General features: G+C 36.8%; 1 protein-coding gene, 1 long non-coding RNA gene and 1 pseudogene across 3 annotated transcripts; all 3 read right to left on the reverse strand.

Annotated features, from left to right (window-relative positions):
• Window positions 1-276225: 276225 nt before the first annotated feature.
• NCAM2 (neural cell adhesion molecule 2) lies at window positions 276226-806390 on the reverse strand. Of its 2 annotated transcripts, XM_043892666.1 has the most exons (18): window positions 806074-806390; window positions 492949-493023; window positions 489160-489366; window positions 486837-486980; window positions 478563-478700; window positions 445534-445651; window positions 439839-439999; window positions 437215-437360; window positions 411519-411669; window positions 375891-376078; window positions 371562-371658; window positions 357693-357866; window positions 337109-337228; window positions 333012-333133; window positions 317944-318124; window positions 285294-285498; window positions 281568-281687; window positions 276226-277171 (listed from the first exon to the last, which is right to left on the reverse strand). In XM_043892666.1, the coding sequence occupies exons 1-18, from the start codon at window positions 806126-806128 to the stop codon at window positions 277060-277062; spliced, it is 2514 nt and encodes an 837-aa protein (XP_043748601.1). In that variant the 5' UTR covers window positions 806129-806390; the 3' UTR covers window positions 276226-277059. The 2 variants fall into 2 exon arrangements, with proteins under 2 accessions (XP_043748601.1, XP_043748602.1); XM_043892667.1 differs by lacking the exons at window positions 276226-277171; window positions 281568-281687; window positions 285294-285498 and adding an exon at window positions 305618-311733.
• Window positions 454920-462932, reverse strand: LOC122687317. The gene is made up of 3 exons (XR_006339094.1): window positions 462895-462932; window positions 455627-455629; window positions 454920-455223 (listed from the first exon to the last, which is right to left on the reverse strand). It is a non-coding gene; the product is annotated as an uncharacterized LOC122687317 (long non-coding RNA).
• A 239582-nt stretch (window positions 806391-1045972) lies between the features above and the next one.
• Window positions 1045973-1047507, reverse strand: LOC122687523 (annotated as a pseudogene).
• Window positions 1047508-1153433: the final 105926 nt, after the last annotated feature.

A 1153433-nucleotide genomic window follows, 5' to 3' on the forward strand; every position in this document is an offset into this window, starting at 1 on the left:
AATTCTTAAAATTTTATTATTAATATTATATTAGCACAGTAAACTAGCGGATATGATCAGACCATTAATTACTGTAACAGAAAAAACTCTGAGGTATCATTTTTACCTGGATTCCTGTTTTGATGAAGCATGCAAACAGCATGAATCAGAACAAAGTTCTTTTAAAAATCAATAGTGATAAGTGATGGATGAAAAATGCAAATCTATCTTTGTGAGCAATAGAGTTTTTAATTGAAGTAATCTATATGGTCAAGAGAATAGTATGTGTCCCAGGAAGGGTTCACGCAAGGTGAAAGATGGGGAATTAGCTTTGTAAAAAGTGTAAAGGAAAAAAAAGTTAGACTTTTTTTGTTTTAAATACCATAGAGTATTCTGTTCATTAGCCTTTGAAGTTTCCTGTTTTTCCATTGATTATTCACTGTAATTATAACCATGCATTAAACAAGGTCACCTAGGACATAACTGAATATAGTAAGCTTGAATTTTAGTTTTGGAGCCTCACTCCAAAATGGAAATGAGTGTGGTTACTTAGAAAAATAATTCTCATACCAATTAACATATTCCCATTGTTTCTTTTATGATGCAAATTGCCATTAAAGCACTGTGCAAAATTTTGCTACACATCACATAATGGAAGAGAAAAGTTCTTGCCGTCTAACTTTAATAAGTAAAAGGATTACCATTATAAGCATTTTCAGCATTCTGAATTATACCTTAAATATTTCTCACCAAGTGAAACACATAAACCAGTTATAGCTGCCAAGGCACCCTATTATATCTAATATGTTAATTCCAAGAGGTGAAATGGTAGCCTGATTACTCAAAAACATACACACAGCACATCAGCTTTTTGATTCTACTTCTTCATTCACTGAGAACTCAGACGCTTACTTGAAAGACTTTTTCACTTTAATTGTCCTTGTTCTGGGATACCCAACTCCACGTGCACATGGGCTTCCTGTGCAATATCGGGACTTTAATTTTATGTCAATGACCAAAGTCTATTTCAGTCTTTAAATCTGATTATCAAGTGAAATGTTTCAGCCTTAAAAATTTTACTTCACTTTACCCACAGCCTAAATCATAGTGTTAAATAGCTTAAAGTGAAAGGAAAGTCACTCAGTCATCTCTGACTCTTTGCAACTATATAGTCCATGGAATTCTCTAGGAGTGAAAAGCCTTTCCCTTCTCCAGGGGATCTTTCCAAAACAGGGATTGTCTCCCGCACTGCAGACAGATTCTTTACCAGCTGAGCCACAAGGGAAGCCCAAGAATACCGGAGTGGGTAGCCTATCCCTTCTCCAGGGGATCTTCCTGACCCAGGAATTGAACTGGGGTCTCCTGCATTGCAGACAGATTCTTTACCAACTGAGCTATCAGGGAATTACTGCCAATACAGTCATTCATTTCAGGATTGTTTTCTTTCCACTATCTACTCCCTGACAACCACCATGTCTTTGAAGTCACTGCCCTCCTCCTACATTTCCTTATCCTGCACAGAGTACTGAATTTTGCTGTTAAAAAAAAAAATAATTCTATACAATAACATGTTGTTGCCATTTCAAATACACTCTTGCCAAAAACTAAAAAAAATAATGGATCCATGTCATTTATTATTTTACGTAATCTCTTAGCTATACTCCCTATACTTGACCAATCTTTCTTGAAACATTTTCTCTTATCTCCATGACAAACACTACCTTGGTTGTTTACCTATAACACTGGCTTCTCCTTCTCAATCATGTTTTCTAGCTTTTCTGTACTTCTCTGAAAGCAAAGTGAAAGCAAAGTCACTCAGGCGTGTCCAACTCTTTGTGACCCCATGGACTGTAGCCTACCACACTTCTCTGTCCATGGGATTTTCCAGGCAAGAGTGCTGGAGTAGGTTGCCATTTCCTTCTCCAGGGGATCTTTCCAACCCAGGGATCGAAGCCGGGTCTCCCACATTGTACTCAGATGGTTTACCATTTGAGCCACCAGGGAAGATACTTCTCTATCTTCAACTATTGAAGGACTCTTTGGTCTTTTAGGGTTTTCCTTCTACGTTTAGACTCCATTCTCTTCAAGTTATTTCATTTATTCCCATAACTTTGAATCCAATTTGCTAGTTTTACCTGTGGCAGAGGAAATACTGTCATTGGTTACTCACTGACTTTTCCTATGGAGGGTTATGTCCTTCAGCAAACACCTGGGATTATTGTGACTTGCTTTGACCAATGAAAGGTGAGCAGAAGTGACATGCCATGTCTGGGATCAGGGTAGAAATATTAAGAGCTGTTGCATATTATTGCACTTTACTTTTCAATGTTAACTTTCTTTTTTTACCTCCTTTGCTGTGAGACTGTCTTCTACCAGACAGAAATCTTGATTTCACTTGGATTCAGAACTGAAGACAGATGACAGGATTATAGAGAGCTTCAACTGGCATCTAACCGAGCAAGAAGTTAAAATTTGTATTTGCAAGCCAACATCTGCTTAGAATTATTTGTATATATGTCTGTGTGTACTAAATTGCTACAGTCATGTCCGACTCTGAGACCACATGAACTGCAGCCCACCAGGCTCCACTGTCCATGGAATTCTCCAAGCAAGAATACTTGAGTGGTTTACCAGGCTTTCCTCCAGGGGATCTTCCCGACCCAGGTTTCGAACCCATCTCTTATGTGTCCTACATTGGCAGATTGGTTCTTTACCACTAGTGCCTCCTGGGAAGCCCCATTTATATTCTTGCCTGGAGAATCCCAGGGACGGTGGAGCCTGGTAGGCTGCCATCTATGGGGTCGCACAGAGTCGGACACGACTGAAGCGACTTAGCAGCAGCAGCAGCAGAGCAAAAAACATTGAAATATTCCCTAATGGCTCAGTGAGTAAAGAATCCCCTGCAATGCAGGAGATACAGGAGATGCAGTTTCAATCCCTCTATCTGGAAGATCCCCTGGAGGAGGAAAGGGCAACCCACTCCAATATTCTTGCCTGAAGAGTCCCATGGACAGAGGAATCTGGTGGACTACAGTCCAAAGGGTCGAAAAGAGTCACATATGACTGAGTACATTCCAAAAAATATTATATATGTGCCACATAATCTTTTATTCTTTATCCATTAATTTATTGATAGACAGGGTGTATTTCTAACTCAGCTATTATGAGTAATGTTGCATGGAGTGTGGGAGTGCTATCTCTTCAAGATAATTATTTCATTTTTTCAAACATATACCCAGAACTGGAGATGTTGAATTATACACTGTGATATTTTTCAATTTTTTGAGGAACCTCCATACTGTTTCCAATAAAGGCTGTACCACTTTATATTCCCAGCAACAGTGCACAAGGGTACCCTCTTCTCCACACCCTTGCCAACACTTGTTATTTCTTGTCTTTTTGATAAAAGACATACTAATAAGTGGGAAGTGACTTCTCATTGTGGCTATGATTTGTGTTTTCCTGATAGTTATTAATGTTGAACATCTTTTCATAAACCCATTGGCCGTATATATGTCTGCTGTGGAAGTAAAAAATATTTATTCATGTTGTTTCCCATTTTTAAATTGATTTTATTGTTGTTATTGCTCTGTCGTTTTGCTATTAAGTTGTGTGAATTCCTGATATATTTGGTATGTTTAACCCTTATTGGATATATTGTTTGCACACATTTTCTCCAATTCCATAGGTTGACTTTTTTTTTTTTCATCCAGGATAGCTGCTTTTGCTGTGCAGAAGATTTTTAATTTTCTGTAAACCACTTATTTATTATTGCAATTGTTTCCTTTGCTTTTGATGCCAAATCCAAAAATGTCATTTCTAAACTACTGTTAGAAAACTATCCCCATGTATTCTTATAAGAGTTTTAGAGTTTCATATCTTATGCCCAGGTTTTTAATTCACATTGAGTTAATTTTGTGTACAATGTAAGATAGGGTTCTGATTTCTTCTCTTGTATGTGGATATCCAGTTTTATGACCAGCATTTATTGAAGAGATTATTATTTCCCCTTTGTGTATTTCAGGAGCATTGTAAAAAATTAATTAACCATATGTGTGTGGGCTTACTTCTAGGTTCTCAATTCTGATCCATTAATCTATCTGCCTGTCTATATTTCAATAGCACACCCTTGTTTACTATAGCTTTTTTATGTAATTTGAATTCAGGAAGTGTGATGTTTCCAGCACTTCTTATTCAAGAATTTTTTAGCTATTTGAGGTCTTTTGTGGTTCCATACAAATTTTAGAATATTTTTTCTTATCCTTGAAAAAGGCCTTTGGAATTTTGATAGGGATTGCACTGAATCTGTAGATCACTTTGGGTGACATGAGCATTTTAATAATCTTAATTTTTTAAATCCATAAATACAGAATATCTTTCCATTTGTTGTGCTTCTTTCAATTTCTTTGATGAATATTTTATAGTTTCTTCTAAGTTATCCAATTTATTGGTGTACAATTGTTTGTACTCAATTTCTTATGATTCTTAGTATCTCCGTGGTATCAAGTGTTAAACGTCTTATCTTTCATTTCTGATATTATTTATTTGGCTCTTCCCCCTTTTGTTCTTTGTCAGTCTAGTTAAAGTCTCATTAATTGTGTTTACCTTTTAAAAAACTAGCTGTTAGTTTCACTGGTTTCCACTGATTTCCTCATTCTTATTTCATTTATATTTTCTCTGATCTCTGTCATTTCCTTCCTTCTGTATACTATGTACTTAGTTTGATATACTTCTCATAGTTCCTTGAAATGTAAGTTTAATTGTTCACTTGAGACCTTTCTGAGAATGTTTCTCTCTGTAAATTTCCCTCTTACAATGATTTGGCTGTGGTCTATATGCTAGATCCCATATGCTTGTGTTTCCATTTTTGTTTCTGTAAAGATATTTTTTGTTATCCCCTTTGATTCATCTTTGACCCACTAGTTGTTCACAAACATGTTGTGCAAATTGTCCATTTTTCCTATTACTGATTTCTAGTTTCATTGGAAAAGATACTTAATATTTCAACCTTCCTTAATTTTCTAGTAATAATTTTGTAACCTAACATTTGCTCTATTTTGGAGAACATTCTGTGAGTACTTGAGAATATGTATTTGGCTGCTGGTTGGATGGAGTGTTCCATGTATGTCTGTAGGACATATTTGTATAGCTAGTTACAAGAAGTGCATGCACACCCATTTAAAAACTGCCTCTTTGTTAACCATTAAGACTCTTGAATGCTAAGCTTCACTGTCTCTCAGATTCAATATATTGGCTCTCAATTCAATAAATATTCCTTGAAATAATGAAGAAAGAAAACCTCTATGACCCACCTCCCAGAATATTGGAAATAAAAGCAAAACTAAACAAATGGGATCTAATGAAACTTAAAAGCTTTTGCACTACAAAGGAAACTATAAGTAAGGTGAAAAGACAGCCATCAGATTGGGAGAAAATAATAGCAAATGAAGAAACAGACAAAGGATTAATCTCAAAAATATACAAGCAACTCCTGAAGCTCAATTCCAGAAAAATAAATGACCCAATCAAAAAATGGGCCAAAGAACTAAACAGACATTTCTCCAAAGAAGACATACAGATGGCTAACAAACACATGAAAAGGTGCTCAACATCACTCATTATTAGAGAAATGCAAATCAAAACCACAATGAGGTACCATTACACGCCAGTCAGGATGGCTGCTATCCAAAAGACTACAAGCAATAAATGCTGGAGAGGGTGTGGAGAAAAGGGAACCCTCTTACACTGTTGGTGGGAATGCAAACTAGTACAGCCACTATGGAAAACAGTGTGGAGATTCCTTAAAAAACTGGAAATAGAACTGCCATATGACCCAGCAATCCCACTTCTGGGCATACACACTGAGGAAACCAGATCTGAAAGAGACACGTGCACCCCAATGTTCATTGCAGCACTGTTTATAATAGCCAGGACATGGAAGCAACCTAGATGCCCATCAGCAGATGAATGGATAAGGAAGCTGTGGTACATATACACCATGGAATATTACTCAGCTGTCAAAAAGAATTCATTTGAATCAGTCCTAATGAGATGGATGAAACTGGAGCCCATTATACAGAGTGAAGTAAGCCAGAAAGATAAAGAACATTACAGCATACTAACACATATATATGGAATTTAGAAAGATGGTAATGATAACCCTATATGCAAAACAGAAAAAGAGACACAGAAATACAGAACAGACTTTTGAACTCTGTGGGAGAATGTGAGGGTGGGATGTTTCAAAAGAACAGCATGTATACTATCTATGGTGAAACAGATCACCAGCCCAGGTGGGATGCATGAGACAAATGCTCGGGCCTGGTGCACTGGGAAGACCCAGAGGAGTCGGGTGAAGAGGGAGGTGGGAGGGGGGATCGGGATGGGGAATAAGTGTAAATCTATGGCTGATTCATATCAATGTATGACAAAACCCACTGAAATGTTGTGAAGTAATTAGCCTCCAACTAATAAAAAAATTAAAAAAAATAAAAAAATAAAAAAATTAAAAAAAAAAAAAAAGAAAAGTGAAAATATAATCACAGCACACTGTCAATACCAACTTTAATACATTTGCTCATTCTTTATGAATTTCCCAGAAATAATTTTGAATCTTTACCAGACATAACCTAAGGTGTTTGATAAATACTATTATCTTTATTTTTCTATAGATGGTTTCATTTTTATTGAATCCCAACTCTACACAATAGTGAACACTACATTTCTTTTAATATATGCCATCTTAAGCCCTTGCACTTTGAATAAGACTAAAGGAGAATAAGTGAAATTTGGCAGTACAAAATATTGAAAAGATGTACTTACTGCCCATTCTTTATCTTCCACTGTTCAAGCATCATCTGAGAAGTTCCTTTTTCTATCTGATCTTTGGATATAAATCAATGCCTGTCCCAGAAGCATATTTCAATTTCTAACATTAAACACACTCACAGACTTAGAAAATAGGCTTATAGTTATCAAAGGGGAAGGTGGGGGAGGGATAAATTCAGAGGTTGAGATTAACATATACGCACTACTACTATAGAGAAGAAAGATAATCAACAAGGACCTACTGTAGAAGCACAAGGAACTCTACTTGATAGTCTGCAATAACCAATATGGGAAAATAACCTTAAAAAGAATAGACACATGTATATGTACAACTAAATCACTTTGCTTTACATCTGAAACTAATACAACATTGTAAATTGACTATACTCCAATTTAAACAAATATTTCCTTTTTTGTTTTTTAATTCTCTCTCTTTCTCCCTCTTTCCTGTCTCTCCTAGTTGTGAAGTACTGCAGGAGTGCAGGAAATTCACCAGAGTGGTCTTTGATTTTACACTCTTCTCAGTTTTACTTCGGTTTACATAGAAAATTATTCTGTTCCATATGTTGTCATGTTGCTGAGATATGCAGAAAATCCATGGAGTTATCTAAGAACCCACTTCATGGAAAATCAGTAACAATATCTACCCTCTTCACTTGAGTTATAATTAGGTAAACAAGACCTCTAGCTTTATACCATCATTTGGGGCATAAGTCTGTCCTGTGGTTCAGTTTCCTGTAAGTTTCCTAGTTTCATTTACTCAATTCCAGGCTCAGTCTCATGAATAAATCTCCGCTTAGGGACAGGTTTCCTTGCAAAACTCTTTTGTTTTTCCTATGTGTGTGTTCAGTAGCTAAGTCATGTCTTACTATCTGTGACACAAATGGACTGCAGCACACCAGGTTCCCCTGTCCTCTATTTCCTGGAGTTTGCTCAAATTCATGTCCATTGACTTGATGATGCTATTTCATTCTCTGCTGTCCCCTTCTCCTTTTGCCTTCAGTCTTTCACAGCATCAGGTTCTTTTCCAATGAGTTGGCTCTTTGCATCAAGTAGTCAAAGTATTCAAGCTGCAGGTTCAGTATCAGACATTCCAATGAATGGTCAGGATTGGTTTCCTTTAGTATTGACTGGTTTGATCTCCTTGCAGTCCAAAGGACTCTCAAGAGTCTTCTGCAACACCATAATTCCAAAGCATCAATTCTTTAGCACTCAGCTTTCTTTATGGTCCAACTCTCACATCTGTACATGACTACTGGAAAAGCCATAACTTTGACTATACAGACCTTCATTGACAAAGTGACGTCTTTACCTTTTAATACACTGTCTAGTGTTGTCATGTTTCCTTCCAAGAAGCAAGCATCTTTTAATTTTGTCTCTGCAGTCACTGTCTGCAGTGATTTTGGAGCCCAAAAGTCAGTTTCCACTTTTCCCCCTTCCTTTTACCATGAAGAGATGGGACCAGATGCCATGATCTTAGTTCTTTGAATGTTGAGTTTTAAGCCAGCTTTTTCACTCTCCTCTTTCACCTTCATCAAGAGGCTCTTTAGTTCCTCTTCACTTTCTGCCGTTGGAGTGACATATCATCTGCATATCTGAGGTTGTTAATATTTCTCCCAGCAATCACAGCAGTCTTGATTCCGGCTTGGGATTCACTGATCCCAGCTTTCCACATGATGTTCTCTACATATAAGTTAAATTCGCTGGGTAACAATATATGACCTTGTCATACTTCTTTCACAATTTTAAATCAGTCTGTTCCATATGCGGTTCTAACTGTTGCTTCTTGACTTGCATTCAGGTTTCTTAGGAAGCAAGTAAGGTGGTCTGGTTTTCCCATCTCTTTAAGAATTTTCCACAGTTTGTTGCAATCCACATGGTAAAAGGCTTTTGTGTAGTCAATAAAGCAGAAGTAGGTGTTTTTCTGGAGTTCCCTTGCTTTATTATCCAATGAATGCTGGCAATTTGATCTCTGGTTCCTCTGCCTTTTCAGTTTGTACATTTGGAAGTTCTTGGTTCACATACTGGTGAAGCCTAGCTCAAAGCATTTTGAGCATAACCTTGATAACATGTGCAATGAGCACAGTTGTACGGTAGTCTGAGTATTCTTTGGTGTTACCCTTCTTTGAGGTTGGAAAAGAAACTGACATTTCCCAGTCTTGTGGCCACTGTGAGCTTTTTCAAATTTGCTGACATATTGAGTGCATCACTTTAACAGCATCATTTTTGAGGACTTTAAATAGCTCAGCTGAAATTCCATCACCTCCACTAGATTTCTTTTGTAGTAGTGCTTCTTAAGTTCCACTTGACACCAAACTTTCCTTTCTTCACTTAGTCCAGGAGCAAGGCAGATTCTCTCTTTGTATCATTCCAGTCTGAATGCAAAGTAATTAGACCCAAATCAACAAATATTCTTATTTTTAATGCATATGTACTTATCAAAATGAAAATCAAGTCAAGAAACTTTCCTTAACAGACTACTAACTCTTCAATAAATTCAATTCAGCAATTCCAAATATCAACGTAGGCTTTACTTAGCAATTTATCCAATCAAAATAATGACATTAAATACAAAGCATCCCAGAAACATATATTTACCGTTATGTGTGTTGGAAGTCACAGACATTATCAGTGTTTCTCAGAGCACAGTTCCTGATTCATCTTTAATTACCTGGATGTGATTTAAGAATTCAAACTTCCTGATTAACACCCCAGAAATACTTGGTGAGAATCACAGGGACAAAGGAAAATGAATCTGAGTTTTATGCACTTTAAAAATGAATGTACTAAAAATATAAATGTACATAAGAGCAAGATGATGCAATTAGGCCAATGACAATGACACATGTACTTGATTTATTTACATGCTATATAAATAATTTAATTCTATCCTCTCTTACAAGGTAGAACAACTTGCCCTAACAAAAATACTAATTATTAAGAATGCAGTAACCACAGAGTGTAGAGATGCAGTGAAGCCTTCCAGATATTTGGACAAAATATCAAATTGCGGTTTTTCTGAGGAATTTGGAATTTCAGACACTATTGATTTATATATGAATAATTTAGTTAATATGGAAATTATTATTATTAGTGTACTTAGTTAACTTCAAGATCATGAATTTGGCTTCCTTACCTGGACTTTATATTTTAGAAACATTTAATTTGTAAAGCCACTCTAAACAAATTTGTGTTTGAAGTAACTCCTAAAACAGCCAAACAACTAATTATTGAAGTAATTAGGCTAATTAATCAGTTGAGACTACCAAATGTTCAGTATTTTTCAGTGTATTTTGAAATAATTTCAGAGAAGAATGGACTTTTTAAAGCACCTTACACACTAAAGGTTTTTCTTGTTTTTATTTTTATTTTTTGATTAATTCATTTGCAATATTTTATGACTGAGTAGTAAAAAATTGTTAGTCAAGACATCACTGAAGAATGATACTAACCAGAATACACTACTAATATAAATATTTATGCATTTTGTTCCAGTTAACTAGGTACATACATGCAATAACTCCCTGGATAATTGATGTTAAGCATTGATTTTACTTCTCAAATTGTCTTAAACACATCTGAAACTCAGACAAGTCTTTGAATAAAGTGGACATTAGAGTAATTATGAAAATGCTTATTGAGCTGTAATATTAACTACTTAACCTTTATTATAGTTTTTGACGTTTTAGCTGTATGCAAGCAGCTGACTCATTGCATAAGTCCCTGATGCTGGGAAGGATTGAGGACAGAAGGAGAAGAGGGTGTCAGAGGATGAGACGGCTGGATGGCATCACCGATGCAATGAACATGAACTTGAGCAAACTTCGGGAGATGGTGAGGGACAGAGGCGCCTGGTGTGCTGCAGTCCATGGAGTCTCAAAGGGTCAGACACAGCTGGGTGACTGAATAGCAACAACATGGTTTCTAATCTAAAGCCAGTCAACACAAGTCATTAGGAAATGGAACTTCAGCCATGTCACGGTATTAAACTTCTCTAATTCTCAATTCCTAATCCAGATGGCTTGTGGACAAAGTGAGTTATTGATGAAACTCTTAGCTGATGCTCACTCAATGAGAGCTATTATTAGACCTTGAGATACTGTCCTAGTTATATTCTTTACATATTCCAAAGTAGCTAAGTTTTTTAAAAAATAAGGATGCTTCTATCTTTGACATTGTGCATGTGTCTCACACACACACCTGAGCTTCATTGACTGTGTTCCCTCATTTGAAGTAATAAGAAACCATAATAATGAAACTGTAAAGATATTTTGAAGGACAGAAGAGAATCTCAGGTCAGCCTGTGACACCTATTTATTAAGGACACAATGATTATCTATTTTTGGAAGTATCATTTATAATTATTTAGGTACTATAAAATATCTCAAAAAGCCAACCTCTGTTTGCTTTGATTTACATATTACAAATATATGATATCAAATAATCAGCATCTTCTATAAGCATGTAGAGACTCTGATCATCACAGTTGTGGCTACAGAGTCAACAGGCACAGTGGGATACTCTATCACCATACGATGTGCGTATTCAGGTGAAAAAATGGAATTCATCTCACTTCCACTCTGAAGTGATGATGTCTTATAATAAAGAAGAACATGAGAAAGAACTATAGAATCTCAACTACTTTTTAGCTATATTAAAGGGAGAGAATAATAATATCAGGTAACAAGAAGGAAAAATGTGATAATGTGCAGTGAATTTGTATAAAATGTAGTAGGGTGTATTATCATGTGAATGAGATGGGATTTTTTAGCAAAGAACAATGTAGACTTCTAATTTTGTAACCTGTGACTTACTGTAAAAGAAATCTTATTTTTCATTTTCCTCAGGCTATTCCCACTAACTTCTTCATCTAATTTACCAGCCAAATTGGTTTCCCAAATTCAAATGTCTGCCTATGCTAATAGAATCTATAGAGAAATGTAATTACTTAATCCATTCATTATATAGGATAAAGATAGTACAGTTAAAATGTCAAATAGAATCAAGGCTATCTGAATGAGAAATATTTTCAATTGTAATTTTTCCTTTCCCAAAAGAGACATGAAAGTATAATTTCCTGTATGCATGAAATGTTTTATATTAGCTCCTGAAATGAATAGTCTCAGAAACTATTTAAAAGTAGGAAGGATTCATATTACTGATTTTGGACCAGTTTTGCAATCTTTCAGGGCCTCAGTTTCCTCATCTCCAAACTAAGAATTATGAGCCAAATGTCCCTCATTAAATTGTTAACCAAAAGTTTTATGAGTCTAGAAAACAATCCACTTTTTAAATAAGGAAAGAATGCAGTGGGATTTGTCAATTTAATGGGATTGAAGAAATTACAGTATTAAATTGATTGACATTGAAAGCTGAAATTGTATTAAAAGTGTTTTAGAGAAAAATGCTTAAAAATAAAAAACTCCAGCTCATAAATTTAATTTTTGCCCACATATACTTGGAGAACTTCTGTTTTTGTCTCCTGCAGAAACCATGCATTTCTCAGAAAGGGTGTGACTCAGATGCAAGGAGGTGTCAAAAGGGATGTAACCTGTCTAGAGTCTGTTGTAATTATTCTGTGACAGTTTTCAATAGCAATATATCCATTCAGGATGGAGACTGGAAATTATAAAGAAAAGTGAATTCACATTTTATCTGCAAAACACGTATAAGCATACACACACACTCACATACACACACACACACACACACATACACAAGCTCGATGTGATTTTAGTAATCTCAGTGGGTCTAAAGTAAACAGTTTTCTGTAAAATCCATATAATATGGAGAATTTGAAGTTGAGAACTTAAATTTTGAAGGATATGAATACTACATATTCTTTATTTCATATCCATTCTTTCAATGGATATTGAATGTTTAATACATTAGACACTTGGCATATATCTGTGAATAAAACATCGGAGATCCCATCATGGTAAGGATGTACATTCTAGGAAAGAATGTAGCTAAAATAAATAATAACCACACAGTATATAATTAAATGTAACATTAAAAGTGAGTAAGTTCTTGAAAATAAAGAGAGAGAGAGAAGAAAATGAGACAGGTTTAGAATGGGTAGATTGAGGGGATTGAAAATATTCTTTTCAACTACATCAACCACATGCAATATAGGCATGTAGTAGTCAAGGAGATAAACTTAAGGAGGTTTTGCGAAATGGGTATGTGGAATCAGAAACTTAAAGTTCTCTGGAGATGTAGGCAAAGGATGGTTATCATGAATGACTATAGGGTGAAACCTCTGTGTGTGTGTGTGTGTGTGTGCGCGCGCACACCTCAGAGGTGTCCCACTCTTTGTGACTACTTGATGTGTAGCCCACCAGGCTCCTTTTTCCATGGGATTTTCCAAGCAATAATACTGGAGTTGCCATATCCTGCTCCTGGGGTTCTCTCTGACCCAGAGATCGGACCCTTGTCTCCTGCATTGGTAGGCAGATTCTTTTTTTTTTTTTTTTCGTTTATTTTTATTAGTTGGAGGCTAATTACTTTACAATATTGTAGTGGGTTTTGTCATACACTGACATGAATCAGCCATGGATTTACATGTATTCCCCATCCGGATCCACCAGGGAAGTCCAAGTAATACACAGAAATCATTGAAGTGAAGAAGAGTTGATAAAAAGTTTGCATAGGGTCCACGAGATGTCTATTTAATAAAACAAAGATTGACTTAAATGGAATAAGTGGAACTATATTTGTTCTAAACCTGTATCCCTAATATATAATGAAGGTTGCAGTTATTGGTAATGTAAAACATATTAAAGATTCTTGTCTAAAAAGTAAAAATGTATTTCTATGAAAACAATAAAATAATAAATCACAGTACATTATTGACTATCTTTACTAGGAAAAATAAAATTATTGAAATCATGTCAAATCAAACCCAACACATGATGTAAACATTTTAGTAGTTTTTTTTTTTTTTTTGAGTTTGATATCTGTCAGTGAGATGACTTTGGAAGTTTGCATTTGTTTCTCTTACTTATATTGACTGGCATTTTACAGATACGGAAACAAAGGCACAGATAAAGAAAAGGCTTGCTGATAGAGAGTTTCCAGGACTTAGACTCAGAGGTTGACACTTGCTAGTGCTTTCCAGAAAAAAAAAATACCAGTCCTTCCACATAGACATGTTCAGTCTCTTCTCTTTGCACCCCTGCATGGCAAGAGCAATAGCTATAAGAAAAGTTAATTGTAGTGCCTAATGAGAGGACTTCTCCTATGCAGATGACTTGAGCTATTATACATGTTATTGTACATGTAGTATTATAGCTATATGTAACAGTCACAGATGCACCAAAAATGAATAATACTTATAAAATTAACAACTTGAGGGAATACAATTCTGAATATGTTATTATTTATTATTTTTAATTAAGAAAGAAGAGCATTCAATTACCTTGACACTGACTTTTGATTAATTGCATTTTTACTAATCCCCATAAGAAAAAATGCAATTTTTCTTAAAGATGTCAGTGATTGTTTTCCTAACTGATGCAATGGTGTCCAACTTCCGACAATCCTGACACCCTCTCTGAATACAACACAATGTATCATTTTTCAATTTGACTCTAATGGGAAATCTTCAGTGTCATCTTTTTCTCTTTGGAATGTGCTAAATAGAGGTGAAAGTTTTTTATTTCCTAATCTACATTGAACTCACATTTAAAAGAGTAAAGATTAATATTAGACTTTCTGATTGAAGTGCAGTTTAACCTTTGCATCATGTTTTGAAACATACTATGGTCTTCAGGTAGAACTGATGCAACTACATATTTTTATTCAATCTAATAATTTTAAAAAGTAAAAATAGTCTTTTTTAGTGCATTTCAAGAAAATTCTAAAATCATCAATGACAAGGTTAACATTTCAGGGCATTCAATCTGTCTTTTGAATATGCATTGCCAGACAAGCCCTAGATACCACCAAAATATGTTTCCCCAACAGTAAATCATCATCATGATTGCTATTATTGATCTGTAGAGTCAGTTACTGAATCTATCCATGGGATTCAACACCATCTATCTTGATATTATATAGCCCCATCCTGCTGCCTAAACCCATTAAACTGTCATCTGTGGGTTTACATCATTTTTATTTGAGGGGCCTAGTGAAACTTTGCACTTTACTTGTTTTCTAAAACACTTCTAAGACCAAACTATCTCATCAGGAAAATTTCATTGTTTCCTGTTAATATCTGTTACCAAGATTGGAGGTCATAATAACTTTTAGTGGGAGTATAACTATTATCACTGAACATAGCATGACATATGTAGTATGCATGCTTATTATCATGTCTATACATGCATGCATGTGTATATATATGTATAGGCTTCCCAGGTGGCTCAGTCACAGAGAATCAACCTGCCAATGCAGGAGACGTGGGTTGGATCTTGGGTCCTGAAGACCCTCTGGAGAAGGAAATGGCAACCCTCTCCAGTGCTCTGAGCACAGAAGCATTCACACACACACACACACGTACACATCATGTATGTTGTTGTGTTAGTCACGAAGTCATGTCTGACTCTTTGCCACCCCATGGACTATAGCCCGCCATTCTCCTCTGTCCATGAGATTAACCAGGCAAGAACACTGGAGTGGGTTGCCATTTCCTTCTCCAGGGGATCTTCCTGACCCAGGGATCGAACCCGCCTCTCCTTCAAGTTTCTCCTGCGCTGCAGACAGATTCTTTACCACTGAGCCACACAATGATGATGATAATTTAAAGTTATTGGAACATGGGAAATATTATGTAACAGTATATGTCATGGGGCACACAGAGAGACTCAGTGAATGCTATTTTACTACTGTTAGCTAGCTCTCAAAAATAATTGAATAGTAATAAAGGAAAGATGGGCTTCCATCATAGCTCAGTTGGTAAAGAATTTGCCTGCAATGTAGGAGACCCGGCTTCGATTCCTGGGTTGGGAAGATTCCCCTGGAGAAGGGAAAGGCAACCCACTCCAGTATTCTTGCCTGGAGAATCCCATGGACAGAGGAGCCCAGCAGGCTATAGTCCATGGGGTCACAAAGAGTAGGACACGACTTAGCGATTAAACCAAACCAAAGGAAAGATATTACATATATAAATCAAGCACTTAATACCTTTTCCTAGAGTTAAATGGAAGATATATGGAGTATGAAATCAGGAGTTTTCCCTACCTTCATTTCCAAACACTTTCAGGGATTCATTAATGTATTTCAATGTGTGCATGGATAGCTTGCATGTAGGAGACCCGGGTTCAATTCCTGGCTCGGGAAGATACCCTGGTGAAGGAAAGGGCAACCAATTCCCACATTCTTGCCTGAAGAATCCCATGGACAGAGGAATCTGGCAGGCTACAGTTCATGGGGTCACAACAGTTGGACATGACTTACTGACTAAACAACCAATGGATATCTTGACAATGCAAGTGGAAGATTTTATCTATGCATCTCTGCTAATTGATGAGGAAAAGATCAATAGTTTTCAAGATCTCAGGAGATGTCATAATCTATAAATTATTAACAAATACAGGATAAACAGTAAACATATTTTTAATTTAAAAGATAATTAAGAAAATCAGTTTGCTGAAAATTAAAGGGTGACATACTTTACTTAGTTTACACTCAAAATTTTGAAAGTAAACTTTGGCTATTAGCTCAATATCAAAATGAAACACTAAACACTGCACATCTGTAGCCTAAAGCTCATTGCATGAAGTGTGTTAGATATATTCAGTGTAAAGCAAGTACATATTGCATGTAAAGAAGAAATGCACTCGTATAGTTATTTCATCTTTCTGTCTTTCAACCTATTTATCTAAAAGTTAGCATAACATATACCCTTTTGCTATGAGTAACTTTGTTATGGTTTTGCCTATATTTTCTCCATTTTGTGATTGCAAATTGCTTTTTATACTTATAAAATTATAAAAAATTACTGCTTCAATATAATGTTTTGTCGATTATATTTCATAGGTGATGAAGCTGAATTTTTAAATCATAGTAGTTATGTGCAATTGAACACGCTCTATAACAGCTATTTTAATTGTGAGGTAAGAAAATAAACTACAGTTAACTGCAAATAATTACTCCCATTTTTGTTCAATATTTTTCCCACATCAATGCCTCTGGAAACAATTTGAAGGACAGATAAATAATTTCCTTTAACTTGATAGAATTGGCAACATTCAGTCATAGGGAAAATAAATTCTTTCTTTCCTATGGTCACAAAGCTTCATTGTTTTTCTCAAGTGCCTGAGCACCAAAGAGTGAAGTTTTAACTAATCGTTTTTTTTTTTTTAACTTTATTTTATAAAATATGATCTTTACAGTATGGCAACATTTCCAGAAATTATGAAAGCACTAACAAAAGCAATGCTTAAAGAAATTTAAATATACACACACTGCATTTTCTCTAAGAAAATTCATGTGATATACAGAGCTTATCATATATTTATAAATGTATTAGACAATCATATTCTGCATATACAGTGCACTGGATTCCTAGCATCAGAGAGGGAAAATGATGAATCCATTTTTTATGCCTGTCTTTAAGGAACTTACACTTTGGTTGATTACATAATGATAATATAGTACAGGAAGTTCACTGCTGTGATGGAGATATTCCCTAGGCTGCATAAGATGAGCACATCAATTGATACTTTTCCTTAGGACTAGGGGGATGCTAGGAAGATTTTCCAGAGACAGTGACAGCAACATGACAATGCTGGTAGTTGTATACCGTTCTGTACAATCACAGTCACATTGTCCCAAATGACTGAATTTAACGGGTGGTAAATACATCACACAGTGTATATCATATGGCATCTATCAGTTGGCAGAGTACATTGTACACACTGGGTTCTTTATGAATAGTTGACAGTGAATGTAGTTAAGATATATACTTATCCATATTTTATTATTTTTCACCCTAGTGAGGCCTAATTTGTTTTGTTTTGTTTTTAAACTGGGTTGCATTTAAGCATGTTTTGAAGGCAGGAATCAAACATTAATAAAACATATCCATCTCAGTATTTTTCAGATTTCTAAGGTACTGGGCATCGAAAACAGTTCCAGCCATGATGAAATGTGCAGCTATAGGCCCTGTCTCTGTCTCTTTGTATCTCTCTCAACCCCATTATCTCTCATTATTCACTTTTAAATACATACATATATATTAATAATATATTATAAGTATGTATATATTAACCAAAACCTTTACTGAACTTATAAATGGTGGGCACATTCTTCACATCAGAGATTTCAAGAGGAATAAGACTGGCCCTAAAGCGGTGGACCTAGAAAAGGTCACTCAGTGTGATAGATGTCAGGAATATGTTGAGATGAACATATATTTTTTCTGGGCCTTAAATTTTCAAAATTTTATCCTAACTACCACACTAAAATTGCTGAGTTTTTTAGTTTAAAAAAAAAAAGGAGTGACATGTGAAGGGCTCAGGGTGTGAGCAAACCCGGGACACAGCGGATGGGGAGAGATGGTGAGGATGAGTGAATGGGGATTTGGGGTGGGGAAAACAGACCTGAAAGATTTTGTGCCAGGTTAGGGAATTCAAGACACTATTCTACAGGCAAAAGGAAATAAGCGGAAGGTGCGTGCACAGCTTTGTTTCATGAATCTAGGTTCAGTATAAGTGTTGGATTCAGCACACAAGAGGCCAGTGACAATAACAACGATTTTTGCTAGGGCTAAGGAGAGAGAGGCTAGCTGCCCGGATTCAGAGTTTCCAAATTCCCAAAGTGAAAATAAGAGAAGGCTTGGGTAGCCTCATTCAATTGTATGTCTACAGTGGGACAGTGAGAACAGTCTACTTTGCGTCTGTTTTGGGGGGATAGCTGCTTTACAATGTTGTGTTCATCTCTGCTGTACAATGAAGTGAGTCAGTTGTATGTAATCATATATCCCCTCCTTCTTGGACCTCCCCTCACCCACTTAGGTCACCAGAAAGCACCAGACTCAGCTCCCTGAGCTGTAATAGCAGGTTCCCTCTGTTTGTTTGACATGTGGCAATCAATGCACATACATCAATCCCAATCTCCCAATTCATTCTTACCCCTGCCCATGTCCACGTATCTGTCTCTATGTCTGTGTCTCTATTCCTGCCCTACAAATAGCTTCATCTGTGCCATTTTTCTAGATTCCACATCCATGCATTAATATACGATATTTTTCTCTTTCTGGAGAACAGTGTACTTTGTGTAGAGGCAACAAAAAATGCTTTTTGTACTTTGCAGAGAAATTGAAAGCATAAATACACTAACTGAAAGTTTGTTGGCTTTGTTCTATCATTGTGATTGACTGAACAATGCTAAATAAGGCTTCCCCGGTGGCTTAGACAGTAAAGCATCTGCCTGCATTGCAAGAGACCCAGGTTTGATCCCTGGGTCAGGAAGATGCCCTGGAGAAGGGAATGGCTACCCACTAGAGTGTTCTTGCCTGGAGAATTCCATGGACAGAGGATACTGGTGGGATACAGTCCATGGGTTTGCAAAGAGTTGGACATGATTAAGCAACTAACACACTCCCAACTCAATATATCTGTAAGCTTCAACTTATTGCATTGTATTATTTATCCTTTATCAAACATTAATACAAAGAATTTCTATGTGAAAATTAATGTGGAGAGTTTCTAGTCACAGAGACATCCTCCAATGCTTAGCTACGCCAGTTCAACTTGACAGTAAGTTCGTAAGGATTCACATTTGTTTTACCTTTTTCAGTGCATCTTTTTTGACTCCAGCCTCAAAAATATTATATAATTTTTTTTGCAAGAGCCGTATGCAATTTTTATTTTATCAGCTTTCATTCCTCCCCATGTGAAACTTTAAATGAGTTTAATCAGAAGCAAAATATATTCACAAACAGCCATAATTAGCCTTGAAAAATGTACAGTGAAACACTAAACTTTGAAATCATCCTTTGAAAGTCTGTGCATGGAAATTGTGGAGTAGGCCATTCATTATGAAACCACAAAATAAAGAAATGAAACCTTCCAAAGAAAAGTAGATTCAAATTTCAAAAGAGAATTCTTGGAGAACTGACAAAAGATGCTCATCTTATACTGCCAAAGACTTCAAAAGAGAAATGCTTTATTTCCTTGATTATTTCCGTCAAGAACTGGATACTCATTCTGAATTAATGAATCAATAACATCAACCTTTACTACCATTTAGCCATTTTAAGTGCTTTTTGTAGAAGAAAAATAGCTTCAGAAGTTTTTAATAAATATAATTGAACTGATGATATATTTTTGTATGTTAAGATATTTCATGGAAAATTTGTGAGAAAACACAAAATAATACTATAATAGATTTCTTAGATTGTTATGAATCTTCACACAACTTATATTTAAGACTTTTCTTAACCATTTGTACAAGCTAATTCATGTAAAATAATAATTCGAAAATTAAAATGCTTTTCAAAATGAATAAGAAAGACGCTTGAACAATAAGGAGAGAAAATAGTTGACAAATCTGCTGTAACAGCTAATGAATATGACAAAGAATAATTTTAAAGAAGTCACTGACAAATTTGGGTAAATTCAGCCTCAAAAACAAAAACTGTAATGTTATCTATTAATGCAAGAGATTGATATACAGGCATTTTTTTCTTCTTCCTAAAAATTATACTGAACACAATTCAAAGTAGTAAAAATCCATTATTTTTTCTTTATATATATTTCTATTTTTCTGTGATAATTTAATACATATGAAGTTTGACAAAATACTATCCATCATTTTTCTGGCCATATTTGACACTTGTTTTATCTTATTATTATTCTTGAAAACAATTGGGTCATATAGATAAGGGAGAAGTTAAAAAATGATTCACTCTGACTATCAAATAAGCCAGGCACACACTGCCTTCATTAGACCTCCAAAGATCTCATTTTAAGTCTAACCTTGTGTCAAACTCTGGGAGACTTTAAATAAATTCTATGAAGAATTCATTGTATAAATCAAATACTAAGGATACTAAGGGGTTTTGTTAGATATGGTAATGGCATTGAGATCATTTAAGAAAATGGTCATACTTTTTATAGTCAAACAATGAGTGAAAAGCTATCAAGGACTGAAGTTTGCTTAAAAGTACTTCATCATTGAAAAAGAGGAAAGAAAAGGGATGAAATAGGGAGAAATTTTAAAAAGAGGAAAGTTTAGAAAAATGTTAATCATTTTCAACCTGAATGATATTTGTTTATTATTCTAGTCTCTCTGCCTATAAAATTAATGTTATTTTTCATAATAAAAATAGTCAAAGAAAGGGTTTATCTTGATATTTGGACTTGAATTGACACATTAAGTCACTATATTTTCTGAAAGAAGCTGACCTCCAATATGACCGAGTAAAAGAAAGAAGTTTAACTTTCTGTCACTTGCTTTAAAGACTAGAAGTACTAGTAGTGTTCATCACTCAGCCAGTCATCTTTGTGACCCCATGAACTGTAGCCCACCAGGCTCCTCTGTCTATGGAATTCTCCAGGCAAGAATACAGGAGTGGGTTGCCATTTCTTGCTCCAGGGGATCCTCTCAACTCAGGGATGGAACCTCTATCTCCTGCATCTCTTGTACTGGCAGGCAGATTCTTTACTGCTGAGACACCAGGCAAGTTCTTTTGCTTGTATTACTCTTAGATAAAAGAGATATTAACAAAAATGAATCTACACTCCACATAGTGATAATCTATAAAGGGAAGGGAGATTCTAGAATTTCATGTATCTGTAGAATCTATGTCTGAAATTATTTATTAGAATCTCTAGAGAATATCCATGAATAAATTGCAGGTTGCTATTGTATTACTGAAATTAAAAGCCCAAACCACTTTCCAGGGAGAGGAATTTTGACTCAAAAGATCAAAAATCACCATTAGAGCCCAGCTGTATCCTTTTTCAAGTGAGGCATTTGAAATTCAGACCAGTGAAATATCTTATACAAAATCATAGAGGTATTAACTATAAAATTAACACCAGAAAAAAATTTCCCTCATCTCTAGTCCAGTAGTCATGTAGGGATGTGAGAGTTGGACAATAAAGGAAGATGAGCACCAAAGAATCAATGCTTTTGAACTGTGGTGTTGGAGAAGACTCTTGAGAGTCCCTTGGACTGCAAGGAGATCCAACCAGTTCATCCTGAAGGAAATCAGTCCTGAATATTCATTGGAAGGATTGATGCTGAAGCTGAAACTCCAATACTTTGGTCACCTGATGCAAAGAACTGACTCGTTAGAAAAGACCCTGATGCTGGGAAAGATTGAAGGCAGGAGGAAACAGGGATGGCAGAGGATGAAATGGCTGGATGGCATCGCCAACTCAATGGACTTGAGTTTGGATAAACTCCAGGAGTTGGTGATGAACAGGGAGGCCTGGTGTGCTGCAGTTCATGGGGTCGCAAAGAGTCAGACACGACTGAGCAACTGAACTGAGCTGAATTGAACTGAACTGATAGCCCTTTATTCTTTTCCATGTATTATTTTTAATGTCTTTACTATTCTTGAAGATTTCTAGAAACTGGAAAAAACTTTAATGATTGAGTTATACCCAGAGGCAAGGAATGTTGCATCCTTTTCAAAAGGTTTTACAGCTGTGATTTTCTGTTGCTTCCATTGTAAAGATGTTTGGAAACCATTCTCATAAGCATAACCTTTTATATGTTTGAGTATAGTTATTAAATCTGTCTAGGCCTTTCAGGCAAGATAATGCAAATTCTTCTACTCTCTCTGTACATACCATATTTTCTGCCATTCTTGTAATATTTGCTCTCTGAAAAATACAAGTCTTTTCCATGCATTTTTATATTGGATAACCACAAATAGAAGATATAGTATAAAAAAAATAAAAGCTCTAGTAAAATATGCAATTCATGAAACATTTTCTATTACATATTCTCTATCTCTGTAAATATTCCACTTCTGCAGTTCTTTGATCTCTCTAAATTTGAGAAACCATAAAAGTATTCATCTAACTGAATGCAATACTTCACAATGCCTTAATGAAAGTTTTTGAGATTTTTATGACATTTCATAGCAGCGTGATGTAAAGAGAATATCCAATAGATTATTTTTTAAACTGCTTTGAAATCCTCTTTCCAACAATTAAATGTGTGACATTATCTTATTTTGAAAAATAAGAAAAGACCCTTTTCCTCATTGGAAAAGACCCTGATGCTGGGAAAGATTGAAGGCAGCAGGAGAAGGGGACGACAGAGGATGAGATGGTTGGATGGCATCACTAATCTGATGGACATGGGTTTGAGTAAGCTCCAGGAGTTGGTGATAGACTGGGAAGCCTGGTGTGCTGCGGTCCATGGGGTCACAAAGAGTTGGACACAACTGAGCGACTGAATTGACTGATACAGATCTTATTTTAGTTTTGTAGGTCAACAAATTATTCTTAAAATTAATGTACTAATACAGAGGTTGAAGATATTTCTTTAAAAAAGCCAAATATATTAATGAATTAGATATAATGGGTTTCAATTTGCTTGAAAACTATACTTCCTCAGTAAAACTTACTTAGCTGTAAAACTCCTGGTTCACAGGGAATCCTTGATGACCAAAAGGTAAAATCAATAGAATCAAAGTTGCTATCATGTAATCATAGGTCGATAGTTCAGTGTTTTATCCTCTCATTTAACTTCTCATTCCACTACTATAAAATTCCAGAGAATTTATTTTAAAAAGGAGTATACCTATTTATAGGAGGATTATGTTTGAACTCTTTTTCCTAAGTAAAGAATGTATTTTCTACAATGAACATAATATGTTAAAGGTATAAAATGTGTTTTTATTGAGTGTGTGTGTGTGTATGTGGTTGATGGTGGTGATACTATATGTCGACATTGAACCTTAGCAAACAGGAACGATAATATTGGTTCCTTCTAAAAAAATATTTTTAGTTCCCACAACTCCTAATTATCCTATTTCCTTTGCCTAATAATTTATTTCTAAGGGATAAGCTTTTTAAAAGTTTGGAAAAGAGAAAGCAAAATGGTTTCCCATGCTTATGCTATTGTGAAACTCTTCTCCCCAACCCTAAGGAATACAGGATGATAAAGAACTAGAACACTACTATATAGTCAATGCTTTATTACAATAACATATTCACATGTTCCAGAATCTCATTAACTTGCAACTCTGTACTTATTTTATTTATGTATTTGCCTGTTTTCACAGGTTAATTTAAAATATGCTTACTAGTAAATTATGAAGAATCCCAATAAATAATTCAAATTACTACTGCAGAAATAGATAAATTTGTAGTCTGAAATATGAATATTACATCTTTTTGCAGGAAATGAGAATACTATCTTTTCTGGATAAAGAATAGCAGTCATATAAGTTAATGTCTGAATTACAGCATGATATAGCACAAAGTAGCATAATATATCACAGTAACAACACTGAGTACAATGCACCACTGTGCTGTAAACTTTGAATTGTTTTATTGAGAGCTTGGCACTGCAAGCGTGAGTATCTAGTATTATAATTTAACATGACCAATGTTTGTGCAGGCATTTTAACAATGAAAATTCTTATTGTTAGTCAAATCTCAGCTTATGCAAGGCACATAAACATAACAACAAAGACATATTACTTCATCTTTTAGAGGCCAATATATTGAATACAAAATTTCCCAGTACAAACAACTTCTATATTTGTTAACCCAAGGAGATATAAATATTTGTCAGTATTGAATTTAATGAATAATGTTTTACATGTGATTTTTCATTGTTGCATAAGTACATTGATTTTAAGAGATTTAACTCTTCATGCTTATACATACACGCAGACACACACACACATACACACACATATCTATCTATCTATCTATATATATATATATATGTATGTATGTATAATTCCATGGACTGTGTAGTCCATGGGTTCCCAAAGAGTCAGACATGACTGAGTGACTTTCACTTTCACTTGTTAAAGTGTATATATATATATACTAAATATATAAAAATATATATACTATATATATAAAACCCTAAATCTTCACTGTAAGGTCTGATGCTATAGATGAAGCTCCAATACTTTGCCACTTGATGCATACAGCCAACTCATTGGAAAAGACCCTGATACTGAGAACGATGGGAGGCAAAAGGAAAAGGAGTAGAAGAGGATGAGATGGTTAGATAGCATCACTGACTCAATGGACATGAATATGAGCAAATTCCAGGAGACACTTGAGGACAGGGGAGCCTGGTATGCTGCATCATAAAGAGTCAGACATGACTTAGTGCTTGAAAAACAACTGTATATATATACATATATATATATGCATAAGCACATATACATATATACAGTATTTTATTGAAATAATTCAAAATTAATAATGAAAATATGATATTTCTTGGCTCTTGGAGCCATGCATTTATGAGTTTAAAAATACTAGTACCTAGCAAGTGTCTGATACTCAGTAGAAACTTATTTTTTTAAAAAAAAAAAGAAAAACAAAAACTACCTCTTACATTAATTTCAAGTTTATAAATTTACTTTCTATAATCTTCAAAAACAGTACTTTTATTTACTGTCAACCTATACAAATTGCCAGTGCAGGTCAAAACTACCCCCTTATCTTCAAACAAAGCCAGGAATGGCAGTACAAGATCTTCATCTATAGAACAAAATTGATATCCATAAGTCTGAACTGATGCGGTTAAATTACTGAATAAATGCGGAGGAGGGGGGCAGCTCTTCTTCAGAAGAATTCCAACGAGTAAATGTAGCAGGCAGTAGGAAGCGACTGTCTCCCAGGGAGCTCAGCTCGGGGCTCTGTGGTCACCTAGACCGCCTGTGTCACCTCTGTCGCCTAGAGGTTGGGATGGGGATGAGGTCGGAAGGAGGTCTAAGGGGGAGGGGACATATGTGTACACAAAGCTGATTCACTTTGCTGTACAGCAAAAGCTAACAACATTGGAAAGCAATTACCTTCCAATTAAAAGATAAATAAATAAATGTAGCAGGCATGAGGAAAACATAAACTTCCCATTAGAAAACCGTAGTAATAATTGCTACAGGCAAGGTTCACTGATGGATGTTAGTGGGTAAAAGTTTAAAGAGAAAAAACAAAAACAAAACAAAACAAAAAAAACAAAGTGAAAACAATTCCTTATTATTGGACAGTCTAATTCACATGTCATCTCTAAGCAAATATCTCACAAATTTTAAATGATATCTAATTTTTCTTTCACTTGCCAATCTAGTCATAAACATGTGTTGTGTACATATATCAGCCTAAGTATTATGGTGGGTATGGAAAACACAATGTCAACAAGAAAAATACATTTCCTCTCCTCATGGGTCTTATACGCTAATGGAAGAATACAGTATGCAAACAAATACAGAAATAATAATTTCAGAGATTGCTATGTGCTTTGAAAAATCACAGCAGAATTAGTGGTCAACTAGCAAGAGGAAAATCTACTCAGGTAGGATGCTGAAAGAATTCCTCAGATGGGTGGACGTCCTGATATCTTATTGATAAACTATGAAAATCTGGGGCAAATGCCATCGAGGTAAAGAAACAACAGGTTAATGCCTTGAGACTGGAAATACGTTCGACTTAGCAAAGGAAAAGAAATTCAATCATCTATGTTTACATTGCAGGAATAATTTCCTATTTCTATCTTTGCCACCCTATATTCAGTTCTCCAAACAGCAGTGTTTGTTTAAAAATTTCATCATATGCTCCACTTGTCTAGATAAAGAACTCCAGTAGCTTCTTTTCAAATGCAAAATAAATTGTATTCCAAATGACTTAACTTGCCTGTATAGCCTTGTCAGTCTGAATTCTGGTTATCTGCCTGACATCATCCATCAGTCCTCTCACTCAGCTACAAGTTCCAGCCGTAATGACTTGATGGTAAAGGGTAGTAGGTTAACGCATACATCAATGTACTAATTTGCAAGTAGATGTTTTTGACCACTAAGATATGCTAGTGAAGGTGACAAGAAATGGCTAGATTTGAGATCGTTATATATGCTACTCTGTAGAGTTGTTTTAATAGAGAAAGAAAAACCAAGGATGTGCCCAAGATTTTTGGTCTGAAAAACTTAATAAGGGACTAAATGTAACCAAATGCAGCATGGCAAAGTTGAATCTATTATTGGCTCCCAATCTGAACCTTTTTGTTCATTACATGGCAAGTAATACATCTGGGGTCTTTATAGCCTCTTATTATGTACATTTTCATAATGCATCAATAATTAGATTCAGTTGATTAGAGCTCTTGATATTTTTTCTGTCTGCTTTTCCTACCAAAATCAGGTATTACCTAAGTTAATATTAATATCTATGTACACATTAACCTTACAGCTTTTAAACTTCCTCCTCTTGAAATTATATTTGCAAAATTCAAGTTCTGTCATGCCATGTCCTGCACTAAATCGTTTGTAACTTTCTAAAATCACCTTCAATATCAAATCTGAACTTCATATTGGGATATACATGAACCTCCACCTTAATATTTTGGCTTTAACCCCTGACTTCTATTTCACTATGCCCTTTCTAGGACTCCTGTTTCAGTTAGTCTAAATGAGTTGTGGACCTTTAAATCTGAACGTTTCAATTTTTTTCTACGCTAATTTTTTTTCCCTGTAATATCCTCTTCCATCATTGGAAACCTATTCATCTTTGAAGGCTCATTTTGAGAGTGTTGTCATAATGAGATTCACCTTCTCCTCATTTATAGCTTACAGTCTCCTTTGTGAACCCATTTGCCGTAGGCAATTCTTATTTCTCTTTAGCTTTTTGATATCAAGTGATTTTGGTTAATGGTGATGGTGATGAATATTGTAACAATGTAGAAGGTACAGAAGGATAGAAAGTACAAAAGGAAGAGGCAGTTTTCATGGAGATTTAAATAGATGATTCAGAGAGAGCCAGTCTTAACAGAGATTATCTCTATAGCAAGTTCTGGCTTCAAGGTCCTGCGACAAACTTAACATGAATTTTTCTGCTTATTCTCCTTTGCTCTGTATGGCTCATTCGCATTCTTAAACTCTCTTACTATCTTTCAAAAGGAGAAGGGTACAAAAAAGGAGAAGATGGTTGAGTGGCATTACTGACTCAATGGACATGAGTTTGAGCAATCTCCAGGAGATGGTGAAGGACAGGGAAGCCTGGAGTGCTGCAGCCCATGGGATCCCTGCCTAATGACTGAACAACAACAACAATCTTTCAATTTGCTCAAAATTTCTCTTTCTTTTCTTGGTAAAGCCCCTATAAATTTAACATGCATAAAACTCAATATGTTCTGCTCCAGTTCCAATGCTTTTTCTGTAACCAGAAAATCGTATTTTTAGTTCAAATTTTAGAAAGCTAATCTGAATAATCCAGCTCATTTGGGTATGAACCATATCACAAAAGCTATACGCGTCTCAAAGAAACTCCTGTATTTCTTGTTCTTCATTATTTCTTGTGGGTCTATAAGCACATTGAATAAACCAAAGCTGACTAAGTGAAATGGACCATGAATTTTTTAAAAAATTCCATGATAAGGAAGAATGGATCAAATGAACATCAATCTAAAATGTGTCATCCTCTAATTATTATGCAAGTTTCTATTTACTTGACACACAGCATCATTTATAAAGATGTTTGCTAAATGTGATCGAACCATCTTACCTAAACATTAAAATCATTCTCATAACCACCTCACAGAAAGTCTGATCAGACATATAACCTGTTATAAATCCAGCGGTAAGAGAGAAGAAAAAGTCCTCTTTAAAAATATTTTCCAGTTTTAAAATCTAGGATTTCCAAGCTGTGTTCATTAATTTCCTAGTTGACTCATAATCCCATTGTGATGCTATTTCCTATGAATCAAATAGAATAAATAGTTAATACAACTACAAATGACAAAGCTTAAGTATAATATTGAGATAAAGGCAGAAAAACTGTAATAGCATGTCCCATCTCTAATGGGAATTAAAGAAAAAAAGATCAAGGGTAACACAACGTATTAGTCACTGGTTACATGCACTGCTTCATAAAACATCACAAAGCTTTGTGGACTAAAAGAACAAAAGTCATTTATTTTGTACATGTATTCGCAGTTTAGGAAGGGTTTGGAAAAGATTCAGCAGGGAGCTTATCTTTAAGAGATTCAGCAGAAGGAGTTCAACTAGAGCTGGGGGATCTACTTTCAAAATGGGAAATTCACACAGATGGCAATTTAACACTAGCTGTCAGCTGGGATGGCATCTATACTGTCAGCAAATACTCATTCACAGAGCCTTTTCTTGGAGTCTCTCTGCTCTTTCAAGAGCAAGTATCACAGATGACCATGGTGGATGTACATGGTATGTTTATACAACATGCTAAGATAATTGTAAGGAGTCATTCAGTTTTGAAGAGAGAATAGATTCTATTAGTCACACTGTAGAAAAAACCTGTGGAATGGAGATACTGCTGCGCTCATCGTTGGAAAACTCAGTCCCTAGCAATGGCTTTGACTATATCCCTCACACTCCAAAATACATTACTGAGATTTATGGCTCTCGTTCTAAAGTAACCAACAATTTGTTAGTTATTGTGGATATATCAATGACTTAATCTAATGGTAAATATTATTTTACCCCATTTTTTCCCCTCATTTGTAGATGGTATGCTTTCTACTCATACCCAGAAATGACATGGTGGGAAGAAGCTCAGTTTACCCCTCGTATGAATCACATACAGAATAATGATCATCAAGCTTGGATTATTTGGTAATTCATCTTCTTCCCAAAGTAATACCATTAAGATTATAGGAATTCCCTGGGAGTCCGGTGATTAGGACTTGGTGCTATCACTGCAAGGGACCAGATTCAATCCTTGGTCAGGGAACTAAAATCCTACAAGCTGCATGGTGCAGTCAAAATAATAATAATAAATAGATTATAACATCTTTCTATCCCTGTTTACTTTAATAATGCTCTGGAAGTTGGTGATGAACAGGGAAGCCAGGCATGCTGCAGTCCATGGGATTGCAAAGAGTCAGACGTGACTGAGCAACTGAACTGAACTGAACTGATCCTTGTTTACTTGAAAAATGGCATCAGGAGGATTATCTTGCTTAACAGATTCCAAGTGTAACTAACCTCAAATCACCTGCACAGTCCTCAAAATATCCAACATACCTCAGAGAGTAATAAGAAATTGTTCTCTTCCAATGCAGAGAAATATGGCCTATGATACCTTTTCTAGCCTAATTCAATCTTATTACTTTCAAAAATTTCACCACTCAAAGCCTTAGTCTTAGTTCAGATTTCTATGAAAGAAATTGTTCTTAGGTAGTATCGTCTTTAGGCTTCCCAGGTGGTGCTAGTTGTAAAGACTCTATCTACAATACAAGAGATGTAGAGAGATGTGGGTTTGACCCCTGGGTCAAGAAGATCCTCTGGAGAAAGGCATAGCAGCCCACTCCAGTATTCTTGCCTGGAGAATTGCTTGGATAGAGGAGCCTGGTGTCTGTATAAGCCCATTTTGCATAGACTGTAAGTGGTGTAAACTGAATGCTTTGGTGATGCAGCAACTTCCTGGTGGAGTCTCTGACCCTAAAGTGGAATCTCTTGGTCATTTATAATGAAGCCTGACCAATGAGGCAGATGTAGCTGGAAGGATGCAAGGTGAGGATGAGGCAGAAGTAAGCATCTTCCACTGCAAAGTATATGGATGGTAGGCATAAAGATTAACCTATCCAGAAAGACATAATGGAACTTGCATTTGGTTTATTATATTGCATCCCTTGCATTCACAGTACAGGTCTGACTCACACTCTATACACTATGGCTGACACACAGTAATACTTTAATGTTATATACATTAATAAAATAACAGAACAAAGGAACCAATAGGTTATATTCTCTATTATCACCACGATGACACTAGGAGACTATAAATAGAATTCATGTCAGCTCTTATTGACAATAATATGAAACCATGCTGTAAACAGTGAAAAGTCAGACAATTTTCAGGCATTGAAGTCAGACATATTTCTATACAATGGAAAAGAAATGATCTATGAAACAATTTGCTCTTATGTTTAGTTAATCAATTATTTAAATCTACCCTACTATACATGTTATCAGGAGATATGTATGCTCTAACCTGCCTACTAAGGGGAAATATTTCAAGCTTAATACCTAGTTGCAAGCCAGGCACAATACTTTTAAGTGCTTGCTTATGAATGGATAACATGAATTCTTCTGTATAAACACTGAAAGACTAAAGTAGGAAACCAGAAAATTGGTTACAAATTTTACAGATATTCTGTTTAACCCAGGTACAGTAAACATCTTAAAGCATATTACCTGGTTATCTTAGTTATATATGAAAATGGGGGCACAGAAGAGTGAGAAAAACATGGTAGAAGAAGCTGATGGAGATAAAATGATATGGAGAAGTTGGGAGTATTTATTTTATATAATTAGGACCTGAAAGGACAAATGAATAAGATTAGAATCCAAAGACACAAAATAATTATTTTCTGACAATATGGTGCACAAAATACCACTCTTATTTTTCATTATATAGGATACTGTAAGTGGAACAAAAGAGGGCCATTGAATACAAATTATAAAAAAGACATAATTTGCATTAATGCTTCCTACAAAGATTGGAATTCTATTCAAAATTAGGATTTACACAATTGTATGGTGGACTTGAGATGGAAATCCTGACCCATAGCATTCTAATTATAGAGACAATATAGAAGCTGTGCCTTTAGCTTGCTGGTTATAATTTTGCAGATATTGACCCTCCAATGAAAGTTCACTTTAGCAACACAGTGTTTCCTCTGATGCAAAACCCTCATAGATTCCAGAATCATCTGATTCTGGTTTTAACTATCATCCATCCTGAAGTCTTGAGAGAGTGCTTCTCACCTCCACTGAGCGTTTCTGATTGTGAGGTGGCACGTGGTGCTATAGGGGCTACAGCCAATGAGCTGCCAGATGTGCCTGTGAAGGGGTTCATTCCACTGGATTTAAGTCTTGCCTGGAAAGACTTGGAGAGATGGAAACAGTTGACCTCCTACGGAGAATTTGAGATTGATCCATTAAACTTGCTATAGCAAAAATGTGATGTATGAGATTGCCTTGCTTTGAATTTTCATATGTTTCAAGCAAATCTGTGATAGCCAACAACTCAACATAGAAATACCTGTTTATCTACAAATCAGAGTTTCATCTCAGTGCTTCCAAGCACTGAAAATACGTATATAAATATTTACACACATGTGTATATGTGTGCATATATTTTTGATACAGAAAATCCAGTTTATCTGAGGCAAGATTTCTCATTTACAGAAACTGAGACACTAGATGTTTTAAGGTACTAAATTTGCTATAATTTTTATGCAGTATAGCGACAAATACACTCATACATTCATGTGCCTGCAGTTTCAGTAGACTACAATCTGAACTGCATGAAATTAGCCGTGATTTATTTTTAAAAATGTCCATATTTAATAACTATTTAACATTTTGAGGAAAATATTTAACAAGGAAATTATTTTATCTCTATATTTTGTGCTGTGGGATCCATTAAAATGAGCATCAATGTAGATAGGAGAAAAAGAGATTCTCTCCCCTGACTAACAGCCCTTAAATTCTATGGTTCTAAAGCAACATTGTGATTCAGAATCATTCATGAAAGTTATTAAAATGCTATAAGAATAATTAAAGTCAATTCTCAACTCCTTAATATTTGGGCTGACTGACTAAGTATCTTCATGTTCTCTCTCTTTAGACACATCGGCAAGGGAACAAGTAAGAACTGCTATCCTCCCTTAAAGGAAAGTAACCTTTTTAAGGACTAGAAAGGCAAATCTGATGAACACACCTAATAACAGATACTACTTTAATGGTCTTTTGGTTCCCCCAAGACAGATACAGTCTGACACTCAAGGCCGTTCACAGTAGGAATCCAATTACCTTCCCAACATTCTGCCCTGCATTCCGGATAAACGAAAATGTTCAGTTCTCCAAACAGGTCTGGAAATCTGATTTTATTGGTCTATGAGCTACCTGTAATGCCTTTTCGTATTTTGTCCTCTAGCCAGTTTCCTCCTTTCATTCAGGCATGAGTTCCTAGTCCTGCGTCAGTGGACACACTGCCCAGCTTTCACGTTGCATCATGCTTCAGAACGCATGCTTCTTTTCAGTTCAGTTCAGTTCAGTCGCTCCGTCATGTCTGACCCTTTGTGACCCCATGAACTGCAGCATGCCTGGCTTCCCTGTCCATCACCAACTCCTGAAGCTTGCTCAAACTCATGCCCATCCAGTCAGTGATGCCATCCAACCATCTCATCCCCTGTGGTCCCCTTCTCCTCCTGCCTTCAATCTTTCACAGCATCAGGGTTAGATACTTCTTTTAGCACCAAGAATTCTATGCTGTGATGTTTTGCACATGTATTTATCTTTTTCACTAGACAGCAATTGTTCAAGCTCGGAGTCGGTGTCTCAGTCATCCTTATATGGCCAATGCTTTAAATATAGATGCATAAACATATATGTGCATATATATGTGTGTATATATATATTTATATGTATAGTGCTATATAATAAATATGTAGTAAGGACTCTACTGAATCTGATTTAATTTTAAAATATCTTTACAAAAATAGTAAGTCCTTTAAATGAAGCTTTTATCCTATAATAATTTCCATAAATGGAATAGTTATCTTTACCTGTCAATATGGATAAGCTATAGGACCCAGTTCTTTAATGATACACTAGTCTAGGTTTTTTAAATATATAAAATTAATTGAGGATGCTATTAACATTTACAATCAGTTGACATAAAGTGAAACAGACTACCCTCCATAATGTGGGTGGGTCTCTTCCAATAATCTGAGGAACTTAAAAGAAGAGTTTCTTAAAAAGGAAGCAATTCTTCCTAAACACTGCAACATATAAACCTTACCTGAGTTTCCAGACTGCTGGTCCTCCCCACAGATTTTGGATTTAAGACCACAACATCAACTGTTAGCTGAATTTCCATTCTGCTAGCTAATACTGCAAATTTCAGACATAGCAGATCCCACAAGTGCTTGAGCCAATTGCTTAAAATGAATATTTCTTTAGATAGATATATAGAAAATAGATCGATGGATAGATAGATATATAGATATACATAGAGACATTTTTCTTTGCAATTCCGTTTCTCTGGAGAATTCTAACAGTAAATTTATTTTTATTGATGATGGTCTAATATTTAAAAATGGTCAACCCAACAGGAAATGTAAAGCAGTCTTCTCAATCACTTTATTTTGAAACTTAAACAAGATTTTTAAACATAAATAGGATTTATCCTTTGAAATATTAAAAAAAAGTAGGTGAAAGTAAAGTAAAAATGTCATATTTATAAAATATGTCATGATTAAAGAGGAAAAAATATAAGCCAATGTAAATCTTACTTCTTAAGTTTCCTTATGTATCCATGTTAATGTTTAAATCTAAGCATTGATTTAGATAGAGAATTAAATGACTTAAAGATGTCATAATGAAATAGACTGCTTTTAATATGGTTTTTATTGATAAATGGGCATAGAGTTTTTCTTTTTATGCCTTCACAATGTATTCTTTGGTGGGATACCTTTATGAAATGAAAAGAAAATAAATATTTCTTTTAACAGATATATGTCCTCTGGAAATGCTCAGAGCAATAGAAATATGCAGAATATGCAGAGTATGCAGAATAATGCCCACCCCCAGCCTCCTCCAAACATATGCTCACATGCTAATCACCAGAATTTGTCATTATATTACTCTGTATGAGACAAAGGATGTTGCAAATGTTATTAAGTTCCTCAAGATGCTTAGGTTAGGCCGGGTCCAGTTTAGTCACATGAATCTTTAAAAATGGAGAACCTTTTCCAACATGATCAGAGGGAGACTTGACTAGGGAAGATGATCAGACAAATGCAAAGGCACTGGCTTTGAAGATGAAGAAAGTTGGCCATGAGCCCAGGAATGTGGGTGGCCTCAAAAAGCTTTGCTGTTCAGTCGCTAAGTCGTATCTGACTCTTTGTGAATCCATGGACTGTTGCAGCCCACCAGGTTTCCCTATCTGCCACTATCTCCCAGAGTTTGCTTAAATCTATGTCCACTGAATAGGTGATGCTACCTAACCATCTCATCCTCTGCCACCTTCTACTTTTGCCATCAATCTTTCCCACCATCGGGGTCTTTTGCAATGAGTAAGTTCTTTGCATTAGGTGGCCAAATTATTGGAGCTTCAGCTTCAGCATCAGTCCTTTCAGTGAATATTCTGGGTTGATTTCCTTTAGGATTGACTGGTTTTTTCTCCTTGTAATCCAAGGGACTTTCAAGAGGCTTCTTCAGCACTGCAATTTGAAAACATCAATTCTTTAGTGCTCAGACTTCTTTATAGTCAGACTCTTATATCCATACATGACTACTGGAAAAACCATAGCTTTGACTATACAGACCTTTATTGGCAAAGTGATGTCTTTGCTTTTCAAAATGCTGTCTAGGTTTGTCAGAGCTTCTTCCAAAGAGCAAGCCTCCTTTAATTTCATGGCTGCAGTCACCATCTGCAGTGATTTTGGGGCCAAAGAAAATAAAATCTGCCTCTGCTTCTAATGTTCCCTCTTCTGTTTGCCATGAAGTGATGGGACTGGATGCCATAGTGTTAGTTTTTTTTTTTTTAAATATTGAGTTCTAAGCCAGCTTTTTCACTCTCCTCTTTCACCTTCATCAAGAGGTTTTTTAATTCCCCGTTGTGTTCTGCCATTAGGGTGGTGTCATCTGCATATCTGAGGTTGTTGATATTTCTCCCAGCAATCTTGATTCCAGTTTGTGATTCATCCATCCTGGCATATTGCATGATATACTCTGCATATCAGTTAAATAAACCAGATGGCAATATACAGCCTTGACGAACTCCTTTTCTAATTTTGAACCAGCTAGTTCCTTTTTTTTTAATTTAATTTTTGTTGAACCAGTCAACTGTTTCATGTAAGCTTCTAACTGTTGCTTTGACCACATATAGGTTTCTCTGGGGACAGGTAAAGTAGTCTGGTATTCCTATCTCTAAGAATTTTCCACTCTTTGCTCTGATCCACACAGTCAAAGGCTTTCACACAGTCAATGAAGCAGAATTTTTTCCAGAATTTCCTTGCTTTCTCTGTAATCCAACACATGTTGGCAGTTTGATCTCTAAAAGCTGGATAATAGGAAATAGATTCTCCCCAGAGCCTCCAGAACAAAATGTTGTAGGTGCTGACACCTTATTTTAGGACAATGAAGCCCATGTCAGACTCCTAAAGAAACGGCAAATAATAAATGTGCATTGTTTTAAGCCAAAAAGACTGTGATAATTTATCACAGAACCATTAGAAAACTACATACAGGCTTTCATAATAATTATGATAAAGAGACATATCCATAAAACTTAAATACAAAAGAAAGAAACACAAGGTTAATTTTGAAAGTGTCGTTCCATATTCTGCAACATTGGGATCCCAAAGTAAGCCATCTTGAACTTCCCTTTCTCTGCACAGTTTAAATAAGGCCCTGAGCACTTGAGAACATATTTGGTCACACCCCTGACAGTTTACCACCAGCAGGCAGTGTGAGCACACCTCAAGTAGTTTAGCTGGTGACTGCACAGCTGCAGCTTCATGAAATTATTGTTTCCGTGAAGTAGACCTCAGTTCAGGACTGTAGCCAATTTATTTGCACTATGGGACATTATTTGAAGGAAAATACAAATATTGGACTTCATGATGCTACCTTCCTTCCTAAATGATCACAGGCTGAAATTCTTTTTTTTTCTAATTTTATTAAGTATAGGTGCTTTACAATGTTATGTTAGTTTCTGTGGTAGAGCAAAGCGAAGCACCTATACGTTCACATATGCTCCCTCTCTTTTGGATTTCCTTCCCATTTAGATCACCACAAAGCATTGAGTAGATTTCCCTGTGCTATATAGCAAGTTTTCACCAGGTATCTATTTTACACGCAGTGTTGTATATATGTCAATCCGATCTCCCGATTCCTTCCACTCCCTTTGCTTCTCGTGGTGTCCATACATTTGTTCTGTATGTCTGTGTCTCTGTTTCTGCTTTGAAATAGATTCATCTACCATTTTTCCAGATTCTGCATATATGTGTTAACATATGATATTTGCTTGTCTCTTTCTGACTGACTTCACTCTCTATGACAGTTTCTCAGTCCATACATGTCTCTGCAAATGGCACAATTTTGTGTTTTTTTAATGGATGAGTAATATTGCATTGTGGTGTGTGTGTGTGTATTTATATATGTGTATATATATATACTAAAGCTTCTCTATCCATTCCTCTGTTGATGGACAGTTAGGTTGCCTCCATGTCCTGGCTATTATAAATAATGATGCAATGAATTTGGGGGTGTATAATTATTTTGGAATTATAGTTTTCTCTGGGCATATTTCCAGGAGTTAGATTGCTGGGTCATATGTTAGTTTTATTTTTAGTTTTTTAAGAAACCATTCTCCATCGTGGCTGTATCAATTTACACTCCCACCAACAGTGTAAGAGGGTTCCTTTTTCTGCAAATCTTCTCCAGCATTTATTGCTAGTAGTTTTTATTTTTGATGATGGCCATTCTGACCAGTGTAAGAGGTAGATCTGCAGTGGCATTGGTCACAGGTGTAATACCCAAAGTGAAACGCTAGCTTGAGGAAGCACAGTGAATTTATCTACATGGATAAGTAGCATGTGGCACTCCAAAAGAATGATATTGAAGATAGCTTTTTCAAAAGTATTAGTTTTGTAAAAATAAGGTAAAAATAATCTGTGACTAAGTATTGAATGAATAACTAAACTGTAAATTATTCACTGAAGAAGTGTTGTAAGCTATTCTGTTCCCTAGAGGCAAATGAGTCAAAGATTTCCTTGATAAAGGGGAGATAAAGTTTATCTTACCACACAGAGTTATTTTGAGATAAAATTCAATAAAGATAAAATGTTTGATATAATATACATGTGGAAAAGCATACTTTAGCAAAAATAGCAAGGCTGCTGAAGGAAAGAAGAAATAAAAGAAAAATCTTATGTCATTTATAATGGTAATTTATAAAATCTTTGAAAGGACTCAATAATAAAAATAGCTTGAAAGCATTTTCTTCTTAAACAAACAAAAAAACTCCTTGGTCAATCTTTCAAACATTGAGAGTTCAAGAAAAATTCATTGCCATCATGGTCTATGTTCTCTGAGAGTTTTGCACTTGCACTGTCCACCAAAGCAAAATGAGAGACCATTCAATTTTTAATTTCAAGTATCTGCATTAAAAATGTTCAAAAAGGTGCAAATAATATATTTCAATTAATCCACTATACCCAAAATAGTATTTCGACATGAAATCAATGCTTAAATTACTATCAATGTATTTTACCTTTTCCTTTCCTTTGTCTATAAAATATGGCGGGTAGATAGTATTGGACCACATTTCATGTACCTAATAACCACATGTGGTTAGTGGTTACTATATTTGAAAGAATAGTTCTAAATGCAATGCTTTTACCATCTTTGGTTAAACAAAAAAAGCTGGCCATCCAGTGCAAAAGTTTATCCATTTTATTTCTAAGAAAGCAACTTGATATATTCTCATCCAGGGATCATCAATCTGTGGGGGAGATATGGACAGTTCTGAGCGCTGACCTCCCTTCACAGTTTCACAGCTTCAACTAGTCATTCCAATTTATTCTAGTTTGTTTTGTTTCTATATCATTCTTTTTGAATAGGCTTTCCTTGATAATATATATATACATATATAGGTATATATATTATATATTTTTTAGATTATATATATAAATCTCAAAAAACAATGCTTTAAGGCAGTGATTGCAAAACAGAACCCAGACTCAGAAAGAAGCACATGGATATCACATACTTCGGGCCTGTATAATACTTTATGATTATCTTTTCACATCAACAGACACATCTGTAGCTTCTTTAAAAAATGACACATTCTTTGCCTGCCTGCTTCTGTCATCCAAAGGCTCCTCTGTCCCTAGTACTATCTTATACTAACCCTCAATATTCATGCATCACATATCAAGTTCCTGCAGAAAATGAATTCTTTACTCTGTGCTCTAATTAATGTAATTATAGGTAGCTCCCAAGATCAGATGCCCAGAATATCTGCTCATGTAAAGAGAAAGTCCACAATTATTTTTTATCCAGGTACTTGAACAACAGTTAATAGTACAACTGGTCAGGAAATCTCAAATTTTATCACAACCAAGCACAGATCTCCTTATTGAATAATTCTGATGGATGTATCAAAGATAGTAATCCAGCTGTATGTACCCGATTATAAATGAACACTAAATAAAACAATGCTATCTAGTTCTACTTTACAAACTGAATTGCTAAAATCCAAGGAAAATAATCATTATACTAATATAACTTCAAGGTAAAAAGCCCCTATGTAACTGAGAATTTCATTAGTAAGGAGAACTTTCAAATCTGGTCAAGGGAGAGTAACAAAGAAAGGATTTGCTTTCATCTGAAAAACCTAAAAAGCAGAAAAAAGCAAAATATAGTTTTAAGGCCACCAGACATTGGACAATGATGGATAGCAAACTATGAGATATAGAAACAGCTAGAAGAGTGCTACTGTCATCTTTAATCAATGCCTTGAGTAGGTTGGCTTCATAGCCATGAAACAGAGTCCAATATTTAATGCAATGCCCACTGTCACTTTCTTTAAATTCTTAATAATGTTTGAATAAGGGCTCTTGTACCTTCCTTTTAGCAAAGGGCCTGCAAATTATGTAACTAGTTCAGTCTAAGACTTTCTGTATCACAGTACAAAATGAGGGATCTCAGGTAGGGTTTAATAGGATTCTCGGGATTTAATAGGATACTCAGGTTTAATAGGATTCCCCATTTTTAAAAGATGGAGCAGAAGGGCAGGGAGACAGAAGCAGCTAGAATTGACAATGTAGGATACCAGAGAGATGAAGTACACACAGATAGAGAATTCCAGAAAATCACAGATGGCCCCATTTGAGTATTTTAGCAGACACATGAAAAAACTGCAGGAAGCTCAGGAAGAAAAACCCGAGAGAATCATTGGAAATACTGATTTGATCTCATACCTGTCTGAGAATGGTGACAATTTTCACCACTCAGAGTTGAAACCAACACAGTTCATGAGGCACTGGACTTAAACTTCAGATAAAGTTTTCTCTGATCCAAGCTAACAAAATTGAAAAGCAAGCCCAAATAGACTGTTTTCAAGTAACTTTAATGAATCTCAGAACAAAGCACAAAATTATTTGAAGGAGTACAAAATAAAAATTCAGCTTCTTGTAAAGTGACAGTCACAGTGTCTGGTATTTAGTTAAAAATTACCAGGTGCTCAAAGAGGTAGGGAAATTCTCTCCCCAATGAAAAGAATAATCTGTCAGTCAAAGCATATGCAGAATGGACACATATTCTATATTAGTAGATAAGGACATTAAAAGCAATTATTATAACTGTATTACCAATTATTATAACTGTATTTCAGATATCCAAGCAACTAGAGGAGGGAATGAACAGTTTTAGAGAGAGACATAGAAGGTATAAAAATGGAGCAAATAAAACTTTAAGCATAGAAAACCACAAAATTCAAGATGAAAAATATAGTGGTTAGGGATGAGGATTTCATCAAGTTAGACACTGCAGAAGAAAACATTATTGAATTTAAAGACAGAAAAAGAAATATTCTGAAACAAAACACTGAGATAAATATAAATAGTAATATAAGAATCAGAGAGGTTTTACAGTTGCAAAGAAGTAGCTATATATGTAAGTAGAGTTATAAAAGGAAAGGAGGAATGAGGAAAAAAGTTCAATTTTGTTTCACAGTATAAATTAAAGGTCTTACAGGGAAATGATTTATGTAAATTCTGCTAATAACTTGACCAGAACTGATCATTTGGTCCTACAAGGGGAGCATTAAGAATATTATGTTTCAAAAAAAAAAAAATCTGTTAATGTTTAACAAATAAAATAATGACTATCACGCTGAGGTTCTTCTTTATGATATAGTTAAATCCAAATTTTCTTTTAATATCTTGATGCATTATTTAGAGAGATAGAGTAACACTAGTTGCCATAACAAATACTTTCTACAGTTTCAGTAACAACAAGATCAGGGCTGTATTTTTATTCTACAAATACCTATGGCAGCTGTTGCTTTCATTTAACTGCTTTCTTACACTTGAAAGTTCAAGGATTTAGACTATTTCCTTTTTGTATTTCTGAATTTCCCTAGGGCTTCAGAAGATTCTTCATCCAGGTTTAAAAAAAAAAAAAACAAAAAACAAAAAAACAGGTAGAAAAGGCATCCATGCTTCTTAGTTCACTTGGCCAGAAAATAATCCACATAATTTCCATTTATATTATAGTGGATATGGCTCCAACTTATTGCAGGGGATTAAGAAGTGTAGTTTTCATTACAGTTTTGTAAGGTTTACCCATTTTTTATAAATGTCTTTTTGAAAATCAGAAACAAAAGGAATTATTTCGCGACATACACTAGGGTACAACAGAATAATTCCAATTTAAGATTGGACATCCACAGTATAGGAGGTTCAGGAATGGAGCTGGAACACGTAAGTGATTGTCCTTTCTATCTCATTTTATTTTGTGTGCTTTTCTTTTTTCAGTATTTCTTCTGCTCTGACTTCACACTATCCATCCTACGTGGTGAACAAAGCAGTCTCACAGAGTCCAATTCTCACCTTTTTTTTTTTTTTTTGTACACTTTTTTTAGGTATACACTTAGTTTTTTTGTTTTTTTATTTATTTATTTTTCATTTATTTTTATTAGTTGGAAGCTAATTACTTTACAATATTGTAGTGGTTTTTGCCATACATTGACATGAATCAGCCATGGATTTACATGTGTTCCCCATCCCGATCCTCCCTCCCGCCTCCCTCCCCATCCGAGAATCCCACACCAGAGGAAGAATGATTCCTGGTTATTCTCATTCCAAACTGTAAAAAGTCTTGGTGAAGGACTCTATTTAGTCCAATGGAGTCAGGTAGTTACTATTGGACATACAATTGACCAAAAAAACACACGGCATATAAGAACAGGAGTGCACTCTTATTAACTATACTTTTTAGTGTAGTGCTTAAAAAGACAGGAGTGTTTCCAGAAGCAAGAAAAGAATTCATGATTAGGACAAACAACAGCAAAAAGACACCTTTATCTTCTAGTGATCTTTTCTCTCCTTTTGAAATTATTTCTCCCACTTCAAAATCCTGATACCTACCCAAAACCCAATTACCAATTATGGCCAATTATGCAATTCAACAACTGAGAATGTTTTCCTGAAGTTCTTTACCCTAATTTTCCTCATTCTTCTCTGTCATTGAAGGCAACACAACCACTCTTTAACAGAGTGAATTTCAGCTTCCTGCTATTTTAGTGATACTGTGCGTACTTGTTCAGTCATGTCTGACTCTTTGAGATTCTGTGGACTGTAGCCTGCCAGGCTCCTCAAACGATGGGATTTTCCAGGCAAGATATTGGAGTGCATTGCCACGCCCTCCTCCAGGGGATCTTCCTAACCCAGGATTCAAAACTACCTCTCCTGAGTGTTCTGCATTGCAGGTGGATTCTTTACTATGCAGAGCCACTGGGGAAGCCGCTAGTGAGATTTTATTCATATCTACATCTTTCATTACCTCCTCCTTTCCTTTAGTTTAAGGAACTATTTTTTTTTTTAATTTGAATTTATTATCCCTATCTCATCTTTGCATGAGATGTTCCTTTGGAATTTCTTATTTTCTTGAAGAGATCTCTAGTCTTTCCCATTTTGTTGTGTTCCTCTATATCTTTGCACAGATCACTGAGAAAGGCTTTCTTATCTCTCTTTGTTATTCTTTGGAACTCTGCATTCAGATGGGTATATCTTTTCTTTTCTCCTTTGCTTTTTGCTTCTCGTATTTTCAAAGCTATTTATAAGGCTTCTCAGACAGCCATTTTGCTTTTCTGCATCTCCTTTTCTTGGGAATGGTCATGATCCTCGTCTCCTGTATAATGTCATGAACCTCCATCCATAGTTCATCAGGCACTCTGTCTATCAGATCTAGTCCCTTGAATCTATTTCCCACTTCCACTGTATAATCATAAGTGATTGATTTAGGTCATAAACTGAACGGTCTAGGGGTTTTCCCCACTTTCTTCAATTTAAGTACGAATTTAGCAATACGGAGTTCATGATCTGAGCCACAGTCAGCTCCTAGTCTTGTTCTTGCTGACTCTATAGAGCTTCTCCATCTTTGGCTGCAAAGAATATAATCAATCTGATTTCAGTGTTGACCACCTGGTGATGTCCATGTGTATAGTCTTCTCTTGTGTTGTTGGAAGAGGGTGTTTGCTATGACCAGTGTATTCTCTTGGCAAAACTCTACTAGCCTTTGCCCTGCTTCATTCTGTACTCCAAGGCCAAATTTGCCTGTAAGTCCAGGTATTTCTTCACTTCCTGCTTTTGCATTCCAGTTCCCTATAATGAAAAGGACATCTTTCTTGAGTGTTGGTTCTAGAAGGTCTTGTAGATCTTCATAGAACCGTTCAACTTCAGCTTCCTCAGTGCTACTGGTCGGTCATAGACCTGGATTACTGTGATATTGAATGGTTTGCCTTGGAAATGAACAGAGATCATTCTGTCATTTTTGAGCTTGCATCCAAGTACTGCATTTCTGACTCTTTTGTTGGCTCTGATGGTTACTCCATTTCTTCTAAGGGATTCCTGCCCACAGTAGTAGATATAATGGTCATCTGAGTTAAATTCACCCATTCCAGTACATTTTATTTCGCTGATTCCTAAAATGTCAATGTTCACTCTTGCCATTTCCTGTAGGACCATTTCTAATTTGCCTTGTTTAATGTACCTAACTTTCCAGGATGCTATGCAATATTGTTGTTTACAGCACTGGACTTTGCTTCTATCATCAGTCACATCCACAACTGGGTGTTGTTTTTGCTTTGACTCTGTCTCTTCACTATTTCTGGAGTTATTTCTCCACTGATCTCCAGTAGCATATTGGGCACCTACCGAGCTGGGGAGTTCATCTTACAGTGTCCTATCTTTGTGCCCTTTCATACTGTTCATGGTGTTCTCAAGGCAAGCATGTTGAAGTGATCAACATTTCATGCATTTCAGAACATTTCATGCAAAGATGGATTATTTCATGCAAAGATGGGCTCAATAAAGGACAGGAATGGTATGGACCTAACAGAAGCGGAAGATATTAAAAAGAGATGGCAAGGATATACAGAAGAACTGTAGATAAAAAGATCTTGATGACCCAGATAATCACAATGGCATGATCACTCACCTAGAGCCAGACATCCTGGAATGTGAAGTCAAGTGGGCCTCAGAAAGCATCGCTACGAACAAACCTAGTGGAGGTGATGGAATTCCAGTTGAGCTATTTCAAATCCAAAAGATGATGCTGTGAAAGTGTTGGGCTCAATATGCCAGCAAATTTGAAAAACTTAGCAGTGGCCACAGGACTGGAAAATGTCTGTTTTCATTCCAATCTGAAAGAAAGGCAATGCCAAAGAATGCTCCAACTACTGCACAATTTCACTCATCTCACACTTTAGTAAAGCAATGCTCAAAATTCTCCAAGGCATGTTTCAGTAATACATGAACCATGAACTTCCAGATGTTCAAGCTGGATTTAGAACAGGCAGAGGAACCAGAGTACACATTGCCAATATCCTCTAGAACATTGAAAAAGCAAGAGAGTTCCAGAAAAAAAATCTATTTTTGCTTTATTGACTATGCCAAAACCTTTGACTGTGTGGATCACAATAAACTGGATAAGTCTGAAAGAGACGAGATTACCAGACCACCTGATCTGCCTTTTGAGAAATCTGTATGCAGTTCAGGAAGCAAAAGTTAGAACTGGACATGGAACAAGAAACTGGTTCCAAATAGGAAAAGGAGTATGTCAAGGCTGTATATTGTCACCCTGATTATTTAACTTATATGCAGTTTACATCATGAGAAATGCTGGACTGAATGAAGCACAAGCTGGAATCAAGATTGCCGGGAGAAATATCAATAACCTCAGCTATGTAGATGACAGCACCCTTATGGCACAAAGTAAAGAAGAACTAAAGAGCCCCTTGATGAAAGTGAAAGAGGAGAGTGAACTAGTTGGCTTAAAGCTCAACAATTAGAAAACTAAGATCATGGCATCCGGTCCCTCACTTTTTGGCAAATAAATGGGGAAACAGTGACTGATTTTATTTTTGGGGGCTCCAAAATCACTGCAGATGTTGACTGCAGCCCTGGAATAAAAAGACACTTAGCCCTTGGAAGGAAATCTATGACCAACATAAACAGTATATTAAAAAGCAGAGACATTACTTTGCCGACAAAGGTCTGTCTAGTCAAGGCTATGGGGTTTTCCGGTAGTCATGTATGGATGTGAGATTTGGACTATAAAGAAAGCTGAGTGCCGAAGAATTGATGCTTTTGAACTGTGATGTTGGAGAAGCCTCTTGAGAGTCCCTTGGTTTGCAAGGAGATCCAACCCATTCAGTCTAAAGGAGATCAGTCTTGAGCGTTCATTTGAAGGACTGATGTTGAACCTGAAACTCCAATACTTTAGCCACCTAATGCAAAGAGCTGACTCATTTGAAAAGACCCTTATGCTGGGAAAGATTGAAGGCAGGAGGAGAAGGGGATGACAGAGGATGAGATGGTTGGTTGGCATCACCAACTCAATGAACTTGAGTTTGAGTTAATTCCGGGAGCTGGTGATGGACAGGGAGGCCTGGCGTGCTGTGGTTCATGGGGTCGCAAAGAGTCAGACACTACTGAGCAACTGAACTGAACTGATTTCTATCCCATATTTTCATCCCCAAATCTCTCGTAGCCTTCAGGCTATTCATTGTATTTTAATCTCATTTCTTTTCTTACATTTTCAATTTCTTTTTCCCTTTTCATCCTTTTTTAGCAGTTTTATCCAGAATACATATCTGTTTCCCTAACTAAGAAATGGCACAGTTCAGTTCAGTCGTTCAGCCATGTCCAACTCTGCGACCCCATGAATCGCAGCACACCAGGCCTCCCTGTCCATCACCAGCTCCCAGAGTTTACTCAAACTCATGCCCATCGAGTTGGTGATGCCATCCAGCCATCTCATCCTCTGTCGTCCCCTTCTCCTCCTGACCACAATCCCTCCCACCATCAGGGTCTTTTCCGCTGAGTCAACTCTCACATGAAGTGACCAAAGTATTGCAGTTTCAGCTTTAGCATCAGTCCTACCAATGAACACCCAGGGCTGATCTCCTTTAGGATGGACTGGATGGATCTCTTTGCAGTCCAAGGGACTCTCAAGAGTTTTCTCCAACACCACAGTTCAAAAACATCAATTCTTTGGCACTCAGCTTTCTTCACAGTCCCACTCTCACATACATACATGACCATTGGAAAAACCATGGTCTTGACTAGATGGACCTTTGTTGGCAAAATTATTTCTCTGCTTTTTAATATGCTATCTAGGTTGGTCACAACTTTCCTTCCAAGGAGTAAGCATCTTTTAATTTCATGGCTGCAATCACCATCTGCAGTGATTTTGGAGACCAAAAAAATAAAGTCTGACACTGTTTCTCCTGTTTCCCCATCTATTTCCCATGAAGTTATGGGAACGGATGCCATGATCTTAGTTTTCTGAATGTTGAGCTTTAAGCCAACTTTTTCAGTCTCCTCTTTCACTTTCATCAAGAGGCTCTTTACTTCTTCTTCTCCTTCTGCCATAAGGGTGGTGTCATCTGTATATCTGAGGTTATTAATATTTCTCCTGGCAATCTTGACTCCAGCTTGTGCTTCTTCCAGCCCAGCATTTCTCATGATTTCTTATTTAACTACATATAAGTTAAATAAGCAGGGTGACAATATACAGCCTTAACGTACTCCGTTTCTTATTTGGAACCATTCTGTGGTTCCATGTCCAGTTCTAACTATTGCTTTGTGACCTGAATATAGGTTTCTCAAGAGGCAGGTCAGGTGGTCTGGTATTTCCATCTCTTTCAGAATTTTCTACTGTTTATTGTGATCCACACAGTCAAAGGCTCTGGCATAGTCAATAAAGCAGAAATAGATGTTTTTCTGGAACTCTCTTGCTCTTTGGGTGATCCAGCAGATGTTGTCAATTTGATCTCTAGTTCCTCTGCCTTTTCTAAAACCAGCTTGAACATCTGGAAGTTCATGGTTCACGTATTGCTGAAGCCTGGCTTGGAGAATTTTGAGCATTACTTTACTAGCGTGGGAGATGAGTGCAATTGTGCGGTAGTTTGAGCATTTGTTGGGACTGCCTTTCTATGGGATTGGAATAAAAACTGACCTTTTCTAGTCTTGTGGCCACTGCTGAGTATAATAATGGTGAATATCCAACTGGGCTGGACATTGGACTCACCTGGGGATTATAGCTGCTACTAAAGACTCTGAATTAATTCTAAGATGTTGACTGTGTACCAAAAGTCTTTAAAGTTGTTCCCAGAGGACTCCAAGAAGCAGAAGTTTGAGAACCACTGATCTATATAATTTCTTAGCCCAAGTCTGATTCATCCTTGATTTAGTCTCTGACTATACTAGTCACATACCATTAAAAAACTGAAAACACAGAAGTCCTATTAATCTCATTCGTTGACTGTCAAATTTATTCCCTCTGTACATGCACATTGCTACCACTTTTTTGAAGAAATTCCTCATTTCTCAGGATTACTTTATATTAAAATTAATATTGCTTAACTTGATCTGCTTCCTGGTCAGAAAGGCCTGAAAACTGTCATCAGACTATTCTTTTAAAATCACAGAGCAAATATTTCACATTTGATTTAAAAATTTTAGAAATTTACTCTTGTGTTCAGCATGAAGTCCAAATGCTTTAGTTGGATATATAGAACTACACTTAATCTGGTACCTGCCTAGCTATTCAGTCATCTACTATAGCATGCTCCCTCCATCCCATGCTGTACCAACTTGCTGTTTATGCTGAGTACCGGAATTTCTTAGATTTCAATATTTAAATTAAATCATCAATTTTACACTGCATACTCCAACTCAAGTGGAGTTATTCTCCTCTGCTTTGATGCCATGTATGCTTGTCTTTTTGTATAAGATCTTTAAGTTTCATTGCCTTATTCAGTTATAGGTTTAGCTTCATTCTCTAGAATTTAAGACCCTTAAAGCCAGGGCTCATATATTATTCATCTATGTATTACACTTGTGCCCCCTGAAGTGATGAATAGATACTACACCTTCCAAACTATTAATTCCAAATAAAAAGAGAAAATATAATAGTGGAAAGTCATGATTTTTAAGGATGAAATTTCAAACATCCGGAATTATTTTGTTAATGATATCCTCAGATTAGATAATGGTCTGCATTTATCCACATATAAGTAAACACTCACATTTCATTCAGTTAGGCCACATTATAACTTTCATGGGTCCCTTTACAAATCTGATCTAAAATAGCTATTCTCAAGGCATGATCCCTAAACCAGCAGGGTCACTGCCATCATACAGTCCTTCAGATATTTCTGATGTCCCAGAGTTTGAGAACTACTGTAAAGGTTAGGAAAAGAGCTCGTGTTTGTTGCCTGACTTGCTTGTTTTCCTTTATATCTTGTGCAGTGATTGGGAAACCAAGCTCTAAATGTGAATTATAGACAACATGCATCATTTGGGTAGTGTGAGGTCCTGGCTTAATCTTTTGAACCTACATTCTTTAATTTATATGATGGGGTAAAGTATCCCCTACCTCTAGAGTTGCTATGAATATTAAATAAGCTAATCCATAGGAAATGTCTACCACAATTTATGGAGAAAATGCTTAGCATGATGCTTGCTCAGATATTCTGTTTTTTTTTTTTTCTTTCTTTCTTTTCATTTGATACTATTGCTGCTATTTCCATTACTCCTATCACTGCTATGGTACTATTTTTAATACCATTACTACCACTACAATTAGTTTTACAGTTCTTAAAAAAAATAGTTGTGAAATGTTATATTTAGTCTCATTTTAGAGAGGCGGGAACAGACTGGAAGAGGCAGATTAATAAGATCACACAATTATGAAGTGACACCAGATTAAACGAGTCATTATGGTGAAATCAGATAACACAATTTTCATAGCAAATATTACTACATAAATAATTTGTATTTCAAGTGAGGATGAAATACTTTAAGAAATGTTTAGTACACAAGTGAGAAGGAAGTTTGATTATGTGATTTTAAAAATCCAGATACTGTTAAATAATGCCAGGTTAGTGTCTTCTTAAAGAGTAGTAACTCAACAGGTCAAAGTGGAAATGCAGTTAAAATATGAAAAGAAATATGCAATCCTTAAAGCCCTATTGATTTTTTTTCTTTCAACATTTGTAGTTATGAATGTCAACACAAATTCAAGTATATGAAAGGAATAACATATTTTCCCCAATGATTCAGTTAACTTCTAATTTGAATGCCCATAGCACTGTGGTTTAAGATTTTAACTCACTCAATCCAGAGTTTTTACCCAGTCCTGAGATTTTTATCAGATTCACTTAATCCTTGATGTAATATCTCAATAGGAAAATCTTGAGATTTTCTTCATCCCATCTGGTCTTCATTCAGGTCATCATTGAAATATTCCCCTTTCCTATGTGCTGACTTTATTCAAATCCTATTATTTTTGCTGCTATTTTCACACCAATCCTAAAGCCATAAACACTTTCTCAGGCTTCTTGGTCACCCTAGGGATGGAAATCCTTGGAACACTATTTATGTTCCTATAAATCCAAAAGATTATTCAGTGCTTAACACTGAAAATTTCCATCCTCAGTTTTGGTGGACACAGAATAGGCTAAATGCTTTGGTATGACAGAGAGTGAACTACAGAAAGAACAAGGACAAGAAAATCAATATTCATCACATGAAAAAAAAATTCAGCCATATATTTTGCACATTGCACATTTTCTGTACTATTGCAAGGCTTAAATCATGTCCTCAAATTCACTCTCAGTCTGAGGTCACCTAAGCCCTTCAGCTTTCCTTCACAAAACAAATGAATAGTAACCATTCAGCTGATAAGCTAATTCACTTTAACATGAACTACACACAATTTTAATATCTATAATGTGTTTGGCAGCAATGGGAAAAATTTGTATCACTAGAACAGATGTTAACATTTTTACCCTGTAGAAAGATGAGAAGTATGCTGTTCACAACGTGAGTGATTAAATCTTAAGAAGTTTAGAAAAGAAATATTAAACACTCATGCAAAATGGAATTAAATAACAGTTCATAGAATCAAGAGGAATTACTTGGAATGAAGAGATAACAAAAAATGTGAGTTGAAACTGACAAACTTATCTCTAGTGTCAGAAATAAGTTTGAAATGCCATCAAGTCCAAGTCTCAACTGTTCAGAAGAATTGATAATTTAATAATTGGTTTTGAGACCCTACATACTCACCAAACACACCCACACATAAACACAACTTTGCATACATGATGATTTTTTTTTGATAGAAGATTGTAATAAACTTTAGGTCATAGTTTTAATTATATAGGTTTATTCATTGCACCAAATAATTCATTCATTTATTTCAAATTTGTCTTAATTATTAAATTGATATTTTCATCCTTTAAATGAAACAGTATTTTATCAGATTGAACAAGCTGACTCTATGATCTGAAACTCAAGTATCTAATTCTAGTGGTAAGCTAGCTCATAGAACAATTACCTACCCAGAAAGAAAACAAACTTTCACAGAATAGATACTTAGTATTTAATTTTTTAATGAATACATTTTAAAACAATGAGGAAAGGATAAAGGGAGAGAACAAGGAACAGCAAAAATGAAGGTAGGGAGAGGAGGGAAGGGAAGTCAGGAAGGAAATTTGGAAAGGAGGGAGGAAAGGAAATAGAGAAAGAAGTAATGGAAAAGAATTTTCAGAAAACCCAGTGATAAATACACGAAACTACTCCTGATACTGTCCTCACTATTACCATTAGTAAACTATTTCTTCAACATAAACATAACTTTGTACTATAGTATCAGCCATCTTTTCATAATAGAGATGGAGAATCCTGTTTCTTTCAATATTACCTTATTATTTCATGTATTTTGATCCCAGAAGCTAATTTTAAAAATTCACTTTCCTTTGACACAAATTTCAGTAGCTCTTATGAAGTATTGAAGACACTTTCTTCTACAGTGCCTATGATTCTTTTAAATTTCTACTTCTACCACCATATTTAGATTTTTATCTTATGTCTTTAATGACATTCCAGGTATAATGACCTCCAGGTTTCTCTGTAGACCAACCAAAAAGGCTTTTAAAAGCTATCTTGGACTGGTTCTGATATACTATAATGCAAGTCTTGTGGAGAAATAGTAGGTTGACTTCCTGGACTGGAAGTCATACTGTTGATAAAGATTTGGTTTCCTGTGCTGGTTGCTGCAGATTGTGGGTAAAAGCTCTATTTTTATAGATGGTCTGTGGACTGAAAAAAAAAAACACCATGTGAGACCTGTGAGTTTAGTTTTATTTGTAGCTACTGAGGTCTATTGCCCCAGAGATGGCCTCTTAGATAGCTCAGAGGGACTGTTTGAAAGAGGTGGTGCAGAGGAATGCTTCCTTATATGTATGGACTTGGTGCAGAGAGTACTTGCTATCAGTCATACTTCTCAGCAGAAGACTGATGCTAACCATGAGGAGCAGATATCTCTGTTAGTGATTATACTGCTTCCCAGTTATGAGAAGGGGAAAGAAATCACACTCATAAAATTTTCTCCTGAAAATATTTAATTTCCTGAGGGCCTGTTCTGCCAGCTTTATGCAGAGCATAGGGCCTCATTCCTGATCTCAGCCCTGAGTTTTCAATGCATTAAAGTCAGTGACCGCAGTGTTTAGTGACTTCATCCTTGTAGAAACAAAGGGTCAAGTGGCACTCTTTAACTTGCAGGTCTAACCATTGTCCACCTGTGTAATCAGCCTCTAATATGAACTATCACACTATCTGGATATGTGTGCTTCTTCCTCATGATGATAACTAGATGAAGCTTCACTGTAAAAAGCACTACAGAGGGGATGTGTGTTTTCATTTACTTTGTGTATGTAGGTACAGAAAGCCATTGTATCTCGCTGTTTGTGTGCCAAGTTGAATCACTTGGATGTGGTATTGTCCACCAGATTCCTTTTTTGTAGGAAATCTTAAAATTTTGGCCATCAGTGATTTATAAGGCGATACTTTAAGAGGCTGCAAATATATTATAAGTAATCTATTCTCCAACAACGTTTTACCCATTTAGCTTTATTGATAATTATGGCACCGAGGGGCTTCCCTAACAGCTCAGTTGGTAAAGAATCCGCCTGCAATGCAGGAGGCCCCGGTTTGATTCCTGGTCAGGAAGATTCCCTGGAGAAGGGATAGGCTATCCACTGCAGTGTTCTTGGGATTCCTTTGTGGCTCAGCTGGTAAAGAATCCCCAGACAATGCGGGAGACCTGGGTTCGATCCCCTGGTTGGGAAGATCCCCTGGAGAACGGAAAGGCTACCCACTCCAGCATTCTGGCCTGGAGAATTCTATGGACTGTAAAGTCCATGGGGTCGCAAAGAGTTGGACACGACTGAGCCACTTTCACCTTCACAGGGCATCGAGGGTGGCAAGATAGCGATCTTTTGAATTATCTCTTTCTTTCTCTGTATATAGTAAAGAAGAGCTTTTTCTTTACCTCCTCCTTTCTTTGTTAAAGCATCATTGTGGAAACTTTTGTTATTCAAGTTTTTATAATACTTTTCATCAATCATTTTCTTATTTCTGTGTTTTTTTTTAAATACACAATCTATATTAAATTCGGCCCATGGGGATAAAAGTTCTTGTCCTTTTCATACATTCACAGAAGAATTTGAGCACAAACTTGCTTCCTAGAACAACATATTACATGCTTATCTTCTACATTCTCCCCATTATAAAACCAGCCATTTCTCCAAAGAACATTGATACCTTTTATTGGGATCAAATTATTGCTTTACTTTCGATGAAGAGAAAACTGGAATCATATTTTCTACTTTGCTGAAGATATTTATTAATAAAAAGCTATGTTAAAATTATTATTAATCTTAATACTAAAAATTCTGTGATGACTATATAGTGATTATCAATATAATCGTTGTGTTAGTCACTAAGATGTGTCTGACTTTTCTGTGACCCTGCGGACTGCAGTCCACCAGGCTCCTCTGTCCATGGGGTTTCTCAGGCAAGAATACTGGAGTGGGTTATCATTTCCTTCTCCAGGGCATCTTGCAGACCCAAGGGCTGAACCCATGTCTCCCGCATTGGCAGGAATATTCTTAACCACTGAGCCACCAGAGAAGCCCATTGGCATAACGTATACCTCCAAATTACTCAGTAATTTTCTAAACAGTTACTGCTTTATTAATTCACTTTGATCTCTGTATACATAAATACATGTGAGTATTATTGGAATACATTGGATAAATTAAAAAAGTAAGAATGTCAAGGGACAAACTTTGTTCAGTCAGATGTTTCCTTACCAGGGACTCTCCTTTTGTAATATGTTAGAAAACCAAAATAAAAATACCAAATTTTCTTTCAAATTTTTGGGTATGTGGGAAAACAAATGCAAATAAGAGGAAAAAGTAAAGTGTGTGCAAATTTTGAACTACTCCAAGAAGAGAAAATACTTGCTGGTAGTAATACTGGGAATAATTTGGATTTAATAAGATGAAATAACTATAGAATTATAATAGGAAACAAAGATTAGAAAATAATTACACTAATTTAATTCTCTCATTATTTCTGTGTGAGAATGATGTAGGATGACCAAAACAATAAGGTTTTGTGTGTTCAAACTGATACATGATAAATGAGATAAAATTTAAATAATCTACATCATGTAATATGGTTTTAAATAAGAGAAAAATGACTTGGAAGTTTAGAAATCAATTAAAAATTGAACAATTTATTAAAATAATTGTGTTGTTTAAATATGACCTTTTTTATCTTTTATGTCAAACAGATCATATATTTCAAAATGATTAACTATCAATAACTCATGCAATATTCTTCCTAAACCTGCAAAAATTTGGCTATAATAATAAATTATTGAGTTGCTGTGAAATTATAATAATTTCAGTTGGCTTGAAAGAATTGACTGTATTAAAAACCACTATATATTGTGAGAGTTTTATATATATTTCTAAGTTGTATGTTCCCTTTTAAAAGAAGGTCCCTTGAAAAAGACTAAAAACGTTGAGGGCAGTCAAAATGGAATCGCCTCAAAAAATTAGTTCAGTTGCTCAGTCATGACTGACTCTTTGCGATACCATGGACTGCAGCACACCAGGCTTCCCTATTCATCACCAACTGCCAGAGCTTACTCGAACTCATGTCCATTGAGATGGTGATGCCATCAAACCATCTCATCCTCTGTTGACCCTTTCTCCTCCCAAATTCAATATTTCCCAGCATCAGGATCTTTTCAAATGAGTCAGTTCTTCACATCACGAGGCCAAAGTATTGGAGTTTCAGCTTCACCATCAGTCCTTCCAACGAATATTCAGGACTGATTTCCTTTAGGATGGACTGGTTGGATCTCCAAAGGGACTCTCAAGAGGCTTCTCCAACACCACAGTTCAAAAGCATCAATTCTTCAGCACTCAGCTTTCTTTATAGTCCAACTCTCACATCCATACATGACTACTGGAAAAACCATAGCCTTGATTAGACAGACCTTTGTTGGCAAAGTAATGTCTCTGCTCTTTAATATGTTGAATAGGTTGGTCACAGCTTTTCCTCTAGAAGCAAGCATCTTTTAATTTTCATGGTTGCACTCACCATCTGCAGTGATTTTGAAGCCCCCCAAAATAAAATCTCTCACTGTTTCCATTGTTTCCCCATCTAATTGCCATGAAGTGATGGGACTAGATGCCATGATCTTAGTTTTCTGAATGCTGAGTTTTAAGCCAACTTTCCCACTCTGGTCTTTCACTGTAATCAAGAAGCTCTTTAGTTCTTTTTTGCTTCCTGCCATAAGGGTGGTGTCATCTGCATATCTGAGGTTATTGATATTTCTCCCAGCAATCTTGATTCCAGTTTATGCTTCATCCAGCCCTGCATTTCACACGATGTACTCTGCATATAAGCTAAACAATCAGGGTAATAATATATAGCTTTAACATCGTCTTTCCTGGTTTGGAACTAGTCTGTTGTTCCATGTCAAGTTCTAACCATTGCTTCTTGACCTGCTACAGATTTCTCAAGAGGCATTTCAGGTGGTCCTGTATTCCCATCTGTTTTAGAATTTTCCACAGTTTGTTGTGATCCACACAGTCAAAGGCTTTGGCATAGTCAATAAAGCAGAAATAGATGTTTTTCTGGAACTCTCTTGTTTTTTTGATGATCCAGCAGATGTTGGCAAATTGATCTCTGGCTCCTCTGCCTTTTCTAAATCAACTTGAACATCTGTAAGTTCACAGTTTACATCCTGTTGAAGCCTGGCATGAAGAATTTTGAGCATTACTTTGCTAGCATATGAGATGAGTGCAATTGTGTGGTAGTGTGAGCATTCTTTGGCATTGCCTTTCTTTGGGATTGGAATGAAAACTGACCTTTTCCAGTCCTGTGGCCACTGCTGAATTTTCCAAGTTTACTGACATATTGAGTGCAGCAGTTTACCAGCATCATCTTTTAGGATTAGAACTAGCTCAACTGGAATTCCATCACCTTCACTAGCTTTGTTCATAGTGATGCTAATTAGGCCCACTTGCCTTAGCATTCCAGGATGTCTGGCTCTAGGTGAGTGATCACACCATCATGGTTATCTGGGTCATGAAGATCTTTTTTGTACAGTTCTTCTGTGTATTATGGCCACCTCTTCTTAATATCTTCTGCTTCTGTTAGGTCCATACCATTTCTGTCCTTTATTGTGCCTGTCTTTGCATGAAATGTTCCCTTGGTATCTCTAATTTCTTGAAGAGATCTCTAATCTTTCCCATTCTATTGTTTTCCTCTATTTCTTTGCATTGATCACTGAGGAAGGCTTTCTTATCTCTCTTTGCTCCTCTTTGAAACTCTGCATTCAAATGGGCATATCTTTCCTTTTCTTCGTTGCCTTTAGTTTCTCTTCTTTTCTCAGATATTTGTAAGGCCTCCTCAGACAACCATTTTGCCATTTTGCATTTCTTTTATTTGGGGATGGGCTTGATCACTGCCTCCTCAACAATGTCACAAACCTCCGTCCGTATTTCTTCAAGCACTCTGTCTATCAGATCTAAAGTATTGAATCTATTTGTCACCTCCACTGTATAATTGTAAGGGATTTGATTTAGGTCATACCTGAATGGTCTAGTGGTTTTCCCTACTTGCTTCAATTTAAGCTCTGGATCAACCTAGAGGGGTGGGATGGGGAGAGAGATGGAAGTCTCAAAAGGGAGGGGATATATGCATACCTATAGCTGATTCATGTTTAGGTTTGACAGAAAATAGCAAAATTTTGTGTAGCAATTATTCTTTGGTAAAAAAATTAATAAACTTCTAAAAAAAGAAAAAACAAACAAAAATAAAGTCTAAATTTTGTAATAAGGAGTTCAAGATCTTAGTCACAGTCAACTCCTAGTCTTGTTTTGGCTGACTGTACAGAGCTTCTCCATCTTTGACCACAAATATAATCAGTCTGATTTTGGTATTGACCATTTGGTGATGTCCATTAGTAGTGTCTTGTGTTGTTGGTAGAGGGTGTTTGCTATGACCAGTGCATTCTCTTGGCAAAATTCTATTAGCCTTTGACCTGCTTTGTTTTGTACTCCAAGGCCAAATTTCCTGTTATTCCAGGTATCTCTTGATTTCTTACTTTTGCATTCCAGTCCTCTATAATGAAAAGGACATCTTTTTTGGGTGTTAGTTCTAGAAGGTCTTGTAGGTCTTCATAGAACTGTTCAACTTCAGCTTCTTCAGCATAACTGGTTGGGGCATAGAATTAGCCTACTCTGATATTGCATGCTTTGCCTTGGAAATGAACAGAGATCATTCTGTCGTTTTTGAGATTGCATCCAAGTACTGCACTTCGGACTCTTGTGAACTATGACAGCTACTCCATCTCTTCCAAGGGATTCTTGCCCACAGTAGTAGATATAATGGTTTTCTGAGTTAAATCCACCCATTCCAGTCCATTTTAGTTCTCTGATTCTTAAAATGTCAATGTTCACTCTTGCCATCTCCTGTCTGACCACTTCTAATTTGCCTTGATTCATGGACCTAACATTCCAGGTTCCTGTGCAATAATGTTCTTTACAGCACCAGACTTTACTTCCATCACGAGTCACATCCACAACTGTGTGTTGTTTTTGCTTTGGCTTTAAAAATTAATGGCACCTATTTGCTTTATTTTTTAAAGTTGAACCTAATATTACTGGAAAAGTCACTGAGTCTGTTATATATATTAGAATATAAAATTAAGTGATATAGATGATGTTCAAGTGATATAGATGATGTTGAAGAATAAAGAAAATTTAAAATAGGAATTTCACCTTAGCTTATTTTCATTTCTGTCTGGCACATTTATTGAGTTTAGAAATCTCTATGACCCACCTCCCAGAGTAATGGAAGTAAAAGCAAAAATAAACAAATGGGACCTAATTAAACGTAAAAGCTTTTGCCCAACAAAGGAAACTATTAACAAGGTGAAAAGACAGCCTTCAGAATGGGAGAAAATAATAGGAAATGAAGCAATTGACAAAGAATTAATCTCAAAAATATACAAGCAACTCCTGCAGCTCAATTTCAGAAAAATAAATAACCGAATCAAAAAAATGAGCCAAAGAACTAAACAGACACTTCTCCAAAGAAGACATACCAATGGCTAACAAACACATGAAAAGATGCTTAGCATCACTCATTATCAGAGAAATGCAAATCAAAACCACAACGAGGTACCATCTCACGCCACTCAGAATGTCTGCTGTCAAAAAGTCTACAAAAAATAAATGCTGGAACGGGTGTGGAGAAAAAGGAACCCTCTTACATTGTTGGTGGGAATGCAAACTAGTACAGCCACTATGGAGAACAGCGTGGAGATTCCTTAAAAAACTGGAAATAGAACTGCCAGCAATCCCGCTGCTGGGCATACACACCGAGGAAACCAGAATTGAAAGAGACACGTGCACCCCAATGTTTATCGCAGCACTGTTTACAATAGCCAGGACATGGAAGCAACCTAGATGTCCGTTGGCAGACAAATGGGTAAGAAAGCGGTGGTACATATGCACAATGGAATATTACCCAGCTATAAAAAAAAGAATGCATTTGAGTCAGTTCTAATGAGATGGAGGAAACTGGAACCTATTATACAGAGTGAAGTAAGTCAGAAAGAAAAACACCAATACAGTATATTAACACATATATATGGAATTTAGAAAGATGGCAACAATGGCCCTATATGTGAGACAGCAAAAGAGACACAGATGTAAAGAACAGACTGTTGGACTCTGTGGGAGAAGGAAAGGGTGGGATGATTTGAGAGAATAGCATTGAAACATATACATTATCGTATGTGAAGTAGATTGCCAGTCCAGGTTCAATGCTTGAGGCAGGGTGCTCAGGGCTGGTGCACTGGGGTGACCCAGAGGGATGGGATGGGGAGCGAGGCGGGAGGGGGGTTCAGGATGGAGAACACATGTACACCCCTGGCTGATTCATGTCAGTGTATGGCAAAAATCACCACAATATTGTAAAGCAATTAGCTTCCAATTTAAAAAAAAAACTCTATTTCTACCATATACCGAAAATGGATTAGAAGAAGGAACATGGAATTTAGTTAAAATAATAATTATTGCATTGTGCATTTAATATGTACCTGACACTATTGTGCTTGACTAACTCATTGATCCTTCTAACAACCCTACAGGAGAGTATTACTAGCACCATTGTGTAGCAGGGATAAATGAGCTCAGGTTAATAAAATAATCCTCCTTCTGTCTTGTAATCTTAGGTATGGAGTTGAGGCCCCAAACTAGGCAGCATTAATCCACAGTATCTTGTTCTATGTCATGAAGTAATAAGCCTTAAAAATAGATTCATAATAATTTATGTAAAAAGGAGAATGCAAGTTATAATGTTGAAATGTCTACACATTGTAACTTAAAATATTTCATTTGAAACTTACACAGAATAAAACTAACTTTCTTTCCATTTAAATGATTTGCCAAAGAATTGAGAAATAGTTGAAACTGGGATAAGATATAGATTTTCTAAAATTAAATTCATTTTACTTTTGTAAGAACTTAAAATCTAGTAATAAAATATTAGAATTATGTTGGATGAAATTAATGGGGAAAAGGTACACTAATAATAAGCTCAAATAATGCTTACTGTGTGCTATCCATGTTCCTAAATATTGCTATTCATTGCTGTTGTTCGGTTGCTCAGTAGTGTCTGACTCTTTGCAATCACATGGACTGCAGCACTCCAGGCTCCATTGTCTTTCACTATCTCTCAGAGTTTGCACATGCCGTGACCACTGTTTCAATGATGCCATCCAGCTAGCTCATCCTCTGTTGCCCCCTTCTGCATTTGCCTTTATTTTTCCAAGCATTAGTCTGTTTTCCAATGAGTTGGATTTTCACATCAGGTGGCCAAAGTATTGGAGCTTCAGCATTTAATCCTTCCAATGAATCTTCAGGGTTTATTTCCTTTAGGATTGACAGGTTTGATCTCTTTGTAGTCCAAGGGACTCTCAAGAGTCTTCTGCAGCACCACAGTTCGAAAGCATCAATTTTTCAGTGCCCGACCTTCTTCATGGTCCAACTCTCACATCAGTATGTGACTACTGGAAAAACCATAGCTTTGATGATACAGACCTTTGTTGGCTAAGTGATGTCTTTGCTTTTTAATACTCTGTCTAGTTTTGTCATAGTTTTCCTTCCAAGGAGCAAGCATATTTTAATTTTGGCTGCAGTCACTGTCTGCAGTGATTTTGGAGTTCAAGAAAATAAAGTCTGCCACCATTTCTACCTTTTCCCACCTATTTGACATGAAAACCAGTGTGTTGTTCTATGTCTGGTTCTCATTATTGCTTCTTGGCCTACATACAGGTTTCCCAGGAGACAGGTATGGTGATCTCTTATTTCTATCTCTGTAAGAATATTCCAGTTTGTTGTGATGCATACTGTCAAAGGCTTTAACATAGTCAATGAAGCAGGGCTTCCCTGGTGGCTCAGTGGTAAGGAAACTGCCTACCAATGCAGAAGATATGGGTTCGATCAGGAAGACACCCTGGAAAAGGAAATGGCGACCCACTCCAGTATTCTCGCCTGAGAAATCTCACAGACAGTGGAGTTTGGCGTGTTGCAGTCCACAGGGTCACAAAAGAGTCCAACACGACTTTGCAACTAAATAATGACAATGACATAGTCAAAGGTTTAACATAGTCAGTGAAGCAGAAGTAGGTGTTTTTCTGGAATTCCCTTGCTTTTTATATGATCCAGCAGATATTGGCAACTTGATTTCTGCTTCCTCTGATTTTTTTCTAAATTCAACTTGTACATCTGGAAGTTCTCAGCTCATGTACTGCTGAAGCCTAGTAGGAAGGATTTTGAGCATTAACTTGGTAGCATGTGAAATAGAGGCAACAGTACCGTGGTTTGTACATTCTTTGGTATTGTCCTTCTTTGGGATTGGAAAGAAAACTGACCTTTTCCAGTCTTGTGGCCACTGCTGAATTTTCCAAATTTGCTGACGTATTGAATGCAGCTCTTTAACAGCATCATCTTTTAGAATTTTAAATAGCCCAGCTGGAATTCCATTATCTCCACTAGCTTTGTTCATAACAATGCTCCCTAAGGCCCACTTGAATTCACCCTGCAGGAATGTCTGGCTCTAGGAGAGTAAACACACCATCCTGGTTATCTGGGTCATTAAGAACCTTTTTGTAGAGTTCTGTATATTTTTGCCACCTCTTCTTAATCTCTTCTGCTTTTGTTAGGTCCTTGCTATTTCTGTCTTTTATGGTGCTCATCCTTACATGAAATGTTCTCTTTTTCTTGATCTCTAATTTTCTTGAAGGATCTCTAATCTTTCCATTCTATTGTTTTCCTCTATTTCTTTGCATTGTTTATTTAAGAAGGCTCTCTTACCCCTCCTTGCTATTCTCTAGAATTCCACATTCATTTTTTCCTTTGCCTTTCACTTCTCTTCTTTTCTCAGCTATTTGTAAGGACTCCTAAGACAACCCTTTTTTTTCTTGCATTTCTTTTTTCTTGGGGATCATTTTGATCACAGCCTCCTGTACAAGGCTGCAACCCTCTGTTCATAGTTCTTTAGGCACTCTGTCTTCCAGATCTAATCCCTTGAATGTATTTTTCACCTCCATTGTATAATCATAAGGGATTTAATTTAGGTCGTGCCTCAACGGCCTAGTGGTTTTCCCTACTTTCCTCAATTTAAACCTGAATTTTGCAATAAGGAGTTCATGATCTGAGCCACAGTCAGCTCCAGGTCTTGTTTTTTTACTGACTATATAAAGCTTCTCCTAAATATTATATATTTTAGTACACTTAATCCACAGAATAACCATATGAGATAAGTTATTATCATTCCTACTTTTTAGATGCAGAAACTAAGGTACAAAAAAAAGTAAAAACACATCTCAAGGTCACCGAACTGATAGCTAGGAAAACCAGGATTCAAACACAAAACAAAGTTTGCATGTGCAGTTTTTGGTTTTAAGTCCAAAGAAATGGTTACATTTCAGTTTTTTAGTCTCGGAGGATTTCTATTAGTAGAAATGAGAAAGGCAGAGAAAGAAAATGCTGTTTCATATTTTTTCCCCAAGAAATGTGGAATATGAGTGAAAGTTTTACATTGCTATGTTTTAGTTGTCAAAGGTGTGCTATACAGAAGGAAATACATCTGCAATAAAAAATAATATAGGGGACTAAATCCTAGACCAGAAATCTGAATAGAAATTTGTAATTCATCTACCATAGGAGTTATTTAAGCAAAGAGAGTAGAAATAACATTATTAATAATAAAAATGTTATTGCAATTATAATATACACTGTAATAATTCATCTGTATATTTAGGTTGTAATTTATAGCAAGAGTTCTTCTCATGTGTAAATGAAAGTGTTAGTCACTCAGTTGTGTCTGACTCTTTGCAACCCCGTGGACTGGAGCCCACCAGGCTCCTCTGTCCATGAGATTCTCCAGAGAATACTGGAGTGATTTGCCATTCCCTTCTCCAAGGGATCTTCCCGACCTAGGTCTCAAATCCTGGTCTCCCACCTTGCAGGCAGATTCTTTACCATCTGAGCCACCAGGGAAGCTTATATTTTTTTAAACTTAAAATATATAGGTATAAATATATTACCTTATTTAAACTTGTATATTGTTTAATTTAATGTCAGGGATAATGCCCTATATAGAACAGAGAAGAATTTCAGGACAACTCAGGAAAAATAGTCAGTTAACTAGTAAGTGGCTGTGGAGATGAGAACTGATCCAAATATAAACCAAATTTCAAGAGTTTCAGGGGTAGGTGAATGATAAGCCAGTGAAACTGAAAAGATATTTTATACTTTCAAGAGATTTTCAGTGAAAGAAAGGAGAGTTTAAAGAGTTGGTTAGAAAAAAACAATAAAAAGAGTTGGTTAGAACTAAAGAAAACAAAATAACTGTTAGGATAGGACAAAATAGAACACATTTAGAGATGGGGAAGAGAACTGATGGAGAAAAATAAAACACAGAATTGGGGATGGGGTGGTGAATGGATTGTGTTCCTTGTGACTTGAGTGAATAAAATCAAAAACCTTCTTTTTTTTTTCATTAGAGATCAAGGACACTCTAGTCAGTAAGGGAAGTTTTAGTAGAAATTATGGGATAAGAAAGTAAAACATTTGAACTGGATGGCTTCAGGAACATAGTCACTAAATTAATACATTGAGAATAATAAATGGGAGTATAGTATTCTTACTCCAAGAAAAAAATGGCATAGGCATATGAGGAAGTATATTAAGGGATCAGGAAGGGAAATATTTTCAATTAAGTTTATGGCATCTACTGCTCAGCATTCTGTCTCATGTACTTTTACTAAGAATAATCACTTCAGTCTTTTAAAATTGAAGAATAAGGCTCATATTTCACTATCATAATACAACTATTTGACATTCATTTCACTGTTGTGTTAAGTAGATAGACAATGGTAAAAATCTAAGTCTGAATGTATTCCCAAATGGGTCAATAAAGGATTTCTGTCATCATAAAATGTTAATGAAAAAAATATTTTAATGATAATTACCACAATCTACACTGGAGCACAGAGAAGGCAATAAAGTCAATCACTAAATGATTTATTATCAATTAGTATTTCAGTGTCCATAAGAATCTTATGGTTATTTCATCAAGTACTGAGAGTTGTATGTATAACAAATTAACTTTTAAAAATCTCATTTAATTTCTCTATTTTAACTATCTTCATTTTAATCTTCAGTTCATGAAGCTATATTTTTTTTACCTGCTTGAATGTCCAAAATATGCCACACACAGCTCTTGAAGGAAAACAAAATAACAAAATCATTTGAAAAATAAATAAATAAATAAAACTGCAAGTGAATGTTGTCCTTTGTAACATTAAATGTCCTTATGAATTGTGGATTCCATGAAAAGTGCCATAAAAGTGTGAATCCATGATTTTTTAAATTTCTATAGAATCTAGACTTACTGTAAAGTTTTATCAGAACACATGTTTCTAGAATCTCCTAAAAAGTTCCAGAAACATCTAGATACAAATCATGAACAAGAATGAAAGAAATAAGATGCAAGGAAATATCAATTAAATTTTTTGTGTTAGAATCATAGATGTATTGTCCTTGTGCAATAACAATTGTTTTGGGTATTGCTTCAATATAGAATTATTCTATATACTCTATAGTTATCTGTAGCATGGATGAGAATTCTTTACCAAAGTTTTACATGATTATTGTCTGAAAAACTAAGGTAACAAATAATCAGAACCATTTAAAATCAAAATAAAAATTAATTCTTTAAATATAATATGTGCTTCAAGGACAGAGTTCACAGTGGTCAGCTATGATACAACGTGCAGTTTTAAACGAAATCTTAAGTCTGCTATAACAAATTGCCACAAATTCTATGGCTTAATGCAATACAAATTTAATCTTATACAGTCCTGGAGACTAGAAGTTCAAAATCAGTTTCACTGGACTGAAACCAAGATGTCCACCTGGCCAAGCTCCCTTTGGAGGAACAAAGGAAGAATTTGTTTCCTCTCCTTTTCCAGCTTTTAGAGTTGTATGTCTTTACTCATGGACTCTTCTTCCATTGTCAAAGTCAATGCCTTTCTCTCTGAATCCTGGTAGCTCAACTGGTAAAGAATCCACCTGCAATTTAGGAGACTCCAGTTCAATTCCTGGGTCAGGATGATCCACTGGAGAAGGGATAGGCTATCCACTCCAATATTCTTGGGCTTCACTGATGGCCCAGCTGGTAAAGATACCTCCTGCAATGTGGGAGACCTGGGTTTGATCCCTGGGTTGGGAAGATCCCCTGGAGAAGGCAAAGGTTACCCACTCCAGTATTCTAGCCTGGAGGATTCCATGGACTGTATAGTCCATGGCGTCACAAAGAGTCAGACACAACTGAGAGACTTTCACTTTCACTGCTTCTCTCTACTACCTTCACACAGCTTTCTTTTTCTGTTCAGTTCAGTTTCAGTTCAGTGGTTCAGTCATGTCTGACTCTGCGACCCCATGAATTGCAGCACACCAGTCCTCCCTGTCCATCACCAACTCCTGGAGTTTACTCAAACTCATGTCCATCTAGTTGGTGATGCCATCCAGCCATCTCATCCTCTGTCGTCCCCTTCTCCTCCTGCCCCCAATCAGCATCAGGGTCTTTTCCAATGAGTCAACTTTTCACATGAGGTGGCCCAAGTACTGGAGTTTCAGCTTTAGCATCAGTCCTTCCAAGGAACACACAAGACTGATCTCCTTTAGGATGGACTGGTTGGATCTCCTTGCAGCCCAAGGGACTCTCAAGAGTCTTCTCCAACACCACAGTTCAAAAGCATCAATTTTTCAGTGCTCAGCTTTCTTCACAGTCCAACTCTCACATCCATACAAGACCAGTGGAAAAACCATAGCCTTGATTAGATGGACCTTTGTCGGCAATGTAATGTCTCTGCTTTTTAATATGCTATCTAGGTTGATCATAGCTTTCCTTCCAAGGAGTAAGTGTCTTTTAATTTCATGGCTGCAATCACCATCTGCAGTGATTTTGGAGCCCAAAAAAATAAAGTCTGACACTGGTCTGGGTCAATTAACTCTTACATATGGAAACATATAATGGCATTTAAAGTCCACCTGAAAAATTGAAATTGATCATTCTATCTCAGTATCCTTAACTTAATAATATATGCAAATTATTTTTGTCATACTTGGTAACCTTCACAGTTTCTGTGATTAAGATATGGATATCTTTGGGGGATCCATTATTTAACCTACTACAGTACACAAAGCATACAATAGCCCATAACATGTTATCTAATGTGTTTTCCCTTTATCTAAGACTTTCAGGAAAACCCCTAATAATTGAGAACTTGCATACTGAAAGAAGCATATGGTGTCAGAAATCATGCTTCTACAAATACTTGGAAAACAGAAGCTGAGCTTCAACTCCAAGAGCTGTCACTTTCTTCTGCCACAAATCCCCAAGAAGTGATGGCTGTGAAGACATATTTCAGCAATATCACTTTTCTGTCAAAAACACTACCTAGCAGTATTTGCCCATGGAGGAAAGAGTAGAAATGTAGCAATGAAAGCAGAATGTCATGAAATCAAATGAAAGTCAAGAACCAAGGTTATTCAAAATGCAGTGAGGATAATATAAGAATAATATCTCTGTACCAATTGTCTAAGATTGCTTATATTTCTGTATAAATATATATGTATATCTGTTAATTCTATATATATGCAACTATATACATAAACTAGATATAGATATACATATGATTTGATGGTTGAGCATATTATAAGTATGTATGACATGACGGTCTGTCTCTCCTCTACAATTGGTAGAGACAACAATGGCAGAAATGTAAATATAGGTTAAAATATTTTGTTAAAATCACAGATTAGTAACAGCAGGTGATATACACTTGCGTTAATTTCAAGTGAGATAGAACGATTGTGCCTTGGAAAACTGAGTCCTGGACAAATTTTAACATGGCTTATTCTGGCATGACAAGGGTGCAAATTCAGATCTTCACAAATTCCTAATCAAGACATGTGGCTCAGTGTCTATGTGCCACTAATTGGGATATTATTTGTGGTCATATTTGTTAGTTAACTTTTCATATATTTCTATCTCTTCATATATATGTGTATATATATATATATATATGTATATATGATTTATATATAATATCTCTTCAAACAGAACTTCCACCCTCTATGGGATAGATCATAGATCAGGCATAAGATATATGCATGCATAGCAATACATATTCTTAGAAAAATTTTGTTTCCTTTCTGACAATGGAAAACCCAGGAGTTCAAAGTTAATTGTGAAGTCACTCAAGCAAAACTCTCTCATTTATTATAACACCTATGAGACCACCTCACACATAGCATGTAATCAGTAAAAGAATATCAAATACAACTCATTAATGTAATGTGTAAAATAAAATAATCTATACTCAGCTAAATAATTCATTTTCAAAATGAGCAAAAAAAAAAAAAAGTAGTGTGTTCAACATCAGCAAATTCTTAGCCAAATAAAATGTTGTCATGTTTTTCTGTGGAAAAACAGTAAGACTCAACCATGAGAATTTGAAGAATATGCTCTTCTTATTTTTCATCTGTTTTTTAGATCTGTGATTTGAATACATAGATATTTCTCAGATGATTTACCTGGGTTTAAGATAGCTTCTAATAATAAAGAAAGTAAGGTAGATTTTAGATAGACATCTGTATCTGGGCACATTGCCAACCAAAGTAAAAATCACATTTCTAAGTCTAGTTTTTGGATAGCTATAACTTTGAAAGTAAGTTCAGGACACTGGGAAATAAGCATTTATTACCTTAGCAACTATTGAAATGGATAGGGAGTGAGTTAAGCCCATCTCCTGTTTTTTTTTTTTTTTTTTTTTTTGGCCCCCCCTCTTCTCTTTTGCTGGTTGGAATATGTACATAGTTATTATAACTGGAGATGTCATCATGGACCAAGATAAACCCTTGTGAATAGGGTGTCTCATAAGTTGAGTCACTGAAGCAGACACTGAAATGGAGATAGGCATGAAAGATATATATTTTTTAGTGCCTTTTGGCTCATCCACAGTCAAAGTTAGGAAAAGGAAACAGGATTAGGCAGAAGGAGAAGCTGAACTGAGATGTAGTTACCACAGTAACCACCAGAAATTTTATAAGATTTCCGGAGCTAGACTTGCCCTTCACAATAGTCCCGTGGCGTTTCTATTATTGATCAATCACTGTTGACACCTGTGTGCTCAAAGCTCACAAAGAACTGGGAAAACAGTCCTTCAGTGGTGGATCTAAAGGTGCATTGCATGGGTCAACACAATGGCCATGTCCAATGGTAATAAAAGAGAGACATATTATGAGTCCTGGAACCCTAACAGAACTTTACAGTCTTGGAATGCCAATCTCTGGACTTTGACCTCAGAGAAAAAATTCAAACACATTCACTGTGACATCTCTGCCACTAGCATGATTTTATTACCATCATTATGATCTTGTGTCCCCAAATTTACCTCTAATCTAGATTAAATGCCATCATTATGCAGTATAGTGAAAGTGAGGTCGCTCAGTCGTGTCCGACTCTTTGCGACCCCATGGACTGTAGCCTACCAGGCTCCTCCGTCCTTGGGATTTTCCAGGCAAGAATACTGAAGTGGGTTGCCATTTCCTTCTCCAGGACATATAGTAAGTACTTGGTATTTCCATTTCAAACAATGACTGCATCTTTACTTCAACATGATCAAACTAAAACAAACATCATCTTTCCACCAGACAAATTTTCTTTTTGTACTAACAATCTGAGCATATGATAAAAAAATCCATGTAGATGTTCTTATTTCATAGTCAAAGTTCTTAGCTCAGGGAGCATTTTATGAGCTGACCTTTTTATACCATCTCATGACATCCCCATCATCCATTCAAAATTCCCTTTAGTTCTACAAAGGGGCTGTGTGCTTGCTAAGTCACTTCAGTCATGTCCAACTCTTTGAAACCCTATGGATCATAACCTGCCAGGTTGCTCTGTCCATAGGATTCCCCAGGCAAGAATACTTGAGTTGCCATGTCCTCTTCCAGTGGATCTTCCCAACCGAGAGATCGAACCTGCATCTCGCTGCATTGGCTGATAGGTTCTTTACCACTAGCACCACCTGGGAAGCCATTCCCTTATCCAGGGAATTCTCCTGACCCAGGGATCAAACCTGGGTCTCCTGTACTGCAGGCAGATTCTTTGTCTACCAGGAAAGGGCTACCAGGGAAGTCACAAAGGGGCTATTTTCTCTTAATTCTGTAATCCTTTGTCCACATCATTTTCTCTTTCAATATTCTTATACTCATCTTGCCTCGAATTACCTTTTGTTAATTTAATTGCTTTTGTAACCATTTATCTCCAAACAAAGCATAATAATCTCAATCTATTATTGTGTCTCCAGCACTTACAAAATGCCTGGTTCACAGTAGGTGTGTATTCATACTGAGTAGAATGTATGCTTGAATGAAAGAAACCTTTGGTTCCATCTACCCAAGTTCTGCCTCCTTTCCACAGAAGCATGCCACTGTCAAGTCTTCACATGTTCTAAAAGTTGTGAACTATAAACCTGAAAAATATATTAGGATCAAATAACAAAGCCAAATCTAAGAAAAAGTAAATTAGATTTAATTTGCTTAACAGTATGGAGCCACTGACAATTTTTCAGAAGTCTTCAGGCAAAACCATGACTTTTTAAATTCCAGGCTTTAGTCAATTAAAGATAACCAGAATGATCATTTCATTAACTGGAATTCTTATGAGAAGTATATGATCAGTGTTAAGCTGTGAATCACTTAACAAAAGGAACTCTGAAATCAAGAAGATGGAATATTGACTGTGTGCATTAACTCTTCAGATAACATTAAATAGCAAGAGGGGGAAAGGCAGTGACTTAAAACTAAGAAGATATGATAATGATTTAAAGTGACCTCCAGAAGTGTAAAGACAGAACAAAATGCATTGAAGATGAGATAAGGGAAATATAACTGGAGGGTAAAATAATTTTTAAAAATGCAAAAATATAAGGTGTGCAAGTTTGGCAGATACATAAGTAACTGTCATAGTAGATAACAAACTAGCTATGATCAGCGAAGCAACTCTGGGGAAAGCAAATACAGTGGTGAATTCTAAGTAGAAACAGTTCACCCGGAGATGATGCAAGTTCTCAAATTACATTGTGTGTTTAGCCTGTCTTTTTTTTTTTTTTTTTTTTTAACACTGCAATCAAGGAGCTTTGTGGAAAATGTGGGGCAGATTTGCAGAAAGGAAATGTACTTTGTTAAATGGTTAATGAATAAGTTCAATAAAGGAAGAGTAAATAAGAAGTGACCGTACTGAAGGTAACTAGGAGTTATATTCTGCAAAGGGTGACATACAGGCTATTTCCACAGAGCTTTACAGTTTGGGAGGTATTGAGAGCTCAAAGTAATGTGACAGACTACATATGATTTCCTAATACTTGAAAAAAATGCCAACATAAGTTGCTATAAAGACAAAGATAAAAATTGATTACAACTTTGAATGATTAAAGTAAAATTCTACTGAACAGGAAATGATGCACAAATATATTTTTAAGTTACCCTTATCTATTGTAAACATTTTGCTACTACCAATCTTAATATTTTGAGGGAAAACTGATTAACAATACATTCTCAGGGTATAAATTTATACTTAAAGAAAATGACAATAGAGAGGCTAACACTGAAACAAACTTGACACAGTGAAATGATTGCCAGCCTTGCAAGTGATCTTGAAAATGGCAGTGATGAGTGTTACCAGTGATTCATGGTTTCTCTGCTGGGAGCCATGCTGATCACATTTTGTGCTTGGTCACATTGAAATCTTCTGATGATTCTATGGATAGACATGATCATCAATCTCAATTTTAAAAGTGAAAATAGGCTTAATAAGATTAAGCACACTCATACCCTGGAAATATGTACACTTGTTTTATGTTTCTTGGACACCAAACGACATGTTCCTAACCATAAATAATACTGGAGTATCAGTCTCAAGAGAACAGGAGAGTCAGGTTGTTTGTTTGTTTTTTTCCAGCATCCCTAGGATTAAGAACATGGTATTATATTTACTTAGGTACTTGTTAAAATAATCCTATAAATGGAAAAATTTAGAAAATAAGTTGAGATAGCATGAAGATGTTAAACAATCTATTAAAGAGTATAACACATCCCTTAAATGAATGTGCATTGTGTAAATGGATGGTATACGAACTAAAATGTTGTTGTTGCTTTTCAGTCACTCAATTGTGTTCAGTTTGTTGAGACCCCATGGACTACAGCATGCCAGGCTTCCCTGTCCTTCACCATCACCCAGAGCTTGCTAAAACTCAGGTCCATCGAATCAGTGATACCATCCAATGATCTCATCCTCTGTCCACCCCGTCTCCTGCCCTCAATCTTTCCCAGCATCACGATCTTTTCTAATGAGTCAGTTCTTCACATCAGGTGGCCAAAGTATTGGAGTTTCAGCTTCAGCATCAGTCCTTCCAATGAACACCCAGGACTGATCTCCTTTAGGATTGGCTGATTGGATCTCCTTGCAGTCCAAGGGACTCTCAAGAGTCTTCTCCAACACCACAGTTCAAAAGCATCAATTCTTCGGTGCTGAGATTTCTCTACAGTCCAACTCTCACATCCATACATGACTTCTGGAAAAACCACAGCCTTGACTAGATGGATCTTTGTTGGCAAAGTAATCTCTCTGCTTTCTAATATGCTGTCAGCTTTGGTCATACCTTTTCTTCCAAGGAGTGTCTTTTTATTTCATGGCTGCAGTCACCATCTGCAGTGATTTTGGAGCCACCCAAAATAAAGTCTGTCACTGTTTCCCCATCTATTTCCCATGAAGTGATGGGACCAGATACCATGATCTTAGTTTTCTGAATGTTGAGCTTTAAGCCAACTTTTTCACTCTCCTCCTTCACTTTCAAGAGGCTCTTAAGTTCTTCTTTGCTTTCTGCCATAAGGGTGGTGTCATCTGCAAATCTGAGGTTATTGATATTTTCCCCGGCAATCTTGATTCGAGCTTGTGCTTCATCCAGGCCAGCATGTTGCATGATGTACTTTGCATATAAGGTAAATAAGCAGGGTGATGATATACAGCCTTGGCATACTCCTATCCGAATTTGGAACCAGTCTGTTGTTCCGTGTCCTGTTCTAACCATTGCTTCTTGACCTGCATACAGGTTTCTCAGGAGGCAGATAAGGTGGTCTGGTATTCTCATCTCTTGAAGAATTTTCCATAGTTTTTGTCATCCACACAGTGGGTTTTCAGTTCAATTCAGTTCAGCCACTCAGTTGTATCCGACTCTTTGCGACACCATGGACTCCAGCACACCAGGCCTCCACCATCACCAACTATTGGAGTTTGCTCAAACCCATGTCCATGGAGTCAGTGATGCCATCCAATCATCTCATCCTCCGTCAACCCCTTCTCCTCCTGCCTTCAATCTTTCCCAGCATCAGGGTCTTTGCCAATGAGTTAGTTCTTCACATGAGGTGGCCAAAATATTGGAGTTCCAGCTTCAGCATCAGTCCTTCCAGTGTATATTCAGGATTGATTTGCTTTCGGTTTGGCTGGTTTGATCTCCTTGCAGTCCAAGGGACTCTCAAGGGTCTTTTCCAACACCACAGTTCAAAAGCATCAATTCTTCAGTGTTCAGCTTTCTTTACAGTCCAGTTCTCACATCCTAGTCAATAAAGCAGAAGTAGATGTTTTTCTGGAACTCTTGATTTTTCGATGATCCTATGGATGCTGGCAATTTGATCTCTGGTTCCTCTGTCTTTTCTAAATCCAGCTTGAACATCTGGAAGTTCATGCTTCATGTACTCTTGAAGCCTAGCTTAGAGAATTTTGAGCATTACTTTGCTAGCGTGTGAAATGAGTGCAATGTTGCAGTAGTTTGAACATTCTTTGATATTACCTTTCTTTAGGTTTGAATGAAAATTGATCTTTACCAGTCCTGTGGCCACTGCTGAGTTTTCCAAATTTGCTGGCATATTGAGTGAACTGTGCATCCCCAAAATTCATATGTTGATTCCAAACCCTCAGTGTGATTGTTTTGAAGACAGGCCCTTTAAGAGACAATTTAATGTAAATGAGGTCATAAGGTCGGGGCCTTAATCCAGTAGAACCAGTGCCTTTATAAGAAGAGGAAGAGATATCAGAGATCATAGTCCAGAAACACACAGAGAAAAGGTTACAATTGGACACAGCTAGAGACAGTCATTTGAAAGCTAGAAAGAAAGTTTTCACCAGAACCTGGGTCTTGTTGATTTTGAACTTGCAAGCCTCTACAACTGTGAGGAAATTAATCACTGTTACTGGAATCAAACAGTCAGTGTGATCTTATTATGGCAATCTAAACAGACTAAGATGATAGCTTTAAATTAAAAGAATTCTGCTAAAACTATATAGTTTATAATGCCAGGTTAATAGGCTGAAAGCTCCCATATAGACCTTGGTCCCATAAAGGATAAAGTCAGAGAACAGCTGATGAAGATACCAGCTATTTGTAAGAGTATGATAAAGACATTGGGCACTTTGGTATTCATCTAGTAAGGAACAGAAAAGGAGATTTGTTGTTGTTGCCATTATTAGTGCTGCTGTTTCTTTGTTTAAATCTAGGATAGACACAATTTGAATTGTATTTGTGTTTTTATTTTTGATATATATGTTTCTTCCAATATTAAACAGGTCAAACTTTTCAATACTTTGTACTATTCACAATAGTTGCACATTTTAGGGGGGAAAAAAAACATAGAAGCAGGACCATCGAATATCTATTAAGGTGGGAAAACAAAGAAAATCCCCATATAAAAGTGTTTTCAGTGTCTTGTTTTAATATTCTCTTATTTCGTTTCTAATATCACTTCAATCAACGACCTTAGCTGAGAACTAAGCTCTTAGCTTTAAGAGACTAACCTGACATCTACTTTTTCTTTAATCTAATGCTCAAATAGGAATTTGAGTAACAAAAATTTTTAGAAAGATGCATTCGTTTGTGTTTACTTTAAATTAAATAATGACCTGAAAATGTGAAGAAACAAATACACCATAATATCACCTCCTTGATTAGCCTTTGAATTACTCACTTTCAATTGCAAAAGGCTTAAATGAGAAAACTAAATGAACAAATCACATTGATATTTTTTACAAAAGGCACTAAAAGATTAGGGGTGAATATACATTAAAAAATGTGGTAATGGAGTACACAGAGAAAGATTTCTCCAAAATGATTCTGATATTTAGTTTTTTTTTTTTTTTTTAATTTTTTTATTAGTTGGAGGCTAATTACTTCACAACATTTCAGTGGGTCTTGTCATACATTGATATGAATCAGCCATAGATTTACACTTATTCCCCATCCCGATCCCCCCTCCCATCTCCCTCTCCACCCGATTCCTCTGGGTCTTCCCAGTGCACCAGGCCCAAGCACTTGTCTCATGCATCCCACCTGGGCTGGTGATCTGTTTCACCATAGATAGTATACATGCTGTTCTTTTGAAACATCCCACCCTCACCTTCTCCCACAGAGTTCAAAAGTCTGTTCTGTATTTCTGTGTCTCTTTTTCTGTTTTGCATATAGGGTTATCGTTACCATCTTTCTAAATTCCATATATATGTGTTAGTATGCTGTAATGTAATGATATTTAGTTTTATATTCTAAACTGTGATTTGGTCTTCTATGTTCATCATGCATGATTTATTTTCTGAGGAGAAAAACTTTCTATAGGATGTGATATCTGATCCAATATTTTAAAAATTTTTCTTCACCATTTCCCGCAGAAATAGGGTGAGAAAACACTGTTAAATAATCACATTTTCATCAGGAATAGGCTTTACTAATTATAACGACAGCTTCCCTGGTGGCTCAGTGGTAAACAACCTGACTATCACATTAGAGATGCGTTTGATCCCAGGGGAAGATCCCCTGGAGGAGGAAATGGAACCCATTCCAGTATTCTTACCTGGAACATCCCCATGGACAGAGAAGCCTGGTGGACTGAAGTATATGGGTCACAAAAAGAATAGGACACGACTTAGTGACTAAATAATAATTTTAACTACATTAAAGAATACTTGATTATGACTTTCAAAATGTAACCGCTACACAATATACCATTTTAGTTTTGGGGTTTTTTAATAAAGAACAAAGTTGGAGAATTTTCACTTCCTGATTTCAAATGTACCAGAAATTTTTTTAGTTGATTAATTTATTATTTACTTTTTTTGTTGTTGTTGTGCTGAGTTTATTTTGCTGCCTGCAGGCTTATTCTAGTTATGAGGAACAGGGCCTACTCTGCAGGGTTGGGCTTCTTTATTTAAATAATAAAAACAATTGAAATGATTTGGCATTCACCAAATTAAATTAATGAATAAAAAGTGATAGAATAAATATTTTATCACACCATGTTTTACTAGTCTACCTTTCAAATATTTAAATGTAATAGCAATATAGCCCAAAACATTAAAAAAAATGAGAGTAGTAATATAGGTCAGAACATACAAAATTCTCGTTGCAGTAGCTTCTCTTGTAGCAGAGCACAGTCTCTAGGCACATGGGCTTCAGTAGTTTTGGCATATAAGCTCAGTAGTTGCAGTGATCAGGTTTAGTTGCTCTGTGATATGTGGAATCTTTCGGGCCAGGGATTGAACCCACATTCTTTGCATTGCCAGGCAGCTTCCTATCCGCTGTACCACCAGGGAAGTAAGTCTTAATTATTTAGCAATATGGGAAATAATATTCCCGTACTGTTTTCTGCCTTTAAGCAGTAAGCTTCCCTGAATCTACTTCCTTATCTATATTTTGAAAAGACAATATACAGCAGTATTGAAGACAAGTCTGATATGTGAAGTGCCTCTTCTATTCACACACATAAAAATATATAAATCTTTTTATATATTTATAAAATATAAAAAATTTTATGTTTGTGAGATAAATATATATGTGTATATATGTATTTGTGTGTGTGTGAAGTAAAATATTCACATACATAAAATATATTTTTAAAGAATATGTTTTAATTAATAATAGTTTTTGACACAAAGCAACATGATATTCATAATTTCACTCTAGAATAATAAAATGCATTATTTAATCTTCTATGTAACATTAATTATTGTTTCAACTCATTTGGCTTAAAATATCTTTGTGTATTCAAAAAGTGAGTAGTGAACATGTAAAAACCGAAAGAAATAAAAGTATATTCACAAAAAAATAAAGTAATAATAGTAAAATACATATTCTCAATAAATGGAGATTAAAATTTAGCAATTTCATTTTAGAATGGATTATACAGAGATTCCATAGTTCATTAAAAACATGTTTAGGGACATATAGAACCTGAAATATTATTTATATAGACCAAGTGAAATATCTCAGTGTAAAATAATTTTAAATAGCAAGCTAAGCAAGGGCTTGCTCATGGGTTAAGCAAGATGATTTTAATTTTTTATTAAGAATTAATAATATTTTTTATTAGCTATGTAGCCTATGTAGATTGAGGGCTATTTTGAAAATGTCATTTTCAAAGAGAAAATCACTTTTACTTATTTAAAATCGCAACAGCTAAAATGTTACTTGGAAACTAATCATATTTGTAGTAAATTCCGTTTTTGAAATGTGCATCTGCCAGAACCCCTCCATTTGAATTTCACTGAAGTTTTTAAACTCTTGCGTTGGTTTATTTGCATCTCTGAATCTTAATAAGCTTTTACAGACACATTTTTTGCTGTTTGAGTAGCACTCTCCATCAACGTTAATGAATATTTTTACAACATAACTTGCAAAGAACCATTCTGTCCATTAAATTAGATGGGACTTTTAGCATCATCTTGGAAAAAAAAAAAAAAAGACGCATCAGCTCTTTCCAAGTGCTTTAAAATACCAAATATGCAACTTCTTGACTACAAAATGAAGTTAGCAGAGCTCATATAAAAATGCTCTTGATAGTCAAATGCACGCTTTTCTAAGACCAGTGTCAGTGTAGAGGGCAAAGGTTAAATAAAAAAGGAAATGTTCAAACATTTGACGAAAAATAAGAAGTAACACTTAGTAAATATGTTACAGCCAGAATGTACAGAAAGCATATTGAGCACATCTGTTTAAAGAATAAAGACAGGTTTAGCACAAAAGCAACAACCTTGAGCAAGTACAGGCAAAAACAGATTTAAAATATGTGCTAAATAAATAGCTTTGGTAAAGTTTTGTACTGCCCTTTCTTTCCAGGAAGTTGAGGAATACTAAGAAGTATTTTAAACATCACTAAATTTGAGAATTTTTCCAGCTGAATTGAGAGTGATTTAGGAAATAGGGTTATATAACTGGAAGAAACAAAATCTGATAATATTCCTGTTGTGTAAGAAAATGTCATTTTTATCTATTTTTTATAAAAAGAAAGATTTTGTTAGCTATTTTTGCTGATATAATACCAATAAAAATAGTGTATTTAAAAAACAACTGAAATTATTCAACATTTATCAAATTAAACTGATGAATAAAATTAATAGAATAAATATTCTATTTCTCATGTATCATAAGCCTACCTTCCAAATATTTAACTGTAATAGCAATATAGCCCAGAACATAAAAAATTGAACACATGTAATAGGCAGCTTCTTTCCCTTAATAAATCTAACGGCAAGTGAGTTATGTTTTTGTGAAAGCAACTGAAGTTTCTCTATTTTAGAAGCTTTGGAATAATACATCAGAAAAGTGATGGAAAACAAGTGTCTCCCATACCATAAAATTATGGCAACATAAAATACATTGTGAAGTCATCCTCTGGACATCAATAAAAAATATATATCAAAATGTCTGTATGTGTTTTATGTTCCTAATTCTTCCAGAAACACATTCTACTATAAACCATCCAAATGTGAACAAGTTTCAATTAAGCGTGTCTTATATTTTATGTACATTTCATTATTGAACTGGTCCTCAGATGCAAATTAGGCAGAGTCAATATATTCTTCCCAATTCTGTTGATATTAAAAGTTAGGTCAGATAAAAATCTGAGAACTTAAGTTTTTGTATATGGTTGGTCTCATTTCAGACTTGACAACTAAATCTCCAGTATTCTCAAAGTATTTTGATTCTAAAAACTAAATTGCCTTCTAATTCATCACAGCAGCCTGGTTTGACCAAATATCATGACAGCATATGATACTGGGCAGTAATTTAAGGCCTTATTCCACATACACATTTTAATTCTTTTACTAAGCTGTTTTTAGATTAAGTGAACTATATACTGGCAGAAATAAGAAATAAAATAGATGATAAAGTAAAGATTCATAACCATTCATCTGTGATTATAAAATCCAAAACATCTGAAAGCTGAAAATATTTTTATAACTCAGTGGGCAAAACTATTTGATCTTTTTTGTATTCACTTAGTGGGGCATCCCTGGTGGCTTAGCATTAGAGAATCCTCCTGCCAATGCAGAAGATGCAGGAGATGTGGGTTCCATCCCTGGGTTGGGAAGATCCCCTGGAGCAAAAAATGGCAACCCACTCCAGCATTCTTGCCTGGAAAATCCACTAGACAGAGGGATTTGGCAGGCTACAGTCCGTGGGGTTGCAGAAAGTTGGGAATGACTTAGTGACTAAACACAGCAACAAATAGTTATTCTCTCTCACTTAGTAGCATATTGATATGTTTCTGTGAACATAAAATTATACTTGACTATATACCCTCCTAGGAGTGTTATATATACAGTATATGTGCATATTGCTCTCAAAAAATCTCCAAATTTTTAGATTTTAAAACATATCTGGATTTATGATTTTCAAAAAGAAGACTATGGATATGTATATATATACAAGGATATTGATTGATTTCTATATGTCAAAATAGTCTTGCATCCCAGGAATAAATTCTACTTGGTCATGGTGTATGATCCTTTTAATATGCTGTCGAATTCAGAGTGCAAGTATCTCATTGAAGATTTTTGCACCTATGAACATCAGGAATACTGACGGTCTTAACTGTAGTGTCTTTATCCAGTTTTGGTATCAGGGTGATGTCAACCTCATAAAATGAGTTTGGGGGTTTCTGTCTTCCTCTACTTGTGAAGATTTTAAGGATTGGCATTAATTCTCCTTTGAATGTTGGGTAAAATTCACTAGTGAAGTCATATGCTCATGGGCTTTTCTTTTGGGGGGAGCTTTTGACTGCTGACTTAACCTCTTATTTGTTATTAACCTCTTCGAGTTTTCTATTTCTTCTTGATTCAGAAAGAAGATACACACACACACACACACACCATGCTGAAATATTATACAGCTTTACAAAAGAAGAAAGTCTTACCATTTGTAACAACATGAATAAACCTGGAAGACATTGCCTATGTGTGCTAAGTTGTGGCCAACTCTTTGTAACCTTTGGGACTGTAGCCTACCAGGCTCCTCTGTCCATTGGATTCTCCAGGCAGGAATGCCCGAGTGGGTTTCCATTTCCTCCTCCAGGGGATCTTTGTAACCCAGGGATCAAACCTGAATCTCCTGTGTCTCCTGCATTGCAGGCAGATTCTTTACCTGCTGAGCATCAGGGAAGCTCTGGAAGACCTTATGCTAAGTGAAATAAACCAGAACAGACAGACAGTGGCTCAGACATAAAGAATCTATGCAGTGCAGAGGTGGGTTCGATCCCTGGGTCAGGAAGGTACCCTGGAGAAGGAAATGGCAACCCACTCCAATGTTCTTGTCTGGAGAACCCCACAGACAGAGAGTCTGGCAGGCTATAGTACATGGGGTGGCAAAGAGTCAGACATGACTGAGCAACTTCACTTCACTTCACAGAAAGACAAATACTGCATAGTTTCCTTATATGTGGAATCTAAAATAGTCAAATATATAGAAGAAAAGAGTAGAACAGTAGTTTCTAGGTAACGGGGGAAAGGAAATACTTGTCATGTCATACAAAATTTAAGTTATGCAAATAAATAAGTTCTAGAGATCAACATTGTGAGTATAGTTAACAAAACTCTGTTGTATACTTGAAATTTGCTGAGAGGGTAGAGTTTAAGTTTTCTTATTACAAAAAAGAAAAAAGAAAAGAATAAATACATGATGTGATATTATGTTAACTAGCTTGATTGTGATGATCACCAAGTCACCAAGTTGTACACTTTAAATATATACAACTTTTACTTGTCAATTATACCTCAGAAAGAGAAAAAAAAATGAGGACTCTATTCTAGAGCAAATAAAAGAAGCCTAAATTTTTCCTCATAGTCCTGCATTCTGAGCTCTTTGAACCAAGATCAGAGCTATAAAGAAGCTCTCTGACCTTGGACCTACAGCTCCTACTGTCTTCCCAGAAAGTCATCTGTTTGGATGCCATTGTATCCATACTTCCTTTTTTGGCAGTCTCATTATCTATATTTGAAACCTGGGATGCCACCAGTGCCCTCTTGTTTGTAGTGGTAAAAATGAGCTCTTGTACCATAATTTGTTGGAAGAAAGTGTTGCTTTGCACCTATAGACAGAACTCTTTATAAAACACAGCACTTGATCTGACTATCCTCTCCTGAGCTTGGGATACTGCAGAAACTCCCAGATCAGCCAACTTTTTTTTTTTCCTTTTTATTTTTTATTTATTTATTTATTTTTTTTTCCAGTGGGTTTTGTCATACATTGATATGAATCAGCCATGGATTTACATGTATTCCCAATCCCGATCCCCCCTCCCACCTCCCTCTCCACCCGATTCCTCTGGGTCTTCCCAGTGCACCAGGCCGGAGCATTTGTCTCATGCATCCCACCTGGGCTGGTGATCTGTTTCACCATAGATAGTATACATGCTGTTCTTTTGAAATATCCCACCCTCACATTCTCCCACAGAGTTCAAAAGTCTGTTCTGTATTTCTGTGTCTCTTTTTCTGTTTTGCATATAGGGTTATCGTTATCACCTTTCTAAATTCCATATATATGTGTTAGTATGCTGTAATGTTCTTTATCTTTCTGGCTTACTTCACTCTGTATAATGGGCTCCAGCTTCATCCATCTCATTAGGACTGGTTCAAATGAATTCTTTTTAATGGCTGAGTAATATTCCATGGTGTATATGTACCACAGCTTCCTTATCCATTCATCTGCTGATGGGCATCTAGGTTGCTTCCATGTCCCAGCCAACTTTTTTAAACTGGTGTGTTTTTATGTTCTCTTCTTATTAAAGCAATTTATGTAAATCATGCCATTCTTTTGCTTAAAATCTTGCAATGGTTCTCATTTCTACCTAAAGTAAAAAAAAAAAAAAAAAAAAAAGAAAATCTTTCTGATAACCCTAAGGCAATTTCTGTCCTGAGTCACTGATTTCTTCTCAGACTTCCTGCCCTAAGACTCACTCCCTCGTCTTCTCAGTACCAGTTACATTGTCCTCTGCTGGGCAGTTTTTCTCAGACAGTTTAAGGATTTTGCTCTGACTACTTCTGCCTGCAGTATTGTTCTCCAAAACGTCCACCTGGTAAGCTTTCTCACCTCCTTCAATTCCTTTCTAAAATATCGCCTTTTAAATTAAAGCTCTTGACTGGACTTTCCAAATTTCAGCATTCGCCAAGTCATTCTCTGCAATGCAATTCCCCCTTAATCTTTTCCATTTCTTTTTCCATAGTACATATAATCATTTGACATATCATATGGTTTATTTCATCGTCACAATGGCAGTGGAAATTTTTTTCTGTATCCCAAGTTCATATAATGATTTTATTATACAACAGGCATCCACTAGATATTTATTTTATGAGTGAATGAATGATTAAAATATGATATTGACACTAGTTTAAATCAGCTCTATGTTTGAAAAGTGTTGGATTAATAAAAAAAATTGGATGAAGAATAGGAGATCTAGGGTTCTGTACATTGCTTGGTTTGCTAATTGACTAGCTTCGGATGTTGTTTAATATGGGCTTCAGTGATGTAATCTGTTACCACAATAATAAAGAAAAGAGAATTGGACTACTCAGTTTCTCATTTTCCCTCCTTCCCATTTTTTATCCTCTCACTCTATGAGTGTTCCATAATTTCCCAAAGGAAAAAGTAAGAAAATGTTCCCAACATTCAATCAGCTTACAAATATTTGCAAATCATGGATTATAGCAGAGACAATAAATATCTTAAATAAATGAATGTGTATATGGATAAAATTATTTTCTCTATCATTTTAGATATTCAGTTTTTAAGCTCATGATTGTGAAAAGTGATTCTAGACCTACCTGAAGATTGGTGATGCGCTGCCAACTCTTTGATTGTTCAAGCACAGAAAAGGAAGCAACAATATAGAAGATACTGATGGATCACATTTTGTTACTGACCAGGGTTCTGGCCTTCCTTAACTGAAATTGATAAGAGGCCAGACAAGAAATTCAAGCAAGGCTTTATGGGGGCCAGCACAGGGGAGCAAAAGCAAATAACAGGAACTCTTGCTTGCTCCCCAAGGTAGGATGAGCTGGTTCCTTATATGGAGTAAGGGTAGGGGTGGGTCTAGGGGTCAGACCAGAAAGGTGACTAAGATGGTGTTGTGTTGCGAGGCATGTGTAGTATCCTGCTTTTACTCCCAACCCCCTGCTTTGCTCCAGGCTCTTCGGAAGTGGCAGTTGAGTTTTTTTATCTTTTTGTGTCTTGGTGTCCATAATTTGCCAAAACTGCACATGCACACAATTATTTTTAGTCCCTGATAGCTTCTTTGTATTTTTTCGCTCAAGGAGACATTTGTCCAGATACAGCAAAGGGTCCCAGGTCCCAGATCTCAACCTGTCTCAACTCTATTCAGTACAGTGAGCAGTGATCCTTGTGGGACTGTAGATAGGACACTTACAGAAGTGTGCCACACCTGGAAAACTCTTTCTTAGTCTTGTTAGTCTGAAGTTGGAAATAGATAATAACCTTCAAGAAATAGAAGATGACCTAAACTTTAACAATCTTATTTTGATGAAAGTAAGATACTAGTCTAAGCAGATATGTTGCCAAAGCTTACTCTTTGTACTGTATTTCTAAAAGTGTTGCAATTTATGCCTTTAAAATAGATGATGATGTAATGGTACATTAATTTGTACTTTCACTACCAAGCTGAAAAATAATTGACTTCCACATGCCAACAATTCATAACACCCTTGGAAAGTGAGGCAGATATTAATTTAATTGTATTAATAAATACTTAAAAATTAACTGGTCTCATCTAAGTATTATAATCAGAAATATCTTGATTCAGAATTAGTGGTTTTGTGCTAATAGTAATATCCTTGCTATAGGTAAAAGCAATCACTAAAGGTAAATTCATTGAAATGTATTGTCTATTCACTTGGGTGACATATGTTACCTTGAGGAAACTCAAAAAGAAAGCTGATTTTTGGTCTCAAAATGGGTAATAAAGTATATCTGGTGTGTAGTGATGTGTGCGTGCTCAGTCACGTCTGACTCTTTGCAACCTCATGGATTGCAGTCCACCAGGCTCCTCTGTGCATGGAATTTTCAGGTAAGAATACTGGAGTGGGTTGCCATTCCCTCCTCAAAGGGATCTTCCTAACCCAGGGATTCAACCCACTTCTCCTGCATCTCCTGAATTGGCAGGTGGATTCTTTACCACTGAGCCACCTAGAAGATCAAATTATATCTGAGTATTGTCCAAATGCACAGGGTAAACCAGGAAAGAGCATAATCTATAGCACACAAGGTAGACAGACTCAGATTAAGACAGTCCTGTGAACTTTGCCAGGCTGGGAAGAAGAGGGGACTATCCAAGGTAGTTTGAGGCAATACAAATTCAGTAGAAATTTGAAACAAAGTTTGAGGAAAGCCAAGACCATAATTTATGACTCAAAGTGCTTATTATATCAATGGGATAGAAAGTAGTAGGGGATAGAACAAAGAATAAAGCCAAAATATCTTGATTTTAGAGATTCAGAAAGAGCTGCAAGGCAAACAATACAGAAAAAGACATGAGCCTCCTGAGGACAAGTTACAGGTGAAGTGGGCAGCCCTTTAATGATTCTTTCATTTTCTGTCATACACAGCAACGTGAAGGACACGTATAGAGCTGCTCACATCCTCCCACCACACAATGGTACTGAAACCGTCTGAATAAAACATCTATCTTCCTTAAGATGATAACACTGGAAGTAAAATGCATGCAAAGTCAGGAAATCTGTATTCTAGATTTCAATATGTCTCATATGAAAATATATCATTAAACAAGTAACAAGAACTCAATCTCTTTTCTAAACTACGAAGAAATGAAAAATGGATTCTAAATTTCAAAGCTCTTGTAAGCATAAACAGCATTTTTATGCATAAATAATAATGAATCTGGCTCCTATGTGTTCCAAAACACAATAAACACATATAGGAATTTTTGAATATTTTCTGTTAAAATAAGCGGTCAGTGAATGATAATTAACTTGCTATGATATTTTCCCATCCTTCCGCACTTCCCAGCATCTCTGCTAAAAACTTCTTTCATTCTGTTGGCCTTGTCAAATTTTTTAAATAGATTGTTTATTCCTTCCACACCTAGAACAGTGCCAGACACCTGGTAGATTCTCAATAAATATGTATAGAACTAAGCTAAACCTTGACTACATTCCGAATGTCCAACAATATCAAAGTTAAAACTGCTTCTGCAAAATATCCAGGCACTCCTTTTATAATTTAAAAATAGAAATCCTTTAACAAGTCTTCTCAAGTTTCTTGAGAAACTTGTATATGGGTCAAGAAACAACAGTTAGAACCAGATGTGGAACAACTGATTGGTCCAAAATTGGGAAAAGAATATGACAAGGCTGTATATTGTCACCCTGTTTATTTAACTTATATGCAGAGTACACCATGCAAAATGATGGGCTGGATGAATCCCAAGCTGGAATCAAGATTGTGGGAGAAAGAAATATCAACAACCTCAAATATGCAGATGATACCACTCTAATGGCAGAAAGTCAAAAGGATCTTAAAAGCCTTTTAACGAAGATAAAAATGGAGAGTGAAAAAGCTGGCATGAAACTCAACATTCAAAACACTAAAATCATAGCATCTGGACCCATCACTTCATAGCAAATAGAAAGGGAAAAAATGGAAGCAGTGACAGATTCTATCCCTTTGAGCTCAAAAATCACTGTGGATGGTGATTGCAGCCAGGAAATTAAAAGACACTTACTCCTTGGAAGGAAAACTATGACAAACCTATGTGAATGCAGTTCACAGTTGGACAGTCATGTCCAACTGTTTGCGACCCTATGGACTGTAGCCCACCAGGCTCCTCTGTCCTCCTCAAACCTGGGGATTCTCCAGGTTTGAATAGAATCCTGGAGTGGGCTGGGTTGCCATGCCCTCCTCCATGGGATCTTGCTCACCTAGGGACTGTACCCATGCCTCCCGCAGCTCCTGCATTCTAGGCAGATTCTTTAACGCTGAGCTACCAGGAAAGCTCCTAGATAGCATATTAAAAAGTGGAGACATCACTTTGCTGACAAAGGTCTGTGTAGTCAAAGCTATGGGTTTTTCAGTAGTCGTGTATGGAAGTGAGAGTTGGTCTATAAAGAAGGCTTAGCACTGAAAAATTGGTGCTTTCAAACTGTGGTATTGGAAAAGCCACTTGAGAGTCCCTTGGACTGCGAGGATATTAAAGAAATCAATTCTAAAGGAAATCAACCCCCAATATTCTTTGGAATGACTGATCCTGAATAGTCTGGCTACTTGATGGGAAGAGTAGTCCACTTATTGGAAAAAAGACCTTGATGCTGGGAAAGGCAAAAGGAGAAGAGGGCCACAGAAGACGAGACTGTTAGATAGCATCACAAACTCAATGGACATAAAATGGAGCAAATCCTGGGACATAGTGGAGGACAGAGCCACCTGGTGTGCTGGAGGTGTCACAAAGTCAGGTGTTGCTTCTGAGCTACTGAACAACAAGTGCACATGAATGTTTTTAACTGTGTTTCTTAATTTGGGTTCCCAAGAATAATGCTTGAAATAATGACGAGTGCAAGTAGGTATTAGGATAACACTAGAGCAGTTATGGAGGGCAAGCAGATCGAGACAGGAAAGGAGGAAAATGACAGCAAAGGATGAGCAATCTATTGTTATTGCTCTAAGGAACGGTTACTAGAACCCCCTAGAGACCCTCTGTTAATATTCCCTGGTGGCTCAGACCATAAAGAATTTGACTACAGTGCAGCAGACCTGGATTCGATCCCTGGGTTAAGCATATCCCCTGGTGAAGGAAATGACTACCCACTTCAGTATTCTTGCCTGGAGAACTCCATGGACAGAGGAGCCTGGAGGGCTATAGTCCATGGGGTCACAACTGAGAGGCTGACACTTTCACTTTCCCACTTTCAGAGACCCTCTGAAGAACTGTGTAGAACAGACTTTGGAATTGTCCTGCAAACTATAGGAATTGACTCTCATCCATAGTGGCATAGTCATTCCCAGTAGTCAATATCCTTGGACTTCTGTGAGATGTATTCAGGGAACTGAGGGGTCCAGTTCAGCTATAGAAAAAGGCAGCAGAGAAAGATCACACAGCATTTTTCAGATGGAGCAGTCAGTGTATAAGACATTTCCACCAGGACTGTGATGGAAACAGAGGTGTGCAGAGGGGCATAAAGACCATGTTTTACAGTAGGATAGTTCATAATATATTTTAAAAATATCCTATACCATGTTAAAGCAAACATAATCTTAGAAAATTAAGTGCTCAATAATATATTATAAAAGGTAAATTAACCATTTCTATAAATGATAGACTTTCAAGAGTGCTTCCTATGTTCTTTTACATAAAGTGCGTTTCATTAGATATGCGATACATTTGTCATTAATTTATTCATTCATTCAATCTATGTGTAGAGAGATGACTATAATCAGGCACAGTTCCAGGAAAAAAATAAAATGTTAGAAACAAGATAGATAAGAAATTATCTTCCTTAGCTAAGCTTTTATTTGATGGGAAGGGAATCCCAGGTCTTATATTGTGTAGGAGCTATGAAAAGTTGGGTTCTAACCATTAGTATAATCTAGCAAACATTCACAGATTAACAAGGCTATGTGAAATCTTATTTTCCTAAATAAAATTTAATATATCTCATGTTACATTCTGTGTATTCACCTATAAATAAAGCACAGTGTGTGGCCAGGTCATGAAATTATATTTGATAGGCCAACCAGTCGATCCTAAAGGAGATCAGTCCTGGGTGTTCATTGGAAGGACTGATGCTGAAGCTGAAACTCCAATACCTTGGCCACCTCATGTGAAGAGTTGACTCATTGGAAAAGACCCTGATGCTGGGAGGGATTGGGGGCAGGAGGAGAAGGGGGCAACAGAGGATGAGATGGCTGGATGGCATCACCGACTCGATGGACATGAGTTTGAGTAAACTCCGGGAGTTGGTGATGGTCAGGGAGGCCTGGCGTACTGTGCTTCATGGGGTCGCAAAGAGTCGGACACAACTGAGCGACTGAACTGAACTGAACTGAGTTCCATTTTATTTTTAGTTCTCCTGTATAGAATATCAAATTAAATACTTATATCTAACACATCTTATGCCATTAGTTTGAAGGCAATTGAATGAGTTAAGTGTAAAGGTAATTGAATGAGCTCCTTGAGTTACGTTTGAATATAAGTTGTACTGGAAATAATGGCATCACCAACTGACTGACTCTTGTTTAACAGACAGCTAGGATAACGGAATTTATATATTCAGAAATTTGAAAGAGATTAGATGAAAGGAGAGTAGGAAAAAAGTTCAAGTTAATAATGAGATTTGAAAAATGATTTGTAAAGCTTAACTCCTTACTTAGACTGACATGTTATATGTCAGTCTCCCTATAGAAGGTCAAGTATGTTATTGTCCAGGAATAATTTTATGTGTAAGGAACTTGGTGTGGAAATTAGACAATGGAATCTGGGATGTAAGGTGTCTCTGTCTCTCCAGATATGGTGATTATAGGTAAGTCATTTGCTATGTCTCAGCTGCTTCATTAAGCTAACACATCTTAACTTCTCAAAACAATCTTGAAATTTCAGTTAAAATTTTCTTCATAAATTCCCCATCTCCATCAATAATTCTTGAAAAAAAATACTGATAAAATCATAGTTTACATTGGTAGGATTTTGTTGGCTTCTATTTAAGCTAGAAAATCAATTTGAGAAACATATATATATATATACATATATATATATATATGTATTTATAATGCTAAAAATGTCACTTTATCCTTTTCCTACTTATTTGCACAATGCATATGGGTCAAAATTTACAAAGTGAGGAAATTAAAAATCCTCCTGCTTAAATTAAAAGTTAAAAATTCAGATGAAATTAAATTAAAAGTTAAATGAAAAAATGAAATTAAAAATCCAGAACTGCTCAATTGGTGTGACACCTGCTAAATATACATCATTTCAGGATGAGCAACCATATATCATAACTTAGAAGAGTTGGCAAATAAGGAAATGATAAAGCACAATTTTAAAATATTTCTAATGTCTTTTCATTATGGCTGTGAATGGAGAAAAACCAAAACCTGTTTTGAAAAATTTAAAGAACACTTTTGTATGTTCTGAGGCTTTAATAATTCTTCAGCTTGAAAGAAGTATTTTTACCTTTAATCTCAATGATGGAGTTTTATGGTTCCATGTTTGAGTCACCAACAGATGGTGCCATTTTTTCAACTACTGTCTTTTAGCTCAAATGTGGGACATTCTTCTACTTTTGTTCTGTGATATCGAAACTGCCTGTCAGCAAGTCTTTTCCTTTCTTTCTGACTGTCTAATAATTCTCTTAATAGAGGAACCAGGTGGAGATGGGTAGACAGGAGGGTCAAGAAAGGACATAATCTGTATTATTGGGCTGCTGATTCAAACAGCTTCTCCTCAAAAATTAACATTCTACTGGCAACATCGGAGCAACTGTTGGCCCTAGTTCCAGCTTCTTTCACTCATTCCAGGGCTGACTTTATATCCCTCCCTCCCAGGGGTACCAGCAACAGCCAGGCAACACCCCATCTGGAGAGGTCTCAACCCCATGGTCAAAAGGTTTCTCTCCAATTGTACAGTTTTCCCTAAACCCAGGTTCCTCTAATCTGATATGTATGGTATCTGAGTCTTCTTCTTTGCTTTTCCAACCACTCAGCATCCATAAAAAAAAAAAAAAAATCCCTTCATTAAATTAGAGATATCAAGAAAATAAGAGATACCAAGGGAACATTTCATTCAAAGATGGGCACAATAAGGACAGAAATGGTATGGTCCTAACAGACACAGGTGATATTAAGAAAAAGTGGCAAAAATACATAGAAGAACTATACAAAAAAATTTTAATGACCAAGATAACCACGATGGTGTCATCACCTACCAATAGCCAGACATTCTGAAATCCGAAGTCAAGTGGGCCTCGGGAAGCATCACCACGAACAAAGCTAGTGGAGGTGATAAAATTCTAGTTGAGCTATTTCAAATCCTAAAAGATGATGCTGTGAAAGTGCTGCACTCAATATACCAGCAAATTTGCAAAATTCAGCAGTGGTCACAGGACTGGAAAAGGTCAATTTTCATTCCAATCCCAAAGAAAGGCAATGCCAAAAAATGTTCAAACTACTGCAAGATTGCACCCATTTCACATGCTATCTAAGTAATGCTCAAAATTCTCCAAGCCAGGCTTCAACAAATGTGAACCATGAACTTCCAGATGTTCAAGCTGGATTTAGAAAAGGCAGAGGAACCAGAGATCAAATTGCCAATATCTGCTGGATCATCGAAAAAACAAGAGTTCTGGAAAAACATCTATTTCTGCTTTATTGACTACACCAAAACTTTTGACTGTGTGGATCACAACAAACTGTGGAAAAGTCTTAAAGAGATGGGAATACCAGACCTCCTGACCTGCTTCCTGAGAAACCTATATTCAAGTCAAGAAGGAACAGTTAGAATCAGAAATGGAACAATGGACTGGTTCCAAATCAGGAAAGGAATACGTCAAGGTGGTATATTGTCACCCAGCATATTTAACTTATATGCAGAGTACACCATGCAAAATGCCAGACTGGATGAAGAACAAGCTGGAAGCAAGATTGCCAGGAGAAATATCAATAACCTCAGATATGCAGATGATACCACTCTTATGGCAGAAAACCAAGAGGAACTGAAGAGCCTCTTGATGAAAGAGAAAGAGGAGAGTGAAAAAGCTGGTTAAAAACTCAATATTCAAAAAAATAAGGTCGTGGTATCTGGTCCCATCACTTTATGGCAAATAGATGGGGAAAAAAGAAAACAATGAGAGACTTTATTTTCATGGGCTCCAAAATAACTGCAGATAGTGACTGTAGCCATGAAATTAAAAATTATGACAAACATAGGCAGCATATTAAGAAGAAGGCACATCACTTTGCCAGCAAAGGTCTGTATAGTCAAAGCTATGGTTTTTCCAGTAGTCATATATGGATGGGAGAGTTGGACCATAAAGAAGGCTGAGACTGAAGAATTGATGACTTTGAACTGTGGTGCTGGAGAAGACTCTTGAGAGTCCCTTGGACTGCAAGGAGATCAAATCAGCCAATCCTAAAGTAAATCAGTCCTGAATATTCATTGAAAGGACTGATGCTGAAGCTGAAGCTTAGATCCTTTGGCCACCTGATGTGGAAATCCAACTCACTGGAAAAGTCCCTGATGCTGGAAAGATTGAGGGCAAGAGGAAGAGGGGGCAGGTGAGGATGAGATGGTTGGATGAGATAATTGACTCAGTGGACATTAGTTTGAGCAAACTCTGTGAGATAGTGAAGGGCAGGGAAGCCTGATGTTCTTCAGTTGACATGACTGAACAACTGAACAGCAATTGATATGCAGATTATTTGTGAACAAGTATACACAGACACACACAGAAAGACAAGCTTAAATATACATAGAGTAAGGTGATTTTTCTATTGATTCAAAAATTAATTTGGTTATAATAATCACATGGAAACTTACATTACCATATGTAAAATAGATAACCAATGGGAATTTGCTGTATGTCTCAGGTAACTCAAACAGAGGCTCTGTATCAACCTAGAAGGGTGGGATGGGGAGGGATGGAGAGAGGTTCAAAAGGGAGGAGATATATGTATACCTCTGACTGATTCACGTTGAGGTTTGGCAGAAAACAACAAAATTCTGTAAAGCAATTATCCTTCAATTCAAAAATAAATAAATTTTAAAATCACAAGTATTAGTTTGTAAGACTGTTGAATAAAAATAATCTATCCTGTTGCAAGCATTTTATCATTTACTTTTAGTGTTTTAATAGAAACAAAATACTAGTTACTTAATTTTCAGAAGAGTATAGATTTCCAGCTTCAGAGTAATATGGAAAGTACTATTACAACACAGGAGGCATTTTTGTTTAATGCAAACTTAACTCTCTCTTAAGTAGGGCAAAATCATTTTGAATTCCCAGGTGAAATCTGCAGAACAGTTCATGTTTTTTTAACAACTGTTAATAAGATATTTTATGGAGGAAATGAGAAATGTATGAATCTAGATTTTACCCTTTACCTTCTAAAATAGTAGAAATTATTAGCATGTCTGCTAATGGGTAGGGAAGGGGAAGAACTAAAATCAGAGGCCATTTCACATATTAATATTTTAACAGGACAAAAAATGAGCTATTTTAAAATTTTTTGTGAAAACCAAACCAAACAGATAAACTACTACATGTTAATGTCATTGGACAATCTTCTATCAAACACTGCAGGCAAAGAATTGCAACTAAGATGATTTGACTATCCTATAAGTGATTCTTTTTTTTTTTCCTATACGTGATTCTTATGGGAATTTCCCTAATGATAAATGGAAATTGTGTTGAAATTTTAACACACTTGAAATCAAACAACTAGAAATAAATGTTATGGGAAGCTACACATGGCATGGAAGAATCTTAAAAAACTATGTTTTCCAAAAGTACTAATGTAATGTAAGGCATGTGCTATAGGGAAGAACTCTCTCCAATATTTCTTTAAATGAGTAGAATTTTATTGCAAATATTAATACATGTGTGTATGTACTATAGAATGGGCAGTGGACACTGAAAGCTGCAGTCAATGGGCAGAGAATGCTATGAATAGAACGCAGTTGATAATATAAGGTATATTTGGGCTTCATTGGTGGCTCAGATGGTAAAAAATCTGCATTAAGAGAGAATAAGTTATTCAGTTCAGTGTCTTCTTAAGTTTTCTGACTTCCTATTTCAAAATAGAATTTTGTCCATAATGATTTTTCCATACATTTTTAGCTTTTTTGGGGTTTGCAGAAGAATGTATATGCACTAGCAACCTAATTCTAAGAACTCCAAATATGCTTTTTGAGCAATACATTCATAACTAAAGTTTAACTTAGATCAGCCATGCCTTTTCCTTAAAAAATGTGTTACAGGTAGAATACTCAGATCATGGCATCCAGACTCATCACTTCAATGCAAATAGACTGGTAAACAATAAAAGCAGTTACAAATTTGATTTCCTTAGGTTCCAAAATCATTACTGACTGCAGCAATGAAATTAAAAGAGACTTGCTCCCTGGGAGGAAATTTATGACAAACCTAGACAGTGTATTTAAAAGCAGAGACATCACTTTGCCAACAAATGTACATATTGTCAAAGTTGTGGTTTGTCCAGTAGTCATGTATGTTGGACCATTAAGAAGGCTTAGTGCCAAATAACTGATGCTATGAACAATTGAAGGTTAAAGGAAAAGGGAATGACAGAGAATGAGATGGTTAGATAGCATCACCGACTCAATGAAGAAGAATCTGAACAGTCTCCAGGAGATAGTGGACAGGGAAGCCTAGCATGCTGCACTCCATGGGGTCACAAAGAGTCAGACATGACTTACAGACTGAATAACAATAAAATACTCATTGAAACACATTTACTGCAACATGTCTACAGAATAGTCAGACACTGGGATTTTAAGAAGTGTAATTCATGAAAAAGTGTCAATGAAAACTTTTCACTGTATCTTACTGATGACATTTTCAGTTCAGTTAATTAGATTTCATTGAATGTCATATTACAAGTGCTTAAAAATAAATGACCTAAACTAAAAATCTCCCAACTAATACCCTTATACTGTAAAAAACAAAGAAGTATATTGGAGATGTTACCATAATTTTTCAACCAGATCTCATAGGATTTTTTTCTTCCAATATAGAAAGTAAGGAAATCTGGGAGATACAGGAGGAACAGGACAACAAACAGAAGGAAAACAGGATGAGGAGGACAGCAGCAGGAAGGGGGAGAGAAGAGAGGGAAGAAGCAGAGGGAGAAGGGGAGGAAGAAAAAGAGAAACTTGAACATCACTGCACCATTTTGCTAAGCAGCATTGAAAACAGTCTCTTCCTTCCTACACTAGATGTTTTGAAAGTTGCAATACTGCTTTAATTTTTTTTTTTTAATTTTTTATTAGTTGGAGGCTAATTACTTCACAACATTTCAGTGGGTTTTGTCATACATTGATATGAATCAGCCATAGATTTACACGTATTCCCCATCCCGATCCCCCCTCCCACCTCCCTCTCCACCCGATTCCTCTGTGTCTTCCCAGTGCACCAGGCCCGAGCACTTGTCTCATGCATCCCACCTGGGCTGGGGATCTGTTTCACCATAGATAGTATACACACTGTTCATTGTTGCAATACTGCTTTAATTTAATATTTGCATACTCTTTAAAAATGTTATATGACAGTATGAAAAGTATTTCAATTTTCTTACAACACTTCAGTCATAAATCTAGACTTTTAGATTTATATCTTTGAGACATTCATATTGAGAGCAATGACTATTCCCAATGTGAATCAAAGGTGGGATTTGCATGTGCATTAGGAAAATTAGAAAAATGATAATGGTCATGATTTTAGTATTCATAGCACATTTCCAAGGCAATTTATGAAGACTGAGGATTTTGGGTTTGTTTTATCCCCACATTAATGTTCCTGGGTAAATCAGATCTACAACATCTTTAGTAAAGTGTATCCGTCTCAATCTAATTCATTCCACCTCTTTTTTCAGTAGAATTACTTACATGGGGAATAAGGGCAACACAAGTTTAAAATAATATGAACTTATATATGATATAAGAAAATTTTTGATTGCTTGAAGTACTATTGAACTGTGGATTTATGTATTCTGTTAATAAATATTTGCTGAATACCTGTAACATACAAAATACTTTAATAGGTGCTATGAGGGAGGAACTATTAAAAAAGCTTGTATATCTCAATGCCAAATAGTTTCACATAAATAAAGCCTTTAAATATGTACTGTTTTCCTTTTTCACTAAGTTTTCTTTTCCTTCCTTTCTTTCTTTCCTTCCTCTAACCTCATTTCTTCCTTTCATTCTTTCGTTCGTTCTTTTCTTCTTTCTTTATCACTTTCTTCCCTCATTCCTTCCTTCTCTCCCTACCTCTTTCTTTCTTCATGACTGTTTCAATGGCTACATAATCTACATCGGCACCTGGAAAGTAAATGGTGAAAGCAGCAGATCTAACATTTTGTCCCAGTTTTGAAAAGACATGACCATCTCCTGGAAAGAGAAAGTCAGGTGAACTGACTGATCTACATCTTGTAAACATGGTAATTGCAGGATTCCAGGCAGATACATTAACAGCCTTTACCAAACATGGCTCTGTGGGCAATGGTGTGTGAGCTTGTGACAACCTGAGGACAATAGGGATGAACTATGATTGAGCTTCTGTGTGTGTGTGTGTGTGTGTGTGTGTGTGTGTGTGTGTGTGCAGGCTTCCCTGGGGACTCAGCAGTAAAGAATCTACCTGCAATGCAATAGGGATGAATTATGATTGAGCTTCTGTGTGTGTGTGTGTGTGTGTGTGTGTGTGCAGGCTTCCCTGGGGACTCAGCAGTAAAGAATCTACCTGCAATGCAGGAGCCAAAGGAAATGAGGGTTTGATCCCTGGGTCAGAAAATTCTTTGGAGAAGGGCATGATATAGCAACCGACTCAAGCATTCTTGCCTGGAGAAGCCCATAGACTGATGGGCTACAGTCCATAGGAGTGCAAAGAGTCAGACACAACTGAAATAACTAAGCATGCAGGTGTGTGTATATATATATATATATATATATATATATATAATACATATCCTTAGAGAGATCTATTTTAAGAAATTGGTTCACATGATTATAGAGGCTGAGAAGCCACATAGCCTGCCTTCCGCAAGCTACAGACCAGGAAGTCAGGCGATCTAATTTTGAAAGCCTGGAAGCCAGAGAGCTGATGGTACACATTCCAGCTGAGGTGTGAAGTCCTGAGAACCAACAGCAGGGAGGGCAAAGGACCAATGTCCCAGCTCACTCTATCAGGAAGAGAGAAAATTCAACGGCTTCCACCTTTTTCTCTGTCTAGGCCCTCAGTGGATTGGACGATGCCCACTCACACTGGGAAGAGCAAAATGCTAAATTCTCCCAGACACCCTCTCGTAGACACACCCAGAAGTGTTTAACCAGATATGGGGGCATCCTGCAGCCCTGTCAACTTGATCCCAAATTTTATCATCACAGTTCCCGTCAACATTCTTCATCAGCCCAGTATCATTCAGCGAAGATGTTAACTTATTAGCATTCTAGATCATAATCAGAACTGTAAATATTTGATCTCCCAGTTATTTCTGGGGGGTTTCCCTGGTGGCTCAGCCTGCAAAGAATCTGCCCTCAATGCGAGAGTCCTGACCTCATTTCCTGGGTTGGGAAGATCACTTGGAGAAGGATTTCTGGATAGCCAGCCAGCCAGGCCCCTGATTTGTCAGTTTTTTTCCTCTCTTCCTTTTGTTTGCTACATTCTATAAAATAACTTATAATCATAGTCTATATCTGAGAACAAAAGGTACCAAATTTCTTTTTTTATTTCTACTTCCACCTGCTAAAATTGCAGCAAAGCGCTGAATCAGAGTTGATAGAGGTCACAGAGATTCAGTATAACACAGTTAACTTTCACTTAATTTTACAAGAAAAGAATGGTTTGATCCACTTTTGTGTTTCAATCCATTATAAGCATAGTTACAGAATTTTTAAAGGGCTCATGTATTTATTACCTTAGCTAAAGTTTAAACTCACAGAAAAGAAATCATATTATTGATATATTTTTATCCCATTCAATGCTAAGACATTTAGCATTACTTTTTATTGTCCTTTACTAGGCCAAATACATTTGTTAAAAAGGCACTGTTTCTATTCTAAGAAACTGAAATTGTGTTGATATTTATTAGGATAACCATATTGCTTCTACTTTTCAATACATTTTTATAAAAGGAATATTTTTTATCCCCTAGTATGTTACTGGTACAAGCTTAGCCTGAACTGTGATTCAAAACTGTCTGATGGACAGGGAAGGATGAAAAATTAGAATTCTGTTAAGACAATGAGGTAAATCCTGGGACAAAGTCATCTCCAAGGATAAAAAAGCTGGATATAATGAACCAGCCCTAACTCATAGCTTCTGTCCTCATATTCTTCTGTAAGCCCTGGAGCAAATTTAACTAAATTCAGAAAGAACCATTTCTCTAAAACTATTCTAAGATATTGAGGCTGAAACAGCAATACGTCAGTGTATTTTAAGCCTGAATAAATGGTCTAGTCTGTCAAAGGCAGCTGAGATTTCTAGTTTGATAAAGACTAAAAAAGTACTTTTTGAATTTAGAGAAAAGAGTTTATTTTTGACCCTAGCACAAACCCCTTTAGAATAGAGTGAGTATATAGAGGAAGTGAATGGTGACAACTCTTTCCAAAAATTTTGTGAAAAATACAGGATACTTAAGTAGGATTGTATCTTCATGGGTATTGAATGGGTACACTGAATATGGAGAAAGTTCTTTGTTTTGTTGAATGTATGCCTGCTTTTTATAACAATGGGCAGAAATTAAGTCATGTTAAATGAACAGAGAGCTAAATAGTAGAAAGAGGGAAGGCAAAGATTTTAGAAGAGAAGTGGCTAAGTGGCATGGAGACATACCAATAAGAAATATAGGGGAAAAAATCCATATCAGGTGTGGAAGGTTTAGATTTTGTCAAAAAGAGATCCCTATCCATATAACAGGGGGAAAAAAAAGAAAAAAGAAATTTATAGAATGGGTGGTCAAAATTTGCAGTTACATCTACCTTATGCCTTCAATGTTCTCTGCAAAGTAAGAAGTGAGAACATTTAGAAGAATTACAGCATAGAGATGAAGAAGGAAGCTCTGGGTAAGACATAAATTTGAAAAAATAGGCACTAGATGGCAGATATTTTAAGCAAGGGCACACCAGTTATCTCCTATGTCACCTGCACTTCCACACTGTGACCTTATCACTCATCAAGAGTTGAAGTCCATGTCTCAACCTTCCTGAATCTAATGACCGCTTTCTTCAATAAAATGCAGCCTAAATGATTCTATGCCAATGCCAGTGTTAGCCTTTAACTTCTGATTCTTCCTGGAAGCCAGCTCTCTAAAAGAATTACAGCTGTCCTGAATCCATCATGTTATGAGAAGGCAGAGCTATGAGGAGAGGCCACGGGGAATACCATGAAGAGAGAAATAAGGAAAAAAACCTGAGTAAGACACCCACTTTGGATGTCCAGCACATTTAAGAATTCAGACTGCTGTATCCTGAACTATTATGTGTCTACAACCAAAAGAGACTACTTACAATGCACAGCATTATGAGATATATTAATGATAAATTATTGATACAAACACTAAGTTCTGGGGAGATTTGTCATATAGGAATAGACAACAGGAAAATAATGTGGACTATGTGGATTTGGCATGTGCTAAAGTGAAATAGCCAGAGAAATATGGTAGGATGTATATAAAGCAGTGTTGAATGCCTAAGTGTTAGTCACTCAGCCGTGTCCAGCTCTTTGTGACCCCATGGATGGCAGCCTACCAAGCTCATCTATCCATGGAATTCGATAGGCAAGAATACTGGTGTGCATAGCCATTCCCTTCTCCAGAGGACCTTCATGACCCTGGGATCGAATCCAGGTCTCCCACATTGCAGGCAATTTCTTTATCTTTAACTTATTTTGATAAACTCTAAATGCAGTTAAGTAACCATCCAGCAATAGTCATGAGGTAAGAATGAGCTCATGTGGTTGATCTAAGGTGAATGTTCGGCTAGCACAAGTATGTGAAGATGAAAATCAGTCAAGAGAGTAGAAGATCATGATTTAAATTAATATTTCAACCTAAAACAAGTATTTCATCTTCTTTGATTGCTTTCACTGTTTTTCCCCAAACTGTTCTGGCATGCCCAGAGTCTCCATCATTATGATCCTATCATCCCCAAATCTGCTCTTTCATTGAATCTGAGCACTGTCTCCCTCCATAAGAATAGTGGATGGAAATCACTAGACTTTTCCTTTGGGCTGCTGTGTATAGCTTCTAATCTTTCTCAAATGATTGACATTAATTGTAGATCATTATTCTGGGGAGGATATGTGCCTTTCAATGGGAAAACTTGGCACTGGAGTCTCTCTTTATTCCTTCTCAAGTCTAGATTTTATAATTTAAAGTCTAGAAAGTTGCATTGAATCTTGAAATGGCAGCCAGGCGCTCATAAGCAAAATTTTTCCCCTAAATAAATTTATTCTTTAATGTTGTTTTATTTTTTAAGAAACCCATCTTGTATTGTCTTATTTAGAATTATACCTGAAGACTTTAACCAGAGATGAGAGAAGCAATTTGGAACAAAAAATAGCATTCCTCTAAGTTTTATTTTTTTGTTCTTGAACAGTCTTGAGTGCATAAAACTGTTGATGGTCTTAAGCAAACAACTCTACAATGGTATATCACACCTACATTTTCACCACACTTCTGAACTGTGAGTCACAGTTATAACTGCCAAGAAAAAAGAACACTTTGAATTTTAATAACTGATTTTCCCTGTTTTCTGTTTTGTTGGCTGCCAGAGTCCTCTTTTATGCCGAAACCAAAATAGAATGAGATTCCTTTATAATAACTTGCCAGAGGGGAGAAGCTGATATAAATGTAGCTGAAATGTTCTTTCTAGTTGTATTCTTAAAAAAGGGATTTTCCTAAAAAAAAAAAAAAAATATATATATATATATATATATATATATATACACAAAGAAAAATACATAAGAGTAAACATTTTGTATTAACTTTTTAAAATGAATTAAAAATTGTATTGAACATAAATTCATTCTTTGTGTTCCTCAGCAAGACACAGGAATAAATATTTTATTTAAAATGTTAATATAGCCATTCTAAGAAGTATGTAGAACCATAGGCTTTTTGCACATCAGATAAAAAAAATTGTGATCCCACTTCTATTCAGTCATGCAGCCGATGCATAATTTTTTAGTTCAGCAATTCTATTAAGTAGTGCAGGTGTGCCTGAGAAAGAATAAAATGTAAGGGAGACAATTCAGCTTCTGAGGTAGCTTAGTGACTAGAATTCATCCCTTTTCATTTTATAACACAGTCCCCATAGATATTCAGCTTTACTCTTGTTTATGTAACAGGGGATTAAACAAGTCTACATTTATATTCTCTTTCCATTTACAAATGCACTATTTGGTCATCCGGTATTGTGTAACTTTTTTTTTTTTTTCCAGAAAGCAAAGACCCCACACATCATTTTTGTTTTTGATGTGGACCATCTTTAAAGATTTTATTCAATTTGTTGCAATATTGCTTCTGTTTTATGTTTTCATCTTTTTGGCCATGAAGCTTGCGGGATCTTAGTTTCCAGACCAAGAATCAAACCCGCACCCCCTTGCCAAATCTCAACCACTGAACCATCATGGAAGCCCTATTACTTTGTGATTTCAATATACTGTATTGAATTCAATTCATCCTGTTACCTGTAAAGACTTTCATTCATAGATGGAAGACAAGAGGGCCACAGTATTTGTGTTGTAGTAAACCAGAAATGCCTGATACTCATTCCTTTCTGTCTTAGTAGACCAGCTTTGAAAAATTATATATATATATGTATATATAAAATTATATAAAATATATATAAAATTATATATATATGTGTATATATATATATATATATACACACACACACACACACAGATGGGCATACACACTGATACTGATTATCTTCATTTTTAAGTCCAACATCACCCTGGCCATGGTTAATTCATTAAGATTCAGGGTTTTGTCCATTGAATGTGATTGAGCTTCTCTTCAAATAATAAACTCTGTCTCCTAGGTTTGGGACATTTCTCAAATAGAGATTCTTGGCCTCTGATGGTTGGGTATGAGAGTCACCTGCCTCGTGTAATTGTCCTCCCTTCCATAATCCAGACAAAGAGCAGGGCTGATGTAGGCTGTCACTGTGATCCCTAAAGAGTTTTATTCTTGCTGTTCAAAATGATTTCACCATCACCTGATAAAAAAAAAAAAATGCCTATTTGAGGTTTCTGCTCCCTTCCATTCTTCACACAAAATGATCTCCACCTTATTGGTTAAGCACAGTTCACATCCAGACAGAATTTTGTTACAGGTCAGAGTTTTTGGTGTGACCTTTGCCTGCCACTGAAGTGCCAGACCCAGAGGTAATTCTCCTGACACTTTGGGAGGAGTCAAGGTCTTAAAGTCTGAAAATTGGTTCCAGGGTAGCACTGTCTTAAAGATCTCAATTTTGTATGAAGATGGATGTCACATTGGTAAAATAGTCTTTCAAATTCACATATTTGCAACAAATCATGATAGATAACACAATCCCTGTGTTTTACAACTGCTCAGAACCTGGATCCAGAGGGTCAGAGAACTTGCATAGTAAATACCAGAATTGGGATTCAGGCTCAGTCAAGACCTTATCTATGCACCTCCAGGCACACAGAAGTGGCAAGGGATGAAAAAATAGCAAAAAAGTAAAATGAATGTTATCTGTTCCAAGAGAAAGAAGATACAATAAATTTTTCAGTTAGGTAGATACATGTAATAAATGATATATGCTTGAGCATGAAGGGCTCTGTTTAATCAATTCAAGAATTTTCTTTCATATACATTATTATTTGTAGTAACAGTTTTAAAAGTTCCTTTCTTTGAATAATAAAAGTAATTGGCATGACCAAGGCATTTTTCTTTCTAAACCTGTTTGCCTTATTTTCAAATTAAATTTGACTTTTTATGAGAATAAAATTTACTGATTAAAAAAAAATCTCATCTTAAATGATGCAATACTTCTCTGAGATGGAGCTTAGGAGGAAATATGAAACATGGAATATTTTTAAATGAGTCGATATTAAATATTTAAGTATAATGCTGTAGCATGAGGATATTATAATTGTCACAGTGATTGTCTAGAATATAATAAAGCACTACCAGCTAAAATTTTGATTATGCATAATAACCATCAATCTTTCTGTAAATAACATTTAACAAAAGTATCTTTTATTGTTCTAAACCTAATCAATCAAATGACAGCATTTAGGAAATTATGTTCAGAGAGTTTTCTATTTTGGATTTTTAAAATTTATTTATTGTTTTCATTTCTCTGTAGTACATCCTGCTAGCTGAATAACTAATTCATTGTTTGTTATTATTGATTTTCTTGGTAGCTTAGATTCCTTAACCAGTGATCATCAATTGCATACTTAAAATCAACCATATTTTTACACTGAAGCTTAATTTAATGAGCTATTCAGTTGCTCAGTCATGTCCAACTCTCTGTGGCTCCGCGGACTACAGCACACTAGGCTTCCCTGTCCTTCATTACCTCTCCGAGTTTATTCAAACTCATGTCCATTGAATCTGTGGTGCCATCCAACCATCTCATCCTCTGTCGCCCCCTTCTCCTCTTGCCCTCAATCTTTCCCAGCATCATGGTCTTTTCCAATGAGTCAGCTCTTCACATCTGGTGATCAAAGTATTGCATCTTCGGCATCAGTACTTCCAATGAATATTCAGGATTGATTTCCTTTAGTATTGATTCATCTGATCTCCTTGCTGTCCAAGGGATTCTCAAAAGTCTTCTCCAGTACCATGGTTCAAAAACATCAATTCTTTGGCACTCGGCTTTCTTTATGGTCCAACTCACATCTCCATACATAACTACTGGAAAAAGCATAGCTTTGACTATATGGACTTTTGTTGGCAAAGTGATATCTCTGATTTTTAATATACTGTCTAGTTTTATCACAGCTTTTCTTCCAAGGAGCAAGTGTCTTTTAATTTAATTTAATTCCATGGCTGCAGTCACTATCCACAGTGATTTTGGGTCCCAAGAAAATAAAGTCTGTCACTGTTCCTATTTCTTTCCCATCTATTTGCCATGAAATGATGGGACCATATGCCATGATCCTAGTTTTTTGAATGTTGAGTTTCAGGCCAGCTTTTTCACTCTCCTTTTTCACTTTCATCAAGAAGCTCCATAGTTTCTCTTCTCTTTCTGTGAAAGGTAGTGTCATGAACATCTGAGGTTATTGATATCTCTCCCAGAAATATCAGGGTGGTGGTGTCATACATATCTGAGGTTACTGATATTTCTCCCAGAAATCCTGATTTCAGTTTGTGTTTCATTCAGCCTGGCATTATGCATGATGTACTCTGCATATAATAAATAAGTCAAATAAGAAGGGTGTCATAGATATTTTACATAACACAATATAGTCAAAATACTATTGTTTCAACATAAAATCAATACAAAAATCATAAATTAGCTATTTTACGTTATACTATATATAAAATTCATTGTATGTTTGCATCTCAATATGACTTAGCCACATTTCAAGTGCTTAATATTCACATTTGGCTAGTGAATGCCACATTGAACAGGCAAATCTAGAAAGCAAAGCAGTGTCTTTAGATTGCTTCAAAAAATGCATAAAAATAGTTCCTTAACAATAAACTAAGTGATCAAGCACTCTCACTTTCGCTAAATGTTAACATTGTTTTTAATTTTTATAGTGGAAAATCTTCCAACCAATTGAAAAGTAGACTCAGTTATATAATGGACCCCTTGTGTGTATTACTGAGCTTCCATATTTATCCACTGATGGTGGTATTTAATCTCAATTCATGTCTCATCTTCATTTCCACCCACTCTCACCCTCTATTTTTATTTATGAAATGAATTAGACATCAACATTTCATTCATATCATTAAGTATTTATCTCTAAAAGATAAGTGGTTTAAAAATATGACCATAGTATCATTAATTCATCTAAACAATGTGTCCATGTTTTCACACTATTCAGTACTGAGTGTCAGTGTTCAAATTCCAAACATTTCATGTGTCACATCTTTTAACAATGCTTTAAAATATTTAAACTGATTTTTCTTTTTTTTTTTCCTCTTCAGACTCTCAATCATTCTCTCTCTTATCTTTCCCCATGTCTCCTTTTCATTCATTTGTGAAATAAACTGTAAAAATTGTTTTTAGTATTTCCGTTTTATTTTTACAAATTTTCTTTCTGTAGTGTCTCCCACATTCTGAAATTGGTTGATAGTCCGGCTGTAGAGTAATGAAGTAGCTTCCTCTGTTCACTGTTTTCCCTACATATTGGCCGATAGATCTAGATTCAGTTTCAATTTTTTCAGAGATTATTTTATAGCACATCTGTATGCTAATCAGTCTTTCAACAGGAGATGTATGTTTTCCATTAGGCAACACATATCATCTGCTTGTCTTTTTTATATGATATTAGCAGCTATTTGTGATTAATGCATAGCTCTGTTGCGTCATTGAGGATTACAAAAAAAATCTAGTTCAATTGTTCATTGTTCATATATTACCCAGGAAATTTCTATAAAAAGAAATTCTCCATCATTTCCTGCTTGAATACCCAGTAATATGTACAATCCCTAAGGGAAAGACTTAAGTACTTCTTTGACTTTATCAGCTTTCAACATAATTTCTCCTCAGACTCATAAAATGAATGTTTTAAAATTTTAGTTAGTTTATGGATATAAAACAAAAGATTTGTTTTTTGTGATGTCAAAGATGTGCCATCTTTGGCGAGTGAAAGCTCTTTCTAATAGGTTCCTGTGTCTTTTTAACCTGATTCTTGCCCTGTCCAGAGCTCCCTTGCCATCTGATATTAGGATATTGCAGACTCATCTTGTGTATTATCTAGCCCAGAGCTAGAATGAGACATTTCTTTTCCGTATTCTGGGTTATCTTAGTGGAAGATCTATTTGGACACTAACTAGAGTTGCTATTGGCCTTCCCTCATGGTTCAGCAGGTGAAGAATCCTCCCGCAGTGTGGAAGACCTGAGTTCGATCCCTGGTTGGGAAGATCCACTGGAGAAGGGAACTGGCTAGCCAAACCAGTATTGTGGCCTGGAGAATTTCATGGACTGTCTAGTCCATGGGATCACAAAGAGTCAGACACGACATGACAGGACTGAGGGACTTTCACTTTCAGAGATGCTATTGCTAGGGGATAACGCATTATTTTGAAGTCTTTTTCAGTAGAAAGTGCTAGAAAAAAATTTACCCTGCTTGCTGGTTTCAAAGTAAAGCACATAATGAGTTCACAATAATATATCTCATTTAAAATGCAGATTATGGGATGTTTACTTAACCTGTTTTATCGTATATTTGCATCTCTTTTACCTATGCTGAGTGGCTCTTTATGTAGAACACTGGGGGTGAGAAAATTAAATCTTGATACAATTTCTCAATTTTTAAAGCGTTTAACAAATACAGGACTCTCCAAAATTAAAATATCAAATCACTGAAGGCGGCAGTTTCAGGACAGGTCCAGGTGTAGTGGAGAAGACTGCCTAGGCAGAAGCGGCAGCCTGGGGGCGGGGAATTTAAAAAAAAAAAGAAAAATCGAACCACTTAAAACAATATAATTGTTTTAAAATTAATACTTTTGAAATACTTACTTTTGTTCCACTATAAATTTGTCGTCAAATTACTATGCTTTAAATTCATTTGGCACAATTTTACCGGTGTGGATATGACTAACTGTGTGTATTTATATTCTTTGGCTACATTTTACTTTTGATTTTATTATTTTCCCTTTTTTAGTGTAACTTTAATAATTTTATGAAATATTTGCATGGCTGTAAACTAAAATTTGCAAGTGAAATCTAAAATAAAATTGACAAAAAAGGACTATTTAAAGAAGCCTCGTTTTTAAGATAAGATAGTCCCCTATGTCTTTTTTCTTTCCTTATATGTAACCTTTATCTTTATTTCATTGACTCTTCTTTCATGATTCTTTTATTATAAGCAAATATTTTTTTGCTTATAATAATAATATTCATCTTTCTCAGATAAACTCAAGCATACCATAAATCATATAATAATGTATAGATATAAGAAGTATGATTTTTTAAATCAGAAATATTTTAAAAAATAATGTTTTTGTGTGAAATGAAGTAGTAAGAGACTGTCTTTCATATTTTGCCTTGCCTGTTGTAAACTCTAACAAATAAGGACCTCATAGATAACCAAAATTTTTAAATTTTATTGTCTCCTTATGATGGGAAGGCTACACACTTTTTAATAAATTGTAAGCTTTTTATTGGGATATATATATAATATATTTGAACTCAGAGCAATCTTTCAGAGAAAGGGACAGATATGTGACATTTGGTTGTCATCTAGAGGTGGAAAAATAATGGCCATTGGGTTTGCTACATTTTGGAAATTGAAGTATGGCTTCTAAAATCTTATTTCCTCTGCGTTTGAGAATACACCTTTGCCAGTAGGCAGTAGATATTAAATTCAGCAAGAAACAGTTATCTTATATACATATATTATACTCAGTTAAGCTCTGCTTTTTAAAATACTATTTATTAAGATGCTTCATTGTATGGATGATAGAGCCAAGTGACAACATTTTGCTTTAAGTAATGTAAACCAGCTCAGAAGTGCTATTAAGTTGTGTCTCTGAGTTGCTCCAGTCATAGCTGATTATCAAAGAATTAGTTTCAAATTATATCTATTTGTTTTCTCTCAAATTTAAAAGAGAGAAAGTATGTTGATCACTGAGTTAGTGTGTGATTTGCTTCAATCAGAGAATTTTGTCGGGTATTTGTACCTACTCTCTGCAATGAAAATTCGGATATCCCAAATGCCTGGAAACAATTTTCATGTTGCCTTTTATTTGTTGTTGTTGTTTTTCAACCACAAAGTCATGTCTGACTCTTTGAGACCCCATGGACTGGAACATGCCAGACTCCTCTGTCCTCCACCGTTTCCTGGAGTTTGCTCAAATTCATGTCCATTGAGTCAGTGATGCCATCTAATCCTCTTATCTAGTGGGCACAGTATTTGACTTTGAAACTTGTATATGTTGCATACATGTAAAAGATTAATCTATTCCTGTCCTCAAATGAGGTATTACATGAAGTCTAGCAGATTTTTTATAAATGTGTTAGCTTTAGCCAAAATGAATATTATTTTAAAAATCTGTTACATTTAATAACTCATTTGAGGTCAGGAATAGATTGATATTTTGCATATATGTAATATACATAAGTTTCAAGGTCAAATACCCTGCCAACTAGACTATGCATTTTTAAAGTAAACACCTAGAAAATCAATTCTCTCTCAGTTTTCTACTCTTTATATTATAGTACTCAAAAATGTGAACAAGGACTCTTTTGTTAAAAATAAAGGAAAACTCTCAGCAACAGCCTGGAGTGTTGGGTACTTGTACAGGGTACTTTAATGTGGGAGAGAAAACTGTTCTGAAAGAGAAATTCAGGCCATACAAAATGCAACTTTTCTTTTAATCCAGATATTGATCTCTGCTGAGTCTTATATTTTCCCACTACAGAGATATACATTTCATTCAGGAAACCATCTTTGTAAAACATCAGCATATTCAGACAGAGACCAAAAGATGGCACAAATGATGGTGATGAATCATGTTTTTGAAAATCCCATGAATTTATAAACTGCTTCTCCAACCAATTGATTTTGGGGAATCCAATTAAAGGAGTGAAGTTAAAAGCAATTGGGAGTCAGGTCCAAAATCAAAGCAGTGTTTAGCTGAAAGTGCATGCATAGTATATAGGCAACTAAACATTAGACAGAGTCACTGTATCAGACTTTACTGTAAAGAAAATATTTATTCATTTCCTCCATATTGTAATTTTTAAATTATATGTGATTATTTTCTTCCATTAATATAGATAATTCAGAGCTGAATCTAATCTAACTTTTTTAGATGCACAAAAAAATAATTAATTAAAGATTTTATGATATGCAGGAAAAAAATACCCCAAGGCTTAAAGATAATCATAACAAAAGAGATCCATTAAAATTGGGGGAAAATGCATGAGTTGAATATTCTATTTTTCCCCATTACCTCTTATACATTGCCCTTCTAACAATTAAGCTCCTTTCCATTCAGCTCTTGCAGTTATTGAATTCTAAATATTGAAGAAACTGCATTTCATTGAAAAAGGCAACACTTTCATTTTGGCATAAAAGGTTTAGTTTATAAGAGATGAAACTTTAATCTGAATTTCTCTTTAAAGGATATTGCATTTCATTATCTGGAAGACTTATATATAAATGGGAAAGATAGATTATTTTTTCCAAACTCAGAATGTTTAGAGATCCCTTCAAAAAATGTTAATTTATTTTTTAGATGTGGAGATTTGGTTTTTGAATTGATAGACTGTTATTTTAGGACTAAAAGTTGGGTATCCATCAGCCTAATGTTTCATTCCACATCTTCGAATGAGTCATCTCCTTTTTTCTCCGCTATTGTTTCCAGATGTATGATAGGTGACCAAATTTTTTTATAGTAATTTTACAATGCCTCATCTAAGGAATGACTTCCCAGGTGGCTCTAGTGGTAAAGAACCTGCCTGCCAATACAGGAAACATTAAGAGATGTGGGTTCCATACCTGGGTTTGAAAGAGCCCCTGGAGGAGGACATTGCAACCCACTCCAGTACTCTTGCCTGGAGAATCCCATGGACAAAGGAGCCTGGTGGGCTACAGTTGCAAAAGAGTCAGACACAACTGAAGCAATTTAGCATGCACAGAGGAACATTGACAACTATTTTCACTGTTTCAGCTCCTAGTCCGTCTATTAAAGTAAGAAATAAATGGAATTCATTAGAGACCTTAACTCAGTTCAACCCATCTTATCTACACTGTGTTAAAGTTCCAAGATGACTGTCAGAGCTGACTACCGTTTCTGCATGCAGCCCCTTCCTTCCATCTCTGCATGCAGACCCTTCCTTCCATCTATAAAAGCTCCTGCCCACTGATTGTCGGTGGGGGAGAGTCAGCCTTTGGACAGACACCTGCCCTCCTCCACCAAGGCTGCCAGCATCCAAAATAAAGCAAACTTTCCTTTCCACCAACCTGACCTCTTTATTGGCTTTTGAATGGTGAGCAGCTGGACCCCCACTTTTCAGGAACACTAACACCTTTTGTAAAAGGGGCAGAGAATATATGTGTACCTATGGCTGATTTATGTTGATGTATGGCAGAAAAAAGCAAAATATTATAAAGCAATTATTCTTTCATTAAAATAAATAAATTTTTTAAAAAGCTACTCTTTAAAAAAATCTGATCATGGAAAAAGGAGTTTCAGTAACATAACTCATTTCTAGCATCTTCACAATTTTCATGTCTCATTTTGTGGATTTTACTGTTTTAATCAAAATCATTTCTTATCACCATCATCAGTTGGACCTGTTAAGAGATGACCAATTCTGACACTAAAAGGGTATCACAGTGCATATTAAATTTTTGCTCCATTTTAACTTTTAGATAATTTTTGTTAACATTATATTCTTTTGACAAACGATATTGTGTTTCCATCTTCAATCAATATTCTTTGTCTTTTGAACACATTATGTAAGAAGAAAAAAAAAAAAGAAGACAGAAAGAGAAGTAAGAAAGTTCATCATCTCTAGCCATGTAGCATTACTAAGACATCAGTCTAGCAGTTCAAGAGGAATCTCTTCCCCACTCTTAAACAGGAAAATAACACTAGTTCAATTTCTACTGAAACATTATACCCAGTTTAAAGGAACATGCAAGAATCTAATAAATGGAGGAGGGGAATCATATCATCAATTTGATCTGACTTTTATGTGGTCTGTCTACAAAAATCTGTGGACTAGAAAAAAAGAAAGATACAGCTCCAAGGACAATGAAGATGAAGAAATACCCTGCTCAAACTGATCTTCCAAAGTCTGTAACAGTAGTATCTGAATAATTGGATTCACTACCACACAAAGTCCCAGAAAATCTGGAGTGGAGAATAAATTACCTTGTACATCCTCTTTTGTACAATGGGTAAGCCTTATATTATTCATCATCATTAAGGAAGTGTAGTGATAACCATAAGTGAGCCCTTAGAAGCCAATACTCAGAGGTAGGACATTGGGTAATGTAGCACCTTGGGTAGTGATGTAGATAGCTTTAAAAGAATGGTGTCAAGGAACAGGGAGGAAAGAAGTTTTATATAGTTTTAATGCAAACACATTCCAAAGAGCCATGAACCCGTACTGTCTTTTTTCAATGGAGATGATATGAAGTTACATAACAACTACATTTCTGACAATAAAATGCGCACACACACACATGTGCACACACATACACACAGATAGTCCCTCTACCAGCATAGGAAAAGACACTTCGTGGACACTGGAAAAGTCTTCACAGGCACTGATTGAATGACAAACATGTCAGTGCCTCTTATCTAGTCTTTATTTTAAATCTTCATTGATAAATCACCCTAACTTACATTGGTCATGCATTTTGTAATAGATTTTATAGTCAAGTTGTTTACCCAGCAAGCATTGTCCTTGCCCTGACCATCCTGTATGTGGCCCTGACCTAGTCACAGGTCTGGTCTTCTATTATACATGAGCACACGCTCAGTCACTCAGTCATGTCCAACTCTTGTGACCGCATGGACAGTAGCCCACCAGGCTCTTCCATCCATGGACTTTCCAGGCAAGAATACTAGAGTGGTAACCCTTTCCTACTCCATCTATTACACATAGTTTGGCTCCATAAGGAAAAATACCAAGATAGCAGGTTCAAACTAAAACCATCTCCACCCAAAAGCTCACTGTTAACACTAAACTAATTAGAAGTCTATGTCAAAAAAAAAAAAAAAAAATCTATGTCAAATTAATTTCACTATTCCAGGAAATGTTTCACCCAGGGACGTGAAATTACAAATTATGCTGTTTATTTTCGGAATTTCCCAAATATCTTTCTATTCAAACACTAGCCTAACCACATTGTCAGGTTAATAGACCTCTCTCAGAGCAATTGTCATACTGTTTTAAATTCATTTCATAACTCTCAACTCATTCAGAGCACTATAACTTAACAATTTTTTCACAAATTCTGATTAGGAGTCTAATTTGAAAAACCCACCTTAAACCAATCCAAAACTCTTATAAATATTCTGTCTTTGACTTCTCTTCCATATGCTATCCAAACTCTACAACAGCAGAATAATAGTGTTTCTTACTGTGGTAAGCAATTAACCTTGGGTGATTTTAGTGGTGTCTATGGAAAACTGGGTATTTACATACACTCAAATGCTTGAATAAAAAAGTGAATCAATGGATGCAAAAATATGTATCCTCTTTGAAAGAAGACAACTTTGAAACACATAATAATATTTTAAATTACATTTTACAATTTTTATTAGAGGCTGACTACTATAAATGGGCCAATGAAGGATCTTTGTATTTTCAGGATAGCATTTGCAAGAGAGAGGTGTCTTATGTGAATTCTATCTCCATAACCTCTATGTAAAAATAATACTATTACAAGGAAAGAACTCTAAAAAATTTACTGCCAAATAACCATAGAAAAGTTATTTCCAGGCAAACTATGGATAGTAATTTTAAAAAATTTATTACACAATAAGAAAAATTAGGCTTCTTCTAATGCATATGAAATCATTTCAAACACTGATCCCTCTTCTTTGAAGCTATTTTAAGAATTGATTTCTAAAGTTCATCTTTCCAGTTTAATATCATGTTAATTAACATCTTAAAATATAGAGCTTGCAAAATATCACTACTTCAATATTAATTTTCCTTCCTGGAGACCTTCTAACTTAAAAAAATATTCTAATATTCATATCTCATTGATTTACATGATTTAGTCTGTCAAAGGTATGTGAAATAGCTGGTCTCACTTTTGCCCACAGAAAACTGTGTAGTATCCATAAATTTTAGCTTCCGGTTTTGGCTGCCAATATGGTTGTAAGGGGGGATGAGACTCATTCTGTGCCCTAAAAAAAAAAAAACAAAACAGAACTTTATAATACAATTTGCTAAGTGTAACAATTAAAATTGATATTTGGAACTAGAAGAGTAACACTTATCCAAGCCCTAGAGATGTACAGTAGAATCCTCCTGAAAAATTTCTAGAAAATGAGATACTGCTTGACCATATTCTATCATATTGGATTTTATGTAGTCAAAAACTCCAATGTTTTCTGGCTGCCTAGTAATGAAAAGCATCCCATCCATAATCAACAGGACCTCATGATGATGTTGTTCAGCTGCTCTTTGTGACACTATGAACTACAGCGCCAGGCTCCCCTGTCCTTATGATATCTGTAACTAAATCATCAAAATATACATTTAATAGTTTTACTTCTTCATTGGCATATTTCATTTGTTTCTTCTTAAAAATCATTGTGACTTGCTTAGTTTTTAAACATGTATTTAAATCTCTCAGCTATATACTTTACTTTCATTGAGCTTTTATTTTTTTAAAAATAAATATGTAAGTTTTTTTCCGACATAGGTTTACCGTGTTGCTTCCTTCTCTCTCTCTTTCCAAAATGTGTGGTTAAATCACTTTCCAAGTACATCGTGTGTGTGCTTTTACTCAGGCAAGTCCAACTCTCCACGACCCCGTGGACTATACCTGCCAGGCTCCTCTGTCCATGGGATTCTCCAGCAAGAATACTGGAGTGGGTTATCATTTTCTTTGCCAGGGGATCTCCCCCACCCAGGGATTGAACCCCCATCTCCAGCAATTCCTGCATTGGCCCGGGGAGTCTTTATCACTGAGCTATCTGGGAAGACAAGTATATACCATTATACATTGGAATTTCCTTTGCTTTTGTGTGCAAGGGCTTTTAATCACCCTTCAAATCTCAAAAAAATAATTGGAAAACGCAGATGATTTTGAATTGCGTGCATAACATTGATGGGTTGTAACTGGTATGATTACCTCTTGCTTCTGGCTGGTGGCCAATATCTCTTAATTCTTCTCATAGCAGATTTCCATTAAACAACAAACCACATGCTTCAGAACATGTGCTCGAATTTCTTTAAAGTGAAAGTGAAAGTCACTCAGTTGTGCCCATCTCTTTGCAAGTTGTCCATGGAATTATGGGCATTGAATTCTCCAGGCCAGAACACTAGAGTGGGTAGCCTTTCCTTTCTCCAGGGGATCTTCCCAACCCAGGGGTTGAACCCAGGTCTCCTGCATTGCAGGCAGATTCCTTACCAGCTGAGCCACAAGGGAAGCCCAAGAACACTGGACTGGGTAGCCTATCCCTTCCCCAGTGGATCTTCCCAACCCAGGAATTGAACTGGGGTTTCCTGCCTTGCAGGCGGATTCTTTACCAACTGAGCTATGAGGGAAGCCCTCAGATTTCTTTAAAGCTTCAGGTTTATTTCTCTAAGTTCTGATTTTTTTTTTTAATATATACCGAAATTTACAGCTTCCTAAATTCCATCAACTCAAGATGGAGCAAAAAAAAAAAAAAAAAAACCTAAAAATATCTGCCTCTGTCAAGATTTAGATGGACAACTTTGGTTGGCCAATCAGAGGAATTCACAAGAGACTTCAATTTGGAAAAAAAGAAGCACATGTTTAGCTTTGAATAGTGGTAGTGATTTTAAGATTGATTCCTATTGTATATTAGACTCTGTGACTATAGAAGCTTCCTCTAGAGCTTAGCAGAGGCAGAGGGAGATGGAATGGTTTCCTTAGCAGGCTGTTCTGTATTTAAGGAAGTTTCGTTTCATATCTGGTTTTTCAGTCCTTTCAGCAGCTCCACAGACACAAATCAGAGAGTGTGTGTGTGTGTGTGTGTGTTCGTGCACGCCCGTGCATGCTCAGTTGTATCCAACTCTGTGTGACCCTAAGGGCTGTAGCCCACCAGGCTCCTCTGCCCATGGTATTCTCCAGGCAAGAGTACTGGAGTGGGCTGCCACTTCCTCCTCCAGGGGATCTTTCATACCCGGGGATCGAACCCACGTCTCCTGCGCTCCTGGTGGATTCCTTAGTGCTGCACCACCAGGGAAGCCCTGAGGTGGTATGGTCTCATCAAAATTCTCACTTCAGGAAGAAATCATTTACAAGCTTATCAGTGAACATTCAGTTCCTTATATGATGTTGTTCTAAGGGCCTCAATTCTTTGTTGGCTCTTGGCCTGAGGAGGCTTGAATCCTTGTCCTCTCATGGCAGCTGTCTTCATCAGTGCACGCAAGGTGAGAAAGTAATTCAGAGAGTGTGGTAGCCCTTTGGAAGTCATGTGCTCAGTTGCTCATGTCCAACTCTTTACAACCCTATGGACTGTAGCCCTCCAGGTTCCTCTGTCCATGGGATTCTCCAGGCACGATTTCTGGAGTGGGTTGTTACTTCCTCCTCTAGGGGATCTTCCGAACCCAAGGGACTGAACCCACGTTTCCTAGTGTTTCCTGCATTGGCAGGCATATTTTTACCACTGCGCCCCCTGGGAAACCTGTAGAAGCCACAGTCTTTTGTAAATCAATCTGAAAGGGGACATCTAAATTTTATTGTGTTCTGTAGGTTAGAAGCAAGTATCACAAGAGAAGGGTATTACTTGAGGCCTGGATATCAGGAAGAAGGATCACTGGGACTCCTGAAGTCTACCTACTACAATTAGACTTTAATCAGCCTACAGGTTATCTTATGCTTAGCCAAAACTATAGCTGAAAAACAAGTCCTTAAACAGAAAGCCATGAAAGGTAATAACAGAAAGGTAAAGCAACTCCACTTGTTAAGGCATTATCACAGCATTCACGTGGGGGAAAATTTAAACTTCACTCTTTTTGTGGATTGTACAATTAGAAATTAACAACCTAAGATATATAAAATGAAATTTAAGAACAAAAATCTATGTTATAGGAGAGGGCAATACTTTATGAAATGAAACTTTGAAATTTCAGAAAATACCACAAATTCTTTAATTACTGAGTAAAGATATATGCTCAGCTGTATATGACTCTGTGCAACCCATGGACTATAAAATGCCAGGATCCTCCGACAATGGAATTTTACAGGCAAGAATGCTGGAATGGGTTGCCATTTTCTCCTCCAGGAAATCTTAATGTCCCAGGGATCGATCCCTCTTATCTTATGTCTTCTGCATTGACAGGTGGATTCTTTACCCCTGGGATACCTGAGAACTCTGATGAAAGATTCAGTTCAGTTCAGATCAGTCACATAATTGTGTCCGACTCTTTGCAACCCCATGGACTGCAGCATGCCAGGCCTCCCTGTCCATCACAAACTCCCAGAGTTTACCCAAACTCATGTCCACTGAGTTGGTGATGCCATCCAACCATCTCATCTTCTGCAGTCCCATTCTCCTCTTGCCTTCAATCTTTCCCAGCATCAGGGGCTTTTTAAATGAGTCAGCTCTTCGCATCAGGTGATCAGAGTATTTGAGTTTCCGCTTCAACATAAGTCCTTCCAATGAACATTCAGGAGTGGTTCCCTTGAGAATGTACTGGTTGGATCTCCTTGAAGTCCAAGCGACTCTCGAGAGTCTTTTCCAACACCACAGTTCAAAAGCAGCAATTCTTCGGCACTCAGCTTTCTTTATAGTCCAACTCTCACATCCATACATGACCACTGGAAAAACCGTACCCTTGACTAGATGGAATTGTTGACAAAGCATAATGTCTATGCTTTTTAATATGCTGTCTAGGTTGCTAATAGCTTTTCATCCATGGAGTAAGCATCCTATTTCATGGCTGCAGTCACCATCTGCAGTGATTTTGGAGACTCCAAAAATAAAGCAAGCCACCATTTCCACAGTTTTTCCATCTATTTGCCATGAAGTGATGGGACCAGATGCCATGATTTTTTGAATGTAGAGCTTTAAGCCAACTTTTTCACTCTCCTCTCACTTTAATCAAGAGGTTCTTTAGTTCCTCTTCACTTTCTGCCATAAAGGTGGTATCATCTGAAGTAATTGGTATTTCTACCAGCAAACTTGATTCCAGCTTGTGCTTCTTCCAGCCCAGCGTTTCTCATGATGTACTCTGCCTATAAGTTAAATAAGCAGGGTGACAATATTCAGCCTTGGCATATTCCTTTTCCTATTGGAATTGGTCTTTTGTTCCATGTCCAGTTCTAAATGTTGCTTCCTGACCTGCATACAGATTACTCAAGAGGCAGGTCAGGTGGTCTGGTTTACTCATCTCTTTCAGAATGTTACAGTTTATTGTGATCCACACAGTCAAAGCCTTTGGCATAATCAATAAAGCACAAATAGATATTTTTTCTGGGATTCTCTTGCTTTTTCGATGATCCAGCGGATGTTGGCAATTTGATCTCTGGTTCCTCTTCCTTTTCTAAAACGAGCATGAACATCTGGAAGTTCACTGTTCACAGTTTGCTGAAGCTTGGCTTAGAGAATTTTGAGCATTACTTTACTAGCGTGTGAGATGAGTGTGATTGTCTGGTAGTTTGAACATTCTTTGGCATTGCCTTTCCTTGGGATTGGAATGAAAATTGACCTTTTCCAGTCCTGTGGCCACTGCTGAGTTTTCCAAATTTGCTGGCATATTGAGTGCAGCACTTTCACAGCATCATCTTTTAGGATTTGAAATAACTCAACTGGAATTCCATCACCTCCACTAGCTTTGTTTGTAGTGATGCTCTCTAAGGCCCACTTGACTTCACATTCCAAGGTGTCTGGCACTAGGTGAGTGATCACACCATTGTGATTATCTAGGTCATGAAGATTGTTTTTGTACAGTTCTTCTGTGTATTCTTGCCACCATTTCTTAATATCTTCTGCTTCTGTTAGGTCCATACCATTTCTGTCCTTTATGGAGCCCATCTTTGCATGACATGCTCCCTTGGTATCTCTAATTTTCCTGAAGAGATCTCTAATCTTTCCCATTCTATTGTTTTCCTCTATTTCTTTGCACTGATCACTGGAGAAGGCTTTCTTATCTCTCCTGGCTATTCTTTGGAACTCTGCATCAAATGGGAATATCTTTCCTTTTCTCCTTTGCTTTGGCTTCTCTTCTTCTCACAGCTATCTGGAAGGCCTCCTCAGGCAGCCATTTTGCTTTTTGACAGTTCCTTTTCTTGGGGATGGTCTTGATACCTGTCTCCTGTACAATGTCTGAACCTCCATCCATAGTTCATCAGGCACTCTGTCTATCATATCTAGTCCCTTAAATCCTTTTCTCACTTCCACTGTATAATCATAAGTGATTTGATTTAGGTCATACCTGAATGGTCTAGTGGTTTTCCCCACTTTCTTCAATTTCAGTCTGAATTTTGCAATAAGATGCTCATGATCTGAGCCAGTTCCCAGTTTTGTTATTGCTAACTGTATAGAGCTTCTCCATCTTTGGCTCAAAGAATATAGTCAACTTGATTTCAGTGTTGACCATCTGGTGATGTCCATGTGAGTCTTCTCTTGCATTGTTGAAAGAGGGTGTTTGCTATGACCAATGAATTCTCTTGGCAAAACTCTATTACACTTTGTCCTGCTTCATTCTGTACTCCAAGGCCAAATTTGCCTGTTACTCCAGGTGTTTCTTGACCTCCTACTTTTGCATTCCAGTCCCCTATAATGAAAAGAACATCTCTTTTGGGGGTTAATTCTAAAAGGCTTTGTAGGTCTTCATAGATCTGTTCAATTTCAGCTTCTTCAGCCTTACTGGTTGGGGCATAGGCTTGGATTACCGTGATATTGTATGATTTGCCTTGGAATCGAACAGAGATCATTCTGTCATTTCTGAGACTGCATCCAAGTACTACTGCCTTTCGGACCCTTTCATTGACTTTGATGGCTACTCCATTTTTTCTAAGGATTCCTGCCCACAGTAGTAGATATAATGGTCATCTGAGTTAAATTGACTTCAGTGAATTTAGTTCACTATTCCAATCCATTTTAGTTCGCTGATTCCCAAAATGTCGATGTTCACGCTTGCCATCTCCTGTTTGATCACTTCCAATTTGCCTTGATTCCAGGTTCCTATGCAATATTGCTCTTTACAGCATTGGACTTTGCTTCCCTCACCAGTCACACCCATAACTGGGTTTTGTTTTTGCTTTGGCTCCACCTCTTCATTCTTTCTGAAGTTATTTCTCCACTGATTTCAAGTATCATATTGGGCACCTACTGACCTGCGGAGTTCATCTTTCAGTGTCCTACCTTTTTGCCTTTTCATATCAGTCATTGGGTTCTCAAGGCAGGAATACTGAAGTGGTTTGCCATTCCCTTCTCCAGTGGAACACATTTTGCCAGAACTCTCCACCATGGCCCGTCTATCTTGGGTGGCCCTACACAGCATGGCTCATAGTTTCATTAAGTTAGACAAGGTTGTGGTCCATGTGATGAAAGATACAAAGATATTTTATTGTGGGTTATCTTGAATAACACTTGGCTAAAAATAATTTGCATTATAAAAATGAGTCAAAAAAAGGTACCCTAGAAAATAAAAGAGAAAGCACTGCAATCTGATGAAGTATTTGATCACAACCAGGGAAAAATTTAAGATTGTATGTTATTCGACTTACAAAGATTTTTTGTTGGCATTTATAGTAAGTCTATGAAAGAAAATACAGATTTTTGGACTTCCCCAAAGATGGTCAGAATAGCCTTTGATCAACCAAAGCTGAGTTTTTACATGCTGTATTAAGGAAAAGTGTCATTTTAACAGAGATATAGCCTTGCCTGGGAAAAGGGAAAGTAGGAATAAATACTAGTGTCATCAGTAGTAACAGCAAAAAAAAAAAAAAAATGGTACAAATCTTACTACATAATCAAAGGATTGCTTGAAAAAGCTTCTCATTCTTAGAAGAAACTAAACTTAGAATTTGAGAAATAGAAGAGAAGAAATTAGAATTCAACTCATTCAAAGTCTTAAATCACCTTTATATTTAGTGAAGTGAAGCATCAAGGGATCCCAGAGGAGAAAGGTATTTCTGAAAAAAAAAAAAAATATATATATATATATATATATATATATATATATATATTAAACAGAAATAGAAAGATATCTCCATTCTTTCATACTAGGACTGCTCAGACTGCTGGCTACAAATCTTCAAAAGATCACCAGAGTTGTTAGTACAAAATTGAGTTTATCGTCCACTACTATAAGACATTCATTTGATATAGTCTTAGTGGTGTGTCTATGGGGTAAATAACAAAGGGTTTTCAGTGTTTAGGGTGGGGATTTTAAGATGGGTCCTTTAATGGGGAGATATGATTGGAATGAGCAAATTACATGAAATAATACTTTCAGGATTAGGACACAGTGAGAGTCTTGAAAATTAGTGTGAATGAATACAAAGTTTTTCAAAATTGAGTGGTTTGTCAATTTAAATAAGGGAGGTTTGTCCTGAAATGGCGGTTTTGGCTCAGATGAGTTATCTACTGTCCTGAGAAGGAAGTTACTTGAGCATTTTAGTCTTCAGATAAGTTGGTTTCCTGAAAGTTCCAGAGGTAAATAAAGACATTATTTACTGATTTACAGACTTGTCTTCTGGGGGAAAGAGTTTCCTGGAACAAATAGTAAAAATATAGGCAGTTTTAATTCTCAGTTCTAATAGTCATCTACACGTCTGCAGGCAGTATTAGTTCTCAGTATTGTTATTCCCATACTTTCAAACAAGAGAGTTTTAGTAAGTTACTATCACTTATTCTAGAATAAAACCGAAGGCAAACAGATAAGAAAAAAAAAAAAAAGAAAAGAAAGAAAAGAAATCACTGCTAGCAGAAGGGTTATTCTGAATGCAAGATAGCATCTGTCTTCTGGTCCAGTGTAGACATTTTATATATATAACACCCATTTAAGTTGATCATGAGAAAGGGGACAGAAAAGTGAGGTCTGAGTTGATAGGGGATGGTAGTAAGGCAAAATGAAAGAACAATTCTCAGTTCTCAGAAGTACATGTATTAGGGGAAAATAAATGGGAAATGAGTACTATCTGAGGATTGGGTTTAATAGTAAAGTTCCCCCAATTAAAAATTAATGAATTTTTAAAAAAGAATATTAAAAGTATTTTTTAAAAAATGGGTGATTTAGTTTCATGTTTGCAACTTTTGCAATATAACCTTTGAAGAAAACAGTCTAATTATTTACATCAACCAAAGTCACACAATGAAAAAGTGGCAGAATCTATATTAGAATCTAACAGAATCTTACTTAAAAATCTATATTGTTAAGTGAGGATCATATTGTCTTATAAATGGTTATATCAAACAAACATGCATAATGGATGCTTGATTTGTTGTTGTTCAGTCAACAAGTCATGTCTACCTCTTTACGACCCTATAGACTGCAGCACACCAGGCTTCCAAGTCCTTTATCATGCTAGATATGTATATTTAGCAGATGCTTGGTAAGTAAATACATATTTTTTTATTTTTTGACTTCTCATCAGAATAGCCTGTTGATCAAGCAAAGTTAGGTTTATTACCTGCTGTATTAAGGAAAAGTGTCATTCTGACAGAGATAATACTTCTGTCATCTATGAAGCTATAAAGTATCTGACTTCATACATTGATGACTTCAATGTATGAAGTCTGACTTCAATGTATGACTTCTGTCTATTAGGTATATGTGCATGCATGTGTGAAAGAAGTTAGTATTAACAGCTCATGTAATGACAGCTTATTTTGCATTTTGTGACATTAGAAGACAATGTGCTCATGGATACATATTCCGATGATACATTCTGATGTTATAGAATTATTTCCAATTCTATTTCCTAATGAGAAATGAGATGCTTTATCATTTTCCTTATAAAAAAAGTGTACATCTGTTCAAATTCCTTATTCACCTTTCTTTAAATGCTACTCAGTTCAGTTCAGTCACTCTATTGTGTCCAACGCTTTGTGACCCCATAAACCACAGCACGCCAAGCCTCTCTGTCCATCACCAACTCCCGGAGTTTACCCAAACTCATGTCCATTGAGACTGTGATGCCATCCAACCATCTCATCCTCTGTCGTCCCTTCTCCTCCTGCCTTCAATCTTTCCCAACATCAGGGTCTTTCCAAAAGAGTCAGCTCTCCGCATCGCGTGATGAGAGTATTGTAGTTTCAGCTTAAACATCAGTCCTTCCAATGAACACCCAGAACTGATTTCCTTCAGGATGGACTGGATGGATCTCCTTGCAGTCCAAGGGACTCTCAAGAGTCTTCTCCAACACCACAGTTCAAAAGCATCGATTCTTCAGTGCTCAGCTTTCTATGTAGTCCAACTCTCACATCCATACATGACTACTAGAAAAAAAACATAGCCTTGACTAGATGGAACTTTGTTGACAAAACAATGTTTCTGCTTTATAATATGCTGTCTAGGTTGGTCATAACTTCCCTTCCAAGGAGTGGCCATATTTTAATTCCATGGCTGAAGTCACCATCTGCAGTGATTTGGGAGCCCAATAAAATAAAGTCAGCCACTGTTTCCACTATTTCCCAATTTATTTGCTATGATGTAATAGGATCAGATGCCATGATTTTAGTTTTCTGAATGTTGAGTTTAAGCCAACTTTTTCACTCTCCTCTTTCACTTTCATTAGCAGGTTTTTTAGTTCCTCTTCACTTTCTTCCATAAGAGTGGTGTCATCTGCGTATCTGAGGTTATTGATATTTCTCCCAGCAATCTTGATTCCAGCTTGTGCTTCTTCCAGCCCAGCATTTCTCATGATGTACTCTGCATATAACTCAAATAAGCAGGGTGACAATATACAGCCTTGATGTACTCCTTTTCCTATTTGGAACTACTCTGTTGGTCCATGTCCAGTTCTAACTGTTGCTTCCTGACCTGCATACAGGTTTCTCAAGAGGCAGGTCAGGTGGCCTGGTATTCCCATCTCTTTCAGAATTTTCCACAGTTTACTATGATCCACACAGTCAAAGGCTTTGGCATAATCAATAAAGCAGAAATAGATGTTTTTCTGGAACTCTCTTGCTTTTTCAATGATCCAGCGGATGTTGGCAATTTGATCTCTAGCTCCTCTGCCTTTTCTAAAACCAGCTTGGCCATCTGGAAGTTCACTGTTCACATATTGCTGAAGCCTGACTTGGAGAATTGTGAGCATTACTTTACTAGTGTGTGAGATGAGTGCAATTGTGTGGTAGTTTGAGCATTCTTTGGGATTGGAATGAAAACTGACCTTTTCCAGTCCTGTGGCCACTGCTGAGTTTTCCAAATTTGCTGGCATATTGAGTGCAGCACTTTCACAGTATCATCTTTTAGGATTTGAAATAGCTCAACTGGAATTCCATCACCTCCACTAGCTTTGTTCATAGTGATGCTCCCTAAGGCCCACTTGAGTTCACATTCCAGGGTGTCTGGCTCTAGGTGAGTGATCACACCATTGTGATTATCTAGGTCATGAAGATCTTCTTTGTACAGTTCTTCTGTGTATTCTTGCCACCACTTCTTAATATCTTCTGCTTCTGTGAGGTCCATACCATTTCTGTCCTTTATGGAGCCCATCTTTGCATGACATGCTCCCTTGGTATCTCTAATTTTCCTGAAGAGATCTCTAATCTTTCCCATTCTATTGTTTTCCTCTATTTCTTTGCACTGATCACTGGAGAAGGTTTTCTTATCTCTCCTGGCTATTCTTTGGAGCTCTGCATTCAAATGGGAATATCTTTCCTTTTCTCCTTTGCTTTTTTCTTCTCTTCTTTTCATAGCTATCTATAAGCCCTCCTCAGGCAGCCATTTTGCTTTTTACATTTCCTTTTCTTGGGGATGGTCTTGATACCTGTCTCCTGTACAATGTTGTGAACCTCCATCCATAGTTCATCAGGCACTCTGTCTATCATATCTAGTCCCTTGAATCTATTTCTCACTTCCACTGTATAATCATAAGTGATTTGATTTAGGTCATACCTGAATGGTCTAGTGGTTTCCCCCACTTTCTTCAATTTAATTCTGAATTTGGCAATAAAAGAGTTCATGATCTGAGCCACAGTCAGCTCCTGGTCTTTTTATTGCTGACTGTATAGAGCTTCTCCAAGCTTCTCCAACTTGATTTCAGTGTTGACCATCTGCTGATGTCCATGTGTAGAGCCTTCTCTCGTGTTGTTGGAAGAGGGTGTTTGCTATGACCAGTGCATTCTCTTGGCAAAACTCTGATAATAGCAAATCACGTGAAAGATAAGGAAAAGAGACAATATCTCAGGTGAGAAATCCAAAGTAAATTCTCATAGTTTTTCTTAAACTGGGATTTTTGGAAAACTAGAAATAGAATAAATAATGGGAGCTTATTAAACATACAGATCCCTGGGCTGCACCCAAGATCCATTGAATTAAAAACTTGTGGTCAATCCCAATAATTGTCATTTTTTGACAATTGTCAATTGCTCCAGTTATTCTTATAACTGATAACATCTTGGGTTCCAAAATCACTGTAGGTGGTGACCGCAGCCATGAAATTAAATGATGCTTGTTCCTTGGAAGAAAAGCTATGATCAACCTAGACAGCATATTAAGAAGCAGAGACATTACTTTGCCAACAAAGATCCGCCTAGTTAAAGGTATGGTTTTTCCAGTAGTCTGTGAGAGCTGGACCATAAAGAATGCTGAGTGCCAAAGAGCTGATGCTTTTGAACCGTGGTGTTGGAGAAGACTCTTGAGAGTCCCTTGGAACCACAAGGAGATCAAGCCAGTCCATCCTAAAGAAAATCAGTCCTGGGTAGTCATTGGAAGGACTGATGCTGAAGCTGAAGCTCCAATCCTTTGGTCACCTGATGTGAAGAACTGACTCACTGGAAAAGACCCTGATGCTGGGAAAGATTGAAAGCAGAGGAGAAAAGGACAACAAAGGATGTGATGGTTAGAAGGCATCACTGACTCTATAGACAAGAGTTTGAGTAAGCTCCGGGAGTTGGCGATGCACAGGGAAGTCTGGTGTGCTGCAGTCCATGGGGTCACATAGAGTCAGACACGGACTGAGTGACTGAACTGAACTGATAACATCTGAGAACCACGTAGAATTAGGAAAAATGGTAGCTAGTAATAAGTACAGCTGAAGCTCCAATATTTTGGCCATGTGAAGAGCTGATGACTTACTGGAAAAGACCCTGGTGCTGGGAAAGATTGAAGGCAAAAGGAGAAAGGAGTGGCAGAGGATGAGATTGTTAGATAGCATCAGGGACTCAATGGACATGAATTTGGGGAAACTGCAGGAAATAGTTGCGGACAAGGGAGCCAGGCATGCTACAGTCCATGATGTCGCAAAGAGTCAGACATGACTTTGCGACTGAACAACAGTAGTAAGTACAAAAGTGAAGTAATGGGTTAATTACAGAGTTCATCACATCTGAATTAATTTGCTTTTAATGAACCTGCTTCCCTGGTGGCTCAGAGGTTAAAGCATCTGCCCTCCATGCGGGAGACCCGGGTTTGATCCCTGGGTCAGGAAGATCCCCTGGAAAAGGAAATGGCAACCCACTCCAGTATTCTTGCCTGGGAAATCCCGTGGATGGAGGAGCCTGGTGGGCTACAGTCCACGGGTCGCAAAGAGTCTGACACGACTGAGCGACTTCACTTTCACTTTCACTTTAATGAACCTGCTGTGAGTCCTCTATTCTGAATCTGGATACCACTGGTTACAAGTTACAGGAATTTGAATTGATAACAGAAAGAATGCAGTGGTAGTGTGATTAGAGCAAAATTAATCAGAGATTTCCAGAGTAGTAGAGAGCTAGTTTTAGGCAGTGTTAGCACATCAGTGGCAGAACAGCATGTTTAAGTAATTGAAAGGGACCACAAGGAAACTTCACAAGTTACAACCATTTCCATGGCAACAACTGATTCAAAGCTCTCAAGAACAGTGAAATTGTACTGATTTTCTGCCTAGTAGCTCTGAGGGGAAGCATGGTTGCCCCACCATATTTCGAGAAAAGGTGTTAAAGGCACAGTGGGTATTTCCAAATGCTCCACAGTGCACAATGAAAAGATCGCTTCCTATCCCCTTAAAGAGAAATGACACAAGCATAAATGCAAAATGCAATACTTAAAACAACTTGCTCAGCCACCATTAAAGCAAACTATTCCAGAGATTTCATATCAATAAACATAGCAGTTTGAAGACATACAAATGAGTTAGCTAATGGTATTTGCAGGGGGTGGAATTGAGGAGAATATTCCTATTAGATTCTTTCAATGGAGTAATACATTTACAATATGTTTTAGGTAGAGTCACTTATTTGTTTCACAAATGCTTCAAAGGCCATTTGAAATAGTGATTGCAACTTTAGCAAGGCCCAAAACTCCAAAATATGATAAATATTTTGGACTTTTCACCAGCAAAGTGCCTATTTACAGAAAATTTCCATGACTTCCTGAATCTCTTGGAATCACATTCACTGAATTTTTACTTTGGAGAATGTTTCTGTTAAAAAAAAAAAAAAAGGAAAGTATAATAAATTAACAAATATAAATTGATCTTATTAAAAATTAACTTTTCAAAGTTGGAAAAGTAAAAGGGGCCTTATGATTTTTTTAGCTGTCAATCACATCACAGCATTGGTAGCTTGTTCTATATATTAGTCATTTAATTGTATCTGTCAAAATGGAAAATATGTGGGTAGTCACTTGAAAGTTCAAGCAAATTTAAATGAATTAAAGGTTCAAATAAGTAATTACTGTCATTGGATAAAAGGTTACTTAGGACTAAACCTGACTACTCCATCTATTTTACAGTCTCCAGTCAAAGTTAGCTGCCATATATCATTGCCACTCTTTGAAAAAAGCTGACACAGCCATTAGTATGCTGACATTGAAACTAATTTTACAAGATATTTTGAATGAAACTAATCATAAGACCTGAGGTCTAAAGATATTCTATTTCTCTTTAATTCTAAGGATGAATCTCTGATGGGTTAAGTGCTATAAATCTCTCATAGACACTGTCATGAGTACCTTCAAATGCCACTCAATGTCCCCCGAATGACATCAAGAGAAGAAGATCAATTGTAGGTAAACATAAAAGGAAAGCAGCAAGAAAATCAAATTTTTCAAAGAATTGTTAGGGTGATTTGAATTTTGTAAATTACCAGTATTGCTCAAAATCCTCAGACAGAACTAGTGATAGTTGAGAAGGTCAGTTACAAACTCCAAACTTTTGAGGACAAAATATTAAAAATAAAAATAATAATATAAATTTTAGGAAAATTTTTTAAAAGTTATATTAAACCTACATAATATGTAATGAATAAATGTAGTACTAGCTTCTTGAGCATTATGTGCTAAATATATTTTATTTGTCAAGTTTAATTATCCCCCAAATTGGACAAAATTGTATTCCCATGTTTTGTTATGGTCAAACTAAGGAGCAGCAAATTTAAGTAAGACTGAGGGTCGAATAAGCAGAATGTGTCATGCTCCAGATTCAAAGCCAGGTCTTCTCCCCTGGTGGTTCAGATGGGAAAAGCATCTGCCTGCAATGCAGGATACCCAGCTTAGATCCCTGGGTCAGGAAGATCCCCTGGAGAAGGAAATGGCAACCCACTCCAGTACTCTTGCCTGGAAAATTCCATGAACGGAGGAGCCTGGTAGGCTACAGTCCATGTTTCGCAAAGTCAGACACGACTGAGCTACTTCACTTTCTTTCCTTTCCCCCTCATTTCAAAACTTGTCTTTTCTAATTAAATGGAGATCTAATAATTGTTCAGATTATGTTATCAGTGTTGATACTAAATTAACCTGAATGGCATTTATAGAAGTTAGCCTTTGCTACCTCACAATGTGTTAGTTCCTAAGTCGTGTCCAACTCTGTGACCCCATGGACTGTAGCTTGCCAGGCTCCTCAGTCCATGAGATTCTCCAGGCAAGAATACTGGAGTGGGTAGCCATTCCCTTCTCCAGGGGATCTTCTCAACCCAGGGATTGAACCCAAGTCTCTTGTGTTGCAGGCAGATTCTTTACCATCTGAGCTGCCTGTGCAGCCTCTCAAATAATTAGTGACTTGAAGCACTTATTCCCTTGATTCTGTTGTTTGGCCAGGTGATTTGTTTGGTCCAGAGTGGGTGGTCTAGATTGGCTTAATTCTCATGTCTGGACATTATCTCAGACTGGGTCACTCAGGCTGTCTCTGTGCTCTAAAATGCTACCCTGGGCTTTCTCACACAGTGATCAAAGGGTTCCCATGGGGAAGAGTGGGTAAGCACTCATTAAGCCTTGGGTTACTTTTTCATTGTTTCTGCTAACCAAAGCAAGTTACATAACCAAGCCCTGGTCCAAAAGGTGAAGAAATAGACTACATCTCTTGAGAGCTTCTTTGGAGGTTCTAACTGGGGAGCACAGCCACTTGTATACCCTTGAGCAAAAAACAAGCAAAAAAAAAAGTCTTCTTCTATTAGGGAAGGCTGTCCTCTTCAACCAAGCATGCATCTTTGGGAAGGATGTGCATGGAGCCATGAAGCAGTAAAGGGACCCCCGCCTAGCTAGTCAGATCAGCTGAATCAACCCTGCAATCAATGAAGAGCAGATGTTGGAGTCACATCTCCTTCACATTCAGAAACAGATTTCATCTCTTGATGAGCAGTGGTACATGTTATTGTACCCTTTAAAAAAATTAGTCCACACAAGACTTATCTTTTTAATAATTTAATTTTTGCTTGCTTTTATAATGAGTTAGAAGGCAAGTTAACCACAAATCATCATCTCTGCCTCAATCAAGATTCAAAAATTTGGTTTGTTTGAAATAGAGTAAATCACATATTTAACATCAAGAATATCATATTTAGTATATTTTTTGGTTTAATGGTACTTAACTTGCATTTTAATATTATTTGATACTCATAATAATCATGTAAAAAGCAGGAATGGTAGAAAATTACTTTCCTCATTGAATAAAAGATAATCTAGTAATATTGAGTTTTAATTAATTACTTAAGGTCACAGCAATTTGGTAGTCATTGAGGGACTGAAATTGGTGGTTGGTTTTCCTTCCAGTTCTGTGGCCAGTACAATACACTGGAAGAAGATGAATTAATCTTATAACCATTTTTTAAAATTCTTTAAAAAGATCTGCTCAAAAGCAAAGCAAAACAATTATGCATAACTGCATATAAAATTCTTCCTACTCAACACTTAATCTATCTTATAATCAAAATGTTAAAAAAAGAATGCTACACTAAAATGCATTACATGCTCAAATTCACATTTGTTATTAGAAATGCTTTTTCATTTACCTGTGTTCTGTAATGGTTAATGTGAAAGAGTAACTAAAATTATGGCAATATTTCTGAGTCAGCAATGATGTCAACAGTTATTTACAAAAAAAGGTATGTAAAATCCAGAGAAATTTGTTCTTGATATTTTTTGTTATTGTTGCTCACAAACATTCCAGTTATTTTATTTCATTTATATGTGTAGTGTGTATATATTCTCTCTCCTGAGGAACTTGTTAAAAGTTTTATCAGTAGGCTGATTGAAAGATCAGTTAAGTAATATTCCTCAGATTTGACTCAAAATCCACCATCAGTCTTTTTAAGTAGCCTTACCTCAGTGCTCCCTGATGCTTTCTTCTGGATTGTGAGGTAGGAGGAGGTGGAGGGGTTCGTTCCAAATTCGATATACTGCCAGGGTATTAAGAGAAGGCCCTTGTCCGTGTCTTCCTAGGGTTCTAGTCTTTAAGCATTCACTGTCAGTTTCAACATGTAAAGTCAATATGTTTCCCATGAGTTTCATCTGCACCTCAAGCAAACTGATGATTTTAATTGACCAAGAAATATTCCCTGATGGCTCAGTTGGTAAAGAATCTGCCTGCAATGCAGGAGACCTGGGTTTGATCCCTGAGTTGGGAAGATCTCCAGGAGAGGGGCATGCAACCCACTCCAGTGTTCTTGCCTGTAGAATCCTATAGTCTCAAATAGTCAGACATGACTGAACAGCAGGTACTTATGTAGAAATAGCTGAAATTACAAAATTTCTGTAAACTGGCCTTCTTCTGAGGCTCTTATTGTGCAAGCTATCTGTAGAAAATGTACTTTGAGCTATTTACTTGAAGATTTTATTTAAAGACATAGGTAATTTACATTTATTTATATAGTACATCTTATGAAAAAAATCTAAAATGCCTTTTGAAGACATGTTCTTGCTAAAGGCCAAAGGTGAGCATTTGAATTATGATATGCTTATAGATTTTAAATAACATTAACAGAATAGCTAGTTAATTAAGTAAGTGACACCCTGGCACTATTGCAACTAAGTTCATGTGTCCAATTCTCATATGGGTCAATTAGCATCATTCTGTTCTGTCCTCTGACTGCAGCACTAATACTGCCCAGATATTTTATGAATCTGTGTTCCTTGTTCCTTGAGAACTGGGTCAGATAATATCAGTGATTTCACACCAACCATCCATCCTACAGGTAAAAGAACTTCAAAGCATGTGATCTACCAACAGAGGGTATTCTGCCACATTTTTACATGTGACATTCATGCTAAGGATGTCAGCTTATGGATACTGTTGTGTTGTTGCTATTGTTGCTTTTGTTTGGTCACTTAGTTATGTCTGACTCATTGTGATCCCATAAGTAGCCTGCCAAGCTCCTCTGTTCTTGAGTTTTTCCAGGCGAGAATAATGGAGTGGGCTGCCATTCCCTTCTCCAGGAGATCTTCCCCAGCCAGGTATTGAACCCATGTCTCCTGCATTGGTGGGTGGGTATTTCACCACTGAGCCACCAGAGAAGCTCCATAGATACTGTAGCTACCACATTTACAAAGAAACATAGGTGGTGTTCCACCAATTAGTGGGTATCGAAAGAAAGGAAATATTTATATGACAAAACAATTTTGTAAAAATGTATCTTGTAATCTGAAATTTATGTCAAATTTTATATTGAACTTGGGTGAACACACACTCACACAAATGAAGTTTATTAAACCTAGTTAGGAGGAGTTCAGTATTTTGTAAGTTAGATGGATGGCCAAAATTGATCTCTACTTTAGCAGTGGAAGTAAATAACATTCTATATTACCTGATTTAATCAGTATTTAATATGAGAATGGGGAGAAAATTGTACATTTGAAAGGTATATCTCCTACCATTTGAACAAACTTTCAACATAAATTAAGCGTGATGACTGTATTAAAATTTGTATGTATGTCAATACTATTACACCCTCACTGGACCTTGGAAAATATGTTCACTATTCACATCGCTGAGGAATGAACATCAGGCATTCATTGGAAAATTAAAATGAATCTTAATCTGTTACATTTCCAAGGATAAAGTGGTTTTCTCTAACTACAGAAATGCCAAAAGTTAATCAATTTTGCAAAGCTGAAAATGGCAACACTATTGCAATATTATATAGCCATTTGTTCACACATTATATGATGGAAGCTTCATTTTCAAACATGTATAGCATGTATGAGTGTAAATCTTCCATATCAGATTTGCAAGGAAACGAACAATGCCATTGAATGAACAAGGACTGCAGAGAAGAAAATAGTAAATGTGTGAAACAATACTGGTGAATACCTCAGAATACTATCTCTTAACACATGGTGTCTCTTGAGAAGTAAAATACACTATGAATCATACTTTATAAAATAGATTAACAGATTCCACTAGTGATATAAACCAAAACATAATACTTCACATTTAAGATGCCTGAAAATTAATACCTAGAAGATGTATTCAACACAAGTTTAAAAAGTTTAAGTGATATGGTTCTGTACAAGGAAGAAAAGAAAGGGAGAAATGTATCACATTAGCATAGCTACTTAAGGGGTTGTGATTTAGAATTTTTTAACAGTGTGCTCACAAACATTCATATTCTAGAGCTACAAGAACGCTGTATGTGTCCCAGGGTTGTGGAATGTTTAAATTAATTATGTGACCATGCAAAACAGGTCAGTCACACCTAAAGTCAGGTAAATAAACCTGAGATTCATGAAATGAAGATGAATGATATGAATGATATGATAATCATATGATGAATGATAAGAATGAATGATATTATGATATTCTGGATGTACATGTGTGTGTCTGTGTGTATTTCCCCATCGTTAGATGGCATCACTGACTCAATGGGCATGAATTTGAGCAAACTTGGAGATAGTGAAGGACAGGGAAGTCTGACGTGCTGCAGCCCGTGGAGTCGCAAAGAGTTGGACACGGCTGAGCGACTGAACCACAAACAATAACAGCAAAAGTTGAGCATGGAAAAGGAATCAATACAGTGCGTGTGTTCAAGTTCATTCAAGGCAGAGTGGACAGCATGTGCAAAGATCCTGAGGTAGGAACAAGGTTGGCCTGTTTGCAGAAAAGCAGAGAGCAGTGAAAAAGCAGAGGTGAGAGTGGGTAATGGAAAGAGTCCGAAGAGGTGGGGCAGGCTAATATCTGATCTCATGCAACCGTGAACAAGAATACAAGTGCACCTCAGGATTTCACATCTGGCTCAGGATGTTATATCTAAATATGTAGACGTAAATATCAGTCTGCTTGCACGCCTCTGTGCTAAGTCACTTCAGTCGTGTCTGACTCTTTGCAACCCTATGAACTCAAGGCCACCAGGCTCCTCTGGCCATGGGATTCTCCAGGCAAAAATACTGCAGTGTTTTGACGTGTCACACATGCTATGAGCAGTGTTTTGTCCTGCCATACATGACATGAAGGATTGTCATGTCTTCCTCCAGGGGACCTTCCTGACCGAGCGATCGAATCCGTGTCTCCTGAATTGCAGGCGAGCCACTGGGGAAGCCCATCAGCCTGCCAACTCCTAAATAAAGTAAATTCTAACTACCTATGTTGACAAATGCACTTTCCCAACAACGAAGAAGGTCATATGAATTTGGAATTCCTGGATTCTTTAGTGTTATCATAGAAATGATCATGATAACCAGTGATGACCCAGAGAGATGGGACGGGAGTGTGGGAGGGAGACTCAAGGGGAAGGGGACACATGTTTACATATAACTGATTCACTTTGTACAGCAGAAAGTAACACGGCATTGTAAGACGAGTATATTCTAGAAAAGAAAAGAAAGAAAGAAAGACAGTAGCGCAGAGACTGGAGAGCAGTCCGATCTACAGCAATAATCCACTTGTGATAATGGTGTTCAGCTCAGTTCAGTTGCTCAGTTGTGTCTGACTCTTTGCGACCCCATGGACTGCAGCACGCCAGGCCTCCCTGTCCATCACCAACTCCCAAAGCTTACTCAAACTCACGTCCATCGAGTCGGTGATGCCATCCAGCCATCTCATCCTTTGTATTGATGAACAGTAAGATGTGAAGACTTCTCTGGTGACTCAGTGATAAAGAATCCACCTGCCAGTGAAGGAGACATGGGCTCGATCCCTGGGTTGGGAAGATCCCTTGGAGAAGGAAATGACAACCCACTCCAGCATTCTTACCTGGAAAATCCCATGAACAGAGGAGCCCAGCAGGCTACGGTCCAGAGGGCTGCAGTTGGACAGGACAGAAGCAAATAAAGAAAGATGTGATAAGGTTCTGGATGTGTTTCAAAGGTAGATTAGATAGGATTTGCTGATGGACAGACAGGTGATGAGATAAAAATAAAAAGAAGAAGAAGAAGAAAAAGAAGGGTGCAAGATTTGTAACATAAGGAATTAGAAGAATAAAATGCCCTACCTTTTTTTTTTTCTTTAGCATGAGTGTTAGAAGTTTTTTTTTGGACACACTAATTTTAGATGTCTCTTAGCTGTCCAAGTATAGTGGATATTTGCAAGTAGTCTTCCTAATATACTAATACAGGATTAGAGAGAGATTCAGGTTAGGGTTAAACACTTGGGAGTGCTCAGCGAATAGGTGGTATTTAAAGCTGGTATACTCACCCTGTGGGCAGGTGGGTGACCTTGGTGGTCAGAGAGTATAGAGGCTCTCTTCCCATCACTCAGTTAACACAGTGAAATAGGAAGCAAGTTCATTTTCTGTGAATAAGAATGATGGAGAAGTTTAGGGAATTTTGAGAAGAGGGTTGCTGTCGTTTATTGGTTTCCAAGTCATATATGACTGCGACCCCACGAACTGCAGCACCAAGGCTTCCCTGGAGTTTGCTCAAACTCAGGTCCATTAAGTCAGGGATGCCATCCAACCATCTCATTCTCTGTCTCCCACATCGTTCTCCATGTCTGTGTCTCTGTTTCTGCTTTGCAAATAAGATCTACAGATACATTATTGATACTATGTATAAAAACTTTAACTAATGAGAACATACCATACACCACAGAGAACTCTACTTAATTCACCTGACCTGAATTGGATGAAGTCCAGAATGGAGGGGATATACATAGAAGTATTAACTGATTTCAATCTGCTGACCAGTAGAAACTAACATGACACTGTAAAGCAACTGTATTCCAATAAAAATTAATTTAAAATAAAGTAAGATATGCTTTCTCTCCAAATTTCCTTGAAAATTGAAATATCCCTCTTTTGTAGATTGTTTCAGTTGAGAGACAGAGAAAATAATAAAGAGAGACACCAGCCTTTCTGTCTCCTTTTTGTCAGCTCCTCCCTCATTTCACATCAAGGGCTCCTTTTATGAGACCAGAAACCTAAAAGCAGCTTGCCTAGGGGTCAGGGTATAATAATTATCCTTTATTTGTACCCCTGGCTTTTTTTCTGAGCACCCTTACTGATGCTGCTTCATGATCATTGAATCAAATTGAACTGTAATTTTAAATGTCACACTGAATCTAATTTAATGTAGTAATTAAAATGACATATAGCTTCATCATTTTTCACTGTTCAATTTAGATACCCTCCCTCATTCTCACTTTTACTGAATGCCTTACACATGGAACTATGCTTAGCAGACAGGAGGACACTATTGAGAAGTTATCATGTGAGATTCTTTTCCTCAGGACATTTACAATGTTAATGGGGAGACAAGAAATGTATGCTTAAGATTTTTTAAACCACTGTCAAATTTCTGTATAATAGTAAAGTCTAGAGAATTACATTTTTTGGTGTAGATGAGTTTAGTTTAAACAGTGTCAGTTAAATGATATCAGATGATGGAAAGGCATTCAAATGGAAAAGCCCTGCAGGCAGTTGAAAATGCCGGAATGATACTAAGAGAATGATGAAAATGAGAGATACCGATGAAAACAATACAATACAATACCTACTGCATACAAGCGGGTGGATTTTAAAGAAGCTCATCTATATAGAGAAATGAAAAATGAGTAGGGGTGAAAATGACTGAACAAATTTCAGAACTTTGAGTCAAACCATGGATGAGACCATTACTCTACACTATTTACATATGGGCTATGCTACAAATCACTTGCCTTCACTGAGAGTCTGTTTCTTCTTTAAATAGTAAAATAAATACACATTGACAGGGTATAAAATAGCTGAAAGTTGTCAAGCCACAAAACAAGTATTGACTACTGACACCATTAAAAGAGTGACAGAATATTCTGTTAATCAAATAAACATAAGTTTACTGGTCCTACTGCAATGAGAGAGTCTGTGCATTGTCTCAGAAGGGTATATTCAGAGAAGGATATTCATAGGATTTGGAGGTCCAATATAAAGCAGATTATTTCAGGTCTTTCAAAGAGGGACAGTAATTTAATTTGGTCAAAGATCGTGACATAATAATTTAGAATTAATGGACACAGTGAGATGTGGTTCTTGATAAGCACAAATGTTTTTCAATAATCAGGTATTTGGCCAGGTGAGCAATTTATTGTCTGTTGGGAGATCCGGTTGCCCAAAGGTGGTACTGTTTGCTTCGGGGAAAATAGCTTGTAAGAACTTCCTGACTAAAAGCAAACTTGTTGACTGCTTGTTTTCCCAGGTAAAAATTTCTGGACCGAACAGATAAGTCATGCACCTTGCTTTTAACTCAGTGAGACTGAGTTTGAAATTCTGACCTCCAGAAAAGGAAGAAAACGCATTAATTGTGTTCTTGGAACACGCTATGTTCCTGCAAACTTGTTATAGCAGTTGTAGGAATGTAAACAGCTTTCAAGCTCTTCATGCATCAGAGCAGAAACCAGATGTCCCAAAGAGAGCTTTATTTCTCTTCATGTTAGGTATACTTTTCCAATGAGTCACTTCTTTGCACCAGGTGGCCAAAGTATTGGAGCTTCAGCTTCAGCTGGGAAAGATTGAAGGTAGGAAGAGAAGGGGATGGCAGAGGATGAGATGCTTGGATGGCATCACTGACTTAGTGGACATGAGTTTGAGCAAGCTCTGGGAGTTGGTGATGTTGGTGATGGACAGGGAAGCCTGGCGTGCTGCAGTCCCTGGGGTCACAAAGAGTCAGACACGACTGAGCGACTGAACTGAGCTAAGTATACTTGGCTCTTGTAGAGGGAGGGAAGCATTTGGAACCTGGTAGGAGCATAGGAGGAGAAGGCAGTGGCATCCCACTCCAGTACTCTTGCCTGGAAAATCCCATGGACGAGGAGCCTGGTGGGCTGCAGTCCATGGGGTCGCTAAGAGTCAGACAGGACTGAGCGACTTCACTTTCACTTTTCACTTTCATGCATTGGAGAAGGAAATGGCCACCCACTCCAGTGTTCTTGCCTGGAGAATCCCAGGGACAGAGGAGCCTGGTGGGCTGCCTCTATGGGGTCACACAGAGTCGGACATGACTGAAGCAACTTAGCAGCAGCAGCAGCATCAGGAGCATAGGAGGCATGCATTTACTTATTTATTTATTGGCTGCGCTGGGTCTTTGTTGTCACGCAGGCTTTACTGTAGTTGCTGCGAGCAGGGGCTCCTCTCTTGTTGAGGGGCGTGGGATTCTCACTCTGGTAGCTTTTCTTGGGTCTAAGCATGGGCTCTAGGGTTCACAGACTCAGTATTTTTGACACAAAACCTCAGTACTTGCAGTTCCCGGGCTCTGAGCACTGGCGCAGTAGTTGTGGGGCGCAGGTTTAGTCACTCCAAGGCATGTGGGATCTTCCCAGACCAGGGATCAAACCCATATGGCCTTCTTTGCCAAGTGGAACCTTTCCCGCTGAGCAATCAGGGAAGTCCAATGGGAAGCATTTCTACAAGGTTTTTCAACTTTCACTGCATGCATAGAATTACTCAGAGAAGCAAAACAAAATGCAATAAGCAGACAGAATGCCAAAAATACCCCCCACAAAATTTCAATCCCTTGGTTAGCCTATCAGGTACTAATCTAGGTACTTCTGTAAAAGGAGGTGAACAGAAGAAGTAAAGTTATGAGTTAGCTCACCTTAAAATAAAAAGATGACCTTGGATTGTCTACTTGGGTCCAGTATACTTACTTGGGCCTCCTGATTGGAAAAGCAAAGAGGAGAGTCAGATGGGTGTCAAGGTGGAGGCAAGAGAGGTGAGAAAGAGGGAAAGTCAGAGAGCTCTGAGCATGGGAAAGATGCAGGTCAGTCTTATGAGCTTTGACAATGGAGTAAATGCATCACAAAGCAGGGAATATGGGTGGACTCTAAAATCTGGGGACAGTCCACAGTTTCTAGCCTGCAAGGACACAAGTACCTCAGTTCACATCTGCAGGGAATTGAATTCTGCCACAACTTTCATGAGCAAGGAATTTGTCCACAGAACTTCCACATGTGAACACATACTTGCTGGCAAATTGCTTTGGCCTTGTGAGCTCTGCCAGAAGGACCAGCCTAGTCACACTCTACCTGCACTTCTGATGCACAGAACCGTGAGATAATAGCTATGCATTGTTTTTTTGTTTTTTTTTTCTTTTATTTGTATCATTTTTTTTCCATTTATTTTTATTACTTGGAGGTTAATTACTTTACAATATTGTAGTGGTTTTTGCCATACATGGACATGAATCAGCCATGGATAAGGGCTACATATTGTTTTAAACTGCTAAGCCTGCAGGCATCTGTTTCAGCCACAATAGAAAAGTGATACAGAAGCAAACATAACAAGCCCGACTCCCATCCCAGATCAATTCAAGTAGAATCTGTTGGTAGAAGCTTGGATATTTTTCTTTTTTTTTTTTTTTTGCAAAAACTCCTAGTTAGTTTGCTTAAATAGTGAGAACTGTGGCTAAGGTAAGCAAAGAGTCCTGCCTTGGCCATGAACTTTTCTGGTTTGGACACTCTAAGTCCCTTGTCCTGACAAAGCTCTTAATGTTGGACAGAAGGCATTTGGTCAACCCAAAAACCTTCCTAAGTAAAGCCAAACCCATATAAATAATGTGAAAAAGATACTTTGAGAATGTTGCCTTTTAAATTTCCTGAAAATTTCTTTTCAAATAGTTTATTTCAGAATGATTCATATAAATTTTTCTTCTCTTTTCCTGGACAACAGTCATTTCCATGCTGAACTTCTGCCTTCTTAAGCATTTCACGTGGGTGCCTGAAGCCTAACTAAACCTTTCACCAAATACGTTTTGTGTTCTTTCAGAACAGAGAGACACAGAATAGTACAGACTTTTGGACTCTGTGGGAGAAGGTGAGGGTGGGATGTTTCGAGAGAACAGCATCGAAACATGTATATTATCTAGGGTGAAACAGATCACCAGCCCAGGTTGGATGCATGGGACAAGTGCTCGGGCCTGGTGCACTGGGGGGACCCAGAGGGATCGGATAGAGGGGGAGGTGGGAGTGGGGATCGGGATGGGGAACACATGTAAATCCATGGCTGATTCATGTCAATGTATGACAAAAACCACTACAATATTGTAAAGTATTTAGCCTCCAACTAATAAAAATAAATTTAAAAAAAAGAAAGTTCAGCATTGTCGCATTGGCACTTGCACACTTCTATCAGCCATTATGGGTTGGAAGCATTTCTACCATGCTGGGCATTTCTACATATAATATCTAAAGTAAACTAAAAGCATAGGCCCCTTCACATGGCCTTGAATCCTGGTTCATAGATTTGTGAATTGTTCTTACATGATCTGAAAGAAAATCAAAACTCAGTGTTAGTAGATATGTATGGACTATTTGTACAGTGTAATGTGAATGCGTCCACCTTCTTCATTTTGAAGAGACTGAACACATTGTACTTTATCTTAAATATAAGTAGTCACTCATTTCTACTCAATTTGTCCTCAAGAATCATTTTCTAAGAAGAGCAGCATGTCATAAAAGCACCTATTTCCAGCTATCCATATCATGTGCCCCCCCAATAATATCAATTTTTATGTTTTTTATTAAAATTCTCTTCTTAGTCATAGTCAAAGAAACAAAGCATTTACTTAGCTTCACTTTAGATTTTTCAGGGGAAACACACACACAGATTGTAATGCAAAATTATTTGATATTACTAAATATATCCTTAGCATGCAAATGACAAATATATTGATTTAAAAGTTTACATGTATACCTACTTAAATAAAATTAGTAGAAAAGAATCACAAATTGGAGTAATTACTAGGTCAAATTGCTGACAAACTGTATAATCTAAATAAAATAAATACTAAAAAGTCAGCTCTGTGAGAATGTACTGTTAGAATTTTTTCATTGAAGAAATGATAACTAAGGAAATATGAGAAAGCCAAGTTGTTTTTGCTAGAGTTATCATATAAAGCTTTGATTAGAAGAATTATAGGCACCAAAGTTAATATATCAGCTTCCTTTTTCTTTGAATATACCTTAATTTATCTTTGATTTATCACATGTTGGTTAGATTTCAGCAATCAATACTATTTCACATACAAGTCTTTAAGGCAGAATATATGCATCAAAAATTGTTATACCTCTTATTAAATAGTAACTTTTTTTCAAATTTCTGTTCTATTTTTATGTTTATGTTTATGTAAATTTATATTCTAGTTTGTGCTTACTCTTTGGAAAAGTGAAACAGGAGGCTAGGACTTATATTTGTCTTGATGTCGCAGACTTCTTCATGTATAAATAAATGATCATTTTGGCTAAATTGATTTTTAGCTCAGGGAAATATAAATATAGGGTGGATATGAATATCCTGTATTATTTTTACCAAAATCTCCCCTCTAGCCTCAATTTAGATTGATTAAATCTTGTCTTTCTAAAAACTACTTCCAAAAATACCTCCTTTTTTTTTTTCCTTGAAGGACATTTTTTATTTCACACTTAAATAGTTTCTGAACACTTCGAGCATTTTTTTTCTACCTTAGGGAGAATCATATAAAGTTAATATCATCTTATCAAGATTATTCACACTTCTAACCACTCTCTAAATTTAGTATTTTAGATTAAGTTGGATTTCCCATGCGTGTTTCTACAATGACATGTTCAAATGACCTGAAAATATTTGATTTGTTCATTGTAATCAGCTTGGTCAAATTGCCAGACTGAATCTAATATGAATAAATTGGACTTTGTTAACCCCATCCAGCTTCCTAGGTGGTGCAGTGGTCAAGAACCCATCTGTCAATGCAAGAGATGCAGGAGACTCGGGTTCCATCCTTGGGTCCCGAAGATCCTTTGGAGGAGGGCATTTCCTCTATTCTTGCCTGGAAAATTACATGGACAGAGGAGCCTAGTGGGCTACAGTCCATGAGATGGTAGAGTCAGACATGACTGAGTGATTGAGCATACAGGTATGCACGCGTGCACACACACACACACACACACACACACACACACATCCTTATCCATAAATTTGGTTATCTCAAAAGCAGGGCTTGTGGGATTTGAAACTATGAAATTTTTGAGTCACCCATTGTGGTAGACATTTACATAGGGACCCCTAGGTGTTATGTCCTTGAGAAAACCTCTCACCTTAAGTGTGGTGGAACCTCTGAGTTGATTCTGCCAATAGAATGAAGGGATGGTCACTCCTATGACTGGGTAATGTTAGATAAGACCCCACCCTCCTTAGCATAGTAAACCCAGACTATCTTAGTCTTGAAGCAGTAAACTGTCATGATGTCTGAGGTTTGTGAGATGCCATGTGACAGGAAATCACGTGGGTGTTCTCTGGGCACAAAAAGCAGCTTCCAGCTGACAACCAGTGTGGGAAGCAGGAACTTATTTACACAGAGAGGAGGTGAACTCTACCAATAATCACATAAGCCTGGAACAGCACCCCAAGCTCCCTCTTAGAAGAGGGATCCCTATCTTTAGAGAGGAATTTAGCCTTACTGAAACCTTGATTACAGGAGTGACCCTCACAGAGGGCACGCACACACATGAAAAACATATGTGGGTGCATGCTCAGTCGAGTCCAACTCTTTAAAAGCCTATGGACCTGGGTCTCCTGCACTGGCAAAAGGATTCCTTACCATCTGAGCTGCTTGGGAAATATGTGTGAGTGTGTGTGTGTGTGTGTGTGTGTGTGTGCACGTACATGTATTGACCCACGTTGGATTCATGGGTCAGGAAGATCCCTTGGAGAAGGGAATGGAAATGCACTACAGTATTCTTGCCTGGAGAATCCCATGAACAGAGGAGCCTGGCAGGCTACAGTCCATGGGGTCGCAAAGAATCAGATAGGACTGAGTAACTCACACTTCCACTTATATATATATATATATATAATTACACCAAGTTCTCTAGTTACAAAACACAGAAACCAAAGTTGGGTGCATTAAGCAAGCAAACAAACTTTAAGTGTATGTACTGATGCATAGAAGTCACAGAGAAATTAAAGAACTGTGTCGTATTATGAAAAGAAACTGGATGAAGTCAAAGGACAGACACCTAACAGAGACCAAGGGACAGTCAATGTTCAGTGCCCCTCTTAGGATTAATCAGCTCTAACTTAACAGTGTCCATATGCTCGACTCAAAATCCAGAGGAGTATAGGGTGTCTTGACACTTCCCATCAGGGCACTGTTCATTATGTGTGTAGTGGTGAAGAGGGTGGTAGTTCACAAAGGTTAATTAGTATGAATACTCAGGGGAAAAAAAAGTCAAACTGAAGTGGTTCCAGCAGCTACAACAGATGTCTGCTACATGTGTGAAAGTGAAAGAAAGTGAAAGTGAAGTCACTCAGTCATGTCCAACTCTTTGAGACCCCATGGACTGTAGCCCACCAGGCTCCTCCGTCCACAGGATTCTCCAGGCAAGAATACTGGAATGGGTTGCCATTTCCTTCTCCAGGGGATCTTCCCAACCTAGGAATCAGATGTCTGCTACATGTGTAATATTATATTAATGGCTTATGAGTATTCCACTTAAGAGATTACATATCAGTCACTTTGTTCTGGACATTAACTGCTTTCTTATTTCTGTCATTTCATAAAGTATTGTGGTTATTATACTAGTAGCTAAAGTTTTTTAAGACATCTCCAATGTGCTAGTTCAATAGAATGTAAACTTATTTGACTCCAAGATGACGGAGTAGAAGGACATGCACTCATCTTCTCCTGAAAGACCTCCAAAAATTACAGCTCACTGCTGAACAACCATCGAAAGGAGAATATTGGATCCTACCAAAAAACTTACCCCACATCCAAGGGAAAAGGAAAGGCAAGATGGTAGGAAGGGCGAAATCACATTTAGAATCAAACCCCAGTCCTGCCAGAGATGGTCAGAGGCATCAAACAAAACTTTGTGTGCACCAGGAACCAGAGATCCCACAGAGACTGAGCCAGACCTGTGTTGGAGTCTTCTGCAGACGTACGGGTCAGCTGTTGCCTGCCGCAGACAGGAGCTCTGGATGCAGTAGGCCTGTGGCATAAACCCTCTAGGAGGCGGTCACCATTAACCCCACCATAGAGCCGCCAGGACTTACACAGGACTGGGGAAACGGACTCTTGGAGGGCACAAACAAAATCTTGTGCACACCAGGACCCAGGAGAAAGGAGCAGTGACCCCACAAGAGACTGACCCAGACCTGCCCGGGAGTGTCCAGGAGTCTCTGGAGGAGGCGTGGGTCGGCGGTGGTCTGCTGCAGGGTCGGGGGCACTGAGGGCAGCAGTGTGTGCATGGGACATTTTGAAGGAGGTCGCCATTGTCTTCATTGCCTCCACCATAGTTTGGTCTCAGGTCAAACAACACGGAGGGAACACAGCCCTGCCCAACAACAGAAAATTGGATTGAAATGAAGATTTACTGAGCATGGCCCTTCCCATCAGAACAGGACCCAGTTTCCCCTCAATCAGTCTCTCCCAACAGGAAGCTTCTATAAGCCTCTTATCACCTCCAGCAGAAGGCAGACAAAATGAAAACCACAATCACAGAAAATTAACCAATCTTATCACATGGGCCAGAGCCTTGTCTCACTCAATGAAACTATGAGCCATGCTGTGTAGGGCCACCAAGACAGACGGGTCATGGTGGAGAGTTCTGACAGAACAAGGTCCACTGGAGAAGGCAATGGCAATCCACTTCAGGTTTCTTGCCTTGAGACCCCATGAACAGTATGAAAAGGCAAAAAGATAGGACACTGAAAGATGAACTCCACAGGTTGGTAGGTGCCCAATATGTTATTTGAATTCAGTGGAGAAATAACTCCAGAAAGAATGAAGAGATGGAGCCAAAGCAAAAACAACACCCAGTTGTGGATGTGACACGTGATGGAAGAAAAGTCCAATGAATAAAGAGCAATATTGCATAGGAACCCGGAATGTTAGGTCCATGAATCAAGGCAAATTGAAAGTGGTCAAACAGGAGATGGCAAGAGTGAACATCGACGTTTTAGTAATTAGCAATTTAAAAATGGACTGGAATGAGTGAATTTAAATTCACCCATTTAAATTCACTCAGATGACCATTATAGCTACTACTGTGGGCAAGAATCCCTTAGAAGAAATGGACCAGCAATCATAGTCAATAAAAGAGTCCGAAATGCAGTACTTGCATGCTATTTCAAAAATGACAGAATGATCTCTGTTCATATCGAAGGCAAACCACTCAATGTCACAGTAATCCAAGTCTATACCCTGACCAGTAATGCTGAAGAAGATGAAGCTGAATGATTCTATAGAGACCTACAAGCTGTCTACAACTACCACACAAAGATGAAGTATTTTTCATTATAGGAGACTGAAATGCAAAAGTAGGAAGTTAAGAAACACCCGGAGTAACAGGCAAATTTGACCTTGGAGTGCAAAATGAAGCAGGTCAAAGGCTAACAGAGTTGCCCAAGATAACACATTGGTCATAGCAAACACCCTCTTCCAACAATGCAAGAGAAGACTCTACACATGGACATCACCAGATGACAATACCAAAATCAGAGTGATTATATGCTTTGCAGCCAAATATGGAGAAACTTTATATAGTCAGCAAAAGCATTACTGGGAACTCACTGTGACTCAGGTTATGAGCTCCTTATTGCCAAATTCAGAATTAAATTGAAGAAAGTAGGGAAAACCACTAGACCATTCAGGTATGACCGAAATAAAATCCCTTACAACTATACAGTGGAAGTGACAAATAGATTCAAGATTTAGATGAGATAGACAGAGTGCCCAAAGAATGATGGACAGAGGTTTGTAACATTGCACAGGAGACAGTGATCAAGACCATCCCCCCCAAAAATAAATGCAAAAAGGTAAAGTGGTTGCCTGAGTAGGGCTTACAGATAGCTGAGAAAAGAAGAGACTCAAAAGGCAAAGGAGAGAAGGAAAGATATACCAATTTGAATGCAGAGTTCTAAACAATAGCAAGGAGAGAAAAGAAAGCCTTTCTCAGTGATCAATGCAAAAAAAAAAAAAAAAAAACAGAGGGAAAAAATAGAATGGGAAAGAATAGAAATTTCTTCAAGAAAATTAGAGAAACAAATGGAATATTTCATATGAAGATAGGCACAATAAAGTACAGAAAAGGTATGGATCAAAGAGAAGCAGAAGATATTAAGAAGAGGTAGCAAGAATACCCACAGTTCAGTTCAGTTCAGTCGCTCAGTCGTGTCCGACTCTTTGCCACCCCATGAATCGCAGCACGCCAGGCCTCCCTGTCCATCACCAACTACCAGGGTTTACTCAAACTCATGTCCATCGAGTCAGTGATGCCATCCAGCCATCTCATCCTCTGTCGCCCTCTTCTCCTCCTGCCTCCAATCCCTCCCAGCATCAGGGTCTTTTCCAATGAGTCAACTCTTCGCATGAGGTGGCCAAAGTATTGGAATTTCATCTTCAGCATCAGTCCTTCCAATGAACACCCAGGACTGATCTCCTTTAGGATGGACTGGTTGGATCTCCTTGCTTTCCAAGGGACTCTCAAGAGTCTTCTCCAACACCACAGTTCAAAAGCATCAGTTTTTCAGCACTCAGCTTTCTTCACAGTCCAACTCTCACATCCATACATGACTACTGGAAAAACCATAGCCTGAGGAGACGGACTTTGTTGGCAAAGTAATGTCTCTGCTTTTTAATATGCTATCTAGGTTGGTCATAACTTTCCTTCCAAGGAGTAAGCGTCTTTTAATTTCATGGCTGCAATCACCATCTGCAGTGATTTTGGAGCCCCAAAAAATAAAGTCTGACACTGTTTCCACTGTTTCCCATCTACTTCCCATGAAGTGATGGGACCAGATGCCGTGATCTTAGTTTTCTGAATGTTGAGCTTTATGCGAACTTTCTCACTCTCCTCTTTCACTTTCATCAAGAGGCTTTTTAGTTCCTCTTCACTTTCTGCCATAAGGGTGGTGTCATCTGCATATCTGAGGTTATTGATATTTCTCCCGGCAATCTTGATTCCAGCTTGTGCTTCTTCCAGCCTAGCGTTTCTCATGAAGTACACAAGAACTATACAAAAAATATCTTCATGACCCACTGAAATGGAGCCACACATCCTGGGGTGGGAAGTCAAGTGGGCCTTAGGAAGCATCACTACAAACAAAGCTAGTGGAAGTGATAGAATTCCAGCTGAGCTACTTCAAATCCTCAAAGATGATGCTGTGAAAGTGCTGCACTCAATATGCCAGCAAATTTGGAAACCTCAGCAGTGGCCACAGGACCAGAAAAGGCCTATTTTCATTCCAGTCCAAAAGAAAGGCAATGCCAAAGAATGCTCAAACTACTGCAGAGTTGCTCTCATCTCACTCACTAGCAAAGTAATGCTCAAAATTCTCCAAGTCAGGCTTCAACAGTATGTGAACCATGCACCTCCAGATGTTCAAGCTGGATTTAGAAAAGGCAGAGGAACCCAAGATCAAATTGCCAACAGCCATTGGTTCATCAAAAGTGCTAGAGAGTTCCAGAAAAACATCTACTTCTGCTTTACTGACTATGACAAAGCCTTTGAATGTGTGGATCACAATAAAATGTGGAAAATTCTGAAAGAGATGGGATACCAGACCACCTGACCTGCCTCTTGAGAAACCTGTATGCAGGTCAGGAAGCAACAGTTAGAACTGGACATGGAACAACAGACTGGTTCCCAATAGGAAAAGGAGTATGTCAAGGCTGTATATTGTCACCCTGCTTGTTTAACTTATATGCAGAGTACATCATGAGAAACACTGGGCTGGATGAAGCATAAGCAGGAATCAAGATTGCCGGGAGAAATGTCAGTTACCTCAGATATGCAGATGGCACCACCCTTATGGCAAAAATCGAAGAAGAACTAAAGAGTCTCCTATTAAAAAATGAAAGAGGAGAGTGAAAAAGTTGCCTTAAAACTCAACATTCAGAAAACTAAGACCATGGCATCCAGTCACATCACTTCAGGCAAATAGTGGGGAAAGAGTGGCAGACTATTTTGGGGGGCTACAAAATCACTGCAGATGGTGACTGCAGCCATGAAATTAAAACATGCTTACTCCTAGGAAGAAAAGTTATGACCAACCTAGACAGCATATTAAAAAGCAGAGACATTGCTTTGCCAAAAAAGGTCCATCTAGTCAAAGCTATGCTTTTTCCAGTGGTCATGTATGGATATGAGAGTTGGAATATAAAGAAAGCTGAGATCCGAAGAATTGATGCTTTTGAACTGTGGTGTTGGAGAAGACTCTTGGGAGTCCCTTGGACTTCTAGGAGACCCAACCAGTTCATCCTAAAGGAAATCAGTCCTGAATATTTGAAGGACTGATGCTGAAGATGAAACTCCAATGCTTTGGCTACCTGGCCCAAGAACTGACTCATTCGAAAAGATCCTAATGCTGTGAAAGATTGAAGGCAGAAGAAGAAGGGGACAACAGAGGATGGCATCACTGGCTCTATGGACCTGTGTTTGAATAAGCTCCAGGAGTTGGTAATGGACAGGGAAGCCTGACGAGCTGCATTCCACGGGGTTGCAAAGAGTCAGACACGACTGAGTGACTCAGTTGTATTGAACTGAAACTTTTTTCATCTATATGCTCATCAGAAGGTTTATATCAATTTAAACTTCAACCATTAGTTCGAAGTGCTATGTATTTTCTAAACTTTTGAGACATTTCTTGTTTTACTTCATTGCTATTGCATTTGCAGTTCTTAGACCACCAAATAGATTAAAAACTTGGATGGCTAGTCATAATGAGTTTTTTTAATATGCATTATCTGGCCTACTCATAGCTCAATTTTTCCACTAGAAAGTTATCTTTTATTTATGTATTTTAAGAGGTCTTTAAATATTTTGGTTAACTCTTTGTGTCTCAGATATTAACATATTGAAATTATTTTTTAAGAATTTATTGTTTCCTGTGTACCATTTCTTATAGTAAATTGCATCATACAGAGGCTTTGCAAGTATATGTAATTACACTGTTAAGCTTTGCTTTCATAATTTCTGCCTTTTATTATTACTGTTTAGTTTGATTTCTGTATGGAATCAAGTTAGTCTGTTATGTTTTCAGTGATTAACTGGTTGCACCTGTGTGATCAGTCCACTTTAATATTATTCATTTGAGATATTATATTTATCATGTCTCATTTCATTTATGTATATACTGGGTTAGACAGTGACAATTATCAGATAGCTGAACACATATAGGATCCAGAATATTCACCTTTGAACTCCTTCCACTTCCAGAATTGTCAAAAAGAAGGTGTTTCCCCAGGTATGTCTTTATGTTCCATTTCTCTCCACTGCCATGCTTGCCACTCCTTTCTGCCACCATGTTGAGATGGAGTGGAAGCTGGTTCTTTATATCCTTCTTATCTTCTTGTGGACTTCCCTGGAGGCTTAAACATTAAGGAGTCTGCCTGAAAGGTAAAAGACCTGGGTTCGAGGCCTGGGTTGGGAAGATATCCTGGAGAAAGAAATGGTAGCCCACTCCAGTATTTTTGCCTGGAAAATCCCATGGATGGAAGAGCCTGGCAGGCTATAGTCCATGGTGTTGCAAAGAGTCGGACATGACTGAGCAACTTCACTTTCTTGCCTGAAATATACAGACATTGTCACATAGTGATGTCATTGGTATTTCAAACTCAAGTGTTCCAAAATTAACTCTTGGTTCCTGAAATGCTATTTCCAATCACCTGAAAGGCATTTTTATTTTCCTACAGTGATATTTTCATTTTCCAGACTTCCTATTCAAATTGGATCTCAACATTAGATAACATGTAATAATAATCAATTAATCTCATATCCAATCCAAATTCAGTCTAACTTATGTAACACCAAAGCTCTTAGTGTAGCTTTATTTTAAAATCCACTTCTCAATATTTAACAGTATACATAAAATTGAATTTTTGTATGCTGAACATTAAGTGATCAAAATTTGTTTTCTCTTGAATTTTATTGTATATTTAAAGGTAAGTAGATAATAAATTTTAAATGACCAGAGTAGATAGCATTTTATAATGATTTATTATGATAGAATTGACTATATTTCAGCACTTCATTCCCTTAAATTCTTATCTGAATATAGATATGCTGCAAGGAAATCTTGTAAAATAGCATATCTCTTATCTGCAGCTAAGATACTGACAGAGTGCTTTTAGCAAAGTAAGCTGCATTTTAGATCTGGTTTGTAAAGATCTGAAAACACTTTAGGTGCAGCAGTCACAGTCAAACACACATATAAATTTCTTTGAATGACATTTATTTTTAAAAATATGGATGTAATCATTTTCATTGTCCAAAAGTTATAGAAATTTGGACATTTAATCATTAATGAAGAGCTCAAATACAGGTTAGACACCATGTTATCCCAGGTATCACAAAATAAACAACTCAGTTTTTAAGTTTTTCTTGATATTATAATGGAGAAATAGGGGATATATTTTTAGAAATTTACTCTTAAAAGATAATTATAAAATAGCAAAATTGGAAATTATTCAAGTCATTTCAATACAGTTTTACAAATAAGAAAAAGTATCAGGTTACCAAAATTAATAAAAAATATAAAATTTTCATACAGTTTTTTTGTGTAAACACAAAGCTATAATGTTTTACTCATAAATCCACATTAATGCCAGATACATTTTTTTAAAGGAAATGCCATCTAATTTCTTTCTCTGACCCAATATCTGTCTTGTCCTACAGTTTGGGAGATTCATTGTGTAAGTCAGGTTTTTCTGGTAGCTAACAGTTGGCTGTGTCTTTGTGATTTCCCATAGTTATAACAGCAGTGATATTTTTTCAGACTACACTTCAGAGTCTTGCTAACAAGAATGGACTTTTTTTTAAATCCTTGTGCAGTCTTTTCTTCTTTTACTCTCACACAACAGCCCTTGATTTACAGTGAGAACTGTGAAAGAGCAAGTGAGCCAGTTTTGGAATCAGAAGGTCTTGATTTATGCCCTGGCACTTTTTACCTAAGAAGTGATCTCTGGTGGCAGGAGCATGGTACAGTGAATTGAACCTGGGCCTTGGAGGCAGCATGAATACGTTCAAACCCCGGTCATGTCTGTTTATAGCTGCATATACTTGGCAGGTTACTTAATCTCCTTGAACTTTGGTTATTTTTCTACAAAACAGTGATTGATGTTTTATGCACATCACTGCTCGGCATTTTACCCAGGAAAACTTTCTGTTACAAAAGACCAGACAGCCCCTCAAAAAGTTCTCAGAAAATGTTAGGTGTTAGTCACTTCCCTCACTCTTGCACTTCAATTGCTCATTTACACCTAGACTTTTTCTGTATGTATGTCACCATGCCCAGTTGCCCACTGACATCATCTCAGGATTGTAACTGCAGTCTTGTCCCCTCTAGCACAGATGATGCCTCTTGAATTCTCATTTTCTAAAAAGGAAACAGTTGCGTTTCTATTTGCTACATCCCCCATAACCTTCCCCCAATTACAGCTCATACTTAGTTGGTTGTGCTCTCATTTCTATCCTATCAAGTTTTGTAAAGTTTTTGTTCCATACTAAAGCCATAGCTATGTTTATGAGACCATGTCTATGACACGATTCTGCTTTCCTGGTAGCTTAGCTGGTAAAGAATCTGCCTGCTATGCAGGAGACCCCGATTTGATTCCTGGGTCGAGAAGATCCTCTGGAGAATAGATAGGCTACCGCTCCAGTATTCCTGAGCTTTCCTGGTGGCTCAGACGGTAAAGAAACCACTCACAATGTGGGAGAACTAGGTTCAATCCCTAGGTTGGGAAGATCCTCTGGAGGAAGGCATGGCAACCCACTCCAGTATTCTTGCCTGAAGAATCCCCACAGACAGAGGAGCCTGGAGGGCTACAGTTCTGCCAATGGAGAACTCTCACTTGTTCTAGGACTATGAGTTGATTTGATGGTGAGCAAGAATTTTTCTGGTTACATATTTTGTATCCAGTGTCATAACGCCTGTGTCATCATGGAGAATGTTTATGACACCAAGTTTAGGTTATATCTCAACTTTGTTTAGCCCCCACACTTCTCTGGGCTTCTCCCGGTGGCTCAGAGGTGAAGAATCTGCCTGCAATGCAGGAGTTGCAGGAGACACCGTTTCCATCTCTGGGTTGGAAAAATCCCCTGGAGGAGAGCACAGTCACTCACAATATTCTTGCCTGGAGAATCCCATGGACAGCGGAGTCTGGCGGGCTACAGCTCATGAGTGTCACAAAGAGTCCGATGGGACTGAAATAACTTAGCAAGCATGCAAGCACACACATTTCTTTAATCAATGCCCAAGATTTCCAGAATACTCAGCCATGTATCATCTACCATTAATACCCCATTTTTACCAAGAAACCTCAATTTACACAAATTGAAACACCTGGGGATTTTATGCTCTACTTTCCTGATTGTGTCCCTTTTCCTGTATTGCCATTTTCATTATAAAATGTTCATTCTTTTTCTATCCTCACACTGGATCAGTTGTTTGGAGGGATATAGAAATATAGGTCAAGTAATTTCTCCAGGGATCTTGAGAGGCTTCGCTCTGCTGTCTTCTGGACTCTGGTGTTACTGATAAAACACCTGACACCAAAATGATTGTTACTGCTTAGAAGTCTTTGGTTTTCTCTCTGGTTTGTGTAAATCTGTTGGTCACTAAATTGTTGGAAATTTCTCAGTGCTATGTATTGACTCTTTTGTTATTGTTATTTGTTACTGTTATTGCCTTTTGTTATTGTTTCAGTAACTATTTTGAACAATCAATAGGTCATTTCCATCAGAAGCATATACCCTTATTCAGCATTGGAGGCGGGGGATCTTCCATTAATGCTTGATATTCTTTTCTCCTCTACTTTCTAAGTCTCTGCTTTAATAAATATCTTGTCTGATATTGAATTCTTTATTTGATCCCTCATGTCTCTGATCTTTTACTGTCTGTATTTCTCATCCCTTTCTCTCTCTCTTTTTCCCGCTAAATCTAGGAGTTTTTATTGGCTTCCTTTTCCAACTCTTTGTTTATTGTTTATTGGTCATTTTTGTGAACTGAAAGAAAAACTTATTGTTTGTTGCTATTGTTCTTTACTTCATGTTGAACAGTGCTGTCTTTGTTTCATGCAGTATCTTCAATCATTCTCAAGATAGAATTAAGCTTTTCTTCCCCTAGTTACATACTCTTACTCAATTTTTTATAATAACACTAAAGTGAAATTTCCCATTCATTCTTTCAAGTTTTTCTTTTCCATATTCTAAAATATTTATGTCTTTTGTTTACTACCTTACATTTTCGAATAAGGTTATAGAATAAGGTTGTTGTGGTTAGGTTCAATGGATAGAGAGGTTAGGTAAGTGGATAGAGAGCTAGACATTTTTCTGAGGGGCTTTTATATTTCTGGAATATTCAAGTAAGAAATAAAATGGTGATAAATACTCCATTTACAAGTTTTTCATTAACCCCTATGATTTTGGCCTCACTTTTCAGAAGTGAGGTGGTTGGATGGCACCACCAACTCAATGGACATGATTTTGAGCAAACTCCAGGAGATGGTGATGGACAGGGATGCTGGGTGTGCTGCAGTCCATGGGGTCACAAAGAGTCAGACACGACCGAGCGACTGAGCAGCAACTCACAACCGCAACACGGGGCATTTGCTTCTGCTTCATCCAGAAGTTCCCTCAGTTTTTTTTTTTTTTTTTTTTTCAGAAGTTCCCTCAGTTTTATTGGCAGTATTATTTCCCTCTTCTGAACAGACTTCCCATATCTGAACATATTCAAACTATGGCTTTCTTTTCTCTTTTGTCTTCATTTTCAGTCAATATTCTTTGACCTTCTTTTAATTTAATGTATCTGTTTAAAATCTCTATATTATTTGCTGAGCCATACACTGATTTCACAACTCTGTTTTACTTATTCCTTTACAGTTATTTTAATCAATTTTAGAAAATGAAGATAAATGCAAGTTTTCAATGAAGCATTCAGACTTAGTTTCTGAGGATTTAGAAATGTTAAGTATGAAGTTAGGCATGAGCAATGAGGGGTGGCCTTGCATAAAAGTATGCAAGCTGATCTCTAAATTACATCCCAAATAGCCCAAAAGGGCTCACAGATAGGCTACAAAATAACCACAGAGACTTCTCCAACTCTTTCACATGCTTCCTATGCACACAGTGGATACAAACTAACCACAGGGGCTTCCTCAAGTAAACTTAGGCAGCAAGGAGCCCTTTAAGGGTTCATAAATAGTCTATACATCTGATTGTAACAGACTGAATTATGGGAAGTCATGCACTACAAAGCCTGTTGTTTTACAACTTGCCAACTGTCAATTGGCCTTGAGTGTATGCTTATTTGCATTCTGTTTCTTGACTGGTGGTCAGTACAAGCCTTATTTTGCACAGGGCACAATCAAAAAGAGCAGACTGGAAGCCAAGACAGATCCTTACATCAACTACGCCTTTGGGGTTGGCCTGCTCCCAGGTCTTGGGAGTGTCTATTTAACAAAAGATATGTCTGCTTGAGCTGTAACTGAGCTGTAACTCCTCTTGTTTTAAACCCTTTGGTCGATTGTTACAATTCTTCGTTGTGATGAGACAAGAACCAAGGGAGAGGAATAAACCAACTTGATAGAAATAAAACAGAAAAGGGGGGCAGCATATTTTATTTGGGTACAGAATTTTACATTTTCATGCTCTACAGTGATACTCCCTTAAAGGTGATTCCTGCTGTAACTGCCTAGAAATCTTATACAGCAGATACACGCCTGGCTCCTCCTGACTTTTGCTATGTCTCCTGAGAGAAGGCAGACCCCAATTTCCAGAGAGAGAACTCTGAGCACCATTGACTTAAAGCAAAATACATCTTGTCCTGGGGCCTCAACTAACAGTTAAACTTGAAAATCTCTGAACACAAAGATTTTTTTTTTTTTTCTGTTCAGCCAATTCTTATCTAAATGCATTTGTGTCCCCCACTGCTTTCTCCAATATTTAGCTGGTTGGCACATTTTCAGAGTTCTAAATATCAAACCAAATGGAAGGAGCAATGTTGAAAGAGGGATGTTAAATATTTCTTCTACCTCCATTCCAGTGGGCCCAGAGACTTGCTGAAGTAAGCCTACTCGCTATTTCCAGTTAAGAGCCTTTTTATTTAAGCTATCACGTGCCCTGCTTCCTTTGCCTCTGTTTGAAAATCTGTAGCGTTTCTTATTTGAGATTGTCTTACTACAAGAAGGCAGGAAACCCTTTCAGAATAAGCTTTAATTATTGACATGTTGTTTGTTGTTTTTGTTGTTTGGTTGCTAAGTAGTGTCCAATTCTTTGCAACCCCATGGACTGTAGCCTGCCAGTTTCCTCTGTCCATTGGATTTCCCAAGCAAGAATACTGGAGTGGTTTTCCATTTTCTTCACCAGGGAATCTTATCAACCTAGGGACTGAACTTGCATCTCTTGCATTGGCAGGGGGATTCTTTACCACTGTCCCATGTGGGAAGCCCGTAATTACTGATATAACCAACTATTTAAAATGGACTCTTCCTGTAGTTTGAGTTGATTTTGCTAATAAGAAGAAAGTCTACAAATCACTCTTTTATTCCATAAATACTCTATGAAACCTCTAACCTAGCTATCTGATATCAAAACTGTTTTCAAAGACCACCCCTCTTCATATTTGTGGATGTTCTCAAAAGATCAAGCTGGCAGTAAGCTGCCGGGTAAACACTTTAGCAACACTAAACCAAAATTGCTTACAAACTTGGAAACAACAAAGTGGTGATTCTGAAATATGGTCCCATGGTAAGCTGAAACACTAAAACTGTATGAGGCATAAGATGGGAGGTCAAAGGTAGAAGAGGAGTCTCAGTGTGGACAGGTGTGAACATGGAACGTGGCTGTTGGGCAGCAGCCTCATTCTTCCTCTCTCGTAATTTAATTGATTAGTATTTGGCACCTTGCTCCAATCACAAGATTATACTGAACTCTGAAGCAATTTTTTGATGCTTCCTGTGCTCACCTCGCCAAAGCAAAAACAACACCTAATTGTGGATGTGACAGGTGGTGGAAGCAAAGTCTGATGCTCTAAAGAGCAATATTGCACAGGAACCTGGAATGTTAGGTCCATGAATCAAGGCAAATTGGAAGTGGTCAAGCAGGAGATGGCAAGAGTGAACATCGACATTTTAGGAATCAGATAATTAAATGAACTATAATGAGTGATTTTAACTCAGATGACCATTATATCTACTACTATGGGAAGAATCCCTTAGAAGAAATGGAGTAGCCATCATGGTCAACAAAAGAGTCCAAAATGCAGTATTGGATGCAATCTCAAACACGACAGAATGATCTCTGTTCGTTTCCAAGGCAAGCCATTCAATATCACAGCAATCCAGGTCTATGCCCTTACCAGTAATACTGAAGAAGCTGAAGTTGAATGCTTCTGTGAAGATCTATAGAAAACCTTTTAGAACTATGACCAAAAAAGATGTCCTTTTCATTAAAGGGGACTGGAATGCAAAAGTAGGGAATCAAGAGATACCTGGAGTAACATGCAGATTTGGCCGTGGAGTGCAAAATGAAGCAAGGCAAAGGCTAACAGAGCTTTCCGAGAGAACAAACTGGTCATAGCAAATGCCTTCTTCCAAAAACACAAGAGAAGACTCTACACATGGACATCACCAGATGGTCAATACCAAAATCAGATTGATTATATTCTTTGAAGCCTAAGATGGAGAAGCTCTATACAGTCGGCAAAAACTAGACTGGGAGCTGATTATGGCCCAGATCATGAACACCTTATTGCTAAATTCAGACATAAATTGAAGTAGGGAAAACCACCAGACCATTACCGTATGGCCTAAGTCAAATCTCTTATGATTATACAGTGGAAGTCAGAAATAGATTCAAGGTATTAGATCTGAGAGACAGAGTGCTTTAAGAATTATGTATGGAGGTTTGTGACACGTACAGGAAGCAGTGATCAAGACCATCCTCAAGAAAAATAAATGCAAAAAGGCAAAATGGTTGTCTGAGGGGGCCTTACAAATAGCTGAGAAAATAAGAGAAGCTAAAGGGAAAGTAGAAAAGGAAAGATACACCATTTGTATGTAGAGTTTCAAAGAATAGCAAGGAGAGATAAGAAAACCTTTCTCAGACCAGTGCAAAGAAATAGAGGAAAACAATCAAATAGGAAAGAGAAGAAATTCCTCAAGAAAATTAGAGATAACAAGGGTACATTTCATGCAAAGACGGGCACAGTAAAGGACAGAAATTGTATGGACCTAACAGAAGCAGAAGATCTTTATCACTCAGGTAACCATGATGGTGTGATCACTCACCTAGAGTGAAACATCCTGGAATGGGAAGTCAAGTGGGCCTTAGGAAGCATCACTATGAACAAAGCTAGTGGAGGAGATGAAATTCCAGTTGAGCTATTTCAAATCCTAAAAGATGATGTTGTGAAAGTGCTGCACTCAATATGCCAGTAAATTTGGAAACTTCAGCAGTGGCCACAGGACTGGAAAAGGTCTGTTTTCATTCCAATCCCAAAGAAAGGCAATGCCAAAGAATGCTCAAACTACCTCACAACTGTGCTCATCTCACATGCTACCAAAATAATGCTCAAAATTCTCCAAGCAAGGCTTCAACAGTATGTGAAACGTATATACATTCGTTATACACATTATAACATACGTTATATACATTCCATATATACAGGCTGGATTTAGAAAAGGCAGAAGAACCATAGATCAAATTGCCAACATCCATTGGGTCATCAAAAAAGCTAAAGAGTTCCAGAAAAACATTTACTTTTGCTTTATTGACTATGCCAAAGCCTTTGACCATGTGGGTCACAACAAACTGTGGAAAATTCTTCAAGAGATGGGAATACCAGACCACCTGACCTGCTTCCTGAGAAATCTGTATGCAGGTCAAGAAACAACAGCTAGAACTGGACATGGAACAATCTCTGGCTCCAAATTGGGAAAGGGGTACTTAGAGGTTGCATACTGTCATCCTGCTTATTTAACTTATATGCAGAGTGCATCATTTGAAACCCCATGCTGGATGGAGCACAAGCAGGAATCAAGATTGCCGGGAGAAATATCAATAACCTCAGATATGCAGATGACACCACTCTTATGGCAGAAAGCCAAGAAGAACTAAAGAGCCTCTTGATGAAAGTGAAAGAGGAGAGTGAAAATGTTGGCTTAAAGCTCAACATTCAGAAAACAGATCATGGCAGCTGGTTCCATCACTTCATGGCAAATACATGGGGCAACAGTGCAACTAGCATCAGACTTTATTTTTTTGGGCTCCCCAATCACTGCAGATGGTAATTATAGCCATGAAATTAAAAGACGCTTGCTCTTTGGAAGAAAAGCTATGACCAACCTAGACAGCATATTAAAAAGCAGAGACATTACTTTGCCAACAAAAGGTCCATCTCATCAAAGCTATGATTTTTCCAGTAGTCTTGTATGGATATGAGAGTTGGACTATAAAGAAAGCTGAGCACAGAAGAATTGATGCTTTTGGACTATTTATCGGAGAAGCCTCTTGAAAGTCCCTTGGACTGCAAGGAGATCCTACCAGTCCATCCTAAAGGAAATCAGTCCTGAATATTCACTAGAAGGACTGATGCTGAAGCTGAAACTACAGTACTTTGGCCACCTGATGTGATGAACTGGTTCACTAGAAAGACTCTGATGCTGGGAAAAATTGAAGACAGGAGGAGAAGGGGATGACAGAGGATGAGATGGTTGGATAGGATCACTGACTCTATGGACATGAATTCAGTAAGCTCTAGGAGTTGGTGATGGACAGGGAAGCCTGGCATGCTGCAGTCCATGGGGTTGCAAGGAGTCAGAAACGACAGAGCAACTGAACTTTACTGCTCACCTCTATCATAATCTCTTTAAAACACCTTATTTTTGAAGGTCCACTTAATTTTTTCTATAGAGCCTCTTTCAATGATTTTAATATGCAAACACCTGTCCTCTGAAGTCCTATGCATGTGTACATGCTAAGTCATGTCTAATTTTTGGCAACTCTGTGGACTGTAGTCTTGCAGGCTCCTCTGTCCATGGGATTCTCTAGGCAAGAATACTGGAGTGCGTTGCCATGCCCTTTTCCACAGAATCTTCCCAATCCAGGGATAGAACCCTCTTACATCTCCTGCATTGGCAGGTGGATTCTTCACCTGCTTTAATTGCTCCACGTGGAAGCCCCCTGAAATCCTGTAATTCATATTAAACCCTGAGTTTAACTTACCCCTTTTTTATATGTGTCATATTTTTAGAATCATATATACTTACTCTTCCAAATAGAAAGATAGCTTCACTAAGATGATGTCCTTTTCCATGTTTGTTTGTATTAATATGTGTAACATGGAATGCCAAATACTGAAGATTTATGGATTCATCAAATCCAAGACCTGCTTCTCTTCATATCCACCATAACAGCATGTACTTGATAAGCTGTAGTTATTATAAATAGGATTCAGCCTTAAAGATTTTCCATGTGTCCTTCTGTAAACCTTTTCAATGTTCTGGTTATGTTTATGCTTAGTGCTTTATTTCACAGAAAGTCAAAAGCTCTGAGTATACAGCCAATTGAGACTAAATTAGTATAAAAGAGAATGTTGGCTTTGGAAACTTGTACAGAGCAGGGACAAGGTATGGTGGGGCCCAAGTGCAGGTGGAGCCTTGGCTTTCTGTTTCCCCCCATGCCCATTGCAGGAGAGGATGCAGGATCTTCCGGTCTTCAAGTCTAAATTCTTGGCCATTTACACCCATTTCCGTATCTGCATCAATATTTCCTCCAAACCAATTCTCTATTCCCAGTTGCTTCAAGTTGTTGTATATATCGTTTCAGTGTCATATAAATGCAAAATAAAATTCACTACCTCACATATTAATTTCCTAACTTTTTTCTTTCTTTTCATTTATTTGAAGCAAAACCCTAGAATTAAAATCAAAGATATAAAACTTGAATACGATTTTTAGTCTTTTATTTTGTTTTTATCAAATAATATTCTCCACATACTCTTTTGTGAAATATTTAAGCATACACCTAAACAGAAAAAAACATCCTTAATTAATAGCACTAGAAACTCTCATTTTTGTCAATTTTGATTTTTTACCTTCCCTCTCCTCCTGGCCTATGGACTGCATGGTAACATGGTTTATGATCCTTCAGTTCTAACTCTGCCTATCACTTATCCAAGGGAGAGCTGTCATACCCTTCAGCATTTATAACTTATGTTTGCTTAATTTACCTGCTAATGAAAGCCTACAGAGATTATTATCATAGCAGGCCCAGCTTTCCACTTTCCATACCCCAGGCTGACAAAAGGGCTTGGTAATTTGCATATAACCAATCAAAACAAGGGAGAAAACAGACGTCCCCTAAAGCAAACCAATGAAAACTGAGCATGAGAGTAGAGTGTTTTTTACCTGCTTTAAAACAGGCTACTAATTTTCATCACTAGTCTCTCTGATTGCTCCATTGGTAAAGCAGCCACCTGCAATGCAGGAGACCCTGGTTCAATCCCTGAGTTGGGAAGATCCCCTGGAGAAGGGAAAGGCTACCCACTCCAGTATTCTGGCCTAGAGAATTCCATGGGCTGTAGAGTCCATGGATTGCAAAGGGTTGGACATGACTAAGTGACTTTCTCTTTCACTTCAGTCTCCCTGAACACTATTTTCAGGATTATCCATTCTTGCCTATTCCACATATTCACTGACAACATATCTCTATATGGATATAAATGTTTGGGGATTCCAGTTCCTATTTTATTATATTAACACTTTTACTACCCTCCAGTAATCTTTAGTCAGGATAGAACTTTTCCCAGGTGTATAAATACAGGAAATAGCAAGTAGTTGGAGTGCTGGCTTTAGATGTTTCTTAAGTTCCTTAGGAAGGTCTTGACATTATTTGAAAATTATACAAAGTATGTTTATGTTTTTAGGCATTATTTTATAGGAGTCTAAAATCACTGAAGATGATGACTGTGGCCGTGAAATTAAAAGACGCTTGCACCTTGAAAGAAAAGCTATGGCAAACCTAGACAGCGTGTTAGAAATCAGAGACATCAATTTGCAATGAAAGTCCATATAGTCAAGCTATGGTTTTTCCAGTAGTTGTGTATGGAGGTGAGAGTTGGACCACAAAAAAGGCTGAGTGTCTAAGAATTGATGCTTTTGAACTGTGGTGTTGGAGAAGATTCTTGAGAGTCCCTTGGACTGCAAGGAGATCAAACCAGTCAGTCCTAAAGGAAGTCAGTCCTGAATATTCATTGGAAGGACTGATGCTGAAACTGAAGCTCCAGTACTTTGACTACCTGATGTGTAGAGCCGACTCATTAGAAAAGGCCCTGATACTGGGAAAGATTGAAGGCAGGAGGAGAAGGGGATGACAGAGGATGAGATGGCTAGATGGCATCACTGACTCTATGGACAGGAATTTGAGCAAGCTCCAGGAGATGGTGAAGGACAGGGAAGCCTTGCATGCTGCAGTCCACGGGGTCACAAGGAGTCAGACACAACTTAGTGACCAGAAAACAGCAACAACGATGGGTAAGTAAAGTCATCAACAAGATTTGAATTTCAGCTTTATTGGACACTGAAAACAAATATGTGCTCTAGAAAGCAGATAGTTTTAGGATTATCCTTAACTGCCCATAAAAAGATTATTTTTGCACAATTCCATATAATTTTCTTTTATTTTTATGTTCTTCTTGACCAAAAAATGTTTATCTGAGTGTGCCAACACCTTGTTTCACCTCATTTCTTTTGCAAATCCAGCTGTTTTGGCTACATCAGTAGCTACTACTACATCAGAAGTAGTAACATCAATTGGACAAAAATGGTAATTTTATAAATATGTTGATACTACGGAAAACCCTATACTGTAACACATCATCAGTAAGTACATGCTTAAATTTCTTAGACAGTTAGTAAATGCTAATAATTCATGTATGTTTAGATCTTTTTTTCAAAGAAAACAGTCATGCCATCATTACTCTTAATTATGTAAAGATTTAAGCACATCAATTAAAAACATTCAAGTCTTTTTAAATTATAATTATAAACTCACAGCATTTCTCTCTTGCTAGAATGATCTGTAATTTCATAGCAACCAAGTTCTGCTTTCTAATGTTTCTCCTTTGAATCACTCAAAGCAAAATTGGTACAGCAGAAAGAATTTTGTTTATCTTTTTAACACTGTTCTCTCCTGCTTTGGGTCATGTTTAATTTCTTCACACCACTGTTTGAAAAAGCAGCTTCCCATTTCAAGGGTAAAAGAAAAACCCTGAAGGATTGTGTTTGTTTTCCAGCTATGTGAGACATGTTTAATCTTCAGGTTTCTACAAGTTCAAGATGACAAGGGAATATAAAACACAAGGATTTCAGGTCTTCATAAGAATGTTGATTTCACAATTTTTTTTGTTTTCCTTAATGACATAAAATATTTATTAAAATCAGAGTTTAATTTTTGTATTAGCCATGTGTTCCAACAAGATAGAGTTTCCAGACCAAGTTTATCTTTTTGTTTATTCCCTTTTCCCAGAAGTAGCTCCTGAAAAACTACTGTGCCCTTAGAAGTCAGCCTACATAATTGAAGACAAGTAGTGTAAATAATTTTCCCTGCAAAAGTGAAACTAAAAGATAGCATGTTAAATCTTTTTAGTTCCAATTACTAGCTAACACTGATATTAAATTACAGAGCTCAAGGTTTCTGAAATAAATGTAGAAGTATACTTGGAATGCAATGCCATGTGTGAAATGTGAAATCTAAATCATTATTCTGTCAAGATGTAGATTTAGTGATCGAACATGTATATGATCAATTTTTTGCCCTGGTTGAACTTCAACCTTATGAGAACTATGGTATTGGCTCAGATTTCTCCAAGAAATACAGTGTGAATATTTAGGCCAGAATTAATAATCACCTTAATTTTTAACTTTCTCTAAAAAGGCATCCATCTCATTTATGCATGAAACACCTTTTAACTTCAACAGGTATTCAAAGATCAGAAAAGATACATAGGTGTACAAAAGAGGATTACAGGGGATGCAATGGCATGCTGGGTTAATGCAGTGTTCTGAATTAAAATAACTTTTCTTTATTTTTCCTTTTCAGTATTACCTTGACATATTCATGGTTATTTAAAAAATAATAGAAAGGTAAGATAGATGAATGAATGTAGATTTTATATAATGGTTGCATGGTGAAATTATTGAGCATAAGATTCAGGTATAAAGAAACCTATATGGATAGATGTTGCTATTTATCATATACAGAGAGAATATTTATATAAAAACATTTCCAGTATTCTACTTCTCTATTAGAGATGAATTAATAAAATAGTAAACTATGGATGAGTGAAAGAGAATGGGTTCTGAAGTCAAACATGGTTGTGATTCACGCTGCAATTACTTGATTCATCACATTAGCATTTTATATAACTTCTTAAGGATCTCTGAACTAAAATGTCAAAGGTATAGTTAAAATGTAATCCACATACATCCTGGCCAACAGTGTACGTTTTCAACATAATTTAGGTGTCTTTCCTGATTAACCTTCCTTTGAGGAATAACAATTGTCAGTTACCATTAAAGCAGCTTGGCTAATGATTCATTCCAAACTCAGGTGCCGGGATTTCCCTGGTGGTCCAGTGGTTAAGACTGCCTTCCAATGCAGGGTGTGTGGGTCTGATCCCTGGTCAGGAAGCTAAGATCCCACATGCCTTACAGCCAAAATGCCTGTATATAAAACAGAAGTAGTATTGTAACAAATTAAATAAAAACTTTAAAAACGGTCCGCAACAACAAAAAAAATCTTAAATAACAAAAATATTAGTTGCAGAGTCCTACTGAGGGTCTCCTTTAAATGACATAAATGTACACTATGATCCTGGACCCCAGCAATCCCTACTGTGTGCCTAGTCTTAAATTAAATGTGCACATGATCTAATCTTTGGCACTAAAGCTCACTATAAAACAGTTGCTAATATTTTGTGATCTGACGATCTCTGAAATGGAATAACAAGCAAACAGCAAGGTGTTCTAGACAACAAAACACTGGCTACCTTTGCACTAGACACACTTATCACATGACTTGTATTAAATATTGTTATGCAGAAAATTTTGTCTAAAAGATTTTGAAGGACAGTAAAATAGTAGTGTTTAAAAAGATGTCTTCATTAGTAAAGTAAATTGATTATATGCTTGTGGGAGCAGACGATTTGCTTACATATTGCCTGGTGTGACACTCGGCAAATGTGTGATTGACAATCCCAGGTCAAGAATCAAAATGGAGATGATTGCTTTTGAAGAAAAGAGGTTCTGACATTATGTGTTTGTGATGGTGTTCTTAGTATTAATGAATTTCCACAGTGAGTGGCTCTGTTAGTCTTTTTCACTATCAGACACAACACCTGCATGTAAACTCATCTTTCCTGTGCTCGGTGCTTCTCACATATGCTGATAAAGTCCTGAACTTGTGTCCATCATGATTCGACTGATGCATCAACTTTGTTCCAACTTGGAGAAACCTGTATGCAGGTCAGGAAGCAACAGTTAAAACTGGACATGGAAAAACAAACTGGTTCCAAATAGGAAAAGGAGTACATCAAGGCTGTTTATTGTCACCCTGCTTAATTATCTTATATGCAGAGTACATTGTGAGAAATGCTGGCCTGGATGAAGCAAAAGCTAGAATCATGATTGCTGGGAGAAATATCAATAACCTCAGATATGCAGATGACACCACCCTTAGAGCAGAAAGTGAAAAAGAGCCTCTTGATGAAAGTGAAAGAAGAGAGGGGAAAAGTTGGCTAAAAACTCAACATTCAGAAAACTAAGATCATGGCATCCAGTCCCGTCACTTCATGGCAAATAGATGGTGAAACAGTGGAAACAGTGACAGACTTTATTTCTTTGAGCTCCAAAATCACTGCAGAGGGTGACTACAGCCACGAAGTTAAAAGACACTTACTCCTTGGAAGAGAAGCTATGACCAACCTAGACAGCATATTAAAAAGCAGAGACATTACTTTGCCAATAAAGATCCATCTATTCAAGGCTGTGGTTTTTCCAGTAGTCATGTTTGGATGTGAGAGTTGGACTATAAAGAAAGCTGAGCACCTTTGAACTGTGGTGTTGGAGAAGATTCTTGAGAGTCACTTGGACTGCAAGGAGATCAAACCAGTCAATCCTAAAGGAAATCAGTCCTGAATATTCATAGGAAGGACTGATGCTGAAGTTGAAACTCCAATACCTTGGCCACCTGATGTGAAGAACTGACTCACTGGAAAAGATCCTGATGCTGGGAAAGACTGAAGGCAAGAGGAGAAGGGGATGACAGAGGATGAGATGGTTGGATGGCATCACCGACTCAATGGATATGAGTCTGAGCAAGTTCCAGGAGCTGGTGATATACATGGAAGCCTGGCATGGGGTCGCAAAGATTTGGACATGACTGAGTGACTGAACTGAACTGAACTGAAGATTATGGATCTTTGGATGAAAAGGAAGCATGTGTGTGTGCTAAGTTCCTTAAGTTGTATCCAACTCTATGTGACCCTGTGGACTGGGATTCTCCAGTAGCCTCCCGAGTAGCCCCCAGACTCCTCTGTCCATGGGATTCTCCAGGCAAGAATACTGGGTTGGGTTGCCATGCTCTTCTCCAGGGGATCTTCTCAATCCAGGGATTGAAACCACATCTTTTATGTCTCCTGAATTGCCAGGTAGATTGATAGCTTACAGTGAACGATGTCAGATTCTTGATCTCCAAAGAAGGAGATTTAGCTTCAGGACCAGGGACCAGGCTTGATCACTCAAGAGCTTTTGTGTAGCAGTTTTATTAAAGTAAAAAAGGGACAGAGAAAGCTTCTGACACAGACATCAGAAGGGGGACGGAGAGTGCCCACCTCGCTAGTCTTAGCAAGGGAATTATATACTTTTTTAATTGGTTATTACAATAAATCAAAAGAATGTCTCAAGGTTGTAAAGATCTTACTAGACCCACTCCCATAATTTACATTTTAAGATAATAGGATTAGCCAGAAGGTTTCAGGAAGGAGAAACTGTCCTCAAGCAAAATGCATTGCTGTCATGTAATCCTTCAGTTCAGTTCAGTCACTCAGTCCTGTCTGACTCTTAGTGACCCCATAGACTGCAGCACCCCGGGCCTCCCTGTCCATCACTAACTAATTTACTCAAACTCATGTCCATTGAGTCGGTGATGCCATCCAACCATCTCATCCTCTGTGGTCCCCTTCTCCTCTTGCCTTCAATCTTTCCCAGCATCAGGATCTTTTCAAATGAGTCAGCTCCAGAGTTTAAACTGAGTTGTTTGTTGTGTAATCATCAGTTTAAAAAAAAACGTTTTAAGTAACTAAGACTAAGGAATATAGAGGAAAAAAAAAAAAAAAGACGTTTGTCCTTTCCTTCTCTTTGAGAATTCCAGACCCCTATCTCCTCCTTGGGGACCCCGGACTTCCTATCAACCTGCCTGGGAATTGACTCCCTCAGGATTATTTAACACTAGTGCCACCTGGGAAGCCCAATAAGAGAAGCACCCCAATCCTAACCCAACTTAAAGGATTAACATTTGACTAACATTCAAGAAAAACATCTAACATAATTGTCCCTGCTTCAAGTCAACAGAGCATTTGGGGATGGGGAGGAGCAGTTCTCAAAGAATAAATATAGTCAACATTTACTCTCTATTGTTAATTCTCTTCTCAAAGAAAATGCATTTTCACCAGAACTGATCTAAACCTTCAAAAGTCTAATGTCTTATTGATGTTACAATAGGATGTAATACAGCATCAAATTTGTGTCACCAAATGTCATCACAACATTAAATTTGTGACAAAGAAACTGTTTTCCAGACCCCTTATGTTCTGTTACCAGAACACCTCTGTCAAATGCCAATAAAAATCACATGCTTTACAAGGTTTTGATGACTAAATAGTTTAAATTAGGTTAAGTTCTTAGCCCAGCACAATATAAATGCTAGGTAAATCCTATTTATCATTAATAATTAGCTCAAAGAAACATGAAAATTGAAATTATTCAGATTGCTCTGACATGGCTATTTTCTTTAGTATATGACATCATGGCCTGGATTTTTCATGATTATTTCATATCATGATTTTAATATTATTATAGGATTGCTTACAGTTTCTCCTTTTCTTTCCAATAACAAATAATAAAAATCATAGTCCCTTAGATATTTTAAGCTCAATGTTTGTGCAAAACATCAGAATCTAGTCCCCCAAACCAGTAAGGAAGGCATATCTTATCTTTAATTTTTTTTTTAATGATTTATTTGGCTTCATTGTTCAAGTCTTCGTTGTGGCACATGGGATCTTCACTGCATCGTGTGGGTCTTTCACTGAGAAAGCTCAGGCCCTAGTTGCGGCACACAGGCTCAGAGGTGTGTGGGCTTCAGCAGTTGTGGAGCTCTGGTTTACTTGCCCCAAGGCATGTTGGAGCTTAGCTTCCTGACTAGGGATCAAACCTGTGTCCTCTGCATGGCAAGGCAGACTCTTAACCACTAGACCACCAGGGAAGTCCTTTAACTTTAATTTTAAGAGGAGATCTTTGACTATGATAATTCACGTATTACCTGCCCCCTTTGACAGATACCCATTTAAATGGGAAACTATCTCTTTATTTTAGAGATGGACTTTGGATCTTTCCTCTCGTCACTTACCATCACTTGATGGTAAAGAAAAAAAAAAAAAACAGCTGATGTTTAAAAATTGCCCTAGATGAAAAGCATCAGGGTGGGCAAGGTGAAAATCAAGAGCTTGTGAATACATTATAGGCTGAAAGAATTTTTGGAAACTATCTCCAAGTATGTATAATGCACAATTTCTAAAATGAATAAAAGTTTGAAATAAGCTTTAAATAAGATGTTGAGAAGATGTAAGAAGTGCAGCTACTTTAATCTTAATCAATGCAACTTGTGATGAGGTAATGAAGAGCAGGCAATCAGTCAGAACCCAATCTACCCAAATGAAATCTCAAACAACAACAGAGGATATTTTTTTTTTTTTTTACTTTAGTTTGTGTTAAGAGAAATGGGCAATGTAAGTGCTATGCAGATTTAATGTGCTAATGAAATCAATTCATCAAGTTTTAAATTATGTAGGAAATTAAAATAAGAAACTGTTCTGTACACAAAAGAGACTGCATCCCCAAGAGCATAACCAGACTTGGTAAAGAGCAGCCGCAACAAATTTTAGATAAGCTTTTAAAAAAATGTTATATATCAGCTAAATTTAAAGACTTCTCTCTCTCTCTCTTTTTTTTTTTTTAAGTTCCCCAGTGAATCTTCAAAATTTTTACTTAAAAATTCCTCAGAATGGAAATCTGGAAGAAGCAGCCAAGAGATCCATTGTGAAACTGTCTGCGAGCTTGTTGATCTTCTGATCAGTCATCTGCCACCTAGCTTTTGGGTGCTGTTGAGATATCTGGAGACATTCAGGGGTATTGGAGAACAGACAGTTTATGAGAATTGATTTCCAAAATAAAGAGTCCCATCTTTTACACTGAGAGCCTTTGATGGAGCTTTGGGTCCTAATTTTCTACCACTCTATAACTGCTCCAACTTGTAAAAAAAAAAAAAAAAAACCTCTCATTCAGCTTTAAACTTACAGTGCTGATTGTTCCAGAATATCACACATCTACAAGGCATCACTAAAGGGATGCCAGGCTCCTCTGTCAATGGAATTTCCCAGGGAAGAATACTGAAATGAGTTGACATTTCCTTTTCCAGGATTTCTTCCCAACCCAGGGATCAAACCTTTGTCTCCTGCAAGTCTCCTGCATTGGCAGACAGATTCTTTACTGCTCAGCCACTGGGGAATATATTTATGTATTTACACTCTTAAATGTGTTTGATTTTTAAAAAATGAGAAGACAAAGAATATAAGAAAGACCAGGGTGTATATAAATTATCAATTATAAAGAACTGGTTAGGATGAATAAACTGCTGGAGACCTCATGATCACAACAGAAATTAAAATAAGTAATTAACAAACATTTAGCAATGAATGAAATTTTGCTTTCTCTACAACTTATTTCTTTCTAGCCAACCTTTCTATTTTAGTTGAAGTTTATGGAATACATCTGCATATCCTTAAAGTGACTAGAGCAATCTCTGCCTCCTGCTCTAAGAAGGAAAGGCAATTTGAAAAGTACTGGTGTATAAATATAGATACTCCAAAGCAAATAAAATGCAGTAGAAACACAAAGAATGGAAATACTTAGTTTCATTTCTGTAGAATTGCCGAACACAGACTGTCCCTAACTTAACTATAATTCCATTTACTACTTTTTTTTTTTTTTTTTTTACTTTATGATGGAGCAAAAGCAATATGCATTCAGTATCAACTATGTTTCAAATTTTGGATTTTTATCTTTACCCAGGTTGGCTGTGTGGAGTCCAGTCCTCTCTTGTGATTCTGGGCAGCTGCAGGAGTCACGGTTCACACTCAGCCACGTAGTCACGAGAGTACACAACTAATACACTTACCACTACCCTGCAGTCAGACAACTATTCTGCTTTTTTCACTTTCAGTACAGTACTCAATAAATTACATGAAATACTTAACTGCTGTTTAGTCACTAAGTCGTGTCCTACTCTTTTGCAACCCCATGGACTGTGTAGCCTGCCAGGCTCCTCTGTTCATGGGATTTTCCCAGCAAGAACACTGGAGTGGATTACCATTTTCTTCTCCAGGTGATCTTCTCCACCCAGGATGGAACACCTATCTCCTTCTTGGCAGCTGATTCTTTACCGCTGAGCTACTATGGAAGCTCATGATAATTAACTTTTTATTACAAAATATGCTTTGTGTTAGATGTTGATACGCAACTATATGCTAATGTCACTATTGTGAGCTTGTTTAAGGTAGGCTAGGCTAAGGTATGATGTGGAGTAGGTTAGGTGTATTAACTGCATTTTGTATTTACTAATAATTTTAAATTACTACGGGTTTATCAGGGGCTTCCTAGGTGGCACTAGTGGTGAAGAACCCGCTTGCCAGTGCGAGAGACATAAGATCCATAGGTTCAATCCCTGGGTCAGGAAGATCGCCTGGAGAAGGAGACGGCAACCCACTCCAGTATTCTTGCCTGGAGAATGCCATGGACAGAGGAGCCTAGAGGGCTACAGTTCATGTCACTGCAAAGAGTCAGACATGACTGAAGCAACTTAGCACATGGGTTTATCAGGGGCTGCCCAGGTGGCACTATTGGTAATAAACCCATCTGCTAATGCAAGTAGACATAAGAGATGTGGGTTTGTTCCTTGCATGCATCAGGAAGATCCCCTGGAGGAAGAAGTGGCAACCCACTCCTGTATTTTTGCCTGAAGAATCGCATGGATAGAGGAGCCTGGCAGGCTACAGTCCATTAGGTCAGAAAGAGTCGGACATGACTGTGATGATTTAGCATGGGTTTATCAGACCTTAGTCCATGGGGTAGCAAAGACACACCTCTCAGAGACACCTGAGAGGCTAAGCACAGCACAGGAGCAACCCTGTCATAAGGAGAAGGAGATCCACAGTGTTAACACAGATAAAGAAATGGTGCAGTTTAAATAACCTCAGTTATTTATGTTAAACACGGGTGCTAACTCTGGCCCAATAATTACACACACACACACACACACACACCTGCTTGCTTCTACAGTAGTAAAACAGTAAAACAATGAAAGTGATACATAAGCATATTATGAAAGAGATTTCAGTAATGTCTGACATTTATATTCAGACTTTCTTTCTAAATGATTGGTATGTTCTTTATATAATGTATGCATAGCAGGTGTTTCAACCTCTAAAAAAGAAGCTTCACTGAAGTGGAAATAAAGTAATTTTTCTGCTTCAAAAACTAGGCATATTTTTATTTAAGTGGAGAAGAGTAATTTTTGCAACCAAAGTAGAAATGCAGAGGCAAGATAGGGTTTGTCTTTTAATTATTGATAACGGACCTGAGAGGTTAATTTTCCAAGGCCTAGATAGTTTGCAAGCCATTTAATCAATATGTGTATGTAAACTTTTCTTTAAGGTTTTTTTAAAGACTGTTTTGAATGTGTTGAGGTATATATTTAAAGTTAAATATAAAAAAATACCAGATGGTTGTCTGAATCACAAACTTATTATTCATTTATTAGCCTGTAGTTTTTCTTGTATGTTTTTGTTTTTTTTTTTGCTGCAGTTGTATTTTTTTTAAGTGAGAAAAAAATCAGAGGTTAGTAAAATAATGTGAAACCTTAAGTTACAACCTTTTATTTTAACTGAAATGATCATTTTGATATTGTTGATGAATTATGGTAGTGAGATGCATTTAGGTTTGTGAAGGACTAAAATCAACTCACATTGTATTTGAATTCACTATGCTATTACATATACCTAAAACTAAGATTTTAGAATCTTTCAAAAAAAAAACAACAGAAATGTTATAAGGATTCAATTGGTTTTACCAAGAAAAATAACAGAATCTATCATTGAAGCAGGTAAACAACATGGGATTTGGGGTCTAGGAGTTAAGATGTTGCTATATTTACTAGAAGCATGAAAACAAGAGAGAGTTTTAAAACTAATAATATAGATGATTTTAAGATTATGAATACATTAATGTCATAAATAAAAATTAAATACAGCTTTAACCAAAAAAAAGAGTTTTGTCTCCTGTCTTTTGTGTCCAGAAATGTTCAGTTCAGTCTCTCAGTCACATCCGACTCCTTGCGATCCCATGAACTGCAGCCCTCCAGGCTTCCCAGTCCATCACCATCCCCTGGAGCTTGCTCAAACTCATGACCATTGAGTTGGTGGTGCCATCCAACCATCTCATCCTCTGTCGTCCCCTTCTCCTGCCCTCAGTCTTTCCCAGCATCAGGGTCTTTTCCAATGAATCAGTTCTTCACATCAGGTGGCCAAATTATTGGAAGTTCAGCTTCAGCATCAGTCCTTCCAATGAATATTCAGGACTGATTTCCTTTAGAATGTACTGGTTTGATCTCCTTGCAGTCCAAGGGACTCTCAAGAGTTTTCTCCAACACCACAGTTCAAAAGCATCAATTCTTCGGTGATCAGCTTTCTTTATGGCCCAACCATTACATTCATATGACTACTGGCAAAACCATAGCTTTTACTAGATGGACCTTTGTTGGCAAACTAATGTTTCTGCTTTTTAATATGCTGTCTAGGTTGGTCATAACTTTTCTCCCAAAGAGCAAGCGTCTTTTAATTTCATGGCTTTAGTCACCATCTACAGTGATTTTAGAGCCCCCAAAAATAAAGTCTCTCACTGTTTCCATTGTTTCCCTATCTATTTGCCATGAAGTGATGGGACCAGATGCCATGATCTTAGTTTTCTGAAGGTTGAGTTTTAGGCCAACTTTTTCACTTTCCTCTTTCACTTTCATCAAGAGGCTCTTCAGTTCCTCTTTGCTTTCTGCCATAAAGATGGTGTCAGCCGCATATCTGATGTTATTGACATTTTTCCCAACAATCTTGATTCCAGCTGTGCTTCATCACATTTCACATGATGTACTCTGCATATAAGTTAAATAAGCTGATGCACTCTGTCCATAAATGTAGACAAGGATAAAAGATAATAGAATGATTAAGTTATTCATTTTGAATCTTAAGATAACAGTAAACATTAGATGAAGGCAGCTTATTTCTTCTTCCTTGACTTGAAATGGTAAATCTATGCAATAGCTTTTACCCAAAGATTAAAGTTTTGAGCAGAGTGTTGCTCAAACGTGTATCTGTTGAGTCGGTGATGCTATTCAACCATCTCATTCTCTGTCTCCCTCCTCTCCTACTGCCCTCCTCAATCTTCCCCAGCGTCAGGGTCATTTCCATTGACCCTATGCACTTAGAAGGTGATGAATCAGTCTCAAGTGAATGCCATCCCCTCCAATGTTTATAAATGTACCACAGGCTCTCACATATCTCCTCCCTTGAGGCTCACAGCTCTGTAAAGACATACACCATTATTTCATTGTACAAATGAAGAAGTTGAAACTCAGAGGAGGGGAAATGACTAAATCAAGATCAGAGGCTGACCTGAGACTTGGACTCTGGTTCGGACCACTTGAATTCAGCAAGCTTTCCCCTGAGCTAGTTATCAGCATCTTAGGTCCTTCCCCACATCCCTGAATCTGTTCTAACTACCTTCTCACAGAGAGAAGGAATGTCAAACACCCCAGTGCCTGAACAAGCTGGAGATCATACCCGGCCCTCATCATTCTCGTTAAAGTCAGAGACACCACACAGCCAGGATTCCCTTGGACAGGAAGAAATCCTTTTCTTCAGAGTCTAGGATTCACTGGCTTTGAACCATGTGCCACCCCCCCTCCCACGCCCTTGTCTCTGCCTGAGATAAAAATCTTGAAGTCCATCCTAAATGTGGATGGAGTAGGGACAGGAAATAAACACAAATACTTCACTCCCAATAGATTGTCTCACCGACAAGGAAGAGGGTGCTGTACACCAAGAGCCTACTTCCCCACGTGAGGGAAACAGAGAGAAGAACTCACATTTGATATTTCAACCAAAGAGCAAGTGGCATGCTCGGCGGAGGAGAGCTAGGATTCCCACTATGATGATTCTCCCTAAATTAGTTTATATATTTAATATGATTCCAGTAAAAATACCAGCAATTCTTTTTTTTTTTTTTATTGTGAGAGAGTGGTTATGGTAGTATCAGCTAATTGAAAATTCCAGGAGGAGGGGTAAACCATGAGCAGTGATGGTAATGAGAAAGAAGGCTGCCAAAATCTAACAGGTATTAAGGCTTTGGGGGAAAAAAAAAAAAAACAAGCACCAACTTAGATGCAAAGCATCCATGAGATGAGTATGTTAATATAGACTATTCTCTTTATTCATGGCAGTTGTGTTTTATGAAATTGCGTATGTGCATACTTAATCACTCAGTCATGTTCTACTCTTTGTGATCCCATGAAATACTATTATCCACCAGGCTCCTCTATACACAGAATCCTCTAGGCAAAAATACTGGAGTGCATAGCCATTCCCTTCTCCAGGGGATCTTCCTGACTCGGGGATCAACCCCGAGTCTGTTGCATTGCAGGCAGTTTTGTTATTGTCTAGGTTACTTATGAAGTTACCATTTAGCAAATACTGCTCATTGCTTCTAGGGAAAATACAGATATAGGTTGCTGTGAGACTCTGTCACAACATTTTCATCAACCTTGTACATAACCTTGCTTTATGCATATTTCTGTTTAAAGACACTTCACTTAATATATATCGCTGACTCATTAACATTGAACTCAGGGCCAAGAGCCACATACCTCATGCCAGAATGAAGCTTATCTAACACACATATTTCCTCAAGAAGGCACATCACAGTCTTCTTGCTCTTAGGAAAATTAGACAGCGCTTTAATACTATGCTTGGGAGTGATTTTAAACAGAGTAATCAATGACACAAACGAAAGATGCAGAAAATGCAGCACTAATAGACCTCAAAAGGACATTTCTTTAAAGTATGAGAGTTGAAACTAGAAACTAGCAAGTACCTTTGTCCCACATCAGCTGGGAAGGGGGATTTTAGACAACTCATTTTTTTTTTTTTCACTGCCCTGAACATGTCTGAAAGTGCTCAGAATATGGGTTTGGAGGTTATATATCATTTTAGCAAATAGGCAAATTTGTAAATACACAATTTATAGATAATGAGGATTGACTGTATCTCTCCCTCTGTGCCATCAGTCCCTGATGGTAGTTCTCCAAATGTCACTGAACCAAATAGGTCTGCCCACCCACTTCTGGAGTAAAGCCAGCCTCCTGACATCATGGGGTGGGAGTGAAAGACAGTGCAGTGGTTATTTCAGAATCAAGCAAGGAGCATGGCTGGCTAATGCTCAAAAGACCCAAACTCCTGGATGGACTTCAGAGAAATGTTTTTAAAGGCAATATGAGGGGAAAAGCTGCAGGTTGTGTGCCCATCTTGGGCAGGAATCTCTGACTGGTTGATGGTGAAGTAACTTGGTGATGCCTTAGGGGTTAACATCACCAACCGTCAGGATCCCGTTGGTCTAGGGGTTATGAGTATGGGGTCGTTCTTCAGTTACGTCTCCATCTGGTGGAGGTTTCAATATTTGCGAAACCACTCAAGGACATGCTCCTGACACAGTTTTCTATGTCCTTCAGAGAGGAACAAAAGAGTCTGTGCCTCTACTATATGACTGATCTATTGTTAAAATGTTACCAATTCTCTTGGCCCAAATGCTAACTTTTGTTACTACATGTTCACATTCTTCTAATCATTTGTGACACAGGGGGGTTCTGGGAGAGTAGTTTTTCTACAAACAAGAGGCAAGTGGAGGGTGTGGTGTGGGTGGAAGGGGAGGTGTCTGTTCCAGGAAGTTTCCCATGGGGTCTGGCTCAGGTCCACAGTGATACTAGCCAGATAGAATTTATGTAAATTTCAAAGCACTTGAAAGATTTCACTTTTAGCAAGTGAAAAACATGGGAAATCCCAGGGACAGAGGAGCCTGGAGGGTTACAGTCCACGGGATGGCAAAGAAATGAACACAACTTAGGGACTAGAAAACAACAGTAATATCATTGATAAAGTCTAAAAACCATTAGCAGCAAAAACTAAGGTATACATCTATAAATGTTTCTCATATCTAAATTAGATAGGAAGTTATATATATATATATACACACACACACACATATATATGTACACTTTTTGTTTTTGTTTTTATTAGAGGACAGGAAATGGAAGGATTATGGAACAACTGACCTAAAACTTGTACTTCTGGCCCATAGCTGGTCTGTGGGTGAAATCTATAATTATGATATTAAATTAGGGCTGCCATTTCTACCTGACTGGTAGTATATCTATTTGGTAGAGACCATCAAGGAGACTGCAAAAATACTTCTGAACCCATTATTGCACAAGTTTTCCTTTTTCAAACTGGCAAGGGCTGAAGTCATAATATACTAGAGTCCTCTGGTAGGAACGTTTCCTAAGCAAGTGACTATTAACTTATTAAGATACCTGTGTATATTCACAGACCACTGATTTTAAAGAGATTCTTAAAGTCTAAGTATTATTCTATAATCAGTTTTCAAAGTGACTGATGCACCCTTAAATATGACTATAAAGCAAGTCAGGGATATTACTAAAATCTGTTAGCAGAATCTTGGGGACATGAAAATCATTTCTGAGTTATTTATAATCCTTAATAAAAATTTAGGAAAGGAAGGAACATTGGGGATTGTAAGTGGTGAATTTAAGCGGGCAGAAAAATATCCATTTGGGGATGATATTAAATACAAAGAAGTAAATGTAAAAGAAAAAAGAACCTTTTTAAAAATGTTCAAAGATTCTTTGAAAAAATATCTTTTAATATTCCAAAGAGATTATGGAACATAAAATTCATAGATATGGTGGCAGGAATAAAGGGGATGAAAGGAATGGGGGAGTTTCCAGATAATCAAGGTAGTTTTGACTACATGTGGTGACCTCCTATCCTATCCAGTACTGAAATACAGAAAAGAATTTTCCAAAAAGTGAAAATCAATATGTACAAATCCCAATGGAATTTCAACTTGTATTCTTTTTTGAAGTCAACTGACTTAGAGAAAAGAAATGGACAATCTCAGAGTGAACTGATTTCATCAAAGCCCCCAAAGATTCAACACTTGTAGGCATCAGGTAGCCTGAAAACAAGATAGAATACAGGAAGCTTCCTTCAAGTTGAGATTAAAAAGAAAAGATAGAGGGATCTAGAACTGTGGTCCCCAACATTTTTGGCATCAGGGACTGATTTTGTGGAAGACAATTTTTCCACGAACTGGAATAGATGGGGTGGGGGGAATGGTTTCAGGATGATTCAAGTGCTTTACATTTATTGTGCCCTTTATTTCTATTATTATTGCATCAGCTCCACCTCAGATCATCAGATCCTGGAGGTTGGTGACCCCTGTACTAGAAAGATCAAGAAAGGAAACTGAAAAGTTGAACATTTGGAAAATAATATTCATTCCCTGGTAGCTCAGTTGGTAAAGAATCTGCCTGCAGCGCAAGAGACCTGGGTTGAAACCTATATGATTAGAAAAATTGAATTCTAATTATAAGCCTATGTGACTTGTTGGGGAATAACATTGACAGAGGCTAAATATTTACATAGTCCAAGGAAATACTGGCTCATGATTAAACCACAGATTAAAATTCTACCTGAGTTTTGAATAGAGGTAGGTAGTAAGGAGCTATCCTCAAATAACTTAACAGGAGGACCACAATATCTGAAACTTACCATTGAAGATGAGACACCAGAAACATGGGCTTCCCTCTTGGCTCAGATGGTAAAGAACTCTCCTGAAATGCAAGAGACCTGGGTTTGATTCCTGGGTTGGGAAGATCCCCTGGAGAGGGGAATGGCAACCCACTTCTGTATTCTTATCTGGAGAATTCCATGGACAGAGGAGCCTGGAAGGTTATAGCCCATATCGTCACAAAGATTTGGACAGTACTAAGTGATTAATATACTTCAACACCAGAAATATATTATGCAGAAATGTGAGTTTAATATAGAAAAAAAGTTGAAACATTTTAAAGATTTTTGATTTTTTTTTAAACTGCTAGAAGCCTGGGATGGAAAGAAACAAAAGCAGAATACACAAGAGAAAAAAAAAAAAAAGCATTTTTACTATAAAACTTGAATGTGTTACTTTGTTAAAATAAGTATGAAACAAAACCAATAATGTCAGGATGGGAATTTGGGCTATTGCCTGTGATTCATGATTCATGATATCACTGATACAATTTCATAGGCCCAGTGGCAGGACAATAACCTAGTCTTCATCTATCCATCTATCTATTGGTATGTCCTCCATTTAGGGCTTCCCCGATGACTCCTTGGTAAAAGACTCCATCTGCCAAGTAGAAGACACAGGTTCAAACCCTGGGTTGGGAAGATCCCCTGGAGGAATCTCAACCTGGAGGAAATGGCAACCCACTTCAGTATTCTTGTCTGAAAAACTCCATGGACAGGGGGCCAGGTGGGCTACAGTCAATAGGGTCCCAAAGACTCGGACATGAGAGACAAACTGGGCATACACACATGTCCTCCATTTTATGCTTCTTTCTGTTTTCAGAGTCTCCTTCTTTCTGTTTTCAGAATCTCCTTCTTTCTGTTTTCAGAATTTCAGTTCTGAATTCATTGTTTGGCTCTGAGTGCCCCTGAAGAATTTGCCAGCTGCTACCACTGCTAAATTAAGTCCTTTCTCTTTTGTGAGACTCTGTTTTCCTACATTAGGTCTGTTACATAAATTTGGACTTAAGACTTCCCACTACATATTTTTCCCTCGGCATGTGCCATCTCAAATGTCCTTTCAAAACGTTTCCTCTTCCTTGCATCTTAAACAGCACTCAGGTTTCTGTTCTAATCATTCCAAGAAGTCCTCTTGGACCAGTCCAATCCTCAAGTGACTATTCCTCCTGTGGAAATCAGTGCTCTTTCAGTGGCTTGTATCATAAATCCAATTCAAACCAGTTTAAAGATAAAAGGGATTGATTTATCAGCTGACATCCCTGGAAAATTCCAGGAGTGGCAGAGACTCTAGGCACAGTTGGATCTAGGAATACCTCTCTCTATTCCTTTCAACCCTGCTTTCCTTAGTCTTAATTCTATTCTCAGAAGGCTCTCCTTAACTGAGAGGCAATGATGGGCAGAAAAGTCTCCACAAGTTCATCCTACCAGCCTATAACCCACACAAAAACAGTTCCATTTGCATTGTTACACCAGGAAGCAGATTTTCACATGGACTGAGGGGGAATGCACCGAAAACTGCAAAAACCAGATTTCTACCGTAGGTCCTTTCTGTGTAGATGTAGATGCCATGTGACCAGTCGTGTCCAACTTTCTGTGATCCTGTGGACTGTAGTCCCCCCAGGCTCCTCTGTCCATGGAGATTTCCCAGGCAAGAATACTGGGAAATACCATTTCCTCCTCCAGGGGATCTTCCCAACCCAGGGATCAAACCTGAGTTTCCTGCATCTCCTGCATTGCAGGCAGCCTCTTTACCTGATGAGGTCCTCCAGGCTGCTGTATTTCTGGTCTGTAGTCTCTGACAGTTAGCATTTACCTTATATCGCTGTTATTACTTTGTATCCACCCCTGTATGTTTACAAATGCATATGTGTTTTCTCACCTAAAGCAGTAGGCTACATTTTATAGCTATTTTTTTTTTAATATGCAGCAACCAATCCAGTGATCTGTGCCTAATAAGGGTTCGATAAATATTTGTGAGTAACGCAGAATTATAGAGAAGGATGTTGAATAATTAATGAGTATATGTTATGCCAACTTGTGTGTGAAAGCCTTTGATGGGGAAGTTTTTAATACATATCACATTGCTCAGTATAAGGATCGGTTTGAAGAAATGTTATGTACAGAAAGTCTAACCTATTTAGCTGTGGCTCTATTCTCCTAAAGACCGAAAATGGATTTAGTTTGTCACACTGCACATACACAGGCAGAAAATAATTCTGACCTTATGCAACCACAGTGCATGGTATTTGTGAAACCAAAAGTTTTGAAGAAACACATCATCTAATAAACGGGAAATGGTGGTGACATTTTATAGCTTAAATGTGAAGCAAAAGGGCATTTCACCAACATTCATGATGTTCTAAAAACAAAGGAAATTACATTGTATAAAATGGATTAAGCAGCCAACCCGTGTTTCTCCATATTGTTGATTATTCATGAAGCCTCTGGATGGGTCTCAGCTGGCTTGTACATTGCCCTGCCCTGCTCAACTCTGCACCCAGTTCGGTGGCCTGCTCTTACTTGGTCACATCAAAGCAGCCACCCTCTTCCTCCAGTTTGGCTTGAGCCACCTCTGTGATTTCTGAAGCCTGCTCACAGCTCAAGGTTCTCGGACTCTGCCTTTAGCTGAGACCCAAGTTGCTCTTCATCCGAGACTCTGCTGTGGACCTCAACCAGGAGCTGGGCATCGGCTGAAAGCTCTTAGATTCTAAGGCCTGTTGTCTTCCATTTAAATCCAAGGGAGGATGGACCTGCAGGAAATCTATCAATAGACCTGGAGGAGACAGAAATGCAGAAGCTCTCTAACATGAGATGGATAATCAAGCTGATACATGACTGGGATAAAGTGGGAAAGAGACCGAAAGAGCAGGGACACGGTGCCGCCATCGAGTAAAGGAACTGGGTCCACCATTCATGAAGTGGCCTCAAGGCATACGGTACGCTGTGGATGTTCGCAAAGTGTCGTCTGGGGATGGTGGGTGTCCCAAGACCCTTCCATTGGTACCTAAGCATCCAAGCCTCTGTATTTCCATAATAATACTAAGATATTATTTGCCCTTTTCACTCAATCTCTCAGGAACATATAATGTACTTTTCTTGAGACTCATGGCATGATGATATTATATGTTTTAAGACTAATGGGTTGTGTGCTTGTGTGTTTTGGGTTTTAAAATTTTCTCAGTTCAACTCATAGCCCCAGAGAATGAACTTATGATTGCCAGGGGGAATAATGCGGTGAAGAGATAGTTAGGGAGTTTGCGATTGTCGACTAAAAAATATAGTCACAACCTGAAAGTAGAGAGTTATTTTATTTGGTGAGAATATTTAGGACTCCAAGCCTGGGAGACAGCATCTCAGTAGCTCTGAGAAAACTGTTCTAAGGAGACAGGAGGGGAAGTTGGGCTTTATACAAGTTTGCCACAAAGGGAGCAGGCAATCTGAGCACTATAGATTGGGTATCAAGTTAAGGAAATTAGCATTCTATGTATGAAAAGATGCAAGCCTCTGGGCTCAGTGAATTCATTACTTTCATATGTACCTCAGCTATCTGTGGCCAAATCCAGGTTCCTTGTTCACCTTAAAGAGTGGTAGATGGCTGCTTCTTGCATTCCCCCAGCTCCTCAGCAATCACCATGGTGGGTGGCAGCATCCATTGCATCCCAGTCTGGGGAGACCTTGTTCATGTTTGGAGGCCAGAAATTGCTGATGGGTGTGACATTTATTGTTTATTGATATCGCAGAAGATACTTCCATTTCACACCATCAACATTGTACACGCTGCTATATTGAAAATGGACAGCCAACAAGGTCGTCCTGTATAGAACAGGGAATGCTGCTCAATGTCATGTGGCGGTATGGATGGGAGGAGAGTTTGGGGAGAATGGATACATGTATATGAATGGCCGAGTCCCTTTTCAGTCCACTTGAAACTATCACAACATTGTTAATCAACTATATTCCAATTTTAAAAAGTTATACAGAATATTAACATAGGAATACTTATTAATACAATTGCTTTTGTAATTATTTAGTTGCTAAATCATGTCCAAATCTATAGGACCCCATGGACTGTAGCCCTCCCGGCTCTCTGTTCATGGGATTTTCTAGGCAAAAATCCTGGAATGGGTTGCCATTTTCTACTGCAGGGGATCTTCCCAACCCAGGGATTAAATCCGTGTCTCCTGGACTAGGTGGCAGAGTCTTCACCACTGAGCCACCAAAGCACCCCAGTAATTACCTAAACTTACAAATAAAATAAAATAAAATAAAATTTTCTCAGTTCAAACATCTAATACAGAACACATCCAAAGATACAAACTACATAAACTGAAGCTCTTTGGGTTCCCCAGTATGGGCATTTCTAGCTTATATGTTTCTGGTATTCATGAGCTTTCTATTCACACCGTACTGTTCAAAGTGAGAATTGTCTGTCATTTCTTAAAGTGTTTTTTTTTTTTTTTTTTTTTGAGTATAGTTGATTTACAATGTAGTTTCAGGTATATAGCAAAATGAATCAGTGACACACATATATAAATCCACTCCACTTTTTCCAAGATTCTTCTTGCATGTAGGCTGTTACAGAGCATTGCATAGAGTTCCCTGTGTTATACAATAAGTCCTTATTAGTAATATGTTTTATACGTTGTTGTTGTTGTTGAGTTGCCACATCTGACTCTTTGAGATTTATCACATGGACTGCAGCATGCCAGGAGTTTGCCCAAGTTCATGTTCATTGAATCAGTAATTTTATATGTGAAATTGAAGTCCAATTCTTTGCGACCCCATGGACTGTAGCCTACCAGGCTCCTCAGTACATGGAATTTTCCAGGCAAGAGTACTGGAGTGTGTTGCCATTTCCTTCTCCAGGGGATCTTCCCAACCCAAGGATCGAACCAGGGTCTCCTGCATTGCAGACAGACGCTTTACCATCTGAGCCACCAAGGAAGCCCGATTTTATATGTAGGAGTGTTTATATGTCAATTCCAATCTCCCAATTTATGCCTCCCTTATCCTCTGCAAATTTAAGTTTGTTTTTTATACCTTTAACTTTACTCTGTTTTGTAGATAAGTTCATTTGTCCCCTTTCTTAGATTCTGCATATAATACTTGTAATTTTGAACGTATAAAGGTGTCCTTATACAAAATCTGTACCAAAAAATAGATTTTTCTAGGAAACAATTCTGACTCTATGGCTCTATAGAATTTTTCTGAATGCTCCCTTGTTTCTTTGAGTGGAGACAATCTAAGAATCTCTGTTCAGTTGACCTTATAGATTAAATATAAATAAACCATCACAATTATAGAAAATTTTTAAAAAGCTTTAGTAATGATAAATGTTAAGGATACACCACCACTAACAGCAGCTAGCATATTGATACTTTTTGTATGACAAATACTAGTCTTAGCAAATTATGCCTGCAAACTGATTCAGCCTTACTTTATGAAGTAAATATAATAACCTGTATTTCACACTTAATGAAATTGAAATTAGAAGAGGTTAAGTAACTTTAAAACAAATAAACTTTTTGGAGCAATTTTAGAGTCACAGAAAAATTTGGCTAGAAGTATAGAGAGTTCCCATATACCTCCAGACACCAAATGCTCATAATTCACCCTTGGTATTGTAAATTATAAAGATTTTGAAAACTGTATAAAAGCAAGTACACACCATTGAAGTATTATAGAAAAGAATAGCTTCACTACACTGAAAATCCTCTGTATTCTGCTTAGTCATCCCTCCCTCCTCTCTGGTCCCTAGCAACCATTAATCTTTTTCCCTCCTCCATAGTTTTGACTTTTTAGAATGTCATATAACTGGAATCATACAGTATGTGGCCTTTACAGATTGGCTTCTTTCAGGGAATAATATTCATTTAAGTTTCCTCCAAGTGTATTCATGACTTTACAGCTAATTTCTTTTCAACACTGCATAAAATCCCGTTGTCTGAATGTACTACAGGGTATTCGTCCACCCCCCTACAGAAGGACATCTTGGTTGCTTCCAAGTCTTGACAATTATGAATAAAGCTGCTATAAATGGCCATGTTTAGGCTTTTGTGTGGACATAAGCTTTCAATTCATTTGGGTGGGTAAACACCAAGGAGCTTGATTGCTGGATCATACGATAAGAGTACACTTAGCTACTCTCCCAGAGTCGCTGTGCCACTGTGTTCCCACCATCAATGAAATAGAGTTCTTGTTGTTAAATAACAGCTTAGCTTACCCAATTTCACAAGCTAATGCATGGCTGACGTAGGACTTGAATCCAGCATTTAGTAGTTGGTTAACTGGCTTCAGATTTTAAAGGAAAAACAGAACAAAACAAGGTGTATATATATATATATATATGTATGTATGTATGTATGTGTGTGTGTATATATATATATATATATATATATACATATACCTTTAGCTCCCACCCCCATCCCCAATACACATATATACAATACAGGACAAACTTACTCAAGCTCAAAGCTTAATGACAATTTCAGAAATTACTCCCTTGACCAGTTAGAATAGACTAGAAAACCCTATAATTGTATCACAAGAACAGGATAAGAGATACTTCTTACAAAATGTCACTAAACCAATCTCTACAGTTTCATGTGTATTATATAAGCAAATTCACTGCAGATGGTGACTGCAGCCATGGAATGAGATGACGTTTGCTTCTTGGCAGGAAAGCTATGACAAACCTAGACAGTGTGTTAAAAAGTAGAGACACTATTCTTCTGACAAAGGTGCAAGTACGGTCTTCCCAGTAGTCACGTATGGTTGTGAGACCTGGACCATAATGAATGTGGAGCACTGAAGAATTGATGCCTTTTAACTCTGGTGCTAGAGAAGACTCTTGAGAGTTCTTTGGGCAGCAAGGAGATCAAACCAGTCAATCTTAAGGGAAATCAACCGTGAATATTCATTGGAAGGACTGATACTGAAGCTGAAACTCAAGTATTTTGGCCATCTGATGCTAACAGCTGACTCATTGGAAAAGTCCCTGATGCTGGAAACAATTGAGGGCAGAAGGAGAAGAAGGCATCAGGGGATGAGATGGCTGGATAGCATCACTGATGCAATGGACATGAGCTTGAGCAAACTTCAGGAGATGGTGAGGGACAGAGAGGACTGGCATGCTGCAGTCCATGAGGTTGCAAAGAGTCGGGCATGACTGGGGGACTGAACAACAACAACATATATGAAAAGACTTAGGAAATAAAATAACAGCTTCAAAACTTCTGCTAATCACATAAAGTAGGGCTTTTATGATTTTATTAGTAATCCAGGAGGGACTTGAGATAAAGTAACTTAAAGAAAGAGCTTGAACATGCTAAATGTCCATTGATAGATGAATGAATAAAGATGTGACATGTATATACAATGGAATATTAGTTAGCCATAAAAAGAATGAAATAATGTCATTTGTAGCAACATGAATGGGCAAAAATAAGGACAACAACCAATACAGTTGTTGATTATCATACTAAGTGAAGGAAGTTTGCCAGAGAAAGACAAATATCATATGATATTACTTAGATGTGGTATGTTAAAATGGAATAAATAAGAATTTTTTATAAAATAGAAATATACTCTCAGACATAGAAAACAAATTTATAGTTACCAAAGGGAAAAAGGGAGGAGGGACAAATTAGGAATTTGGGATTAAGAGATGCACACTACCATATATAAAATAGACAACAATGCCTCACTATATAGCACAGGCATGCTAAGTCGCTTCAGTCGTGACCGACTCTTTGCAACCCTATGGACTGTAGCCCGCCAGGCTCCTGTGTCCATGGGATTTGCCAAGCAAGAATACTGGAGGGGGTTGCCATGCCCTCCACCAGGGGATCCTTTCGACCCAGGGATTGAACCCATGGCTCCTGCATTGCAGGTGGATTCTTTACCACTGAGCCACTGGGGGAGCAGGACCTATATCCAGTGTCTTGTAATAGCTTATAATGGAAAAGAATCTGTTTATGTGTGTATAAATACATTTGTATATATAGTAAAATGTGAGATGCATGTACAGTGAATGAACTAAGCTAACCTATAATGGAAAAGAGTCTGTGTGTGCGTGTGGTATGTGCATGTAGATGTATAACTGAGTCACTTTGCCGTACACCTGAAACATTGTAATCACCTCTGCTTCAATAGAGAAAAGAGAAAGAGCTTTACATATCTAACACTGATTCATGATTTTGAATGAAAAACAGATTAGAAGGAATAAGAATAACTAGAAACATTCAGATTGCCTTTCTTTGGCCTATGCAGAACTGTGCCACAAAGTGTTTTTGAATATATATACCATCATAAGTATTTTATAAAGCCTTTTCACTCACTTTCAGTTTTTTTTTTCATTTTATGTTCTTATGCTTTTGACTTATCAATAATATATCTCATGAGAATTGAGGAAGAACTATAAAAAAGATTCTCATTGTCTCGCCTTTCTTCATTTTCCCAACATGGAAATATAGATAAGTCTGCAAGGGAAGAAAAAATAAGTGTATGTCTGTTATGATGTTTGAGAATACAATAAATTCCAAAGGTAACCCCATTGGGCCCCCACTCACCAATAACCCTCTACTCCAGTACAGAAAAAGGACTAAAATTTGGAGGACTCTTTGAAAACTGACTTAATACAATATGGTTGTTGATGTCTCTTTGTCTTTTCTAGCTTGTGCTAGATAATTGAGCTCTATGCCAACTTCTCACCCTCTGAAGAACTGGGAAATAAAAGGCAATGTCTCATTCCCAGGATTTCTTTCTCACAGTAGGAAGTTTGGTTGGGCCTCTTCTGGTTTGGACTTTCCTGGTGGCATAGTGGTAAAACATCCACCTCCCAATGGAGGAGATGCAAGAGACACAGGGTTGATCCCTGGGTCAGGAAGATCCCCTGAATGAGAAAATGGCAACCCACTTCAGTATTCTTGCTGAGATAATCCCATGGACAGAGGAGCCTGTCAGGCTATATTCCATGGGGTCACAAAGAGTTTGACATGACTGAGTACACACACACACACATACAGTTTCTTTCCTCCCAGCATTTATCCTGGACCTTTCACCATTTAATAAAGCAGTTTTATTTATGGTTGTGTTAAATAAGAGAAGGAGGTTTTAGTAGAATGTCACTAGTATTCCAATTCATTCCAAAATCTCCTTTAGTGATATAAGGTCCATGTGCAGTGAATGAACAAAGTTAAGCAATAGTTGAACTTCATCATGACCAGCAATAACCTATAACTTTTCCCAGGAGTTTCCAATGGTAAGACACATAGGCTTCATTTTTAAGGCAGAGAGTTGTGCAATTGTTTATAAATTATCTATGAAAAATTGCACCATGTAGATATAAACAGGCAAAGAAGACTTTCTTCAGGACTATTGCAATAGGCGAGAGAGGTTGAACTCAACTCCACTGAGAACAATAGGAGTTCTTAGAAACAAAATTCCTTAGAAACAAAAGGAATGTTTCTAAGCATTGGCAAACTAGTGAAAAAGTACTGGAGGAATTAGGGAACAGGTGGCATCTGTGTCTGCTGATTGTCTCTTATTGGAAGTTAGGATCCAATTCTCCCACAGAGACTGAGAGTTAGGGGCACTGTCTTGGTGATTACATTTCAAAGGAATGGCTCCCAGGTCTTTGGCAAAAATATTCCTGGACTATAAAACTGGCAAGAGTCTGTGAGAAGATTTACATCTCAAAGAGGCTGGGATAGAATTACAATAGAAAGTAAAGTAAATGCTCTAAGAAGAGGTAGATCAAAGACTCAAAGTCAGGAAGAAACCCTGTGGAGTGGTTAGTCAAACTGACACAAACATTAAGTCCATGTTGGTCAAAATAAATGTGCAGTTGGACATGAGTAAGCAGGAACAGCCAAAGCCCTTTAGCCTGTGTCACTAGAGAGAAAAGTCTGCATTTCTCCTTCCTTGGCTGGTCACTTGGTATCAGAGTTAATTTTATTGTTGCTCATGGCCCAGATGGTGACCTGCGCCAAGGTACCAGGCCACCAACCAGTGAGGTCAGTAAGAAGCATGACAAAGTGTGGGAAATAGAGATTGGTTAGGCCTGCCATAGAACATATACAGAGTAATTCATATACTCAGTACACATGTTGATGTTCAATGAAAGTTTGATTTCTGAATTTCCATGTCTCAAAACAGTTAAAGGCAAATTTGCAACTTGCACCAAATATCTGTTGACATTTTCTATTCACCATAGGCAAGTGATGAAACTGTGGGCCATGAAAAAACAAAACAACAAAAATGGAAGGCATAAATTTACTAGAGAATCACCAACATCTCTTCAAAAATGAGTTAGCTATTTTGAGAAGTTATAGCTAAAGATGTCAATGCACCACTACAGATTGTGATTTACTTATTTTATGAAGCATGATGTTTTATTTCAACCAAATGCTGGTTCTTAAACAGCTAAGTCCACTTATAGCCAATTCAAGGCTTCCCTAAACATATATAAAGAATGAGAATATGATGATTGTTTTTAATTGGGTAAATTTATATTTTGATTTGCAGCATTACACATTTGAGAAGATGTAGAATTTTATATTGTCTAATTTAATTTTAAAATTAAAATGCAAATAAAAAGAAGTAATATGTCAAATCTTGAACAGCAAATATTTTATCAAAGAAAGATATTCTTTTCAAGAAAAAGATAGTAACTTTGAAAACACTGGGGCTGAAATATATACTCACTTTAATATCAGAAACAAAAATTTCAGAACCTTTGCTTTGCTCTGAACTACCCATTATATCAGCAACTCTGGATACAGTTTTTCTCAGTTGAAAACAGAATGATCTGCAGAGAATAACCATACATCGGTTAGATTTTCCCGCATAATAGAAAGCCAACTTAGGTAAAGAGTAGTTTAAAATAGTAGTTATTTTGTTTAGCTTGAGATTCTGCCTTTGGCTGACTTAGCTAGTTTCTTTGAGATGTGCTCACACAGTTGCTGTCAGCTAATGAAGTAGCTCAGATTTCCCAGGTGGCTCAGTGATAAACAATCTGCCTGCCAATGCAAGAGACGTGGGCTCTCTCCCTGGGTCAGGAAGATGCCCTGGAGAAGGAAATGGCAATCTACTCTAGTGTTCTTGCCTGGAAATTCCATGGACAGAGGAGCCTGGTGGGCAACAGTCCACGGAGTTACAAATTAGACATAACTTAGTGATTAAAACAGCACCAACAATGAAGCGGTTGAGGCTAGACAACCGAGGACAGCCTCACCCACATGTTTGTAAGTTGCCTCAGTGTCAGCTGGACTAATGAGGATGAGGTTGTCACTTGCCCACATCATCCAACAGACTAGCTTGGGCTCATTAAAATGGGCTCTAAAATAATTTCCTGTCTCAATCCATTCAGGAGCTATAAAAAAATACCACAAATGTTATATATTTGAAGAATGCTTTGAGTATGTATTTTTTTTTAATGGGAAAAGTAATAGGAAACAAAATTAAATATACATTTGAATAAAGTTCAAATGTGCATTTGAAAACAGCGAATGTTTGTAAACACAGCAAAGTTTACATCTGAAAGGGGACCCATAGATAGATATAATCCATTAATATATCATAATATATTAATATGACATACTAATTATAAAACAAGCTATATATTAATATGTAATTATTAGATACTGTAATTAAGAGATAATCTCTTATAACTACAAGATGGTGGAGTGGAAGGATGTGCACTCATCCTCTCCTGCAATAACTCCAAAATTACAACTCATTACTGAATAATCATCAAAAGGGGAATGTTAGATCCCACTAGAAAAAGATACCCCAAGTCCAAGGGCAAAGGAGAAGCCCCAGCAAGATGGTAGGAGGGGCAAAAATCACAAAACCCCATACCTGCCAAAGATGCTCAAAGGCCTCAAACAAAACCTTGTACACCCAGAGACCCCACAGAGACTGAGGCAGACCTGTCTTGGAGTCTCCTGCAAAGGTGGGTCAGCAGTATCCTGCCGCAGGGTAGGGTCTCTGGGTGCAGCAGGCCCGTGGCATAAGCCCTCTTGGAGGAGGTTGCCATTAACGCCACCAAAGAGCCACCAAGCAAATGACCCACAAACTGCAGAATAATTCTCCCAGTGAAATTCTCACACTGTTAAGAAAGTTCTAGGACCCACAACAGATTTCCCAACCTGGGAATCTGGCAAAGAGACTGAGATGGTGCTTTAATCACTAAGTTGTGTCCGACTCTTGCAACCCCATGGACTGTAGCCTGCTAGGCTCCTCTGTCCATGGGATTCTCCAGGCAAGAATACTGGAGTGGATTGCCATGTCCTTCTCCAGGGGATTTTCCCTAACCCAGGAATCAAACCCTGGTCTCCAGCATTACAGAGAGATTCTTTACTGATTGAGCTATGCGGGAAGTCAACATTTCTTTGGAAACCCATAATATAACAATTCTGGCTGAAGCCCATAACCCTTGGGTAGTATAGTCCAAGTTCATTTGAATACTTCATTCTTCCCAGCTGCAACTACAAATATACAGATTTTCCCTTATTTTAATCCATAAAGGGGGTTACCTCTTAAGTGTGACCCTGGAATCCAGACCAAACAACTTGTGCACACCAGAACCCAGGAGAAAGGAGCAGCGACCCCACAAGAGACTGACCCAGACTGGCCCATGAGTGTCCAGGAGTCTCCTGCGGAGTCGTGGGTCAACGGTGGCCTGCTGCAGGGTTGGGGGCAATGAGTGCGGCAGTGCATGCGTGGGATTTTTTGAAGGAAATCGCCATTATCTTAATTACCTCCACCACAGCTTTGTCTCAGGTCAAACAATAGGGAGGGAAAACAATCCTGCCCATCAAAACAAAATTTGATTAAAGACTACTGAGCATGGCTCTGCCCATCAGAACAAGACACAGTTTCCCCTAAAGTCAGTCTCTCCCAACAGAAAGCATCCATAAACCTCTTATCCTTATCCATTGAGGTCCTACAGAATGAAAACCACAATCACAGAAAACTAAAGAAACATCACATGGACCATCAGGTCAGTTCAATTCAGTTCAGTCGCTCAGTCATGTCCAGCTCTCCACGACCCCATGAATCACACCATGCCAGGCTGCCCTGTCCATCACCAACTCCCGGAGCTTGCTCAAATCCATGTCCATCGAGTCAGTGATGCCATCCAGCCATCTCATCCTCTGTCGTCCCCTTCTCCTCCTGACCACAATCCCTCCCAGCATCAGGGTCTTTTCCAGTGAGTCAACTCTTTGCATCAGGTGGCCAAAGTACTGGAGTTTCAGCTTCAGCATCAGTCCTTCCAATAAACACCCAGGACTGATCTCCTTTACGATGGACTGGTTGGATCTCCTTGCAGTCCAAGGGACTCTCAAGAGTCTTCTCCAACACCACAGTTCAAAAACATCAATTCTTCAGAGCTCAGCTTTATTCACAGTCCAATTCTCACATCCATACATGACTACTGGAAAAACCATAGCCTTGACTAGATGAAACTTTGTTGGCAAAGTAATGTCTCTGCTTTTTAATATGCTATCTAGGTTGGTCATAACTTTCCTTCCAAGGAGTAAGTGTCTTTAATTACATGGCTGCAATCACCATCTGCAGTGATTTTGGAGCCCCCAAAAATAAAGTCAGCAACTGTTTCCACTGTCTCCCCATCTATTTCCCGTGAACTGATGGGACCAAATGCCATGATCTTAGTTTTCTGAATGTTAAGCTTTAAGCCAACTTTTTCACTCTCCTCTTTCACTTTCATCAACAGGCTTTTTAGTTCCTCTTCACTTTCTTCCATAAGGGTGGTGCCATCTGCGTATCTGAGGTTATTGATATTTCTCCTGGAAATCTTGATTCCAGCTTGTGCTTCTTCCAGCCCAGCGTTTCTCATGATGTACTCTGCATAAAAGTCAAATAAGCAGGGTGACAATATACAGCCTTGGCTTACTCCTTTTCCTGTTTGGTACTAGTCTGTTGGTCCATGTCCAGTTTTAACCGTTGCCTCCTCACCTGAATATAAGTTTCTCAAGAGGTAGGTCAGGTGGTCTGGTATTCCCATCTCTTTTTGAATTTTCCACAGTTTATTGTGATCCACACAGTCAAAGGCTTTGGCATAATCAATAAAGCACAAATAGATGTTTTTTCTGGAACTCTATTGCTTTTTTGATGATCCAGCGGATATTGGGAATTTGATCTCCAGTGCCTCTGCCTTTTCTAAAACCAGTTTGAACATCTGGAATTTCACGGTTCATGTATTGCTGAAGCCTGGCTTGGAGAGTTTTGAGCATTACTTTACTAGTATGTGAGATGAGTGCAATTGTGCGGTAGGTTGAGCATTCTTTGACATTGCCTTTCTTTGGGATTGGAGTGAAAACTGACATTTTCCAGTCATGTGGCCACTGCTGAGTTTTCCAAATTTGCTGGCATATTGAGTGCAGAAGTTTCACAGCATCATCTTTCAGGATTTGAAATAGCTCAACTGGAATTCCATCACTTCCACTAGCTTTGTTCATAGTGATGCTTCCTAAGGCGCACTTGACTTCACATTCTAGGATGTCTGGCTCTAGGTGCGTGATCACACCATCGTGATTATCTGAGTCTTAAAGATCACTTTTGTACAGTTCTTCTGTGTATTCTTGCCACCACTTCTTAATATCTTCTGCTTCTGTTAGGTCCATACAATTTCTGTCCTTTATGGAGCCCATCTTTGCATGAAATGTTCCTTTGGTATCTCTAATTTTCTTGAAGAGATCTCTAGTCTTTCCCATTCTGTTGTTGTCCTCTATTTCTTAGCATTGATAGCTGATGAAGGCTTTTTGTCTCTCCTTGCTAGTCTTTGGAACTCTGCATTCAAATGAGAATAGCTTTCCTTTTCTCCTTTGCTTTTCGCTTCTCTTCTTTTCACAGCTATTTGTAAGGCCTCCTCAGACAGCCATTTTGCATTTTTGCATTTCTTTTCCATGGGGATGGTCATGATACTCTTCTCCTGTGCAATGTTACGTCCATAGTTCATCAGGCACTCTGTCTATCAGATCTAGTCCCTTAAATCTACTTCCCACTTCCACTGTATAACCATAAGTGATTTGATTTAGGTCATACCTGAATGATCTAGTGGTTTTCCCTACTTTCTTCAATTTCAGTGTGAATTTGTCAATAAGGATTTCATGATCTGAGCCAAAGTCAGCTCCCAGTCTTATTTTTGCTGACTTTGTAGAGCTTCTCCATCTTTGGCTGCAAAGAATATAATCAATCTGATTTTGGTATTGACCATCTGATGATGTCCATGTGTAGTCTTCTATTGCGTTGTTGGAAGAGAGTGTTTGCTATGACCAGTTCGTTCTCTTGGCAAAATTCTATTAGCCTTTGTCCTGCTTCATTCCGTACTCCAAGGCCAAATTTGCCGGTTACTCCAGGTGTTTTTTGACTTCCTACTTTTGCATTCCAGTTCCTTATAATGAAAAGGACACCTTTTTGGGGTATTAGTTCTAAAAGGTCTTGTAGGTCTCCAAAGAACGATTCAACTTCTGCTTCTTCATCATTACTGGTCAGGGCATAGACTTGGATTACCGTGATATTGAATGATTTGCCTTGAAAACAGAGATCATTCTGTCATTTTTAAGATTGCATTCAAGTACTGAATTTTGGACTCTTTTGTTGACCATGATGGCTACTCCATTTCTTCTAAGGTATTCCTGTCCACAGGAGTAGATATAATGGTCATCTGAATTAAATTCACCCATTCTTGTCCATTTTAGTTTGCTGATTCCTAGAGTGTTGACGTTCACTCTTGCCATCTCCTTGTTGACCACTTCCAATTTGCCTTGATTCATGGACCTAACATTCCAGGTTCTTATGCAATATTGCTCTTTACAGCATCAGACCTTGCTTCTATCACCAGTCACATCCACAGCTGCGTATTGTTTTTGCTTGGCTTCATCCCTTCGTTCTTCCTGGAGTTATTTCTCCATTGATCTCCAGTAGCAAATTGGGTACCTACTGACCTGGGGAGTTTCTCTTTCAGTATCCTATCATTTTGCCTTTTCACACTGTTCATGGGGTTCTCAAGGCAAGAATACTGAAGTGGTTTGCCATTCCCTTCTCCAGTGGACCACACTTTGTCAGAGCTCTCTACCATGACCCAACCATCTTGGATGGCCCCACATGGCATGCCTTAGTTTCTTAGAGTTAGACACGACTGTGAATGGTCCGTGTGACCAGATTGGCTAGTTTTCTGTGGTTATGGTTTCAGTGTGTCTGCCCTCTGATGCCCTCTCGCAACACCTACTGTCTTACTTGGGTTTCTCTAACCTTGGACATGGGGTATCTCTTCACGGCTGAAACAGTAAAGTGCAGCTGCTGCTCCTTACCTTGGACGAAGTCACCCCTCCTGACTTTGAATGGGAGTAGCTCCTTTTGGCCCTTCTCAACGTAAATTAGAATTTGGCAAACAGAAGATGGCAAGAGTGAACATCAACATTTTAGGAATCAGTGAACTAAAATGGACTGGAATGGGCAATTTCATTCATTTGACACTTATATCTACTACTGTGGGCAGGAATCCCTTAGAAGAAATGGAGTAGACCTCATACTCAATAATAGAGTCCTAAATGCAGCACTTGGATGAAACCTCAAAAACGACAGAATGATCTCTGTTCATATCCAAGGCAAGACATTCAATATCACAGTAATCCAAGTCTATGCCCAAATCAGTAATGCTGAAGAAGCTGAAATTCTATGAAGATCAACAAGAATTTCTAGAACTAACACCCAGAAACAGATGTCCTTTTCATCATAGAGGACTGTAATGCAAAAGTAGGAAGTCTAGAGATACCTGGACTAACAAGCAAATTTGGCCTTGAAGTACAAAATGAAGCAAGGCAAAAGCTAATAGAGTTCCCCAAGAGAATGTGTGGTCATAGCAAACACCCTCTTCCAACAACACAAGAGAAGACTCTACACATGGACATCACCAGATGGTCAATACTGAAATCAGATTGATAATATTCTTTGAGGCCAAAGATGGAGAAGCTCTATACAGTCAGTAAAAACAAGATCAGGAACTGACTGTGGCTCAGATCATGAACATCTTATTGCCAAATTCAGACTTAAATTGAAGAAAGTAGGGAAAACTGCTAAACCATTCAGGTATGACCTAAATCAAATCCCTTACAATTATATAGTGGAAGTGACAAATAGATTCAAGGAATTAGATCTGATAGACCGAGTGCCTGAAGAACTATGGACAGAGGTTCATGACAATGTATAGGAGAGTGATCAAGACCATCCCCAAGAAAAAGAAATGCAAAAAGGCAAAATGGTTGTCTGAGGAGGCCTTATAAATATCTCAGAAAAGAAGAGAAGCTAAAGGCAAAGGAGAAATGGAAAGATATACCCATTTGGATGCAGAGGTCCAAAGAATAGCAAGGAGAGATAATAAAGCCTACCTCAATGATCAATACAAAGAAGTAGAGGAAAACAATAGAATGGGAAAGACTAGAAATCTCTTCAAGAAAATTAGAGATACCAAGGAAACATTTAATGCAAAGATGGGCACAATAAAGGACAGAAATTGTATGGACTTAAAAGAAGTAGAAGATATTAAGAAGAGGTGGCAAGAATACACAGAAGAATTATACAAAAAAAACGTCTTCATGACCCAGATAACCACCATGGTGCAATCACTCACCTCGACCCAGACATGCTGGAATGCAAAGTCAAGTGGGCCTTAGGAAACATCACTATGAACAAAGCTAGTGGAGGGGATGGGTTCCCTGTAGAGCTGTTTCAGATCTTAAAAGATGGTGCTGCAAAAGTACGGCACTCAATATGCCAGCAAATTTGGAAAACTCAGCAGTGGCCACAGGACTGGAAAATGTCAGTTTTCATTCCAATCCCCAAGAAAGGCAATGCCAAAGAATGCTCAACCTACCACACAATTGCACTCATCTCACACGCTAGCAAAGTAATGCTCAAAGTTCTCCAAGTCAGGCTTCAACAGAATGTGAACTATGAACTTCCAGATGTTCAAACTGATTTCAGAAGAGGCAGAGGAACCAAATGGCCAGCATTATTGGATCACTGAAAAGGCAAGAGGTTTTCAGAAAAGCATATACTTCTGCTTTTTTGACTACACCAAAGCTTTTGACTAGCTAGTAGCCCCAGACATGACTGAGGTATTAGGACCCATCAAAGCTTGGGAAACAAACAAACAAACAAACCTAAGGTCATGGCATCTGGTCACACCATTTCATGGTAAATAGAAGGAGAAAAAGTGGAAACAGTGACAGATTTCATTTTCTTGGGCTCCAAAATCTCTGTGGACTGTGACGCAGCCATGAAATTAAAAGAGGTCTGCTCCTTGGAAGAAAAGCTATGACAAACCTAGATAACATATTAAAAAGCAAAGACATCATTTTGCCAACAATGGTCTGTATAGTCAAAGCTATAGTTTTTCTAGTAGCTCTGAACAGATATGAAAGTTGGACCATAGAGAAGGCTGAGTGCTGAAGAACTGATGCTTTCAAATTGTGGTGCTGGAGAAGACTCTTGAGAGTCCTTGCAAAGCATGGAGGGCAGCAGTAAACCCTAAAGGTAGTAAATCCTGAATATTCATTGGACTGATACTGAATACTGACCGATACTGAAGACTGCCTGATACTGAAGTTGAAGCTAAAAAACCTTGGCCACTTGATGTGAAAAGCCAACTCATTGGAAAAGACCCTGATGCTGGGAAAGACTGAAGTCAAAAGGAAAAGTGGTGGCAGAGGAAGAGATAGTTAGATAGTAACACCAACTCAATGGATTTGAATCTGTGCAAACTCCAGGAGACAGTGGAGGACAGGGGGACCTGGATGTGCTGCAGTCCACAGGGTCCCAAAGAACTGGACACGGCTTAGCAATTAAACAACAAACAACAAAAGAGCAATGGGTATTCCAGGAAATAAATTTGAGATATCATCAAAATGCTGTACCCCTAGTTAGTAAATAATCAAATTTGATAGTAAACCATGAACTTTGAAGTGTACCCTTGAATCCACTTTAGATTCTTTTGAATATTTTTCCACATAAAATACATAATCAATCATTTAGACTCAAGTATAATTTTAGAGAGTTCCAACAAAGTTGAAACACGACTTAGATAACCAAGCTTATAAGCACGTTGAAAAAGTTCTCTCCATGTGTTGTATTTTCTTTAAAACTGTGTATTTAGAATATTGATCAGTGACAGCTTGTGAAGATTTGTGCATATCTCTTTATTCAAACTACACACCACTAGACTCCTGACTGAAAGTAATGAGGGTTTCCAAGAGGTCTGTATTGTTCCTTCTCTATATACCCTTCTCAGTTTGATAGTCCTTCATATAAGTCAGCAAAAACAAGACCAGGAACTGACTGTGGCTCAGATCAAAAACTCCTTATTGCCAAATTCAGACCTAAATTGATAATAATAGGGAAAACCACTAGACCATTCAGGTATGAACTAAACCAAACCCCTTACGATTATACAACGGAAGTGAGAAATAGATTTAAGGGACTAGATCTGATAGACAGAGTGCCTGATGAACTATGGACGGAGGTGGTTCATGACATTGTACAGGAGAAAGGGATCAAGACTATCCCCAAGAAATAGAAATGCAAAAATACAAAATGGCTGTCTGAGGAGGCCTTACAAATAGCTGTGAAAAGAAGAAAAGCCAAAAGCAAAGGAGAAAAGGAAAGATATTCCCATTTGAATGCAGAGTTCCAAAGAATAACAAGGAGAGATAAGAAAGCTTTCCTCAGTGATCAGTGCAAAGAAAGAGAGGAAAACAATAGAATGGGAAAGACTAGAAATCACTTCAAGAAAATTAGAGATACCAAGGGAACATTTCATGCAAAGATGGACTTGATAAAGGATAGAAATGGTATGGACCTCACAGAAGCAGAAGATATTAAGAAGAGGTGGCAAGAATACACAGAAGAACTGTACAAAAATACCTTCATGACCCAGATAATCACGATGCTGTGATCACTTACCTAGAGCCACTTCACATCCTGGAATGTGAAGTCAAGTGGGCCTTAGAAATCATCACTATGAACAAAGCTAGTGGAGGTGATGGAATTCCAGTTGAGCTATTTCAAATCCTAAAGGATGATTCTATGAGAGTGCTGCAGTCAATATACTGGCAAATTTAGAAAATTCAGCAGTGGACACAGGACTGGAAAAGGTCAGTTTTCATTCCAATCCCAAAGAAAGACAATACCAAAGAATAATCAAACTACTGCACTATTGCACTCATCTCACATACTAGTAAAGTAATGCTCAAAATTCTCCAAGCCAGGCTTCAGGAATACATGAACCGTAAACTTCCAGATGTTCAAACTGGTTTTAGAAAAACCAGAGGAACCAGAGATCAAATTGCCAACATCTGCTGGATCATTGGAAAAGCAAGGGAGTTCACGAAAAAATTCTATTTCTGCTTTATTGGGTGTGCCAAAGCCTTTGACTGTGTGGATCACAGTAAACTGTGGAAAATTCGGAAAGAGATGGGGAAACCAGACCACCTGACCTGTATCTTGAGAAATTTGTATGCAGATCAGGAAGCAACAGTTATAACTGGACATGGAACAGGCTGGTTCCAAATACGTAAAGGAGTACTTTAAGGCTGTATATTGTCACCCTGCTTATTTAACTTATATGCAGAGTACATCATGAGAAACGCTGGGCTGGAGAAAACACAAGCTGGAATCAAGATTGCTGGGAGAAATATCAATAACCTCAGATATGCAGATGACACCACCCTTATGGCAGAAGGTGAAGAAGAACAAGGAACCTCTTGATCAAAATGAAAGAAGAGAGTGAAAAAGTTGGCTTAAAGTTCAGTATTCTGAAAACTAAGATCATGGCATCTGGTCCCATCACTTCATGGCAAATAGATGGGGAAACAGTGGAAACGTTGGCAGACTCTATTTTTTTGGGCCCCAAAACCACTGCAGATGTTGACTGCAACCATGAAATTAAAATTACTCCTTGGAAGGAAAGTTATGAGCAACCTAAACAGCATATTAAAAAGCAGAGACATTACTTTGCCAAAAAAGGTCTGTCTAGTCAAGGCTATGGTTTTTCCAGTAGTCATGTATGGATGTGAGAGTTGGACTATAAAGAAAGCTGGGTGATGTAGAATTGATACTTTTGAACTGTGGTGTTGTAGAAGACTCTTGAGAGTCCCTTGGAAAGCAAGGAGATCCAACCAGTCCATCCTAAAGGAGACCAGTCCTGAATATTCAATGGAAGAAGCTGAAACTCCAGTACTTTGGCCGTCTGATGCAATGAGCTGACTCATTTGAAAAGACCCTGATGCTGGGAAAGATTGAGGGCCGGAGGAGAAGGGGGCAACAGAGGATGAGATGGTTGGATGGCATCACTGACTCACTGGACCTGAGTTTGGTTAATATCCAGGAATTGGTGATAGACAGAGAGGCCTGGTGTGTTGCAGTCCATGGGTCACAAACAGTTGGATATGACTGAACAACTGAACTGAACTGAACTGAACTGATTTGTTTTCTGCACATAAAGTTCACCCCTTGGACTTATATAATGAGATAGTGACCCCTAAGCTCAGTTTGGATGCTGAACGATGTTTACCAATATTACAGGACAGTTCATAATGGAATAGTTTGTTGAGCTCCTGTTAATGGTCTTGTGTCTGAACCATTTGTAATTCCAATAAAGTGAAATAAATCTGTATTATACACTCAGTTGTTATCAAACATTTTTATACAACTGTACATAAGGTCACAGCAATAGCTTAAAGACTGATATTAAGAAATGTGTCATATTTCTTCAATAAATTCAAACTACCATAACAATATTTTAGAGTCTGTAGATTCCCCAATTTTATACTTTACCTGTATTATATTATATATACATAAAGATAAAATTATTTAAAATGTAAATTCTAACACTTAATTGATGGTATACTTCTTGAAAGCCTGTTGTGTTTTACTTATCTTTTAATGTCAACCAAGAACAGTACAGTTTTTATGCCCATTCAATTCAGGTGTTTCTTTAGTCCACTAAATAAAATGTTCTGAATATTAAGAAACTTTCATTTATCTGCAATCGTTCCAATAACTTTGTCCTTCATTGAGATTTTCAAACTGTATTTTGTTGATAGGTGAGCTCTTTAGTGTTTCTTCACTGTTTTCAAACCACCTTCCTCATTTCCATGCCTAGAGAAAAGTGAGCTTTCCTTCTGCTTCAGTCCACACTTGTACAAGATCTGTTCCAGTTTTAATGGTTTCAGAGAGACTGGACTGGACTTCCACATAACTCTTTACCAAGGGGGAAAAAAAAGGATGTGAGTTTATACTGCTAAAACAGGGTTTGCAATACATATTTCTGGACTATAGCATGTCAACTGCTAATTCAGGGATTTGGAAATGTAGAAAATTTACCTAGTTGGTTTATACTTGTCATCTTTAACAGTCAAAATCTCTTGACTTAGTCTCAACCATGAAACCACAGTCATTACATAATGAAATTACAAGACACCCTTTTTAAAAAATTGCTAAGAATTTCAAGACAGTGGCAGCATAAAAACAACATAAAAACATGAGTTGTGTGTGCTGTGATAAGTCACTTCTGTCGTGTCCAACGCTTTGTGACCTATGGACTGTCGTCCACCAGGCCCTTCTGTCCATAGGATCCTTCAGGTAAAAGTACTGGAGTGGAATGTCATTTACTATTCCAGGGGATCTTCCTAACCCAGGAATTGAACCAGCATTTCTTGTGTCTCCTGCCCTGGCAGTCGGGTTCTTCATCACCAGCGCCACCTGGGAAGCCACCAAAACACGAGCAGGGCCCTCTAAAAGTCTGCATAGGTTGCAAACCCATGAAGCCCATCTACCTTGACCAGAAGGAGAACGCTTATGTATTGGTATTTTAAATTATTATTATTTGAAACTGTTTAAAATAGTCTTTTCCCACTTGGATGAATTATAGAAGAGTCTTTGGTAAACAAATAAAATCAGTCATTCAAGTAGAGCTCTTTATTGAAAGCTGGGCCCCTGCAACTCAAGCAGGAAGATGTGAACCACTTCATGCGTCTTGGAGTGCCAGCACAGCACGATGTTGACAATAAACTGGAGGAGAAAGAGGTCATTTATCAGCCAGCTTTGGCAAATTGCCTCTTTAACATTCTCAGTTCCTTCACTGCAATAAATATCCATGTTTTCAACCTCTAGAACTGTAAAAGAGAGTTGCAGCCCATTTGGAGGTGATTTCTTTGTTAAAAGTAAGACGACTCATAGATAGCCCTAAAAGGAATAAAACCCCAGCTACTAAAATGAGCAGGATGATCATTGCTTGTTCTAGAAGGATCACTCTGTTTAGGAAACAACTGTGTCAATAGGGACTTTAATTAAACTGAAGTCATCTAGTCTAGTAGATGTTCAGCTAGGGAAATCATTGCCATAGGAAAGTTCTGAATGTGCTTGTTAACCAGAAAGAATATGAAAAAACTTACTAGGGTTTCTGGGTAGATGGTATTCAACACTTGTTTTCTCTGTTCCTGTAACTAATATCGTATCTGTAATAAATGAGAAATTATACATATGTGCATATATATGGTGATAAAATAAATAGAAAACATGACATATTTAAGTATAGTAGCCTTTCTTAACTGTTATTTTTAAATCAAAGGATATCTGTATGGACTAATATCAAAGTATAATTATAACTAAACAGAATTCAAATCATGAAAGTTTTGGACTCCCACACCAGTTTCTATGAACAGTAAATTAATATTGTGGAACACTCTATTCAATTAACTCACAGATTTTGTGCAATTATTATATACAAGGCATGTTGAAGGAAATATCAAATGGCTAAAGTTATGGTCTCTTACCTCAAGGAACAAAGACTATTTGTTGGTGAGATGGTGAGATTCGGTGAGATATACTTTGATTTAAAAATAGCAGTTAAGAAAGGCTGCTATTTGTAAGTACATCATATTTTCTATTTATTTTATGACTGTATGTACATGTGTAAAATGTATTATTTAGTACAGACTCTATATTAGCTAGAGTTCAGTTCAGTTCAGTCGCTCAGTTGTGTCCAACTCTCCACGACCCCATGAATCGCAACACGCCAGGCCTCCCTGTCCATCACAAACTCCTGGAACTTGCTCAAACTCATGTCCATCGAGTCAGTGATGCCATCCAGCCATCTCATCCTCTGTCGTCCCCTTCTCCTCCTGCCCCCAATCCCTCCCGGTATCAGGGTCTTTTCCAATGAGTCAACTCTTCACATGAGGTGGCCAAAGTATTGGAGTTTCAGCTTCAGCATTAGTCCTTCCAATGAACACCCAGGACTGATCTCCTTTAGGATGGACTGATTGGATCTCCTTGCAGTCCAAGGGACTCTCAAGAGTCTTCTCCAACACCACAGTTCAAAAGCATCAATTCTTCAGCACTCAGCTTTCTTCACAGTCCAACTCTCACATCCATACATAACCACTGGAAAAACCACAGCCTTGAGGAGACGGACCCTTGCCTTTCAAGGAGTAAGCGTCTTTTAGTTTCATGACTGCAGTCACCATCTGCAGTGATTTTGGAGCCCAGAAAAACAAAGTCTGACAGTGTTTCCACTGTCTCCCCATCTATTTGCCATGAGGTGATGGGACCAGATGCCATGATCTTAGTTTTCTGAATGTTAAGTTTAAAGCCACCTTTTTCACTCTCCTCTTTCACTTCCATCAAGAGGTTTTTTAGTTCCTCTTCACTTTCTGCCATAAGGGTGGTGTCATGTTACTCCTTCCTTAATCTTTCACAGTTGTTGTGTGATTCATTCTGTATGAAAAGACTTAAAGACATTTATGGAGAAGGGGGAAAAAGGTAATCAGTTCATACAATGAATCACTCTGTGATGAGCATGTGTATTTTTAATTCAATTTATGTTGTTTAAACCTGAATCTCTCTTTATCATGTATCCGAGGGGTAAAGGTCATTTAACACGGTGTAGTTAGCTACAATGACATTTTAAATTATTCATTAATCAAATCATTTAAGATGCTTTAAAATATGTTCTTTGGCAGTTATATGGTTTCATAAATGCTTTCACTCTTGTAAAATCTTATTGTTCCCATTTATTCATTCTCCAGTGCCACTGTAAAACAATATAATGAGACTTCAGGAAGAATCACTTAAGAGTTGGTTCTGAAAGTTCAAAAACATTGCCTCTGGGTAGATAGGGTTTTGTTTAATTTGTTTATACTGAGTTATCCTAACATGTTCTATGAGAACTTCTGAATAAAACCTCCAAGATTTAAGATATTTGAAATGCCTAATACAACTTTTGGACACTAACTAACTTCTAAATATTCAAGTGTGAATTTTGGACTCACCTTCATGATTCAGGTTGTTTGTACCTTGGAAATTCAAATTAATTTTAATGCATAGTTATGATAAGTAAATCTTTTCCATAAAGGGGATTATTATTTTTTTTCTTTTTACTGGTAAGGCCAATTATGAATGAAATTCCCTGAAATGGAAGTTTAAGTTATAACATCATTAATTCAATGAGGGTGGGGAGAAAATAGAAATTTAAGATTTTAGTTTGAGCAGCTCATGAGATTATCTTTAATAAAGATAAGGGAAACTGAAATAGAAGTGAATTAAAAGTACAGAGAATAATGTTCCCTGGTGACTCAGACGGTAAAGAATCCACCTGCAAGGCGGGAGACCTGGGTTTGAACCCTGGGTTGGGAAGTTCCTCTGGCGGAGGACATGGCAACCCACTCCAGTATTCTTGCCTGGAGAATCCCATGGACAGAGGAGCCTGACGGGCTACAGTCCATGTGGTTTCAATGAGTCAGACATGATTGATTGCCCAAGCACACACACAAAATGAGATCGCAGTTGTTATTCCATGGCTAAACTGTGTCCGACTCTTTGCAACCCCATGGACTGCAGCATGCAAGACTTTTGTGTCCTCCACTATCTCCTGGAGTTTACTCAAACTCATGTCCATTGAGTCAGTGATGCCATCCAACCATCTTACCCTTTGCCACCCCCTTCTCCCTGAAGTCACAATAGGACATATTGAATTTAAATTTCTTGGGGACATCAAGTTGGAAATACTAAAGAGGAAGCATTTGAAAAGGATTATGAATAGTTTTTAAATACGTATGTGAAATGAATAAAGGTAAATGAATAACTATAGCTTTAGATTTCTGGACAGATTTTATAAACTTCAGTATGAAGATCAGAGTTGAGACTATGAGATTAGATCATCAGGTAGATCATGAAAAGAAATATGAGAAGACTAACGAAATTGAACCTGAAGAATATCAGCAAATTCTTTGTGTGAGAGGAATAAGAGCAATTGATCCTGAGATTGAACAGCCAGAAAAAAAGGAGAATCAAAGTAAAGGATGCTTCAGGAACTGAGACATCAAATAATATGAGAATACAAGGTCACTGAGTTTAGCCCTTTTATGCTTGATCTCAGCCTTAGAATACTGAAATAAAAGAAAAATCATTTTGTTTGGATACATATTTACACAAAATCATTTTGTGAAGTTTTAAAAAACCCACAACAGTATATATGCTATCTCATATTGGTTAATTGGGGCTTTTATTAGCTAAGTTTATTTTAATCATTTTGTGCTCTATCCACCCACATTCATTTTTTCTTAGCCAAAAACCACTATTTCCAGCTGCCAGTGGTACAAGTCTTGGTTAAAATTTGAGAGCTGACTTATAGCTGAAAATGAGCAGAGACTTGGGAAAATGCTTAACTTTAAGCACATGTAAGGAACTGGAATTTAATTTTAAACTATGAACCACCAATATTTATGTTTCCATAACATATAATAGCCCAGGGAGACTAAGAGAATTGTATAATTAATGGCTATGGTCCTTAAATATATCCTATGGCTGCTGTCATTGGAATTGCCAGGAAAGTTTTGACTAAACACTGAGTCTGTAAATTCAAACAGACAAATTCAATTAGATGAGGCTGTGGAAAATGTGCTGACAAGGGGAAATCTGTACACATTATGGGTTTAAGTTTTCAGTTCACCACTCAGGAGTGACGTAGATCAATTTTGTTGCCAAGCCTAAATTCCCTTATATGTGATAACCAGGATAATACCTTACCCACCAACCTCACACAATTGCTGAAAAGCAAAGTGTGTGGTATTATTTCAGTATAATGGGAGCTTCTCTGGTGTAAAAACAGGCTCTTAAATTTCTATATGTGTACCATGATCATCATAAAAGTTTAATATGTTTTTTAAAGTGAAAGTCACTCAGCTGTGTCCTACTGTTTGTGACCCCATGGACTATATAGTCCATGGAATTCTCTAAACCAGAATACTGAAGTGGGTAGCCTTTCCCTTCTCCAGGGGATCTTCCCAACCCAGGGATTGAACCAGAGTCTCCTGCATTGCATGTGGATCAAACCCAGGACTCCCGCATTGCAGGTGGATTCTTTACCAGTTGAACCACAAGGGTGTAAGGTAAATTATTTTCTGTATCACAATGTAACAAGCTCACCATTTCTAGGCAAAAAAAAAAAAAAAAATCCAAAAAACAAAAAAAAATGTTGAGACAACCCTGGTTAAAAGTTTCTGCAAGGCAACATAATGGAATGTGAAGATTCAAGCCCTAATTGTCTCACAGAAACATCAAAAAATAACCACAGCCTCACTGTACTAACCTTACAGGAAAACAGTTACAAGTGAAAGTTGCTCAGTGCTATCTGACTCTTTGCAACCCCATGGACTATACAGTCCATGGCATTCTCCAGGCCAGAACACTGGAGTGTGTAACCTTTCCCTTCTTCAGGGGATCTTCCCAACCCAAGGATCAAACCCACGTCTCCAACACTGCAGGCAGATTCATTACCAGCTGAGCCACAGAGGTCTTATAACAGTTAGGACTTCCCAGGTGGCTTGGTGGTCAAGAATCTCCCTGCAGATGCAACAGACACAGGAGACAATAGCAAAGTTTGTATCATTCCTACTAACCTTGAAAGTGAAGTTACTCAGACGTGTCCCACTCATTGTGACCCCATGGGTGATATAGTCCGTGGAATTCTCCTGGCCAGAATACTGGAGTGGGTAGCTTTCCCCTTCTCCAGGGGATCTTCCCAACCCAGGTATCGAACTCAGGTCTCCCACATTGCAGGCAGATTCTTTACCAGATAAGCCACAAGGGAAGCCCAACTCACCATGCCCCACACATATTTACACACCAATGTTCACAGGAGCATTATTTGCAATGGCCAAAAAAGTGGAAACAGCCTTAATGCCTATGAATAGATAAATAGATAAACCAGTGTGATATAGACATACTATCAAATATTTACCATTAAAAACCAACACAAGTCTGATCCATGCTTCAACATGGATATACCTTGAAAACATACCAAGTGAATTAAGACAGATGCAAAGGACAATTATTGTATGATTCCACTTATAGGAGATACCAAGAAAGGGCAAATTCAAAGAGAACAAAAGTACAATGACAGCCTTCCTGGTGGCTCATTGGTATAGCATCAGCTTACCAATACAGGGGACTTGGGTTCGATCTCTGGCCCAGGAAGATTCCAGATGCAGGGGCAACTAAACCCTGGCACCACAACTGCAGTGTACATGCCTTTAGCCTGTGAGCCAGAAGAGGGGCCATCGCAATGAGAAGCTTAGGCACCGCAATTAGAGAGTAGCCCCGCTCCAATTGCCACAACTAGAGAAAGCAGGCACGCAACAACAAAGACCCAGAACAACCAAAATAGGAAAAAAAAGAGTGCAGTGGGGTTACCAGGGCCTGACAGAAGAGGGAATGGGGAGTTACTGTTCAATGGGAACAGACCTTCAGTTTGGGATGAAAATTTTCTGAAGGTGGAGAGTGGGGAGATAAATGCACAATGCAAGTGCACTTAATGAGACTTAACTGCATACTCAAATTGTATCAATGTCTAGAATTATGTATATGTTATCACACAAAGACCTCCCTAGTTTACTTTTTCTTTTAAATGGTTAATGCTCCCTCATTGAATAGTAGGAGTTAATTGTGTAGACCTATCAATAATCAGAGGGAAAGAAGTCACCAGTCATTTTTAATTCACTGAGTGGGTATTAATTATTTGGCTCAGCAGTAAAGAATCTGCCTGCCAATGCAGGAGATACAGGATCGATCCCTGAGTTGGGAAGATTCCCCAGAGAAGGAAATGGCAACCCACTTCAGTATTCTTGCCTGGGAAATCCTGTGGAAAGAGGAACCTGGTGGGCTACAGACCACAGGTTTGCAAAGAGTCAGATATGACTTAGCAACTAAACAAGAACTAAAAGGAATTTTAACATGCCTCATTAAATTCTGTTAGAGAAAATGAAACTGTAAAAATATATAAATGTTTTATTTTGTTTTCAATAAAAATGGCCCATGAGTATCATAGAAAATATTAATTAGCTGCTATCCTTTGGCTTTATAAATTAATATTCATGAAATATATAAACATAAAACATTTTATTCTAAATATTTTAAGTTCAAATTAGAAACATTATCATATTTGAAATTTGGCATATTTTAAATTTTTCAGTGTATTACCAACTATTGGATACATTTTCTTAACAATGGAAAATCATTCTTACTATAACTGCAAATAATAATTGTTTCAAGCCAAAACAACTTATGCTAATTGAAAGCTGTTCAAGTATTTTAGTACAATTTTTAATACTACAACCATGGCCGAATAGGAAACATGGACCTCAGATGATTAAGCAAAATGAAAATTATATATATATATAATTAATTAGTAACTCAGGAAGTTATTAGTGTTTTTAAATTTTTTATTACCCAGGTTGCTCAAAATTTATTTAAACAGATTTCAATGATTAGAACATTCATTTCAACAAACTTGCTTTTGAAAACTATTTAGACTAGAAAGTGGGCTTCCCTTGTGGCTCAGTTGGTAAAGACTCTGCCTGCAATGCGGGAGACCTGGGTTGGGAAGATCCCCTGGAGAAGAGAAAGGCTACCCACTCCGGTATTCTGGCCTGGATAATTCTATGGACTGCATATTCCATGAGGTCACAAAGAGGGAAACATGACTGAACGACTTTCACTAGACTGGAAAGTAACATTGAAAATATCATGAATATATTGCCATAAAACTGAGTAGACATAACTGACTGAAAATACATTTAAAGTTTTTAAATGATAAATCAAAATATAACAGAAAATGGCTTAAAAATCCCATGGCAAATTAAAGAACACTAATTTCCTCTGTCAGTTAAAAGGTACCACGAAATTTGTTGTTATTTAGTCACTAAGTTGTATCTGACTCTTTCATGACCCCATAAACTGTAGCCCACCAGGCTCCTTGGTCCCTGGGATTTCCCAGGCAAGAATACTGGAGTAGGTTGCCATTTCCTCCTTCAGGGGATCTTTGTGACCCAGAGATCGAACGGGAGTTTCCTGCCTTGACAGGTGGATTCTTTACCATTGAATCACCAGGGAAACCCTTAGCATTAAATAAAAGCCTACAAATAATGAGTATTCTATTTTGACTGCTTCATCATTTTGATCAATTTGTTTTCAGCCAAATTGTTTTCCAACTGTTTTGAATTGTTTCCAATTGGAAAACAATTTCCAAATTATTTTAAGCCAAATTGGAAAGTAAACAAATTTAGTTTCCACTGATTGTCTTGGAGTTTGTAGTTGTGCAGAAGAGGATAGACATTTTATCAGCTAGTGGTGGTAAGATGGTTGGAGATTAGCTATTTCATAAGTCAGAGTTTTTCTTTTTAGTGAGGTAATTTCTAAGATTAAGTGCTGTGAGATGCTTGCAGTGTGGAGAGTGATTTTAAGGACTTAAAGATTTGAACTCACCTTGATGAAGTTAGGACAGAACTCAAGGAATGAAAAAACAGGATTTTTTTCAACTGGAGTTTGAAACCTTAAACTTACAAGCAGCAGTACATTGAGTGCACTGTGAATATTTTCATGATTCTTCTAACTTAAAGCCATGACCCAAAGGACTCAAATTTTGTCACTTCATGCTTTCCTCCCTCGTCAGATGATGTGAGGCATAAATCTGAATCTATTCTATACCAGATCAAAAGAACACTCTGGTTTTTCTGTTCTCGAATTCCAGATTTTGTTTCAAACTCAGTCTAGTTCTCCTTCCTGCCTTTGGCCCTCCCCTTCCTCCTCTTCCTTCTCTCTCTCTCTCTCAGTTTCTGTTACCCCTCCAACCTCTCTCTCTCTCACACACACACACTCACACATACATGTACAATCCTTTACCTGACCCTCCACCATGTTTTCTGTCCAACCCAAGGACAGCTGAAGAGAGGGACCCAAATTACTGATATCTCTATTTCACTCTAGAAGTAAAGGATTTTCTTTTCAAGAAAAGTAGTTAAGTCAGTCAGTCAGTCAGTTCAGTTGCTCAGTCGTGTCTGACTCTTTGTGACCCCATGAATTGCAGCACGCCAGGCCTCCCTGTACATCATCAACTCCCGGAGTTTACTCAAACTCATGTCCATCGAGTCGGTGATGCCATCCAACCATCTCATCCTCTGTCATCCCCTTCTCCTCCTGCCTCCAATCCCTCTCAGCATCAGGGTCTTTTCCAGTGAGTCAACTCTTCGCATGAGGTGGCCAAAGTATTGGAGTTTCAGCTTCAGCATCAGTCCTTCCAATGAACATCCAGGACTGATCTCCTTTAGGATGGACTGGTTGGATCTCCTTGCAGTCCAAGGGACTCTCAAGAGTCTTCTCCAACACCACAGTTCAAAGGCATCAATTCTTCGGTGCTCAGCTTTCTTCACAGTCCAACTCTCACATCCATACATGACCACTGGAAAAACCATAGCCTTGACCAGATGGACCTTTGTTGGCAAAGTAATGTCTCTGCTTTTTAATATGCTGTCTAGGTTGGTCATAACTTTCCTTCCAAGGAGTAAGTGTCTTTTAATTTCATGGCTACAGTCACCATCTGCAGTGATTTTGGAGCCCCAAAAAACAAAGTCAGCCACTGTTTCCACTGTTTCTCCATTTCCCATGAAGTGATGGGATCAGATGCCATGATGTTAGTTTTCTGAATGTTGAGCTTTAAGCCAACTTTCTCACTCTCCTCTTTCACTTTCATCAAGAGGCTTTTTAGTTCCTCTTCACTTTCTGCCATAAGAGTGGTGTCATCTGCATATCTGAGGTTATTTAGACCTTGGGTAAGACACAAACAGGAAAGTTAAAGTCCAGAATTTTCAGAAGTTATGCCAGGCTCCTCTGTCTACCGAATTCTCCAGGCAAGAATACTTGAGTGATTTGCCATGCCGTGCTCTCCTCCAGGGGCTTTTCCTGACACAGGGACTGAACCCATGTCTCTTACATCTCCTGCACTAGCAGATGGGTTCATACCACAAGCACCACCTGGGAAGCCCGGGATTAATCATTGGCTGGTATAAACTACAAACTTCGTTCTGAGGTGGTAAGTATTCTGTTGATTCTGTTCCATTCCTTTAGAGTGATGTTTACTGTATTTATTTCTTTTGTTTCTACCTCCTCTATTTCAAAATGGAATTACCAGGTCAATAAAACTTCAGATACAACCAGGAACTCTTAGGAAAATTTTTCTAAGGCATCAGTTCAGTTGGTCCAGTCACTCAGTCATGTCCAACTCTTTGCAACCCCATGAATCCAAGCATGCCAGGCTTCCCTGTCCACCACAAACTCCCGGAGTTTGCTCAAACTCATGCCAATTGAGCTTGTGATGCCTTCCAAACACCTCATCCTCTGTTGTCCCCTTCTCCTCCTGCCTTATCTTTCCCAGCATCAGGGTCTTTTCCAATGAGTCAGTTCTTCACATCAGGTGGCCAAAGTATTGGAGTTTCAGCTTCAGCATCAGTCCTTCCAATGAATATTCAGGACTGATTTCATTTAGGATTCACTGGTTGGATTTCATTGCAGTCCTGGGGACTCTTAGGAGTCTTCTCCAACACCACAGTTCAAAAGCATCAATTCTTCAGCACTCAGCTTTCTTCACAGTCCAACTCTCACATCCATACATGACCACTGGAAAAACCATATCCTTGAGAAGATGGACCTTTGTTGACAAAGTAATATCTCTGCTTTTTAATATGCTGTCTAGGTTGGTCATAACTTTCCTTCCAAGGAGTAAGTGTCTTTTAATTTCATGGCTACAATTACAATCTGCAGTAATTTTGGAACCCCTAGAAAATAAAATCAGCCACTGTTTCCACTGTTTCCCCATCTATTTTCCATGAAGTGATGGGACCAGATGCCATGATCTTAGTTTTCTGAATGTTGAGATTTAAGCCAACTTTTTCACTTTCCTCTTTTACATTTCTGTATAAGTTTAAGGCATACAGCATGATGGTTTGATTTACAAATATTGTGAAATGATTACCACAATAGTTGCAGCTAGAATCCATCTTCTCAGATAGATGCAATAAGCAAAAAGAAGAAAAATTCCTCCTTGTAATGAAAACTCTTAGTATTTACTCTCTTAACAACTTTCCTATATATTATACAGTAGTGTTTGCTATGGTCATCATGTTGTGTATTACTATTTCTTAGTACTTATTAGTCTTATAACTGGAAATTTATAACTTTTGACCACTTCCTCCAACTCCCCTTTCCCAACCTTCTAACCTTGGTAACCACAAGTCTGATACCTTTACAAGTGCCATTGTATGTGGGCTGTTGATTGACATATGTAGTTTTCTGTGTGATCTGGTGAGGCCCCCTGGTTGGACAGGCTGAAGACTCTGTTCAGTGATGAGCTGGACTATCAGTTAGAGTCCCCACCTAGGCATAAAAGGAGAAGCAGTTCCAAAGCTGACAAAACTCTATGCTCATTGTCTCAACTCAAGCTGACCCACACCTCAAGGTCCTGGAGTGAAACTAATTTTCAGAGCAGAGTCAGGGTCCCTGACTTTGTTCCAAAAACTGTTAGCTCTGTCTACGCATCTCTCCCGGGTGGTGCTGCCAAAGCAAGAGACACAGGTGACCTGGTTGGATGCCTGGGTCATGAAGATCCCCGATAGGAGGAAATGGCAACCCACTCTAGTATTCTTGCTTGGGAAATCCCATGGACAGAGGAGCCTGGTGGGCTGTGGTCCATGAGGTCGCAAAGAGTCAGACACAGCTGAGCAATGGAACATGCACGCATCCACCTCTCAGTGCGAGCGCGGGTGGCTGCATGCCTTCAGGAGTTGTCCCCACTCTTCGGGTCAGACAGACACTCTCCTTGACAGGGGGGGCCACATCTCAGCCTTCTTGACTAGGTGGGAGGGAGAAAGGCTTCTCTGGGATAGTCTCATTTTCCCAAATAGGCTTTTCAGTTGGAAGAGGCCAGGTGCTACCCTCAGTTCTTAATTAACCCCATCTCTGTGTGTGTAGCTCAGGAACATTCCATGCCAGCCCTGGCTTTGCTCCAGGATCCATTCAGCTCTGCATGCCCACCCCTTGGTGCCACTGGGTACTGCAGCCAGTTACTAGACGGGGTTAGAAGACTTTCCCCACAGCAAATGAAGCTATGCTGCAGCTCCTGGTCTGGCTTTAGGGTCAGCAAAACTCATCAGAGCATCGGAATCAGGCAGATCTGGACCCCAAGAAGTTCCCTGGTCAGAATGTGCTCTTGACTTTGTTCTGCAAATGAACGAAGTCACTGTCCAGGACGTAGGCATTGCATGTATGAACTTTGTCTGCCAAATACCTATGCTGGTTTTTTCAAGCCCTTTCTTCTTTCTCCATCACAGTCCGATTCCTAGTGGTTGAGTTCCAATATTTCCCAGTAATCCCAGTGGTGTGAGATCAGAGTATGGACTCTAGCCAAGTGATCCACAATGTTGAAAAAGCTGGTTGTTCCCCCCACTGGAAAAGCAGAAGGCTTGGGGGAGACCTCTCCATATGGTGCTGTGCTGGCCTGGGGGAAGACAATGAGGTCAACATGTAACCACTCCTCTTACCTTCTAGTGCAGTCTGTCTGGGTCCTTGAGTTGTGGGAGGGTACTTCAGCCTCATCCTCACTCCTAGGATTCTCTCAGTGATGTCTTGTTTTTGAAGAATTGTTAGTTGTTCTTATTCTGAAGGGGAGAAATATCAGGAAGGAACAAATACATCACCATTGTGGTGATGTCACTAATCCATAAACATTTGACAATCTAACCATGTCAACCAAAATATTGAAGAATAGAAAAACCTAGGTATTTATGTATACACAGCTTGTTTAAAATAAAAAAGAAAACTTTCAATTGTCCAATATGAGTAGGTGGTTTAAAATATATTTCTTACTCATTTGTCTAGTCAGCAAAATGAACACCATTATTAAACCAGTAAATGAATAACAGTAAGATGAGACATAACTTTCATGTTGGTTTATTTACCAAAAAACAGCTACCACTTATAGCACCTGAACGTTACTAAGATTGTATGCTAGCCCATTTAATGCCATTTCAAAATAATTCTATAGAATTTGTAAGTTCCTGATGACATTAATTTATTTTCTTGGGCTCCAAAGTCACTGTAGATGGTGACAGCAGCCATGAAATTAAATTTACTCTTGCTCCTTGGAAGAAAAGCTATGACAACTTAGACAGCATGTTAAAAAGCAGAGACATTACTTTGCTATCCGTACAATCAAAGCTATGGTTTTCCCAGTAGTCATGTATGGATTTGTGAGACTTGGAACATAAGGAAAACTGATGGCTGAAGAATTGATGCTTTTAAACTGTGGTGTTGGAGATGCTTGAGAGTCCTTTGGACAGCAAGGAGCTCAAACAAGTCAATCCTAAATGAAATCAGTCCCGAATATTCATTAGAAGGACTGACATTGAAGCTCCAATAATTTTGCCACCTGATGCAAAGAACTGACTCATTTGAAAAGACTCTGATGCCGGGAAAGATTGAAGCCAGGAGAAGAAGTGGACGACAGAGGATGAGATGGTTGGATGGCATCACTGATTGATGGATATGAGTTTGAGCAGGCTCCAGGAGTTGGTGATGGACAGGGGAGGCTGGCGTGCTGCAGTCCATGAGGTCACAAAGAGTCAGACGTGACTGAGAGACCGAACTGAGCTGAATGACATTAATTATAATAGATATGATAATGCATCTTATAAGAAGATGATAATTAAATATACAGGATATTTTAAATATAATTTTGGATACCATGAAATATAGGTCCAGTAACTGGCTTTGAACCATTCTTTTGGCATGATGTAAATTAAGCCTGTAACAAGCTTAAATGTAATTTAATTTAAATTATCAGATCCATTTGAATTGTGCTAGAATGAGTCTTTATTTGGGTTGCCCATGGTTGCCACAAAATTCTGTTTTCAGCCAGTTCTAGTTACCTTTCTGGAGATAATGACACTTTTGTGTCTTTCATGAACTAGAGATTACTTGAAAACATGTTTTGAAAAGCCACTCAGGGACTATGGCCATACAATTGAGTCTGGAGTGGAATTACTGAGTGGCCTTTCACACTACACTTCCAATTCAGTCACTTTACACTCTTCTCAGGCTCTGTGGATCTGTTTTGTTATGTGCAGAGAAAAGGTACTAAGTAATCTTTTCCACATAATTTTTTTTTAAATAATAATATCGTAAGTATGGGTTAGGATGGAGTGTAAATTCTTAGGACACTTACTTACAGAAGGAGAGGGATGGTGTTCTTCTTAACTATTTCTTCAATAGCTTGACATTTTCTATAAATGTTAACTATTTCTGAGTTTTATTGTATTGCTTTTGCTAGTACAACAAGATTTCAACCTTAACATCCAATTCTGTGATTCTTTTGATTTTTTATACTCTTGTGATTTTCAGTAGGTTTGACAATAAAGAGCTTTCACTTTTATTTCTGAAATTCAGAATGCTCTAAGCACTAAAATAGATTTAGAGCTCATTTAGAAGACAAACTTAACCCAAAGTGAAGTGAATTGTGTAGTCTTATTATACTGCATTTAATACAAACATTTGTTTGTTTTGTTTAAAAATGATGTATTATCCTGGAACTTGCTAGAACTACAAAATGTATCCTTTATGCATTCTAATAACTCCCTAAAGTCTGAAAAAAATCTCTATTTTACACAAGCTGGTACTAAAAGTTTTGATAATAGTTTGTGGAACTCTTGGTTACTTCCCCCTTTATGGATCACAGCCTTGTCATGGCAAAGGGCCTTGTACATCTCAGTGAAGCTATGAACCATACCATGCAGGGCCACCCAAGAAGGACAGGTCATAGTGGAGAACTCTGACAGAATATGGTCCACTGGCAGAAAGAAAAGAGAAACTAAAGAGCCTCTTGATGAGGGTGAAAAGGAGAGTGAAAAAGCTGACTTAAAATTCAACATTCAAAAAACTAAGACCTTGGCATCCCATGCCATCACTTCATGACAGAAGGAGAAAAACTAGAACCAGTGACAGATTTTATTTTCTTGGGCTCCAAAATCACTGCAGACAGTGATTGCAGTCATAAAATTAAAAGATGCTTGTTCTTTGGAAGGAAAGCTATGACAAACTTATATAGTGTATGAAAAAGCAGAAACATCACTTTACTGACAAAGGTCCATATAGTCAAAGCTATGGTTTTTCTAGTGGTCATGTACAGATATCAGAGTTGGACCATAAAGAAGGCTGAGCGCTGAAGAATTGATACTATTCAACCATGGTGCTGGAGAAGACTCTTGAGAGTCCCTCAGACTGCAAGAAGATCAAACCCGTCCATCCTAAAGGAAATCAACCCTGAATATTCATTGGAAGGACTGATGCTGAAGCTGAAGCTCCAATACTTTGGCCACCTTATGTGATGAGCGGATTCATTGGAAAAGATCCCAAACTTGGGAAAGATTGAAGACAGTAGGAGAAGGTGACAACAGAGGATGAGATGAAAGGATAACACCACCAACTCAGTGGACATGAATCTGGGCAAACTCTGGAAAATAGAGAAAGTCAGGGAAGCCTGGCATGCTGTCATCTACGGGGTCACAAAGCATCAGACACGACTTAGCAACTGAACACCATTGGTTGTTGGTTTTTACCTCTGTGATTGTTAAGCTAAAATTTAACTCTTTCATCTGTTTAACTTACTTCTTTTTCTGGTTAAACTTTCTCTTTGTTTCTCCGTGGAATCCTTTCCTGCATCAGCTCTCTGACGTCTGCACCTCTGCCCCTGAATGTGTTAGCTATTGCTGCATAACTAACATGGAATTCCGGGCGGGGGGGCGGTGGGCGGTGGCAGCGGGGTAAAGCAGAAGTCTTTTATTATCAGTCACATATCTGTAAATTGATTGAGTGCTCAGTAGATTTAACGTGGTCTCTGCTTCTCATTGCAGCTCTGTAAGTAAGATGAGGAGGCCCAGATTCTGCCTGCAGTGGATGAGACAACTCAGTTCCCTGGTCCTTCATCTTCCTTGAGGAACCCGCAGGAAGATCTCCTATGGTCTTCTCAGGTTGATGCAAGGTGCAAAAAGCAAAGACTTACAGATAACCTAGAGGTATGGAGGAAGCAGGTATAGGAAGGAGATTAAAGTAGAAACGACAACGGCACATGATTGGGTCTGATTGATTTTTAAATATTAATTTCCTGCTTTTGGGTTCCATCCCGTGTATCTTTATATCTTTTGGAGTGTACAGGAGCTCATAATGGCTTGGATGGCCACAGGTTATGGGAAAATGAGTACTGGAAATTAACACATAAATAAAAAATTGAAGAGCATACACGCTAAGTTGCTTCAGTCCTGTCCGACTCTGTGCGACGCTATGGACTGTAGCCTGTCAGGCTTCTCTGTCCATGGGATTCTCCAGGCAAGAATACTGGAGTGGGTTGCCGTTCCCTACTCCAGGGGATCTTCCCAACCCAGGGATCAAAGCCACATCTTTTATGTCTCCTGAATTGGCAGGGGAGATCTTTACTGCTAGCACTACCTGGGAAGCTCCCAAATCAATAAGCTACCCTATTTTATTATAATCAATCCCCACTATTGGAAATAAAGACATAATGAGATTTTCATCATCTAAATACACACTTTCTAATATGACCATTGTAACTACTACTCCCAAGTTTACACAATATTTTCCGTTAAAATTCTTCCAAGTAAGAAACAAGTATTGATTGCATTCTGAGGGTCAGTTTCATATATCACACCCAAATTAGATTTAAGAACACAGTCATTGAGCATATAGAATGCATTCATTTATTTTAAATATCCCATTGTTTCCCTCTATTTTAAATGCATTTCAATACTTTATTTGCTTAAAGGCCACTCAAAGATTTGCAATTTTTCACAGTCCTATGAAATTCAATTTTTTTATTTGGAAGTATGAAGTAATAAACACTTTCAATTAGAATTATTCAGAAACTGTATGTAATAGTTATTTAACACGGAAAAATCTGCAATTGCTTTCAAGTGATTGAAGAATTACTTTCTCAGGTTTTGAAAATTGAAGTGTCATTTCAATTCATGGGGTTTCAAAATCTGTATTTCTTTAAATGAAATTCCCCAAATTATCAGCTGGGCATTTGTTAAAAATGGAGATACCCACTCTCTTCTCCAGCCTTCTGGAGAGGGAATTCTAATTCCCTGGGGTTCCCTGGAAACTGGGGTTCTTCAGTGTCTTGAGTAATTTAGTGGTTCTTAATTGAATTAATGCTAGAGGGCTCTGGAAACTACATAATTCAAAGTGTTTTTGCTTAAAGCTACACATTTGCTGGCTGAAATAAATGTATCTTTGTTGTTTCAAATAAAACAAATGCTGATTAAATCAAGGAAAGACTGCATAATGAATTTATCTTTATGAAAATTACCTTTCTCCAAATGTATTCATAATTGCAATAAGAATAAAATGAGAGTTAAAGTTAAATAATCAATTCTGCCATCATAATACATAATACAGCTGTGTCTACAAAAGTTGTCAGTCATTCAGAGGAGTTTTGCTTATTTGAGAGCAATTCATCCAAATTTGGGCTAAACCATAAGGATGTTAAGAAGAGCTACGTAAAGAAAGAAACCTCTTTTTATCTTAATATATTTACTTTTTATAGATAAAACATCTCTATAGCAAAAAATGAGAATGAAAATTCACTGAAGTTCAGTAATTAAATTGATACCTCTGATAATTTTTTTTTTAATGTAAAACTATAATGTTAATTCAGAAAAGGCTTTAAGTGTTCAACTCTCTGATTTGGAACAGTAGATAAGATTAAAAATGTTAGTGGAGTAATTGAGCTGATACTTTTCTATTGAGGACACATGGATTAGTGATTTCCACAAAATGGCAAAATGATTAAGAACAATTGTTTAAAGAAAATGTCAAGAAAATGGGGTTAACCTACAGTATAGCCTTAGGGACAACTATAAATAATGGTTTCTGCTACTTGGTTAATTACAGTGAAACATGACCATCAATTTTTGTTTTCACCATCTTTTCAGGAGAAAATCAAAAGCAATCCTTTTCCTCTTAATCCCCATCCTTATTTTCTTTCCACTTGAAACAGCAAAAAAAAAAAAAAAAATGGTATCAGAAAATCTTTAATAATTGTCACATATGACATTAAAGTTTTATTATGAATTTTTGGGGGCTTGCCAATGTTATTACAGTGTGGATATTATGCATTCAAATCACTTTTTATTAGAAACACAGAATAATATACTTCTAAGTTAAAGAAAAAGAATATCCATACTAATCTTTGTCAAACAGCTTATATAAAATTAAAGGGGCTATTTTCTGGTATGAATGGTAATGGAATGAATATTCTCTTTTTTCTGTCCTCGGGAACTTCCTTTTTTCCTTAACTGAAGTCCACCTCCTGAGCCCAAGCTTACTGAAATTCTGCAACAAAAAGTGACTGCCAGAGAAATGTGCAGACAGAGGCAATGGAACTCACGGAATGTGTTCAAGGTGACAAGACATCTCTGATCCTTCAGGAAGGACTCAGTGACCTGGAGATTTGGTTTCACTTACGTTTTGCTTGAGGGTTTTGCAGTGGAGCAGTGGTGAAGAATCTGCCTGCCAATCCAGAAGACATGGATTCGATCCCTGGGTCAGGAGGATCCCCTGGAGGAGGAAATGGCAACCCTCTCCAGTATTCTTGCCTGGGAAATCCCATGGACGGAGGAGCCTGGTGGGCTACACTGTTCATGGAGCCGCGTAGAGTTGGATATCGCTGAGGGACTGGACTCACACTCACTTTTTGCTTGTTCTATGGAAGCTTAGTATGAGAGATACTAAGTAAAGAGAAATTGAGATGTAACTAAAGAAGTTTATTAACTTTTGAGATATCTCTTTTTTTTCTGTAATTTATTTTTTTAAAAGATACATTAGTATTCACTGTGCTATTTTCATATGGCTTCTAAGGTATAAAAATGAACAATGCACTGAAATTAAGCAGTCTAGAGACTTCACTACTAGAATATCTTGTATGACAATGGTTATGTGTTAGGATGTGACAGAAATAACTAATTTGAGATAAATGTCACCTAAAATACACATCTTCTCAGATGCACAGTGATAAGAGAGGAGAAGATACATTGTCAAGCATGTGATGCGTTCTGTTCTCATTGGAGAAACTGGGATGTGTTGGAGTCGTAAATAACAGTTTGGCACAAAATCTTAAAGAGTCTAACTCATTTCTTTAGAAAATCAGCACAGACTGGAAAGGTGACTTTAACAACTTTAAAATATCTTTTGTGTTAAATTTCATTATGTTAATATTTTTATTTCCTACTTTACATAATGATTAACAGAAATAGTCTCAGCAAAATTAATCGGAAGACTGCCTTCCTTTAAAAGCAGTAAACATCAGCTGGAAGTCTAAGAATTGGGCAACAGCAGCTTTCAAAGGGAAAATGATAAACAACTGAGACTTAGGGGCCGGCTGCAAAGACAAAGTGAGCTTACTGGCAGCAGGTTGTATCCAAGACTGGCTGTGAACTTGAGGAGCAGAATGTGTCCTATGAACATACTCCGCACTCATGGCAGATGCATTTCACACTCTAGGACTCATCTCCTTCCCTTTTGTACCTAACAAGCAAGTGACTGAACGAATTTTATAGTATGGAAAATTCTTAAAGGGAGGAAGGAAGGAAAGAAAGAAGGAAGAAGAAAAGGGAATGTGAGTGATTGACCACTACACTGCCAATTATTTCTCCAGGGGAAAAAAAAAAAAAAAAAAAGGTTTACTTGGGATCAACAAAGAATTGGAATTCAGGGTCTACATTCATGGCAAGCCACATGTCATTCTCCAGTGAGATAAAGAGAAGAATGCTTGTAGAGAAGGCAAAAGGAAGTTGGAGGGCATAGTAAACAAGACTGCATTGAAGAATTGAGAGTTTGAAGCATAGTAGATTTTCAGTGGCTGAATTGGAACAATATCATCAGCTGAACTCCTGGCAGGAATGAAGGGTCTTCTTCCTTTGGGGCTCTGCTACTGTATTAGGGAGCACTTCTCAGGTGGGGCTAAGAGTAAAGAACCCACCTATCAATACAGGAAATGTAAGACTTGGATTCAATCCCTGGATCAGGAAGACCTCCTGGAGGAGGGCATGGCAACCCACTCCAGTTTTCTTGCCTAGAGAATCCCAAGGACAGAGCAGTCTGGAAGGCTGCAGTCCATAGGGTCACACAGAGTCTGACATGACTGAAGTGACTTAGTACACAGGAATTGTCTTAGGGTGTGAGAACTCCCTCTCCTGGCCTCTCGACTCTATTTTAATTGATATTTCTGTTTATTAATTTTTACAAAAGAAAGGGAGAGTGCAAGAAGGAAGGGAAGGGAAGACAGGTGTCATGTGTGTGTGTTAGTTGCTTAGTCGTGTCTGACTCTTTGCAACCCCACAGACTGTAGCCCACCAGGCCCCTCTGTCCATGGGACTCTCCAGGCAAGAACACTGGAGTGGGTTGCCATTTCCTTCTCCAAAAGGAACTACAGAAAGAAAGAAAGTGAAGTCGCTCAGTCTTGTCTGACTCTTTGTGACCCCATGGACTGTAACCTACCAGGCTCCTCCATCCATGGAATTTTCCAGGCAAGGTTACTGGAGTGGGTTGCCATTTCCTTCTCCAACAGATGTCATAATTAGGCATAAATGTCCTGTGGCATATACTTGAGTTGGGACTCTGGAGTTGCAAACTCTTTGCCCCAAGGATAAGTCACTTAACTATTTTGTAAAGTTTCTCACTTTAAATGAGGCTGACTGAATATCTCTACATTTTTAAAATTTGAACATTCTTTACCATCCTTCAGTTATACTGCCAATGCTTTCCCTATTTTGCTATCTAGGCTCAGAGATGAGAGACTAACTCTCTTTAAATGTTGCTTTCTTCTTCTGTAATCAAGGGTTGAGTAACCAGTTATCAAGACTTTCAGATCATCAGAATCACTTGCAGTACTGATTAGAAATACTGATTCCTTGACCCAAGGCTACTTTGAAACAGTATTTTGGAAGTCAGGAAAAGCTTGTGACTCAACTTTTTCTTTGGATACAAATTCTAGTCTCCACATGGCAACATTAGAATCCTGCTGGAAGAGATGCTCATTTTAACCATGTATTTATGATATTCATCTCAGATCTATTCAATCCTGATCTCCTAAAGTGATGCCAATGATTTATCTTTAACAAATACTACAAGTAATTTCAAGGGGAAATAAGGAATAGAAAACACTTGGTTTGATGTCTTCTTAGTTATAATCATGGCAAAAAGATAATTTCCAGAGTACTCAATGTTGTGATATTTTGGAGTGGCATTTGTCTTTAGCAAATAGGGTGATGCTCTCAGAGATTTTAAATGGTTGAGCTGGGCTAACACCATATGCTCATAAAACCGATCATTTTCTCCTTCTCTGCTGCCTATAGATGAGACAGTTAAGGTGGGGAGAAAGAAAAAAAGAATGCTTGAAATTATGTGACGCCATTAGGTGGTCATTATTATAGTTTCAAATATCAATATTTCTGGTTATTCTTCTAGAACATAGAGGATTGTCTTTTTCTGGATGAAATTTAGTAGGGCCACATGATTTGCTTTAGACAAAGTAGTCAGAAATGGCATGATCATTATGTGTTTGTGCGTTTTCTGTGCTGAGATTTGAGGAGTCAGTATTCTTTTTTGTTCTTTTTTTTTTTTTTTGCCATTTCACAAGAATTTTAGGATCTTAGTAACCTTACTAGAGATCAAACCTGGGCCCCATAAGTGTAAGTAAAAGGTCCTAACCATTGGACTGCCTGGGAGTCCCCAAATGTTCTTTTCCATTCTAATTGGTAACAAGATGACAAGCCAAAGCTAATACTTCCTGTTGTCCCTACCACATATAGTAACTGTGGGCTTCTCTAGAGGAAAAATGCCTCATGCAAGTTCAAAATTTTTGAATTTCAGCTCTCTGGTACCATGTCTGGCAATAACTTAGTGGACTTGAATCATCATGCACTTATTGACATTTAGCAATTTCAAAGTATGAAGTCAGAAAAATACACAAACATACTCACAGAGAGAACGTATTTATAAAGTGCCACCAGATATGCTTGCTTTGTCCAGAGTGAGCATGAAATAGAATATGGCTTTTATTCTTCTCTCAGTTATTTATTCATTAATTCCATAATATTTATTAAGTGTTACATCTTTCAGGTTCTTGAACTCATTGCTGAACTAAATAAAGACTCCTTGCCTCAGGGAGCTTATGTTCAGGTAGAAGGAGACACCCAATAAATAGTAAGTCTAATAAATAAGTAAATTGTGTAGCATGTTGAAACTGACAAGTGCTATTAAAATATGGTAAAAGTAGAGCAGAATGAGGGGGAAAGAGCAGCACGATCTGTGGCTGGAGAGCAAGTAGCAGCATTAAATTACTAGTTTAGGTGGATTCCTTTGAGAAAGGGTGGTCTGAGGAAAGACAAGAAGGAGCTGAGGGAATTAGGTGAGCACATGTCTTTTAGAATTAGCGTTCCAAACAGAAAGGGCATCTAAAACAGATGCCCTACAGTATTCTGCATTTCTGGTCAGTAGATTAGCAAGAGATAAGGTCAGGGAATTAACAGTGGGTCTTAAGGCCCTTGTATGAAGTGTATTTCTTACTTTGATTGAAATGGGAGTTGATGGCAAACTTTTAAACAGAAAAGTGACATGATCTGACTTAAATGTTTGAAGAACTAATGGCAGGTTTCAAAATACTATGAAATATAGAAGGAAAGGGAAGGAGCAGGGAGACCATTTGTCATGCAATCGCAGTAATGCAGACAAGAGATTACAGTGGCTCAGGACAGCGAGGTAATGGTGGACCAGGGTTAGGCGAGTCTCACTGAAGATGTGACACATGCAGAATGGAATATTACTCAGCCATAAAAAGGAACAAAATAATGCCATGCCATTCATAGTTCATATAATTTTGAAACTTGCCATTAGTTCTTCAAACATTTAAGCCAGATCATGTCGTTTTTCTGTTTAAAATTTTGCAATCAGCTCTGCAAATGGATTGCCATAATGAGTGAAGTAAGTCAGATAGAAAGACAAATATCATGTGATATTGCTTATATGTGGAATCTAAAAAGAGGGGTACTCACGGACTTATTTACAAAACTGAAGTAGAATCACAGACATAGAAAACAAACTTAGGTTATAGGGGATAAGTGGGGGGAGGGATAAACTGGGAGATAGGGACTGACATATACAAACTAATACACATAGATAACTAATGAGAACAGCACAGGGAAATCTACTCCATTGTCTCTCACAGCTTTGATGGGAAAAAACAATCTACGAAAAAAAAAGAGTGAATATATATATATATATATATATATATATATATATATATATGCATAACTAATTCACTTTGCCATATACCTGAAACTAACACAACGTTTTAAATCAACTATACTCCACTGAAAATTAGAAACAAAAGCAAAAAAAAAAAAAAAAACCCAATGATCTGGGGTAAAAGATTCTTGCTTGTTCAGTGATTCCCTCCTTCAATCTTGGAGATGGTCAACTCTGGAACAAGAGACCTTGGCCAGGCCTAGTGCCACTTCCTGTCCCCAAGAAGGTGGTTCACAGAAGTCTCCCTTGAAAGAAGAGAGAGATTTGCAGGAGTTATTCTTCCAGTTCTTCCCGCTTCCTACCAGAACAGAACTCAGCCAACAGTTCCTTAACAGAGGAGCACATGCAGAGAGTGCATATATGCCAGAGATGGGGCCAGGTGGTTCTGATGAGAACACAAGAGACCACCCGGATAAGGGGTAAGGTGCCCTTCACCAACGGGCATGGGGCAGACCTGCTAGGGGCCATCAGACCTTCTAACTAGGCTTCCAGGAAGTCAAGCAAGGTTAGACACTAGCAGATATCTATCTATCTATCTATCTATCTATACAATTAAACTCTCACACAGAGGCACATGAAGAAATATACAATATTGTCCACTGAATCTTGTTTGTTATAGCAAACCGTTAGAACTCTCCTAAATGCCCTTTGACAGAAGATTCCATCTACAATGACTTTAATGATGATAAATTAAATGGAAATATGGACAAAAGCTATACATCAGAGGGAGAAGAAACAATAAGCAAAGGCATAAAATTAAAAAAAAAAATAAAAATAGAGAATATCTTGAAAGAATCTATGTCAGTTAGAATGTGAGATTTATAAAGGATATAATATGTGCTATATCAATGAAAGGCTAATTAACATCAAATCATGGAAGGCTTTGCAGAGCATAGCAAGAAATACATGCTTTTGTATATGGAGTTGTTTTGTTTCTCAGTCATTAAGTCATGTCCGACTCTTTGAGACACCATGGAATGCAGCAAGCCAGGTTTCCCTGCTCATCACCATCTCCTGGAGTTTGCTCAAACCCATGTCTATTGAGTCAGTGATGCCATGTAACCAACTCATCCTCTGTCACACCCTTCTCCTCCTGCCATATATGGAGAGTGGATAATAAAAGCAGCAAGTCCAAAAAAATCACAGACAAAATGAAGGCATATCTAATTTATATCTTAAAGCAAGAAGAGCCATAACAAACACTAGTGAACAAGTACATTTGCAGTGTAGTGTCACTTTAAGGGCGCTAGTATATTAACACATGTATATGGAATCTAGAAAAATAGTACTGATGATCCAGTTTGTAGGGCAAGAAGAGATAGGCAGACTTAGAGAACAGACTTCTGAACACAAAGGGGAAGGAGAGGGTGGGCCGAATTGAGAGTGCAGTGTTGACATATATACACCACCATGTGTCAAACAGACAGATAGTGCGAAGCTGCTGAATAACACAGGGAGCTCAGCTCGGTGTTCTGTGATGACCTAGAGCGGTGGGACGAGGGGTGGGGTGGGAGGGAGAACCAAGAGGAAGGGATATATGTATACATATAGCTGATTCATGATGCCGTATAGCAGAAAATAGCACAACATTGTAAAGCAATTATAGTCCATTTTTTTAAAAAATGCACCAGTATAAACCCAAGCTCCTTGGAAGGAGAGCTATGACAAGACTAGATAGTGTATAAAAAGAAGAGATATCACTTTGTGAACAAGGGTCTGTAGAGTCAAAACTATGATCTTCTCTGTCATTATGTACGATGGGAAAGTTGGACCATACAAAAGGCTGAGCACTGAAGAATTGATGCTTTTGAATTGTGGTGCTGGAGAAGACTCTTGAGAGTCCCTTGGACTTCAAGAAGATCAAATCAGTCAATCCTAAAAGGAAATCGACCCAAAATAGTCATTGGAAGGACTGCTGAAGCTGAAGCTCCAAACTTTGGACCCTGACACAAAACCCTACTCATTGGAAAAGACCCTGATGCTGGCAAAGACTGAACACAAAAGGAGAAAGTGGTACCAGAGGATGAGATGGTTAGGTAGTATCACCTACTGAATGGACATAAATTTGAGCAAACTCTGGGAGACAGTAGAGAACAGAGGAGCGTGGCGTGCCATAGTCCATGAGGTTGCAAAGACTCGAACACGGCTTAGTGACTAAACAACAAGAAATAAAACCAAGAGGGAATTAGTATTAAGTTGTATGCAATGATTTACCAGGTAAAAGAACTGAAAGTGAAAGTCACTTAGTAAGTCCATGGAATTCTTCAGGCTAGAACACTGGAGTGGGTAGCCTTTCCCTTCTCCAGGGGATCTTCTCAACCCAGGTTTTGAACCCAGGTCTCCCATACTGCAGGCAGATTCTCTACCAGCTAGCCACAAGGGAAGCCCAAAAGAAATGAAAGTAATTTTAAAGGAGCAAATGGCCAGTGAGGTGGATGTTCAGTTCAGTTCAGTCGCTCAGTCGTGTCTGACTCTTTGTGACCCCAAGAACCACAGCACTCCAGGCCTCTCTGTCCATCACCAACTCCCAGAGTCCACCCAAACCCATATCCATTATGTAGGTGATGCCATCCAACCATCTCATCCTCCATCATCCCCTTCTCCTGCCCTCAATCATTCCCAGCATCAGGGTCTTTTCAAATGAGTTAGCTCTTCGCATCAGGTGGCCAAAGTATTGGAGTTTCAGCTTCAGCATCAGTCCTTCCAATGAACACCCAGGACTGATCTCCTTTAGGATGGACTGGTTGGATCTCCTTGCAGTCCAAGGCACTCTCAAGAGCCTTCTCTAACACCACAATTAAAAAGCATCAATTCTTCAGCGCTCAGCTTTCTTCACAGTCCAACTCTCACATCCATACATGACTACTGGAAAAACCATAGCCTTGACTAGATGAACCATTGTTGACAAAGTAATGTCTCTGCTTTTTACTATGCTGTCTAAATTGGTCATAACTTTTCTTCCAAGGAGCAAGCATCTTTTTTTTTTTTTTTTTAGCAAGCATCTTTTAATTTCATGGCTACAATCAGCATCTGCAGTGATTTTGGAGCTCAAAAAAAGTAAAGTCTGACACTGTTTCCATTGTTTCCGCATCTATTTCCCATGAAGTGATGGGACTGGGTGCCATGATCTTAGTTTTCTGAATGTTAAGCTTTAAGCCAACTTTTTCACTCTCCTCTTTCACTTTCATCAAGAGGCTTTTTAGTTCCTCTTCACTTTCTGCCGTAAGGGTGGTATCATCTGCATATCTGAGGTTATTGATATTTCTCCCGGCAATCTAGATTCCAGCTTGTGCTTCTTCCAGCCCAGTGTTTCTCATGATGTACTCTCCATGTAAGTTAAATAAGCAGGGTGACAATATACAACCTTGACGTACTCCTTTTCCTGTTTGGAACCAGACTGTTGTTCCATGTCCAGTTCTAACTGTTGCTTCATGACCTGCATACAGATTTCTCAAGATGCAGATCAGGTGGTCTGGTGTTCCCATCTCTTTCAGAATTTTCCACAGTTTATTGTGGTCCACAACGTCAAAGGCTTTGGCATAGTCAATAAAGCAGAAATAGATGTTTTTCTCGAACTCGCTTGCTTTTTTGATGATCGGCAGATATTGGCAATTTGATCTCTGGTTCCTCTGCCTTTTCTAAAACCAGCTTGAACATCTGGAAGTTCATGGTTCATGTATTGCTGAAACCTGGCTTGGAGAATTTTGGGCATTACTTTACTAGCGTGTGAGATGAGTGCAATTGTGTGGTAGTTTGAGCATTCTTTGGCATTGCCTTTATTTGGGATTGGAATGAAAACTGATCTTTTCCAATCCTGTGGCCACTGCTGAGTTTTCCAAATTTGCTGACATATTGAGTGCAGCACTTTCATAGCATCATCTTTTAGGATGTGAAATAGCTTAACTGAAATTCCATCACTTCCACTAGCTTTGTTCGTAGTGATGCTTAAAGCCCACTTGACTTCACATTCCAGGATATCTGACTCTATGTGTGTGTGAGTGGTCACACCTTCATGATTATCTGGGTCATGAAGTTCTTTTTTGTACCGTTCTTCTGTGTATTCTTGCCACCTCTTCTTAATATCTTCTGCAGTGGATAAGCAGATGATATCTCAGACAGTAATGGCTAAAATCCTGGGGCTGCTGACCTTTGTGATGGATTTTGCTCGTGGTGTGATCAACTTGTGTCTGCAGCTTGATCGTCTCCGCTGCTTAGAAGGAAGTAGAGGAGACATTTGCTGAAGTCATGCATACCTTGTTTACTAAACTCAGTAACAGGAAAAGTCTGCTATAGCTCAGCTGCTATTGTGCTGCCCTAATTAGAAAATAATATCTGATTTCATGGGAAATCAAGAAAACAATGGCAGCATGAAATACCAGAATGGAAAGCCTCCATCAAGAGTGATTTCAAGCATAGTTGTTCAAGTCCTCTCTATTTTATTCAAGTAAGTAACAGAAGGTCATAATCAGAGAGGTGAATGTAGTTTTTTTTGTTGGAAACAAAGTAGTTTAGATCTGAATGAAAATATTATGCCAAAACTAAGCTTCATCAAAAACAGTATTAAACATTGGGAAACATCTGCTAGTGTATTCCCAATATGTTTAAAATATTTTCTTTGACATTTAGCCAAATATGTCTTTTGCTGATTTGCTATTTTTTGCAAGCTAGATCAGAGCCAATATTCATATAATCAACAAATATGTTCCCATATGCTTTTCAAAATGCTTCATTTTTAGTAGAATGTAATATGAATTTAATAGCATTAAAAATTACTTAAGAAGGCATAAATCACTATCATGATTTTTGTTAAAAGTCATTTCTTAAGCTTCCATTCACAGTTGCTCTCTTGTCATTGATGTTTTTGAGTTGCTAAGTCATGTCCAACTTTTTGCAACCCTATGGAGTGTATCATGCCAGACTTCCCTGTCCCTCACCATCTCCCGGGGTTCACCCAACTTCATGTCCATTGAATAGGTGATACCATCCAAGCATCTCATCCTCTGCTGCCTTCTTCTCCTCCTGCCTTCAGTCTTTCCCAGCATCAGGGTCTTTTCCAATCAGTTGGTTATTCCAATGAGTCTGCTGTTCTGTGTGTACTGCATGAATTTCAGTACACTTTAACGATTGAAGACTAATGACCATACAACTAACAAGCAAACAAAGGAGGACACTCTTTTTGGCCAAAAAAAAAAAATTATATATATATATATATATATATATATATACACATATACATATATATATGCATAAATAAAGGTAATGAGACCAAAGATTAACAAATCAATAAAGTTTAATTGAAAGTCAATGTCTTTATACAACAATTAAATTTAAGTTCCACCAACTTCTAATGTGTTTGGTATCACTTTCCTTTTTGTTGAGGTAGAAAAACAGGCCGAAGGAGTAGAAGATTCAAATATAGATCCCTCTGACTTTAAACTTTGACCCTTCACAGCAATGTCAAAATATATCAATCTAGAGGTGTTTGAAGCCATCTGCACATCTGAGTCCTTTGGTCATGGAGACTAATCTTGCAATAATTCTCTCTTATATTTGAGACTTTGAACAAATCCCTTCCCAAATCCATTCCCTTCCCTTACCAAATTCATATTCTTAGAATGTTGGTTCCACATGCAGATTACTGAATTTTTTGTTCAGTCACCAAGTTGTGTCTGACTCTTTGCAACCTCACAGACTGCAGCATGCCATGATACTCTGTCCTCCACCATCTCCCAAAGTTTGCTCAAATTCATGTCCATTGAGTTGGTGATGCTGTGTAACCATTTCATCCTCTGCCACCACCTTCTCCTTTTGTGCTTAATCTTTCCAGCTTCAAGGTCTTTTCTAATGAGTGGACTCTGCACATCAGGTGGCCAAAGTATTGAAGCTTCAGCTTCAGCATCAGTCCTTCCAATGAATATTCAGGGTTAATTTCCTTTAGGATTGATTGGTTTGATCTCCTTGATGCCCAAGAGACTCTGAAGAGTCTTCTCTAGCACCACAATTTGAAAGCATTTATTCTTCGGCACTCAGCCTTCTTTATGGCCCAACTCTCACATCCCTACATGACTACTGGAATATCCATAGCTTTGACTATACAGATCTTTGACAGCAAAGCGAGGTCTCCACTTTTTCAGACTCTGTCTAGTTTTGTCATAGCTTTCCTCCAAAGGAGCAAAGATCTTTTAATTTCATGGCTGCAGTCACCTTCTGCATTGATTTGGGAGCTGAAGAAAATAAAATCTGTCAGTGCTTGCCCTTTTTACCCTCTGTTTGCCATGAGATGGTGGGAAAGGATGCCATAATTTTAGTTTTATAATGTTGAATTTCAAGCCAGATAGAGCCAAAATTTTGCATAATGTAGCTATAGTGTAGGACAAGCAATTTAGCAGGTTCAAGCACCAATGATTGATTCTAATGCAAGGTGACCTATGAGTCAAGTTTGGAAAACACTGTTTTTTCTCAGAAAACTTCTTTGATTTCTCAAGCCAAGCAAAGCCATACTTTTATATAGTCACATATCACTCTCTCTGAATATTTATTTATCATCCCCATCACATTATTATTGTGACACTCCATTGACTCATCAGTTCCCTTGACTTGGTTTCAATATTCTTAAAGCAAAGATTTATATTATTAGTCTTTGCTGACCCAGCAATCAATTCAGTCCTTGGGATATAGTAGATGATAAATAAGTGTCTGAATGAATGAATGATAAATGCCATATACAAATGCCATTGATAAATGTCTGGTTGACAGATGAATGAATGTTTCTATCAATTCTACCAGTCAGGTTCTTTGTTATAGAGTCAACTCACTGGTTGAATGAGAAACATAATTAATTAAAAGTATGTTAGATGGCATGTAGAATCATTCTGAAGTCTCTCAAAACAGGACTGAGGCTCTGCATCTAAGAAAAAGATGTGTAAAAAAATTCTTTGAAACCACTGTTGATGTTATTACCTGTACAACTTAGCATTTAATACAAGAAACTTGACTGCTTTGTGATCCCAACTGTCCCACAAAAGTGGTGCTTCGGAGTCAGGAATTTGACCTTTAATATTGTTGTAATGCTAACCTTTAAGACAGGTCTATATTGCTTGCTCCGGCAAGAGAATGACCTGACACAGTTTTGTGTTCTCATCTGACTGGGGAAACTTTAGGCTGCATGCCCACAAACTGATTGTAAGGAAGACTGGGATGTTGAATTATTTCTCTTCTCTGTTGAATAGCATAACAGCTTAAACAAACATAAGAAGGCTAACCAAAAGATGATAGGCATGTAGCACACATCCACTGTATCAATCAAAAATTTTTTCACACCTACTATGTATGACATTGCATCAGAATGGAGGTGGGAGGGAGAAATCCTCTTTACGTTCAAAAGCTCAGGATCCACTCCACTCAGTAATTGTAATGGCTTTAAGTGGTCTTTGCAGAGCTGAATTTTAGAACACCTATATATTAATGAATTGACACATTTGGATAATCGTAAGATGAAATAAATCCTCCAAAACTTTTTGATTAACTTTAGGAAATAAATTTGAGTGGCAAGTTGGTATATAAGGGTAAAGCTCTTTCTTGTCTCCTGATAGTATTCATAAAAAGGTGAAAATAAAAACTTGGAAAGTGACAATAAAATTTTATTGCTAGAATGAACTTATTGGTATGGAAATGAAAGTCATCTGAAAGTTATTTAAAAGGAAGAAAAGTGGAACACCATATCTTGACAAGGACAAGAAAATGCTAAAACCTAACACAGACAGCGCGGGTAACATCCGCAGAGCATTTCTGGATAAAATTTAAAATGCAGCCACAGCAATGATACACAGTTTCATATACCGTATTTTAGTTCACACACATCAATATATGTTAAACTGATACATAATACGTTCCTAAATATCTATGCCAATACTCACAAAAGTAAGAAGACTCACCATTTGTTGAAATATTTTTTCTATTTTTTAATTGTAGTAAAATCCACATAGCACTTACCATTTTAAGTACAAAGTTATTGGCATTAATTACATTCACAGTTATGCAAATAATCACTATCCATCTCCAGAACTTTTTTATTCTTCACACTGAAACTCCCTTAATTAAGCACTAACTCCCATTCTCTTCTCCCTGTGGTCCCTGGTAACCACCATTCTACTTTCCTTCTCTATGAATTTGACTATTCTGGACAACCTCATATTGATGGACTCATACAATAGTTTTCATTTTGTGACTGGCTTGTTTCACTTGGCATAATGTCCTCAAGATTCATCCCTGTTGTAGCATGTGTCCTGAGTTGAATTCTCTCCGAGAAAATCCATGCCCATTTTCCTAGAAGCCATGGAAATATTCAAGACAAAAGTTATGTTTCATTCTCAACAAAGCTGCAAGTCATGCTGACATATATATGCTTTCTGAACTCCCATATACAATTGCCTTGTATCATTCCTTCCCTCAAATAATTACAAACTGTGTATAATAGTAATAAATGCATATATGAAATTGGACTTCCCCGATGGCTCAGCAGGTTAAGAAGCCATCTGTAATGCAGGAGATTCAGGAGATATGTGTTTAATCCCTGGATGGGGAAGACCCCCAGTTATGTCATTAAATGATTTAAATCTGTGTTTAGTAAGTTTAAACTCTTCATAATTAATAACGATAATTTAAAACAATCTCATCTTTGTTGGTCCCACATTTGTACTAATCAACAAAATCTGTTGCTTCTGCTATTATATTTTTACTTTGTTTCTCCATTTCCAGTCTCCTCTATCATCTACATATAGCAGCCATAGTAACCTTTTAACAATAAACTGAATTATGTCACAGACACTATGGAAAACAGTACAGAGATTTCTCAAGAAATTAAAAATAGGACTCCATATGATCCAGCAATTTCATTTCTGGGTATTTACCCCCAAAAATAAGAAAATGAATTTAACAAGTTATGTGCATAGCAATGTTCACTCCTGCACTATTTCTAATAGCCAGGATATAGAAACAACCTACATCCACTGATAGATGAATGGATAAAGAAGATGTGGATATATATATTTATGTAACCACACTTCTCTTTCTCTCTCTCTCTCTATACATATATATATATTTATATATATATATATAAAAACAAGTGTTTGTCAAAAAAATTAATGAAATCTTGCCATTTGTGACAACATGGATGGCCCAGGAGTTATTATGCTAAGTGAAATAAGTTAGAAAGAAAAATACATATGACCTTGCCTATATGTGAAATGTAAAAAAATCAACAAAAGAACATGATAATAGACTCATGTATATAGAGAAGAAATTGATGGTTGCCAGAGGAGTGGGCATGAGGGGTGGAGGAAACAGATGAAGAGGATATAGAGGTACAAACATCCTATATAAAATAAATAAGCTATAGGGAAGTAATATACATCATAAGGAACGTGGTATATAATATTATAATAGTCTGTATGGGCACACATGGTTACTAGGCTTACAATGGTGACCATTTTACAATGTATGCAAACATCAAATCAGGTACTATACCTGAAACTAACAATATTGTATGTCAACTATATTTCAATTAAAAAAAAGAATGATTTTACTCATTAACTTAATATCTAAGTGCATCTATATCCTATATCCTCTTGGGATAACACTGAACTTCTTACTTTGATCTTCAGGGCTCTATAGGAACTAGCATCTTCTCCCCTCCCCAGACTTATCTCTTGACTCAGTTCATTCACTTCCCTCCAGTAGCCCTTCAGGGATGCAAGCCTTCACCCATCTCTCAGACTTTGCTCTTCTATTTCCCTAGCATGCTCATCCTTAGAGTCTACCTAAATTCCTATCCCTCTTTGTTTCTTTACATAGCACCTGGTTGTTCTTTTCCATTACTGTATTTATGGCAATTTCACATTTCATACTTGTTTATTAGTTAAAAATACATGCCAAGCACCATGTCGGTTTTGTTTACTACCATATAGCCAGGACTTAGCATGGAGCCTGGAAGAGAGCAGACACTCCATGAACACTGACTAAATGGATGAGTGAGTGATGTCATGCAATGAAGTTGAAGAATAATTTTTCTTTACCACATGTATCTGACAATGAGTGAATAAAATCTCTTGTAGTTACTGAAACTTCTGGGGTTGTCTCAGGCTGCAGATCCCTTTAACTTACTCACCTGTGAGGCCAAGAGGTGTGCATTTCCTCATTACCCTTGCCTTAATGTTGTTTACAGTCATGGGTAATGATTTTCTTATTGTGCATAAAGTTGCTGCCATTGGAAATCAGGTTTAGAAGTTTCCATGACTTTGTTTTATGCCCTAAGTAAAACCATGAGTCAAAGGTAGCCTGATATTTAATGGTAGAAGGAAGAATATAAGAGGGAATAATAATAAAAGATTCATATTAAAAAAGATCAGATAAAGTCAAATTTCTTCTGTTTAAGAAACAATGATTTCAAAATAAGAATTTGGTTCTAATTCTGAGTCTTAACTGTTTTGTTCAAGTTAAGAGTCTTTTGTGACTTTGCTGCCTCTAATATTAAATGAAATTGCAATTCTTACTGGAGCTACCTTCCTATATACGCTGATCATTTAAAAAAATTTGCACGTTTTAAAGCATCTTACACATACATTATGATATCAGTGGTAACAAATCCACCAGCCAAAGCAGGAGATGCAGGTTTAATCCCTAGTCTGTGAAGATCTCATGTGCTGGGAGCAACTAAGCCCATGCACCATCACTCCTGAGCCTATACTCGAGAGCCCTGGAACTGCAATTACTAAAGCCCGCATGCCTAGAGTCCACGCTCCGCAAGAGAAGCAATGACAAGAAGCTTGCACACCACAACTAGAGAATAGACCCCACTTGCTGCAACTAGAGAAAAGGCCCACACAGCAATGAAGACCACCACAGCCAATAAATAACTAAATAAAATTTAGAACTATATCTATTATGATAATATATCTAAGTTAATGTGTTTAAGTGCTTAGTTCCTGTGGAATGGTACAAATATAATGCAATATATTTGTATATTTGCATCATAATTTCTTAATAGCTACCATCTAGGAAATTTAAAGAAAGAATGCATACATTTGAATTTTTAAAGAATAACACTGTCAAATGAGGGAAACTTTACAGGTTTGTTAAAGAGGTAAATAGGTTAATTCACTGATTTTGCTGTTGAATTATCTCAGATAGTAGCTGAGAGCAGTGGCCACGTTGTTTTTTACATGCTCTATTTCACAATATAATTCCCAGTTTTCCACTTCTACTGAGAATTATGCAGACTGTTTTTCATTAAAATCATGGCATATTTTGATTTTCCACCTAAGTTTTCCAGGGAGAGGATGTCTCTGAGACCAGCCATTTACGCTGCACTCCCCCTTGAGAAGCACCACTATTAAATGGAACAAAAATGTTTGAACAGCAAATGTCACTGAATCTCTCAGGATGCTTTAAGCTTCTGCAGCAATGAGAAAACAGAAAGCAAGTCATGGCTGCTTTATCTGGAAGACCTAGGGAAACAAGAGGATTCTTCAATTTTGCCAACGTGTTACAAATAGCCTGAGCACTTGGAATTCACCCATTAATAGTGTTTACTACATATCTTTTATGTGTCAGGCCTTTAGCCTGGTTAGAAGGATACAAAGATGAGCAAGTAATCCCTGTCCCTGTGGGAAATACTGTCCACAGAGAAGAAAGACCATATTAAGTCAAAGAATAATGTGATAAATGGCAAACGAGAGAGTACAGTGTGCTGTTTGCACACCAGAGGGAATAAATCTGCTTTAAGGAACTAGGACACATGGACTAGGTAGCTATTGCTGTAAACTGATCACTCCGAAGTTTAGTGGCTTAAATCAACAAGGATTTATTTAGCTCTCAAGTTTGCAAAGCAGCTAGCAAGTGGCCTTGCTCACATGTCTGTGGTAGGATATGCTAATCTTGGCCAGGCTAGTACATTACTCGAGGTCTCAGCTAAGAAACTCAGCTGGCTCGATTCTGTCTGGTCCATGTGGTCACTCACCCTTCAGACTGTCAGCCCAGACTTGTTTACATGCATGTCACAAAAGGGGACAAAAAGAATCAGAAATATGAAAGAACTCTTAAAACCTAGACATGGAACTGAGATTGCATAGAATTCACTGTGCTGTGCGGTGCTTAGTCGCTCAGGAGTGTCTGACTCTTTGCAACCCCATGGACTGTAGGCTCCTCTGTCCATGGGATTCTCTAGGCAAGCATACTGGGATGGGTGGCCATGCCCTCCTCCAGGGTATCCTCCCAACCCAGGGACAGCATCCTATTAATCCAAGCACATTTCAGGCCCAGGTCAGACCTGAAGGGGTAGGAAAATGGGCTCTATCTCTTGATGCAAAGAGATGCAGAGACATGTTGCAAAGGAGCATGGATCCAGGAAAGGCAATAATTGCTGCCATCCTTGCAAAAAATATGCTAAAATAGATAATACATACCAAGTGATTTTGAACTGTGTCTTGAAATTAGTCTATAAATTAGAGGAGGGAAGGACATTCCTTGATGTTACTAAGGATACAGAACATTTTCTGTGTTTAATATTTTCTAGAGTCTTTCAATTCTTCATCATTCCAGCACCATTAAGACTGTAATTATAGAGGCTTCCCTGGTGACTCAGATGGTAAAGAAATCTGCCTGCTCTGCAGGACACCCAGATTCATTCCCTGGGTCAGGAAGATCCCCTGGAGAAGGAATTGGTAACCCACTCCAGTATTTTTGTCTGGGAAATCCCATGGACAGAGTAGCCTGGCCAGCTACAGTTCATGGGGTCGAAAGAGTCAGATAGGACTGAGCGACTTTTACTTTCATATATAATTATTGTACTAGAAAATGTTGATAAACTAGACATTTTTTTTTTTTTTTAGCCTAGACTTGTTTACATGGTTGTCACACAAGGGGCCAAAAAGAATCAGAAATATGAAAGAACTCTTGAAACCTAGACATGGAACTGACATTGCGTCATATCCACTATGCTGGGCTGAGTTGCTCAGTAGTGTCTGACTCTTTGCAACCCCATGGACTGTAGCCTGCCAGGCTCCTCTGTCCATGGGGATTCTCCAGGCAAGAATACTCTAGAGGGTTCCCATGCCCTGCTCCAAGGGATCTTCCCAACCCAGGAGTTGAACCCACATCTCCTGTGTCTCCTGCCTTGGCAGGTGGGTTCTTTACCACTAGCACCAGTTGAGAAGCCCCACTATCTTATCTCTTGCCGTCAAAGTAAAGATCTGCTGACCTAGATCTCGCAATGTCTATTTTATTAATACCATCTATTTTCCTTCCCCCTACCACAAAACTCTTCTGTATAAGAGCTGAAGGGATTCCTGTGTAAAAACTTGACTGCTTCTGCTTACTCAATTACTGACAAATTCATTCAGGGTCATTGTTTTTTATTTATATTATTCAAGGCTTTGATAACCCACCCAACATCTTTCTAGAAATTCAGATTCTTACATAGCCTAGAGTTGATTTCTCAAGATACAGTACAGAACTCAGCACTGCTAGTATTAGCATTAGATGGATGTTAAGAAAGTTAGAATGGAACACTGAATGAGATTATTAGAAAAGTAAATTCAAGATAACTTGCAAAGGGCCTTGTTTAACACTCTAAGAAATTTTTACTTCTTTCTGGAAAAAAAGTTTAACATAATTACTGTCTATGTGAATTCAAAGACGAAATGTGATCTGACAATGGAATAAAATTTACAATCTCTCAAAATTCAGAAGGAAAACAAACAGCTTTATAGCATCAGAGAGCTGCCAGTTTGTTTTAAAAATATAACTAAAAGTGTTGATGAATGGCATCTACAAAGTAGATAATATCCAAGTCTGAATAAGATGATCAGTAAGTAAAATATAGCAGTGAAAATGGACATAAGGAAAGATTGGATAAGCATGTGCTATTACTTTCTTATAATATGAAGGAATTAATTTCATAAAACTGGAATAACACATATGTATGCCTTAGTTCAATTTATATGCATCAAATGCTGTCAAATCAAAACTTTCCAAATTATGTTTCATTGGATATTTTCAGTCAAGCATAAGATGACAGCAAAGCTTATATGCATGATTTACATCTTATACAAATTATTTACAATTACATAAATTGTCATTCAAATAAAATTTATACCTGATATGACAAAAATGGTCTCATTTACTGCTTATGATTTTTTATTTTACATATTTGTTTTCTGTAATTGAAGATCAAAGTAAACATCTAATTGTATTATATTAACAAAGATACAAGTTATTATTATGAATTTTTTAAAAAATCTTGATTAATTTGCCTGCCACATATTGCAATGTGAACCCTCTTACACTGTTGGTGGGAATGCAAACTAGTAGAGCCACTATGGAGAACAGTGTGGAGATTCCTTAAAAAACTGGAAATAGAACTGCCATATCACCCAGCAATCCCACTCCTGGGCATACACACCGAGGAAACCAGATCTGAAAGAGACATGTGTACCCCAATGTTCATCACAGCATCATTTATAATTAGTCAGTTTGAATTGAGGAATGAATAAGAATAATTTTTATACTTTGAAACACAGCAGTCAATAAGTGTTTTTATATACAAACTACAGAGATTGTATATAGTTAATAAAGTAGAAAAAATTCTAAAGTAAAACAAACATGCATAAATTTATTTTAATATCACAAAGAAATATTTTTACAATAATCCATATTCATTAAATAAGCATAATATTAGAATCATAATGGGTAATATGACATCACATGTTTTAAATTATATATATAAAATATCCTAGAGATTTATGATTGTCTTACTTTAATATTATATCAATACATTATGTCAAACTGGTTTTCAACACAAATAAACTACTTAAAGTAAAATGAAAAACAATAACATCCTTGGAACCAAAGATTTCTGGGCAACAATTTGTTTTTCAGTAGATTCAAATATCATTGGGTTTTACAAATTCGTTCTGGAAAAGAAAAACAGGAATTCTCTACTTTAAACTTGCATATGGTAGAGCATATTTAAGCATAATACACCATTTTCAGAAATAAAGCTTTCACTTTGGCACAGAGAAAGTAATTAAAAACTAGAATAATTGATTGCAAATAACTTTAAGAAAGTGAAATATATGTCAGTGGGAAGGGGATAGATTAAACAAGAAACATGACTAGCATGCATCACTACTTGAAAGTATGAATATACAGAAAGGTTAGTTAGGCTCACTTAGAGAATGGAAAACCACCATCAGAATGCACAACTAAGTCAACGATTTATTAAATAAATGTTTCTTGAACATCTATTATGTGGCAGTCTAGGACTTATTTTCTCACTGAAGAGGCAGATAAGCTTTACTCCTGTAGGTAATAAGTGCCCTGAATAATAATTTTTAAAATGATGGAGAGGTGGCATTGACTAGGACCACCTCAAGCTAATGCACATGTAACTGAAGTATTTAAACATAAATTAGGAGTTAATCATAAATGAAACAAATGAAAGCAATAGTTTTGCTTTGCCAATATAAAAAATAATAGAATCAATTTATTGATTAAGAAAATTAATATGATTCCCTTTCAAGGACTTTTCTAGCTCAACTAATACATAAATCCAGAAATTATTTTTATATATAAATTAAGAATAATCTTTATAGATATTTGTATTTGTTGGAAATATAAAATTTATGGGAGGAATTTTGTGATTTCACTTAAAACCACATTTTAATATCTTCATTGAAAGAGCTTTAAGGTTAAACTAATTAGTAATTGGAGTTACTCTCAATCCCCATTGCACATCTAGAATGTAAAAGTTTAAATGTTGGCCCATCTATCTTCTCTACTGGGTATTCACTTCAAGAAGAAGTCTCTGTAACTGTAAGTTGTTAGAGAGGTTGCTACACCAATTAACAGTAAATGCTATAGAATATATTCACGAATGAATACAGGAATGAATGCATAAATAAACGATGGCCTCTGTCCTATATAGCCAGGAGAAGGAAGGCCTCTAACTTCTTTAAACAGCACAGTGTCAATATATCTACGCTTTACTGCAATGACACTTCCCTAGTTTCTAAAAAGTAAATTATGCAAAATTCCCCAAGGAAGACAGATGCACAAAGTGCCATATAGTTGTTGTTTAGTTGTGAAGTCAAGACCAACTCTTCTGTGACCCCAGGGACTATAGCTTGTCAAGCCCGTATGTCCATGGGATTTCCTAGGCAAGAATACTGGAGCAGGTTGCCATTTCCTTCTCCAGGGGATCTTCCTGATACAGGAATTGAACCCAGATTTCCTGCATTGGCAAGTGGATTCTTTACCACTGAAGCACCAGGGAATATGTATACATATGAAAGTCAAAGTGAAAGTTGCTAAGTCATGTCTGACTCTTTGCAATCCAATATACTATACAGTCCATGGGATTCTCAAGGCCAGAATACTGGAGTGGGTAACCATTAGCTTCTCCAGGGGATCTTTGCAACCCAGGGATTGAACCCAGGTCCCCTGAATTGCAGGCAGATTCTTTATCAGTTGAGCCACTAGGCAAGCCCAAGAATACTGGAGTTGGTAGTAGATCCCTTCTCCAGAGGATCTTCCCGACCCAGGAATCAAACAGGGCTCTCCTGCACTGTAGGTAGATTCTTTACCAGCTGAGCTGCCAGGGAAGCTACTGGTAGCCATATATATATATGTATATACCTTCCCAGGTCCCAGGACCCACTTCCCTGGGGGTCACAAAGATCCCCTAGAGGAAGCCATGGCAAGCCAATCCAGCGTTCTTGCCTGGAGAATCCTATGGACAGAGAAGCCTGGCGGGCTGCAGGGCATGGGATTTGCAAAGAGTTGGACACGACAGAAGCAACTCAGCATACATGCATATATATATATGTGTGTGTGTGTGTGTGTGTGTATACTTTGTCAAAGACTGCCAAAATAAAAAGAATAAACCCCTCATGCAGTAAGAAGCAAGATAGCCATTGTATAGCAGAAGGTTAAAAGGCAGGAGGCTACTTCACACTTTTTCTTATACCACTGTTACAGGTTCTCACTCTATACATGGATAAAAGCCAAGCTACCTTCAGTCGTCCTAATTTGTCAAGTAATTTTTAGATCCCCAGAGAAAGAAGTCATTTTTACTTACAAATTCACAAACTTAAAAAGATTGGATAGTAACATACACTATTGAAGTGTATACAGTTTGACAACATGAGAAGCACCAAGAAATTAAGCCAAATATATATGGATTTTAAAAGACATTTTGTATATATATATATATATATATATGTATTTAGGACTTCCCAGGTGGCACTAGTGGTATAGAATCTACCTTCCAATGCAGGAAACCCAGGAGATGCCAGTTCGATCCCTGGGTTGGGAAGATCACCTGGAGGAGGAAATGGCAACCCACTCCAGTGTTCTTGCCTGAAGAACCCCATGGACAGAGGAGCCTGGTGGGCTACAGTCCTTGGGGTCATATAGTGAGTTGGACACGACTGAAACAATGAAGCACAAGCAGGCGCTCACACACATGTATATACACAAAACATGGAAGGCAGAATAAACAAGGTCAGTGTGCATCTGAAAAGGCATTGAAGGACATTCTTTGAAAACAAGTCAGCTAAATATTATAAAACTTATATTTATTGAAAAAAGATTCATACATATCTGAAAAGAAAAAAACCTATGATATTTGTTTAAAGGAATAAGTGAGTTTTAACATTAAGGGAAATAAGCAGATTATTTGTTAGTGGAAATTTATACTGCTGGAATGTATAACATAAAATTCTACTCATTGTGGAAAGATATAAATATTATTCATCCTTTTTTCCTTTATGTATGTATAAATTCCACATATTTATAGCACATTTTTATCGGGCTATAATAACATTGGATTTGGACTGAATTACACTGTCTTCCAACACTGCCTTTCAGGGGCTCTAGCTTGCAGACAGCAGAGCGTGGGATTTCTTAGCTTCTATAATTGTGTGAATCAATTCCTTATAATAAATCTCTTCTGATGTATGTATCCTATTGGCTCTTCTTCTCCAGACAACCCTGACTAATACAAGGAGTAATCATTATGCCACTTCCATTGATTCTGGTTATTTCATCTAATTCTTCTAAAAGAAGATCGCAATCCCTAAATTCATATTTCAATTTTTTCTTTTAGCCTCAAGAATTTTGACTTACAGGGCTCCAAAAAGTGTCTTTTAAAAGCAGGTTTAATTAGATATATTTTATATAACATATAAATCATCCATTTAAAGGCTATAAGTTAATGTTTTTAACATACCAAAGAGTTGTACAGTCATCACAAAGATCTAATTTTAAGATATATTTGTCATTCCAAGGGACTTCTTGGTTGGCATTAGTGGTAAAGAACCTGCCTGCCAATGCAGGAGACACAAAAGATGCAGGTTTGACCCCTGGCTTGGGAAGATCCCCCAGAGCAAGACATCGCAACCCACTCCAGTATTCTTGCCTGGAGAATCCCATGGCCAGAGGAGCCTGCCAGGCTCTAGCCCATGGGGTCGGAAAGAGTAGGACACAACTGTGTGACTGAGCATACACTCCTTGTCACTCCAGTGTGAAACCTCATACTTGTTAGCAGTTGTTCCCTATCTTACCTCCATCCCCTGCAAACTCCTAGCCCTGGGAAATCACCAATCTACTTTCTGTCTCTATATATTTGCCTATTCTGGACACTTCAGATTAATTATACCCTACAATGTCATCTGTTGTGACTGGATTTTTTTTTCACTTAGCATAATATTTTCAGAGTTTATTCTTATTGTAGACTCTATCTGTACTTTATTTCTTTTTATTGGTAAGTGATACCTTTGTATGGCTAGATCACATTTTATTTATCCATCCATAAATTGATGAACATCTAGATTGTTTCAACTTTTTGGCCTTTGTGTGTAATGCTATAAACATTCACGTGGCCTTCCCTGGTAGATCAAATGGTAAAGAATCTGCCAGCAATGTGATAGACCCGGGTTTGATTCCTGGTTCTGGCAGATTTCTTGGAGAAGGGAATGGTTACCCACTCCAGTATTCTTGCCTGAAGAATTCCATGCACAGAGGAGCCTGGTGGGCTTCAGTCCATGGAGTCACAAAGATTCAGATACAACTGAGCAACAAGCACTATCAAATGTTAAACATTCATGTACAAGGGTTTGTGTGGACATATTATCATGTCTCTTGCTATTGCCTTGGAGTGAAATTGAGAGGCAGTAGCTCTATGCTTAACCACTAGAGGAAATATCAAAATGTTTTCTGAAACAGTTTGATTTCCAAAGATTTTTTTTTTTTTTTACATTCCCACAAGGAGTGAATGCGAATAACAATTTTTCCAGATATTCACTAACACTTGTTATTATCTATCTTTGATTAAAAATGTCTTTGAAGACATAAAACACCATTTTAAAGAGCCTTTGATTTACACTTCCCTATTTACCAATAATGGTTTGTGCTTATGAGCTATTTGTCTTCCTTCTTTGGAGAAACGTCTATTCTGATTTTTTGTTCATTTTTAATTGGATTATTTCTATTTCTACTATTGAGTTGTACTTTTTATATTCTAGATATAAATCTTGTATCAGATTATGAATTTTAAATGATTACTCCTGTTTTGTGGCTTACCTTGACAGCATCATTTGTAGCACAAAAATCAGTAACTATAATGAAGCACAATTTTATATTTTTTTCTTTTGTCACTTTGTGCTTTTGGTGTCATATCTAAGAAACCATTGCTTAACTCAAAGTCATGAATATTTACTTTTAAGCTTTTCTCTAAGATCTGTAGCTTCCATCACACTAAGCTTTGGGTGGAGGGGGTAGGTTGTGATCAAATGCCACAGACACTGTCTATTTTAACTATGACATAACAGATTTTCTTGAATAATTGTTTTCCATTTGGTGTCTGCCCTTCGCATCATTTCTGGTGATTTTGAATTGTGTAAGATTTTCACCTGCTAGATGATTGTTTAGCTGAGAGTGTGGACTGAGTTTCTCACATAGCAGTTCTGGAAGTTCCAGCCCCCAAAAAGATACAAATTTAAATGAGTTTGTGAATTTTTCACTACCCTTCTATAATCTTAGGATCATAACATTCTTAAAGATACTTAAAATTATATCTATTAGATTTCAGGATAGCTTGATGTGCTTTTACTGATCCATGATGATAATCAAGAGGGTGATTTCAAATCAGTAAAGTTAGACAGTTCTTTCTGTTTCATTAATATTTACTAACTTTTATGTTCTTTCTTGGTACAATAAATTAGTCAGGGACAACAAAAAATTGATTAGCAATATTTAGCAGAATACATTCTATTATCTTCATGAACATATTGGTTAATAATTTTGTAAGTGTATTTCCTTATGGACTCAAGATCTTTTCATAGTCACTGTAAGCTAGACAAATTCGATCAATATTCTTCTCATCTAAAATAGTCTCCACTTGGCCTATCTGATCATCTGTTAATTAATCTCTGAATCTTCCATATGATCCAAATAATGTGAATTGTCTTTTTTTCTGACATAGAAATTTATTTTAAACTTGCTTTGTACCTTTAAACTCCAAACATGATGAATCCATGTCTCTAAGGGACCATGATTCCATTTAGTGGAAAAATTGTATTGAAGAATAAGAATCTCTAGGCTTGGATAAATCATGGGGTTAAAATAGTTCCTGGGACTTTACAATGGATATGGCTAGAAAAACATAATTTTAATTTTATTTTATTTTATAAATTAAAAGGACACATAATACAAGTAAAAGAACACAATTCTGCTTAAATTCTTGATTCTTTACTTGTACCTCTCAAAGTCAGTTTAAAATAGATGACCAAGAGTAAGAGGCAGTTTTTCCTCTGAATCTACTTATTAAGCAAAATGAATTTTTTGTGTTGTAAAAGTTCACTAGCCAATATATTCCAGTGAAACTCACAGAAATAGCTAGAAAAATGAAAAAAAAAAAAAAAGAGCTTAACCAGTTGCAGATTTCCAAAATGCTAGCACAAATTGCTAAATAAATCCAATATAGTCCTTAAGGAATTCTTCTTAACAATAAGAATTATTAGACCACAGTATTTTTCTTCGTGATGAGTGTACAATCTGTGTCCAATATCCTTCAGAATTACTGAAGCTTTTCCTGAGAAATACGACTAAAGATGTTTACAAATATTAAAAAAGAAAAACGTGTTCAAAAGCAAAGGCACGGATAATGTATTGAACGGAGTGTTTATCAACTGTTAATATCTATGACTAGCATTTCACAGTTTAAATCAGGATAATTTACTTGGAAAAAATAACACTTTAAAAATCAAATTACATTGGAACTATTTACTCCAAATATTCATATAAAACATACATCACTGAAATGAAGATTCGCAGTAGCACAAGAAATAATTATTAAGGTGATTGCTCTTTCCCCTACTTGCATTTTGTAATAAAAATTTGCCTCAATTGTTGTCTGATGGAGGCTGCAACAGATGTGCTCCTGAAGGTTCTTAAAAACATATGAGGTTCCTGGGGGTTAATTTCTGCTTCCATGGAAACTACCCTGGTGTGCCCCAGTTTTAAATGACTTCCTGCAGTCTGACACCTGGAGGCACCTGCTCAAAGAAACATTTTTCTTTGGGCTGGAGCAACACACAAAAGGAGAAAAAAGTTTCATGTTTTTCTTCCCCTGCATTGAATATGCCAGTTAACATTTTCAATTTTGAGGAAATAATTTCTTTGGAATATATTGAGGTATGATTTTTTAAAGTCCGTTTACATGCTTAGCAGTCCTGGTAGTTTATGAACATCTCTTATGACATGTAAGAGATATGCTCTGCCCAATGATAAAATAATCACCAGTTGGTCATTTGTTCACTGATTAATTTGTTTGGCAAGTGTTTAAGATTTGATAGGTTTACAGGATAAGAAGTAATGAAGACACAGATGCGGACTCTAAGAATCTAGCAATCCATTTGGAAAACAGACCTACAAAAATCTAAGACAACCAGGAAAGTTCAATGAGAACTAAATATACCAGGTAATTTGTGGGTGTGAGTGTTCAGAAATTATACTCTATCAAGCCCAGAGAGGAACCAAGCCTGGAGACCTCTTTAGAGCAAATTAGGAGCTAAAGGAGCAGTGGGAGAGTGAATAAGACATGGAGAAAAGAAAATTTTTCTATCTAGATAAGTGTAGGACATGACAAATTATCTGGAATTGTAGAAATAGAAACTACAACTGAGGGAGTTTAAAAGATGCCTGAAGATACTGATGAAATGGAGGGTCACATAGTCTGTATATTATGACTTTTAGCTCATATTTTGTAGGTGAAGGGGAGTCCTGAAAGCTTTACAGCAGAAAAGAAACATACTGAGATTTCAATTTTTTGAAAATCGCTCTGTGACAGGGAAGTCTGAAAGTAAGGGCTAGAGGGACTTCCCTGGTGGTCTGGAAGTTAAGACATTGCCTCCAAAGCAAGGGGAGTGAGTTCGATCCCTGGTCAGGGAACTAAGATCCCACATGCCTCGCAGCCAAAAACCAAAACAAAAAACACAGAAGTACTATTGTAACAAGTTCAATAAAGATTATAAATATGGTCCACATCAAAAAAAGATTAAAAAACAAACAAACAAACAAAAAAAAAACGAAGGGGATAGAGAGGGGAGCTACTGTAGGGGGCAGTAAACACGAAACCTTAAAACAACACAAGGAATAGAGGCATGGAGAGGAGAAAAATTTAAATGTCTACATAAAAAAAAAAAAAAGAATTTGGTCATGATTTGTAGTATGGCAGAAATATCAACTAACACCATTAGTTGTACTAGAACTAATGTTCTACTAGATCACCAGCAGTTCCAACAATGGAAAGACCAGTACTGTCTGGATAGGATGAGTTTGAGATGCCCGGGGATTACCCAGGTAGAGGTGACCAGTAGGAAGTTCTGTATCAGAGTCTGACATGTAGGGATGCTACAGAGTTAGACGAACAGACTTAGGGCTCTCCCATTGATAGGTAGTTACTAAATTAAAGCAATGACACAGTCACCCCACATAAATGAGTAGACAAAATGATAATGAGTGTGTATAGGATCCAGAGAATGTTGAACTAGCCATTCTGCTCCTCCTTATGGATGAAATCAGTACAAACCAGAAAGACAGGTCTCAAACTTTTGATGAAAAAATATGGAGTAGTTGAGAGTTCAGTGACAACAAGAGGGCTTGAGATTATCATAGTTTATAAATAATACATAGCATATATATGAAAATCAAGTCTTTCTTCCTCCATTCTACCTTTAATCTCATTCACAGAAGTGACTTATGTTAATGGTATTGGTTTTCATTAACTTAGGTGAATAACTTTATGACTACTCTTTCATTTCTTAAAGGTTAATATATAACCTTTAGTTAGGATACACTAACATCCCTCAATAAAAGATGATCAAATTAGCACCTGAGTCTATTTTTCTGCTCCCAATTTTTATGCTTCATGTTCTCAAAGAGTAAAGTATTTCTATATTTTCCTAAAATTATAAATGAGTCTGTTCTCATCAATAGATCATTTCTAACAGTAAAAACATATCACTTTCATCACAATACTGGAATTATGTAAATATTTATTACTTTAAAATCAAACTATATGATTAGATCCATAGGAACAGAAACGCAAGCTCTGAACCTATATCTATGTCACTTAGAGGAAAATATTTCAAATGTATTTAAAATATATCCAGCTTCACTTTATGAGTTAGGGAATGGTAACATAAATCAGAGCAATTAACTCAATATTTAAAACATTGCTTTTATTATTTTCCCACATCACACTCCTCCTTTTTAATATTTATTCTGAATTGACATGTTTTTTAGTCCTGCTAGAAAAGAATAACTGTTTCTTTCAGTATTCTGTGCCACAGTTGATCTAGCAGTCTGGTTTCTTTTTATTCCCATTTTACTCAACATTTCCAAAAATCTGGGCCAGCATCCTCACAAAAGCATAGAAGCCAATGTTCTTCTACAGTATCTTACTGGGCTGCAGAGGCTGGAAATTTAAAAACAACAAAACCAACAAAAATATAAATTTTCTAAATTCCATTGCAATTAGGGGTCTATAAATTATGTTTTTATGTCAGTTGATCAGGCAAGAAAGGCTAGTCTCAAGCCTTCATTTTGATGATGTGAGTTGTGGAATCAGTGGTCATGTATGGATGTGAGAGTTGGGCTATAAAGAAAGCTGAGTGCCAAAGAATTGATGCTTTTGTACTGTGGTGTTGGAGAAGACTCTTGAGAGTCCCTTGGACTGCAAGGAGATCCAACCAGTCCATCTTAATGGAGATCAATCCTGGGTGTTCATTGGAAGGACTGATGTTGAAGCTGAAACTCCAATACTTTGGTCACCTGATGTGAAGAGCTGACTCATTTGAAAAGACTCTGATACTGGGAAAGAGTGAGGTCAGGAGGAGAAGGGGACAACAAAGGATGAGATGGTTGAATGGCATCACCACCTCGATGGACATGGGGTTGGGTAGACTCCAGGAGTTGGTGATGGGCATGGAGGCCTGGCGTGCTGCGGTTCATGGGGTCACAAAGAATTGGACACAGCTGAGTGACTGAACTGAACTGAACTGAAAATCCCAACCTGGGGCTTCACTGGTGGTTCAGACTGTAAGGAATCTGCCTGTAATGCAGGAGACCTGAATTCGATCCTTGGGTTGGACAGATCCCCTGGAGAAGGGAATGGCCACTGACTCCATTGTTCTTGCCTGGGAAATCCCATGGACAGAGGAGCCTGGAAAGCTACAGTCCATGGGGTCACAAAGAATCAGAAATGACTGAGAGACCAACAAAAGCCCAACCTAAAGCCTGCTTTACTAGACCTTCCAGAATTTTTCCCATTACCAAATTCCTTGTATTCAATATTTTCTGCATAAAGTACATAATATGATCCTTGTCATCTACAAATAAACTTTGCCTTGCACACATTCTGTGTTTCCCCAATAAAGTAAAAATACATAAATATAACATACTTATGCATTTATATAAATATATTTAAAATATATTTAGTGTGGAATTTATCTACATTAAACTTTAGAAATTCTGACATTTAATTACATCTTGAGAAGAAAAGTAGAAGATATTTGTACTCAGTTGAATATATCATCAATAAATATTCATGTATTTTATTAACAACTATAAAACATGTAGAGCTAAAAGTATACATATTACTTTGAATAGCTATACCTTTGTATGTTTCTTTTGCATAATATGAATTTAATATTTCTTTATTAAAATATATGTACCATATATTTCTCACTATGAAATCAATGCTGAAGCTATGATAGAATTTAATAGGGAAATAGTAACCTTATATATACACAGTCTGATACTAGTAACTTATACTCCATTCTAAATTTGACACTTCAGACTGTTAAGACTATGTTCCCATCGTCACTTTATTCATCATTTAAATACAGTATCTGGACAGTTGCTGGAGGCATATGCAAGGCCAAGGACTGTTTTAATTAAATGTTAATGAGTAATTTTGTCTAAAAAATTATGTCAGAATACTGGTTTGAAAGATATAATTTGGTAAAATGTTTCACTGGATGATATCAATGCTGTCCTTAGGAAAACATCACCTACCCTATGGTATGTTTGTTTATTTTGCTTTGCTTTCACCAACATAAAATTTGGGTTTAGAGAATACAGTCAACATAAAAATCTTACTACATGAAAGAATCCTTGTATTGTACATAATTTCACACTTAATATGAATTTCGAGGTAGACACAAAAACATATCCTAATAAGTTTCAGAAATTGTAATAAGGGAATTAGACACATAACAGAAGATTTTGCAATAACTTCGAATAGAAGTTAATTCTTATTAATGATTTTCTCTGGTACACAGTACTGCAGTTTCAAGGTTGAGCATGACAAGCTGACTAAATAAGGCTCACACATTAATATGACACATGAGCACACACACGCAAACACAAAATAAAGTGGCTTCTAAGAGGCTCAATTTTCTATAAAGATTAATTCCTTTATGTTAAAATTGTATTTATATATTTAATGAAATCCTATTCCTAATTCTATGCTGGAAAAATACTGCTTCAAAAAGAAAGTGTGTTGTGTGTGTGTGTGCATGCTCAGTCATGTCTGACTCTTTGTGACTCCATGTGCTGTATCCTTCCAAGCTCCTTTGGCCATGGAATTTTCTAAGCAAGAAAGTAGAGCAGGTTGCCATTTCCTTCTCCAAGGCACCTTTCCAACCCAGGGATTGAACCCATATCTTTTGCATCTCCCACACTGGCAGGCATGTTCTTTACCAGCTGAGCCACCAATTTGTACTTAAAGGGATATGTGTGTGTGTGTTCAGTTGCTAAGTCGTGTCTGACTCATTGCTATCCCATGAACTGTAGCCCACCAGGCCCTTCTGTCCATGAGATTTTCCAGCCAAGAATACTGGATTGGCTGTAATGGCTGAAATGGGTTGCCATTTCCAACTCCAGAGGATCTTCTCGAACCGGGGATTGAAACTTGTCTCCATGTCTCCTGGTTTGGCAGGTGGGTTCTTTACCACTGAGCCACCGGGGAAGTCCACTCAAAGGGATATAAAATTTAGTAAATGAAGATATTGTAAAGTCGGTGTCAGATAAGCAAAGCCACATTTAACATTGTGAATGTTTCTTTCTTCAGTTTGAGTATGGTAAAAGCTATGTGGAGTAGGAGACCTGGAGATAGATAGAAGCTTATCAGGAAGGAAATTACTAAAGATGGAATGCTTCAATTAAAATTTGTCTGCATTAGACTTGCTGAGTCTTTGTACTGTTTCAGCCTCAACCTGTTCATGAATAAAAGAATGGCCGAAATCATGTCATATGTAGGAACACATCCATGTCCCAACCAAGATTACAACTACTTAGGTTCCACATGAGAAAAATACATTAAATATATTGATACAGAAAGGAATAAGAGCAGGTGTGTGTGTGTGTGTGTGTGTGTGTGTGTGTGTGTGTGTGGACTCTGAGTATGAGGATAAATGGGCAGGAAGGTGAAAAGGGAAGAATGTCTGAGTGACTCCACAATAAGCTATTATACTCACACATTCATTAGAAGGCACATAATATACTCGTCAAAATGAACCAAAAAATTCCTCTTGGCCCCCAGGATGCTTTAATGACACACGACATTGGTGAAGCAGTCATGGTCTTAACTAGGAAGAGTTTCTCTTTCCAATGTAACCAGCTTACCATTGAATCATCATTAAAATGAAGGATGCTAATCAAGCAGAGTCATTATATTGAATACTGGTTTCCATCTGATTATACACAATTAAATAAAACCACACACGGCATTTTCCTACTAAAATCATGAAAAGAAGCCATCTCCAGAATAATGTGCATTTAAAGGTCACATATCCTCTGAAAGAAGAATGCATAATTTAAATCTGCCTGGGAGCAGCTGAAACTTGCCCTCTAGCTATGTAAACATATTTTCATTTTAATATTTACTCAAGTATTCATTATGCATGGTTAATCCCACATTTAATCTCTTTCCTCCTTAAAATTGTCCACGCCATTTCTGAAAATACTGGGTGGTTCTATTTTGAAGGGTGTTTGGGATTTATAAAAATTTGTACTATTGAAAGAGAGAAAAGAGAAAAAATATTGTACTTAGTGATTGAGCTTTTGTAGCTTTTAATTTTCATCCTTATATCTGTATTAGTTCAGTTAGTGTGTATGTACCATAGCTACATAGTACATGCTTTATGTATTCTAAAAGATTTATTACCTTTCACTTTTCTTCAAAATTTTTTTTCAGTTAATGATCTTCCAATCCTTGTGGGAAATTTTGCATACACAGCACCAAGTGAAACTGAATGATATCGTGGTGCTGGTTGTTGCTGTTTGGTCACCAAGTCATGTCTGACTCTTTGTGACCCCCTTGGGCTGCAGCGCATCAGGCTTCACCATCCCTTACCACCTCCCAGAGTTTGCCCAAGTTCATATCCATTGAATTGGTGATGCCATCCAATCATTTCATCTTCTGTCACCCTCTTCTTCTCCCTTCAACCTTTCCCAACACCACGGTCTTTCCCAACATGTCGGCTCTTCGCATCAGGTGGCCAAAGTATTGGAGCTTCAGTTTTAGCATCAGTCCTTCCAGTGAATATTCAGGGTTGATTTCCTTCTAGTACTGACTGGTTTGATCTTCTTGTTGTTCAGGGACTTTTCAAGAGTCTTCTCCAGCAGCACAGTTCAAAAGCATCAATTCTTTGGGGTCTGCTTTCTTTATGGTACATGCAATTAAACTGACAGCTAAAGGAGAAAGCTCAGTATCATAAATGTACAGTGACCTAAAAAAAGCTACCGAACTAAACTTTATTGAGCACTTACTATGAAGCAGATTCTCTGCTATGCGATTTCTGCAAGATAATCATCCTATTTAAACCTGGCAGTACTTTTATGAGATCAGATTTAATACCCCTATTTCAAGGGACTGAAGAAACTGGAACTTCGAAGGTCTAATGTATGTCTGTGAACACACAGCTAAAATACAGAGCAATAAAGACTTTCTACTCACCAGGTCTGCCCTCTCTGCCTCTAGTTCCTGGGGAGACTCCCAAGATTTTCCGGAAGTTCTTGAGAACGTATGACTATTTTGACTAATGGGCCATGAGCCAAAGAAGCTTGTGTCGCTTTTACTGGAGGTTATCACATTTTCTTTCACTGCTGCTGTAGCCATTGAGGCCATAAGATGGTATAGCAGGGCTATATATAGTGACCTCTAACCCTGAGCTGTAGCAGACTGCTATGGAGATCCTCACAGCAGCACCAGACTTAGAAAGAGATCAGGAACACTTGCTTTGTTAAGCCACTGGAACTTCAGAGTACACGGGTTCGGCAAGCAGCCTAATTTGACTTGACTAAAGTATAAAAAGGATATTAGTACTTTTTCCTGATATCAGTAAATAACAAAGGGAAAAGTCACCTTACAGAATGAGCTTGCTTTTTTTTTTTTTTTAATGCAGCATCCCATGTGCTATGTTCAGTTGCTATAGTCGTGTCCAACTCTTTGTGATTCTATGAACTGTAGCCCTCCAGGCTCCTCTGTCCATGAGGTTCTCCAGGCAAGAATACTGGAGTGGGCTGCTGTGCCCTCCTCCAGGGGAGCTTCCCAACCCAAGGATCAAATCCGTATCTCCAGTATCTCTTGCATTGCAGACAGTTTCTTTACCCACTGAGCCACCTGGGAAGCATGCAGCATCTCATGATAGAGTAAAAACTATCTTCTCATAGAAATTTAAGCTTGAATTAATTTAAATAAAATTTAAATTTTATGTACAAAAAAGGTCTTAATGACCTGGATAACCATGATGATGTGGTCACTCAGCGAGAGCCAGACATACAGGAGTGTGAAGTCAAATAGGCCTCCGGAAGCATTACCATGAACACAGCTAGTATAGTTGATGGAATTCTAGCTGAGTTATTCCAAATCCTAAAAGACGATACTGGTAAAGTGCTGCAGACAATATACTAGCAGATGTGGGATACTCAGCAGTGGCCACAGGACTGGAAAATATGTTTTCATTCCAATCTCAAAGAAGTGCAAGCTACCATACAATTGTTCTTATTTAACATTCTAGCAAGATAGTGATCTGAATCTTTCAAGCTAGGCTTCAACAGCACATGAACCGAGAACTTCCAGATGTACAAGCTAGATATAGAAGAGGCAGAGGAACTAGAAATTTATTTCTCAACATGTTGGATCATAGAAAAAGCGAGGAAATTCCCACAAGACATCTATTTCTGCTTCATTGACTATGCTAAAGCCTTTGACTTTCACATCAAACTGTGGAAAATTCTTAAAGAGACGGGAATACCAGACCACTTTACCTGCCTCCTGAGAAGGTCAAAAAACACCAGTTAGAATCAGATAAGGAACATTGGGCTGTTTCAAAATCGGGAAGGGAGTACTTCAAGGCTATATATTGTCACCTGATTATATAACTTCTATGCAGAGTATGTCATGTGAAATGAGGGACTGGATGAATCACAGACTAGAATCAAAATTGCCTGGAGAAATGTCAACAACCTCAGATATGCAGACAATACCACCCTAATGGCATAAACCAAAGATGAACTAAAGAGCCTCTTGATAAAGGTAAAAGAGGAGAGTGAAATGCTGGCTTAAAACTCAACATTCAAAAAACTAAGACCATGGTATTTGGTCCCATTGCATCATGGCAAATAGATGGAGAAAAAATGGAAACAGTGGCAGATTTTATTTTCTTGGGCTCCAAAATCATTGAAGATGGTGACTGCAGCCATAAAATTAAAAGACACTTGCTTCTTGTTAGAAAAGCTATGACAAACCTAGACAGTGTATTAAAAAGCAGAGACACCACTTTGCTGACAAAGATCTGTATAGTCAAAGTTATGGTTTTCCCAAAAGTCATGTACAGATGTGAGAGCAGGAACATAAAGAATGCTGGAGAGTGGAAGAATTGATGCTTTTATTTTATTTTATTTATTTATTTATATTAGTTGGAGGCTAATTACTTCACAACATTTCAGTGGGTTTTGTCATACATTGATATGAATCAGCCATAGAGTTACACGTATTCCCCATCCCGAACCCCCCTCCCAAAACTGATGCTAGAGAATACTCTTGAGAGTCCCTTGGACAGCAAGGAGATCAAACCAGTCAATCCTAAATAGAATAAACTTTGAATATTCACTGGAAGGACTGATGCTAAAACTGAAGCTCCACTACCAATGGCCACCTGTTGCAAAGGGCTAACTCATTGGAAAAGACCCTGATGCTGGGAAAGGATTGAGGGCAGGAGGAAAGGGGCAACAGAGGATGCAATGGTTGGATGGCATCACCAACTGAATGGATGTGAATTTGAGCCAACTTCGGGAGATAGTCAAGGACGCAGAACCCTGGCATGCTTCAGTCCATGGGGTCTCAGATTCGGACATGACTTAATGACTGAACAGAAACAACAAGCCATCATGAATCACAGTGCAACTGTTGAAGGGTTTCCCTGGTGGTACTAGTGATAAAGAACCCTTCTGCCAGTGCAGGAGACATAAGAGATGCAGGTTCAATCCTTGGGTTGGGAAGATTCCCTGGAGGATGCACTCTAGTGTTCTTGCCTGGAGAATCCCATGGACAGAGGAGCCTGGCAGTCTACAGTCCATACAGTCACAAGGAGTCAGACATGACTAAAGCGACTTACCATGCACACATGCACAAGTGTTCAATAGTCATACATGGCTAGTGGGTCCTATAACTGAACGGCACAGAACATTCCCAGTATCACTGACAATGTGAAATAGTACGAGACGCTGATCCTTTATTTACTCTGTCGTTCTAAATACAGGTAGTCACTCCATTGCTAGGTGGACATTGAAACAGATGGCTTCTGAAATTCTCTTGAGCCATGAATCCTTTGAAAAAGGACTATGTACAATCACTAAATAAAGCTGTTTGGGGGGAAAAAAGAAAACCATTTGGATTCTCTTTCCAAACATTTCCTTGACTTTTTGAAAATACATCTTTAAACATTGACTATCACTATGTGATATCTAATTATGTTGGGAAATAGTGAAATGTATAGACTTTCCCAAGTAATACAAAATTACAAATAACTACTCACGTTGGTGGGGCAGGTGCACTCAGATGCACTCATTCTACTTTCTGTCCACTGGCATCTCTGCTAATAGAATTTCACTGCAGGTGGGAAGAAAAGATGGCAAGCAGACATAGCTCTTTTTAATTAAAGTAAAATCTCAAAAGATTTGCTTCTTATTACTGCTTCTAAATCTAAGTAGGGGACTTTCTTTTTCTTCATGTGATAGAAGAAGGGAAAACAAATTGAACACGGAAAAGACAACATAAATGGAGAATGAGAAACGTTCTGAGCTAAAGCAAAAACCACTAAGACATGAGTACTTTTGAAACACAGACACTTTGAGAAGCCATCTTAACCAAAGAATCAAGGTGTTTTAACTTTCTTCTTTTTAATCCAGTTTTCCATCTCAGTTACAAGCTAAGAAAGAAACTTGAAGAAATTATTATCTTAAGAAATCTCTGAAAAAATTTCTCAGTGTTGCAACTTCAAGTTTTACAAGTATCCATCTTTATCAAGCAAAACTGGACTATTATGAAATCCGTTTAAGTAATACCTGGAGAAATACCAGCAACTGTTTCCTCCTCAATCCATGATAGTGAAAAACAAGAAAAAATGAGCACTGGATCCCACTTTTATTCTATGATCAAATATACTCTTGTACCACACATGACAGCTATATTTTTTGTCCTAATAGTCTTATTAATGATTTTTATTTGGAAGATCATTGCTTCACAATGCTGTGTTGGTTTCTACCATACAACAGCTTGAATCAATCATACGTATACATACGCCCCTTCTTCCTGAACCTCGCTCTCACCCTCCATCCCATCCCACAAGTCTAGGTTGTCACAGAGAACAGGCTTGAGCTCTCCTCTCAGTATGAAATAGCACCTTCCTGCTAGCTAGCAATTTTACAGAAGGTAATGTTTGCATTTCAGTGCTATTCTCTCAGTTCTTCCCACCCTCTCCTCACGCCACTGTATCCACAAGTCTGTTCTCTGTGTCTGAGTCTCTATTCCTGCCCTGAAAATAGGTTCATAAATACCATTTTTTCTAGATTCCATGTATACGCGTTAATATACAATATGTGCTTTTCTCTTTCTGACATACTTTACTCTGTATAACAGGCTCTGGGTTCAAACACCTCACCGGAACTGACTTAAATTCATTCCTTTTTATGGCTGAGTAACATTTCATTGCATACATGTATCAAAACTTTCTTATCCATTCATCTGTCACTGAACATCTAGGTTGCTTCCACGTCCTTGCTATTGTAAATAGTGCTTCAATGAACATTGGGATACATGTGTCTTTTTGAACTATGGTTTTCTCAGGGTATACGCCTAGTAGTGGGATTATTGGGTCATATGGTAATTTTATTCCTAGTTTTTAATACTGTTCGCCATCGTGGCTCTATCAATTTACATTCCCACAAATAGTGCAAGAAGTTTCCCTTTTGTTCACGTCCTCTCAAGCATTTGCTGTTTGTAGATTTTTTGATGATGGTCATTTTGATCAGTGTGAAGTGATACTTCAGTGCTGATTTGATTTGCATTTCTCTAATATGAGCGATGATGTTGAGCATTTTTTCATGTGTGTTATCGACCACCTATATGTCTTCTTTGGAGAAATGTCTCAGGGAAGACATACAGATGGCCAATAAACACATGAAAACATGTCCAACGTGATACATTCCTGACCCCTGATCAGTGATGTGCCAAGGGAGAGGGGCAATGGGAAAAATCTGTCCTGTCTCGAGGAGATTTTAATCACTGACTTTGTTTGGAACTGTTGGTATATAATGATAGAAAGCAGAACGCATTTTAATTGGCTTTCTTATATATATATTTTTATTCCCTATAGAAAACTTGTTCCTAATTGCCTGCACAACAGGCATATCACTCACCAACCCACCCACATTTAGGTAGCTTCTCAAAATTGTCTCGTGGACATACCAGTGACATATGTATTGGACTATATCTGTGGGGAAGTTCAAATAATTACATTTCTTGTAGCAAATCTATGATCTTATGAAAATTAAGCAGCATTCTCCTTTTATAATAAAACTCCTCTTTTTCAACTTATAAACTGTGAAATAACTTCTTTCCATTCTTTAAATAACTTTCAATTTAATATCATATTGCTGCTATTATTGTTGTTCACTCCTTAAGTGTGTCTGACTGCAACCCTATGGATTGCAGCATATCATGCTCCCCTCTCCTTCACTATTTTCTGGAGTTTGGTCAAATTCATACCCACTGAGTCAGTGATGCTTATTTAACCATCCCATCCTCTACCATCCACTTCTCCTTTTGCCTTCAATCTTTCCCAGCATCAGGGTCTTTGCAAATGGGTCAGCTCCTCAAATTAGCCAAATGGCCAAAGTATTGGAGCTTCATTTTCAGCATCAGTCCTTTAAATTACTATTCAGGGTTGATTTCCTTTAGGATTGACTGGTTTGGTCTCCTTCCAATCCAAAGGACACTTGAGAGTCTTCTTCAGTACCATAATTTAAAAGCACCAACATTTTGGGGCTCAGCAGTCTTTCTGGTCAAACTCTCACATTCATATATGACCACTGGAAAAACCACACCTTTGGACCTTTGGCAGCAAAAAATGGTGTCTCTGCTTTTTAATATCCTGTCTAGATTTGTCATAGCTTTCATGCCAAGGAGCAAATGTCTTTTAACTTCATGGCTGCGTTTGCCACCACAGTGATTTTGGAGCCCAAGAATTTATCCTATGAAATATTTTCATTTTATGATCTATTCAGTACTTCCTTAGTTATTCTTTTGTGACTTTGGGTTATCCTAATATTCTTTCGGGTATAGTTGGTATAAAACATGCTAGGAAAAGTAAGGATACATTATTTTATGAGCCAGTGCCAATAAATTTTAAAAGAATTTATTTTTTAAATTAAGAAAAAAAGACACACATCTCATAGCAGGCTGAGGATGAAATCAAAATAAAACTAAACCAAAACCTTTGAAATGCTAATGTTTACCCTGAGGCTGTTTAAAAACACCATGCTAAGTAATACAGGTAAAAAATAATTAATAATACTCCAAAAGAATATATATGAAATTCAGAAAAGATGAAATTTTATTCAAGTCAATTATTTTTATGAGAAAAAATAGATTAGAGGAAAAACTAATGATGGAAAATATATAACAGTAATTCATTTTAAATTGTAAAGGTCAGAGATAAGAATGTTCAATTATTTTCCATTAAATACAAAGTATCAAATTGACTGCCACTGAGATCAAGTAAAATCTCATCTGTTTATTCCTGCTTTACTCGAGCTTTCTCATTGCATCCACACCATTTCAGATTCATTATTATAGTTCCCAGTCTACCAGTCATAAGTACAATGAAAAGTGCAATCAAAACAGTCACAGATATAGACTGACTGATTCATAAACTTATTAAATGAAGGAGAACAACTCAGAGAACACCATGTTGTATTCTTTGAAAAGGAAAAGATGGGTCTAATAATTAACCACAAGGTGCAAAAATTCTTCAATAGGTGAATAATCAAAGTTTGTGATAAACAATCACCTTCTTCCCAATTGCATGTTTTCCTTCCCCTCTCTTTCTACCCTGTCAGGAATTCACATTTCTATTCATCACAATGCATCTATAATGCAGAGATTTGAATACACTTTATAATTTCAGTCAAATCTTCTTTGGGGTTCAGCACACACACAAAAATTATATACTAGAGCACTGTAGGTCAAAAAAAGAAGTAAATACTGAGGCATATAGAATTACTGAGTTAACTCTTTTGAGATGTTATTGCTGATATAATCAATGGCACTTGGAAAGATTTTGATCATTTTATCTTAGGAATTTAATATAATATTGGCAACTGTTTGATGGCTGGTGCATAATGTGGAACTGCATTTATTAAGTACTGAAATAAACATTCCTGAGTATATATCAAAACAGATAATAGGAGAAAGTGAGCAGCAGAATATAGTGATCCAGAGAATAAAGAACATGGTATTTGACAGAACCAATTTTGAATTCTAGCTTTGCAGATTATTCTGTGTAATACTGTAATGCATTTAACTCTTTCAAGTGCTCGGTTCAGAATCAGGAGACTTGAGTTTGATCCCTGGGTCAGGAAGATCCCCTGGAGAAGGAAATTGCACCCACTCCAGCAATCTTGCCTAGAGAATTCCATGACAGAGGAGCCTGGTGGGCTACAGTCCACAGGTTCTCAAGAGTCGAATTCAACTTAGTGACTAAACCACCACCACCAGTGTGAAGATATCATTATGTCTCATAGGATTTTACTGAGCATTTAACTTACTAATGTACACAAAGTGTCCCTTACACATTTCTAAAATGTTTTAGGAAGCTGTACATTTCTGGCATATATGAGTTATGGTTTTGGAATTGAGTAGCAATCTTAAAAAAAAGTATCAAAACATTTTTCTTCAGATAGATATAAACTTCATACGCAAAAATGGCCTTGTGATTTTTGTATTTGCATCTGTGTATGAGCCCCTTTGTAGCAAGTAAAAGTACCATCATATTATATTTTACTGTTTAGGTAGATTTCGTTGTAGTTTAAATTCAGGGGGGTGGGGAAAGTGAAAAATGTAAGAGATTTCCATTACCCAAAAGTGAAAACAAGTATAGGCATAATGACCTAAAACAAAGCAAAATAAACAAACAAAAAAAATGAATAAACAAAAATGCAAGATGCAAAACACTTACCTTTCAAGTAGACTTTTACCCAACTGTGGTTCTTTTACTTAGTAATTTGTAGCTGTTCTTTTGCATACATACTCAGCCACTTCTCTGTCCATGGGATCCTCCAGGCCAGAATATTGGAGCGGGTTGCCATGCCCTCCTTCAGGGTAGCTTCCAGACCCAGGGATCAAACATATGTCATCTTTGTCTCCTGCATTGCTGGTGGATTCTTTACCACTGCACCACCAAGGAAGCGCCATTGTTCTTTAGAAGTAGTAAATGATGGACTTCCTTGGAGGCCTAGTGGTTAATACTCTGCCCTCTCACTGGATGGGGCATGGGTTCCATTCCTGGTTGGGGAAATAAGCTACGATGTGTGGCATGGACTGAAAAAAAAAGAAAAAAGTAGTAAATAATGTACAATCACTGCATTTGATGAATTAAGACCTTTTTTATACAGCTCTTCTGTGTATTCTTGCCATCTCTCCTTAATCTCTTCTGCTTCTGTTAGGTTCTCACTGCTTCAGTCCTTTATTTTGTCCACCCATCTTTGCGTGACATGTCCCCTTGGTATCTCCAATTTTCTTGAAGAGATCGCTAGTCTTTCCCATTTTGCTGTTTTCCTCTATTTCTTTCCTTTGTCATTGAAGAAGGCCTTCTTATCTCCCTTTCTATTCTCTGGAGCTCTGCATTCAGTACCCTTTCTCCCTTGCCTTTTGTGTCTCTTCTTTTCTCATCTATTTGTAAGGCCTCCTCAGACAGCCACTTTGCCTTCTTGCATTTCTTTTTCCTTGGGGTGGTTTTGGTCATTGCCTTCTGTATGATGTTACGAACCTCCATCCAGAGCTCTTCAGGCACTCTCTACCAGATATAATCCCTTGAATCGATTTGTCACCTCCATTGAATAATCATAATGAATTTGATTTAAGTCATACCTGAATGGTCTAGTGTTTTTCACTACTTTCTTCAATTTAACCCTGAAGAAGAAGAATATCACTGAGTCAAATTGTATTGACATTGCAATTTTGCTTGTAATTAATGCATTTGTTTGGTCATATATAGGTAAGAAACTTAAAGCTTCACATTTTTATTCATTGTATATACATTATGGCTATACAAATAATATTGTATAAAATATTAACACTAATTTTCAAGATTTTTGTGTACAGACAAATCTAATAATAATTGAGGCAGCTACACAATATCATAGTTGATTTTCAGCACATTGAAAAGCTATGTAAAGTGAGAATATTTATATTTGTTATCTTTTGTTTAGATTGGCAAGCTTCACTTCTCTGTCATCAGCAATGTTTTTCTCACCTTATGTTTCTGTGGCATAAAGTTGAAGAAGAAAAAAGAAGGATACTTTCCCTTTTTATAAATAAAAAATAATATATCATTTATCTTACCTTTTGAATAATTGGGTAGAAGGACAAAGAGATATTGTATAATAATGAGGTATTTATTGCATATTCTGACTGTAAAAACAGGAAGCACAATGGGTCTCTTTTACAATTGTAGTGTGAAACGTGCTTACAATTTAGGAAAAGTGCACAATAACAGGAAGAAAAGAAGATTTTGAGGAAGATAAAAACAGAGATGTTGAAAATAGAGAAGACAGACAGCAAAGGACTGGTGAAGATTTGTTGGATAAGAAGAAATTAGAGGAGAGAGAAAAAGGAATATATGAGGAAGGAAGCCAGAAGGGACCAAAGGGAAGGAAAAGAATCATCCATTTATTTATTCTTTCATTCACTCAGTAATGTAGCATGTGATACACTAGTTTACCAGGAACATATGGAGGATTTCCATCATAGTCCAGTGGTTGAGAATCCAGCCAATGCAAGGGACACACATTTGATCCCTCGTCTGGGAAGATTCCACATGCCTCAGGGCAATTAAGCCTGAGCTCTAGAGCCCGTGCCCCTGAAATGAGAAGCCCCTGCAATGAGAAGCCTGAGCAATGCAACTAGAGAGTATACTACAAGTGGAGAAAGCTCTTGGGCAACAAAGATGACCCAGCATAGCCAAAAATAAATAAATGCATAAAAATCATTTTTATAAAAAAGACCACATGAAGCTCTAGTGCCACTTCTGAGTCAGATGCTGAGCATGTAATAGAGAAAAAAATTGAACACTGTTTAGTCTAGTAGAAGGGATAAAAATAATGAACAAATGCATTTAAATATATCATTAGTTTTTATAGCTCTAAAAGAAAACAGGGCACATACTCTTGTAACTACTGCTCATTGAATATAAGTTTGCACCATCAGGTATGAAAAGAAGGTATAGAAAACTAAGCCTTAGAGTTTATCTAACTTTATTCTGTAATCACAGAGTAGTTTATTATTTTCTGCACTTATATCTTGAGATTTTTTTGTCTTTTAATTTTTTTTTTTTCAGTTTAGGGCAGACACAGATGAGTTAATGATTTCATTGGAGATAAAATGTATTGCATATGTTAATATTCTTTTGCATTTTCCTTTGAATCATTCAAATTGTAGTACTGAGCATTACACAAAGGGCTTAGGATAGCTGTTTTTATTAAATCTCAGAGTTTATACTTAAACTACAATTTTAGTTTTTTATTTGAGATGCTAATTCATGCCAACACTTCTGAAAATTTATTTGGGGTTAGTAATAATAGAACTTTTATGGTCATTTTATTATCAAATTAAATTAAATATTATGACCTAGTTTGATCTTTGTGGAGATGTTATCCAATAAAAAACTTGAGATGCACAATAATGTAAGTATATTTAATGCCACAAAGCCATTCACTTTAAATGGTTAAAAGGGTACATTTAGCTTTATGTATATTTTGCTGGAATATTGAAGAAATGACAAAAGAAATCCTAATGTATGAGAATGTAAAGAGAAGATTTCCCTATAAGTTCCCTGATTTTAGCTTTCTTTCCTAATCTCTTAGAGTCATAATCCTCTACTATGTATAGGACATATTTAAGAATCTCTCTGGGTAAATAATGCTTTCTTTGTGTATAAGAGCAAACATATACAATTTCATTAAAGAAAGATTTCTTGTGGAAGACAAAACAAATCATCAATCAAACAAAAACTATGCCATTCAAAATGAACAACTCCTCTTTTTATCCAGGTTATTTTATTCAAGGAATCAGAACCAGATAAATAAAAGAAAAAAAGGATATAATTCAAAAATGATACATGCACCCCTATATTCATGCAGACTACTTACAATAGCCAGGAAGTTATGTCTATGCCCATCAGCAGAGGAATGGGTGGAGAAGATGTGCTACATATACACAGTGGACTATTACTCAGCCATGGGCTTCCCAGGAGACTCAGTGTTAAAGAACCCAGCTGCTACTGTAGGAAATGCAGGAGACACGGATTCGATCTCAAAGTCAGGAAGATCTCCTGGAGGAGGAAATGGCAACCTACTCCAGATTCTTGCCTGCAAAATCCCGTGGGCAGAGGAGCCTGGTGAGCTTTAATCCATGGTGTGGCAAACAGTCACACACTACTGAGCAACCAAGTATGTATCCATTACTCAGCCATAAAAAGAAACAAAATTGTGCCATTTGCAGAGGCTGTCATATAGAGTAACTTAAGCCAGGAGGAGAAAAACAAATGTATACTACCATGTATATGTAGAATCTATAGAAATGGTACAGATAATCTTATTTGCAATGCAGAAATAGAGGCATAAACGTGGAGAACAACATGCGGATACCCAGGGGGAAAGGCTGGGGGCTGGGAGTGAGATGAATTGGGAGAGTTCTGAGCCAGGCCATCCAGAATGGAAAGGAGCTTTACAGACAGAAAGGAGAGGAACATTTTGGCCACAGGCAAGGGCTTCCCTGGTAGCTCAGATCATAAAAATCTGCCTGCAATGTGGAGATGCAGATTCAAACCCTGGATAGGTAAGATCCCCTGGAGAAGAAGTGACAATCCACTCCAGTACTTTTGTCTAGAGAATTCCATGGACAGAGGAGCTTGATGGGCTACAGTCCACGAGGTTGCAAAGAGTCAGACACAACTGAGTGACTGACACTTTCACTTATTTTCAAAGTTGTGAGAGAATCTTTGGGTTAGGCCATGAGAAGAGGGATTCCCTCATGAATGGAACATATAGTGATTAGGACAAGGAGCTCAGAAGAGACTGGGAGGGGATTAAGCAGCTTTGCATGTATTAGCCTGTGGTGTGTGGGACTGGTCCTGGGGACCACCACGGAAAGGATGGAAATGGACAGGCTGAACTATGAAGGTTATTGTCCTTGATAGTGGATCTCTTCCAAATGAGCTCACTGTTGGCACTAGAAATAATGCACTTGCTTTGCTATTGAGCACATCTGCAGGGTAAGCACTATGGGAAATGTGAGTGTGATCATTCAGTTTCTCCATGGAGTAAAAGCCTGTGTCTGGGCTTGACAATGCTCTGGCTGCATGACAGTGTGGAGACATATAAAGTGTGAGAACACAACAGGTATTTGATTTTACTGGCCACCTCCCTAATAATCCACAAGCAATATCCATTTGAAAGCATGTAACTGGAGCCAGGAAGCAGCTATATGATAATTTTTAAAACATCTTTTTGTTCTTTTAGAACTGCAAATCCAGAAAGGCTAAGAATTCAAGCAGTATAATTATCTTTTAAATATTTCAATTTTGATATAATGTATGTTGAGGCAAAAAATGTTATGGTTCATAATACAAGTATATTCTCCCTCAACCTCAATTCTGCTTTAGGATGTCCTTTATTTAGAGTAAAAAAAATAATAATAATAATAGTAAAACCTTAATGACTCATCCCATGTTCATGATCATTTGTGGCCATTATAGCATAGGTCACTCCCAGCTTCCATTATTATCAGAATGTTAAAGACCCTGTTGGGGCTTCTCATTGTCATTTACTTGACATCCATTTATTATTTAACACTAGGGACATCACAGATGGCCCAATATCCTTCCGATACTCTTTAATGAAGAATGATCATTATTTTTATGGGTCCTCCTTGAGTACCCTATCTGTGAGTAAATAGCTACTGGAAGAGAAATTGTATTTGGTGAGTGATTAGCAACTGACCACACCTCACAAAGAAATCTGTGCAGTTCAACAGACTATCCAGACTCTTTAAACTTTAATTTACCAGGGAAGATGTGGAAATAATGAGTTAAACAGAGTGTAGAGATAAGGTGTACAGATAAATAAATGTGAAAGCACTTTGTTGCATTACTTAGGACTATTTAGGATACAGAAGACAAAAGACCTTACTCAAATTGGCTTATGCTAAGGAATGTGTTACCTTCTATAATTGAAAATTCTTGAGAAAGGAATGACTTTAATGTGTTCAAATAAGGTCATTAAATCTGTTTTCTCTTCACTTGAGTCTGTTTCTCTGGGTTACTTCCTTTTCAGACAGAAAAGTTCATGTGGTTGCAAGGTTGCTGCATGACCTTTGGGGATAACATCCACACTTAATAGGAAAGAGTACTTACCCTGATGCGTGTGAGTGTGCTAAGTCACTTCAAACATGTCTGACTCTTTGAAATGCTACGGACTGCAGTTCACCAGGCTCCTCTGTCTATGGGATTCTCCAACCAAGAATATTGGAGTGTGTTACTATTTGCTTCTCCAGAGTATCTTCCCAAGGATCAAAACCATGTCTCTTATGTCTTCTACACGGTTGGTGGGAACGTAAATTGGTAACAGACACTGTAGAGAACAGGGTAGAGGTTCCTTAAAAAACTGAAAACAGAGCTACTATATGATCCAACAATCCCACTCCCAGACATATATTCAGAAAAAAATATGAATTCAAAAAGACACATGCATTCCAACATTCATTGCCATGCTATTTATAAAATTTAAAACATGGAAGTAAACTAAAAGTGCATCAGGAATGGATATAAAAGAAAAATTATATATATAAATATGTATATAATAGACAGTTACTCAACAATAAAATGAATGAAATAATGTCTCTTGCAGCAATATGGATGGACCTAGACATGATCATATTAAATAAAGTGAGTCAGAGAAAAATAAATGTCATATGTGGGATCTAAAAAAGTGAAACCAGTGAAGTTATTTACAAAACAGAAGTAGACTCTTAGAGAAAACACAAAACTATGGTTACCAAAGGGATAATGGTATGGGGGGAAGATAAATCAGGAGTTTGGGATTAACTATATATACAGTACTGGATACCTTGATTCGTATATAGTACAAATATACGAATCAAGGTATCCAGTATGCTACTGGAGAAGAGCTGAGGTCAATGGCTTAATACTCCAGAAAGAATAAAGCAATTGGGCCAAAGCAGTACTGTATATAAAATAGGTAATCAGCAAGGTCCTCTTACCTAACACAGAGAATTACATTCAATATCTTATAATTACTTATAATAGAAAGAATCTGGAAAAAAATACACATATGCATAACTGAGAGCCTTCCCTGGTAGCTCAGCTGGTAAAGACTCTTCCTGTAATGCGGGAGACCCCGGTTCAATTCCTGGGTCGAGAAGATCCCCTGGAGAAGGGATAGGCTACCTCCTCCAGTATTCCTGGGCTTCCCTGGTGGCTGAGATAGCAGAGAATCTACCTTCAGCACGGGGAACCCGGGTTCAATCCCTCAGTTGGGAATATCCCATGGAGGAAGGCATGACAACCCCCTCCAGTATTCTTGCCTGGAGAACCCCCATGAACTGAGGAGCCTGGCAAGCTACAGTCCGTGGTGTTGCAGAGCACACAACTGAGCGACTAAGCACAGCTCAGCATGCATAAGTGAATCATGTTTATATACAACTGAAATTAACACAGCATTGCAAATTATGCATACTTCAATCTTAAAAAGTTTAGTGAAGTAAACATTATAAAGATACACATTTTTCACTAATATTTTGATCTAGGCCCAAGAAAACTCTTAAAGCATGATGTCCTTAAGAGTATCTTTTTTACCTAAACCTCATACACAATACATATTTTAATTTCCAGTTCTGCTTTTTAAAGTATAGTAAGTATTTAAAGAAACTTGCAAAATAATCTGATGGAAAAATTCTTATTTGTAAACACTGTTCCCTATAATTTTATAGTTGTCCCCCATGCTAGTGTCAATGATCTTTTTTTTTTTTTTTTTTTTTAGGTACTCATAGAGCACGGATGTCTTCTTTTCCTAAAGCATATCCAAAGTACTCCCTTCCGAAATCTCAGCCTTATCATGGCCAAGGGGCTTTTGTTATTCAGTGAAGCTATGAGCTGTATCGTGTAGGACCACCCAAGATGGAGGTCATAGTGAAGAGTTCTGACGAAACACAGTCCACTGGAGGTCAGTTCAGTTCAGTCGCTCAGTCGTGTCCGACTCTTTGCGACCCCCTGGACTGCCGCACGTCAGGCCTCCCTGTCCATCACCCACCCCCGGAGCTTCCTCCCACTCATGACCATTGAGTCAGTTACACCATCCAACCATCTCATCCTCTGTCATCTCCTTCTCCTCCCACCTTCAATCTTTCCCAGCATCAGGATCTTTTCAAATGAGTCAGATCTTCATATCAGGTGGCCAAAGTATTGGAGTTTCAGCTTCAGCATCGATCCTTTCAATGAATATTCAGGACTGATTTCCTTTAGGATGGACTGGTTGGATCACCTTCCTGTTCAAGGGACTCTCAAGAGTCTTACCCAACACCACAGTTCAAAAGAATTAATTCTTTGGCACTCAGCTTTCTTTATAGGACTATAAAGACACTCTCACATCCATACAGGACTATTGGAAAATCCATAGCTTTGACTAGACCAACCTTTCTTGGCAAAGTTATGTCTCTGTTTTTTAATATGCTGTCTAGGTTGGTCATAACTTTTCTTCCAAGGAGCAAGCGTTTTTTTTTTGTTTTGTTTTTTGTTTTTTTTAAAATATCATGGCTGCAGTCACCATCTACTGTGATGAAAAAATAAAGTCTGTCCTTGTTTCCATTGTTTTCCCATCTATTTGCCATATAGTGATGGGACCAGATGCCATGATCTTAGTTTTATGAATGTTGAGTTTTAAGCCAGCTTTTTCACTCTCCTTTTCACTTTCAATAAAAAGACTTTTTAGTTCCTCTTCACTTTCTGCCATAAGCATGGTGTCATCTGCATATCTGAGGTTATTGATATTTGTCCCAGCAATATCTGGGAGACTGCCATTGAAGGTAGGAATGGCAATCCACTCCAGTATTCTTACCACAAGAACCCCATGAACAGAATGAAAAGGCAAAAAGATATGATACCAGAAAATGAGCTCTCCAGGTCACAAGGTGTCCATCACCAACTCCCGGAGTTAGTGCCCTCCTGAAAAGATGAGAAACAGGAACAAGCTCTCTCCCTCTTTCACCAAGGAAAGATCATGTGAAGATATGCCTGGGAAGAAGGTCCTCACCATGAACCCAACCATATTCATACGTTGATCTTAGGGTTCTGTTAGGGAACCACCCACCTTGGCCTGTTTGCATGAGTTGTATCACAACAGGAGGGCCCGATAAGGAACATGATGCTGCCCCGGAAAACTAACCAGGAGAATTCAGGACTGACCTAAAGAAAATGATGACTAATCTCGTCTTTCTCATCGGAATGCATCTTGGCTAAGAGATGCACTCAGTGTCAGGGAACACCCTGAGTCAGACTGTAATTGGTCAGAGACAACCCAGAAACTAACCATAAAATCTGAGATTTCAAGCCAGGTCACAGAGCAGTTCTCCTGGGTTCCCTAACCCTACTGCACTCCACCCAATCACTCCTACCTAATAAAGCCTTTTGCTTTGTCACCATGCATGTCTCATCAGACAATTCATTTCCAGGTGTTCTTTTTTTTTTTTTTTTTTTCAGGTGTTCTTGACTTTAGCCCAGTGAGGCCCATGTCAGTCTGACTTCAAGAATTATAAAATAATAATTTGTGATTTTTGTGTCACTAATTTCTTATCCCCTCTTATAGCAGCAATGGGAAACTAATACTAATAAAACACAGAAAAAGGGAAACAGAAACTTATACACCATGAATGAAAGACCATTGTAACAAAAAAAAAAAAAAAAAAAAAAATTTCTGTCTTGGCCTTTTGACTTGGTAGGAGATAGAAGCCTGCCTGTAGGTAAGGAGATTGCTGGTGAAATCTACTAGAATGGTGAGGAAATTGCTATTAGAGACTAAAGACAAAGAAAACCATGTTTTGTATAGGCAGAACACTTAGAAAATGCCTTGTCTGTAATAAATCAGAAAACAGAAAATGTAACAAGTGAGTCTATGAATGACTCAGATTCATGGGCAGCATATTGAAGTGGTAATTGTCTTTTTTTCTTCTCAAGTATAATAAGTTGTTGCAAGAGAGAGACATGCTAAAGAGACTTTAGAGCAGTATTTAGAGGGGTATTTTTCTTTCACAAAATTTTTTCTCTCACTCCCACACTTTTCAGCTGTCAAAAGTTTCTCAGAGTCATACATAGCATAAGGATAAGGATCACAATCAGGGCATTACTAGCAAAACATAGTCCTGAGACGAAAAATCAAATCAAGGGCAACCAGTTTCCAGGTAACAGAAATTTAAGGAAGTGCTATGTAAACTTTCTTAATTGGACAAATGAGCTTCTAAGAATCTTAAGGGAAGTTGTAATTCATCCCATTTTGCATCCCAGTATAGAGATGGACCACCTTAAAGAGATTTGAAAGTGGGAATTTTGTGTTATGTGGTGGATTACAATTTAACAGATATAAAAATCACTATTTTTAAAGGACTTGTATCAGCTTGAACTTAAAGGAATTAGACAGTTTAAATGCAAATAGATTTCTAGGTACTAAATATATCTAGTCAGGAAACAGGCCAAGAAATTTACTCATACGATCACACATCATTTCCTACAGGAAAGCAAAGATAGCAAAAATCACCCTAAGAGCCCTTGAGAAGTACAATATTAGTAACCACTGCCAGGGAGTAGAAACAGGTCTAAATGAAGGAAAATAAATCCTCTATAGTGGCCGAAGACGGGGATTACACTCCTTTCTGAATTTCCCATGAGGTTAGGTCCTGATAAACCCACGTTAAGTATCATATGTTGAAAATACATTTATTACACCTTCCCTACTGAACATCATAGCTTAGCCTAACCTACCTTGCTGCTGTTGCTGTTAAGTCATCAAGTTATATCTGACTCTTTGTGACCCCAGAGACTACAGCCCTCCAGGCCCCTCTGTCGATGGGATTTCCCAGGCGAGATTACTGGAGTGGGTTTCTATTTTCTTCTCCAGGGGATCTTCCCCACCCAGAGATCCAACCCATGTCTCCTGCTCGGCAGGAAGATTCTTTATTACTGAGTTACCTGGGATCCTCAGTCTACCTTAAATGTGCTTAAAATGTTTACATGAGCCTGTGTGCGTGCAATCACGCTAAGCCGCTTCAGTCGTGTCCAACTCCGTGTGACCCTATGGACCATAGCCCGCCAAGCTCTTCTGTCCAGGGGATTCTCCAGGCAAAAATACTGGAGTGGGTTGCCATGCCCTCCTCCAGGGGATCTTCCCAACCTAGGGATGGATCCCATGACTTTTATGCCTCCTGCACTGGCAGCCATGTTCTTTACCACTTGGGAAACACTTGCATGAGCCTACACTTGGGCAAAAGTCATTCAACACATTTTGGTTTGTCTCTAAAGGTTATGAGCTAGCTGACTAACACAGTGCTGAAATATGGCAGATAGAGAAATAACCATGGGGTTTTTTTTTTGGTTTTTTTTTTTTTTTTTTTTTTTGCATTCTGTGTGGTAGACACTGACTAAAGAACTTCATAAACATCATCTCAGTAAATCCTTACATTGACTCTTGGAGGTAAATTGTACTTAGTTTGACATCACTATTTTATCAATGAGAAAGTCAAGTCCTAAATTTTTATATAAATTGCTCTGAGTGAGCAATAGATGGTGAGAATTGGAAAGTAGGCCCAGATCTATTCTAATTCCAGTATCTAGGTTCTTATTTATTTTCTATTATTACTTCAATGATCTAAGTTCTATTCCAACTGTAATTTAATGGGAAACTCTTTTCTCATCTCCCCCCTACCCCCTCGCCCCCAGTGAATGAAATGTGAATTTCTTGATTTCTGAGTTAGTGAAAATTAAATTTATGCTTTTCGGAAAGTGGCTCCATTAGAATTGGTAAGGGAGTTTCACATAGTCTAACTTGATTATAAAGCCTTTAAGACTTCCATTGAGTGCTCCAGAATATATATTTTACCCTTCTTTAAAAAGTTTGGTTCCTTGCTTACAAATAAAATGACTATTTTCTTCTCCCAGTCAATGCATCAAAGTTTAAAGAAAACTGCAACTTCCTTCTAAAACTTGCCATTTATAAAAGACTATTCCAAGAGAATTTGCAATGACTTGATCTCCAGATGTGATAGTATAAAATGTTTTGGATAGATTTTAGTAACACTCATTCTTCTCATATTCTTTTTTGAATCTTGCCAATCAGTCTCAGACACTGATCATGCTTATGATACATGATAGGAAGATAAAGTGATCACAGACTTGTCATGGCAAAGTACCTGGCATAATTCCATGAAATTAAGAGCCATGCCACGCAGGGGCACCCAAGATGGACAGGTCCTAGTGAAGAGTTTTGATGAAACATGGTTCACTGGAGAAGGAAATGGCAACCCACTCCAGTATTCTTGCCTGGAGAACCAGAATGTGTCTGGTGATGAAAGTAAAGTCTGATGCCATAAAAACAATATGGAAATTGTTCTTTCCAGCATAAGAACCTGTAATGCTATGTCTGTGAATCAAGGTATATTGGACACAGTCAAGCAGGAATGGCAGGAGTGAACACTGATATCTTAGGAATCAGTGAACCAAAATGGACAAGAATGAGTGAATTTATTTCAGATGACCATTCTATCTACTCCTGTAGGTGAGAATCCCTTAGAAGAAATAAAATAGCCCTCAGTGTCAGCAAGAGAGTCCAAAATGTAGTGTTTGTGTGCAGTCTCAAAAATGACAGAATGATCTTGGTTCATTTCCAAGGCAAATGACTCAACATCACTGTCACCCAAGTTATGCCCCAACCACTGATGCTGAAAAAGCTGAAGTTCAACAGTTCTATGAGGACCAACAACACTTTCTAAAATAAACCCTTCTCCCCCTGAAAAAGATGTCATTCTCATCATAGGGGATTGGAATGAAAAAGTAGAAAGTCAAGAGACACTTGGAATAACAGACAAGTTTGGCCTTGGAGTACAAAATGAAGCAGGGCAAAACTAACAGAGTTTTATCAAGAGAACATGCTGGTCATAGCAAATACTCTTTTCCAACAACATAAGAGAAGACTCTACACATGGACTTCACTAGATGGTCAATACCAAATTCAGTTTGATTATTTTCTTTGCAGCCAAACATGGAGAAGCTCTATTCAGGAAGCAAAAACAAGACCTAGAGCTGACTGTGACTCAGATTATGAGCTCCTTATTGCAAAATCCAGGTTTAAATTGCACAAAGAAGGAAAAACTACTAGGCCATTCAGGTATGACCTAAATCAAACCTCTTATGGTTAAAAAGTGGAGGTGATAAATAAATTCTAAGGATTAGATCTGATAAACAGATTGCCTGCAGAACTATGAGTGGAAGTTCATAGCACTGTACAGGAGGAAGTAAGAAAAAGCAATGCAGTAAGGCAAAGTGGTTGTCTGAGACTTAACAAATAGCTGAAGAAGGAAGAGAAGCAAAAGGCAAGGGAGAAAGGGGAAAATGTACTCAACTGAATGCAGAATTCCAGAGAGTAGCAAGAAGAGAAAAGAAGGCCTTCTTAAATAAACATTGCAAGGAAGTAGAAAAATAAAATAAAATGGGAAAGACTTCAGATCTTGTCAAGAAAATTAGAGATCAAAGGAATATTTCATGCAAGGATGGGCATTATAAAGGACAGAAACAATAAAGACCTAAAAGGAATGGAAAAAATTAAGAAGAGATGGAAAGGATATTTAGAAGAACTCTACATAAAAGGTCCTAATGACCGGCATAACCACAATGATGTGGTCACTCATCTAGTCAGACATCCTGGAGTGTGAAGTCAAATGGGCCTTAGGAAGCATTACTACAAGCAAAGCTAGTGGAGATGGAAGAATTCCATTTCACCTACTTAAAACCCTAAAAGATGATGCTGTTGAAAAGCTGCTCTTAAAATGTTAGCAAATTCAGAAAACACAGCATAGACTGGAAAAGGTCAGTTTTCATTCTAATTCCAAAGAAGGGCAATGCCAAAAAATGCTCAAATTACCATATTCTTCTTATTTAACTTACATGCAGATAACATCATGTGAAATGCCAAACTGGATGACTCATAAGCTGGAATCAAGATTGCGGGGAGAAATATCAACAATCTCACACATGCAGATGATACCATTCTAATGGCAGAAAGGGAAGAAGAAATAAAAAGCCTCTTGATGAGAGTGAAGGAAAAGAGTGAAAAAGGTGGCTTAAAACTCAACATTCAAGAATCTAGGATCATGACATCCAGTCCCATCACTTCACTGCAAATAGATAGGGGAAAAGTGAAAGCAGTGATTGATTGTCTCTACTTGGGCTCCAAAATCACTCCAAAATGGTGACAATACCCATGACCTTAAGAGACACTTGATCCTTGGAAGAAAAGCTGTGACAAACCTAGACAGCATATTAGAAAGCAGAGACATTGTTTTGTCAACAAAGGTCCATATAGTCAAAGCTATGGTTTTTCCAGTGATCTATACAGATGTTAGAGTTTCACCATAAAGAAGGCTGAGCACTTAAGAACTGATGCTTTCAACCTGTGGTGCTGCAGAAAACACTTGAGAGTCCCTTGAAATGCAAGGTGAGCAAACAAGTCAATACTAAAAGAAATGAACCCTGAACATTTATTGGAAGGAATGATGCTGAAGCTGAAGCTCCAATAACTAGACCACCTGATGAGAAGAGCTTAATCATTGGAAAAGACCCTGATGCTAGGAAAGATTGAAGACAGAAAGAGTAGGGGGCAGCAGAGGATGAGATGGTTGGATAGCATCATCGACAAAATGGAGATGAGTTTGAGCAAATTCGGGAAATATTGAAGGACAGAGAAGCCTCAAATTCTAAAAGATGCTGCTGTTAAAGTGCTGCAATCAATATGCCAGGAAATTTGGAAACCTCAGCAATGGCCACAGGACTGGAAAATGTCAGTTTTCATTCCAATCCCAAAAAAAGGCAATGCCAAAAAATGTTCAAACTACCACACAATTGCATTCAGCTCACATTCTAGGAAATTAGTGCTGAAAATTCTCCAAGATAGGCTTCACCAGGATGTGAGCTGAGAAATTCAAGATATTAAAGCTGGATTTAGAAAAGGCAGAGGAACCAGTGATCAAATTGCCAACATCCATTGCACCATAGAAAAAGAAATAAAATTCCAGAAAAAAACATCTACTTCTACTTCATTGACTACAGTAAAGCCTTTGACTGTATGGATCACAACAAACTGGAAAATTCTTAATGAGATGGGAATACCAGACCACCATACCTGCCTCCTGAGAAATCTGTATGCAGGTCAAGAAGCAACAGTTAGAACTGGACATGGAACAACAGACTGCTTCCAAATTGGGAAAGGAGTACGCGAAGGTTATATTTTGTCACTTTGCCTACTTAACTTATATGCAGAGTATATCAAGTGTAATGCCGGCTTGGATGAAGCACAAACTGGAATGAAGATTGCTGGGAGAAACATCAATAGCCTCAGATATACGGATAACACCACCCTTATGGCAGAAAGCAAAGAGGAACTAAGGAATCTCTTGATGAAAATGAAAGAGGAGAGTGAAAAAGCTGGTTTAAAACTCAACATTCAAAAAAATGATCATGACATCCAGTCCCATCACTTAATGGAAATAGATGGGGAAACAATGAAAACAGTGACAGACTATTTTTTTGGTCTCCACTGCAGATGGTGACTGCAGCCATGAAATTCAAAGACGCTTGCTCCTTGGAAGAAAAGCTATGACCAACATAGACAGCATATTAAAAAACAGAGACATTAATTACTTTGCCAACAAATGTTCGTCTAGTCAAAGCTATGGCTTTTCCAGTAGTCATGTATGGATTTGAGAGTTGAATCATAAACAAAGCTGAGTGCTGAAGCACTGATGCTTTTGAACTGTGGTGTTAGAGAATACCCTTGAAAGTCCATTGGACAGCAAGGAGATCAAACCAGTCAATCCTAAAGGAAATCAGTCCTGAATATTCATTGGATGCTGAAGCTGAAGCTCCAATAATTTGGCCACCTGATATGAAGAACTGACTCTTTGGAAAAGACCCTGATGCTGGGAAAGACTGAAGTTGGGAGGAGAAGGGGACAATAGAGGGTGAGATTTTTGGATTGCATCACTGACTCGATGGACATGAGCTTGAGCAAGCTCTGGGAATTGGTCCTGGATATGGAAGCCTGGTGGGCTGCAGTCCATGGGGTCGCAAAGAATTGGACACAACTAAATGACTGAACTAAACTGAAAGATATCTGGCATGTTGCTGTCCACCGTGTCACAGATTTGGACGTGACTTCACAACTAAGCAACAACAATATCTGCTAAATAAATTAATTGATATATTATAAGAACCAATACAAAATTTAAATGTCCCCATTTTTTCTCCCTTCAAAGCTTATCTAATGTTACTTTTATTATATATACATATATATGTATATGTATACATATGTGTGTGTGTATGTCTGTGTGTGTGTGTTTGGGCATTTTGTAAAGCTTATATTGAAAATTATCCCTTGTGAAAGTTTGGTGTTTTTTTTTTTTCACTTTAAGAATGAATTAAATTTAACTTAGTTTTAAAAATAAAAATAAATACTTTGTTAAAGCTTGTGAAAAATGATTAACTTTGCTTATGACTCACAAAGTCCTAAGAAAGTGATCAATGTGAGAAATAAAACTGTGACATGAACTAGAACTATCTTATCTCTAAGGTGTCTTTTAACCCAGTGCATATCAAATTTATATGTGCCTCAGAAGTACAAGATTATTTTGATTTTTTAGGTCCATGGTGGGGTCCAAAAGTTTACATTTTTTAAAAGTTCCCAGGTGGTGTCCATGGTTCCCAGGTATCAAACCCGGTTTAAGGACCGTGGTTTGATATTCACTGCTCTTACCAAGATAAATTCTCTGACTGGACAAGGCATAGAAGCCGAAGACTGACTCAGGATGAGGCAAGATGACAGAAAGCATTCTCTTCTTTTGAATGTATAGAGATAGGTCTAGGAACCTCTTTCAAAAAATAAAAAAATATTTGTAAAGTCATAAGCTCATTCATTGCAAGATACTATTCAAAATAAACATAAATGCAACACTTTATTAAAGTAAAAGTATTTTTACTATTAATATACAAATGGTGAAGAGTGACAATTTTGATATACTGTAAGCCATACTTTCAATGTCTTTCATAAATACAAAACTTCAACATTTGCAGTATAATTTTTACAGTTTAGACATATATACACAGCATTTCATAGGGACATACTCTATTGAAACAAAAAGAAAACTTTGTGGTTGCTAACTTAACAATATAGAATTTGAATGGCATATATAAGTTAAAGAAAATAAAAGGCAGCATGTTTTAATGCATACTGAACACAGCATAGAATTCACATACCAAAAAATAAGATTCTTTTTTAAACTTTATTTCTAAGTTTACAGATGCCTAACAGAGTTTAGAGGCAAATGCTAAACCATGAGCATCCCTTTCAAATTTGGAATAGATATGTTTTGTCTTTAACAGTACCATTTATTTTACACTATGCCTGTTCTCTAAAATAACTCTTATTTGCAAAGGTGAATCCTAAGTTCTATGTATGTTAACCCTCTTCCCTGGATTTCTGTAAGTTTCCTCCTTTGCATCAGTATTATTGGCCTTAGATTTTATCTATACAGTCTTCCTTGTCCTTGCTCCAACACTTCTCACACGATCAGCCTTCTTACCTACCCCTAGTGTCAGAGCTCAGTCTGCCTTTCTGAATTCGTTCAGTTCTCTGTTTCATCTATTCTCCTACATCTTGTTGTGATGAAATGCTCCAACAGTCAATACTTCACTTTTCCAAGGAAGGCTAAGACCAGATGCTAAAAGGTATATGCTTTAATTTTAGGAAAACGATTAAAATAAGTGGCGATATTAACTTTGTATGGGCAATTTTTATATTAACTATTAAGAATATCATGTGGTTAAAATCCTGAAAATATTTAAGAAATTACAGTAGTGGTACCAACTAATGTAGTTAAGGTATTGATAAAATCCTATAGTGAATAATAAACTATTTTTCTAAGAATATTAAATATGTTTACTAAATAAATATTAAATGTTGTATATAATATGAATCTAAGAGAAGAAATTATTAGCATACTGTATAGTGTTGTTAAATAGCTGCATCTAATGGGAAAATACAATTTTTCAAAAAGAAGAGGAACTTGGAAGGAAATCATATTTGTTCAGCAATTCCTATGTATAGGCTCAGTTACATGTATAATCACTTCATCTCAACATTATTAAGCCTGTAAGTAGAAGACATTTTTGAGAGATTTCCATTTTAGGATTGAAGTGTTTCATTTCTATGAGCCTTCCACAGTTGAATTTTGGCATATGCTAACACATCCATATGCAATTTCAGTGTGAAAGACAATGCAATAGTGATTCAAAGGGTTAATATGAAGATGCAAATCTTTTCTTTCTAAAGATGAATAATGCAATCCATCTCATTTAAAAACTGTAATTTCATCTACTTATAAAGTCTGTTGAATAAGCTCTTTGGATATGATTATGAAAAAGAACCCATGAGGTATTGAAATTGAGCATTTACGTTATTCTTCATGAAAAACAACATTGCAAATTTAATATGTAATTGTAATATGCTATTTCAATATTTCCTAAAATTAAGAAATGGAGATTGTTCTTTCTACCACTCCAGTTGTAGATATTTTCATCAGTGATTATCTTATCATTAACAATGAAGAATGATTTATGATCCCCAGTCAAATATATAACAGGAATAATGTAGACCCAAGTGACACCATAATAATTTACCCTATTTTAGTGTCTTTGTTTCACAACTAGTAAAACTCAATTTCAACAATATCTAGAATGTATTTATTGTCTAGAACAATGATACAGAACAATTTAAGTATGTTTTGTGTGTGCATTAAAAGAATTGTTTTGTCAAAAGTGGAAATAAGTTACACAGAATAAATTGTTTTATTGAGATTTTGTATTCAAGGTGAAGTAGCCTGAACTGAGCTTATTCACTAAATATAGATAAGACAGTATCATTCAAGTGTCATAGATATAAGCAAAATATAGCAATAGAGATTGCAGTTCTTTTTTCTTTTAATAAAGATCATGCTAATCCAAAGGCACAAATACCTCTTAAGTATTTAAAATAAGAAGCATAAACTTAAGGTATGAATATAAAGGTACAATTAATTGTTGGCACTCAAATAAATAATTTGATTAATAAAAATCTTCTATTTATATAAATGTCTAAGTCAAAGACCAAGATTCATGTAAATGTTTCTGGATCAAATAGCCTTTGAAAAAATGCTTTTGTAGGTATTAGTAGTAAAAAATGAAGGAAAATTTGAGAAGCATTACATTAATATAAATGTTAGATGTTAGAATCAATCGAATGGCCATAAGTCAATCCACAAAAATAATAAATAAATCTTTAGAAATCAAAATTTTTAAATTTCTTTGCAGATCATTGTAAAATATGTTGACACATTAATTTGTGCCAGTTTTAAAAACAAATACATGCTAAAATGCTAATATTACTGTTCTCTCTTATAGGTCATTGAATATAGATTGTCACTGCCTAATTGCACATAACCTATCAAGAAATACCAAAATTTTCAGTGATATCTTTGCTTCTTTGTTTAAAATAGCACAGCATTCCAATTATTTAACACTACCTATATTCAGTTCAATCTTTTGACATTTTATACTAACATTTAAGAGTGCTCTCAGACATTAAAAATAATATTTATACAGATGCATGGATATTTTAAGTCTAGAATAAGAATGAAAAATAAACAAATCATTTCAGGTCTACTCATATTTTACAATTTACTACAAACCAGCTCTCAAAAAACAGGTTTCAAAAAAATTTTGAAACTTTTACAAGTAAAGTCATTTGGAGTATTCCATTGAAATGCTAAAAAAAAATAAATAAAAGGGAAAAAAAAGGTTTATCACAGTATAGCCTTGCTGTTGCAGGGCATGGATTTCAAGGACAAGAGATAAGGACCACTCAGACAATTGAAACAATGCACTTGAAACAGTCTGTTTATAATTAGTTTCAGATTATCTGTTAACTTCAGATCATCACTCCACATTGGTGGCAAAAAATTTAACAGCCTACATATTTATATATAGTGTACTTATATATATATGTATATATAAAAGAATTATTTAATCAAACTGCTTTATGGTGAAAAGTCCAAAGAAATGAGAGAATCAGAGCTTTCAGACTGAGGAAACAAAAATCTTTGATCTTTATTATGATTTCTCTGCTCTTGAAATATAGCACAGATATCACAAGAGTAAACATGCTAAACTGCTTTCTTAATTTTCCTACTTCTTTCACTGTAATTACTTTAAAACCACATGGCCCTATCCTGGAAAAATGAGCATCCATGCTGATTGCTTCATGGATACTTCGCTAAGCCCAGTTACTCTGCACAAACTAATTCAAGTACTTTTTATTAGTTTTAGCACATTGATACAAAAGGGGAAACAAAAGAAAAAGACAGCAAAATAAAGCCAAGAGATGATCAGACAAGCATAACTTAAAGAGCAACAGTCAAATTTGTCGAGACCAGTTGGATAATTCCTACTCAAATTCCTAGGTAGGCACAGGAAGTTTTTTCTTGAGGATGTGCCTGGAAGGATAGCAAGGAGAGATTCCTGCGTCGTATAACCCTGTACATCATGGCAAGGACAGTGTGGAGATTTAGTGCCAGAACGTGCAGATGGGCACTTTCTGTCCTCTCGTAACAATAGTTTTGGAGAGTTAGTTGTCTCTCCTAGATTGACAGTTTTAAGCACTTTGTAAATAAAAGTGTTCATGAGTGACGTTAGTATTACACTTATTTGTCAAATGATCCCCATAGAGAGATAGCCTAAAGCAGCAGTATCGCTATCCAGTGTTAAAACTTCTTCCAATGTTCTATTGGTTTGCATTCCCTAACCTATTAGATTTAAGCTTCACCACCTGAAACATGAAAGGTTATGAATGTGATGGGGCCTAAAGAAACCTTTGGCTCTCTAGGGTAAGAAATAACCTAAAACTTGCTCCCATTTGGTATGTCTATTTATAATCATAAATACATATTTTAACCTCATATATAAGTGAAAAGTATGTTTTAGCCTTTTACCTCTGGGAGCTTGCATAGCTTGGAAGTTAATATGTATTTATTCTGGTACATATTACTAATAAGTAATATTAGAAAATTTGCGTTGATTATCTAAGGAATTTCTTCAACCAAAATTGTTTATCAAAATCTTAAAATTACTTCTAGCTACAACATCCAGAATAAAAACACATAGTGGCAATTTAATCATTTATCACTGACACTTTTATGGCAATGTTTAAATGTTAATTTCTCCATAATTTAACCATTAAGGATTTTAAGTTCCATTAGCCAATTACATATAATGGTTGACCTATAACACTGGGAAAATGAATTTTTAAAGAGAGATTATCTAAAATAATGGGCAAAAAATGTATCTGAGGATATGATTTGAAGTATTTAAACACTAAAGACATTTTTTGATTAAAATTAGTTTAAAAAGTAAAAGATAACCACAAATATCACATTTATAAATATATCAAGACAACATTGATATTGTTCCCATTTCAGTTTACTTTATTTGAAGCTGAGGGCAGAAATCAATATTATTTCACTTTCAATACATTTTCATTGTGTGTAATCCATCATGAGTGAATGTGGCATCTATAAGAGATAGAGATTTACGGAATCTTTCTAATCTAATTTTACACACAACTAATATTTGTTCAAATGGGTAACAATTTTGATCTGGCACTTCAGTCTATTAAAAATCAACATTGAAGTAGCACTGTAATTATAACTTAAAAAGAATTTTCCAAAGTGTCTCTCAATATTTCACATCTGCTAAAGACAACTAGCTCCTTCAAGCCTAAATTCCCTGAAGTTCTCTGGATGAAAAGTGTAACCTCAAGTATTTTCATCTTAAACTGAAATCCACTTTAATAATCTATTTGCCCAAAATTGGATTAAAAAACACATGCAGGGCTTTTTTATACATTTAGCTCACAAAGCTTTTGTTTTGCTTTTTCTTAAACTCCTACTTGTGGAGAGGCTGTGGTAGGAAATACACTTCTGAAGAAATAGAGCATTTTACCTATATAATAAATTGCAGTACTTCAATCATAGAGTCAATTGAATACATAAGAGTTGGTGCCAGTCAGGTCTCTATATGGAAATTCATAACAAAATAAGCAACAACATTACAACAATAACAACAAAAGGAAACGGACCATGGGCAGGAATATTGGATCTTATGTATATGTGTACAAGCTATTCCAAGCTAGAAGTTTCCCAAGAAATTAAGGTCAGTGGAATAGTTTTGGTCATAGGGTCACTGCAATCCGAATGCTCTTTGTAGCATTCACCATTCGAGACTGTGGTCTTCCGGTTACGCTTTGCTGTCGTCTTCTTTTGACTGAATGATGTCGTTAGAAACCTTAATTTCTATCGTTTCTGGATTTAGGACTTCTTTCCCATTTTCTTCTTTTAAAGGCAATTTTCTGGAAAAGAATATAAAAATAAGAGACAATTGGCTAAGGCACTTTAAGTGATATCCATAACCATTTAAGTCATTGTTTTGTAGAAGGAAAGAGAGTACAATAGGGTGGCTCAGACGGTAAAGAATCTGCCTGCAATGTGGGAGACTGGGGTTCAACCCCTGGGTTGAGACGACTCCCTGGAGAAGGGAATGGCAACCCACTCCAGCATTCTTGCCTAGACAATTCCGGGGACAGAGGAGTCAGGCAGGCTACAAGCCACGGTGTCGCAAAGAGTTGGACATGATTAAGTAACTAACACACACACATACATTAGAATGAAAAAAAAAAAATCAGGTTTGTTAAAGTAATAATTAAGTTACAAATAGAATTCACCTCTGTGACTTTAACCTCACCATTGTATGGCATAATGAATGCTACTGTGCTAGTTCCTTTGGGATGTATTTGCAATTTTTTTTATGTATCTGAATGAGAAGAGAAAGCCATTGTCTTCTGAAAGTCAAAGCTATTACATGAAAACCAAACAATCAAAAGTAAGCCATTTCATTGCTGGGAGTGAAGTATCATCTATCTTAAAACTATTAGGTCAGGCTCTCTTTTATGATTATTATAAATAGTGCACTCAGAATTCTTCTTGTCTGTTTTTCCCAAGAACTGAAAACATCAGCCATAAAGGTGTATAAAAACAATGAGCTATTTCTAGCAGCAAAATACACAGAAATTTCGAGCTTAAACAAGAGGTCAGCAAGATGTTTAATATCAATATATCTCTTACAGAACTATTTATTACACTTGTAATTAATCTGTGTTTTCAAATAACTCTTGGATGGTGTATTTTTGTGTGTATATATATATATATATACACACACTTATCCATTACTTATGTTTATGTTAAATTGTATTTTTAAAGATTACTATTAATTTTGTTATTTTTATGTTCAATATTTTTTTCTTTAATTGAGAACCAGAATAATTATTATCTTGCTTTGATTTTTTGTTTTGTTTTCTTTCAAAATATAGCCCTGTTCTATATATGGGCATTTTCTTAGCCAGTTTTCATAAACACCATTACATCATAGTAAGTGTTAACAAACAGGGAGGAAGTTGCTTTGTTGTGTAATATTTTACTTATTGAAAAGATTTCTGATTTCTGAAGGAGAGTGTACAGAACCCACCCTAAAAAACTGCCTCTACAAGAGTCAACTTCAAATTAGAGTGTAATAATCCCTAATGAAGTCATTAAAAAGGGCCTGAAGATTTCAACCAAAATTAAAGCTTCAGAGTAGTACTACGTTTGTCTAAATATTATTATTATTATTAGCCTCTTGAGTGAAGATAAAGGGGATTTCTAAAAAGGTCATTTTCTTTACCTGTGACAACACTCAGCCTTTGACTTAGGATGAGAAGCCTAAATCAAATTTCTCTCCAAGAGAATACTAGCTAGTAAAGAAAAAGGATTTTATTTTTAAAAACAAAATGTAAACATAGTTTTGGTGAGCAATATTTAAAGAATAATGTGATCACCCTGATTTTGGCAGTATCAAATATTTTCAATTGTTATTGTTGTTCAGTCACCAAGTCGTGTCTAAATCTTCACAACCCCATGGACCACAGCATGTCAGGCTTTCCTGTCCATCACCATCTCCTGGAGTTTGCCCAAGTTCCTGTCATTGAATGGGTGATGCCATCCAACCATCTCATCCTCTGTCATCCTCTTCTCCTTCTGTCTTCAATTTTTCTCAGCATCTGGGTCTTTTCCAATAAGTCAGATGTTGGCATCAGGTGGCCAAAGTATTGAGGTCTCAACTTCAGCATCAATTCTTCCAATGAGTATTTAGGGTTGATTTTCTTTAGGATTGACTGGATTTCGCTCCTTGCAGTCCAAGGGACATTCAAGAGTCTTCTCCAGGAACACAGTTTGAAAGCATCAATTTTTCAGTACTCTGCCTTCTTTACTGTCCAGTTCTCACATCTGTACATGACTACTGGAAAGACCATTGCCTTGACTATCTGCACCTTTGTTGGCAAAGTGATGTCTCTACTTTTCAACACACTGTCTAGGTTTGTCATAGCTTTCCTATGAAATTAGAAGCAATTGTCTAATTGCTTAGACATTTGCAGTGATTTTAGAGCCCAAGAAGACAAAATCTGTCACTGCTTCCACATTTTCCCCTTCTGTTTGCCATGAAGTGATGGGATCGGATGCCATGATCTTAGTATTTTTTTTTTTTTTTCAATATTGAGTTTTAAGCTGACTCTTTTACTCTCCTCCTTCACCCTCATCTGGAGACTCTTTTGGCTTTCTGTCATTAAAGTGGTATCCCAGCAATCAAACTGAGTTTCTTCCAGCCCAGCATTTTGCATGATGTACTTGGCATATAAGTTAAATAAGCATGGTGACAACAGCTTTGACATACAGTTTCCCCAGTTTTGAACCAGTTTGTTGTTCCCATGTCTGGTGTACCTTTTCCCCCTTGATTTTCACTTCTCTTTTCTTCAGCTTTCTGTGGAGCCTGCTCAGACAACCACTTCGCCTTCTTGCATTTCTTTTTCTTTGGAATGGTTTTGTTCGCTGCCTCCTGTACAATATTACAAACCTCGGTCCAAAGTTCTTCAGGCACTCTGTTTACTAGATCTAATCCCTTGAATCTATTCATCACCCCCATTGTATATTCACAGGGGATTTGATTTAGGTCATACCTGACTGGCCTAGTAGTTTTTCCCACTTTCTTTAGTTTAAGCCTGAATTTTGCTATGAGGAGCTGATGATCTGAGCCACAGTCAGCTCCAGGTCTTGTTTTTGCTTACTATGTACAGCTACTCCATCTTTGGCTAAAGAATGTAATTACTCTGATTTTGCATTGACCATTTGGTGATGTCCATGTGTAAAGTTGTCTCTTATGTGGTTGTAAAAGTGTTTGCTATAATCAGTTCTGTTATATATAGTTATATATAGCTCTGCTATATATTGTGTTCTCTTGGCAGAATTCTGTTAGCCTTTGCTCTGCTTCATTTTGTACTCCAAGGCCAAACTTGCCTGTTATTCCAGGTGTCTCTTGACTTGCTACTTTTGCATTCTGATCCCCTATGATGAATAGGACATCTTTTTTGGGTGTTAGTACTAGGAAGTCTCCTAGGTCTTCACAGAACTGATCAACTTCAGCTTCTTTGGCATCAGCAGTTGGGGCATAAACTTGGATTATTGTGATGTTGAATGGCTTGCCTTGGGAACAAACCAAGGCCATTCTGTCATTTTTGAGGTTACACCCAAGAACTGCATTTTTCATTCTTTTGTTTATTATAAGGACTACACCATTTCTTCCTTTGGATTCTTGCCCACAGGAGTAGATATAATGTTCATTGGAATCAAATTCACCTATTCCTGTCCATTTTAGTTCACTGATTCCTAAGATGATGTTTATTCTTGCCCTGTCCTGCTTGACCGTGACCGATTTACCTTGATTCATAGACCTAACATTCCAGGTTCATGTGCAGTCCTGTTGTTTGCAGCTTCGGATTTTACTTTCATCACCAGACACATCCACAGCTGGTCCCGCTGCTTCATTCTTTCTGGAGCTGTTAGGAGCTGTCCTCCAGTCTTCCCCAGTAGCATATTGGGCACCTTATGACCTGGGGGGGTTATCTTTCAGTGTCATACCTTTTTGCCTTTTATGCAGTTCGTGGGGTTCCCATGCTAGTATACTGGAGTGGGGAGGGGCAAGGGGAATATATTCAGTTGAATATTGCTGTTACTACTTTCTGATAATGCCTTTGTTTCTAAACATTTTAACCTTCATATTCATGAACATCATGTTTGTACATGTCCATTTTTGTGGGTTTAGCTGAAGTACTAATCATGGTTTTAATCAAGTTCTGATGGATGCAGAATTAAGTAAATAACTTTGAATGGAGACCAAGCATCACTGAAATAATAGTTATTTAACAGCATCCCTTCTTCTTGACAAATATACATTAAAAAAAATAGACTTGTGTTTATTTCACACTATTTATTTCTATTCTATAGCTGTGTATTCATAGTAAAAGCAGTAACTAATTTCCTGACACATTTTTATTTCAGTAAAATCAATCACATTTTGAAAGTATCACTTTCTTAAACAGCAAGATTAGTGCAGGAAAGTCCAAATTTGAAACATGCTTCCATTATTCTGATATATTTGCATAAAATTATGAATATATTTTTAAACAGGAGATTTTCTCCTACACTGATACAAAATCTTAGTGTGAAATATCTCAATTTTGATATTCACATGTACTTTCATTGAAGAAGAAACATCGTTTGAAAAATGTTATTTGCCAATACATGCTATTGATAATGATAATGTGATAGTCAGTTTACAAATATTTATCCAAAAAATATTAAGGATTTCAAGCTACATACTCAGGTTCTGTTAGTGGTGTGGTTTCATTTGGCTCATTTACTGGGCTCCCATCTTCATGATTAGTAATTCTTTCATCCTCTGTTCTCATCTCCACTATGGGTTCTTTTGATCCATCTTTCCTAGAAAAATAAAGAAAAATAAAATCTTACCTATAAAATGTAAGAATGAATGCATTATGGAACATAGCTAAAAATCTCCACAAAATCTCATCACCCTTTAAATAAATCCAATGTGGCTAGAATGGAATACTTACTAAGAATCTTTTTTCCACTGAAATTTTTCTAGCCAAATATTGTTCAGAAAAAAATGGAAAGAAATTCTATTTTGTCTAGAATTCTTTTCATCAAAACTGTGTTAAATATTCCATAAAATAGTTCAAATTTAGACTTATCATTCACTTTCTTTTGGGAAATAAATACAAATATTTTGGTACATAAAATTTATGACATGAGGTACCTGGGTATAATTTCCTTTTCCCTTGTGGTAGCAAAGGTATCCCTCTTCATGCATGTTGAAAAGCAAATTACACACACATGGGGGCTTCCCAGGTGGTGCAGTTGGTAAAGAATCCACCTGCCAATGCAGGAGACACATGAGACATGGGTTCGATCCCTGGGTCAGGAACATCTCCTGGAGAAGGGAATGGCAACCTACTCCAGTGTTCTTGCCTGGAGATTTCCATGGGCAGAGGAGTCTGGCCGGCCCTAGTCCATGGGGTCACAGAGTCAGACACAGCTGATCACACATGCACTAGAACACACACACATATACACACATTGGCTGCTGCTGCTGCTGCTGCTAAGTCGCTTCAGCCGTGTCCGACTCTGTGTGACCCCAGAGACGGCAGCCCACATTGACTAGTCACTTGCTATTATTTTTTATGTTTTATTTTTCAACTTGCTTAGATAAATCTGATTAGGTAAATTCTCTTCTAAAAAGTTAACATTTACACAAACCTTTCTTATTTATTTATCCATTTGATTTTTTTTTAAACCAAAATGTGTTTCCCATCAGAGTAAGAAGCCAATAGCAGGGACTAGTTTGTTTTTCCTCACATTTGTATCTCTGAAACTTAGATGTGCGTGTGCTAAGTTGCTTCAGTCATGTCTGCCTCCTTGCGATCCTATGTTCAGTAGCCTGCCAGGCTCCTCTTTCCATGGGATTCTCCAGGCAAGAATACTGGAGTGGGTTGCCATTCCCTTCTGCAAGGGATCTTCCTGACCCAGGGATCGAATCTGTGTCCCTTACATCTCCTGTATTACCAAGAGCGTTCTTTACCACTAGCGCCAAAGCGCCTGGTTATCTAGGTGTTCAATAGTATTTGCTATTGTAAATCAATGCTTGGGTAAATGAGAGTATACATGGAGTTTGAGAAAATAATAATCATTAGCCATTTTATAAGATAAACTACGAGAATTTAAGATAAATGCTAATTTACAATAAAAGACAAATAATGGAATATTCTAGGAGTTTACACAAATGCTATTTTGTATACCATCTCCTTTCTCATTTTTTATGCAATATGACATTCTTCAAATAAAGATGCTCTAAGTGTGTAGTTAGTGTGTTTTGTAACACATATACTCAGTCTTATAACTTCTGATCACATCAAAGGACTAGTCTAAGAATGCTTGAGATCATGTTTAGAAAATAGTATATATTTCAATAAATCAAATTAATTATATTCTGTCTCTCATTGAGATTTTATATATATTTCTTAGTTGACACAATGACTTTTTGAAAAAGTTAAAAACTTTTTTCTAAGGCAGGGGATATCATGATTTTAAAAGCTATGATGGACAACAAGCATGAAATGAACCATGTGTTTTCATCTTTCCAAGACTTTAAGGTTAATCGATCTCAGCAGGAATTACAAACAGAAGTGTTGGTGGATAAATTACCAATCAAGAAATCAAACAAAAACAAATGACAGAGCTTGGATATACCTGGTTGTTTCACACATGGTCACCAACTTCCATCTAGATGATTAAGACAAAGCAAGAAGGCTCTTTTTGATTTCTCTCTTGCTGTCACCTCAAAGTCAAATCAGTTCCCAGTGGTTGACTCCACCTCATCTATATCTGGATGGTATACTCTTTCATATGTCTATATACTACTATCTTGGTACAGAAGACCATCTCTTTCCACCTGAAGTGTTTCAAGTTTCTCCTATCTAGTCCCCCTGACTTTATATCTTTCCTTACATGTACCAACCTTCCACTAATCCATTCTTCAAAGCAACTAAACAAATTAAAAAAATAAAACTTTTAATCACTTTCTATTTATAAAATATTTAACCCAACAAGATTTAATCCTTTTGTACTCAGATAATTCTCCCAACTAATATCGGTACCAGTTTCTTTACCTGGTTTACTCCACTCAGATCCACTTCGTGCTGAACATAGTCAGCTCATTCCTGCCTTAACAGCCTCTGCACTGTTGTTACACCTGATCGGAAGGCTCTTCCCCTTGATCATTGTATTTGTGACTCTTGATCACTCAGTCTTCAGTTTAGTTTCACCTCCGCTAGAGGTTTACAGTGACTGAAACTCTAGTAACAGTTTACCATCCTGTTTTTCTTTATTTTTTTAGTGCTTATCACTATCGGACATTTTCATTTTTAGCATTTATTATCTGTATTCTTACATTAAAATATGAATTCCATGTGAATAAAGTTCTTGTTTGTTTTGCTCACCACTTTATCCCTAGGTTTGATGGCAGTGCTTGTTACCTAATACTTGTTTCATTTAGTTAATAGTAGAGCAAGAGTGAATATATACAAAATTCAGTTTTGAGTCATGTGTGCATATTTATGTATCATTTGTATATAATATATGTATAATTATGTTAAATAGTATGTTGTTTTCTGTATATGGGAAAATGAACTAAAGTTAAATTTGGTGATACATTTCTTTAGTTAATCAGGCAATTTAAAAGTACAGCAAGTTATGAGAAAGTATATGTTTCTATGAGGATAGCAAGAGATAGTGAATAGGAATTGATCCCACTGTATTTACTATGTCATACGTTCACTACTCTTTCAAGCATTAAAACAGTCTAATTTCATTTTGTTCTTTGCTATCCACTGTGTCCAACAACTAAGCAGGTGACACTTTGGGATATTTAAACTAATTTTTTTAACTGAAAATGTGTACTATTCAATTTATTATCCCTTAAGGTGAAAACATTCCTTATATAATATCCATAAGAAATGATCATAGATGAAATATCTAGTAAGCTTGAAATGGGTTTGGAGATTAAAAGCCAAACAAAACAATGAAGCCATGCAAAAATGAATTCTCCTCTATCCTTAAGTCTAAGAAATAAGGCATGAAATCATAAAATGCCTAAATATATGAATCAAGAATGAATAGAAATGACTCAACAATAAAATGAAATGAATCACTGACAGATAGAACACCATGAATGAATTCTAAAACATTATGTTGAGTGAAAGAAGCCAGACACATATCAAGTTTTATAAGAGCTAAAAATGATGTATGATGAAAAAATCAGAATAGTAGTTGCCTGGGAGAGGGGGAGTTACCTGAAGTAGTGTGGTTTTGTCTGGGTAGGAACATGAGAGAACTTTTGAAGCTGATGCTAATATGGAACAGTTTTTTGCATATCACTCTAAATTTTGCATAAAGAAAATGTAAATTGTGAACTCCTTGGAGTGATATGAAAAGTCTCTCATTACTGTGAGGCAGATGTCTGATACTCACAGGTAGGCAGCTTTTCCTTCTTCGAGTTCTTTACTTTTACCACTGGAGCCGCTCTTCTTCCCACACATTCTCCTGGTGATGCACATCAATAACCCACATTGTCGAATAAAGAAGCAGCTGACATCTGTTACCACCAGGATTAGCAAGAGTGCGGTGACTCCCAGACCAATGACCGCTCCAAGCCCAAGACCATTAAAAAGTGTGTCTTGAAAATAAAAGAAAATAAGTGTATTAAGCCCCAAGATAGACAAGATTATACAGTTATTTTAAAAAAGAAATCATCTCATCTGAGAAATATTCTACTTAAGAGACAGGAAAATATCTTTACTAGCACACTTCAATTTCATGAATTGTCTGGTTTTCAAACAATGTTTTAAGCAACTGCCATGTTAGAATTTGAAAATCTCTTACAAATTTTCTTCAGAAAAAAACACTCTAACTCTGGTTTACAGTATACTTCTTGATTACCTTTGGGGGGGGGATAGTGAATATTTTATTATAGCCCTAATTGTACTCTACAAGAAAGTCAGAGTCATTTTTAGATCAGCACTTTGTTCAAAGAAAAAAATGTAATCAAAACTCCTGTAAGAGATGTGTTAAATAGATGTTCTACTTGGAATAATTTTAGTTTTAAGACTTAGTCTTGAAATGATGCTATAGCACTTTGCTTTGACAGAGGAAACACTTTAAAATATCTGCCGAGAAATATTTTAAAAATCATCATTTTTATCAGAATCTAAATACTTTTTAGGAGAAGGCAATGGCACCCCACTCCAGGACTCTTGCCTAGAAAATCCCATGGACAGAGGAGCCTGGTAGGCTGCAGTCCATGGGGTCGCTAGGAGTCGGACACAACTGAGTGACTTCACTTTCATTTTTCACTTTCATGCATTGGAGAAGGAAATGGCAGCCCACTCCAGTGTTCTTGCCTGGAGAATCCTGGGGACGGGGGAGCCTGGTGGGCTGCCGTCTATGGGGTCGCACAGAGTCGGACACGACTGAAGTGACTTAGCAGCAGCAGCAGCAGCAACTACTTTTCAATGTGTTAGTTTCTGCTGTAACAATGGAATCAGTCCTATGTGAACATACATCCTGTCCTTCTTGAGCCTCCCTCCCTCCACCCCTGTCCGCCCCTCTACGTCATCACAGAACACAGAAGGAAGCTCCCTGGGCCATGCAGCAACTTCCCACTTGCTGTGTACTAATTTACACGTGATAGTGTGTATACCTCAATGCTACTCTCTTCATTTGTTCCACCCTCTCCTCCTTCCCCCGTGTCCACAATTTCATTCTCTACAGCTGCGTCTCTATTCCTGCTCTGCATCATTTTAGAATAAATGATTTACTTGTATTTCTCCAGTGAATCATTTAACAAATCACATTAGACCAGAGGCAAACTTTAACAGAGCTGTGACCTTTCTGAAGTCATATATCCATGATGGACTTGATGGACATGAGTTTGAGTGAGCTCTGGGAGGTGGTGATGGACAGGGAAGCCAGGCATGCTGCAGTCCACGGGGTCACAAAGAGGTGAACGTGACTGAGAGACTGAACTGACTGACTGAAGTCATATCATGAAAAGGTAGGGAAAGATGGGAGCCACTTTTTCAAGACATGTGATTGGAGGAAACTCCACAAGTCATACACAAAGGATTCATGAAAGAGGTGATAGAGAATAGGATGGAATAGGCTGACTAACAGAGTAGAAACGGCAAGAGGGATAATGCAGCAAAAATGAATCAAATGTTATATGCCTGTAGTTGAATATAAGGGGCAATTCCTCAACTATAACAATGCAGATAGGAAAGAGAGCATAGTGGAAAGATAGAAGATTAAACTGGAGATATTGTGTTATCTAGAGGCAAAAAAGAGAATCATATGACAATTGTATAAAATTGCTCAAAACGACCATGATAATGTTAAAATTTGCCTACATAACCTTATAAGTTTATAATTATCATTTTAAATGATAAAATACATTTACCACTCAGCATCATAATAGCATGCTCAGTCTGTGAGTGGTGTGCAATCCAAGTGACAGATACAGAAGCAAACTTGGGTTTTGTGAAAACTACTTCTGAAAAAAAATTATATATGTAAAATAAAGATTTTCTAAGTCATATTTTTAAAGTTAGGTCTAATATATTTTAACCATGATTGAAGAAATTGTGATCCAAAGGAACTGATATGAGTTTTTATGTCGAATTTTCCACTAACAGGCCAATCTTGAATACATCACACCTGTCTGAATACTAGTTTATTTTTCTGAATTTCATGTCTAAATTTATTTTCTTTTTCAGGAAACGCATGTTATTTATATTCCTTAACAGACCTCCCTTGTGGCTCAGTGGTCTACTATAGAATCTGCCTGTCAATTCAGGAGACATAGGTTTGATCCCTGGGTTGGGGAGATCCCCTGGAGCAGGAAATGGCAACCCACTGCAGTACTCTTTCCCGGGAAATCCCATGGGCAAAGGAGCCTAGAGGATTACAGTTAATGAGGTCACAAAAGAGTGATACATGACTTAGTAACTAAACAACAATAATACATTTCTTAACACCCCCAGAGCTTGCAGGCAGAGTAATAAAAACCCTTCTATGACATGGTGCCTGCCACTTATCCAGGCAATCTTGTGGTTCACCTGGGCGAGATCACAGATATTCCTATACAACATCCCGTGTTGTTGCAAATAAGAATTCTTTAAGCACAGAATCAACAAACCTGGCACTCACATGCCCTTAAAAAGTGTCATTTTGATTACAATTATTTTATTTCCCATAATTAGAAACTGGCAATAGAAACACAGTGTTGGAGGAAAAAAAATTTTCATGCCATTTTCAGAATCTCTTTCCCCTATCGAAGTTTACCATGCTATTTAGATGGTTTTAGTGTAGAAAAATTGCCTAGTGCGAATCCAGAGAAATTATTAACTTTGACAGAACTATTCTCTTATCACATGAACCCACTTTAAGGAAAGACTAGAGAAACAAAATGGTTTTCAGCCATGGGAATTTGGTATTTTTTCATGCAAAATTTCAATATACAAATGGACAATGAGATTCCAAATATTATTTTAAAATTTTCAAAGATGTATCTGTACATACTATTAAAAAACCTAGTGCCTCATGCTAGAAAAATAATGTAACAAGAAAACTAGGATTTGTTTCAGCACTTTAAACAATTGCACTTTTTCTTCCATTATTCCTTTTCAAATATAAATGATCCTCACCTGAATCTATTGTTACAATAAGGACAATTGACTTATGAGATATCTTTGAGTTTATGTAAGGCAAAAAGTATGTTTTTTCAAATTTGTAATCACTTTGGATTTGCCTCACATGATTCAACCACCAAAGCTCAGACAAGGACAGTGGAAAAATAAAGATTTGATTCAGTGTTAGCCCCTGTGGATATATTGACTCAAATTACATTTGAACTTCAATCACTTCTTTCCTACTTCATTTAGGATTCCTCTCACATGCATACCTAGTCAGAATTTTAGGCAATGAACCCCACAGCTCAGCGATGATATATCTGGTCAATGACATAAATCCCCATTTACCATTTTTAAAATGTGAAGACTTTTGCTTTGTTCTGAAAGGCACTGTATCTGGCATCAGAAAATCCTGCTTCCATCACTTACTCCTCCACATCCTTTGTTGAGTCAGTTAACTTATCTCTAAGGCTGAGATGCCCCTTTATTGAAATGGGGACACTTTGGAAAACAATCTCCACAAACTAAGCTATGAGGTTGTTGGAAAGACTTGTGAATATAATAATTTATTTAAATCACAAGGTAAAAATTTAACAAGTATCATTATTATTATTAAAAAATTCTATGGAAATGCAGTTTTGGTGAAAAAAATTGACCATCTGAAATTAAATTAGTTCAATAAATATATTTCTTCATATTTCTTCTTAATCTCTTGTTAAGCATTGATTATTCTTCTGAGAATACAGTCACTGTTTTGAAATGACTTAGTTTTAGCTAGTTAGCTTTTAAATGATAAATATTTTATTTGTGACCTTTTTAGTAGTTAACCAGTATATTGATCTGCTTCATTCCTGAGTTCAAAAAGTGCTTAGAGACATTGTATTTGTAAAGCATCTTATGGTGAGGGACTATTGACCTTAAGAGCTATTACTTTTTTCCTGGAGAAACAAAGTTATGCCTTTTAAACTAACGATTACAAAGCTGGATGACTACCTAAAGTTACTTTTTAAGAAAAACTAAATATATATTTTGTCACTGCAAAGAATAGGCATGGATATCAAATAGGTTTATGTAATAAATATTTAATTACATTCTTTTGTGAAAGCTTTTTTTAGCTTAACAATATATTTAAATATTTATATTTTCTCATATTCCATGAAGTTAAGCTATAATAATTATGAAAGCTAGATTTTCTAATATTTTCCTTCTTTCTTTTGCTACCAACCTAGTCTATTGTAAAAGTTCACTTATTTGTCTGGACTCCTCACAAAGTCATTACCGTATATAGAATTGCATCACTAGAATTTGGGGACTAGGAATGATTTATGTCCTTAGAAACATACAAAAAATCTTTATAAGTAAGTTATGGCTTTAATTACTTAATACATTGAAACTAAGCATGGCAATCATTTAAAGGATTTTAAAGCCATCTTTTCTTTTTAGCTTCCCAGAATACTTACATATATGCTTTAAGACTTAATTTTTATTTAACTCCATTACAAAAACAAAAATATTTTCAGGTCTTGACATTACAAGATAACCCTTAATATTAGATCTGTAGAACTGAAGACTATTTATTTAGCCTGAAGGCATGGCAACCCACTCCAGAATTCTTGCCTGGGGAATCCACAGACAGAGGAGCCTGGCAGGTGATTGTCCATAGGGTCTCAAAGAGTCGGACGCAACTGAAGCAACTTAGTATATATAATATGCCATAGCATGTCTTCTGGGATCCTAGTTCCTGAACCAGGCCATGGCAGTGAAAGCACCGAATCCCAATGACTAGACCAACAGGGAACTTCTCAGTTTTACGTTTTTTTATACCTGTATTTAAGTGAATATTTTATATTGGATACTCAGCATCAAATAGTTAAAAGATAGTAATAAAACTAGTAAATGAATTAAAATGTGTAATTTGCTTGCCTAAAAATGTCAATATCCATTTTTTCTATGCTACTGGTAGAAAAACAACTATTTAAAAGAGGTACAATAATGCAAATAATTATTTCTTGCTTTTCTATATTTTTCTTGAATCCTTGTTTTCAGCTTCTTTTTTGGTGTTCTTTTGTATTTCTCTTTGAAAAGGGATTTCATGTTAGAACTAATAAAATATAAATAATTTAGGTGTCAAAAATTCAAATATCTATTTGTACATACATATTTTATTATTGAAAGCAAATATGAGAATCGGTCTAAGGGAGTTTTTACAACATCCCTCCAAGCTGCACCTCCCATACTGTGAAAGTTAGAAATTGGCTAACTAAACCAACATGTAGCTCAAGAGCTTGTGTAATTGTAACTTAGTAGTCATCAAAATATAAAATCAGAACACTAAAATAAGGAAAAAAAATGTCACATCTGTCATCTGTCATCTGAGCATGATTTTTTCATATTTCTGTTGCAGAAATTAGCTTACTGCTAAAAGCACTTAAATCATTTTCCATGAAATATTGTTTGATGCTACTTTTTTTTAAACAGTACATTTTATTTATAAAAGTAACATTGCTTTTTGATTCTTAAGTAGTTCAGTTTTTTATTTAACTCTCTATAGGTTGAGAATTACTTTTAGATGTAGAAATTTGTGATAAAAATTTAGAGAAAAAAACTTTTAAAAAATTTAAATGGAGATTAATTTAAATTTAAATGGTCCTAAATGGAGATTTGCTCCCAGAATAGTGGTAATTATTTTCATAAGTGATAGTGCTAAATACACCCTGAGGTAGGAAATGGCATTCCACTTCAGTATTTTTGCCTGGAAAATCCATGGACAGAGGAGCCTGGTGGGCTACAGTCCATGGGATTGCAAAGAGACAAATATGACTGTGCACACACAGACACTGATAAATACAGTTAAGCGTACAAAAGACTGCAAGGTAAGTTTTTGTTGTTCATCATGACCTTGAACAAATACTAATCTCTTCTACAATAGAGGTAGGTCTATTTGTCTCCTGTTTACACGTTCTTCCTTCATCTTGCCTAGTGCAACACATTTTCATATATCAAATGATTTATGGAAAACCTAGGTATAAATCTATATGCACATATGTTTCATCCTATGTGCAAAGAGAAAGAGCAGGCTGCTTTCTACATTTGAGCTCCTTCTAACCTGTCCTGGTAGTCCAATGGTTAAGACTCTGAGCTTCCATTGCTGGGGGGAGGTTCCATCCCTTGCTTGGGAGCTAAGATCCTGCATCCCATGCTATGTGGCCAAAAGAAAAGAAAAGAAAACAAACAAAGAAAACAAGCTGTGTTGATCAGCAACTCAGCTAATTTAAAATCAGACATCTGGATTATCTGTAGACTTTTGTGTCTATACAGTTTCATTATTTTTTTTTAAGAACTATTAATTCACTTAGGCTTCATAAACCTTCACTGAGTGCTTCAAAATTAGTTCAGCATTAGAGGGGTTTCCTGATATGCACTAAAATAGATTAAAACTAACATAAGTCTTTAGGCTTAACACACATTGATTGAAGTCCAGTTTTATTTATGAAGCAGAAGTTTCCCAAATTTAATTTCATTCATTGGATTCTCTAAAACACAACAAAGGAAAAAGAAAAGATAAGATTTTTAGATTAAGAAGGACCTAGAGTAACCTTCATGCATTATATAAGGTACACTCTGGGGTAATATATATTTTAAAAGGAAATCTATTAGATGAAAACATAGGCAGAACACTCATTGACATAATTCATAGCAAAATTCTCTTTCACCCACCTCCTATAGTAATGGGAATAAAAAGAAAAATAAACAAATGGGATCTAATTAAATTTAAAAGTTTTTGCACAGCAAAGGAAACTATAAACAAGATGAAAAGATAACTCTCAGAATGGAAGAAAATAATGGCAAAAGAAGCAACTGACAAAGGATTAATCTCCAAAATAAACAAGCAGCTCATTATCAGAAAAACAAACAACCCAGTCAAAAAATATGTGGAAGCTCCAGACTGACATTTCTCCAAAGAAGAAAAACAGATGTTCAACAAACATGAAAAGATGTGCAACATTGTTCATTAGTAGAGAAATGCAAAACAAAACTACAATGAGGTATCATCTATACCAGTGAGAATGGCCATAATAGAAACATCTATAAAAAACAACAACAACAAATGCTGGAGAACATGTGGAGAAAGGGACTTCCCTGGTGGCTTAGTGGTAAAGAATCTGTCTGCCACAGGTTAGATGCCTCAGACAGGAAGATCCCCTGGAGAGGAAATGGGTACCTACTCCAGTATTCTTGTCTGGGAAATCCCAGGCAGAGGAACCTGGCATGCTACAGTCCATGGAGTTGCAGAGTTGGACACTAAACAACAACAGTGCTTGTACTGTAGGTGGAAATGTAAATTGATACAGCCACTATGGAGAACAGTATGGAGGCTCCTTTAAAAACTAAAAATAAAACTACCATATGACCCAGCAATTCCATTACCAGGCATATACCCTGAGAAAACCGTAATTCAAAAAGACACATGCACCCCAATGCTCATTGCAGCACTATTGACAATGACCAGGACATGGAAGCAACCTAGACGTCCAGAAGAATGAATGAAGAATGGCAGAAGAATGAATGAAGAAGTTGTGATACATATATATATAATGGAATATTACTCAATCATAAAAGGAACAAATGTGAGTCAGTTGAAATGAGGTGGATGAACCTTGAGCCTGTTACACAGTGAAGTGAGAAAGAGAAAAGCAAATATTGCATGCTAACACATATATATGAAGTCTAGAAAAATGGTACTGATGAACCTATTTTCAGGGCAGGAATAGAGTCGCAGATGTAGGGAATGGACTTGTGGACCCAGCAGGGGATGAAGAGAGTGGGAAGAAAGGAGAGAGTAACACTGAAATATATTCATCACCATGTGTAAAATAGATAGATGGCGGGAAGTTGCGGTATAGCATTGGGAGAACAGCCCGGTGCTCTGTGACAACCTAGAGGGGTGACGTGGGAGTGGATGGGAAGGAGGCTCCAGAAAGAGGGGATATGTGTATGCTTCTGGCTGCTTCACACTGTCAAATGGCAGAAACAACACAGCATTGTGAAGCAATTATGCTACAGTTAAAAATAAAAAACATTAAAAAGCATACCTACTGCTCTAATTAAAAAGTGAACTTAAGATTTCACTTAAGAAACTTAAGTTTCTTGCTCTGTTATTTAGATCGTTGCTTTCCAAAATCACTTGTCATTCATATACTTGGAAATGATCTTAAATTGATTATTTAGTGTTCTGTGATATTTTTCTAGGACCCCCCAAATCAACAAAGAATAGGAAAATATAGGAAAAAGAGCCAAAGTATAGAAACAAGATTAGGGTCAACAGAAGAAAAGTATTTTTAAAAGACTTAAAAATGTTGATAAACTTTACAGCTTTATGAACAGTGGTGATATTGAAAATGAAGTATAGTCACAATATTGCCCAGTATAGATTAAGCTGTAGTCTATGCATTTTTTGACATGATCCACTCAAGAAAGAAAATAATCTTTTCAATCCTGAGGAGTTGGGTAGAGAAAAGTTGCATTTATAAGACAATTTCCTATGGGGAATACCTGACCTGCTAAACAGAACTTAAATTAGGTATGATTTGTCTTTAGGTTTGATAGTTTTCTCTCAGTTATATTCAGTGAGGCATCAGGCATATTCATAGAAATACCATTATTATGTACTTTAGGTTTTTAGAAAACTGATTCCAAGTATCTAATTTTATATATTTAAAACAACATGACTTCTGCAAGTGTAATCACAAGTAGAAAAAACAACAAAGGCTTTTATTCAAGCATGTTATAAAATTCACTATTAAAGGGTGAACTTTTGAAAGGATTGATATAACAATCTAAGAACAATGTCCCACTCTTTCCATTTCTCCACATACCACAGTTCTCTTCTATGTCATGACTGTGGGTTTCCTGTATTTATACTGACTGTTGTTAATCCCTGGACTGATAGATCCTCTCCATTTAATGTTTCTTAATTTTTCAATTGGAGGAAAAGTGTTTTAAATGCTGTGTTTGTTTTCACCATACAAATGATCCATTCAATTTTAACTCACATTTGATAAGCCTGTTTGGAGGGGCGAATTCGCATTTAGAGTCGGACCCCATTCCTGCCAGAGACACTCAGGGGGCTCAGGTAGGCCTTGCGCGTACCGGGACCTGGGGACCCCATGGAAACAAGGAGAGAACTGTGCTTGCGCATCTGCTGTGGAGGTATGGGTCAGCAGTGGACAGCTGCAAGGACGGGGCAACATGAGACATCCTGGGCTGGATGAAGCACAAGCTGGAATCAAGATTGCTGCGAGAAATATCAATAACCTCAGATATGCAGAGGACACCACCCTTACGGCAGAAAGTGAAGGAGAACTAAAGAGCTTCTTGAAAGTGAAAGAGGAGAGTGAAAAAGGCTTAGAGCTCAACATTCAGAAAACTAATGTCATGGCATCCAGTCCCATCACCTCATGGAAAATAGATGGGAAAACAGTGGGAACAGTGACAGATTTTTTTTTTTTTTTGACTCCAAAATCACTGCAGCCATGAAATGAAAAGACGCTTACTCCTTGAAAGGAACATTATGACCAACCTAGACAGTATATTGAAAACCAGAGATGTTACTTTGCCAACAAAGTTCCGTCTTGTCAAGGCTACGGTTTTTCCAGTATTCATGTATGGATGTGAGAGTTGAACTTAAAGAAGGCTGAGCACAGAAGAATTGATGCTTTTGAACTGTGGTGTCAAATAAGACTCTTGAGAGTCCCTTGGACTGCAAGGAGATCCAACCAGTCCATCCTAAAGGAAATCAGTCCTGAATATTCACTGGAAAACTGATGTTGCTGCTGAAACTCCAATACTTTGGCCACCTGATGGGAAGAATTGACTCATCTGAAAAGACCCTGATGCTAGAAAGATTGAAGGCTAGAGGAGAAGGGGACGACAGAGGATGAGATGGTTGGATGGCATCACCAACTCAATGGACATGAGTTTGAGTAACTATAGGAGTTGGTGACGGACAGGGAGGCCTGGTGTGCTGCAGTCCATGGGGTCACAAAGAGTCAGACATGACTGAGTGACTGAACTGAACTGAACTGAAGCCTATTTGAGACAAATGTTTGAAATTCTGAGGTTTTTAATGTCTGGTCAATGTCTCTTTAATTGTATTAAATAAAAAGAAAGAGAAAATCATTGCAAACTATAACAGCAAGCATGATTAAATATATAATTTTCTATTAATCCAAATGTTTTAAAAATTCAAACAAACTCAAGAGCTACTACAATTGGAATTTATACTCTCTCTCCAATCCAAGCCACTTTTTTCATTGCTTCCCAGTACAACCAGAGGGCTTGCCTGGTGGCTCAGTTGTTGAAGAAACTGCCTGCAATGCTGGAGACCTGGGTTCAATCCCTGGATTGGGAAGATCCTGTGGAGAAGGGAATTGCAACCCACTCCAGTATTTTTGCCTGGAGAATCACATGGCCAGAGGAGGCTGGCAGGCTATATAGCCCATGGCGTCGCAAAAAGTCAGACATGACTGAGTGACTAACACACACACACACATGACCAGAGCAAAACTGAATATCTCCTCCTATGACATGTGCTTTTATTTTAACATCACTTTATAACATATTTATCTTTTGAGAAAAAAACAATGTACAATTACAAAACATACAAATATAAGAAATTAAAATTATAGAAAATAAATGTTGATGGAAATTATTTTCATCTCCACCATTTTGTAGACAACACACTACAAATGGAAATATCTCAGTCATGCTTTTATTTAGCTTAATAATTAATGAAATGTGGATAATAATTCTCATACATCCTAGCTAAAATATTCTTTGATAATCATATATGAAGGTACTTTGGAAATTCCAAAACTCCATAAAAATATTACTTTACAAACCTGGTGGCTCAGATGGTAAAGAATGTGCCTGCAATGCACGAGACCCAGGTTTGAACCCTGGGTCAGGAAGATCCCCTGGAGAAGGAAATGGCAACCCACTCCAGTATTCTTGCCTGGGAAATCCAGGAGAGTGGAGCCTGGCGGGCTACAGTCCACAGGGTCACAAAGAGCTGGATATGACTGAGTGACTAACACAGATGACCACTTTGTTTACAGCAAACTTATTACTCATCACTTTTTTATAGTATCTTCTTTTAAAAAATTAGGATTTCTCTTCTTTCACCCCAAATCTTCCTAGATTTTAGCAAGTATAAATAATATTGCTAGCATACATAAACTGTGGTGCATAAAATAATTGTAAATAAATGTTTATATTTTACATGTATTTTTTTTTACTATTTTTGATAAACACTATTCATTAGGCCTAAGGTTTCAGTGTATTTTTATTCTTCCAGTTTTAGATGTGCATCTCACTGTGACTAAAACTTACGAAGTTTTTTAGTTTAATATTATTTTTTTAATTTTTTCATTATTTGTATAGTAAATTTACCTTTTTGGTCATTGCCTTACTTCTATATGTCAAATTAAAAACTCTCCCAATCTTTGAAAGTCTGATGTCAAAATTAAAAAAAAGATAATTATTGATAATTCTCTTATTGTCTCTGACAGATAACACTGAACTATGCTCAGTTTTTGAACAAATATATATATATATAATATATATTATATCATATTTATAATTTATATTTAATTTATATATTTAATATTTATATTATATATCATTAATATATACTAATTTATAATTTTATATTTAATTTATATATTTTATATACAATATTATAATTATATATATATATGTATGCATATTTCCTAGGTGGCACAGTGGTGAAGAATCACCTACCAATGCCAGAGATGTAAGAGACACGGATTCAATCCCTGAGTCAGGAAGATACCCTGGAGGAGGAAATGGCAACCCACTACGGTATTTTTTTTTTTTAAGGTTTTGAATTACACTTATTGTTATTTTTATAGTAAAGGTTATTTTGCACAATATGTTAAACATGTAAATATCCATTTAAATAAAACGATAAGATTAAAACTCTTAAAAGTTTATTTTACTTGATCCACTTGAAGTGGATCAAAGTCTCCTTCGTTTTAAATTATGACTATACTTTCTTTGTGTTCTAATCATTTACTCTGTAATATCAGTTCTTTTTTGGACAATTCTCCTTAATAGTATTTATGAGATAAACTAATTACATCATTCTGCTTTCTGACAAAACGTGCTCATTAGCAACTTTTCCGGTTCAGTTCAATTCAGTTCAGTCGCTCAGTCATGACAGTCTCTTTGCCACCCCAAGGACTGCAGCACACCAGGCTTCCCTGTCCACCAACTCCTGGAGCTTACTCAAACTCATGTCCATGGAGTGCCCATAAATGTTCACTTTATTCAGATATTTAATTGTTTATTGAACTAGTTGTACAAAAACTGTGGGTACAGTGTTCTATCTCACATGTTTTTCAGGGTACGATTTAAAGTAATGCTATTATATCTGTGCTGGCTGTGAAGAGAGTATTGTCATCAGTGAAGATAAAACTGCAGTCTTTTATAAAGGATTGTATTTCAGGCAAATAATATTGGAATTTTAAAAGGGTAAAATCTTAAAAAATATATTAAAAAAACTGTTAGAAACTTGAAAAAAGTACATAATTGTATGTAATTACACCAATTTATTTACTGACTATGCCAAAGCCTTTGACTGCGTGGATCACAATAAACTGTGGAAAATTATGAAAGAGATGGGCATACCAGACCACCTGACCTGTCTCTTGAGAAACCTATATGCAGGTCAGGAAGCAACAGTTAGAACTGGACATGGAACAACAGACTGGTTCCAAATAGGAAAAGGAGTACGTCAAGGCTGTATATTGTCACCCTGCTTATTTAACTTCTATGCAGAGGACATCATGAGAAATGCTGGGCTGGAAGGAGCACAAGCTGGAATCAAGATTGCTGGGAGAAATATCAATAACCTCAGATATGCAGATGACACCACCCTTATGGCAGAAAGTGAAGAGGAACTAAAAAGCCTCTTGATGAAAGTGAAAGAGGAGAGTGAAAAAGTTGGCTTAAAGCTCAACATTCAGAAAACTAAGATCATGGCATCTGGTCCCATCACTTCATGGGAAATAGATGCGGAAACAGTGTCAGACTTTATTTTTTGGGGCTCCAAAATCACTGCAGATGGTGATTGAAGCCATGAAATTAAAAGACGCATACTCCTTGGAAGGAAAGTTATGACCAACCTAGATAGCATATTAAAAAGCAGAGACATTACTTTGCCAACAAAGGTCCGTCTAGTCAAGGCTATGGTTTTTCCAGTGGTCATGTATGGATGTGAGAATTGGACTGTGAAGAAAGCTGAGTGCCGAAGAATTGATGCTTTTGAACTGTGGTGTTGGAGAAGACTCTTGAGAGTCCCTTGGACTGCAAGGAGATCCAACCAGTCCATCCTAAAGGAGATCGGTCCTGGGTGTTCATTGGAAAGTTGATGCTGAAGCTGAAACTCCAATATTTTGGCCACCTGATGCGAACAGTTGACTCACTGGAAAAGACCCTGATGCTGGGAGGGATTGGGGGCAGGAGGAGAAGGGGACAACAGAGGATGAGATGGCTGGATGGCATCACCAACTCGATGGACATGAGTTTGAGTAAACTCCGGGAGTTGGTAATGGACAGGGAGGCCTGGCGTGCTGCAATTCATGGGTTCGCAAAGAGTCGGACACGACTGAGCAACTGAACTGAACTGAACACCAATTTATAAGTGCTTTGGGACTTGTCTGAGGGATTTTTAGCTTTTAGGATCACCCAGAGGTAATTAGCTGTGTTTTAAATGAACACATATTGAGTTCTTTGGAGCTCTTCATATATCTAGAAACATTTTATAAAAGTCATGTTGGAGATCAGTGGTTACATGGAAGTTTATATTGTATGTGATTTTCTAGATTTCTGGTTCTTTGATAATACCCTTTGTAGTATTCCTCATTAATTTAGGAATTGAAAATTTTCAGATTTTAAAAGATATAAACAAAATTCACCAATAATCTTTCAACATTACTCAAACCTATCAATAAAGCCCTGTGCTATTGTTTACATATGTTTTAAAATGAAAAGGAAAGTGAAGTCACTCAGTCATGTCTGATTCTTTGCGATCCCATGAAGTGTAGCCTACCAGTCTCCTCTGTCCATGGGATTTTCCAGGTAAGAGTACTGGAGTGGGTTGCCTTTCCCTTCTCCAGGGGATCTTCCCAACCCAGGGGTCAAACCCGGGTCTCCTGCATTGCAGGCAGATGGTTTACCATCTGAGCCACCAGGGAAGTCCTCATATATGTTTTAAGTCTTCAGGCTATTTCTGGTACATCTTAAAAAGGTAGTCTTGTCTTTTTTGTGTGTAATCAGTTAAGCAATACTGATGTAGACAGCTTATTACCTACTAGCAAATTTCTTTTCATACAACCCTAATATTTGGGAGGTGAAGATTGCATTTTACAATTCCTTAATACTGTCTATTTTCTAGTCATTTTGATTTTTCTGTCAAAATGATATTACATGTATAATGATTTTTAAATGCATAAATACAATGCTAATCTACAATTTCCTTTCAAGTCCCTTTTCCCTACTAACAGGAGAGATTTGGAAGAAGATGGTATCAAGAGGAAGCACTGATAAATCAGACTTAATTTTTAAACCAAGTAATTAATTTGAGGTAAGAAAAAGCAGTTAATTGAGGATAATTGGTTTAGTAATGGAAAGGAAATTATAAATATACTTTACTATGTAAATTAATTACTATTTGTAAAATCCTACATTCCTTTCTAGAAGAATGTGTCTATTTACATGTATATGAAATTATATATTTATATATTATATATATGTATATTTACAAAGTCAGATTGTGAATGACATATCTTTTCAAAATATTTCTAGTCCTTTATATCATAAAAGCTATCTTTTAGCCTAGCGATAAATTGGTCAAAGACATATGATCATCCTATGTGATAATCATAAGACATATATATCATAATGCTATTAAAAAATTCTATCAAGCTGTTGTGTGAATAAAATAAGAAGAAGGCAAAGGACTCCTTTACTGGAAGTTATTAATGTATTGGTAGGGATGAGTGAGAAAGCTTTTCTAGTGGTGTAACATAGTGTGACCTGAAAAATAGGTGGAAGAAGCATATAAGCTGATGGTTGGTGGTCAAGGAAAGCATGATAGAGAAGACAACTTCTCACATGACGCTGAAGAATAAGCAGTTTTCTGTGTGATGATGAGCCCATTTCAGTCAGAACATGATATGAGCAAAGAAGGAAATATATGGAAATATACAGTATAACCTGAAGTTAGCAGATATTTATGGATATTAGGGATTTGATATTGGGGGTAACTGGTGGAAGATGCTGATTAAGTGATAAATGAGGAGGTTAAAAAAATGAACCTTTCTATTGAATAGAAAAATGAATAAATACATCAACCAAAACAAAATAAACACCACCACCAACAAAACCTAACTGATCTTTTCTTAAAAGATGGTAGGAAGAGGCTAGAGACACATAGACAAGGAAATAAAGCCTGCTGCAATGGTTGAGAGGGGGCTAGTAGAGGCCTGGGCTTCAGCACTAAAATGTCCATCCAGCCTTCCCTCTCTCTTATTCCATGCCTTTTTCCATAATGCATATATACATGTCAATCCCTGCCTGATGTTTGGATTGAAGAAGCTAGAAGATAGTTAGTCTCATATTTAATTTAGTGATTTAATTCACATTAGATAATTCAGGGACTTCCCTACATTATCTGTAGGGACTTCCCTGGTGGTCCAGTGGTTATGACTTCATCTTCCAATGCAGAAGGTACAGGAAGCTAAGATTCCACTGACTTATGGCCAAAAAAATAAATAAATCAATAAAACAGAAGCAATATTGTAACAAATTCAATAAAGACTTTAAAAATGAAAATAAATGGGGAAAAAAAGACTTTAAAAATGGCCTATATAAAAAAAATTTTAAAAGTAGACACTGTATAAAATAAAATATACTATATTTTGTAATATAAATGTATATGTATACATATATACCATAAATTATAATTAGTACAGACTTCCCTGGTGGCTCAGATGGTAAACAGTTTGCCTGTATGCTTATTCTATATACTTTTAATTAGAATGACATTTCAAGTGACTCATAATTTTGAACATTTTTTTAAATATCTATCCAATCTCCCTTAAGGTCTTAGTATCTATCTTTTTAAAATTTAAAACAATTCCATATAAAAACTGAATAATCTAAAATATAAAAAGCATTCTTCTTCTATGAGAATGATGATGGAAACTTGTCAAATTTTAGTATGAGTTAAGGTAACATTTTTTTTTTTTTTAGGTAACATGTTTTAATGTAAGAAAGGAGATTAAAGAATAAAATAATTGCATTAATTTTGAAAAAAAAACCATTAAAAGAAACAGTAGATAATAGCATTTTTTCTGATAAATATTTCAAAAAACTGAAAACTTAGCAATGAATATTTTATAATTGTTGCAAACCTGGTGCAAATATAAACCATGGAAAATTGTGAAATATCTAAAGCATTTGCATAGCGAATATTTATGCTCTTATCTACACTGACATTTCAAATTGCTAATTATGTTGGAAGGAGACCACCTGCCACAAAATCCTGTCCAAAAAATGGATAGTGATATAAAACATTTTTCTCTATGATAATTATTCAAACTGCTACATTTGAAGTTTATTCTTACCTGACTCACTCTATAATTTCTTCATATTCAGTTTAAATCTTATGGTATATGTTCAATTTACTTTCATGGAATTAATTTTGTTATTTCACATAAGACAATGAAGCTTTTATTGGCTAGTAGAAAAGGGAGCTTCTTAGAATGACATGAATATGATCAAAACAGATATTGACTAGTGTTAAAAAAAAGTGAATAGTTTAAATTTTAGGTCCTTGCTTCACTCATTAAATGGCCAATTTCGTTGTTTCTTTTAATTTTAAAAGACCATTCCATATATTTAAAACAAGGAAATTAAATTTTCTTTACACAAACAGAAAATACCTTTTTTTCTTAAAGACTATAATACAAAATTGAATTACACTTGTAGAAGATTAAACTAGAGCTTCCCAGGTGACTCAGGGGTAAAGAATCCACTTGCCAAGAAGTAGATAGAGATTTGACCCCTGCATTGGGAAGATTCTCTGAAGAAGGAAATGGCAACTCACTCCAGTATTCTTGACTGGGAGATCCTATGGACAGAGGAGCCTGACAGACTAAATAGTTCTTGGGGTAGCAATAGTTGGACATGACTTAGCAACTAAAGAGCAGGAGCATCAATATTAAACTACAATTGATGTTTTACAAATTGTTTATTGAAATTCCAGACAGTTTAACCTATTTATTATAAAATGTGTATAAAATACACATATTTTTGAATTTTCTAAATTTGTAAGACAATAAATGCAAAATGTGAACAAATATATGAATGATATTATCATTTTTTAAGGAATTTATGACCTATTAAGTTTACAAAATTTCCATTTTAACACACATTTTATTGTGTCTTAGAGACTTCCTTTTCTGCATTGGGGTTAAATAAAAATAAATTAAGCTACATTATTAAAATGAAACATTCTAAACATGTAGGGCCACTTATTATTGCACACTGCATCTGAATGACTATATTGTATACCATCAACTATAAAATAGAAGTGTAGATTTTCACTAAGAAAAATAGAGACAAAAATGTTATTCATTTCATTTGGTGTAAGGATAAAACATGGAACATCCAGGCAAAGGAATATCATTCAATACTACAAAGAAATGAACATGAAAAGATATAGAGGCACATGAAAAGATATAGAGGAATTTTAAAGGTACATTACCAAGTGAGAGAAGCCAATCTGAAAAGACTACTTACTGTATGATTCCATCTATATGACAACACAGAAAAGGCAAAACTCTGAACACAGTAACAAACATCAGTGGTTGTCAGGGATTAGCAAAGAGACAGGGGTGAAAAGGCAGGCAGAGAACAGAGGATCTTTAGGGCACTGGAACTATTTTGTATGATACCATAATGGTGGATACATGTCATTTATATATTCATCAAAACCCAAAGAATGTGCAAAACCAAGAGTAACACTCAATACAAACTATGAACTCTGGGTAAAAAAATGATGTCTCAATGTAGGTTCATTGATGATAACAAAGGTACCACTCTGCATGATTATAATGGAGGAGGCTATGCTTTTATCAAGATAAGAGGTATATAGGGACTTGGTACATTACTCTCCATTTTGGTGCAAAGTTGAAACTATCCTAGAAAACAAAGTATATTTAAGAGCAGGAAAAATGTTAATATTTTAAAATCTTTATGGGAATGGTTAATAGGCCTGAATCAACTGAGAATGTCTATAAATACATTCATGTCCTTTAACAATTACCAAAATGTGACATACTAAGTTATGAGTAACACACAGGCAAATCAATCATTTTCAGTTTCCTGTTTTTGTATGAGGACTATAAATGAACCATACTGAATAGTGCTGTAGAGAAATATTTCTATTTCCTTAAATAAACTTTCCTTCATATCTGAGCCATTTGATGGAAGAGTCTCAGGATAGTATATGAAAATCCAATTAATTGTTCTTCTGTTTTCCACCAATAAGCACCAAAAAGTAGAATATGTTTCTTTTCATTTTTCAAGAGCACCAGTGAATTTTGCATTTAATCTTTCAGGTAATGTACATATCCAATTCAGCCATGGTGAAATCATATAGAAGCAATGGCAAATGGAAATTTGTCATTCAGAGATTCTTCAAATCAGAAATGCAAGTTTGAAGAGACAATTGTTAGTTCTGTTTTGCCCACATTTAAACAAATAAAAGATTATATTCTAATATGATTTTTAAAATAATTTCATATTTCTCCTTGTAATAATAAACAAGAAATCAGTAAAGAAGCAAGCATATAGCCACTATGCAAATTATGTACTGAAGTTGCTTATTTTGATTTCTTAAAATGAAAAGGATAGATGTTGAAATGGAAATATCTATTTTAGTTTTCGTTAGACAGTAAGAAAATTATTTTATATAAAGATAATATTATTTATTTCTACCAAAAATATAAATAAGTCATTTTTAAAACGTTTTTAGACAATGTATAAAAATCAGAAAATAATAAAATTTAACTTGATATTCTGAGACTATATACTCTATGTGAGTTTATTACACTGATCATGAAAATAAATTCAGCTTTATGTGTAAGTTGAAGTGAGAAACATAACAGCCGCTTAAGAGAAGTACCAGGAAGGCATGGTGGTCAGTTAATACACAGCCTGTCCTTTGCCAGAAAGTTTTGTCTATGGTCCAATCAAGAAGTCAAAGGAAGTAGATCAAAGCTAGAAGATCATGTAAGTAATAGACAAGAGATTTAGGTATACCTCCTTTCAGTGTTATTTGATAAAACAAACATACAAGGAAAACAGAATATGAGTAACTTGACTATGTCAATGACTAGTCATTCTTCTCTGATCCTCAGATTGTTGCTATAATGATAATGGTGTTTGATTAGAATGCTAGAATATATTTGCTCAAATCTCTTTAGCTTACTCACAGTGGCCCCCCAAAATAAAGTAACATAAATCTAACCAGGTAATATAAAATTACTGTGACAGTCACTATGAAAATGTTCAAATATCCCCAGATACTTCCCATTTGATACCATATCATTTTTAAGGAGCTTCAGGAAAAATAAAAACAAGAACAGAAAAAAAAATCAGCTTACCTCTTTCTCTCTCCCAATATATAAAACTTCTATAACTATTTTATCAACTGAAAGAAGTTCAGCATTGTAACAAAATATAGATATTATAATTTTCATTTTAAAATGTATGTGAACATTTTAATGAGTGGTCTTTATTTTAAGACATATATTTGGAAGAAGGCTGTTCTGGATAAAGGAAGATTAAGCATGCCTTAAAATAATGCAAATCTTGAAAATGAGTATTTTCCCTTTTGTAATTTCTACACACTATTTAATTTTTAACTGGCAATGCAATAACTGACTGTTTGTAAAAGAGAAACATATATGCATGTCTAACCATACATTTATTACATTGAGATATTGAATCTGATCAAGTTAGAAATGAAAACACAGAAGACAGAAAAGGTTTTTACCAGTAATAAAGAAAACACATATAGCAAAGGTTTTCCTCAGTTTTCTTTATTACAACAATGGAGACACAGAAGTACAGAAAATAAAATGACATTTAATATACTATGAAACTCATGCATAGGATTACACATAGTGCTGGAAATTATGTCACGGGTTTTAAATAAGAGATGATATTGAGGACAATACATATATAACATACATTTTATTTTAAGAAAGGCTATGATGAAAACAAATGCAATTAAAATGATCAGAAATAGTCACTTTAAAACAGAACTGTTATATATAAAATCAATGTTAAGATGTGAGATAAAAATATTCTTGAAAGAAGTTCATGAATTATGGGTGTTCTTTAAGACAGTAATTTTCAATTTCTTACTTTTTAGAAAAAAAGGATTTACTAGAGATTTATTTCACAGTGCCCATTTAGTACATAGATAAATATGGCATAATTTAAAAGTTATGTTATCTCTGAATATTATGCAATATTTCCAGTTTATACCTATATTTCCATTACTTAAAAATGGAGTGATAAAGAATAACTAAATTCAATTTGAACATACACAAATAAAGAAACTTTACAATGTACCTAGGCTTAATACAACCAACATTAGATTAGTTCATACTTAAAAGTTAATTACACTTGAATGAGTATATCTTTAAAAAGTAGGTGGAATAATAGTCTACAGCAAAGACACTAGGACATCAGTTGCAGTTCAAATCACCTCAGATACACTACTAGAACTTTTGAACATATGTGTTTTCCTTGGCTATTTTGTTTTTCAATTTTGCTAACTAGTAGCTAAAAACCGATATTCTAGGATAATCCATTCTTTCTATAACATTTAAGGGCAGGTATTTTAGACCTCCAACTAATTAGTTAGTAACTATGGGGGAGGGGAGGATGACTATCAGAGATTTTTACCTGATTCATAATCTTAGGTAAGATAAAGAAACTAAAGGTGTTTGGAAAATAAAGCATTGATATTAGATTCTCATCTCTGATTTACTTCAGAACAATTAAATTAGATTGAATCCATTCTCCTACCAAAATACTAAGATGCTACTTTTATAATCATTATGTGTTATATCAAATTTGTAAGCACCATGTAGTAAAAAGAGATATTACACACATCATATATCATACGGCTGATTCATGCTGATGTACGGCAGAAACCAACACAATATTGTAAAGCAATTACCTTTCAACTGGAAATAAATAATTAAAAAAAATTAAAGATGTTAACTCTAGATAATTACTCAAGTTTAGATGGTGGTGGGGCAGAAAATATGTTAATTAGATGTTTGAAACTTTTCCCCTTTAGTTAAGACCTAATATCTACTGTTAATATCTTCTGAATTCTAAGATTATCAAGTATTAATAGTGATTAAATACTACTTCATTTTTTAACCAACTGATTTAAATAAATATAGACTTTTTACCAATATCAATTTATATTGAAATCATCTCAGGGCAATTTGTAGAATATTCATATCTCCAAACATCTGAAAAGAAATTTAAGCTACCCATTCAATGCATTAACTTTGTTTAAGGTTTTAGGACATATATATATACCACAAATTCTGAAATTTAAAAATTTAACAGCAATTAACAGAAAAGGAACAGAAGAGCTGCATCTTATTTATTCATGGCCAGAAATTGAGAGGGAACGAGAGAGAGTAGGAGGGAAGGGAGGAAGGGAGAGAGAGAGAATAGTATAAAGAAAACTTTAGAAGGAAGAATGAAAGAAAATAAAACCAAGAGAAGGCTTACTTGATTTTACTTATTCAAAAGTGGGTTTAAAAAAAAAAGTGGGTTAAAGGATACTACATTATGTCTCACAGATTTGAGCCATAATAAAATACATAAAATGACAAATTTAGGTATGAACTTTTCATCTAGTATCTTTATTCAGTGAATGGAATTCTAATATATAAGGGCTATGAAACATGGAAATGACAATATTTAATTTAGGTAGTGTCCTAAGAGGTAATTTATTTAAAACTCTTAATGCTGCCAATATCATAATCGGAAACAAATAGTTGGAGAGTTTTAGATAATTTTATGACTAGAAATGTTGCTTAACTACTATAAACTGAAAAAATACATAATATTAGTTATTTTTGAAAGGTAGATACAAACATATTTACCTACTGCATTAGTGATGCAAATATTCATCTTGAATTGTTAAAATCATTTGTAATCTAAAACTTGTATTCTTTTATTCTTAGTGTAGGTGTATTATGAATAAAAAGAATGCTTTTAATATATCTGAAAGTACCCATCCAGATCTAAAAGTTCATGGCCTAATTCCTCCTCAAATATTATATTTTGTTCAATATAAATGAAAACTCATAAATCCACCTGTCCAGATTAAAATACATTTTAGAATATTCCTTACTTAAATTTTAATTTAAATTAAATATAATTAATGGGAATTATTAAATAGAAAATATGAGTTGTATAATCATCTCCAAATTGTATAACCTATGAACTACTATGCATACTTGTAATTTTACTAATTAATTTTAAAAGAAATGCTGAACACCCAAAGAGTCAAAATTATGTGCAATTTGTGCAATTATTCTTACTAATTGACATATATATAATATGTTAATCCAATCTCTAAAATTTATTTATTTATTTAACATTGTTAAACACTTGAGATACTTTAAGCTAATAAAAAATTTTAAGAAAAATGAAGTCATTAAGAGTTTTAAGAGTTTGTATAATAGTTTGGAAAGAAATATGGGTATAGGGTTTATACCAATGAATAATAGTATTAGAACAGAAAAGCCAAAAATCAAAATTAACTTAAGGTTCTCCCATGTAAGACAATATTTTTCATAGGAAAGAATGTTTTATTGCTGCCTCCTAGGCATAATCTGTTAACATATCTGAAATGTAGTTTGATGGGCCCTAGAGCTATCTGATAAATAATTAGAGCTTGAACTGGGGTCGAGAGACCAGTAGGGATAAATGATAAATGGATAAAAGAAGATAAACTTGGAAAGGGTTGGAAGAAGAAAAATGATTTCAAGTTTATATAAAAAATTAATCAGGATGCTCCACGTGCAAATAATGGCAACTATGCATAAGCAAATCAACCTAACTTTATAACTGGTAAAATATGGTCTAAGCAAACTGTTAAAATGCTCTAACATTTGATCATACAATATGTACAACAATGAACATAGGCACATAATGTTATATATAATGAATAACATAAAACTCACCTTACACACAAGTTCATATTTATACATTTAGGCACAGAATTTTATTTAAAAATCCACTGGATTAAAAAAAGAATATTGGATGGTGCTAGGAGAATTTTTATGTCTTGCTTACCAATAATCACATTTCCTTAGATCTATAGCAGATTTCAATGAGACAAAACATAACTGTCAGTTAGACTTGGTGGTTGTACATAACAAAAGAAAAACCCAAGTAATAAAAAATATAATTCAGCAACATTTACATTTATTACAATATAAAATAACAATCTGACAAGGTAATTTATACTCTCTAAGGTTTTACTTTTTGAAAGGCAACAGCTGCATTGCTTATACTTTTGTGCTCTCCTATTTCTTATAGACATAAGGCAAAGCACAGGATTTATATTTTAAGATGTCTTGAGAATATTTTTTAACTTATGCACATCTTAGAACTGTAAAATAACTGTTCATATAAGAATAGATACTTGGCCAAATAATAAATAGCTTATTAATTTTAGGATTAATATCTTGACTTGGACTTAGATGTTTAAAACACATAAATGAACAACTCATTAAGTGTAAGTAATTCTGCTAAGATACTAGAATTTTAATTTTAGGTTCTTTTCTGACCTGTCCAAATATCAGTCTAAGTATCATGTAAGCTAGACTGAGTGTTCTTCATATCACTGTTGGTGACTTTGAATTATAGATTATAAAATTAAAAAAAAATCAACTCTGTTATCCTATTAAAGACATATTACATGTTCTCCACAAAAGTATTTTGTAATCATTTTCTATATCAAGATAATTTCTATGACTTTCTTATGGAAATATTTATAATATTGGCAAGATCCAGTCAGGTTATAACAAATGGAAAAGTTTGTTCACGCAAGTGTTACTGGAACTCCTTTTTTCCTAGCACTTGTTACATATCATTAGTCAACATATCTATAAGTCTTATCCAAATCCATGGGATGTGAGATGCTATCATGGAGTGTAGTATGAAATTATAATTAGTTTTTCAATACACAGAATCACTGGTTAATTTCATTTTAAAACTAGAACATTTCCAACAAATAGGTTAAATCCCCACACTGCATGAATTGGTAGGAGGAAATCCCTTTGTCTCAGCAGGGGAAAAAGAAGTGTGTTTAATCTGTAAATGAGTCACTTCTGCATTCTTTAGGTTTGCTGTTAGCTCAGAAGAAAGAAGTATAGCAGTGGACAGCAAAGAGTTTGGAAAGATAAATTACAGAACAGACTACCAAAGGTTGGTGCACCTTTACATCCTACATAATAGGATCCTGTGGGTATTTCATTGAAGACATAAAAAACAATAAATACAACAAAACAAATTGTTTTTGATGACTGAGTCTCAAAGCCCAGAAATCAATCATTTGATTTACCATGTGAGCCATTGACATTCTTGTTAATATATGTAAATTTGTCCTCCTAATTGTCTTGAATACATAGTAAGAATTACTTGCTAGAGTGTAGCTGGGAATGAAAAACACAAAATACTTTTTTCTCATTTGGTAATGAATGAAATGTGAAAATAAAAATCATTATTCATGCTACTCCATCAAATCCAGCCTCCTCTGAGTGCTGGAATCTAGTAACACGTCCTCATCTCAATTTCATCTTCTGGAAAGTAGTGGCTAAAACATTTACTTCTCTCTGATCTTACAAAGAAACTGACTCAGGTTTCCAGGAAAAAGTAATAAGATTTTATGTTAGAACATGAATACCTGATGTTACCTCAAAACACAATTCAAACCTAGTACACAGGGTGCAACTTTTAAAATACAATCAACTTTAACTTACTATTTACTTTGGGACAAATGCAGAAAGGTAGTTTTATTTATTGAAAACTAAAAGTCTAGATTTTTGGTATTCAAATTGAAGAAATGAGTCCGGTTCACTTTAATTCCTTATGATATTTTATGTGAATAAGAGGAAAATCAGGCAGCACATAGGATATACACATTTAATGTATTAAAAGCTATCAGGTTTATGTTTTATATAAATGGAAAACACTATGAAATATTATGTTTATAAAGTTCTAAGCCTACATTTAAAGGAATAACCATCAAATCAGTATGAAAGAGCCACAATTCTACATCACAAAATTTCTATTTATACAGAATTTGGCCATGGATATTGAGTTATATTTGTAAAATAATCAAATGAAAGAAGATTAGATATAGCAAATGCTTAAGTTCCAAATGGACTTCTGTGGGGGCTCAGACAGATGGTAAAGAGTCCCCCGGTAAAGCAGAAGACCAGGGTTCGATCCCTGGGTCGGAAAGACCTCTTAGAGAAGGGAATAGCTACCCACTCCAGTATTTTTGCCTGGAAAATTTCATGGACATAGGAAGGAGTCTGGTGGGCTATACAGATCATGGGGTCACAAAGAGTCAGACACAGCTGAGTGACTAGCACTTTCATTTTTAAGTTCAAATGAAAGTGACATGATATTTAACATGGCCAACTTTAGAAATTAAAGTTGAGAATGAAACAAGTTACTCTGTGAACTAGTACTTGGAAGAAACAATCTTGGTTTAAAGTCCTTTTGTGATTTCCTGACAAATTATCTACTTTAAAGGTCAACAATTTGGGGTAGGGAAAAAAGGCTCACTATTCATGGGTGAGGACACATGCATGTTTAGTTGGACTTTAGAAAATATTTTATTGCAATTTTAGATTAGCCTTGTAAGTTTTCAGGGCAAAAAAGGAAATATATGATATAGCAACAACATTAAAACATGCAAGACAAACTTATGACTATAATGAAAGAAAACGCAGCAGCATTCAGCTGCCATGACTGGCTTCCATTTTCGCCTTTATTCGCTTCACAGCATTTATCTGTATGATGAAAATTATTTTTGAAAGTAGAACAAGAAAATAATAATTAAGGAAAAAGAGTAGAGTTACAAACATGAAAATAAAAGAAAAGAAAAAAGTGACAGTAGGAAAGAAAAAAGGAGAAAATAATTAATACAAGATGTACACAAAGCTACTACCAATTACCTGCAAAAAAATATTTTGATACAAGACAAAGAATAAAAAAATCTAGTATAAAATGCTTCTACATATTTGTCACATATTAAAAATATAACTGAGGCTCAACATTAATAATGTTTATTTCACATAACATAGACATTAGTTATATCATTGATTTCTCAAATGTGAACATTGTAAATATGTTTTACTGAAGATACAACTTTTTAGAAAAAGGCCACCAGTCATTCTACGGTGTCACTGGTAAATTCGCACTGTTACTTAAATATGAGCTCATATTCTGTAATGTTTGCTAATAGTACATTTTTTGCTATCATATTTTCTTAGAAAACACATTTAATAAAAACAGTTATATTTTAATAATGAATGAAGTACCAAGAAATATAATTAAAATTATAAGTTCATACAGTGAACATTTGCAAAAGAATAGAAGCGAGGAACATTAACTCAATTGGCCATAGGTACATGTGACACATATGTTATTGCTGCTCATTTAAAATAATTTTGAGAAAGACAATGAAAATAATTTACAGAAATTTATTTTTATATTATGTGCTAAGCCAAATAAATACTGTCTTGAACGTATCATTAGTTTTTAGACTTGGCTGAGATTTCCACGTTGTTAAAATAAAGTTCTTCCCCATTAACTGAACTTCAATCTCACCATTATTTTAGAATTTCTTTTTATTCTAAAACAATCATAACCTTAAGAAAACATTTTAGCATTTGCCATAAACTTGAATATTTCATTTTCTGTTCGTGCTATTTGGAGATGAAATATACACTAGTCTTGTTGAAAGTAGAGTTGAAAGCCATCAAAATAATTTCACTCTATAGTTCACTATATGTATAATCAAAAAGTTAATTATAATAAAAAACTAACTGAAAAAATGTTAGCAATATATTTATTGGTGATGATTTATGTCACCTCTCTATATGGATGGAATTATGTGTCACCAAATTATATTGAGTCAATGTAAATATTAAACATGTGTTCTGTTCATAGTAACAAGAGAAGAAAAAGGAAGCAGTTGCTAAAAGATACTAATGTGGTTTTTGCTTTTCAGGTTTTTTGGTTAAACAAACAATATTAAACATGTTGTAAAGCCAAAAGAAATTGCAATAAATATTTTCAGAGTAATTTTATTACCAAAAAATTTTTAAGGCAGTAGATTATAGTCATTCTAGCACGTTAGGAATATTTTTAGCCATTGAAATTACAGAGGAAATCAATAAATATCATTTTATCAGTCTCTAGTTCCATAGATGGTTTTGTAGTCAGTTTTACAAGAGTAATTTGTCATCACTACTGAATATTTTCAATGTTTATAAAATAAAATGAGATAGAATTATGCTGTATGAATATCCCAAATTGATTGTGGCTGTTATTTTGTACACTTTTTATGTGAATCAAGGGACACAACATTCAAAATAAACACATATTTAATAAGTGAGAATAGGGAAATATTACTAATCATAAAACATTTTTAAAGTCCAAATTATAAACTATGGACTGATGCAGTGTCCACTAAAATACATACATAGAAAAGCCACTATTATGAACAGAATGTATTACATATGAATGTAAGGTAAGCCTATTGTTAAAAAATAGTCCCTCAGTCCAACAAATAAATATACTCTAGATTTAGCTTGTTGCTTTACAAAAAGAGTTAAATATATCTGAATGTACATAAGTAATGGGTTTTTTAATTCAATGTCTGTACACTTTATTTTGACAGTCTATAATGCACACTGTTTAAAATATAAATTAAAACTAAATTAACTTCTAAATTTCATATATATTTTTCCAATTAAATAAGATTGCTACTTTACTATATATATTAAACAAGATTTGCTAGTTTATTATATATAACTGATTGAAAATATGTTTGAATTTATAATGTGTGTTTTAAAATGGAATAAGAAATTATATGAGTAACTATACTGAAAGTATATAAATATATTTTTTTCCTATTTTGCTGATACATAATTTTGTTATTGTTGTTGTTGTTTTGCTGATACGTAATTTTAACTCTACAGTATTTTGTGGGTTTAAAGGCTCCCCAATCTACCATCAACCATCACAGCTTCTAAAATTGCCCCAAGAATCCTCCTAGGGCTGAATCAAACAATTCTTGAATTATAAGGGTATATCTTTTATCTGTCTTTCCAAGAGACCTTAGTAGTCTCTGGATTCAGTCACAAAAATTATACATTATTTTGTAACATATTTATAGATAAAATAAATCTTTTATTGCTTCCCCTTTTCCAGTACGCTGCTATATCAGCTGTAGAGTTTAGAGCGTATGACTTCTATCTCCTACCTTCTCAGATAGTTTTGTCTGTACATCGGTGACTTTTCCTTGACTGTTTGATCTGTTTCATTGGCTGTGTAACACGCTCTAGCCTTTTTCATCATAAAAATCCTTCTAACACTGACATTTTCCCCGCTCTGCTCACCTTCATGCAAAACTTCTTGAAACCCTTAAATTAACATGGAGTCTAAACCGGCTAACTTTCCATACGATCCTCAGCCCATTTCCACCTAATTTCTCTCCCCCAAATTTCAGCACATCTGTAAACAGACTTCACGTTTCTTTCAACTGAGTTTCATTAACCTCTCAGCAGCTTCTGGAGGGACAAATGTGATTGAGAACTTTTCTTCTGGAAATACGACTGCCCCTTAACTTCCAATATAACACAGCCTTGTGTTTTTCCAGGAACTCTATGACATCTTAGTCTCCTTGGGGGTGGGGTGGGGCTGCTTTCCTCTTCATGTGTATTATAGTTCCCTGGGATGCAGCTCTTAACACTCTATTAGTCTTCAATAACTCAACAAGCACCCCGTGAATACCGATGCTGTATCAGACACCCTTCTAGGTACTGGGAGGCACTGATGAGTATCACAGACATCAGTTATTTTTCACAGAGCATAGATATCACTCACTGTGTGGTTTTATCCCCACACAGGACTAAATACCAGTCACTAGTAAGGCTGACACCATCACAGGGCTGTTTCCAAGTCATGGCTGTCTTTTCATCTCCATACACACATACCTAACACCTATTTGACATTTTAAAGTTAATGAATAATGAACTGATCTTATGTTTGATTTTTATTCTAAAAATCCTGCTCTGCTTATAAGATTCTTTACCTGCAGAAATAATACCAACAATGTTAGAACTGTCCAAGCAAGAAACTCATAAGTCATCAATATCTGTTGAATCCACTCTGTTAAACAGGCAGGTTAGTCTACATCTACAGTGTGCCTGGAATTTATTCAATGTTTTCTTTTCTTTTCTTTTTTTTTACTGTAACCACATTTTTTTAAAGCATTCATGTTCATCCAACTCTTGCTTCTACCAAGATGAACAAGATTAATCTGTGTAAAATGTCCATATGCTCATAAACTCCCTGCTTCAAATGATTTCTTATGACTTTGAGGATCTGTTTTAAAATTATTTATATGGTTTTTAGAAGATTTTGGATTATATAGGTCACAGGTCCCTCTGAATCCTTATTTTTGTTCACATACCTCCAGGTTCTTTTCCAGCCATGCTTTTGATAGGTCTTAAAGAAAATTAAATTCTTTTCTTTTTTTTTCTCAAAAACTTTATTTCCCTTGAAGGCTCACTCCCTACAAGTTTCTTTCAGAAAGTCACTTTCCAAGGGAATCCTTTCTTAACCCCCATCTAACTCAATAAACTAACTACACTTGCCAAAGACTTTGCTGGCAGCATGTTGCACCAGCATATCTTAGTTGTAATTACTTGGTGGTTATTCTAACTCTTGCTGTATGTCTATCTTCCCTCTAGATTGTACAGTCTTTGAATACAGGAGCCAGTTTCGTGCTTTGCACAGATAACTCCTCTGTACACATCACAGTACTTTTCACAAAGCAAGACTCTAATAAATACCTGGAATGAATGAATGAATAAATCCTAACATTACAGAACCAGAAGAAACTAGTGTAGAGATTAGGAAATATGCGTCAAGAGAAGCTAAATGACATGAGCAAAGTTCAAACTATAAATTGTTTTCCTTCTAGGCAGTGCTTGCAAACTGACTTTCCAAAATAAAAATAAAAATTTTTATAGTAAATGCATCATAGCATACATTACTTATTTCTGTGCTTACATATATATGTTACATATATACACACACACACATACATATATATATACACACACATATATAGTCTGTCTTTATTTACTTTTTGGTTTATACTTACTATTCATTTTATTAACAACAGTGTCTTATAAAATAGCATAGCAAGAACTCTGGGAGTATAATGTAACCTGCCTGAAATCTATTTAGTTATTTTTCTTACAGTTTGTATCTTATGTATAAAGTATAACTAAAATACTGCCTTTCATTTAATAAAATATTCATTTTAATCTTGATAAAAGTAATTATTCACTCCAAGTATATGAGCTAAATTAAAAATGTAAGGGGATGAATTTCACCCTAGCAATCTTCCTTTGAAGATTCTGATTCAGATTAAGAATCATATTTATATCATGGTCTGATATCTTCATAGAGAATAATTACTACAAATGTTATTCCTTTTAACTGTAGAAGCAGATATTGATGTTTAGCACTCACAGAAACAACAAACTAGATAGTTCATTCAACCATTCTTCTTATTTAGGTGTATCATCTTAAAGGACATGGAATTTCTCATATGATTTAAAGTAGCTCTGATCTTGAACAAATACTTTAACTTCTTAAAATTGTATCTGTAAAATGAGGATAGCTCTTCCTTGCTCAACTCAGATTTAGGAAGAAAATGAGGTCATAAATGCAGAAGTACTTTCTAAATTATAAAAAGTGCCACTACAATATAAGATACTCAGTTATCCACATTATTTCTAGATACTTCCACCTTCCTAATTTCAAGTTATAATTGGAAATATTAATTATGTAATACAAAGCTATGATATAAATTAATTTTAAACTAAGCAATAATAGTTACTTTTTAATAGAAAGATTATTGTATAAATCTGCATTCAATTGAAAAATGATGTATGATATAACAAAGCCATACCAATGAAACTAATATTAATATGAAATTACAAGAGGATTAAATAACATGACTGAACTGACAAATTTTGTTTCCCAGTCTCAAAAATACTATGCAATAATACTGATACTTGATTATAATATGACTTAAATAAGTCATATTTATGAATATAGAGTTCTGATGTCTCATTGATATATAAAAATATATGTGTATATATACATGTATGTATAGAATTTACCATTAAATATTAAATATAATATGTGAAGGAACAATTAATACTAAAATATGACCAACATGACAACTCACTGACAGAGTTGACTGACTTGAGTCAGGACAAATTCTTGCATATTCACCTCTATAGCATGTATCTGAAAAAAAATTTTGATATACCTTCTACAGATTTTGATAATATCACTAGCATAAAATGATGTAAGCACTATTAACTATTAAAAGTAGTCACCAGTGTGCTGTGACTACCAATGATGAGCGGCTTGAAATGTTTTGAGCTTCTTTGAAACTCTATTCACTGTTCTTTCTAAGGGGTATCTGTGGTTGTTTCTGCCTCATCGTGTGATAGAGTTTATCTTTCCAAACACAACTTGCTTGGTCAGGCATAAATGGGCTCATCATTATCTTTGCCCATATCTCATAAGTGGAGGACTGGGCCCCATGTGTTTGGCAGAGAAGTTTTCGCCTTTGTAAAAGCTTTTTCTGGGCTCAAAGAATATTTTTCATGTTGATTTTTAACAATTTCTTTTACTCTCCAACCTCCCCTTCTGCTCATTCTCTCTCTACCACTTCAACCACTAAAGTCTAAAATTTTCAAACTGCATTTACAAATGAACCAATCTTTCTGGCAACAGAAATTGAGAAATCATGACTAAGACATGTAAATAACCATGACTAAAACCTAGAATGTACATCTCCTGCTATAAAATTATGTTTTCAATATCAAGAAAAAAATACAGAAGTGTTATAAAAGATACTATCATATTTCTTTTTAGCCTACAAAGGCACATGGTTTGCTTACCTTTAATAATGTTTGGCTTAGGCGGCATGCTGAATTCATAGACTGTTGGTTCTGAATATCCCAATCTATTGGCAGCTGTAATTTGAACTTCATATCCCATTGTCCACTGTAGATGCTCCAAAATAATGTGGTCTTTATTTCCCTGCACTTTTTTCTCTAACCACTGGTCTTCTTTATCTTTCTGCAAAGTCATACAAACATATTTTGTCAATACCCATGCACTAAAGTTGTGATCTTTAAAAAAATAATTTATCTTGAAATGGAGTGGGTTTATTAAAATCAAAAAAGGAAATATCCTCTTCCCCTCAGATAAATTAAACTGTATATAGATGAAGTTATATCTAAGGTTTTTCCCCCACTAAATATTTAATGCTTTTTAAATTTGCTGAAGAATGATGATTCATAACTAATACGTGATGATTCAAATGATAATTCACCTCCATTAAGATTTTTTTTAATTTCACATACATTAATTGCTGTTTACCCACTTTGTCAATTATTAATAATTATGTAAATAGGGACTATAAAATACTATATATAGAAAAAGCTTAATATGTTCATTAAAATAATTACCAGAGACTATTGTTTGGGGCACATGGGAGGAGGTGTGTTAAAAATAAAGTCTGGATTTTTAAAAATAGATTAAAATTTTAACCATCATTTTTAATACTATGTTTTAGACTTATAATGAAACAACATACAACAAAAATTATTACCTTTAAATAGGTTATTAGAATAAGAAATAATATTCTACACTTAAATCCTGATTCTTTTTCTAAAATAAATGTTTTGGACACATGATATTTGAATTACCGTTTATTTGAAAAAAACTACTATGATTTCAGTCACAAATAATTGAAATAATATATGGATTAAGCTATCTTTAACAATGCAAACATTCAGTTGTGCTGTGTGTTAACAATCTGAACACAGGTTAAGTGTTGAAACGGTAATCTCTCTGCCACTGTCCCTCACCTCTATTACAGAAACAAGGGTAGCAGCTGTCTCTGTTCACTTTCATGAGGAAGCAATGAGGAAAACTGAGTAAATTATGCATTCCTGGGCATTAAGAATCATAACCACTTAGCAAATAGTTAATTAGCATTAAAGAGGAAGTATTTCTATAACGTGTATGTGTATCACTCAGTGTTTCCAAATCTTTGCAACTCATGGCCTGTGGTCTGTCAGGCTCCTCTGTCCATGGAATTTTCCAACAAGAATACTGGAGTGGGTGGCCATTTCCTTCTCCAGGGGATCTTCTCAACCCAGGGATAGAACCCAGGTCTCTTTCATCTCCTGCATTGGCAGGCAGATGCTTTACCACTAGCGCCACCTGGGAAGCCCTATTTCTATAATAGCTATACAGAGCTGAAATGATATTTTCTGAAATAACATATCTAATCACATATCTAATATTTCATCACTGCAATTGAAAATCTCAATTAACCAGAATTGTAATTATAAAGATACTGTAACTTGGCCATATTGATAGATATATAGACAGATCAACAGATCCATTGATAGATCCTTTTTTAACCTCAGAGCTCAGTCTATTATTACTTAATTTTGAGCCAATATTTTACAACATATACTTGACTAGAAAAAACAATAATGTTTTCTACATTTATGGTGACAATTGAGGATTTATTATCTAAAATCAATCATAGAAGTTAAATTCTTGATTGCATTAAATTGATAGCCTCAATAATATAAACATGAAGTACCCTTCAAAAGGAGATAAGACTTCATTACAGCTTTGGTACCATACTAAGATTCTCTTTTCTTTATAATTATTTTTGGTTCTGCAGAACTTTTATTATAAAGGAAATCATTTGGTCTCTTTTATTGTTTCATCTAAAACTGGAGATATTACTCCCCTTCTCACAGTGAGGCCAGAGACTTTGGACAAGCACTTAGAATTATCATATAAGCAAGGAGTATATATATAAATCAATTTATTAGACTAGGCTGGTAGCCAGTGTTAAAAGTGTACTAGAAAAGCCACTGGAAAACAACAATTTGGACCGGAAATCTTTGCAACTCATCTAAGCCACTAAATGAGTAGTAAATTTAAGGAAGGATCCCCGGTGTGTTTTTTAAGTGTTTGGGACAACTGTTTCATTAGCCATGATTAGCCCAACATCTGCTTTCTTTATCATTCATTCATCAATTATTCAGTCTTTGGTAGGGTAGTGAAACTGTTCTAGAACTATGAACACAATAGTTAGCAAGAATGTACAACACTTATTTCTGAGTTTACAAACCAGCACAGAAGGAGGACATGAAGTCTGAAAAACAAGAAGGTGTTTTGTGAGTATATATTAACATCAGGAAGGATTAAGAGAGTCCAGGAACCAGGAAGGTTTTTTCGGGGGAGGTAATTCCTGCTTAATAGGAAATAAGAAATTCCAGTTCCATTTTTCTTTTCATTCTTCCTCACTGAGTTAATGAAGATGTGATTCCTTCACAGAAGTTTTAAATTGCAAAAATAGGCACAATGATTGAAAACCTCAGAAAGATGCAGAACCACTGGGAGATGTAAAAATAGCCACTTTATGTTTATTGTTATAGGTATCGACAAAAAAAAAAAAAAAGCTACAAAAATCTCCACTCAAAAGTAATTTTAGATCATATGTGATACATGACTTATAAACACAAACATACATATACAGCACATAAGATACATATAAAATATGTGATACATTATAGACTGTATGTACGCACACATTCAGAGAGGAGAAGGTGAGAAGAAGGAAGACTGAAGAATTAGATAAGGACAAAGGTTACACAAGGACAAAGGTTACACAAGGCAGTAGACAATAGCCCCGGTGGGCATCCCCTTACCCAATAATTCAGTATAAATTCTATTTAACTATGAAATATTGGAGAAAGTGAGTATTTGTGTGGAAATTTGGAGTTGAGTTTTGTTTTGGATTTGAATGGAGATGTAGCAGAAAGAGCCAGAAAATAAGCCAGCAGCTGATATCTGGATTTCAGAAGGATGAATAGGCTTCATGTCCTATTCTTGGAAGATTTGGTAATCTTCCAAAAATATTTCTGAGAATTGAGTATTTGAAGTGAAACTTCCAGATCAGTCCAAGACAGGCTGATAGACTTTTAAATCACCAATCACTTGACTCTCAATTGTTGAGGCTCTTAATATGATGAATTAAAAGCCCTTCCATCATTTTAGATAGTTGGACTGATGGCCTAAAGGAACCAAAAGGAGCTCTAATATTTTCCCCAATTTAAATCAATTTCATTTTCCATTCACCATTAGACAAGGAGGTTTTTTAATCCCTTAATTGCTGTTCCTAGGGAATAAGGAAAAAATAAAGTGGGTGTTACCAAATACTCCCCCCCCCAAAAAAAAAAAAAAAAAACAAATACTCCCCCAGGCATCAAAATCTCATTTATGCATTTGTAGAGTGCCTGATTTACGGAATTTAAATGCTGAGGGAACAATTTAAGATAATCTAGTTGCAAAACGTTCCCCTAGGTAATTTAATGAGATGATTTGCTGAATAGAGCTATTATTAATAAGCCAATTAAAAGTTGAAGGGCAGCTACTAAAAAGAAATGGTCATTTACTTTGATATAGCTTCTCTTAAGCAATCCTTTTTGTCAAAACATAGGCAGCAGAGCCATATGACAGTTAAGGGGACACTTTAAAAATTATTCTAAAATCATGATATCAGTAAATAGATATCAGTTGTAACGTCTCCCTTTTCATTTTCTAATTTAATTGACTTGAGTCCTTTCCCCACCCCACCCCCTTTTTTCTGATGAGTATGACCAAGATTTATTGATGTCATTTATCTTCTCAAGGAACCGGCTTTTAGTTTCATTGGTCTTTGTTATTGTTTTCTTATTTCTATTTCATTTATTTCTGCCCTAATCTTTATGATTTCTTTCTTTCTACTAACTTTGGGTTTGCTTGTCCTACTTTCTCTAATTACTTTAGGAGTAAGGTTAGGTTGCTTAATTGAGAGATTTCTTATTTCCTGAGGTAAGATTGTGTTGCAGTAAACTTTCCTCTTAGAACCACTTTTGCTGTGTCAAATAAATTTTGTATACCCAACTGATTGCAGAGTTTCAAACAACAGCAAGGAGAGATAAGAAAGCCTTCTTGGTGAATAATGCAAAGAAACAGAGGAAAACAATAGAATGGGAAAGACTTGAATCTCTTCAATAAAATTAGAGATTACCAAGGGACTATTTCATGCGAAGATGGGAAAAATAAAGAACAGAAATGGCAAGGACCTAACAGAAGAGGAAGAGATTAAGAAGTGGTGGCAAGGATATATACAGAACTATACAAAAAAGGTATTAATGACCCAGATAACCATGATGGTGTGGTCACTCACCTACAGCCAGACATCTTGGAGTGTGAAGTCAAATGGGCCTTAGGAAGCATTACTATGAACAAAGTTAGTGGAGGTGATGGAATACCACCTGAGCTATTTCAAATCCTAAAAGATGATGCTGATAAAGTGGTGTACTCAAAACACCAGCAAATGTGGAAATCTCAGCAGTGGCCAAAGGATTGGAAAAAGTCAGTTTTTATTCTAATTCCAAAGAAGGGCAATCAAAGAACATTCAAACTACTGCACAACTGTGCTCAATACATATGCTAACAAGGTAATGTTCAAAATCCCTCAAGCTAGGCTTCAACAGTATGTGAATCAAGAACTTCCAGATGTACAAGCTGGGTTTAGAAAATGAAGAGGAATTAGAGATCAAATTGCCAGCATCCTTTGGATCACAGAAAAAGCAAGGAATTCCAGAAAAAAAAAAAATCTGCTTCATTGACAATGCTAAAGCCTTTGACTGTGTGGATCACATAAACTATGGAAATTTTTAGAGATGGGAATACCAGACCACCTAACCTACCTCGCAAGAAACCTGTATGCAGGTCAAGAAGCAACAGTTAGAACTGGACATGAAACAACAGATTGGTTCCATATAGGAAAAGGAGTACCTCAAGGCTGTATATTGTCACCCTGCATATTTAACTTCTATGCAGAGTGCATCATGAGAAATTTTGGGCTGGATGAAGAACAAGCCGGAATCAAGATTGTCGGGAGAAGTATCAATAACCTCAGATATGCAGATGACACCACCCTTATGGCAGAAAGTGAAGAGGAACTAAAAAGCCTCTTGCTGAAAGTGAAAGAGGAGAGTGAAAAAGTTGGCTTAAAACTCAACATTCAGAAACTAAAATCATGGCAACCGGTCCCATTGTTTCATGAGAAATAGATGGGGAGACAGTGGAAACAGTGTCAGACTTTATTTTTTGGGGCTCCAAAATCACTGCAGATGGGGACTGCAGCCATGAAATTAAAAGACACTTACTCCTTGGATGGAAAGCTATGACCAACCTAGACAGCATATTAAAAAGCAGAGAAATAAACAAAGGTCCATCTAGTTGAGGCTATGGTTTTTCCAGTGGTCATGTATGGATGTGAGAGTTGGACTATAAAGAAAGCTGAGTGATGACGAATTGATGCTTTTGAACTGTGGCATTGGAGAAGACTCTTGAGAGTCCCTTGGACTGCAAGGAGATCCAACCAGTCCATCCTAAAGGAGATCAGTCCTGGGTGTTCATTGGAAGGACTGATGTTGAAGCTGAAACTCCAATACTTTGGTCACCTGATGTGAAGAGCTGACTCATTGGAAAAGACACTGATGCTGGGAAAGATTGAGGGCAGGAAGAGAAGGGGACAACAGAGGATGAGATGGTTGGATGGCATCACTGACTCAATGGACATGAGTTTGAGTAAACTCCAGGAGTTGGTGATGGACAGGGAGGCCTGGTGTGCCTCGGTCCATGGGGTTGCAAAGAGTCAGACACGACTGAGTGATTGAACTGAACTGATGGTTTTTCTAGCAGTCATGAACGGATGTGAGGGTTGGACTATAAAGAATGCTGAACGTTGAAGAATTGATGTTTTTGAATTGTGGTGCTGGAGAAGACTCTTGAGAGTACCTTGGACTCCAAGGAGATCAAACCAGTCAATCCTAAAGGAAATCAACCTTGAATATTTATTGGAACAAATGATACCAAAGCTGAAGCTCCAATACTTTGGCCACCTGATGCAGAGTTGACTCAGGGGAAAACATCCTATCGGTTGGAAAGATTGAGGGCAGGAGGAGAAATAGATGACAAAGGATGGTATGGTTGGATGGAATCACTGACTCAATGGACATGAGTTTGAGCAAACTCTGGGTGATGGTGAAGAACAAGAAAACCTGGTGTGCTGCAGTGCATGGTGTTTCAAAGAACTGGACACCACTTGGCGACTGAATAACAACATGATTTTGTATAGTTGTGTTTCATTGTCATTTCTTTCTAAATAGTTTGCTTTTTATTTCTTCTTTGTTACAAGGAAGCATCACGTCACATTGGTCAGAATGGCCATCATTAAAAAAATAAAATCTACAAACAATGAATGCTGGAGAGGGTGTGGAGAAAAGAGGGCTCACCTATACTTTCAGTGGGAATGTAAATTGGTAAAGCCAATTGGGAGAACAGTACAAAGATCCCTTAAAAAACTAAAAATACAGCTACCATATCATCCATCAATACCCCTTCTGGGCATATATCAGAAGACACACATAATTTGAAAAGATATATGCCCCTTAAAGTTCACCGCAACACACTATTCATAATATCCAGAGCATAGAAGCAACCTAATCATCCATCAACAGAGAATAAAGATTTGGTGTGTGTGCTCACTCTCTCAATTGTGTCTGTCTGTTTCCTACCCCATGGACTGTAGCCCACCAGGCTCCTCTTTCCATGGAATTTCACAGGCAAGAATACTGGAGTGAGTTGCCATTTCCTACTCCAGAGGATCTTCCCTACCTAGGGATTGAACTCACATGTCTTTTATATCTTACATTGGCAGATGGATTCTTTACCACTGTGCCATGGGGGAGACCCAAAGATGTGGTAAGGATAGAGTGGAATGTTACTCAGCCACAAAAAAGAATGAATTAATGCCGTTTGCAGCAACATGGATGGACTTAGATATTATCATACTGCGTGAATAGTTAGACAGAAAAAGAGAAATCGCCTATGATATTGCTTATATATGGAATCTAAAAGATAGTACAAATGAATCTATCTAAAACCAGTAAAAGTTCCTGATGTAGAAAACAAACATGGTTATGAGGGGCATCAAGGAGGGGAGAGGGATAACTTGGGAGATGGGATTGACATACAGGCGTTACTACACACAAAATACATAATAAGAACTGACTGTAGGGCACAGGGAACTCTATTCAGTTCTCTGTAATGACCTATTTTGGACCTATATTGGAAAAGAAGTGGAAAAACGGTGGGTATTTGTATATGTATAAATGATTCACTTTGCTGTACAGAAGAAACTAACAACATATTATAGATCAACTACACTCAAACAGAAATCAATTGAAAAATATTAGTATTTAGGGAAAGATTTGCCATCCTCTGTTTAGAGAGGAAACAGAAGGAGAGAGAGAGAGGGTCTTGGCTTTGTCATTTATGGACTCGACTTGTTATTCCTTGACTGTTTTTATTCATAATGAGAAATCCACTAAGTTTCTTTTCAAAGCCTCTGAATATATATGGTCACTATCATTTTGAGTAAAAGTTGAATAATTATGAAAGGGAAGGCCAACAGACAAGGTGAGCTCCTACTAACGATGAATGTTGATGTTCCTGTGATTCCAATGTGTTTCAATTGAAGATTTTGTGTTCTCATGCAAGGCATCTTCTGACTCCTGGACTTCCTGGTACTTGTATGACTTTAAGAAGGCTCATAATTCTCTGAAGCTCTGCTTGGTACTCTGAATATGAGAGGTGATTTAGCAATCTGGATAATTTATAGACACACACACACACACACACACATTCCACCATGACTGGGAAAGATGCAAGGTTTGGAAATTTTTAGGAGAGTTTTAGGTTCTAACCCCCTTTTAAGTATTATTATAGCTGATTTAAACTGCCTTTCTTTCAGGTACTGAAGCTTGGTGAATTTTTGTAAATTGGACTCCATGTATTTCTATTCTCCATCATCCAGGTACACCTTGAGGGAAAAATAAGTTCTAATTTTTCCTACTCATCACCTTCTGTGTTCTCACATTCTGTGAAAATTCACACAGTGAAAGTTTTTTACCCTTATATTTAGTATTTCTTGTATTTATTAATCTAGATATAGGATCATTTATAATAGCACAATATAGACCAACTTATTCATCAAGTCATCAATGTACTTATTCATTCAAACAATTAGTCCATTTGATGCTATCAATACAAGTGAAAAGTGAAAGTGAAGTCGCTCAGTCATGTCCAACTCTTTGCAGCCCCATGGACAGCAGCCTGCACCAGGCTCCTCCGTCCATGGGATTTTCTAGGCAAGAGTACTGGAGTTGGTTGCCATTTCCTTCTCTTGGGAATCTTCCCAACCCAGGGATCGAACCCAGGTCTCCCTCATTCTAGACAGAGGCTATACTGTCCTAGCCACCAGGGAAGTCCGAGGGTGATTACAAACAATTATTTTCACTAGCAGCAAAGAAAAAAGCACCCAAAAAAGTTTAGGACTCTTTAATGTCCATAGCTATTCAATGGTTGAAAATATTTCAAAACGTAACTGGATGGCTTTAAATAAATGTAAATATACACACCTAAATATAACTAAATCTAAAAATTAGTTATTAGCAAATTATTTACAATTGATTACAAAATAACTTCTCTCAACAGTAAAATCTCAATTCTACTTATTTATAATTTTAATACTTTTTTTCAAAATTACCTTTTTTCCCCTATGGCCATTGAGATACTTAGTCAAGCTTAAGAAGGTCAATTATGACCTAGAAACATATGCTAGAGCAGTGTCGTTAGCCCCTATATTCCTCAAAATTGATGTTACATTATTTTATATAGCCCTTCTTAGCTCAGGCAATTTTTTTAATTTACCACAATTAAGTGATAGTTAGGATCTGATACCTATCATCCAGTTAGAAAAGTGAAAAACTGATGAAAGCATATAAAAACACAGTAAATTATGTAGAGTTTTATTGACACTACGATATGAAGTAGGTAAAAATATTCTGTATGTGAAATGACTGCTTTAATTTTTCTATACACATCATGACGTTAATGTTTGTCTTTATTTTCCAAATATATTGTTTAATCTCACTGACTTATTAGAGATGTTAATTTTCACAAAGGGTCTATGGAGACATCTATCTGTTTTTATTACCCTAGTTCTGTTCTCATAAATTCTGTCTTCTTAATAGGCCACTGAACAAAGTTATGTGGTGAGTAGCCACAACTTTCTCCAGGAGATCATCCCAACCCAGGGATCGAACCCAACCAAGGTTCTCCTGCATTGCAGGCAGATTCTTTACCATCTGAACCACCAGGGAAGCCCCCTCTATCTACTAGAAGACAATATACAATAATATGTTTCTTGATTCATTATCTATAGGAAGTTAAACATTCTCTATATTACAATATTATTGGTCTTCCTGTTCCAGTGAAAGGCAGGTGTAAATACTCAGATATGATATCTGCTATAAGTCAACACTCACATAAGGTATGTACTATATGCATTTTGTTGTTCCTAGATTATAAAACATATAGTCCTGTGCACAGAAGAGTTGAAAGATAGGGTCAAAGAAGCAATCAAGTAAAAATCATAAGCATGTTCCTTACTTTCTGAATTTACCTATTTAATTTCCCTACAGGCTGTCCAATTAAAAAATCCACTGCATATACCTAAATAAAATTTCAAGTTGTTCAACTGCTCTTTACTCCATTGTGGAATTCATTCATTTTGAGGAACTAATATTAATAGATGAAATGGCTTGGAATCATACAAAGAAAAGAGATAATTAAGCTATTTTTGAAATAGTTATTATTTCAATACAAGTGCAAATGTCAAGGCAAATACTGCTACACATTTAGCGACCTAATTTTGAACATGTAAGTTTTTAACATGAAAAGTGACCTATTGAAAAAGAAAATGTGGAGAAAATTATTTCTTCCAAAGATGGGATATTGTTTAACCACATGAATATAACTTTATACTGAATTTTGGAATTTGCAATTGACCCTGCAGAGTATGAGGTATGCAGGATGGAGGAGGTGGTAAAGGGAAGGAAAGAAAAACATAGGGATACAGAGATTATCTTAGTGTTTTGGAGTACAAGGCATGTGTGCGTGGTCAGTCACTACTCAGTCCTGTCTGACTCTTTGCAACTCCACGGGCTGTAGTGTGCCAGGCTCCTCTGTCCATGGAATTCTCCAGGCAAGAATACTGGAGTGGATTGCCATTTCCTTCTCCAGGGGATCTTCTCAACCCAGGGATCAAAACTTTACATCTCTCAGGTTTCCTTCACTGGCAGGCAGATTCTTTACCTCTGCGTCACCTGGAAAACCCATACAAGGCAAACCACTAAATGATTTGGTAAAGATGAAGTGAATCAGAATGGCTGTTTTTGGAGGCAAAGTAGATAGGCAGGCTGAGTTAAGATAGAAGAGTTGTTGAGGAGTCAATATAATCTCCGCAGGCATATTTAAATTCAGCCCTTACTGTTGCAAAATTGTTTCTGACTATAGATTCATGTTTTGTTCCCCATTGACACTCATGACTAGGTAATTCAAATTCTTTAAGTTTCAGCTTGTCCATTTAAAACTGTCAAAAATGTCATTTTATATATTATTATATATTTTTCTTTTTTTTTTTTTTTGGTTTAAAAACTAGCAATACCAAAAAAAAAAAATTAGCAATACCTTCCTTGTAATACAAAGGGTGTGAGGAATTACTGTTACAAATCTTTCCATAGAAGCCCAATTTCCTTAATAAAGCAGTGTTATCTGCTAAAATACCAGTAGGCTTTAGTGTAGTAGCCAGGTAATCGATTACTAGTCAATTACTGCTTTGTTAAAATTATGTTAACAATCATTTCAATTTTTTTTTTTTCACTTCCTTTTTTTTTTTGATCTTTAAAAAGAGGTCTATGAAGGGGGGATCGGGATGGGGAATACATGTAAATCCATGGCTGATTCATGTCAATGTATGGCAAAAACCACTACAATACTGTAAAGTAATTAGCCTCCAACTAATAAAAATAAAAGGAAAAAAAAAGAAAAAAAGAGATCTATGAATTTTGGTAGTAATAAACAGTTGGATAGTGAAAATTAAAAGTAAGTATATGGTGATGAAAGGTATCATTATGAGAAATGAGATAGAATTGAGGAAGAACTAAAATGTTCTTTTATTGTCAAAGTAAACTTACATATTGAGTAAATAGGCAAAAGCAGGGCATTGCTAATACTAGGTTGGTTGGAGGTTAGGTGGGGAAAAAATGTAAAATAATGGAAGCTAGAGATTTACTGACAGAAAAAAAATAAACAAACCTGTGCTTGTTCAAATCTTAATCTAAGTCACATCAACTATGTGTACAGGTAAAATACCCTGACGACCGCTGTAAATTTGAATCTCTAAAAATTTTCTAGTCTTATTATACTTAATACTATAGTTATTTGTGTCCATGTATGTTTCCCACAAAACTAATTCTAATCTTCATTAAGGAAAGGACAATACATTTTGGCAGCATTTTTTGTGGCAATTTATGTTTTCAAACATATACATATATTTCCCTTTGAATGTCTATGTCCATTTTGTGAATCTTATTGGCTCTAAACAGATACAGTAATGAACATTTTTGGTTTCAACTATTTGCAATAGAGTAAGTGGGGCTGGGAGATGCTACACATACTGTGATGGGTGGTTGAGTTCTGGATGGCCCACTGTCACGCACCCAAAGTGCCAATAGTGTGTCTTTTTAGATATATAGGATTCATGACAGACAGCATTGCTAGAGCCTAAATTATGTGTACCCCCTCATATTAATATGTTAAAGTTCTAACCTCCAATGCAATTCTATTAGGAGATGTAGCTTTTAAACAGGTAATTAATCTTACATGAGGTCCTTAGAATGGAGTCCTAATCCAAAAGGACTTATATTTTCATAAAAAGAGGAAGAAACACGAGAGATGTGTGAGCGCAGAAAAAAGGGCCATGTGAAAACACAAGAAGGGAGCTGTCTACAAGCCAAGGAGATAGGCCTAAGGAGAAACAAATCTGCTGACACCTTGATCTTGGAATTTCAGACTCCATAACTGTGAGAAAACACATCTGTGTTGCTAAGGCCTCTTGGTCTGTATCATTATGTTATGATATACCTAGCAGATTAATACAGACTTTATAATGACAAAGGTAATTAACGGTATGCTGAAGATGCCAATGTTGAGCTGACCCACCTCCCATATATTATACTTTTCATTTAGATGGTCATGAGCCATATTCTCTCTAATGAGACATAATTCTAATTCTGCTTGATGGAGCTTTTGAAAACTGTGTAGAGTTTGCTGGAAAAACAAATTCATCTTAAACAGATTTGTTGAGCCTTTTCTTCCTTTTGCTGTCTTCATGTTCTAAATGCAGATGTGCGGGCAACACCTCAGTATACAATATAATCTACATGAAGACAAAAGCCAGCATGCGAAGGATGAGCGAACACAGGGAGAAGCAATTTGCATGTTTGACTGTATAGCTGAACAAAATCACAGCATTCCTAAAATATATATGCTAAGTAATAAAAAACCACTAATAGATGAAGAAAAGATATAATCTGAAATCACATTTGCTATCATCAATCGGAATTAATGATTCTGGTTAAACTCAATAAAACATTTGTGGTTTTTCGAATATCAACTCTTTAGACAGCCAAGCATAGCTTTTAGTTTTAGGTAGAAATTATACATACACAGAGTACTTTAAACATATTTTTACAACTTACTGAATTTCTGAGTTCACCTTGGGATTTTACTGAGGTTTATCTGAAAGTTTACTGGGGTTTACTGAGGTTATACTGAAGTTCTTAGCATCCATTTGTATTTTGCCTCATAAATTCTTCTGGGTACAATGGTAGGCCACAATCTGCATTCAAGTTCTTTTCTCTCAGTTTAATTCCACTAATTTCTTTTAAGCCTGTGACCCTTACAGAGAGACTGTTTCACTTTCAAAGAGTTTCCAGATGGCCAAGTAAGAATAACCAAAAAACTGGGCTTAACTACTAAGACGCCATCAGAATCAGAGAGAAACAAGTGAGCCACTCAGAGTTGTTTTGGAATGGGGGCATGGAGCCTCCATAGCAGATTGGCCCTAAGAGACACATAGCTGTTCATCATCCCCAGCATGAAATCTGTAACAGAGAGAGGTCCTAGGAAGGGGATATCAATCAGAAATTTAAAAGGTTGAACTGAGGTCTAAAATTAAATATTGACATAAGCCACTCAAGATTAAACTCCCTGTTTTCCTACCCTTCAAAATTTAGATGTTTAAGTAACACTATTATAACTTAGAAAATTGTGGATTTGTGGGAAAACAGTTAAAAATTCATCTACCTACTATTAAGGAGCAATTGTACTGTTTTATAAAATATAATGCACTTGGAAAGTAGTAATAAGTTCAGTAAACATAAGCATGAAATTGAGACATTATGGGGCTAATCATAAACATTAGTAAGACAGAAGGTAGAAAAATTAAATTAAAAATAATACAATCACCTAAATTTCCAAAGTATGCCTGATGTAGTGAAAAAGGGGGGATAATTTTCAACCAGGTTTGTAAGGGCACCATTACACTGACACCAAAAAGCAAATACAAAAATGTCATCATGACAACTGGAAGCTAGATAAACTTTTAAATTTGGTGTTACACTTCAAAAATTACAATAAATGAGTAGGTGATATAAGTATAAAAAGACATATATGGATTAAATAGTAGCACATGCATTTGAAAAGGAAATAGGCTTAAGGGAACTTATTAAACACACTAAAGTGAATTTTGAAAGGGTGAAAAGGAAAAAAATGAATAGAATTGATATGCTATTATGGGGATAATCATGTTGCTGTTTAGTCACTAAGTCATGTCCAACTTTTTGTGACCCCATGAACTGTAGTCCACCAGGCTCCTCTGTCCATGGGATTCTCCAGGCAAGAATACTGGAGTGGGTTGCCATTTCCTTCTCCAGGGGAATTTCCTGACCCAGGGATTGAATCTGCATCTCCTGCCTTAGGTAGATTCTTTACCACTGAGCCAGGGATAATAATAACCATTAGTAAATAAACTCCACAGAATTTAATATAAAATTGTGTTCCACCTTTTAACATATTCCACACTAAATACTCAATAGTTTTTATGGTAAAGCTGCTAAGAGAAATCACCTCTAGTGAACTTTGGTGTTATTTTTCAGATGAAGGTAGAGTCTATCAGGTGACTTTTCCATCACTGTAAAACAAGAGATCCTTCATTCCCTATACAGATGACAAGTACCACAGCAGCTTTGAATTGTCCAAAATCCCATACTAGTTAGTGCTAATTAAACTTGAAGAAATCTATTCTCTCTTTCTCAAGTTAAATGTGGCCATTATTTGTTAAGTGTTGATTAGAGTGATTTATTTTTTACAATCCATTTAAATAGTAATGTACTTTGAGTCAATAAAAATTTAATAATTCATAAAAATTAATTATGAAGTAATTTTGAGGTATGATTTCTTAATCTTACCTAAAGTAACTACAATTGAAAAGATAGCTTAGTTTGAAGTTACTAAAATCAAGGAGAATGGAAGGTGAAATATTCTGCTAAACTTCTCAGAAAGAAAGGGAAAAATGATATTTCATTTCTGAAAAGTCGCTAAGTTTAGAAATCACAAGATGAATACCATGGCAAGAAATGAACAACATGTGATTTAGAAATCACAACATGAACACCATGTTATTTTGATTATCTATGCTTAGGTTTTACGAAAACAAGCAAACATTCTATAATACATAATGATGAATTTCAGCAATGGAAAATTAGCATTTGAATTCCTATGAGAACTGTTTATATTGTTTAACAACAATGTATTTAATATGCATTTACTTCTGATGTATCTATGCATTAATGCAAATTTAATGCAAGTTGAAAACACTGTGCAAAATGATAATAAACAGGGTACTTACACTTCTATATTTCACAATGTATTCTAAAATAGGGGCTCCACCATCATCCTGTTTGGTGATACTCAGCTTAAAGCTCTTCCCACTGCTTGGCTGTCCATGTATGGACGGAGGACTTGGTTCACCTAATAAGCAATAGAACATTCTTGATACTTGCACACACTTCATAGATGTAGAGATACTGCATTTTAATTAAAAAAATACAGTCATATAACAAAATGTATAACATCATCCTGTTTTTACCATTTTCTATTTGTCCTTTGTTGTGATATAATCTTTGGTCCTCTATTTATCCATCCAAGAAACAGCAACATTCACAAATCTAGAAGTATCATGCCAAAATTGTGAAATCTCAGAATCATATATATCGTTTATACTGATGGGCAAATGCTCTAAAAATAGAACTTACTGCATTATACAAGCCTTAGGCTTTATTTCTTGTATTGATAGCATGCTATCATTTGTTTTTCTAGTATAAATTTATTTTGCAAACATTTGTAAATATGTATTAATATAAATATATTAAGTCATCAAGCTATCTAAAATATATACCTACCAGGAAACATAATAGATTAGCAATTTGTCATCTCCTTTAATGGACTTTTTAAAGCTAGATATAAATTTGAATAAAGAAATTTATAGTATCCAAACTATACTTGGGTTTCAACATTTTTTTTAAATTCTCACTTCATGAAAATACTAACTTTGGTGTTATTCTTCACATGAAGACGGTCTTATGATAAATATAATATGTTTAATATGAACAGAGATCCACAGAAGTGGAAGAGTATTAGCATTAGTCTGAATATATTATGACATGAGATGATTTATATGCTGTTAACACACTATGTTTTCTGTATATAAATTTAAACTGTAAAAAAATGTACAATAACATCTTAAAAGTATTCAACAAGAGAATATGAGAAAGACTAAATATGAAGAGTTGGGTTGCTGAGGATTATAAATAGAGAAAGGATAGCTCTCTATTTAAATGAGGTTAAGTCATTCTAGGGTCATTTTAGTCAGGAGGTGGGGTTTTCAATCAACATCCGTTTGCAGTGGTCCTGGTGAAAAAGAGACACTGAAAAAGACTCTGGCATCAGGAGTGGAGAATAGACAACATATCTGACATTTTATGATAACCAACAAAGAAGACTTGGTCATAAATTAAGACAATTATTACAGTCAATTTGACTGCCTTAACATAAGTATATAATAGGCAGAGCATTTCATAGATTGTCATACCAAACACTCTCTTGCAATAACACAAGAGAAGACTCTGCACATGGACATCACCTGATGGTCAACACCAAAATCAGATTGGTTATATTCTTTGCAGCCAAAGATGGAGAAGTTCTATATAGTCTGCAAAAACAAGACCAGGAGCTGACTGTGGCTCAGATCATGAACTCCTTATTGCCAAATGCAGACTTAAATTGAAGAAAGTAGGGAAAACCACTAGATCATTCAGGTATGACCTAAATCAAACCCCTTATGATCATACAGTAGAAGTGACAAATAAATACAAGTGATTAGATCTGATAGACAGAGTGCCTGAGGAACTATGGATGGAGGTTCATGACACTGTACAGGAGACAGGGATCAAGACCACCCCCAAGAAAAAGAAATGCAAAAAGGCAAAATGGTTGTTGAGGAGGCCTTACAAATAGCTGAGAAAAGAAGAGAAGCAAAAGGCAAAGGAGAAAAGGAAAGATATACCCATTTGAATGCAGAGTTCCAAAGAATAGCAAGGAGAGATAAGAAAGCTTTCTTCACTGATCAGTGCAAGAAATAGAGGAAAACAATAGAATGGGAAAGACTAGAGATCTCTTCAAGAAAATTAGAGATACCAAGGGAACTTTTCATGCAAAAATGGGCATAATAAACAACAGAAATGGTATAGACCTAACAGAAGCAGGAGATATAAAGAAGAGGGGGCAAGAATACACAGAAGGACTATACAAAAAAGATCTTCACGACACAGATAACCATGATGGTGTGATCACTCAATTAGAGCCAGACATCATGGAATGTGAAGTCAAGTAGGCCTTGGGAGACATGAATTCAAACAAAGCTAGTGGAGGTGATGAAGTTCCACCTGAGCCATTCCAAATCCTAAAAGATGATGCTGTGAAAGCGCTGGACTCAATGTGCCAGCAAATTTGGAAAACTCAGCAGTGGCCATAGGACTAGAAAGGTCTGTTTTCATTCCAATCCAAAGAAAGGCAATACCAAAGAATGTTCAAACTACCGCAAAATTGCACTCATCTCACACACTAGCAAAGTAATGCTCAAATTCTCCAAGCCAGGCTTCAACAGTAAGTGAACCGGGAACTTCCTGATGTTCAAGCTGGATTTAGAAAAGGCAGAGGAACCAGAGATCAAATTGCCAACATCCGCTGGATCATCGAAAAAGTGAGAGATTTCCAGAAAAACATCTACTTATGCTTTATTAACTACACCAAGTCCTTTGACCATGTGTATCACAACTAACTGTGGAAAATTCTTAAAGAGATGGGAATACCAGACTACCTGACCTGCCTCCTTTGAAATCTCTATAGAGGTCAAGAAGCAAGAGTTAGAACTGGACATGGAACAACAGACTGGTTCTAAATTGAGAAAGGAGTATGTCTAGACTGTATATTGTCACCCTGATTATTTAACTTATATGCAGAGTACATCATGAGAAACGCTGGACTGGATGGAGCACAAGCTGGAATCAAGATTGCTGGGAGAAATATCAATAACCTCAGATATGCAGATGACACCAGCCTTATGCCAGAAAGCGAAGAACTAAAGAGCCTCTTGGTGAAAGTGAAAAAGGAGAGTGAAAAAGTTGGCTTAAAACTCAACATTCAGAAAACTAAGGTCATGGCATCTGGTCCCATCACTTCATGGGGAAACAATGAAAACAGTGAGAGACCTTATTTGGGGGGCTCCAAAATCACTGCAGATAGTGATTGCAGCCAAGAAGTTAAAAGACACTTGTTCCTTGGAAGAAAAACTATGACCAACCTAGATAGCATTTTAAAAAGCAGAGACATTACTTTGCCAGCAAAGGTCCATCTAGTCAAAGCCATGATTTTTTTCTAGTAGTCATGTATGGATGTGAGAAGAATTGATGCTTTTGAACTGTGATGTTGGAAAAGACTCTTGAGAGTTCCTTGGGCTGCAAGGAGATCCAACCAGTGCATCCTAAAGGAAATCAGTCCTGAATGTTCATTGGAAGGACTGATGCTGAAGCTGAAACTCCAATACTTTGGCCACTTGATGTGAAGAACTGACTCACTGGTAAAGATCCTGAGGCTGGGAAAGATTGAAGGCAGGTGAAGAAGGGGACGACAGAGGATGAGATGGTTGGATGGCATCACCGCCTCTATGAACACAAGCTTGATTAAGCTCCTGGAGTTGGTGATGGACAGGGAAGCTTCACATACAGCAGTCCCAGGGGTCGCAAAGAGTCGAACACAACTGAGCAACTGAACTGAACTGATGCATAGATTATATAATGGTGTTTGCTCTGTCACACTCAATTTTCTCATATCTTTTAATAGTTTATTCAACATAAAGGAAATCTATATTATTTTAAAATTATCTAACTTTATGTAAATGCAGTTAAACACTCAAAAACAGGATAGTAATGAGAAGGGGGCTTCAGCAGTTATTCTTTTGCAGTCACCATTGCAATGAATTAATTTAGTGGTGCCTTTTTCTCACACCTAGGGTGTATGGAATCCATGGAATACAGGCAATGGCCATGCTTCAGCAAAATCTAGACTGTTAAATTTGTTGCACAGATACTTTTCTACTCTCTCTTTGAATACAGTCTGAGCACTACAGTCTAATTAATCAGACTGACAAAGTAAGACACTTTCCTGATTGGAACAAATTTACTCTACATATTGCAGTGCACTTTTCCCCCCTTGCTTCAGAACAAAGTTATTTTTTGTAAGTCTGAGATGCCACCATCATCAGCAACCACTTCCACAAAGACATAATTCACTTTCTCAAAGTGTTGAAATGTCTCCCTGCATTTTAGTATCCCATTTAAGTTTGCAAGGAAGAGAATGACAACAGAGAGCAAAACACAAATTACTTACGGACTGGTAATGTTTGGAAAATTTCTATTTTACTATAGTCTCCTTGTCCTTTTCCATTTACAGCTGCAACCCTGATTTCATAAGTTGTATTTGGTTCCAGGTTGCTTAAAACAACCATTGCTAAAAGAAAAAAAAAATGCCTATGATTAATACATTTTAATAAGTAAAACAAATCAAACTACTATAAAGTTTAATGGAACAGTATCACTGAATTAATCTTTCCATGAAATATCTAAAAAGTGTAATAGCTATACATAAGTGGAAAATGATCTGTGGGCAATTGTCTTCTTCATCTTTATTTTAACCTTTTACCCAGATGCAATAACTTTCAAAGAAGAAAGTTAATAGTTCCTTTCATGATACTTACATTCACAAAGTAGAAAATAAAATATTTTTCTTTCATTTTTTCAATATTCAGGAATAAAAAGGATTTAAATAAAACATCTTTACTGAATGCATCCCAAATATTCTGTCTACTCTAATGAAAGCTGTGTATTTAATGATCTGTATCTTGTACTTTCATGTTAGGATGTTTCAAATCATAATACACCCACTCCCAGCAAATCTCATGTTGTACCAGAAATCCACAGAAGAGAGGGATGCTGCATCATTCATAGTCCTGCATTGTAAATATTACTTGTGAATATGTCATTGAAACTAATATTCTCTTTGAACCTCAGACTGACTTGCTCCAACCTCTTATACATAAGCCACAATAAAATATTCAATATCAATCAATCAATAAATAGATGAGTGCTATAGAATGTAGTGGAGATATGGAATTCAATATTTAGAAGTCTGATCTCCAGTATAAGGTGTTTGAGTCATGTCAAAGAAGTGCCACTCAGCCGATGGTTGTAAAAGTGGATCATCTGCTTGATAATCGCAAATCAAATCAAATTATTTTAATGCTAGTTTGAAGCCTGTCATCTCTCATATTTCTCTCTGAATTTCTTCTTGAGTATTTCCCATACCAGCTCGGGATACAACACAACACAAAGGAGAAATAAGAATCTGAAAAAGTACAGGCATACAAAATTTTATTAGAAATATTCCCTGGGTCATAACAGTCCTTTTAATTTGCACGAAGGTTTTAAATACATTTGCAGATTTAAAAATTTTGCATCTTTACAAATACCTTGGTGGAACTAATAAAATTCCAAAGTTGCCCTTATCCTTACTGCTTTTGCTAAACAGAGTAAAAGTTAAAAAGTAGACATGGCAATGCGTTGATGAACAATCAAAAGCAAGTTATGTCTGGTTTACATAATTTAAAGTCAAATGTGCACTCAAATGTGCTCACTCGCTTAGTCGTGTCTGACTCGTTGTGACCCCATGGACTGTAGCCTGCCAGCCTCCTCTGTCAATGGGATTTTTCCATGGGATTTTCCTGGCAAGAATACAGGAGTAGTTTGCTATTTCCTCCTCCTAACTCAGGGCTTGAACCTGCATCTTCTGTGTCTCCTGCCTTGCAGGTGGATTCTTTACATCTATGCCACTGGGGAAACCTCAAAGTCAAATGATCAATTCATAATAGAAAATATAATCAATCATAAAAGATCAAATCATAAGTAATCAGGCACATATCTGTAAGACTATTAATTAACATGAACAATGACTGAAGACAAACTGAATAAAATTCCGATGTAATGTATTAACCTGTTTCTGATAATTACATTATAATGTATATTCACTAAATGACATTTTTCATTTTATGTTGAATGAATATACTTAAAGAATTTGATACTTCTTTGTGTTCCCTTTTTTCCTCCAATATTACCATATATTACAGATAAATGTTAATGGCAAAAATATGGTTCAGATATCAACCAGACAGATATTAATCCAGTATAGATACTTCAAAATCACTCACAAGAATACATTTTCCATAATGAAATTTCCATTTTTATTTCTCATTTTCTCTACTGGGTGAGAAAACTGCACTTGCTTTAGAGAGCGCATAGCCTTGTGAAAACCTCGGATGAAAACACACGGTGTCAAAGTTAAAGGAGACCAACTGAGAAAAAACTGATTAGCAGGGAAATCCAACTGATTAGAAGCTGCAAGGATAAATCGCAAAGTCAGACTTGAATTCAGTTACTTCCGACAGGTTTTTTAGGAAACCCAAACACAGTTGGCTGGTGAGCTGGATTCAGAGAAATATCAGCCCGAGAAAAAGAATTCATTTACTAGAGAAATGGTTAGTGGGAGATGAAACTGGTCAAGGAGATAATTGAAAGGGAAAAGGACTCAAGCTAAGAGAGGCAGCTGAAATGCTAAGAACTTGGGATTCCACTGAGTCTAAGAGAGAAAGCTTCTGCTCAAGATCTGCATAAGAAGGAATTTAAAAGTTAAGAATATATCATAATTTATCATTTGATAAGCTAAAAATAGAGCAAATTTAAAATCAAAGTGGGACTTCCCTGGTGGCTCAGTTGAAAAAGAATTTGCCTGCAACACAGGAGACCCGTGTTCGATCCCTGGGTGAGGAAGATACCCTGGAGAAGGGAATGGTGACCCATTCCAGTATTCTGCCTGGAGAATTCCATGACAGAGGAGTCTGGTGGTCTACAATCTGTGAGACTGCAAAGAGTCAGACATGACTGAGCAACTAACACGTTCAAAATCAAAGTAAGCTAGACCTGCAGAAATTAATGCTTTATAAAAGTGAGTTTAGTTTTCAGGGGTTGTAACAAAAATGCATGGGCCCTTGGACAATCAGTACTGTCACAGAAAAGTTTGTGTTTGTAGCATGGAGACGTATGAGAGACTAGTGCAGGAACTAGCCAGGTTGTAATAACATTTGTAATAAGACACTTAGTGATGCAGGCTTTAGATGCATGAAAGCAGTCCCATGGCTCTGGATCTGATTCCACTGACTGAGGTTCAACCAAGTCTTAGGGCTGAGTTGTTTTTCTCAACTTCTAAATCAAAATGCTTTTATTAAGTTTTATGGAAACAAAAGTATAAAAAATTCATTGAAAGTAGGTGTAGATTGGGCTTCCCAGGTGGCTAAGATGGTAAAGAAGCTGCCTGCATTGCAGGAGACCCAGATTTGATCCCTGGTGGGGAAGACCCCTGGCTAAGGGGATGCTACCCACTCTTGTATTCTTGCCTGGAGAACACCATGGACAGAGGAGCCTGGTGGGCTACAGTCATAGTGATACTTATAAACATTTACACATATAATCTCCATACAGAGGATACTACACAAGAATATAGGGGAGTTTGCCATAGATGCTTTTACTGCTACAGACAACTTTGGTATGTAATATGCTCTCCATATTCTATGATGCAAAGATGCAGCTGCTTACCATCATTTTCTTTCTTTATTTTTGGCTGCACTCATGGCAAGAGGATCTTAGTTTCCTGGCCAGCAATCCAACCCATACCCCCTGCAGGGGAAGCATGCCACTGGACCACCAGGGAATTCCTTTACCATTGTTTTAAAATCACAAGATTGACTAACTCAGCTGTGAGGAACTGGTAATGCTTATATTCAGTTGTTTGTCTTCATACAAACAAGAAAAGCAACAGAATTTAAATCACACAATTTTAATTCCAAATAAAATTCTTCATTTCTTCAGAAGCCTAGAGGTCAGACTATTCATCTTTTTAGATTAAAAATGAATAACAATAGTGCTATCAAAGAATCAGAGCATATCAAATTAAGGAAAAAGTTGATATTACTTGGATTAAATACTTGAAGCGCATCTCCCACTACCCACCCCATAACTACACACATTAAAAAAAGGTAGCTCTGCGTTCTACTTGAAAGATCTGAATAATTTGAGTAAAAGCTCTTTCTGGCTTGGATTGTCAGCATTCTTCTTCCTCTCATATTTCATAGAGATTGTGAGGCATTTTGAGTGCCTCTCTACTTCTGCCAAGGGGAGACTCATTTCTTGAATCACAGGACGATCAATTCAGAATTGATTTTATCCATGTTTCTCTTATTAATATTTTTGTTTTCTGTGCTAAGACTCTTTTCTAATAACTGAATTTCACAGCAGAGCAATTTGTGGAGGAGAGAAGCAACAAGGGTACAATGATGGTGAGCAGTTATTACAACACTGGGCTAAAGGTAAAGCGGAGGGGGAGGCCTTTTATAGAGGACTTTGCAAATTATAGGGGAGCGACATGGAAGTAAACCTATTAAAGCCAGTTTTACAAAGTTTATATACAAGAAGTCAGTCTGTTTTTGAGTTCTGACTCTAAAGGTTTTGGTACAATAACCCTTATTATGAGGCTTATTAACATTGTAAGAACATAAAGATTACTGTGTGAACTTGAAAGAACTCCATAAGTTGAGGTTCATTTAAAGAGAGGGAAAGGTAAAGATTCAGGGGAGGCAAAGCCTGAGTCTGTAATTCGACTTGCCTTTCTTAAATGAGAGGATATATATGTTAAATTGTCCATAATTTACTGACGTATTACCAAACATAAGGTTTCTGAATACACATGGTAGGGCTTGAAAGCAAACCACCACTTGAAATACAAAGACTGTGTACTCTATAATAGAGCCCCTCAAATTATGAAGTTAGTTAATGAAAGACTTTCTTTCCTCAAATGTGTCCACACAATAGAATAACAGAACCACAAACTAAGGTGTGGGATGTGTTCTTTCTCTATAATTTATTGAAAATTCAAACTCAAAAATTAGGTGAAAGTAGGTCTAGATTACAAACCACTAAAAGTTCTCTAAGGACAAATGGCCAACATTTAAGTCTTTCATAGCTATATTCATGCTGATTTAGAAACCATAATGCAATTCTTCTGAAAATTATAAACAACCATGAATTCTCCTTTGACATGGCAACAAGGGCAAGTTCTATAAAAACGCTTGTTTCTCTCACTAATGTAATCTTTCTGATTAATTTAAATATAACTGTTTTATAAACGGCCATTTTGTTTTCTGGCTATAAATGAAAAGAGTACAGTAAATACATGGCAATAATGTATTGAGATACATTAAAAAAACAGTGACATTTTAACTGATAAATGAAAGGAAAATAGGAACTTTTTAAACATTATTTTTACAAGTATGGCAATGATATTACTAGAGAGAAAAATTTGATTCATATTCTCTCTCTAAGAAGGGAATCAAGTTTTATTAAAAGAAATTGAACAAAATATATTTTGTTTGTTCAGAAAATGGATTGTCAGTTCCTCCCTTTGGCTGTCAACAGAAGCAGAGGCTACAGAATATTTACAACTCTCGGAGTGAGATAAATTACATATTAATATTTACAAACTAATTAGGTTTAGCAAAGGTCTAAAGTGAGATGAAAATTTAGCCATACTCTCTTCACTCTCTTAAACCCCAGATCTCTCCATGGGTTTTTCCTCCATGGGTCATTCAATGTTAAGAGATAAGGACTCCCTTGGTGAAGAACTGCTATATCATCCATCTAACATTGAACTACTCAGGTTATCACAAACTCGGAAAACATCAGATAGCCATGAGCAATCACAAAGCTTGTCTAGGAAAGAACTGATCATTCCAAATTTCACCTGCTCTTAATCTCCTCATATAAATCTGTAATAATAATGAAATCCCCAAAGTTTCTCACCTGAGATTCAACTTTTGTTGTCTAAACAGTTAAAACAAGAAACGATACAAGATAGCTTTTTTTTTTTTTTTTTTGGAGAGAGAAAATTCTCTTACTCCTTTCTTCAGAAGCTTACAACAGGTTTGAATAAAAATAAAAGTAATTTTTTAACTTTTATTTCCATAATGCAGAATTTTGACCTCAGTTATTATTTACATACATAAAAATAATATTTTGGGATGATTTCATTATTAATGCAAAACAGCTTCAAGTTTTCTTAAGTGGTTTATGCAAATACTCATCTCAGTTCAACTATTTTTTCATTTACTCTTGAAAGTAAACATTTTATTTTTGCACAAATTATATTGTGTTTAAAGATTCCATTAGTTGCAAAATAATATGATTTCACTTTTTAAAATTACCTTAAAGATTTTTATAGATCATAATATATAAGTTGTTTAAATACATGCTATGGGCTTCCATGGTGACACAGTGGTAAACAATCCATCTGTCAATGCAAGAGACAAAGATGTGGGTTTGATCCCTGGGTCAGGAAGATCCCTCTGGTGCAGGAAATGGCAACCTACTCCAGTGTTCTTGCCTGGGAAATTCCATGGACAGAGGAGTCTGGTGGGCTACAGTCCATGGGGTTGCAAAGAGTTAGATATGATTGAGCATGCACAGATATAAATATATATACTATTAATATAAATAATATTTAGGGAAATATTATTTATAATAATAATTCAATTGAATATATTATTTGATGAAGAGTAGAAAGAAAAATTAAATAATTATGTACTGTTTGTGTTGGGCTTTAACTAAAACAATATATTGATGACACTATTTTAAAACCAAAGCTCATCATTTCTGAATTTATGTAAGTTTTTTATTTCCTCTACTGCTTTTTATGTTCTTTTTCACTGTGAGCATAAACAGTTCATAAAAACAATAAAACAATTTAACAATTGTCTTGAATTAAATAGCTTCTCCTTGAAATATACTCTTTGCTAAAACCTTGTTTTAAATATAGAATAGTTTCACCAAAATTATTTTCATAAACTATTCACACTTTTTACATTTAAAATATAATACTTCTTATCACATAGAAATTATTCATCTAAAGGAGTTTGACTGATTTTCTTTAGGATCCACTTAGTACATAAATGATGACAGATAAATAGTTACCAAATTTTTCTTCTAAAATAATAAATTTTTATAAAATACCCATGAGAAGTATCTTGAATGACTAAAAGTAATCAGAATATTATTTTTTCACTCACAAATATGCTAATTTCCCAAAATGTCTATACCAACAAAATTACTTTTTATGTTATAAACTTTTTTGTTTTTCTCCTTTTTTGGGGGGGTGGGGAAGGAATTAGGAGCTGAAGTTAAGCTTTTGTAACTAAATGTCCCTCTCTGCACCATGGCTATAAAAACGCTAAGCCTCATTTTAGCTATTTAACCTCTTAATAAATGTTATTAAGTCTGTCTAGTCAAAGTTAAGTTTTTTCCAGTGGTCAAATATGGATGTGAAAGTTGGACTATAAAGAAAGCTGAGTGCCAAAGAATTGATGCTTTTGAACTGTGGTTTGGAGAAGACTCTTGAGAGTCCTTTGGATTGCAAGGAGATCCAACCAGTCCATCCTAAAGGAAATCAGTCATGAATATTCACTGGAAGGACTGATGCTGAAGCTGAAGCTCCAGTATTTTGGCCACCTCATGCGAAGAACTGACAAACTGGAAAAGACCCTGATCCTAGGAAAGACTGAAGGTAGGAGGAGAAGGGGACAACAGAGGATGAGATGGTTAGATGGCATCACCAACTCAATGGACATGAGTTTGAGCAAGCTCCAGGAGTTGTTGATGAACAGGGAAACCTGGTGTGCTGCGGTCCATGGGGTCTCAAAGAGTTGGACAAGACTGAGCGACTGAACTGAACCGAATATTTATAAATATTTTTATGTTATCAATTATGTCTTGTACTTATGATTCTGAATGTTTTACTGTGAGAAACTTTTTACTGTAAGAAACTTATGGGCAGAACACATAGCACACATTTTGTATGCATTGTCTCTTGCCCTCACAGAGCCTACATATTTCAAATACATAATGAGAAGTCAATAAAGAGTTTTTGAATTGACATTTTAAAACACATGCTCAATAAAAGCGCACTTAAAAAAGGATCCAAAAAGGACACTTTCTAAATCCACAGTTGTTATCCTCGATCCCTAATTTATTCAATTTATTCTTGCATTGTTGAACATTTAAAGAACATTTTACTTCTCCAAATAAAATGTTTTGTTTGTTCAAAGAATCCACCACTCAAATTCTATTTGATGATAAGTCACTGAATACCTAGACAAGACCAGATCTGTTGCATCCTTCATTTCACAGATAAATAAATGGGGGCTCAGAGGATCAAACATTCAAGAAGTAGCAAAGCGTGGATTCTATCTTACAGCTTTGCATTGTCCCACACTTGTATCTCAGACTGTAAAACCAGAGTACAGAAAATCACTGCAACCAAGGAATCCAAAAAGCCCTTATAAACTCAAAAGTGAGGAAAATGTATCCTCTCTCAAAGACATGGGACTCCCCTGATAACTCAGTTGGTAAAAAATCCACCTACAATTCAGGAGACCCCAGTTCAATTCCTGGGTTGGGAAGATCCGCTGGAGAAGGGATAGGCTACCCACTCCTGTATTCTTGGGCTTCCCCTGTGGCTCAGCTGGTAAAGAATCTGCCTGCAATGTGGGAGACCTGGGTTCAATCCCTGGGTTGGGAAGATCCCCTGGAAAAAGGAAAGGCTACCCACTCCAGTATTCTGGCCTGGAGAATTCCATGGACTGTATAGTCCATGGGGTGACAAAGAGTTGGATGTGACTGAGTGACTTTCACTTTCACTCAAAGACATTAATTACATATAAAAGTAAAAACTATGAAAAATGATAATTCTGCATATACTTTTCTTCCAAGATTTAATTTAAGCTATTAGATGGCAAAACTTTTTTCTCAGCATATTTAACTCAGTTATGTGTTTCTAGGGCTTCCCAATGTGGACCTAGTGGTAAAGAACCCTCCTGCCAATTCAGAAGACTTAAAAGAGATGTGGGTCCGATCCCTAGGTCGGGAAAATTCCCTAGAGGAGGGCAAGAAAACCCACTCCAGTATTCTTGCCTGGATAATCCCATGGACAGAGGAGCCTGGTGGGCTACAGTCCATAGGGTTGCAAATAGCTGGACACAACTGAGGCGACTTAGCATACAGGCACGCATGTATTTCTGGGTTCTCATTAGAATGAACAACGTAAATCCATTCTGATGATCTTCACATATTCTCAGCACTGTAAGATGGACACAGCTCAGTGATTTTTCCTACAGTTCACAGGAACACATTATAATTACAGTAAGATGCAACAATGAGAGATTCAGAATAAAGTTAGATTGAAAATCTGATAATTAAGAGTTCTTGAGTTTCTCACTGTAGGAAAAAAAGACATTTCCTTCTGCCTATTGTACATTTTGGGCAACTAACTCTTTCATTTTTATGTATTTTTAAATACTAACTTAGTTTACTTTATATACCATACATATAACCTTATATACCAAGGTTCCTAGCCACATTTCCAAATAATGCGGAATGAACTGATCTTGCTCTGTCATTTATGTTCTTATTGATGCACACACCCAACCATAAGAAAGTCCAGAAATTCCCCCAGAACGTGAGTAAGACTCTGAATCAATTCACCAGGTGCAGCGTGGGGAGTTTGTCTCCCCCAGAGTTTTTAGTTTTTCTAAATTCTTTCTTCCTCCATATTCAAGGAAGTTATATACTATTATTTTAAACTCATTATTATTCAAAATTTCTCCTAGAGAGTCTTTGCTTTTCTCCACAGTGAACTCAGATATGCCCTTCATTTCTAATCAATTGCTTGCTATTTTTGAATTGTGTACATTTCTTTTTTAATTGTGGTTTGCTCAGGGTATATGCTCAGTAGTAGGATTGCTGGCTCATGTGGTATTTTTAGTTTTTAAAGGAACCTCCATCATGTTCTCCATAGTAGCTGTATCAATTTACATTCCCACCAACAGTGCAAGGGAATTCCCTTTGTTCCACACCCTCACCAATGTGTATTGTTTGTAGATTTTTTGAAGATGGCCATTCAGCCCAGTGTATGACCATACCTCATTGTAGTTTTGCTCTGCATTTCTCTAATAATGAGAAATACTGAGCATCCTTTCATGTGTTTGTTGGCCATTTATATGTTTTATTTGGAGAAATGTCTGTTTAGGTCTTCCACCCATTTTTGATTGGGTTCCTTGCTGTTGGTGTTTTTTTTTTTTTTTTTTTTTTTTTTATATGAAGCTGCATGAGGTTGTTGTATGTTTTGGAGATTAATCCTTTGCCAATTACTTCATTTGCAAATATTTCTCCCATTCTGAGGGTTGTCTTTTCATCTTCTTTGTGGTTTCCTTTGCTGTATAAAGCTTTTAAGTTTAATTAGGTCTTATTTGTTTATTTTTGTTTATATTTTCATTACTTTGGGAAATGGGTCAAAAGGGTCTTGCTGTGATTTATGTCAAAGAGTGTTCTGCCTGTTTTCTTGTAAGAGTTTTATAGTGGTTGCCTAACATTTAGGTCTTTAATCCATTTTTTTTTTTTTTAATTTTTTTATTAGTTGGAGGCTAATTACTTCACAACATTTCAGTGGGTTTTGTCATACATTGATATGAATCAGCCATAGATTTACACTTATTCCCCATCCCGATCCCCCCTCCCACCTCCCTCTCCACCCGATTCCTCTGGGTCTTCCCAGTGCACCAGGCCGGAGCACTTGTCTCATGCATCCCACCTGGGCTGGTGATCTGTTTCACCATAGATAGTATACATGCTGTTCTTTTGAAACATCCCACCCTCACATTCTCCCACAGAGTTCAAAAGTCTGTTCTGTATTTCTGTGTCTCTTTTTCTGTTTTGCATATAGGGTTATCATTACCATCTTTCTAAATTCCATATATATGTGTTAGTATGCTGTAATGTTCTTTATCTTTCTGGCTTACTTCACTCTGTATAATGGGCTCCAGTTTCATCCATCTCATTAGGACTGATTCAAATGAATTCTTTTTGACAGCTGAGTAATATTCCATGGTGTATATGTACCACAGCTTCCTTATCCATTCATCTGCTGATGGGCATCTAGGTTGCTTCCATGTCCTGGCTATTATAAACAGTGCTGCAATGAACATTGGGGTGCACGTGTCTCTTTCAGATCTGGTTTCCTCAGTGTGTATGCCCAAAAGTGGGATTGCTGGGTCATATGGCAGTTCTATTTCCAGTTTTTTTTAATCCATTTTGAGTTTAGTTTTGTGTATGGTGTTAGGAAGTGTTCTAATTTCATTCTTTTACAGGTAGCTGTCCAATTTTCCCAGAACCACTTATTGAAGAGATTGTGTTTTCTCCATTGAATGTTTTTGCCTCCTTTGTCATAGATTAACTGACCATAAATGTGTGGGTTTATTTCTGAGGTCTCAGTCCTATTTCATTGATTTATATATCTTTTCGTGCCAGTACCATAGTGTTTTGATTACTGGTGGTTTCTCATAAAACTAAAACTAGGAATTCCACATGACTCAGTATCCACTCCTGGGAATATGGCCAAAAGAAACCCAAAACCATAATTAGAAAAGATACATGCACTTCAATATTTATAGCAGCATTATTTACAATTGCCAAGATATGGAAGCAATATAAGTGTTCATCAATAGGTGGATGGGTGAAGAAGATGTGGTGCATACACACATACATAATGAAATACTACTCAGTCATAAAAAATGAAATCCTGCTATATACAGCAACATGGATGGGCTTGGAGGGTATTATGCTGATACATCAGACAGAGAAAGGCAAATATTGCATGATAGCACTTATAGTGGAATAAAAAAATTACAACATACTAGTGAATACAATAAAAGAGGCACAGGCTCACAGATATAAAGAACAACTAGTGGTTATCAGTGGGGAGAAGGAAGGGGGAGGAACAATAAAAGGATGTGTGATTAAGAAATATAAAATATTTTGTATAGAAGTACATTACACAACACATTCCACAATATTAGCTAAATATATCTAATATTTAATAACATGTATTAATGGGTTATAACTATAAATGTCATGAATCACTAGATTATATATCTGTAAAATATAATGTTGCACATAAATTATACTTCAATTTTAAAAAGTTCTTTTCATGTGTTCCTGTGTCACAACAGGGATCAGTTGTAGAAATCAACATCTTCGGCAAAACATTCCAAATGGAAGCAGCTTTGTGGAATACATTCATTCTTCTGCCATGTGAAAAATATGCTATCCACTGACATGGCAAAATCACCAGATTATGCACAGACATGATCTATCACTAAGGAGATTTTCTTCCTTCTCTAATGATAAGTAAGCCAGTAGCAGAAGCACATGTCATTCAGTGGTTTAATGATGCATTTTGATATGAAGAGGCATTTTCATATGTGATATGAAGGCATCTTCATATATGGGGGGAAATTAGGAATAATTAAGACCACTTTTTAAGGCTTCCCTGATAGCTCAGCTGGTAAAATATCTGCCTGCAATGCAGGAGACTTGGGTTTGATCCCTGGGTTGGGCAGATTCCCTGGAGAAGGGAAAGGCTACCCACTCCAGCATTCTCTCTGGAGAATTCCATGGATTGCATAGTCCATGGGGTCGCAAAGAGTCGGACATAACCGAGCAACTTTCACTTGACTTCACTTCTAGACCACTTTTTAGAGGAAGGTAAACAACTACCTCCATTTTCTCAATAGTCTACTATGTCTATACTTTAAATACATCTAATATTTTAAAATCCTATAATATATATTTAAAAAATCTTAGTAGGTGACATGAAAGTTTATTAATATAAAGAGAATTAGGTTTTATAGGACGGATAAGTACATAGCATTAGTTGCCAGAAAAGCCTGTGCAGTCATTAGAAACTGCAAAGCAAGATGAAACAACCAACTTGCTTAAGTGGTTTTATTTATTATAATTCATCTTCATGAAAAGTGAAAGTGTTAGTCGCACAGTTGTGTCTGACTTTTTGTGACCCCATGGGCAATAGCCCACTAAGCCCCTTTGTCCATGGAATTCTCCAAACAAGAATATTGGAGTGGGTTGCTGTTTCCTTTTCAGGGAATCTTCCTAACCCGGGGGTCAAACCTGGGTCTTCCACATTGCAGGAAGGCTCTTTACCACCTGAGCCACATTGGCAGATATTTGGAAATAGTTAATAACATAATTTTAATTCAGTATAAGCAAACTTAGTAATTACATGATGTATTAATTCATCTCAGGTGATATGGAATATTGATAGGTTCACACAATATGGTATACAAGTTCTCAAATGTGTGGTCAAGATGGAAAGATGACTCATGTCTTAATATTTATATTATGAGGTGATTAGCTGACAGGCAGAGACTGTATAAGCTATACTTATTAAAGATATGCAAAAGAATATAAAATATTTCTAATTAAAGATAAATCAATTTTTACAAAGAAGTTCAAGTTTATATTGGGATGTGAAGGATGGACAAAAAAAGAGTGAAATTCAAGCATGACCAAAGAAAGTAGAATGTGTGTTTGGCACAACAAGTGGGCTGGTTGTGATGTGCCAAGTGTTTGTTTGAGGGAATGTTATGAGATTAAGAAGAAAAGACACAAGAAGCACACACAAACACATAATACATATTTGCATATACATATATGTATACATAGTATTACCCATCATTTACTAAATATGATTATTTGAATTATATTTTTTATCATTTGATTGTAGAAATGGAATTATTTTTCAGATTACTTTTATGCACTCTAATGACTGATATTTTACATATCTTAGAATGTGAGCATCCTATTTTAATGTCACTGATATATGCAATAGTGATTTTTAAAAATGACATTGACAAAAATCAAAGCAAAATACCATTAGTTCAAAATGTTAATCATCTTAATATGTAGGAAACTGGAGGACATGAGATAGCAACAGTACGACAAAATAAGAACATTATCTCCATGGTCCACAGATGATATTAAATTGCTGAGAAGCAGAGCAGTGTCAGTCTCTGAAATCACTTCTAATGATAGTCCATGGTGTTCATCCTCCCTAGGAGGATGGTACTATCAAAGAAGGCATTAGAACCTTTCCAACAAAAGAATCTTGAACCATTTAGTTTATAAAAGTAAAGGTCTATACTCTCTTTAAACTATCAGTATATTTATAAACAATAAGAAAAAATACTGTTTATTATAATACATTTTATTAATAAAAATCAGATAATTTTAACAGAGTTAAATATTTTGGGGCATGATTTCAAAAAGTTTAGAGGAACAAAATTTAGATGTCTTCTGAAGGCCCCAATTGTTTAAGTTCACTATCCAAATAATCATGATGCTTAGGCCACAGGGATTGCTCACTGAATTAATAAGAATTTGTAAGCCATATTCCAGTGAAGACTTTATTTACACTGCATACTAACATATCCAGAAGACTGTATGTTTGAGCAGTGAAATGGGTTCTATTTTTTTTAAGTTTCTAGGATCTATGAATCCACCTGTGGATTAAATTCCTATAAAATATTCATGAAATAGTAACTCCCCACAAACATCTTTCCTGTATAAATTAATTCCATTTCTTCATAATCTTTATTTCTGTGATTCATAAAATTATAACCACACAGAAAACTCATTAATTTTACAGAAAAATTTAAAAAAAACTTATTTGTATAAAAACTTTCTCATTAGAGCAGAGACAAAGCTGAGTATGGAATTTTGTATGAATCTGTCTCATCCTGACATACGTGAGGAAGTTTCCAGCAGACAAGGAATTTTACTTAACACTGCTATTTCACGCAATTTTCCTCTTAGCTTAGTTCCTTCTAAACTTTGTTCGACATAGTTTAAATTCATTAAGATTGCAATTATATATAAATTTGTAATTTAGTTTGAGTTCTTTTTATGGGCACAATGGAAACCGTCCAAGATATTCTTGTTTTGAATTTTAACATACAGAAGTCTTTCCACTACATGCAAATTAGAACAGATTTCCTTTCACTTAAAATATGAAATTACTGTGAATTACTTTTTCTTTCTTTCTTTGCAATTCATAAGAGTTTACTGCACTTGCATTTAACATAGACAGATGGTTTTTGCAGTCAGTTTCTCTTTTGCCTTTCACCACTGAAATATAGCCATTTAGAAATGATAGCCACTTTTCTTTAGGCATATTTATGTTGGAAATAGTAGAATCATAAAAAGTATTTCTTGAAGAGAATCTTAAAAAAGTACTAGAGCTTATTAAGTTTTAAAAATCTGCAACAGTTTAGAGCTAACAATAAATAACGATCATTTTAAATAATTTCTAAAATTGAGAAACTGAATAGTATATGTGGAGGGAAATCCAGTTTTGCTCAGGCAATTGCAAGTAATACAGATTCAAAGAAGCATTGGAATAAAAATCATAAAGTGTAATTTGGAATGATGTCAAAATATATTTTAGCTATTGAGAACCTAGAAGTTTATTTAAGAAAAAACAAGCAAACAAACCAAAGAACCCCTTTAGATCCATTTCATCACAAGTGGGAGGCAAAGAAGTTTGCTGAGAAATGGTATATTACAGCATTTCAAACATGAACTAGCTATCATAGATTCATGTCACTGGGTCACATGAATCCTTTACTCAATCATTATGAAAGATATCTGCTAATATATTATAAAAAAGAAAATATATAGCAATATGCATTTCAAGAACATACACACAAAAGAAAAAAACACAAAGATAAGAGGGGAAAAAAGGAAATTCATTTTTAAAGTTAAAATAAACCACTGTGTATACTGTTTGAAAGAAGCAGAGACAGAAAGGGCCTAAAAGTATGCTCACATTATATTCAGGGATATGTTCTGAGGTGCGTTTCCAAAAAAAAAATGTAAAAGGAAATTTTTAAGTAGCAAAAACATATTAATGATTTCTTTATTTTTAATGGTACCACAATATAAGATAGGAAATTACTCATAAATTTAGGAATGTGACAACTTAGATAACATCATAATATGGCAAAATGCATTAGAAGAAATATGTGTAGGGGATTAGTTTTGTTGAATTATGATGTTGATTCTCATTATTCTTATTCTATATTTTAAATAATCACTGGCATTCTTTTAAAATACTAACAAAAGCAGAACAGTTTCATACTCAACAATGACTACGGAAGAAATTTTTATAGGTAATAACATTAATGTTTCCACTAATGATTATTCTTTTTGAGTTTACATTCAGATTGAAAGAGGTCTAATCTGTACATTTTCATTAAAAATTAATTGACAATTTAATAGAATCATGACCTCTTACATTATTATGTATGCTGCAGACATAGCATTATATATACACAATATGTTCCTCAATCCCCAATGAAGAATCCAGAAGCTGTTGAATAAACTGATCACAAGGCTTGAGAAGCCCTGTCTTTGCAAACAACACCAAGTGTTTTTTTCCTCTCACTTTTTAGTATACACATCTAGACAAGGATCACCAAATATCTGAGAAAACTTTCCAGTGTGAATGGCACAGAATAAAATAAATAAAAACAACAACAAAATAAGTCTAGGAAAAAATCAGGGAGCAGAAACAACTTTGACAACAGACTATCATGAAGGATTTAGAAATTTTAAATTGATAGCAAACTAAAAAATATAAATGTTAAAGTGAAAAAAAATATAGTAGGACAGTACTAATCTTCAATCTGCTTCAATTTAAGCTTCTATTCAAAACAGTTTGCTGATCTATAGACACAGACTTATATGTTATAAATCCAAACATATACTTCAAAACAATTTTGGAAAATATGCTTATTAAATGCTACTTTTCAAAGAAGAAAGTGGCTTTTTCTACCATATAAATTAATTTTTTTCTTTTGAATTTTAATTAAAACAGATCTTTCACTAATACTAAAACCTGCATAAAAAGCTTTGAATTATATGTAACATGAAGCATGCACATAATCTTAACTGTAATGTTTACAAACTAAATACTTTAATGTTAAAATTGCCATCAATAAATTAAAATATACACAATGAAGTTGCATCCTGCAAAGCCACATTTAAAGTTCAAATGGAAATATGTGATGAAAGGATTGAAAAATCCAACCGGGTATTTATTTCCAAATTATAGTCTATTATATCCCTTGATTAGTGAAAAAGGAAAGAACTTGGAAAAGTAAAAGTTTCAATTCAAAATGAATTTTTATTTAGAAAGTGCTCTTATGTTCAAATAAAAATTATCTCCCTTATTGTCAGTAACAAAGGGAAATTCTACTATAAGTTTAGACCTAAATAAAGCAAAGTGTAAAATAATTTTGGTTTACACTGGAAGGACTTTTGTGTGTGATTCTAGCTGTGATTTTATGTGTGGTTCTAAACATTTCACAAATCAATAGATATAGATTATGCTATTTGAGAGAATTCTTTCCTTCTCTGTTAAGAGCTTGATATTTTAAAATATTAATTTTTCATTTTCAGTTTGAAGACTGAAAATTGAGTAGCTGTTTGCAAGATTATTATTTTCTCTTCATTTGTGCCCAATGAGGTATATATAACACATACAAAATGTTAAATGATATGGTAATAAATATGTCATGTAGCCCTCCCAGTCAAAAAGTCTTACTCCACCTGTAATACATGATTTTCACTCAAAGTTAAATGTTAGGATGACTCACATTCCATATTTGAACAGTTCAGTTTTTGATATCTGATTTGCTCACAATGCTCTATGTTTTGAAAATTAGTTTTGCGTCACGTCAATGATTAGGATGATCAGTAAGGGTTTAGTTAAGCCTTGGAGAAGAATATAATAATAGGTCCAGTCTTCAATTGCCCTCTAAACCAGGTGCAGAGAAAGCAAGTGAAACTCACAGAAGATTAATTAATGAGGTATTTAGAATGACAATCCACTAACAGGAAATTTCCTACTGAATTATGTTACAATCAAGAAAGAGCTGCTATTTATGCCTAGGTTATGATATTGGCAATTGGAATCATATACATGAATAGTGTATAATGAACTGTAGATACACAGATAAGTAACTAAACAGACACTAAACTAATGTAAATTAGAAGAATAAAACCACTCTGAGGGCAATAAGATGCAGTAGCTGAAATGTTCGTGACCATATGCATCTACCTTTTTACAGATAAACTAAATCAATCTTCTAAGAAATGCCTCAAAGGCAATGAGTACAATTATGTTCATAAAAATCTCAAACTTTAAGATGAATTAATAGCACAAATTATAAAACAAGTATACAGTAATAGCATTTTTCATTATTCAAAAATATATGAGTTCCTTAAAACATCTTCAAAGTATATAAATACTTTGCTGTGGAAAACAATTGAAAAAATAATGCTAAATAAGATTGCAAATTCTGAGGTTTGTGGATACACATATTCATAACTATACATAGACACACACATTACAGATTTGATTATGTCTCACAATTCAAACTTCAACAAAATTTTGAGCTCTATGAAATGAAATCAGCCTTTTAAATTTTATTTTAAATAGATACATGATAGAGAGGATATTATAGTAAATATGGACATTTCAGCTAAGATGCCTGGGAGTAACTCAGACAGCTGATAGTTAGGGTTTGCCTCAGGTGCAGACACGACTGAGCGACTGTCACTATATATATATATGTGCACACAATATAATGTAAGAAATATGCAGTTCCTTTCTTGCCACTCATTCTGGGGAAGAGATAATTTTAGCTTGAAATCACGTCCAAAGCAGGTGTGACCGTGAGAGGATATTGCAGGTTGGCCAGGGTATAAGAATAATTCTAGGCATTGTTAAAAGGACCTAAACTTGTCTAGTGACAAAAATGTGAGCAAGATTGAAGTGTCCCTTTTAAAGGAAACTATAGCAACTCAACGAAATATGTGTGCTTAAGGCAGAAAGTTTAAGTCTAAACTATCTCATATATTCTAAAAGTCAAATTATTGATGTAAATTTTATAGCAAACATAACCATCATTATGCATTCCACATTTCAAAGTTCTATTAGTATGAAGCATTTGCAATTCTGATCTTTACGTTATTTTATATCTTTACCATATCTATATGAAAATAGTACAACTCCTTGCTAAAGGAAGAACAAATGCCACACACACATATTCTAGATTGCTAGGATTGGTCCCAGTGGGATTATCCAGTTTGTGGAGGGTCTGGCAATGTAATTATTCTGCCAAGTGCAATTTCTATAATGTCCAGATCTGACATTTCTTGTCTTCATATCTGTGCCAACACAGGTTAATCCAGAATGATTTTATCTGTTCTGTCTCCATTGTCCACTAGGACACTTCACAGGAAGGTTCATGCCTTTTATAGAAACCTTACATCATACACGTGAGGGTCAAGGCAGAGCCTGAAGAGGGAAACTATGCAACAATACTTTCTTTACTATTTTATACTATCACTGCTATTTTATACTATTTTATTTATCACTATAAATTATACTATTTTATAGTATCACTGCCCACAAGTTATTATTCTATGTCCCAATTGTGCATACGTATAGAAGTCGCTCAGTGATGTCTGACTCTGCGACCCCATGAACCGTATCCCGCTAGGCTCATCGGTCCATGGAATTCTCCAGGCAAGAACACTAGAGCGGGTTGCCATTCTATTCTTCAGGGCACCTTGCCCACTGAGGATTGGAACCTGGGTGTCCTGCATTGCAGGAAGATTCTTTACTATCTGAGCCACCAGGGAAATACTATATCCCAATTAACAGAGCTCAACTCTGTTAATCTGCTATTATTTCCTATTTAGTTTCTTCTCTTAATAGTGGCAGAAATATCACACATTCACATGAGGAAATTCTACATAAGTGGAAAGAAGTGTTGTAAACTGTTTTAACTTCTCAGATTTAGCTAATTCTATTAATCAAAATGTCATGACTCAGTAAAAATCTGAGTTTTTCAAAATAATTTTGAAGTAAATGTTAGCATACGAGGTCAAGTTGTATAGGTGGCTTCATAAATATATATGCAAGACATTTATATTTCACAGTATGACTTTCATGCCTACTTGTGAAAGAAATATTATTAATAAATGAAATTTGATAACTGATAATATTCAGCTTTCAAGTGTAACATGTCTCCAATTTCTTTTCCAACACCCAAATTTTAAATACAAACTTTTTCCCCTTGGAATTAACCTTTAGTGATTTTGCTCAACTCTTTTTTTTTTTTTTTATTAGTTGGAGGCCAATCACTTCACAACATTTCAGTGGGTTTTGTCATACATTGATATGAATCAGCCATGGATTTACACGTATTCCCCATCCCGATCCCCCCTCCCACCTCCCTCTCCACCCGATTCCTCTGGGTCTTCCCAGTGCACCAGGCCGAAGCACTTGTCTCATGCATCCCACCTGGGCTGGTGATCTGTTTCACCATAGATAGTATACATGCTGTTCTTTTGAAATATCCCACCCTCACATTCTCCCACAGAGTTCAAAAGTCTGCTCTGTATTTCTGTGTCTCTTTTTCTGTTTTGCATATAGGGTTATCGTTACCACCTTTCTAAATTCCATATATATGTGTTAGTATGCTGTAATGTGCTCAACTCTTATTTTTTAAATCTTAGTTTTGGCCACACCACACAGCTTATGGGATCTTAGTTCCCCAACCAGTGGCTGAACTCCAGGCTATGGCAGTGAAAAAGTGCTGAGTCCTAACCACTGGACCTCCAGAGAACTCCTAAAACTCTTTAAACTTTACTAAAGATGGAAAATTTTCTACTCTTTATTAAAGAATTCTTAAGAGGAACAGGACAGTGGGAATTTCTCCCCATCCTATCTCATTAAAATAAAAATAGGACATTGAAGGGAAAATAAAAAGCTAATCATACAGGTATATTGAAGATCAGCTTGGATTAACTAACATACTTTGAAATCATTGACTCACTTTGAACTCCATGGGAGCGTACTATTTTCCAGGTTTCTGATGCCACTTCTTTGACATCCACTTGATAGTGATTAATAGGCACACCTCCATGGGAGTCCGGCTTGCTGAAAGAAACCTTGGCTGTGGTCTGTGACAGCTCTATAATCTTCACTCCATAGGGACTTGATGGAACATCTACAAAGGAATAAAAACAAAGGAAATATAACCCAGGTAATGTGGATGGCCATTATTAAGACTTATGGTGCTCTGAGAACTAGGAATAAAGGAAAATTGCTGTCTCTATCACTTAATATATTTGAATTACAAAGCTTGCACAAACCACTGAATGATCTCTTCAAATTACAGGAAAGTATACACTAGTTCATGGTTATTACTGTAGAAAATAGTCAATTCAACATCAAATTTCATTGATAATATATTGAAATTTCTTTTCCAATATAAATTTCATTTATTAAGGGAATAGTTTTACTTCTGTCTTTACTATCCAATATAAGCATTTTATTTCCATTCAAGAAAAACAAGTTCATTAAGTGTGTGTGTGTGTGTGTGTGTGTGTGTGAGAGAGAGAGAGAGAAGGAAGGTACAAGTAAAAGATAAGAAATCTATATTTTATTGAATTGTTAACATAAATAATTATCTTGAGTGAAAATGTGAGATTTGTTTTGTTTATAAAAATTATATTAATAATTGGGTAAATGCTTAGAGAAATTGTCATTATGAAATAAAAACTTTAAACTATCTTTTAAAATTTTCCTTATGAATCATTTAATTAAAATAGTTAGATATTTGTTTTAATCCTTTAGTTGAGATATTTACATTTTAATCCCTGCAATTAAAGGAAACAGCTACAAAATCTTTTTTCTACACGTTTTTGTGATAATCCTTTACTCATATTACTTCAAACTCAAGAAGATACCCTTGAGAGGATATCCTTGGGTGAAACTTCATTTTATTTACTAGTACACAAAGTCTTGTAAAGAATTATCTGAAAGGCCAAACAGGCAACAGGAGAGTGCAAGAGAGAAAAAAGTCTTGATGAGGAAATCAATGAAACTTCTGCTCTGAAAACATGAGCAATTAGAGACAGTTAAACATTAAAGGAATTTCTCTCTGTCCCTTCTGACTCTCAGTCTCACTCTTTCTTCAATATCACATTTGAAAAAAATCGTAAAGATTAGAAATATATATAATTTAGGTAAATTATATATAGGTATTTATAAATATACAAATTAAGTATATAGTTCCATCTCGGGAATCAACTTTACAAAAAGAAAATCACTTGATTGAAAATAATGAAGTAAATGTAAATTCTTGTTTCAGTATAATCAAACATTCATTTAAAATTCTCTAATGGCTGTCAAGAGTCAAATGTGCCTTTTTTGCTAGAGTTAAAAGAGAGCACTGTAGATCACATAAAAATATGCCTTACAAATGACACTGGGCAAGAGCCAAGAGGTCAGGTTTATGGTCTTTTGGATATTAATATTGTAAAGAAATGCAACAGTGTACATTTCAGCTCTAATTAGTGACTGCAAATTATTTGGAAATCCTATGAAGTACATTATACTAAAACTCTAAGGTTCAGAAATAAATGTGCAGAATATTGATGCATCCCAAAGTCACACAACTATGAAAATATTACCTGGAAATAGATATTTTAAATTATCTGAATAATTTATTTAAGCTGTCATATATAAACATTATTATAATTTTGGGGGCTTCCCTGGTGGCTTAGACGGTAAAGCAAAGTTTCTTTAATTGCTAGGTTATAACCAAAGGTTCTTTTCATCTATAGATTTGAGCTAAAGTTTGCAGAAAAGGGAAAACACACACACATTGATTGTTCCACATAAGACTGACCCCATGTTGAGTGACTCTGTAACATCAATTAGGACTAAATTGGGCATCACAGCAATAACATTTAGTTTGAGGACACATTTCAAAAGAAAAGGTTTTAAGTACTAGTGGAGGCTGGAAGAGCTTTCCAGGTGGTTCAGAGGTAAAGAATCTGCCTGCCAATGCAGGGGATGTAGGTTTGATCCCAGGGTCAGGAAGATCCCCTGGAGTAGGAAATGGTAATCTGCTCTAGTATTCTTGCCTGGACAATCCCATGGACAGAGGAGGCTGGTGGGATACCGCCCAGGGGTCGCAGAGTTGGACTTGAGTGAGAGGCTGAGCACGCATGCAGAGAGAGAGAGAGAAGTGATTCTTCTGGGCTCCCTCCTTTGACCCTATGGTATGTACACAGTTTGGGGTTCTTACCCTAAGTACAGAAGTATGCACCATTTGCTAAGCTGTACACTCTGACATAGTACGGAAACTGCGTCTTTAATCCATCACAAAAGTATAGGTGAGTGGGTATTTTTTTCTATCTATTCTCAGACCTCTTAACTCGGTTTTCATTTATATTTATTTTTTGTTGGCCTCTTCTTTCTGTTACCTGACTAAAAAGAAAAGTGTGCTTGTAATTTGCAGCTCTAAAATCTTCCATCCTGATTTTATATGTCCAACCACCCACTGACTACTAAATTATGAATTTCTTGAGGAAAGGGAAAAAAAAATTTTATATATACAATTTTTACATGCAAGCATATATACATATATATATACACAAGACGTACTGTTGAAAAAAGTGATGGGCTATACTCAGGCCTCAGGAAATATATGATAAATTTTCATATTTGAAATATATGAAACAATTTTCACATATGAAATATATGATACAATTTTCAGCAATTAAAAATATGATACAGAGGTACAGACTTTGGCCAAGTGAATAGTGCCTGACATCGAAACTAACATCTCTAATTCTTCTCTCCACTTTCTCAATTGTTTTATAATCACATTCATTCTTGATCCTACCTCTGATATACACATCAGCATTTGTCACAAAGTTATTTTTATTTTTCTTGCATTTTAATTCTTAAGATGAGAAAATTCTGGGATATGGTGAAGGACAGGGAAGCCTAGCATGCTACAGTCCTTGATGTCGCAAAGAGTCAGATATCACTAAGCGACTGAACAACAAAATCTTTTCATTCCTGCTTGCACTGTGAACTCCAAAGCCCATGCCCCATATGCTTCTTCCTGCAATGCCATTAGTGGCTCTCAGCTTCCTCTTCTATTGGACAGCCCACCAAGTTTGAATCCATATGGCATGGAAATACAAAATCAATCTTTCTAAAGCACCACTCTGATCACGTCACTTTCCTGAGGAGATATTCAAGAGCTTCCTCCTCTTTACAACCTCAAACTTAGACTTTTCCGTCTGGCTTTCAAGATCCTGAAATATCTAACCTCACTGGGTGTATTCAAGCAGAAGATCACATTTTAAAAGATGATCAAACACAACCCAGTGTTTCAAATGGGGCTTGTGGATGTTGAATTTCATCTACAATGCTCCCATCATTGTTAGCATACCTTTGTAAATTACTTCTTAGATCCTTCCATCTCAATAACTAATGAATTCCACCTATCACTGAATGAATAAAAAGGATAATTGTACAAACACTTTATTTACATTTACTTTTCCTTTTCATCTCCACTAGTACCAACATAGGATTGGCCTGGATATACATCATCAGAATCTGTAAATCCAACGTCTGGTCTTTTGTCAGATGCAATCTTGGGCATGTCTGTTAATCTTTTCCAAAGTCAGTATTTTTCTCCCCAAAATGAAGATTAGAATAATGTCCATGCTAGGGATGTTACTTGCATTAAGTAATGAAAAACATGTACACCAGAACCTGAAATATATTAACACTAAGCACTTAGTAAATATTAGTCATCATAGTTTTGCTCTCCTTCCCCGAAAACCACATTCTTACTATCACTTTATTTTGTATCCATTGACATCTTTCAATATTCAGTCAAGTGGTAGGTAAAAGATACAACACTGAGATTCAGGTAGAAATATTTGCTGTGTATAATAGCAAAGAGTTGGTGTCACTGTCCAGGAGTCACAGAGGAATAGTCTGTGAAGTTACTGTATGATTCTAGGCAAATGAAACTTATTTGGTATCAGTTTTCTTTTAAGTAATATGTTAATAATAACAGCATTAAAGTTGCTGTTGTGATGGTAAGTTAATGGGGATATATAACACAGGGTATTGACAAATATCATTCCACTTACCCTTTCTTTAAAACAGCCCTCAGTGTCTAAATAACATTGATACAAATTTTGATATTTAACCATATGTCTAAAGTCACAGTTTGATCAAAGTATAAAGGAGAAAACAAAAAGTCTTTCTTGGTAACCATTTTTACGTTATAACAGGTAAAGGAATAATAAGAGGAGTTGTTTCTCTGACTTTAATTCTGATAAAACAAAACAATACAATTAAACAATGAGAGAGTCATTTCCTAGATAAGTTGAAAAGAAGTCCAGGGGTCCCCAAGGAGAGAGGGGTCTGGAATTCTCAAGGAGGAAGAAAGGACAAACTTTTTTTGTCCTACATTCCTTAGGATTATATAACAATAATGTATCCTGCTTGAGGACAGTCTCTGGAAAAAACCTTCTGGCTAATCCTGTTATCTTAAAATGTTAATTATGGGAGTAGGTCTAGTGAGGTCTTTACAACCTCTAGACATCCTTTATAACTCCATTGCTAACACTAGCAAGGGGGTACTCTTTCTGCCCCCTTCTGATGTCTATGTCAGAACCTTTTTCTATCTCCTTTATACTTTAATAAAACTCTATTGCACAAAAGCTCTGAATGATCAACCCTTGTCTCTGGCCCCGAATTGAATTCTTTTCCTCTGGAGGCCAAGAATCCCGGCGTCTTTTCGTGGTTCAGCAACAACCTTTCATCTTGGGGGCTCATCTGGGATTCTTCAGGACAAGGTAAGGATGCTTGGAGCTCTAGTTCTCTGTTCTCCTAGTGAACACATTTTCCGCTGTACTTTACTAACTCTACAGTGAGCTTGTGTGAATGAATGACTCACCCTGCGCAAAGCAAGTGAGGAGCCTTGCTCTATGGTTCCGCGATGACCTCATGAGGCTTATGGCAGAAACCTGTCAGGGGTTTAACCAACCTGCCAATGCCAAGAGGCACCCAATGTCTCCTTCGGGAACCGATCAGAAATGGGCAAAGTGTGTGGACCAAACTCTCCTTTCTCGGCCAAACTTTTCGGTCTCTGACCATTTCATAACTCCTTGGGAATTAGAAGTACTAACCTAATCTGTCAGATCATAGACTTTCAAGGGGCTTGTGATCTATGCTGTTGCTATGTACTATGACTTAGGTCCCAAACTTGGATTGGTAGTCAGGAAGCGCCTAGCCTCGCTAGGAATTGAAAGTTCAGAAGTTAGATGGAGCTCTAGCTACAAGAGCATCTCTGAGGTTATACATACTCAGATTGGAACTGCAATGTGGTTTTTCCCTGTGGTAATGCTGGCTCTTAGTGGACCAGAGAAGGCTCTTATACTGGTGTGGTGACGCTTGGAAGGAACATTTCAGTTTTATTTTTGTACCGGTCTTATTGTGATCAGGAATATACTCAAGGTCATGCACAGGCACTCAGGTGACAAATGTTCCCCCCAGCGGTCTTAGCTTGGGAGGCATTCTGGAAGGTTACTTTGATTGCATCCTGGGTGGCATTAGAGGCAAGCAAGGTTTTAATGGTGAGGAGCTGGATGTCAGTCAGACCATTAGGTCTACCCCTGGTGCATCTCCATCCCGTCTTGGTGATAGAACCAGGAGGGATAAGTGCCTACATCGGTAAGGGACAGACTAAGTCCAAACAGGAAAGAAAAGCTTTGGTGTAAAGTTTGTCTACATCCCCCATCTATAGCAGGGAGAGACGCCTCCAGTAGAAAGATGGCTCTGGTCACCTTTTTTTCTCTCTTACAGATGGGAGCTAACAATTCCAGCCTCATTCCTTTGAACTGTATCCTGAAAAACTGGTATAGGTTTGATCTCCAGAGCTTAAAGAAGACACACTTTGTTTTCCTATGTGATACTGCATGGCCGCGGTACCCACTGGAGGATGGTGAACAGTGGCCAGTTGGAGGGTCTCTTAAGTATAACACTGTTTTATAATTATATCAGTTCTGTAGAAAACAAGGGAACGGTGATTTTAAAAGATAGATTTCTCACTCATTTGGCTCCAGATATCCACCGTAAGCTATTAAAATGGGCATATGGACCAAATCAGTCTTTAGATAATCTCTTACAACTGGCTCAGCCAGTCTATTATCATAGGGAATATGAGGAAAAGAAAGAAAGGCAGAAAAAGACAAAGGAACGGGTTGAAGCCCTCACAATGGCTGTAAGAACCGTTCTTAAACCGCCTGAGAAAAATGCCCAGAGGGACCCAGTTGAAAAGGAAAGGGCTTGCTATTACTGTGGAAAGGAGGGGCACCTCAAGCAGGATTGTCCTCAGGCATCTAAGCCGCCCCCGGCTCCATGTCCAGTCTGCAAAGGACCACGCTGGAGGAGAGACTGCCCCCAGAGGTGTAGGTTTCAGGGGTTAGACTCTCAAGACAATCAGGACTGAAGGTGCCTGGGGGGTTCCCACACAAGCCTCCATCCTAATGACACCTGAGGAACCCCGGGTATTAATAACTGTGGGGGGAGGCAATCCGTCAATTTCCTTTTAGACACTGGGGCAACTTACTCTGTGCTTACTGAAGCCCCTGGCCCACTTTCTTCCCGATTTGCTTCCGTAATGGGACCGTCTGGACGAACCAAAAGGTATCACTTCAGTTCTTCTGTAAGTTGTGACTGGGATTCAGTGCTATTTTCACACGAGTTTCTGATTGTGTCAGAGTCTCCCTCACCCCTTTTAGGGAGGGATATACTGAGCAAAGCCCATGCCTCTGCTTTCATGAATATGGAGCCCTCCCTTTCTCTCCCTTTAATTGAACAAAATGTAAATCCTAGAGTATGGGCTGATGGAAAATCTGTGGGTCGAGCACAAAATGCTATTCCTGTAGTCATCAAGCTCAAAGACCCACACTTATTTCCACATAAGAAGCAGTATCCACTGAAACCTGAGGTTAAGGAAGGGTTAAAACCCATCATTGAGAATTTAAAGGAGCAGAGACTATTAATCCCGGCTTCTTTTTGTGGTTCAGCAACAACCTTTCAATAGAAAGGAACTAGTACATAAAGTTAGAGTATAAACAACCTGATGAATAAGGAAGAGAGGGTGATAAGTAGATATATATGTGTATATATATATATACACATAGATATTCAGAAACAAATTCAAAACAATACATCAAATATTATGTTCCCCTGTCTAACAACAAAAAAGCATTCTAAAGTGAAGATACTCCCTATAAAGCAGACTCTTGAAGCACATGCCCAGAGATATTCATGTGGAAGAATAGAGAGTTGAAGAATATAATGTACTTGCAAAGGATATTTTGGATAAGTAAATTTTTAAAAAACATTTTAAACTTGATGATGAATCATGAGATTAAAAAACATTATTTCTTCAGGAGTCAGGATAAGGTAGGGGCTTATAGAAATCATCATATTCGTTCACTCAAATTGTACCCTATCACTTCTGGATTCATGGAAGTCCAACCTCTGATTTTTCCAAGGCCAAACCCTTCATCTCAGAATGATATTACTTTTACTTTTCTGCAGAACCCTGTGTCAGCAGGGAGCTCTTCTCTTTCTTTTATTTTTCTTTGGACTTTCAGTCCCTCTTTCTTCTCTTATTACAATGAATTAAAAAGATCTCCCAAATGACAAACTTTCTGCAGTTGTACTCTCTTCTCAGACAACCAGCTCTTCTTTAGTTTCCCTATCACACAACTTAGCTGTTTCGAGCTAAGTTGTTTCCCAACATCTTTACTTCTGAAACTTTGGTTCCCTGGATTGCTGGGAAGATGGCAATTAAGATACAGTGGTTCAGATTCATTGACTCAGCTCCTTCCCCACCAGTGAGGGTGTCGTATCGCTTAACTTAGATCAAACAGAATAATTTGGTATTTGTCAATCTCGTAAGATTTTTAAAATATTTTTCTAAATATTCTAAATATTTGTAATCAATTTTTCTAAAATGGTGTTTGAATCCTTACCTCAAATACTTTCTGATGATACCCCTCCTCCCTTTCTGTCACTATGCCTCTTTACCAAAAGAAATGGAAGGCTAAAACCTTTATTCCCCAGGCTCACTTTGTGCTATGGTTGTGATCAGCATAAAGGATCTTAGGATGAAAGGCACATCTTAGTGGTTTAACATGCTGGACGGGTGTGAGTCCCAGTCCTATTCTTCTGAGGAGGTGCACGTTGACAAGAGGACATAAAGATGTGGATAACAGAAGTACCTGAACTCCTTATTCCACAGTCCATTCACTTTCTGGTGCCAGGGGCTGTGAAATCAGCAGAAGGGTAGCTTGATGGCAGAGTTTCCTGACCTCTGGTGAGTAGCTGCAGACTTGACTTTGGACCTCACTTGAGGTGCATTATGACCTTGAAGTCAGAAGACAGGTGGCTATCTCATGCTTTCCCTCTCCCCTGCTTCTCAAATAATTTTATAACCACTCATTTCTCCATGTTAAAGTGGCCACATTATTTATAATAAATTTTATATATTTTTCCTATTTCAGTTGTGAGCTTAATCTAACATTATAGCCAATCTGTAGCACACCTGAAACTGCAAATTCCTCATTTCATTACCCATCTGGTTTGCTCTGAATGCCAAATCAAATCATTATTCTACTGATCTTTTAACATCATTTGATCACACATGTTTAAAATTTTCTTCTCACAGGTAGTGACACTAACCTTCTGAATAATTGTTTTCAATTTTATTTGTTCATATACTTTTATAACTATCAGTTAAACTACAGCCTGGCGGGCTGCAGTCCATGGGGTTGCAAAGAGTGAACACGACAGAGCGGCAAAGCACATACACACGGCTATGACTCATAAGCAAATAAAATGAAGCATTTTCAACATTCAATAATTTATACATTCAATAATTCATCTAAATCTACTATAAGCCAGGTGATTTTTGAAGACAAAAGTTTTCCTTATAGTATAGGAAAAAAGAGAAAGATATAGATTTTTCAGGTTCAGTTCAGTTAGGTTCAGTCGCTCAGTTGTGTCCGACTCTTTGCGACCCCGTGAATCCCAGCACGCCAGGCCTCCCTGTCCATCACCAACTCCCACAGATTACTCAAACTCATGTCTATCGAATCGGTGATGCCATCCAGCCATCTCATCCTCTGTCGGCCCCTTCTCCTCCTGCCCCCAATCCCTCCCAGCATCAGGGTCTTTTCCAATGAGTCAACTCTTCGCATGAGGTGGCCAAAGTATTGGAGTTTCAGCTTCAACATCAGTCCTTCCAGTGAACACCCAGGACTGATCTCCTTTAGGATGGACTGGTTAGATATCCCAAAACTGATTATGTAAGAGAAACTTAGTTTTATATTTAGTTGAAGAAAGTGTGGTTTCCAATGAACTGATTTCAACCTGCTTTTACATTTTATGAACAAGGGTCTCGATAAAATGTAGTCAGGGTACAAGGGCAAGTAGATTGACTATAATTACATATCAACATATCAACAGAATTCTGTTCAATTGATCCAACTTAACCTGTATGAAGGTCTCTATTCTTAAAAATGACTTGCATAGGCTTAACCATGACATAGGTGAAAATAGAAATGACTGCTTCATGATATTTGTGAATTAAATCAAGCTTGGAAAGAGAGCAAAAATATTGGATTTGACAGGATCTCAGTAGGTTAAAAGGATGAGCTCAAATGGACAAGATGAACTTTAATAGGGGTAAGTACAGAGTCCTGAACTGAGGTTAAAACAAATCAGTTATGAAGCATAGCATGGGAGACTTCACTAAATAGCAGCTTGTATGAAAAAAAGATGTAGGAAAAAGACTTGAAGGAAAAAAGTGGCAAATCAAGTTGAAATTTGTGAATCGTTTAATAAAATACAATGTCCATAATACACAAGATCGTTATCCCATTATCAGATACTACTGTGCATTCATCATCTATGATGTCCTAGAATTAGCCAGTTTTAAAAAGAGACCTAGTTACTCTCAATGTCTGAATCTTTGTGACCCCAAGGACTGCAGCTAGCATGCTTCCCTGTCCTTCACTATTTCCTGGAGTTTGCTCAAATTCATGGTCATTGAGTCAGTGACTCTATATAATTATCTCATCTTCTGCTACCATTTCCACCATTTGCCTTCAATCTTCCCCTAGCTCAGCTGGTGAAGAATCTGCCTGCAATGCGGGAGACCTGGGTTCTATCCCTGGGTTGGGAAGATCCCCTGGAGAAGGAAAAGGCTACCAACTCCAGTATTCTGTCTGGAGAATTCCCTGGACTATATAGTCCATGGGGTCGCAAAGAGTCAGACACAACTGAGCGACTTTCACACACACACTTTCCCAGCCTCAGGGTCTTTTTCCAATGAGCCCAGTCTTCACATTATGTGGCCAAAGTATTGCAGCTTTAGCTTCAACATCAGTCCTTACAATGAATACTTTGGGTTGATTTCCTTTAGGAGTGACTGGTTTGATCTCCTTGCTGTCCAAGGGATTCTCAAGAGTTTCTCCAGCACCACAATTCAAAAGTATCAAATTTTTGGTGCTCAGCCTTCTTTAGGGTCCAACTCTCACATCTGTACTTGACTACTGGAAAAACCATAGCTTTGACTACACTCTTAGTGAGGAATGATACTTAAAAACTAAGATCTGGCTGCCAAGCGTGCTCTTTTGTTATTGGGATGTTGTAGCTCTCAAGTTCTCTCAGTGTGTAGAATTATCTTAAAAATTATTTTCTAAATCACAGTCCTGGCCAAAGGGCTCCCTGTAGAAGCGGTTGAACACAAACACACACCCATTCACTTCTTTCTCTACCCAGCTATGTACATGAGACCAGAGTACCCCCAAGACCCAATCATTAGCTCTGGATCATTCTAATTTTTGCATTTACTGATCTCTTCCCCAAAGGCGAGATAATTCTATTGGTTTTATTAGCCATGCTATATTAGCCATGCTAACCCTACAAACTTGGCAGAAATTAATCATCCATCACTGCCCCCATTTCTTTATTGAAAACCCTCCTTACTCTGATCAGCTTCCCATTCTCTTCTCAGGGTTGCTGTCTCTGCTTAAAACAGGCACACCCTTTACTGAGCCTGAGCTCCAACCCCTCACACTGAACAAATGAAAACCGTTTAACTCCATTCACTACATTCAATGTCAAACATCATATGCTGGGTTGCCGTGCCCTACCCCATCCGCATAAAAATGCCCACTTTGCTCAGATGTGAAAAATGAAAGTGAAAGTGTTAGTCACTCAGCCGTGTTCGACTCTTTGCGACCCCATGGACTGTTAGCCCATCAGGCTCCTCTGCCCATGGAACTCTCCAGGCAAGAATACTGCAGGGGATTGCCTCCATTTCTTTCCAGGGGATGTTTCCAACCCAAGGATTGAACCTGGGTCTCCTGCATTGTAGGCAAATTGTTTACCATCTGAGCCACCAGGGAAGCCAGATGTTAGGATGTAATTATTCAGGAGGGAAAAAAAAGGAAGGAAGAAAGGAAGGAGGGAAGGGAAGAATACAGAATATATTTTTGAAATTAAAAATGTAGCTTTTTCTTTTCTCACTGTATATGTAGTACAAAATTTCACCCTAATTTGCCTGCTTTAATTTATCATTCTTTAGGAGCAAAGTAATATGTTACAGGGTAAAATATGGTAAGTCAAATGATCTTGACCTTTTACTAGGTCACATAGGGCAATGAAATATTAAACTGTGGTATTAACAAATATTTTGAAATATTTCAATTTCTATATAATGTTTCTCATATTTTATTTAAAATCAAATTATACATTCAGTGTTTGAATTCTGTAGGAAAGACTAAATGTTATAAGCACTAAATAAAGGAGTCTCATCAAAGGAATTATATTTATTAATGTTGATATTTAGATGTATGTTTCCTACCCAAGACACAGTGTCCAATTCATTTTTATATGTTCATAACAATTTCTGTTGAATGAATCTTTTTCTGAAACAAAGTTTTAGCCTGTATTCATCACAAACTTTTGGAATATGAGGACAATTGGAGCATTTGTCATAGTTCCAATGACATAATAACTCTTATCATGAATACACATTTTCTAATTTTATCATGTTAGTTGCTCAGTCATGTTTGACTCACTGTGACTCCATGCTTTTTAATTATAATTGGAAAGAGGGAAACTCACTAATTTCATAGATTCATTAGAATGATATGTATAAAATATCTTAATGAAAAATATTACTGTAATATGAGATATGAAACTACATAGCTATTATGTAATGAATTTAATAAGACTTTAAATCTCATCAGTATAATGTTCTGTATTTCATAGTTTCTTGAATTATGAGTTTCCAAAAACTAAAAAAAATACAAAAAGGTCATTTATCAAGTTCTACCTTATAGAAAATGAGGTCATTTTTCAAAAAAGCAATATATAATAGTACATCAATGTTAATATAATTATATTAACTATAATATATATAGTAATCATATGTCTAGCTATTATTTATAAATAGTTTCTACTAATTACAAGGACATTTGCCTAATTTTCTAAAGCTTGGAATTAACATTAGTGGATGCTTCTCATCACTACAGTTAATACTTCAATTTATTATAAATGAATTTGATGTGATTTAACACATTTCATTTCCTAGAATTTAGTTTGCTTGTACAAAGATTTATTCATATGCCTAACTGCATGCAGTCTACTTCCAATGATTTTCATTGAGATTAGTTTTCTAATGATTTCCTGGTAGACAGTACACACTGGTTTATATTCTCCCTTATTTCATCATTTTCTGCCTCTTTTCCTTTCTATCTTAACTCCTTCTAATCTTAATTTTTTCCTTATCGTTTCCTTCCCTAAAACCTTTCCACAGAGTCCTTCTCTTCCTTTACCCCTAATGTAGTAAAATAAAACTTGAATTGGAGAAGAGCAGGTTTTCCAGTTACATAATAATTTGATTATTATTAGCTTCATAACTTTTAAATTTCCCTTTTGATCTTCACAACTAATGAGTTTAAGATATATCTACATATCAAAAGAAATACTTCATAACAATACAAAATTACAGTTACATAATTTAACTTTTCTTTGAAAAAGTTTTAAAATATTTTCATGGAAGTTGTTTATTCTATTAAAATATAATATTAGTGATTTTCTGATATTTCTCTACCTGGACCTAGAAGATAATAAATTATATTTACATCATCTGAACTTTGCAAAGTATAAAAATGGATATTTCCATATTTCTAATCAGTCTTGTACTGATGGCAAAATCTATATGTGTTTATATAAACACATAAATATAAATATATATAATATAAAGAAAAACATAGCTAGATTTCTAGTTAAGGTAAACTTTAATCTGCACAATATTATATCTATATATTTTAAGCTTTAAGGAAAGAACTGGAATGCTTTTATATATACAACATGAAACATATTTCAGCAAGCTACATAACTAATTTTTAATAATAAAGTTACTATTTATTCTTTCAATTTTAGAATTTTAAAACAGATTAATTTTATTTTCTCTAAAGATATATTTTATTGCTATTTTTTGACAAGACTCTTACTTTACATGAACATAGTTTGATTTCTTAAGACATATGTTTCCTAACACTTTCGTAGATGTGTCATATATAAAGTTGGGGGAATCAGAATCAGAATGAAAATTAATCTTGATTACTGAAGACAATCTAAGTTCTCACTGTATCATATAGACCTGTTACAATTTTTTAAGCACCAGTTCTATCTTTCTCATAGTAACCTGTATCAGGATTATGAAAATATAAAGACTATTTACTTTAGGAAATATTTTATGAGATATCAGAAATTACTGCGTTATACTTACCAGCCAAAGCAAGAATATACTCTTGAAATCTTGTTCCTATACGATTAGTAGCTGTGCAATTATATCGTCCAAAGTCATTATCGGATGTAGGTGCGATCTAAAATAATTATAATAATAAAAGTTTCACAATTTTAAAGCAATATCACAAAAGTTTCAAAAGTCTATAGCATCACTACCATCTTCCTATATATACAATTACTGACAACTCCTTGCCATAGCTCTTTTTTCTGAATCAAGTAAGCATTCTCTCTTTTTAAGATATAATCCATAGTTCTGTACTATCCATGTGTGTGCGTGTGCTTAGCTGTTCAGTCCTGTTCCACTCTTTGTGACCCCATGGACTCTAACCCATCATAGGACCAGGTAAATTACAGTTAGTCTATTGATTTATTAAGTAGATAAATACTACCATTTTGTTACATATATTGAAGAGAAAAATCATTAGATATTGATATATGTAAAGTTCAGAAAACAGAACAGATTGAAAAATATGTATTCTGCAATTGCTACAAACTTGACTTTGAAAACAGGAATCTTGTAACAAAAGCATTGTTAACTTTGTTTTCTACCTTGCTGTCTTCGATCAGGCAGGTTTAAAGTTCAAGGAAGGTTCAAAATATGACAGCTTTCTCTTCCTCTTATGATTTTATTAAACATAAAATATTAACAAAGGGTGAGGATCTATTAAAATAAAAATCTTTCCAGGAAGGTATTTTGCAAGAAAATATTTCCAAGTGTACCAATCCCTGTTGGCAGGCACATTATCTTGAAATCTAATAACAGTATCTTGCCCCTATTGCTGTTCAATTCCTATCATTCTCTTTCAATTTAGGTGGAAGATAGTTGACCTCAGTCCTTACACATTTGAAATACATAATTAAGTTAATCTTCTTGGATTCTATTGTTGAACAGTGGGACCAACCCTGTAATTCTAATGTACCAAAATTCTGAAGTATCAATTCAGAAAAGAGATTTGGTGATCATAAAGATACAATTTTCAATTCCAGTAACTATTATTAAGAGAGAATAAGCTTACAACAGAGTTACTGCTAATTTCAAGTCTATCCCAAAACGGGGAAATGGTTTTGGGATAATGGGAGGCTATTAACTAAAAGTGCAATTTGGAAGTCCATTGAAGATGATAATTCTGAAAGGGTACAAAAAGTGGTGTCATTCATTTTCTAGTCAGCTGTCTATCTAGGAATAGATCATAGCTTTAAGGATTAGAAACTTTAACAGCTCATATATAAGTACTTTTAAGTGACTAAAATATTAATTTTTCATACATTCAGGTTATAATAAACTAGGTTAACTTAACTAGAAAATAATTTTACTACTCAGAAAGAAATTTTACTAAAAAATATCTTTATTCTACAGATATATGAGAAAGCCATTTGTATATCCCAAAGGGAAGAATGTGTACTGAATAAAGGCAATGCAAATGCAGGATGGCCCTGACAAAGAATCCTGACTATTGTACAGTACCTCAAGACCAATAAAGTAACTTAAATATACCTATTTTAACTGGAACACATTTTAAAAGGCTCAGTTCAACTTTGCTTTTATGTTCCTGGGAGCTCACTTATCAAAAGAAAAAGGCTTTGTAATTCTAACTGAAATAAGTTATCTCTTTATCGTGCTCTATGATTAACAAATAGAGAAACTATCCCTAGTAGCACAGACCATTAAAAAAACACAGGTCAGACAACTGGGCCAAACCATGTCCCCTCCAGCCTATTTAGTGTATTCTAGGAAAGCAGCAAAGTCCAATAAGTGGTTTTCAAAAGTTCAATGCCAGCACAGTGAAATAATAGATAATTTTATAAAAATACATAATAATATATAACAGAGGTATATAATTCATATTTATTTAACATATATTCATATTAACCATGTTTGGTATATAAAATATTCATTCAATAAGTACTAGAAACATCTACTTATGATACTACTTCTTCATATTTTAATATGCAGTTAAAATAATTCAAGTTTACTTCAGATGTTGGGCTTTGATAGAATATAATAAATTACCAAGTGTAGTTTTGAACACCAAAATATAAACTGAGAGAACAATGTTAATAAAGGAATTTGTAAGCTCTTTCCGAAACCCTTAAGGGCAGGATATTATTCCAATCTGCCTACTAGAAACTTTCTGAATCAAATTTTCTCATATATTAAAAAGCTATCCTATTACCTCAGGGGAGCACCTAGGGAAAACAAATGACCAAATCTGTAAGGCCTTGAGTAATACATTTATTGGCAAGAACCAAAAGGATTTATAAAATGTTTTGTTATTTTTAAAAATTCACATTAAAAACTGAATATATGTATGTAATCAAAGAAAAAAGTTGTTAATTCAAGGAATCTACTATTAACCAGATTATTATTAATTATAAAATTTATTTTATTTTTATATGTTCTTAAGTATTAGCAATTATGTAACTACTATAATAATTAATAGAGAAAAATCATTATAATGTACATCCTAAGAGACTATGTATGCTACTAATTCAAAATTAGTAATATTATTACTGCTTTTTATTGTTTTTATTATTTTGTTTTTTTGTGTGTGTTTTAAGTTGTTTTTGTTACACATCTGTATTATTTATTCAGGATTGAAACTTAATTTTTGAAAATAGTATACACATAAAAAGTTTATGCTCAAGGTCAGTGCCCTAAGAAACATAGACAAACATTGCTTAGTTTTCACTTTTGCGTTGAGAGAAATGGCATTCTAGCAGAAATGACATAAGAACTTTATATTAATAAAATATTTAAATGTCAACTTAAAAATTGTTGCTTATATCAACTATGTAGAATTATGAGCTACTCCAGAAACTGAAAAGTGTCAAGATGAAGTAAAGCTGAAATTACAGATTAGTCTGTCATTTAAACTTGAGCGTAAATCCACCTGTTACGGACTGAATCATGGCTATTGACAAAATTCAAACGCTGAAACCCTAATCTCTAATGTGACTGTATTTGGAGGCCACGAGAGTGGGGCCTGGCATCCTATAAGAGGAAAAGACACCGGGGCGTTTTCTCTTCTTTCTCTGCCTACTCTGAGGGAAGGTTATACGGGTAACAGTGAGAGAACCACCTGCAAACCAAGGAGAGACTTGAAATAAACCAGTCCTTCTGGCACCTGGATATTGGACTGCTAGCTTCCAAAAATGTGTGAAAAAATAGTTTATATTTTTTAAGCCACCCAGTCTGTGCTATTTTGTTAGGGCAGCCCTAGTACACGCATACACCATCCCAAATCTAACCTCAATTTTCTACTATGGGTAAATACCAAAAATTGCAGTTGAATCTGGTCAAAAGTCTTTGTGAAACTGAGTTCTCTGTCAATTTGCCAATAAATACTTCTAATACAGATACCAAAAAAAATAAATGCATTTGAAATAGATTTAGACAAAGTATTCTGATAATCAGTCAATTATCCAAACATTTGGCAGAAGTGATATTGAAATCATTCCATCAAACAAATGTTTTACTAAGTCCAGTTACTAGGTGAAAGAGTTAACAGGGTACCAGCGAGAGCACCTTTAACTTAATGCAATAAAGATATCAAATGTTATTCTAAAACAATCATTATTACAATTTATGTATATTGAACTAGTAGAGAAAATACAACATCCTTCTAGCTAAACGTGCTATATGAGAAAGATTCTCAATTGTTATGACGTCATCATACATTAGAAGGGCTGATGATCATAGATAAACTTTGGAAATTGATATACAAACATAATCTACAATTAATAAATAAAAGGTATTGTATTCAAACAGAATTTAAAGGCCAGGCACTCGGCAGTATAAAAACAATTATCTACAATCTTAAATGAGGCAATGAACAAGCAAATCTGGTTTATTTAGGAACGTGTAAATATGTAGCCAGCTGATAGCATTTATGCCAGTCTAGGAAGCAGGATGATATAATCACAAACTCAATGCCTAGTAGCAACACTGAAATTGAACTTTTGGCCCTCAATAACTGACAAACTATTCATTCTTTCTCCCTACTTTTTCCTAATACAATTGGTTTTTTCAAACATAAATTCATGAAAAATAATGATGTTTGCTATATAGCCATATATCTATATAAGTAAGCCCGTATTAGTAAATAGTGGGACACTAACCATTAATTGACAATGATCCAAATGCATAAAATTTCTCTTTAAGCAAATAAACATGAAATATATACAATATGGTATATGTATATTATAGAATTATAGATAATAATTTATATATCAGGATATTTAAATATATTCTAAAATAGTAGATAACTGCCAAAATAATACAATTTGTTGATATGAAATGAAGACTTACCTCTAATATTATTTTTCTCCCTGTACTATATGTCTTTAAATTAGTGGTATTTTTAGCTGGCAAGACTAATTTCTCTCTTCTCCAATGGACTGATGCTGGTGGATTCGATTTCACATCACAGCTTATATTTATTGGGTTTCCTTCCCAAGAGTAATAAATTGTTTGATTTGATATGAACTTGGGAGCATCTGTAAGGCAATATAATATAACATTATAGACTTTCCTTTAAGATAGTCATTTAATTAGTATAAACAATAGTAATCATTATTGACTACAAAAAAAGCCACCATGATTCTAATTGCATATATTTAACATGTGATATTAGAATTCAAACAATAGTAATCATTATTGACTACAAAAAAAGCCACCGTGATTCTAAGTGCATATATTTAACATGTGATATTAGAATTCATGAAAATATATCATTTGCTGGTTCAACAAATCATTTTAATATAAAGTATTCAAAGTTGGCCAATTATTAAAATATGAAATATTAACACAGTTGTTTGCTTTTAATAATCTGACAAACATTTCCATCCAGTAAATTAATGGTTCCCTACATTAGCGAAATATATTTCTGGGACAACTCACATTATAAGTGAGAGTTTAGGATAAAACTTAATAAAATCTATGGTCTTATGTCATTTTTAAGCCTTGGCTTAGTTATGTAATTTCTCCTATAAAAAACTTAAAGCAGATAAAAAATTTAAATTGAAATGGCAATGTCACAACAAATATTTCCTAAAATGTCTTTTCCAGTATTAAATAAGCAGGTATGTTTTAAAGTAATCAATAATAGTTAATTTGAATGTTAGCTCTTATAATGCTATTTCAATTTTCAGGCCCCTACACCAGATCATTACAATTATAGGTGAGAGAAAACAGAAAATATATTTATATTATTTCATTGTAGAAAGCTAATTGCAAAACCGAGTTATGCTACATAGACATGTTTTTTGTTTTGTTCCATTCTAGAAGTATGATGGAGGCCAAATGCCAATCAACTATGACTTTTCTGAGTCTCAATAGCTTGACTGTATAATTGAAAGGATTCATATTTATAATTTTTTCATAAAAAACATAATCTTAAAATAAGTGCTAAGATTATGGCATCCAGTCCCATAACTTCATGGTAAATTGATGGTGAAACAATGGAAACAGTGACAGACTTTATTTTCCTGGGCTCTAAAATCACTGCAGATGGTAACTGCAGCCATGAAATTAAAAGACATTTGCTCCTTGGAAGAAAAACTATGATAAACCTAGATAGCATATTAAAAAACAGAGACATTACTTTATCAATAAAGGTTCATATAGTCAAAGATATGTTTTTTTCCAGTAGCAATGGATGGATGTGAGTTGGACCATAAAGAAAGCAGAGCACCAAAGAATTGATGCTTTTGAACTGTGATATTGGAGAAGACTCTTGAGAGTCCCTTGGACAATAAGGGTATCAAACCAGTTAATTCTAAAGGAAATCAGTACTGAATATTCATTTGAAGGACTGATATTGAAGCTGAAGCTCCAATACTTTGACCACCTGATGCCAAGAACTGACTCACTGGAGAAGACCCTGATGCTGGGAAAGATTGAGAGCAGGAGGAGAAGGGGATGACAGAGTCTGAGATGGTTGGATGGCTTCACTGACTTGATGGACATAGTTTGAGTAAGCTCCAGAAGTTGGTGATGGACAGGGAAGCCTGGCGTGCTGCAGCCCATGGGTTTGCAAAGAGTCAGATTTGACTGAGCAACTGAACTGAACTGAAACTAAGTGCTAGTTAAAATGCTGCCGATACATTTGTTGTTGTTCCTGGTATTTAAACTGATTATTCTTGTTACTAATATTAACTATTTAGAACTTAATATCCCTTAGAAGTTATTAATTTAAAATTGTACGAATTATAAGTTTTGCTTTATTACTCAAATTACTTAATAATGACCTGCTCCCAATTTTGTTATGTCAACAGATTATATATCAGATATGTAATGTAAGAATTACAATCTCTGGTACAAATGCATAGATAATCATTTAAATATTCTTGTCCTACATATGTTTTACTGTTTGTTTTTAATGCCAATATCATATAGAAGTATGAAATTCTTATTGAATACTTTCTATATGACAGTAAGCTTATACATTTTATTCTATGGAATATTTTTACTAACCTGTGAGGAAGGTGTTACTCTGTTCTTAAGAATGAGGGCTCTGGAATAAGAGCTATCAAGCTTATTCTAGTACTAAGTTGTAGATATGGGATGATCTGGGGTAATTTTAACCAGGGACAGTTGAATTTCTATTCAACCCAGGAACAGATTTATAATATCAAGTACTAGCAACATTTTGGTTATGTGGACTTTATCATACATTACTGAAGAGAAAAAAATTGGGACAATTCCTCAGAAACACAAAAGCCTTAAGATTCTGCAGTGTAGTCTTAAATATCTTTCCAGAGAAAAGAAGTATAAGCATTATCAGATGTTAATATAAAGGAGTTTTAGCACATTGTTTTAATAATAAAGTTCAAAACAACTCAGTGGCTCTCAAAGGAGGACTGGATAAATAGTGACTCCTATTGGCACTTGGCTAAATATTACAGACATATCTGCTTGTGGTTTTCCCTCAACTTGCAATGTGCCTACCCTTCCCTCTACCTGGCTGCCTTCAAAACTAAGCTCTTAACATAAGCTGCCTTCAAAACACACTAACTTAACATAGCTTTTCCACAACATTCAGTTGTGGGTTAGGTTCACTACTTTGTGTTCCCACAGATCCTATTCTTTCCCTCATCATGGTAGTAGGAAATGGAATTGTTAGGAAGGAAGTTAGGCATGGAGCAATGAGGAATGGCCTGGCTGAAGGTGATACAAATTGGTCTCTGAAACCCATCCCAGACACACCCAGGAGAACTCACAGATATGCTACAAAACAACCAGAGACTTCTCCAACTCCTGCATTTGGACCCTAGACACACAGTGGATGCAGCCTAATCACAGAGGCTTCTCCAAGTAACCTTTCATAGCAAGGAGCCCATTAAGGGTTTGTAAAATTCTACATCTTATTATAACAGACTGAGTGGGCCTTCCCTGGTGGCTCAGATGGTAAAGAATATTTCTGCAATGTGGGTTTGATCCCTGGGTTGGAAAGATCCCCTGGAGAAGGGAACAGCAACCCACTCCGGTGTTCTTCCTGGAGAATCCAATGGACAGAGAAGACTGTAGGGCTACAGTTCAGTTCAGTTCAGTTCAGTCGCTCAGTCCTGTCCAACTCTTTGTGACTCCATGAACCACAGCATGCCATGCATCCCTGTCCAAGACCAACTCCCGGAGCCTACACAAACTCATGTCCATTGAGTCGGTGATGCCATCCAAACATCTCATCCTCTGTCATCACCTTCTCCTCCTGCCCTCAATCTTTCCCAGCATCAGGGTCTTTTCACATGAGTCACCTCTTCACATCTGGTGGTCAAAGTATTGGAGCTTCAGCTTCAACATCAGTCCTTTCAATGAACACCCAGGACTGATCTCCTTTAGGATGGACTGGTTAGATCTCCTTGCAGTCCAAGGGACTCTCAAGAGTCTTCTTCAACACCACAATTCGAAAGCATCAATTCTTCAGTGCTCAACTTTCTTTACAGTGCAACTCTCACATCCATACACGACCAATGGAAAAACCATAGCCTTGACTAGACAGACCTTTGTTGACAAGGTAATGTCTCTGCTTTTTAATATGCTGTCTAGGTTGGTCATAACTTTCCTTCCAAGGAGTAAGTGTCTTGTAATTTCATGGTGGCAATCACCATCTGCAGTGATTTTGGAGCCCCCAAAATTAAGTAAGCCACTGTTTCCCCATCTATTTGCCATGAAGTGATGGGACCAGATGCCATGATCTTAGTTTTCTGAATGTTGAGCTTTAAGTCAACTTTTTCACCGTCCTCTTTCACTTTCATTAAGAGGCTCTTTAGTTCTTCTTCACTTTCTGCCATAAGGGTGGTGTCATCTGTATATCTGAGGTTATTGATATTTCTCCCGGCAATCTAGATTCCAGCTTGTGCTTCATCCAGCCCAGGGTTTCTCATGATGTACTCTGCATAGAAGTTAAATAAGCAGGGTGACAATATACAGCCTTGATGTACTCCTTTTCCTATTTGGAACCAGTCTGTTGTTCCATGTCTAGTTCTAACTGTTGCTTCCTGACCTACAAACAGATTTCACAAGAGGCAGGTCAGGTGGTCTGGTATTCCCATCTCTTTCAGAACTTTCCACAGTTTATTGGGATCCACACAGTCAAAGGCTTTGGCATAGTCAATAAAGCAGAAATAGATGTTTTTCTGGAAGTCTCTTGCTTTTTTGATGATCCAGCGGATGTTGGCTATTTGATCTCTGGTTCCTCTGCCTTTTCTAAAACCAGCTTGAACATCTGGAAGTTCATGGTTCGCATATTGCTGAAGCCTGGCTTGGAGAATTTTAAGTATCACTTACTAGTATGTGAGATGAGTGCAATTGTGCGGTAGTTTCAACGTTCTTTGGTATGGCCTTTCTTTGGGATTGGAATGAAAACTGACCTTTTCCAGTCCTGTGGCCACTGCTGAGATTTCCAAATTTGCTAACATATTGAATGCAGCACTTTCACAGCATCATCTTTTAGGATTTGAAATAGCGCAACCGGAATTCCATCACCTCCACTAGCTTTGTTCATGGGGTCGCAAAGAGTCAGACATGACTGAGCAACTAACACGTAACAGACCGAATATGGGAAGACATAACCCACAGAGCCTGCTGTTATATAACTTGTAATTTTATCAGTCGGTCTCGAGCATATTCCCATTTGTCTTCCCTTTCATGGATTGGTAGTGGGTACAAGCCCTATTTTGCACAGGACATAACCATAAGGAGGAGACTGGAAGTATAAAAAGGGTGAAGCCAAGAGGGAAAAGAGAACTCCTTTGGGGTAAGCCTGCCCGCATATGTTGCAAGTGTCTTCAGTCTGTTTGAGCTGACTGAGCTGTAATCTGTGTGTTGTTTTAAAACCTGTAGTCCAGTATTTTATATTTTGTTGCAATGAGGCAAGAACCAAGAAAGAGAAATTAATTGACCTGACAGAATGACCTATATGATTACTTCTCTACCAAGTGGTATAAATCTTTTGGGTTTAACAGATAAAGAATATATGGTGTTTATATATTATATATATAAAACTCAGCCTTAAAAAAGAATGAAATTTTTCCATCTGTAACAACTTGGATGAACCTAGAGGATATTGTGCTAAGGGAACTAAGTCAGACAGAGAAAGACAAATACCATGTAATTTCACTTACATGTGAAATCTGAGAAACAAAATGAACAAACATGACAAAAATAGAAACAGGCTTATAGATACAGAAAACAATTTGTCAGTTGTTGCAGGGAGGGGGTTGGAGGAATGGGCAAAATAGGAGGAAGGAATATACTTCCAGTTATAATATGAATAAGTATCAGGGGTGTAATATATGGATGGCCTTAGGAATATAGGCAATAATTTACTAATAATTTGTATGGATATAACTAGACTTATCCTGGTAATCATGTCCTAATGCATAAAAATAACAAATCACTATGTTGTACAGTAAAACTAATAAAATATTATAAGTCAATTTTACTTTAATAAAATGATTTGTTTTGGTCACAACCACATACCTGACAGCTTACAAAATGTATGATGCTTACTTGGTTCTCAAAAACCACATACCAAATTTAGTGGATATTGTCAGTAAATTTAACCCAATGGTTCAGTTAAATTGAACAGAAGGTATTTTGAAGGAAAGAAGGAAAAAAAAAAAAAAAAAAAAAACCTTTTTCATGACCTGGGAAAATTCAGTGAAAAATCTAAGAACATATTTGGGGTGTTAACTGAAGACAAAGAAGACAAACTTCCTTATATTTAAAGTCAAAAGCTAAGTCTATATCCATCTCTAGCTCTAGCTCTATCTATAAAATATTTTATTACTGGTTAATATATATGAAATATAATCTCTTTGGCATTGCAATATTCTAGGGAGAGGTTTATAAATAGTATATTTGTATGTATATGTAGGCCAATATGAAAATCACACATGTTAATGTAACTATTAACACCTGACTTACAGTCTACTCCGTCCAAAATATAGCATCTGTGTGTATGTGTATTATATTATTATAATTTAGCCATAAACTTTGGGCATGATTTGACTACTCTATAAAAGCAAGCAATTGCCACTAATTGCTTGCCTGATGATCTCAGTGGGAATTTAATTTGGAATTACTGATGCTGAATGCAAACGTGCTACAGGAAATATATGCTATGCTAAAAACCACATTTAAAAATGTATTTGAGGTATGAGGCAGGAAAATATTGATAAATCCTACCTATAATAAAACAGAAACTAAATTCCTGTACATTGTGTGCTATGCAAATGTCAAAACAGTAGGAAGGCAGCAGTATTCACTGGCACAAGACTGGCATGTTAATGAAATTGAGCAGTTGGTATGGGGTGACTTTCTGAAAAAGGATGTGAATGGCTGAGGCAACACCTGACGACTTTACGCTTAAATATGTAGCCATATCTCATGATGATAATCAAATCAAAGATTTTAATTTTCAGAAAATTAGGGCTTTCACATCATAAAAGGTTTCAAATGTTGTACAGAGGAAATAACTTATGGCAGTTAAAAAAATTAGAGGAAGGAAAGGGAATATTCCATGATTGGAACTGTGGAAAGATCAGACTTGATAATTTATAAACAGATAGAAAAAAGATAGGCATGGATAAATTTTCACTTTGAAGTTGCATTCTTTGCATGTTGTGTTAATTCATGACTACATGAAATGTAAAATTCTGGAAGCATCTCTTAAGGCACTGTATGTCCCCTCAATCATATTAACTTTTGAATTAAAATATTTTATAAGCTATAATGAATAGAAATACTTTATCAGAAGAATATATTTTTCACTTGAGCAGAGTTGAGAAGAAAAATAAGAGAAACCTGAATAGTAACAAATTGAAATATGTCATTCACTGGATAGGAAGGTAAAGATTTTCTTTCACTGAGAATCAAGGGAAGTGGCAAAAATGCCCTCCTTGATAAAGCTTTAGTCAGATTTCCATAGGACCTACTTTTTATATGGTCTTTGTCCTTAGGTCTGTCTCTGATTTACCTTTAAAAGGGAATGCTGTTAAGTCAGTTTAGTGAGACTCCTTCTACCCATGATAGCTGATTATTTTCAATATCTGGTCAAGTTCCTTAATGTATATGTCCATAGCCTGCTTTTAGAAGAACCCTATTAGGCCAGTTTAGTAAGAATTGCATTCTCCTTGAAATTTAATCAAGTTCTTCTTAATAATTTTTGATCCATTGACTCCTGTCACTCTGCTTCATTGGCTATAAATTCCTACTTGTCCTTGTACTCAGAGTTCTGTTTAATCTTCCTCCTTCATCGCAACTGTCTTGACCCCTATTGCAACAGTTTTGAATAAAGTTTTCCTTACAATTTTTAGCAAGTGTCAGAATAATTTATCTTTGACAAAAGAAAGCATACTCCCAAGAAAGGTAATTTAAAAAAAATAACTACTTTCTTTCTTCTTTTTAAGAAGAGATGACAAAGACAGATCTGAAGCAAATGTGACCATGATTAAGTACCATTGATTTGTTTTCTGTAATTTTGTACACGTAAAGTGTTAGAATTATAATTATTTTTTAAATGAATCACATGCAAAAAGTATACCCAGCCAGACATTCAGACAGGGAAAGATGGAAGATTTATACCCAACTTTGTGAATTCACCAAGCTGTCACTGCAAGAAGAAGAGATGCTCGTATGCATAGTATCTAAATGTGAACCAAGCTAAACTTGCAATACTTTTGTGCACAGGATCACTATAAATTCTGCAGAACTGGACAGATCTTATAGAATCTAATATCTGGAAAGGAACACAGGTATCATCTATAAATATTTATTCTATATATGAGAAACCATGTTCTGGGGTACTGGGGAGCATGATGGCAGAGTCAAGACCACAATCTTTGCATGTGTGCTCAGTCACTTTAGTCATGTCCGACTCTGTGTGATCCCATCGACTGCAGCCCACCAGACTCATACTTCCATGGTATTTTCCAGGCTAGAATACTGGAATGGGTTGTCATTTCCTTCTCTGGGGGATCTTCCTGACCAAGGAATCGAACCTGGGTCTCCTACATTGCAGGCAGACGCTTTACTATCTGAGCTACCAGGGAAGCCCAGACCACAACCTTTGACTTTTTATATTCCTTTCATGAAACTACATTTCTATGCCAATTATTATATTACCAATGATGAATATATTATCAATATTAGTTTCTATAGATCATTAACAATGTTATTCAACATTGGCACTCATGTTTGAAGTAATAATACCAAGTAATAACCAAGGAAGCATTATTTTATGTCCTTTATATGTATTTAAGCAATAAAATAAATATGTAATTCAGATCAGAATGATTTTAGTGAAAATCATGGCACATTAGTACCCTCACTTATTTTTAGGTAGTGCTAAGAATGTGAGATTATTAAAATGAGCACTTTTCCAATTTCCACACTGATGGACAGGAAGCTAACATGTAAGAAGAAATATATTCAGGGGAATTCCAGTCATTTCCCCACTATGGATTTTAGGCTAGACTGTTTTAGCAACCTACTCTTGAATAAATAGTTCTTAGATTAAAAACTCAGGAAATTAATCTGAGAAATATCAACAGCCTCAGATATGCAGATAATACCAGTCCAATGAAAGAAATTAAAAGGAACTAAAGAGCCTCTTGATGAGTGTGAAAGAGGAGACTGAAAAAGTTGACATAGAACTCAACATTCAAAAACCTAAGATCATAGCATCCGGTCCCATCACTTCATGGCAAACAGATGGGGAAAAGTTGAAACAGTGACAGATATTATATTCTTGGGCTCCAAAATCACTGTGGACAGTAACTCTAGCCATGAAATTAAAAGACCCTTGCTCCCTGGAAGGAAAGCTCTGACAAACCTAGACAATTTATTAAAAAGCAGAGACATCTCTTTGCCAACAAAGGTCTATATAGTCAAAGCTATGGTTTTTCCAGTAGTCATGAATGAATGTGAGAGTAGGACCATAAAGAAAGCTGAGTGCTGAACAATTAATGCTTTTTTGAATTGTGGTGCGTAAAGGGAATAAGTCCTGAATATTCATTGGAAGGACTGATGCTGAAGCTGAAGCCCCAATACTTTGACCACCTGATACAAAGAGTCTACTCATTAGAAAAGACCATGATACTAGAAAAGATTGAAGGCAGGAGGAGAAGGGGATGACAGAGGATGAGATGGTTGGATGGCATCACCAACTCGATGGACATGAGTTTGAGCAAACTCCAGAGACTGTGAACAACAGGAAACCAGGTGTACTGAAATTCATGGGGTTGCAAGATTTCGACAAATCTTTGCGACTGGACAACAATAACAATTTATAGTTCATAAAATTAATTTGGCTACTTCTTATATACAGGTGTTTATTTCAAAGGTAATTTTAAAATAGTGCTGTCTATTTCCAGTTTTTAAAGGAATCTCCACACTGTTCTCCATAGTGGCTGTACTAGTTTGCATTCCCACCAACAGTGTAAGAGGGTTCCCTTTTCTCCACACCCTATCCAGCATTTATTGCTTGGATAGCAATTATTTTGGATAGCATCCATTACTGATTGGCGTGTAATGGTACCTCATTGTGGTTTTGATTTGCATTTCTCTGATAATGAGTGATATTGAGAATCTTTTCATGTGTTTGTTAGCCATCTGCATGTCTCCTTTGGAGAAATGTCTGTTTAGTTCTTTGGCCCAATTTTTTTGGAGAACAGTGTGGAGATTCCTTAAAAAACTGGAAATAGAATTGCCATATGACCCAGAAATCCCACTGCTGGGCATACACACTGAGGAAACCAGATCTGAAAGAGACACACGTACCCCAGTGTTCATCACAGAACTGTTTATAATAGCCAGGATATGTAAGCAACCTAGATGTCCGTCGGCAGATGAATGGATGAGAAAGCTGTGGTACATATACACAATGGAATATTACTCAGCCATTAAAAAGAATACATTTGAATCAGTTCTAATGAGGTGGATGAAACTGGAGCCTGTTATACAGAGTGAAGTAAGCCAGAAAGAAAAACACCAATATAGTATACTAACACATATATATGGAATTTAGAAAGATGGTAATGATAACCCTGTATGCGAGACAGCAAAAGAGACACAGATGTACTGAAGAGTCTTTTGGACTCTGTGGGAGAAGGTGAGGGTGAGATGATATGGGAGAATGGCATTGAAACATGTAAATTATCATGTGTGAAATGAATTGCCAGTCCAGGTTCGATGCATGACACAGGATGCTCGGGGCTGGTGCACTGGGATGACCCAGAGGGATGGGATGGGGAGGGAGGTGGGAGAGGGGTTCAGGATGGGGAACACATGTACACCCATGGTGGATTCAAGTCAATGTATGGCAAAACCAATACAATGTTGTAAAGTAAAATGAATAAATATTAAAAAATAAAAATTATAAATAAAATAAAATAGTGATGTTTAGCTTTCTTGTGACTAAGAAATGTATGAATACACTAACTCACAGTGTGTGCGTGCTATGTGGCTTCAGTCATAACCAGCGCTATGCAACCCTACGGACTGTAACCTGCCAGGCTCCTCTGTCCATAGAACTCTCTATATAAGAATACTGGAGAGGAATCCCATGTCCTCCTTCAGCGGATCTTCCCAACCTAGGTATCAAATGGAGTCTCTTATGTCTCCTGCATTAGCAGGCAGATTCTTCACCACTAGTGCCACCTGGAAGGCCAACTCACAGTACTTTGCTCTAATCTTGACACGTTAGTTCTTGCATTAAAAAAAAAGTCCAAAGTAAGTGGAAGTTACCAGCTGACATCTCAATAAAGAACAAATTTAATCCCTAAATGGGAATATTTACTAATATCTTAAAATACAATCGCCTCTTTAAACACTTCTTAATTTTATTTTCCTTTAAAATGTATTTACTATATAATTTTTTACATCAGAAAAATTCAGAGGAATTTCCCAAATAGAGCTTAATATTCAACTCCCTATTATCATATTGATAAATTAACTCACTTGTTATGTTTCCAAATAATTGCTGAAACATTATGATATGAAAATATATTGCTTCCATCATTGCTTTTTCTAACATGTACTGGGGGTTGCCAATTTTAGTATGTGTCTTCATATTTGAACCTGATAATCACGGTTTATAGATATCATGTTATATTTCATATGTATTTTTCCTGAATATATACTGCCTCTAATAAAAAGTATTCTAGAATATAATGAAGACTAAGGGGATTTTGTTAATAAAACCATCATACATAAGTTATGATATTTTAGCTATCATTCATTTCAAACAATGCCATGTTCAGGTACCTTGCAAAGAGAAACATTAAAATTTTTCTAAATATTAATTTTGAATTGATTGCACATCTCTAGTCAAAATAATTTAACAGTTTGTGTCTACTGATACTAAGCCATTAGCAAATGTTGGAGACAGTTGTTTAGGTAGAAAAGTTTTGTCCCCTGGCTATTCCTCTAGATCCTATTTTGAGCTTGTTGTGGAAAGGAATCAGATGCCTAAGGCTTCCTCTTAAAGATTCTGAATGTTCACCTCAGGGAAGGGTAGCCACTACACTAATTATACAGAATTATTACTGTGTGTCTGCTTTATGCTAAGCAATTTTTAAATGGGGGGAATTTCTGCCAACAGGGAATCCTTTCTAGTGGCTCAGGCAGATACAAAAAGAAATAACTCTACTGCAAGGCTTAGGGACTGAACAACAAAATACCGCAAGGCAAAACACAGTTCAGCGGAAGTGGAATAGGTAAGGTTACTGTATCAAAAGGTATTAACAATGACCCCAGTTACGAAGTGCAGGGGATTCACATGGAAAGCTTCCCCAAAGAAGATGAACTTTAACATCCAATATTTGCAAGCATATCAAGTTCACAGAGCATAGCGCTTGTCAAAAGTTTTTCAAAAAGAATCTGGACATACATACACACAATACTGGATGAACTATTTACACTGGAACACAGAATTTTGTGGTGGTTGTTTACAAGCAAAATATTGTACTAGAATCCTTTAAGCTAGGCTTCAACAGTATGTGAACTGAGAACTTTCAGATATATAAGCTGAATTTAGAAAAGGCAGAGGAATTAAAGAGATCAAATTGCCAGTATGCATTAGATCACAGAAAAAGCAAGAGAATTACAGAAAAACATCTATTTCTGCTTCATTGACTACATGAAAGCCTCTATGTGAACTAAAATAAACTGGAAAATTCTTAAAGAGATAGGAATACCAGACTACCTTATCTGCTTCCCGAGAAACCTGTATACAGGTCAATAAGCAACAGTTAGAACTGGACATGGAAAAATGGACTGGTTCAAAATTGAAAAAGGAGTGTGTCAAGACTGCATGTTGTCCCCCTGCTTATTTAACTTATATGCAAAGTACATCATGCAAAATGCTGGGCTGGAGGAAGCACAATCTGGAATCAAGATTGGTGGGAGAAATGCCAATAAACTCAGATATGCAGATGACACCCCCCTTACAGCAGAAAGTGAAGAGGAACTAAAGTGACTCCTGTTGAAGCTGAAAAGAAAGTGAAAAAGCTGGCTTAAAGCTCAACATTCAAAAAAACCTAAGATCATCACATCCAGCCCCATCACTTCATGGTAGGTAGGTGGGGAAACAATCAAAACAGTGACACTTTTTCTGGGCTCTAAAATCAGTGCAGACAGTGACTGCAGCCATGAAATTAAAAAAACACTTGCTCCTTGGAAGAAAAGCTGTGACAAACCTAGACAGTGTATTAAAAAGCAGAGACATCACTTTACAAATAAAGGTCTGTATAGTCAAAGCTATGGTTTTTCCAGTAGTTATGTATGGATGTGAGTGTTGAGCAGTAAAGAAGGCTGAGCACCAAAGAACTGATGCTTTTGAACTATGATGCTGGAGAAGACTTCTGAGAGTCCCTTGGATAGCAAAGAGATCAAACCAGTCAATCCTAAAGGAAATCAACACTCAATATTATTTGAAGGAATGATGCTGAAGCTGAAGCTCCAATACTTTGGCTACCTGACGTGAACTGCAGAATCTTTGGAAAAGACCCTGTTGCCGGGAGAGACTGAGGGCAGGAGGAGAAGGGAACAACAGAGGGTGAGATGGTTGGATGGCATCTGACTCGAGAGACATGAGTTTCGGCAAACTCTGGGAGACAGTGAAGAACAGGGAAGCCTGGCATGCTGCCGTTCATGGGGCTCAAAGGGTCCGACAACTGAATGACTGAAAAACAACAACTGTACTGGAAATAGCTTCAGGCTTGCCTTTGAATTGAGGTTCCAATTCTGCCAGATAGCAAAGATGTAACCTTCATTTTCTGTTTATTAATTTGGACTGTAGGTATTCTTTCCTTTCTTTTGTTGTTTATTTATAGAATTACTGAATTGAACTGGTTTCCTTAATCTTTAAGAGTCCATAAAGGCAGAAAACATGAACCTAGGACAAATTTTTAAAATGTAGAGGAGAGTTTTAATATTTAACACATATTGGTAAATACTACCTTTGACAGCGAACCATATAAAAGCTCTCATTTGCTTTTGGCTAGAGTTTTATAAACCTCTTCCCTCGTGGCTTAGATGGTAAACACCTGCCTTTAACGTGGGAGACGTGGGTTTGATTTGGGAAGGTCCCCTGCAGAAGGTTTTGGCAACCCACTCCAGTATTCTTGCCTGGGAAATCCCATGGACAGAGAAGCCTAGTAGACTACAGTCCATGGGGCAGCAGAATCAGACACGACTGAGCGACTTCACTTGGTTATGTAAACTATTTTTGTTTTTAAAAACCTCTGGTAGTTTAATATATACATATTATACATATATTTATATATACATGTACTCACATATATACATTATATAGACAGACCACATTGAATATAAATACATATTCATGAATATATAATGAAAATGAAGACTAATCCTGCTTTCATAAATATGATTTTAATAATATCTTTTTTTTAAGATTTAATATCTTAAAAATCACAGAATTCACAAGAAAAAAATAATACAAGAGGTCCTAGGTGGCAACGGCAATGATATTGAAAAATAGATTATCTTTATGCTTTCATATCTTCTACTATATGTTTACATGATTAATAAAAATCTACATATTACTTCATAGACTGTAAGAAGGAGATTTTTAAAACTGGATGTAAAAGGAATACAGATTTTTAAAAAATCAAGGAACTATCTTCTCCTAGCTATTATCACAATGAAAAGATATAAGTAGACATTATTTGGATTTAATTAAATGGTAGCTGTATAGATCAGAGTATTTCAACAGTACTTATATCCATTAAGTTCAGTTGCTCGGTCACGTCTCTTTGAGACCCCATGGACTGCAGCATGCCAGGTTTCCCTGTCCATCATCAACTCCCGGAGCTTGCTCAAATTCATGTCCATCAGTGATGCCATTCAACCATCTCATCCTCTGTCGTCTATTACCTTGACTGAATCTCTGATTTAAATTTGCCAGCCTAAGATGAAACTGCAAAACTTGCCAGGATCTGAATTTGTTACTTCCTCAAAGTTGGAATCAGAAAACTCATATTCTAGGCATAACAGGAGGCATCAAAGCAACTTTTAGGACTGCCTCAGACTGATGTTGAGTTACATCTGTTTTGATGACTGCCCTGTCTTTTTATTCCTTTCTTTCCCTTTCCTTTACTCTCCTCTCCTTTGCTTTCTTTCCCTTTATATTCGTCTCCTTCACCTCTCTCTCCCCTTATTGGCTTCCCTTGTGGTTCAGCTGGTAAAGAATCCGCCTGCAATGCAGGAGACCTGGGTTCCATTCCTGGAACCCAGACCTGGGTATGAAAGATACTCTGGAGAATGAAAAGGCTACCCACTCCAGTATTAGCTGAACACACAATACAGTCATCACTGTACCTGACAATTACTTGCTTAAACCAAGAATTTCACTTTCTCTGTCATTTCCCCTCAGTGTCTGAAGTCATTTTTTTTTTTTTTTCCTGAACACGTTTTTTTTGGTGATTGGTACCTGTGACCTGATTTTAGTCTCACTTCTTGCTGAGTGCTAGCTGGATTCTTGAATTCTGCTTGCTCTTGAGAAAGCCAGAGCTGATCACAAAACACAACCCAGATTATGAGAACTGAAATATAAAAAGCTTTGTCTTGAATTTTGAGAGGCTCATGATTAATTGAGCCTCCCATAGCTCAGCTGGTAAAAAATTCGCCTGCAATGCAGGTGACCCCAGTTCAACTCCTGGATTGGAGAAGGGAAAGGCTACCCACTCCAGTATTCTGGCCTGGAAAATTCCATGGACTCTATAGTCCATGCGGTTGCAAAGAGTTGGACATGACTGAGCAACTTTCACTTTCACTTCATGATTAATTAAATAGGGCAACTCACTATACAACCTCACTATATGTAATACTCTCCTATATGTAATACTCTCCATTTTGTGAATAAAAAGCTTATTAGGGTAAGCTTTACAAACAATGAAAAACAAATTAAGTCTTTTAAAATCATATTGTTAGCATAATATGTATTGTCCTTGTAAAACAACAAAACTTGTTGCTAGTATATGTAGTTCTTAAAATATTAAATAAAATATTAAATTAAATTAAATTAAAATTAGAAAATTTTATATCATGAATATTAGATTTTAAGAACCACACATACTAGCAACAACAATTTTATTGTGTAATAGAATATTCTATATCAAAAGCTTTCCTCACCATAAATCACAGTATATAAAGATATCATTTGCCACTATTTTATCCCAGGTCAAGGTCATATTCATTACCTAGTGAATTTGAGAAGCCCTGTTCCAACTGGCTTACCGACCTACTAGCTTCTATTTCAAGATAATGTTACTATGCCGCTTAAGCCTTTCCAAAAATTCTCATCATACTTCTTATGTCAAAAACTTCTTGATGATGTACAAAGTTCAACATTAGCTGGCCTGCACCTACTTCTGTGACCTTGTATCCATCAAGTTAACTGTATCCCTTAAACTCTAACCATCCATAGCTCTTTCAGCTTTTTGTACTATCAGTCCCATCTGTCTAATCACTTTCTTATATATTCCATCTCAATGCAGTTGCATGCCTTCATCCTACCTAATTAAAATGTAAGTTCCATGACAGCAAAGATGATGTTGCTTTTTGCTGCATAGCACCTGAGTTTATATCTGACACTCAGTAGGTGCTCAGTAAGTAATAGTTAATTGATTAATTAAAACCCAGGACAAGTATGTATTTTTAGACAGTAGTGCTCCATTTAACAAAGGAAGAAGATGTTTGCTTGACTTTCCTAAAATCACAGAACTTAGTACTTCAATCCTTTAAGTCTACAGTAATACATTGCTTTTCACAGATTCTTATTGCCTATTTTGTGAAGAAATCAGCCCTTTAAATAAGCTAAGAATTAACTGCACATTTTAAAGAATAATCTAAAATACCTTGACTCTTTCTTTCAAGGTATTGAATTTTCTCATTTGATTTATGCTGAGGGAAACTACCAAGGGAATAAAAACTAATATATCCTTTGGCACATGTTGAGGATAATTCAATTAATAATTTCATATATCTGGTTCTACTGTATGTTCACTCAATGCAGAATCAGCTATGGCAATTAACTGGATTCAATTCATGGTATCATGGGAATTCTAATGGCTCCATGGAATACTGAATTAGATGTGTGCTTATTGCAACTAACCATAGCACTGGGTGTGGATTTGCTGCGCTAAATCTGAGCAGTCAAGTTATGCATAAATCTCAGCATATTTTATACTCTAGAGTCATAAGCATCATTTATATTAAGACACCCGTGACTTTTTAGCACATGCTGTGTTCTAACTTGACTGTTGTGTCAAAGGACCTGGACACAACTGAGCAATAAACAACAACAGTGATTGAACATAAGAAAAATTTGATCATACTATGAATTAATCCTCTTTCTACTAATGCCGTTCTTTCTCTTGTCCAAATCTGTCTCCTCCTTAAACATACATACAAATATTAATAAGTATTCTACTACCTGTGGCAAGTCTGTTCCCTACTGCTACTTTATATAATTGAAATCTCCAGAAAAGGCGACACCATTTTAGATTATATTATTATTATTATGCACAATTTCACATATAAATTTAGGATAGAAGCTTAAGTGAATCTCATAGAATTTCTAAGTGATCAAAGGAACAAAGACTGGTCATACAGAGATAGCAGTGTTAAAGTTGCTTACAAATAACAATGATACTAATTTCCTCAGCATCTGATTTAGCATTAGCACATCCTGTAACTTATGTAATTTGTGTTTATTTATGTCAAACAACTTTAAAGTTTGTCAACATTACTAGAATTGAAAAGAATACTATCAAGTTAAATGCAAACTCTTTATCAGGTGACTTACTTTGATGACTAGTTTTTTGATTTTATATGTGTTTAAAGATAGCTCCAAAATGTAATTCACTTCTTAAACTCACCAGGTCTATCAAACTCTTGACTTTAAAAAAAACTAAAAGCAAATGAAAACATTTCTGCTATTATATCTTAACCACCTTGGTCATGAATTCTAGAATGCTGCTCATTTGATACATAATGAAATAGCTGGGTCACAACAATAGAAAACAAAGAAGAGAAACAATATTGTTGCCATCATCATCATCATCACCATTCTAAGAAACACAACATTGAAATAATGATGATGATAATGGTTAAAATGGTGCATATGACATGCCATTCATTATTTTTAAGTATGTTATATAATTAGCAAATTTAGCTGCAATTACATCACATTATGTCTTATTATTATCACCATTTAACCTTGTATTTATCCCCTTTTAACTGAAGTGCTGAAAAGTTGGGAATTAAATAATCCTTTTCTACACCCCTTTAAGTCTCTTAATTGAAAACAAAATTGGTAACAAGTTGTCATATATTTATAACTTGCAAACAACCACAGTATTATTTAATAGGACTTAGATCACAAAGATCACAATTTCTTTCTGCTTAACTACTGTTTATGTTTATGTTTATACATTTTATATCTTTAATGGGTACTTAATTAGAAAAATCTTTACTTAAAGAGATGCAAACTATTATTAAAACATAATAATTTTTTACATAATAGAGCAAAGCAACTTGAGCCAGATAGAATAAATAAAGCAATTCAAATTATGATTAGAAATAAAGCCTATGTGATATATGTAAGAGCATTTGAATCATAGTAAATAAAACCAAAAAATGTATAGCTTCTCCTAAAATAATAGTTTATTTGTATGAATTTATCCTTTTAGACAGTACTTTTTTTGACCTAAAAATTGTATGTACTCTTTTTCTTTTTACTCTAGCATATTTTAAGCATTAGTAATTATTAGTTTAGTCAATGGATATACCAATAAATATAAAATATCTGTACTATACTATTATGAACAGATTTATATTATACATAATTGAGTTTTATAATAATATTAGTTTTTTAATTAATTTAAAAGTATATAAAAGCAAGAACCCATTGTAAACTACAGCCTGTATGAAAAACACCATAGGTAACAAAATTTAATCAAGAAAGCATTTTTGTAACCTTTTATGTTTATTAAAAAAATATACTGTCAGTTTAATTAAATAAGCAACCACATAGTTTTTCAGTCACCTACAATTCTAATTCACCAAATGAACAAATCTATGAAAGTGATTTTGATTTCTCAGAATAGAACTTCAAATATAGATAAAAACATGATAAGTATTTTAGGATATCTATTATATGCAAAAACATTTTTGGGAGTTTCCCAAGAGCTTCTGAAAAATCAGAAATATGTGTTTATTTTTTTTCTTCAGAAAAAGAAAGTTGCTAGAAATAATTAAGTTTGTCTCTGTGGACATTATATTATAGCAGAAAGGTTTTTACTTGTTCTAGGAAGAAATAGATAGTTGTGTAAAATCAAAACATTTTAAATAAAATTTTAACATAAGTGTGTATATATTCTAATGAAATTTTTAACTTGGTTTATTAGGGTATGATCTGGAATTTTTACATATCTAATTTTATTTTTGAGTAAAGATCTAAAAAAAAAGATCTTTCTATAATAGTAAAATAAGCAATCGTAATGAGAAATATTGCTCAGGACAATAAAAATGTTTAAATCAATTGTTTTAGCCTTTAGCGTATTTGAAACAAAAATTAATCACATTATGAGATACAAGAAAACACAGACAAACAGAAAAGTATGAAAAACAGCTTGTCTTTCATGCTATTTGGCTGATTGCATTGATAATTACTCTTTTTACCTCAAAAGGGCAGACAGACTAAAAATCTCCATCAGAGGGCAGACAGACTGAAAACCACAATCACAGAAAACTAACCAATGTAATTACATGGACCACAGCCTTGTCTAACTTAAAGAAACTATGGCCATGCCATGTAGGGCCACCCAAGACGGAAGGGTCACAGTGGAGAGATATGACAAAACGTGGTCCACTGGAGAAGGGAATGGCAAACCACTTCAGTATTCTTGCCTTGAGAACCCCATGAACAGTAAAAAAAGGCAAAAAGATAGGACACTGAAAGGTGAACTCCCCAGGTCAGTAGGTGCCCAATATGCTACTGGAGATCAGTGGAGAAATAACTCCAGAAAGAATGAAGGGATGGAGCCAAAGCAAAAACAGCACCCAGTTGTGGATGTGACTGGTGATGGAAGCCAGGTCTGATGCTGTAAAGAGTAATATTTCATAGGAACCTGGAATGTTAGGTCCATGAATCAAGGCAAATTGGAATTGGTCAAACAGGAGATGGCAAGAGTGAATATCAACATTTTAGGAATCAGAGATCTAAAATGGACTGCAATGGGTGAATTTAACTCAGATGACTATTATATCTACTACCATATCTATTATTGTGGGCAAGAATCCCTCAGAAGAAATGGAGCAGCCATCATAGTAGCAAAAGAGTTCAAAATGCATTCAGTTCAGTTCAATGCATGACTTGGATGCAATTTCGAAAACTACAGAATGATCTCTGTTCGTTTCCAAGGCAAAATATTCAATATCACGGTAATGCAATCTAAGCCTAAAAAATGATGCTCTGAAAGTGCTGCACTTGATATGTCAAAATTTGGAAAACGCAGCAGTGGCCACAGGACTGGAAAAGGTCAGTTTTCATTCCAATCCCAAAGAAAGGCAATGCCAAAGAATACTCAAACTACCACACAATTGCACTCACCTCACCTGGTAGTAAAGTAATGCTCAAAATTCTCCAAGACAGGCTTCTGGAGTACATGAACCATGAATTTCCAGATGTTCAAGCTGCTTTTAGATAAGGCAGAGAAACAGAGATCAAAATGCCAACAGCTACTGGATATCAAAAAATCAAGAGAGTTCCAGAAAAACATCAATTTCTGATTTATTGACTACACCAAAGCCTTTGACTGTGTGGATCACAATAAGTGGTGGAAAATTCTGAAAGAGATGGGAATATAGGACCACCTGAAATGCCTCGTGAGAAACCTGTATGCAGGTCAGGAAGCAACAGTTAGAACTGGACATGGAACAACAGACTGGTTCCAAATAAGAAAAGGACTACATCAAGGCTGTATATTGTCACACTGCTTATTTAACTTATATGCAGAGTACATCATGAGAAACCCTGGGCTGGATGAAGCACAAGCTGGAATCAAGATTGCTGGGAGAAATATCAATAACTTCAGATATGCAGATGACATCACTCTTATGGCAGAAAGTGAAGAAGAACTAAAGAGCCTATTGTTGAAAGTGAAAGAAGAGAGTGAAAACATTGGCTTAAAACTCAACATTCAGAAAACTAAGATCATGGCAACCGGTCCCATCACTTCATGGCAAACAGATGGGGAAACAGTGGAAACAGTGGCTGACTTTATTTTTCTGGGCTCCAAAATCACTGCAGATGGTGATTGCAGCCATGAAATTAAAAGACGCTTACTCCTTGGAAGGAAAGTTATGACCAACCTAGACAGCATATTAAAAAGCAGAGACATTACTTTGCCAACAAAGTTCTGTCTAGTCAAGGCTATGGTTTTTCCAGTAGTCATATATGGATGTTAGAGTTGGACTATAAAGAGGACTAGGTGCAGAAGAATTGATGCTTTTGAACTGTGCTGTTGGAGAAGACTTTTGAGAGTCCCTTGGACTGCAAGGAGATCCAACCAGTCCATCCTAAAGGAGATCACTCCTGGGTGTTCATTGGAAGGACTGATGTTGAAGATGAAACTCCAAAACTTTGGCCACTTGATAAGAGTTGACTCATTGGAAAAGACCCTGATTTTGGGAAAGATTGAGGGCAGGAGGAAAACGGGATGACAGAGGATGAGATGGTTGGATGGTATCACTGACTCAATGGACATGAGTTTGGGTAAACTCCGGGAGTTTGTGATGGATGGCGAGGACTGGCATGCTGAGGTTCATGGGGTCACAAAGAGCAACTGAGCGACTGAACTGACTGAATCCAGTCTATGAACAGATCAACAATGCTGAACAAGATGAAGTTGAACAGTTCTATTAGGACCTACAAGACCTTCTAGAACTAACACCCAAAAAAGATGTCCTTTTCATTATACGGGATTGGGATGCAAAAGTAGAAAGTTAAGAAATACCTGGAGTAGCAGGCCAATTTGGCCTTGGTGTACAGAATGAAGCAGGGCAAAGGCTAATAGAGTTTTGCCAAGAGAATGCACTGCTCATAGCAAATACCCTCTCCCAACAACACAAGAGAAGACTCTACACATAGACATCACCAGGTGGTCAACATCAAAACCAAATGGATTATATTGTTTGCAGCCAAAGCTGCAGTCAGCAAATTACAGTCAGGAAAAACAAGACTGGGAGCTTACTGTGTCACAGAATGAACTCCTTATCGCCAAATTCAGACTTAAATTGAAGAAACCACGATACCATTCAGTATGACCTAAATCAAATCCCTTAAGATTATATACAAGAATTGCTACTCCTTCTTGACTACTTATTTAATCCCCTCCATTTGAAATATTTCTCACCTTAGGATTATACAGTGGAAGTGAGAAATAGATGTAAGGGACTAGATCTGATAGACAGAGGGCCTGATGAACTATGGACAGAGGTTCATGACACTGTACAGGAGACAGGGATCAAGACCATCTCCAAGAAAAAGAAATGCAAAAAAGCAAGTGATTGTCTGAGGAGGCCTTACAAATAGCTGTGAAAAGAAAAAAGATAAAAGCAAAGGAGAAAGGGAAAGATATACCCATTTGAATGCAGAGTTCCAAAGAATAGCAAGGAGAGATAAGAAAGCTGTCTTCAGTGATCAATGCAAAGACATAGAGGAAAACAATAGAATGGGAAAGACTAGAGATCTCTTCAAGAAAATTAGAGATACCAAGGGAATATTTCATGAAAAGATGGGCCAATAAAGGACAGAAATGATATGGACCTAACAGAAACAGAAGATACTAAGAAGAGGTGGTAGAAAACATAGAAGAACTACGCCAAAAAGATCTTCACAACCCAGATAATCATGAGGGTATGATCACTCACCTAGAGTCAGGCATCCTGGAATGTGAAATCAAGTGGGCCTTAGAAAGCATCGCTAGGAACAAAGCCAGTGGAGGTGATGGAATTCCAGTTAAGCTATTTCAAATCCTGAAAGATGATGCTGTGAAACTTCTGCAGTTAATATGCCCACAAATTTGGAAAATTCAGCAGTGCCCACAGGACTGGAAAAGGTCAGTTTTCATTCCAATCCCAAAGAAAGGCAATGTGAAAGAATGCTCAAACTACCACACAATTGCACTCATCTCACATGCTAACAAAGTAATGCTCAAAATTCTCCAAGTCAGGCTTAAGCAATATGTGTACCATGAACTTCCAGATGTTCAAGCTGCTTTTAGAAAAGGCAGAGGAACAAGAGATAAAATTGCCAACATCTGTTGCATCATCGAAAAAGCAAGAGAATTCCAGAAAAACATCTATTTCTGCTTTATTGACTACACCAAAGCCTTTGACTGTGTGGATCACAATAAACTGTGGAAAATTCTGAAAGTGATGGGAATACCAGACCACCTGACCTGCCTCTTTAGAAAACTGTATACAGGTCAGGAAGCAACAGTTAGAACTGGACATGGAACAGACTGGTTCCAAATAAGAAAAGGAGTACGTCAAGGTTGTATATTGTCACCCTGCTTATTTAACTTATACACAGAGTACATCATGAGAAACGCTGGGCTAGATGAAGCACAAGCTGAAATCAAGATTGCCAGGAGAAATATCAATAACCTCAGATATGCAGATGACACCACCCTTATGGCAGAAAGCAAAGAAGAACTAAAGAGCCTCTTGATGATAGTGAAAGGAGAGTGGAAAAAATGGTTTAAAACTCAACATTCAGAAAACTAAGATCATGGCCTCCGGTTCTATCACTTAATGGCAAATAGATGGGGAAACAGTGGAAACAGCGGCTGACTTTATTTTTTGGGGCCTCTAAAATCACTGCAGATGGTGACTGCAGCCATGAAATTAAAAGATGCTTACTCCTTGGAAGAAAAGTTCTGATCAAACTAGATAGCATGTTATAAAGCAGAGACATTACTTTGCCAAAAAAGGTCCATCTAGTCCAGGCTATGGTTTTTCCAGTGGTCATATATGGATGTGGGTTGGACTATAAAGAAAGCTGAGCACCGAAGAATTGATGCTTTTGAACTGTGGTGCTGGAGAAGCCTCTTGAGAGTTCCTTGGACTGCAAGGAGATCCAACCAGTCCACCCTAAAGGATATCAGTCCTGAATAATCATTGGAAAGACTGATGTTGAAGCTGAATCTCCAATTTTTGGCCACCTGATGTGAAGAACTGACTCATTTGAAAAGACCCTGTTGCTGGGAAAGATTGAGGGCAGCAGGAGAAGGGTACAACAGAGGATGCGACAGTTGGATAGCATCAACTCAATGGACATGAGTTTGAGTAAATTCTGGGAGTTGGTGATGGACAGGAAGGCCTGGCCTGCTGTAGTCCATGGGGTTGCTGAGTCGGACACATGTTCTAAACTGAACTTAATGGAATTGGATGTCAAAAGATATTTTAGTAGGCCCAAGAAAACAAGATGTCCCTAAACAAAGAGGATTGTCATTGAATTGTTAATATTTGTATGTTAACAAGAACTCTTTGAAATTCTGTTTATGAAGTATTTTTAGATAACTATAGTGCTAAAAATAATCATTTAAAGAGGTTATTTACTCTCACTAAGTCTTCATCTTCATCACAGGGGCAGAAACAGTTTGACAGCAATACTAAAAGACAGCATGTATGATCCCCTGGTGGCTCAAATGGTAAAGTGTCTGCCTACAATGTGGGCGATCCAGGTTTGATCCCTGGGTTGGGAAGATCCTCTGGAGAAGGAAATGGCAACCCACTCCAGGACTCTTGCCTAGGAAATCCCATGGATGGAGGAGCATGGTAGGCTACAGTCCATGGGGTCACAAAGAGTCAGACAGGACCGAGCGACATCACTAAAGGAGAGATGACATTTTACTACAGATGACCATATAAATATATCCCACAAAATAAAGGGGCTTATTTGAATAAATAGAATAAGTCAAATGAGCAATATAGGTTTTAAAATTATATAGGTACTGAATCATCATTATCTGATTCTCTGTTCCACTTCTTTAAGATACCATGATAATTTCACTTTTCTAAGAGAATTTTTTTTCTTTATTACTGCTCAGTTGTATAATCTCTATGATACATATTTAACTATATGTGCATTAAATTATGTCATGTTTTCTAAGCAGTTTCACATAAGTAGATCCCAGCTTCCTAGATATTTTGCAATATTTTGTGCTCTTTCAGTCTTTTCACATGTTTGAAAAACAATGTTAATACACTGCTTCTAGTGTTACACAATAATTATTATGAAACCAAGTAATTATTATGATGTTTCTTAAATGAAGATATACAAATATTACTTCCTTCTTTAATGTCTTTAAAACAACCTATTGTAAAGTATGTTCATTTTTCTTATTCCATATGTGGTGATAACATAAGCGGGTCTAAAACAACTTAAGAGAAATGTGTTAACATACCTATTCTCAAAACCAAAATATTGTTTTAAAATTAACTACCTGAAATTTCACTCATAAGCATGAACCCCTGATATAGCTTGTTTTATTCAGCCAGTATTCTCTCCGGAAGCCCTCTAGGTATAACAGGAGTGCATTTCCCTGCTGGATGGATATTAGTTAGGATTAACCACATGACTTTTACAATGTGAGAGGAGTAAATGCTTGAAATTTGCTTTCTTTATTGAGTTGCACTCTTGTGCTTCTGCCATCTCCATGGTATATTTCCTCCCTGTAGTTGCCACCTCTTAAGTCTGGTTTCAGGTGTTACTGGACCCCTAACATGGAGTTAAGTGTCGGTGCTTGCAGTAGAGCTCCCTTTTCAGGGTCAGCTGGTTCCAGTTGAGCAAGAGAAGTATTAATTCGTGTCACTGAGTTTTGGAGTGTTTACTATGTATATGTATTGTGACATTAGCTGATGATGTATCTAACCGCATGGCTTTATTTATTTTTTCTTCCCCTGAGCCATTTTCATTGATTCTCATATATTTTGCTACTTTGTTTTGTTCATCATTGGTTTTCATTGCTAGAATGTAAGGCCCATAGAGTCTATTGTTTTTGTTTATTATAATTCTACATTCTCAACACCTGTAAAAGTGCTTGGTGTGTAGTACATGCCTGGATAAATATTATTGAATGACAGAATGTAACTAAAATTTGAACCTTAGTATGCTTAAACTCAGGGTTCCTTGGTGGCTCAGTGGTACAGAACCCACCTGATTAGGCAGGAGATCTGGGTTCAATCATTAGGTTGGGAAGATACCCTGGAGGAAGGAAATGGCAATCCACTCTAATATTCTTCCCTGGGAATTCCCATGGACAGATGAGCCTGGCCAGCTACTGTCCACGGGGTCTCAAAAGGGACAGACATGCCTAGCAACTAAACAACAACAATTAATAAAATAATATATTTAGAGACAATTCTTCTGCTTTACACACCAAAACACTGAAGCTTTGGTAATTTAAATCACTTGACCAATGTCCCAGGATTAGACCCAGTGGATCCATTAAAATCTAAAAATAGCTCATGTTACTATGACTGTAAATATTATTTTAGCAAAGTCCAATATATTAAAAAGAAAAATTGCTATCAAGTTCACACCATCACGTACTGTGAGCTGGCTTAATATCAACCATACCTGGACAGTATTAAAACAAAAGCTTGTTCTTGCCTTTGCTCCACTGAAATTCAACCCCAAAATTCAGATTTATGTCTTTATGGCCACAGAATTATGACTGATTAGATTCAAATTGTTGGGCTGGTCTTTTTCAAGAATTAGGTACCTTAACGTTTGATGGTCATGCTATTCTAGACTAAGGAATCAGATAATAAATCCAAGAAGACAAACCTACTAACTCCACATCCTAAGAAGGAGGAGAGGAAGGGGAAGCACTGTTATGGACTGAAGGTCAGTGTTCCCATAAAATTCACTGTTCCAATGTGATGGGATCAGGAGGTGTGGCTTTGGAGAGGTGATTAGGAATAGATAAGTTTATAGGATGTAGCTCCTATGAGCCAGATCCATGCCCCAAGGAGTTAGGAGAGAGCTTTTTCCTCAGATTCTACTCTACATCATAGGAAGATAGAACCAGAAGACAGTGGTCTGTAATTGGAAAAGGTCCTCACCAGAACCCAACCATGCTGGCTCCCTGATCTCGGATTTCCAGTCTCCGGAACTGTGAGAAACTGATTTCTGTTTTTCGTAAGTCACCCAGTTTACGGTACTTTATTACAGCAGCTCAAACAGACTCAGACAGGCTGTAAGCAGTCTACCACAAGGTCTTGGCATATTTCTCAGGATCTTCAAGATGATAAAACTCAGTGATACCAGTGAAGGATTGGAAAGATGTGACTTTAATGTGCAGCCTAGTCCTGTAAAGTTCTATCTGTGATGTGGTTTTCTCTGTCAAACACAGAAAGTTCATTCTTATGAATGGATTTTGTGTCCCCTCCAAATTGACACATTGATCCCTAATCCTCCATGTAATAGGGCTTAGAGGTGGGGTTTTTGCAAGTAATTAATTTTAGATGAAGTCATAAGAATAGAACCCTCATCATGGGGTTAATGCCCTTAAAGAAAGATGAAGAGAGAGGAAGTGTCTCTTTTTCTATATGAAGGAAAGGCCATGTGATGATAACCTTCAAAAGAGCACTCACCAGGAACTTAAACATTATGGCATCCTGATACTGGCTTTCCAGCCTCCAGATCATGAGAAATAAAAGGTTACGTTAAAGCCACCCAGCCTAAGATATTTCATTATAGCTGCACAAGCTAGGACATTCACTGTACCAGGGAGAACTGGGATCACTGAGACAAGGTCTTCATTCCAGAGGAAGGGCAGAAACATTTGGTGAATTGAAGCTTGGGTTTGATATTTCTGGGAAATTAAGTAAGTGCCAAGAGGTAGTGATAAATCCAGTAGTTACACAAAATGATTATTTCATCTGTTTGTTGATAGTTACTCATATCTAAGATGTATCTTTTCAAGGGTTAAATATTTCCTAAAATTCCTGAACAACTTTTCATGATCATAATCTATAAAGTACATTTTCACAAGATTTAATCTGCATCAATTATATCTGTCAGAAATAGACACAAATGTGATAAAACGAGAGTAAGTTATAGTATGTGTACACATGAAGAATGCTAGATCTTTCAAGTTTTCACAGAGGCTTCATGTAAAGTCTGGGTTAAAAAATACAGATGAGCAGTAAAATGATCTCTTCACCTTTCTTTCTCTTCTTATTTTCTTATCTTCTGGCTGTAGACATAAACTTTATATTTCTTTCAGGTGTTGTCACTGAAAGTATCATGTTGGATATAAAATCTAAGTAATTGCTGGTATTAGAACCAAATTACTTCTATAAGTGCGCCATCTTCTTTAAAGTTTGAACAATTTAAATGTATTATGGTGAGTGCATAAGGTAGGTTCATAAGACAAGATTTTAATCACAGATATAAAATGCCTGTCTGCTACGAACAAGGAGCTTTTCTAATTTCTATTTGCTTATTAGGATACTACTTTTAAATGTTAAAATCATGGTCACACCTTACCCACCTCATCCAGTACATGTAGCAGAGAATGCTACCAGAATTAGTTATTTTGAGTGATTCCAAATCTTGAGGAAATAATTGTGTGATACGATAAATGGAATATGTATGGAAGTAACATGAATCTGTATTAAAAGATGAATTAATCTCTCTATATCCTTAAGAGTTTTCTGATACAGCTAACCCCTTTTATACAGGAGAAAATGCATTTAAATATTGCTATTATCTCTAACAAGAAATAAAAGCAGGTGCAGAGAGCTCAATGAGAAAAAAATGCAAATGAAAAATTCAATATTTTGTAACAGGCATTGTTACCATGTAACTGTTAAATTAAATTTGTCACACAAAATAATTAAATCTAATTAATAGATAATAAGTAATGAGTACCTCATCACAAAACTTAATGATACTCTAATTGTAATCAAACATGCTATGTAATCGGTGCTTATTGCGTTCAACTACATATCACACGCCTGTTATCTCCTGTGTTTTATAAATTGGAACTCTAGTTCAACTCCTGCTTCTTAGAAAGGGTAATGCCTTTGGAATATTGAAAGTGAACTGGCAGGATGCCAAGGAGTCTGCTTAAACTGAAACATAAAAGAGGTTTTGAGCAACAACAAAAAAGATGTAATCTTTTAAACACCTTCTAAGTTTAGTATTACTGTAACAAATGTGGTTGGTATCAAATTATAAATGGCTCAATTCTTTCCCACTCATTCTTACAATATTACAATTTAGTTTCTTGAATTACATAGTAAAGACTATTTTGGTAAAATGTTTGTGACAATGTATAATTTCTTTGTAATGTTTATAATTTTATATTGTTTTGAGTCAAAGATAGAGAATGAAAATATTCTTATCATTTCTAAAATGTAAATATTTATTCACATGAATAACTTCTGATGCCACTACATTCCACTGAAATATATTAAGGAGCTTCTTGATGAGGGTGAAAAAAACTAAGATCATGGCATCCTGTCCCATCACTTCATGACAAATGGAAGGGGAAAAGGTGGAAGCAGTGACAGATTTTATTTTCTTGGGCTTCAAAATCACTGCAGATAGTGACTGCACCCATGAAATTAAAAGATGCTTGCTCCTTGGAAGGAAACCTATGACAAATCTAGACAGAATTTTGAAAAGCAGAGACATCACTTTGCCGACAAAGGTCCATATAGTCAAAGCTATGCTTTTTCCAGTAGTCATGTATGGATGTGTGTGTTGAACCATAAAGAAGGCTGAGCGTTAAAGAATTCATGCTTTTGAACTGTGTTGTTCGAGAAGATTCTTGAGAGTTCCTCAGAAAGCAAGGAGATCAAATCAGTCAATTCTAAAGGAAATCAATCCTGAATATTCACTGGAAGGACTCATTGCTGAAGTTGAAACTTCAGTTATTTGGCCACCTGATGCAAAGAACCAACTCACTGGAAAAGACCCTGACACTGAGAAAGATTGAAGGCAAAAAGAGAAGGGGGTGGCAGAGGATGAAATGATTAGATAGCATCACTGACTCAATCGACATGAAATTGAACAAACTCCAGGAAGCAGAGGAAGACAGAGGAGCCTGGTGTGCTGCAGTCCATGGGGTCACAAAGAGTCTGACATAACTTAGCAACCGAACCACAACATAGACGAATGGCATTTACAGTGTTCCTGCTACATGAAAAACATATGAATTTTAGCAATTAATGACATTAAGATGAATAATCATTTTATTTTCTATCTAAGTATACATTTATCTTTTACTAGAATATGTGTGTTTGCTAAGTTACTTCAGTGATGTCTGACTCCTTGAGATCTTATGGACTGTGGCCTGTGAGGCTCCTCTGTCCATGGGATTCTCCAGGCAAGAATACTGGAGTGGGTTGCCATGCTCTCCTCCAGGGGATCTTCCTGACCCAGGGATTGAGCTTGCATCTCTTTTACATCTCATTCAGTCTCCTGAAGTGGCAGGCAGGTTCTTAAAACTAGTGCCACTTCTAAAGCCCCTACTAGAATATAACTAACCATAAATAACTTTTAAATATATAACTAACCATAAATAAATTGTCACCATAATATTCATCCATTTTAAAACTTTTTTTCAGGGTTCAGTTTTAATAAATTATATTAAGTACCTAGAAGGTAATAATCTCATATGCCTATCACAGAGTAAAGGTTGGGCACATACACGGGCACATTTATGTCTTGCTATGAAGCTAAAATTCATTCTTAAATGTATCATAAAATTTCAAAAATGAGCTGGACTTTCAACATTGTGGAATTAATGAATACATTTGATTGTGAAAAATAGAATATTTTGAGTAAAGCATATAAAGAAATACTATAAGAATCCAGTTTAATCAAAGAGGAAGCTAGACTTCCAGAGATTCTCAATTCATATGTAACAGATATTTAGAAGAGACTCATCATGGGAAGAAAACAAGAGGCCGCAGCTTAGACACAGGATGTGTATGTTAAATCCACAAGCAAAAGGCCTCTCATTTAGAAACTGCGAAAAAGGAAATATGTCAACAGAATGCATGACTCAAGTTTGATAGTGTATTTATAAATATTTTCATTTGCTTTACATGAAATTCAGCCTTAATCAGAAGAATTATTCCCTTGCCAGGCTCCTCTGACACTGGGATTCCCCAGACAAGAATACTTGAGTGGGTTGCCATTTCCTTCTCCAGGGGATCTTCCTGACCCAGGGATAGAACCCATCTCTTATGTCTCCTGCCTTGGAAGGTGGGTTCTTTACCACTAGCACCACTTGGGAAGCCCTTGGAGGTAAAAGATACCATTAAAAATCTGAATATCTAAGTCTAAACCTCAGCTAAAGCCATTCATTTATTTAAGACACAGCATAGAGCTTACTGAATCTCAGTTCCCTGACCAGGTACTGACCCAAGGTCAAACCACTAGACCCCATGTCACAATTTAGAATTTGAAATAATTCACATACTTAGAACTTACTATACTTTTCAGGTAGATTTCATATGAGTATAGATAAAAATGTCAAATTAAATAAAATTGACAACATAGAAGATTGATACACTGAAGGAGAGAAAAGAACTCAACTTCTTCTTAGGTCTTTGCAATTGAACAATCTTTTGATCAGGGTAATGGTTTATTTAAAGCTCTGTGTGTGTGTGTGTGTGTGTGTGTGAGTTGCTCAGTCATGTTCCACTCTGCAATCCCATGGACTGTAGCCCTGCCAGGCTCCTCTCCATGGAATTCTCTCTCCAGGCAAGAATACTGGAGTGGGTTGCCATTCTCTTCTGCAGGGGATCTTCCCCACCCAGGGATCGAACCCAGGTCTCCTGCATTGCAGGCGGATTCTTTAGCAGTTCAGCCAATATGCTTATAAAAAAAAAAAAATGAGTGGAGGAAACAAATTAAAAATTGCTTGCAGAGCATGCCTATGATAGCCCAACTTCCCTATTGGTGATAATTAAAAAGACTGGAAATAGCACAAATCAAACAAAACAATAGCAACAGCACTACCCTAATGCTTCTGTAGGGGGAGCAAAACAAAATTGGGGTTGTGGATGGGGATGAAAACTAGTTTCCTTGTTTTCGTTTTTTTTTTCCCCAGCCTCATTGCTATGTCTAGAGGGAAGGTGCTAGATAAGGAGTTTCAAAGTGATTCTGGACATAAAACACATCCAGAAATATAGAGGTACTCTGGAAAGAAGCCAATACAGGTTGGATAGTGTGGGGATTACCCCAGACAAGAGTCTGAGAAGGAGATGCCATGATTCTGGGTATAAAACCACAGAATACTCAGCCTAAACTCTGAACTCTACATACTTAGAACAGATACAAAATGCATAGCAAAGACATTAAGAAATCAACTGATATTTGAATAACTGATTACAGGAGACAACACAGAACTCAGGGATGATTATCTACTTAAAATACTTTTTTCCAGATGGTTGTTGAGACCCAGAGTCTGCACAGGATAATATTTATAGTATCCATGACACAATGCAATCTTTCTCAACATTCCATGAACCAGGAGAATATGAACAATTCTAAAGGGAAAATACAATTAACATATGCACACTCCAAGATACCTCAAATGTTACAAATATTAAATATGGATTTTAGAGCAGCTAATTTAACCTTGGAAGGAAAGTTATAACCAACCTAGACAGCATATTAAAAAGCAGAGACATTACTTTGCCAGCAAAGGTCCATCTAGTCAAGGATATGGTTTTTCCAGTGGTCATGTATGGATGTGAGAGTTGGACTGCGAAGAAAGCTGAGTGCCGAAGAATTGATGCTTTTGAACTGTGGTGTTGGAGAAGACTCTTGAGAGTCCCTTGGACTGCAAGGAGACCCAACCAGTCCATCCTAAAGGAGATCAGTCCTGGGTGTTCATTGGAAGGACTGATGCTGAAGCTGAAACTCTAGTACTTTGGCCACCTGATGCAAAGAGTTGACACATTAGAAAAGACTCTGATGCTGGGAGGGATTGGGGGCAGGAGGAGAAGGGGACGACAGAGGATGAGATGGTTGGATGGCATCACCGACTCGATGGGCATGAGTTTGAGTAAACTCCGGGAGTTGGTGATGGACAGGGAGGCCTGTTGTGCTGCAATTCATGGGGTTGCAAAGAGTCGGACACGACTGAGCTGAACTGAACTGAATTTAACTATGTTGAATGAGGTAAACAAAAACATATACAAAATAAAGGTATATATAGGAAATCTCAGCAGAAAAACAAAAAATACAAAATAGAAAAATAAATAGAAATTTAGAGCTAAAAAAATTAATATCTTAAATAAAACAAAAGCTTAACTGAATGGACTCAGTAGCAGTAAGGAGATTATCAGCAGAGAATCAGTTAACTTGAAAATCAAACAACAGATATTGTCTAATATAAAGAATAGTGAAGCATAAGATTCGTAACACTGAACAGTGTCTCAGAGATCTTTGAGTCAAAAAGTCTATATGTTTGTAGTTAAAAGTCCTAGAGATGAGAAAGAGATTAGAACAGAATAAATATTTATATATTAAAAACTGTCAAATATATTGACAAACATAAATTTACAGATTCGAGAAATTCAGTATACCCCAAACAGGATAAACACAAAGAAAATCACACCTAGACATATCCTAGTCAAAATTATAAGCAACAAAGATGAAGAAAATAAATTGAAATCAGCTTTAGAAAAATGACACATTGCATAGAAGGGATAAATAAATCAAACTGCCATGGATTTATCATCAGAATCCAAGGAGATGAGAAGACAGAGGAACCTCATCTTTAAAGAAATGACAACCCAGAATTCCTTCCAAGGGAAAAAAAAATCATCAGGAATGATACAGAGGGAGAACATTTTCAGATGAAAATGATAATAATAAAAAATAATAGATGATATCCCCAACAATCATGCTCTACAATAAATGGAAAAGAAAAATCCTTAGACTGGAGGACAATAATATCAGAGGAAAATCTGGGTCTGTAAGGATGGAAGAAGACAAAAAAGAAATGATAAAACCATGAGTAAATAATGTTTTTCCCTTTCAAGTTCCTTAATATAGCTATAATTCATTAAAACAAAACATCATAATTTCTGGTGAGAGTCTAATTAAGATGAATATGGATGTAATACATATGACATCAAAAAATTTTTAAAAGATCAGTGTGGAGCACTTGTAAAGGTATCTGTATTATTGCAAAGCTTTTACATTTAATATAAAGTGTCAGATTATTAACTCTGAGAGAGCCTGAATAGCTATTCGTACATCAGACAAAACACATCTAGTCAGGGATTAGTGGAGAAAATGAACCATTCATGAGGAAGACATACATTAGAGAGAGAAAAATGATTCACCAAAGATTAAGTACATCCCGAACCTTTGAGCACATTAATTTACATGGGCCAAGGAACTTTGCAGCTGTGACTAAATTAAGGATGCTGGGTTGAGAAGATTATCCAGGATTATCCAATGTGGGTCCAATGAAATGGCAGGCAAGTCAAAGATAGAGAAAATGTGAGGAAGGAAGCAGAATCAATGTAGTGATGTGATGTGAGACTCATTGTACCATTACCGGCTTTGAAGATGGAAGGAGACTGCAAGTTAAGAAATGTGGGCATATTCTAGAAACTGTAGAGCCTCCACAAAGAAACACAACCCTACAAACACTTGATTTTATCCCAGTAAGAATCATTTCTTACCTCTGATATTAAGAGTTTAAAATAATACATGGTATTGTTTACAGCAAGTGAATTCATGTTCACTGGTTATATCAACAACAAGACACTAAGAGAAGATACAGACTATAAATGTATATTGTGTCACTGGGCCTCAAAATAAACAAAATGCAAAAATAAACAGAATTAAAGAGAGAGAGAAAAAAGTTCACAACTATGGTAGAGGATTTTAACAACCATCACTCTAATAGAACAAAACAGATTTGGTGAATACGTGGAAGATATAAAGAACATATATGTGTTTCAAGTACATATTATGTATTCACTAGACAGATCATATGCTGGGACATTAAACAAACTTCAAAAAATACAACAATAATCAAAACCATATAGAGAATATTTTTGAAGCAAAACTGAATTAAATTAGAAATTAGTAACAGTAAAATATCTAGGGAAATGCTAAATATCTGAAGGCTAAACATATCCTCACAAATAAAATTGATCAATGATGAAACAATCTACAAAAATATAAATTATTTTCAACTGACAGCCAAGAGAAACACAATAAACCACTATTTGTGGGATGCAGTTAAAGTACTACTTAGAGAACAATTCCAGAAAAAGCTGAATAAACTAATATGTAAGCTTTTTAAAGCAAAAAAGGACTGCACCTGTAATCAAAAACAACTTGAATTTGGTTCACAATCAGTCCTTGTAAAACAGAGTATCCTAAATACTGTATTTTAAATATTATTCAATAATTTATGAGGATGTGAAATAATTCAACAAAACTTGAATGAGAAATGAAATTCTCACTAATACATGAAACACAGGACCAATAATATTAGGAATAAACAGATAAAAATCTAAGGAGATGTTGATCAATTACTGATAACTAATATAGTTCTGTTTACATTGTGATTTAGGCTAAACATTCTATTAAAAAGTTGCAATTTTTAGGGTAAGCAGTATTAAGACTATTAAATACAGTCAAATCTATATTGTGAAATCTCCCATAACCTCCACTAGATGTCTCTAATAACTGACTTTGGCTACATTCCTTCTAATGTTATGCATCAAATACTGCAACATGAACTACCTCTGTGTTTTGATTTTCCTACAAAATTTCATGTTTTTCAAAGAAGAAAAATGTTGTCTTAATACACAACTGAAAAAATGAAAATAACTTACATTCAATATCAAGGTACATGCTCTTTTGGTGCCCTCCAATTCTACTTGCTGCTTCACAGTCGTATCTCCCCGAATCTGACAAGTCCACATCTTTAATGTGCAGTGATGAACTTCCATGCTGCCCTTTGACTTCGATACGTCCGTCTGGGCTCTGTTTACATTGATTCGGGGAAAAAGGAAGATTTCATGCTTATTTTGTGTAAAGTGATGATGAAATACATTGCATTTATCATTGACATAACAGTTGAAAACACACTCTTAACTGTATTCAGTTTTTTATTTCAAAAGAGCACTGTTTCCATATTTATACTTCACTGGTTTTAGCTTATCCATTTTAGGTGCCCACTTGCTTACAGGGACACTGACGTGCATATAATAAAAACATGTTTTATCAACCTTTTTTATTTAGCATGCTCTTTGCTTTTCAGATGTTCACTTGCTTTTTATAAAGCTAGTATGTTCTGCTAGGGACCTTCCAGGTGGTGCAAGGATTTTGTTGTTGGCTTCCCGCTGTGTTCTTTGCAAACAGCAAAATGACAACAATGCCTATTTAACTCTGGCTACAGCTTACCAGCAAAAATACCTCTGCCGTACGTTAGTTTCTTATTTCACCACATATGCAGAATGTACCAAGATGTAAACAGTTAAAGAATTTAAGAGGAATTTATAGTTTTCATTTTTGAATGAATGCAACAGTATTGCTTATAAGCCGAACTGGTACCATATGCATCACAGATACACTATTAAAAGGAAGTCATTGGAAACCACATGGAAATGATTATTCACATACTCCACAACTATGACTCAAGTCAAGGAATTACTTATAATCCTATAGTCTATAGATTGTATTTCAAATAAGAATTATTGTGTGCAACACAATTAGCATATCCAGAATTGTCTTCTTAAATCATGTAAATATCTTAATAGCACACATATTAAAACAGAGGTAGTTTATTCATTCAATTTTACTTTGTACTATCAAGATATACAGTGGACTTTTAACACTTCATAACTCATTGAAGACATCTGTTCTACCATTATCGAATTGATTCTTTTTAATATTTAACATTTTAGTGTTCAATAGGATATTGTATGTCATTAATTTAATTGAAATATGTATGTTATTATACAGAGTATAATGGTTGTATAATTTTATATATGACAGATTCAAATAAATTTCAATATATGTGTATACTTTGCATTATTAAAATGATGTTTAATAATTTTTCTTAATATCAAAAGACTATGCTTTTGCATGGCTTGTGGGATCTTATTTCCTCCACTGGGGATCAAACCCAGAGACACACAAGTGAAAGCCTGCTTCTTAATCACTGGATCATCAAGGAAGTCCCTCACTGGACTATCATAAAGGCCTTTTCAAACAAGTTGATTGGGGTACAATATGGTTACTTTTTTTGTTTTTTTACTTCTATATATGAATGCAATCATTAAATAATCCCATTAATTATTGACAATTTATTACTTGAGGAATGGTCTTAACAAATAAAGAAATAAGCAAAAGCATATCAGGGATGCAACTTAGACCAAAATTTCTTGGTCAAAAATATGTTCCCCACTTTCCAAGTATTGCTAAAGAAATAGTAAGTTGAAGTTTTCAATCTGAAGGGCATTCTATTCTGCCAATTTTTAAGATGTTCAGCTGCTAAACCCATTTACTTAATTGAAAGAAAACAAAATGCAAGTATTCACAGAAGTTAAAAATCAGAAAGAATGAATAATTGGCCAAAGTAAAATGGCCAATTGTTATACAAGGTAACTAACTGCTGTTTCATAACTAAAACAATATCCTTTGGCCTTTATTGCACCTCTATTCATTGTTAATTCCTGGTAGCTCATTTGGTAAAGTATGTCTGTGGTGCAGGAGACTTGGGTTCAATCCCTAGGTTGGGAAGATCCCCTGGAGAAGGCCATGGCAACCCATTCCAGTTTTCTTGCCTGGAGAATCCCCAGGGACAGAAGAGCCTGGCAGCCTACAGTCCATGGGGTCACACAAGTCGGACATGACTTAGCAACTAAACCACCTCCACCATTCATTGCTAAATTCTATTGAACTTGCCTTCCTTTCTTCTGTGCTGACTTCCCTTGACTTTCAGGACACCCACATGATCCTGATTTTTCTCCCAGTTTTTGTTGCAGCCTCCTTTGTTTTGGATTTGATTATAGCCTCCTTGCTTCCTTGAAGTCTCTGTATTCTGGCCTGGACTCTAGAGCTTTTTTATTCAATCTCACTTGAGCACTCTTAGCCTGACCACATCTACACCGAGATCTCTAGTCACTCTTTCTCCCTCAGGAGAGAGGAAAATAAGAGCTTCAGAAATAAGATACATCACACGCAGGGAAAGTTCATTTGATACAGATCTCAAACCAACATGTGTAGATGAATGCATCACACCCACCCAGCATCACCTGCCCTCTCCCAGGTATCTTTCTTTCCATGAATGATATTAATACTAATTATTTCCCATGCCTCATGCTATACTATGTTCTCACTCTTGGATCAGTTGCTGAACCTCTTTATTCATCTATTTATATTCTAAGTAATGATACATTTCAGTTTATCATCTTGCTTGACATTACATTTCCAATTTTCAGGAACTGTGTTCCCCTAGACATATCTTTCTCCCTCTCCATTCAGAGTTTCAGTTGTGCCCCTGAGTTGGAAGGATATTGACAGGCGTCTCTCGATTTCAGAGAAAACAATTACACTCAGGAAGAATGTGACCAAAAAAGCCTCCCTGACTCTGCAAAATTCTACAACATTATGTTATTTCCTATGTTTCTTTGGCAAAAAAAATCATTCCAGCTGCAGAAATTATTTTTTGTGAAGCTAAGAATAAGGCCTTTTAAAAAAAAACAAACTTTTATTTCTTGTAACCACTTTATGATGGTTTCACCACCAGTAATTTTCTATAATTACACATAAAATTATATCGCCTCCGCCAACTCCTTAGCCTGATGTTGATGGACTTCCATATGGCATTATCTTTCTGTTTAAGGACACCTTACAATTCGGGTATCAGTAATTTAGGTTCCAATTAATTTCAACTACTTGTACTGCAATGAATATCCTGTGCTGTCTTTCTTTAAGCAGCCTTCACATATCTGCTTCTAATCTTTCCCCCTTTATCTCTTTCATATCTATATGGCAGAATTCTACCACCATTCTTTCCATTTCTTAGCCAAATATCAATTTATATTCATAATCCCTCATTGACCACTCTGTGTGTGTGTGTGTGTGTATAATATTCTTTGAAAGCAATGCATTTCTTGGTGCATATTGCTTTTTCCTGGTCTTCTCTGAAACTTTGGATTTTATCCTGCAGGTTGATATTATAGTTGTACAAATGCAAGACGTTTTAATGACACTTCATATGAAAGTCACCTGGACTAGCATCTAGGACAGAATCAATACATGCTAATTTTTTATAAGGCAGATTAACTCATACTGAAATATACATATAATTGTATAAAGGAAATGTAATTCTTCAGCTATTCTTTACTATGGATGAAAAAGTTTGTACTTAATATATTTATTAGAATGTAGATAAGATACATTATTAATAATGTAAAACATCCTTCTTTCATTAGGGAAAATATTGTCCTTCTGCACATTAAAAAGTAAATTTACCCACCTTTAAAATAAACAAGTCCTTTGGTTATCACCTGTTATCAATGATATAGCTTTGACTTGTAGATAACTATTCATGTAAGTTAGCATGTTATTAATATTAGTAAAAATGGTAGTATTTAAAATACTAAGGTAGCCAGTATGCCCTATCTTTTTTCTTTCTCACATTTGTGTGTTAAACTGTTTTAGAATCATTGACACTTTAGAGAAAACTGGGGATCCTGTCACTTAGTTACTCAACATTTTTATCTATGTTTGCAATTGTTTTACAATAAGCAACAATATAGCTGAAATTAACAGAAATTTAGGAAGAATAGAATTTGTTCCATTTCTGGAAGGAGTGTGATTCCCTGAGAAATAAGTCATTTTCAGAGTTAGCACTGTCTCTGTAATAATGCACAATATGCATTTGACTAGAAGACCAAAGTCATTTCTTCTTATTTCATATACCAAAGGGCATCTTTCTCTCTGTGCTACAAAAATATATTACCCATTTCTGAAAGAAAATTCATTTATATATTGGCTTTGATTCACCACCTACAGAAGATTCATTTAAGACATCAGATATTTGACTGAGACAGGTTAATTGGTGTATTAGCTGTTCATGTAGTATTTTCAGTTTCTATCACTGCATTAAGATGATTGGAAAGTAAAGTGTCTGACCGTACATTATTCTTTCAATCTTTTACAAAAAGACACTCTCAGAAATTTGACTGGATATATCTTCTGCCTTTCTGAAGGTCAACTTAAGAACTGCTTGCTTGTGTGGTATTTCAGCATTTTTATAAAATGATTATTCATAGCACTTATTGTCCTTTCATTAATCTCTTAATCAAATATCTATGTGAAAACTATTATCTTGAGTTTAGTACAAAATAAACATTTCGTTTAACTGTTGTACATTTGAAATTACATAACGTATATCATGGTTACTTTGTGGCTTTACTTGACTAGACTTCATTGTCAAATTTAGAATTCATTTGCAGCAAACAATACATCTGAGGTGGTCAGAATTCCCTTCCTTCTTCCTCACATGTATGCCTTTGAATGGTTTTAGGGTCACTGACGCTTTCAGCCTTTTGAGAAATGGTGGTTCACGTCAGTTACTCAATATTTTTTGTATGTGTGCAATTGTTTTACAATAAGTGTCCAGGCACAGGGGATACAAGCTGAGCAAAACAGAGTAACTTCCACCCTTAGCAGAATTTAACTTTAAATGAGCAGACAGATATCATTTTAAAAATGAAATACAAATAAACTGAAAAATACCACAGGTTCATTGTGGGGATATTATCGAAGGGGTGGGTTAGAGTCAGAGGTATATTCCTTGATACACTGAAGTGTGGACTGGAATCTGGAAATGGTGAAAGAGGCAGTGGTGTAGAGAGAATTCAGTGTTGTAGAGAGAATATGCCACCAGAAGGCTTCTGGAAAACCTGAGAGAACACAGCAGCTGTAGAAAAAAAGGCTGAGAGCACATGGGATCCCCTGACATTGGGGGCGGATAGAGAACCAACCCATGGAGAACCCAAGATACACAGACGCAAGGCAAGTTTTCACCTTTTGGTTACATATTATTTTTTCTCATTATATGGTTTGGATTTTTTGGGGGAGTGGATTTTTTATTAGATATTCTGTTTGCATTATTTTAAATTGCATTCCATTGCATCTCTATTGAATGTAAATTAAATTTAGTTTCAAATATGTAGAGGTAGCAACAAGACATAACTGTTAAATGCATAAAAAAGGAAACAGACTCTTTCCAAAGGTTATTGGAATTAATTTATGCAAACTTCTCAAAATCATAGGATTCCTATATTTATTCTTAGCATTAAGGCCTCTTTCCTCTGGGCTTGATCTGACCTTCCTAATTTTATTCCTATTTTCATATTATGAAATAAACTTATGTACATTTACCCTTCCTCTAAGGATTGTAAACTGATGAAATAAAGAGTAATATGTCCAGGAAAATTTCTTAACTTACAGTTTCTTCACTGGTTATAGGCCTTCTTGGTTTTATACAGACATAAGCTCTGTGTTACTATTCAATGACTTTAAATCTGTGGGTATTAATAATTATGCATCACATTTCCAAAATTTATATGTTACTTAAAGTTATATGAATTATCCCAACTGTATTTCTATATCACTATTACTTATTATGATTATTCATTGTGACTGGAGTTCTAAGCAAATAAATTAGAGTAAAAGAAATGTGTTTGTAGTATAGCTGATCATACTCTGGCAATGCTATTGCTTACTCTGAATGACAAGATAGCTACTTTTATCAAATCCAAAGATAACAGAACAGTGTATTTCATCTCAAGATTTTTCAGAAAATTCAGGACATGGGAATTCAAGCCATAAGTGTGGGGCTAGTATAGAAAGCCAGTAGGAAAATCCCACAGATTCAAGCTATCAATCCATGTAAAATTTCATTGCTTTCTTCAAGGTTAAGCAACTATGAAAAACAAGATGGTCACTACTGTTTTTGATAATCATTGCTTTTTCCAATTTTTTCTGTATATCCTTCATAATGGAAAAGAGCAAAGTAACAACAACTGCTTATTAAAAAATGAATAAGAGATAAAGAGGCCAAGAAGATATTAAAATCTAAAAGTTATATCTTATTTGAGCTAAATTTTAGTTTCAGGGCACACAACACTGCAAAGATAGAAAGGAGATCTAAAAGAATGAGGCACATTATACATTGAAATCCTTCCTATTTAACAATTTATTATAAGATGGTCAGAGGTATTGCAATGGTTTATGTACATAATTGACCTTACTTGTGAACATTGATATCACATGCTTACACTGTACTGCTCTGGAAGTAATGTAATAACTAAAATGACGACTCCTTTATTACAAGGCTTTGAATAAATGGGAGGTTTGTTTTAATGTTTTTTAAATTCAGATTTTAAAATGTTTTCTCTGTAACATAAACTTAACCAATTAGAAAACAGATGAAGTGCAATACTAAAAATACTATAATTGGAATGGCATAATATTGATAACAATTGAAGCTGCAATAGAAAGTGGGATTTCATTATGCCATCCTCCTGTCTTTGTTTTAAATTTGCATCATGCATTTTATCATGGAAATTTTTAAACAACTTAACCAAGATGGAATGTGTCCCTTTATTTTTGTCAGTTGTTAAAACATACAGAGCAGATCAGACCCAAACTAAAATCTAGAGCATACTGTTGCAGACCACTCACAAATCCATGGATTTCGTTATTGAAAGCCAGTGAGGTTTTGCTGTAATTATTTTGCAGTATTTATCACAGTGCAGGTTGGCTTATACACAATACAGAACTTTTGCTGCTTTCCCCTAGGTCTGATTAGGATTACTTAAGCTTGTGTAGGGTCAGTGCAAGACATATGATAAATGTTATTACAATCAGTGATGTAGCTAGTGACCAGTATCTAAGTGGTATGGCAAAAAATCTTGTTCAAATTATAGACAAATGAAGGATTTTTGAAAAGCAGTATCCAACAGGAAGCAGTACAATAATGTTACATGAGATGTTTAAAAAGTGCCTGACACATAGTATATATTCAATAAATTTAACAATAGGCATTATCCTCTCCTGATAGTATATCTTTATGTAAATCCCTATAACATGTTCTATAATAAAAAAAACCTCAATTTGAAGAAATACAAAATATTTTGGGAACATTCTTTCTTTGCTCTATCTAATGAGATAAATTAGGACCCTGTACTGAGCCTTCTTTGGCCACAACTCACTGGAAGCATGAAAAAGACACATGACTGCTCCAAGTATAAGTAGGTCTTTTTCCTGTCTGTTTCATTTGGATAAATTGTATTTTTCTCTTTGATTTTACTAGACATTTCTTCTGCAGTACCTAATCTTCTGTTAATCCAATCTAACCTTTATGTTTTTTTTTAAATCTCTAGAATTTTGATTTAGTCTTTTACGCTGTTATATTTCTCTGTATTATGTTCATGCTTTTCAGCTACCTTGCATACATATGCAGTATATGTATTAAAAGAAGGAGAAAAAGGATATGTGAATGTTCCTATCTACGAATACTATCACCTTTGTCAATAGATCTGTTTCTTTTGATTGATTTAGCTTTTATTTCCCTAATATGGGTTACATTTTCATGTATCTTGTATACCTCATGATTTTTATTAGATACCACATACTGTGAATTATATGCTTTGAGTGATATAAGTATTACATAAATTTAGTGATCTGATACATTATATATATATAAATAAATATATGATCTCTTTTATGAGATATTGTTAAATTACTTGAAAACAATCTTATTCTTTTGAGGCTTTTAAACTTTGCTAGGTAAGCTGGGAACAGTCTTTAGTTTAAGACTAATTCGACCGCATTACTAAAGCAGCCCACTCCAGGATTCCCGTGGTTCTTTCTGTGGCCTTGCAGTTTCCTCACACACACACGTCTCAGTACTCAGCTGAAGACCCTTGGGGACAGTGCTGAAGCTCTCTGGAGCTCTCTCTGTGTGAATTTCTTCTCCACAGAGCTCCCTCCTCTCTGGTACCCCATCCTGTGATTTCTAGCACCCTCATCATTCAAACTCAGAACCCTGGCTCCTCAACCAAGAGAAGAGAGTCAGACTCTTCACCCTTGGGCAGCAGCCTGGAAACTCTCTACATGGGACACTCAGACTATCACAGGGCTCTGTGCCATTTGTTTCTCTTCTCCCATGGATCATATGATATCCATCACGGCATAAATTTTGTCTGTTGTCATTGTTAAAATCAGAGTATAAATCAAGCCCTTCTTCATCCAATATGCCTGGAAATATGAACTCTAACAAGTATTTTAAATTGTCACTAGTCCCACACTTAACATCAGAAAATACAAGGAATTTACCACTAATGACAACGTTTTATCACATATATGCAAATCCTTATGGTATACAACACATTGCTATTAACAGTATCACTTTCACCAGCCATATATCACAAAGTAGAATACTACTTGCCAATGTGTGTGCACATTTTTCCTTCTTTTAAAAACTCACATCATTTCAAATACACATTAAATATATACATCACTGTATATATAAGAAATGTTATAAAAATAATGTGTACAATTACTGTCATATGTATTGGCAGTGTTACAGAAAATATACACTCTGTTTTAATGCATAGCTATACTGAGTGACTCATATATTTTACTTCAGTGCCTCAAAACTACATTTCAGAGAGGAGGCTCAAGAAGATAAAAAATATTTCTTAGCTCTGTGTTGAACTCTTCTCAGTTGTATTAGAGTATAACAATTATGGAATTAACAAAATCATTTTATTGGAATGCTATATATAACACATGCACATAAATACTAAAAACTAATAAGTATAAACAAAAATATCAAAACAGTTTCATCAAATCCTTTCAGTAAATAGACATAGAAACAAGCTACCTCTTAAAGATGACTAAAAATTAAAATTTTGTATAACATACAAACTCCCTTGAGCTGATTTTGTTTAGCTTTGGATTTAATTTGTTTGTTTTGTGGTAAAGTATCTCTTCATAAAGAAAAGACAAATTAAAACAATTCTGCATATACAAACTCAACTTTTTATAATTGCTAGAAGTCTTCAGTTAAAAGAGAAGGTACTCTCTAGAGAGGATCTAAGTTATCAAGATAATAAAATAATGCATAGTAGAAAGGGAGTTGCAAATGGTAACAAAATTTATTTCTTTACCAAGGGCAAAAAGATGTATCAAGGCAGTTTCAAAGTATGGAATGAATGAATGAACACTACAACCCTAAACCATAGAAAGAAAAAGACACAATGTGGACTTTGTCAGAAACATTAAAAGAGAAGGTAAAAGCCTATATTTCTATATTATATTCTTTTATTATAAAAGAAAATTATGGCTCACACAGGTCTGTGATGATCAATATTTACATTGATATATATCAATCATTAGATGATAAAAATTTACAGGTGTTATCATTAAAGGGGAGCATGGTGGAAACAGAGCCAGAAGCAGAGATGGTCTGGGAACTTATGTTACCTTTGCTACAAGAAAGAAAAAAGAAACACCCCTCAAGAAGTTTCTAATTGTGTGCTGGGATACGCAGATATAGAACGTTTAGTAAATAATTATATTACAGGGCAGATTGTTGTAAATATTATGAGAAGGTATTGGAAGAGTATAATGCAATGTGGTATCCCAAGGTGCTGATCAAAACAGCCACTTGTGATAGCTATCACTACATTTATATCTCACAATGTACATTCGAAGTTGTAGATGGATATAGTACATACACTATTGAAAATCTTCCAGCACCCAAGGACTGATGGAGGAAATGTGAAGTACTACTTGGAATAAATTAATTGATCTTCATAGTAGGACTTGAGGGGAAAATTAAAGTAATGGAGATTTGAAGTGACCTATCATGTTGGGGGCTTCCCAGGTGGCTCAGAAGGTAAAAAAAAAAAAAAAAATCAGCCCACAATGTGGGAGACCCAGGTTCGATCCCTGGGTCAGAAATATACCCTGGAGAAGGGAATGGCAACCCACTCTAGTCTTGCCTAAAGAATTCCATTGACAGAGGAGCCTGATGGGCTGCAGTCTAAGTGATCACAAAGAGTCGGACATGAATGAGCAACTAACACACACACATGCTATCATATAAAGCAGTTCTGGTAATAAAGGGATTTCCAAGTGATAGTAGAAGCTATTGGAGGCTTCTGAACAACAGAGTGACATTATCCAGCTTATTTCCAATGGACCGATTTCACCATTTTAATAAGAATAAGAAGCGGCAAGGATGCATGCATTAAAACATTTAAAAAGTTTTTTGCAATAATCTAGGCAAATACTTTGGAGGAGGGCATGACAACCCACTCCAGTATTCTTGCCTGAAGAATCTCATGCACAGAGGAATATGGTGGGCCATGGTCCACAGGGTCACAGAGACATCTGAAGTGATTCAGCATGCATGCAGGCAAATAATTATGCTGGCTTGGACCAGTGCAGTAACAGTTGGGTTTTGAGAAATTATCCCAATTTTAATATATTTAAAATAAGAATAACAGGATTTATAAAATTTGAATGTGTGTATAATAATAAATAAAAATCAAAAGATTATACCAAAAATTTTTACACTATATTACTAGAGGGAAGGAATCATCATTTAATGAGATGGGGATGACTGAGGAAGATGTGGAACTAGAGACAATGTACAGAGCTGGATTGGGTATTTTACATCAAGGTACTTATTTAATATCCAAATGTAGCTACCTGGTAGGTGACTGGATACAGACAACTAGGGTTTAGTTGAAAAGCTCATGTTAAAATTTTGAATTTTTTTGAATCTAGTTGGTAACTAAAGGCATGAGACAAAATGAATAAATCAAGGGAATAAACATAGTTAGAGAAAGGACTCTAATAGCAAACCCCAATTTAGAGCCCTAGATAATTTAGAGGTCAATTAGAAGACCAAGACTGATGAGAGAAAAATCAGGAAAGTATACCAGAAGCCATAGCTTCCCAGGTGGTAATAGTGGTAAAGAACTCTCAACTCAATGCAGGAGACATGAGACACAGGTTTGATCTCTGGATCTGGAAGATCCCCTGGAGGAGGGCATGGCAACCCACTCCAGTATTTTTGCCTGGAGAATCTCATGGACAGGAGCCTGGCAGGATACAGCCCATAGGGTTGCAAAGAGTTGGATACAACTGAAGCAACTTAGCATGCACGCATGCATACCATAAGTCAAAGTCCATGCAGCAAGAAGAAAGGATTATTTAATTGGATCAATGCTTCTCTTAGGTAAAAAAGTAAAGTTAGGTTTCTTAATTTGTGATAAAATTTAGAAAAGTGAATGTTACTAGTAACAAGCTTTCCAAAGAGCTTTTGTGGAGTCATGTGATCAAAGCCAGACTGGAATATATTCAAGAGGTAATTCTAGGAAGAATTTAGAGAGAACAGGATTAAACAACATTTTCAAGAGATTTTCAATGAATAGAGGCTCAGCCCAGATGAGATCTGGAAGTCAAATATGGTAGTTACTGGGTTGGCTAAAAAGTTTGTTCAGGTTTTTCATAACATCTTACAGAAAAATTCAAAACAACTTTCTGGCCAATCCAATATCTACCTGTCTACATATATACACAGACTTGAAATATATACTCATACATGAAGGGTGGGCTTCCCTGGTAGTTCAGATGGGAAAGCATCTGCCTGCAATGTGGGAGACCTGGGTTCGATCCCTGGGTCTGGAAGATGGCCTGGAGAAGGAACTGGCAACCCTCTCCAGTATTCTTGACTGGAAAATCCCATGAACAGAGGAGCCTGGCAGGCTACAATCAATGCGGTCACAAAGAGTCTTACACAACTGAGCGACTATCACTTTCACTTTCATAAGAAGGCTATATCTATGGTTACCCACACTGTGCATTTCACACGCATGACTCATTTATTTTGGAACTGGAAGCTTGTAGCTCTTAAGGTCCCTCATTTATTTATTCCCCTCCCACCAAATCACCTGTTCATTCTCTATATCTTTAAGTCTGTCTCTGCTGTGTTATGTCTGCTCATTTGTATTGTTTTTTAGATTTCACATATAAGTGAAATAGTAGTTTTGTCTTTCTATGTCTGAATTATTTCTGTTGGCATAATGCCCTCTAGGACCATACATGTTGCCAAGAGTTCATTCTTTTTTTATGACTGAAAAATATTTATATGTCACATCTTCTTTATCCATGCATACACTGATGGACACTTAGGGTGCTTCTGTACCTTGACTCTTATAAATAAAGGTGCAATTAAGCTAGGGATGTATATATCTTTTTGAATTGCTATTTACATTTTCTCAACATCCAAGAGTCAGACATGATTAGCAACTAAATGACTACTATTACATTTTCTGTGAATGAATACTCAGTAGTGGAACTGCTATATCATATATCATATAGTAGTTACACTTTTAGTTTTATGAGGATTCTACACAGATTTCCATAGTGGGTGCACCAATTTACATTCCCAGCAACAGTGCACAGGGCTCCCTTTTCTATACATCTTCACCAACACTTGACATTTGTTGCCTTTTTGATAATAGCCATTCCAAAAGGTGTAAGGTTATATGTCACTGTGGTTTTGATTTGGATTTCTCTGATGATTGGTGATGTTGAGCATCTTTTCATATGCCTACTTGCCATCTGTATCAGAGTATGTCAAGGCTGTATATCGTAACCCTGCTTATTTAATTTTTATGCAGAGTACATCATGAAAAATGTCAGGCAGGATGAATCACAAGCTGGAATCAAGACTGCTAGGAGAAATATCAACAACCTCAGATATGCAGATGACACCACTCTAAAGGCAGAAAGTGAGGAGGAACTAAACAGCCTCTTGATGAGGGTGAAAGAGAAGAGTGAAAAGGCTAGCTTAAAACTCAACATTCAGAAAACTAAGATCATGGCATCCAGTCCCATTACTTCATGGTAAACAGGTGGGTAAAAATGGAAACAATGACAGATTTTATTTTCTTGGGCTCAAAAATCACTGTGGATGGTGACTGCAGCCATGAAATTAAAACGCATTTGCTCGCTGGAAGAAAAGCCATGACAAACATAGGTGGCTTATTACAAAATAGAGATACTACTTTGCCAACAAAAGTTTGCATAGTCAAAGCTAGGGTTTTTCCAGTAGTAATGTACAAATGTGAGAGGTGGACCATAAAGAAGGCTGAGACTGAAGAACAGATGCTTTCAAATTATGAGGTTGGAGAAGACTCTTAAGAGTTCCTTGGACTGTGAGGAGATCAAATAAGTCAATCCTAAAGGAAATGAACCCTGAATATTCATTGGAGGACTGCTGCTAAATCTGAAACTCCAATCTTCTGGCCACCTGACACTAAGAGCCGACTCATTGGAAAAGATTTTGATGCTGGGAAAAAATGAAGCAAAAGGAGAAGAGGGCAGCAGAGAATGATATGGTTGGGTAGCATCACCAACTCAGTGGACATGAATTTGAGCAAACTCTGGGAGATAGTGAAGGACAGGGAAGCCTGGTGTGCTGCAGTCCATGGGATCGCAAACAGTCGGACGTGCCTTTGTGACTGAACAACATGTTTTTTCCAGCAGTAATGTACAAATGTGAAAGTTGGGCCATATGGAAGGCCGAGTACTGAAGAATTGAAGCTTTCTAATTGTGGTGCTGAAGAAGACTCTTTAGAGTCCCTTGGACTTCAAGGAGATCAAATGAGTCAATCAAAGGAAAGTAACCTTGAACATTCATTGGAAGTACTGATGCTGAAGCTGAATCTCCAATAATTTGGCCACCTGCTGAGAAGAGTTGACTCATTGGAAAAGAGCCTGATGCTGGGAAAGATTGAGGGCAGGAGAAGGAGGTGGAGGAAAATGAGGTAGTTGGATAGCATCACCGACTCAATGGACAAGGTGCTCTGAATTTGATGTTGGCCCACTATAGATAGGGTGATGTTGGATCCAAGGGTGGTTGAATAACTATATAATACCTTAGTATGGGTACAGATTATTGTGAGATAACAGAACTGCTGAGTCACAATATTGTATAACAGAACCTCACATAGTATGAAAGGTCAATTATTAATATATTCTAAAAAAAAAGCAAATTCATAGAAAAAAGAGTTCATATTTAGATTGGTGGTGCCCAGAGGCAGGGCTGGATCAAGGCAGTCAAAAGACACAAACTTTGTGTATTAAGTATTAAGTTTGTATATTAAGTATTAAGAATGTAAGATACAATATGATAAATATAATTAACACTACTGTAAGCTATATGTGCTATATATAACATATATCTTTATACATATATAAATTTATATTTAAATGAATATAGTTTTTTATAAAGGGAGAGAGAGAGCGTCGCTGACTCAATGGACAGAATTTGAGCAAACTCCAGGAGACAGTGGAGAATAGAGGAATCTGGCAGGCTATAGTTTATGGGGTCACAAATAGCCGGACACAACAACTGAACAACAAAAAAATTTATATATGAACACTGAGAGAGCCGTTCCTATTAGTTCTCACCATAATGAAACATTTTTTATATTCTTTAATTTTATTTATATCTGAGATACTGAATGTTCCCTAAACTTACTGTGATAACCACTTCATGATATACACAAGTCAAATAAGTATGCTGTGTGTCTTAAAGCTTATATAGCGCTTTATCCCAATTATGCCTCAATAAAACTGGAAGAAAAACAAAATTGGAAATACAGGAAAAAAGACATGCAAGAATGTTTATGTCCATTTCATGTATAATATATCATAAATATATTCTATGTGTAAATTATATCATGTTATCTACATACTATATGCTATAATATATGTATGTGCTAGCTGCTCAGTCATGTCCAATTCTTTCAGAACGCAGGGACTCTAACCAGCTAGGCTCCCCTGTCCATTGAATTCTCCAGCAAAGAATATTGGAGTGGATAGTCATTCCCTTCTCCAAGGGATCTTCCCAACCAAGGGATCGAATTTGGTCTCCCACTTTGTGGGCAGATTCTTTCCCATCTGAACCACCAGGGAATAATTTATATTAAAGCAACAATGAAATAGTTTTGAATTCTGATGGGAAAAATAATGTGGTGAGTAAAAAAAAAAAGTTAGGAAAAGAGAAGTGATTGTGCTAATGTCTATGATATGTTAGAAAGGCTGGAACTAGTATCTACATTGAAAACTTGAATATTACATTCATAGTAACATAAGGTTCACCTACGCATGATGTAGATGCAATAATTGGAACTGGTTACAGTGTCCTTTTGACTGTTTTTATTAGTAAATGAGGAACCAGTTCAACAGCTGAGCTTTCTTAGGACAGAGGAGGTTTGTGAACTTGAGCATGGAGGAGATATAGTTGCCAAGAAAATATGGGCCAAGTACTGCAAAACAGAGAGCATGCATTAAGCTATGGGTCACAGTTTTAAAGGGAGATCATTCAGAATGATTCCAGCTAAGTTTAGCTGTCCTCCAACACATGTGGTATAGACATTGAGGTTTGTTAAAGGATAACTGGCATTTTTCTGGAAATAGTTTTCAAAGCAAAAAAAAAAGACTGAAGAGTGTATATATGATAATGATTATAACAGACAATGAAACTTAAGCTGGGGAATAAAAGAAGTTAATAGAGTGGGTGATTTGAGTCAGGGAAAAGATGATAGAATCCACAGATATTAAAATTATATCATTTCTATGTATTTGGTAGACTATAAATATGATGTTCTTATAAGTAGAAACACTGTCAAATATGACTTAAAAAAAAATCAGGCATCCAAGAATGAAGAACTTGGAAAGTAGAATAAGAACTTCTGTGGATTACAAAACAACAGCAATGATGGTGCTTTAAGATACAGATCATGACAATACATAATAGCCAAGGAAGAGTCTCCTAAGAGGGATTTTTCCCTCAGTAAACACAACTACTTGATATATGACTGAACATAGTTATTACTGAAGATCTTTGTTTAATATACATTATTTAAGTTTATTATCTGTTAATCCATGAGTAAAAGTAGTGATGGGATTATAGTAACCATGCTAAAGTACTTTTCATTAATATGTATTCAATTTTACAAATTAATTATCATGTAACTAACATTCTTTTATACATTTGTTTTTGCTTCATGCTTAAAATTGACAATACAATTTATCAAATGTATTTTTGCAAGTTCCTTACTGGAATGTTTACTGAAATATTTTCAGATATCTGTGTCTAACTGTCTACATGTACAGCAATTCATTAAAATTTATTTCATTTTGTTCTTGAACTTACTGTCTTCCACTAAAATACTGCATAAATAAATCAAAGTTACATTTACTAGGAAATTTGTTATTTTTGTTAAGTCTATGGATATTCACTGAAATCTACATATTTCTTTGTCTACATTATTTTATATTTTCCTCTAAGGTAGTAGATTCCTTCAAAAGATAAAGTAAATAACATATGAAGTCTAAAGCAGAATATGGCATTTACAAGAAAAGGTGATATTATTTTCTGCTATAAAGACAAAGAAAACTAACTTTCAGTATGTAAATAATGTTTTTCCCAGGATAATCATGGTAAAATTGTCAACTAATATATTATCCTATGAAAAAGATAATAGTTTCTTTCTGCTAGAAATACTTATGTATATTTTAAAATAACCATTCACTAATAAATACTTTAAAAAGAAAAATGATATTTTTTATTTTTTAATTGTTTCCTAGAATTTCCTTAAAAATGTTTTTTTTTTAATTACATTTTGGACTTATGACTAGTCATCTTAGAAACTTTTTATTTGAGCTGTGAGCTGGAAAAGAAATTTCAGAAAGTTGTAAATGATTGAAAATCCACTTTTCAACAAGCTCAGAAGCATCCCAGGAAGATTTCCAACATGCCTAATTATATTCTACCATCTACCATCTACATCAGATGAGGAAGAGAAGTATCCATTTGCCTACTGCCCAGCAGGGATCTACAATACTGCTCTCAGAGCACTACAATGAAAAAATGCATTAGGATGATTTTAAAAATGTCACTCATATACAAAATCCTTCAGAAAAGCCCATTATCTGAGGAAAGACAAAAAAAAACACTGGCATTAAAATCTACAGGTGCCAGAAGCATGCTCTTTACCATTCTTCTCTACAATCAGAAACTCTTCTTTTCCCAATGTAGAGACATTACCAAAGCAATCAGCTTTTCATGTACAGATAAGCTACATGGAAGGAAATTGCAAATACATTGCCTCATATCTTAAGTTATTATAAAATCATAAACTGAAAGATTAGTAAATATCTGAATTTAAAACGGAATTCACATGGAAATAAAAAGTGTATCTTAAAATATATGATTATCTACTGATTCAAGAGAAAGATGTACAGAAGAGTGAAATGTTGGAGTTTGATGGAGATTTATTTTATCAATCATGGAACTGAAAAATAAATCAACTTACCTAAAGCCACAGAGAAGGTAAGTGGCAAATCCAGAAACTGAAATAAAGAATCACTGTTGCAACTAAGTCATTTTATTTGAAATGGGGATACAATTCAAACATATTTGAAATTCATGAGCTATACAAACAAATTATTTGTATATATCTTATTTTATGTATAGCTGCATTGGATATCTAGATCACATTAATTTCAGTGTTGGTGTGTCTTTTCATGTGTGTGTGGGGGGGTGGGTGCTGTGATGAAAGAAATATAGTAAGTTTAAAGGTAGAGGTTCTCTACAGGGTGCCCACACAAGAGCAATTTTGAGGAGTTTCAAAATAAAGCTCCCTAATCACTGTCAGAGATACTGTAAGAATACTTAGAAACTGGTGTTGTTCCTGGTCATAGCAAACACCCTCTTCCCACAACACAAGAAACGACTCTACACATGGACATCAGCAGATGGTTAATACTGAATTCAGGTTGAATATATTCTTTGAAGACGAAGATGGATAAGCTTTATACAGTCAGCAAAAACAACTGGGAGCTGACTGTGGCTCAGATCATGAACTCCTTATTGCAAAATTCAGACTTGAAGAAAGTAGGAAAAATCACTTGGTCATTCATGTATGACCTAAGTCAAACCCCTTATGATTATACACAGGAAGTGACAAATAGATTCAAGGGAGAAGATCTGATAGACAGAGTGCTTTAAGAACTATGGAAGGAGGTTCATGGCATTTCAAGGAGACAGTGATCAAAACAATCCCCAAGAAAAAGAAATGGAAAAAGGCAAAGTGATTGTCTGAGGAGGCCTTACAAACAGCTGAGAAGAGAAGTGAAAGGCCAAGGAGAAAAGGAAAGATATTCCGATCTGAATGCAGAGTTCCAAAGACTAGCAAGGAGAGATAAGAAAGCTGTCCTCAGTGATCAATGCAAAGAAATAGAGGAAAACAATAGAATGGCAAACACTAGAGATCTCTTTAAGAAAATTAGAGATACCAAGGAAACATTTCATGCAGATACAGATACAATGAAGGACAGAAATGGTATGGATCTAACAGAAGCAGAAGAAATTAAGAAGAGGTGGCAAGAATACACAAAAGAACGATACAAAAAAGATCTTCATGACCCAGATAACCACCATGGTGTAATCACTCACCTAGAGCCAGACATCCTGGAGTGTGAAGTCAAGTGAGGAAGCATCACTATGAACAAAGCTAGTGGAGGTGATGGAATTCCAGTTGAGCTATTTCATATCCTAAAAGATGATGCTGTGAAACTGCTGCACACAATATGCCAGCAAATTTGGAAACATAAACAGTGGCCACAGGACTGGAAAAGGTCAGTTTTCATTCCAATCTCAAAGAAGTGAAAGTGAAGTCATTCAGTCGTGTTCAACTCTTTGCGACCCCATGGACTTTAACCTACCAAGCTCTACCATCAACTGGATTTTCTAGGCAAGAGTACTGGAGTGGGTTGCCATTTCCTTCTCCAGAGGATCTTCCCAACCCAGGGATCAAACCCAGGTCTCCCACATTGTAGGCAGACACTTTTACCATCTAAGCCACCAGGGAAGTCCAAAGAAAGGCAGTGCCAAAGAATGTTCAAACTACTGCAGAAATGCACTCATCTCACACACTAGCAAATTAATGCTCAAAGTCCTCCAAGCAAGGCTTCAGCAGTACGTGAACTGAGAACTTTCAGATATTCCAGCTGGTTTTAGAAAAGGCAGAGGAACCAGAGATCAAATTGCCAATATCCATTGGAACATGAAAAAAACAAGAGAATTCCAGAAAAACATCTATTTCTGTTTCACTGGCTACACTAAAGCCTTTGACTGTGTGGATCACAACAAATTATAGAAGATCCTTAAAGAGATGGGAATACCAGTCCATCTTACCTGCCTCCTGAGAAACCTGTATGCAGGTAAGGAAGCAACAGTTAAAACCTGACATGGAACAACAGACTGGTTCAAAACTGGGAAAGGAGTATGATGACAAGGCTGTACATTGTCACCACGCTTATATGCAGAATACATCACGAGAAATGTCAGGTTGGATGAAGCACAAGCTGGAATCAAGATTGCCGGGAGAAACATCAATAACCTCAGATGCAGATGACACCACCCTTATGGCAGAAAGTGAAGAGGGACTAAAAAGCCTCTTGATGAAGGTAAAAGACGAGAGTGGAAAAAGCTGGCTTAAAATTCAACATTCAGAAAACAAAAATGGCATCTGATCCCATCACTTCATGGGAAAGAGATGAGAAACAATGGAAACAGTGACAGATTTTATTTTCTTGGGCTCCAAAATCATTGCAGATGGTGACTGCAGCATGAAACTAAAAGACACTTGCTCCTTGGAAGAAAAGTCATGACAAACCTAGACAGCATATTATAAACCAAAACATCACTTTGCCAACAAATTCCATATAGTCAAAGCTATAATTTTTCCAGTAGTCACATGTGGATGTGAAAGTTGGACTATGAAGAAGGCTGAGCATCAAAGAATTGATGCTTTTGAACTGTGGGGTTGCAGAAGACCCTTGAGAGTCCCTTGGATTGCAAAGGAATCAAACCAGTCAACCATAAAGGAAATCATTCCTGAATGTTCATTGGAAGGACTGATGTTGAATCTGTAGCTCCAACACTTTGGCCACCTGATGTGAAGAGCTGACTCGTTAGAAAAGACCTGAATGCTTGGCAAGATTCAAGGCACAAAGATAAAGCAACGACAGAGAATGATATGGTTGGATGGCATCACTGACTCAATGGACATGAGCAAGCTTTGGGTGATGGTAAAGTATAGGTAAGCCTGGCATGCTGCAGTCCATGGGGCCACAAAGAGTCAGACAGGACTGAACAACATGGTACATTTGAAACTCTGGAAGAGAGACTTAGACATTTTCCAGGGAGAAAGGCTCAGACAAGTACACATGTGTACATCTCTGTATGTGATTCTGATGTACAACCTTGGTTTGGTACCTCTCACCCCTTCCCCTGATTATTAACTCAAATTTTAATATCACAACAAGGCAGAATATTGGGATAACTAATATTATTTAAGATTTTCTAATATAATGTAATGTCAAATTAAAGAATTTTCTTTTAGACATTGATAATCATACAAACTGTTATACAGAAATTTATGGAAATGGAATTCTATCACTTGGAATAACACATTTAATTATCTACAATCCCTGATTCGTGGATCGTCTCTGCAATTTCATAAATTCCCTTCACTCTTTTGTGATACAGTCACCTACAGTAAGTAATATGTCTAGTTCAACCGGATATGGCTGTCTTTAAAATATCTGAACAACCATATCATGATTGCTTTTTCAATTATTTAGTAAAACATTTTTGCTGGTTTTATTTGTCCCTAGTTGTTGTTATTGTTGCTTTTATCAATCTTAATATCAGGCACTAAGAATTGCCTATAATTACACCCTAGAATGCATCTTCAGGATTTGGTAAAGAAGTATTAATAAAGTTCCTTATAAAAATACAGGTGTAAAAATTTTGCAAAGTATAACTACTTACAAAGGTACATTAAAAATAATTATAAACTGTCTTTTATTATTAAAGATGATGTTATAAATATGTCACCATATATCAGTTTTTCATTTCACTGCAAGTTTTATAATAAAGTGCAGATATTTGAAACACTGCTGTCTTTCTTAAATGAGTAATTGTGGCTTTGGCAGTCTCATTTTGTAAATTGTATTAAGAGATAAAAGAAGTTGAAAATCTTAAGTTGTTTTCTATAATATAAAGGTGTTGCAAAGTACACCATTAACTTTTTTTAACTTTCATTTTAAATCAGTCTAAGCAGTTTTAACAGTTCGGAAGGAAAACTGCTTAGACTGATTTAAAAAGAAAGTTAAAAAAAGTTAATGGTGTAATCCAACTCTTACATCCATACATGACCACAGTGGTCATGTATAGATGTGAGAGTTGGACTGTGAAGAAAGCTGAGCGCCGAAAAATTGATGCTTTTGAACTGTGGTGTTGGAGAAGCCTCTTGAGAGTCCCCTGGACTGCAAGATCCAACCAGTCCATCCTGAAGGAGATCAGTCCTGAGTGTTCATTGGAAGGACTGATGCTGAAGCTGAAACTCCAATACTTTGGCCACCTCATGCGAAGAGTTGACTCACTGGAAAAGACCCTGATGCTGGGAGGGATTGGGGGCATGAGTTTGAGTAAACTCTGGGAGTTTGACGGACAGGGAGGCCTGGCGTGCTGCGATTCATGGGGTTGCAAAGAGTTGGACACGACTGAGTGACTGAACTGAACTGAACTGAAGCAGTTTTCGTCAGCCTAAACAAATCTAAAGGAGGTGTTCTGAAGATGATATACTTTCCAAAAAGCGCCAATGCAGAGGCCTGTCAGAAGAACAAGCTGAACTAAGTCTGTGATAGCACAGAAAAATATGCCAAAGCTATATCTGGAGGCTGTAGAAGTCCACTTATATACTTAAAATTTCTATTTTGATATGAAATTTCACATTTCAAAATTGCATATTCATAAGTGAAACACTGCTAATTTTAAATATGCCTTGATTCCTCTCCTGAACAGTGCACTATGAAGCAGAAAACATTTTTTGTTTTACACTGCTGTATTCTTTGTGCATAGGACAGCACATGGAAACATAAAAGCCCTCAATAAAAGATGTTGATGGTTGTCAAATGAACTTGGGCAAATGGTATAGGAAACATTAGCAATGGAAATTTCTGTTACTTTAAAGATTATTTTACTGTTTACATTTTACTAAATGTAATTTTCAAGAACTCATATTTGCTTTAGAATGAAAAAAGCAGGAAATACAAAAAGGCTAATATAACCTTCATATTTTATATATATATAAAATTAAGAATTTTTAGTAGAGATTTTCATATAATGTGAAAAACTCACTCCATTATCCTTTGCCCTCCATTAAAAGCGGTTTACATAAATGAATCATTTAAAACCACTCTAGAAGTTTCCTTTAGGTCCAAACTGTACCTACTCAGAAAATAATATCATAGAGCATAAAACAATGTAATAATGAACACAATAGTAAAATTATCAATACCTTTATGCTAAGAATTTAATTTGATATAAATTTTAAAACATATTATCAAAGAATTGTCTCTCTTTATGGTTTCTAGAAATCCCTTTTGTCTTGGTATTTTATTCTGTAAGAACATTTGAAGCATGGTACAGATCATAGTGCCTCAATTCATGGAGAAAAATGCTTGTCACTTTTCTACAATCAAAATAGAAACACTTTGGTACAACTATGACTTCCGCATGTAAGTATAAAGATAACTGTTAAAGTATACTTTTTATACTTTGTATTGTTTCTTTTTAACCTTCAATGTCAGTGTAAATACATCTATTTATGTGAAGCAATAGAAAGCAATCTGGACTTAAAGAACTAAAGTTAACAGTGAATCAGTAAGTATGGTTGTTTTCTTTGACACAGAAAAAAAAAAACAGTTTTCAAATAAATGCAAAAGAACAGATAATCCTATTATTTTAATCACAAAGTTTGAGCTGATCTAAACTCAGACTATGACCAGCATTTCATATTTTACTTCAGCAAAATAAAAATAAGTTATTTTTTGAAGCTAAATCACTATTTTTTTCCCTAATTTAAAACAAATTTAAATTTATTTTGGCCACATTGTAGGCATGTGAGATCTTAGGTCCTGACCAGAGATCAAACCCACACACCCTGCATCGGAAGCCCAGAGTCTTAACTACCAGTCAGGGAAGTTCCACTATACTTTATTTACTGAGTTTATTGGCATCATTTTGAAGGATCATTTGGTGTTAAGGACTAAAAATTAAATGAGTTTTTTCTACTAAGATTTGTGAACTTTCTATCCATTAATTAATAATGTAGTATGTGTATTTACTGGAGGGAAGGGCTTGACCTCACAAATAGAAATATCTCCCCAAGGCAGGGATTAAACCCAGATCTCCCGAATTGCAGGCAGATTCTTTACCAGCTGAGCCACAGGGAAGCCCAAGAATACTGGAGTGGGTAGCCTATCCCTTCTCCAGCAGATCTTCCCAACACAGGAATAGAACCCAGGTCTCCTGCATTGCAGATGGAGTCTTTACCTACTGAGCTACAAGGGAATCAAATTAAACGAGTTTTTGCTACTAGATTTGTGAACTTTCTACCCATTAATTAACAATGTAGCATATTTATTTATTGGAGGGAAGTGCTTGAACTCACAAATAGAAGAAAGGCAAATAGGGTTTGTTCTCAAAATTTTATAGCCAAACTTTGAATCATGTTAATTTGATGCAAGTTTGAAATAAAAGAAGCGTTTTAAAACTATGGTATGTGTACCAGTGAAGGTGCATATGCTAAGTTTAGGGCTTATTTTGAAACAAATTTGACTCTATAGTTTCATATTTACTTTGATGTGAATTTTAAAATGTGACATCTTTTTGCTTATAATTAAAATAAAAACCTAATTTAAAGAAAAAAATTAAGTGTATGACAGTCCAGGCAGCATGTAAATATGGAAAAGAAATGAAACTGATGGTCAAATGACTGAAGTTTGAAAAATTCTGCTTTAAAACAGAATTCATGGCTATACCATTTCAACTACTTCTTACTCAGTGTAGAGTGGGCTTAATTTCTAGTGGAGGCAGCAGAGGATGTGTCTGACTCAATGAACCTGAATTCAGGCAAACTGGGAGATGGCAGGGGACAGATTACAGATCAGGCTTTATCTCTTAGAGTAATCTGAGAATCTCTCCTCATCTAGGATTGGAAGTAAGTCTCTGATTACTTGATAATGTTTTAAGGCTAAAGTAAGTGAATATAATGAGTCTCTCATTATTGTTATGTATATAAGAAAACATCAATTAAATGAAAAATGAAAGCTATGTTTGAGAAGAGACCTATCAGAAAATTTATAAAAAATAATGAAAGTATGAGTTAGGAATATGAAGGTATGATTAATAAAGGCTTACAAACATGATAATCATTGTTGGGTGATCTTCTCCAAGGAAATGTACTAAATTGACATAAGAACTATCCACAGTTTTATATATCTAATTTTTGGACAGTTTTAAAGTATGTTATGGAAATATAACTCCTTTCAGATTTGGCAATATACCATAGTAATACCTATGCTTATTTGTTAAGAAAATATTAAAGCAAACTCTATACTGTTTTTCTGGGTTGCCAGAAGAATGCAAATTTCATTCACATTTTAGAAATTTGATTTTCAACTTGCATATATAAAATAAGTATATCAAAATAGTGTAACTATTGCCAAAAAAGATATACTATCTAAAAAATGGCATCATGAAGAAAATATGAGACAAACAAGGCTGATGTATGGGAATATATTCTTTCAAAAGATAAATAGTAAACGGCCAGGGAGAAGCCTATTATGTCAATGTATGGAATTAGCATGTTGTCAAAATTGCAAGATGAGTTGGAAGAATAGAAGCATATTTTGGATCAACTGACTTCACAATTTTCCACTATCAGTGTTGTTAAATCAAAGGTACTTATATTTTGGAAATTATTTTCTTCTATGGCAATTGACTTAAATGAATGAAAGAGGTTTAAAGGAGGTTGCTCTTTAACACTGAGAAAGAAAAGAGATATGTAAATTATATGTAAGTTTAATCTCATTATTTTTACATGTGTGAAAATGCCAATTCAGTTAACATAAATTATGTAAAAGCAGAAATCTACTTTCCTAATGCACAAAGAAAATATGAAAGAGTTAAGAGTTAAATGACAGCCAGGATTTTGTAAATGTAAATTATTTTCATTTTCATAGTACAAGGTAGAGGAATTGAAATTCCAGTAAGGTATTTTATGGATTCAGTGTATACCAAACGTTTGTATGTAGGAAAACTTAACAGTTTAAAACTTCGTGTCTTAATGAGAAACATCTTTAATATTAAAATTTGACATTTTTCTCTTATGAATTTATTTTTAGGTTGACTGTGATAGTTATCTTTTCAAAAAATAAATCATTCTTGCATTTCTACAAGTTACTTGGTGAATTGGAGACCAATACGAGATTTAATTATATAGAAAACACTGCACATACAATGCTTTTGAAAATCACTGTATATTAAATTGCTGTTACCTTATCACCTTCAGAAAAAGTGATGCCATCCACTGCTCTTTTCCAGGTGATTGCTGGAATAGGCTCCCCTTCTGCTTCACATATGAGTGTGACTTGACCATTCTCATACGTAGTCTCATTTTTAAGCTGTATTATGTGAGGCTGTACTGTAAAAAATATACACATTACTCGATCTGTATTAAAAAAAAATATTATTATTCATAGTGGGCATTTCAGTACACAATAGCATAGTATGAAATGACTAATGTTGCAGTGGTTATAGTGCCATGCTTGCTTCATAAGAGTGCCAGGAGAGTTGCAAATTATAGGAGAAAGAGCTTTAAAAATAATGTTCATAGATTACGATTATAAAAATAATTTGAAGTGGTTTAGAAACCAATAGAAAAATATAATTCTTTCCAAGATTTTGTCAACTAAAGCTATTTAATTTTTTCCTCTTAAAGCTACAAAATCAAAATGTCCTCTTAAAACCACAAGTGTACTTACTATGTGTGTGTGTCTGTGTATGACATTTGCTTTTGCAGTGATTATCTCTTAAACTTTAGCAATAGTTTCACAAAAGGGGGGTAAATAGTGACTGTACCCTGAATACATAGTAAGTGTAACTATGTATAATACTTAAAATACTTAACAAGTAAATATATATACATACTATTTATCTTTTTTATTACAGTTGATTTATTTTGCCCTTAGATTGTTTTAATATTATTAGACATAAGAGATAATTATTTCTTTATAGTTATGACAGCTAGAAAACCAAACCATCATGTCTACTAATTTAAATTATATTAATATTAAAAACATGTCCCTTAAGAAATTTACATATGCCAAAGAGCTTTAAAATTTTAAACTCTGTATTGTGAGCATTTCTTAAGCTTTTATTTGTTTGAACATAAAAGTGATAAAAGTCAGCACCTGTTACTTCAGAGCAAGTAACAGTTTTTTTTTTTAAATCATTAAATGTAATCAGTTTTGAAATAGATGTATGTTGCTCTTTTCTTAGAAAATTAAATTCTTGATATCAGAAACAGGACATATATAATTTTTTTAATTCAATGTTTATTCCATTGACTTTAACAGTTTTAGCTTTATTTCCACTATATATGCACAATTTTGTATCAAACACAATATGAATCTGTTCACTGTTACTATGTAAAATAATTACAAAAGTCAAGTAGCATATTATTTTTCATTCATTATTTTCTATTTAGAAGGTAAAAAAAAATAGAAACCTTTTGTCTTTGTTCTTACTCAGTGTCAGTTAAATTTAAAAAATTAATTAAACAGTATTTCATATGAGCTCATTGAGATAGATTAAGATTATCCTTTGAAATTATCTCAAAGTCTATCATTTCTAATTATTAATTTAGTTTATACTAAGTCATGTTTAGCATTGCACATTTTAAAAAGAACATTTTCTTGAGTGGGAAATAATACTTGAATAAATTATGTGCTTTCTATAATTTCTAATAATTTTGAGAATTATTAGAAATAATGTATTTACTCTTTGTTCTATGTGAACAATTTTCTCCTGGTTCATAGCTTTGCCGATTTCTCATTATTAAAGATATTTTTGTAAACACATCTAAGCGTAACCCTTCTGAGCAACTTTCCAACATCATGATCTCCAAAATAATAGCCCTTTTTAGACCCATCTAGTTTCACATTCTTCTTAGAACACCTTATTATTCTAATTTCATTTTTATTTTAATATACTTTGGTATATCCTTTACTGTCTGTCTTACTTAACTAGAATATAGGCTTTATGAAAATCTCCCTGGTACAGGAAATATTTCTATTACAGCTGCTCAAGGATCAACTGGCCAAGGCTGTGTCCACAGGTGTACACCATTTATTTTTTGGTCTAAACAGTATTGTTGCATCTGCCAAATGCAAACACTGGTCCCTTCTACTCTTCAAAGTACTCCTTCCTTCCTGCCCCTCTCATTGTTGGGAAAGTGTTGTGATAACAACATTGTTAAAAATGGAGAAAGCACACTAAATATTAGTAATGCATATAATTCTTAGTGTTTGCTTTTTAAAGAGAATAATTATATTCTAAATATCCACCACCAAAATCTTTTCCTCTGACAAATATAATAGAAGCTAAATCAATAATTAAAAAAATAAATATACTGATTTTTGTACTTTCTATAAGTTCTGTAAAGAAAGGAATATGGCTCTAATGTGGAAGATATTTACATGAAAAGGGGATATTTAATCATGGTTACAGGTCAATGTTCCTAATTATAGCCTTTTGAATGAACTCTTGAAGTATATTAAAAGTAAAACTGAACCCAACATGTGTCATTTAAACATTTATGAAGAACAACCCACAGATATAATACATTTCTTTATGTATAATTTTAACACATTTTCTTCTAGCCTCTGCTGAGTTCATCAAATATTTTATAAAAATTTACATGTGTAATCTCATATAATTCTTAAATAAATCTATCTGGTAGCTGCAATTTTAAAATATATTTTAGAGATGAGAAAACTAAACTTAGGTTTAGAAATTAATTTAATTATAAGTAGCTCATATAAGCAACAGAGACTTCCCCAATTTGATTCAGACCTTCCTCTAGACATCACAGTTTTAACTACTATGCTATAATACTTACCAAAGACTTGGAGAAGCACCTGCTTTTCATCTTCTCCTGCCTTATTTGTGGCCTTGCAGACATAAGGGCCCCCATCACTATTGATTATGTTCCTGACAGTGAGTTCTGTATTGCTTCCTTTCAATGAGTACTTTTCATTTTCTTCAATGAACTTGCCATTCCTAAAGAAGGAAACAGGTTGATCTTCATAAATCTGAGTTCATTTTTCAGGATCAGATCCCTTTAGCATTTTGACCTATAATGTCAATCACTTCATGGCTACTGTCATTGATACATAAAGCTATATTCCAACTAAACTTATACATTTATTAGCTCAAAAAAAATTTAATGCATAAGTAGTAACATTATACTTGAAAGTTGCTTTGACTTTAGAGGCAAGAATAACACTTGAGTTGTGTTGAAATCTTCACACACCTTAGGCAAAAGCACTTTTGTTAATTTTGGACTTGATTATTAGCAAAAATAAAAATAAAAAAAGCTTTATTCCGGTGAGTCAACACTTATCTACGAAATATATTTATTTACTAGGTTACAGGGACACAATAGACTTCCCCAATGGCTCAGGGTAAAGAATCCACCTTCAATGCAGGAGATGTAGGCTCAATCCCTGCATTGGGAAGATCCCCTGGAGAAGGAAATGGCAACCAACTTTCACTCCACTATTCTTGTCTGGGAAATCCCATGATTTCCCAGAGGAGGCTGGTGGGCTACAGTCCAAGGGGTCGCAAAAGAATCAGACATGACTGAATGACTAACCAACAACAAGAAGTATAAAAATTTAGGGTCTCCCTTTAGGTGTTACTTCCTTGGTGGCTCAGATCGTAAGTAGTCTGCTTGCCATGCAGGAGACCTGGGCTCAATCCCTGAGTTGGGAAGATCCCCTGGAGAAGGAAAGGCTACCCACTGCAGTGTTCTTGCCTGGAGAATCCCATGAACGGAGGAGCCTGGCAGGCTACAGTCCATTGGATCGCAAAGAATTGGATATGACTGAGCAACTTCACTTTAGGGGTAGGGAGTTTTACCTGTCCATATGAATTTAAATTAAAAAGGAAATGTACACAAGAATTATTAGAAATTTTCTTAGAAAGAAACAATATTTTTCTGATATTCTAAATGATCTTTTCAGTGAATTCTAGTTCTGCTTTCTAGAAAGTACTGCCACATATCTTAAAATAATTTTTATTTTCTATGACTCAATAACATCCATTTTTCCAGTTTTTATTGACATGTCTAAATATACCATAAAATCTGCAAAAAAATTCATAAGTGGTGTACAACACTGGGCAAATACTAAATGGCAAATGTATACAGTGCTCTGCAATTTTATGCTTTTTCACAATTTCAGTAATCAAACATTTTCAAGTATGAATAATGACAAGATGTCAGCATTTTTGTCTAGAATTTTATGTATAGATAGGGTTTTCAGTCCAATTTTTAATCTAATCAATAAAGAAATATTCATTTGTATCATCATCAATTAGAAGTTTTAACAATTTGTGGCTTAAGACTCACTTTCCTTCTCTTATTCACCTGGATAAATACAATTAGCCCATACATGTGCATTTTCCCTCCCATCCTCATTCACAGATGAGAGAACTAAACATTTAAGTATGGTTTCCCCACCCCTCAATCCACAGATGAAAAGGCTAGGTTTACATAGCATTATAAACTGCAAGTTAAGTAAATTCTAGTGTTTTTTATGATAAAGGGATTTTTCTCTACTTTATGTGAAATATTGTTCTAAAGGTTTGAAATACAGCAGATGAGTGGGACAAAGCCACTTATTTTAAGAATTCATAATCTGACTGGCAGTAATAGAGGGTAATATAGATACCATTAGTGCATTTATTCATAACTTGGTGTGTGTGCTGGGAGGAGTGAGGGACCTATCATAATAGAAGAGAAAGAAAAAGATGATGGCTGGAATACTCTGGGAATTTTCTTGGGGAAAAATCCATGATCTAGGCTTTGACATGAATGGGTAGGTCTTGAAGAATTTAAAGCAGTCAATTTGTAAAGATCAGGGTGCTCAGGGCCAGTGCACTGGGATGACCCTGAGGGGTGGGATGGGGAGGGAGGTGGGGAGGGGGGGTTCAGGATGGGGACACAAGTACACCCAAGAAAATTCCCAGAGTATTCCAGCCATCATCTTTTTCTTTCTCTTCTGTTATAATAAATTAATTATTAATTAATCAGCCATGGCTGATTCATGTCAATATATGGCAAAAATCGTTACAATATTTTAAAGTAATTAGCCTCCAATTAAAATAAATAAATTCATTTTAAAAAAGAGATCATGTTTCCTTAAAGAGTTCAATTTAAAAATACTATTAAAGAATAATAATTCAGGTAATGGTTCTAATTGTGTCTCTCCCAATAAACCTATTATATAGAAAGTAGTCATTGTTATCCATAATGCATTTCTGTAAAATGTCCATGACTGGATAAAAACAAATAAACAAACCCTCGGTGGAGCCAGACAGGGTCTCCGAAGTGTAGTGGAAGACAGAGTTCTCAGCTGGGGGAAGTTAAAGTGACTAGAATTTACAGGTTTAAAAAATAAAAATGTGAGAAGGCACAAGAGAGAACTGAAGAATCTGCAGAGCTTTCCCAATCAATCTTCTTAAAAAATTTTATAGGAATGTAGTTGATTTACAAGGCTGTGGTACAGTGTATGCAAGTAAGGCTTCCCCAGACTAAGGAAAGAACCACTGGAATAAATAAAGCACAGTAATACCAGGAGCTCACCAAAGACCAGGAAGAATTTGCATTCCTTCGATCCAGAGTAGAAAGACCTCCTAAAACACAAGGTATTAAATTGCCTCCTTACAAGAATATTGCTTCAGTAATGCAGCCAAATTAATCTTATACTGAAAGGTTGCTCCATATCCATCTAAAAGAGCTTTAAAGCAAATCTCAAGAAGATCAACTTCTCCCAAGTACCTTAACTGCATCCAAAGCTAAGGTAAAAGAAAATGAAAATATCCAGCGCCTGAAAACATAAAACTCTCTACCTGGCACCCGATAAAAATTGGCAGGATAGTAAATAGCTAGGAAAATATGACCTATAATAAGTTTAAAAAAATCAATTAGTATAAAAGATTCAGAAAAGACACAGATGATACAATTAGTAGACACGATCATTTAAATAGCTATTAAATACATTCTATATGCTGAAGGAAGTCATATATGAGCTTGGTAAGAGAAGAATAGAAAACAAACAAAAAAGGCTTCCAGCAAACTTACAGACATAAAACTAGAATGATGAAAAACACTCTGGCTGGATTAAGAGCATATTAGACATTACAAGTGGGTTTAGTCTAAGGAATGCAAGGTTGTTTTAATATTTGAAAACCCATGGAATACATCAATTAAAACAGCTAACAATAAAAATCTACATGGTATTCTCAAAAGAATAAGTATACTTTTCTCAGAAGAGGAAACACTGGAGCAGAAATGAAGAAAGTGATATTCAGAGTTTCTGTTTTTATCCCCACTTTGGTTTTCATGTCGCCAAGTGCTTCTGGTTCTCTTTGTGAAAAATTCTTATTTTTCTTCAATGCTTGGTCTTAAATTACCTTCTTTACTGACTTCACTCACACTTCTTGGAGATAGTATCACTATGCAACAGGCAGTCTGGATTTTTCTCTCTGTGCTGCTGCCCTAATGCTTTTTGGAATTTTTTTTCACAAAAATAACGTGTATGTGAAAGTGTTAGTCACTCAGTTATGTCCAACTCTTTGCAACCCCATGGACTGTAGCCCACCAGGCTCCTCTGTCCGTGGGATAAGGATACTGGGATTGGGTTGTCATGCCCTCCTCCTGGGGATCTTCCCGACACAGGGATCGAACCCATGTCTCCTGTGGCTCCCGTATTACAGGTGGATTCTTTACCGCAGAACCACTGGGGAAGTCCAAACATTTCTACATACACAGATAAATACATCGCAGTAAAGACTTCCCTCTGATACCAATTTTACCTCCTTTAAGAATAGTACCATATATTCCAATTCTCCCACTGTATAGTATATATCCAGCAAGTAGAATATCTATTATTTTATTCCATTCAAATGATGAGACTAATGTCATATGAAAAAAAAATGGAGATGCAAAGCTATGGAGTTAAGTTATTCAATTATAGTAGCCTCTGATTCATTCTAGACTGCATGATTTTTATATTTCCACATACATATGAGAATTTTGAACTAATGTTAAACTTAAGAAGAAAATCTAAACCAAAAGGCAGTAGTCTCTCCAGAAAGATAAAATGATGAGAATAAGATTCTAAAATGATATTTGTTCACTGTAATGAATGATCCAAGAGCTTTTCCTTGCTGTGGTTAGATCTAATATTGACTGTTAAGGATACACATTAGAAACCAGAAGTCTCTGAGAAACATGATAATTATCTGGGGTGAATGTATTAATGTTTGATGTGTAATCAGTTAAAAAATATCAAGTGTGTTAGAAAGGAATTATTGTCTGCAAAGAAAGTCTAAAAACACCTGTCTGAAGAAATATCTTGTTTATTGCTACCTGCTATGTTAAGTGGTTAAATAAGGATTTTAAACCTGAAGATAATATCAGTAAATGCTCAGAAATTAATGAAAAATAGTTTTGAATTTCAATTATTCTCCTTAAAATGTTATTTAAAACCTAATCATTCTTATGGGTACTTTTGTCAACTTGAATATATTTTTTTCTTGTTTTCTAATTGTTTTCTTGAAGCTTTCTTGTTTTCTTTCTTATTTTCTAATTGCTTTCTTGTTTTCTAATTGTTTTCTTGAAGTTATTCTATAGCATATGATTTATAACATGATATTTATAAATTTGCTTCAGTAGTAACCTTAATTAATAGCTAATACATGTTTAAAAGACTCCATTTTTAAACTTTCATTGTCTCCATTTTAACAGCGTGAGTCACAACCTAAAAGAATGGAATATTTTCATATCTGTTCTATGTTAACAGAAATCAAATAGCATTTAAAAATTCAGAAAATATATAAAAGTGAATTATAAAACAATAGATTTATAATAGAGACTTTATTCATTTGAATCTTTATATAACATTAAATTTATTATAATTTAGCTCTAGAAAATTACCTTTATTTGTCATAAATATAGTATGCGAACAAAATATACAATTATGTTTGTGTGGGTTAATCGCTCAGTTGTGTCTGACTCTTTGCAATCGCTTGGACTGTAGCCCACCAGGCTCCTCTGTCCATGGGGTTCTCCAGGCAAGAGTACTAGAGTGGGTAATCATTCCCTTCTTCAGGGATCTTCCCGACCCAGGGATTGAACCCAGGTCTCCCACGTTGCAGGCCGACTCGTTACTGTCTCAGCCACCAGGGGCATACAACAGTGGCATCTTACTAGATTTCCCACTTCTGGGCACTCTCTAGTAGTAACAGTAAAATGGCTGAATCAGTCACAGGGCTCCTGGACCCATTTTAGCCAGAAACATGCCTGTTAGACTGACCAGAGCTATAAACACAGCCTTTGACTTGTATTAAATCACTCTGTTGCTCTCTTCAACAATTTAACCAACTGAACTGGAAACAAAAGCCTCGTCATTTTTTAAATGAAATGAAAAAATAATGGTTTCCTTCCAGACAAAATGATAAGATTGTAAGTATTTTCCCAGAAGCCTGACCATGGACACAAGGCAAGAGAGTGTGGGTCCATAACCTACCTGTACCAGGAGATGGTGGGCGCAGGAGAGCCTGAGGCGCTGCAGGAAAATGCCATCTCTTCTCCTCTCTCTGCTGTGGCATTAAAGGATTTCTGAGGCATTGTGATCACTGGTGGCACTGAAAAACAGATGAATGTAGATTAAATAAAGATGAAAAATAGTTTACCAACACCATTGAGACTGTTTCACCATTGCCTTTTTTTTTTAAAGCTAAGCTTTAAAACTTGATAGCTCACCTCTGTACTGAAATCAAGAGGACTGACCTGACGGCATAGAAAAATGACTTTAAAATCACAGATCTGCCTTCTAATGTACAATAATTAGATAATTCACTGTAATGCTGTTTTACTATTTTTAATCTATCAAATGAGACTAAAAATAAACTAGACATTTTAGAAAATATATATCCATATTTATATTTATATATACACATGCTTTTATGAACGATTACTTACAAAAAGATAGACAATACCACCCTGGCTTGCATCAATACTGTTAATCTACTTGGAGCATAAATGGATTTCCTATTTGGGTTCTCATTGGTGTATGTAATTCTATAAGCAATCATTCACAGCTTCAAGACAGGGCTTTCAAATTAAGTGTCAAACCATAATGTTCCCTCTGATTAACCACACTTAATTTCTTTAAACAACTATAGAAGATTTTATGAAGAGAGACTGCTTAATCCATAGAGAGTATGAAATAGATTTTCATGAACAATTCAATTTTATAATTAAGCTTCCTCAATTTCTAACTAATTACATTGCAAAAACTGTATATGTTGCACATTTTGAACATGTTGAAACTGTTACTGAAATGCATTGTTTGTAATAAACAAATCAATGCCATCCATAACAGAAGCTAAATTTCAAAGTAAAGCATACATATTTATTTAATGTACACTTTTATGATTTTCAATTGAATATGATGAAACATTTATAAAATTAATTATTTAATATGTTTGAGTTTTACTATCCTGAACAACATGACCAGACAGGCATTTAGATGTGTGATGATAATTAAATATTTCAATAGCATTCAGGTCATCATTGATGCTACATTATTACAACTGATGACGGGGATAGGAACTGTTATATATCTTAGTAATTATGCACATTAAATCAAATTTCTGCCTTTATGAATTCAAATACAAGGTGCATGACCTGACGTGCTGTCTGTAAACTAACATAATAATTACTAGCATTAAAATAGGATGGATTTTTTTTTTTCAGATGTTAACTCTGCTTTTGAAGTTATTGAGATTTGACTTTTTGTACCCTGTTTTCTTCTCTTATAATTATGGGAGAAAACAGTTTATTCAACATACATTGCTTTTCCTTTTGTTATTTATAAATGTAGTGGCAAGGACACTATATTTTTATTGAAACAATCAAGATTTTTAGCCTTTAAAGAATTATGATGAAAATGAACTATTTAACACAAATTCTCTCTATAGTATTTATGTAGATAAAAATATTTTCAAATGGAGAATCATATTTTAGCTCTTGTCCAGTTACTGTTACTAATCTAAACAAGTTATTTATTCTTTATGATAATCTTCTTATCTATAAAGTCAACTGTATATGCTGGATGATCTCTCAGAATTAACAAATCTTAATCTCTGTGTTTTATGATATATTAACTCCACTAATGATACATGTGTTCTTATTTGTAGTGCAGATTAGCAGAAAAATACTAACACTGCATATTTAGATACTTTGAGGTACTCTGAAGAATAATTCTAGAACTATTTGGAAGAAAAAAATGCAATAAAATCTGCAGAGGTTTTCACTAGTTCAGATGCCAAGATATTCCAACAGTTTGTTAGCTCTTTTTCAGACTGTACAGCATTTTTATGTATATTAACTTATGCTTCTGAATTCACTGTTGAGCTGGATTAAATACTTTTAAAAGAGAAAACAATCATATTTCATATGAATTTATTTTTTCCTCACAAGGTCAGCACCTACACTATTTTAATTTTTTTTTAATGTCTTTTTTGGCATAGGACCACATATAAAAAATTCAAGATTAATAACTTTACCAAGATTTATATTCTGTATCTGTTAAGTACCTGGAGAAGGGTATGGCAACCCACTCCAGTATTCTTGTCTGGAGAATTCCATGGACAGAGGAGCCCGGCAGGCCCCAGTCCATGGGGTTGCAAAGAGTTGGACACAGCTAGGTGACAAATACACAAACACATCTGTTAAGTAGTCAATTCTTTCTAAGTTTCTCTTTTCATAGTTTAGCTTCAAGAAACATTGGAATGTGTAGAGAAATAGCTCTATAACTTATGTATACATGTAGGCTTTGATTCACCTTAACATTACAATTTCCCTCATTGGCTGCTTATATATCAAAGATATCATTAACTTGATATCTCAATTCCCCTTCATCAATAGAAGAATCCTGCTAGTCTAATCCACTCTTCTTCTGTGTCTTCCAGTCTGTCTCCACTCACTTTACCTCAAGCATTTTTGGAAGATAAAGAATATGGTATTAACTGTGAAATACTTGTATAGTCCTAGTTAACCAATACAATAATTTCTCCAATTTTATGCAGGATAAGGATAACAAACCCCACTCTACCATTGTCAGGATATCAGCTCTTTTCTAACTTACTGATTATTTGGATCTGTCCTAAATATGGATTATCAAATACATTCATATATACAAGCTCCATCTGGCAGAGGACTAGTGTCTTAAGACTCAGCCTTTTCTAAATTACTTTTTCTTGTTTATCACTTTTAAGGTTCCGTGACACTTAGACACTCACACAAGAGAGTACTTGGGGAAGACAGCAGAGGCGGAAGCAGCAGGCATTAGTCTCCACACCTACACAACAGCTGCACTAGCAGGATCTGTCTTATCTAACTATCTTGGAACTGCCAGGTCTACTGAATGCTTGCAACTTCTAGACAAGGACATGGAAGGTAAATCTTGGTTAACACTGATCAACTTATGTTGTACGTGTACAGAAGCAACTACCTATCACCCTTCCCATCTGAGGCAGGCAGCTGTACACACGTTTCTGGCATAAGTAGCACATAAAAAGCCAGGATAGGGAAAAAAAAAGGCTTTGTTATTAAGAAATCAAGGATCTGTGCACTAATCCCTGACTGAGGCTTTTGATCACAGAGGTGAAGATATAAAGAGGCAGTGGCAATTGTTGTTAAACCTCCCACAATTGTTGTGAAATCCTGGGATTTAATTAACTGTCATCCTTTAATGCATTCCTTTTCCTTTTCTTTTCTTTTTTTTTTTTTAATCCTTTTGCAGTGGGTGCTCATTCACTTCAGTTCAGTTCAGTTCAGTCGCTCAGTCGTGTCCAACTCTGCAACCCCGTGAACCGCAGCACGCCAGGCCTCCCTGTCCATCACCAACTCCCATAGTTTACCCAAACTCATGTCTATTGAATCGGTGATGCCATCAAACCATCTCATCCTCTGTTGTCCCCTTCTCCTCCTGCCCTCAATCTTTCCCAGAATCAGGGTCTTTTATAATGAGTCAGCTCTTCGCATCAGGTGGCCAAAGTTAGGAGTTTCAGCTTCAACATCAGTCCTTCTAATGAACAGCCAGGACTGATCTCCTTTAGGATGGACTGGTTGGATCTCCTTGCAGTCCAAGGGACTCTCAAGAGTCTTCTCCAACACCACAGTTCAAAAGCATCAATTCTTCAGCACTCAGCTTTCTTTATAGTCCAACCCTCATATCCATACATGACTACTGGAAAAACCATAGCCTTGACTAGAGAGACCTTTGTTGACAAAGTAATGTCTCTGCTTCTTTAATATGCTATCTAGGTTGGTCATATGCAACTCTTTGTGACCCTGTGGACGGTAGCCCTCCAGGCTCCACAGTCTATGGGATTCTCCAGGCAAAAATACTAGAGTATATTGCCATGCCCTCCTCCAGGAGATCTTCCCATGTCTCTTATGCTTCCTGCATTGGCAGTCAGGTTCTTTACCACAAACAGAACCTGGCCAGATATTAAAGACTGGGACAATTAAAAACAACTCCATATAATGGACATATTAGAAAGTGACCATGCATGTTGGTGGCTTAGACGGTAAAAAATCTGCTTGCAATGCAGAAGACCCGTGTTCAATCCCTGGGTTGGGAAGATCCCCTGGAAAAGGAAATGGCAACCCACTCTAGTATTCTTGCCTGGAGAATTCTAAGGACAGAAGAGCCTAGAGGGCTACGGTCCATTGGGTCATAAAGACTTGGACAAGAATGAGTGAGTAATGCTTTCAAGCATGTTCAGGGAAAGATGCAGGCTTAGAAAATACCAGAGGCTACCTCAAATTTATCTCAGTGTGATCTTTGTTTGATCTCAGTTTGATCAGGGACACACTTTGATAATAATAACAAAGAATCAGTCATAGTAAATCCTGTGATTGAGAAAGAATCTGATTTCCATGTGCTAAGTCACTTCAGTTATATCTGACTCTTTGTGACTCAATGGATTGTAGCTCGCCAGGCTCCTCTGTCCATGAGATTCTCCAGGCAAGAGTACTGGAGTGGTTTGCCATGCCTTTCTCCAGGGGATCTTCCCAGCCCACAGATGGAACCCACATCTCTTACATTTCCTGTGTTGGTGGGCAGGTTCTTTACCACTAGTTCCACCATAGTAAACACTTCTTATATTCAAATGTCCAATTATCAGCAAAAATATCACAAAGCATGCAAAGAAATAAGAAAGTATGGCGCATTGAAAGGAAAGATTAAATCAATAGAAACTGTCCCTGAAAAAGAACTGAGGGCAGATATACTGATAAATACTTTCAAACAACCATCTTAATGATGCTCAAATAACTGAAGGAAGAATTGGAGAAACTGAAGAAAACAATGTATGAAGAAAATGGAAACACGTATAAAGATATAGAAAACCTTTAAAAAATGGGCAAAAAGAAATTCTGAAACTTAAAATTACAATCACTGAAATAAAAGATTCAATAGAGGGATTCACAGGCAAATGTGAGCAAACAGAAGAATCACTGAATATGAAATAAGGTAATGAAAGTTCTTGAGTATGAGCAACAGAACGACAAAAGACTGAAGAAAAGTTATTACAACTGAAGAGACTGGTGGGACATAACCAAGTAGGCCAACAGTCACATGGTAGGAGTCTCAGAAGGGAAGTGGGAGAAAAGGGGACACGCTGAATGTTTGAAGGAATAACGGCTTAAAACTTTAGCCATGAGTGTAAAACTAAGGTTAATTCAAAGAGGACCAGGACAAGATGCATTATAATGGAATTCTCCAAAGGCAAAGAGAAAATCTTAGAAAGCAGTAAGAGAGGAGTGACTCATCACATACAAGGGATCCTCAATAATTTTATTATCAGCAGATTTTGCATCTAAACCTTTGGAGGACAGATGGCAGTGGGTAGATATATTTGAAGTGCTAAAAGGAAAGAAGAAATCTGTCAACCAAGAAATCTAGATCCTGGAAAACTGTCTTTCAACAGTGAGGGAGAAATCAAGACATTCCAGATAAGTAAAAGCTGAGGGAGTTCGTTACTACTAGAACTGCCTTGCAAGAAGTGCTTAAGGGAATCCTGCAAGTTGAAACAAAAGGACACTAGAAAGCAATTCAAAGCCATATGAAGAAATGAAGAACTCAATAAAAGTAAACATGTGGGCAATAAAAAAGCTAGTACTATTCTAATGGAAGTTTGTAACTGTACTTTTTTTTTCTATAAGACTTAAGAGACTAATACATTTTTAAAAAATATTAATATAATTTTAACAATGTTTTATAACTGGATTTTTTCAGATCCCTTTTTGGGACACAAAAGATATAAAGATATAATTTTTGATATCAACAACCAAAAAGAATAGGGTTAGCTGTAAAGGAGCAGAATTTTACGTTATTGAAGTTAAGCTGGTATACATTTAAGTTGGAGTGTTATAACTTTAGGACATTAACTGCAGTACCACCAATAACCACAAAGAAAATAGATACAAAATATATACAAAAGGAAATGAGAAAGCCATTTTAAAATTTCACTATAAAAAAACAAACAAGAAGACAGTAATGTAGGAAATGAGAAAAAAAATTATAAGACATTCAGGAAACAAATAAAAACAGACAAAATTACTTCCATCCCTATCAATAATTATTTTAAATGTAAATGTATTAAACTCTCCAATAAACATACAGAGGTTGGCAGAATGGCTAGAAACTGAAAAAGTTATGTCCAAACTATAAGAGATTCAGTGTCAATACGAAGACACAAATAGACTGAAAGTAAACAGAGATAGACATGATAGCCATAAAGAGCAGGGGTGACTACCCAAATAGACAAAATAGACTTTAAATAAATTCATTTTCTAAGAATTTGTCCAATTCTTCCCAGTTATCCATTCTACTGGCATATAGCTGCTCATAGTAGTCTCTTATGAGCCTTTGTATTTCTGTGTTGTCTGTTGTAACATTTACTTTTTCATTTCTACTTTTATTAAGTCTTTTTTTTCTTGATGAGGCTAGTTAATGATTTCTGAATTTTTTTATCTTTTCAAAATACCAGCTTTTAATTTTATTGATCTTTGCTATGTCTCCATTTCTTTTTCATGTATTTCTGCTTTTATTTGTATGATTTCTTTCCTTCTACTACCTTTTGTTCTTTTTGTTCTACTTGATTTATGTGTAAAGTTAGGTTGTTTAATTGACGGCTGTCTTCTTTCTTAATTTAAGCTTGCATTGCTATGAACTTCAATCTTTCTACTACTTTTACTTTATCTCATAGGTTTTGAGTTTTCATTGTCATTTGTTTCTAGGCATATTGTGATTTCCTTTTTGATTTATTCAGTGATCTGATGGTTATTTAGAAGTGTGCTGTTTAGCCTCCATTTGTTTCTGTTTTTTATAGTTGTTTTCCCCTGCAGTTGATACCTAATCTTACAGCATTTTGATCAGAAGAGATGCTTGAAGTGATTTCAATTTTTAAAAATTTATAAGGCCTGATTTGTGGCCCAAGATCTGATCTATCCTGAAGAATGTTTCATGTGCACTTGAGAATAAATTAAACCTATTTTTTATAGGTGAAATGCCCTTTGACAAAATTCAACATACATGTTTGATAAAATATCTCTATAAAGTAGGCATTGAAGGGACATACTTTAACATAATAAAGGCTATATATGACAAAGCCACAGCAAATATTATTATCAATGGTGAAGAACTGAAAGCATTTTCTCTAAAATCAGGAACAAGATAAGGGTGTCCACATTCACCATTATTACTGAACAGTTTTGGAAGTCCTAGCCTCAGGAAACAGGAAAAAAAAAAAGCAATCCAGATAGGAAAAGGAGAAGTAAAACCCAAGCTGTTTGCAGATTCTCTACACAGAAAACCCTAAATATGCCACCAGAAAATTATTAGAGCTAATCAATGAATATAGTTAAGATGCAGAATATAAAATTAATACACAGGAATCCCTTGCATTCCTATACACTAACAATGAAAAAATCAAAAAGTGAAATTAAGGAAACATCCCATTCACCATTGCAAAAAAAAAAAATAAAATAATTAGCTATAAATTTACATAAAGAGACAAAAGATCTGTGTGCATAAAACTATAAGACACTGATTAAAGAATCAAAAGTGACACAAACAGATGGAGAGATATACTATGTTATTGGATTAGAAGAATCAATATAGTGAAGATGACTACACTACCCAAAGCAACCTGTAGATTCAATGCAAACCCTATCAAACTACCAATGATATTTTTCACAGAACTAGAATAAACAATTTGACAGTTTGTATGGAAGCACAAAAGATCTTGAATAGCCAGAGTAATCTTGATAAAGAATAGAACTATTGGAATCAACCTTCCTGATTTCAGATGATACTATAAAGCTAGTCATCAAGACAGTATGGAATTGGCACAAAGACAGAAATATAGACCAATGGAACAAGATAGAAAGTCCAGAGATAAATCCATCCACCTAAAGACATCTTATCCTAGACAAAGGAGTCAAAAACATACAATGGAAAAAGACAGTCCCTTCAACAAGTTATGCTGAGAAAACTGGTCAACTACATGTAAAACAACAGAAATAGAACACTTCCTCAGTCCTTTCCTAACAACAACATACACCAAAATAAATTCAAACTGGATTAAAGACCTAAACATAAGACCAGCAATTATAAACCTCTTAGAGAAAAACAAAGGCAGAATAAATCAGAGCAAGATCCAATATGAGACTCTTAGAGTAAAAGATAAAAACAAATGGGACCTAATTAAACTTAAAAGTGTTTGCAAATGAAGAAAACTAAAAGCAAAGTGAAAAGAAAAATCTTCAGAATGGGACAACATAATAGCAAATGAGACAACTGACAGAGAATTTATCTCCAAAACATATAAGCTCATGCAGCTCAATACCAGAAAAACAAAGAAACAAATCAAAAACTAAGCAGGAAACCCACACAGACATTTCTTCAAAGAAAACATAAACACATAAACACATGCCAAGATGATGAGCATCGCTCACTATTAGAAGGATGCAAATCAGAATGACAATGAGGTCTTATCTCACACTGGCCAGAATGACCATCATGAAAAAGTCTACAAATGATAAATGCTGGAGAGTATGTGGATAAAAGAGAACATTCTTACACTGGTGGGAATGCAAATTGATATAAGCACTATGGGGAACAGTATGGAGATTCTTAAAAAACTAGAAATAAAAATACCATATGACCCATCAATCCCACTACTGGGCATATACCCTGAGGAAACATATTTGAAGAAGACTCATGTACCCAATGTTCACTGCAGCACTATTTACAATAGCTAGGACAAAGAGGCAACCATTGACAGATGAATGGATAAGGAAGCCGAGGTACACATACACAATGGGATATTACTTTGCTATAAAAAGGAATACATTTGAGTCAGTTCTAATTACATAGATGAACCTAGAGCCTATTATACAGAGTGAAGTAAGTTAGAAAGACAAAGACAGATATTGTATTGTAAGTCATATATATGGAATCTAGAAAGGCAGTATCAGTGATCTATGCGTAGGGCAGCAAAGGAGACACAGACATAAAGAGACTTCTGAACACACTGGGGGAAGGAAAGGGTGGTATGATTTGAGAGATTAGCACTGAAACATATAAATTACCATATGTAACATAGATAACCAGTGGTATTTTGGTGTATGAGGCAGGGAACCCAAAGCCAGTGCTCTGTGACAATCTAAAGAGATGGGATAGAGAGAGACGTGGGAGGGGGGCTCCAGAGGGAGGGGACACATGTACACATATGCTTGATTCATGTTGATGTATGGCAAAAAAGGTCACAATATTATAAAGGGACTATCCCCCAGTATGGACCCAACAGAAGAAGATACTAAGACAAGGTGGCAAGAATACACAGAACTGTACAATAAAGGCCTTAATGACCAGATAACCATGATGGTGTCATCGTTCATCTACAGTCAGACATCCTCGAGTATGAAATCAAGAGTGCCTTAGGAAGCATCACTACGAACAAAGCTAGTGGATGTGATGGAGTTCCAGTTGAACTGTTGCAAATCCTAAAAGATGATGCTGTGAAAGTGCTACACCGAATATGCCAGCAAGTTTGGAAATCTCAGTAGTGACCACAAGACTGGAGAAGATCAGCTTCATTCCAATCCCAAAGAAGGGCAATGTCAAAGAATGCTCAAACTCCCAGACAACTGTACTCATTTCACATGCTTACAATGAGATGCTTAAAATCCTTCAAGTTACAATTCAACAGTACCTGGACTGAGAACTTCTAGATGTACAAGCTGGATTTATAAAAGGCAGAGGAATCAGAGATCAAATTGCCAACATTCGTTGGATCATAGAAAAAGCAAGGGAACTCCAGAAATACATCTACTTCTGCTTCACTAACTATGCTGAAGCCTTTGACTGTGTGGATCACAACAAACTGGAAAATTCTTAAAGAGATGGGAATACCAGACCATCTTATTTGTCTCCTGAGAAACCTGTATGCAAGTCAAGAAGCAACAGTTAGAACCAGATATGGAACAACAGACTGGTTAAAAATTGGGAAAGGAGTATGTCAAGGCAGTATGTTGTCAACCTACTTATTAAACTTATATGCACTTTATCCAAAAACAAGATTGAACACATTTCTCAAGAGCCTATAGGACATTTTCCAGGATATCCCATATGTTATACCACAAAATAATCTTAAACTTCAGTTTCTACAATCCAATTAAATATTGGTAAAATACTGACTCTAAGTTAAAGCGAAGTGAAAGTTGCTCAGTGGTGTCTGACACTTTGCAATCCCATGGACTATACAGTCCATGGAATTCTCCTGGCCAGAATACTGGAGTGGGTAGCCTTTCTCTTATCTAGGGGTTCTTTCCAACCCAGGGATCGAACCCAGGTATCCCCACACTGCAGGCTGATTCTTTACCAGCTGAGCTACAAAGGAAGCTCAAGAATACTGGTGTGAGTAGCCTATCCCTTCTCTAGCAGATCTTCCTGATGCAGGAATCAAACTGGGGTCCCCTGCATTGAAGGTGGACTCTTGACCAACTGACCTGGCACAGTACATTCACAAGAGCAAGCACAATCACAAAGAGCAAAGAAAAAATTTACAGATACAAGCATAATAGATAAAATAGGACACCAAAAAATATTCACAAGACCCAGAAGAAGGCAGAGAAGGGGCTATAGAAGGATGGAAAACAGAAAGAACAAACTGAAAATAAACCAAAAACAAAAATTAAGTATAATTTTCTAATCACATGAATCAAATAACATATACTCTCAGAATGAATATAGTAATCAACTCAACTCTATATTCTCTATAAGAAAACCACTTAAAATATAATAATGCAGGTAGATTAAAAATAAAATAATGGATAAATATATACAATCAAACACTAACCCAAAGAAAGTTGGAGTGGCTATAAATATCAAAGAAAGGAGATTTCATAGCAAATAAAATTACAGAATCAAAGGGGGGATATTTCATAATGATAAAAGAGTCCATTTATTAAAGAAAAAAAAAGACACTATTCCATGTGTATTCACCCCACAAAAGAGCTGAAAAATATAAGCAAAAACTGACAAAATGGGAATAAGAATTAGATGAATTCACAATCGCTCTTTGTGACGTCTAATCTAAGAAACTAGAAAAAGAAGAATATAATAAAGCCACACCAAGGAAAAGGAAAACAATTCTACAAATAAGAATGGGTATCAATAAAATAAAACAGAAAACAAACAATGGAGAATTTAACTGCTACTGCTGCTGCTACGTCACTTTAGTCGTGTCCAACTCTGAGTGACCCCATAGACGGCAGCCCACCTAGGCTCCCCTGTCCCTGGAATTCTCCAGGCAAGAACACTGGAGTGGGTTGCCATTTCCTTCTCCAATGCATGAAAGTGAAAAATGAAAGTGAAGTCGCTCAGTTGTGTCCAACTCTTAGCGACCCTTTGGACTGCAGCCTACCAGGCTCCTCCGTTCATGGGATTTTCCAGGCAACAGTACTAGAGTGGGGTACCATTGCCTTCCCTGGGAGAATTTAAAGACACCAACAAATATTCTTTCAAAATGCAACATAGTTAATAAACCTTAGGAAGACCACCAGGATAAAGAAGAGATGACACAAATTGCCAATATCAGAAATCAAAAAAGGTATTTCACTACAGATGCAACAATCCACTAAAGACAACTCGAAGTACACAAATTCAACAATGCTGAAGAGATAGAACACTTCCTTGAAAAATTTCAAACTACTGAATCTAACTCAAGATGAAACAGGTATCTCACATATTTTTGTAAATACTAGAAGTACATCACATGTGGTTAAAAGCCTTCTAGCAACGTCTCTAGAACCAGACAGCTTGTCCAGTGAACTTTATCAAAAATTCAAAGAAAGAATACAATTTGTACACAATCTCTTTAAAAAGAACACGAAGGAATATTTCTTGACTCATTTTATGAGGGCAGAATTATAAGGATAAATTAATCAAAGACAGTATAGAAAAAGAAAACTATAATACAAAGCAATATCATTCATTTAAGTAAGCACAAATATATTCACTGAAATTTTAGAAAATAAAGTCCTGCAATATATATACAAAGAAAATACATCACCACCAAGTGGAGTTTATTCTGTGAAAGGTAAAAGAGGCACAATAGTAAAAAATCAATGAATATAATTTAAGAGTTTAAAGAAGAAAAAACATTCAATAATGTGAAGTAATACTGAGAAAACATTTATCAAAATTAAACATCCTTTCAAGATAATTACTCTTCACAAACCATGAATGGAAAAGATTTCTTTATCCTGACAAATGATATCTTGCCAAAAACTTCCAGCTAACAGAGGACATTCAAGTAAAAGAGTGAATACTTTATTTCTAGAACTGGGAACAAATAAGGAAGTCCCGACTCAATACTCCTGTAAAACACCATCCTGGAAGGTTAATACAGTAAGACATAAGACATAAGAATAACAAGCATAAAATTAGAAAGGAAAAAATAACTTTAAGAACATTTGCAGATGCCTTGTTTTTACTGAAAATTTAAGAATCTAAAAGATATTCCTAGAAATAAAAATTTTATGCAGCATAGTCGCAGAATATACAAAAAACACACCAAAAACAACATTATTTCTATATGCCTACTTTCAAGAAACACTGAAATTAAAAATCTTAAAAAAAAAAAAAATCAATAGTACCCAAAACATAATGCTTAGAACACAATTAATGAAACAAAATTCATGTACCACACAGAATGCTTAAAACTACCAAAAGTCAAATGAAGAAGTAAATACACAAAATACATTAATAAATGGAGAGTTATACCCTGTTCATACACTTGTAGAAAAAACAAAATAGTGTCAAATTTTCCAAAATTGATATCAAGGCTAAATATTTAACTAACATCTTAGCAGTATATTGTTTCATAGACCAACATGTTCTAAAGTTTAAACAGAAGCAAAATGTATTACAATTTCCAAAATGTTTTTGTAAAAGAAGAGTAAGTCATAGAAATCCTACCACCTGATTTTGAAATATGGGTAAATTTATGATAATTAGGCCAGTGTGATAATGTTACAGGGGTAGACACATAGATTAGTGGAATGAAGAAGCCCAGAAACAGATGCTTAGATATAGGAAAAGGAGTACGTCAAGGCTGTATAATGTCACCCTGTTTATTCAACTTATATGCAGAGTACATCATGAGAAACGCTGGGCCAACTGAAACACAGGCTGGAATCAAGACTGCTGGGAGAAATATCAATAACCTCAGATATGCAGATAACATCACGCTTATGGCAGAAAGTGAAGAAGAACTAAAGAGCCTCTTGATGAAAGTGAAAGAGGAAAGTGAAAAAGTTGTCTTAAATCTCAACATTCAGAAAACTAAGATCATGACATCCAGTCCCATCACTTCATGGCAAATAGATGGAAAACAGTGGAAACAGTGACAGACTTTATTTTTCTGGGCTCCAAAATCACTGCAGATGGTGACTGCAGTCATGAAATTAAAAGACGCTTACTCCTTGGAAGGAAAGTTATGACCAGCCTAGATAGCATATTAAAAAGCAGAGACATTACTTTGCCAACAAAGGTCCGTCTAGTCAAGGCTATGGTTTTTCCAGTGGTCATGTATGGATGTGAGAGTTGGACTATAAAGAAAGCTGAGTCCCAAAGAATTGGTGCTTTTGAACTGTGGTGTTGGAGAAGACTCTTGAGAGTCCCCTGGACTGCAAGGAGATCCAACCAGTCCATCCTAAAGGAGATCAATCCTGGGTGTTCATTGGAGGTAATGATGCTGAAGCTGAAACTCCAATACTTTGGCCACCTGATGCGAAGGACTGACTCATTTGAAAAGACCCTGATGCTGGGAAAGATTGAAGGTGGGTAAAGAAGGGGACAACAGAGGATGAGATGGTTGGATGGCATCACTGACTCAATGGAAATGAGTTTGTGCAAACTATGGAAGTTGGTAATGGACAGGGAGGCCTGGCGTGCTGCCATGGTCCATGGGGTCACAAAGAGTCAGACATGACTGAGCAACTGAACTGAAATGAGCAATACAACTATGCCTTGAAAGTTTTCTTTTACAAAGTGTGAAGGCAATTTAATTGAGAAAGGATAGTCTTCTAATGATTTTTAAACAATTGGTTAAATTGGTGATTCCCTTTAACTCAGATGGTAAAGAATCTGCCTGCAATTGAGAAAACCCAGGGTTAATCCCTGGGTCAGGAAGGTCTTCTGGAGAAGGGAATGGCAATTCACTTCAGTATTCTTGCCTGGAGAATCCTTTGGACAGAGGAGCCTGGAGGGATACAGTCCATGGCGTCACAAAGATTAGGACATTACTGAGAGACTATACTACTATACAAATAGGTGAACTGGAGCATAGAACTTAATTTTTATACTAAAGTTAATCCCAAGTAGATCAAAGACCTAAAGTTATAACATAAAAGTATAAAACGTTTAGAAGAAACTTGAAAGAAAATCTTTGTAACTTGGGGTCAGAAGATGATGTCTTATACATGGCAACAAAGATAGATGTTCTCGAATTCTGTAACTGAGATCTGGTGCAGTCAAACAAATAGAATATTTAAAAACTACTCCAAAATCTACATAAGGCAGAAAAAGAAGATAAGGTGAACAAAGCACAGATAAGAAAAACATAAAACAAATAACAAGACTTAAATCCAGCTAAATCAATAAGATATTTCATGTAAATTATTTAAATATGTCAATACAAAGGCAGTTGTGACCTTGGCATAAGTTCTCTTGGAGGAGGTCATCATTAACCCTACCATAAAGCCACCAAGCAGACGACCCACAAACTGGAGATCAATTATAGCAAAGAAGTTCTTGCACTGTTGTGAAAGTTACAATAGCTTTCCCAACCTGGGGATCCAGAAAGTGGACTGAGAGCTCCCAGGGAATTTGACATTGAAGGCCAGTAGGATTTGATTATAGAACTTCCACAGGACTGGGGAAACAGACTCTTGGAGCCCCCCCTCCCCCCGCCAAAAAAAAAGAAAAAACAAAAACAAAAACCGTGTGTATACCAGGGCCCAAGAGAAAGGAGCAGTGACCCCACATGAGACTGAGCCAGACACGTGTGAGTGTCCAGCAGTCTTGAGTGGAGGTGTGGGTCGACAGTGACCTGCTGAGTGGTCAGGGGCACAGACTGCAACAGTCACGGGAAGCCCAGCATGCTGGCATATGTCTTTTGGAAGGAGGCTGCCTTTATGGCCATTACCCCTACCATAGTTTGGCCTCAGGCCAAACTACAGAGAGGGAACACAGCCCTTCCCATCAACAGAAAATTGGATTAAAGATTTATTCAGCATGGCCCTGCCCATCAGAACAAAATCCAGATTCCCCCACAGCCAGTCTCTCCTTCAAGAAGCTTCCAGAAGTTTCTTATCCTTCAGAGGGCAGAGAGAATGAAAACCACAATTACAGAAAATCAACCAAACTGATCACATGGATCACAGCCTTGTTTAACTCAATGAAACTATGAGACATGCCATGTAGGGCCACCCAAGATGGATGAGTTGTGGTGGAGAGTTCTGACAAAACGTGGTCTATAGGAGAAGCAAGTGGCAAACCACTTCAGTATTCTTGCTTTGAGAACCTCATGAAGAGTATGAAAATGCAAAAAGACATGACACTGAAAGATGAATTCCCCAGATCGATAGGTGCTCAATATGCTACTGGAGAAGAGTGGAGAATAAGCTCCAGAAAGAATGAAGGGGCTGAGCCAAAGCGAAAAATATGCCCTGTTGTGAATGTGACTGGTGATGGAAGTAAAGAACAATACTGCATAGGAACCTGTAATGTTAGGTCCATGAATCCAAGGTATACTGAAAGTGGGCAAACAATAGACAGCAAAAGTTAATATCAACATTTTAGAAATCAGTGAACCAAAATGGACTGGAAAGGGTGTATTTATTTCATATGACCATTATATCTACTACTGTGGGCAAGAATCCCTTAGAAGAAATGGAGTAGCCAACATAGTCAATAAAAGAGTTCAAAATGCAGTACTTGGTTGCAATCTCAAAAGGACAGAATGATCTCTGTTCATTTCCAAGGCAAACCATTCAATATCACTGTAATCCAAGTCTAGGCCCCAACCAGTAATGCTGAAGAAGCTGAACAGTTTTGTGAAGACCTAGAAGACCTTCTAGAACTAATACCAAAAAAAGATGCTCTTTTCATCATAGAGGACTGGAATGCAAAAGTCAGAAGTCAAGAGATACATAGAGTATAGGTAAGTTTGTCCTTGGAGTACAAAATGAAGCAGAACATACTGGTCATGGCAAACACCCTCTTCAAACAACACAAAAGATTCCTCTACACATGGACATCACTGGATGGTCAATACCAAAATCAGACTGATGATATTCTTTGCAGCCAACAATGGATAAACTCTGTATAGTCAGCAAAAATAAGACCAGAAGCTGACTGTGACTCAGATCATGAACTCCTTATTGCAAAATTCAGACTTAAATTGAAGAAAGTAGTGAAAACCACTAGGCCATTCATACATGATCTAAATCAAATCCCTTACAATTATACAGTGGAAGTGACAAATAGATTCAAGTGATTATATCTGATAGAGTGCTTGAAGATCTATGGACAGAAGTTCATAACACTGTATAGGAAGTGGTGATCAAAACCATTACCAAGAAGAAGAAATGCACAAAGGTAAAATGACTGTCTAAGGAGGCCTTATAAATAGCTGTGAAAAGAAGAGATGCAAAAGGCAAAGGAGAAAAAGAATGATATATCTACCTGAATGCAGAGTTCCCAAGAATAGCAAGGAGAGAAAGGAAAGCCTTCCTAAGTGAAAAATGCTAAGAAATGGAGGAAATTAAAAGAGTGGGAAAGACTAGAGATCTCTTCATGAAAATTAGAGATACCAAGGTAACATTTCATGCAAAGATGAGCATAATTAAGGACAAAAACAGTATGGATGTAACAGAAGGAAAATAAAAAGAGATGGCAAAATTAAGCAAAATTAAGAAGAGACGGCAAGAATAAACAGAAGAACTATACAAAAAAGATCATAACGACACAGATAATCATGATGGTGAGATCACTCACCTGAAGCCAGACATCCTGGAATGCAAAGTCAAGCGGGCCATAGGAAGCATCACTACAGATAAAGCTAGTGGAGGAGATAGAATTCCTGTTGAGCTATTTCAAATCCTAAAAGATGATGCTGTGAAAGTGCTGAACTCAATATGCCAGCAATTTTGGAAAACTCAGCAGTGGCCACGGGACTAGAAAAGGTCAGTTTTCATTCCAATCCCCAAGAAAGGCAATGCCAAAAACTGTTCAAAGTACTGCACAATTGCACTCATCTCACACACTAGCAAAGTAATCCTCAAAATTCTCCAAGCCAGGCTTCAACAGTATGTACACTAAATTTCCACATGTTCAAGCTGGATTTAGAAAAATCAAAGGAACCAGAGATCAAATTGGCAACATCCACTGGATCATCAGAAAAGCAAGAGAGTTCCAGAAAAACATCTGTTTCTGCCTTATTGACTATGCCAAAGCCTTTGACTGTGTGTATCACAACACAGTGGAAAATTTTTCAAGAGATGGGACTACCAGACCACCTTACCTGACACCACAGAAATCTGTATGCAGGTCAAGAAGCAACAGTTAGAACTGGACATGGAACAATAGACCAGTTCCAAATCAGTAAAGGAGTACATCAAGGCTGTGTATTGTCACCCTGTTTATTTAACTTATATGCAGAGTACATCATGTGAAATGCAGGAGACCTTGGTTTGATCCATGGTTTGGAAAGATCCTCTGGAGAAGGGCAAGGCTACCCACTCCAGTAATCTGGCCTGGAGAAATCAATGGACTGTATAGTCCATGGGGTCACAAAGAGTAAGACAAGGCTGAGTGACTCACTATCAGAAATCCCATGGTGGAAGAACAGACATTCATTAAAGCAAGAGAAGTAATTTTAATCCTCTTTTTAAAGCGTTTACCCATTTTCTTTGTGTGTGTGTGTGAGTATGTGTGTGTAGTATGGCTATCCAGTAAACAGAGTTCAGAAATATATAGAAAAGATGGCCAGCAAATTAAGTGAGTTAATAGAAATGTCATGAGGTATAATAATAAAATCAAGGTAGCCACTGGGAGGTTAATGAAAAGTAAGGTTTTAGGCATTTGAAAAGCTTACCTGAAGATTCAGTAATGAGAAGGTATAAGCACATATAAATACATTGAAAAATACTGAAGAGAAACCAGTAGTACATCAATGTTTGGTAGATAAGTGAAGTCAGTGATTGGAAATAGGATATGAAGTCATGGAGCAATATTTCTCTCAAATTTTCAACCAGACATACTTGTGAATTAACCCACATTCTCATCCAATTTTGATTCATTTCTTCCAGGCTCAGCATAAAATATATCCTCTTTATGTTCAAGGTAAATCTTACAAATGTCCTAACACTGCAGTCACTTCCTCTGTCCTTTAACTCAATTTTGCAATTTTTCCTATTTAATAGTTGATTCGAATAAGCTGAGGTAATAGTTCCTTCAATACTCTTCTTATTCAAGTGAATGTACATGAACATTTCTTCATTAAGTCATTGCAACCTGAATGTTACTCAGACCATGCAAATGCTATTGTTTATTGTCAGGGAATGTTTAACAGGAGGATTCCTATGTGCTGTTTCTCATAAATTCTCTGTTCCTTGTCAGTTCCTGGCAACAGAAACTAGTGGAACAGCATGCTGCTCCCAGGACTGAGGTCATAGGATGAGACATGCGTGGATCTCCTTCAGTAAACATTCTCCTTACAACAAAACTGCTTAGTCTTGATCCTCTTTCTTGAGATATGGATTGTCTCCTGACCTTATGACCATTGTTAATCCCTTGTTCCCTTGGTAACGGTTGCTGTATGTTTGGTTTTCTGATCTTTATCATGGTTGAAAGAAATTCCTTATACAACAGTCTATATATACTCACAGAAAGATCATTAAAGCACCTTTGGTCCATCAGAGCTTGGGTCCCTGTGTCTGTCTTTCTTTCTTTCTCTCTCCGCTCCCCTCTGCCCCCCGTCTCTCTCTCTCTCCGGCTAATTCTCTGGAGTGTAGAAACCCGTCGTGCTCACTCTCTTGCCCAGGCTTCCAAGACCCCTTGAGAGGGTGCCCTGTGCCTTCGTGAGCAATGCAAGCCATGTGTCAAGTGCTTTATTGGTTCCTTGCGTAAACCAGGGAATATCAGCCTCTTTCTCTCTTTCACTTTTTTATTGTCGACTCCGGACCACCAGGTTCTGGTCCATTAAAGGACCCCAACAGTTTACCATAATATCTTCCGTAAACTCATAATAGCCAAATTCATCAGATATATTTCAGTTCAGTCCTTATTGATCGTTTCTGCTTGCATTTACTACTTTGGAAACCTAGAATCCACATTAAAATCTTTGAATTAAGCCTTTATTACTCTTATCTCTGTGACAAACTTGGAAACACAATACTTTGTTTCAAACCCTACTTGATTATATATTCCTCTGCATTTCTCTGTGTTTTAGCACAGGTTCTACTTACCACTGACTTTAACTCATCCCCTCTCCCTGCCTCCATCCTTCTCTTTCTAGGTTTCCTGCTTCTAAATGGCAGCTCATCTTTGTCTCAAAGAAGAAAGTCCATAGACCTCCATGCTCTGGCCCCTTCTGCTTTGCATCTACATCTCCACCTAAATTCCAAACCAACTGATTAATACCACCATCACTCTCTCTATAAGATATCAAATCCAGTAACAGTTAAGCTTTTAGTTCTTCTTTCACATCCTAAACTCTTTTCGTTTTGCCAGGTGGTATTTTGTCTGCAATATATTTCCTCTATTTGTTCTACAAAATAATAAATTTTTAATAATTAAATATACTTATTTTTATTTGAAGAATAATTGGTCTACAATATTGTGTTGATTTCTACTAATCATCAACACGACTTAGCCACAGGTATACCTATATCCCCTTCCTCGTGACCGTCCCACCTCCCACTCCACCCCACCCCTCTAGGTTGTCACAGAGCCCTGGTTTGAGTTCCCTGACCACACAGCAAATTCCCACTTGCTACGTATTTTACATATGGTAGTTTTTCATCAACAGATTTATCCCAAATACCAAGTTTCTTCTTGAGATACAGTAGGTGCCCCTTCTTATAAAATAGGCTCTTAAAAATGCACTTATTGGAGAGAACAAGATGGTGGAGGAGGAGGTGGATGTGGAGTACATCTGTCTCCATGGATACACCAGGAATACACCTTCAGACACAGAAGTGCATGCAGAACACCAGTGGACAGTGGCCAGGAGTACGTGCCCAGGAGTAAAGACTATATAGAACCACGCAAAACTCGGTAGTAGGAAGGAACTAGGGAGAAAAACAGGAGTGTTACTAGGATTGGACTTGTCCTTGGTTGGGGGGGGGGGGGGGGGGGACTAAAGCAGGGATCTGATCCCCACCTTGGGGTAACTGTCTGAGTCAGAGGAGAAACAGTCAAGGCTGAGAGTGAAACAGCTGATCTGTAGCAGCCTAAATGGAATGAGAATCAGACAGTCCTTGCCATAGCCATACATACCCTGGACAGGGACACAGGTCCCCTGGAAGGCACAGTGGCTGGGAGCTGGAGTTTAGGGATTGAGGAGCAATCCCAGGGTGAGGGCTGCTGTTGACTGTGGAGAGAGGGACTGAAGGGCTGTGAGGAAGGAGACTGTGGTGGGAAATGCCTGTGGAGGAAAGCCAGGAAGCCATGGAAGCAAGGCGACACTGCAGAGTCATCTGCAGGGGGTGGCGCCGTCCCTATAACCTCTTCTCTGCCCACATGCCAGCATCAGCAGCAGCTGAACAGTAGAAAGGCTGGCCCATCAAGCGCCCGACGAACAAAACTACAGAGTAGGGCCCCAGTGAGCCCCTTTAAGTGCCTGATGAGCTGAACAGCAGAGAAGGACCCCAGGCAAGGGAGCCCTCTAAGTGCCTGGAGCTACGGTGGAGCTACGGAGAAAGACTAACCAGAGAGACTTTCTGATCGCCAGCTACCAGAGGCTCAAAAAAATACTCCAACAGGGCCATAACTCCAGCGGCTGAGGCCGTCCACGTCGCTGAGCACTTGGTGCAGCCAGGGTCCCCGCGACCCAAGCAGCAGCACCACCTTCACACTCAACCCTCACAGGGGCAGAGCTGCCACAGGCAAAAAAAAAAAAGAAAAAAAGAAAGTCTTGCATCTATGCATACGGGGTCACTTCGGTCATGTCCAGCTCTTTGTGATCCTGTGGACTGTGGCCTGCCAGGCTTCTCTGTCATGCGGGTTTGCCAGGCAAGAATACTGGAGTGTATTGGCCAAAAATGGTTGTCATACCCTTCTAGAGCACTATATGTCCTGCTGCCCTAGCTGCCAACACCCCTGAGTACCTGGTGCTGCCAGAACCCCTGTGACCCAAGCAGCTGCACCACCTCCACACCTGGCCCTCACGGGGCAAACCCAAGTCCTCCAGGGCAGCCTCAGGAGCAAACCCCAGTGGACAACCCACATGCAGAAGTGGAAATAAAACCACAATAAAAACCCAGGGGCAGTGCATCTAAGGAAGACCCCAAACCTTCCCACCAGATGTACAAGCTGCAGATTAAATCCACACGATCAACTAGGCAGACTTTGTGCATTCAGAATATATAAAAGGACAGTGAGAGCTCCCACAAAAGAAAACGCACTAGTTCTGACAGTTGTGGAAACTGGAGTCAAGAACACACGGAGCAGGACCAGATTAGAAGCTGAGCTGCCCCCACAGCAGGTCCAGAGACCAGCACAGTGTTGGAGGGCATCCTAGGGAGGTGAGGTGGACAGTGACTCCCAGCGAGGGAGAGGACTCTAAGAGCAGTGACTCAAGAAAAACATTTATTATTCTTATGGTTTGACTTGTTCTGAAGTTTCTTTTGGATTTTTTTTTCTTTCCTTTAATATTTCTTTTTCCTTCCCTGCCCCACTCTCATTGTGGTTGTCATTTTTATTGGCACTATAAAATCTAATTAGGCTTTTGAGTTTTATTTTTTTAATCACACTTTTTATTGTTGTTATAAATTTCTGCCTCTACTTTGGGCTTTGCGGTTCTGTGAAGTTTTCCTTTTTTTTTTTTTTTTGCTTCTTTCCTCTTCTTCTTCTTTTTTTTTTTCTTTAAAGAAATTTTTTTTAAACCTATTATTATTTTTTCAACTTTTATAACTTTGTTGGCTTTTCTTACTGTTCTTTTCCCTTTGCAGGTAATCTTTAATGTATATAAATCTTCTTTATCTACCCCTATTTTGCATATCTATTCTTTCTTTCCTTTCTTTTCAACATATTTGTTAGTTTTGTCTTCATTGTTTTATTCCCCAGTGGGCACCTTGCTTTAGTTTTGTTTTCCAGTTTGTGCTTTAGTTAGTTTTGTTCTTAACTGGTAGATATATTTTTGGTTTCCTTTGTTCATCAGGTCCTAATGTACCTTATTTTTGTTGGACTGTGTTGGTTTTGCTTATGGATGCATATGTATATGTATCCCATTATTTTAATTGTCATTTGCCTGATTTTGTAACTGCCATTTGTCTGGGGTTCATCTTTGGCTTCTCGTTTTTGGGTATGTGTTTTAATCTCACTTAATATCATAACAAACCACTTGTGGAATCTTCGTTCCCGTCCAGAGATCAAGACCTTAGCCTTTGGAGTGGGAGCATTGACTCCAAGACCCTAGACTACCAGAGAAATAACCCTAGGGAGAATCAACTAGTGAGATTTCCAACAAAGGAAACCACTTGAATACAAGACCCAGCATCACCCAACCACCAGCAGCACCCTGTATCTAAACAACAAATAAAACAACAATACAAACCCAATCATCAACAGACAAGATTACCACCTCACTCAGCCTTGCCCATCAGAGGAAAACAAAACAAAACAAACAAACAAACCTCAGCATAAATCTCCCCCTATATGAAGCTTAAACAAACCACTGCATCAACCTTAGTGGTGTAGAAACCAAAAGGAAGAAAGAATTCAACCTTGAAGCCTGAGAAAAGGAGACCTCAAACACAATAAGTTTAAAAAAAAATAATGAATAGGCAGAGAGAAACACTCCACAAATGAAGGAACAAACTAGAAATATAGAAGCCCAAATAAATGAAGAGGAAATAGGCAAACTACCTGAAAAAGAATTCAGAATAATGACAGTAAAGATGATCAAAAACCTTGAAAACAGAATGGAGAAAATGCATGAATCAATTAACAAAGACCTAGAAGAATTAAAGAATAAACATGCAGAGACAAACGACAAAATTACTGAAATCAAAAAATACTCTAGAAGGAAACAATAGCAGAGTATCTGAAGCAGAAGAATGAATCAGTGTGCTGGAAGATAAAACGGTGGAAATAACTTCTGAAGAGCAGAGTAAAGTAAAAGGGATGAAAAGAACTGAGGGTAGTATCAGAAACCTCTGGGATAATATCAAGCACATCATTAGAATTATAGGGGGTCCCAGAAGAAGAAGAGAAAAAGAAAGGTTATGAGAAAATTTTTGAAGAGATTATAGTTGAAAATTTCCCCAACGTGGAAATGGAAATAGTCAATCAAGTCCAAGAGCCACAAAGAGTCCCACACAGGATAAACCCAAGGAGAAACACAACAAGACACATACTAATCAAATCAACAAAGATGTAAGACCCTGATGCTGGGAGGGATTGGGGGCAGGAGGAGAAGGGGACAACAGAGGATGAGATGGCTGGATGGCATCACCAACTTGATGGGCATGAGTTTGAGTAAACTCCGGGAGTTGGTGATGGACAGGGGGGCCTGGCGTGCTGCAGTCCAAGGGGTCGCAAGGAGTCGGACACGACTGAGTGACTGAACTGAACTGAACTGAACACAAAGAAAGAATATTAAATGCAGCAAGGGAAAAGCAACAAGTAACATACAAGGGAAACCCCATACAGTTAACAGCTGATCTTTCAGCAGAAACTTTGCAGGCTAGAAGTGAATGGCAGTATATATTTGAAATACTCAAAGGGAAAAATATACAACCAAGATTACTGTACCCAGCAAGGATCTCATTCAAAATTGATGGAGAAATCAAAAGCTTTTCAGACAAGCAAAAGTTAAGAGAACTCAGTAACAACAAACCAGCTTTACAACATATGTTAAAATGTCATATATAGTCAAGAAATACAAGAGAAGAAAAAGATCTACAAAATCAAACCCCAAACAATTAAGAAAATGGCAATAGGAGCATATATATAAATAATTACTTTAAATGTAAATAGATTAAATACTCCAACCAAAAGACATAGATTAGCTGAATGGATACAAAAACTAGACAAATATGTATGCTTTCTACAACAAACACACTTCAGACCTAAAGACACATATAGACTGAAAGTGAGAGGATGGAATAATATATCCATTCAAATGGAAACCAACAGAAAGCTGGACTAGCAATCCTCATATCAGACAAAATAGATCTTAAAATAAAGAATATTACAAGAGATATGTAAGGACACTACATAATGATCAAGGATCAATCCAAGAGGAAGACATAGTAATTGTAAATATCTATGCACCCAACTTAGGAGCACCTCAATACATAAGACAAACGCTAACAGGCATAAGAAGAGAAATTGACAGTAACACAATAATAGTAACAGAGTTACCCCACTCACAGCAATGGACAGATCATCAAAACAGAAAATTAAGAAGAAAACACAAGTCTTAAATGATACACTAGATGAGATGGCTCTCATTGATATCTTTAGGACATTCCATCCAAATGCAGAAGAACACACCTTCTCAAGTGCATATGGAACATTCTCCAGGGTAGACCATATCATGCATCACAAATCAAAGCTCAGTAAATGTAAGAAAACTGAAATTGCATCAAGCATCTTCTCCGACCACAACACTATGAGACTAGATATCAATTTCATGTAGAAAACTATACGAAACACAAACACATGGAGATTAAACAATATGTTTATAAATAACCAACAGGTTACTGAAGAAATCAAAAGGGAAATCAAATAATTTCTATAAACAAATGACAATGAAAACATGATAACTCAAAACCTATGGGGTACAGCAAAAGCACCTCTAAGAGGGAAGTATATGGAATACACTCCTACCTCAAGAAACAAGAAAAAATTATCAAATAGACAACCTAACTTTAAACCTAAAACAACTGGAAAAAGAACAACAAAAAAAAACCCCACCAAAATCAGAAGAAGGAAATGAATCATAAAGATCAGAGCAAAAATATGAGGAAAAGCAATGGAAGAAACAATAGTAAATATTAATAAAACTAAAAGCTGGCTCTTTCAGAAGATAAAATTGACAAACCTTTAGCCACATTCATCAGGAAAAAAAGAGAGAAGAATCAGATCAAGAAAATTAGAAATGAAAAAGGAGAGGTTACAACAGACAATACAGAAATACAAAGGATTATAAGAGACTATTATGGACAACTATATGGCAATAAAATGGATAACCTGGAAGAAATGGACAGATTCTTAGAAAAGTTCAATCTTTCAAGCCTGAACCAGGAAGAAATAGAAATTATGAACAACCTAATTACAAGCACTGAAATTGAATCTGTGATCAAAAATCTCCCAAAAAACTAAAGCCCAGGACCAGATGGCTTCACAGGAGAACTCTATCAAACATTTAGAGAAGAGCTAATACCCATCCTTCTAAAACTCTTTCAAAAATTGCAGAGAAAGGAATATTTCCAAACTCATTCTATGAGGCCACCATCACCTGATAACAAAACCAAAGACAACACACAAAAAAGGAAAAATACAGGCCAATACCACTGATGAACATAGATGCAAAAATCCTCAACAAAATTTTAGCAAAAAATCCAGCAACACATCAAAAAGTCATACACCATGATTAACTTGGGTTTATTCAAAGAATGCAAGGATTCTTCAGTATACACAAATCAATCAATGTGATACACCATGTTAACACACTGAAAGATAAAAACCATATGATAATCTCAATAGATGCAGAAAAAGTCTTTGACAAAATTCAGCACCTATTTATGATTAAAACTTCAAAAAATGGTCACAGAAGGGACCTACCTCAACATAGTAAAGGCCATATATGATGGCTGCTGCTAAGTCGCTTCAGTCGTGTCCGACTCTGTGCGACCCCATAGACGGCAGCCCACCAGGCTCCCTTGTTCCTGGGATTCTCCAGGCAAGAGCACTGGAGTGGGTTGCCATTTCCTTCTCCAATGAATGAAAGTGAAAAGTGAAAGCGAAGTCACTCAGTAATGTCCAACTCTTAGTGACCCCATGGACTGCAGCGTACCAGGTTCCTCTGTCCATGGGATTTTCCAGGCAAGAGTACCGGAGTGGATTGCCACTGCCTTCTCCCACATATGATAAGCCTACAACAAACATTATTCTCAATGTTGAGAAACTGAAAGCACTCCCTCTAAGATCAGGAACAAGACAAGGGTATCCACTTTCATCACTATTATTCAACACAGTTTTGGAAGTCATAGCTATAGCAATCAGAGGAGAAAAAGAAATAAAAGGAATCCAAATCAGAAAAGAATAATTAAAGCTCTCACTGTTTGCAGACGACGATATTGTATATAGAAAACCCTAAAGGTACTATCAGAAAATTACTAGGGCTAATCAGTGAATTTAGCAAAGTCACAGGATACAAAATCAATACACAGAAATCACTGCACTTCTATATGCTAAAAATCAAAAATCAGAAAGAGAAATTAAGGAATCAATTCCATTCACCATTGCAACAAAAAGGAAACTATAAGCAAGGTGAAAGGACAACCCTCAGAATGGGAGAAAATAACAGTAAATGAAACAGCTGCCAAAGAATTAATTTCCAAAATATACAAGCAGCTCATACAACTCAATACCAGGAAAACAAACAACCCAATCAAAAAATAGGGAAAAGACCTAAACAGACATTTCTCCAAAAAAGACATACAGATGGCTAACAAGAACAAGAAAAGAAGATCAATATTACTCATTATTAGAGAAATGCAAATCAAAACTACAATGAGATTGTCACCTCATACCTGTCAGAATGGCCATCATCAAAAAGTCTACAAACAATAAATGCTGGAGAGGGTGTGGAGAAAAGGGAATGCTCTTGTACTTTTGGTGGAAATGTAAATTGATCCAGCCATTATGGAAGATGGTATAGATATTCCTTAAAAAACTAGGAATAAAACCACCAGATGGCCCAGCAATCCCACTCCTAGGCATATACCCTGAAGTAACCAAAATTGAAAAAGACACATATATCCCATTGTTCATTGCAGTATTATTTACAATAGCTAGAACATGGAAGCAACCTAGATGTCCATCAACAGATGAATGGATAAAAAGGTTGTCATACATATGCACAATGGTGTATTAGTCATAGAAAGGAATGCATTTGAGTCAGTTCTAAAGAGGTGGATGAACCTACAGCCTATTATACAGAGTGGAGTAAGTCAGAAAGAGAAAAGATAAATATTATATACTAATGCATATATACAGAATCTAGGAAAATGGTACTGAAGAATTTATTTGCAGGGCAGCAGTGGAGAAACAGACATAGAGAATAGACTTATGGACATGGGGAGAGGGGAGGAGAGGGTAAGATGTATGGAGAGAATAACATAGAAACTTACATTACCATATGTGAAATGGATAACCCACAGGAATTTGCTATATGGCTCAGGAAACTCAAACAGGGGCTCTGTATCCACCTAGAGGGGTGGGATGGGGAGGGAGATGGGAGGGAGCTTCCAAAGGGAAGGTTTATATGTATAATTATGGCTGAGGTTTGACAGAAAAAGCCAATTCATGTTGAGGTTTGACAGAAAACAACAAAATTCTGTAAACCAATTATCCTTCAATTAAAAAATCAATAAATTTTTTTAAATGTACTTATTATATGCTTTTGAATTCAGCAGCTCCATAAACAATAAAGGACCTTACAAAAGTTTATTATTCTAAATTTTTGAGAGAAAATTATAAGTGCCTTGAGGAAAATCCTGCTTTATTAGATCTGTTAGTATTCTAAGCATAACAAGTATGAAAAATATAGCCAGCACATCTCCTTTAAATGTTGAATAAATATATAAAGACAATACCAAATAACACTGAAACTATAGTCAAAAATATTCAGTTAACCAATATGTTGATGTGTTAATTTAAAAATCTATTGGAGATGACCACCATTGGGGATTATAAGGTGTCTGAGGTGTACAGAGGGAATTAATTTCAGACGTACTCGTAGGTCAGACAGTATTTAAATTGCTTAAGTAGGAAAAAGCCACTGTTTGCACGTGTCTGCTTTTTTGTGATAACAAAAGACTCTAAGATCTCAGGGCTTAACAATACGCTTTATTTCTTATCTAGGGTATATGTTTGCACCTGCAGATCAGCTGTGACTCAGCTTCACACATCTTCATGATGCCGTGGGTGAAGAAGTCCCTATTATAGTCACGGGAGCTTCATGGCTTCCCTTGTGGATCAGCGGGTAAAGAATCTACCTGCAATGAGGGAGAACTGCGTTCAATCCCTGGGTTGGGAAGATCCCCTGGAGGTGGGAAAAACTATCTGCTCTAGTATTCTGGCCTGGAGAATTCCATGGACTGTATGATCCATGGGGTTGCAAAAGGTCAGACAGGACTGAACAACTTTCACTTTCACTTAGCTTCATGGCAGGAGGAAAGCCCAAGAGAAGTAACATGCAATTCTTCTTGAAGCTTGATTTCAGTACAGTGTATATTACATTTTCTTATATTCCCATAGCCAGAGAAAGTCACATCATCAGTTGGGTTTAGTTGCTTAAATCTTCTACTGGAAGCACCGCACTTCACATGGCAATGAGCAGTGGTGTATAAACTCTTAAAGGGAGGCGAGATAAATACTTGTGAAAAACTATACATAAGCATCGAGAAATATAGTAAGAAATTCATAGAGGGAGTTAAGAAAAAAAAAAGATCCTTAATATTTGGCATTTTTGGCCTTATAAGCCAGCAAGGATATCTTTTAATTTTTATATCTTTTAATTTTAATATCTCACATTAATTTTTAATGTGTTGGAAAAGAAAAAAAATGCAAAGGAAAATCTGCAAAGAGTCAACATTGGAACAAAGAGAAGACCTTCTTCCAGAACCAGGACTTGGCAAGAAATCAGTGAATGTGAAGAAACTGTTGACTGGAGTATTTGGTTGGAATTTCAATATACTTTGAGGTGAAAAGAGTTGAAAGAGGTCCACAATGAATTTTATCAAGGATAAAATAATTTTACCAAGGATAAAAATTAGTAGCAAATAAGAGAGGGGCATGCATTATAAATTGGAGAGAAAAAGTACATAATTCATCAAATGCTATAATTGAACAAAATAAGATAATGTGGATAAAGTTAGTGTCTTTATTACTAATTTATGCAACTTCATGGTTTTCATTGAAACAACTTCAAGGGATAAGGGATTTTATAAGATATAAATAATAAAGGATAGTTTTAGAGAGGGCTCAAACTTTAAAAGGAGCTGGTAAGCAGGAGTCACTAAGACTGGAGAAGAATGATTTTTCTGACTGTATATAAAGGCAAAATGTGAGAGAAAAGCGCAGTCATCTGGTGGCATTAGTCAACGCATTCCCTTGACAGGGTCCAGTTGAGTCATCCAGAAAGTAAATAAATCAATGGTTGGTTTTGTGAACAGTTATTTTGGAGAATAGTAGTTCCGAGAATTCTAAGATATGGGAGCTTGTGACCATAACAGGGAAGAATGACTAATAAGAAGACATGGAGATAAAGTGATATTCAAGCAAAGGTCAGATTAGTATGTGAGAAGAAAAGTAGGGTGTGGAAGGAGGGTGAGTAATTTGGAGAAGGTCAGTGTGATGCAGTCACAAAAGGACATTACATGCATGATTGATGTGAACTGCACAAAAGAACACGTGTATTCTTTTGTGCCCAGTATTTATCTCTTTATGAGCCCAGAAATAATAAGTATAGATAAAGAAATAAACATTCCAGTTTGAATGTAGATCACGATGGACTGGATGATTCAAACTCTGTTAATTGGACCTGCTTATACCCAAATAATCCTTCCTTTAAAATAAATATCATCACACTCAAACTACCACAGAGAATCTAATGTGGAAATAGAACATTGGTAAATGTATTAAAAGAAATTACAATAGCAGAATGGATAATAAAAGCTTAATATGCTACATCTTCCAGATGACATTTCCTTTTTATCATAAGTCTCAAAATAGTGTTTTAGTATAAAAATATATGCATACTATTACACATGTGCTCAGCTTCTCGGTCATGTCCAACTCTTTGCAGCCCCATGGACTGTACTTAGCCGGCCAGGCTCCTCTGTCCACAGAATTTTCCAGGTAAGAATACTGCTTTGGGTTTCCATTTCCTACTCTAGAATTTTATATAAACATACATATATAACATGGGCTTCCCGGGTGGCTCATTGGTAAAAATGACTGCCAACACAGAAGCTGCAGGAGACGTAGGTTCAATCCTTGGGTCTGGAAGATCCCCTGGAAGAGGAAAGGGCAACCCACTCCAGTATTTTTGCAGGATAACCCCATGGACAGAGGGGTCAGGGGGGATACAGTCCGTGGTGTCACAAAGAGTCAGGCACGACTAAGCATAAGCACACACACACACATATAACATACAACCATAGTCCGTATTTGTATAGTGCTTCTTATACACTTAGTCCTTTTAAAAAAACTTTACATGTATTAACTAATGCTATAACCCCCATTTTCATAAGAATATACTGAGAACAAGGTCTTGCCCACGACAAAAATCACAAAATTTCCTACCTTAAATTCTTTCAGAAACAAAGCATGGTAGACAGTTAAGTCAACTAATTAAGAAACTAAATAGCCACTTAAGTTACCTTTGCTGATTGTATATAATAAAGAGAGAAATGTATTAGAAATGCTCATAAATAAAAATAAAAAATATAGATATGTATTAATATATATAGATACAAACATAGTACACATCTTCATATTTAAACATATTATTCTTCATCTTCACTAAAATCTTCCTCTTGTGTTGAAGGTCAAAACCTCCACTGACTATCATAGTCTCAATAAATAACAGATTTTACACACCAAAAAAAAAAAAAAGGCTCTGAAAATCTTCTCTTGAAAGGCCTGGTACTTTGGCCTCACCATAGAGCATGTGCAGTTTCTACCTACTTCCCTAGTTTCTACCTGGTCTATTCCATTATTTTATCCATGAAATTGAAAGTGAAAATGCCAGTCACTTAGCTGTGTTTGACTCTTTGTGATGCATGGACTGCAGCCTGCCAGGCTCCTCTGTCCACGGGATTCTCCAGGCAAGAATACTGGAGTGGGTAGCCATTCCCTTCTCCAGGAGATCTTTCCAACTCAGGAAGGGAGCCTAGGTCTCCTAAATATCAATTAATTATAGACTTACAGAATAAGGGGGGAAAAATCAGTGATTTAATATTCTTTTTATCTTTCAGCATTAAATCTGTGGTTAAACTACTTTACTTCAGGAAAGGAAAAACCAAATAACTCTATTTGATCTATTCCTGGTGTTGTCTCCCAATCTCTTAAAAAAAAAAGTGGAGAGATAGCTCATGGTGGAAGGGGCATAGGATAGGGAAAAAGACATTGATTAATTTTTCAGTCTCCCAGTCCCAAGTGATAGAAAACTCATGGCTAACTCTTTAAATTCATATTTTGTCCATTCCAAAAGGAACAAGTTACATTTTGGTTATAGATTATGTGATTATGGTTGTTTCTAACTCAGTTTAAAAGACCTGAATTTGTTCAGAAGAGCAAATCAAAGTATATTTGTGTTGTGTTACTAATAGGATTTCCATATGGCTAAAGCACAGGTTACCCAGACCGAATGATTAGGGAAGGTAGCTGATGATCATAAACAGCTTCCTTTGCCGTGAAAAGTGCTTCTGATTTTGTCTTGAAAGTAATGGGAAATATGGATAATTTTAAGTATTAGGTTAGATAGAAAAGTTGAAATTGTAAGATTAAGAGCAGAGAAAAAACTTGCGGTCACTCAAAAAAAAAAAAACAATTGGAAAGGGCAGCACTCTTATGGAAAGCATGATAGGAAAAGTAGAGTATATTTGATAGATGTTAAAGAAATACAGTGTGCACCTTGGTGACCCATTAGATTATCAAAGTGGAAATAATTAAGATAGCATTAACATATTACTGGCCTCACAGAATAGTATGTTAATGCAAGCAGGCAGTATAGTAAAAGAAGCCAAATTTGTAGGAAGAGATGTCATCCTGATGTCAAAAATTTAGTTATTAATGTCCATTAAGGTTTCAAAGGGTAACAATGCATTTAATTATTACATTAGGGAAAACCATAAATATTGCTAATTAGATTAGTTTAAGCAAGTAACCTCTGTAATTTAGAAGCAAAATCTAGTATTGTACTTCACTATATTTCATTTGACATTCTTTCAACAACTATAAAACCAGCAAAAGGCAACTACTCCCTTATAGACTCTTTGTAAAAGAGGATAACAATATTAAATAAGTCACAGATTTTGTCCTTGGGGGGTTTTCCAAGTGGCGCCAGTGGTAAAGAACCTGCCTGCTAATGAAGGAGACATAAGAGACAAGGGTTCAATCCCTGGGTTGGGAAGATCCCTTAGAGGAGGGCATGGCAACCCACAATCTATTCCAGTATTCTTGTCTAGAGAATCTCATGGTTAGAGATGACTGGCGGGCTACAGTCCATGGGGTTGCAAACAGTCAGACCCAAATGAAGCAGTTTAACATGCATGCTTATGCTTGAGGCTGTAGACAGCAACAAATGCTATATTATAGGTGAGACGACTTCCTCCAGGGATAGCAGAGGTTTATTAGCCTTAAGTGCTAAGTTTCCATGGTACCCCTTTTAATAAACATATTGCTAAATGCAGCAACAAAATACATACAAATTATTCTTTGCTTACCATTAACAATAACAATGATATCACGGAAGTCAATTTCTCCCCTAGCCTCCACTCTTCCTTCACACCTGTATATACCTTCATCACTTTTATTGATGTTGAGAATCTGCAGATTATTGTTGGCTAACATAGCAAACCGATCTGGAAAGTAAGCAAAGAGGAGGAAATGATATCAGTAATTGAAGGCAGAGTCCAGCATGTTCTAAATTGCTAAGTATTAAAATATGGCACTTGTCTGACACTATCCAACTTCTCATCAACAAACAAATTCCAATTTGAAAGTAAAATGTAATTTCATGACTTCGATTTTTCCACTCCACAACTGCCTTGTTATACCTTTTTGTGAAAATACATTCAAGAGTTTATTTCCACATAAAATGGTTAAGCTATTATTTTCCCCTTGGTACTCTGAATGCAGAAAAGATACACAAAAGAACAAAGCTGAGGGATTAGATATTACAGACAAGAAGATATTTTGACTGCAAATATGTAGCAACTTGGGGATGGAAATGGGTTAGAGAATTGATTGAATATCTTTCCTCACACAATAATTAAACCAATAATGGCACATATCCTGAGGAGGTAGCTAAATATATAACAATATTCAAGTCATGTAGAGGACATATAAAATGATCATATCTCAGATTTATTTGAAAGATTTTTTCTAAATGCAAGATAATCCATTTTAGGAAGGAATAGATTAGACTTCATTACTTTTATTTCAAGATCCCATTTTATGTGTGAGTGTATGCACATGCATACATACAAAAATAGCTGTTAAAGGGCATGCATTAGGTGATTGCTTGAAATAATCTGACTAGCCTAAGCAACATCAGCCTGACAGTATTTTCCATAATGCCTGGTCTTAAGTTTTTACTCATCATAATTTTGTTGCAGTCTTAAGAACTTTTCCCTTGTTATCAAGTAAAGAACATTATTATATCCTGTTCTATTTTGAAACATGTTTTTAAGGCAATATCCTAAATTTCATTAATTAATTCATCCATAGATAACATTAGACATGATGTTTGCTACGTACTGTATTTGAGCACATAGGTGGATAACAGAAACACATCCTTGACCCCCTTGGACCTTTTGGTAAGGTAGAAATATCTTTAATTTAAGATACCCACCCATGGATATCTGTCAAAGAGTACTTCTGGGGGCTCTTCCAGTATTTACTACTCTTCCCCTATCTGCTGGCTTAATAGAAATGTTAGGACAAACAAAGAGGTCACATGAGAAAGTAGTCTCCCAGCGTCCCTCAACCTGGATCATTGAATGAATGCAATGGGTACAATTCTTGCCTTTCATCCTACAACCCATTGACATCACATGAGTGAGAAACTGCTGTGATATGAAGCCATTCATATTTGGGGTTCATTTTTCATAGCAATTCCTTAAGTCATAGTAGAAGTTTGGGCCTTAAATACAAATAAGGAAATTATTAGACTATATTAAGACAGGTAAGAATGTGGTTATTGATTGTCTAAGAGACAGGTAATGAGAAATGAAAATTCGGAGATTCTGAAGCTGCCTCAAATAGAAAATACCAATTATCAAGCTACATATACATAATTTTCAGTTCAGAAGATTTAAACTTTCCCAAAATATCTATTTCATCTTTCGGTTGACCTTAAGATGACATACAAAAATGTTTATACAGATGCTTTTTCCTGGGAAATTTTCTCACCAAAGAAGAGACTGGAGAGAAAAAAGGCAATCGGCAGGAAATATGACTTATAGTAACGACTGGAGGAACTCAGAACCCCTAAAACTTCATGACATCTTAAAGTAAATTAAAAAAAAAAAAATTCTATTCAAGTGTGTTGCTGGAAATTAGAATGAGAACTATACAAAGTAGATGTTAATGACCCAGACAACCACAATGATGTGCTCACTCACCTCGAGCCAGACATCCTGGAATGTGAAGTCAAGTGGGCCTTAGGAAACATCACTATGAACAAAGCTAGTGAAGGTGAAGGAATTCCAGCTGAGCTATTTCAAATCCTCAAAGATGATGCTGTGAAAGTGCTGCACTCAATATGCCAGCAAATTTGGAAAACTCAGTAGCGGCCACAGGACTGGAAAAGGTCAGTTTTCATTCCAATCTCATAGAAAGGCAATGGCAAAGAATGCTCAAACTACTACACAATTGTACTCATCTCACATACTAGTAAAGTAATGGTCAAAATTTTCCAAGCCAGGCTTCAACAGTACATGAACCATGAACTTCCAGATGTTCAAGCTGGATTTAGAAATAGTAAAGGAACCAGAGATCAAATTGCCAGCATCTGTTTGATCATGGGAAAAGCAAGAGAATTTCAGAAAAACATCTACTTCTGCTTCACTGACTATGCTAAAGTCTTTGAGTGTGTGGATCACAATAAACTATGGAAAATTCTTCAAGAAATGGGAATACTAGACCACCTTACCTGGCTCCATAAAAATCTGTATGCAGGTCAAGAAGCAACAGTTAGAACTAGACATGGAACAGTGGACTGGTTCCAAACTGGGAAAGGAGTACAACAAGGCTGCACATTGTCACTGTGCTTATTTAACTTACATGCAGAGTATATCAAGCGAAATGCTGAGGTGGATGAAGCACAGACTAGAATCAAGATTGTGGGAGAAATATTAATAACCTCAGATATGCAGAATGACACCACCCTTATGGCAGAAAGTAATGAGGAACTAAAGAACCTCTTGATGAAAGTGAAAGAGGAGAGTGAAAAAGCTGGTTTACAACTCAACATTCAAAAAACTAAGATCATGGCATCCAGTTCCATCACTTCACACCAAATAGATGGGGGAACAATGGAAACAGTGACAGACTTTATTTCCTTGGGCTCCAAAATCACTGCAGATGGTGACTGCAGCCATGAAATTGAAAGATGTTTGCTCCTTGGAAGAAAAGCTATGACCAACCTAGACAGCATATTAATAAGCAGAGACATTACTTTGCCAACAAAGGTCCATCTAGTCAAAGCTATGGTTTCTCCAGTAGTCATGTATGGATGTGAGAGTTGAACCATAAAGAAAGCTGAGTGCCATAGAATTGATGCTTTTGAACTGTAGAGTTGGAGAAGACTCTTTGAGAGTCCCTTGGAATGCAATAAGATCAAACCGGTCAATCCTAAAGGAAATCAGTCCTGACTATTCATTGGAAGGACTGATGATGAAGCTAAAGCCCCAATACTTTGACCACCTGATGCAAAAAGCCTACTCATTAGAAAAGACCCTGATGCTGGGAAAGATTGAAGGCAGGAGGAGGAGGGGATGACAGAGGATGAGATGGTTGGATGACATTACCGACTCGATGGACGTGAGTCTGAGTAAGCTCTGGAATTTGGTGATGGACAGGGAAGCCAGGCATGCTGCAGTCCATGTGGTCATAAAGAGTCAGACACGACTGAGTGACTGAACTGAACTGAACAAAAGATGTTTGAAGAAAGCACTACTTGAGTCATTCATGCGTAACTGGATATTGGGAGTATTTAACTATTAAAGACGATCTATTTATTTCATTTACAGTCATCCAAACATTCATTATTGCAGAAAGGAAACAAAGGAAATCATAATGCTCAATAAGGTGTCCACTTTATGTTTCTTTAAGCAGGTTATTTTTTACAAGTCCCCTTTTCTTCTCATTCTATATTAACTGAATGGTTTGCCACATCTACTCTTATGCCTTCAATCAATATTTTGATGATTCACAATTTTTCTTCAGACCAGAGGATTCTTGTGATTCCAGAATTGTTTGAATCATCTAGATATATACACTTAGAAGAGCTGTAAATAATCCAATTTCAGTATGTGTAAAATTTGGATATCTCCACCTAAAATTACTCCCATCTCTGTCTTTAGAGGTCTTTACATTGAGCTAGACGCCCAAGGCAAATTCTTTGGATCTTCTTTGATTTCTCCAGTACCCTCAATCTGCATATCCAATTAAACTCATATCCTATCACTTCTCCCTTTATCACTTCTTAGTCTAAAGTTTCCTTTTCCCTCAGCAATTATTTCATTCAGATTTAAACAATTCTCATTGCCTGAAGCTTTGCCTTGAGTCTCATCCAATTCATTTTCCTCACTGAAGCACTAATGTCCTTCTCAATACATATTAGCTCATGTCACTGTCTTAATTAAAACCCTCTAGTGATGTCACCTTTGGATAAGTTCTAAAAGCCTCAATAGAAATGTGAAGGCCATGTTGAAATGGCTCAACCTTCTCTTGCAGATTCCTTTTCTATTAGTCTTTATTTACAAATCCTAGTTGTACTTATCTGTTATTATAAGTATTCTAGTTGCGCTTGTTTGTAAAGTTTAGTTATAATGAACTTAATTCAGTTCTGGAACATGCCACTCATGCTTTCCCCTCTGAGCTACTGCATATGGTATTCTCTCCATTTGAAAAGTCCCCACCAGTGTTTAGCTGGCTAATCCCTTTTCATCTTTAAAGGTTGCTTTTCACTGTGAGCAGGCACTTTGGATCCTTTCCTCTGCCCTAACTGATTCAAGTGCTCTTTCCTATCATCCTCTATCACTGTACTTTCCTTATCATATACCTCAATAATCATGTTGTCACAATTTATCCACTGATACTTTTACTAGAGTATTAACATATTAAGGGCAATAGACTAGTTCATCTTTTTAACTATGAATCACCATCACTTAGCACAATAGATGAAACATAATAGATGCAAAATAACTGTTGAATGACTTTTTATTAATATACTTGGAGTAGATTTCATATTTTTTTTTCTGAGCAAGATGATTTTATCCATAGCTTTTGACGCAAAAATGGTACTTCATTAGAAAATGTTCAAAGCATTTAGGAAGTTTCAGAGATAGCTTTCAGAATGGCTAAGATTGAATGGGCAACTCTGATAGCATACCCTTCCATCAGGGTTGACACTAAAAGTCAAGATATTCAACTTTCTAACAAAATGTCACACTATCACTTTACTACCTAAATGCCTGGATTCTCTAACATATGGATTTCTTTTAATAAACAACATGGAACACCTTCACTTCAAGTAGTCTGTGGGAGTATTACTTCTACATATTTGTCAAACAGCTGCTATCAAAAGCATGGTAATAGATCAACACTTCCAAACCTTCATTGTTTCATATGGAGCCTTTAAACTTTATTCCTGTGCCATATTAAGGCTTCAGGAAGTTATCTGGACACACTGCATTATTCTAAATCCCCATATATGTTCCATTTATGATTATAAACCTAAATTTATTTCATTACTTTTAATAAAAGAATCATATACATATAAAAATCTGAAGAATATTACTTCTTATAAATTCACTATAAATGTAAAAATCGTTCAATAATGAAGTATGTGGCAAGTTTCTTAAATATTAAAAGATTATAAAAGTTTGTCCATCTTCACAATTCCCCTACATCCTTTATATCCCAAAGTAAAAACCAATTTTACAACTTAAAAAAAAAATTGTACATTGCTTTCCACGAAACTCAGTGTTAAGTTTCTATGTTTAACTCATTCCTAAGAAATAACAACTCAATGAGAAGGAACAAGAAAAGTAGACATTATTTACTGAGTATCTGATACAAAGTTAAGTATTTCTTCATTCACTTAACAAATATTTACATGTCTGTTTTATTTAAAATTCTAAACATTGTTCAAAATGCATATAATAGGTGAGATATATATATATATATATATATATGCATGTATATACTCATGGACCATAGAGAAGGTTGGGCACCAAAGAATTGATGCTTTCTAAGTGTGGTGCTGGAGAAGACTCTTGAGAGTCCCCTGGAGAGTAAGGAGATCCAACCAGTCAATCCTACAAGAAATCAACCCTGAATATTCATTAGAAGGACTGACGCTAAAGCAGAAGCTCCAATACTTTGGCCACCTGAAGCAGAGAGGCAACTCATTGGAAAAGACCCTGATGCTGGGAAAGACTGAAGGCAGGAGGAGAAGGGGACAACAGAGGATGAGATGGTTGGATGCCATCACTGACTCAATGGACATGAGTTTCTGCAAAACTCTGGGACAGAGTGAAGGACAGGGAAGTCTGGCATGTTGCAGTCCACGATGTTAAAAAGAACCAGACACGACTTAATGACTGAATAACAATGGTGGCTGATTCACATTGTATGTAAGGCAGAAACCAACATAATGTAAAGTTATTACCCTCCAATTAAAAACTATTTCAAAAATTTTAAAAAAGGATATGATAATTCATTATTTAAGATTAAGAATATGAATTAGGTACAGAGCACATAGAAAAGCTATTCAAAGCTTTCAGTTCGTCAGTTCAGTTCCTCAATCCTGTCCGACTCTTTGCAATCCCAGGGACTGTAGCACACCAGGCCTCCCTGTCCATCACCAAGAGCCTATTCAAACTCATGTCCATCACGTAGGTGATGCCATCCAACCATCTCATCCTCTGTTGTTCCCTTCTCCTACCATCTTCAATCTTTCCCAGCATCAGGGTCTTTTCTAATGAGTTGGTTCTTTGCATCAGGTGGCCAAAGTATTGGAATTTCAGCTTCAGCATCAGTCCTTCCAATGAATATTCAGGACTGGTTTCCTTTAGGATTGACTGGTTGTATCTCCTTGCAGTCCAACGGACTCTCAAGAGTCTTCTCCAACACCACAGTTCAAAAGCCAAGGAAAGTGTAGAGCCATGATGGAATTCCAGCCTCACATCATTTCATCATGGAGTACTGGGAAAATGTATAAGCATAGCATAGAAGCATCAGCCCTCCATCAGTAGTATACTTGACCATCAATCTTTGCTCTGAGGCTTTTCTTTTATGTGTATTACAAAAAAAAACTCATTTTCAAAACCTTTTACAATTAAAATGTACCATATAAAAATATGTACACTTGAAGCCTAAGATTAAGTAATCTGAAAATGTTTAGATATTCTCATTTAACTGCTATAAAAGTATTGCTTTCTTTATTATTGAGGGGAAAAATGCAGAAAATATACAGTTTACTCATGCAATTTCATTAGTAAAATCTAAAACAGTTATCTGAAAATAAAGATATGTCTCATTGACTTATGACAATAGAAAAAACAGTTTTAGTCAGTAACAAGCAGTGAAAATGTCACATCCAGAAAAATTTTCTAAAATTAAAAAATAAAATTGACTATAGTGATCATGAAATATTCTCTGTACATATTCAAAAACAGAAACTATCTAGTTTCTCTCCTTTATGCTGTAGAAGTTTCATTTCTTAGAAACATAAAACAAAATCATCCAAGATAGTAAGTACTGAATATTTTAAAAGATTCAATTATTTTGTACCTCTGCAATGCAGGTGCAATGAAAAATATTCTAAATTGAAAATACTCCCAATTCACAATGGTAAAATAGCATAATGTAAGCAAATTATGCATTCAATTTCAGATGTCATACTATTCTGGAGTTTTAGCTCGGTCTGAATCAAAATCATGAAGACAATTGGAATGAATGTACTTTTCTTACAATTATCCACATGCATCTTACTATAATATTGAAAATATGTAGGTATCTTTGAAAGAACAGTGCCAGAAAAACTAACAGGGCCCATTGAGATATATTTTCAGCTTACATATAATAAGCCTGTGGGATCAAGTCTGAATTATAAAATGTAGAATTTCAGTAGATCAGGATAGATTCCTTTATTTATTCAGTACCCTTAAACTTGGCCTTTCCTGGTGGCTCAGATGGTAAAGAATCTGCCTGCAATGTAGGAGACCCCTGTTCAATTGAGGAAGATCCTCACCCAGGGAATGGCAACCCACTATCTATTATTCTTGCCTGGAGAATTCCATGAATGGAGAAGCCTAGCAGGCTACAGTCCATGGGTCACAAAGAGTTGGACACAACTGAGTGACTATCACTTTCACATTCTTGAACTGTTTGTATGTAAATTTTTCTCGACTAGAGCAGGGGTCAGGAAACTTTTTCTGTCATCTCCAGAAAGTAACTATTGTAGGCCAAACCATCTGTGTCTGTTGCACAGTTGCTCAACTTTGTTCCAAGGTAGCCATAGACCATATGTAACAACTGGGTTTGTCTGCATCTCCATAACACCTTAATAAAATAGCAGAGGGGCTGAATTGAGCCTAGGGCCACAGTTTGCCAACCCCTAGTTTAGAGCTCTGATGTTCCCGAAACAGTTGTTTGATACTTGGGGTCAATCCAATTGCTATATTTACTCAGGCAGATTCAGTCTTCTTAAAGAAAATTGCAATATTGTTAGAACATATAACTTAGGGAGTTACCAAAATACTAACTGTCGGATATAGCGGTGACTTCCTCATTATGATACAACCAGCTGACGACAGGTGCGGGTGAGCTGCTGACTCGGCAAACCACTTCTGCATTCTCCCCTTGTTTGAACTCTTGAGGGGATACCACTTCTCTGAAAGTGAGTTTTTCTGCATAAGAAAGTAAAACAAACCAAAGAAGTATTATTGCTCATTCCCCTCAATAACATATTTCAGAACGCTTGTTTATGGGTGCTGTACTAAAATAATTAGGTAAATCTAGATCGTTTAAAACTTTACCAGACCATCTAATTCTCCTACCTGATAAATCCCCGCCTCACTGAGAATAAAATCCAAAGTCTTTACAGTGCTATACAAGGTCCTGTATGAACTGGAGTCTATCTCACAGTTTTTGATCCCGATTTTTCTTCTCTCCTCCTAATCTCTATACTCCAGGCAGTTCCTTGACACTCCAGATTTGTTCTCATTCTGGGGCATTTGCACTCTCTTAAATTTCATCACATTTTTGCCCAGTCTCCACATGCAAAAGAGTCATCACCCTCTATTTCTAAACTACTTAATTTCTTCCCTATAGGACTCTATAGCATATATATCTAGAATTTATACATTAGTTTTATCTTACTTTTTGTCTTCCATTTCTACCTATTAAAATGTTAGCAACAAGTGGTCAATGACATTTTCGGTTTTAGTTACTAATGAGTCTTTAGGAGTTAGAATATTGTCTGCTGTATAGTAGACATCCATAAGTGTATCAAATGAACGCACAGATGTGGATATTTATGTTTAATGAGAAATTTTCACAAAAGTAATTCACTGTTCTTGCTAAGAAAAAAAAAATTACCTTTACAAATAAACCACCAGGAATATTCCTTTGCATCATTTCAAATGACACTTCTTTCCAGATACTAGTCTATGAAATGAGGTTTTCAATTTAGTTTTTTGTAATTAATGAAATTAGTACAGCAAATGGGCATATCAAGAAGTAAAACATCCTTCTTTGAGGAGTTTAGAAACTAAGAGGAGGGAAAAAAAGGTCAAATCAGGACAAATGAGGACAACAACAGATTGTCGTTCCAACGACAATGTTCCAACAGACTATCATCATCTTAAGAGGGAGTATTGCTATAACACTCTTTTGACTCTTCTTTCAACACAGCTGTAAGGAAGACATGACTTACAAGCATTCTAAAACTTTTATAGTTTTTCACTGGTATAAATGCTAACTACCACAAATTAATTGCAAGGTAATATTTTAGGCACATTGTGCACGAATTAATGTAGTCTTCAAAGCAACTCTACATATGATGTAAGTACTACTATTATATCCATTTTATAAATGGAAATTGAAAACAGAGAGGGTACCCAGTTGCTCAGGACCACAGAAGTAAGTGATGGAACCTGGTTTCAAAACCAGGGAATGAATGAGCTTCAGTTTTCCTAAACAGGTTAAGGATTCCTAAAAGTAGGAATGAGGAATTAATCAATTTCAAGTCATAAAATGAACTGTAAGTGTAGAAAACCTTGTTAATGAAAATACCTGGAGCTAAGAAGCTGGTTAGAAATTATTCTTCTTTATATGAGTTTTCAACTTTTTCTCTCTCAAAAGTCTGTCAATTGATCCTTCCCCAGTTCTCATTCTAGACTGGTCACTGCTGTCACACAGGTAATTTTCTCTAGTCATGGGCTTTTAAAGTGAAAAAAGCATTCCCAATAAGTTCAGTAACACTAAATGATCTGTTATCTATTACCCAACAGATTCTTAATGGCATCAGAAAACTCAAACATTTTCATCTATATTATTTACCCAATAGAATTGGCTCCATCTATATATTTATAACCCACTGTAACCTATTATCTATCTTATTTTAGAGATGTACTATGGTAAAATATAAATAAGCTGATATCTGTAAAAGTCTTATTATTACATTGTCCAGCACAAAGTTAGGAGAAGGCAATGGCACCCCACTCCAGTACTCTTGCCTGGAAAATCCCATGAACGGAGGAGCCTGGTAGGCTGCAGTTCATGGGGTCGCTGAGAGTTGGACACAACTGAGCGACTTCACTTTCACTTCTCACTTTCATGCATTGGAGAAGGAAATGGCAACCCACTCCAGTGTTCTTGCCTGGAGAATCCCAGGAACAGGGGAGCCTGGTGGGCTGCCATCTATGGGGTCGCACAGAGTTGGACATGACTGGAGTGACTTAGCAGGAGCAGCAGCACAAAGTTAGTTCTCAATGAGTACTAGCTTCTATTGTTAAGTGCATTTGAATTTGAATTTTTTATAAGAATGTATAATTTCAATCAATAAAACATAAATATATGACTTACGGTAAATTTCCAAAACGACTGTAGCTTCTTGTGTCTGTCCTTTGGCATCTGTTGCTTGGCAACGATATATCCCTGCATCTTCTATATTTGCATTGTAGATGGTTAATCTTGATCTAATACCTTCCTTTTGCACTGATACCCTCTGTGTTGAAATTATCTTCTCCCCTTGAGGATTATACCAATCTATACTCTCAGGTTCACCAATTGCTGCAGAGAGCCATAGAAAAGAAATGTTTGAAAATATGTTTCAAGTGTTTGTTTTGATATTGGCATTTACTATTATGTAACAAGTTTAACAATTTAGAAAAAAATGTAAACAGAAGACTGAAAATCTGAAAATCTTACAAAATTGAAAGTAAACACAAATGCTAGCACACATGTTCATCCTTATTTATCCAACACTGAGGATTAAATCTAGTCTGAGTAAGGAAAATCCATAGCAAATGGGTTTTCCAGTATGGCATTTAAGCTATGATAGAGTAAACTTTGGGGGTTCCCAGATGGCTCAGTGCTAAAGAATCCACCTGCAATGCAGGAGTCGAGGGTTCAGTCTCTGGGTCAGGAAGATTCCCTGGAAGAGGGCATGGCAACCCACTCCAGTATTCTTGCCTGGAGAATCCCACGGACAGAGAAGCCTGGCAGGCTACAGTCCATAGGGTTGCAAACAGGCGGACACTACTGAAGCGACTTAGCATGTACGTAGTGTAAACTTTACCACAGTGATCTATGGATTATTATTATTATACCTAAGTACTGAAATTGGTTTGGCAAATGAGTCCAAAATGCATTCCACTTGATAGACATGTGTGTGCCTATTTGCGTCTGACTGTTTAAGACCCCATGGACTGTAGCCCACCAGGCTCCTCTGTCTATGGTATTTCCCAGGCAAGAATAATGGAGTGGGTTGCCATTTCCTTCTCCAGGGGTCCTTCCCAACCCAGTAACTGAACCCGCATCTCCTGTGTCTCCTTCATTGGCAGGCGGATTGTTTACCCACTGAGCCATCTCCAGTAGACATAATCTAAATTGAAACACGATTATGCACATACTTTCATATGCTCAATTCTTTCTGATAGAGTCAGGAAATAGCACTTTCCCCACCATACAGCAGAGCTCATAAAAATGTAAATCTTCTATAAAATAAACTTTGGCTTTTGTTAACAGAATTTTGAATTAATCTCTCAAGTTGTTAAACTTGTATAGATAAGGCCAATGACTATTTTTCAAATGAATCCCTAATCTTCTCTTTTCCCAGCTGAAATGAGTAGTTTCATCAGTTGATTCTAAAACTGTTAACTATTTAATCATATGATAATTAGAATGTATTGAAACGATACTTATGGTGGTAGGCAATTACAGCCAAATCATTACAGGGTAAACATTTATTTAAGTTTTCCAATTCAGAATCTAGGTTATTATCCTCTTCGTAAAAGCTGAAGCTTCCCATGTTTACTTTTAGACACCAAAAGGATGTATTTCACCTAATTGCTTGTGAGATAATTTGTGGAAGCAGCATGCACTATTAACTCAAAAGTATTGGGGAAAAATGCATAAAGTTAACTAACATCTTTTGGGAACTTTTTGAAGAAAATTGTTCCCTCTCATTCTCTTTTTCCCCAACAAATGGCTTTAGAAACAAATTATCTTCCTTCCTATATCTAAAATTAGACATGATGAAGAAAAAAGTATGAAAGAATTTTAGTTAACTCGTGAATGATCTTAGTTATGTTGTATTTAGTTTTTCTAAACAGAACCATAAAAACGTAGTAGTTACAGGGTAACTCATTTGGGGGAGGTATTTGTTTTAATTCCCTCTTCTTCCATCACGAAGTTACAGAGGAATCATTTAAATGTGCATTACTTTAAATTTGAGAAATACAAAATCCTCATTTTATACAGTAAATTATATAGGATATCTCTGTGAAATATTTTGGACATTTTCATTCTTAATGATACGGAAAAAAATTCATTATCGTGGAGAGTTTATTCTGGATTTTCATAGCACAATCATAATTCTTTCTTTTTAGGGCAAATCTGATAAATAGTAATTTCCAATAAAAATGTCCTACACAGGACCCCTGCATAGCGTACCACCTAGGCTACCTCTCCACAGAGACCCAGTGATTCACACCTACCCTCAAACCTTTTAAAGGACCAGCTCACCCCACCTCAGACAGCAAGCAAGGAAACCTGTCACTCGTTTTCATATGCTAGTATGTAGCAGAACTCGGGATAAAGCCCTGTCTGAATTTCTCATCTGGCCTCTTACCAATTTCTACTGATTAAAGAGTCAAAAACCCAGTTCTGTAACATGACCACCTTCTAGTTCAATCTGAATACATACTTATTATATTGAGTTTTAGATGTCTCAGTTCAGGAAATTTTAGAAGCATATCAACATATCACCACTGTGATAGAAAAATATATACAAGTGTTCTGATTTGTATAGGTTTCCCACATATTCATTTTCAGATTTTTGCTTTACTACTGTATTTAAGATAAATAAGGCTTCTTCCAGGACAACAGTACAACTCTTGGTTAATTGTCTTTATATAAAAGGAAAAAGAACACTTTATTATTTTGCCTATTACTAAGAGCCAAACAGTACCACTAGATGATGTTAATTCATATTCTTAAATTATGTGTTAATTTAACCTATGAATTATCTACAGAGGTAATACATCATATATATATTATAAAGATAATGCAAATCCGAGAATATAGTACAATTTGATTTTATTTTCAAATTCATTTTTTTAAACAATTTCCTTTTTCTGTGATTTTGTGATACAGTTGAGCTGGTTGTGTGCATGTGTGCAATTGTGCATATAAAGTATGGATAAAGGTTAGAAACAAAGAGTTATATTTTTATGCCAAAGCTGTGCTGACATTAAAAAAAGTACTGAACTAATCTTTCCCCTGCTCTCTGTCTTCCCATTTGCAAATGTACAACAACATGCATCAACAGACCTATCAATTCAGACCTTTAAGAAGGCAAATATATGAAGAATCATGGCCTTTATTTTAGAGGTTCATATGATTTGATATGATTTTTAGATACATTGTTATAATTGTTTCTCTTTTTATTAGTTGCAGTAATGATTTACATAAGTCATGCTATTCTCAAGACAACTTTTATAATGCATTTTATGTCAGAAATACGTATTTAATCTAGTTTCGAATTGCTAAAGTATAATCATGAAAGAAAACAATTTTAAAATATATTAAAACAAGTTGACACTAAATGAATATTTTAAAACTTTATATATGAAGTCCTTTATGCATGAAAATTAATATTATGAATGTAAATAGCAGTAGAATGTGTTCATTTGTGAGTTTTACATATTGAATAAAAATTTGTTGCTTAGGTAGAACCATATAATGTCCCATAGGCATTATGATATATGATATTTCTAAATAAAATGATTCAATTTTAACATAAATTTATTCTAATTTACTATTTAGAGGGAAATATTTAAATTTATTTAAAAGTTATCATTCTTACATTGTATTTTCTAAGTTGTCTTCAAAATAAATAATCTAGTTTGTTTGACAGTCAAGATTAGTAACTGGAAAGTAATAAATAAAATTCATATGCTTTATATGCAAAATGAAAAAAAAATATGTGAAATGAGCTTATTAACACTTTTCCAATCATTATAAGTCCAATGATAATATACAGTTTTATTTCTAGAGAACTGATATTTTAGCTATGAAATTACTCATTATATTATATAACTAACTGAAGAATGAAATAAGCTATCTGAAAATATTTGTAGAGATACATACCTGTACATGTGAAGAATTTAGATTCACCCACACTAAGCTCTACTTTGCTAAGTGAAATTGTCACTTGAAGAAGAGCTGAAAGAAAATATTTGAGTAAAATTAATTTTGCTTTTAAACATGAATGCTAAAATATTAACACATCGTGTCTATATCACACGATCTAAATAGCAATTATTTATCCTCTTATGCTTTTATTACCTATAAAGAGAAATGAAAGTTTTACAAAATACAATGTAACAAATTATATACATTATATCATTATGCACTTTACAACCAGGGTGTATTCAAAAAGATGTATTCAAGCTCTGTTGAAATTTTGAGAAAATTCATACTCAGACAACTGTTCCATATTCACAGGCTAGGCCTTATGTGTGCTACCAGATTGGGCAACAGCTACTGAAAATTTTTGCTCAAAATTTGGAAACTTGCTTAAAAAGAGTACATCCTACACTACTATTACAATAATTAAAACTTTAAGTTAAGTACTTTTTGACTAACTACTAAAATATTTCTATGAAAGAAGACAAACATGCGGAAGAGAGGGTGTATTACATAAAGAGAGGGGAATAAACTTTTTCTTTTTTTTTTTCCACAAAATAAATAAGTTAATTGAAATAACCAGAGCAATAGCAATAAAATAGAGAAGATATTCAAAAAGTTTATTGTCAGATTTGGAATAAAACAGGTGAATTTTCTAACATCAGAAGATAATTAAAATTATGCTTTAACATAAATTAAAAGATTTATATTTCTAATAATATGATACACAAGACAGTGTGACCATGCCCTAAAACACTGTTCCACCATTCTTTGCTCCCAGAAATGCATAGCTAACCGTTTCAGAAAAAATAACTGACTCCAAAAAGACCCTGATGCTGGGAAAGATTGAAGGCAGGAGAAGCGGGTGCAGGGGATGAGATGGCTGGATGGCATCACTGACTGGATGGACATGAGTTTGGACAAGCTCCAGCAGTTGGTGATGGACAGGGAAGCCTAGTGTGCTACAGTCCATGGGGTCCTAAAGAGTCAGACACTACTGAGCGACTGAACTGAACTGAACTGAACCTTTTCAGGAAAGTAATGGTGCTTCAGGGGAAAAAAAAAAAAAGAAAAATCTGAAAATTAGCGTACAAGCCTACATTGGGAATTTGTGGATCACAGTAACTGAAAGGCTCAAAGATTGCAGAGGATGGATTCAAGTTTGCTGAGAAGAGGGGATGCTAAAGACCATCACCAAACACTGGACCAGAATAAGATTCACCCTTAGTGTTAAGAAGGGTATAGAATAAATTAGCCCACTGGCAAAAGGGAATGACAAGGATAGTTGGCTCTTCCGGCCTGTATAAAGGAAAAATGTTTCTCCTTAAAGAGGTTAACCATGGTTCTACCGTATCCTAGATTTGGAATTTTGAAACTGTAAATATATGTTCTTTGGGAAACCCCAAGCTGAAAATAAACTTATAAAGCTATTTCACATGTAGTGCTCACAGCTACATGGCAGAAGCAAACACAAAATCCCTTCATAATCGGTCCCGACTACACAAGATTTTCATAAATGGACCTCTATTCAACCTTAATTCAAACTATGACATTAAAAAATACATGGTGAAATAAGGTACTGTGAGCATGAATTAGTTGAAATAACCTAGAAGAGAAATATACCCATGAAATTTCGAAAAAATAAATTAGACTAAGGATGTAACTAACATACCTATGTTGACAATATTTAAAGAAATAAAATGTGAAATCAAAAATATGAGAAAGGGAGAAAATATTTATCAACCAAAACTTGTCATACATATTATTTAAACTCTTTAAAATAATTCCTTGTACGTTCCATACTTGATTGATGAATCTTTTTTCTGGAAACCTCCCTGAGAAACAGGATGGGCTACATAGCTCTCTTCTTTCCTGTCAGTCTTGGTCCTTTTTTATTAATAATTTCATCAATACTCAGAGAGTACTTATATGATAGGGGCTCAAAAAGTGTTCTAGTAAGTCTAATATTTCAGAGAGAAGCATGTTAAGAAGAACGAAGAATTAGAATAGGAAGAAAATTAGAAGGACCAAGGAAGTGTGTTAGTCATTCAGTCAAGTCTGACTCTTTGTGACCCTGTGAACTGTAGCTGGCCAGGTTCCTCTGTCCATGGGATTTCCCAGGCAAGTATACTGGAGTGGCATTTCCTTCCTCAAGGGATCTTTCGGACCCACTGTTCGAACACAGGTCTCCCGCATTGCAGGTGGATACTCTACTGTCTGAGCAACCAGATAAGCCCCGAATGAAGGAACAAGAGAGTATCTATTATAAACATTGTCAATTCTAGTGAGAATTGACAGAAGAGGACTTTTTCTTTGGAGAAGTAACTAATCCCCAATGGGGACAATAGAATCAAACTGTAGACAAAGTCAAGGAATTTGAGATTGGCCTCTTAAGAAATTATATCTGTAGAGATGTGTAGAGTTTGAGGGGATCCACAATTCTGGACATGGGACTTTACAAACTGGGAAAGGTTTACTCATACTTATGGACAGAGGGACAGACGCAGAAAAGAGGTGATATGGTTGGAAGAAAGAAGGGAATTGTGATTTTTCTCATTCTCTTTTCACTACTTATACTTTCTCCTTTAAGATATCATCTGATTTCATGACATCAATTGCCTTTTCTCTTTGGTTCTCCAGTCTATGCTTGCCCATAGTTGAATCCTACAATTTCTAATTCTCAACTCACGTTCAGTTGAATAGCATATTTTAATTTCAAATTCTCCATGTTCAAAATGAACACTTAACCCTTGCATCAAAAATTGCTAACTCTTTACTATTCAGTTTTTGGTCATCACCAATCAATTGTAAAGTCCTGGATATATAACTTCTGAAATATTACTTGTATGCATTTTTGTTTATTTCCAACACTGTTTTCCTAATACATGCACTCACTTATTTGTAACCTGAGATATTTCTTCTAAGCTGAGAGAGTGATGTATCAAATTCTGTATTTCTTTTTCTTACTTATGTCTTTTCAATGTTTCTTCCCATGAGAATATTTCTCAGGTTGCTGCAAGCGTACATTTCAAAAACTGTTTAATTTCACCTGCCTACTCAAAAATCTCCAAAGTGCATTTGTTTTATTCAGTTAATAAGTTATCATGTACATTTTAATGGAAAGAAAACTAACTTTTCCAAGTTTATTTCCAATTGTTCCTTAATACTTTTGCAGCTGTAGACAACTACAATTAATCATCCTCCACTTCCCCACTGACTCACACTTACTCACCAGTGTGCTTTTGTGCAAACTATTTCCTTTGCCATCTCCCTCTCTCTAATCCTCCACATGGCTGGCTATATTCTATCTTCAAAATAAAACTAAAATATCAATAACTTTTCAAAATATTCTTGGATAGTTCCATTTATAACATCAACAAATAAATGTCTTTGATCCCGAGGCATGTTCACTAAATAAGTGAAATATATATTGTTGATAAGGATATTCACTTCTCTAGTATGTGTGTTAATTGCTCAGTTGTGTCTGACTCTTTGTGACCTCAACGATTGTAGCCAGCCAGGCTCCTCTGTCCATGGAAGAATACTGGATTGGGTTGCCATTTCCTCCTCCAGGGGATCTTCCCAACCCAGGGATCAAACCCCCATCTCCTGTGTCTCTTGCATTGCAGGAAGATTCTTTACCGACTGAGCCATCAAGGAACCCTTCTCTACTATATTTAAATGCAAATTTCTAGAAGGGAAAGCTCATCACCCTCACTTCTATTTCTCCTAAACTGATAATATATATAAATGCAAAGCAGAATAATGAAAAAACACTTTACCAAGAGTTTATCATACACTGGGTACAGAACACAGACAGTACTGGCAATATAAAATTTTGGAATCACTTCACCGACTTAAATTCAGTTTAAAGATAGAACTTTTGAGAAATGTCTGTCAATTATTACTTAAGCAATTCCCAGTTTGACCTTTGGAGTTTACAGAAAAGACAAAACTTGAAAGATGCAGCCATTTTAAAAGTCAAACACATGCAGGCATTTTAAAAGTTCTGAACAATTTTACACAGATTTGCTAATGGGTATAATAAATAACATATTCATTGCAATAAAATGAAATTAATCTTGAAATTGATTACTTAATTTATATTAAAACACTTGGTTAATTTTCACTCCATACAAACTATCAATTCATCCATTACTCAAGACCATATTTTTATGGACATTTTGGTGACTGGGCACATAGGCTATAAATCAGGGATTAAAAGTATATAATAAAAAGACAACACATAATTCTCTAGTTTAATACATATCTAATACATCTCTAGTTTAATATGTTTCCCAAAGGCTAGATTTACTCTAATTGACCCCCACAGATACATTAAAACATGTGCAGACTAGGAATAAACTTGAAGAACTAAAATTTAAGGTCATGCCTTAATCATCGCTCTAGAGATTTAATATCATTTTTGGTGACCATTATTGACCGATGGTTACCTCCCCCAGAGGAAGATACATATGGTATAAAATGAACTCTCCCAGAGTCTTTGCACCTAAATGCCAGAAGAAAATGAAATAATCTTCTAATGACAATGTTGTGTTGAGAGAAAATTGGGCAGGATTGATATATTTATATCTATCCAGTTAACTTTGCCTTCGTTTCTGATATTTCAATTTAGGCACTAAAAATAAATAAATAAATAGTGAGAGTGGACAGTGAAATGGGGCCTTTATGTCATTAAAAAAAAAATATATATATATATAAAATATTTAAAATTTAAATATCTGTTTAGAGTTGGGTGAAATTTGAGTAATAAAATGGCATTCACTGATGCTGAAAAATCCAATCTTGATATTTTACTCTTATTATGTATTGGGAATAGATGTAATACCTTTGAAGAAACTGAGAAGGATATAATGTCACATAGATTGATTCACTTGACATAAGCAACATTATTGATTAAATGATAGAATTACTTAAAAACCAATCAATCAATCATAATTTTGTATTAAAATTGGTATTGGATAGTCAAAATGCCAGTATCTTCACATGAGAGTCTCATTTATTTATTTATTTATTTTTTCATTTATTTATATTAGTTGGAGGCTAATTACTTTACAATATTGTAGTGGTTTTTGCCATACATTGACATGAGTCAGCCATGGATTTACATGTGTTCCCCATCCTGAACCCCCCACCCACCTCCCTCCCCACCCTATCCCTCTGGGTCTTCCCAGTGCACCAGCCCCAAGCACTTGTCTCATGCATCCAACCTGGACTGGTGATCTGTTTCACACTTGATAATATACATGTTTCGATGCTGTTCTCTCAGACCATCCCACCCTCACCTTCTCCCATAGGGTCCAAAAGATACCAATACAGTATACTAACACATATATATGGAATTTAGAAAGATGGTAACGATAATCCTGTGTGCAAGACAGAAAAAAAGACACAGATGTATAGAGAATCTTATTTAAAGTAAGAAAACATTTTACACTCACAGCCTGAAGAATGCATTCATGATAAATATGTCTTTTTTGAACTACCCTCAAATAAAGAAATGCAGTACTATCTTAAATGTAGAATTGGGTAAACTAAAATTATTTACCAAAATCAGTAAGTATTTATTGAATACATGAATCTTGAAAATCACTCTTTTAAGATGCTATGGTACAGAAAATAATGTCATAGTTTCTAATGTCAAAGTATTTCTACTTTATTTGGTAAGGCAAAAATACTACATAAAAAGAAGAATGATAAAACAAGATGTGTATCAATTATGGCCATTATGACATTTATGGTCAAGATGGCTGCATAGAAGACAATAAAACTTGGGGGGGAAAGCTGGAGTAGATATTGTAATAGAAGGACAGAAAGAGGATAGCCAATCCAAGTAAGAAATACATGTTGGTGGACATTCCAGTTAAGGCAAAAATGTTCAAGGAATATTCAGGGAATAATTGTTGTTGTTGTTCAATCACTAAGTTGTATCCCACTTTTTGCGACTGTATGGACTGCAGCATACCAGGCTTCCCTGTCCTTCACTATTGCCTGGCTGTTGCTGTTAAGTCACTTCAGTCGTGTCCGACTCTGTGACCCCATAGACGGCAGCCCACCAGGCTCCCCCGTCCCTGGGATTCTCCAGGCAAGAACACTGGAGTGGGTTGCCATTTCTTTCTCCAATGAATGAAAGTGAGAAGTGAAGGTGAAGTCGCTCAGTCGTGTCCAACTCTTAGCGACCCCATGGACTACAGACTACCAGGCTCCTCTGTCCATGGGATATTCCAGGCAAGAGTACTGGAGTGGGGTGCCATTGCCTTCTCCACACTATTTCCTGGAATTTGTTCAAATTCATTTCCATTGATTTGGAGATGCTATCCAAACATCTCATCTTCTGTTGCCTCCTTCTCCTCTTGCCCTAAATCTTTCCCAGCATCAGTGTCTTTCCCAATAGTAGATCAATATGGATAAAGTTGATCTCATGTAGAATTAGGGTCATATGTTATAATTGGAGAAATAGTTTTGAAAGTACATTGGAGGATCTCAAAAGTCACGGTAAAATTTCTGGACTTATATTTTTGTCATTATTTGTAAATAGAAACAAAATTGGCATTTAGTAGAGATTAGTCAGAAGATAGAATAACTGACAACTGAATTTCAGGGAAAAGCACTTTAGGGTATATTATGATGAGTACTGGGTTGGCTGTTGGCAAAGAACATAGAAAGGTAGTAAAGGGTGGAACAGCAACAAAGAAGTCAAAATAAGAATTACCTCTGGATCAACTAGAACATTACTGAAAATGGGAAAAAGTAAAAAATGTTAAGGTTTTCTCCTTCAGTGAAACAAGCATCAACAACATAAAAAACAATTTCATGAGAAGAACTAATGGGGGGAAAATATGGAGAAATAATTTTTATCAAAAATGAAAATTACTACTCAAAACAGAACTAGACAACATTGTAACAAAAATTACTGCTATCATAACAAAGTTTAATATTTGCAATTTAAAGAAGCATGCAGATTAAACAGCAGATATTCAAAGGAGATTTTCTTAATTTACAGAAGTAAAATATAATGAAGTCATTGGCATTTCTAGGATCCATCTAGGGACCAAGAGAGCCTGTTGCAATTTGATATAATATTTAACAGTGACATTTAAAATGGTCAGTTTATCACTTGCAGAAATTTTAAAACTGACAATTTAATTACTCTCCCACATGTCTGATACAAAGCACAGTTGGATTCACTCAAAATTCTAACAGACAGGTACAGATAAATTAAGGCACTGATTTATCTTGGTAGGATGACTTGTATCATTTATCAAGCAAGCAATTTTTTCCCCAGGCTTTCACATCAAGGGGCTTCCCTCATAGCTCAATTGGTAAAGAATCCGCCTGCAATGCGGGATACCCCGGTTCGATTCCTGGGTCGGGAAGATCCGCTGGAGAAGGAATAGGCTATCCATTCCAGTATTGCTGGGCTTCCCTTGTGGCTTAGCTGGTAAGAATCTGCCTGCAATATGGGAAACCTGGGTTCAGTCCCTGGGTTGGGAGGATCCCCTGGAGAAGGGAAAGGAAAGGCTACCCACTCCAGTATTCTGGCCTGGAGAATCCATGAATTCTATAGCCCATGGAGTAGCAGAGAGTCAGACACAACTAAGTGACTTTCACTTTCACTTTCCACATCAAGGGAGTTAACAGAACTAAGATATCTGGTAACTATAAAACCTTTCAAGGAGTCTTATTCATAGAAGGATCTTTAAAATTATTGATTATATCGAATGAATATGATTTCCTCATTTTTTTCATTGAAAACATTTTTAAATTGTACCCACTTTGAGCATTATGCCTGTAACTTGTTATTCACTTTTTATTATTGAATTTTCAAGTCAATATATTAAAGCCATCTAAGCATGATCTAGTTGATTCACTTAAATTACTACAATGTTTGTGAAAACTCAGAACCTTTGAACACTTAAAAGAGAAATATTCTATCATCAAACATTTTAGGAATTTTGATGGCTGAGAACATATGATCAAAACTATTTTTTTAAATAAATGTTTTCACTTAAGTTTATCAAGACAAAGGTAAACATTTTAGTGTAATTCCTTTCCATCACTGTGCTTTTTTCATATTTGAGCTCATCTGTCTTCAATATTCCCATATTCATTTAGAAAAATATCTCAGTTGTTAGATCTTGTGGGTCCTTTTAAGAGCAACTGGTAAAACTGCTTAATGATTCTTTTTCTATTGACTTCTTCCTGTTAAGCTATAGACAGTTTCCATTCTAAAAAAATAAATAATGAAAAAGAAAATAAGACAGTCAAATAATATAAAAAGAAAGCCTTTCTTGTCTCTCAGATTACTATGGTATATTCTACTTTGTTTCATTACATTAATTTTCCTTTTTTTTTTTTTTTTTTTACTGTGGGTTTAGTCAGTAATATATTTTTTTTCCATTTATTTATATTAGCTGGAGGCTAATTACTTTACAATATTGTAGTGGTTTTTGCCATACATTGATATGAATCAGCCATGGATTTACATGTGTTCCCATCCTGAGCCCCCCTTCCACTTCCCTCCCCATCCCATCCCTCTGGGTCATCCTAGTAGGGAAAAAAGAAAATAAAAAAATAAAGAAGAACACTCCGGGTCCCCATTTTTTATTCTAAGACAAGTTACTTTTTACTTTATATTCAACTAATAAGTTTGCTGTTCTTAAGGTCAACCACAAACTTCTAATTTGCAAATCCAATAACAATTTTCAGATTTCATTTTTTATTTGATTTAATAAAAGATGAGATACTGCTGACTGTGTGGTTTTTTATCTGTCCTATTCTTTGATCCCTAATTCTTGGCTTACTTTACTGATTATGGTACTTTTGTTTCAGTATTTTTGGTTATTACACTGCTTTTTACCATATATGCCTTAAGTATTTGGTTTCTTTGTTATATCTTTCTTTTATTTTCTTGGAATTCTGCATACCTTCTTCTACTGTGAGTATATTGTTTACTATGTATGGAGCACTGGTTTAAGCAGTGTACTTAAAATACCTCATTTAATCCTTAAACAGTTCTATTAAGTTGATATTTCATTCCTATTATAAGTTGAGGCAAAGGATGGTGACATGGCTTACTAAAGGTCACTCATCCAATATATATGGTGAAGTCAGATTTGAGTCTAGTGTCTGCGATCTTAACTACTTCCTATACCTTTCATATATTTAAAAAAAAAAAATGCCCAGTATAATTGAGCCTATTATAAGCCCTCAAACAAAAATCAGCTTCTTTCCTCCCACCATTCTGTCTTCCATATATTGATTATAGATAGAATTTGTATGTATATGTACTATCTTCTCATTATCATTTTAAGGTATAGAAACACATTTTCTAATAACTATTATACTTCTTTACTTAAAAAATAAAACATATTTCTCAAAGGCAACATATTAATATCAGGATATGCTGTCTTATCTCATACTTTATCTCTACTGTAAAGTTTTGCTATTTTTATCTACTGAATCTATCTACTGAAGACTCTCAAGAGTCTTCTCCAACACCACAGTTCAAAAGCATCAATTCTTTTGAACTGTGGTGTTGGAGAAGACTCTTGAGAGTCCCTTGGACTGCAAGGAGATCCAACCAGTCCATCCTAAAGGAGACCAGTCCTGAGTGTTCATTGGAAGGACTGATGTTGAAGCTGAAACTCCAATACTTTGGCCACCAGATGCGAAGAACTGACTCATTTGAAAAGACCCTGATACTGGGAAAGATTGAGGGCAGGAGAAGGGGACGACAGAGGATGAGATGGTTGGATGGCATCACCGACTCAAGGGTTTGGGTAGACTCCGGCAGTTGGTGATGGACAGGGAGGCCTGCCGTGTTGCAGTTCACAGGGTCACAGAGTCGTACATGACTGAGCAACTGAACTGAACTGAACTGAAGTTCTGCTATTTTTATCTACTGATTCTATTTTGCCAGGAAAAAAAAAACACAAAAAACAAACAAAAAAAAACCCACCAAAAAACAGATATCCAAGGTTCTCTTATCCTTGCCTCTCATTAACAGAAAACTCAACAAGTTCAATTCAGTCTTCCTTTAATTATCTCCCGAATCTGCTTCTGTTTTGCATCCTCACTGCTTTAGTTTTAATGTCTCACCACTGCTAGCTTAGTCTAGTGAGTGGTCTGAGGCCTACATTCCACATTGCAATGGTTGTTTTTATTTGATTCTGGCCCCATCCCTGAAAATCCTGATTCAGTATATCTGGTGTGGGGCCTACGTATTTCTATTTTAAGTAGCTTCCAGGTGCTTACCATTGTTATGTCGAATATAGGTCCAAGTCCAAAACCACTGACTTCAATTAGGAACTTGCTTATAATATAGGATATTCAATTATATTTCATACTGAATGAACCATAATCTATAAAATGAGAAGACCATTTCATGTGTACATTAAGATGTGATCAATACTGGATTGTGAAAATCCAACATGTTTAATCTTCCTGTTGAGTAGGATAAAATCCAAACTCTTTCACACTTGGCATGTAAGATATTTAACAAGCTGGACATGATCTAATTTTATTCAATTTTATTTTCTGACAGTTTCCAAGTATGGGATCAAAACCAGATCAAAACAAAACACACACAATAGGCAACTATCAAGAAATTTTGCAAATAGGGTCTATTTTCCTACTTATTTATTTCTTTCTGAAGTATTCTTCTTATTCAATAGAGCCCTTCTCCTTTGTAATTGTAATTGTGCAACCTTACTACTTTCCATCAAAACCTTATGTGAGTGCTCCTCCAGGAGCAAACCAAACTCTTCATTGCCTGCTCAAATCCTGTAGTATTTCCTTTTAGAGCACCTAAAATATAGAGGAATGTATTAATAAGAATTTTATAATTATTTGTAAGTAGAAATTACTCATATGCAATTATATAAATATAACTTGAACAAGAGACTATAAAAACACTATATTCCCTTATAACAAAGACATTATATTCCCTTATTCAAGTTAACTTATTGCTATTTTATTTAAAATTAATGTAAAACGAAGGAACGCTGTTGTGAGTTTCTATACCATTCCCCAGTAGCAATTAACATATACTCAATTTTGTTCACACATCTATTTCTCCAATGGACTATATGTCACAAGAGAAATCCATTACAATTACTGGGAAATAAAAATAGAAACTGTGTAATGAAGTCTAATTTTTTTTTCTTTGTGTTTTAGTTAAGTTTCACCTGCTCATAGGATGCCCTTTGTAGAGGTCATGCACCTGGCATTTCAGATAGGAATTTCCAGTGTGAGTCTCTGCACCCAGCACTTTAGCTTCAATGACCCTGTGCAGAAATGTTGCACCCAACACTTTGATCTGGAGTGCCCTGAGCAACATAGGTGTGCCCAATAGACAAGAATACCACTCTGCTCTCCTGATGACAAGAATCCTATAAAGCATCCCTGCCAATGAACTTTTGGGAAGAGTGTATACTCTAGAGCAGGAGTGCCCAACCCACTGGTCCACAGCCTTTTAGGAACCAAACCACACAGCAGGAAGTGAGTGGTGTGGAAACAAGTAAAGCTTCATCTGCCACTCTCCATCATTCCCCCATGGCTCACACTACTGCCTGAACCACACACCTACCATTGGTGAAAAAATTATCTTCCATGAAACCGGTCCCTGGAGCCAAAAATATTAGGAAATGCTGCTCTGGAGCTCAATCATCTGTATTCTCTGATCAAAGAATAAAGCTTTCCTTTGCTTCTGAACAAAACTTGGTCTCTTCTATTGGCACAAGCAACATCAGGAGGAAGGAACTCTTGCTGGGGACAACTCATTGGAGGTTTGGGGGAGAGGATTAGAAATACACTTTTGATGACCCAGGTGGGACTGACTGTGGCTCTTCTCCCTGCACCCACCCTTTAGACTCCAGACATGCTCAGGCCTCTGAGGGAGGATGGCTAAGGCTTTGGCACTTGGATGACTCCTACTGTGGTCACTGAAGAATCCATTAATAGTTCAGTGCTGGTTCCAAATTTCCCAAACCAGCAATCTTACTTGGGTCAAATCTATAGCATTTGCGTGCCAACAAATCACTCTAACTCTTCCCTCAGTAGTTAGATTTCTAAATTATATCATTTTACAACCAGAACTGCAATGTCAAAGACAAAAGAAATGGGATGGCGTTCCTTGTCTAGTTTTTTATGGCCTTATATCAGCACACAGGCCTTTAAAAGGGACATGGTCTCTCCTCCACTGAGATAATAGCAAAGGAGACTAAGCCTCTACCAGTCCTTGACCTGTCCCCTGATGACTTTCTGGTATGAAATACCAGTCCCCCTCTCCCAGAATGCAGTCCAGAAAGTACATGAAGTGGGAATAATTACCAGCCAGTGTCCAACAACCCATGGAAAATACTCCCTTTAAGGTAGGTCCCTGAGAGAGAAGGGCTCATCCACATACCTATCCCATTTACCACTTCTGATCTGTATACCCAGAAAAGTCATATTGAGGGGTTGAGGGAAGAAAAGCATAGCTGCATCTGATTAGAGGAAACTTTCATACCCATGACCCCACCTGGGCTGAGATTCGGAGCCTCCTTAAATGCACTCCTAACAGGGGAGGAAAAGGTCATAACATTTTGAAAAGCCCAAGGGGAAACAGAGAGAAGAGAAACAATGAAGGCCATCCCATTTACAGACCAGAGAATCAAGCAGTCCCAGATAACAAACCCAACTGGGACCACCAAGACAATGGATAAAGGGGTAGACTATAGAGGCTGATCCATTACAAAAACACTGTCTAAAGGGAAGCTAGGCAGCAGGGGAAAACAAAACAAAACAAAACCTGTTAATCGGAAAAAGAAAAAGGAAATCAATCAGGAGCCAATGGAAAACCCTTCAGCATTTTCCAGGCGAGAATACTGGAGTGGATTGCCATTTCCTACTCCAGGAAATCTTCCCTATGAGTGATCAAACCAGAGTCTCCTGAACTCCTGCATTGCAGGTGGACTGTTTACCTGCTGAACCATCAGAAAAGCCCCAAAGTCAGATGGTCCAAATAGACGGAGAATAATTGGACCAGGAGGCTCCTGAGCTAGCACTCCAACTGACCCCCAAAGAGCCCAGAATGACACTGGACATAAGGAGAAAACCTGTCAAATCCTTAGTCAACTTAGTCAACACCAGTGCCACTTACTTGGTTACGAACAACAGATCAGACAAACTCTGTCACAAGAGCTGTGAGCCATTAGGAAGCAAATTAGATGAATACATTCTCACTCATTCCTTCCCATATGTTCCCTAATGCCCTATACCCCTGCTAGAAGGGATATATTATATAAATTGAAAGCTAATATTCACCTATTGGGAGATAAACTAAAGATTGGTGTTCCCCTAGACATGGGACACAAGATGATAATGTTAATGGCCGAGGACAAACCTCCCAGGACAAAGCAAGTTGATCTCATAGGAGTAAATCCCAAAGTCTGGGTCTAGGGATGGGTAGGAAGAGCTATGGAAGCTCTTGTGATAGTCCCTGGACTAAAACCTGGACATATGATCCAAGAGAAAACAGTACACTGTCCACTGAGAGGCCTTACTGATCACTGCCCCTATTATACAGGGCCTAATTGACCAGGGTCTTACTAGGCCATGCCAATCATCCAATAAAACCCTCATTTGCCCTATAGAGAAGCCCGATGGGGTATACTGGATGATACAGGACCACAGGACAGTCAATTAAGCTACCAAAATATACATTCAGTAGTTCCCAATCATTATACCTTCTGGCCACTCTACTGTTCACCAGGACCTGGTGTTCTGTATTAAATTTAAAATATGCCTTCTTCTATATTATTTGACAATACCGTTAAATACTGCCACAAGGGTTCAAAAACACACTCACTGTCTTTGAGGAAATTTTTAGTTAAGATGACCTAAAACTGAGTTCCCTCACCCAGTCTGTAGACGAAATTATGATCATCAATCTCACTAAGGAGATCTCTGACAAAAATGCTGTAACTCCTCTGAACCACCTAGCTAATGAAGGATATAGGGTGGTCAAGAAAAAGACCCAAACACCAAGAAATAGGATGACCCACGAAGGTTTCATTCTCACAGAAAGTTAGAGACACCTACCCCAAGAAAGGAAGGAAGACATTTTCAAGCTCACTCCTCCTAAAGCTAGCAGGCAGCCTAAGGATATCCAGGGGATGGCTGAGTTTTGACATATCTGGAACCCTAACTACGATCTAATAGTTAGGTCTCTATAAGAAAAGTTGAAAGGAAAGGATGATGATCCTTTTTAAAGGAAATTCCAAATATGAAAGGACCTTTCAAGAATTTAAAAAGAAAAAAAAGCCATTGCTTCAGTTATTCTGCAGATCAAAACTAAAATGAGGTATCATTTCACATTGGTCAGGATGACAGTCATCAAAAAGATCTACAAACAATAAATGCTGGACAGGCTGTGGAGGAAGGGAACCCCCTTGCACTGTTGGTAGTAATTTAAACGGATACATCCACTATGGAGAACACTATGGAGGTTCCTTATCAAAACTAAGAATTAAACTATCGTATGACCCAGCAACCCCACTACTGGGCAAATATCCTGAGAAAACCACAATTAAAAAAGAAACATGTACCCCAATGTTCACTGCAGCACTGTTTACAATAGCTAGGACATAGAATCAACATAGATATCCATTGACAGATGAGCAGATAAAGAAGAGGTGGTACATATATACCATTACTCAGCCATAAAAAGGAAGGAAATTGGGTCATTTGTAGTGATGTGGATGAACCCAGGATCTGTCATACAGAGTAAAGTAGGTCAGAAAGACAACACAAACATCATGCATATTAATACCTGTATTTGAAATTTAGAAAAATGGTAGTGGTAAACCTATTTGCAAGACGGGAACAGAGACACAGATGGAGAGAATGGACCTGTGGACATGGCCGAAAGGAAAGGGAGCAGCGTCGACATATATACACTGTTATGTGTAAAATAGATAACTGGTCAGAAGTTGGTGTATAGTACAGGAAGCTCAGGTCAGTGCTCTGTGAGAATCTAAGGGGTGGGACGGGTGTGGGGTGGGAGGGAGGCTCAAGAGGGAAGGGGTACATGGTACACATACAGCTGATTCAGATTGTTATTTGGCAGAAACTAACATAACATTGTAAAGCAATTATACTCCAATTAAAAAACAGTTAAATGAATTTGAAAGCCATTACTTCAGGTTCCTTCCCTGGCCCTCCCATATTTAGCTAAATCCTTTGACCAAAAAAATCACCAAAATGTGACCAGGAAGACAGAGCCCCAGCAGTGAACCTCCACGTCAAGACACTCTTCTCTACAGGCAAAGGTCACAAATATATTCATATTTAGGGAAAAAATTGACATCTGACCATTACTCTAGCTAACATTTGGTCCACGCACCCTAAATTGTCTGATGAACATTGTCTCCAAAAAGTTAGACAAATGGTAGTTGCTCAGGAGTACAAACATCTAGGGCTGAGGTCTGCCATCAATGAAACCATCAGATGGCACCTGGGGAGAAATTCCATTCCTATATCTGGTGTTATGATGACCCCTGAAACCAACAGGGGGCAGTTACAGGAGAGGAACTTTCATCCCTTAAGAATGAGGAACAGGACAAAAGGCAGAAAGGGGATTTGTCCGTGGCAAAGCCCATTAACAACTGCCAGAGAATAAAATCAGAATCTGGGTAATAAAATCAAGTCTAACCTTTCTCTCTTTCTCTCTCTCTCTTTTTTTTTTTTTCCCTTTGCGCTTAGTCATAGCTTCTCTTGCTTACAGTGTGTTGCATGCGTAGGTCTCGCCCCTCGCCTTTCAGACCGGAGTTCCTTCTGGTACAAGGACTGATAGCTCAGCTCAGGAACCGGATTTAGAGACTGCGCAGGCCGTTCAATCCAAGATGGCGGCAGCGGGTTTTGTATAAGGATTCTGTGCCTGGCACTGTGGTCTGGGGTCTGAGCCGTCCACAGCCGGAGATTTCTGTCCCCTCCCCTCACTGGCCAGATCCCTACAAAGCAGCCACACCCACAGCCTGTCAGGAGAGCCAGTGCTCTGGGTGCTAAGTCACTTCAGCAGTGTCCGATTCTATGCAACCCTACGCACCATAGCCCGCCAGGCTCCTCTGTCCACGGGATTGTCCAGGCAAGAATTCTGGAGTGGGTTGCCATGCCCTCCTCCAGGCGAACCAATCTGTGTCTGTTAGATCTTCTGCATTGGCAGGAAGGTTCTCTACCACTGGTGCCACGTGGGAAGCCCCAGATGCTCTGAAGCAGGTATCTAATGTCTGATGCTCTGAAGTGGAGCTGATGTAATAACAACAGAAATAAAGTGCACAGTACAGGTAATGCACTTCAGTCACCCTAAATACATACCCCTCGACCCTGTCCGTGGAAAAATTTTCTTCCACAAAATCAGTCCTTGGTGCCAAAAAGATTGGGGACAGCTTCTCTAGAGCACAAGCCCACACCACTCCATTCTCTGATGAGAGAATAAAATGCTCTCCTTTACATCTGAACCAAAATCAACCTTCTAGAGGGGCAAGTAACATGAGGCAGAAAGAGCCTTTCTGTTGGACACTGATTTGGGAGAGTGCATAACATATATATTCTCAGAAAAAGAGAACATGTCTTATCCATCTTTGTCCATCTACCCACCATAGGATCTGCAAGGTAGTCCATGCTTAAAATACACATGCATAAATAAAGTGATACTATGGCAAACAAACAAAAAACAATGAAAAATTTCTTATTCATATTACTCCATGAATGTTTCTGTTGCTTGAATCCAATAAAGAGCAGCTTTAAATCTGTTTTACTATCAGTAGTCTATTTCATTTTTGAGAATGTATATCTTGCTAAATTTATTTTTTAAATTTGCATATATTAGATTAGAGATATATTAAGTGAAAAAGTTCTGCTACCATGCATTATTCAATAATCATGTGTTTGCTTCAAATTCAAACACACTTTTCACATATAAACATAAAAATGTATAAAATATCATCCAAATGACTGCTACTCAAAAGCTAACAGATGTTCAAAAGAGGCTATATGAATGAAAATAAAGGGCAAATGTGGTAAAAAGAAAGAAGCAACTAAAATTGAAGATGAGAAGTCCTGTACAAATGTGTCAAGAGATGATGACCTTGGGAAGACCAAAATGGTGGGGCAAAATATTTATGATCAATATAGTCTCATCTGTCACCAAACCACAGCACTGGATGAAAATCAATTACCTACATATTGAGACTCTCCCACATGTCAAGAACTTAAGAACCTGGGCTTACTAAGAAATTAAAGTGAGTACATAATAACAGAGAGGAAAAGTGAAGTGAAGTTCATGCTGATTTGAATATAATTTTGTTTTGAAAACAAAAAAAAATCATTTTTTCTTAAAGTACATTGTTTGGAATTAAATAGCATACAATAAGTTAGGAAGGAGATATAAAATTTAAAACTCCAAACCTAATTTAAATAATTTTATTGTATAGAAATGCTCAGCAAAATAATGTATTAATAAAAAGAGAACAACTGTAGATGATGCTTTAACGGTTATAACACAGGAAGCAATAAGACCACTTGTCCCATATTTTAAAATCAGTCCTTTTGATTAGTTCATTTAAAGTAAATGAACATAGAAAATATCCCTTTATGTCAATCAGGCTGGAGGATGTTCTCTGAGTGATGAGTGAAGCAATTTGTGCTCACATGGCATTAGGGCCTGCAGTCCATAATAAGACCAGGAAGAGCTCACTCATCACTTATTTTGAGTGTGACACTTAATTAAAACTAAAATATCGTGAAGTGGTAGCTAAGTCCAAGTTCTACATCTAATCCAAGTTTATTTCAACAGACACCACTTAGACATGTAAGTTATTAGCTGCCTGATGAAACCAGCAAAGAACATCAGGCAAATTTTGAACCACTGGTAACATTATGCATTAATAAATTAAATTATGGGAGAGTGTTTGCATTGGAATCAGTTCCTATGTCTCTGGATGCCTACATAAGGGCTTTGTCTACTCCAAGTGTGTGGAGTTTCTCTCCAGTTTAAGGCTAGCTTAAATCTTATTTATAACCCTGGCAAATCAGAACTCAAACATCTGTTATACAACAGTTCAGCCAGAATATTTTGCCTCCCTGGGTGATACTATAGCAAGAGCTATTCAAAACTTACCTTGCTTGCCAGCCTACCTTGATATAAATTGTCAGAAAATGTGAAACCCATCAGCCTATTGCAAATGTTACTATGAAACAGTGCAGAAAAAAACAAAAAAAAACACATCTTCCTCAGTTTTAGGAACAAAAATGTTTTCAAGCAGAAGCACTAAAATGAGAAGCCAATGAAAGATGTCACCCTTAATGTGAGAGGATACTAATTTCCTCTGCGTAGTGCAAATCATAAAACTCCTAGAACATGTGCACATTATGTAATAAGAGTCCAAAATATTTCTATACACTTCTTTGAAGTAACCAAGTTTTGAAAAAAGAAGTACAAGGCATGAGCCTTATTTTTGTTTTGTAAATTTTCAATAGCACCTGGTAACAATGAATTACAAGAATAAGATTGATGTTTATAATTTATGCAATGATTTATTCATTGAGTTGTTCACTCGGTAAACATGTATGGAAATACTGAGTCGATTTGCTTGAACACATACATAAAGTTTGCTGTTATAGAACTACATTGGTAATTTCACAAAGCTGAAAAATTTCCACTTTCATGAAATAAGAGGTTGATAAATTTAAAAAGCCAACAGCAGTCCTATTTCTTAGGCTTCCAAGTCAGTTGTAGCGTAACTATATTTTATGGCCAGGGGCACTTATACTTAGTTTAATACTAAGTATTACCAAAAAAAGCATATTTTACAAAAGATGTGTATATAGAGATATGAAGGTAATACTGGAGAAATTTTAGAAGGGCAAATTAGTTTTGATGGTTAAATATAGATAAGCTCTTTCTTCCCCCAGTAAAAGCATTTTAGGATCTCAGAATCTTATATTATTATATCCTGAAGGTGCCTATAGTATTTCTATTGCAGCAATCTCAGGTTATAGGTGAGAAGAGGAGCCAGAAGGTTTATGTGTTTCTGATCTTCAGGATAATTCAGAGGTGGATCGATGCTTCGAGTACTAATTTCAAGCCTGAACTAACCTGGGATCGAACCTGGGTCTCCCACACAGCAGGCAGACCTTTACCATCTGAGCCACCGGGGAAACCCATGCATGCTAAGGTGCATCAGTCATGTCTCAACTCCGTGTGACCCTGTGGACTATAACCTGCCAGGCTCCTCTGTCTGTGGAATTCTCCACACGAGAGTATTGGAGTAGGTTGCCATGTCCTCCTCCATGGGATCTTCCTGACCCAAGAATGGAACCTGCACCTCTTATGTCTCCTGCATTGGCAGTTGGGTTCTTTACCACTGATTTTGCTGCTGCTAAGTCGCTTCAGTCGTGCCCGACTCTCTGCGACCCCATAGATGGCAGCCCACCAGGCGCCCCCATCCCTGGGATTCTCCAGGCAAGAACACTGGAGTGGGTTGCCATTTCCTTCTCCATCTTTACCACTAGTGCCACCTAATTTTAGATCTCCAAAATTCTTGTGCTCTTCTGTTGAAGAATTTGAGGGTAGGAGCAGGTTGGTTACCTCTTCAGAATGGAGGAAAAGAATCAGGGATAGGAAGGAGAAGATAACTTACCCCTTCTCCCACATTTCTGAGTGAATCAGAAGAGAGATGAGAATTTTGGACTTGCCAGGATGCATAGTTTTATAGCATGATTTCCTGGCTTGGGATAAAATAATAGACAGAGATGTTCCACAAATTGAAAGGAAGGCTAAGATCAGGGACATTAGAGCTCACAGTTGTGTGTGCCCTGTGTGTGAAGAGGAAAGGGACTCTACAGAAAGAAGGTATGTGTCAACCTTAGACAGCAAAGGAAAAAAAAAAAATTCAGTGAGGCATAGTCAGTACAAAAGAGAACCAGAGTTAGCATTACCCTTTTGTCCCTGACTCCTGTGTGTTGTGGGAAGGTGTAACGCCCAGAAACCCACACGTCTTATGAAACAGAAAGTAGCTTTGGCCATTAGGCTTGCTGTGGGGTCTAGGATAGAAAATGTAGATTAACTCTGAGAAGTCAACAGTACCAACAGCAACTGAGGTGGCCATGAGGCAACATGAGAGAAGCCCTTGTCCCTGACCGAGTCATGAGTACAGAACACATACTTGCCAGTCATTTATTTTAAGATACCAGTTCAAAAGGTCAGGAACCCAAAACAAAACAAAACAAAACAAAACCTAAAAAACAACAAAAAAATAAACCAGAAAACAACACTCAATTCCTCAAAAAATAAAATTAAAAAAAATTTAAAAACCTGCAACTGAAGCCAAGACCAGAAAATAAGCATGTACCATAGCAGTCTCCACCCAACAATGATATCTGTGCATGTTCACTTGCTCAGTCATGTACAACTCTTTGTGACCCCATGGACTATAGCCTGCCTGGCTCCTCTGTCCATGGGATTTTCCAGGCAAGAATACTGGAGTGGGTCTATTTCCTTCTCCAGGGGATCTTCCTGACCCAGGGATCTCCTCCATTGGCAGGCAGATCCTTTACCACTGAACCACCTGGGAAGCCCAACAATGATGACTGGCATGCTAAAACTTCCAGTCCTACCAGAAAGCTTTAAACTTTGTGGATATATGCACAAAAAATTCAATAATTCCTGGTGCTCATTTCCACAATAACCTATTTCTCTGGTGAATGGTAGGAAACTTGGTATCCCTCAAATTGGTATAAAATTTGAAATTTTATTTTTATGAAAAAAAAGTCTACTGCTCCAGTCACTATATGTGGAAAACTGTGGACTAGACAAAGATTATTGTAATGAATATAGATTTCAAATAACCAAATTTCTAAATCAATACTAAGAAAAATTACAATATTATCAAAGTGATTCATTTCTGTCAAACTAGTATGGTGATAAACACAAATTACTGTATCTCACGTGCTTCAAATTCTGTCACATGGAAGTATGACTCTTTCCCCAACTGGCCCACCTGGAGAGTTGCTATATATATTCCAGAAATCTCAGACTTGTTTCACCCAACCCTTTTTTTCCAACATGGCAAGCTGACAAGCCTCTATTCCTTATCTTCCCTTTGATCTTCCAGAATTAAGTTGTTTTCCTTTCTTTCCCTTTCCTTGCACCCAAGGCTCCTTGAGCATCCCACTCTAATTAACCACATATGCAGGGTAATTATTTGTTTATATGGTCCCATCTCTAACTACAATACAATTTGTTCTGAGAAAGAATAATTCCTTACTTAATTTACTATCCCCATGGAATACTGAAGGTATCTATTATAGTTCTTAAATAATGAATAATACATGAGTTGAATGATTTTTTAAAATCACTATATTTAAGTCTAAATTTTCCAAATAAAAAAGATGCAAATCCAATCATTACACCTGTTCCCAGACAGGTGAGGGTACTTATTTATATGCTGTTAAAGAATTCCTAGAATCAGATTTCATTGAAATGTATAACAAGTAATAAAAGAAAACTGAATATGTGCTATTTGAATGGTTGATTGATTGCAAAGAAAGATGACCAACACTGTATCAGTGAGTTCTATGCCAGATCTCAGAATCAAAATAAGACCCTCACCTATTTATCAATCCTTTTCATTCAAACAGTCTACATTTCAGGCAACTGACCAAATTGTATGGGTGATAAAATATTTTACTTTGACATTTTATGACCTAGCTTAGTACCTTAACTGAAGTGAAGAAAGATTATTCTTAGTATACACTGAATATACACATATATACTTTAAAATAGAATGTCAACAGTAAAAAAATACACATATCCAACACATAACATTGGTACCTAAGTTGCTTTTCAATATCACCAAATTCTGTGAATATATATTATAGCTGTGTTTTAATACTTCATCAGTCAGTTCCTTCAGATACCAGTCCAAGAGGCAGGAAATTGACCAAAGCCCAAACCCTGCAGCCAAATCAAGATCAAGAGGATGACTCTATGGTTTCCCAGAATATCTGGAAGTTTACATCCACCACACATGTGTGAGGGTAGCTGGCTCATAAAAATCAACAGCTAGTGCTCTCCCGGTTACATCTCTTGTTCCGGAATTCTTTTTCAATTTTCTGTACCATACCATTTAGTCTAGTAAAACTTTATAAGACAGTGTTAGATTTCTCATGTCCTTACAGCCTCAGATGGCTAACGAACTGCTATAATTACAGCTCAAAGATTCCCAAGGCCACACTGCCTGGCTGCAGAGATTCCTGAAGTTTCTGTCTCCCACACAGAATAGGGGATGAAATCATGTGAACCATTTACCTCACCCTCCACTTCTCTGGCAGAAGGGAGTGCTTGGCTGTCAGTTCTGTGATTACTCTGGCGACCAGCTTTTGTTGCTAATCTGCAGAGAAATTTGGTTGCATTCCAACTCAATCCATCACTTAATTTTACAAGCCAAAGTATTTACAGTTTAATTGCAATCCCAGGCAAGTGTTTTCTTTTTTCATGACTTGTTTATCTGAAAGACTGAAACAGTGCAAAGTTCTCTTCTTACATACACAAAGCTTATAATAATGACCTGCAGGACTGGCCATCCTAAATCACCGCAGAGCTCCACTCTACTGTAGCGACTTGATTAAAAAGATGAATGGCTGCAGGTTCAATTCAGGAAAGTCAAAGAAAGGAACATATAATGACCTCTTCAAAGATGGCCTTGGCAAAGAACACAGGACTATTCCTTTTCTAGCTTTAATGAATACACACCACTCAAGGTCACTACCCTTTCGGTAATGTTTCCTGGAGCTTGACTTGCAAGGTATTAGAGTCTCAACTGGATGGTGATTATGGGTATATCCAACGCACAGGCATGACTTCTAAATGTTCTTTAACAAGTTAGTACTTAAATCTCTAGGCTAGCAACTATTGAATATATACTTGAAAAATATTGTAAATTTTTCTTTAGATTAGACTTTGGCGAGCCTCTGGTCTCGGCATTTGGATACATAGCACTCCTTGAGCAATGCACCTCACTGTATAGAGGTAGAACTTTACAACATCAGCAAGTGAAGAAAGGATTCTGTCTCAGTATCCTAATGTGGGAGACTCCAATAACCAGGGATATTCAACTGTTCATTGTGTCTGCAAGGAGATCTCTGCAGTCCATCATCAACATTATGCCATCCAGGTAAAATAATTTACCTCAACATGCAAGGAAAAGGACTAGTGTGGTCCCCAGTAACATCTGTTGTGTTCTAGTAGTTGAAAATATTATTTCATATTTTAGCCTAGCCCCCCATACTAGGCTACCTTGCAGTGAATTGAATGTGTGTGCACCCTCTCCAATATTTATACATTGAAATCCTAATTCCCAATAAGATGGCAGTAGGAAACAGGGCCTTTGGTGATCAATCAGATCACGAGAGTGGCACCTTCCTGATGGGATTAGTGACTTTATAAAAGGCAGCCCAAAGAATTCTCTTACTTTCTTTCCATCACATGAAGACACATAAAGCAGGCAGCATGCAATCTGGAAGACAGACCTCATCAGACCTGACCATGCTGGAATCCTGATCTAGGACTTTCAGCATCTAAAACAATAAGGAATAAACATTTCTTGTTTAAGCCACCCAGCATACGGTACTTTGTTACAGTAGCTTGAACTAAGACAGACCCTAACCCAGGGAACCTACACTACTGAAAGTATGGCTTCAAACATGGGCTGAGGTAAGGCCATACAGTTATATTAAGGAAGCAGCTACCTCAGGGCTTCCTTAGCCTCAGTGTCAATCATTACCAGGGACCATGTTTAAGGGCAACGTTTTCAAGGAAACAATATTCTGAGGAAAAGGCAATTGCTGAAGGAGTCTGGCATCCTGGAATATTTAGGCTTCATTGCTACAGCCTGGAGTAGGCAGGGTATAGCGCAGCCTATGCCAAATGCAATGGGCACCACATACATGTATGGGAACCAGCTAAATGGTAAGTACCATTCTAGTTAGTAGGGTTATCTCTGAAGAAATGAAAAAAGAGATCACTGCCTTTGTGAAGTTTATAGTCTAGAAAGCCTGACAGGCAGCTGAACTTGTAAAATAACTTGTAAAATAAGCAAATTATATATTAGAAAGTTATTGGTGCTATGGAAAAAAGAGAATGCATAACATATTATCAAAAATCCCTTGACAGAGTGTTAGAGTCAAATGCTTCCAAAGGCTTCTTGTCATATAAGCGGAAACACCATAGATTAAAGGATATGACATAATGGAAGCAGTGGATTACTCCCTCCCAGCCGCAGGGCTGAAATGAAGATGCAGAAGTAAGTGGTGACATCTTAGGCGTTCACATCAGAGTGAAGCCTTGCTTGATTAACACAGCCAGCTTTAGATCCTAGGAGGGAAAGTCATTAGCAAAGAATGATACCAGCAGCTGTCTTCAGTCTCTTTAATAATTAGGGCACACCTCACAAAGAGGTTTGAGAGCTATGGTAAGCTATGGTGGGTTGCAATACAGACATGCATCTGATATCAGTGCTAAGTTCCAAAAGGCATAAGGGTATATTACAACCTCAGCCTTAAAGTGACCGTAGGATACAAACGCTTCCACTGTGTCCTAGCCACATTGTCAATATCATTCTGATAGCCTGGAGTTTGTTTTATCCAATATTTCACCAAACTTTTCTTGAAATGCCTATTATAACACACACACACACACACAAACTGTTACCAAAGGATAGATTGAAGGCACACAGGTTGGGAATAATATCTGTCTCTTTCTATATCAGATATACAAACCAACCTTGTCACAGATGCAAAATCTATTACCCTGAGTCAGGAGAAATCACAGAAGTGGTCCTCTTATTCTAACACCCTGCACACACTTCATGCATGTTTATCCTGCTTTAGGGATAACTTGCTCTTAACTCCAAACAGACTACTGAAGAGGTGAAGCATATTGCATAGTAGAAAAGGGCAAACTTCAGCAATTGGCATGGTCAGAAAATTAGGGTCCAGATGACTGGTTATATTACAGTCTTTAAAACCAACCTCTTTCCAAAAGATACTCCAGACAAAGGGACATGAGGGAAAGGATATCACAATTGGTTAACATGCCATTTTCTGACCATGGATACCCATGACCTAGCTGGCAAATAAAAACCCAAGCCACAAAAACAGCCTCAATTGCAATAGGCAATTGGCCTAGATTTTTTTTTTTTCCATTTATTTTTATTAGTTGGAGGCTAATTACTTTACAATATTGTAGTGGTTTTTGCCATACATTGACATGAATCAGCCATGGATTTACATGTGTTCCCCATCCTGAACCTCCCTCCACCTCCCTCCCCGTCCCATCCCTCTGGGTCATCCCAGTGCACCAGCCCTGAGCACTTGTCTCATGCATCCAACCTGGGCTGGCGATCTGTTTCACACTTGATAATATGCATGTCTTAATGCTATTCTCTCAGATCATCCCACCCTCACCTTCTCCCACCGAGTCCAAAAGTCTGTTCTGTACATCTGTGTCTCTTTTTCTGTCCTGCATATAGGGTTATCGTTACCATCTTTTTAAACTCCATATATATGCATTAGTATACTTTATTGTTCTGGCTTACTTCACTCTGTATAATGAGCTCCAGTTTCATCCATCTCATTAGAACTGATTCTAATGTATTCTTTTTAATGACTGAGTAATTCTCCATTGTGTATATGTACTATAGCTTTCTTATCCATTCGTCTGCTGATGGGCATCTAGGTTGCTTCCATGTCCTAGCTATTAGAAACAGTGCTGTGATGAACATTGGGATACATGTGTCTCTTTCAGATCTGGTTTCCTCGGTGTGTATGCCCAGGAGTGGGATTGCTGGGTCATATGGCAGTTCTATTTCCAGTTTTTTAAGAAATCTCCACACTGTTCTCCATAGCGGCTGTACTAGTTTGCATTCCCACTTAAGGCACAGTTAAGAGTTATTGGGAGTCTAGGTTGTAGCATCAGTCTTAAGCAAGAAAACCTAGCTAATAATAAAATAAAACACAATAAAAAAGGAAATAGCATTTTGGACTGTTATGATTTTTAGACTCCTGCAGTTGAACCCTTGTCTTGACACAACAAGCTTCTGATCAGTGCTTTTGGTATGATTAAACTTTGCATTCTTCTTTTTTGATTCTTGGTCTTGGGCATCCTGCCAAAGTTTTGGATTTTATAATCCCTATGCATTTTAAAATTTCTTATATCCTCACATGAGAACCAATGTATTTCTCTGAGGTATGGTGTCAAAACTTGCGCTCACAATTATTAATAACTCTCAGAAATCTCAGCCAATGGCCTAGAATCCCAGTACCTGAGCTCATTCCCTGATATCTACAAGTTCAAGATGCAGTCATTTTAATCATTTACTGGTATAAAAACATAGTAGCTTTCTAAAGACTGGTTGTTTTTAGGATGGTTCTTTTAAATAGTATTTATTGAGGACTTACCATGTAAGAATAAATTGTTCTAGGTACTGTTAAGATTACAAAAAAAAAAAAAAAAAACAGCTTGAGCTTGAACTAAGTAATTGGTATTAGTTCATCCACCTCACCATTATTAAGTGAATGATGCATCATAAAATATAATATTCACACTATTAGGAACCTTTGTAAAACAATACCATGAACAGATTCTGTGTTTCTGGTCATTCTCTTTGAAAGCAAAACTAAGTTTTAAAAAGAGGGGGGAAATGATTAGATGATACTTAAACTAATTTATCTGAGAACATGAGACATAACCACCCATATTAATATTCAGGAAAGAACATAAGGGGAAGGAGCAAAAAAAGAAAAATAATTGCACAATCAAAGTGTGATATCAGTAAAAAGATGTTCATATTAATACTAACAGTATTGTGGACTGATTTTAGAAGAAGCAGTGCAATAATCTAGTTATTCAGCAATCAGAACAGGAGAGAAGGGGGAAAAAATGCCCCAAGAACATGGAAAAACTATAATCAAGAATACAAGGAATGGGGTGGAAAGGTCAGTTTTTTCCAGTGGTTTTGGACATTAGGAGTTTTGATCATTTAGAGCCAGACTGTGGTAATACTTCTTATGCCATAAATAGGTTGAACATCTATATACATATGTGTATACGACAGAGATTAAGTGGAAGTCCTGGACCTGGCTTAGCAGCAGGAAAACAATATTCCTGAAGGGAGAGAAAAGGAAAAAAAAAAAAAAAAAAAAAGGAGGAAAGGAATGGGAAGGAGAAGAAAAAGGAAAAGAAATGCTTTGGAAGTTTGACAGCAGATGACTTAATTTTCACTGTAATTTTGGCTACTAGTTACCCACTGTAATTTCATAAGTGTTTATGAACACAATTAAAGTGTACAGGAATGGGAATTTGCATTTGTTTCACTGCTTGATATAAAATGCATGATACTTAAAGTTATTAAGCAAATTTATTTATGTCACTCTTTTTCTGTTTTATGTTGGATCCTATTTATTTATTTATTTTAAGATTTTCCTGTGTAACTCTCGGGCGTGGGACAGCTCCTCTCGGCGCTCTATTCAGAAGGTACAAAATGCACCAGCAGGTTACTACGGGTCAAATGGACTCTAAGCCCGGTGCATGGAGAGGAGCTACCCCATGTCCAAGGTAAGGAGCAGTGGCTCACTTTGCCGGAGTAGTCATGAAGAGATACCCCACATCCAAGGTAAGAGAAACCCAAGTACAGTGGTAAGCACTGAGAGAGGGCATCAGAGGGCAGACAGACTGAAACCACAATCACAGAAAACTAGCCAATCTGATCACAGGACCACAGCCTTGTCTAACTCAGTGAAACTAAGCCATGCCGTGTGGGGCCACCCAAGATGGACGGGTCATGGTGGAGAGGTCTGACAGAATGTGGTCCACTGGAGAAGGGATGGCCAACCACTTCAGGATTCTTGCCTTGAGAATCCCATGAACAGTATGAAAAGACAAAATGATAGGATACTGAAAGAGAAACTCCCCAGGTCGCTTGGTGCCCAATATGCTACTGGAGATCAGTGGAGAAATAACTTCAGAAAGAATGAAGGGATGGAGCCAAAGCAAAAACAATACCCAGTTGTGGATGGGACTGGTGATAGAAGCAAGGTCCAATGCTGTAAAGAGCAATATTGCATAGGAACCTGGAATGTTAAGTCCATGAATCAAATTGGAAGTGGTCAAACAGGAGATGACAAGAGTGAACATCGACATTCTAGGAATCAGCAAACTAACATGGACTGGAATGGGTGAATATAACTAGGATGACCATTATATCTACTACTGTGGGCAGTACCTTAGAAGTGCTTTAATTACCTTAAAAGAAATAGAGTAGCCATCATAGTCAACAAAAGAGTCCAAAATGCAGTACTTGGATGCAATCTCAAAAATAAGAGAATGATCTCTGTTCGTTTCCAAGGCAAACCATTCAATATCACAGTAATCCAAATCTATGCCCCAACCAGAAATGGTGAACAAGCTGAAGTCGAACAGTTCTATGAAGACCTACAAGACCTTCTAGAATTAAGACCCAAAAAAGATGTCCTTTTCATTATAGGGGACTGGAATGCAAAACTTCTTCATAGTGAAAAAACACCTGGAGGAACAGGCAAATTTGTCATGGAGTACGGAATGAAGCAGGGCAAAGGCTTATCGAGTTCTCTGAAGAGAACTCACTGGTCATAGCAAACACCTTCTTCCAACAACACAAGAGAAGACTCTACGCATGGACATCACCAGATGGTCAACATGGAAATCAGATGGATTATATTCTTTGCAGCCAAAGATGGAGAAGCTCTGGGAAGACTGGGAGTCTTCCAGTCAGCAAAAGAAGACTGGGAGCTGACTGTGGCTCATATTCTGAACTCCTTATTACCAAATTAAGACTGAAATTGAAGAAAGTGTAGAAAACCACTAGACCATTCAGGTATGACCTAAATCAAATCCCTTATGACTAAACAGTGGAAATGAAAAATAGATTTAAGGGACTAGATCTGATAGACAGAGTGCCTGATGAACTATGGACAGAGGTTTGTGACATTGTACAGGAGACAGGAATCAAGACCATCCCCAAGAAAAAGAAATGCAAAAAAGCAAAATGGCTGTCTGAGGAGGCCTTACAAATAGCTGAGAAAAGAAGGGAAGTGGAGAGCAAAGGAGAAAAGGAAAGATATACCCATTTGAATGCAGAGTTCCAAAGAACAGCAAGGAGAGAGAAGTTTTCCTCAGCGATCAGTGCAAAGAAATAGAGGAAAACAATAGAATGGGAAAGACTAGAGATCTCTACAAGACAATTAGAGATAACAAGGGAATATTTCATGCAAAGATGGACACAATAAAGGACAGAAAAGCTAGTGACTTAACAGAAGCAGATGATATTAAGAAGAGATGGCAAGAATACACAGAAGAACTGTACAAAAAAAGATCTTCATGACCCAGATAATCACAATGGTGTGATCACTCATCTAGAGCCAGACATCCTGGAATGTGAAGTCAAGTGGGCCTTAGGAAGCATCACTATGAACAAAGCTAGTGGAGGTGATGTAATTCCAGTTGAGCTATTTCAAATCCTAAAAGATGATGCTGTGAAAGTGCTGCACTCAATATGTTAGCAAATTTGGAAAACTCAGCAGTGGTCACAGGACTGGAAAAGGTCAGTTTTCATTCCAATCCCAAAGAAAGGCAATCCCAAAGAATGCTCAAACTACCACACAATTGCACTCATCTCACATGCTAACAAAGTAAAGCTCAAAATTCTCCAAGCCAGGCTTCAACAATACGTGAACCATGAACTTCCAGATGTTCAAGCTGGTTTTAGAAAAGGCAGAAGAACCAGAGATCAAATTGCCAACATCCGCTGGATCATCGAAAAAGCAAGAGAGTTGCAGAAAGACATCCATTTCTGCTTTATTGATTATGCCAAAGCCTTTGACTGTGTGGATCACAATAAACTGTGAAATATTCTGAAAGAGATAGGAATGCCAGACCATCCGATCTGCCTCTTGAGAAACCTGTATGCAGGTCAGGAAGCAATAGTTAGAACTGGACATGGAACAACAGACTGGTTCCAATTCTGGAAAGGAGTATGTCAAGGCTGTATATTGTCACCCTGCTTATTTAACTTATATTCAGAGTACATCATGAGAAACGCCAGGCTGGAAGAAGCATAAGCTGGAATTAAGATTGCCGGGAGAAATATCAATAACCTCAGATATGCAAATGACACCACCCTTAAGGCAGAAAGTGAATAAGAACTAAAGAACCTCTTAATGAAAGTGAAAAAGGAGAGTGAAAAAGTTGGCTTAAAGCTCAACATTCAGAAGACTAAGATCATGGCATCCAGTCCCATCACTTCATGGCAAATAGACAGAGAAACAGTGGAAATAGTGGCTGACTTTATTTTTCTGGGCTCCAAAATCACTGCACCATGTGACTACAGCCATGAAATTAAAAGATGCTTACTCTTTGGATGGAAAGTTATGACCAACCTAGACAGCATATTAAAAAGCAGAGACATTACTTTGCCAACAAAGGTCTGTCTAGTCAAGGCTATGGATTTTCCAGTGGTCATGTATGGATGTGAGAGTTGGACTATCAAGAAAGCTGAGTGCCGAAGAATTGATGCTTTTGAACTGTGGTGTCGGAAAAGACTCTTGAGAGTCCCTTGGACTGCAAGGAGATCCAACCAGTCCATCCTAAAGGAGATCAGTCCTGAGTGTTCATTGGAAGGACTGATTTTGAAGCTGAAACTCCAATACTTAGGCCACCTGATGCGAAGAGCTGACTCATTTGAAAAGACCCTGATGCTGGGAAAGATTGAGGGCAGGAGGAGAAGGGGATGGAAGAGGATGAGATGCTTGGATGGCATCACCCACTCAATGGACATGGGTTTGGGTGGACTCCGGGTGTTGATGATGGACAAGAAGGCCTTGCATGCTGTGGTCCATGGGGTCACAAATAGTTGGATACCACTGAGCGACTGAACTGAAGTGAACTGAACTGAAATGTGTAACTCTCTTTAGTTTGTTTTGGTCTCTTCAATAATCCAAGGCTTTCTTTCTTTTTTTTTCTCTAAAGAACATATTTAGATAGCAGGCAAAGCAAAGACAGAGTCTAAGGATGATACATTTATCTTTTTAAGAATATTTCTAAGCTACTGTATGTTAGATACAGACAGCACTTAGCTTTTTTAAATGGCATATAATAAAAAAAAAATCGCACTGCATTAATTATTTTTCCCATGAGATGGCATAGTTGAAACAGGTGTTCAAAAGAATCATGTTCTTGGTTTAATGTAGTTCTGCATCTGTGGAGAATATATTATTTCATAAGCAATAAGCAATTACTATTATGTAATATTAGGATAACTCTAGAGAAAAATCTTGGAGAAGGCAATGGCACCCCACTCCGGTACTCTTGCCTGGAAAACCCCATGGATGGAGGAGCCTGGTAGGCTGCGGTCCATGGGGTCGCTAAGAGTTGGGCACAACTGAGCGACTTCACTTTCACTTTTCACTTTCACGCATTGGAGAAGGAAATGGCAACCCACTCCAGTGTTCTTGCCTGGAGAATCCCAGGGACGGGGGAGCCTGGTGGGCTGCCGTCTATGGGGTCACACAGAGTCGGACACAACTGATGTGACTTAGCAGCAGAGAAAAATCTATGATCAAACCTTTGTGTAAATGAAATATAACTGTATCAGAAAGGGAATTTATTATTCTTATATCTAAAATAATCCTGACAATTATACTGGATATAATTGAATATACCTAATAACATTCACAGATTAAGTGAAAAACTGGAGTTGAAATTTTCTATCAGAGATTACAAATAGATACTCTATGATAGAGAATGGCCATTAGAAATGCTTTGTTTGGTCCACAACACTGTTAAATGAATTGGAATGTCTTCTGAGAAGTCATTCATAGTCAGGTTTGCAAGAGTCTCTATCTTTCTTCACTCATGTTTCATACTGTATAAACAGTAAACTTGCTGACCCATGTGTTTTTTAATGTTAATACAATGTTTGCTTATTTCTTTTTCTTTGTTAGAAAAAAAATGTGAGAAAGAAAATGATGGATCATTACTTTTATATATATTAAATAATTCTTTTCATCAAATGAAAACTTATAAAACATGTGGCATATGCCATCACATTATATACAAAAATAAGTGGATTTTTTTTTCCAATTTGCTAATGAGCAATGGCAGTAAAAATCCAAGGTAAAGTAAAAATCTCCCTGGGCAGTGTGCAGTGATCAGGACCAAAGTACTTGTATCAAATTTGCTGAAAATAAAATTTTTCCTAGCATCCATTTAGATTTCTGGCAATTCCAAGTCTACCTTCTTCCTTTATAAGCTTTGTCTTGCCCAATTAGCTTTCAATGGTGCTTGAAATTCCCACTTGAAATGCCTTATGTTGACCTGTCCATTTTAATCAAGTTAAATACTACCTGGGAGGAAGATATATTAGCTATCACTTAGGCACAAATTAGTCTATCTGAACCTATTACTGCACATTATCAACCAACACAAAAGAGAGCCTTCAGACACTGATTCTTGAAATCATTCAAATGCTGGGCCATGGAGAGGCATGGTACATTTGGTAGAAAACCATACAATATTAATCTTTACTTTTAAAACCATCAAATATACCTGGTTGTGCCAAACTCTATGCTGTTTTATTCTGTAGTCCAATGCAAGTAAAAGAAATCATAGATTGAAACAATTTAATAGGAAAATTTTCAAGTATGAATTTTTGTCCAATTTGAATTTTAATAATTGCTATAATATTTTACCTATAGAAAAAAATTCTTGTTTCCTTCAAATATACTACATTATAGTCCTTAAGAATGGGGGAAAAATAAATCTGGAAATTGAGTGTTAAAGTACTTTATTTTTTTGTCCCTACTAAATTATCTTTTGTAAGGCAGATCACCATCTAAGTAAAAATTAATCCATAAACAAAGAAAATACAAATTATAAATATATGTGTTGGCTATAGGATACATCTGAATTTGAGAAGTGTGAAAAATGTACATAATATAACTGAAGATAAAGTTATTAATGAACAGTTCTGATTATTTGCCACGGTTGGCCAAATAAGAAGGGGCTTGGGGTGGGTGAGTCATTTTTTAGTATCTTGGAAATATAGAAGCTCTTCTGAACCACCATTCTATGAGAGAATTAAGCACTGGTGCCCTTAAGGCATTATATGCAATATAGTAACTTCTTTCTTAAGCATCAAGAATGGTATTAGCTACATACCACGCTTGAGAGAATTACTCAAATAATATTCTACAAAACTTAATTCAATTGTGGAATCCCAGTTGAAAAATATGGAGTACTGGGTTACTAAAGAAAGTATTGGTCCCAGGTGTGGAATAAAATCTACATTAAAAAAAAAATTACCTCCTAAGTAAAATTATTTTATCAGTTTGATTTATTATTACTATTCTTTACCATATATTTGGGAAAGATAAAGGGAGCTAGACGGCCTTGAGGAAATAAAGGCTTTCTCAGAAATGACCATTATCTGACCTTCTAGATACTTTTCTATTCACAGACTCAATCAACCCAGTAGATATCTAGACATTTACTTTAGTTTCTGAAAAGGCTTCTTTTTCCAAGTAGACTATATGTTACTATCTAAGATGAAATACAAGTTTGATCAAAGTCTTAATTTCTAATATGAGAAAACAACATTCTGGTAGGTTAAGTAAGCCATCATCTTAGGGGACTCTATATATTCGTAAGAGAGCAAACATAACTCATCCTGTGAATCAAGGAACATTTAGAAGAATACTGAAAGATTGCCAAGGGAAAATGTAAAGTTACTAAAAGCAAAATAATATTCTTTAGATGGTGAAAGGATATTGACAACTAACACATTAAACGGAAAGAAAGCAAAGTGACTTAGAGACCTAATTTCAGGTATAATCACACATCTCCTTAGTCTAAAGAAAGACTGCTGATTTATGAGATGTAAGGTCAAAACTCAGGGAAGAACAAAGCATACAGGCCAGAAAACCAGTTAAACTCTCACCTGAGGATTTACACTCTGAAATGGACATAATATTGCCTTTCTTCACCCCGGGGAACTCCATACACACAAGACAAATGATAATTTCCATTTAATTGCATTAACAAAAGATTTCTCTCATATACAGATGCCTTTTCCTTTTCATTATTCCATTCTGTCATCCCTCTATTTGTTCTCTCCACAATTTGAGGACTGTAAAGTCAGTTTAAACACATATTAAAAAAAAAGAGAGACGGCGGGTGAGGATACCTATTGTGAACTAATAAGCATTAGCAGAACAAATTGGTCCTTGAAGTTAATCAAATTGAACTGGACAATCGAAGAAAACAGGTGTGAATAAGAATGAATTTGCATTTATCCTACTTTATACTTTAATACTGTAATTACATGGCAGTATGAATCTACATAGAGCAAGCATTGGTTATGATAAACAATATGATTACATAGTTACTCATTCCATTTAATGCAGAGTTGCTCAGGGGATAAAAAAAATAATTTATCATAAATTACAGGGTAGTTATATTTCACTTTCACAGTAATTATTTTAGGAATACCTAGATAGATTTTCATTAATCAAAAGCACTGTTAGTGAAATGCAGATGTTCCAGAATGAAACAGATTTTAACTTTTAATTTAAATTGAAAGATTCATTTTTAATTTTCTTCTTGTCTGTAACAAGTTTCTCAAACTCTGATATATTGATAGAACAATGAAAAGTGGCCACTATACAAAGACTGGTCATATACTAGCTAAGTGGCCTTAAAATAAAATCTCCCCAAACTCAAATAAAGTTTATATCCATTGTACTCCAACAGATAGACAGAAGTCAAGACATGCATCTTTCAATTCAATAAAATTTTAATGAATGTGTTTGATGTTTAATCAATGACATTAACAAACACTGAAGCAAGTTTGTACTATGGAAGATAAAATGAAAGATTGGAGAATTCAATCACAGAATTGCTAACTTTAGGCGGATAAGCTGAAGTGGCTCACGTGAATGATAACTATGACTGTATCACTAAATGTACAAGCTATTAAACATACTGAAAATATCAGTCAACACAAGACACCCACCAAAAGTTTTTAAAAAGTGTATTTCTGAAATTAGAAAAAAAAGTGAACCAAATACTGAGTAAGAAAATTACATTGGACAAATAACTTTTTATGGATTCATTCTATTCCTTGTAATTCTATGTAATTATTGTGAGTATCCCAAAAAGGGTAGGAAATATGAAACAGGTGACAAGAAAAATCTTGCAGATTTACGTGAAATCAGTCCAAAAAATTACATTTATGCTACAACTAATTTATATAAGGACTTTCCTTGTGGCTAAACTGGTAAAGAATCCACTTGCAATGTGGGAGATCTGGGTTCGATCCCAGGGTTGGGAAGATACCCTGGAGAAGGGAAAGGCTACCCACTCCAGTATCATGGCCTGGAGAATTCCTCGACAGTATAGTCCATGGGGTGTCAAAGTTAGACATGACTGAGTGACTTTTACTGAATTTATATAAAAGGACAGCTATGGCTCCTTCATTACATATATATATGAATTTATTATAGATTATGCAGAGCACATCATGCCAAATGCCAGGCTGGATGAAACACAAGCTGGAATCAAGATTGCTGGGGAAAACATCAAAAACCTCAGATATGCAGATGACACCACCCTTATGGCAGAAAGGGAAGAGGAACTAAAGAGCCTCTTGATGAAAGTGAAAGAGGAGAGTGAAAAAGTTGGCTTAAAATTCAACATTCAGAAAACTAAGATCATGTCACCTGGTCTCATCACTTCATGGCAAATAGATGGGGAAACAGTGGAAACAGTGACAGACTTTATTTTTCTGGGCTCCAAAATCACTGCAGATGGTGACTGCAGCGATGAAATTAAAAGACACTTACTCCTTGGAAGGAAAGTTATGACCAACCTAGACAGAATATTAAAAAGCAGATACATTACTTTGCCAACAAAGGTCCGTCTAGTCAAAGCTATGGTTTTTCCAGTAGTCATGTATGGATGTGAGAGTTGGACTATAAAGAAAGCTGAGCACCAAAGAATTGATGCTTTTGAACTGTGGTGTTGGAGAAGACTCTTGAGAGTCCCTTGGACAGCAAGGAGATCCAACCAGTCCATCCTAAAGAAAATCAGTCCTGAATATTCACTGGAAGAACTGATGCTAAAGCTGAAACCCCAATACTTTGGCCACCTGACATGAAGAACTGACTCTTTTGAAAAGACCCTGATGCTGGGAAAGATTGAAGGCAGGAGGAGAAGGGGACAACAAAGAATGAGATGGTTGGATGGCATCACCAACTCAATGGACATGAGTTTGAGTCAACTCCAGGAGTTGGTGATGGACAGGGGTGCCTGAGTGCTGCAGTCCATGGGGTCACAAGGAGTTAGAAATGACTGAGCAACTGAATGGAACTGAACTGAATTCTATAATATATCTTTCTATTTACAAAGCTGTCTGTATCTTTCTATATTTCTACTTCTCTTATCAAGCATGCATCTATTTATCCCTCATCTTCTATATTGTTGTTTCATATCAAACAATCCAAACAGAATAGCTTAAGACCATAGATATTTAACCAAAATTTTCCAGGATTAAGAATTCAGGAGGGATTTAGTTGGGTCATTTTGACCAAGGTATATCTTGAGGTTGTTATCAGGATGTCACTTGGATGATTCACTTCCAAAATCACTTACCCACATGGCTGGAGGCAGGAAACCCCAATTACTGGTAACATGAAGTCCTTCACAGGCTGCTTGTGTACCCCTATACTGCGGCAGTTAACTTCCCCAAAATGAGGGATCTCAGAGAAAGCAAGTGAAGAGGAAGTCTAAGTGCCTTTTTGTCATCTAGTTTCCAAAATAGCACAGTATTTTTTCAGTTTTATTCTGTTTGCTAGAAGTGAGTCATTAAGTATAAGCCACTTTAAAAGGGAGAGTATTTTGCTCCATCACTTGAAAGAACTATTAAAAATGCATGGGCATATTTTAAAGTCAGCACATCCACCATCTGTCTATTCAAATATCACCTCCTACCTTCTACCTACTTACCATTCTTCCTTTCTTATGTCTCTCAAACTATCCACTATTTACCTATCTTATCACCTTCTTGTCTTCATATCTTTCATCTACCATCCCCCTAACTTCCTTTAGGAAGAATGCAAATGAAGGTCTCACAGGAAAAATATCTGAGAAATGTGTTCAGTCATTCAGTTGTGACCAACTTTTTGTGGCCCCATGGACTGTCGCCCACCAGGCTCCTTGGTCCCCGAAATTTACCAGGCAAGAATACTGGGGTGGGCTGCCATTTTCTACTCCAGGAGATCTTCACCACCCAGGGATTAAACCCGTCTCTTGTGTCTCCTGCATTGACAGATGGAATCTTTACCACTAGTGCCACAATAAAACTATAAAATAAAATAATCTATGATCCCTGATATGTGCAACATAATTTTGAGAAAGTGGTAAAGTGAAACATCTAAGCACATATTTAAAGAGGCAACGTATGGAAATCTGGAACAAAGGAAAGAGATAATGTGACCAATTTATCTTCATGTCTTTTCCTAACAATCTTACTAAAGAAATGGCATATCCAGGCACTATAACTATGTCATTTTTATATCTCTATGGGCAACGAAACAACATCTAATGTACACCCAACAATAGGGAATAATGTACAATTATGTTAAATGACTGGACATGGAACAACAGACTGGTTCCAAATAGGAAAGGGAGTATGTCAAGGCTGTATATTGTCACCCTGCTTATTTAAATTATTTACAGAGTACATCATGAGAAACGCTGGGCTGGAGGAAGTACAAGCTAAAATCAAGATTGCCAGGAGAAATATCAATAATCTCAGATATGCAGATGACACCACCCTTATGGCAGAAAGTGAAGAAGAACTAAAGAGCCTCTTGAGAAAGTGAAAGAGGAGAGTTGAAAGAGCTGGCTTTAAGCTCAACATTCAGAAAACTAAGATCATGGCATCCGATCCCATCACTTCATGGCAAATAGATGGGGAAACAGTGGAAACAGTGACAGACTTTATTTTGGGGGGCTCCAAAATCACTGCAGATGGTGACTGCAGCCATGAAATTAAAAGACGCTTACTCCTTAGAAGGAAACTTATGACCAACCTAGACAGCATGTTAAAAAGCAGAGACATTACTTTGCCAACAAAGGACTGTCTGGTCAAGGCTATGGTTTTTCCAGTGGTCATGTATGGATGTAAGAGTGGACTATAAAGAAAGCTGAGTGCTGAAGAATTGGTGCTTTTGAACTGTGGTATTGGAGAAGACTCTTGAGAGTCCCTTGGATTGTAAGGAGATCCAACCAGTCCATCACAAAGGAGATCAGTCCTCGGTGTTCATTGGAAGGACTGATGCTGAAGCTGAAACTCCAGTACTTTGGCCACCTGATGCGAAGAGCTGACTCATTTGAAAAGACCCTGATGCTGGGAAAGATTGAGGGCAGGAGGAGAAGGGGATGACAGAGAATGAGATGGTTGGATGGCATCACCAACTCAATGGACATGGGTTTGGGTGGATTCCGGGAGTTGGTGATGGACAGGGAGGCCTGACGTGCTGCAGTTCATGGGGTCGCAAAGAGTCGGACATGACTGAGCGACTGAACTGAACTGAATGTTAAAGGAAAAGGCACATCTAAGTTTTCAAATAACTTACAAAAAGTAGCATCATGATGGTTCAGACATTTAACATGCACTATTTCTACAAGCTGTACTTTCCTAAGAGACTAGGTATTCTCAAATTATTATAAATGGAGACTGGAAAATTTTGATGACTTCTTGCTCTGCCTGTCACTGAAGACACAAATTACTTGTCATGGATTCAATAAAAAAAAGATAATTTGGGGAAACAGTTTATAAATAAATTTCACAGATATCACACTGAAATACTGTGTAGAGTGTGTCCTTTGTGACATTTAAATATAACTTTGGGATTTTATATGGAGGATATACGTAAATTTAATTTCAATGTTTTCCAGCATCAGAGTCTTTTCCAATGAGTTTGCACTTTGCATCAGGTGGCCAAACTAGTAGAGCTTTAGTTTCAGCATCAACCCTTTCAATGAACATTCAGGGTTGATTTCCTTTAGGATTGACTGGTTTGATCTCCTTGTTGTCCAAGGGACTTTCAAGAGTCTTCTCCAGCACCATAGTTCAAAAGCATCAATTCTTCGGTGCCTAGCCTTTCTTAGGGGTTGCAAAGACTGGACCCAGCCTGTCCAGCTCTTACAACCATACGTGACTACTGAGAAAACCATAGCTTTAACTACACGGACATTTGTAAGCATAGCAATATCTGTGCTTTTTAATATGCTGTCTAGGTTTGTCATTGCTTTTCTTCCAAGGAGCAAATGTCTTTTAATTTCATGGCTGCAGTCACCGTCCAAGTAATTTTGGAGCCCAAGAAAATAAAGTCTGTCCTGTTTCCATTGATTCCCCATCTATTTGCCATGAAGTGATGGGACTGAGTGCCATGATCTTAATTTTGAATATTGAGTTTTAAGACAACATTTTCATTCCCCTCTTTCACCTTCATCAATAGGCTCTTTAGTTTCTTTTTACTTTCTGCCATAAGGGTGGTGTCATCTGCATATCTGAGGTTAATACTTCTCCCAGCAATCTTGATTCCAGCTTGTGGTTCATTCAGTCCAGCATTTCTTGTGATGTAACCTGCATAGAAATTAAATAGGCCAGATGACAATATACAGCCTTGACATACTCCGTTCCAAATTTGGAATCAGTCTGTTGTTCCATGTCCAGTTCCAACTGTTGCTTCTTGACCTGGATACAGGTTTCACAGGAAGCAGGAAAGGTGGTCTGGTATTCTCATCTCTGTATGAATTTTCCACAGTTTGTTGTGGTCTACATAGTCAAAGGCTTTAGTGTACCCAATGGAGCAGAATTAAATTTTTTTTTTTTCTGGGATTCTCTAGCTTTTTTGATGATCCAGTGGATGTTGGCAATTTGATCTCTGGTTCCTCTGCCTTTTCTAAATCCAGTTTGTACATGTGGAAGTTCTCAGTTCAGGTACTGTTTGTTGAAGCCTAGCTTTAAGGATTGTGAGCATTAATTTGCTAGCATGTGAAATGAATGCAATAGTGTGGTAATTTGTATATTCTTTGGCATTATCTTTCTTTGGGACTGGAATGAATACTGGCCTTCTTTAGTCCTCTGGCAACCAGTGAGATTTCCAAATTTACTGGCATTCTGAATGTAGCACTTTAATAGCATTATCTTTTAGGATTTGAAATAGCTCAGCTGGAATTCCATCACCTCCACTCACTTTGTTTATAGTGATGGCTTCCGAAGGCTCACTTGACTTCACACTCCATGATGTCTGGCTCTAGCTGAGTGATCACACCATTGTGGTTATTTGGGACATTAAGAATTTTTTGTATGGTTCTTCTGTGTATTTTTGCCATCTCTTCTTAATATCATCTGCTTCTGTTAGGTCCATACCATTTCTATCCTTTCTTGTGCCCATCTTTGCATAAATTTTTCCCTTGGTATCTCTAACTTTCTTGAAGAGATCTCTAGTCTTTCCCATTCTACTGTTTTCCTCCATTTCTTTGAATTGTTCACCTTCTTATATCTCTTTGCTATTCTTTGGAACTCTGCATTCAGATGAGTATATCTTTCCTTTTCTCCTTTGCCTCCTTTAGCTCCTCTTCATTTCTCATCTATTTGTAACGAGGCCTCCTCAGACAATCATTTTCCTTTTTTCCATTTCTTTTTCTTGGGGATGGTTTTGATCAACAAAACCTGTACAGTGTTGTGAACCTCCACCCACAGATCTTCAGGCACTTTGTCTATCAGATATAATTACTTGGATCTATTTGTTACTTCCACTGTATAATTGTAAAAGACTTGATTTAGGTCATACCAAAATGGCCTAGTGGTTTTCCTTACATTCTTCAATTTAAATCTGAATTTGGCAATAAGGAGTTCATGATCTAAGCCACAATCAACTCTTGGTCTTGTTTTGCTGACTGTATAGAGTTTCTCCATCTTCAGTACAAAGAATATAATCAATCTTATTTTGGTACTGACCATTTGGTGATGTCCATGTGTAGTCATCTCTTGTGCTTTTGGAAGAGGCTGTTTTCTATGACCAGTGCATTCTCCTGGAAAAACTCTGTTAGCCTTTGCCCTGCCTCATTTTGTACTCCAAGGTCAAACTTGCCTGTTACTTTATGTATCTCTTGACTTCCTACTTTTGCATTCCGGTTCCCTATGGTGAAAAGGACATTTTGTGTGTGTGTGTGCGTGTGTGTGTTAGTTCTAGAAGGTCTCATAGGTCTTCATAGAACCATTCAACTTCACCTTCTTCAGCATTAGTGGTTGGGCATATACTTGGATTACTGTGATATTTAATGGTTTGTCTTGGAAATGAACAGAGATCATTCTGTCGTTTTTGAGATTGCAACCAAGTACTGCATTTTGGAGTCTTTTGTTGACTATGAGGGATACTCCATCTCTTCTAAGGGGTTCTTGCCCACAGTAGTAGATATAATCACCATCTTAATTAAATTCACCCATTCCAGTCCATTTTAGTTCACTGATTCCTAAAATGTTGATGTTCACTCTTGCCATCTCCTGTTTGACCACTTTCAATTTACCTTGATTCCTGGACCTAACATTCCAGGTTCCTATGCAATATCATCCTTCATAGCACTGAAATTTACTTTCACCACCAGACACATCCACAACTGGGCATTAATTCTGTTCTGGCTCAGCCTTTTCATTCCTTCTGGAGCTATTTGTCTGTTCTTCTCCAGTAGCATGTTGGGCACCTACCAACCTGGGGCATTCATCTTTCAGTATCTTTTAGCCTTTTCATACTGCTCATGGCAGAATAGAAGGACCTGCGCTTATCGTCTCCTGTGAGAACGCTAAAATTGCAACTAGCTGCTACAGAACCATTGACAGGAGAATGTTGGAACCCACCAAAAAAAAACAAAAACAAAAAAGATACTCATGACCAAGGGCAAAGGGGAAGCCACAACAAGAAGACAGGAGGGCCGCAATCATGTTTAAAATCAAACTCATACCTGCCAGAGACTCTCGGAGGGCACAAACAAAACCTTGTCTCTACAAGGACTGAGGGAAGGGAGCAGTGACCCCCACAAGAGACTGAGCCAGACCTGCCTCTGAGTGAGGGTCTCCTGTGGAGGCATGAGTTAGCAGTGGCCTGCTGCAGGGACAGAAGTTCTGGCAACAGCAGTCCTGGGAAGCACAGCATATGGCATAAGTCCTCTTGAAGGAGGTCGCCATTAGCCCCAGTATAGAGCCACCAGGAGGGCGACTCACAAAGTGGAAATCGATTTTACCAATGAAGTTCTCACACTGTTGTGAAAGTTCTGGGCTCCAAACAGATGTCCCGACCTGGGGATCATGAAAAGGGACTGAGTATCTCCAGGGAATCAGGAAGGTCAGCAGGATTGAAGGTCAGCAGGATTTGATTACAGAACTTCTACAAGGACTGGGGAAACAAAGACTCTTGGAAGGCACAATCAAAACCCTGTGCGTACCAGAACCCAGGAGAAAGGAGCAGTAATCCCACAAGAGACTGAGCTAGACTTGCCTATGTTTGCTTGGGAGTCTCTGGTGGAGGCCTGGGCCTACAGTGGCCTGCTGTGGGGTCAGGGACACTGATTACAGCAGTTCTGGAAAGGCCTGGCATGCTGCGATAAGTCCTTTCAAAGGAGGTCAGCATTACTACCATTACCCCTACCATGTTTGACCTCAGGCCAAACTACAGGGAGGGAATACAGCCCCACCCATCAGCAGAAAATTGGATTAAAGACTTACTGAGCATGGCCATGCCCACCAGATAAAGACCCAGATTTCCCCACAGCCAGTTCCTCCCACCAGGAAGCTTCCTCATAAGAGATCCTCATTCATCAGAGGGCAGACAGAATGAAAACCATAGTCACACAAAACCAACCAAACTGATCACATGGACCACAACCTCGCCTAACTCAAGGAAACTATGAGCCATGTCATGTAGGGCCAACCAAGACGGACAGGTCATGGTGGAGAGTTCTGACAAAACATGGTCCACTGGAGAAAAGAATGGGAAACTACTTCAGCATTCTTGACATGAGAACACCATGAACAGTATGAAAAGTCAAAGCTAGCCAACCATTATACAGAGAACAACTTTGAAAACTCGACAGTAAAATAAATCCTCATTAGTTGGTTAGCTCAAGCATGTCTGTACTTTTTAAAACCCCAAAAGGGTAATATAGCACCAAACACATTTCCATTAGTAGTATTTGAACCTCTTCTAAACTTTATGAGCTATAATATTTCTCCTACAAAGAATTAATAGCATTTTATGATTTTTTAAATGGGTGTAACTCTGTTTCTCAAATGGCCTGGAACATACGTATATGTTCTAAATGATTCCTTCTTGTGGTTCTAAGACTTTTGCTTTATTGAGAGAAATACTGAACTTCTAGGATTTTGAACTTCATACAATCATTGCCTGAACTGACATTAAACTTTTCCTTTGGTTTTTAAAACCTTGGAAACATCTGACTAATGGGTTTTCTGTTATCTCTTTTTAAGATTCCCTGCTTTATCTCTAAAATACCTCTGTGTCTGAAGCAGCAATTTAAGTATTTATAATATCTTAGCTGATAGTTCATTTGGTATTATTGCCTTATTTATTTAAATAAGAGGGTCTGAAATACACAGGGAAAATTATCTTTCTATATATGTTGTCTTCAATCATTTCTTCTGCTGTTCTCATTTTTTCCCTGATTGGCAAAGCATCATTCACTTCCTATACACTTCTAGATGGTGATTCCAAAAGCCTCAAACTCTTACTTAAATATCAAAAACAATAGTAAGATTTGTCCATATATTTCTGACATATTGTTCTTATATTCCTGTCACCCAATATAGTTCCAGTATTCAATGGGTACACAACAATTGTACTATAATGACTAACTGAGTGAATGAATGAATTTCTACAGTCTTTTTCTAAGATCCATTATTTTAATAATTTTTACATCTTTATTTGATGATATTAGCTTTCAAACTCTCAACCTAGATTTCAAAATAGACCTTAGTTTTACAATTAGCGACATTTTTTTCTTCTTTTTTTGTACCATCAATTAATGTATACACTAACCAAGTAATGAAGTCAGTGTTGGAAACCTCAGGGCCAAATTTTATTGATACAAATACAACATGCCCTAAGCAGATACTGATCAACAGGATGCTCTCAAGTATGTAAGTTTTTCTACCAAAACACAGATTATGTTTGAAAAATTAAAACAGAATCTTTACTTCAGTTCTTTAAATTACCTGGAATAAACCCTTTACAACCTGGCACATGCTTCACATGAATGAAGTTGGCAAGATTTCCTAGACAGCTTATCATTAGAGACCTAGCCACCATCTGCCCTACTGCAGTGGGGTAAAGCACTTGTAACATGAACTGAATAAATCTAGGTTACAGCTTGAATTCCCTCACACATACCCAACGAACTGAGCCAAATTAATTAGCATACATGCATTTTAACTCCCAAAGTTACACAATATGCAAAGTCACATCTCTATGCTATATATGTCATAGGAGGACTTAATAGTTTAAGTAAATAGGACCAACATACATAAACTGAAAATACTACACAATGTTTTATTATCATTTATAATGGTGTAGTTAAGGTCTTTTCTCATGGAAAAAATCATGAGAAACCTATGACTACTTAATAGACTGCTTCATAAATAATTTCCAAAAGCACAAGATATTTTTTAAATGCCACATTTTGCTGTTGTCATTGTTTTTTTCTGACATTTTAAATGTCAGGTGACATTTTGTAACTAAAGTTATTTGGGACACACAATAGTCCAAACTGTATTTTGTATTTATTGATAATACTATTCAGAGAATATTATTCTTATCAAAATACTTTCATATCCTGTATTATAGTTTGTTTTCATCAAATAACTATAATATTGTTATATAAGAGACCTAGTCTCAGGAATTTTGACTGTATCATGATGATACTGTGATATTTATTTGGTACTGATTTGTGCCATTCTAAAATTTTTATAAACATTAACTCAACTAATCATCATGACCCTATGAAATAAATATAATTATCCCCATTTTAAAGATGAGAATCAATTCACAGAGGATAGATAACTTGTCCCAATTCACTATAAACCCTTAATAAGTCATGCTATTTTACTTGACTTAAGGTCGCAGTTGGTCTGAAGTGGTATGCAGATTCCCTGATACATCACAGGATTGATGGGAAAATATGACATAGTAGACATAAAGATATGAGTTGATAAAGTATTATAAATACCACAATTTTCCAGAAGAATAAATTGTCAGGCAAATAAGTTAGGCAGTTTCTCCAAAGACAACTGGATAATTGACAGAATGGATAAGTGACAGAATCAGAATTCAATTTAAGTACTCCCACCACACCGATCTGGGTCTCAGGTAAAGTAGAAAAAGAAAACAGCCTTTCCAATGGCTGCATAAGCAACAGTGTAGGACAAAAATCTATTTTTTCAGGGTGAAGAGGAGGTATTCATGTGGAATGCAAGAAAATACTTTAGCAAATTAATCTATTTTGTATGCTAATATTATTTTAGTTAAAACTTCTTAAGGTTTTGGGAGATGACATTTATGCTTTTGAACATTACTTTTTAAGTTTGCATGCTATCATAAATGGGAATAGTTTAAATTCATGAACGGCTGTTAAGAAATCTATTGGGCACTTGATGCATTCCCTTATAAAACAGTTTTTGATCTTGCCTTTAATCTTTCTTTACTGAAGGCTTTTTGCAACATTAAATATATATATTTATTCAGAAAATGGTGTCCATTTCCTTTTGTGTGGCTCATCTTGAGGCCTGCAGAATGTGAGTTACCTGACCAGGGATCAAACCCGTGAACCTTACAGTGGAAGCATGGAGTCAACCACTCGTCCACCAGGGAAGTCCCAGAAGATGGTGCTCTAATCTTAACAAATGCCTTGCACAAATCTTGTTCTGTTGTGTTTCCTATTGCAAACAGCCACTTCTTTTAGGAAAACCAAAAGGTTTACGGTTATATCTCAAAATGCTGAATAGTTATTTTTCTCAAAAAAATATATTTATTTCAAACACATTATATTTTAGAAGAAACAACGCAGGTGCTGGTATCACTGTTTAAATGATAGTGTCATTTTGTGTGTTGTGTGTGTCTGTGTGTGTCTGTGTGACAAACAGCTACAGCTAAAATTTCTCTTAAGGTAGTTGCTGTTTGCAAGGGGAAAATGTGAGCATCCATAACGTAAGTGTTGTTGTTGCTGCTGTTTAGTTGCGAATTCACGCCTGACGCTTTGCAACCCCGTGGACGGATCCCCTGGGGGAGGAAGTATCCCTGCCGGGAAACTCCATGGACAGAGGAGCCTGGCAGACCACAGTCCATGGGGTCACAAGACTGAGCGGTTATCACTCACTCACTCACTCACTCACACACACACACACATATAGGCTTCTCAGGTGGTGCCGGTGGTAACTACAGTCCATGGGGTCACAAGACTGAGCGGTTATCACTCACTCACTCACACACACACACACACACACATATAGGCTTCCTGGCAGACTACAGTCCATGGGGTCACAAGACTGAGCGGTTATCACTCACTCACTCACACACACACACACACACACACACATATAGGCTTCCTGGCAGACTACAGTCCATGGGGTCACAAGACTGAGCGGTTATCACTCACTCACTCACACACACACACACACACACACACACACATATAGGCTTCCTGGCAGACTACAGTCCATGGGGTCACAAGACTGAGCGGTTATCACTCACACACACACACACACACACACACACACACACACACATATAGTCTTCCCAGGTGGTGCCGGTGGTAACTGTAGTCCATGGGGTCACAAGACTGAGCGGTTATCACTCTCACACACACACACACACACACACACACACATAGGCTTCTCAGGTGGTGCCGGTGGTAAAGAACCTGCCTGCCGATGTAGGAGGCTTAGGAGATGCTGACTCGATCCCTGGGTTGGGAAGATCCCCTGGAGAAGGGCATGGCAACTCACTCCAATATTCTTCCCTGAAAAATCCCGTGGACAGAGGGCTGAAGGGCTACAGTCCATCGGGTCACAAAAAGAATGGACACTACTGAAGTGACTTAGCACACATGCATATATATATATGTATATACATATAAATGTGTATATATACACACATACACACACAAACACATAATATACATGCTTTAAAGGTCTCTGACCTTAATCTATAAAATGCAGTTCCACAACATGCACCTAAATTAAATTAGATGGTCTGTGTGATACTAGCAAATTCAGTGCTTAAAATCAGAAAGTTTGACACGTTACCAATACCACTCTAATGCTGAAAAATCACAACACTGAACCATTATAAAGAACACCTAATGATTTCTTCAAAGGAAGATAATTAATTTTTATGAACATTAGCTGCGTGCAAAGCGTAATATCCTACATGGATTATGAGCAACACTGTTGTGTACCATTTTCTCCCTCAAATGCATTTTCTGCCTCTTAAAATATTTCTGCTCCAGATGTCTCCCTGGATGAGCATCGCCTGAAGATGGATGTGGTGGCATGCTCTCCCCCTGTTCATATAGAAACACTTTCTTTTTTTTTGAAATACGGGTTGCAAATGCCTCAGGGAAAAATTCATCACCAGCCCTTTGAGTATCGGGTTTGCCCAACATCTGAATTTTCAGTTTGCATAAATGTTTAATTTGAAGAATAAACATTCTAGATGCAAAGCCAACGGAGATGAGAAAGCTCTCTGTCCCTCTCTCTTGTACTATGCCAAACCCTGAGATGATTGGTCAATAAATGCTGTCAACATTAGGAAATAGTCTCATATGAAGGAAATTGGGAATCTAATTTCATTTATTTCCATTGTATCTAGAGATTACAAATGCTCCCATTATCTGGTGTAATGGCCCACCAAGGGGAATTGCTCTTAGAAGATCATGCCATGCAATTGAAGCCTTTATCAGTATTATAATATGAGAGGCTTCTACTTTGCAGCCCTAGGAAATTGAGGTAAACAACTCTCTGAACTTCCTGTTGATTATGTTAGGGGAAAATGGCCATCTTATTATAACTCTTTACAAGAAAGAATATTGCCCTCATGTTTGTACTAAAATGACTAAAGCTTCAAATTTTGCATGTTTTACCCTCTTGAAAAGGGCTTAGATGTAGGCATGAGTTAAGAAATGCTAATGTTAAGAGGGAAAATTACTGAAATGCCTCCATTTTACTCAATTGAAAACAACAACTGCCTCCTAAAATTAAATTTACAGCTTGAAACCAAAATATTTATGATTCTAAACATTTCTATGATTTCACCTTGCTCTGCTTTCTTATTTTCATACATGATACAGTCTTCTCCTATAGTGTCTTTATATAAAAAATAAATTCTACTCCAAAATTAAATGCTATTTCAAAATTTCTAATAAACACTTTCAGAAGAACACTTGGCTAAGAAAAAACTGAATTTAAATATTTTGACAGGAAAATAACGATGTAAACCAAGTAGTTTTCTTATGTTTTGTCCCAACGACGAATTTTTATTGCTGACTTCTATACTGAATGAAGGTAACTGATATCCATTTTGTTTTTTGTTTTTTTTCCCCTTTATTTATTTATTTTTTCAGTGGGTTTTGTCATACATTGATATGGATCAGCCATAGATTTACACTATTCCCCATTCCGATCCCCCCTCCCACCTCCCTCTCCACTCGATTCCTCTGGGTCTTCCATTTTGTAAATTTATCATACTGATGTAGTTTTTAGTTTTAAGGAATAAAATGCATTGAATAAATATTTCAAAGTATTTTAATCAAATAGAAGTTTTTTCAAAAGCTCTGTTATGTTCTTTTTGTATCTGCAATTCAGCATTTAAGAATGTCTAAAACTAAATATGAATACTGCTTTAAAAAAACCCACTTAAACCATAACTATATTGCATGCTTTGATGAATAAAGGTATTTTTTCATTAATGCTCTTCATTGCTGCTGCTGCTGCTGCTGCTAAGTCGCTTCAGTCGTGTCCGACTCTGTGCGACCCCATAGACGGCAGCCCACCAGGCTCCCCCGTCCCTGGGATTCTCCAGGCAAGAACACTGGAGTAGGTTGCCATTTCCTTCTCCAATGCATGAAAGTGAAAAGCGAAAGTGAAGTCGCTCAGTTGTGTCCGCCTTTTAGCGACCCCAGGGACTGCAGCCCACCAGGCTCCTCCATCCATGGGATTCTCCAGGCAAGAGTACTGGAGTGGGTTGCCATTGCCTTCTCCGAATGCTCTTCATTAGGATGATATTAAAAAGTGTGTTAACTGCTCAGTTGTGTCTGACTCTCTGTGACCCCAAAACTGTAGCTTGTCAGGTTTCTCCGTCCATGGAATTCTCCAGGCAAGAATACAGGAGTGGGCAGCCATTTCCTTCTCCAAGCAATCTTTCCAATCTTGGGATCGAACCCTGGTCTCCTACACAGCAAGTGATTTCTTTATCATCTGAGACCCTAGGGGAAACAGTACAGCAAATAGAATTTATCTTTAATTAAAATTTCTTAAAAGGCAAGTCTCAAATTAATTTGGAGAACAGTAAACCTTGAGCTGACAGCTGCCCAAAAAGAACATGGGCTTTGATGAGGAGGAAAAAATGTATATAAAGTAGATGCTGTTAATCTGGGAGACAAATTTTACTTAAACACAAGCTTGGGGCTGTGAATTTAGCTAAAAGATCATTTAAATGGAGCCTTGTTCAGAGGCTGAGAAGTTGGGGTTCTGATTTTAACAAGAATTGAAAATTCTACTTTGAGTTGAAATGTTAGAGAGCAGTCACAATGTTCATAATTAATGCCATCATTTGCTATGGAATATTTAAATATGCTGAGAATTTTAGGTTCTACCTTATCTATTGCCATAGAAAGTAGCTAGGTAGAACTTTTCTTCAGAAGATAAAATGATATGAAACCTTAAAAAATGTGAAACCAGTGACAGTTTGAGCTGATCCCTCAGGGCTCCCTGCAGGATTAAACCATCTCCTAAATGGGCTTCCTGACTAATGAAAGGATTATGGAATTAGGCAGTCATGCCCATTACAGCTGTATTATTTCTGCTCATTCTCCTGAAAATACCAACCATGTGCCTCCAGAAATAGGATTAAATATCATTCAGCAATTAATGACTCAGAAAGCAGAGAAACCAGGGTTTGAAACATAAATAATGAATAGGAGTCTCAGGTTAACAGGTTTGTTCTTCAGGAAAACAAAATAAAAAGGAGAAAATCGCTGAAAATGGACAAATAGCATACAGAAATTGTGTTAAAACAAGACTGTCTGCTTAACTAATTTTCTATCCTAAAAACTTCCAACTCTGGCAAAGTGCCTAAGTTAAAGATTCTGTTGCTATTCTGATATTGTACATGATAGGGAAACATAAAGCCTCCAGATTTCTTAAATGCACACACACACACACACACACACACACACACAATGAAATGATGCCTGTGGATATTATTTTAATTTATTATTATGTATGTTATTAGTTTATCAGATATACTGTGACCAAAACAATCCTGAATAAAGTGTCTTATAAACACTACAGTATCATATAGCTTCAATCCAAAAGTCTGGAGTTTAATAGACTTTATTTTGAAAATGCTTACAAATGTAGAAAACAGTTGCCTTTCAATAGTTTATATCAATAATTACATTATATGAGAATTGTACCCAGATAAAATTATATCTTAGTTGCTGTAAAGAAATAAGCAAGTTTCATAAGTGAAGATAAAACTAAGTATAAATATAAAAATATAATAAATTATTTTGAAAATATCTCATTTATCAAAATTGACAGTTTTATGTATTAATGGTGCTAATATTTTAGATATTAAAAATCTCTGAAAAAACATATTTTTATAAACGATCAGTGTGGAAAAATAGAGAGCCATCTTCACTTTATATTTTAGTTGACTTAGCAACTGCTTGTTTTTCATTTATTATTTAAAGAAATCTTCATATTTGAGATCTTTTATGTCTACTGACTTTATTGAAATTCTCTCTCATGGGAAAGAGAACCCATGAAGTTGCTTAATATCTACCTTCACATGAATACTAGGAATCATAAAAGGGAATTGAATTCAACCTCATTTTATTTTATTTACAAATGGATATGAGGAGATCATTATGTAATACAAATTATTTGTTGTTTAAGAGAATTGTTGTTGCTGCTGCTCAGTCGCTATGTCCAACTGCTTGTGACCCCACGGAGTGCAGCACACCAGGCTCTTCTGTTCTCCATCGTCTCCAAAGATGGCTCAGATTCATGTCCATTACGTCAGTGATGCTATCATCTCATCCTCTGCTGCCCTCTTCCTTTCCCTTCAAACTTTCCAGCATCAAGGTCTCTGCCAGTGAGTCAGCTCTTTACATCCGGTGGCCACAGTATTGGAGCTTCAGCCTCAGCCTCTGTCCTCCCAGTGAATCTTCAGGGTTGATTCCCTTTAGGGTTGACTGGTCTGATCTCCTTGCTATCCAAGGGACTCTCAAGAGTCTTCTCCAGGACCACAATTTGAAAGCATCAATTCTTTGGTACTTAGCCTTCTTTATGGTCCAGCTCTCACATCCACATGTGACTACTGGAAAAATCATAGTTTTGACTACATGTATATTTTTTAGTTTTGTTTAGTTTTAAAGGATAATTCTTTCAAAAGCAAGCACTCTTTTGTAGTGTTTAATTTGCACAAATTTGATCATGATTTTGTGAAATCAATACACAAATCCCTTTCACATTTACAAGGAAACATTGATAGCTGTGAAAAAGTCAAACATTCAAGTGTTTAAGAGGAGCGTATCTTTCATCTAATGCATTTGATTTAAATACATTTATTGATGGCTATGAATTTCCCACAATGGAGTATTGAAAGATGATACAATTCATGCTCTCCAAATTCAATGATTCAGTAGAGAATATGTTCATAAATATCTAGACTATATATGACCATGATCAAGGCCAGAAGAGAGGTAATATCTCTCCAGGTTTCAAAGACAGAGAAAACTTTTCTTTTATTGGGGGGGTTGGTGGGACAATAAAGGAAATTTCATGAGGGAGACAGGATTTTATCACAGCAAGATACAATGAGGGCAGTGAACAAAGTCCAAGAGAAAGCAACATTCAGAGTATTTCTGTTCATGGTGATTTGATATGTTAAGAATGGTGATAGATGTTTGATTTCTTTTTTTTTTTTATGATATTTTAATTTGGACCATTTTTAAAGTCTTCGTTGAATTTGTTACAATATTGCTTCTGTTTCATATTTTGTTTTTTTGGCCACGAGGCATGTAGTATCTTGAAATTCCCCAACCAGGGACTGAACTCACACCCTCTGCATTGGAAAGCTAAGTCTTAGCCACTGGACTGCCTGGCAATTCCCAGATGCTTGATTTCTTTTAAGCATTCATTAACTTGATAAGCACACATTACGAGCCTTTGAGATCCCAGAAAAGAAAATAATTATAAAGCCTTACAATAAATATATTTCTGTACACACACACACACACACACACAAAACAGTAGAAGCTGTTTGAGGACATATAACAAAGGGACTTGATTTAATCCAGTAAATACAGAGTTTGGTAATGGCTGGTCCTCAGAGGTGTGGACCTCTGAACTGAGATCTGAATGTAGAGTAGAAATGAACTAAGAAATAAACAGTTGTGGGGAGACAGAGGAGTAAATTTTCTGCTCAAATCTAGAGTCTGAGTTACTGGACAAAGCTGTATCTACATAAAGTATAATTTATAATTACGTGAGTCCATGAATTCCATTAATCATATAACCAGTTTTATTTGAATTTTCTGTTACATTCAGTATAAAGGTCCTAATTAACTTAGAAGTGTATTGACCACTTGACTCACTCCTTTTTAATTTACAATTTTAGATCTCTCTGGAGAGTGTCACAATTAATTAATTTAATGTAAGAGAATTTTTAGAAATAATCAAATGGAATAGGTGCATCTAATGGTGTAATTTTTCAAATTCAGCAATTTAATTTACAAATAAAATAATAATTAATTTAAATATTCAATCAGAGAAGAAATGAATAAAACCTTGGACTTAATTCCCTTGAAAACTTCTTGAATATTTCAATCCTAGGTATTTCTTACTTGTCAAAACTGAAAATATAAACTACAGAAATATTAATATTTCATTAGGGCTTCCCTGGTAGCTCAGACAGTAAAGAATCTGCCTATAATGTAGGAGACCTGGGTTTGACCCGTGGGTCAGGAAAATGCCCTGGAGAAGGAAATGGCAACCCACTCCAGTATTCTTGCCTGTAGAATCCCATGAACAGAGGAACCCGGTGGGCTATATAGTCCATGGGGTTGCAAAGAGTCGGACACTACTGAGCGACTAAGCACAATATTTCATTAAGTTCTTACAAAAATATAATTGGTAAAAATAATAATAATAATAATAAAGCTTTGTTTATCTCTGTTACCAAAGCATTTCGGTACTTCATCTCTTTTCCTGTGTACCTGTCATTACCTAAGACAAATGATGTTTGAATAATTGGTGCCCCATTTTGATTTGATACCCTATTTTAACTTACCAGATGGATATGTGGAAATACTTGGAAACTCCTTTGCTATAATGTTTTACTTTTAAAATTGAAATACACTATAGAAGATAATAAACATAGAAATTATAAAAGTAAAATATGGAACTAAAATACCATTAGCTGCCATTTACTTATTTCGTGTGTGCTTGCGTGTCTGTATGTGTTAGTCACTCAGCTGTGTCCGACTCTTTGCAATCCCACATACTGTAGCCTGCCAGGTTCCCCTGTGCATGGGATTCTCCAGGCAAGAATACTAGAGTGGGTTGCCATTCCCTTCTCCATTTTACTTATTACTGAATTTCTATTTGAATTGATAAACAATCCACTGAGCAATTTGTCACTCATTTAAATTTTCAGCACAGTCACAGCAATAATGAACTGCTGGTCAGACATTTCCTGTAAGGTAGTGACTCTATGGATCAAGGATTCTTAACTCTGCTTAAAAGCTCCTACTACTAAAAAAAAACCCAAAAAACAAAAAAAAAAGCTCCTACTACTTCAGACACTCATTAAGATTTACAGAAACTTTGGGCTAAGAGGTGAGGGGAAAAAAATGCACATATATTTCACACCATAGATAATGTGCAAATGAGAAATGTCATCACTGAATAGAGTCATTATAAAATTGGAAATCAGCATATTCACAGAGTGCTTTAACAGAAAAAGTTTTCCTGGGGAAAAAACACTTCAACGCTTTCTAGGAAAAAAGAGATCATTGAAATTCAAATTTAAATTTCTTTCATATACATATGCTCATTCAAACAATATGTCATTTCATATTTTTTGTTCTTGCATAGAGTCTTCCATGATCCTGCCTTCAAATCGTTTAATACTTGCATTAGTTGATGACAATGTCTTGTTCTTTCTCCCATTATTATACATTTTAGCCCATTTTCTTATTGCTTGTCTTCCTTGTTATACTGCAAATTTCTTGAGAACAGGACCCTTATCTTGTTTCTTCACTAATCATGGTAAGTACTGGACAAGGTGTTAATAAATGCACAGATAATTACTGCAGGAAAGCCCAATATACATTTTATTCAAATGGTAATTTTTAATTTTCCAATTTTATAAATTTGCTTTAGACTAATATTAGTAAAACATCTATGACTACTTTATAGAACTACTCAATATTCCTTCACTAAGGTTTGCATATCAATGTAATATTCATAGTTAGCATGAAAATGTTACGAAGTAATATGCAAGAGTGAATACCTCATTCTATAAAATAGTAAACCTACACATAAAATTAATCAGAATTTCTAATTTATTTTTCAATGTGTATGTGAAAATTATCAATCTATATGCTATTACAGTGTATACTTTCCATTACTCTACATAGAAATGATAACTTATTTTAGAAGGCTGGGTGTGTATATAGAAAATAATATTCAGTATGATCACCAGATTTAACGTCTATTACTGAACACCAAAAAAAAGAAAAGCATTTTTTTACTTTTGGTTGCTATTTCTACATGGCAAAGAGAATATGTATCATGATTCAAGTTAATAATTTCATGAAAAAAGTAGAACACATAACTTCTTGCTTGTTACATTTTATTCTCGTCTGTGGATGGTGATGTCAGAACCTTATTTGCAAGCACAAAGCACATTGAAACAACTGCACTTTAAATTTAAGTCCATTTGATACCAGTATCATGAAAATAACAAGAAAATCCTAACATACTGATTTTTATCCAAACAACAAAATTACTTTGGTACTGATCATTTCAGGAATTAATCTTATGAAAATATCTATGTAGAAAGAAGTGAAGTGAAAGTCGCTCAGTTGTGTCTGACTCTTTGCAACCCCATGGACGATACAGTTCATGCAATTCTCCAGGCCAGAATACTGGAGTGGGTAGCCTTTCCCTTCTCCAGGGGATCTTCCCAACCCAGGGATCGTTGGCATGTTAAAGTAGGTAGACAAAAGTACTCCTTGACCAAAAAAATAAAAATTTCGAAACCAGATCCTGGTAACTCAATTTTGAATGCAATTAAGCTGAAAAGAAATATAAACTGGAACTTTTATGAAAAATAGAATGATAGAATTCCTTTTGTTATTGAAGTTATCAGTAGGAAGTTTCTATAGAAAAGAAAGTCAGCTTCTTGACTGTGAGCAATCTGTCATGGGATTACACAGATCATAAGGGAGAAGTGATTAAAATCAAAACTAAGTATAAAGACTTCCCTCGCGGCACAGTGGATAAGAATCCAGGAGGCAATGCAAGGGATACCATCTGATCCCTGGTCCAGGAAGATCCCAGTCTGTGAAGCCACTAAGCCTGACGGCCACAGCTACTGAAGCCCATCTAGAGCCCATGCTCCCAAATAAGTGAAACCACCCCACCAACCACAATGAGAAGTTCATGCATCACAATAACGAGTAGAACCGACTCCCTGCAACTAGGGAAACTCACGACACCACCAAAGACCCAATGAAGTCAAATAAATAATAAAATAAGAAATAAGTAATAAAATGAATAAATAAATCTAAGCGGGCCTGTTTATAAAAAAAAAAAAAAAGTCTAGAAGGAAGTCATGGAAAAAACCAACGATTTCTCAGACTTAACTGAGACCAGAAAAAAATAATTCCTGAAAGAGAAAGTTAGCTACTATTTTAGCATTAGTAACTAAATAGATCTTTATACCTAATAGGAAAAGTAAGTATATAAGAACTTTCAGAAAAGCCCCATAAATCCTCAGAGTATGGAAGTTTTCAGATATCCAAGAATCAACATATGTGAAATAACTTTATCATCAAAGATACTAAAGGCTTTTGGAGTGCTTTAAGTCCAAGTTGAATACAAAACATGAGTGACTGTAAGGTTAGTGATGAAAAGGATCTTATGTAAGAATGAAATAATCACCTAGGTATGATTTTAAAAGTTAAAATCTCTTTTAAAATCTTTGAAAAATAATGCTTATATTTCACTTAAAAAAATGCACCTTGCAACATGGGAGTAAATATTTGCAAACCACATATCTGATAAAGGGTTAATATCCAAAATATACAAGGAATTTATATGACTTGATAGCAAAAACATATACACACAACTAATAACACAAGTGAAAAAAAATGACCAAAAGACTTAAGGCATTTTTCCAAAGAAGATATACAAATGACCAACAAATACATGCAAAAGTGTTCAGCATCATTAATCAACAGGGAAATACAAGTCAAAACCACAATGAAATATTACCTCACATTTATAAAGATGTCTATATTCATAAAGACAAGAGAGAAGAAATGTTGGTGAGGATGTGGAGAAAAGGGAACACTTGTACAGTGTTGGTGAGAATACAAACTGACACAGCTACTGTGGAAAACAGTCTGAAGGTTCCTCAAGGGATTAAAAATGAAACTACCACATGAACCAGCAATCCCACATCTGAGCACATACCCACAGGACATGAAATACGTATTTCAAAGATATATGTGCACTTCCATGTTCATAGCTGTATTATTCACAATAGCCAAGGTATGGAAACATTCTAAGTGCCCCTAGATGAATGAACGGAAAAATAAATATTTGAGATACATACATAGTTACAGATAGATATACACTTGTGAATATATCTATAGGTATACAATGGAATACTATTCATCCTTTAAAAAGGAGGAGAGCCTGACATTTAAAACAACATGAATGACCTGGAGTGCATTACACTAAACAAAATAAGCCAGATGGAGAAAGACATATATTATTGATTTTATTTTATCTGAAATCCTACACAAACCAGACTCAGAGAAAGAGTAGAATTGTGGTTACCAGGGACTGGAGGTAAGAGAAATGGGGTGGAGGTGGTAAGAACCTACAAGGTATAACGTATAAGAAAAATAAGATCTGAGGATCTAATATATAACATGGTGGCAATAGCTGATACTGCTCTAATTTAATTGATTTTTTTTTAAGATAGTGAAACTTAAATATCCCCAAAAAAGGTAAATGTGTGAGGTGATGAGGCAATTAACTCAATGGAGTTAGTTGATATTCCTTTGATAGTGTAAATCAAATAATCACTTTGTATACTTTAAATACCTTACAGTTTTGCCAATTATACTTCAGTAAATCTGGGGGGAAATATGCACATAATATATGCTTAAATATATAATAATTATTAGTCCTGTTAATGGATATCATTCTCCCCATAACAAATTCAATTTGCCTAACATTACTGACTATATTTTCAAAACATCTAAACTCCATTTACCAGAAAAGCAAACAACCGTTCAGGTATCAAACATATGACTGCTGCCAAGTGGCAGTTAACTGGCAAACACTGCTGTTAGCATCATATGTAAGAATTGCTGACTGACTCTTCTAACAGGAGATATGAAAGTACTTAGTTCAGATGCTTTAGAGTGTTAATCTTAATTTTAAAATTAATATATTTCTTGTTCTTAATTTATTAGTCTCAGCTTGTTTTCCAGTGATAACTTAAACAGGAGTGTGTATATATTTCCTTTAATTGTTTTTCACATTTATGCCATGTAATTTGAGTGTAATAAAATTTTTAATTTTCATGAGTGGTTTATATTTAAGTAATGCTAGCATTGCTTGGGCTTCCCTGGCAGCTCAAACTATAAAGAATTTGCCTGCAATGCAGGACACCTGGATTCAACCCCTGGGTTGGAAAGATCCTCTGGAGAAGGGAATGGCAACCCACTACAGTATTCTTGCCTGGAGAATTTCATGAACAGAGGAGCCTGATGGGCTACAGTATCAGTTCAGTTCAGTAGCTCAGTTGTGTGTGATTCTTTGGGATCCCACAAAATGCAGCACACCAGGGTCCCCTGTCCATAACCAACTCCCGAAGTCTACTCTAACTCATGTCCCTCATGTCAGTGATGTCATCCAACCATCTCATCCTCTGTCGTCTCCTCCTGCCTTGAATCTTTCCCAGGATCAGGGTCTTTTCAAATGAGTCAGTTCTTCGCATCAGGTGGCCAAACTTTTGGAGTTTCAGCTTCAACATCAGTTCTTCCAATGAATATTCAGGACTGATTTCCTTTAGGATGGATTGGCTGGATCTCCTTGCAGTCCAAGGGACTCTCAAGAGTCTTCTCCAACACCACACTTCAAAAGCATCAATTCTTCTGTGCTCAGCTTTCTCTATAGTCAGGATTTTCCTGACCCACGTATTAAACTGAACCTGCGTCTCTTGTGTCTCCTGTATTGGCAGGTGGATTCTTCACCATTACCACCATCGGGAAGACCCATAAATCAAGTAGCATCATAGAATTTAGTGCAAGGGAAGTGGGGAGGAAAACTATACAACTATCTTTAAGTTTAAGCATATAGTAAGAATGAAGAAGATATGCACAGTGGTATTTCTGAGTCCCTTGGGTATCACGAAGATCAAACCAGTCAATTCTAAAATAAAGCAACCCTGAATATTCATTGGAAAGGCTGATGCTAAAGCTGAAGCTCCAATCCTTTGGCCACCTGATGCAAAGAGCTGACTCACTGGATGGAACCCTGATGTTGAGAGATTGTGGGCATGAGGAGAAGGGGGTTACAGAGGGTAAGATGGTTGGATGGCACTACTGACTCAATGGACATGAGTCTGAGCAAACTCTGGGAGACGGTGAAGGACAGGGAAGCCTGCTGCAGTCCATGCAGTTGCAGAGTTGGACATGACTCAGCAACTTTGCAACAAGAAAATTCCTGAGTTAGAAGCTTAAAAACTGAAAGCTCTGAGGGGAACAGTCAGTTTCAAGTGAACAAATAAAGTTGTTTTTCATAGCAATATAAGAACAGTCATTACATTCAGTGTATGTTGTTTAGGTAGGCATAAAAATATATTTAAAATGCTTATGAAGATGTTAGATGTTAATTATATCCCTCCCAATAAGGTTAGATACGTAATGAAACAGACAGTAGGTGGTTTTTTTTTTTTTGGTTCTATTTTGTGTTTCTTTGTTTTTTGAAGTCTTCACCCACTAATAGATGGAAAAGAATCATGCAAAGATATAGATGTCATTTTGGTTGAAAATAATATGAATCTCATAATATCAATAAATGATATATTTTCTTGATAGTTCCTCAATCAAAATGATTCTATATGAGATTGACTTCAGTGAATAAATGTTTTTAAGTTTTCAGAAACAACATGTGTTAAGCAAATATTCTCCTAAATTTTGCTCTTTTAATAATAATAACAGTTAAACCATGAAAATATGCATAAAACATTATAAAGTAGATAGCTATTAATTAGCAATAGTTCATAATAATATGCATTCATGCTATAGTATAGCATCACAGTAAAAATAATCCAAGTCTTTGGCACATATACTTCATTTTATAGTCTGCTATTTTCTCCAAAAGCACATAGCTCATACTGTCTCCCCAGGAAGTAGATGCTAATGATACATGTATTCTTGTAAATTTTTTGTCAGAACTTTGCCCAGTAAATCATAAAGGAAAGAACTGTCATATAAATTCTAAAGTAGATCAATTTATTAAGCAATACTTTGGATGTTCCATGAACATCTCTTTTTTATGAAAAGTTCTGTTAAATTTACTGCCCCCTCATCTACTAAATCAGCTCTAAAGCTGCAAAAGTTAGGGAACCAGGTACTTTTAGCATTGTACTTTTACATTTTTCTTAGTGCACACCAATATACCACTGCGAGGTTTTTGGAATGATTAATTTCCAACCACTTCTCTTGCCATCATTCTTAACTTCTTGGCAATTTTGTGAGTGTGTCAAAATTCTAACATTCAGAACACATTGGAGTAATGTCTTCAAAAATATTCTATAATTGCACAAATTATTACCACACATCTCTCTCATTTCTTTTGCTGTAATGAAATATTTTCTGTTCACCTACAATTATGGACATAAAGTTTGGAAGCATGCCCTGTCCATGGCTCTGATCTTCACAGGTCATTAACAGGAATGTAAGTGAACCAAAAGCTAAATACATTTATATGCACTATGTATGCTCACCCCTGCAAACAAAGCTTCCATTGAAGCAGTGATTTTCTTATTTTCTGGTTCTGACATCACTTAGAAATGCTTTAGAGTATAATAAATTTCAATTGTGATAAAATTATTAAAGATAGATTATAGCACAGCACCGTGAAAAGTATTAGCTGCTCAGTCATGTCTGACTCCGTGACCCTATGGATTACAGCCCACCAGGCTTCTCTGTCCATGAAATTCTCCAGGCAAGAATACTGGAGCGGGTAACCATTTCCTTCTCCAGGGGATCTTCCTGACTCAGGGGTTGAAGCCTGGTCTCCTGCATTGTAGCAGATTCTTTATTATCTGGCCTTCATAGAAGCACCCATAGCACCATAATAGCAACAAATATTTCACAAGGATCCTTGAATAAGGCAAATTTGGTATATTTTTCAAGAGTGAGATGAAGGGAGAGTTCGAAAGACAGGAATAGCTGGGAAAGAAGAAGTATCACAGAATATTATTTTTATTTTTAGGATCAAAAGACATTGTGATTCAGTGGCTCTAAAATATCTTTAGGTCTCAGGCTTGCTTTTCATGATCTAATAGATAGCTCAGTTGGTAACGAATCAGCCTTCAATGCAGGAGACCCCAGTTCGATTCCCAGGTCAGGAAGATCTGCTGGAGAAGGGATAGGTTACCCACTCCAGTATTATTGAGCTTCTCTGGTCGTTCAGATGGTAAAGAATCTGCCTGCAATGCCGGAGACCTGAGTTCATTCCCTGGGTTAGGGAGATTCCCTGGAGAAGGGACCAGTGACCGATGCCAGCACTGTGGCCTGCAGAATTCCATGGGATATAGTCTATGGTATCCCAAAGAGTTGGACATGACTGAGCAACTTTCACTTTCAGAGTCATAAATGAAACAACAAAGACAGAGACAGAAAGGGAGAGAGAGAGAGAACTGTTTTAAAATTCTTTTAAAAGGTATATAGATGAAATAACCATAAAGGATATTCTAATTTATTAATTTTCACCATTATTATTATCACTATTAATATTTTGCCATCAAATAATGGCATTTGATGACAACAAATAGAGCCCAATTAATTGATTCATATCTACAACTTCATGGCATTTAGACAAATTAACTAAAATCTGTACCTTAGTTTATGTGTTAAATCACCTCAGTCATGTCTGACTCTTTGCAATCCTATGGACTGTAGCCCTCCAGGCTCCTCTGTCCATGGGATTCTCCAGGAAAGAAAACTGGACTGGGTTCCCATTACAGATTATTCATTAGTAAACAGGGGCAATAATAATTACATAATAATTATATGTATGCATGTTTCAAATAAATCACTATATCTAAAGCTCATAGAACAGTTTCCTAGCACATAATACATACTCAACAATATTAGATATATCAGTTTCTGCTGTTGTTATACAGACTTTGGTATCATTTCCAAAACCCTGACCACGTGGGTATTCAGATAATAAAAATATCTTGATTGGTAAACACATCGAGGATAGTTTATTTAATTTGGGGGCATTAAAAATCCTTACGACTTCCATATCCTCAGTCCAATAACAATGACTAATATGAGAATGAATTCACTAAGTATTTACTGAGCTAGTTGGAATAGATTTGTATACATTATGAAGAAAAGATATTCAGGTACAGAGTAAATGAGATAATGAGATAAGAGCTTTGCTCTAAAGACAGACTATCAGAATGCTATTGCCAGATGTACCACTTCACAGCTACATGCCCTTGGGCGAGTTACTTGACAGTTTTGATTCTGTTTCTTCATTTGTAGGAGCTGCAACATAGGGTTTTATGAGGATTAAATAAATGTGTGCATGCCAAGTATTTAGAAACGTCCATAGTACAGAAATTCTGGAGAAGGAAATGGCAACCTACTCCAGTATTCTTGCCTGGAAAATCCCATGGACAGAGGAGCCTGATAGGCTACAGTCCATGGGGTTGCAAAGAGTCAGACATGACTGAGCGACTTCACTTTCTTTCTTTTATAGTACAGAAAGGGCTTCCCCTGTGGCTCAGCTGGTAAAGAATCCGCCTGCAATGCAGGAGACCTGGGTTCTATCCCTGGGTCGGGAAGATCCCCTGGAGAAGGGAAAGGCTACCCACTCCAGTATTCTTGGGCTTCCCTTGTGGCTCAGCTGGTAAAAAATACACCTGCAATGCAGGAGACCTGGGTTCAATCCCTGGGTTGGGAAGATCCCCTGAAGAAGGGAAAGGCTACCCACTCCAGTATTCTGGCCTGGAGAATTCCATGGTGTGTATAATCCATGGGGCTGCAAAGGGTTGGACATGACTGGGCAACTCTCACATAGTACAGAAAATCTAATAAAAAATATTTACTAGTATTATAATGCTTAAAATGTTAGCTAATCATTTTTTAAATAAAAATGATAGCTTCTTACAATTGTTTTATACTTAATTATCTATTACCAATGGTATTTGAGGTATAATTTTGACAAGAACAAAGTCACGACATATATGAAATGTGTCTATATGTTTAAGTGGTTAGAATTTATAGTAACTGATCTAGCTAATGAAACATAGGTCATTAAGACAGTAAAATAATTATGCATTTCAGACTGCTAAAGTATATTTCGTTATTTTAAAATTAACTTGGTAATTAACTTGGTCCTTCAGTTGTGTCCAAATCTTTGGGACACCAAGAACTATAAAGGCCATGGAATTCTCTAGGCCAGAATAATGGAGTCGGTAGTATATCCCTTCTCTAGCCGATCTTCCTGATCCAGGAATTGAACGGGGGTCTCCTGCATTGTGAGTGGATTCTTTACCAGCTGAACTATCAGGGAAGCCCAAATAATATCTAATATTTAGAATACACAAAAAAATTTAAAACTTATTTTAACTTAAGATGAAAACTTACTTGTATTAAGCTTAAACTATACTAATGGAATGTTTCAAATATAAAGTAAGGAATAAAAATATGAAACATAGTTCTGATTCAGTATATATTATCCATATTATTCTTTTTTAAAAAAACAAAGTACTAGTATTCTAGTAGATACCATTTTTTAATCGCTATCTCTTCTCTTTTTATCCTTCTCTGGATGAAAAATTATCCCAAAGATAAGGTTCCTATGAATTTTAAATCATTACAACTGGGTTCAAACACATCTTTATTAATCAAAATAGGAACCATTATTATCAACATATGTTTGCAAATGAAAATAAATTTATTCCTGTAGTGTAAAAATCCATGCTTTAGGATTCAAAGAATTCTTGTAAATCATTGTATGCCTCCTGCTTGTTGTGGAAGTGTTTTCCCTTCAAAAAGTTGTCAGCATGCTTGAAAAAGTGCTAGCCAGTTGACGAGAGGTCAGGTGAACATGGAGGATGAGGAAAACTTCTGCAGCCCAATTCATTAAACTTTTGAAGTGTTGGTTGTGTGACATGAGGTTGGGAATTGTTGTGGAGAAGAACTGGGTCTTTTCTTAACCAATGCCAGCTGCAGGAGTTGCAGTTTTGGGTGCGTCTCGTCGATTTGCTGAGCATACTTCTCAGACATAATGGCTTCACTGGGATTCAGAAAGCCGTAGTGAATTAGACAGGCATCAGACCACCAAACAGTGACCATGACCTTTTTTGGTGCAAGTCTGGCTTTAGGAAGAGTGTGGAACTTCTTCTCAGTCTAACCACTGAGTCGGTGATCGCCGGTTGTCTATAAAATCCACTTTTCGTAGCACATCGCAATCTGATTGAGAATGGTTCACTGTTGCATAGAATAAGAGAAGATGACACTTCAAAATGACTTTTTTTTTTGATGTGCTGTCAGCTCATGAGGCACCCACTTATTGAGCATTTCACCTTTCCAATTTGCTTCAAATGCCAAATGACCTTAGAATGGTCAACACTGAATTCTTTGGCAATTTCCCTTGTAGTTGAAAGAGGATCAGCTTCGATGACCTTCTCCACTGGTCACTGTCAACTTCCCATGGCCTGCCACTACACTCCTCATCTTCAAGGCTCTCGTCTCCTTTGCAAAACATGATGAACCACTCAACTGCACTCTATATTTGTTAGCAGTTTCTGGGCCAAATGCATTGTTGATGTTGGGAGTTGCTTCCACTGCTTCATGGCCAAGAAGCAGTGGCCACTCAAGAAAACTGCTTGAATTCACTTTTTGTCTAACATCAGTTCCCTGGTCTAAAATAAATATAAAATAAACAGTAAGTTATAAGTCATTAGCAAAAGAATTAAGTGAGAAATGTGCATTAAAATGATGTATACATAACCACATTTATTTAAGAGTATATTTCTACATCAAGTGACTTTCCAGGTGACTGTAGTGGTAAAGAACTCATCTGTCAATGCAGGAGACATAAGAGACATGAATTCAGTCCCTAGGTTGGGAAGATTCCCTGGAGGAGGGCATGGCAATCCACTCCAGTATTCTTGCCTTGATAATCCCCATGGACAGAAGAGCCTGGCAGGTTAGAGTCCAAAGGATAACAAAAAGCTGGACATGACTGAACCAACTAAGCACAAATGCATGAATTTCCATATCAAACAGCAAATTTCAACAATGCAAAACCGTAATTACTTTCAGTTAAGTTCAGTCACTCATTCGTGTCTGACTCTTTGCAACCCCATGGACTGCAGCACAACAGGCTTCAGTGTCCATTACCAACCCCCAAAGCCTACTCAAACTCATGTCCATTAAGTCGGTGATGCCATCCAGCCATCTCATCCTCTGTCATCTCTTTCTCCTTTCACCTTCAATCTTTCCCAGCATCAGGGGCTTTTCAAATGAGTCAGTTATCACATCAGGTGGCCAAAGTAGTGCAGTTTCGGCTTCAACATCAGTCCTTCCAATGAATATTCAGGACTGATTTCCCTTAGGATGAACTGGTTGGATCTCCTTGCAGTCCAAGGGACTCTCAAGAGTCTTCTCTAACACCACAGTTCAAAAGCATCAATTCTTCAGTGCTCAGCTTTCTTTACAATCCAACTCTCACATCCATACATGACTACTGGAAAAACCATAGCTTTGACTAGATGGACCTCTGTTGGCAAAGTAATGTATCTGCTTTTTAATATGCTGTCTAGGTTGGTCATAACTTTTCTTCCAAGGAGCAAGTGTCTTTGAATTTCATGGCTAAAGTCACCATCTGCAGTGATTTTGGAGCCCCCCAAAATAAAGTCTGTCACTGTTTCCCCATCTATTTGCCATGAAGTGATGGGACTGGATGTCATGATCTTAGTTTTCTGAATGTTAAATTTTAAGCCAACTTTTTCACTCTCCTCTTTCACTTTCATCAAGAGGCTCTTTAGTTCTTCTTTGCTTTCTGCCATAAGGGTGGTGTCACCTGCATATCTGAGGTTATTGGTTTTCCTCCTGGCAATCTTGATTCCAGCTTGTGCTTCATCCGGCCCAGCGTTTCTCATGATGTACTCTGCATATAAATTAAATAAGCAGGGTGACAATATACAGCCATGACTTATTCCCTTTCCTATTTGGAACGAGTCTGTTGTTCCATGTCCAGTTCTAACTGTTGCTTCCTGACATGCATACAGATTTCTCAAGAGGCAGGTCAGGTGGTCTGGTATTCCCATCTCTTTAAGAATTTTCCACAGTTTGTTGTGGTCCACACAGTCTAAGGCTTTGGCATAGTCAATAAAGCAAAAGTAAATAACAGTGAGGGAGCACAGCCCTACCCATCAACATAAAATTGGATTAAAGATTTACTGGATATGGCCCCACCCATCAGAACAATTTCCCCCTGGCCCAGTTTCCCCCTCAGTCAGTCTCTCCCATCAGGAAGCTTCCATAAGCCTCTTACCCTTCTCCATCAGAGGGCGGACAGACTGAAAACCAGAATGACAGGAAACTAACCAATCTGATCACATGGAACACAGCCTTGTTTAACTCAATGAAACTGTTAGCCATGGTCTGTAGGGCCAGGCAAGATGGATGGGTCATGGTGGAGAGTTCTGACAAAACGTGGTCCACTGGGGAAGGGAATGGTAAACCACTTCAGCATTCTTGCCTTGAGAACCCCATGAACCGTAATAACTTTTGCACCAGCCTAATACAAAGACTTGCCCAGTTTGAAAGTTGATGTGGTCCTGACCATTGTCCTAAGTTTTGGGAGCACAACATGATCTGTGTTTTATCTCCTGCTGACTCTCCCTGTCCAAGGTGACTTCTGAAGGGTAAGACCTATATAACTGACAGCCACACAGGAGCTCTTTCAGACACCGGCTGGCTAGGATGGCAGGAATATTACTTGGGAGTTTTCTAAAGTTTTGGGTATAAAAGATAAAGATGTCATGGGATAGTTTATTCTGGATAGAAAGTGCAAAGTTATTTTTAAGAACTATCATTGCAATGGATAAAGGATGTTCTAGGGTTTGTGAATTCATATGAAAATGCCCAAATCTATCTGACAAAAAACTATAGTTCTGATACTGAATTATGAGATTGTCGTTTCTAAAGTGATTGAACTTCAGTTTTCAGAGTTCCAAATGTTCTATGGTTTATTTTTTTTTCAAATATACATTTTATTTTGTCTTTGAGCAGGCTTTTATTTCTGCATTACAATCACAAAATGGATATGCCCAGATGGTCCTAGGCAAATTCACAGTAAGTTCATCGGGGCATTTCTTTCTTGTTATTCTCAAGGTTAGATGGAGTTTTATATATCTTTATTTCTGGAATACATACAGTATACCTTGTAGCATTTAGTTAGGAAAACTTCCTGTCTTAAAATTCTCACGTTCTCTTATTTCTTGAACTTTGCAGTTAAAATTATATTTGGAATTTCTAAGTGTGTTATTCTAAACTGCATTTACAAAATATTAAGCCTTAGGCCATGTATATTAACATATCTTATGGACACCTGTTTCTCAGTTTCTCTCTGTGTTGCCTGTTCTAAAATGCTAAACTAAAGGTATTTTAAATGTCACTATGAATGATAGTAGATAAATATCCCTATAAATTATTAAGTGTTTTGACCTTATCAGGAATCAACATTGGAATATTGTTTTAGAAACTAACCATATTGGAGATTCACTTTAATTTTGATTTGCTATATATTTTATAATTTTAATTTTAAACGAATTTATGGCAAAAAATTAAAAAAAAATTAAACAGAATATATTACAAAAAAGGATTTTAAAGAAAATAAGTGGAGTTACTGTTAGTATCAGTGTTATAATATGCATAAGTATTCTGACACTTGTAGTAATAGGTTGTTTAAAATCATTTTAGTTAACTAATACACTAAAGTGAAAAAGGACAACTATGATTTTAACTAACAGTGTCAGCACGAGTGAGTTTATAAACATTCTTATATGTGAATTTCATTACCTTCAGAATAAGTAATGCGTGTAAGATTACTCTAAGTAATTTGCAGAATTTTTAAATACTTTCCCCGGTTGTGTAAAGGAGATGGGCTTTCATAGATGCCACTATAATAATGAACCAGAGTTCTTCTTATATTTCTATCATAGTTGATATTTTTTATATTCCTATCATTTTAATTTAAAGATAATAAGCAAGGAACTTTCTATTTCATCACCAGCTTGAATCACTTCAAATGTCTTTAAGAGAAATTACATTATTGACAATATCTTCATATATACAATTAGAATCTATTAATTTTCTAAGAGACTTCTCAAGATAAGGGTGTCTTTCCAGATTCAGTCTTTGCCTACTATTCATGTATTAATATAGAATTTTTCTAAGTGCTGTATCTGTATAAATGCTAACCTTATTTTTATTTTTGGGGTTTAATTAAAATTTAAAACATAAAATGAGGGCTGTTAAGTAAATTTTACGAGTAAAGCTACATGTGCTGCGCTAAGTCACTTCAGTCGTGTCCAACTCTTTGTGAGCCTATGGACTGTCGCCTGCTAGGTTCCTCTGCCATGAGATTCTCCAGGCAAGAATACTGGAATGGATTTCCATTTCATTCTCCAGAGGATCCTCCTGATCCAAGGATTGAACCTCCTGCGTCCCTGGCATCTCTTAAGTCTCCCACACTAGCATACAGGTACTTTAACACTAGTGATATATACAATACATAAAGTTACATACGATTTCTAAAACATATTTAGCACATATTTATACATGTTTCTTCAATTACTCCATGTATTTGTACAGTAAATTATTTACAGTAGTTCCTTGGTGAAGTACATTTTTTTTTTGAAAAACATGAACGATAGATAAAAGAACAATATCTAAATATTTGCTTGTCATCTGCCCAGATTACGTTTAAACATTATATATTGCAGGTACACCTAAGCTATCTTAAGCACAGCAAAATCTGAATTTGAATAGGAATGGGTCATTCTACGCCAGTCACAGTGAGTAGGATTACTTCTCTCTTTTGGAGAAATTCATTTCCTATTCACAGATGAATACAAATGTGAAAAGCCCACCCTCATGTCTTTAAAGGCTTTGCAGTATTTGATAACACCCATGGGAGGGGGAATTTTGTCTTTGACTTTCTGGGCTGACTCAAATTGCTGCATATTTGTGTGCCTGGATTGAAAACTCAGTGTCAGTGGCTTCGTAAGAAAAGCACTTACAGAGCTACACTGATAATAGATGTTCTAGGGAGTCTGAACCTGTCACTCCTCCAACCCTGTCATGCACTGTGTTCGGTGATTGCTTTCTCATTCTCATGGATTATATTTCAGATCCCTCCAATTGTGTTTGAAATGTGATGACTGCAAACACTTTCTCTGCCTTATTTTCATTTCTAGATTATGCTTTATTCTCCTTAAGCTTGTCACTTTATCTCTATTTACATTGTATTTAGTTTGGCAGTGTTTTGAGATAAAGCATTGGCTTCTGAATCTTATTAATAAAACTATTTTCCCTCTCAAACACTATGCTTCACTCAAACTATAGTCTGAAAGGAACTTTCAAAGCAATGCTCTTTCCAAGGTACTAGCACAATTTGCTATATATAATATACCATTGCATGGCACATTAATTCAAACTGTATGTTTTCCTGTTTCGTAAATTCTTTAGAGGCACTGTATGACTCACAATAATATAATATCTGTCCTCTTTAGGTTGGCCAACTGAAGGCATGTATGCTTGATTTGAGAAAGAGAAGGACAATATCGCCCTCTCCAATTCTTCACCATTTCCTTTTTATGTCTGAAAATTGTGATCTTGGCTGACAGAGGAGAAAATAAGTATATAGTTTTAGAGGATATAACTTGATGATCTTAATTTAACAGTGCAATATTGATCATATCTAATGGTTTTCATTGATCTAGGATGAAAAAAATAAGAACAATAAAAGGATTTTTAAACTAGTAAATGTTACTGAATCTGTCTTTACTACTTACATAGCTTTATAAGTCTAGAAATTTGCTAACTCATTTTCTATACTGTTTATAAAATAATCAAAAAACCATGCATGAGGTTATATAAAGGTGACTGAAAACAAAATGATCTAAACGAGGCAGTTTAGTGAACAGTATGAGAGCTAAGGGTGCACACGGTTATGTATATTATGTAGAGTGAAAGGGCAGTTAAGATAAATCTAGGAAAGTTACCACAGAATATGTACTAAATAAAAGGTATAATGGACAATAGCATCTCTTTAGAAGGATATCTTATAATTTTACTAACTTAATTAGGGTGAAGAATTTAATCTGGTCTTAAAGTTTGACTGAAAGATGAACTCACCAGGTTGGTAGGTGCCCAATATGCTACTGGAGATCAGTGGAGAAATAACTCCAGAAAGAATGAAGAGATGGAGCCAAAGCAACAACAACAACCAGTTGTGGATGTGACTGGTGATGGAGCAAGGTCTGATGTTGTAAAGAGCAATATTGCATAGGAACTTGGAATGCTAGGTCCATGAAACAAGGCAAACTGGAAATGGTCAAACCTGAGATGGCAAAAGGGAACATAGACATTTTAGGAATCAGCAAACTAAAATGGACTGGAATGGATGAATTTAACTCAGATGACCATTATATCTACTACTGTGGGCAGGGATCCCTTAGAAGTGCAGTAGCCATCATAGTCAAAAGAGTCCGAAATGCAGTACTTGGATGCAATCTCAAAAACGACAGAATGATCTCTGTTTATTTCCAAGGCAAACCATTTAATATGGTAATCCAAGTCTATGCCCCAACCAGTAATGCGGAAGAAGCTGAAGTTGAACGGTTCTATGAAGACCTACAAGAACTTCTAGAACTAACACCCAAAAAAGATCTTCTTTTCATTATAGGGGACTGGAATGCAAAAGTAGGAAGTCAAAAAACACCTGGAGTAACAGGCAAATTTGGCCTTGGAGTACAGAATGAAGCAGGGCAAAGATAATAAGTTCTGCCAAGAGAACGCATTGGTCATAGCAAACACCCTCTTACAACAACAAAAGAGAAGACTCTACACATGGACATCACCAGATGGTCAACACTGAAATTAGATTGACTATATTCTTTGCAGCCAAAGATGGAGAAGCTCTAAACAGTCAGCAAAAACAAGACTGGGAGCTGATTGTGGTTCAGATCATGAACTTCTTATTGCTAAATTCAGACTTAAATTGAAGAAAGTAGGGAAAAACACTAGACTATTCAGGTATGACCTAAATCAAACCCCTTTTGACTATACAGTGGAAGTGAGAAATAGATTTAAGGGATTAGCTCTGATAGACAGAGAGCCTGATGAACTATGGATGAAGGTTTGTTACATTGTACAGGAGATAGGGATCAAGACCATCCCCAAGAAAAAGAAATGCAAAAAAAAGCACAATGACTGTCTGAGGAGGCCTTACAAATAGCTGTGAAAAGAAGAGAAGTGAAAAGCAAAAGAGAAAAGGAAAGATATACCTATTTGAATGCAGAGTTCCAAAGATTAGCAAGGAGAGATAAGAAAGTTTTCCTCAGCAATCAGTGCAAAGAAATAGAGGAAAACAAAAGAATGGGAAAGACGAGAGATCTCTTCAAGACAATTAGAGATACCAAGGGAACATTTCATGCAAAGATGGGTTCAATAAAGGACAGAAATGATAGGGACCTAACAGAAGCAGAAGATACTAAGAAGAGGTGGCAAGAATACACAGAAGAACTGTACGAAAACGATCTTCATGACCCAAATAATCGCAATGGTGTGATCACTCACCTAGAGCCAGACATCCTGGAATGTGAAGTCAAGTGGGCCTTAGGAAGCATCACTATGAACAAAGCTAGTGGAGGTGATGGAATTCCAGTTGAGCTATTTCAAATCCTAAAAGATGATGCTGTGAAAGTGCTGCACTCAATATGTCAGCAAATTTGGAAAACTCAGCAGTGGCTACAGGACTGGAAAAGGTCAGTTTTCATTCCAATCCCCAAGAAAGGCAAAGCCAAAGAATGCTGAAACTACGGCACAATTGCACTCATCTCACATGCTAGTAAAGTAATGCTCAAAATTCTCCAAGCCAGGCTTCAACAATACGTGAACCATGAACTTCCAGATGTTCAAGCTGGTTTTAGAAAAGGTAGAGGAAATAGAGATCAAATTGCCAACATCCACTGGATCATCGAAAAAGCAAGAGAGTTCCAGAAAAACATCCATTTCTGCTTTATTGATTATGCCAAAACCTTTGACTGTGTGGATCACACTAAACTTGAAAATTTTGAAAGAGATGGGAATGCCAGACCACCTGACCTGCCTCTTGAGAAATCTGTATGCAGGTCAGTAAGCCACAGTTAGAACTGGACATGGAACAACAGACTGGTGCCAAATAGGAAAAGGAGTATGTCAAGGCTGTATATTTAATTTATTTAACTTATAGGTAGAGTACATAATGAGAAACCCTGGGCTGGTTGAAGCACAAGCTGGGTCAAGATTGCTGGGAGAAATATCAATAATCCGATATGCAGATGATACCACCCTTATGGCAGATAGCAAAGAAGAACTAAGGAGACTCCTGATGAAAGTGAAATAGGAGAGTGAAAAAATTGACTTAAAGCTCAACATTCAGAAAACTAAGATCATGGCATCCAGTCCCATCATTTTATGTCATATAGATGGGGAAAGTGTCTGACTTTATTTCTGTGGGCTCCAAAATCACTTCAGATGGTGACCGCAGCCATGAAATTAAAAGACACTTACTCCTTGGAAGGAAAGTTATGACCAACCTAGACAGCATATTAAAAAGCAGAGACATCACTTTGACAGCAAAGGTCCATCTAGTCAAGGCTATGGTTTTTCCAGTGGTCATTTATGGATACAAGAGTTGGACCACAAAGAAAGCTGAGCACTGAAGCATTGATGCTTTTGAACTGTGGTGTTGGAGAAGACTCTTGAGAGTCCCTTGGACTGCAAGGAGATCCAACCAGTTCATCCTAAAGGAGATCAGTCCTGAGTGTTCATTAGAAGGACTGATGTTGAAGGTGAAACTCCAATAATTTGGCCACCTGATGTGAAGAGTTGACTCATTATAAAAGACCCTGATGCTGGGAGGGATTGGGGGCAGGAGGAGAAGGGGACGACAGAGGATGAGGTGGTTGGATGGCATCACCGACTCAAAGGACATGAGTTTGGGTGGACTTCGGGAGTTGGTGATGGACAGGGAGGCCTGTTGTGCTGCAGTCAATGGGGTAGCAAAGAGTCGGACACGACTGAGTGACTGAAGTGACTGAAAGCTTGACTTCAAGTAGAAAAGACAAAATAGATAATGTCTACTAAGAAGATAAGTTTTGGAGGGATCCTCAAATGAACTTGTCATCTTCATAGATAAATTATAGTTGTTTATATAACCAGTGATAGGTACTGACTGAGTTTCAATTCCTAGGCAGGTTGATTAGAAGTCTGGGAGTCCCTGAGGAGAGAGGGTTGGGGTTCTCAAGGAGGAGATGGGGCCTGGAGTTCTCAAGGAGAAGGAAAGGACACACTATTTTTTTTTTTCTTTTTCTCTAGATTCCTTAGTCTTAATCACATTTTTTTTTCTTTAACACAGGAACTGATGATTTCACCACAAACAGTTTACACTCTGTACTAGGGATTGTATAACAACAATGTATTCTGCTTGAGGGTATTCTCTCCTTCCTGAAAACGTTCTGACTAATCCTGATACCTTAGATTGTATACTATGGGAGTGGGTCTGGTAGGCTCTTTCTATTGTTAAATTCTAATCCTGTTATCCTCAAATGTAAATTGTGCAGTGGGTCTGGTAAATTTTTACAACCTTGAGACATTCTTTTGATTCATTGTTATAACTAATTAAAAAAATATATAATTCCCTTGCTAAAGAGTAGGAGTGGGTCAGTCTCCATCCCCCTACTGATGTTTGTGTCAGAAGCATTCTCTGTCCCTTTTCATACTTTAATAAAACTCTGTTACACAAAATCGATCAAGCCTGGTCCCTGGTCCCAAAGCTAAACCTTCTTTGGAGTTCACGAATCTGACACTGCTCATTGTAACCTATCATGACCATTTTGTAATTTATATTTAACATAAGGTATATGCATTATGAAGAACAGGTTGAGAACAAGAGACTGAGAAAACTGAGGTGAAAGTAATACAACAGTCGAGTAGCAGTGAAAGAAAGTGAAAGAAGTGAAAAGAAGTGAAACAGTCAAGGAAGTGAAAGGAATACCTGGAGATTAAGAACAAAATAATTATGGGAAGTCAAAGTATTTAGAAACACAAGTTTGGATGAAATGTACAACAAAAATAAAACGCAGGAGGAGAAGACAGTTTAATGGCAGAACTTCAGAAAAGCCCTACATCCATGGCCACAATCTCAAAAATAAATTATTAATAGTAAGGAAATGCATCTGGCTTTTGAAGTATGATATGACACTTAGGTGTTTTACAAATGTCATCCATTTAATCTTCATAATAAGCCCTACAAGATAGGTGCTATTATTATTCAGTAATAAGAAAATATGGTTCAGAAATAGGTGTAATAGGTGCCCAATATTATAGGATTCTAATACAGGCCTACGTAGATAGTCCATTCCCACTCTACAGCAAAACATGCTACAAGTCAATGAGATTGCCAGTGAGAGAGGGGTAGAACCAAAGGCATGTAGGATAGCAGGGTGTTTAAAGAGCAGAAGGGCTTCCAGGGTGTCAGTGGGTTTTGTGACACAACAAAAGATACAAAAAAAAAAAAAAATATTGGATTTGTGATCTTTCAGATGTTGGCAATATTTGAATGAATAATATCAGTGTCAGAGTAGAAGAAATGTCATGTTGAAGAAGTAAAGACAGCTATCATATTAGAAAGAAAGAATTGTGGGACACTGCAATGCAGGATTTAAATTCAGACAAGGTAGCCTGTAAATTCTGACTACATTAGAGTTTCTTAGAGTTTCTTAGCATCATTGACCTGGAGAAGCAAATGGCTATCCACTCCAGTACTTTGGACTGAAGAATGCCATGGACTGTATAGTCCATGGGGTCGCAGAGTCTGACAGGACTGAGCAACTTTCACTTTCATATATCATATTGGAGAAGGAAATGGCAACACACTCCAGTATTCCTGCCTGGAGAATTCCATGGACATAGGAGCCTGGTGGGCTACAGTCCACAGGGTCACAAAGAGTAGGACATGACTGAAGTGGCTTAGCAGCAGCAGTAGCAGCATCTATGAACATCAGTTAATTAACTATTAACATCAGTTAATGAAGAGAACAATGCCTTCTTCACTGAGATTGTTATGTGAATTGAGATTATTTTATAAAGCGACAAGTATAGGTGATTATATTATAGAAAACTTTATATATCAGGATATAAGGGATATTCTTAAAAATAATAATATGAGAGAAAGACATGTATGTATATATGATTGTATTTTTGTATGAATGTATGGGGTTTTACTATATCAACAAATAATACAAACATGCCATTTACATATCCATTAGTACTGACACTGCTGTGCTGTGCTGTCTCCGCAGTCACGTCTGACTCTTTGTGACCCTAAGAACCGTAGCCTACCATGTTCCTCTGTCTATGGCATTCTGTAGGCAGTATGTCTCCAACACTGGAGTGGGTTGCCATTTCCTCCTCCAGGGATCTTCCCCACCCAGGGATCCAATCTGTTTCTCTGACCTCTCCTGCATTGACAGGCAGGTTCTTTATCACTAGCACCACCTGGGAAATGCTGTAAGTGTTGACACTAACGGCTCCTCTGGTGACTTAGATGGTAAGGAATCTGCCTGCAGTTCAGGAGACTTCCATTTGAATCTGGGTCAAGAAGATTCCCTGGGGAAGGAAACGGTAACCCACTCCCATATTCTTGCCTGGAAAATCCCATGGACGGAGGAGCCTGGTGGTCTATAGTCCATGGGGTCATAAAGAGTCAGACAAGATTGAGCGACTAACACACACCTTGATTACTTATTATATAGAAACAAGTATATAGTTTTTGTCTTTAATCCACCATCATATGGAAATATACTATTTTCTCTATTTTAAAGATTAGCTTTCTTGAAATCTGAAGGGTTAAACAATTACACAGTTTTTGTCTTTAATCCACCGCCATGTGGAAATATACCATTTTCCCTGTTTCATAGATTAGCTTTCTTGAAGTCTGAGAGGTTAAGTAGTAGTCAATGACTATCAGAAGGACTTAGATTTACATTTGCCAAGCTCCTTTCTTTTTTTCTTGCTTACTCAGTATTGCCACAATGACACCACAAACTGACCAGTGAAAAATAACTTATTCCTAAATGTCAATAGCTTTCAGTCAAAAGGAACATTGAAGAGATATTTATTGTCCATAAAGTTAAAAACATAACACTCTTATTTTTTATGATAATATTGAACTACACAGGATTTTGGCTGAACGTATATAATATGAAATTTTGCTTTAAATTTTTTGAAGCTTTTCCATTTAAAAATATTTTAGCTTCATTTTGCTAATAAGTTGCATACCAATTAGTTCATTATATTTTCCTTCTACTGTATTCATTCAATTAGGTTTTCTGAAATTATCATTAATAAAAATAATTTTATGATGTATTCTAATAGGCACTTACAGGATACAAGAAAATTAAACATGTTAGTGATTAAAATTATATAACTATTCAAATCTATGTATTAACTCATCCACTATTACAAAATCAAACTTCAGTTAGCCAAAAACTAAGAATATAAAAGTTACTTAAAAAATAAGCCAAAGTGAGTAGAAAAACTAAAATATAAAAAGGGAATAGTATGAAGTTGAAAATAAAATCACTACATATATTAATAGGAGATCAAATATATGAAAAGCCAGTTGACAATTCATTACAGTAAGACTTTATCAAAATAAACATTGTATAGGCATTCCATAGTCCAATGAACACTACATAAAATTATCACAATGTTTAAATGAGGAGACAATAATTTTTAGATACGCTTAGTGAGCTGAAATCATACTAAGTGGTTTTTTCACCAAGCTGATAGGGTGTCCTTCACCTGGATTATATTGATACTTACTTTCTATACCTATGGAGTATTCCAAACTGACATACTTTCTTTAGTATTTGTCTTTATTCTATACTTCCTAACTAATAAATTACAAAGAATATGTGATTTTTACCAATAGTTCTGTAGTAATATTAAACATGTTGACAAATTTCCATCAGTATAAGTTACTTTACCAAAATACGTTAATCAAAATTGAATTTAATTTTGTTCTCACACATGTTCAATGATTTAAAGGATTCAATTTTTGACTTGCAGCTCCCACAATCACATGAGCTAATTCCTTAAATCTTTCATTACATACAAAAGAAAAATTATATAAAATGATTCATTTTATATATATATATGAAAGTTAATAGACTATATATAAATGAAAGACACTTATTTTAAGAAATTAGCTCATGAGAAGAGCTGACTCATTGGAAAAGACCCTGAAGCTGGAAAAGATTGAGGGTAGGAGGAGAAGGGGACGACAGAGGATGAGATGGTTGGATGGCATCACTGACATGAGTTTGAGCAAGCTCCAGGAGATGGTGAAGGACAGGGAACCCTGGTATCCTGTAGTCCATGGGGTAGCAAAGAGTTGGACACAACTGAGTGACTGAACAACAACAATATAATATACATATGTATATATTATATATAATATATATAATACATATATCCTGTTTATTCTGTGTCTGTAAATATTATTATATCTGTGTATGTACATATTTACCATGATGTTCACAATTTTGGTTCTTAGTAGAAACATACATATTAAAAATATATTTTATAACACATATTTTTTTAAATACCCAACATTTCATGTATCAGTTGAAAAATAATTACCTTTCTGAAAGAGAAGAGCAGAAGTAATGAAAAATACAGAGACTAACAGCCAGGCTTCACCTGGATCAATAAAGCATCATACTACCCACTTGCCCCCGAAAAAAAAAGTTTAAAAAAGAGTGAGAAGGCAAATTAAAGAGTACATAATGTTGTCTTTGAATTTTCTCATAAAATGAAAGGGGTCTGACTGATGGGGAAACTCCTTCTCGCAGAGGAAGAATAACACAATTTGTCCAGCTCACCTGGTAAAATATACTCTTAAAAGGTTAATATTCTTCCAATCCTCTACAAATTTTGAGCAGAGTTAAGAACAAAGAAGAAACTGAAAGGCAGATGAGAATGTCCACAACACATAGAGCTACTGTATAAATAATTCCAGATCACTATATTACCTTTGAAGACATGAATCTATAATCATTTTCCAACATAAAGGAGGTTATATTTCTCCAATTTTATTTCCTCCTGCTATTTTAGGAGCCATTGAGAAAAGTGAGTCAGCTCTGAGAAACTTATCTTGTTCTTTTTCCTCAAGTAATATGTGAACTTCAAAAATGATGAGATCATTGTTTATTTAATTGGTTGTGGTCATTAGAGTTTCACCATCTGAGTATGATAAACAGGCAGTATCTTAACAGACAACTTTTTTTTGCATTGAAGAATCACCTGGAGAACTTTTTCTTTTAAAAAATAGCTTATTGTCAGAGATTCCACTTGAATTGGTCTGGGAGGAAACGTAAATACTGGTTTTAAAAGACCCCTTGATGATTAGAAACCTTGATGTGATTTACACTGACACATTTAGATCATCTCTAAAATTACTGGGAAGTTACTGTTTCTTTCACCACCGTCTAGCCATAGCTCTCCTTTGAGTTAAGGACTATGTGTGAAGATGAATGCTGACTTTGAAAGGGAAGTGGTGATCTTTGCACTAAGTCATAATAGCAAATACACCAACAAAAAGTTGGTTCTTGTAATCTGTACTGAATTCTGGAGAGCAAGTTAAAAGGTACAATGCGAGAGAAATTTCATGTTCCAGTACACATCTGTAAAGTGTGTCTGTGCGCTTAGTCCTGTCTGACTCTTCATGACCCCATGGACTGTAGCCCGTCAGACTCCTCTGTCCATGGGATTTCCCACACAAGAATACTGGAGTCAGAAGCCATTTCTTACATCCAGGGGATCTTCCCCACCCAGGGATCAAACCCATATCTCTTGCATCTCCTGCATTGGCAGCTGGATTCTTTGCCACTATGCCACCTGGGAAGCCATACCTCTAAAGTACAATCACTAATTATCAAAAGGATTTATTTTATAAACAATTCAAAAAAGGATCCAAACTTTTTTTCCCTTAGTATATACTATGGGTTGGCTTCCTCAGTGGCTCAGTAGTGAAGAATCCACCTGCCAGTACTTGGGTTTGATCCCTGGGTTGGGAAGATCCCCTGGAGTAGGAAATGGCAACCCGCTCCAGTATTCTTACCTGGGAAATCCCATGGACAGAGAAGCCTGGCGGGCTACAGTCCATGGTGTCTCAAAAGGTTTGGACACTACTTAGCAATTAAACAACAATAAAAATATACTGTGGGTACTTGGTGGTTCAGTGCTTTGGAGATTCTCCTGAGCAACACAGACCTGACAGTATTATTTAACCACTGAAAATACATTTCTTTTCTCAATATGGAAGCTAGAGTTTATAGCTGAAATAAAAATTTTACAAATATGAGCCTTTTCTTCACATATCCATTACCCAGTTCTTTATAAACTAGAGAGATAATTGTGTTAAGACTCAGCTGACAGGTTGAAGGGAGTTCACCTATGGTAAACACATTAACCCTGAGTATCAGAGAATGATGGGCCAGCATTTTATTAAAAATACAAAAGCAAAATCTAATGCTTCATTCCAGACTATGTATATCAGTACTTACATTTCAACATTATGAGAAGGCAACTATTATGCATATTTTATTCTGAGGTACATAGAGAGTTATTTCAAAGGAATGAGATGCTTGGATGGCATCACCGACTCAATGGACATGAGTTTGAGTGAACTCCAGGAGTTGGTGATGGACAGGGAGGCCTGGCGTGCTGCAGGCCATGGGGTCGCAAAGAGTTGGACACGATTGAGCTAAACTGAACATTGAATGCAAGTGGATTTGGAAGGTAGATTAAAATAGAATGAAAGAAAGGATAAAATCATATGAAATCACATGATAAGAAGTAAAGTTTGAAGGGACTAGAACAAATATTTTAAATTGAGTAGAACAAAATTTATAACACGAGACTATTCACTTTTATATTAGATTTTTATTTGCTGCCATTGGACTGCAAGGAGATCCAACCAGTCCATCCTAAAGAAGATTGGTCCTGGGTGTTCATTGGAAGGACTGATGCTGAAGCTGAAACTCCAATACTTTGGCCACCTCATGCGAAGAGTTGACTCATTTGAAAAAACCCTGATGCTGGGAAAGATTGAGGGCAGGAGGAGTAGGGGACCACAGAGGATGAAATGGTTGGAAGGCATCACCAGCTCAATGGACATAGGTTTGGGTGGACTTCGCGAGTTGGTGATGGACAGGGAGGCCTGGTGTGCTGCGGTTCATGGGGTCACAAAGAGTGGGACATGACTGAGCGACTGAACTGATACTGATAGGAAATTATCACAAATGTAGTGGTTTTAAACAAGATGAATTTATTGTCTGCAAGTAAGATTTCTTATTCAGGCCTCACTGTTGTTGTTTAGTAGCTAAGTCGTGTTCCACTCTTTTGAGACCCCACAGAGTGTAGCCTACCAGGCTCCTCGTCCATGGGATTTCCCTGGCAGGAATATGGGAGCGGGTTACCATTTACTTCTCCAGGGCATCTTCCCAACCCAGGGATCAAACTCATGTCTCCTGCATTGGTAGGCAGATTCTTTACCACTGAGCCACCTTGGAAACCTGATGCAGGTTTTACTGGGCTAAAGGACTATGTTTCTGAAAGCTCTAGGGGAGAATCCATTTTCTTACTTTTCCCACTTCTTCCTTCATTTTCAGAGTCAGCAAAAATGTGTGTTTTCCTGCCTTTCTTCTGCGGTCACATCTCCTTCTGACTAATTTAAGGATCCCAGTGATCATATCAGACTTTCAAGGTGGCACTAGTGGTAAAGAACCTGTCTGCCAGTGGAGAAGACATAAGAGACTCAGGTTTGATCACTGGGTCGGGAAGATCCCCTAGAGGAGAGCATGGCAACCCACTCCAGTGCTCTTGCCTAGAGAATCCCATGCACAGAGGAGTCTGGCAGGCTACAGGCCATGGGGTCGCAAAGAATCAGAAATGACTGAAGTGCCTTAGCATGCATGCACAGTGATTATATCAGGCATTCCCAATTATCATCAAGGATAATCATTCTATTTTAAGGTCAGCTGATTAGCAACCTAAATTCCATCTTCAACTTTATTTTCTCTTTGCCATGTAGCATAACATATTTATAGGTTCCAAGGACAGAGATATCTCATGAGGTGGGAATGGTCATTATTCTGCTTAATATGATCATTAACTTAACCACTTCCTGGTGCCTCAGATGGTAAAGAATCTGTAATGTGAGAGGCCCAGGTTTGATCCCTGGGTTGGGAAGATCCCCTGGAGAAGGAAATGGCAACCCACTCCAGTATTCTTCCCTGGAAAATTCCATGCATGGAGAAGCCTGCCACGGGGTTGCAAAGAGTTGGACATGACTTAGTGACTACACTTCACTGGATTCCAGTGAATCAAACAGCTGCTATCTGCTACCTCTTAGGGGAGCTGGAAAAGTGTCCTCTTGTGTCCTCTAGAGAAGTCATTTCTCTTGCTTCCCAGCAGGACAAAGTTACAGAATTAAAATCTACAGATATATGTTAATAGGTCTTCCATTTAGAGTCTACTATTTAAAAATTCTCATCATAGCTGCTATTTGCAAATAGGCATGATTTGCTTATGAACTATCCACATAAATGATGTTATCGTTTTTAAGATACTATGTAGTCCAATTTAGTGGCCATTATAGTGGCAAAAACATCAAAAAGGAAATCATCATGATGCTGCTTTGGGGCGAACCACTTACAATCTTTGTGTTTCCATGGCTCAACTATAACTAGTAGTTTATAACAGAAACTACAAAGGTCCTGTGCAACCTCACTCTTTAAAAGTTTATGGTATATGCTATCGAACACAGATCTTGAATCATTTTCTTTACATATCAGTGAATCTAATGCTCCCCAATTTTGAAATACTGACAGGCTGGAGTATGTCTGGAAAAGGCAAGCAAATTATAACTTAGTTCATAAAAACAACAGGCAACATGATTCTTACAGAGATCCACTGTTTTCTGAATTTTCCCTTGTTAAACCTCTGGAAATATCTTTACTTTTAAAACTACACCACATAGTTTAGGTAGAATTAAGATAATTTTGTGTCCTTCTTCTAAACACAAACTAAGTGATGCAGTGAGTGGGCAATGCAGCAGGCAGCCAACCTACAAACTAGGGTTGGGCCACATATTCAATTGATTTCCACACAACATCTAGCCCCTGAATATCCTTCCAAAGTGCAAATCCACAATTTGAAAATCTAGATAGCAATGAACTGGAATCCCAAGAGGGCTTTCTGAAAGTATAATTTGTTGGACACTTCTAAAGTAAGAAATAATTCTGCTATTACTACCCTTTCAATTTCTGCACATGGACTACTCTTGGTTCAGCATACTTATCATGCTTGTAAGATCCCACCTAACATAGATCCCACCTAACAGAATATTCTAAACGTATTTGTATGATGCATTAGGTTTCTATTGATGCTATTAATAACAAATGAATACTAACTTAGGAGCTTAACTAGCTCTCATGTATGATCTCACAGTGTCTCTGCTTCAGAAATATTAGAAAAACAGACAAGATTTGGGTTTTGGCATGAGTCCAAAGTCAAGGTGCTCTCAAGCCTACGCTCCATTCTGGAGGTTCTGTGGTTGTTCACAGATTTCAGTTCTAAATGGTTGCGGAACTAACTTTTCATTTTCTTTCTGGCTCACTGCCCAGGGTTGTTGTCTTCTTCTGGATGCCACCTGCATTCCTTGGCTTTGGTTCCTTTCTTCCAGCTTCCATGCCAACAAGTAAGACTGAAATTTTTCAAGTTTGAATCTCTGACCTCTCCTTGTGCCAAATATCTTCCCTGTCTTCCTTTTCTGTTGCATCTCTCTGACATGTTTATCTTCCTCTGCTTCTCTTAAAGGTCAGTGTGATTATACTAGATCCAGGATAATCTACTTATTTAAGGTCAGTTGATATGTACTCTTAATTTCATCTGAAAAATCCTTTCCTAGCAGTACAGAGACTCGTATTTGATTGAATGACCACAGGATGGGAATCTTGGGGTATCATTTTCAGAATTCTCCTACCACACATAGGAATTAAATTTAAGATTTTATTTTCATTTTTACAGTGCCTCACAAACTCACTTTTGGAACAGAAACATGATAAAATAAATCAGAGAAATAAAACTGTACACCTAAATACTGATTTGTTATTGGTAGTATATACTCAGTTGGGTGTTTTTATTTCTATGCTCTAAGGCAGGATGGTTGCTTTCCACGTTCCTGTGGACAGACCTTGCACTCTAGCGTGTGTGCACAGACTTAGAGCACTGTATATAATTTAACTCAGCATTCGGTTCAGTTCAGTCACCCAGTCGTGTCTGACTCTTTGTGAGCCCATGGACTGCAGCACGCCAGGCTTCCATGTCCATCACCAACTCCTGAGGCCTACTCAAACTCATGTCTATCACATCGGTGACACCATCTAGCCATCTCATCCTCTGTCATCCCCTTCTCTTCCTGCCTTCAATCTTTCCCAGCATCAGGGTCTTTTCAGATGAGTCAGTTCTTCGCATCAGGTGGCCAAAGTATTGGAGCTTCAGCATCAGTCCTTCCAAAGAATATTCATGAGTGATTTCCTTTAGGATTGACTAGCTTACATCCATTTCCCCCAAGGGTTGCTTATCAATGTCCTAGTGGCATGTTACTTTATTATTATTGTCACTGGTTGTCAGATATATTGTTCTCCACATCTTTAATTCTTGTCTGTCTGTATTTACACCTCCTGGTAGCAGATGCTGTATTTTCTACCCAGAAGAAAATCACTGGGTATCCTCTGCATTTCCCCTTTGCTATTGATACTCTCTATATGCTCAATCATCACATTGATTTTCCTTCTAACTTTAAAACAACAGTTTGACTGGGGTATGATTTCTGCTTGTAAAGATTATCATGTGCCTTATGCTCACAGATTAAATTTCATTCAATGTTTGAGTGAATTACTACTGTTCCCACCAGTTGACCCTTGCTGAACACCTTTGGATTTATTTACTTTCTAATTTGGCTCTTCTGGCTCAGGTCTATGTTTTCCAGGCTTTTCCTATATGTACCCAATCGAGGAAGGCTTGAAGTAAGCCTTGTTCACATTTCCAGTTCTCTAGTTCCACCAGTTTTCAGCAAAGTCATGTATTAAAAGGACCAGTCTAACTTTCTCCTTGCTCCCTCACATGGATTAACCCAGAAAGGACAAACATAATAAAATTGATTAGTGAGTGGTAAAGAACTGGGCCACTGTGACTCATCCCCTGGCTGAGGATAGTGCATCCTTTTTATTTTTGGTTGGGCTGGGTCTTTGTTGCTGCACCCAGGCTTTCTCTCTCTAGCGTGGCGGTCGGGCGCGCCTCTTTGCTGTGGTTCATGGGTTTCTCATTGTAGTGGCTCTCTCGTTGTGGATCGCAGGCTCTAGGGCACAGGGGCTTCAGTAGTTGTGGATCGCGGGCTCTAGAGCCCAGGCTCAGCAGTTGTGGCACATGGGCTTAGCAGCTCCACAGCATGTGGGATCCTTCTGGACCAGGGATTGAATCCGTGTCTCCCTGCATTGGTCGGTGGATGCTTATCCACTGTGCCACCAGGGAAGTCCAGGATAGTGCGTTCTGTTACGTCCTCCAGTCCTACAGAAATCCTACTGGGCAAGCCTGTAGTTTGGGATGGACAAGTTCATCTAGAAGAACAAATATTAGGAAGCCAGGTTGTGGTCACATATAGAGGTCCTGTTCTCCAAATCAGTTTCAGCAGTAATAAAGCTAACGGTTTGTTCTCCATCTGCTCGACTCCATGATTATTTTCAGTTGGTTTGTAACTCACAAGGGAAGAAAAGCCATGATAAATTATGACCCCCTCAAAACCTTGCAGTATCTGACATATGCTCTGATTTTTATTCACCTCCTCTGCCACACACTCCATTTATTCAGTTTGTACTCCTGTTATTTGTTTTTTTCCCCCCTCCCAGGTGTTACAAACTCCCACTGCCTGACAGCTAAATTTCTGATTTTTTGATCCCCTGATACTTTCCTGATGACTAGCACAATGTCTGGCACACAGTCAAAATTCACTAAATATACTTTGAATACCTCCATTAAAACTGAAAGCCAATGTTGTCTTGGGTATAGCCTGCCTCAGAAATGGACACTGTTTGTTTATGTTATCAAATAAATTATTTTATTAGCCTTCTACCTTAGCTTAGTTTGAACTTTAGTTCTTTTCCTTCTAACCCATTTTAATTTCTTTCCATTTAATTGACCAAGTGAAAAGAGGAAGGACTCTTTATCAAACAACTCTAAATATACGTATGTATGTGTACATATATATATATATATATATATATGTATAAAAAAAAGTAATCCTCTTACATTTTTATGCTGTGTTCTTCACACACCTCCTTATAGTGCCTCTGCTGTAACGTGAGTTTATCTTTATGGCTCTGTTCCATATGGCACTGACAGAATCATTTTACCCTGAAACTTCTTACAGCATGCATTACTCTTTGTTTAAAAAAAAAATCAACACATATAAAGAATATTAAGCAAATAACTTCATTAGATTCATGAAGTTTCTTCTGAAACAATATCTTAGTATTTCCTTAACCTCTGAGATTGGTTCTATTCTACACTCTACACCAGTTCACCAGGCCACCATCATTCCCTCATCACAGCATTTTTTTTTTTTTTTTTTAGGCTTTAATCATCACAAGTATAATGATCAGTAAAACTTCAGTACTAGCTTTTCACCTTCAGTGTTTCTTATACTTAAATGTCTTCAGAAGACTTCTGAAATCAGTGCGTTTCCAGAATTACATCATTCCTCAGGTCAGGAGTTTGTTTTAATGCTACTTCAAGCTAAAATTAATTACATGAAAGTTTAAGTCCCTCCAATAAGCCGATCCTAATTTCATTTATCCTTCTCTCTACGTATCTGTTAGCTTTATTTGAGGCACTCATGGCTTTGTTGATTCTCCTTTCATGCACATATCCAAATATATATCAAGGTTTAAAGCCAGATTGTAGGTATTTCTCCTTCCTTAGTATGCCTTGCGCCAAATGCATATTTTGTGTTTTCTCAAGAAATAACACTCTCTGGGAATTTCTCAGGAGTTAAAAATAATCATTTGAATTAGGGGAGAAGAAACTCAAATCTTAAGGCAATGTAGTTAAATAGCCAATCATCCCAGTATCCATATTAAATATGTGACTTTGCTCACATTAACTTTATTCAAATTAACTTTTTACTAAGTGCTGCATAATTTAAAGTCCTTTACACAAATGAGATATCATGGAAAGAAAACTGGAGCTAGATAGTTAAAAATACTGACATTACTACAAAATGTAAACTATGGGTAATTATCATACATATTTCAACAATCTGGACCCCACAAACATTTTTCATGAATGCTTTACTTGGAAAGACTCTAATTCTCAAAAATTCTAAAGTTACATAAAAATAAGAGGAAAACACACAAAAAATTCCACCCACATAGCAACATGATCTTCACTTCCTACACATCTTTAGTGCATGTAAAATTCATTCACAGAAGCAAGGAAAATAATTACTTTGAATTCAGATCTGGTATATCTTAGCAGGTGGCGCTTAAAGTATAAAGTAATTTTTCAGATAGTGTCTTTAAAATGAATCATAAAGATTTCAAGACCATATGTGTATTTAGTGGTAGATGTCAAAATGTTGTTGTCAATTACTTGGTTCTGTTGATCTGAATTATCAAGAGGTTTATTTGTAGACTATCTGAAATGTCCTTCACGTGAATAGCCCTAATGTATATGCTTACATTATGTAGATTTTTTAAAATAAAATATATCAAAGAGCAGGATATGTGCTCTTTGATTGCACTTGGCATTCAGCTAGTTATTTTATATTGTCAGTTTATGTTCTATCTGTACACTGATTGGCAATTTAACATCATAAGCAGCCATACTTATGTGAAACCTGAAGCTTTACAGGATGTTTTTTAAATGCGAATGAGTTTACAGAGAACTCTGCACAGAGAAGAATAAAATTCATCTTAGGTAAAAGGTATAAAAATGCCATAATGTGAGTAACATCTCAAGATGTCCCTAATAGCATCACTTCCAACGCTTTTATCTTAGAAGCTCTTTATAAGGTAAGTGATACTCATGAGTTTGAGTAATAGGGCTTCCTAGTATATTTTATGAGATTATGAACTATATATATTTTAATTGATGAGGCAACAATATTAAAATATTATTTATTAAGCAGTTGAAGACTGAGAATTGTTTGCCAAAAATTGTGACTTTAAAGTAACTACAACTGTAACTTAACCTTTTGTCAGTAATTGGCAATTTAAACTTAATACTAAAGTCACCTGTTAGGTATACTAAATCCATACCACTGATATTAGAATAATGTTTGCCTTACTATTTTGCTGTATCTGACATGAAAGTATTTAGGAAATCTAATAGTCATGAATAAACAAGTTAACAAGGCAAGATATAAGTCAGTATAAAATCATATGTGCTAGAAATTAACCATTTATTCATTCATGAGTTCATTTAGTTATCTACAATTTTAAGTTGAGATTTTAATTGAGATTGTTAAAGATTTACTGAAGATATAAGGATAATACAGAGACATCCCATGTAGACACTACCTAATTTTCTCCAATGATACCATTTTAAAAAACCATTACTCAGTATCACAACCAGGATATTGTCTTTGGTAGATACTACCTGTCTTATTCAGATCTTCTCAGTTTAGCTTGTTTTCATTTGTGTATGTGTATGTATGTGTGCTTATTAAACTCTCTACAATTATGTCATCTCTATAGATATAAATGTTCACCACCACAAGAATCTGTCCTCATGCCTTTTATAGGTTTTAAATGGATATAATTTTCATTTCTCTGGAACACATGACCAAGTGTGCAATTGTTGATCTGACCTGGGTCATACGAGGGACTGCACATTTGGTTTTATAAGAAACTACAAAACTAATTTTGAGAGTGGCTGTATCATTTTAAATCCTCACCAACAATATACCATTTTTCCAGTTTCTCTGAATTTTCACCAGTATCTAGTGTAAAGAATTGAGTCTCAGAGTTTAAGAGGACTTAACAAGGCGCTATATTTAGCGGTTTATAATCTAGCCAGACCGCAATCTTTCAGGTTGCATTTTTATTATGTGAACTATGGAGCAAAGGAAGTCCATTTCCAGAGAGAGAAGACAATGAAAGGAACATAAGAGAAGCAGTGAATGCTAGAGAGAGGAAGCTAACAACACGTCAGTCTTGGACCTGAGGACTCTTCCTGAAGATGTGTGCCCTGTCCTTTCTTTAGCATGGATTCTATGAGCTATTTCAGTATATTTCCCCCTTTTTACCTAGCTAGTTGTCGTAGCTAAAAATAAAACAAAACAAACATTTCTTCCTAATACACTAGGTGGTGAAGATTGTAACTGGGTTATGAAACCTAAATTAAGGCTATTTCCTGAAATACATTGAAACTGCCAAAGTGCCAATGACTCTAGGTCAGATTTGAACTGTGCTCACATCTTGTTGCATTCTTAACATATGTACATCGCCTAAGGTTGCAGTAATGATTAAATGAAGTTTTTTTTTCCTTAAGGGTTTAGCACAATTCCTGCTGAGAATAAAAGTATATAATTTCTAATCATGAAAATACTTTCCAAGAAATCAGATGTGCTATTGTTAAGTAAGAAATTTTCATGGATTTTGGATGAAACTGCCCATCAACTAAGTCTAAATTTGGAGAAAAGATGGTGTTGGCCTTGGAGCTTAACCCCCAAAAGGTATCATATTTAAAATAGCTTTTAATATTTATCTAGTTCAGAGCTTAAGGTTATTAAGATTTATTTAGTGATTAATGAAGGGATTATGGGAAAGAACTGCCAGTAGCAATTCCTAATATTACTAACCAATGTGCTGTGATTGTGTGTGTGTCTGGAAAAGTGCAAGTGTCAGTTGCTCAGTCACGTCCGACTCTTTGCGACCCCATGAACTCCTCTGTCCCCGTGGCTCCTCTGTCAATGGGATTCTCCAGCCAAGAATACTGGAGTGGGTTGCCATGCCTTTCTCCAAGGAGATCTTCCCAACCCAGGGATCAAACCCGGATCTCCCACCTTGCAGGCAGATTCTTTACCACCTGAGCACCAGGGAAGGCCCACGTCTGGGGAGAGAAATAAAAATGTCCTGTGCCTCTTCTGTGGAGAAGGCTCCTAAGTGATCATTTTGGTGGTTTCTCCCCACTCCCCACCATCCGCACTCTCTCTCTACCCTCACTTACCCAAATATTAATAATGACTCATTAAAGGATCCCCTTCAACTATAAAATATGGTTCTCCCTCTAGGGTAATCCTGGTAAATAAGATGCTTTCTGCATCATTGCCTTCCAATGATATTCTGACAATCCTTATAGATTACAGCCCTAGGCAACTGTCCAAATGACTTATCCTATAATCTCCCTCTGGTTGCCCTTTTCGAAGATAGAACACTTCCTTCTGTTACCAGCCAACAAAGAGACCCTGCTTATTGATTAACAGAGACAAACTTGTCCCCACAAATCAGAGCTCCTCATTCATGATACACTTGGCATAACTCTGGAAAGAGAAGACAGACTTCTTTCACCTAATCTTGTATTCTTGAGTTTTTAAGAAGTCATATTTAATGAAGGATTTTCACATTAAATCAATCATGGCCCAGTACTCTTTAAGTTTCTCACTATTTGAAAAATTGTTAAAGAAACTAACTGCCAGCTTTTAGGACTTATATGATTAAAGCTTCCAGTTACGGGCATCAAGTGATATGACATCTTAGAATTATCACAATTTGTAAATAATGCTTTTTTTCTCTTTTATTTTTTAAATTATGAAAGTATAAGAACATATTTACATGACATTTGGAACATATAGAACAAAGCTACATATAGTTCCACCATATATTACAATTATTTTAAGTAGAATAATTAAGAGTTTTAGTTGGAATTTTAATATCAAACTCACAAAAATTAATAAAATGAATATACAGAAAAGTAGAAGGGTACAGTATACCTGAAAAGCACCATGAACCAACTCAACATAATTAAGATTTATGCAATTTTCACACAACAGCAGGATACAAATTTTCTTCAAGTTCCCATAGACTATAAACCAGGAGACACTGGAACATATACAGGGACATAAAACAAGGTGCGAAATTCAGGATCTAAAGGTAATCTAAAGAACAGAACAGGATCTAAAGAACAGACAGAGTCTGTTCTCTTATCACTGTGGGATTATGTTAGAAATAATATTCAAAGAAAAAGAGACACAGAGGTATAGAACAGACTTTTGGATTCTATGGGAGAAGGCGAGGGTGGGATGATCTGAGAGAACAGCATTGAAATATGTATATTATCAAGTGTGAAACAGATCACCAGCCCAGGTTGGATGCATGAGACAAGTGCTCGGGGCTGGTGCACTGGGAAGACCCAGAGGGATGGGATGGGGAGGGAGGTGGAAGGGGGGTTCAGGATGGGGAACACATGTAAATCCATGGCTGATTCATGTCAATGTATGGCAAAAACCACTACAATATTGTAAAGTAATTAGCCTCCGACTAATAAAAATAAATGAAAAAAAAAGTAAAAAATAAATAAATAAATAAATAAAGATATTTGAAAATAACCCACATATTTTCAAGTTCAATGCAATATTTACCAAGATGGATCTTTGACTTAGCCATTGAAAGCCTCAATAAAGTTAGAAGACTGAAAAAACATGGAGGGTGATTGCAGAGAAGAAAATAAATACTATGTTGAAAAACAAACAAACCAAAAACAGGGAAGTGGCATGTGATAAAACATTATTAACTAAAATACTGATTTTGCTCAAATTTCACAAAATTTCATGCTAAAAATCATGTCCATTATCTGCTTTCATTTCTTATTCAAGATTCTATATTGTATTTAGTTTCATTGAGCAGCTTCAGCTGCATGCAACAAATTCTAGTAAATTCTTTTAATTTTTATTCTGTTACAAATATTTTCTAATTTTCCTAGTCATGACTTCTTAGATACACCCATCATTTAAAAGTGGACATTTAATTTCCAAATACACAGGTTTTAAAAGTATCTTTGACATGAATTTCTCATTTAACTAATACTGCATTTTAAACTTTTATGTTTCTCATTTATTACCTAATTTAAGGACAGTAAGTACAAATAAGTGATGCTCAGCAAATGATGACATTCTCACCAAGTTAGTCTGTTTCCCTAATGAAATTTGGCAAGGTAAAATTAGATACATGGGAAGAAATTAATTGTAGGGCCAAGTTTGACCTACCATAGCATTTCTACAATTTTTTGGCAGAAGGAGCAGTTGTTGATTTTCTATGTCCACATCTAAACAAAGACAATGGCATGAGTTCTTGGATTTATAAGTGAAAATTAAAATGGATAAACAACAAGGACCCACTGTAGAGCACATGGAACTCTGTTCAATGTTATGTGGTAGCCTGGATGGGAGGGAAGGTTGGGGGAGAATGGATATATGTATATATGTGTGGCTGAGTCCTTCTGCTGTTTGCCTGAAACTACCACAACACTGCTAACTGGCTATAGTCCAATACAAAATAAAAAGTTGAAAAAAAAAAGCCAAAAAACAGCACTTTCATTTTCTCAGATAATGTTGAGAAATTCCAGAGGGCATGGTCTAAACAGGTTTCTCAGGATCTCCTCTCCCACCGCTTGGCCATAATACAATGTTGCTTTGGAAGCACTAAGAAAGAAGTGTGGCCAGCACCAGTTTGGGAGCATTGCAGGCCTCCAGTGTCTGCCACTGCTCTTTCTCTTCCAGCTTCCATTGAAGGGACTCTATCAGCCCTCGGTATTTCATCTTCTGTGTGGGACACACATTCATTTAATTTTTCAACACAGAGCAGAGAGCCAGAGCTTTTATGATAACAGGGTATAGAAAATGGAATTAAAAGACAGACAACCTCTGCAACGACCTCATACATTTGCAGATGGTTTCACTTCCATGGCTGGCTGCCTGCTTCATGTGACAAAGACCATTTCCCCCATCATCTGATGTATCATCATGCTTTAAAATGCAAGCTAAACCTATTATGGGAATCAATTCGTAATCCTTGCCCATTATCGTTTCATGCTCTCAAATGTATCTCTTAATAGGATACTGAGAGTGGAAATGTCAAGGTGTCAGCAAAGCAATCATATGGAAGCACCACACCAATAGATGTCACAGACTTGGGGTTATTTTTATATATCAACCCCAGGTCTCCTACACTGCAGGCAGAGTCTACCAGAGTCTTTACTCAGAGTCTGAGCCACCAGGGAAATTCATATTAAACCACAAGACATCAGTGTGACATTCCAGATTAAAAAAAAAAACAAAAACAACTGTTCAACTCTATCTTATTAAGGGTAAAAATCATATAATCGATTTCAACAAGATTTACATTACTAAACATAAATACAGTGAAAGCAAGTGTATTTATAAATTTCAGTTCAGTTCAGTTGCTTAGTCGTGTCTGACTCTTTACGACCCCATGGACTGCAGCACGCCAGGCCTCCCTGTCCATCACAAACTCCCGGAGTTTACCCAAACTCATGTCCATTGAGTCAGTGATGCCATTCAACCATCTCATCCTCTGTCATCCTCTTCTCCTTCCACTTTTGACCTTTCCCAGCATCAGGGGCTTTTCAAATGAGTCTGTTCTTTGCATCAGGTGGCAAAGTATTGGAGTTTCAGGTTCAACATCAGTCTTTCCAATGAATATTCAAGACTGATTTCCTTTAGGATGGACTGGTTGGATCTTCTTGCAGTCCAAGGGACTCTCAAGAGTCTTCTCCAACACCATAGTTCAAAAGCATCAATTCTTCAGGGCTCATCTTTCTTCATAGTCCAACTCTCACATCCACACATGACTACTGGAAAAACCATAGCCTTGAATAGACAGACTTTTGTTGACAAAGTAATGTATCTGCTTTTTAATATGATGTCTTGGTTGGTCATAGCTTTCCTTCCAAGGAGTAAGTGTCTTTTAATTTCATGGCTGCAGTCACCATCTGCAGTGATTTTGGAGCCCCCAAAAATAAGGTTTGCCACTGTTTCCACTGTTTCCATCTATTTGCCATGAAGTGATGGGACCAGATGCCATGATCCTAGTGTTCTGAATGTTGAGCTTTAAGTCAACTTTTTTACTTTCTTCTTTCACTTTCATCAAGAGGCTCTTTAGTTTTTCTTCACTTTCGGCCATAATGTTGGTGGCATCTGCATACCTGAGGTTATTGATATTTCTCCTGGTAATCTTGATTCCAGCTTGTGCTTCCTCTAGCCCAGGGTTTCTCATGATGTACTCTGCATATAAGGTAAATAAGCAGGGTGACAATATTCAGCCTTGACATACTCCTTTCGTTATTTGGAACCAGTCTGTTAGTCCATGTCCAGTTCTAACTGTTGCTTCCTGACCTGCATACAGGTTTCTCAAGAGGCAGGTCAGGTGATCAGGTATTCCCATCTCTTTCAGAATTTCCCACAGTTTGTGGTGTCCTACACAGTCAAAGGCTTTGTCATAGTCAATAAAGCAGAAGTCGTTTTTCTGAAACTCTCTTGATTTTTCGATGATCCAACAGATGTTGGCAATTTGATCTCTGGTTCTTCTGCCTTTTCTAAAACCAGCTTGAACATCTGGAAGTTCACGGTTCACATATTGCTGAAGCCTGGCTTGAAGAATTTTGAGCATTACTTAACTAGTGTGTGAGATGAGTGCAAATGTGTAGTAGTTTGAGCATTCTTTGTCATTGCCTTTCTTCGGGATTGGAATGAAAACTGACCTTTTCCAGTCCTGTGGTCACTGCTGTGTTTTCCAAATTTCCTGGCATATTGAGTGCAGCACTTTCACAGCATCATCTTTCAGGATTTGAAATAGCTCAACTGGAATTCCATCACCTCTACTAGCTTTGTTCATAGTGATGCTGCCTAAGGTCCACTTGACTTTGCATTCCAGGATGTCTGACTCTAGGTGAGTGATTATACCATCATGATTATATGGGTTGCGAAGATCTTTTTTGTATAGTTCTTCTGTATATTCTTGCCACCTCTTCTTAATATCTTCTGCTTCTGTTAGATAATTTTAGTTGAATATAAAATCTTACTGGGCATGAGACGAAATGGTGGCATGAGAAAACTTATGCTGGGAACTTTAAGAATCCCAATAGTCACTTATTATTGTACAGTTATCTTTGTCCATAAGCTAAGTAAGTACAAGACAAGATTATGTAAGATTTTTTTCCATTAAGGTCTCTTCTATAACAATCTCTACATAGACACTATAGTCTGTCATGCACTTGTACTATTTTATAATAAAAATGACATATTGTCAAATATATCTATTAAATAAAAGCTGAAATCTAAATGCATTTTACAAAAAAAGAAGTTTAAAAAAAAATGCTAAGCATTTTATCATTGTGCATGCTCAGTTGCTAACTTCTGTCTGATTCTGAGACCCCAAAGACTATAGCCATCCAGGGGATGCCCTCTGTCCATGGGATTTTTCAGGCAAGAATACTGGGGATACTACTCCAGGGGATCTCCCTAACCCAGGGAGATGTCTCTTGTGACTCCTTCATTGACAGGCAGATGGATTCCTTACCACTAGTGCCACCTGGGAAGCCACATTTTACCCAAGGTCATCTTAATTAAAAGATGAACTAGAAATAAGAAATGAAATTTAGTAAATGCCTGCCTGACTGGGCTCTTAATATTGCAAAGTCTTCTAATTGGCATTAATATTACAACAGAGATGTCAATTCCAGCCTTCTGTGCTGCCTAGTACAGATTGCATTTTATTAGTCTAAAGACACAAATGATTAGAAGTGATAATTAAAATGTTTCTTTAGTCAGTCCTATTTTATTCCTTGTCAACTAATTCAAGGTCACATGCCATTGTCCAGTGTTACATTCCACACTTCAAACATTTTTCTAATTTATTTTATACCTATAAAATATTTATGGCTGTTTATATTTTCAATATACCTTGGGAAGGTCTAGCAACTAATTGTAATTAACTTCAAATAGGCTTATGATATAACACAACATTTCCATTAATTTAGTAACTCAAGCTCACAGGCACATAAATTTGTAATGTAAGCAGAGTTATTTCACAATTCAGAGGCATATTTTTGCTTACTTTTCTTGGAAAAATGATAGTCATATCTTTCTTAAGGAACACATTAAATAGCAAAGCTAACCTTATATATTACGGTTTTTGGTTTAATTCTTCTTGACAAAGGATATGAAAAGAAATGAGGGACTTCCCTGGCTAAGACTCTGGGCTCCCAATGCAAGGGGCCCACGTTCAAGCCCTGTTCAGGGAACTAGATTCCACAAGTGTTAGTCACTCAGTTGTGTCCGACTCTTTGCATCCCCATGAACTGCAGCCCACCAGGTTCCTCTGCCCATGCAGTTCTCCAGGCAAGAATACTGGAGTGGGTTGCCATTTCCTTTCCCAGGGGATCTTCCCGACCCAGGGATTGAACCTGGGTCTCCCCTACTGCAGGCAGATTCTTCAGCATTTGAACTACAGGGAAGCCCAAATGCCTCAAGTAAAAGATCTTGTATGCCTCAATGAAGACCCAGTACAGCCAAATAAATAAATAATAAAATACTAAAACAAAGAAGAGACAAAGAGACTATAGGTTGGGCATCTCCTTGGTGACATGTAGTTTTCTTTTAATTGTAATACTTTTGCAGTCAACCAATTTCGACGCATATAAGTTATTCAATTGTCTATTATTTACTACTTGTATTGATAGGTTTAGCTTTCTACCACCATGTGCTCTAAATTTCATGCTGCCTGAAGCACTTTTATGCTATTCTTGAGTTTGGAATAGGTATCTGAAATGGGTACCTGAATAAGCCTACCTAATCCACAGCTCAAATGCACACTGCTGGTTATAGCTATTTGTGGATTCAAAAGGACTTTGTATCCTGCTCCTACTTCTCACGTTCTTATTGAGTTCCCATACACAAGCCCTACTTGACAATTTAGTTCAAATACTGGGCTCTGGTTTTTCTCCCTTGTGCTAGAATCCCAGCCTTGATATCCTGCTCATAGCATGATGGATTCAGTAGATGGCTTTAATTTTCATCAGCCCTGCAGTTCCATTCCTGAGCCACTGTTCTAGTGCCCAGTTATATGAAAATTGGACAAACACACGGAGACCTGAAATAGATAACACTCTGCTTCGTCTTGACTGCCCAAACTCACACCTTCTCCAATAAATAGGGTAACTGTTTTTTTAAGATATTATTATTCACTTGTGACTATTATTCACATGGAACAATATGCTATGTGACAAACCAATATGACTATATGATCCATATACATGTTTGTTTCTGTTTCCCCAGTTTTACTTTTGAGAAAAATTTACAGGGGAATTTATTTTCATTACAAAGAAACATTTACATGTCACTTCCAAGGTCCTTAACCAGTAGGGTTCTGATGTTCTATAACACATGATTTAATTTATAGAAAGTCAGTATGCACACAATTTGATTACAAAGTTCAGTTTGCACTGTGTTGATTTCTGCTTTCATTGGATTCATAATGACTGCATAATAAAATCCAAATCCTCTTAATTAGCACAAAGAGTTCTTCTCAGTTATTGATATCTCTAGCAGTTTCACACAATAAATTGTTTTATTTTGTTTTGTTTTCCTTTTTAGAGGTCTTAATGTCCTTGTGCTTTCCCTTGCTCTGTGTTTGCCTAGCAGACATGTATTCCTTCTTTAAGGTAAAGCTCCAATGGCAGTATTTTAGTAAAGCTTTCCAGCACTCTGATGAGAAAAATTAGCTGCCTCACAACTGTAGAGCCAGTGTATGGATTTCAGTATAGCATAATATAATATGATTATAAAGGAAAATACCTTCAAGGTCCTCTGTTAGTAAACTATTTAAAAACATATAAACATTAAATCTAGAGTTTACAAATTTAATACAAAGAAAATCAAAATATGAAATTCAAATAACAAGAGTAACTTAATATGCAGTTAAATCAGTGCTCACAGTGCTGTCAGCGTACTTACTACATGAGTCCAAGTTCCTTTGAATCATAAAAAAAGTCATTTTTCCTAGAACTTTTCTCTGTCAAATTGCAAAATCCAAGTTTACCTCATTAAATTAAGATTGCTTCATCAAAATTAAACACTATTTGAACTTTATTTGAAAGAAAAAATCCTTATTTTGTTTTAAAAATCAATTATAATCACAGTATCTGTATTTTTTTTTCAATTTTCTAAAGACAGTTGTAAAACTCTGAGAGGTGTCCATTAATATGATTTTGGATTGTTGGATAGAAATAAATGCCTTGTATATTCATTTCATTCATGTACAAATTATTCCATCCTAACATTAGTAAGATATTACTTGATGTCTATAATGAATCTGAGTTAACTGTAAATGTTAGAGATACCAAGCCAAGCAGTACTCGATATAAGCAGCACTCTTTTATTTCAGTGAATTATAGTGCTTTTATCCTTTTCTTTAATAATCATTTCAAAAATAATTACATTATCACCAGTTTTGGTTAGTTAATGTTAGTTGTTTAGTTGTGTCCAACTCTTTGTGACCCCGTGGACTGTATCCAACCAGGCTCCTCTGTCCATATGATTTCCCAGACAAGAATACTGGAGTGGGTTGCCATTCCCTTCTCCAGGTTATGTGCTGAGAAACTAAGATATAAATTTTAAATAGCCTGGATTTCAAATTGTGAAAAATCAAAAACTTTATGATTGCAGAAGTGTATAGTAGCACCTATAAAATGAAGTTATTTACAAAGCCAGTATTTTAGAAATGGATTATTAAAAATTCTTTTATATCATAAGACTTTACTGAAGATAGCATTTCTGATGTGATTAAATGACCAAACTTAGTAAGTCTATGTGAGATTTTTCCATGCTTAAGGGGTCTGTCTGTAAGGTTATATCAGCACAATTAGTATAGCATAATTAGGTGAATCAGCTATAAAGAGGGCTGACTTTTATACTGTTGTGTGTGTGTATGTTAGTCACTTAGTCATGTCTGACTCTTTGCAATTCCACAGGCTGTAGCCTACCAGACTTTTGTCCCTGGGATTCTCCAGGCAAGAATACTAGAGTAGGTTACCATTCCCTACTCCAGGGTATCTTCCCCACCCAGGGATCAAACCTGGGTCTCCTGAATTGCAGGCAGATTCTTTACCATCTGAGCCACCTGTGAATTCTATAATTTAAACAGCTGTTGAATGAAGGGTTTTAGTTAAAAAAAAGAAGCTCCCGATGCCTGATATTCAACTTTATACAATGAAAAATCTTTCCTATCGAGAAATAAAATTGAGTTTATTAATGCATAAGAATCAACAACTATAATATGAAATTATATGCATTATTATTTAAAACAATATAAATATGATAATAATCATGTCATCTCTACTAAACACTCATAATTCATCAATCAACAGTTGTCATTCACCTACTGTGTCTAAGAAAGCGTGGTAAGTATTTTGGGTGACACTCTTTGAGCAGGAACTCAGCTAGCTATGAACAGAGGAAAGGGAGGACATGGGCCAGGTGGCAGGAAACCATTCATCTTTTGAATAAGAGGGTCCCTTGGGCAAACAAAGAAAAGCAGGAACCTCTAGGATGACAGGAAGCCACCCACCTTTTTGTGACAGAGGTCCCAGAGGCAGACAAAGCAAGGTGGAAAAAGGCAGGAATCTCTTATGTGCAAATGTAAACTTTTGCTCCTTCTCTCTTCATTAGCGTAAAACTAACCTTGCAAATAAGAAGTACGCATCAGGCTCCAATGCCATGACACTCTGATCAAGACTAAATGACAAAAATCTCTCCTCCTGTCAGGACGTCAGGAAGGTGGATTTGGGATGAAAATCAGGAAAATCAACTCAAAACCCCTCCCTCCTCAATGAATATTCTGCTCAATCATTTTCACAGCGCTATAACCAGCTGGCCAAAGAAACCCAGGGCGAGTGCTCACTGAGCCCACCTGCCACACCTGAGAAAGTGTGCATGTGTGTGTATGTTAGTCACTCAGTTGTGTTCGACCTGTGGACTGTAGCCTGCCAGATTCTTCTGTCCATGGAATTCTCCAGGCAGGCATACTTGAGTAGGTTGCCGTTTCCTTCTCCAGGGGATCTTTCCGACCCAGGGATCGGACCCAGGTCTCCTGCACTGCAGGCAGACTCTTCACTGTTCAAGCCCCCAGGAAACCCCGAGACAGAGTCTAAGGTTGCTTAATAAATTTTGCTCATTTTGCTTTGTTGAACGTGTCTTCTCTCTAAATTCTTTCCGAGATGAGACAAGAACCTATTCTTGGTAAAAACATGAAATTGGATAAGGGGCTAAGAATATTCTTAAAGTTTCATAAAACTTTAAACTTTCTTTAAAGACCAAGGACCCTGGAAATTCCTTTTGGGTAAGCAAAAATATAAATATAGGTAATATATAGTGTTAATTGCATTTCATTTTTTTCTATTTAAATGCAAATACATAGGCTTTATAACATCATTTATTCAAAATTCTCTAAATTTGAAACAAGGATTTAAAAAATATTATTCACATAAAAAGCAGTATCTCAAGGAATTTCATGAAGATGAGAACAATCTGAGAAATGTAAAAGACTTTATATTGAGACATAATCCAGCATATACTGATTCAGCTGGTCTGTGATGTTGTCTAGGCACTACTATATATTAAAATATAATTTTAAAGGTCCACAGCTAATTCTGACATGCTGAGTATTTTACAATGCTCAGTTGTAAACCCTTGAACACACTTTTATGTGTAAACTGTGATTTAAAAGTCTGAAAGTATATACAGAAAATAAACTAATACTCAGTTTTAATATCAAAATATATTTTTTTCATCAGCATGTGAAATATTATAAACACATTATTAATGGAAGTTTATGTGAACAGAATTTTAGTGCATGTTTGTGCATATACCATGCATATATATATATGTATATATATATACAGACATACATACATGAACATATACATATACACATAATTTTTGTTGAAATAACAATCAAATATCTTACATGTCTTACAAAAAATGATACATGTGCCTATAAAGCAAAAATTCAGAATTAAACATAGGGGATAAAAGAAAGATGAAATGTAGAGGGAACTATTACCAGAGGATAAGTTCCATATTAATATAGAAATTATAGTCAGGAGAGCTATAGCTGTGCTTTGCTGTGCATGACACCCAAAAAAGCAATTAAGAAAAATATTTGCCAGATGGCTGCATGCAATGATATGAATAAATTGGCAACAAGCCAATTTTTCTAAAATCTTTTGCTATTAGAGAACAGAAGTATCAGTGGTTTTATAAAGGTTATTTCAAAAAAAACATGGACTGTTTCATTTTAGTCTATGTAAATATTCATGGCAGAACCTTTGGGGTCCATTTTAACCTCATTTCCAAGGTTAGATGACTTTTCATCAGAGTATTGGCTAGATTCCAAATCTGTTTGTCAGTGTGGCCTTCATTTCGGCCTTAAAAATTATACTAGGTTTGAAAATGTATTTCAGAAATAGAAAAAAAATTGAGCAAAACAAGCTACCAAAGAAATCCCTTTGTCTTAATTGATTAGTATAAATTAGGTAGCACAAGGTTATAGAGAATATATTTACTATCAAATATAGCAAAGCTACTGGAAGTCTCAAAGATAAAATAGGCCCACAAAAATACTTTGAGCAACAACTATTGAGGCACCAAAAATATCCACTATATATTGTTGCCTTGGCTTGCTATAAATAAATGTCATGCTTAGATGTTAGTTGTAGATGTCAAGGTCAGAGCTTAAAGCTGCAATGCTAAGACCCAAGGAATACCACAGTAGAATCACTTTTAAGTGACTCTTCTGCCCAATAAGTACACACATTTCAAAACTGAAGATGGAATATATGTAGTAACTAGAAGTCAAAGTGGCCAGGTACATCAGGAGATAACTGTTGACACTCAGTTAACAGCACTGAATGAATGAACAAATGGCATCCAGTGGTAAACAAAGCATGGAAAACACTATGCTGATTATAAGAAACATAAACTAAATTAATGAATATAAGTAAATTGATTTTAAATCAATATGGTCCAAAGTAAATGCTTAGTGAATCTAAATTCTAAGTAAGTCTCTATGTTTATAATACAATATGTAATAATAAATATATAATACATAACATAGATTGACCAATTATATCACAGTGATATAATAATCAATTTCTCAATATTGACGTATTTTCTGAAACAAGGGAATTCTTAAATTTTATTTAAGTACTGAGAAACAGGCCAAGCGATGGTCAGCGGTGAAATTTCCACCCTGTGCCGAGCTTAGGTTTTCTACAGAAAAACAATATCACTTCAAGTTTTTTATTCCTTCACTCATAAAGTATCAGTTGAGCATCTACCATATGTTGGGAAAGGCTCTAGACCTGCAGGTTCAGGAATGAGTAATGCAAAATGTGTACCCTATAGCAAATCACATTACCGGGGCATCTTACCCACAATTCAAAACTTTACTTATTCAGAGGCCAGTACATATGTATATCAGATTACAAATACCCTGAAAGGACTTAAGATAGGCAAAATGTTGTTGTTGTTCAGTTGCTAAGTCATCCGACTCTTTCTGACCCCCATGGACTGCAGCACGCCAGGATCCTCGGCCTTTCACTACCTCCTGGAATATGCTCAGATTCATGTCCATTGAGTCAGTGATGCTATAGAACCATCTCATCCTGTCATTAAACCCATCTGTGAAAAGTTTGTGCATTTGACTCTTATAAGCTTTCAGAAAATTATTCCAGAGCATAGAGGCTAATTTTTCAGACTTCCTAGGTGAAATATGCAAAAACAAGAAAAAAATAAGAAGATCTAGAGCTAGATATTAATGAGAAAGAGAAAAAAAATCAGACAAAATAATTATCATATCCATAAAGAGCCAATCAATTTAAAAACAAATTACCTTTATATAGAAGGTTTTACAGAGAAGGCAATGGCATCCCACTCCAGTACTCTTGCTTGGAAAATCCCATGGACAGAGGAGCCTGGTAGGCTGCCATCTATGGGGTCGCACAGAGTCGGACATGCCTGAAGTGACTTAGCAGCAGCAGCAGTATAAGGTTTTAATCCTTTTCTACTTTGAAAATTTTTGTTACTGACTCATTTGAGTCTTATAAGACATAATATGTCTTATAAATATATTATAAATAAGATTATAATTATAATCTTATAAATATGTCTCAAAATATTTTAAACAAAATATAAATACAAATATATAATATATTAATACATTATACAGCTATGTATTTACATTAAGTATAAAATAAATAATACAATATAAAATTATAAAATAAGAGTCCCAACTTTAACAATTATATTTAAACAGAGTTCAATTCATAAAATCATTGGTTCAGTAGGTGCTGTAACTAGAGACAACTATTATCATAATGACCATCACAGAAGTAAACAATTAAATCTCACATGCTCTGATAAAAAAAAGTGGGAAAATATACATTGTAGAAAGCTCTCTCATACTGATGGAGAGCTACTGCCCTCAACCTATGGAAACAGACTATCTGAGGCCAGGTGTATATTATCAAGAGATTAAAATCACATCTAGGGTGAAGAACAAATGCTTTACATTTGTAAAGCATTTCATACTACTTCATTGCATCTGTTGAGAAGATTTTAAAAATGTATATTAGAAACAACTGCGGTGAACTATACTGTGTATGCAGTTTAAGGATCACAGATAGCATTTAGTGACACTTAAACTGTTTCAGTCTTCTGGCTTGTCTCTTTCTTCTGGATAATGCTTTTCTTTCCATTAATTGATATATGAAGCTCACTGTTGACTTTTTTATGTCAGAAAAAGGTCTGTGGTCATTTGTTGTTGCTGAGCCATATTTAGAGTAGCTGAGCTAGGATTCTTCATTTGAAAATTCTTAGAAGATTCTTAGTTCTACAATTCCAGCCTTCACCAACTAGCCACAGAAAATCGCATTTGTCTCCTTAAGAGGCAGGCAGGCTCAGTCTCACAGTCATGTCTTTGGGATCCTATGAACTGTGGTCTGCCAGGCTCCTCCGTCCATGGGATTTCCATGGGTTGCCATTTCCTTCCCCAGGGGATCTTCCTAATCCCAGGGATCAAACCTGCATCTCCTGCATTGGCAGGCAGATTCTTTACCATTGAGCCTTCTGGGAAGTCCATTCCTTGCTAATACAAGACCATGGTCTTGTGGGGGGTGTCTTGTCTTTAGCTGCTAATCAACAATTTCAATCAGCCCCAAAAGCAAGTTCCTTGGAACCAGATGCAATAATCACAGTCATAGCCTCACTTCTCATATCTCTTAATACCAACTCATAAAATAAACTGTAAATGTGTATGGCAAAGAAATGGAACAAAAATGGGGAAACTGTTTTACTATGGAGATGGAGTTAATTATCTGCACTTATAGTATCAGCAAGTATCAGAAAGTTTTCTCTCTCATATTCCATATTCATTATATTATTCCAAAAAAAGTGCTTAGAAGATAAAATACACAGTAAAATCATAAATATGTATTTTTCAATCAACTATTCACTACTAGGCATTGATACAGTTGGAAGACAAAAGGATAAAAGTCTATGGACATAATCACCACATCCAAAAATTTACAGTCTACAGTTAGCAGAGTATAAGATAAGAACACACACACACATTTAAAACACAGATTTTATTTTTCAAAGATGGAACCAAAATGTGGTTAAGGGGGTTGAGGTTCAAAGAAGTGAAGAACCACAATAATTAGAAAATTGTTTTAGAACAATCGTGTTTTGTTTCTTGTCACTAATTTATCCAAACATAGCAGATAGCATTTTAAGTTAAACAGCAAATACAATTTTAAAAGATGTAATCTGCTTTTGTAATATGCATTACTGTTTTCTATCTTTTTTATCTCTTAGGTCTGGAAAACATAATTAGCCTGAAGAACTACTAATGAAAGGCAATGAAGATTTGAATGTTCTTACTGGTATGGTGTTGTTTTATATGGAATTCTCAGAATCTACCCTTGAGATTTGATTGACTACATGAGTCATGCCACTTCTGAGAAGCATCATGCAGTGTTTCCTGGTATGAAATAAGTGTTGACTCAAATAAAAGCTCATTTCATTGTTATACAAATCAAAGCACCCCTTTTCAAGTACATTTTCCATTTCTTTTTTCATGGCACTGTTACTAGGGGTCAAGCCAGGATTTCATAGGGACAGTGGATCTATCAGCTAAGCTAGACCAGTCTCAATTTTGTCCTGGTTTATAAAACTCTTTCCTCTTTTTAAGTCTGCTTCCTTCAAAAAAGTTGAGACATTTTCTTATTACAAACTCTTCAAACTGTGGGCACAGTCTTGATGTGATTGCAAAGAAATAATATTGTTAATATGTACACCAATAAAATTATGATAAGTTGAATTATCATACTGTAATTTTCCCTTTCAACGGTCATTTATTAGAATGTGTAAGTCATTCATGCAGTATTCAAAGTTAGAGCTTCCAGATTCTAACCTTTGAAGTGCTTGATCTAACAGGAGACATTCAAGATATGACATAAATAACTCACATACATAGCATTTTATAGGTATTTTAGAAAATTATATAAAAGGGAAACAAAGTTTGCATGCTGAAGGTTTTACAAACAATCTGAAAGTATAAAGTAAATATACTTTACCCTATTTTACAGAAAACAGTCTTTATGTATATGTGCATTTCCTGCATAGATAACCTTATTTTATTATTATTTTGTTCTCTATTGAGGTCATGAACTAAGGTCATCCACAGCTTGTTAAGTCCATCTTTTGAATGAAGTCCGTCTTGATCACCAAGATCAAGGTTAGTAGAATGTTAATTTTCTTTTGATGTTTGCATTCTTTTTGTTTTATCTCTGAGATGATGGCAAAAACAACTTTTAATGCTTCATTCTAGCCTCTAATATTTACATTCATTAAGAAATTATGTATCAAGTATATGTTGTATACCAAGTGCTGTGCTATAGATTTGGGATACATCACATATTAATATATAAGAACAACACAGACAAATTTACAACATCAGGCAGGAACCCTGAAGAACACTATGTCTTTTTCTGCTCCAATATCCTTAGACCAGTAACTATTATTAACAAACCTTGAGAAGAAAATCTTGAGGACAAGAGTCAGAGAGGTAAAAACAATTTTCTTTCCTTTGCTAGCCTTGGATACCCAACATTTGATTTTATTAAGTGAATCAGCAGGTTTCCTCACAACTTCCAAAGCATTTTAATCCAACCTTCTATAAGGTATGAAATACCCTCTTCATACCCTCTTCATGGTATGAAAGTGCCAATTTAATGCATTTTTGATATAATTTTCTTCCCAGTAAAATACATTCTGGCCAAAGTGAAAGAAAATATCTTCTTTTGTTGTATTCTGCATGGTTATTCTAAATCAAAGTAAAAGGAAAAAACAAACTCATACTAAGTTTAATTACATTAAAATGCAATATTACACATTTTGAAAATAGACTTATTGAGGGAAATATATATTAAACAGTTAAATGGATTCTCTTTGGGTAGATGGGAAGTAGCTAAAAAAAAGGTCTAAGGAATAGAGATGCAGAAGTAGGGAATGGATATATGGACCCCGGGGAGGAAGGGGAGGGTAAGACAAAGTGGGAGATTGTGATTGGCATGTATACACTCCCACATGTGAAAGAGCCAGTTGATGGGAACCTGCTCTATAGCACAGGGAACTCAGCTCAGGGCTCTCTCATGACCTAGGTGTGTGGGATGGGGTGGGGGTGAGACGGAGATCTAAGAAGGAGGGAATATATGTATACATATGGCTGATTCACTTCATTGTATAGAGAAACTAATACAACATTGTAAAGCAATTATACTTTAATTTAAAAAAAGAATTCATGTGTGTGTATACATATATATATATATATATAATTAATAAAGTGTTATATTATTTCCCATAGTCCTAACAAGAGTCATATAAACCAGGTGAAGTGGGTAGTATTGATATTAACAGAGGAAAAAACCAAGGCATAGGAAGTATCAGTTATATCTCTAGTCAGAGCAATGTGGAGACAACTTTCAGATCCAATTTTTTGTCACAAAAAAAAAAAAAAATTGTGCAGTGCTTTCCATTTCCCCATGCCTACTGATATTTGGGCTTCCCTTGTGGCTTAACTGGTAAAGAATCCACCTGCAATGCAGGACACCCCGGCTCGATCCCTGGGTTGGGAAGATCCTCTGGAGAAGGAAAAGGCTACCCACGCCAGTATTGTGGCCATGTGGCCATATCCATGGGATCACAGAGTTGGACATGGCTGAGCGACTTTCACTGATATTTCAGGGCCATGTTAACTAAATCTAAGAGAGCTTTTAATTTTCTCCCAGCATTTTCCTAGCAAGTTCCTCAGGTAAGTCTACTTTGAATTTCCTACTGACCTTAGTCATTTCTATAATGACAACTGTTTAGCCGTGGAGTTGGAAGGAACTTGGCAATGTGTACCCCTACTGTGAAAAAGTGAAGAAATCATTTCATTAGAACTTGTACAGTCATATTTTAGTTAGAGATGTAATATTTTAATCAGAGTTTGAGCTTTGAAATCCCTGAATATTGCTTTATTTCTAGTCTCCTTCCTCTCCACCCCACCCCCCACCGTGACTTTAGTCTTTGAAGATTTAGCAATAACGAGTCTTCCCTTTGGGTTCTAAAACATATTTAGCTTGTCTCACCACATTTTATTTTGAATGAATTTTATTAGATGGTGCCTGGGCTGTCTAGTTTCTGGTCCCCATAGTACCACTGCCCTGCTCACTATTACTTGATACCTAAGTAATTATAACAATAAAAATTCATTTGATAGGATTCCCACTTGGCTCCTACTATAGGCTAAATGTTTTGTGTCTGCATAAAATGCATATATTGAAATCCCAGTGCCCAGTGTGATGGTGTTAGATGCTGAGGCCTTTGGGAGGTGATTAGGTCATGAGGCTAGGGACTTCATGGGTGAAATTACAGTCCACAGATGAGAACCCGCAGAGCTCCCTGCCTTCTGCCATGTGAGGATAAAAGGAGAAGTTGGCCCTCCCCACCATGCTGGCACCCCGTTCTTGGACCTCCAGTTCCAAAACTATGACCAACGAATTTCTGCTGTGTATAAGCCATCCAGTCTATGGTCTTTTGTTGCAGCGGATCAAACAGACTAAAACATCTCCTATAGAATTTGATCTTGTGACCCATGGGTCTAGATAGTAAATTTGTTGAGCTCCATACTTCTGATGGATTCTCTGTGAAGCTTGGATTCTCTGTGAAGAAGACTCTAAGAGATATTTAGTGCTTAGGAGTCAACACCTTTGGAAAGGAATTGAGGATTGCTGGATTGGGCTGGGGGAGGAAGGAATTCAGGCGCGAGACAGAATGAAGGCCCAATGGATTCAGCAATCTTTAAAGGGAGCTGTGGAATTCAAATGCCCTCTCGCAGTTATCTTGTAGTGAGCTGAAAAGCTCAGGTCTTTTATCCTCACCTCAGTTAGTCATCAGATGGATGCTGCCTTTTGGGGGTGATGAGCCTCTATAGCTAAAGCAAACCCTAAGTGCAGTGACTGCTGAAGTCTATCGCCTTACAAAACCCCCAGAAGCAGGAGCATATGTCCTTTCTTGAGTGGGACCTGCATTCATCAGAGGACAGGACCTGACTCAAGCCACAATGCTGGTTAGAATTCAGATCAACTAGGTTCACAAAAATTTCACATTCTGATCCAGCCTAAGATGATAGGGATGTGAATTACATAATTTAGAAATCAGATTATTTCCATAACTTGAAGTCAGATATTAATCAGTCCTATCACAACTTTAAAGTCTCTCCATCCCCACTCCAGGTATAACAGGTCAATTTATCTCACAGTTTTATTTTATATTCAGTCACTTCTTTGGTAGGTTTGGCATATCTGAAGGTATACAATTGAGAAAATATTAATGGAGTCTGACTAATATTTCATATTCACACTTTCAATTGTTTAATTACAGTTACAGCAATAATATCTGCAATACTGCACATACTGTCAAAATTCATGTTGAAGAGTGAGTTGATCAAACACACTTCAGAATGATTTTTATTCACTGTATTTTTTTTTATCATTGTATATGAAACAGAAAATGTCTTCCAGACTCTTGATCTTGATTTTTATGTTGTCTATAAAAATCTAGTTCTTGCTAATGACGTATTCTTGATCTTGTTTTTTGTGCTGTCTATAAAAATCTAGTTCTTGTTAATGATGTTGTATTAGTGCTAAATTTTAGAATTGCATGCTTTTGATATGATTTACTACAGAGTCCCATGACATAATAGAAACAAAAATAGTTATTTTTAAAAGTAAAGATGAACAACAGTCCCTTAATTTTTCTACCTTTTTTTGGGCTGATTTTTAACAGAATATGTTAGGTTCCAATGCAGGTGCTTCTGTATAGATGTTTAAGAATTAAATAAATACCTGCAACATTTTCTGTAGAATAATTTTACTTGAAGGCATAAACATGAAATCTTTTAAATTCAGATTTATTCTTTTGTCTTTTACTAAATACTTTAAAACACTATATAGTTAGGTATAGTTCTACCTAACAATAGCTTCTACACGTAGTTTCCTTGTGTTTTTGTTTTCCTACTGAAATGCGACAATAAAAATGCAGGATGCTTGCTAATAATCTCCAATTTTTCCCTGTCTCAGTGGTTGCAGTAAAACTTATTCTCTCACCTTAAACTTACAATAACATCTCTGCCCCTTGAATTATTATCAAGTAGATGTTGAGTCTCAGTCTTCTTATCTTCTAATTATTTACATTTTAAAATATTGAAATCTATTGTATATAAACTTGTATTTCTTAGTTTAATCTTGTAAATTCTCAATGCCCTACCAGTAAGATTTACTACTGCTATTGGGCTCTAGAGAAACACATAATTATATAATAGAGTAATTAGGATGCTACTGGGTTTGCCACTCACTATCTAAATTACTTTCAGCAAGTTAACTAAAAATCTTTGTTTCCCTGTCTCAGTTTTCTTATCGCTAAAATGGGAGATAAACATACTCATTATGAAAATAAGTTAATAGATATAAAGACTTTAATTATGGTCTTAGTACATTATCAGAACTCAACAATTGTGATTTTAAATGGTGCCACATGTATACATACCATACACACATATATTAACACACCAAAAAAGTCATTCTAGCCTGGAATACTTTCCTAGTAAAGAAATAACAAACAATATAGTATATATAAGAAAATGATGCTTGTACTTGTGTACTCATATACTAATTAAAATCATGGTTTTAATAAAAATAAATAAATCAGTGTTATTACTAAGGTCAGAATTAGTCCAGTTACAGGCCAAATTTATACTATGGTAAGCTATCTCAAGTGACACAGTCAAACGTGAGTTGTTTTACTATCATGCATTATTTTTTATCTCTTTCTTAAATTTGTTTTTGTAAAATTATGATCTCATATGAAAGAGAAACCTGTCATACGTAACATGTAATTTATTATTAATACAGAATTATCACTAGAAAAATTAGACATCTTAAGTTCAATAACAGTACTCAATTGTGGAAACTATATTTCTCTTTAAATTTTAAATTATACCTCAGGAATTTCAGTCTATTGAAACTTCTAAATAGAACTGTGATATTAGCTGTCATGAAGATAAAAAGGAGTATATCCATCTGTTCCACTTATTGTAAGCTGTTCTTTGAAGTTTCTCATTTTTGTTTTCATTTTCATGGACACAGTTATCCCCAGGACAGACTATATTTCACTTAACTTTTCTGCTAGTGATAAATAAAAAAGGCTTATCTCTCTCTTTTTCTTAGCATGATTCAAACAGGTCAGATTTTACAGGACATTTTATTATAGACAAAAAGGAAGGGCAAAGCTAAATAATCAATCCGTTAACTTGCCTAAATGAAACTTAAGTGTTCACTATGGATATAGACAAGCCTGGACATAAATGATACAGGGATATTTCTGTTAGGATGGCCTAGGATGAAAGACAGAGATGAGGATAGAAATAGTATTTTAGTTAGCTTACATAATCAAGAAAAGAAGCTTAAGTTTAAGGCCAGTATCTATTTAATACAAAACTAAGTATTTTAAATAGGAAAACTCCTCTGAAGAATAAACAGAAATACCCCCACTATTTATAAGCACATAAAATGTTTCTTATATTTTTCTTCAAGCTGTTACCTTGGTCGGACAGGGTTGGTCAGACATGGCAGCAAATGAACAACAACAACCGTGATCCAGTCCATTACTCCACTAGACTCACAGTATTAAGATATACAGATAAAACTAAGGCAGTTTGCAAACAATTCACCCTGTCCAAAATGCCGATAAGACATCAGGTCTTCTAAACATCCTTGCTATGTGCAGGACCATTTGATCTTGTCCAAAATGTCCATGGAGACATCTGGTCCATGCCAAAAGGCACTTGATTATTGAGTCCTTTTGGAAGCCATTTGGCATAGACAAAATATGCTCACGGACATTTTTGATAGAACCAAATTTCAGGAATCTTTAGGTGTGGGTCAAAAATGTCTTATGGACCAATGTCTCATAGATGTTTTAGAAAGGACTAAATGAAAAAAAAAAAAAAAAGAAAGGACTAAATGTCCTTCAGGGCACTGAAGCTGTTGTTCTGGCTCTTGAACTCTTCCCTTTCAAGTCTCGTCATGAGATTTTTATTGTTGGTATCAACATGAAATTTCATTATGTGCACCTCCCAGGCTATAATTATCTCTTGTTCATTCTGGGATTTCTCACCTGCACCATAATTTCAGCCCTCCATGGATCATTCTGTCATATTCTAATACCTCCTGTCTTCAAAACTTTCCTGTGAGCCCTTATTCTCCTTCAGCAAACATCCCAGTTCTCTGCATCTCCTACAGATAAACTTTCATAAGAAATGTTTATATATACCATCTCTACTTCTTCCTCCATCTCTCTCTTTCTTCCTTTTTTCCCTACTGAAGTATAGTTTATAATATTGTGTTAGTTGCAGGTATAGAGCAGAGTGATCCCATATTCCATATATGTATATATATGTATACACACACACATATATATTTAGATTATTTTCCATTCCAAGTTATTACTAGATATTTAATATACCTCCTTGTTCTATATAGTTAATACATGTTACTTATCTTTTTTTATGTATAGTTTTTGTCTGCTCATCTTATATTCCTAATTTATCCATTCCCCTGCCTCCCTTTCCCTGAAAAGACAACCTGTGGAATGAGAGAAAATTTTTGCAAATGATGCAAATAGAAAGGAGTTCATATCCAACATATACAAACAGATTATACAACTCAATATATTTAAAAAATAGCCCAATCAAACAATGGGCAGAAGACCTAAATAGACAATTCACAAAGAAGACATACAGATGATGAACAGGCACCTGAAAAAATGCTCAACACCACTAATTATTAGAGAAATGCAGAGCAAAACCACAATGAGGTATCACCTCACACCAGTCAGAATGGCCATCATTAAAAAGTCTACAAATAAAAAATTCTGGTGAGGTTGTGGAGAAAAACAAACACTCTTACACTGTTTATAGGAATGTAAATTAGTCTGGCCACCTTAGAGAACAGTAGGGAGATTCTCCAAAGTACTAAAACTAGAGCTACCATATCATCTAGCAATCCCACTCCTGGACATTTATCAGAAAAGATGAAAACTTTTAATTTGAAAAGATATATGTACCCCAATATTCATAGCAACACTATTTACAATAGCCAAGACATGGAAACAACTCAAAAACCCATCATCAGACAACTGATTTAAGAAGATATATATACATATGTATGTGTGTATATATATACATATATATGGAATATTACACAGCCATAAAATAATGAACTATTGGCCATTTGCAGCAACATGGGTGGACTGAGAGAATATTATACTAAATGAAGAGAAAGACACATATCACATGATGTCACTTATAGGTAGTATATAAAAATTAATACAAATGAATCTATACACAAAACAGAAACAAACTCACAGACCATTCTCCTTTCTGATTCACTACTAAATCCCACTCAGCTCCTATTAACCTACTCCACTGTAATGAACAGGCTCTGTCAAGCTTTTCAGTAACCCCCCTGTTTTAACATCATACATGACATATCAGTGGCATGTTATGACCTTCAGCACCACTTCTTATTGGAAATGGTCTCTGCTGCTCTGTTGAGAGCATGCTCATGACTTCCATCTAATTTCACTTGTTTCTCTTTCTCAGTCTTACTGGCCTCTTCCCTTCTCCTTAGCTTTTAAAATCAGTCTATCTCTTCAACTTTCCCCAGAAGAACTCATCTGTGCATTCCACATGATCACAAGTCTCAAGTGTAAGATTATGGATGGTCTGTTTTCATTACTAGGTTGTAAATGTCATGAGGACGATACTAATCTATTTGTTTACATTTGTATTTCCAATGCCTGTTTTTATGCCCTCTGCACAGCAGTAATGCAGTAAATACTGAGAAGTATTAATGAAAATAATTTACAAATAATGAAAACAAATAAATGCCAATTTATACAGATACATATAAAGTATCTCTGACTCAGAGCTCCTAAATCCTACCAAAAACAAGAGAAATTGGTAATTTGAAAAAGAGATTTCATCACACATTTGTTTAAATAAAGAACATACTATGAGGATTAAGGCACACAGAAAATGACTGATCCAAAATAAAAGATATATATAAAATTATGACCAACCTAGATAGCATATTAAAAAGCAGAGACATTACTTTGCCAACAAAGGTCTGTCTAGTCAAGGCTATGGTTTTTCCAGTGGTCATGTATGTATGTGAGAGTTGGACTGTGAGGAAAGCTGAGCACAGAAAAATTGATGCTTTTGAACTGTGGTGTTGGAGAAGACTCTTGAGAGTCCCTTGGACTGCAAGGAGATCCAACCAGTCCATCCTAAAGGAGATCAGTCCTGGGTGTTCATTGGAAGGACTGATGCTGAAGCTGAAACTCCAATACTTTGGCCACCTCATGTGAAGAGTTGACTCATTGGAAAAGACCCTGATGCTGGGAGGGATTGGGGGCAGGAGAAGAAGAGGACGACAGAGGATGAGATGGCTGGATGGCATTACCAACTCGATGGGCATGAGTTTGAGTAAACTCTGGGAGTTGGTGATGGACAGGGAGGCCTGGCGTGCTGAGATTCATGGGGTCGCAAAGAGTCAGACACGACTGAGCAACTGAACTGAAGGGCTGTTGGAGGTTACTAACATGTGTTTAATATTTGCTTGTACTTATTCAGAATTGTAAAGAAAAAAAAAGCATTCTAAATCTTACCTTTATCAATAAAATTAGATGCTAAAGGTGCCCTTAATAAAATAAAAGATATAATCTTATCCTAAGAAATAAATATATATTTAAATACATAATTATAAAACTTTTAGCTGTTTCTGAGAATACTTCTACATGCTTGAATATGAAGAGGTCACAACAGAACTGAAGAACATTAAGAATAGAAGTTAAAGAAATCCATCATTGGTCTTCAAGCCTGTAATCAGAACATCATTACAAGCCAAATGAGCATAATTTGTCATTTTGAAAATTCTCAGGTTGAGAATTGGGTCATTTCAAATGCCAATTTTCACAGGGCAAACAGGTCATACAGTCCACCTGTCTGTATATTTCTCCCAAATAACTTTCAAAGCAGTTGACTCTCTGTAAACTATCACTCATTACTAAAGGGACCTCCTGACACTTCCCTTCACTCAGCCTCCATTTGTATGTCACTTTTTCTTTTAAATCTAAGGAGACAGTTATTTGTAAACAACTTTTTAGAGCATAGTTTAACAGTTTCTAATAATTTTGTAAATATGCATGACTTTTGACTTAACATGGTCAGGAATAAGACATCCAGCTGACCAGAACTCTCATTTATAACAATATTAGTACTAATAAATAATTTTATGGAACTTTACATGTGCTGAGATTTTTCAACTCATTCATTCCTTAAAGCAGCCCCATCATTTAGGTATTATATTTATACATATTTTATAGATAAGCAAACTAAGGCCCCAACAAGTTATTGATAAATAAATCACCAGAACCACACCTTTGGTAAAGGGTAAAGCTAGAACTTGATCTTAGTCAGTCTTGATCTAGAGTCTGGTCTCCTAATCTCCTGTACTAGACTGTCTCAAGACAAACACACACAAATACACATACACACACACACACACACACACACACACACACACTAAATTCAGACAGCGGAATAAAATCATGACGTTTTATAATCTTCAGTGGGAATGTGGACTTAGTCCTGCTCCCAAGTGTATTGTTAATATTAATAGTAAATTCTTATCAATTAACAGAATGATGAACAAACAGTATTCAAGGTTTAATTTGGAGAAGGAAATGGCAACTCACTCCAGTGTTTTTGCCTGGAGAATTCCATGGATGGAGGAGCCTGGCAGGCTGCAGTCCATGGGGTTCACAGAGAGTCAGACACTACTAAGTGATTAACACTCACTCACTCAAGGTTTAATTATAAGAGCAATTTTTAAAAAATTTACCCTAAGCCTCATTTCAAATCTGTTTAGTGAATAAATTTCTTCTCTTGTCCCTGGATAAAACCTTGGGGGTTGGAGATGGCAGGGTAGATAAGAGAGGCAAACTGTCTTGTCATTTGATTGGTAGTACTTGAAGATTAATTTCTGGAACTGGGAGACGTTTCATTTGTTCGCAGCACACTATTTGGAGACATCTCCTCGGTTTCAGTAAATTTTCAGTACATTCAGTAAATTTTCCAACTCTTGCTTGTTCACATCTTAATACCAAGGAATCCAAGGATCTCTTTCCACCTTCTGTCTGGTGAATTTTCATTCCTCAATAGGATAGAGTCTATATCAACCCTTCTCTTCTTCAGTGCAACTCTTCTAGATGATCCAAACCTGGTCAGTATTAACACATAAGCGTTCTTCTCTTGTATAATTCTGGAAATTGAGAATGACTGCATTATAGCAGCAACTTCGTTCCATCACCAAAATAAGCAACTTGCCCATCTCTTTTCCTATAGACTAGTTAGGAAATAGGTAGATGCTATTTTGATGGTGTTCTCCTGACTGCAGACAATTCATCTCTAAGTGGTTCCATAAAAGACTGACAAAGAAGACATCAATGCGTACACTGCTTTGGCTGAGACAACAGTAAATTCCCAGGACATTTTCCAAAGAAATTTACTTTGGAAATACACTTGCACCACAACATTGAACAATTCCTCACTTTTATATTATCCTAGTGGGTGAAGAATCAAGAGTAATTGAAAAGTAAACAGTTGTAAAATAACTGTTTTAAAATGTGAATCATACCTAATATTGATTTAGGACACCTCTTAAATCTTAAGTCTTCAGACAAATCTGAAAATTTTAACCTCCAATTTCTAATCCTTGACACTTACAGTTCCACAAATTTTAAGTCTTATCTAGAAGTAAAGGAGTTTTATATTTTCAATCATTATTAACTTCAAAGCCAGTTCTCAAGACATGACCCATTTTTATTCTTCTTATTTTTATCACATATTTAAAACTCCTTTTAAAAATATTTGCTACTCCAATAGGGGACAGTTGAAAAAATTTTTAAGAACTGAGTGATTTTAATAGCCTTGATAAGATTCAGAAGACACATTCTGATTACTTCCTGTGAAATTAAAGACAAACCCTAAGCCTGCTGAACTTTAATATCTCATTTATACAATAAAGGAGTGACACTAGATAAATGTTAATATTTTATTGGGTCCAACACTGCATAATCTAAAATGTACATGTATTCTGCTGAATTCTTGGGACCCCTGGAGGTTTCATGTAAGTTTCTGGGCTGACTTCCAAGACACCTGCCCCACTTTAATCAATCTTCTTTTTTATACTTTGTATACCATGGGACGCTACATAAAATTGCACTTGACAAGAAGGTTGTGTAGTTTGAAGGTTGCTGTTTGTTTTTTGTTTTTTTGAAAACTACTGCTCAAGGGACATTGACTGTATCAAGTTCTTTATATGTGGTTTTTCAAGTGGAGAAAACCATACACTGTTAGATGAAATCTTTCATCTGTCCTCATGTGTCTCTTGAGATCCACAGGACCCATATGGTATGAGGTCATCAGTTCTGTCCTCTCCTGCAAGTCACTGGCTTTATTAACTGTTCCCTTTGGCTAAGTACATAAATGTGGGTACTGTCTCATGACGGAAAATCCAAAGTCTTTAGGAAATTACTTATCAGATACTTGTCTTAATCCAGAGTTTTGCTTGATTTTTAATGGAGTATCTCTAATCAGAAATATAGTTTGCTTACTTTTTAAAATAAGAGCTTCTTTTGGAGAGAAACATAATTAAACGAGAGTACTGGGTTGCCTTTCTTATAAACTACAGGGAGTTATAGAAAATTTTTAACTTACATAAATTATGAAATATCCCATTTTATATTTTAATATATATTTTAAAAGAACTTTAATAGGTAGTAATTATACCTTTATACCATCATTAAACATGAAAAACAATGTCCTCCAAATTTTGTTCTGATTTCTATAGACTACTGAAGTTTGATAAAACCCACAACTATTTACTGTCAATTAACAACTATACTAGCCAATATTTGAAGAGGTATTTCCTGCATATTTTGCTTTTTAAAAAATTATTATAAGTTCAGAGTTCACTTCCCAGTCCCTTATTGTAACTGAACGGTGTAAGGTTATAATCGCTTCATTTTAACCTTATAAAGCACTTAAAAATAGTTATGTAACTGAATATATAACATTTTTGTAAAAGTATTTATTATTAATAATGGTGAAAATTATATGGATCACACATATGTAAAGTTATGATTAAGTTGTCTATAAATAAATTTTTATAAAGTTTAAAGTCTAACAGGTCAGAAATATTATTTATCTGACCTTGCTGACATGGTCCCTCCTATGGATTGCAAGTCTCATGACAATTTGGTGCTCTATCTCACTAAGGTGTTCATTCACCAGAGAGTCGGATTTAATGAATACCCAAGACACAACAATTATATGAACTCATATGGTGTAGTCTCAAGGAAGCAATAAAGCATTAATAACTAGAATCACTTGTGGCATTACCTTGTATTTGCTTGATTTATGCCATGTATCAGTAATACATATTACTAATATATATATTATTTAGTAATACTAAATAATTTATTTAGTAATAAATAAAAATAATTTATTTAACCCTTTATTTAACATGACATCGTTTTTAAAATGAGACAGTAAATGGTGTATCCTTTTGTTGTTCAGTTGCTGTTGTGACCGACTCTTTGCTGTTCCATAGACTGCAGCACGCCAGGCTTCCCTGTCCTTATACATTTTCCATATTTTAGTGATAGTAACATCTAATTTTTAAACTATTATTTAACTTAATATGTCACACACATTTGTATATACACATTGTCTTGAGAATGTTATGCTGCTAAATTCTGAAAATATATTGGGATAAACTATAATACAAGGACTACTGTACATTTGAGACAATAGAAATAGTTGAATTTCCAGGAAAGACTTTGCAACCAGAGGGGTCTAATCATATTATTATTTATGTTCATAATTATCACAGTTAAGAATCTCTTAAATTGTCATTTGTTCTTTAAAAATTACATTTAAATGGCACTGTGTCTATATAAGGCTGCCACATATCTCTCTAAAGAGACAATATGTCTTGCCAGGATTAGCTGTTTTGGGGCAATTCTGCAGAAGAGATATATAAATAAGAAATAGGCAATTCTGTGATGCATGAAAAGCAAGTAATAACTCTACTACTTGAATTAATTAACATGATTTACCCTGTGAAAGGACATTGATAATAAGACTACATTTAACAATCAGGAGCACATTTATTTTCTAATATTAATTGTTTTAAAAATGTAGTAACCTTAATTTCCATTTACTACTTCTTATAATTTCTTGATTATGTAATGAAAAATTACCTGAATTAGTTACTAAGCCACTGAAATTGAGATTAAAAATAAGCACTGAAATTTCCCAAAGAAAACTTACTTTCCATAATTCATAATCAGTTCCAAAAAGTCAGTATTCTTATTTGCCCACTCACTGAATTCTCACTTTTGAGCCTTTAAAACACACTGTAAGTCAACTATATTTCAATACAATTTTTTTCAATTTATATACACATAAGATTTATATATTCCAAGTTTAAGAAATCTATTAGAAGAAAAAAGCAGGGCAATTGCAGACCTAGAATAAATCCTATACTTCCTGCTGGGACGTGTCATGGCTAAAACTCCTATTGACGTTATAGTATTAGTTCAAATATCACAAATATAAAAGAAAGGAAGTAGATGATTTTCAACTTATAAAAATATTGATGTTTTAAAGCATCCAGAAATATGTTTTACCTTTTACAGTAATTAGAAATTCCACCATTTTGTCAAATGAGAGTTTAAAAAGTTAAAAAAAGAAACTCATTTTTTAAAGAAAATGCAAAAAGAAAAAAAAGTTACTCTATGTTTTATATTTTTAGAGTTGCAGCTTGAGTTTCTGCAGGATTTTGGATTTTCCTTTTTACATTTTATTAAAGTAAAATAGACATGGAGAAAAAAACACATGCATTGTAAAGCTTGTTGTTGTTGTTTAGTTGCTAAGTCACATCTGGCTCTTTTGGGACCCCATGGATTGTAGCCTGCCAGGTTCATTTGCACATGGGATATTCCAGGCAAGAATACTGAAGTGGGTTGCCATTTCCTTCTCCAGGGGATCTTCCTGAACCAAGGATCAAACCCACGTCTCCTGCATTAGCAGGTGGGTTCTTTACCACTGACTGAGCCATCAGGGAAGCCCAATGTAAAGCTACCTTTCTTTGAATTTTCACAAATGAAAATAGTAACTAGAGCCTAGATCAAACAGACAATGGCGTCTGTGCCCAGAAACACCCTTGTATTTTCTTGAAGTCACTACCATTTCAAACCATCAAGACCACCATGAGCTTGCTTTCTAAAATAAAATATTAGTTTTGGTTGTATTTTCACTGCATATTGCTGTAGTATGCTATGCACTTTTATTCTGTCTCATTCTTTTCCTCCATGTGATATATGGAAAATTCACCTATATTATTCATGTGACTCTAAATCTTTTTATCTCATTGCTGTGATTATTTTGTGACTAGACTACAGCATGTTTGTTTGTTTGTTTTTCCATGTTAATGCTAACTTGTGACAACATAGTTTCCAATTTGGAGCTGATCTGAACAGTGCTGTTATGAACATATCTTTTCCATTTCTATTGTCAATATACACAAAAATAGAAAAATTGGAGAATAGTACAATGCAAGTAAAATTTCAGAAGATAAGGCCAAACAACTTTCCAAAGTGACTGCATGGCAAACTTTTAAGGAGAAAATAAAATGATAAACATTGAAAATTATATACTCAAAAAGAATTAGTGAATATAAAGGAAAAGGTAATTTTTCTATAAGGATAAATATTCTAGAAGGAAGACAGCTATTGTATGAGTCAAAAAGATATGCATGAAATTGAGTATAAGGAGAAAATTAGTCAAGAATGAGGTTTCTGAGTAAATATCTGTATAGAAAATGACTCATGAGCAAATGGCTCAGATGTAAAGCTGCTTGCAATGAAGAGACCTGAGTTCGATCCCTGAGTCAGGAAGATTCCCTGGGAGAAGGGAATGGCTATTCATCCCAGTATTCTTTCCTGGAGAATTCCACGGACAGAGGAGCCTGGAAGGCTATAGTACATGGGGTTGCAGAGTCAAACATGACTGAGCAACTAACACTCACATAAGCAAGTGACACGTAAGTTTAAAGACCCTCCAATATGAGTCTTTGTGACCTCCCATCTGTTCTTAAAAGTAAAAGCATAGATCAAAACCACATTTAGGCACGTTAGATGCGTCTGATTTTCAGACAGGCACTTTTACTGATTTATATGCATAAATCTAAAACCAAAACCATAATGGTGGATATCGGCATGCATGAACATGCTAAGTGTTAAAATTCGCCACTGTAGATAAAGCCATCATTTTAACTCACTCCATGGTACTATTGCATTTCTGGAAAATGCTTCATCCTTTCACATATGCATATTACTATCCTCCTACTGAGAATATGGTGTCACTTGTCCACATTGACTAAATTAGTGCTGACTCCTTTATCACCTTTGACAAATATATTCATAAATGTAATCTATTTACAGTTATCCCTCTTGCTCCAAATCATAAGCTCCTTTTATAGAAATAGGCTACAGAAGTGCTAAAATGATAGTATCTGCTGAAGATTCCCAAATAATACATTTTTTTTGCTCTTCCTAGAAACAGTCTAGGCTTCTCAATATTGATGCATTTTATTAGAAGTACCTGAGAACAAGGAACAATTTCTTTAAATATCAAGACTCTTAAGTTATTTACTAGAATGAAAAAATAAAAGGCAAGAAATTGGGACATGGCATAAGGACATGGTTATTTGAATGTTAACTCTTCCCAATATATAATAACCCAAAATTTATGTTGATGTAGAACTCTCGGTTATTTATTCTCAACAATGGCTGTATATTAGAATCACCTGGAAGTTCTAAAAAATACATTCATGCCCAGGTCTGCATCCAGGACAGACTAAATCTCAATCTTGAGGAGGAGCCCATACAGTAGTTTTTTAACCATTCTTTCTGTGATTCTCAGAGGCAGCCCATTTTGAGAACCATGATGACATCACCCATTCAAGTGCCAAGAGTTATCCTACAGTAAAATAGAGAATATTCATGACTCTTTCAACTTAGTAAAGAGTGACTTTCTTTGTTTTCCTTCTCTTTCTTTTGTTTTCCTTCACAAATCCCAACTTTAAAGAATCCCTTTAACATATGAAGTCATTAGCATTTCCCATATATCACAGAAACTGACTTCCATGTTTTATTCTTTTCTCCTTAATGTTAAATTACCTCTCTTAAAATTATTTTAAATACAACTGAAAAAATTGTCCAAATATATAGCAAAATCCCTCCAGAGCACCAAAAAAAAAAAAAAAAAAAAAAACAAAACCCCACTGGACCACCTTCTCCTTGTAATATTTTGTGGGTATATAAGTATTAGTGAATATCTTTCTCCTTCCTCATAATTTAATATCTTAGCTAATTAATACTCTGGTAAATTCCTATTATGATTATGAACTTTAAAACATAGTGATCAGCATTCAATTTTATACCTCTATTAAACTGCTGCATCTCACATGAAAATATGAGATTATAGAGTTGGTGGGATATACTAACATTTTTATTTACTCTTTTGCTACTTCCTAATTTAGTCTCCTTACCTTAAACTGGACTCTGACATCTAGGTCATCTTAGTCAGTAAAGCATTAGATACAATCAATTAAGCATATGACATGGCCTAGAATAAGGACGTTCAGATCATCTACATTTGATTCATATGAAATTCTCAAAACAGAATCCTCCAGATTCCATGGTCTGAAGTTTTAAAATTTTGCTTATACCCTTCCCATAAAAGTTGCTGCACGGTGAAGATGGACCTGTATGCTTCTTTCTCTCACCGACAATAACAGCAGTGTCTCCATTATTCGCAGTTAGGTGGGAGGCAGCATAGCACTGGGATTGAGAGACTGGCTTCTGAAGTTAAAGCACAAACATTTTCATTCTGGTTTCATAATTTATCAGTTGTATGATGCAGGCAAATTATTTAACCTTGGAATCCCTGCAACTGGAAGTTTTAAGTTGATGCCTGTCTCATAAGTTTGGAGTACAGGTGACATAAAATAATTTTTATGAAATAATTGCACCATGCCTAAGATACAGTAACTTCTCAAGAATTGTTACCTATTATTCCTATTATTAGCATCAAGTATACCATGGAAATAGGCACAGTTGATGCTGGCTAGATGAGCTGTTATCTATATTGCACTATTTAATATAAATATTATAAAAGTACTTTTAAAATCTTGATTTTAAAGATTATAAAAATGTATCTAATTCATCTAGATAATTTCACAGAAGAGCAAATGTTCTGTAAAATACTTTGAGTAAGTGACTAAAGTGATTTGGACAAGGATATATACATCTTAATAGGAATAATACTGCCCAGGCTGTCAAGTTGTCAAGTGCCAATCTCTATCAGAATCATAACTAAAGTATATTTTTACAAAGATATTGGCTTTCCAGTACATTAGGAGTATGATAGCAATTGTGTGTGAAGTAATATTCTAAATTGAACAGCTAAAGTAAAATTGGGTTGGTGAAGATTGCTAATATAAATTTTATCAAAGCCAATCCAACTAGAGCAAAGAACTAATGGATATTTTAAAACAGACACACGACAAAATTTATAGATGTTATTTGGGATCATGAAACACATTAATGACTGGTATAATGGCAGTGAATTTTGAAGTTAAAGCTACTGTCTCTACAATCCAAGACCAGAGAAAAACTATAGGGATTATTGTTATCTGAAAATATGTATTCTGGCTTATGATGAAAACAGCTATCACACTAAATCTTAATCAAACGCTAAAACATTTTTAAACCATCCAAAGACTTCACGTTAAAGATATTTGTTTCTTATATTTGTTGAGATGTGTCAAAGTACAAACTAACAGCTATTTTCTATTGCAGTTGGGAACTTCAAGTTATCATAAAGTTACTAAATAATGCTCTAAAAGAATCAACATGGGAAGGTATACATCAACACCAGTTAAGATATGAAAGTACAATAAAATTCATTAGTATTAATGCTGAGTTATCATTTCCTTAATAATGCTACCTTCATTTATTCATTCATTCAAAAAGATTTCTAAGTATATACTTTGTATCAGTAGCTACTCTAGGTGTTGGAATACAGTTACAAAGATTAATAAAATGAAAAAATATTCCCTGTAATCACAGTGATAACCTCTAATAGGATAGGGAGAGAGCAGACTGATACCTTAAGACAATATACAGTCTTTCTTATGGTGATAAATATTATGCAAAAACATTTTGGAAGGAGATATGAGACACCAAAAGACTGAGAGGATTTTCATTGAGAAGATAACATTTCAGTAAAAATCAGAGAGATGGATGTAGAAGCCAAGTTGTGACAATTTCTGGAGAAAAACATTCCAATAGAAATCTTAGCAAGTGCAAAGGCCCTAATGTAGACATGAATGTAACTGATGAACAGTTGTCCTAAAAGTGTGTGTGGCTGTTGCATTCATCAGCAAACTCATAAGTGTGTCGTTTTTAAATTATTTTATTTTTACTCATTGCAAGGCACAATGCAATAAGGCTTGAGAAGGTTTAGAGGATAACATTAGTTATCATCAATTAAATATTTCAGCATCAATTGCCTATTTCACTTGTCCTACTAAAAAATCTTATGAGAATACAAAGTTTTCTTTTTCCAGGATGGACTTTTACTTGCACAAAATGCTCACACTATGTGCTACAAGTGGGTAAGTCTGTGAAGTGATATATTCAACTGCTGCCTATTTACAGAACAGCCTATATACTGTGTCCTACATTAAAGAAAAATACAGTATGAAATTAGAAATCAGATCAGAAGAATTTTCCTTCTATCAGCACATTCCCTATTACATTGAAATTCAACACTAGGGAATATCTAAGAAAAGCATGCAAAACTTTATAAAATGTATCTTTATAAAATGTATCTCAGTGTTTTTTTTCCCTAATGTAGAAATGTACAGTTTATTGGTGAATTGGGTTTGAGGTTGTAGCCTGTTTTTAACAAAAATGAAGCTGAAGTACCCATGAACAGAGGACATGTAAAAGAAAAATGCTGCTTTCACATACTTGATATGACTGCATAACACAACATTCTTTTAAAACAAATATATGATTATACGCACATTCTAAGAAAGATAGCATTAATAGCTTTATAATAAGAGAATATTCCTAAATTATCCACAGTGTTGCTACATTTTGAGACCTGAAACATGTATGAATTTCTTCATGTCACCTTTCTCCTCCTTCCTAGGACAGCAGCTTCCTATTTTCAGTTTTTGGTACTGCTTTGAAGTGTTTTATCTCAAGCCACAATAAATACATTAATCTTTTGTGAGGCAAAGGAAGAATTAGCGAATAAAACAATGGGCAACACCAAAAAGATTTTCAATACATCAAGGAATTAATTGGTATTTGTCAAATAAGTTAATTGTATGCATTTACAGTCAAAGGGAGGCAAATCGACTTTACTTCCCTTTGTATGATTTCAGCCCACAAACCTCTTTGAAACATTAAATGTGGCAAGAGTGACTCTGTGTACCTTGAGGTCTCAATCTTAAGAGATGCACAGTTTCTGTCATCACCCATGGAATAGTCCTTGTTAGAACCTAACAAAGAAACCCAAGTAGTGATGAAAGTGTTAGTCGCTCAGTTGTGTCTGACTCTTTGCGACCCCATGGACTGGAGCTGGCCAGGTTCCTCTGTCCATGGGATTTTCCAGGCAAGAATACTGAAGTGGGTTGCCATTCCCTTCTCCAGGGGATCTTTCTGACCCAGGGACCAAACCCAGGTCTCCTGCATTGCAGGTGAATTCTTTACTGTCTGAGCCACCAGGAAAGCCCTTTATCTAGTGATTAAGTAGTGATGAGGGGAAGCCAATGTGGAGAGTAAATCAAATACCCATCCAAAGTTCCAGCTGACATCTCAGCAGTGGCTGAGTCTTCAACAGCCAAGAATTTAAATATGGCCATTTTGGACCTTGCAGGAATTTCAACGTTACCCTTGACAATGAAAAGAATTCCAAATCAACCAACAGAATTATAAGGAATAATAACTTGCTTTTCTTATTAACTCTAAAGTTTGGTCTTATTTTTACATGAATAGATCACTCAAACAGCAGATGAATGGTCCCTCTTTAGCAGATATTTTCTGCTTTCAAGGCATAGGTCTGACACTGAAGTTTACACCAGAGTTGCTTCCTTGGTAACTCATCTGGTAAAGAATCCACCCCCAATGCAGGAGACCCTGGTTCGATTCCTGGGTTGGGAAGATCCCATGGAAAAGGGATAGGCTACCCACTCCAGTATTTTTGGCCTTCCCTGGTGGCTCAGCTGATAAAGAATCCACCTGCAATGCAGGAGACCTGGGTTCGATCCCTGTGTTGGGAAGATCCCCTGGAGAAGGGAAAGGCTACCCACTCCAGTATTCTGACCTGGAGAATTCCATGGACCTTACAGTCCATGGGTCACAAAGAGTCCGACACAACTGAGCGACATTCACTAGTACGTAATATTCAACATTTTGCACAAGCAAAACTGACTATAAAGCATTACATAGGCCTCATGAAAATGATACACATAATAACAAGAGTTATTTATTTCTATAGTGAAGTAAATTCACTTTCTGGTTTTAATAAAATAGTCCATATATAACATCATAAACTGAAACCATAAGGATGACTTTTTGACAAATGTTACGCATAAAAGAAGACCACAACTGTCGGAATTCATTAAAGTTAGTATCTATAGCATGTTGGGAGAATGTCATTTTTGATCTGACTGAGATTTCTCACTAGTATTTCCATATCATATATATTTTTTTTAAGGCAAAGGGGTTCATGAAGGGAGGAAAACAGAAATTTACATGACGAATTAAGTCTATTTTAGATATATGTAATTTTCTACTGCTTTCAAATTAGTCTTAGAAATTGATCAAGCAAACTATCAGAAAACATTAACTTCATAGTGCAATCAGCAACTGTGGTTAGCACAATTTCCAAGTAACCATGTAAAAATATCAACTCAAGATATTAATGATTGTTTCAAGCTAAGACACAAAAACTCTAAGTGTACTGAAGAAAAAGACATGACAAGCCTTTCTTTCATGGAAATAGTCATAAGAATTTAGAGGAAGCTCAGAAAAGCATTTACCATGGTGCAAGTTAGCCCTTCAAGACTGAGCAATGCTCAAATACTGTGGTCTCTTACCTATGAATCTGCACTCACCAATTCTAAGACTATTAGCAAATATTTATCAGGTACACACTACCTTGCTGTAAATTTTCACTCAGTTTTATGCAAATATCGGACCCTGATCCTCAGCCAAAATGCCTGGTCTCTTTAAGTCTGAGCTCTAAGCATAAGATAACTATTTCACAGGTAGTGACAATAGTTAACATTTTTGAAAGAAAATTTAAAATATTAGAAATATGTGATTTAAAACAATATGAGATAGCATCCATCACCAACTCAATGGACATGAATTTGAGCAAACTCCATTAGATAGTAAAGGACAGGGAAGCCTGATATGCTGTAGTTCATGGGCTCACAAAGAGTTGGACACGACCTAGTGACTGAACAACAAGTATAATATTATCTACTTAAGTGATGTCTACCATTGTCAAAGAATTAAATAAAACCAGCTTGAGTTTAAACCAAGTAATTATATGATATAATGTAGGTGAAGGTGGACTATAAATCCTAATATAATTTGTAAAGATACATTTAGAAATCCCAGAGTACAAAGTCAGCAAACATGTCTAATTCATCTTTTAACGCCTCAGTGACTGTGTTAAACTATGTCCTTTATTTATTATAGTATATTGCCTTAAAGTTCTTTCATAGAAAATGTCTATCTCTCTGACCAAAAATTTAAATAGTTGAAGTTTTGCTAAACTTGTAGAACTTCTAAACATATACAAAAATTTAAATTGTATAGAGAATGAATGGAATAATCAGAAATTAACCAAATACATATAAATCTTTAAATTAAAATGAAAATAAAACAGTGCTTACTATATTTGACATTTGGCATAAACTGTACTAGCCCCCGGCACTCTCTCCCTCCATAACCCTCTCTCTCACTTTCTCAAAATATTCAGGGTTAATAAACAAATTCAGAGTTATAATTATTTCACCAGAGATGAAAATAAAGGTGGAATAATTCACCTAGACTAGTTGCTTTGGCAAAGAAAAGTTCATGAGACTCATTTATCTTCATGAAAAGAAAGCAGCAATAATATGCCTTTTATTATGTCATTTACTTGCTAATATCCTTATGTTCAAATTAATAAGATCCAAAAGATTGATTTTCAACTTAAATTATTAACTTCAATACAATGACATTAAAGTTGTTGCTCAATTCCTTATATATTAAAATAAGATATAAACATATATAAAATGTTTTACCAAAATATATGCCAGGTATTGTCAAGCAAAATTCCTGTTTTAAATTACAAACTTACTTATAAGTAATATTATCCATGGCAAAAGCAATTGTGACAAACAAGATGGAGTACAATTCATTCCATTGAGGGGGAAATGCCCCATTCATTGTTGGAAGGGAAAAGGAGGAAGGAAGGGAGAAAGACAAGATGGGTAGGCATGAGAGAGAGAAGGAAACAGAGAGATGGAGAAAGAGAGATAGAGAGATAGAGAAATAAAAAGAAAGGAGTATATGTTAATATGCTATATTAATATATGTTATGTTAATGTATGTTATGAGTTTCTCTGCTGGCTCAGATAGTAAAGAATCTGCCTGCAATGGAAGAGACCCAGGTATGATCCCTGGGTCAGGAAGATCTAGAGCCAGGGAATGGCTACCCACTCCAGTATTCCTGCCTGGAAAATTCCATGGACAGAAGAGTCTGGAGAGCTACAGCCCATGGGGTCACAAAGAGTCAGACGCAACTGAGTGACTTTCACACAATGTATGTTAGAGAAAATAAGTTATTCTTAAAAAAGTAATATATGGTTTTCTGTCATGTTATTGGCTTTAAATGTGTTCTCTTTCTCCTCCTCTAAACATGGCTGCTTATATTTTGATCATTTAAAATTTTTCTGTTCTTAAACAAGGACAATAGGCCCCAGCTGAGTGACTGATGCTATGCCCTAAGTCATCAATGACACAACTTAACTGAAGATTTGGCTCTTCCAGAAATGGAATCTTAGACCAGGAGTCACCTGATCAATACCAGATAGGTAACTGGCCTGACAGATCCGTTCCACCTGCTAAAGTATCCTTGCAATAAACAACCCACTTTTTTACTTACCTTCTTGTTTCTGCTGTTTTCCGCCTATAAAAATCTTTTACTTTGTACAGCTCCTAAGAGCTCCTCTCTATCTGCTAGACTGGATGCTTCTCAGCTCAAATGGATTTTTGTTCAAACACTTAAAATTACTAATATGTTTCAGTTTATCTTTTAGCACTATATCATATTATCAAAATGTATCAAGTATCCATTTACATTTTCATAGAAAAAAATATAAAGTCAATGTTTCTAAAGACCAGAATGATGTGACTCATGGATTTATTAGAAAACCAAATTAGCAAATGGATGTGAAAGACAGATGGTTAATAATGAAATTCAATTATGATTATCCATCACCATTAGAAGAATATTTCAACTATATATAGATGCTTGAAATGACAGTACCATTTCTTAATGTTTATGGTTACAGAACTTTCTCTGAATTATTCTGATGATAACTTTTAGTCATATAAACTGGAAATAGCAGTGGAGTAATCAATAGAGAACTATAAAGTATGATTAATTTTATCTAAGAGTTCTAGTCAAATTATCTAGAAAAGAATTAACAGAGTAATACAAATAGACCAGTTCTTCAAAATCAAATAATTCACAGGTATTTTCTCTTAACTGCAAAAACTGAGCTTTTCTGAATGATTTCACACCTACCTCAATGATTTTTTTTAAGAATACCATCTACTGCCTAAACATGATATATGTTCTTGAAATTTAAAGGAAAGTTAACTCAGTTATTTCTGGTTTAAACCAGACTTTCTATAACACAAGTAATTAGTTTTCTAGAAGATAAGTAGAAAAAGAAAAAAACAAAATTTAAACAAACAAAATGGGATATTTTGACTATCAGATGGAAATGTTAGGCATCATAGCAATCAGCCAAAAAACAATTAGGATGCCTACCATGGTACCGTGTGGTTCTTTAGTCAGTACATTGTGTCTGACTCTTCTGAGACCGCATGGACTCTAGCCCTCCAGACGCTTCTGTCCATGGGATTTTCCCAGCAAGAATGCCAGAGTGAGTTACCATTTCCTTTTCCAGGGGGTGTTCCCGACGCAGGGATCAAATCCACATTTCCTGCATTGGCAGGCAAATTCTTTACCACTGAGCAGCCAGGGAAGCCCATAGCACTTCACAAACCCCCTCTTTGCTGACCTTCTCTGAGAAAGTGCACTGTTACTATTCCTAGGCAGCGTGCAAATGTAAGCAGTTCCTTTGCCCTTTTCTGTTTACCTATTTATGTATTTTCTTGGGCTCCCAAATCACTGTGGACAGTGACTGCAGCCATGAAATTAAAAGATGGTAGCTACTTGGAAGAAAAGCTATGACCAACCCAGACAGTGTATTAAAAAGCAGAGACAACACTTTGCTGACAAAGGTCCATATAGGCAAAGCTATGGTTTTTCCAGTAGTCACGTATGGATGTGAGAGTTGAACCATAAAGAAGGCTGAGCACCAAAGAACTGATGCTTTTGAACTGTAGTGCTGGGGAAGACTCCTGAGAGTCCCTTGGACTGCACGGAGATCAAACAAGTTAATCCTAAAGGAAATCAGTCCCGAATATTCATTGGAAAGGCAGATGCTGAAGCTCCAATACTTTAACCACCTGATGCGAAGAGCCAACTCACGTGAAGATATCCTGATGCTGGGAAAGACTGAAGGCAGGAGGAGAAGGGAATGACAGAGGATGAGATGGTTGGATGGCATCACCAACTCAATGGACATAAGTTTGAGCAAACTCTGGGAAATGGTGAACGACAGGGAACCCTGGTGTGCTGCAGTCCATGGAGTCACAAATAATTGGACACGACTGAGTGACTGAACAACAAGTTCTCCTTAAACCTTAATTATAAAAATGAGATCACTAGGCGACATTTACCTAACTCCTGACTTTACTAAATACACACTATACCTTGCCTAACCTGTTGATTCTTTTCCTAGATTAAAAGGAGCAGAAATGAAGAATTAAGTAATTAAAGAATGACTAGCACTCTACCCCGGTAGCCCCCTTAAGAATCCTGTAGGCAGACCACATGGGTGAGATAAACATCTGAAGAAAGATGATGAGTCAGCCAGCCGGCATACAACAGAACATGATGCAGAACCTAACCTTCTGCTTTAGGGATTCACTGAAATTATTTTCCCATTTTCCCTTTAAAAACTGTTATGGCTGAGCAGAATCTTCACAGTTGCTTTTGAGACACAAGTCCATCATCTCCCTGGATTGCTGGTCTTCTGATCAAAGCAAGTTTCCTTTCTATCAAGTCTTGGCTCTCAAATATTGACTTTTGAGCAGTGAGTAGCCAAAACTGAGTTTGCTAACACTGACTCATCTTTCATTCTCATCTTCTGTTAGTCCCAACAATGAATCCCTCAGCAGGTTTTTCTTTCCTTCCTCACTACTGCCAGAGCAAAATGATTTTTTTTTTTTAAATTTCTTGCCATCTTTATTGCTAACAGTCTGATTTTTCAAGCCTGCCATCACTCACCACCCCCCAACCCTCATGTCTGTATTACTACATTTGTACCTTAACCAGCCTCCTAATTTCTATTCATGCTTCTCCCATTTATTCTCCCTATGCTAATCAAAGTTCCATATAGTCAAAGCTATGGTCTTCCCAGTAGTCACATAGTGAGACATGGACCATACAAAAGATTGACCACCAAAGAAATGATGCTTTCAAATTGTGGTACTGCAGAAGACTCTTGAGAGTCCTTTGGGCAGCAAGGATATTAAACCAGTCAATCCTAAAGGAAATCAACCCGGAATATTCATTGGAAGGGCTGATGCTAAAGCTGAGGCCCCAATACTTTGGCCACCTGATGCAAAGAACTGACTCATTGGAAAAGACCCTGATGCTGGGAAAGGTTGAAGGCAGGAGGAGAAGGAAGAGACAGGATGAGATGATTTGATGGCATCATTTCCTCATTGGACATGCTTTTGAGCAAACTCCAGGAGACTGGGAAGGACAAGGAAGCCTGGCATGCTACAGTCCATGGAGTCATAAACAGTCAGACATGACTTAGCAACTGAACAACAACAAAAAAACAATGCCAATCAAACACATCTATAAATGTAAACCACATGTTGTTTTTCTGCTTTAAGTAATCCAACAGCTTCCAAAATGGGGGGAAAGGAAAGGAAGGGAATGAAAAGAAAGAAAAGGAAAATCCCAAGCTTTGATTTCCTAAGTTTTGCAAGAGTCTTTTAAATTTTCTATTAAACTTTTCACTGTGTTTCAGAAATAAATTTCTTTTACACTCCACATTGTCTTTTCTTGAATTAGGGTATTATGATTAGAGCCCCACTCTCTATACTTCTTATATCAACTTTTGGTATGACTAATTCAGGTCACTCTTAACCTTTAGGCTTCAGTTCAATGTCTGCCTCCTCAGCTAGACTTTACCTGGTCACTCTACTTAAAGATGACCTTCCTATCTCTTGTACTACTGTTTAATCTGTTTCACAACATCTTTCTCCATGATGAGAATTATGTTCTAAAATAAATCATAAGTACTTTATTGATATATTTTGTTTATCATCTCTCTCCTACCTAAACTGTTTTGTCCCTAAATATAGTGATCTATTTATTATTTTACTGCCAATCATCTTATGGAATTCCTTACATCTAGGAGATACTCAATAAATATTTGAATACATTGAATTAAAAATGAAGTTATGCTTGTTACCTTCCAGAAATATACAGTCTTATAGGAAATTCATTATCTGTCAGATAGCTCTAGTCATGTAGAAGAAAGGATGACCATCCTTGTCTGACCCTAGATGTCAATATAGGGTTGCCAGATTAAATATAGAACACCCAGTTAAATAAAAACTGATTAAAGTACAAATTTTTCCAAAACATCACATGTGCGCGTGTGTGCTAAGTTGATGCAGTCCTGTCCAACCCTTTATGACCCTATGGACTGTAGCCCACCCAGCTCCTCTGTCCATGGGATTCTCCAGGCAAGACTACTGGAATGCATTGCCATGCCCTCCTCCAAGGGATCTTCCTGACCCAGGGATCAAACCCATGTCTCTTATGTCTCCTGCATTGTCAGGTGGGCTCTTTACTGATAGTGCCACCTGGGAAGCCATAGACATTACATAGGATATACCTACACTAAGAAATTATTCATCCTTTAACTCAAATTTAAAGTTAATTACTTATCCAGTATTTTTAATTTCTCAATATGGCAATCCGATGACAGAACATATTGTATACTGTACACAAGGGTTGGATGACTGACTCTTTAAGGAAAAGCTTTGTTGGAACCTCTAATTTTCAAAATTGCATGTCAACTCTAGGTCTGGTAATTCTTAAAGCCTACAGATATGCTACTTATCAGCCACGTGAATCCTTATGAAATAGAACATGACTGTGACCAGACCTCTGCTTAATTTTCATCAGAAGTTTGAGTGATAAAAATAAAATGTATGGCAAATAGTTTGAAAGGTATCTGGGATATTTATTTATCTACACATACCAATTATTATTCCAAGGATGCAGAAAAATGCAGGACTGAATATACCAGGATATTAGCATATCTGTGTCAAACTGCTTTGGACTCTTATAAAAGAATTTTCATAGTGTTGCCTTTGGTGTTTTATTCTTAAGTTATGCTGAGAAAACCTAAAGAAACAGTTAAAGTCAACTTATTCTTCGGGTCACCCTCTACTGAATCTTTTAATATTCACTAAATCAATGTCCATACATTTCATTACTTATGAACTCACTGCCATGGTACACATCTAACCGAACAGTAGGCTCACTGCCATTGACAACCTTGGAAATTGAAAAAAAAAATTATATTAATATGTCTCTAAGCAAGTCTGCATTACTCTGAAACATTGCTACTCTGAAACATAATACTGTATAACTTTTCATTACACTGTCATATTTAATTCACTGATTTTTGTTCACATTCATTCCATTGAGTAGCAAAGAATAAGCACCTAAGTACAAACAATTCCCCTCTGGAATATATTTCTAAATCAACAGAGAAATTTTGCTCTGTTAATAAATGCAAAATACAAAATGCCATCATTTTTATAATTCATTTGTGTAACTTTTAAATCCCCTCTCTGCTCTAGGCATTGTGTTACATTAATTATTTATATTACTCTGCACTCTCAAATCCCCGAAAGCTAACTGAAGATGCATTCTACATTGTAGCAGTTAGTCAAGTGCACTATTACTGAGTATCATAAATAATATCACTGGGGAAAAATCGAAGGCAGCAAGGGTTAAATAGATGTGAATTAAACAAGTATATTTCATCTTTTGTTTATTTCTTCTTTATAAAATATGCATTTGGAAAATAATCTGTTATGAGAAATATATGAAGAAACTTCAAATGACTATAAATGTTAAGAAAAATCTCAGCCAATAGCATATTTGATAACAGTGTCAGTCTACAGTTTTCAGTTAGATAAATATTTTAAATGTCATATATTCCTCTACTAAAGTATTAATGAATTGCCTGCAGCTCTAGATGAAATTGATGGGGTCGTTTAGTTAGTGAGAGGAAACACTTTACCCACTTAAATGCTGAAACACTTTTGAACCAGTACACTTGCTTCTCCTGTATAATTATACCAAACTTTATTAATGGCAGCCAACTGATTATATATTTATACGTAACTACAATTGTGCAATATGCAATGGACACGTGAAGTATATACTAAGAAGGAATGGATGTATTTTTATCTTTTTACAGGAGATTTTTCCATGCTTACAGATAAATATTACTAGGAATAAAAAGCTTTAAAAACATTCTTATTTTAAAGATTCTACTAAATTAATATTAAAACTAAGCTAGACCAAAATGACACAAATGTATCTAAGAAAAAGATAATTTTATTATCGGGTAAATTTGTAAGCCATCACAAACTATTATGATCATCTTAAAGAAGAGTTGCTGTCTGAAGAATTTTTTTTTAAATTTTAGCCTGAGGCTCCAGTATGTAGATTCCTGGTTTTTTTTCTTCCCAATTTACCAAACTGATGACTCTGTCACTATTCTGTCAGAAAACAACTGGAAACAAATGCAAGCTTGCTAAAAAAAAGTTTAAATAGGGCACTATGCTAGAAAAAAAAAAAAGATTATATTTGGTGAAAAATAAATAAATAAAAATATCAAAACCCCACAGTATAGTTGTGTTTACTAGCTTACTGGGGAATAAAAGACATAAATCTGATCATTTGCTTACAATGATTAGACTTTTTAAAACTATGAGTAGTTCTTGAAATATAGTGTATAGACCTATTAGTACACTAATTAGGTTAATTTCACTTATCCCACAGCTACCAAAACAATATTCTTCTGATTAGTACTGAACTTTCTGTTGATCCACATTAGCATTCTCAGGTAAAATAGTTTATCTCACATTTGAATTCAATCAACTCTACACAAACTTTAAGCTACAAAAGTATTTCTGAGATAGTCTTTGATTTGTTTCTCTTTATCTGTCCATCTTCTTGGGTGTCCATTGATCTATGATACGGGAGAATTAAGTATATTCTTAAAACTCAAGAATTGTGTCAAGTGACATTCAAATGTGACCATGAGAGGCAATAGGAGAAGGTGGGAAGCAATGTGGTACCACTCTAGAGGGAAGACCAGTGATACCTGATAACCCAGCATTTTCTTTCTGGTGAGTTTGAGCAATTTACTTTACCTCTCAGAGCCTCATAACTTCCTCAATACCAAAAAGGGACAAAATGTACCCTACAAAAGAGGAAAATTCGAGGATAAAATAAGATTATTCATGTGATGTGTCTTACTAACAGTGCTTGCACTCAGATTGCTCACTACAGTTTTTATTACTGTTCTACTTTCACTAATGCCTCACCATTTAGTAGGTGTTGCAGTGGAGGCATTTTTAATTTGAAATACTTCCCCGAGAAAACATACTACGAGTCTTTTGTCTCCCTCCAGTTTAAAACCCTTTGCAAACAGTAATAATCCCATGATCGTTACTTAGTGCTGCAGTTACTCAGCCAATGTTTAATGCACGGTAATTAATCACACCAGAGGCTGAAAGTGTCCCATTATAAATGTATTACCACACCCTTATCTAATTGACCATGTAATCTAGTATAATATCAAATATTGAAGCTGAAATATGTGTCCAAGAACACTTAAATAAAAAGGCAGATGGTTGAAACATCTCATAAGATTTTTTAAATGCATAATCTGTATTTTAGAACACTTTTAGGTTCACAGCAAAAATGAGTGGAAAGAATGGGAAGTTCCCATATACCCTTTATTCTGACACACATACAACCTCCCTCAACGTCAATGTCCCCCACCACCGCAGCATGTTTGTATTATATCAATGAACCTATATTGACACATCACCACCCAAAGTTCACAGTTTTCATTAGAGTTCACTCTTGGTGTCTGAAAAATGCATAACATATATCACCATTTTAGTACTATATGAAGGAATTTCACTGCCTTAAAAATTCTCAGTGGTCTGCCTATTTGTCCTTTTCTCCCCCTAGCCCCTGGAAACTACTGATAATCTTGCAGTGTTCATAGATTATTTTTATTTTCCCCAGATTATCATATAATTGGGATAACTATAGTATGCAGCCTTTTCTGATTGCTTTCTTTCACTTAATAATATTCATTTAAAGTTCTTCCACATCTTAAATAGTTCACTTATTTTTAGTACTGAATAATATTCCATTGTGTGGATGTACCACAATTTACTTACCCATTTGCCTACTGAAAGACATTAGTTGCTTTTAATGGGCAATTATGAATAAAGCTGCTATTGCAAAGTTTTTGTGTGGACATAAATTTTGAATTCCTTGGGTAAGCATCAAGGTGTATGATTGCTAGATCATAGTGCAAGGCTATGCTTAGTTTAGCTTGGCAAAAAGTTGTCAAAGTGATTCCAAGGTGCCTATATCATTTTGCATTCACACTAGCAATGAATGAGAATTCCAGTTGCTCCATATTCTCACCAGCATTTGGAATTTCTATAGTTTGAATTTTGACCAATCTAAAAGATGTGAAGTAGTATCTCATTTTAATTCTCAATTTTCTACTGATATATGAAGTGATATATATCATATATTCATATGATATATGAATATATATATTCATGTATATATGAATATATACAATTATTCTGTATACATATACCTTCTGTGTTAATGTTTCTATTCATGCCTTCTGTCCATTTTTTTTAATCAGGTTGTTAATTTTCTTATCATTGAATTTTAAGAGTTCTTTGTGTATTTGGAAAACATTCTTTTGCCAACTGTGTCTTTTACAAATAGATTCTCCCAGTCTTTTACAAATAGATTCTCATTTTCTTGACAGTGTCTTTCATGGAGCAAAAGTTCTTAAAATTTTAGTGGTTTAGTTCATAAATTCTTTCCTTCAAAGGATTGTGCCTTTGCTCTCGAGTCTAAATTTTCATTGTCATACCCAAAGTCACATAGACTTTCTTCTATTTTGTCTTCTACGAGTTTTATAGTTTTGCATTTTCCATTGTACATTTAAGTCTATGATCCATTTTGAGTTAATGCTTTGAAGGGTATAAGGTCTGTATCTAGATTCATTTTGTGTGCATGCTTGCATGTGTGTGTGTGTGTGTGTGCGCATGTTGATATCTGGTTGTTGTTCCAACACTTGTGGAAAAGGCTCCATTTGCTCAATTGCACTATCCTTGTTTCTTTGTCAAAGAACAGCAGACTCTATTTATGTGGATCTATTCCTGGTCTCTCTATGCTGTTCCACTGGTCTATTAGTATTTTTATATCTTTCCACTATTACCACACTATCTTGATTACAGTAGCTTTATGGTAAGCCTTGGAAGTTGGGTTGCATCAGTCCTCCAACTTTGTTCTTTCCCTTCAACTGGGTTGATTATTCCAGATCACTTTGGGAAGAAATGATATATTGATAAAACTTAATCTTACCAATATGAAAATAGAATATCTTCAGTTAAATAGTTTTTCTTTGATATCTTCTACTTGATAAACATGTACAGAAAATCTACAGTGTATACCATACTAAATGGTGAGAAACCTGAAACTTTCCCTCTTTTCTGTAGATATTTTTTTATCAAGTTGAAGAAGTTTCTTCAGTTACTAGTTTTCTGAGTTTCTAATTATGAGTGAGTTTTGAATGTTGTCAAATACTTTCTGTATTTATTAATATGATCATGTGATTTTTTTCTATAGCCAGTGATGTGATAAATTACATTAATTGATTTTTAAATGTTGAATCAGCTTTAAATATCAAGGATAAACTCTACTTAGTCACAGAATATAATCCTGTTTATACACTGTTGGATTCAATTTGTTACTATTTTATTGATAATTTTTTACATTTACATTAATGGAAGATATTGGTTTATAGTTGTATTTTCCTGTAATGACTTTGTTTGGTTTTAGCAATGGAGGCCTAAGAGTATGAGTTAGGAGGCACTGCCTCTGACTGTACATCCTGGAAGAGACTGCAGAGAAATGGTGTACTTGCCTCCTTAAATGTTCGGTAGAATTCAGCAGTGAACCTATCTAGGCTTGTTGCTTTCTGTTCTGGAACTTTATTAAATATTGATTCAATCTATTTAATACATGCATGCCTATTCAGTTTGTCTATTTCTTCTTGTAGGAATTTGGGCAGACTGTGTCTTTCACGGAATTTGCCCGCTTCATGTTTCAAAATTGTGACTACAGAATTATTCATAGTATTCTTTTACTGTCCTTTTCATGCCTATGGGATCTGTAGTGAAGATTCCTCTTTCATGTCTGATATTAGCAACTTTGTTTTCTCTGTTTTTCCCTCAGTTTTACTAGAGGCTTATCAAGTTTTGATCTTAAAAAAAAAGACAGCTTTCAGTTTTGCTCACTTTAATTGATTTCCAGTTTTCAATCTCTTTGGCTTATGCTCTAATTTTTATTATTTCTCTTCTTCTGATAACATTTTTCTTCTACTATTTTTTTTCTAGTTTTCAAAAATAAATGTTCATAAACATTTTAAGGGTAATATATTAAAAGTGTGGTATCTTTTTTAAATTACTTAACGAAAAAACAAATTCATTTGTCATGTGAAATTAAATCCTAGGTCCTTTGAGATATAAGTTTTCTCCATTACAAAATCTATACCTAAACATGGTTTGTTCTTTTTTGATAATGTAAACTATTTTTTGATAACATAAATAAAGCATTACAAATTTCAAAAGGAGAGTGAGAGAGAGAGAATACCATTTCTGTCTTAGGTAAAACTAGCAGGCCTCTCTGGAAACTAGACAAGAATACGTATTTTAATTCCCACTCACCTGTTTATAAGCCTCCTTTCCCACCTTATCCCACTACCCCCCAAAATTGAAAAACATTTCTTAAGATGTTAGCTGCACACGAAAAAAAGAAAGAGAGAAAATATAACAGTAGAACTAAGAACATCAGTGAAAGATGAGACAACAATTAGAGCCGAGTAATTCACAGGTCGGGCTTCCCAGATGCCTCAGTAAAGAACCGGCCTGTCAATGCAGAAGGTCCAGGAAGATCTTCCTTGGCTGGGGAAGATCCCCTGGCAAAGAAAAGGGCCACCCACTCCAGTATTCTTGCCTGGAGAATCCCACAGACAAAGGAACCTGGTGGGCTACACTTCACGGGGTCACAGGGGTTGGACACAACTTACCACTGAGCACACACACACACACTTCATAGGTTATCACAAATATTTTTTACACAGATATCAATACAATTTGAGACAGAACTCAAGACTGAATATTGCAAATAACCAGAAAGATTCTATTCCAACCAGCAAAATTTTACAGAGAGAGGCAATATGGTGAAGGATAAACAACTACTTCAAAATAATGAAGCATTTAAGGGAAAGCAATAAAATACAATTTTGCTATGTGGATTATGAAACCAAGAAACCTGACTAGGTGCAGAATATCAAAGTACGTCACAAAAAGAAGCAAACCAATATTAATAGAAGAAGATCAAGCTGTCTAACTCCAATGCTACTATCCAGAAGATGGAGAAGGAAAGGGAAGCCTGGCATGCTGTAGTCCATGGGATCGCAAATATTCAGACACAACTTAGCAACTGAACAACAACATCACCACACTGACTACATGGGTTAATGTAGTACATCTTTCTCATCCTCAACTCCTAGCCTTTCTTACCCTTCTATATTTTCTACACTACTTACCTCTATAATATATAATTTGCTTGTTTGTTATATTTATTTTTAGCCTCTCTCAAACAGAACATAAGATCTGTGAGGATATATCTTTCACTGGTGTATCTCAAGGATATCCACGTGCTCTGAATTTTCCCTCCAAAATTTAATTCAGTCATGTCTTATTGTCTTACTAAACATCATCCTATGTAGAATACCACAACCAACTTCCATTTATTGTCTCTTCTTTCCTACCATGACCAATTCCTTACTCATAAAAATTTTTAAAGCTGTGCAAAATCTGACCCTGTCCATTTCTTAAATTGCATCTCCTGCCTCATTCAACCTTGACTATTTTGTGTCCTCATTTAACTTTCTGTAATACCCTGAATATTCAGGACTTACCCCTGTTTCACACGGATTACTCCCTCATCGGGAGTACCTGTCATTCTATTCTTTTTATGGTTAGCACCTTTTCATTCTTTAGGCTTTATTTAAATGTCACTCACTCAGAGCCTTCTTTGACCAACCTCTCTAAAGCTGAGTCATTGCACTTTGATTAGGTTATTAACCTTATGTCCAAATTCCTCCAACTGTCAATTAGAGGTACAAATAGTAGTTACCTGGTCAGTGAAAGGTTAACTCTGCAGGCCTGGGTGGTTCAAACTCTGCATATTCTAAAGAAAGCCCTCTCAGCACAATTATATGAGATCCCCCAAAAGGTGAAAGCATATGTTTACCAACATAACCTCTGATTTTCGAATCTGATGAAAACCTATAACCATGAGTTACATTATTCTGGGAAATATTTTGGTCACACAATATGATGATAAGCTGGACCAGTGTGCTGATGACTAAGTGAATTCCAGTAATATATCAGTATTTTTCACTCTTGTTTTTCCAGTTACATCTATTACAAAAGACATCACTTGAGAAGAAACTTCTATAAACAGAAGTCCACTATGCCACCGGACTGAGGTGGCTTACGATTCTTGACAGAAAAGTCACCATGTAACCATAAATCCAAATTTTTAGAGATTCCTGTTTACATGGACAAATAAGTACCTACATACCCACAGTATGCTGCCTGTGCACAAACACATAACATCTTTGTTTCTGTGGATGAATGCTATTAAACAGTATTGAAAAAGACAATGGGTAAAGAGAACTGCAAAAGGTAACGGAGTTTTCATGGCAGTAGGCAATACAGCGGCTTCCCTGATGACGACCCTGGTGGCTCATGCCTGCAGAACGGGAGACCGGGTTCAGTCCCTGGGTCGGCAAGATCCTCTGGAAAAGGAAAAGGCAACCCACTCCAGTATTCTTGTCTGGACAATCCCATGGACAGAGGAGCCTGGCAAGCTATAGTCCATGGGGTTGCAAAGAGTTGGACACAAATGAGCGACTAACACTGGAAGCATTATGGAGTGGATCCTAAATGCCCTAGAGAATGGCCCCATCTTATGACAAAGACCATTACAGGAGGTCTTCTGGCATACACAAGCTAAATTATGTCGAGCTGTGACCAGCCCCAGCCAGTCGTGGTATAAATCTGTGACCAAGACAGAGTGACTGGTTTTGTTGTCTGACTAGGAACCTGGAAATGACTAAGTCATGGCCAAGATGCTATCTCTTATATATATGGCATATGCACAAAGGTTTATTCTAGCAAACATGTTCTATAATTAGCACTGCTTTCTTGTGTAAAGGAAAATATAAATACTATACTAAATGCCGATGCTCAGAAAAATGATTGTTTTACTGTAAGAGAGCCTAAGCCAGAGCCAGGCTGGTGGACTGAGGTGTAAAAGTTTAACTCAGCAGACCAGGATTCTTCTAATCCATCACATCCCAGAGAAAGAGCTTGGCTGATCCTTGAAAGAGAATCTTCTATCCTTTGGAATAATCTGTCCCAGAAGAGGATTTTCAATAATCTGCCCCAAAGAGGCCTTTGCCCACAGGGTACCAGTTTGGACAAGCCATGTGATTTATAATGAATGGTCTGTATTTGGTCTGGGAAGAGACTGGGTTCTGAGTAGCTGAGGTCAGTCATGAGGATGCTACGTGACTATGGGAATGACTCCAATGAGATTCCAGGACACTAAGGCTTGGATGAACTTCCCACATTAATAGCCTTTGCATGTGTTGCCACACATCATTGCTGGAACAATTAAGTTTGTTCACATGTGACATCAATGGAAGGAGACACTTTGAAGCTTATACCAGGCCTCTCCTGGGCTTTGTCCACTGCATCATTCCTCTTTGCAACTTTGGTCCATATCCTTTCACTATAATGAACTGTAATAAGAGCTTTTCTGCATCCCCTGAGTCCATCTAGCGAATTATCAGGCCTGAGGGTAGTTGAAAGGAAGCACAAAACCCTGACTAACAAAGTTACAAGAATTAAATAAAATAGTCCATAAAGGGTACTTAAAATAGCACCTGGCCCATGATAAAGACTCAGTGATTTTACTCAGTTGTTACCATTTCAAATATTTCTCTATTGTATTCAGAGAATGTAATATAATCTACAATCACAGTGTTTATCTGGGAAACGCCGGATCCTCCCATTGTAGTGGAGGGACGCGATGGCAGGGTTTTGTCTCTTTGACTCACATTTTATTCCTCGATTTGATTCCTCACATCTCACATAGTGCCAGGCATAGAGTCATCAATTGATATTTCTTCAAAAATGAATTAGTAAATATAAGCATGAGTAAGAAGCAAAGGGACTGTGATTAAATTAGCTTGAGAAATAGCTCTAGAAGAGTTTAAGTTTTATTAAAATCTCTGGATGAAAGTTAGATTGGAAGGTTCTCATTTGATTTTATAGTACCCTCAAAGTTAGTACTAGAAACAGTAAAAACAGTACTAGAACATTTAAAAACTTATAAAATACAGATTTTGGCTTAATTTTTAAAAAGCACTTTCTGCCATCTGACCACAGATAAAATAGTCTCTGGGGTGTGATTCTCATTAGAGACGTTCAGGCAGTATTTCTACTTTTTTTAATACAGATATTGTAAGGGTACTTGAGTCATTAAATGTGTTTTATAGCTTTTAGACTTCCTTGACACTCCCAGATACTGTTTCAAAAAGCCAAGTATAGTTTTCTGTAGAACTTTGTAGTCTTCTATAAAATGTTAATATTTTCTTTTCAGGATTTTTTTAAACTTCAAATCAAAATATAGAATACTCCACCATAACATATGTGGAGTACAAAAAAAAATTCAATAATGTAAACTAGAGAACTGCAAAACTGGTAAGACTCAACCTGTCTAGGGGACTCCGGGACGCCAGCTTATCCATTTCTGATTGTATTTGGTGCCACCTGGTGGCCACTGTCCACTCTAACTGAAATAAAAGTAGAGGAGAGGCTTTTCTGGGTACTGGGTGTTGGCTGACATTTCCTGTATGCCTGCAGTGAATTCAGGAATCATGCTTTATTCATCACAATAGTCCAGTCCAAGGAGATTGGCCAGGAGGAAAGTGGGATCATCGGGACCCCAGCAATAATTAAGAGCTAGATTACAAAATGCTGGGAGCAGAATGTCAGTTTGATAGCTCAGGTCTACCATCTACTAGATGTGAAATCTTTTGTTTCCCTAAATTTGTCTGCCCTCAGTTTATCTATAAAGCAGAAGCAACAGCATTAATTTTTATAGGGTTTTTGTAGTTATAAAATATACAATCCATAGAAAGTCCTTATAAGCATTCTTGACACGTAGCAAACCAAAAGGTTACTATCCTCATGTCAGTAACTGTATATATATGCTAAAAATATACTATTACTTAATACACATATATAAAGCAATATACACATTAACGAAGAAAATAGAATATAACAATGAAATGTTTTGAATAAGTAATATTGTAAGCAAAGAAAAAATAAAGCAAACTAACATTATGTGAAGATGTTGGGCTTTTGTGTGTGTGTGTTTTGTTTTTTGAGAATTATGTGTGTGTGGAAGAAAGTAATACCTTAAAGTATCACTTTTCAAGACAAAATGTCTTTAAGAGACCACGGTGCTGATTAACCCAAGACATTCAGAGAGTCCGGGAGCCAGGCTGTGTTCTTAGAAATGAAGAAGCTTTATTCTCTTTTCTACATTCTTAAGTCTTCTGTATTCTCCACTCTTTAGCAAACTACCTTTGAAGTACCTCAATCATGCTCTTCTCCTACAGGTAATCACTGACCTCGATTTTAGCATTCCCTACTGAAAATAATGCATTTCTCTGTTTATCTTTATTTTTACCGAAGTGTAAGCTTCTTCAGAGAAATTGTCAAGTTTCTTACTCTGTATTCCTGACATCATTAATTCAATGCCATACATCAAGGACAGAAATATATGATTACATAAATGCCTCTTTTTACTTCAACACTACTATTTAGGAGAGGGGATGAAAGACTATGCTAATTGGCCACTTCATTATTTTAAGCACAAGGACTGAGTAAGCAACTGGGACATCCCTTTTTCATCTATTCATAAAAGCAGTCTAATCTCCTCACAGGAACTGCCAAATTTCTTCCAAGTGACAAACTTAAACTACTTATTCATGATACTTTTTGACAGATTAAACGTCAGCCTGGTTTCTTTATAAATAAAGGATATATTTCAGATCAGTGTTGATGTTGGAAACACGTAGGAATAACGATTATTTGCTTCCCAGGGTTTTGGGTAATCTGACAGGATTTTTACAGGCTTTCGTCTATATCTTGGTACATGCCAATCATTACCAAGAAAATTTTTTCTTCTTTTTATGCCTGTAATCATTTAAGTCCATTTGTCAAATGTAAGACTAGGAGAGAGCAATGGCAAATTGGGCCATTTTCACTAAACATTAAGAGTGAAAATTGTATCAACTTGAGAGGACCTTTCTTTTTCATACAGTTTCTGTTGATCTAAATGTACCTCAATCCCCTTAACTACCTATAGTCATATGTAAATTGCAACATTTCATGCTAGTAATTTGCTCTACTGGTATTTAAACAAAGTTTTAAGCACAACTGCTCATGAAAATTAACGACCTGGTGAATCAGTAAACATTTATCTCTGTTTTATGTATATTTTTAAGACACATGACCCATTTTATTTTTCTATTTCACAAGAAGAATATTTTCCTTAATTTAAGTGTAGAGTTGTCATTCATTATATGTTCTGAAATCATGTCCTAGAATTATATTTTTTTGAAAATATGATTACATTTTGAATGTATTACTGATGAGTATCTGGGTGAAATAAATCATTTTCTGCATTCACTTCTGAATTGGATGCAGGGTAATAGAGTTTTCTTAAACTGGTATAAGGTACATGTGGAGATGCAAATATAAATATTGTAATAAGTATCTCTAAATGTATTATCATAAGTTCAGTGAGACACAAGATGAGATTCTAGTCATAGAATTCCTCCTGCCAAAATTCCCATTATTTTTGAGAGCTATAATGCAGATACTGAGAAACAAAGTAAAAATGAACTATTTCAAATTCATCATAATCTATCATACTATCTCATGAACCAAATTATTCCAAAATTACCTAAGCTGTACCCAAGTACTGCATGATTCTAATCATCATACATATGGCTTCAAATTCAAATGTGATACAAATGGTGGCTCTTGTATAATAAAAATTTAACTAGCCTTTATCCGTGGTTACTGGGAGGGAGAGTCTGACTCCTTGCAATTTTACAAGTAATAGGAGTGTCCTTATTATTCATGAGTTCCTAAGATCACATCTGACAGTTTATGCTCGTAAACTCACTCATAAGCCCCTAAAACTGCAGGATGGACGCTGATCATGCCAAAAACACCAACCATGTGAATAGAGGTCCAGGACTTTGAGCCAGCCCAACCTCCGAGGAATGCATGGCTGAATATGTTCAGTGCCATTGCCAATGATTTAATTAATCATGCTATATAAGACACTCCAATGAAAATGCGAGGCCTCCATTCAGTGGAGCTTCCCTGTTAGAGAACATACTGATGTAATAGGAGGGTGACAAGCCCTATTTCCAACGGAGGAGAGCACCAAATCTCCCAGAACTCCCCTACCTGTCTCTAGTAAGCCTTCTGGAGTTGCATCCTTTATAATAACGATGTAACCATTTAGTACAGCTCTTTGCTTAGTTCTGCAAGTAATTCTAGCAAATTATTCAAACCTCAGGGAGTCCTGAGAACACTTGGATTTGAATCCATTTGGTTAGAAGTGTGGGTGGCTCGGGTACCCTACCAGCAGCTGGTGTCTGAAGTGAAGGCAGAATTGTGGGGACTCCTACCATCTCCAGTTGATTCATGTCAGAATTAAATTCCAGTGCACCAAGTAGAATGGAAACAGAATCAGTTCGGTTCAGTTCAGTTGCTCAGTCGTGTCCGACTCTTTGTGACCCCATGAATCGCAGCACGCCAGGCCTCCCTGTCCATCACCAACTCCCGGAGTTTATTCAAACTCATGTCCATCAAGTCGGTGATGCCATTCAGACATCTCATCCTCTGTCGTCCCTTTCTCTCCTGCCCCCAATCCTTTCCAGAATTAGGGTCCTTTCCAATGAGTTAACTCTTCGCATGAGGTGGCCAAAGTATTGGAGTTTCAGCTTCAGCATTGGTCCTTCCAATGAACACCCAGGACTGATCTCCTTTAGGATGGACTGGTTGGACCTCCCTGCAATCCAAGGAAATCTCAAGAGTCTTCTCCAACACCACAGTTCAAAAGCATCAGAATAGTAGACAATAATTGAAAACTATATATCGTAAATATATATTTTACACAGTGCAGGTAAAATTTTCTACACTCATGGTCCAGACAGAAAAGAATCTGCCAGTAATGTGGGAAACCCTGGTTAAATCCCTTGGTCAGGAAGATAACCTAGAGAAGGGAATGTCTACCCACTCCAGTATTCTTGCCTGAGAATTCCATGGACAGAGGAGCCTGGCAGGCTACACTCCATGGGGTCACAAAGAGTCAGACACGACTCAGCAACTAACACTTTCACACTTTCACACATACACATACATATATTATATACAGGCACACTGATCCTAAAGAAAAAAAAGATTCCATTGCATCCAAAATTACTATCTTGATCAAGACTCCTCATATATGCATACAAAGTCGCTTCAGTCTTGTCAGACTCTTTGCGACCCTATGGACTATAGCCCTCCAAGCTCCTCTATCCATGGGATTCTCCAGGCAAAAACAGTGGAATGGACTGACATACTCCCCTCCAGGGGCTTGAACCCATGTCTCTTAGGTCTCCTGCATTGGCAGCCAGGTTCTTTTTCACTAGCGCCACCTAAGAAGCCCAGAGACTCTTCAAACAGTTACTAATTACAAAATCCAAAATAATTTTAAATTAATATTTAAAGTACAAAACCAATCAAATTAAACACCGTATTGGGACAAATGCTTTTTGCATTTGTGATACAGACCTATAATGTTGCTTGGTTTGTACTACCACAAAATCTCTGTCCATTGGCCTTCCCTAGGCCTGAGGTATCACTTGTCAATCATTTACTGGTGTACCTCTAGTTCTCTTGCTCTTTTAATTAGTCTAGGTCCTGCATATTTATATTTGGTCCTTACAGTAAAAGACGGATAGCTATAGAGATAGATACAGATAGAGATATAGAGATATATACATAGATACGCACTCCAATCACTCAGATCACTCACCATTCCCCATTTATAAGACTGTCATAAATCCAAACAGTGGGCTAACATTTGAAATAAATTTTCTATCAATTATTCAGTTGTGATTGCAACAAAAACAGCTTTCAATAAACTACTCTACAATTTAGACATTGTTAATTAAGCATTTTATTCATATTTGTTGAACAAATGAAATGGATATAGTAAAAAATGCAGTAAATACCTTTAAGCACTTTATTTCTAACTTAGGCCTTTTTTCTGTGTTAAGATTATTGATCTTTTATTCCTTATCTACACAGTTGCATTGTCACATGTTACAATTTTGATTTCAGTGATCTAGCCTTTACTTGTCTAACATAAGTACAGGAAAATTTCTTTCTTGTTTTGTAATATAGGTGTGCTGGAAAGCAACAGAAATTCCATGCATATATACGGTGATGGTCCAAAGGTATCAACCAGTATTTCAGGGACTTCTTTGTTACAGTATGAAGTGATCCTATGCATTTGTAACTGAAATCTTTTTATTCAATAATTCAAGCTGAATCAATTTTTCCAATATTTTTCAGTGTTTCAGTGCTTGTTCACATATTATATACCAAGACTAATTATTTAAATGAATAACTGAAGCAAAATGACCCGTCAAATATAATACTAAAAATAATGATGCTGGAGTCTTGTTCTCATACTTCACAGTGTATATAGAATGCAGATATTTTATATAATAAAATACTGTCATTTATTCTTCAAATTGTCTAGGAAGTCCTAGAAATTTTACTTATCCAATATTCCTTTAAATACATAATACTCCAATATGGAGCTAAAGCTTAAAAATAAATATTAAGAAATTAAGAAACGTTTGCATAGATGAGGTTTATTCAACTTACTGATAATAAGGATGGAGTACAGCCCCTAAATCTTTTCACCTTTAAATTTTGTTCAACTAATTGTAGCACTCTTTTGAATGTCAAGATAAAGATTTTTGAAAATGCTAAAGATTTTAGAATCCTGCATGGGAAAAAAAACATGAAATAGGCATTATTAAATTTGTTTCAGCTATTCTGAAACACAAATACTCATTAGAAAGCAAATTCTGTAAAATTCTTGCCTATGATAACCACGGATTTAAAAACAAATTTGCTACCAGGAAAAGATCTTTATATCAAATTTTGTATCATGCAAGTAGATGGACTGGTGATGTGTTCTGCTTTGCTTAGTCTTTTAGCTGTGTCTGACTCTTTGCAACTCCATGGACTATAGCCCCCAGGCTCCTCTGTCCATGGGGATTCTCCAGGCAGGAATACTGGAGGGGGTTGCCATGCCCTCCTCCAGGGGATCTTCCCCACCCAGGGACTGAACCCAGGTCTCCTGCATTACAGGCAGATTCTTTACTGTCTGAGCCCCCAGGGAAGCCCAGATTGGTGATATTACTAAGTAAAAGCTACTGTTTCTCTAGGAGTATTTTAAGTTTTCATACACTATTTTTTTTCCCTTTCCTTCAAATGTAGACACTAAATTTTCACATTGTAAAAATTAAAGTACAAATATAATTTACTCTCATAAAAATTTTCACTATGCATGTAGTTAATGGGTTAACAAGAAATGTTAAGTCGTTTATTTAGGGAACACAAAGGCATAATAGAGTTGAGTACAGGATCACCATAAACTGACTTTTCCCAGTTGTTCCTTACTTCAGTAATAATAAATATTTGCCTTTTAGAAGGTCTTTCTTCTTTTATATATATCACTCACCCAATTATCCAGTCTGACTCCAATGTCAGAATTCAGTATTACTATATATTTTTACTGTATGAAAAACTATTTGTATTGTAAAAGTTAAGTAGAATATCATAACACATGTACACATAATATATACACTATTCATCTCTATGTATGTATATAAAGTGATGCAAATGAGTTTTAAAATATAATTAATTTTAGATTAACATAGAAGAAAATCTAAACTACATTCCGACACTCAGCCCACGTTGCATTTCATACATTTTACCCATTGTTCTAAATGCATTATTATATTTAATTCTCAGGCCAATAAGGGAGGCTTGTCTGTATATTACAGTTATGCCTAGCATAGTTCAATAGACTTTTTTAAAGCATCAAATTATATGAAAAATTACTGAGATTACATTTCCAAAGTTTAAGTGGCTAATAAGTTTAGAGGTGAGATTCAAAGCTAGATCAAGCTGAGGTCAGAGTCTAGAACTTTGTCATAAATGGTGCCCCTCTATTAGATGCAAGTGTCTTATGACAGGTGTCATAAGATGTGTAAGATAACGTACACATCAAGATTCTATATTTCCACAACTGGAGAAAGAAATTGCTATAAAGGATATTTAATTTAGTTGAAAACCAAACAAAAAGAATGACAATGGAATTAAATCTTGAAGTTCAAAGACTGCAATTTTGCCTGGAGTGGGTCCTTATAACCTTCACCTGGCCTGGTGCAAATAGAAGCTGTGTACTAAAATATTTCTGTCTTGCAGCTGCAAGTACAGGCAGCTGTTCTTTGCATGTTTTATGAAGATCTTTTTAAAAAGATGATTCCATATAAAGGAAGTTCTTACTGTAGAGATTTTATAACAGGGCACACGTTATAAAGTGCAATGCACTTAATTATCTTCCTTGATTTACTTAATAATGTCCAAATATGATCCAAATATGATGATGATACAAATATGGTGATACATGATTACTTTCTAAAATGTTAAACACAGAACTGCTTTATAATCATAAACCCGGTATCCTAAAGACTACCAACTCTGCTGTACCTAAAATAATTTGTGAAGGTTACAAAAGCAGCACTTTCACCAATTCTTAAAGTTACTGCAATCCATAACAGTGTGTGTAAAGTGTGAAGACTAAAACCCACCTCGTGACAGCCAGGGGAAAAAATATCCAAAACCACTGCACAGACATAACAAGGTGTTCATATGTCCTACCAACGTGGAAGTGAATTTTAGTTCAGATTCAAGCAGTGAATTATTACCCTTCCTGCCAAAATTCAGGGCAAGATGTAATTCCTATCTATTAATATGTAGCAGAGAGCAACACATCAGTTGAGTGAAAGATACAGTCAGGAATCCACATATGAATAGAGAAGCCATTCCAAAGGAATAAGTAACACAAGGCAGGCACGTTACAAAGTCTATTAGATAAAAGTTTTTTTTTTTTTTAATTAAGTCTAGGAATATAGCTTCTCATCTGTAGTGAATTCAACAACTGTGGATACAGAAACTTGGAATACCAGTGATAATTTGGATTTTGATACAAAGAAGAGATATCAGGCCACCATGAGTGATGATGAAGAGATATTAAGTCCTTATTAGAAAAGATGCAATTTTCTTAGCCAATCTTGCATCAAATTTTCTCCAGTATCTTTGTTACAACTGCATCCTATTTGATACAGCTATAACAGGTTTCTGGAAGAAATTTTTCATTCCTTTGTAAAAGTTCAGTTATTTTCCACTTACTTTTCCTAGTTTCCTAAAAATATCACTAAAAGAATACCATCTACATAGCATGAAATATATCTGTAACTATAGCAGAGACATTACTTTGCCAACAAAGGTCTGTCTGGTCAAGGCTATGGTTTTACCAGTGGTCATGTATGTATGTGAGAGTTGGACTATGAAGAAAGCTGAGCGCCAAAAAATTGAAGCTTTTGTACTGTGGCGTTGGAGAAGACTCTTGAGAGTCCCCTGGACTGCATGGAGATCCAACCAGTCCATCCTAAAGGAAATTAGTCCTGGGTGTTCATTGGAAGGACCAATGCTGAAGCTGAAACTCCAATACTTTGGCTACCTCATGCGAAGAGTTGACTCGTTGGAAAAGACCCTGATGCTGGGAGGGATTGGGGGCAGGAGGAGAAGGGGATGACAGAGAATGAGATGGCTGGATGGCATCACCGACTCGATGGGCATGAGTTTGAGTAAACTCTGGGAGTTTGTGATGGACAGGGAGGCCTGGTGTACTGCGATTCATGGGGTCGCAAAGAGTCGGACATGACTGAGAGACTGAACTGAACTGAACTGATAGCTTTATTCCCTCATAGCTTAGTCAGTAAATCATCTGCCTGAAATGCAGGAGACCAGGGTTCAGTTCCTGGGTCGGGAAGATCCCCTGAGGAAGGAAATGGCAATCCACGCCAGTATTCTTGCCTGGAGAATCCCATGGACAGAGGAGCCTGCAGGGCTACAGACCATGGAGTAGCAAGGGTTGGACATGACTTAGCAACTAAACCACCACCATAGCTTTATAGAAAATTGTACCTAAATTTTTGTATCTAAGTCATCTATTTACCTACAGTTGACTTCCATAGTTATGACTTGGTGTTTATACTAAGCAAAGACTTCCACTGCTAAATGACTTGGAACCACTCTTCAAGGATTATTAAGTAATCACTGACCAGATTTATCATACTTGTATCATCATATATACTCTACATATTCAGACCAAATATAGAGGGACAACATTTGTTATAAAATAATTTAATGTAAAAATAGTGTTGTTTTCATGAATATATTCCTTTCTAATTAAAGGTGTGCATGCGTGCGTGTGTGTGTGTGTGTGTGTGTGTGTGTGTGCGTGTGTGTCCAAAATAATGAGAGAAATAATACAGGACCAGCATATGACAGTATAAAAGTCCATTTTTTACATTCCTATGTATGGGTGCCTGAGAAGACGAAGAAGACAAAATACAGGTTGGAGAAGCCTCTGAACATTTTCCAGATACTGAGACACGGGCAGGAAGTGGAGTGACCGATAACTACCGGCTCCAGCATAAACAACCTACTTTACAGATACAAATAAAAGTTTAAGTTGGTGGCTACACATACCAAGGGCTTCCCAAGTGGCACCGTGGTAAAGAGTCCACCTGCCAAGACAGGTTCAATCTCTTGGTCAGGAAGATACTCCGGAGGAGGAAATGGCAACCCACTCTAGTATTCCTGCCTGGGAAATCCCACGGACAGAGGAGCCTGGCAGGCTGCAGTCCATGGGGTCACAAACAGTCAGACATGACTGGGCACACATGAGCACATAACAGATTAAACTAATTACTAAATATTTTAAACTAATTTTAAAGGGTGTGTATCAAGTTTTTCTTGGTAATTCATGCATCTTCACTTGGGATTAAAATATTGTGAAAAAAAAGCCTCCATGGTTATATATGAAAGAATCAATTCCTGACTCAATTTGGGAAGAATATAATCAAATTAAATTGTGTTGTAATTATAAGACTTGTGTTTAAGTAATCTGAAATTTCTCAGCATATTTTGTATATTATAATAATTTCTGCTAAAGTTCTACTGATTTAAAGATTTTATTTCAAAAAAGAGCTCATATCATATATTAAAGCCAAAGCAAACTTCCAGATTTTATCATATCATTAATAAAACATGTATTTAATCAGGAGTTTAAAATAGAGTAAAATTCAATATGAAAGTCATAGTGATGTGATGAATAATGTAGGTTAACTAACATAAGACCAGACTGTCCTGTACTGTTTCTTTAAGAGAAAAGAAGGCCTGAAAGACCCACAAGACATCGACAAACATAAATAATTTTAACATTTTAATGAGTTGCTATTAAAATGTCAACATTTAAATGAATACAATTTTAAGTATATTGAAGTGAAAAAAATATTTTGGCAGTGACAATAAGCAGTCACTTATTGAGTAGGAAACGGGGCGTCATTCATTCACTGTTGTGAAGGCTCAAATGGCAAACAAATTCTGAAGTACCTTTGCCTGAAAGCACTATTTTACAGTTAGATCACATCCATTGTAGTTCCTCCTAAGGCTGCAGTCATTCTTGGAATGCTAATTTGGTTAATGGCATCACTATAGTAAAGAAGCAAACCTTGTTTTCAAAACTGAATCTGTTCCCCTCTCTTGACTCCATACATGAAGCAGTTGCCAATGCTATCGATTTTACCAAGACAATGCTGCATCTTGAATCTTTCCTTAAAATTTTTATTTTCATTATCATAGTGAAAGTCCCCCACCCACGCCATATATTTCCAGATAATTGTATAACTTTTATATCTAATCTTTTTCCAGCTACCTAAATCACTGTTAGCTCTAAGGCACCTGTTTTGGGTCTTCTAACTCTATATATCATTTGACAGCAATCTTATAGAAGTAGTAATGCTTCCCAGGTGGCACAACGATAAAGAATCTGCCTGCCAATGCAGGAGACGCAGGAGACCCGGGTTCGATCCCTGGGTCAGGAAGATAATCCAGAGAAGGAAATGGCAATCCACTCCAGTATTCTTGCCTGAAAAATGCCCTGCACAGAGGAGCCTGGTGGGCTACAGTCCCTGGGGTTGCAAAGAGCCAGACACGACTGAGCAACTAATATTTCCCCCTTTTTAACTGGCACACTTCAATTTTTAATATCATAGAAGTTATTAAACATATACAAAATTCAGAAAATGTGGCTTCAAGAATGATCAATATTTTTCCAATTTTGTTGTATCATCTTCCTCTATTTTAAAGCAAATCCAGATATTATCTCACTTGATCTATAAATTCATTATGCATCACTTACTAACACAGATCTTTTTTCTAATGGAATCACTATGCCATCCTTATACTTAATTAAGTTAAAATAATCTTTAATAATATATACTATGCCAGTCATATTTGATTTCCCTGAAAAATATCTTTCAGAGTTGGTTTGTGCAAATCATGATAAAAACAGCATTCATATGCTGTTTGCACTGTTGTCAAAATGCATAAAAATATTACTAACAATTTACATATAAATATAGGTAAAATAGGTATGCTAGGTAAAATGAGTCATTTTATTTATAAAATTCCCCACATTAAATTGACTAAGTTCTTCTTTACAGTGTTATCTACCTTGTTATTATATGTCCTATACCTTCTGTTATCTGGTATCGCAAAGCTAATTGCATATTAGACATAACTTCCTGAACTTGATACAGGCATCTCCAACCTTACATGCTAAAAATTATATAACCTCTTCCTCCAGCTTGTGATGCACTGTGTAATCTACATCTCAGTTAAAGGCATAACTAGATATTCAGGTAAGAACAATAAAAACTGATAGCACACTTTGAACATTCCACCTCCCACACTCCCACATATCTGTTTGAATATTATATCTTGATCTCACTATGGTAATAGCTTCCCATTAACTTTGTCTCCTCTCTTTATACCACTATCAGAAATCTGATCATATAAATTTATTGCTGATAACTTTTGATGAGTTGAATATACTTTTTTCAATCATCACAGGATTATTCAATAGCCTTCAGATTGTGCCCCAATTACATTTATACTCACTTCGATGTTTTCAAGTTTCCAAATTTCTGTGGCTTTGTTCCTTGGTCTCTTATGCCTACAATGTGTCTCTAAATTGCTCATGTGTGGTCATGTCTTATGAAGGTCAAGATGTTTTCTTCTCAACTTGAAATTGATTTCTTACTCCTCCAAACTTGAATTTATGTATTTATGTTTATGAGACTAAATAGTTCATATTTATTCTATTATAATACTTTGGACAAACTCTCAAATTACACCTATAAACAAGTCAATGGCAAATAAACCTAATAGTATAGTAAATGCACACATGGAGGAAGCATGGAATAATGCAGCAGCAAATAAAATGCATATGTGGGCAAGCAGATACCAGGGACCTTACTAAGGAAAAAAAAGAAAAAAGCTAAAATGACATCTAAACTAACATCTGAAGGAGTTACACAAAATGACAAGGGGATTGTGTTCCAGAATGAAAGAATAAGATTCTATAAAGGATTCCAATAAGAAATAAGTTATTAAAAAGAAAAAAGATAGTAGAGTTTCCATTGCTGGCCATGATGGTGTAATTGGTTCCAGAAAGGTCCTCTCACATCAAATAAAGCAAAAACAGAAAAACATATTTTTAAAATACATTTTTCAAGTGGGCAACAGCTGTACAGCACACTGATCCTTGAGAGATGTGAAGTAATTCAGTTCAGCTCAGTCACTCAGTTGTGTTTGACTCTGTGACCCAATGGACTGCAGCATAGCAGGCTTCCCTGTCCATCACCAACTCCTGGAGCTTACACAAACTCATGTCCATCGAGTTGGTGATGCCATCCAACCATCTCATCCTCTGTCGTTCACTTTTCCTCTCATCTTCATTCCTTCCTAGCATCAGGGTCTTTTCCAATGAGTAATTTCTTCGCATCAGGTAGATAAAGTATTGAGTTTCAGCTTCAGCATCAGTCCTTCCAATCAATATTCAGGGCTGATTTCCTTTAGGATTGACTGGTTTGATATCCTTGTAGTCCAAGGGACTCTCAAGAGTCTTCTCCAACACCACAGTTCAAAAGCATCAGTTCTTTGGTGCTCAGCTTTCTTTAGAGTCCAACAATCACATCCATACATGGCTACTGGAAAAAACGTAGCTTTGACTAGACAGACCTTAGTTGTCAAAGTAATGCCTCTGCTTTTTAATATGCTGTCTAGGTGGATCATTGAAAAAGCAAGAGAGTTTCAAAAAAACATATATTTCTGCTTTATTGGCTATGCCAAGCCTTTGACTGTGTGTATCACAACAAACTGTGGAAAATTCTGAAAGAGATGGGAACACCAGACCACCTGACCTGCCTCTTGAGAAACCCATATGCAGGTCAGGAAGCAACAGTTAGAACTGGACATGGAACAACAGACTGGTTCCAAATAGGAAAAGGAGTACGTCAAGGCTGTATATTGTCACCCTGCTTGTTTAACATGTATGCAGAGTACATCATGAGAAATGTTGGGCTGAATGAAGCACAAGCTGGAATCAAGATTGCCGGGAGAAATATCAGTAACCTCAGATATGCAGATGACACCACACTTATGGCAGAGAGTGAAGAAGAATTAAAGAGCCTCTTGATGAAACTGAAAGAGGAGAGTGAAAAAGTTGGCTTAAAATTCAACATTCAGAAAACTCAGATCATGGTATCTGATCCCATCATGTCATGGCAAATAGATGGGAAAACAGTGGAAACAGTGACTGACTTTCTTTTTCTGGGCTCCAAAGTCACTGCAGATGGTGACTGCAGCCATGAAATTAAAAGACACTTACTCTTTGGAAGGAAATATATAACCAACCTAGACAGCATATTAAAAAGCAGAGACATTACTTTGTCAACAAAGGTCTGTCTTGTCAAGGCTATGGTTTTTCCAGTGGTCATGTATGGATGTGAGAGTTGGACTATAAAGAAAGCTGAGTGCTGAAGAATTGATGCTTTTGAACTGCAGTGCTGGAGAAGACTCTTGAGAGTCCCTTGGACTGCAAGGAGATCCAATAAGTCCATCCTAAAGGAGATCGGTCTTGGGTGTTCATTGGAAGGACTGATGTTGAAGCTGAAACTCCAATACTTAGGCCACATGATGTGAAGAGCTGACTCATTTGTAAAGACCCTGATGCTGGGAAAGATTGAGGGCAGGAGGAGAAGGGGACGGCAGAGGATCAGATGGTTGGATGGCATCACCGACTCAATGGACATGGGTTTGGGTGGACTCAGGGAGTTGGTGATGGACAGGGAGGCCTGGTATACTGCAGTTCATGGGGTCACAAAGAGTCGGACATGACTGAGTGACTGAACTGAACTGAACTAGGTTGGTCACAGATTTTTGTCCAAGGAGCAAGCGTCTTTGAACTTCATGGCTGTAGTTACCATCTGCAGTGATTTTGGAGCACCCAAAATAGATCTCCTACATTGCAGACAGATTCTTTACCAGCTGAGCCACAAGGGAAGCCCAAGAATAATGGAGTGGGTAACCTATACATTCTCCAGTGGATCTTCCCAACCCAGGAATTGAACCAGGGTCTTCTGCACTGTGGGCAGATTCTTTACCAATTGAGCTATGAGGGAAGCCCTGTGAAATAATTAGATGAGGCTTAAGATCACCCTAACATTCTGCCTTAGGGCATATAATAGGCATCAGTAATGGGTGTGGGCAGAGGACAATGGGTTCTATGATCCATGGAGATAAAATTCAAGCCCAAATTACTTAAGACTAATCTAATTCATGTCAGAGTCTTAGGGAAGAGGCTATATGGATGAGGAGCACTAGCAGTCTACATTAGTTCTGTTGAGTCCTATGTTGAATATTAAGCTAGCTTTTCAGAGGAAAAGAACCACCACTGGAGAATGATAAGCCTAAAAATCATGACTCACAAAGCTGACAGATTGCCAAATTCAAATGAGGGTAGAATAGAATTATTTGTTCAATAAGTGAGTTATTTGGTAGGGACTTTAGAAAGGCCAAAACTTTGAAGTTGAGCTATGCTAGTTTTAAAGTCCTGCCTCCTCAAAGATTCCCTCCTAAAATTCACTAAAATGATGCTTAAACAGATCAACTTAATCCTCAGATAAATCACTTGTCATCACAGCAAAACACAATCTTCTTTAGAGGGAAACACCAACATTCAGAAATTCAATAATATTCACGACCAGTGAAAATGACAACAAAAAATATTAGAAAATATTAATGAAATATTATCAATAAAATATATAAATAAAATAGATACAAATAATAAATAAAATAAATTTAGCACACATATTTAAGGATTTAAAGGGAAATATGGATTATAATAAAGAGATAAGTGGAATTACAAAAAAGCAATCAAGAAAACAAATGGAACTTTAGAGCTGTAAGTACCATATCTAAAATTAAATATTCACTAAGTGAGCTTAACTAACAGCTCACTTAACAGATCAGAAACTGCAGTGGGAGAAAAAAGATGACTGGACTTGAAGACATGGCAATAAAAATTTTCCACACTGAATGACCCAGAGAAAATTAAAAAATGAGTAAAATATCAATGGTATATGAGTTAACATCAAACAGTCCAACACACATGAAGTTAGAATTCCAGACAAGAGGCCACAGCATACTTGTAATAGTAGTACATTTTCTTTTTTTCAAATTTTATGAGAAAATACAAATCCACTAACTCAAAAAGGTCACCAAATTCTAACCAAGATAAACATTCAAATATCACACTGAGGTACATCATAACAGTATTACTGAAAATCAATGATAAAGATAAGACCATAAGAGTAGCTGGTAAAGAATCTGCCTGCAACACGGGAGACCTGGGATCGATCCCTGGGTTGGGAAGATCCCTTGGAGAAGGGAAAGGCTACCCACTCCAATATTCTGGCCTGGAGAATTCCATGGACTCTCTGGTCCTCAGGGTTGCAAAGAGTCGGACACGACTGAGTGACTTTCACTTTTACATAAGAGCAGCTAAAGAAAAAGAGTCCCTTTATGCAAAAAGAACAGATATAAAAGAACAAAGATATTGCATCAGAAAAAATACAAACAAGAAAACAGTGGAAACACATCTTTAAAGGGGGGAAATACCACCCCCACACCCTACTTGAGTTCTTTTGGCTGGTCTATGAATTCAATTGACCCAAGACATATTGACAAGGAGAAAAAAAAACAATGTAATAGATGAAAGTTTCATAGAAATGGGACCAACACCGGAGCAACTAAAGCAGGCTGTTTACATATTACTACAAACAATTATTTGTGAAAACTGGTCCAAAAATATGGGGTTAGTATTTGAGGTAGCAGACTAGTGCAGAGGTAACAACTTTCTAAGTTTTGAATTCCCTAACTCTAGTGATAAAGTTGCTTTCTATCCTCCTGGTATGTATGGGTAGGATATCATTATGCAGGAGATTTCTCTCTCACTTTCAGGGGAGAAGAAATGGGGGTGGGAAGGGTACAGCACACTTTTTTTATATATAATTTTTTTTTCATCAGTTCTTTCTCAAACTCCAAATGCAGAAAAGGATACTACTAGAAAACAACAGTACAGGACTTTCCGAGCAGGAGATACAGGTTTGATCCCTGGTCTCGGAGGATCCCACATGCTGTGGATCAACTAAGCCCGTGCGCCGTAACTACTGAAGCCTGCACATCTAGAGCCCAAGCTCCACCACCAGAAAAGCCACCAGAGTGAGAAACCTAGGCACTGCAGTACAGAGTAGCCCACTTGCCACAAGTAGAGAAAGTCTGCGTGCAGCAACAGAAGAGATACAGAGCATACAAATAAACAAATAAGACAAACGAAGGAGACAGTCTAGTCATGAACAGGGACATGACAACTGGGAAGGAAACATTAGCAAACCAAATCTAATAATATATTAAAACAGATAATATATCATGACCAAGTAGAATTTATCCTAGGAATGGAAACCAAGCAACACTAAGTTGTCACACTCATAAAAATTAAAGAGAAAAATCATATAATCATTTGGATATATACACAAAACACATTTGACAAAAATTCATCTATTATGATAAAATACCTCATCAAACTTAGAATAGAAGCACATCTCTGTATAGTCTAATACAGAATATCTATATACTACCTACACTGAACATTATATTTCATGGTGAAAAGTCTGAATGCTTTCTTGCTTTCTTGGGGACAAGACAAAGATGTCTGTTCTCATCACTTCTATTTAACATTGTCCTGGATTTCAGTCAGTGGAATAGGTAAGAGCATAAATAAACAAAGAGAAAACTATAAAGATTGGTACTTTAATTCATAGATGACATAACAAACTTACAGAAACTACAATAAAAACCATGAAAATTAATAAGTAAATATGTTTACAGAGCATATGTTAATATATGCAAAATAACTGTATTTACACATATCAATAAAGAATTAGATTTTTGCTCTAAGAGCAATACTTTTTTCCATCCTAAAGGAAGACAGTCCTGAATATTCATCAGAAGGACTGATGCTAAAGCAGAAACACCAATACTTTGGCCACCTGATGCGAAAAACTGACTCATTGGAAAAGACCCTGATGCTCAGTGAGATTGAAGGTGGGACAAGAAGGGGACGACAGAGGATGAGATGGTTGGATGGCATCACCGACTCAATGGACATGAGTTTGTGTAAGCTCCCTGAGATGGTGATAGACAGGGAAGCCTGGAGCGCTGCAGTCCACGGGGTCGCGAAGAGTCGATTAAATAGAGTTGAGACACCCAAAGGAGGAGCTCTTAAGACTCCACTGGATTCCTGGCAGCGACTCAGCTAATAAAAAGCCATGTATTCTTTATTGTTTCTATAGCACCCCCATCTTCCTTTTCTTCTTTGTAAAAGGGTTCTCTTTCATTTGCCATGCAGGAACTTACATTAGGCTTGCTATGGTTGCATACCTCAAATAGCAGTTCTCTGAAAATAAAACCAATTTTTCTGGAGAAATACCTAGCAGTGCATTTGCTTCATGTCAACGTATGTGAGACCTGAACACTGAAAAGAAGAAAAATTTTCTGAATTGAATTGTAAAGAAGATCTAAATTGAGAAAACTTATCTATAGACTCAATGCAATCCTCCCCAAATTCCTTGCAAACATTTTCCGAGGAAACTGTCAAGAAATTTATAAACATATATCAACAAGGAAGATATGGAATAGAAGAAACAATTTTGAAAACAGAACAAAGACAATGTGTAATACATAATTTCAAGTATTTATATTAACCTATAGAAATCAAAATAGTTTGCTGTTGGAATAATAATAGAAATGTAGATTAATGAAAAATATATAGAGTACAGAAATAGACCCATGTATATATGATTAGTTGATCTCCACAAAAGCTCTGCTAAATCTTGGAAAGACAAATTTTCAATAAATGTTGCTAGAACTAGATACCTATTTGAGAAAAACAAAGGTAGCTAACTATACATTCATTACTAGTAAAATAAATATAGCAAATATTGTAATAGATATATAACTTTAGAATCACAATAATTTTATTTATATTCTAATAATTACTCACAGATTAGTAAAAAATTCAAGCCAACTTTATGCAAAGATTTAAGCATCAACTGAATATACTGGGAAGTCTAAAGAAAATTTTCAGAGCTATTAATAACTATGACAACTTAAGCACATGTGACTACTTCTTACTGAAGTTACTGAAAAAGCTGCCCACAAAGAAAACTGCAGGGCAGAATTCTTCTTCACTTTTAAAGATTCTAAAGGAAAAATGAAGGTCTTTTCATATTAAATGTAGCACATTTGCCTTCGCTTAGGTTTGTTGAAAAATCTCCATTTTTAACAGTATCTTTTCCTTTATAGGAGAAGTGAATTTTTCCAGGTAATCTAATTAGAAAGAAAAGAAAAAGAAGCATCTCCCCAGTGAAGCTATTTGATAATCTGCTCTGTCAAACTATAATGTATATCATCTCTGTATAACAATATTTAAAATAGAGAGGTCTTTATTTTTGTGGTCTAATATTTAAGCTCAACTCTTAAGAAACTTCAGTCCATATAGGGTATTTAAGATTACCACAGTATTTCAGATCCCACAGAAGATTTTAATATCTGCACAAAAGAAGCAGATCATATTACCATCAGAAAGACAATTTAGTTCTTTAGAACGTTGAATAGTCAGTACAAAAAAAAGGAAAAAAATCCCTCCCCCCAAAAAAACAAAACAACAAATTCACCCTAAATACAAACTAAAATAATGCTGTGATATTACCTGCAGAAATAGCTTATCTTTCTAAAATATATTTATGTGAAAAAGAATGTTTAAAACCAGTAAAAGTATTATGACTATTTTTAATAACTGCCTATTCTTACACTTTTTAAAAATATTCTAATAACAGATATGGATAGAAATTATTCAATACCTACTTTCACTTTTTCCATTATTATTTCTGAAAGCTGTGGAAAAAAGTGCCTTTTGTATACATTTCCAGGCTTAACTGCTATTTAAAGATATAGCCATCTTTATTGTCTATAAGCCAGCTCCTTTGTGAAGCCTTACTGGCCCTCCTGCTTGCCTGAGGCAAATTCAATCACAGTCTTCACTACTTTAGTAAACCCCTTAAGTATACTGCTAGTGTTAAATGTATAACACTCTACCTGAGTCATTGCCTATCTTTTCTACTGAACTGTGAAATCCTTCCCATAAAAGAGTCTTATTTATTCATCCTTTTATCTTGAGGGTCTTGAATGGCTCCATGCATATTGGAGATCATAAACCTCTTACGGATAAATCTTTAATTTATAGATTCTCTTGTGTTAGTCATAATTTACTATCCATATTTCCCCTTTGCAATAATCCTCTTACCCTTTTCTATTTTGGTGTGTTTATAGGACTAAGCACACAGACACATAGCATACAGATTTACAATCCACCCTAAATCGTTGGGGGCTTCCCAGGTGGCTCAGTGGTAAAGAATCCACCTGCCAGTGCGGGAGACACAAGAGTCATGGGTTTGATCCTTGGGTCAGGTAGATTCCTTGGAGGAGGGCATGGCAACTCACTACAGTATTCTTGCCTGGAGAATCCCATGGGCAGAGGAGCCTGGTGGGCTACAGTCCATAGGGTCACAAAGAGTAACACATGACTTAGCAGCTAAATGACAACAAAATGGTGGAGAATAACAAAAGACTAAGATTATACTACATAAAAAATTCATTATGTATGGTCATCTGTTATAAGCACCTAACACTTCACCAATATATAATGCTGTATAAAATGGACTGCATGGTTATATGGAAAGAGAAAACTTATGAAAACTGTTTTCATCACTGTGATTATACATATACATTTCATTAAGTTGATAGTATATACTTCACTGTATATTAAATATTCAATTAAAAATAAGTAGTTTTCAAGATGCTGAAAAAGCTGCAAACAAAAACAAATAAATACTACTTAAAATTTTTGTTGTTGTTTCCTGTGTTATATTGAATGAAGTCATTATAAAAATAATTTGCAATTCATATTTGCATGAGCTTCAAAGACTTCCACTTCCATTCTGCTTTTCTTCTTCATTATCAAAGGATTCCTTTTTTTTTCCAATGTTAAAGAAAGTTTGAAAGTTTTGTTGAGTAATCAAAAAATAAAATGACTTTGATGTAACAAACTGCATTTGTTATCAACTTGAATTCTCTATTAGGCTTACATTCTTGTGGAGAGTAATATATCTTGATGGATATTCATATCAGTGACAATAAAGTTATTCAACCCTCAGTGATCATTCTTTCTTTCAACTTAACATACATTGGTTTGTTTTTAAAATGCATGATGATCCCTGACTTTTCAAAGACAAGTTTCTCTACTGGTGACTTGTTCTCTGCCTATCTTTCACTGTATTTCCCTATATTCCATGTATTAAATGTTTCATCAATCAAGAGCTCTTAGACTTCCTATTCCTATCTCCTTTGCCTACAGTTAAATCTATGAACCTAAAAACACGGAAGTGGGAATGATGGAGGCACATCTTGGGCATTTGGGAGCAGGGTGTCTGATCTAACCATGGAGGATTTTTCTTGTGTTGTACAATGATAGGACAGAAGTAATTCAAAGATGTGCCACAAACTGTAATCCTAAACTAATGAAAAATATGTGTATGAGAACTGAGGGAGAATGAAATGTTCAATTAGGTTCAATTCAATTAGGGAAGAAATGCTATCTATATAACATTGAGTCTTCCAAATCCTGATCATGGTGTGTGTTTCCATGTGTTTGTGTCATACTTGATTCCTCTCAACAATGTTCTTTGGTTAGACATGTACAGGTCTCAAAACCATTTATCAAAAATTTTTGATTTTGATTTGTTTTGCTTTTCAAATGTATAGTGCCATTATATCATAAATTAGTTTTACTTTGAAATACTGAGGAAACAAATAAAAGATCACAGGAAGGCACAAAAGGAGACATGGAGAACTAGAAAATGAACACCATATCCTTGTGTAGGAAGCCTTCATATCATAAAGACATCACTTCTCTGTGAGCTCACTTAAGCATTTATGAGAATGCCAATAAAATCAAAATTATTTTTTTCTTATTGTGAAACTATGATAAAAATGTTTATTTGAGAAAACAAGTACAAAAGATTATTAGCCAAAATGTCCTGAGCAAAATCAAAACAAGCAAAAAGGTGAAAAGGACTTTAAGACAGCAAACATTTTAAATATAATTCTAAAATGTGCTTTGTATGAAAGGATAGATGGAAAAACCAAGGGGTCAAAATAGAAAAATGGCAAATTAGAAAAAGTAAGGAAAAATGTATTTTTAAAGAAGTGGTAAGAATAATTGGGGATCATATGGAAAAGACATAAAATTGTTATCTGTTCATCACATCATACATGAGGATGAATTCCAAAATGGCTAGAGATTTAACTGTAAAAAGATTTTTTAAAAATTGCATTAATAGAAGAAAAGCCTTTTCTATAAGTGGGAAAGAAAAAATCTGAAAAGGTGTAATTCAAAATCCAGAAGCAATAAGAAAAACATTAGATCAATAAGATTACATTTAAAAACTTCCATGACAGAAGTAACCACCAACAAAGTAAACAGCAAATGTCAAATTTAAAGAATATTTGCAACTTAAAATATGAAAGGGTTAATGTGCTAAAGACCAGTCACTGAAAATTACAGAACATTTTCAACAACCCTAGAAGAAGTAAAACTCTCACTATTTGCAGATGACATGATCCTCTACACAGAAAACCCTAAAGTTGCCAGCAGAAAAGTACTAGAGATAATCAATGAATACAGTAAAGTTGAAGGATATAAAATTAATACACAGAAATTCCTTGCATTCCTATATACCAACAATGAAAAATCAGAAAGATCAATTAAAGAAACAACCCCACTCACCATTGCAAAGAAAAGAATAAAATACTTAGGAATGAATTAACCTAAAGAAAGAAAAGACCTGTAATATAGAAGACTATAAAACACTGATGAAAGAAATCAAAGATGCCACAAATAAATGGAGAAACATACCATGTTTGTGGATTGGAAGGATCAATATAGTGAAAATGAGTATACTACCCAAAACAGTCTATAGATTCCATGCAGCCCCCATCGAACTACCAACAGTATTTTTCACAGAACTAGAACAAATAGTTTCACAATTTGTATGAAATCACAAAAGACCCTGAACAGCCAAAGCAATATTGATAAAGAAGAGTGCAACTGGAGGAATCAACCTTCCTGACTTCAGACTACACTACAAAGCTACAGCCATAAAGATAGTATGGTACTGGCACAAAGACAGAAATATAGATCAATGAAACAAAATAGAAAGCCCAGAGACAAATCCATGCAGCTATGGGCACCTTATCTTTGACAAAGGTGACAAAAATATACAATGGAGAAAAGACAATTTCCTCAACAAGTGGTCCTGGGAAAAATGGTCAACCACATGTAAAAGAATGAAACTAGAATACTTTCTAACACCACACACAAAAATAAACTCAAAATGGATTAAAGATCTAAATGTAAGACCAGAAACTATAAAACTCTTTGAGGAAAGCATAGGCAGAACACTGACATAAATCACAGCAAGATTGTCTATGACCCACCTCCCATAGTAATGGAAATAAAAACAAAAATAAATGGGACCTAATTAAAAGCTTTTGCACAATGAAAGAAACTATAAGCAAGGTGAAAAGACAGCCTTCAGAATTGGAGAAAATAATAGCAAACAAAACAATTGACAAAGAATTGATCTCCAAATATACAAGCAGCCCATGCAGTTCAATGCCAGAAAAACAAACAACCCAATCAAAAAGTGGGCAAAAGAGCTAACCAGACATCTCTCCAAAGAAGACATACAGATGGCTAATAAACACATGAATAGATGCTCAACATCACTCATTATTAGAGAAATGCAAATCAAAACCACAATGAGGTATCATCTCATGCCAGTCAGAATGGCCAGTATCAAAAAGTCTACAAGCAATAAATGCTTGAGAGGGTGTGGAGAAAAGGGTATCCTCTTATACTGTTGGTGGGAATGCAAACTGGTGCAGCCACTATGGAGAACAGTGTGGCAATTCCTTAAAAAATACTGGGAATAGAACTGCGATGTGACCCAGCAATCCCACCTCTGGGCAATACCCCGAGGAAACCAGAATTCAAAGAGATACATGTACCCCAAAATTCACTGCAGCACTATTTACAATATCTAGGACATGGAAGCGACCTAGATGTTGCTTCAATTGGCAGATGAATTGATAAGGAAGTGTGGTACATATACACAATGTAATATTACTCAGGTATTAAAAAAGGAACACACTTGAGTCAGTTCTAATGAGCTGGATGAAGCTGGAGCCTATATACAGAGTGAAGTAAGTCAGAAAGAGAAACACAAATACTGCATATTAATGCATATATATGGAATTTAGAAAGACAGTAATGATGATCCTACATGCAGGGTAGCAGAAGAGACATAGATGCAAAGGACAAACTTTTGGACTCTGGGGGCAAAGGCAATGGTGGGATGATTTGAGAGAATAGCATTGAAACATACATATTACCATTTGTAAAACAGATGACCAGTGCAAGTTCGATGCATTAAGCAGGGTACCCAAAGCCAGAGCTCTGGGACAACCTGGAGAGATAGGGTGGGGAGGGAAGTGGGTGGAGAGTTCAGCATGGGGGGACACATGTATACCTGTGACTGGTTCATGGCAATGTCTGGCAAAAAACATCACACTATTGTAAGTAATTATCTTCCAAATAAAACTAATTTAAAAAATGAAATATAGGGTTGTGCTTTAAAAAAAAAAAAAAAAAAAACACCTAAAGTAGAAAAATGAACACACACTTAACAGAAAAAGAAATGGAAAAATTCAAAAACTGAAATACCATTTTCTCACCTCTTACATCAGCAAAAGGCCAAATTTAGCAACATAGTTAGATAACTGGGGGCAGCTAAATATTAATCTTCACATTTTGCTGGCAAGATGAAAAATAATAAAATCATCATGAATTTGGCGATATGTGGCAAACTTTGTTAATCATTTACCCTTTGACCCAACAATACAGTACCCAGGAATAAATCTAAAATATACACTGGCAAAAATATTTTTAAAAGAATATTTTTGAAAGCTAAGAAATGATTTCAGCACTCTATATCATGATAGAACCTCAAACAACAAGCAAAACAAAAGCAAAATCCAAGTTTCTGCCAGTGATGATCCAGTTGAATAAAATGTGCTACATCTATGAAATCACAGTTCTACAAAAGAGTAATGAATGCTCTTGTATACAACTATGGTTTGGTATCTATACATGATGCATGAAATAACTGGAGAGAAGAATGAATGTTATAGATGTATTAATACGTGTGTACACACATACTTATGCTACATGTAAATTTATATTATACACATTCTCTCTACTTAGTTTTTTGATCTGGAAACAAACACAAAATATTTTATATTGATATCTGAGACTGTTTCATGTGCATTATGCAGTAAAGCAAATGTTAATCTAATTCAATGATTTCCAATGCTTTTGAAATTCAGCTAGGGAAAAGAAGTAAAGAGGTAAAATGAACACAATATAAAAATAACTTTAACATGGGAATTTTAAACAAAAAACTCAGTACAGCTCTTGACTGATTTCATCTCTAAGTATCCAGCTATCTAGCTATCATCTATCTATTTTTCTAATTCTGTCCTCTGAAATGCATAGAAACAAGGTTCAATGCATAGTAATGAGCATAACTTTCACGCAGATACAATTTTCCACTAAAAGTAATGCTTTCATTTTTATTTTTTAAATTTAATTTTAAATTTTAAATTTAATTTTAATTTTAGAGGATAATTTATTTACAATGTTGTGTTCGTTTCTGCTGTATAACAACATGAATCAGCTATAAGTATACATATATCCCTTCCCTCTTGAACCTCACCCCCCAACCCACCCACCTAGATCATCACAGAGCACCAAACAGTTCCCTATGTTACACAACAGCTTCCCATTAGCTACCTATTTTACACAAGGCTTGCTACTCTCTCAATTTGTATCACCCTCTCCTTCCTCCACTGTGTCCACAACTCCTGCTAAAAGTTGTTAACTTTGGAGAGATGACTAGTTTCTGGTCTGTGGCAGGAGAGAGACAATTTAAACCTGGAGTACTAACATGCCAGAGAGCATGGAAGCTACCAAAGACTTCTGGGCTGTGCCAAAAGGATTTATCTAACCTAAAGAGGCTCCTATGAGTAAAATTTGAAAAAAGAATTTGAGGAAGAACAACTTGAGTGTATTGAAATCCATCAACTTCATTTACATCCGAGCTAATAATAGTGTCTATATAAAAAATAACTGTGCATTGATGAAGCTTCTAGGGAAGCAAAATCTTTATTTAGAAAACTCTAAATAAATATGGATGTGAGAGTTGGACTATGAAGAAAGCTGAGCACCGAAGAATTGATGCTTTTGAACTGTGGTGTTGGAGAAGACTCTTAAGAGTCCCTTGGACTGCAAGAAGATCCAACCAGTTCATCCTAGAGGAGATCAGTCCTGGGTGTTCACTGAGGACTATGCTGAAGCTGAAACTCCAATACTTTGGCCACCTGAAGCGAAGAGTTGACTCATTGGAAAAGACCCTGATGCTGGGAGGGATTGGGGGCAGGAGGAGAAGGGGACGACAGAGGATGAGATGGCTGGATGGCATCACCGACTCAATGGACATGAGTTTGAGTAATCTGCGGGAGTTGGTGTTGGATAGAGAGGCCTGGCATGCTGCGATTCATGAGGTTGCAAAGAGTTGGACACAACTGAGTGACTGAACTGAACTGAACTGAAATAAATTCAGGTTTTTTTTTTTTTTTTTTAAACTCTAAATAAATCTATTTGATGAGAAAGAATCAAGTATTTATCCTGCCTTTCTCTTACCGCTGGTAACCACAGAGTTCGTAAGGAATGCTTTTACTTACAAAAATAACAGCTAGTAAGTGAGGAAAGAATGATAGAATTAATATAGCACCATTTTTAACTGCTGGTGAACTAATAGATCTAGACAAAGATCACCAATAGCTGCTAACATCATGAAAAGTGACACCAGAAAACCTGTATCCTAGGGACTTCCCTGGTGGTTCAGCAGTTAAGAATCTGCCTTTCAGTGGAGGTAACACGGGTTTGATCCCAGTTCAGGGAACTAAGATCCCACATGCTGTTGGGCAATAAGCCTGTGCACTGCAACAAGAGAGGTCCACGTGCTGTAACAAAGACTCAGTGCAGCCAAAATAAATAAATAAACAACCTGTGCCCCCAGGTGAAGAACAATTTACAGGAAGCAAAGGAGTGTGTTAAATCATATTGCATTATGTTTATGTGTACACACTTGTAGCCACTCTACAAATCTAGCAACAAAACCTGAAAAATGTTTTTATATAAGTTTTGAAATTATAAAAATTGGATGGCTCCAATTTTATCAACATCAAAAAAAAAAAAAAAAGAATTTGCAAATGTGGGGAAATATTTCCTGTTTAAGATACTGTTTCTCTCTCCCTCAATGGAAAGAATCAGCTGGCTCTGGAACCACAGAGAGATAAATGAATCATTTTAATATTTACAGAGGACTTCAGGGCAGGGGAACTTCTCAAAGCAGGGTAAAATTACGATATTCCATTCTTGCTGTTCAGTGTGAACCTTCCCAGCGCACCCTCTGCACCTTAGCCACCTAGCAGTATGCAGAGACCATTAATAATAAATTAATTTGACTCCTTAAAATTGCATCAGGGATCATCCTTGAAAATGATCTGCAGATTCAGAATTATAAAATGCTAAAAATAAAATAAAAATAGATAAAGTTGTTGTTCAAGATTTTCTACACGGTAGTTTGCACAAAAGTGAGAAGAAAAAAAAAAGGAATACACAATTAAAATGTAAGCTCTTACTAAGCACCTCCAAGTAAAATAACAACAGTAAATCCGAGTACGGGTTGCTGGACTCTGGAGATTCTACCAAGAAAAAGTTGTTGATGAGACTTAGACTGAAGAAAAATCTGTCAACCTCATGTGATTTTTATTCCATATTTTCAAAATTACATTACGCTTTGTTTGTGAACATCAGTAGGATAATATATTGAAGCCCCAAAGGAAAATAACACTAATGGTGGAATGAATATTATCATGTTTTTGTTAACAGTTTTTTGTTTTTATTTCTTCCACTAAGAGTCATTACTGGAGATACGGCTTACGGGATGTATTTGCTGTGCTCAGAGGTCCCAATGGAAGTTTTCAGATGCTCTAGCCAACATTACTGAAACAGAAACTTTTGGCTTCAATATCCAGGTATGCACAAGAATTTGTCTTTATAACCCACAAAGCCGTGTTTAAATTTTCAGTACCACTTATTTTTCAAAACGTGGTTCCTTATACTTGTTATTTGATGACTTCTGAAATTAGTACTAAACAATAACATTATACCAATTCTAATGACTTTAAAGTGTATTTCAACATTTTCTCACTTTCAAAATAGTAACCTGATGATTTAGTCTAGTCACAGGGAAATACCCTAGCTAGAAACTCAATAAATTTTAGAAACCATCAATATTGTTTCATATCCTAAATTCTTACAGACAGAAAATTGTTCATGGTAAATACTTCCTTACAATGGAAGTTACCAGTATATTTCCAACATTTAAATGCTAATATATATGTGACTATTTGGTTCTATGCATGAAAAATACAGGAAAAAATATATGTAAATACTAGAAAAGTATAGGTATATATGTACTATGACAACTCTTTGTAAAGTTATATAGTAGACTTCATTTCTGTACACACATTTTGAAACATTCTCTTATTTCCCCTAGGACCTTCAAATTGTTAAAACAAGAATTAAAAGAAAACTACTTGATTATTCTACATCAAATATAAACAGAAAATGAAATAAAAACACTATAGATTGTTGTAATTATGCATATTATACATGTTTATATACATATATGTATGTATATGTATATATATATACACACATATGGGTTTCCCTGTTGGCTCAGATGGTAAAGAATCTGCCAGCAATGTGGGAGATACAGGTTCATTCCCTAGACTGGGAAGATCCCCTAGATAAGGGAATGGCAACTCACTCTGGTATTCTTGCCTGAAGAATCCCACGGACAGAGGAGCCTAGCAGGCTACAGTCCATGGGATCGCAAAGAGTAGGACACGACTGAGCGACTAACACATTTCATATATAAATATATATACATGGGCTTCCCTGGTGGCTCAGTGGTAAAGAATCCACCTACTAATGCAGAAATATGGGTTTGATCCCTGGATTGGGTAGATCCTCTGGAGAAGGAAATGGCAACCTACTCCACTATTCCTGCCTAGAGAATTCCATGGACAGAAGAGCCTGGCAGGCTACAGCCCATGGGGTTGCAAAAGAGTCAGACACAGCTTAGTGACTTAACAGGAACAGTATATATACATACTTATTTAACTGTGTATCTTAATATTAAGATATACTGTGTATCTAGTATATTAATTTCCTTCATGTATTCTACAGACAAAAACTGAATGGGTCAAAGGGGTTATGAAAAATCTTTCTAAACCTTCAGGAACAGGGGCCAAGAACTAGAGACATTAACAAATCTATATTTGTTTTCTGAGGCTGCCATAAATAGTATCACAAACTTGGAGGCTTAAAACAACAGAAATGTATTCTCTCACAGTTTCTGAAGCTTGCATTCTGAAAATCTGCAGGGTCGTACTTCCTCTATGTCTCTAGGGAAGCATTTATTATTTGTTTCTTCCAACTTCTGTTGGCGGTTTATATTCCTTGATTTGAGGATACATCACTCCATTCTCTGCCTCTGTGAGTCTAAACCCCTCCTCTATCTCCTTCTTAGAAGGACACTTGTCACTGAATGGTGATAATATGAAAAAGATGCAACCCTTATTCTTTATATGAATATCCTTAATTCAATTATATATCTTGTTATGGGCAGGATTGTGTCCCTGTAAAGTTCACATGCGTGTGTGTGTTAAGTTGTTCCAGTGCTGTCTGACTTGTTATGACACTATGGGCTGTAGCCCTCCAGGCTCCTCTGTCCATGGAATTTTCCACACAAAAATACTGGAATGGGTTGCCATGCCCTCCTCCAGGGGATCTTCTCGATCCAGGTAATGACCTTGTGTCTCCTGTGTCACTTTCATTGGCACATGAGTTCCTTACCACTAGCGCCACATGTAAAAGGCCTAATCCCGAGTTGAGGTACCTTAGTATGTGACTGTATTTGGAAATAGGATCTTTAAAAAGGCAATTAAGATAAAATGAGGCCATATGATTGGGTCCTAACATAGCCTGATTGATTCCTTTTTAAGAAGAGGAAATCTGTATGCACAGAGACAGCAGGGATATGTATGTACAGAGGAAAGACTTTATCAGAGAAGGTCGTCCCTGCAAACCAAGAAGAATGGCCTCAGAAGAGACCAAACCTGCCGACATTTTGATCTTGGACTTCTAGGCTGCAGAACTATGAGAAGATAAACTTCAGTGTTTGAGGTCATCTAATCTGCAGTGTTTTGTTTTGGCAGCCTTAGCAAAATAAATCTGCAAAGAACATTTTTTGCAGATAAGGTAATTTTACAGGTTCTGTGGAAGGCCACAGTTCGTACTCATTACACTATATAACTATTATTTACTGTGAAAATATCCTAGCATGTACAAACTAATGAATAAGTAAGACAAAAAATTACTACAATGACCTCATTAGAAATGCCAAAGTATTTAATGGAACTTAAGTCAACAACTACAGTGTCAAATCAAAGGCCAAATATGGAAACAAGAAACATCTTTTTTGGCATTAAAACAATCAGTTATAAAATCATGCTTTAAATATCAGAAATATTTTTTTCAGCATTATCAAAATGTGGAAACAAAGACATTATTTAAAATATATCACTTTTCAAGAAAAATATGTCTATGACACAGCTAAATAAATTATCTGTTGGAGTCTAATGGTAGTATATACAGGTCACCTTCTCCTTACAACACTGCTGAAGGTTTGGGTATTGATAATATGAAAAAGATGCAACCCTTATTTTCATATAATTCACAAAATGGTAGAGTACAACTAGTCAATTGATATAAATGGGTCTTTGTAATTGATTCCTACTATTTTGTAGGTAAATAGACACATTAAACAGAAGGTATAGCTTAAGATTTGAGAACAATTGATCATCATTTTTTTTTCATTTATTTTTATTAGTTGGAGGCTAATTACTTCACAACATTGCAGTGGGTTTTGTCATACATTGACATGATGATCATCTTTATCTTCTTCACTTTACAGGAAATAAAACAAGGTGTGGAAAAGACAACTCAAACATATCTGGCTTATTTTAATATGCCTGCATTGTGGGGGTCTTGTTTGTTTTGTTTTATATTATTACCTCAAGATTTGAAAAGTGCTATAATGGCAGTTTGCAGAGCGGGCTAGAGAAAATTGGAATGCCTGGGTCAAGGCATACCAGTGAGGGAAATTTTGCCCTATGTTTCATGCCAACAAATAATGGAGTCTGCTTGCTCATACTTACAGAATACAAAATACAGCTGTTCCCAAGATAAAGCTTTAACATGTGGCACAACTTGATTTTTTAAAAGCTCTGATCAGAGCTTGGAAGTGAGACAAAATATGTGTTTCTCTATTCTAGGGAAATGGACCCTAGAGGAGATGACAATAAGCTGGCATCTGCAGAGAGCTGAGTTTAAGGAAACACTGTTATATTTGGTAAAACTATATCACACTGTCTTTGTTCTCAGATTCGGTGATTGTCTATGTAGAAAATCCAAAATAAAAAAAAGAATCTACTGGAACTAACAAGCAATAATATCAAGGTTGTGGGACACAAGGTTAGGATAAAAACATCAACTCTTTTCCTAAATGCCAGCAATGATCAAGTGGAATTTGAAATCAAAAATAAAATACAATTTTATCAGCATGTCCCCAAACTACTTAGGTATAAATTTTAAAAATGTACAAGATATATATAAGGAAAGATATAAAACTATGATGAATTAAATCAAAGAATAACTAAATAACTGGAGAAATATTCCATATTCATGGATAGGAAGATTCAATATTATTAAAATGGCAGTTCTTCTCAACTTGATTATAGTATCAGTGCAATTCCAACCAGTACCCCAGCAGGTTATTATATGGACATCCACAAACTGATTTTGCAGTTCATATGGAGTTAAGACACCCAGAAGAGCCAACAAGAATTTGAAGCAGAGCAAAGCTGAAGGATTGATGATATCATACTTTAAGAGTTACTATAAGGTAAAAATAATCAGCTCAGTATGGAACTGGCAAAAGAAGAAACAAATAAATCACTGGCTGAGTATAGACAGCCTAGAAATAGATATAAATTGAGACAATTCTTTGACATAGGAAAAGACTATCAAAAGATAGTCTTTTCAAAAAATGGTGCTGAAATAACTGGATATCCAATTGCAAAAAAAAAAAAAAAAAACAGAAAAAACAAAACCAAAGAACCTAGATATATACCTCATAGTCTTTTCAAAATTAAAATTCACTTGAAATGGGTCATGGACCTAAATGTAAAATGCAAAATTATAAAACTCCAAGAAGATAACATAGGAGAACACCGAGGTAATCTTAGGTCTGGTGGGGTCTTTTTAGATATAACATCAATGGCATGATCTATGAAAGGAAGAATGAATAAGCTGGAATTCCTTAAAATATTAAAATTAAAAAGAGCTGCATTGTCAAAAAGTTGTCAGAAGAATGAGAAGACAATCTACATACTGGAAAATAATGTTTAGAAAGCAACAGTTAATATAGGCCTGTGATCCAAACATAGAAAGAACTCTTAGAACTCAACAACAAATGAACAACCCAATTAAAAACTGGACCAAAGACCATAAGAGATACTTCACCAAAGAAGATACACAGATGGAAAATAAGCATAAGAAAAGATGCTCCTCAACATATGTCATCACAGAAATTGAAATTAAAACAATAATAAGACATCACTACAAAACTATCAGAATGGCCAAAATCAAGAACACTGACAACATCAAATACTGTATGAGTCAATGGGAATTCTCATTGATGGGAAATGGAAAATACATTGCTGGTAAGAATGAAAAATATTATGACCACTCTGGAAGAAAATATGGCAGTTTCATAAAAAACTAAGCATACTATTACCAAATGATGCAGCAATCATGCTCTGTGATATTTACCTAAAAGAGTTGACACCTTACATCCGCACACAAAAAGACTATACATTGATATTTACAGCAGTTTTATTCATAATTGCCATAATTTTGAGTCAATTAAGATGGTGATGGACAGGGAAGCCTGGTGTGCTGCAGTCCATGGGGTCGCAAAGAGTCAGACATGACTGAGAGACTGAACTGACAAGATGATATTCAATAGGTGAATGAATAAATAGTCTGTTACATTTATACATTACAATATTTCATTAAAAAGAAGTGAGCTATCAAGCTATAAAAAAGACATTGTTGTTTGTTGTTTAGTTGTTCAGTCATCACCGACTCTTTTGCAACCCCACGGACTATAGTCCACAAGACTTCTCTGTCCATGAGATTTGCCAGACAAGAATACTGGACTGAGTTGCCATTTCCTTCTAAAGGTTATCTTCCTGACTTAGGGATTAAACCCATGTCTCTGGCGTTTTAGGCAGATTCTTTACAACTGACCCACTGGGAAAGCCCTGAAAAAGACATGGAGGAACCTAAAAGGCATATTACTAAGTGAAAGAAGGCAATCTGAAAAGGCTGCATACTGTATGATTCTAATTATAAGACATGTTGCTAAAGACCAAAAAAAAAAAAAAAAGTGGGGAGAATAGATCAGCTGTATTTAGGGTTGGGAGTGGAGGTAGAAAGCAGAAGGAAGACAGCACAGAAAAAAGTAAAATTACTCTGTACAATATTAATCCATGACATTATATATTTGTCCAAACTCACAGAGTATATATTAAGAGAGAACCTTGAAATGAACTATAGGCTTTGGGTGAAAGTGATGTGTCAATGCAGACTCATCTATTGTTAACAGATATACCACTTTGATAAGTGACGTTGATAATGGGGATGGCTATGGGTGTATGAGGGTAGATGGGATGTGAGAAAATTTTTAAGTTTTTCCTCTCAATTTTGCTAGGAATCTAAAACTTTTCAAGAAAATAAAGTCTTTTAAAAACACATTTTCAACTCATTTTGATTAAATAAGTTAATATTTAAAAAAATACCATAATGCTTTGGTAATTCACATACAAGCAAAGTTAGAGCAGAGTATGGCTTAGCAGGTAAAGAATCTGCCTGCAATGCAGGAGACACAGGAGACGGAGGTTCGATCCCTGAGTCAGGAAGATTCCGTGGCGAAGGAAATGACAACCCACTCTGGTATTTTTGTCTGGAAAATTCCATGGACAGAGGAGCCTAGCACGCCACAGTCCATGGGGTCGCAAAGAATAGAGAGGACTGAGTAACCAGACACATACACAAGCAAATAAAATTAAATTATTTCCTCAAATAAGATATGCAATTGAAAAGATGTCTAAAAGTCTCAAATTAATATTGTATTAATTCACTTCTAGTGAATAGTTCCTACAGATTATCAATAGACAAACTGGGATTAGTAATAATTATACATATAATTACATATACATTTCCTTCTTATATGTTAAGTTGATGCTTTCATATTAATAAAAATGTATGAGAGATGAATAAGAGTTTGGAGTATTGAGGCACATAAACTTATACTGTAATCAACATTTTAGAGGGATGATAATATTAACTAAAAATATTTAAAATAAGAGCATTCCGCTAAATATATTATTAGCCATCTTTAATAAAATCCTGTTGAAAATATTTATTTCCCCAGATGAACAGGATAACTTTGCATGATTTCCAACAGTACAAAGTCTTGAATTACAAAGTGCTAAATAAAGGCAAATTATAATATCAACATTATTCTAAGGAGCACAAAATTATAAGAAAAAATACAAACTTTATTTCATGCAAAATTTTGGTTAAAATTTTATTTTATGGGTATGGGTGTATGTACTATATTTAGTCCTACTGAGTAAACAAATCTATTTAAATTCATTTTACATTTTACAGAATCTGAGAAGGGGAGTATACTAATGTAAATATACTTTCATTAGATTATATTAATTCAGAGAAAATTTTTCTCTATAAATAATTTCAATGTTCCTTAATACCACCAGAAATGGAACTCAAATCTTGCCTCATTTCTTCACAGAACTCATTCCACTCAAAATTCCCTCACTACCCTTGGACTGCAAGGAGATCCAACCAGTCCATCTTAAAGGAGATCAGTCCTGGATGTTCACTGGAAGGACTGATGCTGAAGCTGAAACTCCAGTACTTTGGCCACCTCATGCGGAGAGCTGACTCATTGGAAAAGACCCTGATGCTGGGAGGGATTGGGGGCAGGAGGAGAAGGGGACGACAGAGGATGAGATGGCTGGAGGTCATCACCGACTCCATGAACATGAGTTTGAGTAAACTCCGGGAGCTGGTGATGGACAGGGAGGCCTGGTGTGCTGCGATTCATGGGGTCGCAAGAAGTGGGACATGACTGAGCGACTGAACTGAAATGAACTGAACTGAAACTCTGTCAAGAGCAATTATTTCATTATGGTTTGCTAGCCAAACATTCATTGTAAATGAAACTAATGTAATATTTGTATTAGGAAACAAAATTGGATATATCCAATTTTAAAAAGCATGTTAAATAAATATTACAACATTAGAAGCAGCTCAGGGATTCTCTGGCACAAACAGAAAAAATAATAAAGTGAAAGCTTTGTACAGAATGTTTTTTGGTTGTATTTGATATGTTATTGTTGTTTTAGTCGCTAAATTGTGTCTGATTCTTTTGTGACCTCAGGGACTCCTCTTCAGGCTGACTCTTTTGTGCATGACTCTTTTGTGACTCCCATCAGGCTCCTCTGTCCACGGGAATTTTCCAAGGAAGAATACTGGAGTGGGTTGCCATTTCCTTCACCATGGGTTCTTCCCAACCCAGGGAATGAACTCCAGTCTCCTTCACTGGCAGGCAGATTCTTTACCGCTGAGCTACCAGGAAAGCCCATGTAGCTGATCCACTGGTGAAGAAAGGAGTGAGGTATTTACTTAAGTTCCCTTCCTACATTTCTTTTCACCAAATCTGAAAATGACTCAACTATGAAGTTCATTCAAGAATTGTGACAACCTATGACAGCGCTCCAGGTTAAATTACTAACCACATCACGGAGTACATGATTTAGAATGAAGAAAAGTAGAACATAAAATCAAACATGTATTAAAGTAGAAAAATGTAGACCCTGTTGTTTAGTTTTCAAGTAGATATGTTTTCGAGCAGTTTTAGATTCACAGCCATAGTGGGCAGAAGATAGACAGATATTCCATATATTTTCAACTCCAGTGCATGCAAAAACTTCCATTATGGGCGTCTGTCACCAGTGTTAACATTTGTTACAACTGATTAACCTACATTGACATGTCACTACCATTCAAAGTCCATAGCTGACTTCAGGGTTCACTCTTCCTGTTACACATTCTATGGATTTGAAGAAACGTATTAACATATGTCCACCATTACAGTATCACACAGATTAGTTTCACTGCCCTAAAATTTCTCTATGATCCACCTACTTATCCCTCCTTCCTTTCTAACCACTGCCAACCACTGAGCTTTACTACATTAAATTTTATACCTTTGTCCTTAAGGTCATTTACTTGGAATCATACGGTATGCAGGCTTTTTAGATTGCCTTCTTTGAGTTATGCATGTTAGGATCCTCTATGACTTTCCATGGCCTAACAGTGCCTTTCTTTTAAAAGGTAAATAACATTCCATTGTCTGGATGTGCCACATTTATCCATTTATTCACTGAAGGATATTTTAGTTGCTTTCAAGTAGTGATAAACATGAATAAAGCTATTACAGGCATGTGTGTGCAGGTTTTTGTTTGGACAAAAATTGTCAACTCTTTTGCATAAAGACTCAGCCAGCTTCCAGTCAACCTAACTGACTACAGATTATGCAAGTTCAGCCTAGATTAGCCACTGGGGACTTAGACGGGAACAACTACCTAGTCTATCCACAGAACTGTGAGGGATGATAGTTTCTGTTTTACACCAGTAATTACTGGGACAGCTTTTTGCATTACATTATTGTGGAAATTCAAGACTAATGCAAGGAGAAATGATGAATTGTGAAAAAAGTATTCAACATTATTTTTATTCTGCCTGTTACTAAAATTAGGGTTCTAGATTGCATATTCCAGGAAAACTCAGGCTCTATATAGTATGTACAGTACTTGGGTCTTTTTCACAATATCAAATTATGCATCATTCCATGTTATCATTTTAGCAGATTATGCTAAATTAATTAACAATAAATGTATCATGATGCATTATTCCATTATGCAGGGACAATCATATGACAAAGTTCCTCTAGATAAAATGTTGACTGCAGTTTCTTTACCTAGCCTAAAAGTGTTTGCCAATTCTGGTGTATAATTTCATAGCTTCTAAGCATTACCAGAATTCCACTAATAATATTAATGGATTTTAGTTCCTTCTAAAACCCAACCTGGTCAAATCCTCACAAGAATGTATTGCTTTTTCTTTCTTTATAGCCCATATTCTTACATTTTGTAGCTGTCCTTGGAAAAAGGTAGAAATAAGTTTTTCGGATCCAGCTCAATGAATGTCCTTTTCCCTTCAATCTGCTTCTGAAGCCATGTGGATCAGCAGCCCACAGCTGTGGTTTTAGCTTCCTGATTTATCATGTACTCTCATCATGACAAAAGCTGCAGACCCATGGGTGGGTCACTTAAACAGCATGATTCTGGCAGGAATTCCTGAAGGCTCAACCTATATATAGCCTTTTCTATCATCCATCCAAACAGTTCAGTGAGCAAGCTATAATCCATGATCAATCTTTTTTTTTTTTCTCTTTACACTGGTTAGAATGGATTCTCTTTTCTTTAACTAAGAGATCTGAACTTAAAAGAAGGATCATAATTGCTTGATATCCTTGATCATATCTAGATACATATTAATTGCTTAATAAATATAGAAGACTAAACTCTCATAGCTTTACTGTTCATAAGAGTCCAACTCAGTTATTCAAGATTTAAAATTAATGTAAAATTATGACACACACTTTTTTCCCTATGATTTGGCATTTATTTGTTGTTCAGTCACCAAGTCATTTTCTACTTGTTACAACTCAATGGACTGCAGCATGTCAGGTTTCCTTGTCCTTCACCATCTCACAGAGTTTGCTCAAACTCACATCCACTGAGTCCGTGATGCCATCCAGTCAACTCAACCTCTGTCACCCTCTTCTCCTCCTGCCCTTAATCTTTCCCAGCATCAGGGTCTTTTCTAGTGAGCTGGCTCTCTGCATCAAAGTATTGGCCAAAGTATTGGAGCTTCAGCTTTAGCATCAGTCCTTCCAGTGAATATTCAGTGTTGATTTCCTTTATGATTGACTGGTTTGATCTCCTTGCTGTCTAAGGGACTCCCATAGAGTCCAAGTAGGACCAAGTAGGACTACTAATTTTATCCAATCTCTCCTCAATATCAATTAGTATATTTAGAATATTATAGCACTTCCTTAAATAAAATTTAAAGAATAATCCTTAATAAATAGTTGAAAGACAAAAAAGAGGAAAAGAGGAAAAAAAGAATAATCTGTGATGTTCATTGCACTACTTAGGAGCTGTTGAAATTAACATTGTCAGAGTGTAATCATTCATTCTTTTCTGAAAAGAAACTTCCATATTTGAAAAAAATTTCTGAAATATTAAAAATAATATTATAAATGATATGAAATATCAATGAGTTATAGAAAAATTCAACAGACATATAAAAATATAAGCACAGTAAATTCTTTAACACTACACAAATAAAGATCAATTTTTAAACTTTCATTGCTTTTAAAAATGCCATTATGTTTTCTCTGCATGTTGGATCAAGATGGACTTTTTCCCCATCCTGTAGAATTTAGTTTCTTTTTATTACAGGGGCTCTCAATAAGGGGCCTCCATTGCTTGCAAATACACGCACTTACCTGCCATGTGCTCTCATCTCATGCTTCCAACACCATCTTTAAATCATGTCCTAGGGAGATACACACACACACACTTCCTTTTCTATCCCAAATTAATATTATTTTTTGCTTCACTGAAAATCTTTGAAGTTTAATTAATATATAATGACTGCCAACATTCAAGTGACATCACTTTCCTTCACAACTTCTCATTTTAAATAAAATTCTGGGAATTCCTGAATATATGTGTCATTATCCTTGCAAATCATTGATAAAGCTGTTAATACAACAAAATATCTGTGCTCTGGTAAGTTGCTTCAGTCATGTCTGACACTTCTCAACCCCGTGGACTGTAGCCCACCAGGCTCCCCTGTCCATGGGGATTCTCCAGGCAAGAATACTGGAGTGGGTTGCCATGCCCTTCTTCAGGGGATCTTCCCGGGCCAGGGATCAAACCTGCATCTCTCACATCTCCTGCATTGGCAGGCAGTTTATTTACCACTAGCACCATCTGGGAAGCCCAACAAAATATCTATATTTAGAACATGCACTACTATCTCACCTTATATAATAATGAAACCTAAGAACATATCTCCCATTCTCTATAACTCACAAGGAACAAATATAGGAGGGAAAACTTAACTAAACAAGGCAGTATATTAAAACAATTATCAAAACAATGATGGAGCTTCACTATAATCATCACTACTAACTGGGCAACAAATCAAACACTGAGGTAGCATAATAGAAAAAAATCAGTGCTTAGGGACCAAGGCAGGTTACACTCACAGCGGGATTTTGTAAAAACATAAGTCAAAGTAAAAAGATTGTTCTTGAACACAAACAATGCAGTTTCTTTTAACAACCAGCTAAATATTAATATTTTGAGATTTAAAACTTTCAATAAATTAAATATAAACATTTAATTTATATATCCATAAGCCATACTTGGAACTATTTTTCCTAAAAGTTTAGATGTAGTGTTAATAACACATCTCTAGGGAATGTCGTCTTCTTTTGTTCACAGATGTTATTACCAAAGAAAAACCTGAGTTCACAAACAAATCTTTAGGCTTCCAAGAAACTTGTATTATTTTTTATATTGGCTTATTAAATAGGACAATAAAATAAAACAGTTACTTTAAAACATATCTGATTAGTTTTTGTGCATTTTTATAATCTATGAATGATATTAGCAATAACAAAAATATATTAGCTGCAGAGCAATTATTACTTAATATGCAACTTAAGGCCATGAAACAATACCACAGTTCTTTTCAAATCAAATACCTAACAGAATAGCAGAAAACCCTTCATTAAAACACTAATTTCTTCTTATTGATGGGGACGCGAAATAGCTGTATAACTATCACAACTGCCAGAAATCTGAGCTTATAGCCAGCTAATTTAAGAAACAAGTTATGAAATTAGTACCCTGGGGCTGAAAACAAGCACTTAGAATTGAGATGTGACATTAATTAAAGCAAGGAAAGAACCATAATATTACTGTGAAGTAATCATTATGCTAAGGAGGACATATAAAAAGAATTAAAACTGAAGGATAATACCCAATTATCTTGCTCTGAATGAAGTTCAAATGCAGTATCATAATCTTACAAATGAAAAATTACAGTAGAACTTTTGAAAAGTAATCCACAGTATGCTCAAGATGAAATAAAATGAAAAACAAGGAAACAAACACAGAAATCATAAAATGAAACAATAAAAAAATGAAATAAAGTGAGATGAGAATGACCAGAGGTAACCTAACACTAGTAATCACTAGTCCAAAAACTTAGTACTTCATAATAAACATTATTATTTTTTGCCAATATGGACTTATAGAAGCATTGAGGAGGGGTACTTATTTATTTTAGAAATTAGGGAGTGTGGAGAGAGTGAACATGAACTTAAACAGCCTAAATCCACTGGTGCAAAAGGGACTGTTTGTTGGAGGTGCAGAGGGAGAAGGGGATATGAATTAGTAAAAATGCTGGGAAAGAAAACACAAGGATGAGATGGAGGAAGAAAAAGATGAAAGAAGACAGAAGGAGGAAATGAACAAAATAAAGAATGGACCGGGGAAGAAAAAGGAAACAAACAAACAAACAAACCAAAAGCCTCTGTTTCAGCCTTTGCGCTCATTAGCATGGCTGCTGAGCAGCACAGATGCACACAGTTTGGAATAGGGCGTGTCTTCCCTTGTTGAATTTGCCCACCTACAATGTCTCTCAACTCTTGCTCTTAGCTTGTCTGAATTGGCCAAGTCTTCAAGATTCAGTTCAAATCACTCTTCTTGCAGGAAGATGGGATAACCTCTCCCATTCCTGGACTATTCAGGCATTTGTTCTTCAATTTATTGTGAGACTGAATCATATGGTGCTTCCTTTATGTCTGGGTGGTTGTTTGTAACAAACAATGAGGACTTGAACTCATTTCTGCTGATGAAGCAATTCATTTAACCAGTCAAAGACACCGAGCAAGTAAAAGGACAGTGATAGTACTTCATTTTGAAGAGCATCCAAAAATATCAAACAGCATTATCACAAGAACTTTATTATTTGTGGCTGAAAGTTTTGGTAGGCACTTTAATAGGTAAGCACTTTAACAAAGGAAAATTGAAGATTTTTTTCCAACTTTTCTGAGAGATTTTTTTCCATTTAGATTTGAAAAGTTATTCCTAAAAATTGTGCAGTTATTTCTAGTTCTATCAGTAAAATAAAAGTAATGAATACCATACAACTTAATTTCATTTATCTATTTATTAGTTCAGTCATTAAACAGAATTGGGATAAGGTTTTATATGTGCCTTACATTGAATCATGTCCTTATTTTAACTGTCAATTAAATAGAACACAGGCTTTGTGTTCTTAGAACTTAAAATCAAGTGAAGAAAATGACCATTAATCAAGGAAACACACACACTTAAATGTGAATTCACAAACTGAGTACTTGCAAAATGTACTCAGTATGATATTCTTTGAAGTTTAAGGACCAGTTCCACTGATTCTCAATGAGTCTTCACAGATTAAAGCAAATGATGATAGAACAGAGTTTATATAACTAACAGTGTGGGTGGCTGTTTAAAGACTAAGGCCTTGCGATTTTAATTTATTTCTCTGATTCATTTATTTCTCAAGTATGTGTTCAGTTCAGTTCAGACACTCAGTCATGTCCAACTCTTTGCGACCCCATGGACTGCAGCACGCCAGGCCTCCCTGTCCATCACCAACTCCCGGAGTTTACACAAACTTACGTGTTGAGTCAGTCAATGAACAATTATTTCTCGAGCACTCACTAGGCTAAATTGGCTGAACAGGTACTAAAGATGGTAAAAAAACAAGAAAAAAACAAAAAAAAACTGGCATAGATTTAAACAAAATGTATAAACCAATAAATAAAGGCATCAAAACAACAATAATCTAATTGATGCTTAAGGGATAGGAGGAGGGCATGGCAACCCACTCCAGTATTCTTGCCTGGAGAATCCCCATAGACAGAGAAGCCTGGTGGGCTATGGTCTCCTGCTGCTAAGTCACTTCAGTCGTGTCCGATGCTGTGCGACCCCATGGACGGCAGCCCACCAGGTTCCTCTGTTCCTGGGATTCTCCAGGCAAGCACACTGGAGAGGGTTACCATTTCTTTCTCCAATGCATGCATGCATGCTAAGTCACTTCAGTCATGTCTGACTGTGTGACCACATAGATGGAAACCCATCAGGCTCCTCTGTGCACAGGATTCTCCAGGCAAGAATACTGGAGTGGGTTGCCATTTCCTTCTCCGGGGCTATGGTCTATGGTGTTGCAAAGAACTGGATATGACTGAACGACCAAGCACAGCACACATTCAGGAAAATAATGTATAATTGTTGAGAAGGAGGTTTCTAGAACCGTGATTATCGAAATAATGAGAAATTAAAGCCTAATATGGGAGTATATTATAGTGATCTGGGAAAGGTCATGTCAGGGAAGATTTTCTTAAAAGACTGTAACCAGGAAAAGAATCATTTAATTCAGGAACATTATATGAACTTATCCAAGGAGCTGGTGACAGAACTTAGTCCACTGGGTCACAAAGTTGGACACGACTTATCAACTGAACAGCAACAATCTGTGAGAATAGCAGTTGTAACCACTAGCCTGGCCATTAGAACAAGAATGGACCTAATATTCTCACTTCCAAGACAGAGGTAGTAAAGAATTAAACACAGAGAGGAACTGAAAATAGATTTAAACTATTTAATGTTTTAATTTAACTTAACCAAGTCCTATAGAATCTGTATCCTGAGCATTTTATGGTAAGTAAACAATAAAGATGCCAAATGGTGACTGAGCATGCAGGGGCGGACACTGAAGGGCAGTGTCGCAAGGATAGAATAGAGTATCTCATACAATGTCTTTTTTACCTGCCATTAACTAGCAGGTATTCCCAAGCAATATCTGCTTACTGCATAGGTCACTTACAGCGGCAGTTTAAGGGGCTCTGAAGGGCTGGAGAAACCATGCATTCAGGAGGCCTGCGTGCAGCTGATTAACAGACCAGTGACACGTCTCATGAATGTAGTCAGGAGACAGATCTGGAGGTTTGCTTCTCTACATCCTGATACCATGGGTTAATGGGAACGAGGTTTAGGGGGTCTTAGTATGCTAATGGGCTTCCCAAGTGGCTCAGGAGGTAAAGAAACTGCCTACAATGAAGGAGATACCAGAGATATGGGTTCGATTCCTGGGTTGGGAAGAACCCCTGGAGGAGGAGGGCTGGCAACCCTCTCCAGTATTCTTGCCTGGAGACTCCCATGGACAGAGGAGCCTGGCGGTCTGTGGCCCATTGGGTGCAAAGAGTCAGACAGGACTGAAGCGACTGAACTCAGCACTGAGCACATTCCCAAGCAAAGGTAAAAGTGACCCGGAGGAGGCATTATTCCAGACTTCCTTCCATCTTTTTTTTCATATTTTTCCTGCAGGAAAATTGTGTCTTCAAATGAAATCAATAGACAGAATGAGTAAATAAGGTTATCAGGAAAATAGAAAAAAGGTAAGCTGCTCTGTTTGAAGGTGAGGAAGTCCTGGGAAACCCTCTGCTCTTTTTGGCCTGCTCTTCACTGTCCCACTCTCCCTATCCCCCAAAAAGTCATTGCTCAGAGGTTCACTGGGACTCTTCATTTCTCTTAGCATCATCGAGATAGGCTAAGCCACCTCTTGCACCACCCTGGTTAGATTTAAGAGTCAGCCTTTGGCACAGATGACACCTCCGCTCTTGTTACTAACCTGTTCCTACAACAGAGCATTAACACCGACCCTTGTAAACTAAGGGTTATGTCCCAAGAGATCCATTAGCACATGATTACATTTGTATTCCCAAACAACTTTAGAAACAATCATGCAAAACCAACTACAATTTACAAACAATATTTTTAAACATTCCATATAGAACAAATGATATATTGCTTATCAAAGCCAACACTCTGTTTAAAGAACTGAGGTTTTACACAGGATAAAGGACTTTAAGAGAATAATATTATAAGAAGAATAAGAGATCAGATGTTTGATGTTGCTTTCAAGTTTGTATATGCCTGGAGATTCTCAAGGGAAACTTGCCACACACTTCTCTCAAAATTTGAGCAGAGAATCAGGATCTTGGGAAATTAGGTGTAATCTGAAAGATACAGTTAAAGGATAAATATTATGGAATTATATTATGGAACTATTATATTATAGTCTATGAATTATCATAAACTTGGAGGTGTTTGGTTCATAGGTACTCATAGACTATCTAGTTAGAATATATTATGGTAACATAGACTTTAAAAGGGAGAAAAGTGAGGGATGAAAAAAACATACCAAAATTAGCTAACTTACATAAATGATTATAACTCAACAGTAATGTCAGAGAATGAGGTGGTACCTTTATACTGTCTCAAGTCTAAAATAAAGCAAGTAGTATAAAGCTGATGTCATATAATTTGAAGTGAAGGCTATCTAATAATATTATTATTCACAGAAAAAAAAACTAGTATTTGCATTGACTTTCCAGAAGGTCAATCAAAGCAAAAGAGGCATTAATTTAAGACTCAAAATCAGAGATAAATAATTGGACAAAAATTCCACATCATATTCATAATGCACTCTAATTTTCACTGTTTAGGATCAACTGATTAAAAGCACACATTATATAAGTTACAACAAATACTGTCAGTAGTAACTGTCAGTAGTTTCCTTGAAGTGACAAAATACTTTATTTCTGGGGTGGGGGAACAGGGAAGTCTGCTAAATACTCAAATATGAATAGCAAAACTTTATCATTTTCCAAGTAAGAATAATATTCCTTTACAAACAAAAACAGAAAAGACAGTTTCATTCACAAGCTACCATTGCAGCTCACAAGCAAGCTACCCTTGCTTCTTCCTCAAGATAATTATTCTATCTTTGTTTGCAGCAGAAATGATTTGTACACATTATAGTTTCAACTTTGTCACACTGAATATCAAAATGTGTAGTCAGAAATGCAAAGTGTTGAAATGCAAAACTATATTGTATTTTACTGCCTCTTAAAAAACACTCTTAAATTGAAATTGCCTTTCTTCTCCCTGAGATTATATGGTAGTGAAGAATCAAGTGACCACAAGAACAATTTCACATCCTTGTTTGATTCCTGCTTAGGGGGCCAGTTTTGCCCACCTCTGCTTTGCACCACTAGTGAAAAGATCAATACACTGAAAAAGTCCAATTACTGTCTAATATATTATTATAAATACAGCTTCTCTAACTCACACATCACCTGAAAGTTTTAGGCCATGGATCTAGAGTATTTCCTCAATGTGACAACCACTGGATAGGTTTTCAATTTTAAAAGCTCCAGTATCTTATACTAACTCAGAGCAAAGACGTTTTGTGGAAGAATAGTCATGTGCAGGAAAATAACGTGTTCTAGGTTCAGGAACATGTATAGGAAAGCAACAGAATGCACTGTATTCTTTCTAATTCTATGAAGTCAATCCTAAGTGTAAGTAGCTTAAGGAGGTCTCAAATATATATTTGATTAATACCTGTTATTGATTCTAGAGTATAAAGATGAATTCGGGGTGATGTGTTCCATCTTTATGTCCCATCTCCTATCATCACCTGCTTTGGGCATTCCCTATGATCTGCACTATTCTTTAAGCTTGACCACTTGCTTGCAGGTGATAAGGCCTGATGGTGACAGACTGATACAGCTATCTCTTCACACATTTCTTAAATGGAGTTTCTCAGAACCCATATCACCTGGCAATCCGTATCACAAAATAAGTGCCAGAGAGAAGTGACTGCAGCCTTTGAAGTATGAGTAGGAGCTGAGACATCGCAATTCACTTTGAGGTGTATTTAAGGTACATCCCAGCTGCCTGTTATGGTTCAATTTCATTTCATATAGGAAATCAGCACTATCGATAGAAGTTGTAATAGAAACAGGTAAGAGAAAAAATGAGAAGGATGGGTCAGGCCTTCAGAAAAATAGTCACTTTTTCCAGTTGCCTCTTTATTCTCCATAGGAAAACATATATAGTTTTATAAATACAAAATCCAGAATTTAGGACAGAATATAAGGGGGAAAAAAGCAAAACAAATTTTAGGTAAGAAAGAGGAAAATGAAGGTAGTAAGGGAGAAAATAATGGCAATGTAAAAATACAACACAATGACTCATTATATAATACTATGTCTTTAAAAAGGGCGAAAAAACTTCAGATGGTAAAAATAGTGAATTTTGTTTTAACACAGAGTGTGAAAAGAAAATTAAATTTTTGTGTGACATGGGATTATGTTAAATAAAGTGATAATGGAATGTCTATACTATATTAAAGTTGCTCAGCTATTAGAGATATCAATAAAACAGGCTTGAAACAACTATTGTGTGATTCATTAAATTAATGGTTCAGTAATTCATACAATAAACATTAATCTCCTAAGCCAGAAGACATCTATCATACTTTATGTCCAATGACTACAGACCTCAGTGTTTTTTGCTTTAGAAAACGCACAGGCCAATGAGAGAACTGAGAATCCCCTTCGTCCACTTGAGTTCTGAGTACTGAATTCTCCATGCCTTCCTCACTTTCCTCAAACCTCAAACAGTCCTTCTCACCTCCTTACAATTGTCTGATGAGTGGGTTTCTAAAGTTGCAAAAAGAAATAGCAAAGTCAGAAGAAAACTTTTGCCTTCACCATCCATCCAATCTATCAGCTATCTGGTTTCTGCACCCACCTACTTTGGCTCTCTCCCTGACCCAGCTCTGTATCTGATCCACCATGACCTGTAATATCATCCACAGTGTCTCCCTCCTTGAATCACTTTACTTGTGGAGCAATCCTCTCTTGCTTCTCCATTTCAGTCTTCATTGTTCTTGTGAAATGATCCTCATCTTCCAGACCTCCACGTGCTGGAACGTCCTGAGACTTAGCCTGGGATCTCGTCTGCCATTCATTTTCCCTCTCACATCCAAACCCACAGCATTAAATAAGGTCTCTGTGCTTTTAATTTTCAATGTACAATTCTAGTCCAAATTTCACTATTGAAGTAAGGATTTATATTTTAAAAGAGCAGTAGTGTATGAACCATAAAATAAAACAGGATAATTGACACTTGCAAAAATATAGTCACTGCAATTTGTTATTCCCAGGTGGCTCAGTGGTAACGAATCCACCTGCCAATGCAGGAGACTTGGGTTCAGTCTTTGGTTCAGGAAGATCCTCTGGAGAAGGAAATAGCCACCTGCTCCAGTATTCTTGCTTGGAAAACTCCATGGACAGAGGAGTCTGGTAGGCTACAGTTCATGGACTCACAAAAGAGTCAGCCACAACTGGGCCATTAAACACCATCAATTTTCTTTCTCAGATGAAAGCAAGCATATTCTTTTTTTTTTTTTTTTTGGAGAATAATCCTTTCCTTGAAACTGTATTTTATGAAGAATTAACTTTATTGCCTTTTAAACAAAGCACACAAAATTGTCTTCCTATAATAATACTTGCATTGGATTTCCTCTTTGTATAGTACTTAGATATATCCCTTTATTCAACTATTGTTACTAAACACACACTATACCTGAATACTTTTTTTTCCTAAATTTCTGATATTCTCATCAGTTCTGTGATTACTGCAGTATGTACTCAAAGAACTGAGGCTACTAGTTTAAGGTGTTACATTTGCTCCACCCATAAATATTAAGAGTCAGTATTCAGTCATATATTCTTTCCCCCCATCCCAAGAAGACTGTTTGATGATACTTTGTTGTAGAAAAGATGCCATCTCCAAATAAATGTTTTAATAAAATCTTAGAATATAATATTTTCAAAAAATAATTCACAGAAGATATAACCCAGTACTTTTATGAAAAGTCTAGATTTATAATAATTTGGTGTTTTAATACCATAATTTAAAAAACATGTTGGGAAATATTTTTTCATTACATTCTTGAATTTGAAGAATGACTGTATGTGTGTGATATTTCATGCTTAATATGAACTTTAGACAGGAAATACACACACCATTTCTCCTTTACCTATCCTGACTGGTATTCTGTGTTTAAGGTAACTCTTTGAATTTTAAGTGAGATTCTATATGCCAAATATTGTGTTAAGAGATGGGGAATAAGGAGATGAATTCCTATCCTCAAAATGTTAATAAAAATGGAAAACAAACTAATACTAGGATTGAATCAACAGAGTGACTATTCACTTATCTGAAAGTTCAAGCTTTATGAGTAAGCTTTCAGATGTTCACCAAGTTGTTAAAATCTTACAGTCATGTAAAAAATGAGATGAAAGAAATAATTCAGTGGAAGGGGTATTTTCACTAAATTTTAACAATCACTTTATTTCAACAAACACTAAAACAAAATAAAATAACAAAGAATAGAATGTTAGTGATCAAAAATATAATTACTGTAATTTGCCTCTATTCAGGAAAAATAAAAGTTCACTTTCACCCTGTGAAAGGTAACTCTTTAATTTAGAAAATGTTTATATTAAAATATTACATATATATATATAGATAGATATAGATATATAGATATATATATGCTTCCCAGGTGGTGCTAGTGGTAGGAACCTGCCTGCCAATGGTAACTAATGTAAGAGAAGCTGGTTTGAGCCCTGAGTCAGGAAGGTCCCATGGAGCAGGGCATGACAACCCACTCTAGTATACTTGCCTGGAGAATCCCATGGACAGAGGAACCTGATGGGCTACAGTCCATGGGGCCTCAGAGAGTCAGACACAACTAAAACAATTTAACACACACACACACACACACACACACACACACACACACACACATAATAACACATTTCAAATATCTGAATTACCTTTTTCAAGAATTTCCAATGAGAGCAGAACCATATTTAACTGGTCATTCGAATGATTAATCTTAAATAGTAGAATCTTACTCATACCATGTCTATCCTTAGAAAGTATTTTAAAAGCTAGATGTTTTCTTTCCAATTAAATCTAATTATATATTACAGAAATTGCAAAAAGCATTCTTATCTTTTTATAGTAGCAGTGAGCCTAGCAACTAAAGAGCCTTTACATATATGTTATGTTACTTTTATACTTATATAGTCACCAGAAACAGATACTAAAAATAAAACTAGAAACTATAACCATAGTCAAAGACATTATTTTATTTATTATTTCTGAAATTTAATATTTTATGTGCTAGACAGTCCTCCAAGTCCAACTGAAAATAAGCAGAAGGTTCAAGAGCTATGCCAGCAAAGAATTTTAGATCCAGGCAGAAATGTCCTTATCCCAAATTCTATGCTATCTTCACAACAAATTAGAAATTAGAAAATCCATCTACTGTGTGACTTTCAAATGTTGGCCCACTTATACAACTTAATAATTCAATTCACCTTAAAATCCACCTTTTTTATAGAGTTCTTATCTCCACTTGATAAAAAAAAAAAAAAACTACAGCACTTAATTTCATAGCTAGAGATTTTCAATTAGCATACTCATTTTTGACAACCATTTGGATAGTAGTTTGACGGCTTCAATATAGCTTCAAAATTAAAAGTGCCATTGATGGCCAAATGTATTCTAGATTGCTGTTTTTCAAGTTTTACAAGAGAAATTAAACTGCGAAAGTAATTCAGTTGTCTAAAAATATGGCCTGACCTTGCAGAATTCCTGAATAAGACTTAAAGCTTGCACACAGTATATTTTAATAAATGTCCTTCAGAAAAAAATCAAGAATTTATGAGTCAAATTACATTTTTAAAATATGTGATTCTGAATGAATTAAACAATTTGACTTTTCAAACATAAGGGCATTTTTTGTGAGATAATGTAAAAAATGAACAGAATAAGTAAACAGGATTGAAATAAAATACATAATTATTCATAGACTGCAGGTGCTTTACTTAGTGAACATGTATTTCCAATCACCATGTGCAATGTAGGTGTTCTAAGGCCCTATAATATATGTTGGGAACACTGGAATGTTTGTCAAAAATACAAACAAGCAATAGAATTACTAGGTAATACCTAAGTGGTACGTTATGAATAAGATTCTGAAGAGACCAGATTAAAGAAAATAAACAGAAATTTTACTACAACATATATATTTAAATCCTAGGAATTTACCAAGGTTGATGCAAAGTCAGTTCATACCATTTCCACTAGGTAGTGCTAAAGAGATAAGACTCAAAATATCAGTTATGAATGCACTTGATTAAGAGTTCGCCTATCTTTCTGCTGAGCATTTTCTCTAAACTGCCTTATATCCACAATCACCTCTAAACTCCTTAAGACTATAGTCCTGCCTTAAATGCTTATGTGAAGCAAATACAATGTATTGGGACTCTGATAAAGTTATTTTTACACTGAATAAACAAAGCAAGTTCTACTCAAAACAGAAACTAAATAGAAAACACAGCAACCGAGGGGGTTATTATGTTGGGAGAAAAATGTAGGCCCAGAACCTGGGCTGGAAAGCCCCTTTTCAAACATGATGTGGTTGTAGTGGCTTAGTTGCTAAGTTGGATTCTTGTGAAACCATGGACTATAGCCCACCAGGCTCCTCTGACCATGGGATTTTCCAGGCAAGAATACTGGAATGGGTTATCATTTCCTTCTCCAGAGGATATTCCCAACCCAGGGACCGGACCCATGTCTCTTGTATTGCAGGTGGAATCTTTATTGCTGAGCCAGCAGGGAGGCCCTAAGACAGAATGTTCTGTCCCTAGTCAACAGTGAAATCAAAAGGGACATGATGTTATTTCATGGTGGGTTCTGTATTTTTCTGCTCCACTACAGACTAGATTTTAATGCTGGACAAGCCTTTTAACCTTTCTGAGCCTCAGCTGTCTTATTTTTCAAGTGGAAAGGATTAATCAAAGCTGTCCCACATTATGGTAAGTAAAGCATGAGACCTGCATGTGAATGAAGCACAAATAAGACTAATAAACACAAAAGTAAGACACTTTATATGTCTGTTATTATAGATACTTTAAGACCTCCAGTAATCCCTAAACAAGAGAGATTACTATAAAATAAATATGAAAAGTAGAAGTGCCTTACTGGTTTTAGATTTTACCCTTAGCTACTTTTTAAAGCAAAAATGATAAAGCAATATTCCAATGGATATGATTTTCTTATTATTACTACTTCAAAGTTTGAATAAACTAAGATTTAATGTGAGAATAATTTTTGAAAAATAGTTTTTACTCCAACCAAATTGTTTTGCAAAGATTGACTCAGAACAAAAACATCATTTTAGCAATTGCTATAGAACATTTGTGAATAGCCCATGATTTATTTGAAAACTAGAGAATTTCATATCTAAAATAAATCTGTAGTGGGTATTTATCTTTTTGTCTTCTTTTCCTTTTTTATTACATGTCCTAATACATTATTTTCTCCTCAATGATAAACCCTGTTTTAATTTTTTCTTATTATTCTTATATTTTTTCTGTTCTAATTAAAACAAATAAAAGGAAAGCTTTCTAACAGACTCAAAATTCAACACAAATAGACTACTAAGTATTCAAAAGTATCACTATAAATAAAATACTTAGAGGAAATGACTAGTGTGACAGAGCTACTTAATAGTTATTTGTTATAATAGAAAATTATAACATAGGCAATATTTTACCTTTTTTTTGGCCATGCCAAGGTATGTGGGATGGCTGTTCCCCAACTAGGGACTGAACCTGCACCCCTACTATAGAAGTGCAGAGTCTTAACCACTGGACTGCCAAGGAAGTCTAGATATAGGTAATATTTTAAAATACTATTCTCCTCAGTTAGCTTTTTTTTTTTTTTTTACTTTTTACATTTCTGTGAATGGTTATGGATTATTTTTACTTGCAAAAATAACATATCAGATCAAAGGCACAATCCATAAAAGAAAAAAGTGATAAACTGGACTTCACTAAGATTAAAATTTCTGTTCTGCCAAAGGCATTGTGAAAAGAGTAAGACAAAAAGCCACAGACTTGGAGAAAAATTTGCAAAAGACACATCTGATAAAAGACTGTCATCCAAACTATACAAAGAAACACACGTAAATCCATGGATCATTCATATCAATGAATGGCAAAAACCACTACAATATTGTAAAGTAATTAGCCTCCAACTAATATAAATAAATGAAAAAACAACAACAACAACAACAAAAAACTATACAAAAAAATCCTATAAGTCAACAATAAGTAAATGAATAACCCAACTAAAATATAGGGCAAACACCTTAAGAAATACTTCACCAAAGAAGATATGCATATAGAAAATAAGCATATGAGAATTTCTATACCTCATAGGTCACCAGGAAAATGTAAATGTTCAGTCCTGTCTCTTTGCAACGCCTGGACTGCAGCCTGCCCAGGCTCCTCTGTCCATGGGATTTTCCAGACAAGAATCCTGGAGTGGGTTCCCATTTCTTCCTCCAGGGGATCTTCCTGACCCAGGGATCGAACTCTTGTCTCCTGTGTCTCCTGCACTGGCAGGCAGATTCTTTCCCAATGAGCCACCTGGGAAGCCCATACACCCATTAGAATGGTCGAAATCCAATACACTGACAACATCAACACTGGAGAGGATGAATAAGAAGTGACAGGAACATACATCACTGTCTGTGGCAATACAAAAGGGAATAGCCACCTTGGAAGACATTTTGGGCTCTTCTAAAGAACTAAACATACTCTTACAATTTGGTCCAGCAATTAAATGTCTTGGTATTCATACACAAGAGTTAAAAAACTTATATCCACACAAAAAGCTAAACAGGAATGTTTATAGCAGCTTTACTTACAACTGCCAAAACTTGTCCTTCAGCTGATGAATGGATGAACTGTGGTAAAGCCAGCAAATGGAGTCTTTGTCAGTGATAAAAAGAAGTGAGCTATCAAGTCATGAAAAGTCAGAGAGGAAACTTCAATACATATTATTAAGTGAGAGAAGACAGGCTGAAAAGGCTACGTACTGTATGATCCCAACTATATGACAATTCTGGAGAAGGCAAAACTATGGAGACAGAAAAAATGTCAGTGGTTGCCAGTGGTTAGTGGTGGGGGAGGAATTAGGAGGCAGAGCACAGAGGATTTTCAGTGCAGTGAAAATACTCTGCATGATAATATAATGATGGATATGATAGGGATCGAATAGGATAGTTATACACATTATACAGGTAGTTGCAGAAGTCCCAGTTGGGGTTATAGATAGAAAGGGAAACCCAGGGAACTCTGGGAGACCACTGTAAGTTAATGATCACTCAAGAAACATTGTGGAACAAAGCAAGCTTGCTTAACTGTAAAGCACACGATATGCCCTAGGTCATTAAGTGAAAGAAAAATGCTACCACTTTTCTGTCAATTCGCATAAAATAAGCTTTATGACAGTCCTGGTTTGCCCACACAGGGTCAGACACTCTCTTGTCTGAGAAGATGGAGGAGCTAGTGATGCAAGTCTGACATCTACTCAAAGAATTAAGAGGAAGGTGGTCTTTTCACCCTACCCCACTTGCCTTTGATTATAAAATTGTAGCCCCCACTTAATCCTCAGGGCAGAATCCCCTTGCCTACCCACCTGCATCTCTCCCAGCATCCAATATTAATAAATCTACTTCTTGACACTCACTTTGCTTCTCACTGAATTCCTTCTGTGCTGAGACACAAAGAACCCAAGCCTCAGTAAGTCCAGACACCAGGTGAGTGATTCTAATGAAAAGACAGTGGGTTCAAGTCCTCACTAGAGTTTCGACTGGGTTTGAGTCCTAGCACATGGGATCAAGTCCCAATCAGAGGTGCATGGTTTCAGATAGATGTCATTAAATACTTTTCCAAACCCATAGAAGGTACAACACCAAAAGGGAACTCCTTAAGTAACTACCAATTTGGGGTGATAATGACCTGTCTGTACAGTAGGTTCATGAACTGTAACAAGGGTACTGCTCTGATGAGGGGTGTTGATATTGAAGGAGGGCATGTGTTTATGGGGACCAGGGATACTGTATGTGGGAAGTCTCAGCACCTTCTGCTCAATTTTTCTGTGAACCTAAAACTTCTCTTTAAAAAAAAAAAAAGCCTGTTTGAAAAACATCTTAAATAATATGCTGGCAAAAGCACCTTTTAACAGAGAAAAATCTAAAGACAGTAAAAATCATCTCCAAATCCAAATTATTCATAATTGCTAAACATTCTTCTAAACAGTTCTATCTCCTCCTCCTCTCTCTCTCTTTTTCTCTCTTCTCTATCTCTCAAACACATACACACAGACACACACACACACACTCATGGGAATATGGTAGGGGTGTACAGTTTTACATACACGAATTCATGATAACATACCATGTTGATACCCTTATTTTACCATAAGCATGATTCACTAGATATAATGTGAAGATCCTATCAATTTTCCACTAATATAAATAACCTCACAATGAACAATGACTATTCATTAATATTGCAAATACCTCTTTAAGGTAAATTCCTAGAAGTTGAGTCCCTGGAACAAAATGTATGTACATCACAGACTAGCTTCAGAGAGTTGATGTCAATTTACACTCACATCTATAATATATGAGAGTGAATAGTTTTCCAGTCTTATGAGTGAAGAGTTGTATTGGTGTGTTTAAATCTGAAAGATAAAAAATGTCATTATTGCTGAATTTTGCCAGTAATAATGAGATGGAGCATCTTTTCCATGGACTTTTGTCATTTGTTTATTCATTAATTACTTGCCATTTATCTATCTCATTGATTTTGTGCATTCATGTAACTTGAGGACGTCCCCATCTTTAGCATTTCTTGCCAGTTCTCTATTTGTAGCCCAGACAGTTCTACTTGTCTGTCTTTCTGTTCTACCCTAATCAATGTCTCAGGAACATCTGGATTACTCCTATTAGCTCAATAACCTGAGTAATTCTTATGACCCTCCAACTACTATGTCCTATAAGAGTGAATTAATTTTTACTCACCGCCAAGTCGAATCATGTATACAGTATCATAATTTCAAGTTCTTTGATAACTTAAGTTTAATAACTTAATTCAAAGTCTACCAAGGTTTGTGAAGTCCTACATCACATCATTTCTGACCACTCTTCTTTTGTATATTCATTATTTATTGTTGCACAAAAAGTGTCACCAAATATGAGATCTTAATTAGAAGCTATTTTTTCACCCCATTTCTGAGGGTCAGTATTCTGGGAGGACCTTAGCTGAGCAGTTCTGGCTCAAGGTTTGTAAAAAGTTTCAGTCAAGCTGTTGTCTGGGGTTGTAACCTCAGACTAGTCTGGGAGTAGAGGATCCACTCAAGGCTCCCTCACGTGGTTGTTGGCAGGAGTCTTTACTTCCTCTCCATGACAGCATCTCCATGGGCTGCTCACAATATGGTTTTCCCCAGAGCAAACGATCCAAGAGAAAGAAAACATAGTAACCCAGAAGGAAGTCACAGTGTCTTTTAAAACTTTATCTCAGAAGTAACGTGCACTAATTTTGTTGTATCTTACTGGTCACATAAACCAATCCTTGCCTAAGGACCGATGGCACAGCAGGGATCATCAAGGTTCCAGTGGCGGCTTATTAACACCCCTTTCAAACTATATTCCGATCACAGGACCTTCTTTCTATTCCTTACAGATCCCAAGCTAGTTCCGTCCTTCGGAACTTTGCATTAGCTGTTTGTTTGCCTGGAACAACTTCCTCAGGTCATAACATGGTTTCTTCTAGTGGATCATTCGGTTCTTAGTTCAAATGATGTTGCTGTTGTTCCGTCACTAAGCGGTGTCTGACTCCATGGACTGCAGCCTGCCGGGCTTCTCTGGAGTGGGTTCCCATTTCCTACTCCTCGGTATCTTCCCGACCCAGGAATTGAACCCGCATCTCCTACATGCATCTCCTGCATCACAGGCAGATTCTTTACCAATGAGCCACCAGGGGAGTTCAAATGTAACATCCCTGAAAAATATTTTTACCACTCTAATTGTGTTTACTTATTAGGTTTTTAATTATCTCGTCTTTATCAGAACATATGCATCAAGAGAGCACTGATGACTAAAAGAAATAGTTGGCAAAAAATAAGGACTTCTGTAAAGGCACACACGTACATACATAAAGGTGACATGTGCTAAGTCACTTCAGTCGTGTCTGACTCTGCGGGACCCTATGGACTGTAGCCCGTCAGGTTCCTCTGTCCATGGGATTCTCCAGGCAAGAATACTGGAGTGGGTTGCCATGCCCTTCTCCAGGGGATCTTCCTGACCCAGGAATTGAACTCGTAGCTCTATATCTCCTCCACTGACAGGCAGATTCTTTACCTCTAGTGTTACCTGGGAAGCCCCACATACATATAAGTATACACACACACACACACACACACACACACACACACACACTCGTACTGTGAGAAAAAAATAAGTGTTAGGAAATCTTTCAACGTAACATGTAAGGCAAATGGCAACCCACTCCAGTGTTCTTGCCTGGAGAATCCCAGGGACGGCGGAGCCTGGTGGGCTGCGGTCTATGGGGTCGCACAGAGTCGGACACGACTGAAGTGACTTAGCAGCAGCAAAGCAAATAGTTTTCTTGCTTTAATTTTTCCATCTTATTTAATTTGCATTTGAGACACATATGTACACAGTGTACTACCTAATACTGTATATGTGGGTGTACATATCAAATTATAATTACTGCTTGTAAAAGACTTAGTTAAGTCTCTGTGTAAATGGGGAGAATGGATGATAATATTTACTGATAACTTACTGTAGCATCTCCTTAAAAAAAAAAATTCTAAATCCTTCTGTGGTTTATAGTAGCAGTATTTTCACATAAAGAAACTGAGTCTCAGAACAGTTCATTAACTTTCCCAAAGTCCCAGAAATAACAAGAAAAACAGTTTTTGACTTAGGTTTGGTGAATATCATAGACATTCTCCTTTGCTATTTCACTGCATCATGGAAAGCACGGGTGAACGTGCTGAAACTTCCACAAGCATGTTTATGTCCTCAGTTGTTATTTCTCCTGTCAAGGAAATGTTTCTAAAATTTAATTTTTCATCCTTAAATCTAGCTTGTTTCCATTAATGATGAAGGAGTCATTAACACAAAAAACTAAAATGACTAACACTTAGCAGTGTTTATCTAATTACAAGAACTTAATTTTCCCAGGAAAGCAAAACACATGACCATCTTCTATAGCAGCACGGCATTGAAAGACACAGGTACACATTTCTAGAAGCAAGATTCCATTAGCATCTAAAAGAGAACATGACCAACAAACGGAGTATGCTAGAGACTTACAAAAGTGTAAAAGTATCATAGAGTGTTTTTCTCTTGATAACAATTTTGAAGCTCATTTAGCTCAAGCTCTTAATTTCATGGAGAGAAACTTTCATGTATTATTAATTTTAATATTTAATATTTTGAAATACATATTTCTCTGGGATGTATATGTATTTATCCTAATTAACTGCTATTATACAGCCTCATTAATTATTCTGTTTGTGTTTACTGGATTTTTCTAGTGTTTAATGACCATTTCCTTCAAATAATCAGCCTTTTGTTAAGTTTTCTGAGTTTATTTGCAGTTCCACACAGATCAAGTAAAAGGGAAGTGTCCAATTTCAGTTTTGTTCATTTTTTAAAAATCCGTGTAACAAATGGCAAACCATAAATACCATGTGAGTATTTCTTAGACTAAAATTAAAAATAAGGTGAGCCTGCAGCGAAGGCTTCCTTGGAAGATTTTATCCCCAATAATAGCTGTTTTGTAAAACTTGGACTTTCTACAGCTGCTGAATTTTTGAGTTTCCTAGGAGACTGTAAGCTAGCGTCACTTTCTTAAAACGATGAAAGCTCTCTTTAGTCTGGGTCTATGCCTTGTTGGTTCACAAGAATGAATCCTTTGATAAAAAGACTAGATTCGAATGCATGCATTAGATGATGGGACTTAAAATTATCTATGACAGAAATTATATAGAGTGGTGAAAATCACAAAAGAAATCCAGATAAATACCTAATTATATGTGAGATTCAAGAAAAATTTTCCTTAATCAATACCTTTCAGAAAAATAACATCATAAAGAGAATGTGTCCTTTCCCTTTCTCTTCTCCTCTTTATTTTTCTCTTTCTTTCTTTTTCTCATTTTAAATAAATCCCCAAACTAAAGATAGGTTGAGTCACAAAAACACCTTTATACATTCTTTCACAGTACATGAATGATGGTTTCTATTGGAGTTCTTATAACTCAGGAACATTTAGTTATAAGGTCATGATATACGAGTATCTCATTTCAATATTTTCATTTAGTTTTTCCTTCAAAAAATTATCACAACTTTACCAATGCATGACACTTGACAAATTTTCCTGAATTTCATTAAATTTTATTGTAATTGTTTTGATTCATATCTATATGTTATTAGCTAAGTACCAGAGAATCTTATAAATGCCAGTTCATCTACCTTGAAAACACTATTAAATTTAAAGCTTACTGCACTACACTGGAAGCACATCATACACAAACTACCACCTGAAAAATGATATACTTTGAGGAATTAAGAAATTAAATAACATTAAATTATTAAGTGCTCACAATCATTTTCAATTGAGAACTACAGGTGAATAGTGTTTCTAATGAAAATTTTTCTATTCTATTAAATGTTTATAATTTTAAAAGTAAAAACAAATGTAAAGAATGACTCAATATCTAAATAAATACTGTGATAGGCAGGATAGTTTAGGCGAGTTGTAGTTACCTACAATCCCAAAGAGTCATACTTGTAACATAAGGTTTTATTTTCCTTTTGCTTCATCTCCAGGGAAGGTCAGCAGGGGGCGCGCTCATCATTGTCACTCAGAGATGATGCTGGACCCTTTCCCTCAACCCACAATCAAAGAAGTGAAAGGAAAAGAAAAAAAAAAAGGTTCAATTGGCTCTTCTTACACTTCATTGGCCAAAACTTGTCACATGCCAGACTAAATTTCAGAGGCAGACAAATACAACTCTAGCACACATTCAAAAAAGGGGAGAGCTGGAGATGTTCAGGTAATACTTTGGATAACTCTCAAAGATATGGCAACAGGTAGTAGTCTTGCATAAACTCAAAAATAAATATATGATCACAAAATTAAAGATCATACATTAATTTTCCTTCTTTGCTTCATTTAATTGTTTGTGCAAGAATCTAATTTTACTCTTCATTCCAGGCCACTTTTGTTCTGGTTACATCAAAAGTCAGAAAACACTATTCTGACTTTTTTAAAAAATGTTTACATGAATTATATTACATGGCAGTATTAATTAGTGAAGCATAGATAATTAATGTCAAAAATAGTAAAAAGAGTGTTTTACTATAAATCAAAATTATAGATTGGGAAATAAAACTTTATATTTTTAAGTATCTGTAATAAGAATAATCCCTAAGAAAAGCAATTATTTAGTGCTTACTAGGGGCTTTCCATTTCCCTGTTCAATCTTCACAACACTATAAATAATACACTGCTCTCATCATTTTTCAGATTACAAAACCAAGGCATGGGCAGATTTTAAAAATTTCCCAAACAACTGGTAAACAGTGAAGATGGCATTCCTATGTGGACAATTTGATTCCAGAGTTAGAAAACCAGGAACTATATTGAATCCACATAGGTTTGTTTGAGAACATGCATGTTTCAATAGAAGTGGGCTAGCATGCACTGCTTATGCTTTTGAAAATAAAAAGTGGTATCTAAATAATCATTATCATAGAACGAAACACACAAGGGAAATAAAACATAGTGTCTATTTTATAATTAGCTATGATTATGTGTTTGTTATATTTTTCATACACGTTTTCCCATGTTCAATCAAAATATACTCATTGTCTATTATCTGTACATCTTATGGGTATGTTTTCCTTTGCATATTATATTTTAGGGAAAACTGCATCACGTTACTTATTTGCATAATTCTAAGGTTAAAATGAGATGTGTGTAAAGGTATTTTTTAAAAATTAAAAACTATATACTCAGGTTATTATTATTCTCTTTGTAATTTCTAGAAAAATGATGGTATGGTACATTACAATCAGAGTGTGTCCCCATATACCACCATGATAATATTTAGATTTCATTGAGGGCTAAGGTTAAGAATGTTAGGGCATAGACAGTAAATCAAGGTCACAGATCAAAAGAAGTCTTGATGTGAAAAAGGCTAAAGGGTAAAACGAAAAAAAATGAAGAAAAAAATGAAAAGAGGAAAAGAAGGAAAAAAATAAGCAATAAATACAATAGTGCTTAATTCTTTATCTGTGATGGTCAGTAGACACAGCACGCTAGAAATCATGGTAAGTTACAGCTACAGCAAAAGAATCAAGTTGGAACACAGGTGACTAGAGACTAGAGAGATTTTTTTTTTGAAAGAAAGAAAAAGAAAGAAATGTGCAGGGGGTGAGGAGAGAAGAGGGGAAGGGAGGAAGAGGGACAAGGGGAAGAAAGAAGGGAAAAAAATGGCAAGATGATTAAAAGTGTCATGACTAAACTACAGTCAATCATATACAAGTAATGATGCTATAGCAGGGTGGTTGAATTTGAATAACTACTACAAATTTTAGCCTGAGGGAGAAGAGGAAAGGAGGAATACTACCAACATTGCTTTGGCACTTGAAAACAGTCTAAAGCTAGCAACTTTCACATTTCTTTAGGCCTATTTCATTACTCCTCCTCAAAACTAGACAGTGTATTAAAAAGCAGAGACATCACTATGCCAATAAAGGTCCATAGACTCAAAACTATGGCTTTTCCAGTAGCCATGTATGGATGTGAAAGCTGGACAATAAAAAAGGCTGAGCACCAAAGAATTGATGCTTTCAAACTGTGGTACTGGAGAAGACTCTTGAGAGTCCTCTGGATGGTAAAGAGATCAAACCAGTCAATCCTAAAGGAAGTCAACCCTGAATATTCATTGGAAGGACTGATGCTGAAGCTCCAATCCTTCATCCACCTGATGCAGAGTCAACTCACTGAAAAAGACCCTGATGCTATGAAAGACCAAGGGCAGGAGAAGAGGGTGGACAGAGGATGAATTGGTTGGATGGCATCACAGATTCAATGGACATGAATTGAGCAAACTCCAGGAAATAGTTGAGGACAAGGAAGCCTGGGATGCTGCAGTCCATGGGGTCAGGTCACAAAGAGTTGGACAAGACTGAGCAACTGAACAACAAATTATTCCTACTTTATACTTTTAATGTGTTAGCTTAGCTAAGCCAGGTTACCTACTGACTGATAATCAATAAAGGCTAATAAATACTTCACCACTGGAGAAAGCAATGGCACCCCACTCCAGTACTCTTGCCTGGAAAATCCCACGGATGGAGGAGCTTGATAGGCTACAGTCCATGGGGTCACGAAGAGTCGGACACGATTGAGCAACTTCACTTTCACTTTTCACTTCATGCATTGGAGAAGGAAATGGCAACCCATTCCAGTGTTCTTGCCTGGAGAATCCCAGGGACGGCGGAGCCTGGTGGGCTGCCGTCTATGGGGTCGCACAGGGTCTGACATGGCTGAAGCGACTTAGCAGCAGCAGCAGCAGCATACTTCACCACCATTCAAGGCAGTGTCCAGAATCTGCCTTCTATGCTGTAGGATTCTGATTACTGATCCTCAAGTTTGACTTTCTTTCTCCTTCTGTTTCTTTCATTGACCACCCTACCCCCAACCATGATCCCTACGATGAAGTCTGAAAGGCTGTTGTGGTTTAATTGCTTCACCTGTCCAACTCTGTGAACCCAGGACTGCAGCCTGCCAGGCTCCTCTGCTCATGGGATTCCCCAGGCAAGCATACTGGAGTTGGTTGCCATTTACTTCTCCAGGGGATCTTCCTGACTTGGGGATCGAACCTGGGTCTCACACATTGCAGGCAGATTCTTTATCGATTGAGCCACAGAACCCCTGGCAGGTCATTAATACATACCTACTGACATATGCCAGAGAAGACCATGGCCCCCCACTCTAGTACTCTTGCCTGGAAAATCCCATGGGCAGAGGAGCCTGGTAGACTGCAGTCCATGGGGTCGCTAAGAGTCAGACATGACTGAGCGACTTCACTTTCACTGTTCACTTTCATGCATTGGAGAAGGAAATGGCAACCCACTCCAGTGTTCTTGCCTGGAGAATCCCAGGGACGGCGGAGCCTGGTGGGCTGCCGTCTATGGGGTCGCACAGAGTCGGACACTACTGAAGCGACTTAGCAGCAGCAGCAGCTCTGACACATGAACCGATGACTCCATGGGTGGTCTCACCACCTGGGCATGGGTTCCCCATGACAGTCTTAGCGTTCCTTTCACCAAAGTTCTTCCACCAAACCTCATCCCCTAGCTTTCTCCATAGCTAAACATTTCAGGCCACAAATTATCCTTTAATCAGCCTGTTGTAATTATTTGCTTAAAATTAGTGCCATAGATGAGTCCACTTTAGGCCTCTGAGCAACAGTGAGTTAAAAATTTCAATATTGATGTGAATGTCAAAGGTGCTTCTTTTTGTTAATCTTTACATCCTGGAATTCGAAGTCAAGGGGCATTAGGAAGCAACACTACAAAGAAAGCTAGTGGAGGTGATGGAATTCCAGTTGAACTATTTCAAATCCCTAAAGATGATGCTGTGAAAGTGCTGCACTCAATTTGCCAGCAAATTTGGAAAACTCAGCAGTGGCCACAGGACTGGAAAAGGTCAGTTTTCATTCCAATCCCAAAGAAAGAAAATGCCAAAAAATGTTCAAACTACCCCATAACTGCACTCATCTCAAAAACTAGGAAAGTGGTGCTCAAAATTCTCCAAGCCAGGCTTCAACAGAATGTTAACCGTGAACTTCCAGATGTTCAAGATGGATTTAGAAAAGGCAGAGGAACCAGAGATCAACATCCTTTGGATCATCGAAAAAGTCTGAAAGTTCCAGAAAAGCATCTTCTTCTGCTTTATTGACTATGCCAATGCCTCTGACTGTGTGGATCACAACAAACTGTGGAAAATTCTTCAAGAGATGGGAATTCAAGACCACCTGACCTGCCTCCTGAGAAATCTGTATGCAGGTCAAGAAGCAACAGTTAGAACTGGACATGGAACAACAGACTGGCTCCAAAGCAGGAAAAGAGTACATCAAGGCTGTATATTGTCACCCTGTTTATTTAACTTATATGCAGAGTACATCATGAGAAACGCTGGGCTGGAGGAAGCACAAACTGGAATCAAGATTGCCAGGGGAAATATCAATAACCTCAGATATGCAGATGACACCACCCTTAGCAAAGAAGAACTAAAGAGCCTCTTGATGAAAGTAAAAGAGGAGAGAGAAAAAGTTGGGTTAAAGCTCAATATTAAGAAAACTAAGATCATGGCATCTGGTCCCATCACTTCATGGCAAATAGATGGGGAAACAAGGGAAATAGTGAGAGACTTTATTGTGGGGGCTCCAAAATCATTGCAGATGGTGACTGCAGCCATGAAATTAAAAGATGCTTGCTCCTTGAAGGAAAAGCTAAGACCAACCTAGACAGCATATTTGGAGGAGGCAATGGCAAGCCACTCCAGTACTTCTGCCTGGAGAATCACATGGATGGGGAGCCTGATGGGCTGCAGTCCATGGAGTCACTAGGAGTTGGACACGACTGAGCGACTTCACTTTCACTTTTCACTTTCATGCATTGGAGAAGGAAATGGCAACCCACTCCAGTGTTCTTGCCTGGAGAATCCCAGGGACGGCGGAGCCTGGTGGGCTGCCGTCTATGGGGTCGCACAGAGTCAGGACACAACTGAAGTGACTTGGCGGCAGCAGCAGCAGCAGATAGCATATTAAAAAGCAGAGACATTACTTTGCCAACAAAGGTCCATATAGGCAAAGCTTTGGTTTTTCCAGTGGTCATGTATAGATGTAAGAGTTGGACTACAAAGAAAGCTGAGCCCCGAAGAACTGGTGCTTTTGAACTGTGGTGTTGGAGAAGACTCTTCAGAGTCCCTGGACTGCAAGGAGATCCAACCAGTCCATCCTAAAGGAAATCAATCCTGAATATTCATTGGAAGGATTGATACTGATGCTGAAACTCCAATACTTTGGCCACCTGATGCAAAGAACCGACTCATTTGAAAAGACCCTGACACTGGGAATGATTGAAGACGGGAGGAGAAGGGGACGACAGAGGATGAGATGGTTGGATCGCATCACCGACTCAATGGACATGAGTTGGAGTAATTTCTGTGATTTGGTGATGGACAGGGAAGCCTAGCGTGCTGCAGTCCATGGGGTCGCAAAGAGTCGGACATGACTGAACAACTGATCTGTAATGAACTGAACTGACTGACATCCCAGTCAAGTATAGCTAATGAACACTCAGAGAATGTACTACATTCCCTTTAATTTTCAGTGAATATCACAGAAAATACTTTGGAATTAAGTGGAACTAATTCCTCAGTCCAAATCACGGGGTCTCAGTTTACTTGTCCATAAAATGGGGATATAATAACTATCTAATAAAGCCAATGTGAGCAATAAATATCATAATGGATTTAAAGTGTTTAGCACAAATTCTAACATATGGTAACAGAGTAAAAAGTGGACTGTGGCTCTTTTGTTCCAAAATCCACTTGAGTATTTTTAATAAAATATTTATTATATAAGTAAGAATAAATAAGACTAATTCTATAAAGATACACAAAGAAATGCATCATATTACAAAATAGGTCACTTATGTAGATAGATACAGGAGAAAAAAGCTAATAAGCCCTAACAGTTTAAAAATATGGTGATATTACAGAAATTATAACATTGCATATCTTCAAGCTTGATTTACATAACAATATCAATGCAAATCTTTTAAAATATTAGCTCTAAAAATTCATGTCCATACTACAAAAGCCAAAGAAACTACACAAATGAAAAAATCAAAATGAAAATATTTAGAACAAATTTATTGCACACAAAACAAATTAAAGATACTTTATAACTATGTGATGCAATGTATAATTTGAATTTTATAAATTTAAACTCTCAAAGTTTATAATAGAAATCACACCATTTTTGATATATACATAATCAGTCTATGTGCATATCTGAAAGATATCATACTAAATGAACTCAATCATTTACTTGCACTTTGCCATAGTAAGAAGAAAACCTCAAGTAGTTCACTTAATATGTACTGGAATTTTTTCATTTGAACATATCAGATTTTAAGATGTTACAATTCCAATAAAGATAAAATAAGGCGTATACATTTATATAAACGACAATATAAACACTACTCTCTGATTATGTTTGGTGTATGTTTTTTGTGAGGTCACTATAATAGACAAAAATATTAAAAAAAAATAACATAACTGAGATTACCATCAAGAGAACATTATTCCATTGTTATTAAAAATATCTACTGAATAATGTTTGATATTGTGCATTTAAAACTGTACATACTTATTGCCACCTGAAAACATACATGCAAAATAAAGTTGCAGATTTCATAATGGTCAGAAATAAAGGAATATTTTGATATAATATCATTTTTTGTCAACAATTTCTCTCTAGTCTATATTTAAACTATAGTATTTAATTAGATATTATCTTGTTAGCTAAACATTTGTAAAATGAAACAAAACTGACATTAGGAATTCTCATTTTATAACTTTTATGTCAGAGAAATTTTATGGTGGTTGTGTTTTAGTCACTAAGTTGTGTCCGACTCTTGTGACCCCACGGACTGTAACCCACCAGGCTCCTCTGTCCATGGGATTCTCCAGGCAAGAATACTGGAGTGGGCTGCCATTTCCTTCTCTAGGGAGAAATATTTTATAGGCTTCAAAGTTTTTTTAAGACCGTATTTTGCTTTTATTGATGACTTTCACCTGTACAAAGATGACAGTCTAAAACAGTCAAAATATTTCATATACTATTAATATCTTAAATTATCAAGAAAAGAAGATATTATTCTCTGTGCTCATAATTGCTTTTATATTGCAGATTCAAATAAAATAATCTATAGCAACGTTAAAGATTGATTGCATATGTCATAGTGCCATCTGTCTAGCAGATGATAAATATTGAATAATTATCTTTACTTTTAGAATTAGGTATGTTTTAAAATTTACTTTAATTGCAATAATTTCCTATTACTTGCAGACCTCATTGCATAGTTCAGTGACAAAATATCTTAATCTTGGGACTGATTATGATACTTCTGTATTTGGATAAATGTTACTACAGTGACACTCATTTCTTCTGTACACATGATTTTTTAAAACTTTGAAAATTTGTAAAACAATCTTTTAAGACCTGAAATAGATTGCATTTTATAAATATTTCTCACATACTTATTGATTGTAATAATTTAGAGTTAAGGATATAGTTAAGATTAAATTCTTTCAGGAATTCCAGTTAAAATAACTAGTTATAATAACTAGTAAGTTCAACTGGAAAAAATGATCTACTCTACTATTGAATGAGTATTATTAGCTCATAATGGCTATTAAAATGACTGAATGTACTATAAGGTGAATAACAGAAGACGAATCAAGAGTGCCAAAGGTTAACATCTGCTGTAGAATTATCCTCATGGAAGCATATTTAGAAAGCATAGTGAACACATACCTGGTAAAGAGTAATTTGATTAATTATAGACAACATGAATTCAGACATGGGAGGTCATGCTTAACAAACCTATTACAATACTTTGAAGTTATTACTGCCCCAATACAACTCAAATTCAATTCACAAAGTATAGTTAGACATTAAGAAAGCTCAAGATGAAGTGTATCATCAGATATGAACAGATAGATTAAATGGCCATAGAATGGGATTTAGAGTGAGTTAGGATTGGAAGGTATCTTTAAAAGAGGAAGCAACAACACCAGGATGTAAATATTTCAAACTGAAAAAAATGCATAGCTTAAATAAAGCCTCTCCCAAAGTCTCATGTTCTCATTGACTGTTATGAAAGATACATATAGTTAACTATGAATCATATGTTGTCAAAACTATATTATGAATCCAGATATTGTGAAAAGTAAAAGGACACAGAAATATTAAAGTCATGTAATTGGAAGCCTATATTTTGAAGAACAACTATTCTGGATTATGATTACTCAAGCTGCAGGGGTACCGATCACTAAATAAAGCATAGACTAGAAAACTGATATATGGCCCATGACTCATGATGAAGAAAACTACATCACATATATCTAAAATAATTGTTTTCTCTGGATATGTGAACAATAGTGAAGTACTAACATAAAACAGAAACATATGTAAATTTATCCTTATTTAACCATAGAAGTCTAGTTAATCCAACTGTATTTTGAAATCATTTCCATACAAAAATAGTTTTCAAAAAATATATCTAAAAAGGTTAAATTTATTAGTCAATAAACTTATGACCTTATAACCCATAAACTTCTCTGGTTTATAGAAGACTTATAGTTATTTGGCACTGTAATAGGAAACACAGGAAAACATACATGCTTCCCTGCTGGCTCAGACAGTAAAGAATCTGACTGCAATGCGGGAGACCTGGGTTCAATCCCTGGGTCGGAATGATCCCTTGGAGCAGGGCATGGGCACCCACTCCAGTATTCTTGCCTGGAGAATTCCCATGGACAGAGGAGCCTGGCAGGCTACAGTCCATGGGGTTGCAAAGGGTCGGACATGACTGAGTGACTAAGCAAAGCACACATAGCACTTATACATAAAATTCCATGTAATATTTATATAATCTACTTTTATATTAAGTATAAATTATAAATTATTTTTGGTAATAAATAATAAAGTGTTTTAATCATTTCTTAGTTAAGGAAACAGCTCCCTTTATTTGACAACAATCTGAGAAAAAGATACTCTAGCTAAAGCAAGTAATAATTAAAGTATTATATAATAATAATTTTAATTATATATAAAATAAATTAAAACACTCATACAATGGATACAATTAGCCATTAAAAGAAGTAAACTAAAAATACATAGTGTGCAAATATGTTCATGATGAAACAAAAATATGTTGGTGATGAAACTGGCTTTGTTTCAACTCCCTGTCAACACTCCTGTATGTGTTCCTAGGAAAACATGCCTTGATTTGGCTGATGTAAAGAAAGTGTAATCTAACCCAATTATACAGCAATATGTCTAGGAAAAGTAAATGAAGCTGATTGTAAGAAAGCAAAAATGCAAGAGTTCAAGTATAGAATATGTTTAATAAATTATCTATATCCATCGGCACTATAACAACTAAGGTAAAGTACTTTACTAAATGCTAGGTAAATATTTAAGTGTTTAATATTTTCTACCTATTTATGTGTAGCTTTATACTTCTAAAAATGTTTATTTTCTCCATTTGAAAGATAAGGAAGCTGAGGAATAAAGGTTTGAAGCACCGGGTCCAATGTCACCCAAGCGTATCATGAAGCTGGGGTCTGAGCCTATGCGTTCTGGCTCTGGGACAGTGCTACCGAATAACATGAAGAGAGTCATAAGACACAATCTCAAACTTTCTGTAGTCACACCGAAAAAACTGCTTAAAAAGAAGGAGGTGAAATTTCTTTCAATAATATATTTAATTTAAACCAATATATCTTAATAATATTGGTTTATTATGAGCAATAATAAACCATATGAGCAATACCAAAATCACTAATGAGATTTTTTACATTATATTTCATAGTTGTCTTCAAACTTCAGAATATATTTTGCACTTACAACACACCCAAATTTGTACTAACCACACCGTAAATGCTCAATAGCCGTATGTGGGTAACGGCTACCATACTGGGATGCACCGCTGTAGAATATGTGCTTTTAGGGCACATGGTTGGATGGCATCAACAACTCAGTGGACACGAATCTGAGTAAACTCCGGGAGACGGTGAAGGACCGGGAGACCTGGCATGATGCGGTCCCAGGGGTCGCGAATAACTTAGTGTAGTTACTGAACAGCACTGCCTCTTAAGGGCCTCAGTCAATGGGGACATGGACTCACTTTCCCTCTAATTCTACTTCTTGCTCCAAGCCCACCAAGCTATCAGCTGATAGCAGAGCTGAGATTCCTATCTGCAAAAGAATGTATTATAAATCCACTGTGGCAATTTTCATTCAATTCATGGTTATGTTCATGATTATCAATTCAAACGTTTTATTTGGCGTATTAACTGCTTTCTTGCTCTTTTGGTTAGAATGAATCAATCCCACAGGTCTGGTTAATAATGAGGGGTTCTGGTATAAAAGGCTCTGGATCTACAGAGCTTCAGCATCTTCCTTGCAGACACTGGTCTTGGTTGGCTTGAAACAGCCAAATAGGCTTATCTCTGTTTACTCAACTGATACCTATTTTGTGCTCAACTTAGTGCAATATATTCAGGACCATATACTGAAATCTACATGTAATTTAAAATACAGGTCTATATTTAAAATATTAACCCTATGAGAAGTTATAGTGATGTCTCATCGTTTTAAAAATTGGATAATTTTACATGCGCCCACACAAATAATAAAACAATCAATATTTATACTAAATAATAAAAATGCAAGTAGCCCCCCCTTTGACAGTTGAAGGTGCATGACTTTTGGTTATCAGAGTTTAGTTAAATAATATCAATTCCCACACCATGGTTGAGTATATTGTTACTGTGATACATTGACTGTTGCATAAAGTACATAATTGGGTCTAGTTTGCAGTTACCCAAATTACTTTATAAATAATAGATGCCTATCATGACCATTGGCCAGTAATGTCACTTCTTTCATAGTCTGTTAGTGATTGATCATTGTCAATCAGATGTTCAGTTTACGCACCAGAAGCAAAGCCGATGACTATATTGCTTCTTTGTTTCCCAGTGATGTAATCACATGACATTTAACAAAAATGGATAACAAATGGGAAAGATTAAGGAAGAACTCACAGTGATAATATTGGAAGTGAAATTAAACTTAAGTGTAACTGGAGTTACAGAAGAAATGACTGACTTAGGAGTGTTGACATCACCATGCTTTAAGAGGATCTAGATTCAATACAGAGCTAACAGAACTTAGTTAAAGCAAAAATCAGACAAAAGAAGAAAGTGACTGTGACAAAAGGAATGAAAACATTTCAGAGGAACTGATGCCAATGAAAACTCCACACTAAAAAAAAAGAAGAAGGAAAAATACAAAAAGAAACTCCTGGAGATATTTAACAATATTGAAAGAGCAAAGAATAAAATGTTGAAATCTGATCCCATCTTTAAAAGAAATATGACAATCTGCCAAGGCAAAGAAAAGATGCTTGCCTTTGATATTAACCATAAATTATACAACGATAAGGCAAGCACTGCTCAAACAATTCTGGCTAAGTGTTTTTCCAAAGATGGAAATCACTTTAATTCTCAATATGCCTAAAGTTTTAAACTACTGTATACTAAATAAATAATGGTTTTACTGTTTTTCATGTCTTTATGCATTTATGACCAAAAGTGACATGTTAGATGTTTTGACCAAAATTTCTAAATGTCACAGAACAATTCTAATTTTCCATCAACTTGTTTGCACAGTTTCAGCTTGTGCTGTCACATTTACGATTCTGCCTGACTTTGAAATATGAGGACTGCCTATAGACACTGTAAGATATCATTAACATTGGATTCAGTGAAAATATAAAAACAAATCCATATTAAGAACTTGAAAATTCAAAAAGAAGCAAATTAAAACATTTAAAGTCAACATCTTATCTTTTTTGAGATAAAGGAAAAGCAAGCAACTTGGCAAGCATGCTTGTTGATAAGGATTTGTGGTATTGTTATCTCATATGTTAAATAAAATTAATAGAAATAGGTAATGAGTTTTCGGGAAGACAAAGACAAAGTGCAGGGGGAAATAAAGAATCTCCATGGATATTCCCAATGGATAATTAAGATTTTTTCTGTTGCTCACAGATGTTCTACTCTTGTTGTCTTTGATATGTATAGCCTCATTAGTTTCTTGTCTCTAACTTCTACTTATTTTAAAAAGTATATCTGTGAATTTCTAATGGGAAAATGTAATATGCAACAGTCAACTCTTAATGAGTTATACTATTATATGTCAGATACTGTGCTAGATTAAAGATAAATAAATTACACCTCTCTGAAAGATACTATGGGAAAGATGATCCTGTATAAAATCTGAAGAATAAAAACTAACATGATGATTGTCTTTAATACTCAAGTATATAATATTTTATTTATTTTTTTCTTTTTAACACTTTGCTAGTGTTTATATTTTCACAGCCACACAAAATCTTCACTCCTTGTAGAAAGAGGCATATTTGAAAAGCTTCTTATCAGCCTTTCTTCCTGAAAAACTTAAAAAAAAAATCTCTATTTTTAATTCCATGTTTAGTTTTGGGACACAAAATTCTTCATACTCCACCATTTTTTCCCCTCTTCTTATCTTTTTCTCAGATGATGAAATTAACTGTATACATAGATATGTAGCTGAAAAAATATTTAGAATATTTTATATACTTAACACAACTAATCATGAGTTACACTAGTTTCAACTTATCAAGAGTTTTATAAATACATTTATTTATTTTCCTGTCACTAACGGTTCCCTGATGTGATTTGCACCAAAACTAAATCCCCTGCAAATGAAAACATTAAATCAGAACACAGAAGCTTTTCAAAGGATCTATTGATTTATAATTATTAAGAATAACGTTCACTTTGAACTGGTATACATTTTATTTTTTTTAAAACAGAGACATAACCAGAATTGATTTTATATTTCTCAAGATGTAAAAGAGAACCGTGGTACTTCAGAAAAGTGAACACGTTTAACTAATAAACTGTTACTTAATAAATCTATATAGAGAAAGCTAATGAACTAATTCCATTTTAATAGTGAATATTAACGTTCAGAGAAACTGAAAACTCCTTTAGAAGTCAACAATTATGCCTCTTTCATGCACCAATATTCTTCATTATTCACTGATTAAGATGAATGTCCCTGTGGAAATTTTGCCAATTAGAAGTGTTTAATTTGAATTTTCTTAAATCTTTATAGTTAATATACCCTTTGAGAATTGTCTGTACACATGTTCACTTACATCTATACATAAACCTTTAAATAATACAATGCCTAATATCCTTGCAGAGAGCTACCTTGTAAAACACATGATTTTAAAAATTCAAACAAAGCACTATATTCATTCATTCTGAGAATAAATTTAGAAATGCTGAAATAAATGAAATTCATAAAATGACTTTAAATGCTGGTTCATCTAAATCTCAGCTTTTGAAATACATTTGAAATTTTAAATATTAGGTTATTTAGAAGAGTTATACTTAATGATAAAACATATTCTTTATCTTTCAGATACCAAAAAATGCCCAAAGTTTAGAATTATCATTCTATTACTCTTCTTGAAGACTTTGTTATGGTATAATGTTTCCATCTTCTTCCTAAGTACATTTATTTTTTTCACCAATCTGATTAATGATTTCTTTGTTATCTGTATGCTTTTAAACCAATTCAATTTCTCTATAAATCACCTTCAAATGTGTGTATATATATTTGACAATGAACATTTGAATTTCACTGTTATCTGTTAACAAATTTCAATTTTCAAGTTGTGGCTTTTTTCAATATGCAACCTTTACAGCCAGTCACAAATCCAGGGATCATGTATATAGTCTGTGGCAAAATGAGGCACAGGATCTCTCCTCACAGGGGAAGTTGATAAGTACAGGGGAAGGGACGTAAACAAATCTCCAAAATAAAGATACAAAGAAAAACTACAGAATGGAATAAGAGCTTAGGGAAAAGGCATTTGACCCATTTAGAGACATTTTCTTGAGAGAAACCCCTCCTTGAGGAAATCATATTATAAATGAAACAAAGAAGTAAAGAAGAAGGTAAGAACATTCTAGGCAATGAAAATGCAAATGGTGGAATTACAAAGAAATGAAGTAAGGATAGCAATTAGGAACCTAGAGGCAACATCAGTCACAGAGACAGATAGGACTGGGTGGAGAGATGGTAAAGAGGAGTCCAGGCAGAAGCAAATCAAAACAAGAGAATTATCACAGTGTTTATAGTTAATCCACAAATGGATGAAAAGTCACCGAATTGATTATAAGCAGAAAAAAGGTGGTATAACCATACTTCCAGTTTTAAAAAGAAGAGGGACACTTTCTAGAAGAGGGCGTAGCATGGATGGGAACAATCATGAAATGATTACAACATGAGAGTTTGGTGCACAATGGAGGCTGTTAAGACAGAACCTAGTGGATGATATCCAAGATAATTTTATTTAAGTGATCAAATCTGCATGATTTGTCGATGGATTGTGTTTAGGTAGGGGAATGAATAGGAGATGATTTCAGGATCTCTGTTTGGGTAATGTACAGATGCCAATGCTATTATTCACAGACATAAAATATCAGAAGGTTTGAGGATGGGATTAACACCCAGAAGTGGAGTGGAAGAATAGGAACACGCAAGTAATGCATATCTCCCTCAGACTTCTCAGATTGGTGACGAGGAATCACTAATTAAGTCCTGCACACCAGAGGGATGTATGATTCCTGATGCCTCCTTGGAAACTTTCTAACTTCTTTTATTTTTATTTATCTACTTGTCTTGAGTCTAGGCAGAACCAGGAGTGCTAGGATGAGATTCCCTAAACTAAGACCTGGACTTATATAGGTCTCATTTCTACATTTCTCTGTATCATGATGCTCTCTTCCAACATGTTTAAGGGATCAATCTTCTGTCCTCACCCTGAAGGAGGGCATGGAAACCCATTCCAGTATTTGCTTGGAGAATTCCATGGACAGAGGAGCCTGGCGGGCTACAGTCCATGGAGTAACAAAGAGTTGGACATGACTGAAGTGACTGAACAGCTACCGATATCCTTAAGATCTTTGAACTCTGTGTCTCTGGGACCTTCTAGGGACCCAGGAAGCTTCCGGAGGAGGACGGCTTGATGAGCAGCTTATTCTCACTGACCAGTGTAGAAATTCTTTTGTGAAACTGTACCACATTGATTCCCCAGAATTGTCCTGATATGCTGATTTTGGAGGACTCAAATTATTCCTACAGACAAGGACACTGCAAAGTATCTGCCTGAGTCTCTCTTCTCCCTGACAGCCACACAGTCCTAGGGGTAGACCCAGAGACAAGACCACGGGACAGTTTCTGATGCAGAAAAAGATCTGTAAGTGCATCCCAAACCAAAGCCAAAAGGGAGAAAACTGAGAAGAGAGTCTGACTGTTAGGTTGGAAAGAAAGACAGGTATTGGACTGAAATATTAAACAACCACTCCCCGAATCATGGTTAGAAACCAAGCTAGAAACCTTGAAGAAATAAGCATAGCAGACCTTGACGCCCTAAGACCTAAGCAGAAGACAAAGCTTGATCATGCTTGTCTCCTTTCTGCTTGGCTTCAAGCTCCTGCTGGGCCAAGAGAAAGAGTTCTGAAAGGAGAAGCTTTCTATGAAAAGTTGTGGGATTCCAGATCTGAGACTGAATATGATGATTCATTAGTTGAATGAGCTGGGCCATTATTCATTGAAAATAAAATACTGTGGGTATTTTTGTTTCATTATCCATAATAACGGATACTGAGCTTGATGCTTTCTAGCATCCTTTAATCTTTACATTTCAATTTCCTATATTGCATTTGTTTCCTATTTCCTTAGTACCTTAAACTGTGGGTTCAGTAGAGCCCATCCTAAGATATAATGTGACCTCAAACAGTATTTCCAAGAGGTGCTCTTACCACAGAAGATGCATTAGTCAGAACTCTGGCTGAGAATTAGAGAATAAATGTAGTTTCAGCCTAAGCAAGAGTTATTGGCTCATGTAACCTCATAATGGGAAAGATAGGGTGAAACAGAATTAATGGCGTGGGGACCTGTACAAAATCAGGAATTTTATTATTCTTTTTGTCTGTTTTCCTTAAAGGGTCACCTATAGAAATTTTCATGTATACCTATTAGCGCATGATCCAAAGAGTAACAGGCTCTTCTCTGCCATTTTCTCTTTGAAATATCTTTTTAACAATGATTGGTAGTGCCCTGTGGTAAGGTGTGTGCATGTTCTGTTGTGTCTAACTCTTTGCGACCCCATGGACTGTAGCCCACCAGGCTCTTATGTCCATGGGATTTCCCAGGCAAGCATACTGGAGTGGGTTGCTATTTCCTACTCCAAAGGATCTTCCCAACCCAGGGATTGAGCCTGTATCTACTGTGCCTCCTTCATTGGCAGGGAGATTCTTTATCACTGAGCCACCTTGGAAAGCTTAACACTGATTAGATGAGTTTATAGGACATGTCCATTTCTACATTGGTGACAATGTCCACAAGTATCTATCTGTCACTTGGATCCCTAACTAGGGAAGATGGAAACGCAGTTAGCAAAAGACAGGTATGCTATTCCAGAGAAGGAGAGAGTAAAGGGGCAAAATAATGTCAGCAGGCAGTTGGCAGGATCTTAGTCTACTTATTTTTTGTACTTTAATGGGAGGTGGTGGTGGTTTAGTAGCTAAATTGTGTCTGACTCTTTGCCATCCCATGGACTGTAGCCTGCCAGGCTCCTCAGTCCATAGAATTTTCCAGGCAAGAATACTGGAGAGGGTTGTCATTTCATTCTCCAGGGCATCTTCCACACCCAGGGACTGAATCTAGGTCTCCTGAATTGCAGACAGATTGTTTGCCAACTGAGCCACCAAGGAAGCTTTCCAAACAGTTTTTTTAGCAGAAACAATCTTGATAATGGAAGATTTGCACCTTATGCCTGCACTTAAACACTTTATTTAAGCCTTCACCCAATTCATTAACTCTATCAATTGATTTTCTTGGACATGACCAATTGTCTTCCTCATCTTCCTCTAATCCTTGTATTTCCTGTATCTCTGGATTTCATAAAGTTATAGAAAGTTATTTAAAAGTGATGAAAGCTACAAGTGATATCAATTCATTGATATCGTACTCATTGCTTCAAAAATTCTGTGGAAGAGTTCTGACACTATTATTTTTGTTTTTGTATTTTATATAAACACTGAATAAAACCACATATTTACAAACAATTATAAATAAAGTATTATTCTCTATTATACATTAACTGAGTTATATATCAGTTGAATAACTGAAGCATGTCAATAATGTGTAATTATTAGTTACTCAAAATAGATAGCTTAGGTGAGAATCAAAGAAGTCAAGGTCCTATTCCAGATTTTCCAATATATATCATCCCTATATACTTCCATATTTTTCCACTTTAAAGTAGAAATATTATGTCAACTAATTGATGTTCACTTAACCTGATACCTCTATTAGAATTCTAAGAAATGATACTCATATTTGTGTCTTCTACTAGCAACAATATGTGTGGGTTATCATGAGATGTCATTATTTGTAAAATGAAACCAACTATACACACTAATGAGTATTTCTATCAAAACTAAAAGGTAAAATTAACTACATTACTGCTACTGCTAAGTCACTTCAGTCGTGTCCGACTCTGTGCGACCCCATCCCTGGGATTCTCCAGGCAAGAACACTGGAGTGGGTTGCCATTTTCTTCTCCAATGCATAAAAGTGAAAAGTAAAAGTGAAGTCGCTCAGTCATGTCTGACTCTTCGCAACCCCATGGACTGCAGCCTACCAGGCTCCTCCGTCCATGGGATTTTCCAGGCAAGAGTACTGGAGTGGGGTGCCATTGCCTTCTCTGAACTACATTACTAGTGTAATAAATTCTTCTAGCCTAGTTATATATTTTATAGCATAAAAAGGTAAAATAAATTTTCAAAATTATGCTAAATAATTAAAATTCAAAAGAAGTTATTAAAAATCCATGAAATATCCTAAGTCATTAAAATAGATTCAATGGTAATTTAAAACTTTCCTCCCTTTAATTTTATTTGTATACTAAATGGAAATATTTACCAATGCTATGAGGAGTACATTTTAATTAATTCTTATTCAAGAGACCTCCTACCAAACACTTATTCCATTGTAAATAGAGCATCAGCAACCATTTCCATCACAGGCAAGTTCCTCACCTATCACTGAAAATTCAGTGCAAGAACAAACACATCCTATTTATGCAAATATGTCTAGGATAAAATCAGTTTTCAATTGATTAATTTGTTAATAATCAAGTATTTATTGAGCACCTAGCTTGTTAGGCCCTCTTTTATGTATTAAAAAAGGTATCTGAAAACTATTCCCTAATTGATGGAGAATACATAATTGAATACTAACTTTCTCCATGTTCCTAGGTACATATTCAAAACATCTTCTAAAAAGGAAAATGTTTAAAGGATCTTTTAAAAAGATGTCATTTCTTGAACTTTAAGACTTAATTATAGTAATGAATTACCCTGTCTATTTTAAGATATTCTATTGAGAGTAATCTTTTCAGGTCAGATAATTGTAAGGCGAAGTAGTGCACTTGAGGAAAGAAACATACAGATTCAAATTTCTTTCTCAGAATGATAACTGAGTTGTACTTAGAATCATATTTATTATTTTCAGCAAAAAGTTTCAAGCAGCAATTATATAAGGTCATTTGCATTGACACATTGGTTTAGGAAAGAAAATTCTTTCCTAAGGATAACTGATTTTTTTTTTTTCATTTTACTATGTAGCATTTTCTATTTTATTTTAAATTGCATTTTGTTCAAATCAAATAATAAATTACAGTTCACTGATTTAATTTAGAAGAGCTGATAATTAATGATTAGCATTCACAATTTAAAATGACTTTATTAAAGAAAATGTTATGTGCCCCTGATTATAGATATTATGCTATAGACACTTTTGGAAATAAGTTAATATAGTTGTAAAATTTCCAGGATGACAGATGAGTAAATAACCTGCAGATATATGGTGTATCTGAAAACCCAGAGAATAAAAAGACTTTAATCGTTACAGCTTTTATTACATATACTTACATAATAAAATTACCCTCAACTGTATACTGCTGCTGCAGCTGCTAAGTCGCTTCAGTCGTGTCCGACCCTGTGCGACCCCATAGATAGCAGCCCACCAGGCTCCGCCGCCCCTGGGATTCTCCAGGCAAGAACACTGGAGTGGGTTGTCATTTCCTTCTCCAATGCATGAAAGTGAAAAGTGAAAGTGAAGTTGTTCAGTCATGTCTGACTCTTCGTGACCCCATGGACTGCAGCCCACCAGCCTCCTCCGTCCATGGGGTTTTCCAGGCAAGAGTACTGCAGTGGGGTGCCATTGCCTTCTCCACAACTGTATACTATTATCAAACAAACCAAAAATGTACAGATAAGTAAGCAATGTCACGTAATTTTTAAGCAAGAATGTCATCCACTCACACCACCTCTACTATTGAGAACCTACTGGGGATATAGCATGAATAAAAGACCAAAAGCCCCTTCTTCCACAGAACCAACATCCCAGTAGTGTGAGACTGGGAATAAACAAATACATAAAACAACTCACGGAAGTCAGATGATGGCAGATGATCTGGAGGAAAAGCATAAAAAAGGGGAGTATTGGGGTGAGGAGTGGGGGTTATTGTTTCCGGTTTTCATCAGAGAAGCTCTCAAGGTAAAAGAAAAAAAAACCAAAAAACAAAACTGAACAGCGCTGGGGTAGGGCTAGGGCAAGCCACAGATGTACCAGAGGAGAGCACATTGAGACTTTTTCTAGGTGGCTGAATAGCCAACATGCCAGGTAATAGGACAGTTTAAAGAGAAACCCAAGTGAGAGTTTGCAAACTTCAACAAGTTTGCAAGGTGCTGGCTTTTATCCCTGAGCAAGATAGAAGCCTGTGGAGGAACTGATGGCTTCAGCTTCGGTTCTGAAAGGGTCATTGTATTCATAGCTGCTCTAAGAATATAATGGGCTTCCCTGGTGGCTAAGTAAAAAAAAAATCTGCCTGCAATGCAGGAGAGCTGGGTTCAATCCCTCGGTCAGGAAGATCCCCTGGAGAAGGGAATGGCAACCCATTCCAGTCTTCTTGCCTGGAGAATTCCATGGACAGAGGCTTCTGGCAGGCTATAGTCCATGGAATTGCCAACAGTCAGACATGACTGAGTGACTTTCAAAACAACTATGAATATAATACTCTGAGGTGGGGATGATGACAGCAGGTGGCATTATAGGTGAAGTGAACTCATGGCATTTATTAGAAACTAAATCAGGCTTTGTTTATCTACTGATGACAATACTTGATTTTTTACCATGAGTAGTTTTACTTAGATTTGTGGATATTACTGTTTCCTGACAACACAAGATTAAGGCTTCCACAGTTACTGGCTGCATATTTCAGAATAGTTGGCAAACTGGTAGCCTCCCAGACTTAATGATACTTTCAGCTTGCACTCTTGGTACAAAAAACGTTAGAAAAAGGAAAACAATAACAAAAACTGCACTGGATAATTTTTTTTTAATTACAGCTATTGCAATTAAAAATTCACATATCTTAACTACAAAAAATTCAGGTGATCTGAGAATAGAAAGGAAGACAAAAATAAATGAGAGAAAAAAGCAGTGTTTCTTTATCTCTAATGAGTATACACATGTGTCCGTGCTACGCAGCTTCAGTTTTATCTGACTCTGTGACCCTATGGACTATAGCCCACCAGGCTCCTCTATCCATGGGATTCTCCAGGAAAGAATACTGATGTGGGTTTCCATGCCCTCCTCCATGAGATCTTCCCAACCCAGCGATTGAACCCATGTCTCTTCTGTCTCCTGGATTGACAGGTGGGTTCTTTACCACTGGCAACACCTGGGAAGCCCAATGTGTATACACATGAGGCATGAAATCATGAATGGCAAAGTTTGACTGAGTACATCTGGAGTATGACCTGAGACTCTATTTCAGACAAGCTTCCAGCAGCTGCTGAAGCTTCTGATGCTCAGATCAGATCTGGGGTACAAAGGTACTGAGGGTCAGGAGCAGTTTACATCCCTCCTTCAATCCTCCCATCCCTGCCCATTCACTGTTGATGTTGCTGGTATTACCGCACTGACATTTATTGACTTCTGAGTGTTCATTTTCTGTTTAAGAAGATGGTTAAAATATATAATAAGATGGCCATTTTAAAACTAGGAGTTGCAATTTAATGCACACAGGAGATATACTAACAAATTCAGGAGAAGAGATATTAGCATGTTTTACCATTCAAATGTAATCAGTGGACTTTCAGAAACACATAGACAGCTTAAATACACAGTGCAAAAAAGCAGTGATAGATCTCAGTGGAGGATGGATGGGACAGGGATACAAATCTAAAAGAAATAAACATAGAGAAAAAAGATGGAAAAGCAGAGAACAGTTGTTTTAGATGTCGAGGTATCCATGCTTAAATCCCAGTTTCAAACAGATTCTTTCTGGCACAGCTTCAGTTAGAAATTGAGGTTCACAGAAATATTCAGCCTTGCTGCATTCATATCTGTAGTGAGAGCATCTCAGGGAATGAACATGAAAAAAAAAGTGGTGGTTTTTAATATGATTCTTTATGTGACTTTGATTGCCACTAATAGCCAGCAGATGGGATAGATACTTTAGGGAGAGAAAAAGCTCATCGAAGTTTTCTGGCCAAAATAAGCAGTTACACTTGCAATTGCATCAGAACATTGAGAATTGCATAATTCTACTAGGGAAACTTTTATAGATAACAAAATTATCTTAAAAGGTGGGTTACTCTATTAACAGCAATTGTTCCCAAATTTTCTATTCAGGTAATTTTCAAATCATATTTTCAAACACAGATTATATTTTCTTGCAAGGCATTCTTTCTCTAGTTCTAAAATCCTTGTATTGAGTGGAGAGTTTCCACTGGCCCATTTCTGTTGAAAAACAAAATGAACAGAAAACACAAAAGATAACACAATATGGCTAGCTATCCAAACTGTAAACACATGATCCTGGAAGTCTAAAAACCACTACCTAGGAAAGCCTCTGGCTGGGAATGGATGTGCTCAGTAAACGGTTTGGTCAAACACTGACTGTTAAAATCCTAAAGATATCCTGAAGATTGAAGACACAGGACAGTGATTAGAGCCAACAATACTGTATTATAAACATCAAGGTTTCTAAGAAATTAGACCTTCATTGTTCTCAGCACAAAAAAAAAAAAAAAAAGAAAGAAGAAATGGTGATTCTGGAACACGCTAGAGGTATTAGCTAACATGATAGTGATGATCATATTGTAATTTATAAATGTATCAAATCAATATGTGTACACCCTAACATGACATAATGTTATATGTCAACTGAGTCTCAATTTAAAAAAAAAACTACCCAAAGCTGTTACCAAAGAAAAAAATTAATCAGAAAATGAACCTCTGGCATTTAAGATTAACCAAAATTTATCTTCATGAATTGTGACTGGTCCTGGACTGCAGCACGTCAGGCCTCCCTCTACTTCACCATCTCCCGAAGTTTGCTCAAACTCATGTATATTGAGTAGATAATGCCATCCAACCATCTCATCCTCCGTTGCCCTCTTCTCCTGATGCCCTCCATCTTTCCCAGCATCAGGGTCTTTTCCAATGAATCCAGGGGTAGTTATATTTGATTCAGAGTTTTCCTCTCATATGAAAGCTTGAGATAACAACACTGCCATTCTACTTTTAACATTCTCAAAATGAGAAGAATTCTAACACAATTTTTTCTTTGTTTACAGAAGGAAAATCTGTATTCAAAGAATAATCTTTGAAGATTATTTCATTTAATATCATGGATATTAATAGTGAAGAAATTCAATATGAATCACAATTTGGGCATAATCCAATATCTGTTATTCTGACTTTGCATTATTTAAAATTTTATTGACACATGTTAGGCTTGAAAAGGATGTAATGCTTTTCTAAAATGATCTGGGTGACGCACTTTCTTAATATCTGTATTGATTGCTAATCTGGGTCAGATTTAACAATTTGAAAGCTATTAATTTCATACACAATTTAAAAGCACTTTATTATTATTTAACATAGTGTCATATTTTTGCTACAATACAGTTACAGTTCCACATTGCTTTATGGTATCTCAACACAAAACAAAGGAGATATTTATTTCAGTATAAACTTAGCTTAATAAATTTGAAGAGTGAGACTTAATAAGAATAAATTCAATGACATGACTAATTTTGATATACTAATCTTACTTAGATCAAGTTCAATGTGATCACACAATTACTGACTGCATACAAGATCAGGTTTATGGGAAATGATACCAAAGAGAGCGTCATCCTTTTGGCCTTCCAAAGGTCAAGACTGAAGCTAATAACAGACTCTCCCTCTGAATTCTAAGGCCAGAATCTAAATAGGATACGTTCTTGGTACTTATGCAAAAAGTGTGTTAGTTGCTCAGTCATGTCCGACTCTTTGCAACCCTACAGACGGTAGCCCGTGGAGAAGGAAATGTCAACCCACTCCAGTATTCTCGCCTAGAGAATCCCATGGACAGAGGAGCCTGGTGGGGTGCCGTCTATGGGGTCGCCCAGAGTCGGACACAACTGAAGTGACTTAGCATGCATGCATGCATTGGCGAAGGAAATGGCAACCCACTCCAGGGTTCTTGCCTGGAGAATCCCAGGGACAGGGGAGCCTGGTGGGCTGCCGTCTATGGGGTCGCACAGAGTCGGACACCACTGAAGTGACTTAGCATCAGCAGCAGCAGACTCCCACCAGGCTCCTTGGTCAATGGGATTCTCTAGGCAAGAATACTGGAGTGGGCTGCCATCCCCTCCTCCAGGAGATCTTCCCAACTCAGAGACTGAACTCAGGTCTGTCTCCTGAACTGCAGGGGGATTCTTTACTTTCTGAGCCACCAGGGAAGTCACTTAGGCAATAATCTCACCATTTCCTGTCTCTCTGGATTCCCAGGGCAGTCTGCACTAAGCGGAATTGGTTTCTCCCCATGGTTCCCACAGGATACAGATGGTACACACAAATGAAGATAACACCTTATTTACAAAGAGACTAATTACAAAGTTGTGAGTGAGGTTGAGGGAGACCATAAAGAAGAGTTCAGGGACCGGGGCAGGAGCAGAGGAGTTGGTGTCATCAGTTGGAACAAGAGACCGATGGAAGGAGAGGTTACGGGGTGCAGTTAGGGAAACAAGAGGCATTAGGGCAGGACACAGACCCAAGCAGGAAGACAGGGAAATACATGATCAGACCTCCTTCTCTTCCAAGTCAGGCTCTCAGCGGCCCATCCCAACTGACTAAAATATAGGTCAGTTTCTGGGATAAGGGCAGAGTGCAAGGAGGGTGGAGGGAATCTGAGAGGACAAAGGAAAGCTATTCAACATAAATCCTCAACGGAGAATGGAAAGCACGCTTCCATTCTTTTCAAACCTGCAATTTCCTTTCTAATATGAGCAGTCACAACAATGGATTTAAGGAGAAAACAACAGCAATGAATAACCTAAGTCTTAAGAGACAATCTAAATCCTCATGCAATCCTGTCATCTTTCAGGGAAAACAGTTACAATGTTAGGCTTATCCACAAAATGGTAAAAAAAAAAAAAATACCATTATTAAAAGAATGGATTGATTTTTGTATTTGAAAAAATTAATTAAATATGAAAAAATCAATAAGACAGAAGGATACGGCATTCAGGTGTAAAGATTACATAGAGGGAAGAAATCAAACACACGCAGGTACAAATTTAAACTGGAAAATCGTGGAAGCATAAACACAAGTTTCAACACAGATGAAACTGCTCTGTCACATCTTCTAGTTAAATTAACTGTTCATTTTATTTAGGACTCACCACCACAGTCACTGTTACACATCCTGTTATTGAAAATCTTTCAACATGTCTCATTACACAGTTTCTGAGGTGGTGACATTTTGCTACACTGAAGCACCTTCACTGTTCTTGGATGATCCTGCTCCTCAGAGCCCCTCAAAATCCATATTACGTATGCAAGGCTTGCATTACACCCAAATGAAATTGGTGTAGGAAGATGAGATAAACCTGTTCTGAGCTTATAAGTTATAGCATATATTTTGAACAGCTGTGTACTATGTGCATGTGATTTTGCCAACTATACATTTCCTTACAAGTACAATGTAAAGCAGGCAATTGTATTTATCTCTTGGGTTATAAACAGAACTTCATATCTGCAAAGTGAGTTTTTGAATCAAAAGAGAAAATACGCCTTGGAAATTTTTCTTTCTTTTGTTTTCCCTCTTCATCACCAAAGTCCTCTTCTGTTCTGTTGTTAAATTCTCTTTCACGTGTCATGGCCATGGAAAAGCATCCTCAGATATTTCAGCATCGGTGATACTAGGTGTTACTCCAATGTCCACACTTTATCCACTTATCTCATTTATGAAAAATGTGTTGACAGATTACAAACAATATTCTATCTCATTTAAAGAATATGTCCTCATGTTTTTAACTTTAGGTCATATAATCCATGGATGATTCATGTCAACGTATGGCAAAAACCACTACAATATTGTAAAGTAATTAGCCTCCAACTAATAAAATAAATGGGAAAAAAAAGGCTTCAATGTATTCCTATCAGAAGGTCATTCTTCAAATGAATATTCAAACATCCTTTATATTTTCCTTTAAATAAGTCTAGGCACAATTAAATTAAATCTGAAGGTTTTTATTTTTTATAGTTTTATGATAAATTAATTCCCTCCTGTGAATTTCTATCATAAACCATATACACTGAGTAACAAATCTGCTCCCAGACTTAAAGCAATAAGCTGATACTAACCTACAAGAAAATAGCAACAGAAACTAGAAACTCATCTTTATTCATCATACTAGAGGTCTTCAGAACTGCCTTCAGGTACTGACAATCATATCTTCAGAAATGTACCATCACCCAAGCCCTAGCAGAAAAGGCACACCAGTGCTCTGCATCAGAGACCCCCAGCTCTCCAGCCATGACAACACAACTAGTGGTGAAAATCTGATGAGAAAAGAGCCCGTCTGACGTCAGGCCAGCAGCCTGAGGATTATAAGCCCAGAGGCAAGTGGGAGATATCAAGCAAAATGAACATGAGGTAATCTGGGCTCGAACTAGCACACAAGAGGCCAGTGTAAGCTGAGGAATCCAGCCAGTGGAGAAAGAACTGGAGCAGACGTGCAAAGGGAGAAAATTCCATGACAGAGAGGGTGGAGAGGAGATACTGCCCAGTCCTGAAAGTGCCCAGATAGTAAGTTCTCCCACCCTGGATCCTGAATAAATGCATTCGTTCAAGAAACCCCTTTTTGCATGAAGTTAAATTAAGAGACTCTCCATTCCTTGCAAATAAAAGACTTCCAGCTAGAACAGGCATAATGGTTAATAACAAAATAGAATAATAAAACAAAAAATAATAGTATGATTTTGATAATAATAACAATACATTCATTTTTTAGGCTTTAACATAACTAAATATATTTTTAATAAAGAAATTCAATTTTAGGCTTTCAGAACCTATTATAGAAGTTGGTGATGGACAGCAAAGCCTGGCATGCCGCAGTTCATGGCGTCGCAAAGAGTTGGACATGACTGAATGACTGAACTGAACTGAACCTATTATAATGAAATAATTTTAACCGTTGATAGAAGATAATAACTGAGAAGAGGAAGTGGAAATAGGGTGGGTGCATTGATTTCTCTAGTACCTATAAAAATTCCACAAGCACAATCTGCAACTGCTACATCATAAAATATTATGTATTATAGATTATATTACAAAACGGGTACATGAACGCTAAATTGTTTCAGTCACATCCAGTTCTTTGCGATCCTATGAACTGTAGCCCACCAGGTATGTCTATCCATGTGATTCTCCAAGCAAGAATACTGGAGTGGGTTGCCATGTCCTCCTCCAGGGATCCCTGGATCCCTCCTCCTTCCCTACGCAGGGATCAAACCCACGCTTGTTATGTCTCCTGCACTGGCCGGTGAGTTCTTAACCACTAACACCATCTGCAATATTGCAGAAGCCCATATTGCAATATAAAAAATATTTAATTTACATGAGTGATGATTATCGAACATGCAAAGGTACTATTTTCATGATAAACCCACAGCACAGAGCTCTGTAATTTCAAATACAGAAAGCTATTGATTTATCACTTGGACAAACATTATTGAGTATCAGCTATATAAAGTGAAAGTGTTAGTTGGCCAGTTGTGCCCGAAACTTTGTGACCACATGGACTGTAGCCCTCCAGGCTCCTCTGTCCATGAAATTCTCTAGGCAAGAATACTGGAGTGGGTAGCCATTCCCTTCTGCAACGGATTTTTCCAACCCAGGGATCAAACCCCAGTCTCCTGCATTGCAGGCAGAATTTTTACTATCTGAGCCACCCACCAGGGAAGCCCATGCACTATATAGCCTATGCTAAAAAGAAAGATGTGAAATGGTAGAGCTGGAGAGAAAGGCTTAATAACCCCTGCCTTCAGAGCATGGGGAGGAAATATTAAAATATGGCAATCTCCTAATCTATGATATGTATGACATGCATATATGAAATTAATTTTTTTTTTCAAATTTTCTGGTCTGTTTGCTTGTTTTTAATTTTTTGGTCACATTTCAGGGCATGTGGAATCTTAATTCCCTGACCAGGAACTGAACCAGCGCCCCCTGCATTGGAAGTGTGAAGCCTTAGCCACCGGACTGCCAAGGAAGTCTGAAAGTAAATTATTATTAATAAGGATATTATTACTACTACTTTATTGAATTACCACAATATTTTAAATTTGAAGAAGTTTAAAACATTACATGCTATGCAATTCCATTTATATGACAATTTTGAAAATACAACATCTTAGAAATGGAGGGCAGATTAGTGATTGCCAGAAAGTTGGGACTGAGGGAAGCTGGGAGGGGAGTAGGTGAGGTCATAAAAGGTCAATATGAGGAATCCTTGTGGTGTTGGAACTATTTATTCAATGTCTTAACTGTGGTGATGGATACAGTAACCCAAATAGGAGATAAAACGGTATAGAACTGACCATAATCCAGATACACACATTCAAACGAGTAAAAGTAAAACCAGGAAATATTTGACTAAGATAGGTGTGCAGATCTGACCTAAGATAGGTGTGCAAATATCCTAGTAATGATATATTTTACCACAGTTTTGTCAAATCTTAACAATGGGGGAAAATGGGCAAAGTGTACAAGAAATTTCCCAGAATAACTTCTTAGAACTACATGCAAGATTGTTAATTTTATGTATCAACTTGACAGGGTCAAGGGATATCCGGACAGTTGGTTATACACTATTTTCAAATGTGTGTGTGTGCATGTGAGTTTCTGGAAAAGTCTAGCATTTTAATGGTGGACTGGGTAAAGTAGTGGCCTTCCTTCACGTGAGTGGGGGCCACCCAGTCCTTCAAGGGCCTGATAAAACAGGGCTGAGAAGGGCAAGGATTCACTCTCAGTCCTAGTGTTTGAGCTGGGACACCACTCTCCTTCTGCCTTCAGGGTTTCTGGTCTTAGGCCTTCAACTTGGACTACAGTCTACACCAGCTCTCTTAAATCTTAGGGATTCTAATACAACTGGTTCTTCTGGGTCTCTGGTTGGCAGGACCCAGATCACTGGATTTTAGCCTCATAACTGTGTGAGCCAATATCTTAAAATAAATCTCTTCCCTGATTATCTATCTATCCATCCATCCACCCATCCATCCATACATACATTTTTTATTGGTTCTGTTTCTCTGGAAAGCCGTAATTAATATGTGAATCTACAATTGTCTCAAGAAAAATTTCAACTAAATAAAAAGAAAATGGATTTTAGTGTTCACTGGGGTCTAGATTCCAAGCTTAGCCTACACTATCTGAGCCTCAGTTTTCTGTCCTACAAAATGGAGATAATAATTAACACTGAGCTATTACTCTATTCATTGATGCATCCATTCATTCATTTATCCATTCAAATGCATGCAAACAGAACTCAGTTCCAGTTGCTATACTATTAAAGTTGAGAATAAAAATTCTATTATTCTTAATAATAGAATCTCATTAATTATAATGGAGATTCTTGCCTCAAAGAATGAACAAGCCATAAGAGTGACAAACTAAGAGATATTTTCTTTTGATAAATGCCCTGGTAGAAGGAAGGCATCAAAAGGAGCAAACAGTAGCCCTCCCATTCAGAAGAGGATTGGGAGATTTCTACACTATGTTTAGATATTTGTCCTCAACCCTGAAACTAGCTTTTCAGAAGGAGGAAGCAGAGGTGCCAAGGATCAGAGACCCAGGAAACATGAAGAATTTGTGAAAATCTAAGGCACCTAGTACAACTGAAGCACAGAATAGGGAATGGGAAAACTGCAGTTCTATTACAATGACACACACAATATAAACATGATCGTACGAATCAGTCTAGCAAAACCTTTGCTTGACATCAAAGACTCAGATAAGATGCTCTGCATTCTCTACAGACAAGTTGCTCAGATTCTCTACAGTTCACAGCAAACATAAAGTGCTTTAGCTATTACTAATGGTAGTATCAGTAGGTATAATAGCAGTGGTAACATTAGCAAGAATAGTAATAATATTTAGTATCACTTTTAATAAGGCCTTTAATAAAGCCTAATTTTTAGTGAGCTAGCTACTTTTCAAACTAAATTTAATTACCATCAAGATAACGAGATGAACTATTCTGTGAAACAAGACACTTAAGTACCACATGTCAATGGTCCAATGATGATCCATGTTTTATTTTGGAAAGTCAAAAATTGTGATCTCTTTATCAGTACAAAGGAGGTTGAATTCATATAGCACTATACTCCTAATTACCATCAACAAGCCTTTTTGATCTCCAACAGGTGTAAACCATGGGGAATTCTTAAAAAATAATACACTGCACATTCCAGGAGCTGATAGATAGTGTAAGGATAGAAAAGTACCTAAGGGACTCCCAAATGATTCAAAAAGTAATACATGTGATGGGTACGAATCAATGTTTTATAGTGATATTATCAATTCTGACTTAGGAAGTGTTTGGTAAAACTTTAATGCCATCTTTAAAGATAATCATTATTGTTCCAGGCAGGGGCACCAGGGAAGGGCATTCTAAGCACAAGAAAAATAAAGTGTATGAAGTTAGAAACTGGATGCCTTGTTTGGCCAACAGCGAAAAGCACTGAATGTTTGAAAAATGTGACCCAATGTGCCCAGATGGTGAAGCAACATCTTAGGAAACGAAGGAGCATGTTCCTAATGTCAAAAACATGAGGGGCCATCAGTATTTTTAAGGAGATAAGTCTTATTCTACTGAGAGTGTGGAGATAGACTACATCAATAGGGAATAGAAATAAAGGTGATATAAAAGGAACTATGGATTCCCAGGTGGCACAGTGGTAAAGAATCCGCCTGCCACAGGAAGAGATGCAGGAGACATGAGTTTGATCCCTGGGTCAGAAAGATTGTCTGGAGCAGGAAATAGCAAGCCACTCCAGTAGGTATTCTTGCCTAGAAAATTAAAAGTTCAGAGGAGCCTGGCATGCCATACCCCATGTGGTAGCAATGAATCAGACAGGACTGAGACACTGAGTATGCATGCAAAAGGGAACTAAAATAACAAGACAAAGATGAAAATAGGCTGATCGTGGAAAGAGGGCAGTGCCCAGAAAACTCACAGAGCCAAAGAACAAGGCAAACAGAAGCAAAACAGACAAGTTAGAGCGGTCATTTTCTCACCAATTATTGCAGTGTTTTGTTTACGCTCTTCAAAATGCACATCATAAGCAATCCTGAAAGCATTTGACAGTCTTATTTCCCCTCTGAATATGAACTTCTTGAGGTCAAAGAAATATTTCCATCTGGAGAACATCCATAAGTACTATCACAGTTTCTCACTTATGTTAGTGACTTGCTAAGTCTATTAAATGAATGAAATTCTCTATGAATTAAGAGGAAAGTGAATTTTATATCTAAAATGAAACAAGAAGTCAGAATAATGAGTTATTTACAATTTCATCTTACAGAAGAAATAAAAATTTTATTCTGTACTGCTCTTCAGTTTTTGCATATAAAAATCTTCATTTTAAATGCAAAAGCAAAGGTCCTAGGTTACGTTTTAGGGTATTGATTACATGTAGCATTATCATTTATACCTTGAGCCTCATTAATATGAAACTGAGAAAGAAGATTGAGAAACAGGAATTTGTTGTTTTTATTGCTGTACAGTGTCCTATTGATGATTCTTTCTCAGTAATCCTTCATTTATCTTTCAACCTAGATGTCCATCAGCAGATGAATGGATAAGGAAGCTGTGGTACATATACACCATGGAATATTACTCAGCTGTTAAAAAGAATTCATTTGAATCAGTCCTAATGAGATGGATGAAACTGGAGCCCCTTATACAGAGTGAAGTAAGCCAGAAAGATAAAGAACATTACAGCATACTAACACATATATATGGAATTTAGAAAGATGGTAACGATAACCCTATATGCAAAACAGAAAAAGAGACACAAATACAGAACAGACTTTTGAACTCTGTGGGAGAATGTGAAGGTGGGATATTTCAAAAGAACAGCATGTATACTATCTATGGTGAAACAGATCACCAGCCCAGGTGGGATGCATGAGACAAGTGCTCGGGCCTGGTGCCCTGGGAAGACCCAGAGGAATCGGGTGGAGAGGGAGGTGGGAGGGGGGATCGGGATGGGGAATACGTGTAAATCTATGGCTGATTCATATCAATGTATGACAAAACCCAAAAAAAAAAAAAAAAGACAAAAGTAATTGAGAAGCTATCTAAGAAGAAAAAAAAAATAATAATCCAAACCTAAAATCTTCAACAGAAAGAAAATCTATTCTTTCTTTCCTTGCTTTTTTTAGGTTTAAGTCTTCTAATGTGGAGACATTGGGTAGAAGTAAAACATTAGGTCAATTCTGATGTTACATTTAATCTACCTTAAATGGTTGTCACCTGGGTTGCAAATAATGGAATCACTAATTAATGACTAACACTTCATCCAAAATATCTTGTCATAAAGGGTTCTTGAAAAATAAGTGCTATCCCTCATTTTCCTAAATAAAAATCTGAAACTAAAAGAATTTGGGTAACTTGCTCCAAATCACAGATCTTATATACAGTGGAAAATTATTCAACGTCCTATTTGTCTGAACTCTCTACTCAACACAATGCCTCCTTTTACATGATAAACTATCCCTGATAATAGAAAGAAATCAGCCTCAGCAATTTGACCAAGGTTGCAGTCACCTCACACTCCATGTCAATGTACTCATTCTGAAAAAAAAAAAAGTCCTCTTTCAGTTCTCTGACCCATCCTGGGCAGATGAAGGAGGAAAGCTGAGAAACCGTTTGTGCCTTATGGAATTCTCCTCGTTTTGCTCCAGGAAAAAGGATTAGCTGGAGCAGAATTATGCTGCTTTTCACTGGGCAAGGAAAAAATAACCAAGCAGAATACAAAGTTTTTCATACACGTATACTTTTTTGTGAGGACTCTACAAACTGTATTTTGTGAATCATATGTAATATTGAATGTCAGGGAGCTTCTTTATTTTAGAACCTATAATCTTTTGAAAGGAAGGAAATGAAATCAAAGTAGACTGACCCAGTTTTAAAACAAATGATGGTTAGGGATGAAACAAAAGAAGGAAGAGGGAATGGCAAGTCTCAAACTTAACTGACAGAGCTATAAAGATCTTTAAAAGAGAAAGCTAGACAAAGCAAATTGTGCACAAAGGAAAACAGTTAAAAAAATTTAAATGACTCTAATTTTCTATCAATTTTTTGCAAGTATAAGCTTGAAATAATTACTTAGCAAAGCATTCAAAGAGATGAGAACTGCAACTAAAGACATCCTTTCTGTATATTTTTTTAGTAAATTATAAGGGTCCAAGTTTCATTATATGCTGCATTAAATGCATAGTCAGCTTTTTCCAATAAAAGCACTAGAGAAGAATGTTTTCAGTTCATCTCCCCCTGTAATACAAATTATACTTTTATCAAACTTCTTTTGAAAATGCTCATCTTCATAATCACATTCTTAAACTACACCATCATAAACCATAAAGTTTCTCATTTTTAAGCAAAAGTTTATCAGTTTCTCTTTAGAGAAGATTTTCATTTTTTTACCTAAGTTTCTCTCATTTTATATTTCTGTAATTAATCATCTTCAAATGAAATTTAAACACTGACTACTCCAATAAGAGAGATGAACAGTTACATCAGGTGTTGTGACTTTGGGCCAAAGTAGAGATTTACTGAAACCGCATGCTGAAGATTCAAGGAACTACATGAATATCTACTAAAACCTCTCTACCCTGCAGCAAAGATAGGCTTATCATGAAGTCCCTGATTTCATCTAGGCATTAAGAAACACAGAGAGATACAAAGGCACCTCACTCTGAACTGATTATGAATTAACAGTAGCTAGTAGCTGTCTTTGAATAAGTTCTTACTTTTATCACTTTCTTGTCATCATGACTAATACTGACTGATCATGTTCAGAGGCTTTAAAACTATTCATGTAATCCGGTGGAGTATCCACTTTCATTAACTGAATACTACCCATCAGCCATCAGTCTCCAGGACATATTGGTTTTATCCATCTCAACAAACATTTCTGAAACTGATCTCCTAGTTATCTATGTACACATGATGAATCTTTCTACAGTGAGGCACGAAGCCTAGCTCAGGTAACAGAATGTGGCTCTGTCACCAAATGCTAAAAAGAGAACTGAGTTTCACATGTGTAATCGCCACACAAAAAAATAGGCATAACCATCAAACCAGACATGACTCTTTAATAGTTTCCCTGAATCAATCCTGTTCCATAAATCTCTTTAATCTGATTTTATTAAAATCAATATGGACAAGGAGAACAGAGTGAGGAAGCAAAAAGTAAGTGTTAACTGAAGTCCATCTGGTCCCAGATGTGGTTCAGTTTGCCCACAGTCAAACCCAGGCTTTTCACATTCTCCACCTACCAGATCCTGGCCCACTGGTGAATTACAGCTCCTGACCCACCAGTTTATTGACCTGGATTCTAAGATTAAATCCCATTAATCTTTTTTTTTTTTTAAGTGATCAAAAATTTATTTATTTTTAAAATTTTAGTTTCTTTTTTTTTTTTTGTCTGCACCATGTGGCATGGGGGACTCTCAGTTCCCCAACCAGATCAAGGATCAAACACATGCCCCCTGCAGTGATAGCACAGTCTTAACCACTGGACCACCACACAAACCCACATTAATCTTAATGCGGATTAAATTAGCATTCTGAGACTGAATATCAAGGCATATATTCAAAGTGTGTATTATCATTTATCATATAAATCAATTTAAGTTCATTTATTTAAATACATTAAAATATCTTAAATCATATATTGCATCTTTTTGTAATATCATCAAATTCATGACAATTAATTACATTTCTTTATATATAAGTTCTCAGACTGGAATATGCCATACTTGGACATTTTTCTAAGCCGATAAGCTATTAAATGGAGTTTTAATATAGATCATTTCAGCACACAGGGAACTATAATTAGATCAGATCAAGGCTAAGGAAACAATATTGTAATAAAAATAATACATTAGCAACAACAAAGAACCCTCTAGGGCTAGATAACCAGGGTATAGTTCTATTCCTTGCTCTGAAAGAAGTATCTGACCCTCAGCAAATCACTTAAATCCTCATCCAGTTTCAAGTCCCTCTTCTACAAAATAAGGAAGATGTTCCTGCTTAACACGCAGTGTGGTGACAGACAGCAGGGACACAGGCACACATCTGACTCACTGATCCTATTAAGGGGCCTCTAAGTGTCCGCACGTGACAAGCGAGGTGACGGCTACCTGGAGCGGTTCCAACAAAACGGTGCACGACTCCATCACGTGGGAGTGGTACAGGATTGCTAAAGAGTAATTTCCAGAACTTGACTGAATAAGATGGTTATATAGAAGAGGTTTTAAGCTCCCAAATATAAACCCCTAATTACTTAATCTTGGGAATGCTAAAGGTGCAGTGAAAATCAGAGACGCAACTCATCTGTGGTTCATAAAATAACATGCGCAGAGACTTATGGAAATGCTGGGTCATTGTATGACATTTACCACAATTTTGCATGATATATTGAAATATGCACTATAATTGAGGGATAACACACTGAACATGCTGTAACACAATGTCATTAAACTTTAAAATTTTATAGTCACCCTATGACTTAATTCATGTAAATAAAATGTCCTCAATGAAACTTGAGGACCCTATGCTAAGCAAAATAAGCCGCTAAGAAAGGACAAATATTGTTCGATTTCACTTATATGATATATACACAATAGTGAGGGCTTCCCTGGTGACTCAGAGAGTAAAGAATTTGCCTGCAGAGCAGGAAGCCTGGGTTTGATCCCTGGGTTGGAAAGATCCCCTGGAGAAGGGCCTGGCAACCCACTCCAGTGTTCTTGCTTGGAGAATCCCCATGGACAGAAGAGCCTGGTGGGCTACAGTCCACAGGGTTGCAAAGAGTTGGACACAACCTAGCAACTAAGAACATACAATAGTTGAACTTACAAAAAACAAAAAATGCAATGGTGGTTGCCAGTGGCTGAGAGCAAAAGGGAGTTGGGAGTTATTGCTTGATGTGTACAGAATTTCAGTTTGGGAAGATTAAGAAAGTTCTGGAGATGATGATAATGATTGCAGATGAAGAAAGTTCTGGAGATAAATAATGATAATGATTGCACATCAACATGAATGAGGCCAGTAAAGTATACACATAAAAATGGTTAACATGGTAAATTTTATCTTAGATATATTGACCACAATAAAATGCCATAAATAAACCTAAAAAAAATATTCAACATATTTTTTACAGAGCCTTCCCTGGTGGATTAGTGATGAAGAATCCGCCTACCAATGGGTTCATTGGTTCAGGAGACATGGGTTCATTCCCAGGTCTAGAAGATCCCACGTGCCATGGAGTCCATATGCCAAAACTATTAGCCTGTGCTCCAGAGTCCAGGAGCCACACCTACTGAGGACCGCACACCCTAGAGACCTTGCTTAGCAACAAGAGAAGCTACCACAGTGAGAAGCCTGTGCCCTGCAACTCGAGAGTAGCCCCACTCATGGCAACTGGAGAAAGCCTGAGCACAGCATGAAGATCCAGCAAAATAATAAATATATTACATTTTAAAAATATACTTTGGCATTTACATTAAAATGAAATAAATTCAGTATATTAAAGCAAATGTGATACCAATAAATCTTCTGCACCTTAAATTAGTAATAATGAATATTCAACTATTTAAAATTATGCTTTTACTCCAAAATCACTGTGAATGGTGACTGCAACCTTGAAATTAAAAGATACTTACTTCTTGGAGGAAAAACAATGACAAACCTAGGCAGCATATTAAAAAGCAGAGGCATTACTTTGCTGACAAAGTTTATCTAGTCAGCTATGGTTTTTCCAGTAGTCATGTACAGATGTGAGAGTTGGACAATTAAAAAAGGCTAAGCACCAAAGAACTGATGTTTTCAAACTGTTCTGCTGGAGAAGATTCTTAAGAGTCCCTTGGACAGCAAGGAAATCAAATCACTCAATCCTTAAGGAAATCAACCCTGAATATATATTGGAAGCACTGATGCTGAAGCTGAAGCTCCAATACTTAGATCACCTGATGAGAAGAGCTGACTCATTAGAAAAGACCCTGATGCTGGGAAAGATGGAAGGCGGGAGAAGGGGACGACAGAGGATGAGATGGTTGGATGGCATCACTGACTCAGTGGATGTGTGTTTGAGTACACTCTAGGAGGTGGTGAAGGACAGGGAAGCCTGCAGTTCATGGAGTTGCAAAGAGTCATTTATAACTGAACAACTGAACAACGAAAATGGTTTCTTAACGCACAACGTGAAGATCATATTTATCACCACTACATTTTAGACCAAAATATGTTGTTCTACTTCTCCATTCAGTCTGAAGTTGCTCACTACATAATTACTCACATTTTCTCACTCTTTTGCCCCTACTTCATCTATCCACTCAATTTCATAGGATGTTGACAGTTCCTGAAAGATTTTGCATTGCTATTTCACATTATATTGTATATATCTCCTATCTTCACCAGGATTACTCACAATTTTATCATATATAATATATAATCTCTATACTCTCATAGCTCTTAGTACAGGACATTCAATTGCTCAATATTATTATGATATGAATTACCAATAGGGTGCCTATTTTACAGATAATTGAAACTCAGGATTTCAGGAAATGATTACTGAAATGGACAAATACTAAAACGTTGATTAGATGGGTAAATAGAATGTAACACACATAAAGTGGTAAAATGATTCTATTTTAGCTTTGATAAAAATCTCATAAAGTCATAGACACTTTTCCTAGCTTACTGGTTTTACTTTCACTTAGAGGAACACATACAGAGTAACTTCTGGTATTCTTCTTCCGTTAATTTTTATAGCCATGTTTTTCTCTTACTGATACTTGATATTTGAATCTGTTTGCAATTTGATTTTTATAAGTTCTCCTAGGTTCCATGAAATGTAACGGCATCATATTTTCTGGTACCAGGAAAATAACTCTACTGGTTCACTTTGCCAGTTGTGATTTTGTGACGTTTTTAGCATCCAAAAGAACTTTAGACCACAAACTATTGTAACATTAATAATCAACTGTATTCCAATATAAATCAAAAGTTAAAATATAAAATAAAATCACATCAGTAGAATGAAATAAATATATATATTATACATAGTATATAAAATATACATAGTATATATTATACCTAGTATAATATATATATATCATACATATATATAAACAGACTCTATTTATGTCCCTTAATACACCCACATATAGAAACACACTCATACACTGTCCACACACACAACAGCCAGTGTCTACAGAACATGTGAAGAAGGTAATTGCAAGACAATGTATTAAGAGCAACATTAGAAAGCTAAAAAAGGAAGAAAGGTACAGGACACCATAAAAAAAAGAATGGTGAACTCTGCCTTAGGTTATCAGAGAATGTCCCTATGGAAGGTGTCACTGGACCATTTAGAAATCAGAAAACTTCTTCAGGTAGACACAGGAGGACTGGAAATTATTTAAAAATGCAATCTGAATTTTCTTATTTTACATCTCTTATCTCTACTTCTAGAAGTTTTATCACCTATCATTTTTTCAGGCCTTGAACAGTAGCAGCAACACGGACTTTACTCAGACCCATATTTTATATCTTATATTCCATTTTGAAAATCCCTTAAAACACTGCTTAAAAGAAGTGTATGTAGAAGTGTTTGAGTGGGTACATAGGTACAGAATTACCACCAGATATTATAGATTTCGCCTTAGCAAGGAAGTACCATTATAGCAGAGGTAGGCTAAGAAAGGAAACATCCTCTTTGCAATGGGGAAGAGAATAAAACATTTTTGGGATTTGCAATTATTACTATTGGTAAATGTTTAAATTAAGAATGGAGATAATGTTGATAGCTAACTTTAAAGGATAACTTTTACCTTAAGTGTCTCTATAATTGTCAAGGTTGAATAAATACTATATTCATATGTAATTCATAGTCTCATATCCTCTTTGCTCCCAGAAAGTGATCTGACACAGCAAACAATAAAAGACACATCAGTACTGATTCAGTTCAGGTCAGTCGCTCACTCGTGTCTGACTCTTTGTGACCCCATGAATCGCAGCACACCAGGCCTCCCTGTACATCACAAACTCCCGGAGTTTACTCAATTGGATGTGAACTAGTGAATTCAATTGTTTTCAGGTAACATCAGTGCATGGGCTTCCCAGGTAGAACAGTGGTAAAGAATCGGCCTGCAAGGCAGGAAATGGGTTCCATCCCTGAGTCAGGAAGGTCACCTGAAGTAGGAAATGGCAAACCGCTCCAACATTCTTGCCTGGAAAATTCCATGGGCAGAGGAGCCTGGCAGTTTACAGTCCATGGGGTCACAAAGAGTCAGACACAACTGAGCGACTGAGCATGCGCAACATCAGTACATAAAGCATATCACTCAAAGTATGAAAATCTCACCGGAGTTTCAATGAGTTTCTGGACATTTTCCATAATGAATGTGTGATTACAACTGTATTTTTCATATGCAATATTTAGAGTATGTCTTCTGATGAAATCAGTATATAAAAAGTTAGGTAAAAGTACATTCCTTTTGAAATTACCAAGTATATATTTCATGGAGTAATTTGGGGATAGCATTTGTCCATAGAAATATGATAGTACTCTACCTTTTATTATGACCTACCTGTTTAAGCTGATAGTGAAAACAAAGATGAGTGGTATGAAAATATGTTTTAGAAATACATAAAGCAAAGTTACTTTACAAAATAAAATATTAACAATTTAAATAATTTTTGTAGCACCCATTAGTCAGAAAATTATACAGAAAAGGATATGAAAAAAACGCCACTGGCTCACTGCATAAAAATATGCAATATCACAAATATCACAGGACAAACTTCAGTTATTATTTTGGAAGGAGATAATGATATAACCTTTATTTGGTCATGCATTTTTATTTTCTGGTTAATGCACCTTTATGATGCAAACCAAGTCTTATTCACCCTTGCATCCTAACCTTGAAGCATGGTGCACTGCACCTTGACTGTCAAGCAAAAATATAATAAGTCAATATCCATTATATCAAAATGAAATCTCTCAAATATTCAAAATATTTTCTACGATTGAGCTTTAAATTATAACTAAACCATTCAATCCCTTTTTTCCCTTTCCCAACATCTTTGTTTTAGGACAAGTTCAACTCCTATGTATATTTATGTTAGCACTTAAAAAATGGGCACCGAATACCTATTTATAATACTTTTTAATCTTGTAACTTTATAGGACAAGTTCTAGTTGAAAAAGCTGAAATAAAATGAGCAATCATGGAAAAAGTAATTTAAACAAATACAGTGAAATAAACAAACAAATAAATAAATCTCATGTATTTACATTGATGTCTCTCACACATCCACTATAGGTTGGAACCACCAATTCTTTAATTCAATAAAACTGAATGCTACTTTATAGCATGCAAATTATGTCATACAAGTATTTTAAAGAGTGTGGAGTGGGATGTGTTTACATGCTTTTGTGAAACACTCTGTTTTAACTCCTTTCACTGGACACCAAAAAGCAGTCATCTTGATTACTTTCATAAAGTGTCAATTTTAAACACACTTTAAAAAATTAAAGTAAAAATAAATCACATTTATTATAACCATTTTCCATTATCTTTGAGAAGGAAGTAATTTGGAACAAGCAGTCACAAATTCAAATTCTTAACTGCCAAGAGAGAAAATTTTATCTTATAAATTCTTAACTTCTCCTTTCATGCCTTCTTTACCTGCTTTTCTCCAAAATATTAAGGTTCTTGGTCCAAATCAAGTCTGTGATGATCTGTAATTGTTAGTGTTTTCTAATAATGATACCCTTATAAATAACAACATAAAAGTTTCTAATATCTACAACACCCCACAACAAGATTTAACTAAAGGTTAAAAAAATTCGATAATTTCTCAAAATATGTCAACAAATCTGTTACAAATTATCTTCATCATTACTTAAAGTGAGTGACTTACAATGACAAAGTGAATCAGTACTTATCTAGATGTTTATATAGCTATCATTATAACTAATAGATATCTCATTCTTCAATTAATAATCCGTATTATGGAAAGTAGTTTTACCAATACAACAGGCCATTTATTAAGATAGGGTGTAGAATTTATTCATATTGACCTTAAAAGTTGATAGCTGTTGATCTCTGAGGAAAGTTAAACTTATATAGATAAACTTATACTTGAACAGAAGGAAACAAAATAATGACTTTTGGAGAAGTCTTTAACTACTGACACTATGTAAACTCCTGATGAAAAGTGTTTACCCCACTTTAATCTTCTTGAAATTGAAGCATAACAAGTGGATGATAGAAATACACATTTTCATCTTGCCATAATTTAGTCAAGGCACTTACGTTAATGAATATTCTTTCCACTGATGATGGGGCAGGTCTGAATATATGTAAACATATTTTGTATTAACTTATTGTATTCTAGAAAGTTAGAGAAACATGATAAATACACCAAAACCAAGTTCCTCAGTTAGAAGATTTTTTTTTTTGAGAAAGTGAGTTTGACAAATATAGCATGATTTTGAAGACAAGGAATTAATTTGTCTCCTTACATATCTGAAACACAACTCCACAGTCTCTACCCAACATACATAATACTGCTGCTGCTGCTAAGTTGCTAGTACCCCATTAAACCAATATTAACAAGTTGTGCTATATAAGCCAATTCCCCATTATCATATAAACATAAACACAACAAATACAAATATGTATACTGATGGTGTTTATTAAAAAAGAGTAATTTTACAGATAACAGTAATTTCACTCAACTATGTCATGAATATGTTCTCAAGTAATCTGTGGAAGTCAGCTTTTTACTTGTTTTCAAGTAAGTTAAGATATTGTATACAATTAATATAAACAGAATTAGATTTATACAGAGAAAGATATATGCCAGTGTTTTACAAATTGCCTGCATAAAGGTATTATGATGCAAAAGTGTATACAGAACGTTTCAGATTTAATTTATGAGTAAGATCAGGGTTTAGATTTTTCTGAAGTTTTGTGTACATATTGAGAAGAACCAAGTGAAATATTACTGGAAAATGCTCATCCTTAAGATCCCTGGATAGGGAAGATCCCCTGGAGTAGGAAATATCACTGCACTCCAGTATCCTTGCCTGGAAAATTCCATGAATAGAGGACGCTGGCAGGCGACAGTCCATGGGCCCACAAGGAGGGGGACACAGCTGAGCAACTGAAGAGCAATGGCAATACCAGGGTTTGGATTTTTCCTAAAGTTTTCTGCATATATTGAGAAGAACTGAGTGAAATATTAGAAAATGCTCATGCTTAAAATAATCCCCATGATTCCAATGTCTACACGTCACACAGATGATGTAAAACTTATACTCACAACATTCATTAACTTAGTTATTGTATTTTATATGGAAATATGGTTTACAGTTCCCTTTTGATATATGTTTATAAAGAGTTTATCTTTTCCTATAAAAAGAGTATTTTAATTAATCATTTTAATTGAAACTATTCTCCCTCTCACGCTAGCTTGAAAGATAATTATATCTGATTATTAAATTTTACATTTATATATATCATCTAGTAAAATGCATACTGCCTAGTAAGTTTACATGTTTAATTAATTTTTGATTTCACAAATATGTTATAAAATTTACTACCAACTTGTATATGCAGATAACTCCTTTCTTGATAGTTTATATTTGGGATAAACTTAACATGATGCACATATTTTTAATGATTTCTGATAGCAAGAAAACATATAGACAATAATAAAAGAAAAGCCTCAGTAGAGAAGGTCTATAACATATTCTACACCTAGGTTGTGGTTCTCTCAAAGTACTAAGATCAAATGAGCACTTTCAATCAATAACAGAGTTAATTTTGGATTTCCACAGAAGCATTAAAACCATCCAACAATGCTGTAAGTACATTAAACACATCATCAAATTTCATACATTTGTTACAGCTTTCAATTGAATATATATATTCTATATATATATACACATAACATCTTTAAAATATAACTGATTCTAAAATCATGCTAAATTTCTAAGTATTTTTAAGCAAAAGACTCAGAACATGAGGAAAACCAACCTAAAATACATCATTAGAAAATTAATTTTACAATGTTACTTTATATCTATATTGAATTTTCCTGTACACTGAGACACCATCAGTAGTATGACAAAAGGTCAAGCAATGTTTTAACAGCTACATTATTTCTTAGCTGACAGAAAACTATGCCACTCATAACAAGAGCAGAAGCAGCGGCAAAAGTAACAAAAAACAGCTGTTTGAATGAGACATCTTAGAAACATATATGTTATGGAAAAACAATGCATTCCAAGTCATGAGCACGAATAAGGTGCAAGTCAAATCAGAAGTCATTTTAATGTGTGCTAATATTTACACATAGAAACTTACAAACTAATCGCTATTGCCAATAAAGTACATCCTAATAAAAAATACTTCAGAGATTGAAATTTGAATATAAATCAAACATTTATTGACTTGTGAGGAAAATGATAAATTCATCAGCAAAAGACGAATCTTTACTATCATTCTGAATTTTTCCATCTGCATAGAAAACGTCTCATGAGAAAACATTGTCCTTGTGTCCCTAATTTGAAATTCATCTACTCTTCATAGCAACATTAGAACAAGGACACCCCCTGCTCAGTAAATCCGGAGGCAGGCCATAGAGGCATCTGTTCTCCATACACCTATCTAACGAGGTCATTTGGTACATATGACATGCATTGGGGCGCTCTTAATTTTCATTAGTGACATCAATCTAACTAAGAGTTAGTGAATTAAAATTATCTTTGAAATGAAATAGAACACTCCTTTGTCTAACTTGCTGAAATTCACTGATACAGAACTCTTACCTATAAACACATGCCCATCAAAATAATCAAGCGTTTTTGTGACCTTTGACAATAATTAGAACTCAACAGACTTTAAAGGATTAATATTGAATATCACCTAGTGATAGCCATCCTCAATGACTTAGGAATCTGGGAACGGCAGTGTATACTGATCATAGAAATAAACTTTCAAGCCATCATTTTTTTTTTTTTTTTTTACCATTTTATTTATTTATTTTTTTTCTTTTTTTTTCTTTTTTTCTTTTTTTTAATTTTTTTATTAGTTGGAGGCTAATTACTTCACAACATTTCAGTGGGTTTTGTCATACATTGATATGAATCAGCCATAGATCTACACTTATTCCCCATCCCGATCCCCCCTCCCACCTCCTCTTCACCCGACTCCTCTGGGTCTTCCCAGTGCACCAGGCCCAAGCACTTGTCTCATGCATCCCACCTGGGCTGGTGATCTGTTTCACCATAGATAGTATACATGCTGTTCTTTTGAAACATCCCACCCTCACATTCTCCCACAGAGTTCAAAAGTCTGTTCTGTATTTCTGTGTCTCTTTTTCTGTTTTGCATATAGGGTTATCATTACCATCTTTCTAAATTCCATATATATGTGTTAGTATGCTGTAATGTTCTTTATCTCTCTGGCTTACTTCACTCTGTATAATGGGCTCCAGTTTCATCCATCTCATTAGGACTGATTAGATGCCCATCAGCAGATGAATGGATAAGGAAGCTGTGGTACATATACACCATGGAATATTACTCAGCTGTCAAAAAGAATTTATTTGAATCAGTCCTAATGAGATCAAGCCATCATTTTTAATAACAAGTGAGATTTCACGAGTAGAAACACTGTAAAGAAGAGGCACCTATTTAAAAATGAAGAGAATTAGAAGGATTCATGCAATGTAATCATAGTTCATGGTGCTTGTGGACATTGTTTAAAAGTATTTGTTGTTTTGGTGGTTGCCGTTTTAGGGGCTTTTGTGGGTCACAGATCAGATTCAGATGGAAGCAATAAAGCATTAGTTGTTTAAGCCTGGGGTTCATTTAGTTAAAATGAAAGAAACAAGGCCCATATGATTTGGGATTTTCAAACTAATATTTGCATTAAAGTGAACTCAAGGAACAAAGTCCTTGTGCTATAATTTAATTTTCTATTATTTGGAAGTGATACGACCCTAGAAAAGAGGTGATGGTAGAGTAATCAAGCAGTCTAATGACCAAGTTCTTATCTGATATGATGTCTAGGTTAACATGCAGGAAAATATAATAAAAATCCCACCACTATTCAAAGTTCCATTAAGTTAAAACCCATGTGCGGAGACCTGAGATTAATGCTTCTAAATTTTGTGGATCATGATTCATGATTTTAGTGCCAGAAACTGTCACTGTGAATTTCTAGTGAACAAGCAATCAAAGTGACACAAAATGAGACTTCTCAGAGAAACTGTAGCTCACCAGACTCCTCTGTCCATGGAATTTTCCAGGCAAGACTACAGGTATGGACCACCATTTCCTCCTCCAGGGTATCTTTCTGACCCAAGGATCAAACCCATGCCTCTTGGGTCTCCTGCATTGGCAGGTGGATTCTTCACCACAGTGCTGCCTAGGAAGCCCCAGAGGGTTCAGAACCTCTAGTAATTCCTAGAATGGCCTAGCATGACTGGTGTCCACTTGCACATGGGTGGCAGGGTGCTCTTGGTGGAGAAAAAGGAAATAAATGATAATAAACCATAACAGGGTAGGAGGCAGAATCAACACATCAGTAAAAAGAAATGAGTGAAATTTTTAATGAGCGTCGTAATTGAGAAACTTTGGAGAAACGAGCAGCTAAAAGCGGCTTTTAGCACAGCACATTCCATAAAGATCCTTGACCTGTTTGCTCAGAATGCCCAGGATAAAGATCAACACTGTTCTTCAAAGCAGCTGGACTGGGCCTCCTTTCCTACACTGATGCTTAGACTGAGAATTCAAGGCTGATGAAAGTTATGCACTTGGAGTAACGTCACAATTTTTAACTTGTCCTTGAGGGGCTGGAATAGCCTTAGCCCTGTATGTATGTCCATACATTCATACATCCATACATGTATGTCCACATTCAGTATGCTGTAGCCCCAGGGTCTTTATTTTATTTCTAACAGGTACTAACATTAAAAAACTTGGGGCCTTCATCAGTACTATTCCTTCTGCTGAGATTTGTTTTTCCCCAAGTTCTTTGCCAGGAACCTCCTAGAACCTTTCAGTTCTCAGGGAACATATCACTTCCTGATGTCCACCCACCTGTTATTATCTCTCTTCATATTTTTTATGTTTGCCTTCTTCCTGGCTAATACCAAAACATAATTATTTGGGCAAATATCCCATGACTGTATCAGACCAAGCCATCCCTTGGCTTCTGCTGATACCCCAGATCCCTACCTTCATCTTCACATGGCTTTCTTTTTGTGCATAAGGACCCCATTCATACTGGATTATGGCCCACCCTAATGACCACATTTTAACTTGATCGTCTCTGTGCTATGGGCTCAGTCCCTCAGCCATGTCCGACTCTTTGTGACCCCATGGGCTGTAGCCTGCCTGGATCCTCTGTCCATGGGATTCTCCAGGTAAGAACACCAGAGTGGGTTGCCATGCCCTCCTCCAGGGGATCTTCCCAACCCAGGGATCGAACCTACATCTTTTATGGTGGGTTCTTTATCACTAGTGCCACCTCGGAAGCCCTGATTATCTCTGTCAATACTTTATCTCCAAATTAAGTCACATCCCAGGGCACTCGGTTAGGATTCAACATGTGAAATTTGTAGAGATACAAATCAATCTATAGCAGGTGTGTTGGGATATCAATAGATTATGCTTCATTTCAAGATATCACATTACTTTATAGGCAATAAATTGGAATGTGCAGAATAATCAAGAAAGATGTTCCAAATAAATTAATAAACCTAAAAGATACTGCAAGTTAATATTATGCAAAGGTAAACAAGGTCATTGTCAAATAATTATTGGGGAAAAAATCCGCTGACAGACCTATTTAATACTTATAAAAAATAAAAGTCACTATATTGGGTAAAATAGGTTAAAACATAATTAAATATATTTAATTACTATGAAAACTCAGAAAAGATACTGGCTGTAAAACCAGAAAAGAAAGAGTTTTGAATTCCAACTTTACTTTTTACTAGCCTACTATCCTAGGGAGAGTCAATTTTTCTGAGTCTCAGTATCCACATAAAAAAGAATTATAGCATCTCTTCCCCTATTCATCACAATATTCTAATCATTCAGGTATTTATTTATCTCCCTTAGCTTCCTCCCTAGTTACCGAATCTTGAAAGAACAGGAATGCTGCTGTTCCCATCTTCCTAACACACGACACTTAGTAGATGTTAGCTGTTTGTTAGGTGTATATTGTAGTGGGATAATGAAATTGTGTTTAAGTTGCAACTCACCATCCAAGTGTTCTTTTTTATACTTTTATTACTGTGGTTAAAAATATATGTTCTATGACTATGATGTTACAGATGAAGCTCCCACTTCTGTATACTTAGGGAAAAATAACAACAACAAAAACCAAATAAAGACTTGAGATGCTGACATTAATCAACTTTCTGCAGATGGAAATAATTCTGTGTTGTTTTCTACTTGCTAAGTTGTGTCCGACTCTTTTGTGACCTGAAGCCTACAGCCTGCCAGGCTCCTCTGTCCATGGAGTTTCCCAGGCAAGGATACTGGTGTGGGTTGCCATTTCCTTTTCGAGGGGATCTTCCTGACCTAGGGATCAAACCTGTGTCTCCTGCATTGGCAGGCGAGTTCTTTACCACTTAGCCACCTGGGAAGCCCACACTTAGAGAAACATAACAACAACAACAAAACAAATACAAGACTCGAGATGCTGAGATTAATTTTATGTCTCCCCAACTACTATCCTTCATCTTTGCTGACACTTCTCTATAAAGTGATGGCCAAAATAAAACAGATACTCTCTCTCCTTTAAGACATTTCCTCACTTAAATCTCTTCTTCCTTCAAATTAAATGCTGTAATTTTTCATGTGACCACTTCTGATAACCAGGTAAACATACGAATGATACTTCACTCTATCATTACATGAGAACTGGACTCTTATCTGGAATAAAGGTGCCTAGACAAGCTCTACCTTTTAAAGTTAATTCTAACTATCCTCTCTATTGTGTCTGCTCTCCAATGTGGAATACATAATGAATACCAGTATTGAACAAAAGTACTAGTCATATTTCTGTGATATTACAGAAATTGAGCATCAGAACACTTTAAATAATTATTTTTAAAGTTCCTCATAAAAATTTAACATATGGATTAACATTATTCAATAATAGCAGTCCAGACTCTGTACAAAGGCAGCCTTTAACAGATAACCACTTGTCCAACCAAATTTATAATTTAAACATCCAACGAATCCCAATACTATTTAATTTCTATTATTTTGTCCCAGTACAGGTTTCAAAATAAATAGAAGCTACAAAATAGATTCTGTGATTTAAGATAAGCAGTAACAACTGTCTAAACCCCAGCTCATCAATCAATGAATTAATTAAATGTTTCCATTCAGATTGTCTACTGAGACTTGCATTTTCTAAGTATAGTAAGCTCTCTCTCTCTCCTTCAATTCAAGTAAGAAAGGCATCATGAATGCTTATTCAGTTTAGTAGTATAAAATGCATCTAAATCAGAATGGTCTTGTTCTTTATCTTTAAAACAGGAAAAAAATAAAAGCACACCTTAAATAGAAAAAAATAATGTGTTCAGTATCTATAACTGTGGTTGTTAACAGAAGCCAACTAATAATCAACCCAAGCCTCAGCAATAACTTGAAATGACACCTAGACTGCATTTTCAAGAACACTCTGAAAGAGACTGTTTAATATTTAATATGGCCTTTAACTCTCTTTTAGAATAGGAATATCAAAGAGCCTGCAGATTATGCAGATTGGCACCATTCAGGTGAACTCTTCAGCTTTGCAGCCAATGTCTACAGCTGGCTGCTTTGCTCTGAATAGCGACTCTGAGCGTTCACACCCTTTCAAAGCTGACAGTAAACTTACTCCCTTGACAGTCAGCGTCTTTATACCTTAGAGAGAGGACAAAGAAGCCAGCTGACAATATCCGGTACATACAGACTTAATTTGGGGCCCATCTTCAGTGGGATTCTTACATTCCCCCCAAGACTTCTAGCTGCATTTATACTGCATAAATAAAAAAGTCTCTTTACTTGGGCCCTGGATAACTCACCTTCCATTTATGGGCATTCTCCACTGGGGCTTCCCTCATACCTCGGTTGATAAAGACTCTGCCTGCAGTACAGGAGACCCGGGCTCGATTCCTGGGTCAGGAAAATCCCCTGGAGAAGGAAATGGCAACCCACTCCAGTATTGTTGCCTGGAGAATCCCATGGACAGAGGAGCATGGTGGGCTACCGTCCATGGGGTCCCAAGAGTCGGACATGACTTGCAACCAACCTCGCCCCCATTCCATTCAAATTCTCCTCACTTAATGACTCCGACTCACTTGCCCTCTGCATGTTCTAGTGTTCCAGTTTGTCACATTATGGTATGCCAAAAAGCAGGCAAAAAAGTTTTTCCTCCCTCCCAATAAGAATGTGTGTGTGTGTGTGTGTGTGTGTGTGTGCATACATGTGTGCATGCGCACTAAGTCGCTTCAGTCATATCTGACTCCATGCAACCCCATGGACTGAAGACTGCCAGGCTCCTCTGTCCATGGAATTCTCCAGGCAAGAATACTGAAGTAAGTTGCCACGCACTCCTCTAGGGGATCTTTCCAAGCCAGGAGTCAAACCTGCATCTCTTGCATTGGCAGGCAGGAAGTCCCACATATATAACACTTTCCCCCCTTTAAGCTATGAGACATACCTCAGTATCCAAGCATTTTTCATTTTCTATCTTTGCTTAATATTTTTCAACAGATTCATGCTTTGTCATGAGAACATACCTTAAAATTCTTGTTTCTCATAATTTTTCAATGCCTGAAATTATCTGCTTAAGAATGTATTTTAAATATCTGTACACAAAATTAAAAGGGATAATTGAACATGTATCAACTTTTTTTTTCAAATACAGTAATTTTTTTAAAGAATATGTCCCTAAATCTATAGGATTTAAACTAAGACAATATATATATTAATGAACAGATATCATTATACATTTTATCCTTATATTCTAGAATGAATATTAAAATAACTTGAGTATTGGTGATTATTTTCACTGATGATATGATCATTTTTTCATTTTCCATAATGTGGTAAATTTAAATGTATCAAAATATTATGCATATGAAATTTATTAAATTTATTACAATGGAATAAATATGCTGTTATTAGCATTTAAACAGTAGCTGTTCATTTAGAAATATGTGCCAAGCATATACAAATACCACCCACACCCTATAATCAGATTAATTCAGATAGGTGAATGGCATATTTCATATAACAAATTACAATTATGCAGAATCTGCAAAGTTGGCATTTTCATGTTTGAACAAACATGTTGATAAAAATAATTATTCACACATTACAACATCTTAAATTCTAGTGCAGAATTTCTCAATGTTGGCCCCACTGGCAAGTTGCACTGGATAATTCTGTTGACCACTGTGAAACTGTACATGCAGGAAAATTAGCAGCATCCTTGGTCTTTATCCACTAGATATAGCATCACCCCCACATTCATGCACAGCTGAAAACCAGAAATATTTCTAGGCACTGCCAAACGTCTTCTGGGGAAAAAACATCCCCATTGAGAACTGCTATTTTAGAGATTGAGAATGTGTATTATTTTAAAATCAAAGAGGATACTGTGCAAAACCATTTTTAACTTGTCAATAAAATGTGGCTTGTAAGAGAAATGCTATGTAAAAGATAAAGACTACATTAATACACACAACAGACTTTTATAGTCTAAATATAAAAAAGGGTCTTAGGTTAACATGATCCCAAAATAGTGTGATCATTTAGCTCATTGTTTCTGTTTATAAAGCACTGGTCATAGACAACTTATCAGACAAAGTCTAGAACGAAATATTAATTTCATTGAAATTATGCTTTTTTTGTTTGTTTGTTTTTGTTTTCTTGTTTTAAGAACACTTAACATGAGACTTACCCTTGTAACAAATGTTTAAGTCTATAATAGAGTGCTGGTTACTATAGGTGCAATGTTGTACAGTCAATCTTTAGAACTGAACGCCTCAGGCTTTACTGAGACGTTATGCCCCTTGATGAGTCACTTCCCATTTCTTTCCACCCAGAGTTCCTGGAACCACCATTCCTTTTTTTGATTCTAGTGAGTGAAAGTCGCTCAGTTATGGTGGAGTCTTTGCAACCCCATGGGCAGTAGCCCACCAGACTGCTCTGTCCATGGGATTCTCCAGGCAAGAATACTGGAGTGGGTTGCCATGCCCTCCTCCAGGGGATCTTCCCAAACCAAGGATCAAATCCAGGTCTCTCACACTGCAGGCAGATCCTTTATGGTCTGAACCACCACGGAAGTCCCTTTTAGAGTCTATGTATTTGACTATTTTAGATACCTTGCATAAGTAGAACCACACAATATTTGTCTTTCTGTGACCAGCTCACTTCACTTACAATAAATTCTTCAAAGTTCCTCCATATTGTCACATATTGCAGAACCTGCTTCTTTATTAAGGGTAAAAACCATCCCATTGTACGTTGCTGTTGAGTTGCTGAGTCTTGTCCATCTCTTTGTGACGTCATGGACTGTAATCTGTCAGGCTCCTCTGCCATGGGGTTCTCCAGGCAAGAATACTGGAGTGGGTTGCCATTGCCTACTACAGGGGATCTTCCCAACCCAGGAGTTGAACCAATGTCTCCTGAAAGTTTTCTGCATTTCAGGCAGATTCTTTACTGCTGATCCACCGGGGAAGCCCCATGTATAGACGACATTTTCTTTATCCATTCATCTGTGGATGGGTATTTACAACACTTCAACTTCTTGGGAATAGCACTACAATGAATATGTCAATGTTAATCCAAAAAGCAAGTCTTTTGAATAAATACCCACAAGTGAAATTGCTGGATCATATGGTAGTTTCATGATTAATTTTTTGAGTAACCTCCATATTGTTTCCCATAACAACTGCACAATTTTCAACCTCACCAACAGTAAACCAAATTTCCGTTTTCCGCATATCCTTGCCAACAACTACTGTCTTTTTTTTTTAAACAAATAATTGTCATCCTGATTGGTGTGAAGTGATATCTGATTATGGTTTTAAATTAAACTAACCAAAATCTCTTTCTCTGAAATTTTAAAACACTCTGTGTCCAAATTTTTTTTTCATTCAGTACAGTGTCTCATCAATGTCCTCAGGTCTCTTAGAGTCAACTTCAGCTTTAAATAACCTCTTCTAGATCAAATGACAGAGTATAAAGCTTTTTCTCTGGCTTAAACTTAACACTTTCCCTGCCTATATCTATATTTATCTATTTCAAATAATGTGCATTAGATTAAAAATATAAAAATTCAAAGAAGTCGATATACATAAGATAAAGGGAACATCATTTGAATCATAAAAAAAATCCAACATGTGACATAGTGGATGAAATAGCTAATGAAAAGCAATGTTTCATTAAAAGAATTAAATGTCCATGCCACAGAAGGAGAGAGATACTCTCACCCACAAAATGTCATATTTTAAGCAGCTACTGGAAACTGATGACCACGGACGGTCTTTCAAACAGGGCACTAGAAGGTCTGAAAACAGTGTAATGCAAATTCATGTGGAAACAACTAGTTGTTTGAAGTAAGAAACACAATGAACAATAAAAAACTATTTACAAATACTGAAAAAAATGGACTGTGAGAGAAAAAACATATTTCTTTTGTTTAGACACATGGAAAAACATGGGTCAATGTACAAGTGAAATGAACAAGAGAAAAATAATATTCTCTGTGAATTTAGATGTAAAGCTGTTTCCACAGATAACTGAATGTATATCTTACAGAACAAAAGTATTTCAAAGTCCATATAAGTCATATCCTTGACATAACACTCTTCTGACTTTGAGGCATTTCACTGTGTGTTCTTTTCATTTTTTCTTTGAAAGAGTCAGCAAAGGTTTGGTGATGCCTTTAATATAAATTGACAATAAAACATTAGTTAATTTAACACAGAGTAGATGTGTAATTAAGGTGATCTTAATATAGTACATGTGAAAACTGCTCTTACGTGTCCATGACTACAATGAAATAACATCATACAAAACCACACACAAACATAAAACACTCAGCAACTGGGCCCTGGGAATTTTAAAAACTTCTCTAATTGGGGGTGGAGGGGGGAACTACTATTGAATAGTGTGGATTTTTTTCCCCATTTTATTTTGGTTCCTAGTCTAAAAGCTATTTTTTTTTTTTTTTTTTTTTTGAGGAAGATACTTGGGAGCCACTTTTGTATAGATTTTTTTGTTAAGCATATGTAATCAACCCACGAGAGTTGCTGGCATTACTGATCACTGGTGTAGATGGTTCTTGATGATACGTTAGGCATTAGGTCCAATTATACAGATGTTGTTTTAGCTGGGAGCAAGACATTCTTCTCAGGAATATCATGTTATTTCTTTCCTGGTGGCTGAATTCTAAAGGAGAGAGGAGCTGGAGTTTCTGGTCTTGGTAAGGCTTACATCTGAGGGGTAGTCAATAAAGAAGGTGAGGGTCTGAGGATAGAAAGTGCTGATAAAGGACTATCAGGGAAGGTGAGGGGCCTGACACCTATGGGAGCAAAGGCAGTTGATACCCACTTTCAGCTAATCAACGTTGTTTTTCTTCAGTTGCTCAGCGTTGTCTGACTTTGCAATCCCATGAGTGGCAGCATGCCAGGCTTCCCTGTCCTTCACAATCTCCCGGAGTTTGTACAAACCCATGTCCATCGAGTCAGTGATGCCATTCAACTATCTCACCTTCTGTTGTCCCCTACTCTTCCTGCCCTCAATCTCTCCCAGCATCACGGTCTTTTCCAATGAATTGGCTCTTCGTGTGAAGTAGCCAATGTATCGGAGCTTCGGCTTTAGCATCAGTCCTTCCAATGAACACCCAGGACTGATCTCCTTTAGGATGGACTGGTTGGATCTCCTTGCAGTCCAAGGGACTCTCAAGAGGCTTCTCCAACAACACAGTTCAAAAGTATCATTTTTCGTAGCTCAGTCTTCCTTCTGGTCCAACTCTCACATCCATTCATGACTACTAGAAAAACCATAGCTTTGTTCACAAGACCTTTGTTGGCAAAGTGATGTCTCTGCTTTTCAATATGCTGTCTAGGTTTATCACAGCTTTTCTTCCAAGGAGCAAGCATCTTTTAATTTCATGGCTGTAGTCACTATCCTCAGTGATTATTTTCTCTTCAACCCTTAGGAAGAGTCTTTTTTAAATGACAATTTTAAAAATACTTTGTTTAAATGTTAGAGTGTCAATTACATGGAGATGTTCCCAGGAAGGCCAGCTATGACTAGGGATAAATATGAGAAAGACTAGGTAGCAATGGGCAATAAAAGCGGAGGTTACTCCTCTTTAAGTCCAGAACCTTTGTGAATAATGGGTTTTTATATATGATATCTCAGGCTTCCCAGGTGGGGCTAGTGGTAAAGGACCTGCTGGCCAATGCAGAAGACGTAAGAGATGACGCAGGTTCGATCTCGGGGTCAGGAAGATCCCCTGGAGGAGGGCAGAGCAACTCCCTCCAGTATTCTTGCCTGGAGAATGCCATGGACAGAGGAGCCTGGCAGGCTACAGTTCATAGGGTAGCAAAGAATTGGACATGACTGAAGTGACTGCTCAGCATGGAATACATGAGATCTTAAAAAAGGAATTGCCTCCTATAGGTAAATCATTTCAAGCTGTTTCACAGAATATATAAATGTTTTGCTCATTGACAAATAACTGCACCTCTTTATGACATCTCAATAGTTTCACTGTTGTTGTACAATAATCTTTCAACTTTTCTGTAACTGCTACTGTGAATACTTTGTAATATTTTCATCAATGTTTAAAGGTAGAAATCTACAGAAAGCATTTTAACTCCTTTTAGAAATCTATTTTTAAACCTGAATTTAGACACCTGGACCTTTCTTTCAATATTATGTTTATTATAAGTTTGGGCTTCCCTGATGACTCAGATGGCAAAGAATCTACCTGCAATGCAGGAGACCTGGGTTCAATCCCTGGGTCGGGAAGACTGCCCTGGAGAAGGGAATAGCTACCCACTCCAACATTCTTGTCTAGATAAGTCCATAGACAGAGGAGCCTGGAGGGCTACAGTTCATGGGGTCGTGTAAGTTTAACACTGTAAGTTTTGCCCTTTCCTTAAAAGGGTATTTTACAAAGGAGTAGGACTATGTATGATAAAACACAAATATTAATTCCAATCTCTTGTTAAAGAGGTAATATAAAGCCCCCAAACAGATGCGGATGAAAGAAATACAGAGTCAAGAGTTGGGTTTCTTTCCTATTACCTGATTCATCTGTAGCTACTGAAAAGTATCCTTCCGAATCTGCAGGTTCCCCTTGACTTTTTCATCATGGTGTCCCTATCTATCTCTGCTTATTCTCAATCTTAAATGATTTAAATCAAAACTACACTCAAACTTACTGTAGCAACAATAGTTTAGTGAGTTAAGTAACCTTGAACAGTGCTGACCTTTCCTTGTCTTTAGGGTCTCTTTCCCTCAGGAGAAGAAACAGTAAGTCTTTTGTGATTAAGACAACACATCTCTTTGTCACTTGGCCCTCCATTGACACTTACCCACTTACTTTAGTACGTCTCTTGGGAGATTTTTTTCAACTTAATGAATGAGCTAGAAGAATGAGAAACATAATCCTACATATGTAAAATAAAATGATGCCATAGATAAAAAAAGAAAAAGTCAAGTAAAATAGATTTCCTCATTAATTTCAATTGGAAATACACAATGTTCTTGGCACCTTTTTTCAAAATCATATTCAACACAGGTTGTTAATCAAGGTGTATACTACTGGAAATCTTCATGCATAAATAGGACAGCCTGATCCCAAGTTTAGATCTTACATGAATCCTGTCAATATTCTATAGCATTTCTAACACATAAGTACCCACTGGTTTTGTTCTCTGATTATTTTTCTACCATATGTACAGACAATGGTTGATTCAGTGCAAATAAAAATGCTTAAGCCAGAATTTCTATCCCCAGAGAGAAAAGTTTATTGGATATCAAGCAATTGCTAAAATGAGGTACTTTAAGAACAGGTGAACTATTCTTTTACTCATTTTAATGGATTTTTTAGTCCAATAGAGCTGTGTATTTTAAGTGTGTAAGTTTTATCATAATGGTGAAATAGTGATATGTGCTAATAATTACTGAGCCTGGGACGTACCAGGCATTGCATTCTCATGGATTTTGTCTTTCAATTTGTACATCAAGTCTGTGAATTAGTTCCCATTATTTATGGTTTTACAAATGAAATTATAGTTGAGGAAGTGTAAATAACAGATCTAGAGTGATGAGGTTATTAGTCTAACCCCACCTGTGGTGCTCCTGAGCTGTTTCCTAACCATTAACTTCTACCAGCACTTCCCCTAGTGCTTTCTGCTTTGTTTTGAGATGTGATATGCTTTTGTACTTACAAATTACTAAGGAACTGTTCATGCTTCTGAGAGTTCATTATACCTCAAATTAATGAGCACAGACAAGAAGACAGTGGTCAAAGAGGATTGCTTTCAAAGTATTTTAGACTTCCCATCATTATACTCTACCTAAAAAGTAACTTAAATACATTAAAACTATCATTATTTTTAGTAAAGGAAACTGTGAATGTGGTTTCCTGTTTATGACTTACAGGATAATATCTTGCTAGATCCAGAGAGATGATAAAGTTATTTTTAAACTATCCTTCCAAGGAGTTCAGTGGATATATCTATCTCTTTCTCTCTTTTTCTCTCTCTCTGTCTCTCTCTCTCATACACACACGTACACAACAAACATAAACAAACACAAATTATTTGAAAGATTTCACAGGATGATCACACCAGCAATGTCTGTGCTTTGGAGATAATTTAACAGACTTTAGAAGCTTCTATCTTCTAACTTCCTTTTTCAGTTTATCCAAGCAATATCAAATATATACCAGTACTCAACAGGTAACAAAGCTGGCTGTCCAAAAATAAGACGTGTTAAAGAAATACATGTATTACATTCTCAGAGATGATGTCATTATGTTCCATTTTTTGTTAATGTATTTGTGACATAGATTTTTCCTGTCAATGGTGAAATAGAAGAAAATGGTCCCAAGTTAAGGGCTTAAGTAATAACTCCTTTATTTCTGCATTTATAAAATTTCATTCAAGAAAAGTTTAACTGTAAAGATTTATGTGGAAGAAACAATATCATGGATTATTTCCACAAGGCGAGTACACAAGTATCTAAAAAAGATAAAGATTAGTTTCTAGTCAGTAGTACACATTTTGATGCTTCCGGCTTCCCAGGTGACACAGTGGTAAAGACTCTGCCTGCTGATGCAGTAGATGCAGGAGACTTGGCTTTGATCCCTGGGTCGGCAAGATCCCCTGGAGCAGGAAGTAGAAATTCATTCCAGTATTCCTGCCAGGGGAATCCAGTGGACAGAGGAACCTGATGGACACACATGCCCAGTACACATTTTAGGTTTTCTCATGGTATTCAGCATGAGAAGAGAACTCACAGTTCTCTTCAGGGCAATGCTGAGAATCTAGCAGGTTGATTTCTATCAATTTTTTCAAAAATACATTAAGCCAATTTTTTCAGTTCATTTTCTCTCCTAAAATTTAGAATGGAGCTTAATGTGACTTCTTTTGGAACCATTTATTTGCACTTAAAATTGCTGCCATAGAGTCACTAGCTATAAACTAACCTGAAGAGAGTAACTTCTCTCATATTTTGAAACTCAGAATCAATATTTATTAAATTTACTTCTTTTTTAATTTAATTCAGATGAATATTATATCTACTACTGTAGGCAAGACTCCATTAGAAGGAATGGAGTAGCCCTCATAGTCAACAAGAGAATCTGAAATACAGTGCTTTGATGCAATCTCAAAAACTACAGAATGATCTCTGTTCATTTCCAAGGCAAACCATTCAATATCACAGTAATCAGTCTTGCCCCAACCACTAATGCTGAATAAGATGAAGTTGAATGATTCTATGGAGACCAACAAGATTTTCTAGAACTAACATGAAAAAGGTGTCCTTCTCATCACAGGGAACTCACATGCAAAAGTAGGAAGTCAAGAGATACCTGGAGTAACAGGGAAGTTTGGCCTTGGAGTACAACATAAAGCAGAGCAAAGGCTAACAGAGTTTTGCCAAGAGAATGCACTGATCATAGCAAGCACCCTCTTCCAACAACAAGAGAGATGACTCTATACATGGACACCACCAGGTGGCTAATACTGATCTCAGACTGATTATATTCTTTGCAGCCAAAGATGCAGAAGCTCTATACAGTCAGCAAGAACAAGACTGGGTGCTGACTGTGGCTCAAATCATGAGCTCCTTATTGTAAAATTCAGATGACTTAAAATTGAAGAAAGTAGGGAAAACTACTAGACCATTCAGGTATGACCTAAATCAAATCCCTTACAATTATACAGTGGAAGGGACAAATAGATTCAAGAGATTAGAGCTGATAGAGTGCTTAAAGAACTATGGATGGAGGTTCGTGACACTGTACAGGAGGCAGGGATCAAGACAATCCCCAAGAAAAAGAAATGCAAAAATGCAAAATGGTCCTCTGAGGAGGGGTTAAAAATAGCTGAGAAAAGAAGAGAAACAAAAGGCAAGGGAGAAAAGGAAAGATATATCCATCTGAATGCAGAGCTCCAAACTGTAGCAAGGAGAAAGATGAAACCATTCTTAAGTGAACAATGCAAAGAAATAGAGGAAAACAATAGAATGGGCAAGACTAGAGATTTCTTCAAGAAAATTAGAGATATCAAGGGAACATTTCATGCAAAGATGGGCACAATAAAGGATAGAAACAGTATGGACCAAATAGAAGCAGAAGATATTAAGCAGAGGTGGCAAGAATATACAGAAGAACTAATCAAAAAGATCTTCATGACCCAGATAACCATGACGGTATGATCACTCACCTAGAGCCAGACATCTTGGAGTGTGAAGTCAAGTGGGCCATAGAAAGCACCACTACGAACAAAGCTACTAGAGTTGATGGAATTTCAGATGAGCTAGTTCAAACCCTAAAAGATGATGATGCTAAAGTGCTGCACTCAATATGTCAGCAAATTTGGAAAACTCAGCAGTGGCCACAGGACTGGAAAAGGTCAGTTTTCATTCCAATCCCAAAGAAGGGCAATGCCAATGTATGTTCAAACTATTGCATAATTGCCCTCATTGCTAGCAAAGTAATGCACAGAATTCTCTATGCCAAGCTTCAACAATATGTGAACTGAGAACTTCCAGATTTTCAAGTTGGATTTAGAAATGCTAGAGGAACCAGAGATCAAATTGTCAACATCCGTTGAATTATAAACATCAAGAGAGTTTCAGAAAAAAAAAAAATCTGCTTCTTGACTACACTAACGCCTTTGGCTGTGTGGATCACAACTAACTGTGGAAAATTCTTAAAGGGATGGGATATCAGACCACCCTACCTGCCTCCTGAGAAACCTATATGCAGGTACAGGAGCAAAAGTTAGAACCAGACTTGGAAGAAAGGACTGGTTCCAAATTGGGAAAGGAGTACGTCAAGGCTGTATACTGTCACCTTGCTTACTTAACTTTATGCAAAATACATCATGTGAAATGCCAGGCTGGATGAAGCACAAGCTGGAATCAAGATTGCCAGGAAAAGTATCAATAACCTCAAATATCAGATGATACCATCCTTATGGCAGAAAGCGAAGAGACACTAAAGAGCCTCTTCATGAATGTGAAAGATGAGAGGGAAAATGTTGGCTTAAAACTCAACATTCAGAAAATGAAGATCATGGCAAACAGTCCCATCACTTCATGGCAAGTAGATGGGGAAACAATGAAAACAATGAGAGACTTTATTTTCTTGGGCACCAAAATCACTGTAGATGGTGACTGCAGCCATAAAATTGAAAGACGCTTGCTCCCTGGAAGAAAAGCTATAACAAACCTAGACAGCATATTAGAAAAGCAGAGACATTACTTTGCCAACAAAGGTCCATCTAGTCAAAGCTATGGTTTTTCTAGCAGTCATGTATGGATATAAGAGTTGGACCGTAAAGAAAGCAGAGCACCAAAGAACGGATGCTTTTGAACTGTGGTATTGGAGAAGACTCTTGAGAGTCCCTTGGACTGAAAGGAGATCCAACCAGTCAATCCTAAAGGAAATCAGTACTGAATATTCATTGGATGGAATGTTGTTGAAGCTGAAGCTCCAGTACTTCGACCACCTGATGTGAAAGTGAAGTCACTCAGTTGTGTCTGACTCTTTGGTACCCCATGGACTGTAGCCTACCAGGTTCCTCCGTCCATGGGATTTTCCAGGCATCAGTACTGGAGTGGGTTGCCATTTCCTTCTCTAGGGATCTTCCTGACCCAGGGATCAAACCCAAGTCTTCCTCATTGTAGGCAGACGCTTTTACTGTCTGAGCCACCAGTGAAGAAGAACTGACTTAGTAGAAAAAACCCTGATGCTGGGAAAGTCTGAAGGCAGGAGGAAAAGGGGATGACAGAGGATGTGAAGGTTGGATGGCAACACTGACTCGATGGACAAGAGTTTGAGCAAGCTCCAAGAGTTGTGATGGATAGGGAAGCCTGGCTTGCTGCAGTCCATGGGGTCGCAGACAGTCTGACATGACTGACTGACTGAACAGTAACAACAACTTCTTCTTGTGTGCAAACTTGCAGGTGGAACCATCATATGCATGTAATAATTTTTTGACTAAAATCATTAATCATGATCATTTGAAGTACTAATATATATTTTTCCTATATGCATACTGTCATACTATTTAGGTGATTGGTGGTGGTTTAGTCACTAAGTGGTGTCTGACTTTTGCGACCCCATTGACTGTAGCCTGCCGGGTTCCTCTTTCCATTGGATTTCCCAGGAAAAAATACTGGAGTGGGTTGCCATCTCCTTCTCCAGGGGATCTTCCCAACTCAGGAATTAGGCGATTACTCTGGCAATATATCTTATCAGATATGTTTACAAATCATGCCTCTAATTTTATTATAAACATTATGAGTTAGTATAAGAGTAGCATATCTTCATATATTGAATCAAAGTTATAACGTTAACATTTTAATCTACAAAGTTAGATCAAGAAAATAAATTAGTGGCAAAGATTTTCAAATTAACGTGAAAATGTTAAAATACATTTTTAAAAGCAAAGCATCTGAGTACTGTACACTTTGTACAGTTTGAAATATTGACCAAAATATACTCAACAGTGAATTTATATTATGCCTAGACTTCTAGTATGTAATATTATCACAAAAACTTGTAATTCAAATTATATAATAGTGCAAAATTATAAAAAAGCTCTACAATGACATTTGACCAAGTGGGAATAGTGTGTGGTTTACAGTGCTTATTTGACCAAAATTAGAGTTTCTAATTTTTCAGTTAAACCAGTAAAAATATCAAGTTTCATTTTAGATGCTGGGTTGGGCTGAATAATTAGCTTTACCAGGAATCATCTTTTAAATCTACATGAGAATCAAGACTAAGATTTAAAATTATATGAAATTGCAGAGGTAAAAAAAAGGAACAGTTCAAACCCATGGGATTAGTTACCATTATACTCAGAGGAATTTTCAAAATAGCAAAAGTTTAGAATTAAAAAGGAACATAAATGTGCGTGTGTGTGTGTGTGTGTGTATACATGTATATAGGCTTTCCAGGTGGCGTTAGTGGTAAAGAACCGCTTGCCACTGCCAGAGACACGGAGACTTGAATCTGATCCTTGGGTTGGGAAGATCCTCTAGAGGAGAGCAAGAAATCCATTTTAGTATTCTTGCCTGGAGAATCCCATGGAAAGAAGAGCCGGGTGGGCTATGGTGCAGAGGGTCACAATTAAGTCAGACATGACTGAAATGACTTAGCACACACACACACATACACACACACACAAAAAAAAAATGTGTAAGAAAAAAGTGAGCAACAAAATACATGAAAATATATGCAGGAGAGCAATATAAAAATATTAATTTAATGAAACAGAAAACAAAAACACAAAAAGAACATAAATTATAATACTATAATTCAACTATTCTTCAATTTAAAAAATTAAATAATAAAATCAAGGTTTTTTAAAATAACGCATTTGTGACATAAGAAAGAGAAAAATGTACAGCACAGAAATAATATGAGAATATCGACATATATATGGTAATTAATGTTTTATAATATAATATCATGCAAACAAACAGCAAAAAGTTAAACTTAGAGAAAACATTTTTTTATATATAAAATGCAGTCTGTAAGGTCAACCTCCAGAACTCATAAAACTGAGTTTATAAGGCAAAAATGTCTTAAAAAATTAATAAAAGTTACTACTTAAAATGGTATCAGGTCCATATGCTTCACAGATGAACTTCATCAAAATTTATAATTTAAAAAACAACTCAGTTCAGCTCAGTCACTCGTCGTGTCCAACTCTTTGCGACCCCATGGACTGCAGCACGCCAGGCCTCCCTGTCCATCACCAACTCCCAGAGTTGACTCAAACTCATGTCCTTTGAGTCAATGATGCCATCCAACCATCTCATCCTCTGTCGTCCCCTTCTCCTCCTGCCCCCAATCCCTCCCAGCATCAGGGTCTTTTCCAGTGAGTCAACTCTTGGCATCAGGTGGCCAAAGTACTGGAGTTTCAGCTTCAGCATCAGTCCTTCCAATGAACACCCAGGACTGATCTCCTTTAGGATGGACTGTCCCTTGCAGTCCAAGGGACTCTCAAGAATCTTCTCCAGCACCACAGTTCAAAAGCATCATCTTCATATCAAATAATTACAGAATAGTATACCATATTCACAAAAGAATATATATGAAAATTTTCAAAATAAAATATTAATGGAAATAAATAAAGTAAGAAAATATTAGTAAAAGTTATCAACCATACTCTCAGGTTCACTCCCAAATTTTAAACTGAAAGTTCATTTTTCCTCTAAATATTTAAGTGTACAGCCATCATACAGATATTCAGAAGCAAATTTTTAAACTCTAAATAAAGCCTATTCATAGAATTTGTTAATTCTATAAAATTAAAATAACTAGCTCTCAATGTTTTCACAACAGAACAAACAAAATCATATTTTTTTCACTCTTATTCAGGAAATAGTAGTCTGCTCTTAGTAAAAGAAAATATATACACAAATCCTTAAAGGATGAGAAATGGTAATGAGAACAATATAGCATAACAAAATACAAAAAATATGCACACGAACAAACAAAACCTTAAAACTGCCTATGTCCAGGTTTAAGAATTTTTTTATTATCCCTTAAAAGGCCAAGAGTTCTATGTTGTCTAATATTATCTACTTTTATTTTTACTTTTGAGGAAAAGAGTAAGCAGGATACTTACTACACAATCATTTACTTTCTGATTATAATGGAAAACCCAGCCAGCACCTAAATTGTGTTCATTATAAGGTTTCCAACCTGTCTGAACTTGTCTGGTTGGCAGGATTACAGTGTAGGCACCAGAGATTTATTTGCCTAAGGGACTAAGAGCCTTCTGGAGAAACAATTCATTCTAAGGAAGATAGAGTTTCTGGATTTAATGGAAGGTCTGACTCAATGTTCACTGTTTGGACAATGCCTTAGATTCTTACCACCACAGGCCTCATGGAATCTTTAACATGCTAGAGAGACACATGCTACAAGTCATACCTGAAACAGAACTTGTACTAAAATCTTTGGAATGCACTGAAAAAAAAAAAAAAAAAAAAAGGTATCATGCCTTTCAGCCTCCCGTTTCAAAGTTTACTGCAATCATGATTAAAAGAGTCTGTCGTTCCACTGGAGAACCAGCTTGATAGCAACAATAACAACTACTTTGAAGTTGCTTATCTGAGCTGCTATTTCTGTTACATCAGAGATCTCAGCCATGGAAAACAACACAACAGGAGTTTAGTTAGTAAATGGCTTGTAGAAACAGAGATGAGGATATTCTCATACTTTTGTGAGAATCCATAAAGTTGACTTGGAAGAAGGAAAGGGAGCAACTTAAGCTGTGAAAGAGCAAATGTTACAAAAGTACACAAACATTCTGCCTGTTCTTTCACACAACAGTGTTTGCCCCTGTGCCAAAGCTGCAGCACTGAGCCAAAACACCTATTGTGACTAATTTTATCCCCAGCTTAACACAGCCTACAAAACCTGAGTTGCAAACAATTTGGATTCTGAAATGGAATTCTTAATATTTCATTGTTTAGATTAATTTAGTGAACATTTATCAAAATTCAGGCTTCCCTGGCGGCTCAGATGGTAAAGAATCCACCTGAAACACAGGAGAACATTTGATCCCTGGGTCAGGAAGATCCCGAGGAGAAGAGAATAGCAACCTACTCCAATATTCTTGCCTGGATATTTCCATGGACCGAGGAGCCTGGTGGACTAGGGCTCTCGTCCATGGGGTGCTACAGTACTGGGTTTCCTGGAAACAGCTTTGTAGGGGGCTATTTATTAAGTAGTGCCTTTGGGATCCCAACCCCTATGAAAAGGAAGGGAAAGATGCCAGATTGGAAGGACAGAGATAAAAAGGCAAGAAATCCAATGACAGCCTCAGTCAACACATGAACAGTTCAGGAGCTGGAAGGTGGCTTTAGAATTCGTCTGAATTCTACATTCACTGAGGGCCATGCCTTTATAACCCGCCTCTACTGACCATTGGCTACAGACAGATCCAGGAAAAAATTGGGACCTTCGACATGCGACCATCTAGAGCTGAAGCAATTCCTGAAGAAATTGCAATGTACCGTTGAGGGCCCTCAGGGCAGTCTTGACAGATAGTTCTTGCATCTACACCATGCATCACAAGGACACCAAGTAGCCTTGGGCCCAGAGAGACACATTTAATGTATCTTCCTGAAAAGAAAGTAAGATTGTCAAACTGTTACCAAACAAGTATTTGAAAATTTCCATAGGAAAATTATTTTTTGGTATGGCTATCAAGTTTCCTACAGTCTCAAGAAAAGAATGCTAAAGGTAACTAATGATAGCTTATGCTATTAGTGCCTATGAGTGCCAAGGACTGACTTCCGGCCAACAGAGGCATACATTCACTTAACTCTCACAATCACACAGTGATTTAGACACTGAATTTATCTTCATTTCTTGGATCAGGAGAGTTCAGCACCAAGAAGGCAACATCCCCAACACAAAAAATATAGTATCTTTGCTAGACTAGTGATGGGACCTGTGGGGAATTTAAAAATGAATATGACCATAGTCTCTGACTTTGATATTTTTCTTTCCAGTAGGAACAAACAAAAATATTACACATTCAAAATCGAAAAATAATACTAAATGGAGCTGGTGTAACATAGAACTGGGAAAAAAGAAGGGGTGTCAATGTAGAAAAGAGTAAGCAATATGAACCAACATATCTTCTATGTTTTGGCCAAACTGGTGATATCGAGACACTAAAGTTCTGTTAACACTTACAATGTCCCCACCCCTCAAGCAAAACAACAATGTCATATAAGTGCCACATAATCTCAGAGTTTACTCCTCCTAAAAGCAGGATTTATATAAAGTACATGGCTTCTAAAAATGCCATTTCTCCAGTGTATCCTTCAGGAAATTTATAACTTTCACTTGTTTTATCTCTGTTATAAATTGGGATAATCTGTCAAATACGACTTAAGGAGTAGAACACATTAAAATGGACTCATGAGGAATACAACCATTTTTGCATATTAGAGTACTTAATGCGAATTGGATAAACATCCACATTTTGTTAGTTCTAGTTGGTCAACTTGAGCAGTTATTTGATTGGTCAATTTACCTAGGACAGACTGTAGGATTACTGTGTATCTAATAATCTGGGGTAACGAATCAAGTTGTCTTTAAATGTTCCTACCCCAATGGTAATATCTCTACTTGCATACTATGTTCTTTTTTAAAAGTCAATGTATAAGCTAATGTTATATAATCCTAAGGGTTTTCCCTGGTAGCTTAGCTGGTAAAGAATCCTCCTGCAATGCGGGGACTCCGGTTCGACTCCTGGGTCAGGAAGTTCCCCTGGAGAAAGGACAGGCTACCCACTCCAGTATTCCTGGGCTTTCCTAGTGGCTCAGCCAGTAAAGAATCTGCCAGCAATGTGGGAGACCTGGGTTTGATCCCTGGGTTGGGAAGATCCCCTGGAGGAGGGCCTGGCAACCCACCCCAGTATTCTTTCCTGGAGAATCCCCATGGACAGAGGAGCCTGGTGGGTTACAGTCCATGGGGTCGCAAAGAGTTGGACATGACGGAGCGACAAAGCACAGAACAGCACATGTAATATTAACAATGCTATTAATGAAAACCTTAACATATCGATTTCTTAGGTAAGCCGAACAGAAAGAAGTGGCTGTGATAGTCAGTGGCTGATCCAAGTCTCATGCTCTCTTTATTAGGCAATTCAGAAGGGTCTTTGACATCAATTAGGAATCCATTAAAAAGAATCAAACATGTAATTAGAAGTCTAATGTAGTGGTATTTTACGGACATGAAAAATTACATTCAAATTTGATCATTATAGGGTATTTAATCTGTACTGTTTAGTTGTAACAGCATATAAATATAGAAATAAAGAAAAAGAAATATAAATTGTTTTAATAAAATTTCCTAAATGACTATAGAGATAAATTAAGGAATAAATTATGATTAATTCAACTCCATTACTCACAAAATGTGTCCATATTTAGATGCTGGCTGGGGGTGGGGGGAGCAATTCAAAGTAAAAGAATTTGACTTCACTAGCAGACGTGAGAAAGTTCAGAGAAAAGCTATGATTTTTTTTTTTATTTGGTGATAGCTGCAAAGAAATGAAGTAAAATTAAAACACATAATTAATAAAATATAGTACTTAAGGGCCCATAAAAGGAAAATATTTGTACAAATGGACCACTAAAGAATTTTATTAAGGTGGATGCTAAACAACTTGCTTTTTGAAAATTTTCCCTTAGGAAACAAAAATTGAGACTTCTGTATATGAAAATTAGTTTTAAATGATAGGCCAGAAAAAGAACAAAATGAAAAAAGAGCACTTTCAAATGGAAGAGGTATTTGAAAATTGCCATTTCCTCTCTTCAGATAATGTAAACTCATTTAAAATAGTTTTCCAAATGTTTTACTACTAAAGATGTCTTTAACACATTTTTAGTGCTTTGTGACTATTTTGTAAGAAATGCATAGAACATGAGAAAATTCAGGTCAGTAAAACTGAACCCAAAATGGAAGAATCCACGTTTATATAGAGTTTATAAACCAAACAAAAGAAAGAGTCAGAATTTCCTAATCTAGTAAATAAGCAGTAAAACAGGCATTAGCAAGGTAATGAGACATAAAAGAGGATTTAAAATTGCATAATATATTAAATACGAGTTGATGGTTTTTGTTTCAATAACTAACAATTGCTGCTATTTGTGTATCACTCTGATTTTAAAATTTTATCAATATTTGTTTCTAAAATTCTAATGCAAGTTTTCTCATAATCATATATTATTATAACATATTTCCATTAAGCTCTATCAAGTTAGACACTGTGTTTGGTTCATCAACCACATCTATACCTTTAGTCAGTATGAAATAAACAAGCATGAAAACTTGTCTATTCAATTTTGCTCCTCATTAAACATATGCTCATTAGCCACCCCCTGGTTAATGAATACTTAGAATCACAAAGCAACCCATTAGCAAAACTAGTTGTTTTCAAGCATATTTTTCTATTTCTCAAACAATTGTTACTTCAAAAAATATGTATTTAACCAAAATCCACTTAATAATATCAGAGAAATCACTGAAGAATTACAAGCATTGTCTTAAATACCCCAGTAAAAACTGAAATTTCCTTAGTGCATTTTTAAGAATATGGTCATTATCATTTAAAGCAAAACCAATTTAATGATTTAATTATTAACTGCATAGCTTCTCTAACTTATACAAACCAAGTCATATCACAAACCCATTTCTGAGAAAGTCTTCTGTTTCATAAAGCATCTGTATAAACTTAGGTAGATTCTCTTTCTTTAAACGGTAACTAGGAAGTTGTAATAGGTGCTAGTAGTATATGCTAACAATTCTTTTAGAGATTAGTTTAATAAAATAAAGCAGATGCACAGATGAAGAAGAAGAAAATCTCTAAACAAATACCATTTATAGAAACAAATTCTCATTCTGACAAGAAATTATTAATTTTTCTTAAATGTAATTATTGTTTGGTATTTGCTTACAGTTTTCCCTCATAGTTTCTACTCTGCAAAACAGCACACCCAGAGTTTAGTAACTTTGCTTAAGACTTTGTAGACATTACTTCTAATCAAACTGATGAAAAATCAGTAAAAATACATTTTCCCTCAACTGCAATGTCAATGTAGACATGCAACTGATAAATGAGCTGCACACACTTCTAAGTACTGGAAAGAAATCTAAACCAACAGATGAAGCAGTAAGGTTGCTAATAAAAATCTATACAGTATCAGATGGGAGTATGCTAACCACTTTTCAAGGAAAGAAGAAGTAAAGGTACTATAAGAGCTATTTGGGGGGGAAATATTTTTATATTTCCCCATATAATCACACATGTGTAATTAATGTGCATTATTACATTTACATATTCATATATTTAGTCACGTGTATGATCTCTCACATATCATGTCCAACTCTTTGTGACCCCACAGACCCACAGCCGGATAGGCTCCTCTGTCCCTGAGTTTCCAGGCAAGAACACTGGCGTGCATATCTACTCGCTTCTCCAGGGGACCTTCCACACCTAGGGACTGAACTGGCTCTCCCGCATTGCAGGCAGATACTTTACCATCTGAGTCACCAAGGAAACCCCTTCATTATATTTATATACTTATATATACAATCATATATATGATTTCTCATAATAATCCACACATGTATGTAATACAAAATTAATTATATGTAATTTCCTTGAGAAAATTTGAGATTTAATGTTTGGATTTGTGAAAAGATAATCCAATAGCATTATGAACACCTATGAACAGGGTACACAATTGCACTCATCTTCACACTCTAGCAAAATTATGCTCAAAATTATCCAAGCCAGGTTTCGACAGTACATGAATTGTTAACTTCCAGATGTGAAACCTGTATTTAGAAAAGGCAGAGGAACCAGAGATCAAATTGCCAACATCCGCTGGATCATAGAAACAGTAAGAGAATTCCAGAAAAGCATCTATTTCTGCTTTATTGATTATGCCAAAGATTACACTGTGTACATCACAACAAACTGTGGAAAATTCTACAAGAGATGGGAATACCAGTCCACCTTACCTGCCTCCTGAGAAATGTGTATGCAAGTCAAGAAGCAACAGTTGGAGCCGAACATGGAACAACGGACTGGTAACAAATAGGGAAAGAAGTACCTCAAGGCTGTATATTGTCACTCTGCTTATTTAACTTACATGCAGAGTACATCATGAGAAATGCCGGGCTACATGAAGCACAAGTTGGAATTCTGATTGCCGGGAGAAGTATCAATAACCTCAGATATGCAGATGACATTCACCCTTATGGCAGAAAGCGAAGAAGAACCAAAGAGTCTCTTGATGAATGTGAAAGAGGAGAGGGAAAATGTTGGCTTAAAACTCAACATTCAGAAAACTAAGATCATGGCAACTGGTCCCATCACTTCATGGCAAATAGATGGGGTAACAATGGAAACAGTGACAGACTTTATTTTGGGGGGCTCCAAAATCACTGCAGATGGTGACTGCAGCCATGAAATTAAAAGATGCTTGCTCCTTGGAAGAAAAGCTATGACCAGCCTAGACAGCATATTAAAAAGCGGAGACATTACTTTGCTGACAAATGTCTGTCTAGTCAAAGCTATAGTTTTTCCAGTTGTCATGTATGGGTGTGAGAGTTGGACCATAAAGAAACCTGAGTGCCAAAGGAATGATACTTTTGAACTGTGGTTCTGGAGAAGACTCTTGAGGGTCCCATGGACTCTAAGGAGATCCAAGCAATCCATCTTAAAGGAAATCAGTCCGAATATCCATTGGAAGGACTGATGCTGAAGCTGAAACTCCAATACTTTGGCCACCTGATGTGAAGAACTGACACCTTGGAAAAGACCCTGATGCTGGGAAAGATTGAAGGTGGGAGGAGAAGGGGACGACAGAGGATGAGGTGGTTGGATGGCATCACCGACTTGATGGAGATGAACTTGAGCAAGCTCTGGGAGTTGGTGATGGACAGGGAACGCTGGAGTGCTACCATCCATAAGGTCGCAGAGTCGGACACAATTGTGCACCTAAATTGAACTGAACTGATAAACAGGGCATCTAAACTCCAGGGCTCCCCTTTAAAATTAAGTGCGCATGCCTATTCAGTTGTGTCCACCTCTGTAACTCTGCGCACTGCAGCCTGCCAGGCCCCTCTCTCCATGTGGGTTTCCCAGGCAAGAAAACTGCAGTGGGGTCCCATTTCCTTCTCCAAAATGAAGTATAACAACAACCAAAATGCTAATTCTCTGCCATCTGCTTGACACTAGGGTAGTGTTAAAATATAGAAAGGCACGTAGTATTTTTCTTACCATCAGGGAGCTCACTGTCAAACAAAATAAATTCAGGAGACATTGTTATATATCATGCAGAGAGCAAAAGGTAACATCTACTGAGATTTAAGTTTTTTCGAGAACTTTACGTGTTACATTGAATCTTTGTTCTCATCCTAAGAGTAAAGAACCATTAGAATCATCCTCCTTTTCCAGATAAAGAACTGAGGGATGAGAGAGCTCAAGTAGCTTGCTGAAACTCAGACAAGCAGTAAGTGGTGCCGCCACAATTTACATCGCTATCGTGTGGATTCAGCAGGTTTCAAAACTATATATCTGATATAAATCTTGTATCTTGCATAAAATATAGGTCAGAGACAATTTTTTTGGAAGAAGGCAACACTTCTGAGAGGCTTCCCTTGTGGCTCAGATGGTAATGAGTCCGCCTACAATGCAGGAGACCCAAGATCAGTCCCTAGGTCGGGAAGATCCTCTGGAGGAGGGCATGGCAATCCACTCCAGAATTCTTGCCTGAAGAATCCCCATGGACAGAGAAGTCTGAAGGGCTACAGCCCATGGGGTCACACAGAGTCGGACACGACTGAGCAGCGAACACACACACACACACACACACACACACACAAACACTTCTGCAGACAAATAAAAAAGAAGGCAACATGGCTGACATCATGTGGTATATATTATCATGTTACATTGAAAGAAGTTGAGGGCTTCAATTAATATTTCCCTTCTCACAGACCTACTTCAGTTTTCAAAGAAAGTATATCGGATGACAGAAACACTGATTCATTCATTTCCAGTAATATTTCATTTCTACCCACTAAGAGGCAGGTCTTACATACTGACTTTGATTTATAATAAATCACTTAATAGCCATAACATTCCTGTAAGGCAAGGATCACTATATTCATCTTACAAAAAGGAAACACTCATCCTAAGGTATTTCTACTCTCTCACCCCTGACTGTGTTTTAGAGGACTACAACTTTTAACACGACATAGAAGAGGCACACACCCACAGTGGATGGAGAGGCTTGCACTTCCTCATTATGATCATAACTGGAAGTTTATATATACTAAATTTAATACCAAAATATCAATATACCAGCAGAGAAACAGGGACCATCTATTACGAATCCTGTTCTGTTTTTATTCAGGATATCCACCGCTTCGACAAAGAAGATCAACTCCTTCTAGCGTAAGTCTGCAACAAGATTATATTAAGGATTGCAGTAGCTATGAAATGTACCCCAAGGATGCCGAATAAAATTCATAATTTTGGAAGGTAAAATACAGGTTTTGTAATGAAATTTCACATTAATAAAAATATCCTTTTTTTTTCACTGTCAGTCTCTCTTACAGACAGAAACACACATACACACATATATAGCCTTAAAATATTTGAAAAAAAATATTCTTTCTAAGGCTAAAACAGTCAAGATATCAACTATCTGAAATACTGTGTGCTCCAGAAAAGTCTACTGCTAAGTTCTAAAACCTTTATTTTTTGGATTGTTTCCATCTTCTCACAGATTCATATGCATATTTTATCTTTTAAATTAAAACAATCTAACAGTATCATCTAATAAAATGGCAAATTACTAACATTGTATACAATATTGTTTCTTCACAAATATTTTTTCCTCTAAAACAAAAGCTGCTTACTAGGTACCAGATAAGGTACCATCCAACTGATCTACATTATCTTATTTCTCAAAATAATCCCATGGGATAAATATTATAATTGTTCTTATTTTATAGAGAATTAAATAACTCATCCTAGATCCTACCCTATGTTTCTAGAATTCTATGTTAGCTACACTGTCCCAGTGTCCTGGTTCTTAACTATTGAACTATTCTTTCCTATACAGACCCAATTACAGTTTGTGATATTCGCATGGACTTTAACAAAGCCCTCTGCAGAGGGCATGATGCAGGGAAAGGAATAATTTAAGTTCCTTTATATCTGACTGTGTCTTCATAGACAAATGTTTACATGGATGTAATTTATATTTGTAAATGAGCTAAAATTTCACATTTTTAAATGTTAAAGTAATTAAATAAGGAGGCCAGTAGACTGGGGTGACTCCAAGGCTGTGGAAGTGGGGGCAGTTTACTTGCTAAGTTGTGTCCGACCAAGGATTATGGCCCACCAGGCTCCTCTATTGATGGGATTTCCCAGGCAAGTATACTGAAAGGTGTTGTCATCTCCTTCTCCAGGGGATCTTCCCAACCCAGGGATCAAACCTGGGTCTCTGGCATTGAAGGCTGTGTCTTTACTGACTGAGTCACCAGGGAAGAGGCCAGTGCCCTGGTGGCCTTCAGCAAAGCAAACAAACAAAAAACAAGGCCAGAATCAAGGAACCCAAATCCAAGAAAAAAAAATGTAACAAAAACCAGTCACAGACAGCGAAGGAGGCTTTCCTAAAGGAGGCAACTGCTCAAGCTATGGTCAAACAAATGATTGCCTTTGCTTTGCTTTTCTTCTTCATCTCTACAAAAATCCTGCCCCAAGCTCCTATTAATGGAATACTCAACTACTTTTGGTTTGGCCACTGTCCTGTTTAAATTAATGTATACTCAAATTCTTAGAAATCTTCACCTGCCTCAATATATCTTTTAACAAAAAGAACACCTCCCACTTCTTAAGTCTACTGATTTAATAAACATCAATGATGGGTAAATTATGTTGACAGTACAGGTTACAATAAAATTAAACATAAATAATGATATTTGGATCCAGGGATTGCATTTTGTTTCTCTGGCCTTCTTATAATGCTTTCAAAGAGATAAAATGTAATGGGTTCTCTAAGAAAGAAATGTTGTGATTTAAATCTACTGATCAAGGACAGATCTTGCAGAAAATAAGATTTATGTAAAGCTTTGCATTTCATTTACCTAACCAACTCTATTCTTCATTATTGTAGAACCTCTAGTCCATTTAAGGTGCCTAACATCTACCCTGTGTAAAAGTTGCTATGGGAAATGACGGGTCTGAAAGAAGTAATTCACACTTCATTTTTCAGTTGGCATGTTCCTCATTTACAGATGGAAAATTCAAGCTCAAAGAATTTAAGATACATGAAAAGAAGAATCCCTGAGAATTTTGCATATTAATATTTATTTCTAAATTTAGAAAGATGAATCTTACTTCCTTGTTAAATTTCATTCCTATAAATATAAAATGCTTGCCCCGAAAGAGAAATGTATGTCTATTAATTCCACACCACATTCTATTTATGTAGAATCAAGCTGAACAATCATTAGACAACTTCCAAAATTCAGATTCTTAATTCTGTGTAAATAGCATAAACTTTGCCTTGTATGTGTGCTATTATTTAAGAGAAATGTAGAGATATGCTAAAACGTGTTCCACTGTACTTAATATTAATGAAAGTTGACACAGTCCTTTAACCTGTTACAAATGAATTCAGTCCATTTCCCTCCATGTTACCCATAAGGTGAAGTGAAAGTGAAAATGTTAGTCACTCAGTCATGTCTGATTCTTTGTGACCCCACTGGCTGTAGCCCACTAGGCTCCTCTGTCCATGGGATTCTTCTGGCAAGAATACTGGATGGGGTTGCCATTTCCTTCTCCAGGGGGTCTTCCCAACCCAGGGATCAAACCCAGGTCTCCTGCATTGCAGGCAGATTCTTTACCTTCTGGGTCACCAGGGAAGCCCGCCCCACAAGGTGAGTTTATATTAAATGCTGAGCTCAAATTCAGATGTACCGGGTTTAAAGAATTCCCCTAAATGATTAACTGCAAAGTTTAACAAGATATAAACAATCACTGGATGAAGCACAAGCTGGAATCAAGATTACCAGAAGAAATATAAATAACCAGAGATATGCAGATGACACCACCCTTATGGCAGAAAGTGAAGAAGAACTAAAGAGCCTCTTGATAAAAGTAAAAGAGGAGAGTGAAAAAGTTGGCTTAAAGCTCAATATTCAGAAAACTAAGATCATGGCATCCAGTCCCATCACTTCATGGCAAATAGATGGGGAAACGGTGGAAACAGTGGCTGATTTTATTTTTTGTTGCTCCAAAATCACTGCAGATGATGATTGCAGCCATGAAATTAAAAGACGCTTACTCCTTGGAAGGAAAGTTATCACCAAACTAGACAGCACATTAAAAGGCAAAGACATTACTTTGACAACAAAGGTCCGTCTAGTCAAGGCTATGGTTTTTCCAGTGGTCATGTATGGATGTGAGAGTTGGACTATAAAGAAAGCTGAGCACCAAAGAATTGATGCTTTTGAACTGTGGTGTTGGAGAAGACTCTTCAGAGTCCCTTGGACTGCAAAGAGATCCAATCAGTCCTAAAGGAGATCAGTCCTGGGTGTTCATTGGAAGGACTGATGTTGAAGCTGAATCTCCAATAGTTTGGCCACCTCACGCGAAGAGTTGACTCATTAGAAAAGACCCTGATGCTGGGAAAGATTGAGGGCAGGAGGAGAAGGGGACGACAGAGGATGAGATGGTTGGATGGCACCACCGACTCGATGGACATGGGTTTGGGTAAACTCCAGGAGTTTGTGATGCACAGGGAGGCCTAGCATGCTGCAGTCCATGGGGTTGCAGAGTCGGACACGACTGAGCGACTGAACTGAAACAATCACTTCTTTCCCCTCCTGCAGCTTAAACATTTGAGTACACACAGAAAACTAATATACTCTGAAGTCCTTCACAGAATTAGTCAAGTTCATAGATCTATAGTTTGTTGGATCTACTTTATGAGAAACCAAATGTTCACATCTTTACAGCAACACCGTTCTTCTCTGACTGCTTCAAATATTTCAGAATAAAATGTCCTTACCTAGGTTGAGATTGAGGTCCTTTCCTAGGTTCAGGTATCACTCTGTGGTGTAAACTACTGGGATAAGGAAGATGAAAATTATTTAGCATATGGAACTGTTTTTCCTAAAGACTCCTTACCTAACTTTCCTTTACGAGCTCCTGAACGATCTCTTCTGAAAATCATTCTCAGAGAACTGAAAAATATTTGTGTATCCATCTTCTTTTTGACATCAGCTAACCATGCAGTTGTTTTATTAAATATTTTTCTAAGATGGAATGAGTAATAGCATCTATTTACACCACACAAAAGCTTCCCCAAGTTACTTTTTCTTGCTTTCAACATTTTCCAGAAGCCTTACTCTCAGCTATAGTAGTTTTACAGGATTCTGATAGAAAAAGAATGTTGTTTTGTGGTCTTTGTTGGTACTCGTTTACTCTTATGCCCTTTTAAAAGCAATCCTATCAAAACCCCTTTTCAATTAATACCTCTTTTTTTTTTTTATATATATATATATTTTTTTTTTATTAGTTGGAGGCTAATTACTTCACAACATTTCAGTGGGTTTTGTCATACATTGATATGAATCAGCCATAGATTTACACGTATTCCCCATCTTAACTTTATGTCCTTCCTAATCTGAGAAAATTACATTAATTCTGTGATATAGTTACTGTAGAATATTGTACTACTTCTACAGTAGATGTTTCCATTGGTTTAATGTAAAACCAAATATTGAGATGGGAAAAGCACTTGTTTTTCTGTAGATAAGAGTTCTTGGAGATAGAAACAGAGAGACAGGGAAAATGAAAGAATAGGATACAAGGACAAGATGAACCAGCTGTATAATTTTAAAGAAACGAGTTAAACATTTTCTCTGGGCCACAGCATAAGAAGTCCCTGATAATGAAAAGGCATCAGTATCTTCAACAGGAAAATGAAGATTCAGATAAGATATGCTGCATAGACCCCGTCCCCCTCTCTAAAATTCTATAACTTTATAAAAATGCACTTGGCTGGCAGCTGTTAGCTTGGTAAAGGGAGTAAATAACCGTGTGGTGTGACAAGAATTAAAATGGAAGACTGCAGAGAGAATTACGACGTGCTCACGAAGGCTGCCCTTAACAGTAATAACTGGCAATGTGTAGTCTCCTTACCGGGTGTGAAATATCTGCAGCTACTCATCACAGAGTCCCCTCTCTGGGAAGCTGTCAGAATAAAAAACAGTCCTAACTGTTTTGAAATATAATAACTCTAGTTAATATGCTTCCCTGATCTGACAAGCCCTGATTTATGATGTTAACTGAGGATTAGATATCAACAAGCAATCCTAACGTTTAGTACTGCACTTGAGAGAGAATCACGCAAGTGACCCTCTGGCAGCTTCGGTGATTTGCATACGTCCAAGGCAACAAGTTATGGGATGGCTAGAAAATGGTCTCATTTTAATTTTTAATGTTTTCACACATTGAAAATCAAAATGATTATTAAGATATTAATTTAAAATATGCATACATTTGAATATAGTCCTGCTTTTTTCCCCCTGAAATTTCATGATTTTGACAAGATTTACTGTTCCCCCTGAAAAAGATACCATTTATTAATCCACTATTGTCAAAGAACAAATTTATATTAATGTACCTGCTACTTCTACTTTCTTAATTAACTGAGATGTCAGAAGCTGTAAAGGATAAGGGAAGGAAACATATTTCTCTATGGAGATTATTAGTGGAACAAATAAACTTCACAGTTAGAGGTCTTAGTTTCTCCGACCAAGAAATGCCTCCCTGGGTGGTGTGGTTGGGAAGGTGAACAGTGTAGTTAATATTCCAAGAGGACACATATTGAAAGAATATCTTATGATAGAAGAAAGAGGTTCTGCCTTGTTAGGAGTTTTCCCGATGCTGAGCCATCCTAATTGAAACCTGCAGAGTATGGAGTCGGCTTGTGTACTTGGTCTACAGTCAGAATAGGATTAAATAAATCAGTAAATTTCAAGAGTGACAGCAGAAAATCAGGATTTGGGTTTTCTTAGAAAAGAGCATTTATAGCTTTGACTTCTTTGGAGAATAAAATTATTTAAAATACCTAATGAACCTATGGGTTTTCTCTTGTATATAAAATTACAGCTAAAATAATATTTCTATAGATCTACATATATTTTTTTGGGGGGGGCGAGAACGACTAAACCAGTCTTTGCAGGCCTATCAATTTGTTTCTTAATCTCTGTATTCTCAACAAAAATTAATTACTGTAAGCCATTAAAACATTCAGATTTGGGGTATACCAATTGGTAATTTGAAAGTAGCAGTAGGAAAATGCTTAAGATAATTATAAACAAAAGATAATTATAAACAACTCAAACTAAACTATAAACAAAGGTTAGAAAAAAGGAGAGAAAATCTTCAATATCTTTTTCTGCCATTTTTCATAATCTTATGAGCAATAAAGCAGAAGATTTAATAAGCTATTCCAAATAAATGACATTATTTCATTAACATGTCATTAAAATGGGCATTCAGCCTATTAAATAGAGAAGGTTCTGCTATCACACTGTCAAAATTATCAGAAAATTGAATCATTCTACCCCAAAGTTTCCAATTTTAAGTAAACATTAAATATCAACTTTAAATAGACAATCTATAAAGGAACGATATGTTAAAATGAACCAGTCCATTCAAACCATATTTAATATTCTCTACCGACCCACTTTTAGGTTTGAATAGTTAATAGACAAAATCTGAATTCAAGGAATATCTCCATAATGCTCCATTATGATTTCATTTATGGTAATCATAGAAACTTAACAATTAGGTTGGAAAGTAGCACAATAGTGCTTATCTGTTGTCTTTTACTGAGCATGTAGTCTAACATAGAGCCTATAAGTACAATAAATGCCTTGCACTCCTTATTAAGAATTATATCAAGCAAAAACAACTTTAAATGAATAATCAATTACAAATTATTCAGCCTCACTCTTTCATTTTGAAGAGTTTAAATGTCATCCATAAAATATTTCGTCTTTCTGGAAATCCTTAACTGGATTAGTAACTTTTAGAAGAAAAAGGATAGGGAAAAATGGACTACAACTGAAAAGTATGTTTTATAATCAATATTATTCCTTAAAAAAGACAAATATATTTTTGACACCACGATCTCAGTAAAAGTCACTTAAAGCTTTATCACTTCACATACCTGAACACAATGTGGTTTCACTATGAATTTATTTGTAAAAACAAGAAGCCATGGGATCTTATGAATTAGAATTACTAGAAACAAAACCAAACAGCGTTTTTCCAAGGTATGTGCATATATTTCTAAACACATTTTTAAGGAAAACAGATTCAGGTCACACAAAAGTACTGATGAATTTTTCCTAGTTACCAAAAACCATTAGCCTACCTTACAACAAAAGGTAGTAACTGTGTCTCTGACTAGTTTATTGTTTGAATAAATAAGTACTTGAACACTTCAGTGAAATAAGAGTTTGTTATAGATTCATAATTCACTGTAATTATTTTCCGTTTAAAAAACACTAAAAGCTAATCCATATTTTAGAACTAAGGCAAAATGAAGAATGCAGATGGGAAACACTGAGAAATTTATTTTGATTTGCAGTAGTCAACACATATTATTTTTTTCCAACTGAGATAAAGTAGCCATTAAATTATTTGTTGATGGTATTGCAGACAATTACAATAACATTTTCTGGTGTTAATGTACAGCCACCTTGTAATTTATAGACTAATGTCAGTGGTTGTCTTGGAAAAGGATAAGCCTACATGACAAGGAAAATCTCATGGAAAACTTTAAAATTTTAAAACAGCTATGTACATATTATGCTTAAGTAAACATGTAATTTAATTTCTTTAATAAATAAAAAATATCTTAACTGCCATAGCTTTTTTTTATTTTCTATAATCACTGGCTACAGTGTTCTGCCACTATGCAGAAATCACGTCCTCAGGAACATTATCTATAGAGTCATTCAGAATGGAACTGATTTTTTGAGAAATTACTTTAGGAGGATCAAACCAGATATTTTTCTAATTTAGTATATCCACTATCACATTGCTATTACATCAAGGATGGTGAGGAACAATCTTTGCTAAGTTTAAAAATATCTAATCAGTATTTAAACCTATCAAACCACACCCACTTTGGTGTTCCTCTGCTGAAAAAAACATTCACTATATTCATATCTTTAAAAAAAAAATCCACCTGAATCATTGAAAGAATATATCACCACATTGAACTTGTACTTTTATAAGTAAAGATAATGAAACTGTGTGTGCATGAGTGCTTGTAAAGTAATTCTTAAAATTCTCCAAGCCAGGCTTCAACAATACATGAACCGTGAACTTCTAGATGTTCAAGCTGGTTTTAGAAAAGGCAGAGGAAGCAGAGATCAAATTGCCAACATCTGTTGGATCATCGCAAAAGCAAGAGAGTTCCAGAAAAACATCTATTTCTGCTTTATTGACTATGCCAAAGCCTTTGACTATGTGGATCACAATAAACTGTGGAAAATTCTGAAAGAGATGGGCATGCCAGACCACCTGAGCTGCCTCTTGAGAAACCTGTATGCAGGTCAGGAAGCAACAGTTATAACTGGACATGGAACAACAGACCAGTCCAAATAGGACAAGGAGTATGTCAAGGCTATATATTGTCACCCTGCTTATTTAACTTATATGCAGAGTACATCATGAGAAATGCTGGGCTGGAGGAAGCATAAGCTGGAATCAAGATTGCCGGAAGAAATATCAATAACCTCAGATATGCAGATGACACCACTCTTATGGCAGAGAGTGAAGAGGAACTAAAAAGCCTCTTGATGAAAGTGAAAGAGGAGAGTGAAAAAGTTGGCTTAAAGCTCAACATTCAGAAAACTAAGATCTTGGCATCCAGTCCCATCACCTCATGGGAAATAGATGGGGAGACAATGGAAACAGTGTCAGACTTCATTTTTTGGGCTCCAAAATCACTGTGGATGGTGACTGCAGCCATGAAATTAAAAGACGCTTACTCTTGGAAGGAAACCTATGACCAACCTAGACAGCATATTAAAAAGCAGAGACCTTACTTTGTCAATAAAGATCTGTCTATTCAAGGCTATGGTTTTTCCAGTGGTCATGTATGGATGTGAGAGTTGGACTATAAAGAAAGCTGAGTGCCAAAGAATTGATGCTTTTGAACTGTGGTGTTGGAGAAGACTCTTGAGAGTCCCTTGGACTGCAAGGAGATCCAACAAGTCCATCCTAAAGGAAATCAGTCCTGGGTGTTCATTGGAAGGACTGATGTTGAAGCTGAAACTCCAATATTTTGGCCACCTCACGCGAAGAGTTGACTCAGAAAAGACCCTGATGCTGGGAAAGATTGAGGGCAGGAGGGGAAGGGGACGACAGAGGATGAGATGGTTGGATGGCATCACCGACTCAATGGACATGGGTTTGAGTAAACTCCAGGAGTTGTTGATGGACAGGGAGGCCTGGCATGCTGCGGTTCATGGGGTCGCAAAGTCAGACACGACTGAGCGACTGAACTGAACTGAACTGAACTGATGAGTGCTTGTTTAAAAGAAAGAGATAAAGGGAGGCAGAGAGAATATTTAAGAAATCTTCATAAATATTAAGGCAAAATATTCCATTAATTTACCAAAGGTTTGTTACAGAACATTAAATATGGTTCTAGTTTGCTTGCCAATTCCAACAACCATCATTGCCTGCTTGCATATTGAAGACCTACTTGAAGAGTGTTAGATGAGGTACATTTCCTCAGCCAAAATCAAGACGATCGAGATCACACCAACAGAAGACTATTTATTGGCAATTACATATGACAGAAATTAACCTGCATAGGTAGCAGAGTCAAAAATAAGGGCTCATTAAGTTGCATCTTAGATTTGGGAGGTTGTGACGTAGAGGCAATCACTCTAGACTGAGTGTCCGATGAAAAAGGAGGCAGGCCTGACTCAGTTAGCAATTAGTTCTGTTCACTCTGGAGAATTTACTAAACCTCTCCATGTCTCATGGATAGCATTTTGCTTATTAGGATTAATACACTATCCAATCTTTAAATATTGAAGGAGGTTATAAAACAACTCAATATAAAATGGCAAATTCAAAATTAGAAATGGCAGAAAACATAAACAGTAAAACCACTGACATACGGTAGTTACCAGGTCTTAAAGTAGGTAATCTATTGATAAAGCAGTTTTTAAAACATCAGTTCTATTGCCTCCAAGATTAATGGGGAATCAAACGGGTGAAAATTTTTGCAAAGAACAAAGTTCTATGCAGTTAAAATGTAGGGGCTTTGCATTTCACAGAAAATGAAACATTGAAAATGAAAAGACTTTATTCACCTTAATCCTTGTCAGTATCTTTTTTGGACTTAAATTCCTAAATGTATGACTATCAATTAAACATGTCATGATGAATTCCTTGTCATACAATTTATACAGCTTGTCATGTCTGACTCTGCGACCCCATGGACTGCAGCCCGCCAGACTCTTTTGTCCATGAGGATTCTCCAGGCAAGAATATTGGAGTGGGTTGCCATGCCCCCCTCCAGGGGATCTTCCCAATCCAGGGGTCAGACCCAGGTCTCCCACATTGTAGGTGGATTCTTTACCATCTGAGACACCAGGAAAGCCCAATAATATTGGAGTGGGTAGCCTCTCCCTTCTCCAGGGGATCTTCCCAACCCAGGGGTCAGACCCAGGTCTCCCACATTGCAGGTGGATTCCTTACCATCTGAAACACCAGGAAAGTCCAATAATATTGGAGTGGGTAGCCTTTCCCTTCTCCAGGAGATCTTCCCAATCCAGGGGTCAGACCCAGGTCGCCCACACTGCAGGTGGATTCTTTACTATCTGAGACACCAGGAAAGCCCAATAATATTGGAGTGGGTAGCCTTTCCCTTCTCCAGGGGATCTTCCCAACCCAGGAATCGAACTGGGGATTCCTGCACTGCAGGCAGATTCTTTACCAGCCAAGTTACCAGGGAAGCCCTTAAAGCCCACTACCTCAATTAATTTCCACATTATTTAACTTTTAAACAGTTAGTTGCTAAATTTAAACATGCTACTATTTGTCTGAAACAAAGTGAAAGTGTTAGTCTCTCAGTCCTATCTGACTCTTGGCAACCCCAAAGACTGGAGCCCACCAGGCTTCTCCATGAGATTCTCCAGGCAAGATACTGGTGTGTGTGGCCATTCCCTTCACCAGGGGACCTTCCCAACCCAGGGATTGAACCCAGGTCTCCTGCATTGCAGGCAGATTCTTTACCTTCTGAGCCACCAGGGAATCCCACCATTTGTCTGACTAATCAATTAATAATGAATCAAACCTTCTGAGGTCTTCACAGAGGACAGCAATGCATTCACTAACTTATCTTCCTCACCACCACACATACTAAAAGAAAATGCATTCCCTGCAGTTAGCTGATAAAGTATATTTGGGGTGGAAAGAATGACCACCCTGAAAATGTCCACATCCTAATCCCAGAAGCTGTGAATGTTCCCTTACATGGCAAAAGAGACTTTGCAGAAATGATTAGGAATCTTGAGATGGGGAGCGCAGTAATGGAGTGAACGCACTGTAACAGCAGGGGTCCTTATCAAGGAAAAAGGGAAGTAGGTAATTCAGATGGAAATATAATGGAACAGATAGAGACTGAGAGAGAGGAATGTAAACATTCTACGCAGCTGACTTTGAGAATGGAGGAAGGGACCATGAGCCAAGGAATTACAGATGACCTTTAGGGGCTGGAAAAGAAAAGCACAATGACTCTCCAATCCTCAAGACAGAACACAGCCCTGCTGATATCCCACTTTTAGCCCAGTAAGACTTCTGAACTCTAAAACCATGAGTTAACACATTTGCATAATTTCTCACCAATTCTGTGGTGATTTGCTATAACAGCAGTAGGATATTAATGTAGCCACGGTCAAAGATATGGGCTTCCCTGGTGACTCAGACAGTAAAGAATCTGCCTGCAACACAGAAGACCCAGGTTCAATCCCTGGGTCAGGAAGATGGCCCCCAAGAAGGCAACGGCAACCCACTCCAGCATGCCCTTTGAAGTCAGACCACCCTGTCTTGAAATTTTGAAAAGTCACACAAAGATTTTTGGCATTGCTTTCATCATCTGTAACATGGTTTGATAACAGTATTTACCTTATAAGGTTATGCTTAGGCTCAAGTGAGAAAATATATGTCTAATGCTTTGCACAGTGTCTGGGATAGTAAATGCACAAGAAACATGACTTATGTTTCCATGGAGTTTTCCCCAAATATTCAATAGTACTCATTTCCTCCCCTCCATCATGATGAGGGTGGTAGGAAATGAGACTTGTAGTTGTATCCATAGGTACATAGAGTCAAGACTCTGTGCATTTGTATGAATATGGATTTTGAAAGTGGACAATCATGGTTTCCAAATTCCAGATTTTTTTGCTCATCAATTGGATAATCCTGATCAAAGAGATTCACCTTCTCTGAAGTTTAGCTGTTTAATCAGTGATTTTTACAAAATGAACATCCATCCCTCATAGATTTGCTCCTAAGTTTCATTCAAAGTGTCTAACACACACACACAAATGTCTAACACAACTTGTGTCTGGAGAACAGAACTGATTGTACTTATTAAATGTGAATTTTCTCACCATAAATTCATACTCAGCCTTATTCATTTAAATACCCTGAAGCACATATCCAAGGTACAGTACATTCACATAGATAAAGATACAGAAGCCCAGAGAAATGATTTCAATATTTGATTTTATTTCTGTTTTCAAGCCAAGGTTTTTTTTTTTTTTTTTTTTTTTTCACTAAATCACATTTGGCTAGAATATTAACCAATCATCCAAAGAATTAAGGCAAATCAATTAACAAGGCCTCTTGAATGTTGCTGATTTTTACCTCCTGCTAAAAACTGGGACATTTTAGATATTGTAGTGCCATGAATAATTATATAACACAACTTCTGACAGATGTTTTTAAAATACCATCAGTTTTACATGAAATTTATTGGAGATTGCAATTAAAAACACAATAGTTTAAAATAGCAAATGCAATGCCATCAAAGTTTTATTCTCAAGGAAGATAATTATTTGTTTTCTAATTCTGAAAGCTAGTGCTATTGTTAAATATGCATTAAATACAAATCCACTGTCCTAAGTTCTCCTGACCCTACATTTGTTTTGAACTGACAACCTCAAAAGGTAATCGTAGACATAGATTTGGCAGGCATCCCAGCACAGAAAAAAGGATGTATGGATTAAAACTGCTCTGCATTCTGGTCACAAACAGCACACTAGCAACATGACAACTAAGAATTTTACATCAGAAAGAATCTTTTGTTCTCTGAATTGCATTAAATGCTTGTGGTCAAGTCAAAGTATACCTCGACCACTGTCACCATTTCATCTGAAAAATATAACTATTAAAGTCTGGGTAGTGTAGAAGTCAAATAGGATAAAAATGAAAACTCTATTTGTGTAAAAGCACATCTTTGTTAATGAAAATTATGATTTTTGAAATCAAAGAGTATGAGTTTGTATTTATGGGTTATGACATAACCTTTATACGGAAGCTACATTTTTACTTATTTCACTATGGTTTTAAGTCCACACTTCAAGATAACCAAAAAAAAAAGCTATATTTTAATTCAATTGAGTGCTCTTAGTAATTTGTTTTATGCTTATTGAATTTTAATACTAAAACTAATTCTAAGCACTCACTTGGGTGAAAAATATAGATTATATACCTCTGAAGATAGATTCCATCATTTAAAAAAATTTATTACAACATTAAATGTTACACACACAAATATACACATATTGTTTTGTTTCTCTAAACTCTAATAGAATATTAAGTACAATCAGTAGATTCATATAAAAAAATACTGACTTATGTATAAGAGAATTAGTATAGATATGTCATATATATATTATATGTTGGTACTGCAAAATACAGAAGGTTATTTGGGCATGTTGTGTAAAGTGGAGGGGTGCTCCTCTAGCATCGTCTGCATTCACCGTCTCATTTTAATTCAGTTAAGGTAGTCTGTGCTGCAGTTGTCTGTCCCTGATTACATTCAGGCTGCACACCAAAGTTTTCTGACAATAACGATGAGATGCTGGAAGATTAAGTACAACTGCAACAACAAAGTGACCTCCAATATGACTCCAAATCATTTAGATTAAAGGTCTGCTTGGGAAATGTGAATCACTGTGTTTGGTTTTCACTCAGAAGAGCTGGTCAGACCTCATAAAAGAATCTGATAAGTAAATACATTTCATACAAAATAATGTTTTGAATTGGATTACGATTTTAACATTATTTGTTCAATAACAAAATGAATAGAGTTGGGAGACTTGCGTCATTTCTAATGAGAGCAAGAACAACAAATTCAGTACATGTGAAAAATGGCAAAACTGTAATGCAATCAACAAGCCAACGAACATAAGAAATATTTTAGCAAAGACCTCATTCACTCTAAAAACTTAAGATATAAATACAATTCAAAGAAAAGAGCATCATAAGGAAATTATGTATTAATGTTTAGTATCTTCACTTTGGTATATTAAAAGTATTGAAATAACTAGGTAAGTAACATATGTAATACAGGATTTCCTCTCTGATTAATTATAAGGCAGCATGGAGGGCTCAAACAATGCGTCCATTTGTGATATGATACCTTTGACACATCTGTAATCTGAACTCACTGTAGTGTGTTAAACTAGAGAAAGTATTTTTATTCATAGTTTTCCCTTTGCAATGAAGCAAACTTGAGATAAATCTATGCTCTCATTTCCACAACTGAAGAAATAATTATAAAACTGACAGCAGAAAAGTCAAATACTCTGATGAAACTATGTTTCAGCATTATTTCTTATTTACAAATTATTTCCATGTAAGACAGTTTGGTGATAATTATATGATGGAGAAGGAAATGGCAACCCACTCCAGTATTCTTGCCTGGAGAATCCTCATGGACAGAGGAGCCTGGCGGGCTGCAGTCCATGGGGTTGCAATGAATAGAACACAACTGAGTGAATGAACACACACACACACACAAACACACACACACACACACTATTTGATCGGAACAGTCTACTTAAGTGCTTTCTCCAGAGAAGACTTAAAGTTCCTTGAGGGAAAAGACAAAGTTTTATTTATCTTTATAAGCCTGACTTACATCATAGTGCTTATCAAAACAACTGGTAAATAGTTGATTCTCCAAAGATGTCTTAAATAAATACAGACTTGAACTCACCTTATCTATCAATGGGAAATGTAAACTAATACTTGTCCCAGATTGTCTGTGGTCAATAAAAAAACTTAGAACTTATTAAGAAAATAAGAAAGTTATCAAAGTTAAACATTGCTATAGAATGAAAGAATGTGTCCTCCACCCATTAAACTCACATGTTGAAATCCTAACCTCTGATGAGATCATATATTAGGGGTGAGACCTTTGGGGAGTGGTTAGATCCTGGGAGTGGGACACCCATTAGTCCCCTTAAAAAAGACAGGCCAGTGAGCATTGCAGCCCATTCTTACAGTGAGGACACAGCAAGAAGATAACGGTCTCTGATCCAGTAAGCAAGCATTCACCAGACGCTGAATCCGAGGGCACCTTGATCTTGGATTTCTCAAGATTTCATGAGAATTTTCCATTCTGAGCATTTATTTGCACACTTGAAAAATCATCTGCACCTTCTTCTCTCACCTCTTCCTTGTCTCAGACAAACCCTAGCTATGTCCAGACAACTAGTCTATTTGCCTTTAACACAGTGTTAGAAAATAATCAGTCTGAACCTTGCTTATTTCCAGGTAGTAGGCAACCCACTCCAGTATTCTTGCCTGGAGAATCCCCACGGACAGAGGTGCCTGGAAGGCTGAGTCCACGCGGTCACAAAGGGTCATCCGGGACCGAGAAAGGAAACACAGCGCAGCGCGTGTTAAGTCTCTGTCTTCGCCACCCTCACCACGCTTCTGGGATAAGGCCAGAGTCACAGGAGCACGTTATGAGTTCTCAGTACTCTCAGCTGGCTTCACTGCTAGCCCAGAAGGAAACGAATATGCCTACAATGCCGGAGACCCAGGTTCGATCCCTGGGTTGGGAAGATCCCCTGGAGAAGAGAAGGGCTACCCACTCCTCTTCAAACTGATTTCTCGGCTTTAACTTGTCTACCTATCATCTGTTAACATATAGAGGCTGTCCTTGAACTTACCTTTATCTTCACATCATTTGCCCTAAAGCGTTATCAATTTGCTCAACATTCTTCCGCCAAGACTTTGCCTGGACTTGTGGACAAACTCTATACTCTGCAACTCACCCACCCTGGACCGATTTCACTCTGATTCACAACAGCTCATATCTCCAGTGTACCCAGTTCACTGGTTCCTTCCTATCAACACTGCATTCATGGCTCTGGAAGTATAGTAGCAATTCTTTCTTTTGCTTTTAAAATGTACCCCCTTTGTGGGAAAATAAATATTCATACTGTAAAACAAATCTCTGGAGAATTAAATATACTAGTTTGATTCCAAGTAAAATTCACACATTTATTTAGGATGCAGTAAAGACTTTCATCTTTAGTAAAAATGATTTCAGTATTTTAAAAGATAGAAATTGAATTCCTTCAATCAATCACAAACTATTAAAGAAAAAGTGGCACACTCAGTATTTTGTATATGTGCTTTCTGATATAAAGGTACTGTCACTTATGGAGACATAAATCATATTAAGCCCATCTACTTTTAAACTTTTTAAATCTTTTCCCTTTGGAATAAAAGACTACAATGGATAGTTCGACAAAATATTAGAGATAATACTGTGGCACATTTAAAATACCTTTACAAACCACATGGAATTCTGAACTAACACAAAAATTTTCCCCCAATATACACTATTTAAGGTTTTTCTGCTTAAGTCAAAACATTAATTTAGACCAAGTCAAACTATTTGCTAGTTGAATTGACAAGTCACTTATTCCTTTAAGATGTGTATATATATATATATATATATATATATTTAATTTTCATTTGAAAATCAGGATGTTGATTAAAATAATTGCAAGTCCTTCCCTTAAAAAGAAATATTCCAGGTCCATCTGGTTTTTGCTTTTGCTTTTTTTTTTTTTTACAGAAATTCTCGGAAAACACAAAATCTAACTATCTTGCTTGCTTTAGGGGAGAAATTTGTGAGTAAGAGCAAGATGTCTCACCCCAACAGTCCTTGGTATCATAAAGAAACTGCTATGCTGCAGGTGGCAGAATAAAACTGTTTGATTTTCTAGCTCTTCTTAGTCTGAGACTTATTTTCACTGTGTTGTTTCTATCGAATTCTCAGCACTTTGTGCACACCCATATAATCAAATTGCATTCACAGGCTGATATCACATTTTGTCACTTATAAGGAAATATCACATATTCTTTGTATTATTGCTTTGAGAATAACTGTATTATTGCTGATGCTAGATAGTAAATCCCTTGAGAAAATGATCCAGGGATTATACATCTTTCTCTTACCCATAGGGTTCAATGACTGCACAAAGAAACAATTTGACAAATAGGAATGACTGAAAGAAACAGAAGCCCAAATTCTCAAGGATACATTTATTAACTTTTCTTCTTTATTCACCACTTTAAACTATGTTTTACCACTTTGTCTTAATACAAAATACTGAACTATCTAAAACACCCCTGGAGAAGGGAAAGGCTACCCACTCCAGCATTCCGGGCTGGAGAATTCCATGGACTGTATAGTCCATGGAGTAGCAAAGAGTTGGACATGACTAAGAGACTTTCACTTTCACTTACAAATGATAAACACTAAATAATATTTACATCTTTGAATTATATTTACATATGTTTTTATGTGCAAATGATATTATAGATTAACAAAACATGCTATGCACTAGACACTTTCCAAGGATGCTTATAAGAAACAGTACTATTAAAAAATTTTCTGGGGAATTCTATCGTGGTGCAGTGGCTAAAACTTCACGCTCCCAATACAGGGGGCATGGTTTCGATCCCTGTCAGGGAACTAAATAAATAGTTCTACATGCCACAATTAGGGCTTCCCAGGTGGCGCTAGTGGTAAAGAACCCGCCTGTCAATGCAGAAGATGTAAAAGATGTGGGTTTGAGTGTTGAGTTGGGAAGATCCCCCCTGGTGAAGGGAATGACAATCCACTCCAGTATTCTTGCCTGGAGAATCCAATGGACAGAGGAGCCCCACCCATAGGGTCACAGAGTCAGACACATCACAACTAAAACCTGATGCAGCCAAATAAATAAATAAAAATATATTTTTAAAAATTCTGGAACTTTCCTAAAACTAGTATGAAAGCTATCATCTATTAACCTGTTTAAAATTATCTGACTTAAAAAGACCACATAATAAATTAATTTTAATCTTCCTTTTGATTCATAGTATGGTTTCTACAGTTGATAATAAAAATTAAATAACCCATCTTCCCTTTATTCCATTTACCCAGTAAACTCTGAACTAAACGTAACTTTAAAGGGAACAACATAGTTAGTTTAGATTTTTATGTCATTAAATACTGTGTTCCATAGACTCATTTAGATTTTTAAGAGTACTATGGCACATACATACTTTCACAGTATGACCACAAATAAATGTGAACATCTGCAGACAAAAAAAACTCAATCCATTCTAAAGTAAATTGAATATTTAGGAATATTTTATTTTAAATGATAAGTATTTTTATGATGGTTGACTTCTATTTTGCTTTTGGTATTGCTTTTGGTATTGTTATACAGGTTATTCAATTTTTGTAAGATATATATTCATATGCAAATCACTTCTGACTTTCTGATCTTTTCCCTGTTAAACTGAAAAATAAGGTGCTGTAACTGTTTCATCAGGTAAAACATTAAAATTAATCAATAATAGATTACTCAGAAACTATTAATACTCTGTAATATTACATGAACATACATGAGCTATTTAAAATAAATGATGCTGAATTTTGCAATTATATCAAAATACATTATACATGACTGTTCTTTAGACAAAAATTTGTCAGAATAAATTAAGTGGTATAAATATTAACTAATATAACAGTTTAGCACAAAATTCAAATAACATTTATCTGGATAGTGCCATTTGAAAAGTCATTCCACACTTTTTATAACTGAAATCGGTTTTGCTATAGAGCATTTAGGAACAGGAAAAAAAAACTGAATTTATTTAGGTAGGCTGGACATGCATATAAGTACCTAAAGGTCAGCTTCTGAGTTTTTGACTATTACATTTACTTGCTATCTTCTCTGAAAATTTGTAAGAGATATTATTAACAAGGTGAAACGTAAATATCTTTTATTAAGTTAATGATAAACTATTGAGCTAATATACAGAGGGAAATCACATATTTAAATATATTTATTAAGAATACATTGTCAAAGCACTTAGAGGCAAATCTGATTATTTATGTTTCCACTAAAACTATTCTAATCAGATAAAAGTGTATATTCATCTTTAAAAATTTTAAGAGTATTTATTCCATAACTTTCACAGTAAGTATAATTTGCTTATTTATAACAGCTCCCACAGATTTTTGTTTATTTTTTAACTCAATTTTTTGATACAGTTTTTCTTTCTGTTTCTACTCTGAATATAATAACAACATGAAAGCATTATTTACTTTGTTCAGTAACTATTTCTGAGCATCCACTTTGTGCAACACATAACATAAAACTTGTCTCAAACTACAATCTGATTTAAAAGACAAGATTAGTGAAATCATATCACTTAAAATAACCCAGAAATAATGCAGGACTGTACGAAAGTACATGTCAAAATAAAGAGGACTTATCCAAATTCTAGTGGTTTATACCAGACAAAGAAAGGTGGTTTGGGGCAATTAAGGAAGGCTTCAAAGCATAGTATACGTCAAATATATCTCAAAAAGGCTGGGGAAGAAGAGAGACAGATTTCAAAACTGAAATAGGGCTTGAGCTTCATTTTATATGATAAACTGAGGTAAGTGTGTTAGAGGAAGCACTGCTGAAACTGCCCACCCTGGCCAGGCGCCATAGTGGTCAGACACCACAGTCCCCACTGCATGACTTACCTCAAACGGGAGGTACTAGGAAGGAACAGGAACTAACAAGCTACCATCAACCGGAAGAACTTGGGAAAGGTCAAAGGCAAAGAGCAGATGCCAGTCTGTATGTCCTACCGACCTCCCAGAATCCTCCTCCCTGGAATCCATTTTGGCTGATCAATGCGTGCACCACCAACAAGGACCCTGAGTCAAAGTGATTGTTCAGAGACAACCCAGAAAGTAACCCCAGCACCATAAAATCCAAGACTGGGCACCATGCGGCAGAGCAGTTCTGGGTTTCCTTACCCTAGTTCTCCACCCTAGCGCCCCTTCCCAATACAGTCTTTTGCTCTGTCAACGTGTGTGTCTCCTTGGACAATTCATTTCCAAGTGCTAGACAAGAGCCCACTCGGGCCTAAAAGGGGTCTCCTTCCTGCAACAAGTGGAGAGAATTTTAAAAGCTATCTCTAAAAATTATTCTGAGATTTCAAATGGGGGGATCAAATCAATCCTACTTTTTGTAAACATAGTAATCACTATTTACTCAATTTTCTCTCCTCTCATGTATTTTCATTTCTCTCTTACATGTCTACATATTTAGACTTTATCACCTTGCAGATCTCTAAACCATGCCACCTGTCATTTTCCACCCATTGAGCCAAGCCAGTCATCCATTGCTTGCCTGGATGGCAAGAGTTGAGAGTCAAAAACTCATTATCGGCTCTCGGTTTTCAAACAGCACTTTTAGCTAGAGCATGGCAGAATGAGTTGAATGTTAAAATCTGGGAGTCAAAATTCAGTCTTTTTGAAAGAAAGCAAAATTTTCATGGCAAGTATTACTTTAAATACCAATAGCTAAAGATTTTATAAGAAACGATCCCTAAGATGAAAAGGATGAATGCTATAAGAACAGTTTCTTATTTCCTGAAAAGGGAAAAATGCAACTAGTTGTTGGAAAGGATGAAAGCAGGCGATTCTTAAGTATCTCTTACAGCAGGGGTCCCAAACTCCAGGGCCACAAACTGGTATTGGTCCATGGCCTGTCAGGAACTGGGCCACATAGCAGGAGGTGAGTGGTGAGCAGCGAAGCTTTATCTGTATTGACAGCTACTCCCCATCACTCACTTCCCTGTGGCTCAGATGGTAAAGCGTCTGCCTACAATGCAGGAGACCCGGGTTCAATCCCTGGATTGGGAAGATCTCCTGGAAAAGGAAATGGCAACCCACTCCAGTATTCTTGCCTGGAAAATCCCATGGATGGAGGAGCCTGGTAGGGCTATAGTCCATGGGGTCGCAAAGAGCTGGACACGACTGAGCGACTTCACTTTCCGCATCACTCACATTACTGCCTGAGCTCAGCCTCCTGTCAGATCTGCGACAGCATAATACATGTAATGCGCTTGAATCATCCAGAAAGCATCCTCTCAACCCCTCCCTGTCCATGGAAAAAGTGTCTTCCACGAATCAGGTCCCTGACAAAAAGGTTGGGGACTGCTGTCTGAGAGGGTTCCCTCTTCCTTCCCTGTGTTGTAACTTTTGGAAGGACCCAGAAGGCAACTGGGCAGCTCATCCTATCATCTGTTCCATCATAATCTCTACTTCCACCACCACTGACAGACTTGAGAGCACCATCTACAAGCCTGGAGCACCAGAATGACTGACTTCAGCAGGGAACAAAGATGACAGAGAAGTCCAGTTGACCACAGAGGGGCCAAACTGTACTCCTCCCCCAAGTCTGACTTCCAACGTGGAACTGCTTTAACATATGTTCTCTAATATGCAGATATTAGAGAAGAATACATTATCACTGAACCACCTTGGGTAAGGGAAGAGGGTATTGAAGGTCACTAAAGCTTCAACCAAGAAACACAAATGCCTAGGCTATAGGTCAGGAGCATAACTAGCCAGCTCATGAGAAAGGAACTACTAATCCTCTGAGTTTAACCAGAACCAGTGGGAGAGGAGGTGAAGCCTGTGAGAAACACACGCACTGACCACACGGACCACGTGGAATGCCAACAGTACAGACACTGTGCAAAGTCCAGGTGGAAACAGAGTTTTGCTTGAGTTGAGGATGGAGATGAGTAGGGGCTGACCTCCCTGGTGCCTCAGATGGGAAAGCGTCTGCCTGCAATGCGGGAGACCTGGGTTCAATCCCTGGGTCAGGAAGATCTCCTGGAGAAGGAAATGGCAACCCACTCCAATATTCTTCCCTGGAGAATCCCATGGACAGAGGAACCTGGTAGGCTACAGTCTATGGGGTCACAAAGAGTCGGACATGACTGAGCAACTTCATTTTTCTATGAGTAGATGGAAAAGAAAAGAAAAACAAAAACATAAGCTTATAGCTAAACCGATACAAGAAGCTGAGTCAAGTTGAGAGATGAGGGGTAAAGTCCAGGAGAGCAGAAAACAGCCCTGAGAGGGAGACCCAATTTTGCACTGGATTCAGGAAAGACTGAGGGAAGGAGGAAAAGGGAGTGGCAGAGAATGAGATGGTTTGACAGCATCACTGACTCAAAGGACATGAATCTGAGCAAAGTCTGGGAGAGAGTGAAGGACAGAGGAGCCTGGAGAGCTGCAGTTCATGGGGTCCCAAAGAATCGGACAGGATTTAGCGACTGAACAACAAGAAGTAATAAACTGAGCTCCTCAGCTGTGGAGCTCTGCACCATGATGGAAAACAGCTAAGAAAGAGGAACACGCATGCTGGATACCATCAAAATCTCAAATGCCAAACTTTCCAACTGCCATCTGCCTTAGCAAACTGTGGGAAAACTAAACAGAATGTGGGCAATGGCAACATAATAATGGAGTTTTCCAAAAGTAATAACTGCCTCAAAAATAAACATTCTGACATCTTCTCAGGGCACTGTTTCTCATCGGGCTAAATTCCCTTTGGAAAATTTTTGAAGAAGCTTGGTTAATAAATTATCAATACATGGACTTATGCCATCGCTCTACAGCAATATTAATTATGCCATTAATAGGACAGTTACTATATGAGCAGCACTATTATTCCCATTTTATAGACGATAATATTAAAGAAGAGAGAAGTCAGTCTCTTGCTCAGGATCTCAATGAGCTCGTCAAGAAGATGGTGATCAGGATTTGAATTCAAATCTGCTAGGTTTCAAGCTCTGCGCTCTTAACCATCACACAGCCTCTTTGCATGCCCACAAACCAAAAGAGTAATTTGTGCAAATAAAATTAGCAAAGATTTTGCTTTGAAGCTAAAGAGGATGTCAAGATATTTTGATATTTAGTTATAAGTCGTGATCGGGGCTCCACTGAGTGTGCAACAGAGTTGGAAATAAAACACAGATGTTGAGATATTCCTTCAAGACAACATTTGGGGCACAGGATCTAAATTCATTTGCAGGAAACCACTACTAACTTGTGTAGGGGAAAGAGTTTCACCGCAGCACTAAATAGCCACTGGCCTCAGTGCCTGGAACTGCCATGTGCTGGCAAGAATCCATTTAGTACCCAACCATTCAGCCAGAACGCTTCAACAACCAGCAACGTGATGTGAATTCTGAACATTCTGGAAACAATTTTGACTGGTGTCAAACCGAACCATAAGGAGCGAAAGAAAATCAAAGAGATCTTTAAAAATGAGACCATTCAATGTCATTTATAGAATAAGGAAAGGGCCTCTCAAAATACTTATTTCCATAAAACTGCAAACCAGTCAATGATAAAGATAATAGAAACTATCTAATTTGAACACTATTACTTTACTGCAAATAAGGGAGCTCAGTTGTTTTGAATACCTGCAGATATGGATGTGCTTTATATGAAAAGCATTATCAGTATATCTCACAAAAAAACTTTGTACACAAATAAATTTGTTCTCTACCATTAGGAACAGAAGCAGACTATCTGCTTAGTAATCCTCAAAAGGGACATGGCAACCAACCACTGAGATATAAAAGAATCTGTATCTAAGGTTTATGATCCAATCCTTACTATGATATTACAAGAAGGTTAGATAACTTTTCAGCAGCTTTGTAACATGAAATGTTTTAACTCAGTTGTGCAGTGCTATGTAAAGGAAGGGATAACTCTAAACTTAGCAGCCTTCCTCTCTTCAACTACAAATTGGGGAAAATGGAAATGAAGGATTCAAGCCTGTGCATGCACTTCAATCACAACACAGTCCCCAAGCTAGAACCAAAGCATCCATGCTCTAAATGCTAATTTTATCTATATTCAGGGAATACGTTTTGACGAAAAACATCATAAATTATGAATACTTGTGAGCTAGGAGTTTGTTTTGAAAAAAATAAGGTGAGGGAGCTGTTTAGCTGTTCATTTTGTGAAACAAAAAGACAACAGATATTGTTTTGTAGTCTTGAGAAATTAAACACTGACTAATTAGTCTTCAGTTATACAAACTGTGAATAATAACTCCAACGTTTTATCATGGAGTACATTTTCTTCTTTGAAGCAAAAATAAGCAAAGAAAAAATCATTTAAAAATATTCATGGATTTCAGCAATAATGAAAGTAGTGAAAGAAATACAGTAAACATTTTGAAACAGTATGAAATAATGAGATAGTTTCTCCAAAATTTTATACACATACATATATGTGTGTGTACACACACACACACACACACATACCCTCTTTCTCCTAGACACATAAATGCACATATAAGTTTACCATTTGACCATTTAGAACAAACACAATGTTGGTAAGAGTACCTAGTGTAGGAAAAAAACAGCTAAGAGACAGTAATTATAGAGCATGCACATAGTTTTATACCCTAAGCACCTCAATCTCTATCTTGCCTTTTAATTCACTGCATAGTCTCAGGAAGACTTCCCTGGTGGCTCAGATGGTAAAGAATCCATCTGCAATGCAGGAGACCTGGGGTTCGATCCCTGCGTTGGGAAGATCCCCTGGAGGAGGTCATGGCAACCCACTCCAGTACTCTTGTCTGAAGAATCTCCATAGACAGAGGAGCCTCGAGGGCTACAGTCCGTGGAGTCGCAATGATTCGGACACAACTGAGTGACTAGGAACACAGTCTCAGGAAGACATCATCTAGGGGTCAGGAACTGATGTAGTTCACATCTTAGTCTAGGTATGTACTAGAGTAGAACCCTGATTAGTGAGTCTACATAGTCACACATATTTCAATATTTAGCCTGTCTCAGCAGTCAATTTCAAATCAAGATTCCTCTTTCACAGTTTCAACTTCTCCCTGTAAAGACGACCCTGGTCCCCACTTATATTTGTCATCTAGCTCTTCCAGAAATCAAATGAGTATCTTCCCTTGGCTTTCTTAAAGTTGAGCATACTATTCTCTTGTCTAGTTTGGAAAAAAATAAGAGCAAATATATATATCAATATATATGCTTATAAATATAAATATATATATATATATATATATACATGTATATTCCTGTTTAAAGTTATGTTCATTTATACTATAAGCTTCTGGAGGGCTAGGCAGGTTTATGCAATTTATTTTCTTCCAAATGTGTAATCTTACCCTTGCCATACTTTGTCTACAGTCTTTAAGCACTGTATAGACACAGGCACTCAGGCCTTTAAATTCAAAACAAGCCTTCCTTCAAATACCACTCTGGCCACTTAATGGTCATGTGAAAGTGAAAGTCACTCAGTGATGTCTGACTCTTTGCATCCCCATGGACTCTATAGTCCCTGGAATTCTCTAGGCCAGAATACTGGAGTGGCCTATCCCTTCTCTAGAACAGGAATCAAACCGGTGTCTCCTGCATTGCAGGCGGATTCTTTACCAACTGAGCTATGAGGGAAGCCCTGTAGGTAAACTGCTTTATCACTCTATCTCTTAGTTTCCTTATTTGTAAAATTTTAAAATGACAGTAAGATATGTCTAAATGATATTAAATAAGAGCAAGTTTAGGAGATTGTCCAGGACACAGCCTGTTCAAAAAGGAAGTTAACATTCTTACTACCGTTCTTAAACAATAGTAACATGATGAACAATGTTGAGTTTCCTTTGACGGTGACCTAGTAAGGAAAGATGACTTGCCAGGAGGCCTGGGTTCCAATCTCAACTTCACCACTGAGCAACTCTGTGAGTTTGATGTCATCTAAACATTTCAAAATCTATTCACATCCCTTCCTATAAAACAGAATTATCCTCATATAGAAGTTTAAAAAATTAAATTAGATCACAGGTACAAACCACATAGGTACACTCTAAGTGCTTAAAAGACACTGACTTTTAACACTGTTTACATTCTTTGTCAAACAGGCCCTTTCAAAATCCTGTGGCAGACCCTTTTTCTACATACTGCACACCACGCCCCCTCCCTCATTCTTCAGATCTTCCACTCAGCAACAGAAAGGAGTTGATTAGTCAAGGGAACTATGATAATGTCATTCTTCCCCCCCACCTGGTTTGGGGGAGTTCATCTGAAACAATTCTAGCCAAAGAGAATTGAGGGAAGTCTGCTGAGTGACATGGGGATTTTCCTTTACTATTAAAATAAGGCCACTCAAATAAGTATGTTTTTTTTTCTTTTTTTCCTACCTTCAGATTTCATTGTTTAAGAATATTAAACTGGTGCAGCCATATTTCTTCCAGAAAGTCAGGGAAAACCAGCCAAAACTGAAGAGACACTTGAAATCCAAACCTTCCTCCAGATAGCTCCTCACATTCTTTAGATGTTTATTTTTAAACCATTTTGAATGTGTTCTCTTCTTTGCCTCTGAAAGCATCCTACACTCATATAATTTCATTATGAAAGTATTCAATAAGTCAACCACAAATTGACGACTTACTCAATTATTAATAATTATAGTGTTTCATAATAAGAGAAGCCACTGAAAAATACAGCTGATATTTAAATATAATACCATATAGTTGTTAATGAATTATATTAACCCAAGCAATAGAGCTGCTCCACCTTGCCACCACTCAGACCCCCAATATCTCTAAGTCTTATTGGTTCTCTACCTGCACTAATCTTTTCAGTCAATAAAAGATTTACTTCTTCACTAATTGGTGTTTCCTCACCTAGTGTTTAGCCACTCAGAAGAAATGGTCAGAAAGAATGGTAAAAAGCTGAAACTGGGGCTACTGCTAAAGTGTGCTCTCTCCCTTTAGCAATTCCATATTACTTCAAAAGAATCGCGCTTCAGTCAGTGGAATGAATAAAATTTTAGGATCAAATATTAACTAAATTTGAATTTGAAATTCTGTACTTATTAGATGCTACTTCACTTTTATGAAATTCAGCTCCCTCTTTCAGAACTCCTAGATATGCTGTGAATATAAAAATGAGATAACTCATCTGAAAGTACCCTGCAGAGTTGCTGACAGATCTTCTTTGGAGAAAGATTCTCTTCTTGACCAAACTCTCGCCAGGCTCCACTGAACCCTCAGCTCAATTAGGCCTCACCCTCGAACTATAAAGATCTGAACAAAACACTAATGTAATTTTAAACCACTCAAGGCCACATGCCAAGAATGTCTCTCATCCCCCTTAAAGTGCCTGCCTGAGAAAATTCAAGGCTGCCAAAAGAATTTAGTTTGTCCCAGCCAACACCTGAAGATGGGGCCCCTGTCTCTTAGGCCCTGTAGAAATAGAAGAGCCTTACTTTGATAAGAACCAGTTATTAGCAAACCCAGATGGGATTCACAGGGACAAATTTCTATCTTTTTGTGAGTTTTGGCAATTTTTTTACTTCTCTGTCTCTATGGAGCACCCACTCAACCCTTCCCTATTCTCTCTTTCTCCCTTTAAAACTTCCAGTTACCTCTGTACAAATTAAAGCTGAGTTCAGTTCATTCTGGGCTCTTCATCCTATTGAATATGGTAATAAACTCTTCCCAATACAGTATATTACTGATTAAAATTTTTCCTTACCATATTAATTAGGTCTGGATTTGGTTTTCTCTGACACTTTATTCAATTAATTCACCAAATACTTACAAACGAAATTGTTGAGGAAACAGTTGCCTGTAATCCATCTGTGTTTTCTTGGGTAGCTTCTTCTCCCATCCTATGCATGTAACTATGTCAGCCTTTACCCCAGCTCTTCAAAGTCTGACCCTATCACCCACTTCCCCATTTCCTTTTAGCTGATGAATTATCCTCTCTGAAACAAAAGGGTGATTGATCTGTATTATTAGACTATACTTACTTCCCTTTCTCAGTCAAAGCTCCCTGCATGCATTTCTGCTCAGCGGTTAGAATATATTCTGGAATCACAACCAGTAAAAGACACTTCTTAGGACCACTTCATCTCTCCAATCACTTGACAACAAGCAAGTGTTCAGAAAAGCATACAGGATGGCAGAATATCATTTAATAACCTATGCTGAGTTTTCTCCCTAAATTGCAGACCGCATATAATCCCCACAAAAGTGAAATGTATTAGCATGGGGCTTACATGGGGGCTTTGAAATAAAATGACTCATGTAGATAACCAATTAAAATGATTATAAATCATTTGAAATTTGAGAAAGGAAAGTAAAAAATAGATGAATTATAAGCAATAGTAACATCTTTGATTGAAAACTGTTTCAAGTGAGAGACATACACAATAATGGTAACATTAGTGGGTAAATGGCAGACAGATGAATAAGATGATAAAGTGATAAAGATATTCTGGAGTATCTGAATACGTATTTTGTTCTATTAATTTTAAATGCTTTTATCACTGAAGTCAGACCTAGAAAACACTATAAAACCATGACGAAACATGGTTACCAGGCAAGAGAATGTTTGAGGTTAAATTAGATCTCATTTTAAAAAAAGAAAAAAATATCTAAGTACTTATGAAACAATAAAGTAAAAATAGTCCTTCTTTTACTTGCCTTTCTATTCATACAGTTCAGAATCGGCTTCCAATAATCATTGATTGAATAATCAACTTTTAATTAACCCCAGGGGATTATCTTGATTTTTCAGGACTTTAAATACTTTGCTCTGTTGACATATCAGACACTTACTATTGACAATATCTAATCTGTTTAATTATATCGTTATCAACATATTATATCTCCCTAATTTATTTCTATATACTGAAGACTTTGAAACTGCAGCTATATAACCATGTCCTATCTCTCAGATAAGGCTTCAGAAGAATATATCTCATAGCAAGATTTTAAAGTCTGCTTTATTCCCAGTCTAATTAATTTTCAGTATAGGAGATAAGATCAGGGATAAGGCAGCTCATCTCTGCTATTTAATTCCTCCTGAATTAAATAATCACTGTGTGACGGTTATTTTATTGAAATTATGTATTTATTGAAAGCCTATCACATTTACAGCAATGATATAAACAAATGTTTGAAATAAACATAGGAACAACAAATACAACAAAAATAATAGTAATTTTCCACAGAAAGACAGACAAATATGTAAAACACATGGCCTGTGTATACACAGGGACCATACTAGGAATTCCAGGAATGGTGTTAGAGTGATGTGCTCATTAACAATATTTCTCAACAAACCAAAGCATCGTCCAAAGTCAAGGGTAAATATATATATATGTAGATATTTATTTTAAAGTATGACATTCTATTTTCCTTCTGCTGGGTAAAAATATTCATTCAGCACATGTATACTAAGCATCTACTATGTTCCAGGAATACACATGAATTTACAATAAACCCTCTCATCTAGTAAACTGCATTTAATGGGAAGCCAGCATGGAAAGACAGTCTTGTCTTATGAATTCACTTGCAAGGTCATAGTGAAGTATGGCATGCAGAAATCAGATATAACACCAGAGTGTCTTGTACTTCAACTAGTATGTAGTAGGCAACTGACATGTATTTGACGAAAGATGTCTCCAGGGATGAGATGCTTGAGTTGAGTCTTGAAGAAAAATAATAGTAATTTTCCACAGAAAGACAGACAAATATGTAAAACACATGGCCTGTGTACACACAGGGACCATACTGGGAATTCCAGGAATGGTGTTAGAGTGTTGTGCTCATTAACAAGCAATGGGGCTGAGAGAATAGCTTTGTGTAAATGAACAAAAGGCAAAACTCTCAAAAGTTCTAAGTCAGAAACTTCCAAATAATTCAACTGAAAAGGTAGACCTCTAATTAAAATTAACAGCATGGATCCCATAAACACAGTCTAAAAGTAACTAAGCAGCATAGCAGCATAAAACATGTACTAAGTTATTTTTGAGAATTGCTTTGTATATATCAGTAAAACATACTCAGATAAAAACGGAGACATCATAACAGAAAAATGTGCTAGAGTAAAACATTTATGTCAAGTCCTGGTCTTACCATGTCTTAAATCTTCCTTCAAGGATGAGCAATTTTACTTCTTTGAGGCTCATTTGCTTTTTTTCTAAATCAGAAATAGTATCTCCTTTCAGGATAATTGAGTGACTTTAAATAGTAAGTTAAAGTTGACAGAAAAAGTTTTTGTCAACTACTCTGCCTCAGTACTTACATACATTTTGAAATATTAAATTTTATAATATAACTAATTCTTTGATAATTAAAACATTGGTATGAAGCATTATATATAATGTAAAGAACCATGTAGGGTGAAGTTAGTTATTCTATGATAAAGAAGTGAACAAGCTTTAAAATGTGTTCAGCTTCAGCTGGTTTTAGAAAGCTATACGTGATTTATCCAAGTAAATAAAGTTAAAAAATCAGAAACATGTCAATATCATGGATCAGTACTTTGACAAAGAACAGGTACATGTCTCATTTATATATTAATCTTCATGAATCCGTGTGTAGATTTTCTCTGACCCAAAGTTTCTGCTATAATATAAAAATACAACTTCTCAGTTGAGGCAATACTGAACATTTTTGATGGGCCAAAAATAATACACAGAGATAAATTAAGTGGGACAGTAAATATAATCAGAAAGCTTCATGTTAGAATGAGTAGAAAACTGGCTGGGAGTGGACAAGTTACACCAACAGAAAACCTGTCCAGAAGCCCTCTCATTAGAACTTAGAACAAAGCACAATGTGCTTATTTTCTTAAATCGGGGCCTATTCTATTATATAATATAGGTCTTAGCCATATTCACTGGCTTCTTTTATAAGTTTTGACATCTGTTTCTATTACACCATATCTGCATCCTTGAAAAATGCTGGTGTCTGCAAAATTGTGCAGTAAAAAATATCAGGGCTCATGGAAAAAGACAGGATTGGAGGTCAGAAAATGTGAAACCTTCGGAAATTTAAAACCAAGCACTAACAAAAACCATAACAATATTAAAAAAAAAAAAAGCACAGTTAAATCTCTACTGGTATTTGTATCCAGTTTCTGCATCTTCTTTCAAGATATAAGCCTAAAGGGCACTAACTTTAAAATGAAAACTATGATCCAGTGTTTATCCTCTAAAAAATAAGGCAACAAACACGTCTTTTTAACATAGAGGAAAGCGGCTTCCCAGTTTCTCCAAATGCACTCTCAATGATGCCAGATATATAATGTTATAGAAATCAAGATGTTTCTTAAAGTCACTAAGAAACGAACACTTGTGCTAAAGAAAGGCACCTGAGTTGACTTTTCATATTTATCTTAATACTTCAGAGATTGCTAAGGCCCTCTGTTCAATTGTGAGAAAGCTTGCTTTTGGTTACTTAAAAATTAATGACCTGAAGAAATCATATATGGATCAACACAATTCCTATCATCCTCATATTTACTAGTTGTGTACAAACTAATACACATCAAAGAAACACACATTAATGCAGAAAGAAATTACATTTTATCTTAAATGCATTTGATGCTCTTGGCTATAAAGTTGTGTGTCATCAGACAGAACATATTTAAGAGCTCTAGGCAAATCAGACACTTTCAGTCTCAAACATCATCTATCAAATGTGGTTTTATCAGGATTAAATTAGATAATGAGTGAAAATGCCCAGTACAGCTCCCTGGCATAGAGCAGACATTCAAAAATATCAGTTCCCTTGGATACTAACAGAAAAATATTCAGCTCTCATAGAGAGTTGAACATAGTTCAATACCAAATTTCTTTTCTTGTTTTAGTTTAGGTTTGGGGTTTCTTTCTTTTTTTTTTTTTCTTATTTTGTCAAGTTTTGTTTTGTTTGCCTGGAACAATACTTAAAAAAAAAAATGGTTAAAACAGAGAAGATTAAGAGTATATAAGAAAAGCAAATCTGACCCACATGCTTTTGAAATTTCATCTAAAATTTCAGACAAACTTAATAATCCTAGAGTATAAATAGTGATGAAGAAAGACATAAAGACAGGAGTTAAATGAAAGCAGAGAAAGATGCTGAAGAAATAATAAAGATTAGCAGTATATCTCAAAATTTAATACTGACATTTCTATCTAGATGTTCCATAGATTACTCAACGTATAATTAAAAAAAAAAACAAAAAACAAAAATCGGGTTAGCCAAAAAGGAAAATCCCAAATGAACTTTTTGGCAAACCAATACAAAGAAGTAAGAAAAACCCTTGCCTGATATTAGCAGTATTCTTTATTTACTTGCCTATTTCTGTTAAGATATAACCATTCTTTCTGTCAAACAGGCTTAAAACTTCAGGGGTCACATTCCTTCCAGTTCCCCAAATCTAATGTGTTATTAAGATCCATTAATTCTTCCACAGAAACATGTGTCCTGTCCATTCACTCCTTTTTCATTTTCTTCTGGTCCACACCACACGTGGTAAGTAGACTTAAAATTTAACTCCATGTTATTTTCCTGCCCAAACAATGCTTGAAATTCAGTTCAGTTCATTAGCTCAGTCGTGTCCGACTCTTTGCCACCCCATGAATTGCAGCACGCCAGGCCTCCCTGTCCATCACCAACTCCCGGAGTTTACTCAAACTCATGCCCATCGAGTTGGTGATGCCATCCAACCATCTCATCCTCTGTCATCCCCTTCTCCTCCTGGCCCCAATCCCTCCAAACATCAGGGTCTTTTCCAATGAGTCAACTCTTCGCATGAGGTGGCCAAAGTATTGGAGTTTCAGCTTCAGCATCAGTCCTTCCAGTGAACACCCAGGACTCATCTCCTTTAGGATGGACTGGTTGGATCTCTTTGCAGTCCAGGGGACTCTCCAGAGTCTTCTCCAACACCACAGTTCAAAAGCATCAATTTTTCAGTGCTCAGCTTTCTTTATAGTCCAACTCTCACATCCATATATGACCACTGGAAAAACCATAGCCTTGACTATGGACCTTTATTGGCAAAGTAATGTCTCTGCTTTTTAATATGCTGTCTAGGTTGGTCATAACTTTCCTTCCAAGGAGTAAGCATCTTTAATTCATGGCTGCAATCACCATCTGCAGTGATTTTGGAAATCACAGAAAAATAAAGTCAGCCACTGTTTCCCCATCTATTTCCCATCAAGTGATGGGACCGGATGTCATGATCTTAGTTTTCTGAATGTTGAGCTTTAGTCAAACTCAGCTTTGCCTCAAGGCTTTACTGCCTCCCAGTCTCTCCAATATTTCCATAATTGAGGCCAACAACTCACCTTTCTAAATCCTTAATTAATTTGTACTATTTCTTAATTAACTAAATTGGATTATTTCTGCCCTCTGAACATTTGCCTCCTTCCCTACAACTTATTCTCCTTGTATTATTTTCTCTATTCAGTCTCACTGTGTTGAGGCCCTCTTTGCTTTAGTGAGCAACAACGTGTTGTCCCAGGAAAGAGGCCAATCTTACACATGCACTGAGTTCAAACCTTTGTCTCTTAGCAGCGCAATCTTGGGTCCTTCAACTTCCACACCTCATAGACTTCACTGACAAAGGGGAATATGATAAGATAAAAGTTACAGGACTGACATGAAGCCAGGTAGTACATACAAAGTGCATACAACTGAGCCAGGCAGTTAAACACTGAACAAGTGTTAGGTCTTTCTGGGTGCTGAATTCCTAAGGACTTATTTAAATCATTTAATTTTTAACTAATTATATGATGAAAGCAAAAGCCGCTTGGCAGTGTTTGACTCTTTGCGGCCCCAGGGACTATACAGAACATGGAATTCTCCAGGCCAGAATACTGGAGTGGGTAGCCTTTCCCTTCTCCAGATCTTCTCAACCCAGGGATCGAACCCAGGTCTACCTGCTTTGCAGGTGGATTCTTTACCAGCTGAGCCACATGGGAAGCCCAATTATACTGGAGTGGGTAGCCTATCCCTTCTCCAGAGGACCTTCCCGACCCAGGAATTCAACCCAGGTCTCTTGCATTGCAGGCAGATTCTTTACCAAATGAACTATCAGGGAAGCCAATTATATGATATCTTTGGTCATTAGTTGAACACTTTATTAATCTCTCATATGCGGATTTGGATTCTTAACTTCATACATTTATTATCTTCTCAACTATAAATCTTAAATTCCAAGCATCTCCCTCCCTCCAACACACCAAATTTTCATTTTCAAACAAATGCATCAAATACATTAAAAAAAATAGGCGTTGAACTAGCAGTAAGTAAAATATAATCCTAATTTATACTAACTAAAATTTATATAGGAAAACCAGGTAATTCTTCTCAATTTCTTCATCCATAAAGTAAATACTTCCTTGAATTCTTGACAATCTTGAGTTACCAGGTAACTGAAAGCACTTTGAACAAGCGGTTTTCACTGTTATAAAATGCTGAGGTTATCCACACTGTATGGCCTCAACATGTATTTGATATTTGATTTACTGACAAAATGGCACATAATTTAAGTATTTACTTTGAGGTGAAGAACCATTAGATAATGTTTTTTAATCTATGCAAAAGTTCGGTGTTTCGAGAACTGAAGTGAGATTTTACAGACCAGAACTGTAGTTATTAATCCCTTTTCTTCTCTATTTGACCTTTAGCAAGTCACACCATAATTATGTGCCACTTAAGACTCTTTGTGACTAATTCCAGCCTGGTGTTGGTCCATATAAGGGGTTCATGATACAAAAAAGAAACACATTCCTCAAAATGATTCCCTGCCCTCTGCTGGAAATATATATTCCATCACTGTGACTATGAGTAACGCCCCCTAGAGTTGTTCATCACACAACCTATATAATCACTCCCAAGAATGCTGCCCAATAAGATGTCTGACACATGTAATCACTGACTGATGAATGAGTCACTCTCATTAATGAATTAGATTATCTCAGCCCCCTCAATATTTTTCTCTAATCACAGAACAGCTTATGATGCTATTTTAAATTAATAAACGAACTGTTTTTAAGTCATAGGCAGGTTTATATGTATGCATATTATTTCAAAAATATACATAATGTCTAGCATAGTAGGACTGCCATTTTACAACATGTCTACACATATGTGTTATCACAACTGCTCCTCTTAACAGTACAGCAAGGTCACCGAGGAAGATATTTTTATATCAGATTTTCAAATGGGCAAATAATGGCTGTGAGAGAGTAAGTTGCTTCTTCAGTCAAGAGGCCCTCAGTGTTCTAGGTCTTCTGCTTCCAAGTCAAGTGTGTGTTCTCCTTCTCCGCTCTTTTTAAAAAACAAATTGGAACCAAGACAATTTCCATCAATTGACCTGAGATTCTCCCAAGGTTAATCTGTTGATTGTTATGATTATAAATACCCGCAACACTCCCCCATCTGCCTCTTAACTATTTAAATTCAGGCAAGTTTACTTCATTAGATCACTGTTCTTGTTGCTCAGCCCCTAAGTCATTTCCAACTCTCTGTGACCCCATGGACTGCAGCACGCCAGGCTCCTCTGTCCTCTATCTAATGGAGTTTGCTCAGATTCGTGTCCATTGAGTCAGTGATGCTATCTATCTTCCTCTGCTGCCCCCTTCTCCTATTAGATCATAGCTTTCTAAAATATTTCGCAATGTTTGAAGAATTGTTAGTGGCACAAATGAGCATGTGAAACTAGGGAGTGTGTTGATAACCATTTGAGATGAGCACTATTGTTATAATTGCAAATAGTTCAAAGTTATTAAAATATTTAAAAGAGTGCCATACAGAAGCACTTTTATTTGCTGAACAATTAAAGATACCTCGGTTCTGTGAAACTCAGGAATATTAAACATTTAATAACAGCACTGGTTGCATCTTAAAGTGTTCTCATACCATGTAATTTGGAACATTAAAACTATAATCTGTTAAATAGGCCTATCTTCAGTATAACTGGGATAGTATAAAGGGCACAGGGAATTTAGAATCTAGGTCAATAAAACTTGAAAAAACAACTATATTCACTTATAAGAATATTAAAATTATTAAATTTGCATCCACCAACTCCTAGAGGATTATTTTTATTTTGGACCAAAAAAGCAATTCAAAGTACTTTTCCAGGTACACTGCTGTGAGAGATGATCCCCAAAACAGAAGAATTAAAATCATTTCCCAAATGTCAAAAGCCAGAGGAAGCGGCGAGACTAGCTCCGGGGTCTTCAGGGACAAGCCTGTCTGCGTTCTCACCTCCCCCTCTCAAGGAAACAGGCAAAAACAAATCACGCTGTTAGCTTGGTACTGAACACTCTCTGTATCTCATTTCTCAGTCTCAGTACACACAAGTCCCACGTTTGAAAACAGGCCACCTTATGTACTAAATTATCTGAAGTCTGAGTTTCTTCTTGGGCTGCATGAGGTTCTTCCATCCCTTTAATTGCTTCTCTGGGAGGGCATTAGCCCTGAGAGACCATTAGCCCTGAGTGCCATTGAACAGATTCATGAACACTCAGGACCCACCAGCTTCCCTTCCAGTTCTCTGGACGCCACAGTTCATCACTGGACACTAAAGTGACCAAACGGTCCACTGAACTCCTTTGACATAAAGCAGAGAAAGAAATCCTGTGGTTCATTCATTGAGGATAAGGATATTAATTTCCCATAGTCTATCTTCTGTACATGCAAATGAATGTGGAGTTGATTCAACTGAAACCTTACAAAGAAAGGCTGGCATCAAAGCATCAGAGCCAGGTAAGTAAGAGAGGCTGTCTGCTTAACAGCCTCCACAGGAGACAGGTTTGTGGAGACCTTCCTGTAGATCTGAATCCAGTAGTCACCCACACACCTGCGCTTTATTTTTAACAGGTACACCTCTCTAATGAACAATGACTTACCAGCACTCCATCAGGAAGCATAACTGTAAGCAGATGCCTGTAAGTTCAGCTAACTAACCGGGCAATTCACCCTCCTCTCCCCAAAGATTTTGGCTTAGGTGAGTGTTCTAGGAATGTATCTTGTACTGGATGGCAAGAGAGATCCAGCTGAACAGATAGTTCTGTTCATGCTTAATAATTTCGAACAACAGCACTTCTAATGTATGTATGCAGTCAGTCAGTCATAGATGATTATTAATCGCACTTGGGTAATTTTGGAAGAAAATCATTTCAAAAATTTAAAGTTTCAAGAAAGCAGCCACTACATGTAAATCCAAATTTACAGAGATCCAAACAGCACATGCACTGTGAATCACAGGCTCAAGTTATCATTTGAGACTTAATGATGACAGAAGCTGTGACCGAGTTCTAAACACAAAGGAAAAATAATTGCAGAAGTTAGAGCAATGGAATATTTGCTTCATTGACAATGAAATCCAGACTCGACAATTAAATCCCAACCGCACTTCATTGGATATGAATCTCGCAGTGAGAAGGAGAGGCTTTTAAAGGAGCACTTCTGCTACAATAAAAAGCCTCTCATTACAGCAGAACAATAACCTTGTGTGGAAACTTAGAAGTAGAACTATTAGGCCTTGTTAGCTAATTATGGTATTGGCATCCACTTAAGTTGGTCAGTTTTTCACTTCTGTCATTTTCTCCGATTCCACGGCCGCAGTTCAAAACATTTTGACTACTTAAAAGGGAATACATCATCACTGCCTTTCCCCAGCCTAACTGCACACCACTTTCCAAAGCGATATCTTCAATCATGCTTCATAAAACCTCCTGCAAGTATATTGTTGGAAACATAAATCAGCAGGCTGCGATTTGAGTATTTCTAAGGCAAGCCCAGGGATCACTGACTGGTGGCTTTTCCATGGCCCCATTTACAAAAGAATAAACAAAATTATGAGTTACACTGGATGCATTTTTTTTTTTTTTCAAACTGCTCCCTGTGGTGCTTCTGATACTTGCTGCTGCATCCTTAATTGGAGAACAAAACACTAGCAGAGAGGAGCTGGACTTCAGGATCAGGATTGCCGTTTCCAAGCATCTCTGACTTCATTAGGACACAGAGCACAGAAGTCCCACATGTTCTGTTTCACAAAAGCTCGGGCCCTCTGCTATCGTGCATCTATACCTCCGTGAGTGCCATGCATTTTTAAATTGCACTAGATAGAGAGATCGTGAGAATGATGCTCTCTCCCTCCCCAGTTACATTACAGTGAATATGGGCTCCCCGTCAGGCATGCTTCAGTCTCCAAGCCCCTCTTTATGATCACCCTGCCTTCTGAATTCTAAATTGGTGAATCACAATTTCAAATATGTGTTACATACACAGACCCAAATTATATGTGTCTGTGTGTACTATTTAAACACTCCCAGATTTCTTTTTTATCCCCCAAATTCCAACACACTTAATGTCTACGACGGTAAATTCAAAGACTCCACAACTGACACATTTTTTTTTTTTTCTCCAAATCAGTCACAATATAATCCTAAGTCTGCACAAACTTGCCTTCCATGATGTCCCCATTTTGTCCACATTGTCTACACTTGGTTAATTGCAGTGGTATTTTAACCGCAATTTTGGGGGACTGCTTCTCAGTATTCAGAAATACCTGTCTATATTATAAATGAACAGTTAAACATAATCAGCAGCTCTCCAACAATTAAAGCAGCGTATCTTTAGGACAGAGTGTGTGTATTGATCGTTGCTATCAAAATGATTCAATTAACTGGCTGGCCTAATATAAGCTTCAGATGGTCAAAACTGCAATTTTGCTACGACTGGAATTTTGCATACTCTATTCTTTTAAGGGAAAATGAGCAGCCTCTTAGCAAGTCACTTTACAAACTATAGCTGCGTCCAGCGTTTGAGTTCTAATTTCTGAACATAAAAATCTGTATCCAATCGGGTTTCATCAGCCACTAACACTATAGCTTTAGGGAGGAGAAGGGCAGAGAAAGGAAGGCTTCATATCCAAAATGTCAAGCCCTGCTGAAGAATGATAGAAAGACCTAGGGAGTGTGGAAGAACAGACCCACCTTAAAATGGAGTTCTACCACCCCCTGCTGGACCAAATGAGAAACACAGAAGAAGCTACAAAGCTTAGAACTGAATACAGTGGAGATATTTTAACTTGTGCTGTAATTTATTTTTTTCTCAAAAAAAAAAAAAAATCATGCTACACTAATAATATAACATTCTCTGCGATTATTACACATAAGAAAATTACTGCTATATATATACATGTATATATATATGTATTTTGGAAGACTTCCACCAATGCCTGTTTTAGCGTTTTGGGTCCCCAATTTAAATGCCCAAACTTGTCTGGACTGTTGAAAATGCATCCATTTATTATAAATATATTTTACGTGAACATAAACTAAACAAAGCAATGCAAATTCACATCTATCTCTATAAACAGAGGCAGCTTCCCCAAATTCTCCCTCAGGTTACTCTAGTAAGCTATTTCTGTTTTTTTCTAAACAGATAAAAATCCCACCAGTTCCCCACAAGCTAAAACATCCCTTACAGGTGTAATTAGAATCTGATGACATAAAAAATGTCAACCTTGCTGTATTAACAAGGGGGGGGGGGTGTGCTGAAAACGAATGACTGCAAGACATTCCTAGTTTTATCCATCTGCTTTCTTACACACATCCATGGCCCCTCTCTTAGTTCTCAACAGAAATAAACCATCATCATTCACTTCCGTCAGAAATTGGGGGTCTTGGGCAAGGGAATAAAAAAAAAAGTCTCTAAGAATTGAATTTTCAACAGATATTTCACAACGAGTTTAATGCTGATAGCTTTTTGCTGCTTCTTTAAAACATCATCCTTCCCTTGCCTTTCGCAACCTCAGACATTTAACTGGTAACACATGCCAACCTACTCATCCAATTTTTTTGATAATGAAAATCAAAGAAAGCCAAGATCCCTGAGAAAGATACAGTTTTCTTCAACCTCCGGCTCACTGATTCCCATCTCCCAGCCTGTATTTTCTTCTTCAAGGGTCTCCACAGACCAGACATCATTAGGGGGAAATAATAATAACAACAATAACTATAACTTCAGTCCCGTCATTTAATTCTTCCTGGAGCTCCTTCTGGCTCTCTTGGTTGGGTAGAAGGGGGAGGGAAAGTAAACGCAAGAAAGGCACCGCACTCCTACCTTGCCCGCTACTGACAAGCAACCCGAGCAGGTAGAAGGAGAGGAGGAGGCTCATGTTCAGGACGTGCCACCGGTGGACAGTTCCAAAGTTATTAAGTCCAGCCCCGGAGAGAGAACCTTCCGCTGTCACGGCCGCCTCTGCGAGAGCCGCCGCCGCTCCGGGGGTGCCCCAGCCGCCCGCAGCCCGCGCGCTCCTCCTCGCAAAGTGACTGCAAGCTCCGCTCCCTGCCGCACTATATCCAGGCGGCGGCGGCGGCGGCGGCACCAGCAGCAGCAGCACCAGCAGCAGCGGCCGCCGCGGCGGCAGCAGAGCCGGGCGGGGAGGGAGGCGGGGGCGGGGGCGCGGGGAGGGGCGGGGAGGGGCGGCGCGGCCCAGGCGTATCCCTCCGCGCCGCACGGCGACCGACCGCCGGCCGGGCGGCGCGCGGCCCCGGGATTCGTCCGCAGTCGCGCTCCCAGCCGCGAGTTCGGTTCCCAGGACCTCCGGCTACCCCGGGTCGCCGCGATCTGGCTGGCACGAGCGCGTCCGCACGCCCAGCCTGACGGCGATCCTCAGGGGGACGAGGGAGGGAGCGCAGCCTGGCGCTCTCGCTCCAGCGCGGGCAGGTGTGCGGAAGCCAGCCGCTGGAACCCGTGCTGATGCTGCCGACGGTTGCCCGGCCCCGCGCGCGCTCCTAGCGCGCCCGGGCTTCGCGGGAGCCGCACCGCTGGGGTCGGGCGGTGTATTCTGCAGCTCGCATTCCTCCAAGGGCGGGTGGGGGGTGTTCTCCCTCTCGCAGGCCCTCCCTCTCGCGCAAACCTTCTGCAGGCTGCCCGCTTCCCACGCTTCCCACACTCTGCCCGAGCGGAGGGAAAGGAGCCGTCCTTGGGAGTCTACACCGCCTGTCTCCTAGGCGGAAAGATGTGCGCGGTGTCTCTTACCCATGTCGGCCCACTGCTGTCGACAGCAGATACCCTAAGGGAGAGAGATCGGGGAGGGGATGAGAGATGAGAGGGGCTGCGTTCAACTGGGCTGTCGGCGTTTCCTGCGTCCTTGGAGAAGTCCAAAGTCTCCCCTGGACCCACTCGGCGGGCTCTGCCCTCGGTCCCCGGCGCACAGCGCTGGCGAGGTCCCCGCGAGGCTGGAGAGGCGGGGGGTGCTGGAAACTCACACAGATGAGTTGCGCGGGGATCTTGCTCCCCCGGGTCACCCCCTACCATAGGCACACTCGCGTGTGCCCGACTTCAAATTGGAGTGATGGAGTCGTGGCCAGGGACCACAGCTAGCGCTCCTCTGCTGAAGGTTGGCATATATCCTTCTTTCTGTTGGAAAAGTAGGGATCCTTGTCTCAGCTGGAAAAGTAGGAAAAGGGATGCAAGTTTAATATCCGACCTGAAGCAAGAGATGCGGAAGGCAGCTTACCTGGCCTCGGGGGCCCTTGTGCGGTCAGAGCAACCAGCTGGAACCGACAATGGATTCGGCAGTCTGTACATCACGGTGGTCAGTGCTCACCCCTGACCCAGAGAGGCCCTTGGCTGTTTCTTTATCAGCGAGGACATGGAAGTAGAAGGGGTTAGAAATATTGTCGAGTTCAGAATCCAGCCACCCCCGCCAGGATGCTAAAATGGAGATGTCATTGCTTGGAGAAAGGCAAGGGGTAAGAGTGGAAACGAGCTATTAATAACATGGGTAGGAGAGAACGCGTCCACGGCTGGTGTTCCCCAAGCAGATCACTGTAACACGGTTTTCACACGGAAGGTTCACTTACTTGGGATCCTAGGACTGGGGTTACTGCGAAGGATGGAGGCGGGGAACAGCCTCCTGTCCACACAGTGGACGGTGGACTTTCTAACCCAAGGCCCTCTCAGCACCTCGCAGCCTGAGAACCTCTTCTTGCATCGTGGTAATATTTAGGACAATATATTTAGAAAGTTATTTTACCAAGGCTCCCTTCCCTCAGTTATTTTTCTCTCATTCTGGGAAGCGCCAACTGTACTTGAGTAAGCTCACAGTGAGTTCTTTGCAGGAAAGCGTGGAAACAGCACATTTATGGGTGTGAAAGGCAGATGACTCTTTTATTTCACCAGTTCTTGATTTCTCTAGGGAATTAAAAAATGCTACACACACACACACACACACACACGGTCACACCCACACACAAAGTTACAGAAACTGTTGAAAGGATAGTACCAGGGCTAAATAACCTCTTCACAACAAATCCTGCTGATTTCCAGTGTGACATCAGGGGTGGCCAAGGGCCTATGACATACACAGACAGACCCACACACAGTGTGGTACTCGTGGCAATTGGATTTTTCTCATTATTAGATTATTTTTAATCACAAGCAAAGGGTTGAACTGTGCCAGAGGAGAATTTGACCAATACCCTCTGAGGTCATTTTGACATCAAATCTTCTTAGGTTTGGATGAAGAGAAAGGTGAAAGTAGCAATGGTCCATCAGAGAGAGTAGAAGCTTATGTCATAAGACTGTGTACCAACTCTGTGTGTGTGTATGTGTGTGTGTGGGTGGAGTGAGAGAGAGAGAGAGAGCTTGTGTGTATGAAAACAATGAAGGAAACAGCACTGGCCCTCAGGAATATACAACTACAGATCCTGCCCTCAAATAGCTAATATTGATAGTATTCTGGAAGCGATCAGGCATAAATACAACATTTGATGATATAAATCAGGTTGTAAGAATGTCATAAAAACAGTGAAAATCAGCTGCTATTGTGACGTAAAAGAAAGGGATCATTTCTGAATAAGGGTTTAAGAAAGGCTTCAGGAAGTTAAAAAAGAAATAATGGAGAAATTAGATAGGTCCAGAAGTGGGCAAAGGAGAGAATAGCTTAAGCGGAGCCTGGGGGCAAGAACGCACACAGCTTGTGTGGAGAACAGAGAGAAGTCTAATTTGAAGAAAGTAGAGTGTAAAACACAAAGCTTGGATGGAGCTGGGAAAGGGTTCTAGGACCATATTATGCGAAGAGAAGAAAAACAACTATTATTTACCAACCCTTCAGACTGTAAGTCCAGATGTACATGATCAAGAAGCGCCAGAATGGCTGACTTGGTTCCCTGAGGTTAAGGCCTAACTGTGAGTTGTAACTCACAGGAAGGTTATCAACAGAGACTCTCCTGGGGTCTTTCCATAGTTAGCCTGAGTTTATGTTGCTATGAGTTCTCCATAGCATGACTGCGTGCTAAGTCACTTCAGTCGTGTCCGACTCTGCGAATCCATGAACTGTAGCCCGCCAGGCTCCTCTGTCCATCGGATTCTCTAGGCAAGAATACTGGAGTGGGTTGGATGCCCTCCTTCAGGGGGTCTTTCTGACCCAGGGATTGCAGGAGTCTCCTAAGTCTCTAATATTGGCAGGCGAGTTTTTACCACTAGCACCACCTGGGGAGCCTGTCTCAATAGCAGGTGGTACATATTCAGAGAAGGCCTTCCTCCACTTGTCTAAACTATGACTTAGCAGTTGCTTCTCCAGGGCTCCATCAGAAGCTCATTCATTCCCTATTGCAGTGACGAAGTGATCTGCTGCTGCTGCTAAGTCACTTCAGTCGTGTCCGACTCTGTGCGACCCCATGGACGGCAGCCCACCAGGCTTCCCCGTCCTTGGAATTCTCCAGGCAAGAGTATTGGAGTGGGGTGCCATTTCCTTCTCCAATGCATGAAAGTGAAAAGTGAAAGTGAAGTCACTCAGTCGTGTCCGACTCGTCCGGACCCCATGGACTGCAGCCTACCAGGCTCCTCCATCCATGGGATTTTCCAGGCAAGAGTACTGGAGTGGGGTGCCATGGCCTTCTCCGGATGAAGTGATCTGGAGCCTGACGTTTGCCTTGGTCAGTTCCACTTCATAGCAGACTGATGGTTGAAGGCAATGTGTAGACAGACTGCCTTTGTCCAAAGTTCCCATCCCCACTCCAAAGTCATGGTTGCCTCCCATTGTGCTTGGAGCACTGTTAATGAAGATGCCAAATCTCTGAGCACGATTAAGCCATGTCTACTGGGTAAAATGTAAAAGGTATAGAAACGCATCCTCCCCATGTATGTGACTCATAATTTACATTGAAGAGAAATTATCATAGTTTCTATGTACCTGGGGAAGTGTTTCAGAAGCTTAGTTGGAGCTTGAGTTAGTTGGAGATTCAGTTTTTCTTTTTTCTTTTTCTCATTTATAAAAATAAGAGAAAGTTGAATAGAACTCAGGGATCTATGAAAAGCTGAGTGGTAGGAAATACCAACAGGACTGGATGCATGGTTAAATGAAAGCAGATGAATTTGCTTTAAAAGAATCAATAAAATGAACATGAAGGAGTAGCAGAGAGATGGAAAATGATAAGAAGCATGAAGTATGGAAATTATCTTCTTAGAGAAATTTTACCCCTTCCATCTGACATCCATCCTTGCAAAAAGCATGCAGGCACACGGTCCATACATAAAGCCTAAGCATCAATGAATGGTGGGCTGTGGGCAGGATTTAAACATTATTTTTATCTTTTGTATTTCCCATGTTATTTTTGTTTAATCTCTCTGTTGACAGAATTCATGTGTGTTAAGATCATACTATTAGGAAATGGGACATTCTGGGTGTTCATTTATATTTTTAAAATGTCACAAATCATTATACCTATTCATTTACTTGTCTAGAAAATTGCCTGTTCTGACTTTTTTATTACCACAAAGGAAGAAAAATATCCACTGTATATATAGCCAGATAGCCTGAAACCTCTATGAACAGATGATCACACTACTGCCTTTCTTTCACCATTAATGCCACTTTTTCTAATGATCATGTCTTTGAAAAAGAATTTCAGCTTTCTTGATACAACAATACTTTAAATGTTTTACCAGGCTATTTGTGAGCTTCTGACAGTAGCTGCTTTGGTGGCAGAATTTAGATTTTAACACCTTCCTTTGTAAATTCTTTACTTGCTTAGCCATTTTCTTTGAAATTAAGAAACAGAAGGGGGAGATTTATGGTCCGGAGGCACCCTAATTGTCACAGATTCCTCCTTTTTTAATTTCTTTCAAGATACATGGGGTCATTTTCCTTCATGGCTACTTCATGTTCCCTCTGGGCAAATAACTGCTCACTTCGCTCTGAAATTATGCAATAACTGCCTATAATTTGCCACTTGCCTGAATAATATTTTCTTAACTGTAAGGGACGTATATTTCTTCACCAAGACATCTCTGGCAAATATCATGATGCCCAGAGAAGAAAATGTAACGAACCTATAACACATTGACTAAATAGTGATTGATGCAACTTCGAGAACATATTCCAGACAATATGAGTTCAGAAGTAGTCGAGCAGTGGCTAGCAGTGGACCTCTCTGATACAATAAGAACCATGATGTGAGATGCAGGTTGCCCAAATACTGGTCACAGCACTCAATAGTCATACTTATGTCCATGGACAATATTGACCTACATGTCTTTACAAACCTTGTCATCCAGGGCAGTTATTACATACTAGACAACAACAAAGTCTTCATATCTGGCAAGAGATCCCATACAAATATAGGTTTGGAAGGAATGATTAACAGAATGCATTTCTTGCAAGGCAATATTATCGGTCATTAAATTTGAAAATCTCTTATTGCATAGGATCATTTGGTTCTTTCCTTACTGGAGTTATGTAGCTATTAATTTTCAAGTTAGATAAGTAATTTTATTAGTAATAGGCAGGCTGCTGGTAGCAATGGGGTTCCCTCATATACCCACAAGCCGTTAATATTCTGCCTGGTAGTCAACCAATGCACATTGTTTGATGCATGCATTCATTTACTGTAAAGTACATCATGTGCGTGCATGCGAAGTCATCGCTTCAGTTATGTCCGACTCTGTGTGACCCTGTGGACTGTAGCCTGCCTGGCTCTTCTGCCCAGGGGATTCTCCAGGCGAGAATGCTGGAGTAGTTTGCCATGCCCTTCTCCAAGGAATCTTCCCTGACCCAGGGACCAAGCCTGAGTCTCTTTCATCTCCCACATTAACAGTCAGGTTCTTGCCATTAGTGCCGCCTGGGAAGCCCTATAGTACATTACCTGGGTTGAAAAAAAAAAACAAAAAGCTTATATTTCACACATACATGAGCTAATTCTCACTCAAAGAAAAATAACAGCCTTTCCTTGCCATATTTTAAAATCATTAGTCCTCATATTTACCGTCATAGTTGAATAATTACTTATTTAAGACCTGTTACTGGATGACCTTCCTAAAATCAAGGAACTTAACATCTGTGGAAAACACTGACCTGAAGAGAGATAAATAGCTGGAATATGTCAAAAGTATTGGAATAGAGGAATGAAACCAAATATATGCTTGCATTTTATTATAAATAACTATTTACTAGTCTCAAACTCTTGCATTCTAGTAATAAAAATTTTAAAAAATATATAAATACCTGTACCATATCAACCAAATGGAGACCATCTCTTGAACATTTTGACATATTTTTTCCGATATTTCACATATATGCTTTTCTTGATATGGCTTGAGATAATATTATTTAGTATATTTTACTTTGTTTTATATTGTAAATTTATTTTTACAAATATAAATCTAATAATTTAATTTGATTACATGAATTGCACTGTTATACAACTAACAGTTTTCCTACACCAAGACATTAAGTATTTTTATGTAATTTTTATTATTATAAATAACACTACAGTGTGAATTTCTTTGTCCATTGAGCTTTGAACATATTGTAGATTGCATCCTTAGGCCACTAGAAGTTAAATACCTGGTTTAAAAATACAGCCATTTGTAGGTACTGAATTCATAAATTGTTCATAAATGCCCAAATTGTTTTCCAAAATGTATAATTTACCCTCTAATCAGGAAGTCATAAAAACACTTCCCTCACATTACCATTAACTGTTTATTTTTAATTTTGTGTGAATTCCCTGAGAGTTTCTACTGTGTGGTTTCTTTCTTTAATCACCTTCAACTGAAGTGTGTGCTCAGTCACTCAGCCATGTTCAACTCTTTGTAACCCCATGGACTATAGCCTGACAGGCTCCTCAGTCTTTGGAATTTTCCAGGCAAGGATATTGGTGTGGGTTGCCATTTCCTTCTCCAGGATCTTCCCCAGCCAGGGATCAAACACAAGCCTTTTGTATCTCCTGCATTAGCAGGTGGATTCTTTACCACTGAGCCACCTGGGAAGCTCCTTCAATTGAAGTCTCAGACTCTAAAAAAAAAAAAAAAATAAAAATGTGTGTATTCATACTTAAGAAATGTAAGATATACTGAAAGACTTCTGCTTCTTAACATCTTATGTCTTTTTAACAGTTTTTTTCTGCTCCAGAATCCAGAAATTGTCATTATCCTTATTAAGATGTTGAAGAATTGCAGTTGTAAGTGACCAAATGTTCTCAATTTCTCTAGTTCACCAGCATCAAGCTTTTTCTTTTATTTCCACTATATATCCACACAAATAAACAGTAGCCTAATTATCTCAATACATTTGCTACTAGGGATGTCTAAGGATGTCTGGGGAACACTGGCATGTTACACACCAGATCATAAGATCTAGTACGTGTATGTCATTTCAACCTCATCTCTGCTCTGCTCCCTGGAGGTTAATATTTTGCCATCTTATAAATGACTACCCAAGAATATACCTTTTTTTAGCTGCATCACTTCACTTGAAGCCTAAATCATAACTGCTGGTCTTAATTTTTCAGTGCTCAGTGAAGATGTTAGAAAATAAAGCAAGCTGAAAACTTGAGAATTACAGGGACACAACAGAACACAAAAGAGAAATCCAGAAGTTCAAGAAATCCTTGAATAATAAATACCGCAATGCAGTGGAAGAGAGTTTAGTGATTTTTTCACAAAATGAAATATACTCTTATTATATGATCCAGCAATTATGCTTTTGATATTTACTCAGAGGAATTGAAAATTTATGTCCAAAAACCTGTACACATATGATTATAATACTTGTATCATAATTGCCCAAACTGGAAGGAAACAAGATTTCCTTCAGTAGGTGAATGGATAAACTGTGATACATTCATACAATGGAATATTATTCAGCACTAAAAGAAAATGAGCTCTAAAGCCATGAAAAGACAAGGTGGGGGGCTTTAACTGTGTGTTACTAAGTGAAAAAAAAAAAAAACAATTCAATAAGGCTACATACTGTTTGATTCCAATGATATGCCATTCTGGAAAAAAAGCCAAACTATTGAGATGATAAAAGTTGCTTAGGGTAGTAGGGGAGAGATGAACAGGTGAAGTACAGATGATTTTCAGGGTGGTGAAAAACGCCATATTATATTATAATGATGGAGATATGTCAGAATTGTCGTTGCTGTTTTTCAGTTGCTCAGTCACGTTGTACTCTTTGCAATCCCGTGGACTGTAGCACGCCAGTCTTCCTTGTCCTTCACCATCTCCCAGAGCTTGCTCAGACTCAAGTCCATTGAGTGAGTGATGCCATCCAACCATCTCATTCTCTGTCATCCCCTTCTCCTCCTGCCTTCAATCTTTCTCAGCATCAGGGTCTTTTCTAATGATGGGTATACATCAGAATATGTTTTTTCAAACCTATTTATTGTACCTGGATGCTGGGAAAGATTGACTGCAGGAGGACAGGGGGCAGCAGAGGATGAAATGATTGGATAGCATCACTGACTCAGTGGACAGGGGTTGAGCAAACTCCATAAGACAGTGAAGGACAGGGATGTCTGGCATGCTGCAGTCCATGGGATCACGGAGTCGGACACAACTGAGCAACTAAACAACAGCAATTGAATGTACAACATCAGAAGTGAATGCTCACTTAAACTATGGGCTTTGTGTGATTACTATGTGTCAGTGAAGGATTACTCTTCCTAAAAAATGAACCAAGGGGCTTCTCTGGTGGCTCAGACTGTAAAGAATCTGTCTACAATGCAGGAGACCCAGGTTCTATCCCAGAGGCAGAAAGATCCCCTGGAGAAGGGAATGGCTACCCACTCCAGGATTCCTGCCTGGAGAATCCCATGGACAGAGGAGCCTGGCAGGCTACGGTCCATGGGGTGGCAAAGAGTCAGACACAACTGAGAGACTAACGCACACACTCACATACACAAAAAATGTGTATCAATCTGGTGAGTGAGATTTATAACCAGCCAGGCTCTGAATCTATGGGGGCAGAGGTGCCTATGCCATTTCTTTACCTTCCTCTCAACTTTGTTGTAAATCTAAATCCATTCTGAAAAAAATCAAGGCTCTAAAAAAAAAAAAAAAAAAAAGTAAGTACCAGACTAAGCATAGCACCCACAGCTCTCTTAGAGACTATTGGCCACTTGTCCCTCTCCCCCACCTAAAGTCCTTTCAATGTATTCGGTTTCTTTGTGTCATGAAGTTTTAAGTATCAATTACCTTCCCAAGAATTTCTCTAACCCAGTCCATCACTGGGCTGTGCTGCCCTTAGTCACTCAGTCGTGTCCCACTCGTTGAGACCCCATGGACTCTAGCCCAGCAGACTCCTCTGTCCGTAGGGATTCTCCAAGCAGGAATACTGGAGTGGGTTGCCAGGCTCTCCTCCAGGGGATCTTCCCAACCCAGGGCTTGAACCCAGGTCTCCAGCCCTGCAGATTCTTGACCAGCTGAGCTACCAGGAAAGCTCAATCCTTCACTACTGAGAATTAATTTGGCCCCCCAGGAAACATCTGACCCTGTCAGAAAACAGTTTTTGTCATCATACCTCGGAGGATGGTACTTCTGGCGCCCGGTGGGCAAGGGCCAGAGATGCTAGTAAGCTTCCTTCTTTGCACAACCACACAATAATAATACAGAATGCCAGGTGAAGAACCTGCTCTAAATTATTTTTCTCATTATGACTGTGGGAGCAACTTCCTAGAAAAGAAACAATTGTTTGCTTCTCAAAAGGCTGCCCCATTTTTCTCAGAAGTATTTTTAATTGTACCCATCTTCCAGTACAAAATTTAACACTAAAGAGTGTATGGTATTAACTATAATAGAAAAGTAATTTTCCAAGTTTGTTTTATCAACTTGAAGGGTAACATGCAAAATGAAAACTGCAAGCCAGATATCCTTTACATAAAGTAGCTTTATTTAAGTATAAACCTATAAGTGGAACAACCTATGAGGAGATCAAGCTGTCCAGTTGACAAAATATCAGTTATCTCTTCGTAAATAAATGTTTGGGGATGGCATAGTTTGGGGGCAGTTTGGAAGGCAAACCTTAAGAACCAGCTGTTGTTTTAAGCCAGTTCAGTGTATCTTCATTAAAATAAAAAAAAAAAGATAAATATTACGTTTCTAGAAAGGCCTAGTTTTGCTAGTCATACACTCAATTTATGATTCAAAATGATGTCTTTCACATTTAATGTGGAAACAGCTACACATAGATGATTTCATTAGGTCAGAGATAACTTAGCAAAATGGATGAATATATGCTTCATAGCTCCATACTGAAATAGACTTATCAGTGGAATCACTCCAAGAACAAAAGCATGTCTGACTCAAGCTCAAACATGCAAAAAATTGCTAACAGCCTACTGAAATGGCTGTTTATAAAACATTAAGACCCATTTAGCAACCTGCCAGAGTGCTAAATTAATTTCCTCAGTGGATTTTACCCCAACTAGTGAATTATTGAGCAAAAGGTTCATAGATAAGAAAAAGAATCAAGGAAAAGTAAAAACCAGGGTTGGTTGGCTTCCAGAAGAACTAATAAGAGACTATCTGTGGGTAAAAGCATGAATTTTTTCTTCATTAACATATCTCCAGTGCCTACTAAGCACTGGCGGATGATAAGGATTCAATAAATATCTGTTGAATAAATGTCTAAAAGTTGAAACAATGGACGAGTCCTGATGACTTAAGGGAATGAGAATGAAAATCAGCATTGCTTATATTTGTTGCCTTTTGATTAAAGTCCACATCCAAAGTCAAGGCAGAATTAAAAGTTCATTTAAATCATTTTTTGAAAAAAATTTACAAGATATGTTACTTAAATAGAATTTTACAGTGAAGTGATAGTTTAGTATATTTGTTTCAGTATAATTAATCAGTTCAGTTCAGTTCAGTCATTCAGTCGTGTCTGACTCTTTGTGACCCCATGAACTGCAGCACACCAGGCCTCCCTGTCCATCACCAACTCCCGGAGTCCACCTAAACCCATGTCCATTGAGTCAGTGATGCCATCCACCCATCTGATCCTCTGTCGTCCCCTTCTTCTCTTGCCCTCAATCTTTCCCAGCATCAGGGACTTATCAAATGAGTCAGCTCTTCACATCAGGTGGCTAAAGTACTGGAGTTTCAGGTTCAACATCAGTCCCTCCAATGAACACCCAGGACTGATCTCCTTTAGGATGGACTGGTTGGATCTCCTTGCAGTCCAAGGGACTCTCAGGAGTCTTCAACACCACAGTTCAAAAGCGTCAATTCTTCAGCACTCAGCTTTCTTCACAGTCCAACTCTCACATCCATACATGACCACTGGAAAAACCATAGCCTTGACTAGACAGACTTTTGTTGGCAAAGTAATGTCTCTGCTTTTTAATATGCTGTCTAGGTTGGTCATAACTTTGCTTCCAAGGAGTAAGTGTTTTTTAATTTCATGGCTGCAGTCACCATCTGCAGTGATTTTGGAGCCCCAAAAAATAAAGTCAGCCACTGTTTCCACTGTTTCCCCATCTATTTCCCATGAAGTGGTGGGACCAGATGCCATCATCTTAGTTTTCTGAATGTTAAGCTTTAAGCAAACTTTTTCACTCTCCTCTTTCACTTTCATCAAGAGGCTCTTTAATTCTTCTTCACTCTCTACCATAAGGGTGGTGTCATCTGCATTTCTGAGGTTATTGATATTTCTCCCGGCATCTTGACTCCAGCTTGTGCTTCCTCCAGCCCAGCATTTCTCATGATGTACTCTACATATAAGTTAAACAAGTAGGGTGACAATATACAGCCTTGACGTACTCCTTTTCTTATCTGGAACCAGTCTGTTCTATGTCCAGTTCTGACTGTTGCTTCCTGATCTACATACAGATTTCTCAAGAGGCGGGTCAGGTGGTTTGGTATTCCCACCTCTTTCAGAATTTTCCACAGTTTATTGTGATCCACACAGTCAAAGGCTTTGGCTAGTCAATAAAGCAGAAGTAGATGTTTTTCTGGAACTCTCTTGCTTTTTTGATGATCCAGCAGATGTTGGCAATTTGGTATCTGGTTTCTCTGCCTTTTCTAAAACCAGCTTGAACATCTGGAAGTTCATGGTTCACATATTGCTGAAGCATGGCTGGAGAATTTTAAGCATTATTTTACTAGTGTGTGAGGTGAATGCAATTGTGTGGTAGTTTGAGCATTGTTTGGCATTGCCTTTCTTTGGGATTGGAATGAAAAGTGACCTTTTCCAGTCCTGTGGCCACTGCTAAGTTTTCCAAATTTGCTGGTATATTGAGTGCAGCACTTTCACAGCATCATCTTATACTTAATACTCTGTTGCATATTAAATAAAACAGAAGATAATGTCACATACTGACTTGCAGCCAACCAAATAATATCAGCAATCTAGGTATCTTTTGCCTGTTGAAAATATACTCAGGTAAGCCAGCATGAGGGCTTCCCAAGTGGAGCAGTGTAAAAACCCACATGCCACTGCAGGAGACACAGGAGATACAGGTTTGATCCCTGGGTCAGGAAGATCCCCTGGAGTCAGAAATGGCAGTACACTCCAGTATTCTTGCCTGGAAAATTCCGTGGACCGAGCAGCCTGGAGGACTACAGTCCATGAGGTTTCAAAGAGTCAGATACAACAGGGCAACTGAGCACACAACAAGAATGAGGGCATGCACGGGGGCCTCTGATCCATCTGTGAAATCTCTCCAGACTCACCCAAAACCTCACTGTCTTCCCTCTTATAATTGCCTCCCTTGGTGTCTCTACTCCATTTTTGGTTTTCTATCCTGGTTACCCATCTCCTGTCAGCATGTTGGATTTGCAGGCCATTTGTGTTCTGTCTTTACCAGCTCTGATATTGACCCCATCCATTTCTTACTACTTCAGAGTGTATCTTCTGATATTTCACAGTGACCTCACACCTATTACCATGATAACTGCCCCCTCCCTGGATCTTATACCAGTTTTCCCTCCCTTGCTCTCATAACTGTTTCCATAGTAACACTAATAAATGAATACTGAGACCAGCTCCCAGAATTGTGAACCTAGTAATGCTCCAAACTATGGCACTTATACTGAAGGGGTGGGGTAATTCTCAAAAAACTTGTAGAGCTATTTAATTTATCAGAGCTAAAGCAGCATTGTTTTAAAACTCTTGAAGATTTTTTTAAAAATCAAAGTATAGTTGGTTTAAAGTGTCATATTAGTTTCAGGTATACAGAAAAGTAATGTATCTACCTATATATTATTTATATATATATATATTCACATATACACATACATACATACATATATACATATATATACACACATATATATATTTTTTCAGGTTCTTTTCTATAGTTAACTACAAAATAATAACACACAGTACCCTGTGCTATACAGTGGGTCCTTGTTGCTCATCTGTTTTGTATATAGTAGTGTATATATGTTAATCCAACTTAAGAGGGTCGTTTATAACTGATTCCCTGAAACAGAGCATCTGCATTTAAGAATCTAGTGGTATTGAGAAATCAGTGCGAATACAGGTCCTGGAGGGGGATGTATAGTACTATAGGGAGAACCAGGACTATGGCAACTTCCATGAAACCTGCCACTTAAATATACTCTTGACTGCTGCCCTTATTAAAAGAATAATTATACCCAATACATCTTGGAAATTAGCAGGTGGCAATATTAAAGAGTAGTTATAAAATGTAACTTCAAAATTCATTGTTCATACAGGAAATAAAATCAGTGTTCAGAAAATGCAATCTTTAAGTATACCTTCTTCAAATTACAGGTGGTGTCTCAGGAAAGCATCACAGTAACACCTAAGTCTAGTAAAATTAGGTTCACTTAAAATTAGAAAGACCAAAGTGTGGTCTAATTCACTGTTTCTGTCTTAATTCTGTTTATTTGAATACATTATTTGGTCGATTTGTAGAATGACATTTTCCTTCTTTGAAAAAGTTCTACTAATCATAATTATTTATAAGGCTTTTATGTCTGGATGTCCTCTTACTTACAACCAAATACACAGTAGTAAACTAAACGTTTTGTTCTCCTTACCATCATCATGTATGTTCCACTAGTCAATAACCAAATGGATGAGAGATTTTAGATATAACATATGAGTCTGACTCTCTAAATTTACGAATGAAAAAAACCTGATGCTGAGAAAGATTAAATGACCTGCCCAAATTCATTGAGCTTAAAGAGCCAAATTATAACTTGAATCCATAGTAATATTTTTTGTGCTACAGAATGCTTAAAAATGGAAAAATGCAAGATCAATTTCCTAATCACTACATAATATAATTCTGTAATTTATTTCCTAAATGAAGTGTGAGAGTATTGCCTGTTAAGACATTTTTTAAAAAGTTAAATTCTATTCTAATGATTTCAGAGGAGCGGTTTTATTTATTGGTGACTCTAATGCCATTATTATATATTAATAGATTCCTCTCCTCTTAATTCAGCTTTCATCTCTAATTACTAAAGTGACTATTAGCTACCAATGCCAAAAACTGATTTAAAAGTGCAAAACCAAGCCAAATCACCACAGGCTGACAATTCATTGGCTAAAATAACCAAATAACCAGTATTTCTAAATATTTCTAAATGTGTCTGATCAACAAATAGATGCTCAATAAATAACATGTAATTGGATCTAATAAATCCTTTAAGCATTAAGCAAAGAGAGAAAATAGGAGTTAGAGTCAGATTTAATACAGTTAGGTAGTTCATAAAGCATTATACTAACAGTCCTTCATAATAAACATTTTTTTCTGTGTTTTTTATAACATAGAATTACTTTCTTGATTATAGGTGCTTACTAGATGTCTATTGAAAAGAAAATTAATTTGAATAGCCTATTTTTAAAATGAATAAACTCTTACCATGATAGCTATAATACAATGAATAAGAACAGCAACACAGGGTAAAACATAATTATAATATGATGTAAAATATGTACCATATCTAAAGCTAGAGAACTTACTAATATTTAGATTTGTTGATTTGAGAACTTGAAAGCTTCCTGGGTGAAATCTGAAACTGGCTCTCATACAAAGAGAGTGAGGAGAGCAGGTGGTCTGAAGAAAGTGGCAGACCACTCCAGATTGGTAAATGTCAACTCTAATAAGTGAGGAAACTTACATAAGAGGCTTATCTTGGGCAACCGGCAAGATGAGTAGATCTTTACACCAGCTCGCCAGAATCTTGAGTGTATATAGAGGCCATATCTGGGTTCAGTCATGTATACAATGCAGATGGTCTCAATGATGCCTTGTTCTCTCAAGGCTGCATCCATGAATATGGCTCCTCTGTGTGAAAGGTGGACGCTTGTACATTCCAAGGTTGGGAGAGATGAGTGACCTCTGATTGCTTGAGTTCAGCTCCAGGGTCAGCCAGCAGTATTATCTTCTTGAAGACCTCCTCCAACAACGCGCATTAGCAAAGTGGTCAATTACCGATAGCTAATACGTGCTATGAGTCAAGTTCTTTATACACATCACCCAATTTATTTCTCAAAGTTTTATGAGGCCTGTTGTTATTCCCATGTCATAGACAAGAAGCCTGAGGACAAAGAACTCTGGCAGCAGAACAAGGTCACAGAGTCATGAGCTGCGGTTTGGATCCAGGCATTCTTGACCACGAAGACTAGGATGTCAATCAGTTTACAGCATCTCCTTTACAAATAATGCACTCAGAAGCCAATTACTGAAGACCATTAAGACAACAAAACAGTTTTAGAAAGGAATAGGGAGAAAAAAATGAAAAACATCCCCACAGATTACAATTTTGATATACTTAGTTGACTTTAATGAGAAAACCATCAAATAAATTAGCAAAAATTCTAGATATATAACTTAGCATTAGAAAGGTTCACAATGTTAATTTGTGATCTCTGATAGTTATCAAGTTTTGAAGCACTGATTATGATATATACACTATATACATTTATGTAAAATGTATAATTTTGTCCTTTTACTGGTTGTCAACAATTACAAGTAATGTACAAATAAATAATACTCAATGTACTGTTAAATAACTATTAATGACAGAACAACTTAATATATAGAGAGATGACATTTAATACTTTTATTTTGTGCATGTTGGATTCATTTAGACTTATAAGTATCTTGGCATGTTTTTAAATGCCCCTAAGTTCCCTGGTGGCTCAGATGGGAAATCATCTACCTGCAATGCAGGAGACCCAGGTTTGAGCCCTGGGTGGGAAAGATCCCCTGGAGAAGGGAATGGCAACCCACTCCAGTATTCTTGCCTGGAGAATTCCATGGACAGAGGATCCTGGTGAGCTACAGTCCATGGGGTCGCAAAGAGTAGGACACGACTAAGCGACTAACACACACACCTCATAACATTTATAATTTTTAGTGTTTGGCATAACAAATTGTACACATAAAAAAAAGAAAAATAACTTGCTCCTTCATTACCAAAAAAAGGCGTTCTTATAAACAACTTAAAAGCACAAAAATGCTTAGAAGAGTTTCTTAAAATATTCCGGTGGAAGGAGGAGGGAAGAAGCACTTATTTATACTCTGTAGGTCTGAGTGTTTGTAGGAAATTCTCTTCTTGCAACATTTTGGGTAATTTTCTGAAGTGTTCGTGAGCCAAATTACTGATCTTCATGAAGATGAGTAATTATCCAAACAGAATGCTTCCTTGTGAATACTGCAAACACAATTAAAGCACGCTAACATAAATTATGCTCGAGCGTACCACCATGTTCCTTTTCTTCTTCAGTTGGCGAAGAAATTTTGAACATGGTCACAGAATGTATTATGGGTACTATATTAGTTCTTACATCTTTAGAAAGCAGTTTCAATCAAGATATATCTGAATTGATAAATAAAGCAGGAAGACTAGCTGCTACATAGTATCACCTTAAGGCTTCAATCACGCTCAGAGATGACCACTGCATTAAGGAAAGCTGTCAGGGTTTGTGATGTTTGATTTACCTCTCTAGTTTGGATCATAATTATGCCCACTGGGTGGGAAATGTGACAAAACATTGTTTTCTGACAGCACCTGGTGCACGTTTGGATGTTTGCTAAATGTTGAATGATAATCTACAGAAATCAATTTCATAATAGCCAAATAAGGCTTTATGCCATGGAGTTATTATTTTTATCTCCAGGAATTATTTTTTTAAAAAATGCCAACTTAGCAAAGGACGGACTATGGCTTGAGACCATTCTGTTCTACACGAGAATGCCATGTGTCTCCAGAGTGCATTTTCTGTCTGTAAGAGACAAGAAACAAGCAGTGAAGTCTGAAATGAATGAAGAGCAAATAGATGAGGGAAAAGGCATGGTCCACATGCTGCGCTTTTTCGGCATGTTCTCTGAAATGTCTGGCATGGATGTTCGAGAAGCAGATGCAACCCTTTAGGCAATCCATGTGCCAGGAGCTAGCCTCTGATAGCATGTTGACGATGAGAGGACATCAGGAGCATGCCCCAGGATCATTAAGACTTTATAGCTGCAAGGCTTTTCAGCAGAACTCATCCGAGCCCTTAGGCTTAAAACAGAAGCCCAGAGTATGAAGTGACATGCCCAGAGTCACGCATATGACTCAGGCCTTTTTCACTATGCTGGGCTCTGCTGTGCTGTGATTAGCTGCTCACGTGCGTCCCACCCTTTGGGGTCCAGTGGTCTGTAGCTAGCCCTCCAATCTCCTCTGTCTATAGGGACTCTCCAGGCAAGAATACTGGAGTGGGTTGCCATGCCCTCCTTCAAGGGATCTTCCCAACCCAGGGACTGAACCCAGGTCTCCCACACTGCAGGCTGATTCTTTACCGGCTGATCCACCAGCGAAGCCAAGAATACTGGAGTGGGTAGACTATGCCTTCTCCAGGGGATTTTCTGACACAGGAAGTGAAATGGGCCTCCTGCATTGCAGGCAGATTCTTTACCAGCGGAGCCCTTTCACCCTTTCTCAAACCAAAACGAACAAACATATATTTCTGTCACTGGCATAAAAAGAAAGCTCTGTGCTTAAAATGATATTTTATACACAACTCTTTTATCTCTGTCCATATTTACATGTAGCTAGATAGGTGGAACCTCAAACAAATACTGCTATACCACTGTTAAGGGTGGAAATTAATATAGTGATATTACTGGTCACTAGATCCTGTTCCATTATTTGTTAGAAAAGCTGGTATTTTGTTGTGACATCGGTGCACAAAATCCTTTGCTAGTTTGGACACTTGTTCAAAGCAATTTCTACCCTGCATTCTTCCCAGTGGGGTTTTGATTGCCCATCCAAGACTCGTAATTGATTTGGTTCTTCAAATCCATTACTCTGATATATGAAATATCAGAATGATAGTAGCATTGGGTCCATCAACAGCTGCATTTCAACACGTCTATCTTTCGGCAATGGATTCAAGCAGAGTAGTTTGATCTATGCTATAAACGCATTATGGTCAGTGAGTCTTTTTTTTTTTTTTTTTCAGTAAAACCATGATGTAAATGAAATAATACAATTTTAAAGCATTGGCGATCATACATACTGAAAATCTTTCCTTGTGTATTATTTGCTATGTATGATAAATCCTCTACAACTTGAGCTGATTGCTAGATTATAGGTAACACTTTGGAACAAAAAAATGAACATGGTTTTATAGTTTGGAACCATAGATAAGTATGATTTTTTAGAATTCCATGGAGAAGCAGGTTTATGTGCTTATACAACTTTCTGGACCTTGCCATTTGCCATTTTGTAATAAAAATAGTTAGAATAATTAGCAATGCATATATTATTACCTCTATCCTATATACATATTGTGTTATGCATATGCCATCACTTATTAGTACCTGAAGGTTTATGAAACTTAACAAACATTATTTTACCATTATTTTGCACTTTTTTTCCCTTAAACTTAGAGAAAATGCATTGACAGAGTTTATATAAATATTCCTACTTCTACTCTGAAATATGTTTGTGTATGATAAAAAAGCAGTTAGTTATTGGCTAAATATAATTACAAAACATAAAAAATTAAACTAAAAATGCAAGGCAATATTATAATGACAGACAAATTACTAAATGTACTACAACTAAATATAGTGCATTTTAAATTCACAGATTGTTTTTTCAGAAAAGCAAAAAATAAGTGCCACATTTATGTCTAAATGGACTAGAACATGATTAAGGACCTTTGCCTTTTACTGGAATGGTTTCTTGCTAATAGTCATGGAAATCTATTTCTGTACATATGTTCCTGTCTCTCACACCTGGACATGTGGGAAGTATTGTTAAGTTGCTATCTTTCATATGTCTTTGGTGATTCAGCATAGTAATCTAAAAGAACAGCAGAACTTATTAATTAGTGGTCCATGAAAGATGAATAAATTACTTTTCCTTCCCTGAGAACCCAATGCTCTACATAACTTCCTTAGTCTAAAAAATTACAAAAATTGAATCCAGATACATCATGTTGCTTACTGCAGTGTCAGACTTCAAATGAACGTGTGCAAATTAGAGATTAGAGTTTGCAGCTCTAACAGAGAAGTATTGTTTTGTTTTTCGTTTTTATCAGAAAAGGGTAAAACTTTTCGACCAGCTAGGCTTTCTAAAGCTCTCTCTTTTTTCAAATCTCTCAGTATAATCTCCCTGTCAACTAGAGCACCTCAGACTTCCTCCTGATGCTAAAAAGAGCTCCTCTTTGTTCATTACGTGCTGCTATTCCTAGAGAGAGATGGTGACTGGAGTCTTAGGAAGAGGAAGCATCAAAGTAGATATTCAACTCAAGTATGTTCTTCCCATTAGGAGATCTGGGGGCTTCCCTGGTGCCTCAGATGGTAAAGAATCCGCCTGAAATGCAGGAGACCTAGGTCTGATCCCTGGGTGAGGAAAATCCCTTGGAGGAGGGAAAGGCTACCAACTCCAGCATTCTTGCCTGGAGAATTCCATGGAAAGAAGAGCCTGGCAGGTTACAGTTCATGGAGTTGCAAAGAATTGGACATAACTGAACAACTAACACATAGGAGATCTGAAGATGATTTTCTCACTAGTTGACCTAAGAAGCAAACACATTTTATTGAAACAACTTGTATCTTTTTCATAGATAACTATATATTCTGAAAGGAAGAAAATGCATTCTACTTGTTTGCTTGTTATCTTTATTTTATTTTAGCAGAGTTTCTTAAATGTACCTAAGAACTACAATACTGGCATTGTTTTACTAAAGAACTTTAGATTTCTGTCTTGACCAAGCATATTTTAATATTTTGCAGAAGTTGACACAAGTTCAGATTCTGAATTTTTTGGCCCTTTTTTTTTAAATTTTAAACTTCACCCACCTTGATTAGAAGACTTGTGAATTATTTCTATTATATGAAATAGCTTTGCATACATTTAACTCTTTTAAAATGGCAATCAAGTAAGTTATCCAGCATCGTGTGATATAGGTACAGATGGCTCAAGGGTAAAGAATCCACCTGCCAATGCAGGAGACATGGGTTCAATCCCTGGGTCTGGAAGATCCCCTGGGGAAGGAAGTGGCAACCCACTCCAGTATTCTTTCCCGGGAATTCCCATAGACAGAGGCTCCTGTGGGCTATAGTCATGGGATTACGAAGGAGTCGGACATAACTTCGCGACTAAACAAAAATATGCTTATCTGTAGAGCACATTGGAGGAGGGAATGGCAACCCGTTCCATATTCTTGCCTGGAGAGTTCCATGGACAGAGGAGCCTGGTGGGCTGCGGTCCATGGGGTCACAAAGAGTTGGACACGGCTGAGTGATTAACACAGTCACACATAGAGCACATGTCTTTATTAGGGTCTATAGTGCTTTGGGATCACTAGCCTGAGACGAGATTGGTCAGTTCAGAACAAAAGAGCAGGGTTTGGTAGGTTACTCAGAGGTCTTATCCAAGGGGCACACTTGAAGAAGGCACTGGGAGGCAGGGGAGACTGTCGATCATGAAGACGGTTAAGGAGTCATGCCCGTGTGCATGCTTAGTCACTCAGTTGTGTCCGACTCTTTATGACCTCATGGACTGTATCCTGCCAAGCTCCTCTGGTCATGGAATTCTCCAGGCAAAAATACAGGAGTGTCATGCCCTCCTCCAGGGGATCTTCACAACCCAGGGATGGAATCCAGGTCTCCTTCATTGCAGGCAGATTCTTTACTGTCTGTGCCACCAAGGAAGCCCAAGAATATTGGAGTGGGTAGCCGATCCCTTCTCCAGGGGATCTTCCTGACCCAGGAATCAAACCAGGGTCTCCCTCGTTGCAGGTGAATTCTTTACCAGCTAAGCTATCAGGGGTGTCCATTAAAGAATCATAGCAGGGACTGAACTTTAGTTCTGACAACACAATGTTGTCTAGTACAGGTGCTAAGGTGAGGGGTTAGTGTTCAGTTTATGGTCACTGCAGGCTGCTTGGCTAAACAAAATTTATGACAGGCAGAAGTACCATGAAGTAGTTTGGCTAATCTCCAGACAGTCATCATCCATTGTTTTCTTTTTATTTTTTTTAATCTTTTCTTCTATTGACTTTCTACTCTGAAGTTATTATTATGAAAGCAAAGCATAGCCAGATTCTTACAAAAGAATTCTATTTAATTGTAGAGAATTATATTTGTATTCAAAATATATATTTTGCTTTATGACTATTTTATCCAACTTTGATTATTTACTTTTAAAATAGCTCTGCCTGTGTAATAATCACATATGAGAATTATCAGTGATTAGTCTTATATTGTAATATATATTTTATATGTATAATTTATATAAATATTAGTAGTCTATATAAGGGTACACTTCCCAGGTGGCACAGTGGTAAAGAAGCCGCCTGCCAATGCAAGAGACTCAAGAGACGGAGGCTCAATCCCTGGGTCAGGAAGATCCCCTGGAATAGGAAATAGCAACCCCTTCCAGTATTCTGGCCTGGAGAATACAATAAACAGAGGAACCGGCAGGTTACAGTCCATGGGTTTGCAAAGAATCAGAGCAAATGAGCATACACACACATATAAGGGTACATCATGTATACAAATATACAATCATGAAATACATAATTTATATTAAATATATATTTATAATTACATGCTACATACATATGGAGCAGAAAGTCCTAACACTGTATAACTGGTAAGTTAAGATAATAAACATTTCTTGAATATTAAATGTATGGGCATATGTCTTTATGGAAACAGGGAAAGGAATGAAACAATGTCATCTACTAACAGGCAATTTATTAGGTAGATTTTTTTTAAACTTTTTATTTGGTCTTGGGGTATAGGCTCTGGGAGCTGGTGATGGACAGGGAGGCCTGGCATGCTGCAGTTCATGGGGTCGCAAAGAGTCGGACAGGACTGAACGACTGAACTGAACTGTGAACTGAGAGCCAATTAGCAAAGTTATGACAGTTTCAGGTGAACAACAAAGACTCAACCGTGCACATATCCCCTGTCCCCTAAACTCCCCTCCCATCCGGGCTGCCACGTAACACTGAGGAGAGTTCCATGTGCTATACAGTAGGTCCTTGTTGGTTATCTGGGCATTTTTTAATTTATAAAAATTTTTAAAAATTAAAGATCGAGCAAAATGTATTTCCAGGTCTAAGATTTTGGATATCAAATCCTGTTGAAATGTTCCTGCCTGATCCTACGACATTGATATGACAAAGTCAAATAGGTTTAAAAGTACTCATTTACATCACAGAGCTTAAAGAAATAATCACAATAAAACATTAGGATATAGAGTGTCTTCCATGTAATTATAAGCTGCCACCTCTTTGTTACCTTTCTTAAATCACATAATAGACTTTTACAAAGTTTATAAAACTTGTGATTTTTTTAGTTTCCTGAAATTTTCTCTCCTCTTTAATGAAGACTTTTGAGGGGAAACAAATATGGTTAAACACAATGTGTTCTTTTTGGATATATAGCTTTGATTTAATATTATTGATATGATACTAACGAGCTCACCTATTAAATACAAATTTTAGCATCAACTCAATGACAAGCAACCTGTTTATACAGAGTTTAGAGATTTGAATGGCAAAAATGCAAAGGACTATTCCAAAATTACATTTGTCTTATCTATTTTTAGCAAACAACAGTCTCTGGATATTAAATGTCTATCATAAGAGTGTCTGTTTCCTTGTTCCAAATTAAATTAAAAGTCATGCTCACTTATTATGGAAGGCTATGTAAAAATGTAAGTTATTGTTGCTACTTTATAGAGGTTTTTATTATAAAAGTTGATATTTTACAATTGAATTTTTTTTTCTGTCCCTTTTAGCTACTGCAAAAGGGACTAGACAGACACCAGAGGGAGCTCAAGTTACCGAACCCTTTTCTCAGGAGCTAAGGTGACATCAGTTAGGGAATATGGAATCTACATGTACAGACTGCTATATTTAAAATAGATAACCAACACAGACCAACTGCACAGTTAGGGAATTCTGCTCAATATTATGTGACAGACTGGATGCAAGGGGAGTTTAGAGTAGAATGGATACTTGTATATGTGCGGCTCAGGCCCTTTGCTATGAAACTATGGAACCTGAAACTATGACAACATTGTTAATTGCCTCTACTCCAATATATTTACTGACAATAAAAAGTCAAAAAATATAAAGTGATATAATTCGTCATCCTATTTAGAAGCAGTAGAGTTAATATTCAGAGTCAACGCAACACACCTAAGAATAGAAGATAAAGCAAATAGCTTAACTTACTGAGGTTTACATAACAAATATAAACTGCAACATAGATATTCACCATTTAATACTAAGAGTTGTTTTGAATTACTTTATTTTTTATAGCATGCAAAACAACAGAAGCAATTCTTAAACAACTTGGAATCTAGAGAGAGTGAAGGGTGAGGAGAGGGATAATGTAGAATCCTGTAGGATTTGAAGTTCAGTGTGGTTGGGATGCAAGGTCTATCATCGCCTGGTTGTAAGAACATACAAGTATGTAATATTCACGGTCTGGCATTCTGCTTTATTATTTTACAGGTGATGAAATTGCTCTCTAAGCTGTTTTTCACTTCTGCCTTCTAACTTCTCAGATTTTATTTTTTTTCCCTAAAAAGAGTGCATGTAAAAGAAACAATACCTAGCACTAAGGCAATTCACCTTTTATCGGGGCCTTCAGTGGTAACAAAATAGAGATTGCAATATTTCACCACACTGATAATTTAGTGGTACTAGAGGCACTTGGGAACAAGCATACCAGGCAAAAGACAAGGAGCACCTATGTTTGTGTTGATGTTGTGTGGCCGTGGTTCAGATATTGGGACCTGCAGCCTTTGAACAACAAAACAAATTTCCAAATTCCCTCTTATAGCTTCTTAAAACTGCTTATTGATTTTATGTTTTCAAAATAATTCTAATGTCACATCATATGAAAATAATATTCTATTTGCCATGAATGTTTAATCCTCTCTGGCTTTGTTGTTTTGCTTTATTTATTTATTTATTTTTTTAGTATATTCTGTCAGAACAAATGGACAATGTATTTCTTAACGGTGGAGAAAAAAGGGAAAAAAAAAAAAAAAGACCTCTGGCTTATTTACAATTAATCCAGACATGAGACTCTGAGAATCTCTTTTGGAAATCAATACTCCAAGTTCCTAAGTTTTAATTACTGTTGTTAAATCCTCATTTAAAAATTATTTTGTGAGTGATTTTTAAACTTAATACATTACTCGAATAGACCTTTTAAAAAATCAACCTTGTAATATTTATAATGCATATTTTGATTCTTTTCATTAATTCATTTTCCATTCTGGTCTTTCAGTCCCTGATAAAATGTATCTTAATAATTGAAAGCCCCCTTTAACCTCCACCATTTTCCCCTTGTAATGTGGCTTCTTTCAATATTTTCTTCCTTAGCATCATTATTCTTCTCTTCCTTTTCCTAAAATAACCTTTGATAAAGAAAGGAATATATCAGCTACCACACTGAATATCACGTTAAACCCAAGTAGTCACAATCTCGGGGATATTTTCATTTGTCTAATGTGTTGTGCTAAGTCGCATCCATTGGGTCCGACTCTTGGTGATCTTATGGACTGTAGCCCACCAGGCTTCTCTGTCTGTTAAGATTCTCCAGGGAAGAATACAGGAGTGGATTGCCATGCCCTCCTCCAGGGGATCTTCCTGACCCAGGGATCGAACTCACTTCTCTTAACATCACCTGCATTAGTATGCAGGTTCTTTACCACTAGCACCATCTGGGAACCCCTCATTTCTCTAATCAGTTCACTTCAGTCACTTAGTCATGTCCAACTCTTTGCAACCCCATGGACTGCAGCACACCAGGCTTCCCTGTCCATTACCAACTCCTGGAGTTTACTTAAACTCATGTCCATCAAGTCAGTGATGCCATCCAACCATCTCATTCTCTGTCATCCCCTTCTCCTCCTGCCTTCAATCTTGCCTAGCATCAGGGTCTTTTCCAATGATTCACTTCTTTGCATCAGGTGGCCAGAGTATTGGAGTTTCAGCTTCAACATCAGCCCTTCCAATGAATATTCAGGACTGATTTCCTTTAGGATGGACTGGTTTGATAACCTTGCTATCCAAGGGACTCTCAAGAGTCTTCTCTAACACCATAGTTCAAAAGCGTCAGTTCTTTGGCTTTCAGTTTTCTTTGTAGTCCAACTCTCACATCCATACATGACCACTGAAAAAACCATAGCCTTGACTAGATGGACCTTTGTTGGCAAAGTAATGTCTCTGCTTTTTAATATGCTGTCTAGGTTTGTCATAACTTTTATTCCAAGGAGTAAGCATCTTTTAATTTCATGGCTGCAGTCACCATTTGCAGTGATTTTGGAGTCCAAAAGAAAAATGGGAAGAAGAGATCTTTATATGTGAAGACATTACTCCTTGACTCTACATAACATTTTATTGTGGACAAATATTTGTCCTTCTGGAAGGAGCAATACTTTATTAACAAAATTTGTACACTCACTATCAATATGTCTAGGATATATTAAAAATGTGTATGCTCTTCTCAGAATTAGTCATTTGGGAAACATTTACATCTGGATTTTCAAAAAAAAAAAAAAAAAGAAAAATCAGTCTGGCCCTTTTTTTTGCTAACAAAATATGACACTATACAAATATTTTGCAGCTTTGTTAGGCTGATGGCAAGTGGCATGGCATTTATAAGCAAAGGAGATCATCATGTATGCTGGCAACACTCACTCTTACCCATGTGATCTGGATCCCATTTCTTAGACCCTCTTATTCTCAGTTTCCCTGTCTTGTAAAATTCTAAAAATGTTATGTATCTCATTAAAATATGGTCAGAATACAGTGGATCATCCATATGAAACACCAGTGTACTATATTTATTAGCAGCCCCCAGAATAAATTTGAGATATCTTTAAACTATTGTCCAAATTAATAACCTAAGTATATTGGAAGTAAGTTTACACTTCTGTAAGTTTTTCCTCTGGCATATGATATTGAACTTTTACCAAGGAAGATGTTAGACAGATATATGATAGGTGGACAGACAGTAGATACATAGATAATACATAGGTAAATAGGTAGGTAGATGATAGATTGATAGTTACTAGGCAGATAGAGGCATTACATTAAAATCAATGATATACCATAGAAGATATTATAATCAGTCAGAAACACGTTTTACATATCTCTCCCACACACACAAAAAATCTCTTGCATATTTCTGTTTTTCCTTAGTAGTAAGGGAGGGCTTCCCAGGTGGCTCAGCAGTAAAGAGTCCACCTGGAATGCAGGAGAATCAGGTTCAGTCCCTGTGTTAGGAAGATCCCCTGGAGGAGCACATGGCAACCCACTCCAGTTTTCTTGCCTGGAGGATCCCATGGACAGAGGAGCCTGGTGGGTTGCAATCCATAGGGTCACAAAGAGTCAGACACGGCTGAAGTGACTGAGCATGCAGGCATGCACTGAAGGGAACAGAGATGTCTTTGTAGCTAAATCCACCAGTGACATGCATTTAGTATTGACTTAAACTCTGAGTTTCTACTTAGTATCCGTAACTAGAGTCCACTTATCATATCCCAGCCTCCACTGTCCTGGCTCCTCATCTCACTGTCTGTCTCACGTACAACACTGTTGCCAGAATTCTGGAGTTTCTCTGTTATACTGAAGCTTTTGTTGTTAGGGGTGTTGTTCAGCAAAAACAAAAACCTACAAGTGCCTCAGAAGAGCTTCCCTTTGTACTACACTCCCTTTGAGTGGGAAACAAAAGCCCTCACGTGGGACTTCAGACTCAGAAGCCACAATGACATACTAGGTCCTAGTCCGGCTTTGAGCTTCTTAGCATAGGTACCACATAACCAGTTTGACATCTGAATGTTCCTTTTCAGCTCAAAGCACTTTTCCCTCAAAATTCACCAGCATTTTCTGATAACTTGCTTGGGATTTAAGAGTGCATCCATAAAATATATTCAGTGGAATTCTCAAAATCATATGTCGCAGAATTGAAAAGAGGATTACTCAATCCTGTTGGCATCTTAGTTCACATACACAGTGAATAAATATGTCCCTTAAGCATCCAGAGTGTTGAAAACATAACCTAAATTAAAAAAAAAATCTTCATCTTTTAAAATGTGAGCTGGAAAGAATCCTAGGCACATAGTGGGTATGCAATAAATACAGAAAAATCACTGATATTAGTTGTAATGCTATGAAAAATCATACTTATTCACCATCACTCAGATACAAGAAAGCAGGAACAAAAAATGCATTTTTAATTTTTAAAATTTATTTAGCTTCCACTTATATTAACCATCGTACATACTTAGGAAAATTTTCAAAGACTCTGAGCTGTTTACATCAAGCTAGCAGTTAGCCAGTTAGCGTCTCCATAATTTGAATGCGATTTTGATAACACTCTATAATTTTTAAATCCTGTGGAAAAATTATTCGTACATTCCGACCATCTTTCAGAAGGTCTGACAAACTCGGAGTAAAGAGGCATTTCTCTGTCTTCATGACTTTGGGAGGTGCATTTGCTAAATACTGACGTAGAGACAGAGCAGGCAATTACGCTGAGGGAGCTGGGTATCCAACTCCCTCTGCATGGCCTTGGCTTGGGAGACTCCTCCGCTCCTGTTCTTTCCATCATTTAGACAGAACAGGTGGTTTCCATGGGCTGCGAAACCTTAGGGGAAGCAAGCTCGTTCAGTGACTGCTGATTCTATGCGCCACTGCAGCGCTCCGTGACCTGAGCTTCCGTGTTCCCTCTCAGAATGAAAATTCCATAACTATTTACTCCTGAACTGGAGATGGCCTGTTTTCCAAAAGATTCTCTCTCTCTCTCTTTCTTTTTTTTTCACCTTGGAAAAGTTCAGCCAGCTTCTTGTGTGTTGGTGAAAAAACGCAACTCATTTGGATGCTGTCATTAACCCTGAATTAACTGATATTGTAAGACTGTGAGTCATAATAGAATAAATAAATGAAAATTTTTTCCTCCTTAATTTCTTTTGTGGGTTTTATTATGCTCTCTAATATACCTGCATGGAATGGTTTGTAAAAAAAAAAAAAAAAATAGGTAATCTGTCGAAACTAAGACCTGGTGCAGCCGAGTAAACAAATAAATATTTATTTTAAACAAATAAGCTAATTTATTTCTCTATGTAAAAGATAACATTTATCTTCAATTGTTTTAACTGATAAACACTTACTCCAAAAGAGAATGTTCAGTAAAATCCTGTTTATCAGAGGCATGGAGGGCAGCCATAACATATATAATCCAAGTGATGAATAATATTAATATCTTTATTTCTAATTAAATTTAGCTTTGAATTTACAATGTGAAGAAATAGCTTAGTTTAATTTAGCTTTTATTTATTTACACCTTATAAAATGAAGCTATTTTTAATAGTTGTTATAAGATTTCTAAACATTATGAAATTTTATGCCACATTTAATGTGTTAGACACATATCAATTCAGTTCAGTCACTCAGTCATGTCCGACTCTTTGCTACCTGTGAATAGCAGCATGCCAGGCTTTCCTGTCCAAAACCAACTCCTGGGGCTTGTTCAAACACATGTCCATCAAGTTGGTGATGCCATCCAACCATCTCATCCTCTGTCGTCCCCTTCTCCTCCTGTCTCAATCTTGCTCAGCATCAGGGTCTTCCCCAAGGAGTCACTTCTTTGCATCAAGTGGCCAAAATATTGGAGCTTCAACTTCAGCATCAGTCCTTCCAATGAATATTCAGTGTTGATTTTCTTTAGGGTTGACTGATTTGATCTCCTTGCCATCCAAGGAATTCTCAAGAGTCTTCTCCAACACCACAGTTCAAAAGCATATTCTTCAGCACTCAGCTTTATTTGTGGTCCAACTCTCACATTCATACATAACTACTGGAAAAACTATAGCTTTCACTATAGAGACCTTTGTTGGCAAAGTAATGTCATATATATATGCATTTATTTGTATCTTCCTGAAACATTTTCCAATAACATTACAACATTTCTCAATCACTTTCTGTCCCTCCTACCTCAATAAAGAAAGCTTCACTCAATAATATTTAAAAAATTATTTCTATGCTTCCCTATGCAACAACTCTAGTGGGAAAAAATAATACATATGGATACACTCAAACCTAAAAAAAGAGTGATGAAGGGGTTTCCCTGGTGGCTCAGTGGTGAAGAATCTAGCTGCCAATGCAGGAGACTCAGGTTCAGTCTGTGACCTGGGAATATCCCACATGCCTTGGAGGAGCTAAGCCCGCGCACCACAACCATCAGGCCTGTGCTCTGGAGCCTGCGAGCTATAACTGCTGAGCCCTCCTGCTGTGACTACTGAAGCCTGGGCTCCCTGGAGCCCATGCTCTGCAACAAGAAAAGCCACTGCAATGAGAAGGCCACACGCTGCCACAATCTAGAGAGTAGTAGGTTATATACTACATATATATTATTTCTATAATTATATATGCTCCATAATACTATATACAGGATATGTGTATTAGTACTTTGGTTATATAGTTGCCTAGTAGCTTTTAAGGGAATTTGAAACCATATCAAATATTCATCCCCAGGTTCTCTCAGCCATAAACATGTTTAGAATTATTAGCTAATATTTAAAACTAAGTCCAAAATCTTCCAATACTAGTGACTGAACCTAATATGTTTCCCACTGAAGTGATTTCCACCTTGAAATGATGGGCCTTAATATAAATATGCAACATCTCTGGGGCTTCCTCTGAAGTTTTTCATCCTACAATCCAGTGTTTGAAGCTGATGATGAATGGTCACTTGATATACCTGAAAAATGCATGTCTGAAAAAAATATATAGGTCACTAGGTTAGAGAACATCAAAAATCTTGAAAAAAAATGTGAAGAATTGAGTTTAACAAAAATTGAGTTTGCCATCATTATCTTTATAAATATAATTCTGTGCCAATGAAGCTGCCCAAGCTTTAAATCTAAAATGGAGTTTATATATTTCTTAATATAATTTCTCTGTCATTTCATTATTACAGTGTGTGTACTGAGAACTTTAATTCCTTCAATTTACAAACAAACATGCAAATAATCATACATGTTTCTTAAATATTTCCTTCTCATGGAAATAAGTAAAATTCAGTTTATATTTACACTGCACAGACTTTAAAAGAACAAATAATGTGGAGCAGATTTAAGTATATAGGGACATAATCCTTCATGATAAGCTTGAATTATGGGATAAATTAATAGCAAAACTAAGGATATTTTGCTTTGGCTCCATCCCTTCATTCTTTCTGGAGTTATTTCTCCACTGATCTCCAGTAGCATATTGGGCACCTACAGACCTGGGGAGTTCATCTTTCAGTGTCCTATCTTTTTGTCTTTTCATACTGTTCATGGGGTTCTCAAGGCAAGAATACTGAAGGGGGTTGCCATTCCCTTCTCCAGTGGACCACATTCTGTCAGACATCTCCACCATGACCCGTCCATCTTGGGTGGCCCCACATGGCATGACTTAGTTTCACTGAGGTAGACAAGGCTGTGGTCCATGTGATCAGATTGGCTAGTTGTCCGTGACTGTAGTTTCAGTCTGTCTGCCCCTGATCCCCTCTCTCAGTGCCAACCGTCTTACCTGAGTTTCTCTTACCTTGGACGCGGGGTCTCTCTTCACGGCTGCTCCATCAAAGCTCAGCCGCTGCTCCTTACCTTGGACGTGGGTAGCTCCCCGGGCGGCAGCCCCTGACCTCCGGCGCAGGGTAGCTCCTCTCTGCCGTGTAGTCAAGGCTATGGTTTTTCCACTGGTTATGTATGGATGTGAGAGTTGGACTATAACGAAAGCTGAGCACTGAAGAACTGATGCTTTTGAGCTGTGGTGTTCAAGAAGACTTTTGAGAGTCCCTTGGACTGCAAGGAAATCTAACCAGTCCATCCTAAAGGAAATCAGTCCTGGGTGTTCATTGGAAGAACTGATGTTGAGGCTGAAACTCCAATACTTTGGCCACCTGATGTGAAGAGCTGACTCATTGGAAAAGACCCTGATGCTGGGAAAGATTGAGGGAAGGAGGAGAGATGGTTGGATGGCATCATTGACTCAATGGACATGGGTTTGGGTGGACTCTGGAAGTTGGTGATGGACAGGGAGGCCTGGCATGCTGCAGTTCATGGGATCACAAGACATCGGACAGGACTGAGCAACTGAACTGAAGGATATTTTAAAAATTAAACTTTATCAAAAACACATAGCCAATCATAGGACAAAACTGAAGAGGATTTGCTGAAAAGAGAAAAGAGCATGTGATTGCAAAAATAATGTAAAAATGAAAACATTTTATTTTTTAAGAATTAAGTATGTGTTATGAGTTATGGCTGCCATCTATAGACTAAGTCTGAAGAGCAATGGCATATAAGTAAACACAGGGAAAAATTTTAAAATAAAGACTCAGACTGTGTTAAGAACAGTTGAGATTCATTAAAATGTAGAAGGTGAAAACACAAAAGAAAGTGCATAGGATAATGAAAATTTTAATGGTAGAAGTGAAAACATTTGCCAAGAAAGTCATCCAAGATGAAAGGATTTTGGAAAAGTATATTTCTCCCCCCATGTGAGAATGAGATAGTCTCTGTGTGAGGTTCAGGTGGTAAACAGGATTATAAATTGAAAGACTGTTAGGTTTTGTGATGCTTAAGTCTGCTTTCTAGAAATGTGCACCCAGATCTAATGGGAACCATGACATATCCTGAATTAGACCTGTCAAAGATGCAATATCACCCTGGGTACCAAACTTTATTTACTGTGACAGGTGTCTGTTTAGACCCTGGAGTCATCCTCTGGTCATTAACTTTGTGTAGATATCAGAACTCCCATGCCTGTGGGATCTCAAGGACATATACTTTCATTCAGATCATCAGAGAGCTCAAAAATGCCATTGAAAATTAATCAGTGGTGACACCCAAGCACTTAATAATTTATTTTGAAAATGATTTCACTCTGGGTAACACAGTGTAACCTTCTCTATTCTACCCTTTGGCCAAGAGCTTGGGGGTTCTTCAATGCATTAAAAGGAGAGGCTAAGGCAAGTGCCCTTCTGAAAATGTTCTCTGCCTGACAGTCGAGAAGGTCCCTAATCACATTGTGAAAACATGGAGGATGAGAACTGACCTGGGTGATTTAGGTTCAGGGAAGATTTCATGGCATGGACAGGTTCACCTTTCCATCATTGGTTTGTCATGCAGAATTTATGCATTCAAATCCCATGTTGAAAAGACTAGAGGTGAAAGATTTCAGAAATTTGTCAATTCCATGTTCATAAAGACTTAGTAGCAATAAGAATTGATTATACTCTCTGTGTTATGTTTTAATTTATAAGAAACCTGATGGCACTTTTTTCCCAGAATGTCTTTTCTTTTTAAATTTAATAATGTCTTTTTTTTTTTTACCATGTCTCTTATTTTTAAACTGCAGTGAATGTACTGCATATCTATGATTGTCAAATAACTGCCCAAGATTTTTGAATCTTAACTTTGTCAAACTGCATATCAACTATTCATATATGTATAACAGGATGTTATCAAAAGAGAGATTAAGCACAATGCCCTTTTATAAGAGTGTTTAAAATGCCAGCTTCTCCTTAAAGTGCCTGAAGCTGGCTAGATTTAGGAAACAAGTAATTGAAATAATACTTAATTTATGGAGATACAGGTTTTTTTTTTTCCTTAACTTTATGGTAGTTTCTGTGTTTTTATGTAGATAACTTATTCAATTGTCATAACAAATATTTAAAAGCAAGAACTGTTTTAATTTTCATTTTATATATGAGGAATCTATGTCTTACAATACTGAATGCTTTGCACAGAGTCACATAAATATTAAATTATGGAAACAAAATTCTGTGGACTGTATTCTTCACTACAATTCCATAGGGTATAATAATAAAATTAATAGATGATTTTCAGGACAAATGAATGTCCATATTAGGCTTTCAGCCCAAGAATAAGATCCAGTAGTTTATGTTAACTGAACATCACTTAATGAAGTGATTATCCCCATTAATACAAAACTTTATTTGAACAATCTAAAGAAGTTGAAGTTATACATACACAAGTTTTAGCTTTTCTTTTTCTCTTATAAACCAAGGACGTTAAACTTTTTTTGATCATGTGAATTGCTTTTAAGTCAAATCAAGCTTTTACAAGTCAGGAAATTAAAATTCATGAGGAACAACATTAACATGTATTAAAGAAATTGTATTGTTGTCTAGTCACTCAGTTGTGTCCAACTCTTTGTGACCCTCTGAACTGCAGCACACCAGGCTTCCCTACTCTTCACCAACTCCCAGAGCTTGCTCAAATTCATGTCCATGGAGTTGGTGATGCCATCCAACCATCTCCTCCTCTGTCGTCCCCTTTTCCTCCTGCCTTTAATCTTGTCCAGCATCGGGGTCTTTTCTAATAAGTCAGTTCTTGGCGTGAGGTGGCCAAAGTATTGGAGCTTCAACTTCAGCATCAGTCTTTCTAATGAATCTTCAGGATTGATTAGGATTGACTGGTTTGATCTCCTTGCAGTCCAAGGGACTCTCAAGAGTCTTCTTTAACACCACAGTTCAAAGCATCAATTCTTAGGCACTTAGCTTTCTTTATTGTCCAGCGCTCACATCCATACATGACTACTGGTAAAACCATAACTTTAACTGCATGGACGTTTGTCAGGAAAGTAATGTCTTTACTTTTTAATACACTGTCTAGATTTGTTGTAGATAAGTATTACATATATGAAGGCACAGATCTGAGGTCACCATTGATTTTCTCCCTACTGTCTTCTCACTCATTACGAACTCTTAACTCTGAACAGTTGCAGGCTGTGAACTTGGGCACCTGGACCCTAGAATCTCCCCAGATCTTCAAAGGTCTCTTGTTTGTAAAAGATAAAGTTCAGTGTTGCAACTGGATGCTTAAAGAGATGCCAGGATTACAAACTGGGTGTTAGAATTGACATATACACCCTACTATATATAATCAATAAGAACCTACTGTATAGCACAGGGAATGCTACACAATACTCTGTAACGACCTATATCAAAAAGAATCTTAATAGAAGGAGTGGCTATAGGTGTGTGTATGAGTTTATATATATACATACACACATACAAACACACAACTGATTCATTTCGCTGTATACCTGTAGCTAACATAGCATTGTAAATCAACTACACGCCTACAATAAAAAAGAGAGAACCCAAGATTGAGTATGTTCTTAGCCACAGCTACACATGACCTCAAGTTTTGGATTTGCCTACAGTTCATATTGTCTTCCAGGTCTGCAGGAATGTGATCTCAGACCTTTTTCCTTTGGCACCATTCTTTAAGACTCAAATGAAACTGCTTGAGATCAGCATTCTGTCTGCCCTCACCGACTTGATAGACATGAGTTTGGGCAAGCTCTGGGAATTGGTAATGGACAGGGGAGCCTGGCGTGCTGCAGTCCTTGGGGTCACAAAGAGTCGGACACCACTGAGCAACCAAACTGAACTGAACTGAGACTAGCACTGATGAGCCCATTATCCTAGGCTGCACTAGGCTCCATCAGGATGCCCTATAAGCTAAGAGAATCACTTCCTCATGGCCCATCTCTTATTGAGGTCACAATAAGTTGCCATAGTTTATCATTTAGAAAGCTCCTTGCTTGAAGATTTTCTGGAGTTGCATTGTTAGTCTGACCTCTTTTAATGAAAAAATAAAATACAGTTAAAATGCTGGCCAATTAGTATCTGACTTGGAAATAAAACAGGGTAAAATTTGATTTGTAATATATTAGCAGCTGTTTTGACTAATACATATGTATGCTAAGTTGGGAGTTACTATTATTACCAAACATCACTATTTAATTCATAGAATAAAATTTTGTACTCCAATGGACAATTATGCAGGGTTATATTTCTGAGTTATTTGATTCTAGTCTTTTGTTGTCTTTGAGCTATTTTACAACAGTAACTTGTAATTAATTGATTAACATGAAAATTCCAGACTGATGGTTCAGTTTCTCCCACCACATAGAAAAATCCAACTTTGCCCCCATGTACATATTTATTTGAATATTCCTGATGTATAAATGTGTCTACCTTTTGTATTCTCTTTTGAATCAACATAACATTTCCTGGGCCCTTCATTAAATAAGTTGCATAAAATTCTTAAAAACCATTATATATTTTTCCTGAAATTATTCTGCCTTTTTCTGAAGTTACCAGTTTTTTGCCACTTTTACATTTTTTTTTAATTGAAGGATAATTGCTTTACAGAATTTTGTGGTTTTCTGTCTTACAGCATCTTTTAACACAACTGACTGAAGGCCTCCTTATATGTTTAACAACCCATGTTAGAGGGCTTCCCAGGTGGCGCTAGTGGTAAAGAACCCACCTGGCAGTGCAAGAGACACAAGAGACATGGGTTTGATCCTTGGGCAAGGAAGATCCTCTGGAGTAGGGCAAGGCAATACACTCCAGTATTCTTGCCTGGAGAATCCCATGGAGAGAGGAACCTGGTGGGCTACATTTCACAGGGTCAAAGAGTCAGACACAACTGAAGTGACTTAGTATGCATGCTCTCAAGCTATATAAAAAGAGTAAATTTAAATGAAATAATATGCATGAAAATACCTTGCCAATTCTGAAACCCTTTAAAAACATAACATAGAGTCATTACAATAAAGATTAGGAGATAGAAGAATATATAATTGGAGAAACATCTAGTATTTTCACTAGGAAGAAAATAAAAGTTTTTTTTTTTTTTTGGTCAGAATAAATTCAGATATACTGAAAATAATAGGAAATGCTGATCAGAGCTGAGAAAACAGGGCATTCAGAGAGTGATGAATTGTTTAAAGAAAATCAGCCTGGATCACAGGAAGACAGCCATACCTGACAACCCTGATAGTATTGGGCTTGATAAAATAATACAGTTGTCAGAGAAAATTGGGGACATAATTTTCCTACAGCACAAATCGTTCCCTAAATGACCAGATAGAAAACTAAATCTACAAGGTCAACCGTTATGGAGAGACGTGGAAGACAGCTACTTGGATAAAGAACTGTCTTGAAGAATGAAGACAAATTATAACAAAAGGAGAAAAGCCTCAGTATGGATAGAAGTGACAAGTGTGATGTATCAAAGATCCACCTTAGTTCCAATTGTAGAAAGTCAGACAACAGTGATGTGAAAGACAGACTACTCAACAAGGTAAACAGTATTCATCTGAAAAACAAAACCAAGAAAACCTTGAGTCCAAAGTCAGCAATTTATTCCAGGATTAAAGTCACACACTTTTAAAGCTTAGGCAAGACTGTGTTGGACACCATCAATGTAGTGACTTAAATGTTATTCATTGTGACAAGACTAGGGCAATTAAACCACTGACAAGAAAAGAAAAGAATTTCAAATTGTTTGAAGTTATAACATATTAAAAGGAAAAATTACTTGTGTATGTAGTGTGTGCATGTGGTGTGATATGCTTGTTTGAGCACACATGCTCTTGCATGCATGCAAGGAAATAATCTCTTTGCCTTTTCCAGTGTCCTTTACTTTTTCACCTAAACCAGAAGAGCTTGAAGCATGTCATCATCTCAAGTTGCAAGAAAAGTTGCCTATTTATTTTAGTTTATCAGACATATGAATAAAAAATAGTGCTGAAATCCTCATGAATGAAGCAGTGAGCAGTCAAATAAAAATTGCTTGCAATGTCAGTGTCTGGGATTTTGAAGAGGGAGTTTCTGAGTATAGAAATGTCTTTAGTTAGCTGCTTATCATGCTACTTCACACAGTTTGATAACTGAACGGTGTAGAGATATGCTAAACGAATAAAGAAAAATCTCTATTCTTCTCTTTCATAAGAAGGAGGAGGTGGAGGGTAAAAAAAACCTGTTAGGGAGAATATTCCACAATTTTTTCAAATGAACTTATTTCACTTTTCCAAGTCTAAGTTTAATAAATAAATATTATGGAAGTATAATGAAGCATGGAAGAAAAGACTTAAATAATTGATATTTGATATTTAACTGGCTATACATGTAATGCCAGTTTCATCAGTTTTTTTTACTTGTTTGTTTTCTTTAAAATGAAAAAAAAGAAATGTTTATTGAGTGACAGCCTTGTATTAGTCACCCCTCTAGTCATTTTTTAAAAAGAATAAGCCATCTCAGTTTTTAGAAAATACTATTGGTAATCCAGATTAAAATACATAGTGTATTTCATGCACATATAGAAAAATGGAGACTATGATTTTTATATGTAATAATGTAAATGTGTCTCACATTTTTATTTTTTATATAGCACACTGCACAATATACAATATCAATTAATGAGTAGAAACTTACATGATTAAGATTTTAAAAACTGAGATTCTGTATGAGAATATTAAAGTTTTATCACCTGATAACTGAATGGAAATGATGTACATTGTGTGTTTTTCTACCTCTTTTTTTTTCTAACCAGACCAGCAGTGAGTATGAGAACTTCCTGCAGTGATAAAAATGTTCTATAATTGGTGCTATCCAATACTAACCACTAGCCAGACTTAGTTTTTGAATATTTGAAAAGTAGCCAGTGCAGCTGAGGAACTGATTTTTACATTTTAGTTTATTTTCAAAATTTTAAATTTAAAATAACCACATGTAACTAGTGGTGACCATATTGCACAATGCATGTTTAGACAATTGTATTTTTCCCCAAGTTAAGAATATATACAGATATATATGTGTATACATATCTGTGTGTGCTTGCGTGCTAAGCTGCTTCAGTCAAGTCCGACTCCTTTGTCCATGGGATTCTCCAGACAAGAATACTGGAGTGTGTTGCCATTTCCTCCTCCAGGGGATCTTCCCAACCCAGGGATGGAACTAGCATCTCCTATATCTCCTGAATTGCAAGTGGATTCTTTATTGCTGAGCTACTATATATGTATATATATACATACACAGTAGCTATATAGCAGTGTATATATATACTGCTATATATATATATATTTTACATATATATATATTTTACATATATAAATATACATATATAAACATACTGCTATATTTATATATATATAAAATTTGTGCTTTGATAAAGCCATCCACATAGAGATGAGATAAGTACCCATGGATACTTTCATGACATTCGGGAAGTGATTAGATTCTTAATATCTAAGTTCTCAAAAACAATTTTACTTCCTATATACAAATTCTCACATTTTTGCTCATGCTAATTTCTTTAAAATGACAAAGCATCTAAAAATGTTTATTAGTTCCCTTGATGAAATCTGTACACATGGGAAAAAAAAGGAGAAGACTTAAGCTTAAGTGAAGGTAGAAAATATAAGAAAGGAAAGATCAAATCACTAAAGTTGTTAATATCACACTCTTTGCAAAGCTTGTCTCTTTTCCTTCCATAGTTTAGCCCAACTTAAATTCATTGAATATATTCTAATGGATATCATCCTGCTTGTTTCTAGATAGAGATACAAATATTAATGAGAAATGCTTCCTTTCTAGTGTATTTATCCTATAAAATGTACTTTAATCTTTCCTTTTGTTTTATTTCTATCTCAGTTTTATTGGTATTTTTAATAACCCTTTGGATTCTGGTGATAAAATATAGGATATGTGTAACTCAAAAAAAAAGAGCTTCTCTTAAGATATAGGGCACAGATGGTTCATGTAAACACTGGACAATAAGTTAAGTTTGTAGAATATTTTTGGATTTATTAAAAACTTTTATGTATCAGACTTGTTTTGAAATTCATAACTTAGTGAGTCAGATAAAGCTTTAGCCAGCGAAAAAACTTAGACTCAAACGAATTAACTGGTGGTTGGCTAAGCAAGGACTTGAACTCCCTTGTTATGTTAGAGGGCCTATGTTAGAATGATGTTGAATTATTGCACAGTGACCTCAAAGACACTTGAAAATATTGAGATAAACTCTGCCATGTGAAAATAAATATTAATGATTCAAATGGAAAACACATTTTTAAAATCAATGAAGATTAGCTTTATGGGATGACCTGGAGGTTCTAGACATTTACAAGTCCCCAAAGACTTGTTTTAAAACATTGTCTCTAAATATTATGCATAAATCACCATACATGTGCTTTCAGGTTGACTTGTTGAATGATTTTAAGATAGTGTAACTTATTCACAATAAATATGAATATTTTCAATAAAAGTATTTGAGTAAACAAAATTAAGTCTAGGGAGCTAATACTCTGATTTATGGGTTCAAGGAAAGCTCCGGTGTATTAAGGAAATTATTATCAGGACCTGAAGTCAGAGAGATGGTAATTTTCTCTGAATCTGAGCTCTGCTTCACTAGCACAAACATAAGAGAAGCATCTCTCAAAGCATGTTTTGTAATACAATAACATTTAGGCCAAAGAATTGATGTCTTTGAACTGTGGTGCTGGGGAAGACTCTGGAAATCCCTTGGACAGCAAAGAGATCAAACCAGTCAATCTTAGGGGGAATCAAGCCTGAATACTTGGAAGGACTGATGCTGAAGTTGAAGCTCCAGTATTTTGGTCATGTGATGGTATCAGTAAACTCATTGGAAAAGTCCCTGACACTGGGAAATAAAGAGGACAGAAGGAGAAGAGGGCATCAGATATGAGATAACTGAGATGGCATCACTAATGCAATGGACATGAACTTGGGCAGACTTCGGGAGATGGTGAGGGACAGGAAGGACTGGCGTGCTGCAGTCTATGGGGTCGATACAAGTCAGACATGACTGGGTGACTGAAAAACAGCAACAGTTAGATTGTTTATTATGTTTTTTTTTTTATTAAAACAGAAAAAAATACTAAAATAACCATGGGGTCATATCAATTTGAATGGTATCATTTACTTCAGGCTATCTTCGATCCCTTAAAATGCTAATGTAAATGACAGAGGATGTCAAAGAAAACCACAGGATATATGTTATTGTGGTCAGAGCAGATATTGTGCAGAAAAACTATTGCAATAGGGGGAAAGAGACCTCAACATTGAACTGAGCTCCAATCCCAATTCAACATGACCAAATAGAAATTTATAATCAAGAAGCAGGATATGGGTCAGTGGATGGAAAACTTACTAAGAGGAAACTTCAAGGGTAAGGAGGGATTAGGACTTCCCTCATAACTTTGTTGGCAAAGAATCTGCCTGCAGTACAGGAGGAAAAGAATAGAATAGGGAAGACAGAAGATTTCTTTAAGAAAATGTTATAACAAGGGAATATTTCATGCAAAGATGGGCACAAATAAAGGACCTAACAGAAGCAGAAGCTATTAAGAAGAGGTGGCAAGAATACACAGAAGAACTGTACAAAAAGATCACAACCCAGATGATCATGACAGTGTGATCACTCATCTAGAGCCAGACATCCTGGAATGTGAAGTCAAGTAGGCCTTAGGTAGCATCACTACAAACAAAGCTAGTGGAGGAGATGGAATCCAGTTGAGCTGTTTCAAATCCTAAAAGATAATGCTGCTAACATGCTGCACACAATATGCCAGCAAATTTGGAAAATGCAGCAGTGGCCACAGGACTGGAAGAGGTCAGCTTTCATTCCAATCCCAAAGAAAGGCAATGCCAAAGAATGCTCAAATTACTGCACAATTGTACTCAACTCACACGATAGCAAAGTAATGCTCAAAATTCTCCAAGCCAGGCTTCAATAGTACGTGAACAGTGAACTTCCAGATGTTCAAGCTGGATTTAGAAAAGGCAGAGGATTGAGAGAGCACATTGCCAACATCTGGAGGATCAGCAGAAAAGCAAGAAAGTTCCAGAAAAACATCTACTTCTGCTTTATTGACTACACCAAAGCCTTTGACTGTGCTGATCGCAACAGACTATGGAAAATTCTTCAAGAGATGGGAATACCAGACCACCTGACTTGCCTCTTGAGAAATCTGTATGCAGATCATGAAGCAACAGTTACAACTGGACATGGAATAACAGACTGGTTCCAAATTGGGAAAGGAGAACGTCAAGGCTATATATTGTCACCTTGCTTATTTAACTTATATGCAGAATACATCATGAGAGATGCTGGGCTGAATGAACAAGCTGGAATCAAAGTTGCTGGGAGAAATATCAATCACCTCAGACATGCAGATGACATTCACCCTTATGGCAGAGAGTGAAGAAGAACTAAAGAGCCTCTTGATGAAAGTGAAAGAGGAGAGTGAAAGAGTAGGCTTAAAACTCAACATTCAGAAAACTAAGATCATGGCATCCGGTCCCATCGCTTCATGCCAAATAGCTGGGGAAACGGTGGACACAGTGATAGATTTTATTTTGGGGGACTCCAAAATCACTGTAGATGGTGACTGCAGCCATGAAATTAAAAGATGCTTGCTCCTTGGAAGAAAAGCTATGAGCAACCTAGACAGTATATTAAAAAGCAGAGACATTACTTTGACAACAAATTTGGTCTAGTCAAGGCTATGGTTTTTCCAGTAGTCATAAATGGATGTCAGAGTTGGACTATAAAAAAGCTGAGCATCGAAGAATTGATGCTTTTGAACTGTGTTATTGGAGAAGACTCTTGAGAGTCCCTTGGACTGCAAGGAGATCCAACCATTCCATCCTAAAGGAAATCAGTCCTGAATGTTCATTGGAAAGACTGATGCTGAAGCTGAAACTCCAATACTTTGGCCACCTGATGCGAAGAACTGACTCGTTTGAAAAGACCCTGATGCTGGGAAATATTGAAGATGGGAAGAGAAGGGGATGACAGAAGATGAGATGATTGGATGGCATCATCGACTTGATGGACATAAGTTTGAGTGAGCTCGGGTAGTCACTGATGGTCAGGGAAGCGTGGCAAGCTGCAGTCCATGGGGTCACAAAGAGTCAGACACAACTGAGTGACTGAATTGAACTGAACCAGCACATTTACAGGGATAACAGCTTACTCTTTATCTAGTATTAAATACACATTTCCTTGTGACAAATTTAAATGTATCTAAAAGCTACACTAAAGGAAATTCCTTTGTGCCAAGATATGCTAGCTCACATATTTTGTTATATGTAAAATTTAAGCAATTTAGTTTTTTGTTTGTTTCTCTAAAATAACAAAATACAAGTAGGCTTACAGATTATGAAAAACGCAGACTTGTAGAACTGGATGCAAATCCTACCTTTAAATTTCAGGGATTTCCAGAAACTGAGGAAATAAAACCTATATATTTGAGAGGCAATTCTATTTATTTTCAACACTTCATTTTTCTAGAGAGAATAAAAATTTCTTTTCCCATGTTGATTAATATTTAGAACAAATAAAGAGAATTCATATAGGTCAAAAATTAGGACAATTACTGAAGCAGGTGCTGCAGGTCCAAGTTAGGATAAATCTGCAAAATTTTCTAACATTTATTAGCACTGTTAATGTCATTGATTCGTGTGATGGGAATAATATCTCTTGCTAATATTTGAGCTGATCAAACATCATTTTCATGGACTAAATAACAACAACAAAAAATCTATGTAGTTTTATTTAAAGCATGAAAACAGAAAATTTTTTTTCATGTCTTTTATGATGACATATGCTAACTTTTGCTTGCCAGTCTTTGCATTGTGCACATACAGAAGAGTAAATAATATAGTAGGGAAGAATGAATAAAAGAGAGGGTTTTTGTAAAAATAAATCTTTACCAGGATACTTGCTAGTTATCTTTATTTTTTAAAAAATCAGTGTAAGCTTTGGTCTCACAAAATAAATTTTGTCATGTCACTGATGTATTATAGATCTTAATTGCCATTTTGACTATAATGCTTTTGTCTTAGAGGAGTTATAAGAAAACGAGGCGATTCCTGTAAAAAGGAAATAAATTGAATTTTTGAAGCATGATTATTTATTCAAGTTGAGAGAGACTGAAGCTTTCCATGTAAACGTGTTGGCAAAATTTTCATCATCTTTATAGTCTTTGTGGTCTTTTCAAATTTAACATAATAAGTGAATAAATGTCATGTGAAAATAAATTGAATTCTCTTTCATAGTCAATGTAAGCTTCAATATTTTCACTATAAGATACTGTTTATCACTTTGCCATGGGAAGCCATTTATAATTTGTAAAGGAATAAGAAATGACCTTAACTAATTCACTTATTATTCCAATAGCAGATACACTATCATACTTTTTTTAGCATAATAAAGTTTCAAAGTATAAATTTAATATTTAAGGTAAAGTTTTAAGAAATATTATATTACCTAAATGTTTAAGGCAACTTTTCTACATACTCATAACAAGAACAAGAGGGATAATTGTCACACTCAGGGACCAAAAATGAGAAATAAAATTAGAACCTGACGCAAAGCCAAATAGAATCAAGTTTTAAGGTAAAAAGAATTTGAATACTGAATCATTTTTATCTCAGCTGGTTGGAAAAGTCATCTTTAAACCTCACTCTGGCGGATACTGTGAGATCCTAAAATTATTAGTCATGATTGCATGGTCTGTAGTTACCTTTTCATTAAAAAACAAAAACAAACAAACAAACAAAAACCCTTTAAATTAAAAAAAAAACCAAACAAACAAGATACATAGAAATCATAATACAAAGAGTCAATTTTCTAACAAAAAATTATGGAAAATAAGCATCTACCACCACCACAACTATTAGAGAGAGTACTTCTTTGCTATTCTTGTATTGCAAAATTTTGGAATCTCCACTGCAGATAAGGTGAGGATGATCACTCATGTAAGTTAAACAAAATAAGTTCACTCTGACCGATAAGACATATGCAATCAGAAATTTACAATATTTGATTGAAGTACATACTGTATATGAATTAATTAATTTAAAGGAATAGGAAAATTGTTACTATTGAAACACTACTGGATAAATCAGTAGAAATGGCAAATACGTCACTAAATAAGCAGTATTCAATACTGATGGGTGTTAAGAACAATAACTTGAACAAATGAAAGTAAGAAACTATTTTGGGGAGCTCAGAATTTATAAGACTCCAAATAATGAAGGTAAGAATTTAAAAATATTTATTATTTACTTATCTAGAACTTCATAGCTAATTTTAAACTTCAGAAGCTAATCAGGTGTTTGCTACAGTTGGGTTTCAAAAGAAACACATTTCTTGGGCCTTATTCATTGTCTGTCTTTGCATCTTTTCCTGACTTTTGTCTGACAATGATTTTTCTAGTAAAATAATTGTTTCTCTTCCAAGCTTCTGGAAGAGGAAAGTTTGATCTGTCTCTGGTGATCATTGATTTTGGACAGTAATCATTAAATGTAAAAGCACTTGTGAACTGGAAAAAAATGTTCTGGAAACAAAATTATATTAAAAACAGAAATGATCAATTAATGGAATAAAATTATTGGTTAATTTTCAGAGAGAATTATCTTGTACAAATAATAATAAATCAAGAATTCATATTGTAATCATTAGTTTATTAGAATTTTTAAATATCTCTATAAACAAACTAGTTTGTAAAGAAAAAAGAGAAAAGATACTTTTTTAGTACAAAAGAATGAAGGAAGAAGATTAAGAAGAATAGAGATGAGTTAAAAAATAGAAAAGAAGACATAAGTGCCAAATACATCATTAATTAATCATCTAAATAGGAATCACTCAGAATAAAGGTCCAAGATGATCAGACCTGATTAAAAATTAATATACCCACAAGTTTACAAGAGCTTCATATCAAATGAAGTACATAGAACTATTAAGTAAAAGGGTGGAAATGATTTATTATGGGAAATGATACATTATACTCTAATCAAATTTGTATCTGTATGTAAACAAGGTACTATACAGATCAAGAGGTACTTATTTCAGCTACAAAAAGTGTTTAACATTTAAAGATCAACACTCTTTCTCAATAATATCACCCCAATAAGTACAGAAAATCTGTAAGAAAATTCAACATGCATTCATGATACAAATTCTTAGTAAACTGAGGATAGGAGGAACTTCCCCTAGCTTGTTAAGGGTACACACACACATGCACACATACTATCTCCTTTTTCTTAAAATTACTTGGTGGATTTTAGATCCAAATGTAAACAAACATTTTTGAGAATATAGACAAAAGTCTGTGAGGAAATATTTTCTGATATTCAATATGCAGTGCGTGCTAAGTTGCTTCAGTCACATCTGACCCTCTGAGACCCTATGGACTGTAGCCCCCAGGCTCCTATCTCCACGGGATTCTTCAGGCACGAATACTGGAGTGAGTTGCCATTTCCTTCTCTAGGGGATCTTCTCTACCCAAGGACTGAACCCGCATCACTTAGGTTTCCTGCATTGGCAGGCAGATCCTTTACAACTAGTGACACCTGGAAATCTTCAATAGGCAGAGGACTTTTAAATAAAAAGCACAAAGTGATATATTTGAAATAAACAGCGAAAGTGCTTGCATTAAAATTTAGTCAACTTCAGGTGACTCAAAAGTCAACTTTCAAAGAGTGAAAATGAAAGCCACATAGTGAGAGAAGGTATTCGCAATACATATATACAATATATGTATACACATACACAATATAGGTGTACATCCCATACATATCCAAAAAGAATAAAGAACTCTAACAATTCAATAAAAAAAGATGCTTTAAGAATTTGTATTCCTTTTTAGAAAATTGTTTGCCATCACCTACTAAAGCAACATTAAAATGTGCAAATTTTATGTTCCAACAGTTTCACTCCTAGATAAACACCAGAAATGCACTTATGTTCACAAAAGACATGCACAATAGCATTATTGTCTAACAACCCAATATTGGAAGGAACCCAAAATTCTCAGATGTCAAATGGATCAATTGTTGGGTAGTCACAAAATGAAATACAATAAAGCAGTGAGAATGCATGCACGATTGCCATGTGAAAATGAATGAATTTTCTCAATATAATGTTGAATGAAATAAGCTTAACCTAAAATGTATACAATAAACGACTTTAATTACATAAAGTTAAAATATGCAAAATTCCTGTCTGGTATTAATCAGGATCATTATCTTGTGTGTCAGAGCGTAGTGGTGGGACAGGGACATGGAAAATGTTCCAGTAATTCTGGAAATGTGCTGTTTGATGTGACTGGTTGTTACCTGGGTGTGGGATTAGACTTCTGTTTCTGTGTAATAAATTCCCACAAGCTTAGTGGCTTAAAACAAGACAGACTTGTTACCACAGTGTCTGTGGTTCAGGAGTCCAGGCCTGGCTTAGCTGGGTCCACATTCAAGGTCTTGCAAGGCTGCAGTCTAGGTAGGAGGGGGCTGTGCTCCTTCGTGGAGTTCACGGTCCTCTTCCCTGGTAATGTGGATGTTGGTAGCACTCAGTTCCTTGGAGAAAGAGTAGTGAGTCTTTGCTTTCTTGTTGCCTGTTTGCTGGGGGCTCCTTCTAGCTCCTGGAGGCTGCCTGCAGGTCTCCCATAAACACTGTCACCATGTAACTGACTTTTGAAGCAGTAGGAAAATCTCTCTGACTTCAAGTCTCTCCCTTAAGGAAAGGTCTGGACCCTATTTGAAAAGCCATTTGTTTATCTGTTATTTGATATTTGTCATTTATTTGGGATTTAGTGACATCAGTTTTGACACATTACAGTGACTTAATTAAAGGAGTGGATCCCATCAAATTCATAAGGCTTGCTCACACTCAAGAGGTGGGAATTATCAATACAAGCTACATTCACTAGAAGTGGGGAATATTTGAATCCATTTTATATTCTTTCCATAGGTGTGTTCACTGTGAAAATCCATCAAGCTGTATGTTTATGATATATGTTGTTCAGTCACCAAGTCATGTCCAACTCTATAATCCCATTAACTGTAGCCCAACAGGTTCCACAGTCCACAGGATTTCCCAGGCAAGAATACTGGAGTGGGTTGCCATTTCCTTCTTCAGAGGATCTTCCCAACCCAGGGATCAAACCTGATTCTACAGCATTGCAGGTGGATTCTTTATCACTGAGACACTAGGGAAACCTCAATATATGCACATTTCTGTCTAAATTTTTATGGTAAAGATACAAAAATAAGATAAAAAGGAAATGAACTAGTTGAGCAAGGCAGAAAGTGAAGATTAAGAATAAAATAGGTGCCATAGGATAACTGTAATTATATATTCATAAAATATATTACTTATATTACTTGATGACTCATCAAGAGATATTAAAAGATGATACTCTGAAAGTGCTGCACTGAGTATGTCAGCAAATTTGGAAATCGCAGCAGTGGCCACAGGACTGGAAAAGGTCAGATTTCATTCCAATACCAAAGAAAGGCAATGCCAAAGAATGCTCAACTACTGCACAATTGAACTCATCTCACACGCTAGTAAGGTAATGCTCAAAATTCTCCAAGCCAGGCTTCAATAGTACGTGAACTGTGAGCTTCCAGATATTCAAGTTGGATTTAGAAAAGACAGCAGAACCAGAGATCAAATTGCCAGCATCCACTGGCTCATCAAAAAAGCAAGAGAGTTCCAGAAAAACATCTACTTCTGCTTTATTGACTACACCAAAGCCTTTGTGTGGATCACAACAGATTATGGAAAATTTTTCAAGAGATGGGAATACCAGACCACCTGACTTGCCTCTTGAGGAATCCGAATGCAGGTCAGGAAACAACAGTCACAACTGGACATGGAGCAACAGACTGGTTCCAAACTGGGAAAGGAGTACTCCAAGGCTGTATATTTTAACCCTGCTGATTTAACTTATATGCAGTGTATGTCATGAGAAATGCTGGGCTGGATGAAGAACAAGCTGGAATCAAGATTGCTGGGAGAAATATCAATAACCTCAGATATGCAGATGACATTCACCCTTATGACAGAAAGCGAAGAAGAACTAACGCGCCTCTTGATGAAAGTGAAAGAGGAGAGTAAAAAAGTTGGCTTAAAGCTCAACATTCAGAAAACTAAGATCATGGCATCTGGTCCCATCACTTCATGGGAAATAGATGGGGAAACAATGGATACAGTGACAGACTTTATTTTGGGGGGGATCCAAAATCACTGCAGATGGTGACTGCAGCCATGAAATTAAAAGACACTTGCTCCTTGGAAGAAAAGCTATGAGCAACCTAGACAGTATATAAAAAACAGAGACATTACTTTGACAACAAAGATTGGTCTAGTCAAGGCTATGGTTTTTCCAGTAGTCATGTATGGATGTGAGAGTTGGACTGTAAAGAAAGCTTACAAGCACTGAAGAATTGATGCTTTTTAACTGTGGTATTGGAGAATAATATTGCCAGTCCCTTGGGCTGCAAGGAGATCCAACCAGTCCACCCTAAAGGAAATCAGTCCTGAATATTCATTGGAAGGACTGATGCCGAAGCTGAAACGCCAATACTTTGGCCACTTGATGTGAAGAACTGATTCATTTGAAAAGACCTTGATGCTGGGAAAGATTGAAGGCCAGAGGAGAAGGGGACGACAGAGGATGAGATGATTGAATGGCATCGCCGACTCAATGGACATGAGTTTGAGTAAACTCCGTGAGTTAGTGATGGACTGGGAGGCCTGGTGTGGCAGTCCATGTGGTCACAGATAGTTGGACATGACTGAGTGACTGAACTGAAATGAACTGAAAAAACATTACATTAGTAGAGACACTAAAATGTGGTGACCGAATTTTGAGGGAATTTTTTAACAGAATTATACTGATTGCTTTCTTTTAAAATAGAAAGCAATCTCAGTTTAAGAGGGAAAAAAGTACAAGAATTCATATACATATATTTGAATGAGCAGATATTCACTGAGTATTCTCAAAGGAAACAAAAGAGTAGGAAGATTCAAAACAGCAAATTGGAAACAACTGGAAAGAGTTCTCCAGAGAACCAAGTTAAATTGGGGTTTCAAGAAAAGACATTTAATTTGCCTGAAACGATTCACTGATAGTCTTTACAATGACAGACTAAGTGAAATGTGGAAAGAATAAACTGATTTGAAAGAACTTTCATAGGTAATGTTTGGAAAGGAAGATGGAGATTTAGACAGTAATCCGTAATTCTTTTTTAAAATGCCAAAGTTCTTCTGTACCATTTTTTTAGATTCCACATATAAGGGATATTATACAACATTTGTCTGTCTCTTTCTGATTCACTTCACTATATACAGCAATCTCTAGGTCCGTTCACATCTCTATAGATGGCACTATCTCATTTCTTCGTAAGACTGAGTAATATTCCATTGTATACACATGCTACATTTTCTTATTCATATTTGCAAAGCAGAAATATAATCACAGATATAGAAAACAATTTTACAATTACCAAAGGGGAAGGGAGAGTGGGTTAAATTGGGAGATTGGGACTGACATATATTCAATACTATATATAAAATAGATAACTAATGGGAATCTACTGTATATCACAGGGAGATCAATCCTCTATGGTGAAATAAATGAGAAGGAAATTAAAAAGAGAGTGGATATATGTATACATATAATTGATTCACTGTACAGTATAGCAGAAACTAACAGAGCATTGTAAAGCAATGATGCTGCAATAAAAATTTTAATGGGAAAAACACAAAAGTTAGAAGAAATTACATTTAGTTTTCTTGAAAAATAATAAGCTCTTTAGTCTTTAAGCTAGTGATCTTGTTTAAAATTATTTTAAACATTTAAAATTATTCACATGTCCAATAGGAAAATTCTTTTAATTTCTAGCTATTTTTAAAGTTGAAAATGCCTCCTTCATAAATATCTGGACTCTGTCTGTCAACAACCCTAACAAGTGAGAAAAGTGAAGCAGTCTTTTGGACATTTCATGCTTTTAAATAACATTTTCCAAATCATAAAAATTAATTAAAAATACTTGAACATACTTTATGCTATTTTATACCTTACATGTTTGCTGCATTGTAACAATTTAGATCATATTGCTATTTCTTGAAAGTGATTCTGATTTAATATTTTAATAGAAAAATAGACCATTGTTGTTTTAATTTTCTACTTTCATCTTCCTTGCTAATATTAGGGTCACATTCCCACACAATCTGTTATCTCAGCACCCTGCACGTATGATGAATCCACTGTTCACAAAGGGATTTCTCACAATGTCTCAAAGGAGGGCTTAACCATTCCTTTGAAAGTTAATGCACTCAAAGATTATTTTTCACTTTTCCTGAGCTTTACTTTATTCCCCTTCCTCTTGATACGAAGTATTGAGGATGAAATGAATCTGCATATGTAAAATGTCAGATGCAGAATTCTACTTAAATTAGTAGTGATATTGTGGACTGAAGGAAAAGTGTGGTTCTCAGTATATGGATAAAAGTGATTAATTATCTAACTAATCAAGGGATGTATTAAAGGCTGCATAAGCTTAAATCTGTCTAGGGAATTACTGTAGCTTTTGATACTTTTGCATACATAAGTGTTAAAAATAAGGAACTTTCATCAAATGCCTGTCATTTAATAGGCATCAGGAAATAGAAATCTGAATAAAGACTCATCAGGAAATTTAACTCGAACTAAAACAGCTTAAGTCAGCATAATCATTGATATCTTCTTAATTTGCTAAAAATAATGATTTTCATTGAGCCAATTATTTTTTCAGGAAGAAACAGTTCAAACAGAAAAGTAGGTTTTCCTCATTTTTTAGCTCAGATCAACTCAAGAATTAAATAGGAACTGACCAAAATCGAAATGATGCTTCTTTCCTCAAATCAGAACCATTTGATTGATTAAGGACAGGCAATATGTTATAAAATCTTTTGTCCTTCAGATCTGGTTTCCTCAGTGTGTATGCCCAGAAGTGGGATTGCTGGGTCATATGGCAGTTCTATTTCCAGTTTTTTTTTAAGGAATCTCCACACTGCTCTCCATAGTGGCTGTACTAGTTTGCATTCCCACCAACAGTGTAAGAGGGTTCCCTTTTCTCCACACCCTCTCCAGCATTTATTGCTTGTAGACTTTTGGATAGCAGCCATCCTGACTGGCGTGTAATGGTACCTCATTGTGGTTTTTGATTTGCATTTCTCTGATAATGAGTGATGTTGAGCATCTTTTCATGTGTTTGTTAGCCATCTGTATGTCTTCTTTGGAGAAATGTCTGTTTAGTTCTTTGGCCCATTTTTTGATTGGGTCATTTATTTTTCTGGAATTGAGCTTCAGGAGTTGCTTGTATATTTTTGAGATTAATCCTTTGTCTGTTTCTTCATTTGCTATTATTTTCTCCCAATCTGAGGGCTGTCTTTTCACCTTGCTTATAGTTTCCTTTGTTGTGCAAAAGCTTTTAAGTTTCATTAGGTCCCATTTATTTATTTTTACTTTTATTTCCAATATTCTGGGAGGTGGGTCATAGAGGATCCTGCTGTGATTTATGTCAGAGAGTGTTTTGCCTATGTTCTCCTCTAGGAGTTTTATAGTTTCTGGTCTTACATTTATTTTATTTTTTATTTTATTATTATTATTATTTTTTTTTTTAGTGGAGTGCAGTTTATTACACTGGCAGGCCCAAGGCAGAGTCTCCTCTTAGTCAAGGACCCCGACCAGTTTTTGTGAAAACCTTATATACCTTAAGTGTACGTGCCCAAACCCACCTCCCCAAATTCCCTGAAACTAGTTTGAACAAAGGAAAAGAAAGACACAATCAAAGTTAACCCGTGATTCATATGCCTTAGGCCTAGGTAGTTAACAGTGGACAATTATCAACAGGCCTGTGGTCATACCCCAATAAATATAATAGAATTTATGATTCTATTTGGTTACACAGACAATTAGGGTATTCTTTTAGGCTACTGAGAGTCTAGGTATCAGCCCTGGGGCTCTTCCATCGGGAGGACTGGTTTTCCAGTTGGTATTTCGTTTCTGTAGATACTGGGCATATAGCTCAAAGTTCACAGTCTGGCCCAAGATGGAGTCCTGCTTTCAGGATGGAACCTGTTCTGTATGTTTCCTCCTTCACTATGAGTATTCATGGCTGATTTCCTTTAAGATTGACTGGTTTGATCTCCTTGCTGACCAAGGGACTCTTAGGACTCTTCTTTAGCATCACAGTTTGAAGGCATCAATTCTACGGTGCGCTGCCTTATTTACGGGGTGCATCTTAGAGTCTGTGAGATTCCTTAGCACGTAGCTTTTGGGGTGAGAAGTATCTTGATCTGAGAAGACTTGCTGGAGCAGAGGTTCTTATACAAATTATGGTACCAGTCAGCCTCTTGGCAGGAAATAGATGGCCCATTAAAAAAAGGTTAATAAAGAACAATTTAAATACAAAGATGTGGATGGGGCTCCATGAAGTAGATAAGGAATGAGGAAATGCCCTGGGGCTGCCAGTGAGGAAGGCAAATTATCCTTGAACCCGAAAAAGGGCAGTAGGAACAGCAGCCATCTGATCTCAATGAGCATTGCTGGAAGGGAGAGCTGCCTCTGGCGGCAGACGGCAGTCACTGACGACTGTGGTTTGGCAGAGACAAAGTGGGGACAAAAGAAACTCCACTCTTTCTCCTCTTGGGGCTTTTCTGGTGGCTCAGACGGCAAAGAATCTGCCTGCAATGCAGCAGACCCAGCTTAGATCTCTGGGTTGGGAAGACCCCCTGGAAAAGGGAATGGCAATTCCCTTCAGTATTCTTGCCTGGTGAATCCCATGCTCAGAGGAGCCTGGTGGGCTACAGTCCATGGGTCGAAAAGAGTCGGACATGACTGAGCCACTAACACTTTCTCTGCTTGCCCTCTGATCTCCTGCTGGTGTCTCCCATGAGCTGAATTCACCTGAAGCCCAAAAGCGAAGAAATCTGATTAATGCAGTTCATAGAAGTCAACCTCCTGTAGCACAGATGTGGATGGAGAATGGGGCAAGGCGAGACCTGGGCAAATAGAATATTGAGCTCAGCGTCCCTAGTGACTCAGATGGTAAAGAATCTGCCTGCAGTGCGGGAGACCCAGGTTCGATCCCTGGGTTTGGAAGATCCCCTGGAAGAGGGCATGTCAACCCATTCCAATATTCCTGCCTGGAGAATCCCATGGACAGAGAGACCTGGCGGGCTACGCTCCTTGGGGTCGCAGAGTCAGACACAGCTGAGTGACTAACACTTTCACTTTCAGTGAAAGATAATCCAGAGGCCGAGGAGATTTAGGAGATTGATAATGGAATAAGAGATTGAGGAAAATCTGATGTCTCTGCATGGGAGGAGCTCTTGGTCTCAAGGGACATGCCTCGCCTGGTAACTCATGGTTGTGATGGGTGCGCAGCTGTAAAGATAAGTGTTTAGTTTCTGGTATCAGCTTTTGCTTTCATCTCTTTAATTAATACATTCAACAGACTTTACCCTACTGAATTTTCCTTACAAATTTTTGCTGTTTATTCTGGTCTCAGTTTTGTATATTAAAAAAAAAAAAAAAATCAAGGTGCGTAGAAGCAGTTTTCTATGTTTCAGAAACAAACAAGCTGGCATTTGAAAGACAGTATTACAGGAATGATCACTGTGGGTACAGAAAGGCCATGGCTGCCTCCATGGGACACTAATGTCCGTGAACGTTCGCCACCATTCATGATGTTCTTCCCAATCCAGCCATGATTCCATTGCCACCCAGTATCCTGTTCTCCCTCCAGTGCTCCTACATATTTTCTTTTTTTTCCCCATTTATTTTTATTAGTTGGAGGCTAATTACTTTACAATATTGTAGTGGTTTTTGTCATACATTGACATGAATCAACCATGGATTTGCATATGTTCCCCACCCCGATCCCCCCTCCCACCTCCCTCTCCATCCGATCCCTCTGGGTCTTCCCAGTGCACCAGGCCCGAGCACTTGTCTCATGCATCCCACCTGGGCTGGTGATCTGTTTCACTATAGATAATATACATGCTGTTCTCTCGAAACATCCCACCCTCGCCTTCTCCCACAGAGTCCAAAAGTCTGTTCTGTACATCTGTGTCTCTGTTTCTGTTTTGCATATAGGGTTATGATTACCATCTTTCTAAATTCCATATATATGTGTTAGTGTACTGTATTGGTCTTTATCTTTCTGGCTTACTTCACTCTGTATGATGGGCTCCAGTTTCATCCATCTCATTAGACCTGATTCAAATGAATTCTTTTTAATGGCTGAGTAATATTCCGTGGTATATATGTACCACAGCTTCCTTATCCATTCGTCTGCTGATGGGCATCTAGGCTGCTTCCATGTCCTGACTATTATAAACAGTGCTGTGATGAACATTGGGGTGCACATGTCTCTTTCAGATCTGGTTTCCTCGGTGTGTATGCCCAGAAGTGGGATTGCTGGGTCATATGGCAGTTCTATTTCCAGTTTTTTAAGAAATCTCCACACTGTTCTCCATAGTGGCTGTACTAGTTTGCATTCCCACCAACAGTGTAAGAGGGTTCCCTTTTCTCCACACCCTCTCCAGCATTTATTGCTTGTAGACTTTTGGATAGCAGCCATCCTGACTGGTGTGTAATGGTACCTCATTGTGGTTTTGATTTGCATTCCTCTGAAAATGAGTGATGTTGAGCATCTTTTCATGTGTTTGTTAGCCATCTGTATGTCTTCTTTGGAGAAATGTCTGTTTAGTTCTTTGGCCCATTTTTTGATTGGGTCATTTATTTTTCTGGAATTGAGCTTCAGGAGTTGCTTGTATATTTTTGAGATTAATCCTTTGTCTGTTGCTTCAGTTGCTATTATTTTCTCCCAATCTGAGGGCTGTCTTTTCACCTTGCTTATAGTTTCCTTTGTTGTGCAAAAGCTTTTAAGTTTCATTAGGTCCCATTTGTTTATTTTTGCTTTTATTTCCAATATTCTGGGAGGTGGGTCATAGAGGATCCTGCTGTGATTTATGTCGGAGAGTGTTTTGCCTATGTTCTCCTCTAGGAGTTTTATAGTTTCTGGTCTTACATTTAGATCTTTAATCCATTTTGAGTTTATTTTTGTGTATGGTGTTAGAAAGTGTTCTAGTTTCATTCTTTTACAAGTGGTTGACCAGTTTTCCCAGCACCACTTGTTAAAGAAGTTGTCTTTTTTCCATTGTATATTCTTGCTTCCTTTGTCAAACATAAGGTGTCCATCATCAGATGAATGGATAAGGAAGCTGTGGTACATATACACCATCGAATATTACTCAGCCATTAAAAAGAGTTCATTTGAATCAGTTCTAATGAGATGGATGAAACTGAAGCCCATCCTACAGAGTGAAGTAAGCCAGAAAGATAAAGACCAATATAGTATACTAACACATATATATGGAATTTAGAAAGATGGTAATCATAACCCTATATAAAACAGAAACAGAGACACAGATGTACAGAACAGACTTTTGGACTCTGTGGGAGAAGGCGAGGGTGGGATGTTTCGAGAGAACAGCATTGAAACATGTATATTATCTAGAGTGAAACTGATCATCAGCCCAGGTTGGATGCATGAGACAAGTGCTCAGGCCTGGTGCATTGGGAAGACCCAGAGGGATCGGGTGGAGAGGGAGGTGGGAGGGGGGATCGGGATGGGGAACATACATGCAAATCCATGGCTGATTCATGTCAATGTATGACAAAAACCGCTACAATATTGTAATTAGCCTCCAACTAATAAAAATAAATGGAAAAAAAAATAAAAAATAAATAAAAGTAAAAAAAAAAAATCTTTTGTCCTTATGTCACTACTCCAAACACCATCAAGATTTGTCATGACCAAATGTTGTTTTCCTCTATTTCTTTGCATTGATCACTGAGGAAGTCTTACTTATCTCTCCTTATTATTCTTTGGAACTCTGCATTCAAATGGGTATATCTTTCCTTTTCTCCTTTGCCTTTAGCTTCTCTTCTTCTCTCAGCTATTTGTAAGACCTCCTCAGGCAACCACTTTGCCTTTTGCATTTCTTTTTCTTGAGGATGGTCTTGGTCACTGCCTCCTGTACAATGTCACGAACCTCCATCCATAGTTCTTCAGGCACTCTGTCTATCAAATCTAATCCCTGGAGTCTATTTGTCACTTGCACTGTATAATCGTAAAGATTTGATTTAGGTTATACCTGAATGGTCTAGTGGTTTTTCCTACTTTCTTCAATTTAAGTCTGAATTTGGCAATAAGAAGTTCATGATCTGAGTCACAATCAGCTCCCGGTCGTGTTTTTGCTGACCGTATAAAATTTCTCCATCTTTGGCTGCAATGAATATAATCATTCTGATCTCACTATTGACCATCTGGTAATGTCCATGTGCAGAGTCTTCTCTTGTGTTGTTGGAAAAGAGTGTTTGCTATGACCAGTACGTTCTCCTGGCAAAACTCTCTTAGCCTTTGCCCTGTTTCATTTTGTACTCTAAAGACAAATTTGCTTGTTACTCCAGGTATCTCTTGACTTCCTACTTTCGCATTCCAGTTCCCTATGATGAAAAGGACATCTTTTTTGGGTGTTAGTTCTAGAAGTTTTTATAGATCTCCATAGAACCATTCAACTTCAGCTTCTTTAGCATTACTTGTTGGGGCATAGACTTGGATTACTGTGACATTGAATGGTTTGCCTTGTAAACCACCAGAGATCACACTGTCATTTTTGAGACTGCACCCAAGTATTGCATTTCAGACTCTCTTGTTGACTATGATGGCTCCTCCATTTCTACTAAGGGATTGTTGCACAGAGTAGTAGATACAGTGGTCATCTGAATTAAATTCACCCTTTCCAGTCCATTTCAGTTCATGGATTCCTAAAAGTTGATGTTCACACTTTCCATCTCCTGTTTGACCACTTCTAATTTATCTTGATTCATGGACCTAATATTCTAGGTTCCTATGTAATATTGCTCTTTACAGCATCAGACTTAACTTCCATCACCAGTCATACCCACAACTAGGTGTTGTTTTTGTTTTGGTTCCGTCTCCTCATTCTTTGTGGAGTTATTTCTTCACACTTCTCCAGTAGCATAGTGGGCACCTACCGGTCCGGGGAGTTCATCTTTCAGTGTCCTATCTTGAATATTCCGTCATGAATATTCATTGGGAGTACTGATGCTGAAGCTGAAACTGTAATAGTTTGTCCACCTGACACAAAGAACTGACTCATTGGAAAAGACCTTGGTGCTAGGAAAGACTGAAGGCAGGAAGAGAAGGGGATGACAGAGGATGAGATGATTTGATGGTATCACCAACTCAATGGACATGAATTTGAGCAAGCTCTGGGAGTTGGTGATGTATAGGGAATCCTGGCATTCTGCTGCCCATGGGTCACAAAGATTCGGACATGACTGAGTGACTGAACTGAACTAAAATGTTATAATTTGATGGATATTAAGTGACTCAGGAGAATTTGCTAGTGGTCTGTATTCAACTCCTATAAAGCAAACTCCCATATCTCAAACCCATGCTCAGGACAGTTATTAATTTAATGCATCAGGCTTTACTAAATAGGTCTTCAGATTGAACAGTCTGTCCTCAATAAGGTAACTCCTACAAAAGTTAAATTAGGAATGTATGCCCCTGAACATCTTCTTCCATGAATAAACACATCACTATGATTTGCCTTGATTTGAATAGTATTTAAAAGGTAATTTTTGTTTAAAAAATTCAAATAAAATGGAGTTAGTGCATTATTAAAAGCAATAGATGAATGTTTCCATTAACTTTTTTTTCAGGCTAAGATTATAAAATAGCCTAGTGGGAAATTTGCCACCATTTATTCTTCAGCTAAAAGTATCAGGGCAAGCTAAGTATCTTGACATATCCATTTAACCTCTGCTTTGTATCTAAAAGCCGAACATTTATCAACCTCCACAGCCTTGGCTCTTTGAATTACTCAGAGTGAGCATCTGTATTCTAACATATGCTGTGGGTAACTACTAAGATATTTTAGCCAGTTTGGCTTAGCAGCTGTTCTGTAAAAGTGAGATGAGTAATTTAATAAGCAACTCTCCTTGACTCAAATATTCTTCCCTCAGTGTATGCCAACCTCAGCCCGAAATGCAGGCTAAAAAGGGTTCACTGCTTATGACATGAAAACAGAATAATGATTTATGCAGAGGACCATCTTCCAGGCGCTGACAAGTGCTCACTGTCCCACACAAGTCATCACTGCCACTCTAAAGAGAACAGATGGCTTTGCACACACCACTAACAAAGAAGGAATTCTGCATGGATAGCATGAAACTTTGCTACTTTTCTGAACACATCTTGCTATAACCGATTAATGAAAGGAACTTGCCAAAATGCAACAAATATGAACCTTGGTCTGACTCTTAGGAAAATGAAATTGAAGTTAAAAAAATATTTTAAGAAATGGGTGAAGGCAAACTACAGCATTTGTCATTTCCTGTATCAAACCAAAGAGACACTCTCACAATACAAAACTAAAGCAAACGCTTTGATGTATTTGAAAATTCAGACAGTAAAGCTATCAATACAAGACAAAATTCTCGATTAAATAATATTATGCCTAATATTTGTTCATGCTGCTGCTGCTGCTGCAGCTAAGTCACTTCAGTCATGTCCAACTCTGTGCAACCCCATAGACAGCAGCCTACCAGGCTCTTCTGCCCCTGGGATTCTCCAGGCAAGAATACTGGAGTGGGTTGCCATTTCCTTCTCCAATATTTGTTCATAGACCTGTTTAAAATTCTTCAGAATTTTAAATTCAGTTAAAAATGAGTGCTGGTTGTATATTTTGGAAATCATTTTTTTTAAAAAAGAGAACAATAGACAACATTCTGGTTAGTAATATTTCTATTTTGATGTTCAATGCAAAGATTACATGTAATGATTATTCAGAGAAAGTATTCCTTAACAGATTCCCAACTGACAGTCCTTTTATATTGATGCATTAACTTCTACTATGTTATTACCAAACAGCATATGCAGTTTGCAGTTTATAATACTTTCCAGAATTTATAGATAGGTATTTTTATTCTCAAAGCATATTTACTCACCATTGGATCCTAGAAAAATGAGTGCAGGCGACATAAACAATTGTGTACTGATTTGGCAAAGCATCTTAAACCTCTGTTGGAAAAACAATCACCAAAATTTTTGTAATAGGAAATATTCCATTGTAATGTTTCTTTTTTACATGGTTCAAAAGAAGATTGGGTATTACAGTTATGGCTAAAACTTTGGCATTTAGCTGAGTTTGCAGTATTAGTTGTCATATCTTCTGGCCCCTGACTATACAAAATGTAGCATAGGCAATGGTAGCTCTGGAATCCTCTAAGAATTTGGTAGAAATAGGTACTTTCAGAACTCATCAATATCTACAAGATCAGCACCTACATTTTGAAAAAATATCCAGCTGATTTACACGTGTATTATGCTTTCAGAAGCATTTCTCTAGCCCCATAGTTCTCAAGCTTGAGTCCACACTAGAAGAATTTGAGGAGCTTTGAAAAATTAGCCATAACTGGGAAGCAAGCCAGGCCAATTACATCAATCTGTGAAATAAGTGTGAACAATATAGTTCAGAACCCTGATCCTTTCAAGAATACATTCTAATATTTTCCCTGCTAAGTGCACATAAGTCCATATGCATAGCATAGCCAAAAATATTGGTATTGAACAATACCAATAAATGCAGTTAATGCTCACATTTCAAAAGCCAAATGGCTTTGTTGAAAATATGAAGCATTGTTTGATTTGGGTCATGATGTCTTTTTATTGAACAAAGCACTCACAGGAGCTCTCTATTTTCTGATTGCTTAACAATAAAAAGAAACCCAGTTTCAGAAGCATAGATTTATCTGGATGCTACTGTTTCTACAGTCCATATTTTCATCAGTATATGAAAATACGATTTTTCCTCTCTTTTTGCCATTGCTCAGCTGTAGGTCATTATAGACTTAACACAAGAAGACTTCATGAGCCTGGGTAAGAAAGCCAACCAGAAACCCACAACAAAATGAAGATAAAACCTTATCAACAGCCAGGGAACTGCAGAGGAGTCCTGAAATATATTTGACAAAGTCTGAAGTAACTTGATTTTTAATTCCAGATACATGGTACAGATTCATAGCAGTCTAAACTTGAGTGCCTAATAAAATGAATATGCCATCTGCTATGAAAACATGTCTTCTATTTGAAATCCAACTGTTATTGTTCATGTAAACTTAGGTAAGTTGTAGATCAATTTGGTGCATTCTGGGATATTGGTGAAGGAAACATTTAAAATATGAGAGTCTTTGCATATGAAGCTATGTATATATGTGTATGAATGTATGAAAGTGAAAGTGAAGTCACTCAGTTGTGTCTGACTCTTTGCGACCCCCTGGACTGTAGCTCACCAGGCTCCTCCATCCATGTGATTCTCCAGGCAAGAATACTGGAGTGGGTTGCCATTTCCTTCTCCAGGGGATCTTCTCGACCCAGGGATCGAACCCAGTTCTCCCACATTGCAGGCAGACGCTTTAACCTCTGAGCCACCAGGGAAGCCCTATAAATATATACGTATGTGTAAATATATATATATGTGTATATATATATGTTCATATATGTGTATATATATGCATATTAATATATATAGAAAGAACATTTTACCTGAAACTTGGAACATAAGTTATATAATAGAAGCAACTGTCTATACATTAGCCTTTAATGTGTGAGTACAGAACTACCATTCATTCTTTTCCCACTTCAACCATTGGCATATATAACCTAAAGCCATTTTAGACAGATTAATTTTGCTAGTTGGAATTTTTCCTATTAAAAACAAACAAGCAAACAAAAAAACACAATTTTTAAACATCTCCTGTGCTGCTGAAACCTTCCAGACCAGGTCTTATTTTCAGTCCTGACAACTTCAAGAGCCCCGCCATCACCTCTTCAAGGTAATAATAGAGTGCCTCGTCACCTGGAGCCTTCACTGACCTGCTCTTCGTTTCAGACAACACCAATAGCCCACGCAAGTGCCATTTCCCCTTTCCTGGGTCCTAGGCAATATGCAGTGATTTAATTTCTGGTTGTAAATATAACCTTCCCTGGTATGAATGTCCCCTTCTTGTAGATAAACTGAGGAAGTGTAGTCACATCAGAATGGGCAGGGTCAGACAAATTGCTGACAGGGGTCTCTTTGACCCTGCTATATAGCACATTGGGTAAGAGCTGACAAAGCTTTCCCACCCCAGAATTTATTTATTCCCGTGTCAGGAAGAGTTGATTTAGCACAGGGCCAAACTTCCTCATATATCGTTAAATAGGTTTGAGGCATAAGATGGCAAGATGATGGATACTTGAACTACCAATGCCAGATTTGCATCATGTATTTGTGACAGGAAAGGCCCTTGGTGTTTAGCATCAGGTAAGTTTTAAGTAGTTAGACAAAAGTGTAGTTATGAAGTTCAAAGACCCAGAAAGGACATGTGATTTACTGCGTCTCCCACATTATAAAAGAGAAGACAATTTGACTTCAGATTATTATAGAATCTGATATTGTAAATGATAGTATTGGTCAAAGCAAGGAATATCTGGATGACTAATACTAAATTGCTAACACAAAAATAGGATGATGGCCGTGGTCTTTGTCAATACAGTTCAATTTATTACATTAGAGAACATGTGTGGCAAGATGCCAAACTCCTCAAAGCCATCTCTTTCTAGGACACACTACATCTATATCCTAGCTTTGTTTCTGGAGCGAGATAGGTATCTGCTGAATATTTATTGAACAATGTGTTCCTAGGTGTTACTATTATGGACTCTACATCAGTTTTAGACAGGTCCTTCAAATAAAATTATTATGTTTATTATCTCCTGGACTTTAAGAGGACATAGGGAGTTAAAAATCTTTGGACTTCTGTAAGGAGCTGTAGAGTTCAGTTGTGGAGTGTGTCAGTATCGTACTTGGTACCATAAATGATGCTAGTTCTCAATTCACCCACCGAAAGGAAAACAAGGTGCCCGAGCTCACAAACAGCATTTAAACAGCTGCCAACCTGGCCGGCTGTCCTTGACAGCTTGAATTTTAATATTTAATATTCTTTCAGGCAAATGCAAGGCTTTAATATGAGTAACCCTAGATAAATCCCAATGGTTTCACAAAGGACTGGGCCACAAAGAAAAGGGAAAAACTGGTGGTAAATTATAGAAGCTAAAACCAAACAGAAGAAACTAGTAAAATGAGAGGACAAAACAAGAGACTATATAGTACTTAAAATCATTTTTTGGTCCTTTACTCTTAAAAAAAGTATAGCTCCAAAAAATACATATTATTTTAGCTCATAATACTTGCTGTTCTGCATACACATTGTTACAAAATATAGTTCTGGCCAAAATGTTTAAGATCTGTCAGAATCAATTTTTTTCAAATTCCACTTAAATGTCTGTGGTGAACAAAATAGGGTAACAGTATCCCCAAGGAAAAAAAAATGCATTTTTTACTTGAAAACTCATTTCACATTCTTTGACGGAATGTTACTATTAGAATCTTGGGTGAAACCTAAACTCTTGCATAAATCTGTAAAGAGCAGTAAATAATATGTTACACTTGGCTTTCTACTCATCTATTCAAGTTTCTTGGCTTAATATTGTGATTAACAGAATACAAAATGTTCTAGCTTTCAGCACAGTCAGTTTGGAAAATCTGGATGCCTCAATTCCTAAATGTCATGTGGGCTGTGTGCATGTGTGTGTGTGCACGTGTGTGTGTGTGTGTGTGTGAGCAAAACAAACACTTTGTAACTATACTCTGATGTTTATGTGTAGCTACTCAGCACACCCCTAGTGATCCAGTCAGTGAAGTATGTACAGTGGTAAACTGTAAGATGTCTCTGCTCTGCTGATTGTTACTTCGATTCTCCTCGGAGAACATCTGCTATGTGTTACCAGTCTACAGAGTCATCCTAGCACACGCAATTTTTGCTAAGAGGTTTTATTGCCTCTTACTTGAGATCCTTTCTGAAGAATTTGATGAATAAAAGAAATGTCAAAAGAAGATGAGTTAAGGTCTGTTACAATGCCCACATCTTTATCTTATCTCAGATGCTTAAGACATCAGTGTGATAATGCATTTTCTCTAAAGTTCACTTTTACTAGAAAATAAAGAAGGGCTTTGACAATAGTTTAATCAGAGTGTGTGCTTTTGGAAAACAATTGATTAACATCACTGTTAGTTATGCTTCTGAAAACTATACTTTCACAGAGTTCCCTTGAACTCGATTCTATATTCTTTCATATCACAGCATGACACAATTTTATAGGTTTTTGTGCTTGTTTATATATTTATTTGAGGTTTTATATATTTCTGAGATGATTTATAATTTTTCACCATTTCTACTGCAGCTAAGAATATTTTCTACTTTATCTTTGGTAAGTTCTAGCAATGAAAATCATGTGTATGAATTTTAATTCAGGAAATGGAATGTTCACTCCAAGATAATAGTCAATACTATGAACTTGACTTAGTAAAACATCGTTCTCCCTTTGAGACTAGAGCTTGAAGGATGGTAGGAGACTGCTGAGTGATGTAGGCAGACTTGACAGTCAGCGTTTTGCATGCAGCTTTTTTGCACTGATCTGTTTAGAAATGTCTGCTGCTAAGCAAGCACCTTTCCATCCTCTTCTACACTCTTTCCTGCGACCCCAGGGTAATCCCTTTAGGAACATTCTAGGTTAGATTTACCTGATGAAAACTATTGAAAATCCATTGTTCCTCAGTTGATTCTCCAAGCTGGCACAGGGAAATGTGAACACATTAAGATGTGACATTTTGCTATCTGTCTCCAGATAAGCGGGTTATTCATTTTAGTTCTTCAGGAAGTTGAGATAAGAAGTCACAGTGTCTTTAAGATATTGGGACCTCTAGCTTTCCTAAAATATTGTGTAAGTTAAACATTTCCTGCATTAAAATCCCTCCTGTTAAATATAGCCAAAATATGCTTTCTTTGCTAACCTACACAGTTTTAATATTACATGTAATATTGAAATTTACTAATATTCTTTAGCATTAATATTAATGTGTTTGCTACCTGGTTCTCCAACTTAGTACCCACATTTCTATGATTGGCTGTGGTAACTCTGAAAATGGAAAATCAGTACATGCTAGTAATATAATGCTTAAATTCAGTCCTTCCAGCTGGAATTTTAGCAGTGGAGCCAATATCCGTTATGAGAGTCCAAAATGAGTAAATCACTATGCACAGTTTTAAAGGAAATGTCTAAAAACTTATTTCATGATGCTTGAACATACCTTTCTTATTTAAATAGCATTTTATTTATATATTTCTGGCTGGAAAGATGGGATTTAAGTTGATGTCTGGCAGAGCCAGCAAAATGTTGTAAAGCAATTATTCTCTAATTAAAAATAAATAAATTAAAAAAAAAAAAAAACAGAGAGTCAACTGCTTTGAGGAGGATATTTTCCAGTTAGTGTGCTCTTAGTTTCCTGTTAGTTCTGTTTTCTCTTTCCTGAAAGAGGGAGTTAAAGGTTAAAGGTTAAAGGGCAGAGGATTTCCCCAGACTTCCATCTGTTCTACCAGCACTGAGGTCACTCTCATTGGCCCATGGGCTTCTGTAGGGCAGAGTGATGAGAGTAATAAAACCCTAGGCCTGATCTGATACTTCAGAGTATTTGAGCAAAGATATGTGTTTTCCATGATTCAAATGTTTGTTTGCCAGGTTGGGGAGAACTAGGAGAACAATCTGGTGAGCAATTGTTCTGTGTCATGTCCAAGAAGACTGCCCAGATGGGTGGGGCAATCTCAGGCAAAAGAACTTGCGGGTAATGACCAAATGCCTAGAGCGAAAGAAACCATTGCAAGCAATTGGTCACCTTTATTAAGGGTGTGGAGATGCTCCATCCAAAATGAGATATTTGTATAAAAATCCGGCATGAGACACTGAACTTCAATAAAACAAGGTTTGTTTGTTGCTGTTTTTAATTAGGGAATTGTGCCATATTAGTATTTCTCAACTCTAGGCACATATTAGAATCACATGCGAAACCTAAAACAAGGTGGAACAACAAACACCAAAACAAAAACAATGAAGTCAGACCCCAGCTCCATGAAAAACAAACAAACAAAAATTAAGATACCTGCAGGAGACAGGATCCAAAGCAGTCAATTAAAAAATAAACAATTGCCAGATTCTGAGAAAGTGAATTCAGAGACATGCAAACTATCCAGTTAGTTTTTGTGGAGGAGAAAGTAGGGAGGAAAATCAATGCAAAGAAGCTGAACATAAAATGATGACTGTCCAGTCTACCTACATCACTCTGCCGTCTCCCACCATCAATTGAGCTGTAGACCCAGAGGGAGAAAATTTTTTTTTTACTAAATCACGTTCATAGTATTGATTATTATCTTGGAGTGAATATCCCATTTCCTGAATTAAGATATACTAAGACAATAGGAAAAGGAGTATGTCAAGGCTGTATATTGTCACCCTGCTTATTTAACTTATATGCAGAGTACATCATGAGACATGCTGGGCTGGAAGAAGCACAAGCTGGAATCAAGACTGCCAGGAGAAATATCAATAACCTCAGATATGCAGATGACATCACCCTTATGGCAGAAAGTGAAGAAAAACTAAAGAGCCTCTTGATGAAAGTGAAAGAGGAGAGTGAAAAAGTTGGCTTAAAGCTCAACATTCAGAAAACTAAGATCATGGCATCTGGTCCCATCACCTCATGGGAAATAGATGGGGAAACAGTGGAAACAGTGTCAGACTTTATTTTTTAGGCTCCAAAATCACTGCAGATGGTGATTGCAGCCATGAAATTAAAAGACGCTTACTCCTTGGAGGGAAAGTTATGACCAACCTAGATAGCATATTAAAAAACAGAGACATTACTTTGCCAACAAAGGTCCATCTGGTCAAGGCTACGGTTTTTCCAGTGGTCATGTATGGATGTGAGAGTTGGACTGTGAAGAAAGCTGAGCACCAAAATATTGATGCTTTTGAACTGTGGTTTTGGAGAAGACTCTTGAGAGTCCCTTGGACTGCAAGGAGATCCAACCAGTCCATCCTAAAGGAGATCAGTCCTGGATGTTCATTGGAAGGACTGATGCTGAAGCTGAAACTCCAATACTTTGGCCATCTCATGCATATAGTTGACTCGTTGGAAAAGAGCCTGATGCTGGGAGGGGTTGGGGGCAGGAGGAGAAGGGGACAACAGAGGATGAGATGGCTGGATGGCATCACCGACTCAATGGACATGAGTTTGAGTAAACTCCGGGAGTTGGTGATGGACAGTGAGGCCTGGCGTGCTGCTTTTCATGGGGTTGCAAAGAGTTGGACACGACTGAGCAACTGAACTGAACTGAACTGAAGAGAATGAGAAGCCATATGTGTCTATTATGAGAGAACAGAAAAGCCATGGGATATATAGGAATTTCCACGCAGGAGCAAGTTAGATCGCACCATGAGTACTGCTTGAAGGAATGATGGGAGACACCATGAGTTAGAGTTTGGGTCACCATTCGTGTTTCATGAAGGTACAACTTAATTACACATATTGTATCCATGATGACAAATACCAGCGCACTGACAGAAGATTGGGCAAGTAAAAAATATAGACAATTATCGGAATTCTCTGTTGTATCTTAATTAATCCATTTGCTTTTTCTTTATAAGAAAATTTAATCAGTTATATCTAAGAGGAGCTACTCTCTCAAAGCATATTGGACAATTTCTCTCAATGTCATCTTGTAAGGAGCAGCTCCTTGGACAATAGGCTAATAAAATGAAACCTAATTTTTTAAACGGAGAAAAATAAACCAGTAGCAATGGAATCAGACAACTCTGAGTAATGATTGATTCAATAATTAACTTTTTAGAGTTTCATTTTCCTGAACTTAAACTAATATGGGGAGATGAGAGAGAGAGATAGAGAGAGACATAGAAAGAGATCTAGAGAGAATACCAATATCTATCTCGTAAGGCATTACTACAAGAGTTACCATTAGATGAAATTCTCAAGATTAAGAAGTTTAAATTATTTCTTTATTGTCACATAGAAGCCAACTAACAATGAAGTTTCATCCTATTTAAATTGAACCATTCGTTTTCTGCTGAAATTTAACATTTAGATAGGAATAGACCCCCATCAACTCCTAAATGCAGGGAAAATAAGATATTTTAAATATTATAACTGGGTGTTGGTTCATGGATGAGATTTGGACTACAGATCATTTTATATTTTGTAAAAAGAATGGCAATTTTAAAAATGAAGTTATGCTCCAATTTAAATTGAACATAAGTTAATAATTTTAATGTGTTAAAGAATTTTCCTCCTGATCTTAAAGCTGTGATTTCCTGTAGGCATGTCGCATTAATATATCAATGCCTACTAGGTTTGATATCAAGAGCAACTCTTTCCACTGTCTCCTAATTACTGAGGATGCATTCCTCTTATTTTCTCTTTTCCCTAAACAAACAGATCTGAGAACCTTCAAAAATTATTCTTTATTGAGTAATAATTAATATGCAACATTCTGTCAGCTTCAGATAGACAACATACTGATTTGATAGCTTCATATATTATTAAATGATCACTTCAATAAGACCAGTTGCCACTCATCACCATAAAAAGTTGTTGAAATATTATTGACTATATTCTCTGTGTTTACATTATATTCCCATGATTTATTTATTTCATACCTGGAAGGATGAAATAGGTGAAGGAGATTACGTGTGAACGGCCTACTTTTTTTTCCCCAATTATCAGCAAGAGAAGTCACTAAATGCCAAAAACCTTAAAAAGGCTACATTTAAAACAGAATTTATACTTACAAGCTCGAACCCCTTTCTTGAAACTTTGATGGGAAAAAAAAAATCCTGCTTAGAACTCAGCTGAATGACTTAATGCCTCCTTGGAAAGCTATTGATTAACTCACACAATGTAGTATTCTTTTAATCTTGAAGGTTCCACTGAAATCACCATTTCTCTTTGCCTGGCTGAAGCAGCATTTTGCGAGTGGGTGGGTGTGAACATTGATCTTTAGGAACTGACAGCTGAGGTCAGCTTTTAATTTTTCTTACTTTGATCTTCTACTATTAGAATATAATCCATAGCCTCAAGGGGTTGGGATTGGGTAAAGGGCTTTGCAGAGATAAGATACATCTTCTAAAGTGCCCAGCACTGGCTTGTTTTATCAGTCAGTTGGGGGGTGCTCCAGTATGAACTTACAGCAGGTTGCTGAGGGTGCATTTGGTTTTCAGTTTCCTCAATGTAAAATAAATAGACTCTTCATTTAGTCATTATGGAGTATATATTTGGTTACCATTGATTGGGGATGCAAAAGTAAAGCAAGAGAACCCCAGGAGAGGTACACAGCTAAAATACCGTGGAAATTCCTCAGTTGAAGATCTCAGTGCTACTGGTACAAAGGATGAGCTTAGAATCACAGAGCTGGGATGAACTTCTTGCTTATTTAGCTCTTCACTTATTTAGCCCTTCAGAGAATACCTTCTGTGTTTACTGCTTAACAGACACAGAGGGAAGAAAGGAGGCCACCTTGAGGAGTAAGGGAAAAATCCTCCCAGGGCAGTCTCAAAATAGTGGCCTCTTGGTTCTCTTTCTTAATCTGAAAACTAGGGGATAACCATCAGACTTCTCATTTCTTAGGTTGATTATGAGGATTCAATCAGGTGATTCCTGTAAAATGCTCCCTGAACTGCCAAGCATTCTACATATTAGGTGTCTATCCTGTTAGTGTTGCAGGAGACCTTAAATTATTCTCTGAATGATCAATGTTTGAGGGGCTTGACAACTTTCACCTTCCGCATATCAAGCTCTATATACTTTATGTGGGCATTAATATCTGAAAATAATATCTGGACCATTAGACTTAACATTTTCATAATTTGGCACTAACATAAAATCTTGGCCAAGGGTTAAGCAATTTGCATCTACCCAGAACCATCCTTCTGAACATCAGTGAGCATTGATTACATGGGGTTACAGATACTTTGGCCACTTCATGTGAAGAGTTGACTCATTGGAAAAGACCCTGATGCTAGGAGGGATTGGGGGCAGGAGGAGAAGGGGACAACAGAGGATGAGATGGCTGGATGGCATCACCGACTCGATGGACATGAGTTTGAGTAAACTCCGGGAGTTGGTGATGGACAGGGAGGCCTGGCGTGCTGCGATTCATGGGGTTGCAAAGAGTCGGACACGACTGAGCAACTGAACTGAACTGAACTGAACTGATAGATACAGATGCAGATAAGCTGGAAAAGAATCTTCCTGCAATTCAGAAAGAACCTGGGTTTGATCCCTGGGTTGAAAAGATCCCCTGGAGAAGGGAAAGGCTACCCACTCCAGTATTCTGGCCTGGAAAATCCCATGGACTGTATAATCCATGGGGTCTCAGAGAGTTGGACATGACTTTCACTTTCATAGATATAGATGGTGAGAAAGCTGAACAAAACCCATGTTGATTTAACTGTCTTAAAAATAAATCAAAGAGAGGATTTTTTGCTTATAATGTATGCTGTTCTTATAAAATGGACTACAAAAATGGGGGAAAAAAACACATTTTCTCAGCGTTTCATAATCAATGGGACATTTATATAACTTGCTGCTGCTACTAAGTCACTTCAGTCGTGTCTGACTCTGTGCGGCCCCAGAGACGGCAGCTCACCAGGCTGCCTGTCCCTGGGGTTCTCCAGGCAAGAACACTTCAGTGGGTTGCCATTTCCTTCTCCAATGCATGAAAGGGAAAAGTGAAGATGCTCAATCGTGTCTGACTCTTAGCGACCCCATGGACCACAGCCTACCAGGCTCCTCCATCCATTGGATTTTCCAGGCAAGAGTACTGGAGTGGGTTGCCATTGCCTTCTCCATCTATAACTTGACCCGTTTTTTATGTACACAAGCACACACACTCATACTCACATACCACTTGTTTCTAGATTAGTTATGATTCAAACAGAAAACTACATTTGTCAGATAGATGAGCTAGTATAACAAACAGTCCCAAGTATCAGTGGATTAACATCATTTAAGTTTATTTTTCAGTCCAGTATGGATGTTTGATCTTGGTCCTAAAATTCTCCTGGGCCACTGTCCTTCAAGAGGTAAGTTAGAGATGAAAACTCCTTCCACTTGCTTGGTTTTATGGCTACTTGGGCACTTGCCTTCCTGCCATTGAAAGTAAAGGGATATGGTTTCGTTCTTTTTACGGTTGAGTAATATTCATTGTATATATGTGACATTTTCAGAGATGTGGATTGTCGTAAAGAGCATCACCAGATCAGTTCAGTTCATTTCAGTCACTCAGTCGTGTTCGATTCTTTGCGACCCCATGAATCGCAGCACACCAGGCCTCCCTGTCCATCACCAACTCCCGGAGTTTACTCAAACCCATGTCCATCGAGTCAGTGATGCCATCCAGCCATCTCATCCTCTGTCGTCCCCTTCTCCTCCTGCCCCCAATCCCTCCCAGCATCAGGGTCTTTTCCAATGAGTCAACTCGTCACATGAGGTGTCCAAAGTACTCGAGTTTCAGCTTCATATAGAGTAAAGTAATTCAGAAAGAGAAAAACAGATATCACATATTAACACCTATGTGGAATCTAGAAAAATGGTGCAGATGAACCTATTTGCAAAGAAAAAAATAAAAACACAGATGTAGAGAACAAACATATGGATACCAAGAGGGGAAGAAGGAGTGGGATGAATTGGGAGATTGGAATGGACATATATACACTACTATGTGTAAAATCTACCCCCTGGTGACTCAGACAGTAAAGAATCTGCCTGCAACGAGGGAGACCTAGGTTCGATCCCTGGACTGGGAAAATAAATAACTAACAAGAACCTACTGTATAGCACAGGGAACTCTACTCAATGCTCTGTGGTTACGTAAATGGAAAGGAAATCCAGAAAGGAGGGTATATATTAATATGTAATTTTAATTAATTAATATGTAATTAATTAATTAATTAATATGTAATATGTAACAAGTATTTTGCTGTACAGCAGAAAATAACACAACATTGTAAAGCAAATTTACTTCAATAAAAATTTTTTAAAAGAATAAAGTGGAAGCACGTATGATATTTTAGGCCCAGGAGTAGAAGTGCAATACAGCACTTCTGCCATATTCCACTCGCCGTAACTAGCCACCTGGCCCCATCTGGTTAACAGAGGATTGGTGAAAAGGAGCTCCCTCAATGTTCCCAGGAGAAAGTTGAAATAGTTCAATCAGATTATAGCATTGTCTTTATGGAGGCCCGCTACTGTGACTGTATAGGGGATTTTAGAAAAGCACATACTCTTTGTCATTACAAGTAACTGACATGTTCTCAAATGAACACCTCACATTTGCTTACCATGTACTTAAAGTGAGGGAAGAGAAAACTAGAATTTGTGATTATGAGATTCCTTTGCCAGATGTTAATCCTAGACTTTAACAAGAAGTGGGCAGTTTGGATTACTAAAGATAAATTGCTACATTTCCCTTTATTCACTATTTTTGGTAGAGTCCACAAGATAATAATATTCTCTAAATAACTTTCCATATACTCTTAATCTTGAAAACAAGAATTGTATACCAGAACTCAGGTGTTTTCATATAACTAATCTAATCTCATTTTGTTTTACTGAAATTGAAAAAATACAACTGCATAGAAAATATTTTTCCTTTTCTTTTCAGCCATAACAAATTTGAATGAACATAACATCCAAGCTGTTCAGTGGTGATTTTTCTTCTGCTGTGGTGAATAAAATACATTTCAGTGTGATCTGAGTAAAATTTCACGGCGTGAAGCTTATTATACAATAAACACACACACTTAAATTTTGTTGAGTCTTTTTAAAGTTGTTATAGATTTTTACACCTGAGACATTCTATAAAAAGCCAGTACAGCACATCACTTATAACTTCACATTTATCTTAAAGTTCATTACTGATGAACTGCTGGGCATGAGAGGAAGGTTTACATATATTTGCCATAAAAGATGATTTTAAGTTTGTGTTAGGATGAAATATATTTATTAAAATACCTCTCTCATCTCTACATCAAAATTAATCACATTACATAACATCAGGTTATCTATATCTGACTCTACTTCACATATAATGTAGTAATATCTATGCTTTCGAAAAGACTGTTGCCATGATAGATAACTATTTGGCCAATGATGTTTGAATATTTAATCAAGAATGTGCCATGTATAACTGACATGCATCTGATATCATTATGATAGCACTGTGATGGCAGATTCATTATTACCAAGGACTTTCACTAAAAACTTGACAGAAATGAGTTTAACACATTTTCTTTTAGCTTGTCGGCTTTATGTTTATCACAGAGAAATTAAAATTTTCCCCAACTAGTATGTCTGTTAATCTAGTCAAGAAAGAACTTACTACATGTTAAAACATAAGTGTGTATAATAAAGGGTTGACATATCAATAACAATTTCTAATTATTACCGTGTGTTAGCGGCTCAGTTGTTTCCAAATCTTTTGCGACCCCACAGTCACAAAAACCTGCCAGGATGCTCTATTCATGGAATTCTCAAGGCAAGAATACTTGAGTGGATTGCCATTTCCTTCTCCAGGGAATCATCCTGACCCAGGGATAGAACCTGGGTCTCCTGTGTTGCAGGCAAATTCTTTACCATTTGAGGAAAGCCCTCAGTTCAGTTCAGTTCAGTCGCTCAGTCGTGTCTGACTCTTTGTGAACCCATGAATCTCAGCATGCCAGGCCTCCCTGTCCATCACCAACTCCTGGAGTTTACTCTAACCCATGTCCATCGAGTCGGTGATGCCATCCAGCCATCTCATCCTCTGTCGTCCCCTTCTCCTCCTGCCCCCAAGCCCTCCCAGCATCAGGGACTTTTCCAATGAGTCAACTCTTCTCATGATGTGGCCAAAGTATTGGAGTTTCAGCTTCAACATCAGTCCTTCCAATGAAAAGCCAGAACTGATCTCCGTTAGCATGGTTGAATCTCCTTGCAGTCCAGGGGTCTCTCAATCCTTTAGCATGGTTGAATCTCCTTGCAGTCCAGGGGACTCTCGAGTCTTCTCCAAAACCATAGTTCAAAAGCATCAATATTTTGGTGCTCAGTTTTCTTCACAGTCCAACTCTCACATCCATACATGACCACTGGAAAAACCATAGCCTTGACTAGACGGATGTTTTTTGGCAAAGTAATGTCTCTGCTTTTTAATATGCTATCTAGTTTGGCCATAACTTTCCTTCCAAGGAATAGGTGTCTTTTAATTTCATGGCTGCAATCATCATCTACAGTGATTTTGGAGTCCAAAAAGATAGTCTGACACTGTTTCCACTGTCTCCCCATCTATTTGCCATGAAGTGATGGGACCAGATGCCATGATCTTAGTTTTCTGAATGTTGAGCTTTAAGCCAACTTTTTCACTCTCCTCTTTCACTTTCATCACTTTTTAGCTCCTCTTCACTTTCTGCCAAAAGGGTGGTGTCATCTGCATATCTGAGGTTATTGGTATTTCTATCAGCAATCTTGATTCCAGCTTGTGCTTCTTCCAGCCCAGCATGTCTTATGATGTACTCTGCATAGAAGTTAAATAAGCAGGGTGACAATATACAGCCTTGACATACTCTTTTTCCTATTTGGAAACAGTCTGTACTTCCATGAGCAGAAATAGATGGTTTCTGGAATTCTCTTGCTTTTTCGATGATCCAGCAGATGTTGGCAATTTGATATTAAGTTCCCCTGCCTTTTCTAAAACCAGCTTAAACATCTGGAAGTTCACGGTTCACATGTTGCTGAAGCCTGGCTTGGAGGATTTTGAGCATTACTTTCACAGCATCATCTTTCAGGATTTGAAATAGCTCAACTGGAATTCCATCACCTCCACTAACTTTGTTCATAGTGATGTTTTCTAAGGCCCACTTGACTTTACATTCCAGGTTATCTGGCTCTAGGTGAGTGATCACATCATCGTGATTATCTGGGTTGTGAAGATTTTTTTGTACATTTCTTCTGTGTATTCTTGCCACCTCTTCTTAATATCTTCTGCTTCTGTTAAGTCCATACCATTTCTGTCCTTTATCAAGCCCATCTTTGCACCAAATATTCTCTTGGTATATCTAATTTTCTTGAGGAGATCTCTAGTCTTTCCAATTCTGTTATTTTCCTCTATTTACTTGCATTGATCACTGAGGAAGGCTCTCTTATCTCTCCTGGGTATTCTTTGGAACTCTGCATTCAAATGGGTATATCTTTCCTTTTCTCCTTTGCTTTTTGCTTATCTTCTTTCCACAGCTATTTGTAAGGCCTCCGTAGACAACTATTTTGCCTTTTTGCATTCTTTTCCATGGGGATGGTCTTGATCCCTGTCTCCTGTACAATGTCATGACCCTCCATCCATAGTTCATCAGGCACTCTCTATCAGATCTAGTCCCTTAAGTCTATTTCTCACTGCCACTATATGTCATAAAGGATTTGATTTCAGTGGTACTTGAATGGTCTAGTGGTTTTCCCTAATTTCTTCAATTTAAGTCTGAATTTGGCAATAAGGAGTTCATGATCTGAGCCACAGTCAACTCCACATCTTGTTTTTGCTGGCTGTATAGAGCTTCTCCATCTTTAGCTGCAAAGAATATAATCAATCTGATTTTGGTGTTGACCATCTGGTGATGTCCATGTGTAGAGTCTTGTCTTGTGTTGTTGGAAGAGGGTGTTTGCTATGACCAGTGCATTCTCTTGGCAAAACTCTATTAGCCTTTGCCCTGCTTCATTCCATATTCTAAGGCCAAATTTGCCTGTTACTCCAGGTGTTTCTTGACTTCCTACTTTTGCATTCCAGTCCCCTGTAATGAAAAGGACATCTTTTTTGGGTGTTAGTTCTGAAAGGTCTTGTAGGTCTTCATAGAACTGCTCAACTTCAGCTTCTTCAGCATTACTGGTTGGGGCACAGGCTTGGATTACCATGATATTGAATGGTTTGCCTTGGAAACGAACAGAGATCATTCTGTCATTTTTGAGATTGCATCCAAGTACTGCATTTTGGAGTCTTTTGTTGACCAAGATGGCTACTCCATCTCTTCTAGGGGATTACTGCCCACAGTAGTATATATAATGGTCACCTGAGTTAAATTCACCCATTCCTGTCCATTTTAGTTCGCTGATTCGTAGAGTGTCGACATTCACTCTTGCCATCTCCTGTTTGACCACATCCAACTTGTCTTGATCCATGGACCTAACATTCCAGGTTCCTATGCAATATTGCTCTTTACAGCATCAGACCTTGCTTCTATCACCAGTCCCATCCACAACTGGGTATTGTTTTTGCTTTGGCTCCATCCCTTTATTCTTTCTGGAGTTATTTCTCCACTGATCTCCAGTAGCATATTGGGCACCTACAGACCTGGGGAGTTCCTCTTTCAGTATCCTATCATTTTCCCCTTCTCATACTGTTCATGGGGTTCTCAAGGCAAGAATACTGAAATGGTTTGCTGTTCCCTTCTCCAGTGGACCACATTCTGTCAGACCTCTCCACCATGACCTGACCGTCTTGGGTGGCCCCACACGGCATGGCTTAGTTTCATTGATTTAGACATAACTGTGGCCCTGTGATCAGACTGGCTAGTTTTCTGTGATTATGGTTTTAGTGTGTCTGCCCTCTGATGCCCTCTTGCAACACCTGCCCTCTTACTTGGGTTTCTCTTACGTTGGACATGGGGTATCTCTTTACGGCCGCCCCTCCTGACCTTGAACGTGGAGTAGCACCTCTCAGCCCTCCTGTGCCCGCGGAGCCACCGCTCCTTGGAGGTTGGGTTGCTCCTCTCGGCCGCCGCCCCTGACCTCGGATGTGGGGTAGGGGAAAGCCCTAAGTTACCATAATTTTAATTTAAAAATACACTCTCCAAGAAGCTAGATGTCACTTTATATGTTAGAGCTGTATCAGTACAATATATTTCCTCTTTGTTTGTATGTAATTTCTAGCTTAGTAAAACAGTGCAAAGCTTTAGTTCCCACAGTCCTCCACTGAGACATCCCATTGAAATTCAACGACTGTCCCAATAATCTAATTCTCGATCATTCCTTGCATTGATCACCATGTTTCTTTAGTCTTTCTCTTTCTGAAATAATTCCTCAGGGCTTCTTTGATCTTTCTAGCCCTAAAGTTTTGAAGAATATAGGCCAGTCATTTTGTAAAATGTTACTCAATTGGAGTTTGTCTGATGTTCCCTCATGATCAGATTATAGTATGTATTTTTGGCAAGAATATCATAGAGGGGATGCTGTGTCTCCACTGCATGTCAGTCTATGACTTTCCTGGGGATACTGACGTTGATCACTTAGTCGAGGATATGTGCTAGCTTTGTATAATGTAACATTACTCTTTCCCATTTTATAATTAATACATATTCTGCTGGGAAGTACTTTGAGACTATACAAATATCCCATCACTTATCTGACTTTTACGTACTAGTGTTAGCATCCATTGATGTTCGAGGTGATTGTTACTACAATGATTGATGAATGGATATTTGCTATTTCAAGCATTTCTTCGACACATTAATTGCCATTCAATTTTCAGGAAGAACTTCCCTCTTTCTACATTTATACTTAACTTGTCTATTTATATTGGTATAGACTCATTGATTCCTATTTTATTTAAAATGAAGCAATTTATTATTATGAACATATTGATTATTATTACTATGTACATAAATAAACTTAGAGGGAGAGTAGGATAGGTAGTTGTTCACAAGTTGTGAATTCAGGGCAATTTGTGAATTTTAGGAAATAATATCTCCCTGGAAGAATAAAATCAGAAAAAAAATAATTTTGAAAAGTCTTTAATGGTATTGTACTTCCTATTGTAAACACTAAATAATTTATTGTGATAATCCCAAGGTTATATTATTCTAACCATTGAAAAAGACTCAAGAATGAGAACCCAAGGAGCAAAAGTTCTGAATTTTCTAAGGCAAACTGGCATATACTTCTACCATGTAGAATATGTCATGAACATACACATGATAATCTGTGAAGGTTCATTAAAATAGTAATATTCATATACCTGTCTCCATGACCAGATAATTAGTGCCCCTATACTCTTCTCCCACCACTGTGTAATGCATAGAATTTCACATCTAAGTCTAATCATTTGTAAAACCTTAGCCATGAAACAGTTTTCTATAAACATATGACACCAAATGTCTTGTAATCACCATAGTGCAAGAATGTTACTTCTTGACTTAGCCAAATTCTACGTAAATGAGGGAGTCTGTAGAACCAGTCTGAATTTCCACTTTGATGAATTGAGATAATTACCAATATACTACACCCAAATGAAATGCTGAGTATCCACAAAATGTTGTATAAAATAAAGCTATGCAGAACTAAAATTAATCATTCAGTATGCATTTAAGCTCTTTATTTTGCAGTCTTATTCATTTTGGCCATTGACTTTACTAAATCTCTTTAAAGAGATTTTCATACATACTCTTAAATACTTTCTAACTAAAGTTTAATACTTGACATATTTGAATCACAGAGATTTCAGAGGATATTTTAGGTAAAAATTGAACTGCCTATTAAGAAAGTTGAAAAAATGAAGTTTATTTCTATATTTTATAGTGCTATATTTCAAAGTGAACACTAAGTTTTATTGTCAATATATTTTATAATCTAAACTAAAGGTTAACTAGAAATGTTTATTTCACTATGGTTCATTTTATTTTACTGATTAAACAGATAAGAAATACTTGTTTTAAAGAATTTTTTTTGGCAGACTCTTAGAGGAGAAAGGAAAATTTATGTTGCAAATGTGGGAATAGACATTCTATCAATTGTTTACCAGAAACAGAATCTCACGAAAAAGCAATAACCATTCAGAGAGAAGAAAAGACAATTTGGAAAGTTGTAGAATTTGAATGAGAAAGTGGCACATAGTGATAATCCCAGCCTTGTACCAGAATAAGGTTAGTATGAGAAAAATTTCATTTTGTCTCTATCCACAATAGTTTTGAAAATAAATCAATGAGTATTAAAGTGTGGAATTTAAGGTGATGACTTACATAAATATTCAGGAATATAAATTGGATTGTTTTTTAATTCCACATGAACAGATGTGTGTTATATGCTCTTTGATCAGAGAATATTCTTCATTGATCACAGAAGGAAAGTTTCCAAGAAATTAATCTGAAGGAACATCTACTCAAATTTATGTCAAGATAATTTTATACATATATTTTTGGAAATGGAATCTTTATAAAGTTAATGTGGTATGTTATTGTGTCACAATATGTGAATTAGAGAACTTATTTTTTAACAATCATTGTTGATAGATATAGAGGAAAGTTTGTTATACACACATAATTGACCATATACACAATATGATGGTGGTCACGGTTTAGTCGCTAAGTCGTGTTCAAATCTTGCGGTCTCTGCCAGGTTTCTCTGTACATGGGATTTCCCAGTCAAGAATACTGGAGAGAGTTCCCATTTTCTTCTCCAGTAGACACAGGATACTAGTGTGTTTCTTTTTTCGTTTAGTTTCTTCATTTGTTAAAAAATATTTAAAACATAAACTTTTTGGCCCATTCACTCATAACATGCATAAACAAGAAGGCTTATGGACTATATAGTGTTTTGGAGCTCTCAACTGGGTGGTTAGTTTGTTTTCTGCTACAATACTGCTGATTATTCATTTATTTTCTTTCTATACATGTCCAGCTAAAGAAAAAAATTTTGTGTGTTTGTGGTGTGGATGTGTGTATGACATATTTACTTTTACATGACATACATATACACTGAATGATATATGGAGTGTAAGCATTGATATCCCATGATATTAGATATGCATAAACTATGACTTAGAACAGAGGCCAATTAATTACAATCGACAGTATACTAGTGTTTTCATTTTCTATAAATTTGCACTATATAAAATGTTTTGTGAATATTCAGCATGTTGTTGTTTTTGCTGTTCAGTCGCCAAGTCATGTCTGACCCCCTGTGACCCCATGGACTGTGGTACACCCAGCTTCCCTGTCCCTCACCATAACCCTGAGTTTGCCCAAGTTCATGTCCATTGAATCAGTGATGCAATCCAGCCATCTCCTTCTCTGTCTTCCTCTTCTCCTTCTGTACATTTTGCTATTTTTATGTACTATACTTTTTTTTCTGATACTATAATTACTTGAAGTGTATAAATTTAAATGTATTTATTATATATTTATTATTAAATTTAACTTATATTGTAGTGAAGAAAATGTTTGACATTTTATATCATAATCTTCTTTTAGGCATACTTGGTTCGATCATTCGGGAATCCCATCCATCCATGCCAAAAATTGGTGTGTTGATAGCTTACTAAGCTTATTACTGTTAAATATGCATGTATATTAAAACTGTCTTTGTATGGAACTCCTTCAAGAGTACAGAAATTTACCCACTGTTCTTCTCTAGTCTGAGCCATTTTAAAACAATATCTGAAAGAAATGCATTTCCTTCTACAATGCTTCCAATAATTAGAGCTTAATATTTCAGTCTAACCTCCAGCTGTTGCCCATATCTTCAACAATTATCACACTTATTACTTTCAATTTGCCCCCCTTTTCCCAATGTATCTTTTCTGATCTTTTCTGGAGTGATTGTAATTCAACTAATCCACACACCTCTAGTACCTTACCTTGAATTTTAATAGCTTAAATGTTTTATTTGCTGAAAAATAATTGATGTTTGTAAGAATTCTCAACAAAGCACACCCTCCAGCTGTCCAAGGGAAATTCTCACAGATGATATTTTTAAAAAGTGTCTTGTCTGATGCATATATTAATTTACAAAAAAAATAAGAATGATCATTATAATAATGTATCTGGCATATAACTGGTCTTCAATAAGTATTTGTCAAGTAGACAAATATAAACTAGACTCCACTTAAAAAAAATAAAAAGCTTTCACTTTTAGTTGCTAAGACACTAGGTACATTGACTTTGATTGATGTGAGTGTGTGTGCTCAGTTGTGTCCGATTCTTCGTGACCCCATGGACTGTAACCCACCAGGGTCCTCTGCCCATGGAATTCTCCAAGAAAGAATACTGGAGTGGGTTGACATTTCCTTCTCCAAGGGATCTTCTCCACCCAAGGATCTAACTCAAGTCTCTTGGTCTGGGTTGGCAGGCAGATCCTTGACCGCTAGCGCCACCTGGGAAGCCCATATTGATATATACTGACATGGTACTTTTATTGGCACTCTTCGATGGATAAATTGAATTATGACGGCTGGATAAAGACTTAATCATACATCTGGCAAAATCATATGGACTCATAACCTATGGACTTCCATCACATCAGTTCCTTTCATGTGTGTGTGTGCTCAATCACTCAGTTGTGTCCGATTCTTTGCAACCCATGGACTGTAGCCCACCAGACTTCTCTCTCCATGGGATTTCCCAGGCACGAATACTGGAGTGGGTTCTCATTTTCTCCTCCAGAGGATCTTCCAGACTCAGGAATAGAACTTGAGTCTCCTGTGGCTCCTGCATTGGCAGGTAAATTCTTGACCACTGAGCCAACAAGGAAGCCAGTTCCTTTCATAATGTTTATCTTTTCATACAAAAGCTGCATGTTTAGAAAAGAAAGACTGAATAGAGTAGGAATGATCAAAGATCAAACTCATGCCCCCTGCAGTAGAAGAGCAGAGTCTTAACCACTAAACCATAAGGGAAGCCCCTACCTTGGATATTTAATGACATAGAAGAATGCTCATGAAAATAAGTTACTGGCGAAGGACTTTATACATTCAAGCTTAAGTTCAGAAAAAGTTCATATGTTACAAACCAATCCATGTTTTCTGAGAAAAGGATGCAGTATATATATGCTAAGAAGCTTAGAACTCAATTTACAAAATGAATCACAGAAAGAAATCCTAGGGAAGTTACCTCTGCTACTTTCAAGTGTGCCCTTGAAACAATGTAATTATGAAGCATGTTTTGTTTTCAGCTTTCACCACATCCAGTGGATTCCCATCTGATACGGATTTTGAGTTCCTTTTTATCTTTACTCTACAAATAAATCAGTGATGTGAAGAGAACGTTATCATAGGAGAAAATATTTTCACAGCTGCCTGCCTTTCAGTAATTAACACTTGCTTCTCAGTATACAAAATACTGGGTTCACACATGCACATGTTTATAAAATATTTCTTAGGTGAATAATAAATATAATTTTCCTAACACATTTCATCCCAGATTGGTATATTTTACATTAAATTCACATGGTGTGGAAAGCAACACATCTCCCAAAACAACTACAGATCTTCCTTGACTTACAATGAGGTTATGTCCCCATAAAACCCATTGTAAGTTGAAAAGATCCTAAGTTGAAAATGCGTTTAATACTTTTAATCTACTAAACATCATACCTTAGCCTAGCCCACCTTAAGTGTTCTCAGTACACTTATATTAGCCAGCAGGTAAGCAAAATCATCTCATTGTTTAACACAAAGACTATTTTATAATAAAAATTTTAATATCTCAGATAATTTATTGAATGTTGTACTGAAAGTTAAAAAATATAATAGTTATATGGATTTTAAATGGTTGTAAGTAGTATTCTGGGCTTCCTGATGTCTCAGTGGTAAAGAATCTGCCTGCAATGCAGGAGGTGCAGGGGATAGGGTTTGATCCTTGGTTCAGGAAGATCCCCTGGAGTAAGAAATGGCAACCCACTCAAGTACTCTTCTGTGAGAAATCCCAGGGACAAAGGAATCTGGTGGGCTATGGTCCAAAGGGTCCGAACGAGTAGGACACAACTGAACCCACAAGGTCTAAATGTATATACAGGTTATTACCCTTGAGATCCTGTGGCTGACTAGGAGTTATGGTTCCCTGACTCTGCCCAACATCAAGAGGGAGTATCTTACTGCAAGTTGCTGGCTTGGGAAAAGATCAAAACTCAAAATATACTGTATACTACCTTTTTATAATGTTTACATGCATTTCTTGACTCCCCATTGTTTTAAATTTGCCTATCTGCTCTCTCACTATCACATTTTCCTAGTAATTTCTATTATGGAAATGTTTATTCATATTTTATTAAGGATTTCATGTCATTATAAATTGATGTCATCTGTTAAATACCTATTTATAATAATACTATGATATATGTTGTATATAATGTATAAGTGGCATATATTATTCTATCAAATATATTCTTTACCAAATATAAAAGATTTTGCACTCCTGAGGGTGAAAAAATAATTCCTTGTAATTTTTTTATTACTCTAAGGTTTCTGGCTTATGTTTGCTAATAGGTGGTATTATTGCTTGTAAATTAATCAGATTAACTTATTGCTTTTCTTTTACTGCATCATCTTTGAAGATGCTTATGCTATGCAAGCTTTATTTTATTTTATTTTTTATGCAAGCTTTAAAAAATCTTTCTCTTTATTTTCTGGAACAATTTTAATATGTGTGGAAACTTCCATCCCTTAAAATTAAATTCCCCATTATACTATCTGAGCTTTGGAATTTCTGAGTATTTTTGGACAAGTTTCTCTCTCTTTTTCAATGACTTGTTTGCTTGTTCAATGATTTTATATGCACCAGGATTATTTAATGTAATGCATGTTCATACCAAATTGTCTACTTCATTAAAGACTTCAAATTTATATTCATTGGTCTGAGCAAAGTTGACCTCAAATTCATTTTTATAGTTTTGAGCAAAGTTATTCCTAGATTTCTTTAAAAACCTAATGATTATTTTCCTTGAATTTTTATGTTGCATATTATTCCTTATTTCTGATTACAAAAACTGCTTTTGCAATAAAGACTTCAAGATCTGAGCCACAGCTCCCAGTCTTGTTTTTTTCTGACTGTATAGAGTTTTTCCAAGAATAGTTAGAACCAGACATGGAAGAACAGACTGATTCCAAATTGGGAAAGGAGTACATCAAGGCTGTATATTGTCACCCTGATTATTTAATTTATATGCAAAGTACATCATGAGAAATGCCAGGCTGGATGAAGCACAACCTAGAATCAAGAGTGCCATGAGAAATATCAATAACCTCAGATATACAGATGACACTACCCTTGCCACAGAAAACAAAGAGGAACTAAAGGGTCTCTTGAATTGAAAGAGGGGAGTGAAAAAGCTGGCTTAAAACTCAACATTCAGATCACAAAGATCATGGCAACCGGTCCCATCTCTTCATGGAAAATAGATGGGGAAACAATGCATACAGTGACAGAATTTATTTTTTGGGGATCAAAAATCACTGAGGAGGTGACTTCAGCCATGAAATTAAAAGATTCTTACTCCTTGGAAGAAAAGCTATGACCAAACTAAACAGCGCATTAAAAAGCAGAGACATTATTTTGCCAACAATGTTCTGTCTAGTCAAAGCGATGGTTTTTCCAGTAGTCGTGTATGCATGTGAGTGTTGGACCATAAAGAAAGCTGAGTGCCAAAGAATTGATGTTTTTGAAGTGTGGTATTGGAGAAGATTCTTGAGAGGCCCTTGGACTGCAAGGAGATCCAACCAGTCAATTCTAAAGGAAATCAATCCTGAATATTCACTGGAAGGACTGATGCTGAGCTGAAGTTCCGATACTTTGGCCACCTGATGCGAAGAACTGATTCATTGGAAAAGACCCTGATGCTGGGAAATATTGAAGGCAGGAGGAGAAGGGGACAACAGAGGATAAGATGGTTGGATGGCATCACTGCCTCGATAGTCATGAGTTTGAGCAAACTCTGGGAGTTGGTGATGGACAGGGAAGCCTGAGATGCTGCAGTCCATGAGGTTGCAGAGTCGAACATGTCCACAATGGAATGTTACTCAGCCATTAAAAATAATACATTTGAATCAGTTCTAATGAGGTGGATGAAACTGGAGCCTATTATACAAAGTGAAGTAAGTCAGAAAGAAAAACACCAATACAGTATACTAATGCATATATATAGAATTTAGAAAGATGGTAACGATAACCCTGTATGCGAGACAGCAAAAGAGACACAGATGAATAGAACAATCTTTTGGACTCTGTGGGAGAGGGCGAGGGTGGGATGATATGGGAGAATGTCATTAAACATGTAAATTATCATGTGTCAAATGAATCACCAGTCCAAGTTCTATGCATGATACAGGGTGCTCGGGGCTGGGGCACTGGGATGACCCAGAGGGATTGGGTGGGGAGGGTCGTGGGAGGGGAGGTTCAGGATGGGGAACACGTGTACACCCATGGCAGATTCATGCCAATGTATGGCAAAACTAGTACAATATTGTAAAGAAAATAAATAAATAAATAAATAATAAATTAAAAAATAAAAAAAGTCAAACATGTCTGATCAACTGAACTGAACTGAACTGAAAGCTACTTATTTTACTTTTCTCATTTTATTGAGGTAGAGTTGACATACAGCATAATGATATGATTTACATCATGAATTATTACCACAGTAAGTTGAGTGAATATCTATCATCTCATATAAGTAAAAAACTGGAATATTAATAAAGAATGTTTTGTACTTGGAGTGAGAATGCTTGGGATTTATTTTAATATTTTATTCAGAGAATTGACTTGAAGATTCTATCACCGAGTCTTATAATATTTTGCTGTTAATCCAGTGATTATCATTATCTAATTTTTGTTCCATATTCTTTCATTATTTTGTGTTCTTTCCCCAAGCTTTTGAGCTATAAAAATTCAGAATTATCATTGGAGTCATGAGGATTGCTTAATTGTATTCCAGGTTAAATTGCAGTTTGGATTTCCTTTCAACCCAAGAGTTGTTTGAAGAGGAGTTTCATTGATCTTGTTACGATTTTTTTTTTTTTTTAATTTTCATTTGTAGCATACATTTTACTTCTGGTTTGCTATGTATGTCTAGTTTCATTCTATTGAGATTGAAAAATGTTTTCTGTACTATTTCTTCTCTTTGGAATTCATTAAACCTTCTTTGTGGGGAAGTAGATAATCATTGTTTGAATGTTACATATATAAGGCAATCACTGATTAAATGCTCCATGCACAGAAAGTATTGAATCCAAAAAAGAATACAATATCACTTCATGGTAAATAGATGGGAAATCAAAGGAAACAGTGAGAGACTTTATTTTCTTGGTCTCCAAAATCACTGCATATAGTGACTGCAGCCATGAAACTAAAATATGCTTGCTCCTTGGAAGAAAAGCTATGATAGACCTAGACAGGATATTCAAAAGCAGAGACATTAGTTTGCCAACAAAGGTCTGTCTAGTCAAAGCTATGGTTTCTCCAGTAGTCATGTATGAATGTGAGAGCTGGACCATAAGGAAAGCTGAGCGCTGAAGAATGGATGTTTTTGAACTGTAGTATTGAAGAAGACTCTTGAGAGTCCCTTGGACTGCAAGATCAAACCAGTCAATCCTAAAGGAAATCAGTCTTGAATATTCATTGAGAGGACTGATGCTGAAGCTCTAATACTTTGGCCACCTGATGTGAAGAACTGACTCATTAGAAAAGACCTTGATGCTGGGAAAGATTGAGGGAAGGAGGAGAAGAGGACGACAGACGATGAGATGGTTTGATGACTTTGCCGACTCAATGGTCTTGAGTTTGAGCAAGCTTTGGGCATTGGTGATGGACAGGGAGGCCTGGCGTGCTGCAGTCCATGGTGTGGCAAAGAGTCCCACACGACTGAGTGACTGAACTGATATTGGAATTAGATTTATGTGCTGTTAAGTGCTTGTATACTCTTCCCCATCTCTCTTGGTTTGACTTTAAATGATGAAAGTGAAGTTGCTCAGTCGTGTCCAACTCTTTGCGACCCCGTGGACTGTAGCCTACCAGACTTCACCCATGGGGTTTTCCAGGCAAGAGTACTCGAGTGGGCTGCCATTTCCTTCTCCAGGGGATCTTCTCCACCCAGGGATCAAACCCAGGTCTCCTGCATTGCAGGCAGATGATTTACCCTCTGAGCCACCAGGGAAGCTGGGACTATATTAAAGTGTTTCTTCCTATGCTCCATTTCCAACTTTTTTTTTCTTTTTTGTCCCATGTGGTGGTTGTCATGGATGCAGATGCTATGCTATTTTGATGTTTAATGTAGGCTTTTGTATAATATGATACTTTGATATAAAATTTAAGTGTTTGAGTAAAACTTAATTTTTCAAAACTGTGTTCTTTTTTTTCCTTTGGTTATTCAGAATAGTTCCCAGAACCACCCCCATCATCTCCACCAAACGTGGAAAGTATTGTCCTCTTTAGTTTTGGTAATAAGCTGGTTGTATAGTGATACATCATTGTGAATTCAATTTTCATTTCCTTGACCGGTAAGAAGTTTAACATACCATTTGACACCATGGTTATTTGGTTTCACAATTTGTGATTTTCTTTTTCATACATCTTTTCTTTTTATATGCTGACCGGGACTTAAATTTGCAATCAAGTTACACTTTTTTAAATAGTAGAAACAGTAATCTTTTATTTGATAACAAAGTCCCAAACATTCTTTCTATTTATTTTTGTATCCTAACTTTTCTCCTAACTTTTTTTTCTTTTGTTTTACAAAAGTCTTAAATGTTATACAGCCAACTCTGATTTCTTTTTCTTTTAAAGCTTAGTGGTTTTCTGTGTTGATTAGAAAAGTGAAACCTTACATGACATGTATGATTTCCTAATTTTTTCTCTAAGAAATTGGACCTCTATTTCCATAGTAAATAAAAAAATTTAAAACTAAGCTAACCATTTCACTTCTCCCCTTTCGTGGGTACTTGGTCTGTTCATTGCCTTTTGTTGTTGCTATCCCATATAAATTTCAAAATCATCTTATCAAGTACTATATGAGTCATGTATGACCCCCATTAAATTTAACTGATTAAGAATGTGTCATATCTTGCCATTGACTTAGGTTCTCTTGTAATATGTACATACTTCGTATATTTTGTTTCCAAGTTGTCTCCTAAAACTATTAAAGTAGAACCTTGAACATGACCTTTTAAAAAATATTGAGTCACATGTTTTAGAAGAATATGAACTCTCAAATTGTTGGGTATAGTATTCTACATATATTTGTTAGGTAATTTTTAATAGTTGTTTATTGTGTTGTTCTTATTATAGATGCATGTATTACTTTTTTTCATCTGTTTATTTTTTTTTTATGATTTTTCTTTTTTTTTTTAATTTTTATTAGTTGGAGGCTAATTACTTCACAACATTTCAGTGGGTTTTGTCATACATTGATATGAATCAGCCATAGATTTACACGTATTCCCCATCCCGATCCCCCCTCCCACCTCCCTCTCCACCCGATTCCTCTGGGTCTTCCCAGTGCACCAGGCCCGAGCACTTGTCTCATGCATCCCACCTGGGCTGGGGATCTGTTTCACCATAGATAGTATACATGCTGTTCTTTTGAAATATCCCACCCTCACATTCTCCCACAGAGTTCAATAGTCTGTTCTGTATTTCTGTGTCTCTTTTTCTGTTTTGCATATAGGGTTATCGTTACCATCTTTCTAAATTCCATATATATGTGTTAGTATGCTGTAATGTTCTTTATCTTTCTGGCTTACTTCACTCTGTATAAGGGGCTCCAGTTTCATCCATCTCATTAGGACTGGTTCAAATGAATTCTTTTTAACGGCTGAGTAATATTCGATGGTGTATATGTACCACAGCTTCCTTATCCATTCATCTGCTGATGGGCATCTAGGTTGCTTCCATGTCCTGGCTATTATAAACAGTGCTGCAATGAACATTGGGGTGCATGTGTCTCTTTCAGATCTGGTTTCCTCAGTGTGTATGCCCAGAAGTGGGATTGCTGGGTCATATGGCAGTTCTATTTCCAGTTTTTTAAGAAATCTCCACACTGTTCTCCATAGTGGCTGTACTAGTTTGCATTCCCACCAACAGTGTAAGAGGCTTCCCTTTTCTCCAGACCCTCTCCAGCATTTATTGCTTGTAGACTTTTGGATAGCAGCCATCCTGACTGGAGTGTAATGGTACCTCATTGTGGTTTTGATTTGCATTTCTCTAATAATGAGTGATGTTGAGCATCTTTTCATGTGTTTGTTAGCCATCTGTATGTCTTCTTTGGAGAAATGTCTGTTTAGTTCTTTGGCCCATTTTTTGATTGGGTCATTTATTTTTCTGGAATTGAGCTTCAGGAGTTGCTTGTATATTTTTGAGATTAATCCTTTGTCTGTTTCTTCATTTGTTATTATTTTCTCCCAATCTGAGGGCTGTCTTTTCACCTTACTTATAGTTTCCTTTGTAGTGCAAAAGCTTTTAAGTTTCATTAGGTCCCATTTGTTTATTTTTGCTTTTATTTCCAATATTCTGGGAGGTGGGTCATAGAGGATCCTGCTGTGATTTATGTCAGAGAGTGTTTTGCCTATGTTCTCCTCTAGGAGTTTTATAGTTTCTGGTCTTACATTTAGATCTTTAATCCATTTTGAGTTTATTTTTGTGTATGGTGTTAGAAAGTGTTCTAGTTTCATTCTTTTACAAGTGGTTGACCAGTTTTCCCAGCACCACCCAGCATTCATCTGTTTAATTAGAAAAAACTGTTAAACTTTTTTCCATTTTCAAATTTATGTCAAATTTTAATTTTTGTATTTTGGAGTTATGTGGTCCTTTGTATTAGAAATTTTGTATTCATTAATCACCATTGGTTGAAATGTTCATTATTTTTCACACTAGTCTACAGTCATCATATCTCTTTCCCACAAATTGGTTTTATGATATTAATCAAGCTAAAATAAATTTCCTTTTGTTATTGTTTTTCTTGCATATATTTTCTATCCTTTGTGTTTCAACATTTATTTCCTTATAATGTAGGAATTTATTCAGACACAGCATATAGCTGGACTTCATTTCTTTATTTGTTGTTGTTTAGTCACTAAATCCTGTCTGATTCTTTTGCAAAACCATGGACTGTAGCCCGCCAGGCTCCTCTGTCCATACGATTTCTGAGGCATGAATATTGGAGTGGGTTTTCATTTCTTTCTTCCAGGGACCAAACCCATGCTTCCTGCTTGGCAAGGGGAGTCTTTACCATGAAGCCACCTGGGAAGTCCTATTTCTTCTATAGCCTCGTTATATTTAGTCTTTTAGTCGGAAATTTAATCCATGTAATATATTGTGAATTCTGACCTATATCGATTACTTCTAATATCTAGTTACAAGTTCTCTCTTTGTCCAACTTTCAGTCTCATTTTTGCCCACTTTTTCTTCATACTTTCTTTGGCATTGACTGAATTTTATCACCCCCCAACACTTCCTTCCCCCTTTCCTTTTCTGCTAGATTGCGGGTTCCTTGTTATTTTATAATATATTATTAACAGTTACAAAAATTACTTTATATAAATATATCTCTAGTAGTACAAGAATCTTCCACCCTCTTACAAAATATATACTACTTTTGTCAGATTTTTATTGGGTATGTTATTTCCTCTGCCTTCACAGTATGGCTCAGAACTAGCTGGTGAGGAAGACATACTTTGTTGGGAGGCACAGCAAGTTGTTCAAATTGATTTCGCTGGCAACTTCATTTTCAGGATCTCCCCCCAAGCTTATTTACACAACTGCAAGTGCTGGCAAAAGCTCCGATTCTCTAGCAGATGAGGCATGAGGAATCAACTATCCCCAATTCCCGCATTTCTCTACAATACCCATACCTATGCCTACTTTGTCAGGCTCCCAGGTGGAGCAGTGGTGAAGAATCCGCCTGTCAATGCAGGAGATGTAGGTTCATTCCCTCAGTCAGGAAGGTCCCCTAAAGTAGGAAATGGCACTCCACTCCAGTATTCTTGCCTGGAGAATCCCCATGGACAGAGGAGCCTGGCGGGCTACTGTCCATGGGGTTGCAAAGAGTTAGACACGACAGAGCACACACATACGACATCTTTACAGATCTTTGCAGATAATGAACTCTCAATAATCTACTATTTTATATTCTACCCTCTCCAAGATTTCTTCCAGAATTTTCTCCCCCTGCATTTTCAGAAATACCTAATTTTTTTTAATTCTAAAGGTGCAGAATGGATATAGCATATATACGTGGGTGGGAGGCAGCAGAAAGATTTTAGTTCAAAAATCTAGCCATAAAATTTTCTGTTTAACTGATGCCTTTAAATTTGCATTAAATTTTAATATTATAGACATTATAATTTATTTGTTGAAGAAGATGTGGTACATATGTACGATGAAATGATACCATAATAAGGAATGAAGTTGGAATATCTGTAGAGATGTGGATGGACCTAAAGCCTGTCATACAGACTGAAGTAAGTCAGAAAGAGAAAAGCAGATATCGTATATTATCACATAGATGTGGAATCTAGAAAAATGACACAAATGAAGCTATTTCCAAGGCAGGAATAGAGACACAGACATAGAGAACAGACATGTGGACGTGGAAGGGGAGAGAAGTGGAGGGTGGGTTGAACTGGGAGATTAGGATTGACAGATAAGCACCACCATGCGTAAAACACCTAGGCAGTGGGGTAGTGGGAATCTGCTGAATAGCACAGGAAGCTAGCTTGGTGCTCTGTGATGACCTCAATGGGTGGGTGATGGGGTGGGCAGGAGGGAGGTCCACAAGGAGGGAGGTATAAGTATGTCTGCCTGCTAAGTCATTTCAGTTGTGTCCGGCTCTGTTCAAGCCCACTGGGCTCCTCTGTCCATGGGATTCTCCAGGCAAGAATACTGGAGCGGCTTGCCATGCCCTCCTCCAGGTATATGTATACATATACCTGATTCACTGCATTGTTCAGCAGAAACTAACAACACATTGTAAACAATTATTCTCGAAAAAAAAAAACAAAAACACTCAAATAGAACTAGCTTAATTCCACTTCCAATTTGCTTTCTATATTTGTTTGATAACTATAACAGATACAGCAATAATAATTATAGGACACGACTGAGTGACTAATACTAATACTTTTATACATCATTATATTAAAGTTTTTAGAAATACTTATAAGTGAATATGCTCAACTGATACAGTCCTCTCTTCAACCCAAATGGAGGGAACACTGATTTGAATTCCAAGTTCTGTTGTATGTTTTGGTTTTCTGGCTGCAAGGCATGTGGGGTCTTAGCCCCCTGGCCAGGATCAAACCTACACTCCCTGCATTGGAAGGCAGCCTTAACCACTGGACTGCCAGGGAAGTCCCCTGAATTCAGAATTCTGTAGACCTTTTTTGAATGACCATAGGCTCTAATAAAGCCCTGGCATATACACACTTAACATATGTTGTTAAAATTTGGCTCAAGATACAGAAAATTCTACAATATAATATTTATCTTTTTGAAGCTAATATTGTGTGGGAAGTATTCCTACATTAAGAAGAGCACTTTTAGTTAACCTTACTCTTTGAATCATAATGTATGAAATAAATAACATGCATAACAAATGAGCATAATGTATAACATCATAATGGAATTATTGTATGAGTAAAATTTACATGGATATCTGCAACTAAGGTACACTTATCTATAGCTTTCTTATAGAAAAATAAACTGATGCTTTTTTTCAATGTAGACACCTAACTTGCTAACTGTCAAATGGATTCCATTAGAAAAACTTTGTTCCTTTTCCTGCAAAAAGAATAGATTATCAGGAATTGCAATATTAATGGACATAGACTGCTTGAACTTATGTCTTATGAGAAAATTAGAAAGCATAAAAATGATAAATAACTGTTTTGTATTGAATATCCCTTCTGCCAAAAATTGAACTTAATTTGACTCTTTCTGGGTATACTAATCAAACGTTATTTGCTGCTACAGAGAAAATTGATTTAAAAAAAAAGCATGTGGTACATTCTAAAAAATGACAGTTAATTTTTCCAATGATTTATTGTGTGCTTAGCACAATATCTGACATAAAATTAAGCAACTACATGATAAGGAAATAAATGTGTTAATAAATGAATAAATAAAATAAAAGCATTTAATATAGCCACAATATATATTATCATCCTTTGATATAGCATTTTTCTCAAATCCCATGGAAGGTATACAAAAATTTGTTAATTTATCCTCTCTCTCTCTCTTTTTCTCACATCCGTGTATATGCATGAAAACCCATTCACCTGCATACACAATCTTATACGGTCCTCAATAAAACAAGTAATGCTTTGGCTGTAAACTTTGAGAACAATCGACACATCCAAATACCTTCCTTCCTCCGAATGCGGCATTTCTTGGGGACCCTGGGGGAGCTAATTGAGAAACTCTCCTAGAATTCATTGCCCTCATCACTTGTTTGATTCTTCAAATATATACAGCTTCATGCTGGTATAAGCTATTTTATTTCTATTAGACATATATCTTTTTCTAAAAGGGAAATTAACCTATTGTGTGGGATGTAACACCATCTCTCACTTAATGGTTTCATAATTTGCTTGTTTTAAGTCTTGGAAATGCAAGAAAAGCTACTTCCTAAGGCAAAGTCAGGAGCAAGCCAGCCCATCACTCATGTACAGAATTATGAAATTCTGTTTCTTTTCTTGACATGTGGATGGTACTTAAAATTCTTTTAAAACTCTCTAGCTTTGTGTGTAAAGGTATCTTGAACTATTTAGAACACTGCAGAGACATCTTCAGGCTCCAGTCTAAACTTTTATCTTCCATTCTGAAATCCAAGACCTTTGCAATTGGATTTTTTAAGTAACTCCTCTCCACAACAAAATATGGTTGCAATGATCATGAGTATTTAGGTTTCCTTGTGCTGAGGTTACTGTTTTCAATTGTAATGAATATGTGGGTTTTTCATCTGTTATATTGCAGCAATAACTGTGTACTATCAAGACCATACTATGAAGGCATTAGTGATACCGCGTATCTGTGCCCATCTATCTTTCTAAAATATTAAAAATGTGAATTGTGAAACACATCTGGCCCTAAATATTTTGAGTAAAGGATTGAAAATCTGTAGTACTTACTGAGTGCATACCTCATGTCATGCTTTCTCAAAACAGTACATGGGCAAGAAATTGATATAAAAATAAAGCAGGGACTTTATTGGTGGTCCGGTGGTTAAGAATCTCTCTGCCAGTACAAGGGATGCAGGTTCAGTTCCTGGGCCAGGGAGATTCCACATGCTGTGGGGCAACAAAGCCTGTGGGCCATAACTACTGAGGCCTGTGAGCACAATTACAGAGTAGCCCTCGCTCACTGCAACTAGAGAAAGCAGCAATGAAGACCCAGAATGGCTGAAAATCTTTTTTAAAAAGAATACAGAGTTCTTAAAAAAGATAAACAAAATTTATCATAAATTGTGCTGTGATAATTCCTGCATGACATATTTGCACCTCCCCTATAGAAAACAGAAAGTAATTTTTCAGACTCAGTACTTTAATGAGAATTCTAACAATAAAAGCATTCTTCTACATAATTCAAATTATCTAGAGTATATTTCTGTGGAGCAGAGAGAATATGCAGTGTGAAAAAAATAATCCATATAATATTTCCTGCATCTTGTATGTGTTCTCATATTGGTAATTCATTTAGAGGGTTGGTACAGTTTATTAATATTTAGTGCACCTCATTCAGTGTTTGCACATTGACTTGAAATTACATATTTCAGAAGTAAATTTAAATGACAGTTTAAATTAAAAGCAAAATAAAAAATGTTTAAAGATACAGTAAAGATAATTTTATAATGCTTATTAAATAGAAACTACTGAAAAATATTCTTTCCATAGCTAACATGTAAATGTTTTGATTCATTTGATCCAACATTTGAATCTATTGCAGTTCTAGCTTACAAGTTTTTTTTTTACAGTATATCCAAATTTTCAATATTTATTGTGTCATTTATACCCTTTTCATTATTCTTTGTAAGGCACACTACATCCTTGAGAAGAGAGAGGGTGGGGAAGGTGGAGGGAAAGGGAGAGAGAGACTACATTCATTTTTTAATAAGTCTGGTCTTTTTATTTGATTTAAAATTGAATGACTGTATATGATGGACTTTAAAAAGTCAATGAAGAGACGTTGTTAATACAAAGGTAATTTCTTTTTTGGTTTTTCCTGTTTTTTTCCTCTTTTAAACCATATAGAATAATTTGAAGAAACAGAAAACGAAGACCTTATAAACTGTGGTGCATTTTCAGCAAAACTAGAAGGCAGAGAATATCCTCAGAGTAAATGCTGAATGTAAGTCATGACACACCAGCTCAAAGTAGCAGAGCCTGTGGGAAGGCAGAAGCTGTGACCAAAGCATAAAGAAAGAAGGGGAAGGACCTGGGCCCTTTAGAGTGGCACATCTCAGAAAAAAAAACAGCAAAAACATATTCCCTGAAGCAAAGTGCATTACCCAAAGCCGGAACTGCTGAGAACAGGGCCAAGTTGAACTAGAGTAGGAACATTGGGCAAGGTAGAGAGAAAAGGTTCATAAAGCGCCTAGGTTACCTGAATAAGGAAAATTCCAGATTATACTATGTGATTTATCCATCCTGAAAGATAGGCATGGTCTGTGCTTTGGAGTCAGTAGCCAGTAAAGTCATGGGCAACTCAGGGTTAGACTTAGAAGCCATCCTCAACCAATTGAGGTGTGGAGAGAAAGAAGAAGTAAGACTATAGAACTATAATAATTTATTGACACAGTCAAACAGAGGAGCAACAGTGAGGGAGCCATTAATTTGCACATTCTGAAGTCTACCTGGTCTCTTCTAACTCCAAGCATCCAAACTTTTCCAAACATCCAATAAATAAAAGAACAACTAAAATCCAGCCAATTGAAACATGAATTTTTGAAAGGGAATTGTTACAGCATCCACATAAAAGAATTACAAGAAGTTTGAGGGTGGGAAACAGCCAAGTATTCCCACAAATGAAATGACAATAACAACAAAATCACAAACTGGAGGGAAGTTATAGGATTTGGCCTAGGTAGAGATGAACTGGGCTTCCAGATAGTGCTACTGGTCAACAACTCCAATGCCAATGTAGGAGACTTGAGATGTGTGTTTGATCACTGGGTAGGGCATATACCCTAGAGGAAGACATGGCAACCCAAACCAGTATTCTTGCCTGGAGAACCCCATGGATAGAGGAGTCTGGCAGGCTATGGTTCATAGAGATGAATTAGAAAGTACTGAAGTAGAAATTGAGAGAGATATGGACCTTTCCCTTGAAGAATATGAATGAACAAGAGAAACTAAAATAGGATTGCTGGGCGACAGGAAAGGCCCACTTGAGTTTTATGACTATTAACCGGAAATTACATAAGTTAGCCTTATTTGTGATAAAAGTACGTTTTTCTCAAGTCCAGTGATCGATCAAATAATTGCATAATATTTCCTGTAAAAGAAGTCATGTTTGGACTATGAAATGAAAAGAAGTCTAAACTTTTAGAGCATTTGATAGTTATCATTTATAGTTAAAGGGCAACAAAATAAAAACTATTATTTTCAAGACTTAATTGTATTATTAAGCCTTCAAAATGTGAAAACCTCATCATCTTGAAAATAAATTGTAATTAGATTTAAATCTATGGCTGATTCATATCAATGTATGACAAAACCCACTGAAATGTTGTGAAGTAATTAGCCTCCAACTAATAAAAAAATTTAAAAAAAAAAAATTGTAATTAGAAAAAGTTATATTTTTGGTATAAACTATAGTAAGAGGCAGCATAAAACAGAAAAAATAAGTAAAATTATATTATACTAAAAGTAATTTCAGTACTGTGATTAAAAACACAAAGAGAATTCTTTTGTTAAAAGAATAACACTCCTTTAAGAAATATTTTCATTGCTATAAATATAAAATATTAAGAATATTAGCAAAAAAGAGCATTGTCTCATGGTTTTTTTCTAACTAGTGAAAAATCTGAAGTTGTCTTTTACTGATCAGCATAAAGAGTTGCTTGAATGGAAAATAATTTATTTTATGCTTTAAATTACTGAGGAAAGAGATATGTAATGAAGGTAAACTCATGTCTGGTATAATTCTGATAACATTTTCATTGTCTTATCATTGTTCTCTGTCTATGAAGATTTTTTCTTTATCAAATACTAAATACATTTTTTGCACTTTGGCTATTTTGCAAATCAATAACATTTTCTTGCAAAATATATCTCACCTTCTACTGACAGTGCTATCAAGCCCTTGAAGATATGGGATGTGGGAAAATTGATGATAAAGCCCTAGAAATTTGGGCCTTTGGGAAAAGCAATAACAGATATATTTGCCAATGGGTAGGGCAAAGAGAATTACAAGAAAATACTATGTCCAGAGTTGCAACCAGCTTTTCAGAATGATCCAAGATAATTCAAGGCAGATGTATTTCTGGAGAAAAACTGATGCCCTTGGTTGTGAACCAGGGAATTGAGTGAATTCTGAGTATGTTTTGTGAGAACCTCAGATCCACTGTAGGAGAATGAATTCTACAAGCTAATGCCAAGAATTTGAAGATTTCTTCCTGTCATTCGCTAACTCTCCAAGGCTTTACGATAAGGTAATCTTTCTAACACTTTGAAATTGAAACTAGACCTACATACTGAATGTATAGGAATATAGAACATGTTATAAATTTCTCCTTCACTCAGTCTCCACTTTGCCACTCAGTCCCAGGTTAAGAGGCTATTTAGTTGTGTATGGCTTATAGATAATGTGACCAGTATTCCTTTTTTTGTCAGTACAGTATTGTTTCAATCTGTGTCCCAGTATAATTATTAATAGCATCCATTTTAAATCTAAGGGTATTTTGGTTTCAATAATAAATTGCAGAACTAACCTCCAAGCAGAGGGTGTAGGGGTCTGTTGTGTACCTTGTTTTTTTCCTGTCTAGAGAAGAGAAGAACAGGGGTCACATTGTATCATTTTGAGACAGTTGTGTTGTTCAGTTACTTAGTCCTGCCTGACTCTTTGTGACCTCATGGACTGCCGCACACCAGGCTTCCCTGTCCATCAGCAACTCCTGGAGCTTGCTCAAACTCATGTCCATCAAGTTGGTGATGCCATCTAACCATCTCATCCTCTGTCATCCCCTTCTCCTCCCACCTTCAATCTTTCCCAGCATCAGGGCCTTTTCTAATGAGTCAGTTCTTTGCATCAGGTGGCCAAAGTATTGGAGTTCAGCTTCATCATCAGTCCTTCCAATGAATATTCAGGATTGATTTCCTTTAGGATTGACTGATTTGACCTTGCTCTCCAGGGGATTCTCAAGTCTTCTCCAATACCACAGTTCAAAAGCCACAATTCTTTGGAGCTCAGCCTTCTTTTTCTAAGACAATACTTCTTATCATATTAAAACAATACTTCAGGCTTCTCTGGTTGCTCAGGGGAAACGAATCTGCCTACCAATGCAGAATGTGGGTTCAGTCCCTGGTTTGGGAAGTTCTCCTGGAAGAGGAAATGGTAACCCACTTCAAAATTCTTGCCTGGGAAATCCCCTGGACACTAGGAGACTGTGGGCTACAGTCCATGAGGCTACAAAGAGTCAGACATGGCTTAGTGACTGAACAACAACACAAAGACAATACTTCACAAATGACAGTAAATTTGCTACCCAAAAGACATTTGGCAATTTCGGGAGATTTTTATTTGTTGTTGTCAAAAGTTGGGAGTGAGGCTGTTGCTATTTTCATCAAGTGGGAAAACATCAGGAATCTAGCTAAAGATCCTATAGTGCTCAGGTCAGCCCCTTCAGCAAAGGAGTTATCTGACCTAAATGTCAATTGTTCTGAGGTTAAGAAGGCTGTTTTAAAGGAATGGATGTTACACTCGCTACAGCAGCCCTTCTCTGCCATCAGGATGAAGGCATCTCCTTGTGCCTGCTTGCCTGCTAGTGTCTATCTTTTAGAGCAAAGGCAGTTTCCATTGGTTCCTTTCTCCCAACCCTGCCTACCAGGACCAGTTACAAAAATGGGCAGGGCCTAAGGAAAAGTAAAAATGCAGGACCTATTTTTCAAAAATCATCACATCAAAAACCACCATCAAGACAGCAATAGCAAAGTATGAAGCCAAGCTCAGAATCCTATCTAACTTCCTAGGTTGTACACCCGTACATCAGGCCCTGATGTCCCATCAGCAGATTAATTTATAACAATTTAATTTTATAAAGCTCCACTCACATGGTTAATGCCTAATTTTTTTAGTGTTTTTTAGAGAAACAAACTTGTAAATTTAAGACATGCTGTTGATTGGGTCAACTTGACCAGTTTTATATTGTTTTTTGATTTAAAAAAGGGCTGAAACATTTTGAAAACTAAAAGCACTCATGTGAACTTTCCTTCTGCTTTTAAAGGGAAGGCAACTCACAAATAATTAGCCCCCAAAATACCTAATAAACCCACAGATGCTTGCTTCATTATCTTATCTGGTCCATCAAGGTTAGAGCATCTCAAACAGATCCATTAAGTAGCTCCACTGAGATGTTGTTAGAATACTGAGACTTGGAAATAACTGATGCATTCAATCTCCTTCACATCCCAAAGCATATCTATATTAGATAGTAGATTCAACTGTCTTTTACTATCTATAATATTAAGGCTTAAGAAGTTGGGTGATGGTACCATTACTTTTTTTTTTTTTTTAAATCTTCAAGGTATTTCCAACCAGGTGATAGTGATGCTTGCTATCACTATCGTCTATTTCAAAACGTTAAGGATGTAATTCTCAAATGTATTGTTTTATCTACATTTGTTCTTTCCCACTTACATTATACTCACACAAAGTTACCTAATCATAAGCAGTGACCTCTTCATAAATCAACTTTCTTTATATTTGTCTTATAGCAGTATTTCAGAGATTTTCAACCTTATCACTAAATCATAATTTGGTCACAGAGCAAAAGACATGTAATCAGCTATTTTCATAGCAGAAATCTATAGAGATTTGAGATACAGTTTTGATTTAAAAATTATATAAGCATCTGAGCACAGTGACAGGTTTTTGAGAGGGGGCAAGTTTTCACATTCTATACAACTTTTCTCTCTGAAAAGGTAGGAAGCATCTTCATTTTTTGCTCTTTTAAATGGGGTTTCTCCACCTCTTGGGTTGCCTAATTATGGGAAGTTTCTTCTGTACACTGAAGAATGTTGATCAGCGTCCTTGGCTACTATCTATTAAATGACAGTAACACTTTTCCAGCTGTGAAAACTGAAAATATCAGGGGAAGATGTCCCCTGGAGGGAAAAAAAAAAAAAATCAGCCCTGGTGGCGAACCACTGTCGTAAAACAAATTTAAAACAAATATATCAGATTTTCAGGTTGAATTTTCCTCCATATTTCCCAAAAGAGCTCTGTGAATTTTCATGCAATGATCTAGAAAGCTACACAGACAAAGCATATTAGACAAAGGAAATCAAGATTCTATTTTATTGATAGAATAACAAACCTTCCCAATACATTGAATGTGATTTTTTTATATTAAATTTAAATAGAAAATGATGGGACCTGGACTTGTGCCTTGGCATGTTAAACTCGAATATTACTTCTATTGTCATTGTACTAATCTCACAAATTGTACTAGGGTCAAAATGTGCTCTTATTCACCAAAACAGGGGAACAAAGACAGCATTGTCTTTGGAGCTGAACATTTGTTAGTTTCTCACACATATTCACACAATCATGTCATTTTAGGCTGTCTCTACTTAATATGACCATCTGAACAAAGAAAAAAATCAAAGAGCCATGTAAAAGATGAACATAACTATTTTCACTGCTTTTTTACTGTCTGCTCACACAGATTCCCTTGGTCTTTATGATTATGATTGTCCTTACTTTCAGAGGGTGAAGCAATCACATCTACTTGAATAGTAGATAAAGGATGAAGTAAGTGCTTATTTGAATGGATTTCATGCAATCAATTAACTCAAAACTGTGCTTTGACATATTTTGGTGATGATTGAATTACATACATCTATAAAGAGAGCTCTGTTTCCTATTTTTTAAAATCCTTATAATTAGCCTTTATCTAACATCTCCCTGTTTTTGGTCATTTCAGATTAATTAAATTAAGCCTGAATTCCAGAAAATTCAAAAGTACATATGTCCACACTGGAAAATGTGGACTGGAACAAGACAGATGATTATGGATTCAACACTATTTCTATATGCTGTCCACTAGTGGAAACTATGAAAGTGATTAAGAAAGAATAGTTGCTTCAACAGGAGACTAGTAAGCTTACTGAACTAATAAAATTAGATTACAGAAGGTTGAAAGTTTTCTGTTTAGAGACACCATTGCATTAAAAATTATTTTATTATTATTTTTGGTTGATTGCTTTGTTGCCCCCACCACCACCTAAGCTAAATGAGAAGTGACATGCTTAAACTATCAATGAAACAGTGCTCTACCTTGCTTTATTGCATGATTATTTATTTTCATCATACTTTAATTAAAATTTGAGGAGAGGTAGCATTAATTTACTAAGCATTATTAATATTTTTTAAAGCACAAACTTTGCTTTTTAAAGAGATCTATATTACAGGGAGGGTCTGGAGTAAGATTTAGTAAAATGTTGGTTTTCCAGAATTACTGAAAGATCATGAAGTTCTGCTGAAAAAGGGACTTCTTTAAAGTCTCATAATCAAATAGCAACTAGAAATGCCTTCACTTTCTAATCTGAAATGAAAAAGGATTAGAGTATGCAAATATGAAAAACCCCTAGCATGAAGATTTCTGAGTCACTCTTAGTATTATAGTCCTACCACTTAAAAGTGAATTATTTCAGAAAAATATTGCAATCAAGACATAAAATATAATAGACAATCAATATGCAGAATGCCAGCAAAACATCATATAAACTATGCATTTTTCCTTGTTAAAGTCTTATGTGAGCCATGAATTATGCAAAACAACCAAGAGATCCTATTAAAAAGGTGATATATCTTCAGGATCCTAAGACATGAAAGACCATTTGAGCTTTCCTCTCAAGGTTATTACAGAGTTATCAGAAATCCTCAGAGTCTGAAAGTTTTAAATGGGAGTAGGATAGTGAGCATACATCACAAGTTAGAGACTGGTAAGAGAAAATTGCTACAGAAAATGACAATTTTTGATGAAACAATCAAAATCATTTATTTAGTTTTTGTTGTTCAGTTGCTCAGTCAGGTCCGAATCTTTACAACCCCATGGACTGCAGCACACCAGGCTTCTCTGTCCTTCAATATCCCCTGGAGTTTGCTCAAACTCATGTCCACTGAGTTAGCGATACTATTCAACCATCTCATCCTCCTGCCTCTAACCTTTCACAGCATCAGGGTCTTTTCCAATGAGTTGACTTTGCATCAGGTGGCCAAAATATTGGAGCTTCAGCTTCATCATCAGTCCTTGCAACGAATATTCAGGACTGATTTCCTTTAGGATTGAATGGTTTCATCTCCTTGCTTTCCATGGGACTCTCAAGAGTCTTCTCAAAAAAAAAAAAAAAAAAAAAGAGCCTTCTCCAGCACCATAGTTCAAAAGCATCAATTTCTTCAGCACTCAGCCTTATGGTCCAACTCTCACATCCATACATGAATACTGGGAAAGCCATAGCTTTGACTAGACGGACATTTGTCGGCAAGGTGATATCTCTGCTTTTCATACGCTACCTAGGTTTGCCATAGCTTTCCTTCCAAGAAGCAAGTGTCTTTTAATTTCATGGCTGCAGTCACTATCTGCAGTGATTTTGGAGACCAAGAAAATAAAGCCTGTCACTGTTTCCATTGTTTCCCCATCTATTTGCCATGAAGTGATGGGACCAGGTGTCATGCTCTTAGGTTTTTGAATGTTGAGTTTTAAGCCAGCTTTTTCAGTCTCCTTTTTTACCTTCATCAAGAGGCTCTTTAGTTCCTTTTGGCTTTTTTGCCTTTAGGGTGGCATCATCTGCATATCCGAGGTTGTTGACATTTCTCTCAGCAATCTTAATTCCACTTTGTGATTCATCCAGCCTGGCATTCTGCATGATGTACTCTGCATATAAGCTACATAAGCAGGGTGCCAAAATGCAGCCTTGATGTACTCCCTTCCCAATTTCGATCCAGTCCATTGTTCCACATCTGCTTCTAACTCTTGCTTCTTGTCCTGCATACAGGTTTCTCAGGAAGCAGGCAAGCTAGTTTGGTATTCTTTTTAAGACTTCCAGTTTCTTGTGAGCCACACAGTCAAGGCTTTAGCGTCTTCAGTGAAACAGAAGTAGGTGTTTTTCCTAGAATTCTCTTGCCTTTCCTATGATCCAACGGATGTTGACAATTTGATTTCTGATTCCTCTGTCTTTTCTAAATCCAGCTTGCACATCTGGAATTTATTTAGTAGGTGATTGACTTACTCAAAATCACAGTTTATGAAGTAGCCTGAGTACAGCAGCGATGTCACTGCTTACAGCATGTCCTTTGAAGGCATTCCCATTAATATGCATAACATATCACCTGGTAAGAATTTGTATCTACTCGTGTGACAGAATTCATTGTATTTCTTAGATGTGTCCTTAATGCTTTAAAGTATGATTGTCAAATTATCAAAATTATTAATAATAAAGCTGTCACTGAAGCATGACTAGGAGACCCTGATTAATTATAAGAAATCTTGGAAATGTAGGTTCAGATTGTCTGTTATGGGCAAGATTGTGGTTTTAACACTTAAAACTGGTACCTTGTTGGTAAGCAACCGAAACTCTTGGATCAGATGTGGAAAATCTGTGTAATTTCTTTCTTCACATCATCCTCATCAGTTTATTAGTTTCACCCTTAATAATCAATTATATAGGCAACACTAAGGTGATGAATTTCAGTCAGAAATGTCTACGGAAGCAAGAAAGGAGATAATCTGGTTAGTCAATGAAAGAAATAACCAACCACTTTTGGTGCATTTAAGCAATAAAAATTTTACCCCCAAAGATGTCTAATTTCAATAATCTATTATATGCTGTATAGGCTTTCCAGGTGGCACAGTGGGAAAAAATCCACCTGCCAATGCAGGAGATACAAGAGATGCAGGTTCGATCCCTTGGTCAGGAAGATCCCCTACAGAAGGAAATAGCAACCCACTCTACTATTTCTTGTGAAGCCTCAGAGGCTACGGTTTGGGATTGCAGTGAGTCAGAGATGACTGACCATGCACAATATATGTTGTATTTATGCAGACACAAAACAGTTTCCATTTGTATAAATGCAGAGTAATAACTATAGCACTTACAATGAAATACAGGACTAGAAGGAACCAGAACATAGCCTTACATGTGAAAATGTTGTTTCAAACCCTTGGAAGCACTTGACTTAATTGAATCAGTTTGGAAATAAAGTCCCTTGGTATCCACAAAATATTGGTACCAGGACCCCAGAGAGTACAAAAGCTAATGCTCAAGTCTCTTATATAAAATTCTATAATAGCTGCATATAATCTATGAACATTCTCCCACATACTTGAAATCATCTCTAGATTACTTATAATACCTAACTCGATGTAAAAGCTATGTAAATAATTGCAGGAGTGCAGCAAATTCAGTTTTTTTTTTTTAATTTTTTTATTAGTTGGAGGCTAATTACTTCACAACATTTCAGTGGGTTTTGTCATACATTGATATGAATCAGCCATAGATTTACACTTATTCCCCATCCCGATCCCCCCTCCCACCTCCCTCTCCACCCGATTCCTCAGGGTCTTCCCAGTGTACCAGGCCCGAGCACTTGTCTCATGCATCCCACCTGGGCTGGTGATCTGTTTCACCATAGATAGTATACATGCTGTTCTTTTGAAACATCCCACCCTCACCTTCTCCCACAGAGTTCAAAAGTCTGTTCTGTATTTCTGTGTCTCTTTTTCTGTTTTGCATATAGGGTTATCGTTACCATCTTTCTTTTTCAGAATTTTATGGAATTTCTTTTCTGAGATATTTTCTATCTGTGGTTGGTTGAATCTATGAATATGAAACACGTGATACAGAGGACCAACTGCATACACAATCTAGAGGATTCACATACCCTCCCCTCAACAGTCCCCAGAAACCTACCTGCTGTGTGTTTCCATGAGTGTTCTTCAACTGCCTAACTCCTCATCATAGCCCAAGTTTTCACTGAAAATAGTGAAAAGGGTAGCAAAGGAAGGCTGTTATTCCACCAGTGTTCAGTCATCCTGGAGTCAGCAAAGCTGTTGTTTAAGGCAAGTATTTTGGAGCCATATCTAGCTATAACCTCAGTCCACTTGAGCAGCTCAATTTATCTAATCCTAGTTGTCTTCTCTTTGTGGTGCTAGTGGTAGAACATCTGCCTGCCAATGCAGCAGAAGTAAGAGACACAGGTTCAATCCCTGGGTCAGGAAGATCCCCTGGAGGAGGAAATGGCTATCCACTCCAGTTTTCTTGCCTGGAAAATCCCATGGACAGAGGAGCCTTGTAGGCTACAGTTCTTGGGTCACAAAGAGTCAGACATGACTGAAGCAACTTAGTATGCACGCTTTACAACAGAGCCTAGGTTGGGTTTGCTAGCATGATAGGTAGGGTTTGTGATGATGCCTGCTGTCCCCAGGCTTTCAGTTGTTCTGCTTTCTATCACACGGCATCCACTCCTGAAGGCTGCACTTACAGTCTCCAAGTTAACGACAGGATTCACCAATGGGAGGCAGAGATGGGGGGACTTTGCAGCTGGAGGAATGGAGAAGCCAGAGTGTATCTCTAGCCTCCCTCTGTTAGTTTGCTTGAGCTCCCATAACAACATATCACTGACTGGTCAACTTAAACAGCAGAAAGTGTCAGTCGCTCAGGCATGTCTGACTTCTTGAGACCCTCATGGACTATAGCCTGCCAGGCTCCCCTGTGCATGGAATTTTCCTGGCAAGAATACTGGATTGGGTTGCCATGCCCTTCTCCACGGGATCTTGCTGACCCAGGGATCAGACCTGGGTCTTCTGCATTGCAGGCAGTTTCTTTACCATCTGAGCCACCAGGAAGCCCACAGAAGACCATTGTTTTCTCACAGGTCTGGAGGATACAAGTCTAAGATCAAGGTATCAGCAGGTTTATTTTCTCTGAAGTTGTTCTCCCTGGCTTGCACTTGGCTGCCTTCCTATTGTTTCTCATATGACCTTTCCTCTGTGTGCATGCATCTCTGCTGTCTCTTTTGTGTCTCCAAATTTCTTCTTCTTCTAAGAATGAGACAGGTTGTGACTTGGGACCCTTTGCTGCATTGCTGCAGTGTTTGCACCTAGACACACCTCTCCTCGAGTAATAACACACAAAGAAACTATATGTGATAAAACAACAACAACAACAACAACTGTGTGTGTGAGCAGTTGGGGCAAATTCTGGACAAAAGACAAAGAGGCCTGAAAACCTGGCTGCCACTTTTGAAGAACGTGGAGCAAAATCAGGGCTTTCAGGAGAAAAACTAGGGTACTGCACATACCCCTTGCATAAATACCATGTAAGGGGTTGGCAAAACACCTAAGCCACACCGCCAGCCCGACACCTGCGTGCACCCCTACCCTCACCCCATATAAAGAACAAGCTAGTCCCACCTCAGCGAGAAACAATAATAATAAATAAAACTTGCTCAGTCATGTTTGACTCTTTGTAACCCCATGGACTGTACAGTCCATGGAATTCTCCAGGCCAGAATACTGGGATGGCTAGCCTTTCCCTTCTCTAGGGGATCTTCCCAACCCAGGGATCAAACCCAGGTCTCCAACACTGCAGGTGGATTCTTTACCAGCTGAGCCGGAAGGGAAGCCCAAGAATACTGGAGTGGATAGTCTATCCCTTCTCCAGCAGATCTTCCTGACCCGGGGTCTCCTGCTTTGCAGGTGGATTCTTTACCAACTGAGCTATGAGGGAAGCCCAGTGAGAAAAAAGGGAACCTGTTATTTGTTCTCGTTCCCACTTGCTGCTGCAGGGGCCCCAGTTAAGCCTTTCTGGAATTTTTTTATTGTCTCTGATCAGTTTCTATTGATTAAGGAGGCCAAGACCTCCGGTAGGTAACAAGGACACTGGTCATCTTGGATTAGGGCCCATTATATGACCTCATGATCATTTCTTTCAAGGCCCTATCTCCAAGTGCAGTCACACTGGGATGCACTGGGAATCAGGACTCTGACATATGAATTCTAGCTGAGGACAATTCAGCTGGCAACACTGTCTCTGGTGGCTTCCCTAACAACACCTGGGTATCCTCTATGATTTCATCTTTCCACAGATGTGTCTGGAGCTCTCCAGACTGTGTCTCTAGCTACTACTGGATAGATAGATAGATTTGCTCCAGCTTCTCTGGAGTGTCCAAGGCCACTTGGGCAAGCCCTGTTGCTCTCATTTTTGCCTCCACTGGAAATAGGGACAGGTTTCTTCTGTTGCAAACTAGGATGCCTCACCTTCTTTTGTTTAGTTACTGAGCTTTGCATCTGTAACCAATTTCCTAGATTAAATTCTCTTGGTTTTAAATCCAAAATGGAGTCTCTTATATTGTAAAATGAAAAGTAAATTAAACTGATACAGGAAGAGTAAATGAATCAATGCTTGAAAAGTCAGGCTAACAGAGATCATTGTGTAGTAAGCATCTTGCATGTGTCTAAATAAGTGAACAGTGTGTCTTTATTCTGTGAATGTTATTCTCTGAACAACTTCTTTGCCTCACAGGAAATTACTTTTATAAACAGTTTCAAAGTTGTCTTCTCAGGCTCTTTGCTTTTATTCTTCTCTTTCATTGTTGTCCCTGAAAAGTGAAGATTTGGAGTAGAACTTGAGAGTTTGGGTAGACATGTAAAGTTTCATTTTTTTTATAAAAGGCAAAAAATGAATGGAACAGGTTTTCTTGACTAAGTTATCATCTTAGTTTTCCAACCATGATCTTCCCAAACATGAATTCAGAAACAAAGCAACGTCAAACCAGGAAAACATAATGTGACAAATATTATGTTGCTGTTGCTTAGTTGCTAAGTCACGTCCAACTCTTTGTGACCCCCCGGGACTATAGCCTGCCAGGCTCCTCTGACCATGGGAATTCCGAGGCAAGAGTACTGGAATGGGTTGCCATTTCCTTATACCTTAATATTTATGTCCCTATTGAGTAGGTAGACTCATTCTCTTTCAGCGTGAAAAACAAATAAGCAAGCAAAGAAAACACACACATACAGTCAGTCCTTATATTACTGCTTGTATGATTCTGAACTTTAGGTTGAAAGTGAAAGCCGCTCAGTCGTTTCAGACTCTTTGCAACCCCATGGACTACATAGTCCATGGAATTATTCAAGCCAGAATACTGGAGTGGGTTGCTATGCTCTCCTCCAGGGAATCTTCCCAACCCAGGGATTAAACCCAGGTCTCCCACATTGCTGGCAGATTCTTTACCAGCTGAGCCACAAGAGAAGCCCAAGAATAATGGAGTGGGTAGCCTGTCCCTTCTGCAGTGGATCTTCCTGACCCAGGAATCGAACTGGGGTCTCTCTCATTGCAGGCGGATTCTATAACGACTGGGCTATCTGGAAACATAGCCTACCTTCAACAAATAACTCTTTTGCCTTATTGCCAAGCTTTTTGGAGAAGTGATCTATTTTCACTCTTCCTCTTATCAATTATTCCAACCTCAACTCCATCAATTTAGGTTTCTTCCCTTGACATCGTATTCTAACTGTTCTTGCAATGATTTGGGGATTATCCCCATGAATATTTCACCAACATCATGTGCTTTGATTTCTCCATAACCTGTCATGTTACTAACCACTGAATTAGTACTTTTTCTTATGCTTTTCTCCCACATATTTGGATTTATCTTCTCAGTCCATTTGGAGGCTTCTTTTTCACTGCCCCTAAAAGCTGGTCTTCTGGAAAATGTTATCCCCTGGTTTACTCATTATAGCTTGATGTGTAAGACTTTACTTACAGCCATGGCATTATTTAATTTCTCTATGTAAAAACTCACAAATACCTATATCTAAAGCTGGTCATTTCCTCAGGCGTTGCTTGTTGTCCATATAATTAACTGTATGTGAAATATTTCCCAATGAAATACCTTCAGGCAGGTCACATATTTAAAGATATGTAAGTGAACTCATCACTTTCTTCCCAAATATGTCCCCAGAGCTATGAATAGTTCCACAATCCAATTTTTTTTCTAAACCTAAAATCATCAATACTCTCTCCATCTAAGTATAGACACATAATTATAGCCCTTAGATAGATAAACTCTCCTCTCCCCCGTTAACACTGCTGAAAACTTTCCTCGTATTCTCATCCCTTTTTATTTTTCAATTTGCAAATTCCCCTCTCATCTCTGGGCCCCATGAATTGTCCAGTTTCTGCCTGGAGCAGCTACTCCCACCCCAAACCATATTTCATGCAGCTGTGGAATGTTCTTTCACAAATGTAAATATTACTAGTTCTTCTCTACTTAAAATAATTCCCCTAACTCCCAAATGACTCCAGGATGAAATACATGTTCTTACCATGTCTAGAAACCTCATTATGACTTGGTTTCTTACAATTCCAAGCTTAGTTCATCATTTCATGATTCATATTTTGCTCTCCAGTCATACAAACAGCACTAGCCTGAAAATAAATAAGTGTAATCATAAGCTCTCCATTCAAAAACTTAACTCCTGCTTTTCTCTCTGTCTGGTGTCCCCTAAGATTTCTTCTTTGCCCTACTCACTCCAGTCAATGTCTTTGTTTATTTGTTCATGTGTTTCATAAATTCAGTTTGAATGCATCCACTGTTAAATTGATTACACAATCAGGATAAATTTCAAAGATGGAAAGCAGAAAGCAGGGCATCATCTACTACAGTTGATTGCTATAGTCAGTCCTTAGAGTGAGCTGTGTCTTGCCGCCTGTCTTAGAGTCTGGAAAGCTAAATTTCTTCCCCAGTTTCCCTTGTGACTGGGGCTATGGCCATTTTGAGATGTTGTCAATCAGACACTATCTCAAAAATTCTGAATTTGTAGCCCATTCATGAAAAAAGAATGCTACCACATTATACTACATGAGCCATCCATTTGCAATGAATGATCCAGCAGAGGAGGTGTGATTCTCAGAAAGAGTTATGGAAGCATTAGTTTCCTAATGCTTAGGTGGAAGTGGTTAAGGTATTTCTGGAAATAACAGCTGCAACAATGGCTTATTGATTCCCCAACTTCCTGATTCTGGTACAGAAACAGAATTTCCAGAAGTCTTTTTTTTTTTTTTTTTTCCAGAAGTCTTAACTAGACCTTAGGACATGCTGCTCTGGAGTACCAGTGCTATGTCAGCTCCATTCCATATCTTAAACTCCATTCTGTTCACAATAGCTGGACACCTTCCCAACAATTCTATCAGGTACAGTATTTCCATTATGTAGATGAAGAAACAGGAACAGAAAGTACATTTTCTGTGGTTACACAGAGAATAGTTAATCCAAGAAGTGAACATAGGCATTCCCTCCTGAATTTCTGCCAAAATCTCTACCAGCAAGAATCTCTTCTATGTTGGCAAATTTGCCATAGTCTTCAGTCTGGCAAACACTGAGACTTTATTTCTTAGAGCATTTTGGACCCATTCATTTTTATTGGTAAATTTTTATTAAATGAGTTCACATCAGAAGGCCATTTCTTAACAAAAAAGAGGTACATTTCTCACAGAGATGCAGATGTTTATCTAGGTGTAACTAGCACCATTTTTTTGTTGTTGTTGTTTTGTTTTGTTTAATCCTGTAAGAGTCCTATAAGGCAAGTCAATCATAGTTAAAATGTGTTTAGTCAGCCTGAAATAATTATTTAAAAATTAAAGGAATGAAAATGTTGGTAGCTTCCATATTCATAAAGGGTGTGGTCTTGAATACAGCAGTGGATTCTTGGCAGTTAACTACCTTTAACTCCTTGCATAATTCTTAATGATATAATTAAATTTAGCTGCAGAACCGGAATAATTCCAAAAATTTGGCTAAGACCCCCATTCCCTTGGATTGCTTTTTGATTAAAACTGTATATATTTGATTTTACAATTCCCTTGTATCTTATCGTTTTCTCCATTGTCTAATCTTTCTTCCGAGTAGCCCATTTCTTCTTTAGACCTGATACTTAAATCCAGTAAATTGTCGCTTATGTCTTCAGGCTCTGGGACCATTGTTTCCTTGTGAACTCATTTATCACTCAAAAGGTAACGTTGTTTACCTTACCTTAGATTTCTTAAGAAAACCTCAGTGTCACCTCTCTCATCCCAGTACAAACACTGTCCTGCCCTTAATTCTAATCATCCCTTCCACATCTCTCCAATTACAGTGAAAGCCCCAGGGGAGTAGAGATTGTGCCATATTCGTCTTAGCAAACTTAGTTTGTAGCACAGCACAGGGTAAGATTGAAAAACAGCCAACATATTATTCTGAGTGAAATGATAATTTATTTGAAGGGACTTTGCTAATTGCAAAATGCCTACTGGCTTAAGATATTATGAAGTTTGTTGTTCAAAATATACCTTTAGAATTTAAAGATAATTTTAACTTTGTATGCCAAAGAGTGAATCATTAGAAAAACTTTTATGTTCTTTATTTTGTATGCATTTTCATAGCACTAGCTCCTAAGAACTCAATATGGTGAATTATCATTTTGAGCTCTGAGATAAGAGGAAAAAGATAAATGCATATTATTTCAGCACTTCACACTTCAAAATTGCTCCTAAAATGCATTCTGAAAATGTGGATACTCAATTGCCTTATTTGGCATATCTAAGGATGAACAAACTAAGGAAAATACAAGATTGATTTAAAATATCTCTACTGGGGTAATAACTTATTTTCACTATTGTATCATAAATATGCCATGGCAATCTTATTAACTGATTCAATCTAATTAGTGTCAAAGGCAAGGTGCTTGCCCTGAATGAAAGATTGCATTCAACAATAACTATTAGGGCCAAGATAAATGTAATGAGATACATTTTTCAAAGAAATGCTTTCATTGTAAGAACTTTTGAAAAAAAAATTATGAGACTCCATCTTAGTTTAATCCAACCAATATTCCCTGAGAATTTATCATGTATTCAATGCACTAAGTTCTAGTCAAGTACAAGTGAATTAAAATCAAGTGCATGAAAAAGTTTAGAGTAGAAAAATTACGTATTTAAATAGCAAATTCTAAGTACATAAGACAGATGCAATGGCAAAAGTTTCAAAGACTTTATGGAAAAGAATAATAGTTAACCCTACCTTGAGGACTGGACTTGGGATAGTGATAAGAAGTATGGAGACTCCTTTTTTATGATGATATTAGAGCTAAATGCTAACGAATGTGTTCAAGAGAATGGGAAGGGGAAAAATATTTTTTTCAGACCAAGAGACTTGAGAAGCTGCAGACACATGAAAGAACTTGGTGTATCTGGGAATTAAAAGTAGATCATCAAATTTGGAAAATAAACTGTGAAACAGAGACTAGTGGAAAATTATATCCTTTTTTTTGGTGGCAGAAAGCATCCATATCATGAAATTCCTTGTCTGCAAGGATTAAGAGTGGTTGGTGGAAGCTTGCAAAATTATCACTACAGATACAGGGTTCCATTCAAAAGAACTATTCTATGTATGTGCTGTGCCTATCTGACTCTTTGTGACCCTATGGACCATAGCCCACCAGGTTCCCCTGTCCATGGAATTTTCCAGGCAAGAATACCAGAGCGAGTTGTCATTTCCTACTCCAGGGTATCTTCTTGAACCAGAGATGGAAACTGCGTCTTTTGTGTTGCCTGCATTGGCAAGTGAATTCTTTACCACTGTGCCCCCTGGGAAGACATTTTATGCATGTGATTGCCTTATGATGTCATGGAAGCATTTAGTCATAGAGACATAAGAGTATAGTTAGAACTTACTTTTAATTAGCTGTCTAATGTGAATTCACTTTGATATTTAAATTATATTGAATTTCATAAAGTATGAGAGACAATACTTGAAACTGAATAGTGCAGATTTAGCTGAAATTTCTGCATCCGTCATTAGGCAGGCTTTCACTGGTGGACTACATTTGCATCCTATTATTTTATAAAATGTGTCCTTTGGAACCTGGTCAAAACTTTAATTGGTCTAGCATCCAGGCTATCAGGCAAAAACTAGAAAAGTTTTTGCTAGATTACAGGTTATAATGGTAAAGTGGGAAGATCTATCTAGTTCACTCTAGTTGAAACAAAACTCACATGAAATATTGCAGTTGCCCCCATAAATTGCCAACTCTTTGGTACACGTCTCCCCAGAGTTTTTTCCAAACTTCAGTGAAATACTCTCTTCTAAATAGTAGTTTTGTCCTCTACTTGGGGCTTCTCTGGTGGCTTAGTGGTAAAGAATCTGTCTACCAATGAAGGAGATGCATGCTCAATCCCTGGGTCTGGAAGATCGCTGGAAAAGGAAATAGCAACCCACTCCAGTATTCTTGCCTGGAAAATCCCACAGACAGAGGAGCCTGGAGGTCTACAGTCCATGGGGTCCCACAGAGTTGGACACGACTTAGCAATTTAGCATACACATGAATCCTCTACTTATATTCTCATTTTGGAAACTTTTAATGGATTAGGACTGCATTTTGTTTTATGGTCACAGGATGTGTTGGATCTTGGTTTCCCAACCAGGGATCAAACCCATACCCCTTGCATTGGAATCTGAGTCTTAACCCCTGGACCACCTGGGGCATCTCAAGACTGCATTTAATATGAAAAATTTTACCTTAAAGATGGCTTATCAGGCCCTACATATTCCATTTCCTTTAAGAATCTGACGCCTCACATTTTGCTCCCAAGAACCCTTTGCTCCTTAAAAGTCAGTCCCATTGTCCTGTTTTCATTTGTTGCATCACCAAACCATTGTATGATAAGTTATGTCTACTGAATATTTTGTTATAACTCTCCCCAAGCTCCATTCTTCTTTCATGAAATTCACTTGTAATCAACTTTCAGATTTCAGTTAACTGGTCACACCCAGAGAAACCTCCACCAACCTCTTTACTGGTCTGACCATGCTTAGAATACACCTCAAAGCAAAATTTAACTCCCTTTCCAAGCATTTACCATAGTTTTGAAGTAATAGTTTATTATTATTATAGCTACCATTATTATTTGAAAAATGTCCAATAATTCTATTCATTATCATAGAATAATAATGTCTGATACAGACATTTGGATAATGTTTATATTATCATTTGAAGAATTATACTTCTAGGTATTATGTTCTTTGATGAAAGGGACCAGAAATATTTTTCACAATTGCATCTTCATGGCAAAGCCTAATATGTAACAGCTATAGTCAATAGTTAAACTCAAGATTTCATCTAAGTGATGAAAGTATTAGGATTTTAAACTGATGATTGGTAAGTGGTTCCCTTATTCATGTCTGTGATGTAAAATGCTTGTAGAATGGTAGATACTGAAGAAATAAACTTGAGCCATATTTTTAGGAAATATTTTGAGTCTTAACCTTTCACCAACAAAATAAATGGTGATATGAAGATGGTGTTATTTCTCTAACCTCATGTTTAGTTAGCTTTCTAGGCCATTCCTAGAACTTATTCTGTACTTTATATAGTTGGAAGAGCAAAGAAAATGAGATTCTAACTCACGTTTGAGAAAAGTCATGGTGGATGGCATCAGAAAAGAGGGTTAAAACTTGGAGAAACTACTGACTAGCAGAGGACCAAAGATGCATGTTCCCTAGAATCAAATGAAGTACCCCCTACAGGGAAGTTAGCCCCAGGGACAGTTAACCACTGTTACAAGACCCTCCAGTGGGAGGCTGTGGCCTCTCCACAAGGAGGATGTGCTGAAAATCTGGAAAGTCTGAAAAAAAGAAAATCCAAGTCCAAATCAGGACACACAAGGAACTCAACAAAGAACTGACAAAACTATCCATGAAATAATAAGCTTTAAACATATACTACTCAAGAGACTGCAAAACCATCTCACATAGAACCATTCAGTTAACTCTTCCAGATTTCTTCACCTCTTATCCCTCAGCTTCTTTGTTCCTTAGGGAGGCATTGAATAAAACAGCAGAGAAAGAAACAGAAAGTTGTGACTGACATTTGGAAGTCCATACCATTTCTGTTCTTTATTGAGCCCATCTTTGCATGAAATGTTCCTTTGGTATATCTAATTTTCTTAAAGAGATCTCTAGTCTTTCCTATTCTATTGTTTTCCACTATTTCTTTGCATTGATAGCTGACAAAGGCTTTCTTATCTCTTCTTGCTATTCTTTGGAACTCTATATTCAAATGAGTATGTCTTTCTTTTTCTCCTTTGCTTTTTGCTTCTCTTCTTTTCACAGCTATTTGTAAGGCCTCCTCAGACAGCCATTTTGCATTTTTGCATTTCTTTTTCTTGGGGATGGTCTTGATTCCTGTCTCCTGTACAATGTCATGAAACTCCATCCACAGCTCATCAGGCACTCTGTCTATCAGATCAGCTCCTTAAATCTATTTCTCACTTCCACTGTATAATCATAAGGGATTTGATTTAAGTCATAGCTGAATGGTCTAGTGGTTTTCCCTGCTTTCTTCAATTTAAGTCTGAATTTGGCAATAAGGAGTTCATGATCTGAGCCACAGTCAGCTCCCAGTCTTGTTTTTGCCGACTGTATAGAGCATCTTATCTTTGGCTGTAAAGAATATAATCAATCTGATTTTGGTATTGACCATCTGGTGATGTCCATGTGTAGAGTCTACTCTTGTGTTGTTGGAAGAGGGTGTTTGCTATGACCAGTGTGTTCTCTTGGCAAAACTCTATTAGCCTTTGCCCTGCTTCATTCTGTACTCCAAGGTCAAATTTGCCTGTTACTCCAGGTGTTTCTTGACTTCCTACTTTTGCATTCCAGTCCCCTGTAATGAAAAGAAAATCTTTTTTGAGTGTTAGTTCTAAAAGGTCTTGTAGGTATTCATACAATCATTCAACTTCAGCTTCTTCAGCATTACTGGTTGGGGTATAGACATGGATTACCATGATATTGAATGGTTTGCCTTGGAAATGAACAGAGATCATTCTGTCGTTTTTGAGATTGCATCCAAGTACTACATTTTGGACTCTTTTGTTGACTATGATGGCTATTCCATTACTTCTAAGGGATTCCTGGCAACAGTAGAAGATATAATGGTCATCTGAGTTAAATTCACTCATTCCACTCCATCTTAGTTTGCTGATTCCTAGAATGTCGACATTCATTCTTGCCAACTCCTGTTTGACCACATCCAATTTGCCTTGATTCATGCACCTAATATTCCAGGTTCTTATGCAATATTGCTCTTTACAGCATCAGAGCTTGCTTCTATCACCAGTCGCATCCACAACTGGGTGTTGTTTTTGCTTTAGCTCCATCCTTTCTTTCTTTCTGGAGTTATTTCTCCACTGATCTCCAGTAGCATATTGGGCAACTACAAACCTGGAGAATTCATCTTTCAGTGTCTTATCTTTTTGCCTTCATAAAATGATATGGACCTATCAGAAGCAGAAGATATTAAGAAGAGGTGTCAAGAATACACAGAAGAACTATACATAAAAGATCTTCACAACCCAGATATTCACAATGATGTGATCACTCACCTAGAGCCAGATATCCTAGTATGTGAAGTCAAGTGGGCTTTAGGAAGTATCACTATGAACAAAGCTAGTGGAGGTGATGGAATTGCAGTTGAGCTATTTCAAATCCTGAAAGATGATGCTGTGAAAGTGCTGCACTCAATATGCCAGCAAATTTGGAAACTTTAGCAGAGGCCACAGGACTGGAAAAGGTCAGTTCTCACTCCAATCCCCAAGAAAGTCAGTCCCAAAGAATGCTCAAACTACCGCACAATTGCACTCATCTCACAGGCTAGTAAAGTAATGCTCAAAATTCTCCAAGCCAGGTTTTAGCAATAGGTGAACCGTGAACTTCCAGATGTTCAAGCTGGTTTTAGAAAAGGCAGAGGAACCAGAGATCAAATTGCCAACATCTGCTGGATCATCGAAAAAGCAAGAGAGTTCCAGAGAAACACCCTTTTCTGCTTTATTGACTATGCCAAAGCCTTTGACTGTGTGAATCACAATAAACTGTGGAACACTCTGAAAGAGATGGGAATACCAGACCACCTGACCTGCCTCTTGAGAAACCTGTATGCAGGTCAGAAAGCAACAGTTAGAACTGGACATGGAACAACAGACTAGCTCCAAATAGGAAAAGAAATATGTCAAGGCTGCATATTGTCACCCTGCTTATTTAACTTACATGCAGAGTACATCATGAGAAACGCTGGGCTGGAGGAACCAGAAGCTGGAATTAAGACTGCCAGGAGAAATATCAATAACCTCAGATATGCAGATGACACCACCCTTATGACAAAGAGTGAAGAGGAACTGAAAAGCCTCTGGATGAAAGTGAAAGAGGAGAGTGAAAAAGTTGGCTTAAAGCTCAACATTCAGAAAACTAAGATCATGGCATCCATTCCCATCACTTCACAGCAAATAAATGGGGAAACAGTGGAAACAGTGTCAGACTTTATTTTTTGGGGGGCTCCAAAATCACTGCAGATGGTGATTGTAGCCATGAAATTAAAAGACGATTACTCCTTGGAAGGAAAGTTATGACCATCCTAGACAGCATATTAAAAAGCAGAGACATTACTTTGTCAACAAAGGTCTGCCTAGTCAAGGCTATGGTTTTTCCAGTGGTCATGTATGGATGTGAGAGTTAGACTATAAAGAAAACTGAGCACCAAAGAATTGATGCTTTTGAACTGTGGTGTTGGAGAAGACTCTTGAGAGTCCCTTGGACTGCAAGGAGATCCAACCAGTCCATCTTAAAGGAACTCAGTCCTGGGTGTTCATTGGAAGAACTGATGTTGAAGCTGAAATTCCAATATTTTGGCCACCTGATGTGAAGAGCTGACTTATTTGAAAAGACCCTGATGTTGGTAAAGACTGAAGGTAGGAGGAGAAGGGGGCAACAGAGGGTTAGATGGTTAGATGAACTCAATGGACATGAGTTTGGGTAAGCTCCAGGAGTTGGTGATGGACAGGGAGGCCTGGCGTGCTGTTGTTCATGGGGTTGCAAAGAGTCAGACATGACTAAGTGACTGAACTGAACTGAATTGGAAGTCAAAGATCATAGTTCTACCATGTAATAGGAAGCCATTTCAGCTGGCTGTAGCTGGGGGGAAAAATAAATCTTATAATTGAAAATGCTTGATAGTTACTATATTGGACATTTTTCACCACTGAATTGACACTATCATTATAAAGTGAGTATTGGATTTTCTGTTATTAATAGTGATACAAAAAGTCATGAAGTCATTGTAGCTTTGCAAGTAGGATTAAGGGGGCAGACTACCTCCAATACTTTGGCCACCTGATGGGAAGAGCTAATTCATTGGAAAAGACCCTGATGCTGGGAAAGATTGAAGGCAGAAGGAGAAGAAGGTGACAGAGGATGAGATGGTCAGATGGCATCACCATTTCAATGGACAAGAAACTTGGTCAAACTCCAGGAGATAAGGAGAGACAGGGAGTCTTGATGTGCTGTAGTCCATTAGGTTACAAGGAGTTGGACATGACTTGGTGACTGAACAACAATTCACATTGAGATGGTTTTAAAACACAGGATAAAAATGTAGTTAATTTTATGATTATACCTAATGAGTACTACCAACGTGATATACCTGTTGCATAACGCTTATTGAACTTTCATGGAATAAGTGAGTTGCATTTTCATCTTGCCTTTTACTAATAAGCTCTAGGACCTCATGAAACGTCTGATAAAATGGGCCTCAAGTGTAAAGATAAGAAATTCTGCTGAAGTTCATACTCCATTTCCAGCTCTGAGTTTCTAAAGGGGATCAAACCCGGGTCTCCTGCATTGCAGGCAGATTCTTTACTGTCTGAGCCACCAGGAAAGCCTGAGTATCTACTATCCTTCAGTCATCATAACTGCTTAATACGTCACTTTTTAGTTAGTTCAAAATAATTAAATGTTCCCCAAAATAGCTATTTTGTATTTTTAATATAGAGATTCTAAATGACTATATATGTATATATAACTGGCAATCATGGTGCTGAACATTTAGCTGAAAAGACAAAATATAGACAATTCCAATATATTTTATAAATGTAATGATAGAGTATGGAATCTAAGAATATCATATGAGACGTATTTAGCTTCATTAAAATATAGGTGATGGCTCTGTCTTTGTGCTGAGTGCTGAGTAGCTAAGTCATGTCCAACCCTTTGCCACCCGATAGACTGTAGCCTGCCAGGCCCCTCTGTCCATAAGATACTTCGGGCAAGAAAACTGGAGTGGGTTGCTATGCCCTCCTCTAGGAGATCTTCCTGACCCAGGGATCAAACTCACATCTCCTGTGACTCCTGCATTGCAGGTGGATTCTTTACGGCTGAGTCACTGGGGAAGCTGATTCTGTGTATGCACAAGCTTAAAACCAGAACTAAACTCAGGATATCAAAAACGTCAAAGTCACTCTATATTTGCAACAAATAAATTACTTAATCTATTTAAAATTAAGAAGGTCCCATTTCAGCAACCAGTCTTATAGAAGACTTTTTTCTTTTGTGTCATGAATTGCTTTGTTTGTGTGGGCAATTGTATTAATAGCTTAATAACATCTTTCCTACTATCATTGAATGCTTGGCCAATTTAATCTTCAAGAATGTGGATTCAGTCCGCAAAGGAAGACCATGGTGTGAAATGCCTAATTAGTTGTACAGGGCAGGGTTTTTCCAGTACATAGGGAATAATATAAACTTTGTATCTTGCACATGCTCCTGAGAAAGTAGAATCATTTGGAATCTTTCTTGTTGCTTCAAATCACATAATCTGAATAGTTTTATTTGGGGGTATTCTTTTCACATTTTAATTAATCTTATTTAGGTGTATAAGACTGACATTATAAAATATCAGCTTTAAGAATAGAGATAAACTGTTAAGTAGTTTTGTATTATGAGTGAATTTTATTAAAAATATTTGTGACAAAATAATCCAACAAGGTTAAATTTTGAACAATGCAATATAGTTACTATCTTGGAAAAATAATATGAGAACAGATTTTCAGTGGGAGGAAACAACCTGGAATATTACAGTGCTAGAAGATCCCTGATAGTTATAGACAGTGAATTAGACAAATTGTGAATGCTAAAATTATAAAGCCTTTAGACATTCATGTTTTGAATTTTCAATTCACATTTATTTTGAAATATTTAAACTTTTAAGTTCAACTCCATGAATCTTTTTAGAGCTAAGAAATGTAAGTCACAAATTTCTTACTAAAAACCTGGCAATTCACACTCAATTGGCATGAGTTTGAGCAAGCTCTGGGAGGTGGTGATGGACAGAGAAGCCTAGTGTGCTGCTATCCATGCGGTCGCAAAGAGTCGGACGTGACTGAGCAAATGAACTGAACTGAATTCACATAGGTCTTTCTTTGACTCAAATGAAGTTAACCATTCGAACAGAAAAAAAGGACATGCAAAGTTCAAACTGTCAGTTTTACTTTAACGTGGCTTAAAACATTTTTTGTTTAAAGCAGAACTTCATTTTTAACAACAGTAAGATTAAGGATAGTAGTTTAAAAAAAGTGGTAAAATTAAGGATAGTCAATTAACTTCAGAAATATTTACAATATTTTAGAATATTTACCCTTAAGCACTTTAGATATACGAGCAGCATTGTGAATGATATGTATCATATTCAACATACTTTTGGATACAAATTTAAATTTTGATTAACTATATAGAGCACTATTCTTATTGAAATTTTAGAATGAGAGCAATAAGTAAAAATTTTAAGAAGTTTGGCAACTGAAGAATCAAAAAGAAATACATAAGATTTTGGTTTTGTAATAGACTCAATTGGTACTGGGTAGTGTAGCAAAAATTAAGCCTAAGTAAAACAGCATATAAAAGATATTAATATGGCAGATAATACTGATAAGATAAAGGTGTGGTCAAAATGAATGCTTCTCTATCCAACATATTCTTTCTTCACAGAGTCCGTCTATATATTAAATTTTTTTTTTAATAATATACCATATATGACAGAGTGCACTTTAAGATCTCTCCTCAACATGTTTTATGAGAGTCTGTGTAACACCCTGGACATTGATCAAGGTGTAAATACAAGATGGATGCCATCTAATAAATGGTCATATATTTAGGCTCCACCAGAGCTTACAATTCCTTTAATGAAAACATCTGGTAGGGTTTTAAATTAGTATATAATAACACGAGCACTCATTGCATGTGGGAAAGTCTCAGGTTTCTGTCAGTTTGCTGTATAACCTGCCAGCATCCATAAAGTGCAGCAAGAATATATTACCAATTCAATTTCTGCATTAGTTAAATTAACTTTATTGGACATTCTCTGGCTGAGATGTTCCTGATGGGAAAACTCACTAATACAACAACAAATACACACTAATACTAAGACTGGAATTGTTGAACCTTTCAAAATATGTCTAATTTGACCACTACAACTGCCCTTTCAAGTGGATATGGAAGAAAAATGATGCTCAGAGAAATTAAGTGAGCTGAAAGTCACCATTTGTTTCCCACTCTTTGGGACCCCATGGACCATATAGTCCATGGAATTCTCCAGGCCAGAATACTGGAGTGGGTAGCCTTTCCTTTCTCCAGGGGATCTTCCCAACCCAAGGATCAAACCCAGGTTTCCTGATTGGCAGGCAGATTCTTTGCCCCTGAGCCACCTGGGAAGCCCAAGGTCTCATATAACATCACAAAGCTATACACTTTCTTTTACTTGGCTTACCCTTTCATTTCCCTTGCCAACAAATAAAACTGTTTGCAGATATTAAACATGCTTTAAAGTGTTATACTTTCCTTGCAAGAAGATAAGATTTGTGAGATTTTATTATTGCTTTGGGGCTTCCCTTGTGGCTCAGATGGTAAGGAATCTGCCTGCAATGAAGGAGACCTGGGTTCAATCCCTGGGTTGGGACGATCCCCTGAAAGAAGAAATGGTAACCCACTCCAGTATTCTTGCCTGGAGAATGCCCATGGACAGAGGAGTCTGGCAGACTACAGTCCATAGGGTTGCAAAGAGTAGGACATGACTGAGCGACTAAGCACAGTGCACATTATTGCTTTGGTAGTTCACCTTCATTACTGCCCTCTGGGATTCTGTCATGGTATTCAGACACTGATAAGGTCCTTCTCAAAATGGCATCAAGCCGACTGATGTAACCAATAGGATACGGTTGAAATTAAGGATGTGACTTCAAGGCAAGATCATCAAAGATATGTGACATCTATTGAACCACTCTCTTTGAAAGAATGTAGCCGCTGTGTTATAAATCATTTCCAACACTCCTAAGTATGAGTCCATGTGTGTGCTAAGTCGCTTCAGTCATATTGGACTCTTTGCAATCCCATTGACTGTAGCCAGTCAGGCTCCTCTGTCCATGGGATTCTCCAGGCAACAACACTGGTATGCGTTGCCATGCCCTCCTCCAGGGGATCTTCCCAACACGGAAGAACCCACGTCTCTTATGTCTCCTGCATTGACAAGTGGGTATTTCACCACTAGCGTCACCTGGGAAGCTCAAGGACAGGTCCATGTGGTGAAAATCTGAGGTCTCCTGCCAATATCCAGATCAATGTGCCAGTTCTGGGAGTAAGTTCAGTGTGAAAACTGATTCTCCAACTATAGCCAAACCTTAAGATGACCGCAGGCACAGGTATAATCTTAACAACTATATGAAAGATTCATACAGAGAGCCATTTGGCTAAGCCACTAGATGACTTCTCCACCACAGTAACTGTGCAAGATAATGTTTATTGTATTAACTCACTAAGTGTTGGGATAACTTATTGTGCAGCTAGATAACTAATGCAATTGCTAATCATATTGGCAATTGAGTACTAAAAATTTTTACAAACTGTATATATTTTTTACTTCCAGGGTCACATTTCCACTCCAGATATTTAAGGGAAAAAAGCAGCTTAATTTATAGATGTTTATTAAAAACAAATAAACAAAAAAAAACTACTCACTTCAAACAACACATAAATTATTCAAGGAAAAAAAAATGGTGAAAGTCAATAATGTTTTTCCTAAATCCATGATATTTATTCTTTCAGATATAGTTTTAAAAGTCTATCATGTACAGACAGAGGAAGTAATATATGCATCCCTTCCCTTGTGTAGATTACATTCCAGAGTGAAGAAAAATAGAAAATAAACAATGAAGTAAGTTAGACTATGGTAAATGTTGGAGGATAATAACACTTCTGACAGGGCAAAAAGCTTGGGAGTGACGTGACTAATTTGTTTTAGTAGAATCCCAAAACCTGATGTGAAGATCCAGCTCACTGGAAAAGATCCTGATACTGGGAACATTTGAAGGCAAAAGAAGAGGGCAACAGAGGATGAGACAGTTAGATATCACCGACTCAATTGACATAAATCTGAGCAAACTCCAGGGCTTCCCACATGGCTCTAAGTGGGGGTAAAAAAAAACTACCTGCCAATGCAGAAGACCTTAGAGATGCAAGTTTGGTCCCTGGGTCAGAAAAATCCCCTGGAGGAGGGCATGACAACCCACTCCAGTATTCTTGCTTGGAGAATCCCATGGACAGAGGAACCTGGCAGGCTATAGTTCATGGAATTGCAAAGAGTCAGACATGATTTAGCGACTGAACAACAACAACAAATCAAAATCAAGCCTGACAAAGATAGTAGGCACATTACAGGCAGCTTGCACTGCTAATATAGCTACAATGGAGGCTGAAAGATGCAACACTGTTGTCTAGAAATTCAACATGGTACCTGATTTTTTCATCTTGACATTTCTAGTTGAAAATGTGGGGCAAGTATCACCAATTGCTGGATTCAGTCATGTGTCTATACTCTAGCCATAAGATGTTAAGTCGAAAATTGTGAATATTCTGGGCTTTTACCCTACGTGAAAACTAGCAAGTTAGTTTGCCATAGAAAGTCAAGGCCAAGTTGCCATGATGGGGCCATTCCGCTGAATGTTGAGACAGTAGCTCCTATGTTGAATGCACATCTTTCAAGGCTAATAAAAGACATATGCCTCCTTGGTCAGAGACAAAGACCATTTATCACTCTTGCGTTAGTTCCCTATACATTAATTCAGGGCTTCCCAGGTGGCTCAGTGGTAAAGAATTTGCCTGTCAAGCAGGAGACATGGGTTCGATCCCTGGTTTGGGAAGATCCTCTGAAGAGGGAAATGGCAAGCCACTCCAATATTCCTGCCTGGAAAATCCCATGTACGGAGGAACCTGGAGTGCTACAATCCATGGGGTCACAAAGAGTCAGACACTACTTAGCAACCAAACCACCACCACCACACATCAATCCCCACAAGGCAATACAATGAGAACTAGAGATCATCTGTACACACAATGGGGTACTTTACAGGAGAGAAAGCTCAAAATTAGGAAAACCCTAATCTATCTGTCTATCCTCTCCTCCAGAGAGAGAGAGAAAGCAACAAGAATGATAACTGTGAAATGTAAGCAAATATCTCTGAGGGTGAAGGGGAAGCCATCTCTACATTTATTATCCTGGGATATAAAGACATCCCCTCCCAAACATGGGGGGAAAAGCCACTTAAATATTCATAAATTCTCCACACACAAAAATTGGCTATAAATGCTTTTGCTCAAGGGACTCCAGCTTTGTGGGAATGCAAAAAAAAAAAAAGAATCCATAGAAAAATGTCTCTCAACACAAGGAAGCCTAGTAAAAATAATATGCATTTTTTCAGATTTGATAGTGGGTTTCAGCCTCTTCTTCAAAAGGCAAAAGATTTTGCAAATATATAAGAAAAGGGAGCAGTTGGATGAATGTGTGTGCATGCCTGCATGCTAAGTCACTTCAGTTGTGTCAGATTCTTTGTGACCCTCTGTACTGAAGGTGGCCAGGCTCCTCCGTCCACAGGATTTTTCAAGCAAGAACACTGGAGTGGGTAACCATTCCTTCTTCCAGGGGATCTCTACAATCCAGAGATCAAACTCACATCTTTGGCATTACAGATGGATTCTTTACCACTGAGCCACTGGGGAAGCCCTAGTTGGATGGACAAGAGAAATGCTAAATATCTGCTAAAATTGACCTCAAAGGTGGCAAATTCATTGGGCCCATAATGTGAACAGAAACTTGATTTCTCCTCATGTCTCCATTCTCCCATCTTGGTTAACTTCAACTTTCTGCTGTTAAAAAATATAGTTAACACTAGTCCCAGGAGTCATAAAAAATCAGTGTCAGCAAAGATCACAGTGGCAACCCCAATAATAAAAATGCATTTTAAAACCGGAGAGACACTATGTTTTCCTGAGTCTCTATTTTGTGATTGAGGAAACCTGAATGAGAAGTTTTCCGTCAGAATTTACTTTGAGTTCTGCTGTCTAGAGTCGGATCACATGCCTGTCTCTGACTCTATCCCTAGTGCGGAGTAAGAACTGACCAGAACTGGCTTAATCAACTCAAGTAGAAATGGAAATGACCACCAGAGGGTGCAGCGGGAATGGCAACTGACCTGGATTAGACAATGATCCTGAAATACCAGGTCACATAAGAATTAGATGTTAATAGTTGGCGGGAGTAAAGAAAGTTTTCCAGGACGAAATCCAGCATGGTGAAAAAGTGGGGCAGGTAGAGTTTTTCTAAGAACAGAAAGTAGTTCGACTTAAATGGAACTTTGATTTCAAGAGTGTAGTTTCCAGAAATAAGACCAAAGAAGTAAATAAGGTTTAATCATGAACAGTCATGCGTTAAGAATGTTTAAATTTTCCTTAGGGATATGTTTATATAAATTTTATATAACATCTCAAGCAGAATTGATTCTATAATTCCATACAACACATATCCTACATTAGCATTAATTTGAAGATTTGAAACTACTTTCATAAAATTGATTTATACGTATTTCTTGAAATTTCGGTCTCCCAAACTGAGAATAAGTTTTCATTATTGCATACTATCTTACAAGAGACTAAAATTCAAAATAGACCAATGTTTACAGGTAATGAGGAAATATAATATATTAATCAGAGTAAAACAAAAATGTTGGAAGGGATAATAACTCAGTAGTTCTTCAGTAAATCTGCAACCTGATGGTTTTGTCACCTCCACAGGATATTGCATATCTCTTCCTCTTTCAAATACTTCAAAGGCTCTTAAGAAGAAATTTTGTCTTTTATTTGCCCAAGCAATTATGTTGAGTTTCTGATCTGTTTTCGCCCCATTTGGAGTCCAGCTGCATGGGTACAATAGGGAGGACAGCACAAAAGAACTTTAGGATAAAAAATTGTAATCTTGGTGATATTTTCAAAATGTTTTTTGTAGACTACTCTGATATTGAGCTACTTTAATGTTTATTCTCATAAGTAATAAACTTATGAAGTTCTTGGTCCAGATTATGAGATAGTTTGTTCTTCCTTCATTTTAATCCCATTGCAATGCTCTATGATAGGAGGCTCTGTGATAGATCTGATGTCACTGAAAATTTCAAAATGGGAAATGTTTTTCAGAACAACCCCTGAATCAAAATGAATAAGTGAATAATCTTAAAACACACAGAGTTAAATTAAAAGTTACTTTAACTAGAATTTGAAACAAAATAGGAAGTGGGACAATATATTTTACAGCACCACAAAAATACACGCATAGGCGTTCTTTACCATCTAAAGTAAGACACACTTGTAATTGAACACACTAGACAATGAGAATGCATTATGACTTGGTGCTTCTTGAAAGGAAGATGTTATCAATAGTTTATCTGATTATAGGAGGCTTGGCTATTGCATGTTTCTCATTTACTGTAGTCCTGCCAAATGGTGGTCAGTTCAGTTCAGTTCAGTTCAGTCGCTCAGTTGTGTCCAACTCTTTGCAACCCCATGAACCACAGCAAGCCAGGCCTCCCTGTCCATCACCACCTCCCAGAGTCCACCCAAACCCATGTCCATTGAGTCGGTGATGCCATCCAACCATCTCATCCTCTGTTGTACCCTTCTCCTCCTGCCCTCAATCCCTCCCAGCATAAGGGTCTTTTCAAATGAATCATCTCTTTGCATCAGGTGGCCAAAGTATTGGAGTTTCATCTTCAGCATCAGTCCTTCCAATGAACACCCAGGACTCATCTCCTTTAGGATGGACTGGTTGGATCTCCTTGCAGCCCAAGAGACTCTCAAGAGTCTTCTCCAACACCACAGTTCAAAAGCATCAATCATTCAGTGTTCAGCTTTCTTTATAGTCCAACTCTCACATCCATACATGACCACTGGAAAAACCATAGCCTTGACTAGATGGACCTTTGTTGGCAAAATAGTGTCTCTGCTTTTCAATATACTGTCTAGGTTGGTCATAACTTTCCTTGCAAGGAGTAAGCATCTTCTAATTTCATGACTACAGTCACCATCTGCATTAATTTTGGAGCCCAGAAAAATAAAGTCAGCCACTGTTTTCACTCTTTCCCCATCTATTTCCCATGATGTGATGGGAATGGATGCCATGATCTTAGTTTTCTGAATGTTGAGCTTTAAGCCAACTGTTTCATTCTCCTCTTTCACTTTATCAAGAGGCTCTTTAGTTCTTCTTCATTTTCTGCGTAAGGGTGGTGTCATCTGCATATCTGAGGTTATTGATATTTCTCCGGGCAATCTTGATTCCAGCTTGTGGTTCCTCCAGCCCAGTGTTTATCATGATGTACTCTGCATATAAGTTAAACAAGCAGGGTGACAATATACAGCCTTGACCTACTCCTTTTCCTTTTTGGAACCAGTCTGTTGTTCCTTGTCCAGTCCTAACTGTTACTTCCTGACCTGCATACAGGTTTCTCCAGAGGCAAGTTAGGTGGTTTGTATTCCCATCTCTTTCAGAATTTTCCACAGTTTATTGTGATCCACACAGTCAAAGGCTTTGGCACAGTCAATAAAACAGAAATAGATTTTTTTCTGGAGCTCTCTTGCTTTTTCGATGATCCATCGGATGTTGGCAATTTGATGTCTGGTTCCTCTGCCTTTTCTAAAACAACTTGAACATCTGGAAGTTCATGGTTCACGTATTGCTGAAGCCTGGCTTGGAGAATTTTAAGCATTACTTTACTAGCATGTAAATAAGACTTATCTAATGGTTCAGTGGAAAAGAATCTGCCTGACAATGCAAGAGATCCAGGTTTAATTCCTTGTCTGGAAAGATCCCCTGGAGAAAGAAATGGCAACCCACTCATATCCTTGCCTAGAAAACCACATGGAATAAAGAGTCTGGCAGACTACAGTTTGAGGTTTCAAAGAGTGTGACATGAGTCAGCAATTGAACAACAACAACAACAGCATAAATATATGAAGGAGGAACATATGAAGAAACATAAGCAACTCGCTATAGAATAGTCAAAAAGCCTAACATAATAGGCATACATAATAGGCTTGACATAAAAGGAATACATCTGAGGAAAAGGCAGTTACTGTTGGGAACCAAAACACCTTACTGTGGGTTAGAAAGAAAAGCAGATTTCCTTTGGGAAGTTCCTCATCCTTCTGTGTTTGAGAAAGATGTCATAAAACTGAAGATTATGGGCTAAAAAGACAATAAGCTTTTTTATTTTTTTTCCCCCAAATAAAAGTCAGTTCTGTGGATTTTGGAGAATTTTTTATCTTTAAAAGATCTGCTTAATGAGTACTTTAGTATTAATTGATTTGATTACTCTCTAAGGAGCAGAAAGATCCTTTAATTTCTTGGGTTTAAGGAAGTAACATGAACACACTAAATCCTGATTTTTTACCATTGGTTGGCCTGTCCTGCTCACTTTAGTATTATGGAAATTAAATATTCACAACAGATACTCCAAATAAGAATAAAAAAGATATCATTTTGAGCTGCATTGTTCAGAACTAAGTGTAGGAAAATTAGAAGGTAAAGTATACCTCCAGAGGAGTCACAGGAGCTGAAAATATGCTGCTATTACAGTGTCATCCCATCTTCCTGTTTCATTTGGCATCGGTAGTGAGTGCTGGAGACTATTGGAGGGAGAGAGAGAGCAGAGACAGGGCCCAGAAAATTGTTCTAAGGCATTAAAATGAAATGAAGTTAAACTAGAAAGTACTGAGAACATTTTACTAACATATTTCACCAAAATTGAAGGGGCTTTTTTTTCCCTTTCAAAATGAGCATCAGATATGAAAAATGACAACTAGATTATTATGCATATTTCTGGAAATGAAACTAAGCAGTTCTGTTATTTTATTTTGTGGCTTTTATTTCTTTGATGACTTTATAATACAATCACCACTTTCATAATTTTTTTCTGCTATTGCACCTTTATTTCTGAAAGTAAAGTTGTAGGGTTAAACTTTGCATTTTCTTTCTTATAGAAACTTCTAAAAAGGTATTTTTATATGTTCTTTTGTAACAGATATTGAGCACAACATTTAAAACATAAATGTTTGGTTCAAAACAAGACATAGCTTATTTTCTACTTGCTGTATATTAAGCAAACATAGTACAATAAAAAAAAAATGAAGGAAAAAAATGAAACTAAACTTTTGAAGTAGAGTGTGGCAGATACGTGGCAAGGCAAAACTGGATTAGGAGGTAAAGAAACTATTCATGGCTGGTAAGGAAAATAATTCATTTTTCTTTCCTATCCATATCCAACTCTCATTCTCAATTTCTCACAGAAAGATGCGGAAAATAGTGTTTATACTTAAGTGTTTAAAGCATATCAACTCCTTGTTTCCCTGAGGAAAGTACATAGAGGTTGTTCAGCAATGTTCAGCTTGTTTCAATACATGGATAGTAGAATAATTCATAGATGCGTAGAACCAATGAAAAAAGATGTCGTGAGAATTTTGAAAGCCTTGTGTGTTTTATCTCTAATTTCCCTCCCTTGAAAAGTTCCATTCAATTACCCATTCCTTTATTCTTAGCACATATGTTCTCAATTTACACTGTATCAATTTGCATTTATTTGTAGATTGCTGTTGGTAAAACATTTCTTAATGTTGTGTGAATGTACATTTATTTTTCTGTCTCCACAACTGGATTGAAATTTCATGCGGGACAAGCACTTAATTGACTCTCTCTGCCCCTAAGCTAGGACAAGTGCTCAATAAAAGTTTATTGAAAATGAAAACTCTTGCTTCAAAATCACTCTTTACCACCAAACACAGAAACCATAAAAGAAAAGATTGACTGGTTGGACCTTACAAACATTTTAAATTTGTGTCATTAAATACTGACAAATAGGCAGAATTGAAAAGTAAGCAAAAACTAGGAAAACATTGGCAGTATTTATGACATACAAAGCTTTAACCTTTAAAAAAGTAGTTAAATTCAATTAACAGTAAAATGACAATCGCTATGTCACTTCAGTGATATCCGACTCTTTGCGACTCCATGGACTGCAGCCCACTAGACTCCTCTGTGCATGGGATTCTCCAGGTAGATATTGGAGTGGTTTGCCATTTCCTCCTCCAGGGGATCTTTCTGACCTAGGGATTGAATCTGTGTCTCTAATAAGTGGAAAGGGTTAGTGATCATGCAACTTGCAGTGGAGATGACACATGGGTATATAGATTATTAAATACATACATACATGTGTACACAGATAGATATGTAGAATAAGATAAATACACGGACACAATTACTAGCCTCAGAAAATATGATTTAAACTAATGTAAAACTTGTGTTTACTTCTTAAATTGGCATAGAGACTAGGGATAATAATGTTCAGTATGTTTGTAGTGGAATCAAGACCTCTTTTAGACTTATAGGAAGGATGCCAATTATATACACTTTCTGGAGGGAGTTTTCACCATCTGAGTTTTATATTTAAATATATATTCAAACGTTGGCTCATAAGTCCACATAATTCTACATAAATTCTACAAAGTCTTTATCATAAGAAAACACTGAGTCTATTTAATAATATAAACTTAGAGATAATTATATTTATTATCTTAAAAGGGTAGTGTATGTGTGCTAGTCACTTGGTCGTGCCCAACTCTGTGACCCCTTGATCTGTAGTCCTCCAGGCTCCTCTGTCCATGGGATTCTCCAGGCAAGAATACTGGAGTGGATTGCCATTTCCTTCTCCAGGGTAAAAGGGTAGAGTTTTCAGAAAATGAGTGATAAGCCTAAAAAGAGATAGGATTTATCGACAGATGGCTGGCTGGCACATTGTGTAAACATGTGATAGCCTTGCATTTCTTTTAAAATATGAAATACATATTGTATCAAAATAATTTTCATACATTAAATGTTTATTCAAATAACTACTTCACAATATTTCTTTTACCTGTAATTTAGACCTTGCTAACTTTAGACCTCAGAACTTGTATGCTAACAACAATTATTATCCAAAGGCAGTCTAGATGAATTGCACAATAATTAATCCTCTAAAGAAGTTTAGAGTGTGTACACTGCTACACTGTTATGACTTTCCTTGTAGCTCACTCGGTAAAGAATCCGCCTGCAATGCAGGAATCCGCCTTCAATTAGGGATACTCAGGTCTGATTTGTGGGTCGGGAGGACTCCCTGGAGAAGGAAATGGCAACCCACTCTAGCATTCTTGCCCGGAAAACCCCAAAGACAGAGGAGCCTGGTGGGCTATAGTCCACAGGGTCGCAGGAGTCAGACATGACTTAGCCACTAAACCACTACCACTGCTATATTTTAAATGGATAACCAACAAGGACCTACTGTATGTGATACGGAACTCTGCTCAATGTTATGTGGCAGCCTGGATGGGAGGAGGGTTTGGGGAGAATGTTTGTGCTCAGTGGTGTCCTACTCTTTGAGACCCTTTGGACTGTAGCCCTCTGTCCATGAGATTTTTCAGGCAAGAATACTGGTGTGGGTTGCCATTTCCTCCTCCGTGAGATCTTCTTGACCCACTGAATGAACAGTGTCTCTGGTGTATCCTACACTGCAGGCTTATTCTTTACCACTGAACCATCTGGGAAGCCCTTTCGGGAGAATTGATATATGTATATGTATATGCATATGTATATGTTTATGCATAAGTGCATGTATATGCATATGTATATGTATGACTGAGCCCCCCCTCCCCCGCCCCATTCACCTGCAACTATCACAACATTGTTTGTTAATCAGCTATAACCCAATACAAAATAAAAAGCTTGGAAAATAAAGATTAGCTTGTGTAATATTGCTCATATTTCTGGCTATTTCTACTTTCTTTTTTAGAAAATTGTTCGAAATTGTTTTAATCTCAACTAATTTCAGAAATTAGGTGATACCAAATGCAGTGTGTGTGTGTGTGTGTGTGTGTGTGTGTGTGTATACATATATATATATATGAGACAATAACTAATAAATGATGATAATTCTTAGGGTAACTAAATTACATATTATTCCATATTAGCTAGTAATAATATTGCAGTAAATTAACCATTGATATAAAACTGGTGCTTTCGCAGTCTTCAGCACAACAGACAGAAACAAATTTTCTAGATGGTAAGTAACCGGTCAGCAACTGTGCTAGGAATATAGGAGTCGCATAAATAGGTCTCTTTTGGGATAATTACCATTAGTGGGTTAGAGAAAATGGTGCCAACTACATGTTGTGTTTATTATTGCTTTTCCTGGTCCAGCATATTTTCAAAATATTTTCATGCCATAAAATCTGTTTGCTTTGCTTGTGGTTGTAGTACCAACAGAAGGAAACTGGACAGAGGTATGCAATTTGTCAGCGATATTTTCCAAATGCAAAGATAATATAAGGACAAAAATAGCAATCATTTTGAAGTAGCATAAATATAACACTTTAAAAAATTAAAGTGCCTCACACAGAGCAGAATGACTGAGGCCAATTCAAGCGAGTGTTTCCAGGGTGATTGCAGAACATCTCCTGAAAAGACGAATGGTACATCAATTTTAAGAAAAATATTACGGCTGGTCATAATACTCAACTTGTATATTTATGGAGAGGATGAACTTGAAAGCAAATCTAAAAGTCTGATTTTTTTAATATGCAGTGGCTCTTCTCCTTACTCCCTCACCCTGACTCTCAGTAGTGATTTTCCACCTATAGTTCTGAGTAGATTTATGGCTATATTTGTTTGTTTGTTTGTTTCAATTTTTGTTCTCCTTGGGGCAGGATGCTCACGTTTTCAACTGCAGTTGAAGTGCCTCTTGAAGGTAAATAGGAACAATTGAATAGCTGTGAATAACTTATCTGCTAGAGGTAAAAGAAAGGTTCTCTTACCAATTGTAGTTTTCAACAATGGCTCATACCAAAACTCCAAAAACTTTGCCTGAGGGGTGCTGGGGTCCATCCTCGGCAGGATCCAGGGGTACCCTCAGGATGAACGGCGTCGGCGAGAAAAAAAGAGAGAGAGAGACCAAACTGGGGGTGTGTAGTAGAGTCTGGCCAATCTTTATTTTTTACCGTAGCTTTTATATTCTAAGTTAGTACATTTTTAAGGGGAAGATAGTTTAGTAATACATCAGCTTGTCCTACATGAAACCAGGGTGTTTTCTGCATACTTCTTTGTGAGAGTCTTGTACATTATCTTCTGGCCTTGGGGCCTATTGACATTTTATGACCTAGGTGAATGCAAAGCTGTTTTCTGTAATCTATTCTTTAATGAACACAAAGGTCAGTCCTTTTGCAGAAGTTATCAGTTAAATTTATCTAAAAGGTTTACAACACAAAGACTCTGCAGCTCGGGTGAGGCAGCCCCTGTTTAGCATTCCTGGTTAAAATTAACAATTCTAAACTCTTATTTTTCTAAATCTTTAACTATAACCCCTTTTAGAATAATATTTTTGTGTTCTCTAATAGGGCTTCTTCACCCCCGAAGGGCTCTGTGACTATTAGGGCCTTTTGCGTGATCAGGTTCTTTATGCTGTTTATGATTAAGGTGTTGCGAGCAGTCATGTGCATTAGTATGCATTTGCCAAGCAGGCTAGAATGCCAGGAAAGGGGTCTAAATTGAAACACTCCTTTCATCCTGGATAATCTTATAGGATACCACCATCCAGCAGACATATTAATTAAAGTTCTAAGTTGATTCTGTTTGGAGAGAGATCGGGGAAGGCCTTCTACCCATGTCACAGAAATTAGGGAGTAGTCTAATCAAGCATCAGGAAGACAGAGATCATCTTTAAGGTGAGCGCCGGGGCAGCTTTTCGAAATCCCTGAAGTCCTGATCTGCCTTGCTTGTCAGGTCTCCTCCTCATGATCTTGTCATGGGTGGGATCTCGGGTGCTGGCTCCCAGCAGAGGGGTTAACTTTACAGCCCAGGATAAATTGCAACCTACCTGAAGTCTCTGAGCTTCTGTGATAGCAACTTTGGCAGTTAAAAAAAAAAAAAAAAAAGCGGGGGTGGGAGGATTCAGCTATTTAACATTCTGGAAAAAGCAAAACTATAGAAGCAGTATGAAGGTTGTAACATGAGTGCTCAGTTGCTAAAGTTGTGCCTGACTCTTTGTGACCCCATGGACTGTAGCCTGCCAGGCTCCTCTGTCCATGGGATTATCCAGGCAAGAATACTGGAGAGGTTTGCCATGCCCTCCTGCAGGAGATCTTCCCATCCCAGGCAACAAACCAGTATCACTTTCATCTCCTGTGTTGGCAGGTGGGTTCTTTAACACTCGTGCCCCCAGATGTGAACAAGTATTCTGCGGATGGGGTCGGGGACAGCAGAAAGGGATAAATAGGTAGAGCAGAAAGGATTTTTAGGGCAGTGAAACTCTGGCTTGATATAGTAATGGTGGATACATGTCATGATACATTTGTCAAAATCTATCGAATGTATAATGCAAAATACAACGTGAACTATGGCTGTTGTTGTTATTTAGTCATTAAGTTGTGTCTGACTCTTTTATGACCCCATGGACTGTAGCCCACTAGGCTCCTCTGCCCATGGGATTCTCCAGGCAAGAAGACCAGAGTGGGTTGCCATTTCCTTCTCCAGGGGATCTTTGAAACCTTACAATATGCAATGTGAACTATGGACTTTATTTAAAAATGTGTCAATATTGGTTCCTCAATTGAGATGAATGTTCTACACTCATGGAATGGTGCTGACAGTGTTTCTACAAGGGCATCCGTTACATGACTCACATCCACTTTGTTTCACAATAAATTTTCTCCGTGCTGACGATGCTTCTTCATGATGACGGCAAGGCATAATTTCTGAAGAAATAAAAAAAGGAATGGTAATAGAATAATCTATATTAGCCACAGCTGCAATTGGTACTGAGGCTACAAATAATATTCATCACATTCTTCCTCTACATTTTGATCAGGTCTATGTTGCTCCTCTCATGAAATAACCTACACCTTCATTATAAAGGGATGAGACCCTGGTGACCACACTCTTTTCAAGCTATGCTTACTTATAACTTTTACCCAGCATAGATGTGTCAAAAGTGACCCAAGCAATCAACTAGGGTCCAGCCATACTCCTTCCAGTTCCTCTTGTATAGCAATTACCTACACACACTACGTGAAAATTAGAGTCAATTACTCCTGTAAGGATGGTGCTTGTTGGCTTACTGTCTGCTGGAGGCCAAAAGTCCAAAGAGCAACATTAAAGCTAGATTTCATGAAACACTAAAAATGTTTCAGTTAACCTAAGAAGGGCTTATCTAGGAGATTCTGCTTGGCCAGGCCCTGAAGTTGGAGCTTAGGTTCAAGTGTTCTCTCAGTGTGTTCATTCTGCAACCCAAGATAAAGAAACAATGCCTAAAATACTATAAGAGCATGACAGGCGAAACAAAACATGAAAGCACATTAAAGATCTCCACCACCATCAGATATGCTTATATTTTTGTAAGCCAAAATGCTTATCCATTGGCCAAAGTCAGTCTCAAGTCCCATCCCAACCTCAATTGGGCAGAGTACTAAACTCATCCACAATGGGTGTAGGAGGATACTTGCTGGGAAAAATTTATCAAAATTTTTTCAGACTCTTCTAGTATTGTTAGATGATTAAATTAATTAATATTTTAATCACCTAGAGTGACTTCTGGCCCAAATGCACACCATGTAAAAACTTGCTAAATGAAAATTCATAAATAAGCTAGTAATCACTTGAGAAATCAAATAATTTATCCAGTAATATATAATCCTAGTATTAAAATAAAGAGTGAATATACTGCTGTAACTCTTCAAGCCATCAGAAATAACTAGCCAAATGATAACATAAAACTTGATAGAAAAGGAAAATCATATCTGAATGTGAAATGATTATTATATCATGGTAGGAAGGAACTCTTTCAAGAATAGTGAATGCTTACATGCATTTTTCTTAAATCAAAATGCTTAAGACTGCAATATTCTTCAAATTCAGCTCAGCTTCCCTGTAAGAAGTAAGTTCATTATAGAAAAATATTGAGCCAAAATGTTCTAATGCAGCAAGGTGAATACCCCAATTAAAAAAGCAATAGTCTGTATGAGAGAGTGTTTGCACAGAATCCAAAATATAGGTCTGTACTGCTGTTACTAACACTGAGAGATAGTGTATCAAAAGCGTCATTTGTGTTTTAAGATTATATTTAGTGTTTATCTTTGGAATTCAAAGTTAATATGTTGAAATAATAAGAAATGGAATTAAGGTAATTTTCAAATCTTGAACTCTTCCTGTGATGACAGCATTTAATTATAAAGTGTATCCTTTAAATACTAGTGTATATGATAGTGTTTTATTCTTTTTCATCAGTTTTATAAAGCCTGTTACTCCATCCATGCACAGCTGTTCCATATTTATAAACAAAAGCTGTAGCTGTCTGAGACAAGGGTCACAAGTGACTTCCTAATGTGCAATCACTCATAAATGCTATGTGTGACAAAAACAATGAGACTACAGAAACCCAGAACAATTTCATTTTTCTGTAGGTTTGAAATTAAACTAGAACTATTAAAGCAATCTGCATCTAAGCCCTTTTGATTGTCTATTATTTCTCTCCACATTATCCAACTCTCTAACTGAAAGTCACACTCTCAAATGACTTTTAGAACACAAAAAAGCAGCATAAATACAACCAGCAGGGAGTTGGTGGCGAGCTCTGTACCCAATAAGTGCTACTCTTAAACAATATGAAGAGAAGGCATCCTCCAAAAGCAAAGTAACAAGCTGACACTGATCTTCAGGGATCACAAGATCAGAAAATAGGTCTAGAATTTAGCCTAAGATTTTAGCAACTGAGACTTTCATGATATATTATATTTTATTCTTTTGCAACAAATCTCATGGACTCCCCTTGTGGTTCAGTTGGTAAAGAATTCAACTGTAATGCAGGAGACCCAGCTTCAGTCCCTGGGTGGGGAAGAGCCCTTGGAGAAGGAAATGGCAACCCACTCCAGTATTTTTGCCTGGAGCATCCCAAGGACAAAGGAACGTGGTGGGCTACAGACCATGGGGTTGCAAAGAGTTGGACATGACTGAGCATCTAAGCACAACAAATCTCATGATAACCCATAAGCTATTTAAAATACTTTGCACAAATTTATTAGACAAATGCATTATTCTTTTTTTAAAAATGAAGACACAGGTGTAGAGAACTCCCCAGTGATTACTAGGAGGGAGAGGGGAGGTGGGAGGGACAATGTGAGTAAGAGGTAAAAACTAATAGGTATAAAATAAGCTATGAGGATATATTGTACAACATGGGGAATATAGCCAATATTTTATAATAACTATAAAAGGAGAATAACTTTTAAATATTTGAATCACTATAATGTATACTTGTAGCTTCTGTAATATTGTACAGTAACTATACTTCAACTAAAAAATATTAAGATTTTGATCCTCCATTTCTATCTTCTCATATGTACCATGGTAAGAAAGGAAAGTTCTTAATCAAATGCCAGTTATTCTTCTATATTTTTAACTAAGACAAATATGAAAGGTGATGATTTCTGTTTTTTTTTTTCCCTTAATATTAAGCTCTAAATAAGGAAAACAAGAAAATTGCTTTGCCTAGAAAATGTCTGGACCCAGTCACATTCATATCTGGCTATTCTTTCTCAACCTCAGAGTCATGGAGAGAATATTTGTGTTTCTCTTGGATATTACTATACCTATAAACATATCACTAGACATTATGTCAATTCAGTACTCCAGCATTGTGATGATATTGGATTCCTTTTTTTGCTCCATTTTAAAATATGTTACAAGATTGAAAAGAGGCATGAGGTGTTGTGATATTATTGTGTATGAAATGAAGTCACATAAACTAATTTCGAAAATGAGTTGTTCAGGTAAAATACTATCTGCTGAATAACTGCTTTAAATCAGTACCAACAGCTTCTGGCAAAGCAGAAAAAACATGAACAGAGACTAGAAAGTTTACTATCAGGCACACCAACACGTGCACACACATAAACATGCTCATATACAAAACATATGTATCAGACATCATATATGTATGGAAATATATGCATTTAGAATTGATATATACATATCAAATGTATGACACATACTATGTAATGTTCTGAATAGTATCGGATGTATCTACAACCATGATCAGGAAACAGAAATCCAAATGCTCTGTGTTATGAGCTGAATGGTGTCTCATTCTTAAAACTATGTTAAAGCCCTCACCCCTAGTACCTTAGAATGTGACTTTATTTGAAAACAGGGTCTTTACAGAGGTAATTAAGTTAAAATGATGTCTTTAGTGCAGGCCCTACTTCAATATGTCTGCTATACTTATGAAAAAGGGGAATTTGTTCATGGGGACAGCTACACACAGATAGGAGGCAAAATGAAGCAACACAAGAAGTTGACCATGTGACTGTATGTGTCTAGAAGGAAAGAAGAACAAGGACCACCTCTCAAACTGTAAGACAATGTCTGTTGTTTTAGGCTTTGATAATGTAGTCCTAGAAAACTAATATACCTTTCTGGGCATTAAAAAAAATGCTGTACTAATGAAAATGCTTTTATGGATCAAGTTTAGCCCTTGAGACTTCATTTTGCCTCCTTAAGCAAGATGCATTTTAATCAAATTTGTGGTAAACACAAATGAAATTGCTACTTAATATTATAGATGTGAGCTTTAAGATTTAGAATTATCTCAATACCCTGGAAACATGGGTTGAAACAAACAGCTATCATCCTAATGAGGATAAATGAAGTATAAAAATGCACAAACTCCAACTGATGTTAAAAATTGTGGAGTGTTTGCTAGTCACAAGTATGAAGCAACAAGGGCATACATTGCTAAAAAAAAAATTAACACAATTTTAGAAGACTACATTAAAGAATTTCAATCATAAGAACTGTTATTATTCCAGGCTGCATGGAAGAATATACGGCAATAACATCTAATTAGAAATGTCACATTTTAACGGGGATTATACAGACTCTAGTTATCAGGGGAAAAGCTATTGGTATAATAGCAACAAGTACTGAAATGAGTTAACTGACTTACATTTCAGTATAAACCTTGCTGCCACCTATATATATCTATATTGACATATAGATATATATCAATATAGATATATTGATATAGATATAGATATGCAATTTAAAACAATTCATATGTCCTTTTGAACTCAGTATAATATAATATACCAAATAAGAGGTTTATATGATGTGCTTGTTCCCTAGGGTCATTGGAGCTATAATATGTGTCCATTTATTCATTCATATAACAGATGTTGACTGAATACCTACTATGCATGCAGTATGCTAAGTTGCTTCAGTGGTGTCTGACTCTTTGCCACCTGTGGACTCTAGCCCACCAGGCTCCCCTGTCTATGGGCTTCTCCAGGCAAGAATACTGGAGGGGACTGCCATGCCCTCCTCCAGGGGTCTTCCCAATCCAGGGATCAAACCCAAGTCTCTTATGTCTCCTGCCCTGGCAGGTGGATTCTTTACTAGGACCACCTGGCAAGCCCCATACCTATTGTGGGTCAAGATCAATATAAGATCTTTCTTAGAGTGAAAAATAAAAATTGAATAGATTAAAAATAAAAATGGAATACCATGAGTTCCCTGATGGTAGGATATTATATCAAAATTCCAACATTAAAACTGGTGCCTTCTATCTCTAACATTTAGTATCTTTTCCAATAATATAAATAATATTGGTCCATAAATCTGAATGAATTGCTAATCACTCTGGAAAAGCTGTGAGAAAGGGTACCAAGCCAATAGAGGTTTTCATTTCACTTTTACAACCTGACAGAGTAGCATAATTACTCTAAATGCTGTTTATTTTGTCTAAAGGTGTTAGGCTGTGTGTATGTACAATGCATGCTTCTCTTAAAGCTATATTCAGTGTTCAGCCACATTTTTGTGGGAAGATAATTAAGAAAAGAGTGGGAAGTGAAATGGAAAAGTAGTGTATCAAGTGTTTTAGAATGAAGATATTATGAACAGGGAATTTGGGCATGGAATGTACCAGAAGGGCAGACAAGCAGAGTGCCCAGTCTATTAGTACTGTGGTGAAAGTAGGCTTTTTTTCTGTCTCCTTGCTGCTTTGGGATTTTAATGTGTTTTCCCCTCCAGGAATGTCAGATTCAGAAGTTTAAGGGTGAGATAGAGAATATGGAGAAAAAAAACTGCAGATAATAATGTATCTATTACATCTAAATTTTAGACTTACCCAAGATATGGGTTCAACTTAACATCCAAGACTAATTCTGAATATCTGGTTCAAAATATTCAAAATAATTGCTTCTCACAGTAAATCTTGAAATTATTTGCAGTCACCACATCGTATTTTTTAACCAGTATTTCTGAGCTTTATTCTTAGTTCTACGTCTGAATGCCCGGGAGGCCATTTCTTACACTCTCATCAGCTCAGTAATCCATTTATAAATGGATACAATATTCAAGATAGATTCAAAGGGCCATGTTAAATTTAATTCATTTTTACATGGTACACTAAGATTTTTGCTTACTGCTTCATTTAAGAAAAGAATAATCTCAGCCCAGAAATATCTTAATGATATAATGGAATTACCCAAGAAAATTTAAGTGCCAGCTCTGTACCAGTCATTTTTCAGAACTAAATAGATATCTGAGTTTGGGCCAGACGTTTTATACCAAGAATGTCCAATATTCTTTGATGAGTTATAATTCAAAGAAGATGAGCAATTGTTTACAATGTGGTATAGCTGATCTGAACTGCAGAATGTTCTTTCTTGGTTTCTTTAGAGAAGTCAGAATATGCACAATATTTTAAAAAAAGAGGTTAGTATACTTCATAGTTTGGTGGGAAAGTAGTGAAATCGGCAAGACAGGGGCTGACCCATGGCCACAGCAAATGAGGTGGATATATAATTGAAATGAAGCTACCTCAGTGATGCAGTGGAGAGTTATGGTCAGTAATTAGATTACAGACTGTAAGACTATAGTTACAAGAATTCATAATAGCACTGGGCTTCGAAATAGGCATAACATTTTCTTCCCTTCTTTTGCATATTTCTTTGGAAAATCTGCTTAAACAAAAGAGGGATGTTTTACATTTTTCCAACTGCATTTAAAGAAAAAGGAAAGAAGGGTGATCATGTGGCAAGATGGTGACATGGGAGTCTCCTGAGTGTCTCTCCTCCAATGAACACACTATAGAGCTAAACCTGGAACGATTCCCTTTGAGAGAAATTCAGCAACTATATCTGACTGACTCCCACACGTTGAACAACTGAGAAAACACTCACATGGAAACACGTAGGAATGGCTGAGACACACTCTCCCCATAATGCCCACTCCAGGCCGTGTCTTACAATGGGGAGGGAAACCCCAACTCCCAGCTGCTCCCTGAGAAGCCAAGGATTTGGACCACACGTACAGCATCCCAACTTTAAAGGCTGCCACCCTGATGGGTCCCCACATCACTCAACACCGATAGCCAACGAGGCTTGCATTTATGAGTCCCACGGGACTACAGAAAAAGTGGGATGAAATAAGCAGGTAAGCACTGCCCAGGCTTTCTACCCAGGCTCAGTACAGAGGAAGCAGGCAAAAATGCTCATCTCCCAGTTTTTCCCTGGAAGGGTTTGACTGTGTACTTTACCAGCTACTGCTGAGAATACAGTTTCTGTTAATAATTAGCCTGTGTCTAGATGCTGCTGGTTGGGATCCTCCATGAAGCCCAAAGGATACTCTATATATGGACAAGCTCCTTCCAGAAAGAAGCTAGAGACTTGGCTTTATTGTTGGAGAAGCCTGGAGGGAGACAGTAAAGAACAGACCCACCAGATTCTTCAGGCTCTTAGGAAGGTCCCTTTCAGACTCCCCATACAAGCTGATTAGAAACTTGAGCATTTGGCAGCAGCTAGAAAAGAATGCCATCATCTCCCTTCCAGAGAGAAACTGGGCAGTGGGCATTTTAGCCTGTGCCCTCTACACTGACCTCTGGTGTGTAGCTGCAGGAATTGTTCCTGCATCCATTTAAAACTGCTTCTTTGCTTTTGCCCTGCGTGACTGGTGAACGCAAGCCCCATTGCCTATCAGAGATGGGTGTTTGGACTTCCCTGTTGCTCAAACAGTCAAGAATCTGCCTGTGACGCAGGAGACCAGGGTTCATCCCTGGATTGGGAAGTTCCTTTGGAGAAGGGAATGGTCATCCACTCCAGTATTCTTGCCTGGAGAATTCCATGGACAGAGAAGCCTGGCGGGCTACAGTCTGTGGGGGTTGCAAAGAGTCGGACACGACGGAGTGACCAACAGACACGCACATACACACACACACACACACACACACACATACAGACACACACACAGACACACACAGACACACACACACAGACACACAGAAAGACACAGACACACACACACACATACAGACACACACACACACAGACACAGACACACACAGACACACACACACAGACACAGACACACAGAAATACACAGACACACACACACAGACACACACACACACACACACAGACACACAGATACAGACACACAGACACACACAGACACACACACAGACACACACACAGACACACAGACACAGACACACAGACACACACAGAGACACAGGCACACAGACACACACAGACACACACACAGACACACACACAGACACACAGACACACACACAGACACACACAGACACACACAGACACACAGACACACACAGACACACACAGACACACACACAGACACAGACACACACACACACAGACACACAGACACATACAGACACAGACACACATAGACACACACAGACACACACACACAGACACACACAGACACAGACACACACACACAGACACACAGACACACACAGACACATACAGACACAGACACACACAGACACACACAGACACACACACACAGACACACACACAGACACACAGACACACACAGACACACACACACAGACACACAGACACACACACACACAGACACACACAGACACATACAGACACAGACACACACAGACACACACACACAGACACACACACAGACACACACAGACACACACACAGACACACACACAGACACATACAGACACACACACAGACTGACACACACACACACAGACACACACACACACACAGCCCAAAAGAGCCAAAAGGCACTTTCTCACATCCTCCCTCTTGCTTGCTTTCATAGTAAAACCAAACCTCCAGCGTCAACCTAGAAGGACTTGTCCATCTAATCCCACAACATTTCTCCCTGCCGGATGGGCACCCAAACTACCCATCTCTGACAGGCAATGGGGCTTGCGTTCACCAATCACGCAGTGCAAGATTAAACAAAGTAGTTTTAAATGGGTGCAGGATTCCTTTTACTTCTTTTTCTGCTCTGATTGCTGTGGCCAAAACTTCCAACACTATGTTGAATAGTAGTGGTGAGAGTGGGCACCCTTGTCTTGTTCCTGACTTTAAGGGGAAATGCTTTCAATTTTTCACCATTGAGGGTGATGCTTGCTGTGGGTTTGTCATATATACCTTTTATTATGTTGAGGTATGTTCCTTCTATTCCTGCTTTCTGGAGAGTTTTAATCATAAATGAGTGTTGCATTTTGTCAAAGGCTTTCTCTGCATCTATTGAGATAATCATATGGTTTTTATCTTTCAATTTGTTAATGTGGTGTATTACATTGATTGATTTGCGGATATTAAAGAATCCTTGCATTCCTGGGATAAAGCCCACTTGGTCATGGTGTATGATTTTTTTAATATGTTGTTGGATTCTGTTTGCTAGAATTTTGTTAAGGAAAGTCTACAAGCAATAAATGCTGGAGAGGGTGTGGAGAAAAGGGAACCCTCTTACACTGTTGGTGGGAATGCAAACTAGTACAGCCACTATGGAAAACAGTGTGGAGATTTCTTAAAAAACTGGAAATAGAACTGCCATATGACCCAGAAATACCACTTCTGGGCATACACACTGAGGAAACCAGATCTGAAAGAGACACGTGCACCCCAATGTTCATCGCAGCACTGTTTATCATAGCCAGGACATGGAAGCAACCTTGATGTCCATCAGCAGACGAATGGATAAGGAAGCTGTGGTACATATACACCATGGAATATTACTCAGCCATTAAAAAGAATTCATTTGAATCAGTTCTAATGAGATGGATGAAACTGGAGCCCATTATACAGAGTGAAGTAAGCCAGAAAGATAAAGAACATTACAGCATACTAACACATATATATGGAATTTAGAAAGATGGTAACGGTAACCCTATATGCAAAACAGAAAAAGAGACACAGAAGTACAGAACAGACTTTTGAACTCTGTGGGAGAAGGTGAGTGTGGGATGTTTCGAAAGAACAGCATGTATATTATCTATAGTGAAACAGATCACCAGCCCAGGTGGGATGCATGAGACAAGTGCTCGGGCCTGGTGCACTGGGAAGACCCAGAGGAATAGGGTGGAGAGGGAGGTGGGAGGGGGGATCGGGATGGAGAATACATGTAAATCCATGGCTGATTCATGTCAATGTATGACAAAACCCACTGCAATGTTGTGAAGTAATTAGCCTCCAACTAAAAAGAAAAAAAAAAAAAAAAAAAATGGGTGCAGGAACAATTCCTGCAGCTACACACCAGAGGTCAGTGTAGAGGGCACAGGCTAAAATGCCCACTGCCCAGTTTCTTTCTGGAAAGGAGATGACTGCATTCTTTCCTAGCTGCTGCCAAATGTTCAAGTTTCTAATCAGCTGTGTGGGGCATCTGGAAGGGCCCTTCCTTCCCAACAGCCTGTAGAAGCTGGTGGGTCTGTTCTTTGCTGTCTCCTTCCCGGCTTCTCCAACAGCAAAGCCATCCCAGCCTCTTTCTGGAAGGAGCTTGTCCACATGTATAGTATCCTTTTGTGGCTGGCACCAGAAGGACTGGCTCTTAAATCACCTAGCTCTGGGTGCTAAAGAGGCTCAGTAACCACTGGTCTCTAAGGATCGCACAAAATAAAGAGGAGATCATATTAGATCACATGCATTTCCAGCAACTATTTCCCTGGCGTAGCACATAATGAGTAAGCAAACACCCAGTTCCAGTTTCTTCCTGATAGGGGCTACATTGGCCATCTCCTGTTCTGGTTTTCCCCAGTGCTGCCTGAAGTCTGGGCTTCCAATTAACCCACATTAGGAAGCCGAAGGAGAAAGCAGTTAGTAATCTGCTGGGATCCTGAGCATCAGGTGTATAAGCATTGTCTGAGCTTTTGGGACGGATGAGTCTTGGCATACACTGAGCTAAGAGCAAAGATGGTGATGTGGTCAATCTTAAAGGTAGGTTTGAGAGGCAACCAGGAGCTCCAGCCAGATGGATTGATGAGATTTGTCTCCTACACAAGACTACTTTGTCAATACTACAAGAGGTGACTCCTTTCTGTAATGCACAGAAACCATCACAGAATGTCAAGGAGAATAAACAAGGGGAGATGTACCAAAAAAAAGAACAATATAACTGTTTAGAAATCTACCCTAATGAAATGGAGATAAATGATTTTGTCACTGAAGAATGAAAAATAAAATTTATGAGGATGTCCATAGAGGTCAAGAGAGAAATGCATGAAAACCTGAGAATTTCAATAAAGAGACAGAAAATACAAAAAAAGGAAGCCTCAAACAATAATCATGGAGTTGCGAATACAAGAACTTACTTAATTGAAAAAATCAATGAGGAGTTCAACAGCAGACCAGATTAAGCAGAATAAAGACTCAGTGTATTGATATACAAGGCCGTGGAAACCTTGCTATCCAATTGTTAACATGATGGAAGAGCAGATGTTCCATTTTTTGTTTTGTTCTACTATTGAAAATCAAAATATGTTAATCAAATAAAATAAATCAGTTTTAAGCAGCTTCATAAATGTTACCTACATCTTGACCCTTTATCATCTACCCATTAATATATTTAGACTTCTCTATTATTTTAAAGGAATATGTAAAACTTCTTTAAACAAAACATGTGTACACAAGAGAATGCCTCTGATTGGAATATCCTTTCTTCAGTGTGTTCCTAAGGTCCTTCATGAAAATTAAAAGATCTTTTAAATGGGCCACAGAAGGCTATTTGATGCAAAGAGCCAATTCATTGGAAAAGAAAAACCCTGATGCTGAGAAAGACTGAAGGCAGGAGGAGAAGGGGATGACATAGGATGAGACGGTTGGCTGGCAACACTGATTCAATAGATGAATTTGAGAAAACTCCAGGAGATTTGAAGGACAGGGAAGCCTGATGTGCTGCAGTCCACGGGGTCACAAAGAGTCAGACATGACTGAACAACTGAACAGCAAAAAGCTGTTTATTTTCTTGCTTCAAATGTTAACCAAAAGATATCCTCTTACAACTTTCTATGTATGTTGCATCCTCTAATCATTCTGTAAATTATTAGATTTTGCTAGAATTCTCTTTATCTTCCAGTTTCATGCTTCCATATATAATGTTCCAACTGTCTGGAATGCCTTATATGTCATCTCATACCCTCCCCCCAACATGTTAACATGTGCATATGTATATGTGTATATGTGTATGCACACACGTGCACACACACACACACAATAATTTAAACTAGATTTTCCTAGTGGCAGTCCCTGAAAAAAAGATTTGAGTATGAGTAGTTTATTTGTGTTCCCAAGAGGTAATAAAACACCTGGGATGTAGTAGATGCTGTATCCCACGTGTTTATGAATAAAAGATTGATAGCCTATGATAAAATAATAAATTAGCAATATTCTCTTAATCTGCTTACACCACCAAAGTGTTTTTATACTCAACAGCAGGACTCAATTTCCACCTTTTTACTAAAAAGGACTAATAAATGACAGACAAAAATGTAGACTTAACATTTTGTAATTCCTAGCTCTGCAGTTCTGTTCAAGAAACCTGGAGCAAGCTTGTAAAAGAGGAAAGTATTTAACATTAGTGTTCATACTCTACAGAATTGATTTTATAAAACCAGCTGGCTCCTATCTCTACATAGTCCCAAGTTTTCTAATACAGAAAGTCATCTCTTTAAGACTGTAGTGTCTGCTCTCAATTTCCATTTAAATTGCAGAAGATACTGTATCTTCTAACCCAGTGGCTGAGGTGTGATTTTCTGGAAATCTCATTCTCTGACGTTTTCACCCTCCATCTTGACATCTACTGAGCATGTATATGTGCTGTGCTATGCTTAGTTGCTCAGTTGTGTCCAGTGCTTTGCGACCCCATTGACTACAGTCTGCCAGACTCCTCTGTCCACAGAGATTCTCCAGGCAAGAATACTGGAGTAGGACGCCATGCCCTCCTTCAGGGGATCTTCCCAACCCAGGGATCACACCCAGGTCTCCCACATTACAGGCAGATTCTTTACCAACTGAGCCATCAGGGAAGCCCTATCACGTGTATCAGTTCAGTTCATTTCAGTTCAGTCGCTCAGTAGTGTCTGACTCTTTGTGACCCCATGAATCGCAGCACGCCAGGCCTCCCTGTCCATCATGTGTATAGCTAACCCCAAATGATTGACTGTAATGGCTGAAAGGAACTTGGGAGACTATACTGCTCAAATTTCTTGCTTCTCTATGAAACAGAGAGGATTCGATTGCCCACAAGTCCCTCAGCAGAGGAGGGGTGATATTAAAAATATTTATCTACTTGTATAGGTGGGTATCAACCAGTCATAGTGGGGCATCAATTAATAAGAATAGTCACAGGTCATTGAACACAGCCAAGCTAATACATGGAGGATAAACACCCCTCCTTCTGCAGAAACTGTACCACATCTCAGTAGCTTGCTATGCTGCAAGTTATGCACCAGCACAACTGGTCCTCTGCCTGCTTCTCTTGCGGGTACTTGTATAATAGCTAGAACTGGTGTCTTTAACACGAGGCATTCACTATTTTATAATTTTCTTCTTTTTTCAAAATGTATGTTATGGGGTATAGTTGATTTACAATATTATACATTCTTTTTCATATTCTTTTTCATTATTATCAGAGGATATTGAAGAGTTTCCTGTGCTGTACAGAAGTACCTTCCCTACAGTAGGACCTTATCTGTTCTATATATGATAAAAATAATTATGTATAATAGGTTGCATCTGCTAGTCCCAAACTCTCCGTTCTTCCCCAACATACCTCCTCTTTGGCAATGAGAAACCTGTTCTCTATGAGTCTATTTCTTTTTCATAGATAAGTTCATTTGCACCATATTTTAGATTCCAAGGTACAAGTGATAGTGATATTTTATTGCATTTGTCTTTTTCTATCTAACCTCTTTGCTGCTGCTGCTGCTAAGTCGCTTCAGTCGTGTCTGACTCTGTGCGACTCCAAAGACGGCAGCCCACTAGGCTCCCCCTTCACTGGGATTCTCCAGGCAAGAACACTGGAGCGGGTTGCCATTTCCTCCTCCAATGCATGAAAGTGAAAAGTGAAAGTGAAGTCACTCAGTCATGTCCGACTCTTAGTGACCCCATGGACTACAGCTCACCAGGCTCCTCTGCCCATGGGATTATCCAGGCAAGAGTACTGGAGTGGGTTGCCATTGCCTTCTCCGCTACCGTCTTTGACTTAGTATGATAATCTCAAGGTCTATCCATGTTGCTGTAAATAACATTATTCTATTCTTTTTTATGGCCAAGTAGTATTCCACTGTATAATGTACTACCTCTTTTTTATCCATCCACCTGTTGATGGACGTTTGTGTTGTTACCATGTGTTGTGTTGGCTATTATGAATAGGGCTTCTATAAATGTAGGGGCACATTTTACTTTTCTTCTTAGTCAGAGAACATCCTAAAGGGTAAGAATCACCAGGATAGAAATTTACATATATAAGTTGAAAATGGGGTAGTGAGTAATGTGAAAAGATACTTTTTCAGAGCTTGTATGCCTCTGGCTCATTTCCAAAATGCAAAGAACATTCCAAACAAAATCTAATAGGTCTTTAAAGTAGAAATAAAAGCAAAAGAAAAAAAAAAAAAGAATGAAACAAGTGTCTAGACAAAGAAAAGTAAGCTACTGACATTGTGTGCTCTTAACCAAATTAAGAAGTCAGTGCATCTTTATTTTATCTAGCTTGTTTTCCACTGATATAGTCCTATTGATTTGTTGTGCCCATTGATAGAGACTGCCATTTTCTAAGAGCTTTTTTTTCAATAAAAGGAAAGAAGATGTAGAAAAATGCATAGTTAAACCGAGTATATAATGACATGCATGCTCAAATAGAGAATATGTATAAAATAATGAATAGCAGTGAAAATGGTTGCCTTCTATCAATAATGGGAGTTAAGTACTATTTCTGAAATTCTTTAAAATAATAACAAAATAAAACTATGTTTTGGCTGCTTGAAATACCTCTGAGAATTTCTGAGAAATGAGATTCACTATGATCTTAACCTTGGTATAGATTAATTTCACTAAACATCTTCCAACAGTTTAAAAATTGCTCTAAAAAAATAAGGAAGATACATCACAGCCTATTTTTGCATTAATGCTATGAGTTTTAACTTGAAACTTAATGTGTAATTCTTTATTTTAATGCACCAATATTATTTTTTGAGAAGATCATTTTGGAGCTCTCAGTGGAACATTAATTTTCATAGAGTTCTATATTATCACATTTGTTAGCAGGAAATTCAGCCCAATGTAGCTTGGAAATAGTTATTATTTTCTGACTGGAAATAAGGTTGGTCGTATTTAGAAATGATTCCTTCCTAATAGCGATTCTTTGTCTCAGGGACCCTAATTTCAGACTCAGAATGCTGGTCCTTGTTTTCTCTAAGAAGTTTACATGGAAATTTTAAACTTTGATGTTGTTTGATTGCATTTTCATTTAGGTTAACATAGTTCCACATATTGATTCTACTAAAATTAATAAAAGTAATTATTTTTGTGCTTATGTAAAAATTTATACACACATACACAAGCATTATGTAAACTGCATTTTCTGACTAATAAAAGTGAAATGATTAGCTGTGCATGCATTCTCATTTGCTCAATTGTGTCCAACTGTTTGTGACCCCAGACCTGTAGCTGGACAGGCTCCTCTGTCCTTGAGATTTACCAGGTATGAATACTGGAGTGAGTTGCCATTCCCTTCTCCAGGGCATCTTCCTGACTCAGGGAGAAATGATTCGCTAGGAGGCCACCAAAATGTTTTAGACATCATAGTAAGACAAGCCTTGAATTGGTAGACATTCTTTTGTTTGCAATCAATATCCTTAGTTACATGACAGGCTCTCTGAGGTCAGAGAGAACTTAAATGGTTTTACTATCCCTTAGTTTCTCCTGCACCAGGCACAGAGGCTTGCATATTGACAGATTTTCAACAATAGTATCATGATTGAAATTATTGAGGTAGTTTAGCAAGCAGGACTCTTCTGTGAATTAGAGACAGCATGTCCTAAATGTTTACACAGTGATGTGATTTGTAGTAGAGGCTATTATTATTAATAATAGTGAGATGCATCCTGTATTATAGAAATCTGTTTACTACTCCAATGTATGTAAAAAGCCTGAGACTGCTCCACAGAGAAGCCCTAAATATACAGTGTGATAGAGAAGTATATTTGAAATAGACACATTTTTTCATGGAATAGTGGATAATAGGGTATGAAGTTTGTGCAAAATGTATCTTAGCATTTTCAGAAGAATGGTGTGTATCACTGAAGGATTCTTAGAATATTTATTTTTCATTACTATGCATATTAAAGTGTAACCAAGTAGAACAATAATCAATAGCATGGTGGCATCCATATTTTTAATTTTTGCCAGGATGACTGGAAATGTTTTTTATTTAATATTGTACAGAAGTTAATAATGGATGATATGCATAAATATGCTCATCTGAGAATTATATTTAGCTTGTACATGAATTTCAACATAATCAAGAAGCTTAGCTTTGCAAAACACATGATTTCTCTAAGAATGTTGCATAAAAAATGTCTCACTCTTCTGAAACACCATCTTGGAGGGGCTGGGACATAAGACAAGCATGAAAGTACTCAAGAAAAAATTACTTAGCATGGTGATCTTCCTTTTTCTTATTTGCCCATATCAATTTTTACTACAAAGTTTATATTTTTTATGTCCCATACATTTCTTGTGTTTTTAATCATCAAGTAAAAAAAAAATGAAAAGTAGAACATGAAAATGAATTTGGGATTAAGATAAGAACCTTTAATGGATTACACATAAACAGGGCTCATAGAATGTGTCCATCCAAGGTCTATCAAAGGTCTGTCAGCTTTTGGGAATGATTAGCACATTGCCTGCACATTTAAATATTAAACAGCACTGACAATTTAATGTTTAAGCTCAAAAACACCCTTCAGGGTTGGTGGGAAAGTGAGAGACAATAAAGATAAATGGAAGACTAGATAAAGCATGACTACACAACACTGTACAAAATGGACTTAATATAAACGAACTTACTTTTCAAGAGAAATGATGTCACACACACAGGCACACACACAACTCACACAAAAGGCTTCTGGTAAAAGACAAAGACCTGGAATCAGTAGCTCATAGACAAATGTATGACTACTAATTGTGCAAACTTCCGGAAGTTTTCACACCAAGTTAACTTTTGAAAACTGTAGGGTAAAGCTAATTATTTGTCTTTATCTTTTAGAATATTTACACACACATACACATAGAGAGAGAAATACACATATATAGGTACATACACATTTATATATAGCTAATGTATACCTTTTTATCCTAGATATCCCGCTTAGATACTAAGATTTCTTAGTCTTCAGTTGTACCCTAAATTTCATTCCTGAGCTAAGCTATATGGCGGAGCATGAAAGACTGGGTTTATAATAGGGAACCTGACAGAACTTTAATTATCCTGGTATTATTTGAGTGCTACTGTAGTTAATTCTCTCATATACCGATAACAAAAGCAACAACAACTTGACACCCGCAGCTAACACGTTTTTATTAACTCCTACAATTTTGATATTTCATTATAGATTTTGACACCTTATTTTGCCTGACTCTTTTTCTGTACTCAGTCCTGGTTTATTTCAATACATTGGAAGGAATATTTTCTATTTGATCTATATTACTCCCTCTCCTTTTCTTCCCTCATAAAAATGCAATGTTTTTAGTTAACTCAGTGTATTGTGTTTTTACTCAGCAAGTGATATCTTCAGATGGGATCCTCATATTGATCCAATTGGTTGTGTTTATATCACATGATTACAATTTGGAAACTTTTGAGATAACCAACTATCTCTGACCTTTTCCAATAATGGCACCATTTCTAACATTTTTAATAGTGAATCCTTAAACTAATCAAAATATTAATAAATACAAAATATTGACTAGAACTCTTAAAAAACCCTTTCAAAGTAGTTTCAAACTTATAAATTTCAAGTGCCTGCTATGTCTGTACCACAATCTGAGCCACTGATAAGGACAGTCATGTCACATTTTAATAAACATGGACCTAGTGCAAATTTGACTTGTTAAAAATAGGAGCAAGAGTTCACATAAACTTACACAATGATTTAGAAGGCGCCATTTGATGTGGGCCACAAATAACTATTTTTGGTTTAGTTATGGAAGCTATGGGGGCTTCACAGGTGGCAAAGTGATAAAGAATCTGCCTACTAATGTAGGAGCCACAGGAGACGCAGATTCAATCCCTGGATCCAGAAGATTCACTGGAAGAGGAAATAGCAAGCCAATTCAGTATTCTTGCCTGGGAAATGCCATGGACAGAGGAGTCTGGTGGGCTACAGTCCATGGGGTCGCAAAGAGTTGGACAGGGCTGAGTGAGCACATGCACACGTGAAAGTTACACATATGATGTCCACATATATGCATATTTAAAGATCCCTACCTCATTCACAATTATATATTAACTCATTAACCCTCACAGCTCTGACATACCATTTCATCATTCAATCTAGTTTCTTCTTATTCCCAGAAGAGTGCCTCATTTCCAAGCCTTAATGCAATGCTTAGAGCCTGCAATCTGGTCCTTCCTCTCTATCTGGTCCATTTCCAAATGTCTGCCCAGCCAAACTCATCCAAAGGTTGTGTTTGAATCCCTTTCCCTTGCTAACTGGGTTTAATTTACTTGGTGAGGAAAAGCAAAGAGTAAGTAACAGATTTATTAAAATCAACTGTGCAAAACTCAAATGCCTCCTATTCTAAAACGCCTTTCTTACCTCAATAAAGTGGAATTTTCCTGCTTTGTTATTCATTTCACTGAGATGACCTACTAAATCTATGCTCCTGGAATTTTTATCATGGCTTCATCAGGGAGCAGCTGTGGAACCCTGAACATGTTGCTTTACTCATTTCGTCTCAGCTTCTTCCTCATAAATTTGGATTTTGACCACTTTGCAGGTTTATAACCCCTTACCTAATTCTGAAATCTAAAGTGAAAGCAAAAGTGTTAGTTGCTTAGTAGTGTGAGCAACTTTGTGACCCCATGGACTTTAGTGTGCCAGACCCCTCTGTCCATAGGATTCTCCAGTCAAGAATACTGGAGTGGATTGCCATTCCCTTCTCCAGGGAATCTTTCCAACCCAGAGATTGAACCCATGTCTCCTATGTGTCCTGCACTGGCGGACAGGTTCTTTACCACTAGTGCCATCTGGGGAGCCCCTGAAATGCAAAGCTCTTTGAAAAATGATAGCTTAAAAGAACAAAAGAAATTAGCAAAAAGGTTAACTCAGATGGGTGCAAATTCAAGGTGACCTAAGCTCTTTCAGACAGAGAAGGCAATGGCACCCCACTCCAGCTCTCTTGCCTGGAAAATCCCATGGACAGAGGAGCCTGGTAGGCTGCAGTCCATGGGCTCACTAAGGGTCGGACATGACTGAGCGACTTCACTTTCACTTTTCACTTTCGTGCATTGGAGAAGGAAATGGCAGCCCACTCCAGTATTCTTGCCTGGAGAATCCCAGGGACGGGGGAGCCTGGTGGGCTGCCGTCTATAGGGTCGCACAAAGTCGGACACCACCGACGCGACTTAGCAGCAGCAGCAGCAAGCTGTTTCAGAAGCAAAATCTGACCTAAACTGATCTTATAAACGTTATCATTCTTAGAATATGCATGTTTTACTGCAGAAGTATTTTAGTGCAGTTTACTCTTCCAGATCCCCCAGACATGTTTAAAAACTATTTTTGCATCATCAGTTCAGTTCAGTCCCTCAGTCGTATCTGACTCTTTCAGACCCCATGAATTGCAGCAAGCCAGGCCTCTCTGTCCATCACAAACTCCTGGAGTTTACCCAAACTCATGCCCATCGAGTTGGTGATACAATCCAGCCATCTCATCCTCTGGTGTCCCCTTCTCCTCCCACCCCCAATCCCTCCCAGCGTCAGGGTCTTTTCCAATGAGTCAACTCTTCGCATGAGGTGGCCAAAGTATTGGAGTTTCAGCTTCAGCATCAGTCCTTCCAATCAACACTCAGGACTGATCTCCTTCCAGATGGACTGGTTGGATCTCCTTGCAGTCCAAGGGACTCTTAAGAGTCTTCTCCAACACCACAGTTCAAAAGCATTCATTTTTCAGCACTCAGCTTTCTTCACAGTCCAACTCTCACATCCATACATGACCACTGGAAAATCATAGCCTTGACCAGATGGATCTTTGTTGGCAAAGTAATGTCTCTGCTTTTTAATATACTATCTAGGTTAGTCATAACTTTCCTTCCAAGGAGTAAGCATCTTTTAATTTCATGGCTGCAGTCACCATCTGCAGTGATTTTGGAGCCCCCAAAAATAAAGTCTGACACTGTTTCCACTGTTTCCCCATCTATTTCCCATGAGGTGATGGGACCAGATGCCATGATCTTAGTTTTCTGAATGTTAAGCTTTAAGCCAACTATTATCAATAGTGGTGTGTAAATAAAAGTTTTAGAAACCAATAAACTGCAGCCCTTAATAATTAGGTGGGGACACTACCAGCCCAGCCTAATTGTGTGTACCCAACAGATGCCTTCCATCTACTCCTGCCCTGCATTTTCCAGAACGTGTACACTACATTTAAAATGAATGCCCAGATTAGGTAGTCTAGGTAAATAGGCCTTAATAACAATCTTGAAGGACAGAAAGACCTAAGAGAATTTAACTTGAGGTTCTCTATTTAAGGATGAATATAGCATGCAGGAAGTGATGTTCTCCATCAAAAAAGGCTTTTTGAGTAGGATAGGGAAAAAAAGGGAGTAGAAATAAGTACATTACAACAAATATTAAGAAGCCCCAAATTGAGGTTAGTTTTGAAATTCATCCCTTTCTAGAATGTGGAACATGAATTTCTCTATAATTCTGATTAAACCCTTCTCTTTTAAGTCCTTAATATTTGTTTGTCTCATATTAAAAGCTTCTCTGTTTTTTCCTATACAAGACAGCTGGCATTTATATTGAGCCCATCCAAGTTACCACACATCAGTCAACACCTAAGTGGGGTGTAGGAGAAGTTAAAGTGGGTTACAATTTTACAAGAATAAACATATGGCATGCATACATATCTGCTAAGTCGCTTCTGTTGTGTCCAACTCTTTGCGACACTATGAACCATAGCTCACCAGGCTCCTCTGTCCATGGGATTCCCCAGGCAAGAATACTGGAGTGGGTTGCCATTTCCTTTTCCAGGGGATCTTCCCAGGCCAGGGATCGAACCCATGCTGCCTACATTAGCAGGTGGAATCTTTACACTGAGCCATCTGGAAAGCCCATTCATCAGCTTGTTGTTCTTGTTCAGTCCCTAAGTCATGTCTGAAAATTTGCTTCCTCGTGGCCTGCAGCATGCCAGGCTTCCGTGTCTTTTACTGCCTCCCAGAGTTGCTCAAATTCATGTCCATTGAATCAGTGGTGCTATCTAACCATCTCGTTCTCTGCTACTGTCTTGTCCTTTTCCCTTTGATCTTTCCCAGCATCTGGGTCTTTTCCAGTAAGTTGGCTCTTTACATTAGGTGGCCAAAGTACTAAAGCTTCAGCAACAGTCCTTCCAATGAATATTCAGGGTTGATTTCCTTTAAGATTGATTAGTTTGATCTCCTTGAAGTCCAAGTGAGTCTCAAGAGTCTTCTCCAGCACCACAATTAGAAAGCATCCGTTCTTTTGTGCTCAGCCTTCTTTATGGTTCAACTCTCATATCTGTATATATCTACTGGAAAAACCATAGCTTTGACTACCAAGACCTGTGTTGGCAAAGTGGGTGTCTCTGCTTTTTTAATATGCTGTCTAGGTTTGTCAAAGCTTTCCTTTCAAGAAGTAAATGTCTTGATCTTTTAATTTAATCTGCTTCAGTTCAGTTCAGTTCAGTCAATCAGTAGTGTCTGACTCTTTGTGATCCCATGGACTGCAGCATGCCAGGCCTCCCTGTCCATCACCAACTCCTGGAATTTACCCAAACTCATGTCCATTGAGTCGGTGATGCCATCCAACCATCTCATCTTCTATCATCCCCTTCTCCTCCTGCTCTCAATCTTTCCTAGCATCATGGTCTTCTCAAATGAGTCATCTCTTTGCATCAGGTGGCCAAAGTATTATAGTTTCAGCTTCAACATCAGTCTTTCCAATGAATACCCAGGGCTGATATCCTTTAGGATGGACTGGTTGGATCTCCTTGCAGTCCAAGGGACTCTCAAGAGTCTTCTCCAACACCACAGGTCAAAAGCATTCAATCCTTCTCTGCTGAGCTTTCTATATAGTCCAACTCTAACATCCATACATGACTACTAGAAAAAACCATAGCCTTGACTAGCCATACCTTTGTTGGCAAAGTAATGTCTTCGCTTTTTAATATGCTGTCGAGGTTGGTCATAATTTTCCCTCTAGGGAGCAAGTGTCTTTTAATTTCATAGCTGCAGTCACCATCTGCAGTGATTCTGGAGCCCAAAAAATACACTCAGCCACTGTTTCCCCATCTATTTGCCATGAAGTGATGGGACCGGATGCCATGATCTTAATTTTCTGAATGTTGAGCTTTAAACCAACTTTTTCCACTCTCTTCTTTCACTTTCATCAAGAGGTTCTTTAGTTCTTCTTCACTTTCTGCCATAAGGGTGGTGTCATCTGCATATCTGAGATTATTGATATTTCTCCCGGCAATCCTGACTCCAGCTTGTGCTTCCTCCAGCCCAGCGTTTCTCATGATGTACTCTGCATATAAGTTAAATAAGCAGGGTGACAATATACAGCCTTGACACATTCCTTTTCCTATTTGGAAATAGTCTGTTCTTCCATGTGTAGTTCTAACAGTTGCTTCCTGACTTGCCTACAGATTTCTCAAGAGGCAGATCAGGTGGTCTGGTATTCCTATCTCTTTCAGAATTTTCCACAATTTATTGTGATCCACACAGTCAAAGGCTTTGGCATAGTCAATAAAGCAAAAATAGATGTTTTTATGGAACTCTCTTGCTTTTTTGATGATTCAGCAGATGTTGGCAATTTGGTCTCTGGTCCCTCTGCCTTTTCTAAAACCAGCTTGAACATCTGGAAGTCCAGGGTTCACATATTGCTGAAGCCTGGCTTGGAGAATTTTAAGCATTGCTGTACTAGCATGTGAGATCAGTGCAATTGTGTGGTAGTTTGATTATTCTTTGGCATTGCCTTTCTTTGAGATTGGAATGAAAACTGACCTTTTCCAGTCCCATGGCCATTACTGAGTTTTCCATATTTGCTGGCATATTGCGTGCAGCATTTTCACAGCATCACCTTTTACGATTTGAAGTAGCTCAACTGGAATTTCATCACCTCCACTAGCTTTGTTTGCAGTGATGCTTCGTAAGGCCCACTTAACTTCACATTCCAGGATGTCTGGCTCTAGGTGAGTGATCACGCCGTCATGATTATCTGGGTCATAAAGATCTTTTTTGTACAGTTCTTCTGTGTATTCTTGCCACCTCTTCTTAGTATTTTTTGCTTCAGTTAGGTCCATCCCATTTCTGTCCTTTTGAGACCATCTTTGCGTGAAACGTTCCCTTGGCATCTGCAGTTATCTTGAAGAGATTTCTAGTTTTTCCCATTCTCTTAGTTTCCTCTCTTTCTTTGCACTGATCACTGAAGAAGGCTTCCTTATGTCTCCTTGCTATTCTTTGGAACTCTGCATTCAAATGGGTATATCTTTCCTTTTCTCCTTTGCTTTTCACTTCTCTCCTTTTCACTGCTTAAGCTGCATGAAGAACACTACAGACTGTGTGGCCTTGGAGAAGGGAATGGCAACCCACTCCAGTGTTCTTGCCTAGAGAATCCTGTGGACAGAGGCGCCTGGTGGGCTGCTGTCCATGGAGTCACACAGGGTCGGACACGACTGAAGCGAGCATGCATGCGTGTGTGGCCTTGAGAACAAAAATTTTACTTTATGCAAGTTCTAGAGGGTGGAAGTTTCAAGATCAAGATACCTTCAGGATTAGTTTTGGGAGAGAGGGGGCTCTGTTCCTGGTTTGTAGACGACTACCTTCTCGTTGTGCCTTCACTTGCCTTCTCTGTGTGCACAAAAAGAGAAGGATTTCTGTTGCCTCTTCCTCTGTTTATAAGGACACTAATCCTACTGGGTTAAATTTCCATCCTCAAGACCTTGATGAACTCTTAGTATCTCAAAATTGATGGTTAGAACTTCAACATAACAATTTGGAGGGGAAGCAATTTAGCCAACATCAGGAAAAAATCCCTTGAAGGACATTGGTGATTTCTTAAAGGCATTTTTTTCTCTCCCATAAAGAATCTTATTTTATTCAGAAATTTCCTCCCTCTTTTATGATGCATATATGCACTAACAAAATCTGATCCCATTTTAAATTTCAGGGTTTGACCAGATTGACTTTAGATAAAATAGCAATATAATTATCTAAACTGTGACAATTTTAAGGTTGAAAGAGGGTGCATTTAAGTATGATGGATAACAACACTTTGGGGAAAACTGGGCCATAAGGTCACCTTTTGTCGTGTTTGGTTCAGGAAGTTGACTATGGTCTAATTTGTGATGGGGTGTTTGTAGAGGTACTTGCTGAGTTTTAAGAAAATCCTTTCTCTTTATCCAACTTTGGGCAGATCCTTCTGTCATGTAAAACTTTTAGTAGCTGCTATTATTTTGTTACCAAGAAAAGGAATGTCCTTGGGTTACTCACCAAAAATAGGAGGACCATTATCAAGCCAAAAGGTATAATCACCATGGCATGGTGGCATGGGGATATCCCACCTTAGCTTAGAGTCATTACTGTCACTGCTGTTTTGGTTAAGACCACAGAGAAAATCATTATGGGATCCCCTCTGACCATTTTTGTACCTCATGCAGTAGAAACTCTCCTAAACTTTCATCACACTCAACACTTCTCAGCCAGGAGCCTGACTGTCTATGAATTACTTCCGTTAACTAATCCTCACATAATTCTTTTACATTCTACTTTTCTCCTCTCCAACATTCTCCATCACCTACAAAGTCCTTTGTGACTGCTTAACACTGAGACACTGACTCCTTGTGATGATATACAGAAAATTCCATTGGGTAAGGTGACATCTCATGGTTCAGTGATGGTTCATATTTAAAAGGTGACAGAGGCAAATACTGTGCAGAGTATGCTATTATGATTCCTTTTGATGTTGTTGAGGCCATAACTTTACCTTTGGCGAATTCAGCCCAAGGGCTAAATTATACACTTCACAGGGGGTTGCACTTTAGCCAAGTACCAAGCTGCCAATACAGCTACTGATAGTAAGTAGGCTTTCAGAGCACTTCATGATTTTGGAATGTTGGGGAAGAAATGTTGGCTTCATTACTTTCAGCTGAAATAAAATTTAAAATGACCTCTCTATTCAGGAATTGTTTGAGGCCATACTTTAACCTGTTGCTTTAACTACCTTAAGATTCTGAATCATTCTAAACTTGATTCTCTGGACACTATGTGAAATCATCTGGATGATATTTTCACAAGGAATGTTGCCCTTAAAGGAATCAATAGGAGTCAGAGCCTTGTCATAGTCCAAAGGGATATTTCCCCCGATAATAACTTAGAAAAATTGGCTAGCAAGCTCCAACAATAGGCCTCAGAAAAGGAAAAATGAGATTGGGAATTCATCAGTTATTGGTTTGATGAAAAAAAAAATTAGCACTGGTTTGGATAAAATAGCATTTAGAGTCTTACTGGAGACTCTAAAATTCCGACTGATTACTGCTCTGCGTGCATTAAACCATTGGTCTACTGACCAAATGATCACCTTTATTAATCAGTATTGGTGGGGAAACATTAACAAAGCCACAAAATGTGCCTACCTTACTTGTGCCACTTGTCCAAATACAACCCAAGGAACGTTCTGTAGTGCTCCCAAACATTTTAAACTGCCTAATGGACCATTCAATACTGAAACTCCAATACTTTGGCCACCTGATGCAAAGAGCTGAATCATTTGAAAAGACCCTGATGCTGTGAAAGATTGAGGGCAGGAGGAGAAGGGGACGACAGAGGATGAGATGGTTGGATGGCATCACCGACTCGATGGACATGGGTTTGGGTGGACTCTGGGAGTTGGTGATGGATATGGAGGCCTGGTGTGCTACGGTTCATGGGGTCAGAAACAGTCGAACATGACTGAGTGACGGAACTGAACTGAATGGACCATTCAAATTCTGGCAAATGGATTTCACATAACTTCTTCTGTCTAGTGGATATAGATATGTTTTAGTTATGGTCTGTATGTTTTCACACTGGACTAAAGCCTTCCCTGGAAGACAAGCTATTGCTTCTTCTGTGACTAAAGCCTTTGTGGAACAGATTATCCCTTACCTGGGAAAGTTCTCAATGAACATCAAAGTGATCTAGGAATCCACTTTACAAGTGTTTTGACAAGTCTGTGATGTTTGTCTGGTTTTATAACACTTTCACTTACCACCCTCAATTCTCTGGTTTAGTCAAACACCCTAAAAGAGTTATTAAGACTCAATTGGAAAAAAAAAAAAAGACTCACTTGGTAAAAATTGTAGAAGCCTCCCAGACACCTTGTCCAACAGCATTGCCATTGATCCTTCTAAATCTCAGAACTATCCCTTTTGGAACTCATAAATTCTCACCCTTCATAGCTGTGGGATGCCCAGTGCACTTGGCTCCGGCTTCTTTTGACACACAATAGATAAAAGGAGAAGTGTTCCAATATTGCAAAGGCCTAGTTATACCCATTAAAAATATATGTGCTTTTGTAGATCAATCTTGTCATCATGACTTTTGGAAGACAAAGATCTTAAGCATCACACCTTATAATCTCGATATTTCATCTCTCGGAAAAGACATCCCCTGAACGACCCTCATCAACCTCACAGAAAAGGCCCCATTCAGGTACTTTTAACCAACCCTTGCTCTGCCAAGTCCCAAAGAATAAATTCTTGGAATCGCATGACATGCCTGAGGAAGTGTGGAGCCATGACTGGACCTACATAACATATGATGATCTGAAAGCAAATATTTTCAAGAAATGAGACAGATGATATCTGATGAGACAGTGTTCTCAAGATATCCAGACTAGGCCTATTGAGAGTCTGTTACAAAACCTTTGATGATGGCATAATTCTTCAGATGATCTCCAGTGTCTATGATCTTGATAATATACGGACTTTAGACAAAATGTGCCTAAGAGTTCTTCCTTCTAACCTTCCTTCTTACCAGAATTTGACCTTAAAATGTTTCCAAGTGGTGCTTTCCCTTTAGCATGGGACATTTTACCTAAGAAAGTTCCTTCCTGGTATCATGGGACAAAAGGACTCAAACTAGAAAACATGACTCTTGATCAGAGATGCTTTCAGAGAAAGATGTTAGTCAAAAGGGGGAAACATAAAATTAATAAACAGAAGCCTCAACCAAATTGAGGTGGGAGACCAGAAGGGGAAGCGCCTATGTCCTGTCACAATTTCAGAAACCAACAGGAAGAAGAAAGACTCCTCTTCTTCCCTGTCAAGGACTCAGTCAATGAAAAGCCATGTACACCTCAATTTTTTGTTTCCATTCTGTAAAAATGTTTTCCATCCTTTGATCTATAGGAACTTGCACAAGGCATAACATAGTTGTTGACCCTGAATTGCAATTCTCTGTTGATCCTAAGTAAACCCATCTTCACTGAGGAAATATCTGGCTGCCCATTTATTTCAGGCTGATGATAGGAAGTGTAAAAGATCACTTTAGAAAATACGCCTAGCACTGAAATTGGTAACTCTTACAGAGATAGTTAACTGTCTCTGCTTTCTGAGATTTAATCCATAAAAGACCACATAGACATAGAAGCAAAGTGTTTTAGACTACTGACTATAGAACAGTTGAATGATAACATTCTGAATTCAACTTATAGTGATATTCCCTATTCTCTGTAAGTAATTCTTAGTGGGAACAGACTACAAGTTAAAAAAAAAAAATCAGAGAATTTTAAAACCTTTGCCAGACACCATAGAGACAGATACACTTACTTATCTCTCAGCATATATTCTCTATTTCTTTCTTTTTAATTGATGACTCTCCCATCTAGAGTTTAAACTCAGCACAGATCCAGAGCTTCCATTTCACAATTTTCCTTGCAGTTAGGAGCAGTCTCATAAATGAATTCAGGCCAGCTGCTGGTGGACAGAAATGACATGTTCACTTTCAAGCCTTGACTTTAAAATACCATGTATGAGTACAATACTGTGATTTATAGTAAAAAATATGTATTTGATCTTTGTCCCCATTCCTGGCACAGAGTTCCTAAAACACTTAGAATTTCCTAAGTGAGGAGAGCAATCAAAATGTCTCTTGTTATATTAATGAGATGACTTTGGACCCCACACTCAAGGAAGGGGGCTGGTTGGCAGGAAAACCAACCAAGGGTTTGGCTGTGCGCTCAGTTGCTTAATCGTGTCTGACTCTTCGTGACTCCATGGACTATAACCCGCCAGGCTCCTCTGTCCATGGCATTTTTCAGACAAGAATACTGTGTTAGATCTCCATTTCCTACTCCATGGGATCTTCCCAACACAGGAATCAAAGCTGCATTTCCTGAGTCTCCTGCATTGGCAGGCAGATTCTTTAATATCTGCCACCTGGTAAGTCCTGGTGATCAGAGGGTTGGACTTTCAGTTCTATCCTCCTGACCTCTAGTGACAAAAGAGAGGCTGGAGGCTGAAATCAATTCCAGTGACTGATGATTCAATCAATCATGCCTGTGTAATGAAGCCTGCATAAAAACCCAAAAGGATGGGGTTTAGAGAGCTTCTGGGTTGATAAACACATGGATGTTCTGGGAGAGTACCCTGTTTGGAGACAGTGTGGAGGCTCCTCATCCTTCTTTTGCTTGTGCGTCTCTTCCATGTGGCTGTTATGAGTTCTATCTTTTTATAATAAACCAGTAACACAGTAAGTGAAATGTTTCCCTCAGTTCTATGAGGTGCTCTAGCAAGTTAATCACATCCATGAATGCTGCTGCTGCTGCTGCTAAGTCGCTTCAGTCGTGTCCGACTCTGTGTGACCCCATAGACGGCAGCCCACCAGGCTCCGTCATCCCTGGGATTCTCCAGGCAAGAACACTGGAGTGGGTTGCCATTTCCTTCTCCAATGCGTGAAAGTGAAAAGTGAAAGTGAAGTCACTCAATCGTGTCCGACTCAAAGATCCCATGGACCGCAGCCTACCAGGCTCTTCCGTCCACGGGATTTTCCAGGCAAGATTACTGGAGTAGGGTACCATCGCCTTCTCCGGATCCATGAATGAGGCTATAGAAATCTGCAGTCTATATCCAGTAGGTCAGAAGCACAGGTGACATCCTGGATTTATGATTGTTTCTGAGGTGGGTATGGGCAGTCCCATGGGACTGAGTCTTTAACTTGTGAGATCTGACGCTATTATCAGGTAGCCAGAAGGAGGATTAAGTTGAATCGCGAAATGTTCAGCTGGTGTCTGAGAGTTGCTTGGTTGGGTAGGGGGAGAAGAAAAAAATAGTCATTGAAAACGGGCACAGAATATTAAAGAGGTAAACCATTATCTATTTTCCTTACTGTGGACTGGCATGAGAACCTGATTGGATTCATTCTAAGTGATACAGAAGAGGACCATGGTCTATGTAATGAAGGAACAACAAGCTGAACTCCCCTTTGTGGAGTAGTGCTGAAGTATGAACCATTTTTTTTAATCAACAACTAGAATTTTTTTTTTTTTTTGACTGGACTAACATTCAGTCTATCTTATATACTCAGTAATATTCATTGGCATTTTAGTACAAATATCCAAATGTTTGCCTATGGTAAACAAATCATGCCTTTACTCCTATGCTTTAATTTTGTAAGTCCAACATAGGATAAAACATGGTCTTAATTCCCAAAATGAGGCCCAAGGAGACACACACAAACATATGGAAAGAATATAACAAATTAACTATTTTCATTTGCGTAGAGGGATCTTACTTCACTGGATACATCAAGTAATGATTTCTCTTCTTAGTCTACCTGTAAGACTTTACTCTCGGCAGTCATGAGGCACAGGGCACTAGGAGAGATCTCCTTTACAGTGGGGTTTTTGAAGATCTGATTGGTACATTAATTTACAGGATAGGCTTTCTGAAATTCAAATTGTAATATAAGTTTTGGAAAGCATTTTAACCTTCTTGAGGCATCAGAAAATAAGTGCTTATGAGAACCGAAAGCTTGGCCACTTCAGAGGTGCTGTATCAACCATCCTATTCATATTCATTCTCCTCATTTTCCTGTTCACATGAAATTTGAAGGGAACAAAATCTTCAATTACTGATGCACAACAGTGATATATGCATGCACGCAGCGAGCCACACTTAAAAACTAGAATCTCAATATCTACAATGAGTTAAAAAAAGCATTGGATTGCAAAGGGAAAATTTTTCTGTTTCATTAATTTTACAGTGAATGGCAATTCCTCACATATTTCATCCAAGTGAATAAATTTGTTCATTAGTCCCCAAATAATAATTCTTATAATGCTTATCCAGGTAAGTACTCAATTTTTATGTTCAGTCATGGTGCATTTAAAAAATTTATTTAACATTTTAAAAATGAGTTTCAACCATATCACTGATATCTTCTGTCTCTTGGAGGCCATACAAAAACTAAGAACATGCTAGGTAACCTGATTTAACAAAAACAAGTGAATATTCAGTTTAGAATAAATATATGCATATGTGGTTTTATACACAAACACATATGCATGCATATATTAATATATGTATATGAATGCAACTATATACAGATATGTATTTATATAAATGTATGTTTTACCTATGCAACTGATAATATACAAAGTTATCTATCTATACATATAGAAATAGAAATAAGTATCTATCTACATGTACACCTATTAAATATTATCAGTTGCATGGGCAGTGCAAAAACATTCATAACAGAAAAAAGTATTATTATTAATCCTAAAATTCTAAGCTTCTTCAAAATGTCAAATATTGTGATAGGCTACTAGTGTTCCTGATATAAAATAAATAACTTTCATCTTCAATGAGTTTATTTTAATTTTAGTGGGCATTTAATTTTAATTCAGAAGTTTAAAACATGTTTATAACTCAGTGTAATAACTGTTATCATAGTAACAAATCCTGGACATTAGGAAGTTTTCAGTAAGAGGCACTTAACCAGGTCTCATGTGGGAGAAAGAAGAGGTCAGATTTTTAAAGTGGATAAGTTTGAGATTGTCTTGAATTGCAAAGAGGAGAGAGAGAAATACACACCCTAGCTATTTCAACCTATTAAAGAAACATCTGTGCAGAAGACAGAGCAAAGATGTGTTCCATGTAGATTAACATGCACATTGAAAACTATGTAAATGAGGCCATGGTCATTTAGGGGACCAGATGTCCCTACTCAATACCCAGGATCCCTCAATTTCCATCCTTATAACAAGTTTTGATCATACAAAAAGTCATCATAATTAAGAGGATATTTTTGCATCTAAAAAAATTGAAAAAAAATCACTTTAAGCTGATTTGGTAGGGAACGGGGGTGTGGAGAACGGGATAAAGTTTTTGTCACCCTGCTTATTTAACTTATATGCAGAGTACATCATGAGAAACTCTGGGCTGGAAGAAGCACAAACTGGAATCAAGATTGCAGGGAGAAATATCAATAACCTCAGATATGCAGATGACACCACCCTTATGGCAGAAAGTGAAGAGAAACTAAAAAGCCTCTTGATGAAAGTGAAAGAGGAGAGTGAAAAAGTTGGCTTAAAGTTCAACATTCAGAAAATTAAGATCATGGCATCTGGTCCCATCACGGGAAATAGATGGGGAGACAGTGGAAACAGTGTCAGACTTTATTTTTTTGGGCTCCAAAATCACTGCAGATGGTGATCGTAGCCATGAAATTAAAAGATGCTTACTCCTTGGAAGGAAAGTTATGACCAACCTAGATAGCATATTAAAAAGCAGAGACATTACTTTGCCCACAAAGGTCCGTCTGGTCAAGGCTATGATTTTTCCAGTGGTCATGTATGGATGTGAGAGTTGGACTGTGAAGAAAGCTGAGTGCTGAAAAATGAATGCTTTTGAACTATGGTGTTGGAGAAGACTCTTGAGAGTCCCTTGGACTGCAAGGAGATCCAACCAGTCCATCTGGAAGGAGATCAGTCCTGAGTGTTGATTGGAAGGACTGATGCTGAAGCTGAAACTCCAATACTTTGGCCACCTCATGCAAAGAGTTGACTCATTGGAAAAGACCCTGATGCTGGGAGGGATTGGGGGCAGGAGGAGACGGGGACGACAGAGGATGAGATGGCTGGAGGGCATAACCAACTCTATGGGCATGAGTTTGGGTAAACTCTGGGAGTTGGTGATGGACAGGGAGGCCTGGCGTGCTGCAATTCATGGGGTCGCAAATAGTCGGACACGACTGAGCAAATGAACTGAACTGAACTGAATATTCTCAATAAATATTTTACTTGTTCATTGTATCATAATTATAGTAGTGCCTGTATAAAGAGATAGATATGTCTTTTACTTTGAAGAGAAGATGCTAGACTCCAAGAGGAGAAATACATGCATATATTGATATGTATTTATATATAATTTATATATGTTAGTAAAATTAACATTTTTAACATTTTCCTATGAATTTTGTTTTCTGTTCTTCTTCACGTCCTAGTGTATAAAACATAGAGACATGACTTAGTAAACATTTATGCTGAGAGTACTTAATATTCACTGAAGTTCACTACAAACGATGAATACAATTTCCACTTTAAATTGCAAAGTACTTTTCTTAAGTAATGATTTTCCACAAGTCTGTTTTCCCATTCATAAATTTTGCTTTCAATTGCACTCCAGGGAATAGCCCCTTCACCCTAAAAATTTGGTTGCCCTTAAACAGAATTTAAGTTTTATATTTATGGATTGAATGTCATATGGCAGAGTACTATAACTAAAATGAGCAGTTTCAATTTAATTGCTCATATTTGTAAATATTATTTGTCTTGCAATTTAACCCACATGTAGCAAATTGCCTTTTAATGATCTACCTTACTACAAACAGGTGTAGTGTGCAGAGTTACAGAGATTTTAATAGCTTCGCCTGTGGCATCTTTCCACAAAGAATGAATTGTACTGCTGTCAAATGTTTTTAAGTTACATATTGCAGGTATCTAGATTCTCTATGAACCTAAACATTTAAAAATAAGAGTCATATGCAAAACATTATTACCTCTATTAAAGCAGCAATAGATGCTATGCTTAAAACTAAAATGATTTTGAGTTTAATGTCAAAATAAGATGATATGCAGGGCATATTCTTTGGGGAAGGTGAGTGTCCAGGCTGCTTGGTCACCCTAGGCATATTCTTTGTTGTTCTTTAGTCTCTAAGTCATGTCCGACTCTATGCAGCCCCATGGACTATAGTCCGCCAGGCTCCTCTGTCTATGGGATTTCCCAGTCAAGCATACTGAAGTGGCTTGCCATTTCCTTCTCTAGGGGATATTCCGAACCCAGGGATCAAAACTTTGTCTCCCGCATTGGCAGGCAGATTCTATACCACTGAGCCACCAGGGAAGCCCCAGGCAAGTTCTACCACTTTTACATTTTTTGAATTAATTTCTGTAAGGAGCAATGCTTGACTATCAGTTGATTACTCTGAACAATAAGGAGAGGCAGTAACATAGTAATATAGTCATCCCAAAAGTCTTGGTGCAGATTTAAGCTTTGATGACTTCAAGGAATAAACAACATAATCCTAAAAAAACAAAGATTGGTATTTAAATGTTTTTGAATATTAATTTAGTTTTGTTCATTTTAATAACAATATTCTATATTATTATTGTTTTGTTTGTGGCCCTCAGATTTGAGGATAGTGACATTGACCAAAATATACAAAATTTTATAAAGCACTTCTATTTCAAAATCCAAAACTTTCTGTTTTTATCTTTCACAACCTATAAACCTAGTGCAAGTCACCCAGTCATGTCCTACTCTTTACGGCCCCATGGACTATACAGTCCATGGAATTTTCCAAGCCAGAATACTGGAGTGAGTAGCCTTTCCCTTCTCCAGGGCATATTCCTAACCTAAAGATTGAACCCAGGTCTTCCGCATGGCAGATTCTTTACCAGCTGAGCCACAAGGGAAGCCACATTATTTGTAGACTTGGACCTTAATTCTGCTACTACATGTGGAAATTTGGAGAAAATACCAGTTATCTCTAATGGAAAAAAAACAAAAAAACAAAAAACTAACAATACTGCCTTGCAGTGTTTCTATGAAAATTTATAAAAATCTATATGCAATTTCTACAATGAGGTCTGAAACTTGGTAGATGCTACTTAATTCTAGGCATTATAATTACTTTTGCAAATTATTCATTTGGTTTTCATTTGAAACACAATAGATGAATAAGAGCATGTGAGGAGATAGTAACATGTAAGTGAAACCCACAATGAAAAGTATTGTTCAATAACATGACACTTCTAGTTATAGACCACACTAAGTTTTCTTAGGAATAGCCCATCTTTTGATAAGCAAAATACTGCTGAGGGAATCAGTTTAATTTCCAATGCTCTTCTCACTGCAACTGAATATAGTACAGAAAGGTGATTAGAATCCTGGTTTGTGAGAGCAGGCAAACTGAGTTGCATATTTTCATGTAACACTGAATAATTATGTGTTTATGGACAAATGTCTTAGTTCACATCACCAAATCTCAGTTTCCTCATCTGTAGCATATGGGCAACACAAACCTAACCTCAAACCTGCATGCCATCCAGACCTTTGTAATTTGGAAAAAATCTCAGTGAGTCTAAACCACATTCAGTGTGAAGTCCAAGGCCCTTCCCAGGGTTTCCAAATATTCCCAGAATCTGATTTGACTTGTATCTTTCTGTTCCAAAGAGAATTTTTTTTTTTTTTTTTTTGCCACCAGAACATTAACACTCAGAAAGTGTGGACTTTTTCTGTTCTATTCGTTGTTGTATTCCAGTGTCCCCAACTCTGTAAATCAATGATGCAATTTTTGTTGCATAATTTAATTAACAGACTAACTCTTAATAAACTCCATGATTTTCAAAATAAAAATAATCGTTACAGAGATTCTCAACTTTTAACCATATAACTGGCAAAGGATATAAGATCACATCATCTTCCTATCACCAGAGAGTCAGCAGCTCAGAGATTTATTTTCTCACTGTTGTGGTTTGTCCTCCCACCTCTTAGAAGACTGGAGAAGGAAATAGTTACCCATTCAAGTATTCTTGCCTGGAAAATTTCATGGACAGAGGAGCTTGACAGGCTACAAAGTCCATGCAGTTGCAGAGAGTCAGACATGATTGAGCACACACACACACATATGCTCTTAGAATGAGAACATGTGCAGTATATTTTAGAATAAAAAAAAAATTCTGTCTTCCTTTAGATTGTATAAAAAATATGTATGAGTTGGGGGAATATTTTCTATAAAATGGTAAACACGTTGTTTGGATATACAGAAAGTTCTCAATAAAAATTATTTCCCATAAAACAGATGGAGTTATGTAAACAAGAAACTTTTTGTTGTGTAGAAATATAAGAATTTAAGCCAGGCTTCAACAGTATGAGAAACGTGAACTTCCAGATGTTCAAGCTGGGTTTAGAAGAGACAGAGGAACCAGAGATTAAATTGCCAACATCTGCTGGATCATCAAAAAAGCAAGAAAGTTCCAGAAAAACATATGCTTCTGTTTTATTGACTACGCCTAAGCCTTTGACTGTGTGGATCATAACAAACTGTGGAAAATTCTTCAAGAGATGGAAATACCAGACCACCTGACCTGCCTCTTGAGAAATCTGAATGCAGGTCAAGAAGCAACAGTTAGAACTGGACATGGAACAACAGACTGGTTCCAAATTGGGAAAGGAGTATGTCAAGGCTGTATATTGTCACCCTGCTTATTTAAGTTACAAGCAGATTACATCATGAGAAATGCTGGACTGGATGAAACACAAGCTGGAATCAAGATTGCTGGGGGAAATATCAATCAGCTCAGTTCAGGTCGGTCACTCAGTCGTGTCTGACTCTTTGTGACCCCATAAACCATAGCACACCGGCCCTCCCTGTCCATCACCAACTCCCGGAGTTTACCCAAACCAATGTCCATTGAGTTGATTATGCCATCTAACCACCTCATCCTCTGTCGACCCTTCTCCTCCTGCCTTCAATCTTTCCCAACATCAGGGTCTTTAAATGAGTCAGGTTTTCGCATCAGGTGGCCAAAATACTGGGGTTTAAGCTTCAACATTAGTCCTTCCAATGAACACCCAGGACTGATTTCCTTTAGGATGGACTGGCTGGATCTCCTTGCAGTCCAAAGGATCTCAAGAGTCTTCTCCAACACTACAGTTCAAAAGCATCGATTCTTCAGTGCTCAGCTTTCTCTATACTCCAACTCTCACATTCATACATGATTACTGGAAAAACCATAGCCTTGACTAGCTGTACCTTTGTTGGCAAAGTAATGTCTCTGCTTTTTAATATGCTGTCTAGGTTGGTCATAACTTTCCTTCCAAGGAGTAAGCATCTTTTAATTTCATGGCTACAATCACCATCTGCAGTGATTTTGGAGCCCCAAAAGTAAAGTCAGCCACTGTTTCCACTATTTCCCCATCTATTTGCCATGAAGTGAGGGGACTGGATGACATGATCTTAGTTTTCTGAATGTTGAGCTTTAAGCCAACTTTTTCACTCACCTCTTTCACTTTCATCAAGAGGCTCTTTAGTTCTTCTTCACTTTCTGCCATAAGGGTGGTGTCATCTGCACATCTGAGGTAATTGATATTTCTCCTGGCAATTTTGATTCCAGCTTGTGGTTCCTCCAGCCCAGAGTTTCTTATGATGTACTCTGCATATAAGTTAAATAAGCAGGGTGACAATATACAGCCTTGACATACTCCTTTTCCTATTTGGAAACAGTCTGTTATTCCATGTCCAGTTCTAACTATTGCTTCCTGACCTGCATACAGATTTCTCAAGAGGCAGGTCAGGTGGTCTGGTATTCCCATCTCTTTAAGAAGTTCCCACAGTTTATTGTGATCCACACAGTCAAAGGCTTTGGCATAGTCAATAAAGCAGAAACAGATGTTTTTTGGAACTCTCTTGAAACCTCAGATATACAGATGACACCACCCTTATGGCAGAAAGTGAAGAAGAACTAAAGATCCTCTTGATGAAAGTGAAAGAAGAGAGTGAAAAAGTTAGCTTAAATCTCAACATTCAGAAAGTTCATGAAGTCTGGTCCTATCACTTCATGGTAAATAGATGGGGAAACAATGGAAAGAGTGAGAGACTTTATTTTGGGGGGCTCCAAAATCACTGCAGATGGTGACTGCAGCCAACAAATTAAAAGATGTTTGCTCCTATGAAGGAAAGTTATGACCAACCTAGACAGCATATTAAAAAGCAGAGACATTTCTATGCCAACAAAGGTCCATTTAGTCAAGGCTATGGTTTTTCCAGTAGTCATGTATGGATGTGAGAGTTGGAGTATAAAGAAAGCTGAGTGCTGAATGATTGATGTTTGTGTATTTGTTTTTTAATATTTTGCAAGCTTAGTTTTTTTCCCCCCATTTATTTTTATTTTTTGGAGGCTAATTACTTTACAATATTGCAGTGGTTTTTTCCATTACACTGACATGAATCAGCCATGGATTTACATGTGTTCCCCATCCCGATCCCCCTCCCGCCTCCCTCTCCCTCCCATCCCCCTGGGTCTTCCCAGTGCACCAGCCCCGAGCACTGGTCTCATGCATCCAACCTGGGCTGGTGATCTGTTTCACCCTTGATAGTATACTTGTTTCAGTGATGTTCTCTCTGAACATCCCACCCTCACCTTCTCCCACAGAGTCTAAAAGTCTGTTCTGTACACCTGCGTCTCTGTTTCTGTTTTGCATATTGGGTTATCATTACCATCTTTTAAAATTCCATATATTGTGTTAGTATACTGTATTGGTCTTTATCTTTCTGGCTTACTTCACTCTGTATAATGGGCTCCAGTTTCATCCATCTCATTAGAACTGATTTAAATGAATTCTTTTTAATGGCTGAGTAATATTCCATAGTGTATATGTACCACAGCTTCCTTATCCATCCTTATCCATTTGTCTGCTGATGGGCATCTAGGTTGCTTCCATGTCCTGGCTATTATAAACAGTGCTGCAATGAACATTGGGGTGCACATGTCTCTTTCAGATCTAGTTTCCTTGGTGTGTATGCCCAGGAGTGGGCATATGGCAGTTCTATTTCCAGATTTTTAAGGAATCTCCACACTGTTCTCCATAGTGGTTGTACTAGTTTGCATTCCCACCAACAGTGTAAGAGGGTTCCCTTTTCTCCACACCCTCTCCAGCATTTATTGCTTGTAGACTTTTGGATAGCAGCCATTCTGACTGGCATGTAGTGGTACCTCATTGAGGTTTTGATTTGCATTTCTCTGATAATGAGTGATGTTGAGCATCTTTTCATGTGTTTGTTAGCCATCTGTATGTCTTCTTTGGAGGAATGTCTGTTTAGATCTTTGGCCCATTTTTCGATTGGGTCATTTATTTTTCTGGAATTGAGCTGCAGGAGTTGCTTTTATATTTTTGAGATTAATCCTTTGTTGCTTCATTTGCTATTATTTTCTCCCATTCTGAAGACTGTCTTTTCACTTTGCTTATAGTTTCCTTTGTTGTGCAAAAGCTTTTAAGTTTCATTAGGTCCTATTTGTTTATTTTTGCTTTTATTTCCAATATTCTGGGACGTGGGTCATAGAGGATCTGCTGTGATTTATGTCAGAGAGTGTTTTGCCTATGTTCTCCTCTAGGAGTTTTATAGTTTCTGGTCTTACATTTAGATCTTTAGTCCATTTTGAGTTTATTTTTGTGTATGGTGTTAGAAAGTGTTCTAGTTTCATTCTTTTACAAGTGGTTGGCCTGTTTTCCCAGCACCACTTGTTAAAGAAGTTGTCTTTTTTCCATTGTATATCCTTGCCTCCTTTGTCGAAGATAAGGTGTCCGTAGTTACATGGATTTATCTCTGGGCTTTCTATTTTGTTCCATTGATCTATATTTCTGTCTTTGTGCCAGTACCATACTGTCTTGATGACTGTGGCTTTGTAGTAGAGCCTGAAGTCAGGCAGGTTGATTCCTCCAGTTTTGACCATAGCAATCAGAGCAGAAAAAGAAATAAAAGGAATCCATATAGGAAAAGAAGAAGTGACACTCTCACTGTTTGCAAATGACATGATCCTCTACATAGAAAACCCTAAAGATTCTACCAGAAAATTACTAGAGCTAATCAATGAATATAGTAAAGTTGCAGGATATAAAATTAACACACAGAAATCCCTTGCATTTCTATATGCTAACAATGAGAAAACAGAAAGAGAAATTAAGGAAACAATACCATTCATCATTGAAACAAAAAGAATAAAATACTTAGGAGTATATCTACCTAAAGAAACAATAGACCTATACATAGAAAACTATAGAACACTGATGAAAGAAATCAAAGAGGACACAAATAGATGGAGAAATAGAGCGTGTTCATTGATTGGAAGAATCAATATTGTCAAAATGAGTATACCACCCAAAGCAATCTATAGATTCAATGCAATCTCTGTCAAGCTACCAACGGTACTTTTCACAGAACTAGAACAAATAATTTCACAATTTTTATGGAAATACAGAAAACCTCGAATAGCCAAAGCAATCTTGAGAATTGATGCTTTTGAACTGTGGCCCTGGAGAAGACTCTTGAGAGTCCTTGAAGATGGACTTCAAGGAGATCCAACCAGTCCATCCTAAAGGAAATCAGTCCTGAATAATCACTGGAAGGACTGATGCTCAAGCTTAAACTTCAATATTTTGGCCACCTGATGTGAAGAACTGACTCATTTGAAAAGACCCTGAGGTTGGGAAAGATTGAAGGCCAGAGGAGCAGGGGACGACAGAGGATGAGATGATTGAATGGCATTACCGACTCAATCAACATGATTTTGAGTAAACTCCGGGAGTTAATGCTGGGCAGGAAGCCTGGTGTGCGCAGTCCATTTGATGGCAAAGAGTTGGACATGACTGAGTGACTGGACTGAACTGACTGAGTTCAGGAGATTTGCTGACATTTTATAAATGAGGGAACTAAGAGTTAAGGAGATTTATGAACTTGCCAATAAACATACAGTTTGTAAGAAATAGAATCAAGACTGAAAATCAAGCTGAACTATTCTGTCAATGGCCAATGACTATAAAAGTTGGTAAATGCTCACTCAATCTGGTGCTGATCATAACAAAGATGGAAAACCATTCCAGGATGCCAGTGAACTGGAACTAGAGAAGCATGGTTTGTTCAACTATTTCCTAGAACTCTTTTTGCTTTTGAGGGGGCAGAATAATATTGTGTTACTCTTTATAAAATATATTTAAACTATTAACATAAAATTTATGCTATCTCCTAACCCTGTACAATACATGTAGAAAGTTTCTCAACCTTTATTCTGTTTTCTCCCTTTTTTAAACATCAAAATCAAAGCTGAATATAGTTTTTGACATGAAGGAAACATATTGGAATATAGAAATATTGGACTGAGGTTAAAAAAAAAAAAAAAAAGATCCCCTCATCTCACTTCATTTTAGGACAGATTTCTTTGGGACTGGGAAATTAGTGTTGTGGGATCTGTTCAGTGCATTGTAGGCTTTTTTGTGACAACCCTGGCCTCCACCCAGTAGATAACGGTAGCACCACCTCAATTGTGACAACAGAAAATGCCTCCAAAAATGTTGGCCAATGTCCTTTGGAAAACAAAATGGTGAACAAATGTTTTTTAATGATGAATCAAGACATAATTCTAGCGTGATATTCATAATTAGATGTATGTCAGAATAATCAGAAAAGCTTGTTCAAAAGCCCTCCTTAGCTGGGCTCCACATTGGGAGATGGTGATTACACAGCTCTGCTGTGGGTCCAGTAATCACTTCTGTACTAAATCCCCAGGTGATTGGGCACACACAAAGATGGATAAATACCACTATGGATAACAGGGAACATGCAGATTTGCTATTTCAGGGACACAAAAATAGACTCTCTGTAGTAAAAGCATCACAAGAAGTCTGGAGTGGTTGCTCCGTATTATTAAGGACCCATAAGTTTGGGAGATATTTGAGTCACCAAAGGATTCTGGGGACTATTGATGTACACATTAATGAGGACAAAGAGAAAATATAATCAAATATAATCTAACTGGTCCACTCTCAGAGAGCCCGTTTCAAGCTGGACCCAATACTGTGACATGGAATCCCTGTCTAGGTATGAGGTCACATTAGGTCAGCCAAGGATTCACATTTAGGGCTTTATTCCCTTTCAGTTAGCATATAGGCAGAATGGTCAAGTGATTAAGACCTTGAGACTTCACTGTATTTGATTTCAGGCTGTACCACCTCCCTAGCTGAATAGTCTCCTATAAATTGTTTAATTTCTTTCTCAACATATGTTTTCTCATTTATTCATATAGTTATCTATAATTAACAGAAAAATGTTCCCCCAAATAGATTGACATCTGAATCCCCAGTACTTAAGAATATGTAACTTTAATGGTAAAATAAACCTTGGGGATGTGATTAAGAATCTCAAGATGAGAGATTATACTGGATTATTTGGGTAGGTTCAATGCAACTAGTTTTGGGCTTCCATGGTGGCTCAGCGATAAAGAATATGCCTGCTAATGCAGGAGACATAAGAGACTTGGGTTCAATCCCGGCAGGGCAACCCCTCAGAGAAGGAGATGACAGCCCACTCTGGTGTTCTTGCCTGGGAAATCCCATGGACAGAGGACCTTGGAGGGCTATATAGTCCAGTGGGTTGCAGAGTCAGACATGACTGAAGCGACAAAGCTCGCATGCACAATAGAATTGTAAGCATTCTTAGAAGAGGGAGATTTGACTAGAAAAGAGGAAGGGGTGATGTGACACAAGAGACAGATATCAGGGTGATGCAGCCAGAAGCCAAGGAATGCCAGTGCCCTATAGAAGTTGGGAGAAACAAGGAAGGAATTCTCTTTTAAAGCCTCCAGAAGGAGCTGACCTTGCTGACATCTTGATTTTAACCTCATATAACTCACTTAAAATTTCTCTCTCTAGAACTACAGAGAATAAATTTGTGTGGTTATAGGCAATTAAGAACGTGGTCATTTGTTAGAGCCGCAACAAGAAACTAATACATTATTTCCAGGGTAGCAATGAAGACTGAGTTAATACATGTAAAACATTCAGAAGATTCTATCACACAAAAAGTCAGTGTGTTTAGTCTTATTATTTATCATACATTGCATGACTCTAAATCACAGCTTTGTTCTAAATAAGCTATTTTTATTAACATATTCAATAATGATTTCTCTATTGACATATGAATGATCTGTAAGATAGTAACTGTCCTACATGTTCCAGTAGTTCTAGAGCTTCTAAGATTGGGAAGACCTTGACCCAAATTGTATATTAGGTTGGCCAAAAAAAATTTGGCTGAGTTTTTAATCTTACAGAAACAACTGAACAAACTTTTTGGCCAACCCAATATTATGCCCACGTTTCACCTGAATGGAGATTATTGCCCTGTGAGGTAATAAAATGCTATTATTTAAAAGCTGCAAGGAACACATGACCAGAAATTTAAATTTATTGATGAAACTTATAGTTTATGCTCTTGGGTTCCTAATTCCAAACCATAAGATTAATTTCTATGTGTAGATTCTTATCATTTTGCTTAAAAATGTAGCTGTTTAGAAAGTTATATTAACATTTTCTGTCTTAAAATTTATAGTATGTCTTATCTTTCAAAAACAAAGATAGCCATGTAAACGAATTGCACAGATTATAAATAGAAAACAAAATAACTCCCTGCCCTCCTGTCCTTATACAAAGAAAATCTCTTGATTTGCGATCTTTGAAATACTAGAACTTTTAGGTTCATAAAAGAGTTTAGCTAACAACTTTATTATATATTCAATAAAAATCTTTTGCATACAGTGTTCTTTTTGCATCATAATTATAGGGTAGGTAAGGGATGCACTGCATCATGCGAAATGCCAGGCTGGAAGAAGCACAAGCTGGAATCAAGATTGCCTGGAGAAATATCAATAACATCAGATATGCAGATAACACCACCCTTATGGCAGAAAGAGAAGAAATAAAGAGCCTCTTGATGAAAGTGAAAGAGGAGAGTGAAAAAGTTGGCATAAATCTCGACATTCAGAAAACTAAGATCATGGCGTCTGGTCCTATCACTTCATGGTAAATAGATGGGAAAACAATGGAAACAGTGAGAGACTTTATTTTTTTGTGGGGGTTCCAAAATCACTGCAGATAGTAACTGCAGCCATGAAATTAAAAGATGCTTGTTCCTTGGAAGAAAAGCTATGACCTACCTAGACAGCATATTAAAAAGCAGAGATATTACTTTTTTTTTTTTTTTTTATTTTATTAGTTGGAGGCTAATTACTTTATAATACTGTAGTGGTTTTTGCCATACATTGATATGAATCAGCCATGGATTTACATGTGTTCCCCATCCCTATCCCCCCTCCTGCCTCCCTCCCCATCCCATCCCTCTGGGTCTTCCCAGTGCACCAGCCTTGAGCACTGGTCTCCTGCATCCAACCTGGGCTGGTGGTTTGTTTCACCCTTAATAGTATACTTGTTTCAATGCTATTCTGTCAGATCATCCCACCCTCGCCTTCTCCCACTGAGTCCAAAAGTCTGTTCTGTACATCTGTGTCTCTTTTTCTGTTTTGCATATTGGGTTATCATTACCATCTTTTAAAATTCCATATATTGCGTTAGTATACTGTATTGGTCTTTATCTTTCTGGCTTACTTCACTTTGTATAATGGGCTCCAGTTTCATCCATCTCATTAGAACTGATTCAAATGAATTCTTTTTAACGGCTGAGTAATATTCCATAGTGTATATGTACCATAGCTTCCTTATCCATTCATCTGCTGATGGGCATCTAGGTTGCTTCCATGTCCTGGCAATAAAACAGTGCTATGATGAACATTGGGGTGCACATGTCTCTTTCAGATCTAGTTTCCTTGGTGTGTATGCCCAGGAGTGGGATTGCTGGGTCATATGGCAGTTCTATTTCCAGATTTTTAAGGAATCTCCACACTGTTCTCCATAGTGGCTGTACTAGTTTGCATTCCCACCAACAGTGTAAGAGGGTTCCCTTTTCTCCACACCCTCTCCAGCATTTATTGCTTGTAGACTTTTGGATAGCAGCCATTCTGACTGGTGTGTAATGGTACCTCATTGTGGTTTTGATTTGCATTCCTCTGATAATGAGTGATGTTGAGCATCTTTTCATGTGTTTGTTAGCCATCTGTATGTCTTCTTTGGAGGAATGTCTGTTTGGATCTTTGGCCCATTTTTCGATTGGGTCATTTATTTTTCTGGAATTGAGCTGCAGGAGTTGCTTGTATATTTTTAAGATTAATCCTTTGTCTGTTGCTTCATTTGCTATTATTTTCTCCCATTCTGAAGACTGTCTTTTCACTTTGCTTATAGTTTCCTTTGTTGTGCAAAAGCTTTTAAGTTTCATTAGGTCCTATTTGTTTATTTTTGCTTTTATTTCCAATATTCTGGGACATGGGTCATAGAGGATCCTGCTGTGATTTATGTCAGAGAGTGTTTTGCCTATGTTCTCCTCTAGGAGTTTTATAGTTTCTGGTCTTACATTTAGATCTTTAATCCATCTTGAGTTTATTTTTGTGTATGGTGTTAGAAAGTGTTCTAGTTTCATTCTTTTACAAGTGGTTGGCCAGTTTTCCCAGCACCACTTGTTAAAGAAGTTGTCTTTTTTCCATTGTATATCCTTGCCTCCTTTGTCGAAGATAAGGTGTCCGTAGTTACATGGATTTATCTCTGGGCTTTCTATTTTGTTCCATTGATCTATATTTCTGTCTTTGTGCCAGTACCATACTGTCTTGATGACTGTGGCTTTGTAGTAGAGCCTGAAGTCAGGCAGGTTGATTCCTCCATTTCCATTCTTCTTTCTCAAGATTGCTTTGACTATTCGAGGTTTTTTGTATTTCCATACAAATTGTGAAATTATTTGTTCTAGTTCTGTGAAAAGTACCGTTGGTAGCTTGATAGAGATTGCTTTGAATCTATAGATTGCTTTGGGTAGTATAGCCATTTTCACAGTATTGAGTCTTCCAATCCATGAACACGGTATATTTCTCCAGCTATTTGTGTCCTCTTTGATTTCTTTCATCAGTGTTTTATAGTTTTCTATATATAAGTCTTTCATTTCTTTAGGTAGATATACTACTAAGTATTTTATTCTTTTTGTTGCAATGGTGAATGGTATTTTTTCCTTAATTTCTCTTTCTGTTTTCTCATTGTTAGCATATAGGAATGCAAGGGATTTCTGTGTGTTTTTTTTTATATCTTGCAACATTACTGGATTCATTGATTAGCTGTAGTAATTTTCTGGTAGAGTCTTTAGGGTTTTCTATGTCGAGGATCATGTCGTCTGCAAACAGTGAGAGTTTCACTTCTTCTTTTCCTATCTGGATTCCTTTTATTTTTATTTTTTTCTGCTCTGATTGTTGTGGTCAACACTTCCAAAACTATGTTGAATAGTAGTGGTGAGAGTGGACACCCTTGTCTTGTTCCTGACTTTAAGGGAAATGCTTTCAATTTTTCACTATTGAGGATAATGTTTGCTGTGGGTTTGTCATATATAGCTTTTATTATGTTGGGGTATGGTCCTTCTATGCATGCTTTCTGGAGAGTTTTTATCATAAATGGATGTTGAATTTTGTCAAAGGGTTTTTCTGCATCTATTGATATAATCATATGGTTTTTATCTTTCAATTTGTTAATGTGGTGTATTACATTGTTTGATTTGTGGATATTAAAGAATCCTTGCATTCCTGGGATAAAGCCCACTTGGTCATGATGTATGATCTTTTTAATATGTTGTTGGATTCTGTTTTCTAGAATTTTGTTAAGGATTTTTGCATCTATGTTCATCAGTGACATTGACCTGTAGTTTTCTTTTTTTGTGGCATCTTTGTCTGGTTTTGGTATTAGGGAGACATTATTTTGCCAACAAAAGTCCATCTAGTCAAAGCTATGCTTTTTCCAGTAGTCATGTATGGATGTGAGATTTGGACTATAAAGAAAGCTGAGTGCCAAAGAATTGATGCCTTTGAATTGTGGTGTTGGAGAAGACTCTTGAGAGTCCCTTGGACTGCAAGGAGATCCAACTAGTTCATCCTAAAGGAAACTAGTCCTAAATATTTATTGGAAGAACTGATGCTGAAGCTGAAGAAACTCCACCTGATGTGAAGAACTGGCCACCTGATGTGAAGAATTGACTCATTGGAAAAGACCCTGATGCTGGGGAAGATTGAAGGTGGGAGGAGAAGGGGATGACAAAGGATGGGATGGTTGGATGACTCACCGACTCGATGGACATGAGTTTGAGTAAGCTCAGGGAGTTGGTGCTGAAGTCTGGCATGTTGCAGTCTGTGGGGTCACAAAGATAAGGACACGTCTGAGCACCTGAACTGAACTGATGTGATGCAGTTACTATTGTTCCCATTTTATACATGAGAAAATTGAGGCAAAGATGCTTGCTTTAATACTCTTTGCCTCATGTTACCTTCTTGTTCAATTGTAGAGAAAAAGGTTATACATTCAATCTTCTGGCTGCTAATTTAGCATTTTAGACATTTTTCAGTGTAATTTGTTAAAATTTTTTAGGGCCAAGAGTAAGAGGCACATTGGAATAACATGGATTTACTGCAAGGAAACACAGATGGAATGTAGAAGAAGATACATGGGTTTTAGAGGTACCATCAACACAGTTTCCAGCCTCAATATACAGGATAAGAAGGGATTTCACAACCCCCCAGGGAAGCTCTTTAACATTTTGTTCACCCACCAGTCACACCATTTGCCTTACATATGTGCTTTGCACTAAGAATCCCCAACATTTTTTTTTTTTTTTTCTGGTGGTGCTTATTATAATCTCTATATTCTGCTAGCAACACCCCCAGAGAACTCTGATATGATGGTGCTCAGGTCATAGCTGGTCACCTCTGTTCTGTGCCTGTTCCCCGGACGATCGAATGTGGCTTTGGCAGAAGACAGCATTGTTTTCAGAGTTCTAGTTCTGTTAGACCTCTAACGAAGGCCACTATCCAAAGGTGACATTGTAGAGGTCCACTGTGACATGCAGTGCGGGCACCGAGGATGAAAGTGTACTTACTTCTGTCTGCTCAGATCTTAACTGCTTTACAGCATGCCACTGATTTATGGTACATAAATACTCTCATACTTAGATCAAGGGAAAATGAGCAAGATTGTATTCTGTTATAGAACATGAATTATTTGTCATTTAAAATATGATTAAGCCGTGTATTTTTAAACCCTTTTATATCAGATAAATGAACTTGAAAAATAAGATGAAAATACTCTTAATATTCCATAAGGATGTCATAAAATTTAATGCATAACCTTTCTGACTTTTTAATAACTATGTCATGTCTACTGCCGGTAATTATCAAATAAAATGAAGACCTTACTTAACCTTCTTAGTATAATCACGGAAACAAAGTAATGCCTAAGTCAGCAGATCTATTATTTGATAGTTCACACCCTCAGATTTCTTAGAGCAATCATCAAGGGGAAATTTGATGTTCATTTATTTTGTTGGTTCTCACTTTTTGATTTAATCATAACAATGTACATCAGAAGGATTTTGCACTTTTTAAGGGAAATATTAAATATTCATAGAGATAGTTTTCTTCACTTATAAAGGATGAGTCAATACACTGTCATGACAGTTTCACAGAATGAAAGATACTGCTTTAACTAATCAAACACAGTCACCCACATCAAGTGCCCACAATTCAGAATTTGCCCACATTTATCTCATCAGTTCTCACATTATTCTCTCCTTTCCTGGTGGTAGTCCTTTAAAAATATAATCCAGAAGTTTCTGGATTCTGGTTGTTAATGCGTGCTCTGGGAAATTCTGCCATCAATTCTTTTCCTCTCCTTTTTTCTTCCCTCTCTTTTATGATGAATCCCTCACTCCACTGCCTTCCTGTTCTAAACTGAAGAACAAAATTGCCCTTTGGCTTTCTCTGTTCCTCAAGGGACACACCTCCTATGTCATGTGTAGGAGTGAGTGTTAAGTCTCAGCCATGGGGTAAACACTGGACCATATGAGAACCACTTATCCTGCCTTATTCTTCCATTTTACTTGAAATTTGGTTCATTTTAAACTTTACCTGAAAAGAGAAAAGGGCAAATATTCTTGATTTTTTTTTTTTTTTTCTGGTTTGGATGATCCTTAGCATGCCTGCCATGTTATCTGAGCTTTTGAGTTTCCATCATGAAATGAAGTATCACCTGATGCATATTTAGTTTGTATAAAACTCTTTCTGACCCTTTGGGTGGTAGCCTATCAGGCTCCTCTGTCTGTGGGATTTCCCAAGAAAGAATACTGGAGTGAGTTCCCATTTCCTCCTCTAGTGGATCTTTCCAACCCAGGGATCGAACCCATGCCTCCTACAGCCCTTGCATTGCAAGTGGATTCTTTGCCCACTGTGCCATATGGGTCTCCCTGCTTAATAAAATTATCCATGATCAGACTATACTTTGATATTGAGTTATATATGCGATAAAATTTTGAAGCTTCATTTCTTCCATGTATGCAACTGAGGCAGGGTAGCCCAGTGGTAAAGAGTTTGGACACTGGGGAAGAAAGATGTTTCTGTTAGTATTCTTCCTTTGATGATGCTCTAGTTGCATGGCATCAAGCAAGTTCCTTAAGATTTCAGAGGTCACATTTGTATCTCAAAGATAGTGTCTACAGTTTAACTCAGGAAACATGACACTTTAAAACAGAGGCACAATATAATCCTAATTGAGTGTCGGTTTCAGTAAGATTGGCTTAAGGACAGTTTGCTTAAGTGAGAACTGTAGGTTTAAGGAGTTTGGGTGTAAAATAACACTTCTGAATTTCCTGTGAGACTTCTCACTGTTTTAGAGTTCAAATTCACATGAAATATTTTGAATTATAAATGGCATAAGTGAAGTAAAGAAACCAGAAGTTGTTCATCATTTCAATATCAGTCTATAAAATTAACATTTGGCATCAATTTCATACTAAATATGTTTTTGCATTCGGGCATTTCCTAGTTCCAAGGAATTAGAAGTATTTATCTGCTTGAATTATCCCACATCATCTTTTTTTTCAACGAAAGGCAGTTTCCAAACATTTAATGATTTTTTTTTGACAATAAACACCTAAATATAAACCAAATGAACATTCTTTAGACTCTTTTATATTCAGTATTGTTGCAAAAGAAGTATATATATTGTATATATAAGTATATATTGAAGTATAGTTTGTCTTTTCTCTTTATTTTGTCTTTTCTCTTTTAATGAATTCTTGGGGGACTTCTAAGGATGCCTGAATATGTGTATGTGCTAACTGAGAACTTGCTGTATTAAACATGAATTTAAAATTTTATTTCATTTTTAACACTAACATAATGCATTTCTGTAAGAAAAGAGAGTTAACCATTTTCATCATTCCAAAGAATGAATCTACACAAGTTTTGCCAGAAGTAGTTTCTAAATTATAGACTTCTTGAATTGAAGGAAAATTTGCTAATTAACAAATGTGACTCCTTATTTCTATAGACTGAAAGATTAAAGCCTAAAGAATTAGAATTTCCCAGAATCAAACAGTATTCTAGATGCGGTTTGAATTCTGAACATTTCATCATTTTCTGTCTCTCTCTCTCTTTCCCTCATCTCGTGCTTTCCCCCACCCTTTTTTTTTCTTTTTTTACCAGTTTTGCTCCAATATTTTTACATGTTCTTCCACCGTAAATAATTTATTTCCTCTAGAGAACAATGCTTACTTTCTGCTGTTTGAGTACATTTCAAGTTATCCATTGTGAAAATGGATTTAAGAAAACTCCATTCTCATCAAAAGTACTTAATGAATGCAATCTTCCAAGTTGCTTTAATGCTAGCAGTCTAAAACTGACAGTAATCAGATTTAAGTTTCCTCAGAAAGAAGGGGGGGGGGGCTCTAAAATTTAAAGTGCTGCTCTTGTAGATTTTAAAATTGCTGTCTCTGCTGCCAAGAAGTTTTAGATTTCAGATGATTTACCTTTGAGAACAACTGAGGATCAATAAGCAGGCTTAAGGAAAAGAAAATGAGTAAAATATGGAGAAAAAAAATCTGAATGAAACATTATAGAAAAATGAAAAGATATGTGGCATGAGAAAAAGTAAATCATGAACTGATAAAAGTGAGAGGATTTAAATACCAAAGGTGAGAGACCTGTCCTTTTGAATTAAAAAAATAAAGAAAGGCAACCATGACTCAAGGGAACAACTCACATATTTTCTTCACCATTAAAAAAAAAAAAGTCATGACATTTTCAGGCAGGTTAGGAAGTGAACACATCTTCCAATATAATGTAAGCATATTTACAGTCCTGACAGCAGAACCAGTAAAGAAATAAACAGCTGTATCCAGAGAGGGGTAGGTAGTTCCCTATGCTTCAGCATTGCATCTTTTCAAGCCACACTCCCAACAACCTTCTCAGAAGGACCATTTCAAAGGTAGCTATTTTTTTTTTTAAGAAAATCTCAAAGGTGGGCATATCTCCACTTTTCATAATGTGTGCCTTCTACTAGTAGCATCTTCCTCAGAAATCTTTCCAGACAAGTAATGTTCTCGTACTTAATGTTCTGCTTCCAGAATTTAGCTTCCGCATGGAGGCCATGCACAATTTTCTGTGTCCTTGTTTTTGAAGTAAAAGGCTGACTCAAGAATTAATGATTGGGTAATGTGAAGTTGTAGAAACAAAGAATAGCTGTTGGGGCAAGGAATGGGTAACAATTTTGACTATAATTATGCCACATAGTAAAATTCCCAAACTCTCGATTCCTTGAAAGATATATATAAAAAGCCTGACACACACTGCTAAGTGTTTTTTACAGGAAGTAGACCACCACCAGATGAAAACTGCTGACCACAGGAACATCCACCCTAAGAGTAGTTGAAACCAGAAGATTGTTGATGCTTGAAACTTCATCTTGGTGCCAACCAATCCAAGAATCCTCCACCAGCTGATCACACCCTGCTCCTTAAACACTATAAAACTCCTTACTACCTCCATGGGTCAAAAAGTCTTCAGAGCACTGGCTTACTATGGCCCCCTTTGCCTGGCAAAGTAACAAAAGTTACTCTTTTTAAATTCACCCAAAATTCTGTCTCTGAGTTTCTATTTGGCAACAGTACCCCTCTTTTACATCATATTAGCCTTTATTTGAATCACAGATAATAATATAATGGTTCATTATATAATTTTATAAGTTGCAACCATGCTGAGGTTCAATCGCCTGCTCAATCATGTTGGCAATATTTGTAAATATGGTAACTGTTGGTGTATTGTGAGTGAAGGAAATGAACACTCGACGCTCGTGGATAAGTCAGTACACTTTTCTGAAGGATGTTTGTAATATAGTAAAACATTTACATCAAATTTATGTGTAGCTAGCTAGGTAAGCTCATGCTTTCGATCTGTATGTGTGTTTAGCCACTCAGTCATGTACGACTTTTTGCAACCCCATGGACTAGAGCCTGCTGGGCTCCTCTGTCCATGGGGATACCCCAGGCAAGAATATTGGAGTGGGCTGCCATGCCTTCCTTCAGGCAATCTTCCCTACTCAGGGATTGAACCCAGGTCTTCCACACTCCCGGCAGATTCTTTACCATCTGAGCCATTGGATCTGTATAATGCTGCTATATATGCACAGATTAATAGAGAAAATTAACTTGAGACTATTAAAAACTGTCATCATTGGACTTCAAAACAAGATAGACATTCCCAGAGTTTAGGGACAGGACCAAAATGTAGAACTATGTGTAGGGTTTAGAGATGAACACAAGCTTGTCTTTCAAAGTTGGCGTTGGCAGTCAGGAATGGACCGAGGGAGCTCAGCTTGCTGGGTGAGATGGGTGGGGGTGGGTTCAGGAGGGAGGGGATGTATGTATACATATGTTTGATTCAATTCCTTGTACAGCAAAAGCTAAAACAACATTGCAAAGCAACTAGAGATGGTAAAAAATATGCCTGCAATGCAGGATAGGTTTGATCCCTGGGTCAGGAAGGGAATGGAGAAGGGAATGGATGCCCACTCTGGTATTCTTTCCTGGAGAATTCCATGGACAGAGGAGCCTCATTGACTATAGTCCATGGGGTCACAAAGAGTAGGACATGACTAAGCACCTAACACAAAGCAATTATACCTAATTTGAAAAAGAGAGAGAGAGAGAGACAGTCATGGGAGGAGACAAAAAAAAAAAAAGTTTAAGTTCAGGGAGTTCTGTAAAGAGAGCAACCTGGCAACAATTGCATCTCCTGTTTTCTTTTTTCTCTACAGGCATCTTTAATTAGGTTTTATTTCATGGATCGAGTGTAACATGTTAAAGTGAAAGCAGTAAAACGACCTCTCTTTTTCCTTTTTCTGGGAAATGACGGTTGGGGTACTATTTACATTAGTTAAAAACTGCCAGACTTTTAATTTACAGTAAAATTTCAACTTGGTGGGACACATTTAGTGAGCTTTTGTTGTTATTTTTTTTAACAAAAATAAAAGAAATGAAACAAAACATCAAACTCCACACTTATGTCTGAATGTTTAATGTCTGATCAATGTCTCCCTCGAAAAATTAAAAAATAAAAATGCATAATTTTAACTAGAGTCTGGTAATTCACAATAGACTACATAAAAACTCTAAGATACGAATAGCAATAGGTTTATAGACAATGTCTATATAGAACCCTAGATCAGTGATTTCAGAGATTCACCAAGAATGTGCTGGTATACCCACTGTGGGGCTTCCCAGGTGGCACAGTGGTAAAGAATCTGCCTGCCAATGCAGGAGACACAGGTTCGATAACTGGGTTGGGAAGATCCCCTGGAGAAGGAAATGGCAACCCACTCTAGTATTCTTTCCTGGGAAATCCCATGGACAGAGACTGGCAGCTTACCGTCCACGGGTAGCAAAAGAGTTGGACAGGACTGATAGCTAAACAACAACAATGTCAACTATTCCCTTTCATCTCCCACCGAATTATTATTTACTGACTAGTCTAATGAGCATGAAAGCACACTCAACTTAACTGTTATGGAATCTTAATGATTCCAGTTTATGAAATACCATCCACATTTAATTAAAACTAAAGCACTTAAGAAATGCAATCCTTCTCGAAAGGAATACCTTTTGGAGACAGCATGTGATTTATTGAGATGTTAGATTTCACTAATAATAAATTGAAGGAAATGTTTGTTACAAAAAAGTGAAATTCTTTTAAAAGTAAATATGTCCTAGGGAGCAACAAGTAAAGAAGTATTTTTCTATCATTTTAGGTTATATTTTAAGGAAACACTCTGACAGAATGATGGACGGGCTATATTTAAATTATAGAGAAATTATGTTTAGAGTAAATAGCGAAAGTGTTCCTATACCACACATTGTATTTTTTCTCTCATTATTTTTCATGGTAATTCACATTAGTTCATTAGCATAGTCAATGTTTCATTTCTCCAAATTGCTGCTACATAATTTATGAAAAAATGTGAAACAAACTGGAAGGTGGTTTAAAAAATCTTAACCCATTGAAATAGTGACATTAATATTTTTAAACTGTATTTAATGGCAGTTATGTATACACACAATCTAAAGCAAAAAATAATTCCACAGGATTTCTAATGAAAAAGTGTTTTTTTGCCACCCACCCCCTGTTTTCCACTCTTCTAAATTTTTCTTTCAATTAACCCATTTTTTTTTAAAAATTTACCCCTTGAAGGCTGAATTATGTGATTATATTTTGACTTTTTAGGTTTAAACATTATTGTAATTTCCCAACAAAGGAGATGAAGATTTAATTCTCTTTGCTTCCTTCCTCATCACCCACTTAAAAGCCCTCATCCTCCCAGTTCAGTTACACAGTAGTTTTGGTTTCATGTTTAAGTGTTACTAGCTCAGTTGTGTCTGACTCTTTGCGACCGCATGGACTGTAGCCCACCAGGCTCCCCTGTCTACGGAATTCTTCAGGCAAGAATACTGGAATGAGTTGCTATTTCCTTCTCCAGGGGATCTTCCTGACCCAGGGATCAAATCCAAGTCTCCCGCGTGACAGGAAGATGCTTTACCATATAAATCCCCAGGGAAGTTTTGGTTAGATGAATGCTTATTCCATAAAAATAATTCAAATGCAATGCATGCCTAGCAGTGAGGTAAACTGTGATTATTTTTTATTTTTCACTGAATTTTTTTCTTATTAGTCTTGTAATTCCAAGTTGCTTTCTTTGTTGCTGGTTTGGTTTATCTGCTGAGTTCTCAATGGACAATTTCTACCATACTAGTTCGTATCTAAAACTCTTCTGAAAACATGGAGGTCCGTTAAGTATTCCATTAACTTATTATAAGAGTGTTGTTTTATCTTTTATATAGTAAGTTTCTTCCCCCATGGTTGTAGTATAATGTTTTAACTCCTTGTTATTATTAATGGCAGTTTTTTTTTAAACTTTTCTACTCTTTAAATAATTTCTACTTCATTCAAATAGTTTCTTCCTGATTTATTCTCTTCCTATTAAAGTTTCCCTCAGATATCTGGTAATCTTTTATTATCTGCTCCTATTTAAAGTAGAGACTGGAAAGCTGACTTTAAACTTTGGGCTCTTGGCTGCAACTTGTCTCCTGTGATGTGGCTGGCCTATTTATCTAGGGGAACTTAGCTATTAGGCTCTTTGTGTCTTTCGGCCTCATTAGATATCCCCATGGAGAATCTGGCAATTTCCTAACTGCAGAGAAAAAATATATTTCCTAGCAGTTGGAGAATCATGTAGAACTCTGTCTGGATAGCTGAGAAAATAAAATGCTTAATTAGATATTTCATCCTGCTGTGTCAATAGAGCTAATTAGGAGACAGAGATCACATAGTAATTTGAACAGAGAATGTGATATACAAAGAATTATTAACTATAAAGGGTAAAGAAAATTCTAAAGAATATCCTTTGGCAGGGGAAGAATCCCAAAGAAAGGGACATGGTTGGAAAAGAGGTCCCGTTGTCAAGGCTGAAGTTCAGATCTCACTGGAGAAGGTGTGCTTGCATCCCTACTGGATAATGGTGAAGTTGGTGTGGTCTACATCAAAGCTAGCTCACAGTTGCTGGGCCAACAGAAAACACACCTCTGTGATGTAGCTGCCGAGGCTGGTGGACAGAGGAACCACAGTCGGTACTGGCAAGTTAGTTTACCTTACTTCTGGGTACAGATGAGCAAGAAGCTGAGGCCTAGAGAGTCAAAGAGGAAATACTCTTCTAAGGTACAGAAGGGTGATTCCATGAAGATGACCCCTTGGAACTGCTACAGTGTATTCAGTTGACATCTACCTGAGGGGATGTTGCTCAAACTTACTGGAAAGCTGCTCATTGTGGTGCTGCCAAAACTTGATTGGCCATGATCATCACTGGGTGTCTGACTTATGAGAGGCACTGCAGGGCGAAGAACCTCAGGACCAGAAAGAAGCTCTTTCTCTTCGAGTGTCCCCACGATGCCCTCTACTAATAAGTCTGAAATTGTGCCTGCTGCAAAGGATGAATATTAACAGAGTTCAGCTCCATTATAATAAGCCTTGAAGCATAGATTCAGCCCTGAAGGCAATGGATTAAAAACTGGTACACTCAGTTCTGATGCTCTTTAACTGCTATCTACTATGTTGCTCATTTTCTGAGTCCAGAGATCCTGTTTCCTTATTCTCCAGAAAACTACAAGCACCTGCTGGGTGAGGAAGCAGCGCCCCCTGGAGTGGGACACTCTACTGCACTGAGTAGAGACAGTTCCGGCTGCTTCTTTCACAAACTTTCTACATATTTCATTATTTTAGAACTCCTCAAACCACCACCATTTTAGCTCTGCTGATCTAGTACCTCAGCCACTTGAGGGTTTGCAACATGCATTTATTTGGTTCATGTTTTTCCATACTTTTGGCTTACAGTTCAGTTTTCCTAGATTTGTCAAAGCATATGCTCAAGTCCAGTATCACAATGTTCAGGTCAAAACACAAAATGAAGGGAGAATCCTTGGCCCTAAATCATTAAAAATGTCAATATGGTGACAGCAGCCCATTAAGCTAACTGCAGGATGTGCTTACGTGTGGGTACCTGCATGATTCCACTCACTGGCCATTCATTGAGCTGACCCGGTGTTGACTAACCCTCCCTCTGTTTGCAAAATTCAAGATTTTCTTGTTTTTTTTTTTTCCTTCTTTCAAATGTTTCATGTCATTATAACATTATGGCTTTAAATAAGTAAAATACTAAAGATTCTTTTTCTCTTGAGATCCCAAGTGAGGTGAGAATAAATGTATTTGTCTATTCTGCTATCTTTACCTGAAACTTTGGTGTTTACATGCCTAATGCAATGAAGGGTTAGCTGTGTCTCACTTCAACTGAAACTTTTGAGTTCTGATTTCATATATAGAGGCATGAAAATATAAATTTTAAATTTTATTTTAAAAATTTAAGGAAAATATCAACCATTCATACCATGGATTTGACAGGAGATACTTCCCTTAATTTATCTTCTACATAGTGTCTGATAAATCCTGATAAAAAGAGTGAAAGTATGAAGTTCTATTTTGCTTCAATTTCACTATGAATTTTCTCTCTCCTTTCCCCTCTTTCTGCCTTCTTCCTTCTTCACCTCTTTTACTTCCTTCCTTCTTTCTTTCCTTCCTTTCTTCCTGCCTTCCTTCCTATTTTCTTTTTTATTTCTTCTCTTTGTTTCATTTTTAGATATTGACCACAGTGGAAAACACTCAATAGTAAAGAAGTACATGCTCTAGAAAATGGAATTCAATAAATCTGTGTACTTAAACTCATATGTGCAATACATAACACTTCATTTTATTTCTAAATCACAATTTCCATTTTGAGAGTTACCTATTTTTCCAAGCTGATGGAAACATGTAATCTCAGTAATTCTGAAGTTTTTCTCCATTCTTAAATCTTTTCCAACTTTGCTTTCTAAGTATTTTACCTTAGATTAAACTCACTGTCTTAACATATAAATTGCAAAACCACAGTGGTTTACAATGTAAACACTTGTTCATGGAAAGTTCAAATGAATGTTCTTCATTGGTAGACAGTTCAACTCTGAGTGATGATTAAAGGCTTGAGTTGCTTCAGTATTTTTGGATCCACCATCTTTAAAGCCTATCTTCCAAGGTCATGATGGAAGGGACGGGGTACATGGATGAGAGTCTGTAGGAAGTTTATAGTCATGCATTATATCACATCTCATTCTACGAGCTAGAATTTAACCTCCTCACTACAAGAGAAGTTGGGAAACAAGCTTTGTGCTCAGAATGAAGAGAAAATATATTTGATGGTTAGTAAGCAATTCACCTTTACACACAGACGTCACCAAATGGCCAATACTGAAATCAAATTGATGATATTCTTTATAGCCAAAGATGGAGAAGCTGTATACAGTGATAAAAAAAGCAATACCTGGAGTTGACTGTGGCTCAAATCATCAGCTTCTCATAGCAAAATTCAGTCTAAAACTAAAAAAAGTGGGGAAAACCAGTAGGCCAGCCAGGTTTGACTTAAATCAAATCCCCTATGAATGTGCAGTAGAGGTAACAAATAGATTCAAGGGATTAGGTCTTGTAAACAGTGTCTGAAGAACTATGGATGGAGGTCTGTAACTATTGTACAGGAGGAAGTGAACAGAACCATCCCAAAGAAAAAGAAAAACAAGAAGGCAAAGTGGTTATCTGAGAAGGCCTTACAACAGCTAAAGAAAGAAGAGAAGCAAAAAGGAAGAAACGGAAAGGTGTATCCAACTAAATGCAGATTTCTGAAGAACAACATGGAGAGAGAAGGCTTTCTTCCAAGAAAGTGTATAAAACTAGAAGAAAACAACAGAGGTGGAAAGACTAGAGATCTCTTTAGGACAACTGAAGATATCAAGGGAATATTTTGCCCAAAGATGGGCACAATAAAGAACATAAATGGCAGAGACCTAGGAGACACTGAAGAGATCAAGAAGGGATGGAAAGAATACATGGAAGAACTGCACAAAAAAGATCCAAATGAACCAGATTACTATGATTAGTCATCAGAGCCAGGCATTCTGGATAACAAAGTCAAATGAGCCTTAGGAAGCACTGCTGTTAATAAAGCTAGGCTCTGTGATGAAATTCCAATAGAACTATTCAAAATCCCAAAGGATAATGCCATCAAGGTGTTTCATTCAATATGTCAGCAAATCTGGAAGACCTAGCAGAGGCCACAAGGCTGGAAAAGGTCAATCCTCATCCCAATTCCCAAGAAGAGTAGTACCAAAGAATGTCCTAAAGTGAAAGTGAAGTCACTGAGTCGTGTCTGACTCTTTGCGACCCCGTGGACTGTAGCCTACCAGGCTCCTCTGTCCATGGGATTCTCCACACAAGAATACTGGAGTGGGTTGCCATTTCCTTCTCCAGGGGATCTTCCTGACCCAGGGATCGAACCCAGGTCTCCCACATTGTAGGCAGATGTTTTAACCTCTGAGTCACCAGGGAACCATTGGACAATTGCACTCATCTCCCATGCTAGTAAGGTCAGGCTTAAAATCAGGCTTCAGCATTATGCAAACCAAGAACTTCCAGATGTACAAGCTGGGTTTAGAAAAGGAGAAGGAATCAGAGATCAAATTGTCAACATTTACTGGATCATAGAAAAATCAAGTGCATTCCAGAAAAGCATCTACTTCTGTTTCATCAATGACACCAAGCCTTTTCCTGTGTGGATCATAATAAACTGTGGAAAGCTCTTAAAGAGATGAGAATATTAGACCACCTTACCTGTCTCCTGAGAAACCTGTATGTAGGTCAAGAAGCAACAGTTAGAACACTGTATGGAACAACTGATGGGTTCCAGATTGAGAAAGGAGTATGACAGGTCTGTCTGCTGTCACCCTGATTAGATAATCTATATGCTGAGGACATCATGAGAAATGCTGTGCTGGATGAGAATCTAAACTTGCATCAAGACAGGCAGGAGAAACATCAACAACTTCAGATACGTGGATGACACCACTCTAAACGTAGAAAGCGAAGAGGAACTAAAGAGTCTCTTGATGAGAGTGAGGGAGGAGAGCAAAAGAACTGGCTTAAAACTAAATATTAAAAAAAAAAACTAAGATTATGGCATCTGGCCCCATTACTTCATGGCAAATAGAGGGGAGAAAGGTGGAAGTAGTGGCAGATTTCCTCTTCTTGGACTCTAAAATCACTGCGGATGGTGACTGCAGCCATGAAATCAGAAGATGATTGCTTCTTGGCAGGAAAGCTATGCTAAACCTAGACAGTGTGTTGAAAAGCAGAGACATTACTCTGCCGACAAAGGTCCATACAGTCAAGGCTATGGTCCTTTCAGTGATCACATACAGTTGTAAGAACTAGACAGTAAAGAAGGCAGAGCACTGAAGAGTGGATATCTTTGACCTGAGGTGCAGGAGAAAACTCCCGAGAATCCCTTGGACAGCAAGGAGATCGATTAAACCAGTCAATCTTAAGGGAAATCAACCTGGAATATTGTTGGAAAGACTGATGCTGAAGCTGAAGCTCCAGTATTTTGGTCATCTGATGCAAAAAGCTGACTCATTGGAAAAGTCCCTGATGCTGGGAAAGATTTAGGACAGAAGGAGAAGAGGGCAGCAGAGGATGAGATGGCTGGATGGCATCACCGATGCAATGGGCATGAACTTGGGCAAACTTCAGGAGACGGTGAGGGACAGGGAAGCCTGGCATGTTGCAAAGAGTTGGACACAACTGAGCGACTGAATAACAACAAGCAATCTACTACATCAGAATTTTAGAAAAAGTTCTTTGATCTTATTTGATAAGAAACTAATTGCCTAAAACTGCTCAATTACTAATTACTGCTCAATTGCCTAAAACTAAACAATTATTGGTGGATTTGTAGTATTTATTGATTCAAGTTTATAAAGTGCTATTATCTAGAAATAAGGCAATCTTATTACTATTTTTCTTATATATATAGTTCACATCAAAATAAATCATTACCTTATCAATGGAACTTTGAGTATGCACGCAAGGTTATGATAAAGTCAATTTTATATTAAACACTTTCTCTCAATACTGTGACACATACTTTAATGGAAATCACTGAGTTGAATGAGAAAAATAAACTGCAAATCTTATTCCACTGCTTCTCAGCCACTTCTTTACCAAACCTATTCATTTTCTCACAAAGAGAAAATTGATGTTGAGTATCCAGTTGCTACAGGTCTGATGAATTGATTTATTTCCATGAACATCCATCAATACTCATGTGGTATAAAGCTTCGAGTGGCTAACATCATTGGCAAACCAAAGAGAAAATGGTATTGTTGGAAGGAACAGAAGCACTAGTGCCTAGGAACCTATCAAATAAAAATGAGAATTAATGAGACAGCAAATTGAGAATTCCTAGAAATCACATCTCCATGATTTTGTATTAAGGCAAGTGGAGTTAGTGTCAGTCACAGCTTCTCCTTCTTCCCAGCAAAGAAAAGGGAACCTGCTCCTTTAGATATTTCTGACCAGTGTGGTTGAATTTCTGCTTCTCATTAGAGAAAGAGCACTGCAGTTTCCCTTAATGTTCTAGGTGACTGAATATTTCATCTTTTAAAGAAAAAGAGGTTACTAACATTGTGCAAAAATCTCAATGTAGATTGGATGTTGTAGAGGCAAAATTAAATCGGAAAACCATACTTTTCAAAATCTAAATTGTAAAGTTTTGCAAAAACAAAAAGATTCTTCCTCTGCAAAAATAAACCAGCATAAAGGTACTAAATTTAAGTTGAGGTATTAAATTTTTAACAAGTTTTTTTTTTTCACCCAAAATTAAATATTGGAATAATCAAAAGCTGAAAAATATATGTTATATTTTCTCTTCTATGAGTACACTATTAGAATAATCCTTGAATTTTATTGGAACATATAACTATACAGTGATAATCTAAAGATGTGATCTGTTCTGATGGCTCTAGACTTGGCCTTAATAGGAATCGATTTTATTGTTTTGGATGTGTATTATGGAACCACTTGAACTTTAATGATTCTTTTAAGTAGAGGAATCATTAAATTGTCATACTGTATTGATCGTTGTCTGGGGTTTCTGTTTCTTCTCTCTTTTAATGAAAATTGCATACATAATTTTGGAAATATCTCTTCAATCACTTGATTCAAGAATTGCTGATCCAAGAATCCCCAATGATCTCTTCTTGCCTAAAACATATTCAAGGTCTTCATAATTCAGTGTCATTCATCAATATTTTTAACAGATATCAGGCTGGGCTCCTCATTGATCCACAAGCACAATACATTTATCCCTGTAGTCATGGTTTTGCTTATCCATTTGCAGAACCAGAAATGCCCTAATTACTTTTTCCTGAGGGTTTAAATGTATCCCATCCGAGTCACGGTTACATTTTTACAGGTTTTACAAGCATTCCAAGGCTTCCACAAGTCACAACCTTCTATTCATCATCTTTGCCTCTGTTGCACTCAATTGTTCTCCAATTATTTTTATGCTTTATTCCCATTCTTAGGTATCTTATTATAACAGAACACTATTATGTTGCTAAATATTAAAAATTAGGGCATGGGAAATAATGATATATTTAAGAATGCATGCAAATTGTTGGAGATCACTTACATTGATAAGACTTTCTGCAGGGCAAATTTGACAATTTCTATCTTGAGCTGAATAATATCCATGAAACCATCAATTCCTGAAAAATCATCTTATTTTTCTGCATGTTGTTAAACATCTGAAACTCAGAACATGTAAGTGAATCTCATTAAACATAATTCCTTTTATATAGCAAATACTTACTTTTTAAAATATGTGATAGCTTATAAAATTTAGTAAAGAACAGAACAGCAATGTGGCTTTTACATTTGGCAAGTATGTAACCAGATAGTTCATAGAAAAGCAAGTAAAAATGACTCAGACTTCTTTTTTAAAAAATAGCTTAATCTCAAACTTTTGGCAAAAGCCTATTTCCATAGAATTCAGTGAATTCTTGCTTTTCCTCACTAGAGGAAATATGCTAGTATTTCATATATACATAAAGTTTCTTGTATATCAAAAGATGAATTCTTGGGTAAAAATGTAATAACAGTAGATATCTACCCACCCAACTAACATCAATATTCTGTCAAAAGAAACAGAAAAAGACAGCAAAATCTAATAAATGCCATTGTCATTTTCTATGAATGTGACTTTGGGCAAATGGCATATCTTTTATCCATTTTATCATCTGTATACTTCACATAGCTCTATTAAAAATTCAACAAAAAATAAGGTAAAAGTTTTAGGTAGAGTGTTTAGAAAAAGTCCCAAGAGATGATAAGCATTCAACAAATGTTAGCAATCACTATTCCCACAATTCTTAGTCTGGATGTTACTATTGTTGCTACTTATTAAAATGTAAATAGACCTGAATAAAATGATTAAGAGCAATGGCTATGGAGTCAGATTGTCCAGTTTGATATTTTCATCATAATTTTTTTTTGAGATATCATACTATGTCCTTTCCTTAAGATTTGGTCATTAATATTTTTCCAAATTCTTTGCTGGGCTTTTGTAGTAGGTATTTTATATCAATTTATGCATGTATGTGTGCTGAGTCATGTCCGACTCTTTGAACCCCTTGGACTGTAACCCACCAGTTTCTTTGTCTATGGGATTTCCCAGGCAAGAAAACTGGAATAGGTTGCCATTTCCTCCTCCAGGGGATCTTATTTCAGGGATAGAACCCACATCATCTGTGTCTCCTGCATTGCAGGCAGATTCTTTATCTCTGAATCGCTGGATGAGCCCATTTTATATCAATATTTACCTTTAAAAAATCACATGAGCATTTCTAAAGGAAATATGCATTGACTTGCCATCAGCTTAAAATCATGTTGCTGTTCAGTATAATAGTAAAAGGAATAGTGTTATTCTGGAAATGTAGATGTATAGATCCAAGGACATAATATAGTTAGAAGAAACATTTTTGTAGCACTTTATTTTCACTTACTTGGAATATATTTCATTTGCTATTCTAATCATGCTAAGAGACATGGATTCCACTGAAAGTAAAACAAACAAATAAATGTCATCAACCCTACATATATGCATTGAAGATTCTTCTCCCCAGCATCTCTATGACATTTACAGAGTGAATGGAACCAGATTCTTGTTAGTATTAACATCAGAATACAGTCTATCCTATAGTTAGAAAGGAAAAAAGATCTGAGATGTAACCCTATAATACAAACATTGTAGGGTAGTGCAGGGACAGCAGATACTTATAGGACAGGCTACCATGTTGTAAGCAAGTGATGACTAAGTCTGTAACTTTAAAAACAAATAGTATATGAGTGCCCATTGTTACCAATATTGTTCAGTGCTGTGCAGATGCTGTGTAGTAATTTACACTACCTGAAGAGATTAGCTGATCAGTTATAGCCTGGCCATCCTATTTTATATACATGCCCATTGTTACAGCTCACATTTCATCAGTTTTCAAATGCCCTATGAGAATTTAATGCAGATAATTTATATTAATTGACATATGTATTACTTCCTGGCCATTTCTGAATATCTTTTATTGTATGTATCAGCCTTAGTCTTTTAATGTCAGCAATGAAAAAAACTTGCAACTACCTGTTAGATTGAAATAGCATTCTCTCAAAGAAGTCATCATTATTCAAATTGTTGCAGTGACCACAGACAAGATGTCACTCAAAGTCTGTCACTCAATAAATTGTACATCCTGGATAAGCACTGCACATGACAAGTACAATAGCATCCATGCCTTTGTTCAGATTTGTCAAAGAAAATTACACCAATGTTAAATGGACAGGGATGAGTTTATTCAAGACTATTGCAATAAGGGAGACAGGCCGTTACTGAGTCTGAATTCAACTCTGCTAACACAAAGAACGACAGAGTTTTTAAGAGCTGGGATGAACTAGCAGAAAAGTACTAAAGGGTTTGGGAGGGTTGATCAGTTGGTTATGTCAAGTGCATTGAGTTGTTTATGGAGTTAACGATTAGGGTCAACTGGCATGAAATGTATTTCTTTGTGATTAAGCTATCTGGTTTGTGTGAAGTTCAGGGTAAGAGGGAGGGAATCTGACAGCAAGAAGGAATTGGTTTAAACTTTAGTCAAGTTGAAGGGAACATTAAGGCCATCTTTGTCAATGCCATTCATCCTAAGGTGCCCTTAGAGATAGTAGCAAAGCTCTTCTAGAACAAAATTAAAGGTGTATCTATGGTGCACTTGTAAAGTACTCTTCCAGAAGCTCTACAGCACTGACTCCAAAAACATTGTTTTTTCCATACGGAACAAGATATTTTGAAAGCTTTTAGTAATTAGAGCCTTTGAAATAGTGCCAGTTCCATGTCTTTCTTTGATTAGTCATCAGAGGTATTATTGGGTTCCCTAAGGCAGATGGTATACCTGGTGAAGTGATGGATTTGAAAGGTATTACCACTTACACCAAGGTAATGTTTTCACAAATTGACACTCAAAAGAATGCCATTATATCCAGTTAAAATCAAAACCACTTCAGGTAGAAAACAACAACAACAGAAAACAAAACAAAACAAATGAACAAACAACAGCAAAAAATGGAAGAAACAACAGCTAGAAGCTTATTAACTCAAAGCCTTGTGCAGAACAGTACAGTTGAGAGAACCACAACTACTGATGTTTGGTTGGGTATTTTGGAGCTGTGCTGCTTAAGGCATGGTTATACCCATTTGGCTTCACTGAATAAGGGTGGAAGTAAAGAAGAGAAATGATGGTATCACTTGCCAATAGGGTGTTTATTGGGCTAAAACTTCCTTTTCTAAGCTACTGATGCAATATAAAAAGAGAGGTAACAAATTAGAAAATAGGGAAGTAAGGGATAAAAAAATAATCCATATTATTTGAGAAGTCTGAGGGTTTCATGCTTTGAAATATGATACCTACTGGCATCTATTTTGGATGAAGTAGGCGCCTTAAAAGTTTGCAGTGAAGCTTTAAGAACTCACCAAGATTATGGCCTAGAATTTTAATGGATTCAATCTGAATTGCAAGACACTAATATTTTCAAACTGACTGCATCACTGTGAATACAAACAGGCAGTAGATAATGCAATTTTTCTTATAATTTGAGAACCATGTAGATGATGAAGAAGGCCACTGGCACTTTTCAAATAAACTGGCAACCATCTTTTAGTTTCACAAGTTCTAGAAAATATTTTCTTACATTTGTCTTAATGAAACACAAAGTAGATATTTTGGAAATTCCAGATATTTATGACACGCATATGTGCTGTGCTTAATCTTTCAGTCATGTCTAACTCTTTGCTACCCATGGACTCTAGCCTTCCAGGCTCCTCTGTTCAAGGGGATTCCCAGGGCAAGAATACTGAAATGGGTTGACATGCCCTCCTCCAGAGGATCTTCCTAACCCAGGGATTGAACCCAGGTCTCCCACATTGCAGGCAGATTCTTTGCTATCTGAGCCACCAGGGAAGCCCCCCCCCCCCCGCCCTTTTTTTTTTTTAACACATTTGGTAGTGGTAAAACTATCAACAATAAAATCAGGAAGTGTTATCAGTACTGCACTTGTTTTGTTTTGCTTTTGCTTTTCTGCCAGAGTATTGCATGGTCTCATGGCTAGGGTTCCCCTGAGCTAATCAATCCTAAAAGAAAACAATATGTGGATACTGACTGAAGTGTACTTTGACACAGTCTTCATTTACATAAGTACTCCACTATGTCAGTGTGATTGTGCAAAAGATAATTAGAACACTAATTTCATGTAAGTCATTACATGTGTTTTTTATTTTTTATTTATTTATTTATTTTTATTAGTTGGAGGCCAATCACTTCACATTTCAGTGGGTTTTGTCATACATTGATATGAATCAGCCATGAATTTACACGTATTCCCCATCCCGATCCCCGCTCCCACCTCCCTCTCCACCCGATTCCTCTGGGTCTTCTATAAAAGTAATGTTTTGAAGTTGGAAACAATTTGGATTCACGTGTTTCTGAAACAAGTTTCAATCTGATAAATTCTGAAATTAATTAAATTTGAATGCTTCCTTAAATACACACTTCAATTGTTTAAAAGATTACTCTTCTAGAGCTTGCAATATAAAAAGACTTATCAGAAAATGATCACCTTGCTGATGCATAGCAAGGGGACTTCAAGCTTGGAGAGAAGCAGATTGGCTGTAACAGTGTTGTAAGTAATACTAGTACCAATAGAAAATCAGTGGTGGGCTCTGCTGTTGGGTTTATACATTTAGCATGTGTGCTCAGTCACTTCAGTCGTGTCTGACTCTTTGCAATCCTATGGACGGTAGCCTGCCAGGCTCCTCTGTTCATGGGATTATCCTGTCAAGTAAACTGGAGTGGGTTGCCATTTTCTTCTCCAGGGATTCTTCCAGATGCAAGTATCAAACACATGTCTCTTGTGGCTTCTGCACTGCAGGCAGATTCTTTATCTCTGAGCCACCAGGGAAGCCCCATTTATATATTTTAGATATGTTTATATTTGTGGAAAGTAAGAAAGTTTTGCTTAGAAATTCTTGAAAAATCACAGCTTCTACATATCCACATGCTTTATTTTTTTTAAAGTTAACAGTTAAAATAAAAATGCATGAATATGCTTAACAGTTCTCTCCCTGTATGGCATCTAGTCCCTAAGCGTGTGCTAATTCATGTAACCTATTATCCTTAGCACCCTTTGTCTGCAGTCCCAACTTTCAGAAGAATTGGTGTTGATTATAACAGTAGATGGTTGGATGGCATCACTGACTCAAAGGAAATGAGTTTGATAAAACTCTGGGAGATGATGAAGAACAGGGAATCCTGGCATGTTGCAGTCCACAGGTTGCAAAGAGTCAGACATGACTTAGCGACAGAACAACAAGAGGTATTTAAAATGTCAGTTCAAAATTTTACAGCTCAAAACAGTTCATCTTCTAATAATTAAGTCAATAAAACCAACTTAATTTAAATAGCGATGCTGTTTTTTAGGCCTGTGGAGTCATTACAATGAGTAATTCATAATTAGTATTTTATTGATGTCCATGCACCATGTTGCTAAGCATCATCAAGAACCTATGATGATTGGTGGTAATTTGATAAACATTCAGAACTATTGCATTAATTATGTGCCTTCCAATTATATCTGAAGTTAATGAATATATATGAAAATTGTGGAGATGAATTTAAAGGATAGCTCAAATCTAATTATAAGAGTCTTTTTTCTAATATTCTAATTATAACTTTCCTACTTATCAACTTTTAGATGAAATGAGGCTTATCTAAAAGTGAAATTTGAATATTGTTCATATGTAACAATCTGTTTTCTAAAATGTTTTTTTATGTTGTTAAGTAGCTCAGTTGTGTCTGACTCTTTGTGACCCCATGGATTGCAGCATGCCGGGCCTCCCTGTCCATCACCAACTCCTGGAGTTTACCCAAACTCATGTCCATCGAGTCAGTGATGCCATCCAACCATCTCAACCTCTGTCATCCCCTTCTCCTGGCTTCAATCTTTCCCAACATCAGGGTCTTTTCTAATGAGTCAGCTCTTCACATCAGGTGGCCAAAGTACTGGAACTTCAGCTTCAGTGTCAGTCCTTCTAATGAATATTCAGGGTTGATTTCCTTTAGAATTGACTGGTGAAAGCTCCTTGCAGTCCAAGGGACTCACAGAGTCTACTCCAGCACAACAGTTCAAAAGCATCAATTCTTCAGCACTCAGCCTCCTTTATGGTCCAACTCTCACAGTCATACATGACTACTGGAAAAACCATTGCTTTGACTAGAAGGACCTTTGTTGGCAAATAATGTCTCTGCTTCTGAATATGCTGTCTAGGTTGGTCATAGCTTCTCTTCCAAGGAGCAAGCGTCTTTTAATTTCATGGCTACAGTCACTGTCAACAGTGATTTTGGAGCCCAAGGAAATAAAGTCTGTCACTGTTTCCAATGTTTCCCCATCTGTTTGCCATGAAGTGATGGGACTGAATGCCGTGGTCTTAGTTTTTTGAATGCTGAGTTTTAAGCCAGCTTTTTTCACTCTCTCCTCTTTCACCTTTAAGAGGCTCTTTAGTTCATTTTTGCTTTCTACCCTAAGGGTGCTGGCATGTACATATCTTGGTTGTTGGTATTCCTGGCAATCTTGATTTCAGCCTCTGATTCATCCAGCCCAACATTTCTCATGATGTACTCTGAATATAAGTTAAATAAGCAGGGTGACAATAACATCACTGACATATTCCTTTCCCAATTTTGAACCAGTCCATTTTTCCATGTCCAGTTCTAACTGTTGCTTCTTGACCTGCATGCAGGTTTCACAGGAGGCTGGTGAGACGGTCTGGTATTCCCATCTCTTGAAGAGTTCTCCACAGTTTGTTGTGATCCACACAGTCAAAGGCTTTAGCGTAGTCAATGAAGCAGAAGTAGCTGTTTTCTGGAATTCTCTTGCTTTTACTATGATTCAACGGATGTTGGCAGTTTAATCTCTGATTCCTCTGCCCTTTCTAAATCCAGCTCGAACATCTGGAATTTCTTAGTTCACGTACTGTTGACGCCTAGCTTAGAGAATTTTGAGCATTACTTTACACCTAGCATGTAAAATGGTAGTGATTAATTCAAAATAGCAGTCAATGTAATTTTTGCACAATGTGATGAGAAAAAAAAAACTATAAAGAATATTTTAGATGAATATTCTACTCTTAGCTTCAGAGGAGAAAAATGTCCATAAATATGATGACTACAAAAAACTTTAAATGATTTCAGTAACTTTGCCTATGCATTTCCCAGATGGCTCTGCTGGTAAAGAACTGGCCTGCCAATGCAGGAGACAGAACAGATGTGGGTTCAATCCCTGGGTCAGGAAGATCTCCTGAGAAGAGCATCACAACCTATTCCATTATTCTTGCCTGGAGAATCCCATGTACAAAGTAGCCTGGTGAGCTACAGTCCATGGAGTTGCAAAGAGTCGGACGTGACTGAAGAGACTTAGCAGGGAAATTTTCCTGTGTTTATTTTAAAACCCTTATAGAAGTTATGTTAAAACTTTATATGCTCAGTTTGTAAATTAAAAGAATTACAGTAGTAAAAATGAATATTTTCATAGATTAAAAATCCCTTATCAGTCAAGTTTTTAAATACCTTCTTTCTTATAGATGAGGCTGGAGAAGGAGGAAAGGGTTATCCTTAGTTGGCATCATTTAAACTTAATTAGTAGAGTGTATTTTTGAATAGTCATTTTAATAAAGAATTAACTGGAAAGTAAGTATGCAAATACTTTCAGTATGAATGAGACTGGAAATCTTGAAATGTCATCTCAATTTGAAATGACAATATCTACAGAATTCAGGTGATGTATGTTTTCAGAATACTGTCTATAACGCTTTAAAATCATGAATGTTAGTTAAAGCTATCAGCTCACTGGTCACCCAAACATGTAGAGGATATCCTTGCCCTTGAACACCTTCTGCTGTCTCCTTCTTCTGCCCAAAGCTCTGAGATTGAAGGGTCACTGATCAGTTTTAACAGTCTTGAAAATACAGGGACTACTGTGCCCAGAGGGGGGAGAAAAGCTAAAATGAGATAGAGGATAAGAGAGAAAGTGAGTAAGAAGGAGAAGCAACAGAACTCTAAAAATAAAATTCCCAGGGAACTTATCTTTATAAAAGTTAAAAAAAAAAAAAAAGAGTTGTTTTATAGTGTACAAACAGAACCAAGAGTCACCAGATACTAACTAGCCTTTACTAATTGCCCAAATTTATTTTAATTTACAGTCAGATGGTTGGCCTGGAAATTGGGGAATATGGATTCTTAGCCATATTATTTAGATATTATAAACAACTACTATAAACAAGCCACTAAACTTTCTCCAAAATTAGGAGTTTCAGTAGATAAGCTTAAAGCTCCTCACTAACTCCAAAAGTCAGTGCTTATGAAAATGCCTATGCAACTATCACTCACTAAATACCATGGCTTATGTTTAGAATAGGCTTCCCTGGTGACTCACTGGTAAAGAATTTGCCTGCCAAACAGAAGATGCCTGTTCGATCAGGTCAGGAAGAGACCCCGCAGAAAGAAATGGCAACCCACTTCTCATTGTTGCCTAGAAAACCCCATGGACAGAGGAGGCTAATGGACTACAGTCCAGTTCAGTTCAGTTCAGTCACTCAGTCATGTCCGACTCTTTGAGACACCATGAACCGCAGTATGCCAGGCTTCCCTGTCCATCACCAATTCCTGGAGTTCACTCAAACCCATCTCCATTGAGTTGGTGTTGCCATTCAACTATCTCATCCTCTGTCATCCCCTTCTCCTTCTGCCTTCAATCTTTCCCAGCATCAGGGTCTTTTCAAATGAGTCAGCTCTTCGCATCAGGTGGCCAAAGTGTTGGAGTTTCAGTCCAAGGGGTTGCAAAAGAATTGGATATGACGGCAACTAAACCACAGCAATATGTTTAGGAGAGTTTGTTACTCTTGCACTTATAAATCTTAATTAAGGAATATACTCCAAATGGTCAGGGTCAAAGAGAGAAAGCAAACAAAACTTTATGACTGTTGAGTTATGGATTTTGGTGTGCACTATGAGTGATTGCATATTTGAAATTAATTAACTAATTCACTATTTTTAATACTTAAAAATACAGTTACATATTGTATTCGTGTCCTAGGTCTTCCTGTAACAAATTACCACAAACGGGGTGACCTAAAACAAAAGAAATCTATTCTTTCACAATTTATGAGACCAGAGGTCTGAAAGCAAGGTATTCGCAAGGTTGGTTCATGTCAAAACCGTACCCCATACCATGTTACAACCTTCACCCATAAGGTTGTTATAAGAATTAAATAGGAATAGAGCAGTAAGTGTGTAGAGCAATGCCTGGAAATACCACATACATTTTTATTAAAATAAAAAGAATATGAAAGCATTTTTTTATTCATTAAACAGCTATAGACTAAGTGCCTATTACACGTCAGCTGATGTTCTAGGTGGTGGGCATACAGCAGTTGGTAACAGAATACAGACTGTAAAACCAGCTTCATATCTATTGATTATAAGGGCAGTATAAGTACGCTGCAACAGTACATTAACCAAGTACTTCCAGATGTTCAAACTGGATTTGGAAAAGGCAGAGGAACCAGAGATCAAATTGCCAATATTCATTGGATCACAGAAAGAGCAAGAGAATTGCAAGAAATCATCAACTTATGCTTCATTGACTATGCTAAAATCTTTGACTGTGTGGATCATGACAAACTGGAAAATTCAAGAGACTGGAATACCAGACCACCTTACCTACCTCCTGAGAAACCTGGATGCAGATCAAGAAGCATCAGTTAGAACTAGATATGGAAAAATGGACTGGTTAAAAATTGGGAAAGGAGTACATCCAGGCTGTATATTGTCACCCTGCTTATTTAACTTATATGCAGAGTACATCATGTGAAATGCCAGGCTGGAATCAAGATTGCTGGCAATAATACCAACAACCTCAGATACCCAGATGACACCACCCTTATGGCTGAAAGCAAAGAGGAACTAAAGAGCCTCTTGATGATGGTGAAAGAGGAGAGTGAAAAAGTTGGCTTAAAACTCAACATTCAAAAAGCTAAAATCACGTCATCCGGTCCCATCACTTCACGGCAAATAGATAGGGAAGCAATGGAAACAGTGACAGATTTTATTTTCTTGGGCTCCAAAATCACTGTGAATGGTGACTATAACCATGGAATTAAAAAGATGCTTGCTCCTTGGAAGAAAAGTTGTGACCAACCTAGACAGCATGTTAAAAAACAGAGACATTACACGGCCAAAAATGTCTGTGTACTCAAAGGTATAGTTTTTCCAGTAGTCATATGTGGATGTGAGAGTGGGACCATAAAGAAGGCTGAGCACCAAAGAATTGATGCTTTTGAACTGTGGTGTTGGGGAAGACTCTTGAGAGTTCCTTGGCCTGCAAGGGAATCCAACCAGTCAATCCTAAAGAAAATCAAGCTTGAATATTCATTGGAAGGACTGATGCTGAAGCTCCGCTACTTTGGCCACCTGATGTGAAGAGCTGACTCATTAGAAAAGACCCTGATGCTGAGAAAGATTGAAGGCATGAAGAGAAGGGGATGACAGAGGATAAGATGGTTGGATGGCATCACCAACTCAATAGTCATGAATTTGAGCAAGGCTCTGGGAAATAGTGAAGGACAGGGAAGCCTGGCCTGCTGCAATTCAGGGGGTCACAAAGAGTCAGACATGACTGAGTGTTTAAACAACAAACTAGGTGTAACATGAAGAAACTTTCTTAACAGACCTTTAACTGCATCACATTTGTCAATTTGTATCTTCATACAGTTTGATTTCAGTGAGATTTAGAGAAATGGAAAATTATCTTCAAAATATATTTTATGTCAATATTCCTATCATTTCAAGGTTAATGTGTATATGCCTATGCTTTAAAACTTTTAAAGTTTATTAAATAAACTAAAACCTTTCATTACAAGTCTCACAAATGCTTGTCAGATCTAAGAGCCTCCAGATCAGGTGTGCTAGAGGCCAGAAAGCTTAGACAAAGTAAGCACAAACAGGAAGACCTAGATATCAGACCTAAATTTTAAGTTAAAATTCCAGGCAACATTTTAAAGTCTTCATGGTTCCTCTCTTTCCAGTAATTTCATGCTGTTAGGTAGCTGACTCCAATCACTACCAGTCACTGAGCACATAAAAATTGAGTCTGATGTTCATTCTAAGTGGACTTCATATGAGACATTAACTATATCTGAATATTAAGATTTTCTTATATTTATTGAGTAAATAGCTTCATAAATTGGTTGTGGTGATGATACTTATGATTTTGGTAATGATAACACTGATGAAAAAGGAATTTCTAAAAACTTATTTTTATTATTGCTATGATATATTATTGCTATTATCACTATTATTATTATCACTGCAATGTATGGCAGTGACAAATTTAATCTATACATTAACTCAACACCAATTATGCCACATTTAAATCAGTTTCAATGCTCCCAAATTCATAAATTATGATTATTTTAACCTTTTTTATATATTTATGTTACCATCAAAATGTCCATCCATTCATCCTAGATAGCAAGTGGTTTCTTCACTTCCATGTATAATTTTCCTATAATTGCTATTTCTTTAAGGTTCTCCAATTTAACAGGGCTTTGAAATGTGCTCTGGTTTTTCAAATGGAAATTCCTTAATATACCAATGTTTTTATGATATGTGAATAATAGGCAGGCTGCTCATCTCTTGATAGAGAATTCTTGTATTTGTTGCAGAGAAAATGCCCAATGCCTCCATAACCAGTGGGGACCTTCTATCATGCTGGAAAATCCAACCAACGAATCCATAAGAAAGCGCTTTAGAAGGACGTGTGTAAAGAAAATTATGCTTCTACCATGCAACCATGAGGAGACTGACTGTATGTCATAATTCTAGGTTACATATTCAGTCCTGTGTCAAAGATTCAATGAATTTGTAGACAGCAGGCTTGTGACAAGAAAGTAACAGAAACCATTCTCTTTGTGATTTAGGCTCATGCAAAATATTTGAATGCTGTAGAAAAACTGAAAAATGTTTAAGTGCAAGCACTTACCATAACTTCCATAAAAGGCTACATTACTGAGAAGTTTTGCTAATAATATATTTGGAAGTAGCTGTTTAAAAGCAACACCTGTATTTATGTAATCCAAAATTATGACTACAATGCAGTATCTAGAAAATCCTCTTATTACTCTAATTGCTAGTTGTGAGGTAAATGTGTTTAAGAGCAGTATTCTATCATCTTTTTCTATTTTATTACACTAAAAAAAATTAAACTTTTATTTCAAAAGCCTGGGAAATAGTTCTGTTTTTTTTCCTATGCCTGTTATATTCTCTGTAGTGCTAATAAATTAGCACTAAAACAATTATATCATTTTGTAGGACTGAGCGTTTTTAATGTGTCTAGAAAAAAAATTTAAATGGTATAAAGAAAAAAAAACTCAAAATGTACTCTAATATTATCATCTGGATGAAAGCCTGAGAAAAACATGAATGCCTTATGTGCAAGTGGGCCATGATCTCTCACGTTGCTAAACTGTAGTCTGACATAACCGGTGTAAGGAACTTCCTCGCAAGAGCTGGCCCCTGGAGGATGTCTGATTATTCAACCCAGTGATGAAAGCGATTGTGTCATCCTTAATGCCAGGGAACGATGTTTCCCACATAGAGTGGGAGCTTTGAAGTCGTAGGATTTCAGTCCTCAAGTCTCCATGTGTCAGTTCTGAAAACTAAATGTAGATAAAAACGACAGCTGCCCTAGAATCTCCAGGAATAGTCTGAGTCAGTAGCAAATGAACAGACATTCTGTTGGACATATTGATTTAGTTTGTAATTTTCCTGTTGCTTGTTAAAAACCAGAATGTACTCAGATCCTTCGTTTCTGTATCTCATAATATGCTGTTGATCTTTTCATGAAAAAGCAGTTGTTCAGAATATCTGTCCACTCGAGCTTTTGCATGAGGCATTATAGGTTCCAAATGCAAAGCTTAATAGAGATTTATGGATAGTTTTATTGGATGAACATTTGAATGAAGGGAAGGCAATGAATAGGAAATTATTCCTACCAGATTTCCAGGGTCATGTAATACAAATGTGAATCCAACCAAGATGAGCTGGGATTTGCTACTTGTAAATCCGGCCTTGTTACATGTGAGTAATATACTCCTTTCATTCCACTGCTTTTGAAACTTTCATGCTCATGGATACTACTCTTGCTATAAAGGGTCCCTAGTTCCTTTGTGTTGCTTAAAAATAGCCTTTATTAGAAAAACGAATAACTATAGAAAGGTAACAAGAGGAAGTAAAAGAAAACTTCAGAAAATAAATAATATAAAGGAAGCGCCATTACAATTCATAAATGAGAAAACAGTATTTCCTGAGTGAATACTATGTGCACTGGGCTTCTCAGGAGGCTCACTGTTAAAGGATTTGCCTGCCAATAAAGGAGTTGCAGGAAATGCAGTTTTGATTCTTGGGTCTGGAATATCCCCTGGAGGAGGAGATGACAACCTACTCCAAGATTGTTGCTTGGAAGATCTCGGGGACAGAGGAGGCTGGAGAGCTACAGTCCATGGGGTTGCAAAGAGTTGGACACAACTGAGAGACTGAGCAGACACGGAAGCACTGTCTGTACTATATGTGTGGGGATGAGGATGGGGAGCACAGATATGGGTGACATATTTCCAGTGTTGCCAAAATTTAAACAATGAATTTAAGCAAATATTAAAAATTCAAATTGGAGATTTAAATTGGAAAAAAAAAAGCATAAAGAATGCAACAAGGATGTGAGGTTAGTTACCCTGATAGTTAAGAGAGTTAGACACATGAGCATAAATGTGTTCATAAAAGGCCTGCAAGAGAGGATACGGACACTAGATGAAAAATAACAGGGTTGAGAGGGAGGCAGGTGTTTGGTGAGACAGAGCATTTCAGACAGATGAAACATTATATACAAGAATACAGGGCAGAGAGTCCAGATCAAGGCTCTGCGGTGACCAGATGAGCAGGATGGGAGGGTGGGAGGGAGGTTCAAGAGGGAGGAGACATATGTGTGTTTTCCCTTTCTATTTGCCATGAATCAGCTGATAAGGACCATAAAGAAGGCAGAGAGCCAAAGACTCGATGCTTTCAACTTGTGCTGGAAAAGATTCTTGAGAGTCCCTTTTACTGCAAGGAGATCAAACGAGTCAATCCTAAAGGAAATCAACCTTCAATATTCATTGGAAGAACTATTGCTAAAGCTGAAGCTCCATTACTTTGGCTATCAGATGGGAAGAGCTGACTTGTTGGAAAAGACCCTGATGCTGGGAAAGATTGAAGGCAGAAGGAGAAGGGGGTGGCAGACGATGAGATGATAGATAGCATCACTGGCTCAGTGGACATGAATTTGAGCAAACTCTGGGAGATAGGAGAGGACAGAGGAGTGCTGCATTCCGTGGGGTTGCAAAGAGTTGGATGTGACTTAGAGACAGAACACCACCAGCAGCATATCTGATTCACTTTGTGGTACAGCAGAAACTCAAACAACATTGGAAAGCACTTATACTTCAAGAAAAAAAAATAACCATTTTCGGGATAATGGACATATTAAACACAAACACATTTTTGTATATTAAGTATACCTCCAATAAAAGACTACATCATGTATGATATCATTTATAGGAAATGTTCAGAAAAGGCATATATATGTGCATGCGAAGTTGTTTCAGTAATGTCTAAGTCTGTACCACCCTATGGATTGCAGCCTGCCAGGTTCCTCTGTCCATGGGATTTCCCAGACCACAATATTGGAGTGGGTTGCCATGCCTTGCTACAGGGGTTCTTCTTGACCCAGGGATCAAATCCATGTCTCTTACAACTTCTACCTCCAATAAAGCTGAAAAAATATAATAGAAAGGAAATGTATCATTAAGAAATAATAATAAAAGAAGATTAACTCTAAAAAGTTAGATGAATAGAAATGCTTGGGAAGCCTTCAATATACTACCTTGGCTTCAAAGAAATATTTAAGAAACATTTGGGAAAATCAATAGCTAGGCAATAATATTACCGTGATAATATGAGATCTCTTTGACTGAGAGAGAGGATCAAATTTCAAAGCCATGCTTTTTGAAATATGCAGGGCCTTTGTCCAAAATAATGCCTTGTGATTACTTGGATTATTTTAAGAAAACTTTTCATAAGTTTTCTTTATTTTGGCAAAAAAACTCATTGTATAGTTCAGTATAAATTACTACTTGTGATGAACTGAAAACTATATCTCTATTTGTGCTTCTTCAATTGTTAATTTTGAACATCAGGTAAAGAAGCAGAATTTTGCCAGGGTCAGGGTGTTCACACACACTGAATATTATCCAATCAAATCCTGTTAGATTTCCACCACTCTGGGAGAGATAGAGGAGAGAGAACATGGCTTCTGTCTTTTTCTGTAACCTTTTAAAATTAGTTCTCAAATGAGGCATAATTTTAACATTTTAAATATTTTAACATTAAATTAGCTGCTGCTCTTATATTTGATAAGTTAATTTTCAATAAATCTGCATACTTAGGTAGTTAGATTTAGAATTCCTATTAGAAGCTTAGAACTGGCATAAGTTTAAACTGAGATATTATAAGTTTCTCACAGCTATACTGGGAATATTTTTAAATATTAAGAAAATCCATACAATTTCATTTTGTCCTATAATTCACGTCAGCTATTAGCTATTTATCCAATGACTAAAACTTGTAGATATTTTAAGAAATGATCAAAAAGTAAGACCAGAGACTATAAAACTCCTAGAGGAGAACATAGGCAAAACACTCTCCGACATAAATCACAGCAGGATCCTCTATGACCCACCTCTCAGTATATTGGAAATAAAAGCAAAAATAAACAAATGGGATCTAATGAAACTTAAAAGCTTTTGCACAACAAAGGAAACGATAAGCAAGGTGAAAAGACAGCCCTCAGATTGGGAGAAAATAATACCAAACGAAGCAACAGACAAAGGATTAATCTCAAAAATATACAAGCAACACCTGCAGCTCAATTCCAGAAAAATAAATGACCCAATCAAAAAGTGGGCCAAAGAACTAAACAGACATTTCTCCAAAGAAGACATACAGATGGCTAACAAACACATGAAAAGATGCTCAACATCACTCATGATCAGAGAAATGCAAATCAAAACCACAATGAGGTACCATTACATGCCAGTCAGGATGGCTGCTATCCAAAAGTCTACAAGCAATAAATGCCGGAGAGGGAGTGGAGAAAAGGGAACCCTCTTACACTGTTGGTGGGAATGCAAACTAGTACAGCTGCTATGGAAAACAGTGTGGAGATTTCTTAAAAAACTGGAAATAGAACTGCCATATGACCCAGCAATCCCACTCCTGGGCATACACACCAAGGAAACCAGATCTGAAAGAGACACGTGCACCCCAATGTTCATCGCAGCACTGTTTATAATAGCTAGGACATGGAAGCAACCTAGATGCCCATCAGCAGATGAATGGATAAGGAATCTGTGGTACATATACACCATGGAATATTACTCAGCCATTAAAAAGAATTCATTTGAATCAGTTCTAATGAGATGGATGAAACTGGAGCCTATTATACAGAGTGAAGTCAGAAAGATAATGACCAATACAGTGTACTAACACAAATATATGGAATTTAAAAAGATGGTAACGGTAACCCTATATGCAAAACAGAAAAAGAGACACAGAAGTACAGAACAGACTTTTGGACTCTGGGAGAAGGCGAGGGTGGGATGTTTCGAGAGAACAGCATCGAAACATGTATATTATCTAGGGTGAAACAGATCACCAGCCCAGGCTGGATGCATGAGACAAGTGCTCGGGCCTGGTGCACTGGGAAGACCCAGGGGGATCGGGTGGAGAGGGAGGTGGGAGGGGGGAACGGGATGGGGAACACATGTAAATCCATGGCTGATTCATGTAATGTATGACAAAACCCACTACAATATTGTAAAGTAATTAGCCTCCAACTAATAAAAATAAATGGAAAAAAAAAAAGAAATGATCCTATTATAAAATGAATGTGAATTGTTAAAGCTGTATTTAAAGAAAATAAATTTTTTTCTACATTCAATGTGTCAGTTAAAAATCTGAAAAATATGAGACTTGTGAGTTTTCATTGAACTAATATTCTTACAGACTGGTTTAAAGATCTTTCTGATGGAGTATATTGACTATACATTTTTGTCAATAGCCACAATATCTGACTCTCTGGATTGAAAATAAAAATAAAACAAAAAAACGTAAATATTCTTATAAAAGGATACACTCTATGTTCAGTTCAGTTCAGTTCAGTCGCTCAGTCATATCTGACTCTTGCGACCCCACGAATCTCAGCACTCCAGGCCTCCCTGTCCATCACCAACTCCTAGAGTTTACTCAAGCTCATGTCCATCGAGTCGGTGATGCCATCCAGCCATTTCATCCTCTGTTGTTCCCTTCTCCCCCTGTCCCCAATCCCTCCCAGCATCAGGATCTTTTCCAGTGAGTCAACTCTTCTCATGAGGTGGCCAAAGAATTGGAGTTTCAGCTTAAGCATCAGTCCTTCCAATGAACACCCAGGACTGATCTCCTTTGTGTTAAGAGGTATTAAATACAAAATTAAGGGAAAAAATCTGAGTTAGAGATCTTAGGTTTCAGTGTTTTTGCCATTGTTTTGGTTTTTCTGATGTGCAAACTGAATCCACACAAAATGTGCAGAGACGTGCTACAGATATTGTATCAGTCTAATTTTTCCAGGGCCAGAGTCCATAGCTCTTTGGGCAGCAAGAAATACAAACAGTGTAAAACTGCTGCTGAAGCAGTATTAGACATTGTAAATGGACTGAGCTTTATATGTAATTCATCACATAATGAGGACAGATGTAATCCAACATGTGACATTATCCACATGACATTTCCTCCATTCCCCACATAGACTGGGGAAGAACTCAGCGTGCCAGAGATGTTGGTACATCTGAAGATGGCCATGCTGTTAGGTATGAAGTTGTCCATGTGTATATAAGAGAATTGAGACATTCAGAGTATCAAGAGAGAGCCAGGCTGTAGGAGAGAACCTTCCTTCTGAGACAGTCTGTCTGTCTGTCCTGGGTGGTCCGTCTATATTGTAAGCCTGCATGGGCTATCAGTGTATCCAGAATGGATAATATCTCTGAGCTATTAGTCTCTCCAGAGAGGCTACTCTTTCCAGATTTTGAGTAATGAGAATAGAGTTCAGAGGGTGAGAAATAGAATGACCCTTATGTTTTTCCCGCCCCTTATACCAGACCTGGAAACAAACTGCTTGTTTTGGCTTGAATTTGACTATGAGTTGAAAGTATGTGAAAAGAGTAATTGATAGGAAACTTAGAAAGCCCTAGCTTCAAAGAGGGGGGATCTGCTCTTTATCTTGGTTCTGCCAAAGACCAATAACTATCTTCTCTCCAACACGCAAGGAGTGGGAAGGCTGATGAGAAACACAGCCTAAATGACATGGATTCTCTCTGTCTTAGCCCCACCCCAACCAGCCCCTCACTCACAATCTTTTATGTGTTACTGCCCCCTAAATCCCTGCCTTTTCTCCCAGGATCTTTGCATTCTAAGGGCTGATGTGATGCAGAGAGCTAATTGATTGTGTTAATTGGTTGTACGGCTTGAGCTGCCTGTCATACCTCAGTGTCTATGTGAATTCAGATAATTTAATTACCCAAACTAACTGCATTTCCTCTTGAGTAAAAAGGAATTAATAAGAGAATGAATCTATATCACAGTTTCTCAAAAAAATTAAATAAGAAAGATCCATGCAACAAAGTGCCTGTCACACAATTAGAGCTGTCAATTAAATGAGCTCTGGAGTTCTCAACCCAGAAAATGCTTAGGCTTGTTTCCTAACCAGAGACTTCCTTGGTGGCGTGGCGGTAAACAATCCACCTGCCAGTGAAGAAGATGCAAGTTTGATCCCTGGTCTGGGAAGGTATTGTTTTCTCGGAGAGATTAACGGAGCACGCAGTATGTGTTAACTACTAGGCTGGGGTGTCAGGAATTAGCAGTAAGCCTAAATGTTAATGGTTCTCACTTTCATGGAGATTACTATCCAGGAGGAGAGACAGACAATGAACAAATGGCCAACCACATACATGTAAAATTTTGACTGACCCTAATGCAATATTGAAAAGTGCATAGGACTGTGAAGACATGTAACTTGGGAATATGAGCCAAACTAGGTCATCAAGAGACTTCCATAAGGAAATATCCTTTGGACAGTATAGCATAAACATTGCAAGTGTATAATCAGGGGCCAGACTGCCTGGATTGAAATCATGATTTTGCTACATATTAGCAGAGTGGCTTGGGTAGTTGCTTAGTCTCATTGACCCACAGGTGCCTCATTCATCATTGCAGAGAATGATGGTGTTGGCCAATGGGGTTATAATGAGGATCTAAGGAATCAATATTTGTAAGTTACTTAGGACTGGCGTGTAGTAGACACTACAAGCACTACTATTATTAATAATCTCAGTGCTGTAATTATTAGATGCTGTGATTTGTAGATTATTATGGGCTAAGTAGTAAAAAGGGGGACTTCAGGTGGGAGAGAGGAAACAATCTCCTAGGGAATGGAGAGCAAGGGAAGTGTTGCAGGAAGAGAGATGAAAAGGGAGAGAATGACAGAAGGCATCACAGGCCAGCAGTAAGGACTCCCTGTCTGATTGCTGCAGAGGGCAAGAGAAGAGCAGGATGCAGAGGAAACCACTGAAATGGTTCAGATAATTAAAAAAAAAAAAATCTGACTCTATAAAAGCAGTGGTTGAAAGAGGTGCTGAATTAATTTACTTGTTTTATCCTCACATGAATTAGGTGTGGGGAAAAGAATATGAAATGGGACACTTTCAGTCTATAACACAAAACCTCTCTTACTCAATTCTTCATCTCACTTCTAATTAAACAGTTTAGATGGAAAGAAATTCTAGGACTTTAAGGAGGGAAAAAAAAGAAAAAAAAAAGCATGAGATGAAAGAATCCTGAGTCCCTCGGTGACTATGTGGAGCAAACTCCTGTTCCATCTCCCTGTTGATGAGAAATGATAACTGAGGTCAAAAATCAAAAAGGGTGCCAGAGGGCAGTATCCTCACCTACCCTGAATCACCAAGCAGTGGAATCCTACTCTCTTCATCCCACTTGTCTCATTCCCATAGCTCCTGTACCTGTCTACATCTTTACTTTGGAAATGATTAATGTAACTGAGTTCCTACTTGTCCCTTCAACATTAGACTTTTTGTCTTATGAAAGTAAAAGTGTTAGTCACTCAGTCAGGTCCAACTCTTTGTGACCCCATGGACTGCAGCCCACCAGGCTCCTCTGTCCCTGGCATTTCCCAGTCAAGAATACTGGAGTGGGTTGCCATTCCCTTCTCCAGGGAATCTTTCTGACCCAGGGATCAAACCCAGGTCTCCTGCACTGAAGGTGGATTCTTTACCATCTGAGCCACAAGAAAATCCCTAGAAAATTAAACTCTCTGACATATATACATATATTCTATTTATATATTTATTTAGTTAGCTATTTTTAACTGTTGTTGCAGCCTGGTAGTAAGGTATCAAATTTAAATTACATTTTTGAAAATTAAGCATGTTAATGTTAATGCAACAGGTTGAGAAATACCAACTTACTCCTTACCTTGACTCATCAACTATAAACATTTTATTATTCACTCACACTGATAGAAAGAGAGGGGAATATAGACATAGATATATACATATGGGAAATGATCATCAGGATAATTCGGTATGATTTTCCCAAGTATAAAAATAGCTTATTTTCATAACAGAACAGCAGTATCACACTTAAAATTAACACAGAGTCCATGAGTAATTTTTACTCAGTTTTCTTCAAAATGCTCTTTATGTCTTTCCTACCCTCTTCTCCTAAGAGGAATTCAAGTCAGTCTTATGCATTGGATGTGTCTGTTGCTTCTTTCATGTCTCCCACCCACCTCTATTCACTGTGACATGGAATTTGTAAATAAATTTCAGCTGAATCCTTTGATAGAGTCATGTTATATGACAACGTGTTAAGTAGAGCTTTGAGGTAATAGAAACCTGGATTTTGAATTATACCACTTTCTGGCTGTATGACATTTGTCAGTTCATTTAATCTCTCTAATTCACTACTTTCTTCACTATAAAATGAGGATAATCGTCATAGTGGTAAAAACAATGCTTAAGCCATAGGCTAGTTATGAAGATTAAACTATATAAGAAATGAAACACATTACTCCAAACATTGAATTTAAGTAACACAAGATATAAAACTAATTAGGAAAATGAAGATGTGATGATAATATTGTTTACATGCATGTTCAGTTGTATTCAACTCTTTGCAACCCTATGGACCATAGCCTGCCAGGCTCCTCTGTCCATGGGATGTTCCAGGCAAGAACACTGGAGTGGTTGCCATTTCTTCCTCCCAGGGATCTTCCTGACAGAGGGATCAAACCCACATCTCCTGATTTGAAGGCAAAGTTTTTACTGCTGAGCCATCAGGGAAGCCCGAGGATGATGTTATGGTTAGTGTAACAGTCATTTGGGGCATGACTGCTGAGGTCCTGATGTTTTCCTCTTCTGATAAGGTACTAGTTTATACAGATAGTTGTTTTATTCTTCTTATCTCAGCATATCACATAGCTTTACTTTCAAAAGTGTCCTAATTTGAACAATGGTTTATATTATGCTCCCTACAGCATGTGGGGAGACAGTTCCCTCAATTTAAAAGCTTTATTTTCTCCCCGCTAAAAAGGAACTCCTGCTTGATTTGCCCAATGCTTTCCTCTCTCACTCTGACTCCCAATATTGTCACATCACTAATGGAGCAGGCTTGACAACGCCCCCGCACTTCCCCACCCACACATACTTTCTTTTTTTCTCCCCAGTAAGACAGTTCTTTGGCGAGAGAGTCCAGGTTTATCTTCCTTTTTTAATCTTTACTGATTTGTTTATTCATTTTATTATTCTTTGCTATCTTTATTGTTGTATCACAGATAACTTAATATAATCATTTCAAACACTTTTATTTATTTAACAAGGTTCTTATAAATTCCTGCGGACATCTTCCCTACCAGCTCTCCAGTAACTATTCTCACTCCTCCACAAACATTTCCATTTTCCTTCTGCGTCCTGCTTTTCCAGGCATCCTCAGTCGAGTGAAGAAAGAACATTATGTAGAGAAAAAAATAAAATTCTAAAAACAGCAACAATATAAAGCAGATCTGTCCATTACCACAGTGACTAAGGAAGCACCCTGAACTTGGTCCAACTCAGGCTTAAAGCATCCCCATGTCCATGTGACTAGCATGGCCTCTGGAGGCTTGATTCAGAGCTTCCAGTCAAATCTTGTTTTAAACTACATCTTCCCTGTCTCTCATAACTTAACTCTCAAAAGCTTTCTAGAGCAAAAATAGCAACTCCTGTTTGTGTAATTATCTTGTTCCAGGAAATTGAGAGCATCCATATGATGCTCCAGTTTCCCATACGCTTTAAGGATTACCCTTGTGTTTTCATTTCTCTGTCTTTTCCTTATGTGCTTAGATGGTGGTGCTAAAATTAGGAGCAGGGGCAAAATGAGAAGTCGCAATAGTAACATAAGTGCTTATTCTTAGATCTGACTTGCTGTAAGGAAAGATCTTATTTCCTTCGTGTCAAGAAAAGCTTAATTAATATGCGACATTCTTAATAATTATTCTTAGGATAAGATACTAGTTAGGATAACCTACAAGTCCAAGTTTAGGAGCTATACTTGTTTCCAGTCCTCCCCAGTGTACACTTGATGTTGGCTGGCTGGGCAATGCATTGGGGAGCATTTATGGCAGAATTGCAGCCACAACTCCTACTGGCTTGGTCCATTTGCCTCACTTGTATCTTCCCTGTGATCTATCTCTGCTTTCTTACTGCAGAGACCTAAATTTCCTACCCCTCACCCAAATATACCTATGTAGTACCTATTATTTTAGGAATGAGACAATGATGCTATGGTTATTATAGTTGGAGAAGACTCTTGAGAGTCCCTTAGACAGCAAGGAGACCAAACCAGTCAACCCTAAAGGAAATCAACCCTGAATATTCTTTGGAAGAACTGATGCTGACATTGAAGCTCCAATATTTTGGCCTGATATGAAGAGCCAACTCATTGGAAAAGACTCTGATACTGGGAAAGACTGAAGGCAAAAGGAGCAGGGGATGACAGAGGATGAGATGATCTGGTGGCATCACTGATTCAATGGACATGAATTTGAGCACCCTGCAGAGACAGGGAAGGACAGAGCTGCCTGGGGTGCCGCAGTCACAAAGCGTCAGACACGGCTTAGCAACTGAACAACAATATTATAGCTAGATAGGTAAATCATATTGGGGAACCAGGAATGTCATTCTGTTTCCATTAATTACAAGAATGTTAACTTTTGTCAATACATCAGAAAATAACAAATTAATCGATATTTTAGTCAACATATATACTTATTCACCATTAATCAACACATACAGCCAAATAATTGGATTTATTGTGTCAGCACAGAAACATTAGCCATTTAGTTTATTGCCTTGTTTGAATTGCATCCAAATTTAAGTGGGCAAATCGCATAACATATCAGGATTTTAATTTGTTTTTTCCTGTAAAATGAGATCATTGGACTTAGAAACTTCCTTTGACTTGGCTTTACTAGGAGGTAAACCTAAGCAGTCACATGTATTCACTTAATCTTTTTGTTTGCAACATATTGTGTCAATTTTAATCAAGGAACAAATTAGGAAATGTTATTATTTGAGCACATGAACATGATGTTGGAGACAAAATTTTTGCCTGCACAGTAACTTAATTACATATTTAAACTTACCTTAAGAATATACAATCTTATAATTTGTTATTGCCTAATAATTATCTGATCTAAAATTGCAATGCAACCTTAATTTAAAAATTACTGGAGCTATTTAATTTGATATTGGTTTTCAACAGGAAGGATAATTAACGGAAGACAGAATCTTTCCTAATATCCTATCATATATTCTAAACATTTCTGTTCATTTTTATCCTGTTAGAACCATTAAATCAAATTTCAAGGAAATTAAAGTTGATAATTTCTTCTATTCAACTATGTTCAATATATGTGTAGTTCAACAAAAGTGTTAAAAAGAAGGCTGAGACAAATGTCAATAGCTATTTTTCAAAGAGCAAATAAGAGACTTGACAAAATGAGAGATAGGAAAATGAATTTCTTGACAGGAGAGGTTGTTAAATATCTGAAAAAGCTCCTAACAGTTTGTAGAACAGGAGGACTTTAGAAACAGGAGAAATCTTTCTATCTATACTATAGGTGATGGTTTGGGTGAGATTATGACTCAAGGAAAAAAATAACAGATCTGATGAATACAAATGGAATTTGCTAGCCCTGTGGGTTTGAGATTTATTTTGGAGGCTATGATAAAAATCAGATTTAAAAGTCACACCTCATTGTAAAAGCCAAGCAGAGAAAAATTTGATTTTGAAATATTTTTGAACAAAGAAAATGAAGGGAAATTATTGTCTACTTCACGTTAATACAGTCAGTCTGTACTATACACAAAACAAAGGAGGTTTACATTCTTATAAACCTTGTAAAATACTGTAGGGAAAAGTTCAAGTCTATGTAGCTAGGAGACAAAAGTAGGAACCGGTGAGAGAATTCCTCTGATAAAGACAGTCTTGGTTTAGTAAAATGTTTTGTTGTTTGATTTTGTTGTAGAATGTTAACACACAGAATGTCCCCCTGGTGGACCAGGGGCCAGGAAAGTATATAGATTATCGGGAAGAAATTTGTGAAGTGGACTATAAATGAACAAAAATAAAGAAATAAATAAATAAAGGGAGGGGTGGAGGGGAAAAGTAACTCAGAACAGTTTGTATCCCCAGGACCAGGACACACCTGCCCCAGGCCTGGCCCCAGCCTCAAGACATGCCAGGTCTGCAGTTGTCTCGTGTGACACTGTCCTGAGAAGGTTATCTATGGGTCTAAAGTCTTTTCTTTCCCCTAAGAGACTCTCTGACCCTTTCACAACCCCCTTAGTGGTGTCAACCAGATGTCCAGAGGGGCTCCAGGGCTGAGATCCATGGGGTCGTGTGGATTCCTGTGCATGGTTGGGTTTCAGGAGGGTGGCACAGTTTGGCAATGACCCACTGATCACAATTATTTTTCCCCAGGATCACTGGAGATGAAGTCACCCATTCTAGGCGACTCTGATCATGCGGGTAACTCTCTGAATGCAGGGTTCTGGACCACTGACTTTCAAGTCCAGAAATTTGGCTTAAGCTGTGAGTGAGAGGGGGGCTTCTCAGGTGGCACTAATAGTGAAGAACCCACCTGCCAATGCAGGAGATTAAGAGACTTGGGTTTGATCCCTGGGTGGGGTAGATCCCTTGAGGAGGGCATGGCACCCCGCTCCAGTATTCTTGCCTGGAGAATCCCATGGACTGAGGAGCCTGATGGGGTATAGTCCATAGGGTCACAAAGAGTTGGACATGACTGAAGTGACTTAGCATGCAAACATGCACATGAGTGACAGTGAGGGCTGGTGTTCACCTCAGTCCTCCTCCTGTCTACAGCACTGGAGAGCTTCAGAGATGGTAGGAGACATTCCTTACCCTGCGTGCCACCCTCTCTGGGCACCCAGGCAGTCACCTCACTACAGCTGCAAGCTCTTGGCCACAGATTCTCCAGTCTTCCAAGGGTGGATACATCTATGTCCTCGGAATTATTGAGATCACTGATACAATGCAAAGGGGACCTTACATATGATAGACAAGCTCTCCTATCCTATCCTCCCCACTGATGGTGACACGTAAAAATACAGATATGTGGTGAATATTAAATGAGATCAAATTCAAGAAATATATTGACTACAGGCTATAGCAGCAGTCCTCAACCTCTGAACCATGGAGTTGTACTTCCTGTCAGATCAGCAGTGGCATTAGATTAGAAATAAAGTGCACAAAAACGTATTGGACTTGAACCATCATGAAACCATCTCCCCAAACCCTGGTCCATGGAAAAACTGTCTTCCATGAAATTGGTTCCTGGTGCCAAAAAGTTTGGGATCTGTTTTCAAGGGTTCAAGAGGAGATAGAGTTTAAAAGTGTGCTGTTGTGCTATTTAGATTTACTGCTATAGAATCCAGAATAGTTCATCTGAAAGTGCGTGTCTGTGTGTGTGTGCTCAGTCATGTCTGACTCTTCTGCCACCCCATGGACCATAGCCCACCAGGCTCTTCTGTCCATGGGATTTCCCAGGCAGCAATACTAGAGTGGGCTACCGTTACCTCCTCCAAGGGATCTTCCTCATCCAGGGATCGAACCAGCATCTCCTGCAGAGCCTGCATTGGCAGGCAGATTCCTTACCACTATGCCACCTGTGAAGCCCACAGTATATTTAACATGACCCCAAATAAACTATCCTGTACATTTTCCTGCCTAATTTTTTTGAGACTTCTCTTTGTGGTCATCCCGAAAGCCTATGACAACTTTTGAAGGAATCATTCAGGCCAGTGTTCGTAGATGGCACAAGGATTGACACAGTGGCATGTGCAATGATGGAGCCAATATTAAGTAAATGGATTCAGGGAACTGCAGGTGTAAGAGGAACTATATTGTCCCAATACAAATTACACCTAAAGAGTCACAGGAATGTGGGTAATGCTGTTACATTTTCTCACTACCATTTTCTAATTGCAGATATAAAGTCAGGCACTGTGGTAGGCAGGATTCTCTTCCTCTTGTGTCATCCCCTCCCTTTTGAGTGTAGGTGGAATCTTTGAAAATAAGGAGATATCAATTCTGCGATGGGGTTAAATTATTTGGTGAAAGGGAAATTGCCCTGGGTAGGCTTGACACGACAGGTGAGTCCTTTAAAAACTGCATGTTTTATCAGGCTGGATGAAGAATAAGACTTCAGAGAGCAGTGCTTTGGCTCCAGAAAGAAAGCAAACATCTATTTTGTAACTTGTTTATTGGAGCCAAGTGGCAATGAATTCATCCAGGTAGTCTCCTAGAGCTAAGAGCAGTTTGTAGCCCACAGTTGTGGCAGGAAAAAAGGGATATCAGTCCTACAACCACAAAGAAATGATTCCGCCAACATCATTTATCAGCGAACCTGGAAAAGAATCCTGGGCCCAGATGAAAACCACAGTTCCTGCCCAAACCTTTATTTCAGCCCATCTAGACCTTCATCAGGGATTCCCTGGTGGCCCAATAGTACAGAACACGCCTGCTAATGAAAGAGATATGGCTTCCATCCCTGAGTCAGGAAGATCCCCTGGAGAAGGAAATGGCAACCCATTCTAGTATTTTTGTCTGGAGAATCTCATGGACAGAGGAGCCTGACAGGCTATACAGTCCATGGGGTCACAGAGACTTGGGCACGACTGGGCAACTGAGCATACACATACAGACCTTGAGAACAAATCCAGTCATACTGTGCCTTGACCTCTGACCTTTGGAAATTGAGAGATAAAAAATTTGAGTTGTTTGAAGTTGCTAAGTTTGTGTGGCAATTCTGCAGCAATAGAAAACTAACACATTCAGAAATAGCACTATGACAGTAAAGTCCATGAAGCGATAATTCCTGGCCTTGAACAGGAAGAGATGGTGCCTGGACACTAAAACAAATCTTTAAGTGTTCTCTTTAGGCATTGAACAAATATCCATGTCCCTCATCTCTATGGTTATCATAAACATTTATCAATAAATCACTATACCTCACTTTAGCCAGTGGCTCAGCTGGTAAAGCATCTGCCTGCAATGCAGGAGACCTGGGTTTGATCCCTGGATTGGGAAGATCCCCTGGAGAAGGAAACGGCTACCCACTCCAGTATTCTGGCCTGGAGAATTCCATGGACTATATAGTCTGTGGGGTGGCAAAAGAGTTAGACATGACTGAGAGACTTTCACTTCACTTTAACATATGTTTAAAAAAATCACATTGTTCATATTGACAATGTCTCTGTCAAAAATATTTGCCCATGTCCATGCATACCCAGGTGGTTCAGACAGTAAAGAATCTGCCTGTGATGCAGGAGACCTGGGTTTGATATCTGGGTTGGGAAGATCCCCTGGAGGATCTTTAGTATACCCACTCCAGTGTTCTTGGTTGGAGAATCCCATGGACAGAGGAGCCTAGTTAGCTATAGTCCATGGGATCATGAAGAGTCAGACAGGACTGAATGACTCGGCACACAATGCATAGCCTATGAGCCTCACTGCACCCTGAACATGCTTCTTGATCTGATGATACATCTTTGCATTAAGACACAATTTAAGTTGAGTTTTATGTTACTTTCAGGTAAAGGTATATTAAAAGATAAACCAATATTATTTAAATTAAGGTATCACAGATGATTTAACTCTCAATTTTCCTGCCATGAATATTCAATCAGTGATCAACTATAGTTTTGTTTTGATTTCTTTTTTCACCATAGTTGAGGATATAATGATTTTACCATGGTGACTGAATTATTTGTGATGCCAACTAGGCATTTGTAGGAATTGTGGTTCTATTTATATATCATGTGAGGCATTTAAAAAAAATCCTCTTGTTTTGCCAAGGCACTGCATTTTATTTCTTAAAATCACTCCCTAGTACCTTGGAATCAATACCACACAATTCAGATAGTATGTGTGTGCTAAGTCACTTTGGTCATGTCCGATTGTTTGTGACCCTATGAACTGTAGCCCGCCAGGATCCTCTGTCCATGGGATTATCCAGGCAAGAGAGGGTTGCCTTGCCCTAAATCCTAAAGACAATGGGATCTGATAGAGTTAGGCCATCATTATAAAAAATGAATGAGTGAAAAAAAGGTCAAATTCTTAAAAATTCTTGCCATTCAGTTGTATCTCTAAATGTTGATTTTTCCTTAAGGCATACAGGTTAGAAATAATGAAAACGTTTCTTTCAAGATCACACTTATCATGGTTTAGCTCCTTTTATTGTTGCCAGGAATAATAAGGTTTTTTTTAAAAAATATATATAATTGGAAAAACAGTATTAATGGTGTCCCTGAACTTTTTATGCATATCCTCAATATCCTGAGGTAAGCAAGCATACTGAGCCAAAATCAGTGTAAAATGATGTGCAAGAAATTTTCTTCAGATTTTTTTAATCCTATTATATAAAACAATAGAGTGTAGATATTAAATTATCTTCTATATACATCAAAATAAATATGCTAAACATATTTTCAGAATATGGATGATTAATAAAAATCTTTGCAGTTCATTGTGTGTTTATACATGTATGTAACATAATGTACTCATATACTTATATAAATATTAATAGTCCAGTTATTCTTAATAGATAATTGCATCAATTATTTTAAAATTTCACATTCATTGCATCTATAGTTCTGTATATTTTATAAATACATGTAAAACACTGACACTCAGACTATAAAATATTCCTAAATGCTTACTTTTCATAAATGAGAATTTTAACCAGTGATATATTTTCCACACACATTTTCAATAATGAAAAAATTTCAAATTCTACTTTCAAAATAACATAAGCATATACAATGTGTGTATATATATATATATATATATATATTTGCTCATATGCTCTATAGCGCAAGTCTCCGAGATATTTCCTCACTTATTGTTAAAATATTTAACATACTGAAGAAAAGATTCTAAAATAAAATTGCTACTTGCATTTCTGAGAGCCCTTTGTCTTCATAGTAAGAGTCAAAAAGTATGGAAAATGTCTTAAAAAAAAAGAAAATGTTACTTACCTTTATATCTGACATGTAAGTTATTTCTTATCAACAGCCCCAGATACCAGGCTCAAAACTGCATCCTTTCACAGTCCAATGACTACCAGTATTTTTCCAATCTTTATTCCATTGATTGATATTTGTTTATCAGCATTTATTAGCTTGTTTATTTATTAACTGACTTGACCAGGCATTTACCTGGCCAAGTGAGACATCTGTGAGATATCTGGAGAATGTTTATACAGTTTTTAAATATTAAGGAGCTTACAGTGAGCCTAAAATATACTTTGTGCTATGTCATATCTTTTAATTTATATTTTATTTTTTTAATTAGATATAAATTATATATCACTAGAATTTCTTCAGTGATACTGCTAGAGCTTATCCCATCCTAAATATGCATGATATAACTAATGTATTTGGAAAACTTCAGATCAGGCGTCCATGATTGCTATGACATTCTGAGTACCATCCTAAGAAAAGGAATATACAACACAAGGACCTCATCCTTCTGAGTTCAGAATCTAGGAAGAAGCGCAATACATTTAGGTACAGATAAAAACAATAATGATGCAAGTCAACAGGATAGGACTTCCTTAGGAAATATATGATTATGAACTCTAGTCACATTTTAGAAAATAAGTGCTGTGAATGAACACATGGAAATCATCACAAATGTTCTCTGATAAAGACTGGAAGTTGCCTTTAATCATGGAAGGAGTATGAAGACATGCAGAAGAGAAGGCATTCCAAATGGACAAATTGTCGTGGTAAAGGACCAGTCATGGAAATGCATATGAGCGATTGTGAGACAGTCAACAGACCACTGAAAATGATGGGAGGCTAGCATCAGAAAGCAGGCTGAAGCCAGGCCCAGGGTTTCGACTTGTAGGGTCTAGCATGAATGTCTTCTTTAGAGATGAATTCTTTCAAAAGCTTGAAATGCTCAAGCTTTCTGGCCACAGAGGTGCCTCCTGAGATACAGTAACAACCAAACACATCCAGGGACACTTTATAGGGGAACCAAAATAAAGAAACGAAGATGTGGTCAATATCAAATTGATTTATTCAAAAGTTTAGCCATATGCATGACTCAGCTTTCAACACTATCAGAATGTTTTCCCATTGCGTAGCATATATGTGCTTCATTTGTTTTTTTTTTTTTTTATTTTATTTTTTATTTTTTTTTTAATTTTTTTATTTTTTTTTTAATTTTTTTATTAGTTGGAGGCTAATTACTTCACAACATTTCAGTGGGTTTTGTCATACATTGATATGAATCAGCCATAGATTTACACTTATTCCCCATCCCGATCCCCCCTCCCACCTCCCTCTTCACCCGACTCCTCTGGGTCTTCCCAGTGCACCAGGCCCGAGCACTTGTCTCATGCATCCCACCTGGGCTGGTGATCTGTTTCACCATAGATAGTATACATGCTGTTCTTTTGAAACATCCCACCCTCACCTTCTCCCACAGAGTTCAAAAGTCTGTTCTGTATTTCTGTGTCTCTTTTTCTGTTTTGCATATAGGGTTATCATTACCACACTTCATTTGTTTTTAAGAGGCTTGAGTTAAACAGACTTGTTCACTTTTACAATGTCAGAAATAACTCAATGTGCAACCAACATACTAACTTGCTATATGTTCCCAAGTTCAAATTACTTGTTACTTTTCATTACTAGTTAAGTAAAATTGGCTTAAATCAACTAGCAGTGTTCGGTGGGTATGGGGAAAAATACTGTATTTCCAATGTCCCCAGAGATTCCCAAGGATTTGAAAGAAGAGTTGCCTACACATTTTTTCTAAGTACCTCAATCTCTACATTTATACTTTTGTTTCTCTCTTTCTCTCCTGGATTTTTTTCCTTTTGTACCTATAGTCTGTTTCCTATATAATGTCACTCTCCAGAAGTCACTTTTTCTTTATTGTGTCATTTTCCATAAGCCATTTGCTTTCAAGGACCATGGACTCAAGGCTGTGTATATGCCAGACTTCACTGAACATTCAGGGCAGTCAAAGAATTTCACAAAAGCTTGGCAAAGCAACAATCTAATGTTAAATATTTAAGAATGTGTTCTTAAAAGTACCTCAAACATTTCTGCCTCCAAAAAATTCTCCCTGATCATCACTTTAATTCAAGTCACACCTTCCCACCACTAACACTGCCTGTTGCTGTCGTCTATTTGCTCAGTTGTGTCCAACTCTTTGCAACCCCATGGACTGCAGCACGCCAGGCTTCTCTGTCCTTCACCATCTCCTGGAGTTTGCTCAAACTCATGTCCCTTGAGTTGGTGATGCCATCCAACCATCTCATTCTCTGTCATTCCCTTCTCCTTCTGCCTTCAATCTTTCCCAGCATCAGGCTACTAATAGTCAATATATATGGAGCACTAGACTAGTAGCCATAACATTACAATAAAAAACAATTACTAGGCATTCTATTTGGGTAATTAGTATCCACATCATACTAGTGAGGTAAGTGCTCCGATATCTCCATTTTGAAGAGAGGAAAAAAGAAGTACAAAGAGCTGACTTTTTCCAAAGTCTCATTACAGTGGACCACAGAGTGGAAATTAGAAAGCAGATTTTAGATCATGCCATTGTACTGACCACACTGCACAGTTATACCATATTTCTGGGCATGGCTCACTCAAGAGTATTTGGCTGTAAGCAAATATCTTTGGTGTATGTACATATAAGCAATTAGATTTTTTTAACATGTTAAAAATGCATGGGGGCTTCCCAGGTGGTGCTAGTTGTAAAGAACTCACCTGCCAATGTAGGAGACATAAGAGATGCAGGTTTAATTCCTGGGTTGGGAAGATCCCCTGAAAGAGGACATGGCAACCCATTCCAGTATTCTTGCCTGCAGAATCTCACAGACAGAGGAGCACAGTGCGCTACAGTTGACAGGGTCACAAAGAGTCAGACACAACTGAAACGACTTAGCGTAACATGGCATAAAAATGCATGGGCCCACGTGGGATAGAGTGATTTATTAATGATGATTTAAAATAACGGGTAGAAAGGTTTTTTGTATTGTACTAAACTGTCTTTTCCTATTCAGGCCCAGGGATCACCTATTCTTTTTTTTAACTATAAAATGTGATATATTTTGCTAATTCTATTACTCCCACCATGTGAAAAAGGTAGCTATATCACCATTACACATGATAACATGAATTTTCTAAGGTTGTCTGAATTGAAACAACATGAACCTTTTTGGCTTTATGGTGCCTTAATACCACTTAATGCTGCATCACCCACTGTGCCGTAATGGATACTGACTTCAAATGACTCCCTTAAATGTTGTGATGTGCTTCATTCATAATGACCACAAATGCAGTCTTATTTAGAGTATGCAGGAAAACATGAATGATAAATATTCCTCTGGTGATGTTATATTTACCATTGGGAGTACACAGTATAAATGTACAAGCTATTCTCTTGGATAAATTAGACAATAGCAGCATTTGTAAACTATAACCTCTTTTGGCATGGACACACACTACTGTTCTGCAAATCATGGAGGAAAGGGGTGAAGACTAGATGAGGGGACTAGAACACTAGAAAAATAGTCCCATTTATCCAAGTAATGTCCTTTCCTTCTCTAGCTCGGCTTGTGACATACCTGGAAAAGCAGGACATCATATTAATCAGAGGCAAGATAGATGGCATTGTTTGGAAGAGCTTGTTGGTGTTGCAGAGTGACAAGAACTGCCTGACAGGGGTCAAAGAGCCTGTGGTGGGAATGACTGAATGGGCCTCAGTGGCAGTGTTGGGTGAGCATAGGCTAAAGGGTTTGCTGCTTCTTCAGCCACCCTTGGGTGTCCTCTGTGTGTGTTAGTCACTTAGTCATGTCCGACTCTCTGCAACTCATGGACTGTAGTCCTCCAGGCTACTCTGTCCATGGAATTCTCCAGGCAGGAATACTGGAGTAGGTTGCCATTTCCTTCTCAGGGGATCTTCCTGACCCAGGGATCGAACCCAGGTCTCCTGCATTGCAGGCAAATTCATCTGAGCTATAGGAAAGTTCCTTGGGTGCTCTAGTCAAAAGCAGCATTTCAGTTGGAATGAGTAAAAACAATTTCAGCATTTCAGTTTTTATGAATGAGTAAAAACTGTCACCTAAACCTCCACATGCAATGGAAGCCCCAGGGTCAATGGTGAATAACCAGTAACCCAGAGCCTTGCATTCTCTCTGCGAGTGACAGTCACAGAGCAACATCCTGCAATCAAGGAAGAGGCATTGCAGTTAGGAAACAAAGATCCCAACAAGGTTCCCTCAGGAGATTTAAAGACTATTTTTTGTAGCCTCAGATTTTCACTGTCATATGATATATTATTGTTAAAGACAAATAAAATAACTAATAAAGAAAAAATCCAACCTGAAAAAAATAATACCTCAAAATTAGGTTGAATATATTCCATCTTAAAGATGTGTTAAAATCATTGCTGAATTACAATAATAAATAGATAAATTGATAACAGTTAAGTAGGAAATAAATTAATGAATACAGGCTCCAGGATGCAAAACAATTTTCTAATTTCTACTCCAAATCTCTTTGAAGTAATCCATGTTGCACAGATCAATAATTCTTCTGATGCTCATTGACAAAGAGCAATGTATAATTTAGTCTTTCCACTAATTCTAATGGACCCTGTCTTCCCTCAACTGTTTACAACATTCCCCATATTTCAGTAATACCGTAAGCAGTTATTCTATGCTATGTCAATATCTTTGCTATTTTTATTTACCACAATAAAATGTCACTTCTTTCTTCAGATGTAGATTTGCCATTAATGAATGCTATTGTCCTTACACCTACCATCATTATACTCCATTGTGTGTGAAGTGGGGCTTCCCAGGTGGCCCTAGTAGATTCTTTACCAGTAACAGGAGATGTAAGAGACACAGGTTTGATCCCAGGATGGGGAAGATCCCCTGGAGGAGGGCATGGCAACCCACTCCAGTGTTCTTGCCTGGAAAATCCCATAATCAGAGGAGCCTGGTGGGCTACAGTCCACAGGGTCACACAGAGTGGGATGTGACTGAAGCGACTTAGCATGCAGCACGTGGGTGGGGTAATGGAGAAGGAAGCTAGGATCCCTGAGGCTGTTTTTGATGTTAACAAAGATAAACACTTGGCTAGTATAAGGGTTGTATTTTTAACTGTTCCACTTAAGAGTTACTTCTGCTGGCAATGAGACAATATCTTGAATTCTATTTAAACAGAATACAGGTCTTATAAATTCATATCATTTTTTTTAAGATAGTGTATTGCTCAGTTTTCTGTTCAAAACAAGATTTGTATCTTTTTTTATCATTTCCCCCCCTAAATATTGAGTTCAGTGGCCAAAAGAGAAAATACTTCAAGATCCCTCTCATTAATAAATAAGTCATCTTCAATAAATAAAATATATCATCTACTGAAAATATATTAAAATATCTAAAGGATTTGGGGAGAAAGTACGTCTTAGTCACCTTTTAGCTAATATACTATCTCGGCACATGGTAAGCACATAATGAGCACTGGATCATGGTTGCTGAATGACCAGGTAAACAGAAGGTCACACGGCTTCTGTAACACTTTGCATTTTTTGTTTTAAATATCACTTTCCTTAGCAAAAAATAAGATCCCTGCTGTAAGAACCCCGCGGCAGGACAAAGAAATCGTCCGAGTATTAAGAGGCTTTTATTGGGCAATCGCTCCCGGGCAGAGCTCTCAGTCGTGAGCAGGGGAAAAGCGGGAGTCTGCAATCTGCGGGGAGGGGTGGCGACACCTATATACCCCGGCGGATACGGAAGTGGCGGGACCAGGGTGCTGATTGGACTTCTAGGTCCCGTGTCGGTTTTTTTATTGGCCGGAGTCTTGGCGCCTTCACGTCCATCAGTCTGCCTGGCAACGGGCTGTTGATTGGTGGATGTCTGTCCCTGGGACTTTCCGGCGGGGGGGCTTCTTCGTCAGCATTTTCTGGCTGGCGCTTTCCCGTCTGCGGTCAGCGTGACCTTTCACCTGCAATTATATGTTTTTCTTTTATTCTCTTCTTCTTTCTCTTCCTCTTTATTTCTTCTCCTTTCTCTCTTCCTCCCTCCCTTCCTTTTCTCTCTCTCTTTTATCAAAGTTTTTGTGATGATTTCCTTTAAGCCCATATATCATTATGAAAAGTTGAGAGGAAAATAACATTAATGTGTTTAATTAAGGAAAACTAGGAGTTGGTTTCCATAATCTATAAACACTAAGCTCTGTAAAAAACTGAGTGTTTTTTTTTTTCTAATATTTTGAAAACTCTCAAGTTTAAATTTTAGATATGTGTGAGTGCTCTGTCGTTCAGTTGTGTCCAACACTTTGCAGTCCATGGACTGTAGCCTGCCAGGTTCCTTTCTCCATAGGCTCCTCCAGGCAAGAATACTGAAGTGAGTTACCATTCCCTGCTCCAGGGGATCTTCCAAACCCAAGCATCTAACCTACCTCTCTTGCGTTGCCTACCCCAAGCCAAATCTCATAGAGAAGGAGCACTAGAACTGCAGATACATTTCAAAAGGCATACTGTTCTGCTTACAATAAGCATAATCAATTATTCTCATGCCTATCATTCTATGAACATTAAAATAACTTCCTAACTCAATACAATGTAGGTATGCTGCAGACTCTTTTAGTAATCTTCTCAGCAAAAAGGTTTTCATCTTACTATTCTTTGATTTAGACAATAGCAAGTCTCAGGCCCAGGAGTGGTAGGTGTCCCACTCTCTTTGCCAGTGTTTGGGCATGCCATGGCATTCTACCTATTAGAATATGTTACCTACTGGTGAGCAGGCCTCCGGTATCCATGAGGTATTCCGGAACTACAGGAGGAATAACAGAGGAGAAAGAGGAAATGGACTCAGGTGTTTCATGATATCACTGGTCCAGTAAGTTGACTAATAAAAAAAACCACCCTTCCCTGGACCGTACTAGTTACTTGAAATAATAAATCGTATTGTTTTATCCAGTTTTTTTTTAAATTTTGTAACTTATGTCTAGAATTATCTTCATTGATGAAAAACATACCTAGTAAGAAAACTTATTCCTATTGCTGAATGGAATATGGATGGCTTACTAATAACTGATAGATGAGTCAAATTATGGAGTAAAACAGAGTGATTGATTTCAGACTGATTTATCACCTATATATTCATATAAAATCCATTAAACATGTATTATGTATTACACATTATTTGAAATACTGTAAATCACAAAGGATTATGAAGAAAATGATCTTCACCCAAAAGCATGATTAAGTGAGGTTGTAAAATTATATCTAACCTGTGTTTGAGCTATGGGTAAACTTGCAAAGAACTTGTACAATTTATTCTCTGCAAATGAATTCTTTGCAAGCTTTGTCTACATCCAGCTATTTGATGGAATTGAATATTCAGTCAATTTATTTTTCAGATAGCATCTTATTTCCTCACCTGTAGCTTGGGAAATCTACAAGCAGTTTTTGAAGAAAGCAAAGAATGAACATTCTGAAGTGAAAAATCTATCAAAGTCTATGCTGAAGGATATATATTTAAAGAAAAATAAGAGAGAAACCAGATTGAATCCACTCAGTTATCCAGGAATATACCCATTGTCTATAAAATTTAATACTGGAGATATTATTACTTATGACTCCAGAGATCTGGGTTAGTTTTGAAATAGCTGTGCAGTTTTTATTGAATAATCACTTCTCCAGGTAGTCTTAATTTTACTCAAATCAAATCAGACAATTAGAGTCATAATAAGTGATTTGGTCCCTTGGAAATCTGTCTTTCACTGAGGAAAGTTATAAAAAGAGATCATTAGAAGTCACTAGGGTATTTTGAGGACATGGGTCTCTACATCATAAGAAACTTCTTAGAGGCATTTCACTCAGATATTAGTACCAGGAAGGCAAACAAGCAAGCAAATAGACAAATTTTACTCCCCCTAGAAATGGCTTCTTTTTAGCTTGAAGAATTAAGAATATTAATATCAAACATATTTATTCTTTTGATTTAGCCACCAGGAACTTAATGAGATAAATTTGAAACCCCTGTCTCCTTAGCTTGTCCCCACTACCTTGTCAGCTTTATTAAGATATAATTGACATATAACATTGTGTAATCCATAAAGCTGATGATATGATACACTTACATATTGCAAAATTGTTTACCAGAATAAAGTAGTTAATTAACAGTTCCTTCACTGCACATAATTACCATTTCTTTGTTGTTGCTGTTGTTACAATGAAACATTAAAGTTCTACTGTCATAGCAATATTTGAGTACAGAATACAGTATTATTAATTATAGTCACCATGCTACAGCTTATTCATCTAAAAGTTTGTATTCTTTTAATAGTGAGATAATGGCTTTATATTGAAGATAATTTTTCTTTTAAATATTCACCATCTTTCACCTTTTAGTGTTCATAGTGCCTTTTTATGTAGACAATTTTGTAAGAAATATTGATGATGAAGTTTATGGTAATAATAAAATTAAAGAAATAAAAAATTGATCACCCTTTCCTTTATAGTCCTTCCCAGGCTTCAATAACATGTACAGTTAGGAACCTTATTTTCCATCCAATAAAATGATTTTTTTTCTAATTTACATAAAAATTTAAACATCACCAAAATAAAATATAGGCTATTAGGAATTTCTTGAACCACTGATAAACATTTAAAGAGTCCAGTGCAAAGTTATGCAACTTATCATGATCTCAATAAACATCTAAGAAAAACTAATGAAAGTAGAAGATTTGAAGTATAGCCATAGAGCAGATCTGGCTTAAAGACTTGTTTTGTTTGACCCACACCAGTGTGGCAAAACTTTTTTATTAACTGCATATACGTCTGTGTGTGTCTGTGTGACATTTCACTGAAAAAACATGCAAATTTCAGGCTTCTAAAAATCAAAACCAGCAACAAAAGACAAACTGGGAGTTCTGGCAAAACTAGGACTGCATTCCTATATGTCAATAATCACTTTGAGTTGAGTGAAAAACTACACTCTTTAATCTGTTGTTTGGGTTGGTTTGTCACAGTCCCCACCACTCTTAATAGTTTACCATTGGTTAAAAGAGTCTGTGGTTGGCTCCACACAGAAATACTGGAATAGAAAAAAAAAAAAAAAGATATATTATCTCCTCTGTACTGTAGGTACTTTCTAGATCACTTGCAGGAGCCCTTCCATTCCTTCGGGAGCCTCCCATCCATGCATCTGACCATACCCTTCTGCCTAAAGTCATTAAATGTCTCACTCAGACTCACAAAGCTGCTAAATAATAGACTTACCCTTGAATTTACATGTCCAGACCCCAAATCCAGTTCTTTTCTGCCCTTGATACAGCTAACATGGCTAGCAATGAGTAACATTCATCTGTCTCAAGCAGGATTTATGAAGATATTCTTGTCTATTTGAATATAGCCATTTTTACATCATATGATTAAATTTACTATACACAACAGGCAAAATAAGAAAGACATCCATACAGTTTAATAAATGTTTGATTCTTTGACCGTCATTTCCCTGTTTCTTCCACCCCTCAGCCCTGGCAACCCCCATTCTAACTTCCTTTTGACCAATGTCAGTTGATAAGTAGTCCTGGCTTTATATTACCCCTGACATTCATTATCTTCCTGTACACCTCAGCCCCTGATCCGTATATTCTAAAATCATGAACTGTATCTATTTTTGTTAGTATTTGTGAGTTGAGAGCAGATAAATGTCTGAATTTTCTCAACTTTAAGTCAAGAAAATGTGCATAGATGAGCTGTGTAGCATCTTTGAATTGTTAACATTGCATTTATCTGTTTCTTCCTTCATTTAATATGATGCTAATAAGTGGTAACATTATTTATTGATATTGATATTTCAAAGGAAGTTACTTTTATCTCTGGTCTTAAAACAATGGCATAAATCAAAGAAAATCATTTGAAATAAAAAGATTAGTTGTTCTAATCCAAACTTGTCATTAATAAAGTTAATTAAGAAAATATCTAGTTAAAAAATCTATAAGCATATATTGTATTAGCATTAGCTTTACTTTCTTGTCTCTAAAACTAATGGCTATTGCACTCCAGTATATTTATTTTTCTAAATATAGTGATATTTTATAAAAGGTAATAATTACAACTTGTCATCTTCTGATATTTCTAATGGCACACTTTTAAAGAATTATTTAGGCATGGGCAATTTTCATTTCCTTAATCATGTTCATCTATCAATGAGGCATGCAATACTATGTATCTCTTACTGTTTTAAAGGAGAATATTGTTTTTAAATGTGTTCCACATGGATAAAATGTAATGTCACTTTGCAACTAAAATACAGACAAATAAAACTAGATTCTGGAAATTATCCAATACAAAATTAAACTGCAGAAGCCTATCAGGAGATTTTCTTCCACATCTTTATTCCTCTTCACTGTCCCTTGGAACCCTTTTCAAATGTGGATATCAAGTTCCATAAAATAAGAAAGTGCATTGGTCTAATTGTGTAAAGTAACATTTAAATGGAAAAATTCAAATAGCATATTTCTAATCTCTTCTGACTTTTAGTAAGAGGTCTAACAATAGGAATTAGAAAGAACTGATATTTTATGTAACACAAATCCTAATGCTTTTGAATGAACTTTTTTTTTTTCCCATAGACTGAAACCAGAGTGGGTGATTAGTTTAGGTTCATGGAAACTGGAACATCTGGCACAACATTCCTATTACCCAGCTATTCCCCCTTGTCTGCGGCTGAAACACTTAGGCAGACTTTGGCATGGGAGTCTATCATTTGCTGTACCACCTCTTTCCTTCCTTATTTGCCAATTGGTCTGTCATCTCAATTTTCACTTAATCTTCATGAAAATAACATTTTGCCATGTGCTCAGTCACAGTCATGCCCAACTCTTTGAAACCCCATGGACTGTAGCCCACCAGTCTCCTCTGTCCATAGAATTTTCCAGGCAAGAATACGAGAGTGGGTTGCCATTTCCTTCTCCAGGGGATCTTCCTGACCCAGGGATTGAAACAGCATCTCCTGCATTGCAGGTGGATTCTCTACTCACTGAGCCATCGGGAAAGCCCCAACATTTTGCAACTTGTAGAATATTTTTATAGGCTCCCCATAGGGTCTTCAGTTTGAAATATTTGAAGATTTTATGATTTTGATTTAAAATATTTTTGTGTAATTTTTAGAAAGTTGCTTAACACACGTATTATGGTTATCTTGATTTTTGCCTAATACTAATACATCCACTTAATAGAAATGACTCAAATGTACTTTAATCTCTCTTTTAAATTATATCCTGAATCATGAGGATATCATTCAGAGTTTGGGGGGCAGTAGAAGAGTTGGACACGACTGAGCGACTTCACTTTCACTTTTCACTTTCATGCATTGGAGAAGGAAATGGCAACCCACTCCAGTGTTCTTGCCTGGAGAATCCCAGGGATGGTGGAGCCTGTTGGGCTGCCGTCTATGGGGTCGCACAGAGTCGGACATGACTGAAGTGACTTAGCAGCAGCAACAGCAGCAGACAGTGGGTAAGGCAGTGGGTAAGACGGTGGGTTTGAAATGCATGTTTAGACAAAAAAAAAAAGAGAGAGGGGGATTTCAAAGCAATATTCTCCAATGGGGGAAAAAAAAAGATCCTATGATAAACTAAAATGGAAAATACTAAAAAAGAATGTAAATGTCTATATAACTGAATCACCATGTTGCATAACAGGAATAAACAACACTGTAAGTCCAGCTTCTCAGGTCACCCAGTGGTAAAGAATCTGCCTGCCAATGGGTTCAATCGCTGGGTCAGGAAGATCCTCTGGAGTAGGATATGGCAACCCACTCCAGTGTTCTTACCTGGAGAATCCCATGGACAGAGGCGCCTGGCAGGCTATAGCCCATGGGATCACAAAGAGTCATACATGGCTGCACACAGCACACAAATCAAGTATATGTCGATACAAAATAAATAAATAAAAATAATTTTAAATTCTTAACAGTTGGTCTGAAGGAAAACAAATTCCAGTGTGGAATGAAGTCTATGCCAATCAGGTGGGCTAAGGGATGTTTATTCTTCAGTAAAGGATTACGTGACATGACCAAAATAATGCCTTTGCCTTCTAGTGAGGATTAAGAGGAGAAAAAAAAAAAAAAAAGAAGGAAACAGAGGGGAGGTAAGTGACAAAAATTCCTGTTTCTCCTTCCCCATCCTGGCCTGCTGTTAGTAAGCTGAGCTGAGGATGCAGGCATGGGGACTGTGGGTGTATGCCCCAGCTATGCACACGGATGTGGTAACTGTTCACTGCCGGCCTGCAGGCAGGCTCAGCATCGTAGCTTCAGGCAGAGACCTGGGTGCTGGGTGCTGCAGACTGTCAGGACTTCATGGGCAGGGACAAAAACACGCGGTCCGCAGCACCGCTGCCTGTTTTCATAAGAGAAAATTTATTGGCACACAGACATGTCTGTCGTTTACCTGTTGTCTATGTCTCTGCGCTTCAGTGGCTGAGTTGAGTTTGTTGCGACAGAGATCAAGCACTTACAAGGCTGAAAGATTTACTCTTTGTCCCTTTAAGAAAAAGTTCGCCAACCCCAGGTCTAGAGTTCCAACAGGACACAGGTGAGACCTAATATCTGGGTCCTGAGCAAGCATACAGAGACCAGAGTATGTTACAACAGCCTCCAAGGAATACAAGCTGGAGGAGCCATGTCCATGGGACCGTCATTGTCTCAGAAACAATGGATTATGAAACAGGCTCCTACTGGCTTCCTAGGGCCAATTAGTCACAGCTCTTCCTGTACAATGGTAATTCAAGATGCAGTCATTGGAGTGTTTACACAGTGGAAATTGACAAGTGCCACCAATTAGAGCAGGAACATGTGCATTCATTCATTCATTTAAATTCCAGGTAGCTTATTTTAAAACATTTACCATTATGGACTGCTCAAAATGTTGAAGAGTCAGAATTCACTGCCAGTATTTTGAGGCTATATAGGCTCTCCCACCTACCCCAAAACCCATCTTAGAGCTGTGCTGAAAGGAATGACAAATATTCAAGTTGCTAATTGCTTTTATGCTTATAATAAGAATTACCTATGGTTTTAATTATTAAACTGGCCTAGTTTTAAAAGTAGATTAGCTTAAAATCTCTTGACTTATTTGATTATTCATTCACTCATCCATTCATTCATTTATTCATTCCTGTATTTGTGTATTTCTGTTACCTGGTAGGTCAGCTCCTTGGCAAAATGAAATGAGTTAACAAATTTGTTTCTATAGATTAGATTTTAGTGTAAGAAAATTTCCAAATACACATTGTGTATATATGCATTTATATACTGAATAGTATTAAATGGAAATATTATATATAGGTAGATTTCGTATCATTTTAAAGCTTAAATGCCATGAATATTTCTCTTAAGACTAAATACTCTTGAAAACTTTTTCTTGAAAAAAATCAAGCCCATAAATTGTCTTTCACTTTCTCTTTTTATATTAGTAAACATTATTTTTCTTTTGTATTTAAACTATTCACACAGAAAAAAAAAATAGGAGTCTTCATCATTACCTATATCCTGAGAGGCTGTCTTCTGAACTATAGTTCTCAGTGAGGTCTCAAAACTTGACTTGCACCTTTTAGGTTGTTTACACATATAATATCAATTGATAAGTTTCTTTTGTCTTTAATTCCATGTTACTGGAAAAAGCTTAACAAAGTTTTCATGCTAATTTTCCTTAGTTGCAAGTATTACAGGTGATTTCACACTTTGCATAATGAAAACATAACTCTTTTCCATACAGTCAGAGCCTGATAGTGATACAGAAGTTACACTATACCCATAACACTGCCAGTTTCAAGTCATCAACATAAAAATCCTTGATAAGGTTGAAAGATGTTGTTAGGAGTCAACTGATGGATGTGCCTCCCTTCTTGTTAGACACTCTTATTGTGTCCGACTCTTTATGACCCCATGGACTATAGCCCACCAGGCTCCTCTGTGCAAGGGATTATCAAGGCAAGAATACTGGAATAGGTTGCCATTCCCTTCTCCAGGGGATATTCCCCAACCAGGGATTGAATTTGGGTCTACTGCATTGCAGGCAGAAGAGTTTTGAAATACTATTTCACTTCAGTTCCTTTGCATTGCTGATTGATTTTTAAAAATCCAGGTTTATTTTTCCCGTCTGAAGTATTTTATGTAATGACATTGACTCTTCAAGGCTGTCTTCCTGCTTCACCTAGAAGGATACTCACTTCTCCCCTCCCCCACTTTTTTGCCCTACATTCAATTAAAAGCCTTGCTCTGTCATAGATTCATATGCAGGTACTCTGGTTGTTTGAAGATCATGGGAAAAACTTTTGTTTTGTAATGTGTGGCAGTTTGGAGGTCATTTTGGAAGTGGCACTTCCTCAGTCATGGTCACATTCGTCTGCTCTATTCTACTTGCTTCCACTGACTACTCCACAGGTGGCTGAGTATTTGCTGTGCTAGATGTAGCACCTCTTCCCCCAAAATCCCCAGAAATGTGGTGGGACCGATGGGTGTCCGTGGGTTGTCAACACATTTTCAAGGTGTCTGGATTTTTAATTCAGAGGAAAGCTTTTCTTCCACGTTTTCAAGGACAGATGGAGCCACATATGCAAAACATGCCTCATTTCTAGGTGGTTGGCAATCTCACTGAACTAGGAGTCTCCAGGGCTGTCAACAGGTAGGTGTTTGGTGTGTAAACTTTGATTCACATCCTCTTCAGATTGCAACAGCAGTTTAAAGGCAGGGGGTGGGGGTGGGGTGTAGTGGGGTGGGGGCTGGAGGAGCTCCTCCTTACAGTCAGCAATTCTTGCCCAGTTAATGCACATGAAGAATGGATGAGCTTGAACTTCTCTAACATCTCCAAGACCAGCTCCAAGACAAGAAGCAGCATTTCTTTTCAGTGGCTTTTTAATCAGATCTCTGGCTTCCTGTGTGAGGTAAGGAGGCAAATTGAGTTTACACCTGAGGACATTTCTTTCTCTTCTCCCAAGTTAAGGAGGTGCTCCAGTCAACCTGTCCTATATTAACGCTCCCCAACTCTACCAATCCCCAGCTCTACTATGCCCATTTCTCATCAATATTTCAGGAGTCTCTATACTACTGTTCCACAGAATGTGTGTGTGACTGTTCCATCATGAATACATTTTTTGAACAGTCCAAATTCTTGGTTTCCATGACCTTGTGAATAAGCATGACTTTCTCTGGCTTCAGGTGTATGTAGATAGTCACTTTTTGATGTAAGTGTCCAAAAGCCATGGGGATTTCTGCCAGTAAAGCACGTTGTGTTGTACATAAATATTTCCTCTTTTTTCTAACTGCATAAATAATTCTCCTCTGCTGAGATACAATTCTCCACCAGTCAGAAAAGCATAAATTAAATCCACAATGAAGAGATGCTTTACTTTCTCCGGAATATTCCATCCTGATTTTTGTATGAACTGTATCTTTAGCACCTCTTTTGTTGTTGTTGTTGTTACTCTCATTGTCTTCTTAAGCACCTTCATGTCAAATATTTTCTGGGTTTTTGCTTCTTTTACTTTTCATACCTGAAAAACCTTTCATAGGTCCCTATACCAAGTACTAATGTAACTCAAAATATCCTGGCCAGAATTTTTCTGGCCCACTGTCCACAATAGTTTCTGAGATTTCAAGTTTCTCACAACACTCCATGCCAAGGGCATATGGTCCAACTACCCCATAGTTCATGCTTTCATTTAACTGATCTCCCTCCTTTAGCTCATTCTCAGCGCCTATATCCTCTGGCTGGTCCAGGCTATTTCAGACACTCCTGACATGTCCTCAGTTTCCCTGTTTCAGAAGTCTGGTGCTAGGTAGAAGCCATCCCAGATCCTTTATGACCTCGAGGGCTTGAACCCTCCACCTCTGTAGCCATTACATGCTATATGGCCTATCATCTATCTATCTATCTATCTATCTATTTATATTTATACCATCTATCCCTTGGCTAAGAGAAGGTAAACTTAACACAGAGACTGAAGAACAGACTAGACAGAAAAACAGGTTCAGTCCATGATCCCTACTTGAAGTATGACAACATACAACATAGAATAAAGCACAAACATATCACTTTGCAATGGAATATTTTGGCTGTCAATGGGAAATAGGGTGGCTCAGATGGTAAAGAATCCAGCTGCAATGCAGGAGACCTGGGTTCAACCCCTGGGTCAGGAAGATCCCCTGGAGAAGGGAATGACAACCCACTGTGAGTATTCTTGCCTGGAGAATCCCATGGACAGATGAGCCTTGTGGGATTCAGTCCAGAGGTTGCAAAGAGTCGGACACGAATGAGCAACTGACACTTTCACTTTCTTTATGGGAGATAGGAAGAAGGTGGAAAGTAAGACAGTCTGCAAGCAGTCCTACAATCTGAACACTCCATTCTACCTGAAGCCTATGTCCTCTGTCCCAGAAATCCATGCTTCTCCAGATAGTCAAGAATTTGCCAAACTGTTACTCAAATTAAAATAAAATGACCACAGATGAGACATTTTCAGAACACAAATTTTGTCATTTACTTAAAAATCTCTAAAGTAAAGAATATGAGTGTGTCTAATTGCCCACCAGAAGCAAAAAATCATCACTGCAAATTTTGAGAAATGTAAACATTTTTAGCAAAATTCCTGTTTGGATGCTTATTTCATATGAAAGTTGTAACTACTTAAAAAGTATTTATGCAAATGTATTAACATACACCTTTATAATTCCTTTATTTCTTTACACTTAGTTCAGTTCAGTCACTCAGGTGTGTTTGGCTTTTTGTGATCCCATGGACTGTAGCATTCCAGGCTTCTTTGTCCATCACCAATTCCCAGAACTTGTTCAAACTCTTGTCCATCAAGTCGGTGATGCCATCCAACCATTTCATCCTCTGTCGTTCCGTTCTCTTCCTGCCTTCAACCTTTCTCAGAATCCGTGTCTTTTCCAATGAGTCAGTTCTTTGCATCAGGTGGCCAAAGTATTTGAGTTTTAGCTTTGGCATCAGTCCTTCAAATGAATATTAAGGACTGATTTCCTTTAGAATTGACTTGTTTAATCTCCTTGAAGTCCAAGGGACTGTCAAGTGTCTTCTTCAACACCACAGTTTAAAAGCATCAATTCTTTGGCCCTCAGCTTTCTTTATCGTCCAACTCTCACACCCATATGTGACTACTGGAAAAACCATAGCTTTGACTAGACAGACCTTTGTTGGCAAAGTAATGTTTCTGCTTTTTAATATGCTGTCTGGTTTGGTCATAGCTTTTCTCTCAAGGAGCAAACATCTTTTGATTTCATGGCTGCAGTCACCATCTGCAGTGATTTTGGAGTCTCCAAAAATAAAAGTCTCTCACTGCTCCTTTATTTCCCCATATATTTGCCATGAAGTGACGGGACCGGATTCCATGATCTTAGTTTTTGAATGTTGATTTTAAGCCAACTTTTTCGCTCTCCTCTTTTACTTTCATCAAGAGGCTCTTGAGTTCCTCTTATATGTTTCTTTATGTAAGATTATTTAAAGGAGAGAAACAAGGTATGTGATAATTGTGTGTGACCTGTTGAGACAGACACCACAGTTTTGAAATCTGGCCCAAAGCCTGAGCTTATTTCATCCCAAAGGGATGTATTTTTCTCATCTGTAGAAAAGGTTAATATTTTTCCTGCTCCGTCAGTTCAGTTCAGTCGCTCAGTTGTGTCCGACTATTTGCGACCCCATGAACCGCAGCACACCAGGCCTCCCTGTCCATTACCAACTCCGGGAGTTTACTCAAACTCATGTCCATCGAGTCAGTGATGCCATCCAGTCATCTCATCCTCTGTTGTCCCCTTCTCCTCCTGCCCCCAATCCCTCCCAGCATCAGGGTCTTTTCCAATGAGTCAACTCTTTGCATGAGGTGGCCAAAGTATTGGAGTTTCAGCTTCAGCATCAGTCCTTCCAATGAACACCCAGGACTGATCTCCTCTAGGATGGACTGATTGGATCTCCTTGCAGTCTAAGAGACTCTCAAGAGTCTTCTCCAACACCGTAGTTCAAAAGCATCAATTTTTCGGTGCTCAGCTTTCTTAACAGTCCAACTCTCACATCCATACATGACCACTGGAAAAACCATAGCCTTGACCAGACAGAACTTTGTTGGCAAAGTAATGTCTCGGCTTTTTAATATGCTATCCAGGTTGGTCATAACTTTCCTTCCAAGGAGTATGTGTCTTTTAATTTCATGGCTGCAATCACCATCTGCAGTGATTTTGGAGCCCCCAAAAATAAAGTCTGACAACTGTTTCCACTGTTTCCCCATCTATTTGCCATGAAGTGATGGGGACCAGATGCCATGATCTTAATTTTCTGAATGTTGAGCTTTAAGCCAACTTTTTCACTCTCCTCTTTCAATTTCATCAAGAGGCTTTTTAGTTCCTCTTCACTCTCTGCCATAAGGGTGGTGTCATCTGCATATCTGAGGTTATTGATATTTCACCCAGAAATCTTGATTCCAGCTTGTGCTTCTTCCAGCCCAGCATTTTTCATGATGTACTCTGCATATAAGTTAAATAAGCAGGGTGACAATATACAGCCTTGACATACTCCTTTCCCTATTTGGAACCAGTCTGTTGTTCCATGTCCAGTTCTAACTGTTGATTCCTGACCTGCATACAGGTTTCTCAAGAGGCAGGTCAGGTAGTCTGGTATTCCCATCTCTTTCAGAATTTTCCACAGTTTATTGTGATCCACACAGTCAAAGGCTTTGGCAGAGTCAATATAGCAGAAATAGATGTTTTTCTGGAACTCTTGCTTTTTTGATGATACAGTGGATGTTGGCAATTTGATCTCTGGTTCCTATGCCTTTTCTAAAACCAGTTTGAACTTCTGGAAGTTCATGGTTCATGTATTGCTGAAGCCTGGCTTGGAGAATTTTGAGCATTACTTTACTAGCATGTGAGATGAGTGCAAGTGTGCAGTAGTTTGAGCATTCTTTGGCATTTCCTACTTGATAGGCTTGTCCAAATGCCACCGCTTACTATATATCACATGTACAAAACAGTACTTTCACAACAGGATTACTCAATATCTATAATCCATAATACTAAGTCAAAAACAGATTTTTATATCTTGATATATATATTACCAAACATCTTTTACAAATGAGGTATGTTTTCATTGTTTACTTCATCTGAAGAAATATGAAAGACTAATTTTCCAACATTCTTAACATCTCTTATATACTCAGTTTTATCCTATTTTGACATATGGTAGGAAGTACTACTGTGCTCAAATTTGCAATTCTTGATTATTGGTAACTTTCTTCTCACATTTTTTTCCTTATACATTTTTTCTCTTTCTGCTCTTTACCCATTTAGGGGTCATTTATATGTGTTTTAAAAATCATTCAGTAAAAACTTTCTAAATTAATAATCATACATAAACATTCATAAAAGACAAATATTTTGAAAGCATTTTTTTGTACAATTTTTTCTGATGCTTTATTTTTGTCATGAAGGTTTTACTATATACTTTTTATTTACGATCTCTTTCCCTTTGCACTACTGCTTTTATGCTTTGATATAATCTGATCTCAAAAAAACATTCTCATGTCTAGTTTATAGTTTCATTTTTTCACAATTAATTACTCTGATGTTCTGGAGTGTACACTACAATATAACATGAGACTGGGTTATACCTTGATTGTTTTCTAAATAGTTAACCTAGTATCACGAGTCCCCTGACATTTTATGTATTCATTATCATTTGTTTTTATCTTATCTTAACTGTACCATTAAATTATCTATCACTTGTGTCAGTTCTAGAAGCAAAATAGATATTTATTTTTCATTTTTGAAGCTTTATATAATGTAAATTGAAAACTGTACCAGAGTAATTTTTCCCTCTTCCTTCTTTCCACCTACTTTCATATTCCTTCCTTGCAACAAGATTGTGAGTATGTTTCCTAATCTTGTCCACTCTGATCTGATCTGAAGTCTTCTGGAGGATTTCCTGAAAGGTATATCTTCCTGATTAAAAAAAAAGAAAAATAAAAATGACTAAGAGAAAGTGACCTTTTTATTTCCTGGATTGGACCTGGTCATGTGAGTATGTGATGCCTGATCTATAGGATTGTTATTTTCTGAACAAAAGAATACTATGAAGATGATCTAGGATGGTTGATAAACTGAGTTACATTCAATATAACCTTTGAACCAACTGCTCCAGACATTTTTTTAATGTTTTTATTTTTTTAATGAATGCTCTTTTTAAAAGATTTTTTTAAACTGCAGTTCCTTTTATTGAATTTGTTACAATATTGCTTCTGTTATGTGTTTATTTTATTTTTTGTTCAGGGCATGTGGGATCTTAGCTCCCCAACCAGGGATCAGACCTGCATGATCTGAAATGGAAGGCAAAGTCTTAACTGCTGGACTGCCAGGGAAGTCCCCAGACATCTTTGATACTGGATAATTAAAGTCAATAATAATAATATATCTTGTTTCTGAAACATTCTAGCTATTATATTTTCTCTAGAGATATCACTGAATTGATATGTCTTTATTAAATCAGTGATGAATTTGATTTTCTTTCCCTGATTCCTACCAAGTAGAAACCAAAGTCCCAAGGTCAATCCTCAGTTCCTCTGAATCTCTCCCCTATTTTTCTCTCAGCCGCATCTCTGGCTACTTATCAATGGAGCTACATATTCAGGTTCCCTTGCTTTTCCCAAGATGATAGTTCCATATCCTATTCAATCAATCCTAGCTAGAACATCTTTCCTACTCTTGCCCTTTTATTGAAATTCTTTCTTGTCTTCAAGCAGTCATGAATTCTAAGAATCATGAACATGCCTTCTCTTGTCACAACTGAAATATGATGCCTCTTTACTCCGAACACCAACAGTTGGCTTATATCATTGAAATGGCAATTTTCCACATGAGAATTAAGACCATTTACAGCCCCACAGCTTGTTTTTTACACTAACATGAATTTAATATTCTATTGCCTGCAATTAACATGAATTGAATACTCCAGAAAAAATTTACCCATGGAAATGAAGTTATAGTAATTTTATTCATTGCTTTAGGAACGTACTAAATGTCTGTTTATCTGAACAACGGACTAGTCTACTTACCCATAGCTCCTTCTCAGAATAATAATGCTCTGTTTAGCTGAACAAACAAACCTTTACTTTTCAAGATTCACTTAGAACCTTTCTCTTCCTATGCCCACCAATCCTAAATTATTACAGAACAAATTTTGCCCAGTCCCAAACAGTGTTGGGGAACAGAATTAAAAACAAAGTCTCCCAACCCAGAACTTCTTTCCACAGAGGTAGTAGAGAAAAAGAACAGGTTTATTATTGAATAAACATTAATTAAACCAGAGTGTGATGTTCATTACAAGCAATTTGCTAAGAATTTTCAAAGACAAAAATAAATTTCACACTTTTACACAAGCATGCAGATATGACCTGTTACTTACAGGCTTTCAAGATAAGTGATAACTAGTCCTCAAGTCAGAGAATTAACAGTACCATTTATCACACATAGTTCATTTTAGCTTTGACTTATTATGAGGGTCTCCATCTGTGTGAATTAATTAGCTGTATTCAAAAGACAAACAAACTTATTGTATCTTTATGATAGGAAGTAGTTTAGCACCTCAGAGTGAAATGCTCACAGAAATAGGTTCCTATCTTCCCAAAGAGACTGAGAGTTAGGGGTGCTATCTCTCTTGATGATTACATTTCAAAGAAACAATCTTCAAGTCTTTGAGAAAGACATTCCCGGGCTATAAACCAACAAAATGTCAATCTAGTCTTCAAAAGGGTTTGTATACGTTTCAAAGAGGGAAGAAGGTACTTAAAATTATAAATTTCTTAAGTGAAACCTCAAAGAAAAAGGAGAAAAATGAAATCTCCAAAACCTTCTGAATATAGTGTCATTGATGTCTCCTTTCTGAGACCCTAGGAACACTGTGTCAATACAAGGGCTCCCCACTCTGAAGTAATACACTTGGCTTTGGTTTATCCATAGGTTATCTTGGAGGTGACATTTTTGGGGACCTAGCAAATGACACCCATTATGCTATAATTATTTTTGAATCTACTACATATCTTCTACTAGACTATAAGCTACTAGAGTGTAAAAAAATGATGTAAATATATGTTTTCTTTTTCTTTTCTCTGAGGCTAATATAAGATCCTATATTCATTTGAGTCTTCACTGAAACACCAAATTTTCTTTCATGGTTTCAACAGTATCTCATCCATTTTATGATGTAAATAGGATAAAATTAACTGGTTCTCCTCTGCAGAAAATTTATATAATTCTTACTCTGAACATAATTTAATGTAAGAGTAACATTTGTCCTTTAAAGTAAACAGAAAAAAATGAGTGAAGCAAGCAATTACAAAAGGCCTGTCATAAAAATTAGTATTATTTTATCATATCAGTGGTAGCATATAGGCAAATGGCACTAGTTAAACAGACAGAAATTACTAGGTTTCCTAATAGATTGTTACAGTTATTTCTTATTCATTAATGTATCCCTTCTTATTCTGATCCTCCTGATTTTTGGCTGACTCTCCATTTGTTAAAAGAATATGCTTTTTAAAAAGCACTTCAGAGATGCATAAATGAGATGCTTTCTGAAAATGACCTCCCCAAAGAGATCTGCTTTGAGAGAAATTTTAAGCCCTTTCATTTCTAATTAACCCCCTACTGGGGTATTGTACAGTTGCTCAATCATCATATAAGGCACAAATTTCTTTTCTTTAAACATTCCATAGACCAATGGCTCCTGCTGTGATTAGACAAAGGCAAGATGCCAATACAATGTTAGCCATGACCTTTTTTCCCTCTGCCAGAGGCATCAGGCAGTAGCTACTTCAAGATTGCCAATGAAATAGCAACACTCAAAATGGTAGTAAAAATGTTCTATTATAATTAGGGAGAAAAAATCTGACACTGCAATTTCTTATTTGATATTTTCATTTAATTTGCAGGAAGTGCTGAAAAACATGTTAGGGAGTTTATTTGACCTTTATGTTGCAGCTACCAAATGTCTGTCTAGATGGACAATTAAAGTGGGCAAATAAAGAGCTTGCATTCAAAGAAAATATCATTCTCAAGTGGAGTAAGACATTTACATAATTCTGAAAATACTTGGGAGAGTTAATCACATTTCTTTTCTATGTGCTAGACCTTCTTCTGAGTCATGCCTGTTTTTGTAATTCTAGAGTTTAGCATTCTTTTCCTTTCAGCCATGGACACCTTTTCTCCAATTCAGATAACTACTCAGATGAATTCATTACACATGCTATTCCTCCCAGGTTTAAATAAATAAGAAGGAATTGATAAACATAACATTCTATTTCATAACATAGTTTTAAAGATTGTTGCTCAGTCATGTCCAACTCTTTGCCTCCATGGACTGCAGCAAGCCAGGCTTCCCTGTCCTTCACCATCACCTGGAGCTTGCTCAAGCTTATGTCCATTGAATTGGAGATGCCATCCAACAATCTCTTCCTCTGGCATCCCCTTCTCCTTCTGCCTTCCATCCTTCCCAGCATTAGGGTCTTTTCTAATGAGTCAGCTCTTTGCATCAGGTGGCCAAAATATTAGAGCTTCAGAAACAGTTTTCCAATGAATATTCAGGATTGAATTCCTTTAGAATCGACGGGTTTGATCTCCTTGCACTCCAAGGGACTCTCAAGAGTCTTCTCCAACACCACAGTTCAAAAGTATCAATTCTTTGCTGTTCAGCCTTTTTTATGGTCTACTGCTCACATCCACACATGACTACTGGAAAAAAAAATAGCTTTGACTATACAGACCTTTGTTGGCAAAGTAATGTCTCTGCTTTTTAATATGCTATCTTAATTGTTCATAGCTTTTCTTCCAAGGAGCAAGTGTCTTTTAATTTCAAGGCTGCAGTCACTGTCGACAGTGATTTTGGAGCCCAAGAAAAGAAAGTCTGTCACTGTTTCCATTGTTTCCCCATCTATTTGCTTTAAAGATAAATGCACAAAATATACAAGCAGCTCATGCAACTCAATAGCAGAAAAATGAACAACCCAGGCAAAAAGTGGGCCAAATAACTAAAGGGATATTTATCCAAAGAAGACATGCAAATATCTAATAAACACATGAAAAAATGCTCAACATCACTTATTATTAGAGAAATGCAAATCAAAACCACCATGAGGTGTCATCTCATGTCAGCCAGAATCAGTTCAGTTCAGTTGGCTGGAGCGACTGTGAGTAGATACCCCATGTCCAAGGGCAGAGAAGCCCAGCAAGATGGTAGGAGGGGCGAAACTGCATTGATAATCAAACTCAAAACCCTCCAGAGACACTCAAGGGCTCAGACATACATGGTGCACTCCAGGACCCAGAGACCCCACCAAGACTGAGACAGAACTGTGTTTGAGTGTCTCCTGCAGAGGTATGTGTCAGCAGTGGACTGCTGCGGGGGCGGGGGATCTGGGTGCAGTAGTCCTGGCATAAGCCCTCTTGGAGGAGGTCACCATTAACCCCACCATAGAGCCACCAGAACTTACACAGGACTGGGAAATAGACTCTGGGAGAATACAAACAGAACCTGTGTGCACCAGGATGCAGGAGAAAGGAGCAGTGACCCCACAAGAGACTGACCCAGACTTGCCAGTGAGTGTCCAGGAGTCTCCGGCGGAGGCGTGGGTCGGCGGTGGCTGCTGCAGGGTCGGGGGCACTGAGTGAGGCAGTGCGTGCACGGGACCTTTTGAAGGAGGTGAACGTTATCTAAAATTACCTCCAGAAGAGTTTGGCATCAAGGTCAAATAACAGGGAGGGAACACAGCCCTGCCCATCAACAGGAAACTGGATTAAAGACTTACTGAGCATAGCCCTGCCCATCAGAACAGACCCAGTTTCCCTCTCAGTCAGTCTCTCCCATCAGGAAGCTTCCATAAGCCTCTTCTCCTTCTCCATCAGAATGCAGACAGAATGAAAACCACAATCACAGAAAACTAACCAATCTGATCACATGAACCACAGCCTTGTCTAACTCAGTAAAACTATGAGCCATGCCACATAGGGCCACCCAAGATGGATGGGTCATGGTGGAGAGTTCTGGCAAAACGTGGTCCACTGGAGAAGGGAATGCCAAACCACTTCAGTATTCTTAATTTGAAAACCCTATGAACAGTATGAAAAGGCAAAAAGATAGGACCCTGAAAAATGATCTCCCAAGGTCATGACATGCTACCAGTCAGAATGACTGCCATCAAAAAATCTGCAAACAATAGATACTGGAGAGAGTGTGGAGAAAAGAGATCCCTGTTACACTGGCGGTGGGAATGCAAACCAGTACAGCCACTATGGAGAACAGTGTGGAGATTCCTTTAAAAACTGGAAATAGAGCTGCCATCAGTTCAGTTCAGTTCAGTCATTCTGTCGTGTCCGTCTCTTTGCGACTCCATGGACTGCAGCACACCAGGGCTCCCTGCCCATCACGAACTCCCGGAGCTTACTCAAACTCGTGCCCTCTGGTTGGTGATGCTATTTAGCCATCTCATCCTCTGTCATTCCCTTCTTCTTCCTCAATCATTCTCAGCATCAGGGTCTTTTCAAATGAGTCATTTCTTCACATCAGATGGCCGAAGTATTAGACTTTCAGCTTCAACATCAGTCCTTCCAATGAATATTCAGGACTGTTTTCCTTTAGGATGGACTGGTTGGATCTCCTTGCAGTCCAAGGGACTCTCAAGAGTCTTCTCCAACATCAAAGTTTAAAAGCATCAATTCTTTGGTGCTCCGTTTTATTGATGGTCTGAATTTCATATCCAAACAGGACTACTGGAAAAACCATAGCTTTAACTAGATGGACCTTTGCCAGCAAAGTAATGCCTCTGCTTTCTAATATGCTGTCTAGGTTGGTCATGGATTTTCTTCCAAGGAGCAAGTGTCTTTTAATTTCATGGCTGCAGTCACCATTTGCAGTGATTTTGGAGCCCCTCAAAATAAAGTCTGTCACTGTTTCTGTTGTTTCCACATTTATCTATCCCTCTATCTCCCCCATCCTGAATGCTCCTCCCACCTTCCTCCCTACCCTATCCCTCTTGGTTGTCCAAGAGAACCGATTTTGAGTGCCCTGCTTCATGCATCCATCATTCACTAGTTATCTATTTTACATATGGTAATATATAGTTTCAAAGCCAATCTCTCAAATCATCTGACCCTCATCTTTTCTCACATAGTCCAGAAGTCTACCATTGTTTCATCTAGCCATCTATTTTATGTATGGTCATCTATTTTACTTATGGTTAGATATATCATTTATCATTGTTTCCCTATCTATCCCCATCCCCATCTAGAACTGCCATACAACCAAGCAGTCCCACTGCTGGGCATACACACAGAGGAAACCAGAATTGAAAGAGACATATGTAGCCCAATGTTCATTGCAGCACTGTTTAACAATAGCTAGGACATGAAAGTAACTTAGATGTTCATTGACAGACGAATGGATAAGGAAGCTGTGAAACATATACACAATGGAACATTACTCAGTTATAAAGAGGAACACATTTGAGTCAGTTCTAATGAGATGGACGAAACTGGAGCCTATTATACAGAGTGAAGTAAATCAGAAAAAAAAAACATCAATACAGTGTATTAATGCATATATATGGAATTTAGAAAGACAGTAATGATGATCCTACATGCAAGGCAGCAAATGAGACACAGATGTAAAGAACAGACTTTTGGATTATGTGAGAGAAGGTGAGGGTCAGATGACTTGAGAGAATAACATTGAAACATATATATTACCATATGTAAAACAGATGACTAGTGAAAGTTCTATGCATGAAGCAGGGCACTCAAAGCCGGTTCTCTGGGACAACCCAGAGGGATGGGGTGGGGAGGGAGGTAGGAGGAGGGTTCAGGATGAGGGGGATCATGTGTACCCACGGCTGATTCATGTTGATGTATGGCAAAACCCATCACAATATTGTAAAGTAATTATCTTCCAATTAAACTAAATTAATTAATCTAAAAGAACAATGGCTTCCTTAAAAAAGGATAAATGCAGAAATTAATTTTAGAATATAAATATTAGAAAGGAACATATACTCTTTTTTGAGTGAGTATATAATGGGGCATCTAGGCTAGTCTGAGACTTCAGAAAAGGCTTCATAAGAAAAATGGTTTAAGTCTTGAGAAATCAAGATTCAGTTGACCTTGGATAGACAAAGAGAGGTGAAAGAATAGTGTTCCAGCACTTGGGAGCTCTGTGATGTCTGGAAAGTTTAAGGAACTAAAATAACATCAAAGGGACTGGGTACCTGGTGTGGATTTCTCCTGGAGAATGATCCAAGAACAAATTTAAAGGCACTCTGAGGTTATATGGAGCCTATAATATATCCTACAACCAAGGACAAACTTTAAAGGGTCTCAAAATAGTACTTGAAAAGTCCTGATGTATTTGACATATGTTTTAATAGGGCTATAACTTTAAAATTTACAAGCATCCAGACACTAAATAGAAATAATAATACCTGGGGTTCCATATACTTCTTTCTAGGAAAAAAGGGACAGGAATAAACAGATATTAGGGAGATGCAGAGAGGAATTCTGTTAGTCATACATCTAGTTTCCTGGAAACATATCTGTTTTGAGCCAAGGGCAGGCATTTGTAGGAGGTCTCCCAAAAACTTTAATGTCACTTTGTTAGGCTACTATGAAATGCAAATCTTATAGTATGAAGTCAGTTAAACCAATTATGTTATATTTTCAACTTTCAATCTTTAGATAAATGTTCTAAAAATTACTTTTAATGCATAACTACATAAATATGAGATTTAATATCCGGACAGTATGATTGGCTTTCATATGTGGATTTTTAAGCCAATCTTGTTTACAGTGTACGAGAAAGAAAATATAAAAGGCTTGTTTTTCTGTAAAGTAACATTTTAATCCAAGAAACTTATGCCATACAGTAGGATTAAATACAAAATAAAACTCAATTGAATCAATAAATCACTGGATTATTGAATTGAACCACATTGTCAAATACTTTAATATGTGCTGAGGTCAACACTCTACTTTATGCCAATAAATGAAATTCCTTTATTTGGAAGATGAGTCCAATCACCTAATGACATAGGGACTTCATAGGTTAAATAAAAACAAACACTATATAGAAAACCCTAAAGACTCTACCAGAAAATTACTAGAACTAATCAATGAATATAGTAAAGTTGCAGGATATAAAATTAACACACAGAAATCCCTTGCATTCCTATATACTAACAATGAAAAAACAGAAAGAGAAATTAAGGAAACAATACCATTCACCATTGCAACAAAAAGAATAAAATACTTAGGAGTATATCTACCTAAAGAAACAAAAGACCTATACATAGAAAACTATAAAACACTGATGAAAGAAATCAAAGAGGACACAAACAGATGGAGAAACATACTGTGTTCATGGATTGGAAGAATCAATATTGTCAAAATGGCTATTCTACCCAAAGCAATCTATAGATTCAATGCAATCCCTATCAAGCTACCAACGGTATTTTTCACAGAACTAGACCAAAGAATTTCACAATTTGTATGGAAATACAAAAAACCTCGAATAGCCAAAGTAATCTTGAAAAAGAAGAATGGAACTGGAGGAATCAACCTGCCTGACTTCAGACTCTACTACAAAGCCACAGTCATCAAGACAGTGTGGTACTGGCACAAAGACAGAAATATAGACCAATGGAACAGAATAGAAAGCCCAGAGATAAATCCACGAACCTATGGACACCTTATCTTTGACAAAGGAGGCAAGGATATACAATGGAAAAAAGACAACCTCTTTAACAAGTGGTGCTGGGAAAACTGGTCAACCACTTGCAAAAGAATGAAACTAGAACACTTTCTAACACCATACACAAAAATAAACTCAAAATGGATTAAAGATCTAAATGTAAGACCAGAAACTATAAAACTCCTAGAGGAGAACATAGGCAAAACACTCTCCGACATAAATCACAGCAAGATCCTCTATGACCCACCTCCCAGAATATTGGAAATAAAAGCAAAACTAAACAAATGGGATCTAATAAAACTTAAAAGCTTTTGCACTACAAAAGAAACTATAAGTAAGGTGAAAAGACAGCCCTCAGATTGGGAGAAAATAATAGCAAATGAAGAAACAGACAAAGGATTAATCTCAAAAATATACAAGCAACTCCTGCAGCTCAATTCCAGAAAAGTAAATGACCCAATCAAAAAATGGGCCAAAGAACTAAACAGACATTTCTCCAAAGAAGACATACAGATGGCTAACAAACACATGAAAAGGTGCTCAACATCACTCATTATTAGAGAAATGCAAATCAAAACCACAATGAGGTACCATTACACACCAGTCAGGATGGCTGCTATCCAAAAGTCTACAAGCAATAAATGCTGGAGAGGCTGTGGAGAAAAGGGAACCCTCTTACACTGTTGGTGGGAATGCAAACTAGTACAGCCGCTATGGAAAACAGTGTGGAGATTTCTTAAAAAACTGGAAATAGAACTGCCATATGACCCAGCAATCCCACTTCTGGGCATACACACTGAGGAAACCAGATCTGAAAGAGACACGTGCACCCCAATGTTCATCGCAGCACTGTTTATCATAGCCAGGACATGGAAGCAACCTAGATGCCCATCAGCAGATGAATGGATAAGGAAGCTGTGGTACATATACACCATGGAATTTTACTCAGCCGTCAAAAAGAATTCATTTGAACCAGTCCTAATGAGATGGATGAAACTGGAGCCCCTTATACAGAGTGAAGTAAGCCAGAATGATAAAGAACATTACAGCATACTAACACATATATATGGAATTTAGAAAGATGGTAACGATAACCCTATATGCAAAACAGAAAAAGAGACACAGAAATACAGAACAGACTTTTGAACTCTGTGGGAGAAGGTGAGGGTGGGATGTTTCAAAAGAACAGCATGTATACTATCTATGGTGAAACAGATCACCAGCCCAGGTGGGATGCATGAGACAAGTGCTCCAGCCTGGTGCACTGGGAAGACCCAGAGGAATCGGGTGGAGAGGGAGATGGGAGGGGGGATCGGGATGGGGAATAAGTGTAAATCTATGGCTGATTCATGTCAATGTATGACAAAACCCACTGAAATGTTGTGAAGCAATTAGCCTCCAACTAATAAAAAAATTAAAAAAAAAAACAAACAAACAAACACATTTCACTATTGTAGACCACCTGTCATCCATAAAATATTTTTTTTAATGAATTAAGCTGAAAATCATCATTTTTTTTCAGAAAGGTATGAAGAAAAATTGCTTCAATATTCATCTGTTATTCTGAAATAAACTCATGTTCCCCAAACATTGTCTCTGAAGGCACTGGGATTAAGAAATGTCACTGAAGGCTGTAGCCGGGGAACCAAAGGGCCTTAGGTCACATAGTTCAAAGACAACTTTCTCAGTAGCTGACAGTAGTATTCTCTTACAGAAAAAGATACTGTTACTATGATTGTTATACAATTAAAATCCAGTTAAACAACAGAGATAACTGAAATGATGCTTTTTGCCATTTTATTATTTTTTTCTACATTTAGATTATTATTTTTCTACATTTAGATTATTATTGTGACTAATTCCTAAGGGTGCTAATTCAGAGCCAATAAAAGCTTAAATGATTTACATTAACAAATTAAGATTTAAATATGTTTCAACAAACGATAATAGGAAAGTGAGAACCCTGAAAATAGACTGCTTTTCTGGGTCTTACCTTGTGACAATTAGGAGCACTCTGAGAAGAAAGCATTTTCAACATATACGCAAACCACAGAGACAACAGAAGGTAGAAACATATGACCATCACACAGGCTGTCTGTATTAATCCGCTATGCCATTCATAAAGTCTCAGAGATGGTGCATCTGAACAATGTCCTCAGAGTTTTAGTCCATTTCTTATTATTCCTCATCATTTAGCTTTTTTCTATAATCAGAATAATTCCTTATTCTTTCTCAAAGTCCATTCTATTCCTGCTTCTATACCTTTGCAATTGCTCTGAACTTTGCTTCAGATATATTTTGTTTCATCCTCTTGTTATCCAGATGCCAAGTCTCCAAAATATGGCATAAATCCCACCTGTAAATATGAAAATTTTCCTTATTTCTTTATTTCCATAGGAAACATTCATTTTTACTATAGTAAAATCAACTCTAGGGTTGGCAGAAGGTAGGCTACAGGTCAGTTTTGGGTTAATTGAGATCTGCTGAGTTTGGCTGGATTTGACTGAACTCAGATTAGCCCCATGCATCATCTGGTTCCAGAGAACACTGTGAAGGATTAACCAACATCTGGGATATGTTGTTCTTAGAGAAGAGTTTGAGATAAATTACATAGATGTACCCAAAGATTTAGTTTGAACTGTTGTCTTGTATGATGTGTCTACTCTCATCTTATTGGCTAAAACAAACCACTTCCACACGTCTTACATTGAAATAGAAAAATATACTCCACTTTCTGGAAGATAGGACTGTATAATACTCTTAGAGGGGAGAGAGCAGAAAATTCAAACAATAACACCAGTTACTCCAATCTGCACTCTTGATGGGATATAACTGGCTTTCCTCCTGCATGAAAAAGGCACTCAATACTTCCCCTAGGAATAAAGCAAGTGCCTTTAATTAAGGCAAAAAATGCAAAGTCCCACATCTCATTATCTCAGTCAGATCCAGATGTAGTTCCCTTTTGATTTAGAAACATATGAGCAAATAATACAAGAATATTCTTCATCCACACCCAATATTTTATGGTGAAACAGGAGTACTCTAAGCAAACAAACATACCCAGTCATATAGAGAAAAAGAAGAGACGGTTGGATTCCTCACTGCTGCTGCTGCTAAGTCACGTCAGTCGTGTCCAACTCTGTGTGACACCATAGACAGCAGCCCACCAGGCTCCCGTACCTGGCATTCTCCAGGCAAGAACACTGGAGTGGGCTGCCATTTCCTTCTCCAGTGCAGGAAAGTGAAAAGTGAAAGTGAAGTCGCTCTGTCGTGTCCGACTCTTCACGACCCCAAGGACTGTAGCCTACCAGGCTCCTCCGTCCATGGAAGTTTCCAGGCAAGAGTACTGGAGTGGGGTGCCATTGCCTTCTCCGTGGAGTCCTCACTGAATGGCAATTAATCTCTATATCTCAGTAAAGGCCTGCCATCATGGAATTTAGGGGATACTCCCTGATTAACCCCAGTTTAATTCACTGCTGTGTTGGTTACTGATCTCCAATCCTTGTTTCTCATAATTTAGACTTTGCCTTCCTGGAGTCTCTCCTTTGTTCTGTCACCCTCCTTGGTCACCTCGGAAAGGCACCTGGGAGAATTTGAGGATGCTGGAAGCTGAGCAACTCTCTGTATCTGTCATTGAACAATTAGGAAGCTAAGGATTGTTTTGCATTCTAGTCTTTTTTTAAACCAAGCTGGTGGCACTTTTGGAGGCACAATTTTCAGACACTTGACTTTTTGCTATGTGATTTCAGTCAGCTCTTGTCCCAGTAGTCACACCCACAATTCTTTTTGAGACATAGCTCTTCTTTAGACTTCTTGGTAGCTATTTTGACCTCAACAGTCCTTCAGGGGAACCACAATTTCTGTCTCTTTTCTCTGCTCATAAGTCAGTGAGAGGTCTTAGCAATTCCTCTTAGCAAACAGCTTGATGATAACCTCCCCCCTATCTTGGGCCTTGATTTGATGTTTCCCTTAAGACTTTGTCTTCAATGGCTTTTGTGATGCAGGCCTTTACTCAAGTTTATGTTTGATGACTGTAATTGAGTCCATCTTTCAAACTTGTAAGTCCTGAATTTTGAGAATTTTTTGTCTGTTTCATCTCTTACTGCCAATAGCCTAATTTTTTCTTAGACTCATCTCTTCTCTGTGATACCATGCAAAACACAGCTAATAACCAGTTTGCTTCTGTGCTTGGTCACTCACTTGTGTCCAGCTCTTTGCAACCCTATGGACTGTAGCCCACCAGGTTCCTCTGTCCGTGGGATTTTCCAGGCAAGAATACTGAGATAGGTTGCCATTTCATCCTCCAAGGGATCATCCTGACCCAGAGTTTGAACCCACATCTCCTGCATCTCCTGAACTAGCAGGCTGATTCTTTACCACTGAGCCGCCTGAGAAGCCCAATAACCAGTGTGAGTGAATGAGTGAGTGAGTGATAGTCGCTCAGTCGTGTCCGACTCTTTGCAACCCCATGGACTATAGCCTGCCAGGCTTCTCTGTCCATGGAATTATCCAGGCAAGAAAAATGGAGTGGGTTGCCATTTCCTTCTCCAAATAACCAGTGGAGGGGGCACAAATTCATTTTATACACTAATTTTAAAATAGGTTATAGATTTAGCAAAATTTCAGCAGAAATAACTTTGGCTTGTTATTTATCTAAGCTTTATTAATGATGTCCACACTGCCTGACACTGGGCCCAAAGTCAGTAGCACCCTATTTTAGTTTTATATATGCTATAGCAGCACTCCGACTCTAGTAATTATTACTCTAGAAGTCCTGAAAAACAATAGGGTCAAAATATCAGAACTTTACAACATTCAAGTCTTGCTCATATTACAGCAAGGACAAGAAGTTGGCAGCTGTTCTGCTCTGCTCCCTGTGTTTTCTAGCCTGGGGCTGAATGAAGCAGTCTCTGTCTGGGACTTGGTATTCGTTCCTGGAATAGAAAGTAAAAGTGAAGTCGCTCAATCTTTCCGAATCTTTGCGACCCCATGGACTGCAGCCCACCAGGCTCCTTCATCCATGGAATTTTTCAGGCAAGAATACTGGAGTGGGTTGCCATTTCCTTCTCCAGGAGATCTTCCCGACCCAGGGATTGAACCCAGGTCTCCTGCATTGCAGGCAGACGCTTTGTCATCGGAGCCACCAGGAAAGTTCTTGGAATAGATAGTACCCAAATAAGAGAGAGACTGAGCCAGACCATGGAGTAATACTTAAGCTTTGGTTTTTGACATAATAAATATCAATTTACTCACATACTACTGGTCAAAGCATATTTCATGGTTGAGTTCAAAAAAAATGTTGGGCATAATTTCTATCAATAGAACTCCTGAGTAACTCCTGCTAATGAATAGGGAACTAGAAGAGCTACCACATGCCCGAGGTCAGGGGCGGCGGCCAAGAGGAGCAACCCCACCTCCAAGGAGCGGCTACTGCTGGGCGCAGGAGGGCTGAGAGGAGCTACTCCACATTCAAGGTCAGGAGGGGCGGCCGTGAGAGGATATCCCTTGTCCAAGGTAAGGAGCAGTGGCTGGGCTTTGCTGGAGCAGCCGTGAAGAGATACCCCAAAATCCGAGGTAAGAGAAACCCAAATAAGACGGTAGGTATTGAGAGAGGGCATCAGAGGGCAGACACACTAGAACCATAATCACAGAAAACTAGCCAGTCTGATCACAGGACCACAGTCGTGTCTAACTCAATGAATCTAAGCCATGCCCTGTGGGGCCACCCAAGATGGTTGGGTTATGGTCAAGAGGTCTGACAGAATGTGGTCCACTGGAGAAGGGAATGACAAACCACTTCAGTATTCTTGCCTTGAGAACCCCATGAACAATATGAGATGGCAAAATGATAGGATACTGAAAGAGGAACTCTGTGGGTCGGGAGGTGCCCAATATGCTACTGGAGATCAGTGGAGAAATAACTCCAGAAAGAATGAGGGGATGGAGCCAAAGCAAAAACAATACCCAGTTGTGGATGGGACTGGTGATAGAAGCAAGGTCTGATGCTGTAAATAACAATATTGCATAGGAACCTCAAATGTTAGGTCCATGAATCAAGGCAAATTAGAAGTGGTCAAACAGGAGATGGCAAGAGTGAATGTCAACATTCTAGGAATCAGCGAACTAAAATGGACTGCAATGGGTGAATTTAACTCAGATGACCGTTATATCTACTACTGTGGGCAGGAATCCCTTAGGGGAAATGGAGTAACCACCATAGTCAACAAAAGAGTCTGAAATGCAGTACTTGGATGCAATCTCAAAAATGACAGGATGATCTCTGTTCGTTTCCAAGGCAAACCATTCAATATCACGGTAATCCAAGCCTATGCCCCAACCAGTAACGCTGAAGAAGCTGAATTTGAACAGTTCTATGAAGACCTACAAGACCTTTTAGAACTAACACCCAAAAAAGATGTCCTTTTCATTATAGGGGACTGGATTGCAAAAGTAGGAAGTCAAGAAACACCTGGAGTAACAGGCAAATTTGGCCTTGGAGTATGGAATGAAGCCGGGCAAAGGCTAATAGACTTTTGCCAAGAGAACGCACTGGTCATAGCAAACACCCTCTTCCAACAACACAAGAGAAGTCTCTACACATGGACATCACCAGATGGTCAATACTGAAATCAGATTGATTATATTCTTTGCAGCCAAAGATGGAGAAGCTTTATACAGTCAGCAAAAACAAGACCGGGAGCTGATTGTGGCTGAGATCATGAACTCCTTATTGCCAAATTCAGACTTAAACTAACGAAAGTAGGGAAAACCACTAAAACATTCAGGTATGACCTAAATCGAATCCCTTATGACTATACAGTGGAAGTGAGAAATAGATTTAAGGGACTAGATCTGATAGACAAAGAGCCTGATGAACTATGGACAGAGGTTCATGACATTGTACAGTAGACAGGGATCAAGATCATCCCCATGGTAAAGAAATGCAAAAAGGCAAAATGGTTATCCGAGGAGGCCTTACAAATAGCTGTGAAAAGAAGATATGTGAAAAGCAAAGGAGAAAAGGAAAGATATTCCTATTTGAATGCAGAGTTCCAAAGAATAGCCAGGAGAGATAAGAAAGCCTTCCTCAGTGATCAATGCAAAGAAATAGAGGAAACCAACAGAATGGGAAAGACTAGAGATCTGTTCAAGAAAATTAGAGATACCAAGGGAACATTTCAGGCAAAGATGGGCTCAATAAAGGACAGAAATGGTATGGACTTAACAGAAGCAGAAGATATTAAGAAGAGGTGGCAAGAATACACAGAAGAACTGTACAAAAAAGATCTTCATGAGCCAGATAATCACAATGGTGTGATCACTCACCTAGAACCAGACATCCTGGAATGTGAAGTCAAGTGGGTCTTAGAAAGCATCACTACGAACAAAGCTAGTGGATGTGATGGAATTCCAGTTGAGCCATTTCAAATCCTGAAAGATGATGCTGTGAATGTGCTGCACTCAATATGCCAGCAAATTTAGAAAACTCAGCAGTGGCCACAGGATTGGAAAAGGTCAGTTTTCATTCCAATCCCTAAGAAAGGCAATCCGAAAGAATGCTCAAACTACCGCACAATTGCACTCAACTCACACGCTAGTAAAGTAATGCTCAAAATTCTCCAAGCCAGGCTTCAACAATATGTGAACCATGAACTTCCAGATGTTCAAGCTGGTTTTAGAAAAGGCAGAGGAACCAGAGATCAAATTGCCAATATCCGCTGAATCATCAAAAAAGCAAGAGAGTTCCAGAAAAACATCTATTTCTGCTTTATTGACTACGCCAAAGCCTTCAACTATGTGGATCACAATAAACTGTGGAAAATTCTGAAAGAGATGGGAATACCAGACTACCTGACCTGCCTCTTGAGAAACCTGTATGCAGGTCAGGAAGCAACAGTTAGAACTGGACATGGACCAACAGACTGGTTCCAAATAGGAAAAGGAGTACGTCAGGGCTGTATATGGTCACCCTGCTTACTTAACTTATATGCAGAGTTCATCATGAGAAACACTGGGCTGGAAGAAGCACAAGCTGGAATTAAGATTGCTGGGAGAAATATCAATAACCTCAGATATGTATATGACACCACTCTTATGGCAGAAAGTGAAGAGGAACTAAAAAGCCTCTTGATGAAAGTGAAAGAGGAGAGTGAAAAAGTTGGCTTAAAGCTTAACATTCAGAAAACTAAGATCATGGCATCTGTTCCCATCACCTCATGGGAAATTGGGGAAACAGTGGAAACAGTGTCAGACTTTATTTTTTGGGTTCCAAAGTCACTGCGGATGGTGACTGCAGCCATGAAATTAAAAGACGCTTACTCCTTAGAAGGAAAGTTATGACCAACCTAGACAGCATATTAAAAAGCAGAGACATTACTTTGCTAACAAAGGTCTGTCTGGTTAAAGCTATGGTTTTTCCAGTGGTCATGTATGGATGTGAGAGTTGGACTGTTAAGAAAGCTGAGCACCAAAGAATTGATGCTTTTGAACTATGGTGTTGGAGAATACTCTTGAGAGTCCCTTGGACTGCAAGGAGATCCAACAAGTCCATCCTAAAGGAGATGAGTCCTGGGTGTTCATTGGAAGGACTGATGCTAAAGCTGAAACTCCAGTACTTTGGCCACCACATGTGAAGAGTTGACTCATTGGAAAAGACCCTGATGCTGGGAGGGATTGGGGGCAGGAGGAGAAGGGGACGATAGAGGATGAGATGGCTGGATGGCATCACCGACTCGATGGACATGAGTTTGAGTAAACTCCGGGAGTTGGTGATGGACAGGGAGGCCTGGTGTGCTGCGATTCATGGGGTCACAAAGAGTCAGACACGACTGAGTGACTGAACTGAACTGAACTGATGAAGTAGTTATGAAGGGCAATGAATAGTTGGACAACAATCTATTTTATTACTGACCCTTTTAATATTATTTATTTTACTCTTTGGAATTTTTGATTCTATTTAATATAAATCTTGTTTCAGGCTAGTAAATGTTAGTTTCCTAATAGATTAGATTATAAGCAATTTGATGCAAATTCTTTACTTTCCTTAATTTTTAGTATATTTTTAAGGATTCAATATTTATTCATTGACCAGGGAGCCATATCAGCCCACCCATGCTTATAGATAAGTTTAATCTCCATGTAGGATGTCTACTTATGTGTGGAGTAGGCAACTGTTTCTCAAATATTTTGATTCCTACTTTACTTGTATACTTATCAGTTCCATAGAGATAGAGGTGAAATAAAGGCTTTTTATAAGCTTTTATCATCCTTTTTATAAGCCCTATATGTATATTTTATTTCTTTAATTTATTTTTAATTGGAGGACAATTGCTTTACAATGTTGCCTTAGTTTTTTGCTATACAACAAAATGAATCATCTATATGTGTGTATGTATGTGTATATATATAGCCTCTCCCTCCTAAGCCTCCCTCTCACCTCCCCCACCTCGCCCCTCTAGGTCATCACAGAGCACCAATCAGGTCCTTGTGCAATGCAGCAGCTTCCTACTAGCTATCTATTTTACACATGGTAATGTATATATGTCAATGCTACCCTCTCAATAAATTAAAACTAAAAATAGTCTATTTTTATTTTAGGGAATATAAACTATATTCAATAAATTACTTGAAAAACATAAATAGCAAGGAAAATATCTGTGCAAATTCATGGAAAGAAAACATAAAATATTTTCTGTATCCACATCCCCCAATTTTACTCTCAATGTCTACTGTATGCATTTCTATTACAAGAGAATATTAGTTTGGGATTAAAGAAATGTTTTGAGTTGCAGGAAAGTCAGTTAGAGGGATTATGAGTCAAAGCTTCTCTGAACAGTTCTACTGCTCTTGGTAATTTTCTAGAACTCTTGAGGTTTTCAGGGTTTGTGGAATTTTGCAGATTTTTTCAAAGACAGATTGCATTCCAACTCATATGTATGTGAATTTGTCACATGCAATATAATAGTATTAGTAAACATTTCCATATTGATTCAAAGAATTATTATTATTTATATAATTTTGTGCAGCAAATATTTTGATCATATAAAGATGAAGTGAATATCCTTCATACTTTAATTATCTAGAAAAAGTTTTATAACACAAAATATAAATGATAGACAATTTGTTTAATATGGAACTGAGGTATTACAAAATGTAGGACCCAGGAGATGTGGCCTGAAGTTACCTCCCTATGCAACAAGATAAAATTTACTTGAGGAATTTATTTTTAAGGTGTATGTTGAAAGATGAGTAAAAGTTCAGTAGCAAGAACAGAGTAGGTATTCTAAGTATTAAGAAATTTCATAACATAAAGAAAAAGAAGTCTAAAATATCATAATGGATTCTGTGAAGTATAGCAAATTTGAATTACTAGAAAATAAAGAATAAATTGAGATATAAAATAAATAAGTTTGGAAAGCAAGGGAAAACAAAGATCATGATGGGCTTGGCGTACCATGGTTTGGAACTTAAAATCAACCATGTGAAAAGCAGTGTTAAATACATATACTTTCTATTTTTCAAAATGTGGATGTTTAGAGCAATGATGTATGATGATATAGTTTTCAGTTCAGTTCAGTCTCTCAGTCGTGTCTGACTCTTTGTGACCCCATGAATCGCAGCACGCCAGGCCTCCCTGTCCATCACCAACTCCCGGAGTCCACCCACACCCATGTCCATCGAGTCGGTGATACCATCCAACCACCTCATCCTCTGTCGTCCCCTTCTTCTCCTGCCCCCAATCCCTCCCAGCATCAGGGTCTTTTCCAGTGAGTCAACTCTTTGCATGAGGTGGCCAAAGTACTGGAGTTTCAGCTTCAGCACCAGTCCTTCCAATGAACACCCAGGACTGATCTCCTTTAGGATGGACAGGTTGGATCTCCTTGCAGTCCAAGATATGGTTTTAGGCATAGTCTAATTATTGATAGATTCTTTTGTTGTTAAGTCAATGGGAATAAAAATATTAGTGTAATCTTTATTAAAGAATCTGAGTATATAAGAATTTAAGAAAGTTTAAGTCAGTAATCAGTCATATGATCAATGGTGAATCATTGCCAAAGAACCCAAAATTTGACTACATTGGTTTAAAAATTTTCCAAATAATTCTTGAATTTATAAACTTGTTCTCCAAACCTTAAGGATATCATCAGTTTTGAAGTAAAACTTTTCTCTTAGTTTCATCAGCTGTGTTTGAATCTGAAGCACACATAAAGTAAAGAAACTATAAATCACATATGTCCCAAGGAGTTTTTCTCATCTAAATCAGCCAATCACTTTGAAATTGTGACATTATTATCAGCAAATTGCTCAGCAATGCTTGAAACCATTATTTCACTGAGTTGAAGGCATTTTAGCCATGGAGAATTAGTACCTAATCTGAACCTGCCTATAGTACAATCAAGTCTAGTGTAGAGGCTAGCCAATCTCTTAAACAAGCTCAGAAAAGTAGTTTTCCTCTGCAGTTCCAAGTTCATTGGGTTCAGAGCTCTTGTCTCAGAAGAAACAAATTGTAATCATGTCAACCATAGTTTAACAGTGAAACTTATTAACTAACAAATTCATCTGACATGCCACCTTAATAAAATCTTCCACACCTATGTTAAAATAAATTTTCATAATCATCTTTAAATCTTCCCTAAGATGATTTTTAAGAGCATTGATGTCACAGTATCTCTCCCTTTTAAAATTTCTTCACATCTAGCAGAGAATCTCATTAACAAACATAGAACCCAGACTTACATAATGCAGAATACAGTAGAAGTTGGTACACAGACTCTTTTTCTCCCACTATCTGAGCTGTTTATTAATAGAGACCCAAAATTGTATATTATTTATTTAAAGGTGGTCAAGATCTACCTCACTAGAAAAACTAGTTCATCAGGCAAAACACATCTCTTAAAAATAGGAAATAAAACCATAGGGATAACACAGATTAAATTTCTCTAAGGAATGCTGTTAGATTATCTCATATTGACCTTGGATGCACAAGAGAGGTTGCCCAGTGATCTCTTAATGTTAACCAAAACCTCATTGTGGCTTGATTTTTAGGAAATCAAAATAGAAAGTAAGCAGAAAGTGACTTGAAAGTAAGTTCTTATAAACCCAGGATGATTGTTATTCAGTGTTTTGTTCTTTTACTATTAGTTTTAGAAATACTTCCTTGAGGTTCATTTCTGTACATGAATAAAACATATCCCTTTTATATTATTTATAGGGGAAGCTTTAAACTTTTAATTTTAAGATAACACACCACTTCTTTTTCAAGTCTACCACAAAATGTTGAGATTTTTTTATATAAGTTCCTTAATTCAAAACATTTTATCTTTAAAGACATTTATAATTGGTCACATGAAATGCACAATAGATATGTTTATTGTATAAACATCTACTAATTCAAATTTAGAGAAAGCATTCTGATGATCTAATTGATAGGTAGTGCATTAGAAATAAAGATGGAACAATGATGATATTAAATTACAGAAATCTAACAAACACGTTTGTGATAAATTAAGTGATTTAAAAGCTTTATTTCCTCAAGTTACCATTTACTGGGTCAGAAACCAATTGTATCACTATCTTTAATAGATTTTCATCCTAATACTTTTGTTGAATAGATCTATTTTTTAAAATAATTACCTACTTAACAACTCGGCTACATAAAACACAAAAACCTCATCACTATAACAAACCTTTAGCAATGGAATCATATGCAAAATTCCAGCAATTTCTCTAGTCCAACATCTAATTATGTACATACCCATCATTTATTTCCCAGAAGTGAATGTCAAGTTAATTAGGACTTTCATTATGTTCTTCATCCATATATTAGTAGGAAAGAAAATAAACCAGGATTTCTGAGGGGGCTTCCCTGGTGGCTTGGTGGTAAAGAACCTGCCTGCCAGTACAGGAGCTGTGGGTTCAATCCTTGGGTGGCGAGGATCCCCTGGATAAGTAAATGGCAATCCACTCCAGTATTCTTGCCTGGGAAATTCCGTGGGCAGAGGAGCCCGGGGGCTACAGTGCATGGGGTCTCAAAAGAGTCAGACACGAATTAGCGACTAAATAGCAACAGATTTCTGAGTAAATTTAAAGGTTACTCTACATGGGGCACTAATTGTATTCCAAGATTTTATTATCTGAATGTATTTCTGCTGTGTTGCAAATCTTTTAAACAATGGTCAGTACTATCCTACTACTCCACACACTTGTGACTTCTTCCACACTCACGATGTTGAAAATTATATGGATTAGATGGAGCCAATATCTTCTTTGTGCTCTGGGCAAGTCTCATCTCTCTCTCCGCAGTCACCACTGCAATAAGCCTTGGAGAGTGTGGACACAAATTTCATTTTGCACTTTGACCATCAGGAATCATCAGATTCCCAGAAAGCCTAGGTTATGCTTCATTCTCTGGAAACACATCACAATATGGATCTGTAAACTGCTTGAAGTGAAGTGTTAGTCTCTCAGCTATGTCCAACTCTTTTAGTTCAGTTCAGTCACTCAGTCGTGTCCAACTCTGAGACCCCATGAATTGCAGCACATCAGGCTTTCCTGTCCATCATCAACTACTCGATCTTGTTCAGACTCATGTCCATTGAGTCAGTAATGCCATCCAACCATCTCATCCTCTGTCGTCTCCTTCTCCTCCTGCCTTCAATCTTTGTGACTCCATGGACTACAGTTTATTTTTTTTTTTTTTGGACTACAGTTTAAATTAAACAATTAAAAAAAAAATCTCCTCTCCGCATTTCCTTACTTCTTTCCTGCAAATGATACCTGGCTTTCACCTGAAATGAATTTTTACGTGCAGCTCTTAATAAACCAGACCTGAAAAGTGAAAGTGTTAGTTGCTCAGTAGTGTCCTACTCTTTGCGACCCCATGGACTGTAGCCAGCCAGGATCCTCTGTCCATGGAATTTTCCAGGCAAGAATACTGGAGTAAGTATCAAACCTGAAGTTGGACAATACCTGTCTTACTCCTCATTCCTCAGGCTGAACCTACCCCCCTCCCTCATTTCTGCTCTGAAACACATTTCATCTGATTTCACCACCTGTTCTTCATTTTTTCCCCACTTATTTACTGATTCTGTGATCATCTACCCTTTATTTTTTACCTCTTCCCTCACTTAAACTCACTCCTTCACTGATGCTATCTATCACACTTTGCCCTTGATGTCAGTATATACAAAGATGCTTCTTCCACTTGTGTGGCAAGCACTAGTGTTGTTACTAAATATTCTGATTGTCACCTGGTCAGGTAGTACCACACTTCCCAGTTCTCTTATTGTTGGGTGGAGCCATTTGCCCAATTCTCCTCAATGAGCTCTGAGTAGAAGTGATTTAAGCATCCTTTGAAGTTGAAGCATTTAATCCAATGGAGACACTCCAGAGGCTGAATCTACCCAGCAACCCTCCACTGTCCCTGATGGTGATGAAGCTGCAATATGAACAAGACATAAATTTGAGTTACTGTGTATCATTTATTTTCTGCAGCATAACCTAAGTTCTCCTAACTGATACACCTGGCCTCTCCATTCTGTGCACCGTAATAGCAAAAGGCCTATCTTCCTTAAATTGTATTATTAACAGCTATCATAACTAAAATCATGTGACTTAAAAAGAAGAACCTGCCTTTCAAGCTGGCCTAACTTTAAACTCAGGGCTGCTAATCACATGTGACCCCATAAGGCTGCCCTGAATTCTAGCCATATTTTCTTAGTCCATTTCAGTTCAGTTCAGTTCAGTTCAGTTGCTCAGTCGTGTCCAACTCTTTGCGACCCCATGAATCGCAGCACGCCAGGCCTCCCTGTCCATCACCAACTCTCAGAGTTTACTCAAACTCATGTCCATCGAGTCGGTGATGCCATCCAGCCATCTCATCCTCTATCGTCCCCTTCTTCTCCTGCCCCCAATCCCTCCCAGCATCAGGGTCTTTTCCAATGAGTCAACTCTTCACATGAGGGGGTCAAAGTATTGGAGTTTCAGCTTCAGCATCAGTCCTTCCAATGAACACCCAGGACTGATCTCGGGTGTTGGATCTGGTTGGATCTCCTTGCAGTCCAAGGGACTCTCAAGAGTCTTCTCCAACAGTTCAAAAGCAACAATTCTTCAGTGCTCAGCTTTCTTCACAGTCCAACTCTCACATCCATACATGAACACTGAAAAAACCATAGCCTTGATTAGATGGACCTTTGTTGGCAAAGTGATGTCTCTGCTTTTTAATATGCTATCTAGGTTGGTCATAGCTGTCCTTCTGCTGCTAAGTCACTTCAGTCGTGTCTGACTCTGTGCGACCTCATAGACGGCAGCCCACCAGGCTCCCCCATCCCTGGGACTCTCCAGACAAGAACACTGGAGTGGGTTGCCATTTCCTTCTCCAATGCATGAAAGTGAAAAGTGAAAGTGAAATCACTCAGTCGTGTCCGACTCTTAGCGACCCCATATACCACAGCCCACCGGGCTCCTCCATCCATGGGATTTTCCAGGCAAGAGTACTGGAGTGTGGTGCCATTGCCTTCTATGAACTTTCCTTCTAACCGTCCACAATAAAGCAACTATTATAAAGCTTTCCCTCCATCCTCAAACATCAACTATATTTTATAAATTATAACAGTACTAGAAAAAATAATGTTAATTCCTTGAAAGTGGATATTAACCATAGTCTGTAAACACATTTTCCACAAGGACTTAATAAATATGTTTGAGATACAGAAATGTGAAATTTAAAACACACACTCCTCAGATTCTTCCTTTATTTTCTGATTTGATCTGCATTGTATTTTTTTTTTTCAAATTTAATATGTCTCTTATTCGTTAAGTGTCTGCTGAATGTCAGGCAATATGTTACATTCTTTACAAGTTATATATCATTTAATTTTCAACATGATTCTACTACATACTACTATCATTCCCCTTTTGAGATAAGAAAATAAGCAAAAATATGAAATACTTCGTCTCAAATTACAAGTCAGTCAGTAGTTGATGTGGGATATGTAGAGGAGTTGACTGTGGATTCCAGGGACCATGGGTCTAACTACTACAAACCTTGCCTCCCATAAAATATTGGAGAGAGTCTAAATAGTTTGGTTAAGAAGCAGGAGGAATAAGTAAAGTTATATTGTTTCCTGAGGTTCTAAAATTAATAGCTTCTATGTTGATTTTTGAGTTTGAGTAAACCCTGGGAGTTGGTGATGGACAGGGAGGCCTGGCGTACTGCGATTCATGGGGTCACAAAGAGTCGGACATGACTGAGCAACTGAACTGAACTGAACTGAACTGATGTTGATTTTTATCCAGGAAAAAGCACTTGCAGACATAAATTCATTTAATAATGTTTTTTTCAGCTACTGGGGCTACAAAGGAAAAGGGACTGCTGCACTGGATTTATTTCTAGTAGCCAATCAACTTTTATTATAACTTTAATGATATTATGAATAATGATATATCTATTGGGGGGTTTAGGTATGTCTTGTTTTTCTCCAACTTTGCCACTTCCTATTTGACTTCAATTTATCTTGATTTCTTTTATAACAAAATACAAAAGAGTAATTCTAAACAGCACTGCTGACTTATAGTGAGAATTAAGGAGATGATATCTGTGTGAGGGGCTGTGTCACATGTTGCCTTTTCTGAGCCTTAGTTGAGTTTGGGACTTGCTGGCTCGGCCAGCCAATGTAATTAGATAGCCTCCTGAGGACTACCAAATGGATTTCTGGGCAAACATAACTCATTGATCATTATCAAATGCTTAATATTTTTCTAAGCTTGTATCCAACTACTTCTTCATATTTACAGTCACAAATCCCAATGGAATATAGAACAAAGAGATGCAAATCCATCTGACAGAATGGTGGTGAGAATAGAATGCCAAAAAATGCATATTACCAAAAAAAAAAAAAAAAGATAATGAGATAATTTAGAGGAAATTAATAAGAAAAAACCCTGTATAAGGCTCAGACTGAACAGGATTTTCATGGTAGAGTGGACCAGCCATTTTAGGTAGGATGGGGTAAATTCTACCCCGTTTTCTTTTGGGTAGAAAGTAAAGTTGGTCATTAACCTCTCAATATTATCATTTGGTGATCCTGGAAAAATGACTACAATAACAGAACTGAATCACTGGGGGCACAAACAGTTCTGCTTTGTAACCTCTTTTTACACAATTCAGACATGCCAAAGGGAATATGTTTTCCTATTTTCCTAAGAGAGATGTAAAAACCACAGAAGCAGTCAGAGATGATGATGAACTCAGGGGAGTGACTGCAAAGGGAATAAGTTCCCCAAGGTGGTCAGAGGTCAATAAGACTGCTCGAGGAAATCAGTGTTCACAGAGCAGACCACAGCAGGTGGATTGGTGCAGAATAGGAGGAACACAGACAAAAAGGCACAGGCGTGTTAAGGGAAAACTAGGTCAGTGACGTACAGGTCACTAGGCAGTAATTTAGACTTTTGTGAGACACTTGACTTTGGGGATTCCTAGAGTCACAGCAGAATAATAGCTAAAGGCTTTTATTTTTGGTGGGTGATGTATGATCCAAGAAATTGGAGACAAACTGCTAAGATCCTTTTCTTATGATCCTTCAACTAATATTTTTTAGGGTACTTTTGTATACACCAAGTAAAATATCTGTTTAATATCATTAATATCAAATATTGGTCTCTTCCCTGACAATTGTATAACTCATTCAATAGAAGTATGAAAACAATTTCAGAGTACCAGTTTTTAATAAAATAGAAGATTTTATATTGTATACAGCTATATTTTTACATGGAAAGCAGAAATATATTTTGGCTGTTTAATGTAGCCTCTATTTTTTCTTCCTCCACTAAAAGCCAGAGTTCTGTTCAACTAAGTAAACTAATTAAATGTCCACAATGTTTTTGTAAAGCCCTGTTTGCTTACAGTTAGCGCAAATGTGCTAAAAAACCACCAACATTCTACCTTCTTTTGTTGCAAGTAAACTTGCCCTAGAAAGTGAATTTAGGGATTATTATACTTTTTCCATTACAAGCTGTTTGTGTAAACCTTTCCACATTGTCAAAATAAATACGTTATTGAAGGAAAGTGAAATAGAAAAAGACTAAAGAAAAATAAAGTTGATGGATTAGCTCAGTATTTCCCAGAAGAAATTTTTTTTATTCTCTTATGCTTGGTAGTTTCTTATCTCCGTGGACTATACCTCTACTTTTTATCAATTACCTGAGGGGCACTTCTCTGCAAATACTTTCAATTCTATAGAGTCCTCTGGCAGACCTCCCTATTACCTTTGGCTCTTTATCTCTGGATTCTATCAGACACTTTCAAGAGAACTATTCTGCAGCCAGCTCTCCAAACCTGAGCACTAGACTGTTTCAGATCTTTTTCCTGTAAAATAGCTAAGGATCCCAAGATACCTATTTGAAAAGCAAGCATCATTTTGTAAAGGCAGGAAGCACTCTTCAATTCACTCATGATAAGAAGTCTTTCTATAATTTTTTTTTTATTAATTTGTGTTTTGTTGCAAAACTCTTAAAGGGTTATCTATATATCTATATCTACATATATATCTGTATATATAGAGAGAGACAGGACAGAGACGTGGAGACACAGAGACAGGTTATCTATTCATTGTTGAAAACTAGCTTTTTAAATACCACTTTGTCTACTGTTAAAAATGAATAACATTTAAAAGGTATATAGTTCTGTTAAGCAGAGGTTTTAAATCGTTGTCTTCAGTCAATCCAGAGCTTCATGGATATAAGAAATCCATGAACTGAGATTAAAAAAAAAATTACATATTTGTTTTAATCAGTCTCATACTGACATTTAACCTTTTGTTTCCTTTTAATGAGAAATGTGGATAATAAATCACATCAGCAGTTTGTTACCCATAGAAATCATAGATGCTTTCCTTATCCTATTCCATTAGAGATATTGTCCTGTAGATGTGTTTTACATTGATCACTACTTTGTAGTCATAATTATCAGATTCCTCCCTGTTAAAATATATTATTAGTGTATTTAATAATGATGTACTTATATTAGTACATCATGTGATTTAAAAATTATTTCATAACACTATTTCAACATATTTGTGTTTATTTTTATTTGAAGATTTTACTTTAAGGAGTTTAAAATACCCTGAGAAAGAAACTAAAGGTATGATACAACTCCCAGAAAAACCTATAAATAAATGTAAATACCCAATGCTGAGCTTCAGAAGTCTAAGAAATCTCAGAATGACAATGAAAATTCTTAATATATTGATTCTACTTTGTAAAAACTTTTCATTTATTTTTGCTCATTAGATGAACAATAGACATCTGCCATTTCCCTAGCATTGTTCTTCAGTTTAGTCGCTCAGTCGTGTCCAACTCTTTGAGACCCCGTGGATTGTAGCACGCCAGGCCTTCCTGTCCATCACCAGCTTCCGGAGTTTACTCAAGCTCATGTCTATTGAGTCGGCATCAATGGACACCTTCTGTCATCCCCTTCCCCTCTGGCCTTCAATTTTTCCCAGCATAAAAAACAAACAGATAAAAAGATTTAAAAAATTAAAAAAGATAAACAGATAAAAAGAATATGATAAACAAAATAGGCACAGGTAGACTATATTTAACTTTGCAACCATTGATTTTATATTTTACTACAAGAAACAAAAATAGGTAAATTCTAAAATTACTATATAAACTTGATGGGTTTATACTAACTGATTTATCATTTATAAAGTTCCAATAATTAAGACATGTAGATTTAACAAAAAGACTGAAACTTAGATCAATGGAGCAGAATAGAGATTCTAGAAATATACCCATCCATACATAGTCAACAGTTTCACAAAGGCAGTTCAAAAGGAGAAATAACTGTCTTTTCCATAGAGGTTTCTAGGACAATTTGACAGCCATATGCAAAAAAAGAAAAAAAATTAAAAATGAAATACAAATAAAACAATTTACTCAAATTGGATTACAGACTTAAATTTAAAGTTTGAAATTGTAAAATTTTTGGAATAGACCAAGTCTTTGTATATATGTATGTGTGTTAGTTGCTCAGTTGCGTCCAACTCTTTGCCACCCCATGGACTATAGCCCATCAAGCTTCTCTGTCCATGGAATTCTCCAGGCAAGACTACTGGAGTGGGTTGCCATTCCCTTCTTCAGGAGATCTTCCCAACCTGGGTATCCTGCACTGAAGCAGATTCTTTACTGTCTGAACCACCAGAGGAGCCCAATCTTTGTATACTTGCATATATAATATCTCATTGTAATTTTAATTTGCAACTTCCCGTGGCTAATGGTGCTGAACTTTTCATCAACTGTCTTTTCCAGTCTTTTGTCCTTTTTAAATTGGATTATTTTGTGTCTTATAATACAGCTTTGAGAATACTTTATATATATTGGCTATTGTTGGTCCTTTATTGGACTGGAACCTGCTGGTCCGGAGTTGACGATGAGAGAGTGAAAGAAGGAAAGAGGCTAATATTCCCTGGGTTATGCAGCCGGCTTTCATGCTCCAGGGAACCAGCCAGAAACAAAGAGATAGAGAGAGAGAAAGAAAGAGAGAAATGGGGACCCAAGCTCTGATGGAGCAAAGGTGTTTTAATCAACATGGTGTGGGCATATATACTGTTAACAAGGTGTTATTCTCAGCAAAGATAAAGATTAAAATTCCAGACTTACAAAACATAAGGCAATCCCTATTAAAGAGAGAGTTGTAAACAATCACTTCTTACCATTTGGTTCATAAGAAGGAAGAGGGTACTTATCACCATCTTAAGAAACTAATGAAGGAAGGAAATGCCTGGATTCTTCAGCCCTGGGAAAGGTGTGCCTCTTCTCTTAATTCCAGGAATTAATAAGGACCAGAGGATTCCTGACAGATCCAAAACAGCACACAGGAAGCCTCCTGTTAAATGTTTCCTGACAGGCTATAAGCTAATAATGTAATATGCATTTTATAAATGTTTTCCCTCAAGTCATTGGTCTGTCATTTTATTTTCTTAACAGAAACTTTGGGAAAATTAAATATTGATATTTATACTTTCGAAATTTGTTCTGATTGTTTTGGACCCTATCCTTCTCTAGATAAAATTGAAAATAATTTTGATGATTTCTAAAAACAAAGAATAAATGAAAAAAAAAAAAAGACCTATTGTAATTTTTCTTGGATTTGCAATTAAGCCATAGAACTGCCATCTTAACAATATTGAATCTTCCAATCCACAACTAGATTTTATTTTGATATTCTTTGATTCTTCTTTATTCTGTACCAAACAATTTTTAAATAGGAATGTTGAGTGGATTGCGGTTGATATTCAGTCCCCCAGTTGTTTCCAACTCTTTGCCACCCCATGGACTGCAGCATGCCAGGCCTCCCTGTCCCTCACCATCTCCTGAAGTTTGCCCAAGTTCATGTACATTGCATTGGTGAGGATATCCAGCCATCTCATCCTCTATAAACTCTTTTCTTCTGAAAGAGTGGATATTTTTGCTTTTCCCCTGATCTGTGTAAGGGATGATTTAGTCTTTCACTATTAGATATTATGATATTTGGTTTATTTATTAGGGTAATTCTGGTCTCATAGAATAAGCTGAACACTGGTTCCTTTGCTTCTGTTTTCTAGAAGGTTTTTTTTTTTTTTTTGAATTTATATTATTACTTCTTAAAATTTGGTGGAATGTGCCAGTGAGTCTGGAGTTTCTTTGCTAGAAATACTTTTAATAATTACCTCAATTTTTGTAATAGATCTAGCCCTATTCAGTCACAGCTATTTCTTCCTAAATGAGCTTCTTGAATACTTTGTCTTTCAATTAATTTGCCATTCCACCTCAGTTCTCAAATTTAGGACCTTACAAATATTCTAATAGCCTACTTTTATCTTTTGGATATCTTGATGATCTATGGTAAGGGCTACTCTTTCATACCTGATACTGGTGATTTATGAATTGTGTATTTTCTCCTTTTTCTTCATCATTTGGGCTAGAAGATTAATCAATTTCATTGATTTTTTTCCCCAAATAACCAGGTTTTTGTTTCATTTTCTCTATTATTTTTGTTTCCAAGAATTGATTTCTTCTTTTTTCTTTATTATTTTAGTATTTCAACTAGATTTGTATTCAAAACTTCTTGTTTTTGAAGCTTCTTAGTGAAAGTTGAAATCACTCAGTCTTGTCTAACTCTTTGCAACCACATGGACTGTGGCCTGCCAGGCTCCTCTGTCCATGAGAATTCTCCAGGCAGGAATACTGGAGTGGGCTACCATGCCCTCCTCCAGGGGATCTTCCCGACCCAGGGATAGAACCTGTGTCACCTGCATGTCAGGCAGATTCTTTACCAGCTGAGCCACCTGGGAAGCCCTCAAGTTTCATAAGGTGGGCATAAAAATACTTTATTTGAAGCCTTACTGTGTAGCCTTTTAGACTATTAATTTCTCTATAAGCACTAACTTATTAGTTTCCCACAAATTTGATACAGATATGTTGTTATTTTCATTGAAGCAATATACTGTTTTATTCTTTTTGTGACTTCCTTTTAGAATCATGCCATTTAATAATGAATGACTCAATTTCTAAATTTTTCAAGATTTTCCAGATCTTTGTTTTTGATACCAATTTTAATTCTATTAAAGAGTACTCTTTGATGTGATTTTATTTTGAAAATATTGAGACTTTTAAAAAATGTTTGGTCAAGTATACATCTGTCTTGTTGAATGTGACCTGTGAACCTAGAAATCATATATATTCTAACATTGTTGGTGAGTATTTTATAGATGTTAATTAGGCCAAATTGGTTGAGAGTTTTGTTCAGACCTTCTACATTTTTAGTGATGTTCCGAAGGAGAAATCTTCAAGTCTTCAACTATAACTGTATATTTTTTTCATTTCTAATTTCAGTTCCATCAGTTCCTGTATTTTAAAGCTCTCTTGTCAGCTACAGCACACGCTGAAGACTGTTATCTCTTATTGGTCTGTTGACCTCTTTACATAACATCTCTATTCCCTGCTAGTAACATTGCTTGTTCACATACTTAAGTTGTCAGTTATCATTTTTACCTCTCCAGTTTTCTTTTGTTTCATGTTTGCATGGTATACAGTTGATTTTTGGCCTTGTGCTTTTTTTCTCTATATGTGTCTTTGTATCTAATGTGGCTTTCTTACTCTGATCTGGCCATATATGGCTTTAATTGTTAATTTTAGATAATATATATTTAGTACAATTTTTGTTACATTTAGATCAAATCTATCCTTACTAATTTCTTAATAAGTCTACACTTACTAATTTAACATAGTTAGATAAATTTACCTTAATAACTTTTTTCTATTTATTTTATTCTTTACTTTCCTTGACCTCTTTTTATTTATTTATTTCGCTTGACTCTGGATGAATTGTGCATTCATTTTTTAACTACATTTTATCTTCACTATTGACTCATTATTTGTAGCTGATTTTTTCACACTAGATAAAGTAACTCAAATGGTTAAGAACCTGCCTGAAATGCAGGAGACCAGGATTCGATCCCTGTGTTGGGAAGATAACCCTGGAGGAGGAAACAGCAACCCACTCCAATATTCTTCCCTGGAAAATCCCATGGACAGAGGGCCTGGCGAGTTACATTCTATGGGGTCACAGAGGGTTGGGCATGACTGAGAAAATTTCACTTCATTTCTGTTTCATTGCTTTTATTACCTGTAAAAAGAAAATTAGTGATTTTCTTAGGATTTAAATAGCATTTTAAATATATCAGAGTTTTCCTACAAATAACACTATATCCATTTACCTTTAGTAAACATATACCTCTACACTTCTAATCTCAGTCACCAAAATTTTTGTGCTATTATAGTAAAGCATTTTACTTTTATCTGTGCTATAATGCACAGCACATTACTACCATTCACTTTTGAAACATAAAATATCTTTGTAACATGTTGAGTCAGGTAATTTTTTGATGTTCAGGCTGTCCTGTTTATTGCCTTTTCATACTGCAAAAAAACAAAACAAAAAAAAGAAGATGCTGTTACAGTGCTGCACTCAATATGTCAGCAAATTTGGAAAACTCAGCAGTGGGCACAGGATGGGAAAAGGTCAGTTTTCATTCCAATCCTAAAGAAGGACAATGCCAAAAAATGTTCAAACTACTGCACAATTGCACTCATCTCACATGCTACCAAAGTAATGCTCAAAATTCTCCAAGTCAGACTTCAATAGTCTGTGAAATGTGAACTTCCAGATGTTCAAGCTGGATTTAGAAAATGCAGAGGAACCAGAGATTGCCAACATCCACTGGTTCATAGAAAAAGCAAAGCAATTCCAGAAAAATATCTACTTCTGCTATATTGATTATGTCAAAGCCTTTGACTGTGTAGATCATAACAAACTGTGGAAAATTCTTCAAGAGACGGGGATACTAGACCACTGACCTGCCTCCTGAGAAGTCTGTATGCTGGTCAAGAAGCAACAATTAGAACTGGATACGGAAAAACAGACTGATTCCAAAACAGGAAAGGAGTAAGTCAAGGCTGTGTGTTGTCACCCTTGCTCATTTAACTTATATGCAGAGTACGTCATGCGAAGTGCCGGGCTGGGTGAAGGGCAAGCTGGAATCAAGTTTACCAAAAGATATATCAATAACCACAGATGCACAGATGATACCACCCTTATGGCAGAAAGAAGAGGAACTAAAGAGCTTCTTGATGACAGTGAAAGAGGAGAGTGAAAAAGCTAGCTTAAAACTCAACATTTAAAAAACTAAGATCATGGCATCCAGTCTCTTCACTTCTTGGAAGATAGATGAGGAAACAATGGAAGCAGTGAAAGACTTTATTTTCTTGGACTCCAAAATCACTGCAGATGGTGACTGCAGCAATGAAATTAAAAGGTGTTTGCTCCTTGGAAGAAAAGCTATGACCAACCTAGATAGCATATTAAAAAGCAGAGACATTACTTTGCCAAAAATGTTCCATCAATCAAAGCTAAGGTTTTTCCAGTAGTCATGTTTGGATATGAAATTTGGACCATCAAGAAAGCTGAGAACCAAAGAATTGATGCTTTTGAACTGTGATGTTGGAGAAGACGCATGAGAGTCCCTTGGACTGCAAGAAGATCCAACCAGTAAGAAAATCAGTCCTGGGTGTTCATTTGAAGGACTGATGCTGAAGCTGAAACTCCAATACTTTGGCCACCTGATGTGAAGAACTGACTCATTTGAAAAGATCCTGATGCTGGGAAGGAATAAGGGCCTGGGAAGGGGACAATAGAGGATGAGATGGTGAGAAGGTTTCATGGCATCACGGACTTGATGGACATGAGTCTGAGTGAGCTCTGGGAGTTGGTGACGGACAGGATAGCCTGGTGTCACAAAGAGTCAGACATGACTGAGCAACTGAACTGAACAGTCCTGTTTTATAGTACGTTTAGCAGGATCTCTGGTCTCTACCAAATATATTGCAGTATCACTGTCCTAGTTATAATCATTATAAAAAGCCTCCCTGTGCCCTGGGTTGTAAAAAATGTGCCCTGGGGAGTAAAATTGCCCTTGGTTGAGGACCTCTGCTTTAACATAAGGAGAATAATTATTTCTATATATACTTTAATTATAACAGTTTTCAGAGCCCTTCATATATTGTGTTTAGATGTACTTTTTATACAGCCTTATATTCTTCTTGTTCTTGCCTTCTTTTTCATCTGTGTGGAATTTGAATTACATGTATGTTAGAATGTGTATTCTTATCCCACAGTGCTGTATGTAGTAGAGTTTCCATTCCACACTAGCATTTCCATTTCACCTTTTCTGTCTCTATTGAAATTCCCCCCCCAAAAAAAAATGAAATTCCCCATCTGTTTTTCACATTCCACTAGGCAGTTTACCACATTAATCACAGTTGTTATCAATTATCTTTTTGTGTATTGCTAATAGGGTTCATCTCTGAGTCTGGTCCTGTTGATTACCTTGTGTTTGGTAATATGTTTTTTCCCCCTTATTTCTTTCATGAGTTTTATATTTTGTGATGGAATCTCTAAATGTTTCATGTTGGACAGTGGAAATTGAATTATAGATTCAAGTAAACCTTTAAATTTGTAGTTTATCTGGGTTTTCATTGTTGTCTAATTGGGGGTGATGCTCTTTCCAACTTTCCATATCCTAAGCAGATGTTGAACCAGAAAATCATTTTGACAGTAGTAGTGACAGGCTCTGATTTATATCTTTGTTAAAAGATAACCCTTGCTGCTTTATGGATGGAGACTGTCAAGTAGAAACTGAAGAAATCAGTCAGCAGGATAGTGCAATAGTTCAATGGTTCAGTATGCGAAAAGTCATCAAATTCATGGTGTAATTTAAGGAACTGAGAGGATTTTCTCATAGATTAATGTTGCTTGCGTGAGAGTGGGGTAAAGAAAATTTCCAGACAAATATCTTGGCTAATTAGATATATTGTGGTAACATTCACTGAGAGAGAAGATAATGGGTAAGGAGCAAATACTTCCCAAGGGCAGGGAGAGAGGAAAAGTGAGTCATCCATTCATTAATTCATCAAATAATTGTTACAATTTTATTTTATTTAACGGGTTAGGGGTCACCTAGGTGAATCGGAAATATGGTCATTATCTTGAAAGCAAGGATGTTATAGGACTATAAGCATTAAACCTCAATTCAGGGTGACAAAGGCAGATCTGAGTCAGTATATTACAACATGCAGGATCAACACTGATCTTAATTAGAATCTGAATATTGTTCCTACAACATATAAGGAATCAAACTACAAAATTAAAAATGCTCATTCAAGTACTTAAAAATTTAACTACAAAATTAAAAAGGTTGCTATTTCTCTGCTTCATGTTTTCCGTACCTCCTGATTGTCAAAGACTTAAATATCTTACTGCTAAAACATGTCTTTTCCTGATCTGACCTCTTTTTACTTACATACTTCAACACTACTAGATTTTATTCCTCTTCCTCTTCTACACTTTGTCATATGATATAATGTCCAGTTGAAGTGGCTCCTCTTCCTACATCTCAAATTTCAGTGACCATCTCGTAAAATATGACTCAAAATAATCAACTCAATTTTGATCTCCTCAAGAGACTTTCTTACAACACTGCAGCAAGGATTGGCATATTTTCCTCTCTGTCTTCTTTTAATTTCTTATACTGATTTCATAACCCCTTTTCTTTGTATATTAGCATTTCCTTATTATTTTAAATGAATTCCCTAGATTACCTGGAATTTAAAGGAAATATTGAGTTTGATGCACTTGGAACAATCAACATTTCTCCATAGGCTTTCTACAGTGTCATCTGCATGAATATGTGTGTACGTGTGTGTGTGCCTTCATGAAAGGGAAGGAAAGTGTTGGCAAGTAGGGGAAATATGTTTGTAAGGGAAGGAAAAGAAAATAGGGAACATGAAAATAAGCCTGAATTTCTTGAGGTAAAAAAAAAAACAATGTGTTGATTTTTCTATTTCTAGAGTTGGACACAGGAAATGATTCTCTAAGAAGGCTATTGTTGACTTTCACAGCTCTTGGTACTGCCAAGACAAAATATTATCTCTCCACAATCTATCAATTTATAACTGTCAGTTTCTATTTTATAATATTTATATATCACTAGAATAAGGGTCCATGTAGAGAAGTACAAGGTATTTTTACAGCAATAATGCATTTTCCTATTGGCTTGTCATCAATATTCAATTCTGCACAGTCAATAAGATTTTCCATGACATTACTATTTGATTTAATGTGGGAAATGTGTTACCATCTTCCCATACCACCTAGACAGCAGTATTCAAATAGAAATTTTTAAAAAGAAAAGAGTAATGCTATTTTAATATGTGAAAATTATGCTACAAATTCCATAAACAAGATTCTTCAGGACATTTAACCTTTTGAATGAAGATATGTATATACAAACAGATAAACACACACACACATATATTTGTACATATATATATATATATATATATATTTAGCCAAAGATACATATTTGAACAATTTTCAACTACAGTTTCCTAAAATATTTCCAAAGATACTTTTTGAGACTTAAATAATTATTTAATCATATTGAATCTGAGAATTGCCGAAAGCCTGCCCAGACTTTTCTTTAGTCATCATTCTGATAGCTCCCAAATTGAAGAGAAAAATGTTTCCATCAATTACTAGAAAGCTGTAATGTTATGTCTTCTTAAGGAATATTGAGTTTTCTTTTGAAAACTTGATGATGATTTGATGATTTGAGCTGATTTTTAAACTTGCATCTTCAAAATTAGTTTTAGAAATAGGAATGGAAGAATATTACTTTAATGACTTTTTTGATTGTAATTATGTATATGTGCATATTTAAGTACCTGAACTATCTATGTGATATCAAAAACTTGAAACAAAAACTTACAAATCTTTTTTTTTAATTAAATTTTCATTGGAGTATAGTTGATTTACAATGTTAGTTTCTGCTGTATAGCAAAGTGAATCAGTTTTGCCTATACATACAGCCACTCTCTTCTAGACTCCATTCTATAAGTCATTATAGAGCACCAAATAGAGTTCCCTGTGCTATAGACTAGGCCTTTGTTAGTTATCTTCTGTACATTGTAGCATGTATATGTCAATCCCAGTCTCTCAATTTATCCCTCCCCCTTGGTAATGGTAAGTTTGTTTTCCCCATCTGTGACTCAATTTCTGTTTTGTAAGTAGGTTTATTTGTATCACGTTTTTTGATTCCACAAAAAGTGATATCATATGATATTTTCTCTGTCTGACTTACTTCACTCAGTATGACCATCTCTAGGTCCATTTGTGTTGCAGCAAATGACATAATTTCGTTCTTTTATGGCTGAGTAATATTCCATGGTGTATATATACCACATATTCTTTATCTATTTCTCTGTCTATGGACATTCAGGTTGCTTTCATGTCTTGCCTACTGTAAATAGTACTGCAATGAACATTAGAGTATCCTTCCAAATTATGGTTTATATGTGCCCAGGTGGAGAAGGAAATGGCAACCCACTCCAATATTCTTGGCTGGAGAATGCCAGGGACAGAGGAGCCTGGTGGGCTGCCGTCTACGGGGTCGCACAAAGTCGGACACGACTGAAGCGACTTAGCATCAGCAGCAGCATGCCCGTGAGTGGGACTGCTGGATCATATGGTAGCTCTACTTTTAGTTTTTTAAGGAATATACATACTGCTCTCCATAGTGACTATACCAATCTACATTCCTACCAACAGTGTAGAAGGACTCCTTTCTCCCCCCACCCTCTCCAGCATTTATTGTTTGAGATTTTTTGATGATAGCCATTCTGAACAGCGTTAGGTGATACACCATTGTAGTTTTGATAGTAATGAAAATAAAACCCCAAATAAATGAATGGGCCCTAATTCAACTAAACAGTCTCTGCACAGCAAAGAAAACAATCATCATCATCAAAATGAAAAGAAAATCTACAGAATGGGAGAAAATATTTCTCAACAAAGCAACCAACATAGGGTTAATCTCCAAATATACAAACAGCTCATCCAGCTCAATGTATTAAACAAACAACCCAATCAACAAATGTGCAGAAGAGTTAAATAGACATTTCTTCCAAGAAGACATACAGGTAGCCAAGAGGCACATGAAAATATGTTCAACATCACTAATTACTAGAGAAATGTAAATTAAATCTACAAATCTTTATTGAACAAGTTATTCTATATTTATTTGTTGTCCTAGGGTTTCTCTAAATGATTTTCAGTCAATATTTGCTATTTTCTTGGGTATAAAGCAATGAGGTTCTCAAGGATTTTCAGTAATTAGTTTTGATTATTTGTGGGAAAAGTTCTGTGTGCTTGTGTGTGTATGTGAGTGTGTCTGGGTGTATGTATGAGGGAGAGAGAGACAGAGATAAGAGACATAGAGACAGAGACTAAGAGAATATGTATGCTAGCCTAGGCTTAATTCAAGGATTCATTTATAATGGACATAATTTTTTGATATATTATACATTTTCAAGTTCAATAGGCACTGGGATTTTAGAAGCCTCTGACTCTGACAAATTCCTCATAACTATAATGATTCATCACTTGATAGCAAGGGATTGTTATTGTATTTTTTCTTCCTTTCTGTGTGGGGGTCAGGGCTAACGTGAGAGTGTTCATTGTATAAAATGAAAGGAAACAAAATGATAATTTGCTGTCAATTCAGGTAAGTATATTACTATATTCTGTTTTGTGAGAATTGTCATTACCTTTGAATATGAGGATGGATAATGGAAATTTAAAAATTAACAAGCATTTGTTGTCAATGAGAGAAAATTATATCAGATGCTCATTATTGAAAAAGAATTATTGATTCACTCCCACTCTGCTGTGTTAGTGTGTTTTTGTTCATGGGAATCTTGTGCATTATGTTTTCTGTAGGTATAGGTTTTTCTTTACATGACATAGACATTTTTTAGCAGTATTTTGATATCCATGTGACAGAAAAGTATGTGTAATAGGAGGATTATGTATGTATTTATTTAAAATCATCATCAACGACAACAAATCTTCAGGGAAATGTAGTTTCCATGGGGCATTAACCTTGTTCATGGTGTCATACTGCATGGTAAATTTTGTCCTTTTGCTGAAATAAACTGCTATTGAAATACCATTTTCACGATTCTCAATTTTTCAAATTTATGCAGGTGTTGTACTGCATGAGAAAACCTGAATTCAGTATGCGAACTGGAATTGCCAAAGGAGGATGGCTGCTCTCCTGCTAACTTTAAATAAGTCATGTCACAAGTCCCATGTAAACCTTATAAAATATTAACACTGGGAGACATTGAAACAAATCAGGACTACTATGAACCTGGGAAAATATATTCTAAATGTATATCTAAACTAAATAAAACAAAAACAAGAAAAAAGTTTTACTTTTCAAGCCAGGTTTATGAGATATTTTCCTAAAGTTTGTGTGATTATTAGGAAGGTAACTCAAACAGCAGAGAAAAGCAGAAAAGTGGTATGTTTTCCAGAAACTTATCCTATACTTTGCTTCCCTGTAACCAGAGACCCATAAATGTTCAAACATGAAAATGTTCCTAAATTAAAAAATGGAATGTCATAGACAACAAACTTTTATTTTAGGATTTCTCCTTTCTTCTTCTTTGTTTGAGCATTGAAGCTTATTTTCAAACACATTAATTAATGGGACCTATGCAAAAATTCTTATGTTTATGATAGTGTAGCTGTCTTTTTGAAGAAGGTACTGAGTATACTTTAAGAAAAAAAAATAATTCATGAAATAAGCCATACAGGGGCAATTAGTTGTTTTTATTTTTGTTTATTTTCTAGACTGAAAGGGACACATTGTCCAAAAAATAAATAAATAAATATAAATATTTATAAATTTTGAATATAAAATTAATATAGAAATATTATATATAAAAATATATAATATATAAATATTATAAAATATAAATAATATATAAAATATAAAAGTAAATATAAATAAATAAAAAATAAATAAAGATAAAACCATAACTCAGTATCAAGTTCTAGACTGTTCTCTTTGCTAGTTAGTAGAAGAAAGGGGGAAATGAGTGAAGTTATGGGGAATTCTGTTTTATTGACTAAATCTGATATTCAGGAGAAAGATGAAAGAGAGAGACTCTAAGTGTTAGCCTTGTAATTTAAAGGTGGTGAACATGGGTGTATGCCTGCTAAGCTGCTTCAGTCGTGTCTGACTCTGTGGGACCCTATGGACTGTAGCCTGCCAGGATCCTCTGTCCATGGGGTTCTCCAGGCAAGAATATTGGAGTGGTGGCCATGCCCTCCTCCAGGGTATCAGCCCCACACAGGGAACAGATCCCCATCTCTTATGTCTCCTGCATTGGCAGTTGGGTTCCTTACCACTCGTGCCACCTGGAAAGCCCAAAGGTGTTGAACTCTCTGTGATAAATTTCTTTTTTTGCTCATGTGGATGGTTTTCTTAGACAGAAATACTTTTCCTACTTCCGTCTTTCCAGTTCCACACTAGATTATTCTCCCAGTTCATGTCTTTGCTCCAGTTTAGTGATACCTTACCTAGAAAAACCTTCAGCACCTGTGGTGGTTTAGTAGCTAAGCTGTGTCCAACTCTTGCAACCAGCCTGCCATTGGAGTGGGTTGCCGTTTCCTTCTGCAGGAAATCTTCCTGACCAAGGAATCGAACCCAGGTCTCTTGCAGTGCAGGTAGATTCTTTACCTACTGAGATACAAGGGAAGCCCTTATCTAGAAACACAACAGTTAAGGAAGGAACAGTTCAGTCACTCAGTCTTGTCTGACTCTGCAACCCCATGGACTGCAGCATGCAAGGCTTCCCTGTCCATCACCAACAGCCAGAGCTTACTCAAACTCATGCCCTCAAGTCGGTGATGCCATCCAACCATCTCATCCTCTGTCGTCCTCTTCTCCTCCTGTGTTCAATCTTCCCCCAAATCAGGGTCTTTTCCAATGAGTCAGTTCTTCACATCAGGTAGCCAAAGTATTGGACTTTCAGCTTCAGCATCAGTCCTTCCAATGAATATTCAGGACTGATTTCCTTTAGGATGGACTGGTTGGATCTCCTTGCAGTCCAAGTGACTCTCAAGAGTCTTCTCCAGTACCACAGTTCAAAAGCATCAATTCTTTGGCACTCAGCTTTCTTTATAGTCCAACTCTCACATCCATATATGGCTACAGGAAAACCAGAGCTTTGACTAGATGGACGTTTGTTGGCAAAGCAATGTCTTTGCTTTTTAATATGCTATTTAGGTTGGTCATAGCTCTTCTTCCAAGGAGCGAGTGTCTTTTAATTTCATGGCTGCACTGCAGTCACCATCTGCAGTGATTTTGGAGCTCCCCAAAATAAAGTCTCTCATTGTTTCCATTGTTTTCCCATCTATTTGCCATGAAGTGATTGGAATGGATGCTATGATCTTAGTTTTCTGAACGTTGAGTTTTAAGAGAACTTTTTCACTCTTCTCTTTCACTTTCATCAAGAGGTCTTTTAGTTCTTTGCTTTCTGCCGTAAGGGTGGTGTTTCCTGCACATCTGAAATTACTGATATTTCTCCTGGCAATCTTGATTCCAGCTTGTGCTTCATCCAGCTTGGCATTTTGCATGATGTACTCTACATAAAAGTTAAATAAGCAGGGTGACAATATACAGCCTTGACATACTCCTTTTCCTATTTGGAACCAGTCCATCATTCCATGTCCAGTTCTAACTGTTGCTTCTTGACCTGCATACAGGTTTCTCAGGAGGCAGGTCAGGTGGTCTGGTATTCCCATTTCTTTCAGAATTTTCCGCTGTTTGTTGTGATCCACACAGTCAAAGGCTTTGACATAGTCAATAAAGCAGAAGTAGATGTTTTTCTGGTACTCTCTTGCTTTTTCAGTGATCCAGTGGATGTTGGCAATTTGATCTCTGGTTCCTCTGCATTTTCTAAGTCCAGCTTGAACATCTGGAAGTTCATGATTCACATACTGTTGAAGCCTGACTTGGAGAATAATGAGCATTACTTTGCTAGCATGTGAAATGTGTGCAATTGTGCGGTAGTTTGAATATTTTTTGGCATTGCTTTTCTTTGGGATTGGAATGAAAACCAATTCCAATTTACCTAGAAAACTGCCTCTTTTTTCCAAGTTCAAATAAAGCATTCATTCTGAACCAACAATTCTTTGTGAATATCTCTGTGATTGTACTTTTCACATCTTATTAACGTGATCCAAGTGTCTGTCTTCCTCAGAAGACGGGAGAGTAACGTCTAATTTTTATTTTTATTTTGGAATCTTCTTGTTTTCTATATGTCTGTCTTATATAAGAGCTTCAAAAGATGATAAATTGTAAACAAAGTCTACAGCAACACTCTAGATTCAATATAGTTAGTTACAGTGACTCATAACTAAAATGAAATAAAGTGAGCATCCCTGGAGAATACATACTTGAAAACGTCCCTACCCTATGTTAAGTTTACAGCATACATTGAGATAACAATTTATGAATTCAGAAATCCACTAAAAAAATAAAAATGAAGAATTACAGCAACTGCAGGCATTTTTTCCATAACTACACACTTTTCCATTACAACAGATACAACTTATACAACTTATTAATGAAATAGTTTTACATGAATTATCATAAGTGTTTCATGCTAGTGAAGACATAATATTAGCAGAGGATCACAGAGCAAAATGAAGTAACTGCAATTTTTGATGATTAGAAATTGCTGACATTCATTGTATAAAGTTATTTTCAGAATCCACCTTTTAGGAATGATTCATATCTGCACAACACAGACAGAAAGCAGAGACAGAGGAATTTGTGATATTAGAATTATCATCAGTAGGGATTGTGACATATGTAGAATATGAATTCTGAGTGACACAATGACTGTGGGACATGGCTTTGCCTTTTTTTAAATTTAAAACATCTACCTTTCCCTGACTATCCACTCTTGTTATTTTCCACCAAGGTAAAATATTCTTAGTCTCAACTGAAGTACAAGGTACTCAGAAATCATACTTTATTGGCAGTACTTCTATAAGGGCTAGCTTTCTGTCAATTTTTTGAGAATTGACTTTTGTTTTGTATTCTTTGCCTAGACATGTCTTCATCCCAAGTTAAAAAAAAAAAAAAAACTTTTATACTAAAATCTAAAAATCAAACGTGCTCAGAGTAGGAGATTTTAATCAATTTGCATATTTAGATTAACTCATCTTTCTTGAAAGGCGTGTGCGTGCAGAGTTGCTTCAGTCATGTCTGACTCTGCAAACCCATGGACTATAGCTTGCCAGACTCCTCTGTCCATGAGATTCTCCAGGCAAGATTATTGGAGTGGGTTGCCATGACTTCCTTCAGGGATCTTCCCAACCAAGGGATCAAATCTGTGTCTCCTGGGTCTTCTGCTGGGCAGGAGTAGTCTTTACTCACTGAGCCACCTAGGAAGGCCTTATCTGCAAATTAAAATTTCTTATCTTTTACTTAACCCCCTTATTTTACATTACACAATAAGAAATGATTGTACACCTATGGCTATTCATGTTGATGTTTGACAGAAAACAATAAAATTCTGTAAAGCAAAACAAGCAAACAAACAAAAGAGCTCTGATTGTTATAAATTGGTTTTAGCATTTGAGTCATTAAGGATATTCCATTTCATGTTTAGACATAGTCATCCAATTCTATTGAATATATATTCTTAGTCTTGAAAATGTAATATATTTATTTGCAGAATAAAGCTGGACTTTCCAGCCTCTACTTATTGTCATCACTTGAAACTGGTTATTTTTACTGGAGTTTGCAGTGTAAAAATGGACAACACTTTTATTCTTAAATTTTCCCATTTTACCTTTGAAACTGATAACGTTATTCAACCATGCATACAGATTTTCATTCTATTTGGCATATTCGTTCTAGAGCTATAAAAATCTGCTCTTCGCATAATGAGACTTCCTTTAATATCCATTTAAAAACCCACAGATTTTTTAGATAGGTGAGTAACTGAGGGTAATTTATAGCTTCAAGAACACTCAGTACACTTACATTGGTGTGTGTATATGTGTGTGTGTATATAACTGATTTTCAGTCTAATAGTCTGCTATTGTTAAGCTGTCTCAAATATCTTCCTGAGCGGATATTTATTGCAGAGTTCTAGTTATCAAGAACATCCCACAGAGCTGTAAGCTAAACTGTACTCAGCACCTTTATTCAAATATTTAAATTGTGCTAACATTTAAAATATGTAAAAATCATGTTGAGAATGTTTTCTGTGTAAAGTAACATTTTATAAAAAGTAAGAAAAAATATTTTTTACATAAATTTTAACCTTTATGCATATAAAGCTCATTGGATCCTCTGGATAAAGACAAAGGATTCAATTTTGGTAGAATTTATTTCAAAAAAAATATTTTAAGATATTTATAGTGAAAATGTTTCTGTTATCAGAATATGTTTAATAAAGCAAATTTAAAACAGATATTCTTTAAAACTTTATCCTTAGAAGACACTTCCTTATCTGTTCCCCAGTAACCTTTCTCTGTTCACCTTCTTCCTTTTTTTTTTTATCCTTACATTCCAAAATTCTGAGTATTTAGTGCTGTTCAACATGCAATGTCCCTTTATGACTCTGTGTACTGTAATATACTGATTCCTGTGACTTGAATGTTCTGTTTTCAGTTGACCCTTCCTCTCTGATAAAGCAATTTTTAATAGCTATGAGATGTAGTCTTAGTGGTACCTTTTCCAGTTGCCTCAGATACAACAATTAGGATTCAAGGATAGAGAAGAAACATTAAACACTCCATTTCCCATGGAAAGGGCCATCAAATCATACAACAATTAGTCAAAAATATTTCTAAAAATTATCACTCTAGATCTGTTACTCCAAAACCATCACCCCAATTCCCACTCATTTTTCTTAGACTGTAGACAAGAGTAAATGAGGAATCAGGTTACTAAAGGATTTCTGCCTAATTCCTTTCTTACTCTCAAGCAGAAACTTGAGATGCACGCTAAATTGCTTCAGTCCTGTCCAACACTTTATAATAAACACCACGGACTGTAGCCGGCCAGGCTCCTCTGTCCACGGAGCCTGGGCAGAATATGGAGTGGGTTGCCATTTCTTCCTCCAGGGGATCTTCCCGAGCCAGGGATCGAACCTGCTGCTCTTAGGTCTTCTGCATTGGCATGTGGGTTCTTTACCACTAAAGAAGCCTGAGATAATCACCCTTTGGTATTGAGGCATCTACAAATAGAAAAATAAAATCCTGGTCCCTGGCGACACGCTTGATAAAATGGGGAATTAGTCCTGTAACCAAGGCGGAGAGAACATGGAAAGGGTGTCTGTAGGAGAATGTCATGTTCATCACCTGTTTTGTGGCCATTTTTATGACAGGAGTCCAGTGCCTGCTTCTTTGCTGGAGGTATTTGAGCATGAAATGTTGTTTGAAGCAGCCTAAGCCATCGGAATGAGAAGGGATCATCATTAAACTTAGAGTTGTTAACAGTCTGTAAAAGGAAAAAGTAGAGGATCTTAGGAAGTCTCTGTGAATTTTCTTACTTAAGATAATACTCAAGCATATTTCCTTGTGGGTGTATTGATGTTAATAAATATTTTCTTATAGAAATATGAATATTTTAAAATATTTTGGTGAATGCATTCCCATGTATTTTCCTGAACTTATTAAAAATGCACTCTGTTAATATATTAGAATTGTATCATCAACAAATATAATCATATATTCCAGTGATGGCTTCCCAGGTGGTACTAATGTTTAAGGACTAATCTGCCAATGCAGGAAATGTAAGAGACTTTGGTTCGATCCCTGGGTTGGGAAGATCCCCTGGAGAGGGAAGTGGAAACACACTCCAGTATTTTTGCCTGGAGAATATCATGGACAGTAGAACATAATGGGCTATGCTCTATAGGGTTGTGAAGAATTGGACACAACTGAAGCAATTAGCACACACCAATGATGTATTTTGAATACATTTGTTTAATTTATATGGAATAATATATATTTCAACTTTACAATTATGATGAATGTATTCTTTGTCTCTGGATGCAGAAGCAGAGTATTAGAATAGAGACTAATTAACAATACTTAAAATGCTATATTTTAAAAAAGAGAGAGAGAAAACTGGATATTAGAAATTAAGAGAGGAGATGTTTTCCTAGAATCAAATCTTGCCCCCATCTCACATTCAAAGAGTTTGGAGCTATAAGCCTCATAAGAAACCAGCTCCATTTTCTTATCCACTCCACACCCCAGGTATAAGCCTGTACAGCTTTGAGTGAGGGCAGGAGACAGAATTTGAGTCAAAGCTGAGATTGATATTTTCTTTTCAGGCTTTAATCACTACCTTGAGAAGAAGGACAAGGGGGCAGCTTTGTCTCATACAGTGAGAAAAGCCTGAGTTTCATAAAGTGAAAAAACTCAGTGCTTATCTATTCCCTTGTTTTGTGATTTAATCATATTGTTTCATTTCTTGGAGTTTTAGTTATATAAGATAATTGGACCATTAATTCCATCCTAGCTAGACACATTTGACATGTTTGGTGCTCAGATTCCTTTTTTAAAATCTCTTTTATTAGTATATTTTTTCCTAGACAAACTTCCTTTCTGGCAATTAGTTTTTATCTTTATGAATATTCAATTCTCTTTGCTTACTGTCACAACTAACATCAGCATCATATTGCTCTAATAATTAACAATTGAAAATTTTTGCTCTTACAGTGTCATCTATTAGACTGCAGTCACAGCACCTTTGTTATCCTGGTCTCCTCACTCCCCAGCACAATCACTGGCATTTATTAACTCACTTCAAATCACCAAACAATGTTGTCTGCTTGCTGTGTTCTAGGCACTTGGTAATACAGAAGTCAAAAGGGAAAGTGTCTCTTACAAAGTAGAGTGAACAGGCAAATCTATAGAAAACTTTAACAGACATATGGTTGTCTAGAAGAAGTGTTTGCTCAGACAAATGTCAATAACCCAATTTCAGCATGCACATTTCTCATATTTCTTGTAAAACTAAAACACACTTGAATCTTGACTACAAACAATGATTAGAAGTTGAAAAGTAAAAGGATATATTCACTTTTCAGGTTAGAGATTGGATGATATTTTCTGTAAAAGAAGGAATGGACAGTAAGTATCCTAGGATTTGAAGGTCACCCAGCCTCTGTTGACTCTATGACTCTATAGGGTCTCAGTCAGACATGACCGAGTGACTAGGCACACAGCCTTTATTAAAGCTTCTCAATTCTGCCACTGTAGTGTGAAAGCAGATACAGATCATACATCAGAAATGGGTTAGGCTATGTTCCAATAAAACTATCAGTCAGTCAGTCAGTCAGTTCAGTCGCTCAGGTGTGTCCGAATCTTTGTGACCCCATGATTCGCAGCACACCAGGCCTCCCTGTCCATCACCAACTTCCGGAGTTTACTCAGACTCATGCCCATCAAGTTGATGATGCCATCCAGCCATCTCATCCTCTGTTGTCCCCTTCTCCTCCTGCCCCCAATCCCTCTCAGCATCAGGGTCTTTTCCAATGAGTCAACTCTTTGCATGAGGTGGCCAAAGTATTGGAGTTTCAGCTTCAGCATCAGTCCGTCCAATGAACACCCAGGACTGATCTCCTTTAGGATGGACTTGTTGGATCTCCTCGCAGTCCAAGGGACTCTCAAGAGTCTTCTCCAACACCACAGTTCAAAAGCATCAATTTTTCGGCACTCAGCTTTCTTCACAGTCCAAGTCTCACATCCATACATGACCACTGGAAAAACCATAGCCTTGACCAGACAGACCTTTGCTGGCAAAGTGATGTCTCTGCTTTTTAATATGCTGTCTAGGTTGGTCATAACTTTCCTTCCAAGGAGTAAGCATCTTTTAATTTCATGGCTGCAGTCACCATCTGAGGTGATTTTGGGAACCCAAAAAATAAAGTCTGACACTGTTTCCACTGTCTCCCCATCTATTTCCCATGAGGTGATGGGACCAGATGCCACGATCCTAGTTTTCTGAATGTTACTTTAAGGCAACTTTTTCACTCTCCTCTTTCACTTTCATCAAGAGGCTTTTTAGTTCTTCTTCACTCTGCCATAAGGGTGGTGTCATCTGCATATCTGAGGTAACTGATATTTCTCCCAGCAATCTTGATTCCAGCTTGTGCTTCTTCCAGCCCAGCGTTTCTCATGATGTACTCTGCATATAAGTTAAATAAGCACACTGACAGTATACAGCCTTGATGTACTCCTTTTCCTATTTGGAACCAGTCTGTTGTTCCATGTCCAGCTCTAACTGTTGCTTCCTGACCCGCATACAGGTTTCTCAAGAGGCAGATCAGGTGGCCTGGTATTCCCATCTCTTGAAGAATTTTCCACAGTTTATTGTGATCCACACAGTTGAAGGCTTTGGCATAGTCAATAAAGCAGAAATAGATGTTTTTCTGGAACTCTCTTGCTTTTTCGATGATCCAGCGGATATTGGCAATTTGATCTCTGGTTCCTCTGCCTTTTCTAAAACGAGCTTGAACATCTGGAAGTTCTTGGTTCATGTACAGCTGAAGCCTGGTTTGGAGGATTTTGAGCATTACTTTACTATCATGTGAGATGAGTGCAATTGTGCGGTAGTTTGAGCATTCTTTGGGATTGCTTTTTTTAGGAACTGGAATGAAAACAGGTCTTTTCCAATCCTGTGACCACTGCTGAGTTTTCTAAATTTGCTGGCAAATGGAGTGCAGCACTTTCACAGAGTCATCTTTCAGGATTTGAAATAGCTCAACTGGAATTCCATCACGTCCACTAGCTTTGTTTGTAGTGATGCTTTCTAAGGCCCACTTTACTTGACATTCCAGGATGTCTGGCTCTAGGTGAGTGATCACACCATTGTGATTATCTGGCTCATGAAGATCTTTTTTGTACAGTTCTTCTGTGTATTCTTGCCACCTCTTCTTAATATCTTCTGCTTCTGTTAGGTCCATACCATTTCTGTCCTTTATCGAACTCATCTTTGCCTGAAATGTTCCCTTGATATCTCTAAATAAAACTATAAGAACAGGTAAAACACTCATCCCTGTTTTAGGCAAAGATGTTAGTATGTTGCTGTTCAGTTGTTAAGTCACATTTGACTCTTTGCAGTCCCATGGACTGCGGCACATCAGGCTCCTCTGTCCTCCACTATCTCCTGGACTTTGCTCAAATTTATGTCCATTCAGCCCATGATGCTATCTAACCGTCTCATTCTCTGTCACCCCCCTTCTCCTCCTGCCTTCTATCTTTCCCAGCATCAGGATCTTTCCCCACCAGTTGGCTCTTCACATCAGGTGGACAAAGTATTGGAGCTTCAGCTTCAGCATCTTTCCTTTCAATGAGTATTCAAGGTTGATCTTCTTTAAGACTGACTGGTTTGTATGTATGAGTGGATAAATATGATTTGCAGAAGGATCTAAAAATAGCTGGCTATTAATGGTAGGTATTGTGGAAGTTTAAGGAAATAATGAGAAGGTTGGATGGCATCACCAACTCAATGGACATGAGCCTGAACAAACTACAAGAGATGGTAAAGGACAGAGAAGCCTGGTGTGCTGCAGTACATTGGGTCGCAAGGAGTTGAACATGACTGAGCTATGGAATAGCAACAAAAAAAGAAGTAATGAGACAAGTTTCACGGAGATGCAAGAATAGGACAAGCTTTATTGTTATTGTTACTTCAAGCAGTTTGGACTTTTGCTACTCAAAGTAAGGAAGGGCAGGTAAAAGGTAAGTAATTATGATGTCTGAAGCAGAATCACCTAAGAGAATTTTAAGATAAGTAACTTTTAATACTATGCATATTCCCTGGTGGCTCAGACGGTAAAGCATCTGCCTTCAATGTGGGAGACCCGGGTTCTACCCCTGGGTTGGGGAGATCCCCTGAAGAAGGAAATGGCAACCCACTCCAGTATTCTTGCCTGGAAAATTCCATGGACCGAGGAGCCTGGTAGGCTACAGTCCATGGGGTTGCAAAGAGTTGGACATGACTTAGTGACTTCACTTTCACTTTTCATATAATAATGGGAAAAGGAATGGGATAGATAGATTTGGGAGGGCAAGTTTTAAAATTTTTGTCTGGTTAAGCTCGTCCATTTGAAAACCGCCATAATCTGTGCCAGGCTGACAATGAGAAGTTTTAGTCAGGATTATGAACAGTCATACTTTCGTTCGGGTGTATCATTATTCAGAACTTAAGAAAATTTGTTTAAGGGGGGTCAAATGGAGAAAGAAAAACTATGAGATGGTTCAAGTGAAAGATACAATTTTTATAGAGTTCTGATAGCAATGATGTTGAGAACAAGCAAAAAATATTGCTTTGGAGACAAATTTTGTTGACTGGGTAATTAATAAGAAGCAGGGAAGACCAAAACAACACTGCATAGCCTCTGTATTTTAATTGGACCTAATTATTAGATATTCAAGAGGTAAAAATTCAGGAATAGAGCAAACTGGGTATATACGTGTACGGGAAACTCGGTTACTTCATCATTGAAAATGCTGATTATTTTCATATCAATTAGACAAGGTAAAAATAAATGAATAACAAGAACATAAATGCCCCTCAACCCCAAAAAACATGGTTTTCTTCATAATTTTCTAGCAGAATAGCATGTTTGATTTTTCTGTGAACTCTTGATCCTTCAAGTAAAAGTAAGGTTGGTGACACTTGTAATCTTCTTCTTCTTCTTCTTTTTTTTTTGGTTTGTTTGCTTATTCTGGCTGTGCTGGGTCTTTGTTGCTGTGTGGGCTTTTCTCTAGTTGCAGAGTGGGTGTTACTCTCTAGCTGTGGTGTCCATTCTCAATTCTCATTCTTATTGTGGTGGCTTCTCTTGCTGCAGATCACAGGCTCTAGGACTTCAGTAGTTGAGACACTGGGACCCAGTAGTTTCAGCTCCTGGGTTCTAGATCACAGGCTCAAGAGTTGCAGGGTACGGGCTTGGTTACTTTGAGGCAGGAGGGATCTTCCTGTATCAGGGATCAAACTTAGGTCTCTTGCCTTGGCAGGTGGATACTTTACCACTGAGCACTAGAGAAGCTTGACATTTGTCATTTTTTAAGGAAATTATAGACTTTACTTGGGGCAATGTCTGTGTTGAATGAATGAAGGAATCAGTCATTTTCCATGCAAAGATAAATGTTGCATCACCTTTAAATTATGGTACGTTTTTCTCTCTTAGGAGAGAAAGAGACTGAGAGAGAGGGAAGGAGGGGAGGTGGTAGAGAGAGAGAAGAGGGAGCACTATAGGGTAATGAGTCAAAGGGGTTTGAAGAATGACTTTAACCATATTCCCATGTGGCTAATTGTACATTTTCAAGGCCAGAAATTTGACGATAACTTTAATAAATCTTGTGATTTTGTACATAACTATTTTGACATATGCCTCTAGGTCGATGCCACTAAAACATTTGGTTTCTGCCTTCCTTGGCAGCACACAGCTATTCAGTGCTAAGTATGACAAGAATGATTGGTAGAGGGTCTTTCAAAGGATTTAGAGCCATCACTGAGGGAAAAGTGAGAAGGAAGTGCCATTTATAAAATCCAAAGAAGAACAAAATCCCCATTAAGAATTGAGAGTTGAACATCACTTATCAGTGTTTCCTATCTAGTCTCATATATCACTTGAAATTTATTGAGACTTCAAGCGCAAAATGGGATAGGGTGAGATGAAAAGTCTAACCACCTTACATATCCGTTCTAGAATGAGCTTCCAGTGAGGATAACTAAGGTCACAATTCACCTTCATCTTTCTTTATAGTTATTATTTTGGGGGCATGCAAATCATTCAGGAGCTTATGTTGTACTTATCAGTTGCAGACCTAATACTTAAACATTTTACAATATTGCTTGAAAGCATGGTATGTACTGGAAGTGACTCAGAAGTCACAGGATCATGTCAGAGATCAATCAGTATGGGTAAACTTTTCTCAGTCTCTACATCACCAGTCATTGAAAGCAGAAGAAAAGTTGAATACTTTCTGCATACTATATATGACCATTGCTTTTTGCGGGATTTAGATAATTGGGGATTTATCACTTTCTTTTTTCCTTTAATGTATTTATTTTGAATATTTTTTAAAAAGTTATCCATATACACAATAGTGAGGTCACTTGAATTATGTTTATTTCCATCCATTTTATGGGGCTTCCTTGGTGGCTTAGCAGGTAAAGAATGTGCTTGCAATGCAGGAGACATAGGAGACAAGGGTTTGATCCCTGGTTTGGAAAGATCTCTGAAAAAGGAAATGACAACCCACTCCAGTAATCTTGCCTGGGAAATTCCACGGACAGAGGAGTGTGGTGGGCTAATCATTTACATATTTATTAACATTAATTTACAAGTAATAGAAAATTACACACAATTTTGAAAACTCTTTGTGTAATTTAATATCATGTTAACTGAAAATTCAGGGTTAGTTTAACATAGACTCGAATCTATAAATCTAGGGATACATGATAAGTTATAAGGAAAGTAAAGAAGGTATACAGAACAAGGTAAAGCATATGATGAATTTAGCTGGGATGTCAGGGTTCAAATTCCTGACATCTCAAGCACAGAACACAAGTAAAAAACTCAGTAAGTTATTTTACCTCTCTCTGCCCTAAGTTACTCATTTATATAATCGGCTACTTTCTGCTAATATAACGTAGATTTAATGAGTTATTGTATATAAATCACTTAGAAAGCTATACAGTACATATTAGGTAATGAATAAAGCTAGCTATTTTCACCTATTAATATCCTTTGCTCATTAGAAGCAATTTTGAGACAAACCCATTTTCTATATTTCTTCTATTGTTTTCCATGGCATACAAATATAACAGAGCTTATAAAACTTACTAGGGTATGAACAGATATTAAATTTCAAATTTAGTGCTCTAATATTGAAAACATTCTGTTTCAGAAAGAAATTAACTGAGGCTGTGTTCATGCAAACTTTCATGTAATGATTGGTGTTGCTATTCAAAATAAATAATTGACATATGAACTTGGCTAATACAGTCTTAAGTCTTTACATTGGAAATGAGATCTTTGTATTGCCTCGGTTATAGATTTATAGTAATCAAGGTGTTTTAAAAGCTACAAGTATCTATTACATATCCAGCTATGTAAGTACTTAGGCACATGGATACTTGTAGTTAAATACATGTTTGGAAGCTTCTGCCTTCAGTTCAACCTAAAGAACATATACTTTCTCTAACTCTTTCTCTGTCTGTCTCATCTATCTATCTATTTATCTATATATATAAAGTTGTTGTTTAGTTACCAAGTCATGTCCAACTTTTTGTGACCCCATAGACTGTAGCCTGTCAGGCTCCTCTTTCCATGGGATTTTTCAGGCAAAAATACTGAAGTGTGTTACTATTTCCTTTTCCAGGGTATCTTCCCAGATCAGAGATTGAACTTGCATCTCCTGCATTGATAGGTAGATTCTTTACTACTGAGCCACCAGGGAAGTTTTTTTGGTAACATCTTATGTGCATACACATATACATATGTATGAAGCTAAGTACTTATATATATATATATGTATGTATTTATGTGCTTATAATTTGTACATAGATGTGTAAAGCTAAGTGCATGTATCTGTATATAATATATATGTGCATATATATACACATATATATGCTTTATATATATTTGATAGATCACATCCTAACTATGACTCAATATTCATGAATAATACAATAGAAAATTACTGAACACATCTTTTTTTAAGGCCAAGAAATAATCTATAATTTCCCAAATTAAAATGAAAGCATCTGTTTACTTCCTGTTTTAACACTGAGGTCCCCACAGCAACATGTTATTCTTGTATGCTTCAAATTCTACAGATAAGGTGACATATAGTTTACTGCCTTCTTTCTTCTCAGTGTTGGCTTTATTTCCTTGATTCTTTGCAGTGTGACTGGACATATCTCCTGGAATATGTCAGACTAAATAAACAGAACTCGCAACAGGTTTTGCTTAATAATGACAGAGTTGTTGCCATCATTCTGTAGAGACTGGGGAAACATCTTTATCTGTGGATGTGAATGAAGGGTGTTACTTTGATATTAGATTATTTTAAGATCTCTTTCTGACTTACCAACCTTCCCAGAAGAAGCCCTCCTCTTTCTGGCTCAACCCGAAGATAGACATGTAACTCATCTCTCAACGACTTTGCATTGCTATTTCTACTCAGATAAGGAGAGGGAAGGGACCCAGAGACTGAAATGTACAGCGTGACCTTTCTGGTAGTTCATTTAAATAGGCCCCTCTCTGAAGCATTTCTCATATTATTAGAAGCACACAAAGAGAAGGGTTTCCATGGATTAGTAATTTTTTTTTTTTAAGGGATGAAAGGAACCTGGTCCAACAAGAACCTACACCAAGTGAAGTCTTTTGTTCCAGTGTACAATTTAGGAATGCTCCTGAGGATGGGTTTAGACTAGACATCCAGAAAGTTAGTCTGACAGATTTATAATAGAATAACAAACTATATTTTTGGCTTCTCTTCAGTAAAGATCATGAAAAATATTGCTAGATCATTAAAACACCTTTGCAATAATTTAAGTGTTTACAGCTTTATACTAGTGTAGCTCAGTTACTACTCTGGTGTAAAAGCATTTCTCTCATGTAGAAAATTGGATGCCTGTGGTTTTATAGGAGATTTGTAATTATTAATATCTATGCCAATAATAGTTCAACAGTGCATCTATTAATATATATGGAAAGAAAATGCATATAGACAGATGTGTAAAACTGGAAAATAAATATATAACAAAAGATATGTATATTGAAAAGACAGTATATGTATGCATATCAAACAAGACAGTACATACATGCACATTAAAAATGCAACAGTTTTAGTGACCATAGTATTTATTTCTTATTTTAAAATTGGCAACATCAGTGGCAACTGAAAATGGCAATGAACAATGCAGCTAGTAGGCAAGCAGTTTCAATAAAGTCTAAAAATAAAGACCATGTACAAAGTATGTTTCTTTCTGCTTTTAATCTTAAATGGCAGAAATTAACACACTTAAGTAACCATCTGTTTTCTTCAAGCAGAAATCATTCTAATTTCTCACTTTCTTATCCAAAGAACAGCTGTCAGCCAGGAGGGCAGAACTGAAAAGTATTGCTCACATCACATGATGCATGAAACAAACTCCACTACTCCTTAAGACTCAAAACTTTGTCTCTTAAAAAGTGGCCTTAGTTTCACTTAGTTTCACTTAGTTTCTGGTTCATCATCACCCCTTTCCTTTCTCCTCTGCTGTGCTTTTTCTTTTTCATTTATTTTATCTCTTTGCTGATAATAATAAAAACTGCAAATGACTATGTTCTCTCTCAGTTATAATAATTGTCTCAAGAAACATTTTAATGATGGATCATTGACTTATAAAAAAGTCCTTGTGGGTTATTTTTAATATTTTATTGATGTATTTATATATCAGTATGATATACATATAATATGTACAGTCAATTAATTTTTTATAAATTGAACATATTCTCAGAACCATAATCCATAACAAGAATACAAATATTCCCAGCATTCCAGAAGCTTCCATCACATTCCATCTAAGTCACTATCTGCCTGTTTGAAATATAACCGCTATGTAATTTAAAGTCCTAGCTTCATTTTCAGGCTAGTGTTTTGCTGCATTTTTAGTTTGGGTTTGTGGGTTTCATTGTTATCTGTGATTTAGCTTTTTCCTTAGCTCTGGATAATATATCATTAGATTGAGTTAAAACCTACACACAGTTGGATATACAAATGTGGAAATATTAAGTATACAATTGGATAAGTGTCACCAATAGAGATAGAATCTTCTAAGGTAATTTTTGTGCCCTCTTCTAGTCTGCATTTACCACAAAGGCTATTCTGAGTTCTGTAACTTTAAATTTATTTGGCCTGGCTTTAGCCTTTCATATAAATAGGATGATACAGTATGCATGCAGTTTTTTGTTTGGCTTCTTTTTCAATCAACATATCATATTAAAATTCATACACACAGCTTCCTAAGTCACGGGTACCACTTAGCCGATGGAGTAAGGTGGTTTGTGGAGCCATAGCCTTAGCAAAATAAGCCTGAATATAGAAAGCAAAGTGTGAAGCAAAGACAGAGTGGCTTAATAAATAGCACAAAAGAAGAGCTGACTATGAAGGCTGTTGTAATAATTGATAGTGCATGATCAAGAATGGGGACAATGGAAGAGAAAATCAAGTACAGAGTAAACAAACGCAAAGTAATTTATGACTTCAAAATAGTTAAACTTAGACCAGAAGCAAGCTGAAAATAAACAGGGAAATTGGTGAATGAATGAATGGATGAAATGAGATGAAATAAAATAAAATCACCAGAGTGAAACACTGAGATAATTGATATGAAGGTCTGGAAGTATTTCCACAAACTACAGGAATAATTGAACCTGATTGAGAAAGGTAATTATAGACTGACTTACACTTTACTAAAGAAATTGAGCTTACTTATCAACAGAAACACAGAAACTTCATTATACTCTGACCCAGAGGCCCATGGCTCCACTAACTGGAAAACTGGATAGCTACTATTATGCTGGACATTTGATACATTTTGAAGAGGCTTTTGTACTGTTGCCCATAGTTTTATAGCCATTTGGGGATTGCAATTCTAAGAAATCAATGCAGCAGGGAGTCAGAAAGACGGAAAGTGATATAGAAGTACAGAGCATTGCAACCTAGAGGCATTTTCATCCTAAATAAAGCATTTTCAGCAGGGTGGATATGAGAATATTCCTGGAAATAGCACATTCTCAGCATCTTGTTGTTCTTTATTTTAGATTATCAGAAAACCGAACAATGATCTTTGTTGGAGTTCAGTATAGGAAACCTGAGTTCTATGAATGCAGTCAGCTTATGGGAATAGGACCAAACACTGTGTTCCATAAACCAACTTTCAAGTTTACATATGAAGAGGAGATATAGCCAGTGATTATGCAAAACGTGTGCCCAGGTAAAGGATATTTCCACACCTTGATTAATGAAAATAGTAAGTATAAACATTTTTTCTTGCTCAATCTGTAATAAAGAAATTAAAGGGAAAAAAAGAAAGCTTTTCTTGAAATTTTATAGAAAATTAAGGAAATATTACCATAAAGATGCAAGAGGAAAGCAAATGTCTAAAAAGTATCTACTGCAAAAACCCATAGGCAAAAGTAGCAGATAGAGCTTTTTTATGAAAAAAGGACATAACTTAGTAAGCAGATAGAGCTTACTGTATGATTATTGTTCAGTTGCTAAGCCGTGTTCAACTTTTTGTGACCTTATGGACTGCCGCACACCAGGCTTCCCTGTCCTTTACTCTCTCCCTGAGTTTGCTCAAACTCATGTTCCTTGAGCCAGTGATACTATCTAACCATCTCACCCTCTGTCACCCCCTTCTCCCCCTGCCCCCAATCTTTCCCAGCTTCAGGGTCTTTTCCAATAAGTTGGCTCTTTGCATCAGGTATTCAAAGTATTGGAGCTTCAGCTTCAGCATCAGTCTTTCCAATGTATATTCAGAGTTCATTTCTTTTCAGATTGACAGTTTGATTTCCTTGTTGTATGATAGAGCCATACTGTATGGTAGAGTCATATATTCTTTATATTGGGTATGGAATCACATAAAGGTCTTTGATTTTTATATAGTATAAAAAGCAGTATACCTTCTGGGGAATAACATCCCACTTTCAAAGAATGCTAATTACATCCAGATTGACTCAAGTATACATTATCCATTGCTTCAGTCAGGTCACCAGATCCTGAGTGATGTAGTACATGCTCTGACCAGTTGATTCCATGGTTGCGTTGACCATGTATATGCTAGAAAGTAGGTCCCTCGTCCCAAGGGACATTAGCTGAGATCCAGGCCATTGGATTAAAAAATCTGCAAACGTCCAAGTAGTGGTGCTTGTTGAGGGTCTGAGGGCATGAAAGACAAACTCATATTCAGAATACGTGTCTGTTTCTGTGAGATCAAGCTGCTGGCCATTTTGATATGGAAAGAGACTAAGCCAGAAAACTTGCCAGTGAGTGGCTGGATTGTCTCCTTGAAGAATAGTGCCATACTGGGGCCTCAGCATTGCTCTTTATTTCTAGTAGACTGGACATTTGACAATAACAGTAGCTGGGCCAGCCATGGTAAACAAAAGGTCCATTCTGTCAGGCCTATGCCTATTCTCTTGCCATTGCCATAGGGAACACTCCTGTCCTATGCCTACTGTATTGGCACTGGGGTGGCCAGTGGTAGATATCATCCTACCACTGTAGGATCGATGTATTAGCTCACTCAGCCCAATAAGCACGATCTTAGCAATACAATGGGGAAATGTGATCCTCTGCAAGAACTGGAAATGGTCTAGCTTTTTCTTCAGGCAGTGTCATGACAGAGCTGTGAAAGTTAATACAACCCTGTGGCCAAACTCCAAATAGATGCAGTTTGTGTAGCAGGATTTTTCTTCTGGATTATGTACACTGAGATGCAATCTAAAGTGCAGGATGTTCACTGTTGTTTTTCAGTTGCAAAATCGTGTCTGACTCTTTGCGACCCTGTGGATTATAGCCCGGCAGGCTCCTCTGTCCACGGGATTTCCTAGGCAAGAATACTGGAGTGGGTTGCCATTTCCTTCTCTAGGGGATCATCCCAAACCAAGGATCAAACCTGCATCACCTGCATTAGCAGGCAAATTCTTCACCAGGAATCCCAAGACATTTATTAAGTATCAGTGTTTTTGAAAGGAAAGGAGAGGAAGTAGCTTTGTAAAGAAGGACAAATTGAACAGAAATTCAGGCTAAGTTTTGACAAATGTTCAAGCAAATACTGCTTGTGAAGTTTGCCTGCCTTTAGGCTGATATGGTCAGGCATTTACACTCAGCTCTACTCCATCAGCAGAGGTGGCTTGTTCCAGAAAAATGATGACCTGGAACAAGACAGTTGAGGCTGACTGCGAATGAATTGACAGCTGGAGGCTGAATGGCATTTTGCTTCCCTGAAGGTGAACAGTGTGTTCTACTTATAGTATGATCTAATTGTTATCCACCACAGAAGCCTATAATTTTAGGAAATAAGGTATTGGAAAATTGGGCAGGTACCCAAAAATGTTTTTGAATTAGGAGCAAAACAAAAATCAGGTAAGATGAGATAAAAAGGAAGATGGTAAAATAAGACAGGATGGCAAAACTTCATAAGTAAATGAATTCAAAGAGAATTGACTGAGAACATCAAATTATAGGGCACACTCATGCATGCTACCTAAACTTAAAGTCATAAGAGATGAATGAAAAATAGATGCTCATAAATATTGTCAAAAAAAACCCAGCTAAAGTAAGAGAGTTATTTTAGCTAGAAAAAAGAAAGATTAGAACAAAGTAAAAATTCAAGAAATATTGTATTTAACCAGTTCTAATATCCTACTTTTCCATACACTAATATTTTTGAAATAAGAAAGAACCTTACAACAGATGTCACATATTTTAATTGGCAGGACTTTTACTTTCATAGTAAAATATAAAATAATGGTATGTTGCACCCTTGATGGAGATATTGAGCTTATAAAGCTGAGTAAATGAAGAAAAAACAGTATTTTAAAAAAGAAGTAAAGAGCTAAAATGAAAAAGACTGAATTTTCAACCTGGAGACAGATTAAAAGGGATCTTCGCAGTGAGAAAAGACGAGTGTCTAGAATTGCAGCTCCGTGAAGTCAGGAACTTTGTTTACTGCAATATTCACAGCTTCAAGAACATTGCCAGGCACACAGTAGAAGCAAATGGAAATTTTCAATCAATCGAATAAACCCTGATACAGGTCATCTTATAAAAATAAAGAAAAATTATACATGATGCCAAGTAGTTCAACTTATGGTTTAGAGCTAGACTATCCAAGCTTGAAATGCTGTTCTGCCATTGTGGAAGATGCTTGTGAAGACTACTTACAAATAAATATAATTAATCATCGTCCCCTCCAGTACACATGTCAGGATGACCTCCTAACACCATATTTGCAGTTAAACAGGGCCTCATGACTAGTTCTGGTGCATGTGTCTGGCTGGTGTATGTTACTCTGAATCTTTTAATCACCAGTGTAATTTCTGTGCTTTCTTCTCTGACAGTTTTGGGTATAGAAGCACAGGGCAGGTCATCAGATCAAGCAGTTGAGCCAACACATGGAGTATAGCTGCCTTGAGAAAGTGTCTAACTATACACCTGAGTTTTATTAAAATCACCCTTTTGTGGATTCCAGGAGTTGTTAACTGCAACATAAGGTAGCCATCCTGACTAATAGGGTGCTTAAATGTGGAGTGATATTATGTAAGAAAATTATTCTGCTATGACTCAGATTTGTTAATCCTTAAAATAACTAATGATTTCACATATTTCTGGGTTTTTGCAAGGGTTAAATAGGATCATGTAAAGTAGTTCTGAAAGTTCCTAGCTAATAGTCAGAATTCATTAATATAAAAGAAAATTTAAGAAGAAAAGGAAAGTTTCCATGTGGGAGAAAAATTATGTTGACCATACTTTTAGGATATGAGAACTGGACATGGAACAAGAGACTGGCTCCAAATCGGAAAAGGAATATGTCAAGGTCGTATGTTGTCACCCTGCTTATTTAACGTATATGCGGAGTACACCATGAGAAACACTGGGCTGGATGAAGCATAAGCTTGAATCAAGATTGCCAGGAGAAATATCAGTAACCTCAGATATGCAGATGACACCACCCTTATGGCAGAAAGTGAAGAAGAACTAAAGAGCCTCTTGATGAAAGTGAAAGAGGAGAGTGAAAAAGTTGGCTTAAAGCTCAACATCCAGAAATCTAAGATCATGGCATCTGGTCCCATCACGTCATGGGAAATAGATGAAGAAACAGTGGAAACAGTGTCAGACTTTACTTTTTTGGGCTCCAAAATCACTGCAGATGGTGATTGCAGCCATGAAATTAAAAGATGCTTACTCCTTGGAAAGAAAGTTATGTCCAACCTAGACAGCATATTACAAAAAGAATAAAATACTTAGGAGTATATCTACCTAAAGAAACAAAAGACCTATACATAGAAAACTATAAAACACTGATGAAAGAAATCAAAGAGGACACAAACAGATGGAGAAACATACCGTGTTCATGGACTGGAAGAATCAATATTGTCAAAATGGCTATTCTACCCAAAGCAATCTATAGATTCAATGCAATCCCTATCAAGCTACCAACGGTATTTTTCACAGAACTAGACCAAAGAATTTCACAATTTGTATGGAAATACAAAAAACCTCGAATAGCCAAAGTAATTTTGAGAAAGAAGAGTGGAACTGGAGGAATGAACCTGCCTGACTTCAGACTCTACTACAAAGCCACAGTCACAAGACAGTATGGTACTGGCACAAAGACAGGAATATAGATCAATGGAACAGAATAGAAAGCCCAGAGATAAATCCACGAACCTATGGACACCTTATCTTTGACAAAGGAGGCAAGGATATACAATGGAAAAAAGACAACCTCTTTAACAAGTGGTGCTGGGAAAACTGGTCAACCACTTGTAAAAGAATGAAACTAGAACACTTTCTAATACCATACACAAAAATAAACTCAAAATGGATTAAAGATCTAAATGTAAGACCAGAAACTATAAAACTCCTAGAGGAGAACATAGGCAAAACACTCTCCGACATAAATCACAGCAAGATCCTCTATGACCCACGTCCCAGAATATTGGAAATAAAAGCAAAACTAAACAAATGGGACCTAATGAAACTTAAAAGCTTTTGCACAACAAAGGAAACTATAAGTAAGGTGAAAAGACAGCCCTCAGATTGGGAGAAAATAATAGCAAATGAAGCAACAGACAAAGGATTAATCTCAAAAATATACAAGCAACTCCTGCAGCTCAATTCCAGAAAAATAAATGACCCAATCAAAAAATGGGCCAAAGAACTAAACAGACATTTCTCCAAAGAAGACATACAGATGGCTAACAAACACATGAAAAGATGCTCAACATCACTCATTATTAGAGAAATGCAAATCAAAACCACAATGAGGTACCATTACACGCCAGTCAGGATGGCTGCTATCCAAAAGTCTACAAGCAATAAATGCTGGAGAGGGTGTGGAGAAAAGGGAACCCTCTTACACTGTTGGTGGGAATGCAAACTAGTACAGCCGCTATGGAAAACAGTGTGGAGATTTCTTAAAAACTGGAAATAGAACTGTCATATGACCCAGCAATCCCACTCCTGGGCATACACACTGAGGAAACCAGATCTGAAAGAGACACATGCACCCCAATGTTCATCGCAGCACTGTTTATAATAGCCAGGACATGGAAGCAACCTAGATGCCCATCAGCAGATGAATGGATAAGGAAGCTGTGGTACATATACACCATGGAATTTTACTCAGCCGTCAAAAAGAATTCATTTGAACCAGTCCTAATGAGATGGATGAAGCTGGAGCCCATTGTGCAGAGTGAAGTAAGCCAGAAAGATAAAGAACATTACAGCATACTAACACATATATATCGAATTTAGAAAGATGGTAATGATAACCCTATATGCAAAACAGAAAAAGAGACACAGAAATACAAAACAGACTATTGAACTATGTGGGAGAATGTGAGGGTGGGATATTTCAAAAGAACAGCATGTATACTATCTATGGTGAAACAGATCACCAGCCCAGGTGGGATGCATGAGACAAGTGCTCGGGCCTGGTACACTGGGAAGACCCAGAGGAATAGGGTGGAGAGGGAGGTGGGAGGGGGGATTGGGATGGGGAATACGTGTAAATCTATGGCTGATTCATATCAGTGTATGACAAAACCCACTGAAATGTTGTGAAGTAATTAGCCTCCAACTAATAAAATAAATAAATAAATAAAATAAAAAGCAGAGACATTATTTTGCCAGCAAAGGTCCATCTATGGACCTGGTTTTTCCAGTGGTCATGTATGGATGTGAGAGTTGGACTATAAAGAAAGCTGAGTGCCGAAGAATTGGTGCTTTTGATCTGTGGTGTTGTAGAAGACTCTTGAGAGTCCCTTGGACTGCAAGGAGATCCAACCAGTCCATCGTGAAGGAGATAAGTCCTGGGTGTTCATTGGAAGGACTGATGCTGAAGCTGAAATTCTAATATTTTGGCCACCTGATGTGAAGAGCTGACTTATTTGAAAAGACCCTGATGCTGGGAATAATTGAAGGCAGGAGGAGAAGGGGACGACAGAGGATGAGATAGTTGGATGGCATCACCGACTCAATGGGCATGAGTTTGAGTAAACTCTGGGAGTTGGTGATGGACAGGGAGGCCTGGTGTGCTGCAGTCCATGGGGTCGCAAAGAGTCGGACATGACTAGTGACTTAACTGACTGACTGAAGTGAAGTATTCATATTTAAGAAGGAAATGATCTTCTCCCTTGGGAGTTTTATAGCTAGTGAAATTTTCATACATACTGATGATAAAATCTTATATATTAGAATATAGAAATTATAGACACTTTGAAAAATTACTTCAAGATAGATATTAGACAATAGTAAAATGATGGTCAAGATTAATAATTAAAGATTGAGAGAACTATGATAAAAATGTCATGCCTAGACTTCTCTTACCTGGTTTGAATCTGAAACCAATACATCTAGTTAGCTGGAATCTTATAACTGTGCCTGGACTCCACATCTGCAGGGTAAACCTAAGCCCTACCTGACCTTACACAGAATTTCTTGTTCTTCTTCTCTTACTCTCCCTTGTTCTTCTTCAAGGAATTAATAGTATGAAGAGACTAAAGACATATTTCTGAGTGGCTATCAGTACTGTGTGAAACTATTATTGGCTAGGAGGAGCTCAGGAAGCTAAAAATGTTTTATGTGTATAGTAAGTTGAATAATGGCTTCCTGAGATGTTCCTGTCCTTATTCTCAGAACAGGTGATGAACTGTAGCCTGCCAGGCTCCTCTGTCCCTAGAAATTCCCAGGCAAGAATAACCAACTGGAGTGAATTGCCATTTCTTTCTCCAAGGGATCTTCCCAGCCCAGGAATCAAACCCATGTCTCCTGCAGTGGCAGATGGATTGTTTACCACTCAGCCACCAGGGAAGCCCACACAGAATCTGTGACTGTTACCTTAAATCGCAAAAAAGACTTCACAGATGTTGAAAATTCTGAGATGGGAAAATTATCCTGGATTACATAAGTGGGCCCACTGTAATCACAATGGTCTATATATAAGGGTCACAGGAGGAGTTCAAGTCAGACAGAAGGTGATATAACTACTGAAGCAGAGGGACAGAAAATGAGATTTGCAGATGCTACAATTTCAGCTTCCTCTTCAGAGGAAGAGGGCCATGAGCCAGGTGGCCTGTCGAAGCCGGAAAGCGTGAGGAAATAAAATCTCCCCTAGAGCCTCAGATCACACAATCCTGCTAACCGATTATAGACTTCCTAGAACAAATATGTGTTGGTTTAAGCCATTAAATTTGTTGCAATTTATTGCAGTAGCAATAAGAAACAAAGACGTATTGTTGTGAAAGATAATTTTTGCAAAGTCATATTTAAACAATTGGCTTTTGAGCTTGTTGGCTGTTATCAATATTTTGAGTCATTGAAATATTTTTGAATATCCAATTGTCAGTATATAAGTCATATGATATTTTTTGCCTTTTTTACTCTAAGTATAGAACAAAATATAACATAATGATTTGTCTAAAAGAAGAATATATTATTCCTTTTGTTCTTAAATTTGTTATCTCATCTTCATGAGCAAAAATAATTACACATAATTAACATGCTTACATTTCTTTAAACTATATGTATGTGTGACTATACAATTTATATTTGTGTAATGTTAATAAGCAAACATATTTAAAAGATCTAAGATGAAAATAAAATAGAAGAGACAGAACAAAGGTGTATATCAAATAACATCCTTGAGCATCTCACTGGACTGCATTGTAGACCCCCCAGCAATCTTGCTCCCCACATTAAAAACTGCTATATTAGATAACCAATACAGATCACTTCCCACTATTAAATATTTTCTTCTTTTTCTACCGTGAGCTGTTAATGCCAAATATAGTACAAATTTAGTTAGATGCTATGGGGTATGATATTGAATAAGCAATGTGACTAATCCTCATTGTGTATTCCCAAGCAGAAGCTTACTTAGCACTCTATTTTCATGTCTCTTGAACACTATTGCTTATTAAAACTGACCATTGGTGCAGTGTTTCAGTGAAAGGTATTATGATGCAATGTATTTTCTTTCTCAACTTGCAGAGGTGAGGAACTAAAATTATATGATCATTTGGCTAATGACATTATGAAATTAATTTATCTGTCTGAATATATATATATATATATACACACACACACATATTAAAATCACATGCTGTTATGGCAGGAAATAAGATTAAGTTTCTCACATTTTGCAAAATCAGATAATATACATGCCACAACTAAAAGACATTTTGTTGAATGAGTCTATTTTAATCTCAGTGTGATGGTGCCAATCTCCTATTTTTTTCATATTAGAGTGAAATGGAGAACAGAGCTTTTCTAGTTCTAAAATATCCTGGGTTTCTTTCAAAGTTTCTGGCCTCCAGACATCTAAAGTGACCTAAACTATCATTACAATTGCCATAATTTACATAAAAGAGAAAAAAACAACCCATAGATACTATCATTAATGAGATGGCTCCAACTATCTGCCCACATTGAATAATTTAAGTGTAAAATGACTTAAAAAGAACTGTGGTATTTTAAAATTTAAAACATCTGCTAAAATTTGTTTTGCACAAAAGACCCTAGTAACCTCTCACAGAATGACCAAATTCCTGTCAGTAACAGTAAGGTCAGTGAGATCAAAGAGAGAAATAACAGGCAATCTCCATTAATGCATCTTTGTCGTCAACCTTAACTTTTGGTTTTTTTTCTTAAAATGAGTTATTCTACTGCTCCAGAATCACATTATGTCTACAGAATACACAAGTTTCATCTTGTAATCAAACCAATACCCAGAAATCATTCCTCTTGCATCAGAATTAGACAGATGTTGATTATCACAAAGTACTATATATCTAGTGGCTTCTCTGATATCCGAGTGGTAAAAAAATCACCTGCCAATGCAGGAGACATGAGTTTGATCCCTAGGTTGGGATGTTCCCCTAGAGAAGGAAATAGCAACCCACTCCAGTATTCTTGCCTGGGAAATCCCATGGACAGAGGAACCTGGTAGGCTACAGTCCACGGGATCACAAAAGAATTGCACATGACTTAGCGATTAAACAATAAACCTATATCTAGCTGTTACAAAAAGTAGGGTTTTTCTGAAAATGATCATGAATCTTGACCATGGGTTGTGAGGAAAATGATACAAGGGAACTGGATGGAGATTGGAATCACCACATTGTCCTGACAACCTTATGCATATTCTCCATAGATCCTGGAGGGGAAGACTTGAAGAACTGCTGTCTGAGTCTTAGAGGATTGTTCTGTGATCCCCTCTGAACCTCAGGTCACTCTCCTGTGGAACTGAGAGGCTCAATCAATGTCCGAGATGCTCCTTCTTCCAGACAACAATTGAAAGCGCTTAGAAGCCAGGCCAGACAGCCTGACACTCAAATCTTGAACTTGCATGTGTTTCTCTGTGGATCAGATTGCTTATTCTAAGAAGGTCCCTTCACTAGATAGCAAATTCATCTTGGGGGTCCCAAACCATCCCTCACATGCCCTCTGCAGGATCATAGAATGGGCAAAGCACACCTTTTCTTCCTTTGCTGAATCTTGGCTTCTAAAATTCTCCTTTCTCTGAGTCTATTCCATGAAAGTTAGGAAATTTTCCTGACATCTAATGTATGAGAGGTAGTAACCCTGATGAGATGGACAGTTTGGAACACTAATATTTAAGGAAACATGCTGTTATGGGTTGAATTGCATCCTTCCAAAATTCACATGTTAAAGCTCTGTGGAATGAAAATATCTCCTGTCATGTCAATAAACAAAAAACATCACAGCCATCAGCGATTTCTGGCTTCTAAAAGTGAGTGAGGGCTCCCCAAACTGCAATCCAGCCGATGCTGCCACCTCCCATGGTGATGGCTGAAGACCTGGGGGAATGCAAGAAGCAGCATGTACCACTCCTCAAAGAGAACAAGGAAACAGAATTTGGCCCCAGATAGTGGAGTTAGTCGCTCAGTTGTGCCTGACTCTTGTGACCCATGGAGTGTAACCTGCCAGGGTCCTCTTTCCTTGGAATTCTCCAGGCAAGAATACTGGAGTGGGTTGCCATTCCCCTATCCAGGGGATCTTCCCAACCCAAGGATCGAACCCAGGTCTCCTACATTGCAGGCAGATTCTTTACCATCTGAGCCACGAGGGAAGCCCCAGATAACTGAGGTATATATGAAAAGAATGAATTCAGTGAAGCCAGAGACTTGCATCTTCCCATGCTTAGAATGCTAAATTCCTTAACTTGATACTTGATCTTTGATGTTCAGACTGCCTATTCGCTTTGTTGCACATTTGTATATAACCTGACTTCTGCTCCTGCCTCCTTGAAGCAGTTTTCTCAGAGCTACTGAGATGCTGTCTCCCAGGCTCAGCGTCCTAAACATTCCCACCAAAAAAATGACTCTCTACTTTCAAGTTGTGACTATATGTTTTAGTCCACAGCTCTATAACTAAGTAGATCAAGATATGACAGTATTTGTAGATAGGGACTTCAGCGAGGTAATTAAGGTGAAATGAAGCCACACAGGTGGGCCCCAGTTCAGCCTGACCGGTGTTGATCTCAGAAGAGGAAATCTGGACACACAAGGACATACCAAAGGGGCATGTGCACAGAGGACCATCATGTGACAAGACAAGAGGGAAGTCATCTGCAAATCAAAGAGAGAGACCTCAGAAGAAATTTAACATGGAAGCACCTTGACCTTAAATTTCTGCCTTTAGAATGGTGAGAAAATGAATTTCTGTTGTTTAAGCCACTCAGTCTGTGTTACTGTGTTACAGTGGCCCTAGCAAACTAAAATTGTGAGTTGCTCAGTTGTGTCCAACTCTTAATGATGCCATGCACTGTAGCCCACAAGGATCCTCTGTCCATGGGATTCTCCTGGCAAGAATACTGGAGTGGATTGTCATTCCCTTCTCCAGGGGATCTTCCTTACCCAAGGGTTGAACCCAGGTCTCTGGCACTGAAGGCAGATTCTTTACCAACCGAACCATCAGGGAAACCCATCAAACTAATACTCATGATAACTAGGAAAGAGCATGATGGAGGCTGAAATTATTCATGTATGGAATGAGAGGCATCATTTTTATGGGAGTTATTTATATGATAGTTGTCAACTTCCATTTATCTTTATACTTAGATGACCCAACTCACATGGTGTAGGAGACCCCAGGAGCTAGAAATGTTATGCATTACTGTTGTTGATGCTTTTTTAGCTTAGAAACTTGCTGCTCTAGTTCAATTGCTGACTCTGCTATACCACTTCAGCCCCTGAAAATAATACATGTCATTTCCAATTTCTGGACCATCTGAAATCTGATACTGGTAGGCTTTTGTCACAAAAACCACCTAACAATAAATGATTTTCAAGATATTCAGTGGATCTTCCATGCTTTTTATCATTTACAGACATCTAGTATGTTTGCATATTAGAACATCTCTTCCAAAATTGATGGATTGACCAAAAAGTTAGTTTGGGATTTTCCATAGGATATTACAGAAAAGCCTAAGTGAAATTTCTGGCCAATTTAATAAAACATTTTCTGATTGCCATCTTAGTTCTTTTTTGTTCACATATCTTAGGAGGGACGTTTTGTCTCTGAATGTGACTGTAACCAGGATGGGATAATACACTCTCAGTTACTTCCTGGATGATGATCAGGATGAACAGCTTGGAGAGTGTGTACACCTATTTCAGGCTCCTATGCCCACCATTCTTAGGTATTATGCTTCCTTCTTGCCTGCAGAGCGCCTTCAGGCCAGCCTGGTTAGTACACACCCCCAGTGGCGTCCTGCAGGGAGTCTAGGAAATAAGCCTTGTTGTTGCTCAGTGTCTAAGTCACGTCTGACTCTTTGTGACCCCGTGGGCTTTAGTGTGACAAGCTCCTCTGTCCTTCACTGTCTCCCAGACTCTGCCCAAATTCAAGTCCATTGAGTTGGTGATGCTATCTAACCATCTCATCCTCTGGCGCCCACTTCTCCTTCATCCTTCAATCTTTCCCAGCATCAGGCTCTTTTCCAGTGAGTCAGTTCTTAGCATCAGGAGGCCAAAGTTTTCGGGGTTCAGCTTCAGAATCAGTCCTTTCAAAGAATATTCAGTGTTGATTTCCTTTAGGAGGGAATAAGGCTATACTCATTTAAAGTTAAGTTAGCTAGATTACCATGTTAAATAAGCATAGTCTTAGACCATAAAGATAGTGACCATTTGGCTGAACTCATAACCATGCCATGCTGGTGAAAGTGAGGAACAGTATAGATCTTTATAAGTTCAGTAAAAATGTCCTTGTGTACTAAGCCAGTTATTCAAACTAAACTGGGGACATCAGACGATAGTTCTTGGGTGAAAACCAGGTATTGATCTGCTTCCTTTTTCAGAAACATGGTGACTTGCTTATTAGATATGGTTATAAGTGATCTTCAACTGTTTCAGAAAATACTGCTATGATCTTAGAAGACTTTTAGATTATCCTCAGTTCATTGGCATGCTTTGAATTTAGATGTTCCATGGAATTATTTTCCCAATTTTATTTATTTAAAATCTTTTTTATTTTATACTGGAGCACAGTTGATTAACAATGTTGTGTTAATTCCAGGAGTATAGCAAAATGATTCGGTTATATATATTCATGTATCTATTCTTGTTAAAGTTGTATTCCCATTTAGGTTATTACAGAATATTGAGCAGAGTGCCTTATGTTGCACATAGGTCCTTGTGGGTTATCTGTTTTAAATATGATACCATTTTCAGTCCTAAACTCTCAAACTATCCCTCTCCTCACACATTCTCCACTGGTTACCATAAATTCATACTCTAAGTCATGGAAATCCTCCTAAAATTCCTTTTTGCCCAAGATGGAGTCTGGTAATTAGTACCAAGTCCTGGGCCACTGGGTCCATGTCTCATGGAATGGTAAATTTAGAAACTGAAAAACAGCACATGGCTTTCTAAGGTAGACCCTGAAAGTTTATGGGATTTGTTCAGCCAGTAGAGACCAGCATGCCAGGACATGTTTGAAATCTGCAGGAAGGGCTCATCCTGCTGCTTGGATTCATGTAACAGCCTGGGTTAAATGCTGCTTCTAAGTCGCTTCAGTCATGTCCGACTCTGTGAGACCCCATAGATAGAAGCCCACCAGGCTCTGCCGTCCCTGGGCTTCTCCAGGCAAGAAAACTGGAGTGGTTTGCCATTGCCTTCTCCAATGCAAGGTTGAATGCAGAAGGAGATAATGGAACAGATTTGGTCCTAGCCACTGTCTGTCAAGTTAACCAAAATAGTCAGTGGAGATGTGTTCTTATGAGGACACTTCGAAGAAGTCAGAATTGTGAAAAATGAGGGGCAGGTATTCCTGGGAGACAGTCTTCTATAAATCTCTTATTTGCCTGCATATCTTGATCAAGATTACTTTCAATGATGTTTACTTAGCAAAGAGCCTTGACAGCTATAAACATCTCCTTTCAACACAAAGGGCAGATCTGTTCATAGCCCAATACAGTAAAATAGTGTCTCTGGAACGAAAGGGAAATCAAGCTTAGTATCTGTGATCAAAGACTAGGTTTCCTAAACTCACAGTTTCTCTCCTATTAAAAATTTCACTCACATGCAGGCTTCACCTGGCCATCTCTGCCATGCCCCGAGGGAATTGCGGCTTGAGCAACTTTGCTCAAAAAAAATGCTGATATTCTGGCTCCTGGGATTGCTGTGATTAATAAAATTATTTGACTCAGGAGTGTCATGCCTTCTGCTAGCATCCATAAAACAGTGGCAGGCTCACCTGTTAGCTTGCAAGGAGAATAAAATCTAAGACTTCACACTACTTGACACTCTGAGACATGCTGTGAGTATAGATATCCCAGTTTGCATTTTAGACATGGAAGAAAAGAAAGAAATGATTAATAAACCAAAATAGATGATATCTAGTCTAATGATTAACCGAAGTAGAAAATTAAAAGAAACTTGCTTAAAACTCCCTATTGCAAAAAATATGCCTTTGAGGCGTTTTTTTTTTTTTTTTTGGTTATTATTCTTTGTTTGACACTTTTATATAAAAGAACCATTTAATTAATTTAGTTCAAGGCATGGAGAAAAGAATACCCCCTGTTCTTTGGGAAATAAGCCTGTAAGAAATTGAGTAAAAGCTTTATTGAATAATACAACAGAAAGAGTAGAAATTCTACCCATATGAAGGACTCTGGTCACTAGTGCAAAGAGAAAAAACTCCCAAACAGCTGTCTCTAATACAGATTCTTTTCCAAATATGTGAGATTCTCTGGGGGCTCAGTCAGTAAAGAATCTGCCTGCAATGCAGGAGACCCAGATTCGATCCCTGGGTGGGGAAGAGACCCTGGGGAGGGAATGGCTACTCATTCCAGTATTCTTGCCTGGAAAATCCCCATGGACAGAAAAGCCTGGAGGGCTACAGTCCACGAGTTGCAAACGGTAGGACACAACTGTGACTGCACCACTACCATCACCTAATATGAAAGTCCACATTGCCATGGCTGATTCATACTGGTGCACTGATATGACTACAGACATATGAAATACCCTGTATGAGTTGGCTGAAGCTGCTGTCTCATACCCGTAAGTACCATCTGTTTGGACTGGGGATCCTTGCTCCAACTTGGGGTGATGGATCTCCTAACCATCCACAGTTAGGCACCTCTTCCCTTCCCGAGTCCAGCATGTCATGGAGCCTGTAGGACCCTAGTCCAGGGAATTAGCTGACATCCACCTGATTAATCATAGCCCTTGTGGTCTCAGTTATCAAACACTTTGAAGAGACAACAGATTCATTATTAAGTACTGAAATCTCAATTAATTTATCTAAAACCAATATCTTTATCTTCCCTCCAAAATGTGGCCCTCCTCCTTTGTATTCTGCTTCAGAGAGATTCACCATTAAGCCCAGTGAGCTCATTGTGAAAGAAATCTTTCATGTTTCTCTTTCTTTTCTACATCCAAATACTCTCTGTTCTATTGTTCTCTCTGTAATATATTTTTTACCTCCTCATCTCCTTTATAACTACCTTATTTCTCTCTGCTTGTTGCTTTCCAGGTGTCGCTAGTGGTAAAGAACCTATCTGCCAGTGCTGGAAACATAAGAGACATGGATTTGATTCCTGGGTCAGGAATATGACCTGGAGGAGGGCATGACAACCCACTCCAATATTCTTGCCGGGAGAAGCCCATGGACAGAGGAGCCTGGAGCGCTACAGTGCATAGCATTGCAGAGTCACACACAACTGAATGCCAAACAAACAAAAAAAGCCTGATGAGTTCTCTTAAATGCTTAAAAAGTATGTAATTTGGCCTTATTTGGTATTAGCTCTAAACTTCTGTCTATATTGAATTGAATGGGCTTGAAATAAAGCTATAAAGTGGATTTTGAATTACTAGCTATCTCAGGCTTCAACCGAACTATTTCTTTATCTGGATAGGGAGAGGGAAATTCCAATTATATATTTAAGCTTCAAGGCCAACTGTTTGTGTTTTCATAATACTTCTTCACAGGCAATAACTTTAGAAGTTAAAGATGGGTGAAGAATAAGATGCAGACATCTTTGGAAACCTTCAACTGTTCATTCAGAGAATCTTTGGGCAAACAAACACAGTCATAGTAGATTATAAAAACTTTTTCCATCTATGTGTGATGTGAAATATATATATATATATATATATATATATCAGTTCGGTTCAGTCACTCCATCATGTCTGACTTTGCAAACCCGTGGACGGAAGCATATTAGGCCTCCCTGCCAATCACCAACACCTGGAGCCTACCCAAACACATGTCCATTGAGTCAGTGATGCCATCCAACCATCTCATCCTCTGTCATCCTCCTCTCCTCCCACCTTCAATCTTTCCCAGTATTAGGATCTTTTCAAATGAGTCAGTTCTTCACATTAGGTGGCCAAAGTATTGGAGTTTCAGCTTCAACATCAGTCCTTCCAATGAATATTCAGGACTGATTTCCTCTAGGATGGACTGGTTGAATCTCCTTGCAGTCCAAGGGATTCTCAAGAGTCTGCTCCAACACCACAGTTCAAAAGCATCAGTTGTCTGGCCCTCAGCTTTCTTTATAGTCCAAGTCTCACATACATACATGACTACTGCAAAAACCATTGCTTTAACTAGATGGACCTTTGTTGGCAAAGTAATGTCTCTGCTTTTAAATACGCTGTCTAGGTTGGTCATAACTTTTCTAAGGAGCAAACATATTTTAATTTCATGGCTGCAGTCACCATCTACAGTGATTTTGGAGCCCAAAAATATAAAGTCTGTCACTGTTTCCACTGTTTCCCCATCTATTTGCCCTGAAGTGATGGGAACAGATGCCATGATCTTAGTTTTCTGAATGTTGAGTTTTAAGCCAACTTTTTCACTTTCCCCTTTTTCACTTTCATTAAGAGGCTCCTTAGCCTTCAATTCAGGAGACCTGGGTTTGATCCCTGGGTGGGGAAGATCCCCTGGAGAAGGAAAAGACAACCCACTCCAGTATTCTTGCCTGGAAAACCCCATGGATGGAGAAGCCTGGTGGGCTACAGTCCATGGAGTCACAAAGAGTCAGACACGACTGAGTGACTTCACTTCACTAGTTCTTCTTCACTTTCTGCCATAAGGGTGGTGTCATCTGCATATCTGAGGTTATTGATATTTCTCCTGGCAATCTTGATTCCAGCTTGTGCTTCATCCAGCCCAGTATTTCTCATGATGTACTCTGCATATAAGTTAAATAAGCAGGGTGACAATATGCAGCCTTGATGTACTCCTTTCCCGATATAAAACCAGTCTGTTGTTCCATGTCTAGTTCTAACTGTTGATTCTTGACCTGCATCCTGGAGCATATATATATGTAATATATGTATTGTTAATATTATATATATTACATATATATATGTATTAAGGTGGAAGAAACTGTTTTATTGTGAACTTTTAAGCTATATCAGTACTATAATCCAATGATTACTATAGTATTATTCAAATGTTATGGTACTATGCATTTTTATTTTTTACTTTCCTGGCAGATATATGTTGTGATACTGGGTTAGGAGAAAAAAAAAATTTACCAATACTATTCAAAAAAAGAGACCCTCTTCTGTGTTTCAGCTCTCTGTGTAGTTATCCAAACGTTACTCCCTTTTCAATTAAGTTTCTTTCTCTGTCTTATAATTAAAAAAAGACTTAGTCTCATCCATTTTTCTAGTGTAAGAAAATGCTTTTGGTATTTAAAATCTTGCTGTTTGGTTTTGTTCAGTCAGAGCACATTCCAGAATGTACATGGACTCCGAGAAATCAGGCAACTAATTTTCTTTCAGTTTTGAAGTACATTCATATCCAGTTGCCCTGGCTGTGTCTCTGGATCTGAAGAAGCAAATAGCTTCTGCAGTGAATTATTTCTCGCCTTAAAAATGAATGTCAATAACTATTTAATCTGCCAAAAATGCTGGGAAGTTTAACTTCTTCCTCTCTGAAAATTGCATCCTTATCTTAAACAATTGGATTAACATTTCCAGGCAAAATGATGTCATAACCTCTGACTTCATGTGGTTTAGAAATTTAGGAAAAGGTGAGTTCTCCCTCAGGTTCCCTCTAAATGAATATCCTGATTCCAGAAAATGGCACTTTTTTTTTTTTTTTTAATGATTGTCACTATTCCAGAAACTACCATTAAGCTATGTTAACATTAACTGATGTTATGTGGCATAGACCCTGGATTTTGAGCACTAAACTTCCTGACCATTGCAGCTAACTCACATAATATATACATATGTTGCTCATTGTGGGAAATACTCTTGTTTTTCTGCTCAAAGATCTGGAGCTTGGGGAACAGAAGCCTCCTTAAAGGTAATAATTAGGTCTCAGTATTTCCGCCCAGGTTTGTTTTCCATCGTTGCTACTATTTCTGATGTCCTGTTATCACCATTATGGTTGTGTTCTTCTGTATTTAATCTTTTTCTTAATTAAAAACTCTCAGATATAACTTCCGCCTAATTAAAATTTCACTAATAAACTCCAAGCTTGTGACTGTCAGAATAACGTCCAAGCTTATGGTTTTACAAATGAAATGCACATCCCTTCACATATTATTTGCCAGTTGCTCCTCACAACCTCTGTTATAGTTTGATCTGCAATATTCTCCATTCAATCAGCACCCCAAATACACTCCATTTGACAAGATGTGGACTGAATGATGATTATCAGGATGCCTAAAGATCACACAACTTTATTTAAGGTAGGACTCACAAATATCTCCCTACATTTGGTAGGCAGGGAACTTAAGTGGGTATAGCTGCTAAGATGAAGATACCTGTCCCAAAACTGCAGGCTGTAGGTTGCACAGAAAATGCCATTGCAGGTTATGGCATTGGTTTTGTCAAATTTCTAATAGTTCAAAAGCATTAACATTACCATTTTATATAACATCTCTCAATTTTAAAATGCTGACTTAATATTTGTTAACCCCAAATATAATCCAAAGAATATTTGGTAAGTGAAAAAATTCACAATAAGAATCATTCTGTGATTTATAGGATGACTAGCCAGATAGCATTAAAGTTGTCTCTTTTTTTTTTTTTTTTGAAAATATTGAAAACTAAGCACAGATTTTATCAAAATATCATGCTCCTTTAATGCTTAACTATACACATTCACAAAATGCTATAGTGTTAGATTTAAAAATAATATTTATATATGAAAGAAATGTTTTTCCACTTGATTGCATTAACTGGAGACACTTATTTAAAAAAAATGTTAATGGACTATTCTGGAAAGCTGCCCAAGATGTGTGTTTAGTATAAACTTATGCCATAAATTCATTACTGTCATCCATTTAAATATTATTTCAATGACTGAGACATAGATCTCCCACCTGAATCTTCCCCAGAATGGATACAATTTAAAATAATGAAAGGAAATATTGAAAATTCATTGAGATGAAATCCACCTGGAATTATTTTGACTTCAATTATCAGCATATCTCTTCAGAGAAGATAGAAAATCACTCAAAACTTAGGGGAGAAAAAAGGTTCTAAGGTCACAACACACACTGACATATGTAGAACACTCACTCAACAACAATAGAATTTATTTCGTTTGTAAGTGCATATTTAAAGTTCATCAAAAACAACCATGTGGTGAACTATAACAAAGCTTCAACAAAATTTAAAATATTTAAATAAGTTGAAATTTTAAAATATTTGAAGTAATTCAAATTATTTTTGCTAATTATGGGATTAAAACAGAAATCAGTAATAAAATTATAGTAGGAAAAGTTGTACTACTTGAAAATTAAATAATACATTCCTAAACAGCTCATAGATAAAGAAATGAATCAGCATAGATTACAGAAAATTACTGAACTGAATTATAATAAAATATAAAAGATCAAAACTTATGGGATATAGTTTAAGCAATGTTTGAAGAAAAAAATATAAACATATGCATATATGGGAAAGAAGAATGGGTGAAAATTTTTAAAGAAATCAACTTTCTATTTCAAGGAGGAGGAGTGTGGAAAAAAGAAAAGAATACTAAAAATGAAAACAAATGAAGGACATTTGAAAAATACTATAGAATAGAGAAAAAGACAAAGTAAAAAACTAGAATTTTGAAAAGACTGAAATTTGTTAATCTGTTAACCCTTAATAAGATTGATCAAGGCAAAAAGAAAAAAACAAATAAAAAAATGGAAAAGATGGCATAAATATAGATCTATAATACAAATAACTAAAGAACATTATGAATAACTTTGAAGAAGGGAAACATAATATAGTTAGAATGAAAAAATGCCCACAGATTACAATTTACTGAAGTTAAGAGTTGATATATAAAATCTTACTAGTGAAGCATCTGTTAAAGAAATTAAGTTTGTTATTTTAAAAATGTTTCCACAGGAAACTCCAGTACCAGGTGATTTTAATAGTAATTTTTTCTAACTATTTAAAAAAAAGAAATAACTCTAATCTTGCACAAAATTTCTGAAAATTAAAAAAAAAAATTGAAGGTGACCTTTACTTTTATGAGGCTGACTGAACGATGAATCCTAAATCTTGTCAAGAACAGTCAAGAAAGAAAAAAGTAAAATAACATAAAACATATCAAGAGAAGCCGTATAGAAGCACTTAACTAAAATTCAACACCCTTTCATGAAAAATCTTTCAGTAAGCTAGGATAAAAAGTGATTTTTTTAAAATGACAAATATCTATGGAAAACATAGAAGGTAAATATATTTGGTGATTTAAAAATAAAAGTTGAAAACTTGCAGAGTGTGAAGAGGAAAAGGATATTCACATTTGCACTTTTTATATTTTAATGAAGAGTCTGAAAATTGCAGTAGGGTGAGGGTAAAAGAGAGGCAAAAAAGGGGTAAAACATATTCATATGATGATAAGAAATGAGTGTAAAGAACTATCAATAAAATTGTCATTTTCTTAAAGATAACATGGCAACTAAAAATTAAAATATTCTATGAACCATCTTATTAAATTAACGGATGTGCTATCATCAAATCCAAGATCAATATGAAAAAAAAAGTTCTATAGAAATAGAACAACACAATTGGAAATTTAAGAAATGGTATCACTTACACAACAATGAAAATATCACATATGACAAAAGTTTGTAAGAATTTAACACTAAAATCTAAAAAATATTATTCAAAAAATTATTGATGACCAAACTAAATAGCATGTTTGTTTATAGAGACTCCATGTTGTAAATAGGTCAAATTTATTTATATATTGGCAATATCAGTCAATATATTCATAGCTTTTTTTTCCCTCAGAAGTTAATAAATAGATTACAAAGTCATATGGATATACAAAGAGATGAGATTAAAAAAAAAAAGAGCCAAAAAGAAAGGTAAAATAACTTTCTAGTAGAAGAACAATCCTAGCAATATTACATAGTACTAAATATAATACTACAATAAACTACAAAGCTATACTTACACATTGTGTTCAGATAAAAGCATAGAAGAAGAAAACAGTATGAACAAAATGTAGATTCTGTATGGTGTGCGTGTGTCGTCAGTCATATCCAACTCTTTGCCGCCCCATAGCCCATCAGGCTCCTCTGTCCCTCTGTCTGGAATTTTTCAGGCAAAAATGCTAGAGTGTGTTGCCATTTCCTTCTGTAGAGGATCTTCCCCACCCAGGGATCAGACCTGCATTTCCCGCATTGGCAGATGGATTCTTTACCATTGGGCCACCTGGGAAGCTACATCAAAATATATGATCTTTAACAGTGGTGATAATGTCAGTGAAATGTGGAAATGATTGTGATCTCAATACATGTCAATTCAACATTTACTGAGTTGGCCAAAAGAGTTCATTTGGATTGTCCATTCCATTTTACAGAAAAATCCTTAATGAATATTTTGGCCAATTCAGTATTTATTAAAAGCAAATTTCTTCATTTGTATCTCACAACTATATATAAAAATAAAATCCAAATGGGTTACAGATGTAAATGTGAAAGAAAAATATTATAAAGTTTTGAGAAGGAGATATCAAGAAATAATTTTTCAATATTGGAGCAGACAATAATTTTTTAAGACAGGATGCAAAACTTGCAAACAAGACAAATTAAGCTATATTAAAATTAAGAATCTTGGTGCATCAAAAGGCACCAGTAAGAGAGTGAAAATTTAAACTATAAAGTGGAAAAGGTATTCATAATTCATATATGCATAAAGATCTCCTAGCCAAAATAATTAACTAATTTCTGCAAATCAAAAAAACCAGATAATCAGATTATTTTAACAGGTAAAAGACAACATTTTGTAAAAGAGAAGGTTCAAAAGGCCATTGAATATTAGAAATATGGTTCACATTAGTCATCAGGGAAATACTCATTAAAGCCACAAGTTGATGCTACTTTTCAACTAAATGGCTAAACTAAAAAATACAGACAGAATCAGCTATCAGTGAGGACATGGAGCAACAAGAATTGAGATACAATACTAATAAGGGTGTATATTTGAAACCATTTAAGATAACTTTATTGCAAAATGACTATCATCTCTCTCTTACATATGTTTTACATGTTCCACATGGTTATGTTATGTGTATGGAGCCCAGACACCACAAATTAAGGGCTCAGTCTTTTCAGACACTAGATATAAATGAGTTTCCCAGGTGACTCACCCTATCTGGCCAATCACACTTTTGACGATTTCCATGACCTATTCCTCAGGTTTGACAATTCTCTACAACAACTTACATGACTCAGGAAAGTGCTCTACTTACAATTATTCAGTTCAGTTCAGTCGCTCAGTCATGTCCAACTCTTTGTAACCCCAGGGACTGCAGCACGCCAGGCTTTCCTGCCCATCACCAACTCCCAGAGCTTACTCAAACTTATGTCCACTGAGTCGGTGATGCCACCCACCATTTCATCCTCTGTCATCCCCTTCTCCTCCTGCCTTCAATCATTCCCAGCATCAGGGTCTTTTCAAATGAGTCAGTTCTTTGCACCAGGTGGCAAAAGTATTGGAGTTTCAGCTTCAGCATCAGTCCTTCCAATGAACATTCAGGACAGATCTCCCCTAGGATGGATTGGTTGTATCTCCTTGCAGTCCAAGAGACTCTCAAGAGTCTTCTCCAACATCACAGTTTAAAAGCATCAATTCTTTGGTGCTCAGCTTTCTTTATAGTCCAAGTCTTACATCCATATATGACTACTGGAAAAACCAAAGCTTTGACCAGATGGACTTTGTTGGCAAAGTAATATCTCTGCTTTTTAATATGCTGTCTAGGTTGGTCATAACTTTCCTTCCTAGGAGCAAGTATCTTTTAATTTCATGGCTGCAGTCACCATCTGCAGTGATTTTGGAGCCCCCCAAACTAAAATCTTACAATTATTGGTTTATTATAAAAGATACAAGTCAGAAACAGCCAAATGGAAGCGTTCTACAGGACAAAGTTCGGATTTCGAGGGTGCAGAGCTTTCATCTAGGACTACACCTTCTCAGCACATTGATATTTGCCAACCCCAAATCTCTCCAAATCTCATTTATAACTCAGTGTCTAGTCCCCCTACTCTTTCCAGATGTCAGAGGGTCAGGTGGAAATTTCCAACTCTCCAATCATCTGATTGGTTTTCCTGGTGACCATCCTAAATCCAGAAGTGATTGAGGGGTCCAACCATGAGTTAATCCCTATGGAATAAGCTCAAGTGTTGTAAAGGGCTCTTTATTAATAATATTAGATGCTTCTACCACTCAGGGAATTCTGAGAGTTTTAGAGGATGTGTGTGTGTGGAAAATCCCATGGACAGAGGAGCCTGGCAAGTTACAGTTCATGGGGTCTCAAAGAGTCCAGTACAACTGAGTGACTTCACTTCTCTTCTTCTGTAGGAGCTGTGTTAGGGCACAAGGAAAGAATACAAATTTTCTAATACCATGGAGCCCTAGAAAGAACATTATCTAGGCATGAAAGGCTGCAAAACTCTCCTGAGATTTACACTTCTCTCAGTGTCCTCAGATTATCCCTGATTCATATTTCAGTATTAAATCATTTGTTAGAACCCATTAGAATAGAGAATCCAATATAAGAGAACATCTTTTTTCTCCACTGTCCACAGTCCTCATTAACAGCCTTCCTCATGAAACATCCTTGAGGCTATGGTTCCCTGTCTCAAACACAGGGCATTGTACTATCTTAATGTATCTATTTATTGAAGTTCCAGATGTTCAAGCTGGTTTTAGAAAGGGCAGAGGAACCAGAGATCAAATTACCAACATCCACTGGATCATTGAAAAAACAAGAGAGTTCCAGAAAAACATCTATTTCTTCTTTATTGACTATGCCAAAGCCTTTGACTATGTGGATCACAGTAAACTGTATTCTGAAAGAGATGGGAATACCAGACCACCTGACCTGCCTCTTGAGACACCTGTATCCAGGTCAGGAAGCAACAGTTAGAACTGGACATGGAACAACAGACTGGTTCCAAATAGGAAAAGGAGTACGTCAAGGCTGTATACTGTCACCCTGCTTATTTAACTTATATGCAGAGTACACCATGAGAAACACTGGGCTGGAGGAACCACAGCTGGAATCAAGATTGCTGGGAGAAATATCAATAACTTCAGATATGCAGATGACACCACCTTTATGGCAGAAAGTGAAGAAAAACTAAAGAGCCTCTTGATGAAATTGAAAGAGGAGAGTGAAAATGTTGGCTTAAAGCTCAACATTCAGAAAACTAAGATCATGGCATCTGGTCCCATTACTTTATGGCAAATTGATGGGGAAACAGGGGAAACAGTGGCTGACTTTATTTTTCTGGGCTCCAAAATCACTGTAGATGGTGACTGCAGCCATGAAATTAAAAAACACTTACTCCTTGGAAGCAAAGTTATGACCAACCTAGACAGCATATTAAAAAGCAGAGACATTACTTTGTCAACAAAGGTCTGTCTACTCAAGGCTATGGTTTTTCCAGTGGTCATGTATGGATGTTAGAGTTGGACAATAAAGAAAGCTGGGCACTGAAGAATTTATGCTTTTGAACTGTGGTGTTGGAGAAGACTCTTGAGAGTCCCTTGGACTGCAAGGAGAGCCAACCAGTCCATCCTAAAGGAGATCAGTCCTGGGTGTTCATTGGAAGGACTGATGTTGAAGCTGAAACTCCAATACTTTGGTTACGTAATGCGAAGAGCTGACTTATTTGAAAAGACCCTGATGCTTGGAAAGATTGAGGGCAGGAGAAGGGGACGACAGAGGATGAGATGGTTGGATGGCATCACCGACTCAATGGACATGGGTTTGGGTGGACTCTGGGAGTTGGTGATGGACAGGGAGGCCTGGCGTGCTGTTGTTCATGGGGTCGCAAAGAGTCGGACACGACTGAGCGACTGGACTGAGCTGAATTGATTAGTGAAAATTATGCCATTCCAAGACCAAGGTAATAGGAATATAAAAGTTTACAAATTGTCATCCGAATGGCATTTTTCTGATGACAATTTATAAACTTTTAAAATCTGTGTTACAGCTTTCAATCTCCTTACTGTGTTCTGAACCGGTTTTCTACATGCATCTGTGATGGTTGTAGAAGGTGAAGTTAACAGTGTTTCAATGTCTGCTTGTTTTACTGTGGTCACCTACACAACAGTCTATTTTGCTCTATGGCTGTCTGCTTTACCCATTTAATGTGATATCCTTGTGCAGGAGATGCAAGAGATGCAGGTTCAACCCCTGGATCAGGAAGATCCCCTGGAGAAGGAAATGGAAACCCACTCCAGTGCCCTTGCATGGAAAAGTTCATGGACAGGGGAACCCTACAGGCTACCGTCTATGGGGTTGCAAAGAGTTGGACATGTCTGAGCACACACATACACACACATTTTAAACTCATGCTGCAAACAGATGTGTGTGTATGTGTGTGTGTGTGTGTAGGTTTAGTAGGTAGGGCAGGTGTTTGTATTTTATGACTTTTACCTTTTCCACCTGGATTATTCTAACAATGATGGAGAATATTTGTGGGAGGGAAGCCCTCAGGCTCCTTGAAAGTCCTGAGTTGAGGCTAAAATAGCCCAGATTTATTCACCAAGTGAGGTGAGTTCCAATTACATGTCCTCGGTTATTGTCTGGTTTCTCAGTCTCATTCTTTGGTCTGCTTCTGCACTGACTTTTGAAAATAATATTTTTGTGTTATTACAAAGCTAAAATTCTTTTCAACTTCTTATGCCAGATGGTCTCACACTCCACATATGTCTCACTGGCAATTTCTCTCCTGTCAAACTCTTCATCGAATGCCAGTAACCACTCAAGTTCTAGTAATATTGCAGTCTCTACTTTCACCCCAGGCACCTCCTCAATGGTACCTCCCTAAAGCCTACATTAACTGTCAGTGTTTTTCAAACTTTCAGAAATGATGTTGGAATGCTCCTTTCTTATATTCAGGGCATTCAAAGTTTCATCTTTCAACAGTTACTTTTCTTCCTCTGTAGAATCCCTTAGTTTTCTCTACCCGATACAACCCAGATTGGGCTACAGGCAGAAAAAAGTTAACCCAGCAGGCCTGTGATTGCTATTCTTCAAAAAGCCCATTTGCAAGATTGGCCTTTGGCTGGCATCTGAGATTTAGAAAAGGTTCTGTCATTCCCCAGGCTAGTAAGAATGGCTTAATATGCCAGACTGTTCATACAAACAATAAGGTTTATAGTGAACACTTGTTTTTCTTCTGGGACTCTGGAATTTTGAAATATGCTAGCAGAGGGTGCTTACAGATCAACTTCCAATTGAAATCCTGGGCACTGAGACCCTAATGAATTTCTCTGGTAGGCAGCCTTTTACACACGCAGTCACAGCACATTGATGGAGGAATTAAGCACATATTGTGTGACTCAACTGGAAGAGGACTTTTTGAAGCTTGTACCTAGTTTCCTCTGAAAAGACATTGCATTGGTTAGCTTGCCTTGCCATGACAAAGCACCACAGACTGAGTAACTTAAACAATGGAAAATTACTACAGTTCTGGAGGTTGGAAATCGCAGAGGAGGGTGGCAGCAATGTTGGGTCTCGGTGAGAACTCCCCTTCCAGCTTGTGGTTGGACACCATCTCATTATAGCCTCACATGGGGGACAAATACAAAATATAGAGATTGAGATATGTAGATTTAGACATAAAGAGCTATCTGGTATTTCTTCTTATAAGGTCACTAATTCCATCAGACGAGGATTCCATTCTCATGAACTCATCTAATCTTAATCCCCTCCCAAACCCCTAATTCCAGACACCATAGTATTGGGATTTAGGGCATCAACATATGAATTTGGGGAGAATACAAATATTCAGTCCATAGCAGTTCCCATATACTATTTTCCTTTGCTAATTTTGCTTTATCCTTTCACTGTAATAACTTATAACTTTGAGTATGACTATATGTTGAGTCCTTTTAGTAAATAAAAACCAAAGACTATATATCAGTCATGCCAAAACACTATATAAATATATACTTGCCGCTTGAACAACATGGATTTAACCACACAGGTCAAGTTACACATTGTTTTTTTTTCCCCAGTAAATACAGAGTTGACCTTCCATATCCATGAGTTTCACATCCACAGATTCAACCAACTATAAATCATGTACTATTTTTAGGATCTGTGGTTGGTTGAATCTATGGATGCTGAATCTGCATATGAAGGGCTGATGATGGGACCTGAATATCTGTTGACTTTGGTATTGGTGCTGGAAACCAATCCTTCCCAGATATGACTGATGACTATGTGTGTATATACATATATATCATATATAAAATATATTATCTATATATATATACATTATAATATATATACATACACATATACATATATGTATATATACATGCACATATATGTACACATATATACATATATACATGTATACATAAATATGTACCCATATATACATATATATATACACACATACATATATACACACATATATATATATGTGTGTATATATGCATAATAAAATATATTATGTAATATATATAAATAATATAACATACTATATATATATATACACAATATATATACACGCACTATATATTGTATATAGAAAACTAGGAGACTAGGTACTACAGTTCATGGGATCACAGAGAGTCAGACAAAACTGAGCATGCAAGCATGCATGCACACACACACACACACATATATATATATTATATATATATATATAATGTGCCTATGATATATATATATATAATATATATACATATAATATACTTATCATACTTATATGCCTATCAAGTACATTATAGATATATTTGTTATATAAAATATCACATATGTGTGAAAGATATGAGGTAAATGAGTTAAGTTCTATCAGTAGACTCTTTGCTCACTTCAGTCATGATCCCTACCTTAGAGATTCAGTCAGAATTTTACACACAAGTCAGTGAAAAGATTGGTTAGTCTCTTTTGACTTACAGTGCCTGCCTTCCTCTTTTGGCTTTCAAGTCTAGTGTCTCTGATGGAAGAGAATGTGCCTAACCTTTCCATTTCTCCTGAGTTGTGAGGTATAGAGCTTTCTGGGTTGATTTATTTGCAAACCTCCTAATAGATTTTCTGAGACAAATTCCTTTCTAAATGGATTTAGTCCTTCTCTAAAGCAAAACAAAATACCAAACTTTTTAATAACAGTGCAAAATATTGACGGAATCCCCAAAATGAGGGATATTCTGTGAAGTTCTAAAGGGAGGTTCTAAAAACATCATGTTATCAGGACTTGCTCAGCAACAATTGACCACAGGTTCTCTGCTTCTTATCCAGCAACCACTTTTATCCAATATACAAGTGAAAAAAAGAGATTTGTGAGAGGGGGACTTTTTCTTTAAAGTCAGTACTAGTCATTGTTATGCATTTACCCTTTCTGTAACTTCAAGACACTTGTTTATAGTGGGACTGAATTACGAGAATTTTGGTGTATTTGTGGATGTCAGATACTCATTGAAAAATATAGGTCTAGAGTTTCTATGGAACAAGATCAGAGCATAATGAGAGTTTGGAAGCATGGGACAATTTGAACTCTTGGAACTGTGCCTGACTCCCAGGTAAATCTAAAGGTGAGAGGCAGCTTGGAGCTATTTCTTGATGATAGTAAAACCTTGTTTCTAGGCTCCAGGGAAAGCCCCCTTTGTTTCTAAAGTTTGATTTGGTGAAAATAAGCCCTTTTCTGAGTGAAATGGCCAACTCATACCAGGAAACTAAACTAGACATATTTTGACCTTTTCCAAGAAGACTAGCTGTCAAAGTGAGGGAAACTCAACAGAAAAAAAAATAAATGTTTGTATATAGTATATATAAATGTTTGTATATGGTTAACTTCTGTTATGAGAAATCCCAAGATGAGCTGGTATATGTATTACACTAAAGTCTAGGATGATCTTTGGGCAGGAAGGAAAGCATCAGAAGGTCACACATGAGAGAAACAGACTTCTGACTCAGAGGGATACCAATGTAGTTATCAATGGCTTCCATCAAGCAAGATCTTTTGTTCAATACCAATACCTTTCCCCATACAAATTTGTCTGCTGCTGCTGCTAAGTCACTTCAGTTGTGTCCGACTCTGTGCGACCCCATAGACAGCAGCCCACCAGGCTCCCCCCGTCCCTGAGATCCTCCAGGCTAGAACACTGGAGTGGGTTGCCATTTCCTTCTCCAATGCATGAAAGTGAAAAGTGAAAGTGAAGTTGCTCAGTCGTGCCCGACTCTTAGTGACCCCATGGACTACAGCCCACCAGGCTCCTCCATCCATGGGATTTTCCAGGCAAGAGTACTGGAGTGGGATGCTATTGCCTTCCCCACCAAATTTGTCTAGTATATTTGAGATTGCTAGATGTTAAGTGTTTTGAAATTTAATCTAATACCTTTTGCTTTTCCCATGGAATCTATCTTCCTTATACTCACATATATTTTTGTACCAGATAATATAGTCATTCCTGATTCTAGACAAGCCAAAATGGCACAGTAAATACGGATAAATTCTGTTCTTGAAATTCATTAGTTGTGAGAAAAGATTCTTTTTTTTTTATACAATGCTTAAATCTCCTTTAACTGATATGGCTGTTTGTATTATTTCTATGGGGCTTCCCTGGTGGCTCAGCAGTAAAGAATCTGCCTGCTGATGCAGGAGACACAAGAGATGTAGGTTTTATCCTGGGGTCATGAAGATCCCCTGGAGTAAGAAATGGCAACCTGTCCCAGTATCCTTGTCTAGAAAGTTCCATGGACAGAGGAGCTAGGGGGCCTATAGTCCAAGCGGTCGCAAAGAGCTGGAAATGGCTGGACAGGACTGAACACACACACACATGCACATTATTTCTACAACAAACACATCATTTCTACAATTCCCTAAATGAAAATAATTTTTTTAAAGGAATCAGGGATTCCTTTAATCATAGGTTAAAATCCCTCAGAATTAATTAATGTCATTAAATTCTTAGTCCAATATCTTTACAGTATGTATAACACACCAGGGGAAAAAAGAGCAATATTTAGAATATCTTTTTTAGAAGTAAAGTTCTCAGACTGAAACACATTAGTTCAGGAAGGAGTAAGTGTAGTATTAAGCTGCTCTATAGCTTTTTCTCCCTGTTTTCATCTCATGTAATTTCCTGAAACAATTGTTTTTTTCTGTAAATTACTTAAGCATAAGGCACTTAGTGGTTTTACCTGAGGCTTTATTTGAAAGCAAGTAAGGCCATTTACTTTTCTACCCTCACTCTCACCCGTTCTATATCACGTGGCGTTGTCTGAAGGAGCAGCTAGTCTCTCGTTTAGGCCAATAAGAGAATCACCTGAGGAGATTAAACAAGGACAGTTTCTCTCCAGAACAAGTGAGGTCACTCAGCTGTTACAGAGTGTTGAGAAATCCCAGTTTATCAAAGGGAAAGCAAATTCCCCTTGGGTCAGGGTGTACAGCCCCACCATCATGGCGAATTACCAGTGATGGTCCGAAGTCAAGGAGTTTAGCCTCTCACATAACATAGTCAGCAAAGGTGAGGCAAGTGTAATATCCACCAGTGACTGGAAAAATATGAATGCTAGAACTTCCATTGATTGAGGCTCTTCTCAAAGAAAATTGTATAGAAATGAATCCACAGAGAGGTCAACTTTCTCATTTTTATGCTATTTTTCTGACTTAGAAAGCATAATGACAGTGCAATCTTACATCAGTAGCTTCCTCTCACACACCAGTGATCAAGCAGTTGTGTGTTCACTCATGAATCCTCAGGGAGAGTACATAAGTGTGATCACTCATATACTTAGCTGTATGCTCTGAGGCAAAACCATTGGCCACATTTGGCTGTTGGTGATTGGGAGGCAGACTGGTATAAATGGAACAGACAGCAGCTCTATAGCCAGGGCAGAGGGTCAGGGTGTATGATGGGAAGTAAATGCCTTTCCTTTCCACTGCCAAGGTGCTCCTTGGACCTGGGCAAGGTAGTGACCCTGGAGAAAGAGTGGGATCTACATTTTGACTCTGTTGCTTATCAGTAGCTGACCTTGGGCAAGTTCTTGAAATGACACTTGTCTTAATTTGTCTTACCTTAAAACAGGGCATTGTTTTGAATATATGTTGAAAAATAATCTCAAAGAAAATTCTGAGGGGGGAGGTTCAAAAGGGAAGAGACAAGTGTACCTATGGCTGATTCATGTTGATGTATGGCAGAAACTAACACAGTATTGTAAAGCGATTATCCTTCATTAAAAATAAAGTAATGCAACAATCCTTCACAAAATTCTAGCAAACAGAATCCAACAACATATTAAAAAGACCATACATCATGACCAAGTGGGCTTTATCCCAGGAATGCAAGGATTCTTTAATATCTGCAAATCAATCAATGTAATACATCACATTAACAAGTTGAAAGATAAAAACCATATGATTATCTCAATAGATGCAGAAAAAGCCTTTGACAAAATTCAACATCCATTTATGATTAAAACTCTCCAGAAAGCAGGAATAGAAGGAACATACCTCAACATAATAAAAGCTGTATATAACAAACCCACAGCAAACATTATCCTCAATGGTGAAAAATGGAAAGCATTTCCCCTAAAGTCAGGAACAAGACAAGGGTGCCCACTCTCACCACTACTATTCAACATAGTGTTGGAAGTTTTGGCCACAGCAATCAGAGCAGAAAAAGAAATAAAAGGAATCCAGATAGGAAAAGGAGAAGTAAAACTCTCACTGTTTGCAGATGACTTGATCCTCTACGTAGAAAACCCTAAAGACTCTACCAGAAAATTACTAGAGCTAATCAATGAATATAGTAAAGTTGCAGGGTATAAAATTAACACACAGAAATCCCTTGCATTCCTATACACTAACAATGAGAAAACAGAAAAAAAAAAATTAAGGAAACAATACCATTCACCACTGCAACAAAAAGAATAAAATACTTAGGAGTATATCTACCTAAAGAAACAAAAATAAAATAAGAAAAAAAAACCAAAACTGGGTAATTAAACTTAGCTTTCATTGTACTTGTGACAAATACAAATATCATTCCTGTCACATAGAAAACAATGAGTTGCAGTCATATATACGCTAGTTTACAAAGACCTAATTACTATGGTGGATATCAAAAGGGTAGTCTTAACAAGTGAAAAAGCCAAAGTAGTAATAGAATTATGATATCAAAAAATGATCAAGTAGTGAATACACCTGTGTGAACACCTAAATGAGAAAATTGAGAACCTTAGAAGATGACTAATTCCTCTCCATTGAGATTTTTTTTTTTTTTTGAGATTTTTTTTTAAAGTATAAGTAATCTGTTATGTCCTACTCCTTAAACATTCTATATACTTCTCCCAGAAACTCTGAGTTGGACAATATTTTTCCTGTAAATAGTTAATAGTACCTAGTCACAAAGCTTTTTTAAAACTATTCAGATGCCACCTTTGGATCTCTAAGGCATTTTAAATATTCTTAAAAAAAAAAATAGTTGTCTTAAAGAAAAAAAAAGTAGAAACTGTAGGCCATCAAAAAAAGTCACCTGAAAAGTTATCTGTAATCCCTCTACTCAGATAACCAGTTATATTTTCCATTTTTTTTGCACTTAGACATTACAAAATGAAAATAAGTATCAATTACATATTAAAATTATAATAGCAATGAAAATTTTATGGTGAACTTAAGAATACAAAAATATAATATCATTAATATATTTATATATATTTATATAAAGATAAAGTTTTATCTTTGAATTCAATTCTAGTTCTCTGTTCTTGCTACTTTGAGTTACATTCTTTGTTTCAGAAATGAGGATATAATATAGAAACATAATGTCTATTATAAAAAAAAAAACAAAGCAGTAAAATGTATAAATTTACGTAATCAAATTATAGTAGTAATGGTACTAACAATACTACTTTGAAATACGTATTTTTTAAAAAAACAAAGCATCTTTTGGGTAGAAATGGTGGCCATTTCTACCAAAGTTTTTATATAGGGAATTAGTGAAAAAGACATTTATCAATAAGTGCTTAAACAGCCCAATGGAAAATAACAGAAAGCTGTAAGTTTTGAAGTAGAAATTTTTCAAAAACAGCTGGAAGTTCTGCTTAAGTTAAAGTGATTATTTCAGGTTAATTAAGCCTGTGTTAAGGAGCTATGGAGGAAAAAAAGGAATTTGTAGCTTAAAGAGAATTAGGAGTTACACTAGTTTTTATACTTGTACTGAGTGTGTGTTAATCAGTCATGTCTGACTCTTTGTAAACCAATGGACTGTGGCCCATTAGGCTCCTCTGTTCATGAAATTCTCCAGGCAAGCATGCTGGAGTGGGTATCCATTTTGTTCTCCAAGGGATCTTCCTGACCCAGGGATGGAACCTGAGTCTCCCACATGGCAGGCAGATTCTTTACCTTCTGAGTTACCAGGGAGTTAAAGTCCCTCAGTTGTGTCCAACTGTGTCCAACTGAGATCCCATGGACTGTGCAATCCCTGGAATTCTCCAGGCCAGAATATTGGAGTGGGTAGCCTGTCCCTGCTCCAGTGGATCTTCCCAACCCAGGTCTCCCACATTGAAGGCAGATTCTTTACCAGCTGAGCCACAAGGGAAGCCCAAGAATACTGGAGTGGATAGCCTGTCCCTTCTCCAGAGAATCTTCCCAACCCAGGAATCGAACCAGGGCCTCCTTCATTGCAGACAGATTTTTTACCAACTGAACTATCAGGGAAGCCCCTCATAGCTACCAGGGAAGTCCATACTTATACTAATAACAGTATACTGGTTAGAAGGTGAGAGCCATAATTTTTTGTGCAAATTGCTCCTAAGTCACTCTGCACCTGTATGCTTATCTGATTAGTTAGGTAGGGCTCAAAAGTGAGAGGTTGCAAACACTATGATGGGCAAAGTAGGCTTCTTCTGGGTCTCTAACCTTTTCTTTATAGAGATTCTGGCTGAATTCAATAAAGTATTATTTGCAAAGCTAGATCAGCAAGCAAAGAGAAAGTTGAGGTTTCCCTAGTTCCCCCAATAGAGAAAATTACTATGGCCTGAGTGCTTGGGAATAGAGGGAGGTTTATATTCTAGTGGAGGGACATTGACTCCCCTTATTCTTCATTATTTGGAGCAAGTGTGAGAAAGTAGCTTGTGAACAGGGAAAACAAAGGGAGCTTGGTCTCAGGCAGTCTAGAATTTTATGCCAGCTATTGACAGAGTGGTCTAGGAGTACCAGCTACACAGCACCTGAAGAGCTTGGTACTCATGGGATGTCACACCCTCTCCTGTCAAGGAACAGCAGAAACTTGTCCCATGGGAAGCTGAGATTGGACACAGCCCCATCTGATGTGAGAAGGTGGGACTGGGATGATAAACTCTCAACTCTCTCAACTGGTTCACTAACCAGGACATTCAGAGTGAACTTCCAAGGACATTTCTGGGCAAATCTATTCATATCATCACAAAATGAATACAAGCAGGCATTGAAATCAAGCGAATTCCTCAGTGGAAAAAAATTCATATTAGGACAGCCTTCTTCCTTTGAAGTTTATTCAGAACAATTAGACTAAGACAGTCCTTTGAAGACATGATTCTTTCTGTGGGAAGTTATAGACCAAGATGAAATTTTAAGCTTTGTTCCATCTATGTTTTGAAAACACAGAAGCAGTAAATATCCAATAAATAAACAGAACTCTTGGAAGGGTATTTTGAATATTCGGAATATTTGAATAGAAGTAACTGTGAAACAAGGTCAGAAATAGTCAAGAGGCTACTGAAGTAGACAAAGTAGCCAGGGCTTAGCTTTTGAACTGTGGTGTTGGAGAAGACTCTTGACAGTCCTTTGGACTGCAAGGAGATCCAACCAGTTCATCTTAGAGGAAATCAGTCCTGAATATTCATCAGAAGGACTGATGCTGAAACTCCAATATTTTGACCATATGATATGAAGAACTGTCACATTGGAGAAGACCCTGATGCTGGGCAAAATTGAAGGCAGGAGGAGAAGGGGACGACAGAGGATGAGATGGTTGAATGGCATCACGGACTTGATGGACATGAGTTTGAGGAAGCTCCGGGAGTAGGTGATGGACAGGAAGGCCTGGTGAGCTGCAGTCCATGGGGTCGCAAAGAATTGGACACGACTGAGTGACTGAACTGAACTGAAATGAGTTTTGGTCAAGTCTGGCAGGGCATGGCTGCACACCACAGGTTACTTCAAATGAACCACAATGAGAGAGGATACATATAACACTTAGGGGAGTGAAATATGTGAAACAGCTTCAGCCTTCACTGGTTTGAGGTATCAAATTAATAGTGATACTTGCAGCTTTCTTACATCACAGTTGGCTACCAGAAAGAGGTAAATGACCTCACCCTTGACTTGTTCTTCTTAAAGGTGATGATGGAAATGATGTAAAGGAAGACAAAGGAGTTGAATTCTTGAAATTTTCAGTTATGATTTGAGTCCTGGTTTTTTTATTTGTAAAGCCATGATAATTTTCATCTTAACTTAAAGATTCAAGTGAAAAGTAGGGTAGAACAACATATGTGAATGTACACTGGAAAGCATACATTTCTCTTGTTTTAATTATTGCTAGATAGAATTTTGTCTATTGTCAGATCTTAAAAATAATTATATACAGTCTTATAGAAAAACTTTTCTGTTTTTCCTGATAAAACTTTTAGAAGTATTAGTTGATTTGAATAAGACTAACATATTGAGAATCATCATTTTTCAGTAGTTCCCTTACACGATCTTGTATATGATCATGATATCCTTGAATGACATACTGTTTTATGTCTTTAAAAATCTTTTTTATTGTTGTTCTCATTTCTACTAGGCAGTCATTCACACTGCATCATCATTTTCATCCTCACAAATCTACCAAAAATCAGATAGCTCTTTCTGTCCTATGAGAAAATATTATTTAGTAAAAATAAAAGTGAAAATTGATTTCCAATTTTACTCTGGTTTAACTGGATCAGCAGGAATTATTCATTGAAAGGCAGATGTTTTCAATATGCTTTTTCAGTATGACTTCTCAGGAGGGGTTGTTCCATCAAGGATAAAAATTTCATACTTTATTCAAGATAATTAAACATCAAAACCATTCACTTATCCATACATTCCATATGTATTGTGCACCTGTCATGTATAATTCTTTGTTCTCACTTACAGAATGAAATAATCTTGGAAACCGTAGCTTGAAGATTTCTTCCAACAACTTGGGACCTCTGAAGACTTACCTAAACTCTCAACTAAAATGTGTATATATAACCCTTTTTGAGATGATTTTATTTGGAGGACTTATTTGTTACATTATCCATCAATATCCTAATGCATTTGTGTGCCAAACAAGAAAGAATTTGTGCACTGAAGGATGGATGAGAAACTTCACCAGCTGGAATAGTTCACTGCAGTGTATCTAAAGGTAACAGGATAGCAGGTTTTTTTTTTTTTTTTTTTTTTAATTGGAGGATAATTGCTTTAAATATTGTGTTGGTTTCTGCTCTACAATCATGTAAATCAGTCACAACTATATATATACCTCCTCCCTCCTGAGCCTGCCTCCCCACCACCTCCTGCATCCTGCCCCTCAAGGTCATCACAGACAGCCAGGCTAGGCTCCCTGTATCAGGATAGCGGTCTTAAAGAAGTATATCAGAAATAAACCTGAGAAAGTAGATTATGGCAATTTTATTTAAAATTTCCATTTCTCTCTATAATATTTAATATGCAAATGCATATGCAAAATAGACTTAATTAAAAACCATTATGACCAACCTAGATAGCATATTAAAAAGCAGAGACATTACTTTGCCAACAAAGGTCCGTCTGGTCAAGGCGGTCATGTATGGATGTGAGAGTTGGACTGTGAAGAAAGCTGAGCGCCGAAAAATTGATGCTTTTCCAGTGGTCATGTATGGATGTGAGAGTTGGACTGTGAAGAAAGCTGAGCGCCGAAAAATTGATGCTTTTGAACTGTGGTGTTGGAGAAGACTCTTGAGAGCCCCTTGGACTGCAAGGAGATACAACCAGTCCATCCTAAAGGAGATCAGTCCTGGGTGTTCATTGGAAGGACTGATGCTGAAGCTGAAACTCCAATACTTTGGCCACCTGAATTGAAGTGTTGACTCATTGGAAAAGACCCTGATGCTGGGAGGGGTTGGGGGCAGGAAGAGAAGGGGACGACAGAGGATGAGATGGCTGGATGGCATCACCGACTCCATGGGCATGAGTTTGAACTGGCTCCAGTTAAACTCCGGGGCTTGGTGATGGACAGGAAGGCCTGGCGTGTTGCGATTCATGGGGTTGCAAAAAGTCGGACACGACTGAGCGTGTCAGACTGAACTGTACTGAACTGAAGGATGTGGGTTCTTGTGTTTAATGGCCTTAATTTGAATCTGAGCTTGACCATTTACAAGTTGTGTATCTTTGGGCGTGATATATGTTTGCACTGAGTTTAACATCTCTGCTATTACTATGCATCTTATAATTGACATTGTCTTAAAACTGATGTCAGCTGGAGAACAGTCATGGTATAGCTATCACTGCCTGTAATGAATATCCAGCTTGAAAATTTGTAGAATAGATGACAGAGGCATGAAAGATAATCTAATGACACCCCTGGGATATTCATTTTATCCTCAGGGTTGACTTGGTCTAGGGGCAGGTTTCAGGGAGCTGGCAAATGAAACATGTAGAATAATCATCTCAGGGTGGTGTTTTTCTAAGTTAGCTTAACAGCATACCAAGAGTGCCTTATGAATAGTTCACAAATGTTTTAAAGAAATGTTGCAAACTCTTAATGATGTAAAAGATATTATTATTGATATTATCAATGAATATCCATGGAAAAAATGATTAATGATTATATTCTCAATGCGTTTTAGGAATACCTGAACTAGTTACTTATATTTTTACTTAGCTATGAACAGTGGTGGGGCTTTCCAGGTGGTGCTAGTGTTAAAAAACCTGCTTGCCAAAGCAGGAGACATGAGAGATGCTGGTTCGATCCCTGGGTGGGGAAGATCCTCTGGAGGAAGATATGGCAACCCACTCCAGTATTCTTGCTTGGAGAATCCCATGGACAGAAGAGCCTGACAGGCTACAGTCCATAGAGTTACAAAGAGTCAGATACAACTGAAGAGACTTAGTACACATGTACAGTGATAATGGTTGATTAATAAAATCTGTGTCTAATCTGTCTAAACGGCTCTAAATGATAAGAAGGAATTGTTAGATTAATCAGCATTTTCTCTTTTGTCTTTAATCTTAGTATCTTATTATTTCATGAAAAATAGTAATAATCCATTTCTAAGAAAAATGATTAAATTAATGCATGAAAAACAATCTAACAGAGTTTCCTAAAATATGTTATTGTTTAGTGTCAACAGAAAACTATGGACATAGACCAGAAATAATCTGATGATATACATTATTTTAAAATATCCCTTGCTTTGTGCATCCTTGCTAAGTCGTTCAGTTGTGTCCAAGTCTTGGTGACACTATGGACCATAGCCTGCCAGGCTCCTCTGTCTGTGGGATTCTCCAGGCAAAAATACTAGAGTGGGTTGCCCTGCCCTCATCCAGTGCTCATTACTTTTGTTCCCCCACCTCCCCTCCAAGCATACTGCAGCTTACAGGATCCTACTTCCCCGACAAAGGATTGAAACAGCACCGCTGCAGTGAAATTGCAGAGTCTAAACCACAGACTTCCAGGGAAGGCCCAACTTTAGGGTTTACCAAAAAAAAAAAAAGAAGAGGAAGAAGAAACTATTAATAACCCAAGTTAAAAGTGCTCTACTCTGAGTATTTGGAAAAGTTAAAGGTACGGCTATGTAAATCAATGTAAAGGCAGAAAAGGATGCAGTCTTGATTATGTGCAGGAAAAGAAGATCAACATGGAGCAGAAAGAAAGAAAAGAAAGAACCGTGGAGCAGAGTAGGTTTATTTATTCTACCTGCTGAAAGAGTTCTGATGTTTTTTTTTTTTTTTTTAACAGATCTCCTGGTCTAGCCAGGAGTGGTAATAACCACCAGCTGCAATGCTCTTCCCCTGAGATCCTATTAGTTCTTTTGTGCTTGACCTTCCCTGATCTGGCAGTTTTATGGGCCAGCTCTTCTGGAAAACGTGGTGCATTTGTGAAGCAGATGATATCCTCAAGTCCCACAACTATTTTGTTCAAAGACAGTGCTTTGTCGCCACAGTCCCACCCATTAGCCATTATCCATCATGGGTTTGTGAAAACAAGCCACACGCGGTTCCAGTTCAGTTTATAAGTGCCAACTGGTCTCTATAGAAACAAATGAAGAAGGAGAGGCGGGGAGGCTTGTCACATCTCTCTAGGAGTACTATTTAAATTTTATTTTTGAATGACCAAGATAGCTGTCACCAACACCACTATTTTCAGTTTGCTACATTTTTCTTCCCTTTAGATGAGAGTGCCTATTATTTTAGGACCAATCAATTTTCTTCTATTTACATGCTTATATAATAAATCAAATAAGCTTTCAGATTGAGGAAATATGGATACTACTAAATATTCATTGGGAGTGAATGCAGCAGTATGTCTCTGATAATGTGGTCTTCTGGGTTTAGTTTTTGTGACTTATTTAGCTAAATTCAATTGAACCTAATTGATTTAGCAAAGCCAGGCATAAAATATAGAGAAATGGAATGCCTATGAGGGAACAAGGCAGTTATGAATTCATATATAGAGACAGATATAAGAATTATAAATAAGACCCAGGATGTAGAACATAAAACTTAAGGAGATAAACATGGAAGGGTTTATGATAGTTTTGCTCAATCAATCTATCCTTGTTTTTCTAAAGATATTTAACTTGTGCATCCCAGCAGCAGATTAATTTTGACACCCCTCCCATATGCTGTCCATAATTGCATTGTTTTGCTTCTAAAAGCAGAGATAATATTTCATGATGCTTATCTGAAGGCATGGGCTTTTTATTCAGTATCATTCAAACATTGATTCTGTTCCCAGGACCAGAATTCTTTAATTTATTCACTCATTCAAAAATATATTTTGCTTTTGTACTTTTTGCTAGATACAGATTGAATCTGACCAAATGTAGGGAAAGAGAATAAAAGGGAACAAGCCTAATCTGAGAAATCCTGGCTTGAACAACTGACCCTACTATCTGAAATAATAAACAAAAGATGTAAAGCAAATTTGAGGCAGAGGTGACAGTGATTATGATTTCTGTTTTGAATATGATGAATTTGAATTCCTGTTGAACATATTAATGAAAATAACAATTATGTAATTGGATACATGGGCGAGAGTCTCAAAGAAACCATTTGACCTGGAGATAAATTTTGAAAGCATATAGCTTTGGAAAAACACAGCTTACTTGCACAGCTTGTGAGCATAAAATAAAGACATTGTTTTCTGCAGGTAATATTAACTATTCATTGTCACTTATTTTTTAGTCAGTTTTATTGAGGAATTATCCTGGAGAAGGAAATGGCAATCCACTCTATTATTCTTGCCTGGAGAATCCCATGGAGAGAACACCATGGTGTGCTACAGTCCATAGGGTTGCAGGGTTAGAGATGACTTAGCAACTAAACAATTAACGAATTATATACCTAAAGGAGATATATAAATCTGTTAATTTGAAAAATGTTTATAGTTGTATAAATACCATGATAATCAATGTATAGAAGATTTTCCATCTCTTCAAAAAGATTATTTGTGTTTCTTTGTAGTCAGTTCTCTCCCCAAAACCATTCCCTGATAACCTATAAACATTTTCCTGTCTCTTGAATTTTAACTTTTGCAGATGTTACATAAGTAGAATCATATACTATATAACATATAGAATGCTTTCTTTCAATCAGTATAATGCATTTATCTATTAAGGTTGTGTGTGTCATTTACTCCTTTTAGCTCTGAGTATGTTTGTGTAGATGAACAATATTTTATTTGCTCACTCAAAATTTAGTGGACATCGGTGCTGTTTTCTATGTTGGAGGATAGTGAATACAACTGCTGCGAATATTCAAATAAGATCTTTGTGTGGATATGTTTTTGGTTTTCTTGGATGAACACCTAAGAATAAGATTGTTGGATCACATGGTTAGTATATGTTTTAACCTTTTAAGAAACTGCCAAAGTTTTCCAAACTGACTGTGACATTTTGCTTTCTTATCAGTAATGCCTGAGTATTCCAGTTGTTCTGAATACTTGTCAGCAGTTGATGTTTTCAGTATTATTAAAATTAACTGTAAGAGTTCTGTAGTTGTATCCTATTGGGATTTTAATTAACATCTAAGTAATTACATTGTGCATTTTATCATGTGTTTATTTGCTATTAGGATACTAAAGTATATTCTATGGCTCTCCATGTATAAATCTTGAAATTGTTGATTAAATTTATTCCATATTTTAGGTTCTTTGATCATATTATAAATGGAATCAATCTATGAATTTTATTTTCACATTGTTCATTGCTGGGGTATAGAAACACAACTGATTTTGTATGTTGATCCTGCATTCTGCAACTTTGCTGAAATTATTTATTAGCTCTAATAGTTGTGTGTTTGTGTGTGTGTCTGTGTATTTTTTGATGTTATGTCAACTGTGAAGAGAAATAGTTTTGCTTCTTTCTTTCTAATCTCTATGTTTTTTAATTTCATGTTTAATCTCATATTTTTTTATTTCATGTTCTAATTGTCCTAGTTAGAACCTCTAAGTCAATACTGAACAGAAGTGGCAAATGCAGACAGCCTTATCTTGCTCCTGAACTTAGTTGGAAAGCCTTCAATGTTTCCCCCTTATCTAGAATATCAGCTCTGGATTTTTGTAGATGTCTTTCTTTGGACTACAAAAGTTTTCCTCTAATCCTTGCTTGTTGAATGTTGTTATTATGAATACCTGTTGAATTTTGTCAAATCCTGTTTCTACTTCTATCAAAATGATTATTTTCTCTTTTTCTGTTAATATGGTATATCACATGGATTGATTTTCACATATTGAAACAACCTTGCATTTCTGCCAGTAATCCAATATGTTTTAGACGTGGCATTCATTAGCTGGTTGAAGATGTTTAGAATAGCTGCTTTATAGCATTGGGTTGGCCAACAGTTTCATTTGGGGTTTTCCACACCATCTTATGGAAAAGCTCAAACTAACTTTTTGGCCAACTCAATATCTCTAGAGATATACTTGTGCTTCTTCAGATATTTTTTATTAGTGGCTTTTTTCCCCCACATAGAGGCCATAATTTTGTGTTACTTTCCACACCTGTTAACTTGTTTTCTGTTGAAAACTGGACGTTTTCAATATTATACTGTGATAAATTTGGAAATCCGATACACTTCTTTGTCATGTTATTTTGTTCCTGCTCCTTAAGGCAGTTTTTGTTTGTTTAATAACGCTTGATAAAAATGAAAGAGAAGAGTGAAAATTTGCCTTAAAACTCAACATTCTGAAAACTAAGATCATGGCATCTGGTCCCATCACTTCATGGCAAACAGATGGGGAAAGAGTGGGAACAGTGACAGACTATTTTGGTGGGCTTCAAAATCACTGCAGATGGTGACTGCAGCCATGAAATTATAAGATGCTTGCTCCTTGGAAGAAAAGTTATGACCAACTTAGACAGCATATTAAAAAGCAGCAGCATTGCCTTGCCAACAAAGGTCCATTTAGTCAAAGCTATGGTTTTTCCAGTAGTCATGTATGGATGTGAGAGTTGGACTATAAAGAAAGCTGAGTGCCAAAAAATTGATTATTTTGAACTGTGGTTTTGGAGAAGACTCTTGAGAGTCTCTTGGACTGTAAGAATATTCAACCAGTCCATCCTAGAGGAAATCAGTCCTGAATATTCACTGGAAGGCCTGATGCTGAAGCTGAAACTCCAGTACTTTGCCACATGATATGAAGAACTGACTCATTCGAAAAGACCCTGATGCTGGGAAATATTGAAGGAGAGAGAAGGGGATGACAGAGGATGAGATGGTTGGATGACATCACTGACTCAAGGGACATGAGTTTGAGTAACTCCTGGAGCTGGTGATGGACAGGGAGACCTGATGGTGTCACAAAGAGTCAGACACAACTGAGCGACTGAACTGAACTGAACTGAATAACTTTTGTAAATTAATTCTGCAAGGTCAATGTTTTCTGTTGCATTTGGCTATTGCGGTCTCTGTTCCATTAGCTTGGTTGATTAAGTTGCTAAATCATGTCCGACTCCTTGCGACCCCATGGATTGTAGCCCACCAGGCTCCTCTGTCCATGGGATTTCTCAGGCAAGAATACTGGAGTGGGTTGCCATTTCCATTAGCTTAGTAGTCAGTGAATGATTGGACAGAATTTCCTTAAATATCTAGAACCAAAAAACCCTCCCAGTGTTTGCTGAGTGGCTCCATGTATTTGGGTGCCTCTTCAGCACTGTCAGTCATTTGACAACTTTGCCTTGGCCTTCACTTCTTGCTTCCTCATGGGCTCAAGGTTAGTCAGCTGAACAATGAGAACCTGCTCAGGTCTTTCCTGAGAAAGTGCACAGCTCTGGGCATAAGCGTGGATTTCTGACTCCCCAGGAATACATTGGAGTTTTTCAAAGCCCTTATGAAGATCTCATTGACATTTAGTTCTCCCAAGCTCTTGACTTACTCCTTTCTTTGTCCCACTTGTTATATCACCACTGGCAGCTGTATGTAAAACATTGTCCTGTGAATGTTTTTAACAACAACAACAAAAAACCACATATGCAGATTTAGCAATGGTCAGTTCTAAGTCAGGTGAAATAAAGGCAGAATTTTTGAGGTGTCTTCCAAAGAATGACTAAACAGATTTTTTAAAGTAATTATTAAAATAATTTGCAAAGGGTGTTTTGCTCACTTCAGTACTGGAAATGTTGGCTGTTATTCTCAGGGTTACACTGTACTAGAGGAAGAGGATCAAACTGGCATAAGTTAAAATACCACACAGCTCACTGAGCTTACTGGCAGTTGAGCTGCTTTTCTTGAATAAGCACTCACTTTGCTGAACGTCGTTAGTTAATGTCTATAGTTAAAAAAAAAATTAATCCTGATCTCTTTTGTTCAAATTTGCATTGCTTTTTTGGAGGGGTGAAATTTTGAGTTTTTTGTTTTTTTTTTTTAAATTTTTGAAATAGAAATACATCACCTGTTGCACTTTGCTGTGGGTTTTTCACATGTGACATATATTTGAGGTATATTTTTTGATCTGATGTGGCTAATACTGCTTTTTAAGTGGGATGTTAAACCATTTACATATAATGCAATT

The sequence above is a fragment of the Cervus elaphus genome, chromosome 31 (genome assembly GCF_910594005.1).
Source record: "Cervus elaphus chromosome 31, mCerEla1.1, whole genome shotgun sequence".
NCBI classification, from domain to species: domain Eukaryota; kingdom Metazoa; phylum Chordata; class Mammalia; order Artiodactyla; family Cervidae; genus Cervus; species Cervus elaphus.

Coding starts and splice junctions, on each gene's coding strand:
- NCAM2 (XM_043892666.1), bottom strand. CDS start 806,128: ATGAGCCTCCTCCTCTCCTTCTACCTGCTCGGGTTGCTTGTCAGTAGC. Junction 445,652..478,562: donor TATCATTGTTATTGTTAATG/GTAAGCAAAGAA, acceptor TCTGTTTTTCAG/TGCCACCAGTGATCACAATG. Junction 411,670..437,214: donor CTTTTTCTGAAGGTGATAAG/GTAACAGCAATT, acceptor CAATGTAAACAG/AGCCCAGACGGACGTATCGA.